Source organism: Bos indicus, chromosome 4, assembly GCF_029378745.1.
Source record: "Bos indicus isolate NIAB-ARS_2022 breed Sahiwal x Tharparkar chromosome 4, NIAB-ARS_B.indTharparkar_mat_pri_1.0, whole genome shotgun sequence".
Taxonomy (NCBI): Eukaryota; Metazoa; Chordata; class Mammalia; order Artiodactyla; family Bovidae; genus Bos; species Bos indicus.
The window spans coordinates 91,002,575-92,152,434 of record NC_091763.1 but is presented as its reverse complement, the minus strand read 5'-3'; the positions used below and the strand labels follow the sequence as shown (position 1 = coordinate 92,152,434).

Genomic DNA, 1,149,860 nt, shown 5'->3' with positions numbered 1-1,149,860 from the left:
CTCCCTTCCAATATCTGTCCAGGAATACTTTCCTTTACGCTGTTGCAGTTGTAAGATTGCATTATAATTTGATGTTTTGCTTTTTGCTTGAGATAATCTTGTAGCGGAGAAGGCAATGGCAACCCACTCCAGTACTCTTGCCTGGAGAATCCCATGGACAGAGGAGCCTGGTAGGCTACAGTCCATGGGGTCGCTAAGAGTCACACACGACTGAGCGACTTCACTTTCACTTTTCACTTTCATGCATTGGAGAAGAAATGGCAACCCACTCCAGTGTTCTTGCCTGGAGAATCCCAGGGATGGGGGAGCCTGGTGGGTTGCCGTCTCTGGGGTCGCACAGAGTCGGACACGCCTGAAGCGACTTAGCAGCCCCAGCAGCAGCAGCCTCGTAGCACCTGTTCATTTTCCATGTGTCCTCCCACCCTTCATTCTGACCTGTTTTAATGGCTGTGCTGATTCAAGAGGGAAGAGGCCACCTTTCTTCTAGCTTCTGTGGCTTCCAGAGCCACTCACATCCTTGCCCTTTCATCTGCTCACTCTCCCACTGCTCTGTAAAAAGATGCTGACTACACTTACATAACTTTCGCCAAGATTAAAACATATGGAGTTGCTGATATTCAGTCTATGATGGCTGTTTCATATGATCTTAGCCTAATATATACCAGGCTAAGATATATATATTTTATATACACTATATAAAGTACAGTATATTTATAATACATGTAGACCTGATTTAAGAGCGACTCAGTGCTATTAATTTATCAGCATTAATCATACCTTAGGAAGCATTATTATCATCATCCTTGTTACATCTGAGGAAACTGAGGCAAAGAAAGGTCAACTAACTTGCCCATAGCTAGCAAGAGCAGGTGTAGTGTTTGGGCCCAGGAAGTCTGGCTTTGGAGCCCAGGTTCTTAATCATTGCACTATGATACCCCTTGAGAGTGGTATCACCAAGCTGAAAATAACCAATTCCAAGCTTATTAAGGGAGCTGGAGCCAGTCTGCTTGCTAACTGAGTGTGGATGCCCTGTGTTTCCCCCTTTTCAGAATTTGTTATTTAATGTACATGTGTATTTCAGAATTTGTTATTTAATGTACGTATTCCCTGTAGGTGTCAGGGTCAGAGACTAGAGAGTGGGCTTGCTCTTCACTGCCTGATGCCAAGTGTCTTGTGCAGTATGCAGAAGAGATGTGCCCTCAATATTTATTGAAGGAAAAGAAGGTAGAAAGGGAGGGGGGGAGGAAGGTAGAAGCTGGGGCATCTATTGGAGAGTGAGAATGTAGGTGACATGAACTGTAGGATGTGTCTGACTTGTATAGAGAGTTGGGCTTCGAGTGGTCACAAACAGGGTAGACTTTTCTACTTCTGGAAACCAGAGTAAGACAGGCCAGAGGGATACGTTCAAACCAGAGATTCAGTATCAGACATTGGCGAACCCCTGGCCCACAAGGCTACTGCCAGAGTTCAGAGGAGGGTGGAGGCTGGGTAGGAGGGAGAGCCAATGAGGAGAGGCCTTTGGGAACTGTAAATCATATTAACATGATATAAAGTCTGAAATAGCTAGGCCTGCCTGCCTACCAGACTTCAGGTCATTGCAAGCCCAAGGTAGAAGCTTTCAATTAACTTAATGTCTTTGACCTCTCTCCCTAAGTGCTAGGTACGGTAGCAGAATGCCTGCAGATATACAGATGTCCTTAGGAAAGTGGGCTTTTGGTTTCTAGTATCCTGGACCCAAGTTCTTTGAAAGAGTAAGATATTAAGGGCTAAGAACCACCCCTGGAAGAGATGAAAGCTCATTTTGTCATTACCTGTCTCTGGGATTTCTTTGTGACTCATTCTTTTTAATCTGTCAAAAAGGGAAACAGTGAATTTGCAGAGCTTCTCAAAGTTATTGTGATGATTTTTGTTTGTTCATTGATCAAATCAAATAGTACATTAAAGTTCTTAGAAAAGTATAAAGTACTATAAAATGTAATTATTATTAATGTCTGACATCACATGTACTAGATAACAGAATACAATGATAAATTAACTCTATGTTGGTAAACTGTTACCTAACTCCCACTTTAGCTCCCCTATTCCACTGTCTTCCCAAGAAGAAGATTCATACTTTTAAAAATATGAGGTGGGAAAAATGTTATTTTATATATATATATTACATATATTGACTTTCTACTGCTGCCGTAACAAATTACCACAAACTTGATGACTTTGAAACAACACAAAATAATCACCTGACAGTTTTGGAGATCAGAAATCTGAAAGAGGATCTCACTGGGCTAAAACCAAGGTGTCAGCAGGGCTGTGTTCCATTCTGGAGGCTCAATGGGAGAATGTGTTTCCTTGTTTTTTTCCAGTTTCTAGAGACTGTCTATGTTCCTTTTTTCATGGTCCCCTTCCTCCATCTGCAAAGCCAGCGATGTCAGATCTGAGCCTTTTCTCCATAGTCACATCGTCCTTTCTCTTCCATTCTAAGGGACCCTTGTGATTACATCCCAGATAATCCAGGATAATCTCCCCATTTCAAGGTCAGTTGATTAGCAACTTTAATTCCCCTTTGTCATGTAACGGGTTCTGGAGATTAAAACATGAATATCTGGGTGTGGGGGGGATATTATTCTTCCTAACATATTATATATTTTGTAAATATTTTATCTGGAAAGAATTTTTTTTAAATTTTATTTTATTTTTAAACTTTACATAATTGTATTAGTTTTGCCAAATATCAAAATGAATCCGCCACAGGTATACATGTGTTCCCCATCCTGAACCCTCCTCCCTCCTCCCTCCCCATACCATCCCTCTGGGTCATCCCAGTGCACTAGCTCCAAGCATCCAGTACCGTGCATCGAACCTGGACTGGCATCTCATTTCATACATGATATTTTACATGTTTCAATGCCATTCTCCCATATCTGGAAAGAATTTTGGCAAAAGCTAAAAATGAAAAATCAAAGTTCTTCCTAACTTGTTGGCAATAAGGGCTTCCAATATTACTCTATAATTCCTAGCAATATTCTTTTTCATGGGAAACCAGCAGCACCTAGTGTCTCTCCAAATAAATTTCAACAGAAAATATGGTGTCCTGTAATTAAAAAGGTACAGCTCAGACTAATGGTAGAAAAAGGAAATTCTCAGTACTCGTAGACATAGAAGGCAGATTCTGTCTTGTGTGTTCTTTAGACTGAACCCCTACACCCATGCATCCAGAAGTATTTAAATTAATTCTGTGGGGCCTGGCACCATGCTGGATTCTGTGATAGATGCGGAAAGATAAGGTCCTCATCTCCAAATTGCACCCAGTCTTATTGGGCAGATAACACACTTTGTCAGTTAAAATGTGTGTACCCATTTACAAAACACTGAAGACTTGATGGCCAAGTGTGCCGTTAATAACCAGGCCTAGCTGTATACACATTAAAACCCCAAAGAACACTGGCTTAAATAACAGGTTTCTTTCTTGCTGTTGTGAAAGGATTGGTATGGCCATGGTTTGGCAGTTCATCAAAAAGTTAAATATAGAGTTACTATATGACCCAGTTGATTCTACTCCTAGATATATATCCAAGAGAATTAAAAACATATTTTTGTAGAAAAATTTGTACACTAATGTTCATAATAGCATTATTCATAATAGCCAGAAAGTGGAAACAACCCAAATGTCCATCAGCTAATAAATGGATAAAAAAATGTGGTGTGTCCATACAAGGGAACATTTCTTAACCATGAAAGGGAATGAAGTACTGATAACATGCTACAATATGGTAGAAACTGAAAAACAGTAGGTTAAGAAGTCAGATACAAAAAAAAAAAAAGAAGTCAGATACAAAAGGCCACATATTATATGATTCTGTTTATATGAAATGTCCAGAACAGGCAAATCCATAGAGACAGAAAGCAGATTAGTGGTTGCCAGGGTCTGGGGAGTGGGGAGGGAAGGGTGGAGGTGTGACTGCTAATGGGTACCAGGTTATTTGGGAGGTAATAAAAAATGTCCTGAAATTAGTGGTGATAGTTGAATAGCTTTGTGAATATATTAAAACCCTAAAAACCCTTGAATTGTACACTTTAAATGGGTGAATTGTTTTGTATGTGAGCGACCCCGTGGATGGTAGCCTACCAGGCTCCTCCGTCCATGAGATTCTCCAGGCCAGAATACTGGAGTGGGTTGCCATTTCCATCTCCAGGAGATCTTCCCTGATCCAGGGATTGAACCCAGGTCTCCCGCATTGCAGGCAGACACTTTAACCTCTGAGCCAACCAGGGAAGCTATTATATCTCTAAAAGTTGCCAAAAAAAAAATAGGTGGGTCAAGGAGGCAAAAATGGGTAATGACTAATTAGAGACCATGAAGAAGAGATGGGTGAAGTACTTTCTATTTGTGTTTTGCCCCCTTCCCCCAGTTCCTTCACCAGGGCTCAGCATGGCTTCCCCTTTCTTTCGCATGTACTAAGTCTCCTTCCCCACCACCTCACTGCAGTCAGCAGAATGTTCACCTTGTGAGGTGACCTGGCACCAGAGGAGGAGAGAGATGGCCGTTCTATTCCCTATAGAGATAAAATGGAGAATGAGCTGATGGAAACAGAGAACAGAATAGAATTCATGGCCCCTGACTGCTGAGGGTGTCTCCAGGTGATAGGCATCTCTGGTTCTGGGAACAAATATCCTTTTGCGGGGTGGGGGGGGGTCTCTGGTCCTCATGGCACAAGAGAGGGGTTCCGTGAGTCTGATATATCCCTGCGGCCCATCACACAGTTTACCCATTTAATTGGAAAATAAAGACTCTTGGAGTGGAACACTGGAAGCTGCCCGTCTCCCTGCTCCCCATGGGAGGTGTGGACTAGCAGCGTCTGTCTCTGCCCCCTGGTGGCCTTGCTCTGGGTTCTCAGGCTACTCACTCTCCCTCCTGTCCCACTGATAGAGCAGTTCCTCCTGTGTTCTGATGTTTCCTTCACAGCCATGTGAAGGCTTTATTCTTGATCCATTTCCTATTCCTCTTCTTGTGCTGTATACTGTTTCTTACAGGACAAGGTACCCCCCACCTTGCACACACACCATAGTAAGAGTTATTTTGTTTTGTAGGCATTTATAAACAGTGCGGTTTGGCTCAGGCTACATGCATTATTTTGAGTGATCCACGTCTGCCCCATGAACTTCCTCCCAGGGCTCATGGGTTCTGGAGTCTAGGTGGTGGGCTATAGATGGATGTTGAGTTTGAGACAGCAGAGCTGTTGTAGAAGATAGCACCCCAACTCTTACAGCCAGGAGAATTAATCAGGAGAAGTAGGGGGAGACATGACTAAACGTAATACCATTCAGGATGGGATCCCGGGACAGGAGAAGGACATTAATTAAACATTAAGAAAAAAAAGTATGGGGAATTCCCTGGTGGTTAGGACCCCATGCTCTCACTGCCAAGGGCTTGGGTTTGATCCTTGTGCAGGGAACTGAGATCCTGCAAGCTGAGAGCTATGGCCTAAATAAATACGCAAAATTAAAGAATAAAGTAAGGGCCTTAGTAATAAATCAATATTGGTTCATTAATTGTGACAAATGTGCCATACCAATGTAAGATGTTTTCCTCATTAGAGAGAAAACTAGGTTTAGAGTATATAGGTATATACACTATATATATACACACACACACACACACACACGTATATATAGTACAGAGTATATAGACACTCTACATTGTCTTTGAAATTTTTCTGTAAATCTAAAATGATTCTGAAGTTAAAGCTTTATTAAATCCTCCAAAAACATACTGTTCCCACCCCCATGAGAGCACTTGGCTCTGACTTGGTCAGACCATTTTAAAAGAAGAGTATCATCCAATATGCCCCATTTGAAGAGTGGTTAGCAGGTAGCTCCTGTATCATCAGTGCGGCCTGGAAGAGTTCCACTTACCTGTGTATAAATGATAGAGTTTGAAAGTCCTGGCAGAGTGGACAGGAAGATGAGAGCATTGGAGCGGAAGTACGCATTCTGGTCTTAGGCTGAGTGAGGCCTTCCTGGACAACGAGCGACAAGGAGTGAGCCTGTGGTAGCCCTGGGCCAGGTCCCAGTGGCCGTTAGGGAAGGACCAACCCAAGAAGTCATTATCTCAGGGAGTCGAGGGAAGTTCTGCATCCAGGGCAGAGCTGAAGGTCAGGAGCTGAAAGTGTAGCCAGCCTTTGTGTCTGAGAATGAGCAGGGGCTAGTAGACCAGTCATGCAACAGGGTCAATCAGGAGTGAATTCAGGAGTCCTGGGTTCCTGGGTCTCTGCTCTCATGCACGACAGGCCAACACACTTCTCATGACAGTTAAGGCAGACAGTCTGGCCAGACAAGAAGCCTCCGGAACAGCTCCACCCCACCACGGGCACTGCTGGGGAAAAAGGAGGACTGAAGAGGTGGAGGGAGGGGAGAAAAGTGACTCGGCAGTCTGTCATGCTCTTCAAGCTGGGGCAAGTTTCCCTAGGGAGGTGCTCACGTGTTCAGTTTAACGGACTGAATAGAGTCCCTCAAGTTCAGGTCCTCCTGGACCCTCAGAATGTAACCTTGTTTGGAAATAGTGTCTCTGCCGTTGCACTTGGTTAGGAGGAGGTCATCCTGGATTCGAGTGGGCCTTAACCCAGTGACTGTTGTCCTGGTGTGGAAAAGAGAGGGCACACAGATACAGACAGGGAAGAGGCCAGGTGAAGTTGGAGGTGGAGGTTGGAATGGTGTGGCCACAGCCCAGCGTACACTGGGGGTTGCTGGGAGCCACCAGAAGGTGGAGGAGGCAAGGAAGGATAGTGCCCTACAGCCCTCAGAGGGACCGTGAGCCCGCCGATGCCTTGATTTTGGACCTGTAGCCTCCAGAGCTAAGGAAGAATAAATTTCTGTTGTTTTAAACCTCCTGGATTATACTCTGTGATGGCAGCTTGAGGGAAATGAATGCATTTGGTGAGGACAGGCGGGCGGGTGTACAGTCCCCAGCTGCACATGTGCTTCAGAGGGACTGTGCTATGGGATCTGCTGTCCCTGGGAGACCCAGATCTGGAGGTTCCCATTTGTGAGTCTTGTGTGGTCCAAAAATTAATTATAATTAGCATAGGTGATACAAGGTTTCCCCCATGCCTTCTATTCTTACAGTGAAGGCTCCCCCTAGGTGGGATCTCTTTGTGAAATCCTTGTCCCGTGATTTGAAGGAAACAAATGTGTAGAATCCTCCTCCAAAGTAGACCTTGTGGTTCCTTGAGATGTGTCCCCCTTCTCTTCTCTGGGTGTTTTCTTGCCTGAGCCTCCAAGCCAAAGAGCCTCTTTGTTTCAGACTCACGATCTGCTCGATCATTATGGCCTCTGACACCATGAGCCGTCCCTTGCTGAAACGTCTCTCCTTGGGGCCAACACCTCTTTCTTCTGTGACTTCCTCTCTTCTGACCTCTGTGACTCATCTCTTCTTCCACCACCCATTACAAAATGTTACAGTGCACCCGGATATTTGATCTTCTCTTATCACTCTAAAACTCATTTGGGTATTTATCCAGTTTCCTTACTGTAATTGCCACCACGCGTGACTCCCAAATCTGTGTTCTTGTTGGAAATGTTTCCTTGAGCTCCAACTGCATGTGGTCCATAAAGGGTTTCCATCGGAGGTACAGTCACCTGAGCTCAGGGTGTTCTAAGCCCTGTACCGATTTACCTCTTCTTTCAGCTAGAATCACAAGCCCTCCACTTTCAAAATGAAGGTCTCCATCCTCCTGGTGCAGCTCGGTTCCACACTCCCTCTCTGTGATGACACCCTCCTGCCCTTGCTCTTCATTTGCTCCAGCGGACTGATGGGCCTACAACCTCCTTTGTGACCAGAGTCATGTGCCTGGAGGTCCTGACACTTCTCCTTCTACCCTCTGACTGCTCGCATGAGCTGCCTTGAATCAGAGTCCAGGCTAGCAAACACTTCCACAGATTGTTTTTTTTATTAAAAAATTTGGGGGGTGGGTTCCCCAGTGGTTCACTGGTAAAGAATCTGCCTGCCACTGCAGGAAACACAAGTGTGATCCCTGATCTGGAAGATCCCACATGACAAGGAACAGCTCCATGTGCCACAGCTATTGAGCCTGTGCTCTAGAGCCTGGGAGCCGCAACTGCTGAGACCGGCGTGCCCGAGAGCCTGTGCTCCACAGCAAGAGAAGCCACCACAATGGAAGCCCGTGCACTGCAACTAGAGAGTAGCCCTCCCTCATCACAACTAGAGAAAAGCCTGAGCAGCAGCGAAGACCCAGCACACTCAAAAACTAAATACAATTTTAAAAATTAAAAAAGTATTTTTGGTATGCTGCACAACACGTGGGATCTTAGTGCCCTGTGTGCTTGCATGTGTGTATGTGTGCACTTAGTCACTCAGCTGTGTCCGACCGTTTGCGGCCCCATGGACTGTAGCCCACCAGGTTCCTCTGTCCATGGGGATTCTCCAGGCAAGAATCCTGGTGTAGGTTGCCATGCCTTCCTCCAGACCAGGGATCAAACCTGTATCCTGTGCAGTGGAAGCACACTCTTAACCACTGGACAGCTGGAGAATTCCCTCAGAATCATAGGAATTCACTCCAAAAGTCCACAGTGGTCCAAGGGCCATTTCTTTTCAAAGCCTAAAATCTTTATGGATCCAGAATGAGGAGTAGAGAGGTGAATGAGAACCTACCTAATAAGGTTTTTGTCCAAAGTGGTATCAAATTATCTAATTTCAGCACTCCATGGCTTTCAGAGTTAAAGTACTGACACCAGAGACTCAGGGGAAGGTACTGATGAAGACACTTGGATGGATAATCCTGGCTATTTCCCCGGGTACATCAATGTGTGGTTGGTTTCTGAGATGTCCGGTAATGATGAGACGTGTGCCCCTAAGCAGCTCTGGGCTCAGCTCTGGCACTCATGTCTTAATTAGGTGGGTTTTGACTCATCATTATTTAGTAACTCATTTTTCCTTAACACAGTGCTTTAGTTGTTTTATGCAATTAGAAGGAGGAAGCTCCCAAAAGTCATCACATTACAGAAGAGATGTGACAGAAAAGATCATTAACTCTATCTTACTGTTCAAATCCCAGCAGTAATTAAGGACTTACGTAAATAGCACAGCTTAAATTATTTAGCTGACAATCCCTAATAACAACACCAGCACTTGATTCTTCAGAAAAGCGAAAGTGATTAGTCTGCTATGTAACCTCATCATCAGAAAAAATGTATTTCCCTTTTGTAACATTTGTTATGACGTCCTTGTAAAAGGGCAAATTAAAGACAAGAGTTTTGACACATCAAATTGTACTGTAGCATGAAAGTCAAAATAAGTGTTTCCTCCATTAGAAGGCTGGCATCCATGCTGCATTGGGGAATTTTTTCTCTTGGGTGGCAGGCAATGTGGATGAAGTTGAGTGGAACCTAATTTTCAGCAAGTTCTTATCTTTTTCACCATCTATTCTAGGAATGATGCTGCAGAAGTTAATTCTTTCAGGAAGACTGGTTCTAGAAAGATGATTGAGGTTCATGCGGGAGATTAGGGGGGATTTTAAAACTTTCCTTTGGCAAACTAACATTTATCAGTCTTCTTGGGTGTGTGAGGATGTGGGCCAGGCGCTAGATACAAAGGTGGTGAGGCAGTGATCCTGGCTTCTACGAGCTTCGTTCTAACCCTGAACCATCAGCCAATGATGTTTCCAGTTCTCAGCACTTGGTCACCTGCTGGAAGATAGGGGTGGTCATGTCCCCTTCTTTGATCTATAGGAACTCTTGCATGATTCCTTCACTCCCCTATCCCCCTCCCAACAAGTAAGCAGGAATTTTCTCTTTAACTACATCAAATCCAGCCCACCTTGACCATTATAGAAAGTTAGACTTCCTACTACTCCTGGTAGTAGACAATCAATGAGATGCAGATGCAAAGGCTCTGTGGTTGGCACACAGCAGGCCTTGGTAAAGGGTGTCTTTCTTCCCCCCATTCTCTTTAAAAATCTCATGAAAAAGACGTGAATTCTTATTTATTCAAGGAAACCTGACTGGCTTCATGTGCATTTTTATGACAGCAATGTCTAAAAGTGTTTACACAAGAGATATCTTCATTTGGGGGTTTGGTAATGGCAGGTATAATTTTGCAATTAGGATGTGTGATAGAATTGGCTAATTGTCTCTCAGTATTTGTTATCCTCTTCTCCCTTAGTAATGTCTGAGTGGGCACGTTGTGCATCAAGTTAAAAGATATTTGCCAGCTCCCTTTGCAGTTTGCAGCTCCCTTTCAATTTGCAGCTATTGAAAACCATGTAACTACTGGACAATGAGATGTTAAAAGGAAGTGTTGTGTGGGATTTCTGTGAAGGCTCCTTTCAATGGAGGGATTGCCCTGTCATTTCCTTTGTTCCATGCTGTTGCCTGGGATGTAGATGCAGTGGCTGAAGTTCTAGCAGCCCTCTTGGGCCATGAGGGCAAGCGTCCCACTCTAAGGGGGACAGTGGAAAGTGAGGCAGAAGGCACTTGAGTCTTTGGTCACTTAAGGGAGTGCCATACAGGTCACGAACTGCCTATTTCTGGGTTTCTTTTAGATGAAAGAAAAACACATTTCTAATGTGCTCAAGCTACTGCTGCTTTTTTTTTTTTTTAAGGAAAATCCTTTTTATTTATTTATTTATTTATTTTCGGCTGTGCTGGGTCTCCATTGCTGCATGTGAGTGTCACTGTGGCGAGTGGGGGCTACTCTTCACTGTGGCGCGTGGGCTTCTCATTTCGGTGGCTTCTCTTGTTGTGGAGCGTGGGCTCTAGGTGCCCAGGTTTCCGTAACTGCAGCACCTGGGCTCAGTAGATGTGGTGTGTGGGTTTAGTTGCCTCGAGGTATGTGTCATCTTCCCAGACCAGGGATCAGACCCATGTCTCCTGCCTCGGCAGGCAGATTATTATCCATTGTGCCATGAGGGAAGCCCAGGCCACTGCTTTTAAAATTTGAATTTGATTTATTTTTAACTTCCCTGGTGGCTCAGATGGTAAAGCGTCTGCCTACGATGCAGGAGACCCGGGTTCAATCCCTGGGTCAGGAAGATCTCCTGGAGAAGGAAATGGCAATCCACTCCAGCATTCTTGCCTGGAAAATCCCATAGACAGAGGAGCCTGGTAGGCTATAGTCCATGGGGTCACAAAGAGTCAGACATGACTGAGTGACTTCACTTTCAGTTTCACTTTAATTCTGGTAAAAAATAATACAAACTTTACCATCTTAACCATCTTTAAGTGTACAATTCTGTAGCACCAGCTATATTTACATGAACTATTGTTTTACATTTTTTGTTTAGACAGAGTCAAGCCTAATCCTAACAAAGCACACTAGAAACTCTTTTAACTGACCTCCAATGAACTACTTGTTACATTAAGGATACTCTCTACTTAGTAAAGTGTACTAGTTGTTGCCCATCACGCAATGCTCTCGGTTACTAAATAATTCTCTAGAACAATGTTTCTCACACTTGTATATGACTTGCATTTCTGGATTCTGGTTCCAGTAGGTCTGGAGGTGGCCTGAGAATTTTGCTTTTATAACCATTTCCCAGGGGATGCTGCTGCTGCTGGTCTGGGGACACTTTGAGAATCACTGATATAAGGACACCCCAGTCTTCTGTCCCCGTCAGTGGAGCTGAATGTTACCAGGAATCAATTGTGTTTGCCATCAAACCCGTTTATTGTACTTGCAATTGTCTTTAGAATTGTAATGATGTAAACCTGCTTATAGGTAATATACTTGTGACTGTAATTTGAATAAATGTCATATAAACTTATGAAAACATAGTCAGAAAAATAACTCTTATTCTGGAACTATACTGAGTACTTTGGAATGACTTGATATACATACCCACTAAAAGAGTACTGCCAAGTCAGGCTTGGTGTGGCAACTCTTAAAGAAAGAAAAGAATCGATAAAAACTGAGAAATGGTGCATTCACATTGCTTTAAAAGTGTCTTTAAATTATTGTTTTACTTTAAATAAATCAACCCTACAAACAGTAAATGTTGCCTTATGGCTATGGTATATCAAAAAAGATAAAGTAGGACTTCAACCAGTGAACCCCCTCTTTTTTTTCAATTAATTAATTAATTTTGATTGGAGGATAATTACTTTACAATATTGTGATTTTTTTTTTTGCCATACATCAGCATGAATTGGCCACAAGTATACACGTATATGCCACATCCTGAAACCCCCTCTCACCTCCCTCCCTACCCTATCCCTCTGGGTTGTTCCAGAGTGAACTGAATCTTAAACAAACAAACAAACAAAAAAACCTTTGGAACATTGGCAAACGAATGCATGCTTAAATGTTTTAAATTAAAATAGCATTCTAAACTAAAATAATCCATTTAAATGAAAACAAGCTATTTAAAGTATGTTCCCTGTTGCCTTGCCTTTTCAGTTAACTGATGGTCTTAGCCTGGGTCACCCAAAATTTAGAGCCTGTGGAAATGGCTTAGGTACTATTACTTTAATTGGAATGCAGCCCAAGCAAGACGAAAAAAAGGAAAGTGAGTCCAGGAAGGAGACACTAATGTGAAAATGCCCAGCGGAGCCAGCCTGCACTTGGAATCCAGTGGGACTGATTTCTTATAGGTTAATTTTCTGAGAAACTGCTCTTCAGCACAGTATGTCTGGATTAAGGAGGGAGAAGAATTGACTTGTCTCCCGTCTCCCATTGGTTAACGGTTTGCTGTGAGGGGTGTTAATTCCCTTACACTCCTGTCTGGGCATGAGTAGGCACCAGGGCAGGCTTCCTGGGCACGTGACCAATGAAGTCATAGCCGATCTCAGACTCGGACCCACTCTTGGGATTTAATGCTCTGTAGGTACTGCCTGGAAAGTCTTACTAATTTTATTTCTGAACTTGTGTTTTATAAGCGAAGTTTGAGGGATGACGGAGCCTGCGCCGAGGGGCTTGGTGCCTCTGCTCAGAGTGGTCTCTTCTTTTCCCTGCCTCCCTGAGATGGGTTCTCAGTGCCCGACTTTGTACTGCTTGGTCTTGGGTGGTGCCCTGGACCCTAGGAAGGGTCCACACTCACCTGGTGAGTACATCTCTGCTCGAGGGAGTGCCGCATGAAATAGCAGATAAAATATACCATGACAGGTCAAGAGAGAGACTTTGGAAGAAGAAAAAGGCTTTTATGCCTTTTGAACAAGTGACTTCACATTTTCAGTTTGTACCGCAAATTCTGCAGCGGGCCCTGCGGGCACGGAGTGGGTCTGTGTGTACTGTATCTTGGTGTTGGTGAGGATGCTCCAGGGCAAGGATGGGAGTGTGCAGCTTGGTGTGGAGCACCAGCTCTTGTGTGCCTCAGTGGGTCAGAGGCCACACGGAGAGGTCACTACCACTGCAGCTGTATCTGGAACAACTGGCCAAAGGCGGGTGGGTGAGACCAAGAAGGTCTGGACAGGTGCGCGACAAGTGCTGAGACAGCTTGCCTCTTCTATCTCTCAGGTTGGTTCTACCCTCTCCCTGTATCTGGCTCTCATACTGTGATATGTGGCCTTCGTTTTTGTGATGTGAAGATGTTTTTATGTCTTCCCTGAGAAAGGAGGTACACATTCACGAGATGATGGCCTGCCATAAGTTCTGAAAAGATTTAGCAAAATGGCTACAACTGATGCTGCAACCTGCAACTTGTCCTATACTTGTAGTAGATATCCATCATCAACTTCTCCCTCCGCCACCCCTTCTAGATCCCTCTCTTCCTTGTCCAACACTCCACTGGTCTGAGTTCCTTTGCTGGTAGACTGACCTAGACCTTCATCTTTGAGGGATCAGAATCCTTAGTTGCCTTAATTTGATCAGTCACTGATAAGTCAACTCTCCATCCATTGTTATCACTGGGCAAGGAAGCACCAAGAGATATTCCAGTAGGTCCCTTGCCTTGGGTTTTAGACATACTCTGTCCTGTTCCATTGTGTAGTATCCATCCTAGCCTCTCATGCTAATTAGAAATAAACTCATGTATTTGCTTGTTGGTCTACTGGATTGAGGAGATGAAAGTGACCAAGTAGGAGTCAAGGCTTCAAGGTTAGTAGAGGTCTTACTGTGTTTCCTAGCAGAAGTATCCTCACCCAGGACAGGGAGTCCTAACACAGCAGAGTCTAAGGCTAAAGGAATGAGAAGCACGAATTCTGAGCAATAATGCCGTGTCAGTAGCTCATTGACAGTCTCTGCTCTTGGCAGTTTGGGCCTTCAGCAGTGGTAGTAGCTACATGAGTCTTAGTGAGCGGTAATTCATGCTATTTAGCCCATCCATAGCAGGGAGCATGGATGGAAGCTGTGGGTATAGCATGGGTCTACTGCACAAGCACAGTGGTGGCCAAGAAAGAAAGGCTGACTCATGTCCATAAGACAAGTCATCCTGTCCATCTGGTTGGTGAGAGCCTTAGCTGGAAGGAACACCCACTCAGGGTGTTAGCATGAGTCTCAGAGACCTAAACACTTAGTGTATACTTCTATAGATCCATCCACATACCCCTTCCCCAGACCACTTCTTTCTTTCTTACTGAAATATAATTGATTTACAATGTTGTGTTAATTTCTGGTGTACAGCAAAGTGATTCAGATATATATATATATATTTCCAGATTATTTTTCATTACAGGTTATTATAAGACATTGAATATAGTTCCCTGTGCTATACACTAGGATCTCGTTGTTTATCCAGACATCCTTATTTCTGATATTCCAATCTTGTTCTTTCAGGGCTTGACCATTAAGCCATTTTTGGCCACTGTTTAGGAATTTATATTTATCTGTATTTCAGGCCCCTCCATACGGAATGGATGACCAAGTATACTGCTCAGAGCTCTGCCGACAGGGAGAATTTGCCTTCATCCCAGCCCTTTAGACCCACTCCTGAGTAATGCAGCTGTAGCATTTTGTTTTTATACCAATATACTGGTATTGGCCCATCTATGGACCACACCTGAGTCCTTTCCTCTTCTGTTAATTGGTATCAAGGAATCCTCTATGAGGCTGTGAGTCAAGGAAGAGGCGTTAATGCACTAGAGGGAGGTGCAGGGGAATCTGAACTGCCTGTTTAGGTAGTTTGCTTATACCTTCTGGACTTGCTTGGGCCCAAAACTAAATACACATTTTCCATCATATAGTGGATTGCTGTATTTCTCTGACCTCATAATTCAGTGATCTAATCCCATCCAGCTTAGTGGGCAGTTCTCATAGTCACTTGTACAGTCAGTTGATGGCCCAAGATCAGTCAAGTTCTATGAGGTCTCAGTGGTACCAGGAGCTGTTTTTCAAATGAAGAATAGTCCTTGGCCACGGAAGATCTGGCCTTGCTTCACAACCCTCGTGTTTTGTGCTAACTTTCCGCCAAGGCTTTCCAGAGACTCTGCACAGCGTTCTCATCCACTGCAGATACTTCTAGCACTGCCTGCAGGGGCTGCTGGGCAGTAAGGTGGCAGAGCAGATGCACCTCTGCTTGGACTCGTGCTTTCAGAACCCAATCCCAGGTAGAAGGGTGAGGGCAGAGGGTAAGGCAGGAGAGGAGAGAGTGTGAATGTGTAGCAGTCAATAGGCCACCACTTGGGTTTGAAAACGACTGATTTCTCACAAGGAAAATGTTGTTTTCTATTTCTTTAATTTGTTGTTACATCTATATGAGATGATGGATTTGTTCACTACACCTATTGTGATAATCATTTCATGATGTATAAAAGTCAAACCATTATGCTGTACTCCTTAAACTTATACTGTGCTGTTATGTCAATTACATCTCAATGAAACTGGAAAGGGGAGAAAAAAAGGATGATTGATTTCTCAATCTTGTGAGATTATTTTCTGGCTGGCTTTGAATTTGATTTTTTTTTTTTTTTCAGAGCAGTCCATAAGGAGATGAAAGGGAGAAGAATTTATCTGTCAGCTGCTCTCTTGCCTTAGTCAGATTCAACCCATGGGGCATTATTTGCCTCACATATGTGGGAGCTGAGGAGGTCTGCCTCAAAAGATGGGTCCTCAGGAAAAACCTGGAGGTTAGACATGTGAGCTGAGGTGTGGACACAAAAGAAGATGCTCTTGGATTGTTGCAGCTGAGTTACTTCCTTGCATAAAATTCCCTGATATGCTCTGTCCTCAGTTGTGTCCAAGTCTTTACGATCCCATGGACTGCAGGACGCCAGGCCTCCTCGTCCATCACCAACTCCCGGAGTTTTCTCAAACTCATATCCATTGAGTCAGTGATGCCATCCAACCATTTCATCTTCTGTTGTCCCCTTCTCCTCCCACTTTCAGTCTTTCCCAGCATCAGGATCTTCTCCAATGAGTCAGTTCTTCACATCAGGTGGCCAAAATATTGGAGCTTCAGCTTCAGCATCAGTCCTTCCAATGAGTATTCAGGACTGATTGCCTTTAAGGATGGACTGGTTGGATCGCCTTGCTGTCCAAGGGAGTCTCAAGAGTCTTCCCCAACACCCCAGTTCAAAAGCACCAATTCTTCGGTGCTCAGCTATCTTTATGGTCCAACTCTCACATCCATATTCAGACATGACTATTGGAAAAAACATAGCTTTGACTAGATGGACCTTTGTCGGAAAAGTAATGCCTCTGCTTTTTAATATGCTGTCTAGGTTGATCATAGCTTTTCTTCAAAGGAGCAAGCATCTTTTAATTTCATGGCTTCAGTCACCATCTGCAGTGATTTTGGAGCCCCCCAAAATAAAGTTAGCCACTGTTTCCACTGTTTCCCCATCTATTTGCCATGAAGTGATGGGACCAGATGTCATAATTTTGTTTTTTGAATGTTGAGTTTTAAGCCAGCTTTTTCACTCTCATCTTTCACTTTCATCAAAAGGCTCTTAGTTCCTTTTCACTTTCTTCTCTAAGGGTGGTGTCATCTGCATATCTGAGGTTATTGATATTTCTCCCAGCAATCTTGATTATAGCTCGTGCTTCTTCTAGCCCGGCGTTTCGCATGATGTACTCTGCATAGAAGTTAAATAAGCAGGGTGACAATATACAGCCTTGATGTACTCCTTTCCCAATTTGGAACCAGTCCATTGTTCCATGTCTGGTTCTAACTGTTGCTTCTTGACCTGCATACAGGTTTCTCAGGAGGCAGGTCAGGCAGTTCGGTATTCCCATCTCTAAGAATTTTCCACAGTTTATTGTGATCCACACAGTCAAAGGCTTTGGCATAGTCAATGAAGCAGAAGTTTTTCTGGAACTCTTGTTTTTTCGATGATCCAATGGATATTGGCAATTTGATCTCTGGTTCCTCTGCCTTTTCTAAATCCAGCTTGAGCATCTGGAAGTTCACGGTTCACGTACTATCAAAGCCTAGCTTGGAGAATTTTGGGCATTACTTTGCTAGCGTGTGAGATAAGTGCAATTGTGCGGTAGTTTAAGCATTCTTTGGCATTGCCTTTCTTTGGGATTGGAATAAAAACTGACTTTTCCCAGTCCTGTGGCCATTACTGACTTTTACAAATTTGCTTGTGTATTGAGTACAGCACTTTCACAGCATCATCTTTTAGGATTTGAAATAGCTCAGCTGGAATTCCATCACCTCCACTAGCTTTGTTTGGAGTGTTGCTTCCTAAGGCCCACTTGACTTCACATTCTAGGATGTCTGACTCTAGGTGTGTGATCACACCATCATGGTTATCTGGGTTATTAAGTTCTTTTTTGTACAGTTCTTCTGTGTATTCTTGCCACCTCTTCTTAATATCTTCTGCTTGTGTTAGGTCCATACCATTTCTGTCCTTTATTGTGCCCATCTTTGCATGAAATATTCCCTTGGTATCTCTAATTTTCTTGAAGAGATCTCTAGTCTTTCCCATTCTATTGTTTTCCTCTATTTCTTTGCATTGATCACTGAAGAAAGCAACTCTACATTCAGATAGGTATATATCTTTCCTTTTCCCCTTTGCCTTTAGCTTCTCTTCTTTTCTCAGCTATTTGTAAGGCCTCCTCAGACAACCATTTTGCCTTTTTGCATTTCTTTTTCTTGGGGATGGTCTTGATCACTGCCTCTTGTACAATGTCACAAACCTCCATCCATAGTTCTTCAGGCACTCTGTCTATCCGATCTAATCCCTTGACTCTATTTGTCACTTCCACTGTATAGTTTTAAGGGATTAGATTTAGGTCATACCTGAATGGTCTAGTAGTTTTCCCTACTTTCTTCAATTTAAGTCTGAATTTGGCAAAAAGGAGTTCATGTTCTGAGCCACAGTCATCTCCCCGTCTTGTTTTTGTTGACTCTACAGAGCTTCTCCATCTTCGGCTGCAAAGAATGTAATCAAAATTGATTTATTTTGGATTGATTATATTCTTTGCAGCTCTGTCCAATAATTAGCATCAAATCTAGTGATGTACCTGGTCTGGTTCCTGCTCACCTCTCTGACTTTATCTTACTCGACTCACTTCCTCCACCAGTTGATTTCTTTCTGTCCCAAGTTTTGATGATTTTGCCCTTGCTGTTCTCTCTGTCTGGAGTGCTCTTCTCCTTGATCTGTGCCGGCTAGTTCTTCTAGAGTTCACTCCATCCAGTGTAGCCCACCCCTTTCTGTCCCACCACTCCACTTCTAATTCTTTTTTGTTGTTGTTGCCTGTGTTTTGTCTCTCACTGGTCGCCATTAGAGTTTGACTCCATGAGAGCAGAGAACTTATCCTTCTTTTTCACTCTTGTATTTGCTGCACCTGGACTAGGGTTTCGTGCAAAGTCCACTCCAGTCCTCTTGCCTGGAAAATCCCACGGACGGAGGGGCCTGGTGGGCTGCCGTCTATGGGGTTGCACAGAGTCGGACACGACTGAGTGACTTTACTTTCACTTCTCACTTTCATGCATTGGAGAAGGAAATGGCAACCCACTCCAGTGTTCTTGCCTGGAGAATCCCAGGGACGGTGGAGCCTGGTGAGCTGCCGTCTATGGGGTCGCACAGAGTCGGACACGACTGAAACGATTTAGCAGCAGGAGCAGGCACTCAGTACATATTTCTTTTTTTTTTTTTCAATACATATTTCTTAAATGAGTGTTTGAATAGTGATACTTGTAATGGCAGTATTTACGACTAAACCAAGACTTCCTCTTTACAAATACAACATGCTTAAAAGATATTATTTGTTAGATACTTTTTAAAAACAGCATCCTGTTTCCTGCTTTGACTGAAGAAAAAACACAGAGGACTAACAGTTGGCTGTCAATGGTCAGTTAGGTAAAGTAGGTTTTCCTAAGGAGGATTCAAATTTGGGCTCCATTTGTGCAACTAACTGCCAGAAACTTCATAGCTAATTTCCTATGGACCACATTGAAGTTTACACATATGTGTATCATAGAGATGACCAGGGCCTCTATTAGGCCAAAAAACCAAACCAAATCAACCCTCCCCCCCAAACCTTCCCAAGCCCCTTTCTGTGCCAATGGAGCTATTCTGTTATGTAGAAAGCACATGAGACTTATTTTAGAACCATGGTACTGCTACTGTCTAAAGCCTCTTGATGAACATGAAAGAGGAGAGTGAAAAAGTTGGCTTAAAACTCAACATTCAGAAAACTAAGCTCATGGCATCTGGTCCCATCACTTCATGGCAAATAGATGGGAAAACAGTGGAAACAGTTGAGAGGCTATTTTTCTGGGTTCCAAAATTATTGTGGATGGTGACTGCAACCATGAAATTAAAAGATGCTTGCTCCTTGAAAGAAAAGCTATGACCAACCTAGACAGCATATTAAAAAGCAGAGACATTACTTTGTCAACAAAGGTCCATCTAGTCAAAGCTATGGTTTTACCAGTAGTTGTGTATGGATGTGAGAGTTGGACTATAAAGAAAGCTGAGCACCGAAGAATTGATGCTTTTGAACTGTGGTGTTGGAGGACTCTTGAGAGTCACTTGGATCAAGGAGATCCAACCAGTCTATCCTGAAGGAAATCAGTCCTGAATAATAGTTATTGGAAGGACTGATGCTGAAGCTGAAACTCCAATCCTTTGGCCACCCGATGTGAAGAATCAATTCATTTGAAGAGACCCTGATGCTGGGAAAGATTGAAGGCAGGAGGAGAAGGGGATGACAGATGATGAGATGGTTGGATAGCATCACTGACTTGATGGACATGAGTTTGAGTAAGCTCCAGGAGTTGGTGATGAACAGGGAAGCCTGGTGTGCTGCAGATCATGGGGTTGCAAAAAGTCAGAAATGACTGAGTGACTGAACCAAACTGATTTACAATTGTCTGCAGTTTCCAGAGGAATCTTTGCATCATTCTTTGGTATTACTTCTGGGATGGTCCTTGGAAATCATCTACTTTAGCTTTCTCATTTTACAGATGAGAAAAGTAAGGTCCAGAGTGGGAAAGTGACTAGTGCAAGGTCATTCTGTTAGTTAGAGGAAGGGCCAGGACCAGAATTCAGATCTCTTGACAAAAAGTTGAGACTTACAATATACCATGACAACTTTCCTTTAGTCCCTTGCTCCCTTAGGAAAAAACTAAATAAAAACCTCAAAAATTCTCTTAAACAGTGTCCTGTTTAGAAAGGGCACGCTGACCAACAGGCTCAACCATAAAGCACTGATCCTGAACTTCTGGGGAACATTCTCACTACAGAGGATGAAATGGTTGGATGGCATCACCGACTCAATGGGCATGAATTTGAATAAACTTTGGGAGTTGGTGATGAACAGGGAGGCCTGGCATGCTGCAGTCCATGGGGTTGCAAAGAGTCAGACACAACTGAGCGACTGAACTGAACTGAACTGAAACAGTGTCCTTGTGAGTCCTGATGGGATCACTACAGGTCTCTGGATCCTGGCAGTGATGGTAATGAGAAGTGCTGATCTTCCTTTCTTGTTCTGCTTGGAATATTTTTTGAATTTTCATCAGACAAACATTACCCATTTAAGGGAAGCAACTGTGAGGGGCTTCAGTGAGACCTACATAAAAAGTCACAGGAAACATTTCCGCTGCAACTAAGTAACCGTCTATTGAAATTCACTAGAAATAAATAAATTACTGTGGATGTTTTCTCCCAGTGACACTGTTTTCTCCTAAGACGTCAGTAGACATGCCTGTCTTTCCCTTCCCTTTACAGGTGTAGGTTTGCAGAGTTTCGGAAAGTTTGTCCAGGTCTCAAAAAACCTGAACCATTTTTCTCTGTACCATGCAATAGTTAAAATTTAGAACCATCAGGAAAAGACTCCAACTAATTTGGAAGATTTGGGGGAAAGCTGATTGTTTACCTCTACTGAAAGCAATTTGAGTCTGTAATCTCTATCCTATAAAACTTCTTTCTTTGTCTTCCTGCCTTCAGAGGTGGGAGGTGGGTAACATTTCCACTTTGCAGAGCTTTCTATCCATATATGTTCTCTCTAGATCATTCTCAGGATGATGATGAGGATTTAGTTGTGGGTGGTGCACACCTATGCGCAATTTGAATGAACAGTCCTGTGCATTTCTAGCCAAGAATGTGACCAAGAAGTTCAGGATCAGTGCTTTATGGTTGGAGCCCGTTGGACAGCGTGCCCTTTCTAAACATTACATGGGGTGTGACTAGAGCAGCATGATGCTCTTTTGTTTCCACGGAGGGTTTGGGAAACAGTAGGACTTTGAGTTCACCCCTCCCAGGGCAGAAGACTGAACTGAAACTACCGGCTGGAATCGCCCTGGTTCCTCCCTCGAGTAAATCACTTTCACATTTATTGCAGCTGGCTCTGCTTGGTCCCTGAAGCGGCAATTGCACAACTTGCTGCACACGTCCTGTAGCCCTACCTTTGTGCTTCCGATCCCTCTTCAGTAAAATGTTCTCAGCGCACAAAAGCAGTGGCTGAAGCTTCGGGCAGAGAGGGAGGAGGGAGCCAGCCGGCTGCAGCGGGGCTGCAACATCTCCAGTGGATACGGACGCTGCTAACCCTGCCTAGGAAACTAATGGAGCATCCCTAAGAAACCCCAACTCCAGCTTGGCTCACCCCAGCCTTCTCCCCCACCTCCAGACCCCCAGGTGAGACTAACTCCAACCAACCCACCCCGCGGCCAGCAGTCCAGCCAGCCTGCCCGTGGAAGGCATGCTTCTCACTCCCGGAATTCCACCTGAATCTTAGCATGTTTTGTTTTGTGAAAAGATAAGGCCGTTACCCCAATTTTCCTTTGTTTTCCAGAAATTTCTTGTCTGTGGTAACTGAAAACATTTCCTCTGGGGATGGAGTGAAAAAAAAATAAAGGGGCATAAATGTTTACAATGCAAAGTTGTTTGGCTTATGTAGGGAGATTTTAGAGACTCCTGCTAACTAACCAGGTTACCCACACCAGGCTTCCAACTACCTCTCGGGAACAGCGGCTGAAAGGCGAGGGTATGGATGTGATGCTGCTATTTGTGGGCATCTGTGTCAGTGTTTATATTTAAATATATTTCCCTCTAAGAATTTTTAATTGGAGATTTTGCCTTGAGGATCTCCAGTAAATCAGAGAAGGAGCTAAACGGAGTTATTTCGCTTCTAACCAAACTTTAATTCGGGGCTTTCTTTCCCCTGCAGTTCTTGCCCCGAAGCGATCTGTAAAGGAACCCACTCTGATACAGTTTGAAAAGTGCATTTTGTACTTGGCTCTTTCTTTGATCGAATTAATCTGGGCTTTTTTGTAGTTCTAAATGAGGCCTAGGGGCTGACAATGTAGCGGTTTAAAGGGGATTTTAGGGGATAATAGTCAATGCAAATAGTGCCATGAGAATGGCAACTTGCTTTTGCACTTTCAATCACATAATAACTGCAAAGAAAGCTTTTAAAATGAATTGAAATTTTGTGGCATGCCATCTGGGATTATTTGGGGAAACAGTTCTGAATACTGCAGTTGGGTGAAAGAATGGTGGTACGTCTGCTCTTGAGCTGACAAGTCTCACATGGCAACCTTATGTTAACTGGTGCCAAGTTGGCTAGCATTTTTTTTTTTTTATTTTATTATTTTCTTTCTCTCGGATTATCTGCAAAAATTCTCTTTGATTGCTGGTATTTGGGTCTGAAAAACTTTTCCATTGTTGAGGAGTTCAATTCAACCCCTTGCAGCTGCTGATCCCCTCATTGTTCCCCTCGTTATGTGTACGCGTCTCAGATGAATGTAGCCAAGCCTTTTAGTGCCTTAATAGGTGTCTACATAAAGGTCATTTATTCTGCCGCACTTGTTTTAACAAAAGTTTATACACAAACAACAACCACAGCTAAAACATTCACATTAATCAATTTCCTCCTGATTGCAGAATGCAAAAACTGCTGCAGGCCAGAGCCCAGGGCATGAAAAATGTTTTCCGTGTATGGTGTTGTAAAACAGAAAATAGTTTAAGCAATTTCATCAAGGGCAAAAGCAGGGCGAGGCATCGTTGTGGCAACACAGTTTCTAATTGATATTTCCCATCCTGGTGTCTCTGTATCTATGCAGCTGTGTCAGATCACTTTGAGAGCAGAGAGACTCTTAGGAATGGAGGGAGTGGAGCTTTTAACTCTGCCCCTGATATTCAGCCTGGCTTGGGAGCTGCTCTAGGTGAACTTCTGGTGGGTGTCAGCTACAGCCTCAGTAGGAAAGGCTGTGTAGGTGATAATCAGAATCTGGAGAAAACGGCATAAAGGTATTTGCAATTTGCAACAACAACAAAAAAATCATTTCCTTGCTGATGTATGACCCACCCCGTTATACAAAAGAAAAGACAACCACAACCAGTCCTTTCCAACTGCAAACTCCACAGAAGGCTGTTTTTAGGATGAAGTAAATGATGAAAATAGTTGCTGCCAATCGTCAATGCTGATAAGGAGGCTGACTTGCTAACTAAACTGCTGCACATGCAGACAGACAAGCAAGGGTTTCTGAGGCATCTTGGTGCTGTTCTTCGGTGCTGTGAGGGAATCGCCCAGCCCAGTGGACGTCATGTGGGAATTAGAAAACTCTGGCCACGTGGGAGAGGGAACAAGGAGTCCCACCCACCCTGCCTCCCTGAGCAAACCCCAGACTCTGCCTCAGCTGCTGCCGTAATTCAGAGACATAAGCACATTTCTCCACCCATCTCAGGATGATACTGAGTACTGTCATGGCTGTCTTCACTAGATCCTTCAGGAAGTAAAATCAAACACACTACAGGGTGTTCATAGGTTATTCTCCTTTGCTGTATCGGCTTGCAAGCTTCTCGATCCTTTTAGCTTAAGCCTGACAGCACTAGAGAAGTTAAAGACTCAAGTCCTTAGATACTTCGGAGGTTTTGTGAAGATAAAAAAAACTCTGTGACTTTGTCTTCGTGTGTCTCCACCACTTCCCCCATCCTCATTGGAGGATCTCCTCCCTTCCCTGTATACATCTCCGCGGCTGAGGACGTTTCTAGTGGACCCGATTGGTTCTCTCAGCCATTTGGGTTAGAGAGATGCTTCTCAGACTCTAAAGAGTGTGTGAATGACCTGGGATGTTGTTAAAATACACATTCTTTTTTTAAGAAAGTTATTTATTTTCAGCTGTGCTGGGTCTTTGTTGCTGCACACAGGCTTTCTCTAGTCGTGGTGTGTGGGCTGCGGTGGCTTAGAGCATGGGCTTGGTCATTGTGGCTCATGGGATTAGTTGCTCCGTGGCATGTGGGATCTTCCCTGACCAGGGATTGAACCCGTGTCCCCTGCACTGGCAGGCAGATTCTTTACCATTGAGCCACCAGGGAAGCCCCCAAACCTGCATTTCTGACAAGTGCCCTGGTGATGCTGATGCTGCCGGGGGCTTGGGATTCTAACTTACCTGGAGATGAGATATAGCTCTCACTGTCCCAAAGGGTTGAGCTAGATGAGATAGTACTATATGTCTATAAAAATAGCTACAATGAAAAATAATGACAGTACCAAATGCTGGTGAGGATGCAGGTAAAGTGGATCACCCTTATATTGCCAATGGGAATGTGAAATGGCCCAGCCAGCCTGTAAGACAGTTTGGCAGTTTCTTATAAAACTAAATACATAACTGTCCAACAGTTGTACAGCACCCAAGCAGTTGTACTCTCGGACATCGATCCCAGAGAAATGAAACTTTCTCATCACAAAAAACGGTGACTATTTATAACAGCTTTATTTGCAATAGCTAAAAATTGGAGGCAACTTAGATATCCTTCCACAAGTAAATGGCTAACCAGTAATTGTATTTCAACAGATACAATCTTTTAAGACATCGTTTGTGATGTCTTAGGAGGATCTTAGAGGTGAAAATGTTAGGAACTACTTTGTCAGTGCTTACTAAGTCTGATGTAATTGGTCTATGTGGTGTGATGGGGAGCTCGGTAAGCAATACATTCTCACAGAAAAAGAGGAAATGATAAAGTGCTCATTGCCCAGAGTCCAGCAAATGGAAAATAAAAAAAGTAGAAAGTAGTGAGTAAGCATACTTATACCAAGGGTATTTAGTAAAAAAAAAAAACCTGCTTCTAAGATATAGTTGATGCAAATTCATCTTTGTTATTCTTCTCTGACTGCCCCACTGTAGTATAGTATTAATAATAATGATTCTGATATATTATTGGGTTTTGAAGTGCTTTCTGTGTTACTGAATTGCTTAATAAATGCTATTGTAGTTAGACACTACAATATCACAGTTTTCTGCAAACTGGTAATACATGGATGGTCTCCTTATGGCATCTCTAAGTTAATGTTTGCAGATCCAGAACCTGCCCATCCCCATTCCTTAGAGATGTTCAGGAGTTGAAGGTACCTGGACAAAAGAGAGCTCATATACTCCTCCTTAAATTGCTAATGAAGTGGCTTATCTATTGGTCCAGATCATCAGTCAGAGTGGGTTTTAGGGTCCAAGCATCTAGAAGTGCCAAGCCAAGGGGCTCATTTTGTGTTGGTCGTGCTAAAATGGCAGTCTACGGGCGCCCCCACCTCTGGTCCTAGAGAAGCAATGGCAGCTGACTCCTATATAATACTTTCTGTGTACCACATGCTATTCTAAGTATTTTACACAGGTTAACTTATTTAATTCTCCTTACAACCTTACAAGATTGCTGCTATTCCCATTCCAACTTACTGATGAGAAAACTGAGGCACAGAGAAGTTCAATTGCCCAAGGTCATACAGCTTAGCAGAACCAAAGTTCAAACCCAGCTCATCTTGCTCTGGAGTTCTTGGCCTATGCAAATGCATAGGTGTTATAATTCTATTTCAAGGCCAGATATTTTTATTTTAATATGTCCCAAATTGTCTAGAATTTGTTTTGGTGTCCTTTTCTGAATGAATTTACCCATTAAGTGTCTATATCACAAAGCCTGTGGATCGACATGCAGTGATGAGTTTGATGAAATGGTAAGTCACAATGGTGGGATACATTAATCGTGGAGCCTCACAGATGGCAGAAGATCAAGATGGAGAGATGTTATTCTCAACGTCATTGTGCATGTCAACTCTTTTGATGAGGTCTGCATAATTAACCAGTTTCTGGTACTGTGAAATAATTTGTGGAATGGTATTTTCATTTGCTCAATATTATGATTCAATATAATGTGTCATTTGTTTGTGTTCATGGGTTGTTATTTCCCTGTGAGCACCTTCGAAGATGAAGGACAAGCTTCCTTTAGAAACCATAATCAGTTTAAAGGGATTATCTGAAGTATGTATCAATGGACATGGACATGAGTTTGGGTAAACTCTGGGCGTTGGTGATGGACAGAGACGCCTGGTGTGCTGCGGTCCATGGGGTTGCAAAGAGCTGGACGCAACTGAGCGACTGAACTGAACTGAACTAAAGTATATATATATATATCTGTTCTCTCCTCCTCCAGGCTGTCAGATATACTACAGATGGGCGACCTATGGACATCAGAATGGTTTTTATTTTATGGCATGTTCACAGGCTTGGAGAGATTTGAATGGCTGTAGATTCAGTCACAATCCCACGGACGGAGGAGCCTGGTGGGCTGCAGTCCATGGGGTCGCTAAGAGTTGGACACAACTGAGCAACTTTACTTTCACTTTTCACTTTCATGCATTGGAGAAGGAAATGGCAGCCCACTCCAGAGTTCTTGCCTGGAGAATCCCAGGGACGGGGGAGCCTGGTGGGCTGCTGTCTATGGGGTCGCATAGAGTCGGACACGACTGAAGCGAGTTAGCAGCAGCAGCAGCAGCAGCAGCAGATTTAGTCACAGGCTGCTGTTCCTCAGTATAGCATGTATTCATTTAAAAATGAAATGAACCTCATTATCTTACAACTCAGTCTAAAGGATTTTGCTTGCAGAAATTTGTTGTTGTTGTTTGCAGTCATTCTTCTTCTTGGTAGTAGTATTGCCAAGACTCTTTTTCAAATATTGTTTATGCTTCTCCTTTTTTAAGAAAAATCAGTGACTGTGCTTAGGGTAAGTTATATGATTTCCCCCTTTTCTTCAGTCTAAGCTTAGACTGCTAGACTAGCTCAGTGGGGGATCTAATGGCTGGTAATTATCTCAGATAAATTACTGCTTGAAGAAAAGGGAAGACACCTTGAGAGCTAGAAGTCAATCTATTGAATAGTCAGTGGAAATGTCCCTGTAATTTTGTCATTTTGAAATGATGTCAATAATGTTTGCTTGGCAATCGAAGAAACACCTTCTCAAAGCTTGTGGGCATCAAAATTAGTAGGAAAAAAATCCCTGAGCCATTATCAAAGTGTCTTCTTGCTCACTCAGAAACAAGGGACAGCATGTCTGTCCCTGTGGCTTACCATACACTTATCTTGTACATTCATCAATTATGTGACCCACCAGAGCAGTCTTGGGTTTCCCAGGGGGCTCAGTGGTAATGAATCTGCCTACCAGTGCAGGAGACTCAGGAGACATGGGTTCAGTCCCTGGGTTGGGAAGATCCCCTGAAGGAGGGCATGGCAACCCACTTCAGTAATCTTGCCTGGAAAATTCCATAACAGAGGAGCCTGGCGGGCTACAATCCATGGGGTTGCAAAGAGTCAGACACAACTGAGCATGCACGAATGGAACAATCTTAAATATGATAAGAAAGTCATGGCCCAGAGTCTAGCCAGATTACAGAAAGAAAATGTGTATTCAGGGACAACAGAACTATCACTGGGTACTCCATTTGATCCAGGAAATCAGGAAACTGATAGAAGAGGGAAAAAGCATTTAGGAATACATTGTTGTGATGGAAGTGTTTGTACAGAATGACAAGAAGACTTCAACTTTTTTTTATATAATTTGTTTATTTATTTTTGGTCTCCATTGCTGTGCACAGGCTTTGTTCTATTGCATTGAGCCTCTTGATGAAAGTGAAAGAGGAGAGTGAAAAAGATGGCTTAAAGTTCAACATTCAGAAAACTAAGATCATGGCATCTGGCCCCATCACTTTGTGGCAAAGAGATGGGGAAACAGTGGAAACAGTGTCAGACTTTATTTTTTTGGGCTCCAAAATCACTGCAGATGGTGATTGCAGCCATGAAATTAAAAGATGCTTACTCCTTGGAAGGAAAGTTATGACTAACCTAGATAGCATATTAAAAAGCAGAGACGTCACTTTGTCAACAAAGGCCTGTGTAATCAAAGCTATGGTTTTTCCAGTGGTCATGTATGGATGTGAGAGTTGGACTATAAATAGAGTTGAGTGCTGGAGAATTGATGCTTTTGAACTGTGGTGTTGGAGAAGACTCTTGAGAGTCCCTTGGACTGCAAGGAGATCCAACCAGTCCATCCTAAAGGAGATCGGTCCTGGATGTTCATTGGAAGGACTGATGTTGAAGCTGAAACTCCAATCCTTTGGCCACCTGATGCAAAGAGCTGACTCATTTGAAAAGACCCTGATGCTGGGAAAGATTGAGGGCAGGAGGAGAAGGGGGTGACAGAGGATGAGATGGTTGGATGGCATACCGACTCAGTGGACATGGGTTTTGGTGGACTCCGGCAGCTGGTGATGGATAGGGAAGCCTTTGCAATTCATGGGGTTGCAAAGAGTCAGATACAACTGAGTGACTGAACTGAACTGAACTCTCTGTTGTGGTGCACGGGCTTCTCCTTGTGGTGGCTTCTCTTGCTGCAGAGCATGGGCTCTAGGCTTATGGGCTTCAGTAGTTGCAGGCTGAGAGCTCAGTAGTTGTGGTGTGTGGGCTTTAGTTGCTCCATGGCATGCGGAATCCTCCCGGACCATCCTGTTTGGATTAGGACGTCAAACCCATGTCCTCAACTTTTTCTTACTATTTAAAGCTCTATGTAGAGTTAAGCTATTATTCTGTCATTATTTTTATGATAGAAAGTGAAAGAAAGAAAGTGAAGTTGCTTAGTCGTGTCCAACTCTGCGACCCCATGGACTGTAGCCTACCAGTCTCCTCCATCCATGGAATTTTCCAGGCAAGAATACTGAAGTGGGTTGCCATTTCCTTCTCCAGAGATTTTTTTTTTAATGATATATGCTATTTAAATTGCAATTCTGTTAAGCATTTCAGAACTTTTAGAATTGGAAGGGGATTTTGAGCCAAAAATAGCTGCAATTACAGAGTTCTTCCTCCCTATCGAGACCCAAGTAAATGTTATGTGCATTTTTTTTTTCATTCTTCACAGTCTATAGGTTGGGTTTAATTATGCCCACTTTACGGTGAGGATAAGTGAAGCTGGGCAAGGTTAAATACCACGGTAGTGCTAGTGTTAGTCACTCAGTTGTGTCTGGCTCTTTGAGACTCCATGGACTATAGCCTGCCAGGCTCCTCTGTCCATGGGATTATCCAGGTAAGAATACTGAAGTGGGTTGCCATTTATTCCAGCTCTAACAAGGTAGAGCTGGGATTGAAAGAGTAAGTGCCCTGACTCCAGTGTATACTCTTAACCCTTGGGTTTAACTGCCTTGGGTGAATTCCTTAGAAAACTGAAGTCAGGAGAAGTTAATTTACCTAAAAGTACATCAACACGTGGTTGATTTTCTGAATTAGTTAAGCAGAGAAAAAGGGGAAGGCCAGGGTGAAGCCCCTGTGCTCTGGAATGGACCTCTGTCCCTTCTGAGTCCTAAACACCAACCAGTTCACATCTCTGGAAACTCCTTTGCTGATCAGAGCACATAGCATTTCCTTGTTATAAGCACTTACAAAGAAATAACAGTTTATTGAGATATAATTTACATTTTACAATATCCACCATTTAAGAGTATACAATTCAGTGATTTTTAGTATTTTCATAAAGTTGTATAACCATCATCATTATCTGATTCCAGAATATTTTAATCTCTTGTCTATGGACATACTACCCTGAATTTGCCTGATCCCTTCAGAATATTTTAATCACTGAAAAAAAGAAAATCCCACATCTATTAGGAGTAACTCTCCATTTTTTGCTTCCTCAGCCTCTGGCAACAATTAAGCTGCCTTTTGTCTCTGTGGATTTGCCTCTTATAGATAATTCATATAAATAGAGTCATACAATATGTGGCCTTTTGTTTCTGGCTTCTTTCATTCAGCATAATATTTTCAAGTTTCATTCATGTTGTAGTATGAATCAGTTGCTTTTTATGGCTGAGTAATATTCCATTGTCATGAAAATACCACACATTGCTTATCTATTCATTAATCATTAATGGGCATTTAGGTTGTGTCTACTTTTTGGCTGCTGTGAATAATGCTGCTATGAACATTCATGTACAAGTTACGTGTGAACAAATGGTTTCAAAATTTTTTAGATGTGTGTTTTCAGACTTTTAGAAGTGGAATTGCTGGGTCATATGGTAACTATATTTAACTTTTTGAGCAACTGCCCAACTGTTCTCCATAGCAGCTGCACCATTTTCCATTCCATTTCCATGTTTGAAGTTTCCAGTTTTTCAAACGTCCCATCAACACTTTTTATTGTCTATCTTTTTGATTGTAATCATCTTATTAAGTGTGAAATAGTATCTCCTAGTGGTTTTGATTTGTATTTCTCTAATAACTAATGATGTTGAGCATCTTTTCATGGACTTATTGGTCATTTGTGTATCATCTTTTGAGATATAGCTATTTAAATCCTTGACCCATTTTTAACTGGGTTCTGTGGTAAGAATTCTTTATATATTCTCTCTTTACATACTGGGATTCCCTGGTGGCTCAGACGGTAAATCGTCTGCCAGCAATGCAGGAGACCCGGGTTCAATCCCTGGGTTGGGAAGATCCCCTGGGAGAAGGAAATGGCAATCCATTCCAGGACTCTTGCCTAGAAAATTCCATGGATGGAGGAGCCTGGTGGGGTATAGTCCATGGGGTCACAAAGAGTTGGACTATATATTGGACTCTTATCAAATATATAATTTGCACATATTTCTCCCATTCTGTAGTTGTCTTTTCTATTTCTTGATGGTGTCCTCCAAGGCACAAAGTTTTTAATATTGATGAATCCAGTTGGCCTATTTTTTTCTTTCATCACTTGTGTGCTTTTTGTGTCATGTCTAAGAAACTACTGCATAATCCAAGATCAAGAGATTTACTCTTATGTGTCCTTAAAAGAGTTTTGTTGTTTATTTAGACCTTACTAAATAAGTAAGAACATAGTAAGAACTATAATCTTGGGTTTATAATCCATTGTGAGTTAATTTTTGTATTTGGTATGCAGTAATAAGCATATTTATATGCAAATTTGTGGATATTAATCAAGTTGGCACTTTGATTACTAAACTACTGTATGTTAGAATAATAGAGCCAGTTAATTGAAATTATGTTACTCTATTAATCTGATTGGGAAGAAGTGTTAAAATTTTAGCTCCATATATAAGATTGATTCTATCTCTGTCTTTTCTAACTCTAATTTCTTGAAGCTAATAATAGTAAAATATTCTATGATTCTTTAAGTCATATCTGTTAAGCCATTATACTGGGGATAGGAAATAATTTTCTTTTAAGGGACGTTTGCTAACTCAGAGGAGAAAGAAAAGCAATTCATGAGCCACAGGAGTAAAATGTAACTTTAATTATTATTTTAAAGACAGTAATAAAGTTAAAAAAGGGAGTCCATGATCTAGGTCTTGCATTAGGAGCAGGCAATTGAAAGGACTACTTAAGCATTTCAGTATTAAGTATTTGGGCTTCCCTTGTGGCTCGGCTGGTAAAGAATCCGCCTGCAATGAGGGAGACCTGGGTTTGATCCCTGGGTTGGGAAGATCCCCTGGAGAAGGGAAAGGCTACCCACTCCAGTATTCTGGCCTGGAGAATTCCATGGACTGTATGGCCCATGGGGTCACAAAGAGTCAGACATGACTAAGCGACTTTCACTTTCACTTTTCACTTTCATTAAGTATTTAAGTGCCAACTGCTGAGGAAGGGAAAAAAGATGGATGAGATTGGAGGGAAGGATGAGGGAAAATGAAGACAGGAGAGAGATGAATAGTTAGGAAAGCCACACCCGATGGCTGGAAGTGAGATAGGTTGGGACCTGGGACCCTTGCTGTAGTGCAACAGGGCTTGTATCTGGGCACACTTCTACTCGAGCGACAAAATACAGAGAAAGCATGTGGGACTGAAACTGACGATGTGCATGCATAGTTGGGGCAAATTATGGGCAAAAGACCCAACTGCCACTTTTGAAGAGCCTAGAGCAAAAGCAGGGTACTGTGCATGCCCCTTGCACACAATACCACCTAAGAGGTGGGCAATCCACCTAAGCCACCCCTCTGGCCTGAGCTCTGTACTTACCCTTACCCTCACCTGATATAAGGAACAAGCTAAGCTCCCACCCAAGGAGTGTGCGGGAGCAAGGCCACCTGTTTGCTCTTGCTCCCTGCTGCTGCAGCATGGCTCCCATAAAGCCTTGCCTGGATTTCTTGTCTGGCCTCTGATCAATTTCTATTGATTAAAGAGACCAAGAACCCTGGTCAGTAATCGTAGGACCTGGCAATTCATTTCGGGTTTGAACGATAGGGAGCAGGGGACTGTGGCCGAGGGCAGACCCTCTCAGGAGAATAGCCTTAGTTATAAACATGTGAAATGTCTTGTGCTGTTAAAGATACAAAGGTAGACAGAACAAAATAGTAAAGAAAGACTGGAATAAACACAGGAATTATTCATAGCAGTGAAGAAAAAAACCAGGCTTCATGAAGTAAGAAGCATTTTGGGAGACTGGTTAAGTCATTTAAAAGTAGGGGTGGGGGTTCCATTTATACAATCAAAAGCCAAAGGAAAGATACCCTACCTTAGTACTGTCACTCTGCATAGGATGACTTTAAAAGCCAGACTCAGCTTCACAGTTACGTCTTTTATCCTGGGAAGTCTCTCTCTGGCTTCTGACCACAGTGCAGAAGATGGACTTTCTTCTAGAAAGTTTATAGGCATCATTATTTTATATTTTCCTGCTTATTTAATATATTTCGTGCAGCCTGAGCACACTAGACACTTACTGCTGCTGCTAAGTCGCCTCAGTCGTGTCCGACTCTGTGCTACCCCATAGACGGCAGCCCACCAGGCTCCCCCATCCCTGGGATTTTCCAGGCAAGAACACTGGAGCGGGTTACCATTTCCTTCTCCAATGCATGAAAAGTGAAAAGTGAAAGTGAAGTTGCTCAGTCGTGTCCGACACTTACTAAGATCATATATAATGATGGCTTTTTTATTTTTGCTTTCAAGGAACTCAGCTTCAATGAAAGTTGTAGGCAAAAGATTCCAGGTCTTCAATACAGCATGAAACATGCAATATTTACTACTGCAAGCTTGAATTCAGATTGGAGACTTACTAGAGTTCACGTGTACCAAATTGACAGGAGCACAGGCTCTGCAACTTGATAAAGGGGTTTGAAATGATTAAAACAAATGTTAATAAATGGCCAACAATGGGAGACTCTATCAGTGTGTGACAAGTTTTAAATTTAAAAACATTACATGCATTTGTATCAAGTCCTTCAATAATATTAATTTTCAAGAACATTAAATTCTGTCTAGTGTACTGAAGCTGGTAATTATAATGCATGAAAATAGCTGAATAACCAGGGTAGTGCCAATTACTCTGTCACTCATGAGTAATCAATTATTTTTGTGCAGCACAATATATATGATGCATGCACACAAAGTGATAATGTACAGCACATAAATGAAAAATAATTTTTCAAAAGCATGGTGAGGCATGCCTGAAAGCCTTAACCAATTTCCTTGAGAGTGAAGTTATGTCTCTTTGAGGAGTGCTTGATAGAATGGTTTGAAGAGATTTTGGTCCTTGGCTGGCCTCTGTATCAGCAGTCCAGGGATGCTGGGTACCCAGCTTCCTTGTACTTTAGATGACCAGTGACAATTGGCAGGCCAAATGTCAGCTACTGAGTGACTGTGTGGTAAGTGGAGTGTATGGGATGGGTAAATTACAGTGGGGATGGATGATGGTGTCTGTATTAGGAATAGGCATCGTACCTCTAGGATTTCCCCGTAACTTCCCAGCAGCCACCCTATGGAGATCGGAGAACCTTGTCTGAGTCTGGTCATCCCCCATGTGTCTTTGTCAGCTCCATTCTGGTGTGCTCACCAAACCCTTGTGTTTTGGAAGCCCTCAGCAGGGAGCTTCCTGGATGTCTCAGACACAGTCTCCTTCCTCAGTTATGGGCTCTTTCAGAAAGGAAGCTCAGGAAGAGACTGATATAATTCAGAAACAACAAGAAGACCACTCTATATATAGTATTGTTGTTAGAATTAAGTGAGATGTTTATAGAGCATTTACTATGTGCCCAGCACTGGTTTAAATAGACATTAAATTATTATTATTACTGTTACTTGTTATGAATGAAAATTATGCACTGGACCTAACTGCTTATTTCATGCTCTAACAATTGACTTCCCCTTTATGGGAAACTACAAAGCCACAAAGGAGGTAATAGAGAGATACTTCATTTTGTAAATGCTGTGTTTCATTTTAGTTTTTTGTAGAATTTATATTCAGTTCAGTTCAGTCGCTCAGTCGTGTCTGACTCTTTGCGACCCCATGAATCACAGCACGCCAGGCCTCCCTGTCCATCACCAACTCCTGGAGTTCACTCAGACTCACATCCATTGAGTCGCTGATGCCATCCAGCCATCTCATCCTCTGTCGTCCCCTTCTCCTCCTGCTCCCAATCCCTCCCAGCATCAGAGTCTTTTCCAATGAGTCAACTCTTCACATGAGGTGGCTAAAGTATTGGAGTTTCAGCTTTAGCATCATTCCCTCCAAAGAAATCCCAGGGCTGATCTTCTTCAGAATGGACTGGTTGGATCTCCTTGCAGTCCAAGGGACTCGCAAGAGTCTTCTCCAACACTACAGTTCAAAAGCATCAATTCTTCTGCACTCAGCCTTCTTCGAAGTCCAACTCTCACATCCATACATGACCATAGGAAAAACCATAGCCTTGACTAGACAGACCTTTGTTGGCAAAGTAATGTCTCTGCTTTTGAATATGCTGTCTAGGTTGGTCATAACTTTCCTTCCAAGGAGTAAGCGTCTTTTAATTGCATGGCTGCAGTCACCATCTGCAGTGATTTTGGAGCCCCCAAAAATAAAGTCTGACACTGTTTCCACTGTTTCCCCATCTATTTGCCATGAAGTGATGGGACCAGATGCCATGATCTTCGTTTTCTGAATGTTGAGCTTTAAGCCAATTTTTTCACTCTCCACTTTCACTTTCATCAAGAGGCTTTTTAGTTCCTCTTCACTTTCTGCCATAAGGGTGGTGTCATCTGCATGTCTGAGGTTATTGATATTTCTCCCAGCAATCTTGATTCCAGTTTGTGTTTCTTCCAGCCCAGCGTTTCTCATGATGTACTCTGCATATAAGTTAAATAAGCAGGGTGACAATATACAGTCCTGATGAACTCCTTTTCCTATTTGGAACCAGTCTGTGTTCCATGTCCAGTTCTGACTGTTGCTTCCTGACCTGCATATAGGTTTCTCAAGAGGCAAGTCAGGTGGTCTGGTATTCCCATCTCTTTCAGAATTTTCCACAGTTTATTGTGATCCACACAGTCAAAGACTTTGGTATAGTCAATAAAGCAGAAATAGATGTTTTTATGGAACTCTCTTGCTTTTCCATGATCCAGAAGATGTTGGCAATTTGATCTCTGGTTCCTCTACCTTTTCTAAAACTAGCTTGAACATCAGGAAGTAATTGAAGTACACATACATAGAAGTTGGACCCAGTGGTGCCCTGGAAGATGCTAGGTAGAGGATTATACAAAGCAAATTATTGGATTCAGTGGGTGGTATTTATTGAGCATTCACTAAGGAGCTCTAATAAAAGAGTGAACCTTGATTCTTCCCTGCAGGAGTGTGTAATATAGCATGGGGGATGGGAAGGAGTGTGTGTCAGAAGCAAGCAGAGTATTGCAAATGTAAGCAGAAGTCTAGGACAAGGTACACAGGACAACAGGATAACTAAATGCTGGGATAATCAATCCAAGATGAAGTCAGGCAAAAATTTATAGAAGCTGAGCTATAAGCAACTTGAAAGGTGGGGGTCAGGGGTGGGGGAAAAGGTATTGCAGAGAATGGGCTTGGTTTTTCCCGTAGTCATGTATGGATGTGAGAGCTGAACCATAAAGAAAGCTTAGTACTGAAGAATTGATGCTTTTTTGTGATGCTGGACAAGACTCTTGAGAGTCCCTTGGATGGCAAGGAGATCAAACCTGTTAATCCTAAAGGAAATCAGTCCTGAGTAGTTATTGGAAGGACTGATGCTGAAGCTGAAACTCTAATACTTTGGCCATCTGATACAAAGAACTGACTCCTTGGAAAAGACTCTGATGCTGGGAAAGATTGAAGGCAGGAGGAGAAGGGGATGATAGAGAATGAGATGGTTGGATGGTATCACCAACTCAATGGACATGAGTTTGAGAAAACTCTGGGAGTTGGTGATGGATATGGAAGCCTGGCATGCTGCAGTCCATGGGGTTGCAAAGAGTCAGACACGACTGAGTGGCTGAACTGAACTGGGCTTGGTAGGAGGGGATGGGAGGGGTGGGATGTGAGAGAACTATCAGCCTGAGGACTGGGAAGATGGCTCAAGTCAACCCTCTGTGAGTGTGATTGTGTGTGTGTGTTCCTGTAAGGGAAAGAGGGGCATTAGGTAATAAAACCAGAAAAGAGAGTATGAGCTAGGGACTAATTGGGAATAAAGGGTCATAGTCATTAAAAAAAATATTTATTTATTTGATGTGCCAGGTCTTATTTGCAGCATGTGGGATCTTCTGTCTTCATTGGGGTATGTGGGATTTTTACTTGAGGCATGTGAACTCTTAGTTGTGGCATTTCATGGGATCTAGTTCCCTGACCAGGGATTGAACCCAGGACCCCTGAATGGGGAGCATGGAGTCTTAGCCACTGACCTACCAGGGAAGTCCCCCTAGTTGTTTTTATTGCATAGTAAGCACTGTGCTACATAATGCAGGTCTATGATGTGAACAAGCAGACCCAGACTCTGCCTTCATGGAACTTACAATTTAGAGGCACAGACATGACTAAAGGCATAGAGGTCAGCTGAGAGTCACCTACAGCGTTCTGATGGTGGCCTGAACTAAGTAGTGTCAGAGAGTGCTTTGTGTGTGTGTGTGTACATGTGTGCTCAGCTGTGTCCAACTCTTGTGACCCTTCAGACTGTAGTCTACCAGGCTCCTGTGCCCATGGGATTCTCCAAGAATACTAGGTGTTGTAAAAGATAAGCCCAGAATTCCTAGGGACTTGATGCGATAATAGTTTGTTTCATATTGTGTCACAGCCCAGTGTGTTGTCTTTCTGGAAAACATCCTTCCAAGTGCTCATTCAGAGACCTAGGCTCCTCTGTCTCATGGCCCCATAATCCTCTAAGACCTAAGAGTCTACTCGGCTCAGATGGTAGATGGCAATGTACACCTCTTAATATTAAGTGGCGCAAGTAACATCAGATTACATTCCACTGGCAAGAACTAATCATATGCCCTCTTCCAGGTATTTATGGCTTAGGAAATAGTTTTTGTCTGGGCAGCTCCTCCTCTGTGACAGTTCTACAATCAGAGAAGGGGCACAAATCTTGGTTGGTCAGACAGTGGTCTCTGCTCCAGTTGGGTTGGTGAGACATAAATGAAAGAGTTACTCAAGAACTGGAATCCACAGGACAATTAACTAAGCCTTTGTGATGGACTGGGTAGGACATCTGAGAGACAGGCAGGAGTGGTAGATGACTCCCAGGTTTTTGGCTTGCACAGCAAAGTCACTGGTTGGAAAAGGGCAGGTGTAGGTCTTCAGTGCATAGATGGTAACTGGTGTCGTAGAAAAGCATGAGCTTTCTACTATCTTTGTCAAGGTGAGAGGCAGTGGGACCAGGGGTGGGGGTCAGGAATCCTGCTGTGGGGATGGATAGAGAGAAGAGGAAGGAGCAAGTCACAGCACCACATCTAAAACTGCAATCAAGGAGCTGGAAGGCTAGCACCACATTTGATAGAAATGGCAGGGGTGGGGGGTGGTTAGAAAGGGGTGGTGGTTCAGAATGAAGAGGAGACAATAGTTCAGTTTTTATAACATTACAGGTATTGATAGGGTATAAAATCATAGCATTAAAGAAGGGACTTTTCAGGTAAACCCTCATTTTAAGTCATTGAAACCTCGGGAGATACAAGAAAGGAAAGGTCAGGGAGTGCACAGGATATTGAACCACTTACACTGTTGTAGTCCCCTTGATACTGAGTGTTAGAAGGAGGGCTCTGGAGGACTGCACAGGTTGTCTTTGTGGATCCTCACAGTTAATGAGCAGAGGAAGAAGAAGAGGGTGTAGGATCACAGAGAAGAGACGAACACAGTGGAGGATGGGTGAAGAAAGGAGGATTATAAAGGAGAGTGGTGGGGGGAGAAGAGTTAGCAGGGTTAGTGTCAGGAGGCTTTTATATGAGGGATATGTGACGCATCAATACGTGTTTGTGTAATCTTCCTCATAATTTGCATTTCAAAATAGTATCAGTAAAATGACCGTTCTCATTTATGGAGTTTGTGCAAGGATTCATGGGGTTGTCTTTCACATGAATGTTTGATTTTGTTTTAAAATGGCCTAAAGTCTTGTTTCACCAGAGTTGAAGGCTAACATGATAAGCCATGAGTTTGGAATCTATTTGGAATGAAGGATGTACCACACCTCAGATGGCTCAGGGCCAGTAAGAGATTTGGTTTAGAAGGAGCTGTTTTGCAGCTGCAGAGAAGGGAGCCGGATTCAGTACACTTGTAGCCGACAGATGTCAGTGTTGTGATGTGCTACACAGCCCGGTTTTGGTGTCTCCTCTCCTGCCACACTTTTGGCTTTGATTTAATATTATAAATATTGTCAGCTACCTCTCCCTCTTAAAATACACTGGCAAAAGCACATTATAATGAAATCTCTTCTGTATACAGAGAACCGTTTTCACACGCTGGAAGTTTCATCTTGTCTTGAGAATGAACAAGGATTGGGATCACTTCAGTGCATCTTTTTGCAACAAACTGCAAAATGATGACACTGTATCTGATAGTGAATGTCTTGGAATGAACAGGGGAAATAGTCAGTGGTGAGGAATATATTGTCTAAATCTTAGCACAGGTCTTTTTTTTTTTTTTGGACACAGTCACCAGCTGCAAAGAGTAGCATCCTTATTGTTTCATCAGGCTTCACTGCATCCTTTGAAAAATTATGCTTGTTCAAGAGATGCTCTGTCCTTCTCACTGCTTGCCTAGGTGTCACAGAGGCTGGGATCCAGTTCTATGTGGGGTTTGAGCAACCCTGAAAGGACTGTAAGTGGTACAGGTGATTGATCTCTCCTTATTCTTTGGGGAGCCTGACACTGACCAGAAACAGCACATATCATTAGAGGCTGAACAGCGCTTACATATTGCATGAGGCTGCTCTTTGTTTTTAGACCTTTTCCCAAAGTGGTAGCTTGAATATTAAAGTTTTAGCCAAATGAAGATGAGCTTGCAGATGATGTTCTTTTGGGCCCAGCCTAATTTCTTTTATCCCCTGTGAATGAAACAGAGTTGCTGACAGTGTAAGCAAATGTCTTACCTACAGCATAGGCAAGGAGACGGGATGACACAGGGGTCAAGGTCAAAGGCAAAGGAGGTACATTCCTGAAAATCCGCGACTGCCTGGAGAAAGTGAAATTGTTAGTCGCTTAGCCATGTCCGACTCTTTGCAGCCCCGTGGACTGTAGCCCACCAGGCTCCTCTATCTGTGGAATTCTAAAGGCAAGAATCATGAAGTGGGTTGCCATGCCCTTCTCCAGGGGATCTTCCAGATCCAGGGATTGAACTTGGGTCTCCTGCATTGCAGGCAGATTCTTTACTGCCTGAACTGAAGCTGCCTAGCTATCTTGCATTTTCAAGTCTACTCAGGGATTTGGCTTTCCTTGTTGTTTGGCATCTTAGGTATGACCAACTGCTTTTGAACAACGCTCTGCAAAAGGAAGAAAACTTGAACTCTGACTGTTAGTTCTACAGAAAAGAATCCTGATTTCCAGGACTCAGTTTACCTAGTTAAAATAATAGAGGTACTACTGACTCCTCAGCAGTTGGAAAGATTTGCACCCTTAGTCATGAAGACTATGAACCTGCAGCATGTCGTGGGAGGATTCAGCCTTAGAGAGGAAGGAAGCTAAAGGTGGATGCTGATGACAACATAGTGCTTTCTGAGATATTGACTGGGTGTGGCATTGCTCACACTCTTGTCATTTTCACTGTCAATGGCTGAGCCCAAGATAGAAACCAGAAATCTGGTTTCGGCTTTCTGAGTCATCATCAGAATTTGGGCACGTGTTCCACAACTGCTGGCACATTGCTGGACTTTCTAGTATTATCCTAGGAAAATTTCTGGTGCTAAATCTGGGCAGTTGTAACTTTAAGATTATCTTCACCATCTGGATACTAGATTTCTAGTTTTGCCCTTTTTCAACCCCAGCCACCCCTTTGCCTTCTGCTATCCCATCCCTAATTTGTGCTCCATGAACAAATCTACACAATCTTGCACATGTGATAAAACTGTATAGAACTTAATACATATATGCATGCCCAAGTACAAATATTAATAAAACTGGGGAAATCTGAGTAAGAAAGGAGACTTCCCTGGTGGTCCAGAGGCTTAGACTCAGTGCTCCTAATGCAGGCTGTCTGGGTTCATCCCTGGTCAGGGAACTAGATCCCACATGCCATAACTAAGAAATCCTGCAGCCTGCAACAAAGATCGAAGATCTCGTGTGTTGCAAGTAAGACCCAGTGCAGCCAAATAAATACATATTAAAAAGAAATAAATAACATTACAGGGTCTAAAAAAAAATTAGTCCTTAAAAAAAAATGGTAGATTGTATCAATGCCAGAAACTTGGTTGTGATACTGTACTACAGTTTTTAAAAAATTAATTTATTTGTATTAAATGGAGGCTAATTACTTTATAATACTGTGGTGGTTTTTGCCATACATTGAAGAAGCTATTATTGGGGAAAAGTGAGTGAATGGTACCTGAGATTTCTTTGTATTATTTCTTGCAACTGCATGCAAATCTACAATTAAATCAATAAAATTTCAATTAAAAAGGTATTTACTCCATATACTAAAATAGTATCTTCCTCTTTAATAAGTGTTTTATGTCCCTTATACAAACAAATACTATCAGTATTTTTGTACAGCTACTTTTGTATTTATTGCAAATAATCATATATTGGTATGTAAAATTTTTAGGATAGAAGAAAAGTGAGATATGATTTAATATTCTAAATATTTGCTTTTATTTTTGCCACATATGCATTTCTAAATGCCCTGCTCTACTAAACCCTCTATATCTACTGCCTCTTGGAGAATGGTGGTTGAGGCTTTGGGTTCTAAAGTAAGATTATCTGGTCAAATCAAGTTGTACTATTTAGAATTTATGTGTCCTTAAGTTCTCCATGAAACAGGTTCCTCAACTGAGAAATAGAGTGAAAACTAACACTTACCGAAGAGGGTCATAGTGGTAATTAAATGAGTTCGTATGCATACGAAGTGTTGACACAGTCTTACATAGAGTCAGCACTCAATTAGTACTTGTTCTTCTGGTACATACCATTATCCATACTATTTATCTGCGTTAGAGTATAAATTATGATTGCACAGATAGTAAACCTTTTCATGAAAATGCTAATAGTAGATTCATATGCTGTTGTAGAAAGTGATAACGAGAAATCCTGTGTACCATTTACTCATTTTTCTCCAAAGGTAGCATCTTGCAATACTATAGTATACTATCACAACTAAGTTGTTGGAAGGGATAAAATCTACCTTTCTTATTCAGATTTCCCCAGTTTTATTGTATGTGTGTGCGTGTGTGTGTGGTGTATTGGGTTCTATGCAGTTTTATCACGTTTGTATCTATTACTACAGTCAAGATCCTAAACAATTCCATCACAAGGATCCGTCCAGTTGCCCTTTTATAATCAACCCACCTCCCTTTCTCCCACTGCATTTTCTGTCTCTACTCTGTTCTCATTGTCATTATTTTGTCATTTCAAGAATGACGAATGGAATCCCACCGTCTGTAACCTTTTGGGATTGCCTTTTTCTCACCCAGGATAATTCCCTTGAGACTCATCTGAGTGTTTTGCGCGTCAGTGGTTCACTCCTTTGTATTGCTGAGTGGTGAGTGTTCTGTGGGGTGTGTGCACCACCGTTTGCTTGATCTACCTGTTGAAGGGCGTCTGGACCATTTCCAGCTCTTGCCTATTACAAAGCAGACTGCTTTTGACCATGTGTGTACAGATTTTTGTGTGAATACAAGTTTTTCCTTTCTCTGGGATAAACACCCCAGAGTACAGCTGTTGTGTCGTATGGTAGTTGTATGTTTAATTTGATAAGAAACTGCGTGTAGTATTTTCCTACTGCTGGTGCAAATTTAGTGGCCTAAAACAACACAAATGCATTCTAACTCTGGAGGTCAGACCTCTCAGAAGTGAGTCTTTGAGGGTGAGCAGGGTTAATTTCTTCTGACGGCTCCAGGGGAGAATCTATTCCTTGTCTCTGCTAGATTCTAGAGGTTCATCATGGTCCCTCTTTCCATGTTTAAACAAGCTTTGTGGCATCTTCTCTTCTCTCTGATGTTTTGCCTTTCTCTTATAAGGACCCCTATGTTTACACTGCACCCACTGGATAACCCAGGATAACCTCTCCATCTCAAAGATTTTAACTGCATTAATCTGCAGAATCTCTTCTGTCATATAAGGTCTGGAGACCTTTACAAAGGTCTGGAGATTAAGATCTGGACACTTTCAGGGGTCATCATTCAGCCTTCCACATTGCCAAAAAGTTTTCCAGAATGGCTGTATCATTCTACATTCCCACCAGTCATGTATAAGTGATCCATTTTTTTCCTGCATCCTCACGGGTATTTGATGTTGCTACTGCTGTTTTTTATTTCAGTCATTCTGATAGATATGTAGTGATATCTTTTTGTAGTTTATCTTAATTTATATTTCCCTGAGGCTAATGATGTTGAACACCTTTTCATGTGCTTGTTTGACACTTGTACATTCTTTCATTGAAATATCTATTCATGTCTTTTGCCCATTTTCTAAGGGATTGTTCCTTTTTTAAAAACTGTTGAATTCAGAGACTTTAAAAATATTTTTGGGTACTAGTCTTTTGTTGGGTGTGTCATTTGCAAATATTTCCCTCCCTCTGCACCTTGCTGTCCATCCTTGTCACATAGTTTTTTGTTTTTTGTTTTTTTTTGCTAAACTCCTCTCAATTTGATATGGTTCAATCTGATCAACTTTACCTTTTATGGATGATGCTTTTTGTAGCAAGTCTAAAAACGTGTTGCTTACTCCTAGATCTGAAGTTTTTCTCCTATTTTTTGTTTCTAAACATTTTATAGTTTTATGTTTTGTACATAAGTCCGTGCTCCATCTTGAGCTAGATTTTGTAGAAGGAATAAATTCTTGTAATAGAAGCATCAGCATGATACGAGCTGATTTCAGAGTCTTTAGGAATCTCTCTCTCTGAAGATTGTGTTCCTAGAGTCACTACTTTAGTAAGACTGTCCATCGGTGCCAAATAGACATCCACTTTGCAGATAAACTGTGCCTGGTGGCAGGTTTTAATAGCTGAACAAATCTAAACCCTTTCTGATTCCCATGAGCAGAGCCCTGGGCTCTTCTTCATGAGTACATCAAAAAAGGGACGCAGGCTTTGTAATCTTTTTCTGAAGAAAAATAACAACAAAAAGATTCTAGGACATCCTGCTCAGTTTGTTTTGTTACGGGTTTGAGTCATTTTAACTGGTGTTTTATTAGAAAAGAGCTCTGTAAACTGATTTAATTTTCCCAATACTGGTTGTTTCATTACCCGTTCTTCTGGCTTTGGAAGCGGGAAGTGCCTTTTGCAGTGGTTGGGCATCTAATTATGAATAAGTTCTACATTACATCGTTGGACTATTGCTGGAGGCTACTGCTGAGGCAAGCAGGAGAGTGAATTTTGGAAAGGGATTAGGGAGAAACTGGTTAAAGTTTAAAATAAGCATCATGAAGGTTGGGACAAAAATCTCAGGGCTATCAGTATTTAATTTTTTCTTTTTGGGTACAGTGTGAGGTATGTGCCATCTAAGTTTCCCCACCAGGGATCAAACCCTTGCCCCCTGCGATGGAAGTGCCAAGTCTTCCTGGACTGCTCAGGAAGTCCCAGGATTATCAGTGTTATTGCTGAGTAGGAGGACGGTCTTTTACTTCACCATAGGTAGTTTATATACTAAAAAAGTCAGTGTAAACTTGTGCCTCCTTTGGAGACATTCAAGAGTGTTCACTCTCATCATTTCAAATACATCTTGATTCTGGTCATTTTGTATTACCAGTTCCCTGATGGATTTCATGCTCTGCTTGTGGAAGGAAGAAATTCAGTATTAATAGGATATAATGTATGCACTCTGAGTTTCAAAAGTCAGTATGGGAAGTGAAGTGGCTTTTGTAATGAACATAGTAAGTAAATTGGTATAGGTAGTTGTGAATGATTCCACCTTTGGCCCTTGAAGGCAGAGTCCACTGACATCAATGAAATTACATGCATGGATCAAAGATAGAATGTTGATTAATTTTTACATGTCAAATTAAATCAGCCCACAAACTAGTTGTTATATGTACTAGGAAAGCTATTTTTAAAATATATAATCAGATCTTTATACTCTTGCAAAAATGATTAGTTCTAAGATTATTTTATACATGTTATTTTGTTGTCAAAAATGTGATAAAATGATACGAATATTATTACTGCACACGTATCTTGAAAATGATGAATGCAAAATCTCAAGGACCTTGGTGATGTATTTGGTTTCCTCAGTTGTAACTAGATTGTAGATCATCAGAGGAAGGGAATAAGCGTCTAAAAATAAAGATGGCATTGTGATAACTAGTCTTTCTTCTTTCAAAGTAAAGAAGGAGGCAGAAAACCTCAGTCTTCTTGAACTATCATTATTGTCTCCTTCAGCCACTTGTACTCAACTTACACTGCACTTGCCTCTCTTTCTCAGCATGAGAGAGAGCATAGAAATGCAAATGGAAATGTATGATCAACATGCAGGTGTCCTCCCTACAGGACCAGATCACACCGTCCTAAGTATCTTGCTTCAGACTTGAATCTAAATATAAAGAGGCCCCGGGTAACAGGCTAATCACTTGACCAGAGTTCCTGCTTTTTTTTTTTGGCTAAGCCAGGTAGCGTGTGGGATCTCAGTTCTCTAGCTAGGGGTTGAACCAGTGCCCCCTGCAGGGGAAGCTTGGAGTCTTAACCACTGGACCACCAGGGAAGTCCCCAGAGTCTCTGCTTTTATCTTTTTGGATTACCTGATCATATTTTTTTGACTTTGCCTCATTCTTTTTTGCTTACAGACATTTCTGTCAGAGGTATACCCTTCTTTTATTTTTGTATTTTGTATTTTGTATAATTTATTTATTCAAAGCTTGGTTGGACTGCATTTCTGCACAATGAGGAAGTATGACAAGTGTTACCTTTGTCCCCAAATGGCCCCTCTTGAGGTGTACATACTTTCATGGCTTTCCTTGGTCTTATTGTTGAGGGCTGTGTTTGCCTTCTCTGGTCTCTCTTTGCAGCGTATTTATAATTTATAATACAATATAAGAGGTTGTGGTTGTTGTTCAGTTGCTAAGTCATGTCTGACTCTGAGAGCCCAAGAACTGCAGCACGTCAGGCCTCCCTGTCCTTCACCATCTCCCAGAGTTTGCTCAGACTCATGTCATTGGGTCAGTGATGCCATTCAACCATCTCATCCTCTGTCATCCACTTTTCCTCCTGCCTGAAATCTTTCCCAGCATCAGAGTCTTTTCCAATGAACTGGCTCTTCACCACATCCGGTGGCCAGAGTATTGGAGCTTCAGCTTTAGCATCAGTCCTTCCAATGAATATTCAGGGTTGATTTCCTTTAGGATTGACTGGTTTGATCTATTTATATTTATAAAAATTTATGCAGCAGTCATATCTCTCAATAGACTGGAGGCCTCTAGAGGGCCTGCATCATGTCATAGCTACTTTCATGGTTTCACATAGCATGTAGTCAGGATCCAGAGCAGACTTGGCACAGGATAACAGTGGACAGGTTGTATTAAAACTTTCCACATATTCTAGAGTCTGAGTGAGGCAGATCATGGTACTTAGCTGAGCTATGTACGTTGTAACATCTAATGACAAGAATTTTGTTGATCTGGATGAGAACTTTCAGATCAGTGGGTCTGCTGTCCTTATGACCAAAATTTCTGTATTTATGTCTTCAGAAGAAGTGGTTTTCTCCTCTCTTTGCTCCCTGTTTTCATCTCCCAGGGTGAGAAATATGCTTATACATGTCCTTGCTAATCACTACTTTGTGATTGATCATCAGAGACTTAAATTTAGAAGAAAATGTGTAAAATTCATGCCCTGAATTTGTTTCTAGGGAGCCACTGGAGTATTCTCTTGAAAAAAGAAAATCACAGTCTTAATCCTCTTATTATTGGTATTAGATGACCCTTAGAATCAACACATAATATAATGAACATGAAGAAACATGATAGTCTTTCAGAGGAGTTAACTTCCATAAAAGAATGTCTCCAGTTTCAGACAGGAGTATCGTATACATCCAAAGTACAATTATTATTATTTTATGTGTTTAATTATTATTAAAAGTAGGTCTATAAAGTCAGGAAAGTATATATTTTCCAAGAAAACAGGAAACACATTTACTTTTACTAGTCATACCTGGTAGAAACCTATTAATTTTCTTTCAAGAATAAAATAGGATTGCAAGTGGGTGTTTAAAAGATGCATTAAAATGGCAATGTGCACATAATTTAAATGAGCTAAGAGCTGCTAATTATTCTGGCATATGTTCAGTTACTTTTGTACTATTACTTCTCTAATGTAAACAAGAGAAATCCTCTTAAATGTCGAAAATAGCTTTCAGTAGATGTTGCTGTTTTCTATTCTTTGCTGTTCTTTTTTGTGCAGTTGCATATTTAAGAACTAGTCACAAAGTGTGATTATGTAGAATATTAAAAAAAGAATGCACTATTACTTATATTTTTTCAGCTCTTAAAATCAAATTAAAGAGCTAATTAAGCTATTCATTTACTAGAGCGGAAAATAATCATGCAATGTGTATCTGGAGGGAAAAATGGCCTCCTGTGCATTCAAATGAGGTAGAAGTGGGCTGAGACATGCTCGTGTAACAGGGAACTTGAAAACACGATGCATAATGAAGAAGGCAGGTCCTTCACTGTAGTGTACGTGATCATTATTTCCCAGAAATAACATTGATTTGTGGGCGTGACAGCACTATTCTTCACAGCTCAGGGCCTTCAGCATATGACTAAAATACTGCAGGCTGATTTTTAAGGCACTTTATCATGCATTTACAACATTTAAATGAGTTAATTAAGTTTATTAGCATGTGTTCCTGCTTCCTTTGGTGTGGTGTTCTGAATAGTCAGCTAGTTCCTGGAGAAAGCACACTTGATGAGACGCAGGGTCTTGGACTGAAATTCTTTCCCCTGGGTTTTGACTAAAACACCCATTGGCGGACATCAAAGAGAGTCTGAAAATTCTGTGAACCATGTCCTTGAAGTAGTAGGTCAAGGAGATGAAAAGGGTGGAGACACTTCCTTCTTTATCTCAGGTCCATGGCCCAACCTGGAAAGTTTGGATGAGTGTGGGCTGGAGTGTGAGTCTGATGTTGGAAATCTAGGGAGCAGAGAATGGCTGGGCTTCCCTGCTGGCTCAGTGGTAAGGAATCCGCCTGGCCAATGCAGGAAACACGGGTTTGATTCCTGGTCCAGGAAGACCTCACATACCATGGAGCAGCTAAGCCCAAGCATTACAACTACTGATGCTGCGTAACCTAGAACTCACTGTCTTCAACAAGAGAAGCCACTGCCATGAAAAGCCTGTGCTCTGCAACCAGAGAGTAACCCCACTCTCCACAACAAGAGAAAAGTCCACGCAGCAAGGAAGACCCAGCACAGCCAAAAATAAGTAAATAAAATTATAAAAAAGAAGAGAGAGAGAAAGGCTGACTAACCACAGTTGTGACAGATTTGGGAAGGGATTGTCTTTTTTTTTCTTTTTTTCTCCCAAAGGCTGTCTCTTTGTTTCAAGAAGTCTAGACGTGGGCATTTGGGAGAAAGAGCCAGTGTGGTTTCTCTCAGAGCCTGCCATCTGCAAGAGGTGAGAAGAAATCAGAAGACGGAGGCTGGTTATGTACCACTGATGTATAAAGTCTAAGTCTATAAAGACCTGACAGGTTAGAAATGTACCCTCCTGGGGCCAAGTTGCAGGAGAAAACTGTCCATTGCTAACAACCTCTGAAGAGCTCATGAACTCTCAGATCATGAGGATATCAGATAAGTAAGAACGTTTTGTCCCGGTCCTCTTTTCCATCCTCCTACTTTGACCTGGAAGACATCAAAACTTCAGCCGGGAAGAAGGACTAAGAAGGATGAGATAAGAAGCCCAAGGCAGTGAGTTAGGGAAGAAGCCAGTCAGACACTCTTTCTCATGGAAGGCTTTTAACCTGAAGCAGAAGCAAGCTGGGAGAGGAGAGGTTTACTGCTGAAACCTGCCCAGTTATAATTATTCCACAGAATTGGACATTCTAGTTTCTAAATCACTGTCTTTTCAACCAGGTGCAGGAAAATATTACCCCTGCTAAATAGAACTGATAGCAACAGTGTGAGCAAAACAAAAAGTTGGGTTTTGCTTCTATTACCATATATATTTGCTTAAGTTATATTGCAATTTATTTTTTTAAGTTTTTTTTTTTTTTGATGTGGACCATTTTTCAAGTTTTTATTGAATTTGTTACCATGTTGCTTCTGTTTTATGTTTTGGTTTTTTTGGCCAAAAGTCACATGGGATCTTAGTTCCCAGACCACGGATTGAACCCACACCCACTGCATTGTAAGGTAAAGCCCTAACCACTGGTCCTCCAGGGAAGCTCCCACATCATGAGTTCTCAGATCCCCTTTATCTCCATAAAAATTATTGAGGACCCCCAGATACTTTTGTATATGTAGGTTATGTCTATTGATATTTACCATATTAGAAATTGAAACACCATCTTTAAATATTTCATTAATTCATTCAAAAAATGATAAACCCATTTGATGTTAACATAAATAACATAGCTTAAGAAAAACAGCTTATCTTCCAAAACAAAAATATTACTGAGAAATTGTGTTGTGTCTTTGAAAAATCTGCTGTCTGGGTCGATAGAAGACAGCTAGAATCTCATATCTGCTTCTGAATCCATTCTATTGCTGTATGAAATATATGGAAAAAAATCTGGCCTCACACAGATATGTAGCAGGAAAAGGGAGAAGCATTTTAATAGCCTTTTCATATAATGATGGATATCATTCTTGATTTTATACCAAAACTCAGACCATAGTAGCTTTCTAGTAGTTAGTTGCAATGTGGAATTTAAAAGCCATATCGATAAGCTTTTCATATTCTGTTACATCAAAATTTATTTGCCTATGTGAAGCTTTATATGGATCTTTTTTATTTAAGTATGACTTTGTAACATCATGGGCTAGTGATTTGGAAAATATTGGTTCACTGAATAATGGAAATCCTCCAAACACTGATGCAAAAATCATACTCATAACATCACCAACCATCCTGTTAGAAAAGTCCCTGTACTGAGAAGCTGTCATGCTCATGGTGGGAAGTACAGGTTTTCTAAAATTCCAACTTTTGCTTGGAAACTTGAATTTTATCATATGCAATAACTTCTGTTGATTTCCTTGAAGTAACAGGCTCAACTTAGTTCAATTTTGAGAAAATGTCTGGCAGTTATCCAAGTCTGAATGGCTGTAGTTCATCTGTCAGTCATCCTTTTAAGTAAGGATGGTGTTCCGTGAAAAAACTGGTTACGTCAGCTTGAAACTCAATCACACAAGTGTTTTTCCTTGAGACACCCACCACACTTTGCTATTCAGCACAAGTGCTTTCTGTACTTTCCCTTTGGTCACAGAGACTATTAAAAAGACATTGCTTAGGGGTCAAGATTTAATAAAATTAATATTGTTTTTCTTGCTTCACCAAGCACACTGTTAAGTGAAACACATTTTAGAAGATTTACTGTGAAGTAGGTGACAGTGACGACACATGTATACCTGTGGCGGATTCATTTTGATATTTGGCAAAACTAATTATGTAAAGTTTAAAAAATAAAATAAAATTAAAAAAAAAAATACAGTGATTCTTCCCCTGGTTTGGTGACACTGCTTTGATTCCTGCTAACGCACCAACACTTTTACCCGTTGCTGCTTTTGCACCATCAGTGTATGAGGCAATGCAGATTCTATAACTTCAAACTCATCAGAGGAAAAAGATAGAAAAAGAAATAAGTCCTTAAAATCTTCCCATAAAAACACCAGGCCCAGATTGTTTTTTTTTTTTCAATGAACAAATGATTTCCGTTTTATACTAATGCTTCCAGAATATAGAAAAGGAGACAAGACTTCTTCATTTATTCTGTGAACCTGATATTAACTTAAAACCCCCTAATTTTTTTTTTACTAATAACTTTTTAAATTTTTAAAATTAATTTATTTTAATTGGAGGCTAATTACTTTACAATATTGTAGTGGTTTTTGCCATATATTGACATGAATCACCCATGGGTGTACATGTGTTCCCCATTCTGAACCCCCTCCTACCTCCCTCCCCGTCCCATCCCTCAGGGTCATCCCAGTGCACCAGCCCTGAGCACCCTGTCTCATGCATCGAACCTGGAGTGGCAATCTATTTCACATATGGTAATATACATCTTTCAATGCTATTCTCTCAAATCATCCCACCCTTGCCTTCTCCCACAGAGTCCAGAAGTCTGTTATTTACATTTGTGTCTCTTTTGCTGTCTCGCATATAGGGTCATCATTACCATCTTTCTAAATTCCATATATACGCGTTAATATACTGTATTGGTATTTTTCTTTCTGACTTACTTCACTCTGTATAATAGGCTCCAGTTTTATCCACCTCATTAGAACTGATTCAAATGTATTCTTTTCAATGGCTGAGTAATACTCCATTGTGTATATGTACCACAGCTTTCTTATCCATTCGTCTGCTGATGGGCATCTAGGTTGCTTCCATGTCCTGGCTATTGTAACAGTGCTGTGATGAACATCGGGGTACACGTGTCTCTTTCAATTCTGGTTTCCTTGGTGTGTATGCCCAGCAGTGGGATTACTGGGTTGTATGGCAGTTCTATTTCCAGTTTTTTAAGGAATCTCCATACTGTTCTCCATTGTGGCTATACTAGTTTGCATTCCCACCAACAGTGTAAGAGGGTTCCCTTTTCTCCACACCCTCTCCAGCATTTATTGCTTGTAGACTTTTTGATAGCAGCCATTCTGGCTGGCATGAGATGGTACCTCAGTGTGGCTTTGATTTGCATTTCTCTAATAATGAGTGATGTTGAGCATCTTTTCATGTGTTTGTTAGCCTTCTGTATGTCTTCTTTGGAGAAATATCTGTTTAGTTCTTTGGCCTGTTTTTTTATTGAAAACCCCCAAATTTGACAAGGATAGTACAGGAAGGAAAATTATAGAGCAGTCTCATTCCTGAACATGCAAAAATTCTGCACTAAATATTAACAATCCAAAATCCAGTGGTGTATAAAAAAGATAATGTATCATAATTAAATGGGATTTATCTTAGGGATGCAAGGTGATTTAACTGTAAATATTTATAAATATCATTCACCATATCAAGACATTAAAAGAGAAAAAATCAATCAATAGATTCAGGAAAAAATATTTGACAAATTCAAAACCTGTTTATGATTTTATTAAAAAATGCTTCATGAAGCTAAATATGGAAAGATATTGCCTTAACCAGATAAAAACTATTAAAACAATAACAACAGATTTCAGTGAACATTATTCTTACCTTAAAAAATTTTTAGTTATTGATTTATATATTTAACTATAGTTGATTTATAATACTGTGTTAGTTTCAGGTGTACAGCAATGTGTTTCAATTATACACACATATATGTGTACAGATACTATTTTTAAGATTATTTTCCATTATAAATTATTATGAGCTATTGTACAGTTCCCTGTGGCATACAGTAAATCCTTGTTGGTTATCTACTTTATATATAGTTGCATATATCTATTAATCCCATACTCCCACCCCCACCTTTCCCCTTTGGTAACCATAAGTTTGTTTTCTATGCCTGTGAGTCTGTTTCTGTTTGGCAAACAAATTCATTTGTGTTATTTTTTTAGATTTCACATATAGGTAATATCGTATATTTGTCTTTCTCCGTCTGACTTCTTTTATTATGATAATCTCTAGGTTCATCATGTTGCTGCAAATGGCAATATTTCATCCTCTTTTAAATGACTGAGTGATATTCTATCGTAAATATAAACCTCTTCTTCTTTATCTAATTCATCTGTTGATGGACACTTAGGTTGCTTCCATCTTGCCTATTGTAATTAGTGCTGAGGTGTGTGTATCTTCTTGAAGTACGGTTTTATCTGGGTTTATGCCCAGGAGGGGGATTGCTGGATCATATGGTAGCTCTATTTTTAGTTTTTTAAGGAACTTCTGTTCTGCCCTCCATAGTGGCAGCGCCAGTTTACATTCCCACCAACTGTACAGCCTCTTCTCCAGACACACCTTCTCTAGCATTTATTATTTGTGGTTTTTCAATGATGCTCATACTGATAGGTGTGAGTTCATATTTCATTGTAGTTTGGATTTGCATTTCTCTAGTAATTAGTGGTGCAGTGAACCTTATTCTTAGTGGTCAAATCTTAGAAATATTCTTTTGAAGACTTGGAAAAGGCAATGACATTCACTATTGTCAATTTTCATTAGCATTTTATTGAATTTCTAGTAAGGCAAGAAATAAGTATGCAAATTATTAATTATTTGCAGATAATTATAACAATAATAATTCTCTACCCAGAAAGTTCAAAGAATCTATAGGCTTGTTACAGAATTATTAAGAAGGTGATTGGATCTAATGTTATTATACAAACTATTTACCATCAACAAATAGAAAATATAACACAAGAAAGCATATCCCATTTATAATAGCAACAAAATATGATACTAATGAATAAATCTTCCAAAAGACATATATTTATGGTTCAATTATAAAATTTCATAGACATTAAAGATTAAATAAATGAAGAGGTATACTAGATGATATAAGATTCAGTATCATGCCCACATTGACTCTTTCCAATATAATTTGTAAATTCAGTGCAATTCCAATCAAAATATCAGTGACTTTTTCATTTTTGGTGGAACTTGAAAAATTGATTGTAAAATTTATATGGAAGCGCCCTGAACCATGAAGAGCCACAATATTCTTAAAGACGAGCAAGATGGGAGACTTGTCCTAAAGTTAAATTAAAATTTCACTTTTTTAAAAAGTGAAATTAAAATGTTACTTTTTTAAAAAGTGGAATTAAAATTTTACTTTTTAGACAAGTGAAATTAACATTTTACTTTAGTAAAATTTAAGTTATTTAGAACAATAGGTGACCCAGAGTAGGTGCTCAATAAATGTTAGTTATTATTATTATACTGCCCACACATTTTTGTGCTTTATTTTTTTTGCAATATTCTAAGGATTACTTCTTTCTCCCATTACTATTGGTAGAATTTCAAAACCTATGCCCTGGATATTCTTGACTATTTGTAAGACCTGGGTTATAGATGTAATCAAAATTGTATAGCTCCTGACATTATAAAACTGAGTTCTCTATTTACTTTGCTTCTTCTTCCTCCTCTTACTTGAGTCTGGATAAAAATGGAGTGTGTTGGGAACATTGTATTGCATCTGCAAACAAGCAAGGAGGTACTAGCTTTCAATTTCCAGAAAGCTAGTAACAGTGGAAGAGTATTCTTAGTGGACAAGGCAGGAGATGGTTGAAAGTGGTAAACTGCTGAATGAAAGTCACAACATTCATTCATTGAACAAAATTCACACCAAACATACATAGGTGTACTTATCAGCTATGTATCAAACAATGACTGGCACAAGAGATATACAGATGCATCAGAAAGATGGCATCCCTGGCATCCTGGCATCCACAGAGTAAAGGGCAAGACCTACTGGAAAACATTAGAACATAGTATTCCAACTACTTGAGTATATTAGATGCCAAACAGAGTGCTATTAGACTAAGGAGGCTGAAGGACAAATTATACAGGGAAGTAGAGGCAGTTTTTTCAAGGGAGGTAGTATTTATGCTTGATCTTGGTTATCAGAAGGGCTTCCCAGATGACTCAGATGGTAAATTGTCTGCCTGCAACGCGGGAGACCCGGGTTCGATCCCTGGGTCAGGAAGATCCCCTGGAGAAGGAAATAGCAACCCATTCCAGTACTCTTGCCTGGAAAATTCCATGGATGGAGGAGCCTGGAAGGCTACAGTCTATAGGGTCTCAAAGAATCAGACATGACTGAGCTATTTCACTTTCACTTTCACTTTGGTTATCAGTGTTGTTTAGGAAGGAGATGGCAGAGGTGTATGCCATAGAGATGTACACATAAAGATGCAGAGAATTTTCCGAACATGTTTCAGTAATCAGAATCAGTCTCCATTCCCTAAGCACCATCAAAATATTGTAAAAGCTGTTCACACCATACAGGAGACTGTTTTTGAATTTTAAACTCCTGCCTTTATTTCTTCATACCTATATTTTGAGTAATGAATAGCCAAATGATCAAAGTTAGGCAGTGGTGGGGAGGAGGTAGAAAACCAGGATTCATGGTGATAGGCTGACTCCTGGGTATGAAGTAAAGGAGAATTCAGCATTACAACTTCACTGATTTGCACTATATAAGTGTTGAGAAAATGAAGTAATTTTGTAATTCTATGGTACTTGTGATTCAGTGTGAGGTTTCTTTCTTCAACTATAAACATCAAGTCATAGCAGGCTGAAAATTAGCACACATTTTATAAGTCACCTTTTGTGAATTCCCCTCTGGTTGGTGTAGATTTTTCGTCTGATTACACATTCCACAGAGCGGAACTCTGAGATGGAACAAGAGAATTACATGGATGACAAATAGCAATGCTGTTAAAGAAGCCTTATAATTAAAGTTAGAACTCTTAAGATTGGAGTAAATTCCATTCCTGGAAGGGACTCTTTTACAGAGAATGTTCTATGACACTAGAGACGTAGGAAGTGGACTCTGGGCAAAGAGAAATTGGGGAATGGAAGGTCTAGAGTCCAAGTCCATGGAATGCATGGTGCTTACAGCCAAATATTTGAGAACTCATTGTTGGAAATCCTTCCCTTAGCTGTCAAACTCCATAAAATCTAGACTCTTTCCCTAAGACAAATACTTTCCACCAGGAATGGAGGATGCCACAGGCCCCATCAAAACTGCTGTTAGGAACAGAATGATAAAGCTCTAGGTGCTCAGAGGCTCATCTGCATGTCCCTTAGGCGTAATTAACAAAGTATTGCATCCTGTCTATAGTTCAGGGGTTCCTGGCTGGAGAGTACAACTTGTGTGAGGTTTCATTGTATTTGAGATTTCTACACTTGAGAAGCAGTTGGGGGCTAAGGCTCAGTTCAGGCTGAGATAATGTTTGATTCAAAACCTGTGATAGCTTTCAATGATAACTGGATTTCCTTGATAAAAGGGAGAACCATAAACTCTATGGAAATATGTGAAAATTTTTTAACAGAAAGAGCCATAAATATGCAAATAAATTTTTCAGGCAGTCATTGAAGTATTTTAAAATTTCTTCTTCAATCAGTACCCCTCAGTCTCTTTCCCATGTCAGTGATTGACAAGCTCCTGAAAGTGCGTGATAGTGATCGTAGGAAGCCCTGCTGGTCAGCACCGCATTGACTGTCTCCAGGAATTCATCCACTCCCTGGTTTGTGTACCAGTTTACATGGATAAGTCATATTTCCACATCTCTTGCCCTAATACTATATTCTCTGCAGACCAAGGGATCTCTGAAGGACATGTCTATGTCCTCAACACTGTGAAGTAAGATGAACAGGTTACACTGCTTTTTTCCATCATAGTAAATGGTATCCACAGGTTCCCAGTGCTTTAGACTTATCCCATTATGGTACTTTTAGTTAACTATATGTCTTCCTATATGGTGCTTCATCTAGAACTATACTGCCTACTACTGTAGCCATTGGCCACATGTGGCTGTTTAAATACAAATGAATTAAAAGGAACACAAATAAAATTTCAGTTTCCCGTTCTCACTAGCTACATTTCAGCTGTTCACTAGCCATATGTGTCTAGTCGCTTCTGAATTGAACAAGGTAGATAGAGAACATTTCCATTATTGGACTAAATTCTTTTAGGTAGTGTAAATCTAAGACATTTCTCTTGAGCTTTTTTTTTTTAACCCATATTTTAAAGAAAGGCTTTATTGATTTTTGTTGCAATATTGCTTCTATTTTATGGTTTTGTTTTCTTTTTTGGCCACAAGGCATGTGGGATCCTAGCCAGGAATCGAACTAGGGCTTGAACCCACATCTCCTGCATTGGAAGGGGGTGTCTTAACCACCGGACTGCCAGGGAAGCCCCTTCTTTTGTGTTTTAGTTTTCTCTATGAACTAAATTAGGTAGCACCTGCAGTCTGCCTATACTTTTACAACCAACACTTTATGGTCTCCTGTCTCCAATTTCTCATTCCTTGCAGTCTATTTCCATGAATCATTCAGAATATCAGGGTCACACGTGGGCCTCATCATCACTCAGAATCACTCTGTCCTGACATTTAAATCTAAAAACTTAGTTCTCAGTTTAAAAAAATTGAAGTACATATTGTTAATTTATGATTAATTGATTCAGTTATACATATACATTCTTTTTTAATATTCATTTCCACTATGGTTTATCATAAGATAATGAACATAGCTCTCTGTGCTGTACAATAGGACCTTGCTGTTTATCCATGCTAACCCCAAACTCCCACTCCATCTTGCCCTCAACCCCCTTTCCCTTGGCAGCTATCAGTCTGTTCTTTATGTCTGTGACTCTGTCTCATAGATAGGTTCGCTTGTGTCATAATTTAGATTCCACATATAAGCGATATCACGTGGCTTTCTCTTTCTGACTTACTTCACTTAGTATGATAATCTCTAGTTGCATCCATGTTGCTGCAAGTGGCATTATTTCATTCTTTCTTTATGGCTGAGTAATATACCATTGTATATATGGACCATGTCTTTAACCATTCATCTGTTGGTGGACATTTAGGGTGTTTCCATGTCTTGGCTATTGTGAATAGTACTGCTATAAACTTACATGTCTTTTAGTATTCCTCCTTCTTCATGCCTACACCTGAAAATTGGCAGCTGCATGATCCTCTCTCTTGAGTCTGTGTCCTCATCATCCCAAGTACCACTGCCTATTCTGCATTCTCATCACGTCTTGCTCACTGGGTAATGGCCTCCTCCTCGCTATCTCACTGTCTCTTAAGATCTCAGTCCTCTTTTATCTTCCTCTCCTCTGCCACTGGCATAATACTTCATCTTTCAAAAATGATAAAAAATTATATAAGCAGATGCCAGCACATTTTTGTTGTAAAAATTTCTGGTGTAGCAGTTGAAAGTGAAAAGAAAGTGAAGTCGCTCAGTTGTGTCCGACTCTTTGCAACCCCCTGGACCGTAGCCTACCAGGCTTCTCCATCCATGGGATTTTTCAGGCAAGAATACCGGAGTGGGTTGCCATTTCTTTCTCCGGGGATCTTCCCAATGCAGGGATCGAACCCAGGTCTTCCTCATTGCAGGCAGACACTTTACTCTCTGAGCCACAGGGAAGCAGATATAGCAGTTGAGTAAGAAATAAAAGTCTGTTTCCCCTAACCCTTCTCCCTTCCTCAAAGGTTATCACCATAAACAATTTGATGTGCACTTTTCTAGCCTTTTTCCTATGGATTTATGTGTTAATAAAATGATAAGATTAGATTTTCACAGAAATAGGATCGTGCTGCTGCTGCTAAGTCGCTTCAGTCGTGTCCCACTCTGTGCGACTCCATAGATGGCAGCCCACCAGTCTCCTCTGTCCCTGTGATTCTCCAGGCAAGAACACTGGAGTGGGTTGCCATTTCCTTCTCCAATGCATGCATGCATGCCAAGTTGCTTCAGTCGTGTCCGACTCTGTGCGACCCTATGGACAGCAGCCCAGCAGGCTCCTCCATTCACAGGATTCTCCAGGCAAGAATACTGGCATGGGTTGCCATTTCCTTCTCCAAAATAGAATCATTGTTCACTTAAGTTGACTTTTTCTCTTAATAGATTTGAGCATACCATACCAGTATATCCATGTCCACATTATTCTTCCAAACTGCTCCATAATTTTACGTAGTACAGGCTTAATTTTCTTTTCTCTTACTAATGGACATTTAGATCATGTTCAGTTTTTGGCCATTACAGACAATGGTGCTATAACAAATTTTCTATTTATATTGTATCATAGTTGAGAGCATACTTCTGTTGGACAGATAACTTAAAAGTGGAATTGCTGGGGCAAACATTATATGCACCTAAGTTTTCAATCAGATCAGATCAGATCAGATCAGTCACTCAGTCGTGTCCGACTCTTTGCGACCCCATGAATCGAAGCACGCCAGGCCTCCCTGTCCATCACCAACTCCCGGAGTTCACCCAAACTCACATCCATCGAGTCAGTGATGCCATCCAGCCATCTCATCCTCTGTTGTCCCCTTCTCCTCCTGCCCCCAGTCCCTCCCAGCATCAGAGTCTTTTCCAATGAGTCAACTCTTCGCATGAGGTGGCCAAAGTACTGGAGTTTCAGCTTTAGCATCATTCCTTCCAAAGAAATCCCAAGGCTGATATCCTTCAGAATGGACCGGTTGGATCTCCTTGCAGTCCAAGGGACTCTCAAGAGCCTTCTCCAACACCACAGTTCAAAAGCATCAATTCTTTGGCTCTCAGCCAAGTTTTCAATAGGTAGTGCCAAATTGTCTTCCAAAAAACTGTAGCCAATTTATAGTTTCATAAAGATTGCTTCCTGACAACATTCTTGTGCTGACATTGGATACTGAACATCTGCACATCTGACTGTAAAAAATATCTGATTGTTACTTTTATTTGCCTTCTTTTGATTAGAGTTATATTGAACATCTTTCCACATGTTTAATGTGAAACATTTTGGTGAAATACTTGTTTTATCCTTTGCCTATTTTTAAATTGGGTTGTTGGTCTTTTTCTTATTGATTTGCAGAAGCTCTCTCAAATATTTTCTCCCAGTCTATTGCTTTGTTTTTTTAAATCTTTTAAAAGGTAACTTTTATTTAAAATTTAAAATTTTTATACAGTGAAATGGTCAACATATGGCCTCTGGATCTGATAAAAGACTTTTAACCCCCAGATTGCATTAAAATCATCTTGTACATTCTTAGGATGCTTTTATAATTTTGTTTTTACATTTAGCTCTTTATGTGGAATTTATTTTTGTGCAACACAGGAAATAGGGATCTAATTTTGTTTCCAAATGCTTAGCCAGTTGTACCAATGCCATTTAATGTAAATTGCTGCCTTTGTCATAACAGAAATTGTGAATATGTGGCTGCTGTGTCTATCTTGTCTTCTATTGACTGTACCACATGTTTTAATCGTTAAAGCTCAATTTTGAAACCTGGTATGGTAAATGCTCCCTCATTTTTTCCAAATGTATTATGATATGTTTTTCTCTTCTAGATGAACTTTATAAAAAGCTTGTAAGTTCCATAAAGAGCTATGCTTAGATTTGATTGGGATTATATTGCTTTTATAGGTTAGTTGAGTGACTTTATAATTTTGAGTCTTCGCATTCTGAAATATGGTATAGTTCTTGATTTTCTTGGGTCTTCTTTACCATATCTTTCATAAAAATGTTATATTTTTATTTACATGAGTTTCACACATTTCTTGTTGGGGTGGTTTTTGGATGTTTCCGTTTTTGCTGTTTCTGTGAATGGATATTGTTTCATTTGTTATTGTTTAGTTGCTCAGCTGTGTCTGACTCTTGTGACCCCATGGACTGTTGTTGCTCATCAGGCTCCTCTGTCCATGGGATTTCCCAGGCAAGGATGCTGGGACAAGTTGCCATATCCTACTCCAGGGGATCTTCCTAACCCAGGGATTGAACCTGCGTCTCCTGCATTGGCAGGTGAATTCTTTACTGCTGAGCCACCAGGAAAGCTTTGTTTTTATTTATTTATTTTCATTTTTTCATTACCTCTTCTAGTTGCTTATTGCAAATAGGTAGGAATTTATTGATTTATTTCCTATAAATTTATTGATTTTTTTGTGTTGATCATGTATAATACTTAGCCACTTTTGTGAATTTATATTATTTATACAATATAATAATATTAAGTATATAAAAATAATATATTAATTTTCAGTTGATTCTATTGAATTTTCTAGCTTGAGAGTGATATCATCTCCAGATAATGAGGGTTTTACTTTTTCCTTTTGAGATCTTTACCACTTATTCCCTTTTTCTTAAAAAAAGTTTTGTCTTATTACATTGACTGAATTATTTTTCCCTACCATCCGTTTCTGCTTCTAGCAGCACCTTGATTGATTTATTGATTTTGTGGAATCTCACTTACTGTGGGCAGTCATAGAAGAATAGTAAGTCCTGGCACCCTGCTTTTGTTCTATGGATGTAGAAGAGGAACTTGGACTTTTTTTTATTAGATCTTTCCCATCAGTGGACCTGTATAGTCAAAGGGCAAGACCATGACCCTGGCTTAGCCATTTGAATTTACTGTCCTAGGAGTTCAGATCTTGAAGAACGTGACCTGTGTGTAAGCAAACAAAAAAAAGGGAAATTCATCGATTCTAGAGGCCAAGTAATTCCTGTCTGTTTTGGAGTGAGGTTCTCTTGGCTCCTGGCTGATTTGGAGAACTTTCTAAAAGCTTTCCAATAAACTCTCCCTCCCTTTGTATCAAATTAATCAGAATTAGTTTCAGCCAATTTCTTTCAACCCAAGAACTTTTATATGATACGGTTTCTTGGTCTTGTCTTCAATTAAAATGCCTGGAGTAGTTCACCATCAAAAATAATTGCATGTTTCTGATAGTTAACTTCTATCGAGGAAAAGGAATTTCTTTCTATTCCTACCTTATAAAAGATTTTCTAAAATTTAGAATGGAATTTTTATTTCAAGAAGCCTGCTGTATGCTCTCAAATGCATTTTTATATCTATCAAGATGGAGAAAATCCTGATATTTTGTTCTTTGTTAATGAGATTTCTTAATGTTGAATCATCCTGGCGTTCCTGCAATAAACTATATATATATATAGAGAGAGAGAGAGAGACAGAGAGAGAGAGAGAGAGAGAGAGAGAGAGAGAGAGAGAGCTGTATTTGATTTACTAATATCTGGTTTAGGATTTTTGCATCTACATTTTTGAATGTTATTGTCAGTAATTGTCTTATTCAGTATGCAACTTTTGTTCAGTTTTGATAACATGAAATTAGTAATGAAAGTGAAAGTGTTGGTAGCTCAGTTGTGTCTGACTCTTCAAGACCCCATGGACTGTAGCCTACCAGGCTCCTCTGTCCATGGAATTCTCTAGGCAAGAATACTGGAGTGGGTTGCCATTTCCTTCTCCCGGGTCTTCTGCATTGCAGGCAGATTCTTTACTGTCTGAGCTACCAAGGAAGCCTGTTTGGTAACATAGTTATGTTTAATTTGTAAAATGAAGTGGGAAAACTTTTCGCCTTTTCTATACTTGATTGGGAATTGTTTGTCTAAAATAGAAATCAGTTTTTTCTTAAAATTTTTCTACAACTCACTTGGAAAACCATCTGAATCTTCTTGATTCCTTTTCAGGATAGATTTTTTAAAATTTCTAAAACGGCTGTTGATCTCATTGTATTCTGATTCTTCTCTTGAGTCAATTATTTCATGTTGCCTTTGAAAATATTCATGTACTCTAAGTTTTTAAATTTATTGATAATGCCCTGTATGTAATATTACTTTATAAATAAGAACTCTATAGTTTTGTTCCTTTTCTTTTAAAAAAGCAAGCATTTATTTTTTGGCTGTGCAGGTCTAGTTGCAGCATGTGGGATCTAGTTCCCTGACCAGGGATTGAACCTGGGCCCCCTACATTGGGAGCTCATAGTCTTAGCCACTGGAGCACCAGGGAAGCCCCTATGTTTCTTTTTGTATCCTAAAAGGTGTCTGTGTTTTCTCTTTCTCTCTATAATCAGGCATGATAAAAGTTTTCCTGTCTTTAAAAAAATCAAGTCTATCTGCTTTTTCTTTTCCATTTTGGTAAGTTTTCTATTTGTATTTGTTATTTGCTTTCTTATACTTTCTTTGGGCTTATTTTGTTCTTGAGTTGATAAGTCTTAGTGGGAGGCAATGCCTGCCTTCTCTATAAAAGCTGAAAATGTTGGTCTCTCTTGTGGCATGAATACAGACACATGATCTAGGCTCCAAGAATAGTTATGCTAGGCCAGTTTTGCTTCGAGTGTTAGCAATGCACAGAAGTGACAGCAGTGGCATTGGCAGAAAGACCAGGTTCTTGGGACAGGACCGCCAGGGGCAGTCTCAGCATCCATGGCTGCCAGAGTCAGTGGGCAAGATGGGGCGATGGGCACCTGGTGTTGGCAGGAGCACTGTCGCTCCAGATGGATTCAGTGGTGCTGTGGGGGCATTGCTCCAACTGTGCAGCCCGAGTCTAGTTCTACTGCCAAACTCTGTGGGCTAATTAATGTCTTTTTTTTTTTTTTTTTGCCTTGCTGCATGGCATGTAGGATCTTAGTTCCTTGACTAGGAATCGAACCTGAGCCCTCTGCAGTGGGGGCTTCCTTGGTGACTCAGCTTAAAAATGCACCTGCCAGTGCAGGAGACATGGGTTCAATCCCTGGGTCCACAAGACTCCCCGGAGAAGGAAATGGCTACCTCACCAGTGTTCTTGCCTGGGAAACCCCATGGACAGAGGAGTCTGGTCGGCCACAGTCCATGGGGTCGCAAAGAGCAGGACGAGACTCTTTGTTGAGTGACTGAACAACAACACAACAACAATCTCTGCAATGGAAGCACAGAGTCTTAATCACTGGACTGCTGGGCAAGCCCAGTGTCCTGTTAATAAGTTCATTTTCTGTCTAAGTCAGCTGTTCAGTTCAGTTCAGTTTAGTTGCACAGTCGTGTCCGACTCTTTGCAACCCCATGTATTGCAACACGCCAGGCCTCTGTGTCCATCACCAACTCCTGGAGTTCACCCAAACTCATGTCCATCGAGTTGGTGATGCCATCCATCCATCTCATCCTCTGTTGTTCCCTTCTCCTCCTGCCCCCAATCCCTCCCAGCATCAGAGTCTTTTCCAATGAGTCAACTCTTCGAATGAGGTAGCCAAAGTATTGGAGTTTCAGCTTCAGCATCAGTCCTTCCAAAGAACACCCAGGACTGATCTCCTTTAGAATGGACTGGTTGGATCTCCTTGCAGTCCAAGGGACTCTCAAGAGTCTTCTCCAACACCACAGTTCAAAAGCATCCATTCTTCGGCACTCAGCTTTCTTCACAGTCCAACTTTGACATCCATATGTGAAAGTGGTTTCCACATCCACTGGAAACTATAGCCTTGACTAGACGGACCTTTGTTGGCAAAGTAATGTCTCTGCTTTTGAATATGCTGTCTAGGTTGGTCATAACTTTCCTTCCAAGGAGTAAGCCTCTTTTAATTTCATGGCTGCAATCACCATCTGCAGTGATTTTGGAGCCCCCCAAAATAAAGTCTGACACTGTTTCCACTGTTTCCCCATCTATTTCCCATGAAGTGATGGGACCAGATGCCACGATCTTCGTTTTCTGAATGTTGAGCTTTAAGCCAACTTTTTCACTCTCCTCTTTCACTTTCATCAAGAGGCTTTTTAGTTCCTCTTCACTTTCTGCCATAAGGGTGGTGTCATCTGCATATCTGAGGTTATTGAGATTTCTACTGGCAATCTTGATTCCAGCTTGTGCTTCTTCCAGCCCAGCGTTTCTCATGATGTACTCTGCATATAAGTAAATAAGCAGGGTGACAATATACAGCCTTGACGTACTCCTTTTCCTATTTGGAACCAGTCTGTTGTTCCATGTCCAGTTCTAACTGTTGCTTCCTGACCTGCATACAAATTTCTCAAGAGGCAGGTCAGGTGGTCTGGTATTCCCATCTCTTTCAGAATTTTCCATGGTTGATTGTGATCCACACTGTCAAAGACTTTGGCATAGTCAATAAAGCAAAAATAGATGTTTTTCTGGAACTGTCTTGCTTTTTTGATGATCTGGTGGATGCTGGCAATTTGATCTCTGGTTCCTCTGCCTTTTCTAAAACTAGCTTGAACATCTGGAACTTCACAGTTCATGTATTGCTGAAGCCTGGCTTGGAGAATTTTGAGCATTACTTTACTAGCTCAGAATCTTGACTGAACACATGCTTACATTGTTGTTCCTTTCTGAATAGTGTTTCTAAATAATATTTTGAGTTCCTCTTTGTTCCAGGAGTTATTTAGAAGGATGTTCAAAATACCTCCCAGTTGATAAATATTTTGGTTCTCTTTTCATTTATTTCTTTTTTTTTTTTCTGTGATGTGGTCAGTTACCATGGCTTATAAGACTTGTGACTTCTGTTACTTTATTGAAATTTTACCAGTGATCTAATATGTATAAAATCTTGTTACTAAGCCAAGATTGTATTTTCCACTTTTTTGAGTTTGAAGTTTGCACTCTGAGTGTAGCCTTTCATGGATTTGTCGATTTTACCTTACATTTTGAAGAGTTATCAGTCTCTGTGATTGATGTATATTTTTAAAGTATAATATGTTTTTTTGGTTCCATTTATTATTTTTTGAACTTGAATCCTATGTTGTTTGACATTAATATTGCTACATTTTCTTTTGTTAGTGATTGTATATATTTAAGACCTCTATTTTAAATTTACTTTCCTCCCTCCCTTCCTTCTCTACACATTGTGTAATCTGTCTTTTAAAGGGAGATTTCAGTATATTTGTGTTTATTATGATTATTGATATGGTCAGTTATATTCCCAGTACTTAATTTTATTGGTGTTTTATTCTTTTGGGTCTTTTGTTGGATTTATTATGCTTTCTTCAATTAATTTTTAGTTCTCTTCTTCTAATCATTATCTTTGAAGTTTTTAGTCCATTTATTGAAACTTAAAATTTGACTTCAACCTTTATAGTAGTAACCTTGTTACTCAGCTGGTAAAGAATCTGCCTGCAATGTGGGAGACCTGGGTTCAATCCCTGGGTTCCCCTGAAGAAGGGAAAGGCTAGCCACTCCAGTATTCTGGCCTGGAGAATTCGATGGACTGTATGTCCATGGGGTCACAAAGAGTTGGACAAACTGAGCAACTTGCACTTTCACTTTATTTATTTATTCTTTCACTTTCACTTTGGAGTGGTACTGTCCAATAAAGATTTCTGTTATGGTGGAAATGTCTTATATCTTTAAGACTGTCTATTAAGGTAACCACCAGCTACATGGGCTGCTGAGTACTTGAAATGTGGTTAGTGTAACTGAGGAACTGAAGTTTTCATTTATTTAATTCTAATTAGTGTAGCCAGTGAATACCATCATATTGGTTTGCTCAGGCCACCATAATGGAATGCCACAGCATAGGTGGCTTAAACAACAGAAATGTATTATCTCACAGTTCTGGAGGCTGGCAATCCAAGATCAGGTGTGGCCAGGCTTGGTTTCTTCCGAGGGCTCTCTTGTTTGTAGACGGTCGTCTCCTTGCCGTGTCCTCACACGGCCTTTCCACTGTGTGCACACATCCCTGGTGTCACCTGTGTATCTGTGTGTCCTCTTCTTAGAAGGACACCAGTCAGATTAGATCAGGATTCACCCTAACAATGTCATTTTAACTTGCTCATTTCTCTATCTCCAAATACAAATGCATTCTGAGCTACTGAGGGTTCGGGCTTCAATATAAGAATTTTGTGGGGTTCAGCCCATAACAGTCATGTTGAAGAGCGCAGGCCCAGAGTTGACCTGTGTTTGTTTCTTCCTCTCTAGATACACTGCTGCTCACCTGTGTGCATGCGTGCTTAGTTGTGTCCCATTACTCTTTGCGACCTCATGGACTGTAGCCCACCAGGTTCCTCTGTCCATGAGATTTTCCAGGCAAGAATACCTTGCCTGGAAATTGCCATTTCCTCCTCCAGGGGTTCTTCCTGACCCAGGGATTGAACCCTCATCTCCTACATTGGCAGGCAGATTCTTTACCATCTGAGCTACCTGGGAAGCCCAATACTCACCTTGCTGCTGCTAAGTCGCTTCAGTCATGTCCGACTCTGTGCGACCGCATAGACGGCAGCCCACCAGGTTCCTCCATCCCTGAGATTCTCCAGGCAAGAACACTGGAGCGGGTTGCCATTTCCTTCTCCAATGCATGAAAGTGAAAAGTGAAAGTGAAGTCACTCAGTTGTGTCTGACTCTTAGTGACCCCAAGGACTGCAGCCCACCAGGCTCCTCCATCCATGGGATTTTCCAGGCAAGCGTACTGGAGTGGGATGTCATTGCCTTCTCTGAATACTCACCTTAGGGTGCTTTAATTTTTCTGCTTCTCATCCTACACCACCACTTGCTTTATGGTAATCATCTGGAATTCTACTTCCAGATTTCTTCTTGATTTCTGCATTAGGAGTTATGAGAATAAACTTGACACTTTGTATATTTATGTTTTTTTCTTGTATGCCATGCATTTTTCTTTCTTGAACTCATTTACCTTGCCGCTCCATTATTGCCCTCAAGTAATTCATTCAAGGGCTTCCCTTGTAGCTCAGCTGGTAAAGAATCTGCCTGCAATGCAGGAGACACTCGTTCGATCCCAGGTTGGGAAGATCCCCTGGAGGACAAGATGGTTGGATGGCATCACTGACTCAATGGATATGAGTCTGAGCAAGCTCTGGGAGGTGGTAAAGGACAGGGAAGTCTGGAATGCTGCAGTCCATGGGGCCGCAGAGAGTCGGACACAACTGAGTGACTGAACTACAACAAAATTCGTTCAGAGAGAGGTTAGAGGACCAGGTGCATGATTTTAAGTTCAAAATAAATTTCTCTTAATAATTTGAAGTGCTGTTTACACTTCTGGTGTCCCTCTGAGATCCCAATTAGCAGGCAAGGGCATCCAGCCCACAGCTGCCATAAGCACTGGCTACTAACAGCTCACTCCTGTTCCCTTTTCTGGAGGATTGCCCTTTGCTCAAAGACAGCTAACTTGTTTGGTAAACTACCCACATTGGGCTTCCTTGGTGGCTCAGTGGTAAAGAAACTGCTTGCCAATGCAGGAGATGCAGGTATGATCCCTGGTCCAGGAAGATCCCATGAGAAGATGGCAACCCACTCCAGTATTCTTGCCTGGGAAATCCCATGGACAGAGGAACCTGGTGGGCTACAGTCCATGGGGTGTCTACAGAGTCAGACATTAGCAACTAGACACCAACAAACAAGCCACCCACTTTCCCTGGGGGCAGCCTCCAGCCCCTGCATGGTAGGGGTGTACAAAATGCTTTTTCACTGCCTCCAGGGGGGACCAGTTTCATGGGAAATGTTCATGCTCCAGAGCTCTCTAAGGGGTCAAGCTGAAATCAGTCCCTTGCTTGGTCTTACCTTAGATAAGATCACCATATCCAGCCTTAGTGCCTTCTCCAGTCTTATTTTGTTTCTCTTTGTCCCTAACGAGCTCCCTTAATAAATTATATGCACTCAAATCCTTATCTCAGGCTCTGCTTCTAGGGAACCTGATCGAAGACACATTGTTTCAGTATTTTCTATTATCCCCCTCCCTCATGCTTAGCCTAGGATCCCAATGCCAATTAGACCTTCAGAAAGTGTTCACCAAATGAATGAATGAAGTTATCTTCCTTGGGCAGCAAGCTGATCCCATTACACTTTCTTTCCAAACCTAATTTCTAATTATGAAATTAAATTCATGATTTTGGCTTTAAAAGCATATTCTAGTGGCTCATTCACATCAAGCTGATCTACCTTTGTTAGTCTACTCTGGCTTTTTTTACTTTTTTAATACTGCTTTTATGCTCCCAAACATGTTTTTTTACATCTGAATTATAAAGTCTTACATTGCTTATACATATGTCTTAGTTTCTTAGCTGGAACAAAATTTTATGGACTTTCTTTCTCTGTGTTGCTTAGCATGCTGCTAGCTGTGTAGTGCTCAATTAATAATTGCAAAATATTTTTAATGACCCCTTCATTTAAAGGGATTGTATTTGAACACAATTTTTTTCTTAGAAAAACCCTTTTTTTTTCTTTCTTTAGTACTCATGGATCATTTAATCCCTGTTTGGAAACTGTATTTCCATAGCAACAGATTATCCTAACAGAAAGAGGATAGTATAGTCTTTACTTTGAATGATCAGAAAGAGAAGGATTATAAGAAGACAACTTGTCATTGCAAAATTGTAAATAAAATGTATGAATCGAGCAGAGGGAAACAGTTAATACAAAGAAGGACAAATCATTTCTAACAGCATTAATAGTATTATTGTACTTCAAGATGAGTAAACTAGCCAGCAGAATCTAGAGGCTCAAACATTAGTAATGTGATAAACTTTGAAGCTGAAGGCAAAAGCATTAGGTCAGTCCCAGGGGTCCTTGCTGGCTTCAAAGCCGTGCCCTCTATTCGATCAGTGAGGGCAGCGGAACAGAATCTAAGCTCTTTAATGATTTGCAGTATCATCAAGTCTCCAATAAGCCTGTATTTGAGACTTGCCTGAGGTGATTTTCTCTTTAATTTGCAAAAAGTGTTCAATATCCAAGTAGTGACAAATTGAATCTGGCCCACAAAGAGGAGGGAAAAATAATGCAACACAAAACAAGCTTCTCTTTGGGGATATAAACAGAGTTCAGGACAAACTCCAGCAGCTGAAATTTAGTGGCTATTTCTTTGGCTTTCTATGGCTAGATGCTTTAAAATATCCTAAGTGGATCCCACCGTCAATCAGACTCTCTCATCACTGAGCATGCTCACTTCTTTTTGAAGTGAAGAATATTTGATTGGGGGGAAAAAAAAAAAAGACAGCTAGAAAGGTGAGACCACACCTGCATTTCAACACTGAATCAGTCTCAGGGATGCAGAGATTCAAAAGAGAAGGCAGCATGGAAGTGGTAACAGCTAGCTCTCTGCCTCCACCTGAGAAACAGAAGATTCAGTAGTATGGGATGTTGGGGCTTCCCTGACGGCTCAGTGGTAAAGAATTTGCCTGCCAGTGCAGGGGACACGGGTTCTATCCCTAGTCAGGGAGGATCCCACATGCCACGGAGCAACTAAGCCTGTGGGCCACAACTATTGAGTCTGTTCTCTAGAGCTCAAGAACCACAGCGACTGAGCCCATGTGCTGCAACTACTGAAGCCTGGAAGCCCTAGAATCTGGGCTCTGCAACAAGAGAAGCCACTGCAATGAGAAGTTCGCACACCACAATAAAGAGCAGACCCCAGTCACCGCAACTAGAGAAAACCTGTGCAGCAGTGAAGCTCCAGCACAGCCAAAAAACAAGTTGGAATGACGGTCTCCGAGGATCACTGAGTTCAGCAAGCCCACAGTTTTCAAATAAGAACAAAAGCTATTATTCTGTATATCACTAGTGGGAATTTCTTCTTACCCTCACTCTTCTCTGTGTTAGCTATAGTTATTTGTATATTCTGGATATTAGTCTTTTGCTGATTATACATGTTGTAAATATTTTTTCCTACTCTGTGACTTGCCTTTTCATTTTTTATGGACACAAATTCTTCTTTAATGTAGTATAACTTATCAATCTGTATTGTTACAGTTTATGTTTTTTTATGTCTTTTTTAAAAGTATAACTTGAGGTTGTAAATGTGTTCTCCTTTATTATTTTTTAAGGTTTTATGTTTTTTTTCTTGTTGTATTTAGATTTTCAGTCCATCTGGAATAGATTATTAAAAAAAAAAATTTATTTAGTTGTGGTTGCACTGGGTCGTCATTGTGTATGGGCCTTCTTTAGGAGCAGGGGCTACTCTTTCTTGCGGTACAGGGCCTTCTCATTGTGGTGGCTTCTCTTGCTGCGGAGCACAGGCTCTAGAGTGCAGGCTCAGTAGCTGTGGTGCACAGTCTTCATTGCTCCACGGCATGTGAAATCTTCCCAGACTAGGGATCAAATGAACCCTTGGCCCCTGCACTGGCAGGTGGATTCCTATCCATTGTACCACCAGGGAAGTCCTTGGAATTTATTCTTAAATATAATGTAATATAGGGATATAATTTAATTTTTTTCACTTGAATAGCTAATTGTCCAGGACTGAATTATGTCAATTGATTTTCCTAATGTTAAAATAATTTCTTCCTAGAATAACCTAACTGTGTGATTGTCTAAGTTACCTATTGCAGCAAAAAATCTCAAATCTCAATGATCTCCAATTTATTCCCAGGCATCTTGAGTCACGGGGTCTTGGCTGATCTAGGTTGCATGGCTTTGTTTGATGCTGTGGCAGTGGGGCAGCTTATATTTTCACTGAGGACTGTGGTTCAGTCAGTCAGTCAGTTCAATCATTCAGTTTTGTCTGACTCTTTGTGACTTCAAGGACTGCAGCTTGCCAGGCTTCCCTGTCCATCACCAACTCCCAGAGCTTGCTTAAACTCATGTCCATTGAGTCAGTGATGCCATCCAACCATTTCATCCTCTGTCATCCCTTCTCCTCCTGCCTTCATTCTTTCCCAGAATCAGGGTCCTTTCCAATGAGTCAGTTCTTCACATCAGGTGGCCAAGATCTGGAGCTTCACCTTCAGCATCAATCCTTCCAATGAATATTCATGCCTGATTTCCTTTAGGATTGACAGGTTGGATCTCCTTGCAGTCCAAGGGACTCTCAAGAGTCTTCTCCAACACTACAGTTCAAAAGCATCAATTCTTCAGCGCTCAGCTTTCTTTATGGTCCAAGTCTCACATCCAGACCTGACTACCGGAAAAACCATTGCTTTGACTAGATGGACTTTTGTCAGTGAAGTAATGTCACTACTTTTTAATATGCTGTCTAGGTTTGTCATAGTTTTCTTCAAAGGAGCAAGCATCTTTTTAATTTCATGGCTGCAGTCACCATCTGCAGTAATTTTGGAGCCCAAGAAAATAAAGTCTGTGACTGTTTCCATCGTTTCCCCATCGATTTGCTACCAAGTGATGGGACTGGATGCCATGATCTTAGTTTTTTGAATGGTGAGTTTTAAGCCAGCTTTTTCACTGACCTCTTTCACTTTCATCAAGAGGCTCTTCATTTCTTCTTTGCTTTCTGCCATAGGGGTGGTGTCATCTGCATATCTGAGGTTACTGATATTTCTCCCTGAAATTTTGATTCCCATGTGTGCTTCATCCATTCTGGCATTTTGCATGATGTACTCTGCATATAAGTTAAATAAGCAAGGTGACAACATACAGCCTTGACATAATCTTTTCTCAATTTGGAACCAGTCTGTTGTTCCATGTCCAGTTCTAACTGTTGCTTCTTGACCTGCATACAGATTTCTCAGGAGGCAGGTAAGGTGGTCTGGTATTCCCACCTCTTTATGAATCTTCCACAGTTTGTTGTGACCCACACAGTCAAAGGCTTTAGCATAGTCAATAAAGCAGAAATAAATGCTTTTCTGGAATTCTCTTGTTTTTCCTGTGATCCAATGGATGTTGGCAATTTGATCTCTGGTTCCTCTGCCTTTTCTAAATGCAGCTTGAACATCTGGAAGTTCTTAGTTCATGTGCTGTTGAAGTCTAGCTTGGAGAATTTTGAGCATTACTTCGCTAGTGTGTGAGATGAGTGCAGTTGTGCTGTAGTTTGAACATTCTTTTGCATAGACTTTCTTTGGGATTGGAATGAAAACTGACCTTTCCCAGGCCTGTGGCCCCTACTGAGTTTTCCAAATTTGTTTGCATTTGAGTGTAGCACTTTCACAGCATCACCTTTTAGGTTTTGAAATAGCTCAGCTGGAATTCTACCACCTCCACTAGCTTTGTTTGTAATGATGCTTCCTAAGACCCACTTGACTTCACATTCCAGGATGTCTGGCTCTAGGTGAGTGATCATACCATCGTGGTTATCTGAGTTATTAAGATCTTTTTTGTTCTACATTCTATGTAATCTTGCCAACTCTTCTTAATATCTTCTGCTTCTGTTAGGTCCATACTGCTTCTGTCCTTTATTGTGCCCATCTTTGCATGAAATGTTCCCTTGGTATCTCTAATTTTCTTGAAGAGATCTCTAGTCTTTCTCATTCTATTGTTTTCCTCTATTTCTTTGCATTGATCACTTAGGAAGGCTTTCTTATCTCTCCTTGCTATTCTTTGGAACTCTGCATTCAGATATATCTTTCCTTTTCTCCTTTGCCTTTCGCTTCTTTTCTTTTCTCAGCTGTTTACAAACAGTTGTCCTCAGACAACCATTTTGCCTTTTTGCATTTCTTTTTCTTGGGGATGGTCTTGATCACTGCCTCCTGTACCGTGTTAAGAACCTCTGTCCATAATTTTTCAGGCACTCTATCTGTTAGATCTAATCCCTTGAATCTGTTTGTCACTTTCACTGAATAATTGTAAGGGATTTGATTTAGGTCATACCTGAATAGTCTAATGGTTTTCCCTACTTTCTTCAATTTAAGTCTGAATGTGGCAATAAGGAGTTCATGATCTGAGCCACAGTCAACTCCTGGTCTTGTTTTTGCTGTCTGTATAGAGCTTCTCCATCTTTGGCTGCAAAAAATGTAATCAGTCTGATTTTGTTATTTACCATCTGGTGATGTTCAAGTGTAGAGTCATCTTTTGCGTTGTTGGAAGACAGTGTTTGCTATGACCAGTGTGTTCTCTTGGCAAAGCTCCGTTAGCCTTTGCCCTACATTTGTACTCCAAGGTCAAACTTGCCTGTTACTGTGGAGGACTGTGGCTGGGTTGAGGCAGCTTGCTCTGTACACCCTCACCTAGGATCAGCAGACTGGATAGGACACGTGCTTCTCATGGTAGAGACATTATCAGGAAATAACGCTGATCCAGTACTTTCGTCAAATCTATGTACTTCATCACAGTTTGTCTCACTAATATTCAATAGGGCAAAGGAGAAGAATATTTCTGGTACAGGATCCAATTCAGGACCACACATTCCATTTATTTGTCATATTTCTTTAGTCTCTTTAACCAGAAACACGTCCTCAGTCTTTCTTTCATGTTGTTGATATTAATGAAAGGCAGAGACCATTTCTTTTGTAGATACCTTTGTATTTTTGATGTGTTTTTTAAAAATGATCTTTAAGTGGATTTTATTTATTGATTTATCCAGTTGAAAAATATATTTCCTCCACTGGATACTTATCTATTTATATTTATTGTTGATAGTAATTGATATAGTTGAATTTATTTCTATCATCTTATTATGGGTTTCCTATTTGTCCTACCTTTTTAATGTTATTTTTCTCTTTTTTTTTTTCTTGTATTCTTCTGAATTGAGTGTTTTTCTCATCCCATTTCCTACTTTATTATATGTGCTGTTTCTGTTCTTTTACTTGTTATCCTAGATATTTTAACATACGTATCAAATCCTAAATTTAATCACATCATCACCCTTTTCTTGAGTAATACAGTTAGCGTAAAACATTTAATCATATCACTCCTGAAGTGTATTATTTTTGGCATGCATTTTAGGTTTATTTCTTCTCTTAACTCTGTAACAGAATATTATTATTATTTATAAAGTCAACGTTTAATTAGTTTTATTCACATGTTTACTACTTTCTTTGTTGATGACTCCTTTTTGCATCTTGGATCTTCCATCTGGGATCAATTTTCTTCTGCATAAAATATATATCTTTTAAAATTTCCCTTATTGACAGTATGTTGATAGCAGTCTACAAGCTATTTGTGCTGAAAAATATCTTCCTTTGTCCCTTTTTGAAAAGATATCTTGTGTTTACAATTCTAGACTGTCAGTTATTTATTTTTTTCCCTAGCCCTTTGAAAATGGTGTTCCACAGTCTTCTGACTGTCACTGTGGCTGTTTTGTGCTTCATCTGAAGGTTAGCTGTCTTTTCTCTCTGGCTGCTCTTGAGAGATTTTTCTTGTCTTTGTTATTCTGTGTTTTCTCCAGGATGTATGTAGGCATGGGTTTCATTTTATTATCAAGCTTGGGATTCATTGGTGATGGTTTAGTCACTAAGTCATGTCTGACTCTTGCAGTCCCATGGACTTTAGCCCGCCAGGCTCCTCTGTCCATAGGATTCTCCAGGCAAGAATACCAAAGTGGGTTGCCATTTCCTTCTCCAGGGGATCTTCCCAGGGATCGAACCTGGGTTTCCTGCATTGCAGGCAGATTCTTTACCAACTGAGCTAGGAGGGATTCATTCAGTTCAGCTCAGTTCAGTCGCTCAGTCGTGTCCGACTCTTTGTGACCCCATGAATCGCAGCACGCCAGGCCTCCCTGTCCATCACCAACTCCCAGAGTTCACTCAAACTTACGTCCATCGAGTCGGTGATGCCATCCAGCCATCTCATCCTCTCTCATCCCCTTCTCCTCCTGCCCCCAATCCCTCCCAGCATCAGAGTCTTTTCCAATGAGTCAACTCTTCGCATGAGGTGGCCAAAGTACTGGAGTTCTAACTTTAGCATCATTCCTTCCAAAGAAATCCCAGGGCTGATTTCCTTCAGAATGGACTGGTTGGATCTCCTTGCAGTCCAAGGGATTCGCAAGAGTCTTCTCCAACACCACAGTTCATTAGGCTTCTTCAATTTGTGGAGGGGTATCATCATTTCTGAAAAAATTATAATCATCAATCTGAATATTATTTTTTCCTACTTTTTTACCTCTCATCCTTTTAGAGCTCTAACTTCAAATATCTCTTGGTCTCTCTTCTGTAATTTCTATCACGAACACTTTATGCTGCCATTGGGATGATTAATTTGGATCTATCTTCCAGTTCCACACTTCTGCTTTTTCTAGTGTGTCTATTTTGTTGTTGTTCAGTTGCTAAATTGTGTTCGACTCTTTCAACCCCGTGGACTGCAACACACCAGGCTTCCCTGAGCATCACTAGCTCTCAGAGTTTGCTCAGATTCATGTGCATTGAGTCACTGAAGCCATTCAGCCATCTCATCCTCTGTCGCCCCCTTCTCCTCCTGCTTTTAATTTTTTGTGTTTTATAAATTATATTTGTCTTAGTGTATGTGCTGTCAAAGTGAATACTACATATATTATCTATGTATTACTATGCTTCATCATTTCTACAATGTCTTCCTTTTCCCTCATATTTTAAAGCATTCTTTAATTTATTTAGACATAAAAGCTTTTAGAGATTTTTTCCAGGTCTATACTGATGGCTTGTGCTTGGGCTTCATGGTACTGTTATTTTTTTTTTTCACTATGACTTCATATTTCATATTTTTTGCATGAACTCTTTGAAACTGTGATAAAGCTAAGATTCCAGAGAGGATTTGAGTTTGTTTCTGTCAGGAACCTGGAGGAACTACCAGCCCAGGATAACTTTAAATTGACTTCTTAGCTGTGGTGTGTGCCCCCACCCACCTGGTAGTAAGAATTTAGCATGGAGGCTGGCTTGTGGTTAAAATTTTTTAGGGAAGAGTCCTGCCCTCCCCAAGACTAAATTTCTAGGTAGGTAACTTTCCTTTCAGTCTCTTGAATGGCAGGATTTTTTCCTAGTTCCCTCTTACACTGGCTCTGTGGCCTTTTGAGTCTCAACTTTATGAAGGGGGCTCTCCAATTAAATCTCTCACACTGAATTGTGGGCTTTGTGACCTCTATTCTGTGGCTTTATGGGACAGAAAAACCAAAAAACAAGTTCATTCATTTTAGCAAATGCCCCACAAGGCAAAAAAAAAAAAAAAAATCATATCTTTGATTATCTGTCTAGGTTCCTACTTTCACTGAGTTCTCCTTATTAAATATCCAGATAATTGACATTTTAAAATATATTTTCTTGTATTTTATCCAGTATTTTGTTTTCTGCGAGGGCCAATTGGGTACTTGGTTAAATTGCCTATATGTCAACTTGAAATTACAGTTGACCTTTGAACAACAAGGGTTTGAACTGGGCAGGTCCACATATATGGGGATTTTTTTCAATAGTAACTGCTACAGTATTGAATGATCCAAGGTCCTTTGAATATGTAGGTGCAAAACTGCAGGTATGGAGGAACTGACTATAAGTCGTATGAGGACTTTCCACTGTGGAAGTTGGGGAGGGGGACAGCTGATGCCCCAACATCTGCATTGTTCAAGGGTCAACTGGATATTGGGGAAAACTTGCCTAATACCGAATGACTGGATAGCATTTGACTACCACAAAGTGACATGTTGATAATACTCTTTACATAGAAAGCTAATAAAAGTACAATACATAATAAGATAGTAAAGCAGCATTGAAGTGAAGTCGCTCAGTCGTGTCCGACTCTGTGACCCCATGGACTATAGCCTATCAGGCTCCTCCGTCCATGGGATTTTCCAGGCAAGAGTGCTGGAGTGGATTGCCATTTCCTTCTCCAGGGGATCTTCCCAACCCAGGAATTGAGCCCAGGTCTCCCGCATTGCGGGCAGACGCTTTACCATCTGAGCCACCAGGGAAGCCCAAAGCAGCATTTGATCATTACAAATCAGTACATTGATTTGTAATGCAAACATGTACACCTGATTTTATAATTTAATACATTATTTATGTTAATAATTGTGTAATAGAAAGACTTCGGGTTTTGTAGGGGTGAAATATCATATTTTCCTTGCCATCCATGCTTCAAAGACCCTCTAATACCCTTCATCTTTCCTCTCCCCTCCTTGCAGAGACTGGTACCCTGAACTCCACCAGGCTTCACCACCATTGCATCCTGACTAGGCTCTTTGCTTTGCCACCTCAGAGCCTTTCAACTTGTCCTTCCTCTTTCTCCCACCTACGCCTTGGTTATTTTTGCAGACAGATGGTTTTTGGCAAATAATGCCTTTCTTCCTTTCTCTACTTCTACCTTGAGGTTTATTTAAAAAGCAGCCTTTCGAAAGCTCACACTGACAAGATGTGATCTTTTTTTTTGCCGCCCAGAGTCTTTTAAACGTCTCTTAAAGCGCTTGTATTCTGCCTTGCATTATCATTTTATGTTTTTCTTACTTCTTTTTTGGTTGGAATGTAAGCCTCTTGGATGTAGAGACTCATATTCATAAGCGTGTTCCTCCTCAGATGCCAAAACCAGTGTCAGATACATTTGGTGTAGATACAAGAAAAGCACTAGATGTAGTACAGTCAAAAAATATCTACTGCGTTGGATGAAATAGACTAGTCAGACTGATCCCCTGGAGGAGGGTGTGGCAACCCACTCCAGGATTCTTGCCTAGAGAATCCACATGGACAGAGGAGCCTGGCGGGCTTCAGTCCATGGGGTCGCAAAGGGTCAGACACGACTGAGTGACTAAGGCACGGCATAGCACAGACTAGTTAGAACACAGAGCACTCTTTTATTTTTTTCAGTTTTAGTGCATGCAATATTATGTATGGAGATAATAAAATGTATGGGAAAAAATATGTGGTTTGTATGCAAACAGGATTTGGAACCCTTGTGCTATGCAGAAGAAAGAAAATGATTTTTCAGAATATAAGTGAAAAAAGAGAGAAATGATTGATTTGTTATATTAATCTTGTGCGTAAGTCTTTTTAAGTGGGTCCTTATTAAATTTTGCAGGATTATTGTCATGAATGAGAATTAGAGGAATTCTTCTAGGATATAATTAAGCACGGGCTAAATGCAAATTGCATAGTTTGAAGTTCACCCAAGGGTAGCTTAAGTTTAACACGACAGTTTTTCAAAATACTATTTTCTGATGTGAGGACACCAGAATAACCACAATCATTTTGTTGTTGTGGTTCTTTTTGCAGACAGCAGATCTTTATTTCTGCTCCCCGTTGGGTCTTGGTGTCTTCAAACGCCTCAGCTTTTCTGTGAGACATCACCAATGGCCTCGTGGTTTCACTTTCTCATACTTTTGGGTTTTGCTCTGAACTTTTAACTTATTCAAAACATGTTTACCATTTTTTTTTAATGCTTGCAACCCTATGAAGTAGGAAGCCTGAATATTTCTACCCACCTTTTACCGACGATGAGAACATGAGCAAGAGGTTAAACAGTGGGTTGGAGGTGGTGGCATTTCCCCAGCAGCCCACGCTGCTTCCTCTTCCTGAGTGAAATTACATGGGCCCACAAGTTCTCCTGGAACAAACACGGGGCAGGCCGTGCAGTGCTGCTTGACATGCCTGTGTGACTGTGTGCTCCAGGGTGCGGACAGAGGACTGCAGGAAAAGTATTGGGTCAGAGAAGGCTTGTTTATGAGTTGCTGTGTCTTTTGAACCAGTTTTCATAATGACATCACATCATCACACTGAGTTATTCTCCAGCTGACTTGGAGAGCAGTTCACTTAATTTACATCTGCTGCTTTCTAACTCCTTTACATTCAGATACGATCATTTTATTTTTAAAATTAAGTTTTGGGCTCCCAAGTCCCAAACTTGGAAGATCAGTTAACATGCCTTTTGTTAATAGCAAAGTAAACACATCCTCAGCTGAGAAGCAAGGACTACGTTCAAATTATTTGCTTCTAGAACTAAATCCATGAATTAGCCCAGTGGGTATTATGACATTATTCAATAATCTAGGAAGAAATGAAAGATAAAACCATTCACATCTTCTTGGTCCTTTAGTAATTCATGTACAAACTTCTCAAAAGGTGAGATTTTTCATCATACACTTGTTAGAGGCTTATTTACCCCATGATTTCCATTTTAAGGTTTTATTCAGCTTTGTGGCGTATTTTCACAGTTTTGTCATTTAGAGTCATGTCATTCATCAGTTTTGCAATAAAGAATTAATATAACTCTGATGTTCTCTATCAATAAGACCTTTGATTCCAAAATTTGCTTTTCACTAATGAAGTTATTTTAATCCTTGGATAATTGTGATCTGCCTCCAAACCAGATAAATTTATTCTTCCTTTTCTCTATTATGATGACCTAAGTCAGGACTGTAGACCAGAACATTCATTTTGCAAGTAAGGGAAAGTGTCAGTTATTCAGTCAAGTCTGACTCTTTGCGACCCCATGGATTGTAGCCCACCAGGTTCTTCTGTCCATGGAGTTCTCCAGGCAAGAATACTGGAGTGGGGTAGGCTTTCCCTTCTCCAGGGGATCTTCCTGACTCAGGGACTGAACCCGGGTCTCCTGCATTGCAGGCAGATTCTTTACCATCTGAGCCACCAGGGAAGCCCATTTTGCAAATAAAGTAGACCTCAACTTTTACTGCTTCCCATTAGCTATATTCAAGTGGTTCCCTTAAAAGTGATTCCTGGCCTTAGTTTGTGCAGAATGAAAGTAATGAGGTGAGGTCACCAGGAGGCCAGGAAGGAAGTAGGATGACTCTGTCTTCAATAAAGGGCTGCTGGAGTTTGGTAACTAGGGCAGCAAATGGGGTCTGGGGAGGACTAAGGTCACTGATGACCCTTTACTAGTTGAATGGAGGTCGTGTAGGTGCAGTTTAGAGTAGGGCAGAGGTGCTGACCTTGGGTACAGGCTAGTGTTCTAGACCCTTTTCTGCTGCTTTCTCGCTCTCAGACCTTAGATAAATTACCGAATCCCTCTGAAGATCCTATTCCTAATTTTAAGATAGGAACAACAGCAGTACCTCCTAGGGTCGTTCTATATATATTATCTGTTGTTAAGTAACAAACTACCTCAAAACTCAGTGGCCTAAAACACATAATTTGTTTGCTTACACTTTGGGTTGAGTTCAGCTGGGAAATTCTTCTGTTGGCCTTTTCTGGAGTTACTCCACTGTGGATACAGTGATCTGGTGGTTTGCCTGGTGGATCCAGGATGGCCTCACCCTGATATGGCAGTCAGCTGGGACTGTCACCAGAATGCCACAGTTCTCTACTTGGCTGCTTCAGCAGCAAAGTTCAGGTATCTTACATGGCAATGGCAGTAATTCCAAGGAGGCAAGTACAGATGTGCAAATGCTTACCAAATCTCTGCTTACCAAGTGTCACATTGGCTAAATGTCTTGGCCAAAGGAAGTCATGACCAAGCCCAAGGTCAAGGGCGGGAACTTTGCCACAATGTGGAGGCTTGATATATGTGGGACAATTAGTGTGACAGTCTATACATACTGTCAGTCAAACATGACAGGGCATGGGAAATTTTTTACAAGTGTTGTATCAGTGCAAGTTTTGTATGGTGTGTATGCACAAGTGGTGGTAGGACAGGGAGAAGACATCGTACCTGAAAACTTTAACTGATATTGGATTTACTGTCCTGAAAATTGTTATTTAGTTTTTAATCTCTGAGTTCCATTATATAATTAAAATTAGTTAACTCTAGGTGGGCTCAGAAGTATAGCATGTGGAACCCAGATCAAATGATCAGTATGTGAAGCTTGGAAAAAAGAACTCATCTACAGAGACTTGGCCTTCCAAGAGAATTGGTTCACAGATATATCAAACTGATGGATGAATCAGTCATTCATCAGAACCTGAAGGTCTGTTCTAAGTGAGTTTATAGTGGTCAATGTCATGAGAGCTCACCACACTCTCTGTGGATGGAGATTGTAAAGATGAAGATTCATCTGAGACAGACTGGTGGAAACTAAGAAGGAACCATCCCTACAACTGGAGGGGATTGGGGGAGGACAGGGGACATAAAGAGGCAGAAACCAAGACAAATGCCTACTTCTCTGGACTAGAAAAAATTACATGGGAAGGGAGGGCAATTAACATATGAATTTGTGACTTAGTGCAGGGTCAGGCAGGTGCTTAGAGTCTGTGTGTCATGAGTGCCCTTCAAGTTAGTCTTTAAGGAATCCTGGGATGCAGAGAGAGGATGTGGGAACTCAGCAAACATCCGGAACTATTGGGCCCATTGTACAGGCAGGGTTGACTGTGGGACTGAGGCTATTAAACTTCCTCAGGCAGGACCAACTTAGGAATTGAAAGGGGCAGGTGAAAGGGGCAGGTGTCAGTGGGCCCAATGAGAAACTTCAAAAGTCTGATGTAAGTGTCTTGCAGGATGGTGGGTCTCAAGCGTCAGTGAGCCCAGGAAGTTCATGGTTAAAAGTGCATGTTTCTGGACTCTTCCCGGATATTGTGACTTAGTATACCTGGCATGGTGCCTAGAAGTTTGAATTTTCAGTAAATGGCTTAGTGCTAATGATCTAACCTGTGCTGTACAATATGGTATATGTGTGGTTATTTAAATTTAAATTAGTTCAAATTATTTGGTAGAAACCAATGCAAAACTGTAAAGCAATTATCCTTCAATTAAAAATAAATCCAAAAAGAAAATAAAACAAAGGAAAACCAAAAAGTTAGTTGAAATCAAATAAAATTTAAAATTTAGTTACTCATCTACCAGCCACATTTAAAGTGCCCAATAGCCACATGTAGCTAAAGGCTCCAATATTGAACAGTGCAGAATTAGAACATTACCATCATTGCAGAGCGTTCTATTGGATGTATTGGTTAAGCCACTTATTCAAATGATTGCTTTTCTTTGGACCACATCTGGTTCTGCTAGGTCTTCCTAGTTTTGTGCGTTATCCTACATCCATAACCATGTCTAGTTCCCAGGTGAACAAAGCCTAACCTGCACAGTGGTTCAGGACCATGGACAACAGCACACATGGCTGTCTCTCCCCTCAGATGGTTTTAGTCACACAGGGCTTAAATCCAAGCAAGTCAAGAGCCAGGAATGGGAGGATGAAGTTAAGGAATCCAGTGGGAGCAGCAAGCCATACTGACACAAGATTCTTTGACCCATATTGAAAACTTCAGTCCATAATGCCTTAGCTCAGTGGTAGTGACTGCTTCTGGCTATATCAGCTCTTCTTAAGGAGGGATAGGAGGAAGGGAGCTTTGAATGTTTGCTGTTTAGAATGTATCACTAAAATGCACCATACCTCTAGGGCAGTGAAGTAGGAGATAAGCATAGAGAGTCAAGTGGGACTCTCTAAATTCTGGGCTGCCACTTACTTGTGGTGTAACCATGGGGATGTTATTTAGCCTCTTCAAGACTCAGTTTTACAATCTGTAAAATAGCTATAATAACATCAATGTCATGAAATGATAAAATACTTGTAATGCACCTAGTGTAAGGCTGGGCACACAGTAGGCATTCAATAAATATTAGTTCTGTTTCCCTTCTTGGTAATTTGGACTTTATATTTTCTAATGTGGCGGTCCCCAATTTATAGTACAGAGTCTCTGCTTCCTTGTAGCAGTGTCTAAATTTAGGGACAGAGATGATTTGGTAGGCTATCATTTTTGTTTGTTCCCAAGTATGATCTAGTAGAGCTATGTAATTCAAATACCCAGAATTTCAAATAATGATGTGAAATTAGAATATCGTGATAGATTCTCCTTTTTCTCTCTCCTCCTGTTCCTCTTGGAGAAGGAAATGGCAACCCACTCCAGTATTCTTACCTAGAGAATCCTGTGGACAGAGGAGCCTGGTGGGCTGCTGTCCATAGGGTCGCATAGAGTCAGACACGACTGAAGTGACTTAGCATGCATGCATGCATTGGAGAAGGAAATGGCAACCCACTCCAGTATTCTTGCCTGGAGAATCCCAGGGATGGGGGAGCCTGGTGGGCTGCCATCTGTGGGGTCGCACAGAGTCGGACACGACTGAAGTGACTTAGCAGCAGCCTGTTCCTTTTCTCTCATCTCTTCTTTCCTTTCTTTTTTCTTTCACCTCTTCCTCTTCTTTGTCTTCCTTCCTCCTCCTACTTTTTCTGTTCTTTCTCCTATTTCCTTCTTCCTCCTTTTCTTCTTTTTTCTTATGTTTCTTCCTTCTGCTGTGGCTATGAGAACTGCTGTATGTGCGTATGTACAGAATCATGATCTCATTATCCACTGGAGTCTACTGAGTTTTGTTAATGCGGTTCCCCTCACCCCAAATTTCAAACTGTTAGTGTGCTGATTTACTTGAACATAGGTGATCCTATCATTTTCCAAAGATATCTCTTTACACAGGAATCAGGTGGTTTAAATGCATTATTTAAGATCAGTGTGAAATTATGCTTTGATTCTTTTCTTTATTGAGGTACAATTGACAAATTGTAAGACATTTAAAGTATTCAATGTAATGTATTGATATACGTGTGCCTTGAGAAAGGATTTCCTCCATCTAGTTAATTCACACACTCATCACCTCACATGTTCCCTGCCCCTTTTATTGGTGAAAATATTGAGGTTTTACTCTCTAGCAAGTTTTGACTGTATAAAACAGTGCTAGGAACTGTAGTCACCAAATTATACATTAGATCGTGTTAGGGTCTTATAACTGAAAGCCTGTACCCTATGACTAACCTCTCCTTATCCTATCCCTGTCCTCCCAACAAGCTACTGGCAACCACTTTTCTACTCTCTGGTTTACTTTTCTAAAGAATATTTATATATTTGGCTGCACTGAGTCTTAGTTGCGGCACACAGGATCTTTGATCTTCATTGAAGCATGCGGGATCTACAGTTTCAGCATACAGACTCTTAGTTGTGGTATGTGGAGTCTAGTTCCCTGACCAGGGATCAGACCTGGGCCCCCTGTATTGGGAGTCTTAGCCACTCAACCACCAGGCAAGTCCCTACTCTCTGATTGCTATATCTTGGCTACTATGAATACTGTGGCAATGAACATGGAGTACAGATATCTCTTTGAGATAATGGTTTCATTTTCTTCGGATATATATCCAGAAGTGGGATTTCTGGATCATAGTTCTGTTTCTGTTTCCATAGTTCTGGATCGTAGTTCTGTTTTCAATTTTTTGAGGAATCTCCATACTCTTTTCCACAGTGGTTGTACCAGTTTTCATTCCCACTAACACTATACAAGGATTCTCTTTCTCCACATCCTCCCCAGCATTTGCGATCTCTTGTCCTTTTGGTAATAGCCATACTAACAGAGGTGAGATGATATCTCACTGCAGTTTTGACTAGTATTTCTGTGATGATTACTGATGTTGAACACCTTTTTCTGTACTTACTGGCCTTTTATATGTCTATTTTGAAAAATGTCTATTCAGGTCCTTTGTCCATTTTAAAATTGGGTTATTCAGTTTTTTGCTATTGAGTTGTATGAGTTCCTTGTATATTTCACATGTTAATCCCTTACTGAACATGTGGCTTACAAACATTTTCTCCTCTTCCATACATTGCCTTTTCATTTGGGTGATGATTTCCTTTGCTGAGCAGAGCTTGTAGTTTGATATAGTCCCATAGGTTTATTTTGTTTTTGTTGCCTTTGCTTTTGATGCCAAATCCAAAAAATCATTACCAACACTAATGTCAAGAAGCTTACCCCTGTCTTTTCTTCTAAAAGGGTAATGGTTTCAGGTCATATGTTCAAGTTTTAATCTAATTTAAGTGGATTTTTGTGGATAGTGAAAATAGGACTCCAGTTTCACTCTTTTGCATGTGGCTGTCCAGTTTTCCCAACACCATCTATTGAAGAGACTATCATTTCTCTATTTTTGGCTCCTTTGTTATAAATTAACAACCACATGTGGATGGGCTTATTTTTGGTCTCTGTATTCGGTTCCACTGATCCACATGCCTGTTTTTAATGCTAATACAATACTGTTTGGTCAATATAGCTTTGCAATATAATTTGAAATCAGGAAATGTTCTGTCCTCAGCTTTATTCTTCTTTCTCAAGATTGCTTTGGTCCAAAATTATGCACTGAATCTTAATAAATATATTTATTGAATATTTGATTTCTAGTTAACTATAAACAATAACATTTAGAAGTACCTGTTTGGCCAATCTGAGGGGAGAGTGAGAGAAGTGGTGTTTATTGAATACTGTGTACTTTTATTTCCACTGGCCTAACCAGCCTGGTAGGGGTCCATGGGGTCGCTAAAAGTCGGACATGACTGAGCAACTTCACTTTCACTTTTCAGTTTCATGCACTGGAGAAGGAAATGGCAACTCACTCCGGTGTTCTTGCCTGGAGAATTCCAGGGACGGGGGAGCCCTGTGGGCTGCCGTCTATGGGGTCGCACAGAGTCGGACACGACTGAAGTGACTTAGCAGCAGCAGCAGCTATTCCAGAACATTCGTCTCCATCAGCCTTTGAAATATTGTGAGGGTAGCGTCTCAGTACTCTTGCCTGGCAAATCCCATGGATGGAGGAGCCTGGTGGGCTGCAGTCCATGGAGTCGCTAGGAGTTGGGACATGACTGAGTGACTTCACTTTCACTTTTCACTTTCATGCACTGGAGAAGGAAATGGCAACCCACTCCAGTGTTCTTGCCTGGAGAATCCCAGGGACGGCAGAGCCTGGTGGGCTGCTGTCTCTGGGGTCGCACAGAGTCAGACACGCGACTTAACAGCAGCAGCAGCGTCAGCAGCAGTGTCAGCAGCAGCAGTGTCTATGTAATTCAGGATGAATCTATGTTCTAATCAAGTTTAAATAACAGAATAATCTTTTAGAGTAGAATATTTTAAAAATAATGGTGTTTTAGGGGCATAACTTTCCCCTAACAGGCACTACTGTATTAAAGTTGTTATAATCCAAAGGCTATGTGGACTTTTTAAGGATCAGAGATAATATGCAATGCTAGGCACAAAAATGGTAGAATTGATTTTATGTTGTTTATATTTACTCTTGTCTGGGAAAAAGTTAGAGAATCTAGTATTAATAATAATAATGAATGTTATTAGGGAGTCCTATTAATTTTATTAAAAGCAAACATAAACTCACATCGTATAATCTTGATTTCATTCTTTGTATTGAAGATAGTTATTTTAAGCCTACTTAATAGAAGGTCACATAATTCTGGGATGTATTACTTGTAAAATTAAAAAGAAATGGAATAGGTTAAACTACCAATTTTTAAAAATAAATAGTTCTGAAGTTTCACAACTGGAGAAAGTGTTTCCTTTTCAAATTGCTCTGAAAGCATTGTTTTACTTATCTGATGCATAACTTACTGTCTCATTTTAATCTGATAATATGTGCCCGTCAGATAATGAATTTTAATTTTCTTTGTTTTGACTTAATATAACTAGGAGTAAAACCTTTGATATGAAGGGAGAAAGGATTATGATTTGAAGTTCTTTTTCTTCAGTTATTTTGACATTAATTTATTGTTAAAGGGAAGAAAAGGCCTAAGAAGTCTCTCTGGTTTGCATTTATGCCAATAAGTAGAAATCAAATGTGCTTTACTTGGATTTTTATAATTACTGTATGTAACTCCTTTGTGAAGGTAAAAAACTTGATAATTTTACAAATCTTTACTCTCTTTTGCTCTAGTGTATTTATATTACAAAGTAGAATGTACTGTTTAAAAGAACTATTTACTCTCCTAATGACTTCCTCTTTCCACATTGGAACAGTGAAATTTTCCTTCCTTTTTTGTTACATCTGTCTTCAGTGAGTGAAGTGAAATTGCTCAGTTGTGTCAGACTCTTTGTGACCCTATGGGCTGTAACCTACCAGCTTCCTCCATCCATGGGATTTTCCAGGCAAGAATACTGGAGTGGGTTGCCATTTCCTTCTCCAGGAGATCTTCGCAACCCAGGGATTGAACCCAGGTCTCCCACATTGTAGGCAGATGCTTTACCATCTGAGCCACCAAAAAAGTCTTCAGTATCAAGCTATAAACACATTTTTGCTCTTCATGTACACAACAAATGCAGACAAATTTGCTTGTAATGGAGACTATGGTTAGCCTTTCTACACAGGTATGGTGAGTTTTTTGCTTTTATTTATTTATATTGAAGGGCTTATTTGGTGGTTAGTAGTAAAGAATCTGCCTGTCAAAGGAGGAGGCATGGGTTCAATTTCTGGGCAGGGAAGATCCCCTGGAGGAGGAAATGGCAATCAACTCCAGTGTTCTTGCCTGGAAAGTCCCATGGACAGAGGAGCCTGGCGGCTACAGTCCATGATGTCACAGAGTCAAACACAACTGAGCAACCAAGTACACATTTATTTTTTTCCAAAATATAGTTGATGTATAATATTATACGTCATAGCTGTGAGTGAGTGAGCAAGTGAGTGAAAGTCACTCAGTTGTGTCCGACTCTTTGTGATCCCATGGACTATACAGTCCATGGAAATCTCTAGGCCCGACTACTGAAGTAGATAGCCTTTCCCAGGTCTCCCGCATTGCAGGCAGATTCTTTACCAGCTAAGCCACAAGGGAAGCCTGTGTCATAGGTATACAATATAGTAATTCACGATTTTTAAAGGTTATACTCCATCTATATTACTATAAAATTTTGGCTACATTTCATGTGTTGTACAATATATCTTGTAGCTTATTTTATACATAATAGTTTGTACCTCTTATAACCCTACCCCTTCTCTTTCCCTAGTGGTATCCACTAGTTTGTTCTCAGTCTGAGTCAATTTTCTTTTCTGTTACATTCACTAGTTTGTTGCATTTTTCAGATTCCACATATAAGTGATATCATACAGTATTTGTCTTTCTCTTTCACTTAGCATTATACTCTCAAAGTCCATTCATGTTGTTGCAAATGGCAGAATTTAAATTTTTAATAACTGAATAGTATTCCATTGTATGTATATATGAGTGTGCGGGTATATCACATATTCTTTATCCATTCATCTGTTGATGAACATTTAAGTTGCTTCCGTATCTTGGTGATTATAAATAATGCTACTATAAACAGCGGGGTGAATGTATCTTATCAAATTAGTGTTTCTGTTCTTTGGGGGGATATATACCCAGGGGTGAAATTGTTGGGTCTTATGGTAGTTCTATTTTTAGTTTGAGAGAAACCTCCACACTGTTTTCCACTATGGCTGAACTAATTGATATTCCCACCAACAGTGCACAGTTCAGTTCAGTCACTCAGTCGTGTCCGACTCTTTGCGACCCCATGAATCGAAGCATGCCAGGCCTCCCTGTCCATCACCAACTCCCGGAGTTCACTCAAACTCAGTCCATCGAGTTGGTGATGCCATCCAGCCATCTCATCCTCTCTCATCCCCTTCTCCTCCTGCCCCCAATCCCTCCCAGCATCAGAGTCTTTTCCAATGAGTCAACTCTTCGCATGAGGTGGCCAAAGTACTGGAGTTTCAGCTTTAGCATCATTCCTTCCAAAGAAATCCCAGGACTGATCTCCTTCAGAATGGACTGGTTGGATCTCCTTGCAGTCCAAGGGACTCTCAAGAGTCTTCTCCAACACCACAGTTCAAAAGCATCAATTCTTCAGCGCTCAGCCTTCTTTACAGTCCAACTCTCACATCCATACATGACCATAGGAAAAACCATAGCGTTGACTAGATGGACCTTTGTTGGCAAAGTAACATCTCTGCTTTTGAATATGCTATCTAGGTTGGTCATAACTTTCCTTCCAAGGGGTAAGCGTCTTTTAATTTCATGGCTGCAATCACCATCTGCAGTGATTTGGGAGTCCCCCAAAATAAAATCTGACACTGTTTCCCCATCTATTTGCCATGAAGTGATGGGACCAGCAGAGAAGGCAATGGCACCCCACTCCAGTACTTTTGCCTAGAAATCCCATGGACGGAGGAGCCTGGTAGGCTGCAGTCCATGGGGTCGATAGAGTCAGACACAACTGACCAACTTCACTTTCACTTTTCACTTTCATGACTTGGAGAAGGTGATGGCAATGCATTTCAGTGTTCTTGCCTGGAGAATCCCAGGGACGGGGGTGCCTGGTGGGTGCCGTCTGTGGGGTCATACAGAGTCGGACACGACTGAAGCGATTTAGCAGTAGCAGCAGCAGATGGGACCAGATGCCATGATTTTAGTTTTCTGAATATTGAGCTTAAGCCAATTTTTTCACTGTCCTCTTTCACTTTCAACAAGAGGCTTTTTAGTTCCTCTTCACTTTCTGCCATAAGGGTGGTGTCATCTGCATATCTGAGGTTATTGATATTTCTCCCGGCAGTCTTGATTCCAGCTTGTGCTTCTTCCAGCCCAGCGTTTCTCATGATGTACTCTGCATATAAGTTAAATAAGCAGGGTGACAATATACAGCCTTGACGTACTCCTTTTCCTATTTGGAACCAGTCTGTTGTTCCATGTCCAGTTCTAACTGTTGCTTCCTGACCTGCATATAGGTTTCTCAAGAGGCAGGTAAGATGGTCTGGTATTCCCATCTCTTTCAGAATTTTCCACAGTTTATTGTGATCCACACAGTCAAAGGCTTTGGCATAGTCAATAAAGCAGAAATAGATGTTTTTCTGGAACTCTCTTGCTTTTCCATAATCCAGCGGATGTTGGCAATTTGATCTCTGGTTCCTCTGCCTTTTCTAAAACCAGCTTGAACATCTGGAGGTTCACGGTTCACATATTGCTGAAGCCTGGCTTGGAGAATTTTGAGCATTACTTTACTAGCGTGTGAGATGAGTGCAATTGTGTGGTAGTTTGAGCATTCTTTGGCATTGCCTTTCTTTGGGATTGAAATGAAAACTAACCTTTTCCAGTCCTGTGCCCACTGCTGAGTTTTCCAAATTTGCTGGCATATTGAGTGTAGCACTTTCACAGCATCATCTTTCAGGATTTGAAATAGCTCCACTGGAATTCCATCACCTCCACTAGCTTTGTTTGTAGTGATGCTTCCTAAGGCCCACTTGGCTTCGCCTTCTCTGTGTCTGGCTCTAGGTGAGTGATCACACCATCGTGATTATCTGGGTCATGAAGATTTTTTTGTACAGTTCTTCTGTGTATTCTTGCCACCTCTCCTTAATATCTTCTGCTTCTGTTAGGTCCATACCATTTCTGTCCTTTATCGAGCCCATCTTTGCATGAAATGTTCCCTTGGTATCTCTAATTTTCTTGAAGAGATCTCTAGTCTTTTCAATTCTGTTGTTTTCCTCTATTTCTTTGCATTGAACACTGAGGAAGGCTTTCTTATCTCTCCTTGCTATTCTTTGGAACTCTGCATTCAGATGCTTATATCTTTCCTTTTCTCCTTTGCTTTTCGCTTCTCTTCTTTTCACAGCTATTTGTAAGGCCTCCTCAGACAGCCATTTTGCTTTTTTGCAGTGTACAAGGGTTCCCTTTTCTCCACATACTTGCCAACATTTGTTATTTTTGTTCTTTTTCATGATAGCCGTTGTGTCATGTGTGAGGTGCCATCTCATTGTGGTTTTGATTTGCATTTCCCTGATGATTAGCGATGTTGAGCATCTTTTCATATGTCTGTTGGCAATTTGCATTTCTTCTTTCAAAAAATGTCTATTGACTTCTTCTGCCCACTTTTTAAATCAGGTTGCTTGTCTTTTTGATGTTCAAATATATGAACTGTTTACATATGTTGGATATTAATTCCGTATTGGTCTTATGATTTGCAAATATTTTTTCCCAGTTAGTAGGTTGTCTTTTCATTTTGTCAATGGTTTATTTTTCTGTGCAAGAGCTTTTTAATTTATTTATGTTTCATTTGTTTATTTTTGCTTTTATTTCTTTTGCCTTTAGGAGACATCCAAAAAAAATATTGATACAATTTGTGTCAAAGAGTGTTTTGTTTGTATTTTCCTCTGGGAGTTTTATAATATCCAGTCTCACATTTAGGTCTTTGATACATTTTGAATTTATTTTTGCATATCATGTTAGAGGATGTTGTAATTTCATTCTTTGATATGTAGCTGTCCAGTTTTCCCAGCACCACTTATTGAAGAGACTGTCTTTTCTCCATTGTATAGTCTTTCCTCCTTTATCATAGACTGATTGACCACAAGTATGTGGGTTTAAAGCATCTTTTGCTTTTAAAGCAATATATTTTATAGTGGCATGTGGTGGTGATTTTTTAGAAGCCACTTCATTGAGGTATGACTGATACAAAAAACACTACATATTTATTGTACACAACTTGATAAGTTTAGAGATAAGAATACAGTTCTTGGGGTCACAAAGAGTCAGACACCACTGAGCATGCACACACATGAAATTATCACCATAATTATACCATAAACATATCTATCACTCCAAATGTTTCCTTTCACCCTCTTCATTTACTATTATTTTTGTGTGCAATAAGAACATTTAACACAGATTTATTGCTTTACCAAATTAAAAAATATACAATACAGTATTGCTAACCATGAGCACTATGCTGTATGATTGATCTGTGATGCCAATTAAAAAAAATAATATGAAAACATAAATAAAAATAAAACATACTATTCCAAGGAAAACCATAGTCATACATTTCATCTTAATAAGTTAAAAAGGTAATATTATTTCACAAAAATTCTTTAGAAGAGCAATAACTTATCTTTTTGTGTAATAGATTTTCAAACATTTATCAAAAGCAGTTGCCCAGTGGGTTTCCTCTCCTCCTCGCTGAATTTTCTGTTGTTTTTGTTTAGTCGCTAAGTTGTATCCAACACTTTGTGGCCCCACGGACTGTAGCCCGCCAGGCTCCTCAGTCCATGGGATTTCCCAGGCAAGAATATTGCAGTGGGCTGCCATTTCCTTCTCTGGGGGATCTGCCTGACCCATGTGATCAAACCCATGTACCTGTATTGGCAGGAGGATTTTTTACCTCAGAGCTACCAGATAAGCCTCTAATTTTGTCTGCTCTTGCCTTATTTCATCATAGTTTTATCCCACTGTTTGCTTTTTAGTGAACAGATTGTTCAGTGGTTTCTGCCTTATATAAGTAGACTCATACTTAGGTATTCATCTGTGACATGCTCCTTTGCTTCAGTTTTGGATTTTTGAGATTCCTTCTTGCTGAGGCATGATATTCCAAGTCATATATTTTCCTAGTGCACATTATCCCAGTGTATACACACACTACCGCTTAGCTATCTGTTCTACTATTGACTAACATTTGTGTTGTTTCCTGTTTCTTTGCTATTCTTACAGTTAGGTTATAAATATGTTTGTCTCCTCATGTACATGTGCATGGTTTTCTTTAGGGGATTTAACTAGTAGTGAGACTATGGAGTCACACAATATACAGATTCAAATAAATGCTTTCCAAATTGGTTGTAATAACTGTGACAGCTAACAATCCTACCAGCTGTATATGAGAATCTCTGTTGTTTCAGTTCTTTGCCAACATGTGTTATTTTTCTACTGTATTTGTGATGTGACTATAGGCTGTTGAGTTGTAGTGAACCTGGGTTCACATCCAGGTTATAGCATGTGAACTTGAACTAAATCATATCAGCTTGCTGAGTTCTGGTAAAGATTAAATGATGTAATATATTGAAAGATGACTATGCATCTTTACACTTGCAACCATGAATTATTATTGCTATTATTATTAATATCTATTCTTTCTGATAAGCTTTAAGACTCTTGAGAAAATTAAAGATAAAAAGATTCATTCATCTGATGATATTTAGAACAATCCCAACTTCCTTTCTAACAATGTCATTTGATGAATGTATACACAATATGATGCAAACATGTTTTACCCACATTCACCTACACAGGTAGGTGAATACAGGTAAATTGAGGAACAAAGCACTTCTATCAATATATGTGGTGGAGAATATGCTGTTGGTTTGGCTAAAAACAAAAATATTGGGATATGTAGAACTATTTATCTTTCTTATTGAATAAGCGTTTAGCCCAGGAAAATTTCCTTTCTGGATTTCCTTAAAGGCAGACAGGGATAGTTTCCATTCCTGACCATTTTCTGAGGGTATCCATGATGGATTAAAAATGGCTTCAAGTTGTTTGACACTTTTTGTTTTGAGAGCTCCATTTCTCCTCCTTTTGAATCAAGGCTGGCCTGGAGTGCTTTGATCAACAGAGCACAACAGAAGTGAGGATTCCCATTCTGGGATGAAACTCTAAGAGGTCTGACAGACTTCTCCTTTTGCTCCAGGAGTCCTGTTTACAAGTCAACCATTAAATAAGAATCCTGCTGGGAAAAACATGTGGAGAGGTCCTGAGGTTATATAGTAGGGCAGAGGAGTTCAACTAGACCCATCCATCTGCCGCATTGCTAAGATATTGGGCTAGTGAAGGAAGCAGCTCTGACTAGCCTCCAGCCAAGCCCAGCCACTGGCTGGCTAGCATGAGTGACTCACACTCACACAAGTGAATAGCACATGCGACTGGATGCCACATGGAGCAGAAGAATCACCTAGCCCAGCCCTTTCCAAATCATAAAACATAACTTTAAAAAGTGCTGTTTTGAGCCACTGGGTGTTGAGGTAATTTGTTACATAGCAGTAATTAAGTGGAAGAGTATGTTTTTAAGGACGGTGCAGTGGAATGCTGCATTATTGTTTCTAGCCATCTTGTGTTCTTATGTCTGATTCTAGAAATGGAGATTCTTTGTATATGTCAAAGTGAAGCAAGTAAGTGAGTGAAAGTAGCTCAGTCATGTCTGACTCTTTGCTACCCCATGGACTATACAGTCCATGGAATTCTCCAGGCCAGAATACTGGAGTGGGTAGCTGTTCCCTTCTCCAGGGGATCTTCCCAACCCAGGGATCAAACCCAGGTCTCCCACATTGCAGGTGGATTCTTTACCAGCTGAGCCACAAGGGAAGCCCAAGAATACTGGAGAGGGTAGCCTATCCTTTCTCCAGCAGATTTTCCCGACCCAGGAATCAAACCGGTGTCTCCTGCATTGCAGGCAGTTTCTTTACCAACTGAGCTATCAGGGAAGCCCAAAGCCCAAAATGTGTCAAAGGCCAACATTTACTCTGAACAGTGACTCATGAGTTTTCATCAGATCTCAAAAAACTAAGAATTGCAGTATTTGGCAGCACGGTGATTTGTCTAACTCATTGTCTGAAGTAGTACCAATGGATAGATTGTAAAAACTAGGGTGACTTCCATGGTGTCAGTCTCAAATGTTTAGGATTTTTCTCTCAGAAATCCACTTTAATTGAATTATATTTTATTATTTGGTAGTTAGACCCTGTGTAAGTTAGCATCTTCATGTTCTTAGATAAAACATTCTTATATTCTTGTTTTATTGGAATTAAATTACATCTTTAAGTGGCATATTCTGGTTCTGGCATTCTAGGATGTAGTGGGAAAGTCCCTACTATACTATTTATAACTCTATGAATTTACAACCTTCAAGTCTCTGGTTTTTTCATCTTTGGTCTCTTGTTTTCATACATTTCCCTTGAGGTCTAATAAAATAATTAATTACTCTTCTCTGTATTTTTAAATTTCTAATTGTATTTTTTGGCAATTAGTATACAGGATAATGGCTTCCCTGATGGCTCAATGAGTAAAGAATCTGCCTGCAATGCAGGAGACACAGAAGACATGGGTTTGATCCCTGGGTCGGGAAGATCCCTTGAAGAAGGAAATGGCAACCCACTCCAGTACTCTTGCTTGGGAAATACCATGGACAGAGAAGCCTGGCAGGCACATATAGGGTGGAATAAATTTCCTCTTCTGTACTCTATCTGATCCTAGCAGTTTGTTGGCTTTATGATTCAGAGCAGCTCGCTGGGATGTTGTCCTGCAAATTTGCCTTCTCTGTGATTATAGGCATCCTGCATATGATTTCTCATTGGCAGGAGTCCTGTAAGTTCATCTAATCTTTTCTTTTCCCTCTCCTCAGCATATTGAACACTACCTCTGAAACCCTTAGTTTCTACGTGGGGTCCTAGTTCGAATAGCACAGAACCAAATTAGCTCAGAATCACAAGCCTGTACCCACTAGACTTTGGGCAACACCTCTGCCCAGTGATACCAGCTAAACTTATCATCCAATCAGATCAAATTATCCAGAGAGGCCCTCGGCATAGAAAGGATGAGCACCCTTGGTGATTCTGCTATACCACATCCCTTTGACTTTAAGGATGTGTTTTCAGCTTTTCCTCATGCCCTTATGGACCATGTAGCATAGTACAGGATGACTCCAGGCCAAGACTTTCCCAGGAAATGTTAAAAAACAAAAAACAAAAAAAAAAACAAAAAAAAAACAAAAAACCCTCTTTATTATGGGAATATTCAAAAATACACAAAATAAAGAAAATAGAATAGTAAATCCCCTGTACATATCTCTCGGCTTCAGCAATTATCAGTACATGTCTGATCTTGTTTCATCTATATTCCTAACCATTCTCACCTCTTCTCACCCTGCTGGATTATTTTAAAGCAAATTCCAGATCTCATATCACTCCATCATAAATTTCTTTAGTATTTACCTCCAAAATATAAAGAATTTTAAAAACCATAATACTGTTATCATACCTACAATAGCTTTCTGTAATTTCAGGAAACAATGTATCCCAGGAAAATAACTTGAGCTGATATAATATTATTAATGTAGGTTGAATTGCTTTTCTTAAGATGCATTGCCTATCCTTGTTCACACAGTGTAAAACCTTCCAACAGTTCATCTTCATTCACTTGGAATGCACTACTGAAAGATATTTAAGGATAATCTACAAACTTTGATCCTATGCACTCACCTTCTTTATATCATATTAGCATTCTAAGATTGATTTGAGTAGTAACCTCTCATGGAAGAAATCCTGTTGCTGAAAACGTCTCCATCCAGGGAAAGAGATGCCTAGTATTTACCCCTTTGTTTCCCATCTTTTTGAAGCCAATTCCCCATCCACATAAAAATATCACTTTTAGCTCCTGTTTTCAAAAATGAAAAGAATCTATTATCAAAAGGGTTTTTAAACAGCTTTGTTGAGGTATAATTTCCATACAAGAAAATGCACTTAAGTAGATAATTCACTGAATTTTAAAATACACATTCAATCATATAACAGACACAACAATCAAGCTATAGAACAATTACATCGTCCCTAGAAGTTCCCATATGTCTCCACCAATACTCTATGGATTGGGCCATGCCAACGACCAAACTGCTTTCTATCACTATGTGCTCAGTTGCTTCAGTCATGTCCAGCTCTCTGTGACCCTATGGACTGTAACCTGCCAGGCTCCTCTGTCCATGCGATTCTTCAGGCAAGAAAACTGGAATGGGTGGCCGTGCTCTCCTTCAGGGGATTTGATCTTCTGGACCCAGGAATTGAACCCACATCTCCTACATCTTTTGCATTGCAAGTAGATTCTTTATTGCTGAGCCACCAAGGAAGCCCACTTAATGTAGGAAAATAATTAAATAACTGGTGATATATATATTTGATGAAATATTATGTAATGATTAAATTTTTAAGTTTTAGAAGACTATATGACCACAGGATAAATAATTTAAAATCCAAAATCATTTCCTAGTAAGATTGAGCCAAGTTAACATCTACCAGCAAGATTTTGAATATAATCAGAATGTAATCATCCAACTTAACTGCTGTTGAATGAGTACTTTAAAAAAACAGAATGTGGTTTAATCCTGTGTATGCGTGTGTGTGTGTGCACAGTAGGGAATTACATAATAAAGCCAGAACCAGTTTAGGTGGCAAATGTGGTATCTCATTTTAAATTGCAATTCTTTGATCACTCCATTTCAATCCCAAATTTCATTCCAGTTTTCATTCCAATCCCAAAGAAAGGCAATGCCAAAGAATTTTGAAACTACCACACAGTTGCACTCATCTCATATGCAAGCAAAGTAATGCTCAAAATTCTCCAAGCCGGGCTTTAACAGTATGTGAACCATGAATTTCCAGATGTTCAAGCTGGATTTAGAAAAGGCAGAGGAACCAGAGATCAAATTGCCAACATCTGCTGGATCATCGAAAAAGCAAGAGAGTTCCAGAAAAACATCTATTTCTGTTTTATTGACTATGCCAAAACCTTTGACTGTGTGGATCACAATAAACTGTGGAAAATTCTGAAAGAGATGGGAATACCGGACCACCTGACCTGCCTCCTGAGAAATCTGCATGAAGGTCAGGAAGCAACAGTTAGAACTGGACGTGGAACAACAGACTAGCGCCAAATTGGGAAAGGAGTACGTCAAGGCTCTATATTGTCACCCTGCTTGTTTAACTTCTATGCAGAGTACATCTTGCGAAATGCCGGGCTGGATGAAGCACAAGCTGGAATCAAGATTGCTGGGAAAAATATTAATAACCTCAGATATGCAGATGATACTACCCTTATGGCAGAAAGCAAAGAAGAACTAAAGAGCCTCTTGATTAAAGTGAAAGAGGAGAGTTAAAAAGTTGGCTTGAAGCTCAACATCAGAAAACAAAGATCATGGCATCTGGTCCCATCACTTCATGGCAAATATTTGGAGAAACAATGGAAACAGTCATAGACTTTATTTTTTTGGGGGGGAGCTCCAAAATCAATGCAGATGGTGACTGAAGCCATGAAATTAAAAGATGCTTGTTCCTTTGAAGAAAAGCCATGACTAACCTAGAGAGCATGTTAAAAAGCAGAGACATTACTTTGCCAACAAATGTCTGTCTAGTCAAAGCTATGGTTTTTCCAGTAGTCAAGTATGGATGTGAGGGTTGGACTATCAAGAAAGCTGAGTGCCGAAGAACTGATGCTTTTGAACTGTAGTGTTGGAGAAAACTCTTGAGAGTCCCTTGGACTGGAAGGGGATCAAACCAGTCAATCCTAAAGGAAATCAGTCCTGAGTATTCATTGGAAGGACTGATGCTGAAGCTGAAACTCCAATACTTTGGCCACCTGATGTGAAGAACTGACTCATTTGAAAAGACCCTGATGCTGGGCAAGATTGAAGGCAGGAGGAGAAGGGGATGACAGAGGATGTGATGGTTAGATGCCATCACCGACTTGATGGACATGAGTTTGAGGAAACTCTGGGAGGTGGTGATGGACAAGTAAGCCTGGCGTGCTGCAGTCCATGGGGTAGCAAAGAGTTGGACATGACTGAGTGACTAAATTGAACTGAACTGAACTGACAATGTTTTTGTTTATCTGTTTGGCTATTTGTGTATTTTTTTGTGAACTGTTTTTCTTTTTAAAACAAATTTGGATAAATTCTACAACTTTGATCTGTCAAGAAGGCACCTGGTTAGTGAGGTTTCTGTTCTTTTATTGAGAAATCTTATTTATTGTGCTACAATGTAGTTTGTGAAAGATGCTTTAAATATTTAAAATATTCTTTAGGTTTACTTGGAAAGTCAGTAACTTAACAATACTTTAGATTGGAAAAAGCTCACACCAAACTAATTTGAGCAGTAAATATTCATCCTTCTTTTCCCTTGTTCTTTGCTGTTTGAAAAGCTTATTTTTAGAAAGGACATAACTTGTTATGTTGTTGATTTTGCTGATTGTTTTAGAGATTTTAAAATATGCATTTCTTGCCTATTTGAGCACTAGATTTTTCAACTGCTCTACTCTTCTTGTTTTTTGAAAGTGTCTGCTCTGATAATTTTTAATATTAAATTTTAATTTGAGGGAATTCTCTGGCTGTCCAGTGGTTAGGATTCTGAGCTTCCACTGCCAGGTCCCGGGTTCAATCCTTGGTCGGGGAACTATGATCCCACAAGTCGAGTGGTGTGGCCAATAATAATAATATTATTTTTAGTTTGAGAAATAAAAAATAAAACTAATATGCTAGTGCCAAAAGAAAATTGTTAAATGTACAGCTAAGAAATGGAAAGCACTCACCATCTGTCACTGAATTCCTTCTCTAAAATACAATGAGAAGATGTAGAAACATACTTTATCATTGTATTCAAGCAAACATAGAGTTGGCGTTAGTGTGACACATTTATATGACATGAGAGATGGTTTACGGGGAGAAGGATGTTGGCACCGAAGAAAAGAAAGGACAAAGTAGGACCAAATCATGGAAACCATAGGTGCCATTCTGGGGAGTTTGAAGTTCTTTCTGTAGGTAATTGGTACAAATGAAGAATATGAATTTAGAAGAGTGATGTAATGAGGTAGTTTCCTGGTAGTCCAGAGGTTAGAGCTCTGCATTTCCACTGCGGAGGGCCCAGGTTCGATCCCTGGGTGGGGAACTGAGATCCCACATGTGGCACTGATGTAATGAGAATAACATAAAAAATATTTCTTTTGGTACTCTTGAGTCTATATGTTCATAGCCAGGCTATGAAGGTTTATGTCTTAGTCCTGGAGATACTGCCTTTTCTCTCCAGATCACTTGTGTTTGCTCCAGTGAGTTTGACCAAAGCAAAGAGAATGATTCCAATCACCACTCACGTAAGCAAAAGGAGATTTAATGCTTTTAACAGGAAGGATGTCTGAGGCTTACCTGGTGGCTCAGTGGATAAGAATTTGCCTACGAATGCAGGAGACATGGGTTCAATCTCTGGTCTGGGAAGATCCCGCATACCAGGGAGCAGCTAAGCTCATGTGCCACAAATATTGAGTCTGTTTTCTAGAGCCTGGGAGCTTCAACTGCAAACTACTGAAGCCCACGTGCCCTAGAACTCATGCTCTGCAACAAGAGAAGCCACCGCAAGACGCCTGTGCGTTCAGCTGGAGCGTAGCCCCCACTCCCCGGAACTAGAGAAAAGCCTGCACAGCCTAAATAAATAAGTGAATGAATAAATAAAACTAACCCATTCCAGTATTCTTGCCTGGGAAATCCCCTGGACAGAGGAGCCTGGTGGATTACACTCCATGGGGTCACAAGAGTTGGACACAACTTAGTGACTAACAAACAACACAGACCAAAAAAAACCAAACAAACAAAACCAGAAAGAATATGTGTTACAGCCAAAAATATTACCAAGGCCAGCAAAGATGAGTTCTGTTTGAGGTGGCTTCAGTGGGCTGTCCGTGTCCACGGAAGTGTCCGCTTTATCACTGTAGTTCTGCCATCACTGGATGGTCCTTGATGGACGGGCATCCATTCTCAACGTCCATCCAAGGAAGGACATGGAAGTGCTCCTCTGATGGTGTGATGGCAAGAACCCTATACACCCTTTACTCTAGTGATGCAGTTTCTTTGGATCACCAAAAACCAGCTTCAGTAGGACTAGAAGACTCTCACTTTAAATAATGAGAGAATTCAACCATATGTCTAGTTGTCCCTTGAAAGGTAAAGGGGGAGGACTCCTGAAGCCCATTCGTGGTTGTCATCTAGTCAGCAGAGAAAGGCCTAAGATGAGCCTCCCTTTGCTGTGCTGATTAGCAACTCTTCTGAGAGAAAGGAGATAGTCAAAAATAAAGACTTGGGGGACTGTGGATTCCCCTGCTGTTTGTGTTTGGCTCAGATGTTCCTTTAATATTTCACTGAACTGAGGACCAGGGGCCATTTCCCTGGTTTCAAAAGGACATACTTAAATAAAGTTGGACATACTCCCAGAAAGATAAAAATGTGAGTGTATGTGGATGTTATTCAATCATTTATTTGACAAATATTCATTAAGGGTATACTGTGTTCCAGGTACTGTTTAAGAACTGCAGCTTTAACAAAACAAAAATCACTGCTTTGTTAAAAACCTATATTCTAGGCTCTGTTTTTACTGCAAACTTTGTGTACAGCCAGCAGTATATAGGATTGTAAAGAGTGGGTCACGGGTGAATGTGTTAGACTTGCTCTGGGTTATTGGCAGGTGCAAAGGCAAAACAGTTCTGGAAAAGAAGTTCCCCTCCCACTTGATTAGTGGCAATGGCAGCTCCATGTCACACCCGCTTGAGTTACCTGCAGCCCTACGACCTAAGATCTGTCTGCCATTCCCTACAGTAGATCAGGCTTCGCAGTGTGGGCATGACCATTTGTGGGAAACACTGATCTTACTTCCATCCCAAATTTGATGGCTAAGTTCCCCTCTGTGGTCTGGGAAATTCCTTTTCACTGAGGGATGGGGACCATGGAGAGGACCAGAATGAAGAGGGGGTTAGGGACAGCCTGATAGACAATAGAATGGGAGCAGAGAAAAGTGCATCCAGGGATGGTTTTGTTTTGTTTGATGAAGGGAAGAATTTGAGAGAGAGGATATACTAATAGCTTTCACCTCTTGTACAGAATGTAGAAGCAGAAATTATGTTTGCTTTCACAGGCCGAATAAACAATATGATTTATTATATACTTTTTAAGTGAAATAAACTTTATATTATTTTCCAAGTCACAAAGTCACACACTTAAATCACTTCATACATATATATACACATATTAATTGAAGTACAGTTGATTTACAGTGTTGTGCTAATCTCTGCTTTACAGCAAAGTCACTCAGTTACACACACATATAATTTCTTTTTAAAATATTCTTTTCCATTATGGTTTACCCCGGGTGATTGGATATCATTCCTTGTGCTATACAATAGGATCTTATTGTTTATCCATCCTAAATGTCATAGTTTGCATCTGCTAACCTCAAACTCCCAGTCCATCCCTCTCCCTCCCCTCCTCCCCTTTGGCAACCACAGTCTGTTCTGTTTGTTTCTGTTTTGTAGATAGGTTCGTTTGTGCCATATTTTAGATTTCCCACATAAGTGATATCATCTGGTATTTGTCTTTCTCTTTCTGACTTACTTCACTTAGTGTGATAATCTCTAGTTGCATCCATGTGGCTGCAAATGGCATTATTTTGCAGCTGAGTAGTATTTATGGCTGAGTAGTATTCCATTGTATAGATGTACCACATCTTCTTTATCCATTCATCTGTTGATGGACATTTGGGTTGTTTCTATGTCTGGGCTACTTCATATATTTTTCTAGTGGATATTTACTTATTTATGTATTTTTGGCTATGCTGAGTCTTTGTTGCTGTGCTCAAGCTTTCTCTAGTTGAATGGGCTTCTCATTGTGGAGGCTTCTCTTGTTGCAGAGCACAGGCTGTATGGTGCATGGGCTTCAACAGTTGTGGCACACCGCTCAGTAGTCATGGCACATGGGCTTAGTTGCCTCGTGGTATGTGGAATCTTCCTGGACCAGAGATGGAACCCATGTCTCCTGTATTGGCAGGTGGATTCTTAACCACTGGACCACCAGGGAAGTCCTACTTCATGTATTTTTCAAAATTACAGTGATTCAAGAAAGCTTCCAAATTGTTATGTGGGGAGTATTAAGCGCTGTATCAGAAAACAAAAAAGAATGGAAACAATTCAAATTGGGTTTCATGTTCTAAAATAAAACCAACATCAATTAGAGATGAAAATTCATGCAGTTGGTTTTAAATGGTAATAGAGTATATAGACTCTCGATTGCTTTCCATAAATTTGAGTGAAAAAAGACATTCCATTTATTTTCAACTAGTCTGGAATCAGTCCTTACAACATTCTTACCTTGCTGAACCTGTGGGACAATTCATCAGCTTCCACTCCTGGTCGCTGACTCTCTCTATTTTAGACTTTTCTGCCTGCTGCTGCTGCTGCTGCTAAGTCGCTTCAGTCGTGCCCGACTCTGTGTGACCCCAGAGATGGCAGCCCACCAGGCTCCCCCATCCCTGGGATTCTCCAGGCAAGAACACTGGAGTGGGTCACCATTTCCTTCTCCAGTGCGTGAAAGTGAAAAGTGAAAGGGAAATTGCTCAGTCGTGTCCGACTCTTAGTGACCCCATGGACTGTAGCCTACCAGGCTCCACCGTCCCTGGGATTCTCCAGGCAAGAACACTGGAGTGGGTTGCCATTTCCTTCTCCAATGTATGAAAGTGAAAAGTGAAAGTGAAGTCGCTCAGTCATGTCCGTGCCTTCTCCGAGACTTGTGCCTACTGTATCACAATTTTGTGCCTCTTCTTATATAAATGGTATATGACTTGACGGGGCTGTTAGCATGGGTGGGGGAGGTTTTGCCTAAAGTATTTTAATCAGCATGAATTCTGTAATTAGTACAGTTCTCAGCATTTGCCTCTGCACACACACATCAGTACTTCCCAAACCCTGGTATACGTTGAATCTCCTGATGATCTTTAAGTATACTGATGCTTGGTTCCTATTCGTATATGTTTCAGTTTAATGGTATTGGGATGCAACCTGGACACTGGGATTTAAAAAACTCCCCCAGTGCTCCTCATGTACAGTGCCCAAGATTTGGGCACCACTGTACTAGACTATTATTTAAGGACTCTGAGTGTAAGCCACTCTCTGAGTAAAAAGGAAAGAGCTTTAACCCATGCAAATCATTGAGACAAAGAGTATATGACTATTAAACTGCTCAGTTGTGTTTAAAGGCAAGTGGTAAGAAATGGTCCGATGACATCATTGAAATAATTTTTGCTACATTTTTTTCCAGTTCTTAATTTTATTTCATATCACTATTCTTAGCTCCAGGCTCAATGCTTTCTCTTACTTTCTGACATTAATATCTTTTACATATTTTTGTAACTTTCTCTCTTCACTCTGTCATTTCTTAGCAAGTCTTGTATATTTCATTTCTTGCTGTTTTTTTTTTTTTTTTTGATGAATGAATCCCTGAAGGCTCCTATTTATATGCTTTGCTAGAAGCACTATTCACGGGTTTCTTGTGTTCCCAATTTGAACATTACCTGAAACTAGGCAATGTCAGCCAGCAGTGAGGAAAGGCAGTCTTGCCTGGATACCCAGCCCAAATCTGCACTGACCTGTTTTTCGCTGACGTCATTGGAAACTAGTCTCTAATTTGTTTTCCATTATCATTCCAAGATCTCCTGCATTTCTCTGCTGCTGCTCCTCCTTGCCATTTGTTGCTTTCCAGGCTTCTCTATTATTGAATAACTATGCAAAAAAGAATTTCCCCAGAGGTATTAGATTGAATTTTTTCAAGATTAAAAAAAAAAGTCCTTCTTTATTAATGAACTGTATGGAGAGTTTGTGTCTGGGTTGACCTGTTTTTGTAGTCCCGCCTATTGATTTGCCAAGATACTGTTTGAAATATGACCTAATATGCCTTGAACTTCCTTTTGTAAGCTATTAATATATTAAATAACGTCAGAACCAGAGCAACAATAGCCCACATCACAATTGCCTTAAATGGATAGGCTTAGGACTTTTTCTTTTTCCACACACAATTCTACCTAATACCTGCATTTCCTTTACTCACTATTTCTGATTATAAAAATAATATGTGATAAGAAAAATTTGAAATTGCAGAATAATATTTTTAAATTGAGAGGAAAATCACCTATAATTATGCTGACATAATCACTGTGAATACTTTGGTATATTTCTGCTTAGTCTTTTTTTATACATATTTTTTCAAGTTTTTATGATAGAAATGTTAAACATACAGGAAAAAAAGAAAAAATAAAGGCTGACACATAAACCCACCACCTAGTTTCAATGATTATTAGAATTATTAGAATTTTCCATAAATAATTCCTTTTCTGTCTCTTTTGGCTCTGTCTCTCTGGAACTCTCTCCATCTCTCTCTATTTCTGTTGCTCTTTTAGAAGAGTAAGCCATGCTTCTTTACTTCCCCAAATATAAAAACATTCTCTTCTGTAACAAGAATAACATCATCAAAATTAAAAATAGCTTCCATATAGTCTAATACCCAATTTGTATTTAAAATGTCCTCAATTTCCCCTGGATGGGGGTTTTAATTACTTGGTTTTCCAAAGGTGGCCATTGGGTTATGTTTCTTTAGTTTCTTTTGATGACATCATCGTTTGATGAGAACCAGTCTTGCAGAATGTCTCACATTTTGGTGGGTGATGCTTCTTCCAGGTAATATTTCAACTTGTTCTGTTCCCTGTGCTTTCTACAGACAGGAAGTTAGATCTGAGGCTGTGGCTAACATTTTTGCAAGACTCTTTCACAGGTGATTCTGTGTAGCTTATGTTAGTTCATGTCAAGAGACATAAAATATCAAATTGTCTCACTAGGAGCCGTGCTGTTTGATTTCCTAATTAAAGTGATGCAGTCACATCCTTCCATTTTTTTTCTCTTTGTGATCCGCAAGTAATCTATGGTGTGAAATTTTGGCACTTTCAAATAGGATCCAATCCCTCATCATCTTTTCACCTAATGTTGTTAGCATCCACTGAGATTTTTGCCTGAGTTAATTATTTCACTGGGGATTTCAAAATGGTGATTTTTCTAATTCTATTCTTTCTATATGTATTAGCTAGAGTTGGTCTCTATAAAAGAACTTTCCCTCATACATTTTTTCCCTCTTAAAATGATAGGCTAAGTGCCTAATGATTTTCTCTTTTTACTAAATTTCAGAGTAAGTGTTTCATAGTTTTTTTAAGGTACAAAGTTAAGATCATAAGGCGTATAGTTTCTGTATTTCTTTTTAGTTTGTGTACTAGTATACTAGGGACTTTCCAGCTGGCACTAGTGGTAAAGCACCTACTTGCCAATGCAGGGGACATAAAAAGAGACAGGGGGGATTCAACCCCTGAGTCGGGAAGATCCCCTGGAGGAGGAAATGGCACCCCACTCCAGTATTCTTGCCTGGAGAACCCATGGACAGAGGAACCTGATGGGTATAGTCCATAGGGTTGCAAAGACCGAGTCACAACTGAAGTAACTCAGCACACATGCACACACTAGTATACTAGTAGCATTTTCTCATAATGATTTGTAAACATCTCCTCTAATGGCTATATATAATGGTATAATTTTTCTGTGTAGTTGAATCAAAATTCTCTTAAATGTTTAGACTGCTTCCAGTTATTCAATGGTGAGGAATAATATTTTGGAACATCCTGTGCCTGAAGTTTTGCTTAAATATTGGGTTGTTTCCTTAGAGGATAGCGTCTGTTTTCTTAAAATCCAAATTAAGCATGTAACTGTACAGTATGCTGGTCAGTGATTGGCTTAAGGATATATAAGGGACTTTAGTTAAATGCTGTGCACCCCGACTTCAGCTCCGCTGCTCATCTAGTGCTGTAGTTTGCTTCACACTACCTTGTATTTCACTTCACTTTTAATGTCTATGTTCTCTTTCTCAATTATCTTATAAATCCTTTGAGGTCAGATACTGTGTTCCACTTCTTTAACATCATGTATCTGTTCTGTTCAGTTCAGTTCAGTCGCTCAGTTGTGTCTGGCTCTTTGCAACCCCATGGACTGCAGCACGCCAGGCCTCCCTGTCCATCACCAACTCCTGGAGTTTACCCAAACACATGTCCACTGAGTTGGTGATGCCATCCAACCATCTCATCCTCTGTCGTCCCCTTCTCCTCCTGCCCTCAGTCTTTCCCAGTATCAGGGTCTTTTCCAATGAGTCAGTTCTTCACATCAGGTGGCCAAAGTATTGGAGTTTCAGCTTCAACATCAGTCCTTCCAACGAATACCCAGGACTGATCTCCTTTAGGATGGACTGGTTGGATCTCCTTGCAGTCGAAGGGACTCTCAAAAGTCTTCTCCAACACCACAGTTCAGAAGCATCAGTTCTTCAGCACTCAGCTTACTCTATTGTCCAACTCTCACATCCATACATGACTACTGGAAAAACCATAGCTGTAACATCATGCATTATATTTTACGTAGGCACTGAAGAAATGTTTGTTGATACTGGTGATTTCATGATATTTTGACTTATCGTGGCACATTTAGTAGCTTTAAAGTAACTAGAACCATCTGATTTTGAAGGTTGGTGTCTAATTGAAAGCTCATGCTCAGACTCCAATGAATGGTTTGCTCCAATTGGCTTATCTGGTTTTCAATTATAGGGATATATGGGCTTCCCTGGTGGCTCAGTTGGTAGAGTCTGCCTGCAATGCAGCAGACCCGGGTTTGATCCCTGGGTCGGGAAGATCCCCTGGAGAAGGAAATGGCAACCCACTCCAGTATTCTTGCCTAGAGAATCCCATGGACAGAGGAGCCTGGCGGGCTACAGTCCATGGGATCACGAGTGTCGAACATGACTGAGGGACTAAACCTAAACTTTGGTTTATTTCTCCTATTACAAAGCTCCATCATTTTGTGTATGAAGTCTGGGATTGGCAAGGGTGCTGCTAATGTGTTTCCTAAATCACTCCCATGCCCAGAAAAATATATTGTTAACCTTGGTGGAAATGATATTTTTATTTTAGTGTAAAACCTACTGCATCATCTGTGGTGTGCTGCTGAGAGGTCCTAGGTGTGGACCAGTTAGTGAGTCATCTGGTTGGATGTCCCTCTGGCTGGTGTGGCACTATCTTCTCGAAGATTTTATTGACAGATGAGTCTACCTAAAAGTGGTGAACATTTGTCTTGGGACATTTATGTTTATTACCTGAGCATGCAGGCATGCTCAGTGATGTCTGACTCTTTGCAACTCCATGAACTATGGCTCACCAAGCTCGTCTCACAAAAATCCTCATGGGGGTTTTCTAGGCAGGAATACTGGAGTGAGTTGCCATTTTCTACTCCAGGAGATCTTCCCAACTCAGGGGAGGAACTCGAGTCTCTTTCGTCTCGTGCGTTGGCAGGCGGATTCTTTACCACTAGCGCCATCTGGGAAGCCCTTACTGTTACCTGCAGTGGTTGTTATTTATTTGGTCTTGCTAGATGTCAGTGATGGCCCTCAAACTACCTCTTTTTAATGGCTTATTTTCATGAATGACAGATTTATTGTCATTCATGAAAGAATGTATTGTTGTTGTTCAGTCGCTCAGTTGTGTCTCTTTGCTACCCCATGCACTGGAGCACGCCAGGCTTCCCGTCCTTCACCATCTCCTGGAGTTTGCTCAAACTCATATCCATTGAGTCGGTGATGCCATCCATCCATTTGATTCTCTGTCTTCCCCTTCTCTTCCTGCCTTCAATATTTCCCAGCATCAGGTCTTTTCTAATGAGTCAGCTCTTCACAAAAGGTGGCCAAAGTATTGGAGCTTCAGCAAAACTTGTTCTTTGAGGATTCTTTGGTTTTTATTTCAATAACATTAAAGCTGATATTTGATTCAATATTATTACTTATAATCTATTAGACAGTCTTTCTTGGCTGTATTTCACATATATTCTTTTTTTTTTTAATCACATTAAAATTTTTTGTTTGTTTGTTTGAAACATTTAATCTTCAGGATGTTTAGATCTGGAAGTATGGTGTCTATTAGACTAATATGGGTAGATGAACAGAATTATTCTTCTCTGTGAACAAACTATATCTTTGTTACATAGACCACAGAATAAGCTTTGAAATGCATGATTACATTTTATGTTTTCATTGTTTTGAAATGGGAGAGAATTTCTTTAATAGACTTCTCTATATCAAGGACAGTAATCATGTCTTCTTAATAAAATCAGATCTCCAGAGCCCAGGATATTGCCTAGTAGGTGCTTAATAAGTTTTTCTTGAATCAAAGAATTAATTTTTCTCAATTACTGTTACTGGGGCCTAATAAAAGAACAAATAGAGTAGTTCCATTAGTTTCTGAATAACATAAAACCCTTTGCTGTTCTTAGATGATAGTTAATGCTTCCTTACAGCTTGAAAAAAAGAAAGAAGTACTTTAATCTTTGTCTTTTGGGCCAACAAAGTAGACATTGTCATTTTTCTTTACAAGGTGTTTTTCACATAACACACATACACATACACACACATCATGGAAAAACATGTAAAAAGAAATTGGACTTCAGTATTTTCAGTGCCGTATAAGCATTAGTCCCATTCACTGTCATCAGTTCAGTTCAGTTCAGTAGCTCAGTCGTGTCCGACTCTTTGTGACCCCATGAATCGCAGCACGCCAGGCCTCCCTGTCCATCACCAACTCCCAGAGTTCACTCAAACTCATGTCCATCGAGTCGGTGATGCCATCCAACCATCTCATCCTCTGTCGTCCCCTTCTCCTCCTGCCCCCAATCCCTCCCAGCATCAGAGTCTTTTCCAATGAGTCAACTCTTCACATGAGGTGGCCAAAGTATTGGATAACACCCCTACAAAATAAGTATTTTTATCTTCTGCATGCTGCTGCTGCTGCTAAGTCGCTTCAGTCATGTCCAACTCTGTGCGACCCCAGAGATGGCAGCCCACCAGGCTGCCCCGTCCCTGGGATTCTCCAGGCAAGAACACTGGAGTGGGTTGCCATTTCCTTCTCCAATGCAGGAAATTGAAAAGTGAAAGTGAAGTCGCTCAGTCGTGTCGGACTCTTCTCGACCCCATGGACTGCAGCCTACCAGGCTCCTCCGTCCATGGGATTTTCCAGGCAAGAGTTCTGGAGTGGGGTGCCACTGCCTTCTCCGTATCTTCTGCATATAGGTTGCTAAATTGGTACCATGTTTGCAGTGAATGTGTCGAATCATTAGTGTCATAGAGTTTCTTATTCTTCTCTTAGGTAAGCAGAATCTATCTGTACTTTTGATGGAATACTGTTTTCCATTATTATTAATTGCAGTTAGTTCAAAACAATTTCTTAATTATGGGAAAATATCAAACAGATTTTTAACACAGAGACTAGAAGGTAACTGAAGTATCCTCTGATGGACAAAGGTTTAATTAGCAAAAGAAAAAAAAGTGAAATAAAAGAGACTAACCACTACACAGAAATCCTTGCTGTATTTATACTTATCACCAACCATCCTATTATTGTCAAACCCATTTGAAATTCCCCAGTTCATGACCTAGAGCTCTTACTTTTGTTCTCCTTCTCTAGTTACCCTAAGAGTCAGACCTTCCTTCACACATGGTCCTGTCTGCCTTCTTAAACCCAGAGGTTGCTCTGGGACTGTGTCTTTCATCCATTTCACAAGGTTCATCTGTTCCTTAATTTCTAATACCCCATTTATCCCCAGAAGACTGACTCTATATATACCTAAATGTACACCTGCATAGCCATCTCTTTTTACCCCATTTCAGAATCCCTATCTTATCCATAAACTGGCTTGAGGAAAGGTTGTACCACCGATTTTTCGAGGGAAATCATACAGGTTGAACAGATGTTTGAAGTGTTAGGGGAGTGTTTAGATTTTGTTTCCTTCTAGGATTTTTTTTTCCTACCACCAGCCTCCAACCCCAACCTAGAAACTCAAGGTGTATAGGAACTCCTGTAGAAACTCCTCCCAGTGCTGATTAAAAACCTTCCCAAGCAAGCCACTGTGAACTGATAAAAACACAGAGTATACAAGTGAAGGGTGTGTATGTGGCAGAGAGAATGTGACCAAGGTAAGGTGTATGCTTCATTATGAAGGCAAATTTTATTTCTCCTGAATTATACTCTTTCCATTGCCTTCTTTAGTTACTTCATGCTTCCTGGAGCACTTGAGTCAAGGCAGAAACCATAATGACTCTACAATTTTATGGTCTCTCTATTACTTATTTCTTTAATCTCCGTGATGTAGTTAATATCAATCACATCATATAGTTGAAAAATGTGGAATACAAACAACTGATTGATAGCGTCAGGAACTGGTGGAACTGTAATTTAATCCAAGACTTTTGACTCCACCTCTGTGCTTCCTTTACTAAACCAGTAGCGTGACGGCAATAGCACAATATATGGAAAGTGACAAAAATGTATATAAGGGAAAAAGACCATATTTAGGATTGAAAAAAATTAGTTTAGCAACATTACGTACAGAGTCATTATTGGGGTAGAAAATTGTAGAGAAATAGAATGCCAAACTTTCTTCTAGCTCACTAGATTGATACATGTCAGCCCTATAAAAAGCTGTGCTTCACTGATTTCAGAAATGACAACTATAGCAATCATAAGAATGGAGGCCCATAAAATTCATGGGAAGTACCTAAAGGAAATTTAAATGAAAAACATTTAAAAATAAAAACAATAGATCTGTGTTAAGGAAAACACGTCTCAAAGAATCGAAGTGAGGAAAATAAAAAACTCCAATCTTAGTTGTGGCAATAAAGAGTGAGTAGCGAAAATATGAATCTCTTTTCATTACAGTATAACTGCCAATCAACCAAAGAGAGTAACAGCCCATGGTGCCGAGGACCATTAAGCATGACAAGGGGTTATATACAGTGATGCTCTGTATTATAAAAAGATTTTATCTGTAGATTCCAAAGCACACTCTTCATTTAGTGTAGAAAACATTTCAATATTGAAAAAAAATCTCTGTTACAATTAAAATAAATCTGTTTGGGCTTTTCCCCTAGAAGTAAGTCCAGTCTAATTCCTATGTAATATATAGTAGTCAGTCCATCTTTCATGTTAGAAGTAAAAAAGAAAAATGACAGGGGAAAAAAAGTCTCTGTCCAGTCTTGATTATTGGAAATGCATTCTATGTCAATTTAGAAAAACCTTTCTTTGCCTATAAATAGTGTATCTAGCTACAGACATTAAAAAGATGGATTTCTCTCAGGTTTGATAACCATATGCTTATCTAACCTTGTCTTAATTTTTTTAAAAAAGAGTTATTTCTTTATTTTGACTGTGCTGAGTCTTCACTGCTGCGCGTAGGCTTTCTCTGGTTGCAGTGGGCAGGGGCTACTCATTGTTGCAGTGTGCAGGCTTCTCATTCCCGTGGCTTCTCTTGTTGCAGAGCACAGGCTCTAGGATGCGAGCTCAGTATTCCTGGCGCACAGGCTTAGTTACCCTGAGGCATGTGGGATCTTCCCGGATCAGGAATCAAACCTGTGTCCCCTGCATTGGCAGGCGGATTCTTAACCAGGGAAACTCTAATGTTACCTTAATATTTTTAAGAAAAAATATATTAATACAACAGTATAAAGGCAAGAAAATTCATCCATGATTCCTCTGCCCACTTTTAACATGTTGGTATATTTCTTATCTGATCTGAGAATGCTAAATGGAATAGGTTATGCTTCAGGAGGATATTTTCATAGGAATGGCACTTGATTATAAGAAAATGGGAAATCAAAACTTGAAAAAAGTTAAAGTACCAATTATTTGTAATTATGCAATTATTCAAGCAGGAGATTGTTCTCTTTCAATGCTCATGGACTCTAAGTGTTGAAAGGTACCCAAGAGGCCAGAATACATGGATCACTTCAATAGGTGGTGTTGAGCCTTTGACAGAACATGATTTAATAATTGGCTTGGATCATTCTTACAACTCTGCTTTTTAAATCATTTTACTGATTAAAGATTTTGTAGTTCACTTCAAAGTTATAAAAATATTTATTACAGAGCAGTGGTTGCAAAACATACATACTCATCAGAATCACCTGGGAAGGCTTACCAAAACACAGATTTCCCAGTTTCTGATTCAGTATGTCTGGGGTGGGGCTTGAAACTTTGTATTTCTAGCCAGTCCCCACCTCTGGTGATGATGGTGCTCCTGGCCCAGGGAACCACACTTTGAGAACCACTGATACAGAGACTACTCACATGAACACAGCTTAGAAGAGGCAATTTTCCCTTAACATTGCAAAATAGAGTGTCATCCTTTACAATTTATCATCTTCCATTTAATTGGACACAACTAAGCACATTTAGGATATCTCACACCACAGTGATGAGCTCTAGGTTTTATTTAGGGATTTGAAATAGCTCAACTGGAATTCCATCACCTCCACTAGCTTTGTTCATAGTGACTGACTGACTTCACATTCCAGCATGTCTGGCTCTAGGTGAGTGATCACACCATCGTGATTATCTGGGTCATGAAGATCTTTTTTGTACAGTTCTGTGTCTTCTTGCCACCCCTTCTTAATATCTTCTGCTTCTGTTAGGTCCATACCATTTCTGTCCTTTATCGAGCCCATCTTTGCATGAAATGTTCCCTTGGTATCTCTAATTTTCTTGAAGAGATCTCTAGTCTTTCCCATCCTGTTGTTTTCCTCTATTTCTTTGCATTGACCACTGAAGGAGGCTTTCTTATCTCTCTTGCTATTCTTTGGAACTCTCATGTTCTAAATTCCAACAATTTGAGTTTTCCTCTTCACACGCTAAACATTGAGGATCATCTGGCTGTGACATCTGTTACCCCATTGATTGCCAGGGTTGATTGGGCTGATCCAGCTGCCTAACTGTCTTCTTTTTCCCTATCCACTGAAGCAGCATGCTGGTGGAGAGCAATCTTCCTGGACACTGGAGCATCTTTCTTAGGTCAGATATATGCAGGTAGCTGTGCTCTGCTGCTAGAACCTCCAAACAAGCTCTCAAGGCCCATTTGTAGGAGAACAGAGGGCAATCAAGCTATGAAGACTTTCAGTTCAGTTCAGTTCAGTCGCTCAGTCGTGTCCAACTCTTTGCGACCCCATGAATCGCAGCACACCAGGCCTCCCTGTTCATCACCACCTCCCGGAGTTCACTCAGACTCATGTCCATGGAGTCAGTGATGCCATCCAGCCATCTCATCCTCCGTCATCCCTTTCTCCTCCTGCCCCCAATCCCTCCCAGCATCAGAGTCTTTTCCAATGAGTCAATTCTTTGCATCAGGTGGCCAAAGTACTGGAGTTCTAACTTTAGCATCATTCCTTCCAAAGAAATCCCAGGGCTGATCTCCTTCAGAATGGACTGGTTGGATCTCCTTGCAGTCCAAGGGACTCGCAAGAGTCTTCTCCAACACCACAGTTCAAAAGCATGAATTCTTCGGTGCTCAGCCTTCTTCACAGTCCAACTCTCACATCCATACATGACCACAGGAAAAACCATAGCCTTGACTAGACGGACCTTTATTGGCAAAGTAATGTCTCTGCTTTTGAATACGCTATCTAGGTTGGTCATAACTTTCCTTCCAAGGAGTAAGCGTCTTTTAATTGCATGGCTGCAGTGACCATCTGTAGTGATTTTGGAGCCCCCCAAAATAAAGTCTGACACTGTTTCCACTGTTTCCCCATCTATTTCCCATGAAGTGATGGGACCGGATGCCATGATCTTTGTTTTCTGAATGTTGAGCTTTAAGCCAACTTTTTCACTCTCCACTTTCACTTTCATCAAGAGGCTTTTGAGTTCCTCTTCACTTTCTGCCATAAGGGTGGTGTCATCTGCATATCTGAGGGTATTGATATTTCTCCCGGCAATCTTGATTCCAGCTTGTGTTTCTTCCAGTCCAGAGTTTCTCTTGATGTACTCTGCATATAAGTTAAATAAGCAGGGTGACAATATACAGCCTTGACATACTCCTTTTCCTATTTGGAACCAGTCTTTTGTTCCATGTCCAGTTCTAACTGTTGCTTCCTGACCTGCATACAAATTTCTCAAGAGGCAGGTCAGGTGGTCTGGTATTCCCATCTCTTGAAGAATTTTCCACAGTTTATTGTGATCCACACAGTCAAAGGCTTTGGCATAGTCAATAAAGCAGAAATAGATGTTTTTCTGGAACTCTCTTGCTTTTCCTATGATCCAGCGGATGTTGGCAATTTGATCTCTGGTTCCTCTACCTTTTCTAAAACCAGCTTGAACATCAGGAAGTTCACGGTTCATGTATTGCTGAAGCCTGGCTTGGAGAATTTTGAGCATTACTTTACTAGCGTGTGAGATGAGTGCAATTGTGTGGTAGTTTGAGCATTCTTTGGCATTGCCTTTCTTTGGGATTGGAATGAAAACTGACCTTTTCCAGTCCTGTGGCCACGGCTGAGTTTTCCAAATTTGCTGTCATATTGAGTGAAGCACTTTCACAGCATCATCTTTCAGGATTTGAAATAGCTCAACTGGAATTCCACCACCTCCACTAGCTTTGTTCGTAGTGGTGCTTTCTAAGGCCCACTTGACTTGACATTCCAGGATGTCTGGCTCTAGGTGAGTGATCACACCATCGTGATTATCTGGGTCGTGAAGATCTTTTTTTGTACAGTTCTTCTGTGTATTCTTGCCACCTCTTCTTAATATCTTCTGCTTCTTTTCAGTCCATACCATTTCTGTCCTTTATCGAGCCCATCTTTGCATGAAATGTTACCTTGGTATCTCTAATTTTCTTGAAGAGATCTCTAGTCTTTCCCATTCTGTTGTTTTCCTCTATTTCTTTGCATTGATCGCTGAGGAGGGCTTTCTTATCTCTCCTTGCTATTCTTTGGAACTCTGCATTCAGATGCTTATATCTTTCCTTTTCTCCTTTGCTTTTCACTTCTCTTCTTTCCACAGCTATTTGTAAGGCCTCCCCAGACAGCCATTTTGCTTTTTTGCATTTCTTTTCCATGGGGATGGTCTTGATCCCTGTCTCCTGTACAATGTCACGAACCTCCGTCCAGAGTTCATCAGGCACTCTATCTATCAGATCTACGCCCTTAAATCTATTTCTCACTTCCACTGTATAATCATAAGGGATTTGATTTAGGTCATATATGAATGGTCTAGTGGTTTTAAATACACGCAATTGAGGCTCTGCAAGTGGCTGTCTGCCTTTCTTAAAAAGTAAAATAAACGTACTTTGTGGCAAATAGATGGGCTAAAGGGAAGCAGTGACAGACTATTTTCTTGGGCTCCAAAATCGTTGTGGACAGTGACTGCAGCCATTAAATTAAAAGACACTTGTTCCTTGGGAGAAAAGCTATGACAAACCTAGACAGCATATTAAAAAGCAGAGACATCCCTTTGACAACAGAGGTCTGTATTGTCAAAGCTATGGTTTTTCCAGTAGTCGTGTACGGATGTGAGAGTTGGCTCATAAAAAAGGCTGTGTGCCAAAGTACTGATGCTACAGAAGATGCTTGAGAGTCCCTTGGACTGCAAGGTGATCCAACCAGTCAATCCTAAGGGAAATCAGTCCTGAATATTCATTGGAAGGACTGATGCTGAAGCTGAAGCTCCAATACTTTGACCATCTGATGCAAAGAGCCGACTTATTGGAAAACACCGTGATGCTGGAAAAGATTGAAAGCAGGAGGAGAAGAGGGGACAGAGGATGAGATGGTTGGATGGTATCACAGACTCAATAGACATGAATTTGAGCAAACTCTGGGAGATAGTGAAGGAGAGGAAAGCCTGGTGTGCTGCAGTCCATGGGTCGCAAAGAGTTGGACACGACTGAGCGACTGAACTGAACTAAGTGATCTAACAACAACAACCCTCCCCTAAGCCTCATTAGCATGACTCTGCTGCTTCTCTTCAGATCAGATCAGATCAGATCAGTCACTCAGTCGTGTCTGACTCTTTGCGACCCCATGAATCGCAGCACGCCAGGCCTCCCTGTCCATTACCAACTCCTGGAGTTCACTCAGACTCACGTCCATGGAGTCAGTGATGCCATCCAGCCATCTCATCCTCCGTCGTCCCCTTCTCCTTCTGCCCCCAATCCCTCCCAGCATCAGGGTCTTTTCCAATGAGTCAACACTTCGCATGAGGTGGCCAAAGTACTGGAGTTTCAGCTTTAGCATCATTCCTTCCAAAGAAATCCCAGGGCTGATCTCCTTCAGAATGGACTGGTTGGATCTCCTTGCAGTCCAAGGGACTCGCAAGAGTCTTCTCCAACACCACAGTTCAAAAGCATCAATTCTTCGGTGCTCAGCCTTCTTCACAGTCCAACTCTCACATCCATACATGACCACAGGAAAAACCATAGCCTTGACTAGACGGACCTTTATTGGCAAAGTAATGTCTCTGCTTTTGAATATGTTATCTAGGTTGGTCATAACTTTCCTTCCAAGGAGTAAGCGTCTTTTAATTGCATGGCTGCAGTGACCATCTGTAGTGATTTTGGAGCCCCCCAAAATAAAGTCTGACACTGTTTCCACTGTTTCCCCATCTATTTCCCATGAAGTGATGGGACCGGATGCCATGATCTTTGTTTTCTGAATGTTGAGCTTTAAGCCAACTTTTTCACTCTCCACTTTCACTTTCATCAAGAGGCTTTTGAGTTCCTCTTCACTTTCTGCCATAAGGGTGGTGTCATCTGCATATCTGAGGGTATTGATATTTCTCCCGGCAATCTTGATTCCAGCTTGTGTTTCTTCCAGTCCAGCGTTTCTCTTGATGTACTCTGCATATAAGTTAAATAAGCAGGGTGACAATATACAGCCTTGACGAACTCCTTTTCCTATTTGGAACCAGTCTTTTGTTCCATGTCCAGTTCTAACTGTTGCTTCCTGACCTGCATACAAATTTCTCAAGAGGCAGGTCAGGTGGTCTGGTATTCCCATCTCTTGAAGAATTTTCCACAGTTTATTGTGATCCACACAGTCAAAGGCTTTGGCATAGTCTCTTACCCATGATCAATATCCAGCTACCTTCACAGATGTTCCTCGTCTAGAAGCCTCACCCCTCCTCTGCAGTACTCCCATCTTCTGATGCTGTATAAAGCACCTGCAGAGCATGAGATAAAAGCAAGAGATCCAGGAACTTCCCTGATGGTCCAGTGGTTAAGACTTCACCTCTAGTGCAGGGGGTGTGGGTTTGGTCCCTAGCTGGGGACCTAGGATCCCACGTGCCTGGCGGTCAGAAAACAAACAAAAAAAAAAACAAACAAACAACAGAAGTGATATTTAATAAAGACTTAAAAAATGGCCCACATTAAAAAAAAAAAAAAAAAAACTTTAAAAAGAATCAAAGATCCAGAGGGTCTCAGCCCTTTGTCAAGTCACCCACACTGGTGTATGAACTCTATAAAACTTTGCATTTCAAAATGTTTTTGTGGTTGTCAAGGCAGGATACGGTATGGGTATCAGGTGACCTCTGTTGCAGCTCTACTTCTGCTGTGACTCAGAATAGCAGGCAAATTGGTACTAGTAAGCAAACTGGTGGGCTTCCCTGATGGCTCAGAGGTGAAGAATCCACCTGCTATGTCGGAGACAGGGGTGTGATCCCTGGGTTTCTGGAAGATCCCCCCAGAGAAGGGCACAGCAGCCCAGTCCAGTATTCTTTCCCGGAGAATTCCATTGACAGAGGAGCCTGGCGGACTATATAGTTCAAGGGGTGGCAAAGAGTTGAACGTGACTGAAATGACTGAGCACACATGCACGCACAGGCAAAGTGGTAAACTCATTCCTGTGCTATGTGTCCAAGCGTTCAGGACTGTGGGGTCCTAGCAGACCTTGCTTTGAACCCTGGTTTTCTGGTGGTCACTGGCTCTGGGGATCTGTGAAAATGGGGATAATAGTAATATATACACAGAGCAGGGTGAATGTAAAACTCAACATGCTGATTATACATACATATATATATATATATATATATATATATATATATATATATATCCATCCCAGTGTCTGCCACACAGTAGGCACCCAATACTGCTAGTTATTATTACTATACATAGAATGATAGAGTTGGGCTGGATAATTGGCACTAAGGCACTTAATTGATGCTTTGGGCACAGTGCTATGATTTTAAGTAAAATATATAGTTGAAAAATAATGATGGCTCTATTAGTCTTCTAGGGCTCCCATAACAAAGTACCACCAACTAGGTGGCTTAAACAACAGAGATTAATTTTCTCACAGTTCTGGAGGCCAGAAGTCTGAGATCAGGGTATCAGCTGGTATGAGACCTCAGACCAGCTCTGAGGTCTTTCTCCTTCCCTGGTAGGGCTGGCTCCTTCCTGTATCTTCACATGCTTTATTCTCTGTGTCCAAGTTTCCTCTTCTTATAAGAAAACTAGTCATATTGGATGAGGGCTCACCCAATGACCTAGTTTAACTTACCTCTTTAAAGACCCTATCTCTGAACACAGGCACATTCTGATGTGGTAGGAGTAACACAGGAACTTTGCAGGGAAACAGTTCAGTTCATAACAATGGCTAAGCATGCAGGTTTGGCCTTTTCTCCTAGTGGGTTGGATGAAGAATTATGAGGAATTTATCTTTAACGGAGTTTCAGTTTCTGTTTTGGTGAGTCATTTCGTGGTGAACCTTTGAGGATTCAAAAGCGAAAAAACAAAAGAAACCCAAAACACTACTGCCATTACCACCACTGAAACCCAGAGAGAAGCAGTGGCATCAATCATGTCAAACAAAATGATTCGCAAACCATTATTTGATGTGAGAATGTACATTTTGTTTTTAAACTTTTTTTCATTTTATGTCATTAACCCAATATATTCCAACTTATTTCAACATATAAACAATATAAGGAAGTTATTAATGAGATGAGAATGCACACTTCATTTTATCTTTTAAATTTTATTTATTTATTGGTTTACGGTTATTCTGGGTCTTCCTTGCTGCACACAGGCTTTCTCTAGTTGTGGCAAGCAGGGGTTACTCTCTAGTTGCAGTATGTGGGCTTCTCATTGTGACGGCTTCTCTTTGTTGCACAGCACGAACTCTAGGAGTGAGGATTTCAGTAGTTGTGGCTTGTCGGCTCAGCAGTTGTGGCGCACCAGCTTAGCTGCCCCGAGGCACACGGAATCTTCCCTGCCCAGGGATTGAACCCAGGTCCCCTGCATTGGCAGGCAGATTCTTAACCCCTGGATTTAACCACTTAACTTAAGGAATTAAGTGGTTCTTTCCTTAACCACTAAGGAAATCTGAGAGGGTACATTTTTAAATGCTCACAGATTTACTTAGTCCTGGCTTGTTTTCTGGGAATTACTGGTATGGCTTCATAAGATCTGGTTTATTCACTGGTGCTATTATGGGTTTGTTTTTTGGGCTGACATCTGTCTCAGGACTGATGGCCTTACTTTCTGCAAAAGAATAGTGATCACCCGCAAATGAGATACATTAATGGCAAGAAACGATTTTAACATTCCATGCTTTCTGCTATGTGAACATCCATTAACTGATAAATTAATGCCTTCATGGGCAGTTTCCTGGCAAAGCTCTGAGATCCCTTGTACCTCTTGTTTCTGCCGCATGCTCTTAATTCATGACACACTAGTGATTTCTAGATCAGTAAATGTACTTGTTAAAATGTGTTTAAACATAGTGTATTGGCAAAACAATACTTTTTTCTTTAGAGTTGAGAAGAACATGTTATTTTACCTTAGTTTGGGAGCTGTTTTAGCAATGAAGTTCTCTTGGGTATGAGAAAAGATCATGTTTAATAAACTTAGTGCTTGGGATGTACTTGGTGATCAACAAGTGTCAATTTGTTATTCATTTTACCAAAAGCTCAATTAATTTTGTGTATAATCGTGAAATGATTTTACCTTCTCAAGTTATGCTCTGCCTCTGGGTCATGGGCTCCTTTGAGGCCTTTCAGTGCAATTCCACAACTTTAAAGGCATGTAGTTATTAAACTAGTCCATTGATCATGTTTTTAAATGGAGCTTCCCTAGTGGCTCAGACGGTAAAACATGCCTGCAATGCAGGAGACCTGGGTTCGATCCCTGGTTTGGGAAGATCCCCCAGAGAAGGGAATGGCAGCCCACTCCAGTATTCTTGCCTGGATAGAGAATTCCATGGACAGAGGAGCCTGGTGGGCTATAGTCCATGGCGTCACAAAGAGTCAGACATAACTGAATGACTAATACACACACACATACATACAGCAATCATGTTTTAAGTATTGCTGCTGTTGTTTAGTCACTGAGTTGTGTCTGACTCTTTGTGACCCCATGGACTGGAGCCCACCAGGCTCCTCTGTCCATGAGATTTCTCAGATGAAAATATCGCAGTGTGTTTCCATTTCCTTCTCCAGGGGATATTTCTGACCCAGGTATTGAACCCAAGTCTCCTGCATTGGCAGGTGGATTATTAATCTGTCTGAGTCACCAGGGAAGCTCCAGAAACTATAAAACTCCTAGAGGAGAACATAGGCAAAACACTCTCTGACATATATCACAGCAGGATCCTCTATGACCCACTTCCCAGAATATTGGAAATAAAAGCAAAAATAAACAAATGGGACCTAATTAAACTTAAAAGCTTCTGCACAACAAAGGAAACTATTAGCAAGGTGAAAAGGCGGCCTTCAGAATGGGAGAAAATAATAGCAAATGAAGCAACTGACAAACAACTAATCTCAAAAATATACAAGCAACTCCTGCAGCTCAATTCCAGAAAAATAAATGACCCAATCAAAAAATGGGCCAAAGAACTAAACAGACATTTCTCCAAAGAAAACATACAGATGGCCAACAAACACATGAAAAGATGCTCAACATCACTCATTATCAGAGAAATGCAAATCAAAACCACTATGAGGTATCATTTCACGCCAGTCAGAATGGCTGTGATCCAAAAGTCTACAAGCAATAAATGCTGGAGAGGGTGTGGAGAAAAGGGAACCCTCTTACACTGTTGGTGGGAATGCAAACTAGGACAGCCATTATGGAGAACAGTGTGGAGATTCCTTAAAAAACTGGAAATAGAACTGCCTTATGATCCAGCAATCCCACTGCTGGGCATACACACTGAGGAAACCAGAAGGAAAGGAGACACGTGTACCCCAATGTTCATCGCAGCACTGTTTATAATAGCCAGGACATGGAAGCAACCTAGATGCCCATCAGCAGATGAATGGATAAGAAAGCTGTGGTACATATACACAATGGAGTATTACTCAGCCATTAAAAAGAATACATTGGAATGAGTTCTAATGAGGTGGATGAAACTGGAGCCTATTATACAGAGTGAAGTAAGCCAGAAAGAAAAACACCAATACAGTATACTAACGCATATATATGGAATTTAGAAAGATGGTAACAATAACGCTGTGTACGAGACAGCAAAAGAGACACTGTATAGAACAGTCTTATGGACTCTGTGGGAGAGGGAGAGGGTGGGAAGATTTGGGAGAATGGCATTGAAACATGTATAATATCATGTATGAAATGAATCGCCAGTACAGGTTCGATGCACGATACTGGATGCTTGGGGCTGGTGCACTGGGACAACCCAGAGGGATGGTATGGGGAGGGAGGAGGGAGGAGGGTTCAGAATGGGGAACACACGTATACCTGTGGCGGATTCATTTCGATATTCGGCAAAACCAATACAATATTGTAAAGTTTAAAAATAAAATAAAATTTAAAAAAATAAATAAAAATAATAAACTCATATACATTCAAAAGTAAAAATATATTCATATTAAACACATCCTTGACCCAAATCTGTGGTCAAACCCTTGCCCAAACAAGTAAGACCTTTGCCTCTAGCTGCTTGCTGCTGGTAGAGCTGGTGGCCAGGGGGTGGTAAGGGGAATCGTAGCGGTTGGTGGTGGTGGTGGTAGAAACTTGGAGCGGGGCTTTGTAGCCTGGCTTTCTGGAGTGGACGGAGCACACAGTGGACACTGTCTGAGGCACCTCCCCTCACCCCTACCTTCTCACTGCTTCCCTTATGGGGCTGGGCTGGGAAACAAGGAGGAAAGGCAGAGGTCTCCATATAGAGTGGGCTGTGATGAAGTAGCAGCTTGTGACTGGCACCTGTACATTTGCGTTTTGTGTTAACAGCCAAACAGTATTCTCTCTGAGGTATCTTTGTCGATTCTTTGAAGGGTGCTGATAGGGACCTCCTCTTTGCCCAGTCCCTAGTATGAAGGGTCTGGCTTGGACTCCAGTCCCTATGGCTGCAGCCTCTGCCACTTCACTTGGGCTCCACATCACTTGGAGTCCCATCAGCTGTTAGGTGATTGTTCAGTGCAGTAAGCTGATGGGAGATGACTCAGGCACATAGACCTCTTCAGCAGTGTCTTCACCCACAGACACTAAAGAATCCTTGTTACTCCAAAGAGTAGAAATGAGGTTACTTCTCCCAGACAAGTCTTCCCTCAGATCTGTCATCTGTCTCTGAAGTGTCCTCAGGTACTTGGCCACTCCAATCCCCAATCCCCTTTTAGATAGGTATTTATCTATAGCCCCAGTATAGTTGAGGAAGAGAGGTTGAGAATCCTTGACCTTTATGATCATCTTTCTTTGGTTTTCAGGAGGTAAAGGAAGAGAATAGCCTCATTTCAATAAAGCTATAGCCTCCCAAATCATGACCTCTTCTTTTCCAGTTCCTCTCTTCTTGGTTCTTCCAACATGGCACTTCTCCACAAGCCCCATGGGATGCTGCCGTCTCTTCAACAACTTTGGCTTGACTCAGAATGTGGGGATTTTCTTGACCTCTTCTTTCATCTCTGGGTCTTAGTTGCCAATTCTGGGTCTCAGAACCTAAAGCCCTACTGTTGCTTTAGTTGTACTTCCCCTAAGTGGAAGTAGGAAATGAAAGGGATGGAATGCATGGTCTTGAATATCCCATCTAACTATGAGATTTGTAAACCATTTGATAAAGAAGAGGACTAAATTTCCAAAAAATAGTTTTTCAAAGGAAAGTGTAATGATACATATTATAGGGTTGGGACTACAAATGCATTGGATCGTGCTCCAAACACCATCAGAGTAAGTATTACTTACTGCTTAATTGTTCTTCAATTACTGGGTGTTCTGGGCTAAGGTCTATGCTGTCTCTCATTGTTACAACATATTGCAAAGGGGGTATTATCAATTCTACCCATTCTGTGAATGAAGAAATCAAAATTTACACAAGTCAAGTGGTTGTCCCAATAATGCAAAACTTTCAAAGTGACATTGTCAGGACTTGAATATAAATATTCTCATTCTAACATGTGTATTATATGTTATAGTTCACAAAATATTTTTACTAACTGTGTCAGGGTGGTCTAAACTGTGGTATCAAGTAGACACAAGCCTGAACTCAACACAATAGCATTTCTTTCTCTCTCCAATGGCAGCCTTGGGCATTTGTGTGGGTCAGGGGCTGCTCTCCTCCATGTTGTCATGAAGGTTCCCTTCCTCTGAGGCTCTGCTGCCCTCGAGCAGGTTTTTTTGTCCCCCTTTAAGTCAGGTTTATTTAGGTATAATTTACATATAGTGAATTTCTTCCTTTTCAGGCATACAGTTCAGTGAGTTTTGATGAATACATACAGTTGCATGACCACCGTTACATTTGAGATCTAGAACATGTCCATCAGTCCTGAAGCACTTTATGCCACTTTGCAATCAATCTCCTCCCCCCTCCCCTCCACTGATTTCTGTCCCTATAAATTTTGCCTTTTCCAGAATGTCTTATAGATGGTATCACATAGTAAACAGCCTTCTGTGTCTAGGTTCTTTTTTTCTCCTTAGCATAATCCTACCAGGGTCCTAAATTTTTTGTGTCATGGGTCACTTAGACAGTCTGTTTGAGCTACCAAACTTCTTTCTTGGAATAATGTTTAAAATGCATGAAATAAATTATTTAAGATTCAGTTCATTTGCTCAGTCATGTCTGACTCTTTGTGACTTCATGGACTGTAGCATGCCAGGCTTCCCTATCACCAACTCCCAGAGCTTGCTCAAATTCATGTCCATTGAGTTGGTGATGCCATCCAATCATCTCATCCTCTGTCATCCCCTTTTCCTCCTGCCTTAAATTAGGTAATTTAAATTAAATTAGGTAATTTAAGATTACCTAATGAAAATGAGGACTTTCCCGGTGGCTTAGTGGTAAAGAATTCACCTGCTAATGCAGGAGACATGTTTTCGATCCCTGGGTCGGGAAGATCCCCTGGCAAAGGAAATGGCAACCCACTCCAGTATTCTTGTCTGGAGAATCCTGTGGACAGAGGAACCTGGTGGGCTATAGTTTTCCATGGGGTCACAAAAGAGTCAGACATGACTTAGCAACTAGACAACAATGACAATTATATTGAAATATAATCATTAAATTATTAAAAGAGCTAATTTGTGATACAGTGGTATATATGTTGTTAACTAGTACATTAAATAAGAAGGTCTAGCAGTGGGTTTAATAATGACTATACTATCAAAATAGTGACAAGCATGCATTGTATGTCAGATTTCTCCAGCAGCTGTAGTATTGGTGACTTTTATTGGTGAAAGGCCCAGTTACTGCTCATAGAACTGTGCTTTGTTGCCTACATTAACAATGAAAGAAAATGCTACATTTCAAATAGAGCTTAGTGGAAACAAAGATTTCAGGGTTTTCCTCATGTAAATCATAGATTCCCTGAATTCCATCTGTGGATCCTTTGAGCTCCATGTACCCCAGATTAAGAATTCCTGCATCTAGAATTCCTTCATCATCATTTACAAGCAGCCTGCAGAACGGGGAAGGCTTGGAGGAGCAGCTGTGGGAGGTTTTCCAGGCCTGTCCTGGGAGAGGCTTGCATCACTTCTGCTCACTGCTGTTGTAGAGAACTTAGTCAGATGGCTCCACCTATCTGTAAGAAAGACCAGGAAACTTTGCCTAGCTGTGCACCCAGAGATGAGCTGGGTGGATTTTGGTGGCTAGCTTGTGGTTTTTGTCCCGTGAACCTTACTGAACTTAACCCTTATAGGAGACCACTTTACAGTACCATCATACTGACAAGAGCATGGTTTTGAGAAGTTTAATAATAATCTAGTTAGTAAACCAGAAACTCAAGACACAAATCTGGATCTTTTCATTCCAAATCCTATGCTGTTTGCCCTATGTCTTGGTGTCCTGATAACATGTAATAAGGCCCATTACAAAGATCATACTTTCTACAAAGTATGAAAATATTGTGCCCTAGTCTATGGAGTCCTTGCCTTTGGGTTTAATGCTTTGTGGCTACCATCTTGAAACTCTGTAATAATTTTGTCTTTGAATTTGTGGTTTGGAAGTGAAGTCTGTTGGGACAACGAACCATCCTCTGGGGACTTGGAGCCTTAGTTCACACACAGTGCCACCTGCCCTCCTCTGCCCTGGGGGAGGGTCTTGACTGCCTGTTCCCTGCCCCTTGGCGCCCTGGGTGTGCTTTGCCCCCTGCCCTAAAGCCACCCTCTGCCTGGCCCGGCAATGTGGTATCTTGGGAGGTGGCAGCACCCTGTACATTTGGAAGGTGGTTGGAGGAGTCCTGTTGAACATCCCCAATCCAGGTGTTGACTATGTACTGGCATGGAGGCTATAATCCTTTGGAGCTTTCCTGTCCCCTGTGAATTGGGGCACTGGTTCTGGGGCCCTGAATTTTCACATTGTACTGATCCTGCCAAGTATGTAGCCATCCCTCCTTGAAAATCCCAGAAGAAGCCAGTATGCTGAATTATACAACAGATGCATCTGCCGTTATTTCAGAAGTTTTTTTTTTTTCAGCATAGATTTTCCTACAAGAGGTGGAAAGATTCTTATTCTGTCTCCCACAACCACATTATTGTGGATCAAATTCTTTAATTTTGCAAATTATGATGAGAGATGGCATTTTAGAGAGTTTGATCCCGAGAAAATTCAAAACTGGCCTATTTCTGCAGATGAATTCCTCATAACACATCCTGAATGGTTGTGACACATTGGTTGTGTCACAATGGTTGTGATGGGTCACACAGCAAGGTTGGCAGAATGTTTACGGGACCCCAGAGAATCCTCCTCAGAAAAGGCAGATAAGATAAGGAAGTGCCTGAGGCAGGTGCTTCAAGGGCAGGTGAAGAAGAGGAAGGAATAGTCAAAAGGCAGTTCTCCTTTACTTCATAATTTTGCTTGGGTTGGTTTTGCTTTGAAAATTCTTAATCTTGAGGAAAATGGCAGTGGGAAGCTGAGGTGTACATCAGCAATGTTTATATGCTCAAATCTAAAAGTAGCAATTTCTTTTCTTTTTTTTTGCTATAAATTAGGTCCTTGTTGGACTTCCCTGGTAGCTCAGCTAGTAAAGAATCTGCCTGTAGTGCGGAATACCTGGATTCAATCCCAGGGTTGGGAAGATCCCCTGGAGGAGGGCATGGCAACTCACTCCAGTATTCTTGCATGAACAGTCCCCACGGACAGAGGAGCTTGGTGGGTTATAGCCCCGCTGGCAACCATAATTTGTGCTCTAAGTAAAAGTAACAATTTCTTGACACTGTAAAGTTTGGCTGGTGATTTTGCATATTCTTCTATGACAAGTAGGTGTATCTCTATTGCTATTATATCATGTCTCATGAAAAATGCTCAAAATGACTTATAGACACTTACAGTTGTCCAAGACCTGTGGTATATTTCTTCCTCAAAATCAAGAAGAAAAATAAGCTGGAGGACTTAGAAATTGAAACTAGAAGTCACAGTTGCCATACCACTCATCAAAACCACTCTTTAACTTCCTTTCCCACAGCCATGATTTCACAGGCAAAGCATTGTTGCTTTAAGTAAAAAGGTAAATGTCATGGTTGAGTTGGTCCCTCCACCAGCCCACCCACACCCGTCCCCCACCACTACAGAATTATATGTTGAAGTTTTAATCCCTAGTACCTCAGAATGTGACCTTATTTATTTATTGAGTTTTTAAAAATTGTTGAACTAAAAAAAGTAACTGATTTGCAATGTTGCATTAATTTCTGCTGTACAGCAATGATTCAGTTATATGTATACATACCTTTTTATATTTTCTGTTATGATTTATCTCAGAATATTGAATACAGTTCCCTGTGCTATACAGTAGGGCCTTGTTGTTCATTCATTCTATGTATGATAGCTTACATCTGCTAACCCTAACCTCCCACTCCATCCCTCCCCCAACCCCCTCCCCTTTGGCAACCACAGGTCTGTTCTATATAAGCGTGTGACCTTATTTAGAAATAGAGTTCTGCAGAGTAACAGTTAAGATGAGGTCCTCCTGGAGCAGAGTGGATCCCTAATCCATTATGACTTGTGTTCTTATGAAGGGGGGAGTTTGGACACACAGGCACGCACACAGGGAAAACACCATGCGGAGAATTGCTTCTATGACCTGCAGAATTGCTTCTCTGGCCCAAAGAATTATCAGGAGCTACTTTGGCCACCTCATGTGAAGAGTTGACTCATTGGAAAAGACTCTGATGCTGGGAGGGATTGGGGGCAGGAGGAGAAGGGGATGAGAGAGGATGAGATGGCTGGATGGCATCACCAACTCAATGGACTGAGTTTGAGTGAACTCTGGGAGTTGGTGATGGACAGGGAGGCCTGGCGTGCTGCAATTCATGGGGTTGCAAAGAGTTGGACATGACTGAGCAACTGAACTGAACTGAACTGAGGAGGAAGATCTGAAACAGATCCCTCTCTACTTTCTTCAGAGGGAGTTTGATCCTGCTGACACCTTGATCTTCTAGCCTCCAGAACCATGAGACAATAGTTCTATTGTTTAAGCTACTCAGTTTGCTGGATTTGTATGGCAGCCCTAGAAAACTACAGAGAAGGCAATGGCACCCCACTCTAAGACTCTTGCCTGGAAAATCCCATAGATGGAGGAGCCTGGTAGGCTGCAGTCCACGGGGTCTCGAAGAGTCGGACATGACTGAGTGACTTCACTTTCACTTTTCACTTTCATGCATTGGAGAAGGAAATGGCAACCCACTCCAGTGTTCTTGCCTGGAGAATCCCAGGGACGGGGGAGCCTGGTGGGCTGCCGTCTCTGGGGTTGCACAGAGTCGGACATGACTGAAGTGACTTAGCAGCAGCAGCAGCTAGAAAACTAACTCAGTAAGCAAAAGAATTGCTGAATCTGTACCATCAGAGTCATATATCACTTGTTTTTTAGTTGCCAGTCTGAAGAGTCTAACTCTTTGCAGTCCGTGGACTGTAGCCCACCAGGCTCCTCTGTCCATGGGATTCCCCAGAAAAGACTGCTGGAGTGGATTGTCATTTCCTTCTTCAGGGGATCTTCTGACCCAGGGACTGAATCCACATCCCCTTCAGTGTAGGTGGATTCTTTACACTGAGCCAACAGAGAAGCCCATAAAGATACTCCATTTTATTAATAAGTGACTGGTCAGAATAGAGAAAAGAAACAGAAAGCAGGGATTACTGAGGTGAACTGAGTAAACCAAAAATGTTACTTTATTAAAACTTTTTTTCTTCTATTCTTCTTTTTTTGGCCATGAAGTGCAGCTTGTGGGATCTTAGTTCAGTGACCAGGAATTGAACTCGCACCCTCTGCAGTGGAATAGCAGAGTCTTAACCACTAGTCTGCCACAGAAGTCCCAAACTGGCACCTTTAATCAAGTTGTCAACCAGCAAATGACCCCAAAAACTTTAAAACCTTTTATTTTAATTATAATTCTTAATGAATCATAGAATTTTCTGTCTGAAAGAAACAAAGAAACCCAGTACATCCAGTCTTCTTCTCTGTCCATTTCCAACTGAAACAGACATGTATTTTTCTTCGTGAATATTTCCCATGAAAATATTTTATAGTCTTTCTCAGGAATCTATTTCTTTTGGCCATCTTGAGTAACGTATTCCATGCTACATAATTTATATTTACTATCTCCCCCAAATAATTTGAGGCAGTTGATGGCTCCTTTCTCTCCAGTCTGGAATGTCACAGCCATATTGGTGACTGGATCAATGATACAATATTCATTGAACAATTCACATGGACCAATGTAACTCTCATAGCCATTAATGCCCCATGATAATATAAGAGACGTCTTGATATTAAGTATAATTTAACTTCATTGAATCATATATTAAAATTGAAATACAATGGGAGGATTCAGAGACAGAAAGCAAGAATGCATCAAGCCTCTATGTTTTCCAGTTCATATAGCAGCAACTGGGTTCTCATTCTAAGACCTGCCTTTATTAGCTAGAAGTTGCAAGGACCAAGACCACAGTTGAGCAATCATACTACTTAGAAACAATCACATAAAGTTAAGATATAAAGGAATTATATTATTAAGATATTAAGCCACTCCCAACTATACATTTGATGTCTTTGTACATTATACTGTTATGCTGTTAATCCCCTAAGGTCCCAGAAGACTTTTAGTGATAAAAGATTAATTTAATGATACCTGGCACCATGGGGAAGCCTTGGGGGGCACTGGCCACATTTGCACTAGATTTCAAAGAAAACCAGAAAGCCTGTTGCATTTGTCTTGAGTCAACACGTGAGCTTCTCACAGTCAATTATCTGCACAATATATGCAGTTTATAGAGACCAAACATGGTCAGGTTACCTCCCACCTTGCTTTAAATATTTATAGTTAGCGATGATTAAAATAAGATTTAAATTTGTCCCTTAAATCATGAGTTTTATCATCTTCCTCATTTTGAGGCTGAGGCTCAAGGTTTACAGCTCTGGAGATGAAAGGGAAGTTAACTGACTTCTTTAATCTTGTAACCAAGCTTAGGCTAGAGATGATGATCTGAATTCCTTTGTGTATCACAGACCAAGCCTATTCACTTGAGAGCATAGAGCCTGATGTAAGGAAAATAGTCAGGCCTTGAGACTTGCTGACCAGGGTGGATGAGGATATGATGCAGAGCAGTGGGTCTCAACTCTTTCAAATCCAATGCCCTGTTTCCACAGCTAATGTTCCATAATGCCTCCTTTATTATCCTGAATTGGGAGTCATAGGTAATATAGATTATAGCCACATAGAATTAAAAAAAATCAATATAATAACATTGTATAATATAAAGTATATAAGGTATAATATAAAGGGGAGACAAAGGAGAAGTAATTTATTATGAAATAATATCTTTCTATATGTAAATGCCTGGGCATGTCTAGACTAGAAGATATCCTGGAGGGGTCAAATGCTTGAGTTTCATTATAATGAAAAAGTATGAATTTGAGAGAAGTAAGAAATTCCTCTGTACAAGAAATACCAGAAAATGAAAGAGCAAAAGTCCAAGTGGAAACGAAAATATCAACTAGAATGAGGATGTGTAATACAGACCAGGATCAGACTGATTTGTATATGATGAGAGAAAGAGGGAAATAACTGTGACTGAAGTGGAGGTAAGAGCCAAGACAAATTACTGCAGTTGAAATGGAGAAAATGAAGAAGAATTATATTCATGCACATGAATTTGGTCTTATTTGTTAGTGCAGTGTAGAATAATTCCCTTCATTGTAACATCAGACAGACAGTGATGAAATGGTGCACATACATGTGCGCACACACACACACACACACACACACACACACAACTTGTCTCCTGTCTTAAAATCTCAGTGCACCCAATCTTTGGTATGTAAAAAGCCTTGGATATTATATCCTTAGTCAGGCAAAGAGGAAGAAAACAGATTGGAAAATAATACTATATTGGAAGAGACTACCAAGAGGGTTGTTTGCCAGGCTGCTGGGAACATAAGACTGAAAGATGATAGACCGCTGTAAATTTTAATATTCAGTTTTGCAGCATAGATAACACTGTGTTACACAACACTAAAATATTTAACTCAGAAATGACATAGAATATTTACAAACAACCCTTATTATTAACATTCATTGAGACACTTGCATTTCTAAATGTGTTACAATGAGTCTCAAATTGCCTCGAATACGTGTTTGTGTGTCATAGCAGCAAACACAGACTGATACGGAAAGGCATGTTGCACCAGCAGTTCAAATACCACAAGGGATCTGCCATTGACAGTGTGCTTTGAAAGGATGAACAGATCTTGCTAAGCTCCCAAGCATAACATGGTGCGATCGATACTCAATTTATCTGGTAGTCATATTCCTTGAATTCATAGTATATTAAAATTCTGCAAAAATATTTCATGATTATATGTGACCTGGAGTTAAATTCTAAGCTCAAATAATTATAACCAATTTTTTCACCTTTAAGAAAGTATAGTAGAATATTCAAAAGGCGGGCATGGTATTTCTCCAGAGAAGATATACAAATGGCCAATGAACCCATTAAAAGATGCTTAACATCATTCGCTATAAGAGTAATGCAAATCAAAATGACAATGAAGGAACTTCCCAGGCGCCCAGCGGTTAAGACTCCCAGCTTCCAATTCAGGGGACACGGGTTCCATGCCTTGTCGAGAAACTAAGATCCCACCATGCTGTGCAGTGCACCCCCTCCCCCCCAACAACAACAACAACAAAATACCCACAATGAGATACCACTGCATGCCAACCAGGATGTTTATAATAAAAAATAATTAAAAACAAACAATAGCAAATGTTAGCAAGAATATGGAGAAATTGGAACCTTCATTCATTCCTGCTACTGCTGCTAAGTTGCTTCAGTCGTGTCTGACTCTGTGTGACCCCAGAGATAGCAGCCCACCAGTCTACCCCGTCCCTGGGATTCTCCAGGCAAGAACACTGGAGTGGGTTGCCATTGCCTTCTCCAATGCATGAAAGTGAAAAGTGAAAGTGAAATCATTTAGTCGTGTCCAACTCTTTGCGACCCCATGGACTGCAGCTCACCAGGCTCCTCTGTCCATGGGATTTTCCAGGCAAGAGTACTGGAGTGGGGTGCCATCTCCCTCTCTGTCATTTATTCCTGGTAGGATTGAAAAATGGTGCAGCTACTTTGCAAAACAATCTCCAGGCATTTCCTCAAAAACTTACACATAAAGTACCATGTGACCCAGCAGTTACACTCCTAAGGATATAACCAAGAGAAATGAAAACACATATCAACACAAAAACTTGTATATAAATGTTCTAGCAATACTATTTATAATAGCCCCAAATGGAGACAACCCAAATGTCCACCAGCTGATAAAATGGATAAGTAAAATGTGGTATATCCATACAGTAGAATATTATGTGGCAATCAAAAGAAATGAGGTACACATTACAACATGGATGAATCTTGAAAACATAATGTTAAGTGAAAGAAGCCAGACACATAAGTATCAGTTCAGTTCAGTTCAGTCACTCAGTTGTGTCTGACTCTTTGCGACCCCATGAACCACAGCTCGCCAGGCCTCCCTCTCCATCACCAACTCCCAGAGTCCACCCAAACCCATGCCCATTGAGTCGGAGATGCCATCCAACCATCTCATCCTCTGTTGTCCCCTTCTCCTCCTGCCCTCAATCTTTCCCAGCATCAGGGTCTTTTCAAATGAGTCAGCTCTTTGCATCAGGTGGCCAAAATTTTGGAGTTTCAGCTTCAACATCAGTCCTCCCGATGAACATCCAGGACTGATCTCCCCCAGGATGGACTGGTTGGATCTTCTTACAGTCCAAGGGACTCTCAAGAGTCTTCTCCAACACCACAGTTCAAAAGCATCAATTCTTTGGTGCTCAGCTTTCTTTATAGTCCAACCCTCACACCCATACATGACCACTGGAGAAACCATAGCCTTGACTAGATGGACTTTTGTTGACAAAGTCATGTCTCTGCTTTTTAATATGCTGTCTAGGTTGGTCATAACTTTCCTTCCAAGGAGTAAGCATATTTTAATTTCATGGCTGCAGTCACCATCTGCAGTGATTTTGGAGCCCAGAAAAATAAAGTCAGCCACTCTTTCCATTGTTTCCCCATCTATTTGCCATGACACATAAGTATATGATTCCATTTATATGAAGTGTCCAGATAGGCAAATATACAAGCAATGTTGAATATTCATTGAAAGGACTGATGGTGAAGCTGAAGCTCCAATACTTTGGCCACCTGATGTGAAGACCCAACTCAATGGAAAAAACCCTGATGCTGGAAAAGATTGAAGGCAAAAGGAGAAAGGGGAGGCAGAAGATGAGATGGTTAGATGGATCCCCAACTCAATGGATATGAATTTGAGCAAACTCCATGAGACAGTGAAGAATAAGGGAGCCTGGCAGCCTGCGGTCCATGGAGGAGCAAAGAGCTGGACACAACTTAGTGACTGAACAGCAAAAACAACATAGACAGAAAGTAGGTCTGTGGTTGCCAGAGGCTGGGGGAGAGGGAATGGAGAAAAACTGCTAGTGGGTATGGGACTTCTTTTTGGAATGATGAAAAGGGTCTGAAATTAGATAGTGGTAATGGCGGCACACTTCTGTGAACATACATAACCCCACTGAATTGTTCATTCTAACAGGATGATTATATCAGTTATGCAATGCCAACTGTATCTCAATTTAAAAATATATGTGTATGTGTACATATACATATATACACATTGTATACACATACTTAATGAGATGACATTATGTTTTGTGTGCATGTTTTGAGTGTAGAGATTAAATCTCTAATCTCTACACACTGAGATATTTTGCTTTGCTTTGAAGGCTAAAGGACCACTACTCATGGCCTTCAAGGGTCTTTCTAGCCTCACCTCACACCATGCCCCTGCCTTCATTCTTCCATGGGATCTTTGCACCTGCCAGACCCTACTCCTTTAGCCTCACTTCACCTGAGTAATTCTTTTTTTTTTTTTTTTTAATCAGGGCTGCACAGAAGCCTTGCACTTGCTTGCTTATTTATTTTTTGGCTACTCTGGGTCTTCATTGCTGCTCATAGACTTTCTCTAATTGTGGCCAATGGGGTCTCCTCTCTAATTGCTATGCGTGGGCTTCTCATTACAGTGGCTTCTCTTCTTGCAAAGCACAGGTTCTGGGGCACACGGGCTTCAGTAGTTGTGGTGCAGGGGCTTAGGTGCTCTGAGGCATGTGGGATCTTCTTGCATCAGGAATTGAACCCATGGCCCCTGCACTGGCAGACGGATTCTTAACCTCTGGACCACCAGGGAAGTTCTGAGTAATTCTTTGTCACTCTTTGTGTGTGTGTGCTCAGTCATGTCTGACTCTTGGCGTCCCCATGGACTGTAGCCCGCCAGGCTCCTCTGTCCATGGGATTCTTCAGGCAAGAACACTGGAGTGGGTTGCCATACCTCCTCCAGGGAATCAAACTCACATCTCTGACATCACATCTCTGACATCTCCTGCATTGGCAGGCAGATTCTTTACCACTAGCATCATCTGGGAAGCTTCAGTTCTTTGTCATATCCTTTAGCAAGTCTTCTCTGACCTCCCTGACAAGGTCAGACCCTTCTGTATACCCTCTCATAATACCATACCTCTTATCATGCCGCTTGTCACATTATACATATTATATTTGCATTTAAATGGGTGGCCTTTGGCCTTTGGATTAATATCTGTCTTTTCAGTTACACTGTTCTACTTGAGGGGTAGTAGGATCATGTCTGGTCTTGCTTACACCTATATCCCTTGGGACATATCTGACGTACAGTGCCTGATCTCTTTATATAGATGAGAAAATGTTTATTGAATGAGTTAACAAGTGAGTTATGTTCTTTTTATTTAATCTTTGCTATACCACTTCTGGGTTTATTTATACTTCTGCCCATTCATTCATTCATTCTAAAGTGTTCATTGGGTGCCTACTGTGTGCCAGACCATATAATGACGCCTGTGACTCATGAAATGATATCTGGTTTCATCAACCATGGTTAAAAAGGCAGGAGTCATTTTACCTGCAAACAATTCTGAATAGGCCTAAAAGAATGTAGGAATTCATCTCATAATGTGGCTTTGTGTATCAGTTCAGTTTACCTGCTCAGTTGTGTCCGACTCTTTGCAACCCCATGGATTGCAGCATGCCAGGCTTCCCTGTCCATCACCAACTCCTGGAGCTTGCTCAAACTCATATTCATCGAGTTGGTGATGCCATCCAACCATCTCATCCTCTGTCATCCCCTTCTCCTCCTGCCTCAATCTTTCCCAGCATCAGGGTCTTTTCAAATGAGTCAGTTTCTCACATCAGGCAGCCAATGTATTGGAGCTTCAGCTTCAGCATTAGTCCTTCCAATGAATATTCAAGATTGATTTCCTTTAGGATGGACTGGTTGGATCTCCTTGCAGTCCAAGGGACTCTCAAGAATCTTCTCCAACACCACAGTTCAAAAGCATCAATTCTGCAGCAGTCAGCTTTCTTTATGGTCCAACTCTCACACCCATACATACTAGAAAAACCATATCTTTGACAACATGGACCTTTGTCAGCAAAGTAATGTCTCTGCTTGTTAATATGCTGTCTAGGGAGAAGGCAATGGCAACCCACTGCAGTACTCTTGCCTGGCAAATCCCATGGATGGAGGAGCCTGGTAGGCTGCAGTCCATGGGCTCTCAAAGAGTCGGACACTACTGAGCGACTTCACTTTCACTTTTCACTTCCATACATTGGAGAAAGAAATGGCAACCCACTCCAGTGTTCTTGCCTGGAGAATCCCAGGGACGGGGGAGCCTGGTGGGCTGCCGTCTATGGGGTCGCACAGAGTTGGACACGACTGAAGTGACTTAGTAGTAGCAGTAGCAGTAGCAGTAGGTTGGTCATAGCTTTTCTTCCAAGGAGCAAGCGTCTTTTAACTTCATAGGTTTGTATATGGCAGCAACTTAAAGCTTCCTAGATTCTTCCTTCAGAATTTTGATGTTATTCTTGGTAATGTCACTCAACTAAATCATATGACTTAATCTTGGTAACTTTTTTTTTAGATTCTAATCTAAATCTTATTATAAACTTCCAGCTCAACTATAAATTTAATATTGCAGCAAATCAAGCTACTGGGCTATGTAAGAACTAGACACACTAACCACGAAGTTTTGTAATGCTTATCTAGACCATAGTACCTAACTGAAAACTACAAAACATCAGCTAATTAATTTTCATAAGTGATTTTGATTATTCAAGTAATCGTATTCTCTTAATGAGTCACATTTTATGCAAATTTATTTGTCAATATAGATTAATCATAGCAAAGAACATTCTTTCATATTATGCATATTTGTACTAACTCCATAAATATACATGTACTTTGTTAGAAATATGATTTCTCAAATTATGTTATGAGGGCTTCCCTGGTGGCTCAGATGGTAAAGAATCTGCCTGCCAGTGCAGGAGACCCAGGTTCAATCCTTGGGTCTGGAAGATCCACTGGAGTAGGAAATGGCAATTCACTCTAGTATTCTTGCCTGGGAAATTCCATGGATAGAGGAACCTGGAAAGTCACAGTCCATAGGGTTGCAAAGAGTCAGACATAACTGAGTGACTAACACACACACAAATTATGTATTGAATAAATTAAGTCCTTCTAAGTTAATAATCATATTTCTGCTGAATGTTTAATAGAAGGAAATATTTTTTCTCTTTCAATTAATTTGACATTTTTAACCAGAAAGTGAATTAATGCAAGCTTATGCATGGAAACAGTAGACTTTATGTGTTTTGCAGGGAGACAGTGATTAGACTAGACTCTATAAACCTCATGAGAGTAGAGATCATATTTCTTGTTGTTCATCATTATATCTCCCACCCCAAACCTTAGCACTGTTATTGGCATATGGCAGGTGCTCAATAAATAGCTGTTCCATGAATGAATCAAAATACTCTAATTCTGTCCTTAATATTTTTAGAGGGTAAACCAAAGGGGCCTGACAACAGTGTTGGCATTAACAGGTCAACTTGTTTGTGTCTCCATGTATGAAAGAAACTGGTGAGTAAAATTGTATATTCTTGCTTGGAATTAGTAAAACTATATATTCTCACTTGGAATGAGGAATTATATATTCTTTGGGGATTATTTTCACTTGTATAGTCTCACTTGAAATTAGTGGAATATTCTCACTTGGAATTGGACTTAAGGGTGAGAAGAATCTGATTTCTTATTGCATGGTTCATGTGGGAAAAGTTTATTCCAATTTACTGTATTTTGAACTCTGAGTTCTAAGGCACGAGGTTTGGTTCAATCACCAGTCATTTGTGCACAGTGTCTGGATTGGAAATCACTGCAGAATCGTCTTTTTAAACCCAGTCTTCCATGTAAAGTTTGAATCTCCTTTACAATATTTCTGCCAAGGGCCTCACCAAACTTTGAACATTTCCAAGTGATAGGGAATTTAACAGCTCCTGAGACAATTCCTTCCAGTTAAGGACAGTTTGCTTAAAAAATTCTTTATTCTATCATATTGAAATTGGCCTTCCTGCACTTCTCACACCCAGCAAAGATGGGTATATAGAACACCTGTTTTTCCTCTTCCATCTGACAACCCATATGTGTTTTTTAAATTTTATGTATGTAATTATGGAGAAAGAAATGGCAATCCACTCCAGTATTCTTGCCTGGAAAATCCCATGGACAGAGGAGCCTGGCAGGCTACAGTCCATAGTGTCGCAAAGAGTCGGACCTGACTGAGGCGACTTAGTATCATGTATCTGTGTACGGGTTTTGTTTTTAGCCGTGCTGGGTCTTTGTTGCTGCGTGAAGGCTTTCTCTAGCTGCAGCAGCTGGGGACAGCTCTCTAGCTGTGGTGTGTGGGCTTCTCACTGTGGTGGCTTCTCTGGTTGCAGAGCATGGACTCCAGGGCATGCAGGCTTCAGGAGTGGCAGTGTGTGGGCTCAGTAGTTGTGGTACACAGGCAAGTAGACCCCATGGCAAGTTGAATCTTCTTAGACTAGGGATCAGATCCATGTCCCCCGCATTGGCAGGTGGCTTCTTAATCACTGGACCATTAGGGAAGTCCACCCTAGTATATATTTGGAGTCTTTGGTGGCTAAGCAAAATTTCCCCAGTTTGTATGAATTCTCCACATAGGACATGATTTCACATCTCTTCCCTTCCCTGACCATTCTCCCAGTGAATGTGCCTCTATTTGTTTGGGTCTCTTTTGAAGTGTAGTGTCCAGACAAATCCCAATATTTTAAATGTGGTTTATGTATAGCAACTACGCTCTTGTCAAATATTGGATTTGTAGATAGTCAGGAGTGTCCTAGATATTTTCTACTGGGATTGTAGTGACAATTCCCATGAATCTGCACTAACATTTCTCTCTCTCATATGTAAGCATCAGAGCCAGAGCATTTTAGACTGGGGAAAGTGATTTTTCCCCCTAGATCACATAAAAAGCAATGGGAAACTAACAAAGAATTAATCTCAAAAATATACAAACAGCTCATGAAGCTCAATACCAGAAAAATAAATGATCCAATCAAAAAATGGGCCAAAGAACTAAACAGACATTTCTCCAAAGAAGACATACAGATGGCTAACAAACACATGAAAAAATGCTCAACATCACTCATTATCAGAGACATGCAAATCAAAACCACAATGAGGTACCATCTCACGCCAGTCAGAATGGCTGCTATCAAAATGTCTACAAACAGTAAATGCTGGAGAGGATGTGGAGAAAAGGGAACCCTCTTACACTGTAGGTGGGAATGCAAACTAGTATAGCCACTATGGAGAACAGTGTGGAGATTCCTTAAAAAACTGGAAATAGAACTGCCTTATGATCCAGCAATCCCACTGCTGGGCATACACACCGAGGAAACCAGAATTGAAAGAGACACGTGTACCCCAATGTTCATCACAGCACTGTTTACAATAGCCAGGACATGGAAGCAACCTAGATGCCCATCAGCAGACGAGTGGATAAGAAAGCTGTGGTACATATACACAATGGAATATTACTCAGATATTATAAAGAATGCATTTGAATCAGTTCTAATGAGGTGGATAAAACTGGAGCCTATTATACAGAGTGAAGTAAGTCAGAAAGAAAAACACCAATACAGTGTATTAACACATATATATGGGATTTAGAAAGATGGTAATGACGACCCTATATGCGAGACAGCAAAAGAGACTCAGATATGAAGAACAGACTTTTGGACTCTGTGGGAGAAGGTGAGAGTGGGATGATTTGAGAGAATAGCATTGAAACATGTATGTTATCATATGTGAAACAGATTACCAGTCCAAATTCGATGCATGAAACAGGGCACTCAAAGCTGGTGCACTGGGACAACCAGAGGGATGGGATGGGGAGGGCGGTGGGAGGGGGGTTCGGGATGGGGACACATGTACACCCATGGCTGATTCATGTCAATGTATGGCAAAAGCCACCAAAATATTGTAAAATAATTAGCCTCCAATTAAATAAGTAAATTAAAAAAAAAAAAAAACAAGAAAGAATATGTATCTCCTTTCATCTCCATGATCAAGGAACATAAGAAGGCCAGTATTTTTATTTTTCTTACTTTTGCTCTGCTTGTAAGTTAGATAATGAATCTAAAGTGCTTAGTATGGTGTCTGGTCCAGATTCAACAAATCTTAGCTAACTTTTCCTTTCCCTTCTCTACCTCTTTATATTTGTCTTGGATTTTTCCCTTTACCTTTTAACACAACAATGATGTAGAAATGAACAAGATTATAAAGTATCTTCTATAGACTCTTTTTTTTTTTAATTCCCAGAAGACATGAGTGCTTTGTTTTCTTTAAGTAAAATCCTAAGGGACAGTTAGATGAGATAGAAATGTTTCAAATGTTTTCAGAATAAAATATAACACTTAAGCAATCTTTACACATTCATTTTAGTCATTTAGTCGACTTATGCACTATTCTGCATCTTCATTCATTTGGCAGAGTTTTTGTACAGAAATGAGCTTCCTAAGACTAGAAAGACAGGATTAAAAAATGAGAGGTTTCAATTATTAGAGAAATACAAATCAAAACTACAATGGAATACCACCTCACACCAGTTAGCCATCAATAAATTCTACAAATAACAAATGCTGGAAGGTGTGCGGAGAAAGGAGAACACTCCTTTACCGTTGATAGAATGTAAATTGGTGCAGTCACTAATGGAAAACAGTATGGCGGGTCCTCAAAAAACTGAAGATAGAGCTACTATATGACCCTGCAATCCCGCTCCTGGGCATATATCCAGACGAAACTGTAATTCAAAAAGATACATGTACTCCTAAGTTCATGACAGCACTATTTACAATAGTCAGGACCTAAATGTCCACCAACAGATGAATGGATAAAGGAGATGTGGTACATATATACAATGGAATATTATTACTCAGCCATAAAAAAGAATGAAATAATGCCATTTTCAACAACATGAATGGACCTAGAGATTATCATACCGACCAAAATGAGTCAGAAAGAAAAATACAAATACCATATGATGTCACGTATGCTGCTGCTGCTGCTAAGTCGCTTCAGTCATGTCCGACTCTGTGCAACCCCACAGACGGCAGCCCACCAGGCTCCCTGTCCCTGGGATTCTCCAGGCAAGAACACTGGAGTGGGTTGCCATTTCCTTCTCCAATGCATGAAAGTAAAAAGTGAAAGTGAAGTCGCTCAGTCGTGTCCGACTCTTTGCGACCCCATGGACTGCAGCCTACCAGGCTCCTCCATCCATGGGAGTTTCCAAGCAAGAGTACTGGAGTGGGGTGCCATTGCCTTCTCTGATATCACTTATATGTGGAGTCTCAAATATGACACAAATGAATATAAGAAACAGAAATATACGCACAGACATAGAGAAGAGACATGTGGTTGCCAAGGGGGAGGGGGTGGGAAGAGGATGGAGTTGGGAGTTTGGGATTAGCAGATGAAACTGGCATATATGGAATGAATAAACAGCAAGGTCCTACTGTATAGCATAGGGAACTATATTCAATATCCTGTGATAAACCTTAATGAAAAAGAATATATATGTATAACTGAATCACTTTGCTATACAGCAGAAATTAACACAACATTTTAAATCAACTATACTTCAATAATATTTTTAAAAGAAGGGTTTCGATTAGATATTTTCTCAGATTATTGTATTATAGTTCCTGGTTTCACAAGTGATTAAGAAAAGAGAACTAACGTTGATAGGGGAATTTTTGAATATACTACAGCAATTGTTCCTTTAAAAGTAAAATTCTGAGAAACGTAAAGCAACTTTGTTCCTGTAAATGAAACTGCCATTCCTGACAGCTGGTACACTATCTCCTTTAGCAATAAGATGATTAGAAACATACTGAATTTTGACTAGCGTTTTTATAAAGACATTTATTTTATAAAAGAGAGTGACAATAGATTTAGGTACTCCCCCACAAAGTACTAAGAAGTAAATGTCATTCTATGGCATTGAAATCAATGATGTTAACTCTAGCATCTAGAGGTCACTAGGCAACTTAGTACTGCCTAGCAACACAGGTCTTAACAAGGATCTTAACACTGTATCCTATGGGGCTTTCTCCCAACTAGAAACTCTTCTGCCTAAGTGGAAAAAGTCCTGATTGCTCTTTTTCAAAATTCTTACCAACCTAACTTTTCCCTTACACCATGTATGATCTTTGTAACAGAAATTGCTTTAATAGTCTGATCACTTGAAAGTATGAGAAACACCCAAGAAAGCTTCCTGATTTTTTGAAAGATGTCTTAGCAGCATAGGCTCTAAATCTAGAGATTTTGCAGATGCAAAATATGCAACTTTCATTAGGAAAAAATAGAACTTTTGAATGGGAAAAATTAGTGTGAATTTAAGATAAAAATGTGATCATTTTGTAGAAATTATTTTGGAAATTGTTTAAAATCTCAGATCAATAGAATAAGTGTAGATGCCAATTGGTTTCTTAAAATGTTCCATTAACACAGTATTTTGTTGTAGTTTATGGGCTGGTAGTTTATGTATTCAACTGGAATTAAGACCTAAGACATACGTATTGACTCAGTTCTCATAAGTCAAAAATGTACGTTTCTTCTGATACCTTGTTGTTAGAGATAAGGCATCATCTCACTTCTCTAGAGATTTTGTATTCAGTGTTTTAGATCAAGATCCTAATGAAGTTATATGTAAAAGAGCTAACTTAATTCTGTTCCACAGTTCTGAACTCTAGCCTTATTTTCAGTCTTGCAAATAAATCTTGGCCATAAGGAGGAGAGTTGGGAAAATGAATGAAAAACTCAGAATACCTTTTTGATGATGATACAGTATCACATGCAAAACTCTCCAATGACTAAATCACAGAGCATTTACAAACTGAATCACATAGCATTTACAACATATAATTGAGGATGAATTACTCTGTTAATATACAATAATAGATAATCTATTGGTCAGCTCTCCTAAAGAAATAGGTCTTAGTAAAATTTCAAAATTTCTTGGAAAAATGATTATTCATAATCTATTATTATAGCTTTCTAATTCAACTGAGTTAAAAAACTGATGCTGCAAATGCCCCCTCCCCTCTCCCTCCCTGCTGCTTTTGTGTATATACATCCTTGTAAATCCATGCTTGTAATCATCTCTCATGTGCCTGTCTTAAGTGATTATCATAAAGCAATACAAGTTTTACCTGCTACCATTATTAGATTGAATATTTTAATATTTCATTCATTATTAGATTGAAAACTCCTCAATGATTAGGCTGTAAACTCCAGGAAAGCAAGAACCTCCTACATTGTTTATGGATGTATTCCTAGTACCTGTGCATTGGCACTAAAGAAATTTTCGTTGATTAAAGGGAAGAGACTTGGTCACACTCATCCTTATATTCTAAGTTTGACATGATGTTTGGAATACAATGGATACACAGTGAATGCTGATTGAATGGATTTACTGATAATAAATTAACACCCAGGGTAATACATTTTTTTCTAACTTATAATCATGTAAGAGTACACCAGAAAACCATTTCTACTTACATGACTGACCACAGTTTCTAATTATATTATAGCACCAATTAACTTTTATTCTCTTTAATTTTGCTTTGAGAGTTTCTAAAACCTAAATAAGATTACTAAGATCACTGTTTGTGTGTACTCAGTCATGTCTGACTCTTTGTGATACCATAGACTGTAGCCCGCAAGGCTCCTCTGTTCATGAGATTCTCCAGGCAAGAATACTGGGGTGGATTCCCATTTCCTCCTCCAGGGGAATCTTCCTAACCCAGGGATTGAACCCACATCTCCTGTGTTTCCTACATTGGCAGGTGGATTCTCTTCCCCTGAGTTACAAGGGAAGCCCACTAAGATCACTGGTTAAAAGAAATCTCTGTAATATAATCATTGTTATCTATCTGTAAATTACTGACTCATAATAAAAGGAAAAAGAGTAACTATACAGTGGAGTCAACAAATGAGTCCGAAATGCAGTACTTGGATGCAATCTCAAAAATGACAGAATGATCTCTGCTCATTTCCAAGGCAAACCTTTCAATATCACAGTAATCCAAGTCTATGCCCCAACCAGTAACGCTCAAGAAGCTGAAGTTGAATGGTTCTATGAAGACCTACAAGACCTTTTAGAACTAACACCCAAAAAAGATGTCCTTTTCATTATAGGGGACTGGAATGCAAAAATAGGAAGTCAAGAAACACCTGGAGTAACAGGCAAATTTGGCCTTGGGATACAGAATGAAGCAGGGCAAAGACTAATAGAGTTTTGCCAAGAAAATGCACTGGTCATAGCAAACACCCTCTTCCAACAACAAGAGAAGACTCTACACATGGACATCACCAGATGGTCAACATCGAAGTCAGATTGATTATATTCTTTGCAGCCAAAGATGGAGAAGCTCTGTACAGTCAGCAAAAACAAGACCAGGAGCTGACTGTGGCTCAGACCATGAACTCCTTATTACCAAATTCAGACTTAAATTGAAGAAAGTAGGGAAAACCACTAGACCATTCAGGTATGACCTAAATCAAATCCCTTATGATTATACAGTGGAAGTGAGAAATAGATTTAAGGGCCTAGATCTGATAGATAGAGTGCCTGATGAACTCTGGACGGAGGTTCGTGACATTGTACAGGAGACAGGGATCAAGACCATCCCCATGGAAAAGAAATGCAAAAAAGCAAAACGGCTGTCTGGGGAGGCCTTACCAATAGCTGTAAAAAGAAGAGAAGCAAAAAGCAAAGGAGAAAAGGAAAGATACAAGCATCTGAATGCAGAGATCCAAAGAATAGCAAGAAGAGATAAGACAGCCTTCTTCAGCGATCAATGCAAAGAAATATACGAAAACAACAGAATGGGAAAGACTAGAGATCTCTTCAAGAAAATTAGAGATACCAAGGGAACATTTCATGCAAAGATGGGCTCGATAAAGGACAGAAATGGTATGGACCTAACAGAAGCAGAAGATATTAAGAAGAGGTGGCAAGAATACACAGAAGAACTGTACAAAAAAAGATCTTCACGACCCAGATAATCACGATGGTGTGATCACTCACCTAGAGCCAGACATCCTGGAATGTGAAGTCAAGTGGGCCTTAGAAAGCATCACTACGAACAAAGCTAGTGGAGGTGATGGAATTCCAGTTGAGCTATTTCAAATCCTGAAAGATGATGCTGTGAAAGTGCTTCACTCAATATGCCAGCAAATTTGGAAAACTCAGCCGTGGCCACAGGACTGGAAAAGGTCAGTTTTCATTCCAATCCAAAGAAAGGCAATGCCAAAGAATGCTCAAACTACCGCACAATTGCACTCATCTCACATGCTAGTAAAGTAATGCTCAAAATTCTCCAAGCCAGGCTTCAGCAATATGTGAACCATGAACTTCCTGATGTTCAAGCTGGTTTTAGAAAAGGTAGAGGAACCAGAGATCAAATTGCCAACATCCGCTGGATCATAGAAAAAGCAAGAGAGTTCCAGAAAAACATCTATTTCTGCTTTATTGACTATGCCAAAGCCTTTGACTGTGTGGATCACAATAAACTGTGGAAAATTCTTCAAGAGATGGGAATACCAGACCACCTGACCTGCCTCTTGAGAAATGTGTATGCAGGTCAGGAAGCAACAGTTAGAACTGGACATGGAACAACAGATTGGTTCCAAATAGGAAAAGGAGTACGTCAAGGCTGTATATTGTCACCCTGCTTATTTAACTTATATGCAGAGTACATCATGAGAAATGCTGGACTGGAAGAAACACAAGCTGGAATCAAGATTGCCGGGAGAAATACCAATACCCTCAGATATGCAGATGACACCACCCTTATGGCAGAAAGTGAAGAGGAACTAAAAAGCCTCTTGATTAAAGTGAAAGAGGAGAGTAAAAAAGTTGGCTTAAAGCTCAACATTCAGAAAACAAAGATCATGGCATTTGGTCCTATCACTTCATGGGAAATAGATGGGGAAACAGTGTCAGACTTTATTTTTTTGGCTCCAAAATCACTACAGATGGTGACTGCAGCCATGAAATTAAAAGACGCTTACTCCTTGGAAGGAAAGTTATGACCAACCTAGATAGCATATTCAAAAGCAGAGACGTTACTTTGCCAACAAAGGTCCGTCTAGTCAAGGCTATGGTTTTTCCTGTGGTCATGTATGGATGTGAGAGTTGGATTGTGAAGAAGGCTGAGTGCCAAAGAATTGATGCTTTTGAACTGTAGTGTTGGAGAAGACTCTTGCGAGTCCCTTGGACTGCAAGGAGATCCAACCAGTCCATTCTGAAGGAGATCAGCCCTGGGATTTCTTTGGAAGGAATGATGCTAAAGCTGAAACTCCAGTACTTTGGCCACCTGATGCGAAGAGTTGACTCATTGGAAAAGACTCTGATGCTGGGAGGGATTGGGGGCAGGAGGAAAAGGGGACGCAAGAGGATGAGATGGCTGGATGGCATCACTGACTTGATGGACGTGAGTCTGAGTGAACTCCAGGAGTTGGTGATGGACAGGGAGGCCTAGCGTGCTGCGATTCTTGGGGTCACAAAGAGTCGGACACGACTGAGCGACTGAACTGAACTGAACTCATACAGTGGAGAAGCTAAATAACCTCTTAAACTAGTGAGTAAGATTAATATCAAACATATCTGTTCCAACATGTTCACTGCAGCACTATCTACAATAACCAAGACATGAAGACAACCTAAACCATCAATCCATGTGTGTGTGTGAGTGGAATATTACCCAGCCATGTATAGAAGGAAATCTCGCCATTTGGGACAATATGAATGGACCTAGAGTGAAGTAAGTCAAACAGAGAAAGACAAATATGATACAGTCTATATATGGACTCTTAAAAAACCAAACCAAACAAAATTGAACTCACTGATGCAGAGAACAGATGGGTGGTTTCCAGCAGTAGGGGTGGCAGTGGGTGGGGGACAGGAGATTGGGTTGGGGGGTATGATGGGGTTTGAGGGCGGGGGAAGGGATGGTGGGGTGGTGGGTGGGAGAAGAGGTGAGTGAAATGTGTGAAGAGGACAAAAACACAAAAGTACCAACTTTTCATTATAAAATGAATAAGTCCTGGGGATGTAATGTACATCGTGGTGACTATAGTTAATAATACTATTTTGTATACTTGAAAGTTGGTAAGAGAGTAGATCTTGAGAAATTCTCATCATAAGAAAAAAAGGTTCATAATTCTGTGGTGATGGATGTTAACTGGACTTATTGTGGGGATCATTTTGCAATATATACAAATATATTTGGATCACTATGCTATACACCTGAAACTAACATAATGTTACACGTCAATTATATCTCAATTAAAAAAAGAAAAAGAATCACTGGGAGTTCCCTGGTGGCCTCGTGGTTAGTTAGGGCAAGCCAATGAAGGTAAGGAAAAAAAAAAGGATTAGTGGAAACAGTGACAGGTTTTAGTTTCTTAAGCTCCAAAATCACTGTGGATGGTGCCTGCAGCCCTGAAATTAAAATACACTTGTACCTTGGAAAGAAAGCTATGACAAATCTAGACAGCATACTATAAAGCAGAGACATCACTTTACCAACAAAGGACCACCTTAGTCAAAGCTATGATTTTTCCAGTAGTCACGTATGGATGTGAGAGTTAGACCATAAAGAGGGCTGAGCGCTGAAGAACTGTGGTGCTGGAGAAGACTCTTGAGAGTCCCTTGGACTGCAAGGAGATCCAATCAGTCCATCCTGGGGGAGATCAGTGTTGGGTGTTTATTGGAAGGACTGATGTTGATGCTGAAACTCCAATACTTTGGCCACCTGATGCAAAGAGCTGACTCATTTGAAAAGACCCTGATGCTGGGAAAGATTGAGAGCAGGAGGAGAAGGAGACGACAGAGGATGCGATGGTTGGATGGCATCTCTGACTCAACGGGCATGGGTTTGGGTGGACTCTGGGAGTTGGTGATGGACAGGGACGCCTGGCGTGCTGTGGTTCATGGGGTCGCAGAGTGGTACACGACTGAGCGACTGAACTGAACCGAACTAATCCTGGATTGCTTCTTATATTAAAGGGAAAGAAGTCAATAAAAGGCATTATCATGATAACTGACAAAATTATAACAGGGTGTGGGGCAGGGGGTGGTGGTGCTCAGTTGTGTCCGACTCTGCGACCGCATGGACTGTAGCCTGGCTGATACTCTGTCCATGTAGTTTTCCAGGCAAGAATGCCTGAGTGGGTTGCCATTTCATACTCCAGGTTATCTTCCTGCCCCATGGATGGAACTTGCATATCTTGCTTCTCCTACATTGGCAGGTGGATTCTTTACCACTGAGTCACCCGAGAAGCCCCAACACAGACTGTAGTTAAACACAAGTATTGTATTAATGTTAAATTTCCTGAATATGATAACTGTATTGTGCTCATGTATGATAATAAAATCCTGGCTTTGAGAACCACACACTGAAGTAATTAGGGATAAAGGAGAAGGATGTATGTTTGAATCTACTCTCAGATGGTTCAAAAAATCATCTATATAGATAGATAGATTGAGAGAGAGAGCAAACAAATGGGACAAAATATTAAAAGTTGGTTAATCTGGGTAAAGTATGGGAATTGTGTTCTTTCATGTGAGCTCTTAGTTCCCCGACCAGGGGCCCCTGCCTCCTGTAGTGGAAGTGCAGAGTCTTAACCACTGGACCATCAGGGAAGTCCTTTCGTTTGCTTTTAAATTTTAAGTGTTTCAAAATAAAAAGTTAAAAAAAATGGTTTCTAAAAATGCAAAAATTGCTTAAAAAAGCATCCCATTTGTCAATATTTGCAAGTTTAAAAAAAAGCAAATAAACAAAAATAATCACCCCTCATAAAAACAAAACCACAATCATGATGAATGGTTAGTAGCTTCAAGTGTCCAACCAGGGCACATATTCTACAGTATTACTAATTCTATGCACTAGGGTTCCTTTAATTGTCCTTGTATGGTTGTTCTCTGGGCTTCCTTGTGGCTCAGTTTGTAAAGAATCTGCCTGCAGTGCAAGAGACGCAGGTTTGATCCCTGGTGTGGGAAGATCCCCTGGAGAAGGAAATGGCAACCCACTGCAGTATTCTTGCCTGGGAAATTCAGTGGACAGAGGAGCCTGGCAGGCTACAGCCCATGGGGTCACAAGAGTTGGATACAACTTAGCGACTAAACCACCACCACCACGATGGTTGTGCTCTACATTGAAAATGAGTGTCCTATTAGGACACAAGGGCTAAAATGGATTCTTCCCAAACACTAAAATTGATTTTTCGCACTAAACTTTTTCTTATGATGCTTATTGCAAAGAGTGAACGTTGTTTTTTTCTTTAGCCCAATGGAAATCAGAATTCATTCCCTCAAGCCCATTTAGTAACTTTTAATGGTTGTCTATTATGTGCCAAGAAGTGAACTAGGTGATGGCAAAACAATGAGGAATGTTTTGCTGTGTTTCTTGACAGATTCAGACTAACGGGAGAGTCAATCATTTAATTAGAATGACTTGTTACAGGTGCAGGAAAATGGAGCAGTCATTTGTCTGTGGGAAGTAGTTTCTCAGAAGAAGTGATATCTAAAGCAAGTCTTAAAGGATGAGTAGGAGTGTTCCAGGTGGACAGGATATTTATTTCCAGGTGTGAGGAGTAATATGTGCAAAGGCAACAAAGCCTTGAAAAGTTCAATATTCATTTTTAATCGATACCAGATATAATGCAGAAGCATTAAAACCTAGGTCAGCTGCTTAAAAAATATTTTTATAGTGAAATATTATACTTATTTACAGAAGTACATAAAACATAACTATCAGCTTGCTGAATTATTACAAAGCAAATACACATTGTAATGATTATGTGGTGAAAATTGATAAAATGATCAGGAACCCCCAAATCGTCACCCCCCAGTACACTTCCCAAGCTTCTCAGCAAACCACTATTCTATTATTTAATAACTGTTTTATTAAAAAATTTTTTAAATTTACATTTTAAAATTTATTTATTTTTGGTTGTGCTGGGTCTTCACTGCTGTGTGTGGGCTTTCTCTAGTTGCAGGAGCTATTCTTTGCTGCAGTGCCCGGGCTTCTCATTGTAGTGGGTTCTGTTGTGGAGCACAGGCTTAGGAAGCAAGCTTCACTGGCTGTGGCATGCAGGCTCTAGGACACGCAGGCTTCAGTAGCTGTGGGACACCGGCTCAGTATTTTATGGCTTGTGCTCTCTAGAGCTTGGGCTTCAGTAGTTGTGACGCAGCATCAAGTAGATGCTCAGCAGCATCCTCCTGGGCCAGGGATCCAACCTGAGTCCCCTGCATTGGCAGGTGGACTCTTATCCACTGTGCCACCAGGGAAGTCCCTAATAGTTGCTTCAGCTAATGAATATATAGCCATACACACACTTCTAATCATCTCTCTCTAAAATTCCCTTGTGTTCCACACTCCCTCCCTATCCAGTTCAACTACTGCTGCTACTGCTGCTAAGTCGCTTCAGTCGTGTCCGACTCTATGCGACCCCATAGACCGCAGCCCATCAGGCTCCCCCGTCCCTGGGATTCTCCAGGCAAGAACAGTGGAGTGGGTTGCCATTTCCTTCTCCAATGATGAAAGTGAAAAGTGAAAGTGAAGTCGCTCAGTCGTGTCTGACTCTCAGTGACCCCATGGACTGTAGCCCACCAGGCTCCTCTGTCCATGGGATTTTCCAGGCAAGAGTACTGGAGTGGGGTGCCATTGCCTTCTCTGAGTTCAACTACGAGTATATCCAATGTTTCCAACTCCAAAACACACGCTTTTTCTACTTTTCATTGAGATGTGGCTTCTTCATGTAGAAAATGAGCAGTCGACAGAGGTTTTAAATTAGGCAGTAATATTATTAATATTTTTAAAACTATAATTTTGTTGATAGTGTGGAATAATGGAGAGCGGGAGAGATGGTGGTAGGAAGACCATGGAGGTAGTTATTGCAGTAGTTCAGAGGTGAGGGTTTGGACTTGAAGATTGCTGGTTCCCATGGAGAGAGGTCACTATTTCCTAAACCTTTCTGAAGTATAACCAGTTGTCCACGGTGTCAGGTTGCATGTTGGGGTTAAGTGAGCTGAGAAACCTTGTACACAGGTAACTTGCATTGCTTTGCATCTTTGCATGTGCTCCTCTCTTTGACTCCAAGGCCTCCACCTAGATAGCCTGAATAGATAGCAACACTGTTGATTAAAATTTGGAAGAACAGGTTTTGTGAGAAGAGAAGTTTAGTTTGGGCCCTGCTAATTTTGAGATGTTGGAGAAATTCAGATTGTGTGCTTCGTGGGTAGTTAGAGCTTAGATGCTTCAGGGACAGGCCTGAACTGGAGATAAAATTTTAGGAATAATCAGAATATATGTAACTTGAAGCATAGGACGTGGACTCAGTCCTATGTTCAAATCTAAGATCAAACATAAATTATCTGTTTCCTAATTTGTAAATGGGCTCAATAAAGGACAGAATAAAGATGGACTCAATAAAGGACAGAAATGGTAGGGACCTAACAGAAGCAGAAAATATTAAGAAGAGGTGGCAAGAATACACAGAAGAACTGTAGAAAAAAGATCTGCATGACCCAGATAATCATGATGGTGTGATCACTCACCTAGAGCCAGACATCCTGGAATGCGAAGCCAAGTGGGCCTTAGGAAGCATCACTATGAACAAAGCTAGTGGAGGTGATGGAAGTCCAGTTGAGTTATTTCAAATCCTGAAAGACGATGCTGTCAAAATGCTGCACTCAATATGCCAGCAAATTTGGAAAACTCAGCCGTGGCCACAGGACTGGAAAAGGTCAGTTTTCATTCCAATCCCTAAGAAAAGCAATGCCAAAGAATGCTCAAACTACCGCACAATTGCACTCATCTCACACACTAGTAAAGTAATGCTTAAAATCTCCAAGTCAGGCTTCAGCAATATGTGAACCGTGAACTTCTAGATGTTCAAGCTGGTTTTAGAAAAGGCAGAGGAACCAGAGATCAAATTGCCAACGTCTGCTGGATCATCAAAAAAGCAAGAGAGTTCCAGGAAAACATCTATTTTTGCTTTATTGACTATGCCAAAGCCTTTGACTGTGTGAATCACAATAAACTGTGGAAAATTGTGAAAGAGATGGGCATACCAGACCATCTGACCTGCCTCTTGAGAAACCTGCATGCAGGTCAGAAAGCAACAGTTAGAACTGGACATGGAACAACAGACTAGTTCCAAATCAGGAACGGAGTACGTCAAGGCTGTATATTGTCACCCTGCTTATTTAACTTATATGCAGAGTACATCAGGAGAAACGCTGGGCTGGAAGAAGCACGAGCTAGAATCAAGATTGCCAGAAATATCAATAACCTCAGATATGCAGATGACACCACCCTTATGGCAGAAAGTGAAGAAGAACTAAAGAGCCTCTTGATTAAAGTGAAAGAGGAGAGTGAAAAAGTTGGCTTAAAACTCAACATTCAGAAAATGAAGATCATGGCATCTGGTCCCATCACTTCGTGGGAAATAGATGGGGAAACAGTGGAAAGAATGGCGGACTTTATTTTTCTGGGCTCCAAAATCACTGCAGATGGTGATTGCAGCCATGAAATTAAAATATGCTTACTCCTTGGAAGGAAAGTTATGACCAGCCTAGACAGAATATTAAAAAACAGAGACATTATTTTGCCAAGAAAGGTCCATCTAGTCAAGGCTATGGTTTTTCCAGTGGTCATGTATGCATGTGAGAGTTGAACTATAAAGAGGGCTGAGCACCAAAGAATTGATACTTTTGAACTGTGGTGTTGGAGAAGACTCTTTCGAGTCCCTTGGACTGCAAGGAGATCCAACCAGTCCATCTTGGGGGAGATCAGTCCTGGGTGTTCATTGGAAGGACTGATGTTGAAGCTGAAACTCCAATACTTTGGCCACCTGATGCGAAGAGCTGACTCATTTGAAAAGACCCTGATGCTGGGAAAGATTGAGGGCAGGAGGAGAAGGGGACGATAGAGGATGAGATGGCTGGATGGCATCACCAACTCGGTACACATGAGTCTGGGTAGACTCCGGGGGTTGGTGTTGGACAGGGAGGCCTGGCGTGCTGCGGTTCATGAGGTCGTAAAGAGTCAGACACGACTGAGTGACTGAACTGAACTGACTTTGTAAAATGGGATAACATTTAACCTAGGATCTTAGTAAGGATTCAGTGAAAACCTAGAAAGCACTTAGCACTTTATCTGAATTCAATAAGTGACAAAATCATCTTTAGCTATTACTATATGTGTATGTGCTAAATCACTTCAATCGTGCCTGTCAGACTGTAGCCCTCCAGGTTCCTGTGTTCATGGAATTCTCCAGACAATGATAGTGGAGTGGATTGCCATGCCCTCCTCCAGGGGATCTTCCTGACCCAGGGATCAAACCCACATCTCTTATGTCTCTGGCATTGGCAGGTGGGTTCTTTACCACTAGTGCCACCTGGAAAGCCAAGCTATTCTTATAGTACAGACTAATTTATGAACAAACTCCATTATAACAAGTAATTTTTAAAAATGGAATTCATCTAAATGCTATCTGAAATGCATTTGAATGGAAGACCTGTAAGGCATGGTTTGGTGCCAACATGGCAGCATGGTACATGCACTGTACCACCTGGTCAGCAAGACCTAAGTGTGCCTTTAGCATCAGGAATGGAAACTGTAAGTCTATATCGGGGTCCTAGTAGGCAACGTATCTCCAGGGCAGCAACCCACTCCCTAGTGGAGTTGCTAGTAGGTTACAACCTACTTCCTAGTGTCCTTAAAATAAAGCATTATCATTTTTTTTTTTTTGTATCCTGTTGCTTGCGCAGTCCTTACGTGTTAAGTTCTGTAATTGATAATAGGTCAACAGTTTACTATTTGTCCTTTGAAATCAATTTTTCCATGACCCTTTCTAAACTTTCAGCCTCTGTTTTGGTCCATAATTTTATTTAAAAAAGTTATGAATATGTGTTGTAAAATGCCACATCATAATCAAAGCTAGCAAAATCTGGACCTGAATATATATGTCCCATAATTGGTTCTACTTGTTGTTAGGTGTTTATACTGTGTTTTAGAGAGATTTGTTTAGAACAGATGTGAAAATCTTCAAGAAAGAAACAAAATTATGAAAAAAAGTTAAGGAATCACCAAAGTATCTATACAGTGCCAGCAAAGTGACCCACTTAGTCAGTTTAAAGAATTGGTCTGACTACTTTTTCCTTGTTTTGCTATTCTTACAGGCATCATCAATCATTAAAAAAAAAAAAAAAAAAGCAAACCAGCAGCTTTAATTAGCTAGTATTATTCTTGAAATAATTATATATTGTGATAGATTTCATGCAAAGATCATCACAATAATTCCTTCCATTCTTATATGCATATCCCTTTGAAATGTGACTTGGCTACTCCTCCCATCAAGAAGAGAAATTTAAAATATGGCACCAATGAACCTATTCACAAAATAGAAACGAACTCACAGACATAGTTATCAGACTTGTCACCAAGGAGGAAGGGAGGAAGAGGGACTCGGCATTTGGGGTTGGCAAATGCAAACTACAACATTACATTCAGAATGGATGAACAACAAGATCCTACAGTATAGCACAGGGAACTATATCCAGTCTCTTGGGATAAAACACAATGGAAAAAAATAGTAAAGAATATATACGTATATGTGTGTGTGTGTGTGTGTGTATATATATATACGTATATATACGTATATATATATATATATGCTGCTGCTAAGTCGCTTCAGTCATGTCTGACTCTGTGTGACCCCATAGACGGCAGCCCACCAGGCTCCTCTGTCCCTGGGATTCTCCAGGCAAGAACACTGGAGTGGGTTGCCATTTCCTTCTCCAATGCATGAAAGTGAAGAGTGAAAGTGAAGTCGCTCAGTTGTGTCCGACTCTTTGCGACCCCATGGACTGCAGCCTACCAGGCTCCTCTGTCCATGGGATTTTCCAGGCAAGAGTACTGGAGTGGAGTGCCATTGCCTTCTCTGATATATATATATATATATATATATATATACACACATAAAACTGAGTCACTTTGGTGTACAGCAGAGATTGGCACAACACTGTAAGTCAACTGTACTTCAATTTAAAAAGTTTTAAAAAGAAGGGAAATTTATCTTCCCAATTTCTGAATATGTGCTGGCCTTCTGACTTTCTTTTACCAATAGAATGTGGTGGAAGTGGTGTCAAGTTCCTTCAGTTCCCACTCTATTTGCTTGGCATGCTGCCATTATATGAAAAAGCCCAGGATAATATTGAGGATGAAAATCTACAAGAGAAGAGAGAGGTCCAGCCAATAGTCAACACCAACTGCCAGCCATGAGAGCACCCAGTCAAGCTGCCAGATGACTGTAGCAGCTACATGCATGATCCCAGACAAGGCCAGACTAAAATGACTTTAGGGCACTGATTCTAGGGTGGTTTGCTGTGCCGCAATAATATATGTGTATATACATGCATGTGTGTGTGTATGTATATGTATGTGTGTGTGTATTCTCCAGACTTGAAGGTGATATGTTAATCATTAGATATGCACTTCCAGACTTTAAGTATAAAAAAGTTCCTTAAAGCTGTAATGATGTGTCACCTAGGTTGCTGCAGTGAACAACGAAAGGGAGACAAATGATTTTTCTGTGATGGTTTGTGCATAGTGTTTTTAGAGATAGGGTGAAATTCTAGGTGATGTTCAAAGTCTTTTTGTGAAATTCAATTAAATTCTTGTGATTCTAGCAATTCCATTCTCACTTCATGAGCTTACACATGACATTTTAATACCTCTCACAAATGACAGGATCTACTCACTCATCTTTCACATATGATATGATCCAAAACAGCTATGGTACAGTGTAGGCAACACAATATAGCCAATAGAACACAGTGGCTAAGGTCATGAGTTTCAGAGCCACACCGTTTGGGTTAGAATGCTGCTTCAGCTGCCTTTCAGCTGTAACCTTGATGAGTTATCTAACCATTCTGGAAAAGGAAAAGTTTTCATTCCAGTCCCAAAGAAAGGCAATGCCAAAGAATGTTGAAACTACCACACAATTGCACTCATTTCACATGCAGCAAAGTAATGCTCAAAATCCTCCAAGCCAGGCTTCATCAGTATGTGAACCATGAAATTCCAGATGTTAAAGCCAGATTTAGAAAAGGCAGAGGAACCAGAGATCAAATTGCCAACATCCATTGGATCACTGGAAAACCAAGAGAGTTCCAGAAAAACATCTACTTCTGCTTTATTGACTATGCCAAAGCCTTTGACTATGTGGATACAGCAAACTGTGGAAAATTCTTCAAGAGATGGAAATACCAGACCACCTGACCTGTCTCCTGAGAAATCTATATGCAGGTTAAGAAGTATCAGTTAGAACTGGACATGGAACAACAGACTGGTTCCAAACTTGGGTGAGGAGTACATCAAGGCTGTATATTGTCACCTTGCTTATTTAACTTATATGCAGAGTACATTATGTGAAATGCTGGGCTACATGAAGCACAAGCTGGAATCAAGATTGCCAGAAATATCAAAAACCTCGGATATGCAGATGATACCACCCTTATGGCAGAACGTGAAAAACTGAAGAGCCTCTTGATGAAAATGAAAGAGGAGAGTGAAAAAGTTGGCTTAAAGCTCAACATTCAAAAAATGAAGATCATGGCATCCGGTCCCATCACTTCATGGGAAATAGATGGGGAAACAGTGGACAAAGTGGCTGACTTTATTTTTTTGGGCTCCAAAATCACTGCAGATGGTGATTGCAGCCATTAAGTTAAAAGACGCTTGCTCCTTAGAAGAAAAACTATGACCAACCTAGACAGCATATTAAAAAGCAGAGACATTACTTTGCCAACAAAGGTCCATCTAGTCAAAGCTATGGTTTTTCCGGTAGTCATGTATGGATGTGAGAGTTGGGACTCTAAAGAAAGCTGAGCGCCGAAGAATCGATGCTTTTGAACTGTGGTGTTGGAGAAGACTCTTGAGAGTCCCTTGGACTGCAAGGAGATCCAACCAGTCCATTCTTAGGGAAATCAGTCCTGAATAATATCCACCGGAAGGACTGATGCTGAAACTCCAATCCTTTGACCACCTGACTCATTGTGAAGAAGTGACTCATTTGAAAAGACCCTGATGTTGGGAAAGATTGAAAGTGGGAGGAGAAGGGGATGACAGAGGATGAGGTGGTTGGATAGCATCATCGACTCGATGGACATGAGTTTGAGTATACTCCGGGAGTTGGTGATGGACAGGGAAGCCTGGCATGCTGCAGTCCATGGGGTCTAAGAGTCCAACATGACTGAGCAACTGAACTGAACCATTCTGTGCCTCAGTTTCTCCCCCTGAAGAATGGAGGATAACAAAATCTCATTGGATTGTTGATACAATTAAATGACCTCATGCCTGAGCCTAAAACATTAATTACTCAAAACATATCAGATACTAATATTGTTATTTTATAAAGGGAATGATCTAGGTTCTAGACTCAGTTCTGTTACTATGTGACCTTCAGAAAATCAGTTAACCTCTCTGGGTTTCAGTTTTCTATCTATAAAGTAAGGAATGTTACTAGATAATTTCCATGGCTTCATCTTTAAAATTCTATGATTCAGTGTGTTCAATATTTGTTTTACCCATATGCACATTCCAATTTTGTCTATAATTCTAATTTTTCAGAATATTTAAAACTTATTCTATTAGCAAACAATTTTGAGGACTCTCTAGTGATGACCATTTTGAAATATAAACATCTTTAATTCACATCTGGTCAGCAAACATTTGTAACTTTCACATATCTGAAGTAATGCCTTTTCATGTTTATGAAAATGTAGAATTGTATATTCATTTTTAAGCCCATGATAAATTTGCTTATTAAAGTAGATCTCCCAAAATTAAAATATTTCACCTCAAATTTTACCAAAGATCTCGTGTTAAATAAAACAAAAATTCCACTGTTAAGGGTCACATTATAAATTTTTTTCTATTGTTTTGCATAAGCATATTCCTCTGTGGCTCAGTGGTAAAGAAATCACCTGCAGTGCCAGAGCTGCAGGAGATGCAGATTCCCTTCTTGGGTCAGGAAGATTGGAGGAGGCCATGGCAACCTGCTCCAGTATTCTTGCCTAGAGAATCCCATGGACAGAGGAGCTTTGTGGGAAACAGTTCCTTGGGTTGCAAAGAATTGGACAGGACTGACCAACCTAGATAGCATGTTAAAAAGCAGAGACGTTACTTTGCCAACAAAGGTCCATCTAGTCAAGGCTATGGTTTTTCCAGTGGTCACGTATGGATGCAAGAGTTGGACTGTGAAGAAAGCTGAGTGCCCAAGAATTGATGCTTTTGAACTGTGGTGTTGGAGAAGACTCTTGAGAGTCCCTTGGACTGCAAGGACATCCAACCAGCCCATTCTAAAGGAGATCAGCCCTGGAATTTCTTTGGAAGGAATGATGCTAAAGCTGAAACTCCAGTACTTTGGCCACCTCATGCGAAGAGTTGACTCATTGGAAAATACTCTGATGCTGGGAGGGATTGGGGGCAGGAGGAGGGGACGACAGAGGATGAGATGGCTGGATGGCATCACCGACTCAATGGACATGAGTTTGAGTGAACTCTGGGAGTTGGTGATGGACAGGGAGGCCTGGCATGCTGCAATTCATGGGGTCGCAAAGAGTCGGACACGACTGAGTGACTGAAATGAACTGAAGAGACTTAGCATGAAAATATTAGAAAAATATTTTATTGGTTGTATGACAAACACTATCATGTGGGTGCAGCTTATTTTACTTTTAGAAATTGTGGCATTTCATTTTTAATTGGGATAATAGTTGCTTTACAATGTTGTGTTAGCTTCTGCCATATAACAACCAAGTGAATCAGCTGTGTGTGTGTATGTATATATATATATATATATATATACCCACATATCCCCTCTTGGACCGCCCTCACCAACACCTAGATGCATTTCATTTTAGTTTGATGTTTTGTATTGCTTGACAATGGGACAGATAAAAATGATCAAACATACTAAAGTGACCAGTTAAGTGTGCAGAATGAACAGGTGGAATTCCTTTTTAAAAAGATCATTTTTGTATCATTTTCCTGTCACCCGTATTATTAGGCTGCTAAAATCACTCAGACCTATGCAAATGCTCCATTCAGTGTATTTACAGTAACACATTTATTACTGGACCTAATACAAACTCTGAATTTTGAAAATAGATTTCAGTCACTCGATTGTTCTTCCAAAATACATCAGAACCTGTCTACTAAACGTTTTCACGGATCCGAAAACCAGCAACTTAATCATGAAAGTTTTCAGTGGATCGTGGGGGAGGGCGGGTGATTTTTTAAATGGACTTTTTCTTTCTTAAAATTTTCATTTTTGTTTCTGGAGCCGGGGAGAAGGCGGGGGAGTTGGCTCTCCCACCCCCGAGCACCCGCACACCGGGTTGCAGAATTTGACAGCCCACTGCGATCCTGGGGGGTTTTCCAAGCAGGATAAGCGCCGAAGAGAAGAAAAAGTGAGTACTGCCCACGTGACCCAACTTCACCTTCAGATGCCAGACGCCGAGCGCAGCTGCGATCAATACCGATCTTCCCGGACTAGACTGTTTTCCTCCCAAAGACCTGATAAAGCTCTGAGAGGCACACTTCGGTAATTGCTGGGTTAGGGGGAAAAAAAAAAAAAAAGTTCCACTTGTACCCTTTATAAATGAGCTGACAACTTTTTCGGAATCACCACGATTTACGGCTTACGCATTTGCGAAACCTCTTCCTACAGTTCTTTCCCCTTCTTTTCCAAGCCTCCCGGTTTCGGTTCCACCGAAGGAAGAAAAGCGATAGCAACAGTTTGGTTGCCCAGCAGCCCGTCTCCCGGGCCCAACCACTGCACCAGTGGCCTCGCACCTCCTGGCCGGCGAAGCCCAGGACTTCGGCTCCCCGTCCGCCGGAGACGTTTGAGAGAGCCGCGGGTCGGAGACACCCGGCTGTCGGCCCCCCGCCACCAGCCCGGTCTCCCTCTCCTTGCCCAGCCGCCGCGCGTCGCCTCTCCACCGGCGGGGGCGCCGGGCCGGGCGCATGCGCGCGACGCTCCCGGGCGTGCCGGCCACACTCCCCCCACCCACTCCGAGAGCTTGTCACTTCCTGCCCTCGCCCCATCTCCGTCCGGGGTCAGTCACTCGCTCCCTGTCGCTGCCGGAGAGTCTCTGCTTCCCCCTTCCTACTCGCTCCGCGGCGGTAGCTCAGGCTCTTTGGGGAGGGGGAGACCGAGAAAGCGAGAGACTGACTTAATAAAGTTTCCTGAAACAACAACTACTACCAACAAGGGCCCAAGGTGGGGGGAAACCCCCATCCTTCCCCGCCCCTCTCCAAAAGCCTGAGGGACCGTTGCAGGTGGAGCGACGCTGGGGGGAGCCGGGCTCCGGCGGCAGCCGTTGCCCGGGCGAGGGGCGCCTCAGCTCCTGCCCTCTTCGGTTCCAGCTCCTTCGGTGGCGGCAGCAGCGGCTGCGGGGCGGTTCCTCCTGTCAACTGCCTGCGCCCGCGCGCCGCCCGCCCTCCCGCCCAGTTCCACAGCGCGGAGGGACGCCGTGAGCCGCCGCGTCGCCTCGGGCCGCGGAGGGACGTGGTGAGCTGTGGCGCTTCCGCGTCAGCGCCGGCGGGGACTCTTTGGGAGCGCGTCGGGCCCGAACCCCGGTCCCTTCGCGCGGTTCGCCAAGGCTGCGCCAGGTGGGGCCCGAAGCCGCCTCCCACGCCAGGCTGTCCCCGCGGCCGCCCGGCCTGCTCTCCTTCCTTCCGCCCGCCCGCCGGCCCGCCCCAGGAGTTCAGTAAGTTGGGCGCACTTGGTTGGGGGACCGGGGCTTTGCCAGGGAGACCCCAGCGCACGTGCGTAGCGGGAGGGCCGGTGTGGGCCGGGCGCCGGCGGGAGCTACCCCTCGGCTGCCGCCGCGCCCCCCGCCCCGCGGGCCCCGGCGCTGGCCGTGCCCGCTGCGCACCGCGCCTCCATCTCCGCGCGCGCCCGCCCGGGAAGGCGAGGCCGCCGCCGCCGCCCGCGCAGCCGGCCAGGCCCTCGCCCTGCGCTGCGCGCCCGGGGCTGCGTTTCCGGGTAGGGCGATGAACCTGTGCGGGAGTTCGGGCTGGTGAAGCCTTCGTGCGTTTTTATTTTTCGGTTGGAGAGGAAGGTACAGGGCGCTGAAGGGGAAGCGAAGGGTGGGTGAAGGGAACGTTTCTGGAAAATGCAGCGAGAGCCCCCCCAGGAAGTTCAGGGCGAGTGACGGGTTTGTGCTTCTTTCAACAGCCAAGCCGCAATGAAGAGCTTCTTACAGTGAAAGGAAAGTAGGTCGCGCCCACTGAAAATGCCTTTAAGGGACAAATACTGTCAGACTGACCACCATCATCACGGATGCTGTGAACCAGGTATACCCCTTTCTTCTCCAGTGTCTTCGGTCTCCATCAGAGCCACTCTGCTCTCTGTTTTCTTTTCTTCCTCCCCAAGAAGTCATTCCTAACTAAACAGGCTATAATTTCCCCCAGCATAAAACCAGTTATGAAGCTAAAAGCTTGTACAAACAAGAGGTCTCCCTTGCTTGATCCCTTCAAAAAAGTACTGCAGGTGTCACCTTAAATCTTTTCCACAAGATCAATTACTCAATCCCTTTTCCTTCCCTTTCAAGGTAGTTTGTAGCTAGTAGTATACCCTCATGCTCTGTGAATGGTTAAAACTGAAGAGAAAGGAAAAAATAGGTAGTATTAGAATACTAGCATTTATTTTTATGAAACTTTTAAAAACTAGAAATTTCTTCTGCTTAAATAGTGTTGAAAGAGAATAATGCTTAAACCTAAGAATGAGGTTTAAGCTCATTAGTTTGGGCTAAGGAAAGTTTGTCGAAGTGCGACCTCTTAAAGATCATGGACAGAACACAGGATTGCAAAATCTGATTATTTAAGATAAATATTTTTAGGATATTGTTTAGAGGGATATTTTTTGACTATGAAACTAAAAAGGTGTTTTGGGAATCTCACAAGGAGTATTAGAACACTAAGAAAACGTGATATATAAACTATTGATAGTTTTTCTGCTTATTAGAAGTTTGTGCATTATTACAAACATTTAGAGGTACAGCTTAAAAAGAGAATCCTTGAATACACACTGTCACTAAACCAACTAAAGGCTGTTCTGTTAAGTTCAAAGGCAGTTGTTGAGCATTATTTTTGATATAAAAGTTCCAAGACTTTTTAGTACTTTTGCTTGTTTCTTGTTGGAGTATTTTAACTGCACCCAGTACTTGGTTTTGTCACAGTGAGGTTCATTTAGAGTACATTTTGATTAGTGGGGGAAAAATGGTGGTGTTAAAGGGGAAGAACTTCTATTTTCTGGAAACTTTCGTACATGTTAGAATAAAATTTGTATTATAATCCTATCCCCACCAATTTGCTGAAAATAACACCCTCTGCTAATAAAACAGGCAATCCCAGAGTGGAATCCAGTGTTTATTCAATTGCTCCCTGATCTGCCTACCTTTCATCCTCCTTTCTGCTGCACATTTTATTTGAAGTGAATATATATCCCTTATGTTTTACCAATTGTTGAATGGATTTTGCTAGTTTTGAAGTAGAAAACTGTGAATGACTTCTTATACTTCCACTCTTTCCCCCCGCCCCCGTCTTTTTATTCCATTTTTTTTGAGAAGTCGTTTAAGTTGAATTAGTTAATTAAATCATATTAAAGCTTGTTGCTTAGGAAGAAATGTATTTTGTCATTCATTTCTTTCTTTGACAAGTCTTTATTGAGCACCAGTTAGGTGCTAGGCACTGTTCAAGACAACGGGGATATAAGTGGTGAACACAACAGATAAGCGCACTCCTTCACGGAACCTTTGAGTGGAAAGAGATGGATGGATAAAGTAATTTGTGACCATACCTTATTTAGTGTATTCTGATAAAGTTTTCTAGATACTTTAAAGATATTTTCCAGAGATGAACTTTTTTTTTTTTGGGGGGGGGGGTGGGGGGTGTTGGGGGGGGAAAGGGGTGACATAGTATTTATTATTTTAATATAGTATTAGGAGTTACTTAACTGGTCTTCACAGAGATGAACTTTTAAATTTGTGTTGAAACTTGTGCTTCTTCTCCTCCCTCATTAACACAAAGTCAGATAAGTCGCTTTAATTTTAAAAATTCAGCTTTATTTTGCCAGAAACTTTTCCCATGCAGTTTATTTTTCAGACTGTTAGGTCAAAAGTGGTTGGTATTTCTTTGCTTTCTTAGTTAGAAGTAAGCACTTTCTGAGGGTTTAGTTCGTTGGAAAGGTAGAAGTGTAACTTATGAGGTAGTTTTAATTGTCATTATTTCACAGGAAGATAATGGACCAAGTGAGAGGATGTTTCCAGTATTGAGAGGAATAGGAATGGTACTTTTAAAAGAGGTTGCTCTCAGATGGAGGGAAGAAGGTGAAGTTATGTTTATGAAGTTCTTTTAATGAACTCTGCGGAGAAATCTGTCCTTTTGAATTATGAATAGTAGGTGAGTTCCTGAATGAGAGAGAGCAGTGTGTTTCTGGGGAGGTCTTAGTACGCTGGATCAATTTGTAGTGAGTGGTGGTGTTATAAGCCTATCAGTGTATGTAAAGTATATTCTTAGTTATGCTTTAAGAAAGTTTTTCTGTTAGAGAAATTTTCAAACATTCAAAGGTAGAATGCTTTAGGAACCTTACGTAACCAACACACAGCTCCATCAGTTATCAGTATGTGAGTACGTGGACAGTTGCTTTTGATCTGTATTCTCCCCTCACCACAGTTCCCTTCTTTATCCTCCAACTGCTTCCCCACTCACTATTAGTTGTAAGCAAATCTCAGACATCTTAGGTTGAAGAATATCTTAAGAGGCTTGTTTTAAGGGAGGAGAGACTCTTAATGCAAGTAGGTGATTCTGGGAAGTGTGTTCTTGGAAGGATGTAAAGAAAGATGTTAACCTCTGAGACATTGGGGTTTTTGGCTGGAGGGAGGTGCTGTTTTTTTTCCTTAATGGTCATGTGACCTGCTCTTGGGAGGCATGATAGGATATGCAAGAAATTTTATAAAATATTGACATACAAAGTTTTTTTAGGATTGAGATTATGTTTTCAAATGAAGAAAGAAATGGGACCTACACAGATGTGTATACCAGGTGGATATGTCCACTCATAACAAAACTAACCCTGGGGTTATTTTGAATGGTGTCTCAGGATGTGTATGTATTCTGGTGGTACCAGTGATGGTGGTGGGTAACAAAATTTTGCTCTAGCTTTAAAATGGTGTTGTCATGTGGAAGTGGAAATTAGTGGAAGGTTTCTGGAGCATGTACCTAAATGAGGAAAGGGATTGCTGAAGAGAAGTTTCCATTTTTTTCTCATATTTCTCCCTTATTTATTACTCTTTTTTCATTCTTGCTTTACAGAATTCTTGCCAGTTGGAGAGTCAGACCTTGGGACTTTTTAAAATTGTGTAATTTCCATCCTATCTTTTATTAGTTTTTGTAATCAGTTATTGGTTGTTAGAATGTACAAATACTAGAAAGAGATTCATCAAATCCAAATGATATCATCACTCTATTTACAAACATTTGCTGCTGTTTCTCTAAGGGGTTGAATTCTACTTCTCTTAGATTTTGAAAAAGATTTTTCATTTTTGGTGTCAGGAAAGCAGTTGACTTGTAGATGATGTTAATGGTGATAAAACATTTATTGAGTCTTTACTGTATTCCAGGTTCTGATTTAACCAGGAACCTGCATTAGCTAATATAATCCTCACACAACTCTATGATTTAGATACTTTTAATATTCACATTTTGGAGATAAGAATAGAGAAATCAAAGAGTGTAATTTACCCTAGCTGTATCTAGTAAATGGCAAAAAAGGAGTTTCAGCACAGTCAGTCCAGGTCTGGAATCTTTCCTTAACCACTGCGGTTAGTGCCAATGTTAGATGTTCTCAAAATGAGTTGTATTTGTGTGTATGTTTTTTAAAATACCCCCAAAGTGTCTCTTAAAATTGGGAAAATTTTGCTTAATGGAATGATTTGTTCCTGAGACACAGTTTTTCCTGTTTGTGTACACTGAACTTAAGAGTTGAAGCCTAGAAGAGAATCTAAGGGTGTGTCTATACACATAGCACAGCAGGCTTTATCCCCCTTATCAGACAGTTAAGAGCTTTCCAGGCCCAGGCCCTGAAGCAGTAGCAGCACCCATTACTGAAGTAACCCTCCTTATCTTCTCAGCACTGAGCAGATGATGGTAAAACATCATCTGGGTAAAGATGGTAAAACATTATAACATACTGAAAAAAGAAGTGGTTAAAATGACTGCTTTTTCTCCACCACAACTGTCTCTACCTGATGTCTAATGGAAAACTCAGTTTTCTTTTTCAGTTACCTTGTTTCTTATTACTATAACCTTACTTATTATATATTTATACTAATAATCTGAGTGTTGGCAAGCAGGGATGATGTAGACCTCTGTATATTTACAATGGGAATATTATTTTTACTTACTATAAGAAATGCATTCTTTCTAAAATGCATACTTCCAAAAGCCTGGGCTAGTGAAGTGTGAGGCAGAAAGTGAAAATCACCTCTATAAACCTGATCCAACAGAAAGAACCTTTGTTAAGTTTTCTTGGTATCCCACTGTCCCACCAGACATTTTGTGTTTATATTAGCATTTATACATAAACACACATATACATTAAATTTATTTCTGTAGCTATTGAAATATATATTAGTAAATTTGATATCGTATTTTATAACCTGCTTGTGTTGCTTAACAATGTATTATTGACATCCTTTGTTGTCAGTACATGTAGGTCTTGCTCATGCTGTGTAATAGCCGTGAGAGATTCTGTTGTATGGATATTTCATAGTTTATTTAGTCTGGTTCCTTCTGAGCGACTTCTAAGTTGTTTGAAATTTTTCTCAATTATTTATAGTGCTGCAGAGTGCTGCAGTGAACATTCTTATACATCTGTAGTTGTGCACTTGACCAGTTCTTTCCTTAGGCAGTAGTTTTTGAGTTTTGCTCTCATAATTGCCAGAGAGCTGTACTAGATTGTCTGGAGAGTTTTGGAATGGTTTATGAGGGGTGGCAAGGCTATTATTGCCCTAGAATTTTGGTTAAATGTAGTAGCTCTTCTTCAAGGGGAATAAAAAGGCAAATATGACTAATATGTACTAAATAACACCAAAATAGATCTTTGCAGTTGAACTTAATGCATAGGAGGCTTAGTTTTACCTTGAATTGAGAAAAATTGTAGTTATATGTTTACCATTATTTTATTTTGCCTTAAAGCTAATGGTGAAATACGTACAAAAAAGTGTGATTGTCATTTAACATGATTATAGCAAACCATTGTTTTACTTCAATAGTAAATGATTTGAATAACCCTTTTTTGTGGGGATTGGGGTGGGTATTTGTCTTCCATGTAGTTTATATCCTGGAACCTGGAGATGCTCCTTTGTTACAGCAACCACTACAGACATCCAAATCTGGTATTCAGCAAATAATTGAGTGCTTTCGATCAGGTATGAATGTTTTAGGATGTATTTTCAATCTTCACCTTAAAATTACCTAGAAATCCTTAGAAATAATTTTTAAAAAATGAAATATATACATTGATTTTCTTTATAATATACTTTTGTCATTTTAAAAAAGTGGACGAGTAAATATTGCTTGATTAGAAATTCTTTTTCAGTACTATATTATTATATACTAATTTAAAAAGTGTTCAGAATGATTTAAAGAAATATGTGGTATATTTACTGGTAAAGTGTCTCTTAAAGATTCATTGTTATTTTTTGGCATGTTCTTTATAAACTCTCAGAAGACAGTACTAAATTATACGAGGTCTTTATGAGCTTTGGCAGGGTAGATTATTTACTCGGAATGTCTGAGATGTCTCTTGTTCTAGATTAATTACTTTATCATCTCTGTTTATGTAACTCACCATCTCCTACCTAACCCTGGAGTTTCACTGTCTTTAGTAGAGCATGTGATAGAAAAAAGACTTACTCTAGCCCTGATATCTTCACATATATTTGTTTAGCTTTTCTTTCCATTATATTACTATAATAATGGATATATAATAAGTATATTTGTGCAGTTACAATCCAGCACTCTAAAATAGGTATTGCTCACTAAGTATAAGTGGTTGAGAACTATTAGAAGTCCTACCAGTAAGGTCTTAGGTTGTTGTGATTCTTATATCCGCTTGTCCACCACTTGTGGATTTGGCTTCTTTGACATCATAGGGTATTAAATAAAGTATGAACTAGCAAACGCACGTGACTGATGGACACCTAAGTGACGGATATCCTAAGTTTAAGGATTAGAATACCTTTCGTTATTATTTTAAAGGTTACTATATCTTAATGAAAAAATTCTGAGATTCAGAGAATTTATATGAAGCCACTTGTATTGATGAGAAATTTTTTAAGATATTTATTTTTAAATCATTTTAAAGAGAAATAGTATACATTTGATTTATTTTAGGATTCTAAAAAATAGATTGTTCCTTTAAGTTAATTTCTGACTCTTGAGAGTCATTTCTTAACACTTTTCATCTGTAATCCTCATGGCGTTGCTTTTATGTATTTAAATCAGTATTTCATGTATGCTATAACAAATACCTGTGCTCATGCTGGATGGTGGTATAACATATTTTATTGTGTTTTTTTATTGCCTTTACTTTTGATAATTGCCCTTGGTTAATGGAAATAACTAATAGGTCAAATTCTCCTATGGTAAATACAGTTAAAATTTTACTAATTAGAGGCAACATTTAAGTATGTTTCTGGCATAACAGGAAAATGGTTAGTTTTTAATTGCAGTAAGAGTTTCTGTTAGCTACTTTTAGTACAGAGATAAAAATTCTTTTTGTTCTTTCTCATATCATGGAAATGAAGATAATAACTTCACACTTAGTTATATTCTTCGCCTTAGGTTTCTTTTTTAAAAATTTGCAATTTGAAATTTTACTATATCAGTTTATTACAATGTTATTTGATTAAGAAGTTAAAATTGTTTCATTTATTTGTGCTTTATCTTGAAAAAAAATTCCTTTTCAACAAGATCTTGTACCCCAAATATATATATTTTTTAACCTTGGAAGGTGAATATTTAAAAATGAAATTATTTGTTTTCTCACTGCGCTGTGGTTGTATTGGTTTTCTGTGTTTGCCATTTCTTTACTAAGATTAAGGAAGGGACTGTGAAATAGATAATGTGCTCTTTCTAAAATGTCTCTGGCAAATTTGCCTTCTGAGCTTTTTTTTTTAACAAATTTTGAAAATACTATAAATTCTAAGTACTCAATTATTTAAATTAGAGATGGTTTAGAAATACGCTAAATGGTACAAAGAAACTAATTTTGGATTAAAAAAGACTGTTTTACTTCACTAGTGTATCTCATAGCTAAGTAATTCTGATTTCCTGAGGATAGTAATCTCTTACATATCTGGATAATCTCAGGTCTCCTAAGGTAGCTCTTCTTTAGCACAGAGGTATTTAAGCCTCTGCTGACTGAAACCTTGGGAGGATGAGGTAGAAGTTTGGACCACATGACAGGGTCTAAGATACCTTGTCATTTTGAGACTTGTAGGTTTCTCCCAAGCAGCCCCTCAGTGACTAATCTCTTTCTAGGCTGTTTCCATAATGGCTTGGTTACACACATTTCATTTAAAGAGCTATAGTGGTGTTTTGTATCTGGCAGATAATTGAAGATAGAACTTTGAAGTCATGCTTTTGCTCTTGTTAACATTCAGAAGCTCAGCCAGGTTGTGCAGTAATGATGTGTTAGGATATCTCTTAATCTTCAAGCTCAGATAGTTGTCTTCAACTCCTGTATCAGCTCTGTTTAAGGGATTTGTGGTCTCCTGCCTATACCGGGCTCTCTGTGACCTGGTATGTATTCCTACCTAAGCTGGAAGTTCATAAAAGGCTGAGGAAGGAGTTGACTTAACTTTTTAGGTCCACCAGCCTCATGTGTGCTGTACTGATTGGTTGTACTGACTGCTTGACCAGTTTTGACTCATTTTCTTTGCTTCCTACTTCAGCTTTTGCTTTGGACTCTTTCTCTGGCTTTAAATTACAAATACTTCTTGACTTGTAATCTCTACTTTTATCTGCTTGACTTAAAAGTTAATCTGAATAGACTTCTTTTTGGACTAGGTAATATATGTATGTGTGCGTGCTAAGTGGCTTTAGTCATGTCCAATTCTTTGCAACCCTATGGACTATAGCCCACCAGGCTCTGTGCATAGAATTTCCCAGGCAAGAATACTGGAGTGGGTTGCCATTTCCTATTTCAGGGGATCTTCCGATCCAAGAATCGAACCAGTGTCTCCTGCATTGCAGGCAGACTCTGCCCACTGAACCACCTGGGAAGTCCTATGTAATATATACCTGTGGCTTAAAAATAATAATACAGAGATATGAAAGGATATACAGAAATATAGAAATAAGTATCTTTGCTCAGATAGTACTAATAACATGGTTTGTGTCTTCTTCCAGAGACCCTCTACCCATATATGAGAATATATCCCTTAACTTTCTTCCTGATACAAGTGGTAGCTGACTGGGTATTTAGGTATCTTTGGCTTTAAACAGTACATTCTACTGTTGTTTTGACATCTGTTCATATATAAATATCCTATATTTTTTAGAAGGCTGTCTGTTTTGCACCTACCTACAGCTTTTCTACTCTGAAATCTCTGATGCTTGGGTGACTTGAGACAGGCTGTTTGCTCTGAAGCCAGGATTCAGGTACTACCTGGACTATTCCCTGCCTTTTGCTTGAGCTTTTCTGTAGTTCTGTCAGTACTTCTAGGATCATGTCAGTGACTTTTTGTCTTCCAATTTTCCCTCCTTTCTATTAACTTTAAAAAAAAAAAATTGAAGGTGAAATATAGTTGATTTATATTGTTATGTTAGTTTCTGGTATACAGCAAAGTGATTCAGTTATATATATGTGTATATATGTATATTCATTCTTTATCATATTCCTTTCCAGTTTGATTTATTATAGGATATTGAATATAATTCCCTGTGCTATACAATAGGATCTTGTTTATCCATTCTGTATATAATAGTTTGTATCTGCTAGTCCCGAACTCCAAATCCATTCCTCCCTCTGTTAACTTTTATTTTAGCTTCCTTCTTTTCCCATCCTCTCTGCCCAAACTAAAACAAAATTTTAAATAACAAAAAGATGTATTTCCATAACATATATAAAAATTGATTTAATTGAAATTAATATTCTTTCTTCGTCTCATAGTCTTCTGGTAGAGGCAAAGAAGCTGTGGTATGCCGTAAGGTTAGAGACAGAAAAATGGGAAGAGGGGAGGATAATCATTTTGTTCAGTATTCAAAACTGGCCCTTAATATGAAGTTGGCATCTTTTTTTTGAGTTTTTGAAATATATCTCTTTTTACAATATTATACAATTGACTTGAACAGCATAGGTGTGAACTGCATAGGTCCACTTTTTGTGGATTTTTTTCGGTAGTAAATATTACAGTACCAGATGATCCTTGGTTGATTGGGTTGAATCCCAGGATGCAGAACTGAAGATATGAAGAAAGGGAGTATAAGGAGGACTGTAAGTTATATGTGGATTTTTGACTGCATGGAGAGTTGGCATCCCTAACTCCTGCATTCCTTCAAAGGTCAACTGTATTATAGAAAAAGACACTACCTATAGAATACACTACTACGATGTGCAAGAAACAGTGTCTTTTTTGAATCTTAGGGAGGAGTAAATTATAGTGAAAAGTGAGAATTGGCTTTGTGTGATGTTTGCTATTGTCGTTATCTAACTGAATTTTAAGTTTGGTCTTTAGTTTCTTAGAGATTTTGTTTGTTTTTTACTGCTAAAGTGACATTTCTCTGAGTTAATGTAAACTGTGACTGGATGGTGATGCCCAAGTCCTGATTCTGTAAGCAAAAGCTTGGGATCAAAGTATGACTTATCAGAGGTACATATCTGCTGTATTACATGATGGATTTTTTTGCTTTTAGTTGATACATAGCAATTGTAGGAAATTTAAAATCAGATTGCATATTTTGGGGATAGATAAGAAAAATGTAGCTTTATTTTATTTGTTATTACATTCATCTTCAAAGCATCTTACCTGAGGCTGTGTTCCTAGGAGAGCAGCCATTCGTGTTGGTTTGGGAATTTCTCAAGGGCATAGATCATATCCTTCACTTTCATGTCTTCAGTGAATAACATTATACCTGGTATTTAATAGGTGTTCAATAAATGTGTGTTAGACTAAACAAATGTTTCACCAGATAGGCACTAAAATAATTTCATTCTGCTTATAAATTTATTGTAGCATGTTGCAGTGTTCATAATTAACTTAGTAATTTTTTTTTAACCAACCCTTGTAGGTAGTGGTTTTAAGAGAACAATTTTGAAGTTTTCTTATATTAAGGATGGATGATCAGTTAGAAATTCCCTTCATACTGGTCTTGGAATTCAGCAGGTGTGACAGGAATTACAGATTTGCTTGCAGTGCTGGGAATGATATTGTGGTTCAACAGTCATCCTAAAGAAACTGAGTTCATGTGTGAATCAACAATAAAGCATACAGTATACTATTTAAAAACTGTTACTGATGCAACTTAAAACCGTTATTGCTGCAACTGATATGTTGTTCATTGAATGACCAACATATCAGTATATTAAGGGAGAAGAGGAAAGCTTCTCTTTGTTTGGGCTTCCCTGATGAGCTGGCTCTGATGGTAAAACATCTGCCTCCAGTGTGGGACACCCAGGTTCAATCCCTGGCTTGGGAAGATCCCCTGGAGAAGGAAATGGCAACCCACTCCAGTACTCTTGCCTGGAAATTCCCACGGACAGAGGAGCCTGGTAGGCTACAGTCCATGGGGTCACAAAGAGGCTGGACTGAGAGACTTCACTTTCATTTTGTCTTAACTAAACAACTTATATTTTATTAAAACATGTGGATACTATTTTTGAATGTAAACTATGCTACAGCCTCTTCAGAGGATTGTCTCTTAGCACAGAAGAGTTAGAATTAATATTATGTTACGTCAAGCATCTGACATATAACCTAATGTGAAATTGAATACTGATTCTTTTTGAAAAAAAATTTTTTTTAAACGTTTATATCAGTATATACAGTGTATTTTACTTTAATTGCTAGCACAGGATTAAACCTTCGATGAGGTTTAAATTTTATTGAGCGCCCATTATGTGTGAGAATCTGAAATGTTCATTAATTAGTTACAGGCTTCAAAAGCCTTCTCTTTGGAGGGCTGGTTTCTCAAAAGATACTGAATTGATGATCTACGTAAACGGTTTGTAAGTAGTATGTAGTGATTTCTAAGATGATTTAAAAACCTAAGGTGAGAAAGAGAGTTATCAATATAGGAAAAGGAATAATTAGCAGTAAGGCAGCACGGCTCTCTTTCTCTCAGGATTAAGAGTTGTGGAGGAATTTTTGTTGCTGTCTGGGTGAACTTTGGTTGCTGTCTTGTCTCTTTTTTCAGGTTATAGTAGGTTTTAACTATTGGCAGAGGCACAGTTGGTTGGCTGTGTCAAACTGTTAGTGAGCAAAGCAATCAGAAAATGGTAGCTGATTAGAATAAAGCCATTATGTCCCCATGGGAAACCAACAAAACCTTAAATGGTAACTGAAACCAACTTAAGGAATAACTTTTACCTGTGTTTATGAAATGAGGGCACATCTTATTTTTCTCATTTGTAATACATATAAGCAGAATTGGAAAATCACTCAGGTCGCATTTTTGACTTTCTGGTTAACTTTATACAGACTTTTAAAAAAATTTATAGGGAAGATTTTCTTAAACCTAGAGAGAGCTCACAAGTATGTCTAACAAATGCCCATCAGGCGTGGTCCTGAAAGCTGTGAATACAGTGGTGAACACCAAAGGTATCTTTTCTGCCCTCTTAGAGTTTCCAGTTTAATGGAGATAAAAGTAACTAATCACAAAATAGTGAGATAATATAGTATAGGTGTACAGGGTACTCCAGGAGTATAGGGGAAGAATTCTTAACAGGAAACAGGAGGGGTCTGAGAAGGCTTCCTGGATGAAATGACACCTAACCTGGAATCTGAAGGATTATTAGAAGTGGGCCAGACCAGGGAAATAGGGAGAATGTCATAGGCAGAGAGAAAGAAACATAGAAGGCATGAACAGTGAGAGAATTTGGTGAATCCAAGGACCTGAAAGAAATTTGGTTTGCTTGGATCAGCACAACTGTGTGTGTGTGTGTGTGTGTGTGCATAAGTGGTGTGAGGGTGGTAGAGTATTTTTTGTGATCTGATAATTAAGATTAATTAGTCAAGGTTAGAATCAAATACCTTTTTTTTTTCTTACGGTTGATTGAGATAACCTGGTAGATGATACCTGATTTAGGGATGCAGTCTTAAGTTTTCACAAGTAACGTTTTTTATGTATAATTTCATGTTGTACTTTCTAGTCATAGCTAAACCTCGTTCAGATTGTTTCTGTGTCCTTCAATCCTTTTAAACAGTTTAGTATCTTTAAAGGCAGAATTGAATTTGTAGTATGGGTCTAGCTGGTTTTTTAATTTAGGATTAAAATATGCAAAATTTTCCCATGTTTTCTTCTGTCTGGTAATACACTCACCTATACTTACTAAGAATTATATGTAGATCAGTTATACAAGTTTATCTAAAGTGTTTTTTTATCATCAGCCTACCTCTCATAGTTTGTCCGTCACTTATAAGGTTAACTATGAACTAAATATATTAGCAGTTTATTGCCAATATATTTTGTAATGTGAAATAGACTAGAGAAGTGTACGTGTGTGTGTGAACTTACTTTTACACAATGAATAATAACACAGTTATCTTCTGAATCTTTTAAAATATATGTTTTCTGGTTTTGTGGTAGTATGATCTGGTGAAATAAACTTTGAATTGGATTTAGGAAGTGGTAGAAATTATTTCATTATATATATATTTTTTCCTCAGTAGAAATCTGGATTTATAATTTAATTCTTCTGGAATTTAGGTTCATATTTTCTTTCATATTCTCCGAGATAGGTTTGGTTTGTTTCATAAGATGAATAAACCAAAGTGCACACAGCTTTAAGGTCACACAGCTAGATGATATCAGAATTGGAATCTCTAAAGACTTAGTAAAGTTATGATAATGTGGTAATCTTTTTGCAATAAAAATTTGAAGGCTAACGTCTTCAAAATGATGATAAAATGCAACATGATGAAAATTAAAAATTAAAGGTAAACAAATTGCAAAAGATTGAATCAGAAATGCTTAACTTTTATGGATCCTACAGTATTAATTATGCTACTGAGATTGTGTTTATTCTCTAGTAGTCCCAAAGCTTAATAGTCACTGTGCACCTGGATAGTCTTCGTGGTATTTTTCAGGACTCTTCTGCTTTTTTCCTATTTAATTCAATATTTTTATCCTTTTTTTTTTTTTTTTGAAGAAACTGAAGGCTCATTAATTAGTGAACAGAAATCAATTTTGTCCATTTGCCTGTGTCAAAGACCAGTAGGAAGTAGTGACAAAAGAGGTTCTATTTGTGTTTTATTTTAAATACTTCAGGAGTGCTTGTTGCTGTTTATTTTCTGCCTGCCTTTTGATCTTCGGTCATAATGGTTAGATTCTGTAGATAAGTGGTTTTCTTCAATGAATATTTATTCAGTGTTATTAGAGCTGAGAACTTTGTAACTGTAATAAGACAGGCTTGGTCTTGGCCACTTTGGAATTTATAGTCTAGTGGAAGACAGGCTTTAGTAGTTCTGTGAATATTTAATTAATTGCAATTAGGGTGAGTATTTGAGGGAGAAAGGCTTTGGATAAATTTCTAGTAGTATTAAGACACCTAAGCAAAATTCAAAACCATGGACCAAAGATTCTTTACTGTCCACTAAATGATCATAATCCCATGTTGGCCCAGAACCGCAAGTAGTTTGAGCTGAATTTAAAAAGAAAGGCACAGACAATCTTGTGAGACAGTTTTGACCTTCTTTAAGTAATCAGGGGGAAATGTGTTACTTCATGTTTGCTTCGTAGTACAAAAGAGAGCTGGAAGAACCAGCCAAAAACTTGGGTTGAGGTGGCATTTAATTCTTCTGTACCACTCCAGGTCTGTTGCATCAGAATCTCCAGGAGTGGGTCATGTACATTTTTATTACCAGGTCATTGTGATGATCAAGCAGATATTAGAACCATTGTCAAGACATCCCAGGAGTTGATTGGCTGCTGAATTAGAAAAAGACCATCAGTTTCAGGTGTCCTAACATCCAAGTGATAAAATTTTGCTTAGAATGTAGTTTATATTTTTAAGTTTTTTTTTAAATTTTATTTTATTTTTAAACTTTACAAATTGTATTAGTTTTGCCAAATATCAAAATGAATCCGCCACAGGTATACATGTGTTCCCCATCCTGAACCCTCCTCCCTCCCCATACCATCCCTCTGGGTCGTCCCAGTGCACTAGCCCCAAGCATCCAGTATCGTGCATTTAACCTGGACTGGCAACTCGTTTCATACATGATATTTTACATGTTTCAATGCCATTCTCCCAAATCTTCCCACCCTCTCCCTCTCCCACAGAGTCCATAAGACTGTTCTATACATCGGTGTCTCTTTTGCTGTCTCGTACACAGGGTTGTTGTTACCATCTTTCTAAATTCCATATATATGCGTTAGTATACTGTATTGGTATTTTTCTTTCTGGCTTACTTCACTCTGTATAATAGGCTCCAGTTTCATCCACCTCATTAGAACTGATTCCAATGTATTCTTTTTAATGGCTGAGTAATACTCCATTGTGTATATGTACCACAGCTTTCTTATCCATTCATCTGTTGAATGGCATCTAGGTTGCTTCCATGTCCTGGCTATTATAAACAGTGCTGCGATGAACATTGGGGTACACGTGTCTCTTTCCCTTCTGGTTTCCTCAGTGTGATGCCCAGCAGTGGGATTGCTGGATCATAAGGCAGTTCTATTTCCAGTTTTTTAAGGAATCTCCACACTGTTCTCCATAGTGGCTGTCCTAGTTTGCATTCCCACCAACAGTGTAAGAGGGTTCCCTTTTCTCCACACCCTCTCCAGCATTTATTACTTGTAGACTTTTGGATCACAGCCATTCTGACTGGCGTGAAATGGTACCTCATAGTGGTTTTGATTTGCATTTCTCTGATAATGAGTGATGTTGAGCGTCTTTTCATGTGTTTGTTAGCCATCTGTATGTCTTCTTTGGAGAAATGTCTATTTAGTTCTTTGGCCCATTTTTTGATTGGGTCATTTATTTTTCTGGAGTTGAGCTGTAGGAGTTGCTTGTATACTTTTGAGATTAGTTGTTTGTCAGTTGCTTCATTTGCTATTATTTTCTCCCATTCTGAAGGCTGCCTTTTCACCTTGCTAATAGTTTCCTTTGATGTGCAGAAGCTTTTAAGGTTAATTAGGTCCCATTTGTTTATTTTTGCTTTTATTTCCAATATTCTGGGAGGTGGGTCATAGAGGATCCTGCTGTGATGTATGTCGGAGAGTGTTTTGCCTATGTTCTCCTCTAGGAGTTTTATAGTTTCTGGTCTTACGTTTAGATCTTTAATCCATTTTGAGTTTATTTTTGTGTATGGTGTTAGAAAGTGTTCTAGTTTCAAAATAAAAAAAAAAGGGTCATACATTATTGAATTTCTCATCTGCAACATTAAACGCTAGAATATGAGAGGAGAAAAGACAGACTGTCTAATATAAATTATTATTCTTATGTGAAGGCATAAGAAAGAAATAGAATGCATGAACCCCTATGTTCATCACAGCACTATTTACTACAGCCAAGACATGAAAGCAACCTAAATGTCCATCGACAGATGAGCAGATAAAGATGTGCATATATACAGTGGGATATTACCCAGCCTTAAGCAAAAGGGACACAGACGTATAGAACAGTCTTTTGGACTCTGTGGGAGAGGGCGAGGGTGGGATGATTTGGGAGAATGGCATTAAAACACGTATTTTACCATATGTGAAATGGATCACCAGTCCAGGTTCGATGCATGATACAGGGAGCTTGGGGCTAGTGCACTTGGATGACCCAGAGGGATGGTAAGGGGAGGGAAGTGGGAGGGGGGTTCAAGATGGGGAACATGTGTACACTCGTGGAGGATTCATATTGATGGTTGGCAAAACCAATACACTATTGTACAGTAATTAGCCTCCAATTAAAATGAATAAATTTATTTAAAAAAAAAGAATGTAGTTTATAACTTATTTTTGAGTATAGTGTGGTAGATAACTGGCAGTGCCTGCATTTTGTTTTTAAGGTGTAAAACCACACTTTTGGATTGTCAGCAGTGATTTTCCAGTTTAAAAGTACATTTTAAAGTTACCTTTGTGTTCTCTTTTTTTCCTCAGGAACTAAACAACTTAAGCATATTTTATTAAAAGACGTGGACACTATTTTTGAATGTAAACTATGCCGCAGTCTCTTCAGAGGATTGCCAAATTTAATTACCCATAAAAAATTCTACTGCCCACCAAGTCTGCAGATGGATGACAGTAAGTTGTATTCATATGTTCCTTTATGCGTTTACTGTTTGTTCTTACACTGTAGCTGCACATTCAAATTAGAATGGTATCAGTACCTGGTTACAGATGACTTAGTGATGGTGAACAAAATAAAATACTTGATTCAGTGTCATATATTTGGTTTCTTAGAGATAATTTAATATCTATTTTTTAATATCTGTCATTTGGATTTTGCTAAAGACAAATGAAGTTAGATTTTTACTACGTTTATTTGTATTAAAACATTGGGTATTGTTTTTGAATGTTTATGTGAATTACACCGTTTATATTCAGGATTTTTGTAAATTAAAATATTGATGCTTGATAGGGGTGTTTGTATTTTTACTTCTTAGCAGCTTGTTACCAGATATGACTCACTGTTTACTTAGATTCTTCTTAAGTAAATGAGAAGGTTGAAAATAGAGCAAAGAATGAGTAAATAAATTGATTTTTGGGGTATTGTGGAGAGCACTAAAAATATTTGATAATCTTTCTAATGTTTTCTGGGTCTTGAAGATCAGTTTTATTCTCAGTGAAATTGACTTGATATATCATTTTATCAGAAATTGGATTGTGTTGCAAGCTAACCTGAAATCTGAAATAGCTTTATGTAATGAAGGCAGGTAGTACGCTAATGAACTTTTTGTGTAACCAAGTGTTTGTTGAGTTAAGTATATTGTCTGTGTATGATTAAGTTGCAGTATATGTAATGATACTATTTTCTTGCTTTAAAGAGCTAACATAAATTCCGTAAAGTATTTTATTAAGTCATAGATTACTTTCATTGTTTTTTGTTCAGGGATTTAACTCTTGTGGACTTAACAAAACATAGAAGTTATTTTGTCAGTTTGATATTTCAGTTACATTGTGGACTTTGTGCATTTTTCAACTTTACCTTTTGGGGATGGGAATGGAGTGCAAAACTGCAAATAGCAAAAGTACCACTTTAATTATTAGCATGAAGTGATTTAAAATATAGGAAATAGATGAAACAAAAATTTCATATTTGTCTTGAAGTTTTTCTTGCCCCTGTTAGATTTTACTATACTTCTTTTATCCTTGAGATGTAAATGAAAAGGCAGTCTAGAAATTAGTTTCAAATCTAACCTTGCAATTAAGGAACTAGTAGGAATTTAATTAACTTTCTGGTAGTTATTCTGTGTTAGTCTTTGGTGTGGACTAAAGTTTAGTTGAATTTTAGAGGGAAATAGATAAATGGATTTGCTGATTACTGTATATTCTTCTGTAATACTTATTCTAGAAATACTTCTGTGAAAGTATTCTTCTTACAGACACTACTTTATCCATTTTAAAAAGAAAGATTAGTAGACTAGAAGAATGATAAGTCATTTTTTGATTTCTAAGTTGTCATCAGATTTGATACTGTATTTGTAGCTAGATTTTAGCATTGTATGTAGGAACATAACCAATATTAGTCAACTCTGTTACAATAGAAATGTTAGGTTGCCTACAGGCAGAGTAATTATATTGCACAATAAAATAAAACTAGCTCTGTTTTTGGAATTAATTTGTAGTTTTTAATCATTGGTTTAATAGAATTGTGCCATGTTAAGACATGTAATAGGACTGAATTTAACAAACACTTCTATACATCATCATTTATGTTTCTAAGTTTTCCTATAAAATCTTTTTCATTTTCCATAGGATGTTCAAATGTCCCCATACAATTAGATTAGATTATTATGGATTAAGTTAATAGGAATGCTGTTATGTTTTCTAAAAAAAAAAAAATGATTTTTATACTAACATACTTCATGGTATTTTATCCATCTTGGGTTATGAGAACTTTTGACTTTCCTTTGCTAGCCTAAAAATATGAAGTATTATTTTTATTGTTTGGGATACCCATCTGCTTAAATATTTTATATTAAGGGCCCTTAATATAAAATTATATTAGAAGTAGCTCTTCAGATTGTATCTATTCCTTAACATTTGTGTACCATGATGAGATTTTAAATTAAAGCAAATTTTAATTTAATCTACTAGTTTTTTAGCCTCATAAAATACTGAGAAGTAGATAATACTCTTGTAAAAATAAATACAAATTAATAATAAATTTTAAGACAGGTTAATAATACATGTAAAAATATTGGAGGACTAGAGCAGGCTAATTATTTCAGATTAAAATGTTGTTTTTTCCTTAACAGACCTTCCTGATGTAAATGATAAACAAAGCCAAGCCATAAACGACCTCCTAGAAGCCATATATCCAAGTGTGGACAAGCGAGAATACATTATTAAGCTAGAACCTATAGAAACTAATCAGAATGCAGTGTTTCAATATATTTCAAGGACCGATAATCCCACTGAAGTCACAGAGTCAAGCAGTACTCCTGAACAGCCTGAAGTTCAAATACAGGAAACTAGCACTGAACAGTCTAAAACAGTTCCAGTTACAGACACAGAGGTGGAAACTGTAGAGCCCCCTCCTGTTGAAATTGTTGCAGATGACGTTGCACCTCCATCTGATGAACAACCGCAGGAATCACAGGCTGACTTGGAAACTTCTGACAATTCTGATTTTGGTCACCAGTTGATATGTTGTCTTTGTAGAAAAGATTTCAATTCCAGACGAGGTGTTCGTCGTCACATTCGAAAAGTACACAAGAAAAAGATGGAAGAACTAAAAAAGTACATTGAAACACGAAAGAATCCAAACCAGTCCACTAAAGGACGCAGTAAGAATGTTCTAGTTCCATTAAGTAGGAGTTGTCCAGTATGTTATAAATCATTTGCTACAAAAGCGAATGTAAGGAGGCATTTTGATGAAGTTCATAGAGGACTAAGGAGGGATTCAATTACTCCTGATATAGCAACAAAGCCTGGGCAACCTTTGTTCCTGGATTCTGTTTCTCCTAAAAAATCTTTTAAGACTCGAAAACAAAAGTCGTCTTCAAAGGCTGAATACAATTTAACTGCATGCAAATGCCTTCTTTGCAAGAGGAAATATAGTTCACAAATAATGCTTAAAAGACATATGCAAATTGTCCACAAGATAACTCTTTCTGGAACAAACTCTAAAAGAGAGAAAGGCCCCAATAATACTGCCAGCAGTTCAGAAATAAAAGTTAAAGTTGAACCAGCAGATTCTGTAGAATCTTCACCCCCTTCCATTACCCATTCTCCACAGAATGAATTAAAGGGAACAAATCATTCAAATGAAAAAAAGAACACACCGGCAGCACAGAAAAATAAAGTTAAACAAGACTCTGAAAGCCCTAAATCAACTAGTCTGTCTGCTGCAGGTGGCCAGCAAAAAACCAGGAAACCAAAACTTTCAGCTGGCTTTGATTTTAAGCAACTTTACTGTAAACTTTGTAAACGTCAGTTTACTTCGAAACAGAACTTGACTAAACACATTGAATTGCACACAGATGGGAATAACATTTATGTTAAATTCTACAAGTGTCCTCTTTGCACTTATGAAACTCGTCGGAAGCGTGATGTGATACGACATATAACTGTGGTTCATAAAAAGTCATCCCGTTATCTTGGGAAAATAACAGCCAGTTTAGAGATCAGAGCTATAAAAAAGCCCATTGATTTTGTTCTAAATAAAGTGACAAAAAGAGGCCCTTCGAGAGACGAAGCAAAACATAGTGATGCAAAACATGATGGCACTTCTAACTCTCCTAGTAAAAAGTACGAAGTAGCTGATGTTGGTATTGAAGTAAAAGTCACAAAAAACTTCTCTCTTCACAGATGCAATAAATGTGGAAAGGCATTTGCCAAAAAGACTTATCTTGAGCATCATAAGAAAACTCATAAGGCAAATGCTTCCAATTCACCTGAAGGAAACAAAACCAAAGGCCGAAGTACAAGATCTAAGGCTCTTGTCTGGTGAGGAACAGTTAACAGAGTTTTGCTTTATTTCCCCCCATCGAACTAAAACAATCATTTGACCATAATTTATAGCTGGTTCCATTTTAACACGTTTGCTTCCATATATCTTATGGCAATGGGAACTGCAAGAGTAATGTGCATATTGCATTTACCTCTTCAGTGACCTTTATTCCAATGGCTTGGGAACAAAAGTTAACTTCAGAACTTAATCTTCCACAGGACAATGCAATATAGTTATAGATAGATGGCACAGGGTCAGTGATTTCCTCTCAATGTTGTAAAATATATACATTAATATTGGCTTATGTTTACAATAGAAGTCTTCTGTTTAACTAACTTTGCACAGGTTTAATTTGATTCAGTGACTTAGTCTACTAATTAATACATTGTGGGAAAGTTAAGTATATTAGAATGAATTTGTGAAGGCGATAATTATAGGAAAAACGTCTTTTGAGGCACTGTAATTATTGTAAAAATTAATCTGTGATGGCTAAATAAAGTGCTGCACTCAGAAAAAATACAACCCCCAAATTGAATTTAGAACAATTAGCATTTATTATTTACGTTTAACATAGTGCTTCCAGGCAAAGGGGAAAACTCGATAAACAAAAGTTTGGATTATTTTTCCTTTTCCTTGGAAGTATGTATTAGTTACCGTGTTTTAGTTTTGATCTATGGAAAGTGATTGTTTAGGTCCCAGATCCTCTTTATTTTTACCTTTTTGTTTAAATAAACTTTTGGTGATCATTTCAGCATAGTTAATATTATTAAGTAGGTTTTTTTTCTTTTTTTTATGGTTTTGTGTTGAAAAGTAAAATCCCTATTGGGAAAAAAGAAAATAATATTACTTTTTTAGAGGGTTTTGGAACAAATGTAGATTTTTAAAAAGCAATATAAAATAAGGCGTAGACTCCCTGTACTTGTTTTTGTAAATCTCCCTGTATTTTTAAAGTTTACCTTTAGTACCTGTGTCCCTCGTATTAAGGCATTTAATATATTTAATTAGTATTAAGGTAGTTTTGGATTCAGGTTCTAAAGCAGTATACTTAGTTTGAGTGCTGAGTAGGTTAAATGTTGTGGTTTGACTATCACACATTTTTTTTGTGTGGAAAACTTGAGACGAAACCATTCTTTAGAAGTCATTTATTGTAAAATTCTAAAAATAAGGTTTTATCGGTAAACTCAAAAGTGTTCATTTATTCCCATTTCTCCTCAGATAACTTCAAGTGATGTACGAAAAGGTTTGGAGTTCATTTTTGTGGAAAGACTTTAAATTGGTGTTAGAACCACTAAACATCTTCAGATGGTACTATGAGGAAAAAAAGAAAAAGTTTTGATAAATATATGACTGTAACTGCTGTTTCTGACTAAAATAATAACCATCTAACCACTTGTTTCTAAGGCACTGCCTCTTCCAGCACTTTCAAGTAGCTGTGACATTAAGTACTGTCATCACAATCCATCAACTAACCACCCTTGTGCATTTGGTCTACGTTTTCTACACAAATGGTGCAAATTTTGTTTTCCAACAGTTTGTTGATTAAAGTGATCAACAACCTGAACAAAATATCACCACTGGTGATTTTTAATTAACAAAGACTTTATCTTAGTGATTTTAGTTTTGTTCCATTTCATTTGGCAGAATTTTTATCTGGATTGTACAGATACATAATTTCCTAGTGAGTGTATGTTAGGACCAAAAGATAAATTAATATCAGCACATTATAAATATTTAGCCTGCTAAATATTTGTAATTATTTTTACATCCATTTATTTCTAACTTGTTCTACAGCACTTAAATGTTTGCAAGTTTCATTCTAAAATTTATACTACAGGAAAGTTGCAGCTCATTTTCACCCATGGATCATCACATTCTTCATTTGTAAACATCTGAGGTTTTTATGAAAATTAAACATTCCCCTGTATTTCTTTAAATTTCGTTCAAAGCACTTTAATGATAGATGCAACTTAAATTTTCAGTTTTTTTTTTTAAAGACCGCACATTTACTGATGTTAATATGAAGGCAGTAGTAAATAGCTTGCTGAAATTTTATGGATGCAGACAATCCCTGCACAACCACTTCTTACAATATTAGTTTATTTCTTTAAATACTGCTAAAAAAGGAAGATTGGGGTGTAAACCCTGCTTTTTCCCCCTCTCCCAAGTAAAATCTTAGATGACTACTTTAGATAATATTTGATTCCTACTGAAAAATTTAAAAAATAATAAATTTTTGTCCATTTTTGTAATCAAGATTTTAGGGAAAACAGAAGTACATCTATCTTTAATGAAATATTGGGCAGGTTTTTGTGTATCAATATTCTGTATTTTTTAGGGAATACTTTATTTTTAAATAATTTTTAGTAATTTTTGTCAAATTATAATTTTAAAAGGTACAGCAGGAGAATATACCATGTTTTTATATAGGTTCACATGTGAACTTAGGAGGGACCCTGTCCATCTATATACTTTTTATATAAAATTTAAAATGTTGAAGATCCACAAGGTCATAATAAAATGATTTTATAGCTAGAAAAGCATTTACCCTTCCCAGTGCTTTGCACTAAAATATACTGTGAAAGGAAAGTAGAAAGACTGTAACTTGCTGGAAATGTTCTATATTGAATGTACACGTGCTCTTGTTGGAAAAATGTACTATATGTGATGGAAATAAACAAGACTCGAAGTTATTTCAGCTAAATGTGCTTCAGCGAAGGTGCATTGGTTGAAACTTAAATGTTTTATTATCAAATTTAAATTTATTCAGTGACTGAGCGGCTACACTTGAAATTTATCCTGATCGTTTTATTTTTAAGAGTTAGAGTGATAATTTCTCTTTAATTTAAAAACAGATTTACTTTTCCACATATGGAAAACTTGTACTTATAGGTCTAACTTTAATGATTAATAGCATAATATATTTAGGGAACTAAATGTGTAGGTGTTATTTCATTTATAAACCATCTTCATTAGTGGCACATTATTAAACCTGTATGTTTGACTTTTGCAAGGTGTTATCTTTTATGCATTCCTACACACACAAGACATATTCCAAAGATATTTTTCCAGACTTAACTGCCTATAACAAATGGAAAGATAATGAGGATTCCTAAAAACCTTGGGGTAGCTCTTTGCTGCAGCTTCCCATGTGTATGCCAGCCTTTTCCTTTCTACTTTACTTGTTAAATCCTGTAGGGAAGAAAGAGAAATAGCCTGATGCTTGTGGAGCCCAATTGCAGCAATTCCCTTCCTCCACTCACTCGTTTTCACAGGACCATTCACATAGTTTGTCTCCTCAGTCATAACATTAGGGCCACAGAGCAGGAATTTAGGAGGGAGCATCAAGGGTTCCAAGGACTATAAAAAGATTTCATCTGGGTCATAGAGTTAAAACAAAACAAAACAAAACACCACTATGTCAGGACTTGTCCAAATTAGAAGGGCCTGGAGAGATTAAGAATATTTTATCATAGTAGCTAAATTAATGGATCATGGGCGACATAGGAGTTAGAGAACTCAGACCAGTTAAGAAGAGTAGAATGAACATGTAAGAAGTGATTAGAAATTCTTTGTTCTTCGTATTCCTTTCTGGTCTTCATCCTTAACTTTTTGATTTTATTTTGACTCTTGGGCTTTGTCATCTCAAGAGGATCAGGCTTGAGGCTTTTGAGAAAAGGCCTAAGAAATTTGTGCCGGAAGCTTTTTGCATGTAGGCTGAATAAGCAAGTATTTGTGGCACTTTTTGTTGTGGAGTGAGGGGGAGTAGTGGTTAATCAGGTAAAGAACTATCAAGAATGCCTTACTTTAAGATCTATCTATGGGTACAAATTATCTACCTTTGCTGCTGTTTGATCAACAGTTTTTCTATAGAATTCAACTTACTTCTTCCCTGAAGATATCTTTTACTCCTAAATTATATTGCTGGAAGAGGAAAAACAATAAAAGGTATGGCTTGCACTTCAACTTTTTAAGTTTGTATAGTGCAAGTGAGAACTGGATGAGTATGGCTGACACTAAGCAGGTGGTTTTTTTGTTTATTTTTTTATTTGACCACGATGTGCTACCTGTGGGATTTTAGTTCCCTGACCAGGTTTCAAACCTGGGCCCTTAGCAGTGAGAGTGTGGAGTCCTAACCATTAGACTGCTGTGGAATTCCCTAAGCAGGTGTTGATTGTTTAACATTGCAGATACACTTTGAATGCACAGTAACCATTTTTGCGGTTCATGTCCCTCCCCCTGCCACCCCCACCCTTTCTCCCTGCTTCAAGAACAAAACCTTTTTAAACAGTGTGTACATTCTTAAATAATAATAAATTATCCATCCTTAATTTTTAGCCTAGTTTTATTTATATACACACATAAAGATAGGATTTTGCTCATATATATATATATACACACACACACACACACACACACACACACAGACATGTATATAAATTTTGGCTCATATATATATATATCCCCATATATATAAAATTTGGCTTATGTATATATACACACACCACATTTTCAGTTGACACCTTGCTTGTATTGTTGAAAAGTATCTTCACTTTAGGAATGTGTATTTGTTACATTGCTTTGTGGTCAGTAGGCTGTTCTATTCAGTTTGCTTTAGAGAGCCTATGGATGCAGTGAATTGAAGTGAAGTCGCTCAGTCGTGTCCGACTCTTTGTGACCCCATGGACTTGTAGCCTACCAAGCTCCTCTGTCCATGGGATTTTCCAGGCATTAGCACTGGAGTGGATTGCCGTTTCCTTCTCCATGGATGCAGTAGTGGGGAAGTTTTATGGTTTTGCTATGGGTTTGAACTTGTGGGTATAGAGAGAGAACTTTCCCAGTAGTTGTTATGGCAAGTAGATATGGAGATACAGGCCCAAGTAAGTATCATTTCCTCCTGTGAAGTTACAAAAGATGTCTTCAAATGGCATGACCACTGAGAAAAATTTGAAATGCTTCTGTAACTGCAGAAATTAGGTCTCCAGATTTCCTGTAGTGGCCTAGAGAAATACTCTAGATCCTTAGGAGTTCTAGAATTTACTTTTCTAGCGGAATCTTTAGATTACCAGGATTATGATTCAGACAGGGTCTTATAGTTGACCTCTTGCTGAGCTGTAAGATATGGGCAGCATGAAGTTGGCTGTGCTGTTAGGCAAAATCCTTTTCTATTCTGTGGTATTCTTTCCCTCTTCTCTGACTTTAAAAGCTAATGGAAACCTCAAGATGGAAGAGGAGTAAGTATCAGCAGTCTTAAGATTGGCTAGTAGTTGTTTCGTTTCTAAGGCATTTGGCCCATGACAGAATTGTAGGAAAAAGTGTTTCATTTAAACTGGGCTTCCGTGGTGTCTCAGCAGTAAAGTATCTACCTGCCAGTGCCAGAGATTGGAGGAGGAAATTACAAACCCAGCAGTATTCTTGCCTGGGAAATCCATGGACTACAGTCTGTGGAGTCACAAAGAGTTGGACATGACTTAGCAACTAAACAAGAACTTTGGCTTTTCTAACTTCCAGATTCTTTCCTCTTCTCCCTTATAATTTGTTTCTGCACTCTTTTCCTTTGACCTCTTGTGAGCTTCTCAGTTCAGTTGAGTTCAGTTGCTCAGTCATGTCCAACTCTTTGCAACCCCATGAACTACTGCAGCACGCCAGGTTTCCCTGTTTTCCATCACCGACTCCCAGAACCTACTCAAACTCACATCCATCGCATCAGTGATGCCATGCAACCATATCATCCTCTGTCGTCCCCTTCTCCTCCCACCTTCAATCTTCCCCAGCATCAGGGTCTTTTCCAGTGAGTCAGTTCTTTGCATCAGGTGGCCAAAGTATGGGAGTTTCAGCTTCAACATCAGTCCTTCCCATGAATATTCAGGATTAATCTCCTTTAGAATGGATTGGTTGGATCTCCTTGCATTCCAAGGGACTTTCAAGAGTCTTCTCCAACACCACAGTTTAAAAGCATCCATTCTTCGGTGCTTAGCTTTCTTTTCAACTCTCACGTTCATACGAGACTGTTGGAAAAACCATAGCCTTGACTTAGATGGACCTTCTTCGGCAAAGTAATGTCTCTGCTTTTTAATGCTGTCTACGTTGGTCATAACTTTTCTTCGAAGGAGGAAACATCTTTTAATTTCATGGGTGGAGTCACCATCTGCAGTGATTTTGGAGCCCCAAAAAATAAAGTCTGACACTGTTTCCACATGAAAAATAAAAGTCTGACTGTTTCCCATGAAGTGATGGGACCAGATGCCATGATCTTTGTTTTTTGAATGTTGAGTTTTAAGCCAACTTTTTCACTCTTCTTTTACCTTCATCAAGAGGCTCTTTAGTTCTTGTTCACTTTCTGCCATAAGGGTGGTGTCATCTGCATATCTGAAGTTAATGATATTTCTCCCGGCAGTCTGATTCCAGGTTATGCTTCATCCAGCCTGGCATTTCACATGATGTACTCTGCATATAAGTTAAATAAGCAGGGTGACAAAATACAGCCTTGACGTACTCCTTTCCCAGTTTGGAACCGGTCTTTGGTTCCATTTCCATTTCTAACTGTGTTTTCTTGACCTGCATACAGATTTCTCAGGAGGCAGGTCAGTTGGTCTGGTATTCCCATCTCTTGAAGAATTTTCCATAGTTTGTTGTGATCCACACAGTTAAAGGCTTTGGCATAGTCAATAAAGCAGAAGTAGACGGTTTTCTTGGAGAAGGCAATGGCACCCCACTCCAGTACTCTTGCCTGGAAAATCTCATGGACGGAGGAGCCTGGAAGGCTGAGGGTCAGACACAACTGAGTGACTTCACTTTGACTTTTCACTTTCATGCACTGGAGAAAGAAATGGCAACCCACTCCAGTGTTCTTGCCTGGAGAATCCCAGGGATGGGGGAGCCTGGTGGGCTGCCGTCTATGGGGTCGCACAGAGTCGGACACAACTGAAGTGACTTAGCAGCAGCAGCAGCAGATGGTTTTCTGAAACTCTCTTGCTTTTTCGATGATCCAGCAGATGTTGGCAATTTGATCTCTAGTTCCTCTGCCTTTTCTAAATCCAGCTTGAACATCTGGAAATTTGTGGTTCATGTACCGTTGATGCCTGGTTTGGAGAATTTTGAGCATTACTTTGCTAGTGTGTGAGATGAGTGCAATTGTGTGGTAGTTTGAGCATTCTTTGGCATTGCCTTTCTTTGGGATTGGAATGAAAACTGACCTTTTCCAGTCCTGTGGCCACTACTGAATTTTCCAAATTTGCTTGCATATTGAGTGCAGCACTTTCACAGCATCATCTTTTAGGATTTGAAATAGCTCAACTGGAATTCCATCACCTCCACTAGCTTTGTTCAAAGTGACGCTTCCTAAGGCCCACTTGGCTTTGCATTCCAGGATGTCTGGCTCTAGGTGAGTGATCACACGATCATGGTTATCTGGGTCATGAAGATCTTTTTTGTATAGTTCTTCTGTGTATTCTTGCCACCTCTTAATATCTTCTGCTTCTGTTAGGTCCATGCCATTTCTGTCCTTTATTGTGCCCATCTTTGCATGAAGTTTTCCGTTTGTATCTCTAATATTCTTGAAGAGATCTCTAGTCTTTCCCATTCTATTGTTTTCCTCTATTTCTTTGCATTGAGCACTGAGGAAGGCTTTCTTTATCTCTCCTTGCTATTCTTTGGAACTCTGCATTCAAATGGGTATATCTTTCCTTTTCCCCTTTGCCTTTAGCTTCTCTTTTCAGCTATTTGTAAGGCCTCCTCAGACAACTGTTTTGCCATTTTGCATTTCTTTTGCTTGGGGGTGGTCTTGATCACTGCCTCCTAAACTATGTTCGAACCTCTGTCCACAGTTCTTCAGGCGCTCTATCAGATCTAATCCCTTAATCTGTTTTTCACTTCCACTGTATTATCATAAGGGATTTGATTTAGGTCATACCTGAATGGTCTAGTGATTTTCTCTACTTTCTTCAATTTAAATCTGAATTTGGCAATAAGGAGTTCATGATCTGAGCCACAGTCTGCTCCTGATCTTGTTTTTGCTGATTGTATGGAGCATCTCCATCTTTGGCTGCAAAGAATATAATCAATCTGATTTTGGTGTTGACCATCTGGTGATGTCCATGTGTAGAGTCTTTTCTTACGTTGTTGGAAGACGGTGTTTGCTACGACCAGTGCATTCTCTTGGCAAAACTCTATTAGCCTTTCCTACTTCATTCTGTACTCCAAGGCCAAATTTGCCTGTTACTCCAAGTATTTCTCGACTTCCTACTTTTGCATTCTAATCCCCTATAATGAGAAAAGCATCTTTTTTGGATGTTAGTCCTAGAAGGTCTTGTAGGTCTTCATATAACTGTTCAGCTTCTTCAGCATTACTGGTCGGGGTATAGACTGAGCTGAGCTTCTAGCTCTTTTCTTTTTTCTCTTCTGGTTAATTAACAGATCATTAGTACTAAGATCGCTAAAACATTTTTTTAAGAAGGTAAGAGGGTGGAAAGCTCATTTCTTCCTGAATTTTTATTAATCTATACTCAATTTGTCAGGTTTATTATTTTTCAAGCTTCTTTATCTGCATATAATCACCACTGTCATGCCGCAAACGGAGGGGAATTTATTGAATACCGAAGGTGCATCTGCTTCAGACTTGGAGGTTTTACTGCCTGTGCACACTCAGCAGAATTAATTTGCTTGATTGTGTATTTTTAACTACATCTTGATAATTTTGTTTAGTGTCTTGTACGTTTTATATATATACCCAGGCACTATAAGTACATGTTTGATGTTACAATAAGTTACTACTTTTTAGTAGTAGTAAAACCTTTTCCATCTAAATTGTGCTGTCATATACTTTGAGACGTTTGGGTCTTAATCTCCTAAACTTCTGTTATCTCAGTATTGATAGATTTAATTTATTTTAGAAAGTGCCACCAGCACTAAAATGAGAGTTCATAGTAATAAGGAGAATTTCTTAGTATTAGCCAATAGTAATTAGCATTCATGGAGTGCTTACTATATACCAAGTACTTTGTTAATCTTTTACATGCCTGATGCCTGTAATCCACCAACAACTCTATGAAGTAAGAACTGTTCCTTTATTAACATCACTTTACAGAACAGAAAAATAGAAGCTTAGAGAAGGTCCTTGTCATGTTACAGTAATTGTTAGATATGATTGCTATAATGTGAGATTTCATAGTATAAATGTGGGATTTTTTTCATCACCTTGTAAAGTTAAGTTTAAATGAAAATGTTTCCTTAGAAGAGAGTTCATTGCTGTATATTAGATTTTAGCTGCCGCTTTTGTGTTTAATTGGGAAATGACGACCAACTATATTATTACTTGTTACCAGTTTTTTTCTAATCTGATGTTATTGGCTTATCATTCCTACTTCTATGTTTTTCATTTATCTTGAAAAAGGTATTGGTAGTCTTAAACACATTCATTGTAAGTTAGGCTTGTTTTTATAACAACCCATCTGTCCTAAAATTCTCATTAATATCTGTTATATCACACAATATTTTGGTTTTGGGCATGTGTGAAGTACTGACATGGAGCAAATATTGAGTAACATAGTTGAAAGACTATGAACTAATTATTTAAAAGCAAGTATTTAGTTGTAGAAAGTGGATTCTTCAGGAGAGCATGATTTGGGCCAGGTCGGGAATTGCTTTGGTGAATGTGTCGTGAAGAGAAAAGTAACGGTACTTTTCACAGGTCTTGCCAGTGGTAGTCATTAGTGGCAGTATTCCACGTTTCACCTGAGGCCCAAGAAGTGTTATATTATCTGCTGAGAGATTTCAGTGGCATACCTGCCTGTTACTGATCATGGATTTTTTAACCATAAAATGACAATTTTAGAAATGTTTGTGTATGGGGATAATTGCAATACCAGAGAACCTTTGTCCCTCAGTTTGGATAAACTCATATCTTGAACTGCAGATCAAGTGCTAGGGTTACCATTCTTGGGTTGTCTGGCTTCATGACTCTGACAGTCAAATTCTTACGTCAGGTATCTGAGCATATTCCTGATATACAAAACATTGTAATGTTTAAGCAATAGAATGATGTGGTTGAAAAAAATAGCCAAACCCAAACAAACGAATAATCCCACTTTGAATGCTTGAATAACTTGCAGCCTATCTGGGTGTCCTGCTCTATATTAATCTGGTAACACTTTCTGTGTAAGAGTGTGTACTAATGTTATTTTCAGAGGAGAAATTACCAGGGTGAAGCCTAAATGCATAGAACTATAACTCAGGTTTTGAATATTAGTTAATTCCTTCTATCTGTGGAATTATCTTGAAAAGAAATTAGCTCTGAGAAATGGAACTGTGGCTTTTAGACAGAGTTTCTTTCTAAGCTGTGCAAAAATATTTTTAAAAAGTTGAGACTCTTCTTGGCTATACGGATGCTTTGGTAGACCTAAATTCCAAAGTACCTGGTTGTGTCTGGTAGTTTTTATTTTGGATGAGAAGAAAAAGTGAGGAATACTTCTAAGAAAAAAAAAAAAAAGCTAAATACTAGAAACATTGTGTGTACAAGTGATTGAATTATATGAAGAAAATAACTTTCGGGGAGAAGAGTTGTTTGTAGTGTTCTTGGGTTTTTGACATATAAATTGTTGGGATCATTCTGTATAAGCTTCTGTAGGAGAGTGGCCATGCCATTTTCATGCCTTTTGCTCATTAGATTATTTACTGAGTTCCTTGGAATCCAACATTTGGACAGTTGTAGATGTTTGAGACTTTTGAGCTTCATTCTCCTTTCCTTTGAATGGGCAAGCTCTGAGGACATAAGATAGGCTAATGGGATTGTCATAGAGTTACGCACGAACTCACTTAGTGAAATTTGTGAGTCATCTTCGATATTTATATCCCCAAGTTAAACTTTCCTCACCACGTTTTCATGATTTTCCAATTTATCCTTTCTTTGCCTGCCTATCCTTTCTTTGCCTGACTAGCTACCTGTTGTTCCTTATGATTGTAAGTGGACAAAATCACTTATTTGCCTTGAAATTTGGATACATAAAAAAATACACCAGAGGAAGAAACTTTTAAAGGAGATGGTTTTGTTGCCTTTATCTGCCCTGAATCTCTTCGGTTCTAAGTGTATAATTATAATGATATGAATTGTTAATTTGTAAGGTTTAAGATACTTCTTTGAAGGTCATTTCTTTCGGAGACAGTTAACTGGAGCTAAAGAACACAATGTCTTCAAACCACAGATTCTGCAAGATGGAAGTGAGACCCAGCCACCACTCAATTTGCCAGGTCATCTGATTGCACATGTGTGACCCTTTATAAAGCATCATGCTACTCTTTTTATTGTTGCAAGCACAGAGTTTTAAAATTGATCCATAGCTGGTAAAGAGAGGTTTCTTTGAGAGCATTGTGGGGATAAGAGAGAAATGGCTCGGCCTTAAGAGAGTCTAGGAATAATCGTATAGACTGGCTTCACCATGTAGATTTCAACTAAGTACTAGAGAAACCAGGAAAAAGTAATGCAACTCTAATGACTGGGTGTTACCCTCTTAGCAGCAGGAGTATGGCTTCTCGGCTGCTATTAGCCCTTCTCAGACTCTGCTTTTACCTTAAAAAAAAAAAAAAACCTTTTACCTCATTTGGTATCTTAGTGTAGTACATAACTGCCTCATTACTTCTGCTGCTTGTCTTCTCTGTTTTTCAGCTACTTTCCCTCTCCATATAGCTTGAATTTAGCCTGCTAAAAGAGACGATCTGGTTCCATTAGCTGCATTTTTGTTGGGCAGATCTCCCATGCCAGGCCTCTTTGTGGGTTGCTGGCCATACTTTTGCTGTTCCTGGGAACATTGGTCCTGCTGATGGTGATTGTGATAGCAGAGTCAGTGCCATAAAACATGGCCCTGGACCCAGTAAAGGGGAGTTTTTGGTGCCAGTCTTCTAAAAGAGGGATCAGTATTTCACTTTCGGAATGTTATAACCTTTCCAGTCTACGTGATTTTCTTCCACTTTAAAGGTTATAGAATTAAAGGTAACCTGTGGGCTTGATGATTTGTTAATATAGCATCAACAATCCTTTCCATGCTGAGAAAAATGTGAGAAAAATGTGAGAAGAGTTCTCTGATCAGCACCTGCAGTTCCTTTCCTGAACTGGTGCTGTTGCCATCTTTGGCTTTGTGGATTCAGAGACAGCCTGGAGTTTCCACTCAAAAAGAGCCATTCCATTTCCTGTAACAGCATATTAGGCCGTTCTGTCAGTTGCTGTGATTTTCCAGACACCCACAATTATGCTGCACAATTTGAGTTGGTGATTTAGTGAATCCTTAAAGTACTGCTTCTGCTCTTGTATTTTCCACATTTGGGCATACTCTGCAATAGCTGCTTTATATCGTCTCATTCATTCCTTCAACGACAGGCACTACTGAGTGTCATCATGTGTCTGGCACCATTTCCTTCTGGGAAAACAGAATCGCACAGTGGTTAAAGCATGGATTTTCAAGAATCAGGCATACTGGAGTTCAAGCCATGTCTCCTTTGCTTACTAACTGTAGTTTGGGCAAGTTACTTAGTTTTCCTAAGCTTCAGTTTTTTTGTCTGTAAAATGACGGTATTAGAAACTATAGTATATATAGGTTTGTTGTGGGAATTTATAAAAGTTTAATGATGTATGTAGTATACTTAGCACAATGCCTGGCTCATGAGTTCAATAAATATATGTTAATTCGGTTACAGTGATCACTACAATTGCTGTGAGTTGGCTGCCAAAATACTTTCCAGCACTTGGCAAATAGTTCCTGTTATCTTGCTTTGCCATTTGATATTTGTTGCCTTTTCGTTGGTATTAATCCAACCGTTTAAGAAAAAGTCAGATGTAAAATCTGTGATAAAGTCAAGATGGACAGCGGTTTATTAAGTTAGAGCATATTATTTTATGGGTGGCTTATTTTTGGCAGCACCTTTTGCTAATTGTTCAAGAAATTGTTAAACTTTTTGATATAATTTTGCTTCTTTGTGATTAATATCTTATAGAACAAAGCATAATTTTTAGTAGCAAAACTCAGAACAGCTTTCAGTTTTATTATTTATTGTAAACATTAGGCTATGGGTACAAGAACATATTCTGAGTTTACAAGTAAGAATTACATCTTGTCTTTGATTCACTGATGCCTCCCAGTGTGCCTGGCATATAATTGGTGCTAAGAGAATGTTGAAGGAAGGAAAGAAGGAAAGCAGGAACATTACATCAGTTATTTTCAGGCTTATTTTAGTCCACAATATGTCTTTGCTTATAAGTTTATTTTCCTGTTACCTCATCTTCTAATCTGTATAGCTTCTCTACCTGTGTATTTCTCTTTGTTTCTGTTACTGATGGCTTCTGTTTCCTGACTTTTTTATTTGACCCTCCTAACTTCTGCTATTCGGAGAAGGTAGTGGCACTCCACTACAGTACTCTTGCCTGGAAAATCCCATGGACGGAGAAGCCTGGTAGGCTCCAGTCCATGGGGTAGCTAAGAGTAGGGAACGACTAAGCGACTTCATTTTGACTTTTCACTTGCATGCACTGGAGAAGGAAATGGCAACCCACTGCAGTATTCTTGCCTGGAGAATCCCAGGGATGGGGGAGCCTGATGGGCTGCTGTCTATGGGGTCGCACAGAGTCGGACACGACTGAAGCGACTTAGCAGCAGCAGCAGCAAGAATCCCAGGGATGGGGGAGCCTGATGGGCTGCTGTCTATGGGGTCGCACAGAATCGGACACGACTGAAGCGACTTAGCAGCAGCAGCAGCAACTTCTGCCGTTGCTACTAAGTAATGGTGACAGGTTCAGTTTCATGGGAGTGCTGTATTGACTGTGTACCCTAACAAATGGTCTATAATCAATTCCACACTGTATGGATGTACATTTAGTGACTTTTTGATAATTTTTTTAAAGATTTGCCTTGGTTTAATTCATGTCTATGGAATTCTGTGAAATGCAGTTCACATTTCACTTTTAGATTCCACTCCCAAATGTAAACAAAGTATACAGTTGTTGATCGCCTCTCCTTTTATTTATGTTATCTTAGGAATTAGAATTAGTTATTTCAGTTATCAGATTCTCACATCTCTTCTTCAGAACTTTTACCTTGTTCTTAAAGCCTTCAGCCCTATTTTTCTTCCTTAATAAGAGGCAGCCTTGCCTATATCATGGCAAAAGTAGGAAACATTTCTTTACTCTCCCCTTTGGCATCACAATTTTTTTTTGTCTTCTGTCTTTGGTTCTTTGAAGGAAGACGTGTTCTTCTTTTCCAAACTTAACACTTCTACCTTTGCCAGTCAGTCTTCCTCAAACCTTTCTCCAGCAATCCTTCTCTCTGTCCTCCTCTCCACTTCTATCTTCCTTTCCCCAAACTTCTCCCCCTTGACCTACAAACATGGCCCAAATCCCTTTTAGTCAGTAAGTGAACTTCCCCTCCAGACTATCTTCAGTCTAGTTACTGCCATCTGTTCCTCTTTACTTTCACTGTCAAACTTCCATTAAATTCAGTTCAGTCTCTCAGTCGTGTCCAACTCTTTGCAACCCCATGGACTGCAGCACACCAAGCTTCCCTGTCCATCACCAACTCCCGGAGTTTACTCAAACTCCTGTCCCTCGAGTCGGTGATGCTATCCAACCATCTCATCCTCTGTCATCCCCTTCTCCTCCTGCCTTCAATCTTTCCCAGCATCAGTCTTTTCAAATGAGTCATTTCTTCACATCAGGTGGCCAAAGTATTAGAGTTTCAGCTTCAGCATCAGTCCTTTCAACAAATATTCAGGACTGATTACCTTTAGGATTGCCTGGTTGGATCTGCTTGCAGTAAAAGGGACTCTAAAGTATCTTTCTCAACACCAGTTCAAAAGCATCAATTCTTTGTCACTCAGCTTTCTTTAGAGCCCAACACTCATCCATATGTGACTACTGGAAAAACCATAGCTTTGATTAGACGAACCTTTGTTGGCAAAGCAATGTCTCTTCTTTTTAATATGCTATCTATGTTGGTCATAGCTTTTCTTCCAAGGAGCAAGCATCTTTTAATTTCATGGCTAAAGTCACCATCTGCAGTGATTTTAGAGCCCAGAAAAATAAAGTCAGCCACTTTCCATTGTTTCCCCATCTATTTTCCATGAAGTGATGGGATTGGATGCCATGATCTTAGTTTTCTGAATGTTGAGTTTTAAGCCAAATTTTTCACTCTCCTCTTTTACTTTCATCAAGAGGCTCCTTAGTTCTTCTTCACTTTCTGCCATAACAATGGTGTCATCTGCATATCTAAAGTTATTGATATTTCTCCCAGCAATCTTGATTCCAGCTTGTGCTTCATCCAGCCTGGTGTTTCGAATGATGTACTCTGCATATAAGTTAAATAAGCAGGGTGACAATATATAGCCTTGACATACTCCTTTCCTGATTTGGAATCAGTCTGTTGTTCCATGTCTAGTTCTAACTGTTACTTCTTGACCTGCGTACAGATTTCTCAAGAAGCAGGTCAGGTGGTCTGGTATTTCCATCTCTTGAAGAATTTTCCACAGTTTGTTGTGATCCACACAGTCAAAGGCTTTGGCATAGTCAGTAAGCAGAAGTAGATGTTTTTCTGGAACTCTCTTGGTTTTCCTCTGCCTTTTCTAAATCTAGCTTGAACATCTAGAAGTTAACAATTCACGTACTGTTGAAGCCTGGCCTGGAGAATTTTGAGCGTTACTTTACTAGCGTGTGAGATGAGTGCAGTTGTCCGGTAGTTTGGTTTTCTTAAACTTCGATTAGGCTCTCAGAATACTTTAGCACTAATTTCACTACTGTAGTTGCCTATTTTGTTGTCTCCCCTCTCTGTCAAACTCTCAGGAGACCTGTGCCTTGGTCATCATTGATTCTCCAGCGCCTAGGGCAGTTCCTGGTACATAGTAGGCATTCAGCAAATATTTATTGAATGAATGACAATATTGAGCCATACCTATACCCTTCACGTGTGAATCATCTGTAGTTTTTTCCTACCCCTACATTTCTGTTGAAAGTTCACTTGAAGGGCATCAGTGACCACATAAATGCTAAACCTAATGCCTTCTTGCTTCCCGTTGTACTTGATCCCTCTATGACCGTTGTGAAAAGTGAAAGTTGTTCAATAGTGTCCGAGTCTTTGTGACCCCATGGACTGTATAGTTCATGGAATTCTCCAGGCCAGGATACTGGAGTGGGGAGCCTTTCTCCTCTCCAGGGGATCCCCAACCCAGGGATAAAACCCAGGTCTCCTGCACTGCAGACAGATTCTTTACCAGCTAAGCCACAAGGAAAGCCCCTATGACCATTAATGCTTAGAAAAATTTACGATTCCAACATTTTCATGGTCACTTATAACTGGATCACTTTGGGCTGGTCTCAGCATGGTATTGCATCCAAAAGAAACAGACAGACTTCCAAAGCTTTGGAAAATGATGAACCTTTTACAGTTTTACAGAAATCTTCTAAGAAGATAGAAAGGTACAGTTACATTAAACTCAGCAGACTTCATTTAAGTTTTCTCCCATCTCTTCCCAAATCCTCATATAGCTTGGCAGCTTCACTCAACCTCCCTTCTGTAACATTTGCCCCAAAATCTTCTGTAAATTTCCTACCAAAACCTTTTTTTAAAATATAGGTATAATCTCTTTTTAGAAATTATTTATTATTTATTTTTGCTTGCACTGGGTCTTCATCGCAGTGCTTGGACTTCTCACCACAGTTGCTTCTCTCATTGTGGAGCACAGGCCCTGGGTGCATGGGCTTCAGTGGTTGTAGCACTTGGGCTCAATGGTTGTGGCGCCCACACTTTAGTTGCTAGATGCTTGTGGAATCTTCCAGGACTAGGGATCAAGCCATGTCCCCTGCATGAGCAGGTGGATTCCTATTCACTGAACCACCAGGGAATCCCCCTACCAAAATCTCTTGTCCACTTTTTTCACCATCTGGTTCTCCTCTTTTTTCTAAGAATGACTCTATTCTTACCAATTTAAATCACTTACCAGTTTACTCACGTTAGCCTCTCAGCTTCTTCCTACTCTTTTCTATAACCTTTTATCTTGTTCAGCATTTCAGAAATCTAGAGGCATTCTCTTGATTTCATTTTTTTTTTGTCCTTACCAGTTTTCTTTGCATGATTTCACTTAATTTAAACTTTAGCTCAGACACCGTTTTTTTCGTTGAGTGTATCCTGATCTGGGTTTGGCTGGGTCCCTCTTGTGTGTGCCTATAGTGCCCCATATATAACTAAATTGAAGTTATCTATTTGTGTCTTTAAGCATCTTAAGGACTCTGGAATGTGTGTGTGTGTGTGTGTGTGTGTGTGTGTGTGTGTGTGTGTGTGTGTGTGTTGCTCATTTGTGTCTGACTCTGCAACATCATGGACTGTAGACTCCTCTGTCCATGGAATTCTCCAGGCAAGAATACTAGAGTGGGTAACCATTCCCTTCTCCAAGGGGTCTTCCTGACCCAGGAATCGAATCTGAGTGTCTTGCATTGCAGGCAGATTTCTTCACCATCTGAGCCATCAGGGAAGCCCTGGAACATGGTGGATGCTGATAAATATTTATTGAACTAACACTTCTGTGAGTTCTGATTCTTCCTCTCTTGGTACTGACTTTTTATTTTGTTTCTAGGCCTTTAAACATGATCAGACTTTCCTTACTCCTTTTTCTTTGTTTTTTTCTTTTTTTTTTTTTTAATACTCCTTTGCTGATTCCTCTCTCCTAAAGTATCACTTATTACTTCTGTGGAGATGACCCCAGACCTATTTTCTAGTCTAGTGATTCTGATAATTAGACCATTTGTTTTCAAAATTACATGTCAGGCATCTCCACCTGGATATTTCTCCATATCTTACTTAAAAGCAACAGAAACTCAGTAAACCAAACTTACCTTCTTTTTAAGCTTGTTCCTCCTTTATGTGTTCCCTGTTTCAGTTATTTACACTCCTACCTTCCTGGTAACCTGGACTAATTAGAATCCTAGGAATTACCTTGACTTCTTTCTGTCTCTTACATACTTTACCTGATTAGTGGTCAGTGTCTGTCCGTCCTGCCTTTGGATGTGTCTCATACTTGGCTTTTCCTTGCCATCTCCACCTTTGGTATTAATAGTTTAGTTAGGACTCCTATCTCTTACCTACACTGCTGCAGTAATCTCTTAACTGACCTCTAATCTGTCTTCCACGCTGCTGTCAGAACTATCTTCGTAAAACACAGACAGCTCTGTTGTTACTATATGTTCACTGCTCAACTAAGTTACTCATTGTCAGGTCTCAGCTTAAATTTCATTTCTAAATAAAGACAGTCTAAAATTATGTCCCTTGTAGTTCTGTTTTACATGCCTTCCCATATTGTCAGCTAATACAATTTTTAGTTATGTTTATATTTGTGCATTAGTTTGTTTAGTGTGTGTCTTCCCACTGGAGAGATTTATGTAAGAGACTGGGAGAGTTGTATAGAGCCTGTGCCTAGCACAATGCTTGGGACATTAAAAAAATCTTTGTTGAATGGATGAATAATAGATAGCTTATCAGTATAGGAAAACAGGAGATAGCAAAGGCAGAAAAGCTTTAGAAGCTTCCTACATTTTCCCGGACCTTGGTCTGTAGTTCTGCCCTTTCTGAAATAATGGGCTTCTCCCTTCTGCCATTTGCATTTATTTCACTAAGGATATGAGTCAACAGTTGCATTACCCCACACTCACGCTAATGCTGATATGACTATAGTTGATTTGGGGACTGTAGGGTGGTGGCAGCTAAGCTTTGTTTACCTGTTATAAATGCATAGGTGGTGCCCTAGCCATGCAGGCAAACAGGTATTTGCTAAGTTGAGTTAACCCAGATTCTTTTTTAGCCTCTTGAGTGATTCAGGCCTTTGTACCACATGTTAATTAAAGTGTTTGTTACTTGAAGGACTAGTTGTATTTTACATGAGGTATTTATTTGCCTGTTAAAGACTAAAGATTTTAATTTAGCAAACTTCTATTGAATGGAAAATGAAAAAATTATTTTAAAATATCCAGAAACAATAAGCAAATTAAACTCCCCTTCCCCATGGAGCCTGTTCAGGTTTCAAAAGTCAAAGAATTTCATAAGTATTCTTCAGATTTCACTGTCTTAGGCTGACTGTATCCATTTCATAGACATTTTGAGCTCCTGCTTGTGTGAGGCACTGAGTTAGGTGCTAGGACTACAGAGAGAAGAAGTGCAGTTCCTTTTCTCAAGTACTATGAAAGAAGAACACATTATAAGGATACACAGAAGTGGAATTGTAAGGCACACTGGGATTGGTGAGGCTTTTCATAATTCATCCATCCATTTTTAAGTTGAGTTTTGGAAGAGTTAGCTAGGCAAACTTTCCAGGTAGGTACAGAGGACATGAGACCCCATATAAACCAAGGAAAGGAATTACAGCCAAATCAAGAAAGGTCTTACATACCGAGTAGTTTGAATCATACTTTTAAAATTAGGGGTAGCTGCTGAAGGATTTTAAAAACCAGGAGCATCTGATAGCATTGAGGAGACTAAATTGGAGACAGGATAAGGGTAAGACTTATGGTGAGGAAATCAAGCAGAAGCCACATACACTGTATTCATAAATAATACCTTGAATTTATATATTTTGCCTAAAGTTATTATGTAGTTCTGTATTAGTTCCTTAGTTCATATGGTTACAGAATCTCTTAAGAGGATAGTTTTTGTTTTGTTTTGACATTTTTTCATGTAGTAAAGCGCACATCACTTTCAATTACCCAGATCCAACTCAGTTTTAATCAATGGAAAAGTAGAACTGGCACCACCTGACTTCCTCATTTTGTGCATTTTGGGTGGAGCTGACTCTTGAGTGTGAAGGTTGTGATAGGAAATAATACCAGTTACTTGCAAGAAAATACTGGAAGAGGGTGGCCAAATGTCCTGGAATAGGTATGGTTTTCTCATACTTTAGAACCCTGCCCTGTTGAAAATTGTATCTAGATGCATATTAATCTTATATTTGAGCCTGTTTGTCACTTTTGATAAATCTTTAGCATGTCATCACTCCTGTAAAGTATTCTATCAAGAAAATGTGGCAACATAATTTTTTTTTTTGCCAAGTTACTATTTAAAATCAGACTATGACTAAAACTAAACTAACTTTATTTTGTTCATGTTTCCATCATCATTTTGCTTATCACACAGATTTTAAGTTCTTTTTCTTCTGTGAATCTGTTCCTCGTAGCTCCAGCCCATGGTGACCTCTTTCTTTGTTGAACTCGCAACATTTATCTTTTTTTCCCCTCTTTATCCTTTGTTATTAGTGCATTATTATTTAACTACAGGGTTCCCATGATTATACTCTAAACCTACTGAGACTCAAGACTAACAGTTTTGCTCTGCAGCATGTAAGGTTATGAATGAATGGATCATCAGGCCTGTCCCCATTTTCTGTTCTTCAGATGTCAGTGTCCTCTCTTCATGTCCTGTTTTTACTGGTCTAAAGCTTCTATTGCTCTACCCTTGGCTATCCTGGGTCTGCTGGTATCTTGTGTTTATGAAGATTATGAAGGATTTTTAGGAGGTTTTTGGGCCAATTTTAGGGAAATACAGGGGTGATTTTTCAGCTTTTTCCTGCCTCAGAATCCTATTAAAAAGCTTCCACAAAGATTCTACCTCTTTATAATTATTTTTAAATGTTTACTCATGTATCAAAATGTTTTGAGAGTTGTGAGTATGTGTGTGTGCATGTATATAAACGGAGGACTAGCCAGATTATGTATTTGTTGGGTGTAGTTTGTGGGATCTCATTTCCCTCACCAGGGATTGAACCCAAGCCAACAGCAGTAAAAAATCCGGAATCCTAACCACTAGGCCATCAAGAAACTCCCAGGACTAACCAGATTTTTACTTTTGGAACAGAATAAAAAGAAAGAAGACAAACTTTTATCAAGTTCACAAACATAAATTTTCTTCCCAGACTTCCTTACTATGCTGCTTTTGTAGCCTAATGGGAACAGAGCAGGCTGCAAAGTAAGGCTCATAGTTATTTTATTTAGCTATCTGGTATTTACATTTTGTATACACCTTCTTTTGAGCCAGAATTCTCTTGAATTGTAGATGGGAACTCTAGAGATGTAGTTTAACCTCATTTTAAATGGAGAAAACTGAGGTAAGTGATTGCATGAAGTCAATGAAGCAGTCAGGAATAGAGACCAGACATCTCTTAAAGATGATTTTAGTAGATAATAACGTATACATGTTAACAAAGTTAAACAGTACAAAGAGATGTACTGTGAAAGGTAAGTTTTTTTCCTACCCTATCTCTTGGTTCTCGAATTCTCTTCCCATGAGTTAAGAAGTTAGTTTCCAGTCCAGTTTTCTTGGGCTTTCATGATGTTTTATGTGTATATAATCATACAAATGTATATATTCACCTTTACCAAATGGAAGCATACTATACACACTTTTCTGTTCCTGGTGGTTTTTTTTTTCCCCCACTTTTTAGCATTAAGTCTGAAAATTGTAGAACCCATATATTTTTATGCCTTGGTCCATGAACTTTCTTATATAGCCTATCAGACAACTAACTTTAGTTACTGTGAACAAAGTATTATTCGTTACTTTTAGCATATCAGATTGAGTACCTCATGTGCAACATAATGTGGTGTTTCACATTTCTTTCAGAGAGATCATGGTCATTGATTTATTTTATGATAAATATTAAAGTTAAAAAATTAGTGAGATGTGCATAATAATTATTACTGCTAGTTACCAAAAAGAGCTTATTGGGATATTTTCTTTTCTATATGAGAAAGAAATGGTAGGTGAAATTTTCAGGGAAACCATTTACTTTTAAACTTGTGTAAAAACGTGTATGGTATGTTCCAAACAGTTTTATATCTCAGTGCCAGTGATAAGCAGTGGTGCTATAAATATTAAACCACAAATATTCATTTTCTAAATTTAAAAATCTCTAACTTCATATGCTAATCACAGAAATATAGTTTTTCATTTGTTTCTTAAAACAGTTTATATGTCATCTGTATAAAAATATATCCTTAATTTTGATCATTCACGGTTTTATTTTGGCTAGCTTATCTGTCAGTGCAATTATTGCTTTATTTTTCATACATTAATGGGGCCTGTTAAAACTGCTTGATTTTAGATCCTTTGGACCAAACTGTATCACAGAAGACAAATCCATTGAAAAAAAAAGTGTACCATACCAAGTGTCCATGATAGGGTTCAGAGGCCAAGTGTTTATATTCGATTACTAGTAATCCTGCGTTCTCCCTAAAGATGGCAGTACTTCTCCACATATCATTCACTAATGCTGTTTGAAAATAGTATTAATTATAACTCCATTATTGACTGGAAAAAAGTTAATCAGACTAAAAGTGTATTTTCATAATGATACCACAGTAGTTAAAATTCAGTAGTAGTACAAATAAAATTGTATCCATGAGGTTCACAGCATTGGTTCAACTTCTGTGTGTGTTATCCTTGACCATGGACACAGGGTCCTAACTGCATTCTGACTTTGGAATTCTTGATGTGATGCTGTGAACATCTTGTCAAAAATTGTGATAAATCATGTTAGGACCTGGCTGTATTTATTATTAGATCTTTCGCCTCTGGAGATGTTATCAGAAAACAAAAACTGACAAAACACCCCAAACAGAACAAAGCCCATACGTAACTGCCTATTGCATATATTTGTGGACATGAGAAATGTTTTGGTATTTATTCTTCAGTAAAAGTTTGTATGTCCAAGTTCTTGAACATTTACTTTTTGCTTAGGTGACTAGTTCTTTTAATAGATGAAACAGTTACTTATTGGTGCCAGAAAAACAAAAATAAATCTTCAGCCTTCTCTGCTGTAGAAACTAAACTCTAAATTCACAAGGTTCACTGGAACATGGAGAAACAATGCTATATTTTGTTCCTCCTTTTTCCGTTATTCCCATTTCGAATTAAATTGTTCTTGTATGCATGTGTTTGAAATCACATGGCATCGTAATTTGAAGATGGTGAACAGCAAGACAGAGGGCAGGCTAGCTTCCCTGTTAGACCTCACACTTACCTTTGACATGGTCACTGCTTTCTAAAGCTGGTCCTATTGGTTCATCTAGGGCCATTATTGATTCAACTAGCAAGATGACTAGGTGCTTAAGGACTGTGTCATTCTAGCCAGTCTTATAGATAAATATTTAAGTATAAATACCACAATGATGTTGTTGTTTAGTTGCTAAGTCATATCTTAGTGACTGCCTATACTATAGCCTGCCAGGCTCCTCTGTCCGTGGCATTTCCCACGTAAGACTACTGGAGTGGGTTGCCATTTCCTTCCCCAGGAGATCTTCCTGCCCCAGGGATCAAACTTTATCTCCTTGTTGGCCGGTGGGTTCTTTACCACTGAGCCACCTTTGTTGTTCAGTTGCTCAGTCGTGTCTGACTCTTTGCAACTCCATGGGTTGCAGCAGGCCAGGCTTCCTTGTCCTTCACTATCTTTCAGGGTTTGCTCAAACTCCTGTTCATTGGTGCCATCCAACTATCTCATCCTCTGTTGCCCCCTTCTCCTCTTACCCTCTTTCCCAGTATCAGTGTCTTTTCCAATGAGTTAGCTCTTCGCATCAGGTGGCCAAAGTATTGGAGCTTCAGCACCAGTCCTTCCAGTGAATATTCAGGATTTATTTCCTTTAGCATTGACTGCTTTGATCTTCTTGCTGTCCAAGGGACTCTCAGGAGTTCTCCAGCACCACAGTTGGAAAGCCTCAATTCTTTGGAGCTCAGCCTTCTTTATGGTCCAACTCTCACATCCTTACATGACTACTGGAAAAACCATAGCTTTGACTACATGAACCTTTGTCTCCTGGGAAGCCCAAAATACTAGTTTTTAAGTTTGTCGTGAGATATATCAGGGACACTGACTTCTGTTTATGGTTCAGTGTAATTTCCCCCAATAGACAAATGTACATGGAAAACTAATCTTAAGATTTCTTGATGAAGAACATTGAATCAGCTCTTAGTGACCCTTATCTGTAAGCTCTGGTAGTAGGATATGTTCAGTTTTCCCATAGGAATATACTTGCCACTCAGACTAGATATTCATCAATTCTCAGAGCAAATTTCTAGTAGACCACAATGCAGACAGATGGCCAGCTTTTGCTTTCTTGATTTCTTTCTCCTTTAGCAAAGTTTTTCTGCATCAGAGTTTAATAAAATTGCACTAATTATGTCAAACAGCCCAATGCCTGGCATACAATAAACGATAATAAGTGTAACTGTTGTTAAGTTCAGGTTACCTTGGTATACTTTTAATGTCAAAGACCATCTTTTGGGCCATTTCTTTGGGTTACTAATTAATCTCATCTTTCACATTTTAAGTTACTTTCATTGTTTAATTTCTTTTTCTTTTAACTCCTTAATTGCATTTATCATTAGTGTTGAATCCATGAGCTAATGAATTAGGCCAATCCCTTTTGGCTCTGTATGATTCTGCTATCGTTTTGTTGTTGACATACTGATACTTTTAAAATTTAAGTTTCTTATTCCAAAATACCCCATTCCCCACAGTTCTTCTGTTTATAATGTGAATCTATTGAAAGAGATAGTCTTCAAGTTACTGCTCAGCATAATTTTGTATCTTGTTTGAATAGGTGATGTCAGTTGTAGGCCTTTCCATCTAATCAGTTTATCTTCATTTCAGATCTGCTTAAATTCTTTTTCATAAAGTTATTTTGAAAGTGGTCTGAATTCTTAGAATAGTAGGATGACCATGGGAGTTGGGAGGCATGGTTGGACAATCTAGGGGTAGGGGAACAATGGCGGTAAACTCAACAGTCAACATTGACGTTACGGATCTGGCAAATACAGACTTGAAAAATCAAATTTTGTGTGTGAAAATGAGTACAGAAAGGAATAATTGAGGTCAGTTGATCTGTCACTCCAGCAACAATTGTTGTCAGCTTTTTCCTCTCCATCATTCTGGGGATAAGTTATTCTTTTAAAAATGGCAAAATAGGTTTAGGGAAATTGGAGAAATTGCCACAGCTCTTTCTAATGTTTGTAAAAATACAGATTATAATGCATTTTTGAAACTGGTGGTCTCATGATAATACACATTTTAGGACAGTCATAAATAGAAAAAATTGCAGGAATTCATTAAAAAAAATGGAGAGGTCATTTCAGACTGCAGTTAATCAGGGAAAGCTTATTACAATGGCTGAGGGTCTCGAGCATTTGAATACATGAGAGGAGGGAGAGAACATTGTATGTTAGGGAAGTGGAGAGTCAAGTGGTTTGATGTGAAGTTTGTTAAATATGGTCCATGAAAGAGAATTGAGGCTGCTGCTGCCGCCAAGTTGCTTCAGTCGTGTCTGACTCTGTGCAACCCCATAGATGGCAGCCCACCAGGCTTCCCCATCCCTGGGACTCTCCAGGCAAGAACGCTGGAGTGGGTTGCCATTTCCTTCTCCAATGCATGAAAGTGAAAAGTGAAAGTGAAGTCGCTCAGTCGTGTCTGATGCCTAGTGACCTCATGGTGAATTGGGGCACTGCTTGTCAAATGATATCATTTACTCCAGAGTTGGAAAAAAATGAGCCCCACGCCATTTCCATTCATCATGTAACTGGATAAAACTACTGAAGTCTCTTGGTACATCAGGCTTCACATTTTCATGTGCTCTCTCATGTCATCACAAATTTCATTTTAGGACTCTTTGGAAATTGGAAAGGCTGTCAACATCTTCAAAATAATCTCTCTCCCCTACTGTCTGATAATTACTCAAATGGCAGAAAAAGTTTGATAGCACTCAGAGGTCAGATGTGCACCTGTGACATCAGGCATGCATCATGGTTTTCCTTCTCTGATGAGGAGGGGATAGCCACGTGTCATTGGAAGGGATAGCCATGCCTCATTACTTTCCATGTCAGCAGCTGTTACCACCTTTCCAAGAGGTATTGCCAAGAGATGGGAACAGAATATGATGTTTTTCTCTACTAGACAGAAATTTGCTGCCTTTCCAGAGGTCTTAATTGAAATTGAAGGCAGAGGAAATAATGGGACTTGACTTTGGCTTGAAACTCTGGGAGGAATTTAGTGTTCTAGTACACAGGCTGCCTTAATCTGACAAAGCATTCTATGGAATTCGGCTTTGGTTCTGTGTACCTTTGTGAGTCAAGGAATTCAACACTTATGGCCATGGAGAATAAAGTTACAATTGATTATCAAAGGTTATCTATGTGTTACTATATCAAAGACCATATTAGAATTTCAAATCAAGCCAGGTTTTTACTGAGATTTACTATTGAGCTGTTAAAATTTAAAAATTTCTTTCAGGAAGTCACTATTTTTCCTGCAAGAAAGGATGAAGGAGGGATTCCTTTCTTTGTAAATATTGCTTTTTCTATATTGCTTATGTTCAGGAAATCAGTTTCTAGTGCAGTGAAGTATATGGTGTATGTATGCATTTCTGTGCATGCTTCTGGAAGACAAAGTCCATGTCTAATCAGAATCTCACTAGTCTTTGACTCCCCTGAAAGATTAAGAACTAATAACTTGGCTAGTGTGGAAACAATGGGATGCTCTGGATGAATCTGAGCAAAGGAATGACAGGAAATTAGAAAGCTCATCTGAAGAATAATGAGATGAAAAGCTTTGGCAGGACTGAAGGGTGATTTAGGGATTCAGGTTAGCCTTAGGGTTGGAGTTATCTGAATAATCTGAAGGTAATTTTCTAGATAGAGCTTTTCAAAGGAAGGAATCTCAAATTATCTTTTTTTTTTTTTTTGTCTGAGCACAGTGCTTGAGACATAACAGACACTCAAAAATTTTGAATTGAAATTGCTGTACAACACACCAGATGAAAGTTGGATGATAGCATCAAAAATAAATGTTCTTCTGTCTTACCTGCATTTAATCCTGCTATGTTAAATCATTTGGTGTAAAATAAGGATTTTGGAGAGACACTGCTTTATAAAAAGTTCATACACACTTTTTGTTCAGCAGTTGGTTAACACAAATTTTTGGCCACTTAGTATTTGTTCTTTCTGTATGTTTTATTTCTGATAATTTTTTAAAATTCTACAAAAATGAGTGTCTCTAGACATGATTGTTTTATCCCATACCTACCTACAGAGGGAAGGAAAAACTTGCAGGGTGGTGTGGTTGATTAGATCATCCTCTGGTTAAGCAACATTCCAATAAACAGCTTGGATTTATGAAAATCCAAAATTATGGAAAAATTAAGGAAAATCTCAAAAATCTGAGGTCCCTTTGGCCTAAAATATCATTGGAATTTATGTATTAATGGATCTTCTATCAGTTCAATAACAAAGCCTTATAATTCCTTCCATTTGTTATGGTGGTATAAAATTTTATTATCACCCAAAAGATTCCCTTGATGTTAGTTAATAAGAGCTAAAAACTTAAATTTGTTATGACTGGAAAACCAAGATATAAGGTTTTGACTAGTTTATTGTAATACTTTAGTTTTGCTCCCACTAAGTTCCTTCAAGTTGAAGAGCAAGTTATTGAATACATTGTTTAAAAATTGGTATTATCTAAAACATTTGTTCCAAAAGTGTGGTAACTTTTTTTTTTTTCCAGCAAACCTTGTGTTCCCAAGTCTGTGGAGATTACAAATCAAATTAGGTTCATTAGAAGCTCAGAAAGTCTTTTTTTTCACCTGAAGTAGGAATACTTAATAAAGGTCTAACTTCATAGAAGACAGTGGTTTTGATTCACTGCATAATGTTTAAGGCATAAACTGCTCTGAAATATTGTGATTTACTCAGAACTTTTGAGGAGGATAAATTACTTCTGTGGAAATCATTCATTCATTCTTAAAATTTTTGATGTCCATCACTTTGCTACACAATGTAAAACATAATTTTGAATTGGTAGAAAGAATGGGTACATAAGAATAGACTAAGTGCCATTTATTAGGTTACTTGAATTTTTTATTATAAAGATATAATTTGGGAAATATGTAAAGATTACCTGCAGCCTCATCACCTGAAGATAACCACTTAACAGTTTGGAGTGTTTCCATTATTTTATACATGCATGGTGTGTCGTGTATGTATCCACATGTACACACATGTATACACCCATTCCCACACACCACAAATGAGGATTAAGCTATTTTTTTAATTCTATCTAGTATACCTTTCCATATGAATAGATAGTATATCCTGGTATTCTTTTAATAACAGGTTAGTATCAACTCTTAGAGATGGCTGGATGGCATCACCGACTCGATAGGTGTGAGTTTGAGTGAACTCCGGGAGTTGGTGATGGACAGGGAGGCCTGGCGGGCTGCAATTCATGGGGTCATAAAGAGTCAGACACAACTTAGCGACTGAACTGAACTGAATCAACTCTTTAGACTTTAATCTTACTGTTGGTTATAGGATAGTCCCAGTTTTTCTTTAAATTGCTGTTTCATTTTGCCTGTTTTTTGCTGTTGTAGATATTGCAGTGAATACCCCGTATGAAAATTTTGCATGTTTTCATTTTTCTGGGTCAAAAGAATTTAAGGGTTTTGATACCTTTTCCTAAATGGCTAAGAACATGTTTAATGACACTTCAGTTGGATGCTGTCTTCCCCTGATGAACACAGGTTTATCTCCTGTGTCTACGACAAACAACCTGTTGGGCGGAAATGGCATCGCGCTGAGTTGGGGTTGGCGGCTCCTTGTATTACGGGGAGGCGCCGGCGCGTTCGGCCTGTTTCTAACCGGCGTGTCTTTGTCTCTCTCCCTGGGGATCGCTGCCGCCCGTGCGGGCCGAAGCCTCGGGAAGCCATCGCCCCGCAGCGCCGCCGCCCTGCGCCCGGCCGCCCCGGGGAGCCGCTGCCCGCCCGCGGGCGCCGTCACCACGCGCCAGGCCGCCGCCAGCTGCCGCGCCAAGCTCCGTGGCGGCGCCGCCCGGGAGCGCCAGCACGCCGCCCGCGGCCTCGGGAAGCCGGCGGCCCCGTGAGCGCCGCCGCCCGGCCGCGCCCGGACGCCGCCGCGCCCCGCGCAGCCCAGTACCTCAGGCCTCGCCCGTCGCGCCTCTCCTCCCGCCGCACCCGCCGGAGCTCTCAAGTCCACTCGGGCGTCGGCGATCTCCCCGGGGGCCTCAGCTGCCGGCGCCCTGCCGTCACCCCGCGCTTTACCGACCTCTGTCCCACGCAGCCCCTCAGGAGGACCGTGTGCCTTAGGGCTGGCGGGTGCGAGGACTTCCTCATCCCGTCTGCCATAATCCCGGCTTCTTTGAGAATCTTGCCACCGGAGAGTACCATCCTCTTCCCTCCTAATTTGTCGAGTTCCTAGTCATTTCCCTTCATCATTAGTTCTTCAAAGCCTAGTTCCCATTTTAATCTTCTTCACCTCAAATCCCATCATCACAGGCTGGTGACCCGCGCTGTCCAGAGTCTTGTGACCCATACTGTGGTTAAACTTGAATTCCAACCTCCAGTTCCCTCCTTGTAACTTCATACCCAATGACCATTTGTTCCTCTCCGAATCAGCCCTTGCTCCCGGGTTCTAATTTGCCATCCCAGGGCATCCTCTACTGGGTTTGCACCGAGGTTAGTGCGTCTCCTGGGCTGCTTAGTCTGTGACTGAGCGGAGTCGGGGTGAGATACCAGACTCCTCCAACGAGCAACTTCGGTCTGCGTACTCCTCAGCAACCTGACTGAAACTTTCTTAGAACCGTGCCACATGAGCCTAAGGCTCTTCTTGCCCAACCTCCCTCTCCTTTTCTAGGTGTCAGACTTGCGTTATGGTATGAAGACTGCGCCCTGCTCCTGATTCTTTCCCTCTTTGCTTCACAGATGTCCCCTCAATAAAAGTCTTCTAAGTTAAACCCTGCCTCCGTGTCTGCTTCTAGAAGTGGTTGTTGTTATTCAGGTCGTGTCTGACTCTCTGTGACCCCAGGGACTGCAGCATGTCAGGCTTCTGTGTCCTTCACTGTCTCCCAGAGTTTGCTCAAACTCATGTCCATTGAGTCTGTGATGCCATCCAACCATCTCATCCTCTGTCACCCTTCTCCTCCTGCCCTCAATCTTTCCCAGCTTCTAGGAGGACCTGAAGGAGGACCTGAGCTAACACCTTATCCGTCATTCCACTCTGATCACCATCTTCCTATCAGCCTGGATCCCTTGTTCACTGACAATTCATTAACTTCATTTTTCCCACTATTTATCAGCCCTTGTCACTTATTTGTCTAGCCTAGATCCTGTGACCCATCACTATTATCATCCTTGAAATAAAGTCCTCTCAGCAGTCTTGAACTTCAATTTTTTTCAGTTTACTTTCCTGGTAAAATCTCAACTCTGAATGAACCTTACTGTCTGCCTTCCATTGGCCTGACTGCGACAGCTGGACATTTTCTTTAAGGAAATCACAGTTTTACTTTGAATCCTTTATCTCAAACCTCAGATTGGTGCTATTGTTCCTACTATAGCCTCAGTTTCCCACTTCTGTTTATACCTTTTCATCTCTGCTCAGAATTTCCCAATCTCCTCCTCCCTGTTTACTTTAAATTTCCCTTGAAAAATAGATGTTACATACAAAGTCTATCTTCCCAGCACAAGACCCTCCACTCCCAACCCAGCTGCCTTGGTAACCACCAACTTCCTTTTTGTGACTATGGAGGAAGTTTCAAAGGCCACCTCCTCCTCTTGGACTTTGGATCTCAACCCTTCTTGCCTTTACAAGGACTTTTTTCCTTAGGCGTTCCCTTTTCTTCCGTGATGTCAATTTCTGTCTTGAATGAATCATTCTCATGAGCCTGCAAACACGCTCCAGTATTCTTAACCAAACCTTCCCTCAGGCACATCTTTTCCATCTATTAGCCATTTCTCAGCTCTCCTTCATGACCAAGCTTCTTTAAGGAATTATCCTATAGATTGTCTTCATTTTCTGATCTTCTGTTCACGTTCACAGTGTGACACCCTCACCCCCACTCCTGAAAGTGCCCAGTTAAAGCCACTACCCACCTCCGTGTTGTTGTTCAGTCGTTAAGTCATGTCTGACTCTTTGTGACCCTATGGACTGCAGCAGCCAGGCTTCCCTGTCCTTCACCATCTCCTGGAGTTTCCATATTACCCTATCCAAAAGGATATTTTCCTGTCTTCACCTTGACCACTCCCTGCTTCTTTAAAGATTCTCTCTTCATATTCAAGACTATTCCGTCCAGATTTTCTTCCTGCTTCACTGTTTGCTCCTAATGTTATGCTCTATCTCCTGCCTAACTTGGAAATGTTGACGGTTTTTGTTTTTTTAAAACCTCCACTGGGTCCCTTTTTTCTTTCTATGTTCTTTCCCAGGAGGATCTTATCAATTGCCATGGACTTAAGTACTGGCTTTATGCTAATAAGTTACAAATTTATGATTCCTACTTTGATCTTTCCTCTAAGTTTTAGACTCACATATCTAATTGCTTGCTTAATTAATATCTTCCTTTGATTGACTCAGATCTTTCAAACTTAACATGTCCCAAATCTAATTCCTCATTCTCACCCCAAACCTGTTTCCCCTGTTACAGTAAAGAGCGTCACCATAAAACCAATTTCTCAAGCCAGAAACCTATGTGTCCTGTTTGATTCTTTTCATCTCTCCCATACATCAAGTAGACCAGCATAATACAACCATTTTGTCCCCCAAATGTACTTTAATGTCTTCTTCTTTTCATTTTCAGTGCCATCACTTAAATCTAATCACTGTTTGTTCTCACTTGATTATTGTGACAGCCAGCCTACCTGTTGTCTCTACTTTCACTCATGACCCATGACCCACTTAAATACATTCTTCATAGAGTGGTGACAATGACCTTACTCCTCAATTGAATTGAGTAAATTGTAAGATAAAATCTAAACCCTTAATCATGACTCACAGAGTCCTGCACAATCTGACCCCTACCTATCTCTCCAACCCTATCTGTGCTCCTCTCTCTCATTGCCCACCATGATGTAGCCACGCTGGTTCCTCCAACATGCTTTTCTGCCCTGCAGGGGCTTAGTGAAAGTGAAAGTCTCTCTGTTGTGTCTGACTCTTTGTGATCCCATGGACTATAAAGTCCATGGAATTCTCCAGGCCAGAATACTGGAATGCGTAGCCTTTCCCTTCTCCAGACTATCTTCCCAGCCAAGGGATCAAACCCAGGTCTCCTGTATTGCAGGTGGTTTCTTTACCAGCTGAGCCACAAGGGAAGCCCCAGGGGCTTAGTAAATGCTGTTATCTCTGCCAACCTGCTCTCCTTGGTTAGTCTCTCCCCAACAACAACCCTTAGATAACTGCTTAAATAAAAAATCTTTAAAAAGGCTTGCCCAGAGCATTGTTTGCAAATAGTGCTCACCTCTCTCCTCCCATTTGTTTTCTCACTTCTTTGTTTCTTTGAATTCCTATCTCGATTTGTACAATTATTTGTTTATTTACTTATTGTGTCTATGTTTCCCATACTGGAATGAATGAAAGAGGCTGTGTCTGGATGTCTAGATTCTTCAACATTGTGTTTCTAGCCTGAAGCACAATACCTGGCACACATTAGGTGAACAATAAATATCTGTTAAAGGAATAAATGAACACATTTGCCAGTTTTTCTGTTGGGAGTTCATTTTTTATTGATTTGTAAGAACTCTATATATTTAAATCACTAACCATTTGTTTATTCAATATGTTGCCGATATTTTGCCCCTTGTCTTATGTGTACCAATTTAGTTTGTAGTATCTTTGATATACAGAAATGTTACATTTTTTATTTAGGTAAATCTATTTGTCCTTTCAAGATTTCTGCTTTTGGTGATATGTTTGAAAAAGTTTTCTTCCAGCTCAATGTTATATAAATATTTGTCTATTTTTTCTTCATTTTTTTTAGATTTAAATCTTTATTCCAAATGGAATTTATTTTTTGATATAGATGTGATTAAGGCTCTAAATATTTATTTTGTTGTTGCATCATCACTTATTGAAAACTCCCTCTTCTACTGTTTTGAAAATTCTACATTTATCAAAAATTAAATTCTTACATATACTTTGAGTGGGTTCTGGATTTATTATTTATCTGCTTGTTTTTTTGGGGGAGGGGTATCCTTCTATATTCCTGAACTATGTTTTAATTATTGTCATTTTGTAATTTGCTTTATTGTGTGATTAACTTTTTAATGGAGTAAGCATTATTCTTCTTATTCAAAATAGTTTCAGCTATATTTGTGCTTTTATTCTTCCAGATAAACTTTAGTTATAGTTTGCTCGGTTTCCAAAAGAAACTGGCATTTTATTTAGAATTGCTTTAACCTCATAGATTAATTAGGGGAAAATGCCCATTGTTGTAATAGTTATTTTGCCATTCAGGAACTTGTCACATGTCAGGATTATTGAAAGCTTCCTATATATTTTTTCAGCAATTTTGTAGGTGGTGCGTGTTTCCTGTTAATTGTATCATTAGATATTTTATGTCTTAGTTTGGATCATTTTCCTGTTATGTTTTATAACTGGTTGCTCCTTGTTGGGTCAGGCTATTGATTTCTGTAATTGGTAAATTTTCTGTACTCTTTCATTAATTTTTCTAGTTGATTCTCTTCTAAGTAGACAATCACTTGAAGTATACTTAATAGTGATTTTCTCTCTTTATAATATTAATACCTCACATGTTATATGATGGTATTAATGTTAATTTTGTTCTTATTCCTGACTTTTTAGGAATACCAGTAATATTTTACCAGCTTTTAATGTTAGCTGTTTGATTGAAATAAAGGTCTTTATCAGGCTAAAGAAGTGGTTTCCTGGTTCAAGCACTCTAAGCATTTTGTTGGAAGTTGTTGCTGAATTATATTAAATGTATTCTGGGCAACAAGAGATGATCATGTGGCCTATTGTTATAATAAATTACATTAATAGACTTTCTTAATATTGGATTATTTCTGTATGAGATGTATCCTGTTTCATTACAGTGGGTTTGTTTTCTTCTTTCAGTATAATACTGTTGAATTCAGCTCCTTAAATTTTAATTAGAATAATTGCATTTATATTCATGAATATGTTTGGACTAAAGCTTTGCATTTTTCTTTTCTTTTTTTTTTTAGATTTCATTGGCTAGTTCTTTTTTTTTATGATTTTATTTTATTATTATTATTATTTTTTTTTTTAATTAAAAAAATTTCAGGTATACACAGGTTCAGGATGGGGAGCTTTGCATTTTTAAATTGTGTCTTAAATAGCCTCAGAAAAGTCTTGTTCCGTGCTCTAGATTAGTATAGAGTGTAGGAATCTATTCTTTGACGATTTGGAGGAATTTACCTACCACACTGTTTAGGCCCCAAAATTTTTTCAGGGTAAGTGAGTGGAAGATAACTCTCTTAAAAATTTTAAGTTTTCTTCTATGGTTTAGGTTTAGACAGGTTAACTACTATTTCTTATCAAATTTAAAAAATAGCAACTTTAAAGCAAATCATGCATTTTTATAGAATTTAACAGTTTATCAGTCTTCTACATATAATCTTACACTTGAAAATATTTTTCTCTATGTTTATAGTTATAGCTCTTTTCTCATTTCTAATCTTTTTAGTTGCATTTTCTTTCTTTTATTAGACTTGATGGTCTTCTAAAGGAACCAACATTTAATTATTTTTTCTATTTTCTACATCATTAATATAACTTTAATCTTTTAAAATTCCTTCTTTATTCTTAAGTTTATTTTGTTGTTTTCAGAATGTTTCTTTTTAATTAATGACTTAGTTCATTGATTTTTATTTCTTTCTTATTTAATAATAGGACATATAAGGTTATACACCTCTGAACAGAGCTTTGACTGCATCCTAAAGGTTTTGGTAATAGTTCTTAATTGTTGCTATTTTAAAAATAATAGATTATAATTGTTTTTATTTTGTTTTGACTGGTGTTATTTAGGATAGTATTGTGAGGTTTTGTTATTGTTAACCCTGATTTTTTTAAATAAAGAATAAATTTATTAATATTTATGTTGCTAATTCAATAAAGAGGCAATTTTGTTTCAAAAAAGTGAAATTACCCTTGAAGTTGAGTTACCTCAAGTTATACGCAAGCATTATCTAGAGTTCTTTGTTATGAGATCCTACTAATTGCACTGACTAGTGGTGACTATACTAGCTACTGACAACAGGGATTTGGTATGCCATTAGAGTCAATAATTTACTGGGACTGTGATTTATATATAATATCCTATTTATTCATAAAGGCAAAAAAGAGCTTTAATCATGTTTATTGCCTCAAAAATCCTCAGGTAATATGAAACTTAAATGATCATCTAAAAATTAGAAAAACTCACTATCAAAGTTTATGAAATCAGGAAGGATCTGAGAATTGTGAACAAGGAGTTTGAAAATTTTGGCATTGGAACAAGTTTTCTTTTAGATTTGGAAAGATTGGTTTTAAAAATATTTATTTTTATACTTACAAATGTAATTCATATACATTAAATAAAATAAAGATCACTTATAACTCTGTCACTCAGTAAAACACTGCTAACATTTTGTTATATTTTCTTCTAGGATTGTTTCTGTATATCCCTCTTTCATTCTATCTTCCATTGGATAGAATTGGGCTCATATTCTTTTGCATCCTGGTTTTGTTTTTTAGTTATTATTTGTTAGCATTTCCCAGTGCTTTAAGGAAGTGGAAATGGTTAGGAATTAATTTATTTCAGTATTAGTAACATAAGGATTGGACTCTTCTTGCTGTGGTTTCTACTGCCCAAGACTACTTGCTTTCTAAGCCTGGTTCTTAAAGAGTCATCTAATAATCTTCCATTTAATTCTTTTATTTCTGTCATTGGCACTCAAGAACTCTGACTGATATGGTGATTTTCTTTTATTTGATTCATAGCATTTTCAGAATTCTAGTGCCAAGAAATATATTATGCGTTTGTGTACAGGTGTGCACACAAATGCACACACACCTAGGCACACACACACCTATATAAGTTTACTTGCTTATTTTGTATTCACAGACCACATTCTTATATTAAAGCTTCTGAGAAGTTCTGCATTAAAAATTTGCTTTAAGAATCTGCCTTTCAGACATTTCATTACAGAATACTGTACTTTTTTCTAGTAGAACTGGTAATTTCTTAAAATAGAACTTCAGGAAGCACTGATTTTGTTTATTAACTTAGCAGCAGCTTGATGGCCCTTTCTCTTGGTTTCCATTTGTCAGTATTAGTTGAATTAATACTGATTGAGCATATCGAATAAGTTTCTTTTCTGGAGCCTCTTCTTGTGTGCTGAGAAGTTAGTTCCAGCAATACCTAACAATTTGATTTTAAGATTACCATCAGACCCAGGTAAGAGAGACCCTTGCTTTGGGACCCACTCTTTACATGGCCCTGCTCTGGCCCTCTTTCAGTCACTTTTGAAGAGTCTGTGGATCTAAGGGAATATGCCCACTGAACCTTGAGCACTCTTCTTTAGACTGCATTCTGGGTGCCTGGGACCCAGGATTCTCAATCTAAACAGCCTCACCTTCTGGAGCCTCTTCTAGTCCATCCTATCATGCCACTTGAGTTCTCTTAGGCCTAAAGGATGGTGAAAGGGTGGCTATTTGAAGGGTGTGACAGCTTGGTTCTGCAGACAGGAGTCCACATCAGTGTATGTGGGGCCCCTCACAGTGTGGGATGCAGCTGGGGTATGGTATAAGGACCAGTTATGATTAGGCTACCATGTTCCAGTATGGGACACTGAGGAATCCAAGGATTCTTAACTTGAATGTAGCCTTCCAGGAAATTATGAGGGCATATATATGTGGGCATAGAGCAACAGAAGTCTTTTAATAGTTTGTTGGCTTGGTTTGTAACTTTGAAAATATTTGGATGTAGGATACTTCTACTTTTCTCTTGTCCTGGCCCTGTGAATATTAGGAGTGAGATTGGTGCTCAGATGGCTACAAGCAAAAGTTACAATCCTGGGGGCAGTGGCACTTGGAAAGTCTTGAGGCCTCAGAGGAAAGTGGCAGGAGGGTGACACTTGGTGATAGAACCCAGGGAAGTAACTATATATATATATATATATATAGTTAGATGGTAGGTAGATATAGATAGATAGATAGATAAATGCAAGCATTATCTATCTATATATATAGTTAGATGATAGGTAGATAGATAGTTAGGTTGATAGATAAAACCTGGCTTCCCTGGTGGCTCAGATGATAAAGAATCTGCCTCTTGGGCAAGAGACCTGGATTTGATCACTGGGTTGGAAAGATCCCCTGGAGAAGGGAATGGCAGCCCACTCCAGTATTCTTGCCTGGGAAATCCCATGGACAGAAGAGTCTGGTGGGCTTCAGTCCATGGGATGGCAAAGAGTTGGACACAACTGAATGAGTTTCACTTTTCACTAGGACCTCATGGAGCCTGAAAGTTTAGCATGAAGCAACAGAGCCTTCTGTATTTGAATGAAATACAAATTAGATGATGAGTGTCTTAGCAGTGGCCATGGGTCACAGTGAGTTAAAGACTAGAGTCTAAGTCCTAGGCTTTCCAGAGGCCTCCAGAATTTTGTACTCTAACAGCCTTGCAAAAACATGACTGATTTTTTCCCCCTCACACTAGTGAGTGAAAAGTTCAGAATCAGATTGAATTTTACTTAGAAAATTAAAGTAATAGTACCATCTCTTATACCCGAATGTGGTGGTATGAGTCACACTACTGCAGTATGTGCAAAATGGTACAGAAAGAAGCATAGACTGTCTTGGAAGTGTAAAACAGAGGAACCTCCCTTGGTCTGGAAGTTCAGATTAAGTTCTTGGAAGCAGTAACATTTAGCTGAGCAATGGACAGTGAGCAGAGTTTTCAGGGACAGCATTCAAGGGAGAGGGAAAAAGGGCATTGGAAGCAGGAGGGAAGGCTGTATGGGGAGGTTGGAAGTTGGAGAGGACACGATGAATTAGCATTGAATAAAGGTCTGTATGGTGTGGGAGTTGAAAGCAAGAAGGACACTGTAATCAGATAAGACAGGAGAGGAATTCCGAGGCCTGATCACACAGGGCTCTCTAAACCATGTTGTGAACTTCAGGAAAACAGCAGACCATGGTTTCTATCTTCAATGAACTCAAGGTCTAGTGAAGAAAAAAGTCTAGTAAAACAATAATTAAAAACAAAGAGGTAGTGTGAAGGTGTTCATCACTTAGTGGTGTTCAAATCTTCGGGACCCCATGGACTGTAGCCCACCAGGTTCTTCAGTCCATGGGATTCTGCAGGCAAGAATACTGGAGTGGACTGCCATTCCCTTCTCCAAGGGATCTTCCTGATCCAAGGATTGAACCCAAGTCTCCCGCATTGCAGGAGGATTCTTTTACCATCTGAGCCACCAGGGAAGCTTACTTAAAAAGAGGTAAGTGCTACACTAAAGATACACTCACTGTTACCTGGCATCCTCAGAAAAGGAGCATCTTAATTATTGCTGAGTGAATCAGAGAAGGAGTTTTCAAGGCTGTGAGTGAGTGAGTTGCAACTGAAAGTTTGGAAGCTTTCCTGGTAAACAAAGGGAAGGGAAAGGAAGAGAAATCGAACAGCAAGGGCGAAGACATGGGGTTAGGAACCATTCATATGGACGGAATTAGGCTGCATGCCTCATTAAGAGCTTGGATGTTTTCCTCTGTATGATGTCAAGTCTTTAAAGACTTATGAGTTAAGACTGGGCATGATTAGAAAGATCAGTCCAAGGACGATGAGGAGGATGAGTTTGAGGGACATGAAACTGGTACGGGGGACGTGGTAAAAATTTGTTGCCATAATACAGGAGAGAAGTAGAACTCCTGAAAAAGAGAATTTGTGGTGGGGTCGGGGGAAGATCAAGGGATGTTTTGGACGTGGAAGGAACCAACTGGTTTTCCCAGATCTTTGTGCCTTACTCTCACCTTAGCTTCACCACCAGTATGTTAAAAATGGGCCAATCTATGAAAGAAAGGAATCTGATGACTCAATTACAGTAATGTATCAATGACTGATAACAGCTGGGTATCCCTTCTCAGAGGACTTTGAATTTAAAAGAATATGTATGAGAGTTCCCTGGTGGTCTAGTGGTTAGGATCTGGTACTTTTACTGCTATGGCCCAAGTTCAATCCCTGGTTAGGGAACTGAGATCCTGCAAACAGTGTGGGGAAAAAAAAATCTGAAAAAGAATGAATATATATGTGTATAACTGAATCAGTTTGCTGTACATGTGAAACTAGCACAATATTGTTAATCAACTATGGCCCAATAAATTAAAAAAAAAGAATACTCTGGAATGGCAATGGATGTGGAATGATGGACTTCAGATGCTTTGGATCTTGGCAGGGAGGTATTTACTGGGTGGGAAAAGGAAAAAGAATTTCCTTGCTTCTCTTACCACAGTGGTTCTCAACTAGGGACAATTTTGCCCTTTCAGCAGACATTTGGCTGTGTCTGGAGACATTTTTGGCTGTCACAATTTGGGTGGGAGTGCTAGGGATTAGAGATGAGGTAGAAATGTTGCTAAAATACACAGGAGAATTCCCCTCCCCACCCTAAAACAAAAAATTACCCAGCTCAATAGGCAATGTAGCCAGGGTTGAGAAACCTTGCCTTAAACCATGACATGAGTGACTCTATATTAAGACTTGCTCTATCTCTGAGTTACATAATTATTAGATTGAACAATCATGACTCCAGGGATGAAACCATAAAGTGGCTTCTATTCTTGTCAACTCTTCCTTTAAAATGGTTCCATGGGGCTTGTCCTGGCCTTGGCCTTGAATGAAAACTTGGGCCCATCTCATGAATTTTCTGGTCACTGGCATACAATGAAAAATGTCTTTTATTCACTTTAAACCACAGAGTATATTCTAAATTTAGTAATTACAATGTCTCAGTTTAGTCGCTCAGTCATGTCCGACTCTTTGCGACCCCATGAATCGCAGCATGCCAGGCCTCCCTGTCCATCACCATCTCCTGGAGTTCACTCAAACTCACGTCCATCGAGTCAGTGATGCCATCCAGTCATCTCATCCTCTGTCATCCCCTTCTCCTCCTGCCCCCAATCCCTCCCAGCATCAGGGTCTTTTCAAATGAGTCAACTCTTTGCATGAGGTGGCCAAAGTACTGGAGTTTCAGCTTTAGCATCATTCCTTCCAAAGAACACCCAGGACTGATCTCCTTTAGAATGGACTGGTTGGATCTCCTTGCACTCCAAGGGACTCTCAAGCATCTTCTCCAACACCACAGTTCAAAAGCATCAATTCTTTGGCGCTCAGCTTTCTTCACAGTCCAACTCTCACATCCATACATGACTACTGGAAAAACCATAGCCTTGACTAGATGGGCCTTTGTTGGCAAAGTAATGTCTAATTAGAATGTCTAGTCCCTTGTAATAATCAAAATTTCAAGCTTGATTTAAAAGGACGAGGATGTGGCAGGCTTCTGTCCCCTTTCCTGTTAGTGGTCCTACCCCCCACCCCAAAGCTTGTATAGCCTTGGGGTTGGAATATGGGGTAGACAAAGGGAGACGGGACTGGGACAGTTCTTAGTGAACTAATAGTGCTGTAAACTGGTGTGGTGCTCACTGGAGTGCCTGGCAAGTGTTTACAGCTGATTCTAGCTCCTTGGAGATTTCCAGGGTCCCTTTCATTTGGAATTCCCCTCTGTAAGTCATGCACTTTCCTCTGGTCATGGCTTTTTGAAAAATCTGTGATGAAGAACTAGGATTTTGTGTGTATGTGAAAGAGAAAGAGAACAGAAACAGCAATTTTCAATTATTTCCCATCTTCTAGTCTGAGTGAACTCCGGGAGTTGGTGATGGACAGGGAGGCCTGGTGTGCTGCGACTCATGGGGTCGCAAAGAGTCAGACACAACTGAGCGACTGAACTGAACTGAACTGAATAGACGTAATAGTTTTGAAATATATGATAAACATGAATTGGTAGTAAAATGAAAAAAAAACATGCAAAATATAAAGCTGCATTTTAAATAATCACATTCTTCAACACAAAATTACTCTGTCAAACTGCTACAAAATTTTCCTTAAAGCTTACTTTCAATTTCTGTCCTTTTTCAACATTACAGACTGGGTTCCAGCACCAGTCCTCAGACCGAAGAGCACTAATCTAACTTATTTCTTGTTCCTTCCATTGTGCCTGGGAAATGCGACATTTGACTTCTTCCTTCTGAGGCTTCCTCCCCTCATGCTACCTGAATATTCTCTCTCTCTCACTCACTTTGCTCAGTCATCCGGCCAATGGAAGACACGAGGCATCAACTGCTCTGACTTGGTCTTGGAGCACAGATTGCTTAGTGGGGCTGCCTCTGCCTGCTCACCTCCTGGCCACTAGCCCACAGGCACTCCCCAGGTGGGGTCAACAAAATTGAGAGCCCTCCATCCCCAACCCCCTATAAGATATACAGACCTGATCCCCAGAACTCGTGAGTATAATTGCTTTATGTGGCAAAAAGGACCATGTCAAGGGGGATGATTAAATTAAGGATCTTCTCATGGGAAGATTATTTTGCATTCTCCAGGTGGGCCCAGTGTTGTCAGAGGGGTCCTTATAAGTAAAAGAGGAGACAGGAGTGCCTAGTAGGTGGGATGACAGACAGAGGTTGGCGTGATGAACCAAAGAATATGGGAAGCCTTTAGAAGCTGGAACTGACAAGGAAGTTGGTTCTCCTTTAGCGTCTCCAGAAAGAACACAGTCCTATTGAGACCACATCCCTCCAGAATGGTAAGATAATGAATTGGTGCTGTTTTATTTATTTTTGATTTTGTTCTTTAATAGTATGTACTTGGCTGCATCGGGTCTCAGTTGTGGCATGCTGAATCTTCACTGTGTCTTTCCTGGTGGCGCCCGGACTCTCTAGTTGTGGTGTGAAGGCTCAGTAGTTCCGGTGCAGGGGCTCAGTTGCTCCTGGGCGTGTGGGATCTCAGTTCCCTGACCAGGGATCAAACCCACGTCCCCTGCATCGCAAGGCGGATCCTTAATCACTGAACCACCAGGGAAGTCCCAATTTGTGCTGTTTTAAGCCACTAAGTTTGTGACTGTTAACAGCAGTACTAGAAACTAAAGCAAGCAAGTCAGGCCCCAACTCAGTGCAGCCTGAAACTTGAAGAGGCACATAACTGGATGCTCTCTTTCAAGTCCCTCTGCTTTGACTTGTCATAAGTCAGATTTCTGTTTCATTTTTAAAACAGCATGGTGCTTAAGCGCTTGGCATAATTCCCTTTTCAGCGTCTTCATTGCTTGTTTGTGGAGGAAAGAAAAGGACTAAAGCCTCAACTTGAATGGTAGTGTTTAATGACCAGTTTATCTATTTTGAGCTGAATGAAAAACATTCCCCAAATTACAAACCTTAAATTTCATAATGTTACTTCTATGCCATTCTTTAACAGAGTGAATTATTCCTAACTAAAAGGTCTGTGCAATTAGCAATTTAATTTATTTGATTGCTTTGATAATTTTCTCTGACACTTTTCTTTCATCCAAATACTCTAAAGTGCTTTGTAGAAATTAGATTTCATGCAAATAGTATCATTAATCCTCCTTTGTAGGCTTTTGCTCGTAGTGTTAGCAGAAATCTGAAAATGATATATGCAAACCCAAGTTTCTTAGGATAAAACAAGCAGTCTGCCATTGTTTAACTTATCTGGCTTTTCCATATTCTGTGGTATGTGATTGTTTATCATTGTGCATAATAAATCAAACACCTTGGCCTAATGCTAATCTTCTGAAAGTACTTCAGTTATTATATGGTTCTGTTTTTTTTTCATCAGTAAGAGCTCTGTTATTTAATGAAGGTAGACTGACGTTCAGAAAGAAAGGACAGTGAAGGCAAGACAAAGTTTACAGCCCTCAAATGTTCCTATTTATCCTTTATAACGTAGATATTTGCAGACTAATTAAAATGTAAATGGCACATTAAATTCCATGGAATGCCAGAAATTATTTCTCTTGATTAATTGCCCTGGAAATATCTCTTAAGTAACTGGGTGATCATCCTCTTGAATATAACTATTCCCAGTAGTTGCCCACATCAGCACCATATCATACACAAAATATCAAAGAAGACGAATGAAGAATGAAAGATATGTAACTTGAGAAAATCCATGATGAAAGGACTGATTTTATGGCTGAAATGAATGGTTTAGCATAGTCAAACTTAAAAAAAAATGTCATGCTTTCTTTAAAATTTTTTGTTTTAGTCCTCTGGGTTCTCATGTAAGTTGAAGAGATGATAAAAGAACTCAAAGAAGAGAAATGGTTTGCTTTTGAGCTGTCACTGTTCCAGGGCCCCCATTAAAAAAAAAAAAAACAAACTCAGTTCATTTTGATTGAATAAGTTAACATAAATGAATGAAAAGAACTGAAGTACAAATGAAAAGAGAGTGTGGTTTAATGGGATAAGCAAAAGACTGGGAAATGGATTGGATACCTAATAGTTTTTGGCTACTGACACTAATTTTATCTGTTAATGCTGACTTCTTGGTTGTGCATAAAGCAGAATCCATGGTATTATGGTTGAAGATGGAAAGAAGGCTGATGCTAACAACTGGGAAAAACAAAATGAAACCTTGAATCCATCAGCTAGGGTACTGTTTATATTCCTGTTTTCAAGACTAATCTTTTATTTGTTTTAGGTAATATTTTTTCTAAAATTACTTGCTGCTGCTGCTGCTGCTACGTTGCTTCAGTCGTGTCCAACTCTGTGCGACCCCATAGACGGCAGCCCACCAGGCTTCCCCGTCCCTGGGATTCTCCAGGCAAGAACACTGGAGTGGGTTGCCATTTCCTTCTCCAATGCATGAAAATGAAAACTGAAAGTGAAGTCTCTCAGTCGCATCCGACTCTAGCGACTCCATGGACTTCGGCCTACCAGGCTCCTTCGTCCATGAGATTTTCCAGGCAAGAGTACTGGAGTGGGGTGCCATTGCCTTTTCCGAAATTACTTGCTAACATATCTAAATATCTACTAGTAGATTTGTATTTCACATCTTTTTATTGCAGAAATGCACATCATTAATACTTTTCTAGGCTGCCACCAGAAACCACATTTTTAAATTGTTCCTTGAATTTAAAATAATTTTCTTTCTTATTAGAAGAATAAATATAACTCTATTAGGGCCCACTGTAATTTCCAGCAGTTTAATTAATATCAACGTAAATTAGTCTTTAAGCTTCAACTTACATTAAATTTATCCCCATTTTAGTTGTATAACAGGAAAGAGAAAATTTTAAAGATAATTTTCACTTATGTGTAAAAATGACCCTTGAAATGACAGCTGAGTCTGCTCTTTTCAGAGGGTATGTAGACTCAGAGGAGATGATCCCTGATACTTCCTGAAATCAGCACCGTTTCTTCCACAGTTCGTTCCTTTTTATGTGTGTGTTCTGTTTTTATGTTACATGTTACACCCTGGCATTGGTGGCTGTAGTGATGTAGTGTCCTTGACTTTGCAGCACACACAGGATCACTGCTTTTCATGCACTCCCCTCATCAATCTTGTGATGTGCTTTGTTGGCACTACATGTTGAGTTTAATTTAAACAAAAAAATGGTTAAAATTATCTTCAAAAACCTTGTCCTCTATAGCATTGCAAAGCCATCAGGTCTATAACAACCAATGAAGGTGGAAGGATAGGCTTATGATGGTTGTCAAGAGATACAACATGAAATTTAGAAGGAAGAGGAAGGGAAAAGTATGATTTCCATGCTTGGAGCCCTTGGGAGTCCAGGATAAACACAAGTATGCTTCACCCAAATGCAGGATGACATAGGTGTTTTCATCAGAGGCTTACTCTGCCAGACTGCTTACATCTGAATCAGAGAGGATATAGCAGCCTGTGCAGTATCTGCTGACAAACTTCTGTGCTCATGAAGGCTGGCTTCCAAGTCACACTAGAGCAGAGTTCATTGGCATGGACCAGCTCTGTGAAGGCCCAGTGAAGCACAGGTGAGTGGAGAGGAATGGAAAGTGGAGAGGAGAGGAGAGCACTCATGGTCAGCCTGTGCCCTTCACATATGGACCTTGCCAGACTCCTTTGGGAACAAAGCTTTTGGGGCTCCAAGGAAGCTGAGGACTGGCGGAGGGGATATTCTATCTCTCACAGGTACCAAATGATTCCTTGCTTACAATTCAGAAAGCAATAAATTCCATGTGGAGGTACATGATAAACATCGTATGGGTTGGATGCTTATAAGAAATAATTATTTCAATAGTTAAAGAAAAATGAAACTCCCAGGCTTGATGGAAGAGGTATATTGGAAAGCTCATGCTGCTACACAGAGAATCCAGCCTATAACAAAGAAACTTAGAGTTTGAAAGAAAAGGTAGGATTGTCCTAAAATCTGTCTCATCTAGAAGAGAGATAAGGTTGCTCAGCTTCCTTGGGACTCAGGAACAGAACTAAATGCAACAGTACACACTCAATTCTCCATAAAATTTTTTTGTGTTAAGATGAAACATTTTCTGATCAAGAAAAAAAAATGTTACTCTATGATTTAGCATGGTAAAGTCATTATGTACAGAGAAAGGCACAGACTCAGAGCAATAGGACATATGTTTGATATCAGTCAACCAGGTAGTCATTGTTGGAGGAATAACTGCAATTCTGTATTTTCTTGCAAAGCAAAATCTAGTGTACCTAAGAGAGGAAGTCCCTTAGGAGAGGACTAAGCAGATGAAGCTATGGTATCTTTCTTCCTCAGATACGTGCAGAAGGACTATGTACTACAGGCCAAGCAAAACTCCTGAAGGCAGAAGAATCCCAGCATTTCAGATGAGTGATAGAATTTGAAAGCAATGAGTGAAGCTGGTGAGGTCAGTCATGCCTGGTGTGGTCCTATCGTTAAGGCATCAAACATAAGTTTATTAGAAACTTCTTCCTGTCTTTGAACTGAAACGCCTTAACGTCCAGCAACATGTGATTTTTGTCAAGTGAGAATAATTAAACTACTAGTTTAGTCAAAGTGGTAATGCTAATAAAATGCAGGTGTTCTTTGATCCATCTCAAAATTATATTGTCAAAGCAAGTGTGCTATAAAATATCAAGATCCAGTGACCACAGCTTACTTGGCACCTGCCTCTAAGTATAAAAATAATTCTTTTAGTAAGTGTAAGATAACAATTCCAAATGATAAGAAAGCAGCATTATTTGTTTCTTGTTGTTACTGAGTTGCTAAGTCACGTCCAACTGTTTGTGACCCCACAGAGTAGCCCGCCAGGCTCCTCTGTCCATGAGGTTTCCCAGAAAAGAATACTGGAGTAGGTTACCATTTCCTTCTTGGTAATACATATAAGAGTGGCACCTTAGGTTCTGAGAAATGCGCTCATTTTTCTGGAATCGGAGTCTCACACAGTATCAGGCACCCAGTGAGAGGTGTTGACTGACTGGAAGAATGAATGGTGCAGTGGCCTCCAGAACTGGATACGCTTTTCACGGGCACTCAGGTGGGTTCCCTGGGACTCTGTGGATTCCTATGAAGCTTTGAATTTGCTCCAGTTATTTCACATGCTAACCTAAGAGGACTTGTGCATCTCATGGGAGGAGACATAGTTAAGCAGAAGAAGGAGAGGCAGTAACTCCTATTGTGAAATCTTTTTCCATCCCACAGCCAGCCTTGGGACGTGGCACAGCAGAGAGGTTAAAACCATGGGCACAAGAAAAAAAAAGAAAAGTGAAAAAAAAAAATGGGCATCAGAGTCAGACAGTATGGGCGTGCCAATGATGGTACGTGGCCTTGATGGAGTGACTGTCTTTTTCTCAGTTGTTTCATCTATAAAATGATAATAATAAAGGAATTTCTATACTATGGGGTCATGAGCTTAGCACAGCATCTGGCACCTAATAGATGTCCAGTGAATAGTGCTATTGTGATGTTAAAGACAGAAAGAAATGACTGTTGCCCTTCCTTATAGGAGAGGAAAGTGGATGGAAAACCATGTAAATTAAGTTTGATCACCAGAAAGGCTAAAACCATAAAACCTGTAACACCAAAGGTCAGTGAGCATATCAAGCAACAAGAAATTTCTTAAGTTCATTGTTGTTGGGAGTGTGAAGTGGTTCAGTTACTTTGGAAAAAAAAATCTAGCAGTTTCTTATAAAATTAAACATACATCTACCCAATGACCCAGAAATTTCATTCCTAGTTATTTACCTAAGGGAAATAAATATATCTATCCAAAGACATGTATCTTGCTCAAGTATCTTCATAACAGCTTTACGCATAATAGCTGAATGCTGGAAACATCTAAGGTGTTCTCTAAGAGAAGAGTGGTTAAACTGCGGTCTATAACAAACAATAGAGTACTACTCAGCAATATAAAGGGAAGTGGCTACTTAAATCAACCATGGCTCAGATGGTAAAGAATCTGCCTGCAAAGCAGGAGACCCAGGTTCAATCTCTGGGTCTGGAAGATCCCTTGGAGAAGGAAATGGCAATCCATTCCATTATTCTTGCCTGGGAAGTCCTATGGACAGAGGAGCCTGGTGGACTGTAGTTCATTAGGTCGCAAAGAGTTGGACACAACTGCGGCAACTAACATGCAAGATACATAAAGGAATGAATGTCTGGTACTCACAAAAACATGCACAAATCTCAAAGACACTAATGAGTAGAAGAAGTCTTACATGAAAGAACACACAAAGTATGATTCCATCTTTAAAAAGTTTTTAGAACAGGTAAAAACTGATCGATGGTGGAAAAAAAAAAAAATTAGAACGGTGGTTGCCTCTAGTGCAGGGGATGGGTTTTGACTGGAGAAGAGCCTGAGACAACTTTCTGGGATGATGGTAGTGTCCTGCGCCTTGATAAGCGTTTGGGTTAGACAGGTGTGTGCATTTGTCAACATACAATAAATGAATTAAAATGTGTGCATTTCACTGAATGTTAACTTTATGTCCAAAAGAGAAAAGAATTATAAGATTTGAACTCTAGGTGACAATATGCATGCTGATGTGTTAAGGAGTGAAGTGTGCTGATGTCTGCAACTTACTTTGAAATGCATCAGAAATAAGATAGATTGATGGCTGGGATGGAAAGATGAAGAGATGGATATCTGTGTCATGATAAAAGTGTAGTAAAATATTAATTGTCAAATTTAGGTGAGAGTATACTGGTGTACATTTCACCTTTTCTGTATGTTTGGAAAGTCTTGTAATAAAATGACAGGAAAATACTGCGTGTTTACAGTACATCCTTTTCCTGGAGCTGGCAGAGCAAGGCATCCGGCCCCCAGTGAGGCCTGCTACTCTTCTGTTTTCCTTCTTCCCATAAAGTTCTATTTCGCTTCCAGTTTTCTGCTTTTGAGGTTTGAGTTTTAGTATTTCCTGTGCCCTGGAGGGCATGTGAATGCTCTGGATGGTTTAGCTTCTCAGGAACTGAGGGCAGCTCTTTGGATCACTCACATTCCTATCCTCAGCCGATCTCATCTGTGTCTCCTTGACTCTCCTGACTTCTCCCAGAGCTGCCCTGCATGGATGCTTCTGTCTTCCCTGCCCACAGACATTGCCTAAGAGGGCAGGTGGAGGGGAGAAGCTGGTATGCCCTGCTTGCTTAGTCTATTTAGTGCTGCTTCTCAGTGAATGTGTGGGAGTACTTGATGCTTTTATCCATGGTGGCATCTCTATTTTTACTCTAGGAATTGGAATATGAGATTAATCTCACAAGGGTTATGGGCTGGGCTGTTATACTGACTTTGTATAGTATAAAGAACATTGATCTGGAAAGGAGGTGACCTGACTTCTGGCCCTGCTTTTTCTCCCTCTAACACTGGCCATCGGAGAAGGCATTGGCAACGCCACTCCAGTACTCTTGCCTGGAAAATCCCATGGACGGAGGAGCCTGGTAGGCTGCAGTCCATGGGATCGCGAAGAGTCGGACACGACTGAGCGACTTCACTTTCAGTTTTCACTTTCATGCATTGGAGAAAGAAATGGCAACCCACTCCAGTGTTCTTGCCTGGAGAATCCCAGGGATGGCAGAGCCTGGTGGGCTGCCATCTATGGGGTCACACAGAGTTGGACACGACTGAAGCGACTTAGCAGCAGCAGCAACGCTGGCCATACAACTCCGAATTAATGACTCAGCCCCCTTAATCTATAATATAGAATGAGGGGTTGGATTAGACACTGTGTAGGGATTGCTTCAGTTCTAAAATTCCCAGTCCAAGCATTTCAATCAATGACTGGGCTCAAATCCTGCCTTACCACTTACTCATTATGTGATCTTAGGCAAGTTACTTGGGGCTTCCCAGGTGGCTCAGTAAAAAAGAATCCACCTGCCCATGCACGAGATGCCAGAGATGTGATTCAGAGAAGAATTCCTGGGTGGAGAAGATCCCCTGGAGAAGGAAATGGCAACCCCCTCCAGTATTCCTGCCTGGAAAATTCCCTGGACAGAGGAGCCTGGCAGGCTACAGCCCATGGGGTCACAAAGAGTTGGACACAACTGAGAGACTGAGCACACACAACACAGGCAAGTTACTTACATCTGGGGGCAACTTTAGTTTTTTTATCTGTAAAATGGGAGTAGTAATAACAACAGTTACTTATCCCTTAGGAACTTCCTTAAGGATTAAATTAAATTAAGTATGTACAGACCCTGCACAGGTGTCGGCTCATAGCAAGCAGTCCAATGTTAGCTACTACTGTTAGTAACTACTCAACTACAGTTACTACTTCCCCTCCTGCCCCTCCTCCTTTTCCACCACCAGCATGGGCTGGAAGCTACCACAAATATATTTAGCTATACAAGTCCTCCAAAGCCTTCACGTTTCTTTTTCTCTCTTAGAATTTTATTGTTATTTCTCTTCAACTTAAAGTTAGCTTAAATATTTTCTCTCTGATTTAGATTTTCTAGATATATTTGCAGTAACTTCAGGGGTGTGCCCTTTTATTTCTTAATCATATTGATTTTCAGAAAGGATATCATAGGAAAAATAAGGATCCATTTTAATTCTACATTCTCTTCTAATTTTTCATCTTCTAAAAGCAAAAATCTTCATATTGTTTCTTCTCTGAATCATAAGGGCTAAACCAAAAAGTCAATTCTTCCTAAGAAAGGAGAAAAAGAACTGTTATTAAGAAGTAAAGAATAGTCTCAGGATGGCGTGAGCAGATCAATGGAACTATCGGAGATATTGTTAGTTAGATATTGAAAGCTAAACCATCACCTCAGGCTGTTGCTGAAGAATGTCTGCTGCCACTGGAATCAATCCACGGAAATACAGGCAAGTACCCATCACCCTCAGCTCTTCAGATCTCTCAGCCTTTTACTTAAAAAAAAAAATTGACAGGATTAATCTAGTTAGGTAAATGCAATTGAAAATAATTCCAGCGTAAGACACGAACTGCTTTTAGTTATCCAATATTGTATACTAATTAGAGACATGCAGCTATAACTTTTAGAAGCTAGAGAGTACAACTTTCAACCCAAAAGATGAATTAGATTTATAATGCAAAAATTTCCCCAGAAAGTTAGGGACCTAGAATAATGAGTGAAAATAGTGCGTGCATGTGAGTGCTCAGTCGTGTCTGACTCTGCGACCCCATGACTGTAGCTTGCCAGGCTCCTCTGTCCATAGGATTCTCCAGGAAAGAATACTAGATTGGGTTGCCATGCCCTCCTTCAGGGGAATTTCCTGACCCAGGGATCGAATCCACGTCTCCTCCACCTCCTGCATTGGCAGGCAGATTCTTTACCACTGCACCACCAGGGAAGCCCCAGTGAAAATAAGATACCAGTATTTGATCAGAAGTCCATGATATGTATAATCTTTGTCTTGAAGCAGTCTGCCATCTCTTCAGGGAAGTTGTGGGAAATATGGGCACTGAAGATAGATGTCTGCAAATGTACACTTGTTACAACTTGGGTGACAAACCCTAATATAAAACCTTACATTACATCCTAAAAAAGGGCAGGATTCCTTCGGCTGCCACTAGAGGCAGCCATGCATCTGGTACCAAGCTGGCTGCAAGACAACTCTTTCCCTTGGGCTCATTTCTAAGTCTCAGGTCATTTTGTGTACATCAGTTAAGTGAATAATCATTTATTTGTTGTTTATCTCCTGCCCATTATGCTAGATAGTAGGGAATGTAAGACAATCCCTAATTTCAAAGAGCTTTTTAAAAATTTAATGGTTATTTTTTATTGGGGTATAGTTGATGCACATTGTTGTGTTAGCTTCAGGTGTACAGCAAAGTGTTTCCGTTTTCATACACGTATATCCATTCATTTTCAGAGTCTTTTTCCATGTAGGTTATTATAGAATATTGAGTAGCATTCCCTGTGCTACTGTGCAGTAGGTCCTGGTTGATTATATATTTTTCATATAGTAGTATATGTATGTTAATCCTAAACTCCTAATTTATCCCCACCTCCCTCTGTCCCTGACCTTTCTCCTTTGGTAACCATAAGTCTGTTTGTCTGTGAGTCTATTTCTGTTTTTTAAATATGTCCATTTGTATCATCTTTTGTGGATTCCACATATAAGTGGTATCATGTGATATTTGTCTTTGTCTTACTTTATGTAGTATGATAATCCCTAGGTCCATCCATGGTATGTACCACATCTTGTTTATCCATTCTTATGTTGATGGACATTCAGGTTTTAAAGCTTATTAAAAACCAAGCTCTTAGTATTCAAGCTAAGGTCTTGAAATCTACCTCCATCAACTCTTATTAAAAACCAAGCTCTTAGTATTCAAGCTAAGGTCTTGAAATCTACCTCCATCAACTCTTTCCCTCTTCTCTCACAAATACCTGGTTCTTAAAATGAAAAGTCAGAGCTTTCAAGGTTCTAATTTGCAATTGAAAACTGGGGACTTGACTCTGTTCATGCTGGACTTAATGATGGATATAAAGAGTAAAGATTCTTGGTGATGAAAAGACGAAGCCCAGAGGAGATAGATTAAAGAACTCATTCTTAGATAAACAGCAAGGTCCTACAGTATAGCATAGGAAACTATTCAATATCCTGTGATAAACCATAATGGAAAAAAATATGATAAAGTATATATATATATATATACACACACACACGCATATGTATAACTAAATCACTTTGCTTTACAACTGGAATTAACACAACATTGTAAATCAAGCATATTTCAATAAAATAAATAATAATAAAAAAAAGAAGACAGAAAGAATCCATTCTTCACATTTGAGCTAACAAGGCTGGAAGAGGGACACTGACCAATAATAAAGGCAAGGTGCCATTGGCTGGTAGGGCGGCAGGAGGGGTCTTTCATGCTATGTCTCATCACAGTTCATTCAGAGCAGGGCAAGTTTGGACCAAGAATTGAGGACCACCACAATGACCCCATCTCAGTTCAAGTTCTGTTTACACCCATCAGGCCTTGACACGTGACAACCGGCTTCTGGGAAACAGCCCCACATGGCAGACAAGGCCATAGATACTGGCTCTTTCTCAGCACAGGGATGAGCAGTGTGGGACACAGGAAGGAGCAGCTGTGAGCAGAAAGCAGATGGAGCTTGTTACCGCTTCAGAAGCTCACTAAGGGACGCATTAAATGTGCACACAGGATAGAACAGGCAGCAGGCTGCTTGTGACCTTTGATCTCCTTGCCTTTCAGAAACCGCCTTGCCAGAAGTTTCTTTCCCTGGATTATGTTAAGACAAGCCATAATCACCTCTCTACAAGACCTCTGCAAAAGCATCCCAGCTCCGTGCTGCTCAGCTTGCCACCTAGGTTTGTGAAAAGCATGATCTGGCTTCCTTTACCTTTGCTCTCCCTTCTTTGTTCCTATGGAACCACCAGTGTGCACAGCTGAGCTGTATTTTCTGGCCCTACCACCTCTATGCCGGCCTGGGAGGGAAGTGAAGTCTGCTGCTGCTGCTGCTGCTAAGTTGCTTCAGTCGTGTCTGACTCTATGCGACCCCATAGACGGCAGCCCACCAGGTTCCCCCGTCCCTGGGATTCTCCAGGCAAGAATAAGAGCTTCATTATTACCAATAATCCCTGAGAACTACAAAAATCCTGCTATACTGCCACTAAGTTTTGCTGCATGGCCATTAATTAACAGCCTTTTTAGGAAGGTAAGATTTTTAAAAAATGAAAACAACAGAAAATCTGTAATATTTTGAAGGTGAAGTGAAAGTCGCTCAGTTGTGTCTGACTCTTTGCAACCCCATGGACTATAGAGTCCATGGAATTCTCCAGGCCAGAATACTGGAGTGGGTAGCCTTTCCCTTGTCCAGGGGATCTTCCCAACCCACGGATCCAACCCAGGTCTCCCGCATTGCAGGAGGATTCTTTACCAGCCAAGCCACAAGGGAAGCCCATAATATTTTAATGATTTTTTTAATAGCAATTTTTACTTCCATAATCTTTGGATACAAACAATAATAAGACTTAAAAGGTATAGCCAGAAGAAGGTCAAGGTTAACTTCTTCTGTCTTATTTAGGAACACCAAGTGTGTAATGAATCTTTGCAAGTACAACTTCCATATATTGCAGTCCTCTGAGTTCATGTCAGTGGAGTCCCTTTCTGGTGAGATGCCCTCAGGTGGGCCTAATTTTATTATTCTGGTAACTGGAGCTATTTCCATGGAAAGGAGACAAGGGAAGAGAACCATATGCATCGAGGGCCTAGTATGTGTGAGCTTCTCTGCTCATGTTTGTTTTCTCATTTGTTATGGAGAAAGTCAATTCTTAGGTAGGTTGATAAGAAGTCTGGGGCTTCCAAGGAGGAGATATGGGTCTGGAGTTCTCAAGAAGGAGAAAAGGACAAACTTTTTTTTTTCTTCTTCTACATTCCTTAGTCTTAGTCACATAAAAGGATCTTTTCTTTTAGCCCAGAGCTGGTGTTTATACAACAAAACAACTCATCTTGAACTCAGTACTAAGGATTATATAACAACAATGTATCCTGCTTGATGTTTTTACTTCTTAAGAATCTTTTGAATAATCCTGTCATCTTAAAGTTTAGGAGTGGGTCTGGTAAGATCTTTCCATTGTTAGTTTTAATCCTATCATCTTAAAATGTAAACTGTGGGAGTGGGTCTGGTAAGCCCTTACAACCTTGAGATACTCTTTTGATTTACTGTAATAACCAACTGAAAAAGTATATAGCTCTCTTGCTAAGACTAGTGAGTGGGGCACTCTCCATCCCTCTTCTGATGTCAGAAGCTTTCTCTGTCCCCTCTTCACTGTAATAAAACTTCTATCCCAAAGTTCTTGAGTGATCAAGACTGGTCCCTGATCCCGAAGCTAAATCTTCTTCTTTAGAGATCACGTTCACTGTAAGCTATCATTATGCCCAACAGTTTTTAAGGCTGTATTATTATTTCATTTTATAGGTTAGGAAAATGAGGCTCTGTGAACTTACACGGCTGGCCCAAGGCAACACAGTCAGCAAGTAGGGTTTGAATCCAGGGCTGTCTGCTTCCAAAGCCTGTGATCATTTCACTATTTATGTGGCCTTGAATGACCCAGATGGGCCAACCTTATTCCAGATTCCAGTGCACAGTGATATTTTAGCACAACTTTGGAAAAACATAGGTTTCCCCGTTTCTACTTGGTTCACAAAATTCATGTTAGTTGTGTTCTTTCTGTCAGTGGTATTGGGCTTCCAGGTGGCTCAGTGATAAAAAATCTGTCTGCCAGTGCAGCAGACCTGGGTTCAGTCCCTGGGTGGGGAAGATCCCCTGGAGAAGGAAATGGCAACCCACTCTAGTATTCTTACCTGGGAAATCCCATGGACAGGGGAGTCTGGCAGGCTACAGTCCATGGGCCTGCATAGAGTTGGACACTGCTGAGCGACTAAACAACAGCAACGTCAGTGCTATTGCCTGCTCATCCTCCTAGGCCTTCTCATGAACTCTTATCTTTTAAATACTAATCTAGCCTCCATTTACAGCAAACCGTCACACCAAACAGGTCTAAGGGATCTTCTAGAAACTTCACCCAAGAAATCTAGTAACACTTCTTTTTGGGTTTGGTTTTTAATTAGGCCACTTATGTTTCTTTATTAATGGCCAGATTTCCTTCAATAATACCTCTTACACAATAATGCCTATTATATAACAGTACCTATTACACAATACCTATTGCAGAACAATACCTAATGACATTTTTAGTTACTTCATTCATTTCAGTCGCTCAGTCGTGTATGACTCTTCGTGACTGCAGCACGCCAGGCTTTCCTGTCCATCACCAACTATCAGAGCTTACTCAACACATGTCCATTGATCAGTGATGTCATGCAACCATCTCATCCTCTGTCGTCCCCTTCTCCTCTTGCCCTCAATCTTTCCCAGCATCAGGGTCTTTTCCAATGAGTCAGTTCTTCACATCAGGTGGCCAAAGTATTAGAGTTTTAGCTTCAGCATCAGTCCTTTCAACAAATATTCAGGACTGATTTCCTTTAGGATTGCCTGGTTGGATCTGCTTGCAGTAAAAGGGACTCTCAAGAATCTTCTTCAACACCAGTTCAAAAGCATCAGTTCTTTGGTGCTCAGCTTTCTTTATAGTCCAACTCTCTCATGCATACACGACTACTGGAAAAAGCATACATTTGATTAGGTGGACGTTTGTCAGCAAAGCAATGTCTCTGCTTTCTAATATGCGTCTAGGTTGGCCATAGCTTTTCTTCAAAGGAGCAAGCATCTTTGGTGGCTGCAGTCACCATCTGCAGTGATTTTGGAACCCAAGAAAATAAAGTCTTCCACTGTTTTCATTGTTTCCCCATCTATTTGCCATGAAGTGATGGGACCGGATGCCATGGTCTTAGTTTTCTGAATGTTGAGTTTTAAGCCAACTTTTCCACTCTCCTCTTTCACTTTTATCAAGAAGCTCTTTAGTTCCTCTTTGCTTTCTGCCATAAGGGTGGTGTCATTTCGAATGATGTACTCTGCATATAAGTTAAATAAGCAGGGTGACAATATACAGCCTTGCCATACTCCTTTCCTGATTTGGAACCAGTCTGTTGTTCCATGTCCAGTTCTAACTGTTGCTTGTTGACCTGCATACTGATTTTTCAGGAGGCAGTTCAGGGGATCTGGTATTCCCACCTCTTGAAGAATTTTCTAGTTTGTTGTGATCAACACAGTCTAAGGCTTTGGTGTAATCAATAAAGCAGAAGTAGATGTTTCTCTGGAATTCTCATGCTTTTTCTATGATCCAACGGATGTTGACAATTTGATCTCTGGTTCCTCTGCCTTTTCTAAATCCAGTTTGAACATCTGGAAGTTCTTGGTTCATATACTGTTGAAGCCTGGCTTGGAGAATTTTGAGCATTACTTTGCTAGGGTGTGAGATGAGTGCAATTGTGCAGTAGTTTAAACATTCTTTGGCATTGCCTTTCTTTGGGATTGGCCCAAAGAAAACTGACCTTTTCCAGTCCTATGGCCACTGCTGAGTTTTGCAAATTTGCAGGCCTATTGAGTGCAGTACTTTCACAGCATCATCTTTTAGGATTTGAAATAGCTCAACTGGAATTCCATCACCTCCATTAGCTTTGTTTGTAGTGATGCTTCCTAAGGCCTACTTGACTTCACATTCCAGGATGTCTGGTTCTAGGTGAGTGATCACATCATCATGGTTATCTGGGTCATGAAGATCTTTTTTGTATAGTTTTTCTGTGTATTCTTGCCACCTCTTGTTAATACCTTCTGCTTCTATTAGGTCCATACCATTTCTGTCCTTTATTGAGCCCATCTTTGCATGAAATGTTCCACTGGTATCTCTAATTTTCTTGAAGAGATCTCTAGTCTTTCCCATTCTATTGTTTTCCTCTATTTCTTTGCATTGATCGCTGAGGAAGGCTTTCTTATCTCTCCTTGATATTCTTTGGAACTCTGCATTCAAATGGGTGTATCTTTCCTTTTCTCTTTTGCTTTTTGTTTCTCTTCTTTTCACAGCTATTTGTAAGGCCTCCTCAGACAAGCATTTTGCCTTTTTGCATTTATTTTTCTTGGGGATGGTCTTGATCACTGCCTCCTGTACAATGTCAGGAACCTCCATCCATAGTTCTTCAGGCACTTTGTCTATCAGATTTAATCCCTTGAATCTATTTGTCATTTTCCCTGTTTCTTCAGGGAAGCATTTATTAATCCCCCTCTACTAACTTTTCATTCTTGTCAATTTTTATCACCAGCAAATGGTTGGGTCTGAAATATTACATCATAAAGGACACATACTTAGATTACTCAGAGAACAAATGCTATCCACAAAAAGAAACTCTGATGATATCTTGTTTATTATTTTCTTTGATAATCTCTTTTGAAATAGATTGATAATTACTTGTTTATCATTTGATAATAATATTATCAAAAAGTAAGTAAACTTTGATCACATTTTTGGGCTATCTATGTAAATGAACGTGTTAATATCTTTTAACATAGGTGGTTGTAGGGGGCAGTGCCTCTAGAGGTATTTGTTAAAGCAAATGGTAAATTGTTAGTTTTTTGATGCATGATCTGTAAATTTATTTGTTCATTCATCATTTCATTCATTCAGTTAGTTATTTTGTTTTCAAGAGGCAATCATGGTCTGGAATATTGTCCAGCAATATAATGCAAACTTTAGTTAGGAGATCAAGCAAAATGTTAGGGCTTTTCTATTTTTTTCCTTGACCAGGGATCAAACCCAGGTCCCCATGTGCAAGCATGGAGTCCTAACCACTGCACTCAAGAGTGCAGGCTCAGTGGTTGTGGCCCATGGGCTTAGCTGTTCCACCGCATGTGGGATCTTCCCAGACCAGGGATAGAACCTGTGTCTCCTGCATTGAAAGGCAAATACTTTACCACTGAGTCACCAGGGAAACTCCTAAAAGCTATTTTTAAAACTGAAAATTGCATGTTTAATGCACTGAATGACTAACATGCTTCTTAAAGAATATATTAGGGAGTGAAAGTCTTGTTTTCTGACAAAAAGGCCAATCCCTACACAGTGTTCCACAGAGCAATAGGGTATCTATAATAAACCATTTCATTAAAAAATGTGAAATACTTGCATTGCCTGTTGCTTAATTTAAATAACAACATATGGCTATAGTCCGTCTTGAACACATGGATGGGAAGTAATTTTAGCACATTACTATTCATGCTTTTTTCTTGCAACAGAAGGAAAGAACGTCTGCTCTTAGGTTGCATAAACATGAAGACCTAAAGCAGGGCCAAGTCCCCTCACATGTTTCTCCACATTTTCCCCCACTCTATCCTCTGACGCTTCACTAGCAAAGCCCCATAACACAGAGGCTTCCTTCTGTAGCTGCCTCCACAACAGGAAATAAAAATTCAGAAAGAACCCAAGGTTCTTGCTCTTCCTGTCCATCTGCTTGGTAGTAGAATTATGGAACCAATTGGCTCTGAATTTGTAATGTTCTGGACAGAAACATCTTCAATCTTCTTATCACTCTCCATTCCCTACCCAAATAACAATTAGAGAGTGTGGTTAAACTTTTCTGAAAGTCTCTTAGAATACAGTATTGAGCTGAGAACTTGGAAGGCACATTTTAACTTCATGTTTAATTTGAAATGGAGTATTGACCTGTCTTCTTTCCTTCATATTAGCAAGTAAACTATTTGTTATCTTATGGAGAGATACTTTTGGACTCTGTTCAGCCATTCCCTGGTATCCATGGGTATTGACTGGTTACAAGACTCCTGCAGACACTGAATTTCGCGGATACTCGGGTCCTTTATGAAGAATGATGTAGTATTTGCATATAATCAATGCACATCCTTCCATATACTTTGAATTGTCTCTAGATTACCTATGATACTTTAAACAATGTAAATGCCATGTAAATAGTTGTAAGTACAATGTAAATAGTTGCCAGAGTGCAGCAAATCCAAGTTTTGCTTTCTGGAATTTTTTTTTCCCCAAGTACTTTTAATCTGTGGTTGGTTGAATCCACACATGTAGAACCCAAGGATACGGAGGGCTGATTGTAATGATCCTGTCTTTCATCAGATCTTTAAAAATTAATTAATTAATTTATTTTTGGCTATGCTGGGTCTTTGTTGCTGTGCATGGGCTTTCTCTAGTTGTGGTGAGGGGGGTAGTTGCAACAGCAACTACTGTTTGTTGCAGTGCCCTGGCTTCTCGTCACGGCGGCTTCTCTTGCTGTGGACCACAGGCTCTAGAGTGCACAGGCTCAGGACTTGTGGCTCTTGGGCTCTAGGGCACAGGCTTAGTAGTTGTGGCGCATGAGGTTTAGTTGCCCTGTGGCATGTGGAATCTTTCTGGACCAGGGATCAAACTCCACTGGACCATCAGGGGAGTCAATCTCATCAGATTTTTCAGCCATAGATTTATCAATGATTCTTATCTGAAACAATTATTACTGTGGGATCTACCAAATAGACTTCATCCAACATTTATTTGTTGGAAATCTATGGTAATGAAGACAGTTTATTTATGCCACTATGGACTCCTGGATTCTTATTTGACTCCATGGCTATAATCTATTTCTATCATTTTGTTGTTGTTGTTCTTGCTCCAATTGTCTCAGATCTGACCCCGGGAGCCCTTTTCAGTTGGCTACTGTGTCCTTTTAACATATTTGAAGATGTTCCTATTTGAAAAAAGAGCATGCTAAAAATATTTGTTCAGATCCTGTAAAGATATAAATCTGGAGATTTCTGGAGGCTCTTTCCTGTCCTTTTTTAATAGCTTAGAAAGAAGTGGGCTCCTTGGATCCAAGACAGCTCCACAGAGGAGGAGGCCACCCCAGAAGTTGACATTTGGACCCTTTCTAACAAGACTGTCTCATGTACCAAACAGTTTCCATGGTTTTATACAGAGAAGCCTGGCAGACTATAGTCCAGGGGGTTGCAAAAGAGTCGGACCCGAGTGAGCACAGTACCACCACTGTTTCCCAAAAAACCTCACTTTGCGCTTAGATCATGTACTGTCCATCCTCTGATCCCCAGTGCAACCCTGTCATTTAGATGTATCCCTGTAATAATTTTAAGGAGTATTAAAAGTTGCCTCATGATGAAATTATTATAAGTGTCTCACTAGACTTAAGCTGTGAAAGTTTTAACAATATTATATGCAACCTTCTATACTGATTTAGAGTATTTCTACATTTTAATGGCATAAAATGAACAACTACTCAAGCATAATATTATGAACGAGTGAAAAATGGATGAAAGTGATAGTGAGTCAACAATTAATCTAAGTACAACGTACAATGAAAAATCACCCAGTCCAAATTAAGTTTTCGAGAACTTTAAATTAGATTATTTCAAGCATGGCCTATTAAGAAGCAAATATCAATACAAATTTACAAGTTTTATGATAAAATGTTTTGGTCAATTTAATTGCTTTTAATTTTTCATTGTTCATTTATTAAAGCTTCACTTAAATTTTTTTTTAAGAACTGAAAAAGATCACAGTAGCAAATTCTTTCTCTATAAGAATTTTCATATTTTGTAAATACTTGCTTTAGTTTTTCAAGTGCCTTATAGACTGTAATGAATGTGTTATATTATTGTGGAGGTGTTGTGTGAAGGGAGAGCTTGAGACCCTTGGCATTTAAAGGAGTCAGAGGTTTTGTAAGGTGAACAGAGACAAAGAGATATTCTATGAGGGAAAGGAGTAAAAGAAGGAACAATATTTCAAGGAGGTAAGTTTAACATCTATTCAGGGTCAAATTCATTTTTGGTTCTATCAGGGCCACCTGATGTGAAGAGCTGACTCATTGGAAAAGACCCTTATGCTGGGAAGGATTGAAGGCAGGAAGAGAAGGGAGCTACAGAGGATGAGATGCTTGGATGGCATCACCAACTAAATGGACATGAGTTTGAGCAAACTCTGGGAGATGGTGAAGGACAGGGAAGCCTGGCATGCTGCAGTCCATGGGGTCACAAACAGTTGGACATGACTAAGCAACTGTACAAAAACAGGGCTGAAAGTAGAGAATGCAGTCTCATTTTGATTAGATTATGTAATCTCCAACCTTTTGGGCTCCAGGGAGAAATTTCATGGAAGACAATTTTTCCATGGAGTGGGGTTGGGGAGATGGTTTCTGGATGATTCAGGAACATTACATTTATCATATGCTGTATTTCTAACCTCCTGCTGCCACTGACCTGAGAGGAGGTACCGGCCAGTGGCCTGAAGGCTGGGGACCCCTGAGTTGTACTGCATGTGGTGGTGTGGCCTGGCAGGGGTGAGCTGAGGCTATGAGATCAAGCAGACCTGAGTTGAGTCCTGGTTATGGGACCTCAGACAAACTTCAAACCTTCATCAAGTTTATGTGAAATGGCAATGTTTGTAGCACCAAACTGCATAATACTCATAGCTAGCTAGTGGTAAAGAACCCACCTGCCAATGCAGGAGACATAAAAGACTCTGGTTCAATCCCTGGGTTGGGAAGATGCCCTGGAGGAAGAAATGGCTACCCACTCCAGTATTCTTGCCTAGAGAATCCCATGGACAGAGGAGCCTAGTGGGTTACAGTCCATGGGGTCTCAAAGAGTCAGACATGACTGAAGCGACTTAGCTTCATAAATAGCTTAGCACGATGAGTGGGCCATAATGAACCCTCAGTAAGTGTGAGCTGTTACTGACACCAAGCAACAGGGCAGTCATTTAATTATACATTTAAGATCAGCCTGAGACAATTAGAATGGAATGATGCCAATAAAAGTGATCAATAGTTTTGTGGTTTTATAGAAATGTGGAACAGGCTCTATTTACATACACAGATGAATCTGAGGTTTTGAAAGCTTCCTACCTGGGGTATTTGCAAGGATCCTGCCCCTCATCAATCATAATGAACTCAGCTGTATCCACTGTGTTGAATCTGTGGATTTGCTAGTGGCTGAAAAGTTGACACATAAAATACTTGCCTGAAGGTATTTAGAGGAGGGAAGGATATTGTAGTGAGGTAGAGTAGAACCATTGAGAAAACAGTGTTACCTTTTCTCACACGAAATTTGACCACTTGAAGTTCAAATGGATGTGGGTTGATTTAAAATGCCTAGTGGTGTCATTTAGCTGTATCTTAAGAAGGCTTTTGAGGACTTTACTTTAAGCTCCAACTTTAGATCTTGTGGAGCCAAACTGATGCTTTCGGAGACTCGGTGTGAATAATGTCCTCCTGTAGCCAGGGTCATAACTCATCAGATATTGCTCTAGTGGCCTGAAAGAGGCAATATATTTCTGAGTATGCACAGAGGATGTACTTTAATGCCAGAGGATCTAGTTCAGTAACCAAAAACATATTTAGAGCTTAAAATAAAAATCCCAATGGGAAATTCATGATTTAAATACATTTCTGGAGTATCTTCCTCAAATCAGTTGTCAGCTCCCACGGTGTTGATGCCATTTGTGCTCAGAACATGCTCGTGTGGGAATGAAATTACTACTAATTTAAACTTTTCAGAAAAGGCATTAACATCTTTGTTCTAATAGTAGCAATAGCAGTCAAGTCCTGGTGGTATGAACTGTTTTTGTGTTGTTGCAGATGACTATGGCACACCTGTTTTAAGGTGTTTCTGCATTTTTTCCATGACTTGCCACAAGTAATTAGTCTAGCAAGCTATTGTTCTTGGCTAGTATTTAACTGCTCTCATGATTCCCAGAAATATTCAAGGCATGGGACAGGTATGGCCAGCCAAGCCACCTTGTTACTCTTCTCACAAAAGGCTCAGACTAGCAGGTCAATTGAGAGGAATGCTAACTTTTCAACTCACAATTTTTCCATTATATATACCTGATCAGAGGAAGTAAATCCATACATGCGGTGTAGATCTAAGGACTTCCCCAGTGGCTCAGTGGTAAAGAATCCGTCTTCAATGCAGGAGCCACAGGAGACAAAGTTCAAGCCCTGGGTTGGGAAGATCCCCTGGAGGAGGGCTCAGGATTCTCACCTTAGGGGAGAAACAGGTGCTGAAGACAAATTCTTGACTTTGACTTCCAATAGTTCAGTAATTTCTTAATGTTGATGGCAAAGTCAATGACTTCAGTAAATTGCAGAAGTCCAGGTTTTTGAAAGAGAAAAGGTATTTTGAGTTCCAGAAGGCTAAGAGACAGAATGATTCAGAGCACATAGTTCATACAATAGACAATAGTTTTAAAAAAGATAGTGTGAGAGGAGGAGCTAGTTCTTCTCCTAAAAGGCTGAGTGGAAGATGCTAACATGATTCTGGGGTAAGAGATGCCCCATCCCAGCCTCCATCATGGACTAGTAGCAATAACACTACCCAACACACGTAGTACTTCCTATGTGCCCAGCATTATTCCGAGTCCATTACAAACTTTGATTCATTGACCCCTCTCAACAACCTTATCAGATCTCATTTTGCAGATAAGGAAACAGTCACAGAGGGGCAAGTGATGGGCCCAAAGTCACACAGCTAGTGATTAGAACAGCCAATGTTTGCATACATGCAGTGTGGATCTAAGGGCTTCCTTGGTGGCTCAGTGGTAAAGAATCCACCTGCAATGCAGGAGCCACAGGAGACAAGGGTTTGATCTCTGGGTTTTGAAGATCCCCTGAAGGAGGGCATGGCAACTCACTCCAGTATTCTTGCCTGGAGAATCCCATGGACAGAGAAGCCTGGTGGGCTACAGTCCATGAGGTTACAAAGAGTTGGATGTGTCTGAAGTGACTGAGCACAGCACAAGGATGGATCTGGAGTCCTTGTTTAGCAGTGGCCAAGCCCTGGGTGAGGATGATAGAAAGCTCAGCTTGGTTTGGAAGTTTCTAACAGCAGGGAAGATCTGAGCCTTGCTTCCAGGATGAAGGCTGAATGTGCAGAAAACCTCATGGACACACTGGAACAGCAGCAAAGCAGCAAAGCTGGGCCAGCCTAGGCAAGAATGGATCTGACAGCTTTGAGTCTCCTGAAGCCCAGAGGAGAGCCCATATGAACTTTTATTGTCCCTGAGAAGACTGTGGACATAATTGAGAGAAGTTATGGTGACAGTTTACTGTCAACACCAGCAGTACTGAAAAGCCAAGGGATGCTGTGGAGATAGAGACCAGCAGGTGGAGGTGCCCTTGTTGGGTTCCAGTGGAGAAGCTCCCTTACTCTCCAGTGCCATGATCCAAGCAAACCTGCAGACCTTCACTGCCATCTCAAGAGAATGAAAGGGAAGTGTGAAACCCTGAAATTGTCTTGTTTTATCCATGAAATGATTGAGGAATCACTAATTTGAATTAAATTAAGGAGATCAACTTTTCTGCTACAGAGAAGACTGAGAGCTTGAGACCGAAGTTAAATTTAATTACTGGAAACATAAGGGCTGTATTTTTTGCACCCCTGCTTATTGGCTTGTAAAACCATACTCAGTACATCATTCTATTGAAATCATGTACATTCAACACAGGAAGCCACCTTATAGACTTTTGGTCATGTTTTCAAATGGGACGTGCTCTGTCTTGGGCTTGGGTTGTTGAGCTGGATTCTCCATCCCTTGCTTCACATTTCCAGTGCACACACAGCTCTTTGAAAAGCCATTTCCACTCAATTGCATTTAATTTTCCATGGGTTGGAGGCAATTAAGGGAAATGAAGGACGTTTTGGTGCCAGTGTTATATAGGTTACCAATACCAAATTATTTCTGGATTAGAAACACTATGTCTATATTGCGGCAGTAAAAGTGCTTCGCACCCCATCTATGGATGAGGCTAACGTGTTCGTTGATAGACTTGGATCCCCTAGCGGACCTTGTAAATCTGTGAGTTGTTTCCAAGTGCTCTATTTTACATTAGGATCCCTGAGAGAGCTGGAACATCGAATGAATAAATGTGCGCAGGAGCAAAGAGGTACTTGGTTAATTATGCGTCGCAGGAACCAGACATACTCCGTGTTTTTTTTTTTTTTGTTTCTTTCATAAGTTTTTTGGGTTGAATTTTTGTAGAGAATCAAAAAGGGCTTGTATTTTCTGAATAGAGGGCAACAAACTACCTCCATAAGAACTAATTGGCCTTGAAAAGAAATTTAAGTGACCAAATGGGTTTGAGAGTAGTTCCTAAGCAGAGAACAATCAGATTCTTATCACTTCTATGGTCATTTGATATTACTAAGACTCATCAATGCAAATACTTTGGTTTTGGATTTAACACATGTCTTAGTTTTGTTGCTAATAAGGAAGTGTGTTTGAAGTCTTTTCTGTCAAAATGCTCTTCGTGGAACTTACCAGTGCATGCCTGGTCTTTTGCTAAATCAACCTGCTGGGAGCAAGGTGAAGCTTCAAGTTGTTCTGTGATTCTGTGCTTCAATTTCCTCCTCATTGCTAAAATGGGGATAATCTCCGCCACAGACACATATCAGAGAGAAGTTAGGGTAATTTGTGAGTTATTATCTGAAAAGTACTTCAAGTGTCTTAGGAGAAAAGAATCATAAAATGTAGGCCAGCATTACTTTCCCACTTTCAACTAGGAGAGATTTCTCCATCTAACAGGCCTCCCTGGGAACATCCACATAGGACACGAAGTGGTGATTCATAGGTCTCCGAACACAGCTCCCATTTTTCACCATCTCCTTGTCCTAAGGCCTGAAGCTGCAGGATCCAGGAGGTGCCAGCCCTCAGCCTGTGACAGAATTGCAGTGTTTTAGTTTTCTTTTCTGTCAATTTAGCAAAGGTAATTCATGGGATTGCCATATGGAGTGAGTAACCAGGTGCTTGCCAAGCCTCATGCCAATAAAAAATGAAGCCCTTGGCAAATAAAAGGGCATATTTAAGTACAGACTAATAGTCAAGCACATGCATTTTGAATGTAGAGATATGGGTATTTGTTTGCTCAACCCTTTATTTGCAAGAAATGAGTATGTTGGCTGAAGGAAAGCCGTCTACAGCTCTTAAGACGACAGCTGTGAGATGCTTAAAAACATATGCTGCTCCACATTTTGTCTGCTTGACACTGCCAGATTGAAGATCTAAAATGAGTTCCAAAGAATTTTCATGATATTGCATACTTTGAAGTCTTTTTCAGAAAGGACACAATTATTACTAATCTATTTTGCCAAGCCACCTCTATGACACACCTGCCATGGAAGACGCTACCAAAAGAAGTGTGTTCAGTGGGTGAGCAGAGGTCCCCTAGACATGTGAGGATGCCTTCAGTCGACAGGAGCAACCACTGTGGTCCCAGAGCAGCAACAGGCCCCCAAGGGCAGCACAAATCTGAACACTGTGAGTTTGCTAGACAGTGGCTCATTCTCAATCCCTTTTTGGGGTTATAATTGCAGTAATATTTTCTCCATTGTTTTTCTTAAGAGTCGCATTGTCTGCAGCCTGGGGAGCTAATCAATACGTGAATGTTATGGTTACCTAGTACATCCCTAAGCTCACACCACCTGGATAAAGAGTAGGCACAAACAGGTGTTTCCTTCCTGTGGCACTTCCAAGCTCTCCTCCAGTAAAGCCTGACATAATCGATGAAGGTATTTTTCTTCCCTAAGTAGGAGTGTGTCTGTCTGACACATCATTTGAGTTCCAAAAAGAGGTAATTTTTGGGTTAGTGTTAGATGGAGATTCCCTGACAGCAGACTCCGGGAGGCCAAAGTCCTCCCTGGAAGGTTCAGGCCATTCCTGCCTGGGTTGTCCTTATAGGAGAACTCCAGCCCTGAGCCTCGGAGGTAAGTTACTTATCAGTCAGTCATGGCAACATCAACCAGTAAGGGGTGAAGGAAAGGCAATGGGTGAGTGAGGAGGCAGAGGGGCAGGTAAACTGGGGAGCGAATGCTGACCTCAAGATGTGACCAAATGTGAAGATAGGGAGAACACCCTGCAGACTGAGTGCCAAGACTTGGGGGAGGCATGGGTACAGATTGGAAATGGTCCAATGAGAGACATAGACATCAAACGCATTAGAGATGCAGCCAGTGGTGGGAGAGGAAGACAGAAACAGGGATAGGGGACAGGAAGTAAATTCAGAAGTAAAATAAAAGAGAGACCTTTACTGAAGCCAAGGAAAACAGTGTGCTATCAACTATGGAGTATGATGAATTCAGTCCTCTGCTCTACAGTTCAAAAAAGAAGGCAGATGAAAACAACCTCAAGGATGTGCAATTCCAGCCCATGAGTCCTTTGCATATGTAGCTGGGAGTGTTCCTATGAATGGAGACTTAGCATTCTAGGTTCCCCCAGTACATGCAAGAAGGAAGCATGGTCTCTTGGACTGGTTCTTAGATGCCATTTCTAAGATAAAATAGCTTGAAACTGTCACCTCCTTTGTTCTATGAAATAACCTACACTTAATACACACTAAACCATCAGGTTGCTGCTATTGGTTACAACTCTATAATTGAGCCAAATGAACCAAGTGTAGAATTTAGATTAAATGACTAATCAGAGTAACATTTCTATTATTTTTGAGGTTTTAGACACCACCCTTTTTGAAGCTGCCTCAGATTGAGGAGTAAAGGTGAAAACATTATTTGAAATTTGTAAAACCAGAGAGAGCAACTCTGCCTGGAGGATTTCAAGTGGCAGACAAAGGCCCATTAAATAATGTCTTATATTAATATGAGTGAGAATAATAGTCGGAGTTGGGTCAGAAACAAGGGATTCTATCCTGCCCGTTCATCTGAGGGTCTGAATCCTTTTCCTTCTGAGATTCTTGGAGGATGGTTTTATACATCTTCTCCATTTCCCCCACCCTTTCCCCTCTTTCTGTTATCACTTAGAACAGTTTCCCCTAGAATAGTTTGGGTCCTGGACAGAGGTAGGAATCAGAGTACTATAGGAGTCTTTTCTTTGGCCTGAGTTGAATTTTTTTTTTTTTCATTTCTTCTCATTAAAAAAAAAAAGGAAACAGTGAAAATCATTGAGGCAACATGTGGACAATACTATCTTCTTTTACTTGAGTGATGGTCTCTCCATTTCCACTTTTTGTTTTGTTAAAAGTTGACATTTTCTTACCAAGTGCTATTTCCTCCCAGTCTCTGCCATACAACTGGAAAAAGGAATCTTTTTGCAAGTAATTTGGTAGCCAAGATTTTGTGAAAGGATATTGTATTACTATGTAACATAGTCACAAATTTTAGGTATTTATCCTTGCTTTTCTAAATCTGTGAGAAGCTAAAAGCAGTAATGTTTATATTTTCATATCATAAGAAAACAAAACATTTAAATATATAAATAGTGATTCATAACAATTTCAGCCCTGGAAAGAAGGAATGAGATGTTTCAAGCTTGAGAAGATCTCCAGGGTAGCTAATTAGGTTCATTGGGGAGTCTCTACCGATGCTTGTCTATACAAAGGTGTGCTAGATGGCAAGTTCAGAGTCCTTGTTACAAAACGCACGCTAGGAGCCAGAGTTGGATGAGGTGAGTTAGTTGTTGTGTTAATTTCTACCCTCTTGTTGTCTCATTGGAAAGATAAAAACCTTTATTAACACATTCCCCTGTTTTGAATTTCTGATGAAGAGCCAGGAACCTAATTGCACTGAGTTCTGTACCACATACAGGAAGGGTTTTGTGGAGCCACAAGTGAATGAATCTCCAGTGGGAGCAGAAGGCCTCCTTCCTCAGGTCCATGAGAGGATGGGAGCTGTGATGTGGGTCAGGACTGTAAGGCACGGATATTGATCCATGGGAGGCGGAATGTCATCAAGGTCACCGAGATGTCTCAGGCTACGTTTGTCATTGAAGGATAGCTATGGTAGCTGGAGCCCCCAACCTGCCTGACTCTGGTGGTCTTTCCAGGTCACGTGTTATTTCTGCGGTTTTAGACATGTCTTCGGACTAGCTGGGCGGTGGTCTCTGCACCTTCCATTTGGCTCATTTCTATTCCATCTCTCATATCTTTCCATTGCTTCTGGGCTTGAGGTGTTCCTGCTGTCTTAAAGGGATCGGGAGAATGGCCCCCACGGCTCTATGTCTTGAGCCAGGTAGTTGCTCTGCTGGTCTGGAGTGGCACCAGCTCTCTCTAGAACTCTTCTGCCAGGTTCTGGCCTTTTCTCCCTCCTAGCACTGGGAGGAAGAGCAGGAGGCGGAGACAGAACAGATATTTTACCCTTTGCTCCTTTTCTCTTCTTAATCCTCCTCCCCTCTCAGCATCTCCAGTCTCTCCCAGGTAGAAGACATTAATGTTAAGCCTAATGCATACGAATGGCAGAAAACAGGTATTGGGGTGGGAAGATAGTTTAACTCAGAGAAGGGAGAGTTGAAGTTTGGCTGCATTCAGTGTTTGAGGCTCCAATCAGCCAGGTGAAAATATGGCCAAAATTAATAGGCACGTAGATGGAGAACCTCTGGGTTCCATCCTCCTCTCTCTCTCTAGTGTTAGTCTCTCAGTCATGTCTGACTCTCTGTGACCCCATGAACTATAGCCCTCCAGGCTTCTCTGTCTATAGGATTCTCCAAGCAAGAATACTGGAGTGGATTGCCATTCCCTTCTCCATCTTTCTCTCTGCTTCTCCTTACTTTATCTCTTGTGACCTCTGGGTTAGAATGGGCCTGCAGGCGCCCCTTGCTTTGATCCCCTTAAATTAAATTAAAAAAAAATTATTTGTTTGGCTGCATTGAATCTTAGTTGCAATACTTGGAATCTTCATTGTATCATGCAGGATCTTTCGTTGCAGTGCACAGACTCTCTAGTGGTGGTGAGTGGGCTCAGGCACAGAGGCCTAGTTACCCCGTGGCACATGGGATCTTCGTTTGCTGATCAGGGATCAAACCCATGTCCTCTGCATTGCAGGGTGGATTTTTAACCACTGGACCATCAGGGAAGTCCCCTCGTCCCCTTAAGTTTTTGAGGCTGAGGGAAATCAGGGAAAGTCTTTGGCTGGTGCCATCTCCTCACTAGACCTGCAGAAAGAAAATCTGTGTCTCTTCTGCTCAGGCCCAGGCCTTGAGTGATGGGTCTTGTGTAGCATCTCTAAGGTTCACACAGTCCAGGGCCACCCAACAGGCAGTTCCTAAACCTGGGCTTTGGAGAAAAACAGAGCAGACAATTGTCTTCAGGTCTTTGGCAGCACCTTCCCCATGTCTGGTGGATATCACGCTGTCCAAAACACCTTGATGAGACCTGGCGGGTGCAAATATCTCAGCGAGTATATTGAAACTGCTTAAACTACTCTGGCATCAAGGAAATGCTCATTTATGGAAGGTCAATAGGCTCATTATTTTTGCCGCTTATAGATAGACTCCCAAGGGCAGGTATATACTTGACAGCATTTTGTTGGATTACTGCATTTATGAAATGGTAAGAAAACAAAATTTCTTCCAAAAGTATCTTGGAATTTTTACTGTCTTTCCCTCAGTAAAAGAAAAATGGTGTTGCTGGACTTAATGGCTGTACTGGAACATCTTCAGAAAAGTATAGTTGGCAAAGCACTTTCCAATACCCCATCTTGTTTAAATTTTACAGCAGCCCTGTCTGATGATGAGGACAGGGCTGCCAAGGGCTTTGACTAGGGTTACACAGCCAGCAGGGAGCATAATACGTTCACGAGCTTTCAAATCTTATTTCATGGTTCTTTGGTGGATTTTAAACTTAGAATGAACTTGAACAAGATGAATGTGAAGTCCTTAACTCTTCCAGGTTCCTTAATTTATCCCACTGCCAATTGTGGTAGCTTTAGGCCCTTCACAGGCCTTTCCTTTTCTTTGGAAAATGCCCCAATATCTTTCTCTTTTTTTTTTTTTCTTTTTTTTCTGTGAAAATTTCGCGAGATTTTTATAATTTTGTTTTTGAGTTATTTGGCTATGAGCAACTCATTTAATTTAAAAGTTGGCAGTGGTATCTTAGCAATCACAGTGAATATACTCAGGGATTCCTGCAAGTGAGAAAAAAATCTATCCTGCAAGTTGTTTTCAGATATAATAAAGTATTTGGTTGGCTAAAAATTCCTTTGGGTTCTGCATGTTATCCCCAATGAGCTTTTTGGCTAACCCAATATATTAGATTCAATAATTAATAAGACTTATATAAGGCTATATATTCTAGACATTTTATTTAGCATTTGTTTTTATTTTGTAAAATTTTATTCATATATTTTAAGGGATGATGCATTTTCATAGGTCTTCAAAGAGCACATTTTCAGTTTTCTTATCCATAAATTGGATATAACAATAGCAACTGCCTTATAGAGTTGTTATGAAGATTAAATCAATTTCAATTAATAAACTTAAAGCTCTTAGAACAATATATAGCACATCATACTCCATAACGATTAGTTTGTATTATTTTCCTATTAGGTGAAAGAGCTTTCATTATACACCTCACAACAGAACAGATTTTAGGTAGCCAGTAATTTGACAATGTGAATCCTAATATAATCCATGAGCATCCCTGGTGGCTCAGATGGTAAAGAATGTGCTTGCAATGCAGGAGTCCAGGGTTCGATTCCTGGGTCAGAAAGATCCCCTGGAAAAGGAAATGGCAACCTACTCTAGTATTCTTGCTTGGAAAATCCCGTGGACAGAGGAGCCTGGTGGGCTACAATCCATGGGGTTGCAAAGAGTTGGACATGACTGAGCAACTAAGCATACCCAATATAATCCATGACTACTAGTTTATGCTGAATATCCAAATAATTCTGGAACATACCTCCTAAGAAATGATATGGTTCAAGAGAAGAGACTATATAAGGTAATTCTGGTTAAATATAGAAACAATATTAACGGGAATTTTTTAATGAGAGGCAAAAATCAACCCTTTCCAGTAGAATAGCATAGAGTATGATGATTAAGAGCATGGATATCTTTTTTTTTCAAATCTTGGCTTTGAGTTTCCTCTCTGCATGATCTTGGGTAAGTCATTTGAGCCCTTGAAGCATCCATTCCTTCATCTGTAAAATGAAGTATTAATAGTATGTACATTGAGGGTTAAATGAGGTGGTGTCAAAGCCAGGGCCTGGCACAGAGTGATGGTCAAAATGTTGAGTGTTACCATCATGAGCACAGGATGAGAGCCCCGAGACAGGTCCCTTCTTTAGTCCAAACAGGCCTGAGGCTTACTTACTCAGTATATCCCCCTTACACCAATGTTAAGCAACTCTTTAAAATTCGTGTCTACTGTTGATTACATTTACATCTTCCTCTTCCCCCACCTTTTTTTTCTGAAGTTGGAATACCCCCTAAGAGTGAATCTCTATTTGAGAATCACCGTTTATTCTGCATATTTCTTCCAGCCAAGGAAATGTTGTCAAGCATTGATTGGCTTTCTGTTGTTTCTATTATAAAAATATACACATGCACATATATTTACATTTGAATAATATATACAGTTTCTATAATTGTATATAATATTGAATAAAATTTTAAAAATTATACAGTTATACTTTCTGATTCTTCTATCCAGATTATCAGAAACACCGGCTCCTTGTGGTGAGAGACCAAGTACAAAGGATACCATTCAGTTCATTGGTCACAGGTTGGGGAAAACCCAATATTTCCAAGGCAATTTGCTAATTGAGCAGAAAAACCCTATTGATATTTTAATGCGTAACTAATATTGTCTTAAGTCACTTGTTTGAACACTTGTCAAAAGTTAATTTATTTTCCTTTCAAGAGAAATTTATCTGCCCTTGATAATCAAATTTCTATTAAGTACTTTTCTTTTTGCCTTGTGTAATGGTTTTCTATTTCAACCAAACTTCTTTTACTTAAATGTGAAATTTGTGAGTCAAATATGGCAAATGGTGTAAAATGCAAAATTATCTTTCAATTCGTTACTCTAGTTTTATTCATTTCTGTAATAGGGCTCATGGTGGGGAAGTATTGACTTTAAGTCAATTAATTTAGAAGTGATTTCTATTTCTAAGACACAGCACTGGTCTTAACCTGTTCTGTGGCTCATCACTTTTAAGCATGGGTAAGCCTCAAAGAAATTTTGTAAGAACCGGAAATCTGAAAATGGGGATAAAGAAACAGGGTAGAGATTGGTATCCCACTGGGCAGAGAATTGGACAAATAAAAAAGTGTTCTGGGAAGGAGGAGAGGGAGAAGTCAGGGCTTCCTGTCAATGAGTAGGTAGAAAATAAAAGATTGTTGGCATTACAACAGCATAATTACATCTGAATTACTTACGACATTGAGATTTTTAACTCATATCAATAGTTCCAGAAAACAATCAAAGGTTTAAAGTGGGTAATTGTTACAAGAAGCCCTCTGTGCTTAAAATTCACTTTCACATTAATGTTAAATATTAAATACACCTCGGCTCAACATTGGTGTGTTTCTGAGCCTTAAACTTATCTGCACATTTTACATTTATTTGCTTTATACAACAAAGGCTTTCCTGAAAAATGAGTTGCTAAATAAATTCTTATAAGCAAAAACTTTTTTTTAAAGAAACATCAGAGGAGCTTTCAATTTAAAAGAACTCAATTATTCTTTGATGTGGAAATTCTGTACGCCCAACTAGGTTCAACTAGAAACTAGGTTTTAAAAACAGGCAAAACACAAAGCAAAGTTATAAGAGCTCTGAGAAAACAGGGCAAGACAACAGAGGTTGTTTAAAATGGTCACAAATGAGGGACTTCCCTGGTGGTCCAGTGGTTAAGACTCTGCTTCCAGTGTAGTGGGCATGGGTTTGATCCCTGGTTGGGGAACTAAGATCCCACATGCTGTGTGGCTTGGTCAAATATGAACAAATAAATAAAAATTAAAATTTTTTATTAAATTTACAATAATATTGTTTATTAAATTAAACAATATTAAAAATATTCACAAATGAGGCAGGGAGGACTGACTATATCCATACACATACTGGTCAGCAAATGCAAATATATATATCTGTAGAATAGACGGGGAATTAAGCACAACGAGAAGAGAATAGGACAAATAGGGGGTTAAGGATGCAAAAAATTTTCCCTGTAAATCCTTTTGTATTACTTGAATTTTGAACCACATAGGCATGTTACCTCCTCTCAAGAAAAGAATCAAGTCTGTCTTTTTGGCTTGTGAAAAAACAGATCATTCTTTCCTCTCTGTATGATTTAGGTGTCTATCATGTGCCAGCCACTGTTCTGAGCATTAGTTTGATCACAAAAAATCTTTCTGAGGCTGGAACTTGTGAATTGGACCAGACTGTGCCAGGCAAAGGGAATATGTGCAGCACCTCCAGGGGGGAAAGGCTGGAAGGACAAACCATTTGGAGTGAGTAGCCGCTGTGTGTGTGTTTATACGCACATGTGTGCACAAGTGTGCATCACTCTAACTTTGGTTCACTTCATCACTGACCCTCATCCCTGGGGATGGCAGGATCAGGATTTCACCAGGGTGCCAGAAAGCTATGGCGCTGGGAAACCACTTTTGGATTCTATTTTTTAAATTTCTTTTTAATTGGAAAATAATTGCTTTGCAATGTTGTATTGGTTTCTGCCGCACAACAATGTGAATCAACCATAAATATACATATATATCCCCTCCCTCTTGAGCCTGGATTCCATTTTTTATGCCCCCAGGGTTTACCTGTAGCTCCCATTGGTGTTATTGTTTAGTCACTCAGTCATGTCCATTTCCTTTGTGATCCCATGGACTGTCGTCTGCCAGGCTCCTCTGTCCATGGGATTTCCCAGGCAAGAATACCGGAGCAGGTTGTCATTTTCTTCTCCAAGGGATCTTCCTGACCCAGAGATTGAACCCGTGTCTCCTGCACTGCAGGAAGATTCTTTACCACTGAGGTTTCTGGGAAGCCCTGTAACTCCCATACATACCACAGATAACACTCGGAAGGATTGCATTAAGTTTCCTCTCACAGAGGCAAGCCTGAGGTATTCTTCCGCCATAATCAAAGAGAATGTCAAAAAGCAAAAGAAGAGATGAGAGTTTTGGCCTCATGCCCAGAATCCCCTGTACAGATGCTGCCTTTGCATGGGGAGGGTTCATTTCAGTTCAATTCAGTCAGTCATGTCCAGCTCTTTGTGACCCCATGGACTGCAGCACACCAGGCCTCCCTGTCCATCACCAACTCTTAGAGCTTACTCAAGCTCATGTCCATCAAGCTGGTGATGCCATCCAACCATCTCATCCTCTGTTGTCCTCTTCTTTTCCTGCCTTCAATTTTTCCCATCATGAGAGTCCTTTCTAATGAGTCGGCTCTGCACATCAGGTGGCCAAAGTATTGGAGCTTCACCTTCACCGTTAGTCCCTCCAATGAATATTCAGGACTGATTTCCTTTAGGATGGACTGGTTTGATCTCCTTGCAATCCAAGGGACTCTCAAGAGTCTTCTCCAACACCACAGTTTAAAAGCATCAATTCTTCAGTGCTCAGTTTTCTTTATGGTCCAACTGTTACATCTACACGTGACCACTAGAAAAACCATAGCTTTGACTATATGGAGGGGGAGGGTATGGTCCCCCAAATAGGATTTTGGAGAAATTCAGGGAGATCAGGTGAACTGTAAAAGTAGCTGGTAAGATAATGCTTGTTGCTGCTGTTCAGTTGCTAAGTCATGCACGACTCCTTGCAACCCCATGGACTGCAGCACATAAGGTTTCCCTGTCCTTCACTATCTCCTGGAGCTTGCTCAAACTCATGTCCATTGAGTCTGTGATGCCATCCAAGCATTTCGTCCTCTGTCGCCCCCTTCTCCTCCTGCCCTCAATCTTTCCCGGCATCAGGGTTTTTTCTAATGAGCTGGCTTTTCACATCACGTGGCCAGAGTATTGGAGCTTTAGCTTCAGCATCAGTCCTTCCAATGAATATTCAGGGTTGATTTCCTTTAGGATTGATTTGTTTGATCTTACAGTCCAAGGGTCTCTCAAGAGTCTTCTACAGCACCACAGTTCAAAAGCATCAATTCTTTGGTGCTTAGCCTTCTTTATGGTCCAACCCTCACATCCATTCATGAAAGTAGTGAAGTGTTAGTCACTCAGTCATGTCTGACTCTTTGTGACCCCATGAACTGTAGCCTGTCAGGTTCCTCAGCCCATGGAATTCCCCAGGCAAGGATACTGGAGTCGGGTGCCATTTACCTCTCAGGGGATCTTCCTGACTCAGGGAGTGAGCCTTGGTCTCCTGGATTGCAGGAAGATTCTTTACCATCTGAGCCACCAGGGAAGCCCATCATGACTACTGGAAAAACCATAGCTTTGATTAGATGGACCTCTGTCAGCCAAGTGATGTCTCTGCTTTTTAATATGCTGTCTAGATTTGTCATAGCTTTCCTTCCAAGGAGCAAGAGTCTTTTAATTTCATGGCTGCAGTCACAGCCCACAGTGATTTTGGAGCCCAGGAAAATAAAATCCGTCACTGCTTCCCTGCTTTCCCCTTCTATTTTCCACGAAGTGATGGGACCAGATGCCATGATCTTAGTTTTCTCAATGTTGAGTTTTAAGCCAGCTCTCTTCATTCTCTTCTTTCACCCTCATCCAGGGACTCTTTAGTTCCTCTTCATTTTCTGCCATTAGAGTGGTATCATTTCCGCATCTGAAGTTGTTGATATTTCTCCTAGCCATCTTGATTCCAGCTTGTGATTTGTCCAGCCTCACGTTTCCCATGATATACTCTCCATGTGAGTTAAATAAGCACAGTGTATCGCTTTGACGTCCTCTTTCCTCAATTTGGAACCAGCCCATTGTTCTACGTCCGGTTCTCACTGTTGCTTCTTGACCTGCACACAAACTTCTCAGGAGGCAGGTAAGGTGGTCTGCTATTCCTATATCTTTAATAAAATAATGCTTGAGGTAGTGATTTTATTGTCCCCCTAACAATATTTTCTTTCCTTTAGAGTAGGTCATAAAGAAAGTAATTTGATTTTTAATATTTTTCTGTTTTTTTTTTAACATATCATAATATGTCAGGTACTGCTCTAAATGCTTTCATTTATTAATTCATTTCATCCTCTTAACAGCCTTGTTGCTAGTCCCACTTAACTGACAATGAAACTGAGTCACAGAAGTTAGATAATTTGCCCTTGATTATATAGCTAGGAGGTACAGAGCTGGGTTTCAAATTCAGGCACGTTGACTCCAGAGTCTTGCCCTTAATAAGGGCAAGGAATTGTATGTATCGGCAATTAAATGTATTGGCAAAGGAATACATTTAAACTTCTTTATTTTCCATCTCAAAGGATTTCCATTCAATTTGAATATGGATGCAAACATCCTTAGAAAATAATTTGACAATAGCGAGTGACAGGGTTTAGATTACATTACGATTAGAAGGGAGATAGAGAAGAAAGTTTATTAGCTTGCATGTTCAGTCAGAAGATTTGACCTGGCTTAATTCAATTTTCCAGATGACTCAAAGAAAGGAAATTAACACAGGGTAGTACTTGGTTGAACTCATCTCTTATTAGGTAAAGATGTTAATGGAGTGCAGTGTTCTCGCTCTTGGATATGAAGTTTTAATAGGAAAAACATCCATGAAGTTCATACAGTTGTCATGGAATAGCAAAGAAAAGGTGAAGAGCTCAAGGTCCCCATTCAGTAGCCTGGCGCTTGTTCATTCCATGGGACACATTTTACCTTATGGAGCCATTACACTTTATTTGGGTGCAATTAGCCTGTATGATGGCCTGTAAAGAAAAATTAGCTTTCAATAAAGATATCAGGAATGAAGTAAAATATGGGAAGTTCATGCTGCTGCTGCTGAGATCCCTAAAATGGACCCCAAAGTTCTTGCAGTAAAATTTCTTTGAACTACATGACGCTCCATGAAAGCACTTTCGGAGGATAATAAAATGGGGAAGTGTACCCTTTGCCCTTGCCAGCTGTTTCCACACCTATGAAGACTGTATGCTGCTGCTGCTAAGTCCCTTCAGTCATGTCTGACTCTGTGCGACCCCAGAGATGACAGCCCACCAGGCTCCCCCATCCCTGGGATTCTCCAGGCAAGAACATTGGAGTGGGTTGCCATTTCCTTCTCCAATGCACGAAAGTGAAAATTGAAAGTGAAGTCGCTCAGTCGTATCTGACTCTTAGCGACCCCATGGACTGCAGCCTACCAGGCTCCTCCGTCCATGGGATTTTCCAGGCAAGGGTACTGGAGTGGGGTGCCATTGCCTTCTCCAGAAGACTGTATGGTACCTCCTAAATGCTTGTCCACTTCCTTCTAGCATAGATCTAACACTACACCATCTCTCATTTAACTATGCAGAGTCGAGCAAGTGCATCACTCATAAAATCTTTCACTAGGGTGTCAAGGGGCTTGAGCTGCATATATTTAGGGTTTAACTTTGGTCTCTTGCATCAGTGTAATGGCCCATGACTAGCCATTGCTTCCTCCCCAGACCTTGCTCCACATCCAGGAACACAGGCTTGCACCTCAACACCAGAGCAGGATAGGATTTGGCCTGAGATCCAGGTAGAGTTGGCAGAGACATTTAGGGAATACACATGCACCCATTCACACACTTGTAGACATACATAACTCTGTCTCACACACACATTGCTCTCCAGAGACATTATGTCTACAATTGATTAAGCAAATGCAGGAGAGAAATGTGGTAAATTAGTCCAATTTTATAGCTCTGTTGCAAAGAAGAATCACTGTAAGCCCAAGTAGAATCTATTCCTTTTTGTTGGTTTATTTATTTATTTGGTTGTGTTGGGTCTTAGCTGCCGCACTTGGGATCCTCATTGCTTCATGCGGGGCCTTTCGTTGCAGCCCACAGACTCTCTAGTTGTGAATGCAGGGTCAGTAGTTGTTGCATGGGCTCCAGAGCACATGGACTTCAGTAGTTGCGGGACTCAGGCTCAGTAGTTGTGACGCTCAGGCTTAGTTGCTCCACTGTGTGTGGGATCTTAGTTCCCTGACCAGGGATTGAACCCATGTCACCTGCATTGCAAGGCAGATTCTTAACCGTTGGATCACGAGGGAAATCCCCACAATCTATTCCTCTAAAGGGAAACATCAGAGAAGGCAATGGCACCCCACTCCAGTACTCTTGACTGGAAAATCCAATGGATGGAGGAGCCTGGTAGGCTGCAGTCCATGGGGTCGCTGAGGGTTGGACATGACTGAGCAACTTCACTTTCACTTTTCACTTTCATGCATTGGAGAAGGAAATGGCAACCCACTCCAGTGTTCTTGCCTGGAGAATCCCAGGGACGGGGGAGCCTGGTGGGCTGCCATCTATGGGTCGCACAGAGTTGGACATGACTGAAGTGACTTAGCAGCAGCAGCAGCAGTAGCAAAGGGAACCATATGTTAATATGTTTTGGATTTATATCTTAGGATGTATGACTGAAGCATATCATCGCTCAGGATAAGTAAGGAGTCATGATGCTTGTGTCATCCTCTGTCCAAAACCCTGTGGCCATTCTCCATGTCACCCAGAGGAGAAGCTGAAGTCCTCACAGAGGCTCACAAGTTAATGTCTTAGGTCCTTTGCACCAGCTATTCCCTGCCTGGAACATTCTTCCCCCAACTCCTTTCCTCTCTCCCCCACCATCAAATCAGCTCAAATCTCACTTTGTCAAAGAAGCCTGCCATGACTTGTGGGCCCACCTGTGCTATTCTGATCCCACTTACACTGCCCTTACTTTTCCGTTTTTTTTTTTTTTTTTTCTGTTATATTTAGCACTTCTACCCTCTTTATTTTATTTGTTGTTTACCATTTAGCTCCTCTTTCTAAAGGAAAAGTGATATCTCTGCGTATTAAAAAGCTTTACTCAAAGACATTACTTTGAGACAAAGTTCCATCTAGTCAAAGCTATGGTTTTTCCTGTAGTCATGTATGGATGTGAGAGTTGAATCAAAAAGAAGGCTGAGTGCCAAAGAATTGATGCTTTTGAACTGTGGTCTTGGAGAAGACTCTTGAGAGTCCCTTGGATTGCAAGGAGATAAAATCAGTCAATTCTAAAGGAAATCAACCCTGAATATTCATTGGAAGGACTGATGCTGAAGGTGAAGCTCCAATACTTTGGCCACCTGATGTGAAGAACTGACTTATTAGAAAGGACCCTGATGCTGGGAAAGATTGAAGGCAGGAGGAGAAGGGGATGAAACAGGATGAGATGGTTGGATGCCATCACTGATTCAGTGCACATGAGTTTGAGCAAACTCCGGGACATAGTGAAGGACAGGAAAGCCTGGCATACTGCAGTCCATGGGGTTGCAAAGAGTCAGACACAACTGAGTGACTGAACGACAATGGAGGCAACCCTACAGCAACCAAGAGAAGCTTGTATGTTGTGTGTGTGTGTGTGTGTGTGTGATTCTAGGCTAGGATCTAACCTTTCATGTAGTTTTAAGGTCTTGTGGTGGTGGGGTGAAGTTGAGGATCAGAGAGAGGAGATAATCACAGAAAGCTGAATGACAACATCCTTGAATTTACATGTGACATAAACTAACCTAGAGAGAAAGGGAGAGAGGATAAATAAATTTGCGTCAGAAAGCTCTGTAGTGAGCCATATGTTTTCCATTTTAGTTTTATTGTTATATTCCTGTTAATCCAACATCTCTTAAGATACTGTCTTTCAAACTTGAGTGTGCTGAGAAATTTCCTGCGGATTATATAAAAATGCCATTTCTCCTATACTTTGGCCACCTGATACAAAGAGCCTACTCATTGGAAAAGACCCTGATGATAGGAAAGACTGAAGGCAAAAGAACAAGGGAGTGGCAGAGAATGAGATGGTTAGGTAGATCACCAACTCAATGGACATGAATTTTAGCAGACTCTGGGAGACTGTGGAGGATAGAGGAGCCTGTTGGGCTATAGTCCATGGGGTCACAGATCAGATATTATTTAACAACTGAACAACAGCAACAACAAATATAAAAATGCATGTTCCTAGGCTACATCCCAGAAGCAGTAGTTTTGTAAATCTGTGGACCCAAATCTGCATTCTTAATAAGCTCTTCTATGGTTTCAAAGCAGGTGACCTAGAGATCACAGTCAGAAATCTGTCCTGAAGACGTATAAGGGAAAAAAAAAGTGACTTCATTGAGACTTGTCAAGTCCCTAAAATATCCACTGTCTCAGTTTAAGTCTCTTTCATCTAAAAAACGGAGGAGTCTGTCATATTAAGACATTCAAATGGGCTTAACAGTTACTCCCTTAAGGAGCCTTTGCCATTTGGCTGGTTAGTGATTGGAACCTACTGACAGGGGTGGTGACTGAAATACACAGTTCTTGGGTGCAACATGCCTTCCGAAAATACTCACTGACGTGAAATGCGAGTGCCACAGCCTCTCTTGAACAGCTCTCTATAATGAAATGTAACAGTTATTCTCACTCCTGTAGTAAAGTTCCCTTGCTAATGTCTAAAACATCTATACCTCTAGGCTGCTCTCCCAAAGTCCCATGACTTATGAAGGCTGGGACATTGGTTCAATGCCTTTTACTGTATGGAAAACCCCTCCCTTTTCTTGAAATCTCTCTGTTGTTGCCATGTGGTTGGGAGCTGCGCCACAGTGAAGTTATGATTAAAATGAAGCCTGATTAATGAGTTTGCTAATAATGTTTCCCTGTTTACAGGCTTTTCAATTCGGTGACTTCTCTTGTTGCAAAGCATAGGTTCTAGTCGCATGGGCTTCAGTAGTTGCGGCTCATGGGCTTAGTGGCTCCATGGCATGTGGAATCTTCCTGGACCAGAGATTGAACCTGTATCCCCTGCAGTGACAGGAGATTCTTATCCACTGTAACACCAGGGAAGTCCAAGAGACCTCATCTTGAGGATGATCCTGAGGATCAGGCTGGATTGTGACTCACCAAAGGTCATCTTGCCCATTACTGGTAGAATCTAGATTAAAACCCAGTCCTCTGACTCCTAGTTATGGACTCATTATTTTAATTCATACAACCTCATGAGCTTCTCTTGTGGCTCAGATGGTAAAAACTCTGCCTGCAACGCAGGAGACCTGGACTAGATCTCTGGGTTGGGGTGATCCCCTGGAGAAGGGAATGGGTACCCACTCCAGTATTCTTGCCTAAAGAATTCCATCGACAGAGGAGCCTGGTGGGCTACAAGTCCATGGGGTTGCAATGTGTCGGACATAACCGAGCAACTAATACTTTCTCTCACTTTCATGTTCCTATGGCTAACTGGAGACATGGGACAGTTTTCAGCTGTAGAATTGAATGCAACTAACTAGCTCACCTAGGAAGAGGACCTACCACTGTGATCTCTTTAACACAGCATCCTAACCAAACTAACCATCAAGAGTGGCTATCCCAGCTCACTATAACTATGAAATGGATGAGGGAGAGTATCTGCTTTGTGTAGACCTCAATCTAATTACTACAGCTAGATAGGTTTGTCTAAGATTGGTCAAAACTTTCATTGCCCCGTTTTCTTGACAATTTCAAATATTAGTAATTAGATTCAGTATTGAAGTTACTTCTCTCTTCCATCTTTGTAAAGCATTTGGCCTTTGAATCTGTATTTCTAGTGTGGGTATAGAATTCCCTTCAAACAGAAAGAGAATCATTGAATTTCTTTTTAATTGGTAAAAGCTGTAAAATGGTTTTCCATGGCCCTATAATTTCAAAATAATCAGTTCAGCTGCTCAGTTTTGTCTGACTCTTTGCGACCCCATGGACTGCAGCACGCCAGGCTTCCCTCTCCATCACCGGCTCCCAGAGCTTGCTCAAACTCATGTCCATCAGTTGGTATGCCATCCAACCACCTCATCCTCTGTTGTCCCCTTCTCCTCCTGCCTCCAATCTTTCCCAGCATCAGGGTCTTTTCTAATGAGTCAGTCCAGGACATTCAGCTTCAGCATCAGTCCAGGACATTCCACCGTATTTCCTAGTACAGAGAGTCTGTAATATAGGAACATTATTGTGGAATGAATTAATAAATATTTACTTTTGTCATCCAAGTATATGAAGTTATATTTATACTATCATTCCTTTGGTAGCACTGGATGAAAATAAGACTCTCACAGACGCAAAACCAGACCTCAAAGGACCAGCCAAGTGGCTGGTTGTGTGGTGGAGCCTGAGAACCAGGCTAGATGTTCTGGTTCCTAAGTCACCTAATCTTTCCCTAATGATGTGTCATGAAGATCTTTGATAATTTCTGTAAAAGGAAAGTCATGACCTTCACACAAATGTGAAATGAACATTTATCAAATATTTTATTTAAATCATTAATTTAATGAGGAAACCAATAAGATGTTAAAAAACTGGTTCAAAGAATATTTGAGGCATCCCTATGCCTTTATAGGCAATACTAAGATAAGAGTGAGGGGATAGATAAAAAACTGGTTAATATTCCAACTGAGTCATAAACCGTAACCTCTCTGGTTATCTCTTCCACCAAACAAACATCTGCAAGTTAATCTCTGTTCTGCAGAGTTGTAAACTGGCTCAGACAATAAAAAGCCAAGCCCAGCACTGCAGTGAAAGCATTTCCAGTAATCTTTTTTTGCCTCTTTCCAAGTTTTAGACAATTTTCTGACACCCTGGTATGTTAAGGCTTTCTTATCATCACCACTTTCTTACTGCCCAGGCTGTTTCTTACACTGATCTTTTATTCTTCCTTTTCTTCCCCTTTACTGTCTCTAACATATATGGATTCCCTTCTAATTGAAACTCAAAGTTTTGTCTTGAGTGAAAGTGAATTGTGGCATTTAACCTGTGACTTCCCTTCTAGCTCACTGATACTCTCTTTTCTTTCATCCATCTTATCATCTATCTATCCAATCATCCACCCTTCCGTGCTTCCATTTTTCCATCCCATTTTTATTCATTTGTCCTCACATTTATTCAACCAGCACTGCTGAGTTCTGATTACAGGTGAGGCATATGTTAAGAGCCGTGTAAAATAAGACACCATATCTATATCTCCTTTGAATTCAAGTTTATTAACTAGTTGGTGAGACAAGCTATCCATGAAAACTATGTTACAAGAGTTATTTGGTTTGCCTGGACTAAAATAGTAATATATCAGTCAAAGATTTTTCCAAATGGTATCTGAATGCTAGCACTCTTATATGAACCAATATATTGTTATACTGATAACCATAACTTACCAGTAGAAACAGTTGTCACTCTGCAAAGAGTGCTCCAATGAAAACAGTTTGATTTTGCAGTCTTTAATTTTGCCCACTGAGCTGTCAATTCAGTTAAATACAAAGTTAGCGAGTCTGTTAGGTCCTGGGAACTGAATAGGCACTGGGTATACATCTCCACAGAATTTTGCTAAAAGGCAAATCCTTTCCAGGGAGATGTATCTTTTTTAAGCTGCTGGTAGTCATTTCAATTTTAGTGTAGCGTACTTTTTTCTTGAGAGTAGATTTTGATTGAGCTAGAGAATGTGAGGGTATTTGAGTCGCCAAAAAATAAAAAGAGACCTCCCCTGAAAAAATAGAATGAAGAAAATGGATGATGGCACTTTAGTCATTTTTTAAGACTGGGGGGTGGTTTTTAAAAAAAATACATTTATTATTTGATTTTGGCTGCACTGAGTCTTTCTTGCTGCACTCAGGCTTTCTCTAGTCGCGGTGTGCAGGCTCCTCACTGCGGCGGCTTCTCTTGTTGCAGAGAGCAGTGTATAGGGTGTGGGCTCAGTTGTTGCAGCCCTTGGGCCCCGGAGGGTGGGCTCAGTGGCTGTGGTGCATGGGGCTCATTTGCCCCAGGGAATGTGGGATCTTCCAGGACCAGGGATTGAATCTGTGTCTCCTGCACTGGCAAGGGGATTCTCAACAACTGGACCACCAGGGAAGTCCCAGGGACTGGTTTCGAGGGAGTTAGTTAGTTAGTTATGGTTGTTTTTTGGAGATAAGAGGATTGCTTAATTATTTATTGGTTGGTTGGTAGTTGGTTGAGAAGAAAGAGAAAGAAATAGAAGGGAGGGAAGAACATTACAGAAATTCCCAATTACTTTGCCATAGCTATATGGGCCATGAATGGGGAAAGGAAACCTATTCTAGAAATGCAGAGGGTCTTATTGTCTTACTATAAATAGACACTAGTTTAAACGCTGCAGCCACCTTCTGCAGTGGCTCAGATGGTAAAGAATCTGCCTGCAATGCAGGAGATCCAGGTTCAATCCCTGGGTAAGGAAGATCCTCAGGAGAAGGAAATAGCAACCTATTCCAGTACTCTTGCCTGGAGAATCCCATGGACAGAGGAGCCTGGTGGGCTGCAGTCCATGGGGTCGCAAAGAGTTGGACATGACTGCAAGACTTACACTTTCACTTTAAACATGCCACAGAGGTTGCAAAATAAGTCACGTAGCAGCCATCCTTGAGAAACCAGGTAACTTAACCCTAGCTGACGACAAAACTGTTAGAAGTCTTATTTCCTTGTCTACGTGATTAACATACAGTTGCTTTCAGCACTGGCTTATTTCGTTTGACACAGTTTAGTGATCTGAATAGTCCTCATTAATAAAGAAACATCTTACATGTGCTAAACATGAAGTTTCTACTATTGTCCCTTTGTTTAAATGTTGATAATTTTGCTCCTGAAGGAGAGGGGCTGGTGGGCTGGGAGGAAGAAAGCTGGGGACTCAGGTCAGGTTTGCTTGGAGAGATGAGTGTCAGCTATCTTTGCCAGTGTGTTGCCATTGCCCAGAACTCATCCTAGTCTCAGGGAGGAGTCTAAACTGTTACAGATGCCACACCTTTTATCCATATGTCTTGAAAATGAGATTGAATCTCATTTCCATATTCAATCTCATGAGGTTGAATATAGAAAGCTTGTAAGTATGATACTGCTATGCTCAAGAGTAGCTAATCCTTAAATCATGCTTTTGGGAAATGTAAATAAATTGCAATATTCACTTTCTTTGTCTCCTTTATTTGAATACACTTCATTTTGAATGAGGTTAAGACATTTGGTCATGTAAATTTAAACACCCAGTCAATGTTAGAGTGTGATTTAGTATAAAACATATTAACTTAATTTGAAAATATATTACATAGAATAGTCAAACACAGAGAAAATAAACCTGTAATGCTGCAAACATATATACCATATATACATAACTAAAAATGTAAAACTAAACACTCCCCATTCAAGGTCAGGGTAGTGTGCCAAGGACTAGACTGGGGTCAGCAAGCCAGCTTCTATTCCCATCTCTTCCTCTAACTTGTCAGGGACTCTGGCCATCAGTTTCCTCACCAGAATTTGAGGGGTTTGGAAAGATCATCTCAATAGTTTTTTCCAGATCAGTTATTCTAGGTTTGGTCAAAATTTGAGTTCCTTAGAAACTAGTGCTCCTGGTTTTGGGGTAACTTTAATTCTGTTCCAGGTGGTAAAGAGTCTGCCTGCAAGAGACTCAAGAAGCAAGGGTTTGATCCCTGCGTCAGGAATATCCCCTGGAGAAGGAAATGGCAACCCACTCCAGTATTCTTGCCTGGACAATCCCATGAACAGAGGAGCCTGGTGGGCTGCAGGAGTCCATGGGGTTGCAAATAGTCGGACATGACTGAGTACACACACACAAAATTCTGAAGCAAACTTCTGGCTTCCCTTCTTGTTTCATTCCCTCTTTTTCCTCTTTGCTTTCTGTTTTCTTATTTCTTTGTCTCCTCTCCAAGCCCAGATAAGGGTGGTGGTCCTCACTGATAGAGAACAGACTCACTTTCCTCCTGCTACACCTATGAGAATTTACAAAAGAAAATCTTAGGCCTAACACACTTGTTTTGAGCTTCCGAGATGAACGTGTGAGAATGCATTTTTCTGAAAACAGTTCCTTGGAAGGGGACACCTGGGTAGATGGCTGGTCTTGTCAGATGGTGAGCTGGCTGCCTCTACACGCTTCTGTTTGGACATGAAGACAGGTTTATATTGTTTGTCTGTTTCTTGGTGAGTTTACAAAATCCTCACCTGATTAATTTGAACTTGAGCATGGTGAACTGTCTAATTGTCTTTATGGTGGGGCACTGGGTGTGCCTGGATGTCTGCTGACTTGAGGGGATGTTTTGGCCTTGCCTGGTGTGGGGACGGATGAGATGCCTCCTCGCTGTGGCAGTTGGAGCACAATCCAGCGACAGTCAAGTACCTCTGAGAGTTCTTTTAGTCAAGGCGCAGCTGTGACAAGTCCTCCTTGAACATGGCAGTGACAAGATCACACCTCAGCATGCAGCAGCTGGAGGCCCTACTCAGGCATCTAAAATTGTATCGGAATTAGGTGAAAGGTTTAATTATAGGCTTTGAGAGTTGCTGCTGCTGCTGCTAAGTCGCTTCAGGCGTGTCCAACTCTGCGACCCATGAAACAGCAGCCCACCAGGCTCCCCCTCCCTGGGATTCTCCAGGCAAGAACACTGGAGTGGGTTGCCATTTCCTTCTCCAATGCATGAAAGTGAAAAGTGAAAGTGAAGTCACTCAGTCGTGTCCGGCTCTGAGCGACCCCATAGACTGCAGCTACCAGGCTCTTCCGTCCATGGGATTTTCCAGGCAAGAGTACTGGAGTGGGGTGCCATTGCCTTCTCCACTTTGAGAGTTAGGCCCTTTTTTTTTTTTTGCAAAGTCTGTTGTTGCTTATCATCCTTTCCTCACCCACCTGCCCACCCTTCCAACAGCTGCCAATAAAACTTTTATTGTCCTTTGTCATGATGTACTATATTTGCAATATAGATTACTGAAACCAGTTTAACATGTCCTCTTTGTACTGACTTCATATTGGAAGGAATCCTTAATCCCCAGGTCATATGCAGAAATTTTTAATTTAGTTCAGATTTGACAGGTCATTCTTATTTTCAGTTGGAAACCTTGGACTTACAAAAAAATGGCCCTCTCGTCAAGGGAGAATTTACCAATAAGTGTACTATTTTATGGGCTTCCCTGATAGCTCAGTTGGTAAAGAATCCGCCTGCAACGCAGGAGACCCCAGTTCGATTCCTGGGTTGGGAATATCCCCTGGAGAAGGGAAAGGCTATCCCCTCCAGTATTCTGGCCTGGAGAATTCCATGGACAGTCCATGGAGTCCAAAGAGTCGGACACGATTGAGCCACTTTCACTTTCACATACTATTTTATAGGGTTTCTCTGGTGGCGGTAATGGTAAGGAACCCAGCTGCCAATGCAGGAGATGCAAGAGACACAGGTTCGATCCTTGGGTCAGGAAGATCCCCTGGAGAAGGGCATGGCAACCCACTCCAGTATTCTTGCCTGGAGAATCCCATGGACAGAGTAGCCTGATGGGCTACAGTGCAGAGGGTCCCAAAGAGTCGAACACAAGTGAAGCGGCTTCTGCACTGGCAGGTAGATTCTTTACTGTTGAGCCACCAGGGAAGCCCTCTGAAAGTATAACATATAATAAATACCCTTCTGCTCCATAATAAGTTCATTTAGGAAGTAAGGACTGAAAGAAAGGGGAAAGAAAGATGGGAAGGAAGGAAGGTGGACAGACAGAGGGTAGATTTAGGAGTCAAAGGTAGAGAAGGCAGGGGAGGAAAGGAGAGAGAAGTGAGCAGGTCCAGGAGTTAGCGATGGGGACTTTGCATGGACCTTTTTAAACACCCTTCCAGTTCTGAGCAACCATTAACTCGTCCTTGGGGAAAAAAGACTACTCTTCCACCTCTTGTTTAAATTCTCGATTTTCACATCCTCTTATCTGACCCTGGCCCCTCCCACCAGCTACTGTTCTGGGCAGGTTCCCTCCTCTTCGAGGTCCTACCACTCCCAGGAGCTGTGCGGGTGCCCTCTCCTCTGCAGGGTGCAGTTCGAGTGTTCCCACCAGCCTGCACACCTCCCTCTACCACCACTTACTTTCCTGCTCAGAAAACTGTCCCCACAACTTGCCCCTGGACATCCTCTCGGATTCTGCTTCTCAGAAAAGTGAACTGGGAATTCCTCCCTGACTTCTAATTTAAGGCAGTTTAAGACCCCAGAGGGCTAGAGTCTTTCCTGGAACCTTCATTTCCCCTCCTCTCTCCTTCTCTCCTTCCTTCTTTGGTTCCTTTTCTGCTTCCCTTTCTCCTTTCCTCAACTTGAAATGGGAAAAAAATTAAGAAGCGCAATAATGCTTCCAAACAACGATCATCTTTTTCACTTTTCTTCCTCCTAATAAAGTCACTAAGTATCTGAATATGGAAGAAGGGAAGAGGAAAAGCAGAAAAAGGGGGAAGCAGTCAGCAGTACAGCAGTCAGGTACCAGCAGGAGAAATCCTCTAGACTGCTATGTGATCATCCGGAAGTAAAAGAATAAAATGAAAGCTGTAACCACTAGTCTGCTTCTTTTTTGTTATATTCACTAGCTTGCTGTATTTTTTAGACTCCACAAATAAGTGACATCATACAGTATCTGTCTTAGGCTGCTGATTTCACTTGGCATAATACCCCCAGGTCCATGCATGGTGCTGCAATTGGCAAAATTCCATTCTTTTTAATGGATGAGTCGTACTCTACAGTGTGTGTGCATACATGTACATGGGCTTCCCAGGTGGCGCTAGTGGTAAAGGATCTGCCTGCCGATGCAGGAGGCACAGGAGTCCTGGGTTCCATTCCTGGGTTGGAAAGATCCCTGGAGTAGGACATGGCATCCCACTCCAGTATTTTTGCCTGGAAAAGCCCATGGACAGAGGAGCCTAGTGGCTAAAGTCCACGGGGTGGCAAAGAGTCAGACATGACCAAGCACACACGCAAAGACCCAAAAGACATATGTATATATATATAAAACATCTTCTTCATCCATTCATCTGTTTATTGACCTTTAGCTTGTTTCCATATCTTGGCTACTATAAATACTGTTGCTATGAACACTGCGGTGCATGTATCATTTCAAATTAGTGTTTTTGTTTCTTTCAGATATATACCCAGGAGTGCGGTTGCTGGGTCACATGGTAGTGAATATATAAAAAAAGAAGCTGACCCAAAGATACAGAGAACAAACTAGTGGTTATCAGTGGGAGAGAGGGAAGCAGGGAGGGGCAATATAGAGGTAGGGGATTAAGAGGTACAAAATATTAAGTCTAAAATAAGATATAAGGATATATTATACAACATGGGGCATATAGCCAATGTTTTATAGTAAGTGGAATATAATCTTTAAAGATCTTTACAATATAATATTGTACACAAACTACTGTTGTTGTTCAGTCATTCAGTCGTGTCCAACTCTTTGAGATTCCATGGACTGCAGCTTCCATGGACTCCAAGCTTCCCTGTCCTTCACCATCTCCTGGAGCTTGCTCGAATTCATGTCCATTGAGTCAGTGATGCCATCCAACCATCTCATCCTCTGTTTTCCCCTTGTCCTGCCCTCAGTCTTTCCCAGCATCAGGTGGTCAAAGTATTGAAGCTCCAGCTTCAGCATCAGTCCTTCCAACAAATATTTAGGATTGATTTCCTTTAGGGTTGACTAGTTTGATCTCCTTGCAGTCTAAGGACTCTTAAGAGCCTTCTCCAACACCACAGTTCAAAAGCATCAGTTCTTTGGCACTCAGCCTTCTTTATGGTCCAACTCTCACATCCATACATGACCATGGAAAAACCATACCTTTGACTAGATGGACCTGTGTTGGCAATGTCTCTGCTTTTTAATATGCTGTCTAGGTTTGTCATAGCTTTTCTTCCAAGAAGCAAGCGTCTTTTAATTTCCTGGCTGCTGTCACCCTCTGCAGTGATTTTGGAGGCCAAGAAAGTCAAGCCCTTCACTGTTTCAACTGTCTCCCCATCTATTTCCCATGAAGTGATGGGACCGGATGCTATGATCTTAGTTTTCTGAATGTTGAGTTTTAAGCCAGCTTTTTCACTCTCTTCTTTCACCTTCATCAAGAGGTTCTTTAGTTTCTCTTCGTTTTCTGCTGTAAGAGTGGTGTTATCTGCATATCTGAAGTTATTGATATTTCTCCCAGAAATCTTGATTCCCACTTGTGCTTCATCCAGCCCACATTTTGCATGAGGTACTCTGCATATAAGTTAAATAAGCAGGGTGACAATATACAGCCTTGACATACTACTTTTCCTATTTGGAACCAGTCTGTTGTTCCATGTCCAGTTCTAACTGTTGCTTCTTGACCTGCATACAGGTTTTGTAGGAGGCAGGTAAAATGTTCTGGTATTCCCATCTCTTTCAGAATTTTCCACAGTTTGTTGTGATCTGCATAGTCAAAGGCTTTGGCATAATCAATAAAGCAGAAGTAGATGTTTTTCTGGAACTCTCTTGCGTTTTCTATGATCCAATGGATGTTGGCAATTTCCTCTCTGGTTCCTCTGTCTTTTCTAAATTCAGCTTGAACATCTGGAAGTTCTTGGTTCATGTACTGTTGAAACCTATTTTGAAGAATTTCAAGTATTACTTTGCTAGCATGTGAAATGAGTGCAATTCACAATACAAAAAAAAAAAAGCTATTAAAAAGCATTGAAATCCCTTCCTATTGTTGGTTCTCTACCTTAAACCCTTATGTTTTTCCTTTTTCAATGCAACAATATCTAATTCTCTGTCAGTTGAAGAGTGTTTTACAAATGGAGGATGCTTTTCCTTGCATAACAAATGCTCTGAGTGCCCGACAAGCTATAGACATGCATGATTAGAGCTCTGTACTAGGGCTTCCCTGGTCCCTCAGATGGTAAAGAATCTGCCTGCAATGTGGGAGACCTGGGTTTGATCCCTGGGTTCAGAAGATCCTCTGGTGGAGGGCATGGCAACCCACTTTAGTATTCTTGGTTGGAGAATCCCCATGGACAGAAGAGCCTGGCAGGCTACAGTCCATGGGGTTGCAAAGAATCGGACACAACTGAGCGACTTCACTTTCTTCTTTCTTTCATATAAGAAGTGAAAAGCAATTTCTTCCTCACAAGTACAGTCCCCTGGGCTTGAAGATGTTACATCAAGTGGCTATTTTGGGAGGAGGCAAACACCAGTGATGTAGAGGAGCTGCATTAGTCATCGTTTCCTTCTCTCAGGCCCAACTATGTGAGGGGTAGGGAGGACTGGGCTTGTGAAGGATGTGGACATGGCTCCATGCCACTGGGTGCATCAATGGTGCTGCGGGAGGGTATGTGACCTGCTCAGCTTGATCTCAAGTGGGGACAGATGTTACCATGTCCATTTGCTGGCTTGCAACCTTGGGAACTCCCTGGGTGAGATCTGAAACTGACCCTGAACATGAAGGGAAGGAGAGACTGGAGAATGAGGCGGACCACTCCAGATGGGTTTAATAATAAGCAAGGCAACATCTGAGGCTTATCTAAGGCGACTGTGAGAGGAGTAGATGTTCACATTGACTCACCAGAATCTTAAAAGTTTATATAGAAGCCTTAACTGGGTTCAGTTACATATTCAGTCCAACAAGCTCAACAGCACCTCACTCTCTCACAGTTGCGGCCATGACCTTGAAACAGCTGCTAACATGGGAACGGGAGGCAGCTGTACACTCCAGGGACAGGTGAGGGGAGTGAGAGACCCCTGATTGTTCGGGGTCAGCTTGCTGGTCAAGAGGTCACGGCTTCTTGATGACCTCCTCCAACACCGCCTTATCGGAGTAACAATTAGGTGCTATAACAATTGAATCCTTAAATTTCAGTGACAACACATGAGAGTTTCTTGCTCTCCCAACAATTCAATATGGATGTTCTGGCAAGCAGGGTGCATTCCTCAGCTTGGCAATTGGAGGACCCAGGGCCCTTCCATCTTAAGCTGCCAATCCTAGGACCATGGAAATCTTTGCTTCCCACTGGAAGAAGGGGAAAGAGAGGGTGAGGAAGCATTTTCTTCTTGATTTCCTTGGGCCAGAAGTGATCTGTATCATTTCTGTTCATTCATTCTACAAAGAGTAGACACATGGCTCTGGCTGGATCTTAGATGGAAGGAAGGTAGGGAAATGTAGCCCCTCTGTGTGTGTGTGTGTGGGCGCACGCACACGCATATCACTTTCTTGTGGCAACTTCACACTACTGATGAATCTCGGTTGGACAGGTCTCTGCCACACCCATATAACAGGTAAGAAATTGAGGTGTAGAAATGTTAAAAGGTGAAAATGAAAGGACTTGTTAGTGACAAAGTTAGGGCAGCAGAGACTCAGCCCTTTTTCCCCTCAGAAAACACTAGGTGGAACTTTCTTGGTTTAAAAAGAGTGGAAACGAGGAGCTTCTGTGACCACAGACTTGGCACGGGCCTCTCTCCTCCAGGGATTCCTGAGTTCTAAGGTCTGTTTCCCTAGGCTCTGCAAGTTAAGTTTTTATGTATTTAAATGTGCTGCCTGTTGATTGTGAGGAGAATGATTTCCTGAAAGCAGTGGGTTTCCCATTTTAGGGAAAGTCATCAGAGTCACCTGGAATGTTTGCAAAACATGAAAATCCCCCAGGCCCCACAGGGGCAGCTGGCTTGATAATGTACTGTATTGTGACTCAATTGCTCACTCCACTTCTGGGCCCTTCTTCACCTATTTTTTTTTTTTTTTTTAAGGAGGATCATTTTTTTTAAAGAGTATTGAATCTGTTACAATATTACTTCTGTTTTTTGGCTAAGAGGCACATGGGATCTTAGCTCCCCAACCGGGAATCAACCCCACATCCCCTGCATTGGGAGGCAAAGTCTTAACCACAGGACCACTGGGGAAGTTCCTTTCCTTTACCTCTTAAATAAACTATACTGGAGTGAGTTGCCATTCCCTTCTCCAGGGGATCTTCCTGACCCAGAGATTGAACCTGGGTCTTTGGCATTGCAGGCAGATTCTTTACCATCTGAGCTACTAGGAAAGCCCCTTCTTAAACTGCCTGCCCTTAAATCTCAGGTTGTGCTTCTGGAGGAGCCCAGCTGAAGCCAGCAGGGATGCACATACACAATGATATCAATCCTCTCAGGAAATCCCTTCCCTGGTGCCTCCAGGTAGGGGAGGGGCACACTTGAACTTCATTGGCCCTGTCTGTCAATCTCACATGTCTAATCTTGCTTCCAGGAGCCAGTGCTTTCATAAAGTGAGCAAAATCCACATTGGTACACTCACCACCACTTGCAGACAGTCTAGTTAAAAAAAATTTTTTATATATGTATGTGTATATATATATATACATATATATATATACATATATAGTCTGAGTTTCCGGAAGAAATAAATTTTATTCCCACTTTGCTCTGTCAGCTTTGTCCCATGTGGGAGCTTCCTGCCATCAATATTCCTTCTGGGTGAGTAGCCTGCAAGGTTCTGAGTCTCAGTGATTACCCCAAAGCAGGAATTGTGGCATAAATCTCCATGTGTGAAATACATATCACAGCTTGAGTTAAATGGACCCCAAACATATGGCATTGTTTTTTGCATTTTCTAACACATGGGCAGTTTTTCACATTTTAAATCAATGGAAAAGTGAAGAGATTACAGGCAAATCTTCTTGGAGGATTAACCATCAGGAGATAGATTTGGCTGGCATAAATATTTGGGGGTGGGATGGATGATGAGGTCAGACACTTTCCAAAGACACATTTCCTACTGTGGTATGGTAGCCCAAGGCGGGACCAGGCTGGTGGTTCTGGAATGAGCTGCTGACGTGGGCTGCAGCAAAAGGTGAGAGGAGCCATATGATGAGAGCAGGATGAGTCCAGCTGGGACTGCTGACTGCCTTTTCCATGTGACTGTCACTGACAGGGACCAGTGACTCCTGGAGATGGTCTCTCTTCCTGTGCCCTGACGTGGCTATCAGTCTGTCTGGATTCTAACCTGTGTATAAGCTTGTCACTTGCTCAGGGGCCACCAGATAAAGTCACTAGAAACACTCTTAGAAATGTAGAATGAATCTGTTCTCTATGGACCAGATTTCATGTAGGACTGGGATGATAGCCCTGTTCTGACTTTCGAGAGTTAAAGAGGATGCAGAACTGAACATCAGAATTATACTTTCCCCTGTATGTGTTAGTTGCTCAGTTGTGTCTGACTCTGCGATGGCGTGAACTGTAGCCCGCCAGGCTCCTCTGACCATGGGATTCTGCAGGCAATAATACTGGAGTGCGTTGCCATATCCTTCTCCAGGGGGGTCTTCCTGACTCAGAGATCAAACCTAGGTCTCCCACAGTGCAGGCAGATCTTTACCGTCCGAGTAACCAGGGAAGCCCAATACTCTCCCTGGAGAGGTCAATTCTGCTCATCTTTGCGAGGGCTGCACCGGAAGAGACCGTGATGTACATGTGTGCAGGGCGCCAGTTCTCCACAGGCAGTGATCAATAGAGGAAGAAGAAAAGCAGGCTCGCTAGGCATTTCTCCCTGAGCAGCTCACTCTGCCTGGCCAGCCCTCCGAAACCACAACCAGCTGTGCTGTCCTTGTTTCTGACACAGGCCCACCGGATTGCCAGGGCACTGCCCTCTGTGCTCTCCTGGGCGACAGCCCTGCTGGCCCCATGGCTGGTCTCTAGCAGATCCTGAAGGCTACCGTGCAGTCAGTAGCTCTGTGGGCACATGTACCTTTGGGCTGACTCTGCCTGTCTTCCCCTTCATCTCTCTCCCCCCTGCCCCCCCCAAACGTATTAATGCTCACATAGTAAAGCTGAGACAGATATCGCCAGTCTACAGTGTGGGGTGGGGTGGGCTGTTGACTACGGAATCAGGCTTCTGAGTTTACCTTCCCACACCTGGGGGAGGAGGGATCCCTTTCAGTGGGTAAGAAAGTCCCCCAAACTTCATGTGCAGACATGTGGCCCACGAGCCCTCCCAGCCCCATCTCTGTATCAGTGAAGGCTTCTTCTCTCTGCACTGCCCCAGGCTGCACTGTCTGCTGGTCACTCCCTTCAAGGCTATGCTGTGCATTCACAGTGAATTGGGATTCCCGGGTAGAAACTTGAGGACAGGGGATCCAGCCCATTTTCTCTCTCCAAACTCTCCATCCTCCCGCCAGGTGGATGATTCTATGTCTGAACAGCCCCTCATGTGATGGGAGAGAAAAGGAACAGGAAGAGATGGAAATGAACAGAGAAGAGGTCTGCTGAGCTGGAAACCTGTAGACTTTTCTAAGTGACAAAGGGTGAATGTGGCTTTATGAAAGAGGAAACTTGGTACATTAATGCCAGCCTTGGGAAAAGCAACAGCCCCAGATAAGAAGTGTGTATGGGGCTTGGAAGCCGGGCAGCTCTGATTTCTAGCTCGAGGGCCTTCCAGTTGTGTCTCTAAGCCTCGGTTTCCTTCTTCACCTGTAGAGTGGACTTAATAATTTTGATCACCTGACAGTTGATGTGGGAACGAAAGAAGCCCACACAGGATAAGCAATATACAGAGATTAATGCAAGGTACCTGTCATCATGCTTACGAAGTTCATGATGCTTTGAAAGGTGTAATTCATTGCAGAGATGCCGACTGGGGAGAGAGGGCCTGCCTTGCACCGGGCCTGTCCTCCCCTCCTCCATCCTCCCCATCTTCCACTGGCGGTTCCTTTCTCCTCCACGTTCCTACGCGGTCTGGACAGTGGGGAGAGGAGACGCTCTGTCCTGGGCTCACTCGGCGGCCAGGGCAGGAGGTCGGGCCTGGGGCGCGGGCTGCAGTTGCGCGCGGCCGCCTCTAGATGGAACTTTCTCACCAACACAAGGTCGGGTGGGCCGCAGATCCCCCAGGCGCTGGGCGGCGAGGGGGCTCTCTCACTTCTTTTTTCAAACAAGTGCGAGGTGCCTGGGCGGTAACGCGTGCGGGAGGGCCGCTGGGCCGTGGTCGTAGAGTCCGGTGGGCTTGCATCAGCTGGAGGCGAAGGGACTCCCGATTTCCCCTCGGGAACCCAGGAGCTGCGGGCATGGGTCTCCAGGATTTTGCAGGCCCGCATCTGCAGCTGCTAGAATCACCTCAATAAGACGCCGGCCATCGTGCCGGCCCTCACCCCCTTATGCGCAGGGCCGGCAGCCGGCGGGTCTTGTGTCAGGGCTTGGGCTGCGGGGGCTCGATAGACTGCGCCGTGGGAGTCAAGGGCAGGGAGATGATCTCCCGAGCCGCCGTGCAGGACAAATGGCTGAGCGGCAGCGCGGCGCGAGCAAACTTTGCAGGGGGAGCGCGCGGCTGGAGGCTTTACGTTGAGCATCCCCGACAGGAAAGCGTGGGGCGGGACAGGTGCGGTCCACCATGTATTCTTCACCGGGACCCTTTTCTGAGCGGCGTTGATGAAGGCGAGCCCCGGGCTCGCGGTCCCGACTTCGGGCTCCGGGTGGCCTTGGTGCGGCGCTTACCGCGCGGGTCCCGGACTATCCTGGCATTCAGAGGCACTCAGCTGCTTCCCAGCCATATTCCTCCTTCCAGCCGCCCGCACTTCTTCCTACCCTCCCCGCCACTATCCTCCTTCTCCCCTGCCCCGCCCCGCGTCTTTGGGTCCTCCCTTTTTTGTTGGGGGCGGGGCGGATGGGGTGATTTTTAAAAATCAGAACTATTGACATTTCTGTTCCCCGCATCGCTGAGGACTGAGATGATGTAGCGCAGAGAGGGAATCCGCCGGCTGAGTGACCCTCTCCCTGCCCGCACCCGGGCAGCTCTGAGACACCGAAATCCAGGGGCTCCCACCCCTCGGAGTTCCTCCTCCCGCTTCCCGGGATGACTGGTTGGCGCGAAGCGATTGGCGATCCCGGGCGCGATCCCGGCCGCGGCTCCGCGCGCCGCGCGGGGTGAATGGCCGCAGGCGGAGGATCGGGAGGCGCGGCGCGCAGACCAATCGCGGCCGCGGGTGGGAGTATTTGTTATTCACATGGAAGAGACTTGGCGCCGGCACGGCCAGCTCAGCCCCCTCAGCCCCGAGACCAGCCACAAGTGCGGCCGCGGTGCTCGCCTCGCGCGGCAGCGGCGCTGACATGGAGCGGCGGGCCCCCAGCGGGCTTTCTCACCGCGCCCTCTGCGGGGAGCAGGGTAAGACTCGCCGAGCAGTGGAAGGAGGAAAAGAGGAAAGCAAGTGCCCAACCACAGGAAGAAGAAAAAAAAAAAGCCCCCCCCCCCCCGCCCCCCGCAACTCTCCCCAAAGGCTGTGCTTGCGGAAAAAAAGAAAATTGCCCCGTTTAAATTCCTCTTTACGTTTTCTTCCGCCAAACCATCCAGTGGCCAGGCAGGTGCACCGTCTCTTTCAGATCACTTTAGTGATCTGCTTTTCTGGCGTGCAAGTAGATGGCCTTGCTCACCCGGAATCTGGGAGAGAACTAGTGGGCGGAGGTGACGGGAATGGGGGGGAGGTGAGGGAGAGTGGGCACCAGGGGGCGAGGGGCTGGCCGGGCATTGGAGCTTGATTGGGTGTCTGTTGATTTTACGTTGCAAAGAACAAGGCAGCCACCCCTCTTATCTTCCCGTGATTACATTCCAGTGAAGAGGTTCGGAAAAGAGGGAGGCTTTAGCATGGAACTCCTGAGGCTTGGAGATGTGGTCCCCCAAAAGTTTAGTCGGCGAATGGGAGACTGAAGGGTGACGGGAAGGGGCAGGCGCGCCTAGAGTGCTCGGATGGGGCGCGCGGCGGCAGGATTGTAAAGCGTTCTTCCTCGGACTGCCTGCCCGGGTGACCTCCCGGACCTACTCCTGGAGGAATCCGGACTTGCCCCGCCGAGATGACGAGGTACCTCCGTTCTGCGAATGTAACGGGAGGGATTTCCGAAGTTACAGGCTTCCAGGATGAGTTGGGGTAACCCCAGCCCCCCGCCTTCTTGAGCGTGGGGCTGGATGAATCTAACCAGAATCTAGGAAAGATGAGGGGTCGCGGGAGAAGCCGGGTACTTGAGGCGTTCGCGGGACCCCACATCGCGACATAGGATACGTCTGCCTCGAGTTTGCATTCACTGAGTTAGCTCTGTGAGACTGGGATTCCCACCCCCCCTCCCACCCCGACCCCCCTTTTTCAGCTTTCGGGAAAACATCGGAGTTCCGTGTCCTACTGGGGATGGCGGGGGGCGGCGGGGGGTGGGGGGCGGGAAGGCGGAAGGAATGGTCTCAGGAATCTTGAGTTTAAAAAGCAAAGGCGAGGCACCGGGCAGCTCCCCCGAAGCACCTGCGGCCAGTGTGGCCCCAGTTTGGCACCGACCCGCGCGGGGCGTGGGTACTCTGGGTGCCAGGTGCGGCGGGGGCGGAGGCGCTCCCTGCCCGGTCGCGCGCGGAACCTAAATTCCCCAGGCGCGCGGGGGGACTGGGGCGGCGCCGCAATACCCGGCGCGGGAAAGCCAGAGGACAGGGTAGTTCTCCTAAGGCCCTGGCTCTACCGGGAGCCTGGGTTCAACAGTCGAAGGAACTGAGAAGAAAAAGGAAGATGCGGCAGGGAAGAGGGGAGCGGGGGTGGGGTGAGTGGCTGCGGGCTGATATCTCGGCAGAGGTAGAGAATCCTCTGAGCCGCACCGAGAGCAAGCCCAGCTGCTCAGCTAAACAGCTTGGAGATCCCTTGAGGTTCGTACAGTTGGTGAAAATATAACAGACCCCCTCTTTTCCACCCCCAACGTCTGTCGAACTCGCTCTCTTGGTGCAAATGAAATGCAGAAGGGTGTGCGAGTCACCCAACTGCGCAAGACCCCACCCCCCACACCCCCCGCCATCCAGGCTGCCCTGAAGACTTGTTTCCCTGGTGGCCCAAATTACGGAGCCCAGGATCAGAGAGTATGTGAGCGCCTAGGAGGGTGGGGATGAAAACAGACCCACCCGCCAGCTGCAGAAGCCCCAAACCCTCAGACCCCGAAGCGAGTCCTGCTCAAGAAGGAGTAAATGCCCTATTTGCCATTTGGGGGTGATCCCTTCCCATAGACCTGACGGCGTTGGAGTCTCGCAAACACCCAAGAATAAGCTACCGTCTCGGCCACCACCGCGCTTGAATACAAATTCTGCCAACAGACGAACTGGAAAACCGGGTTGGTGGTGGAGATACTAAGACACATCTTAAACGGGAGAAATGAGTTCGATGATAGCTGCTGTTTCGCTTGAAAGAAAAAAAATAAAAAAGAGAGAAAAAGAGCCACCAGCAGGTAGATCTTGGATAAACAGCTTATTGCACTCGACTGTAATTTCCATTTTCCGTTATGAAATTGTTTGTCAATAATTGCAAATGGCTACAGAAACCACTTTACTTGTGACTAATGTCCTGAAAGATCTCTGTCAGAGACAGAATCAGCTATATGAAATTCATTGCCTGGTTCTTGAAAATATGTAGTTTGATGATTTTGAAGAGAAAAGCTTTACCCATCAGGGAAAATGAAGTAAGATTTTTTTAAATGCAGTTTTCTCATTTCAGAGTCAACTTACAGGTTGTATCATACTTGGGATAAAGACAAAGAAATTGTCATTTTTGCTTTTAAACCAGGGATCTGGGGAGGAATAGATAAGAGGAGGCTCCCAGCAGAGGATTTATCTAGACTAAAGAAAAAGATGCTGAGAACACAGCTCTTTACTGTTATTTAGGCTTCATTTGTTCTATTTGGTTGGTACTAACTAGTTCTGCCCTCCTGCTCCTTTTACAAATTATTACTACTTGAATAATTCTAAAAACATCTAATGCCAAAAGGAATAATAAAAGGAAGAGTTGAGCTCCAGTGAGTGCGGGAGAAAGTTAGAGGTCTGGAGAGATGTGCTCTTTTCAGAGTCGGCTGGGCAGGTTGCAGCTGCTGTGGGGCTTGTTTCATTGGTATTTGTGCAGCAACAACCCGCTGACATTCACACTGGCAACATCTCATGCCAATCATTGTGGAAGAACCGTTCCACTATCTTCAGGGCATGAGACACAGGACACTGTACACATGTGCACAGGGTAGCAACGATTTTCTCCCCCTCCAACTTCCTTCTTGTCCTCTTCCTCCTGTAGTTAGGATGCCCAACAGAAAGAGGACTTTGCTTTCATCTGGGGAGTGGGGTTGTGCTGTCCCAATATCTTAAAAAGAAATGGTTGCATGGACTTATCTCTTAACTGGACCCACAACAAAGATCTGGCCACATCTCCATGCCTGTTGAATAGGCTGGTGTTTTAAGGTTCAGGTAATTGCTGATGTTTTCTTGACAGGACCTGACTGGACATCACCAGACTCACTCATGTAGTTTGCTCTGGTGGGGGCACGGTCACCCCATGATGTTCTGGGAGAAATGGATATAAATGGAGAATCAGCTGGATTATAATGTTTCCATCCCAAGGTGGGCGGAGTTCTGTTTGCTAAATTTAGGTTTGGATTTAGATTTAGAAATTTAGATTTGAACTATCTTTTTCCGTTCCCTCCTTCTTCCCTCCCTCCCTCCCTTTCTTTTCTTTCTTTCCTCCTCCCGCCCTTTCTCCCTTCCTTTCCTGCTTTCCCCTCTCCCCTTCTTCCTCTTTTCTTTCTTAGCTCAGAGAGTTCTTTGATTTTCATTTCTACTTAGTACTTGAATTCAAGTTGTGATAACTCACTCCCTGACTAAGGACCTTGAGCACGGTGCATTCTTCTCCCAGGACCTGCCTTCCAAGTGGTGGGCATTGCTGTGGGAGGGATTTGAGAGGCTCCAGACTCAGGGTCACTCCCCACTTTGACTTGTTACAATGTCAGTCCTAATCACTATTAGAGACATTTCTTTGGTAAAGAAATTGTGGATCTCCTGGAAACAGTGTTATAAAATGCAGATGTTCCAGTTGGGGGTGACAAGTAATGCATCTTCAGGTTTTGATCCCTGTTGATGAATTTGCTCCTTGCCCGGGGAGGGCCAAAGTAACAAGAGAACCAAGTCTTAAGATTTTGACCTGCAGAACACACACATCAGCACTGACGGAGGGAAGATCCAGGTCTGGGGGAGGAGGGAGCAGGTGTGCAGAAGTGGGAAGATGTAGAAGAGGCTAAAGAGGAGTGTGTGCAAATTACTGGGCACATACTTTTCCAGGTAAAGGTGTATCTGTGGTAAAAGCCTTAGTGGTAGAAGCTCTGCATCATATCCTGCATACAACTTAGGAAGGCTTCCTCTTGTCCTCTTCTCCCTACAGAAGAATATCTTGTCACCACTTTCTCCAGAATAACCCTCTTGGATGCTCCAAGTGTCCATGAACTTCAGCTCTCCAGCCAGATGTTGATCTCCATTGACTTTCCTCTTATGTCCTTCTTTCCAGTTTTCTTTTGATTCATTGGACACATGACTTATTAAGGTCTGACCAGCCCTGTGTATGATGGAAAAGTGTTTTTTCTTCAGGTCTTCCAAGTCTTCTAAGCACAACATATCAGTAAACTATTTGAATTGTAGGACCAATTGTTAAAGAATAGTGTCCCTGTGCATTCTTATAGCACTTGGCAGTTTATGAAGTACTTTGATATACATTGTATCATTTGACTTCAAAACCCTGGGAGGTGGCCAGAAATCATCCCTCAGTTTAGAAACAAACTGGTCCCAGGTTAGTGACTTACCCTGTGCCGTGGAGTGAGTGGAGTGAGTGCTGGGGGCACTTCTCAGACCCTAGGATGCCACACTCACAGTTCAAACCTTCAAATCAAGGTCAGCTGGCCATCCATCATGGTCTGCTGCACCCAAGAGTGTGAGGTAAGGGAAAGAAGGTACAATCAGTCTATGTGAATTCGTGCCCAAGATTTTAGACATATTCGTATAATCCTTCTGTTTTTAGATTCCTTACATCCCCAGTGGAGGCTGTGACACCAACCTCATTGGGAGTATCGTGCAGTGGAAGTGAGATAACATGTGCGAGGGTCCAGGCGTGTTGTGTTTGTTGTTCAGTCGGTCAGTTGTGTCTGACTCTTTGCAATCCCATGGACTGTAGCCTACCAGGCTCCTCTGTCCCTGGGATTTCCCAGGCAAGAATACTGGAGTGGGTTGCAGGCACATTGTAGCACTCAATAAATGTTGGTTTCACCCCTTCCCCTCTCCTTATATGACACATATTATAAAAGTGGCTTCTCATTACTTTAAATGTGGTCTTTTTATGCAATGGCTGTGTTATTAAAAATAAAAAAAAATGGCACAAATTGAATTCTACTAAATCAGATTGCATTTTAGATGCATGGGGGGATTTAGCTATTTAAAGGAAACCCGTGGTGAATTCTTTTGTAATGCAAATAATCACCTTCTAATTTATCTGTTTAGTCAGTTGAGCTTCTCTTGTATCAGATTTTCTTAATGTGGGGCCTGCTCCTAGAGAAGAGCTTTCACAATCCTCTTTTACTGATGGGAAAAAGCCACTCAGCTTGCAAACAAAATCAGTTATTGTGTTCTGTTGGCAAAGCCTTGCTCTGGTGTTTTGAGCATAATCTCATATTCCTTTATTATTAAATAATAGAACCTCAGAACGGGAAGCTGGAAGACACCTTAGAGATTATATGGTCCATCTCACTCATCTCACAGATGAGGAAATGGAAGCACATAGAGGTGACGTGACATGTTGAGTGTCACCAGCCAGGGATTGTCAGACAAGGATCCAAATCTGGGACTCTCTTACCAGGGAAGGCTCTGTCTAGCCCATCCTCACTCTGCCCCAACCAGAATTCCAGGGCTGTGCACACCTATGGTGGCAGAGGAGGTGACAAACAAATCTGATGCATTTTCTACAGCAGCCGAAAAAGGGCTGCAAGTATGGGGAGAAACTGCCAAATTTGCAATTTTGTGAATTGATGACAATATTTGGTTTAACCTTTTTGTTAAAGAGCTGAATAGAATCCAGCAGAGGGAGGCTGTTTGGCCTTTTTATGAGAAAATGATTACAATCCTTGGCTATTTCTGTTCCTGTAAGGATTTTATCCTGTCATGTCTCAAAAGCACTAGCCAAGTGCTGGAGGAAGACCTGGTGACCTGGTGACAGCTCCTGATAGATCCCCCCCCACTGACTCCTCACTAACCCCCCACCACAAGGCTTGGTGGTTTTGTTCTCACTGTTATCAGGCTGCCTGGGAAACCTGATTTGAAGCCCAGGTGTTTGGACAAACTGCATTTGATATTCTCAGTCCTTTGAAAGATTCAGAAATCACCCTGCCCTGGAAATGTCCCCAGTAACCCCTCCTAATGAGTGCATTGTTTTTCTTAAAGAGCTGGTCAACAAAGCTGTGCCTGTTTCTGAAAGACTTCGGTGGAGGGGCAGCGCCTTCTCCTTGTGTTGTCCCAGTCAATCTCTGCAGCTCTGCGGGGTTTCCTCAAAGGGCAGGACCCCCCCCCCACCCCCCGCCTGGAGGACTTTGCCTGTGGTGCCATTCAGGTCTTTGGGCCATCTTCAACCTCTTTGAGCCTTTTTTCCCTCTCATTTACGTAAGAGCTTGGTGTACGAAAATTCAATGGATACTCTGTTAGGTGAGTCTTTGATACAGAGAAGGTAGGGCTTCCTGGGTTGTGCTAGTGGTAAAGAACCCACCTGCCAGTGCAGGAGACATAAGAGACGTGGGTTCAATCCCTGGGCTGGGAATATCCCCTGGAGGAAGAAATGGCAGCCCACCCCAGTATTCTTTGCCTGCAGAATCCCATGGACAGAGGAGCCTGGCAGGCTACAGTCTATAGGGTTGCAAAGAGTTGGAGATGACTGAAGTAATTTAGTAAGCATGCACTGAGAAGGTACCTAGAAAATAAAAAGAAGCAGAATTCACGGTCTTGGCCCTGGAGGAGTTGTCCATACTTTCAGGAAACAGCTGGAGCCACAGACTCAGATCAGGGGGCCTGCTCCCCAGCAGACTTGGGCCAATGCGTTGGCTAATGGAAGTGCTAACGATCTGCAGGGTACCCATATACGATGTACTTAGGACTGGCTGGGAGGTAATGAACAGGGCTGCATGGGCATTTAATGGGTAAGCCTCCTGGAAGGCCCTTCTGAGGGCTTAGAAGCTCCTCTCAGAGGATGTTTTCAGGAGTGTGGACCTCACACCTCTTTGAAGAAGTCCATCAGCTCAGGCTGGTTTGTATCGAGCCCTAGAGGAAGGTCAGTTTCAGAGAAAACCTGATTTTAAATCAAGCCCAGAACCTGAAGTAGAGCTATTTGGCTCGGTAACATAAAAAGGTCATTATTTCATTAAAATTCATTGACTCTGACTAGGATGAGTTTAGATGAAAGCTCCCAAGAATTGCCCAAGAGCAAGATTAGGCAATGCAAGATTATACGATGCCACCAGATTTATGTCGTTTTCCACAAACTTTCAAATATATTTTCCCTTAGAATTTAAAAGGAAAACTAAGCCTTCTAGCCATCAGGAGTCTGATTCTTATGACAATGTATCAGATTTTGAAATAACTGCTGTATTTCAATATTTTATGAGTAGCTCTGATTTTACTTTTAAAGTGACGGAAATTTTCAGTTACAGCCTCACCAACTGGGCAAATATGGAAACAGTTGCTCTGCTTCAGTGAAAAATGAACCACAGACTAAATTAGCAATGATAGGTCCTGTTTACTGAGATCTTACCTTGGCCAGCACATAACCTGTGCCATGTGGTGGGTTCTGACACCCCTTTACAGACCAGAAACTGAGCTTCGGAGAGGTTATGTGCCATTAATTCTATGTTGCAAAGGAGGAAACTTAAGCAAAATTACAAGTAAACTGCCCAATAAATAACAACCAAAATAGAACTTCTCATTTTCCATTTAAGAGCATTCATCCAGTAAACAAGGGCTTCCCTGGTGGCTAAGACGGTAAAGATTCTGCCCACAGTGTGGGAAACCTGGGTTCAATCCCTGGGTTGGGAAGATCCCCTGGAGAAGGGAATGGCTACCCACCCCAGTATTCTTGCCTGGAGAATTCCATGGACAGAGGAGCCTGGCTGGCAACAGTGCATGGGGTCGAAAAGAATTGGACACGCCTGAAGGACTTACACGCACATCCACTAAACAAAACTAATTTTTGTCTCTCTGTTACTCGCTCCCCAACTTTTCCTTAACTTAAAGCTCTAAACAGACCTATGGGATGCATACCTTTAAAAGAAACTCTATTTTACTATTTCCAGGGCTGTACAGCAAGGGGAACTAGGTTAGTGTTATGTGAGTGGCAGAGGTAAGGATGACTTGTAATTAACAGATGAACTGTGTTTATGGTCATCTATAATTGATAACCATTTATTCTCTGAAGTGTTTTAAGTACTTGGGAGGTGGCTTGGAGTAACGAAGAAAGGCTGGTCATTGAAGAACAGCACATTCCCTTTTCCCCTTCATCATCTCTTCTTTGAGTATCCATTCATTCTGTGCTCTGCCAGAAAGGATACACTCAGAGTCAGCCCAGCCCTGTGGACTTGGTCTCAAGCCCTGAATTAGTGGTCAGAGTTAAAGTTTTATTGTCTTCTAACTGGTCTTCCTTGTGAAACTGTAAAACACAATACTCTTTCTCTTAATGGGTGGTTGGTGTAATTTATGGTCCATCACTTCAATGGCGTCATCCAGAAAGTCAACTTGACTTTCTAAGTGTTTTCCTCTTGTGGAATGCCTGAGGTCAGGCTGTTGCCAAATCAGATTTTCTGTGGGACAAGCAGCTGCTAGGAAAATTACATGTGATAGAACATCTGACAAGTGGAGAGAAAAAAGGAAAAGGACTAAGTATTTTGGGGCAGAATTGGGAAAATCCAGAGCTTGGCAAGTGTCAAGAGTCCAGAAATGCTTATCATGGGCAGACAAGAACTGTCTCAACAGACTGGGTCATTGGCTGTATTTCTGAGTGTGTTCCAGGTGTGTACTCTGAAATTCCAGGCAGTGGGCTCTGACGAGTCCCCTCTCTTCATCTGAAATTGAAAAAAGTGCAGCCTTCTCTGAAGGGTTTTGGACATATGTTCAGTTGTTCTCTAGGGAGGCACCATCCTCTCCTTTGGGATAGTGAGGACAGGATGAAAATTTTATGAACTGGAAATTGAACAAGTGAATGGAAAATACAACCAGATGTTGGTTGACTAGGGTAGAGGAGAATTATCCACATTTCAGGTTTCAAATTTGTTTGTATAAGTAGGTTAGAAATGAACATTAGATTACCCATTCTAGCAAAATATGTTGGTGTGTTTACCCTGTTAATTGCATGTACATTTCAAACATCAAATTCCCTTCCATGAAGTCAGTTCCCATTTTCAGTTAAACCTCCACTAAAGTCCTTTGAAAAAATCTCATGGAATTATTTAAGAGTGAAGGTCTTAGAATAAACTTCTACAGATTTGCTTGTAGTTGTTTTCACTCTTGGTTATTTCTCATCTTGATGAAATGACTGTTTTTCCCACTGAGTCAGACAAAATTGAGAAACTCTAGTTCATCTCCAGCTCTGATTTGGTCATAGTGATTCTAGGATCAAGGAGTGTTTACTTCAGAACTGCAAGCATACCGATTGCTTCCATTCTGACAAATTAATGGGAAACAGACAAAGGTGATAGGAATATTTTTCACATAACCCACCCTATATGTTTGATTTTCATGTCATTTTTTATTACCAGAGAACAATAAGATAATTTACATGAAATCGCTGACATTCTATGTTTAATCTTTTCACAAGCTCTAAAACTTACACATTTTGGGCTCCTTGGGTGGATTTTCTCTCTCTCTCTCTTTTTTTTTTTTGTGATTGAATAATCACTTTTTCCCTTGGGAAATCCGAGGCACCAAAAAATGTCATTAACAGATAACTGGCTTGTTGAATACATCACAGAAAATAGCCGTTCATTCTGATTTTGTGGACAAAATTTAAATGCTAAATTCAGACAGCTGTAAAAAGCAAAAACAGATTTGAAAAGAAATAATACCATCAATCACAGGATTTTTACCTTCGTGGAAACTGGATTTGTTGAAATAAAATGGTAAATAAAAGTACTTTCTGATTTGGAAGAGTCAACCTAGTTACTGATAACTTTTCTGTTTCTCTTGCTCCAAAAGTGTCATCCATCTCTGTTTAGATGCAGTGCAGCCAGGTGTTCAGAATCATAAGGGGACAGAAGGAATTAGTTTCTTACTGAATAGTGAAAATGAAACAACAAAAAAAGAGGTCGGTGCAAACAGGGCTTAAGAAATGAAAAATGTAGGCCCATTGAATGGAACCCTTTCTTTTCTTCCTTCTGCCCTCCAGGAATAATTCTGCTACAGGGCTGACTTCAAGAACGTGAATTGGTGACCTCATCCCAACATCAGAACCTCAGCTGTTTCTCTGATTTTTGCATCATTCCAGGCAAGTTGACTTTATGTGGAAATAAAATAGAACCTTGGGGTCTGATGGAAATTCACTGTGACATTCAAATCAAGAACACTTGCTGAAACCCACAGAGCCTTTTCCCCATGGGCCCTGATGGTAGCCTCCAGAAGGTGCAGCCTCAGGTGGTCCCCCTTCTTCTGTGGCAAGAATAAACTTTGGGTATTGGATTGCAACACCGCCCGTGGAGAAAATGGTATGCGAGGGAAAGCGATCAGCCTCTTGCCCTTGTTTCTTTCTCCTGACGGCCAAGTTCTACTGGATCCTCACGATGATGCAAAGAACTCACAGCCAAGAGTATGCCCATTCCATTCGAGTGGATGGGGACATCATTTTGGGAGGTCTCTTTCCTGTCCATGCAAAGGGAGAGAGAGGGGTGCCTTGTGGGGAGCTGAAGAAAGAGAAGGGGATCCACAGATTGGAGGCCATGCTTTATGCAATTGACCAGATTAATAAGGACCCTGATCTCCTCTCCAATATCACTCTGGGTGTCCGGATCCTCGACACCTGTTCCAGGGACACCTATGCTTTGGAGCAGTCCCTAACGTTTGTGCAGGCTTTGATAGAGAAGGATGCTTCCGATGTGAAATGTGCTAATGGAGATCCGCCCATTTTCACCAAGCCTGACAAGATTTCTGGTGTTATCGGTGCTGCCGCGAGCTCCGTGTCCATCATGGTGGCTAACATTTTAAGACTTTTTAAGGTAGGTAAAGGCACTAGACAATTCTGACCATTGTGAAAAGATAATAAGTAGTCCTAATTCCAGCTGCAGGTTTAAGAAGAAAGTGAACCCAGTAAAGATGCTCATAGACTCTTTCAGGGCCACAGTTTCCCCAAAGAGAGGAGTTTGTGTCTAGGTTTCTACAAGTGTTGATTTGGTTCCACGTTTTTAAAGCAATTAATTGGATTGATTGTGACTTTTTTTTTTCTGAACAAACAGGTGATAATTCCCATGACATGTTGAATCCTCAGTATCTTGTGATATTCTCTTTTAATTTAATTTTTATTTAACACTGAAAGCATTTTGTATTGGGGTATAGTCTGTTAACAATATTGTGGTAGTTTCAGGTGAACATTGAAGGGGCTCAGCCGTACATATACATGTACCCTTTCTCCCCTAGTCCCCTCTCCCGTCCAGGCTGGCACATAACATTGAGCAGAGTTCCATGTACTATACAATAAGTTTTTGTTGGTTATCCATTTAAATATAGCAGCGTGTACATAACTGGGCTGATTTTAAAGCAAAGCAAGTAGTTTTTGAGAGTCTAATGAATTTTTAGCTCATTTATCAGATCAAACGTTTCTATGGTATTTGAGGTATAAGATAATTTACTTGGTGAAACCTCCTTAATGTGGGATGCTCTGTTATGACAAAAGTTGCTGTGTGAGGAAATTGTATTTATCACTAATGTGTAGATGGGAGTGACACTCTGGACTAGAAGATGGCCATGAAGTTGTCAGGTTTATTCTAGCTACAATGGAGCAGCATCTCATTAATTCAGACAATTCTTATTGCATTAAAAGCTCAGATTTAGCAGGATAATGTGAAACGTTTTGGTTTAGGATGATCTATTACCTACAGATTGCATTTACATATCAGATAAAATTGGCAAAAGAATATAAATATGAAACAATAGTTTGAAGGCATAAAGTCCCATAAAGTTATTGTAACTTATTTTTCATTAACATTCTCATTTTATTTATTAATATTTGTTATGTAGTCTTTGGTAATAGGCAACATTTTAAAAACTGAAAATATTTGTCACTCTGATTTTTTTACTTAGTGGGACATGACTTTTCCAACTTATTCTGAATTAATGAGTCTTCATTTAATATTATGAGAAACTGTTTCTGTGTGTATTAGATTTAAAAATATTAAAAGAATATGGAGAAGTCGGATAGATGACAGATATAATGACGAAAATGAACAAAGTGATGGAAAACTTAAAAAAAAATAGAAGTGTTCAAATCAAAGTCTTTCTGGTTTGGAAGCTGTCTTGGAGGACCATCTAGTCTGGTTCATGTCTACAACATCCCCCTAGCTTCTGTATGAATTCCCTTAGTTTAGAGGAGAGAATGGTAAGAGACAGCTTAATGACTATTTTCGGATTGATGACATTTTCTCAAATGAGGATGCTGCTGAGCAGAAGTGCTCTGTGTCTAAGGAGTACTGAAGAGTCACACAAAGGCATCAGGGAATGCCTGAGATATTTGAGCCAGACGTTAGGAAGAGCCTCCTTGGCAAGAAGGATGCCAAATTGAAATAGGTGGCCAAAGGTGCTCTAGTTCTCCATCTCTGGAAACTTTCAAAGGAAACTGGATAAAGTTGTTAGCAACTTCTTTTGGGCCAACTGACCCCTTACCTGGAGCCAAGGTAACCCCTTACCTGTGTTAGTCTATTGGATTATTTAATGAGAAAATGCAGGTGAAGGATTCCACCAGGACCTGACTGTCCTTTGTCTGCTTGGGCTGCCAAAGGAAACTTCGGGCTACCCAAAGGGCAGGTTTTGTTTTAATGCCTTCTAGACCTGGCTTCTCTCTGCTTTGTTCTTCTCTCACTGAGAGGCCAATTCTCTCCTTACCCTCTTGGGTGACTCTGAGGGACCTTATTCAACCAGGTGGGAGAACTACCATTGACTCTGGGCAGAGTCCAGTGCTGTAGGCCAATTCTGGAAACCATCCATCAGCAGATGAAGGGGCTGCCATTCCTGCCTTTTAGCCAGGAGGAGATCTTGGTTATGCTAAGTCGCGTCAGTCGTGTCCGACTCTGTGCGACCCCGTTGGACCCCATAGACGGCAGCCCACCAGGCTCCCCTGTCTCTGGGATTCTCTAGGCAAGAACACTGGAGTGGGTTGCCATTTCCTTCTCCAATGCATGAAAGTGAAAAGTGAAAGTGAAGTCCCTCAGTCCTGTCCGACTCTTCGCAACCCCATGGACTGTAGCCTACTAGGCTCTTCCATCCATGGGATTTCCCAGGCAAGAGTAGTGGCGTGGGGTTATGCTAGGTGTCATAACTAAGACCACTATGCTGGTCCAGAGTGAGCATTTAATATCTGGAAGCAGATATATTTTTTAACCAAATAACTGGGGCTTGAAAAATTTGTCTTTTATAAGCAAGTGAGAAGATGTAAGTGATCAGCCTGTCTTCTAGCTGAACCTGGAATCACGTGACTGAATTGATAATTGCAGTTTCATCGTTGTGCCATTTTCATTTATTTTGATGATTTATATGAGACCTCCAGCCAGCGCTCCACACTGATATTAATTATGAAATGATGATGGTCACTTTTGGAATAGAAAATGTTTCACTTTATGTGTGAAAATATATTCTGTTTAAACATGTATGCTAGGACTGACATGAAATATTAGAATAGTTATCAAAGGAATGATTGGCAAATTAATGCATTGGGGAAGGGCTTATACTTCCTTTTGAAAGATTAATACTTTGATTAACCAAATGCTGTGACTGTGAATAAAATTAAACATTTAGGACAATTTTATGGAGCTTGGGACCCTCCAGAACAGCATATGACCCACAGTATCTAAAAAAACTCCTGGATATCAACATTGTGCCACTTATTCCTGGATTAATGGAGTTACAGAAGGTTGAGCATCTTGGTTTGGAAACCCACAAACGATTAACCCTGACCGTGAGGGATGTAAACAAGGTCTTGATTAACGAATTTATCACTGTCCTGCTCAACAATAAGCATTAGTTGGGTTTTTTAGAATCTGTTTAAAATTATATGGAAAATATCTGGGCTGAAATAAGAAGTAACTCCGAATGTCTCAGTTCTCTTTTTTATGGAGAGTCCGGGTAAAGCCATGTAGTATCTGCCTGGACTACGTTGTGAAGGAGACAAAGTCCTTCGGGCACCCCCAGCTTCCTCTTCCTTCAGTCTGACCTACCTTGGCAGTCTTTCCTGGCTTCATGTCCCTCTGTGTTCTCCTAACTGCAGTCTTGTTTCAGGAAAGGAGGTATATGCCATCTGCATATAGCATGTCTGTTTAAGTCAGAGGAAGATTCTGTTTTTCGTGGGATCACGAATTGTGGTTTGATGAAATGGTGTATCTTTGTAAAGGGAATTCAGACACGGAGGGAGGTTCATTTAGCCCCCCAGAGACAGCACTTTTGGGGGTGGAGAACAGTGGGCGGGAGACTCAAGAGACACGAGTTCCATCCCTTGGTGGGGAAGATCTCCTGGAGAAGGAAATGGCTACCCACTCCAGGATTCTTGCCTGGGAAATCCCATGGACAGAAGAGCCTGGTGGGCTGCAGTCTGTGTGGTCACAGAAAGTGGGACATGACTGAGCATGCTGGCAGCCCACCACCATGCACCTATGCATCTCCTCTGCCCTGGAATACAGCTGGTCCTGCTCCTTTCTAGAGTGAAGGAATGTTGCCCTTTGTTTCTCTTCCTGTCAAAGCTCAGGGGCAAATGAAAAAATCAGTCCTTTAATTTAAGAGGTGAATTGGACAGGGAGTGGAGCCAGACTACTGGTGAGGGGGACGGGCAGAAGCTGCCCTGTGGCCCCGCCCCTGGGGCACTGAATGCCACACTAAACCAGTGATTGTCTACCCGGGTCAAGGGGCGTGCACTGTCTCCTCCTGCCCGGGGGATGGGGTATCAGCGGTCAGAACTACCTCAGAGGCTTTTCCTGTGACAGGACCCAGTGAGTGCGAGCCTGCCAACTCCCGCCTGAGAACCATTTTTACTGATTGCACTGTCTCCTGTTTCTCAGGAGCACTGGGAGTGAAAACAAGTTTGAGAGTCACAGACAGAACGTTAATGATCTGAACTTTTTAGAAGTGCTACACACAGCCTTAGCACACACACACACACACGTCATATTTGGGTTAACAGAGGGGCAGAGCAGTCACCTCGGTGACTGTTTTATGTCTAACCAAGTGCTGGGAAAGATTGAGGGCAGGAGAAGAAGAGGACTACAGAGAATGAGATGGTTGATGGCAACACTGACTCAAAGTGTTGCAGAAATCAGTAATTGAGAAACCAAGCACCACACTGGTAGAGTTGGAGAATTCTGGCTTATTAGCTCAGCTGTTGGAGGAGTTAACACTCCAAGCTCTGAGCCCTGAACAAAGGGGTTACGTAGTTTTTATACATTGGCAAGGAGATCCAACCACTCCATTCTGAAGATCAGCCCTGGGATTTCTTTGGAAGGAATGATGCTAAAGCTGAAACTCCAGTACTTTGGCCACCTCATGCGAAGAGTTGACTCATTGGAAAAGACTGATGCTGGGAGGGATTGGGGGCAGGAGGAGAAGGGGACGACAGAGGATGAGATGGCTGGATGGCATCACTGACTCTGATGGACGTGAGTCTGAGTGAACTCTGGGAGTTGGTGATGGACAGGGAGGCCTGGCGTGCTGCAAATCATGGGGTCACAAAGAGTCGGACATGACTGAGTGACTGAACTGAACAGAACTGAGGCATGATTAAGCATGTTTGTGGGTTTGCAGAGGCTGGGTGATTGCAAAGAGCAGGACAAGGGTGAGTGAGATAAGCTCCAGTTCCTAGTATTGTGAGTCCCCATTTTCTGAGACCTACGTGATCCAGACTTTGCAAGGAGCAAGCTGAGTTACAGAGGCAGAAGGAGCAGGAGGTTATGTAAAATTTTAACTTTTCCTCTTCAAATGGACATGAACTTGGGCAGACTCCAGGAGATAGTGGAGGACAGGGAAGCCTGGCATGCTGCAGTCCATGAGGCTGCAAAGAGTTGGACACGACTGAGCAATTGAACAAAAACAACAGCAATGTTAATATTTGTAGATAATAGTAGGATCAATTAGGATAACTGCAAAGTGGCAAACTCAGAAAACTCGGAACTGCTCCAACCTGCATGAAAGCAGATCTGCCATTTCAGTGGCTCCTGCGTTGCAGAGAGACCAAAGAAAAGAGGAGTCTAACTCTCAGATAGAGATTGTGTAGTTTGAAAAGAATTAAAAAGAACGAGAGAGTCTTTTGGGTATGTTGGCCAGGGAGCCCATCATTTAAATTTGTTTTATAAAGCAGTTTCGAGGAATTTGCATATGTTTTATAAAGAGCTGGGATTTTTTTCCTTTTCTAGAAATTTCCACCCCTCTCCTTTAAATTAGAGCAAATCTGCTCCTCAAAACACTAATCATGTCTTACTGTGGGCAAAGATTGAACATTCTAAGTTAAAAATAGCACATTGGCGCTTGGAGGTAATGCATGTTAATGTCCACATAGATGCATCGAGGTTAAGAAAGGACAGTGTCAGATGTAATTCTCTTTCTCCTGTTTTTCTGGTGAACTTTACCTAGAGTTAATTTTCGACTATTGAAGGATGGGAGGTTAGTCTATAGTGTATGCTTTCCAAAGTAATCAAATGGGACTTTTGAATAGAAATCCACTTGTGGGCTAGATAATTTCTCCCCGTGTGGAAGCGTCCTGGCTCTAAATGGCTAAAATTGACCTTCATGTTAAGTTGGTGAAGTACAGTGAAGCATCCCATTGCCCTAGATGTGCTCGCCAACCCTTCTGTGTTTACAAAGATGTATTTTCTTCCAAGAGACTCCACTAATTGCAGCAACCACTCCCATAAAGCCAAGCATTTTGCAAGTTATTTATTGCTTACAGTGGGCTTTCTTCACTCTAAACTCTGAACAGGTAAATCTGCCTATCCAGGCTTATCTAGTTAGATGGACAGAAAAATGAGCCCAATCAATAAACTCAGCAGGAGGCAACATTTTATGTTAAATCTTATTTGATGGCAAATAGATAATGGAAAATTGAAAGATAGACTCCTCAGTCAATCCTTTGCTTCTGTGGCAAGCTCTAATTGAGTTTTGTAAAGAGCCTATTCACTTCAGATGAGAGATGACGGGTGTTCTCTCTTAGTGCCTCTAAGTGGGTGAGATGGGGGAAATGGGCACTGCCTGTTGTCGCTGACACAACTCGGCAATAGGGATACATAAATGTCCAGATGTGGTCATGCCACTCTTCTTAAAGCTCTCATGGCCGTCATTACTTCCATGATGAAGGTCTACTTCCACTTGGGCAAGTCTTTTCTCACTTCTCTCCACTACATTAAGTTTCTCTGTTACATGTAACGAAGCTCCATGAGGGCAGGATGATACCCATGATAAGCATAGGGCATATATGTCTTATTTGTGGTTGTATTTCCCATACCTAGTATGGACCTATCTGGAAACCCAATAAATGTTTGCTGAATGAATGAATGAACCATATCTCTCCACCCACTTCCACCTCCCTCACCCCAATTCCAGATATTGGAAATAATAGGTGTTGGGTACATAGAACAGATATGGGATTTTTTGTGTTGTACTTTTGTACTGTTTGAGAAAAAGGAGCAAAAGGAGGGAAAGGAGGAGAAAGAAGGAGAGATGGTATATTTGGGGAATTCCTATATTTTCTTGTGCTGCCTCATTTTCCTACCAATGCATGTTTTCTCCAAACAGATTTTTAAAATTAAAAATTAAGTGAAAGACATGAGCACATTCTCATTTTGAAAGTCCAAGCAATGAATAAGTAAATAGTGTAAAATGGAAAGAAGCTATATTCAAACACATATAACTCTCAGTAAAGTTACATACATAGAATTTTATTAACAGATATGCCTTATGACATTTTTTTTTTTTTCATGTAACAATGTGACTGGGAGAGATTTCCATATTGGTTAGTATAGATTCACCTCAGTAATTCTCAACCCTGGCTGCATGTTACCATCACCTGGATAGTTTTTTAAAAAGCCCAAATCCTACAGAAGACCAACAAAACTGGGGTGGAGCCCTGGCTTTGGTATATTATAATCACCAGGTGATTCTGTTATTTGTCCAGGACTGAGAGCTATAAAACTTTAATTTTATGAATAGAGCATCATTTATTCAATAAATCCTTTAAGTTATTTGACTTTGATTTCTTAAGGTCACTTAATCATTTTAAAAAAAAAAAAGTAAAAACAATGCCAGAGGCATTGTTAGATGCCTGAGCACTGTTAGCTCTCAAGTGAATTTTGATGTCATAGTGCCCCTTCTTGGACCAACAGAGGGGCTGAATTAACGAATTCCCCCAAAACACTTTGCTATAAGTTAGACTGACATGACATAGGCCCGCATCACAGGCCATGGCTCTTTATGACGTTGAGTAACTTAGAACCAGTGTTAGTGTTGTGGTTGTGTGCTCAGACCGTTAAAGCAGCATCATGACTTGTTGGGTGGAGCAGATTTTAAACTTGGTGAATTTAAATTAAATGTTTCTTACTTTCCCTTTTTCTAGCCTCAAAAGTTTTAACATCTTAAAGTGAATATTGAAGATATCTTAAGACCTGACAGTGATTAATGCCTGTCTTTTCAGTGTTTAATAAGGCAGGGACTTCCCTGGCAGTTCAGTGGTTAACACTCCAAGTTTCCACTTCAGGGGGCCTGGGTTTGATCCTTGGTCAGGAAATTAAGATCCCAAGTGCCAGCCATGGTGCAGCCAAAAAAAAAAAAAATTGCTTTAACTAGTGATTGTGAGTGAGGACGGGCTCCCCAGGTGGCGCTAGTGGTAAAGAACACGCTTGCCAATGCAGGAGACATAAAGAGATGCGGGTTTGATCCCTGGGTTGGGAAGATCCCCTGGAAGAGGGCATGGCAATGCACTTGTATCCTTGCCTGGAGAAACCCTTCGACAGAGGAGCCTGGCTGGTTATTGTCCATAGGGTTGCAAAGAGTTGGATATGACTGAAGCAACTTAGCATGCACACATGCGTGAGTGAGGAGAGGGAAGAGGAGAGGGGCAATAAAGGAGTAGGGGAAAGAAGGATTATTATGGGATTATATGAAATCATGTGTGTGAAACTTTTGAAAATTGTTTCAGGACAGGTTTCTTCCCAGACTCTTCAGAAGATAGCTAGAAAGCTATAAAACAAGCCTATAGAATTTAAAGAATCTTTCATTCAGTTAAAAGTAAATAAGGGCTTCCCTGGTGGCTCAGTGGCAAAGAATCTACCTGTCAATGCAGGAGACATGGGTTTGATCCCTGGTTGGGGAAGATCCCACATGTCACAAAGCAACTAAGCCCCGGTGCCACAGCTCTTGAGTCTGAGCTCTAGAGCCTCGGAGCCAACAACTACAGCCCACACACCTTAGAGCCTATGCTCTGTAACAAGAGAAGCCACCGCAGTGAGAAGCCTGCATACCGCAACTAGAGAAAAAGGCTGCATGGCAATGAAGACCCAGCACAGCCAAAATTAAAAATTTAAGTAAATAATAACGAGGTTGTTTGGAAAGTAGTGAGTTTTTCCAAGAGAATTGTGACAGTACTATGCATTTTTTTCTTTTTTTTTGCATAAGAAGTTGTCTGAAAAGCCTTTCTAGAACAAGTCAGGGTATATGTGGTGGTGGTGGTTTTGTTGCTAAGTCATGTCCAACTTTCGACCCCATGGACTGTAGCCCACCAGGCTCCTATGTCCTTGGGATTCTCCAGATAAGAATACTGGAGTGGGTTGCCATTTCCTTTTCCAGGGGATCTTCCCGACCTAGGAATTGAACGCAGGTTTCCTGCATTGCAGGGAGATTCTTTACCGACTATGTAGATAAATAAATTTGTGCAAGGAAAGGCCTATGCTCTTCTGTTAACTCTTTCACCCCGAAGATCGCAGTGGTTAGTTTTTTAAAGACATTTAGAGACTTGTTTTTTTTTTTAAAGAGAAGTTTTAGCATACAGCCAAATTGAAGGTGGCAGTGCTTTTATTTGGTTTCAGGACAGGTTTCTTCCCAGACTCTTCAGAAGCTAGCTAGAAAGCTATAAAACAGCCAAAGGTTGTACCTTCTGGGGAAACTTCACCTCTGGGGGCTGCCCCTGGCTCCTGCCCAGTAGCTCTGAAACTTTAGTCTGCATCTGAATCACCCAGAGGGCTTGTGAAAGCAGCATAGCTGAGCCCCTGGCAGAGCTTCTGAGTCAGAAAGTCTGGGTTGGGGTCTGAGACCTGGTATTTCCAGTGGTTCCCAGGTGATGCTGATGCTGCCGTTTTGCCGATCACGCTTTGAGAACCTCTGCTCCCTGCAAATCGCTTGCTGGCTGACTTAGCAAGTCAAAGTACACAAGACAAAAATGAGGTTGAACAATGTTCTGTCTGGTAGCGGCCTTTTATTCTTTTGACTCATGCCTGGTTGAATTTCTGTTCCTATTGGTCATAATCACAGCAGCTGCTGTATGGATCTATTTTTAATTGTGTGCCCTTTTGGAAGTTGTGTTCCTTATTAAATAATGCATGGCTCAGGAGTCCTGATCAGTGGAATGGCCTCTTGAACACAGTTCCTAGAGCAGGGTCACTTAGATGACCACGTTTCCTCATTTTTACTACCTATGACAGTGGAGCAGACCGATTTAAGAAGCCTAGACTGTGAGGTACACATTAACAAGGAATTGAGAACAGTAAGAGACGAAAAGAGGCTATGGTTTGACTCAGCTACCAGCAATTTGTCTTCAGAAACCATGACAGCTACCTCCTGATTTCCATTATGCGATGAGATTGCAAATAACATTCCACAGCAGTCTTAATCAATAGAGGGTCACAAGAGGCCCTCCTTTCCCAACAGTGGGGAGAAAGGGCTTATTTACCCATTAAATTGATAGAAAGCGTTCTCTGGCAAAAGACAGAGACATCTCTTTCAGCTGTATTAAGGGACTCTCCCTATGTCTAAGCACTCTTAACATAAAAATATACGTGTAATCTTCCTGTTGGGCTTCTAGGTGGCACTAGTGGTAAAGAACCTGCCTGCCAATGCAGGAGATATAGAGGATGAGGGCTCCATTTTTGGGTTGAGAAGATCCCCTGGAGGAGGGCATGGCAACCCACTCCAGTATTCTTTCCTGGAAAATCCTATGGACAGAGGACCCTGGAAGGCTATGGTCCATGGGGTCGCAGAGAGTCAGAGACAACTGAAGTGACTTAGCACAATATTTATATATTTTAAACATATAATGAGTACCAGGCTGGTGGGTTGGGAAGGGATCCAGGTATAACATCAATTTGGGCTTCCCCTGTGGCTCAGGGGGTAAAGAATCAGCCTGCAGTGTGGGAGACCTGGGTTTGATCCCTGGGTTGGAAAGATCCCCTGGAGAAGGGAAAGGCTACCCACTCCAATATTCTGGTCTGGAGAATTCCATGGACTGTATAGTCCATGGGGTTGCAAAGAGTTGGACACGACTGAGTGACTTTCACTTTTCACTAAGCTACCTTTGTCTGTTTTCAGAATGAAGCCAATTTCTGCTGCTTTATTCCCTTTGGCCCAGTAAGCTGACAGGCACGTGTTTTCAATGTTGGCCATTTGTCTCCTTCCAAAACTCTCCCAGGCTCCCTCTCTGCTTGGGGAGACTGGTTTAGCCCCAGGTCTACTGCTGAGGCTCAACTTTGGAGTCAGGTATCTGTTCTGTGTCCCCCACCTGCCACCCTGGGCTCCTTTGGGAAGTAGGGATGGTGACATATTCTTGCTCCAGCTCACCCTTGCTTCTTTTTACATGGATTTAGAGTGAATTCTAAGTTTCATTAGTGTTTGCACTATTTCTTACATTTTAAATTTAAGTATTAACATTGTGACAATTCTATGTATTAGAGTTCTCAAAGTGATTTATCATTTCAGTTCTGAGAATGTTTGGGTTTATATTGTTTAGAGAACAAAAGACATATCATTCCTATGCAGATTTGTTGCAGTGATATTTGTGTCCTATAGATATTTATCCTCAGGAGCTGTCTCTTCAAATTATAGATTACGGTAATGTACTTGTCTAGTGGTGCTTGGTACTGTTTTGAGTAAAGCAGATTAATGTGAACTATATGAAATAGGTCAGGTTTCATAGTCAGACTTCCTGGGTTCAAATTCTGATGTAACACTTTTTAGCTGTACTACCTTAGGCATGACTACTCATTGGAAATAACCCTGGTGCTGGGAAAGATTGAAGGCAAAAGGAGAAGGAGATGGCAGAGGATGAGATGGTTATTTAGTATCACCTACTCAATGGACATGAATTTGAGCAAACTCCAGGAGTTAGTGAAGGACAGAGGAGCCTGGTGTGCTGTAGTCCATGGGGTCACCAAGAGTTGCACAGGACTTAAACAACAATAACAAATTTTAAGCATGCTAGTTAATTTCTAAATCTTAGCTTTCTTTTTGTTATGTGTGTGTGTTTATTTTATTTTTTAAAATTAAAAAAATTTTATTGGAGTATAGTTGATTTACAATGTTGTGTTCATTTTAGGGGTACAGCGTGATAAGTTGCTTCAGTCATGTCTGACTCTTTGTGACCCCATGGACCTTAACCTTAGGTTCTTCGGTCCTTGGGATTCTCTAGACAAGAATAATGAAGTGTGTTGCTATGCCCTCCTCCAGGAGATCTTCCCCACCCAGGGATCGAACTCATGCCTCCTGCATCTCCTGCATTGGCAGGCAGGTTCTTTACCACTAGCATCACCTGGGAAGACAGGTGTATAGCAAAGGGATCTAAATCTTAGCTTTCTTGGATCAAAAAGTAGATAATAATAGTACTTCCTTCATAAGGTTTTAAGATAAATTAGATGATGTGCATGGAAGTCCTCAGAATCCCTGATACACAGTTATGCTGACCGTAGTGAGGAGGGAGATAATTGATGTCCACTGTTAGTTGAATATTCATCTTGAGTTAACCCTGTCCTCCAGCACTCAAGCATCCTACCTGACTTGCCTTATTTTGTGAACAATGGCAGGTTAGAATGAAAGATGGTGTCATTGGCCAGGAAACAATGCAATCAATGGTTCTAAATAGGCTCTGGCATGGAGCTAATTTGCCTGAAGGCCAAATGTGAGACTGGGACCTCACCAACCCCACTCTAGCCAGCGGAGCTAAAAAAGCAGTTCAGTTCAGTTGCTCAGCTGTCTCTGACTCTTTGCGACCCTATGGACTGCAGCACACCAGGCCTCCCTGTCCATCACCAACTCCTGGAGTTTCCCAAGCTCATGTCCACTGAGTGGTTGATGCCATCCAACCATCTCATCCTCTGTCATCCCCTTCTCCTCCTGCCCTCAATCTTTCCCAGCATCAGGGTCTTTTCAAATGAGTCAGCTCTTCGCATCAGGTGGCCAAAGTATTGGAGTTTCAGCTTCAACATCAGTCCTTCCAATGAACACCCAGGACTGATCTCCTTTAGGATGGACTGGTTTGATCTCCTTGCAGTCCAGGGGACTCTCAAGAGTCTTCTCCAACACCACAGTTCAAAAGCATCAATTCTTCAGCACTCAGCTTTCTTTATAGTCCAACTCTCACATGACTACTGGAAAAACCATAGCTTTGATTAGATGGACCTTTGTTGGCAAAGTAATATCTCTGCTTTTTAATATGCTGTCTAGGTTGGTCATAACTTTCCTTCTAAGGAGTAAGCGTCTTTTAATTTCATGGTTGCAATCACCATCTGCAGTGATTTTAGAGCCCAAGTCTACCACTCTTTCCCCATCTATTGCCATGAAGTGATGGGACCAGATGCCATGATCTTCGTTTTCTGAATGTTGAGCTTTAAGCCAGCTTTTTCACTCTCCTATTTCACTTTCATCAAGAGGCTCTTTAGGTCTTCTTCACTTTCTGCCATAATGGTGGTATTATCTGCATATCTGAGGTTATTGATATTTCTCCTGGCAATCTTGATTCCAGCCTGTGCTTCTTCCAGCCCAGTGTTTCTCATAATGTACTCTGTATATATGTTAAATAAGCAGGGTGACAAAATACAGCCTTGATATGGTCCTTTTCCTATTTGGAACCAGTCTGTTGTTCCATGTCCAGTTCTAACTGTTGCTTCCTGACCTGCATATAGATTTCTCAGAATGCAGGTCAGGTAGTCTGGTTCCCGTCTCTTTCAGAATTTTCCACAGTTTATTGTGATCAACACAGTCAAAGGCTTTAGCATAGTCAATAAAGCAGAAACAGATGTTTTCTCTGGAACTCTTGGATTTTTGATGATCCAACGGATGTTGGCAATTTGATCTCTGGTTCCTCTGCCTTTTCTAAAACCAGCTTGAACATCTGGAAGTTCATGGTTCACGTACTGTTGAAGCCTAATTCGGAGAATTTTTAACATTAATTTGCTAGCGTATGAGATGAGTGCAGTTGTGTGGTAATTTGAGCATTCTTTGGCATTGCCTTTCTTTGGGATTGGAATGAAAACTGACCTTTTCTAGTCCTGTGGCCACTGCAGAGTTTTCCAAATTTGCTGGCATATTGAGTGCAGCACTTTCACAGCATCATCTTTCAGGATTTGGAATAGCTCAACTGAAGTTCCATCACCTCCACTAGCTTTGTTTGTAGTGATGCTTCCTAAGGCCCACTTGACTTAACATTCCAGGATGTCTGGCTCTAGGTGAGTGATCACACCATTGTGATTATCTAGGTCGTGAAGACCTTTTTTATACAGTTCTTCTGTGTATTCTTGCTACCTCTTCTTAATAACTTCTGCTTCTGTTAGGTCCCTACCATTTCTGTCCTTTATTGAGCCTGTGTTTGTGTGAAATGTCCCCTTGGTATCTCTAATTTTCTTGAAGAGATCTCTAGTCTTTCTCATTCTATTGTTTTCCTCTATTTCTTTGCATTGATCACTGAGGAAGGCTTTCTTATCTCTCATTGCTATTCTTTGGAACTCTGCATTCAGATGTTTATATCTTTTCTTTTCTCCTTTGCTTTTCGCTTCTCTTCTTTTCACGGCTATTTGTAAGGCCTCCCCAGATAGCCATTTTGCTTTTTTGCATTTCTTTTCCATGGGGATGGTCTTGATCCCTGTCTCCTGTACAATGTCATGAACCTCCATCCATAGTTCATCAGGCACTCTGTCTATCAGATCTAGTCCCTTAAATTTATTTCTCACTTCCACTGTGCAATCATAAGGGATTTGATTTAGGTCATACCTGAATGGTCTATTAGTTTTCCCTACTTTCTTCAATTTAAGTCTGAATTTGGCAATAAGGAGTTCTATTTACAAATCCATGTCTTAGGTGGTTAGAGTCAGTTTTATTGAATTAACAAGCAACTCAGGACTCAGGGAAAGAGTGGATGATTCAAAGATAAGCTGTGCTGAATTTTAAGGTTATTCCAGCACCCAAACAAGTGCCACTAGGGTTCAGTTTTGAAAAAATAACATTCTGGCTCCACTGGACTCTTTCCCAGTAGCCCTGGTTTGATGGTTTAAGAGGTGGAGCTGCGGTTGAGGACGAGCAGTTGACTAACCGCAAGGCTGGAGGCAGGCTTTAAGGCTTTCTTTTGGGTTGGAATTCCCTCTCTTTGTCATGTGTGGTACAGTGATCTAATATAGTTGGAATCACAGGCCCACTCTGGGCCAAAAGCAGTATCCCTTTATTGAGGGAATACTCTCATGGACTATATAACATGTATACCTGTCACCTTCTGATACAAATGTCAGAAATGGAAGCATGAAAAGGTTCAGAAGTACTTTCTCTAGAAGTCACATTCATTTTTGGACAACCAGAAAAACAACGGAACTAAATATATAAAACTTTGACTCCCACGCTGACCTCTTTTGTTCCACCTGTTTAAACTGTGAATCACTCATATTAATTGTGGCCCGGTAAATTTTCCTGTTAATCAAACATGGATAGTTGACTTAAATGTGAAAAGACTTCACAGGGAAAGAGAAGTGATATTTTTTGTAATGCAGAATTGTACCGTCTCTGTAGAAAGGACAGAATCCTACCTGAGTGTTACTTGCTAAATAGTTCTTGGTGGTGCTCTTTAAACTCAGTAAGTGTGAAAGCTCTTATTTTCCATCAAGAGAAGCAGAATAGGGTGAAGAAATGCCAGCATATTATCCACTTATTTGCATTCTTAACAGGTGAAATAGGTAACAGCCAGTCAGTCCCCAGCAGGTGTTTGGACTTATTCAGCATCTTGGAAGTATATACATAGTGTTTGACACTCCTGGGGATAATTATGAAAGAAGTAGAAGATTCTAAGTTTTACATTGCTTAGAACCTAGGTGGGGAGAAATTACTAACATGTATACAATAATAATTCTTCCCTGGTGGCTCAGATGGTAAAGAACCTGCCTGCAATGCAGGAGACCTGCGTTAGATCCCTGGATCAGGAAGATCCTTTGGAGAAGGAAATGGCAACCCACTTCAGTATTCTAGCCAGGAGAATTCTGTGAAAAGAGGAGCCTGAGGAGCTATAGTCCACGGGGTTACAAAAGACTCGGACATGACTTAACAACTAACTAAGAATACAGTAACAACAAATGGTATAAAACAATGTGATGAGGCTGTGATGTGCTGCTAGGGTTTAGAGGAGAGGCTGACTTTGCCTGAGAAAGCTGCAGCTATCAGCCAGCTGCTCGTGGCCATGTGGGACAGGGCTGGGCCAAGGGGGAGGGTAGGAGTGTAGAAACCCGAGGCCAGGCGAGGAGAAGAGCTCTTCAAGTGTAGGGAATCTCAGATCCAACCTTTGATCTGATGCCTTCAGCTCTGTGAAGATGGAAGCAAGTGGAGGGCTTGTTTCTTGTGCTTCGCTTCTGCTTGTTTTATCTCTGCGATGACAGAACTTCAAAGAGTCCCTTTAAGTGTTTCCTAGAAGGACTGAGGAATGCAGGAGATGCGGGTTCAATCTCTGGGTCGGGAAGATCCCCTGGAGAAAGAAACAACCCACTCCAGTATTCTCTCCTGGAAAATCCCATGCTCAGAGAAGCCTGGTGGGCTACAGTCCATGGGGTCTCAAGGAGTCAGACGCGACTGAGTGACTAATCACACGCCACAGGAGGACAGAGGAGGGTTGGAGGTCTAGGCCCCCAGCTCCCACTGAATGCGGATGTTGGGACTTCAGTTAAAATTCAAGCAAGTGAGTACCAGGCATCCAGAGGGCAGAACTCTAAGCCCTCTAGATTGGGGTAGGAGTGGATACAGGAGGTGAATTGCTGTGCGATTCAAGCAAGGGCCCAGTGGACCCAAGAGAAGCCCAGTCCCCACCTCCCATTTTTGTACTTTGGAAATCCAAAACTACAAAAGATCAAAGATCAAAAGATCAAATGTTTTAAGATCAAAAACATTTTTTTTTGTCATTTGACACATGCATATATTGATTATTTCTAGTGTTCTCATTAAGTGTAGATATACAATTAGTTGCTGAGAGAAAAATTAAATGCATTATCAGTGAATCAGTTTTATTTGCCTCAGTCCACTCAGGAAAGCCACCATCCTTGAGGCGCACAGCTTCTCCTTGTTGTCTTTCTGATTCTCAAGTTACCTGATAGTAATAGTATCTGCACTTTCTCTGTTTCACCAAGTGGTCATAGATCTCAGTAAGGTTAAAAAAAAATTGAAGAATTTACAGTATTCTAAGTATAAAGCATTACAGTGACTTGGAAATAGGTTCTGGATGAAAATGGCATAAACGCTTATTTTTCTTCTTAATGCTGTTGTAATTTCTACTCTCATTAACCCCACTTATTTAAATAGGGGCTTGATGGGAGATGTTTTGTTGTCTTTGAAACCACTGGGGTGGAATTTTAAATCCTTGGGTTTTTTTTTTTTTTCACCCTTTGCCTGAGGAGAAAAGATACTGGAAACTCCATTTTTTAGTCTGGATTATTTTGTTTCATTTACATTCAGACAGCTCAAAGTACCCAGTGAGTTTTGCGTGTGTGTAAATGAATATTTAGAGGCAACACCTTGCTGAAAGTAAAATAGATTAAGTGGAGAATATTTTCCCACTGCTTCCTTCTCTAACAGAAATGAAGTAACCCAGCACCACTCTTTAACGGAATGCCCCATATGTCACCTCCATGCTAATCTGAGCCAACATGGACTGAGAGAGCTGTATGGGGCCAAGGGTGTGCGTGCGAAATAGGGTGGGTTTAAACACAGGCTGGAAGAATCGGAATATATTTACCCTTAAGCAGTTCTCTGAATTATGAGGAATTAAAAATGAAAACTTGTCTTTTTGGACTGCCATTACAGTTAAATTTCAGCCTCTACTGATCAGTGTTAGGCATGGCTGCTGCTGCTGCTGCTGCTAAGTCGCTTCAGTAGTGTCCAACTCTGTGCGACCCCATAGACGGCAGCCAACCAGGCTACCCCGTCCCTGGGATTCTCCAGGCAAGAACACTGGAGTGGGTTGCCATTTCCTTCTCCAATGCATGAAAGTGAAAAGTGAAAGTCAAGTCTCTCAGTCATGTCCGACTCTTTGCGACCCCACGGACTGCAGCCTACCAGGCTCCTCCGCCCGTGGGATTTTCTAGGCAAGAGTACTGGAGTGGGGTGCCATTGCCTTCTCTGGTTAGGCATGACATGTGATAAGAAATTTAGATGTTAAATCAATAATCTAAAATACTGTAGTGGTCCAAGATTGGTGAATAAATATTATTTTAGCATCTCATTTAAAAAATTTCATTGTGTTTAATAGCATTAATATTTCATTCTAGTAAAGTGGTACAAGTTTGCAAATTGAAGTGAAAGAAATGCAAAACCTATAAATAATGCTGATCACATCTACATGATGAGAATTGCCCTTAAAAATCTATTCCCAGGTAGAGAATGAATCTTATGAAGGGAAAGTACACAGTTCTGCATTGTACTTTGTTTTATATGGGCTTCCCTGGTGGCTCCCTGATAAAGAATCTGCCTCCCAAGCAGGGAGATGCAGTTTGATCCCTGAGTCAGAAAGATCTCCTGGAGAAGGAAATAGCACCCCACTCCAGTATTCTTGCCGAAAAATCCCATGGATGGAGGAGCTTGGTGGGCTACAGTCCACAGGGTCGCAAAGAGTAGGACACAACATAGCAACTAAACAACAACAACAGTTGTTTTATATAACAATTCAACTCAGTAGAAGACTTCAACTGTTTTCAAATATCACATCCACTGACGGACATTTGTTTTTTAAATGTAATTGGAAAGTAATTGCTTTACATTGTTGCATTAGTTTCTGCTGTGCAGCAACATGAATCAGCTACATACATGCACATATCCCCTCCCTCCTGAGCCTTCCTCTTGCCTCCTCCCAGCAATCCCACCGCTCTAGGTCATCACAGAGCACTGCGCTGAGCGTCCCGTGCTATACAGCAGCTTCCCACTCGCCGTCTGTTTGACACATGGTAGTGTGTATGTGTCCGGAGAAGGCAATGGCACCCGACTCCAGTACTCTTGCCTGGAAAATCCCATGGACGGAGGAGCCTGGTAGGCGGCAGTCCATGGGGTCGCTAAGAGTCAGACATGACTGAGCGACTTCACTTTCACTTTTCACCTTCATGCATTGGAGGAGGAAATGGCAACCCACTCCAGTGTTCTTGCCTGGAGAATCCCAGGGATGGGGTAGCCTGGTGGGCTGCCGTCTATGGGGCTGCACAGAGTTGGACATGACTGAAGCGACTTAGCAGCAGCAGCAGCAGTGTGTATGTGTCAGTGCTCCTCTCTCCACTCGTCCCACCCTTTCCTTCCCTTGCCATGTCCCCAAGTCTGTTGTCTATGCCTGTGTCTTTATCCTTGCCCATTAAAAAATATACTTTGGGGACTTCCCTGTTGGTCCAGTGGCTGAAACTCTGAGCTTCCAGTGCAGGGGGCCTGGGTTAGGTCTTTGGTCAGGGAGCCGGATCTCACATGCTGCAGTAGGAGTTTACAAGCTGCCACAAGGACCTGGTGCAGCCAAATAGATAAATATTAAAAAAATGTTTTAGGAAGCTTGGCACAAAAATAATTTACTTTTTAAAAAAGTTGTCTTCCCTCATTCCCCTAATACTTGGCCTTATGGTACCTTGGGGATGAAAGGCATTTTTGAGATCTTAAAGTCTTTCATCCAAAGCAGAATCTCATCTATTAAGATCCTTAATACCTAGTGATTCAATGCTGCCTTTTATTCCTTTTAGTGTTAAACATACATCTCCACTCAACCTTCCTCTAGAGTTCGATGCTCTTGAGGGCAGGAAACATGTCTTACTCATTTTTATGTCCCTAAGAGTATCTGATGTGGTCCTTGTACAGAGAGGTCCCAAAAGAATGCATCCTGAGACATTTAAACACTGTCAGTGGTGGGATGCTAATAATCTCATAAACTGGCTTACTCCATTTTATAATGACATTCTTTTTTTTCCTTTATTCTGACCTGAAATCTTCCCTCTTGAGTAGATTTAGGAATGGCTTTAATTCCAGAAGGGATGGGGAGGCCCACCCAGCCATTTGGACAGTGAAGCAATCCTGGTGCTCAAGATGGGAGCAGAGGTCATAGTCAATCACTTCTACCCATTAGCCCTGCTCTTGTCTTCTGATGCATCTCTTTCTGTCGTGGGACAGTTCTTCAGATATCTAGAGGTCCTGATTGTCCAGAGCCTTGGGTTCTCCAAGCTAAAAGTTTCTACTGTTTCACCTGCTCCTGATGGTAACATTTACTGAGAGCCTCCTATATGCCAGGCACTGCTCTAAACACTTAGCATGCCTGATCTTATTTGATCTCATTACAGTTCCATCAGATAAGTGTGGTTTTCAGATGAAGAAACGAGGCTTACTTAGCTTAGAAAGTAGATAACTTAGAAAGGAAGTGGCAAGCTATAGTCAAACCATGGTCTAACAGATGCAAAAACTCATACTTTCAACCACTGCTTTGCAGTCTTTCATACATTATGGTTTCAAATCCTTTCTGTTATGGTTCCTTTCCTCTGAACACATGCCTGCTGTTAGCTTAACTCTGTTCTAAGTGAAACTTGTTTTTCCTTGCCATTCTAAAAGATGGCCTTTAAGCAAGGAAGTTAGCATAGAGGACTTCAACTCTCTAAGCCTCATACTCTCAGAGCGGAAGTGGCCTGAATGGCAGGTGGTCTGTCCAGCACATCTTCAGTGGGCAGAGGCCTGGATACAAGGATGGAGTCTGACTGCTGTGACCCCGTGTGTCTTTCTTGCTCCTGGGAACCATTAGGAAATGTGTCCTCCTTCAGCACACTGTGGACGGGAGCTTCCGGTTGCAACAGATGGTTTTTGAGGAGGAGGCTGGATGGGAAGAATTTTTATTATTACAGATGGTCAGAGCACTTTATGGATCAGGAAGTTTTCCATGGAAAAACTAACATATCCACAATTATTCTTTTAAGTTAATGGCAGGATGTGGTGAAACAACTTGGAGGTCAGGAAAACACAGAGACACTTAAACAAACACATGTGGTTCCCAAACTAAAATATGATCCTTGACAGCATTTCCTCAATACATGGAGTTGAGTCTAGTCGAATGCAGTGGTGGGCTGAAGCTATTGGGACCACAGTGTGTACAATATTATCAATATCAGAAGGACAGATGATTCATTTTTACATACGTGGGGAGAGACCAGCGTTCTGACCCTACTTCCTGTACTTTGGCAGAGGAAGAGAGTTGGATGTTTTTTAGCCCCTTCTGAAGTATGCTTGGTCAGCAGCCTGCATATCCACCCGTTGTCCAGCCACAGCAGCTCCCAGTGCTGCTGCTGCGTGTTCGTTGGCATTCCACCCCCTCCACTCTTCCTCTGTTCACCTGCCTTGATATTTCACCCCAAGGCTTCTTTAACCCAAACTAGAATGACCTTACATACCTTTGTTTTGAAAACACGTTTGATCTCTTTTGAGTTCCTGTAGGTTTTCCTATTCGGTAAAACAGCTTTCTGTACCTTTGGTTCCATGGTAATGGATTCCGGGACTACCTTAGAAAACCACTAGCTTCACGTGCCAGTGCAAAGTTGGCGTGTGACGGTCTAACACAGTAAACACCAGCTCACCTGCATGAGGAGCACAAGCAGGGTAGAAACACTGTAGAACCATGGTCGTGAGATGATGTGAGCACAAGTATTTTTATTGCAGTCAGCGGAATTTGGAAAGTGACTCCTGCATTACAGGCAAACGGTATGGGAGCACTAGCATGAAATTTAGTGTTCACTAATCAGCTCAAGGCAGAAAGAGCCAAATTAACTTGAGGCAGTAATTTCAAATTTAACGGTAGTTAAAAGCCATGAAACCCTGTTTCTGAATTTTCAGCAACCTCTCCCAGTTTTCCAAGTGCCAGGCCCGCTCTGGGAAAGTCAAAGGAGGACGTAGGTGCAGGAGAGCCTTCCTTGAGCTGTTTGCCTTTTGAGGAAAGGAAGATTGTGTCGCAAAACTCAAAAGAACCTACCTGGTACTGTCTGCAAATACACCTTTTAGGAAACTGGGATACAGACCAGAATTCGATGGAAAAACCTATTAGAGTTGGTTAAAGATGGTGAACATGAAGAGCAGAAATTTTTCTGGGGAAAATAGAACTACCACTTTTGTAAAAAGCCTTACGTTTCTGAGTTTGTGGAAGAATAATTAGCTTTTCTGGGTCAACCCTGACTCTGTTCCTACCACCCTGCTCTTTGTTACCTGCGTCCTAAGGAAGAAGAGCAAGAGGAAAGAGAAAAGGAGAAGGAAGGAGAGAGGAGAGGAGAGAAGGGAAGACTGGAAGTGTGTGCCAAACTGCTTATTTGGAAGGAGAGAATGAATCAGAGCAGCCCCCCCCCCCCCTTTTTTTCCTAATGTGGATTTTAATATTTAAAATGATCAGTACCATCATTGAGGATATTAAGATGCTTTTATGTTGAACTGATTAAAATTACATTTGGAATAACGAATGACATGAAATATACAAATATCATCCCCAGGATATTTGTACATTTTTCTTTTTTTAAAGCTTAAAAATGATAAACAACAGTCATGGTAAGTTTTCAGAAGCATTATCCTAAGAGATACAGGGTTGTGAGGGGGTGGGGCAGAAACACCAGACTGGCAGGTCCCATGAAATGATTTACTGTAACACTGGGGGCTCCCCACCTGCCCGGAGGGATTCAGAATTCCTGCCTCTGGTATAATTGAAGAGAATTTGAACTACACTAGAACTCAGGATTCATTTTCTTCCTAGTATTTCTAAGACTGAAGATGCCTGTAAAATAGGTCTTTATAGCTGGTAGGGAGAGTTTCCCGAGGCTGGCTGATCTTGAACTGAGCTCATTTCTTGAAGCATTTGGGGCATGGCTCCAGAAGATCACACTTGTTTCTTTCCTTTGCCCAAGCTACATCCAACCTTCACCAAAGCTACCTTAATTAATTTTTTTCCCCAGAAGTATAGGTTGCAGAGTGGGGCTTTTGGCTTTTGTAATTGGCATGTAACTATCATCCTCCCCTTGGAGGGAGCCTCCACTGTTCTGAAGGTTAGCAGAGACCCAAGCCTTGGCAAGGAGCCCCTTTGGGTGGGCTGGCAGGTCAGCCTGCTGGTTTTGACAAGGGTCTTCCATGATCGTCCGTAGGAGCATCACCAACCCTCTGTAATTTCCAAAGGAAAGCTCTGAAATTGCCTAAATTCCACAGAGGAAAACAAGGGTTCCTCCCCTTGTCCCTGCCCTAAAGGTAAACCTGAGCAGCAAAGGGACTATTTTCTCCCTGTGACAAGGGTCTAGTTAGCTGGGGAGCGACCCTGATATAGGAAGTGGAGATGCCTCCACCCATCCCACTCCCTCCTCTTCAGTCTCTCCTCTGCCCTGTTCCTGCTTCCCTATGGGCTGCTTGAACATTTTATAGTATTCTGTTTTGATTTATCTGTTGTATTTTAGAGTGTATCTCTTTATGTAGCTTTTTTAGTGGTTGCTCTATGTATTACATTTATATACAGATGATTAATCACCGTCTCCTGGTGTTGACATTTTACCAGTTCCACTGAAGTGTAGAAACTTAACTTCCTTTCCCCTCCTCCTTTTATGATTGTTTTAAATATTTCCTCTGCATACCTTGCAAACCACAATAGACAGTGCTATGATTTTTGCTTTAATCATAAACCAAATTTAGAAAACTAAAGGGAAGTCAAGTCTGTAGTATTTCATGTTTTTGCTCTTTTTTTTTTTTTTTTTCTTCTCAGACTCCTCCTTTGATTTTTTATTTTCTCTTTAGAGAGCTTCCTTTAGCCTTGCTTTCAGGATAGGTCTGCTGGCAACAGATTGTCTTAGTTTTCATTCTTCTGAGAGTGTCATTCCTGAAGACTATTTTCTCTGGATATAGAGTCCTGGGTTGACAGCTTTTTCTTTTAGCACTTGAAAAATATTGGGCCTCTTCCTCCTTGATTTCTTATGAGAAATCCTCTGTTATTCAAACTGGTTTTTCCTTATAGTGAATGCATCATTTCTCTCTGGCTGCTCTTTTTTTTTTCTTTGGTTTTGTTTTTAGTTTTCAGAAATGTGACTATGGGTTGTGACCTGAAGACATATTAGTTTACCCTGTTTGATGTTCACTGAAGGTCTTAAGTTTGTTTTTTGCTGGAGTTTTGCGAGAATTTTTGGCATTATTTCTTCATATCCTTTTTTTGGCCCCACTCTCTTTTCCCCCTCCTGGGAGCCAAATGACCTATGTTTTAGATTTTTCACTATAATCCCACAGGTCTCTGAGACTCTGCTCATTTTTTTCAATCTACTTTCTATTTTTTAGATTGGATATTTTCTATTTTTCTGTCCTCAAATTTGTGGATTCTTTTCTCTATCTCCTCCATTTTGCTGTGAGCCTATCCACTGAGGGTTTTTTGTTTATTTGTTTGTTTAAAATTTCAGTTATGGTATATTTTAGCTCCAAAATTTCCATGTGGTTCTTTTCTTTGTTGAGAGTTTCTACTTTGTCACATCTTTCCAATTTTTCATTCATTTCAAGAAAGTAATTACTTATTGAAGCTATACTGGTCTGGCAGTGAGAAGGAGGGCTGCTTGGACACTGCTCCCCACCTGAGTTCTGCCCATTCTCCTGGGGATGGTACGGCTGAGGGCACTTGGTAGAGTCCTGAATCTCCATGAGGTTCCTCTGACAGCTCCTCAGCTGAGATTGCACCTGGAGGAAGTGAAAGTCCTGTCTCCCCACTCAGGTGTCTCAGAAATCATCCTGGTGGGGCTGTAGGGACAACTCAGTAGAGTCTTTGCTGGTGGGTTGGGCTTGGGACCAGTTTTTCCCTGCAGTGTTTAGTTGGAGTAGGGTGATTGTTATTAATATCTAAAAGTTTTCTATCTGCAAGGGGCTAGGATGCCTCATTCTTCACTCTTGGGTTAGAGAGAGGAGTTCTGGATTTTTGTCTAAGCCTGTTGGCATTTCCAAGTTGCTGACTCCTCCAGTATCTAGTCTGGAATATATGAAGGAGAAAAAAAGAAAAGCCAACTAGGAACTCATTGCCATGTCATTCCTTGGGTCCTGAGATCCTTAACTTTCTTGACTTCTCTCTACCTTTTGGAGTCTTATTATGTTTGTTTCAGGTATAATATCCCTGTTTTTGGCTGTAGCTGTGGGAGCAAGATGGAAGAGTGTATTTACTCCATCTTCCTGTCTGAACCCCCCTTGCTCCTCATTGTTATCCTCATCCTTATCCACACCAGACACCCTTTATATTGCTTCACTTTCTCAAGATCAGAGAACATGGTGTGGTTTCAAGGGCATCCAGTAATTCTGTAAGAAACTTAGCTGAGAACGGGCATCACTGCAGGGCAGAGCCAGCCTCAAGCTCTGGGCCAGTGGCAAGGACAGTTTGGTGAGTGGCCTGGTCACAAGTTTCATGGTTAGATCAACCTGGGTTCAAATCCTCTTTCTAACCACGTAGTTGTTATGTGATGCTGATATATTATTTAAGCACCCTGGGCCTCATTTCCCCTACCTGTTATGAGGATTAGAAATGGCATACTTCTACCACGTGATATTGCCTTGCTTATATGTGGAATCTAGGAAAAAGGGTACAAATGTACTTATTTACAAAACAGAGGTACAGTCATGGATGTAGAAAACAAACTTATGGCTACTAAGGGGTAGAGGGAGGGGGATAAATTGGGAGATTGGGGTTGCTATATACACACTGCTAAGTCACTACAGTCGTTTCCGACTCTGTGCGACCTCATAGACGGAAGCCCACCAGGCTCCCCCGTCCCTGGGATTCTCCAGGCAAGAACACTGGACTGGGTTGCCATTTACAGATAACTAGTAAGGACCTACCGTATAGCACAGGGAACTCTACTCACTACTCTGTAATGGCCTATATGGGAAAAGAATAGAAAAAAAAGAAAGGGTATATGTATATGTATAACTAATTCACTTTGCTGTACATGTGAAACTAACATTTGAGTAAATCAACTATACCCCAATAAAAAAGTGGCATATTGCTGGTGCCTAGCACATACTGCTGCTAAGTCACTTCAGTCGTGTCCGACTCTGTGTGACCCCGTAGATGGCAGCCCACCAGTCTTCCCCATCCCTGGGATTCTCCAGGCAAGAACACTGGAGTGGGTTGCCATTTCCTTCTCCAATGCATGAAAGTGAAAAGTGAAAGTGAAGTCACTCAGTCGTGTCCGACTCTTAGCGACCCCATGGACTGCAGCCCACCAGGCTCCTCCGTCCATGGGATTTTCCAGGCAAGAGTACTGGAGTGGGGTGCCATTGCATTCTCCCACCTAGCACATACTAGGTGCTGTAAAAAGAACAGCTCTTATTGTTACAAAGAAGGTTATACATTCTCCAGATATTTTGTCAATAATCTGACCTTTGCCAGGAAAGAAACAAGTCCAAACTCAGTGAGGATGCTGTTTTTCTGTAAACAAGTCATAGTTAAGTAAGAAGCCCCAGAAATGACCTCTTCCCATCCCAAATACTGCATCCAAGTGAGAGCATCAGCTAAAACACAGAGCAGGTATGGTGATTCCTCTAAAGAAGTGGAGTAGAGTCATTTCTGGAGCAATGGGTAGCTTGTTAATGCTGTGATTAGACTCCTGTTCTCTGTTTAAAAGATTTCATACTGCAGGAAGCAAGTTAAGGGACCTTGGGGGAGGCTTCTCTGCTCCCTAAGGAGAACCAGAAGTATGAATCATTGATTGTATTTTAGGCAATGTTCTGCTGCTGATAAATTCAGCTTGATCATACACTGACTTCAGAATACATCTTTCAGCTCCTGCTTATAAGTTAGGTGAGATCTGAGATGGAAGGAAGGAGGGACATCAGTGCTTTTCCTAGGGGAAAGGTGGACTTCTAAGCTGAAAGGGACAAGGGGGCTCTTCCTGGCTTGTCTGAGAACTGGGTTCCATGGCTCTGGATAAAGACAGTCCATGCAGGCCTTTGGACCATTCTGGGGTCTGAGCCAGGAGGCCAGCTTGAACACTAGTGGAGAAGCACAGCATCAGGTCAAGTTCCCCAGATGGGGATTCTTAGGCAAGTGATTTATTGAAGCACATTCTCAGGAGAAAGAATGTAGTTAAAGGTGCAGCCTAGTGTCAGCCTGATCCTGTGATTGCTCTGTAGTATCCTTTGCACTGAGTCTTTTCTGTTTTGAGGCAAGGAAGTGGGGTTTGTATCCTTGCATCGTAAGCTAGGGACAGCCTAGCCCTAAGTTAGGGGTAATTCCCAGGCCCCTTTAGGCAGGTGGTACTTCTCTGGAGGTCATAGTTATGACCTGGGCTTCCTAGCCTATGACCCATGGAGAACTTCAGCAAGAGAGAAGAAGGTAACTGTGAGGTTATTGTCACGTGGCCTGAAACCCAGGGGCCTGGAAGGGAAGAGGGTTCCTTCCCTTGGGCCTGAGGACTAGAATTAGACCCACACAGACCTATGGCTGGGGCCGAGGGGCTATGTGGCTTGGTGACAAAGAGGACAGCAAGAGGGTTCACATCAGGAACTTCGTCTAGAAAGCAGATTCTTGGAGGAACCCATGATCTTTGCTCCTTGTTTGAGTGGTTGCAGTGGGAATCTGATCTAGTTAGAAGTTCAGCATCTGGACTTCAGTTTCTTCAATTCTGTAAATGTGATATTTTAATTCCATCCATCTCATAAGAGCCCTTTGTGTAATATGATTGTTTTATTCATAATATTTTGCAATAATTCTTTGACCCATTATTGCCGTTTGTGTCCTGGTTAGGGAAGAGGCAGAAATTCTTGTATTTTCATGTGTTTGATGTGCAGAAACTGGGCGGCTCTGGGGAGCAGTGGAAACACGTGGCGTTGGGGGACAGAGGGGAACCTCAGTCCTGTTGGTCTAGGGGCTCGTGGGATAGCAAAGCTCTTCTAATTCTAAAAATTAAATGTTTCGAATGGTTCTTTATGCTTAAACTTGATGCAGGTTTATAGAATTTACTGGCCATTGTCATTGCCAAGTAAACCTGCAGTGAATAATAAAGTGCAAAAAAAAAAAAAAGAAACCCCAAACAAAAAAACAAAGCATGACACATGTGTAGCCATCAATTTGCTAGCCATCAAGATATTAGAGAATTCAATAATATATTCAAGATTTAGCCTTAGGTTTAAGGAAATTTAGCGGGTTAAAGAATTCTGCCTTGTCACTTCATATTTGAGCAACTGGCAATCCGAACTTTATACAAATGTAACCAAGAGAACAAGAATGCCAGAACTTTTTCTATTGTCCTCTTAACCAAAATAGAATAAAAATTAAACAGTAATATGGAAGTGCCATGTCTCTTGGATGTGGTTTGCAAAGTTAAAAAACTTGAGTCTTAAAGCTTAAGAAACACTTTTGAACTTTGTAACTGGTTTGTGCAGAAAAAACTTCTAATTCAGACAATTTCCTTCTCTAGGATGGAGGTTTCTAGTGAAAAAATTTTGTTACATGATGTGGGTCATATTTTGCTCAGCTGCTCTTGTTGAAATGGTGGCATAGATTCAGCATTGGGCCTTGAAACTGATTTGGTGTTTTAGAAAGTTATAGGTCATTATCCATCAAAATAAACTTCTGAGGAGCTTCCTTCTTTTATGCAAGTCTTTTGATTACAGAGTTTTTATCACTCAAGCTTTGGCTTATACTGGACACCCTCCCAGGCTAGAAACACCATCACTATAGCATTGGATCTCAGGTCAAATTGACTGGCCTCACAGCAGGTTATGGAAGACGGCTAGAGCAGACATCTTTTTTGGGTGTAGTTACTGCTGACTTAAAAAAAAAGAAAAACGTGAGAGTTGTGAACTGCGTTATATTTGGGGCAAAATGAAGACTATAGCATGGGAGAGAGCACCTCAGATAGCTCTGAGAAAAAGTCCCAAAGAGATGGAGCAAGGTCAGTATATATGTGATTTCCGTGAAGGGGGAGTACATGCAATCAAGCACACACACACACACACACACACACACACACATATATATTTTGCAGAAGGTTTCTGCCAGTCACAAGGAGCAGTCATTGTGAAGGATTTTAATGCTTCTCTAGCTATGAGGAGATACAAGAATTAGGCTCATAAAATCGGTTCCTAGAACTATCTAACAATCTGAAGACCTGTCCTGCCAGTTTTTCCCAGAGCACAGAGTGCCTCACTTCTGCTCTGCACTCTGACCTCCTTTCAGGGACAGTTGAAAGTCAGCAGCTTGAAGCACATGATTTAGTCCTTGTACAGGTAGATGGCAAGTGCCAATTTGTAGTTGACCTTACCTGTCTTGGCTTTCACTGAAACTCAGCATTTAAAAAAAATTTTATACATTTTTAACACTAAAAACATTTTGTATTGGGATATAGCCAAAGAACAATGTGATAATTTCAGGTGAACAACGAAGGGACTCAGCCATACATATACATGTATCCATTCTCCTTAAACATCCCTCCCATCCAGGCTGGCACATGACATTGAGCAGAGTTCCATGTGCTGTATAATAGGTCCTTGTTGGTTATCCACTTTAAATATAGCAGCGTGTACATGACCTTCTCAAAGTCCTTAACTATCCCTTCCCCCTGGCAACCATTGGTTTGTTTTCTGAATCTCTTTCTGTTTTGTTAAATTCAGTTGTATCATTTTTAAATTTGAGGTTCCACATGTAAGTGATGTCATATGATGTTTTTCTTTCTCTGTCTGACTGCCTTCACTCAGTATGATGCTCTCTCGGTCTAACCATGTTGCTGCAAATGGCCTTAGTTCATTCTTTTTAAAGGCAGAGTAATATTCCATTGCCCAAAACCAAGCATTTACTGTCTGGAGTTGGATATTTCTAAGAAGTTTTCAAACTTGATTAATTTACTGATTAAAGATCAGATTCTTAGGGGACCTGTATCTTTCCCCAATTTATTTAAAGAGTTCTGCATCTGAGAAAGCTTTAGCCCCTTTCAGAGAGAGAGAGGTCTCAGCTTGGTACAACACAAGGCATCCTTTCCAGGAGTGAGCTGCCTGTTTGCCTGGTCCTGCCGTGTTTGGGTGTTGCTTAGTGGATTGGCTTTTCCAAAGGGGGCGTCAGTTTGCTGTGTGTTCTGTGGTCTGCAAGGGCTTGTGCCTTGTGCACCTCACATACCTCATCTCCTTCATCTCTGGGCAGAGCTTTTGGGATGGGTGTGGAAGCTCACATGAATATCCCTGGATTTCCATGAGGATAGTGTGGCAAGCCTGCTTTTTATGCTGACTCTCCTTTCTCCGAGCTCTTGAAATATCTATGGTCATAAATAGTGGCTTATTTTAAATTCTATGCATGACTATAAAAATAGTTTCATTTAGAAAGAAAAATGAATAATTTTAAGTACCTCCTTAGGAGATTTAGTAAAAACATGACTTATAGAATAATTTTTTGCCATGGAAGAAAGGAAGTCTTGGATGTATTTCTCTGTTTCAGTTTTGCAGTAGCTGACGGTCTAAGGATGAGGCTTGCTTCCTTGACTGAGATGTCACCCGGACAGGTAGCACCGTTTGCTCCTAATGATGACTGATGGTAGTCAAACAAGTTCTTCCATGTCGAGAGGGCACTTAGAAGGCAGGTGATAGAGCTCAGTTCTCACCACCTGAAAGCATTTGTTATCACTCAGCTTTGATGCAGCAACACATTGCCGTTCTTGGCATAATGAGAGCCGGGCTGCAGGAGTTACTGCTGCAACCAACTCTTACCTGCCAAACTATAAAGACAAACTATTTTGAGGATTAAAGGATGGAATCCCTTTGTGCTTTGTTGAAGCAGAACTGAGAGGTTCATAATGACAGACAGAACCATTAGGAAGCATGAAAGAAAAAGCAGCGGCAGGTCTGAAAGTGTTCTGTGTAGAAAGGAGTTGACGCCCTTTGAATGTTTAAGTTCAAATAATGTGCAGTCCTTTATCTCCAAAGACCACATTACCGACCCACTGTTAGTGGAGCATGTGCTATGGGTTGTTTTCCAGCAGAAGGGATAGATTGTCTTCAGATGTGTCTCCTCATGCTTGCCAGAGAGCTCCCTGGAGACCAGTGACAGCCACTAAGGAGCCTGAAGGCAGGGGAAAGGGGAAGCTGGATTGTAATGGCTAGTGCTTGTGTTGTGCTAGGTTCCTTTCTAAACATGGATCACTTCAGTTATTCTTCACCAACAAGCACCTTAGGAAGCAGGAGTGCTTATTAGTCCCACCATTACAAATAGGGATGGGCTTCCCAGATGGTGCTGGAGGTAAAGAACCTGCCTGCCAATGCAGGAGACGTAAGAAATGGGGGTTTGATCCCTGGGTCGGGAAGATCCCCCTGGAGGAGGGCATGGCAACTCACTCTAGTATTCTTGCCTGGAAAATCCCGTGGACAGAGGAAGCCTGGCGGGCTCTAGTCTATAGCGTTGCAAAGCGTTGGACATGACTAAAAGCGACTTAACAGGCAGCACAAGTGGAAAAACTAGGCTAAAGAACTTGCCCATGGGCACACAGCTAGTAAATGGTGCAGCTAGCATTTGAACTCATGCAAGCTGATGCCAGGGCTGCAGCTCTTAAGCTTTGCATCCTGCTGCAGTCTAGGGAGTGACTGAGAACACAGAATCTGGGCTCAGAGAAATATGGACTCAAATTCTGACTCTTCCAACTGACTGTGTTATGAACATGAGCAAGTTATTAAACATTGTTGAAGCAAGAAAAGAAATCAGCCGGAGAAGTCTGTTACAGATCATGGCCCGGAATACACATGCCATAAATGCTAGCTGCTGCTGTTGTTAGCATTTTGATTTTGCCACAGAACAGAGTGAAGCTGAGAGGTAGGGGCTCTCTCCTTGAGGGTGTGTAAAGAAAGAATTACCTTGACATTCTTATTATCAACAGGGCAGATTTCTGAGCCCCACTCATGAGAGATCCTAATTCAGTAGCGTCTGGGGGAGTGGTGGATAATCAGACCCAGAAACCTGAGGTTTTCACGAGGACTTTAGGTGATACGGAATGGATGGTCTGCGGAGCTCACGTTGAGAAGCTCAATGGTGTGGGAATCACAGAAATGTCCTGTCCTTATCCTGGCTGGGCTGACTGGCCACAGATGGTGTGCACAAGGCTTTAGAATTTCCACTAGTTCAGAGCTGCCTTCCATAATTGATTTCTACATTGAGTCACAGTCAAGCAATAATGTGGCACACGTGTAGTCTGCAGACTCTCTCTTAATCATTAAAAAACAAAAGTAACAAAAATAAAGCAGCAAAAAACAGCCATTGGAACGTAAAAGTTTCAGTTTCAGTATTGGCAATTTTAGAATGTGTGCTGGAGTGAACAATAGGAAAAAAATCACAGACTTTTAGAGCCGGTGCTGAACTGAGGATAAGAGGGGAAATGGCTGGTTTAAAAATCATACAGTCAACTGGCAGCAAGTCTGCAACAGGACTTTGGTGTTTTGATACCCTGGCCACCTTTGGACTTGCACTCTTTGGGAGGCTCTGCCTTCCCTGAGTTTAAGGTGACAGCCTAAAGGAAGCAGGCGCCCCTCACCTGCCTGCCACTGGATTTACTTTCTTTCAGTCTGGATGCTTTCCTCCACCTTGTGCAGCCGGCAACTGCCCACTCATTCTTTAGGGTCTCCTGTAAGCTGCGTGTTCTGGGATGGTTTCTTTGCCTGTCTCCCACCCTTGCTCCCACCAGATTCATTACTGCCCTCCCCGCCCCGTCTCCCCTGGCCATTACTGAACCTTATGGCAAGTGTTGCACTTAATTGGAATTTTTTGCTACTTGTCTTCTTTCCTGGGATGCAATTAGGTGGCACAAGTGAAAGCCACTGTCTTATTTTCCACACTTGCAGACATCCTTAACCACTTATTTGTTTATTCTCATAAGTGAATGGAGCATCCACTGCCTGTACTATGAACACTCAGAGAATACAAGGAAAGCGAAATATAGCCTTGATGAGAAAATCCATTTAAAAAAACTAGATAATTTGCTACTGATATGTAGTGTGAAGAAAACAGGAAAGGGTGATGTGATAGATAAATGAAATGGTGGTGGATTTCTTTTGACTGGATGGTCAGGGAAGGGCCTTTTCAAAGGGTCTCTCATGTGAGCTGAGACCCAGATGGTGAGATGTGGGATCCGTATAAAGATCTGAGAAAAGAGTTTTCTAGATGAAAGCAAGGGTATATGCAAATGAGCTTAGGATGAGAATGAACTGGTGTCTTTGGAGAACAGAAGGAAGCCGTGTGCGGAGACTAGAGTGAGTAAGAAGAGGAGGGTGTGAGATGAAGACAGGCAGGGCAGCATCTTGTATGGCCTTGGTGACCATGGAGATGTCTGTCTGGATCCTAGTCTAGGGATGATGGGAGGCAGTTAGTGGTGCTGAAGCAGGAACACGGCATGGTGACGTGCACATTGTTCACAGAGCACTGTTACCTGCTGAACTTTGACTTGTCCTCAGATTCTTAATACAGTAACAGCAGTCCCCAACCTTTCTGGCACCGGGGACCAGGTTCATGGAAGACAATTTTCCATGGATGGGAAGTAGGGGATGATTTTGGGATGATTTTCATAAGGAGTGACCAAGCTAGATTCGTCATATGTGCAGTTCACGGTCATGTTCACACTCCTATGAGAATCTAATGCCAAGGCTCATCTGACGGGAGGCAGAGCTCAGGTGGTAATCTGAGCGGTGGGGAGTGGTTCTAAGTACAGATGAGTCTTCTCTCACTCACCTGCTGCTCACCTCCTGCTATGCAACCTGGTTCCTAACGGGCTATAAACTGGTACCAGTCCAGGGTTGTGAACTCCTGCTCTAGACAATCTCTACTTATTGATCAGTTTGCATTTAAGGGGAAAAAAAAAAAACTTGGGCATTCTTGCTAAACCATTTGAGGATCCCGTTCATGTTTCAGTCACTTTTGTATGTCTGGCCCTTGGTACTGTACCTGGCAAAGAGTAGGTTCTTGGTAATGTTTGTTGTATAAGTGAATGGTTTCTGAATTATTTTGTTCTTTCAAATAAGAAAGTAGCAAAGTTCTCTCTGTTGGGTCGCCTTTGAGCAAGTCCACAATGTGGTAGGTGGGAGTGTATTTTGGAAATGAGTTGGTTGACATGCCAGCTTATTTCAGTTAACTTTAAACATTTCTTTAGTTCTATAAAATTCAAATATAGTTAAGCCGGGAGAGTGGGGGCTTCGGAGAGACAAAGTGACAGCTGTATTTTCTCACCAGCCTTTAAGCATCAGATACGGAAGGCCTGGTGGACTTCTGCCTCTGGTATCATCACAGACTGTTTTGAGAAACTTCTAATTATATACACTGAAAAATGTTGGATAGCATACAAATGTTGTAGCCAAGCTCATCAAAATTTAAGGTAAATTCATAAGCGCTGAAAATTGAAGAGAGAGCTGACATCATGGTGGTAAGTGAGAACTCTAGGCTGCCTTGTGGGTACCTGGAGATTAGAGAAACCCAGAGCCTTGGGGGAATGAAATAGTGCTGTATAGCAGCGGGTGAGTGAGTGTCGTCTGTTGTGGGATGGGAGATAAGGCCATGGGCACTATAAGGTGGGGAGTTAGGATTTATTAAGAGCCTGAAAAAGCCAGGAGTCTTGACGATCTGCACACCCAATGAAAAGATGGACCAGAACCACCCATCAGGCAGAGAAAGTTGCTACAAAAAGTTGTTTGTTCCAGGCTGGGCTGGGAACAGAGGAACAGAAAGTCTCTCTCTTGAGAATTTAGACCTCATGAGGGTTTAGGGTTTAAATTCATATTATCTCTAACACAAATGCTGTCCAGGAAACCTCAAGGGGATTAAGATGATTCCAGTGTGGTAGAGACTCAGAATGCCAGGCAGGATCAGATGAAGATCCTCTTTGGGGGAATGCACACAGAGCCAAAGTTCTTTAGAATCTTCACAGGTTGTGAATAGCCCTATATGAGCTCACAATAGAAAGTTACCAAATACACAGAGTACACAAGTCATTAAGTAGAAACAGAGAACGATAGAATCAGATGTCCCAAGGACCTTGGTATAAGAATGATCAGAGTTTATAGGAATAAAAGAAACTTTCATTAAAAGTGTGGAGAAGGGACAAGAAGCTATTAAAAAGGACTAGGCAGAATTTGAAAAAGAAATAGTGAGATTCTGGAAATAGAGATTATTATCTGAAATTAGAAACTCAAAGGATTTTAGCCACAAATGTCTTGTTTTGATAATCGGATGAAAGGTTTGAGTTTACAGTATTCTTAAAGTAGCACACACAGCAAAGTATACAAATTATAAGTGCATAACCTTATGAATTTTCACAAATTAAATGTACTACATAACCAGTATTCAGTTTAGGAAACAGAACATTATCAGCATCTTAGAAACCCTTTCATGTGCTTCTCCAGGTAATCTCCCCACTCCCAGGGCAAACACTGTCCTGAATTCTAACACTATGTTTAGTGTTGCCTGTTTTTATAAACATTATAAATGGATTTATATAGTACATGCTGTTTTGCATATGATCTTTAACTCTCAAAATATGAAAATAATAAAAATATGAAATTCATTTATATATATATTTTTTGTAGTTGCTTCTTGTTATTTAATATAGAATTCTATTGTATAAATAAACCATTCTTTATTTATCCATTCTATTGCTGATGGGTATTTGGGTAATTTCCAGTTTGGGGCTATTATTTATCCATTTCTATCAGTTTGTATCTAGGAGTGGAATAGCTAGGTCCTGGAGTATGCATGCGGAAAGCATTAGTAGCACTGCCTAACAGTTCCCAGCCTTTTCTAACCTAGGTGAAATCTTGTGTGAAAATACAACAAATAAAACTGTATTAAAAAATGTCAGAATGAAACAAACTAATGAAATGGATGGATTAACAGATTAGACCCAGTGAAGAGTCAGTGATTTGAAAGATAAATATCCAAGATTCAGTATAGAAAGACAAAAGGATTGAAAAAGAGAGAAATTGAAACATAAAATTAGAAGATGCAACTTATGTCTAATTGAAGGCTCAGTGGAACTGAGTTAGAGCCTAAAATTATCTAACAACATTATCCAGTAGAGATATAATGTGAGCCACACATGCAGAAAATTTTAAGTTTCTAGTATATATGTTTTATTTAACTTAATATATAAAATGGACTTCCCTGTAGCTCATACAGTGAAGAATCTTCTTGCATTGCAGGAGATACCTGGGTCAGGAAGATCCTCTGGAGAAGGAAATGGCAACCCACTCCAGTATTCTTGCCTGGAAAATTCCATGGACAGAGGAGCCTGGTGGGCTACAATCTGTGGGGCCACAGAGAGTTGGACATGACGAGTGACTAACACTAATATGTAAAAGATATTTTTATTTCAACAGGTAATCAATATGAAAATTAATAATGAGCTATTTCACATTTCTTTTAATACTAAGTCCTCAGAATCTGGTGTGTAATTTTACATTTTGGGCTTCCCTCATGGCTCAGTGATAAAGAATCCACCTGCCAGTGCAAGAGACTCGGGTTCGATCCCTGGGTCAGGAAGATCCCTTGAAGAAGTAAATGGCAACTCACTCCAGTGTTCTTGCCTGGGGAATCCCATGGACAGAGGAGCCTGGTGGGCTACAGTCCGTGGGGTCACAGGAGTCTGACACGACTGAGTGACTAAAATGCAACAACTTTACATTTATAGAGTATCTTAATTTAGACTAGTCACATTTCAAGTGTTCAACAGCCACATGTGGCTAGTGACTACCATATTAGTGTAGCTCTAACCAGTGAAGGTGTTTAGGGAGGAGAAGTTCACAGAAGGTCACTAGGTATTTGGAGAAATGGGCCAGTGGTAGCAGAGGGCGGTGTTGGGAGGAATGTGGGTTAGTGTAACATCTCAGCGGTGGCATCAAGCTTTGAGTTTACATGCATTCATGTCCCTCTGTACACTTATTATACCCTTCAACATCCAGTGAGTTGAAAAATTACAGGCATTGAGTTGATCAGAGCAATAGTCAACCATGGCTTAGTACCAGAAGAGAAATATATCATGTCTGTTGAATTTACAGAGGGGATGTGGAAACTCAGAATTTAATTATCCTCATGCAAATTTGACCAGCAGCCTAAAGTGAACATGTCTGACATTTACATCAAAGTTCACTGTGTTTATTAATAGCAGCAGGCAGGTTGGAAGTGGTTTTCATTGCTTTGGCTGCAATGATGTGAAAACTTGACAATGAATATAAGTAGGTTGTTGCCTTGGTTTTTATGTCTCAGTTAAAAGAGAACACCAGGTCCTAGTGTGCTCATATAACCCAAAAGCTGTATTATCTGGCTCGGAATCGAATACCTTATGAACTTGACCCAAATAACCTTAGACTTCCTGGGAAATTCTATGTTTAGGTAAGATATGTGACTGCAGTCTGTTGGGTCACTGTTGCAGTAGCTTCAAAAGCAGTGAAGCAAGTCCTTTAGAACCTCTGTCTAGTGTTGCTATTTGAAAAGTAGTAATAGCACTGCTCTATTTAAAATAAATAACCAACAAGGACCTGCTGTATAGCATAGGGAACTCTGCTCAATACTCTGTGATAACTAAATGGGAAAATAATTTGAAAAAGATTAGTTATGTATGTGTAATTGACTCACTTTGCTGTACACCTGAAACTAAACATTGTTAATCAACTCCCATATAAAATAAAAATGAAAAAGCAGAAAAGTAGTAATGAAGTTGAAAATGTTTCTTTGCCCTTAAAAACACCTCTAAAGTGCTGTGTTTATTTGTGTAATCATAACACTTTTTTATGCTGGCTCTGCCATTCCAAAAATAGGGGTGTGACTATTATGCAAGAGAGACCATTATGTAAGGTTGGGATCTTTACGACAGGAAAAAGTTCTTCTTTATCCCTTGGTTTAAGTATGAGACCTGCTCATGCAAATAAGTGCAGCCACTATGTTTGATTATGAGGCCAGCAATGAAATTATTAGTTTAATCCAATTATCCCAAATACTGGAACATGCAGATCTAGAGTGTTCTACTATGTTAACTTTGAGATACTCTTTATATTGTCTTTGAGAAGTTTATGAAACAGTCCCAGTCTAATGTAGAACTTATATTAAATGGATCATTTTCTCAAATTATGGGAAAATTTTCTCAAATTATGGGAAAAATTTTCTCAAATTATGGGAAAAATTATGGGAAAATAAAATTGAACTTTTTATTTGTGCCTATTATCTGTGACACCAAAGGGAATGTCTCAAAGCCAGTGCCAGAGTCCTCCTGGTATCATGAGACCAAGTTTACTGGTGAAAATCAGCCAGTGGAAAGGACAGTCAGTCCTCTGTGTCTGTGGGTTCCTTGGGTTGAAAATATTTAGAAAAAAAAAATTTCCGAAAGTTCCAAAAACCAAAACTTGCAGGCAGCTTAATTTTTATGTTGTATTAGGTATTATACGTGATTTAGAGATGATTTAAAGTGCATAGGAGGATGTACTTGGGTTACCTGCAAATCCTACACCATTTTGTCTAAGGGACTTGAGTGTCTGAGAATGTTGGTATCTGCAAGGTCCTGGAACCAGTCCCTGGTGGATACCAGGGATGGTTGTATTCTAGGAGTTGGGGTGTTGACTGTGTGACTAGGGAAAAGTCACTCATCACTTTACTTCTGGATGCTTTTGTGATAAAAATTATTCCTCATGTACATTAGAATTGGAAGGAATTGTTTAGTTGTTTAGTTGCTAAGTTGTGTCCAGCTCTTTGAGACCCCCATGGACTGCAGCTTGCCATGCTTCCCTGTCCTTCACTATCTCCCGGAGTTTGCTCAGAGTCGTCATGTCCATTGAATTGGTGATGCTATCCAATCATCTCATCCTTGGTTGCCCCCTTGGACTCTTAGGAGTCAATTATTCTCACTTCACGGTCTTCCCTGGTGGCTCAGATGGTAAAGCGTCTGCCTGCATTGTGGGAGACCTGGGTTTGATCCCTGGCTTGGAAAGATCCCCTGGAGAAGGAAATGGCAACCCACTCCAGGACTCTTGCCTGGAAAATTCCATGGACGGAGGAGCCTGGAATGCTACAATCCATGGAGTTGCAAAGAATTGGACACAACTGAACGACTTCACTTTCACTCTCACTTCACACCCAAATTACTAGAGCTCTGAAAAGCATCTGGGACAAATCACCATTAGACTTTGGCCTGAATGCTGAACCAGAGGTTACTCCTTTACAACAGTATTCTCTCCATGATATTTCACAGGGTTAGAACACTCTCCTGTATCGAGCCAACATCTTTTTTAGCCAATTTCCTACTCATAGGAGCTTGGGAGATAAAACATTATAAATGTGGATTTTTTTTTTTAAGAAAAAGTAAAAGGACAGTATATCAATCTATATCAGATGTTTACAGGTTTGGATCTTCATGAATGCATCTAGTCTAATTATAATGCCTAAATTCTTGCTTTTTTTCCCCCTGCAACTCTCCAAATTTCACAAGGATCAGCGTCTTTGTGGTGTGGCTTCAAAATTCAGGCATTGTGCTACTATGGGTTTGTGTCAAAAGCAGAGAAAGTACTTCTGCCTCTCTAGATCCACCAAGAACCCTCATATATATTTTTTTAAGAGCTGATTTTATTTTTATCTTGGGTCTAACAATTAACAGGGTTAGGGATTCTCCCATTCTACTCAAGAGTTTTCTTGCCAGGACTCCAGAGCCTTGTAGCTTTTTCCAGGGTGGAGATGGTGAATTACATGTGTGGGGATGCCAATGGTCCACGGCATCCCCACACATGCCAACAGGTCCATGGGACTCCTACAGTCATAGTGTCTCTCTGATTCATTTCCTGTTCATATAGGATAGTTACTCATTTCTCATTTACTCAGCTAGTATTTGTTGAAAGTGCATGATTGGTGCTTATACTCTTCCTTGGGAAACTCTAAATATCCTCTTCAGTCTGATATGTTATGGCCAGAGGACCCTCAATGAAGGTGGAGTTTTTCCAGGCTAGTTGTGGAGGCTCAGAGGACCTGGACTGGACCTCAGCGGGATTTCCCACCTGGGTTAGAATCCCCAGTGACTTTACTCTCCACCTCTCTGATTGCCATGCTGATCTTGATCCCTATAAGAGCCTTGTGAAGGATGCTGGCATGCCCTTGGTTCACGGTACCTATATCACCAAGGAAGCGATGAATACAGCTCTGAAGGTTTGCAATTCAGACTTGGACAGGGAAGAGAGTGGCAGATAGAGCAGTAGGGCCAGGCGGGGGCTGCTAAATTCTTAGAGTTTTGGGGGTGGATGCCCTTCTGCTACCTCAGTGATCCTCTTTCACTGAACACTCTGAGCTCTTGGCTGTCCTGTCATACAGGACAGGGCATCCTGGGCTTTGGGAAAGGTGGTGGGATTTTAAGGAGCTTCCTTTTTGATTTACCACCTGGCCCAGTTCAGCTGGTAAAGAATCCACCTGCAATGCAGGAGACCCGGGTTTGATTTATGAGTCAGGAAGATCTCTTGGAGAAGAGATAGGCTACCCACTCCAGTATTTGTGGGCTTCCCTGGTGGCTCAGATGATAAAGAATCTGTCTGCAATGTGGGAGACCTGGGTTAGATCCCTGGGAAGATCCCCTGGAGGAGGGCATGGAAACCCACTCCAGTATTCTGGCCTGGAGAATCCCCATGGACAGAGAAGCCTGGCAGGATACAGTCCTTGGGGTCACAAAGAGTTGGACATGACTGAGTGGCTAAGAACAGCACAGCGCTTGGTTCTAAAGTAATTTCTTCCCAACAGCTGCTCTGTATCTCTGCTCTTTCTCACATGGAATTTGCAGGTGAATTGATTTCCTCAGCAATCTCAGAGTGCAAACTGAAGGTGCAGCTGTTTTGTGCTAAGTGCTAAATCTTGTTGGGGTAGTGAGAGGGGAGAAGCCTGGACTATATTTAAGTGAAGATGGGAAGCCCCTCGAGTTGGATGACTCTCGGTTTATCACTGCGGTGTAGCTGTACCAAGCAGAACCTCCACTTTCAATGTTCGGTTCCCTAATGTTGAAACACACACACACTCTGAGACATTATAGGGTTTAACTTGTGCCAGGAATGGAGTTGGGAACTTTTCCCCAAGGAAAGTTTTGAAGGCAGTTTTCAAGGAAAGCATTGAAGGCAAAAACTCAGGAAACAGGAAAAAAGAAAAGAAAAGGAACCCAGCTTCCAAGCTGGAAAACTCAATGTTGCTCTCTAATCAGATGACTGAAAACGGGTGACAGCTACGATTACAGGCCATGTGAGGGACAGGACTGGTGATAACACAGCGTATCAGGAGTCCTGAATCAGGAGGTGGGAAGCCTGAGGCTGGCAGTTCTGTGAGATTTGAGGTGGACAAGCAAAGGGGTAATTATATAAGCTTGAAAAGTGTTTAGGCACCTGTCCTCCGAAGGCCACACAGGGTGGCTCTGTACTCAGTGTGTTGGACCCTCACTCCCTACTTGTCTGAGTTGCTCAACATGCCACTGCCTCTGTCCTGGCCTCTGTCAGTACAGCTGTTCCCATAGCACTGTTCTCACAGCGGTGTGAGGTGGGGACTGTTCATGGCAGGCCAAGCCCCTAGCATGATGGGCAGTGCTTCTTACGTGTTAGCTATTATTATCTAGGTTTCTGTAACCCAGAACAGTACTTGGCTCTTGGCTGACATTCATTCAATAAATGCTTGTTGATTAAGTGAACATTTATGATGTTTTAATAAAAGTTTCCTTTTTATTTAACAACTTCCCTCCCTTGCTGATAATGTTATTTGATGCCTTATAAAGACATATGAAAAACTTTGGAGTAAGAGTTCTGAAAATAATGCAGGATCAAATGTGTAAGAGGGTACATACAAATATTTTCTCTTAAATCAGACTATGATAAGCATTTTTAAATCAAAAACATATTCCCTTCCATATATTTCATCATTTTGCAACTGTAGCTTAGTGTTCAATTAGCCATATTTCTCTCCAGCTCTGCTTCATTTCCTATGTTTAATAAAAAATGGCAGCATTCTTTCTCACATTGAAGCCAGAAATCTGGGCGTTGTCATCGTCTCTTCTCTGTCCTTTGTTCCCCACCCATTCGTGTTCCTGGATAGAGCCATGTTCATTTCATCTCCTGATGAGCTTCCGAATCTGTTCTTTGTACCTCTCTCTGCTATTATTTTATTAGTCCAGCTACTGTCATCTCTTGCCTAAATTAATGTCACAGTTCCCTGACTGATAATTAAGGGAAAGTCTTCTAGGAATGTCCAAGGCAACCAATGTTTGAACTTGCTGCTGGCAAGCACTCCAGTGCTCATGCACATAGCATTTATGAAAGATTTAAGCAGCTTGGATTTCTATGGGCTTGCAGAATGTTGAGGCTTTCTTTCTCTCCTACTGAATTATGTACAGAAGACTGCTGCTGAAGCTACTTGGATATTCATTTTCAGGTGAGGTTTTTCTGAAGTTTGCTGTTATCATGGAGGCATATTAATTCCAAGGAAATAAAACTTCTCAAGATTACGGAAGATCTAGTTGTGGAAAAAAATCCAACATAGAAAGATTTTTATGTATATTAGAAAAGCATGTCTTATTCAATCCAGATTTATTTGGCAAAGCCCACATGTATCCTGAGGCTACCCTGCTTAGGGCAGTTGATATCCTATGTGGTAGAAGTCATATAGGATTATAGAATCAATCTTTCAGAATTCACAGGCTAAAAGTTTCTACGTTGATTAGGAAAACTGAAGTTTAAATGGAGTAATAGTTTCAAATCAGCTGTCTAAGAGATGACTTTACCAGACTAGGGACAGGCATATTTACCATATTTGGGCAAGCTTACCAGAATGATTACCCTGGCTCTGGTGGCTCAGATGATAAAGAATCTGTCTGTAATGCTGGAGACCCAGGTTCAATCCCTGGGTTGGGAAATCCCCTGGAGAAGGGAATGGCTGCCCACTCCAGTATTCTTGCCTGGAGAATCCCATGGACAGAGGAGCCTGGCAAGCTACAGTCCATAGGGTTGCACAGAGTTGGACACAACTGAAATGACTTAGCACACACATACTCCCATATACACGTTTTTAAACTTTTGTTTGATTTTCCCCTGTTAAAAAAAAATAGCAACAAAAAAGAACTGATTTTGGTACTGATGTCCTTAAAACCAAAGACTCACATCCATCAGAACCTGGCAGGTCTTCCTCGTGAAGTCCAGCCTCAAGCATCATCAGGCTGGTCACTCCTATGGGGATGTTGTTGCCTGAGATGAGGGTCATCAATGCTTCTGTTTCAGAAGGAAAAGGAAGGATTTTTTTGTTCATAAGTGCCTGGATAGAGCTGAAGAAAGAGATGAGAATCGAGGGAAACATGGAGTCTAGTTTGTCTGTGAAAGACTATAAGTTTGGGCAGGAAAGAACTATAGGGCCCAGGTAACATTAGAAGCCAGGTGAGCATCCATCTTCCTCTCCTCACTATGTGGACCGCAGGGTAGACTGACACCCCAGATCCTCCTGGTGCCCCTAGCCAAGCACAGTGGAGAGGGGCAGAGCATCAGGGGAGAGGATGGCTCCAGAAAGTTGGTGATGTCATGGTGGCCCCGAAGACATGGCGGTCGGTCAGGTTTCCACCTGGCTCCGAGGACAGGCCTTGCAGAAAGGCTGGCGTGAGGAACTGAAGTGGTTGGTTTTTGTCCTTATTGGATGTGAAGAGTGACATCTGATTGTTCCCCTGAAATAATATGAGGGGGGCTTCAAAGGAGTCTTGAGCCCTAGTAATTCAGGCATGAATGGAAATACGACTGTATTTGCATCCATGGGGTGGTGAAACTTGTAATATTTGGAATACATACAGTCCTTTAATTCTAAAATTGCTATGATTATATTTAACAGCATTCACACATGCAAGGCCAAAACACTACTTAGCACTAATTTACAAATCAATCCTAGAACTTTCTGCTCAGGAAGGATCTTGAGGAAAAAAATCTACAGCAACCCCCGTGATTTAGAGTCAGATGGCAAAACTGGGAAGTATCAGCTCTGTGATGTTGGTCATGTTGCTGGCAGTTAGGACTATATCTAGATTCCCAGGTCCTAGACTTAACCATTTTAGAACAGAAGGGGTGAAACAGAAAAACAAAAAATGAAAAACAAACCCAAACACTAAGACATGCCACAGACAACTTGGGTTTACAAGTTAGAATGCCCAGAAAGTCACATTTTAACACTAGTGTTGTGCCAAATCCACCAGTAGTTTTCTAGGCGTGTGAATAATACATGTGTACATTGAAGAAAAAGGCTCAGGAATTTCAGTTCTATCAGGTATGGACAGGAATTGTGTCTCTGATTGCTCTGTCTTTGGTGTCTCCTCCCTGTAGGTTTTATTATGGGAGAAGTTTACTGGTGGCTTTGGTGTGGGAGGGAACAAGTCAGATCACTCCTATCTCTGAGCCTCTGGCTGTTTCCTCTACTGTAAGTGTTCTTCCTCTAAATCGTTCTAAAACTATCTCTTCCTCATCTTTTAAGTCTCAGCTCAAGAATCTCCTGTCTTGAGAAGCAGCTGTTCCTCTCCCTCCCCTCTCCAGGCCGGCTATCTTTTTAACCTGTGAAGTGAAAAGTCAATGTGTTAGTTGCTCAGTTGTGCAGATCTTTGTGACCCCAAGGACCATAGCCTGCCAGGCTTCTCTGTCCATGGGATTTCCCAGGCAAGAATACTGGAGTGGGTTGCCATTCCCTTCTCCAGGGGATCTTTCTGACCCAGTTATCAAACCTAGGTCTCCCACACTGTAGGCAGATTCTTTACTGTCTGAGCTACCAAGGAAGCCCTATCCCTGTCCTGCTGCTGCTAAGTCACTTCAGTTGTGTCCGACTCCTTGCGACCCCATGGACTGCAGCCCACCAGGCTCCTCCATCCATGAGATTTTACAGGCAAGAGTACTGGAGTGGGGTGCCATTGCCTTCTCCATCCCTATCCTGCTGCTGCTGCTAAGTCACTTCAGTCGTGTCCGACTCTGTGTGACCCCATAGACGGCAGCCCACCAGGCTCCCCAGTCCCTGGGATTCTCCAGGCAAGAACCCTGGAGTGGGTTGCCATTTCCTTCTCCAATGCAGAAAAGTGAACAGTAAAAGTGAAGTTGCTCAGTCACGTCCAACTCTTAGACACCCCATGGATTGCAGCCTACCAGGCTCCTCCATCCATGGGATTTTCCAGGCAAGAGTACTAGAGTGGGGTGCCATTGCCTTCTCCGATCCCTATCCTAGTGGCTCTCAAATTTTGTCCCCCAAGAAATATTTACCAATGTCTGCAGACATTTTTGACTGTCATGTCTGGGGTGGGAGTGGATGACAGTCAATGTTGATGCTAAATAGCCTGTTGTACACACTCCCCACAACAAGGACTCACCTCATCCAATATGTCACTGGTGGAACTTCTCTAGTGGTCCAGTGGCTAAGACTCCAAGCTCCCAATGCAGGGAGCCCAAGCTCAAACCCTAGCCTAGAAATTAGATCCCATATGCCTCAACTAAGAGTTTGCATGCTGCAATGAAGATGGAAGGTCTTGCAAGCCACAATGAAGAGCTGGTGCAGCCAAATATATAAATAAAAATAAATACTAAAAATACAAACAAAAACCCCCAAATGTCACTGGTGCCAAAATTGAGAAGCCCTGCTCTCACCCATTGCAAACATTGTACCACAATCTTACTTGTTTACGTGCATTTCTGTCTGTCTCCTCCCATCCCACCCCTTTGAATGAAAGCTCTACAAAGCCAGGAACTGGGTTTGGTTCATTATCATTGAGGCTTCCAAAACAGTTCTGGGCAAAGAGAACAGTTCTGCTCTGTATATGTGGATTGAATTGATTGGATGAGTCTGTCGCTACCACTGGAAAAATCACTTACAGGGCCAGCTGATTCTCACTGATAAAAGAAACCAAAGTGAAAGCCCCAAGGAAAACAGAGCGACTCTTTTCCTTTGGGTCTCATATAGTCAGGATCAGCACCGTGTTGTCTTTCAGAAAACCAACAAATGAAAAAAGGCAAAGGTTATTGAACATGAGTGGGTCTTGCTGGTGTGACAGCTGTGAGTGTAATCCTACAACTCCTATGACAGTGGTCATCTGGGCTCAGACTGCAAAGGTGAGTGGAAACGAAGCCATTCGTATGGGAGCTGCATCTGGCAAAGGGTAACAACTTATTGATTCAGGCTGTCTAGGAAGGCCATGTTTCTTCTCCATGTCTTGTCATTCCCAGTCTGGGTTGAATTGAGAACCCAAATTCTACTCAAATGTATTAACAGCTTTCTTAATGTAAGCTATCAGTCAGGAAGAAATGAAAGGAATTATTGAAGCACTCTAGAAGGCCAGAGTTTCAAGCTGGTTTATTTTACCTGATGTATTGTAAAAAAAAAAAGAGCAATGCTGCCCTAATGCCAAGTCAGAGATGCAGTTGTACAGTTGTCTCCATAGAACTGGATAATAGATTAGGGAGTGCATCTAACTAGCAAAATGAGATCAGGAGCATCATGGAAATAAAGACCGAAAAGTGCCTTAACAGCTTTCAAATCCACAGATGGCAAATTGAGGGAAAGATCTGTTTATCACCCTCTGAATGCTCTGTCACGTGTACGTCGAGGGCTTGGCAGTTTCAGATGGCAGTGGCTGCACTCGAGGAAACCTCACCGAACACTTGGCTCTTGGATCCGAAGCTCTTCTGGTGTTTCTCTGCAGGACAGGGGAGCTGCCCTCCTGACCACATAGCTTCTGGACAATAAACTGGGAAGACCTTGTGCTTGGCCCAGAGTGTCTGAAGGCAAACAGGAGAGTGTCAGATCTCTATAAGAATGCATTGGAGATTATTATGTCATGTTCTCGGAATCATAAAGTCTTGCATAAACAGCTTGCTGTAGAATATTACAGCTGCTTTTTATTGTTTGGGCTCTTGCTGTTGACAATTCAGTGTATATAATTCATATTAACTGCACAGGTTGGCTACTACTTTTTTTATGCCATGAAAATGCAAGTCAATTTAATGAACTCCATAATGAATTAGCACTCCAACACATGCTCTTATGTTTTGCATATGTTATATTTTTAGATATTTATTGTTCCCTATTTATTTGCATTATCTACATTTCAAGAGTCCTATGAAAATAAAATTAAAAAAATTTTCTACAATCCAGGCATTTCTTTTCTAGCTGTGAGGAGCATCTCCCTTCTTTTTCTTTCTCTTCCTCTTCTGTCTCCCTTATTCTGGTTTCCTTTCTCTGTTAAACCAATTTGTGCTTATTTCAATCCTTTAAAATCCCACATTTAATCTGAAAACAATTTTTAAAATGTTTCTCAAAAAAATGTTTTCTTGAAAAAATGCAGAAATATATTTGATAGTATTTACCTATCTATAAAATAATTTCATTTATAACATGAATCTATACTACGTGTCCAGTTATTATATGGATCAAACCATAGCTCATAAAACATACTTTATGGTGAAAACCTGATATGAGCATTTGGCCACTAAGACAAGTGACAGCTCTGCCTCTAACTTCTAAATAGTAGAAGCCTAAAAGCTTTGGCTTCATTGAACTTCAAAGACAAATATATCTGAAGATGAAGATTTTTGATCCTACCTCTTTGAATCACCATTGGGTCAGAGGGATCTCGAAAAAGAGAGTAGCTGGTTAAGTTTTTCTTTTTTTAATTTATTTATTTGGGTGTGCTGGGTCTCAGTTGTAGCATGTGGGATCTACTTCCCTGACCAGGGATTGCACCTAGGCCCCCTGCATTGGGAGCATGGAGGCTCAGCCACGAGACCATCAGGGAAGTCCCTGATTATTTTTTAAGGAGTCTAGTCTATATAAATGGATGAGCGAACATTTTATTTGAGTAGGGACAGGCTTTGGAGCTATGTGAACTGCAGTCCAAATTCTGGCTCTTCCATTTACTAGGTCTTGAATAACTTTATTTAAGTTTCTCAGAGTCTACGTTGGTGGAGATTAGTAGTAAGCAACTTGTACAATTATTGTAAGAACTAGGAATGTATACAGAAACTGCTTTGTGGCCTGGCACCCGGTAGGTATTAATAGATGGTAGCTATCAGCAATACCTACTTGTAAACAAGTACAATGGAGTGCATTAAGAATCTGGAAAGTTCTGCTTTTGTGTTGTTAGTCACTCAGTCATGTCCCCATTCTCAGCTAGAGTTTGTTCCTGAGACGTCAGATTCAAGAAAACTTCTTTGAGCCTTTCAGCCTTTGGCTTCCCAGTGAAAAAGGGTGTTAGTCACTTAGTCATGTCAGACTGTTTGTGACCCTATGGACTGTAGCCCACCAGGCTCCTCTGTCCAAGGAATTCTCCAAGCAAGAATACTGGAGTGGGTAGCCATTCCTTTCTCCAGGGGATTTTCCTGACCCAGGGGTCAAACCGGGTCTCTTTCATTGGAAGCAGATTCTTTATCGTCCGAGCCACCAGTCAAGCCTACTTCCCAGTGAAGGTACAGCTATCTTATATTTTATATAATGCTTCATCAAGTACAAAGCATATGCTAAACAAGTGTTAAAAGATTGAAGTATGCTCTCAAATAACCTCTATTTGGGACAATGTTTATTCCTACTTTTAATTTCATGGTGAAAGTCACTCAGTTGTGTCTGACTCTTTGTCACCCCATGGACTGTAGCCCATGAGTTTCCTCTGTCCATGGGATTCTCCAGGCAAGAATATTGGAGTGGGTTGCCATGCCCTCCTCCAGGGAACCTTCCTGACCCAGGGATCGAACCCAAGTCTCCTGCACTGCGGACAGATTCTTTACCATCTGAGCCACCAGGGAAGCCCTCTTTCTTTCTTAAGGTTATGATAATTTCTTTTCCTTCCTTTTTTTATGACTTGGGGTACAAAAATAGATGTGCCTGAAGCAATTTTTCTTCACAGGCCTGTTCACACACACACTGGGCAGGGCAAGAGAGGGAAAATGGGTTCGTGGGTGGCCCCCTGAATTCTCACGCTTTTATTCCAGGCACGAGGGAGTCATTTCCCCATTTCACTCTCTTGGAACTCACAGAAAAGAAAGAATGAAAGTCCAGGAGGGTTACTGTATTTGAAACAATTCAAAAAGTGTTTGGGTACATTTTTGACTGTTCTTACTACCATAAAGCTTCCTCTTTTTTTTCACAGTTGGGAAAGTATACGTATTTTATTGCAACTTAAAGAATAACAACAATAAGTAATAAAATCACACGCCTCTACATATGTTGTGAGAAGTGGCTGGGGGTTCTCTGTGTCAGTCCTTTAATCAGATCATGGAATCTCTGCCTTGACTGTCAAGGGAGTCATGTGATAAGATCATTATGCATTTTAGCAAATTCTGACTCTGGATAAGGTTAAAGATTTATTAGGAAGATTTAACTGAAAAGGCAGTGTGGACTTAGAACACAGGTACATTTGAAAAGATCTGCCTCTTATTACCTATGTGACCTTGGGTAACTTCATCTTTATAATGGAGATTAAAACTACTTACACTTAAAGTTTTTATATGGGTCAGGTGAGACAGCCCATGAAGTGGTAAGAACAATATTTATCTAGCTCAGAGTAGGTGTTTGACAAGAGGTAAACTTCCTTCCTGTCTCCCTCACTTTATTTTTAGAAAGAGACGAGTCATCTCGCCCACTTATGTTAGGGTAAGTATTTGCATTTGTGACTGTCAAGTGAAACAATATGAAAGCACTTTATAAACATAAAGCACAATATAAAACAATGAAGACAACCGATTTTATGATCCAGGATATGACAAGCTTGTTTATACATTGAGAAGTTGATGAAGGTTTCAAATTGACTTTGACTTCCTTTGAAAGTCACTAGTCATGGAGAGGTGAGTAATTTTTGTGCCTTATATATTCTGAGTCCAATAGTGTTCTCTCAAATTCTTGTCTTCCTGGAATCTCAGAATGTGAGGAATAGGGTCTTTAGAGATGTGCCCTGATAGCTCAATTGGTAAAGAAACTGCCTGCATTGCAGGAGACCCCAGTTTGATTCCTGGGTCAGGAAGATCCACTGGAGATGGGATAGGCTACCCACTCCAGCATTCTAGGGCTTCCCTTATGGCTCAGCTGGTAAAGAATCTGCCTGCAATGTGGAAGACCTTGGTTCCATCCCTGGGTTGGGAAGATCCCCTGCACAAGGGAAAGGCTACCCACTCCAGTATTCTGGCCTGGAGAATTCCATGGACTGTATAGTCCATGGGGTTGGGAAGAGTCAGACATGACTGTGTGACTTTCACTTCACTTTAGTTAAAGTGAAGTCATACTAATTTAGGATGGCTTCTAATCCAGTGACTTGTACTCTTATAAGAAGAGAAAACAGATACAGATACACATAGAGGAGAAAGCCATGTGAATAAGGAGGCAGCGATTAGGGGAGATACACCTGAGAATTAAGGAGTACCAAGAATTGCCAGAAACTGATAGAAGCTGGATGGCCTCCTGGGTGGCTCAGTGATAAAGTATCCACCTGCTAATGCAGGAGGTGTGGGTTCAATCCCTGGGTTGGGAAGATCTCCTGGAGAAGGAAATGGCAATCCACTCCATACACTCCAGTATTCTTGCCTGGGAAATCCCATGGACAGAGGAGCCTAGTGGGCTACAGTCCATGGGGTCTCAAAGAGTCAGACATGACTTAGTGTCCACCACCAACACCACCACCAATAGAAGCTGAAAGAAGAAAGGAAGGATGCTCTCTTTAGAGCATGGCCCTGTTAACACCTTGATTTCAGACTTTCAGCCTCCAGAACTGTCAGAGAATAAATTTCTGTTGTTTCAAGCCATTCAGTTTGTGATATTTGTTACAGGTGCCCTAGGAAGTCAGTACACCATACCTCATTCTTTTTATTGGTTAAAATTTTTCAGAATGTAAATGATGTAAATTTGTTGTTTTCACTTGAAAATAAAGATTAGTTGCACAGAATCCGACACGACTGAAGTGACTTAGCAGCAGCAGCAGCAGCAGCGAGAGGTCTTAGGACTTGATGGAAATCCTGTTATGTGTGGAATTAAATCTGACATCGCCTACATCTAAGAGCTCCCAACGTACTGACTGTTTTTGGAAACCCCCCTTTGGGTAGAACTCTGAGTTGAGACAGAGCTTTGAGCTTCTTGTGAAAATCAGTCTCATTGATTTGCTAATTAAGTGAAATTACATAGATCAAAAAGGGGAGGGTGGAGTGGGGAAGGGGGAAAACTAACGAAACTTGAGAGATTTTCATAATGGAATTCTCATTTTTAGAATTAAAATTATGTTGGGGTCTTGACCATGGCCACTTAGCTGATCTGAGAGTTGTATTTTACTTCCCAGAAAATTTTGGGTCAGCATGTAGGCTGTAGAAGGCAGGCAAGCTTACTCTGTGCCTGTGTTAGTGTTTTTAGCAAAATACTTTATTTTCTTTTTGGAGGACCCTCCACCCTCACACCAAGTGTAGGGTCTCCTGCAGGCCTCTGGTGAACATTTGTTGAGTCAGTGCGAGGTTGGATATAGAGACTGGGCAACCAAATTGCATTGATTCTTCCTGTGGACATTGAACCAAGCATCCAGAACACCTGAATTACTGCTCTACTTTTAACTCACTGTAGAAGACCAGTGAAACATGTAGGGTTTGGTGAGGTGTAAATCTGTGTAGTCTTTCCATATTTCCTCAAGCTCAGCCTCACAAGTGCCTCTGGTTAGTATGAAAGCTGTTTCTCTTCTCCAAAAAAAAAAGTTTGCTTTATAATACTTCCCCGTGTAACTTAAAGCACTCCTGGTTATGACCTACATCTACAAAGAGGCAAAGTTGAAGTTAAATATTCCAAAAATCAATAGTATAATGAACCACACAGTATTTTGTCTGCAGACTTTTGTTTTTCCATTTAGAGGATCTTTCTGTTTAAAACAGGCACTGCCATAGTTAGTGTGGTCCTTTGGCTAATTAAGATCCCTGTGCAGTGCTGGGACCTGGGTAATCCGAGGAATGGCTTGTGCTTTTCTACATGAAGGGACAAATTTGCATCGTTTGTAAGACTAGGCAGCATGGTTTGAGACAAGGGTGCTGAAAGGTGAAGGAATGATTTGATGATTTCAGGACAGAGTGGAGAGAAATCCGGTGTTTGTGGCCTCTGTTCTCCTAATGTGGCACAGTATTTTAAAAGCCAAGGCCGGAAGCTGCCTGTGATTGTTATCTTAGTACAGCTGCATCTGAACTGGTGGGGAACCTGACTTTTATCACATGCAATCTCTACACATTACAGAGAGGAACCTGTCAAAGAAAGGACTAACTCCTAGCAGTGGTTTCAAGGTCCTTTGTCATAAACTTGCAATAGACTTAACTTTCTTCATTCATGACACATGTTTGCCTTTTATTTGAAAGCAATTTTAATTTCTACTTAATAAGCATTGAAGAGGTTATCCATTAGTAATCATCTTTTTAAAAATTTAATTCTATTTTATATTGGAGTATTATTGATTTACAGTGTTGTGTTTCAGGTATACTGCAAAGTGATTCAGTTATACATAGCCATATATTCTTTTTTAGATTCTTTCTCCATATTGGTTATTACAAATATTGAATAGAGTTCTCTGTGCTATACAGTAGGTCCTATACCTGTTTTATATATTGTAGTGTATGTATTAATCCCAAACTCTTTGTTTATCACAATCATCAAAAAGTCTACAGATAATAACTGCTGGAGAGGGTGAGGAGAAGAGAGTAGGCATGAGTGTAAATTGGTACAGCCAATATGGAGAACAGTATGGAGGTTCCTTAAAAAACTAAAAAGAGTTACCATATGATCTAATGATGCTACTTCTGAGCATATATCTGGAGAAAACCATAATTCAAAAAGGTACATGCACTTCAGCGTTCATTGCAGCATGATTTACAATAACCAAGACATGGAAGCAACTTAAATGTCCATCAACAGATAAATGCATAAGGATGTGGTATAGATATACAGTGGGATATTACTCAACCATAAAAGAGAATAAAATAATGCTGTTTGCAGCACCATGGATGGACTTAGAGATTATCATACTAAGTGAAGTAAGTTGGATAAATTAGCAATCATCTTTAAACAAGGTTAAGTTGAAAGTCCATCAGAGAGTACAAAATAAAAGATTTACGTATTTCTTGAGCACAGGATAACATAAGCCAGAGGTTGAATCATAGACTAGGATAACAACAACAACAACTCCGTATAGCATCTCAAGGAAATAATAACAACAATAGCTCACATTTATTTGGGGCTTACTGTGCACCTGCGCTCTGGGTGCTTTACATGAATGAGCTCCTTTAGCTACTCAAGGATATTCAATGCACCCCAATTGCTATCCTTTTCATTTCATAGAAAATTGCTGCTGCTCAGATCGGTTCACTAACTTGACTAAAGGTCACAGAGCAGATGTGGGTTTTCAGTTCAGTGCTGTCTGGGTGCACACATTTATGCTCATCATGACTTAAAGGTTTGCTGATCTTTGTCTAGTTTCCATGTATCATGTTCGGACCAGTCCTGAAATAGCATAAATATAGCTTAAACAGATTAGCTATTTGGTTGTCAAGAATGAAGGAAAACCTCATAAGGCCCAGATAAACAAAAAAATCTCTTTGGTTGATTTCATCTCTAGAAAGCAAAATTGTAGAATATGCATATGATTTGGAATTTAGATTTCAAAGTCTTTCTGCTAGACAAATGGCACTGAGTCTACATGTGTTATGTCCAGAGAGAGAAGTTTACAGAGTGTAAACCTTTCCTTTGGCTACTCTCTGTGCCCCAAATCTTTTAATACTGCTGCTGCTGCTGCTGCTGCTAAGTCACTTCAGTCGTGTCCGACTCTGTGCGACCCCATAGACGGCAGCCCACCAGGCTCCCCCGTCCCTGGGATTCTCTAGGCAAGAACACTGGAGTGGGTTGCCATTTCCTTCTCCAATGCATGAAAGTGAAAAGTGAAAGGGAAGTCGCTCAGTCATGTCTGACTCTTCGTGACCCCATGGACTGCAGGCTACCAGGCTCCTCCGTCCATGGGATTTTCCAGGCAAGAGTACTGGAGTGGGGTGCCATTGCCTTCTCCGCTTTTAATACTAGAGGTACTGAAATAAGAACAGTGACAAGTGATATAGTCCCCTTTGTCTTATGCCTTCTTTCTTTAGCTCTCTTTGTACTCAGTGCTTGCTTCCCACTAATAGATGGGCAATATCAAAGACATTCCTGGCATGTTTTATTGTTTTCCTTTCTGTTGTTTCTTCCTTTTTCTGAGGGATATTTTTCTGTTCTACTTTTTTCTTTTTCTGACAGATATATTGCCTTTCTCATTGAGGGAAATGAAAGAAACTCTTTCTCTTTAGTGACGGCAAAAAAAGCAAAAAAACAAAACAAAACAAAATGCACACATAAATGAATTTTGAGTTGTGAAGCCAATAAGAAATAAGGATTCTTTCTTTGGTCACAGCTCTCTCTCCCCAGGATATATGTAGAAATGTTTCATTAATGAATCCTCTGAGATGAAAAGCTTGAAATAAAAACCAAAGCTTTGGGCCCTTTGATTTCTTTGCCAGTTGTCTCAGCACAGGTTGTTGATGTTTTGTGAAAATATCTTTAGTTTATAAATAAACATATAAAATTAAGTAATTTTACATATGAGCATCTAGAAATTGAACTAGAAACCCTTTTGGAAATGGGCTGAAGTCCTAGGGATTTGTTCTAAGGAAGTAAACCTGTGGAAGTAAAAGCAACTAACGAAACAACCATTCTCAAATCCCATATCCTTAGAGATGCTATTGTGATATAACTAAACAATCTAGAAAAATCCCTAAATGATCAATAGTAGCACATGAATTCCTATTTACAATAATAATTACTATAAAGCTAAACTTGTAGTATTTACCATACATCAAGCACTCTAAATTATTTTAGACATTAATTTAGTCTATGGTCATACCCATGATCATATCCGTTTTGCTCATAAAATGGGTATAGTCATTATCATCTCTGTGTTAGATGAGGAAACTGGGGCACAAAGAAGTTAAGTGATTTGTCCAAAGTCAAACAGCTACAAAATGATAGAATTAGCATGCAAGCCCGGGCAGTGTTGCTTGAGGATGTGTTCTTAAGCACTCACTTTATTGCCTTTGAATTATGGTAAATTAACAGACAGGTTATTATGTTACACTAAAGATGCTAAGTATGAAGAAAGTAAAAATGTGGACCATATACAAAGTACTATACCAGGAACCTCTAAACATGTCTCTGGAATTCTGAAGATGACAAAATCATTTGCTTCACATCATTAATCTTAAGCTCCATTAAGAAAGCTAAACATAAAATAACACTTCATACATATGCTTTTTTCTTTAATCTATCTATCAACTATATCTATCTATTTATCTCTATATTTAAACAGTAACAGAAAACAAATCAAACTTAAGGATTATATATTAGGTTTTGACATCACTTTCTCAGTTCAGTTCAGTCGCTCATTCATGTCTGACTCTTTGCGACCCCGTGAATCACAGCACGCCAGGCCTCCCTGTCCATCACCAACTCCCGGAGTTCACTCAAACTCATATCCATTGAGTCAGTGATGCCATCCAGCCATCTCATCCTCTGCCGTTCCCTTTTCCTCCTGCCCCCAATCCCTCCCAGCATCAGAGTCTTTTCCAACTCTTTGCATGAGGTGGCCAAAGTACTGGAGTTTCAGCTTTAGCATCATTTCTTCCAAAGAACACCCAGGGCTGATCTCCTTCAGAATGGACTGGTTGGATCTCCTTGCAGTCCAAGGGACTCTCAAGAATCTTCTCCAACACCACAGTTCAAAAGCATCAATTCTTCGGCACTCAGCTTTCTTCACTGTCCAACTCTCACATCCATACGTGACCACTGGAAAAACCATAGCTTTGATTAGATGGACCTTTGTTGGCAAAGTAATGTCTCTGCTTTTCAACATGCTGTCTAGGTTGGTCATAACTTTTCTTCCAAGGAGTAAGTGTCTTTTAATTTCATGGCTGCAGTCATCGTCTGCAGTGATTTGGAGCCCCCCAAAATAAAGTCTGACACTGTTTCCACTGTTTCCCCATCTATTTCCCAGTTCTTTATTAATATATTGGTGATCAATAACCTCAGATATGCAGATGACACCACTCTTATGGCAGAAAGTGAAGAGGAACTAAAAGGCCTCTTGATGAAAGTGAAAGAGGAGAGTGAAAAAGTTGGCTTAAAGCTCAACATTCAGAAAACGAAGATCATGGCATCTGGTCCCATCACTTCATGGGAAATAGATGGGGAAACAGTGTCAGATTTTATTTTTTTGGGCTCCAAAATCACTGCAGATGGTGACTGCAGCCATGAAATTAAATGACGCTTACTCCTTGGAAGGAAAGTTATGACCAACCTAGATAGCATATTGAAAAGCAGAGACATTACTTTGTCATCAAAGGTCCATCTAGTCAAGGCTATGGTTTTTCCTGTGGTCATGTATGGATGTGAGAGTTGGACAGTGAAGAAAGCTGAGTGCCGAAGAATTGATGCTTTTGAACTGTGGTGTTGGAGAAGATTCTTGAGAGTCCCTTGGACTGCAAGGAGATCCAACCAGTCCATTCTGAAGGAGATCAGCCCTGGGTGTTCTTTGGAAGGAATGATGCTAAAGCTGAAACTCCAGTACTTTGCCACCTCATGCGAAGAGTTGACTCATTGGAAAAGACTCTGATGCTGGGAGGGATTGGGGGCAGGAGGAGAAGGGGACGACAGAGGATGAGATGGCTGGATGGCATCACTGACTCGATGGATGTGAGTTTGGGTGAACTCCGGGAGTTGGTGATGGACAGGGAGGCCTGGCGTGCTGCGATTCATGGGGTCACAAAGAGTTGGACACGACTGAGCGACTGAATTGAACTGAACTGAACTGATAAGACTTAATGTAGTTAAGAAAATGTTTGTGTTACAACCTATTTTTCTTCTGATTTGCTGTCTACTTCTTGCTTCTAGGCCATTATTACAAAGTATATGCTTTTTTTTTTTTTTACCTACTCTAAGTTAAGTCTTTTCTAAATTTTTATTTCTGATTTTCATTAGATTTGTTTTTTGAGTTTATTTTGAACTCATAAACAATAATGTGCTGAGCATGCCAAAGAATCGATGCTTTTGAACTGTGGTGTTAGAGAAGACTCTTGAGAGTCACTTGGACTGCAAGGAGATCAAACCAGTCAATCCTAAAGGAAATCAGTCCTGAATATTCACTGGAAGGACTGATGCTGAAGCTGAAACTCCAATGCTTTGGCCACTTGATGTGAAGAACTGACTCATTGGAAAAGACCCTGATGCTGGGCAAGATTGAAGGCAGGAGTAGAAGGGGATGACAGAGGATGAGATGGTTGGATTGCATCACTGACTTGATGGGCAGGAGTTTGAGCAAGCTCTGGGAGTTGGTGATGGACTGGGAAACGTGGTGTGCTGCAGTCCATGGGGTTGCAAAGAGTCGGACATGAATGAGCAACTGAACTGACTGAACACACTGTGTGTGTGAAAGTGAAAGTGTTAGTTACTCAATATTGTACTAGGCAGAATAACGCCCCCTCCCCACCAGTGATGTCCATGCTGTAATCCCTGGGACCTGTGAATATGTCACCTTACATGGTAAAAGGGACTTTGTAAAAGTGAAATTCACTCAGTTGAGTATGACTCTTTGCAACCCCATGGACTGTAGAGTCCATGGAATTCTCCAGGCCAGATTACCGGAGTGGGTAGCTGTTCTTTTCTCTGGGGGATCGTCGCAATCCAGGGATCGAATCCAGGTCTCCTGCAGTGCAGGCAGATTCTTTACCATCTGAGCCACCTGGGAAGCAAGGTAAAGGACCTTGACGTGGGGAGATTACCTGGTGGGCCCAATGCAAGCATATGAGTCCTTAAAAGCAGAGAGCTATTCCTAACTGTGGTCAGAGAGAGATTGAGGATGGACTAAGATGCAGTGTTGCTAGCTGTAAAGATGGAGGAAGTAGGAACATGAGCCAAAGAATGTGAGCCTCTGGAAGCTGGAAGAGGCAAAAAAGTTGATTCTTCCCCAGCTCCAGGAAGGAACATAGCCTTGCTAGCATCTTGGTTTATTCCCAGTAAGACCGCTAGAACTGTAAGATAATACATTCATGTTGTTTTAAGCTACTAAATTTGTGACAATCTGTTATAGCAGAATAGGAAACTTAATACATATACTGACAAAGAATAATGATATGAAGATATTTTTGAAATCCTATTTTCTCAAGAGTACTCCTCCACTTATTAGTGATAGTAGATCAGATTGCATTATTTACAATTAATTTTACCAATGAAGCAGATAAATCAATGTTCTTGCTCTAGTACTTTACATATTAATTAAAAAGTTGCTAGTTTGTCTCTTGAAGTCATCTAAAAAACAAAACCCGGACTGTACATTATTAACAGACTATTTATCTGTGTCAGTATTGCCCAATTCTTAATAGAGAAATTACACAATACCAGTTTGGAGGAGATAAAACATTGTAAGCAATAGTTTGCCTTCTTTTTAACTGCTTTGTGAATCTAAACAAGACTATTTTTTACTATTTTGTTGACTTAACCTTTTTTTTCTTTAAAAGATTATGTTGGTTTAGAAGCTATTTTCTGCCATACTTATTTCAATTTTCGGAGTGTTTGCCCACCCAGATTAGATTAAAATCATCATCTACCTCTAAAGGGCTCATCTCTTTTTTGGCCAGCACTTTGGATACCACATGGTCTTTAGTGATGGTTTTAGGACTCACCACATCTTAGAACCCCAGATACCCTCTCTGATGGCTTTGGCACTAGGGAAGTCATGATTAATACAGATGCTGGGATGTGATACATGGCAGAGTCAATGACCATAGAGTTGACTTCACTTCTGGACTTATAGTTATTACATGGAATCTGACCTACTGCAGGTCAGAGTGTCTCTTTCCCCAGAAACAACCACACATGATAGGATTGTGCTGAACAGTGCTCTGCTACAAAGCAGGTATTGATTCTGAATTCTGGTATTAACCTCATAAAGGGATTTTGTGGACTTTCTTTTCCACAGACCATTGTTTTGCCTGAAGCTTGTCTTAATTATTTCAGAATTTTTGATTTTTGTTGCTACAGTATACTGAGGATAATGGTGTCTTTTTGGAATTTGACATGCAAAATTAACATAATGTGAACTACAAAATTAATCTTCTTGGGGAGAATTGTGTCATTAATACCATCATCATAATTGCCCATTATTGAGAAGAAAAAATGTAGCCCTCTCATCTATTCTTTATTAATTAATTAATGAAGAGCTCTGTTCAGAAAGATCTCAAAGGAAAGTCAAAACCATTGTGAATGAAGGTTTAAAATCAGTAGCAAGCAGTTTTTATTCTACAGAGAGTTTAGTTCTGGTGTGTGACAGGGAATCACACTGAAACAGAAGATAAATGAAGGAATGTTATGAACAAAGTCCCTGATATTTGAAATTTTACTGTTGTAAATTTGAATACAAGGGGACAGTATTCCAGGACAGTAAGGCTAAATAGGCTGAATCGGGCTTTTTATAGGGGGAAAGTCTAGAATTAGGTCTTACAGAAAGTCATGTATTGTGAAATCAGAAAGTACATTACATTTCCTGATTTTGAAATATATTACAAACTATAGTAATTAGAACAGTATGATACTGGTATGAAGACAGATGTATAGATAAATGGAATAGAAGAGAGAATCCAGAAGTAAATCCATGTATATATAAGCAGAATGGCAAAGATATACAATTAGAGAAAGATAGTCTCTGCAACAAATGGTATTGAGAAAACTGGGTATCCATATGCAAGAGGTTCAAATTGGACCCTGATCTTGCAACATACACAGAAATCAATTGAAACAGGATTAAAGACTTAAAACCTGAAAGTGTAAAACTCCTAGAAGAAAACATAGGGGAAAATCTTCATGGTATTGGTGTTGGTTATGATTTTGTGGGTATGACAATAAAAGCACAGGCTACACAAGGAAAATAGATACATGGGGTTATGTCAAACTAAACTAACTTATTCAAGCAAAGGAAACAATCAACAGAATGAAAAATCAGCCTATGGAATGGATGAAATATTTGCACACAATACCTGATAAAGACTAATCTCCAAAATACATAATGATCTTCTACAACTCAGTTGCAAAACCCCCAAATAATCCAAATAAAGAAATAGGCAAAGGACTTGAATAGACATTTTTTCAAAGAAGACATACAAATGGCTAATAGGTACATGAAAAATTGAAACCCAAAACCACAATTAGATATCACCTCACACCATTCCCTAGTGGCTCAGATGGTAAAGAATCTGCCTGCAGTGCAGGAGACCTGGGTTCGATCCCTGGGTTGGGAAGAACCCCTGGAGAAGGGAATGGCTATCCACTCCAGTATTCTGGCCTGGAAAATTCCATGGACTGTACAGTCCATGGGGTCATAAAGAGTCAGACATGACTGAGTGACTTTCACTGAAACAATTATCAAAATAAAAAGAGATGGCATGTGTTGCAAGAATACAGAGAAACTTTTTTATATTGTCAGTGAGACTGTAAAATGGTACAGTCACTATGGAAACAGTATGGAGATTCTTCAAAAAATTAAAAATAGAACTGCCATATGATCCAGCAGTGCAACTTCTAGGTATACACACAGAATTGCAATTAGTATCTGGAAGATATAGCTACACTCCCATGTGAATTGCAGCATTACAATAGCGAAGATTGGGAAACAACCAAATGTCCATTAGCAGACAAATGGATAAAGAAAAAGTGCTGTATACACACAATGGAATATTATTCAGCCCTTAAAAAGAAAGAAGTCTTGCCATTTGTGACAACATGAATAGACGTGGAAAGCATTATGCTAAGTGAAATGTATTACAAAAGGGCAAGTACTCCGTGGTTCCACTTATATGCGTATCTAAAACAATCACATTTGTAGAAGCAGAAGACAGCTGGGGGGTTCCAGGGGAATGGGGGAAGGGTGAAATGGGGAGTTGTTCAATCAGGAGAAAATGATAGTTACACAGAGTGAATTATAGAGATCTGTTGTACCACATAGTGCCTGTTAGTAATAACGTATTATACACTTAATACATCTCATGCTAAGTGTTCTTAACACACACACACACACACACACACACACATGCAAGAGGATATAAGACTTTTTGGAGGTGATAAATATGTTTATTACCTGGTTTGTGCTGATTGTATCACAGTGTATGCATGTGTCCAAACTCATCAAAATGTATACACTAAATATGTGGAACGTTTTGTTTATTAGATATACCTCAGTAAAGCTGAAAAAAGGGAAGTGATAAAGATGAATGAATGGGGTGGAGGTTGAAGCACTCTCTGTGAGGAGACCAGCAAGGAGATTTCAGCAAGAAGGACCAAGGCTGATGTGGGGGTTATGTGCCAAGGACAAAACTGGCCGCCCTCTACAATGAGATCACTCTTAGATCTCAATGCTTAATGGTATTAGGGAAGTCAGAATCAAAGCTTTATTTTGACATTTTTATATTCCATTTATCCTTTCAGCTGGGATCTTGGAGGGACCCAGATTTATACACCTGTGTATAAATCACCAAGTTGTGTGAAAGGCTCTGGAAAAAGTGACTTGACTTGTGTTTATTAATCCTTTTGATATAGTTTCTTAAAATGATTTTCTTCATATAAGTGTGATAAGGAGTAGTTTATGGTGATTTTTCTGGATGTCTTGCCAAAATCAATGTCATTACTTGGTACTCACATTTTCTATATTTCATATAATCAGTCTACCAGGAAAGCTAGTTAAATGAGGGAGTTAGGATCACTTGTTATAATTAGCCATCAAGTTTGTTGAAATGGGGCCATTATTCCAAATGTTATTTGTATGTTTAATTTTAAAAATAGAATGTATCTGATTCTTGAGCAGGGATGCCCCAAAGCCAACGAGGGTGCCTGACCTTTTCATTATGGTGCAGAAGGAACAAATTGATGTCTATGGCAGTGAAAGGTAGAGGTTGGATGGCGGTTGTCTTCAAAGTCTTCTACTGTTCTTTCATAATGTCTTAGAAGTAGGATGGACATTTAGAAGGTACCCTAATCCACTTCCCTTAAAAGAATAATACCCTTCAATAATGATGCTAGTGACTGCAGTTTACTGCCACTCATACAGTAACCTAAGTTTTACCATAATCTCATGAGCATTACTCATTTAGTGATGAAGGAACTAAAGCTTAGACTGATAAACTTGTTCAAGGTCATACAGTAGGTCAATGTCAGAGGTGACATTTGAACCTAGGTCTGTTGAACTCACACTCCAAAGCCCACATTCTTCAATATTATCCTCTACTGCTGCATTATACATGGAGCTAATTGCATGACTTAAAGCACAGGACTAGTCACCTGTAGAGCTGAGTATAGAAACTGCACCTTTAAGAGCCGTTGGAGGAACTCTGAACCTGTGGGCCAGGTAGTGGGAAGAGATAGTCTTGCTCCTCCCTGGTTGCCTCTCATACCTTCAAGATGGGGCTCATGTGTCTTGTTCATGCTTCAAGTATTATTCATGTTATTCCAGGGATGGGATGCTAATGCTCTTGGGGTTTTATTTAAGCTGTGTTCTTTCTCCATACCTGTTTTCTGTTGCTTGGATCAATGATGGAAATGTCTTCTGAACACATATTTCAGGAAGAGGTTTTTGGATGACTGGGCTCTAAGTTTTGGAGATGTAGAAGCTTAGAGAAGCAACTCCTAAACTTTGATAGTGTTTTCACACCCATCTTCTGTGCAAGTTGCAAGACACTGTAATATTTGAGTAGGTGATTATTAATATATAATTCACAACCACTATTCTTGACCTATAATATTAACAACTGCTCAGGAAAAGCCACTGTCTCACTCTTGAGAAGCCTCAGTAAGACTTAGAACCCCTTGAAATGCCCTGAGATTATGGTTTCAAATTAGAGTTGACTTGGGGATTTGCTGTTTTTCATATTCACTTTGAAATTTCATCGTGAGGAGTCAGGATCCCACTTAGGGATCCAGTGGTAAGGCAGAGTAGGTTTTGATTGTCCAACAAATGATGAAAATTTCAAGTTTCAGTACAGCCTGAAATCCCTGCTGGGGTCAATGGTGCAAATTCTTCCTCTTCAATTGGTTAACTCAACACTTCTGAACGGACATTACTGAGAGATATGGCTTTTATATTACCATTTATGTTTGAATGTTGTGTATATAACAACATGGTATTATTTTTGTAAGAAGTAAAATCTTAAAAAGAAAAATATAAAAGTCATAAAGACCAACTTGTATATGAGTTTACTTTGAATAAGGCAGTGTTAGCCATTTAGGGGTACTGCTGAATATTCTGACATGCCTTTATTCTTACAAAATATATAACGTATTAAGGAAACAGTGACTACTGACATAAGTCATATGGTAGATATATGAATGATAGAGAAAGTGAAAGCTATAATTTCCCTGAAAAAAAGTGAGTCAGCTGTGTCTGACTGTTTGTGACCCCACGGACTATACAGTCCATGGAATTCTCCAGGCCAGAATACTGGAGTGGGTAGGCTTTCCCTTCTCCAGGGGATCTCCCCAACCCAGGGATCAAACCCAGGTCTCCCACATTGCAGGTGGATTCTTTACCAGCTGGGATTCTTTACCACAAGGGAAGCTCAGGAATACTGGAGTGGGTAGCCTATTCCTTCTCCAGCGGATCTTCCCGACTACTAACTTTGGATCGAAATATTCAGGGAAGGCTAGGATGTAGGAAATGAATTGTACCTTAAAATACAGGCAATATTTAGTTGTGAGAGGCTGGAAGGTGGGAAGTACAAGATATATCAGGGAATATTTGGAGGGGCAGTGATATTTTGGGGACAATGTTGAGTTTTCAGAGGGAGATGGGAAGGAAAGTGGGAATGTGTACTGCCTGTGCTTTAGCCTGATACCTCTTCTCCAACACAGGGCTTTGGGAAACTTCAAGTATGATTAGACATTTTATTTAAATAACATGAAGAATGTAAAGATGGCAACTGAACCCATGCCCTTCAGAACCAAGGGTTCACCCTATGCTGCATGTCATATAAAAGGCTCCCTGGCTTGGTGTCAATTTCTTTTTTTTTTTTATGTCTCTCAGACTTCCTTTCCTTCGTAAGTCCTGATGGGCTCCCTGAGGCTGGTGATAAAGCACAAACCTAGTGGGTAAAAGCAGATACATCATAAATTAGCAAACAGGAGCTCAGAGAGCTGTGTTTGGAACAGTCTGGAATCTGTGACCACAGATTTTTGCAGTATCTTCCAGAAACAAATTTTTAGAGTTCATCTCCTTAGAAGAGCCACGCCCCACCCCCACCCCCTACCCTGCCTTGAGAATTTGAAAAAGCTGCAAATAGACTAAAATTTAAATGAAGCTTTAGTACCTATAACACACTTTGGTTAGCTATTCAAAATAATGATGCATAATTTGGTAGCATAAAACATATGTTCCTCTTTATGCATTTGTTCTTGTTCCTCCAAGTTTTTATTTGAAGAGTTACTTCACATATATTCGATGCCCCAGGTAGGATTTCTTATTCAGAATCTTGTGCAGATCTTTTCATGTTGAGCTTCCTTGTGATGTGGCCATATGATAATGGTAGCACCAGTTGTTAAACACTATTTTACAGAAAGAGGGGAGAAACCTGTTTCATCAGTTTGCTACTGCAAATTGAAACATACATGCACAGCCATGAGTTTTAATAAATGTGACATAAGTTAACAGAGCATGGAAGACAGAAGAATAGAAAATGGTGTCCCTAAATCAATTTAATGTGGTAGCAGCCCCAAACAAACAACAGATTGGGCCTCTTCAGCAAAACACACTAGAAAAACGAAGGTTGTCAGAAACGGTTCACAGTGTATTCTTCACCAAATTGCAGAGGAGATTATCTGACAGAATTAAGTACCAAGTCAGTTATGAGAAATTTGTCCTCTTGTAGCTAATGTGGAGAATATTATTTATATTAACAGGCAAAATAGGCTGGCAGTACACAAGCAATTATCTAAATTTTATGGATGTGGTTCTGCCCATAAATCTCGGTAATGATGGCATATCGCTTATGGGACTATATTAACATAAGGGTTACCATCATTGCATTTAATCAGGACAGTGTCCACTTAAAGATTAAGGCATTAGAGTGAGAGCTGCTAACCGATAGGCAAACAGGTCCCAGTCTTCAATAATAAAAGAAACTTTCCAATGAACTATGAACAAATGTAATTTGAATACTGACCCCTTTTATATTCATTAGCTGCTCCAGAACTTCTTCATTGCTAGAAGGTTAAGGGATGTGAAATGAAAGTAGCCTCTTTTTTTTTCATATGATAAAAACAATATAGGTAGTCAGACTGTCAAAGGCATTGAACCCAGAAATAGAGATTCTGATTTCTATAGAGATATAATTTCATCTCAACCTTCTTTTAATCTGAAACTTCTTCTGATATTGCAGAGTGAATCTTGGTTCTCATGTGAATGAGTTGATATTTCTAAAATATAAACATACATAATTGAATCAGATGAGAACTACAAATCCAGGAATCAGATACCTTTCCACCTTTGTTTTGTCAAAACTGTCACGTAAAAAAATTTACTAAATTTAAAATACTGAAATGAATTTCTGTAATTTTTTCATAATCTTTGTTTGATAGGCTATTTCCATTCTCCTTTTCTCCAAAATTTGAAAAATATATCATTGTCATAGACTTACAAAAGTGATTAAAGCATTTATTCGCTCATAAAAATGTTTTACCAGGCCACTGGAATAAAGAATACCCAGAGAGGAAAGAGAGCAATTCATTCTCAGCATAAATGTTATTTACTTCAAGTTAGTGTTTAAGCTAATTATAATAACAGATTGAAGTTAAAAAATACCATTTGAAATAGGCATTAGAAAAAATAGGCACTTTCTTTCAGATTCATTTCCTAGTTTGACTTGCCAATATATCTGGTTTCCATCTTTGTAATTAAAAATACTATAGTGTTAATTTTTATGTAAAATACTTGTGGTATGCTGCATCATTGGCCTGAATTCTCCATCTTTCCCTAGAGCACTCCCTTTGTCATTTAATATTTTTTAAAATTTTAAATTAATTTAGTAATTATTTAATTTTGGGGGCATGCCACACGGCTTGTGGGATCTTTGTTCCCCAGTCAGGTATTGAACCTGTGTCTCCTGCTTTGGAAGCATGGAGTCCTCACCATTGAGCCACCAGGGAGGTCCCTGTCATTTAATGACACAGTCCACTTCCACTGAGAGTGGGATGTAATTCCTTGTACCTGGATTCAACTACATGACTTGTTTTGGCTAATAGGATGCAGGAAGGGTGTCAACTCTGAGTTCAGGCCTCAAGAATCTTGTGTATTTCTGATGGCAATCCATTTCTCTGTTGCCATGAGACCATCCCTGGAATCACCTGCTGGAGAAGAAGAGACCTATGGAGCAGAGTTGAGTAATTCCAGTTGTCCCAGCCACAGCCAGCTGTTATCAGCCAACAGCCAGTGACTGCAGACATGTGAACAAGCCTGGCTGAGACCAGCAGAGCCATCTAGCCAACCTCCAGCTGACGCAGGCTTAACCAATAAATGCTTACTGCTGATTGTTACTGAGGTTTTTATAGCTGTTTGTTATGCAGTGCTATGTGGCAGTAGATAGCTGATACAATATTTATGCTGATTTATTCTCAGAGGTAAAAATCTGCTGGCTTGTATATTTCCAGTAGTGGAGATGTATTTCTCTAAGCTGGTTACTTTTTTCCTAAGGGTTCTCTCCTAGTAGTAAAATTCAGGAGCAGATTGATTGGCACCTGAGGTCACAGAAAGGTGCTAAGCCCTGTAAGGTTAGTAGCTCAGGAACCAGATGAAGATGTACTTCATAACCTTGAATTCTTTTCACCTGCTGTTACCAACTTTACTTCCCTCCCTGTTTTGCTTCTGTTTTTCCTTTTATTGCTCAGCAAATATTAATTAAACATTTGTTTACTGTCTCCTACATGTCATCGTGGGGCCGTGCAGACTAGACTGAGGGAGGGTGTGCAAAGTGCACTTTAGACCAATTAAGAAATAATTTAGGTAAAGCATCAATTTGGGGCTATTTGCTTAATATGCCCAAATATTTACATGCAATTCTTGCAGCAGAAGAAAGAAAAAGGAATAAACTGGACCTGTTACATGGGGCAAAGGAGACAATTCTGCAGATCCCCTGTCAAATGCAATGTAATGTTGCCCTCCGCCACTGCTCCTCCGGCCCCCCGCCCCGTCCCCCCCCACCTCGGCCTTTCTAAATAAAGCCACTTCTCTGCAGCAGAGATGAATCACTGCATTCATGATAAGGCACTTGAGAATTACTGTTGTTTACAGAAGCCATCACCAACAGTAGGGTTTAAGAATACCCTGCAGTTAGAACACAAATACATTTACAATGAGGAGTGATGGAAAATAGCTCTAACCAGTTTATGTGTGAAAGTCTTCTTAACACGCGCAGTGTACTCGAGATAGGTCTAGCGGAGGACATTCTACCACTGGAGAGAAAATGTTGAGGGTAGATGTTTGACTAACGTCCAAATTCCTGCAAAGGCACTTTCAAACTTTCTAACTTTCATGGCAGTTTTGGATTTACAATATAATATAAAAACCTGGGCAGTGGAAACCATGAGAAAATAAAAGTTTCTTTCACTACTTCAAAGGCTTAGAGTTTATATTATCATTTAAGACAAGATACAAGTCAAGGGGATGAGGGTGTGGAGTGCTGATTGGAGAATTGTCAGCTTAGCCCTGGTGGATTGATGGGGGAGGCTCTGCCAGGTCAAGGTGAATGCGTGTCCTCAGACTGGTCTGGATGGTTTCAATTTGACTTCCTGGATAAAGCGATTATTTGCTTTATTAACAGAGTTTGCTTGCTATTTGATAAGCACTGTACCAAACTTGTCTGGAGGTGCCCTTGATAGATTGGTTGGGAGATTAAACATGGCAATGAGGAGAAGTCAGGAAAGATGATGTCAGATGTGGTATATGTATAGGTGAACAGTCTTATCAGGCACAAAATAATACAGCAGGGATAGGAGTCCATTCATTGAAAGTAACTTAGGTGAGTGGGCCTTCGAGCAATGCTCAAGATGGAAGTGACTTGGCTAAGGGTACATGATGCAGACTCCTGACAGGGCCATGACGTGGATATGGGGTAGAAAGCATCTTGGAGCTCAAGTAGCCCCTCATCCTGGAAGTCTTAGCAGAGCTACGATCACCTATCCAGTGTTTTATTCATGCCTTTAAAGAAGGACTTTTTACTGTTATTATTTAAGAGGCAGTATCGTTGAGGGCCAAATTACATAGGTTTGATTACTGGCTTTGCCATTTACTAGTTGTGTGACTTGGGCCATATTATCAACATCTGTGTCTTAGTTTTTCTTTTCTGTAAAATGGTGCTTTGTCATAGGGTCATCATGAGGATACAAAGAGACAGGTCTAAACATCACATATAGGGACTTTCCTGGTGGTCCAGTGGTTAAGAATCTGCCTTCCAGTGCAAGGGAAATGGGTTAAATACCTGGTTGGGGAACTAAGATCCCACATGCCACAGGGCACCTAAGCCCTTGTACCATTAATGAGGACTCAGTGCAGCCAAATTTAAAATAAAATTAAGTTAAAAATAAAAGTAAAAATATGAATATCATATGTAGACATGCTCAGACATGGTAACTGCTCTTACATGTCAAAAACAGGGATGCTTACTCTATTCCTAGAATCCAACACTGTGCCCTTCCCATTGCAGCCACTCAGGAAATGTTAGATGGACGTGAGAGGACTGAGCCTGCTCACTGTGCTTAGTCTCATCCTATCATTGTTTTTTACAGATGAGAAAACAGGTCTTAGTATATTCATGTTAATCTGAGCCATTGGGATGTGGTATACAGGAGACTGGTATGAAGATGGAAAATTGGGTTTGGGTGTAGAGCTGAAAGGAGTCAAGGAAATGAAGGAAGTTGGAGCAGAAGCTGTGTGTTCCTCAGACTGTGGCAGGGAGACCTGACCCAGAAGGGACTGTGAAGTTGGAATGTGCTCAAGAATCACACTGTGGAGGGTCCAGTAATTCACGATTCAGGAGAGAGAAGATGAGAACATCAGATGCAGATTTATGACCAGGGAAGTGGTGCCCGTTATGGCCCATTAGCTGATGGCTTTGGAGGTCATCTGGGTGCACTGCCATTTGCCATTTGTATGGAAACACTAAATTTAGCATTCTGAGTTCAAGGGTTGGAGACTCACTTTGATTTTACAGGTAGACCTGCAGTGCCTCTCTGAGTTGAAAAGAGCCACTCCTGTTTGCTTTGACATGAGCAGCCTTCTTTTAAAAATAAATCCTCTCTCAGAATAGTTTAGTCTTGGTGATGGAAAAAAACAGAAGTGTGTATGTATTACCTCTCAAGGTACAGGGTATTGGGGTTGTTGTAACCTAGACATATTAAATGATGTTCTTGTAAATAGCTTGCACTTGTCTTTGTCAGGAAACATGACTTGGAAGGTAGTTCTGAGCTTATTATTAAATGTTGATTGTGTCCTGATTGTGTGTTCTTAACTAGAGCAGGAAATCAGTGAATGCTTATTGAGCAATGGCCTAGAACAGGGGATAAAGAGAGGATGGAAACTCTCCTCTTGATCTCACTGTCTGAAAAGACAGACGAATTAAGGGAGCCCTCACTGAATTATGCAACTCTTGATATCTCTTCGTTGTGTGTGACTGTGCAAACCAACTACAGAGTCTTGCGTTGACATCACTGCAATCATCAGATCTCTAGGCATTCCTGTACATCTGTACATCTCAGATTCCCTCACTTCATGAGGCTTTCCCCAAATGAAGCCGGCTTGTCTAAGCTTCTTTCATGTCCACCACCATCCCTTGATATTACATGCTGTGTATAAAAAGTAAGAGCAAAGAGGGAGTCACAGCCAACTCTTGGGGTTGGTGGTTCCACGGAGGAGGTAAACCCTATTTTCCCTTATTTTGTATAGTGTGAAAGTTGCTCAGTCGTGTCTGACTCTATGCAACCCCAAGGGACTATACAATCCATGGAATTCTCCAGGCCAGAATACTGGAGTAGGTAGCCATTCCCTTCTCCAGGGGATCTTCTCAACCCAGGAATCGAACCCAGGTCTCCCACGTTGCAGGCAGATTCTTTACCAGCTGAGCTCCCAGGGAAGCCCAAGAATACCAGAATGAGTAGCCTGTCCCTTCTCCAGGGGTTCTTCCTGACCCAGGAATCGAACCAGGGTCTCTTGCATTGCAGGCGGATTCTTTACCAGCCGAGCTACCAGGGAAGCCCTATTTTGTATAAGTTAGATCTATTTGATTAAAACTGAAAAGTCCTAGTTGGCAAATTAATATATTTCATATTCTCTTTGTATGTATATATTTTATACTTGTATCAATCAGGGTTAGGCAGGTAACAAATGGGGAGAAATAAAAGGGACTGTTTTAAAGATGTGAGCAGCATGAAGGGAACTAACAGGGGATGGTGCAAAGCATGGAATGATGCCACTCATGTAGCTGATGGTGCCATGCAGGGGCTGTGAAATGTGGCTGTTTGCCAGGAGCTGTGATCTCTGCTAGAGAAATGTGGGCCTTGTCCATCCACAGCATAGCCAAGAGGAGGCTAGGAAAAAGACTACTCTGGTTATATTTTCCTCCTGTCTTCTGCTGTCTTGTAACTTGGTTTTCATGGGAAGTTATAGTGATGGTAGCCCTTAATGAAGACCATAATGGTCAGACCCCTGGGGAAGCATGGAAAAGATAGAGTCTCTCTCTCAAGACAATGGAAAATATCTAGCACAGTACCTGTTACATTTCTTGGTTTGGACTTTCACATAAGAACCTGTCTAATTAAGTGAAAGTGAGGGCTTCCCTGGTGGCTCAGCTGGTAAAGAATCCACCTGCAATGTGGGGGACCTGGGTTCGATCCATGGATTGGGAAGATCCCCTGGAGAAGGGAAAGGCTACCCACTCTCGTATTCTGGCCTGGAGAATTCCAAAGAGTTGGACATGACTGAGTGAGTTACATTTCTTGGTTTGGAGTTTCATATGTGAACATGTCTAATTAAGACATAGGGCCATTCCCCCCCTTCCCTCCAAGACAATAATAATGAAATATATTTCTGATTTATAAATTATCTAATTGGTTTTCTCTGCCCATATATCTTGTGGGTATCTCTTTAGCTATGGTTTATACAGTGTCTCTGTTCTCCACATCATCCCCTTCACTTGTCTGATCCAGAGCTCTTTTTGTTTTATACTGTCGTAATATATTTATCATGAAGCTACTGTATGTTCTCCATGGAACAAATATATACATAAAGCCTTTTCTTTAGCTCTTTCTCTTATGGTTCAAATTAGTGCACATTATTAATTAAGCCTCAAAATACTCCATTGAGATAGATAGCAATGCATACATAATGAGAAAGATGACAGACAGAAATTTATTAAGATGATTAAATGGGTAAAAATGTTCTTGCACACTGGAAGGAAAGATTAAAATAACCATGTTGTATATATAGATTCCTGTGGGGATCACCTACTCCTTAGACACTGCATTGCCAGGGATTCTGGATCCTCTCCTTCTTGGTCCTCCATATAATAGCAAAGCCTCCTGAATAATGTTGGCACGTGAGCTGATGAATGTGCCTGAGTCCCGTGCCTGGGTGACCATTAGGATAAAATGCTATGGGGAATGGCTCAGGTGGCAACATTGTTTGTAAAAGTTTTTTGTTGTTCAGTCACTCAGTCGTGTCCAACTCTTTTCGACCCCATGGACTGCAGCACACCAGGCTTTCCTATCCTTCACTCTCTCCCAAAGTTTGCTCAGACTCAGTCCATTCAGTTGGTGATACCATCCAACCATCTCATCCTCTGTCGCCCTCTCCTTCTCCTGCCTTCAGTCGTTCCCAGCATCAGGGTCTTTTCCAATGAGTCAGCTCTTTGTTCAGGGGGCCAAAGTATTGGAGCTTCAGCATCATTCCTTCCAACAAATATTCAGGAAATATTGATTTCCTCTAGGATTGATTGGTTTGATCTCCTTGCATTCCAAGGGACTCTCAACAGTCATTTTCAGCACCACAATTCAAAAGCATTAATTCTTTAATTGTCAGCCCTTTTTATGGCCCAAATTTTGCATCTGTATATGACTACTGGAAAAACCATAGCTTTGATTATATGGACATATGTCAGCAAAGTGATATCTCTGCTTTTCAATACGCTGTCTATGTTTGTCATAGCTTTTCTTCCAAGCAGCAAGGCAAGTGTCTTTTAATTTCATGGCTGCAATCACCGTCTGCAGTGATTTTGGAGCCCACAAAATAAAATCTGTCACTGTTTCCACTTTCTCCCCTTCTAAAAGCTTGAAAAGTTTCTATTGATATATTAATATCTTCAAGCTCACTGGTTCTTTCCTTGGCCATGTCCAGTCTACTGATGAGTCCATTCTTCATTTCTGTTAGTGTTTCTGGTTTCTAGAATCCTCTTTTGATTCTTTCTCAGAGTCTATGGTTTTGCTTACATTACCTATCTGTTCTTAAATGTTGTCTGATTTTTCCTCCTTATAACTTTTAATATATTAATTATAAATTATTTAACATTTCTATGTGATAATTCAAAAATTTGTGCCATATCTGAATTTAGTTTTGATGCTTACTTTGTGTCTTCAGACTGTTTATTTCTTGTCTATTAGCATTCCTTATACTGTTTTGTTGAATGCCAAACATGTTATATCAGGCAATGGGAACTGAGTTAAAAAGATCTTTAGTGTGACCCTTTATGTCAATATGTCTAGGATTGGGCTTTTATTAATGTTTTCTCTAGACATAGAGGAAGGAAAATTTCATCTAGATAGGTGGATCTGGAACAACATCAGGAAGCTTTGGGGTAGTGTGTATGGTGGGTAGGGTTTTGCTATGTGAAGTTAGGAACAGCATAAAGTATTATAACAAAGGTCAATACTTTTAAAAGGAAGGGATTTTAATACCCCCAAATGATTCTGTTTGGCTCAAATGGGAGAGTATTAGGAATAATAAGGCAGAGTAGAGTAGTAGTGAGAGTTATGAATAGAGTAGATGTCTATAAAGTATTCATGCCTCCTTGAACAGTTACACATGGGAATTTATATTTAGGTAGTTGAAGGGACAAAAATCTGGGGTTGTAGGGTGGGCTAATGGAAGTGTTAGCAAGGGGAACTGGAAGGGTCTCCATTGCCCACCAGGCAGTAATTAATAAGCGCAAGATATCCACTGCCTTATCTTCTTTCTCAAGGAATTTATTCACTTCTTTAATTTTTTTTTTCCTACAGAGTTATATTTCTGATTTTAAGATAGAACTTACAAAAATCAGGTTTTTTCTTTTTGGTAATATTTAGAAATTCATAATGGAGTTAGTGCTATAAAAATAACCCATGCTTTGGAAAGTTTGAATAGGAATGTAGATGAGATGGAGGGGGGTATTCCAGGATTTAAGTGCTGACTGTGTGACAAAAGGCACCCACAGGAGATATCTTCAGGGAGGTTCCTCCATTTTACCTTTCCTAGTGGGTTTTAGGTTATGGAGGCATGTTGTCTTCTCAGCCTTCTTCATTTTTGAATCTGCATTGCTTGCTGTGCTCTCTTTCTACTCTGTTCTACATGAACTTGCTCGAAGGAACTAGTCATTTGCACTTTAGTGTAAATTTATTAATTCCCCCCCCCAACATATACCAAGTTTATATATTTATTTTAATTGGAGACTGATTACTTTACAGTATTGTGGTGGTTTTTGCCATACATTCACATGAATCAGCCATGGGTGTACATGTGGTCCCCATCCTGACCCTCCCCCAACTTTATATTTTAAGAGTCAATCCTTATTGCACCATCTTTGCCCCATGTTAATGATGTCAAGGCATCAGTATTTAGGTGGGGAAACTTTATGGGTGGTGGAGTCAGGACAGGCTTTCTAATGTCTTTAAATTATATCAAACGGAGAGTTTATGTCTAATCCTCATGAGTCTTGCTTGGATGGAAGCTGTCAAGTGTGGGGAAGAGGCTAATCTATTACTCTGGATACAGAGCTCACTGTGCGCCCATAGTTGATTGTTGTAAGGGATAGAAAACATTTGTAACTCAAGCATTCAAATCTGGGCTTCTGAAGTAAGGGTTGACACTCGGAAATTACAAGCTCAGAGCTGTGACCACTGACGATACTTGGTGTTAGCAAACATCAGAGAAAACATTTAAACCATATTTTCTACATTTCTGGGAAATAGTATTGCTTATATTTGCTCAATCCTAGCCTCAAATTCAACTTTCGGTGGGAACTGTGGATAAAAATTGGTACCCAGTTTAATGCTTTTCATCTTGCTTCTGACAGTGCTACCCTTGAAAGAGACTTCAAAAAACAGTGGAGAAGTTAAAGGTCTTTCACTGTGACAGAAAAATGTCTAGAGATTTTACTGCCAAAAGATTTAAACAGAATGAGTGTAATAAAAGTCTTAACAAAACAGAATTCAGGGGCCAAGACATCCAATTAAGATACCAAGAGGCATCCTTCAGTCACCTTTCCTGGAGGTGAGGGTCAGGGATGGGACAGGGCACACTGCTTCAGGTGTTTCATCAGAAGTCATCTTCCCAGTGGCCAACAGCAACCATATTTAAACCCACAACCTTCTGACACTGTCTCCCCCTCGTGCTTGTGTGCCCAGTTGTGTGACTCTTTGCAATCCCACAGACTGCAGCTCCCCAGGCTCCTCCTGGGGATTTTCCAGGCAAGGATGCTGGAGTGGGCTGCCATTTCCTTCTCCATGTGATCTTCCCCACCCAGGGATCAAACCCACGTCTCTTGTGCCTCCTGCGTTGGCAGACGAGTTCTTTACTACTGCGCCACTGGGAAGCCAGTCTCCCATAGCGCAGTGCATTTACCATTTTCTCCATAGCACTTAATTACCTTCTAACATACTGTACAATTTACCTGTGCATTATGTGTGCTTTCCATTACAATATAAACTCCCAGAGGGCATGAATCTTACCCAGCTGTGTTCTTAGTGCCTAGACCAACACTTGACAGTGCTGGGTGACTACTACCTGTCTGTTGAATGTATGGAGGAGTGAATGCGTGAATGGATTAATGCACACCTTAGTTGTCGTTTGTCTTTTTTCTATCCCAGCCTTGGACGTATTCTAGCTGTCCTAGAATCCGCCACCATAGACCAGCTCACAGTTTTGATGCAAAGTTGTATTAGAACTGAGTGATGATAATACAAAGTTAGAACTGCTTTTTTAAGTTGGTTTAACTATGGCTTTTCAGTTTTATATAGACAGCATCCCCTTTTTGCCTGCATCTCAATCAAATTGTCCCTTTTCCCCACTTTAGCTTGCCCTGGAACACCAGACCTTTTTTTTTTTTTTTTCAAAAAACAAACAAACAAACAAACTCTCAGTCCCTAGATTTTAAAAGGATGTTTTAAAGTTAGTGATTTCCTCCTTTAAGAAAACAAACTTTCAATTTCGTTCAGCTCAGGTGTACAGATCATAATTTTTAATCCAAACACAAAAGGAGAAAAAAAAAATCCTTTCCTTTGATCAGGAAAAAGTATGGTCTGGAAGATTAAAATGCGCCAGTCTCACAAGAGGCCAGTTGAAGGTGAACCAATATTAATTTTAGCATGTCATTTAAGAAGAAATATCAAGATCTTTGTTTTTTTTAAAAAAAACCCTTAAACTTGGATAATGCAGCATATTTTTATGAGGGAAATTTGTGTCTAAGGATGTGAGAAAGCAAAAAGCTGGAACTCTTGGGTATTTTTTCTTCCTTTTGACATTTTAACTTGCAAGATAATGAAAAGACTTGTATTATTGCTGAAAAGAAAGCAGTCTTTTCTCTCAGATTATAGTTTTTTCCTATTTGGAACATTCAGTGTTGCCCATGCCAGAGCGCCACCTGCACAAATGGTTACGTGGTACCTGGGAATGTTTTGTGTACCAGCCAATCTTTGGACGGCGGGATGTGCAAGCAGATGAAAACCAAGCTGAGTCTGCGTGGCCCTCATTCATCACAACTTCAGAAAGCAGGAACATTAATCTGAGTTGCTGAGTTCCTGGTGAACAAAGGCTCTAAATTTATGTGGTCTGAAGTGAATTCCTTAGAAGTTAATCTTAAGCATTTAATTTCTAAGCTTTTTATGTTTTCTACTCTTAACTGACTTTGGGCCCCATGTATGAAGGAGAAGGAAAAAAAAATTCACAGCAGAGGAGCAAGAAGTATAATAAAAGAAAAATATGCAGATAGCCCCATATTTGCCTGTGTATATTGCTCCATGTAGGGGAAAAGTCCTCTGGGTTAAACTGTCCACTGATATTTTAATTAGGTGGAATTCAAAAAAGTTCAATCCATGAACCCACTTACAAAGGTTTCCTATGGTGATAGTTTTCATTACTAGGATTTTTTCCCTCTTGGTGGAGAAAAGCATCATATTTATCTTCCTGACTCTCCCGACACTTCCTAAAACAAATCCTTACTTTATTAATTCTCAAATTCTAAAATTGTCAGAAAAATGATGGTGGGGCTCTGAGATCATGTAACTTATCTATATCTCATTTCTCTGAGTCTTCCACTCCCATCAGTACAACCTCCTTCCTCCTGCTCCCTCCAAACTCACACCAGTCCCTGAGGACTGGCAACTTCTACTGGAATCTCCTCTCCTTCTGGCTATAAATGGGAGCAAAGAGACAAAGAAGAAATAGTGAAAAAAAGTGGAAGAAAGTGAGAGGATTCAGTGACAGTGACTCTGATATAAAAGGAAAGCAGGTGAACGGAAGCCGGAAAGCAGTTTTAAGGTGTAATTCAGAAGGGAGGCAATTTGTTAGGGAAAAATTAAAGGTGAAGAAATTAAAAGGCTGTGTCTGTGAAAATAGCAACAAGAGAAGGATCTGTTAATGGTGTGAAGAATTTTTGATGACAAAGTACTGTTTTTGAAAAATGAGGTCAGAAAAGAGACATCACTTTGCCGACAAAGGTCCATATAGTCAAAGCTGTGAATTTTCCAGTAGTTATGTGTGGATGTGAGAGTTGGACCATAAAGAAGGAAAAAGCAACCCACTCCGGTACTCTTGCCTGGAAAACCCCATGGACGGAGAAGACTGGTGGGCTATAGTCCATGGGGTCACAAAGAGTCGGACATGACTGAGTGACTTCACTTTCATTTTTATGTGTGGATGTGAAAGTTGGACCGTAAAGAAAGCTGAATGCTGAAGAATTGATGCTTTCAAACTGTGGCGCTGGAGAAGACACTTGAGAGTCCCCTGGACTGCAAGGAGATCAAACCAGTCACTCCTAAAGGAAATCAATATTTCCTGAATATTCATTGGCAGGACTGATGCTGAAGTTGAAGCTCTAATCTTTGGCTACCTGATGCAAAGAGCTGACTCATTGGAAAAGACCCTGATGTTGGAAAAGATTGAAGGCAAGAGAAAGGGCAACAGAGATTGAGATGGTTGGATGGCATCACCGACTCAATGAACATGAGTTTGAGCAAACTGGGAGATAATGAAGGACAGGGAAGTCTGGTGTGCTTTGGTCCGTGGGGTTGCAAAGAGTTGGACATGATTTAGTGACTGAATAACAACAATGAAAAAGACAATATGGGCAAGATGATCATGTGTGAGAAGGAGGATATATGTATTTGTATGCATATATGTGAAGTTGCTTCAGTTGTGTATGACTCATTGCAATCCTATGGACTATAGCCTGTCAGGCTCCTCTGTCCATGGGATTCTCTAGGTAAGAATACTGGAGTGAGTTGCCATGCCTTCCTCCAGGGGATCTTCCTGACCCAGGGATTGAACCATGGCTCCTGGATCTCCTGCATTAGTAGGGGGATTTTTACCACTAAAGCCATCTGGGAAGCCCAGTATATGTATACTTAGAGCTGATTTACAATTTTGAATGGCAAAACTAACACAACATTGTAAAGTGATTATACTCCAATTAAAAAATAAAATAAAAACGAACACCACCAACAAAAAATAAAACCGCAGTGAAAGGCAGCGTTGGAATGGATACTTATGTTTATAATGTGAATTTGCCCTTTAGTGGGTCTACTCATGCAGGTTAAGATCCTGGGTTATCATTACTACTACGTTGGAAAACATAGGGTTCCCAAACCTTAGCTGTTTTGATGTTTATTTAAGAGATTTTTCTCTTGTAGTGAAGTTGGTTTAAAAGCTAATTTCAATGTGTCTTTTCATCAAAATGTCACCGTCTTAGAGAGGCAATTCCAGACCACCTGACCTAAAAATAATATCTCCCATCACTTTTACTATGTTTTGGTTCCTTCATAGCAATAAGCACTATTGGAAACCTTGATATTTATCTGTTTATGTGTTTGTTATCTGTCTTTTCTATTGAAAGGAAGCTCCAGGAGGACAAGGGTTTAGGTTTGTTTACTGTTGTATCCTCAGGACTTAAAAAACCAGACACATAGCAGGAGCTTACTATATATATTTGCTGATAAGTGGTGATTATAGTAGTTAACATTGATTGAAAGCTGAGGATGAGCCAATTCTAAGCTGACTCATTTAATATTCATGCAAATCTCTGTGAGTGCATTTTGTTATGGGTTCCATTTTACAGGTGGTAAAACTGAGGCCTTAAGAGGATAACTACTTACTCAAAGTCATTCAACGACTGAGCAAGTGATCCTAAAGGTGAAGCAGTGTGATCCTAAAAAGGAGAGTTCATTTCTGGTACAGACATACTTTAAAGAAGGTCCAGACATACTTTAAAGAAGAGGTCAAACAAACTGAGTTTTGAGGTGGGTGAGTTTTGAAATGCAAAGGAAAAGACCAGGAACTTTATGCTAGGAAAAACATGTCCAAGACAGTGATAAAAGAAGTTTTCCATAAAGATTTGCAAAAAAAGGTACATTGTGAGATAACATTGGAGAGTCCATGAAGGCCAGTGTGAGGCTGAAAGTAAATATTAAAGTATTAAAAATTAAAAAAAAAATCATTGATTCTTTTCTGAGTCTGATTGTTCTTTTAATCAGAATGAATTAGTGAGGTTTTACTGTCTAGTTCCAGTTTAGAAATGACCACAGATTATTTGGGGCCCTTGCTTTTTAGCAATAGTTCCAGGGAACCTTATATAAGGGGCCATACTCATCTTGCTGATTCTTTATTGCCTCCTCATCTACTCCTGTATCTGGAGAAGGAAATGGCAACCCACTCCAGTATTATTGCCTGGAAAATTCCATGGACAGAGGAGCCTGGCCAGTTACAGTCCATAGGGTCGCAAAGAGTTGGACACGACTGAGTGACTTTCACTACTCCTGTATCAGTCCAGGTCCCCATTGGAAACAAAGAGCACACTCCAAAGGGTGCTATTCAATAGAGATTTTTCCCATTAAAATCTTTTTATGATGGAAAAATGTAAACCTGGACAAAAACAGAAAATTGTAGAGAAGACCCATGTACTCATTTACCAATCTCTTAGTTTTGGCAATTATCAACTCATGGCCAAACAAACTTCATTTAAATGCCACTTTATCCCTAAATATTTCCATATGTATCTCTAAAAGATAAAGACCCCTTTCAAAAATAATCACAGTATCATTTTCACAGCCAAAGAAATTGGGATTTCTGAAGAAAGTTGCTGTTGCAGGGCCAATTTCCAAAGGGTTAAGGTTGAGGAAATACAACAAGGGTTGGAGAAGCACTCAAGGCTTAGCTGTATGGAAAGCTACTTTGACCTCTATCCAGGCTTGAAGAGATTCCTGAAACCCAGGGAGACCTGGAGTTGGAGGAGAGGTCTGCCTGGCAGGAGCTATGGCCTTGGGCAGAGAAACCCAGCCCTAAGTATCCCGGATTTACTTCCTTCCTGATTCCTTAGCCCTGGCAAGTCCTTTCCATTGACTAAACTCAACAGGCTGCTATGATTCATAGAAATTAGCCTCCCAGGTACATAGCAGGATGGAGAAGAATAGAATAGATCTGGAACTGCCATACACTCTCACCCAGCATCACCCACATGCTTCTAAGGATAACTTTGAGGCTTGCCTTCACTACACTGTACCCCAGACCCTGGCTCCGTCACCCACTAGCCCTACAACTAAAGAAAATAATCTCCCCTGTCAACACTGATAAGCCAGCTGGGTTAGATATCTTGGTCAAGGAAGACTTTTCCCTTTTTTCTTTCAAAACCATTCCAATTTTCAGCAGATCTTGATGCTATAAAATAAGAGCTATATTTCAAGATACCAGCCTCAGACACTGATAAATCAAGGTGTAAGGAAGCTCTCCTAACTGTGTTTTGAACTTGATTTGCTTTGCTGTCTTCCAATTAGGTTTAAAATATTTAGATGAGAAAAAGTAGTTCTGGTTCATTTAAGACAACCCTCCAGTAAGAAGCAGTTTGGAGTTTGCTGCTGGAAGCCAGCAGGGGTTATAAAATGCAGAGTCTGGTTAAATAAATCCTTTTACTATTAACTCCCAAGTGAGAAAGAGGGAGGAACCAGAAGAATGGTTAGTCTGACAAAAAGAGAGAATAGGAATTACTTTCAGTTAATACTTGGTTACCTAGGCAACCATTCCCCAACTGGAACAAAGCCAAAGTCTTGATTGGATGGAAGAGAGACCTTGGGTCTTCCTTTCTGTATCTTTCTCTTCTGGTCTGGAAGATAAAGGGCCAGGAATGAGGCACCACGAAGGAGGACAAAGCAGGGGAAACCAGTTCTGAATGGAGGTATGAGTGAGAGAGGTTCGGTGACTCAGGGAGGAGGCTTTACCGATGGAGTTGAGGTTGGAGTACCAACAAGGTTTGGACCCTCCTGAGGCTCTCCAAGCAGTAAAATCCACCTTGACCTCCCATTCTTCACAGCCTGAAAGGCTTCAGGGCCTTAGACTGTCTTAATTCTGGGAGAAAAACAGATCTGAAGCTACATTGTTTTTATAACATAAAGGAATTTGACACATGATACATATACAAAAGTGCAGCACTTTTATAGTTGAAGAAACAGACCAAGAAGGTTAAGGGATCCATCAAGAATCACAAGCCAGTGAAGAGAGTGAGTAATGAGACTTATTGCCTTTCATCTGCTTTAAGATCTGCATTTGAAACTCCTGGGGACCAGAACTGTCCCACAGGTGATAAGAAGGAACCAAGTTCCAGTTGACTTGGTAGTATTTTTTCCCCCATAACGGCATAAAAGAATGGCTTATCGTCTAATCTAAGGTGCTACATTAGATTAGCTGAATATGGTCAATAGCGACAGAAGACTGCATCATTCTTTTGCACTTTCTTTAAATCTTGCTTTGTCATTGAAAGTGAAAGTTGCCCATTAAATCTTGCTTGTCATTGATAGTGAAAGTGAAAGTCACTCAGTCATGTCCAACTCTTTGGGACCCCATGGACTGGGAATTCTCCAGGACAGAATACTGGAGTGATTAGCCTTTCCCTTCTCCAGGGGATCTTCCCAACCCAGGGATCGAACCCAGGTTTCTCGCATTGCAGGTGGATTCTTTACTAGCTGAGCCACAAGGGTTGCTGGTCATTGGTGGGGGTGGTTTAGTCACTAAGTTGTGTCCAACTCTTGCGACCCCATGGACTGTAGCCTGCCAGGTTCCTCTGTCCATGGGATTCTCCAGGCAAGAATACTTGAGTGGGTTGTCATTTCCTTCTCCTGCTGGTCATTATGAATGTCTTATTTATTCATATCTTATGGCCTGCTGTGCCAAGTTGCTTCAGTCATGTCTGACTGTGTGCGACCCTATGGACTGTAGCCCCCCAGGCTCCTCTGTCCATGGAGTTCTCCAGGCAAGAATACTGGAGTGAGTTGTCATTTCATCCTTCAGGGGATCTTCCTGACCCAGGGATCAAACCGAAGTCTCTTGTCTCCTGCATTGGCAGGTGGGTTCTTTACCAACTAGTGCCATATGGGAAGCCTATTCATATCTTACAGAGATGAGTTCTTTAAATTATTACCGGATTTTTCATTGGTAGAAAAAGTACATTCAAGTAAAGACTGAAAGAAAAGACTTTCAGAGATCAGCTGTTCCCATTTAGAGTAAGTCTATCTGTTCTGCTTAAGAATTTCTATGAACACACACACACACAGCCCGTACATACAACATGGACACAGGGACACACATGCATTTCACTGTAACCTAAATCTCATGTCCACCCGCTTCAATTGCTGTCCTGACTGTCGATGCCAGAGACTGGGTGTCAGGGCTTGGTGGTGACTTGGGTGATGGGAGAGTTGACTCAGAGGAGTGTGGGGTGGGGTTGAAAGCTCCCCATCTCCCCCGACTACTCTACAATGGACCTGGCTATCCATATCTCTCAGACTGGTTTCCTCCTTTACTCTTCCTGTTTTTTCTAACTCTTGCTATTTGTCTCTTCTTTTCTTTCTTTTCTTTTCTCCTCTTACAGGTCAAAGTACCAACTGGGTTGGGTTTATTTGATGAAGATGGGAACATGGTATGGTTTGTCATAACCCTACCATAGGTTCACAATTCTTAAAAATCTATGTGGTGAGCTAAATGTCACAGTCTCATTTCTTGCTTTCATTATCTTTTAAAGAAAAAAAAATTTGTTTTGTATAAAAATTTCAAGTTCATTATAAAGTCTATTGAAGCAAATCAGAAAAGTACAGAGAAGAAAGTGAAAATGATGACCTCAATCCCATCATCTCAAAATAACCACCGTACTTGACTGTCTCTCCCCCATGACTGAGGTCCACTTATTTCTAATAAGAAAAGACAACTCAGGCTTGGTTTTTTTTTTTTAATTTATTTTTATTTGGAGGGTATTTTACAATATTGCATTGGCTTCTGCCATACAACAGTCTGAATCAGCCACAAGTCCCCTCCCTTCCGAACCTTGCTCCCACCCCTAATCCTATTCCACCCCTCTGGTTGTCACAGAGCACCGGGCTGGGCTCCCTGTGTTATAAAGCAGCTTCCCTCTGGCTGTCTGTTTTACACGTGGTGGTGTACATGGTTCAGATCCACTCTCAAGTCTTTCCTTTATGTCTCCATCTCTATTTCTGCTCTGCAAATAGGTTCCTCAGTACCATTTCCTAGATTCCATACATATGCGTTAATACATGAGATTTGTTTTTCTCTTTCTAACATACTTCACTCTGTATAACAGACTCTAGGTGCATCCACCTCCTAGAACTGACTCAAATGCATCCCTTTTTAATGGTTGAGTAATATTCCATTGCATATATGTATCACAACTTCTTTATCCATTCATCAGGCTTTGTGGTTTTTTTTTTTTAAGTGTTTACTGAATTTGTCACAACGTTGCTCCTGTTTTATTTTTTGTTTTTTTTTTTGGCCACGATGCATGTGGGATCTTAGCTCCCCAACCAGGGATTGAACCCTCACCCCTGCATTGGGAGGTGAAGGTTTAACCACTGGACCACCAGGGAAGTCCCCTGGGCTTTGATTTTTTGGGGAGTTGATCTGCTTTACTAATTGCTGAGAACATAGCAGTGAGCAGGCAGGCTGAGTGGAGGGAGATGCTAGCTTTTCTGGATGCCATTCTCACTTCTGAGCCAGGTGATGCTACATGTTTGCCCCCAGGAGGGGTTCCCCACGTGCTTTAGATCCTCCTCCAATTCATCTTGTTGCCCAGAGGCTATTTTTCCCAGCAGCCTTTCCATAGCTCCCCAGAGGAGGGAGAAAAAAAAAGGCAGCCCACTCAACTTGCCTCTCTCCAGATTTATTACTAGTGTGAGGACTCGGGATGCTGCGGCTCCCCAGGGTGACTTGTGAGGACTGCGTGGGAGTGTGTGTGTGCATGTGTCAGGGGTGACGGACCTTCTTTCACAGTGCCCTCTGCTCCACTTTAGGATCTTCTCTTTCCTCTCTCACTGTTTGCACAGGTGACAGCCTTAGGTTCTAGGCTTTCCTTTATCAAGTGTTGGTCAACTTTTGTTTTACTTTCCCCCCCTAGTTTTTGTTTCATTGAAGTTGGGAGAGGGAAACAACATAAGCCAGTTTATTCTACCATTCAAGCCTGGAAGTCCCATGCCCAGCTTGGTGTAACTTTGAAAAGCTCACTCACTATCCTTCTTTGAAGGACGAGCTATAATATTAGCTGGGTATTTGCTTAAGCAGAATATGTATACGGGCTACCTCTTCTTTGCTATAGTATTAGATTAGTGTTTTCTTGAAAGAGATATGTGTTAAAGGGCTTTAACATACCATTTTCTAGTTTTCTCATGCTTAGCCAAGACTTTTATAATATCTCCCTATTAAATATGTTTTTTTTTTTTTTACATTCCATTAGAGTATTTGTTTTTTAGCTTTGCTTTCTGACTGTGGAAGTAAAGCCAATTTTCAGAATCATCTTTTACTTGCAAAAATAAGAAAGTAGTATGCTTCAGCCTTTCAAGCATGTTTTATTGCACTGAATTGCAGTATCAGTCCTTTAGGGGGAAATCCAACATTTGGATTATTTTGCTTAAATTTTAGAATGCTCTAATTTAGTAAAGAGGCAAGTCCCCTCTTTGATCTAGTTTCCATTTAAATAACATTAACTCTCATGGAAGAAAAAGAGCAGTATAAAGATCAATGACTCTATATATAGGTACAGTGGTGAGAATGAGTCTATGGTAAAATGACTACAATTCTGTTTACTAAATGAGGAGTGTGCTAAAGGGGGCTTCCCAACCTGCCTGCCAGTGAAGGAGATGTAAAAGATGTAGGGTTGGGAAGATCTCCTGGAGGAGACCACGGTAACCCACTTCAGTATTCGTGCCTAGAGAATCACATGGACAAAGGAGCCTGGTGGGCTACAGTCCATAAGGTCGCAAAGAACTGGACACGACTGAGGCAGCTTAACACACACACACACATGTTAAAGAGATACACAGAGATTGCTAAGAGATTTTTTTAAGGTCACTTTTCAATCCCATCCTTTTTTTTTCCCCTCAGAGACTCAATAGTTTTCTGTCTTCATGTATTTTTCCTGGCATGTTTGACAACTGTATTAAAATCATTCTATAAGCTTTTGGAAAACTGCTTCAACAATGTCATACATTTAAAGTCAATAGTGATTTATCTAAAAGGCTTGCCTATGTTTCTTTTCTCTCAATATTCTATGTAACAATTAATTAGGTCATCTTTAAAAATAGATGCTGGTGGCTAAATTCAGCATACACTCAGATAGTGTTTCCTTCCATTAATTTTATGTGTTCACAAGTACTTTATCTTGCATCTTATTATCAAACAGTGACTAAAAGACTTAGCTTAGAATCTTAGTAATCTTAGAAATAAGAGAACCTTGTGAATCAGATCTGTTCATAAGAAAGATGGCTTGAACCTTTTCCAGGAGAGCTGAAATCAAAGGCTACATTTCCCTTCTCCGTGTCCTGTTCCAGCCAGGCATCCATATGCCCTGCTCCTCTCTGCTGCCTACCTTTACCAAACCTGAATGCTGGAAAGCACATGTCTGCACTATTTCCACCTTGTAGCAAGTTAGGGGACCACCAACTAGCTACTTCGGAGAAGGCAATGGCACCCCACTCCAGTACTCTTCCCTGGAAAATCCCATGGACGGAGGAGCCTGGTAGGCTGCAGTCCCTGGGACTGCAAAGAGTCGGACACGACTGAGCGACTTCACTTTCCTCACTTTCATGCATTGGAGAAGGAAATGGCAACCCACTCCAGTGTTCTTGCCTGGAGAATCCCAGGGACCGGGGAGCCTGGTGGGCTGCCGTCTGTGAGGTCTCACAGAGTCAGACACAACTGAAGCAACTTAGCAGCAGCAACTAGCTACTTAATATGTATTGCTGCTACCTACAGATGGGGAAACAGTGGAAACAGTGTCAGACTTTATTTTTCTGGGCTCCAAAATCGCTGCAGATGGTAATTGCGGCCATAAAATTAAAAGACGCTTACTCCTTGGAAGGCAAGTTATGACCAACCTAGACAGCATATTAAAGAGCAGAAATATTACTTTGTGAACAAAGGTCCATCTAATCAAGGCTATGGTTTTTCCAGTAGTCATGTATGAATATGAGAGTTGGACTGTAAAGAAAGCTGAGTGCTGAAGAATTGATGCTTTTGAACTGTGGTGTTGGAGAAGACTCTTGAGAGTCCCTTGGACTGCAAGGAGATCCAACCAGTCCATCTTAAAGGAGATCCATCCTGGGTGTTTATTGGAAGGATTGATGCTGAAGCTGAAACTCCAATACTTTAGCCACCTCATGTGAAGAGTTGACTTATCGGAAAAGACCCTGATGCTGGGAGGGATTCGGGGCAGGAGGAGAAGGGGACGACAGAGGATGAGATGGCTGGATGGCATCACCGACTCGATGGACATGAGTTTGAGTGAACTCCAGGAGTTGGTGATGGACAGGGAGGCCTGGTGTGCTGTGATTCATGGGGTCTCAAAGAGTCGGACATGACTGAGCGACTGAACTGACTGACTGACTGACAGCTAGAGGGCGCTAAAAAGACCAAAAGATTATATTTGGCCATCTTTTGGGTGTGGTTGGGATGGCCCATCTCCACCAAATGTCTGGACAACCACTGGATTCCTGAGTCTACCCTGGGTCCCCCTGACAAGACAGTGGACAGGGAGGGGGTCTTATATCTGAGCCGGAAAAGACAATCTGTTTTGAGCCATCCACAAGCCTGTTCTCGGTGCTATTCCCTGTCCTCTCCAGCCTGTCAGGCTTTTTTCCCTGCCCTGGCCTCAGTATACTCTCTTGAGTTGGGGTTAAGGAGATCTCTGCAAACAGCAATTTTAGGGCTATTAGCTCTGACAAAGTCTCTGTTCATTTGTGTAAACTCTTTCATTGCTATCTGCTTTTCTATCTATTCTAATAAATGCCAATTACTTCTTATTTTCAGCCTCCAATCATTTGTCAAGGTGGTATTTCCTTGTTTTAATCAGATCTCAGGTCCAGAGAGTTAAGTAAATCATCCTCCTTAGTTTATAATGCGTCATCCTCATTGATGGGTGCAAAGTCCTCTTCTTGTTTTATTTTCTTTCTCTTTCATCTTCTCTGATCACTGCTCTAATTCCCTTCTCTCCTTTACACTTCACTCTGGTGTCTTTGATCTATGTCTTAAATATGTGGTATCTTAAATCTGTGTGTATCCTTGTTAAGTCTGCAGTGTTGTTTTGCAGTGAATGTGTTTTTAATGTTCATCAATGGTATTGCACCGTAAACTTTGCCCTGTTTTCTACTTTTATCACTCAGTTCTGCTGCTGCTGCTGCTAAGTTGCTTTAGTCATGTCTGACTCTGTGTGACCCCATAGATGGCAGCCCACCAGGCTCCCCCGTCCCTGGGATTCTCCAGGCAAGAACTCTGGAGTGGGTTGCTGAACCCATTGGTTGCCTTCTCCAGTGCATGAAAGTGAAAAGTGAAAGTGAAGTTGCTCAGTTGTGTCCGAATCTTCGCGACCAACAACCAATTCCTTAAATTTCAGTGTCAGCAATAGGCCAGGTGTTCTTATTCAAGCTACATGCTTGTTATGATTTGGCTGTGGGTCTGTTAGATTTTCCACTAAATTTTGTTCAAGTGAAAGTGTTCGTTGCTCAGTTGTGTCCGACTCTTTGTGACCTTATGGGCTGTAATTTGCCAGGCTCCTCTGTCCATGGGATCCTCCAAGCAAGAATACTGGAGTGGGTTGCTATGCCCTCCTCCAGGGGATCTTCCTGACTTAGGGAATGAACCCAGGTCTCCTGCATTGGCAGGCGGATTCTTTACCATCTGAGCCAAAATCCTATTATGTGATGCATTAGTAAAGGAGAACATAGAGTCCTGGCCAGAGTCAGATCCTAGCCGTGGTGGGTTTTAGGAGGGGAGGCTAATGGTGTGCCCTGGCTTAGAGAGTTCATAGCTCTGAGTCTGGACTTGAATGTCACATTTGCTCCCCCTCGCTAAGAAACTCTGAACCTCTCTGCTTCTGCTCTGAGCCTTCTCTCTTCCTACATCTTTTCTAGGTTGGTTTTCTAGTCCTAACCTAGGGCTGTGGTGGGGACAGCTAGGTGGATGGACCCCTCAGGGGCAGGCTACTCACACTGTGCCTGTTTTTAGCTTCTTGCAACAGCAGCCAGACTGCATCTGTCCCCTGAGTTACCCTGCAGGGTGGGCTGGTGCTTCTGGTCTTTTAGTAAGGGGCAAGTGAAGTTCGCACTCCAGTATTCTTGCCAGGAAAATTCCACGGACAGGGGAGCCTGTTGGGCTGCAGTCCATGGGGTCTCAAAGAGTCGGCAACTGAGGACACATTGATCACAAGTAAAGTTCTACGGAATACAAAGAACACAGCTCATACGCACACCGCTAACCTGTCTGTCCATGCGTTGCTCTTCCCTCCTTCCCTGCCTTTTTTTTCCCTACTTATGGTTACTACCAATCTTTTTTCTCCCCAGAGTTTCTCCAAAATCTTTCTATCAGGTCTTCAGATACATGCACTTTTCCTCTGTGGCTTCTCTAGGGTTGGACTGGGGGAGGAATTCACTGGCTCTTGCTTGATGGAGTGGATTGCCTTGTAATGTTTACACATAGGTATCATTATAGAGGATCAGTTATTTCCTAGAATTCCTTAAATGTGTAGACCAAAACATGATTTTGTCAAAGATGGGTGAGTGACCTTAGTACACAGTTACTTTTTCTCAGAAATCTTTCTTATGACATGGCCACCCTGTAGATACAGCTAATCCCTGCTAGGCTCCTGTAATAGTGAGCACTGCTGGTTATTAAATGCCTATTAGTCATCAAGAGTGACCCACTCCTCAGTTTTCACCACCCTCCTCTCCCATGCTGAGCCCCATGTTACAAGCTCAGAGATTCTTTGACTTTCTTCCAATTGCACAGATCCTACATTAAAATGAGCACGTGTGTGTGTGCTCAGCCATGTTTGACTCTTTGCCATCCCATGGACTCTAGTCCACCAGGCTCCTCTGTCCATGGGATTTTTCAGGCAAAAATACTAGAGTGGGTTGCAGTTTCCTCCTCTAGGAGATCTTCCTGACCCAGGGATTGAACCCATGTCTCTTGTGTCTCCGGTATTGGCAGGTGGATTCTATACTGCTGAGCCACGTGGGCAAATTGACTAATTCATTGTCTTTCTCTACGTTCTTTTTATTTTTTTAAATTTTATTTTATTTTTAAACTTTACAATATTGTATTAGTTTTGCCAAATATCAAATTGAATCCACCACTGGTATACATGTATTCCCCATCCTGAACCCTCCTCCCTCCTCCCTCCCCATACCATCCCTCTTAAATAATCATGACATGTGGTTCCAGCCCTTTTGTATACATATTTTCTTTTGGCTGCAACACGTGGCATGTGGGATCTTCTCTCAGTTCCCTGACCAGGGATTGAACTCATGCCCCATGCAGTGAAAGCACAGAGTCTTAACTACTGGACCACCAGGGAAGTCCCTTTGTGCACATTTTTCTGAAAATTATGTTTATTGATTGGCTGTCTGAGGAGGCCTTACAAATAGCTGTGAAAAGAAGAGAAGTGAAAAGCAAAGGAGAAAAGGAAAGATATACCCATTTGAATGCAGAGTTCCAAAGAATAGCAAGGAGACATAAGAAAGCCTTCCTCAGTGATCAATGCAAAGAAATAGAGGAAAACAATAGAATGGGAAAGACTAGAGATCTCTTCAAGAAAATTAGAGATACCAAGGGAATATTTCATGCAAAGATGGGCTCGATAAAGGACAGAAATGGTATGGACCTAACAGAAACAGAAGATATTAAGAAGAGGTGGCAAGAATACACAGAACTGTACAAAAAAGATCTTCATGACCAAGATAATCACGATGGTGTGATCACTGACCTAGAGCCAGACATCCTGGAATGTGAAGTCAAGTGGGCCTTAGAAAGCATAACTACGAACAAAGATAGTGGAGGTGATGGAATTCCAGTTGAGCTATTTCAAATCCTGGAAAATGATGCTATGAAAGTGCTGCACTCAATATGCCAGCAAATTTGGAAAACTCAGCAGTGGCCACAGGACTGGAAAAGGTCAGTTTTCATTCTAATCCCAAAGAAAGGCAATGCCAAAGAATGCTCAAACTACCACACAATTGCACTCATCTCACACGCTAGTAAAGTAATGCTCAACATTCTCCAAGCCAGGCTTCAGCAATACGTGAACCGTGAACTTTCAGATGTTCAAGCTGGTTTTAGAAAAGGCAGAGGAACCAGAGATCAAATTGCTAACATCCATTGGATCATAGAAAAAGCAAGAGAGTTCCAGAAAAACATCTATTTCTGCTTTATTGACTATGCCAAAGCCTTTGACTGTGTGGATCACAATAAACTGTGGAAAATTCTGGAAGAGATGGGCATACCAGACCACCTGACCTGCTTCTTGAGAAACCTGTATGCAGGTCAGGAAGCAACAGTTAGAACTGGACATGGAATAACAGACCGGTTCCAAATAGGACAAGGAGTACATCAAGGCTGTATATTGTCACCCTGCTTATTTAACTTATATGCAGAATATGTCATGAGAAACACTGGACTGGAGGAAGCACAAGCTGGAATCAAGATTGCCAGGAGAAATCTCAATAACCTCAGATATGCAGATGACACCACCCTTATGGCAGAAAGTGAAGAATAATTAAAGAGCCTCTTGATGAAAGTGAAAGAGGGGAGTGAAAAAGTTGGCTTAAAGCTCAACATTCTGAAAATGAAGATCATGGCATCTGGTCCCATCACTTCATGGGAAATAGATGGGGAAACAGTAGAAACAGTGGCTGACTTTATTTTTTTGGGCTCCAAAATCACTGCAGATGGTGATTGCAACCATGAAATTAAAAGATGCTTACTCCTTGGAAGGAAAGTTATGATCAACCTAGACTGCATATTAAAAAGCAGAGACATTACTTTGCCAACAAAGGTCTGTCTAGTCAAGGCTATGTTTTTTCCAGTGGTCACGTATGGATATGAGAGTTGGACTATAAAGAAAGCTGAGCACTGAAGAATTGTTGCTTTTGAACTGTTGTGTTGGAGAAGACTCTTGAGAGTCCCTTGGACTGCAAGGAGATCCAACCAGTCCATCCTAAAGGAGGTCAGTCCTGGGTGTTCATTGGAAGGACTGATGCTAAAGCTAAAACTCCAATACTTTGGGTACCTGATGTGAATAGCTGACTCATTTGAAAAGACCCTGATGGTGGGAAAGATTGGGGGCGGGAGGAGAAGGGGACAACAAAGGATAAGATGGTTGGATGGGATCACCTTCTCCATGGACATGAGTTTGGGTGAACTCCGGGAGTTGGTGATGGACAGGGAGGCCTGGCGTGCTGCAGTTCATGGGTCACAAAGAGTCAGACACGATTGAGTGACTGAACTGGACTGAATTGATTGGATTTTGAGGATTCTACATGATGACATTTGTAAATAAAACTTTTGTGAACCAAACTTGCCATTTGGTTCTGCGTAACCTCTTTCTCATTTTTCTCTTTTCCTTCCCACACGGGTCAGTATCTACCTACTGCACATTTAGTGTACCTGAGAATGCAGCCTTTCCCTCCCCCAGGACACATGGTTTAGAAAGATATTCAGCTCATGGCCAGGGTACAGTCTTCTTTGACCTCCTTCCTGTCCTTGTTCAATGAACTAAGTCTTTTAGAAGATATTTTATTTCCAGTGATTGGTGACAATTGAGTTATGTAGGATGAGTCACAGAAAGAACTGCATTCTGTTTCAAGAAAGTAAAGTTTCACCAAACAACAGAGCTCTGGTGTTAGAGTATAAAAGCACTACGAATGCCATGCAAGGTTAAAGCTGACGAAACTGGGTGTATGCTGCTCATGCTGTGGCTGTGACAAGGATACACGTGGCACTTTTGTAGGAAGTGAGGGGTGAATGTACTCTGCTGATAAGGTAAATAGCTTTAATGTCTATTTAACACTGTGTTGGAACCATCATCCTAAGTCCTTCTTGGAATCTACTTATCTCAGTCCTTCTTGGAATCTACTTATCTCTTCAAGTCTGTACCAATTCTCAAAATAGAGAGTTTCATGTTTGCCGCAGCTGTGTAAAGTAGCACTCCTTTTTATTTATTTTCAAGTCACCTTCTTCAGGCTTCGAGGGGTGCCTCTAATTCTAATATTCCTGAGTTTAGAGAACAAGCAGAGTTTAATTTCTGTAACCCCTCATGTCTTTTGTAACATGTTTGCTGCTGCTGCTGCTGCTAAGTTGCTTCAGTTGTATCCGACTCTGTGCAACCCCATAGACAACAGCCCATCAGGCTCCTCTGTCCCTGGGATTCTCGAGGCAAGAATACTGGAGTGGGGTGCCGTTGTCTTCTCTGTTGTAATATGTTTAGGCATCTTTTTTTTTTTTTATCAATATCAATCTTCATATTTCTAGACTGAGTTAAAAAAGATAGAACAAAGTAATCAATATTCTTTTTCATCTTTATTATATATACATATAAACATTCTTGTTTAGATTTTGCCCCATTATAGAGCATTACAAGATATTGTATATAGTTCTCTGTGTTACACAGAAGGTACTTACTGTTTATCTGTTTTATACATAGTAGTGTATATCTGCTGATCTTAAATTCCCAATTTATCCCTCTCCCCCTTTCCCCTTTGGTAATCATGTTTGTTTTTTATATCTGTGAGTCTACTTCTGTTTTGTAAATAAGTTCATTTGTAAAATTTTTTAAGATTAAGCAATAAGATTATGCAATAAGATTTCATAAGATATAAGCAGTCTCTGCTGATATTTGTCTTTTCTGGCTGACTTCACTTAGTATGATCATCTCGAGGTCCATCCATGTTGTTGCAAATGGCATTATTTCAGTTTTTATGGCTGAGTAATATTTCATCGTGTGTGTGTGTGTGTGTGTGTGTGTGTGTGTATGATATCTTTCCCTTTCTTCTGGGAAAGACAGCTTTTTGTAGGAAGTAGCACTTGGAAAAGGATATTCCATACAACACTTAGAGCTTAAAATGACACAGAAATACTTTGGAGTAAACCAGGAAATGATTTGGAAAAGATAGAACATAGTGTGCCAGGATGGAAGCAGTGAGAAGAAACTAGAAGGTTGCAGGTGGGGATAGGAGCTGGATCCTGAGAAAGACAGCTGGGTTTGCTCTGTTATTTTTCTAAATTCTAGGGAAAAGTGCTTTTTGCAAACCTAGAAAGCTGGACTGTCAGGAATGATGGATCTCCTTCAAAGCTTTTCTCCTGATTCCAGCCTGCAAAGCATCATTTTCCTAGAAAAATCAGGGTCTGGTGGTGCCTCTGCTGATTCCCTTCATCCTGTTTCTGGAACCCCACTGCACTGAAGTTCATGTTCGGCAGAAGTGACCGGGCAGCCATCTAACTTTCACACCCATGCTCTCCAGATCCCCTGCACTTGGACTTCTCCTCCCTTGGACCATTGACCAATCTTGAATGCAAAGTCTAGGCCTCAGGTTTTCCTTTGTGTTGAATTTATCTAAAAGTCACTTGTATTTTGCAAATATTAAAAAGTCTAACATATAGCTTGTTTATAGTCAGACAATTCAGGTATCTGTCATACGTAATTGAATTCAAATACTCCTTTATGCTAGGAGCTGTCCTAGGTGCTGATGACACAAACTCAATCAAGGCCTGAGGAGTCTGATCTAGGAGAAGACATGGACAGACTGGCTGGAGCTGTTTGAAGCTTCTCATAGTTCATACTCACCACCTTCAAATTGCCAGACATTCCTCAATGTCCGAATGAACTTTGCCTAACACCTCCATGGTAATTATTTTTAATCATACCCTCCCAACTGCCTTTCAATAAATGACTTTCTAGTACTTTACAGAGCAAATTGACAGTATCTGCCCTGAACCATCTCAGTGTCCACCAGACCTTCTAACAAGCCAATAGCCAAACCTACCTTTTCTTTTGCCCTCTGGTTTGGTGGCAGAGGTGTCCCTCACATGAAAGTTCTAGCAATGGTCTGGATTTGACCTTATCCCACATTCTCATAGTCCCTCAGCAATCAATTTTTTAAAAACAAACTTCTCTCTTCTTCACTGTATGTCTGACAGCCAGGGACACTGGGCTTGGACTTGCACTAGGTTTGAATGGTACTTGGTTTAACTGAGACTTCTTGCCTGCAGAAGTGCTTCTGATGGCTGTGAAATATGCCTTTCCCATGGACTATAAATAAAATGAGCCTCACACTTCATTAATGAATTCTTCCTTTCATTGTCCCAAGTGGTCTAAATGCTAAAGGTACGGTATTTCACAGCAGGTTGTGAGACCTTTTATGTATTATACCCTTTAAGTAAATGGGTTATGGTCTTGTGATTAATGTGATCTGATGTTCACATTGAGAAAATGGGAGGTGTTAAACTCCTTAAGAAACCCAAGAGCTTTAGGAGATTTTTGTAATTCATGCTAATAAGATTGACTGATTTGTTATTCCACAAATAGATTGCCTATAATTTAATTTTGACTGACAAATGGTTCCAAATTGTTAAGAACATAAGTATCACATAGCATTTGAACTCTAGTTCCATTAAAAGTGTCTGAAAATAATTTTATTCAGTTTTCCTCTTTGAAAAATTTCTTCAGGGATCTTATAATTGTTTTATCCAAGTGTCATCAGTTGTGCTTCCAATTTAAAGAAATAGTTTCTGTCTTGTAATACCTACGCTCATTTATAACAAGGACTCAAAAACAAACTTGCAAAGGAAAGAGCCACCTAAGAACTCTCTTGACCCATCTTCCCTTGGAATCAGTTATTGAGTACTGAGGAGTCTGAATGTGAAGATAAACTGAAGTCAGGTTAGACAGTATGTAGATCAGAATGGGATTTACAGTCTAGCTTAAGTGTTTTTGAAAACAGATGAAGTTGTTAATCAGATTGGTAGAGTATTTCCTTTGTTGTAAGTACTCAGTCTTGATCATGTCTTGATTTTAAGGTAAACTTTATCCAGTGTTGCTTTCTTAGACCAGCCTTGCAAGGTGGGCATTTTGCTTATTTAACAAATTATGAAAACACGGTTCATAGAGGTTGATCAACTTGTTCACACTGACTCAGTAAGTGGTAAAACCCACATGGGAACTGGAGCCTGGACATCTACTTTGTTCCCCACCCCCACCATTGTGTCCATGTGTCTCGCCAGTCGTTCTTTTTCTTGTAGTTTCTACACTCTATTTGTTCCCTTTTCCCCTAAAGTGATAAGAGGTGGAGGAAAGTTAGCAGTTGCCCTATCTTCAAGATTAAAAATAAACATGAAAATCCAATAATGAGCAAGTGAGAAATAGTAAGAGTAATTTAAAAGTGGCTTAGTAACATCTGATATTAAAGCTTTTTTTGAACTACAGAATTAAAAGACTTTGGAATGCAAATGAGAAACTGATAAACATTCAGAATATAAAATTCAATTTACATGTAATCCTGCCTGTAGAAGAAGAGGGTAGTGTCTAGTTGTCTAAAGACCCTGCAAAGTCCATGCTACCCTGTCTTTAGGTTTGTCATCATAAACTAAGAGGAAGCAGCTTTTCCTTCCACTTGCTGCCTATACCTCTTTTCACACTTTTGATAAGTCTTGATGTGTATTTTTTAAAGCCCAATAGAGAGCTACAAACTCAAAGAGTCAAAGAATATGTGAGGACAGTGCTGATGAAGGGCAGAAATGGCAATGTGACTGAGCACCTTTCAGAAAATCACCTGATATATTTAGTTGTTGATGACTCCTTAGTGTGATATGGCTTTTCACAATCACCCATAATTGTGTTTTAGGGTGTCTTTTCTTTTATGACACAAGCAGATCCTTAGAAGAGATGTTACTTCTTACCAGGGTGCTGTGAGTGGGGGGTTTTCTGGAGGTGGTTGGGCTATGTATTCAGAGGTGACCATAGCCTTTGGATGACTGAGTTTATTGTAAGAGTGTGTGAGGTGTGATTTTCTCTAGGGAGGTGAAGGCTGAAGATGGGTCTGGGATAGCACAGGCTCTGAGAACTAAAATCAACCCCTTGGGCCAGGTTGGGAGACCTTCAGAATTTAGGGTACCCAGTGCTGCCCTCATGAAACCTGATCTCCCCAAAAGTCTTTCTGCACCCCAGGGCCAAGTGGCCACACACTTAGTCATGCCAGCCACTGCTCTTCTCCACAGAAGGAAAAGTGCTTCATTTTTGCTAAAATTTTATGTCCATTGAACCATTTAGCATGTGCCACCTGGAAAAGGGAAAAACCACTTTGTTAAGATAGCATTTCATAATGCCAGCCACCTAGGCTTACTATGATGGCCATCTGGCTTTTTGAGGTAGGGTCTTCCTACTTCAGATGTGAGTGGGTAGTGATATGTCTGAAGGACTTCTTCAGTTTTGGACTTTATAAAACCAACCAAAGGGTTAATTAAGAGTGATTGAGTCCACACTCTTCAATGAAAACCGCTCACTCTTTACTCACTTATAAGTAGACAAACGTGGGAGAGCAGAGTTTGAAGGACGGGCTTGGGAACCAGATTTGTTCTGAGTCCTGTGAGATCACTTTCAGTGGTATTTCTTGGAGTGAATTTCACAGTCTTTCTGGTTTTTCAATTATGTAATCTATGGAATGGGATAATAACACTAATTGTCTATTAAAGTTGTGGAGTACTTCGTCTGGCTCCTGGCACACTCATTCTAGGCACAAATGAGCCAGTGGGGCTGTGACTTAAATTTCCATTTTTTTTCACCATTAAGACTTTGGACAATCTGCATGTTTGTCTTCTTTTCTGGTCTGGTTTTTCTGACCCCCAGCTCCTGCTGGATGCTACTGTGTAGCCATAAGGTCCTGTACTGTCTGAGGACACTCCTTGATTTCAGAGACCTGCTTCCCTCTGACCCCTGCTATTATTGCAATGCCTCCAGTGTTAAGTGTCAATTCTTCATCAGTTGTTCTCCAGGAGATGATTTTATTCTTTCTGATCTGAGGCTGGATTCTAGGCCTGTATTCTTTCCTGTTTCACCAAGGCCATGAAAAGAGGAATTTAAACTCTTTTTGTAGGAAAACTGCTTTCTAATGGATAGGTTTGATTGTGCAAAATTTGAGACCTTTGAATGAAGGCCATTCAAGAGATATTCCTTGTAGATGATTTCATGCTGGGAATGGGGGAAGTCAGTGCTTCTAAAAATTTATTATGTGTACAAAGCACTCCAAGAATCTTGTTAAAATGCAGAATCTGATGTGTGGTGGGTTAGGGGTAGGGCCTGAGATGCTGCACCTCCAATGACTTTCCATGTGATGCTGGTTCATGGACCATACTTTGAGCATCAAGTAAATGGTCTACATGAGTGTGTTGAACTCGAGTTCCAGGATGGATGACGGAAGACATATTATGTTTTAGAACAACAGAGCCTATTGTGTTCCTCTGCACTAATTTTAATTTACTTACCCAGTTTTTAAAGCTACATTTGGAGTACCAATAATATACAAAGCTCTGACTTTCTTTCTCTGAGTAGATAACATAAAAATATATGCTAAAGACCTGGACATGTAAGTCTGTATGGGTTCAGATAAAAGGAGGAAACAGTAAAGTTGGATTCCATCAGTTGATTTAGAGGGGCTTCCACAGAGAGGTGTTTTGAGTCCAGCTTGAAAGAAAGATATGGTAACTGAGGACTGGAGGATGTTGGAATTACACTGTCAGTGCACTTGTAGAGGGCAGAAAGTGAAAGTGAAAGTGAAGTCTCTCAGCCGTGTCCGACCCTCAGCGACCCCGTGGAATGCAGCCTACCAGGTTCCTCTGTCCATGGGGTTTTCCAGGCAAGTGTGCTGGAGTGGGGTGCCATTGCCTTCTCCGGTAGAGGGCAGAGGGTGGCTTTAATCCCTGGGTTAAGAAAAGGGGCAAAAGGGACAGCTGAAAGCTGTAGAGAGAGAATTGCAGCTCATTAGTAGTTAACAGAGAATTCACCAGCCAAGCTTGCACAGGGTCTTAGAGAGTTTAACCATATGTACTAGGACATAAGAGTTCTTTAAAATATACCCTCTGTTGCTGGGGTCTGTCTGAGGACCCTCACCATACCAGTAAGAAGGCAGCATCCTTACTCTCTACACTTCTGCCAGGACACTTGAATTTCTGGCTTTGCCTGGTAGGGGTGGGGTGGGACTTCAGACCTCTTGGGAAACATCAATTACCTCTCTCTAAGGTTTTCTGTGGGCTGCCCAACTTTCATTCATTTGTACATTCAATATTCTTTTTAAAGAAGTTTATAGATTTTATTTATGGCTGCACTGGGTCTTCACTGGTTTGCGTGGGCTTTTTCTAGTTGTGAGCAGGGCTGCTCCTCATCGTGGTGTGCAGCTTCTCATTGCTGTGGCTTCTCTTGTTGTAGCGCACTGGCTCTAGAGGCAAGGGCTTCAGTAGTCGTGGCACAGGGCTTAACTGCTCCAGGGCATGTGGAATCTTCTCGGACCAGGAATCAAACACTTATCCCCTGTGTTGGCAGGCGGATTCCTATCCACTGCACCACCAGGGAAGTCCCTATTTGCACTTTGAATACTGTTGGATTGAGTGCCCAGTATGTTTGAACCTCGTGTTAAGTTTGTGCTAATTGCATTGTGCTAATAGCAGCAATGACAACCACACACTGGGAAAAAAGACAAAAAAAAAGAGAGCATCTAGTATAGACAGATGCCTGCCAAAGACCTTACATTCCAGGTAGACACTGATGCTAGGTGATTAGTTTCTGTTTGCTTTTCATTACCACAAGCAAACACCTTTTTCAGCTAGAGACCCTTTCTTTGAGTTCGGCTTGCTTTAAGACTGTGGAAATTTCTCTCAAGAGATATGAGAACTGCAGAGGTAGAGTGGGGTTGAGGTACTGTACAATGAGTGACTTTAAATTGGATTTTTGAGTAATTGGAGGTGAAGAGAGGGATATTTTTGAAAGGGAGGGGGATTATTAGCCCTAGTTCTGTCCTGTTGGAACTGATACTTCTCTTTGGCAAAATATCTGGGTAACTGGGTTTTCCAGCTGGCACTAGAGGTAAAGCACCTGTCTGCAGGAGCCATAAGAGATGTGAGTTCAATCCCTGGGTTGGGAAGACTCCCTGGAGGATGAAATGGCAACCCACTCTAGTATTCTTGCCTGGAGAATCCCATTGACAGAGGAGCCTGGTGGGCTACAGTGCATAGGGTCACAAAGAGTCGTACACTACTGAAGCGACTTAGCATGCAATTGAATTAAAAGATAATGGTTCTAATCTTGTTGATTTAAAAATAACAGGGATTTTAAGGAGACCATTTGTCCTGATCAGCATCCTCAATAGGAAGGAACACTTGAACGTCCCAAAGCTGGAATCTGTTCTCCTTGCTCTCCCCTCTCTTGGCCTTGCAGTGCATGGGTATCTCTGTCCTCTTGTCCTTCTCCACCCTAAGCTGTAAGGACCCTACTTCTTTATCTGAGGCTCACTTTGCCCTGGAGGCTGCATTTCTGGGAACTGGGTTGTCCTCCTGGAATTCCCCTGTTGGAAACCATCAAGTCTGTATGTGATAGACCTCAAGGGTCTCCTTCTGTGACAGAGAGCCCCCAAGCTGCAGCTCACAGTCCTCTGAGACCTATTTATTACAATTAAAAAAGCAGTTAAAGCAGAGAGGATTAAACAATAGATCAATAACTTTTAAACTCCAGAAATGGCTTCCTAATAAACATTGTCTGTCTCCTGGACATGCTTTCTTGATGCTGGCTAAAGACCTGTCCTAGTACCTTCCCAAGGAGCCCAGAAAATCGTCTACCATCAGATTTCTCATTTTTGCCATAACTCACCCTATATCAGAGATCAAGAAAATGTTGCTCAAGGTGAATTTATCTTATAGGCACTGCTCTTTTAAAAGTAGTGTTACCAGGACTTTCCTGATAGTCTGGTGGTTATGACTCCATGCTCTCAATGCAGGGGACATAGATTTGATGTCTTATTCAGGAACTAAACCCACATGCTGCATGGCTTGGCCAAAAAATAAAAAAAGAAAAGCTTTGAAATAAAAAGAAAATAATCTTGAAAGCTCATTAGGGAAAAAAAAAAAAAAAAAAGGTTACTGGAGAGTTCCCTGGTGGTCTAGTGGTTAGGATTCAGGGCTTTCACTGTCATGGCCTGGGTTCAGTCCCTGGTCAGGGAACTGAGATCCCATAAGCCATGTGCAAGGTCAAAAAAACAAACAACAACAACAACAACAACAAAAAACAAATAAAAAGAAAATTAACAAGGCATGTATGGAGTCTAAAATATGACACAATTGAACTTACCTATGAAACAGAACCAGACTCACAGACAGAGAACAGATTGCCAAGAGGGAAGATGAGTAAGGGAGGGATGGATTGGGAGTTTGGGGTTAGCCAATGCAAACTATTATATATATGTATAACTGAATCGCTTTGCTGTACACCAGAAATTAACAAATATTGTAAATCGTCTATACTTACTACACTTCAATAAAATAAATAAACAAAAAAGGAGGGTTGCCAGATGAAATACAGAATTTCTGATAAATAATGAACCATCTTTTTATTTTTGGCTATACTCTAGTTGCAGAGAGTGGGACTACTCTCTAGTTGAGGTACACAGGCTTCTCGCTGCAGCGGCTTCTCTTATTGTGGAGCACAGGCTCTAGGGCATGTGGGCTCAGTATTTGCAGATCTCTGGCTCTAGAACACAGGTTCAGTAGCTGTGGTGCATGGGCTTAGTAGCTCCAAGGCATGTGGATCTTCCCAGATCAGGGATTGAACCCCTGTCTCCTGCATTGGCAGGTGGATTATTTACCACTGAGCAACCTGGGGAGCCCTGGACAGTCTTTTGGAATAAGTATGTCCCAATATGGAACAAAAAGGCAAAACTGAAAATTAATTAATTATTTCATGCTAATCTGGCAGCCCTGATCAGTTCAGTTCAATTCCATCTCTTAGTCGTGTCTGACACTTTGTGACCCCATGGACTGTAGCCTGCCAGGCTTCCCTGTCCATCACCAACTCTGGAGCTTGCTCAAACTCACGTCCATCGAGTCGGTGATGCCATCCGTCCATCCATCTCATCCTCTGTCATCTCCTTCTCCTCCTACAGCCCTGAGAGCAGGACTTATTCTGTTTTCTTGACAAGTCACTATCTGTTAATATCTTAACAGGCATCATTTGCCATGCTGTCACTCCACTCTGCTTCCAAGTGTTGAATGGCCCATGTTTATTTTTAAAACCAAAATGAATTAAATCTAATCTTCTGCTTTGAGAAATTAATAATGCCACTTGACACAATTAGCAACCTTGAGTGTGTTTCAAAACCAGGGACAGATCTCACTGACCTATGGCAATATGAAAATGGGAGATCATGGAATTGGTTTGCTAGGCTTTACAAAATGACTTATCTGGATTTAATGACCAAGCATGAATCTTTGACTGTAGTATTCAACCCTGAGTTGCTGTAGTACTGTGTTTTTTCACAAGGTGTAAGCAAGTGTCTTGAAAGATGTAATTACTATTTAGCTACACGGCTGCTTGCGTACCAAGTGAAGAGAACAAGGTCAATAACACTGAGAAACTTTACTTGGAAACCTACTTATGGCTATGACACTATGATCATGTAAGTACATAAAAGGGAAACATTTTTCATCATGGGTAGTTTGAGGTCACTGTTTTTGCAAGGAGAAATATTTAAATCAGATTTAACAATAATTTCCATCAGGCTATTTACAGTTGAGAAAATTAATTAAAATGTCATCTGTTTAATTATTGTTTGTTACCCTTAATTAAAATGTTAATTGAGTACATTTGTATGTGCAGCATATTTAATGTGTGGACTTTTTGACAAAGGCAACGACAATGTTTTCTACCTTCTACAATCAGATGTTTAATTATTCACTTATCTTAAATATTTTGGAAAAGAAGAGATGGATATATTTAAGCAACATAGCAGCATAGATTGAAAGATCATTTTTCTGCCAGGGCTTTAGACAGCACATCTGAAGGAAATCAGCACTTGAATCAGCAGGAAGGAAATCTACCAGAAGTATGCATTTGGGTCTTGTATCTGCATATGAGAAAAAGGGACAGAAATTAATCAGCTGTAAAATGTCCATTCAGAGTGACATTTGTAAGTAAAGAAATTGATTATGAGGAGATGCATTTTAAATGTGTTCTTGCCTCAGTAACAGAAGAGGCTAAAGGATAATGAGGACCTTCATATTCTTTCATATTGATGTACACTTGACCTTTTCATTTGGCCAACATTTGAGACAGTTGTTAGAAAAACCATATAGACCTCTGCTGCAAAATTGGTTTGAATTTTGGCGATGGTTATGATTTCTCTTTTCATGCAAACTTATGGCACTGACCTCCATTCAGTAAATAAACATGCTGGTTGTGTTTTGCACAATGAAAAGATCTCGTATATCAGCATAAAAATAAAATGGTTCCTTTTCAAATAATTTATGAAGTGTAATGCTTTCCCCAAGCAGCATCAGTTAGGCAATCACATCCACTGTGCACCTTTCAGCAACCCAAGCAATTGAGAAATGTAGGGTCAGACATAATTCTCCATCTTGATAAGAGTTTCAAGTTTAAAGATTTCTTTTCCTTACCACCCGGAACTTACTCTTTTTTTTTTTTTTTTTAAATAAACTCCAAGACTTTAAGATTTAGTATTGGAGGTAGTGCTTCTTAGGAAGTAATAATCAAGGATAACAAATTGTTGTTGTTGCTGTTCAGTCGCTAAGTAATGCCCCACTCTTTGCGATGCCATGCACTGAGGCTCTGACAGGCTCCTCTGTCCATGGGATTTCCCAGGCAAGAATACTGGAGTGGGTTGCCCTTTCCTTCTCCAGGGGATCTTCCTGACCCAGGGATTGAACCTGCATCTCCTGCATTGATAGGCGGATTCTTTGCTGAGCCACCAGGCAAGCCCAAGATAACAAATACATAATGATTATTCAGTATACACACTAAGTGCATTGCTTATAGCGTCTCATTTAATCCTCCAAATAACCCTCTAGGCAAGTACTGTTATTATTCTCATTTTACAAGTGAGGAAACTGAGACATGGCTTTCCCAAAGCTGTATAGCTGTATATAAGCTTCATATAATTATGAGGTTAGAAGTTGAGACCACACATTCTGAACCCAGAGTCTGCCCTCTTATCCATCCACTATCCTTATGGATAGTAAAAGGAGTTAGTGCAAGAAATGCCACAATATTGTGAGCAACCACATACTTAAACCCATTATAGCAAAGGAAAGCAGCAAAGTACTTGTGTTGACACTTCGGTTCCAAACCTTATGGTTTATTTATAGACTTTATTTATGTTTATGAAAATATTAAAGAATGAAAGAATGATTAAGAGCAAACAAGGGGAAGCAGAGCCTTGCAGAGTCAGTTTTCTGAGCAGAGTTTATATTTTTTTTATACATAATAAGCTTTCTGACCTTAATGGATATAGTCATTTTGTGGAGTTATGTGACACTTGTTAAAATTTAAGCTCTTCCTCTTACTAGCAGAATGATCCTGGACAAATTACTTAACTCCTATATGCTTTAACATCTTCTCTTACAGAAGGCAGTTGATAATTCTGCCCACAGAGGAACATTGTGAAGATGAAAGAACCAGTGCATACCACAATGTTGCACTCATCCTAGAGACCCACAGAATGTGAACTATGGCTGTTTCAAATTAAATAAGCAAATCATTATGTTGAGAAGTATCAGATTGTACCCTAGTTAATGCCTATTAGGATGTTTCTACAGAAACTTAGGGAGAATATATGTAGATATGCTAATATATGTAGATAGGCCCAAGAGGATTGACTACTGCAATTTTAATGGTTTGCCCGTTACTAGCAATGAATAGTTCATAAAAATTTAAACCAAATTTCTCCATCTGTTACACTTCTAGGGAATATTCACCAAGAACTGGTTCACTTCACTGTTTTCCTTCCCTTTCAACAGGCTTATCTACTAGAGCTTTGGGAAAGAGAGAAAATTAAAGGGAAAGATGCAAAACAGAGCAGAGAGGATGGCTTCAAGAAGACAGGCTTGATTTTGAAGGCAGACTTGTGGAGAGGAGGCGAGGAGAATGATATGGGCTGTTCTTCCCACTTCATTGCTATCTGGGGCTTCCCAGTGTGGCGGGGCAATCGTTGGGTGGGTCTCTCTTGATGACGTAGTGGAGAGGCTGCTTGGGCATCTCTGTATTATAAATAGTGTCTTTCAAACTTAAAAAAAAAATCTATGACATCGCAAAGAAATGCATTTTACATTTCTATCTAATCTACTGTATATAGCATCACAAGAATTTTTATCTGTTGTAGTCACTGATGTGTCTGTTTAGAAAAGTACTTGACACGTGGAAGGTGCTCAGTAAATAGTTGTTGAACTTTTGTTTCTATCCATCTGTCTATTATCTGTCTATCTACAAGCCTCTTCATCATCTGTCTAGGGAAGAAGTTTCATGCAACATTCTTACCCTTACTATTTGCTTGCAATTACATTCTGAAATTTTCTCTTCCATTCCTCAAAAGAAAAAAATTGCAGTCAAGACCTATTAATTAATTTCAGTGCATTCACTAGGAAGAGAGCCTTAATAGGTCACTCTTTCCAGTCCTCTTGGTTATGATCTGCAATTTGAAAAGCACTGCTTGTCACGGGGAGCAATTGGCTTTGTGTATAAATCGGCTTGTATCATTGAGACTTAGTTTTCTTGCTGTCACAATGCTTTCATTTAGCTTGTGTTTTTCCCCAGTCCAGGCACTAGATTGGTGCAGGCTGGTAGAATAAGCTGGGTAGTACTGGGGGTTTTGGCCTAGCTACTGGGAAGTTCTGAAAATATCTGGTGTGCTCTAATGGGTCCTGTTTTTCTTTTTCTTTAAATTAAAAAAACTTTCTTTTTTTTTAGTCTTTTGGTGAAAGCATGGAGTCTTAACCCCTGGTCCACCAGGGAAGTCCCTAATGGGTCTTGTGTTTGTGAAGCCCCCACATAACTTTTTACCTGTGGGGAGGACTATTGCCTAGCCAAGGTCTGTGTCTTATGAGAATGGTTTGGATGCCTCTTCTGCCTTATAAAGGCAGAAGACTGGCAGGAGTGACCCTGAAGGTTCTCTCTGCAATGAGCATACTTTTAGTCCATGTTGATACACAAGTGAAAATTAATTACTGGGTGGATTTTGGTACTTTTAAAGTCTTTTTATTTTTGTTTTTGATTTCTTTCTGAGCTGTGTGTACTTAAATTTTATACTTGCTATAGTTATGAAGAAGGTGGGAGATAAGCTAAAGAAATTGAAGCAATTAAGTGTTTTGATTAGAGTGAGAATTGCAAAAATCTTTCCTTTCCTGAGAAAATGTGTGGGAGTAAAAAGAATAATGTACCCAAATGTTATGTTCACTGTGAAACGGCCCTTGAAGTCCTGTTTCTGTTAGTTTTTCTAAGCTTCACATCTTTCAGGAAGATATAACTAGAAAGGCAATATTCTGGCTTAAGGTTTAAGTAAAATTGAGTGAACTGCCTAGAAGAGCTAATTGAATATTAATTCTAGTGGCATGGCTTAGCTAGGATAACAACCATATCATGAGCAAAGACCTGGATCTGGACACCTCACCCCACACTTATGTGGGGAGGACGGGCACTGTGGGAGGGGACAGCAGGGTTCTAGAACAAGACTGACAGGCTGAGGATGGTATCCAGAGAGTCGGTGAAATGGCAGATGGTAGCAGCCTACTGCAATCATTGGCATCTTGTAAGTGTAATAAGGTCTAATGAGAGCGCTGACGGTCGTAGAAGCTCAGTGATGGCCAACACCAAAGCAAGTGATATTTGGAATTCTAAGGAGCAGACAAAATAATATTGGGCCAACAATTTTGTCAGCATATAGATAGTCACAGGAGAAGGCAATGGCACCCCACTCCAGTACTCCTGCCTGGAAAATCCCGTGGATGGAGGAGCCTGGTAGGCTGCAGTCCATGGGGTCGCTGAGGGTCGGGCACGACTTGAGCGACTTCACTTTCACTTTTCACTTTCATGCATTGGAGAAGGAAATGGCAACCCACTCTGGTGTTCTTGCCTGGAGAATCCCAGGGACGGGGGAGCCTGGTGGGCTGCAGTCTATGGGGTTGCACAGAGTCAGACACGACTGCAGTGACTTAGCAGATAGTCACAAATTCTGAGGCAGGGCTGCAAGAATAATTTAGGGTTTTGATTCTAGAGGATCATGGCCTCATGAGACCACTTATAAAAGTATATAAAAAGTGACAGTTGCTCAGTCGTGTCCAGACTTTGAGAGTCTAGAAACTGTAGCTGACCAGGCCCCTCTGTCCATGGAATTCTCCAGGCAAGGATATTGGAGTGGGTTGCCATTCCCTTCTCCAGGAGATCATCCCGACCCAGGGATCGAAGCTGGGTCTCCTGCCTTGCAGGCAGATTCTTTACTGTCTGAGCCACTAGGGAAGCCCGAAGACAGAACTTAAATTATCAGCACTGATTGATAAGTGGCGATTTTATTTCCAATTCAAGATACACACCTGGTTTTCAAAACTGGGTCACCTGCATGTAGTTTAATGACAAATAGTGGGAGTAACAGGACACTGATTATGAGAACATTAGGCTTGTCTCCCTCCTTGCCAAATCAAGGGCAGTCCTTGAGAGACAAGGTTGGAGATGTGTCTAAAGCTGGGTGAAGCTTCAGGATCCCAGGTTTTTGGAAAAAGAAGGTGGAGAGATGGAAATCAGGCAGGGTCTGGCACTGGAGCCAAGGGAATTTAAATGCAATAACATCAGAATAGGAAAGGCAGGCCACTTGATGTATGAATAATCATCAGAGAATCTCAGAGACTGTCACTTGGGTTGTGTGCTGTGCTGTGCGAAGTTGCTTCAGTCATGTCAGACTCTTTGTGGCTCCAGGGACTGCAGCACGCCAGGCTTCCCTGTCCTTCACCATCTCCCGGAGTTTGCTCAGTCATGTGCATTGAGTTGGTGATGTCGTCCAACCATCTCATCCTCTGTTGCCCCCTTCTCCTCCTGCCTTAAATCTTTCCCAGCATCAGGGTCTTTCCCAATTAGTTGGCCCTTCACATCAGGTGGCATCAGTCCTTCCAATGAATATTCAGAGTTTATTTCCTTTAGGATTGACTGGTTTGATCTCCTTGCTGTCAAAGGACTCTCAAGAGTCTTCTCCAGCACCTGGAGGGCTTGTGAAAACGCAGGTTTTAGGTCCCCTGCCAGGAATATCAAGGTTCTTCAGGTTACTTACTGATTTGATGTGCTACTAGATGCAATGAGTAGGAAGAACAGAGGGCCTTCCATGACCACTGCTTCTGCATCAGTCAGTTCAACCAACAATTTAGTTCATTTGGTTGAATCCATGGATGCAGAACCTGGGAATATGGAAGGCCCACTGTACTATGCCATTTATATAAAGGACTTGAGCGTCCATGGATTTTGGTATCCACAGAGGTCCTGGAACCAATCCCCCATGGCTACCAAGGGATGACTCTGGGTATATGGGACTTGTTATATTAAACACAAACAAATAAATAAAAACAAAGAGAATAATATATCAAAAGAAGGATGAGTGTGAGGTGGGGGTGTGGGGTGCAGTTAGATGACGAGGTTTATTTGTTTGGAAAAGGTAAATTGAAGAAGTGCTTTGCAGTTGTGCCTTGAGGGTATCACAAAGGTTCAAATTCACGGTGGTGCCACCTTTTCTGTTTCACTTGTTTCTTGCAGACTTTGTAGAGAGGAGACTGGATTAGACTTCTGTTTAGGAGATGCTGCTTAATTCTGACTGGGATTGGCCACCAGTTGGAGCACGAAAAACAGGAAATATGAAAATAATCTGATTTGTGCTATATAGGCTGTTGTAATCTTGGCAAGTTGTTAGAAATTAGGGTCTCCTTTTTAAAACAGAAATGAGCTTGAGCAATTAGTGCAAACTCTCATCTGTAACTTTCCTATGGGCTTACAGTCTGGCAAAAAGACTTTCATTTCTTTCATTTTTAGCAAAACTGTAAACATGGCATCTTGCCAGTAGGCAGAAATCAGTTATTTAAGTTTTTACTCAGAAGGTTTATTTCATTTTGAAACAAAAAAGAAACTCACCTGTGTTCAAGACCCACAATTCTGTTAGTATATATGTAATAGCAAAGCAAATTAAATTTTTGTAATAGTACCAGACAAACCCAAAGATGGTAAAACAAATGGGGGAATTTCAAGTTTCACATTTTAAATAGAAAACCAGCAGTTGATTGTTACAGCTAAATAAGTGTCTACCTACAGAAGTTTAACAAAAATAGAGGAGAAAGTTGACTAGGTTAAGAAGGAACATTTTATGTTTGCCTTACTTGATAAAATATGGTAACATATAGGAGAAGCCAGCTGTTCTAACCAAGTATAAGTAGCAGTTGACTGCTTTATACAATATGTCAGGCATGTGTGAGATCCTGAGGTTATGGAATTGAATACGACACAGCCTCTGCCTGTAATGGCTCATAATGCAGAGGGGAGGAGAGAACATGAGCAGATAATGCCTGTATAATGTGGGAAATGGGATGTACGTATAGCTCTAGTGTGTCTACATGATATTATACATGTACAACTACAAGTTTATGTAGTGCCTGATCCATGGGATTGTGCTGGAGCCTTGGATGTGTGATGTGTATGTAAACTTCAACTCCCACAGCAGTCCTACTTTTATCCCCATTTTTCACATGAGGGAAGCAGGGTTTAGCAACAGTAAGTTGTCCAAGATCAGGTAGCCAGTTTTTTTAAGAACTGAGATTTGGACTTGGAGGTCTTAATGACCTTGAAACCTCTTTGCCTTGGAATGCTATGATTTTTATCCTCTGATCTAATTCTTGTATCCTGTCTGTCAAGCTGATATGCAGTTATTCATTTTCCCAGGTAGATCTGGAAACCTCTTTAGATTGCAAATATTTTAGAAATTGCTTTTATGTAATGGAGAGTTTTTTGGGGAGTGAAATTTTAAAAAGGAGAGCTAGAACTCAAAGCACTTTACAAGGAGCTTTACTGTATAGTACACATTCATCTGGAGGAAGAAATGTAGATATCTACATTCTCAAATGCAGGTGCATTCTCCATGTTAAATGAATGACGAATTTGCTCTTTGTAGAAGCGTCCATGCCTGTGCATGTACAAGTTTATAGAAACAGTGAGTTGAATCTGGGGAGTACACAGCAAATGTGATACATTTTTCCATAATCCCAGGTAAGTTTTGCAGCTGATCTCAGGTACTAGGATTTGAAAGATGTGAATCAAAACTATATCCCTTTAGTGGAAAGAGAGAAGTCTCTGATTTGCCACAGCATTCAAAATTTATGTTTTAAATATCTTCACATTTTATGTTATAAAGTTTCTGCTGGATGGTGCTTTATAACACACAGTTGAATGCTACTATTATGGATGCTAGTTTCCTTCCTGTAGGTAAAATGAATACAACATAATCCATTCTGCCATAACACAAGCTATTTGAAGTGATACTGCTGGCTATTAAGGATAAATCATATCTGTGGGATGAATTAAGAGTTGGGCTGTTTGCAGTATATTGGATTTGCCCATTTCACAACTGCATTCATGAAATCCAAATTTGATGAAAGCTGTTCATATTAAATTTGATAACCCCAGTTCTAGCATGTTATATACATTATAAAGCTCCTTTGAAAATTCTATGACATGTTATTTTTGTCTTTTAATGACTAAGTCCTTTTTAAATTAGGTCTCCATGCTTAACCATATATTGTTGTAAGCACTTCATAACTTATGACTTTTACAGAATTAGCTTAGAATTCAGCGCTCTTATCTTTGCACTTTGACATTGAAGAAGCTAAGCTTAGTTAATAATGCTAGTTTTTCAGTGGAGTTCACTGAACCTTTGAGGAATTCCTATGATGTGCACAACATTGTGTGAGATGTAGTTAGTTTGAAGAGCAGAAAGAACTAATCCTCACACTCTCAAAATTACCGTCTACTGAGATAATAACAGGACAAGAGATTGTATTGGGTATTTCCCCTGTTATTTGTGAGACAGGGACACCTCTTTGGGACTAGCCAGGTGGGGAAAATGACCTAGCTTATGATATTTAAATTCCCCTTGGAAATAAGAACAACAATTCTAGCTGAATGTAAAAAAAGATTACTATTCCCAGTACTTCCTAACAGTCTTATATGTGTGTGTGCTTAGTTGCCCAGTTGTATCCAGCTTTTTGCGATCCCATGGACTGTAGCCAGCCAGTCTTCTCTGCCATGGGAATTCTCCAGGCCAGAATACTGGAGTGGGTAGCCTTTCCCTTCTCCAGGAGATCTTCCCAACCCAGGGATCAAACCCAGGTCTCCCACATTGCAGGTGGATTCTTTACTGTCTGAGCTACCAGGGAAGCCCAACAGTCTTATTCTTGATTTAATTAAAAAATACATTTCCTGCTAATTCTTTATCTCCCAGCTCTAACTTTTGAAGTAAAATATTCGCATCTGTTCCCTCAGTCCAGTTCTGTTCTTTGCAGAACAAAGTCACTTCTGGGGGGAGGAGTAGGGCAAGCTTAGGTGGAATTAGTAAGAAATCTTTATAATGAATGTTTTAAATTTAGTTTTGTTATTTTCAAAACTAAATTTGTGATAGCTTAAACAATGCCTAAAAGGAGTTGCTTGGAATTATTTTCAGTTTAGGGATTTCTGTGGACCTGCTTTGATGAACAGCTAAAAAAAAAATGGATTTATAATTAGTTTTACATAATGTTCAAATTTATTTATATGGAAATGGGCATGCTTAGAGTCCTCAAAATAGTTTTTATTCTTTTAAATGGGTCAGTTACTGTGTTCTAAGAATGTTTCTATCCTATTAATTTATTGAGTAAACTTCTCTTTTAAAGAAAGGATGACAAAAACATAAACCCCAACATGACCAAACATCTTCTTAATCTGAATCAGTGATTTTCCTGAATACAACAGGTAGTACCATTGATGAATTAAAATATAAAAATTCCCTTGCCTATTAAATTTTCATCATATTGTATTTCTTCACTGGTTGTACAATTAGTATTAACATTTTTTCTCTGAAATCTGTAAGAAATGTTAGTCTGTTACAAGGTCCTTGTGAAAGTTCAGACCTATGTGTAACAGACCCAGAGGAAAGCTAGCTGAAATTTGAATAGACTCTACACTTAGCTGAAATACTTTATATATCTAGAGGATATATGTCTCACTTACATTTTATAGTTAACAGCTTAAAGTTTTCTTTCATGGGTAATGAAATGCTTATCAGTTAGGAGACTAGAAAATGTCATGAGCCTTGCTCTGACAGTTAACAGTGTTTCAAAATATTATGGTAACAAGCTGAACAATACTGCACTTTATTTTTATTTTTTCTTCTTAAAATTGTTTTGACTTTCTTTTAATTTAAATTCTATTTCAGCTGCATTTACCTTTGATAGCAAAATGTTTTAGTTTATTCTTGAAATAATCCCACTTCATTCTCACCCTTCCTTCATTGAATCATAGCAGGTTTTAAAGCTAAATCAGGCCCATTGGAATTTATGCAATGGTAGTTTATCAAGTTGAGGTGATATTTCAGGGAGGTGGATCTGTAGCAAGGTGTGGTTGTTTTAAATTGGTCTTTGAAGTGTTGAACAATGTTATCTATTGCAAAATTGTAGATATTTTCTCACTCATTTTTTTTTTCCAGAAGAAAGGACACTTTCTGTATATGAATGTACTTAACAGTGAATTCTTGATTTTCCCAAAGGCTTGTCAACAGTCATCTTTTCCCTGCCTTCATGTCTTTTCATATCATTTCCCTTCTAGGCGTGTCTGTCTCTGTGTTCAAATTTCCCCTTTATGAAGACATGAGTCATGTTGGATTAGGGCCAACCCTAATGACCTCATTTTAAATTCACTACCTCTATAAAGACCCTAACTCCAAATATGGTTGCATTCTGAGGTACTAGGAGGTAGGTCATAGGAGGTAGGACTCCAGTGTACCTTCTTTGGGAGAGCACAGTTCAACCCCAGATAATCCACTGCTCTTTTTGACTAGAGACATAAAGACTGTGTCTGTAGAAATTAAAAACAGCTTAAAAGTAGTTAAGTACAGTGTAATGGATGATGTAATGTTTCCTGGCTATGATGAATGTTGTCACTTTAAGCCACTGAGCTTTGGGCTAGTTTGTCATATAGCAATAGATAACTGATTCCATGATTATGCAAAAGCTTTCTTCAGAGATTTCTGAGACTTTAGAGGAGAAGGATCAATGTTTCTGTGCTATTATATACTACAAATAAGGGGATTTTTACAAATGGCCTTATTGAGGTATACTTGATAAACAAAGACCTGCACATATCTAATGTGTGCAGTTTGATGAGTCTGGATGTATGCTAACTGATACCATCACCACAATTATAGTAGCAGACAGACCTAACACTTCCCACAAAAGCAAATGCAAAAACAGACAAGTAAACAAATGGGACCTAATCAGACCTAAAAGCTTTTGCACATCAGAGGAAGCCATAAATAAAGTGGAAAGACAACCTATGGAATGGGAGAAAGTGTTTGCAAACGATGTGACCAACAAGGGCTTGATTTCCAAAATAAAGAAACAGCTCATACAACTCAACAAACAACCAAATCGAGAAATGCAGACCTAAATACATCTTTCTCCAAAGAAGAAATACATATGACCAACAGATATATGAAAAGATGCTCAATATCACTCATTATTAGAGAAATGCAAATCAAAACTACAATGAGGTACCATCTCAAACCAGGCAGAATGGCCATCATTAAAAACTACAAATAATAAATGCTAGCGAGAATGTGGAGCAAAGGGAACCCTCTTACACTGTTGGTGGGATTGTAAGTTGGTACAGTCACTGTGGAAAACAGTATGGAAGATCTTCAGAAAACTGAAAACAGAATTGCCGTATGATCCAGCCGTGTCACCCCTGGGTATAGATCCAGCCAAGACTCTAATTCAAAAAGATACATGCACCCCTATGTTGATAGCAGCACTGTTCACAATAGCCAAGACATGGAAACGACCTAAAATGTTGATCAACAAAAGGATGGGTAAAGAAGATGTGGCACATATATACAATGGAATAGCACTCAGCCATAAACAAGGACAAAATAACACCATTTTGCAGCAACGTGGATGCAGTGAGAGATTATCATACTAAATGAAGTAAGTCAGAAAGAGAAAGACAAGAACCATATAAGATTGCTTACATAAGGAATTTAAATATGACGCAAATGAACCTACCTGTGAAACAGGCTCACAGACACAGAGAACAGACTTGTGGCTTCCAATGGGGAGGGGATTAGAGGGGGTGGATTGGGAATTTGGGGTTAATAGATGTAGGCTATTATATATAGAATGGATAAACAGGTCCTACTGTAGAAAACAGAGAACCGTATTCAATATCCTATGATAAGCCATAACGGAAAAGAACATTAAAGAATGTATATATATATATTATAACTGAATCACTCTGCTGTACAGCAGAAATCAACACAGGTATTAAATCTACTATACTTCAAATGAAAACAGAGACAAAGAGACACAAGCTAACACAGGGATTTTCTCAGGCTGAGTTCAGGAGCTCAAATATTAAGTGTTGCAGTCTTCCTCCCAAGTCAATTTCTATTTTTTGTGATTTCTAAGAAATCTTGTCTTGAGTATTGACAGGGGGATCTGGTTGTGGGTAGAGCTTTTGAGAAAAGAGACTAGAATTAATGAAGGTGTGGCATAATATCTTTTGTTTCTGGTCTCTTGTTTGGATTTGACCTGACAGAATGCAAGTTTCTGTGTAAAACTGTGTAAGATTCTGGGCACCAGCATATCTGCTTAGGATCCCAGCTGACACAGTGGGTCTCTGAGTTGGTCCTGGAACCTTGAGAAGCAGTTTAGAAGTCTCAGGACAAGAGAGATATTGGCTTTCTTGAGGTGGGTACTACCGCAGGGACATGAGTGGTGAGCATTCTTCTAATGACTTTGTAGGTGGGGATGTATATTCACAGGTGGGAGCCAGTGCAGAAGGGAGGATGGGACAGTTGCCCTAGGCTGCTGCAACGACAGCCTGCTTTGTGGGCACCTATGAGGCTTTTCTTGGGGGACTTAGAGTGTGGTACCAGGGCCAGCATCATTAGCATCACCTGTGAACTTATTAAAACTTTAAATGCTTAGGACTTTCTCCAAAGCCATGGGAGCATGTTCTAGTGTAGACGGAGTTGGGGAATCAATGCCTTGGGCAGAACCCTCAGCCAGTGAAGTAGGAAGTCCGCAAATAAGTGTCCTGAATTCCTGTCATTTAGAAGGACAATTCCAACGTCCCCTACAGAGTGAAGTTCCAGATCCCCATAGTGGTAATTAGGTCATAATATATCCTTTAACTTCTCCATCTCAACTTCCCAACTCCTTCCTGCTTTTTGGGAACAGTACCTGAAAAAGCTGCCTGCACCCAAAGTTCTTGTCTCAGGCTCTTTTTTTGGGAATAATAATAAAATAATGAACCAATAGTAAGATACTCACAAACACATGCATTCCTCTATGAAAATATTTTGATTTATGCTAAGTATATGTATTCTAAAACTTTTTAACTTCCACACTACACCAAGGAGCTCTGTGAGGGGAGGGAACATAGGATTTCTGTCATCTTGGTGAATGTCAAGTGTTGCTTAGGAAGAAATAAACTCTCCACCAAGATGCTGTCAGAGGGGGAAAAAAGGCTGCATTCTTGGTTGCCACAATAGTCTTTCAGATTGATTCTCTCATTGGTTTAGTTTCCTGGGCCAGGAATTAAATACCCTACTGTGTGCAATTTTCACTTATTGAGAAGTTTAGTCTCTTGGCAAGCTGTTCCTTGGTGTGTCTGGATAAGGATGAGAAAGGAAGTCTTTAGCAGTTTAGCATAGGCATTTGGGAATTTGGTTTTGGGTTATTTTGAATACTTAATTTGTATGAGTGTTGCAGAAGGTTTTGGAGAGGATGTGAATGCCAGGTGACCTGTAGCTTGACTCAGACAACTGAAGGCTCCTCACTCCCTCCCGTCTTTGGAATGGACATCTGCCCACTGTTCCCACACTAGCAACTGTTCTAAGGAGGCAGCCTTGAGAGAGTAATGTGTTACTGAGACCATCTGGACTGAATACATGTCTGAACACCATTAAGGCCACCATATAAACTTTTCAGTCTTGCATGATGCAGATGTCTACTTGTCTTGTAGGGGCTCAAGCCAAGACTCGTATGAAGTTCCCTTGCTTGATAAGCCTGCCACCTTCCAATCTGGAATAGCCTGCGCCTTTCTTCAGTCTTCCCTTGCTCTCCATGCATGGAGGCCAATTTCAGATCTCAGCTGGAGAACGCTGAATATTGTGAACCAACAATGGGAATATTTTTTTTCAGTGTGTAATAAATTGATGGTTAAAATTATACTAAAGAACAAGGAGTTTGCTTCTATGCCCAGCAATTTAGTTTCGCAAAGATATTGAATACTTTTGCTTTGATGTGGGGGAAAGCAGTTCAAAGGAAATGAATGTCTTTTTCGTAAAGTAAAGCTGTTAGCTAAATAGCTTCAGCCTAGAAAGGTAAATAAAAGCATTAAGTCTCATTTATTTTTCAACTGAAAGTATAATAATTTTTTTGGTTTATACCTATGATTTTATAGATTTATTAAAGATGTCAGGACTTGAAAATGTTGACTTCACCTGGGTTCCTGCTATGAAATGCATCATGCATGAAATTCTGACATGCTTATGGTCATTTATACACATTTATTTCTAGAAAGAAATAATTCCAATTTGTCAGGTTGGATGTGCTAAAGAAGAAGTTGTTTTGATATCATATGATTAATGTTAATAATTCAGTTATTATAGGATCTTAATTCATGTGGGTTTTTTCCTTCCTGCTGTTTTTTTCTTTGTTCCACTCACATACTAGCTATTGCTATATATATTAGTAATATTAGCTATTGCTCAGTCTTTTGCTGGGTCTTCCGTAGCAGCTGCCATCCACAAGCTGATTAGGGAAGAGAAAATTCTAAATATAAAAATATTTATATATAATATATATAATTTTAAATATAAAAGAATGTAGATATTAAAGATATAAATGGTAGGAAATTTTTTCCTGCTATTCCTAGGGAAGTTATATATAATATGGAAGGAAGATAATCTTTGTAATCCATCTGATTCTAGCTTAAACCTTAGCTTTCATCATTATACTCAAAGGACAGCTATTTAACTTTCTATGTCTAAGTTTTCTTACCTATCACAGAGATACTATCCACCTTAGAAGATCGTTACAAAAGTTAGAGATAGTATACTTAAAGTGCCTAGAAGACTTACAACAAATAGTAGATATTATTACTGTTATTTTACTACATTGAAAGGAACTTTCAGAGAAAGAAGATCCCTTTGGTCAGAGTGAGTGGTAAACCTTGTGCTTAGAGGGCAGGTTTCCAGGCTGTATAGAAATAGTGGTGTAAACAAAAATGACTCAGCTTGAAGGTCTTCACATGAAACTTTCCTCTAAAAAGCCCCACTGACTTTACAGTGTGATATTCAAACCTGGATGATTTTTTGGATATTCAGAAGGACTGTTTAGTGTCACCCCAGAGTGGGGAATATGAATTTTTAAAAGTTGCCTAAGGTGATCCTGATAATCAGTCAGCTTTGGAACCACTTCTTTGTTTTTTAACTAGAGCATAATTGCTTTCAGGTTTCTTAGCCATACTGTGTTATCAATACCTTCATGCTCTTTACATTTCAGAAACCGCCTGCCAATGCAGGAGATGCAAAAGAGGTGGGTTCGATCCCTGGGTTGGGAAGATTCCCTGGAAGGGGAAAATGGCAACCCACCCCAGTATTCTTGCCTGGAAAATCCCATGGATAGAGGAGCCTGGTTGGCTGAGGTCCACAGGGTTGCAGAGTCGGACACGACAAAAGTGACTTAGCGCAGCACAGGACATAGTTGCTTTACAATGGGAACCACTTCTTAATATTCAGATCCAGCTCTTACAGGCCAACTTTGAGCATTATTGGGTGAAGAGCTACAAATTTTTCTTAAGATCCTTTATCTTTTTTTTTAAAGTTATGCTTTTCTGTTCTGAGCAAAATTAATGTAATTTCTTAATAGCATCTAAGACCCAATCCATATTCAAGTAGTCCATATTTTCTCAAAAATATCTTTTATGTTTGGTTTGTTTGAATCAGTATCCAAACAAGGTCTACAAATTGTGTTAGGTTGATATGTCTCTTATGACTTATCCTTTTTTTTTTTATATCATTGATTTGTTGGAGACACTTTCATTTATATTTTAGTGTATTTCCACTTTTTGCATTTGATGGATTTCTTTCTCATGTTATTTAACTTGTTGCTCTACTGTATATTTAATACAAACTGGTAATTTGATATAGAGGCTTGATTAGATTCAGGTCAATTTATTTTTGGATTATTATATTTTTTTGTCCAACTTATTGCACTCACTATTCTTTTTGATGAAATTTGCTCCATCTTAGGTCAGTGGTAATTTCTTTATGTTGGCTCTGGTGTCCTTTGACACAGCACTTAGTTCTTGATAGTGCTGCTTTCTAGCTCAATGAAATGCCCCAGGCTCATCTTGCTATATATCTAGAATCAGTGATTCCTAGAAGGAATCTTGCTTTTTTGTGGTGGGGAATGGTATTTAGAGACCACAGTCTGAGTGCCAGGAAAGTGCATTAATCTTGCATTGAAATTGCATTTAGCAATCTTCATAGATAGAGTTGGGAAATAGATGTTTAAAAATAAAAGAAATCACTAGTGTACACTGACATTTCCAATTCAAATTTCAAGTTACAGAATATTTACTTAATTTGCTTGATTTTATGTTTGTATCTCTTTAGACTTGGGCTGGAAGTTGAAAGGCTTTCACCCTGATCTGGAGAACTGTGCTGGCCCTGAGTGTGCCATGCCGTGCCATGCCGAGTTGCAACAATCATGTTCGACTCTGTGGACCCTATGGACTATATGTAGCCTGCCAGGCTTCTCTGTCCATGGGGTTCTCCAGGCAAGAATACTGGAGTGGGTTGCCATGCCCTCCTCCAGGAGATCTTCCCAACTCAGGGATCGAACACATGTCTCTTAAGTCTTCTGTATTGGCAGGTGTAACTGCTCTTATATCCATTTTTCATCCATCCTTTGCTTTGCCCTGTATTCCAGGAGGCTGGCACCCTACAGCCTGCATTTCCCTGGCTCCCCTGTCAGCTGGCTCCCAGATGATCTTTGTCAGTGGGGAACACTGCTAGGAGGTTGACAGATGGGAAGGGGAACGAGTTCAGATTATTTCTGCCTTTCTGTCTCTGCCTTGAAAATCATCTGTGGCAGCAGCCAGGTCTCCTCTGAAACCTCAGCTTCAGTGGTCCTAGCTTGCCAAGGTTTTAGCTTTCATTGGGTGACCCTGGCCCTTGGCTCTGGTTCTACCACCTCCTTCCCCTTCCTGTTTCTGCCGTAGGCATGCTAGTGGCTTCATCTTGGCACTAATTTCTGGGTTGTCTCACTGTCCTCTGGGTTTTTGCCTCTCCTATCACCTGTATAACAGAATTCTCTATGTTATATCGATAGTAGTTCTGCTTTAAATACTCAAAAGGTTTCTGTTATTTGATTAGACTCTGATGCAATCGTGTTGCTTAATCACTGAACGTTTTATTTTACCAACAAAGTCTTGTGAATTTTTGACTGCTTGGAGCTTGCAAACTGAATCCTGACAGTCATTATTATCATTATCACAAGTCATTTATTAATCATCTCACTGTGGGTATCACTTCATACATTTATATTTTTCCTTTTGAATCATAACTGTTAGACTTTGTCAAATTATGCTTCCCCTCTGGCTCCTGAATCTGCCATCCCTACTGTTATCACCCCACTTCAGGCCATTATGACAGCCTCCCTAAATTTTGAAATAACTTCACAACTTTCTCCCTACCTCCGGTCCCTTCATTCTCTAGTCTATTTTAATATATGCTGCCAGATTTATTTTTATAAAGCACAGCTCTGATAATGTCACACCATCACTAAGAAAGAAAACCTCCTGTGGCTTCCCATCGCTTACCAAATTAAGCACAGATGCTTTGTACTGGCTTTCAACATTCCCCACACAATATCCCCAAACTTACCTCTGTGTTGAGTGTTTCATCATACAAACCATGCCTCGGCCTGTTGATCCATTGGCAAGGAAGATCCTTGGAAGTAAAAGAGTTACCCTTGACTTTGCCATGTGCCTTGTGCTATTTGAAATGTCCTGTGGAGAGGCAAAGTCAAAATAGAGATAGAAAACAAATTTGGACGTTGCCATCAGAGAAACTATTCCTTCTGCATTTATTAGATATAATTTTTCTATTAAAGAACTTTCCCTCATTCACTAATTTGTCTGCACTACTGAAAGGCAAGTTAAATATAGATATTTCTCCCCTGTTTGTTGTCAGTTTTTAGTGTAATGATTTAGTGCCCAAACAACTCTCAGTGGTGGCCAATGAATTTCTGAATAATATTATGAATCCACGCACCATTGTATATTTACATTCATTTTAGCTATTTTTCTTCTTGATGCAGATTGTCCCATTCAGGTAATGAATCCATCTGTTTTAGATTTTAAAACATAGAGATCACAATGAATAAGCCCTTAAAGATAAAATGACATTCACCTTTTATAGGCTTGTTTATTTTACTCTGAGTTCTGGATCCCTCTGGACTCATTTTAGAAACAAAATGTCAGTGATTAAAGAAACTTCTTGCTCTCAGTGAAAGTCATTATTGACACTTGATTTTATTGTTTCTGTGGGCTTCCTTGGTCTTACTTGTTCTTGGTCATAGGCTCTGTTCATTCATTTATTCATTTTTGTTGAATAAGATGCACAGGGCTATTGCTGTTGCGGTTGTTTTTGGCTGTGCTGTGAGGCTTGTGAGATTTTAGTTCCATGAGCACCAGGCATTGAACACGGACCCTTGTCAGTGAGAACGTGGAGTCCTAATCATTAAACTGCCAGGGAATTCCCCAGGACTATGTTCTTGTGAAGCTGAACCCCTACAGGAGACACAGACATTTAACAATAAATTACACAAATGATAATACAATTCCAGTTGAAGTGGGTACTGTGGAGGAGAAAATCAGTGTTATAAGCAGTTGTGTCAGGGAGGCTCTGACTTGTTGGAGGAAAGGGGCAGGGAAGGCTTCCCCAAGGATTTGATGTCTGAGCAGAGATCTGAAGGATGAACAAGGATTTAGGTAGAGGGGGCTCATTAGCACAGAACACAGAAAGTGAGAAAGCCTCGATGAGAGAAGAAACATGTCCCTTTGAGGATTGAAAGAAAGGCCACTGTGGCTGGAGTATGGAGACCTACAGGGTGACTGAAATAGGTCAGAGAGGGACCAGGCCATGCAAGGCCTTCAAGATCATGGTAAGGATGGTACAGTTTTTTAAATAAAGGGCTATCATGATCAGGTCTGCATTAGGCTGAAGTGTGGGAAATATATAGGAAGGACACAAGACTATGTGCTGAGATGCCACCAGAGATCCAGGTGAGAAATGTCTGTATTTCAGAAAGTATTCCTTGTTCTGAATTCTTCTTATCTAGTCATAGCTATTTTAGCTTTTATATGAATATTTCTTTGGTATATGCTTTTTATCTTCCTACTGCTAACTTCTCTACGCTTTTAAATCAAAATGAATTTCTTTTTTTCAGTTTTATTGACAATAATAATATACTTAAAGTGAACAAGGTGCTTAGTACTTAGCAACAGAGTCAAGGGGAAACCTGTGCTGATTTCTGGAGCTTTTTCTCACCTTAGCTTCCTTTTTTCTGGTTCTTGGATCTACAAATTACTGTCACTTCAGTTTCTTTGAAATTTGCTTTCTCAATTCAGTGGGATCACCTTGCTTTGTTCAAGACGTCCCTCCCAGCTCCACTGTCCAGAAGATGCCTCCAGACAGGGAGCCAGGGCAGGCAGAGGACTCCCCCTGCTTGTTTCCTTTTCTCGGTGATCTCAGTCCGGAACTGTCTCTTTTCTAAAGTAATCATTTCATATATTTTGTTCTGCTTTTCTAGTTGTTTACAGTGTGTATGTGAAGGATTCCGTCTAGTCCCAATTATTTTATCATGGCCAGAAATGAGTCTGTGCATTCAGTTTTGATCATACTGAACTCAAGTTAGAAATTTCTAAGTGGAAGTCCATTATCCAGTTGGTGTTAGATTTGCATTTTAGAGAGGGAATCTGAGTTGAAGAGATACATTTGGGGATTGGAGTAGGATGGCAGGTGATCAGAGTCATGAAGCCTGATTGGACATTATCAGTTGTGAGAATGAAAGCGTGTGAAGAAAATTGGGCTTTGGGTTTGGCCTTGGGGAGTTATACTTTCAGATCCCAGGCAGAGGAAGATGAACCAGAGGAGATGGCAGAGAAGCATCATCTAGAAAGGTTAGAGAAAACTAGGACAGCATGTTGCAGATGTATGGGAAGGTATTGTTAAGATTTTCATCATAATTATTATCAAAATTTTAATGATGCTGGTTCAGATGAATGGAGGACTGAGAGTTGCCAACTGCGTTTTGTGACATGAAAAGTTTGAGTGGTCTTGCCCAGAGCACTTTCGGGAGAGTACTGGGACAGAAGCTAGATTTTGATGCTGAGGAGAGAGTGGGAGGTCAGACAACAGAGAGGTATGTTTAGACAATTTTTATTTAAGTACAGAATTTTATTTTTTAAATTAAAAGTTTTTTTTTTACATATATATGTGTATGTAATTCTTTTCTTGTTTAGGTTATTATAGAATATTGAGCAGAGTTCTTTGTGCTATACAGTAGGTCCTTGTTGGTTATCTATTTAAAATATAGCAGTATGTACATGGCAATCCTAAACTCTTAATCTATCTGTTTTTCCCCTCCCCTTCCCCACTGGTAAGCATAAGTTTGTTCTCTATAGAAACCTGTGAGTTTGTTTCTGTTTTACAAATAAGTTCATTTGTATAATTTTTTTCTTAGATTCTGCTTGTAAGTGATATATGATATTTGTCCTCTTCACTCTGCTTTACTTCAGTTCAGTTCAGTTCAGTTCAGTCGCTCAGTCGACTCCGACTCTTGCGACCCCATGAATTGCAGCACACCAGGCCTCCCTGTCCATCACCAACTCCCGGAGTTCACTCAAACTCATATCCATCGAGTCAGTGATGCCATCCAGCCATCTCATCCTCTGTCGTCCCCTTCTCCTCCTGCCCCCAACCCCTCCGAGCATCAGAGTCTTTTCCAATGAGTCAACTCTTCGCATGAGGTGGCCAAAGTACTGGAGTTTCAGCTTTAGCATCATTCCTTCCAAAGAACACCCAGGACCGATCTCCTTCAGAATGGACTGGTTGGATCTCCTTGCAGTCCAAGGGACTCTCAAGAGTCTTCTCCAACACCACAGTTCAAAAGCATCAATTCTTCTGCGCTCAGCTTTCTTCACAGTCCAACTCTCACATCCATACATGACCACTGGAAAAACCATAGCCTTGACTAGACGGACATTTGTTGGCAAAGTAATGTCTCTGCTTTTGGATATGCTATCTAGGTTGGTCATAACTTTCCTTCCAAGGAGTAAGTGTCTTTTAATTTCATGGCTGCAATCACCATCTGCAGTGATTTTGGAGCCCCCCAAAATAAAGTCTGACACTGTTTCCATTGTTTCCCCATCTATTTCCCATGAAGTGATGGGACCAGATGCCATGATCTTCATTTTCTGAATGTTGAGCTTTAAGCCAACCTTTTCACTCTCCTCTTTCACTTTCATCAAGAGGCTTTTTAGTTCCTCTTCACTTTCTGCCATAAGGGTGGTGTCATATGTATATCTAAGGTTATTGATATTTCTTGCGGCAATCTTGATTCCAGCTTGTGCTTCTTCCAGCCCAGCATTTCTCATGATGTACTCTGCATATAAGTTAAATAAGCTGGGTTACAGTATACAGCCTTGACGTACTCCTTTTCCTATTTGGAACCAGTCTGTCGTTCCATGTCCAGTTCTAACTGTTGCTTCCTGACCTGCATACAGATTTCTCAAGAGGCAGGTCAGGTGGTCTGGTATGCCCATCTCTTGAAGAATTTTCCACAGTTTATGATGATATTTAGGTCCATCCATGTTGTTACAAATGGCATTATTTCATTCTTTTTAATGGTTGAATAATATTCCATCATATACCTATACCACATCTTCTTTATCCATTCATCTGTTGATGGGCATTTAGATTGCTTCCATGTCTTGACTATTGTAAACTATACTGCAATGAACATTGGGGTGCATGTATCCTTTTGGATCACATTTTTCTCCAGATATATGCCCAGGAGGAGAAATGGGCAACAGAGGATGAAGTGGTTGGATGGCATCACTGACTTGGTGCATATGAGTTTGAGCAAGCTCTGGGGATTGGTTATAGACAGGAAAGCCTGGTGTTCTGCAGTCCATGGGGTCACAAACAGTTGGACATGACTGAGCGACTGAACTGACTGATATGCCCAAGAGTGGGATTGCAGGGCCGATAGATAGTAAATCTAGTTTTAGTTTTTTAGGGAACTGCCATACTGAAGATAAGAGTTACCTTGAGAGCTGTAACTGGATGAGAATTTCCAGAATTGTTTTCATTTATTTTCTTTTTTAAAAATGTTTTCTTTACAATAAGAGAGCCTTGAGTATATAGAAATGTTGGTGGGAAGAACCTGGCTGAGATAGCTGAAGAACCTTGAGAGAGAGCTGATACTCTGTAGTGTCAGGAAGAAAAAGGCTGCTGCATGTGCAATTCATGAGTTGAGATTTGACCTTAGATAGGAAAAGTTATATATTTTCTTGTAACAGAAGGAAAGAAAAGAGAATGGGTATCCAGAAAATCAGATTTGTTGGTTTGGTGGAGGGAAGTTCAAGATAAACCATCAGTTAGAGATAGTGATGGTTTCCATGTCTCATAGAGAATGTTTGAAAAATATGTGTCCAGTATTGACACGGGCTTCCCACGTGGCACAAGGAGGCTGGAGAGAAAGCAGTGGCTTCTTCACCTGTCCATTCTCTGCTAAATGTTCCCATTTCTCTCCTCTTTTCAGGTTTCTTTCCCTATTTCTGATATTCAGTTCTCAAGCCTTACTGCTGTTTCAACCCATCCTCTTCTCGATCTCTGGCTTTATTTTTCTAATTCTGGTTTCTCATCCAATCCTTAACCTTATTCTTGCTCCCTCTCCTGCATATAATATCTTTATTACTTATTGAAAACCTTTCCCCCCATCCTTCATCTTTTCCAAATCCTCTTCTTCTTGTATGTTTGTCCTTATGTCTTCTTTCTTTTTCTTTAAGCCATCTTGAGTCCCACTTGTTGGCTCACTCTCTGTTTACAAAAGAAAAGTCCATGTTTTCAGTATTCAATCTCAATTTGAGATTGATTATATTCTTAAATGCCATCTTGAGCTGCTTTAAATGTTCTCAAATTTTATTCCTTAGGATGGAAAAATAAAGGGCATTTCAATAGCAGTACATAAGTCTCATCATTTGAGATTGAAGTAGTATTTTTTAAAAAGGCAGAAGTGCCTATAAGTTTTTTGTTTGTTTGTTTCTTGCTTGTTTTTAAAAAAGAGAGACCAGTGATATTTACATATAGTTGGGCAAAGCATTATGAAAACATTTACATATTTAAATTACTTAGGAAATTAGAGTGAATTGGAAAAACAATAAATGTCTTCATATATCTAAACTATGGTTTATGAAAAAGTATGTAACTCTTCATAAAAAAAGAAATGTATATTTTCACTTAAGCACCAAAAATGTGGGAAGCTTTTGAGAAGCACTTCTATCAGGTAGGGCTTCCCAGGGGGTGCAGTGGTAAAGAATCTGCCTGCCAATGCAAGAAATGCAAGACTCCAGTTGGATCCCTGGGTTGGAAAGATTCCCTGGAGTAGGAAGTGGTAACTCTCTTCAGTATTCTTGTCTGGGAAATTCCATGGGCAGAGAAGCCTGGTGGGCTAACAGTCCATGAGGTTGCAAAGACTCAGACATGACTGAGCAACTGAGCACACACACACATATTTATCAGGTAGGCTGACTCAGGAATTTGAGTTGTTTCACTGTCACGAGTAGGCAGTGACAACTACACAGATCATCTAATAAGTACATCTACTATGTACAAAGTGCTTTCCTAGCATCTGTGAAAGAATAACAGTATAACCTTGAGTCTTAGCTTTCAAGTCAGCCCTCAGAGAGAGAGAGGGAGTGGCATTAGGCATGAATTTGATCTTTGAAGCCCAAGTGCAAGAAACTTTCTTCTTCTGTATCACATAACTCTGGCACTCAGCCACATTGACTAATATGTCAAGAAATTCAATCAGTTTCCAGTGCTATTGAGATGTTCACTGTAGAGATGCTCAGTATGGTCCCCATGGGTTATTTAAAGGCAGTGACTCCATTCCTTCCATGGCAAGAATAGGAAAGGGACTTCTTTGATGAGGTTCCTGGGTTCCTGGGCACTGGGAAGGAGAAAAATGAAGATTTCCATTATTCCAGTTCCTGAACAAACCATCTCTTTCTCCATTTCCATTTCCTCCTCTTCAAACCTTGGGTGATCCTCTTCCTCTAGGTAATTCAGTTGTACAGTCTCTGTAAACTAAGGCTTCTGAAAATAAGTCTTGTTTATTCTCTAGGGCATACAGGGTTGATTGCTCTTGGGGAGGGCCCAAAAAGGAAAAAAAAAAGAAGAAAATCTTTCATGGGCCTTCTAAAACAGCCATAATTAGATTTAAAATATTTTAATAGATTATCAAGCTATATATGGATACTATGGGAAATTTATTGATGACAAGGTACATTGCACCTCACATTTGACATTCAATCATATAGCTTTTGTCAAATTCTAATTTTTCCAAAACTCATCTGTTATTTTCAAGTCAGTGAGAAACATATTTAAAAGCCTCTTACTGACTCAACACTCACCATGACGTACTGACTGATCTGTAGATTTACCAGGACACTAAAAATAAACTTTATGCCAAAATTTGATGCAGAGAAGTGGAACATAATACTCTTAAAATATAATTATAATTTTTGAGTAATGGGGTATTTTTGAAAAGAAATGTCTAGCTATCACGAAATAGTCACCCTAGGGAAAGGAAACATCAGGTTTAATGTATCAACTTCTTCATAAAGTGAACCTAAAGAGAGCTTTTACATCTCCACATGATGGCAACATTCAGATCTATGAAAATCATCCTTGCAATGAATATGATATGGAAACATTTCAAAAGAAGATGTGGGGCTCAATGCTTTAGACTAGAGCAGTGATTTTCCAACTTTGTTGTGTATATAAACCACCTGGAGATCTTGTTAAAATGCTGATTCTCATTCAGTAGGTCTAGGGTGGGGCCTGAGGGTTCAGCATTTCTAAGAAGCTGCTGGGTGATGTTGCTGCTGTAGGTTTGCTGACAATCCTGAGCAGCAAGATTTTAGAGAGTATAGTTTCTGTAGTCAGTGATGAAAAGTTGACTTTTTTTGCAATGTGAATATATCTTTTATACACAAATCACATAGGTTTTTTTTTTTTTCCCTTTCAAGGAATTTTGGACCTAAATTTAATTTTTTTTTAATAAAAAACTTTATTTATGGAGGTTAACCAGACCAATGAAAAATATAGGAAAGATGAGGGCCAAAGTAGACCAGAGTCATGCATTGTGTGGTAAATATGGAAAACACTCAACACTATGTAATAGAAATGGTTATGATAAAGTGTGTAGTAGTCACATACATGGAGAGCCAGGCTGATTGACTTGCTGAGACTTGAGACCCTTGGTGCACCAGTTGGCTTCCAGTTTATGCTGGGAGACATGAGACAAGTTTTGAATGTGTGATTTTGATATACCAGTTGGACACTCAAGAGGAGATTCAAATAAGTAGGACTTGGGTGGAGCTCAGCACAGAGATTGAGTCTGGATGTATAGATTTAGAGTGGGTGTGAAGTGAAAAGAGAGCCTAGTTCACGTCCTAAAGAATACTAATATTTAAAGGAAGAAACAAAGGAATAATAGTCAACAAAGGATTTAGAGATTTATGAGAAAAATTGGGAAAATGAGTTTTCACTGAAGCTAGGTAAGAGTGTTGTAGGTGCTTAACAAATGGTTGTTAAAATGAAAACCAATAACAAATACACAGTAAAGAAACAAACAGAAAACCAGACTGAACTGGGTTTATGAATGCTTTGTACCAAGACCACTGGAATGTTTGATTTTCCTAAGCATATATTCTTTAAAAATTTTATTGTTTTTTAAATTTACTTTTTTTTTATATTGGAGTATAGTTGAAACTCCAATACTTTGGCCACCTCATGCGAAGAGTTGACTCATTGGAAAAGACTCTGATGCTGGGAGGGATTGAGGGCAGGAGGAGAAGGGGACGACAGAGGATGAGATGGCTGGATGGCATCACTGACTCGATGAACGTGAGTCTGAGTGAACTCCGGGAGTTGGTGATGGACAGGGAGGTCTGGCGTGCTGCGATTCATGGGGTCGCGAAGAGTCGGACACGACTGAGCAACTGAGCTGAGCTGAACTGAACTGATAGTTGATTTGCAGTGTTGCATTAGTTTCAAGTGTGCAGCAAAATGATTCAGTTACATATATACATATATCCTTTTTTTCATATTTTTTCCCATATAGATTATTGCAGAATATTGAGTAGAGTCTCCTGTGCCATACAGTAAGTCCTTGTTGGTTAGTTTATATATAGTAGTGTGTATATGAAGCGACTTAGCAGCAGCAGCAGCAGTGTGTATATGTTAATCCCAAACTCCTAATTTATCCCTCTCCCCTCCTTTCCCCTTTGGTAACCATAAGCTTGCTTTTGAAGTCTGTGAGTCTGTTTATGTTTTGTAAACAAGTTCATTTGTATGATTTTTTAAGATTCTACATATCAGTGATATCATGTATTTGTCTTTCTCTGCTTGACTTACTTCACTTAGTATGGCAAGCTCTAGGTTCATCCATGTTGCTGCAAATGGCATTATTTCATTCTTTTTATGGCTAAAATTCCATTGTATAAATATACTACCTCTTCTTTATCCATTTCTCTGTTGATGGACATTTAAGTTGTTTCCATGTCATAGCTATTATAAATAGCGTCCTACGCATATTGTTTTATCTGTTTTTTCTATCAAAGACTGTCTTCTCTCCCTGGAATAGCCTTCATTCTCCTTCCACTTTTTGTGATCTCTGCCTCTGCTGCCTACTCCCTCTTATGTTTGCACACACTCTCTCTGGCCCTGGGACATCAATGATACTCTTTTGCTTCTGGCTCCCCTTGTGGAACTGGATGATTGCTCGTCAACCTTTCCAAGCCCTGTGTGCCAGCACTGTCTCTGACCAATAAGCTGGTACCCAGCTGGACTAGAAAGCCCTCATCCCATAAGGAACTGTAGCAACTGATTGAAACCAAAGGGGGAGAAAATATTTGCTGATAGTTGATGTTAGTATTTCCTTTTCACTATGATGCTGTATATGATGATGGCTGGTGGAGTCCAAGTTCCAGATGAACCATGACATGTGACCCTGAGAGACCCTGTATACGACCAGAAGAAGTTGTTGTTTTGTTGCTAAGTTGTGTCTGACTCTTTGCGACCCCGTGGACTGCAGCACACCAGGCTTCCCTGTCCTTCACCATCTCCTGGAGTTTGCTCAAATTCATGTCCATTGTTTCAGTGATGCTGTCTAACCACCTCATCCTCTGCCACTCCCTTCTCCTTTTGCCTTCAGTCTTTCCCAATGAGTTGGCTCTTTGCATCAGGTGGCCAAAGGATTGGAGCTTCAGCTTCAGCGTTAGTCCTTCCAGTGAATACTCAGAGTTGATTTCCTTTAGGATTGACTGGTTTGATTTCTTTGTAGTCCAAAGGACTCTTAAGAGGACTCCCTGGTTAAGTGGTTAAGATTCCACATTCCAGCGCAAGGGGTGCACGTTTGATCCCTTATTGGGGAACTCGGATCCCACTTGCTTCTCAGACCAAAAACCAAAGCATAAAACAGAAACAATATTGTAATAAATTCAAGAAAGACTTAAAAAATGGTCCACATTAAAAAAAATTTTATTAAAAAGTGGACTAGAGGCAGTGGAGAGCAGAGGTGTTTATGAGATGAGCTGAGAGTCAGGCTGCCTGGATTTGAATCCCATTCTGCCATTCACAAATTGTTCAGTCTAAGAAAGGTTACTTAACTTCTTCATATCTCAGTTTTCTCCTCTGTAAATGGGGACTGGACACATAGCATAGTTCTTGGTCAATATAACCTGTTAAAGAAATGGTGACAAAACCAATCAAACATATGAACACAAATACATGCATACATAATGTTTCATGTTAGGTGTGCAGATGGGATCTGACACTAAAGGAGGTTGATCAGGAGCAGTGAGCTGGGCTTCTCAAAAACAAAAAAAACAAAAACCTGTAGATGGGGCAGAGATAGGCAGAAAGGCTAATCAGTCCACTTTGGGGAGAATTAACGTGATGCCCTTTTGGACACTAAGATGATGAAATGATGTTTGTCAGAGGAATGTGGGCTTGACATATTCTCCAGTGTGGAGTGGAAGAGTGAGATCTAAGTCATTTATATTATTTTTCTACTTTTCCTATTATTCAGTGATGGTCATTTATGAAGTTGGCTATCGTTTTTGGACAGAGAGTGTTTTTTTTTCCCCCTTTGTAAATGGATCTCTAAGACCTCTAACCTCATCTGTACCCTCTTGTAATATGAGTTCACCCGTTTAAACAATATTAAGGAAATGAAAATTTCTAGTGGTATTTAGTGTTCAGAATCAGTCCTTGAAGGATGCCAGGTGGGGGATAAAGGATCAGTCAGATACCGTAATATCAGTCAAGATGGATAATCACTGAAAATCCAAGAAATTATCATCTGAGAAACTTATTTGCACAGACAAACGTCCTTATCAACATCAGGCATTATTTTTAAGATTCAAATCATGTATTATTGAGTAGCATAATGCCAGTCTAAATGAAATATTTTCTAGCTTAAGTTTTATTGATTTCAATTTGTTGATTATAATTACTAACTTTTTATTTTTTAATGTTCGAGTGCTGACATGCTTGGGGGAAGGTGGGGTGGGGGAATTGAACCACAGTGGCGATTGCACAGCAAGGAAATCAGCAGAAGAGGAAAATTAAATGCTAGGTGATGGTGTGAAGTCAGCAGTGAGGAGAATGAGTGGGGGGAAAGAGTTAAATTTTTAAGTGATTTAGCAAATGATGTCAAGAAAGTGCCACACCATTGTTTCAGTTTTTCTAATATAACAAGCCATAATTGATCATTTTTTTGTACTCATGTAAGAAAACCTCTTTAGGGAAAATTTTCAGTGTCCTAAGGAACTCATTGCAAAATTGTTTTGTTTAAAAGAATACTTAGAGGCTTAGCACGCACACACACAGAGATAGATATCATTTTGAAATCCCAAACTGCTTGAAAACTGTTGAGAAGGTATCAGAAGCATCTTTTACTCTGGAATCCTGGACTGAGCAGAATTTTCAGAAGTGGACAGAACCATTTACTTCTCTTTTCTCCTCCTGAGAGGTGTTGAAAATGTATATTGGAAGCAAAAAAAAAAAAAAAAAAGTCTTCTCCTGGTAAGTTCTAACCTGCTTCTCATGTCTTTTGCAATCCTATCCCAAAGCCTTCACTGCCTGAGTAAAAATAAAGAGAGTTCCCTTTTAAGTTTTCCATCACCTTTTAAAAACTTTCCTAAGTAAACATATATTTGAGCTTGTAAGTAATATTAAGTATACATTTATTCATTTTTCTGGGTTCTTGTGTTAAAATTGTTTCTGTTCTATGGGTTTAGTTTCTGCTGGATTCAGTCATTCTTTCTTCGTCCACCTATCCATTCCTTTGTTCATTCATTCTGGACCCCTACACACCTGAGGATCTATGAGAACATAATGCAATTTCCTGCCGATAATTAGTGACTTTCTCAAATAGTTCTGATATGAGAACCCCAGTTAGACATATATTCGTTAAAAATAGTCTGTGTAAAAAGCATGGGGGAGTGGTGGTCTTTGATTTAATATTATTCTGCCTGTGGCGGGTTTCTAAAATGAAGTACCTGTCAGTCGACTGCCCATCCTCCTCGCTTGTCCAAATTGGGTGGTTTACACATCTGAAGGAAGGCTGAAGTGAGAGGCAATCTGTGGACGGTGTTCAGTGTTCATTTCCTTTTCTCCCTCATTTTTCATGTGTCAGCTTAATGTCATTTCTTTAGGGACGCCTGCCCAACACCTCCCTATCCCACTCCCTCCAGGTGAGTTACTCCGTTACCCTTAGCAGCCCCTACTTCTTTTTCACAGCCCTTATTACAGTTGCAGTTAAATGTTTGTTTGGGTGATTGTTTACTTAATGCCTGTCTTTTCCATCTGACCATATGCTCCATGGGGGCGGGGCGACCATGTGTTGTTTACAGCCCTCTCCCCAGAGCCTGTCATGGAGTCTGGCACATAGTGGGAGCTAATTTGTTGACTGAATTAATCAAAAAGTAACCATTAAAAAGACATTAAATTTAATTTAACCACTAACCAGAAAAAGTGTGTGTATTGAATTAACCTTTTTAATTTGTGTGTGATACTGCACATGCACGGATTATCATTTTCTAAAAATCACAGCATGCTGAAATGTGCGAAAATTAGAAAAAAAAATGGTGTTCACTTTTTTTTTTTTTTTAATAAGGGAAAATTGAAGATCAGGAGAAACCATAAACTAGAGGAACTATAGAATTAGTTGGAATGTTGAAGTCCCTTCCCCACAAAGTGAAGGTTTTAAATTTAATTTGCTCTTAGAACTGTTGAATGAATATATGCAGGGTAGTTAGGCTTAAAAATTTCCACACTACTAGTGACTTGATAGATTATAATCACTCTTTCCCCTAGGAGCTGCTGTGCTTTCTCATTGTAAAAAGTAATTAGCAGATGTAAAATAAAAGTTTATTAATCTTATAGGATATAATTATGGTTGTTTGTATGTAAATTCTTTCATGTTCGTGGATTGCTTATCTTTCATTTTAAATAAACAGGTTAGAAGTCAAATATCATTACCAATGTGATTAAAACCATTACAATTCTTTTTGTTTAAAAAAAAAAAACAGAGCCTTACTTATTTTTCAAAAGATAATGCTAAATTAATTGGCCTAGTTTTAGGGTTGGAATTCCCAGTAGCCAAACCAAAATGTCCTAATGCAGATGATCTGCCAAAAGTATTTGAAAATATCAAGTTAAAAAAAAAAACATGGACTATAACACAGGAAACTGCATATCTGCAGCACCATTCGTCAATTTATTTAAAATGTCTGATGTTCAATGATGAGTGAGACCGGGGATGGATGGCTTCTGCTTGCCTAGCCCATCTACCTTCTCTCTTGTGCAGTCTCTTCTCTCTCCTAGGAGGCAACTCTGTCCAGACAATGTCAACTGGTTCTTTGACTCCTTGGTTTCTAGTGGATTCGGTCAAGGGGAGAGCCAGCAGGAAGTCAGGGAGGGCAGAGAGTTCAGGATATAATATCCTGGCTCCCTCCCTGTGGGGTTGCTAGGGGCTGGTTGTGTCCCTCCCATCCAGGGATTAGGGGAGAGGTCACTGCTCCTCTCAGATGGCATCTGTCTGTGACTCCTTCTGGCTTCTATAACTGCTCCCTCCTCTGGTTTTTAGGGTGCAAGGGTAGTAGCTGCCTTCTTCTGACTTTACTGGATTATGGCTTTCCACTGCTTTCCCTCTAAATTGCCTGTGCCTTGGAAATAGCCCCCCTATTAACCTCCCTAAATTACCCAAATTCAAGGGTACTCTTTGTTTCCTTCACTTCCCAGACTCATACAGTACCCTTGAAAAAGTACTCATATAGTACCCTTGGTAAATGCACCCTTTAAAACGTGGTGCTAGTGGTAAAGAACCTGCCTGCCAGTGCAGGAGCTGCAAGAGATGTGGGTTTGACCTCTGGATTGGGACGATCCCCTGGAGAAGGGAATGGCAACCCACGCCAGTGTTCTTGCCTGGAGAATCCCATGGACAGAGGAACCTGATGGGCTATGGCCCATAGGGTCACAAAGATTGGACACGACTGAGGCGACCTTAGCATGCACACAAAACTCAGTAGAATATATCCAAGTGAATTACGAAAACCAGGATATGACATTGTATAAAGCATATGTCTACTCTCAGGTGTACACATATGTACAAAAATGCACTCTTCATGTTTTAAAGAAAGTGTGCCTCCTGTGACTTGGTCTTCATATTTGCCTCTGAAATTTCAGATTCAGCATCAGCAGGAAACCATATTTGAATTCTTTATCTAATAATGAGAATGAATTGTCTCTTTCTTCTCTGGTTGGCTTGGTTATGGGTGTTGTGAGAGGTAAGGTCTGTATCCTGGCTCATAACAGAATTCGTCGTGACTGTAAGGGTATGAACCATCTCTCTATACTCAGCTGTGTTGACTGACCACAGGCCCTTTTAGTGTGCAAATGTGGATAGATTTTGCTCACTCTGAATGAGCTGATGTTGGGCAGGTGGATAACATCATGCTACAATGAAATCATTCGCTCTCTCCGTGGCCTCCACAATTTCCCATTTCAAAAGACCCCCTGTCCTTTTCTATTTCTAAGCCCCACCATGCATCAAGGGCTTCCCAGGTGGCTCAGTGGTAAAGAATCCACCTGCTAGTACAGGAGACACAGGTTTAATCCCTGGATTGAAAAGATCCCCTGGAGAAGGAAATGGCAACCTACTCCTGTATTTTTGCCTGGAGAATCCCATGGACAGAGGAACCTGGTAGGCTACGGTCCATGGGGTTGCAAGGAGTCAGACATGACTGAGCACAAACACACATACACACACACACACACGCACACTGTGCATCAGAGCACAACAGCTAGTGTCCTTTTTCTGAATCAGTGGTGAAGATTCAGTTGAGAAGATAGTCATGGACTCATTTCACACTTGTACAAATGGGAAGCTTGCTCTCTATCCATTGAGTGGGCAAGGTTTCTTTGAGCAGGTCCTGGTTTGGGAGGGTAATAGAGTTTCAAAAACAAACTGAGGATAGTCATCCTTCTTCTTTATTTCTCCATGTTTAGGCTCCACATTTCTTTCTCCTTTTCCCTCTCATTTCATTTTCATGAAGCTGAGAGGCACATGAAAGCTCAGGCCAGCATGAGGAGGGAAAGGTCAACACTGAACTGAACTTCTAGCTCTGACTCCTGATTTTTATCCAATTTCTGATTTTATACTCATGTTTTGCCACAAGCAACTAGTAGTTTTAGTACCAGAGAGCAGTCACGTCTGAAAAGACAAAATTGATGGCTATAATCATTATGCTTTTCTGGACCGGGTTCTGCAGCAGCAACAAACCATCCCAAGACCAGGTGGTAGGAAGCTGTCATAGCGATGGCGGCTGTTCCTAAGAGCAGCATCATTGAAGAAGTGCTCAGGCAAGCACTACCCCCTGAGGAAGAGCACAGCTTCAAGCTGATCTTTCACTGGAGAAAACCAGTGGCACTATTGAATGGCACTAAGAACACACCCCGCCAACTTCCTCCACCACTAAGGTTGACAATCAATGGATGAGGTTGGTTGTAGAGATGAAAAAGCACAAAAACCTTGTTGGTAATTGATGGTGAAGATGTGGGTGACTCAGGTCTTAAATTGTCTTCTGTCTGCAAATCTGTTCTCAGATGTATGTGAGTTTCTTGCAGGAAGACTTATATTTCCTATGATCCTGGGGGACTTCCCCTGAGCTGTGCTTTAGGACTCATTGCTTGTTAGGGGTGTCTTGGCCTCCTCGTGGATCTTTGGCAAGCCAGAAACTGGGGGAAATGCATGTGGGATACATGTCATTTTCAGCAGTCACAAAAAGTTTAAAAGTTACCATAGTATTTTAATGTGCAAACAGCAAGGAACATTTAAAAGGCACCTGAAGGGGAATTGCCATCTTCTTGTGCTGTGAAAGAGTATATATGGTGCCTAAAAGCCTCTTGGAGAAGGCAATGGCACCCCACTCCAGTACTCTTGCCTGGAAAATTCCATGGACAGAGGAGCCTAGTAGGCTGCAGTCTATGGGGTCGCAAAGAGTCAGACAGGACTGAGCAACTTCACTTTCTCTTTTCACTTTCATGCATTGGAGAAGGAAATGGCAACCCACGCCAGTGTTCTTGCCTGGAGAATCCCAGGGACGGGGGAGCCTGGTGAGCTGCCGTCTATGGGGTCGCACAGAGTCGGACACGACTGAAGCGACTTAGCAGCAAAAGCCTCTTGGCCCCTTTATATCTCAGTAACATCCCGTCTCACCCTGCCAGTCATGTGGAATTAGATTCACTGACTTCAACAGGGAGAGGCACAGACCATCTGAGGAAGCTGTACGCATTCTCAACCCTGTCTAGAAAGTGTAGAAAGCAATGGGCATGAGGCTTGGGGAAGAAAAAAGGCTTGGCTGGGCCAGGGAACAGAAAAGAATCTAGTGAGTCAAGTGAGAGAGGGGAAAAGGAGGTCAGAGGTCGAGTCATGGATCCTGTGAATAGAGGCTTAGGCTTTACTTGAATTTCACTGGGGAAAATGAAGGGCTTTCAGCAAAATTTTGATATTATCTGATTTTTTAAAAAGCTCAGTTTGGTTGTTTGTGTAGAATGGATTTGAGAAGGGCAGGAATGGAAGTAGTAAGAGCATAATCAGGTGGTTTTGGGAATCAGATATCACAGTGGATTGGACTAGGCTGGGGTGTGCTGTTTTGTTTTACCATCCCTAGGTGATGGCCTGAGATGGCTAATTGAACATTTGATTATGTCCAAATTCTGGCCAGCAGGAAGAAGGGGCAGGGCGTGAGAAAGAACTGCTCTTTCCCTTTAAGGATACATTTTTAGAAGTTGCACTCACCACTATACTAAAGATCATAGCTGCAAAGAAGGCTGGGAAATGTAGTTTTCTTCTAAGTGGCCAAGTCGTACATAAAAATAAGGGGTTCTATCTGCAAGAAGTAGAAAACAGACACTAAAGGACAGTAATATCTGCTAACTTCTATTTAAAAAGAAAAATATATATATATGTTTGCTATTTTTAGCAAAATATCTAAGAAACTATACATGAATTTCTTTTGAAATAGAAGTTTTGCCTCCTTGAGATCTACGTTAAACTTTTGGATTATATTAGAGTATGTCGGTCCAAGATTCACAGACTATCTAGCTAAATGTGGATCAAGTAATTGGTTTTAGTCACAGCTGGGCAAACACCAGATAACTTCCCAGATGCATAGACATGTCTGTTAAGACAGACATGTCTGTTAAGAACAGAACTGGAAAGAATTCAGCGTGGACTTGAGTTCAGAATGGTGCCTCCTTCTCCCGCACTACAACTTATCCTTCTGCCTAAGCCTGGGCTCTGTGGGGGTATGTTGAGAATGAAGGCAGAGCGTGATCCACTCTTGCCCAGTAAACTTAGAACTCTGACCTCTCGTTCAGATTCTCCTCCCCTTTGGGGAGAATAAATAAGAGATAGAGGTCTAGGGAGGAGACAATACTCTGGAACTCCCCAAGAGGAGTGAGGTTTGGGTGGAGATCTCTTCTTTCTGAGCGGAAGTGTAATATAGTGGAGACAAAAACAATTATCAAAAAAGTGGAAGCTAATTGTTTTTTAATTTGGTGGATAATTGCTTTACAATGTTGTATTGGTTTCTGCCATACAACAATGTGAATCAGCCATAAATATACATATATCCCCTCCCTCTTGAGCCTCCCTCCAACTCCCACCCCATCTCACCCATCTAGGTCATCACAGAGCACCAAGCTGAGCTCCTTATGTTATATAGAAACTTTAACCAGTTTTAAAAGAGGGGTATGGTCATGGGTATTTTGAGTTGTACAATTAATTGCCTCAAATATGCTTTATTGGGGTAATGGATATATGGCCCTATTTTAAGCACACATCATATTCTTATGAAACCTCAGCACAAGGAAAATAAGAGAGGAAAAAAGGCAAAAAGACAGGTGTTTAAAAATGATGCAGTTGGATGCCTTAAGGCACTGAAAGAGAAAGGAAAGGAAAACATCCTGTAAGAACGGTGGTGGAGGAGGTTGGGAGGGGAAGTGGATGGAGAAAGGTTAGCAGGTTATGGCAGGGCTGAGATTGGGAAGGCAGGGCAGTGGGGTGTCCCTTCCCCAGAGACCTGGAAGAGTGGGTGGACTGATGGGCTTCCAGCACACTCATGGGATAATAGAAGAAAGGTTAATAAAAGGACCGTTTATAAGGTGTGGGCACAGGTAAAGGCCCCAACTCAAGATGGAGCATGCTTAGGAACTAGCAACTGTGGGGAGACTGGAGGTGCAAGGGCAGTGACTCATCACAGGAACCTGGAGAGGGCCTCAGAGGCCGGTAAGGACTCAGGAAGAGAAACACCAAGTCAGGGTGAGGGAAAGAGATGGAGGCATCAACGCTCTGACTGCTGTCTTCTCCTGCCTTCCTACCTCTTGGAGATGCCTCCCACTGGGTAAATTCGACTGAAAACCTGAGGCTAGGAGCCCAGGTGAGACGGTCACAAAGCAACCTCCTAGGACATACAGCAGGATAGAGAAGGATCGAGAAGGACAAATGAAGAGCCTGCATGGTATTTTGGTGGAATGTCAGGTAGGGGGCTGTTGGGAAGAAGCTATATCAAAATCCCTGCCACAGTTTTTGAGTAATGAATTGCTTTCAAACATTCATTGAACACCTGCTCTGTTAGGGACTAGTGACACCAATAAGTCAAACAGAGACTTTGTCTCTGTGGGTCTCCTAAGCTAGCACACAACTGTGGTTCTTATTGCAGATGATGGAGACTGTGGGATGAGGGACAGCAAAAGGCAGCTCTGCCCGAGAGAAGGCTTCCTGGAAGGAGGGGATGGATGGATGGGTGGAATGATGGTTGAAGCACAGTTGATTTACTGCATGGTGTTAGTTTCAGGTGTACAGCCGAGTGAGTCAGTTATACATACCCATACATTCATTCTTTTTTTTTTTTAGATTATTTTCCCATTATAGCTCATTATAGAATATTGAGTAATTTCTCTGTGATACACAGTAGGTCCTTGCTGGTTGTCTGTTTTATACATGGTAGTGTGTATATATTAATCGCCAACTTTTAAGCTGGATGTTCCATCTGTGCAGAAGGTGAAGGTGTCTCTCTTCACAGAAGCAGCATGGGCAGGACTGCAGGCATCATCAGGGGTGACAGTGAAGGCATGAAGCTGGGAAGGAGGATGGGACAGTGTCTGATACCAGGGCTTCAGGAGCCCTTTGAATGGGCAAATGGAAAGGCTTACAAGGGATGTACGTCTTGAAAAGGATGAACTGATACAGAATGGTTTCCACACTTGTTTTCTTGGTACACTCTCCTTTCCCCTCTCATTTCCCTCTTTTTCTTCTATGCCTCTCTCACCACATTTTTTGTTGTTCTGTTTCTGGAAACTGAAATATCCAGAGTGAAAGGATTAGTTAGAATGGATTCAGTGTAGGAAAAAAAAAAAATATCCCAGGTTAAAAAAAAATTCCCACTTCAGTTGCCAGTAGGGGTTTAATTTGAGGCATTGGAAATATTGAGGATGCCAACACAGAAATTAAATTGCTTCATGAGCCAGTGCTTAGTGGTCGGCTACAATAAAGTAAAAATGAGATGTTACCCCATGACAACTTGAAAAGATGTCTTGAAATATGATCAGTATTCAAGATGCCTTCTTGTAGGCTGAGACATAGCATGAATTGAACGAATGAAAATACAAACACATACTCTCACATTACTTTTCTGCACATTGATCAGCAAAGAGAAAATTCTTTCAGACTTTGGGGAGAAAGTCCTTTGCCTAATTATTCAAACAACCATTTCTTATCTGCACTTTTATTTTATATACCCTTTACACCTGTTTAATTAATCCTAAACATGATGCTGCCTGCTAATTAAACAGCCCTGAAAGTGACTGACTGAAGGTAGTAATTTGAGATAATTAGTTTTGGTTTCAAACACTCAATTTTCACACTTTGTGCTCATTTTTAGAAAGGGGTGGCTCATTATTATAGGCAGGGTGTGGATTGTGTAGGGCATTTTACTGCTGGACTCTGAGTAGCTGAGGAAGTAGGAGGATTATTATATATCCAGATAGGCCAATGTAATGGTATAGCACTATGGAATTTGCTATAGAATGCTCCCCGTTCCCTCCTACACTTGTGTGTGCATACACACACACACATACACAAACACACACACAGAATTCCTTCCAAAGTGAAGGTCAGGCTGTTGGATCTTTTTCACTAGAAGACAGAAACACACATGCTCTTGATCTTTGGGAAAGATCTCTAGCAAAGGGTAGACCTCACTGAATCATCCATTATCTCTTTCCCAGATCCTCTGGAAACAACCAAGAAGGGCAAGTTTGGTGTGTGGTTAGAGATTTGGACGGATGTCCTTGCTAAGTATTTATGTACTACAAAGGAACACAGCCTAATCAAGGGGACAATCTATCAAGAGGTGACTGGTATATCTGGCAGAGAATGCAAAGGAACAAAAAGGAGACAGTCAAGACTGGTTTTCATGATCCCACAATATTGACAGGCAAGTTAGTAAGGTCCTACTAGGAGGACAGGACCCATAAGAATTGGGTGTGAAATAGAGTAAATCATTGTTGTAGGTGATATAGATAGATACAGGTTACTCAGAAGCCAAACAAGTTCTCCAGCACCCTGGAGAGCTCCAAGCACAGTCTTCTGGGTAAGGAGGCTTTTACACCTTAGGATGTTCAGTGTCACTTCACTGGCCACCAAAAATGGAGGAGGACTCTCTAGACCTACAAAAGGTCTGGATACAGATGTTGAGGGCTTTTTCAAGATGTCAAGAGGAAAGTTGTAACCTCCTTGTGGATTGGGGATTGTCTGGTCAGGGGGTGGCAGGTGATGGACGGTTCCCAGAGTGTGTAACTCTGTACAGGAAGATGAAATGGCAGCCCATTGAACATCAGAGCCCTGACATTACCTGCAAGATCTGATGGAGAGCAGAGTTAACAGTTTTATGTATGAGTCAGACCTGCATCTTCAACCAAGCATCCTGAGTTAGGGCATCGTAGATTCATTCTGACCTCTGGATTTTCACATCACAGATGAAGTTCACATCTCTTAAACTCCAGATGCCACAATAGTGTTGCCCACTTTTTAGTTGCTTTCATTCATCTCACAGGAACCTCAGAAGAAACAAGTCAAAAACTGAACTCGTCATTTTTGTCTTCCAAATCTCCTCTTGTTCTTCTACCTTGGAAAATATCAAACATCATCTACTCAGATAGCAAAGCCATAGAACTGAGAGTCATTTCCCATTTTTTCCTACACCTTTCTTCGTCTTTTAGATACTCACAGGTTCTACACCCTTCCTTTTTTGCCACCTGCTACTGCCTTAGTTCCGTTTTTATACTTTCTTACATAGATTTCTATAGTAGTTTTCTAACTGGAACTAGTAGGCAACTTCTTATGTCTTCCCTTTAATTCAGTGTATCTCTGCATTATGGGTCTACTGGCATCAGATTGTTCTGGAGGACATATTAAAATGAAGATTCCTAGATGTCTAGACATACTAAGTCAGAATTTTTGGGCATGGGGCTGCGCAGGTGGACCCTGAAATGTGAGGGTTTCTACTCTTCCCACTGCTGCCAATGTGATCTTTCTAAAACAAAATTTCTGTTGTGCCACTCCCTTGGTTACAATCATGCTGTGCTTCCTCATGACCTTGGTGATAAAGTCCACACTCCTTGTCATACCTGAGTAACCCTTCATCCTCTGGTTTCTGTCTAGCTCTGAAGTTATACTTCTTAATGTTCCTCCCTTGATATTTTGCTTTCCCACCACAAGAAATGCTGCAACACATATCCTTTCTTGACTCTGCCTTTGGACATGCTGTTTCCTGTGGCTGAAATGTCTTTCCCCATGTTTTTGCTGGATTTCCTGCATCTTCTGTGCTCGGTCTAGCCTGCATGTCCCTCTGCCATACTTCTTTAACATCCCTGTGTTCTTCTGTCCTAGCACTTTTCATAGATAGAATAAGACTCTTCATTTGTATATAGGAGTAAATATTGCATTTCAAACCTCTTTGGGGTAAATTTATGGCATGCAGTTAATTTGCTACTCAGCTTGAAGTTATTTAGGAGAAACAACATATCTCTAATTTTGAATATCTTCTAGCAATTCACCCTGTTTATGTCAGAAAATAGTCTCTTATCCTAAAGAAATTTCAATATGGATTCCTGTTTTGTGATTTTTTTTTTTTTTTTTGAGGATGGAAGCCTGGAAAGACATTATAATTAAAAGATACATGGTTAGCTGTTCCCAAATCTTATTGTGGTACTCAGTGATTATATTAATAAGCACTGACTAGATTTGCAAAGATATATATTTAAAATAATTTACCCAAAATATCATAGTACTAAAATGGTATCAAGTGTAAAAAAAAAGTCTTGTATTAAATGCTGTACTCATCATTATGTAGCCTTTATATCCTGAAGCCAAAGATGATTTTGGAGGTGACCTTTTCTGGGGCATGTGGGTACATTTCATGTTCATTTCTGCCTCATTTCTTCACCAGAAGTTATCATGTACAGAATAAGAAGAGCAACAACAACAAAAAGCACAAATGTTTTGCTTTGGCTTCTGAAACAATGGGGACTGAATCAAAACTAAATTCTTTCTGTTTTGTTGTTATTTTTTAGTTGCTCAGTCATGTCTGTCTCTTTTGCGACTGAAGGGTTGCTGTTCCCTTCTCCAGGGGATCTTCCCCACCCAGGGATCAAACCCATGTCTCCTCATTGCAGGCAGATTCTTGACCACTGGGCCACCAGGGAAGCCCTCTTGTTTAGAAATGTGCTTTGAAAGAAAGTGAGCCCACAGACCTATATAACCTACTTTCTAATGCAACTGATGGTGATGAAATCTTATCTTGGCTGCAGGCTGCTCTGTCTAGGTTTCTGGTATAGCTTTGACTGTTTAATCTCTTGTGCAACAGTCCATCATTTGACAAGAGTCCTCATGGGTGGAAATGACCTGTCATCTGTTTTGCAGATACCTCAAATCAGCTATGCATCCACCGCCCCAGAGCTAAGTGATAACACCAGGTATGACTTCTTCTCCCGGGTGGTCCCCCCTGACTCCTACCAAGCGCAAGCCATGGTGGACATTGTGACGGCCCTGGGGTGGAATTACGTGTCGACGCTGGCTTCTGAGGGTAACTACGGAGAGAGTGGTGTGGAGGCCTTTACTCAGATCTCGAGGGAGATTGGTAAGTGTATATTTATCAGATGATCGTGTTTGAGGCGACAGGCTGTGGAAGTCTGAGTGTCCCCAAGAGCTCTCTGATCTGTGTGGGATAATTAGAGCTCCTACAGATGCACAACCCAGGCTGTCCACTCTAGGGGGAAGCTGGGCTTATTATAAATGGTTTTGTTGTTCATGGTCTATCAAGGTGACACTCTTGTGCTAATTTAGGAAGTGGAGCTCCTGACTCAGGCGAACATTTTTTAAAGTTGTCTGTTTTGACGTGGGAGTTTGCTGGCACATTAGAGCCACTGTATATTTGAATAAATGGCATACTATTTGATTGTTCTAGATGGAAGCTTACATTAGCAAGTCATTAAATATTTTAAAAAAGGCAGTAGAATTTAACATCCAACACTAAAGGGATTAAGACTGGTAATCATCTTAAAACAATACTGAAGTAGCCCCCAAGGCTATACTTGAGTGATATTTTTATTGTCATTTTTGACTTTTTGAATTTTGATTCTTACCTCAAACTCTAATCTTGGTTTACAAACTCTAATCTAAAGCTTACAGTGAGTGGGATTAAGGGCAAGATGTGGAAACTTGTTTAAAACAGGGTGCTTATGAACTCTGTCCTGGGTTTTTTCAACGTTCTCATTCAAATCTCCATAGGCATTTTATTCTGTATGTATTTATCCATGAGGCTGTAAATCTACTACACTATGTGGAAGACCCAGAAGACAAAGACACCTCAGGGCATAAATCTTATTGCTGACTGGGCAACAATATAACTTTTCAGATGAAAGGAGATATGTTACCAGTTACTTAACAAATGCTATTGTTCTTACTAAGAATTACTGAATAAAATTAGCATATTTTTCTATTGCATTGTTTTCTGTAATAGCAATGTTTTGCCAAAAATTTAAAGCATCCTTTAGCTGTTTTGGGGGTAATTTTGAACTTTGATAACTTAATGTTTTTCTTTGAAGCTTTAGGAAAAGACCATGGGAATGATTTGGGCTTATTCCCTAATTAGCAGACAAAACATCTAAATTTATTGGAATAAGGTTTTCTCTTAAAAGATATGAAGATGCCTAGGATCTGTTACGCTGCATGTAATAAGCATGGAAACTTATGATGCACAATATTTAGTGTGTTTAATATTTGTTCCAGTACTGTGCTGCTGCAGAAAATGTAGAAAAGGCCTGGTCTTGTTGGATAGATTGGTTTAATTTATTTAAGGGACAGCTATTCATTCTTTGTTATAAATATCCATGATGGCATAATCTTTGCTCTTTTGAATTTTAAATTATATCACTATTGCTATAAAAGTGATTCAAAACATTCAACTGAACTTTAAATGATGGTAAATTATATTACCTTCTTGGAAAAGAATCTCACATTCATCCTTAGGAGAAATGCCCACTCAAATGAAAACAGTAGCTTCTGAAAGCAGGTTTGAATGCATTATTTAAGCAGCTGATGTTAGGTCTCACCCAAGTGATAATTTAACAAAAGAAGGCAACTAATAGAATATGTATTGAAATGAGAAGTTTTCTGCAGTGATCTGTACATTCTCAACTAGAGGACACATTTTGTGTGCATGCCACAGATTACTACAAAAAATTTAAGACAGGACATTGTTGCAGACTCTGATAAAACGCATTGTTTTAAAAGTTAAAAGTGAGAGTGCAGTTTTATTCTTCTTACCAGAAGAAAAAAAAAAAAGAAATACTTAGTTCTCACTTTTAGGGAACATTGCTATACTTTGGTAACTGTCACCTTCAAGGATCAGGTGGTATCTTTCATGATTACTGTCTCTGTCTTAGTCATTAGTATGGGAGAAAATAATTTTAGTGCCTTGTGTATGCTCCTGATTACAGCAACATTTCTTTTCTGTTGATCCTTTCAGTATTCTGTGACTTGATTGGCCGTCCATTCTATTTCAGTTCTCACTTATCTGGGGAATGGAGGAGGGCTGTATTGTCAATTAATATGCAGAATACTGAAAAGGCCAAATTAGTGCCACACTAGAGTATGCCATGGAATATATTAAATATCAAAATCATCCCTCATTTTAATGACAAAGATTTTATCTAGAACAAAAATAGCTGAAAATTAAACCTTTTACATGACAATGAGATTAATGGGAATGACAAATGGTAGCAACTTAACCCATTCTGAAGTGATCTGATGACTCTAATGAAAATTCATTAGTTCTGTAACATTTGCTCCTCTTACTACAACATTGATGACATCTCTGTCAGTGTGTTACCAGTGTTTTTAAAGATCTTAGTCTCTTGACTGAGAAGGAGATATATGCATTCATTTTTTGGAGTGTCTGCCTATTAATGAAATTGTATATTTTTCCAACTCTTGTAAATTTTCCTGTACTCTGTTAAGAATTTCTCCCTTCAGCAATGTTAATTGCTATGAAATTTCAGTGTAGACTGGGACTTCCTATGTTTTGTCTCTGATTAATTCTGACAGATCATAATGGAATGATAGTGAAATGAAAATCTGTTTAGTGATACATTGCTTGTATGGTTTGATTATAACGTTTTTCATTTTAACAAAATCTGAGACGTGAGGAAGCATCCTTAGTGAGTCTTGGAGAACAAAGTTTATGAATGAATGATGGTCTTGAACATAGATGTCAATGATGTCTCTTCTGTAGTCAGGATCCTTCTCAGGGAGAGAGGGACAGGAGTTATTTGATAAAATAAGACAAATAGTCCCTTGATATTCTAGCTGTTACAGTCTCAGCCCCAAGCATCCTGACTATAACGTTTTTACTGGAGAAGGCAAAAAAAAAAAAAAAAAATGGAGGATCAACAAATGTCATAATTTGACTGGATCATAGTTTGTGTAGTAAGGTATGGAAGACAAAACTGGAAGGCTTGACATGGTACATAGATGACTATTGTACCCCATAGTGTAGTAATTTTATCTTTCATTTTCTAGACAGTGGAGGAAACTACTGAATAGAGAGGAATCCATCAGAGTACATATTTAAGATTGTGCTAATAAGAAGTAGAAGATGGGGAGACCAGTTGAAAGACTTTTGCAATATCAATCTTAGCCTCATGGAGGGCAGTGATAATAGAAATGGATGAGGGAACAGACTTGAGAGACACTTGTGAGGTAAAGTCTCTGGAACTTAGCAATTGATTGGAAGTAGAGCTCGAAGGTGAGGCTTCCCTGATATCTCAGCTGGTAAAGAATCTGCCTGCAATTCAGGAGACCCCAGTTCGATTCCTGGGTTGGGAAGATCCCCTGAAGGGATGGATTACCCACTCCAGTATTCTTGGGTTTCCCTGGTGACTCCGATGGTAAAGAATCCACCTGCGATGTGGGGGGGCCTGGGTTGGGAAGATTCCCTGGAGAAGGGCATGGCAACCCACTCCAGTATTCTTGCTGGAGAATCCCCATGGACAGAGGAACCTGGTAGGCTACAGTCCATGGGGTTGCAAAGAGTCGGACATGACTGAGTGACTAAGCACAGCACACAGAGCTCAAAGGTAAAACAAATTAAACTTGAAATGTTGGTCAATTGGAAAACACAAGTACCATGAATAGAAAAGAGAGGGTACAGTGGAAAGGCTTGATTGGAATGAGAAGCATGGTTTGATTATGAACTCAATAAACTGTAAATGCTGGTACATACCTTTGTGGAGAAGAACACAGTCAAGGACATTGGTTGAGAGCCAAAGCAGGAACTGAGATGTAGTTCTGAAGCTCATTTTCACAAAATTTATAATCGAGGTGAGAAAGGTAATTGCTAAGGTATAGAGTGTGAATTTGGAGAAGGCAATGGCACCCCACTCCAGTACTCTTGCCTGGAAAATCCCATGGACGGAGGAGCCTGGTAAGCTGCAGTCCATGGGGTCGTGAAAAGTCGGACACGACTGAGTGACTTCATTTTCACTTTTCACTTTTCACTTTCATGCATTGGAGAAGGAAACGGCAACCCACTCCAATGTTCTTGCCTGGAGAATCCCAGGGAGAGGGGAGCCTGGTTGGCTGCCATCCATGGGGTTGCACAGAGTCGGACACGACTGAAGCGACTTAGCAGCAGCAGCAGCAGAGTGTGAATTAGAGTGTAGAGTGAGAATTAAAGGGGGCAGAGGATACACTTGTGGGCTTTACATAAAGGAATGGGATGATGAGCATTGTTGAGGATGTAGAGGAAAGGAAAGCATTGTACATGGTTGATATGAATGTAGTCATTATGGAAAATAGTATGGAGTTTCCTTGGGAATTAAAAATAGAACTACCACATGATCCAGTGATTCCACTTCTAAGTTTATGTCCAAAGAAAATGAAATCAATATTTTGAAGAGGTATCTGCCTCTTGTGTTCATTGTAGCATTATTTTCAATAGCCAAGATATGGAAACAAACTAAATGTCCATTGGTGGATGAATGGACAAAGTATATCTATATTTATGTATCTATCTATCTATATAATGGATATTATTTAGCCTTAGGAAATCCTACCACTTGTGACAACATGGGTAATCTGGAGGGCATTGTACTAAGTGAAAAAAAGCCAGACACAGAAAGACAAATCCTGCATGCTCTCACTTATATATAGGATTCTAAAAAGTCAAATTCATGAAAACAGAGTGTATTGCTAGAGGCTAGTTGTGGGGAGGGGTAAGGGAAATGGAAGATATTGGCCAAAGAGAATAAACTTTCAGTTAAATAGGATTAATAAATTCTGAAGATCTAATGTACAGAATGATAATTATAGCTAATGATACTGTGTTGTTTACTTGAAATTTACTGAGAATTGATCTCAAGTGTTCTCACTACACACACACACACACCAACTATGTGAGGTAATGGAAATGTCAATTAGCTTGATTATGGTAATCATTCCACAATGTATACTTTTATCAAAACATTGAGTTGTACGCCTTAAATGTATACAATTTTTGTTTGTCAATTATACCTCAATCAAGTTGAAGAAAATAAAATTAGTATAAATGAAAAAAATGAAGATGTGGCAATAGTGGCTTAGATTTAGCAATGGAAAGCCAAGAATAAGGCAGAGTGTTCTCTTGATGGGGTTTGTGGTATGGGAGGGCTCTCAGTCTTCTTTGAAGTTTTCCATGATGAGAGATGGTAGGAGTTCTTGATGAAAAAATCAAGGCTATTGAGCAGATTTTCATAAGAGAACAGGAACTTTGCCAGAGGGCACAGCTGAAATTATGTGGCATTGTGACAGAGGATCAAGGATTGTCCTTGACAGGGAGTGTATTAAGGCTTCCATAACCAACTGAGTGGCTAAAAACAACAGAAACTTAACTGTCTCACAATTCTGGAGGCTAGAAATCTGAAATCAAGGAGTTGGCAGAGCCACACCTTAGAATTTGCTGGTAATCAGTGGTGTTCATTGATCACCAGAGGAACCTGGTGGGCTACGGTCTGTGTGTGGCAAAGGTTTGGAGGTGACCAAGCATGCATGCAGTGGAGTTCATTGGATTCATCCATCAGTTTAGTCTTTGCATCCATCATCACATTGCTGTCTTTTCCCTTCTTGTTTCTGTCCCTGTCTTCTCTCCTTATAAAGATGCCAGTCATGTTGGATTAAAGGCCCCACCCTACCCCAGCATTACCTTAAGTAATTGTATCTGCAATAACCCTATTTCCTTATAAGGTCACATTCTGAGGTATTGGGTGTATCTTTCTGGGAGACACAATTTAATACCCATAACAGGGGAGATAGTATGAAGAAGGGTGTACTTAGGGAGAAAATTTCCGTGACAGAGATGGGAGGTAAACCAGGAGGACAAACAGTAAGCAATAAAGATGGGGGGGTTTCTAAGTAGACAGAGTTTGGTAATGGAGAAGACCATAATATAATATGCTCAAAAGTTCCTTTTGAAGTGCCACAGAGTTTTACTCTCTCAATCTTGACTAGTTGGGTAGATGAGGTGACCTGATGGATAACTCAGGGCTCTAGACTGGGTGGGATCTTTGTGTCTGGCTTTCCCAGGATTCTAAGCAGTCAGAAGTTCCCTGGTAAAATCATTGGCCACTCCCTATACAGTGGAGGTACCAGTTGTTCAGCCCCCCTGCTTTGTGTAATTCCAAGCTATTGTTCTTTTCAGTAACACCTGGGAAATTATGGACATCTGAGAGTCCTTCTGGCCTAACTGATTTTTACTTTTCTCTTTGGTCTTTTTTGGCTTGAGGGAAGGGAATAGCTTAGTTGCTACCAGTTGTTAGGACTTTTCCATCTCCTATTTTACACATACCCTCGGTTCTTAGGACCACAGTCCTCTATGTCTATCTTGTTTTAATGATTTGATATGATGTTTTCATTGATATTGTAATAAGGAGGTTAATAACACATGCCCATGCTTTTCTGTCGTAAGCTCTGGAACTTGTAGCTTGTGACTCAATAAATGACTTCCTTGAGGCTTTAGACAGGTTGTTTCCCCTCTTTGTCTTAGCTTATTATATTATTTAAAAAAGAAGACAGGATAATAAATGTTAATGCTGCCATGATCATTATAAAGGGGCAAGGAAGCTAAAGCTTCATCTTTGAAGATAAAAGGAATGTGTGAAAGCACTGTATCTTATCACTGTGAATTTGCACAGTATGGCAACACATGCCCTTTAATCAGCCATCATGTTTATGAATGGTTTATTGAAGATGACAGGCCTGCAAGTTGTCATCGCACACATTACGGGGGCAGAATAGACCTGATTCTGTCAAATCTTCTACTGTACGTGACTTTTTTTCCTCCCAATTTGCAAGTGTTGGAAGCTTCTGACTATTGTCTGACATGTGTTCCTAATCTTAAAATCTCAGACTTGGAAGGGACCACAGAGGTCATTGGATTGGCAAAATTTGTTCAAAATGTTAATGCAATAGATCAGTTTAATTAATTCATTTTTTGTGTATATAAAATGACCGACACTTGCCAAAACACTTGATAGTAATTTATTTTTGGTGTGGATCAAGAAATAAAGTAAATTTCATTCCAACTCTCTGATGAAAAAGTGCCCACTGATCATATTTTTAAGCTATCTCAGTACAGTTTTAAAAGGAAGCATTTATTTCCTCCTGGGTTATGAACAAGAATCAAGTTTCTATTAACTGCAATGGATTCGCATTGAGATTAAAACAAAGTATTTTCAATGACAAAGGAAAAAAAATACAGAGAGCAGCCTTTTCCCTCAGATGTTCATTGCTTTGGAAAAATGACTTCCAGCAGGCAAAAATCAATTTGACAAAAGTATTAATGCTGTAAAATACTATGAATGAAAGGAAACATTTTAATTCAATTGAAAGTTTTGCTTTATATTCCTACAGCTGAGTTCCATTGATAACACCACATTTCAAGTTGCAAATCATATTTAATTAATATTAACACCAGGTAATTGGCAAGAATAACTTCAAAGGAGGGCTGAGGAAATTGCAAATTGAAACTGCAGGTGCAGTGATCCTGCAGAAGCTTTACAGGGATCCAAAGAAAATGTATATGATTTTGACAATTACTGCAGAACTTGATCAAATAGAGCATCATTTCAAAGCTGTTCTTCACTCTGGCCTTGCTTAATATTTAGGGCTTAGGAATGGCTAAGTAGCAACAGCTGCTATTAATGTGAAATGGCAAATAGCATCCAATAGATGCTTTTAAACCTATGATTCTAACACTATAGTTAAGTATTTAGTAAACAATGGCAGTTTGATGCAGTGAAACCCACCTTGGATCACAAATGTGTTTAAATTCCCCTTCTTCAATTAAGAGATTTTGTTTGAAGATTCATTTCTATTCTGTAAAATAGATGAGGCCTCTGGTCAGTGATCATCACGTGATAGAATGTTCTTCATAAACTTGAAAGTGCTGTTTGATATCAGGTATTGCTAGTGAAAGGAGTTGAGGTAATACAGGTTTTTTTCCAGAATGTGTGGCAAAGCTGTAGATGATTGTGAAGGTGGTGGATGTACTGCCTGCTTCTCAAGCAACGAGAAGGCTTTGCTTGATTTATTAATTGCTTTCAAACTTAATCATATTCTGCCTGAAAGATCAGAGAGGAGATCTTGAATGGCTTCTGACTACCTACTCTCTATGTTGCTAGTCCTCCACAACCACCGTGGTATGGATTCTACCCTGTCTTATTCTTATCGCCCCTGGCATTGCATATTGCTTATCATATCGCCAACAGTGGTGTTTGCTTGAGTCTGCTTACTCCGGTAGGACATTGTTCAGATATCAAAAGAAAGAAAAGTGAAAGTGAAGTCACTCAATCGTGTTGGACTCTTTGTGACCCCATGGACTGTAGCCTACTAGGCTGCTCTGTCCATGAGATTTTCCAGGCAAGGGTACTGGAGTGGGTTGCTATTTCCTTCTCCAGGGGATCCCAACCCAGGGATCGAACCCAGGCCTCCCACATTGTAGGCAGACGCTTTACCATCTGAGCCACCAGGGAAGTTAAGATATCAAGATATCAAGTTCAGATATCAAGACAAGCTTGCTGCATCCTTAGTGATGTGTTCTCATGAGCTTAACTCTGTGGAACCACTTGCCATTCTGATTGTAACGCCAATTTCTCTGTATACCTCTCTCACCAGAATGTGTTTTTCTCAATAGAAGAATCCTCTTCCATCCTAATACCCAGCAGAGTACCTAGCATATGCCACATGCTTCATGAATTTCTGTCGAATAACACTGTTGCCAGCCTCAGGGCAGTGTCGGTGCTGTGATCCTTGTGGTAAGGCTTGCTTGTGCTCTGGAAACCGAAGGGTGGAGATGGCCCCAACAATGGCTTGTGCATTTTCCTCGCTAACATGTAACCTCCATGGGAACATTTGGGACTTCCCTACTGTTGAACCACTCAGAATTCATTTTTTTTTTTTTTATTACTGGAAAATACCAAAGCCTGTCATCTATAGGTTGAACCCACCCTTAATCCCTCAGTCCAAACAGTGCTGGGAAGTGGGTTAGAGCTTCTTATCAGCTGGGTTTGACTTTCAGATCTGTCATAATCTAGCTGCAAGATCTTGGGTAAGTTACTCTTGCTATGCCCCCGTTTTCTCATCTGTACAATGGGGGTAACAATTGTATAAGGATTGAATGAAGTCATACAGAACAGTGTGTGGCTCATGTGAAGTGGTCCGCAGCTGCCAACTCGTGTTAGGAGCCCGTTTTCACTGATGTGTGATCCAGGGGTCATCTTATAGCCCTGAGTCTGTGCCAGATTTGCTCAGTGAGCAAATAAGAAGGCAAAGTGAGGCCTCCGTCAGAGCTCAAATCAAAGCAGCCAATACCCCTCATTCCTAAAACTTGCTTTGCACCTCCTGGCAGAGACCAATCCAGTTATTATTAATGATAATAATCCAATTATTATTTTTTCTTAGCATGACTAATATCGTACATGGAATAGTGTTGGCACCTGGTTGAATGCATGAATTGATTAAATGCCAATCAGTGTTGACTCACCAAATACACTTTCTCGTCTTTCTTTGGAACGTTCTGTGTATTAGCTGACTCAGCCAGCATTCATTGTTGTAGTCATTGTGGATCAGGGCATACTTGTTCTAGACTTTCAGGATCCAGAGATGAATCATGGCCTCTGCATCCTAGCTGGTTACTGTGTATCAGAGGAAACAGAGATGGAAACAAACAATTATAAATGAATGTGAGCATTGCCTTCATAGAGGCATCAACTAGGGTCATTGTCCAAGAACACAGTGCCCAAGAGAGGGTATCCTGCAGTGCATGTAACGAAAAGACCTGCCATAATGCTGTGGAGGGTGACAGTTTATGGACCCCCAGACTCCAAGGGAGTACACTGTGTGATGTGAGTGAAGTAAATTTAGGTAAGGTCAACACAATTTCCTGAGAAAAAGAGACAGCACCAAAAATGTGTGTAGAATATGATGCCAACTTTGTAACATATATATCTGTGAGGTGATTAATGTATGTAAAAATATGTATAGTTTTTGACAATTCTTTCTCTTTATCAGAATATATTTGCTTTACAATGCTGTGCTTGTTTTGGACAAGTCTTATTCCTTGATCTGTCAGTGGTACTCAGATGAGTCTCTTCACAGACAACCAGAGTCTGACTTGCTCTTCAGCTTCAGCCCCTGTTCTCCCTGGTCACTGCCACCCAGCATCATCCCTGGCCTTGGCAGCAGTTTCAGTTTTGTTCAGTCCCCGAGTCTTAAAACAGGGCCAACAGCTTGTCCCGACCTCAGCTTGCAAGTTTCTGGGCTTTGGAATGAGTTTACCATGGTGGACCCTGTACCTGGTGGTCCCAGAGTAAGCTTTGGGCCCCCTTCTAGGTCCCTGCACATTCACAGGGCTGTCCCACCTTGACTCACCCTCTGCATCCCTAGGAATGGGGCTCTGCCTCAGGCGCTGGCCTCTGAGGTTGAACCATAACACACTGCCTATCCCTTGTCAACTCTTTCACCTGACTGGGTGGAGGTGACTGGTCCTCTGCATGACTCATGCAGTTTTTTGGATCTGACTGTGTGAACCCATTGCACAGAACCCTGTCTATTGGGTTCCTAGGGTGTGTGGGTGTCCTGACCCCGTCTAGCTTGTTGTCTTTATATTTCTCCTGTCTTTTCAGTGTCATATCCCTAGACTAAAGGAGTTCTGCTTCAGAGCCTGGTTTGAGTGTCTCTTGCAGAGATTCCCACTGAAATGCTTAGGAAGGATTAGAATCTCCCTACCAACAGGATAGTCCCTGTTTAGAGTTATTCTTTTCCTGGTACCTAACTCTTCTTGCCAGCTGTATGAGTTTCCTAGGGCTGCCATAACAAAGTACAATAAACCCGTGGATTAAATGGCATAAATCTATTTTTTGGGGGGAAGGGGGGCTGCTGGTTGCATTTCTCATGCGATCTTAGTTCCCTGATCAGGGATCAAACCTAGGGCCTCTGCAGTGAAAGCATAGAGTCCTAAACGCTGGACCTCCAGGGAAGTCCCATATAAACCTATTGTGTCATGGTTCTGGAGGCTAGAAGTCCAGGATCAAGGTGTGAGAACCTTAATTCAATAGACTTCATATTATTAGTATGACCTCATCTTCATTAGGGCTTCCCTGGTGGCTCAGTGGTGAAGAATCCTCTTGCAAATGCAGGAGATGTGAGTTTGATCGCTGGGTTGGGAAGATTCCCTGGAGAAGGAAATGACAACCTACTCCAGTATTCTTACTTGGGAATTCCCATGGACAGAGGAGCCGGGCAGGCTATAGTCATGGGATTGTAAAGAGTTGTACATGACTTAGCAACTAACAACAGCAGCAGCAACATCTTTATTAATCGTATTTGTAAAGACCCTTTATTAACTATATCTCCAGTGAAAATAAGGTCACATTCTGGAATACAGGGGTTAGGACTTCAATGTATGAATTTGGACATGGCTGGGGTCACAATTCAGGTGTAACACGTAACTGCTGGATTGAGTCCTAACTTACGGAGTTCTGTCTGAACTGAACCCACATTTGTCCCGGTCCTTTAGATGGATTTTGGGTTGTGGACTACCCAGTTTTTCCTGAGGGATCAGCTTCTGTAACCAGGTTGCTGTTGCTAAGTCACTTCAGTCGTGTCCGACTCTGTGTAACCCCACAGACAGCAGCCCACCAGACTCCCCTGTCCCTGGGATCCTCCAGGCAAGAACACTGGAGTGGATTAGCCAGCCCCATTTCCCCTTGAATTTGCCAGCTGGGCTCTGCTTGTAGAGCTTATAACTGAATGCCTGTGCCATGACAAGAGTGTGCTTTCCCCCTTCCCCCAATTCTTAGCCCCAAAGAAATTGCATTCTTTTCTTTCCCTTTCCAAAGTAATTCTCTTGTTCAAGCTCTTCTGTTTGGAAACTCCAGCCCTAGATGAGAGCTTTAAGGTGCCATCCGCACTTTACTGTTGCTAGAAGAACATAATATAAAACATCTTTCTACAGAAATGAAGCAACATCAGAATCCATTTATGTGACTTTTTTGTAGGTCCTGAAAGAGCTGGCCTGAGAATGAGGAGTGTTTTTACAGTTTCCTTCATGACTTATCTGCGAGGCAATAATTATGGTTTTCTTGAAAATAAATGGTTCAAGAATAGAGCAATCAGGAGGGCATAAGATGAATAGTTTATTGAAAAAAGGTGCCAGTTATTTCAAGGATCATATCCCTTGGCAAAACTGGGCCGCTTGGTCTTTCTTCTCCAACAGCTGCATGCTTGACATATGCCAGGCTTCTTTCTTTGCTTCTTTCAGTGTTACCTGGTCAGAGTGATTTCATGATTCATCAGGGACCCCACAAGGGGAAGGCTGGAGAAAGAAAGCAAAGTGAAACTCAAGTCAGCACATTTTGTTTCTTGTTAACAGCTCTGGGAAGAGGTTTGGTCGGGAAAGGAATTTTAAGTGATGATTTAAACATATCTCTTGGCAGTTCCACTAGTGAAGAAAAAAAATGCCTCTTGTAGCGGCTCAGACATACTTCTGAAGCAGCGGTACTCAGGGCCACGTGACTCCAGGGCCACATTTACATCATGAATCAGCACTGGCACCCACATAATGGGCTATTAAGGGAAAGAAGGAAGTGCCAAGTACATTGTTAGCCTTTCGTGTTGAGTATCATGGAAGGTTTTCCAGGTGGCTCAGTGGTAAAGAATCTGCCTGCCAATGCAGAATATGCAGGAGATGCAGGTTCGGTACCTGGGTAGGGGAAATCCCCTGGAGGAGGAAATGGGGCCCTACTCCAGTATTCTTGTCTGGAAAATCCCATGGACAGAGGAGCCTGGCGGGCTAGTCCATGGAGTCACAAGGGTCAGACACGACTGAGCAACTAGGCACAGACATCATGGAGTCTCCTATCTCTGTGCTGTGCTTAGTCACTCCAGTCATGTCCGACTCTTTGCAACCCCATGGACTGTACCCCACCAGGCTCCTCTGTCCATGGGATTTCCCAGGCAAGAATACTGAAGTGGGTTGCCATTTCCTTCTCCAGGTGCATCCCTTCAGAGTGGGCTTGTCATGATGCCAGGGGGATCCTAGGATGGATGGAAAATTCATGGGTGCTGATGTGACATTTCATTCAAGAAATATTTGAGCACCTTGGGCTTGCCTGGTGGTCCAGTGGTTAAGAATTGGCCTGCCAATGCAGGGGGCATGGGTTTGATCCATGCTCTGGGAAAATCCCACGTGCCACAGGGCAACTAAGCCCAGGCTTTGCAACCACTGAAACCTGAAAGCCCTAGAGCCTGTGCTCTGCAACAAGAGAAGCCGCCACCATGAGAGGCCACGCACCGCTGCTAGAGAGCAGCCCCTGCTCTTCGCAACTGGAGAAATCCTGTGTGCAGCAAAAAAGACCCAGCGCAGCCAAAAATATATAAATGAATAAATAAAGAGAAATATTTGAGCACCTACCATATGATGGGACCCCATTCTAGGAGGTTAGAGTATGGCGCCAGGTGAGTCCCATCTGATTTCTGCCCTTGTAGGGTTTCTAGTCAAGCTTACCATCTTCACGTGGTAAGCTTACATCTTACCATCTTCTTACCATCTTAACATCTTCACATGTTCTTTTAGTCTCCTGTCTCTGTGCTGTGCTTAGTCACTCCAGTCATGTCTGACTCTTTGCAATCCCATGGACTGTACCCCGCCAGGCTCCTCTGTCCATGGGATTTCCCAGGCAAGAATACTGGAGTGGGTTGCCATTTCCTTCTCCAGGGGATCTTCCCAACCCAGGAATTGAACTCAGGTCTCCCACAAGCCTACAGTGTGAGATGCCTCCAACTGAGAGTCCATGAAAATAATGAGAGAGTCTTTATGTGTCACATTGACAAGTTGATTCCTTAGGTGTCCTGGAGATGCCAGCATTCAACTGAGGTGTCCAAGGCATGCTGGGGGAAGGGATACATATATGTAGGAGAATGGTGTCTTCTTGGGCATAGAGAGGGATAGATCTGACTTGGGAAGCTCACCAGGTACAGATGTTTGCAAGCAACCACGGATGCAGGGGGCGCAAATGTGGATTTTATTCTCAAGCAATGGAAAATTTTTGAAGGATTTAGAGAGTGGCATAGTACAGTTTAGATTTTAAGGGGATCATCTGCAAAAATAAGATTGTAGGGTCAGGATTGAACCAGAACATGAGTTAGAAGTCTATTGGGATTGACTTGGACTAGGATGGGGTAAAGGGAGGGGAGTGTGTGAATTGGTATAGGTACTGGTAGGATCAAAGTCCCAGGCTTGGGAAAATGAGGTGACTTAGTGCTACAGGGATCTAAGCCATTGAAAACTTGTTGGTCAACATCAGAATGTGTCCTAGATTGTCCTTAGATTGGAATGGATGTGTCCCAAATGACTATATGATTCCCTTAAAAGAATGATTCAGGGGTGGGAGACCAAGTGAATTATTTCCTGGCAAAATTTTATTCCAACTAATGCTTCAGTGAAAAAGAGCTAAAAAGTTGTGTCCCCCATGTTGTTGTTACTTAAAATAAAAATAATCCATTAGAGATCTTTATTGCTATTCTTATGGTATTCTAGGAGGACCTGAAGTTTTCTTGTTAATTGTTCTAAATATTTTCCTCTTAACTCACATTTCTTGTTGGCTTCATACTCTTGTGTTACTGATTCATTTTAAGTCTCATTAAACATGCAGCTTTCTGAACATTTTTGTGCTTTCATAATACAAGGGTTATTTTGGGTCCACATAGCCAAGGGTCATAGAAATGGGTGATTTGACACACTGGTCTCTAAAAATTAGGTTTAGTGTGGCTTTCATTAAAGCATGTAAAATTATGACTTGACCTAATTACTTTTGATTTGTAAATTTGTAAACGCACCATATTCTGTTGATGTGAATATTTGCCTACCAACGTCTCTCTCCTTCTCTCTGTCTTATTGTCCCCATGTCCAAGTTTGTCCTTAGATAATTCCTTGAAAGGGGAGGGAACTATTAGTGCTTACTTTATGGGTATAGTATAACTGAATTTTCACTAGGCTATGAGGCATATATTATAATACCTCTCTTATAGATGGGAAAACCAAGGCTCAAAAAAGGTACATAGCAGTCCAAGATAACCTAATTCATTAGTAAGTGGTAGCATGGGATACAAACCAAAAGTTCTCTGATTCCAAAATCTGTATTTTTTTTACTACCTCTTGCTATTTCTCTTTGAAGTTTGCAGAGTTTGGTTTCTTTAGTCGTTTCCCATCCTTGTCCTAGGAAGCTGCAGGGAGGACAGAGACCGTGCTCTCTCAACAGTCTGGTTTCTTGACTTTCCTTCACTCTCCCCACACTCAATGTGCTTTTGCACTGTACTTATGATCTGAGCATTTTCTAATGCACCTGCATGGATCCTCTTCCATTTTCTGGAAATGCTGCATCCCGCATGTCTGCCTGGAGCTATTTTCATTCTTTAAAACCCAGCATTAATGATATTTCCTTAGTGAAACCTTCCTAGATTCCCAGAAGGCATTAGATGAGCTCTTTTCTGCAGTTGCAACCCTCCGTATACATACACCATTAGTGAAGGAAGTAGTTGACCTGAAACACGTACATATTCTTCCAGCCAAGATAGGTTTATTTGGAATGAACAGAGAATTACAGTTTGGGGTCTGCAACTATGGCAAGCTATAGGCAGGTCCCCGCAGGGCAAGGGAAGAAGCACACTTTTACAGAGGAGAAAAGAAAGAGGCCTCTAGTAAATAGAGTCCATGGCTTTTCATTGACTGAGTCCTAGCCAGGGGAGGAATCTTCTTCCTGTTGCGCTGTGCTCTCCTCATGGGGCACAAGACTTTTTCCTTCTGGCCTGCCAACTCTCTTTTGTTGATATTTATGTTTATTCACTTTTTTACTAAAACATTTATTTCATGGTTTCAGTCAATACTCAAGCCAACAAGAAAATTAGGGTTGGTTAACAGTCTCAGAGTAACTCTGATCTCAGGTCGGTTTAGCTCCACATTTTAAAGTGAACTGACAGGAATGCATCCTATTCCAGCTCTGGCTTCTGCTTTCTTGCAAGTTGGCTTTATCCTCAGGTTTCTTCCACATGGCAGGAGGAGGGTCACCAGCAGCTGTGTATTGTGGACTGCCAGCTTAGCAGCTGTACTCCTTTCCTAGACCTGCCTTAGCAAATCACCACACTGTGTGAGTTAGAACAGCAGAAATGTATTCTCTCTCCCACCGCTCTGGGGCCAGATCTGAAATCCAGGTGTTAGCAGTGTTTGCTCCTTTTGGAGATTCTGAGGGATCATCTGTCCCCTGCCACTCTCATGGCTTTTGGTGACTGCCAGCAATTCCCGGCATTCCTTGGTTGGTGGCTGCCTAACTCAGATCCCTGTGTCTGTGGTCACACCACCTTTCTTTCTGTGTGTTTGAGTCTTCTCTTTTTCTGTCTCTTATAAGGACACTCGTCATTGGGCTTAGAGTCCATTCTCATCCAGGTTGATCTTATTTTGAGTTCTTTCCCTTTGTTAAATCTGCAAAGACCCTTATTCCAAACTAGGTAACATTTTGAGTTCCAGATAGTTATATCTTCTGGGGGAATACTGTCAACCTACTCTGGCAACCGTAGTGGGAAGGGTCTGCTTCTTTCCCATTGGTTCCAGCAGAGACCCCCGCCATATTGGGTTTCAGTCCATCACTCAAGCAACCACTATGGCCTAAGGAAGACACTTTTCACAGTGGCCAGGCGTGGGTCCCATGTCCATCTGGAGCTGGAGAGAAGAAGGTGGGGAGAGCCCCACTTGAAACACATGGTTAAAGCCACAGGGAAGGATCATTCCTCAAGGCTAAATTGAGGTGCCCTTCAAGAGCAAGGAGAAAAGGCTGCCAGACAGGAGAAGCACTGTGCATATTGTGTGCTGTCCGTCTGTCGACCTCTCCGCCTCCCATCTAGACCGTGACCTTCTCAGGGTAGCGGCAACCTGGTCTTATTCATCAGTGCCTGGGGCAGGGTAGAGTTCTATCAACATATGTTAAATTGTAGCTAAAATTTCCCTGAAAAATAAGATTTAAATGTAGCCATGAATCATAATATTTGTCAAAAATAGTTTTGGCCTCCGTCTAAATGATAACAAGCAAAGCAGTTTCAAGGACAAGGAAAGGCTTCTGTTAAGTGTTCTCTGCTTTGAAAAAGCTCTGCCTTCTGTCCTGTGTCTCTCAGCTGAGCGTGTTGGCGACCAGAGGAACGGAGCCGGGGGCTTCAGGCTCATTGATGGTAGCCATGTCCGCCTCCTCAGCAGTTCTCTGTGGCCAGATGCGCACTCTGCCTACCATCCCTCACCACCAGTGGAGTCCAGCCTGTGAAAATAGCACAGTTCACACATGGCCAAAGAACTGCCTTTTCAACCATGGGCCAGCTCTGACCTCTAGCTGACTGGACAGCAGTTAGAGGAGTCCAGATTTTCAGGAAGGAACTAGAATATTTTGTTTGGCTGTTTTAAAACACGGCTGAACTCTTTATTTTCAAGAAGATATTTCAGTTCTTTTTATGGTTTCTAAATCAATGAATTTTAAAATTTCTCCATTAAAAAAAACCCCCCAAAAACCCAAAACAGGATTCCCTGCAGGCCTGTGAGGAAGCCTGGAAGCCTGTGTGTTCTGTGCATCTTCAAGGGAGAAAGGCGCTTGAGAAAGCCCTGTTATTGAGAACTGACGTAAAAAGTGCAAATGTAACTGGCACGTTGAAGAGCCTCCACGGTGTCACTTCTTTATTTTTAAAATTCAGCTCCTTTATTTTAAGCAAAATCTTTATTTTTTTCTTCCTCCTGGTTCTTGACGTATGATGGTCTAGCTCCTTCTATATCCTCCTCTAGAGGATATCTTGGCTTCAGACTCTTAGTCCTTTAGTGACTTCTAAATATATGAAAAGTCTCATTTTTAGTTATTAAAATGACCAGCCCAGTGGCATACAGCTGAATTTCCACAAAACAGAAAATTTCTCCCCTCCCACACCTTGGAGCTGCTTTGGGCTGGAACCCTGCTGTGGCGAGGGGGTGGGGGGCTCCGCTGGCCACTTCTCTGCTGCCCCCTGTCCCCACACCCCCACCCCAGCCGCCTGGCTCTGCTTTAACGTCTTGCAATAGTTACCAAAGTGTCGGCACAGGTGTTCCTGGAGTTGGCTGGCTACAGTACCCGTCCTTGATAGAGGATGTTTTCTCCTCTTTTTCCCACTTTTTTTTTGTTTTGTTTTTCCTTGGAGGAACTTTGGTTTTCCTCCTGGCTTCTGGCATTGGGCCCTCCATGTGGGCCGACATATGCTTTGGGTCTTGATCTCAGCAGTGTGAACTTGTAAGTTCAGCTTTTCCCCTCCTTGTTTGTAGATGAAAAGCTGGAGGTAGGACTTGATTAATGAAGGTGGAGCAGGAGCAGAACTCTGGCTTCTTTCATTTACGCCCCGACAGGAGCCGTCCCTAGGTCAAACTGGGCTAGATGTACTGCACGTTGGCTGTGGGCCAGGCACTGTGATAGGTGCTGGGCAGGGACACAAAGATGGGATGGGTACCCTTCAGGTGCTTAGAGGCAAGTTGAGAGAGAGTCACTGCTCCATAGAAGTGCAGATCAGGAGCTGTGTGTGTGCAGAGAGTGAGGTGATGGGTTCCTACCAGGAACACTGGGGGAGGGCTTAGAGGGGAAGTGCTGGGTGAGGTTCTGAGGAAGAGGAGACACATGCAGATGGAGGTGGGGGAGACAGATGGAAGCATTTCAAACAATGTTTCATAGAACTAAAACTTTTCATTTATAAACACAACCTTGTGTTTTTATTAATGAAAAGCTGTAATTATTAATCTTGTGTCTTTATTACTTCACTCAGTATGACAGTCTCCAAGTCCATCCATGTGTCTGCAGATGGCATTGGTTTTGTTCTTTTCTATGGCTGAGTAGCATTCCATGGTATGTAAGTACTACGTTTTCTTTTTCCATTCCTCTGTTGATGGACATTTAGGTTGCTTCCTAATATCATATGGTATTGCTTATACATGGAATCTAGGAAAAGGGTGCAGATGAACTTATTTATTAAATACCAAACAGAAATAGAGTAACAGATGGAGAAAACAAACATGGTTACCAGAGGGTGAGGAGGGGAGGGATAAATTGGGAGATTGGGATTGACGTAAACACATTGCTATATATAAAATAGATACATAATAAGACCCTACTGTATAGCACAAGGAACTCTACTCTGCACTCTGTAGTGTCCTATATGGGAAAAGAATCTTAAAAAGAAGTGGATCTATGTGTATGTAAACTGATTCACCTTGCTCTCCATCTGAAGCTAATGCAACATTGTAAATCAACTGTATTTCAATAATTTTTTAAAAAAGAAAGACAAATAATGTTAAAAAGATTGCTTTGAAATTCTCAATTATAAAAATCCATTTGCTTCCAGTGGCATATATGCCTATATTTTCCCCTCACTTCAATTTTATGGTCAAGAAAGACCTGCTGTATTTATGGGATTTATGTTTCTGAGTTCCTGACATTCTTGGTATGAATTATTTTGTCCCATACCTTTTCCATGTTCATGGTGATAGAGATTTGCTTTACTCTGTTCTTATTCTGAAACATTCAGTGGTCTGAATGTCATTGTCATTGGAACTGTGGTGTCTCCTTCACTAGTTTTCAGTAGCAATGACTCCTAAACAGGGGCCAGGATGGGTAGGTAAGTGAGTAAAGGAACAGAAACACTTCTTAATATCCTCAGACTTAGTCAAGGTGATTGGGACTTGGAATCACTGTCTCCCTCAACAATTACCTTTCTCCCCCCTTTGTGTGGATACAACATGATTATGGCATGGCTTTGTTTTAAATACTTACAAGATATAAGGTTTATTATAACCTCATGTCCCCCAGGGGCTTTCCTGGTGGCTCAGTGGTAAAGAATCTACCTGCAGTGCAGGAGTCGCAGGAGACAGGGGTTTGATGCCTGGGTCAGGAAGGTCCCCTGGAGGAGGGTATGGCAACCTGCTCCAGAATTCCTGCATGGGGAATCCCATGGACAGAGGAGCCTGGTGGGCTACCATCCATAGGGTCACAAAGAGTTGGACATGCCTGAAGCAACCTAGCACACACGCACGTGTGTCCCCCAGATTGTCAATGGTCTGTGTTCACTGAGTGCCATAAAGCTTGTCTCCTCTGTAATGAAGGTGGCTTGTGGTTTCATGTCTTATTTATTGTAACAAACACAGACTAGTGTACAGCCAAAGTTCCCCAGACTGCTCTCACCGTTCAGGTACTCATGTGCACAGCCTCTGGAGACAGCAAGATGACAGTTCAGCCTATCTCATTAGAAGAATCCATCCCCTAATCTTTTTTGTGTCAGAAGATCCTTTTGTTTGCAAGTATCTTGAAGTGCAGCTCAGTCTGCCTCTGTCCTTCTTCATTGTTCTAGCCATCATTTCTTCCTTGGTTACCAGTTCTCCTTAGAGGTCGGGAAACATTTTTTCTTTTTTTTAACTCTTCAACAACAACAACAACAACAAAATCTTATACTCTTTCCCAGGGGAAATGGGACTGCTTGCTATTTCTTGGTACCTTTGGTGATGTCTAGGCCCTGCATTATATTCTGAAATGATAGGCACTTTTTTCCACTAAGGGGACAACCACAAGTGTGACCTCTAGAAGGTCATATTTATGCTAAATGCATGTATGAAGTACCTGGTCTCATATATACAGGTTACTGGGTTGTTAGGTGTTTTTCTTACCAAAATTAACAGAACACCACACTGTCTCCCAGGAATTTACATTCTAGACAGGAAGGTACTTACAGTGGCTGGCAAATTCTCTGTTGACACTCTGGGAGGGGAGGGATGGCATTATTTTGCCCAGATCTCAGGAAACACTTTGACAAAATGATCATTTTGATCTGATTTGAGGAGAAAGGGAGCTGGCATTTGAGGCAGAAGGAAACAGCACTTGCAAAAGTTTAAAACCAAGAGAAGCTATGGCAATTTTGTTAATGAGAGAGTGCGGCTATTTTTAGTGAAGGGGGACTGCAGTGAGTGGGGGCTGGTTTACTGGAGGGGTGACAGGAGATGAGACTGGGAAATAAATGAGGACAGGATTGTAAAGGACCTTTTCACCAAACTAAGGAGATAGGGCTATTGAGGGATTTAAAACAGGGTAGCAGCATGACCAGATTTGTGTTTTACGAAGATCCCTCTGACAGTAGGTTGAAAAATGGATGGAGAGACTCAATCCATCTGTAGGCAGCAAGATGAGTTAGTAGGTTATTGCAATAGTCCAGGCAACAAGCGACAAGATCTTAAATAAAGCTGTGGTAGTGAGGATGGAGGGGAGGTGATAAATAGGAGCCCTGTTAGGAAGTAGAATCAATAGGTCTTTGCAAGCAATTGGATATACAGAGTGAGGAAGAAGGAAGAGTCAGGGATAACTCCCAACTTCCTGGTTCAGACACCTAGGTAGAGAATTCTGTGGTTAACAAAAATGAGAAAAATGAAAGGGAATGTTTTGCAGTGAACTAATAATTAATAAAAAAAAAAGAAGTATTATTGAGTACTCCATTGTGTTAAGTGTACAGATATGATGGTCAATTTTATGTCACCTTGGCTGGGCTGTGGTGCCAAAATATATAGTCAGACATTATTGTGGATGTTTCTGTGAGTTTTTAAAGTAATTGACATTTTAATCAGTGGACTTCAAGTAAAGCAGATTGCTCACCCTAATGTGGGTGGGCCTCACCCAATCAGTTGAAGGCCTGGGTTGAACAAAAGATTGACTTTCCCAAGCAAGGGGGAGTTCTGCAGCAGGCAGTCTTCAGACTCAAACTGCACCATGGGGAGCTTTTTCATGGATCTCCTGCCTGCTGATCCACTCTGCAGATTTTGAGTTTGCCAGCTTCCATTATTGCATGAACCAATTTCTTAAAATAAATCTCTATGTGTTTATACCTTCTACTGATTCTGTTTCTTTGAACCCTGACCATACAACAGGCTTTGGGGCCATGCTACATGACTATGAATCCTTTTCTGGCCATTGCCTGGTGATCTCACCATGTGACAACATTAGTGACTTCTTAGAGGCCAACTTGCTTCATTTGTAAACTGAGAATAACAATAGTCTTCACTTCTATTGTTCTTGTGATGATTAAAAGAGAAAATCCATGTAAAGTTTTAATCTTAGGGTCTAGCAGGCAGTAAGCTCTTAAGAAATGTTTTCCATTATTATAACCAAGGAAACATTTACACATTAGTGTTAATGACTAATAACAGCTCAGATTGTTACTTTTCCCAGGAGGGATTTATGTGATAATAGGGATCAGAGTTTTCCATTAGAAGAATTAGCCTCTTAGCTTAATGCTTTGCTCATTGAACTCAAAGGTAAATATTCATTGAATGGCTGAATTACTTCCCAATACCAATGAGTGGAATCAGAGAAACACAGCAGGTTAGAAAGGGAGAAACTGAGGCCCAGAGAGATGAATGACTTAGTAAAGGTCGTAGAATGAGTTAGTGGAAAATCTAGTACCAGGACTCAGGTGCCCTAGCTCTTGTCTTGTGCCCCTTCTCTTGGAGCAAAGCACACCCCTTCACTGAAACCATGCCTTGTGACCCATCTCCAGGCTGCCAAGTCAGCCACTTGCATAGAGAACTGTATTTTATACCCTTCTTTGTATAGCGAAGTGCTTGATGGTCATCTGGTACCTGGTTGGGTACACTCCTTAAAGGGCTTATTCCTAAATGGACCAAAATGTGTAAAGGCATTAACATTTTGAAAACCAGAAATGTCTTCAGGGGCTTCCCAGGTGGCTCAGTGGTAAAGAATCCGCCTGCCGGTTCAGAAGACGCAGGTTTGATCCCTGGTCCAAGAAGATCCCACATGCTGTGTGGAGTGACTAAGCCCATGTGCCACAACTATGGAACCCACACACTGCAACTCCTGAAGCCCGTGTGCCCTACAGGCTGTGCTCCTCAACAAGAGAAGCTGCTGCTGTGAAGAGCAGCCCCTGATCGCTGCAACTAGAGAAGAACTCACACAGCAACGAAGACCCAGCACAGCCAAAAATAAATAAAATCTTTTTTTAAAAAGGATGTTTTCAGGCTTATCAGCCTATATGAATATGAAACAAAAGGAGACAGAGTCGTATATTTGTTCTCTTTCTTTTCTGGTCCAGTCATTTGCACATGTGGGTGTGGTCATTGTGGACACACCATTTGCACATGTGGGTGTGGTCAGTGTGCACACACCAATTGTTTGTTTATTCTCCCCGAGTCTCCTGTCATTTAACCTCTTTTCTACTCATTCATATGAAATTGCTGTCTTGGAGGCTCTCTCTCAGAGGCCAAGTGCAAGGTCTTCACCAGCTTTTCCTTCTTGACTCTTCATCTTTCACTGTGACTGATCTCTTCTTCTCCTGGAAACTGTCTTCTGTAACAGCAGGCAGAGCTCCTTGTGCTACGTTTCTCTTTTCTTCTTGGCACCTTTACCTCCTCCTACCCCAGTGGTAATGTTTCTGAAGGCTCTGTTCTTGGCAATCTCACTGAAGCTTTCACTTTCAACCATCATCTGTGTGTTGATGACTCCCCAAATGAGATCTTCGCCCTGGTGTCTCATCCACACTCAAGATTCAAGCTCTCTTATTTATATTCATCCTCCCTTTCTTTCTCTCTCTTTCTCCTCCCCCCTCCTCCCTCCTGTTTTGGGCCAGGTACAGAACTAGGTACAGGGGTTACATGTGAAGATCACAGTTTTTGCCTTCAGAGTCCAGGTTAATGGAGGGGAGAGACAGGTGTTGACTCACACAATCACAACAGTCCTAACAATTGGAAAAGTACAGATGAAGATGTGCCTAAGATGCTGTGGGAACAGAGGTAAAGTAAGATCGCTAATGCTTAATACTCTCTGGGTAGGGATCATGTCAGGCTTAGCTTTATGAGTTGAACTGTGAAGAATGAGAAGGCATTAGCCAGGAAAAAGAGCTCTAGTGACCATTTTGTGCAATCACACAGGGATGGAGAGGCATGTGTTTGCAAGGACAAGTTCTTTAGGGTGTCTGGGGTACAGGTGACATGGAGTGCTGCGTAGGGGCTGGGGTGATGGAGTGAGTACAAGGGGATAGACTGTGACGATGGGCAAAGGCTAGCTTAGAAAAGACCTTCTGTGTTATTTTAGTTTTTTTTTTCTAAACTGTCTGCTCAACATCTCTAATTAGCATCTCATTCTTATAGTCTCTGTGACTGAAATGATCTTTTACTTCAAATATTTCTATTCACCACATTAAATCTCAGCTAATGAGGGGATACCTAGTGGTGGGTGTTTTGCTTACAGAATGAGCTTATTTCTGGTAAAGGGAAGAAAGGCTGCTTTTGCTAGCCAGCCTTGGACCTGATCCAAAATGGGCTGAAATAATAAGTGCATTTTTCTTCCTCTATAACAAGAAGGTTGGAGGTATGTCAATTCCACGGTTGGCTATGCCAGTGCCTGACTAAGGCAACAAGGGTTTTGCTTCTTTCTGCATTTCTGCTCTGCCGTTCTTAGCAGGTGGGTTCCTCATCATCCTTCTGCCCTCATTGCCTCATTGTAGGATGTTCAAGTATCACATGTAGATGGCAACATTGATAGGGAAACAAAGGCAATTTTCTCTTTAAGAATATCTTCATTTATTTATTTTTTTAGGAGCAAAACCCTTTCTTAGAAACCTCCAGAACCACCTTCCCCCCCGTCTCCCCCATGCTGCCACACATGATTTTGTGGCCAGCATTCTGTCATGAGCTTATTCCTAAATCAGTAGGAAAGTAGAAATACAATGGTAGAGTTAGACTGTGCATGCTCAGGGGTGGCAGAATTGCCACCATAGGAACGAAGATTGGTTTGGGGTGAGGGAGGGGTTAGTTTCTCATATTCCTGATAGAAAGTGCCACAATATATACAATGGAATATTACTCATCTAAAAGACAGGAATTAGATTGAGTCATTTGTAGAGAGGTGGATGGACCTAGAGTCCGTCATACAGAGGGAAATGAGTCAGAAAGAGAAAAACAAGTATCATATATTAATGCATATATATGGAATCTAGAAAAATGTTACAGAAGGACCTGTTTGCAGGACAGGTCCTCCTGCCTTCCATAGAGAAGGGGCATGTGAACACAGTGGGGAAAGGGGAGGGTGGGGCAAGTAGAGTAGCATTGACATAAATGTGCTACCATGTGTGAAACAGCTAGCTAGTGGGAACTAGCTATAACACAGGGCACTCAGTTCGGCACTCTGTGATGACCTGGAGGGGGGTGGGGGGGTTGGGAGGGAGGCCCGGGAGGGAGGCCCAAGAGGGAGAGGATGTATGGATACATATAGCTGATTCATGTTGTTATACAGCGGAAACTAATACGACATTGTAAAGCAAGTATATTCTAATAAGAAAATAAAATAAATAACCATGTTTTAAAGAAAGTACGACATAAAAAATTATGTTTTAAAAAAAGTACAATAAACTTAGGAGTTTAAAAGCAGCACAAAATTATTATCTTATGAATCTGGATGTCAGAAACTCAAAATATGTCTCTCTGGGTCATAATTGAGGTGTCGCCAGGGTTGTATTCCTCCTGAGGCTCCAGGAGACAGTCCTTGCCTTTTTCCTCTTCTGGAGGCTGTGTGTACTCCTTGGCTCCATCTTCAAAGCCAGCAATGATTAATTGAATCTTTCCATAATGCTCCCTCTCTTTCTGATCTTCTGCCTCCTTTTCCCCATTTAAGAAACTCTGTGATTACATTGGATGGACCAGGATAATTCAGGATAATCTCTCCATCTCAAATTCAGCAGAATAGCACCCTCAATTACACCTGAAATGTTATTTTTCCTTTGCTCTGTAACCAAACATATTTAGAAAATCCAGAGATTAGGATGTGAAAAGGCCTGTTGTGTTCAGTCGCTAAGTCATGTCCAACTCTTTGCGACCCTATGGTCTGCAGCATGCCAGGCTCCTCTGTTCTCCACTATCTCCTAGAGTTTGCTCAAATTCATGTCCATTGAGTTGGTGATGGTGTCTAACCATCTCATCCTCTGCCTCCCCCTTATCCTTTGGTCTTCAATTTTCCCAGCATCAGGGTATTTTTTTATTGAGTAGACTCTTCACATCAGGTGGCCAAAGTATTGGAGCTTCAGTGTCAGTCCTTCCAAAGAATATTTAGGGTTCATTTCCTTTAGGATTGACTGGTTTGATCTCCTTTCAGTCCAAGGGACTCTTAAGAGTCTCCTCCAGCACCACAGTTTGACAGCATTAATTCTTCAGTGCTCAGCCTTCTTTATGGTCCAACTCTCACATCCATATATGACTACTGGGAAAAAACCATACTTTTGACTACATGGACCTTTGTGGAAAGGCCTAGGGGGCCGTTATTCTGCCTTCCACAGGGACAAAAAGACTTACATGTGATGATGGGTCATTGTTTTTCAATGGGCTGTATAAACAGATGCATGGTATATCTGTGGTATTAAAATATCATGGGAGGAATTTTGGGAGTATTTGAGTAAAAAAATGTCTACAAAGATTTCATGAGGGGTCAGTGAAAAAAAGAAGTTGAGAAATACTGGATTAGATTAACTAAACCAAGATCTACCGGTGGGGCATGGGAGGGGCCACGTGCTGGGAGGCAGGTGGCCTGTGCCACTTGAACTGGCGAGGAAGACGGGGAAATGGCTGTTGGGTCTACAGATAAGCAGGGTTCTGCTCCAAGGGAGTGGTCTGAAACTGAGGCAAGAAAAAGGGTGATCAGTATTTGGATAAGCAGCAAAGAGCCATTCAGCAGGGATGAAGCCACGCAAAATCCAGATGGTTTCTGCCACTGATTGTTCTGCCTCTCCACAGGCAGATTGTTTTCTGTTTGCTTTTATTTTATCTTTAAATAAACAAAGTGGTGCAGCATCTTATTCTTAGAAAGTATCAAAGTTTGCCACTGACTTTTTAAAAAAAATATAAGTGATGTTGCATAATACTTCAGTTTTGCTTATGTATGTCACAATTGGATGGCTTAATATAACAATATTTGGAAGATGAGATCAAAATGGTTGATTAGAAATGTGATAATGAAATTTCCTATTTCTTTTATATGTGCTCTTTTTTATAGGGGCATACTTTTTTTGTTTCATTTTCACTCACCAATTGTTTATCTAGGAGTTACCATTCGAAACTCTATTACTTCATGAACTGCTCACAAAGCCTTGGAAAATTACTGCTAATTCTAAAATAATTGTACCACTTATCATTACTCAGTCAGGAAAAATGGGCATTTATGAGTGCTTTCGCAATATTTAGATAGGCTGTTACACCTCTTCCTTTAAAATAGTATTGATTGCAATGCAAATCGCAAGCTGTGATGCCATCACTGAAAATTGGAACTGTGACAGTTTCCTCTTGTTGAGATCCTCTGTTGACAATGGGTGCATCTGAGAGCTGTGCTCGGTCATCTTGGATCTCTTCACTAAGAGGACCAGTGTGTGGTCTTTTCAACTAAGGCCATGCTTTGCATCACCACATAGTCATTGCTGGGGCACACGTGCCTTCTCCACCTAATAGGAGTTATGATTGCCCTCTGCTGCCAATAGTCTCCACCATTCTGTCAGGCTTGGTCCTGAGATGGGAAGCTGCTCATTGAACACTGGATTCAATTCCACAAGCATTATTAAATGCCTTTTGTATGTCAGGGTCTGTGAGAGGGGTGCTAAAAGGGATTGATCTATGCCACTGGGAAGCTGGAATCTTACAGAACGGATGACTGATAGGATGGTGCTGTGCAGAAGTGCCATGAAGACACAGATGGAGGACTGAGAAGAAGGTCAGGGAAGGTTGCAAGAGCAGGTGATGTTTCATCTGCCTCTTGTTAGTGCAACAGAAGTGAGAAGATGCTATTTTAAATGACAGCCACTTTCTAAGGTGGGTGGAAGGAATTTGGATAAGGCTAGCATTGCATTTGAGAATAGCCCTTTCAACAACCACGTTTTGCTAGATGAGAGTTTCTCAACCCCATGACATATGGGTCTGGACCACTGTTTGTTAGGGAAGCCTGTCCTGTGCGTTGTGGGACTTTTAGCAACATCCTTGGTCTCTACCTACTAGATGCCTGTAGCACCCCCAACTCATGACAGTCAGAAATGTCTCCAGACAGTGTTGACTGGTCTCGGGTTGGGGTGGTGGGGGGAATCACTGCAGGTGAGAATTGTTGCTCTAGATAGTAGATTGAGAAGAATATAGAATCCCAAGCAGTCCTAAAAAGAGAAGGAAGGGAGAACAAGAGTAGGGGAAAGAAGAGGAAAGAGGAGTCGGGGAGAGGGTTAAAAAGTTAGGTTACCAAGGGCTTACCAAGAAGCTCACTGGAGGAGGACTGAACTTGTATATATTGCACATGTTTACTCAGTCGTGTCTGACTCTTTGCGACCCGAAGAACTGTAACCCTCCAGGTTTCTGTCCATGGAATTTTCCAGGCAAGAATACTGGAGTTGGTTGCCATTTCCTCCTGCAGGGGATCTTTCTGACCCAGGGATTGAACCCGAGTTTCTTGAGTTGCCTACATTGGCAGGTGGATTCTTTACCAGCTGAGCCACCAGGGAAGGAAGACACTTTTAAAAAACAGGCATGTCTGCTGGCCAATTTGAAGTGATTTGTCTTGTTTCAAAGTAAACAGCCTCACCCAAAGCTTCTTGTACATATGGTGGGTGGTTTTATCTTTGGTAGGAGTTTTTGAAATAGATTTAACTTCCACATACAGTATAGAACAGGAATATCACATTTGTCCCAGTAGCTAGTCTGCAGCTAGAATTATTTGTCAGAAAGGAAGTTAGGATCATAGGTAACCACAAGGCTAGAACTTGCTCAGGAAGTCAGAGCAAGGTTCTCAAACAGCAGTTTGGGGTCTGTCCATGAAGGTACACAGAGAATAAAGCAGAGGTTTAGGCTAATACAGTTTAGATCTCAAAGAGGGAGGAGACCTCTGGTTGAGATCCGGGTTATATGAGAGGATCCACCAGTTAACAGACTATTAATTGTGAAAAGTCCTGGAATTTGGCCAGAAGAACATAAGAGGGCCAGAGTGAGCACATGTGTACTCCCAGACCTCTGCAGATGCCCTGCTTAGCAGAGACACACACTTATACATGCATATATGGATGCTCCACTAAAGGTCTGCTTTGGGAAACTAGAATGGACCGAGAGCAATGCAGAATAACAAGGCTGTCTAAAGGGAGAACAGTGGGTGCATACAATGTGTGCATAGTGGTCGGAGCACTTGACAAGAAGTCAGGAGACGGGGCTTCTGTGTCTAGGTTCACCCTCTAATTCTCCGTGTGACCCTCGGGAATCATTTCTCCTCTTTGGACTTTAGTTTTTTCCTCTTTAAGGACCTTGTTGGACTAGTTGTCCAGCCATCAACCCTTCCTGTTCTAGTATCCGATGAATCCATGAGAAACCCGAAGCCTAACTGGTGTGACTCCTGTTCTTCACTTGGACAGGACGTCTGTTTATAGTGCCTGAGCCAAACCAGCTCAACGAATGCCAAACCCCAGATTTGGGATGGACACAGTGGCCGAACCTGGAGCAAAGGACCGCATGACAGAGAGAGGTTCCCATCAGCCACCAGCTCCCTGGGACAGCCCTGATGGATCTTGCTCTTCAGGGGCTTCTTAAAGGGCTTAAAAGTCAGAGTGTTGTCATGGGAAGAAAAAGGAGGAGCAGAAGGGAAGACTGTGGCAGGCTGGGTGTTCTGGAAGCTTCCTAAAGCTTCTTCTACTGCATCTCCTTGTGGACAGTCTCCATTCTCTGTTTCCCTGCGCTTGAAACCACGCCCCCTTTACTACCTATTCACTGCTGGTGAATAGATCATGGCTCACAACTGGCTTTCTCCTCTTGATTGCTTGACTGTTTGCTGTGCTTTCAGAAGGAATGTGGAACAGAAGTAGAGGATTTCTGTTCCTGTTGCATGTTAAAGCATTACAAGTCTGTTTTTGCACAGAGCACAGAGGATTCTTAGGGTAGTGAAACTGCTTTGTATGATATCCTTTTCTCTCTCTGTCTTTTTTTTTTTAACTTTTTAATTTATTTGGCTGCACCAGGTCTTAGTTGCAGCATGCAGAATCTGTGATCTTCCTTATGGTATGCAGGATCTTTTTCAGCTGTGGCATGTGGGATCCAGTTCCCTGACCAGGGATTAAAACCAGGCCCCCTGCACTGGAAGCATAGAGTCTTGGCTACTGGACCACCAGGAAGTCACATCTTTATGGTATCCTTTTAAAAAAAGTTTAACTTTCAATTTATATTGGAGTATAGTTGATTTACAATATTATGTTAGTTTCAGGTGTACAGAAAACTGATTTAGTCATACATGTACATGCTTCTGCTATTGCTAAGTCGCTTCAGTCATGTCCGACTCTGTGAGACCCCACAGACGGCAGCCCACCAGGCTCCCCCGTCCCTGGGATTCTCCAGGCAAGAACACTGGAGTGGGTTGCCATTTCCTTCTCCAATGCATGAAAGTGAGAAGTGAAAGTGAAGTCACTCAGTCGTGTCTGACTCTTTGCAACCCCGTGGACTATAACCTACCAGGCTCCTCCATCCATGGGATTTTCCAGGCAAGAGTACTGGAGTGGGTGCCATCACCTTCTCCGATACATGTACATATATCCATTCTTTTCCAGATAGGTTATTATAGAATATAGAGTAGAGTTCCCTGTATGATATCTTAATGGTAAGTGCATATCATTATAAATTTGTTAGAATGTGCAACACCAAGTGTGTGCTCTAGTGTAAACTGTGGACTTTAGGTGATGATGTGTCAGAGTAGGTCATTAAGTGTCACCAATGCGCCCTTGGTGGGAGATGTTAATAATTGGTGAGGCTATGCATGGGGGGGATGGGCAGGGTCTATGCAAAATGTCTGTAGTTTCTGCTCAGTTTTGCTGTAAGCATAGAACTACTCTAAAAAAATGAAGTTCATCTCTAAAAAGTCAAGTTGGCTTTATTTTTGGGCTTCTCTAGTGGCTCAGACAGTAAAGAGTCTGCCTCTAGTGTGAAAGACCTGGGTTCGATCCCTGGGTCGGGAAGATCCCCTGGAGAAGGAAATGGCAACCCATTCCACTATTCTTGCCCATAAAATCCTATGGACAGAGGAGCCTAGCAGGCTACAGTCCATGGGGTTGCAGAGAGTTGGACACGACTGAGTGACTTTATCTGCTGCCTTTATTTTTGGTTTCTTTCAGCTTTTCTATCCCTCTTTGAGACTCAGAGCTGCCTTAATGAATCTTTTACCACATTCTGGGAAGTTGTTTACCAATTTCTTCTTTTAATGCAGCTGTTAGACACTCAAAACTGTTAGCCAAACTGGCTTGCTACCAACCACCTTTTCCAAACTCTCTCTCTTAAATACAATGTTTTTGACTAGACTAAGCATATCAAACAGTCTTTTAACACCTTTAAAGTGTGGTATTTGCCACCATACAATTCTATTCAATAAATATCTTAAACACTTTCCCTGTGGAAGGCTTTCTGCTAGGTACTTTGGGATTGTATAAAGATGAATTAGGAGCTATACTGGCCTTTTCAATTTGAACTCCAGTGGGAGCTTAAAGATGTAGGTGTGAGGGTTATTTATTTATTTGGCCTCCCTTCTTCAGGATCATAACGATGGCTCAACTCTTGGCTGTTTGCATGCCTGTCCCTACTTCCCCTAATAATGGGAAGAGTTCTCTTGGCAAGTGCCTAGAAACAGGAGAGGCCTATGTTCATAACTGGGTTTAACACATTCTTGGTAGACTCTGTAGGTCATTGCTACTCCTTTCCACCTTATTCCATCCCCAAACCAAGAAGGCAGATTTATCTCATGGACGGTGATACAAGTAGCCCTAATAATTTCTGGTTTCTCTGTTGTTATCATACCCCTGCCCCCATTCCTTTCCAATGAAAACAATACATGAATGCATTTATCCAGTAAATATATTACTATATTTCCATCAATTTAATTTTAATCCATTTACTTATTTAATCCATTCATTTCATTTGATTAAACTACTGGTACAGCCACATTTTGTGCAGTGTGGTCCATGAGCTACATCATCCTAGGGAATAGCCAATTCTAATTTATTTAAGGCTTAACTCCAAGTCATGCTGCATTTTACTGTGGAAGACAATATTGGTTGCCCACAGTTTCTCATATTAGGGGCCCACAGTCTGTAGCTGGGCAACCAGCTTAAGCTTGAACCTTATCTGATGAGAATGTAAGAGACTGACGGCCAGCATTCCATTTCCCACCTCTTCCACTTAGGTCCTTAAAAGCAACTTGATTCTGGGCAGTGTCTCCCATCCCAGTGATCTTGGAAAAATAAAAAAAGCCTCTATAAAGATTGAGTAGGGACCCTTCACATTAGGTGTGCCTCTCTTGGGATAGGAGATATGCAGGTTATGCTGAGAGTACAATGAATTTCAAGAATACACAAAGGGGAAGGCTGGCCTTCTGTTGGAACAGCCCATGATGGGGAGTGTTTGTAAATGGGACACTAATGAGAACCCAAAGAGTATCCAGAATTCTGGAATTTCCAATCCAAGGATCAGGGTAGAGCCTTAGACAGAGCTTACCTGTGTCAGTGGATTCAAAACTATGGCAGGATGGAAGGTACTACCGCTCAAGAAAAGAAGGTGCCAACAGGAGATGGAATCAATGTTTCAGAAGGAGGAGAACACATAGGAGGCAGTTAGCATCTATTCAGCACTCTTAGGAGAGAGGGTGAGCAGACCGGACGGAATCTTTCGGCCCTACAGGCAAGGTGATTTGTATAATGGGGAAGGATGCTTTATATTATCTCAAGAGGCATATCTCAAAACCACCTTTTCATGTCGAATGATAGTGAAATGCGTGAGCACTGGTTAGTGTGAGCCAGTTTCCAGGTGTTTCACAAAGTTGCTGGACGTACAAAGCTGAGGGTCATCACCGAGAAGAGGGCAAGTGGGGACATCTCAGAAGCTGTGTCCCCAGAGAGGAGCAGCTCCCTGCCTCATTCCCTTTCCACACACACATCTGTGACCCTCTACTGTCCTTGTCCTTTGCCTATATTGCACAATTTCATGCTCAGTTGTGATGCGTGAATGAGAATTGGAAATGTAAAAAATGGACAACGTGGAATTAAATTTTCATAAATGGCAAAAAGGCTGAGTTTTATATTGAAGTCCCCAAAGCCTTCCCCTACCCCACTAATGGTGCCTGTACTCTGGATCATCATTAATCAGCAAACTATTTGAGTTCTACCTTCTGCTATCAAAAAAAAAAAAAAAAGGCCCAATATTATTTGGAACATCAGATGAATTCAGCATACTATTGTATTGCCATCTGGGCTTATCAGTAGCAACTACTTCCATTTCCAAGTCTTATTAAACCAAACACATTATAGCAATTTGTATGTGAAACATTCCAGCATTACTAAAACTTCTATAGTCCTGGAAGCACAAGTTAAATTAAAGCATACTCCTTTGCTTACCTAAAGGTTTTATGAATGTTACAGTCCTATCTGCAGAAGACTTGTCAAGGATGAAAATTCATTACAGAAACTTCAAATTATTTAAGAACTTGTGACTCATACTCAACAGGATTTTCTGTCTCTAGTTATAGGAACATAGTCTTACCATGTGCATAAAAATGTGTGAGGGAGACTTGGTGCTCAAGAATCTGGGTTAGGTCTTTTCACTGGGTCCCTGATCTAGTGGGTTGTTCCTTCCCAGTTGAGTGCTAAGAGCCTGCGTGGCTCATGAAGCTTCAACTCAGAACGCTTTCATGCTGCTTCTGCTGAAATCAGTCTTTAGTGGACCAGACTTCTGGAAAACCAAGCCAACCAGCCTATGCAATCAGACAAAAGAAGTTTCCTCGGTCTATACTTCCACCACTCCTGAAAGAGTAAGTGGAAACTTCTAAGCTAGCAGTCACTTCGGAAGCCCTTTGAAAGTGCTGATCTGCTCAAAACCTATTCCCATCATAAAACATCCTCAATAGCCACCCTCAGGGCTTCATGGATGGAACACAGACCACCTTTCTCTGAGCTAAGTCATCTGCCTCCTGTGGAGTCATGGTCCATTACTCTGTTCTTCCTGTTCGTGTGGTCAGATTGACCCAGAGGCAGACTTCTACCCTGAAGGCCTTTTGTGTGGCCGACCCTCTTTGACTGTTAAGTGATCTCTCTCCTAACGGGTCCCTGCAGTCCCTAGAAGTGTTATCCTCCATAAAGGTCTTCTGGGTGGCCTGAAAGGCAGTGATATTTGTTCCTCCCTCCTGGGCAGAGGAAGGCTGCCTTCCTCTCGCTATGGTGGTGATGACTGACTGACTTCTCTCTCCTTATTCCCCTTTCACCTTCCCTCCCCTCCTCTCAGAGCTGTCTCTATAGAATACTACTTTTTGAAGCAAGAAGGAGAAAGAAAAAAAGAAAGGATGGCTTATTTGCAAGCAGTCGGTGGGCTAGGTTTACCTCCTTTGGTCCCCTGCCAAAATAAAATAAAATAAAATAAAATAAATGAAAAAAAAAATAAAAGAAATGCACATTAAAAAAAAAAAAAAAGACAGAAGCTAGAACAGCATCTGACCTTACTCACCCTTCTTTAAGACCTGCTTAAAAATAATGTTTAAGGTTTAACATGTGGGCTGGAAAAGCACCTAGACTTTTCTACTTTAAGTTGTACTTTTTCCCTCTCTGTGAAACCTTCTTAGCGTTTCTTTATGTTTCAGGGTAGCTGTATATTTTATTCATTCATCCATTCAGTCTTACTGAATTAATAATCATTTATTGGGTGTCTATGATACATGTGGTACTGAGCCAGAAGCTACAAAAGAAGTATAAGAGGATTCAGCATTTAGTGGTGGTTTGGTGGTTTAGTCTCTAAGTCGTGTCTGACTCTTGTGACCCTATGGACTGTAGTCTGCCAGGCTCCTCTGTCCATGGGATTCTCCAGGCAAGGATGCTGGAGTGGGTTGCCATTTCCTTCTCTAGGGGATCTTCCCAATCCAGGGTCTCCTGCATTGAAGGTAGATTCTTTACCAACTGAGCTACAAGGGAAGCCCATTTAGTAGATAGGAGAGGGAAAAAACACACAAAATGCTTATGAAATAGTGCGAGCATGCGTGTTAAGTTGCTTCAGTCGTGTTTGACTCTTTGCAGCCCTATGGACTGTAGCCTACGAGGCTCCTCTGTCCATGGGATTCTCCAGGCAAGAATACTGGAGTAGGTTGCTATGCCCCCCTCCAGGGGATCTTCCCGACCCAGGGATTGAACTCACATCCCTTATGTCTCCTGGATTGGCAGGCAGGTTCTTTACCACTAGGGCCACCTGGGAAGCCCATGAAACAGTGCAAGGAAACAATAATTCAGTTCTAGAATGAATGCTACAGGGATTTCCTTGGCAATCCAGTGGTTAAGACTTCACCTCCCAATGCAGGGGTTGCAGGTTTGATTCCTGGTCAGGGACCTAGGATCTCACATACCTGGGGGCTAAAGACCCAAAACATAAAGCAATATTGTAACAATATTAAAGCTATGTTGTAACAGATTCAATAAAAACTTTAAAAACGGTCCACATTTACAAAAAAAATCTTAAAAAAAGAATGCTATAAATATAAATGCTAAAAAGTTTCCAAGTAAAGGAAATCAATATATTCTGAGGTGAGTGGGGAAAAAAATCCACAAATGCTGGGAGACCTTGGAGAACCATGCTCAGGAGATGTAGTTTATTCTATAGATAGTGGGAAACTTTTTGCAAATACTTTAGCACCCTCAAAGCATCTTGTTGGAAGAGATGAGCAGACAAGAACTATGCAGTTGTGAAGGAAGTAGCTTGGTAAAATGTTAATAAAAACATTTCCCTGTTCATAGCAGGGAGAGGCTTTGGAGATGTTCAAATCAAGTGTGATGACAATGAAGAAAAGAAGATGTTTGTCGAAGCCCAGTGGGTTGGTTAGGTAGATGTAGATCATGCCGGGTGATGTTTGAGGGGACCAGGTATCCATCGAGCAGGTGAGCATGAGTGGAGAGAAAGGGAGGCTGTAGACAGGATGCAGGAAGCCAGGCAAAAGCCCTGGAAACAGAGCATAAGCCTCTCTGCATCTCAGTGGGCAGAGTGGCAGCCCTTAGGACATCTTAAGACCTGAGCCATCAAAGGGAGTGGAGAGAAATTCATCAACTCAGGAGATATTTATCAGCAGTCTCTGTGGCATTCCACTCATGGCACTGCTGGGCATGTGGGGACACAGAGGGAAAATCCTGAACAGAAAGACAGACATTTCTGTTGTTACCACACTTAGTTTCCATTGTGGTGTCTGATAGTCAATTTGAAATATCTTGAAGAGAGAGAAGGTCAGTGTGATTTATTTCTGCCCAAAGGAAAAAAAAATGGTGTAGAAAAAGTCAAACATGAATCTCAACCATTGCCATATTTTTAAACTACTAATTTGAATTACATTCAGAGACATCATTCTCCTTTGAGTTACAGTGTTGCCCATTATCTCTGAACTGACCTCTACAAATATGAAGAGGACTAGGAAAGAAAGCTGAGTTGCCAGACTGAGTTGTCTCCACCTAGCTTTTGATCTGTTTCAACAAATGAAGGCCCCATCAAGGGCTAATAAAGGAGGCTTGTTGTGGGTGATGCAGAGACTATAGCTTTAAATGGTCTTAAATTAATATCTGTTCACCTCATGCTTGACTTTGACTGAGCCTAATGACATCAACGCACAAAGGAGACAGGATGAGGTGGTCTTAAATCATTATCTGAAAACCAAGTCTGTAAGAAAAAGTCCAGTTTTAAGCTCATTAAGGGCTACTGCTGAATACTCTAGGATATCAAATCAACCATTAAAAACCTTTGAAAATTGAGTTGAAAACGAGAACATTTTTTCAAATCCTTTGAGATTCAGTTTTTGAAGTGAGTAAAACTCAGAGCTTTAAAAATTTTTTTCCCCAGCCATGATGAAGAGAACATGAAAGCCTGTTGGCTTAAACTTCTTGTCAAGTCTAAGAAGTTAGTTTGGAGAAAAACCTTCTTTGGCAGTAATGGTATTTTCTATAGGATAGTAAGCGTGATCTATAGAACCTAAAACTCATAGAAAACAGCCTACAGATAGATCCTGGTATGCAGACAGTATGGGAGGTAAAACCAAGATACCTATTTTGATACATCATTGAAAGCTATTAGAACTATTAGATGAAATTACATTGTCCAACACCTTCCTTGGTTAGGATTGTCATGTTACCAAGAAGGAGAAGAAAATTCCTTTTATTATACAGTTTAATGGCTTAAGAGTATAGGCTTTGGAGACGGATAGACACAGGTTCCAGCTTTATCTCTGATGTTACCAACTCTGGGACCTTGGGCTATTTTACAAGTTTTAGTTTCTTCATCTGTGACATGGGGATAATCATAGTCCCTACAGCCCAGAATTATTTGTGTTCAATTTACATATCATCTATCTATCTATCGGAGAAGGCAATGGCACCCCACTCCAGTACTTTTGCCTAGAAAATCCCATGGACAGAGGAGCCTGGTAGGCTGCAGTCCATGGGGTCGCTAGGAGTCAGACATGACTGAGCGACTTCACTTTCACTTTTCACTTTCATGCATTGGAGAAGGAAATGGCAACCCACTCCAGTGTTCTTGCCTGGAGAATCCCAGGGACGGGGGAGCCTGGTGGGCTGCTGTCTAGGGGTCACACAGAGTTGGACACGACTGAAGTGACTTAGCAGCCCCAGCAGCAGCAGCAAATTGTATGCATTGGAGAAGGAAATGGCAACCCACTCCAGTGTTCTTGCCTGGAGAATCCCAGGGACGGGGGAGCCTGGTGGGCTGCCATCTATGGGGTCGCACAGAGTCGGACACAACTGAGGCGACTTAGAAGCAGCAGCAGCAATCTATCTATTTATCTAATGCGCTTGGGTCAGTCCCTGGCATATGGTAATGGTTCTTAATTTTCAGCAATAATAAGCATCAAAATTAAAGAATATAATCCCTGTGCAAGCCCCTTTTTAAACAAGCTCCTGTGATGCATCCTGGTTTCCAGGGACTTGGGACAGCCTATACATGGACCAGGTATGAGAAGAATTATTGACTGTGTTGACTTTTACACATTACTACAGAAAGGACTCCTGATTTCTGTCATTTTGATGATTGTTCAAAAATGGTGGTGAACTCTGTCATTGTTCACTTGATACTTGGATTGGGGATATAAGTAAGAATCAGCTTCAGAGGTTTTTAAGTGTAGTATTCTTCCTTATACCTGAAAATCATGCTTTTTACTTAGAGGATAATCAAATTCAGTGAGATGTTCAGAATGGAGATTGTTGTATAGAATGATCCTTGCATAGAAACAAGCCGACTTATAGAAAGACACACACATAAGTGAGGAGATGAATTGGTTCTACAAGTGCATTTTAGAACTTTTCAAGTATAATTATCAGGTTGTCTCTACCAGATATCCATTTATTCTGATAAATGGTATTTTAAAAAGACATTTAGATTTTGAAGGTTAAGATAAATGCAAAAGACAAAGAAAAATGAACTGAATTACTTCCCATCATGCTGCTACTGAGATTGATAATAAATGGTGATAATGAACATTTTTATTCCAAATTTGAGTGACCTATTTGTTCATTTGCATGCTGGATATTGGCAGGGAAAAAAGAAAGGAAAATTACTAACATTTGTTGAATATCTACCAGCATCAGAGGTAGAAGTCTACATTTGTTTCTTAGGTAATTCTCACAAAGCCCTGCTGATTGTGAGCTATGCTGACCATTTTTCAGATGGGGAAAGTTTGTTTCATGATGATTACGAGAAACAGGTCGAGGTCCTATATTCATGAGTAGAGTAGTGAGTGCCCCAGTCGTAACAGTGTATTGTCGCTCATTTGTGAAGAAATATTATCTCCCTTATTGTGCCCATCTTTGCATGAAATGTTTCCTTGGTATCTCGAATTTTCTTGAAGAGATCTCTAGTCTTTCCTATTCTATTGTCTTTCTCTATTTCTTTGCATTGTTCACTTAAGAAGGCTTTCTTATTTCTCCTCGCTGTTGTCTGGCACTCTGCATTCAGATGGTATATCTTTCCTTCTGTCCTTTGCCTTTAGCATCTCTTCTTTTCTCAGCTATTTGTAAGGCCTTCTCAAACAACCATTTTGCCTTTTTGCATTTCTTTTTCTTGGGGATAGTTTTGATCACCGCCGCCTATACAATGTTACAAACCTCTGTCCATAGTTCTTCAAGCACTCTGTCTATCAGATCTAATTCCTTGAATTTTTTTAATTAAAAAAAAATTTTTTTATACTGGAGTATAATTGCATTACAATATTGTGTTAGTTTCTACTGTACAGCAAAATGAGTCAGCTCCTTTAGTGAAAATAAATCAGTGTTTTGAGTATCACTGGGCTTCCCTTATTAACAAGAGAGGAAACTTTTGGCGGGAGGAGTCGAACATTGACATTTCCCCTGGGGGTTCTCTCATCTGCTCCCCTGACTATACAACCACCACCCAGCCCCCAAGTCATATTGTTAGGTTCCTCTTTTTGCAGAAAACAGGATTATCTAAGCACAAGAGGGAGGTTTCTTAATACTGGTTATAATAGATGCAGCAGTGTACTCTGGCTGCCTGTGGAGAGAGTGAAGAACTTCAGCTGCCTTCCAATGAAAAGCACTTCAGTATAATAGAAACTCCAACTGAGTGCTACGTTTTCGGGGTGTTAGTGACAGGTAGAGAGGTTTCCCTCACAAAAGCGGGGATGCCCTGTAACTCTAATGTGGTTCTGATCTCCCTTTGTTAGTGTTGACGTGGGAGACTGACTCTACCCACACAGGTTCAAGTGTAAGGCGGTGCAATGGGTTTAAATGAAGGCTGATAAGAACAGCTGGCTGATCGGGCTAACAGAGGAGTCCCAAGGGGAGCTAGGTGTGGGGACAAGACTTCCGGATGTCTTTATCCCCTGTTGCTCCAGGCTCCGTTGTGTGTTCATCTGTGCCCCGGCTGCAAACTCAGCCTGTCTTTTTGAGGTAGATCTATTCTCAGTGGAGGGTAGTAAAAGTTTTCACGTGCCCGTGTGCTGAGTTTCTTCAGTCGTGTCTGACTCTTTGGGACCCTATGAACTGTAGCCAACCAGGCTCCTCCATCCACTTGCGTGGGATTCTCCAGGCAAGAATACTGGAGTGGGTTGCCATGCCCTCCTCCAGGGGATCTTCCCAACCCAGGGATCGAACCCACATCTCCTGCACCTCCTGCATTGCAGGCAAGATTCTTTACCACTGAGCCACCAGGGAAGCCCTAAAGCTTTCATACTCCTGTATTAAACTAAGTATGGCATCAAGGCCTCTAGCCCAGCTCCAAACTTGTCTTCTGGTTCCAGAGATTCAGCTTTTGCCTTCTTCGCAGGAGCAAGTTCTCTTACATAGGTGCTTTACTTCCACTTGGAGGTTTTCCCTCCACCTGAATCTAGGGAAATCAACCTGGTTTGTCCAGCGCTGTCTCCGTTTTACCACCCAAAGTCCCATATCCTGGGGAATCTTGCAGTCCTAGGTATTTCAATATGATCAGTCACCCTAGAAGCCCACATATGGACAATGTGTCCAGAATCCTTGTAGCATTAAGCCTGGCATGTTTCTTGTTTCTTGTTAAGTTTGAAGCCTCAGATTAAATTGCTTCAATACTCTTTAGTTATTGCTGAGTGCATTGATAAACTGAACTTGGGATTCCGGCTGCAAATTCCTGTAAAGAATGTGATTTGGATTATGAAGCCATCCACATCTTTTGAGCAGGAATTTTAAGTGATTAAAGTTTCAATTCATTAAACAGTACTGTTAATACAAGGTATTTTGGGACGTTATCCTTGACTAATACGAGGGGATAGAAGAGGTGGGGAAACCTCATGTTTGACCATATTAGGTTAAATGTTTTATTTAGTGAGAAAGCATACTGCTCTGTTGTTTGCTTTCATGGGTCTAAAGGGATTGGACGTGTACAGTTAGCTAACTATATGCAATTATAAATCATATCTCCCTTTGTTCTCCCTAAATCACAAGTCACTTTTTACTGGAGCTTTGTCTAAAAGCATATTTTACATGATCCTTAGAGTGTTGTTTTTTGTAGGTTAAAAAATTAAATAATATGGATTGAGATGAAAATAAAGATGATTATAACAAAATGATTTACTATGGAGCTGGTTAAGAAGGGAACTGACATATTGTTCTAAATTGGATGGAGTTTACTTTTGCTGTAAAAGAAATGTCACTTTTCTCTAACGACACTTCTAATTGCTTACATCTAATGCAGGATAATAAACTTTAAAACAAAGGGGAGACATTGAAGCATAATGAGGTACTCTCAGGAGCAGATTATAGAACTAAAGCGTTGCTTTTATCCATCATAGGCAGTCTTGGTGAGAAAGAGAAGGAGGAGGAGGGAGAGAAAACTAAAAAGAATATTTCAGATAGTTTCTCCAATCAAGCTAAGTATTGAATGGGCAAAACGAACTCTCACAAAATTAGCTTACAGTGAGGCGAGTCTCCTTTAAGAATTTGAAATAAAGAGTAATTCTTGATTGGGTAGAAATCTGTTTGCTGTTTACATGAACCGTCACATGGCAGGAATCATTTATTCAGAATAAATACAGCACCTGTTATTACCAGATGTGCAGCTTCCTTGGCTTACAGAGAGGATGGGTATGCATTGCAAAAATGCTTGCAAGTCATTTGATTCCTTAGACAAGAAGCATTTTCTCTCTAGAAATGAGAGCTTATAAAGTTTCTCTAGCAGGGACTCCCATGAAAACCCTCTGCCACCAGTGGGAGGTGGCCAAGAAAGACAGGGAAGAGAGCTGAACCAGGCATGGCTGGGTGCTTGTGGAACACAGAGCCTGTTAAAAAGCCATTGGTATCAGTATTGATCACGCTGCTAGAGAATATGGGTGTTGAGGACAGAACAGAGATTTTGGGGGGAGAATCTCAGTATGTCTGTGCTAAGTCGCTCCAGTTGTGTCTGACTTTTTGCAACCCTATGGACTGTCGCCTGCCAGGCTCCTCTGTCCACGGGATTCTCCAGGCAAGAAATACTGGAGTAGGTGGCCATGACCTCCTCCAGGGAATCTTTCTGACCCAGGGCTTGAATCCATCGTCTCTTATGTCTCCTGCATTGGGAGGCAGATTCTTTACCACTAGTGCCACCTAGGAAGCCTGAGAATCTCAGTGCCACTATTTAATAGCTAGACAGCTTTAGGCAAATCACTTCCCCTCTCTGTTCCGTGTTGTCTTCACCTATAAAATAAGTTGGGTTAATAACACCTCTCTCTCAGGGTTGTTTTGAGCATCAGATGAGATAATGTCTGAGAAAGTACTTTGTAAACTCTTAAATGCTACACAAAGGTTAACTATTTTCCCATAATGTGGTTTATAATTGCATGTGTTTAGGTATTCCATGAGTCACAATGTTACCACCAAAAGCTAAGGCTTGATATAAGTTATTCTGTGACCCAGATATTAGTCCTCTCCCTGTGTAGAAGCATTATAAAAGGTTAGCACTATATTAAGTAATAGATCTATTGCTCTACTAAATTATTCATGATTATGTGTTCAGTGAATGATCAGTTTGATTGAAATAATCTTCAGGTGTTTTCAGGGCTCTGGAGAGGAAGCTGATAAATGACATAAGTTTTCTTCAATGTGATGACTTTGCTACTATTAAATATCAAGAAAAATCAATTAATAGACTCTCTGTGAAAAAAAGTCATCAAGTCACAGTCTGGAATGTTAAAGGAATTATTCCTTTTTGAAGGTTTCCCTCCCCTCCTCCCCCCCAAAATCAAAGCTTTTAAGTAAGTTTCAGAGTGGTGAATGATTGCAACCATTTTCTGAAGGTTAGCTTTTGAGTCAAAAGAGAGAAACCTATTTCTTTTTCTTAAAGAAGACATGTTAATTTTTTGTTGTTATGACATGAATGAATGAATGTATGGGTTTGGTGAATTTTGGTTAGGAATTTTAATAGCTGTTGAAAAGGTTTGTGTCAAGCCGCTTCTTGGGAATGTTGATGTTTTGTTTGATGTTTGGTCTCTAAGGCATGTCCAACTCTTTTGTGACCCCATGGACTATAGCCCACTGTCCATGGGATTCTTCAGGCGAGAATACTGGAGTGGGTTGCCGTTTCCTCCTCTAGACCATCTTTCCGATCCAGAGACTGAACCCACAGCTCCTGCCACATCTCCTGCTGAGCCACCAGGGAAGCCCCTTCTCAGGAAATAGATCTCTATCTCCGACTTCTCTGTGGCTCTGGAACCATGATGGTGACAGGGAACATGAGAATTCTACTTGCCTATCCTGTTGTCATCTTAAGCTGTTCACATCTACCTTGAAACCAATTTCCTTATCCACCATCTCCATCACCACAGCCACCTGACATCCCCATTTCTGTCAATAGTCTCTTGCTAAAATTTTTTAAAGTTGTATTTGTCTTCCAGTACCCTCCAGTATTTCCTGTAACCAATATGTCTGTAAATCCTGACTTCTGTCCTGCTGAGAACGTCTCTGGTAGGACCCCGGATTCCGTTACCAGCCTAATCCCACAGTTCATGCTGGCAAGTATCATGGCAGCTCTGACTCCAACAATTGGCTTCCTCCAGTTCCTCCTGAGTCTTTCCACAATACCTCTTTTGTCACACTGTGACTTCCTGTGCAAATAGCTCTACTGCCCTATTGTGTGCTGCTTCAAGCCCAACTCCTTTGTTGGTGGAGCTTCTCTTCTGGTGGAGTGATGTTTTTCTAGGTTGGCTGGGACTTTGCCCCGGCACACCTGGGCTTAGGCAGTTCAGGCACCTGCCTATTGCTTGCAGCTCTGATGGTCTGACTTCCTAGGAATTGGCCTTTCCCCTGCAGGGAATGTGAGAAAGTCCAGAAACAGGGGGCCAAGAAGGTGTTTCAAAAATAGAGGCTAACCAACCCCAAACTGCAACTTGTATCTCTTTTTCTAGTTGTTTATAGTCTGAGACCCACAATCACTCCCTGTTCTGTCTGGACGAGCAGGAGACCATTTCCATGCTGGTCCGGCTGGCATCTGAAGTCCTGGATCTCTGGGAGTGACCAGGTGGGAGCCAAGATAGCATTGATAAAGTGCATATCATCAGTAAGAGTAGTAGAGAAATGGCATCCAACAACCCAGATGGCAGAGTAAGGTCTGGGGCACACAGCAGAACTGTCAATAAGCATTAGCAGAGGGAAGAGGAGAGTAGGGATTTGTTACATAAATAATATATCTATTGTTAAAAAATGTCACGCCAGCGGATTGATTCAAACAGCTGAATTTTGTAGTTTGTACTGGTTGAGACTCAGGTTCTTCTTCAAGATCATTAAGAATATGATTGAATTAAATACCATATGTAACACTCCAAACACAATTTCTAGCAGCTAGCAGGTCCTTAATAAATGGGGGTGCTTTTACCTTTCCCTTTCCCTGAGTTCAATAATTTAAAGAAAATTATTCATGTAGGTGAATAACATTTAAAAGTCTTCCTGTGAGTTGTTCTGCTCCAGCTCATGGGAATCTGAAAAGAAGTTGAAGAATGATTCAGAGGTAGGAAGGATGAGTACAGGTCTCCAATATAGGGGTAGAATATACATCTCCATGTAGGCATAGAATATGGAGCAAACAGGCTCATGTGAACACTTCTAAGCCCTTCCTCCCAGGCCCAATGCATCACTATCTGAAACGGAGATATATTTGCACAAATGAATCCCCATTTGAGAAAGGGAGTATTGAACTTGTCAGATAGGCAAGTTGTGGGTTATTATTTTACTGCAGAAGTTCTTTGCTCTGAAAGGTACAAGTCAAGTAAAAATTGTTTTCCATATGTATCTGTTACATAAAATAAATTTTATCTCGATGAAATGTACATCAATATCCATCTGAATAAATCTGCAGAAACAAGGAATTCCTGATGCTTTTCTCCTGGAGTTGGAATTTTTAAAAAAGATATACTTAAAATTCCCAGGGAAACAAGTCTTAAGAAGTTCATTAACTTCATAGCCTACCTTTGTATACAGTTGAGCTCCTATCTTCTACAGATCTTTTCCCTCATATCCTCTATATTTTATTCCTAAAATGTATCATTTATTTCAGTTAAATTTCTTACTGGTTTTGTTTCTTTAGTATCCTATTCATGATAAAATTTTGTATGTTCTATATGTAAGAAAGAACTGGTATCTAGAAATTTTCTTTTCTCTCTCATTGATTACTATTTATTGAATGTTTCCTGAAGCCTATGTGCTAGGTCTCTGCTTTTTATTATATTATTTTATTAAAATAGAGTAATGATATACATGTATGTATGTATATAGGTATTTGGCATAGATTAAAAAAGATTTAAAAGTTAAATTAAAAATTAAAGATTTCATTTAGTTAAATAATTGCTGACTTCCAAGAACATATGTGTACACCTAGCTTAGAAATAGCATTGTAGAAACTTGTTGAAAACTTGCCTCTCAACATCATGTAATTCTCAGAGAGATGAAGGCAAGTCTTTTGGGGCTGAAATCCCCTAGAGATTTTTCTCTCTTGTCATGTCTAGTTTTTAAAAACCTCTTGAGGATTATGGTAGCAGTAAAAAATACCTAACAGTGACTTTCACATGGGACCGAATGTCAGAATATATAACCACTCACCATTGACTGGGCTGAGTTGTTTCTCCCATAGTTTGGAAAAATGAATATTCTTCAATGTCTATTTTATTAATACAAAGGTGAATCATCAATAGGGATTTTTCTAATCCATCATTATGCATATACTAGAAAAAGAAGTTACTGAGATCTTTGTGGCCAAATGCTTTCAAGAAAACATAATTGACTTTGATTTCCAATTTTTATTTCTTTATAGAGATAGCATAAAATATTCAGCCTCTTGGAAAAAAACTCTCCTAAACAATAAGCCTACTCAGTTCATATATTATACTTCAGAGTCATCTAGAAGCTGCTTGTAATTATGATGAAGGATTATGGTGATGTTAGTGTGTGAGTCAGTGCCCCCTCAAAATAGCAATTACATGAATGGATCGTGTTGGGAAAATATCTACAAAAGCATTAATTGGTCTAATACTTTGGGGTCTCACATATGCCCATTAAAAAAAACTGGAGTCTGGAATTTTTCTCTCTTCTGCCTACTCATTTTTTCAAGATTCAAAAGGATGTTCCCTTCCCTGTGGGATCCTCTTGGCAACTCCAGATATTCTTTTCCCTTTCCGAGTGTCCAGAACGCTTTGTCTTATCATCATTAGAACCTTTAGGAGACTGTCTTGAGATCTGTTGTTCACCCATCACCCTTACTGCTCTGTGAGCTCCTCAAAGTGACACTGCTTCTTCTGCTCAACTTGAACTCTTGTACCTAGAACAGTGCTAAGCAATACCAACTGAGTTCATGAAAGAGAGGTACAGCATGTCCTGTTTAAGGAACTGGTAACTACATCTTTTTGGAAGGTTTGGGTTGGGAGGATCCCCTGGAGAAAGAAATGGCAACCCGCTCCAGTATTCTTGCTTGGGAAATCCCATGGACAGAGGAGCCTGGTGGCCTACAGTCCATAGAGTCATAAGAGTCTGACACGAATTAGCAACTAAACCACAGCCACAACTACTTAAGTAAATTTAGGTAACATTCAGATTGTTTGGATAGCGTCTGGATAATATATATCTTATCCAAATGCCCATGTTTATAATGAACACTAAAATGGAGACTCTGCTCATCAGCAAGGCTGTGACGGCCAAAGGTCTCCGATCACAGCTTTCAACACTCCCTCCAACCATAAATGTTTCTCATCAAAAGTATTGACTGCATCTGCCTCTTGCTTTCCCATTACTTGCCATTTCAGAATGTTATAGAAGAAAGTGGGAGAAGAGGCAAAAGAATTGGAAGAATTGGAAGAATGTGGATGATGAGGGCAAGAAATGAGGAAACAAGGAATTAGGTGTTTTGCTTGTTTTTGTTTCTACCACCAGCCCACAAACTATCCTATGACCTGAAGAAAGGGGATATTAATATAGGGAAAATTTTCTCTTTCAAATGGATTTGGATATTATTAGCTATGGGGCAAAGCAAGGAACACCCGTGAAAATCAATCTTGTGAAAACCATCACCATAAACTCTCCTGTGTAACTTTTAAATACCTCTAATTTGAGATCTAGGAAGTTTTAGGAGACCAGGAAATAATTAGTAAAGGCTGCTGTTCTTTCCTACAGACCAGGAGTGTTGACAAGAGCAAAGGAAATCTTTTAATCCTTCTCGCCCTTCCTGGAGCCAGGCTGATGAATTTAATTTGATGATATTATGCCATGACATTGTGTCAATATGCGATGATGTGTGTGATGGCACAGCGTCATCACGTGGTGACGCAACATCATGACGTAAGACGTCACAACGGCCAATTAAAGACATGACTCCAGGAAGGTTTTCAAATTGAGCAACGAATCTACAATTATTTGACTCAGGAATTGGGTTACAAGGTGGTGAAGCAACCAATTTGTAAATTACAGATTAGAGAATGCTTCTTTGCATGAATTATGGCTCTTTTATTTGTTTCTGGCTCCTTCCAGAAATTGTAGCCCCTGTACTTTTCAAGGCAGGTTTAAAATAAAAATCTAATTTTGTTTAATAAACTGCTCCTGTCAGAGGTTGTACTTATATTAGTTTTCTTTTGTTGTGGAATATGAGCTGGTGCTAAAATTAAATATAATTTCAGAATAAGATTAAGAAAATATAATCTACTCTTAATTTGCATAGTTGTTAAAATTATTTAGTACCTTATAGAGCTCTGAATAAAATGATTTATAATTGAATTATAATTTATAATTGAAATTGTACCTAATACCTTTTGTAGGCATACATTTCATAATAATAATCTTGCATTGAGAGTCTAATATTATGAAACTGTTAAAAAGGAGAAATGAATTGTAAAGTAGTATGTGTGTGTGTGTGATATCTTAGGCAAGCTTTTATCTATTTTGTGCCACAATTCTACCATTTTAAAAATGAGGATAATGCATTTTTTCCTGATTTTTATAGGGATATTGTATGAGCAAATTATATGCTGTATGTGAATGTTCCTTGTGCTCTTGGAACAAATGTTGTTATATAAATCTAGGGTACTGTTAAACACCTTCTCTAGGGCTATATAGACTCTACTTATGAACTTGAAATCAAATAGGGAAAATTTTGGTGAGTTAAAACTAAGATGGGCTTCACATTTGATATTTCATCGTGACTTTTCCCCTGAACACTTCATTTATAGATTTATGTGTCTGGAAATGAATTAGATTTTGATGTAGAACAGATGAATGATATGCACAAGATTTTGCTTCTGATCTTTAATGTTTTGGTAACTCTTTCTGTAAATGTGGATTCAAGGTGTATGTTTTTCACTGGTGAAAGGAGCTTTACAACCCACATCAAGGAGAATGTAATTTGAGCAAAAGTTCAGAATTCCATCATTCTCATGTAGCTTTGGCAATTCACAATCCAGAAAGTACTGAAAAAGGCTGAAGTGCTACAGAATTCTTGGCTCCTTCTAATTTCAGTAGTGAAATGAAGTTTTATTTGTTGTCTTAAAATTCATACTTGCTTCATCACTCCTTCTGGAACTCCAGTAAAAATGGACCCAAATTCCGCGCCTTCTGAAAGTGATACATGACTTCTTGATGGCGTTTGAAATGGTGGCTGATTACTTTTGAATATTCAAGTTCCACTGCTTGGCCGCTCACATCTGCAGCAGAGAAAAACAATTAGCAAATTTGTGAATTAGCTTTGGTTTACACATTCAACAAGCAAAGTAATTCTTTATAACTTTAACCAACAGGCTGTGTCTTGATTACAGGATCTTGGTGCTCATTAATAAAGGGAGTTATTTTTAGATCTTGCCAGCGCATATGCATTTCGTTTGCTTGCAGCCTTTTGTATTCGCTGTGAGGTACCAATATCTGTGACCACCAACACAGTCTGTAAGGCCCAGTGTTAAAAAATTATTAAGACTTTACTGTATAGCAGAGGAACTATATTTGATATCTTATAATAGCCTCTACTGGAAAAGAATCTGAAAAAATATAGGTGTTAACTGAAGCACTTTGCTCTACACCTGGAACTTATACAATATTGTAAATCAACTTAAATAAAAAAAGTATACGGCTTTCAAGACATTGACAGCAGAGCATTCAAGCAAGTGTGCAGCCATTTTGAGCTCAAGGCCACCCTAAGTGCAGGGCCTTCTGCAAGTACATGCATTACCACGCGGCCCTGCCAGTCACGCTTTTGAACAGCTTTCGGTCCTGTGTGCAGACTCACAGTTTCTATAATTTATGGCCAGTTAGTCTGTGATCTCTCTTGCTTTGGTTGGATCCTTTAATTGTAAGTTTCAGACTGTTTATAATACTCACTTTTATCTCTGTCTAGATTATAATTACTTTGTTTTGGTTAATAAGGGTCTATCCTCATTTCTTGCTATCTGTAAGATAAGAAGAACTCAAAGTCACGTATCATCAAAAAAAAGCCTCATAATAAACTGAATTAATGGGGCTTAATTTAAACTTGGGAAATGTCCAGTTCACACGAAAGCTGGGTTTTTTAGCATTATGAAAATTATTATTTTTAACTTTGTACAATATTTGGCATAAGTGCTGCTAACAAGTATAAAGTACTTTCAACTGATAAGTTCAACCTGACTTGAGGTGAAGAATGGATCATTAAGAAATTGGAAAGATTTATTTGTACAGAAATCATAAACTATTTTTAATAGTGTGTTTTCTTGACTTTAGATGTAAGCCATACTTTCCTACCAAAGTCTTGTTTACACTAACAATTTTCTTTGCAAACATCTTTTCCCCTAGAGGGTGGCTCAGAGATGGCAAATTTTGATTCTGTTCCCCTCTGAATTATTACAAATTCCAAATAGTAGAACCTGGTCTCATGAGACTTTGTTGTTCATTCCATTTTGACAAGAATCATATTTTCTTTATGTATGTGTATATACGTATTTGGGAAGTGGGTGAGTAGCAGATTTAAACTTCAAACCATATCTTGCTGAGACTATTGATAACAAGAGTGAGTCTTTAACAGTCATTTCTTTTTTCGGGCAACTTGTGGATTTTTAATTCATTTTCCTTAAGATTTTCATGGGGATTCCAAGATTCATTGAGATAACTCTCACTGAGGGGTCCCCCTGTTCAGTAACCCATCAATAGCCTTCTCAGTCTATCTAGCATGAGGAAACTCACAGTCTCATCATCCTGTATGTAAATTTTCTTGTTATGTCAAGCTACAATCCGTTTTCGTTGAACCTCCTCATTTTCATTTGACCTCTCTGGGTCCTTCAGAGTATTAAAGATAGCTATCATATCCTTCTTTCCTCCAGCCTAAACAGATCTTTGAAAATAATTATTATTACTTTTCAAAATGTCTCTTCATCTGACATGGGACTCTTCCTGTTGAGAAACTGAATGTCCATGTTGTCCACATTTTCAAGTTCCAACACCACTTTGTATCTTTAAGATTCAACATCAAAATCCACATGCAAGATGGAAGTAAATTACCAGAGCGAAGAAAAGCAAGCCTATGGTTTTACTTCTATGAGATACTTTTCTTATATTCCGTTATTGCAGAAACAGCTTATTTCTTTTATTGCTAAGGGTGGCCCCAGCTTTTGGGTAGTCATCTTGTGGCTTCATACTGAATTTACTGTCAACCAAAGTTCCTATGTCTCTTTTATGGTAGCTGCCAAACCATTTTTAAAAATCATCCTGTACTTAAGAAGTTTATTTTTTTGGATCTTAAACTTATCTCTGTTAAATTTCAATTTGTTTTGACTTGACTCATCACTTCACCCTGTCAAATCTATTTTGGCTTATATAATCCATTTATTATCCCACTCAATTTTTTTGTCATTTTCACCTTTTAGGACCTTGCTGTCTGTTCATCAAAGCCACTGGTAATATTTGGGAATAGAAAAAGGTCAAGGACAGGACCCTGCAGCATGATTCTTTGTCCAGGTTGAGATTCTTTTCTTAATCTGAGCATAGCTGTTGATCCAATTACTAGTTGTTCTAACATTCAATCCACATTTCTCCATCTACTTCCTTTGGGTATGAGTCTCTGATAGATGTTTTGCTGTAATCCAGGGCACATTATTGGCTACATTTTCTGACCAGACTACTAGTCCTGTCAAAGAAAGTTATGAAGTTAGCATACATAATATAATATATTAAGAAGCTTGGTGAAGATAAAATAGGTACCACAGGTAATTCACAAAGTCAATCACCCATAAGGTAGTAAAAGCCAACTGTATTTATCTCTGTGAAAATAGGGTTTGGGTGGGTCCCAATGACTAATTCTTGTTCCAGGCTCCGTTGTTTTAGTTTTGTTTTTCATTACCAGAAAGGCATATCCTCATAACAATGAATAATAGAAGATGTCAGGGAAGTACTTCAGTAAGAAATATTAAGTTGTAGGTCAACGTTGAATGGAGGTTAGAAGTTGCTAGAATGAAATACAAGGTGAAGTTCTTAAAAAGCTTATTTACTGAGCACATGTCTATCTTTGGGGTATTAGTATTGTCACTGAAATGGACTAAAACAGACTTGGAATCCTGACTGGTATTTGATAGTACTGTGATCTATATCAGATAGGTAGTATCTGCCTCTCAGAGCTGCTGTAAGAATTAATGAGAAGTTGTCATAAGTACCTAACATAGTCCCTGTTATAATACAAGCTTAATAATTTATCCTATTAATTCAGTAAGCCTTAATTATATGCTATCATGTAACAGAGACTGGGCAACCTTTTGCACGGTAACTGAGCAGTGTTTATTTTTCCCATCTGAAATATATACATTTTGTATAAGTAAATATGTATACACACTGCATTGGCTCTGGCTGTAGTCTACATGATTCGTTACTGAGTTTTTCATTGTTCAGCCAAAAAGTTTGAAAACTTAGACTGAGACTGTACATACAAGGCCAGATTTGTTTGGTCATTCCACGGAACCAATGGGTTTCGGAGATTAGAGGGACCTTACAAGTAACAAAGTCCAACTTTTTCATATCACAGATTAGGAAACTGAGGCCAAGAGATAATTTCATGAGACTGTTACATCCTAGAGCTAAAATCAGGTTTGCTTGTTTTTGCCTCATATTACTAGTTAGTCAACCTTAGTTATGTGTCCTACCATATCACATGGAACAGATGCTTCAAAAGGGACCTGAAACCGTCAAACATGTGATTTTGGTGTCACAAACCCCAAAGAGGAAAATGTGATTTCAACTTGGCCTGCTGATTTGGATATGCAAATTAGCAAAACTTAAAAAGATATGACAAATCTTGGTGGTGGGTATACTTTTTGTGTATATGAAATCTTTTATAGTAAATAAATTAGTTAAAATTGATCATTCTTTGTAGGCATAGTTCATCAATATTATGGTGTCCATGTTACTACAATGTTGATCACATTTAAAGTATCAATAAAAAATCCTATTTGGAAAGGGAATTGCTCTTCAAAGGCATAACTTGAAGGAAGTTCAAAAGAATCCATGGAAAATGAGAAGCTAAGTTTTCCTTTGTGGAAAAAGTTATCTAGTTGGTTGTATTGAGTCACATTTGATATCAAAGTGGAGGATAAGGAGGTGGAAGTGATACCCAAAGAATAGGGATAAGAGCTATAGAAAGGATGTATGGATACCAGGGTGGGAAAGAGGGCATCGGATGAATTGGGAGATTGGAACTGACATATATACACTACTATGTGTAAAATAGATAACTGATGAGCACCCACTTTATAGAACAGGGGACTCTACTTAGCATTTGCCGCCGCTGCTGCTGCTAAGTCACTCAGTCGTGTCCGACTCTTCACGACCCCATGGACTGCAGCCTACCAGGTTCCTCCGTCTATGGGATTTTCCAGGCAAGAGTACTGGAGGGGGGTGCCATCGCCTTCTCCCTCCTTAGTGTTTATGGTGACCTAAATGGGAAGGAAATCCAAAAAAGAGGGGATATATGTATAGATAATTCACTTTGCTCTACAGCAGAAACTAACACAACATTTTAAAACAACTATACTACAATAAAAATTAATTAAAAAATAAAACACATTACACCACCTTAAAAAAAAAAAAAGACTAGGGATAAAGCAGCGAATTGTCACTGTAATGTTAATTCAAAATTATCTTCCACTTGGTGAAATCTATGCTTAGGGATAAGATTCTCCTTCAAGGAAAGGTTGCTTAGAAATTCAAGGTTATTTTCTAAATCTCACACAGCTTGTCTGTGTGCCAGAATTTTTGGTTTTACTTTTATTCTTTTTGCCTTAAAAATACATCTTAGAACACAGGTTCTCTGCTTCCTGCTTTGTGATATGTTATTACTGCCCGTCCCAGTTGTGGGGCCATTGTAAACAGGGGACTATTAGGGCGGACAGCTGGACGGTGACCAAGATCTGAGGAGGCTACAGTCTATGTGTGGAGACTGAAATGGCAAGGGGCTGGGGATTTTCTCTTTGAGGACAAAAATAGATCACAGAGGATGAATTCAACCTTCTCTATTTTGCAAAATGAGGAAACTGAGGGCCCTAGAGAGAAAAATAATCTGCCCAGTACCAAAGATCTATTATCAGAGTTGGCCTTAAAACTGAGGCAATTTCATAGCAGATTCCAACTGATTTTTTTTCCTTATTATTATTATTATTTTTTTTGGCCACAGCATGAGTCATGTAGAATCTTAGTTCCCAAACCAGAGATTGAACCCATCCCCCGTGCAGTGGAAGGATGGTGTTCTAACCACTGAACCACCAGGGAAGTCCTGCTATCAAGTTTTGAATGAACAATTTCATGTATACAGAAAAGTATGAAAATTAATATTAAAAATACCAGGGTACCCATTCCCCCTCATGTCAAATTTAACTTATTGTTATATTCTCTTTAGACTTTTTTTTAAGAATTAAAATTGTTGAGGCCTTATTAATATACCCCTGATCTGCTTTCCATTTATCATCCTTTTCCAGAGCTAAGCTCTGCCCTGACTATGCTGCTTCTCATCCCTCTAGGCTTCCCTGGTGGCTCAGATGGTAAAGAATCTGACTGCAATGCCAGAGACCCAGGTTCGATCCCTGGCTTGGAAAATCCCCTGGAGAAGGGAATGACAACCCACTCCAATATTCTGGCCTGTTTATAATGGACAGAGGGACCTGGTGGGCTATAGTCCCTGGGTTGCAAGGATTTTACTTCACACAGACACGCCACACACAATACCCAATGTTATTCATAATGTTGCAAACATTGAATATAAATAATAATAAACATTATCAAATATATAAAGTTTGATAATCAGATCAGATCAGTCGCTCAGTCGTGTCCGACTCTTTGCGACCTTATGAATCGCAGCACGCCAGGCCTACCTGTCCATCACCAACTCCCGGAGTTCACTCAGACTCACGTCCATCGAGTCAGTGATGCCATCCAGCCATCTCATCCTCTGTCATCCCCTTCTCCTCCTGCCCCCAATCCCTCCCAGCATCAGAGTCTTTTCCAATGAGTCAACTCTTCGCATGAAGTGGTCAGATTACTGGAGTTTCAGCTTTAGCATCATTCCTTCCAAAGAAATCCCAGGGCTGATCTCCTTCAGAATGGACTGGTTGGATCTCCAACACCACAGTTCAAAAGCATCAATTCTTTGGCGCTCAGCCTTCTTCACAGTCCAACTCTCACATCCATACATGACCACAGGAAAAACCATAGCCTTGACTAGACGAACTTTTGTTGGCAAAGTAATGTCTCTGCTAATAAACGTTATCAAATTCTATGCATTTTTCTGCAACCTGCTTTTTTGGCTCAACATGATATTTTTGATATTCCTCTGTGTTAAAACCTGTAGCTCCAATGAATTCATTGTAACTGTGAGTGGCATTCCAGTGCACAAACATGCCATGGTTTCTCCATTCTTTGCTGATAGGTATCCAGGTGAGTCCTGATTTTCAAAAATTATGACAGATGATGCCACAGTGATCATTCATCTGTATCTCCTTTTGCACTGATGTGAGTTTCTCTAAGTCAGAGTTGTCCTGCTGGTGGGCCTGTGAGAGGGTTATAGTGAGCTGCTCAAGCCACACTACTGAACAGGGCTGATACTAGTGACGTTAGGTCACTAGCAGCTTCATCTTCTTAACATGGGGGTACAGTACAGATGCCATCACTTTCTATGTTTGCCTGAGATATGAAAAGGTTGGGAAGAACTGTATTAAAACAGTGGTTCTCAAACATTAGTGTATATCAGAATCATGTTGAGACCTTGCTAAACTGACTGCTGGCCCCTCCCACTCCTGAATTTCTGATTCAGTAGGTTTATAGTGGGACCCATGTATTTGCAGTCTAACAAAATCCCAAGAGACATTAATGCTTCTGGTCTGGGGACCACATTTGAGAGCCACTAGGGTGTATATTTAGAAACTGAATATGTGTGTGCTCAGTCACTTCAGTTGTATCTGACTTTGAAACCCTATGGACTGTAATCCGGCAGCTTTCTCTGTCCATGGGATTCTCCATGCAAGAATTCAGTGGGTTGCTATTTCCTCCTCCAGGGAATCTTCCCATCCCTGGGATCAAATCTGCATCTCCTGCATTGGCAGGCAGATTCTTTTATCACTGAGCCACCTGGGAAGCCCCTTAGGAATTGAATAAGAAGTTCCAATTGATTATTCAGATTCCTTTGCAGTATTGCAAAATATTTGATCATGTTAGTATATTATATAACCTAGGATATAATTTAAAAATAGAAATGATATGATTATATAATCAAATAACTTGGTATTTGCAAGCTTTTGTGTGAAAGGATGATGAAGAGCATTTAATCATGCTCAGAAACAACTTCCCTTTAACTGCAAATTCTATATTCCCTTTTGGGTGTTTGGAACCAGGAAGAAGGCTTTAAAAAGACAATTGAACGAGAAAAGCAGTCCTCCCTTCCTTCCCCTGTTATCTTTATTGTGTAATCAATAGGTACATCACCCATACCAAGGAAGGAAAGCAAAAAGGGAAATGTTGCAATTAGAACACTATCAGATCTCAGCAAAGTTGTAATCAGAATGTTCTTCCCTGTGTTCCTCCTTTGGCTCAGTTGCATTCGTCTTGAGATCTACTCCAGTTTCTACCTCTTTTGGTATTCTGAGCACCCTATTTCAGCTTGGGTATTGAGGGGGTTTCTCACACAGCACCAAGCAATTCTCAGGACACCAGCCTGTTGTCAGTTCAGTTCAAATCTGACACTATCAACCTGGAGATAGATTCACATTTTACAGGGTAAGGGCTCAGTCTCGTGACTAAATCACTCCACCAGCCCCCAATTTCAGATGTCAATTGCAAGGCCTGGTTGTTACCTGTACTTCTGACCAACTGGCTATAGCTTAGAGATACCCACAACCTCTTCCTCCTTGGGTTTCATTACTTTGCTAGAGTGGCTCATAAAACTCAGAGAAACATTTTACTTAGATTACTGGTTTATTATTAAAGAATATAACTCAGGAACAGTCAGACAGAAAAAGATGCATAGGGCGAGACATGGAGAAAGGGCAAGGGGCATCCATACTTTCTCCAAGTGCACCATGCTACCCAAATCTCCATGTGTCCACCACCATGGCAGCTCTCCAAACCCCATCCTTTTGGGGTTTTTATGGTGGCTTCATTATATAGTCATAATTGACTTAATTCATTGGCCATTGGTGATTGAATCTCCAGCCCCTCCTTCCTCCCCAGTGGTCAGGAGATGGGGCTGGAAGTTCCAACCCTTTCATCACTTGGTTGGCCAGCCCTGCTGGCAACACATTTTTAGGTACTTTAGGAAAGTCACCTTATTTACATAACAAAAGACACCTTGATTGCTCTCATCACTCAGGAAATTACAAGGGTTTTTAGAACTCTATACCAGAAATGGGGATGAAGACCAAATACATATTTCTGATTATAAATTACAATTGCACCCTGTTCTCCTCCTGCACTGCATCCAGTCCTCGGGCTGCTTTGGTAAGTTCTGTCTTCAGAACTCTCCTCTTTTCAGAACTTTCCTCTGCTCTTCTCAAAAGATATTTGTCTCCCTTCTTCTGCAAGGATGACACTCTCCTTGTACCTTCAGTAAGAAGAGGTCAATGAAATAAAATCTTTCACAAGCAAAAATTCAGGCTGGTAGAGAGAAGTGGTGCTGAAGTAGATGTTGACCGACTTTCCTTCACCCCTAAAGGATACTTGGCATAGACCCACAGCTGGGGTGAAGAAGCTACGTGTCTCCCATCTTGGTGAGTGGCCCTTACCTCCACCCAGCTGGAAAATGAGGGCTCATCATTGCTTCTTCTTGCTTGTCCTCCCTACACAGTCCCTACTGATTTGAATCTGTCACCTTTGTCCACCATCCTGCCCTTGGCTCCATCCATGTCCCACAGCCTCTCCTCTGGGTGATTAGATAGGCTCCTAAGTGCTTTCCATTCCTGTTCTCTCTTCTGATTTATTCTTCACAGAGTAGCTGGACTGACCTTTAAGTAACGAGAACTAGATGTGTCACTCCATGGCTAAAATCCCCCCTAGTGGCTTCTCTTTGCTCTTAGAGTTAATCTAAACTTTTAGCCTGACCTGACCTGGCCCCTGCCAGTCTCCAGCTCCACCTCCTGCAGTCCCCGCCCTATCCTGGTTTGCAGAAAGCACACCAGACTTCTCGATCTTTTTTCCCCTAAGCCATTGGATTCACTCCTGTATCAAGCCCTTACATAGATTCTTTTCTTTATTTGAAAAGTCCTCTCCTCCTCCACCTATTTGTGCTTCTTCTTGCTCAGTTGTCTTCAGTGGAGCCGAAGCATTGCTTCTATATGCAGGCTTCCCTGAACATCCTTTTCCCATCATGCTGGGTTTGGTCCATGTTAAGAGCAGCCCTGTATCCTCCCTATTACTTCATGGTGGTGCCCCTAATACTTCCAATTATATATTGGATTGGCCAAAAATTTGTTCAGGGTTTTCCATAAGATCTTACAGAAAACCCAAATGATCTTTTCAGTCAACCCAATATTTATTGTTAGGTTCCCCTTCAGGATTGTAGGCTTAATGAGGGCAGGGGTTCTGGCCTTTTTTATTCTCAACACTGAATCCCCGGGGCCTAAGATCATACTTAGGGAATACTCAGTAATTGCAAAAAATGTCTGTGGCTTACTGATTTCAATTCTTGGGACTTCCCTGGTGGTCCAGTGGCTAGGACTGTGCACTCCCAAAGCAGGGGTCCTGGGTTCAATCCCTTGTTAGGGAACTAGATCCCACATGCTGCAGCTAAGACCCAGTGCAACCCATATACTGATTGTTCATACATACACAGACACATCCAGACCCAATTTGAATTTCTCAACATTATTTACCTATGAGCCTGAGCCAATGTGGCTGGTTTAAAAACTCAACAGCAAATGACTAGAGATCAAATTTGCATGAACTATTTTCATGTTGTTTATGTTTTATGTTGAGTAGCTGGAGCCACCCAATTTCTCACTGAAGAAAGTGATAAAGTGAGAAGTTGCCAGGCTCCTCTGTCCATGGAATTCTCCAAGCAAGCATACTGGAGTAGGTAGCTGTTCCCTTCTCCAGGGGATCTTCCCCACCCAGGAATTGAACATTGCAGGCTGATTCTTTACCATCTGAGCCACTAGGGAAGCTGAAGAGGAAGTGGAAACATTTCATTAGTAAACCTTTCTGTCTGACTATCTTTCTTACCAGTAATATTACAGAAGACAGCATTACTAGAGTGCCAGATGGGATTTGAACTTGGGAAGGTACCTGTCAGTTAGCAGATTTTACAAAGAAGAATCAGCACTTAAGCGGTGAAATGAATTTTAAAGAACACAATCTGAGACTCTATAGGGGTATAGGAACATAATCTTGTGCTTCTCATTTTTAGGGCTAGAGTAAATAAATCTCCAGGTCCTGAAGTTTATTTGAATCAAATTAATATCAAACTAATATTTGAAAGTCTGGGTTTATTTCTTCAATAAGTAAATCAAGAATAAAACCTAGAAATTTAGATCTATAGCATCCAAGCAGTATTTTAAAAGAAATATGATTTATTTAAAAGATTATGAGTCAAAAATAATATATGATTAATCTAAAATCATGAACTTTGGAAATAATTATGTCCTATATTATATGCAGTTATTCATGAAGTGCTTTTGTATAGTGAAGTCCAGGTTGGTCTGACTCCAGATACCACTCTTTGATGTTGGACAGACTCCAGGTTTAAACCAACTCTGCTTTCTAGTAGCTGTGTGACCTGGCAGTTATCTTTTTTATGGTCTTAGTTTCCTCATCCGTGAAAAGATATGAGTCATCATCTAAAAACATAATAAGAATCATCATCTCATCCATTTAATCCTGAGGATTAAATGACACAAACTCTGGGATTAAATAACATGACCTCTCCTTCAGTATTGTAATGGCCTCTAGGATAGCCTTGCAGCTTCTACTATGGTCTTCACCTTAATAGCCAGAGTGATTCTTTTAAAAATCAGCCAGAAGACTTAATTCTGCTCATAATCCTGTAGTGGCTCCTCATTTCCACAGAGTAAGGCCTACTGTGGCCACAGAATTGGAAAAGATCAGTTTTCATTCCAATCCCAAAGAAGAACAATCCAAAGAATGTTCAAACTACCATACAATTGTGCTCATTTCGCATGCTAGCAAGGTAATGCTCAACATCCTCAGCAGTATGTGAAATGAGAACTTCCAGATGTACAAGCTGAATTTAGAAAAGGCAGAGGAACCAGAGATAAAACTTCCAACACACACTGGGTCATAGGGAAAGCAAGGGAATTCCAGAGAAACACCTTCTTCTGCTTCACTGACTACGTGAAAGTCTTTGACTATATGGATCACAACAATCTGTGGAAAATTTTTAAAGAGATGGGAATACCAGATCACCTTATCTATCTCCTGAGAAACCTGAATGTAGGTCAGGAAGCAACAGTTAGAACTGGACGTGGAATAATTAACTGGTTCAAAATTGGGAAATGAGTACAACAAGGCTATATATTGTCACCATGTTATTTACTTCTATGTAGAGTACATCATGTGAAATTCTGGGCTGGATGAATCATAAGTTGGAATCAAGATTTCCAGGAGAAAATATCAACAACCTCAGATATGCAGATGATACCATTCTAATGGCAGAAAGCGAAGAGGAACTAGAGAGTCTCTTGATGGGGGTGAAAGAGGATAGTGAAAAAGCTGGCTTAAAATTCAATATTCAAAAAACAAAGGCCATGGCCTACTCTCTCATCACTTCATGGCAAATAGAAGGGGAAAAACTGGAAGCAGTGACAGGCTTTATTTTCTTCTCCAAAATCATTGTGGACAGTGACTGTAGCCATGAAATTAGAAGACACTAGCTCCTTGGAAGGAAAACTATGACAAGCTGAGATAGTGTTTTAAAAAGTAGAAACATCACTTTGTCAACAAAGGTCCATATAGTTGAAGCTCTTGTTTTTCCAGTAGTCATGTACAGATGTTAGAGCTGGACCATAAAGAAGGCTGAGTGCCGAAGAATTGATGCTTTCAAATTGTGGTCCTAGAGAAGACTCTTGAGAGCCCCTTGGACTGCAAGATCAAACCAGTTAATCCTAAAGGAAACCAACTGTGAATATTCACTGGAAGGACTGGCGCTAAAGCTGAAGCTACAATATTTTGGCCACCTGATGCGAAGAACTGACTTACTGGAAAAGACCCTGATGCTGGGAATGATTGAGGGCAGGAGAAGGGAGTGACAGAGGATGAGATGGCTGGGTTTGTATCACCCACTCAGTGGACATGAAGGAGTTTGAGCAAACTCTGGGAGACAGTGAAGGACAGGGAAGATTGGCGTGCTGCAGTCCATGGGGTCACAAAAAGTTGGACACAACTTAGTGACTGAACAACAAGGCCTACCAGGACCTCCAACATTTGGTCCTATAAGCTCTCTGGTCTCATCTCCTTTCTGCTTCATCTGTCCCGGCAGCACTGGCTTCGTTGGTGTTCCCTGAACACAGCAGGAACACTGGCCATGGGCCTTTGGGATCCCTCTGCCTCCTTCAGGGCTTTGTTCAGATGGCATCTTCTCCAGGGCTTTTGATCACTGCTCCCTCTCCGACCCCCATCCCCTCCTCTATCTACTCTTCTTCCATTATATATTATTTGCTCTGCTTTTTATTGTTTGCTTCCCTCTGTTAAATAAGCTTCATGAGAACAGTAATCTCTGTTTGGTTCACTGATATATTTCAAACACCTAGAACAGTATCTGGTGTATGTACAGTGTTCAGTATGTACTGGGTGAATGACTGAATTTTGAATGAAGAAATTTAGTACAGCATCTAAATTTAGTACAGCATCTCATACTAGATATTGAAGAAATGATCAGTTTTCTTTTTGATTTAATGAGTGAAAGAGATCTTGCATTGCTTTTAAAAAATATAGAACAGCAATTTAAAAAAAAAGAACAAGAGAAGAAGGGAGAAAGGAAAGAGGGAAGGAGAGAGAAGAGGAAAGAGAACCATAGACAGATAGTGGAGAGAGATAGTAGAGGGAACAGATATTAGAGAGCTAGAAAAGGGATTTTTTTTCCAATTGGAGGGCAATTGCTTATAGTGTGATATTGGTTTTTGCTGTACAACGATGTGAATCCACTATAACTATACATATATCCCTTCCCTGTTGAGCCCCCCATCCCAACCTGCATCCCATCCCTCTATCACAGAGCACAGAGCTGAGCTCCCTGTGCGCTATAGCAGCTTCCCGCTAGCTAGCCAGTTTACATACGGTAGTGTATATACGTTAGTGCTTTTCTCTCAACTTGCCCCACCTTCTCCTTTCCCTGCTGTGTCCCCGAGTCCATTCTCTGTATTTGCATCTCTATTCTTGCCCTTCAAATAGATTCATCTGTTCCATTTTTCTAGATTCCATATATATTCATTAATATAGGATATTTGTTTAAAAAAGCCACTGGCCTGCTTCCCTGCTTATTCCCCAGACCCTCAATGTAGGGTGAAAATTGTTAGATTTAATCTGCTGTATGTCAGAGTAGGCAGACATCTTCTATAAAGGGCCAGATGGTAAATACTTCAAGCTTTGTGGGCCATTCGTTCTCTGTCAACTACTCAGCTCTGTCATTATAATTTGAAAGCAACCACAGATAATATGTAATCAAGTGGGTGTGGCTGTGTTCTGATAAGCTTTTTATTTTTTTTAATTTTTCTGCAAAACAAGTCTAAGCTATCCTTTTCTGACTTATGGCCCAACATATATTGTGCTAAATATTCCTTGTAAACTGCAGTGTAGGGGCTAATTGAAATAAAATCTAAGTATCTGTATCAAGACTCATTCATGATAAGAACACACATCAAACTAGGAATGCGATGGGTCTTCCTTACCCTGATAAAGAGTATCTAACAAAAAATTATGGCAACATAAATCTTAAAGGAGAAACTTTAGAATATCTTTTGAAGAGGGTAAGACAGGTATGTTCCTATTTCCTATTCCACTTATCATGAATCTGTTAGTCTTGGATAATACAGTAAGATAAGAAAGACACATATTTATAGGTATAAAGAAGAAGGAGGAAGAAACTAAATTTGTTCTTACTTGCAGGTTAAATCATTATCGAAATGAAATTGGAGATAGTCTGCAAACTCTGAACTTACAAGAGAATTTGCAAAGCTGCCAGATATAAAATCAAATGTATGCAAATTGATAATATTCTTATAATATTAATAATAAAAGCTAACATTTACACTGGATTTTTATGCACCAGGCATTTTGCATATATTAACTAATTTACTTCTCACAATCATCTTGAGGTAGCACTGTTTTATTCCCATTTAAAATTTGAGAAAACTGTCTCAGAGAGTTTAAAGAATTTGTCCATGCTAACAGTATGTGATGATATCAAGGTGAACTGACTCTAGAATTTGTGATAATGCTTCTCTTCCTCATATATACCAGAAATAGAGAAATAGCCCATTAAAAGTGTAATAGAGTATTTTTCATGATACCAACTAAAATGATATGGTTCTTTGGAATAAATGTAAGAAAAATCTATAAAATCATCTTGGAGAAAATATAAACATTATTGAGAGATAAAGAAGAAGACCTGAATAATTAGTGAGATAATGCTATGTTTATTTAAATTCACATATTAGATGTTTCAGTACTTCAGAGTTATGTTAATGATGTGTGTGTGTGAGATTTGACAGATTCTAAAACTCAGATGCAAATGTAACATTGCAAGAATAGCCATAAAATTCTGAAATCAACAAGTAAAAAGCAAAAAAAAAAAAAAAAAAGAATTTGCCTATATATTGATTTATAAAAAATATTTTAGCAAATGGCACAGTTTGGATTTTGGAATTAGTACAGGGATAGGCAAATACATCAAATAGAACAGAATAGATAGCTTGACAAAGTGCTCACACACATGAGACCTTGGTGTAGAGGTGGGATTGTCGTTCTTTCTTTCATTGATAGATTTTTTTCATTGATATTTTTGTTAAAAAAACTAAACTAGGTTACTACCTTATACCATTTCTTTTTATTTAAGATGTATTCAGAGGGGTGGGATGAACAGAGATTGGGATTGACATATATATACTATTGACACTGTGTATAAAATAGATAAGTAAAGAGCATACTGTATAGCTCAGGGACCCTACTCAGTGCTCTGTGGTGACCTAAGTGGGAAGGAAATCCAAAAAAGAGGGCATATGTGTATACATATAGCTGATTTACTTTGCTATATGGTGGAAATTAACACAACCTTGTAAAGCAACTGTATGCCAATAAAAAATAACTTTTAAAAGCTGTATTCAGGAGCATATGTAAAAAAGAAAACTTTTTAACTATATGTAGGAAATAGAGTTGCAACATGGATGATAGATAAGGATAGTGGAGGATGTCTTTATGACATCAGGATAAAGAAGGACCAACAGATTGGACTACTTGAAGTTAGAGATCTGAATGACTAAGACCCCGTGGAAAGGGTAAATGTAGGCCACATCCTGGTAGAAGATACTAGCATATATATCAGAGCAAAGACTCTTCCTAGAAGTTATTTTTAAAAAGACAAATAATAGTTAAATAGAAAGATGGGCAAAGAGTATGAATAGACCCCACATAGAAGAGGAAATTCAGAGAGCCAGGACCTGTATGAAGATGAGCTCAAACTAGTGAGTAATCAGGACTAACATTAAATTAACAGAAAACTGGGATGCCATTTTACTCTTTTTGTTGTTTTTATTTTGCTTCTATTATCATTCTTTTTTCTTCAATTAATTTGTTTTTTAATTGAAGGATAATTGCTTTACAGAATTTTGTTGTGTTCTGTCAAACCTCAACATGAATCAGTCATAGGTATACATATATCCTCTCCCTTCTGAACCTCCCCCCCCACCATCTCCCTCCCCTTTCCACCCCTCAAGGTTGATACAGAGCCCCTGTTTGAGTTTCCTGAGCCATACAGCAAATTCCCATTGGCTATCTATTTTACATATGATAATGTAAGTTTCCATGTTACTCCCTCCATACATCTCGCTCTCTCCTCCACTCTCCCCATGTCCATAAGTCTGTTCTCTATGTCTGTTTCTCCATTGCTGCCCTGTAAATAAATTCTTCAGTACCATTTTTCTAGATTCCATATATATGCATTAGTATATGATATTTCTCTTTCTCTTTCTGACTTACTTCACTCTGTATAATAGGCTCTAGGTTCATCCACATCATTAGAACTGACTCAGATGCATTCCTTTTTATGGCTGAGTAATATTCCATTGTGTATACGTATCACAGCTTCTTTATCCATTCATCTGTTGATGGACATCTAGGCTGCTTCCATGTTCTAGCCATTGTAGATAGTGCCACAATGAACAAGGGAATACATGTGTCTTTTTCAATTTTGGTTTCCTCAGGATATATGCCTAGGAGTGGGATTGCTGGATCATATGGTGATTTTATTCCTAGTTTTTTTAAGGAATCTCCATACCATCTTCCATAGTAGCTGTATCAATTTATATTTCTACCAACAGTTCAAGAGCATTCCCTTTTCTCCACACCCTCTCCACTGTGTATTGTTTGTAGAATTTTTGCTGATGGCTATTCTGACTGGTGTGAAGTAATATCTCATTGTTTTGATTTGCATTTCTCTAATAATGAGCGATGTTGAGCATCTTTTCTTGTGTTTGTTAGCCATCTGTATGTCTTCTTTGGAGAAATGTCTGTTTAGGTCTTTCCCCCACTTTTTGATCGGGTTGTTTGTTTTTCTGGTATTGAGTTGTATGAGCTGCTTGTATATTTTGGAAATTAATCCTTTGTCAGTTGTTTCATTTGCTATTATTTCCTCCCATTCTGAGGGTTGTCTTTTCACCTTGCTTATAGTTTCTTTTGCTGTGCAAAAGCTTTTACGTTTAATCAGGTCCCACTTTTTTGCTTTTGTTTTTATTTCTATTACTCGAGGAGGTGGGTCATAGAGGATCTTGCTTTGATTTATATCATCAAGTTTTCTGCCTACATTTTCCTCTAAGAGTTTTATAGTTTCTGGTCTTGCATTTAGGTCTTTAACCCATTTTGAATTTATCTTTGTGTATGGTGTTAGGAAGTGTTCTATTTTCATTCTTTCACATGTAGCTGTCCGGTTTTCCCAGGACCATTTATTGAAGAGACTGTCTTTGCCCCATTGTATATTCTTGCCTCCTTTTTCAAAAATAGGGTACCCATAGATGCATGGGTTTATTTTTGGGCTTTCTATCTTGTTTCATTGGCCTATATTTCTGTTTTTGTGCTAGTACCATACTGTTTTGATGACTCTTTGTATTATAATCTGAAGTCAGGGAGGTTGATTCCTCTAGCTTGATTCTTCTTTCTCAAGACTGCTTTGGCTATTCCAGGTCTTTTGTGTTTCCATATGAATTGTGAAATTTTTTGTTATAGTTCTGTGAAAAATGGCATTGGTAATTTGATAGGGATCACATTGAATCTGTAGGTTGTGTTTGGTAGTATAGTCATTTTCATAATACTGATTCTCCCTATCCAGGAACATGGACTATCTCTCCATCTGTTTATGTCATCTTTGATTTCTTTCATCAGTGTCTTATAATTTTCTGTGTACAGTTCTTTTGTCACCTTAGCTAAGTTTATTCCTAGATATTGAATTCTTTTTGTTGCAATGGTGAATAGGATTGATGCCTTAATTTCTCTTTCTGATTTTTGATTGTTAGTATGTAGAAATGCAAATGATTTCTGTGTATTGATTTTATATCTTGCAACTTCAGTAAATTCACTGATTAGTTCTAGTAATTTTCTGATCCTATCTTTAGGGTTTTCTATGTACAGTATCATGTCATCTGCGAACAGTGAGAGCTTTACTTCTTTTCTGATCTGGATTCCTTTTATTTCTTTTTCTTCTCTGATTTCTGTAGCTAGGACTTTCAAAACTATGTTGAATTATAGTGGTGAAAGTAGACACCTTTGTCTTGTTCCTTATCTTAGGGGGAATGCTTTCAGTTTTTCACCATTAAGAATAATGTTTGCTATAGGTTTATCATATATGGCATTTACTATGTTGAGGTAGGTTCCTTCTATGCCCATTTTTTTTTTTTGAAGAGTTTTAATCATAAATGGGTGCTGGATTTTGTCAGTTTTTTCTGCATCTATTGAGATGATCATATGTTTTTTATCTTTCAATTTGTTAATATGATGTATCACATTGATTTTTTTTGCATATATTGAAGAATCCTTGTATCCCTGGAATAATCCCAACTTGATCATGATGTATGAGCTTTTTGATGTGTTGCTGAGTTCTGTTTGCTAAACTTTTGTTGAGGATTTTTGCATCTATGTTCATCAGTGATATTGACCTATAGTTTTCTTTTTGTGTGTTGTCTTTGGTTTTGGTATCAGGGTGATGGTGGCCTCATAGAATGAGTTTGGAAGTGTTCCCTTTTCTGTAGTTTTTTGAGAGTTTTAGAAAGATAGGCATTAGCTTTTCTCTAAATATTGGATAGAATTGTCTTGTGAAGCTATATGGTCCTGGGCTTTTGTTTTTTTTGGAAATTTTTGATCACAACTTCAATTTCAGTGCTTGTAATTATGTTGTTCATAATCTCTCTTCCTGGTTCAGTCTTGGAAGATTGAACTTTTCTAGAAATCTGTCCATTTCTTCCAGGTTGTCCATTTTATTGTCATATAGTTGTTCATAATAGTCTCTTATAATCCTTTGTATATTTGCATTGTCTGTTGTAACCTCTCCTTTTTCATTTCATTTCAAAATTTGTTGATTTCTTTCTTACTGCTAATTTCTTTTTCTTCTTTTTCCAGTTGTTTTAGGTGTCAGATTAGGTTGTCTATTCGATGATTATCTTGTTTCTTGAGGTAGGATTGTATTGCTATAAATTTCCCTCTTAGAACTGCTTTTGCTGCATCCCATAGGTTTTGAGTTGTCATGTTTTCAAGAAATTTTTTGATTTCCCTTTTGATTTCTTCAGTTCATTTCAGTCACTCAGTCGTGTCCGACTCTGCGACCCCATGAATCGCAGCACACCAGATCTCCCTGTCCATCACCATCTCCCGGAGTTCACCCAGACTCACGTCCATTGAGTCGGTATTGCCATCCAGCCATCTCATTCTCTGTCTCCACTGATCTCCAGTAGCATATTGGGCACTTACCGACCTGCGGAGTTCCTCTTTCAGTATCCTATAATTTTGCCTTTTCATACTGTTCATGGGGTTCTCAAGGCAAGAATACTGAAGTGGTTTGCCATTCCCTTCTCCAGTGGACCACATTGTGTCAGACCTCTCCACCATGACCCTCCCATCTTGGGTGGCCCCACAGGGCATGGCTTAGTTTCACTGAGTTAGACAAGGCTGTGGTCCTAGTGTGATTTCTTCAGTACCTGTTGGTTATTTGGAAATATATTGTTTAATGTCCATGTGTTTGTGTTTTTTACAGTTTTTTTTTTTTTTTTCATGTAATTGATATCTAGTCTCATAGTGTTGTGGTTGGAGAAGATGCCTAATGCAATTTCAATTTTCTTAAATTTACCGAGGTTTGATTTGTGACCCAAGATGTGCTCTATCCTAGAGAATGTTCCATGTGCACTTGAGAAGGTGTATTCTTCTACATTTGGATGGAATGTCCTGAAGATATCAATGAGATCCATCTCATCTAATGTATCATTTAAGACTTGTATTTCCTTATTAATTTTCTCTTTTGATGATCTGTCCACTGGTGTGAGTGGGGTGTTAAAATCTCCCACTATTATTGTGTTACTGTCAGTTTCTTCTTTTATTTCTGCCAGTGTTTGTCTTATGTATTGAGGTACTCCTATGTTGGGTGCATAGATATTTACAGTTGTTATATTTTCCTCTTGGGTTGATCCCTTGATCATTATGTAATGTCCTTCCTTATCTCTTGTAATCTTCTTTATTTTAAGGTCTATTTTTGTCTGATATGAGGATTGCTATTCCAGCTTTCTTTTGCTTCCCATTTGCAGGGAATATATTTTTCCATCCTCTCCCTTTCAGTCTGTATGTGTCTTTAGGTCTGAAGTGGATTTCTTGTAGACAGCATATATATGGGTCTTGTTTTTGTACCCATTCAGCCAGTCTGTGACTTCTGGTTCGAGCATTTAATACATTTACATTTAAAGTAAATATTGATATATATGTTTATATTGCTGTTATCTTAATTGTTTGGGGTTTGATTTTGTATATCTTTTTCTTCTCTTGTATTTCTTGATTATATAAGTCCCTTTAACATTTGATATAAAGCTGGTTTGGTAGTACTGAATTATCTTACTTTTGCTTGTCTGAAAAGTGTTTGATTTCTCCATCAATTTTGAATGAGATCCTTGCTGGGTACAGTAATCTTGGTTATAGATTTTTCCCTTTCAGTACTTTAAGCATATCCTGCCATTCCCTTCTGGCCTGCAGAGTTTCTGCTGAAAGATCAGATGTTAAACATATGGGGTTTCCATTGTATGTTACTTGTTGCTTTTCCCTTGCTGCTTTCAATATTCTTTATTTGTGTTTAATCTTTGTTAGTTTGATTAGTATGTGTTTGGTGTGTTTCTACTTATGTTTATCCTGTATGGGACTCTCTGCACCTCTTGGACTTGATTGACTATCTCCTTTTCCATGGGGAAATTTTCAACTATAATCTCTTCAAAAATTTTCTCATACCCTTTCTTTTTCTCTTTTTCTTCTGGGATCTCTATAATTGGAATGTTGGTGCATTTGATATTTTTCCAGAGGTCTCTGAGACTATCCTCAATTCTTTTCATGCTTTTTACTTTATTCTGCTCTTCAGAAGTTATTTCCACCATTTTATCTTCCAGCTCACTGATTCATTCTTTTGCTTCAGATATTCTGCTGTTGATTCCTTCTAGAGTATTTTTAATTTCAGTAATTGCATTGTCTCTGTATGTTTATTCTTTAATTTTTCTAGGTCTTTACTAATTGATTCTTGCATTTTCTCCATTCTGTTTCCAAGGTTTTTGCTCATCTTTACTATCATTATTCTGATTTCTTTTTCAGATAGTTTGCCTATTTCCTCTTCATTTATTTGGACTTCTGTGTTTCTAGTTTGTTCCTTCATTTGTGTAGTATTTCTCTGGCTTTTCATTATTATTTTTTAAAACTTCTTGTGTTTGAGGTCTCCTTTTCCAAGGCTTCAAGTTTGAATTCTTTCTTTCTTTTGGTTTCTGCCCTCCTAAGTTTGGTCCAGTAGTTTGTGTTAGCTTTGTATGGGGTGAGATTTTTGCTGAGTTTTGTTTGTTTGTTTCTCCTCTGATGGGAAAGGCTGAATAAGGTGGTAATCCTGTCTGCTGATGATTGGGTTTGTATATTTGTTTTGTTTGTTTAGATGAGGTGTCCTATGTAGGGTGCTACTGGTGGTTGGGTGATGCTGGGTCTTGTATTCCAGTGGTTTCCTTTGTGTGAGTTCTCACACAAAGAATTGGGGTTGATACTCCCTGGGGTTTGATACTCCCCGGGGTTAGTTCTCTGGTAGTCTAGGGTCTTGGAGTCAGTGCTCCCACTTCAAAGACTCAAGGCTTGATCTTGAGTTTTTGTGGGTTTCTATGTATTCTTTTCAACTGGTCAGGTACTCCTGTCTGCTCTCAGCTGGTGTTCTGCATGCACTTCTGTGTCTGAAGGTGTATTCAAGATGTATCCATGGAGAGAGATGTACTCTATGTCAACCTACTCCTCCACCATCTTGTTCTCTCCTTATTTTTTTTTTTTTGTTTTCTTTTTTTGCTGCACCACATAGCACGTGGGATCTTAGTTCCCTGACAAGGGATCAAACCTGTGTTCCCTGCAGTGGTAGTGCAGAGTCTTCACTATTGGACCTAGGGAAGTTCTGCTATTTTACTTTTGTTTTTTGGAAAAAATAAAGATCTGAGAATGCCAAGTGTTAATGAGCAAGTAGAAAGCAATGAGAGTGCATGGTGATCAACCTCTTTGGAGAGTAATTTGATAATATTTAGTAAGGCTTAAAGTGCATATATCCCTGACCTACTAATTGTGCCCTACATAAATGCCTTAGGGAGACTTTTGCATATGAATACAAGGATTTCATGCAATATTGTTTATGATATCAAAAACTTAGGAATAATTTCAATAGATCTTAGTATATAAATGGATAGATAACTTCTGAAGCCTGCATAAAATAGATTATTCTAGAAGTTAAATAAATTACCTGAATTTCTGTTACTTATTCAATGAATATTTGCTGAGCATCTACTGTATGGCAGGTGCTTTTTATGTGCTCAGGGTACATTATGGAATACAACAGTAACAAAAAAAAAATCCCTCTATTTCTCTTACAGTCTAATGCAAAATCAGTGAAGTATAAACAAAATCAATGAGTAAATAATAGGTTAATCAATAGTAATAGATTTTGAAATCATACAGTTGAATTGATAAAAGAAAATTTCAGGTAATAAAACAAAAATCTGAAGCAATCCTCTTTAGTGTTTACAGGTACATATAAATGGAGGAAAATATGAAAATAGAACTGACTGTGCCCCAGATTTCCCACCTAGTATCTGACTCTGAAAAGAGGGAGGGAGGAAAAGGAGATTCAGAAAATATAAATTACTGGATCTGTAACTTTTTAAAAATTAAAAAAGTCTGAAACAAATATGACAAAATGCAACTTTTGCATTTCAGATGGCGGGTACATAGGTATGGCTGTATTTTCCTTTGTGAATGTTGGTTTTATTAAAAGAAATGATCAAATAAGAAAATACCTGAGTCACAAAAGCAGACAGTGAATGTGAGCTTTTGCTCCAATCATTCCAATATTGTTCCTTCCTACTTAGTTCTCTGTCCACAGTGGCCTTAAATAACCCTCAGTCTGCTTGACTCCATTCCTGCTGGACTTTGCCAGAATTAGCTCTACTGCCCTACTTGACATGAAGGGATTTTGAGTTTGGAGCCAAACTCTGTTACTTAAATTAAATTCCATGCCAATTACTTTTATTTTTAAAGCTAAACTCTAGGTCTAAAGAGCACCTATAGAGAGACACTGTATGCATAATTCAGGAAAACAGTGAAGGATTTGTTTTAAATACCTTTAATATCTAAATTGTACTGGGACTTATAAATAGACTCCATTTGAAGGTCCACAAGAAAAGGTCAATGTGTCTTTTTAAGTTTGATTATTCCAGGATGAGGGCTTCCAGATAGCTCAGTGGTAAAGAACCCAACTGCCAAGCAGGAGATGTGGGTTTGGTCCCTGGGTTGGGAAGATTACCCTGGAGAAGGGAACGGCTACCCACCTCAGTATTCTTGCCTGGGAAATCCCATGGACAGAGGAGCCTGGTCAGCTACAGTCCATGGGATCCCTAAACATGACTTAGCAACTAAGCAATGACAACACTTCCAGGGTGAAGCATGTTAGCCATCCAGGTGGGTCTTCCTTCCCTGCAGCAGGCAGGTAGAGTTAGGGGAAGGTTGGGTTGCTTAGTTTGTACTGAAGGATTGGGAATCTCCTACTCATGAGCTTGCTTCAGCTTCAGAGGCATGTTTGTGTACGTGTGTGTGAGTGACAGAGTCACTGTTTGCCTCTCCACTCTGAGCAAGGGCTTGGGCATGGCTCCAGAATATTAGGTCCTAAGAGAATCATGAGAAACGCTGGGCTGCGAGAAGCACAAGCTGGAATCAAGATTGCTGGGAGAAATATCAATAACCTCAGATATGCAGATGACACCACCCTTATGGCAGAAAGTGAAGAGGAACTAAAAAGCCTCTTGATGCAAGTGAAAGAGGAGAGTGAAAAAGTTGGCTTAAAACTCAACATTCAGAAAACTAAGATCATGGCATCTGATCCCATCACTTCATGGGAAATAGATGGGGAAACAGTGGAAACAGTGTCAGACTTTATTTTTCTGGTCTCCAAAATCACTGCAGATGGTGATTATAGCCATGAAATTAAAAGACGCTTACTCCTTGGAAGGAAAGTTATGACCAACCTAGATAGCATATTTAAAAGCAGAGACATTACTTTGCCAACAAAGGTCTGTCTAGTCAAGGCTATGGTTTTTCCTGTGGTCATGTATGGATGTGAGAGTTGGACTGTGAAGAAAGATAAGCACTGAAGAATTGATGTTTTTGAACTATGGTGCTGGAGAAGACTCTTGAGAGTCCCTTGGACTGCAAGGAGATCCAACCAGTCCATCCTAAAGGAGATCAGCCCTGGGTGTTCATTGGAAGGACTGATGCTAAAGCTGAAACTCCAGTACTTTGGCCACCTCATGCGAAGAGTTGACTCATTGGAAAAGGCCCTGATGCTGGGAAAGATTGAAGGCAGGAGGAGAAGAAGACACCAGAGGATGAGATGGCTGGATGGCATCACCGACTCAATGGACATGAGTTTGAGTGAACTCTGGGAGTTGGTGATGGACAGAAAGGCCTGGCGTGCTGTGATTCATGGGGTTGCAAAGAGTTGGACACAACTGAGTGACTGAAATGAACTGAACTGAACTGAAGAGAAGTTTAAAAACTTAAATATATCATGGCATGTGAAAAGGATAGTGGACAGAAGGCAAACTTGTTCTTGGTGTTCTCCAACTCCCTTTTCAGAACCTTGTGCCCTTCATCTCTTGTAGCTTCTTGGCCAGAGTTCTTCTAGGAGTCCACCTCCTCCTGGACTGGGCTACCCAGCATTTCCTACAGGTGACTCCAGAGCCATCTATTTGCCATGGTTTTTATCTTTCAGATTATAACATTTTCTTTCCCTTCACACAACCTTATCACCCCTCATACCTTCCCACTTCATCTCAGTCAAAACTATGGCCCTTCATGTCTTCACACTTGCCATTTCTCAGCTTTTCTGTCTAGATAGAATACACAACCTTGCTTCCTCATACTCCACTTGACCAGGCTCAGGTGTCAGCCTGTTGTGATCCCATTACTCACACTACAGTCACTTATTTCTTCTTTGTCTCTGCTCTGGGAGCTCTTTAGACATAAACTCTATTACCACATCTCACAATGTTGATGCATATAAGTTCCTCCTTAATGGCAGAGAGTACGTTTTATTCATTTGTGTTTCTCCAGCACATAGCATAGTGCCTGATCATGGATACTGAATGAATGAATGAACAGAAACTTCCATTTTATCTGTATCAGGAAGACATCTGTACTGAGATGATACTGGTTTGCAACCCTGCCCTAAAATCTGCTGATACCAGCCCACTGTCTGTGCCTCATTTTGTCTCTCCACTTTTGGGGTTGACTCTGGATTCTGGGGATTTTAGAAGTGCCTCCTTGTAACTTTCTACTCTGGGTGACTCAGCCCCCTCCTATACCTGACCACAGACATGCTAATTACGATCATTTACAGGAACTACTTTCATTTATTATTAATCACCATAAAACTCTATAATTCAATATGAGTGTCATTAGTTACTCCTGTAACATGAATTGAACTTCTAATCTCAGTCCCTGTGCTAGTCTTTGGAGATAGGAGGATTGAATTTGCATGTCAGATGAACTTGGTTGCATTTTGGATTTGATTGGAAGATGAGAAATTCTAATTCTCTATTCATGAATGCTTGTTTTTTATATTCTTATCCTTTCCTAAAGTGTTAGCGCACAGCATTAAAAAAAAAAATGGGCATTTTTAGTCTCCATCCCCAGGAAAGAAGACAGTCTCAGAAGGTGTGGGGCTGAGTTTGTCTGTGGCATCTTGGAACCAAACCTCAAACACTACCTTTGATCGTCCCACTCCAGGGTCAGCCATGCTAGGCTGTACCACCTGTTGCTTCCTGCTTTGGAAGCTCCTCAGCAGGACCATCACAGTCTTCATTAACATTATTACTTTGAGTAACTGGCTTCTCTTCTCACAAGTGAAAAAGAGGTAACTTGCAGGACAGATACCTTCCATGTGTCCAGAACTCTTCAGTCAATGTAGACTACATTGTTTTTTTTACAGAGCCTAGAACTATATTTGTTTCTGAGGGGAAATAGAATGTTCTGGAGCTTGTGGTGACCAAATTGGAAGACTGCCTGTGGCGTTTGTGTTGTCTGATTGGAAAGGCCTTTTTGAACTGTCCAGAACCATGAAGATCTTTAGTATGGATGGCCATGAAGATGTACTGCTCAGATTTCCAGATGTAGGGAGCATATAAACTGACAAATCAACTGCTGTGCTCTAAAATCCATCATGGATGCTGCCTGGGAGCAGTTCTCAGCCAGTGACTGAGCATGGCAGGGGGTACCAAGGCAACCCATTCCTGGGAGATAGAGGACTCTTCTGTGGCTTTGCCAAATCTGCCTTAGATCAGCACCACAGTCTCAGGCTTTCCATCTACCCTTGCTTCTCTTTCTCCTTCACTCACGGTCAGACCAGCTTTGCTCCCAGCACTCATCAGCTCCATCCTCATTTCCTCTTGTAGGACCTTCTTTGTAATGTATTGGTTTGCTAGGGCTGCCATTGCAAGTACTGCAGACTGGATGGCTTAAACAATTTATTTTCTCACAATTCTAGTGGCTAATAGTTGATCAAGAGTAGGAGGGTTACTTTCTTTCTGAGGCCTCTCTCCTTGGCTGGGAGATGCCTTCTTCTTCCTATATCTTCACGTGGTCCTCCTTCTGCTTCCTTCTGTGTCTGTGTCTTCTTCCTATGAGGATACTAGGTCTACAGGATTAAGGCCCACCCTAATGACCTCATTTTAACTAAGAGACCCTTTAATCTCTTTAAAATCCTTTGATGTCTTTAAAGATCTCCAAATGCAGTCTCAGTCTGCAGTAATGGGGGTCAGGACTTCAAAATATGAATGTGATGGAGGGAGGGACACAATTCAGTCCATAACATCTAATAAGTATCTTTCACATTTAATCCTCTTAGTGTTTGCTTTTTGGAGGATATGGACTAATACTCCTGGTCTCCTCACCGGTCTTAGGGAATTCAGATTGCAGTGCAGTGACTTTGCTAAGCCCCTGGGGCACTGGAACAAGTGGAATGAGAGCTCTCTTTGCCCACCAGAGGTTCTGGTGAGTTCCCCAAATCTTCAGCTTTAACTTAGACTTTTAAACATTCCATTCATTTTCATTTTGTTATGATTTCATGATTAGATGAATTTACTACCAACTGTCATTCATTTTGGTTGTTATCTGACCAAGCATAGTTATTGTTTTAGCAGTCTCAAACCAAGATGAAGAAATACCACTCCTCAACCTACCACTTTATTTAAGCAAGAAATAGTAAGTTTGGTTGTGTCATTCACCATTGGTGATTTTCTTATGCCATTTTTACTACAAATTACATTTTATTATTTAAACTTTATAGGCAGCTTTATGGCTTTGAATTTTTCATTGGCTTTTAAAAAATTAGCAGTCAAGATATGAAATAAATAAAAATAATGTTTAAAGTTCTTTATAAAATTCCTTCAAAGCTTATCTTATTTCACTGTGATATAAGGGTACATTAATATGAAATAAAGAGTTATATAAAATCCTGTATATTTTCTATGTCACAGAAAACAATTTTTCAGCCTGGACTGGATTGCCGTCAATCATATTCTTGTCCTAGGTTTTCTTTAAGACTAAGTTCAAAACCTGCTTTCTTCATGTAGGCTTACTTTGGCCCATTGTTGCAAATCATCCCCATTTGTCTGTAAATCATGTGTACTGTAACCTTCTCACATACTATCTTGAATTTTTCTCCCATGCTTTCAGGTACATATGCAAGCTCTGGTCCCCATAACGAGATTATCACTTTTCAGACATCTCTTGCTGGATTATTTAGATGATAAGGGAAAAACAAAGGAGTATAAGATATGGTTCCTGTCAACATCTCCCTTAATGTTGGAAATTGTGAGCAGCAAATCTTGAGGCCTGACTGACAGGAAATAACTTTTAGCATGCAAATCAAATTCTATTTATAATAAAATTAATGATTTATATGTATACTGCCATCCTTGTTATTTTTCATGTGGTAATTAGTCATAAATGGTAAATATATTTCATGTATAACTGTAACTGCCATTTCTTTTACAATGTCAAACCATGTTTTTAGTTTTTCTTCTCTTCATTAATTCTTAGGTATGTATTAAAAGCATCTGAGTTGACAGATTTTGCTCATGCTATATATAGCATAATTTAAGCTCCAGTTTTAAGCACACACACACACACACACACACACACACACACAGAGTGAAATTCAGTATCTGTTCAGTCATGATTCCATGGGAGCCCTGGGCTCTGTGGGGCTCAGGTATTTTTCTTCAGTCTCTGCTTCTGAAAGCTCTTCACTCTGTCTCTCTTGTCCTCTCATTTAGGTCCCGAGAGCCCTTGTTCCTTGCTTACTTCTGTCCACTACTGAAGTTGTGAGGCAGCAACACTTTGGTAGCTGAGGCTATGCTAGTGGACTCAGCAGAAACTCATACTTGGAGAAAAAGGAGTCAAGTTGGGTGGCTAGGATGCCAGTTAAGGTCATGGCATGAATTGAGGCAAGGACCCAAGAGGATGGTCTTGAGGAACTAGTACTTTACACTTTTGGGGAAACTCAGATGGGTGGGAGGCTTTGGTGACAGGGCTTGGGAAAATCCGTTCTGCAGGGCATGCCGCCAGTCCTGGGAGGTGGCTTCTGAAACCTTGTACATTCACTCAAGCAAGGGTTTATCCCCTGCAGTCCATGACTCAGGGTCCAGCTTCATATAATCAAAAGCTCCTGGATATGTACTCAGTCATTTTGGACGGGAGTGTATTCTTTTCTGGAAAGGTCTGTGCTTTTAGCGAAGGGGTCTATGACTCAAAAAATGGTTAAAAACTTTTTCACCATCATGTAAAATAATTTTTAAAAATCTGTTTTTGAGCTGATGATGTGGGAGAGATAGGGAAGAGTGTGGGAATGCTAATAGTTGGGACTGTGGAGGGTTGCGAGAAGACAAGAGATAAGCAGTATTCCATCTTCTCTCTGAAGGCTTATCCTTCTCTTTATCCATTTTAAATTCAAAGCAAGGGAAAAAGTAAAGTAAATGAGAGCCATTAAATAGAGTCAGGGACAAGATTAACATGACCATAAAACCTGTTTACTTGCTTAGGGTAGGTCACAAATTTAGCTCTAACCAAAAAGGGAAAGCTGGTTGGTTAAAAATGTCATACATAGGGTCCACAAGAAAAGATAAGAAAAACTGTTCGGAAGAAGTTCTGTCCTTGGTGCTGACAGGACTCTCTCCCAAGCATCTTAATGAAGGGGATTCTGCAATGCAACAGGGTCCTCAGAATCCTAAGCAAGGACCCATGGTCAGATCCCACAGAGGTGGCTGCTTGTCAAGTTACCATTTGGCTTGGTCATTAGTGGGGACACCTGTGTGGCTGTAAGGGCCTGACACTGTGGGGGTCCAACTGCCTGATTCTCTATTACTCTTGCTTGTGTGTGAGTACAAGGTAAGTGCTGATAGGTAAGTGTGTAGAGATGGGAAACTGAGCAGCATCTTTGCAGGGAGCACTTAACTAACCTTTTTTATAAGGCCCTTTGCACAGGATGAAACAAATAGTGTTTAAGGATTAAGAGATGGGACAAATTCTACCTCCTGCTCCCAGGGGCAACTTGCCAATATCCATGCCACTGACTGATTCCCCATGCTCTACAGACCCTGACACTGAGCCAGGTGCTGGAGGTAGGAGATGGAGGGAAATAACCTGTGCCCTTTGAGCAAAGAGCTCAGTTCTTAGTGAGGGAGATAGTCTGTCGCTAGGTAATGATCCTGCAGAGTGTAGAAATGGGAAGTGAGAGTTGTGAGGGACTGCTCCAGGTGCCCAAAGGAGACATGGAAAGTAGACAGGGTACAGCAGTGACCAGCCAGTCAAACATGCCAGTCAATCACTGCTAATAAAGGCAAACAACAAGGGCTTGAGTAAATGTTTCACTAAATTGACTGGCTGCTTGAGAGCATCAACCTAATCAAATGTTTGCTGGCATCATATACACACAGCCTCAAAAATGCAAATATTATTATAATCCCTTGGCTTTGAAATGACTTGATGGGACCATCCAAGGAATCTGGGCTCCTGGTTTTCTCTACCTTTGTTTTGACTTTCTGTCCCATGGTGAGAAGAGAATTGTTTTCTTTAATGGACTATTACTCACAGTCTAAAATGCGTGTCTGCAGATATTTCCAACATTGATGTTAATTCTGAGATTTAAAAAGATACATTTGAAATCTCTCTTTGAAGGCTTAAGTTATTTGTGTGGCTGTTCGCTGGAAACTGGTGTAAGCCATGCTGGTTTACTTTGTGACCATAACCACCTGGGTTCTGCTTTTAAAGCTCTGCAGATTTTTTTTTTTTTTTTTTTTTATGCCACCCTATCCAAGGACTTTTAAAATGACTTGAGTGAAAGTTCAAAGTTTTATGGGCTTTCTTACAGTAGTGCTATTTTTAGGATATTCAGTTCTTTTCCAAAAATCCAATTTTGTCTTCATGATCCACTCTATAGCAGTGTTCAAGGTTATTCAAAGGAAGGAGTGAGTGCAATTTTGCTTTTATCCCCTGGAGCTTGTACCATACACTGCACAGTGAAAACACTGGATTTATGGAAGGTCAGGGATGTACCTCTGTGACGTCGATTGTGTAACCAATTTTGTAATCTGACTCTACAGCCTTCTAGACTGAGCTTGAGTCAACAACAAGCACAGCTATAAACCTTGACATCTGGGGCTTGGTAGGTGAAGGTAAGGAGTAGGATCAGGAAGAATTAGGGTTAGAAGAGCAGAGTGACTGTTGATGGACTGTACAGTTGCCATAGTGGCTTTACCTCCTAAGTTTATTTCAGGGGTGGTATGCCTGTGGTAGACTCAGACTATAAGGTCTCTAATTTGGGCTTTGGTTTCTCTGAATTAATCATGTGATTAATTCAGAGACTATAAACTCAAATGCCTCCAGGGGAGGGGCCAGGTTTATAAATGTGTCACATCAGACCAGGTGTGATACAGTAGGGGATTTTACTGATTGCGGCAAACTGGAGAAGATACACATTGTTGTCATTATTGTTGTTTAGTTGCTCAGTCGAGTCCGACTTTTCCACCCTCGTCTCCTCTGTCAATGGAATTCTGCAAGCAAGAATACTGGAGTGGGTTGCCATTCCCTTCAGGGATTGAACCGGGTCTCCTGCATTGCAGGCAGATTCTTTTCTATCTGAGCCACCAGGGAAGCCCCTAAATTCATTGGGGTAGAACAATTAAGGCTTTTCAGCTGGCTGATTTTGGCTATTGAGCATTACCATTTTGCAGCTCCTGAATTAAAGTGCATGAGGAGGAAATATATTTATATGTAATGATGAAAAGATGTGAAAATTAATTATGCAGCAGTGTCCCTGTGTAGTTTGCCATCTGTGTCCATCTCCAATTTGATTAATGGAATGAGGAAACAGTGGATAGGGACCTTCCATCTTGGAGTTTCAAAATTTTCATTCTCTCAGAAAGCTATTCCATTACACCATGGCAATGAATCTTCCAAGCTTTAAGTTTTGTGGTATGTCTTCTGGACAGCATAATTTGTGATGCACAGTTAGTACTTATGGGGAAATAATTGAATAGATTAAAAGCAATGTGTTTACACATGTGATTTTAGCTTTCATTATTAATGGAGTCTATTCTTTTCAATGTATGTGTCCAGAATTTATATGAGGGAGTTTTGTTCTGTGGGTCATCAGTACTATACTTATTAAAATTTCGAAGTTGTGGTTTAATGTTTAGGAAAGTCCCTTCTAGATAGAGGTTTGTGGGAGAAATGTGCATACCATTTTTCATAGTCAGTGAAATGCCATGATGATGCACATGGGTTTTGAAGACAGAAAACCCAAGTTCCCATGTTTAAATTCTGGTTCTAAGAATTTATGGCTTGTACAACCTTGAGTAAATTACTTCACTTCTTTGATCTTAAGTTTCCTCATGTATAACATGAAGTTTTTATAGGGCTTTGATGAGATAGTGCAGGTAAAATAACCAAATCAGTCCGTGGTCCTTATCCATTGTGTTCAGGCTTGTCTGACTCTTTGAGACCCTACCCCTGGATGGTAGCCCACCAGGCTCCTCTGTCCATGGGATTTTTCCAGGCAAGGATACTGATTTGGGCTGCCATTTCCTCCTCCAGGGGATCTTCCTGACCTAGGGATCAAACTTGCATCTCCTACATTGGCAGGTGGATTCTTTACCACTGAACCACAATAGGTGTTCAATAAATGATTAGATATTACTATTATTAAAACTATATTGCTATAATATGCAATTATATACATTATGTACAAGTATTCTTGCCTGAAAAATTCAATGGACAGAGGAGCCTGGTGGGCTACAGTCTATGGGGTTGCAAAGAGTCAGACATGACTGAGCATACAGAATTATATTTTTAGAGATACAGGTGTTGAAATCTGATACAAGGGTCATGGAGATTATGTGGAGTAAGCCTCAAGGCTTAAAGTATAGAACCCTGGGGTGGGGGAGAAACTAGGGGAAAGAAAATGTTTAAGATTTTGGGACAGAGAAGATGAAGGTGAAGAAAAAGTATATTGCTTTTTCAGTGAAATAAAAACATATGTTACTGAGTTCTATAGGTTACAATAATTTGAAGTTGACATTAGAGAATATTTTTACAATTTTGTAGTGGGAAAGCATTGTAAAAAAGGTCAAAAGACAAGCAGCAGACTAGGAGACAAAAATCATGGCAAGTGTACCAAACAGAGGATTACTGAATATAAATAAATAATCTTTATAATCAATTAAAAAACAGCATCAAACAGATAAAAGCAAAAAAATGTGTAGAGACATTTCACAGGTTAAAAGAGTCTTATTCTTACTGTGGTCAAGAAAATATAATTAAAACAAGTTATCAGGTTGGCAAAAAATAAAAAATAAAGGCCATAAGATAATTTCTAAAGACCCACTGATTAAGGATATTTAGAAAGGCCTTTGAGAGAAGTTTTGGATAAATGCTTTCCAGATTGTACAGCAAAGATCTTTCCCACTTCAGCCTTCAGTAGAAATAAAACAACAAAAAGCAAAATCCAAGTTTAAAAATAGAAAACTCTTATCCTCCTTATCGTGTAGAAAAAAACCACAACTATTTCTCTCATCCCCTCTCATACCCAAATCTGGATGCTATCCAGATTAGGAAAATCAGAGTTCTCAAAAGGGAATAGATGATTTGAGGACAAAATGGTCTTTTTATATTTTCTTAAATTTCCTATGTTCATGCATAGTTAAAGATTTGGGCTATTTATCTCCAGTGGGAATTAAGATTGCTATTGATTTTTTTAAGTACCCCAAATTGAAGCTGTAAATGAACCTTTCTAAAGAACAGGCCTTCAATTTTCTTCAAGGAGCATTGCTAGAAAGATGGCAGGAAGTTTGTTCTTTGGTGATGGTCTCCAAACTCAGCTCTTGCATCCTGGGTGGGTGATGGGCAGGGGTGGAGCAATGTCTTTCTGAAATGCTGCTAGAGGCCAGTGAATCAACAATGAAAATGAGTTGAATGTGATAGATTTGCCTGGCGGAATCCTTGGAAAAGTAGAGAGGCAGATCAGGGGAAATGCCAAAGGGAAACTGAGACCTGAGGTGAGGTGAGGAATGAGTTCCTGGGAGGCACACAGTGATGTCAAGAAGAGCTCACAATGCTGAATTTGGAACTTGCATCTCTGAAAATTGCTGGACCATAAAATGTTTTTTTCAAGATGTAAATTTGGAATAAGAACTAATGAAAGACTAGGCTCACCTCTTAGAGAGGATGGTATTGTAGGATAGATTATGGAGAAGAGGAAGAAAACTCAAATCTTAATTTTCTACTGTTTCATCCTTTCCAGTGGAGCAAATTATCTTCAGATTGGGAAAGGGCAGGATAAGTAATATAAATAATATGAACAACTAGTTAATTCCTGCTATGCACTGAGTTATATCCCTCCAAGATCCATAGATTGAAACAATACTAACACATCTCTTAGTGTGATGGTATTGGAGGAGGGCATTTGGGAGATAATTAGGCTTAGATGCGGTCATGAGGGTGGTGTCCTCATGATGGGATTAGTGCCCATATAAAAGGAGACATCAGAGAGCTGCTCTACTTCCCTCTCTTTCTGCCATGTGAGGACTCAGGGTATCTGCAAGCTAGGAAGAGAGTCTTCACCAGAACTCAACCATGCTAGCACCCTGATCTGGGAATTCCAGCCTCCAGAACTGGGAAAAATTAGTTTCTGTTGTTTGAACCACTCGATCTGTGGTATTTTGTCATGGCATCTGAGATGATTAATGCAATTCCTAAGAGTAAGGAAGAGATAATAGAAGAAAGTCTATCAGGCAGAAATACATAAAATGAATGCATATTCTTTTGATTTCAAACCACTTTGCTGTTGTTGCTCAGCGTTGCCCAACTCTTTGTGACCCCATGGACTGTAGCCTGTGAGGAAAATCTGGGCAAGAACACTGGACTGGGTTTCCATTGCCTTCTCCAGGAGATATTCCTGACTCAGGGGTCAAACCTTCATCTCCTGCATTAGCAGGCACTTGAGAAGCCCTTCAAACCACTAGGGCTCTTCAATACATAATGGATTTTGTTATGGTGTTAATTCTTGTTTTAGAAGAACTCTAAGAAGAGTTCATTTAATAGATCTTTAATGAGCACTTATTAAGTGTCAAATGCTTCTCTAGGTGCTGAGGGTACACTGAGATGGTAGAGTAACAAAGGAGCAAGATGAGATGGACAGAAAGCAAAGCATTACATGGCAGTAATATCTTCCTTCTTGGTCCTGGAGCTGGGGCTTCGGCTCAAAGTTGAGGACTAAAGAACTCACTGAAACTCTATGTTCAAGGTTCTGCTGGCTGCTAAAACAGCCTTCCTGCAGTGCTTATGGGAGGCACCAAATAAGAATGAGCTTTACCACCACACCCACTGTCACCAGCCAGTGTTAGAAGTAGGCTGAAAGGGGTAGGGAGTCAGCACTTGCAGGATGCATATTCAGAGCTTGACTGTTCCCCTCCCTCCCTGTCACCGAGAGGTAGGAGAGCCTGTCCCCTCCCTGGAGCCAGGTGATCAGGGCTCTGAGTGAACCAATTTTGGGGATGCCTTCAGAATGGTAGACTCACGTCTCATTCCCTGGCAGGACCTGGAGGTCTTTTTTGACGCTGTCTCTGGAGTAGACTAAGAAGAGTAAGGTGCAGCCTGGCAGTAAGGCTCCATCCCTGTGGTGGTGGTTTAGTCTAAGTTGTGTCCAACTCTTGTGACCTGATGGACTGTAGCCCATCAGGTTCCTCTGTCACAGGATTTCCAAGGCCAGAATACTGGAGCAGGCTGCCATTTCCTCCAGGGGATCTTCCCAACCCAGGGATCAAACTCGTGTCTCTTACCTCTTCTGCATTGGCAGGTGGGTTCTTTATCACTAGTGCCACTGGGAAGATTAGCGGAGCTGTCTGGAGGCAGGGGCTGGAAGTCCACTGACAGAGCACAGGGCAGGGGAGTGTGGTATAGCTGGGGAGACAGGGCCGTGTTTACACCACTCTGGTTATTGGCAGCCATCAAGATGGGGAGCAAGAGGACTCCAGTTGTTAAGGTGGCTCTACTTGCAGCATCTGGGGAGTGCAGGAATGGGATCAAGTGTGGTTTAGGGCTCTTAACTTGGGAAAAGGTTAAAAGGTTTCATGGCTGCTTTCCTGGAAAGGTAGGCAGAAGAGTACTTCCCTCAGAAAACCCCACTCCTCATCTCAGCAGATTCCTTAGAACCATCTTGAATCAGAGTAAGACAGAGAAAACCTTTTACCACCAACACGTGTCCAGACATGTAAAAAATTCTATTCAGTTATGGGGAGGGAGGTTGTGTCTCTGTGGAGTCAGGGACATCTGGGGACTCTCTCTACTTCCTGCTCAATTTTTCTGTAGACCTAAAACCTCTCTAAAAATTAAAGTCTATTAAAAAACAAAACAAAACAGTAGTTTATCTGACAGAAGCCTCCCTCTCAGAGTTGTTGAGGACTGATAGGATTTTAATTGCTAAATGAGAGCAGCTATAGCCAGTTTTATTGAAAGCAAGGCTAGCTCCTCTATTTTTCAGAATTTCAAAGATTTAACTAAACAGATAATAGAGTTTGCTTCTGGGCTGCTGTCCTGTGAACTGTCTTTGGACAGGATATTGACTCCCAGTGAGCTGTACATTACTTGTAAGAGAAAGAAGAAGTAAATGCTAAGATATAGGAGACTGGGTAATGTTTCCATGTATGCCAAACACCTGGGGAATATGCCAAACACCTAATGCGTGGTTGCTTATGTGAACAGAGGAGCTGGTGAGCCAAAAAGCAGGTGGCTCTTGATGCCTGAGGTAGCACATAGTGGAAGTAAAGTATCCTGCAGTGGTGGGGAGAAGGATGAAGGGAAATGCTGTCCTTTTCCAAAAGTCAAGCAAAATGAGAGAGACCGACTTCCTTCTCCTGGGTATGGTGGGTGAGACTGAGGTTCTCTGAGAATCCAGTGTCTGCAGGCAGAAGAGTGAAGAAATTGAAAGAACGAAAAAAGGGTGTAAACAGAGTGGATTTCACTCCACACTCTACCATACAGTCCTATGGTCTAGCCTGTGATGGAGACAGGGAAAAGAGTAGCTTTGAATTAACTTTGATATAAGTATTTGAAAATGAAGAGGCCTAAGTCTTAGAAATCAAAGTGAGACAGTTCTCAACCACAGTGGCTGAAATGCTATGGATTTTGGCCAAGATGCCATAAAGGCACCATTTCCTCTTGAGAAAGCGGGGTTGACATGGCAGTGTTTGGGGTACTGTTTCATATTTATATCCCAATAAATGGAGATTTATCCATAAATTGATTACTTAAAAAAAAGTCATATGGAGAAGTGAAGGAAACAAAATGGGTACTAGAGTCAGATGGGGGGAGATGAGATGGCAGGCCTGAGACACCTTTCTGGGGGATGGGCATTGCCCTGAGGAAGTAGCCTTTGGGTTGAAATCTTTGTGTGAAGAGCTCATGGATAGTGAGCTTTGTTGGTAAAGGTAACAGCAGGTACTAAAGCCCTGAGGTGGGAACAGGCTTGCCCAAGGCAAGCAACAGCAAAAAGGCCGCTAAGACTAGATCAAACCAATCAATTCTAAAAGAAATCAATCATGACTATTCATTGGAAGGACTGATGCTGAAGCTCCAATAGTTTGGCCATCTGGTGCAAAGAAGGGACTCATTGGAAAAGACCCTGATGCTGGGAAAGGTTGAAGTCAGGAGGAGAAGGGGACGACAGAGGATGAGATGATTGGATGACACCACCGATTCAATGGAGTTTGAGCAAGCTTCAGGAGTTGGTGATGGACAGGGAAGCCTGGCATGCTTCAGCCCATGGGGTTGCAAAGAGTTGGCATGACTGAGCTACTGAACAACAACAAGACTGGAAGTGAGGAAGACATGGCCCGAGACGAGGTCAGGGATTGGTTCCTGGTAGATGTCCTGCCCACAAAGAGCAAAGCTAGATTTTATTCTCAGTGTGAAGCTTAGTCTTTGCAGTATTCATTCAGGAGAGGGATGTGGTCTGATGGACATGAGATAATTTGAGAGCTGCATGGAGAATTGTGAGGATGAAGGCTTGAGTGGAAGCAGGGTGACTAATTCAACAACTAGTTCTATTTTCTCGGTCAAAATAGGCAAAAAAGTATTAAACCTCAGCTGTTGGTGTCATCAGTAATGATGAACAGAGAAAAGACGGGGAAAAAACTGGAAGCTCATCCTGACCAATGCTGGACAGCTCACTTTCTTTCAGTTTAATAGCAATTGCAAAATAATTTCTATTAAAATATTAACAGTTGTCATGTATTGAGTTCTTACTCTGTGCCATGCCCTGGGCTAGGCATGTTAATTAATCTTACCTTATTTAGTCCTCATAAGAATATGCACCAGAAATGCTGTAGAAGAGATGGCAGCTATTAATAACCAAATATAAGACTTGACAAGCTATCAGTTTAGTCAAGCAAATGATTAGCCATGCAGTGATTTAAAACCAATTCCATATTTGACTAAATTCCATCTTTTTAAACAAGTCCTTTATTTACAGACTTTCATATCGAAAGGGACACTTGAAATATTCTTCTCTAGATGCAATGATATTGTGAAGTTACAGATATCATCAGGAATACATCTCAGAAAAATTACCAAATTATTTTCTAAAATGCCCTTCAGATGTTAAAGGTTTTAATATACTGAAATGTTATGGTATAGAGAAAAACCACACTGGGACCCACTATTTACGGAGGGCCTCGCTTTAATAAGCAAACAAGATTCCGTGGAACTGTGCAAACGTTGAATGAGAGATGACCATGGATTTAAATTGGAAATTTTTTTGTCAGCCAAGGAGAGCTTTTTGGTCTGTCTCCATGAATTCAATTTTACAGTTTTTGCTTGATGAAATGATCAAAGCCTTTTGCTTCTGAACGAACATCCCTTTGAAATGTAAAATTAATAGTTTAAAACTTAAAGGAGAAAGAATCACGGTTTTAGATTTCAGAAGATGACCAGTTGTTGTGAATATTTCAAAAGAGAAATTTCTGATTTAAAAACATGTTTAAACAGCTTTAGAAATTAACGGACCTTTTTTCCTGTAAGTATTCTCAGTGTTTGTCCCCTTAATACAGATACTGTGTGGTTTTCCAAAGAGCATGAGGGCTGTTGGCAGAAACTGATCATGAGAAGACTTTAAAATATGTTTTACCATAATAAGAAACTATAAATAATGTATGAATAAACAAAATTCATAAACATTTTTTATTCTAAATGAAAAAATTCATGATGAAAGCAGAGAAAGCCTGTTACAAAGGAAATAGTTTGGAAAGCCAAAGTATGACTGAAAATATAAAAAAGTATTCCTTCTCAGTATTAGAGAGAAAAGATAGCTTTAAGTGAAAGTATTCAGCTACTCACAGACAGTAGCATGTGCAAGAATAAGGACATAGATGGGTTTCTGGAAATCATACACATGTACGTGGATAGCTGAGTCCTTTTGCTGTCTACCTGAAACTATCACAGCATTGTTAATGGCTATGCTCCAATATAAAATAAAAGTTTCCTTTAAAAAAAGATTGCTTAGAAATCAGATATTTACCATGCAGTGATCTATGCAGCTGTAATTTATGTTGGGGGTGGGGGAACGAAAAAACATCAATGCAGAGAAAGATAATAAGTGGTATTATTCTAAGAAGATCCACACACAGTCTTAACTGTCAGTTTGGGCTGTGAGCCAGTTAGTTCCTAGATAGAAAAGTTAGAACTCTTAAGTGCAATTTTAATATTGTTGCCAATTATTAATTGCCTGAAACACAGGACTTAGGTTTGGATTACATACTCTTATCAGCTTCAACTCAATTATAAGCTGGAAGAGAAGGAAACAAACAAAATCTTCCAAAAGCAGGAGAGAGAAAAGTGGTCCCTATCTTTTCATAATATTTTATAGCACTTTCGGTAATCTGAATCTAACATTCTATTTCCTACCTTAAAGAAGTGGTGGGATTTAGCCTAGCAAACTTAACAACATTCATCTGTTTTCTAAAAATGTTTTTGTGTGAATAGACGACGTCCCAGTGTTAAAATACCATGACAGGTAGTAGATTTTATAGAAATATTGTAAGAGAGATGTTGCCTTTTTCAAATCAAGATCTACTTAGGGAAATTTAATTTAGATATAATTTCACAGAGTTATCAATTTGACTTGTTGATTGAACTGTCCAGGCAACTGGATTGCTTCACTTTTTTTTTCTACCCCTACAGATGTACAACTATGGTGACTAAATTGACTTATATACAGTTGACCTGCTGGAAGTTAATGTCACTTAGCTATCACTGTTATTAGCAGAAAAAGAAAAAGAATTACCAAGGAAAGAAAATAATTTCAGAGTTTAAAGAGGGAAGGATATATGTATACTTATGGCTGATTCACTTTGTCGTACAGCAGAAACTAACACAACATTGCAAAGCAATTATACTCCAATAAAAAAATTTAAAAAGAGTTTAGGTTTGGTTTATATTTCTTAGATGTTCATTGTTTGAAGAAAAAAAAAAATCTTCCTCTGAAGTAGCTCTCTGGCTTGAGGCCCTTAAGCAGTTGGTTTGGGACCCTGAGCCTGATGCTGAGGATAGGGTTTTGTTGAAAACATTCCTGTCCATGGCACTCTACAGTGTGGAAGCCAAGACTTCGGGCTCTTTGTTTGTCTTCGTCTCTGTCTCTGTGTCTCTTCTTTAAATAATAACTGCTGTATTTGCAATACTTGTGAATGTAAGTGAGCGTTAAGTGGCTTTCTCCTATAGTGGCCTTTGAAAAATGTGAAGATATTGTTCCTCGTAAGCATTTAGAACAGAAGTTGAAAGACGAGAGAGTGTTGGCAATTGTACATCACACAATTGCTTATCTCTTTTCAATAATGTACTGTTCAGCACAGTGTACATTCCCCGAGGAAGCTCTGTGGAATTGCCCTTTCTTCCACTTAGAAAGAAAGCTTTAATTTCCTTCCTGTATCTACTCTGAATGGTAATTGGACATTGAAATTCTTGTTTCCTGATTTATGATGATGATTAGGGCAACAGAGGAATAATACAAATTTGGCCACTCTAACATAAAATAAAATGAAACATCCTCTGAATAATTACAAGGCAATAACGATGATTCTCCTCTCCTCATCTCCCCACTCCTCTCAACCTTCCTATGAGAGAATGAATGAGGCAATGCATTTGTATTAACAAAGAAATGAATTGACATTTTCGAGATGGACCAAGGGAATGTTATTACTGCTATTTCCTGCAAGAGAAAGAAATGAATTCTGTGTCCATAAATGTGGCTACTGTTTTATCATTAAGGTCCTGCTTATAAATGTTTTGTTCTCACTGTTCTTTGCCTGCCAAACTGCTCTAAAAGGAGTGAAGGAGTCAGAGAAATGACTCATGTGGGAGGTGATGGAGAGAGGGAGAGCTGAGGGGCTCTCCTTGCTTTCCTTGGGGAGATATTTGCTCTCTCTCTGGACTGATTCAAGGTGAGGGAGACAGACAGCTGTTAATTTAAGGGTCACCAGGTGATGGGAGCAGAAGGATTCATCAGGAAGCATCTTCCATTCTTAACCGTTTCTGCTTAGGGCTGTACCCAGGCATATCCCACCCCCTACCCCACCCCCATCTATAGGAAAAGGAGATTGAGTCCTCAGTATTCTTTCCTCTGATTTGTGCTTTGGGCTTTGTGATTACATAATACCAGCATGAGTTTGAGCAAGCTCTGGGAGTTGGTGATGGACAGCGAAACCTGATGTGCTGCAGTCCATAGGGTTGCAAAGAATCGGACATGACTGAGCGACTGAACTGAATACCAACTTAGTCTTTCAAAAATGGAAATGGTCCTTAAGATATTCTTTTTATGGTTTGTATGATATTCTGACCATGGGAGCAAGTGATTTTTACCACCCTCTGTATGTGGCTAATTTTTGCTTCAGAATTTAAGTTTCTGCGTGTTGTATCTTTGCTTCAGAATTTAAGTAGAAATCTTCTCTTCCTGTTACACTTAATTAGGTTGGGATCTGTACTGCAGGAACAGATTTTACCCCCTTAATGAAAACTCGTCAAATGCAGGTCAGTATAAGAACAGGCAAAAGAGAAAGGAGATGATATTTGTCGAGAGCTTACAGCCATGTAGGCCTTAGTGTAGACTGTTTGTTTATAAAGGATCTCATTTAATACTCACAAAATGTAGGTATTCAGGAAACCAAAGCTCAGATAGATTTGGTCATGTTCTTCAGGTAACACAATTAGCTTGTTCTAGAGATAGGATTGTTAGATAGATTGTTCTATCTAGAGATAGAAATCCTAAGGTTTTTGGCTTCAAAGTTACGTCAGATTGAACACACTTTCAGTGAAATTTGTGCGCCAATGGACATTACAGAACGTGTCAGTATAACGATTCTTGATCAAGCTGTCCAGAGCTGCCTTTACATACCCTTCAAAATGGGAGCATCATGACAAATCAATGTATAATTAGGGAAAGGAAAATGTTGGAAATCTATTTATGCTTTGATAACTAAAAAAGCACTGGTCACCTGCCAAATTGACATACATTTTTAGAATCAGAGACTCTGAGATCCTCCTTAAATGCTACTTATGATAAATAATGCCATTTAAATGTCCACCACATGCTACAGGACATGGCTGAGTTCTTAGAACACTGTCATTACTTGCTCAGATGGTCTTGATTAATGTACAATGATGGATAAAGTTGTTTTCTTTTTTCTTGAGAAAATATTAAGATGTGACAACTCGATGTCTATAGATAACACCCATTTTCTATATAAGTTAAAGTTTCTAGAGGATAATTTTAACAGTTCCCAAAGCCTTATGCTAAATAAGGTAGTATTTATGTTAATGAGAAACTTGATTATCCCATGGGTTTATGGCAATAACAGTGTCTATGTTGTAAAATAGGACTGGAAAGAGCTCTTGATTCCTCTTTGTGTCCATGTCGTTTCTACTTTGATCACCTTTAACAGTGTAACTCTCCTTCCTTTTTATCCCCTGTTCTTCAGATTGCATAATCTCTACTGATTTATCTTCAAATTTATAGATTCTTTTTTCTGCCATCTCAAATCTACTGTAATACTTGAAAAATTTAATTTATTATACTTTCACCTCCATAATTTGTATTTCTTTTAAAATAATTTCTCTTTATTAATATTCTCCATTTGATGTTGTTGTTGTAGTACCATGTGGGCTGTGGGATCTTGACTCCCCAGGGACTGAAACCAGACTCTCGGAAGCAAAGGTGCAGAATCCCAACCACTGGACCCCCAGGGAATTCCCCCTTTTTAGTTCTTTAAGCAGTCACCTTTAGCTTTTTGAAAACAAAAACAAAAACAAAACAAAAAAACACAATAGCTCCACTTCCTACCACACTACAGCTTTGTGCCAATTAGGAATTATATTTGACTGCAAACAGCAGAAACTGGTCTGCCTTGGTTTAACCAAGTAAGAGTTAGCTTTTCTCACATAACAAAAAGCCCATGGGTAGAGAGTCTCAAACTGGTAGAGTGGTCCCTGGATGTTCTCAAAATTCCAGACACCCTCTACTTTCCAGTTCTGTCATCCTTAGTATGAAACATTCATTCTTAACAACTGCCTCGCATTACAAAATGGCTGCTTTACTTCCAGACTCAGTGTCATTTGAGGTGGGAAAAAGAAAACCAGGATCATTCAGGAAGGAGCTGTGTTTCTTTTGCAAAGGCAAAACTTTGCAGAAACCTGCAACAGCGTTTCTCTTGTGTCTTACTGGTGAAACCTATAGAGAAGTCAACCCTCGCTGCAAGGCAGTCTGACAAAATTAGTATTTTGGCTGGGCTCATTGTCACTGTAAAGAACTTAGGACTCTATTAGTAAGGCAGAACCAGTGAATAGATTGTGCATAAATAACTGTACCTATGCCCACCCTAAAACCCCAGGTGTGAGCTGTGTGCTTATATTTGGCTTTGGGATTAGAGGCGAAAGTACAGAGGAAAGAAGAAAAGGAGGCTTTCTCAAGGTTGCAAGGGGCTTCTTATTAGCTGTGCACTCTGTGTTTTTTCTTCCTTGGTGTTAGTTCTTTGTTGTTGGTTAGTTCTTTGTTAGTTCTTTGTTCTTTTCTTCCTTGGTGTTATATCTTTGTTCCCTTTGATTGGCTAGATTATCACTTTCTCTCTCTCTTTTTCTAATTACTCATTTTCCAGGTGATGCCATTTCCTTAGAGTAACCTTCCTTGACACTTCAGAAAAGAATAGACAACTCCCCCATGCTCCTTAGGTTTACCAGGTAGCACTAGTGGTAAAAAATCCACCTGCCAATGCAAGAGATGCTGGTTCTATCCCTGGATTGGGAAAATCCCCTGGAGGAGGAAATGGTAACCCGCTCCAATATTCTTGGCTGAAAAATTCCATGGAAAGAGAAGCTTGGTGGGCTACAGTACATGAGGTTACAAAGAGTCGGACATGACAGAGTGACTGAGCACATACTCATGCCCCTTGGAGCAAGATCTTTTTTTCCTTCTTTTTGGAACATTTATCACAATTATACTTATTTGTGAGAGGTGGGGGGCAGTTTTGCTCATTGTTCAATTTCTTGCTCTCTTTTCCATTAGACTATAATCTCCTCCCTTATGTGTCTAGCACAGTGCCTACAACAGGGCAGACCCTCAGTAAATATTTTTTGAATGAATTAATAATGAATGAATAAATTTCTTCCCTCACTTGCTGTTCTTCCTTTTCTTTATGCATCTTTTTTATCCTGGTCCTCCATTCTAACTTTAAACATTCTTTAAGTACTCTCATATATAGTTATCCATTCATTTATATGTCTTTACTTTTTGTCTCTACCTCTGTCTAGATTATTCTTCCTCTCTCTCAGATAGGTATTGTCTTTATTCACAACTCTATAAGTCTACCCTCATTTTTAACTCAGGTGTCTGTATCCCACGTTCAGTTGCCTGCTATTTTCTATCTGGAATGCCTCGCCATCACCCTCTACCCAACAGGTTCTAAATGACAATCACATCTTAATTCTCTAGTGTCTGAAAGTGATGATATCTCCTTCTAGTTACTTAAGCTTGAAAATATGGTGTCATTTGTAGGATCATTTATGTATATCATTAAGTTGCATTTTCTTTATCTTGGCAAATAGCTCTAGCTGTTCTCTATTCTTGTTGCTACCACCCCAGGACACAATGTGCAGGGTTGTGGGTACTGCCATATGTGGGATGACAAGATCAAAGGTGACAGGGGTCAATGGCCAAATGATCTCCATCAAGAATGGGGCAGATTAGAGGCTTTTGCCAGTTTATGGCAGTATACTTTTTTTTTTTTTGACTTTTAAAAATTGGAATAGAATTGCTTTACAATGTTGTGTTAGTTTTTTGCCGTTCAACAAAGTAAATCAGCCATATGCATACATATATCTGCACCCCCTTGGACCTCCCTCCCACTCCCCTTTGGCTCCACCCATCACATTATACTCTTTTACACACCGTATTCTGATGCTCATGACTTGTGGCACAATCAATTTGATAACCTTGGATTACTCTACAGTAAAATGTGAGAGAGTTTAACTGCTTAAAATAGGGGGACCATATTATGATAGTAGGTATGGACAATTTTTGCAGTTCTGATGAAAAGATCACAAAATGGTATTAAAAAATTGCAGAAGTAGAGTTGCAGTAGTGATGCATTTTGTAAAGACATATTAAATATTCCCACTCAGTCAATTTCATAATGCAGAAATTAGTGGAAATTTATTAAAATTAATAGGTCTGAAATTAGAAAAGTTAGCACAATTGCTTCACAGATTACCCCATTAATCAAGATGGACATTTTTCTTTTACAGGAAGATAGTGAATCATATGGACATACTGAATGAATAAATGAATATGGCAGTGTATGTATGAGGCCAGAATGATTGATTGAGAAGTGACAAATTTTGATCCTTTCTATTCAGCATTTGCAGTCTAAAACTCTATTAGTTGTTGAAAAAAAGCCCCCCAGTTTGGAAAAGCTGTGAGCAAACAAAGTTATATTTTAACATAAAACTTTTAAAGTTATTTTGTGAAAGGATAGTTTCTACATGGCTTTAGATTGATTGGCCATGTAGTATGCAGAAATTTAGTGAACACTTTCCACATTACCCTGGTTATTTCCTACAGAGAATGTAAGTTTCTTTAGGATACTTTTTTTTCTGTTTGGACTGAGAAGGAGTAATGGTTTATGATATAGTTCATTTTTTAGTTCACTGCATTTGTCAGATTGAAATTCATCTCTGTCACCATGTTGTTCTTTAGGATATGTTCTTTTGATAGATAGAGGTTTAGATATATAGGGCGCAGAGGCAAAGAAGCACAGCTGGTATCAACAACAGGTTTGCTTCACTCTCAATTTCCCTAATTTTATACCTTTTCCCTTTCTCATTAAGTATCCATTTGATTATGGGGATTACATACAGACAGGGGAAGGACTCTTCCCCTCTCTATGGGATCGATGAAGCATTTGTTTCCTTTTAAATTTATTTCAGCTAATTCTGGCCCCTTTAATGTATCTAGCATTGAGATATAGGAATTAAGGCATGTTTAGATATTTGCCATAGTCTTATTCCCACAGGAGGAATAATGCTGGAAAAGGAGACCAGAGACCAAGATCCTATTCCCCTTTATTGGTGGATGTATTTCATTTATTACTTTTAGAGATTCTTTTCCTCTGGACATTTTCATGTTTTTCCCCAATAGGGTAGAATAAATATTATTTTGGTTTTCATCCATCATAATAATAGAAAGCTACTGTCATAAGGAGAAACTTGAGAACTGGAGCAGTGTTAAGTCAAAAATCTAAGCTTGTTTTTATGATAAAAACAGTGAGTAAAAGGCATGGAAGTGATACAAAAATATGCGCCTAATATTTTTCTTTGGATCTCATCTTCATGGATCCCTTAAAATAAGTAGTTATAATTCAGTTCATCAACTTGACTAACATCATTCAAATAGACTGTCATTATTTAGCAATAAAACTGTTGGCAAGTTCTTCCCTTTATAGCTGGTTGGGTTGGTGTGCTTTTGCATATCTAACTAACCTTGGTACTTTGATATATGTCACTGTAATAAAATAGGAAAATCAGCTCTATCAAAAGATACAGTAACAACCAGTATTGGAGCTAGTAAGATATTCTGTTTGTATGGAACTGCCTCTTTCTCTCCCATTTTTATGGCAGTGGAAAATTCAATGGTAAGAATGGATAGCAGTCAATATCATGTTTTTAATGTAATATGATATGAACCAGAACTAGAAGCAAAGTTCAAATCATGTCTTTTGTTTAATGGCCTGTATCTTATGGTTTGAAGGCAACAGATGAGTAAAGAAAATGGTTTTTAAACCTGCTGCTGCTGCTGCTGCTAAGTCGCTTCAGTAGTGTCCGACTCTGTGCGACCCCATAGACGGCGGCCTACCAAGCTCCCCGTCCCTGGGATTCTCTTTTTTAGGTTACCTGCCTAGTATCCACCTTCCTCTTTCCTTTTTCCTTCCCAGACTAAATTCTCAAACATTCCAGTTCTAGCCAACTGGTGTATCCCTACCCTCTGGCACAGCGATTGGTCTTGGGATGATCATGTGACCTGACAGGAGGAGATCGGTGTTGGAGGGTCGGAAGGACTCTTCCCCTCTCTTCTTGGGTTGCTCTCTTTCTCCTTCCTTCCCTCTCCTGTCAGATGTGCAGGAAGTACTAAGGAGCTTTCTTGCTAATGATCCACAGACTTTCAGTCACAAGAAGGTTGGTTGTAAGGTGAAGTTGACACCTTAAGTGGTAGAAAGAAAGCATTCTAGATAATTTAAAACCATCTCACTTGAAAACAGTTGGTAACACTTTATGCCTATTGTTTCTTTACTATTTATTTAAATTTTTTATCCAAATTTTGAATGCGATGCTTTTAAAATCCATAATAATAGCCTCTACCAACTATTGAGTTCTTAATATGTGCTAGGGATTGTGCTGGATAATTTATGTGCCTTAGGTCATATAACCTGCAAAATCACATTATGGTTTAAAAACCACCATCTCCATGTACAGATGAGGAAACTGAGGCATCAAAAGTTTAAGTTGCTTGCATGAGATATGCAGCTAGCAAGTGGTAGAGGCAGAATTTTGTCCCGTGGGACATTGTTCTACCCTATGAAGCCATCCACAGCCAGACCTTGAATTTGGAGAAGCCTGTTTTGAAGGTCATTCAGGTCTCTATCCTAAATATCCTAAAAAGCAACCCTTTGAGGACAGTTTTGCAGAGGCAACTTTTGAGCCATTAGGGGAATTAAAGTCTTGGTCATGGTTATATACTACCTGGGATAAAAAAGGCAGTGGTATGTAGTAGGAAATGATTTGGCTTTGTGAACACAGTTCATCCACTCTCTGAGGTCAGTGCACTTTCTTTGTGGCTTTGTCTTCCCAGTATCCTGAGGCATCCTACCTTTCCATCTTTGACTTTGTTATCATCAGTTGGTATGTTCTGGGAGCCCAGTTGTTGCCTTCTTAGATTAGCCTCACTCCACTATATGAGGAATGATCCTTTATATTTCTGTAGTGGCGAGTAACTCAACCAAGATCTCATCCGTGATCTCATTTGAGCCTTTCAACCACCCTATGAGATGGATTCTTGTACTCATTTTCTTTATGTCTTAGGTGCTTAGATATCACTTTGCTTTCAGTTAATTTGCACTTCTAAATATGTTGTCTTAGAAATGATTTTTAGTTCTATTTTACAAATGTTGCTGAACTTGCAGTTAAATGGTAAGCTGTACAAAGAGAAGAATTGATTATCAGTTTTGTGCGCTTGATTTTCCTTCAATAATGCCTCCTGTTGGTACTCAGTGGTTTCTCAGAAAATAAAAAAGATAACCCATTAATATCTGGGACTGACTTTCCAGAGTTGATTGTCAAATATTCAGAATTGTTGTTAGCTGGCTATTAAACTGTTGGTAGTTTGACATCTATGGCGGGATTATTTATACTAGGAAGATTGGCAAGGACTACAGTATCAAGGCTCCCCTGCATCTACTCTCACTCTCAGAGATCCAGTTTACCAGGACATCCCTGTTGACAGCCTTTCCTTTGGTCCACAGACAACTGCTCTCCCTTATCCTTTGTTGATTAACTAATGGCTATGACCCAGATGTCTTCACCTGGGAGGAAGGTTGAGGTGAGGACATTGTTTCAGTCTCCAGGTCTTTGCTGTCCTGAGACTCTGAGCAGAAGATGACAGCTTCTATTCACTGTAGAAAACCAGAAAATCAGAGAGAACTTGATCAGGAAGGGTGGAATAGACATCATGTCTCTTCCCATTCATCCTTTTTTGAACTGGTGAGCTGGTCAAGCTATGCCTGTAGGGATATCAGAGGATGCTTGGGTTGCAGGTAAAAGAATTCGTGATCAAAAGTGCTGTAAAACCACAGGGATCTTTATTGTTTACTTAACAGAAAGTTTGGAAATAAGAAGCCCAGTGTTAGCTCCCTGTTTTATCAATGGCCTCAATGATTCCAGGCTGTTTCTTTCTCCCTCTCTGTTACTCTCAGAGTGAGTAAGTAGTATTTCCCCTTCTGGCTGCAAGATAGCTTCAGTAGATCTAAACAGCAGGAAATTAGTTCACCACCCAAATCCTCAAGAATATCCTGGATTTGTGACAGGAAACCCTGGTTTCTCTCTCCCTCTCTTTTTTTTGGCTGCACGGCATGGTATATGGGGTTTATTTCCATGACCAGGGATGGAACATATGCCCCCTGCAGTGGAAGCTCAGAGCCCTAACCATGGGACTGCCAGGGATTTCCTTTTTTTTTTTTTTTTTCCCTGAAGGAAAGACTCTCTAAACTTAAATAGAGAGTTTAAGGAATAAAAGGGAAATGGTGCATCTTATAGAGTAGTGCTAAGAAAAACCCTTTATGGTAAAAATAATTTTGAGATATTCTTTTCCAATTAGCAGGATACTCCAGTGATTCTGTGTGATGAGAAGTTAATTAAGGAAACCAGCAAGCCAAGTCCATCGTAGAAGCTGTAGGAAGAACTAAAGCAAAAACATTGCAAGAAGAAAAAGTAAAAGCCTTCAGTTCATTATAACATCGGAGGCAGTAAAATGCTATTTAAGTGGAATTGAAGACCCAAATGGCGGCAATTATGGCATATTGCAACAATTTTCACATTAAGAAAAAAATAACAATATTTTTACTTTTATAGGAAGCAAAATTAAATGAAGTTGCCACAGGAGACAGAATATCTGAAATCTTAGGAATTAGTGAGCACTGCCGCCCTAAGGGACTTGTTCTTTGTTTCCCATTGCTAACACAGTACCTGAAACACCATCTGATAAGACAAGAAATGATGCAGATAGTGGAACTGAGGTATGAGGTGGGGGTGTTGGGGTTGGGGACTGGCCGTAGTGGAAGGAGCCCATGCCGGTTATCGGAACCGAGGTGGATGGACTGCAGATGGAGTGGAGAGGTTACTAATGTTTGGACCTGTATTTTCCTCATTTGATGCAGTGGCAACAGAATTGGCCCCAACTGTAAGCTCAGTCGCTCAGTCATATCTGACTTTTTGTGAACCTATGGACTGTAGCCCGCCAGGCGCCTCTTTCCCTGGGATTTTCCAGGCAAGAATACTGGAGTGGGTTGCCATTTCCTCCTCCAGGGAATCTTCTTGACCCAGGGATTAAACCCAAGTTTCTTGCATCTCCTGAATTAGCAGGCAGATTCTTTACCACTGTGCCACCTGGGAAGCCTTGAATTGGCCCCAGAAACTGGTGAAATGACCCAGAAAGATCGAGACCCCACAGAGCTGGATCCCTGGACCCTTGTTCCCTTGTAGGACCAGCTTTCTGGCTCAATTTCTTTGACACCAAATATTACCTCTTTTTCCTTACTACTGAGTGAAATTAAGTAATAAAACGGTAAACGTGGATTCACAGGTGAGTGATACTTGTCTTGACTAGCTTGATTAGCTATTTTATAATCCTTTTGTGAAGCTGGATTATCCACAGTATTTATTCCAGTTACATCGTCCACTTAAAATGCATAGGGAAGGGATCCCATGCCATGATACAAGGTACAGAAAATACTGTCACACAGACTGTAGGATATTAAGAAAGTCTTGTAATCTTTAAGATTTTTACTTTTTAAAAATAATGCTGGGGGCTTCCCTGGTGGTCCAGTGGTTAAGACTTTGCCTTCCAGAGCAGTGGGTGTAGGTTCGGTCCCTGGTCGGGAAGCTAAGATCCCACATGCCTCAGGGACAAAAAAGATAAACAAGAGATGTGGTATGATAACAAATTCAATAAACACTTTAAAAAAAAAAAAAAAAAAAAAAAAAAAAAAAAAATAAAAATAATGCTGTGTGAATATATATGGTACAAAACTTTTTTTTTTTAATTTCCCTTTAGTGCATCAGAAATGAAAATGTCCTTCAAGCATTGAGCATCAAAATCTATCTTCATATAAAACACGATTATCGTTCCTTAGAACACAATAGATTTGGGGTTTTTATCTGTAGGAGAAATCCTCACAGGCTTCAGAGGCAGATTAAAGAGGAAGACAAGAATATAAATGCAAGTAGTTTAACGAATGTATTGTTGCTGTTGTTTAGTGACTAAATCGTGTCCAACTCTTTGTGACCCCGTGGACTGTAGCCCCAGGCTCCTCTGTCCATGGGATCTCCCAGGCAAGAATACTGGAGTGGGTTGGCAATTCTTTCTCCAGGGGATCTTCCTGAACCAGGGATCGAGCCTGCATCTCCTGCTTTGGCAGGCGGATTCTTTACCACTGAGCCAAACAAATGTGATACAGAATCACAACTCCATTCATCCTAAGTGAGATGTACAAATCTTGTAAAATTGGAAGCCTCATGTTTTGTGAAGGATAGCACCTTCCTTCCACAGATTTTAACTTATGCAATTAATTACACCTCAAGTCACATTTGAGTTTTCATATTAAATGAATATGTTCAAGTTGGTAGTGTGGCTTAATTTTACTAAATGTTAAATCTTTTCCTTTCTGGGGCAGCATCACCTGTTCACAAAGAATGTGTGAAAGGCCGTCTGCAGTATTTTATCAACATTGTCATGGGGTTAAGGTTGTGCTGTTTTGTATTCTATGAATTTGCTGCTGAGGCTCATAGAATCTGACACTCGAAGGAAATGTCTCTTAAATATTACCTCTGACTGAATAATACATTGACTTTTTTAAAAAAGAAGAAATATGTGAGAAAATGAAATAGTATCTAGGACAATAAGTAAAATTCAAGGACAATAATAAATAATAATCAATGCGATGGTAATCTCTTTGAGTTCAGGATCCTCCCCATCTTCCTTCTCCTCTGCATCTTTCTTGTTCTCTTCCTTTAATTGCATCATACACAGCAAGTGACATTGAGCATCATAGCGACTCAGAAAAATAGCTTTTGAGTACTGAGTGGACACATAAATATTATTATCCCTCCCCAAATCTGGCTTGCCCTGTTCGATGTACTTAGTGATTGATAAGCATTTGTTGAATAAAGTTTTTGAAATAGAAACTTTTTTCTTGTAGGGGGTTCAGTCATAACTTTGAAGCTTGTACTGTTCTGAGCAAGAAGCTATTAAAATGCTGTTGAGTAAAGGTTTTGATGGGCCCAGTTTAATAAATAGAAGAGTCATTTAGAATTAATACAATGTTATGCAAATAAATACTGGGAACGAGATTGAAATTAATTTGTTCACCTAAGTAGATGGTTTTCTTCTTACCATTTTGTATGCAATTTTAAAATGTATTGGCTTTTATGTATTGACTTCCCAACATATAGCCATTTTTTACTACTTTCCTGATTTTGAGACATTCTTGCTTACCACCTGTACAGTTATTACTGCATATTTTCTTTAAATTGGCTCACTTTGCAATCTAAATTTATTTAAAGAGAAAACTTTATATTAGTACTGTGAATAGAAACCAGTATCCTCTGCTGAAAACAGAAGGCAACTATAAAAATAAATATAATGTGATGAAAATGACGTTATTAAATTTTAGACAGCTTCTGTTGCCTGGAGAAAGACTGAGCCTGGTTTAAATTTTCTTAAAAAGATGAGAAGTTGTCAAACTTTAGAGAAGAGTTAAAGACATGCCAACACTGAACTGAGTCTTTGTCTTTGGCCATGTTATAAGGGTTGAAAAAGAATCCAGGGAAGTGTAACTTCTCTCTACACTGAGTCAAACATAAACTTCAACCAAGAAAAAAAAATCCAGGTTTTTTTCATAATTCCAAACTAGTGGGGTTTAACTTGTGAAATTTTAGGGCTATGTAATTTTTGTGATAAAGTAAAAACATTCTCTTCATCTTAAACTTTGTTGAAAACATTTGATTGAACACATACAAAGTTAAGAATATAATTTAGAGTGAAGCATCCGTCTTCCTTCTGTGGACTTATTTCTTACCCTATGGGTCATATAAGCAATGTTGGGGCATTCTGCAAAGGTACTATATGCTGAGTCAGGTTTATACTTTTTATATCATTAATGTTTCATAGTGAAAATCATTCTAGATAGTGTTCATGAAGTTAAGATACATACATTGTTGTTGTTGGGTCACTAAGTTGTGTCCAACTCTTTGCAATCACATGGACAGTAGTGTTCCAGGCTTCCCTGTCCTTCACCATCTCCTAAAGTTTGCTCAAATTCATATCCATTGAGTCAGTGATGCCATCCAAACATCTCATCCTCTGTCTCATCCCCCTTCTTCTCCTGCCCTCAGTCTTTCCCAGCATCAGGGTCTTTTACAATGAGTCAGTTCTTTGCATTAGGTGGCCAAAGTATTGGAGCTTCAGCTTCAGCATCAGTCCTTCCAATGAATATTCAGAGTTGATTTCCTTTAGAATTGACTGTTTTGATCACCTTGCAGTCCAAGGGACTCTCAAGAGTCTTCTCCAGCACCACAATTTGAAATAATCAATTTGTTGCTGCTCAGCCTTCTTTATGGTCCAACTCTCACATGACTACATGACTACACGAAAACCATAGCTTTGACTATATGGACATTTGTCAGCAAGGTGATATATCTGCTTTTTAATAGACTATCTAGTTTGTCATGGCTTTCTTTTCAAGGTACAAGCATCTTTTAATTTCAGGGCTGTATTCACTGTCTGCAGTGATTTTCGAGCCCAAGAAAATAAAATCTGCCACTGTTTCCACTTTCCCTCTATCTATTTGCCATGAAGTAATGAGACTGGATGCCATGATCTTAGTTTTCTGAATGTTGAGTTTTAAGCCAGCTTTTTCACTCTTCTCTTTCACTTTCATCAAGAGGCTTTTTAGTTCCTCTTCGTTTTCTGCCATAACGGTGGTATCATCTGCATATCTGAGGTCACTGATATTTCTCCTGGCAATCTTGATTCCCACTCATGCTTCATCCAGCTTGGCATTTTGCATGATGTACTCTGCATATAAGTTAAATAAGCAGGGTGACAGTATACAGCCTTGGTGTACTCCTTCCCCAAATTTGAACCAGTCCGTTTTTCCATGTTCAATTCTGTTGCTTCTTGACCTGCACACAGATTTCGCAAAAGGCAGGTAGGGTGATCTGGTATTCCCATCTCTTTAAGAATTTTCCACAGTTTGTTGTGATCCACACTGTCATAGGGTTTAGTGTAGTCAATGAAGCAGAAGTAGATATTTTCCTAGAATTCCTATGCCTTTTCTATGATCCAGTGGATGCTGGCAATTTTATCTCTGGTTCCTCTGCCTTTTCTAAGTCCAGCTTGTGCATCTGGAAGTTCTTGGTTCACATACTGCTGAAGACTAGCTTGAAGAATTTTGAGCATTACCGTGCTAGCATGTGAAATGAGCACAATTGTACAATAGTTTGAACATTCTTTGGCATTGCCTTTCTTTGAGGTTGGAATGAAAACTGATGTTTTCCAATCCTGAGGCAACTGCTGAGTTTTCCAAGTTTGCTGGCACATTGAATGCCTCTTTTAGGATTTGAAATAGCTCAGCTGGAATTTCATCACCTCCATAGCTTTGTTCCCAGTAATGTTTCTAAGGCCCAGCAACTTCACACTCCAGGATGTTTGGCTCTAGTTGAGTGACCTCACCATCATGGTTATATGGGTCATTAAGCCTTTTTGTATAACTCTTCTATGTATTCTTGCCACCTCTTCTTAATCTCTTCTGCTTCTGTTAGGTCCGTACCATTTCTGTCCTTAATTGTTCCCATCTTTGCATGAAATGTTCCCTTAGTATCTCCAGTTTTCCTGGAGATGTCTAATCTTTCCCATCCTATTGTTTTTCTCTATTTTTTTGAGTTGTAAGGCCTTCTTATCTCTCCTTGCTATTCTTTGGAACTCTGCATTCAGATGAGTATATTTTCCCCTTTCTCCTTTGCCTTTTGCTTCTCTTCTTTTCTCAACTATTTGTAAGGCCCCCTGAGACAACCACTTTGCCTTCTTTCATTTCTTTTTCCTTGGGATGGTTTTGGTCACCACCTCTTGGATAATGTTGCAAACTTTTCAGGCACTCTGTCTACCAGATCTAATCCCTTGAATGTATTTGTCACCTCCACTGTATTATTATAAGTGGTTTGATTTAGATCTTACCTGAATGGTCTAGTGTTTTCCCCTAGTTTCTTCAATTTAAGCCTAAATTTTGCATAAAGAGCTCATGACCTGAGCCACAGTCAGCTCCAGGTCTTGTTTTTGTTGACTCTATAGAGCTTCTCCATCTTGGGATGCAAATAATATAATCAATCTGATTTAGGTATTGACCTTCTGGTGATGTCCATGTGTAGAGTCCTCTCTTGTGTTGTTGGAAGAGAGTATTTGCTATGACCAGTGTGTTCTCTTGGCAAAATTCTGAAGCAAGGCAAAGGCTAGCAGAGTTTTCCCGAGATACATACGTGTGTCAATTTTATTAATACTTTAGTGTCTCATGAAACTGACCCAACAGAAAATAAGTCTAGATGATCAAAATTCCTAATTAATGTAGTGATAGATAATGAGTTTAAGAATGTAAGTTTTGAAATACTTCATTCTTTAGCGATTGCTTTGGGCTGGTTATCTCAACATTGATAAAGACCATTATTTCAAGTCATACCTGAAACACGATCAGGTTAACCCTCTTGATTGAAAGAATTGATTTTCTAACAGGTAAAATAACAGTCTATCAATTCGGTCAGCCCCCCAGTGGTCAGTCACTTTAATCAAAGTCAAAATGATTTTTTGCAGGGATGGGAAAGCAAACTTGTAAGTTCTGCATCATTGCTTTCCCCTGTCAATTCAGGAAAAGCTATGTGGCTCAAAACTCAGCCTGGCAGATTTAAACAAGGAAGAAGGCAAATGAAAGATAGGCTTTAGACATTTAAGCTGTGATGGTGACTTGTGTTATGTAATATTTTCTAATGATTTTCATAAGTAATTTATTCCACTGATATAGATACGAATATACTGGAAATACTGAAAAATCAGAACAGGTGATTTTTAACTGCTTTCCCTGGATAAGCAATGGATGTATCCTTTATTTCTGCTATACAGAAGGCAGCTTAAAAACATATGGAAAACGCTCTCGTGACCAATGCTTGATGCTTTAGAATAACTGGGAACAGAGGTTGTTTTTAAAGTGGCCCTAGAATTTTTGAATTTTGTTTTTGTAACTACTAAATGATTTAAAATTAACAAATGTAAACTAAATCAAGAAGCAATGTTTTTACAAGCAAAAACACAGTTTAGTGAATGTTTTACTTTTAGTAGTTAATCTGAACAAACACTGAGAGATCAGATTTCAACATAAAATGTAAATATTCTTAAATAATTTAGAGAACAGTGCATGCTTTTCACAAACGCATCACGGATAATTTAGTACCTACGTCTTGAGGTGTGAGGAAGAATTTTAATAGTGCGATATTTATAAAGATGAATGTGCTTTAAAATGTGGACAGTTGAAATTTCAGCCCATATTTCTTTTTCTTCTACCACTTTTTTTTTTTTCAATCCAAGTTTTTCTGAGATTTTCTAGAAGAATGCTTCTTTGAGTCGGTCAGAGGCAAGATGGTGCAGGATGGGAGTTACATTCTAATGGTGAATACATCTCATAAACATTCGTAGGTGCTATGAAGAAAAGAAAGCAGAAAAAAGGAACTTAGAATGATTGTGTAAAACATCATAGTTTTACATAGTCTGGTCAGACAAGACCTCACTGCAACAGTGATGCTGGAGAGGATATCTGAGTGATTTAAGAGGATATCTGAGTGATATAAAGGGTCCATATATGAGAAGATGTTAGGGGAGAGAATTTCAGGAGACAGCATTGGAAATGTCCTGAGAGATGGAGATTTAGTATGTTTCTGAGGCAGGAATATAATGGAGTGGTCAGGAAATGAGTTCCACATGGTAAGGAAAGGCCAGATTATGTGGAACCCTGTGAGTCATGACTCTTGACTCTTAAATTCCGTCGAGTCAATCGATGGTTACTATATATGGAATCTAAAAAAAAAAAAGAAATAGTACAGATTAACCTATTTTCAGGACAGGAATAGCGATGCAGACATAGAGAATGGATATGCAGACACGGGGCGTGGGGAAGGGAAGGGTGGGATGAACTGGGAGAGTGGCACTAACATGTATACTTGACCATGTGCAAAACAGATCGCTAGTGGGAACCTGCTGCACAGCGTGGGAAGCTCAGCCTGAGGCTCTGTGATGGCCTAGGCGAGAGAATGGGGAGGGGAGGTTGAGGTGGAGGGCATATATATGTATACATATAGCTGATTCACTTTGTTGTACAGCAGAAACTAACATACATCATAAAGCAATTATATTCCAATAAAAAAAGGAATTATGTGAATTAGGTTCAAAAAAGTATCAATGGATGGATACCAATTACAGTTTTCAAAGGGGAATAATACAATCTAATCTCTGTTTTTAAAAGCTCAATTTGACTATTCAATGGAGAATGGAATATAGAGAGGTAAGAATGAAAACAGGGAGACCAGTTAGGAAGCACTGCAGTTGTCCACGTGAAAAATGATGTAGTTTGGGCAAATGTGATAGCACTGGAAGTGACAATAAATGTTGGATTTATGAAGACAAAGCCCACAGAATTTGCTGATGAGATGAATTGGGATTGAGGGAAGTTCAGATCAGTTCAGTCGCTCAGTCGTGTCCGACTCTTTGCGATTGAGGGAAGGGATAGTTAAAATTATATACTGATCAAAATTATGAATAACAAATGGTTTCACTTTGGTCCTGGTGCTGGTAACTAAGATGGAAGTAACTGGGGGAGGTTCAGAACTTGCAGAAGACACAAAGAGTTTTTCTTTGGCCATTAGTATAAGAGTCTATTAGACCACCTAGTGGAGATTTGAGTAGGAAGCAGCAGGACACCAAGAATTGTGAGCTTAGGGCATGGATGGAAGCCTGGAAGTAGAATACAAAGATTCGAATATGGAATATGAGGACCATATAATATCTGTGTGATTTGGGAATATTTATCCTATTGGTAATTATATAGTATCATGGAACTAGATGAGATTATCTAGGAAGAAGTAAGTATAGAAGGAAAGAGAGCCAAGGCCTGAGCTCTTGAGAATGCTAACATCTAGAACAGGTGGAGCCAGCAATGGAAACAGAAAAAAACACTGAAGAATTGAAAGGAAAACCAGTAAAGCATCCTTTCCTGGAAGCCAAATGAACCAAGTGTTTCAAGAACAAAGCTATTATCCATAAAGTTAACACTTTTGAGAGGTTGAGTAATCTGGAGACAGATGTAGCAAAATAGAGGCTGTTATTGACCTTGATTTGAACAGCTCTGTGGCAGAGGTGGAGGCTGAGCTTGATTGGAGTTGATTAAAGAGAGAATGGGAGTAAGTAGAGATACTCTTTCCCAATTGAGAAGCAAAGAAATGGGCAGAAGCTGGAGGTCAAATAGGGTCAAGGGAGTTTGTTTGTTTGCTTTTCAAGATTAGAGACTTTTTATAAGTGGTTTACAGGCTGATGGAAATGACCCAGTTGAGAGAGGGGAAAATGAAGAGGGAGCAGAAAAGGTGGGTAGACTTTCAGTAACATTTATCAAGAGGGGAGAAGGAATGGAATCCAGGGCACTGGTTTAAATGGACCAAGGAGAGGTCCTCCATTGTATGGGGAAGAAAGACCAAGTGTATGGGTCATGTGAAATAAGGCTGGAAGATTCAGTGATAAGAAAATGAGGATCTTTTCTTCTGATTCCTTTGCATTTTTCAGTGAACTAGAAATCAAGGTCATCAGCCCAGAGTGAGAGGCAGAGGGAGAGTATTGAGGGCTTGAGATGAGAAGAAAAGTACATAAAATAAATTTTTGGTAGAGTAGGAAATGAACTTAAAATAAAAGCACAGAAGGATGCTGAATGGTGATGAGGTGTTTCTTGAGATTTATGGTCATCATTTATTTTTATAAAAGGAATGGTTTTCTTAAAATTGTTCCTTAAAAGTTTAAATGAGATCAGGTAACTCAAGTGTGTGTTTTTTTTTCCCAGCCACTTTCAGGTCCTGGGGTGCAAGTGGGGAGTAGGTAGGGTTTGGTGTTGGCTAAATGAGCACAGTGGAGAAAGAAAACAAGGCATATTCAAGTTACTAAAAATAATGCCTGGCATAGTGGAAGAGAGGTTCCCAGTGAGCCAGTTGCTAAAATTCTAAGTGAAATGCCAAGAGAGGAAATGGGAAGGTAGTAGATAATTCTAAGAGACTCATTGCAAACAGAATTGTTCTTGGCAAAGTCACTTAGATCTGCTACTTACAAATATCAGATGTTTGGAGATATGTCTGGTCAAGACAGTTCACAGCCTGGCCTTAGGGGTTTGAAACAATATCATCACCATAACTGTCAATTAGCTTACAATTTTATTTTTTATTTTTAGTACTTCCACCATGCAAAGCCACGCATTATCTGAAACAAAGAGACAGCACAGCCTATGTCTTCGGGGAATTGACATTCTACCAGAGATCTAGTAGAAAAGATAATTGGATGTAGAAAATGATCCAGAATGGTTTTGTTGAGGAAGAGTATGTTTTAATGGGAAAGCAACAGGCACACTAAATTATTTCTGTGTTCTCCTAGAGTGGAATGTAAATATTTAGGGAACACACACCTCTTTTAATCAGTAGCACAGTTGGGTCTCTATATGTACAGAGTTCTCTTTCAGATACTCTAAATTAGAGACAAATATCAGGCAAAATCACTGAGTAAAATTCTAATATATCAGATATAAGCAGATGTTCCAAAGAATTCACATACATGATTTGTGATCAATACAAAATGGATGATTATTTTTTCTTTCTTTCTCTTCTTCCTCCTCTTTTTTCCTATTCTTTTTTTTTGTGGGGGGGTCAGATCAGATCAGATCAGTCACTCAGTCGTGTCTGACTCTTTGTGACCCCATGAATTGCAGCACGTTGGGCCTCCCTGTCCATCACCAACTCCCGGAGTTCACTCAGACTCATGTCCATCGAGTCAGTGATGCCATCCAGCCATCTCATCCTCTGTCGTCCCCTTCTCCTCTTGCCCCCAATCCCTCCCAACATCAGAGTCTTTTCCAATGAGTCAGCTCTTCGAATCAGGTGGCCAAAGTACTGGAGTTTCAGCTTCAGCATCATTCCTTCCAAAGAAATCCCAGGGCTGATCTTCAGAATGGGCTGGTTAGATCTCCTTGCAGTCCAAGGGACTCTCAAGAGTCTTCTCCAACACCACAGTTCAAAAGCATCGATTCTTCGGTGCTCAGCCTTCTTCACAGTCCAACTCACACATCCATACATGACCACAGGAAAAACCATAGCCTTGACTAGATGAACCTTTGTTGGCAAAGTAATATCTCTGCTTTTGAATATGCTATCTAGGTTGGTCATAACTTTCCTTCCAAGGAGTAAGCGTCTTTTAATTTCATGGCTGTGGTCACCATCTGCAGTGATTTTGGAGCCCCCCAAAATAAAGTCTGACACTGTTTCCACTGTTTCCCCATCTATTTCCAATGAAGTGATGGGATCAAATGCCATGATCTTCGTTTTCTGACTGTTGAGCTTTAAGCCAACTATTTCACTCTCCACTTTCACTTTATCAAGAGGCTTTTTAGTTCCTCTTCACTTTCTGCCATAAGGGTGGTGTCATCTACACATCTGAGGTTATTGATATTGCTCCCGGCAATCTTGATTCCAGTTTGTGTTTCTTCCAGTCCAGCATTTCTCATGATGTACTCTGCATATAAGTTAAATAAACAGGGTGACAATATACAACCTTGACGAACTCCTTTTCCTATTTGGAACCAGTCTGTTGTTCCATGTCGAGTTCTAACTGTTGCTTCCTGACCTGCATACAGATTTCTCAAGAGGCAGATCAGGTGGTCTGGTATTGCCATCTCTTTCAGAATTTTCCACAGTTTATTGTGATCCACACAGTCAAAGGCTTTGGCATAGTCAATAAAGCAGAAATAGATGTTTTTCTGGAACTCTCTTACTTTTTCCATGATCCAGCGGATGTTGGCAATTTGATCTCTGGTTCCTCTGCCTTTTCTAAAACCACTTGAACATCAGGAAGTTCACGGTTCACATATTGCTGGAACCTGGCTTGGAGAATTTTGAGCATTACTTTACTAGCGTGTGAGATGAGTGCAATTGTGCGGTAGTTTGAGCATTCTTTGGCATTACCTTTCTTTGGGATTGGAATGAAAACTGACCGTTTCCAGTCCTGTGGCCACTCCTGAGTTTTCCAAATTTGCTTGCATATTGAGTGCAGCACTTTCACAGCATCATCTTTCAGGATTTGGAATAGCTCAATTGGAATTCTATCACCTCCACTAGCTTTGTTTGTAGTGATGCTTTCTAAGGCTCACTTGACTTCACATTCCAGGATGTCTGAGTCTAGGTCAGTGATCACACCATCGTGATTATCTGGGTCGTGAAGGTCTTTTTTGTACAGTTCTTCTGTGTATTCTTGCCATCTCTTCTTAATATCTTCTGCTTCTGTCCATTTCTGTCCTTTATCGAGCCCATCTTTGCATGAAATGTTCCTTTGGTATCTCTGATTTTCTTGAAGAGATCTCTAGTCTTTCCCATTCTGTTGTTTTCCTCTATTTGTTTGCATTGATCACTAAAGAAGGCTTTCTTATCTCTTCTTGCTATTCTTTGGAACTCTGCATTCATATGCTTATATCTTTCCTTTTCTCCTTTGCTTTTCGATTCTCTTCTTTTCACAGCTATTTGTCAGGCCTCCCCAGACAGCCATTTTACTTTTTTGTATTTCTTTTCCATGGGGATGGTCTTGATCCCTGTCTCCTGTACAGTGTCACGAACCTCATTCCATAGCTCATCAGGCACTCTATCTATCAGATCTAGGCCCTTAAATCTATTTCTCACTTCCACTGTATAATCATAAGGGATTTGATTTAGGTCATACCTGAATGGTCTAGTGGTTTTCCCTACTTTCTTCAATTTCAGTCTGAATTTGGCAATAAGGAGTTCATGGTCTGAGCCACAGTCAGCTCCTGGTCTTGTTTTGCTGACTGTATAGAGCTTCTCCATCTTTGGCTGCAAAGAATATAATCAATCTGATTTCGGTGTTGACCATCTGGTGATGTCCATGTGTAGAGTCTTCTCTTGTGTTGTTGGAAGAGGGTGTTTGTTATGACCAGTGCATTTTCTTGGCAAAACTCTATTAGCCTTTGCCCTGCTTCATTGTGTATTCCAAGGCCAAATTTGCCTGTTACTCCAGGTGTTTCTTAAAAGTGATAAAATAGTACCTTGCAAATCCATAGTCTTTTCCTCCTCCGTCCCTTCTTCCTTCCTTCCTCCCGTCCTTCCTTTCATAATGTTTTGCTTTTGTTAAAGTAGTATATGTTCATTATAAATATAAGAACAATAGAGAAAGTGCGAAGAAAAATGTGATTGCCCACCTCAAATTCTACTCCCAGAAATAGTCATTATAATTTTGATGGTTATAATCCTAAAAAAAATCTATGTGTGAAGGTAGACTAATAGACAGCAAGAACTGATAACTAAGTTATTTTTCTTTACCCTTGAAGTTGGGGGAAAATTTGTAGCCAAAGGTCTTTCTTGCAGGTGATCATTGCTTATCAATTTTTTCTTGGAATTGACATTGTGTGCTTTCAATATACAGATTAATTCTTTTCCCCTTAATTATCAGAGAAGTTTAGTTGCACCATATCTTTGGATATTTTTCTGTTGCATGTATGTACCTTTTCTGCCTTCTATATATGTTATTTTTCTTATAATTGTGTTAGGTTTTATATTTTTTCTCTGCATTCATTTGATTTTCTCAAATGTTTCCCTTAGTCAGTAATTTAATTTTTAACTTTATCTACTAGGTTCTTTGATCTTACTAATGTGTTTGTTATATTATTAATTTAATTATTTAAAAATGACCATCAATTTTTTTCCAAACTTATGCAGTCCTTTTCTGAGTTGTTTAATTGAATTCATATTCAAATAATTTATTTTTTAGATTAAAGCACTCACAACAAACTTAAAAATTTTAAAAGGGCCACTAATAAAAAGAGATGCTGTTATCACAGTTGCAGTTGTTGATTGGATTCACCTAGTTGGAATACTTTTTCTTAACAGGGAAAGTGGCTATAAAGTCTTTAACAGGAATAACTGAGAATGGGATGTCACACTGGACAGAGGAGCCTGGTGGGCTACAGTCCATGTGGCTGCAGATAGTCAGACACGACTAAGTAACTAGCAAGCATACACACATATATTAAAAAAAATCTATAAACAATTGCATTCAGATGCGACTACATATTGTTCTGGGGTTAACTGTCAGTTTGACTCATTAAGGAGTTCAGTAAGTTCAGTCACTCAGTCGTGTCCAACTCTGACCCCATGGACTGCAGCATGGCAGGCTTCCCTATCCATCACCCACTCTCAGAGCTTGCTCAAACTCATGTCCATCAAGTCAGTGAATCCTTAACCATGAGAGGCTAGGAGGGTCTCTGGTGAGTTGTGACTGATCTTCTCCTATTGTCATCCTAGTTATTTTCTGGAGATACGTGTATATATATGAATGTACTTATATGAATTTATATATATATATAAATTCATATATATATATATATGAATTGATGTGTGTGCATATGTATATGACAAAGGACTTGTATCCATAACTCATTATCTTCTGCTTTGCATGTTGACCCATGTGGGTTCATGTTGCATTGGTCATTTTTAAGAGCAAAACCAGACATAGTCATGAAATCTGTCTATCTTTGTTCAAAGTTTAGACTTTGAAATATTGCTTCTTCATCAATTCTGTTTTGGTAGTTTAGTTATCTGTTCTGTTTGACACTACACGGTTACACCTAATATGGGCTCCTTCCAAGCTTTGCAACACTCTTCCAATGCGTAGGGTGCAAAATTTCTTGGCACAGATTATCTTCCCTTTCTTCCACTGTGTAGAAAAGGTTTTATTGACTTCTTTCTGTGAGTGAGAAAGGACTAATTCCCCATCTGGATGCCACCTGTAAGAGTTCACACTTTTTCTCAGAAGAAATTTAATCTGTAACAGCAAGCTCTTTCATATTCTTTTAAGCAGTCCATGTTGCCATTCTCTAAGTGTTAAGTATAAAGATTCTTTATAGGTTGTTTTCCTAGGACTATGTTATTTATAGAATCCATGCGATTTCTATTTAAGATTTGTTTAACAGAAGCAAGGTCAGAAATCATATATCTATTACTCCACACAAAAATAATCTTGTTATGTCTTCATGAGAGACATATTTGAAGAAAATATATAGTGACTAAATTGACTTTGATTATATATTTTAATTAGTATCTAGCCTGTCAACTGACTCCAACCTAGTTGGAAAAATAAAAATTTAAGTGTCTCTGGCAAAGCTATGAAATAGGGAACCCGTGAGAGTGGTGTTTCTCAGACTGTGTTTGAAGGCTATCTACACTAGAATCATTAGGGAGATGTTAAAATGCAAATCCTTGGACTCTGGTTTCAGGCCCATCATAGACTTCTGAAGATTTGGTTAAGATCCAGAAGTGTTTGAGAACCATGATATTAATATTAGAATTAGAAATTGACAGTATCATCATCATTGAAAATGAACTTTATTAAGAAATTTAGGGAACAGGATGAATTTTTATCTGTGCAAAAAAAAAAAAAAAATACCACCAGTTTTGTTTTAAAATAATTTCTGGTCTATCTTGAAGGTGAGGAATTGAGAATCAGTGGATGGTCCTGGGTAGGTAAGCAATGGAAGTGACAAAAAAGCACAAAACTCAAACCATTCACAGATAAAATAATTTACTAAAGAATATACCTTCTGGAGAGCTGGCCTTAACAAAGGTTTCCTGAGTCCTATCTCAAGTACCCACTGCCAGAGCAGCTATCTTCTTCCAGGAGGAAAATACCTCATAGTCTGGCTCCTGGCTCTTGAGCTGTTGACCTGGAATATGTTCACTGCTGGTGGAAAAGAATGTGGATCTTTCTCAGCTGGGCATAAGGGAGAGCTTGCCCTTGATTTTGCTAGTGACTCAGGATTTTGTTTAATCTCAAACTGAACTTCAGTTCAGTTTTAGTCGCTCAGTCGTGTCTGACTCTTTGCAACCCCATGGACTGAAGCCTACTAGGCTCCTCTGTCTATGGGATTTTCCATTGCCTTCTCCGATTCTGAGTATAAAGCTCAATGAGTTTCGGCATCACCAATTCAATGGTCATAAATTTGAGCAAACTCTGGAAGATAGTAAAGGACAGGGAAACCTGGTATGTTGCAGAGTCCATGGGGTTGCAAAGAGTCGGACACGACTTAGCGATGAACAACATATATCTGTGTGATCACCATCATGGTCAAGATACAGGACGATCCCATGACCCAGAAAAGTTCTCTTATTGCCACCTTGCAGTCACCCCTCTCTCTCACTAGCCACAATCCTGGGCAAACACTGAACTATTTTCTGTCATTTTAAAATAGTTTGCTTGTACTGAAATTCTGTATAAATGGAATAATATAGTATGTATGTCTTCTTTTGCTCAGCAAAATGTTTTTGAAATTAATCTGTGTCATTGCATGTAACAATAGTAAAATGGTCTATATATTTTAATGTTAAGTAGTAGTCCATTTAATGCGTGTTTCACAAGTTGTTTATCCATTTACTTATTGATGGATAGTTGGTTTGGTTTCCAGTTTTTCGGCTATAAGAGTAAATCTGCCATGGATATTCTTCTAGAGTAGGCATATGGTTTAATCATTCTTTGGATTGTTGGGTCATATGACAGATGTGTGTTGAACTTTATAGCAACCTGCCAAATTGCTTTACAAAGTAATTATACCACTTTATTGTCCCAACAGCATTGCATGAGACTTGATCCAGTTTTTAAATTTTTAGCCATTCTGATGGGTTTGCAATGGTATGTTAATGTGGTTTAAATGTGCACTTTTCTTTTGACTCATGTAGTTATGCATTTTTTGATGTACTTAGTTGCCATTTGTATATCTTCTTTTATAAAGTGTTCAAACCTTTTGATAATTTTATATGATAGGTTTTTGTTGTCTTATTAAGTTCTAGATACAAGTCCTTTGTCAGATACACATGCACACACATCAATTCATATATATGAATCTATAAATGCATAAATTCATATATGCACATTCATATATATATACACATATATACACACATGTGAAAGTATTTGTACATTTACATACATATGCTTTATACACACGTATGTGTGTACATGTATACATGTGTGTATATACACACATATATACATGGCTTCCCAGGCTCAGTGGTAAAGAATCCACTTTCCAAGCAGGAGACTCGAGTTTAATTCCTGGGTTGGGAAGATCTCCTGGAAAAGGAAATGGCAACCCACTCCAGTATCCTTGCCTGGGAAATCCCAAGAACAGAGGAGTCTGGTGGGCTGCTGTCCATGGAGTCACAGAGTTGGACACACCTTAGTGACTAAACAGTAGCGGCATATATAGATACATATACGTGTAACACTTCATCCTGGTCCCTCCCATTTTGGTGCTTAGCTTTTTATTTTCTTAATGGGGTTTCTCAAGATTCGATTTTAATTTTGGTGAAATTCATTTGCTTAATTCTGGATTTTTGCAAAGTTTTCTCCTTTAGGAAGATTTATAGTTTTGGTGTTTATATTTCTGTCTATGATCCATTTTGAGTTAATTTGATGTATAATCTGAGGAAAGCTCAAAGTTCACTTACTCATGTGCACATCCGGATGTTCTTCACCATTCACTGGAAAGACTCCTCTCAGTACTGAATTACCTTGGCATCTTGTCAAAAATTAATTGATTGTATGTGAATCTACTTCTAGATACTCAGTTCTCCTCCATTGATCTATATATCTATATAGATCATATTGGAGCTACATATCTAATACTACACTATCTTGATTATTGTAGCCTTAGTGTGAGTCTTCAGATCAGGTAGTATTAGTTCTTCAACTTAATCTTTTCAAAGTGATTTTGGCTATTCTAGGTCCTTTATATAGTCATGTATATTTTACAATCAACTTGTTTTCTACAAAAACAAAACAAAACAAAACTTCCTAGGATTTTCTTTTGTAAATATTTTTTTTTATTGTGGTAAAATATATAAAACATAATGTTTGCTATTTTAACCATTTTAAGGTATACAATTCAATGACATCAATTACATTCACAATGTTATGCAACTATTACCACTATTTCTGAAATTTTTCATGACCCCAAACAGAAAGTCTGTACCCATTAAGGGTCAATACTCAATACTTCCCAGCCCTTGGTGATCTCTAATCTGCTTTCTGCCTCTATGAATTTGCCTGTTCTAGGCATCACACATAAATGGAATCATATATTATGTGTTGTTTTGTGACTGACTTATTTCACTTAATGTTTTCAGGATTCATTCATATTGTAGCATGTATCAAATTTCATTCCAATTTATGGCTGAATAATATTCCATTATGTAAATGTACCACATTTTGTTTATCTATTCATCTGTGGATGGGACACTTGAGTTGTTTCTAACTTTTGGCTATTGTCAATGATGCTGCAGTGAACACTGACATAAACGTATCTGTTTTAGCAGTTGTTTTCAATTATTTTAGGTATATATCTAGGAGTGGAATTGCTGAGCTATATTGGAGAAGGAAATGGCAACCCACTCCAGTATTCTTGCCTGGAAAATCCCATGGATGGAGGAAACTGGTAGGCAACAGTCCATTGGGTCTCAAAGGGTTGGACACGACTGAGTGACTTCACTTTCTTTCTTACGGGCCTGCTGGGATTTTAATTGAGATTTTGCTGAATTTGTAGAGCAATTTTGAGTGAATTGATAAACAACGTTGAGCCAACTGACCTGTGAACATGGTAATATCTCTGTCATAGCATGGGCTGCCATAATGAAATACCATAGACTGGATGCCTTAAAAAACAGAATTTTTTTTTCTTACAGTTCTGTAGGCTAGGAAGACCAACATCAAGTTAGCAAAGTAGTTTTTATGCTGAGGCTTCTTTAGCTTGACTTAAAGGCAGCTGCCATTTTGCTGTATGCTTGTATGACCCTCTTGTGTTGTGTATATATAGAGAGAAATAAGCCCTCTCATGTTTTCCCTTCTATAAGGGCTCTAATTTCATCATAAGAGCTTCAGCCTCATTGTTTCATCTAAACCCAGTTACCTCCCAAAGCTCCCATTACCAAATACCATTACATTGGAAATTGGGGCTCCAACATATGAATTTAAGTGGGAGGTATACAATTTAGTCTTCAGCAACTTCCTTACTTAAGACTTATTTAATTTTTCTCAGTATATTTTATAATTTTAAGTATCCTACTTGGGTACACATTTTGTTAAATTTTCATATTTCATAGTTTTTTGATGCTATCATAAATGTATTTTTGTTTCATTTCCAATTCTCTCTTTGTATATAGAAATACAAGTAATGATTCTTTTGGTGTTGATCTTGTATGCTACAACCTTGCTTAGCTCTAGTGGCTTTTTTTTTTTTTTTTTAAGATTTTCTATACACCCAGTACTCAATCAGATTGACTGTAAGTAAAGATAGTTTTACTTTTTCTTTTCCTATCTGTGTGCCTGGTATTTTCTCCCTCCCACATTCACTTTCTTGATTGTGCTGGCTAGGGCGTCCCATGTCAGGTAGAGTGGCACTGATGTGGGTAGACATTCTTGCCTTGTGCCCAGTCATAGGGAGAGGATATGCAATCTTTTACCATTAAATGTGATATTAGCTGCAGGACATTTTATTTCCATTTTAATATTTGTAACTAATATGATCAGTTTCTTGGCTACATAGGCTTTTTCCTTACCCAGAGTCTGTAGTCAGTGATTATGCTAGCTTCAGGCCCTTTAATTCTGTTTCAATTAGAGCAGTTCTTATTTGTCCATGTTATATATGAGCTGCTGCATAATATTTTATTTCCCTGGTTCCACGGCTAAAAATAATTTAAAAATTACTGGCATAATGTCATGCTATTGACTTTTATTGGAGTTCAAAGCAGCTAGTGAACCTCATTGATGAAAATACTGAATATTATGAAACTCAATTTTCCTTGAAAAAAGACCCATAAGATAAATGCCTAATGCAATTTAGTACCAAGGCCACACTTGGAATCAGTATATAAAAGTATTACAGCTCTGCTCTATAAAGTTGTGAGAAATTGCTTAATCAACTATGTTTCCATTTTCTTCTTAGTCTCATGGAAGCTCAGAGCTGAATGTTGTGCATAATCACATCAATGATGATTTTATATTTGCATCTACTTTTCTAGTACCATGGTATGTTTTGATTTATTTCCATCTTGATCTATTTATGTCTTTTGTTGTAGGTCAATTCAAATCCTATTAGAAAGGATTTAGAAGTATAAATAATTATCTCTTTTTGAATTAATAAAAAAGCTATTTCATGAAAGGATCTACCTTTAAATATTTAATTGGAATAATATCTACCTTTAAGAATCTTAATGGAAAGCTATAAATGGAAAATCTCTAGGCTTAGGGACACTGTCTTTTATTAACCTTGCAAGATAAAGCTTCCAAAGAGAAGCATTTGGAATGATGATCTTGTTGAGGTGAAGCTGAAATGCTTATGACTAAAACAAGGGGAAATAAAACCCAGAGACCTGCTGTTTTCTTTAGTGATCCAAAAGAAATGGTTGAATATTCTGAAAATATCCTACTAAATGAAATGGTAAAGATTCACAATGACTTGGGTCTGGGTGAGATGGTAAAAGCAAGTTGAGAGTTACCGTGAGCCATTCCAGTCTATCCTTAGGCTTGAGGAAGCGGTTTGTTTTTCTATGACAATAACTAGAACAAAAAATTTAAATTATAGTAATTATGGTACCACCTAATGCAATTATACAAGTGTATTTATACATTTTAATGCTAATTGTAGATGTCTTGATCTAAAAGAGATATAGAGTGAAAATTATTTTACAAAAAGTTGAATTCTCTACCACCCTAAATGTTTAATTTTTATATGCAATTTTTTGGAAGGAGAAAAGACACAGCATTTACTTTAAAAATATTTGTATGTGTTTATATTTTAGTATTAGTATATATATCTCTTCAATGTTTGAGAGTAATATTAGAGTTCTGCTAATTACATGGGTTATTTCATATTTCTCAAAATAATTAACAACAATCCTCTAATGGCAGTTATACTTGTGTCCATTATACAGATGAGAAACTTAGCTTAGAGATGTTCAGTAATTTGCCCAAAGTCAGATAGTTAGTAAAAGGCAGAATTGGGATTTAAACCATAACTGTCTTAATTGATGACTCAGTTGAAAGGCATTTGACGTTAACAGTGGCTTACACAAATAAAAATCTGTTCCTCATATCAAGTTTCCTGAAAGAAGCAGATTGCTTACATTGGTTTGCTTGCATAGTTCAATAATGCTATGTTATCTTTGCTTTAACTGTTCCCAACAAGCTGGCCTTTCATTTTCACTTTTTTTTTTTAGCTTCATGGTTGCAATGTGCACAATGCAGGTTTAGACATCATATGTCACGATAGGAAGACCAGGCAAGTGGTAGTGCCAGCTAGAACTGTGCCACATGAGAATCCTTGGCTACAAGAGAAGCAGGAAAAGTAACCGTTAGGGTTCCTAAGCACAGAAGGAGGTGGCTAGGGCCCAAGAATGGCTCTTGGGTTTGCCCGATAAATACATCAAAATGTTGACACTGTCAGGTTAGCACTAGTGGAATTTGATTATGATGATGCATAAGTTTTAAAAGTGATGATTAAAAGAGGGAGAGTAAAAGAGAATATTTTGCTTCTTGTAGAATCTGTAATTTAGTTTTCCATCAGAGAGCTTTGGGACACTTTTCTTTGCTAGCTCCTGGTCCTCGGTTTGCAGTACTCTATTTCTTTCTCCAACATGTTTCTGGAGTACTGTCCTGTGTAACTTGTCAGAGATGGCAAGAAAAAGGGATGGGAACCTGGACCCTGATGTAGCTTAGAGTTTAGTTAAGAGATTATGCAGACATGCATTGTAGTAGAAAGGGTACCAATAGTACGGTGGGGGGTGCACATTTCATATTGTAATATTACCAATATTTTGAAGAATAAGTTTGAATAAGATAAGCTTGAATAATCATGTATTGTTAAAAGAATTGAAGCTGGTTACCAAGAAGCAGAGTTATAATTTATTATTTTGTCAGCTTCTAACAATAATTAGACTACCCTCAAAAGATAACCAAAAGGTAAAAAACCAAAACCCCAAATAAAACAGGATCAGGGATGAAAAGTTAAGAGCATTAAGGAAATCTCACTGAAGTGAATAGCTGTTAGTAAAGTTATACTTTGCCTTGGTTCATGAATCTAGTTAGTTTCAAATCATTTTGCTTTAAGAGCCTCAATATGATCTTTGCATTTAGGAAGGGTTAATATTATAAGGGTAACGGCCAAGTGGCCGTCTTCATGTCTGGTGTCTCTGGAAATTTTTATAAATGGGAAATAATTTCATAGGTTTGAAAGAGGTTATGTGGGGTCATTTATTCAAGCATTAATATACTGATGCCTGGCCCGTGCTGGGAAATGAATCCAGCCCCAGAACCATAGAAGTCATGGTTCTTATGCAGAAGCTTGTGGTCCAGGGAAGTTGGTCTTCTGATGTCCATTCAGCTCACTCATGTTATGGACCTGCAGCCATCCCTGTCTACACACTAAAGTCAGTTTGACTATTTCAATGAAACTGACCGATCAAATTAGGCAAAAATGCCAAATGAATAGTTAATCAGAACACTCAAACTACGTGTATAAGCTGACACATACCTACATATGTTCCTGGCATTCAGCAAAAGATGTAGGATTGTGTCCATTGAAATTCTGCTTCATTCCCATGTTTATGAAAACTTATTATCTACTGTTGTTAAATTTGATAAAATATCTGGAAATTATTAACCCTATTTAAAAATATGGTTTTATCGGCAGAAAAATGATTCCTGTAAGTACACCGAGTAGAGTGCCTAGCACTAAGGATACATAACTAACAATCTGATGAGTGAATGTTGCTGGATAAAAGTAAATAGATCACCATGTCTCTGGAGAACTTTCTTTTCGAAGTGTGAGTAGAGATCTTCTAACAAATCCTTAAACTTACAGACACTTTAGAAAAGTTATGGTTTGTGTTGGTTAAGTCTAGTTAAGTTCAAATTATTGTGCCTTAAGAGCTTCTATGGCAATTTTTCCTGGAAATGCTTAAAGTGATACGTGAAAGCCTTCTCCTGGTGTATCTAAATCCTCTGTTGAACTGACAAGTTGTTTTGATGTCCTTTGCATAAAATGACATAACGTCATTTCCTGTGCAGAGCAACGCGCTAGCTGGCAATTGTCTGCTTGCTGTGAGGTTTGGATGGTAGTGTTTTGTCAGAGGAGCTTCATATACATTCCTTGGCTTTTAGCATCAAATGCTCAGTGCAACTGAGCTGCCACTTCTTCAGATGAGAAACTCCAGTGTTGATAAGTTCGAAGCCTCTCAAATTTTGAAAGCCCTATGCCAAAAAGAAAGTGGACCATCCATTTACCTGTTTTTCTGCAGTATCATTTCCTTCAAATGCCCAGCCTATGTCCACATATTGGCTAATTTTAAAACTGGAGTGTGCCTGTTCCCGTGGGTGAAGAGAAGAAATCTATTTGTTGTTGTCGTTGTTGTTTAGTCTCTAGGTCATGTCCAACTCTTTTGTGACCCCATGGATGGTAGCCTGCGAGGCTCCTCTGTCCATGGGATTTCCCAGGCAAGAATACTGGAGTGGGCTGCCATTTCCTTCTCCAGGTCATCTTCCAGATCCAGGGATTGAACCTGCCTCTCCTGCATTGGCAGGCAGATTCTTTACTACTGAGCCATCTGGCAAGTCCTAATCTGCTATTACAAGTGTCAGAACTTGATAAGGAAGTCATTTAACTCTGGCCGCTGTATGATTTGTAACAATGCCTTATCTGCACAGGTACATATTTGTGATGCAACTATGAAAAGACATTTTCCTTACTCTGAAAGAACGTAGTATTTAATATGCGGAAATCGTGATAGGTGCTGACACAGGAGAAGACACAGAGCTGGATGGTGCAAGAGGGCACCTGAGCCAGTGTGGTGGGGGGTCAGGAAGACCTTGGGTGTCTGTGTAGGAGCAGCCACGAAATGATTTCAGATATGAAAGGAAAAATGTTATTTTTTTCACAAAATTAAAAGCTTTAATATCCTTAGTATTGAAATTATATTCTAACTATGTAAATAATTTTGACGATGGAGAGGCAGCCTAGCAGAGCATTTAAGAGCTCAGATTCTGGAGCCAGATTGCTAGGTTCACATTGTGAATTTTCCTTATATTAGCTCTGTGGACTTGGGCAAGACCCTTAACCTATTTATGCTGCAGTTTCTCTGTTTATAAATGGGGATCATGATGCTACCTAGCTCACAAGGTTTTTAGAAGGAGTAAATGAATTTACATTCATAAAAGTCTTTGAACATAGCAAGTACTCTATGTGTTTGTTAAGTAAATATTGTCATACAGATACAGAAGTATTTAAGCACACTTATTTGCCAGTGACCTGGAATATGACATGTCTTCTGCACTCTCCAAGTCAATAAAGTTAATTCTGATAGCCTGAAGCTCCTATACAGTGGTATTGAGAAGTGGGTTAAGCATTGATTGACTATGATCTCATCTAGTGAGATTGCTTATGCATATTAATGTATATTATATTATATATACATGTATGGCATCTGATCACATCACTTCATGGGAAATAGATGGGGAAACAGTGGAAACAGTGTCAGACTTTATTTTTGGGGGCTCCAAAATCACTGCAGATGGTGATTGTAGCCATGAAATTAAAAGATGCTTACTCCTTGGAACTTATGACCAACCTAGATAGCATATTCAAAAGCAGAGACATTACTTTGTCAACAAAGGTCTGTCTAGTCAAGGGTATGGTTTTTCCAGTGGTTATTAATGGATGTGAGAGTTGGACTGTGAAGAAAGCTGAGAGCCGAAGAATTGATGCTTTTGAACTGTTAGAGAAGACTCTTGAGAGTCCGTTGGACTGCAAGGAGATCAAACCAGTCCATCCTAAAGGAGATCAGTCCTGGGTGTTCATTGGAAGGACTGATGCTGAAGCTGAAACTCCAATACTTTGGCCACCTCATGTGAAGAGTTGACTCATTGGAAAAGACTCTGATGCTGGGAGGGATTGGAGGTAGGAGGAGAAGGGGACGACAGAAGTTGAGATGGCTGGATGGCATCACCGACTCAATGGACATGAGTTTGAGTGAACTCTGGGAGTTGGTGATGGACAGGGAGGCCTGGAGTGCTGTGATTCATGGGGTCGCAAAGAGTCAGACACGACTGAGCGACTGAACTGAACTGAACTGATGTGTATTAATAAGTTTGAATAGTTTTTAGGGAATCTTGAAAAATGCAAAAATAGCAAATATAAAAGTCTACAGAGTTTCTCAGAATCTAGTACATTTATGATAATAGAAACTAATTATTATAAAAAAGGGAAAAATGTTGGACTTTAGTTACTTTAAGCATCAGTTAACTTGTATTAAAGACATAATACAACTACAAGTATTAATTTAACTACAATAAAATATGGCAGAAAGATAAGAGAAACTTCCTTTTCCTTGATTGCAAGAGCTAGTTATGATACTAATAAAAGAACTTGAATTTTCTTTCATACGTTTAATCTTCATGAAAGAAGAAATAGATGTTTTTGAAAGGTAGCTATAACATGCTAATAAGGAATCTTTCTTTAGTTCTGCTTCAGTTACTAATAAACTCAAATTGCAGTCTTGTTCTTTCGACAAGTAAAATACATAGAAGATAAATATTTAGTTTGAAATCACAACAAAGTGATCAGTTTGTTCTTTTTATTCTTTATCCTCCTGGGCAGTGGTGAATTTATTAATCACTAGTAGATCCTCTCTGCAAAGGCTGAGCTGATTTTGTTTTGCGGATGTTGAACCAAAAGTTGCCTGTAGAATGTCATTCTGTAATTCAAGCTACTGAGCTGGAGCCTATGGAAAAAGACATAGTGTAGGTTTCATGTGGGTGTAAAGGAAATGGGAAAGGTATACACATTTGGCCAAAATAATGCTGAAATAGTTTGCTTGTGCTTCTTATAACTCCCATTTATGTCAGTGAACTCAGTAAATTATTTCTAAAAAAGCTTTTTTTTTCTTTGTGTGTGCACGCGTGTGTGTGCTGTGTGGAAGGAGTTTGGTAGAAACTTGGGAGGAAGATAATTAGGAAAGTTTTATCTAGATAATGTGAGGAGACATAGGTAGGTACCTAAGTCATAGAAGCCAATGGCACATAAGCCTGAAAAATCCAAAATCGTTTTCAGGGACCAAACAGGTTATTTATAATCCTCCTAAATGAAAAGGTCAGTTTAATAATAGAATTATTCAGTTTCAGCATTATCTTTTCTAAGCACTAAGTTCATGAAAAAGAAACTTGATTCTGTAGGTATTAGGGAGCCAAGGTGCATTCCTAGCTAGGGTAATGGCAGGCTATAATTTTTCTTATTCATACAGTATTTACTATTTGTTTTCTCTCTGTCAAACCTTGAGTTGACCATTTTCCCCCTGCCCAGGCTGCTTGGAAAGGTATAGGGAAATAAATATACAGAACAGACAAGATGTGGAAGAAAGAACCCTGGAAGATGGAGACAGCTCCTTCACATGGCAAAGAGGATGAGAAAGGCCATCCTCAGGCAAAAGACCCCCATGGTCTCCAAGAGGGCAAAGCCCGGAATGGCTTCAGAGAAGAATTGTAGCTTCAGAGATGGATTCTTGGCATAACAAGTGCTGAGGCTCCCAAACACAGTCTTAATCCCTACCCCAGAGCCAAGCCCCTCTGACTGTGGCAGTTCCAACCCAAATGAACTTGGCTGCTGTGTCAATGTCCCTTGAAATGGTGCTATTTTGGAAGCTGCTGTTAGGGATAAGTAAGGTCAGGGGACATGTGACTGCCAAGCTGCAGCTCTCATCTGTTAGTACCATCACAGAGAGTGGTTGGCTCAGCAGCTGAGAGGTAATCCTGACCAGTGAGTGCAAAGAGATGAACTTGGGGCAGGCATATATTTTCTGGGGCTGGGGGCAGTGGCAAGAGCTGCTCCCAGGGCAGAGAAGACAGAGAGGGGCAATGGCAGACTGTTTTAAGATTAACTATGATTTAGTGTACATGATCAATTGCAAGGGAGAGAAATTGAGATATTAAACCTTTGGGGAAGTTGTTTTAGTCATTCAGGTATAAATAGTGACAGACTCGACTGTATGGCCCCCTGGGAACAGAATAAAGATATTTGTTCAAAAACTAATGACGTGAAACTAAGGCGATCTAATGACAAGGTGAAGAAGCTGGGGGTGGAGGTTTTCCAAGAGGGAATGTTGAGTAGTTTGTTGTACTATATGGAAATAGAAGTAGTGAAGAGTAGCCACATCTAAAAATATGATCATTGAAACTAGAAAGCCTGGAGAACGCTTGTTGATGGAATAAAACATACAGGCGAGATGCTTTTTTTTTTCAAGCTGTGGGTAGACAGTTAAATGAGAAAAAGGCAGAAAAAATAGTAAACAGTACTGTGAAGAATGGTTATTTTGATAATTTAAGATAATTAGTTTGTGATATGTTTGTAATAGTATATTTAATGAAAAAAATTCTTGATTCATACTGAGAACATACAAGCTCTTTTTCCCCAAGGAAGGGCAAAGTTAAACAAAACTTTGAAATCAGAAGTGTTAAGATAAAAATATAAAAATTGTGGGTAGAAATTCTAAAGAAAAGAAGACTGAAAAAAAACCCAGTAGATTTAAGGAAATCCTAAAACCATCAGTGTTATCCCTCTGAAGATCATCAAGGGAAAACAGACTGATGGCTGTGGTGTTGGGCTCACTTGAATGAAACAAAAATAGCTTGTTGCCATGAGTCGGAAAGAAAGATACTCTAGCATTAAAATTCATAACTTAGGGACTTCCCTGACTATTTAGTGGTTAAGACTCTGCACTTCCGATGCAGGAGGTTCTCTGGTCAGGGAACTAAGATCCCACATGCAGCATAGCTAAAAAAAATTCATAACTTAAATAATCTTTTCCATTAACTGTTTACCTATTATGGCTGATCTTTCTACTAGAAAGTAAGCTCCATGAGAACAGGTACCATATCTGTTTTCTCCATGATGATATATCCAGCAGCTAGAAAAGACATAGATAAGTATATGTTGAATTAAAAAATGAGTATACAGTTGCACCTTCTGATCTTTAGCAGGCAATAAAGTCTGCCCAACTCCAAGAACAATTCACAATATGGAAAAGCATTCTCTGTGAATATTAAAGTTCAACAGAGAGTAAAGTACTTATATATATTTAAAATATTTATTAGAGAAACAGTTGTCATTATACTTATCTCATTTATATTTAAATTTTAGAATGCTCTACTGTGGTTTTCAATTTAGTAGATTCACCTGCTTAGTTATAGCTCATTTGGGCAAATATTAGAATTATTCTGATTTCCTTGAGCTTTCTGTGACTGGGCCAGGGGAGGAGGAAGGAGTTGTTCAGGAGTGTGTTAATTGGCCTTGTGTTCAGAATTCACCCAGTGATGATACATATCAGTATCATGTATTGAACTGTGTGTAGGAGCAGATGTTTGGCATGTTTCAGGCTACTTTTGGGAATAGTCTCTATTGAAGAAAGGAAAGTATGCTTCATATCCGTTCATGTTATTTATGAGAGTAAAGAGGGATTTCTCACAAAGGGAGAATGCTGGATGGACTATTATATTTACAAGATAAAGCACGCTATGTGCAAATTAGCAGAGTCAGTCAGTATAGAAGAGGACAAAGAGATATAAATACATTCCCGCGGAAGGAGATTAACTCTCTAAAGAGCAAACATGCAAGAAAATAGATGATTTTCTAGCCTTGGTTCCACTCCCCAAGGTAACCATTTGTTTCTGTTGTTTTTATTAGAAAAAATCTTTTGCAAGAACTCTATTGCCCCACAAAAAGGTGTTTGAATATTGGAATCTTGGGGTTAAGAGGGATTTTCAAAAATTATCTAATCTTACCACCTATCTGATGCTTGAATTAATTTTGCAAAAACCTTGTCAGAGATCTTTCAGTCAGAGATCCAGTACCTTCTAGAGAGAGTGGCCAGAAGCTCCATCCTTGGAGAACTTTGACACTAAGATATGCTTCAGTTCAGTTCAGTTCAGTTCAGTTGCTCAGTCGTGTCTGACTCTTTGTGACCCCAAGAATCACAGCACGCCAGGCCTCCCTGTTCATTACCAACTCCCAGAGTTTACTCAAACTCATGTCCATTGAGTCGGTGATGCCATCCAGCCATCTCATCCTCTGTCGTCCCCTTCTCCTCCTGCCCCCAATCCCTCCCAGCATCAGGGTCTTTTCCAATGAGTCAACTCCCTGCATGAGGTGGCCAAAGTATTGGAGTTTCAGCTTCAGCATCAGTTCTTCCAATGAACACCCAGGACTGATCTCCTTTAGAATGGACTGGTTGGATCTCCTGGCAGTCCAAGGGACTCTTAAGAGTCTTCTCCAACACCACAGTTCAAAAGCATCCATTCTTTGGCTCTCAGCCTTCTTCACAGTCCAACTCTCACATCCATACACAACCACTGGAAAAATCATAGCCTTGACTAGACGGACCTTTGTTGGCAAAGTAATGTCTCTGCTTTTGAATATGCTATCTAGTTTGGTCATAATTTTCCTTCCAAGGAGTAAACCATGGCTGCAGTCACCATCTGCAGTGATTTTGGAGCCCCCCAAAATAAAGTCTGACACTGTTTCCACTGTTTCCCCATCTATTTTCCATGAAGTGATGGGACTAGATGCCATGATGTTAGTTTTCCAAATGTTGAGCTTTAAGCCAACTTTTTCACTCTCCTCTTTCACTTTCATCAAGAGACTTTTTAGTTCCTCTTCATTTTCTGCCATAAGGGTGGTGTCATCTGCATATCTGAGGTTATTGAGATTTCTCCGGGCAATCTTGATTCCAGCTTGTGCTTCCTCTAGCCCAGCGTTTCTCATGATGTACTCTGCATAGACGTTAAATAAGCAGGGTGACAATATACAGCATTGATGTACTCCTTTTCCCATTTGGAACCAGTCTGTTGTTCCATGTCCAGTTCTAACTGTTGCTTCCTGACCTGCATATAGGTTTCTCAAGAGGCAAGTCAGGTGGTCTGATATTCCCATCTCTTTCAGAACTTTCCATAGTTTATTGTGATCCACACAGTCAAAGGCTTTGGCATAGTCCATAAAGCAGAAATAGATGTTTTTTTGGAACTCTCTTGCTTTTTTGATGATCCAGCAAATGTTGGCAATTTGATCTCTGGTTCTTCTGCCTTTCGTAAAACTGGCTTGAACATCTGGAATTTCATGGTTCACGTATTGCTGAAGCCTGGCTTGGAGAATTTTGAGCATTATTTTACTAGCATGTGAGATGAATACACTTGTGCGGTAGTTTGGGCATTCTTTGGCATTGCCTTTCTTTGGGATTGGAATGAAAACTGACCTTTTCCAGTCCTGTGGCCACTGCTGAGTTTTCCAAATGTGCTGGCATATTGAGTGCAGCACTTTCACAGGATCATCTTTTAGGATTTGAAATAGCTCAACTGGAATTCCATCACCTCCACTAGCTTTGTTCGTAGTGATGCTTTCTAAGGCCCACTTGACTTCACATTCCAGGATGTCTGACTCTAGGTCAGTGATCACACCATCGTGATTATCTGGGTTGTGAAGCTCTTTTTTGTACAGTTCTTCCATGTACTCTTGCCACCTCTTCTTGTATCTTCTGCTTCTGTTAGGTCCATACCATTTCTGTCCTTTATTGAGCCCATCTTTGAATAAAATGTTCCCTTGGTATCTCTAATTTTCTTGAAGAGATCTCTAGTCTTTCCCATTCTATTGTTTTCCTCTACTTCTTTGCACTGATCGCTGAGGAAGGCTTTCTTATCTCTCCTTGCTATTCTTTGGAACTCTGCATTCAGATGCTTATATCCTTCCTTTTCTCCTTTGCTTTTTGCTTCTCTTCTTTTCACAGCTATATGTACGGCCTCCTCAGATATCCATTTTGCTTTTTTGCATTTCTTTTCCATGGGGATGGTCTTGATCCCTGTCTCCTGTACAGTGTCATGAACCTCTGTCCATAGTTCATCAGGCACTCTATCTATCAGATCTAGTCCCTTAAATCTATTTTTCACTTCCACTGTATAATCATAAGGGATTTGATTTAGGTTATACCTGAATGGTCTAGTGGTTTCTCTACTTTCTTCAATTTCAGTCTGAATTTGGCAATAAGGAGTTCATGGTCTGAGCCCCAGTCAGCTCCTGGTCTTGTTTTTGCTGACTCTGTAGAGCTTCTCCATTTTTGGCTGCAAAGAGTATTATCGATCTGATTTCGGTGTTGACCATCTGGTGATGTCCATGTGGAGAGTCTTCTCTTGTGTTGTTGGAAGAGTGTGTTTGCTATGACCAGTGCGTTCTCTTGGCAAAACGCTTTTAGTCTTTGCCCTGCTTCATTCCGTATTCCAAGGCCAAATTTCCCTGTTACCCCAGGTGTTTCTTGACTTCCTAGTTTTTCATTCCAGTCCCTTATAATGAAAAGGACATCTTTTTTGGGTGTTAGTTCTAAAAGGTCTTGTAGGTCTTCATAGAACCGTTCCACTTTAGCTTCTTCAGAATTACTGGTTGGGGGATAGGCTTGGATTACTGTGATATTGAATGGTTTGCCTTGGAAACGAACAGAGATCATTCTGTCGTTTTTGAGATTGCATCCAAGTACTGCATTTCAGACTCTTTTGTTGACTATGATGGCTACTAAATTTCTACTAAGGGATTCCTGCCCACAGTAATAGATATAATGGTCATCTGAGTTAAATTCATCCATTCCAGTCCATTTTAGTTTGCTGATTCCTAGAATGTCAATGTTCACTCTTGCCATCTCCTGTTTGACCACTTCCAATTTGCCTTGATTCATGGACCTAACATTCCAGGTTCCTATGCAGTATTGCTCTTTACAGCATTGGACCTTGCTTCTATCACCAGTCATATCTACAACTGGGTTTTTGCTTTGGCTCCATCACTTCATTCTTTCTGGAATTATTTCTCCACTGTTCTCCAGTAGCATATTGGGTACCTACTGACCTGGGGAGTTCCTCTTTCAGTATCCTATCATTTTGCCTTTTCATACTGTTCATGGGGTTCTCAAGGCAAGAATACTGAAGTGGTTTGCCATTCCCTTCTCCAGTGGACCACATTCTGTCAGACCTCTCCATCATGATCCTGCTGTCTTGGGTGGCCCCACGTGGCATGGCTTAGTTTCATTGAGTTAGACAAGGCTGTGGTCCGTGTGATCAGATTGACTAGTTTTCTGTGATTATGGTTTCGGTGTGTCTGCCCTCTGATGCCCTCTCGCAACACCTACCATCTTACTTGGGTTTCTCTACCCTTGGACATAAGATATGCTTACAGAATCTAATTCTGCTGCTTTGTGCCTGCCATTCATTTGTCTTGTTGAAACAACACCACCTCCAATTCTTTTTCCCACTGAAGTTCTTAGGGTATTTGAACATGCTTATCAGATAATTCCTCCAAGAGTTTTTTGAATGGCATTGATTCGACAGATCACTCCTGAGGGTATCCAGTTGGTCCATACATACTTATACTGCAGTATGTCTAGGGTGGTCTGTGGGGTTTTTCTCCTTTTCATATAGACTGTCTCCTCTCCCCTCATTTTGTCCTCATTTTTCTCTCTCCCTCTCCTCCCCTTTTTTCTTCATTCCTCCTATTATTCTATAGTACCTTCATTCATTCATTCAGCAAACTTTCAGTTTACTGTTGATTCATATTAGCCTTTCTAAAGACCATGGGGTCACAAAGAGTCGGACACAACCGAGCAACTGAACAGCAACAACACAGACTAACATCACGAAGCTTCTGTTGCATGGATTGTTACTAAGTTATTGCTACTGTCCAGTCTGTACAATTGTCCTTTGGATATAATCATCTTTTTTTGCATTTATTTTTATTACTTTTCATCTTATTCAGCCCTTGTTTCTAACATATCAGCTTCTTTTTTGATCACTTTCAGTCATCCAACACTGTCCTGTCTACAGATCCTATGGTGTCATCTTTATAGCTGCATCTCATTGATGAGAATGTGGAATGTTGAAACAAATGGAACCTAGGAAAGAATCCTTCTATGATGTTGGAAACCTAGAACTAGGTTCACACCCTCTGGGTTTTATTGTTGAAACTGTGACAAATCTGTTTTAATATTCATGCACTTAGCTTCTTCTTACTCCATTTTGTCCACAAAGATAAGTTAAAAGATCTTCTGAAGGTTTCACTGAAGGTGATGTGTGTTAGGTCTTTACATTTACTATAATCCCAAGAATTATAACAAGGAAAGGGCATTTGCCTATTATCCTTTCCTTCTGAAATTTTTGTCTCATTCTCTTTTTAGCATATTTCTTCTTAGGCAAGCAAACCTTTTGATTCCCTAACAGACACACAAGACTGAGAGAAGGATATTGGAAAAAGTCAAAACTTCAGATAATTATTGGAAATAATAAGGCATTGTATGGGAGTACAAAACATAAGATCAAAATGCTTTGATTGTTGCATGAGATCCACTACTTTCTAATCAGCAAAGGACTTGAAATAATTGATGTTTTTGTTGAAACAAATCAGAATCTTCAAAACTCTGCTAATGCTTATTTCTTGAGGTTTTTCTTAAGTCTTCCAAAGAACTGAAAATAGTAAAAATCATCATATACATTGATATCATGAAACTGTGTTTATACAGATTTTGATCAAAATAGATAAAATGCACAAGGAATTCTTTAATGAAGATAAACCCTTGTGGAAAGGTATATACAAATGAATGAGTTGGATATTACAGTGATGGATGGAATTGAAGAATTACAAGACCAGTCTTTGTTTTTTTCTGTGGAAAATAAGAGTGAAGTTGCATTCATTGTGCAAGTAAACCATTAGAGATAGAATCAACTGAACAAATACTGTCCTCTATTTGTTGTTATTCAGTTGCTAAGTTGTGTCCAACTCTTTGCAACCCCATGGACTGCAGCATGCCAGGCTCCCCTGTCCTTCACTATCTCCTGGAATTTGCTCAAATTCATGTCCACTGAGTTGGTGATTCTGTCTAACCATCTCATCCTCTCCTGCCCTCTTCTCTTGCCTTCAGTCTTTCCCAGCATCAGGGTCTTTTTCAATGAGGTTGCCAAAGTGTTGGAGCTTAAGCTTCAGCATCAATACTTCCAATGAATATTCAGGGTTGATTTCCTTTAAGATTGACTGGTTTGAGCTCCTTGCAGTCCAAGGGACTCTCAAGAGTCTTCTCCAGCACCACAGTTCAAAAGCATCAATTCTTTGGTGCTCAGCCTTCTTTATGGTCCAACTCTCACATTCGTATATGGCTATTGGAAAAACCATAGCTCTGACTAGATGGACCTTTGTTGGCAAAGTGATGTCTTGGCTTTGTAGTATGCTGTCTAGGTTTGTCATAGCTTTCCTTCCAAGAAGCAAATGTCTTTTAATTTCATGGCAGCAGTCACTGTCTGCAGTGATTTTGGAGCCCAAGAAAATAAAATCTATTACTGTTTCTACTTTTTCCCCTGCTATTTGCCATGAAGTGAAGGGACTGGATGCCATGATCTTAGTTTTTTTTGAATGTTGAGTTTCAAGCCAACTTTTTTCACTTTACCATTTTCCTCATCAAGAGGCTCTTTAGTTCTTCACTTTCTGTCATTAGAGTGATAAACAGTAATGAATTTTCTGTAAGATATTGCTACCTATCTTTCACCTAAGCTGACAGATGTTCTCTATGACCAGTGTGACTGTGTCTAAGATATCATTATTCAAGTGACTGAGTTTTATATTAAATTATATTCTACACATGTAGTCATTTAAATTATGTAGACATTTTTGTTAAATTTCATGATATCTTGTGTTTCTTATGCTGTAATTAGAAACATGAAAAATTTTAAATACCACAATTTAAAAAATCATCATTATGGTAAACCTTTAATATACAGCTATAGAAAGGAATTTAATATGAGCCAGAACCAAAAGAGGTTTCCAAGGTACAAAGGATTTTTTTGGAAGTATAGATTTCATTGGTAGTTTGTGTTTGTGTGCGTGTGTTCCTAAGACAGAGAGAAAATGAGATAGTCATTTATACTGGTGTATTTTGAAATTTTAATTATTATTGCTACAGTTTGTCACTATTTGGACCCTCAAAAAATGTTCCTGATACTACCTTCCTAGTATCTTATTTTTTTTTTTTTTTTTTTCTACTTGGTTTGAGTATTTGTTATCAGTTTCATCATTAAAGGAGAAACTGGGTAGTCAAAAGATAAACAGTTAAAATGAAATTTTAATAGTTGGAGAATTGCAAATACAGCTGTGATTTATTTTATTCCAACATTTCATTAAAGATTTACATTCTTAGAATTTTTAGAAACTAAAATGAATGTTATTTTATTTTCTTGTCATTAACCCATGTGCATGGAGATTACCAGAGACCACTGACTGAAGTTATTAGATATCTTGAGCTCCCAAATAAAAATGTCAGAAGGTATTGCCCTGTTCTATGTTGTGTTACAGAATGGATGCATTTCCTGTGGGTGAGGGCATTAGTGTTAAAGTGAGGGAAGTTATATGTTACTCCTGCCTTCAATCAGAATTCCTATAGTGAAGGGAAACTGTAATCACCATAAATTTATACAAAATTAGGTTTGTTTTGATTTGGGTTTTTGTTTTTTTTTTTTGGCCATACCTGGTGGCTTGCAGGATCTTAACCTTTTGGATAAATATTATTGTCCCCAGTAAATGAATTAAGAAACTGAGACTTAGAGAGATGAGGTCACTTGCCCAAGGATGTATAAATACTGGAAAAGTAGAATATGAACCCAGGTGGATTGACTCCAAAGTTCTAACCAGTATATTATATAGCATTCAAGTGTGATCTACAGACCAGAGGCATCAGTGTCTCCTAGGGATATATTAGAAATGCAAGTTTTAGGGCCCTAACCCAGTTGTAAGGAAACCCTGAAAGCAAGGCTCAGATATTTTAACAAGTCCTGCAGGCTATGCTGAGACTTTCTAAAGTTTGAGAACAACTGTTACATAGCACAGGGGTCTCCCACAATAGGAATAAGAGGCATTGCTAATAAAGATAGGACCTAATAAAGTTTATTGGCTAGCTGGCTGGCTCATATTGTAATCCTAAAATAATGTCATATTTGCAAGGTTGACTAAGCTTTTAGTCGCTTAATAACAAATAAAATTGCATTTGCTCAAATGTGCTTTAATTATAGTTCCCAGTAGGCAGAACTATGGTAACAAAATATACGAGGCTTTAATGTTTTTTGCATAATGAGCATAGTCAAAGCATTTAGCACAAATGGATTACAATTCCCCATGTTACATGGGAAAGTTCTAAAAGGACCACATACTTTTCTTGGGTCTGACCTCCTCTTGTTCTCCATCTTAGTCTAATCCTATTATTTCCTTTCTAAAAAAGTGCAGATACAGTATCTGTGTTCCTGAGAGGAAAGGACAAACTGACAAGATCCTTCCTTATATTATCCTGAGTTGATAGATTGGTTAAATCTAGCATTTGTAATGCAGACAGAAATAAACAGTTTCTGAACAAAAGCTGATTAAGAATTTAGCTGCAAAACAGAGAACTTGCTTGCTTTAGTGAAAAAAAAATTGATTGACATTAAGGAATTAAGCATCCCCAAAGGATAAATATATTTGATTCCAAGAAAAAAAAAAGACAGTTTAAAAAATAATATACCAAAGCACCAAAGTGCAGAGATGCCTGGTGAATGTGATTATGTCTACCCAACATCAGTACAACTATTTGAAAAGCACAACATTCAAGTTGTAATTTTTTTGCTCTGCATGATGCAAAATAAGCAATTTGATTGTTCTTTTTTCCACTAAATTGACTGGTTTTTGAATGCGTTATTTGACCCACAGTACTGTATTATCCGTAGCATTTCCCAGATGACTGAACTAAGTAGATGTCTTATTGTTGCTTTTTTCTAATAGATGTGTATGGGGATGAAGATAGTGATAATTGGAAAAGAGGAAAGCATAGCATTTGGAACTTGAAAGTGAAGATTTTAGAAGCATGAGTGGTCTTCAGCCTAGAAGACCTGGGGTTTGGCTGCAGTCATGGGCAGGCTGTCTCTGCCTGCATAGGCTTGTACACACTTGTTAGCACAAATTGAAAAGCCAAAAGTGTTACTTGCTCAGTTGTGTCCAACTCTTTGCAACCCCATGGACTGTATTTCACCAGGCTCCTTTGTCCATGGAATTCTCCAGTCAAGAATACTGGAGTGGGTTGCCATTCCCTTCTCTGGGGGATCTTCCCAACCCATCTTCCCTGGTCTCCTGCATTGCAGGCAGATTCTTTACTGTCTGAGCCACCAGGGAAGCCCAGATTTGTACCTTATAAATAGGGCAGAAGGGTCCAGCGTCTTGTTGCAAATCCTGAAATACTCCCTTCTTGGCATCTGTTTCTAACTTTTCTCTGATGTGGGGCTTGAATCTCAAAATGGGCCCTGATTTCTACCCAAGAGCAGTTTCCTCTTGTGTCTTCCTGCCTTGAGTGTATCTCTCCACTCCTGTCCTACATACCCTGTTCTGTAGTTGCCTGTGCTCCTGTCCAGCTTGAACTTCAGTACTGGGGTGCACAGACCACCTGTCCCAGCCTTGAACCTTGCCTACCATGAAGGTTTGGCCAGCCTCTTGGAAATCAGTCCTGTTCATTGACTCATGGGGGAGGGTGAGTTGGTGAAGTGCATCTGCTAAGTGTTCCAGTTAAGTGTATCTGCCTGCTTTGAGGCCCCCATCAGCGATTCAGTAATTTTAAGATCTGGAGTAACTCCTCTGTGGATCTCCATTTCCTCATCTATTTTATATCCAGTGATGCGTGTGTGTTTTGCTTCTTTTTTTGAATGAATGAATGCTGATGAAAATAGAGTAGAATAATATGTTTCAGATGCTTATCAAAGTCTACACACAGATTAAGCGTTCAACATGTGTTTCTCTTTATTATTATGGATTTTTTCCTAGTCTTTTGTTTTGGAGGGGGGGTGCAGAGGGAATCAAGCCATTTTATTGAGGGGCTTTGGGGGAGAGTTAAAGGGGTGGGGGGACAGTGAGATCCAATGTCCTTCTCCTGGCTGGGATCTTTCTAACTTCACAGTGGCTGAACATTCCTACTCTTTGTTTGGCTATTTGTTTTTAGCACTGTTACCACCCAGTCCCTGTCTATATAAAATGGTCCCTGGCCACAATCTCTATCTTGTTGGCTGGTTTTGGCTACTTTCATGCGACCACCTTCCACAACTTGCCATGACAAGACCAACATACATTTAGCATGAATCACATAATTTATTTAGAGACATTTATTGTTATCCACTAAGGCTCAAGAGGATTGAGCCATTGAATGAAATGGTTTCCTCAATCTGTGCAATTAGGAAAACATTTTAGGAAATTTTCTCCTACAATTCTGTGAGAATTTCTGTGGGAGAAACTTCAACATAGTACAAATGTTTAGTTCCATGCTTCTGGCTTCCTGGACTGAGTAAATAGTAGAATGCCAGGAGTATGGAGTTTAACCATTTAATGTATAGTCTTGTCTGATTGTTAATTTAGGCATCTATAGATATAATCCAGAGAAGGCAATGGCACCCCACTCCAGTACTTTTGCCTAGAAAATCCCATGGACGGAGGAGCCTGGTAGGCTGCAGTCCATGGGGTCGCTAGAGTGGGACATGACTGAGCGACTTCACTTTCACTTTTCACTTTCATGCATTGGAGGAGGAAATGGCAACCCACTCCAGTGTTCTTGCCTGGAGAATCCCAGGGATGGGGAAGCCTGGTGGGCTGCCGTCTATGGGGTCGCACAGAGTCGGACACGACTGAAGCGACTTAGCAGCAGCATAGATATAATCATTGGTTTGGGTTTCAGTGTTTGGCTTTTGCTTGACCTTGCAATAGCAGTCAACCAGTTTAAGCAGTTTGTCATTCTTACAGCAAGTATGCAAAGAAGACCCCAAAGTGGTAAGTGGGTTTGGATGTCAATGTAGCTAAAACTTGATGGAGGTGGAGGATTGATTAGATTATGACTGATATAGACATACTTCACTGACCATGATTTAAGAGCTTCACAATTTTATTTTCATTGCTAGAGTATTTACATACTTTTGAGTTGTCTAATAGATAAATCTTGAAAGTGAAAATAAAGTGAAGTCGCTCAGTTGTGTCCAACTCTTTGTGACCCCATGGACTGTAGCCTAACAGGCTTCTCCATCCATGGGATTTTCCAGGCAAGAATACTGGAGTTGGTTGCCATTTCCTTCTCCAGGAGATATTCCTGACCCAGGGATTGAACCCGGGTCTCCCACATTGTAGGCAGATGCTTTACTGTCTGGGCCACCAGGGAATTCTGATAAATCTTAGACCATGGCATTATGTTACCATGATGGTACAGTGGTAAACTCATATATCACATCTAATGGATATCAAAGTGGTAGTTTCTCCAAGACCAATGTGTATCTATAAGACATTTCATAAACTGAAATCAGAGAACACATTGAAATCTGTATATATATCCTGTGCATTTATAGGTGCACATTTAACTATGCATGAATAATTCACACACATGAGTGGGATTTCTTATGAGTGCCAAATAAGACCGATTTTTGCTTGATTATGGTTTATTAGTTTAAACTTGACCAGTTGTATATTAATAGTAGTCTACTCTTTGAAGAGAGGGCTATTCTCTCAAAGCTTTTTAGGACAACATATGAATTTTGGACCTATTTAAAACTTGACAAATAGGATTACAGAAATAGTATATGAAATACTGTAAGTTTTTAAATGTGAAGGCTGCTGTTTTATGTAATTGACCATTTTACAATGCTTTCAGGCATTTTTAGGGACATGTTTGTATTTGAGGGCAAAAGGGACAGAATAGTCTAAAGAGAGACAAAGGTGAAGAAGCGAGGCCCATATAATGTACCTAAAATTTCTGTATTTTTTTTCCCAAGGAGAGTGGATTTAAGATAACCTTCAGTTCAGTTCAGTTCAGTTCAGTCGCTCAGTCATGTCCGACTCTTCGTGACCCTATGAATCGCAGCACACCAGGCCTCCCTGTCCATCACCAACTCCTGGAGTTCACTCAGACTCACGTCCATTGAGTCAGTGATGCCATCCAGCCATCTCATCCTCTGTCGTCCCCTTCTCCTCCTGCCCCCAATCCCTCCCAGCATCAGAGTCTTTTCCAATGAGTCAACTCTTCGCATGAGGTGGCCAAAGTACTGCAGTTTCAGCTTTAGCATCATTCCCTCCAAAGAAATCCCAGGGCTGATCTCCTTCAGAATGGACTGGTTGGATCTCCTTGCAGTCCAAGGGACTCGCAAGAGTCTTCTCCAACACCACAGTTCAAAAGCATCCATTCTTCGGCACTCAGCCTTCTTCTCAGTCCAACTCTCACATCCATACATGACCACAGGAAAAACCATAGCCTTGACTAGATGAACCTTTGTTGGCAAAGTAATATCTCTGCTTTTGAATATGCTATCTAGGTTGGTCATAACTTTCCTTCCAAGGAATAATCGTCTTTTAATTTCATGGCTGCAGTCACTGTCTGCAGTGATTTTGGAGCCCCTCAAAATAAAGTCTGACACTGTTTCCACTGTTTCCGCATCTATTTCCCATGAAGTGATGGGACCAGATACCATGATCTTCGTTTTCTGAATTTTGAGCTTTAAGCCAACCTTTTCACTCTCCTCTTTCACTTTCATCAAGAGGCTTTTTAGTTCCTCTTCACTTTCTGCCATAAGGGTGGTGTCATCTGCTTAGCTTGTGGAATTCTTAATCTGGCAGAGATCAAAATAAGACCATTGAATTTGGAGAATTATCTGAGTTATTTTTTGCATATTTATGAAATAAATATATGTGAAAAAATGAAGCAGTGACAATAACTACCAGAAACTCATCTTATGTGTGGCCCCAAGGTAAGATGGTCCAGGCATTTTGTGTCTCAGGATGAGTGAGCGCAATAACAGATATTGTGTGAGGGAGACTTATGGAGCAAGGATGTGTAAGCCCTTACTTATTTCTGCTCTGGGGAGCTTGACGTAGTAGGGTTGGGCCCTAGATGTGACATTAACACATGACGATGCAAACCCAACAGCCCCAGTCTGAACCATGAGTGCTTTCTCTGTCTCCACCCTTGTCCTCTTGTTTTTCAGAGCTAAGCAGTCACACTGGTTTGTTTCTCTCAAAAGCAATTTTCTTTCTCATTGACATTTTTTTCTGATGATCTGGGGAGAGCCTTGAGCAGCATGTTATTGTTTCTATTGGTCCAATTAGCTTTGTTTTACTTAGGAAGACAAGTTTACTAAATCAAAAGTTTTCCGGCTGGGTCATGCTGACCAGTACAATAGTCTCTCCAATTATTTTGCTATTAGAACAAAACACGTCCACTCCCTAAACCCTCAGTGTAGAAATCATGATATATATGTTTCTCTCTTTCAAGGGAAGATAATCATCATATTATTTGTAGGAAAATTTTCAGAGCACAAGCTGACACCTTTTGTTGTTTCCTTTTACTTTTAAGGTGACATAATCACTAACAGTTTTAAGAAATCTCTGTACTTCCTTACTCGGTGTATAAATCTTTTCCATTATTCTTGTGGAAGTATATTTTTGGCTCTTGCTTTGGTTTCACAAGGCACTGTTTTCCGTGTTTTAATCTAACTTGAGTAATATCTTTGATTACTTACCAAGTGTCACACATTATGCTGGTGGCTAGAGACAGGAAGATGAAAAGACATGAATTGCCCTCAAGCAGCTCATAATCTTTCAAACAGGAATCATTCAGTTTTGTGCTTATTTGTTGATATATACAAGTGTCATGAGAAGCTTGTCCACAGCATACCAGAAGACACAGAGGGTCATGGGATTGTGTGTGGGGATAGTCAGTGATGGTTTCAGAAAGGAAAAACATTCTGAGCTCATCTTTGAGCAAATAAAGGAATAAGGATGTATTCTGTGCTGTGTTGCTTCAGTCGTGTCTGACTCTTTGCAACCCCATGGACCGTAGCCCACCAGGCTCCTCTGTCCATGGGATTTTCCAGGCAAGAATACTGGATTGGGATGCCATGCACCTCTCCAGGGGATCTTCCTTCCTGATTCAGGGATTGAACCTGCATTGCAGGCAGATTGTTTACTATCTGAGCCACCAGGGAAGCCCCAGGGATATATTAGTCAGAAAAAGAAAACAAAAAGCTTAAAAAGTAGGGTGTGTGCAAGAGGCATAGTTTTATTTTGCAACCACAGTAGACTCTATGATGGAAAATGTCCTCAAAAATTTATCGTACTAGAAAGTATATTCGATAGTAGAAGAACATATTCAAGAGAATTTGTATTCATATCACAAAAAACTGATACATTTGGAATAAGTCTAAATTACTATGCTTTTCTTTAAAAAATATAACTGAATAACTTTGATGACATTTTAATCCATATAGTGTGGTAAACTGATTTAGATTCAGAGAGCTTCACTTGTGAATATGTCAGTTGTTTTTTATTTGTTTCAGTAAAGTATTGATAATTTTAAATGATCTGTTAAAATCTTCTTTTTCGTAGAAAACATTTTTGTTTTCTCCCCAAATGTAGGGCAGAAGTATATTCTTCCTCAGTGTCTATCAGAAATTATAAAATCTGAATTAGTTAGGTTCTGATGAAGGAGGCTTTTATAGCACCAACTAAAATACCTTTCAAAAATCTATTGTCTCTTTCAAAAGATACTCTACTCCGATCTGATGACATTTACCAATCTACCAGCTAATGCATGAGGAATAGGTTTTCATCAGGCATTGTTGCTCTTTCTTTACTATCCTATTGTATATTTTGTTTACATTTTTATTTATGTGATTATCACAGCATTGTGGATATTTGTTTTAGTGTGTTTCTCACACACACACAAATTATGAGCTCCTTGATGTCACTCACCATTGCCCCTCATGACATTTAAATGAATGAATGAGGACATTCATGTCCAACCTCCATATTGTCTTTGACAAGTGGTTGTCAATTTTGGCTACTCATTGCAGTCACCCGGGAACTTTAAAAAATATTGATGTTTGTGTCTTACTCACAGATATTCTGAGTTAATTGGCTTGGGAGGGGAGTAGCCTGAGAATAAAAATGTATAGAAACTCCACAAGTGAGCAATGAGGTTGCAAACCACAGATCTGGACCTGTGCAGTGCAATACAATAGCCACTGGCCATATGCGGCACCAAATACTTGAAAGGTGCTAGTCTGAACTCACTGTAAGTGTAAATATATACACACCAGATTTGGAAAGCTTAATATAAAATAATGTTAAATATCTCAATAGTTTTTATATGATTTCATATTGAAATGATAATGTTTCACATATGTGCATGCTAAGTTGCTTCAATCATGTCCGGCTCTTTGCAACCCTATGAACTGCAACCTGCCAGGCTCCTCTGTTCATGGGATTCTCCAGGCAAGAATACTGGAGCAGCTTGCCATACTCTTCTCCAGGAATCTTCCCCACCCAGGGATGGAACCTGCATATCTTATGTCTCCTGCATTGGCAGGTGGGTTATTTACGAATAGCGCCATCTGGGAAGCCCAATATTTCACATACATTGGGTTTAATAAAATTCATATGAATAGTTTAGTGTTATAATACATTAATCTCACCTGTTTCTTTTTACCTTCTTAATTGTGTCTACTAGAAAATTTTAAATTACATATTTTACTTGCATCACATCCTATTTCTATTGAGCAGCTCTGATCTAGATGATGTCTCAACATAGAAACTCTAAGGACAGAGATGCCTAATTAACAAAATAAATGCTTAGTAAGTGCTTTCTGGTAAGTTATCTGGTAGTGTTCATGTTTTTGGACTATATTTGGTACAAACAGCTCCTCTTTATAGTGATCTCTATTTTAAAAAATTCAGATTCAATCATATTTATTAATTGCATGAGTTGTAGAAATTACTATGCTAAGAAAGTAGTAATACTCATGTTATAAATGAAAATAGACCAGTGACTCAATGGCATCAGGAATGTAAAAATGAAATAGTCCTTTGAAGCTAGTAAAAATAGGGTGAATTGATAATACAGAGTGTTATTTTTGTCACTGCCATTGTACTACAGGCCAAGCAAAAATCTTCCTAAACTGAGTCTATCTGGCCTTAACACAGAAACCAAAACCAAACTCTGAGTGAGTTAATTGGTTTCCATGCAGAAGAGTTGAATAAGTTATTCACATAGACATATGTAATTATATATGTATGTTTACAAAGGTTAGAAAGTGATATATCAGAAGAGAAGTCAAGGTCAGAGATGTTTACGGTTTTCACGAATGGGGAAATGACTATAGGATTGAGTCACTGGACAATATAACCATCTTGAATATGGAGCATAAAACTCAGTGTAGGGGGAGAGTACACAGGAACAATGTGATGAAACAGTCTGACCTACAGGGCGAACCACTGGGCAGACCAAATGCATGGGCAGGAGGAGTAAAACACTTTCTGGAGGCTTAGCTGATCAGGTTATCGTGGTGGGCAACATTTGCTCTAACCACAGGTATTCAAAGAAAATGATGTTAAGTGTTTTGAGAAAGCTCTTATTGAAGGGGATTGGTTAAAATTGGAAATTGCTAACTGTGAGTTATTAAGAAACACAGTATCCATAAATCAATTAAGGTACGTTCTATTCTAGTCCATTCCCAGCATTCATTTAAACATAAACTACGGTAAGTTTTACTCACAGTAGTACAAATCAAAAGTTTAGGCTACTTCCACTATTCTACAGTGGCAGTCTTGGAATAAAATATTTCTTCCAGTTTGTTTTCCGTAAAGCTTGAAAAGAAACGATTTATATTCAACAAATGCCTAGTGCTGTAATCTAATTTTTGCTTTGCATCCCACATTTTGACCTTATGAAGCAGCATGGGAACATATTGAAAGCTGGGCTTTGGCATCTGAACAGACCTGGTTTGATTATTGTCTCTTATCCCTTGCTATTTGGCCTTGACCAAGTCACTTAACCTATGCAAACCTTAATTTTCCTGACCCTGGTACCTGCCTTGTAAGGTTGTTTAGAGGAGAAAATGTAATATTCATTACCAAATATATGGTAAGTCTTTATAGATATTAGTGTTCTACTTATTATTATAAGGTTGAAAAGCACTCTGATTAGGATGGATATTTTTATATAATCAAAAATTATAGTCAGAATTAGTATTTTATAAGTGAACTATATTATTCCTACTTTTAGCCTGCAGAATTTGGAAGGAGGAGGGGGTATTGAGTATAAGAACTGGGAAAGGGGGAAAGGGGTATGTGGTATCAGCAAGGAAGCTTTTCTATTTGTAGTTGGGGCCTTTGGGGAGTTAAATTCCTCTATAGTGGATCTGGAAGAATCTTTAAACCCAGAATGGATGAATGAGAAGCTATAGCAGAGTGGGATCATCCTCCTCTGATGGGGGAGCAGGGGTCTACTGTGTGCAACCAGTGGATGTCCAAGCAAAAACGACACGTAGCAAAGAAGTAGCAGCCTGGGAACAGTGATTTCCTGTAGGCTCCTGGGACTCTATTAATGTGCTTTCTGATAGACAGCTTGTGATCAGAACATTCTAAAGTATGTATCTTGGGATTTGCAGAGTCTGAAACATGTCAGGAAGCACCTGCAGTATGGTGTTCAGAGGGCCCTGGGCAGTGCCAGCACCATCCTACTTAACCTGAGCCCAGCACATAGGAGAGATGCCATGGTGTTAGTTGGATCTGAATGAATGCACACATCCTGCCTTTTACAGCCCCCATGAGTATCCACCTTGTGAACAATTCAAGCTAAGTTTTAGACAAATGAGAATCTTGTTATATTCTCTTATATGTGGTGATGGCATAAGAGAGGAAAAGACAATGGAAATCAATGATAAATTAGCAAAGGGAATTAACTTCCCAAAGACAAGCCTTGAAATGCCTCTCAAAATTCTGCATTTGCTTGTTTTACAAAATGCTTTGATCAATGAAATGCGGGAGGTGATGTGTTTTGCACTTAGCGATTCTTTCTCCAAAGCCTATTTAGAATGAACCAGAAAATCTTTCTCTTTTTTCCCTCTAAGCTTAACCCTTTTACACAGAGAAAGAATTTCCATTACTTCATGTAGAGTAAGACTTAGATAACTAAGATCAATTGAGTTTTGAGAGTGATATGCTTTGTCCTTTAGCTATGATAATATGGTCAGAACAGTCTTTATGAAAATGAGGAAGGAGAATTGTTTGATGTGTGAATATTCGCAAGAGAAGAACTGACCCCAATTCTAGGCATCATATTTTTTTATATGCCAGTCATCCATAATGATGAAGAAGGTATATCCTGGAGGTGGGAGTGTTCTTTGCTGAATTTTAAGTATTGCTAAACCAGTTTTTCAAAAGCAGAGACATTACTTTGCCAACAAAGGTCCATCTAGTCAAGGCGATGGTTTTTCCAGTAGTCATGTATGGTTGTGAGAGTTGGACGGGGAAGAAAGCTGAGCACCGAACTGATGCTTTTGAACTGCGGTGTTGGAGAAGACTCTTGAGAGTCCCTTGGACTGCAAGAAGATCCAACCAGTCCATCTTAAAGGAGATCAGTCCTGAGTGTTCATTGGAAGGACTGATGTTGAAGCTGAAGCTCCAGTACTTTGGCCACCTCACGCGAAGAGTTGACTCATTGGAAAAGACTCTGATGCTGGGAGGGATTGGGGGCAGGAGGAGAAGGGTATGACAGAGGATGAGATGGCTGGATGGCATCACCGACTCAATGGACTTGAGTTTGAGTGAACTCCGGGAGTTGGTGATGGACAGGGAGGCCTGGCATGCTGCGATTCATGGGGTCGCAAAGAGTCGGACATGACTGAGTGACTGAACTGAACTGAACTGAAACCAGTTTTAGCGGGATAGATCCAGAATATCCCTCAAAATCTATAGAAAGTGGGAGAGGCAGATAAAGAAGAAAATTAAATGGTGCTATTTTCAAAATAGTAATAGTTTGGGTTTTAACATTTCCTTGGAAGTGACATAGCCTGATGCCATTTGCATATTTCAGTTCAATTCAATTCCTTTCTAAATATGTATCTGAGAAGTATCATGCACAAATAACTTTTTTGTTCTAGAACACAGCCAAATCTAGGTCTCAGTCTAAAGTTCCAATATTTTCTTGAGTCTGCCCAAAATATATTAAGATGATTGCTTCCACTTCTCCCCAGAGAGTCATCTTCTCTGAATGCATAACTTCTTAAACTATCAAATAATTTCATTTTCAATTATAAGCAGACATTGTAAGAACAGTGTTGTCTTTGGGCCAGAAGAATGTTATTAATTAGTTTATTAATTTTCTTTCTGGTTCTGATCAAACATTGTCTGCTTTTTGACAACTAAAGCTATGTTTTCTGTTTTCTACATTTCTTCAAAAGCCAAGATGTCTCAGTTGTTTTTAGGGGGAGTATTTTCCCTTTTTTTTTTTTTTTTGCTTGAGTCTTTGCAGAAGATTGAATGAAATAGCACTGTATTTAATATTATTAGTAGAATCATCTTCATTTGTAAAGACTTCTGCTAACTGTGACATCATCTGACTCTGTTTTGATAATAGAGTTGATGCATCTTTTCAGCAGATTTTTTTCCCCCTCACTCCCAGTTGCCAGGATCTTGTCAGAACAGAAAAATTGGAAGATTGATTAGTGTTCTTTTCTTATTCATTGATTTACTTGGGTTTCTGGCTGACCGATGTATGTGGAATTTGATACCATGGATTGTGTGTGTGAGAAGCAAAAATAAAGAGCTCAATGATAAAAATAGTGGGAACTAGCATTTGTTAAATGCTTGTAATTTTCTAGGCACTGTGGTAAGTACTTTATACATATTATCTCTTTTAATCTTTTCAATAATTGGATCTTATAGATGAGGAAGCTGAGTTTAGAGGATAATTAATTTATTCAGTGTCATTCAGTTAATAAGTGATGAAGCTGATTTCAACCTAGTTTTATATGACTTAACTCAGACCAGATGGCTTCTGATAAAATTATGATATATAATCAAATTAAATTCAAGATACTCTAGGCAGACATTTCACTAGGCACCAAGAAAGATACAAAAGCCATAAGAAGTTTAGAGTTCTGTAGAGGAAAAAGACACAGACTGATAATGATTGTAAGTAAGTGAACTTTAAGTTTTTCTCTTTTGCTGGAAATCTTTCAACTGTACAAAGTGTACCATTTTCCTCCAAAATTTGGGTCCTCTGTTCATTGGTTTGAGTGGAATATAATGAAGATAAAGTTTCAAGACCCTAATGCTGGGAAAGATAGAAGGCAAAGGGAGAAGGGGATAGCAGAAAATGAGAAGATAAGATAGCATCACCAACTCAATGGACATGAATTTGAGCAAACTCCAGGAGATAGTGGAGGACAGGGAAGCCTGGTGTGCTGCAGTTCATGGGGTTGCAAAGAGTTGGACACGACTTACTGACTGAACAACAAGCTTTCTATGACTTTCACCCAATCCCAGGACAATGTTGTCATCTCTCAATTAAGGAATCAAAACTAGTCTTTAAATGATTTTAGATTAACTTTTGTCATAATTTGCCTCTAAACATGCCATCTTCCCCTCACTCCCAGGCCCCTGACAGAGCTTTAGCTCAGGGATTTTCCATTTCTGGTCTGGTCAGTTGCAGTTTTCCTTCTTCCAGCATTCGGCACCACCTCCTGTATTCTGTCCTTCCTGCCTCTTATCATGGCATTTTCCTCTTGATTAAACACCACACCAAGCCAGTCTTTAGAACTCTCTGGATTACCAGGTCCTTATGAATTAGAGCTAACAACCTTCACTCTCCTTCAAAGTCTTTTCTCAGGGTTTCTCTGACAAACTCACTGCCCTCCTCTTTCATCTACCAGCTTTTTCCTTCCATCTACCCACATTAAATTTCACTGTGTTTCAGAACCTTGTTAAGGAGCCAAGGTAAATTTTGAGTCTAGGTGTATATTCCATACAGTTTTGATGACATTGGACAGTTTTACTGAATGTACTTCCTGATGAGATAAACTGGGTCGTGCATTAACTGCTTGCTATTTCAGGGCATGAGGTTGAGAGTGGGGCCAGGTAGGGAAAAACCTTAATATAATAGACAAGACTCTTTTCCACGTAGATTTTTTTTTTCTTTAAGGGAAGAGATCCCATGGTTATCTAATCCTCTGGGGGAACTTGTCACAGGCTCTTCTATTACAGGTTTTCTACTTTATTTCAGTTACTGTTTCAGTGCATACTAATTTTGTTCAGCTCTCTGATTAAGAGCTCTTACCTTTCAGGCACAAGCTCGCACTGCATCAATGTGGTGATCTAACCTCGTCAGGCACCAGAGTCATCTGCGGAACCTTTAAGAAGTGTTCATATGAGATCCCACCTCTGTGCTTCTGATTCTGTAATTTGTCACCCAGGGTTGAGAAAGAGGCATACATTCTTTAGAGGGTTCTCCATTGCTTAGATTATTTTTATTTTTTCCAGATCTATCTTCATGATTCATTTTCACAGTAATAGTAGATTCTGTCTTGGGTGAAGAATTCCATTCTGAGAGAAAAGAGAAGATAAACTTTGCAAGTTTAATTAGGCCTAAGAATAAACTTGGCTTCTAGTGTTTTCTGTAGTGAATTCTGACAGGAAGATTCATCTCTCCTCATCACAAGTTATTGATCCCTTCCTACCATGTGCTTCTTATTTTTCCTTGTTCATGTTCCTTCCAGACTGATAAAGAAAATGTTAGAAAATAATAACGAGTCACATTGTGGCTTCTTCAATTACATTTACATTTCAAAAGGGAATGCTGAAAAGGGTATGATGGAATTAGCATTTATTGAACATCTATTAACTGTCAGACACTATTGCTTGGTGGTCTTATATACACTATTATGCTTAATCAAACAACAAACTGAGTTGTTGTGTAGTTGCTAAGTCATGTTCCACTCTTTTGCGACGCCATGGACTGTAAGTCACCAGGCTGCTCTGTCCATGGGATTCTCCAGGCAAGAATACTGGAGTGGGTTGCAATTTTCCTTCTCCAGGGGATCTTCCCGACCCAGGAATCAAAACCACATCTCCTGCTTGGCGGATGGATTCTTTACCTCTGAACTACCAGGAAAACCTCAACAAACTGAGTTTGGCATGGTTATTTGCATTTTATAGATGAAACTGAGGCTCAGACTATATAATAATAGTAATAGAGTTGTTGTTCAGCTGCTCAGTCATATCTGACTCTTTGTGACCCCATGGACTGCAGAACACCAGGCATCACTGTCCTTCACTATCTCCTGGAATTTGCTCAAACTCATGTTCATTGAGTCAGTGATGCCATCCAACCATCTTGTCCTCTGTTATCCCATTCACCTCCTGCCTTCAATCTTTCCCAGCATCAGGGTCTTTTCTAATGAGTCGGCTCTTTGCATCAGGTGGCCAAAGTATTGGAGCCTCAGTTCCATCGTCAGTCCTTCCAATGAATATGCAGGACTGATTTCTTCTAGGATTCACTGGTTTGATCTCCTCACAGTCCAAGGGACTCTCAAGAGTCTTCTCCAACACCACAGTTCAAAAGCATCAATTCTTCAGGACTCAGTCTTCTTTATGGTCCGGCTCCCACATCCATATATGACTACTGGAAAAACCATAGCTTTGACTACATGGACCTTTATTGGCAAAGTAATGTCTCTGCTTTTTAATACACTGTCTAGGTTGGTCATAGCTTTTCTTCCAAGGAGCAAGCTTCTTTTTATTTCATGGCTGCAGTCACCATCTGCAGTGATTTTGGAGCCCAAGAAAATAAAGTCAGTCACTGTTTCCATTGTTTCCCTATGTATTTGTCATGAAGTGATGGGACCAGATTTAAAGGACTAGATCTGATAGACAGAGTACCTGATGAACTATGCATGGTAGTTCATGACATTGTACAGGAGACAGGGATCAAGACCATCCCCAGGAAAAAGAAATGCAAAAAAGCAAAATGGCTGTCTGAGGAGGCTTACAAATAGCTGTGAAAAGAAGAAGAGAGAAAAGCAAAGGAGAATAGGAAAGATATACCCATTTGAATGCAGAGTTTCAGAGAATAGCAAGGAGAGGGTCCATGGGTTGCAGAGTTGGATACGACTGAGTGACTGAACTGAACTGCACTGATGGGACCAGATGCCATGATCTTCATTTTTTGAATGTTGAGTTTTAAGCCAGCTCTTTCTCTCTCCTCTTTCACCTTCATCAAGAGGTTTTCTAGATCCTCTTTGCTTTCTGCCATAAGAGTGGTGTCATCCTCATATCTGAGGTTATTGAGGTAATAGAGTAGGGTCTTTCCAATACCACAATATAATTTTTCCTTCATCATATTTCCTCTTTGGAAACTTTCAAACCTCAGAGATATTTTTATAACTTCCTCCCATTTCTTCTCAAAATAATACTAATAAAGCCCTAATTTTATGGTGATGAACTTAGGTTTTATAAAATATTTTCATGTGGACATCTTTGTTCTCAGTGCTTTAAAGGGCCATTCATTTTTAGGTAAGGGAATATGCCCAAATTGAGTGTGGGCCTCTGTGCTGAGAGGTCACACATACATATGCAGAGGCTGTCTTTTAATGTACTCAGCTCTCAGCTTGACCAAATCAAGTTCATTTTTAAAGCTGCTATTGAAAATGGGAATGGGTTGACTAGGACAGAGCTCTTCTAATCATTGGGAAAATCCTCCACAGTAAATATCAGTGTGTACTTATGAAACTGACAAAGCTGTCAGACTAGTCTCTTATTGACGAAGTTACAGGGAGAAGAGGAAAATGTTACAGGGATCTACATATTCTTTAGGGGTGGTGGCAATGTAAAGCAGGAAATAAATTTCCTTAATGTGTTTGAATCTGGGGTTTATCTGATTGAATAGGAAAAAAACCCCACTGGAATTTGTTAACAGGAAGACAGACTTGAGTTGACAGGAATAATTAATCTCTTGAGGCTAGATAAGAAAAAAGGACTTATGTGAGTCTGTGGAACACCCTCAAATATGGATCCCTATGACTACTAGTTTGAAGAAGGGAATAGCAATCCACTCTAGTATTCTTGCCTGGAGAATCCCATGGACAGAGGAGCCTGGCGGGCCATAGTCCATGGGGTCGCCAAGAGTCAGACACACTGAGTGACTAACACTACTACTACTAGTTATAAAGAAAATGAATCATTTGTGTTGATCCTGGCTCTTGGGAAAAAGGAAATGTTCTTTGGAAACTGTTGGTGTAACTGGAGACTGAGAACTAGTTTTATTTGTGTTTTTTTACCTCTCTAGTCAGCAGAAAGAATGAGTTGATAGTGATTCAAACAGTTTTCATTGAGAACCTTTCTGCTCCTCTGGTTTTTGCATCCAGCCAAGAGGAAAATGTTATTTTCCAGCCTTTGTATTGGTGTTGATGGGTTCTTAGGAAACTTCTTGAGGAAATGAAGGTGGAAGAGGCAGATAGGACCCTTCAAGAGAAAGGCTTAAATATTGGCTGTTATCCAGGCATAGGTAATCTTGGAAAGGCATTGTCAACCAGTCTCTACACAGAAATAGTTTACTAGAGGTCAATGTCAATTCATTTATTGAAGGGCTAGTAATAAGTGTGTTCTTAATTTACATATATACCTTTTCTTCATTTTTGTTTCGGCTTATCTCAGTTGTTTCACTCCAATTCTTCTGCCTTTTATTCCTAACTGAAGTGAAAAATGAAATGTATAAAACATTGCGAAGAAGTTTGGTAAGCATTCCTTATTCTGAAGTCTGACAGTAATTATTATTAAGGGATTACAGGAAAATCCTACAATGTAATTTAAGGATTCTCAATTTATTCGCAGACTTCTCCTTCCACCTTGCTTAGCAAAGACATTTTCTACCTTTCTGGTAAAATCTAGACTTTGCTTACTGACCTGTTTGCTCTTTCAACAACATTTTATTCGGTGTGAACAACAATAATAAGGTAACTACAATAATAAGGGCAAGCATTTTGTGGCTGCATAGTACTATGCTAAGCACTCAAGAGATTGTTAGAGTTCCTCTTCACAACAACCCTAGAAGGAAGTTTTTGTTTTTATTATTTCATTTTACAGATGGGGAAGTACATACATTAAAGAAACTGCTCAAGACCCACAGTGAGAAACTGGTGGATTTGTAGGAGAATTCAGGCCTGGAAGTTAAATTTCAGTGTTATGTATCATTTCTCAGAAGGTGGAGGGGAGTTGCTAAACAAAATACAAGACATTCAGTTAAATTTGAATTCCAACTAAGTGAGGAATGATTTTTAGGGTACATCCCCAATATTGCATGGGCTGTAGATATCCTGTATTTTTATTTGCTAGATCCGGCAAATAAAACACAAAGAACACTTGACTGTTGGCAGAATGATTTTGAGCCAGAAAATTTACTAAAGGCCATCTGCCTCTATGTCTTAGTACCCAGATGAGAAAAGGCTCAGAAGTCTTACGATTTTCACATTCCTATGACTGACAACAAAGTGAGGCTTAGGAGTTTGCCATACTGGCTCTGGGTTAATTCCTCAGCAGTTTTCCGTTTGACTATCAAGTGAGATTTCTCCCATTATTTCTTTTTCTTTTTTATGAACTTCATTATTTTAAAGAGTTTTTTTTTTTTTTTTTTTTTAAATCTGGATCATTTTTAAATTCTTCATTGAATTTGTTACAATATTGTTTATGTTTTGGTTTTTTGGCCACGAGGCTTGTGGGATTCTAGCTCCCTGACTAGGGATTGCATCACACCCCCTGAAATGGAAAGTGACGTCTTAACCTCTAGACCGCCAGGGAAGTTCCTCCCCTGTTATTTCTGAGGGTATTTCTCGTCTGCCTATTTTCTAAATTATTGTCTGGAAGGCAAATCTTTGCGAACATTCTACCAAAAGCAACATGAGGAGAAGTGGAGGTCAGGAAGTAGGAAGCGGCATGTAAAAGTTCCTGACAGTGCCCACCCACTAAGCACAGCATCCTGTCAATATGGCGTCTCACCAAAAAAAAAAAAAAAAAAAAAAATATGGCGTCTCGTTTGGTAGAAACAAGAGGCCTGAGTATGTGGCACATATTAAATAGCGACTTGTCCTAGTAGTGTGTCTCTTAAGATCTTGGCCAGAGGGTCCTATTTGAACGACTACTAGTGGTATCAGAGAATGAATAAATAGCAATGCATTTTATAAAGTAGCCATCCTTTCAGCAGATAGTAAATTAAAATGTTGTCTAATTCACTGGAGTTCAATATTGGGTCATTTTCTTCAAAGAAGAGAGAGGTATTAATTAGTCTGTTGCTTGGAGGCTTCGTTATATATGCTTCATTCCCTTTGCTGTTGTAACAAACAGTTCCTGGGCGCTGGGGCCCTGACTGATTAACTTGCTGAGCTGCCTCTTGGTAGCTCTTCTGCTGACAGACACTGCTAAATAGGGGAGAATGGGATAGAGGAGTAGAGAAAAAGAAAAAAATAATAACCTGGCTTCTTCATGATGTGAGAAAGCAAATAAATACAACACCTCAGCAGACAAAAGTGAAATAAACTGCTTGAGTTGTCCATCTTAGCCACAGGGTTCTTTTAGGCTGAAAATCAAATGTACTGGAGGCTTTTTGCAGTTGGAGTTGTTAACAGCTAAGAGATGACAAAAGCTTCTTGAGATGCTGTCTGTGGGAAAAGGAACTGGAAAATTTAGATGGATTTTAGTTGAAGAATAAAAATCCATAAGTGTGTTGATACAAGGAACAGGATTGGTTGATATGGATTCTTAAGTTATAACTGTCCAAAAGTGGGAATTTTAACCAAATGTAGTTTTCCTGATATTATTTTCACATAGTACCCCCACCCAACCAAATTTGGTCTTCAACCTCAAAAGAGAATGACTTCTTCAAAAGCATTTTCAATTCTGTTGGAGTAAACACAATACTTTTCACTTTTGATTTTTTTTTAATTTAATTTTATTCTTAAACTTGACAATATTGTATTGGTTCTGTCGTATATCAAAATGAATCCACCTCAGGCATACATGTGTTCCCCATCCTGAACCCTCCTCCCTCCTCCCTCCCCATGCCATCCCTCTGGGTCATCCCAGTGCACCAGCCCAGAGCATCCAGTATCGTGCATCGAATCTGAACTGGTGACTCGTTTCATATATGATATTATTTTGAACTGATTACAGATGTAGAAAAAAGTAATAAAACTAGTACAGAGAGTTTCCTTATATGTCTGCCCTAGACTCCCTCAGTGTTAAAATCTTACTTAGATCAGATCAGATCAGTCGCTCAGTCGTGTCCAACTCTTTGCGACCCCATGAATTGCAGCACGCCAGGCCTCCCTGTCCATCACCAACTCCCGGAGTTCACTCAGACTCATGTCCATCGAGTCAGTGATGCCATCCAGCCATCTCATCCTCTGTCATCCCCTTCTCCTCCTGCCCCCAATCCCTCCCAGCATCAGAGTCTTTTCCAATGAGTCAACTCTTCGCATGAGGTGGCCAAAGTACTGGAGTTTCAGCTTTAGCATCAGTCCTTCCAAAGAAATCCCGGGGCTGAAATCCCATCTCCTTCAGAATGGACTGGTTGGATCTCCTTGCAGTCCAAGGGACTCTCAAGAGTCTTCTCCAACACCACAGTTCAAAAGCATCAATTCTTCGGCGCTCAGCCTTCTTCACAGTCCAACTCTCACATCCATACATGACCACAGGAAAAACCATAGCCTTGACTAGACGAACCTTTGTTGGCAAAGTAATGTCTCTGCTTTTGAATACGCTATCTAGGTTGGTCATAATTTTCTTCCAAGGAGTAAGCGTCTTTTTAATTTCACGGCTGCGGTCACCATCTGTAGTGATTTTGGAGCCCAGAAAAAGTCTGACACTGTTTCCACTGTTTCCCCATCTATTTCCCATGAAGTGATGGGACCGGATGCCATGATCTTCGTTTTCTGAATGTTGAGCTTTAAGCCAACTTTTTCACTCTCCACTTTCACTTTTATCAAGAGGCTTTTGAGTTCCTCTTCACTTTCTACCATAAGGGTGGTGTCATCTGCATATCTGAGGTTATTGAGATTTCTCCTGGCAATCTTGATTCTAGCTTGTGTTTCTTCCAGTCCAGCGTTTCTCATGATGTACTCTGCATATAAGTTAGATAAACAGGGTGACAATATACAGCCTTGATGTACTCCTTTTCCTATTTGGAACCAGTCTGTTGTTCCATGTCCAGTTCTAACTGTTGCTTCCTGACCTGCATACAGATTTCTCAAGAGGCAGATCAGGTGTTCTGGTATTCCCATCTCTTTCAGAATTTTCCACAGTTTATTGTGATCCACACAGTCAAAGGCTTTGGCATAGTCCATAAAGCAGAAATAGATGTTTTTCTGGAACTCTCTTGCTTTTTCCATGATCCAGCAGATGTTGGCAATTTGATCTCTGGTTTTTCTAAAACCTCTGCCTTTTCTAAAACCAGCTTGAACATCAGGAAGTTCACAGTTCACATATTGCTGAAGCCTGGCTTGGAGAATTTTGAGCATTACTTTACTAGCGTGTGAGATGAGTGCAATTGTGTGGTAGTTTGAGCATTCTTTGGCATTGCCTTTCTTTGAGATTGGAATGAAAACTGACCTTTTCCAGTCCTGTGGCCACTGCTGAGTTTTCCAAATTTGCTTGCATATTGAGTGCAGCACTTTCACAGCATCGTCTTTCAGGGTTTGGAATAGCTCAACTGGAATTCCATCATCTCCACTAGCTTTGTTTGTAGTGATGCTTTCTAAGGCCCACTTGACTTCACATTCCAGGATGTCTGACTCTAGGTCTGTGATCACACCATCGTGATTATCTGGGTCATGAAGATGTTTTTTGTACAGTTCTTCTGTGTATTCTTGCCATCTCTTAATATCTTCTGCTTCTGTTAGGTCCATACCATATCTGTCCTTTATCGAGCTCATCTTTACATGAAATGTTCCTTTGGTATCTCTGATTTTCTTGAAGAGATCCCTAGTCTTTTCCATTCTGTTGTTTTCCTCTATTTCTTTGCATTGATCACTGAAGAAGGCTTTCTTATCTCTTCTTGCTATTCTTTGGAACTCTGCATTCAGATGTTTATATCTTTCCTTTTCTCCTTTGCTTTTTGCTCTCTTCTTTTCACAGCTATTTGTAAGGCCTCCCTAGACAGCCATTTTGCTTTTTTGCATTTCTTTTCTATGGCAATGGTCTTGATCCCTGTCTCCTGTACAGTGTCACGAACCTCATTCTATAGTTCATCAGGCACTCTATCTATCAGATCTAGGCCCTTAAACCTATTTCTCACTTCCACTGTATAATCATAAGGGATTTGATTTAGGTCATGCTTGAATGGTCTAGTGGTTTTCCCTACTTTCTTCAATTTCAGTCTGAATTTGGCAATAAGGAGTTCATGGTCTGAGCCACAGTCAGCTCCTGGTCTTGTTTTGCTGACTGTATAGAGCTTCTCCATCTTTGGCTGCAAAGAATATAATCAATCTGATTTCGGTGTTGACCATCTGGTGATGTCCATGTATCGAGTCTTCTCTTGTGTTGTTGGAATAGGGTGTTTGTTATGACCAGTGCATTTTCTTGGCAAAACTCTATTAGTCTTTGCCCTGCTTCATTCCATGTTCCAAGGCCAAACTTGCCTGTTACTCCAGGTGTTTCTTGACTTCCTGCTTTTGCATTCCAGTCCCCTATAATGAAAAGGACGTCTTTTTTGGGTGTTAGTTCTAAAAGGTCTTGTAGGTCTTCACAGAACCGTTCAACTTCAGCTTTTTCAGCGTTACTGGCTGGGGCATAGACTTGGATTACTGTGATATTGAATGGTTTGCCTTGGAAACAAACATAGTGCAATTAGTACAGCCAAGCAATTAACACTGGTATAATACTAGTAACTAAAGACCATATTCTAATGTTACCAATTTTTTGATTAATGTTTTGTTGTTTGTTCTGGGATCCCATATCAGTCCTTCAGGATCCCATATTACATTTTGCTATTTCTCTATAGCCTCCTAAAATCTATAACAGTTCTTCTTTAACCATTATGACCTTGCCATTTTTGAAGCGTATAGAGCAGTTATTTTGCCAAGTGTCCCTCAAGTTGGGTGTGTCTGGTCTTTTCCCATGGTTGGATTGAGGTAACTAATTTTGGAAAGAATTCCACAAAAACAATGTTGTGTCCCACTTAATAGCATGTGATTTATGATGTCACATTGTTTTGTTGCTGGTATAATGTTGACCTTGATTGCTTGGTTAATTTAGTTTCTGCTGGGTTTCTTTATTTGACAATTACAATGTTTTTCCTTTTTGTTAACAAATATCTTGGAGGAAAGGCTTTGAGACTGAAAGTCTTGTTTCTCGTCAAACTTTCATCCACTGTTTTGAGCATATATCAGAGGATCTCAGTTCTGTATAATCGTTACTATGGTATTTACTTAATAGTGATTTTCCATTCTTGCCTATCCTTCAGCATTTATTAATTGTAATTCTAAAGCAAGGAAGTGGAGAAGGCAATGGCACCCCACTCCAGTACTCTTGCCTGGAAAATCCCATGGATGGAGGAGCCTGGAAGGCTGCATCCATGGGGTTGCTAGGAGTCGGACACGACTGAGCGACTTCACTTTCGCTTTTCACTTTCATGCGTTGGAGAAGGAAATGGCAACCCACTTCAGTGTTCTTGCCTGGAGAATCCCAGGGACGGGGGAGCCTAGTGGGCTGCCATCTATGGGGTCGCACAGAGTCGGACACGATTGAAGCGACTTAGCAGCAGCAGCAGCAGCAGCAAGGAAGAGCCCTCTTTCTCTCCTTTCTATCTAGATAATTGGTCATTTATATCCACAAGTATGGACTTATGGATATTTATTTGATTCTATGGGTCAAAATCCAATATTAGTATTATTTAATTTTTTCACTCAACTTGTTTCAGTTTTGGTTTTTTAGGAGCTTCTTCAGATTGGCGTTTGTGCTCTTGATTAGCCCTATCTTTTACAAAAGTTTTTTTAGCATCTTTTTGCTTCACACTATTATCCCAGGCTCATATGTATTTTCCCTACCCTCATCCTAGAATCAACCACTTCTCCAGGTTTTCTTTTATTGGGGAATAGGGTTCAGAAACTGTGATGTTAATGCTAGGTGTGCTTTTTTCCTGCTGGGATGTCATTGCTCTAAGCCTTCTCAGTGGGCAGAGCTGGGAAATATACACAAGGATACTAACCTGCATAATACAATATAATTTCTATTACATATTTATTTATTTGTTGAATTCTATATGCATGCATGGGCTTCCCTGATAGCTCAGTTGGTAAAGAATCTTCCTGCAATGCAGGAGACCCCGGTTGGATTCCTGGATTGGGACGATCTGCTGGAGAAGGGAATAGCTACCCACTCCAGTATTCGGGCCTGGAGACTGTATAGTCCATGGGGACACAGTCAGACACGACTGAGCAACTTTCACTTTCAATCATGTGCATGCATATAAAGTACTTTCAGAATTGCTAACCCTGTTACTAAAAGAAACACACGTACTGACTTAATTATAGCATTGATATACTTATTTTTATCTTTAGTTTTACACTATCCAGTCAAGACACTGTTTTCCACAATTATTTAAGTTAGTTTTATTATTCCCCATCCCTTCAGTGTGGTTCCTTTGTAATAGAGTGAGATTCATTTATTTAGTTTAGTATTGCATTTTGTTATTTCCACCCTCATTCCTCAAAGATAGTTTTAATTATTGATTGCTTGGGGGTTATGTGAACATATGAAACATAACTATGCTTCTAAGTGCTCAAACTTAATCAAATGATGTACTCAGAGGGGTGTCACTCCATCATTGTCCCTGCTACTTCACACCCATTCCCTCTTCTTTCCAGCTCTTTCCCATCTACCGCCTTTACATAACCGGTCTCTTTGGTTTCATTTTAATCCTTCTCATATTTCCTTTGCACAAGTGGGCACTTGTACATGTATTTTCTTGTAAATATTTTTCCTTAAAGAGTGTCATAGTCTAGATACTCTTTTGCACTTTGCTTTTTTCACTTAACACTGTGTCTTGGACATCACTCCATATCAGTTAATAAAGTCCTTAATGATTGTCCTTCATATATTTTACAGCTGTGCTGTTCTCCATTGAATAGCCATATGACACTATCTTCTTCATGTATCCCTTTCCCTAGGAGAAAGGCACACCAGTTAACAGGCTAAGGAAGTTTAACATTATAGTAACCAGAAGACAGAGTGGAAAACTTAAGAAAAAACTGAAAAATAGAGCAGACTGGGCAAAGTTGGGGAATGTAGCTGCTGCCTTTATATCAATTCAGATGGGTCAAAGCAGAAGTAAATTATCAACATTTACTAGCTTAACGCTGCTGAATATGCTTTTGCACCTATCTGTGACTTTTTGTTAACACCTTCGTATGGTGAATAAGAGCAGTCTCTGCCATTATTGGTGGCTCAGATGGGAAAGAATCTGCCTGAAATGCAGGAGACTTGGATTCGATCCCTGGGTTGGGAAGATCTCCTGGAGAAGGGAATGGCTACTCCAGTATTCTTGCCTGGAGAATTCCATGGATAGAGGAGCCTGGTGGGCTACCATCCATGGGGTCACAAGGAGTCACACATGACTGAGCGACTAACGTACACACACATTGCCATTATCGGTTTGGAGCATCAAAAGTTTTGGACTGTTACAACTGATTAGTTTTAAAATATATGTTACAGGCTTATATTTCATATGAAAAAATAGCATACCTACCTATTTTGACAAATTATGTAGCATCCTTGGTTTTTCTTATCTGTAGAAGTAGAATAATAGGAATGTCTACCTCGAGGGGTTAGACTTAAACTCTGGGAAACAGTGCATTGTAAGGGACATGGTGAGCCAGAAACTGGGGATGGCAGTCATTATTGTGTGGCCGATTGCTTTAACTTGTTATACTAATAACTCTAAGCAGAAGTTTTTGATGGTTTGGTTTATATACATAGTTGGGAATACATGGTATATTTTAGTAATTAATAGTAATTACTATTAATAGTAATTACTATTTAGTAATTTTAATAGCTGTTTTATATTGAAGAGATGCGAACAGGGTGCACGAGAGAGAGAGGGAGAGAGCATGCACAAGAATAGGGGAGAGAAAGAGATAATACATAAAAAGAAAATAAAAATTATTCCAAATTTTATTAACTAGAGAAACTCACTGGTCTTATCTTAGTATAAATCCTTCCAGATAACTTTTTGTACCTATGTACACAGAGTTTATCTTTTGACAAGATAAGTATATTTTAACAAAAATGGTATCATTTTCCACATACCTGTATCATTCATTTAAAATTAAAAAAATTTAATATACATTTTCAAGCTTATACTCTATTTACAGTCGTTACAAAATATTGGTTATATTCCCCATATTGTATAATACATCCTTGTAGCCTATCTCCACTTTATTATGACCATTTTTTCCACAGTATTTTTCTTCCTACCAGAAGGCTCAACCAGATCATTTGTTCATTTCAGTCTAAGGTCTGACTAATCAAAGTGAAACAAAATTGAAAAAGCAGATTGTCAAACTAACCAAAACAAGCTCAGTAAGTTTGGGTGTTTGACATACCTGAGTGCTCAATTCAATCAACTATGTTTTCCAACCACTTACCCCGAAAATACAGAGTTAAATTCAATTAATCAGTCCCTTTCTTCTAAAACTTCTGCTTGTGATCTTCATGTAGTGGCATTACAAAGTGAGGGAATTAACCTCAACTGCAAACCCACAGCTTTGATCTAAAATGCTTGACAGAAGTTCTCCAGATGCTCTATCAGTTCTAGGAAGCTCTTCCATTATAACTATAGTTTGTAAAAGTCATCAGTAAAGTTTCAGAGTTTTGAAGCATTATTTAGGCAAAAGTCTCCCCAAAGGTCTCCTCTTCTCACTTCCTTGTTCCTCTGGCTTCATTATGCAAGAAATATTTATTGCTGGTCTCTTAATATTGCCAACTTTTTATACAGTGCTGAGACTTATGAAAATTTCCAGCAATATAAAAGGTTTAGCTTTATTTTCATTTTTTAATTCATGAAGGCAGGAAATGAGTGGATGAAAATTCATCAAATTTCCCATCTAAAGGGACATTCTTAACCCCAACTCTTAGCTCACAGAACTGTGAGATAAGAACAGAGGTAGGCATGCTATTTGTTTCATATGAAATATAAGCCTGTAACATATATTTTGGTTCTAGTATTCCTTGCTCTTTTTGAAAGAGGGTCTACTCAGTGGCAGAAGGAAGAAAATAATTTTTAAAAATGTTATTAGCTACTCCAAGAGTAGATCTGATCTTTTTTGGAACTTAGCATGAATATGCTTCCTACAAATATAAGAATTGCTACTATGGAACCAAGGAGAGGCCCTTTAAATGTAATATTTTCTCTCTGAGATCTCTAGAGAGAAGAAAAGGGATGAGACCTTGAGGAGAGTGTTTTGTGAACAATCTGCCAGGTTCCAGACTTCTTTAGGAATAGGCAAGGCACTTGACTGCAGGATGCCAAGTCATAATAATCACAATTGTGGATTGCAGGATGCTTTGCATGTGACAGATGAGTGCCGAGTGCCTCATGTACATCATCCGTTTAATGTATACATGATCCAAAGCAGGTGTGACTGTGACCTGGAGTCTTGAAGAAATGAAATAACCTTGTGAAAGTTATAAAGCTACTAAGTTAGTAAACCACCTGATGAGATTTAGCCCAGCTGTGTGGATGCCTGCTTCAGTGCCACCTGTGACTGAGTCATGTGGGTCTCTGGATTCCTTGGGCCCTGGTTCTCTTGGGGCCAGTTCAGCCTTTACTCACTGATCCAGCTATGAGCAGAAGCTGGCTCTGGTCCTAACCCTGGTCCCTCCAGGAATCTTGAGCCTCCCCAAAGTCTTCCCTAGGGGAACGGGGTTTATGTGGCGTATGACACTTTTAGGCTGGGGGGAATGAAATCCAGCACAAACTAGTGGAAAGAGCGATAGACATGTGTTAGCCTCCCAGTGCTCTCATTTCTGTGGTAATCAATTTTTTCTCTAAATCATTAGCTGGCTTTTCTTGTCCGCTCTTTTATAGGAGCATGCTCTGTGTTGAAAGCAAGGATAACTATGTTCCTTATCTGTTGATGGTCTTTTAGTGGCTCATTCCTCATCTCCTAGGCAAAAGTCAAAGCTTTTTTTTTTTCTTTGCATTACTTATTCTTTCCTTTTTCTTCTTTCATGTCTCCTTACATTCCTAACCTGTATCCTAGGTTCAAGCTTATCCAACTGCTTAGTCTCTCAAACACAAACATGTGTGTGCTTTCAATGTCTTTGCGTGTGCTGTGCTGTCTGCCTTTCCCCCCATATCCTGCATGCCTTGCTGTTGCTGCTGCTGCTAAGTTGCTTCAGTCGTGTCCGACTCTGTGCGACCCCATAGACGGCAGCCCACCAGGCTCCCCTGTCCCTGGGATTCTCCAGGCAAGAACACTGGAGTGGATTGCCATTTCCTTCTCCAATGCATGAAAGTGAAAAATGAAAGTGAAGTCGCTCAGTCGTGTCTGACTCCTAGCAACCCCATGGACTGCAGCCTAACAGGCTCCTCTGTCCATGAGATTTTCTAGGCAAGAGTACTGGAGTGGGGTGCCATCGCCTTCTCCGCCTGCATGCCTTACAGACTTCTAATTTTTCAAAATACCGCTCATTTGTGTCCTCCTCTATGAAACTTTCCATGTTTCTTTAAGCACAATGAAGCAGTCCTTTCTCTGGATTCTCAAAGGTCCCACAAATACCTCTGCTTTGGCAAATATTTTTGGGTTTTGTGACTCTTCCCTTTTTCTTCACTTCCACTAGACTCTGATCTCCACGAGGGCAATGAGTTTGTCTTAGTACTCTCTATATGAAGTAGAGTTTGTCTTAGTACTCTCTATATGAAGTAGAGTTTGTCTTAGTACTCTCTATATGAAGTAGAGTTTGTCTTAGTACTCTCTATATGAAGTACTCTGTGTTTCCTTAGTGCTAGTGCCTAGCAGTGTCTAGTAAATGTTCATGAGATCTTGCTTGAATGGATCTGTGGATGGATCAGAAATTATAAAGCATAAATGAGAACTTACCTTGCCCACCCAAATGCTGTATGGTGTTTGGTAAATTACAGGACCTTTCGGAATCCTGGTTTCCTCATCTGTGAGCTGAAGTTGGCCATAAATGTCAACATCTCTTCCTTGGAGGACATTTACAATTCAGTCAGTTTCACAGTGAGACCTTAAGGAGCTTCTGATGGCAGCTACTTTTCAGCTTACTTTTGGCTGAAATCTTCATTTCAGTTCAGGTTTTTCAAGTGACTGATTTAGACTGAAGAGAAAGGACATCAAAATCTTCAGAGATTGAAGTGGATTGAAAAGGTTGCTTTTATGATAGGAAGGCCTCCAGGCCTTGTAACACTGTCACAGGATCATGGAATGTTCAGATTAGGAGAAAGTTAAGAGACAAATCATTCAACCTCCTCATTTCATTAAGAAAAAAAAAAAAAAATCCAGACCTGGAAAGTTTAAGTGACTTGGTCTGAGTCACAGCACTCGTTGGTATCAGGATGTAGCTTGTGGATTCTTAGGTTTGTGCCCTTCTGCCAAGCACTTGGTCTGTGTCACTAAATCAAGATATGGAGTAACATTATACTAACACTTGCTTTTGGGTCATGGTTGACTCAGTTTGTAGCAAACTTGATGAAAGTTTAGAACTTTTCACTTCTCTTTATATTTATATTGACTTGTAATCTACTACAAAATGGAGAACATGTTTATGAACAATTTGTTATCTTTCTTCTCAGCATCTATTAAAGAAGGCTCATGAAGGCTAAGTAAACTCATAGGACATAACATGCCAGAACATAGGCTAAAAGATCTTCTTGAGCCTTGCTTGGGGGGTCTCCTGCTTCATAGAAGATAAAATATTTTTTAAATAAGAAACTGGACAATGTGTGGAAAGAACAGAGCAAGTTTTGTCAGACCCTAATGACGGCAGAAAGTGAAGAGGAACTAAAAAGCCTATTGATGAAAGTGAAAGAGGAGAGTGAAAAAGTTGGCTTAAAGCTCAACATTCAGAAAACAAAGATCATGGCATCTGGTCCCTCACTTCATGGAAAATAGATGGAGAAACAGTGGAAACAGTGGCTAACTTTATCTTTTTGGGCTCCAAAATCACTGCAGATGGTGACTGCAGCCATGAAATTAAAAGACGCTTACTCCTTGGAAGAAAAGTTATGACCAACCTAGATAGCATATTCAAAAGCAGAGACATTACTTTGCCAACAAAGGTCTGTTTAGTCAAGGCTATGGTTTTTCCAGTGGTCATGTATGGTTGCGAGAGTTGGACTGTGAAGAAAGCTGAGTGCTGAAGAATGGATGCTTTTGAACTGTGGTGTTGGAGAAGACTCTTGAGAGTCCCTTGGACTGCAAGGAGATCCAACCAGTCCATTCTAAAGGAGATCAGCCCTGGGTGTTCTTTGGAAGGAATGATGCTAAAGCTGAAATTCCAGTACTTTGGCCACCTCATGCGAAGAGTTGACTCATTGGAAAAGACTCTGATGCTGGGAGGGATTGGGGGCAGGAGGAGAAGGGGACGACAGAGGATGAGATGGCTGGATGGCATCACTGACTTGATGGATGTGAGTTTAAGTGAACTCCAGGAGTTGGTGATGGACAGGGAGGCCTGGCGTTCTGTGATTCATGGGGTCGCAAAGAGTAAGACACAACTGAGCGACTGAACTGAACTGAACTGAGTGATGATATTAATATTAGAGGCTTGGAGTTGTTATATGTGTGCTTATATATGAATCAACAGGTTATATTTGCTAGAATGGATGGACCTTTTCTCTACTTTTAAAAATCTCATATGTGGCAAATGCATGTGTTAGCTTTGTTGAGTTATCCTTTGGGTAGCAAGGTCAAAAAAAGGTTTGGTTAACTTTTTTCTATTTCTGGGACAGTTTGAATTTAAGATGGGTAACGGTAAATATCACTTCCAAATTTCTTTTTATTACTACCTTAACATCTTAATCATTGAAGTCTGTTTAGGATAGAGCTCTCTGGGCAGGGGTGGGGTTTTCCTGTCCTCTATTCAAGGTCTGGGAAGCCCCAGGGGCCAGGTGTTCAGTTCTGGTTTCTCACTGGGCCAAGATTCAAGGCCAGGACACTAGGCCTGGCCTTCAGAGCCCATATTCTCATACTACCCCTTCTGGGTTATTTTGAGCCCCAGCTCCTACTTATGTCCTGACTTTGACTTACCTGTTTGCTTATGACTCCTGAGAATCTTCAATCTTTCCTTCACGTTAAAATTACATTATAATATTTATTTTGGTTATATTTGCTCCAACTTTCCATGTGTTCAGAGTCAGAAGAAGGTCTGTATCAGCTTTTTCTGTCATGCTGCTGAGGGATCACTGGAAAGTCTCCACAGCCCTACAATAACTAACCTAAGGATCTCAGTTTTATTTGCATGCTGATAGTATTTAGCCCAGGGAGGGGGTCAGTTGATCTATCTGGGGAGATATGGAAAGTATTACTGTATATATTTAGCTTAGGCATTTAATATTTAAACTTTTGTCAAACTCACTGGTAAAATGAGTCCTTTACAAAGGAAAATATTAGGGCTATGCCTTCCTTAGAAAAGGAAAAGCTCTTTTGGCAAATACTTGGCAAATGTCTAAATCAATCTGTGTATGAATGTAAATTTGTCCATCTATTTACTCTCCATTGAACTCATGGGCGACTCACCTTCATTTGAGGCACTTCTGTGAACATGACTCTATAAACCTAATTTCAACTGCCTTATTATCTTTCACATAGGAGACCTCAACTAGAGAGTGGAAAAATGGATAGGGTTTCACACTGGATTACCCAAAGAGCTATTCCACTATGTTCCATGCAAATGGATCCTCAGTCCAACCACTGAGCTGGTCATCGCCAGTTGTCGTATAAAATCTACTTTTTGTTCCACATCACAATCTGAGAAGTGGCTTGTTTTTGTTATGTAGAATGAGAGAGGATGAAATTTCAAGATGATTTTTTTTATCTTCATTCAGCCCATAAGGCACCCACTTATTGAGTGTGATTTCACCTTTTCAATTTGCTTCAAATGCCAAATGACCATAGGATGGTCAACGTTGACTTTTTCAGCAACTTTTCATGTACTTTTAAGAGGATCAGCTTCAATGATATCTTTCAATTGGTCATTGTCAACATCTGATGACTGGCTACTATGCTCCTCATCTTCAAGACTCATTTCCTTTGTAAAACTTCTTGAATCACCACTGCACTGTACATCCGTTAGCAGTTCCTGAGCCAAATGTGTTGATGTTATGAGTTGTTTCTGCTGCTTTAAGAGCCATTTTGAACTTGAATAAGGAAACCACTTGGATTTGCTTTTTGTCTAATATCATTTCCATAGTCTAAAATAAATATAAAATACACAGCCAGTAACAAGTCATTGACAAAAAAATGAGAAATTCATATTAAAATGATGTATAACATAATCATATTTATTTAAGAATGTATTCCAGTATCAAATAGCAAAGTTCAGTAGTGCAAAACTGCTATCACTTTTGTACCAACTTAATACTTGCAATGAGGTTCAAGGGCCCAGCAGCCTTGGCACCACTTGCCAGTTTATTTAGAAACACAGAATCTCAGGTTCCCCAACCTACTGAATCAGAAACTGCATTTTAAAAAGATCCTGAAGGCATTGATATGCACTGTTCCACTTGACTGAATTTCAACTCAGTGCTGGGTTTCATTATCAACCAGTGTCCATTTTTCAAAATATGTGCCCCATGAAATGATAGAAGTCACCCCCTTCACCTGCCCAATGAGTCCCCTCTCTGTCTGATGGTCAGTGCTCATTAGTCTGTGTTCCTGATGAAAGTGTGGCTCCTACTTAAGAGTGTTAGAGAAAAAACAGAAGTGAGAACCACCGTGCCTGCTTCCGACCTTGACCACAGTCTGGTGCTACTGGGTTTCACCATGTTTGATTGTATTTCCCCGTGTTGCTTGTGTTGGGAAGTTGAACTAGAACATTCATTCAAATCCTCCTGATGGTCCACACTCCACCCCCAATAACACACTGGGTGCACAATGGCATTGACCAGACCGAGGCATTTGGCTTATTGTCACGAAGCAGAGCAAACGTTCACCCGTGTCAGGTCCAGCACCTTGGGCTTATTAGCACTGACCTACAAACTGAGCTTGTTATTGTGATGCTCCCCGTCAGGTAATGAGTACTTAAGCACCTACTGCTTCCAATTAGAGTGAACTATTGGCAGTATGGTCTCAGCCCTCCAGCTACTTTTACAGTCTGAAATGGGGAAATGATATAAGGAAGGAAGGACAAAAGACATGTGGAATGAAAAAAAAAAAATAGCATAGAGGTCTGCAGGGTGGTTATCTTGACCATGTGATGACTATTTCATTATCAGGAGATTTGGTGTTTTTGAAAATAGACACATTCTCAATATAGTAACAAAGGACCTCCATGCTGTTCTCTTGGATGTTTGGTGGTTTGTCTGCTTATGTAATCAATCCAGAAAGTAGTTTTTCAACTTAAAACTTTTTTGGGAGGTTTAAAGAAATCACCCTCGTCAATTTTACTACCTAGAAAAAAAAAATTGTGACTTCAACAGACTTTACTCATTTTGTCAAATTTTTACTCCAATCCAGATGAGGAGAACTATTGTGGAAAAAAAGATATGCCAAGGTGCATTTTAATTATAAATCACATTTAAACTTTTAAAGAAGAGGAAAAGTTTTCATTTATCCTACATATTTAGAAGAAACTTTCTACCCTATCCGATGTAACAGTGGAGGAACTTTTCAAAAGAAATGTTTCTAGGTAGATCCCACTTTCATATTTAATAGTGATTATTTGTAAATCTAACAAACTTTGGAGTTTATAGCTTTTGCCACCACTTTTGTATTTGAGCATTATCTTGTTTTTTATTTTTCTGGATGTAAAATTATTTAAACAGTCATGTGAGCTTGTCTTGCTATAGTACAGACGTGGTTCTTAGGAAGGGCTCTAACTTGCCTGCTTTAGTTATAGCAAGACCTTGTTCCAGAAGATGAAGAATTAGACCTGCTCATGCTCAGGGTGAAGAGAGGCACTGGCTGTGCTGTGTGCCCTTTGGCTCACTGTTTGCTGAGCACATGGCACAGGCCATGCAGGCCCCTGAGAAGGCTTCATGGATGGAACAGGCAAGCAGACCCTGCTCAGAGAACTTGTGAGTGAGTAGGGGAGACTCAAAATGATATGAACTGTTTTAATACGTGGTTGGAAGTAACTGTCATGGGAGAAGTGAAAAGTGCTGTGGTCCTTCAGAGAAGGACACAGGAGAGAGGGGGCAAAGGAAGTCTCAGGGCAGCACGGACAAATGGACTGAGTTTGGATGGATGGGTAGAACTTGAATGTGGATCACATTCCTGCGTAAAAACCTGCTGTAGAGATAATAAAGTAAAATGTGTAAAACTCTGTGCCTCATTATCATTGCCTTTGTTTCAAGGTAGAGGCAGACAAATAACCTGAAAACTGGCCAAGCAAGCAAATAATGATATACAAAGCCCCCTTTTCAATCTTGTAATCTGCAGTGATTACACCGTGGGCACTAACTCTAGGCTGGGCTCTTAGCCAGGACAACCAGCCAAGCAGCAAGCTATTCAACTGGACAAAGTCAAAAACATTCCCAAAGGAAGAGGAAGGACAAAAAAAGGGGGGGAAGGGTACAAATGATAATCGTAAAAAACAGCCCAGCCTTTACAGGGGCTATTACGATATAGCCAGGAGTCCTAGAATAAGACTGTGCCTAAATGAGCCACCCGGTAGAATACTTCAACTGAAGTTCTTTTTAAATTTCTTATTTGATTTGCAGAGGTTCAAGGGCTCTTGTCTACATGGTGAACCAAAGACCATGGAGTCTGGTTTTAGGTCTGCCACCACTTAAGCGGCGTGACCTGGGCCCATATACTCTCCAGGGGCTTGGGTACAGAAAGGCAACAGCAGTGACCACTTTATAAAGTGCCCAGAAGTGCCCACCAGTTGCAGCCAAGAAGGTTGCAGGGACCATGGCATACGGGAATGGAAGCAGATGAACTGTGAAGTCACTCAGCCAGCAGCTCCATGGCTGAGAAAAATCAGCTTGGAAAACTGGGTCAAACTAGAGTGGTGACTATAATCAGAAACTTGCAAGAGAAAACACTACAAACATGTTAGCCTGGGCAAAATTGATTGTTTTACAAATAAAGATAAAGGAATAGATTAAAAGAAGAAATGCTACATATTTTCTGCCCTGAGATAACAGGGATGAAGTGTTAGAATTGAAGGTGGAGGAGGAAAGGTTCTATTTTAATCCACAAAAGAAAAGGCTCATTTTCCCTTCATTTTAAGCACTTTTTTTTTTTTTTTTTTTTTAAGTTTCAGGCTTATCTCCATGTTTCAGGTGTAAGAGAAAGGCCCTGTTCCACTCTGAATGTTGGATTAACTGATGCCACTCAGTGTCCCAATCGGTTCCCTGGAGGCTAAGAGGGCATTTACTTTTTTTTTTCAAACTTAATTTTGGTTTTGTGAAATCATTAAGTCTTGGAAGGTGCTGGATGACACACTGCTGTAATTATTGCTTAGCCAAGCCTGGCATGGTCAGCTTAGTTGGATAGAATGTGGCACTTAACAACATTGAGAATACAATCTCATGTGAAGCATTTAACTTGACAAAGGGCAGAATTTACATTCCACTAGTACATCTCAACCACAGACATTGGGTTTGGAAACATAATGTTTTGGCATTGATGAAATTTGGGATAGAATGCTCTTTAGTGGCCAGTGTGACCCATTAGTGTGATGAGGAACATAGCACAAAGTGTTTGCCTGACAACCAGTGCATCTCAAACAATAACAAGTGTTATTGTCTTATATGAATGGCATTTTACTGCAGAGGATGAGATGGTTGGATGGCATCACTGACTCAATGGACATGCGTTTGAGCAAACTCTGGGAGATAGTGAAGGACAGGGAAGCCTGGTGTGCTGCAGTCCATGGGGTTGTAAAGAGTCAGACACAACCTAGTGACTGAACAACAACTATACCAAAGAAAGTTTTCATTGTTATTATCTGAGTGCCTTCTGTATGGTGGGTATTGTAGTAAACGACATCTTATATGTATTATCTCACTTAATACGCGTAGCAATCAGTGAGCTAGATACTATTGTCTTCATGTTACAGATGAGGAAACAGTCTCAAAGATGCCTGGGGACTTGCCCAATATTATACAATTAGGAAATGATAATTCAGAGACCTAGTGTTCCTTATTTAGATAGGCACAGCATGGGGAGGGAAGTGTTTTTTGGTCATTTATTTATTTAAAATTTTTATTGGAGTATAGTTGATTTGGGCTTCCCAGGTGGCCCTAGTGGTAAAGAATCTGCCTGCTGATCCAGGAGATGCAAGAGAGTCAGGTTGGATCCCTGGGTTCAGAAGATCCCCTGGAATAGGAAATGGCAATCTGCTCCAGTATTCTTCCCTAGAAAACTCCATGGACAAGAAGCCAGGTGGGCTACAGTGCATGGGGTCGAAAAGAGCTGGACATGCCTGAGCGGCTGAGAACACGCAGAGCTGATTTACAATGCTGTGCTTGTTTCAGGTGTACAGCAAAGTGAGTCAGTTATACACATACACATAGCCATTACTCTTTAGATTCTTTCCCATATAGATTATTATACAGTATTGAGTAGAGTTCCCTGTGCTATACAGTAGGTCCTTAAATAAATTTTAGAAGATTCTACAATTAGAAGAAAGAGGGATGAATGGATACTGTGGAGTCTCAGAGTCCCTACCACAACCCTGCTGACTAATTATGAAAAGAAATTAAATATGGCAGAACCCCTAACTGGCTTTTAGAAACTTACTCCTTCACAAAGAGCCTATCCATCATAGAAATTATAGGAATGAAAACTATTCTCCTGGTCTTATTGCTTGTCCAGCTTTCTTCCTATGTTCTTACACATACAATGTCAATTGAGTTTTAAGGAAAAATACCATAGGACAAGTGTTCAGCTTTTTCCAGTTCAAATATCTATCATTTGTTCAGTTCCTTTCAGCCAATCACAAGGTAATTCTATCATGGGGTCTTACTTGTGTGTCTGGAACTACATGTTCATTACTGATTCTAAGCATCATGGTCTAAGTGATTACCATCTTTTCTTAATACTGACATCTTTGCCAGCCCTGGTGGAATAATCAGACTTGTTAGGAGTAACATACACATGAAAGCAAGCATGCTTATACTGTTGCATGAAGATGTGAAAATAGCGAGCTGAGTGGCCAACTTGTTGTCTGTTGCCTCTGATAGCACTGAACTGGTAGACAAAACTGCTTCCCAAGTTTATATTAAGGAACAAAATTTATGTAATGAGAGAAACAGGAATATACAGAAGAGTCATAGTACTTGGTAAAGTTAGTATGCTGGGATACATGGTTGGGAAGTTATACGCGTGTATTGTTTTCTGATAAGGTAGGTTCCTCTGGACACCTTAAGCAGTTTCCTCTTTATATTTGTTGATCTCTGTTTTCGTCCTCTACACACACAATTATCAGCATTCATTCTGGATCCATATGAGGGTGCATTCACTTGCTGAGTCAACAAGTAGCTGCAGTTCTGATGCTCTGGCTTTGCTGCACCCCAACCTTGAAGTTTTTCTCCTCTCCATCCCCACACAGTACTTCCTTGGACTGATTATCTACTTTGCTAGGGTTTTGTCAGTTTTAGTTGCTGCCTTCCTGTTTGGGTGTTGAGAATTCCTGTTCCCCTATACCTGGGTTTCCCAGTCCCCCTTCCTCAGCAGGTCTGGGTCTCAGCCAAATTGGGAACTTTGCCCTTCTGCCCTCTTCTTTCTGAATAATTCTCCCCCATGACATTTCCCTCTTCAGTACAAACTCCTGGGTAGCTTAAAATGATCTACTCCAAGCATGATGATTCTTTGTGGTTTCCTGTTTTTACAATGCATGCAAATCTTAGATTCTGCAGCACAATTGATCCATTTGTTTAAAGAAACAAATGGTTTAAATGAACAGTTAAAACATTCACTTCCCTCTTCCTCAAATCTTCAAGTCACACTTAATTTGCAGGGAAATAAGCCATGTTTATCCTGTGGTTTTGCACAATCTTTCAGCACATGGCTCCAAACCTCCATGGAGTCAAAGTTTTCTTAGTCAAAGAAAATGAGCTGTAATAGTGGGATTTGAGTTAAGGGATTTTAAAAAATCCCTTTATTTTATTTTACTTATTTTCCCAGCTTTATTGAAGGATAAGTGACAACATAAATAAAATATTAAAAATAAAAACTATATATTTAAGGTGTATAAGTTGATGTTTTGAAATATAACATTGTAAAATAATTGCCACAGTCAAGTTAAATTAACATATCCATCTCCTCACATAGGTACCATTTTCTTTTTTTAAATTGAAGTATAGTTGATTTACAATATTGTGCTAGTTTTGAGTATATATCAAAGTGATTCATTCATATATATATATATATATATATTCTTTTTAGATTCTTTTCCATTATATGTTATTACAAGATACTGAATATAGTTCCCTGTGCTATACAGTAGATCCTTATTGTTTATCTGCATTTTCTTTTTGTTCCTTCTTTTTTTTAATAGTGAGAACACTTATGATCTACCGTCTTAGTAAATTTCATGCATACAGTGGATTATTATTAACTATAGTCCTATTGCTATACATTAGATCTACAGTATTTATCATGCATAACTGAAACTTTGTACTTTTTTGACCAGCATCTCTCCATTTCCCTCTCCCCCAAGTCCCTGGCAACCACCATTCTACTCTGTTTCTATGAGTTTGGCTATTTTAGATTGTCTGTGTAAGTGATATTATGCAGTATTTGTCTTTCCTTGACTGGCTTATTTCACTTAATTTGATGTGAATCCAATCTATCCATGTTCTTGCAAATGGCAGGATTTCCTTCTCTTGCAAGCTGAATAATTTTCCATGGTGTGTGTGTGTATATCTTTATCCATTCGTCCATGGTGGAAGTTTAGATTGTCTCTATATCTTGGCTACTGTGAAGGGAAAGGCTCTCTCCTAAGCCTGGGAAACGCTGTTGTTGTTGTTCAGTCCATAAGTCATGACCGACTCTTTGCAACCCCATGGACCACAGCATGCCAAGCCCCTCTGTCCTCCACTACCTCCGGGAGTTTGCTCGGATTCATGTCCATTGAGTTGGTGGTGCTATCTAACTTCTCATCCTCTGCTGCCTGCTTTTCTTCTTGCCTTCACTCTTTCACAGCATCAGTCTTTCCCAATGAGTCAGCTCTTCACATCAGGTGGCCAAAGTATTCGACTTTCAGCTTCAGCAATAGTCCTTCCAATGAATATTCAAGGTTGATTTTCTTTAGGATTGACTGTTTGATCTCCTTCCATAGAAAAAATGACTCATAGGTCTGGTCCAACCAACAGTTCTGGTCTCTTCCTGTGTCTTGTTTGACTGTGTAAGTGAAATTGCCTCTCCCATGATCTTAACTGCAGGCATAAAGGACCTGAGATTTCTATTCCTGACCCTCAAGAGGAACCTCATACTGTTCAGTGGTCTGTTGACTTTAATATTTCTAGTCATTTGAAGCTACATTTTATTTATTTACCTTTCTTTTTTTTTTTTTTTTTATTCTTCCAATTTTATTTTATTTTTAAACTTATCATTTTGATATTTGGCAAAACTAAAACTATTTACCTTTCAATTTATTTATACTGCTACTTTCTCTGGCTTAGAAATGACTGGTATGTTCATTTTTAACTCTGTGGTTTAACCTCTGTGTATACCATTATTAAAATCAATTTTAGAAAGTCACAAGCATGCTGTGGAGACCCATCCCTAAATACTTTTATGAATGATTTAGTGCAGGGCTAAATAATTACATTTTGTGGCTGAAAGATGCACAGTTGATAAGTAAGAGGGATTGGCTATTTCTTTGCCTTTCTTAAATATATACTAAAATTATGAATTCTTATATATTTAAAATGTAAAATCACTTTGATAGCATAGTTGAGAGCTCTGGGGGATTTTTCCTCCACCCACATTTTTCTAAATTTGGTTTCTTAAGTATTAGGAAAATACTGGGTTAAGTATAGGTCTGATCGTTATGAGCAATATACAGGGCACCCAAAAGGAATGATGTCTTGTCCTAGTCCTTGAAAGCAAGGAGACAGAATGAATGTGTATCTACATATGTATCAGGGCTTCCCTGATGGCTCAGTGGTAAAGAATCTGCCTGTAATTCAGAAGACATTGGGTTTGATCCCTGGGTTGGGAAGATTCCCTGGAGAAGGAAATGGCAACCCACTCCAGTATTCTTGCCTGGGGAATCCCATGGACAGAGAAATCCTGGCAAGCTACAATCCATGGGATCACAAGGGTCAGACACCAGTTAGCAACTAAATCATCACCACCACCTACATAGGTATCAAAGGCTGATTGGTGACTAGTATGGAGTGATGATTTATTCATTCATTCCGCATATACTCACTAAGCTTCCCCTACATCCCAAGCACTGTGCTTTGTCTTGTAGAGGAGGTGGTAGATGAAATTGACAAGGTCCCTGCTCTCATGAAATCCATCAGGATTGATGCCATATTCATTGAAGTGTTATTACATGCCAGGCATTGTTCTGCCACCTTCACGTGTACTAACTGTTAGTCTTTCCATAACTATCATGAGGCATGAGATACATTTACAACTCATAAGTGTTGGAATCAGGATTTGACCTCTAGCAACTATCTCCCTGGGACGGGGGAGCCTGGTGGGCTGTCATCTATGGGGTCCTACAGAGTCGGACACGACTGAAGCGACTTAGCAGCAGCAGCAGCAGCAACTATCTCCATAACACAACTCCCACTTACATAATGCACCAACATGCACAGGTTTATCAACCTGTAAACTGTGATAACGGAGAAGGCAATGGCACCCCACGCCAGTACTCTTGCCTGGAAAATCCCATGGATGGAGGAGCCTGGTAGGCTGCAGTCCATGGGGTCGCTAGGAGTCGGACATGACTGAGCGACTTCACTTTGACTTTTCACTTTCATGCATTGGAGAAGGAAATGGCAACCCACTCCAGTGTTCTTGCCTGGAGAATCCCAGGGACAGGGGCCCCTGGTGGGCTGCTGTGTCTGGGGTTGCACAGAGTCGGGCACGACTGAAGCGACTTAGCAGCAGCAAACTGTGATAAGTGCTTAGAAAGAAGAGTACAAGATGCTGTTTGGGGGTAGCAAAGGAAGTGGGGTTAGAGAAGAACACATGAAGAATGATTTAGTCACCAGTTAAGTGAGAACAGAAGATAGACTGAGTCAAGTGAAAGAGCTTGGTGAGTCCAGCTATGCTTTTACCTGGCTAGAGTCAATTTCTGGAGAAGGCAATGGCACCCCACTCCAGTACTCTTGCCTGGCAAATCCCATGGATGGAGGAGCCTGGTAGGCTGCAGTCCGTGGGGTCACTAGGAGTCGGACACGACTGAATGACTTCACTTTCATTTTCACTTTCATGCATTGGAGAAGGAAATGGCAACCCACTCCAGTGTTCTTGCCTGGAGAATCCCAGGGACGGGGGAGCCTGGTGGGCTGCCGTCTCTGGAGTTGCACAGAATCGGACACAACTGAAACGACTTAGCAGCAGCAGCAGAGTCAATTTCTAGATAACCTTAGTCCAATCATTAATCTCTATGCGCTCAATTGTTTTCATGATTCCTATTTGGTTGCATTGCCCATAACACCCATATGATTGTGTGCAACTTAACTGAACCCAGTGCTTGCTTTCTTTCAAAGCTTTGAAACCCATCTTTTTTTTTTTTTTTTCCTGAGGTAGAGAAGTATGTTTCCGTTAATTGCATTCTGCTTGGGGCTAATCCACCATACAGCTGTGGTTGATGTCCAGGTATGATTCTGAGGGTCTTTTCCTTGCCCCCATGAGAGGATAGGTCTTTCTAAGAGGTCACAAGACCTAGTTCCTCAGGGAAGGAATCTTGAGCTTTTCACCATCAGCATCATGATCATCTGATTCTAACCCTTTCTTGGATATCTAGATAATGAGGTTCTTGGAACCCGGACAAACCTCTTAACATTACTGCTTTTTGATATTGTTGAACTCCAGAGATTGAACTCTTTCTCTATTTCATTTAATCACAACTCTAGTCTTAGTCAAACAGTTGAAGGATCCATCTCTACTTTTCCTTTTTGCCTCCCCAATCTTAATTGTACAAATTCATTTTTGATAATATTTACTCCTTCTAGAATACAGGCCTTCTCATTCTTTTTTTAAAAAATATATTTTAATTTGTAAAATCTATACCTCTTCATGGTTTTCTTTGATTAACTCAGTTCATTAAACTTTTTTTTCCAAGTCTCCAGGCATTTTTGTATGCTATTTACATGATATCCTTTGAACTCAATATTACAACTTGGTGCACATGCCTGCTTATATTATCCAACTATATCATGTACTCTTCAAGGGTGAGAATTATGCCTTTTCTTTATAATTCTTCTACAGAGTCCTGCATGTTGGCTAACTGTGCCAACTCAAAAATGTTCCTAAATAATGAATACAGTGTCAATTCTTTATTAGTTGTCTATGACTTTCTCTGTGTGGTCTCAACCTTGACTTTAGTTTGCCAACTAAAAATACACCCTTTATATGGTATTAACTAAGGATAAACAATGTGTTCATTGATTGACTTTCTTACCTTCCAATCTGTAGTGTTGGCATGGAGAAGAGTTAACCGTCACGTATTTTGGGTTTCCACTGTCCTTAAAATAAAAGTCCAAATGATGCAATGAACATAATAGAGTTTTAAAGAAAGACTCACAACAAAGCCAAATCAAAGTAGCCAACCTACCAATGGACAAACAAAACAATGTTTCAGAGATGCTCAGGAAAAGAGAAAAATCCTTTACAGTAATGTGTTGGAGAGGCTAGTGAAATTCCTACATTGGGAGGGTTTACTCTAGATACCCCTGAAGTTTCTTTCCAACTAAGATGCTATTTTAAAATTCAGAGTTAAAATTAAGAGGACTAAAAGGAATGTTAGCAAGTGACTGTAAAAATGAGGCCTTGGGAATTTTTGGTGAGAAGGTCAATAGTTATTTTCTGTTGAGTTAGATGCTAAGTGCTGTGTGATGCTTTCAAAGCAACTGTGATAAATTATTAAGTACTTGTAATTTATTACCCACATCAGGGAATAATATATTGCAGTGTGAGCTGAAGACACCAGGCAGTGCTGGCTGAAGCATTTGTCTAGATATTGCACAAGATTGTCTGAAAAGCAACAGGCTCATTAGTAACTCAGGTTGTTGCAGGAGACTGTGTTTTCCTTGTTATGAGTTTTTCCATTTCCAACTAGAAAGTGAAGAATTGTAGAGACACATTTACATTAGTCAAGTGCCCTGGTGAGACTTCTGCCCTCTGAAATTATTGGGATAATCATCGGTGTTTTGCAAGTGTAAGAAATGAAGGAGAGACCATGACTTCTTCTATCGAAAATAAATGTTTTATGAATTCTTGATAAATACATATTTGGGCTTTTGACTTTTCAGTTATCTGTGGCTGATGTGAAATGCTGTTAATCTATTGTTTGTTAAGCTAGTTGCAAGCTACATTTTCTATTCTGCTTAGTGTAATTTTAGGAGGAATAATTCACACTAAGCATGCGGAAGCATGCCTCACATAAGGATTAATTCATAAAGTCCCTAGAGATGACCGTTTTTCATAGCATCTTCACAATCTGAGTGTTTTCTTCTACTGATTCAAAGCACATCATTGAATTTGTTATCTGGAGGAAAATAAAAAATACTCTTGCATTTTCCTGGCTAGCAATTATAGGAGCCCTTGTCATATGCTGAGGCTTGTTAGCTCTGAAACACCTTGAAAATCTTTAATTTATTTCACATAACTTCTGGAAATTATTACTTTTTTTTTATCATTCTCTATTGTAACTAATGCTTTTCTTCTGAGGTATTCTAAATTTTACCTCCGTTCTAATGTGTTCCCCATCAGCTCTACTTATAGACAAATTATTTCACTGCTCTTGAGAGCTTTCCATAAAACTTTAAAAGCATCTATCCACCTGTACTAAGCCGTGTGCTGGTTGAAGAGAGGAGGAAGGAGAGGAGAGAGGTGGATGAGTGACAGCTGGAAGAGGGTGGTGGAGTCTTGGAAAAGCAGAGAAAGTTCAGAACAGGCTAGTATGTAACCAGGAGCAAGACTGTGTATACTGAGTACCTCCCAGTTGAAAAGTAGGAGACCTTCAAACATTCTGCCTGTGAATATCACTTACCATATTGTATTCACGTGAAAATGTTTAATAATTGGTTGGAATCATCAGCTCATACTTACTTATAGTTTGGAACCTATTAGAAAGTTGAAAGAAAAAGTGACCATGCAAATAAACTAGAATAACCAATAGGCTGGTAGTCGGTTGGAACTGGATTATCCAGAGCAAAGGAAACCTTAGTTGTAGACCGTCTATCATTATTATTTTTTTTAACATTATACTTTCCTTTGTCTGGGGTTCTGTCTAAGACCTCATTTGAGAGTCATGAGGCAAAGACATATCAGAGTTAGAAGGACCAGCCAAGACTAGAATTGTGTGTCCTTTCAAAAGACCGTGTATGGGGTGGGGGGACGACTGAGCTCTTGGTTAATTACTAACCCATTATGAGCAATTTACCATGTATGTCAGGCTCTGTTCTAAGTGTTTTACATGTGTAAAAACACTGCCCAAGCCCATTAAATGTGTCAACACCTTTGCCTCCGGGCAGCCTCCTTCCAGACTTGCTTCTTTCAGACAGCTTTCCTGACCTGCAGGAGAACCCTCTGAAACTCATACCAATCCTATGTGGTTAGTACTACTTACTGTTCCCATTAAGATGAGAAGGAAATTGAGGCACAGAGAAGTTAAGTAATTTGACTAAGGTCACACAGCTGGAAAATCAGAACTGAGTTTGGGCACAGGCAGTCTTCTCCAGTGTCTGCGTTTCTAGTCCCTGTTGTCCTCTGCCTGTCCAGTGTGGCTCAGCAATGTCTTTACTCCACAGGAGTCACATTCCATTAAGGGCACAGGGCCCTGTTTCCCTTCTTATGGCCTCTGTTGCTGCAGACTCCACTTGCGTCTTCAGCGTCTACACTCCTGTTAAATAAAACCCATGAAAGTGCATATAAATTGCAAAGATCAATAAAAATGTTATTTCATTATTTCCCAAACAGGTAAGCTTGCCCCTTAAGTCCTTTTCCACCTTAAATTTAAAAGTTTTCTTATTTTCTAAAGCCTGTAGGGTGATAGAATTCTGCTGTGCCCCAAAGGATGCTAGCTTTCTATTTATATTTAAATCCAGTAGAATGAAAAGCACAGTTGCTGGGTCACACCAGCCATGTGGCAGGGGCTCAGCGACTACACATTGCTGGCAGCTACTGCCCGGACAGGGCAGCAATAGGACATGTCTATCACTGTAGAAAGTTCTCTTGGGTGGCACTAGACAGATCACACAAGATAGTATTTCCTTTCAAATGAGGCACCATCATAATTACATCACTTTGATATTGGACCATCTCATTTTTTAATCATTGTCTTTACACTTATAGAATAAATAGGATACCACGTCTCTCCCCCTCATTCCTCTTGTTTATTTACTTTTCCCTTTAAAATAAATACACTTGGCCCTGTTTCTTTCTTTCTTTTTTTTTCTTCCCTCCAGTTTTCTTGCTTCCACTCATTCTTTCATACTGAAAATGTGTGAAAGGAGCTGCCCAAGCCCATTAAATGTGTCAACACCTTTGCCTCCGGGCAGCCTCCTTCCAGACTTGCTTCCTTCAGACAACTTTCCTGACCTGCAGGAGAACCCTCTGAGACAGACCCCTTGGACTTGAGGCTCTGCATCACCCTTGAATTCAATTTCTTCCTGAAAGGCATTCATATGCTATGTATTTATTTGCATTTTTCCTGCTATGTATTTGTTTATTAGTAAGATAGAATTCACACAGTGCACATGTCAAAGAGCATCCAGGATTCTATTTAGTAAATCACCCGAGATCACCAATTTCATGTATCTTTCAGGCCATCCAACACTTTAACAGTACCTTGCACATTTCAACAGACCATTGGCCTAATCCTATGCAGCAGGCATTTAGTAGCAGCTCTCTAGTTTTTAAAAGTCACAACAAACAGGATCGGTTGTTTGTTAGATACTCTCACTGGAAGACAGAGGCTGGACTGTTCACTCTTTTATTTATTAATCCACCAGACATTTATTTCCTATAGTGCACACTTTGCAGGGCACTGAGGAGTCAGAGTTAAAGGCACAACATTAACCTGAAAGAGCCAATAGCCTAGCCAGGAAAACCAGAAGCTAAGTAAGTGACGATAATATGGTGGAATAAATGCTCTGATTGGAGATTCTAAACTGTGTTGATGGAATTATCAATGACCAGCCAACACTGGGAGGATGTGGAATCAGGAAAGTCTTCTGGAGAAGTGGACCCTCCAGATGAGTCTTGCAAGACAGCAGTTATCTACGCAAAGGCTTGTAAGAGTATCACCTTTACAGGTGTTGAGTGGGTATGGGGTTATTGGTGACAAATGAGACTAAAGGCTGAGCTAGATTATGAAGAGCCTGGATTTTGTGATGGAAAAAAAAATGGCATGCTGTTGGAATATTTAAGCAGGGAGTAACACTCACCATTGGACTAATATTTTAGACCACACACAATGGCAACTATTGAACTGGAGGCAAAAATACTGGAGAAGAGGTAATTGCAATAATCCAGGTGAGGGCTAAGGAGGGCTTTAACTAAAGCCATGCAGGGGAGAGGGAGAGAGTGGGCAGATTAAAGAGGGATTTTGGGTTTGAAACAGCAAGACTTAGTAACACATTGAATGAGGGCAATTAAGCACAGTGAGGAGTCTAGGATAATGGCCAGGTTTCAATCAAAGATATTGCTGCAAAAATTTCTCCATGGGTGAAAGACCACATTAAATGATACCTATAATTCTTTGCAGGACTGTGGGTCATAATTTAAAATTTTATTAACTTTTAGGACTCCTGACAACTTCCACTGAATATTGTAAAATATAATAAAGCTAACACTTAACATCTACATAATATGGTGGGATATCTTTTTTTCAGATACTTTAGCAAAACATTGAACATAAAGTACTTAATATTGGCAAGGCTGCTGTACAGTCATATTTTAGTGTGTTATTTTTGTTGAAGTATAATTGATGTACAATATCGTGAAAGTTACAGCTGTACAATATAGTGATTCATAGTTTTTAAAGGTCTGACTCCCTTTATATTTATTATAAAATATTGGCTATATTCCCTGTGTTGTGCAATATAGCCTTGCTGCTAAGCTGCTAAGTTGCTTCAGTCGTGTCCGACTCTGTGTGACCCCATAGACGGCAGCCCACCAGGCTCCGCCGTCCCTGGGATTCTCCAGGCAAGAACACTGGAGTGGGTTGCCATTTCCTTCTCCAATGCGTGAAAGTGAAGTCGCTCAGTTGTGCCCGACCCTCAGTGACCCCATGGACTGCAGCCTACCAGGCTCCTCTGTCCGTGGGATTTTCCAGGCAAGAGTACTGGAGTGGGGTGCCATTGCCTTCTCCAGTATAGCCTTATAGCTATTTTATGCATAATAGTTTGTACCTCTGAAGTCCCTACCCCTATATTGCTCCTCCCTGTTTCCCTGTCCCTACTGGTAACCACTAGCTTGTTTTCCATATCTGTGAATCTGTTTTTTGTTGTTGTTGTTATATTCACTAGTTGTTATATTTTTAGTCTCTACATATAAGTGATATCATACACTATTTGTTTTTCTCTGTCTGGCTTATTTCACTTAGCATAATACCCTCCACCTCCATCCATGTTGTTGCAAATGGCAAAATGTCATTCTCTTTTATGGCTGGGTAGTATTCCATTGTATGTGTATAATGTACTATATATGTAGTATAATACCACACACACACACACTTATCTTAGCAATTGTAAATAATCCTGCTCTGAAAATTTGGGTACATGGATCTTTTTGAATTACTATCTTTGTTTTTTCTTTCAGATATATACATATATATATACATACATATTATATATATATATATATATATATATATATATATATATTAACCAGGAGTGGAATTGCAGGGTCATGTTGTAGTTCTAATTTTAGATTTTTGAGAAACTTGCATACTATTTTCCACAATGGCTGTGCCCATTTACATTCCCACCAATAGTGTATGAGGGTTCCCTTTTCTCCATGTCCTTGTCAACATTTGTGATTTGTGTTATTTTTGACCACAGCCATTCTGATAGATGTGAGATCGTATCTGATTGAGGGTTTGATTTGCATTTCCCTAATGATTAGCAGTGTTGGGCATCTTTTCATGTGCCTGTTGGTCATCTGCATGTTCTCTTTGGGAAAATGTCTGTTCAGGTCTTCTGATCATTTGTAATTGGGTTGGGTTTTTTTGATATTGAATTGTATGAGCTGTTCGCATATTTTAGATATTAACCATTTATTGATCATATTATTTGCAAATATTTTTTCTCATTCTGTAGGTTGACTTACACTATTGCTGGTAATAGTATAAATTTGTATTATTCTTTTGGAAAATGATTTGGTAGTATGCACTAAAAGGGCTTCCCAAGTGGCGCTAGTGGTAAAGAACACACCTGCCAATGCAGGAGACATAAGAGATGTGGTTTTGATCCCTGGCTTGGGAAGATTCCCTGGAAGAGGGCGTGACAACCTACTCCAGTATTCTTGCCTGGAGAATCCCATGGACAGAGGAACCTGGCGGGCTACAGTTCACAGGATCACAAAGAGTCAGACACAGCTGAAGCAACTTGGCAGGCACACACGCTAAAAAGTATAGAGCATATAAAAATATGTTCATCTTGCCATGAAATTTTATCAAAGATAGTCCTCAAAAGAAGAAAAGAGCTATGATATGGAAGTGTGTATTGCATGGGTACTTGGACCTGTGAACTATTGTTCATGACCTAAATGCTGAAGAACAAGGAGAAGAGTAAGTATAATTGGTTATATCAATTCCAAGGAAGGTTGACTAGCTGAGAAAATGATGACTCTCAGTACTGTACAAGGAAATCATGTGTGCTAAGTCTTAAAGCACACCTTGCTAGAAACCCAGCGTTCTTTCTGCAGCTTCTCTTGAAATAGCATAGAAGAATACTAACAGAACAATGATCAGTGGAAAACCGAACACCAGAAGTATATGCACATTAATAAAAACTGATATTTATGGGTTTACGTGGATTAAGTCTGAAATATGTTGAAAAAAATTTTAACTCTAGGATGGTAAGGTTGTGGAGAGTATTATTTTCCATGTTTTTCTTTAGCTGTTGTTCAGTCTGTTTTTGTGCTATGATGCCACAATGATACTTTAACAATTATAAAAGTACAAAAAAAAGCAAAACAGTTTTATTTTGGTTTAGAATTGTATTGTTTAGGTCTTCAGTTTTTCCACAAGATTGCTTGTTATTATCCTTCCCAATTTAGAAGAGTTAGCTATTTAATAATAGAACACATGTGCAGCAATTCTAGTACTGCATTCTGCTTTCTAAAAATTCATTCAGCACAAATTTCACAGAAGCCCACCTACACTTTGGAGCTATTTAATTTTTCACAGTTTTATGCCCATGTTGTATGGTAGCAACCATGGAAAAATAAATTGAATGCTAACCGTGCTGCAGAAAATAGATGAAATGTATGCTGTGAGCTCTAAAAATGACAAACCCAGTGTTATTTTGGCTATTTTTCATGCTTAATAATAATAAATGGAAGCAGGAAGGAACAGGCCCTGTATTTGAATTCTTACTATTCTCTTGAGTCACATCCTACCTGAAGCCATTCAGCACCGTCTCCTTTTCATCTGATGCTGTGGCCTCTTTCCTTACCTTCTTCCTCCTCCTCTTTGCCCACTTTTTGCCTTTTCTCACATAACTTATGATTTCGCCTACCTGAGTCTCACAGACACTCACTGGAGATGTTTTTTCCTGGAGGACAAGGAGCAAGCATTTATTCGACTCTGGATTTTTGTCCTCATGAAAGGCATTGACCTGTTTCTCCCTCTTTTTCCTCCTTAAACTTCTCGCATAAATTGGCTCTGAGAGACTTGCATGTCCATTCACTTCCTTTGCACAATGCTGTGTCCAATTAGAGCCCGATGAGAACCTGGTTCCTATTGACACCATCGACATCTAAGAAGATTAGTGATTTTTTTTTTCTAAAATAAAAAAGATAAACCACACAGATATCAGGTCAATAGGACCAAAGAAAATGAAAGAAAGGTAATATCACCCTTTCGAGGGCTGTGGATAGGAGTTGGTGGAGGGTGAGAAAAACCTGTTATCAGAAAACAGTGTGGTCACCTGATTTCACATAAATCACAGCACATCTGGGACACCCATGATACCAGCGGGATTAGACAGTATAATCCCTGTTGCACAGTGACTAATGCAGGAAAAGAATTTAACAGTTTTGGGGTGACACTGTTAGGTTGTATGATTGTTCACAATTTTATGCCCAGCTGCTGTTACAAAATCTGTGAGACTTAAAATGAGTATTTGTTATTTGGTATTAAAGAAATGACTTATGAATCCAATCCCATTTGCTTCTTTCACCTCTTGGAGCCCAAATTCTGTGAAAACCAGGGTCTGGCCTCTCATCTCCTGTGCCTGGCGCAGTGCTGGCAGGAGACCTTCTTCCCATTGTTGCTGTTTGCAGTTGCCTTTATCCTGTGCATGCTGAGGGTGGGGCCTCGTCTTTCACGTGGTAAAGAGGAAGCAACCTATTGGTCGCTGGAGAAGAAATCACGGCAAATCTTTTCTGGAAAAATGTGATGTATAGATTAACTTCCAGTGCTTCAGTGTACACCATATATTTAAAACGTAGAATGTATTCAAATCACAGATTATTGAAATATTCAGTGATTTATCTCCCACTTAGGGCTCATCAGGTTTCAATTCTGGATGGATGAGCTAAAATTTGGCCAAGGAGTTCCTTCATATCTTTTCATATTTTCCTGAAACCACCTTTACCGAGGCTTCAGATCCTCACTGGTGGGGTTTGAATGACAGCTTTTTATTTCCACCTGCTTCTCTTGTGGTGTAGGATTGAACACCTACCAAAGCTACTATAAACTCACGTGCCTGAAAGCTAGAATACTAGAGTCACCTCCATCAATGTCCCCAGCTGCACATACTCACCTCTGGGAGCCTCTGGGCTCCCCTCCACCCTACAGTCACTTTGCCCGTAGACCATCATTTCCTCGTGTTCCTTGAAATAAGATCACCTGGGAGACAATTATATCCTTATGTGAGAAAACTCATTTTTTTTAACATAACAACAAACATTATATTAAATTGGAAAGGGTGTCCAGGTAAAGTATTAGTTGTGTTTTTGTTTAAATGATAGGTTTTTATGTCATTGAAAACAGTTATTGATATATCTGTAGAGTTTGGGTGGGAAACATTTATGGACAGGTTAGCTTTGAATGAGATAAAAGCTGTTGCTTTAATTAAATTCTGGCAATGTAGGTTTTCATGTTGTTCCTATTAATTACTATTTTTGTCAATATGCATTGTTGTCTGGATTTTGGTCACAATAAGATTAAACAAGCATCTGCTATGCCACCAAAAAACAAATAAGCAAATCCCCCAATTAGGTAAGATGATACAGGCCTAGGTATAAAGATACAGAAATATTTTTAAGAGAAATCCAGTTACAGAAGAGCTTCCCTTAACAGTTAGAAGCCATCCTTCAGCTTTTTTTCTTTTTTTCTTCTTACTTCATGACTTTCAAAAGCGGTACCCCACACATGCATTTTATCTGAGTGATTTTGTATATTGTACAACCAGGCTTAACTAAAACAGCAATCACACAATCACACACCTCAGTCCTCCCAATTTTGAATTTAGAAAATCTGTTTTCAATACTTTTAGACTGTTTTTTTTTTCTTCTGGGTTTTGTCTCCATTTCCCCCCACAACATCTTGATTTTTTAAACTTTCATCTTAACATTCGTCTTACTGTGGAAGATTATGACAACTCATACAGAAATGAACACCATACACAAATTGCACGTGTGTGTTCACATAGACATGCCCTAAAACAATCCTTCCAGCAGGATTGTATCACAATTTTGGTCCATTTGATATTCAGTGTTTATATTGTCATGAATCTGCATTTGATGTTATGATTGCTTTAGAAAGGTACTAAAATAACATTTCTCTTCTATATACATTTTGTTTTTCCTAGAATTAATTCCTTGCTTTGTCATAAGCTTTATTTTTTGGTGTATCTATCATGAAATCCATCTTCAAACTCGGGTAGAACTATGCATATCCTTTCAGTATGTGAAACACATCAAATATTCCATCAATTCTGGCTTTATTTTTTTGAGATACTTCTGGAATCTTCCATCTTCCTGCTCTAACCTGAACTGGGTGATCTCTAGACCAGTTCCACACCTGTTAACTCTGACCTCGCTGTATCATCACTTTGAGAAATCCATTTACCTTTTCTGTGTTGAATAACTTGTTACCTGGATTCAGAGTCTTCCCCTTTCTTGTTTCCTTCCTTGTTTGGATGGTGTAGATCCTACAGAAGCCTCCTAAAAAGTAGAAGGGAAATAGATTTTTGAGATTTCTGCATCTGTGAAATAGACTTTATTTTACCTACGCATTTGATTTATATTTTAATGGTTATGTTTTGTGTGTGTGTGTGTGTGTGTGTGTGTGAGTGTGTGTGTGTGTGTATGGAATAAAACTCGTCTTTTCTCATCATTTTGAATGTGTTGCTCCATTTTCTTCTGACCAGTAGTTCTGCCATTGAGAATCCAGAAGCCGTTCTGAGCCCTAATCCTTTCTCTAGAATCTGTTTTCACTCTCAAGTGATTTTTAAAATCTTGTGTGAGTGTTTCTTCATGTGGGTCTTTCCCTTCCTCTTCCTTCTCTTTTCTTTTTGCTAGAAGCTTGACAGGTGTTTTCAATTTAAAAACTCATTTTCTTGAGTTCTCCAATATTTTATTTCTTTGTAATGGTCTGTGTTTCTGTTTGAGACTTCACAGTTTGATGTTGAATATCTTGCATGAATCTAATTTCATGACAAGTTTTCATTTGTTTTACCTTATGAAATCTTTCCTCAACTTTCTTATCTATTGAGATGTTCCTATCTCACTTATCTTTTTAATTTCTATGAGCTCTTTCTTATTCTCTGAATGTTCATTTTTATAGCCTCCTGTTCTTGTTGCATGGACAGAATGTCTTCTTTCTGAGATTATTAATATTCTTGAAGTCGCCATCTTCTTATGTCTTGTTTCTGTGTCCACTGAATTCTTCTTTTCTGTTTGGTGTGGCATTAGGAATGTGATCCTGGTGCTTTTTGGAAGCTTGAAAAGTGTGGGTCAGGTTCACTGACTGGATTCACTTTAAAATGAGCAGGTAGACATGGTTATCTAATTGGAAGATATCCATTTATGAATATCGGTGTGGTGTTACCTTTTGGTCAGTTTCTGATGAAAGTTAGGCAGCTAAAGTCTGAATGTTAAGCAGGGAAGGGGGACTAAGTACTCCCCATTCAGCATACAGGCTTTCACTTTATAGAAACTTGCTCAGTCCTTGGTGTGCTTGAGTTCATCCTCTACAGAGAGTGATGCTCTGATCTGTGCAGAGAGGCTGGGGCTGGAGGAAGACACTGACACAGGATTTCATCGAGTTTGATTTTCACTCCCACCTTCTGGAGTCTCTGGTGCTTCCACTCCTAGAGCCTTCCTGGTGCTGGGTGGAGTGGTTGCTTTGGTATCAGTTACATTCCACCCCTTGTGGGTTTTCCTTTCAGTTTTTTATACTGTGATAAGTTAATTCTGACTTGATTATCATCTGCTTTTCAGCTTTTGAAACTTTGATAACATTTTTTTTCCTGTTTTCCGCATGTTATACTCAACAATTTAATTGGATAGTTGAAGGAAGTGGAGATAAACAAATGTGTTCTATTTTCCATATTTAACCAGACTCCAGGCCACACAGCAGTTCTTTTTCTTTTGCTGCTCTGTCCTGTTAGTGAATCTTAGAGAACAGTGGGACAGGCGAACTTGGAGGGGTGTTGTGTCATGTGACCTGTCACCATTTTCTGGGTTTTGAAAGTGGAGAGGGTGGAGTATGAGAAAAGGAAAGGAAGCAAAGGAAAGCATTTGGGTAAAGATATGAGAGAGAAATTAAAGGATGAAAGGAGAAGAGGGGTGTTTTGAATGGTGAAATGAAAGCTATTAATGGAGAAATCTGCATTAATGTCTCCATCTTCTTCATGACTCTGCCGAACCACCTTCTCGTTTCCTTTTCATTGAACTGAGAAGGAGTGAGAGTGCCCCCACAAACTGGTCTCCAGAACCTAAGCGCTTGATGGATACTCTAGTACTCTTGTAAAAATTAGCTTTTAAGTTACCCAGTCATCCTCTGATTTGTGAAGCCAGATTTCATAATTTTGAACTGAACACATTTTCTTATGTCTCTTCTAGTTCTTCTCTTGTAGGCTTTAAAGAAAGCAATTAATTGTTTTTTTTATGTGATATTCTTTCTATTTTCATATTAGAACTTAACATAATTCACAGTACTCATGGGAGACAGTGCATGTGGTATATTCATAGAAATACAAAATGTTAAAATTCAAAGGCATCTTGAGGTTCCTGCCTGCTGTCAAGCACCCTTCTTTTTAGAAATGAGAAAACTGATATCCAGAGAGGTGAAGTGTCTGCCCAGGGTGGTACAGATGGCAAATGGGCATGATTCAGTGTAGGAATGAGAAAATTGTGTCATGTCACGAGTAAACTTGTGCTAGAATGGTAGGGCAAGTATGTCTGTCATACTATTCATTATTCAATAGTATTCATATTTCAGGATTTTTTTTCCACAAACTGCTTTTTATTTTATAGATATTTACTTGCTATAGTATATGGTTGAAATATACAGTAATGCATTCGTAGAGAGAATGAGTTTTATCTGGGAGTCACTGCATGAATAGAGGTTGTAAAATTGTATCACAGAAATTTATGAGGTAACAAATGGTTATCCTTTTGCCATTTGCAGTTCTGATCAGTTTTCATTTTTGTGCTTAGATGATATTGGGATTATTGAAAGCTTAATGTTCTTTTCTAAGAATCCCCTTAGATAAATGATATAATTTAATGCAAAATGTTATAACACACCTGCTGTATTTCCTATAGCACCTTGGGTATAGATGTTTCTTGGTTTCAGTGAGTTTGATAGTGAACCTCTAAAGGATGCAATTTTGCTTTGACTTGTACATTCACAGCTTGCAATAATAGGAATTAAAAAAAAAACTATTCTTGCAAGTTCTGACATGTTTTAACATTGAAATAAATAAAGCCTTGTGTAAACTGTTTGATTAGTTGTGATTAAAATGTACTGAACCCTACTACCATCCTTGGTTCTTAGAACTGATGTTTTATTTTCTTTTCAAATGGCCATATTAATGGTTATTTAAATTTTTTCTCCATATTCCTTCCACTTCAAGATGAGTTGTCTGTTTCTTATTGTAGAAAAGTAAAATTAAATCTCCCTTGTACATAAGCACAAGGGGTTTATTACATTGTATTTAAATTATTAATGACAATCACATTTTCTCAAGAAGTACTGGACATGTTTCACTGGTGGTATCCATTAAAAATAGATTTTGCTGGCTTCTGGCTGGCTAAATCAATCATAAACTTACTTCTGAAATATTTTCTGACTTGTTGATCCTGGTGTGTATGCATGTACCATACAGCTACTTTTTTACAGTTCTTTAACCATGTATTCCTACAGTCACTGACAGGAGCTGGAGAATCTTATTCGTAGTGAAGTAGATCCTGTTCTGTTGGTTCCATATCCCTAGGCTACCCTACAGTGTAGCATTTCTTACATCAAATTGACATACTGTTTACATATTGCGTTATTTACTGTGAGTGCCGCAAGACCAGAAACCATGTCTTCTTATTCATTTTTGTATCTCCAGATTCCAGCAGAGCACTCAACATGTAGTAAGAACATGGTTAATACTCTGTGAGTGATGGTGGGTATGCATGGGTTCATAGGGAGAAGACTCCTACAGGATACTCTTTTGAGAAGCGGTTAATGAATGAAATTTTTGTCCAACCTGAACCAGACAAAAGTCAACTTTCCTAAGTTTTTCAGTCGGTCCTAATGGTATAAAACTTTGGAGTTCACATTTTGAGTATACTACCTTACCTGTTGATGCTGTTTAATTACATATATTGAGGAGATTTAATGACCAAGGGAACAATTATAAGACATAATAGCAAAGTACAATGGGTATACTTAGTCATTAGGATAATGAGGTCTATACTTGATTCCTTCTTAGTTGTGTGACTTTGGGGGCAGTTTCTACAATAGAAAAATAAGTTTGTGGTATTTACCCTACTTATTCAATAGCACTGGAATATTATGAGGGTGAAATGAGATATTAAAGCATGGTGAACTAGTATTCAATACACCATTATTGTTATTATAATTATTTTCTATTTGTTCCAAATGGGCTTTTAGTTCAGGAAAAAGTAATAGAGTTAATTTCTTTTGTGTAGGGAGTTATGCATCTCAACTTACTAATTGTCTTCTATTTTGGGTAAAATCATCCAAAATTTATTTTAACAAGAATTCTTAAATTCCTACAATGCAATAGCAAAAACCCAAGTAACTCAATTTTAAAATGGTCAAAATACAACATTGTAAATCAAATATACTTTAATAAAATTTAAAAATAAATAGATAAAAAATGGTCAAAGAATTTAAATAGACATTTCTCCTAAGAAGAGACACTCCCCATACAAGTGTCCATGATGTATATGTGAAAGGGACTTCCCTAGTGGCTCAGATGGTAAAGAATCTGCCATCTGCAGATGTCTTCTGCAGATGTCTTCTGCAATGCAGAAGACACAGATTCAATCCCTGGGTTGGGAGGATCCTTTGAAGAAGGGAATGGCTACCCACTCCTGTATTCTTGCCTAGAGATAGCATGGACAGAGTTATATGAAAAGGTGCTCAGCATCACTAATCATCAGGGAAATGCAAATCAAAACTACAATGAGATATCACTTTGCACATGTTAGTATGACAATTATCAAACAGACAAACAACAAACTATAACATGTGTTGGCAAGGCTATGGAGGAAATGGAATCCTTATACACTATTAGTGGAAATGTAAAATGGTACAACCATTATGGAAAATAATAGAGCCTCCTCAAAAAAATTAAAAATAGAACTACCATATAATCCAGCAATCTCACAACTGGGTATTTATCCAAAAGAATTAAAATCAGGATCTGGAAGCATTACCTGCACTCTTATGTACTCTGAAGCATTATTCACGATAGCCAAGAGATGGAAACAACCCAAATGTCTATTGACAGATGAATAGATAAAGAAAATGTGGTATATACATAAAATGGAATATTATTCAGCCTCAACAAAGAAGGAAATCCTACCATTTGAAACAACATGAACTAACCTGGAAGATATTATGCTAAGTAAAATAAGCCAGTCTCCAAAGGACAGATGCTATATGGTTCTACTTATGTGAGGTGTCTCAAGTAGTCAAAGTCATGTAGGTGGGACAGTGGTAAGAATCCAGCTGACAGTGCAGGAAACGCAAGAGATATGGGCTCAATTCCTGGGTCAGGAAGATTACCTAGAAGAGGAAATGGTGACCCGCTCCACTATTCTTGCCTGGAAAACTCCACGGACAGAGGAGCCTGGCAGGCTGCAGTTCATGGGGTTGCAAAGGGTAGAACATGATTGAGCATGTGTACGCGTGCGTACATGCACACATGCACACACACACACATACACACACACACGCACACACAGTAGACAAAACATAGAAACAAAGAGAATGGTGATTGCCAGGGGCTGGGAGGATAGGGAAATGGGAAGTTGTTCAATAGGGATAAACTTCCAGTGATGCAAGAGGAATAAGGCCTAGAGATGCTGTATAAAGTACTGCCTACGGTTAACATTATGGTATTCACTTAAAATTTTGTTAAGAGAGTAAGTTTCATGTTCCTACCACACACACACACACACACACACACACAAAGGGACCATGAAACACAAGAAGACTTGGAAATGATGGATATGTTTATTACCTTGATTGTGATAATAGTATCATAAGTATATGCATATGTCCAGACTTGTTAAATTATATACATTAAATATATGCAGTTTTTTTGGTGCATCAATATACTTCAATAAAACTGTTAAAAAGTTTTTTTTTAAGAGTTCTTTAAATAACTAAAATGTATGATGACTTGCTTTCAAAAATATGTCAATTCACTCCTCTCCTTTTAGTTCTCTTTGAATCCAAGAAGTTAAATATATAACTATATTTTTAACCTTTACATATCTTAAACACGTAGATCAAATCTTTCTGTGGAAAGTTACCATGTGCTACCTGGAGAAACACTCCAAGTACTTACAATAGCTTGAAAGATGGAGTTTTAAATGTTTTGGTGCTTTATTTTTGTTCTCTGCAGTCCACTTCTTAGCTTAGCCACTGTTGGGCAATGGTTGTGGTGCAATCTTTGCTTTGAATAGTTATTTAGCTAAAATAATAATGATCTTCAGTTATTAGCTCCTTCTTTAAATCAAGAATGTCAATCCCCTTTGAATCTCTGTTAAAATGCTGCTTTGTGTGAAGACCACTGATCAAAAGACAATATACAGGAGAATTCAGGTAATGTTGGTAAGTAGACTAAGATATAACTTGAGGTTTTCAGGCTTTAAGAGCTGTTGTTGAGATACTATTGAGAGTATCCTATTTGTAAAAGTTATTTGGGGGACTTCCCTGGTAATTCAGTGGCTAAGACCCCACGCTTCCAACGTAAGGGGCCTGGTCAGGGAACTAGATGCCACACGCTGTCACTAACAGTTTTCATGTTGCAACTGAAGATCCCACATGCTGCAATCAAGACCCGTTGCAGCCAAATAAATAAATAAATACATATTTTTAAAGGTATTTGGACCTGGGCTTCCCTGGAGGCTCAGTGGTAAAGAATCAATCTACTCATGAGGCTCAGTGGTAAAGAATCCACCTACTAATGATCTGATAGACAGAGTGCCTGAAGAACTATGGACAAAGGTTCATGACCTTAGACAGGAGGCAGTGATCAAGACCATCCCCAAGAAAAAGAAATCTAAAAAGGCAAAATGGTTGTCTGATGAGGAGGCCTTAAAAATAGCTGAGAAAAGAAGAGAAGCAAAAGGCAAAGGAGAAAAGGAAAGATATATGAATAAAGAGTACCAAAGAATAGCAAGGATAGATAAGAAAGCCTTCCTCAGTAGAGGAAAAGAGTAGAATGGGAAAGACTAGAGATCTCTTCAAGAAAATTAGAGATACCAAGGGAACATTTCATGCAAAGAAGGGCACAATGAAGGACAAAACTGGTATGCACCTAATAGAAGCAGAAGATACTAAGAAGAGGTAGCAAGAATACACAGAAGAACTATATAAAAAGATCTTTATGACCACAATGGTATGGTCACTCACCTAGAGCCAGACATCCTGCAATGTGAAGTCAAGTGGGCCTTAGGAAGCATGACTATGAACAAAGTTAGTGGAGGTGATGGAATTCCAGTTGAGCTATTTCAAATCCTGAAAGATGATGCTGTGAAAGTGCTATACTCAATATGCAACCAAATCTGGAAAACTCAGCAGTGGCCACAGGACTGGAAAAGGTCAGTTTGCATTCCAAACCCTAAGAAAGGCAATTCAAAGAATGTTCAAACTACCACACAATTGCACTCATTTCACATGGTAGCAAAGTAATGCTCAGTTCTCCAAGCCAGACTTCAATAGTACGTGAACTGTAAACTTACAGATGTTCAAGCTAGATTTAGAAAAGGCAGAGGAACCAGAGATCAAATTGCCAAAATCTGTTGGATCGTTGAAAAAGCAGGACTTCCCTGGTGGTTCAGATGGTAAAGCATCTGCCTACAATGAGGGAGACCTGCATTCAATCCCTGGGTTGGGAAGATCCCCTGGAGAAGGAAATGGCAACCCACTCCAGTATTCTTGCATGAAAATCCCATGGATGGAGGAACCTGGGGGCTACAGTCCATGGGGTCACAAAATGTTGGACATGACTGAGTGACTTCACTTTACTTCTTCACTCACTTCATCGAAAAAGCAAGAGAGTTCCATTTCCAGTAGTTCCAGAGTGTCTACTTCTGCTTTATCGACTATACCAAAGCCCAAAATGTGTGGATCACAACAAACTGTGGAAAATTCTTAAAGAGATGGGAATACCAGACCATCTTATCTGCCTCCTGGGAAATCTGTATGCAGGTCAAGAAGAAACAGTTAGAACTGGACATGAAACAACAGACTGGTTTCAAATCAGGAAAGGAGTACGTCAAGGCTTTATATTGTCACCCTGCTTATTTAACTTACATGCAGAGTACAACATGCAAAATGCCAGGCTGGATGAAGCACAAGCTGGAATCAAGATTGCCAGGAGAAATATCAATAACCTCAGATATGCAGATGACACCACCCTTATGGCAGAAAGTGAAGAACTGAAGAGCCTCTTGATGAAAGTGAAAGAGCAGAGTGAAAAAGTCAGCTTAAAACTCAACATTCAGAAAACTAAGATCATGGCATCTGGTCCCATCACTTCATGACAAATAGATGGAGAAACAATGGAAACAGTGAGAGACTTTGGGGGCCTCCAAAATCACTGCAGATGGTGATTGCAGCCATGAAATTAAAAGACACTTGCTTCTTGGAAGAAAAGCTAGATCAGATCAGATCAGTCGCTCAGTCGTGTCCGACTCTTTGTGACCCCATGAATCGCAGCACGCCAGGCCTCCCTGTCCATCACCAACTCCCGGAGTTCACCCAGACTCACATCCATCGAGTCAGTGATGCCATCCAGCCATCTCATCCTCTGTTGTCCCCTTCTCCTCTTGCCTCCAATCCCTCCCAGCATCAGAGTCTTTTCCAATGAGTCAACTCCCCACATGAGGTGGCCAAAGTACCGGAGTTTCAGCTTTAGCATCATTCCTTCCAAAGAAATCCCAGGGCTGATCTCCTTCAGAATGGACTGGTTGGATCTCCTTGCAGGCCAAGGGACTCTCAAGAGTCTTCTCCAACACCACAGTTCAAAAGCATCGATTCTTCCGTGCTCAGCTTTCTTCACAATCCAACTCTCACATCCATACATGACCACAGGAAAAACCATAGCCTTGACTAGACGAACCTTTGTTGGCAAAGTAATGTCTCTGCTTTTGAATATGCTATCTAGGTTGGTCATAACTTTCCTTCCAAGGAGTAAGCATCTTTTAATTTCATGGCTGCAGTCACCATCTGCAGTGATTTTGGAGCCCAGAAAAATAAAGTCTGACACTGTTTCCACTGTTTCCCCATCTATTTCCCATGAAGTGACGGGACCAGATGCCAGATCTTCGTTTTCTGAATGTTGAGCTTTAAGCCAACTTTTTCACTCTCCACTTTCACTTTCATCAAGAGGCTTTTTAGTTCCTCTTCACTTTCTACCATAAGGGTGGTGTCATCTGCATATCTGAGGTTATTGAGATTTCTCCCGGAAATCTTGATTCCAGCTTGTGCTTCTTCTAGCCCTCATTTCTCATGATGTACTCTGCATAGACGTTAAATAAACAGGGTGACAATATACAGCCTTGACGTACTCCTTTTCCTATTTGGAACCAGTCTGTTGTTCCATGTCCAGTTTTAACTGTTGCTTCCTGACCTGCGTGCAGGTTTCTCAAGAGGCAGGTCAGGTGGTCTGGTATTCCTATCTCTTTCAGAATTTTCCACAATTTATTGTGATCCACACAGTCAAAGGCTTTGGCATAGTTAATAAAGCAGAAATGGATGTTTTCCTGGAACTCTCTTGGTTTTTCCATGATCCAGTGGATGTTGGCAATTTGCTCTCTGGTTCCTAAAACCAGCTTGAACATCTGGAAGTTCATGGTTCATGTATTGCTGAAGCCTGGCTTGGAGAATTTTGAGCATTACTTTACTAGCGTGTGAGATGAGTGCAATTGTGTGGTAGTTTGAGCATTCTTTGGCATTGCCTTTCTTTGGGATTGGAATGAAAATGGACCTTTTCCAGTCCTGTGGCCACTGCTGAGTTTTCCAAATTTGCTGGCATATTGAGTGCAGCACTTTCATAGCATCATCTTTCAGGATTTGAAATAGCTCCACTGGAATGCCATCACCTCCACTAGCTTTGTTCATAGTGATGCTTTCTAAGGCCCACTTGACTTCACATTCCAGGATGTCTGGCTCAGGGTGATTGATCACACCATTGTGATTATATTGGGAGTTCTTAATACTAGCATCCCCTGAATCTTCAGACTGAGGGACAGAGGCGCAGAGATATCACATAACTTACCCAGTATAATATAGCTAGTCAGAGAAGGGCTAGGATTTGGAGCCAGGAAGTCTAGCTCTGGGATGGCATCCATAACTGTCACACCACTGTGCCTCTGAGCATATGTTTGGATCTCTGATGAGCTGTGTCCAAGTGGTTGTTTTGTTGCAGGAAGTGGGACCCCTGCCAAAGCCCGAGAGTGTACTCTTGTCTAACACTTGGAAATGAATTGTCCAAAGATACACATGTGCTGAGAAAGCAAAAGACTATTGGAAAGGGGCACACAGGTGGAGAGCAGTAGTATAACGGAACCCAGGAGAACTGCTCTGCCATGTGGCTTGCAGTCTTGGGTTTTATGGTGATGGGGTTAATTTCTGGATTATCTTTGGCCAATCATCCTGACTCAGGGTCCTTTCTGTTGGTGCACACATTGCCCAGCCAAGATGGATTGTAGGAAGAAGGAGTCTGTGAGGCAATAGACATGTGGTATCTCCTTTTGACATTTTCTGAATTCTTGGTGGTGGTGATTTGTTAGTTCTGTGTTTCTTACCAAGACCTCCTGTCAGAAAGTAACTCATGCACATGGTCACTATGGTGTCTGGTCCGGGTGGGTGGTTCCAGTCAATGTTTCCCAGAACACTTGAGTGGCTAAGTCTTGTCCAGTTCTGCTCCTCTGTCCATGGTGTTCTCCAGCCAAGAAAACTAAGTGGGTTGCATTTCATGACTGCATTCTAGTTTGTGTGGACCTGAGGAACCCAGCCCAGCCCAACCTGCCTCCTGAGCATCAGAAGCTTTGAGTGTCACATGGAGACAGGCAGGAGAGGGACACTCTGAGCCAGTCGTCTCCATTGCCACTTTTAGGGGCCAAATGGGAGCAGCCTGGAGCTTACGCCCCTTCTGCACCAGGACTTTCATTCCCTCATTTCACTGCTCTTCAGAGTGCATTTAAGGATGATGTGGCATTTGATAGACAAAAAATGTTTGGTGGGGCGAGGAGAGATAAGCACAGATTTAAGTGTGATTTTACTGTTTTAATTGATGTTGTTAAAGATAACACTTGCTTCGCTGTGATGTGCGAGATAAATCTTCTCTTTCACAAGGTGCACTTGAACCTGACAAACAGACGCCCTTCTATCACATTGTGCACTTGGCCGCTACGTCCCAGTTGTACCCCACATACGGAGGCGAAAATACTGCTACAAGAGGTGTGATGACACTTGTTCAAACTTTAGAACAAATTTCACAGAACTATCACTAAAGGACCAGTTACATTAGGCCAAATTGTTATTTTACTTATGTGTCCAGAAAGGTGGAAAGAAATGATGTCAAGGATAATTAGTGCAAAGAGTTGTGATATTGTGATTTATAATAAGAAATACATATTTGGTTTTTATCCAGTTTTTGGCATAGAGCTCCTAAAATCCTTGGAATTTACTAAGTGATGAGAGAGATAAAAGTGTCTTTTGTTATGTTAATGAGGTGACTTTGGGAAAGCCCTTTGAGGAGGGGAGACTTGCCAGAAATTGAGTTCAACCCCTGATGCTTATGTCAATAATGCCTATGTAAGGAAGCCTCCATAAAAACTTGAAAGGATGGGATTTGAAGAAGTATGGTTTTTCCAGTAGTCATGTACAGATTCAAGAGTTGGACCATAAAGAAGACTGAGGGCCAAAGAGTTGATGCTTTCCAATTGTAGTGCTGGAGAAGACTCTTGAGAGTCCTTTGGACTGCAAGGAGATCAAACCAGTCAATCCTTAAGGAAATCAACCCTGAACATTTATTGGAAGGACTGATGCTGAAGCTTAAGCTCCAATATTTTGGCCACCTGATGTGAAGAGCTGATTCACTGGAAAAGGCCCTGATGCTGAAAAGATTGAGGGCAGCAGGAGAAGGGGGCAGCAGAGGATGAGATGGCTAGGCAGCATTACTGACTCAACAGACATGAATTTGAGCAAATTCTGGGAGATGGTGAAGAAGAGGAAAAGCCTGGTATGGTGTGGTTCATGGTGTTGCAAAGGGTCGGGCATGACTTACCAACTTAACAACTACAACCTAAAGGGTTGGTGAGCTCTTGGAGATTCAGAGACAGCATGGAAGCTCTGTGCCCTTTCCCCACACCTTGCCTGAGCATATCTTGCATCTGGCTGTTCCTGAGTTATATCCTTTTATAATAAACCAGTGATCTAGTAAGTACAGTGTCTCTCTGAATTCTTTGAGCCTCCTAACAAATTAATTGAACCTAAGGAGGGAGTTTTGGGAACCTCTAATCTATAACTGGTTGGTCAGGAGCCAGGTAACAACCTAGGCTTGTGACTGACATCTGAAGTGAGGGAGTTGGGGGGTGCAGTCTTGTATAACCTGGACTCTTAACCTGTGGAATCTGACAATCTCCAGCTAGATAGTTTCAGAAGTGAGTTGAATTGTGGCATACCTTGTTGGGGTCAGAGAATTGCCTGGTGATGGTGGAGAAATTCCTTACCCTGTATGAATTAGAATTAGGACATGGGCACTTTTAAGAGCTAACTTGTTTCTATTGTCTTTAAGAAACAACCAAGCAACCAAAGAAAAGAAAAGCTAGTTAATTTGGTTTTGCTCATTGCTATTATTTGGAGATGCATTCATAGGAAATAAGTTAATAATAGTTGACGGACCATATCACATTCTTATTAGGGTCAATTATAAGCCATCTTTTAAGATCAACTGACAATTTTTACCAATCACTTTGTTGTTGTAGTCATTATTCAGTTCCTAAATCATGTCTGACTCTTTTGAGACCCCATGGACTGTAACCTGTCAGAGTCCTCTGTCCATGTAATTTCCTAGGCAAGAATCCTGGAGTGGGTTGCCATTTCCTCCTTCAGAGGTTCTTCCCAACCCAGGGATTGAACCCACATCTTCTGTGTTGCAGGTGGTTTCTTTACCACTGAGCCACCTGGGAATCCCATCACTTTTTTGCCAGTAGCCTTAACTATTGATAAAATGGTACCTTTGTTGATGTGTTATGTATCAAAACCATTCTTTCACACGGATCTAACAAGTTATATAATCAGAGGCTCAATATGATTTTTTTAGAACTTGACAGAAATTGTAAGCCAACTTGAGACACTGGTAATAATCATGTTGTTTAAAGAAAATCACATTCAATATTCTATATGCAGCTTTGTAAGTAATTTCATTTCTAATAATTTAATCCTCCTGGCTTTCCATCACAGTTGGAAGTTGATGCTGTAACATTGTTTCTTGTTTTATTTTTCTCTTTCTACATTATTAATAGAGATTTTGTTCTTAAAAATAAGCAACAACTAAAAACATGATTCTTTGTCCTCTCGGATTGCTTTAACAAAACTTCTCTGTTGAAATACAGGGAGTTTTATGACCCCAGTTCTTTTGTCTGAATTGGCTACAAGTCCAGTACTGTACTGTTTGGATAGGTTGCCTGTCTTTGTGCAGTAAGTCCTCTTTGAAGAGGAACTTTAAAATTAAACAATGGTATTTTATTAATTGTTTGACTTGTACTATTATTTCAGAGATATAATATCTTTGGTTCTCTGTACGTTTAGTTCTTACATGTGGTGAGTCCCCTTTCAGAGCCCCATTCAGTGAAGGTTCCTGGTGCCCTTGCCTCGTAGTGTGGCTGCACTATGGGGTGGCCCCGACTGCAAGGCACTTCCTTGACTAATGTATCTACCCCTTTTCCCAGGATGTCCCCCAGCAAGCCACTGATAAATGTGGAAGTATAATGGCCTGTCCTATCTGACCTAATTCAGAGCAACTCTGGAAGGCATTTCAGCCTCAGCATTCCTGGTGGTGCTGGGAATTTGTCATTAGTCCACAGTCAGCTGGACTTCTTCTCTGCCCACTCCGATTTCCATCCCTGGTAGTCTTCCACTGGGCAGAGATCAAGGCAAATATCTATTTCAAACTCCTAAGGTTGCAACAGTATTGTCTTAGCACTCTATAGTCCAGCTTCTTAATAATCTATAGGCAAATATTTAAATAAAAAGAGCCTATGGGTTGTTTCCACAACACTTACTATTTACTGGTTGGCACCATTAATAGATGAATAGTTTTCACCATGCTATTACTCTTTTAAAGAATTAAATTCTAATGTTCAACCCAGATCTTCAAAATACCTATAAAATCCCTCCAAGAGGAGGCTTGAATCCTTCAGGTATGAATTCAGGGATGACAAAGGAGAAGTAAGTCACTTTCTCCATTCTCTCACATTGAAACTGCCCTGATGACATTGTGATGATCTGTAATAGGCGAAAAGTGAAATCTACTCATCTTATTTACTGGCACAGAAAAGCAGGCAATTACCACTTCTCGGAATTTAGGATATTTAATAATATTACACAAATAAAGTTGAGGGTTCAAGATCTTACCTGTTGACAAACTCATGTTTTAGGTCTAAATATCAGCTATCTCTCCTCTCAAGTCTAATGATGATGCTTATCTGGTTAAGATGAGGATGATGATTAACAATATTAATAAAGTATTCAATGTAACATTTGTATAGCACTTTATCATATTATCCTTTTCATCCCTAGAAGATCATTTCTATGAATCTTGTCACAGAGATGATGACACTGAGACTTGTTCAAGATCACATAGGTCCGACCCTCAGGTCTTCTGGCCCATATCTGTTTTTCTTCACTTCAACATCTTATTGCACTAGCAAACCAACATATATGTAAAGGACCTTTTGTCTCTTGGACCTGAGACTTTCAGGTACTCACATATGAGATAAAGAGACAAAAATTATGAATGAAATTTTTACAAATTTGCTGTTATTTCAATAAGAACAAATTATTGTGCAATCCCACAGATGAACAAACTAAGGCCAAGGTAATATTCTAATTTATTGTACCGTGATAAAAACTATTTTGGGTGCCAGATGCCACATCAGTGAAAGCTTCCTATGAGTTAAAATTTTAATTTTTTTTTTTTTTTTACTTTTTGTGTGCCACTTTTAATCACTTTTAAAAATAAGGATATATTTTTATGTATCCTGTGTTTTCCTACTTGACTGAGAGGTGTCTGAGGTCAGAAATGTCTCACTTCTGTTTATACCAGCAGTGTCTCTTGTCTTACATTTATTTATTCAAAACATATTCATTGAAATCTGTATGTGCCAAGCACCGTGATAGGTAGTGAGAAGTATGGTGGTCAGTGTGAAAGCCAAGATTCAGTAGTCATGGCACATACAGTCTAAGGTGAAAAAAAAAGATAACAGAATTTTAAAAATATACAATTATTGTGGTTGCTACAGTCAAAGGTGATGTGGAAGACTGGAGGCCTCAGAAAAATTTTCCTGAGGACCTGCATTCACAGGGGCAATTGGAAAGATTTGGGGATGGACTAGTTAAATACTTAAGTTTAAATCAGTTCTATAATCTGCATGAGTTCTAAGTATTTTAACTTTGTTCTTAATGCCCAATAGAAGGACTGCATTTGTGTAGCTATTGATTCAGTTTATAAGGGGTGACCTGCTGTGTCTTTTGAATGTCTTTAAATTTACTTTATCTTATTCATCAGTCATGGATATCCATGAAACCATTAAGTCACAAGTATAGTCAGTTGTGGATGGGCAAGATGATGGAAAAAGTCTCGGAGTCACAAGATGTGGCTTTGAAACTGGGTTTCAAACTCTTGCCAGCGGTTGACACCCCTATTTCTCAGTTTCCTCATCAAAATTGTGGTGATAATACCAAGGTTAGAGTCCTTCCCCTAGGACTATGGAGGTACAGAATGCATGAGACTGGGAAGGAGTGCTCAAGTGAAGTGTGTTGGAGAGTGTATGTAAAATGCTCAGCTCAACAAATGATCTTTTAATTATCACTAAATAATCAAAGGGAAAACATTTACACAGGTGAGGAAATCAGACAGGGAATTCTAGAAGGCAGCCAATTATAAATTCTTCTGTACAACAGTCTTTTCCTAAGTGCTAAGCTTTAAAAATTATTTCTTGCTAAACTGGGGACACCTGCAGAACAGGGAATTTAGAGTCCCTGTAACTGTACACAATCACTCTTCCAGAGTGGGGTATGAAGAAATAGATGGAAGAGACATGCTTTGCTGCAGGAGAGCTCCTCTTCCACACTTTAGGAATCTAGATCAAATCAGAGAGTCTCTTTTAAAATTGAAACAATTGATAATGAATATTGTAGGAAAACACATCTTTGATAAAGCCTGAATGTTTGACTAAATTTTACTGTATTTTAACCAAACACTAATAGTATACGATGACCTCTTCTTATATAGTTTTAAATAGTCAAGATTATTTGAGGTGGTGATTTACGGTCATTTGTTACTGCAGTTGATCTGACCTTATGCAATATTTTCTTAGCAGTAGATCATTTTACGTTCTTATCTGGCTTTTCTGATGTGTCCATCTTGTCATTCAGTTATAAGACTGTTGCAGGCAGAATGGAGACAGAAAGTCCTTAGCTCTGGAAACACAGTAGACCATGGGTACTTATGAATGGACTGTGTGGCTTTTTGACTGATGTGAAGATAGAAGTTGTGACTGAGTTTCAAGGCTAAGAAAAGGAATATTAGTTTTCTAACGCCAATTATTTGAGAGTAATTCATTCCACAATAAAATGACCATAAAGCACAAAGCAGCATAATGCCTTTGGGGTGCACGTTCTTTGTAAGGATTTGCTCTGCTGAGATAAATTACTTGTGCAGTTCCTCTTTCTAGAAAGATACAAATTGACCAGGCTCACAAATAAAAGGTGAAGTGAAGGAATAAAAAAATACAGACTAATGTAAAATTCCAACTTGACTGATTTTGAATGAACAGAAATGTTCAATGGATCTGTAGTAAATGACTAAATGAGTGAATTCAGACTAAACCATAAGTCTGGATTGCCTGTTTGCCTCATCTGAAAAAAATCATAATTAAAATTTTCTGGCCTTCATTTCTTCTGGTTATGGAGTCAGAGTTAATCTCAGGATGATACTTAAGATATGGCATGTCTTTAATGGGATCCTTAAGTAATTAGAACAATTTTCTTAAAAGTGCAGTCATGTTTTGAAACAGCTATTGTTCCCCAGAGAGTGTTACAGTTTGGATCTTACATTTCTATGGTTACTTCATGTTTCCACTCACCACAGTTCTTTATTTGATTTTTACACACATTATGCAGTTTTCAAGTAATCCCTAGACTTTGTCCCAAAAGTTTTCTCCTCAAAACATGTAATCACTCCTTTCCGGTCTCATTCCTAGCTCCTGTCCTGCTGGTGGGTTTTCAGAACTCTGTCATTAACCTTTTCCTGTTATTGATTTAAATATTCTCTTTGACTGATGACTTAATTCCCAACACTTCAATTACTACTGTGTCTGCAAGGCAATGGCACCCCACTCCAGTACCCTTGCCTGGAAAATCCCATGGACAGAGGAGCCTGGTAGGCTGCAGTCCATGGGGTTGCTAGGAGTCAGACACGACTGAGCGACTTCACTTTCACTTTTCACTTTCATGCATTGGAGAAGGAAACGGCAACCCACTCCAGTGTTCTTGCCTGGAGAATCCCAGGGACAGAGGAGCCTGGTGGGCTGCCGTCTATGGGGTCGCACAGAGTCGGACACGACTGAAGCGACTTAGCAGCAGCAGCAGCAGCAGCAGCTGCTGCATCTAACAACATTGTGGTTACCACTCCCTGCTTTCTCCTTAGCTCCAGACTCATTGTTTCCATTTCAGTTTTCCATGGGTACTTTGAAAACCACTGGTTCTGAATCAAACTCATCAAGTCTGCCCCTCTTGTATTTCCTACTTGTTTAATGATGTCATCACAGAAAAGTGAAAAAGTGAAAGTGAAGTCGCTCAGTTGTGTCAGACTCTTTGCGACCCCATGAACTGTAACCCACCAGGTTCCTCCATCCATGGAATTTTCCAGGCAAGAGTACTGGAGTGGGTTGCCATTTCCTTTTCCAGGGGATCTTTCTGACCCAGTGATCAAACCTGGGTCTCCCGCATTGCAAGCAGACGCTCTACCATCTGAGCCTCCAGGGAAGCCCCACAGAAACCAGTCACAAAGGCCAAAACCTTAGAGTCGTGCTTAATGGTTTCCTACCACTGCACTACCTTGATCAAATTAATACAACCTAAATATTCAGTTGGCCAAAAAAATTTGATCGGGATTTTCTGTAAGATGTTATGGGGAAACCCAAATGAACTTTTTTGCCAACCCAGTATATACAATTTTTATTTGCCAGGCATGTTTCAGTAAAGGTGGGGAAAATATTACAAAGCCCCACTGATTCTAATTCCAATTTTCACTATCCACCTGTCTCTGGTGACTCAGACAGTAAAGAGTCTGCCTGCAATGCAGGAGATCCAGGTTTGATCCCTGGGTTGGGAAGATCCCCTGGAGAAGGTAATGGCAATCCACTCCACTATTCTCACCTGGAGAATTCTGTGGAAGGAGGAGCTTGGCAAGCTACAGTCCTTGGGGTTGCAAAGTGTCGGACACGACTGAGCACTCATACACCTGCCCTTCCAGGTGTATGATACTGATGGTATCACCCTAGTCGTCATTCCCTGTTGCCTGTCCTAGTAACTTCCTAACTGGGATCATGGCCTCCTGTTCTTTCCACTCCAGGTTGCCCTCTTACATCACTTAGTGGTCCTCATTCATTTTTCTTCCATGAAATGCCATGGTCATAGAAAAGACACTCCTGTGTGCTACTGAAAATTAGGCACCTTCATTACTCATAATCTTGCACAGGTCTTGAATGACATGCATGACCTGGATCCCATCTACCTCTCATCTTTGTCTCATACTTCTCTTCATTCATTAACTCCACTGGTTCTTTCCTGCCTTTTTCCACTCGATTCTCTCCCCTTCTCTTTTCTTTCTGAACTTAATGGAGAGATACCAACTTTAGGGACACTTTCCCTCAATATAAATTAAATGTCCTTGCTCTTCCTTGTAGGGCATGCCATAACTTATATACTTACTTGGTGGTTTGTTTTGCATTAAGCCCGTTTTACCCATAATATTTCTTTGTTGTTTTTTTTTTGCACAAACTTCATATTTTTAAAATTCCTATTTAGAAAGTACAAGGAGATTTCCTTCCTAAACTCTGGTAAGAGTTTTATTCACCATTATATGGTTTTATTCACCATTAAAATATGTCCATTTTATTCACCATTATAAGTCCATATCTCCCGCATGGTGTCTGACAGATAGTGAAAGTGTTAGTCCCTCAGTCATATCCAACTTTTTGCGACCCCATGAACTGTAGCCCATCAGGCTCCTCTGTCCATGGAATTCTCCAGGCAATAATACTGAAGTGGGTAACCATTCCCTTCTCCACATGATCTTCCCAACCCAGGGATCGAACCCAGGTCTCCCGCATTGCAGGCAGGTTCTTTATCATCTGAGCCACCAGGGAAGCCCCATAAATATTTACTAAAGGAATGAATCAATCATCACAACTATTTTGGACGTATCAGTAGGTTAACTACTTACAGGCTCAGTCTATGGCTTGTAGGCAATTCTCAGCACTGAAGAGCAGAGTGTAGGGTTAGTGAAGGTACTGCTGTTGCAAGGATAATTTTAGCAGTGTTCTAACTTTTACAGAGAATAACCTTCAGTCCTGTGGCACTGTTAATCATACGGCATTGTCACATATATTAAATCAGATCACAACACACTGGACACCCATTGTGTGGCTACCACGTGGTTCCTCTTTGTTTGGCTACCTGAAGTTTCTTCCTAAAACACATAGCTCATCATGTAATTCTCCTGCTTATGAACTTTCTGTGGGTTCCTAGCCTTTTCAATATAAAACCCAAATTATTTGGCCTAACAAAGTCATTGTCAAGCTGGACCTGTTCATTCTTTCCAACCTCAACCCCAGACAGTCATGATCCAACAAGGTTCTTTCACACCTTGGCTTCTACCAGAAAGGTCCCAGTTTTGTCCCTGTGCGTATGTATATTTGCCATTTAAAATCTAGCTCTCTCAAGCACTTGAGTTACTCCCTCCTCTGTGTTCCCTAACTGTGGTATAGTCTCTTCATCCTAAAATCATTACATGCTCCATGATAATTTATTGGAATGCCCCTTTCCCAGACTAGCTGGCAACTGTCGGGTTAGATTGGGCATTCCCAGTGTCCAGCCAGATGCATGGCATATAATGGCACCCTGCAATGTTTGAGTAACTGAATGCATTGTCAATTGTGTGGAAGCAAAAATACCTTGCTTGTTGAAGCCATGCTGTAAATAAATGGTGATTTTCTTCTCAAGTGACTCAAAAAGTATGTTCAAACCATAATGCAATTGAAACATCTTGCTGATGTCACTTTTTCTCTTTATATTAGAATATGTTACCTCGACACCACTACGTAGACCAGAGGAAAACTCCTTCTTTTCCTCCTATCCCAGCCCATCAGCAAAGGGCAGAGATATTTTCTACATTTTTCTTTTTGGCCTCTCATTGCCTTAAGATGAGAAACCAAAAGAAGTGTTCTTCCTTTTTTGTTCTGTGAGTTGGATGATTCAGTTCAGTTGCTCAGTCATGTCCAACTCTTTGAGACCCCATGGACTGCAGCACTCCAGGCTTCCCTGTCCTTCACCAACTCGTGGAGCTTGCTCAGACTCATATCCATCGAGTCAGTGATGCCATCCAACCATCTCATCCTCTGTCGTCCCCTTCTCCTCCTGCCTTCAATGTTTCCCAGAATCAGGGTCTTTTCAAATGTTTAGTTCTTTGCATCAAGTGGCCAAAGTATTGGAGCTTCAGCTTCAGCGTCAGTCCTTCCAATGAATATTCAGGACTGATTTCCTTTAGGATGGACTGGTTGGATCTCCTTGCAGTCCAAGGGACTCTCAAGAATCTTCTTAAACACCACAGTTCAAAAGCATCAGTTCCTCGGTGCTCAGCTTTCATTATAGTCCAGCCCTCACATTCATACATGACAACTGGAAAAATCATAGCTTTGACTAGACAGACCTTTGTTGGCAAAGTAACGTCTCTGCTTTTCAATACGCTGTCCGGGTTGGTCATAGCTTTTCTTCCAAGGAGCAAGCATCTTTTAATTTCATGGCTGCAGTCACCATCTGCAGTGATATTGGAGCCCCGCAAAATAAAGTCTCTCACTGTTTCCATTGTTTCCCCATCTATTTGCCATGAGTTGGATGGAATTTCTGCCATTCTGATTTTCATGGTGGAGAAATATGTCAACTGAGTGCTTGTGTCTTTGAAAGTTGACTTGTGTCTCAAATAATCTTGAAGACCATTTGTCTCATAACATATTATGTTTTTGCATAAGTTTCTTGCTACAATACTATGAGCTAAAAAAAGGAAATTAACTTTAAAAGAGGTCTACTGATAAATGTGAGTTCGATCCCTGGGTTAGGAAGGTCCTCTGGAGTAGGAAATGGTAACCCATTCCAGTATTCTTGCTTGGAAAATTCCATGGACAGTGGATCCTGGTGGGTCCATGGGGTCACAAAATAAGTTAGCAAAAGGACCTTCTTATATTTATCACAGGAAGTCTCACCTATAAGACATATTCATACCTTTTTTTTTTTTTTAAAAATCAAAGCACTTGTCCTTGGGCTTATGTTAAATGAATTAAAACAGCCTTTCTTTCCACTCTTTCTCTCCTGTCCTACATCTTGTGCACTTTGATTTTTTTTTTAAGGACATTCACAAAATTAATGTTTAAACTTGAAAACAAATACCCGATGTGTGATTAAGTCACTGATGTCATTCATTTGATATATATATACATATTTGGATGCAAAACATCCTGATTGCTTTTAAATAGGTGAGAATGACAGATATTTTGAGAAACAATATCCATTACTGAGTCATGTGTTTCTATAAAGTAGCTAACCTCATTAAGTGTGTTAAGTAAATGTCTTTTCTGAATCACTTTCTCTCTCTCTCTTTAAATAGGTGGTGTTTGCATTGCTCAATCACAGAAAATTCCACGTGAACCAAGACCTGGAGAATTTGAAAAAATTATCAAGCGCCTGCTAGAAACACCTAATGCTCGGGCAGTAATTATGTTTGCTAATGAAGATGACATCAGGTACTGACTGATATTCTTCCTCATTTAGGATCATATTTGCACCCCACATCCTTTTTCTAATATATTTCATGTTCAGTGTAGAATCTAGTAAGATTTCACAAGAATTGTAGCATTCTTATGCAAGTACAGACTGCCTTCTGCTACATAGAAACAGCAGCCTTCTGGTTTCTCAATCTGAAATGTTTATTGAGTAAAATCCGGGGACTGAAAAGAAATGAGACAAATAACAGTGACAGACAGAATAATGTGAATGAGGTTAAGAATAAGGCTAATTATCAGGCACTGGACTTAAAGTCTCCAATTTATTTCTTTTAGGAGATGTTAAAACTCAGGCAGTTAGAGTGATTGACTTGTTGTTTAATGGTGACCTACTGAGTGTTGATGACTTGATACAGCAGGTCTTGTAACATTCACATGTATAGAGTTTCTTGGTAAATGTGGTGTGCTTTGTTTGTTCTTATTCTCATAGGAGGATACTGGAAGCAGCAAAAAAATTAAACCAAAGTGGGCATTTTCTCTGGATTGGCTCTGATAGTTGGGGATCCAAAATAGCACCTGTTTATCAACAGGAGGAAATTGCAGAAGGGGCTGTGACAATTTTACCCAAAAGAGCATCAATTGATGGTAAGAATGCACCATAGAGAACTGGTTTTATTCCAACTGAATCTAAACTCAAAAGCAAAATCAGAGTATTAGCATATGATGAGATGCATCCATTATTTTATGACTCTGGATAAAATTTGTAGCACTGATGGAAGAATTACCAAGACAGTAATTAAGTATGTAAGTAATTAAGTAAGTAATTTAAGTTAGCACATTATATATTTTTTAAATTAGAAAAGATAGCCACAAGACATTTTTTTAAGGAGCACTCTTGTTGGCCTTAGATATCTCCATGATGTTAGCAGTTGCCCTCTACGTTTGCAGATATCCATGGACATACACAACAGTTATAGCATTGTTGGAAGGATAGTGTTTGCTTTATAGCAAATTAAGGTATGATGCTGGGTTGACTCTATGGATAAATGAATGGCAACAGAAGAGGTGACACATCCTTGAAAAGCAGACTGTCTCCCAAATATCTTTTCTAGTGATCTTGACAGTGACTAAAATTCCTACCTTTGCCATTATCTGTTGGAACAAGGCATTATTTCCAGTTTTAATCTCATGTTTATCGATCAAAGCTCAATTGGAAATTGAAAGAAATATTAAAATCAGAGAAGTAGTCAGTTGACAAATGTTGGTGTATTGGAGGTTTTGTTTTGGTTTTTAATGTATGCTGTTCAAAAGATCATTTCATCAATGTGTAAGAGTGTATGTATTAAAGAGAGAATAATGACAAACTAAGGGCTTCTCTGGTAGCTGGGGCGTAAAAAGTCTGCCTGCCAATGGAGGAGATGCAAGTTTGATCCCTGGGTCTGGAAGATCCCCTGAAGAAGGAAATGACAACCCATTCCAGTGTTCTTCCTTCAATGAGGTGGTTACCTGATCAGACTGACACTTTAGCTTATTACCTAGGACTCTAGAAGATTGGGTTCTTCCCAAGTGGCTCATTGGTAAAGAATCCGCCTGCCAAGCAGGAGATATAGGTTCAATTCTTGGGTTGGGAAGATCCCCTGGAGAAGGAAATGGTAGCCCATTTAAGTATTCTTGCCTGGGAAGTCCCATTGAGAGGAGCCTGGCAGGCTACAGTCCATGTGGTTGCAAAGAGTCGGACACGACTTAGAATCTAAAAAACCAGAAAGTTACATTAGTAGTGATTGTTTACTGAGTTAGCTGAAAAGGGAACATCCAGATCAGATAAATCTTCAGGTGAGTAGAAGCACAGAAATCCAGAACATAGACCCCTACTAGGGGAAAGAGAGGAGAAAAAGTCTGAGTTTGTTCTAAATATTCAGCATGAGGTCACTGGTTGCTGCCACTGGGAGACATAGAGGAGAGGAGGAAGTGGTGGAGATGACACCCAGTCAGCTGTGCATGCCTGAAAGGCAAATGGTGGGAGTAGAGACACTGTCCTTTGATCTCCGTTGATTCTTGCCACAGGGATAGCCTTATTTCTGGGTTATTGGTCCTCCCCCATGTGTTATATGTATTTTTTCATGCAATGATCATAACATAATATAATATATATTCAAATTTCTGATAGTACATGGTTTTGATTTTGAAAAAAATATTTTCATACCTTTCTTCTTTAAAATAGGGTTTGATCGATACTTTAGAAGCCGAACTCTTGCCAATAATCGAAGAAATGTATGGTTCGCAGAATTCTGGGAGGAGAATTTTGGATGCAAGTTGGGATCACATGGAAAAAGGAACAGTCATATAAAGAAATGTACAGGTAACCATTTAAATGTTTTCCTTGGAGCATTTGTGTTTGTCATTACCTGAGAAATGAAGCTTTTCTATGTGGATAGTAACGGCAACATCTTCTACCTCCTTGGATCTCTTGTTACAGTTTCTCAGCAGGGCTGAGCTTCCATTGATCATTCAACAAACTTAAACTTGCACATTGGTTCTTGCAGTCAATGAACAAGTATTTATTGAGCATGTGCCATGCTGGAGTATTTCAGTTCTGTTTTTTTTTTTTTTTTTTAAATTATGGGTATCTACTTTAGACAAAGTACTTTTTTAGGTTTGGTAGGATATTGACAAACAAACAAGACATGATTTTGTTTGCCAGGAGTTCAAAATATAGTCAGGATGACAGATGATAACAAATTGTGCTGACAGTGCTTTTCAACTATTTCAATCCATGTCCCCCATATCCTGCATAGCTCTAGCAGCTATGGTTTTTTGATGCTCTACTTTCTGTATTTTGTACATAAAAATAACAGTGATATTAAATATACATTTTTTGAATGTTAGAATTTAACTTTTTATTTGAAGATAACATGACTGTATATGTGGAAACATCTATGGAATTTTAAAAGTTACTTAGAACTAAGCAGTACATTTAGTAGGATCAATACAAGATAGAAGGTCTGTATAAACGTACCTTTTAAATCCATTTATGGATATTCGTGGATGTATTTATATACCCATTTATATATATTAGAAACTAACACATGGAAAATGAAATATGTACAGCATAATTAAAAAGAACATAAAAAGGGATAATTTTAATAAAGATACATCTCTTCTATACTAAGATCTACACTGAATGAGCATCTTATAACCAGACATTCCTCTCTTGCTTTCCCCTTGGCCCACACATTTTGATATGATCTCCTTTCCCTCTATTTAGTTCCTTTGGAAATAGGTTTTCAAATAAAGATATAATCTGAGAAGTGCTAGAGCAGCCCTATAAATGGAGCAAGGATAGGGATGTGGAGAGGGGGTGCCCCAGTGGAGGGAACTGACTTCCAGGAGCTGGAGTAAGTGAAGTGAGACAAAGTTCATTCTTGTAGGTCTTACATTTGAGTTTGAAGAGTCACTAAATAAGTAAATGTATAAAGGAACAGAGACTTCCAGATGCTGAGATGTGCCTTGAAGAAATACAACAGAGTAAATGTAGAAAGGGTGACCAGGTGGTCTCAGGAAGGAGGAGGAATGGCAGCAATTACTATCCTTTGGTTAAGATGCTTTGCCAAGGAGCTAACATTTGAGACCAGACATAAATGGCAAGGGACTTCTTTCATGGCTCAGACGGTAAAGAATCTGCCTGCAATTCAGGAGACCTGAGTTTAATCCCTGGGTTGGGAAGATCCCCTGGAGGAGGGCATGGCAATCCACTCCAGTATACTTGCTGGAGGATCCCCATGGACAGAGGAGCCTGGCAGACAACATTCCATGGGGTCACAAAGCGCTGGACATGATTGAGTGACTAAGCACATGAATGGCAAGAGTCCTCAGCCATGTGAAAATATGAGAGCAGCCCATTCTAGGATCTAGCACAAGCCTCTTGAGTTTAAGGTAAAGAAAACAAAAAATAAAAGGTCAAGGAGGCCAGAGTAATTGAGACTGAGTGTGGGAGTGAGAGCAGAAGAGGATTGGGACAGGCCAGCTCATGCAGGGCTCTGGGGTTCTTCCTAGAGGCTCCAGAACTGGGGATTAGGGCCTTTATTCTACCTGTAGGGTAGAAGTAAATAAGGCTTTTCATTTAGGACATTGCTCAGATACTTGTTTCAGAAAGATTCCTCTGAGAGAAGTGTAGGGAGGGTTGGAGATCAGGGGAGAGAAAAGAGAAAGGTAAGTCAGTGTCCATCCCAGAGCCCCAGTGGTGGACAGTCTCAGCCTCATGAGATGTGCTAGTTAGGGATGGAACACAGAGTATAGAGATCCTAGTAGGTAGCATTTACAGGACATGGTGAGTGCTGAATGCCCTGGGGGTGGTGGTGAGTGACGGAGGTTCTGAATGATAAATCTCTGCCGGCTAAGTCTAGGAAAACTTCTTAACCGAAAAAACAGCAAGAATGGTAATGGACTATTGGAAGGACTAACTGGAATTGGATTCTGAACTCGCCCCATGGAATTGCCCAGCAGGTGGCACCTAAGGTTTGAGACCCTGCCTAGTGTAAGACACTAGAAATGCAGATTAGGTAGTAGTAGATGGAGGAGACCTGGAAGTTAAAAGACAAGGGCAGAGATGCAGTTACCAGGGAAAATTGAGCAGAGATGAGGGATAACAACCTAACCCTCTAGGGGAGGAACCAGAAGAAGAAATTAAGCATTGCGGGTTGGGGAAGGAGACGTACTGGGAGTCAGGAGAGGAGTTAGGGTGCATGCATGTTCAGTGCTACAGAGAGGCGTGGTTGAAGGACAGAAGTTTGATGGAGACTCAGATGGTGAGGATGGTGAGGGCTGGAGATAGAAATGGAATAGAAGTAGAGGGAAGAATGCTTTTTTAAAAGAAGTTTAGCAGAAAAACAAAGTAGCAATGATGGGAGAACTTGAGAAAAAGCAGAGTTACAGAAATTTCTTTAGGGGAGGGCATCTAATTTAAGCATATTTTCAGATAAACATGGTGGTGGGAAGGAATGTCAAGGGACTTCCCTGGTGGTTAGGTAGTTAAGACTTCCCTTTCCGATGCAGGGGATGTAGGTTCAATCCCTGGTCAGGGAGTAAGGATCCCACATGCCCTGAGGCCAAAAAACCAAAAACATAAAATAGAAGTAATATTGTAACAAAGGCTTCCCAAGAGACTCTGGTATTGAGTCTACCTGCCAGTGGGGGATATGCAAATTTGATCCCTGGGTCAGGAAGATCCCCTGAAGAAGGAAATGGTAACCCACTCCAGGATCCTTGCCTGGAGAATCCCACGGACATTGGAGCCTAGCGAGCTGCAGTCCATGGGGTCACAAAAGAGTCGTACATGATTTAATGACTATACAACAATTGTAACAAATTCAATAAAGACATTGAAAATGGTCTGCACCAAAAAAAAAAAAAAAAAGTCTTTAAAAATAAAGAGGGAATATCAAGAGAAAGATGTTAAAAGTGGAGTAGGATCTTGACAGAAACTTGAAGGAGAGGCATAAGAGGCCTGTGTTACCTTTAAATCATGTGATTAAGTTGGGAAAGAGAGATACACCCAAACATGTACATAAGTAAAGGACAACAAAGTATCTTATGATTAAATGTTAAATTTGGACATAGATATTGAAGAAGTTCAAAAAAGGTATGATTATAAGTTTAAGTTGTAAAACTCAAAGCTTCAGGGAGGAGGTGATTGAGAACAAGAAAATATTGAGAACGCTTCCCAAATGAGGGAAAAGATGGGTCAGCAGAGAGTGGCATGGAGAAGTGTGAAGAACGGAGGAGAGGTTCATCTCATGAAGAGTTTGCATGGCAGTGAATAGTGGGATATAAAGAGCAGTTAGTTTATAGAAAGATTTGAAAGAAGTTATACACAGAGGGCCTTAGGGGTTTTTCATTCATGTATATTGTACACTGTGCTTAGTTTTGAATTCTGAATGTCATTTGATCGTCCACGTGTTTATATCCTATTGTTGTTTAGAGCATATTAATGAAAATTAACCAGTTAGTGAAATGAATGACCTCATGGTAGTGTATATATGTCAATCGTAGTCTCTCAGTTTGTCCCACCCTCCCCTTCCCCACCTTGCCCACGTGCCCATTCTTCACATCTGCCTCTCTGTTCCCGTCTGGTAATTAGGGGATGGCATCACTGACTCGATGGACATGAGTCTGAGTGAACTCTGCGAGTTGGTGATGGACGGGGAGGCCTGGCGTGCTGCGATTCATGGGGTCGCAAAGAGTCAGACAGGACTGAGCGACTGATCTGATCTGATCTGATCTGTATCATTGTTCTAGATTTCATATATATGAGTTAATATACAATCATAGAGCTTTTTAATGGACTGTTTTCAGAATGATCAATTTCTCTAAAGTCATTAACAAAAAATGTTGACATCTTTAGATGTCCTTTAAGCATCTGTCGATGGTGTAGAAGAAATACTTCAGGCAGAAACACTGAGCTGAGGTGTTGTAGAATCCAGATTGGTGGCATGTCTGCTTCATATTCCTTTGATTTATTTGGGTGTTGCTAAAATTGTAACAATCTGTCCAAATAGAACTATTTCTAGTGCAATGAAAATAGTGTTTACTCCAAGTGCTAGGGCAAATGTACCCTTAGGGAACAGGGTCAGTAAACAGATTTTCATGCAAATTCCATTGTGGATGATACTGAAATAACTTGTCTCTGGGTGGAAAATAAATAAAGAATGTGATGTTCTTACTTACGTTTTTGGAAAACAGTAACACGTGAATGTTTCCAGATGGTGAGAGAAGATATTTGTACCCCCAATTGGCACCAACACCCAGTTTTCATGTGTTTTTGGGACGCAGAGAAGATGATCAGCACATTAGTGGACAAAGAAGAAATGTGCTTACTGTACTTAAGAGGAGAAATCTACAGGATATTCATGGCTAGACGTGTCTAGGATTTGAATGTGCTTAGTTGCTCAGTCATGTGTGACTCTTTGTGATGCCATGGTCTGTAGCCTGCCAGGCTCCTCTGTCCATGGGATTTCCCAGGTAAGAATACTTGAGTGGGTTGCCATTTCCTACTCCAGGGGATCTTTTGGACCCTGGGATCAAACAGCATTTCCTTCTTAGCTGGTGGATTCTTTACCACTGAGCCAATAGGGAAGCCCCAGGATTTGGACATTATTTATATTTCCAATTTGCAACGGTTCCACCTAATTCAGAAATGGGTATATACAGTTATACGTGTTTCAAAATCTGGCCTTAACAAAGTTTAGCAGTAGTAGTAGTCTCTCAGTCGTGTCTGACACTTTGTGACCCCATGGACTGCAGCCTGTCAGGCTCCTCTGTCCATGGGATTCTCCAGGCAAGAATACTGGAGTGGGTTGCCATGCACTCCTCTAGGGGATCCTCCCAACCCAGGGATTGAATCCAGGTCTCCCACATTGCAGGCTGATTCTTACTGTCTGAGCTACAGGGAAGTCCTTACAAAATTTATGTCTTAACTATTCACAGTGAGTCCAAAAGTTAGAGAATTCTGAAAGTGGGATATCCACAGGTCCTTTTTGTTGCACTAAGAGCATCTTTTGTGGGTTATGTTTTGAGTAAAATTTTACATTAGGCGAAGGTAATCTGCAACATAATTATTTGCTTCCAGTTGGGGGCAATACTGGAATGTATTTACATGGATAAGTGAGTGCCTCCCAGCAGGCTAGAACTTCTGTCTTATCAATTTTCAGGCAATAGAATGTCTTCAAGCAGTGAGGAGCATCCTTTTCCTAAAATTAACATGGTACAGTTTTTCTAAGATGATTTCCCCCCTAGAATCTCAGAAAAGCTTTCAAAAAGATGTGATATTACTGTTAACTTTGATATGCTGGCCACATTCCAAAGTGAAGTAATTCCTACCATCCACTTAGCTATTTATGTACTTATTATTGCTCCTGAGAGCCACTGAGTTCTGAAAGCTACTACTACTTAATCCTACTTAAAATTCCCTTTGTCTTTCTCAAAAAGAAAAAAGGATTTTTTATCAGTGATGATGGGTGTTATTTTATAGACACTTCTCTGACCTCTCCGCCCCTCTTTCCGTCCTTCCCTGTCTTCTCGAAGACTTAATGCTTTTCTGCCCCTCCCCATCCAGACACCCACACCCTCCCTTGAGGACTGGGGATCAGTCTTCCTCACCTCGCCTTGTTTCGGTGCTTTTTTTTGCACACTTGTTTTCCCACTCAGGCCTCTGCCTGAACTTCCCCTCCGTTGCTCCCCCTCACCACCTCATATTTTCTTTTTCCTGTTCTTTCTCTGATCAGTCCCTTGCCTGACCTTGTTTTGTCCAGCAAGACCCTCATTGACAGTGGAGAGTTTTTCTTTTGAGGTCTCACTTGACTTTTGGAATGGCCATCATTCTGATTTCTTGTCTTTCTGGTGAGGCCAACTTCCCTGGTGGCTCAGACGGTAAGGTGTCTGCCTACAGTATGGGAGACCTGGGTTCAATCCCTGGGTTGGGAAGATCTCCTGGAGAAGGAAATGGGAACCCACTCCAGTATTCTTGCCTGGAAAATCCCATGGACAGAGGAGCTGGTAGGCTACTGTCCATAGGAGCTGGTAGGCTACAGTCCATAGGGTCGCAAAGAGTCGGACATGACTGAGCAACTTCACTTTCACTGGTGAGGCCTGATAGTGAATATGGCAGGGAAATTAGAGCAGTGCAGAGCAACTGCTCATCAAAGGCAGTCTCTCTCAGATCACAGTGTTTTGGCTTTCATTTCTGCATCATGAATTGTAAATAGGTCTGCACTTACCAAAATAACATTCTCTGACCCACCCTCAAAATCCAGTCTTTTCCTTGTGCTCAGACACTCAGTGGTGTCTGACTCTTTGCTACTTCCGTGGACTATATGTAGCCTGCCAGGCTCCTCTGTCCAGCATCTTAAAACCTTTTGACTCATTCAGCCATTTGTTCATTCATTCATTCTTTATTCACTTATTTATTTTGGATGGCCAGCCTTGTGCCAGAGATTGCTAGAGATACAGACAAAGAATAGATTACCCTTGCCTTCTAGTTGCTCACTCAGACATAAACACTGTCTTCATGAACTGAAGTGCTTTCTTTCTCTGGTGGGTTTGAATTCTCAGCCAGGAGGTTGGAGCACTGCTGCTTAGCTTGTGTATGGCTGACACTCAGATGCTAAATGGTGGTGAGCGTATGCTACTCGAAATGGCCTATTGATTCTTATTTATGATGATAGAAACGGTGGTAATGGAAAAAGCAACGCACAAATATGTTCCTTCCCACAAACAAAAAGTTCTGTCAGTGAACCAAATAGCAGGCTCAATAATTACCTCCTGAAAGACTTGTCAGTTTACTTTCTGGGGCCAGAGTAATGAGGTAGCTTTTCAGGTGTTACTCTCCCTTGAGCTTTCCCTGTTTTGGGTCAGAGATGAAAGCTCTCACGCTTTCACTAAGATTCAAGGAGACCATGTGAGTGAACTGGATAGTTAGCAAGGGGGAATCACACAACTTGATTTGGTGGTTCAGAATGAAAGGAAACTAAGATTAACTGTCGTGACATGAAGATATATTCTGTTACCTCATTTGCTCCTTGCATAGAGAGAAAGTCTGTTGGGGATAATATCTTTCCATTTGCACCATGAGGTGCCACTAGCTCATATGCTCCTGTTCTTAGCAAATAAAATAGCAGAAATTCCAGAATGATTTATTTAGGCCACTTCTGAGATTTCATATAGAATTTCAATAGATGCATTTGAGATGACAAATGGGCATTGATTTCAGATGTATTGGATTTCAGAATTTTAAAGCTGGGACAATTTTAAAGTTTAGGACATAAAATCAAGATCATTCTTTCATTTTGTAAATGAAGAAACTGGAACCCAGAGATTAGTGAATGGTTGACAAATCACACAGTCCTAGAGCTGCAACTAGAATCCTTATCTGTTTTATTTGAACTTCTACTTGAATTTTATGTCCTTGATTTGTTTTATTATTTACTTATTTTAGAGGTTTTAACCACATAGTTGAAAGGTGTTTCTTTTTCCTCTTTATGATACTTTATGAATATAACAGTAATGTATTACGAAATTTTAAAATCAACAGCTATAAAGTGAAACAAAAATAACACATTGGTTGTTATCCTATGAAAAGGAGTCCAATATTTTAATACTTTTCATATTGACTTTCTGTGTATGTAATATTTGTAAGTGGGTCTTGAAGAGAATAGAGCTCTTCATCCAGTTCCCTGGCCCTTGCCATTTATTTATTTTTATTATACACACACACACACACACACTCACATATATATTTTCTTCTATTTGGCTGCACTGTGTGGCATGTGGGATCTTAGTTCCCCACCCAGGGATCTAACTTGTGCCCCCTGTTGGGGAAGCATGGAGTCTTAACCACTGGACTTCCAGAGAGGTCCCAACCCCCACTTATAAGGGTAGTTGTTTAATCACTAAGTTGCATCTGACTCTTTGGTGACCCCATGGACTTGTAGCCCACCAGACTCCTCTGTCCATGGGATTTCCCAGGCATGAATACTGGAGTGGGTTGCCATTTCCTTCTCCGGGGGTTCTTCCCGACCCAAGGATCAAATCTGCATTTCCTGAGTTTGCAGGTAGATTCTTTACCATTGAGCCTAGACCCAGAACTATATTAAAAGAAATGGAGAAATGATCAGCCATAAGCTTCTGTTAGTCTAAGTCCAGTGGCACTGAGTTGTAGAGATTCACTTTGCTAAGTACAGTTGGTTGGTTTAGTCACTAAGTCGTGTCCAACTCTTGTGACCCCATGGACTGTAGCCTACCAGGCTCCTCTGTCCATGGGATTCTCCACGCAAGAATACTGGAGTGGGTTGCCTTTTCCTTCTTCAGGGGATCTTTCCAACCCAGGAATCGAAGCCGGGTCTCCTGCACTACAGGCAGATTCTTTACCAACTGAGCTATGAGGGAAGCCCAAGTACAGCTAGGCCAGTCATTTATTCACTCCCTCATAGGAAAACCCCCTGCATATTTTAAAGCAGTGCAGGAAGCACTATAATATAATAGCACTTCTAGAAGTTTAGTGAGCATATAAATCACCTGAGTACCTGGTTAAAATGCAGCTTTTGATTTCAAAGATCTGGGGTGAGGCAGTCTGAGTTTTTGACCAGCCTCAGGTCATGGGATGTTCATGGGCCTCGGGCCACAATTTGAGTAACAGGAGGGCATTAAGAGTTTGTTTATAGTAATAACAAAAGTACCTGATGTTTAATTAGCATAATACACTCAACTGTGCTAAAGACTATTGACAAACTCAAGATGTCTTAAATAAGATCATCTACATAAGAGTTTAAATTTTCAAATACAAAAATTTATAATCACTAGTCTGTGTTAAGTGTACTATTTTCAGTAAGTATTTAGATTAGGGAAGTAAAAAGATGCAGTAATGTGTATGTGTGTATTTGTCTCCTCATTAGGAAATTTGAAACTGGAAAGCTTAATTACTAAATTTTAAAGAAACGTACACAGATGCACCTGTATCTCCACAGTCTGCAAAGGAGATAGCAAAGCTTGCCATTATCAAGATACAAAAATATGCTGCACACTTAAAAAAGCTGCACTTCAGTCATAAAAACATAAAGAATTTGGAAAGGTCCTTAGAGATTATCTTGCTCAATTCTTTCATTTCTCAGTAAAGGAAATTGAGACCCATTTTTCCTGAGTGAGTTGTCTAAAGCCCCATAGCTACCTGAAGGTGATGGAAGGACTGAAGTCTGACTTGATGCTTGATTCTTTCCTCAGTCCTTTCCTGCTCTGAAAGTCTTTCCCAGCGAAGGTTGAGTCTCAGTGATCCGTTCTACTATTTTTCCCTGGCACAGCGGCTGGAATGTTTTCATACATGCGTAACATATTTAGGGTTAAGTATTCCCTTTATATGAAGCTCCCTAACTTCTAAAGGGGTCAGATTGTTGTTCTTGGTCTGAGAAGCACCAATACTGCTGGAAATACGGAAGCTTAGGGAAGTGCCCTTGATGAGTAAACTTCAGGGTACATAAACGCTTACATTTTTCAGACAGTAACTTGAAACAGAAGAACATCCATTGTAGAGAGTCAAAATGACTGTAGGAGTCTAGAAATCTCTTCCTGCAAAGCGTACGATGGACTCTGGCATTGGCTTGATTGACAGAGAGCCTCGGATACCTCTGGAGAACATAATAAACATGGTCTCTGGAATGTTGTGCTGAAGGAGGCAGAAATGGTCAAGGGAATATAAGCAAGTACGTGACAGTTAAGTAATTTTGAGAACCAATTATTTGGAAACCCATAATATGGCTTCAGCCAGTGAGGATGAAGGAGGGATGTGTAAAGTACAGAAACATTAGAAGAAATTGTCTTTGCTTCAGTGCTTATTAAACTTCAGTTGATGGAACCAGTTCATTAAAACAAAGCAAAACAAAGAAAGAATATACAGATGACACAATATTAAGAAAATTTCATATTCTTCCTCTCCCTCAAAAGACATACAGAACAGATAAATATAGCAGCCAACTATTTACATTACAAAACAAGTAATTATTTTCTGAGAAGTTTACCTTGGGATTCCTTTAAATCCATGGGATTTGAGGGAATTCCATGGCTATGACCACAGATGAAATAAGAGATTTACACAAATTCTTAGGAGTGTACAAGTGTACACTTGTACACTTGTATTCACCTGAATGAACAATTGGGTACATTGGGGCAAAGGAGGCATCAAAGGAAGTGTGGGACTTCCCTGGTAGTACAGTGGGTAAAGAATCCACCTGCCAATGCAGGGGACATGGGTTTGCCCCTCCGGGAAGATTCCGCGTGTGGTGGAGCAACTAAGCCAGTGTGCCACAAGTACTGAACCTGTGCTCTGCAGCCTTCAAGCTGCAACTGCTGAAGCCCATGAGCCCATATGCTCTACAAGAGAAGTGACTGCTTTCTGCAACTAGAGAAAGCCCATCTACAGCAACAAAGACTCTGCACAACCAAAAATAAACAAATAACTAATTGATTTTTTTTTTTAGGGAAGTGTGATCAGAGTTTACTAAGGCTAAATGACAATATCTTCTGGAATCTTATTTTCTGGTTACTTATAACTTTTGTTAAAACTCTATAACATGCTGAACTTCTCCAGAACTTTCCCTCAAGGAACTTATATTTTATTAAAAAGACAGTACTTAGAAAAACGAAGAGATTAGTCTGGAAGCTTTTAGTAGGCAGGGTGTGTATCCTCAGGACTTAGCATTTGATTAGCATTCATTGTATGTTTGTTAAATTAGTCAATCAGTTAAAAATGATGGCCAATAACCCTCTTGTTCTTCATTCTAATCCTGTAGGTATGATGTTGGCACCTCAGTTCAGTTCAGTTCAGTCACTCAGTCGTGTTCGACTCTTTGTGACCCCATGAGTTGCAGTAACCCAGGCCTCACCATCACCAACTCCCGGAGTTCACTGAAACTCATGTCCATTGTGTCGGTGAAGCCATCCAGCCATCTCATCCTCTGTCGTCCCCTTCTGCTCCTGCCCCCAATCCCTCCCAGCATCAGAGTCTTTTCCAATGAGTCAACTCTTCGCATGAGGTGGCCAAAGTATTGGAGTTTCAGCTTCAGCAAAAGTCCTTCCAAAGAACACGCAGGACTGATCTCCTTTAGGATGGACTGGTTGGATCTCCTTGCAGTCCAAGGGACTCGCAAGAATCTTCTCCAACACCACAGTTCAAAAGCATCAATTCTTCAGCGCTCAGTTTTCTTCACAGTCCAACTCTCACATCCATACATGACTACTGGAAAAACCACAGCCTTGACTAGAAGGAACTTTGTTGGCAAAGTAATGTCTCTGCTTTTGAATATGCTATCTAGGTTGGTCATAACTTTCCTTCCAAGGAGTAAGCATCTTTTAATTTCATGGTTGCAATCACCATCTGCAGTGATTTTGGAGAGCAAAAAAATACAGTCTGACACTGTTTCCACTGTTTCCCCATCTCTTTCCCATGAAGTGATGGGACCAGATACCATGATCTTCATTTTCTGAATGTTGAGCTTTAAGCCAACTTTTTCTCTCTTCTCTTTCACTTTTATCAAGAGGCTTTTTAGTTCCTCTTCACTTTCTGCCATAAGGGTGGTGTCATCTGCATATCTGAGGTTATTGAGATTTCTCCCGGCAATCTTGATTCCAGCTTGTGTTTCTTCCTGTCCAGCGTTTCTCATGATGTACTCTGCATATAAGTTAAATAAGCAGGGTGACAATATATAGCCTTGACATACTCCTTTTCCTATTTGGAACCAGTCTGTTGTTCCATGTCCAGTTCTAACTGTTGCTTCCTGACCTGCATACAGGTTTCTCAAGAGGCAGGTCAGGTGGTCTGGTATTCCCATCTCTTTCAGAATTTTCCATAGTTTATTGTGATCCACACAGTCAAAGGCTTTGGCATAGTCAATAAAGCAGAAATAGATGTTTTTCTGGAACTCTCTCTCTTTTTTGATAATCCAGTGGATGTTGGCAATTTGATCTCTGGTTCCTCTGCCTTTTCTAAAACCAGCTTAAACATCTGGTAGTTCACATATTGCTGAAACCTGGCTTGGAGAATTTTGAGCATTACTTTCCTAGTGTGTGAGATGAGTGCAATTGTGTGGTAGTTTGAGCATTCTTTGGCATTGCCTTTCTTTGGGATTGAAATGAAAACTGACCTTTTCCAGTCCTGTGGCCCCTGCTGAGTTTTCCAAATTTGCTGGCATATTGAGTGCAGCACTTTCACAGGATCATCGTTCAGGATTTGAAATAGCTCAACTGAAATTCCATCACCTCCACTAGCTTTGTTCATAGTGATGCTTTCTAAGGCCCACTTGACTTCACGTTCCAGGATGTCTGGCTCTAGGTCAGTGATCACACCATCGTGATTATCTTGGTTGTAAAGATCTTTTTTGTACGGTTCTTCTGTGTATTCTTGCCACCTCTTCTTAATATTGTCAGCTTCTTTTAGGTGCATACCATTTCTGTCCTCTATCGAGCCCATCTTTGCATGAAATGTTCCCTTGGTATCTCTAATTTTTTTGAAGAGATCTCTAGTCTTTCCCATTCTATTGTTTTCCTCTGTTTCTTTGCACTGGTCGCTGAGGAAGGCTTTCTTATTTCTCCTTGCTATTCTTTGGAACTCTGCATTCAGATGCTTATATCTTTCCTTTTCTCCTTTGCTTTTCACTTCTCTTTTTTTCACACATGTTTGTAAGGCCTCCCCAGACAGCCATTTTGGTTTTTTGCATTTCTTTTCCATGGGGATGGTCTTGATCCCTGTCTCCTGTACAATGTCACAAACCTCATTCCATAGTTCATCAGGCACTCTATGTATCAGATCTAGTCCCTTAAATCTATTTCTCACTTCCACTGTATAATCATAAGGGATTTAATTTAGGTCATACCTGAACGGTCTAGTGGTTTTCCCTACTTTCTTCAATTTAAGTCTGAATTTGGCAATAAAGAGTTCATGACCTGAGCCACAGTCAGCTCCTGGTCCTGTTTTTGCTAACTGTATAGAGCTTCTCCATCTTTGGCTGCAAAGAATAGAATCGATCTGATTTCAGTGTTGACCATCTGGTGATGTCCATGTGTAGAGTCTTCTCTTGTGTTGTTGGAAGAGGGTGTTTGCTATGACCAGTGCGTTCTCTTGGCAAAAGTCTATTAGACTTTGCCCTGCTTCATTCCGTGTTCCAATGCCAAATTTGCCTGTTACCCCAGGTGTTTCTTGACTTCCTACTTTTGCATTCCAGTCCCTTATAATGAAAAGGACATCTTTTTTGGGTGTTAGTTCTAAAAGGTCTTGTAGGTCTTCATAGAACTGTTCAACTTCAGCTTCTTCAGCATTACTGGTTGGGGCATAGACTTGGATTACTATGATATTGAATGGTTTGCCTTAGAAACAACGATCATTCTGTCAGTTTTGAGATTACATCCAAGTACTGCATTTTGGACTCTTTTGTTGACCATGATGGCTACTCCTTTTCTTCTAAGGGATTCCTGCCCACAGTAGTAGATATAATGGTCATCTGAGTTAAATTCACCCATTCCAGTCCACTTTAGTTCGCTGATTCCTAGAATGTCGATGTTCACTCTTGCCATCTCCTGTTTGACCACTTGCAGTTAGCCTTGATTCATGGACCTAACATTCCAGGTTCCTATGCAATATTGCTCTTTACAGCATCGGACCTTGCTTCTATCACCAGTCACATCCACGACTGGGTATTGTTTTGCTTTGGCTCCATCCTTTCATTCTTTCTGGAGTTATTTCTACACTCATCTCCTGTAGCATATTGGGCACCTACCAACCCAGGGAGTTCCCCTTTCAGTATCCTATCATTTTGCCTTTTAATACTGTTCATGGGGTTCTCAAGGCAAGAACACTGAAGTAGTTTGCCACTCCCTTCTCCAGGGAACCACATTCTGTCAGACCTCTCCACCATGACCCGCCTGTCTTGGGTGGCCCCACACGGCATGGGGAAGAGATACCCCATGTCCAGGGTAAGCGAAACCGAAGTAAGATGGTAGGTGTTGCGAGAGGCATCAGAGGGCAGATACACTGCAACCATAATCACAGAAAACTAGTCAGTCTAATCATATGGACTACAGTCTTGTTGGGGCCTAGCTTGGCATAAATTTGACAAATATTTAGTTATTGGAATGGCAATTTTTAATGAAAGGAAAAGCTTTTATAAATGGTTATATTAAAAGAGTCTTTAAGAATAAAATGTACTTTACTGGTAGTTTATCTCTCTTTAAATTTCTGACTGCATTGCTAATACAGAGATGAGAATATAATTCTATAAATGTGTATAGGCCTGTGTCTTTCAGTCAAATCTAACTGGATTATTTGGTTTCATGATTATAAAAGCCATGACTATGTACTGTTGCGTTTTTAAAACTTACATTTATATTATGTGGGAGGGTTATTCTATCTAACAGAATAATGAAAGGACAGTTGGAAAATACAATAGAAAATCTCAGTTAAGAATGTATTTATTCATTCAAGTTAAAAGTGTTTATTTGTCTATCATTTGTTTATTAGTCTATTGTTGTTCCCCATGAGAACACAGACTTCATGAAGTAGGGATTTGGTCTTGTTCTCTGGTGCCTCCCAATGCTTAGGATAACATTAGGCACCATTAGATCAGATCAGATCAGTCGCTCAGTCGTGTCCAACTCTTTGCGACCCCATGAATCGCAGCATGCTAGGCCTCTCTGTCCATCACCAACTCCCGGAGTTCACTCATACTCATGTCCATCGAGTCAGTGATGCCATCCAACCATCTCATCCTCTGTCGTTCCCCTTCTCCTCTTGCCCCCAATCCCTCCCAGCATCAGAGTCTTTTCCAATGAGTCAACTCTTCACATGAGGTGGCCAAAGTACTGGAGTTTCAGCTTTAGCATCATTCCTTCCAAAGAAATCCCAGGGCTGATCTCCTTCAGAATGGAGTGGTTGGATCTCCTTGCAGTCCAAGGGACTCTCAAGAGTCTTCTCCAACACCACAGTTCAAAAGCATCAATTCTTCGGCGCTCAGCCTTCTTCACAGTCCAACTCTCACATTCATACCAACTGGATAAGTGAATGAATTGAATCCAGCTTATTTATTATCTACTTTTAATCAGGCACTATTAGATGTTGGGGGCACATTAGTGAAAAAAAAAAAAAAAAAGAATTGGTTCTTGCCCTCATAGGCAAGTTTGATTAAGAAGATGAATAATTAGGCAACATCCATGCAATGAGATGTGTTATGACTTGGAATGAGAGTATGTACCAGGGAGACCTCATGTTGTATAGGGAGAAGAATGATGTCATTTCAGTTGAGATTAAAACATAAGCAGGATTTAGACAGGACAAAGGTGATCCGTAGGATCATCATTTCAAATAGAGGGAAGCACAAAGGCCAGTAGACTAGAGAGAGGATGATAGTTTGAGGAACTGAAGAAGTTCAGTATGGCTGTGGTAGAGGTGTGTGCTAAGTCACTTCAGTCGTGTCTGACTCTTTGTGACCCCATGGACTGTAGCCTGCCAGGCTTCTCTGTTCATGGGATTCTCCAGGCAAGAATACTGCAGTGGGTTGCCATGCCCTCCTCCAGGGAATCATCCTGACCCAGGGATTGAAACCAAGTCTCTCACATCTCCTGCATTGGCAGGCAGGTTCTTTACCACTAGCGCCACCTGGGAAGTGATAGAGGGTAGGATAAAAGAATAGGAAAAGGACAAGTCAAATAAGATTTTATGTGCTTCATCAGGGAGTTCACATTTGTTTTGAAAGGCAATGAACAGGCACGAAAAGGTTTTAAGCAGATCAGTGACACAATTGGATTTCCATTTGAGAAAGATTGTTCTGGCTGTAGCATAACACTGGCAAGGTGTAACCCTGGAGAAAGGGGACCAGTTGGAAATTACAGGAATTCCTCCAAGGATGACAGTGGCCCAGGTTATGATGACTGTATCTGCACTGGGGTAGGGGGGTGTGGTGGAGAGGAGTGGATGGACATGAGATATTTTAAGAGAGAGATTTAGGACTTGGCAATTAATTGAGTATTTAAGGAGTGGAAAATTATGGATGACAAATTGATCTTGGGTTGGGAAATCTGAGTGATTTGAGTCTCAAATTTGGTTGAGAGGATCAAATTTGAATGATTGATTGGGGAAGAAGGGGAAGGAAAGGACGATGAATTCTGTGTGGAATATGTTGAATAGAGGGAACCTGTGAGATATTCAGCTACAGATATCTGAGAAGCAGTTTGTTGATTATGTGTGTGAAGTTGAGGAAAGATGTTTGCTGTAAAGAGGAGTTTGGGAGTCACTGGCCAATAAATGAAACTGAGTGAAGTAGATCTAGTCATTCTGTTGACAGCAAAATGGAGAGGGCTTGAGTTAGATCTTGAGAGACTCAGCTTTCAGGGAATGTGTTGAAGGAGAGGACCCTAGAATTCTAAATCTCTATTAATTACCCTCAGTATCCGTGACTGGACCCCCTAAGATAAAATTTCTGATCTATAACCCGAGACCTTAATTCCCTCCCTAATGTCTCTGCAACTATAACTCACGACTCCAAGGCTGGGTGCTTGACCCAAGCTGGACCATCAGAGTTCCTCGAAAGGTATTTAGAATTGGAGCTGAAGGAGGAATATAATTTTCCCTTGAGAGTGAGTAGGTGGTGAGGCTGTGAGAAGTGAGGCTGGGGAGATTGTCAGGTTCTTCACTGAGAGGAGAAAGTTGGTCTGAGATCATGATATTGACAAGTAGCAACCCACTTGCAGTGTTCTTGCCTGGAGAATCCCATGAACAGAGGAGCCTGGCAGGCTACAGTCCATGGGGTCACAAAGAGTCAGACATGACTGAAATGATTTAGCACACACCCTCTTTGGAACAGAGATGACAAATAGGAAGAGTTCTGAGTGTGATCAGTACCTTAACCATGCCTTTCCTGAAGGTGTGTGAGATAGTTCAAGACTTTTCTAATTAAATTTCTCCATCCTTAGCTAACAACCTAGTGTCCAGACTAACATATGATAATATTATGTAGGACAATTAGAAGAGATAATACACATAAAGCATATTGATTGCTATACAGGGAGTACAGCAGGTACTATAACTTATCCAACAGCAATTTCCCTTTCTTCTAGACCAGAACCATGCAATAGAGTGTTCTGAGATAAGGAATGGTTAATTCATTCTTGTGATATGAAATAATTATAAACTCTCTCAATTTTAAAGCCATTTTGCATTGGGTTTTCTCTTATTTGCAGCTGAAAGTATACTAGGTATTATCAATAAGTGGGAATGATTTATTTAACATGACATGAACATGCCACATTTTAAGAAGATATGAAAAAATTAAAATTCTAAGATAAATCCCAAGGTTAATATTTGCAATACAGACAAATTGTTTATATTAAATGGATTCACCAGAGACTTCTTAAATACTGACTTCCCAGTCAGTAAATGTAAAATGTGATTTGATTTATTAAAATTAAAATGATATACAGCTTTTCAGCAATCTTTCACTGAGACATGTTTCTATATAAGTTGCAGAATTATAAAACACAAGTATTAGAGAATGCTCCTTAATTTGTCAAATTAATTCAGCTTTGGGTTCCTTTAAGCAACATGCCCTCTAGTCTACCAAAATGTTATTTTACAAATGGTGGTGGTGTTATATTTCCCACCTAGACAAACAGTAATTTAGCTAAGCATTTTTCTTTGCAGTGTAAGTGAAAACCTGTTCAAAGTGCTTGTAAGTTTATAAACTAAATCAAAAGACCTAAGAGGAACTAAATGTTTCCATCTAGTGTGTTTTCTGTGTCTAGTAAAATTCTTAGTCTCATTGGTAGACACTCAGACACTGCATCTTAGCTGTGTGATCCTGGGCAAGTAACTTAACCTCTAACAATTCTTGCTAAATATTAATTTTTCCTACCTTTAAATTTTGGTGGTGGAGGTGGTTATTGGTATATGTACCTTTCATAAAGGCCATTCAAATGACTCTGGTTCTCTCTTATGTTACCCCAAATGCTCTATGGCTAAAACATTGAGCTTAAATGTAGAACTTGCATTGTTTTTAGAAGTGGTACTTATTTTTTTATGCACCTCTCCACACATCCCAACACTGGGCTGAACTGGGATGTGACTATTTGTTGGGAAAGAAGTTAGCATTCTGACCAATAGGTGATGTCATTTCACCCCCGCCCCCGTGTTACTTTCCCAGATTTATTTGCTTACATCACTGTGGTCAAATGGTTAGAACTGTAGTTTTGTTTGGGAAAGTGATTAATATCTTTCTTTAAGGACCCTTTTGTTCCTGGTTCCTGAAACACTTCAGAGGGCTTTCCCTGGCCTTCTGTGGGAAATGCGAATATTCTCTATGTCTGTCTCCTACCCAGATCTCTTCCAGAAAGAATGTAGACAATGCCAGCTAAGCTATTTGGTGGGAGCAACATTCTGTTCTTTGCTAAGACAGAGCCAAGAGTCCAAATATGCTGATTCAGCAGAACACAGAGATGAAAACCGAAGAAGGGCTCAGGATTCCATCAGAACCTGTGATCCTTTAAATCAGATTCAAATCCCACTAGCCCACAGAGAATCAGAGGATATCAGAGAAGAAAGGAAACTTAGAGGTCATCACTTCCCACATTTTGCCGAGAGTCACTTCTCAGACTGATGCAAAATGAGGACAGGAGTGCACAGCCACATTTTGGTTTTACTGACTCAGGAGAACTGGTGAAGGCTTTATTTGCTGCAAAATGAGTCTTTCTCATTGACTCTCAATAGGCTTATTAGTGGCACACAGAAGGATTTCCACTGATCTTCTCTTTGTCCCCAGTCAGAGTGAAGGTGTAGGTCTGACGAAGGCTAATAGCTGTAAAAGAGAAAAGTACCAGCAGACTAGAGCCTGGAGAATGGGCTGGCTGCCAGCTCTGGGCTCAGCATCCTGAGGAGTGTCATTTGTCTGAGCTACTTTTATGAAACAGAAGGCTTCTTTTGTGTATTTGTACCTGTGAAAGGGAGCCATGGTATAGCTTAGCAGAGAAGCAGAAAAACAAATAATCCATATTGATTTTGGGTCCCCACCTACACATCTCTTTTTCAGAAGTCTTTGTTTACATCTCAACACACAGCCAGTATTCTGGGAATTCTGGCTTGATGCATCCCAGAGGCTTTGCCTTAATGCGTCTGAAGTTTTAGTTCAGTGGAACCCAGAAAACTGTTTAGCCTTTTCTCCCCTGCCCCATGACAGAAAATGTCTCTGTAACTGCATGGTGGAATTAGTCTGCATCATCTCTATGGCTGATGCAAAGCCTGACTTCAGCTCACTATGGAGCTGCATGAGTCATATCTTCCCTGAGGGCTGCAAGTTTGATTAAACATTTAAACGACCTTTTAGGACAGATGATTGTGCAGTTGGGCAAACTGTTTGTTCTTCCAGTTCTTAATAACTTTGGTGTGTGTTTGGAGTAGGTGTAGATGGAGTTGGGAAGAGTGTGAACAAGAGACTTGGGTAGTCCTTGGAGTTGAGAGTGGTGATGATGATGATGATTTTGATATAAATAGAGGGCGTGTGTGTGTACTTAGTTGCTCCAGTCATGTCCAACTCTTTGTGACCCTATGGACTGTAGCCCACCAGGCTCCTCTGTCCATGCGATTCTCCAGGCAAGAACACTGGAGTGGATTGCCATGCCCACCTCCAGGGGATCTTCCTGACCCAGGGCTTGAACCCTCATCTCCTGCATTACAGGCAGAGTTTTTACCACTGAGCCACCAGGGAAGCACTAAATAGAGAACCACGGAGCCACCAGAGAAGCAGTAAATACAAAGTAGGATTTGTTAAAAGAAGGGCAAACTCTACACAGTTGCTCAGTGCCAGCCTCCTCCTTTTCCTCTCAAAGTCAGACACCCAAAGCATGTTCTGTCACTGGTGACTTTCTAACCACCCGGGAGTTCCAGTGCTTCTTAAGGACCACAGCCCTGTGGTCAGGAAACTTTCTGCTGATGGCTATCTAGAAAGTTTAGAACTACCTCTAACATGCCTAGTATTATTTGAGAATAGATTTACTTCAGGGAACTCTCCAGATACAATATGCATTTATAAACTACACACAGTCTCTTTGTTCAGTCCATCCTTGTGGAATCTTATAATTAGCTATAATTTAGCTTTACTTCCTGGGGCTTAGATATCTGTTTCCAGTTGACTTTTTTTTCCCCATCTAACTCTAGTTCTTGAAAATCACTCTCTCCTGGTTTGATTTTCAGGTGCTTTCATGCTCATTTCAGGTTCCACATGAAAAACTTCCTTTTCTGAGACATGCAGATGGACCACGTTTTAGTCCCCCCGGTGCTTATCGTCTGGATCCCTTGAATGAATCCACTTTGTCCGGATACATTTCCAGAATATTGTTTCTCTCTCATTACAAAATGCAGCCTACCCTTCTTTTGGCCCTTATTCTGCTGCTCTAGTACATTCATTCATTGCAACTCAGAATAAGCACTATAGATAAATATCTAAGTTTTAGTTCCACAGTTTGTATGTTTTATTATCTGGGAATCTGGCTGCAGAGAAACTATAGTAACTTATGGGTGGGGGGTATTATTCAGGAAATTATCCATACATATATATCTTGTAAAAATGAAATTTTGACTTTGTAAGATGAATTAGGTATGACTTTTCTTCAGGAAAAAAATCTATGTCAGCAACTTTTTATTTATATGACCATGCTATTAATCTGTTGGCATTAATGAATTCCTGCAGCCTGCTCAGAAATTAATGAAGACTTTTTATCCTATGAATTTTCTCATTCACTCCTTTAGGCTTGTCTTGTCTTCTTGGCAGCACTGTTGAGATCATAAAAAATGTTACACATTCCACTATTATAGCCTTTGCAAGTTTTTTGTTGATTATTACACATTTAGTATGGATCTCTGGTCGAATTATTTTGAAATTGTAATATAAAAAGCACAGGAATAAAATGAAAATGTGCAAAAGTAGGCATGCTTTTCTCTGAAAAAAATTACAATCCAAGTAAAAAGTAAGAGGTATAAAATGTGTCTGGCATTTTGCTGTTCTGTTTCCTTCATTCGTTGGCTTATGTACTTTGCTGATTGATCTCAAATGTGTTAGTAGATATGACGAAGGTCTGTGCAAGTCTTGGCCATAATGTGGGGAAGCTCAGATTTGATTTTGCAGGTTATGTGAGTAAGCAGAATGACCCTGTCATCAGTGTCTCTGTATTATAACACCTGCTTTGGCTTCGTGATAGAATACTTGTTTTGGAACAGGCCAATTGAGTAGAGCAGAGCATCCTTGTACTTGCACAAAGTTACCTGGATAACTCTGCGGTTATAAAGAGTAGGATAAAAACTACATCATTATAATCACTCCATGCTATTTATATGAGGGAAATAATACTCTGCCAAGTGCCACAGAGACTAAGAAAATGCAGCTTCCTGCACTTCAGCTGCTTTCATTTCCAAAGAGAAAAACAAGTTTGCTTTTGGATTTAGAATAAAATCTTTATTATGATTACAAGTTGGGTTTCCTTATTTTATTTCAGAAAAGTTACCTTTGGAGATAGAAGGTAGCTAGATGTGTTCCCTTGCCCCACTCCTACTCCTGAAGATTTAAAACTATTCTTGAATTACTATCTGAGCCACCAGGGAAGCCCATTCTTGAATTAGTAAATGTATTCAAAATTAAAAATTAGATCAGGTTTGTTATATGAAGTCATCTAAACTCAATTTCTCTATTAAAGCTATTTTAAGTTTATTTTCTGTTTTGTATGCTTAAGCATCCCATCATTTCTTACTATAGAAAACAATTCCCCTGCTAGTGTGAAAGACCTGGGCTCTTTTTCCAGCCTTTTATCATAGACCTTCAAGTAGTGAGTAAGACCATTATGGCTAGGGTACTCTGCTGACTGTTCTAAGGGTACAGAGGGTATGGTCTAGTCTTGGGTTGACTTTGTAAGCCTTTCAATGTTGAACCTCTACTTTTGGAAGTTAGAACTTAGTTTGTGTTTGAATGTGTATGTCTCAGCTCTAGAAAGTTTGAGTTTATTCAGTTTTGCCCTTGAATTATTTACTGAGGCTCTTAAAGTGCATTCATGTCACCATAGGAATACAGTAGAGGAGAGGGCAGTGGGTTCTTCTGGGTCCCTGCAGAGTCAGCTATGGTGCTGCAAGCGTCCTTCATAGATAATGACCAAGATTGAACTGCTCTGGTTTGAAGGTGTTGGATGATGGGGGTTTGTGCCAGAGTGTTGCTCTATCTCTTATGACATGTTGAGCTCATTTTCAGCAAGGCCAGTTGAAAACCAGTGTCAGCTTTGGATGGAGAGGTATATAGTCTGTGGCTAGCCAAAGGATTGGATTTTAGGGTATGCAGAAGGACATCTCTTCTTGGAAATACTTTCCTCACCTGGTTGCTGATGAATGAGACTCCAGGAATAGGATAAAAAGCCTCCTACTAGTCTTATCTCTCTGTCTAGAGTGGGTCTCCTTGCTACATGCCCATAGAACACTATACTCACTTTTACGTAATCACTCACTTGTACATTTATGCGTGAAATTGTTTGATTGATGTTGCTGTGCTGTGCTGTGCTTAGTTGCTCTATCATGTCCAACTCTTTGTGATCCCATGGACTGTAGCCCTCCAGCCTCCTCTGTCCATAGGGATTCTCCAGGCAAGAATACTGGAGTGGGTTACCATGCCCTCCCTCTTCCAGGGTTGACTGGTGTTGATCCCCCATTAAATTGTAAGCTCCATGAGCTTACAGGGTGTATCTCCTTTGCTCACCTTTGTGTCCACTCTGTATGCCATTTAGAAGGCACTGGATGAGCATTTGTTGAATGAATAGTGACCTAAAAATACTTCTGTGACAGGTGAGGTATTCATTAAGTTTATACTACAATGAAAGACATTTCTCCCCAGTAGGACATGATCTCCATTTTCTCTGTGTCATTTCTGGTTGCTAAACTGACTTTCGGGTTAAGAGATGGGCCTGTAACCCACTATGCATAAGCTCTTCATCAAAGAATGTGCTCCATTTTCTTTTTCTAAAGTCATAGGATAAGAATGAAAAAGAAGAAAGAAAGAGAGAGAGAGAAAAGTGAAAAGCTTATTAAGCTACTGACATACAGTTGTTTGGGCTTCCCAAATGGTTCTGTGGTGAAGAATCCACCTGCCAGTGTAGTAGACATGGGAGATACAGGTTTGATCCCTGGGTAGGGAATAACCCTTGGAGGAGGAAATGGCAACCCACTCCAGTATCATTGCCTGGAAAATTTCATGGACAGAGGAACCTGGAGGGTTACACTCCTTGGGGGCACAGAGTTGACATGACTGAATAGACTGAGCAGCCGTCCAGTTGTTGGTGGAGAAAGTGTTTGTGTTGTTGCATTTTGTTTAGTGAAACTCTTATGTAGATATTTCTACTTTAGATGAAGTTTTATGCACTCAGTCTGGCTACTCAATTTTTCCTTTGATTTTCTTTATTTTATTGACTGCTGAATGGCATTCAGTTTTGGGTTGTGGAAAATGTTTTCCATGTCTCCATCTTTTATGGAAATCTTTCTAATTGTCTTAGTCATTTTGAATACAGGTTTTTGATGTGTTTTGTTTTTAATTTATAGCACCAGCAAATGGTTTCTATTATATTGTTAACTTGTGCTCATTGATGATGATGATTTTTAAATTCTAGAGAGCTAAAAGGAAATATCACAGCTCATTTCATTACTATGTAGCATCTTATGACAGGTATTTGGATACTGTTTTTCATCCTTAATTTTTTCTTGCTAAGCTATCTGTATTATCTCTAGTCTGACTTTTATTTTTTCATTGGATTTTTATGTTTTTTGCATTTGTTGTTTTTCTTTTTAAAAAACATGGTTGAAAAATTTGTGTCATTTTCCAGCATTCTATTGATTATCTACAAGCCAAAATTTTTGATACATATCTAAAAAATGGGTGTAGAATATATCAACAGTATAACTTGAGATATGAGCTATTCTTGGTGAAAGGATTTATTTCTTCTCTGTGACTTGGATTCTTCAACTTGGCATGATTTTGGCTGAGTCCTTTTTTTAAATCTGATTTTAAAGTTTTTGAATACACGTTTGGCTGCTTCAGACTCACCTGAAATGCAGCTTCACTGAAATATGAGTCCACAATTCATAAAATAATATTTTTATCTTTCTTGATACATAATAGAACAGCTTTTTTGTAGAGTTGGAAGAAATATTAGCAATTATTTATCCTGTATTACTTTTTACAGATTAGGAAACTGGAATCAATTGGAATAAATAACTTGTCTTAGGGCCAAAGAAAGGAACCAGGCCAGAAACCCCATATATCTCTTTATAATGAATTGTTGTTAGATGTGATCTCCTAGTCTGAGCGATTTACACACACCATTCTATTTGTCTTTCTAGCATCAAAATAAAAGAAGGCCCACTTTGTTTTATTTTCTTCTTCTACCCATTGCATAGTTGAAGTGAGGCTCAATATTCTGTTGTAAATTCCACATCAGTCAAGCCTAAGAAGATGAAGGGGACTTTGATTGATCTGTCTAACACAAACACCTAAATTAGCTGTGTAAATTATTTGTCTGTGAAGCTTCTTGAGTTTCTTGTGGTGTTTTGGACTGCAGCCAATCAGAAGTGACCCTTGAGTTCTGATTCTATCTGGTCAGTCTCTCCTTGACCAAGGAGAATATTTGGGCATGAACAGTAGCTTTTGTTGTCCTGAGAATGACTCCCACTAGGGATAGCTACCTGAGGCTAGCCTTCAATTCTCTTTTGATCTAATTATATTATAGACATAGACTTTGGTGTTCTCTTTGACCTCTGGAGACTGCGCCTGGGCATAGGAACATTACAAATACTACTGAGGTCTTAGTAATGACGATACCATTTTGTATACTTAGGAATAGATACCTTTTCTCTGTGGGATGCCTGAGTAGGAAATTTTTATGGTCCCAAATGTAACCACAACATTCAAATGTCAGGAGAGTCTACTATTACAGAAATTCCCTTGAAACTATTGATCTCAGGAGGATCAAACTGCCCAGTGCAGACACTTGATCTTCTAAGAATAAAGCCTTTTTCTTTCTTTCTCTCTCTTTCTATCTATCCATCCATCCATCCATCCATCCATCCATCCATTTCTTTTTACTCTCAAAGCAAAGATCAGGGTAGAATCTCATTCCTTTCCAGTGAATTTTTATAAATTCTCCTCTCAGCTTTTGAGTTCCTTTTTCCAGTTGAGTCACACTGTGTGCAGATGTTTATTGGCTATTACTTAGCATTCTTGCTTCTTATTATTTAAAATATCAAAAAGGAACATTTGCAATGAGAGGAAACCAAAAAGGAACAGAATACCCTCTTTCTAACATCTTCAGTGCTACAGAAATGACAACTAGAGTACTTTTTTCACATTTTAACTTGCCCTTTGTTTTTAATCCAAGAGGTTGAATTAAAGATTTAAAGCAAAATAAGCAAAAAACCAGAGCTCTAAATTTCAAAGTCAGTCCAACTACATAACGCATTAAAAATGTCATATATAAAGCTAGATGCAAACTGACAGGGAGGAAAAAAAAAATGTTTGTGTATTGAAAGCCCCAAACCAAAAGCAAAATTAAAATTTGTGCTGACCCTTCTCCCTTGAGGCTGCAGATGTCACTGCTGTCCAGGGCACCGTCTGTTACCTAGTGGAAGGAAGAGAAATGGCATCCAAGTCACTAGTGTAAGATGAAATCGTCCTCTTGCCAAGTCCTGAAGATGTCCTGTCATAGCCTATAAGGCAAGGAAAGTGGGATTGAGGTGAGCTACAAAGAGGACCACTAACACCCAGGGATTCCTGTCTTTGATGGCTCATTTTTTTCTTTTCTTTTTTTTTTAAAGATTTTTTCTTTTTTTTGATGTGAACCATTTTTGAAGTCTTTATTGAACTTGTTACAATATTGCTTTTATGTTTTGGCTCTTAGACTGTGAAGCATACGGGATCTTAGCTCCCCAGCCAGGGATTGAACCCACACCCTCTGCATTGGAAGGCAAAGTCTTAACCACTGGACTAACAAGGAAGTCCCCTCATTCTTTTGTTATAAGACATTTTAGAAGAGTCAGTTTATCACAAGACTTATTATTATAAGACTGTCTATACTTAGTCGCTCAGATGTGTCTGATTCTTTGTGGCTTTATGCACTGTAACCCACCAGGCTCCTCTGTTCATGGACTTCTCCAGGTAAGAATACTGGAGTGGGTTGCCATGCCCTTCTCCAGATCTTCCAAACCCAGGGATCAAACCCGGGTTTCCTGCATTGCAGGCAGATTCTTTACCATCTGAGCCACCAGGGAAGCCCATTATTAGATTTAAAATTTATTTATTTATTATATAAAAATATCTTTTAAAATTTATTTTATTATGTATACATTTATTTTATGACTAATTTTTCATTATCAGTAATAGTAGTTACTATTTATTTAGAGCTTATTGTGTAGACATTTTATAGATGTTTTTCATTTAATAATTCAGAATAATTCTATAAACTATTATTGTCATATAACTCAGTTGGTAAAGAATCTGCTGCAGTGCAGGAGACCCAGGTTTAATCCCTGGGTCAGGAAGATCCCCTGGAGAAGCAAATGGCAACCCACTCCAGTATTCTTGCTTGGAAAATCCCATGGACAGAGAAGCCTGGTGGGCTACAGTCTATGTGGTTGCAAGAGTCAGATATGACTTAGTTAATAAACCACCTAAGGTAAGAAAGCTGAGCCTCTAAATAGAGTTGCTCCAAGTGATCCATAGCTGTGATTTCAGGAAGGCCTGTAGCTGTTTCCTCACTGCAGATATGAGTGATCACAGAAACTGCCACCCCACAGGAGGCTACAGCTGAGCTGGGGGCTGGGCAAGCTGTTCTTCACTTGCCCCACCCCCATCCATTCATCAGGGTTCTGTGTCCTTCCTGCATCCTGGGAAGCTGGCCTTTCCAGATTCCATACAGATTGCATGTCCAGGTTTCTCTTTCCTGCTGTTTTCATCTTAGGCTTGGCCAATGGGAAACCTTTAGCAAGACACTGAGAGGAGAAAGATATTTCTTCTCTACGTCCTGTTTGGTCCTATGGGCTGGCTGTAGTGGCATCCTTTCAGGCTGTCACTCCCTCCAGGCTGCCCTCTTCCATGCCTCCATCTTTAACTGGGCTTCTGTGGAAATGCTGCTCCTTTTCTTGTCTCTCTGTTTCTACTGGTAGTACTGTCTTCTCACCGTTGCTAGTCTCACCGTTCATTACCTCGTCATCTTGTTTGTTCCTTAACTCTGTCTGCATGTTGGTAAATAGCCCCTTCATTAAAATCTCTTCAGTTGAACCACCTGGGATAAATTCTGTTTCCTTTTGGGACCCTGACTGATAACGGAGACTGATAGCACACCCATATGAAAATAGGTCATAGATAATTTGCAAAGCAATTTTAGAAACTCTAAATTAGGATCACTAGCATGTACAAAAGCACAGATAAGAAAATGAGTATTTCATACAGGGCCTGGCAGGTTTCTTTCTTTTTGTTTCTTTCTAAACTAATGTAGAATCTGCATTCAGGGAGATATGAAAGACTAGGATGCTGAGAGGGTTGAAGACTTTAACAGTCTGTTATATACCAGGCTTTAGAGAACTGTGATAGGTTTTGAGCTAGTGATAAAAGCTGTCTTTGGGGAAATTTTTTCTAGTAGCCATTTATAGGAAGAGTGGATGTGGGAAGAAAGGTTGAGATCAGGGAGAAGAATTACAATGTTTTTAAATAAGCCTGTGTGGTAAAGTGATGGGAGACAGGTTTGCATAGTGGCTGCAGGAATGGATTAAACAAAACGTGGAATGAAACATATCAGAAGAAACATTGCTACTATGAGACTGCCTGCTTGCCTGTATACGGCCTTTGCTCTAAATTGGTAAAAGCTCTTCACACAGGGAGGCCCCGTATGCCTGAATGTAACATTAGATCAAACTGTAAAAGTTAAATTTGGAATTAAGGTAATATTTATTTGTAGTGAACATCATTCATGTGTCTATCTATCTCTTGGACTTTATGTGAAAACACTTAAAAGGTCCTAAGAGGCTAAGAGGCTTGTTTAATCTATTTATTTAACAATATTGCAGATTTTTAATTTTCTGTTCCCAAATGATCAGACTCCTCAACTTGAAATCCAAGGGCATTACAAACTCTAGGCAAATTGCTTGTATATTAAGGCTATTGAAGTTGGAAAGAGTAATCCTATAAAAGCCCCATTATTGTTGAAACATTTTCCTGATCGTGTATTCTTGAATGTTTATTTGAAAATATTCTCCTTTGGTGGGGCGGTAAATGAGCTGATGTACATTGAGCTCTATATACCCATTTGGTTTTTTATTCATCTAGCAAACATTTTGTGACTAGGTATCAGGCACATAGATGTTTTACCCAAGAGGTCTTTCATTTAATATTCAACCATTCAATCACTTGGTCATTCATAGTGGAAGGTCATAAGGTTAGGAATGAGGCAGGCCTGGGTTTGAAACTGACTTTGCCACTTTCTGGCAGGGTTGTCTTGGGAAAATTATTTTTAGGCTCCTTTTCAGATGAGATAAAATAATTTTTGCAAAGAATTTTCATATCACTGAGAAAAGGTACTCAGAGTAGTTGGGTTTAATCCTCCTCTATCTCACCTGCAACTAACCTTGTATAATCTCAAAAACACAGAAGTTTGAAAGATAGATATGAAAAAAATGGGAGTACAATGCTCTTAAGTATAACTTCAGATACAAGACAAAATACAGAACTGTTTAAGTATATGAAAAAATTAATAAATAAAGAAGAAAATACAGCATAGCTTTTCTTCTGTTATTTAACTGGTATAAAATTAATTCCTCGAATCTCACATTTTGTTAACAAATATGACTATGTATGTTGTGATATATTGCTTTGCCTTGAGAAGGAAAAAAATAATTATAGCCGTAAAACATTTAAGAAAATTCTAGAAGAAAAGAGTACTAGAATTAATTTTTTTTTAACACTTCCCAAATGCATTCTAAGTGGCTTTCTTAGAGGAAAGGGACAGAGAAAAAAAATGCAGATATAATTACAGATAAGACCCATGCATGTTAGTGGACTTAAAAATAATCATGCATATTTATAGCTAAATTGCTAATTACCGTTCCCAGAATTTTGTTTAATATAAGCAAGTTATTCTAATGGGGTTAGGGCAAAAACAATATGATGATAATCTAAATTTGTGGCTATTTAACCAGCACTGACAAAACTGCCTCTCCCCCTCCCACAGACACCAACAATTAAGCCTTATTATCATATTTTTTTAAAGAATAAAAAGGGCAAATAGAAAACAGTATATTGAGATATAACACTTTGAGTCTTTGTTGATCGTTGATGAGTTTCCCTTGGAGGGTTTGAAAGAAAGGCTGATGGAACTTTCAGGCAAAAGTCATGGGTCAGAAGTCCTATCCTTGTCACTAAAAAGAAGTGTGAACTTCAGGAGACCTCTGAACTTGCTCAGCCTCTGTGAAATGGTGATAATACGTCCTATGAGCTGCCTCAGAGCTGTTGGGAAATCATATGGAAATAAATAATGGTTGTCAACAAGTTTTGAACTGCAAATTACCTTATACATATAAGGCATCACTCACTATTAACTTATTCACCCATGGAGCTATGTCTAGCATCATGAGGCATGTGGAGTGGACACTAATATGAAATGAGGTGGAGGAAACAGTCTGTCCCTGGAATTAAGAGTACGCACTCTGCGGGGACTTTCCTGGTGGTCCAGTGACTAAGATGCCACTCTCTCAGTGCAGGGTTCCCAGGTTTGATCCCTAGCCAGGGAACGAACTCCCATATGCTGCAACTAAGAGTTTGTATCCTGCAACTAAGACCAGATGCAGCCAAATAAATAAATGCTTTTTTTTTTTTTAAGGTATGGGCTTTGAAGTTAGACCAATCCAGGGCGACTCAAGGTTCACCACTTCATGAGCCTAGCAATCACCTTTTGTCTTGATATCTTCATTTAACAATCACTTCATCATCTTAAATCCTGGTTTCTCTAATGTTAATATGGTAAAACACCACACATTTCACAGTGGAGTTACAAGGATCTGAGAAACTTAGCACATTGAAAGCACTCAATGAGTTGGCAAATATCAGCTTTCCAGATACTTTAATCTCTAAGCAGGAAGAGCAGACATTCACACCAATAATGACAGAACAGAGGGTAACAGTGGGACAGAAGAACTTTGCTGCAGTAGAGCTGCAACACTTCCAGTTAGAGTGAACAGGCAAGATTTGAGGAGAGGTAAGTATATAGAGAGTCCCTTGGACTGCAAGGAGATCCAACCAGTCCATTCTGAAGGAGATCAGCCCTGGGATTTCTTTGGAAGGAATGATGCCAAAGCTGAAACTCCAGTACTTTGGCCACCTCATGCGCAGAGTTGACTCATTGGAAAAGACTCTGATGCTGGGAGGGATTGGGGGCAGGAGGAGAAGGGGACGACGACAGAGGATGAGATGGCTGGATGGCATCACTGACTCGATGGACGTGAGTTTGAGTGAACTCCGGGAGATGGTGATGGACAGGGAGGCCTGGCGTGCTGCGATTCATGGGGTCACAAAGAGTCGGACACGACTGAGAGACTGAACCGAACTGAAGTATTTAGAATGAATCTGTTTCAGTAGCAAGATGTAGGATTGGTGAAGAAAACTCCAGATATAAGGACTGAGGTTTAGAGGTGAGACAGTCAAGTAATCCAGCTGTCTAGATTGAAACTGCCCAATGGAAACTTCTGCCATGGTGTAATTCGATCCTTGGTTCGGGACAATCCACTGGAGGAAGGCATGGCAACCCACTCCAGTATTCTTGCCTGGAGAGCACCATGGACAGAGGAGCCTGGCGGGCTACAGTGTATAGTATCACAAAGAGTAGGACACAACTGAAGCGATGTAGCACACATGCACAAAATAGAACCTAACTGCTAGACCAACATGTTTAGATCCCAAAATGGAACCAAGCATATTTTGAAAATGGAGAAGCAAAAGAATTAATTAGCAAAGGAGACGCAAAAGCAAGAGAGAGAAAGAGAAATTGGAAAACCAGGAAACCAGTGAGGAATGAGTGTTAAAGAAAGTCTTGTCCTGCACTATTAGTTCAGAGGCTAATAGGTACCCAGAAGTTTGTTGGTTTTTAGCAATTCAGAGATTATTAGTGATTTTAGACAGAAAAGTTTCCATTGAGTTGTGGAGGTGAAAAGATTACTGTTAAGGAGTAACATATGTTGAGTAGGTGGCAGTGTGGAGCACAGACTTCTTTTCAACTAGTTTGTGTTCCTAGAGTTAAAGAATAACACATTACAGACTAAGTTCCAGCAAGTATTGTATAATCGCGAAGTAAGTGGTCTTACAGGCAAACCAGGTAGTTTCAATGCTTGGTGTGAAATTACAGTGGTTTCGATAAAATTTTGAAGCAATTCTACAAATAACTACTCTGAGTCAGGACATTTTTACGCCACATGGAAAACACTAGCTGAAAGAATATAAACAATGTTGAAATCACAACCTGGTCCATTGCGGAGATTATAATCTGAGCTAAGACTAGATTACCCTCATGACCTTATCTTAAAATTTTATTTATTTTTTGGCCATGACGTGTGTGCCTGTGGGATCTTAGTTTCCCGACCAGGGATTGAACCCACATCCCCTGTGGTGGGAGCATGGAGTCTTAACTACTGGACGACCAGAGAAGTCTCCCTCATGCCCTTATTTTCATATGATTAAAAAAAAAACTTTTTTTCTTTTGACTTGCACAGCACAGGTAGGTACCAGGTAAAGGGGAAGGGGGAAGAATCCCATGGCTACCTCAAAGAAAGGAGCCTGAAGACAGACATACTTTGTACAGATGTAGGTTTACTTACCTCTCAAGATTAAATGACTATAGTAATTCTCCCCCTTCCTCATCTGCCCTTCTGGAAATCACTTGGAATGCCTGACCCACATGTATAATATTTTGTCCTAATTCAAAGTGGCTAATATGAATTTCCAAGGAGTTAGTTTAGGGACCTGCACTATTTTGAGGTGGTGTTGGATGGGGGGAATGGCAGTTTTTAATTAGCATCTGAGTGATTCTTAAGATCATTTAGGGAAATTTTAATTTATTTCATTTATTCACCGTTTCAACAAACATCAGTTGAGCATCTGCCATGTTCTAGCCACTCAGCTAGATACTGGGTTAGAAACATAAATAGGATATATAAGTATCCCCCGCTTTCCTGAAGTTTGCTTTATGACACTTTGTTTTTACAAATGACTACGTTAGTACCTCTTTTTGCTGAGAGGATTTTCAATTTTACGTAAAAAGGTGAAAATGAAAATCGTGTTCAGTGTTCGTTTTGTAGTAGCCTTATGGAAGCAGGGTGTAGCCCGGCATCGACAATGGCACCGCTGAGTTCCTGCCTTTCACTCAGCATCTCTGCATCAAGCCATCACTGCTTTGAATTCTGTCTGTGAGCATCTGCGCTTATTAATCTTGATTTTTTTTTTTTAGATTTTGAAATTTTTTTGTTTTTTATTATTTTTAAATTTTTAATTGAAGTATAATTGGTCTACAATATTGTAGACTGATTTCTGCCATACATCAACACGAATCAGTCATAGGCATACATACGTTCACTCCCTCTTGAACCTCCCTCCCACTTCCCACCTCATCCCACCCCTCTAAGTAGTCACAGAGCACCAGGTTTGAGCTCCCTGCATCACACAGCAAATTCCCACTGGCTATCTGTTTTACATATGGCAATGTATATGTTTCAATGTTACTCTTTCAATTTGTCCCTCTCTCTCCTTCCCCTACATGTCGAGAATTCTGTCCTCTATGTGTGTCCATTGCTGCTTTGCAAATAGGTTTATCAGTACCGTCTTTCTTGATTCCACGTATATGTGTCAATATATGATTTTTTTTTCTCTTCCTTAGTTCACACTGCATAATAGGCTGTAGGTTCATCCACCTCATTAGAACTGACTCAAATGTGTTTTAAAAAATCTATTCTTCTGTCAATGGACATCTAGGTTGTTTCCATGTCCTTTGTTGTTCAGTCGTTAAGCTGTGTCCAACTGTTTGTGACCCCATGAGCTGCAACACACCAGGCTTCTGGTCCTCACTATCTCCTTGAGTGTGCTCAAATTCATGTCCATTGAGTCAGTGATGGCATCCAACCATCTCATCCTCTGTCACTTCCTTCTCTTGCTTCAGTCTTTCCAGCATCAGGGTCTTTTCCAATGAGTCAGTTCTTTGCATCAGGTGACCAAAGTATTGGAGCTTCAACTTCAGCATCAGTCCTTCCCATGAATATTCAGCGTTGATTTCCTCTAGTATCGACTGATTTGATCTCCTTGCTGTCCAAGGGACTCTCAAGAGTCTTCTCCAGCACCACAGTTTGAAAGCATCAGTTCTTTATCGCTCAGCCTTCTTTATGGTCCAACTCTCACATCCATACATTCTAGCTATTGTGAATAGTACTTCAGTGAACATCGGGGTACATATGTCTTTTTCAATTATGGTTTCTTCAGGGTATATGCCCAGTAGTGGGATTGTTGGATCATATAATAGTTTTGCATGCATACATGCTAAGTCACTTCAGTCATGCCCAACTCTTTGCAATCCTATGGAATGTAGCCCACCAGGCTCCTCAGTCCATGGGATTCTCCAGGCAAGAATACTGGAGTGGGTTGCAATGCCCTCCTCCAGGGGATCTTCCCAACCCAGGGGTTGAATCCGCATCTCCTACATCTCTTGCGTTGCCAGGCAGGTTCTTTACCAGTAGTGCCACTGTGGTAGTTGTATTCCTTTTTTTTAAGGAGTCTCCATATTATTCTCCATAGTGTCTATATCAATTTACATTCCCACCAACAGTGCACAAGTGTTCCCTTCTCTCCACACCTTCTCCAGCATGTCTTGTTTGTAGATTTTGGCAATGGCCATTCTGCCCACTGTGAGGTGATATCTCATTTGTAGTTTTGATTTATATTTCTCTATAATGAGTGATATCGACCATCTTTTTATGTGCTTATTAGCCATCTGTATGTCTTCTTTGGAGAAATATCTGTTTATGTCTTCTGCCCACATTTTAACTGGGTTGTTTGTTTTTCTGATATTGAACTGTGTGAGTTGCTAGTATATTTTGGAGATTAATTCTTTGTCAGTTGATTCATTTGTTATTATTTTCTCCCATTCTGAGAGTTGTCTTTTCACTTTATTTATAGTTTCCTTTGCTTTGAACAAGCTTTTAAGTTTAATTAGGTCCCACTTGTTCACTTTTGTTTTTATTTCCATTTTTCTAAGAGGTGAGTCACAGAGGATCTTGCTGTGATTTATGTCAAGGAATGTGCTGTCTATTTTATCCTCTAGGAGCTTTATAGTTTCTGGCCTTAAATTTAAGTCTTAATCCATTTTGAGTTTACTTTTGTGTGTGGTATTAGGAGGTGTTCTAGTTTCATTTTTTTTTACATGTAGTTTTGTCCAGTTTTCCCAGAACCACTTACTGAAGAGGCTGTCTTTTCTCCATTGTATATTCTTACCTCCTTTGTCAAAGATAAGGTGCCCCTCAGTGTGTGGGTTTATCTCTGGGCTTTCTATCTTGTTCCATTCATCTATATTTTTGTTTTTGCGCCAGCATACTGTCTTGATGACTGTTGCTTTGTAGTATAGTCTGAAGTTAGGAAGGTTGATTCCGCCAGCTCCGTTTTTCTTAAGGTTGCTTGGACTATTTGTTATCTTTTGTGTTTCCATACAAACTGTGAATATTTTTGCTCCAGTTCTATGAAAAATACCATTGGTAGTTGGATAGGGATTGCACTGAATCTGTAGATTGATTTCAATAGTATAGTCATTTTTACAATATTGATTCTTCCAATCCAAGAACATGATATATCTCACCATCTGTTTGTGTCATCTCTGATTTCTTTCATCAGTGCCTTATAGACTTCGGCATTCTTGATTGATTTTGTGCATCTGTTAGCAAGATGTATCCTAAGGTCGTTGCTTCTTCCCTTTATGCCATTTCAACTTACAAAGGGTTCATTGGAACTCTACTTTCAGATAGTGAGGGAAACCTGTAGTTTTGGCCTCAGGAAATTGTTCTGATTGGAGAGATAGTAAATGATATTGGGGAATAAACGGTTTGGTAGATGTTCAAAGGGAGGGATAGAGGAAGACCATCTTAGCCAGGGGAAGGTCATGGAAAGACTTAGAGGAAGATAAATCTTGAATAGTGTGTCAAAGGAAATATCATCCAAGTCATGGGAAGAGAAGCATTCTGTTCAGGAAATGTCACATAAAAGGAAGGGAGAAAGAATATGTTGAGTCCACGAACAGCACTGAATTTAACGTGACTGGAAAATAGGCCTCCCATGAGAGGGTGGCTGGTATGGCTAGAAAAAAAAATGCATTGGGCAGAGCACAAAGAGGAGTTTTTAGTTAATCTCAATGTGATGAGAAGTCGTTAAAGGATAATATGGTGTTGATAAGATTGGAGATAGGGAGATCGATTAAAAGTTTAATATACTAATTCAGGTGAGAGGTGATGGTGTCTGACCTAAGGCAATATCCATAAAGGAAGAATGGAAAGGACATTTTTGATAAATCATTGGTGATTTACTATGCATGATGCAACCAGATGATAGTTTACTTGATTCTTTTATTAAGATTGTCTTATTGAGATGAATTGGATTGCTGAACAATTGAGAGTAGATGGCCCACATGGTGCATTTTGACCATGATAAAGAACATATAATTGCACGTTTGTGACTATATTCACTGTCTAACTTGGACTTTTGATGGACCATGTTTCCAAAATTATCCCATTGGCTCAGGACTATACCATCCCTAAGGAAGGTATAGAGGTTTTTACAGTTGCCTCTGTGAGTATCTCAGACTCTTTGACTTCATGTAGGCGAGAAAGTGCATATTGTTTACTACCTATTTAAATTCTTTCTGGTATTCTGGCCCTTTACTAATTTGTCTTATTTGCTTTTCCTTCTATGATTACCAGGGAAGCCCACTTACAACTGTAATAATATTTTTTAAAAAGTTTGTAATACTATTTTAAAACTTATATCTCTTCTTGATGCATTCCAAGTTTAAATTGCTATAAAGAATATGCAGTTTTCCAAAATAAAGCTATTTAAATATAAATGAACTAAATAAATAATTTTTGAGATTTTTTTTTGACACCCACTAAAATAATATATATTGAGTTGTCATGAAACTAAGCTTGAAAGGTGCTGATTTATAGTGATAATATCTGTAATGACTCAGGAAAAGAGGTACTGGACATCTTAATAAACAGTTTAATAGAATTTAAATAGATATGCCCAATTACTGACAAAACACAAAGCATAATAAAATACTTGGCTACCTTACCATTTGCAGACACATTTTACAAGTTGGAACAGTTTGAGGATTCATAGAATTTATGTAAAATGTGTGGTAGTTAACATATTTTAATACATTGGTTCTATTCTTGAATGCCTTTTAACATGAAATGTTTAATGATTATGGTCAAATGTATGTCTATGTCCATGCTATTTTCATTCACATGAGGGAAGTAGGTGACTCAGAAGAAGCACTAATCTAGAGAAACTGACTACAACCAAGGCATTTGGAGTGAAATAGACAAGATTTGGGATTCTGGTTCTTCCAGGGTGTGAACCTGGATGAACAAATTCACCTCCCAGAGCTTGTCTTCCCTCATTTGTAATGTGGGGTAATAGTACTTACCTTCCAGGGTCGTTTTGAGGCTTAAATGAGATAATGCGAGTAAAACCTTCAGTAGTGTGGCTGACTCATAGTATGTCTATGTTGACAGAAAGATTAGTAGTTTATCTAAGAAAGAAATGGAAAATTTTATTTAAGCAAATCTGGAGGATTATACTCTAGGAGATGCCCATTAGCGGTCAAAGCACAGTAATATAAGTTTTTGAGACTAAGGGTTAGATGTAAAGTGGCATATTATTAACAGTTGATGCAATTCAGATCTATACATACAAAGCAAGGAGGTCATGAGTCATGGAACCCCTTACACCTTAAGGAAGAAGGTTATTTTCTAAAGAGTTGTGAAACTTTATGGGATTAAGATTGTTATCTCCTAAGGAGGTCTGATTAATGCATATGTACAACACACACTCAAAGGAAGAGAGGAGGCCCAAATGCAAAGAAAAACTTTATGTTTAAATTTTTCTCATCTTGCCATAAAATATGAATTTTATTTCATCATTCAGTATAAAAATAATAACAATTACCAAAAAAATAGGAGTTCAGATTCTAGTTGCAGCTCATCTACAAATTCATGATTATCTTGGAAAAGTAATGTTTTTTCTCAGAGTCTGAGCTTCCTTATTGATGAAACAAGCAGGTGGGTTGGATAAGTTCTAAATTTGGTGATCAGTGGTAGGATTTGATGACTAATGTGAGTCATATCTGAATTTTTGTCATCAGAAAATATATCATTTTAAAAGTCTTATTTTACCCTGAGTCATGCTCCCCTGCATGAGAATTGCGAATATATCTGATCTAAGCAGATTTGGAAACTTCAGGAATGATGACATGTTGATTTTGAAAGCGTGCTAGATATCCAGGTTAAGAATTCCATGAGATAGTTAGAGTTAAAACTCAAGGAAGGAGACAAGAGCTTCAAAAAAATGGAATTTCACAGTGTAAATGATACTGAAGGAATGAAAGTGATTGACAATTCCTTAGACACACAAAAAAGAAAAATATGCAGGCAAATTTCACATATATATTTATTCACTTATTTTCTAATATTCATAATGAGGGTAACTCATTAAGAAATCAATGCTCACCTGAGACAATTTATTACTATTTGCAAAAATTTTACAAAATGTCAACTTGGAAGGAATATAAAAATTTGAAGACAATTTGAATTTCCACATATTTTTGTTATGATAATTAGCAAATGTCTGACATATTTGGAATAGCTGAAGCCAATTGTATTTTGAGAATGTTGTTGAATTTTGCATGTCCAGGTCAGAGAGGCTGGACATAAATAAATATATAGAATACTGCTCACGACAGAGATGACTTTGGAAAAAGTTGAGATCAGGAACAGAAAGATTCATATTTTTGGTTTATTTACCCTCAGTTACATCTAGTTAATTTGAATTAGTACATTTATTTGCTTATATTCTATTTGTGTCCAGTTAGGGAGCGTGACTATAGAGTATAGTCATTGGGAATTTAATTCTTGAACTAGACTCCCTAAGTTCCGATTCTAGCTCTGTATCATGGGAAAGTTATTTGACTATCTCAGTGTTAGTTTCCCCAGATGGGTAATGGAGATAATAATAGTACTGGCCTTGTAAGGATTTGTGAGAGTTAGATTAAATAATATTAATATGTACAAAGCACTTCAACTAATACATAATATACAGTTTATAACGGTTAGTTGGTTTTCCCTTCTCAGTGATTAAAATAAGTTTTGGTTTTACTAAGCCCAAAAGTTAAAAGTTCTATATCCTAAAAAACTTCTATGTTCAGTAGATTGGCTCATGTACAGAATAAGAAAATGCAATGAGTGTGGTTGTTTTCTGACTTGTCAGTTTCATCAAAAAGCCAAATTGAGTGCACTATGCAGACACAATTTAGGTTAAAAACTTCTCCTCGGTGAAAGTTATCAAAGGTGAATCAATAATGATACATGTCAGAAAGGAAAACCACACTATATATTAATAGTTACATATGTGTGCATGTATTTTAAACTGTAGTATAAAGCATAAATCTCTAGCATAATACTGGATGCTTGGTAACTATTTGGTAGATTCTTTTTATTAATATAAAATGAATTTCAAGTTTTTTATAATCTGAGTGCTTGATAACTGTGTTTAAAGAAATAAGAAATTTCACAAAAGTTATCTTAGTTTTCTTCCTCTGAAAACTCTGACATAGGCCTGATGGATATTGATTTTCATTTTAAAAATTAAAAAGGGGCTCAAATGAGTTTAGTTATTTTCTTCGATGATGAAATGCTCCCCAGAGGTGGACCAAGAAGAGTAATAAATCTTTGATGCACCTGTGTAATATATGCAGTACACTGCTGAGAATATCTGGTTTTGAGGTTTCAGTGGCAGAAAACCAACTGCAGGGAATCTGGATATTCTAGTACAGCTCTGACCTTAAATGTTTTATCCACTCAAAATAATAATGCACAGTTTCAAAAAAGTTAACATAGTCGCAAAAGAAGGTGAGGATTTTTTTCCCCTTTCCATACCACTTTAGTTACAGTGTACTAACCAGGTTACAGTACTAGTATCACCTAATTTTATTTTATTTATTTTTAAATATTTTATTTATTTATTTAGCTGTCCTAGGGCTTAGTTTTGGCATGTAGGATCTTCATCCCAGTGTGGCATGTGGGGCATGTGGGATCTAGTTCCCTGAAAAGGGATGGAAGCTGGGCCTCTTGCACTGGGAGTGCAGAATCTTAGCCACTTCACCACCAGGGAATTCCCTAATATCACCTAATTTTAAAACAGAGGACTCTTTAGTTCAAGTACTGCTACTTGAGATGATATAAGCAGAATCTTAGCAGTCAAAAGAATTAATTTTCAAAATGTTTGTTTTGGCGCTGGGAAGCAACCTCCATGGAAGACAACCAGGTCTAGACTGAAGAAGCTATGGGATGCGAATGTCTTTCTTCCTCCAGGATCCTAATCATGTGATTTCCTGCTTCCCAAACTTTGCTGGCATTTCAGAATGAAGAGGAAAAAAGGGGAAAATAACCAGGAAATTAAGAGAAAAATTAAAAAAGAAAAAAGAAAAGAAATAGGGCAGAACAACCTTTAGAAGAGTTTGCTCATCTTCAGAACCAAAGACAGGGAGTTGAAGTTCCCCAAGAACAGCAGAGGTGCTTTCCTTCCCTCCATCCTATGCAAACCGAAGACCAGGAGCAGAAGGAGGTTTTCATGCCAAACGTCCAGGTCATTTAACGATATGAGGGGTTTACTTTCTGAGTGTCATTTGTTGTGGACTGACAATGCTGGCAGATACTTTATGCACAGGATAAAGTATGAAGGATAATTTTGATCCATGAACATAACACATCTTATGAATCATATGTATCAGGAATATTTTAGTTTATTATTGTTATCAAACCAAAGTTGGGTCTACTCATGCAGCAAAACCAAGTTGCCAACACTGGGTTGTGGTAAAGGAAAATACAAAGTTTATTGGAGGGCCTAGCAGGCAGAATAGGCATCTCATGCTCAAAAGCCTGAACTCCCTGATGGCTTTCAGGGTAGGGTTTTTAAAGACAGTGTGAGAAGAGAGGGTCACAGGATATCAGCTCATGCACTTCTCTGGCTGGTGATGAGGTAATGGGAATGTTTTGGGAATCTCAGTCATCAACCTTCTGGTTTCAACTACTCTGGGGTCTACTTGATTGTGTTCAGCATGCAGTTAACTTTTTCCAACAGGTGGGGCTTTTAGTATCTGCAAAAGAACTCAAGAATATGGCTATATATATATACCTGTAGTCCTTGAGGAGGAGCTAAAGGTTCTTGACTTTATTTTATGGCTAAAATATTATTTTGTCTTGCTTGGTTGCTTTCCTTTGTTCATGTACTTTTTTCTCTTCTCTGATTAAACTTGCAATATGGAACTCAGGGAAAGCCTAGAAGGCTAAAGCTTTTCTACAAACAAGAGGTGGGGAGTACAAGACGTCTGTCCCCAGGAAGGGCCTACAAGATTCTTCTGTTTCATCATGATCAACCACAAAATTGTCTATTTAACAATTCCGTGTTTATTTAATAATTCTAGTGTTTGTTGTGGATAAGTATAATTATCTATAATGCTTAGAGATGAATTTAATTTTAATTATGTAAGTGATTTTCAGAAGAAAATCTTTTCTATAAATTTTAAAACAATACACACAAAATAGTTTACAAATTCTACTTTTGTCATGCTCTGGCAACTTTTTTAACATCTAGAAAGGATAGATGGTGTAATCTTAAGACTCATTTGCCCAAGAGATACACAGCAAAGTAAACTGACATGCACAGGGCATACAAGACAACGGTTAATCAAAAACCTCCCCAAAAACAAAAGCTCTGGGCCGGATGGCTTCACAGGTGATTTGTATCAAATGTTTAAAGAAGAGCTAATGCCTGTTCTTCTCAAACTCTTCCAAAAAATTGCAGAGGAAGGAACACTTCCAAACTCATTCCACGAGGTCACCATCACCCTGTTACCAAAAACAAAGACGTCACAAAAAAGCAAAATTATAGGCCAATATCACTGATGAACATAGATGCATAAATCCTCAACAAAATTCTAGCAAACAGAATCCAGCAACATAGTAAAAGGATTATACACCAGGTGTGCTAGTGCTAAAGAACCCACCTGCCAATGCAGCAGGTGGGATGATCCCGTGGAGGAGGAAATGGCAACCCACTCCGGTATTCTTGCCTGGAGAATCCCATGGACAAGGAGCCTGACAAGCTACAGTTCATGGGGGTCATAAAGAGTCAGACACGACTAAAGCAACTTAGCACATACCATGATCAAGTTGGGCTTATCCAAGTGATGCAAAGATTCTTCAATATTTGCAAATCAATCAATGTGATATATCTTATTAACAAATTAAGAGATGACAATCCCATGATGATCTCAATAGATGCAGAAAAATCTTTTGACAAAATTCAGCATCCATTTATGATAAGACACCCTAGAAAATGAGCATAAAAGGAACCTACCTCAAGATAATAAAAGCCATATATGATAAACCCTCAGCAAACATTATTTTCAATGGTAAAAAACTGAAAGTATTTCCTCTAAGATCAGGAATAAGACAAGAGTGCCCACTCCTGCCACTATCATTCAATGTAGTTTTGGAAGTCCTAGCCATAGCAATCAGAGAAGAAAAAGAAATAAAAGGAATCCAGATTGGAAAAGAAGAAGTAAAACTCTCACTGTTTGCAGATGACATGATATTATACTTAGAAAATGATAAAGATACTATCAGAAAATTACTGATGTAATTAGTGAATTAGGTAAGTAGCAGGATACATAATCCATACACAGAAACCCCTTACATTTCTATACACTAACAATGAATAATCAGAAAGAGAACTTAAGGAATCAATCCCTTCACCATTGTCTTACTATGAAACTCCTGACATGGACCCCTCTGCCCTGCCTTCTTCTCCCTTGTCCCCTGAACCACTTCATATATGCAATATGTACTCCTCAAAGAGATGGTTTAGCCTGTCCATTTCCAAAATAGAAATTTCATATGAATGTTAACAAAAGGATAATTATAAAATGTGTTATTTTATTATCTCTACCTTAAACATAAGCCAGGCACTTCATAACACCTACAAAGGTGAGATATTTCCAAAAAGCATTTAGCACGTTTTGCTATCTATACAGCTGTGAGTAATAACATGCACACACAGGGGGATGGGCATCATATGAAAATATCTCCTAAGTCTGACCAGTTTGGCATCGGCAACCATCCTATCCCGCTTTATTGTCTTCTTCATTGCCTTTGGCTCTGCTTCCTCTAACCTATAAACAGATATGGATATGGGTGATTCCTGGTGTCTCTTCTAGAGATGGTCTGAAAATTCTATTTCCAAAAGTCAGTTTCAGAAAACATTTCTTTCCTATGATTTATCCTTTCCTTTTCTTTCAAAAGGGCATGTTTAAGACATGGAATTTTCTATCAGATGTCAGAATTTCTTTACATGTAGAAGACCCAGGTGTAGCAAAGTAAGATTTAAAAAAATTCAGCTTAATGGAGGTATAGTTGACAAAATTAAGATATTTAAAGTATACCTGATAATGATTTGGTATACCTATACATCGTGAGAGAATCCCACCACCTTGACCATTAAATGAGTTAATACATCCATCACTCCACATATTTATTTTTATGCATTTATTTATTTATTTTTGGCTGGGACTTTCAAATTTATTTTCTTAGCAAATATCTGTTGGACAATACAATCTTTTCTTTTAAAATGATGGGGAAACTTGAGAGCACTTGCTTCACATTATATACCCAGATCAGATCAGATCAGATCAGTCGCTCTGTCATGTCCGACTCTTTGCGACCCCATGAATCGCAGCATGCTAGGCCTCTCTGTCCATCACCAACTCCCGGAGTTCACTCAGACTCATGTCCATCAAGTCAGTGATGCCATCCAGCCATCTCATCCTCTGTCGTTCCCCTTCTCCTCTTGCCCCCAATCCCTCCCAGCATCAGAGTCTTTTCCCATGAGTCAACTCTTCGCATGAGGTGGCCAAAGTTCTGGAGTTTCAGCTTTAGCATCATTCCTCCCAAAGAAATCCCAGGGCTGATCTCCTTCAGAATGGACTGGTTGGATCTCCTTGCAGTCCAAGGGACTCTCAAGAGTCTTCTCCAACACCACAGTTCAAAAGCATCAATTCTTCGGCGCTCAGCCTTCTTCACAGTCCAACTCTCACATCCATACATGACCACAGGAAAAACCATAGCCTTGACTAGATGAACCTTTGTTGGCAAAGTAATGTCTCTGCTTTTGAATATGCTATCTAGGTTGGTCATAACTTCTGACACTGTTTCCACTGTTTCCCCATCTATTTCCCATGAAGTGATGGGACCAGATGCCATGATCTTTGTTTTCTGAATGTTGAGCTTTAGGCCAACTTTTTCACTCTCCACTTTCACCTTCATCAAGAGGCTTTTGAGTTCCTCTTCACCTTCTGCCATAAGGGTGGTGTCATCTGCATATCTGAGGTTATTGAGATTTCTCCCGGCAATCTTGATTCCAGCTTGTGTTTCTTTCAGCCCAGCGTTTCTCATGATGTACTCTGCATATAAGTTAAATAAACAGGGTGACAATATACAGCCTTGACGAACTCCTTTTTCTATTTGGAACCAGTCTGTTGTTCCATGTCCAGTTCTAACTGTTGCTTCCTGACCTGCATACAAATTTCTCAAGAGGCAGATCAGGTGTTCTGGTATTCCCATGTCTTTCAGAATTTTCCACAGTTTACTGTGATCCACACAGTCCAAGGCTTTGGCATAGTCAATAAAGCAGAAATAGATGTTTTTCTGGAACTCTCTTGCTTTTTCCATGATCCAGCAGATGTTGGCAATTTGATCTCTGGTTCCTCTGCCTTTTCTAAAACCAGGCCTTCTATAAATGTCCAGCAAATCTTCTCCAAGGGTAGTGGATGCTCTATGTTGGCCCAGTGTGGGATACTGTTCTATCATTTCCCTACTTCAGTGTCAAGGTCTGGTGGAATAAAGATTTCCACCAACATTTCCACTCTCTGCTCCTTTTGGGCCCCTTAAGCAGTGGGGCAAGGTGATGTCTTATTCACTAGAGGTCAGAGAGGTCACCCCAGGCCTGGGATCTCCAGTGCTCTGTGACCCGAGGCTGAGGTGGCCAAGCTCATGTCCTTTCCAGTGTCTGGGTGTTGTCTCTCTTCTCTACCTGCCACGCCCCACCTACTCCAGAACAGCAGCCACCACAGAACGGGAGCCAGAGCTCAGAGACCTGCAGGCTCTACAGGGGTAAGATCACAGGAAGGCTGTGCTGTTGCTGCCTCAGGGCCTGGGCCTGCTTGGCCACTCTGCTCTGGGCCCTCAGCTTACCCAGGCCTAGAGGGCCCTAGGCTGCACTCCACTAAGGACAACCTCTCTGCCTAAACTCCTTTATTTTCACATTCCATTTTTTCTGATTAACAGTTTAAGATGGATAAGTGTCCTAGAGATCCTGGCTATATGATTTTTCGGCTGAAAACTGTTACTAAGATTGAGACTTTATAAATACTTTTAGGTATATTATTGATTGATTGATTGATTGTATGTGTGTGTGTGTGTGTGTGTGTGAGTGAGAGTGTGCATGTTCAGTCGCTCAGTCATATCCGTTTCTTTGTGACCCCATGGACTGTAGTCCACCAGTCTCCTCTGACCATGGAATTTTCCAGGTAGGATCATCTCATAAACTCCATTTAAAATTGCATTCCTGGTTTGCAGACTGCATCCTTTCTAATACAGCTGGATGGTAGCCTTTTGCCCTCTAGGTTTCTTTGTGTCTCCTTTTCCCAGCTCAGTCTTCCTGTCCTCCCATCTCATTGTGTGGCTTTCCTCTTCCTTTCATTCCTCTTGTTTCTCTGTGAGCATTCCTATCACATTCTTTATTCTCCAAGACACCTTTTTAACAGGATCCTCTTTTCTCACTTCCCTTTTTAATTTCTCTTTTATCTGGTACTGCAATATAGAAAGAAATGCAGAGAATTACTTAGTGGGATTTAACATATTATAAAGAATTTCTGTTCTTTCTCCTTTGCCAACAATTCATTACTTGAAAATATTGACATCAATTTCCAGATATTCATAAATGTCTCCAGTCAATACATCTAAATTTCAAATAAACCTCCAATGGTTTTGGTGAGAAAGTGCCAAATTTATTACTTTCTTTCATTTCTTGTAAATCACAGCAGTGAGAGATTAGAACATGGCTGCATCGGGACATTGTAAGAAATCAGCCTATGCAAATGAGTTTTTTATTTCCTTAGAACCCCTCATACTAGTGACTGAAGTTGCTAAGAGCTCACTGAACTGTTTTGATCCTGGTATTTCAATACTGTTCCTTATCATTTATCAAAAGTACAGCAATGAGGATTTCTTTCAGTTCTGTTAACCATAGAGAAACATACACACCTGGACATATATAAAAGAACCGGTACCTCTGAACTAAGATTTTATAATTCCATGCTTTTTAGAGAGATCAAAATATCAAAGAGCCTGGTGTCTCATATCATGTAATTTTGCCATGATAATACTTATACACAGTGACCCCAAATATGTCATTTTGGGGATCAGACCTTTAATTCTTAGAGAAGATCTTTCCAGGTGGTTGTCACCTTAAGAAATACCACTGTGCTTACACCATATAAAAAGTAATTGAAAATGATCAAATATTTAAATGTAAGCTCTGAAACTATAAAACTAAAGCAGGAGTTCCAGAAGTAGAGCACAGAATGAGAGACAATAACCAAATAGATAATGATAAAAGAATAGCTCTAATATCTAAGATAAAATGGGTCCTCAGGCTAAGGGAACAAGCAGGCCCACTTGGGCACATCAGAGTGAAAAAGTGAAAATGTGAAATGCAAAGACAACAGGAAAGCTTCAAAGATGCCAAAGAGAAAATAAAGTATCCATAATAGTACAGCAATAAAACTAACAGCAGCAGGAAAATATTTTTAAATGTTGAAGGAAAAATAACAATAGTTATAAATCTATACTCAAACTATCATACAAGAATAAAGGGAAATGAAGATATTTTATATCATATAAAGACTTAGATAATTTGCCTCAGATTCTTTTTGAAGGGGCTACTGTTGCTGCTGCTGCTGCTGCTACGTCGCTTCAGTTGTGTCCGACTCTGTGCGACCCCATAGACAGTAGTAGCCCACCAGGCTCCCCTGTCCTTGGGATTTTCCAGGCAATAGTACTGGAGTGGGGTGCCATTGCCTTCTCCATTGAAGGGGCTACTAACTTTAAAAGAGGAAAACTGATTCTACAAATAAGCAGTAGGATATAGGAAGCAATATTTTCAAAAAGTGGCTAACATTGGAAATAAAGTTCTTGACAACAGTGATATGTTTGAGGGGCTAGAGTTAAGCCTTCCTAAACTCCTTGTAATGTTCAGAAGAAATATAAAAATATTAACTATCCTAACACCTCATTGTATAATTGGGCATGTTAAAAAGTTAAGGTTAACGATTAAAAGAATAAAAGTACAATGATAGTTTAGAAATCCCCGGAGGCATAAAAGGTTGATGGGTTGTACTGAAAAGCTGATCAATCCAATGGGAGTCAGAAAAGAACAAAAAATAGAAACAACCAAAAGGATGGTAAATTAGTAATACAAAAATATGTTGGTAGAAACAGATATCAAATATCAGTAGTTACAGTAAAACTCAACCATTAAAACAAAGAAAAATGTCAGATTAAAATCTAGCTAAAAAGTGATATATTACACACAGACTTATGCTTACATGTGATTGTATATGTATGTACACTTATGTGTACTTGTGTCAAGTAATTAAAAACAAGGAGTGATATGCCACTCAAATTTTAATGAAAAGAAAAAGAAAGGTGGTATAGTCAATTAAAATCAGAAAAAGTTATGACATTCATCAAAGGATATGACCATTATGAACTGAAATGAGCTTAAAAACAAAAACCACAGGAACTTGACATTAATAGAACTATAATCCAAATGACCAAATGAGGGATATTGTCTACAGATCTCTCAGAAATTAATAAATTAATTAGACCAAAATATTTAGAAAGAATATAGAAGATTTAAATAGCTCAGTTAACAAAGTTGATCTGACAGATATATTTACAAATGCACACTCAGCAAATGTGAACATCTCTTTTTTTTTTTTTAATGCATGCGGAATTTGAGGCTATTTCTTATAGAGTGAGAAACGCAGACTCTGGAGTTGAACTGACTAAGTTTGAGTCTCAGCACCACAATGTACTGGGCTTCTCTGGTGGTTCAGTGTTAAAGAATCTTCCTGCTAATGTGGGAGATGCAGGCTTGATCCCTGGGTCAGGAAGATCCCCTGGAGAAGGAAATGGCAATATACTTCAGTATGCTTGCATGGGAAATCTCATGGGCAGAGGAGCTAGGTGTGCTATGTTATTTTATCTTGTTACGGTTCAGAATCCTCATCTGTAAATTATAGGTAATAATAATACTTATGACTTTAGTGACTTTTACCATGAATGTGAACTGTTTACAACAGTGCATAACATAAGGTAAACACTTAATCAATGTGAGTTGACAGTATTATATAAAAGCTGCAAAAACAGTAGCACAAAATTCAGTGAAATAAATTCAGTAAAATTTGGCACCAACTACAAAAAAGAGATCAAACTCTCCCTTAGAGCTGGAAATTGAAAAATAGGCTTTTCAATAATTAATGAGTTAATGAAGAAAGTAAAATAGATATCATACAATATTTATAATTGAATGACAGTGAATATAGTACATATAATAACTTGTGGGGTGCAATGATCACTTAAAGGAGAGTTTCTAGTTATAAATATATACATTAGAAAATAAGTCATTTGAAAAGAAGTGAATGAGGGTTCAGCACAAGAAGTTAGAAAATGAACAACAGAGAACCTACAAAGAAGTGAGAGGAGGAAAATTGTATGAAAAGGAACACAAAGTAGCAAAACAGTAAACAAGAACAATAGGGGATTTCTAATAAAATACACAGGATCCTTTTTTGAAAAGGATATTAAAGAAGCCCATGGCGAAATTGATCATTGAAGGAGGGCACACATAAACGCATATAGGCAATAAGACGAATAAAAAAGAATACAATTTCAGTTCTAGTGAAAAATTTTTTAATTCTAAGAGACTATTTTGAACATGTTATGCCTAATAACTTAAGTAACTTGCTGTCTTAGATTAACTGAACAATTTTTTTAAGAAAATAAAGATTGTCAGTATTAACATAGGAAGAAAGGGAAAATCTGAATTTACTAATAACAATTTAAAATATTAAGTTGATAGTGAGAATGTTGCCCTCTTCCTCAAGGATGCATACCATCAGTTATTATTTATTGTAGATAGGTCTTAGCCTATGCAACAAGATAAGAGGAACATATAGGGATTGGAATAAGTATATAGGATTAGAAAATAAGTAACAAAATTATTGTTTGAAGAATATAAGTATTGTAAGAAAATTTATAGACAGATTTTAGAAGTTATTTTATTGGATATAAAAATTATTTAATAATCTTTTTATATTACAGAAACAAATGTCATTACATTTTTTAAAATTCAAAATTATTCCTGGAAGATACCTACTTATTAATTTATTTTTATACTTTTATTGCAAAACAGAACAGACATCTTAGAAACTGACCACTTGGGAAGTGAAATCAATGGGCTGGTATTAAAGATCAGTGTGGCGATAATAGATTATTGATTATATTGAAGTAACTTGCTATGTATGTGGAAAAAGAAAATAAATTAGAGTCATACTTTACATTTAAAACAAAATAAAATCCAGACAAATTTAGAGACATATATGTGGAAAACAAAATTTAAATGAGTTTTGGCGAAAGTACGGGAGAATATTTAAGTTTGACCCTTGAACAACAGCCAAATAAACATTAGAATGTTCAAGCTTACCAGTAATCAAGATAGTACAAATTGTAAAAAATCAAGGATATATAATTTTATACTCATCAGGTAAGAAAAATAATTTTGAAAAATACCGGTGATAATAAACATAGGAAAGTTTGTAGAAAATTGAAAACTCTTACTAATGGGGGGAGGATACACTGGTATAACCACATTACAGGGCAATTTAGCAATATCCAGTAATATAAAAAATTGGCATCCTATACTAGTAATTCTCCTTCTACATGTGTGTGTGTATGCTCAGTCATGTCCAACTCTCTGCAACCCCATGCCCTGTAGCCCTCCAAGCTCCTCTTCCCATGAAATTTTTCAGGCAAGGATACTGGAGCAGGTTACCATTTCCTACTCCAAGAGATCTTCCTGACCCAGGGATCAAACTCTTGTTTATTAATTCTCACATATGTGCCCATGGATTTTCACTGCTGTGTTGATAACAATAGTGAGAAATTTGAAACAATATAAATAAGCATTTATAGGGGAAGGACAAGTAAATTGTGGTATATAAGTCTTAAGGTAAACAAACTAGATCTTCTGCACTTACCGTATCTTGAGAGCATAGTGGTAGACAGAAAAAATAAAAGTATGGCATAATACTTATATTCCTTATGAACAGAAGCATATGAGGGAAAAGGAAAATATGGATGGGAAAGGATGTACAGCAACTTCAGTATTGGGATTATGTCTGGGGAGGAAAGGGATTATAAATTCTTGATGTTGGGTGTGTGTTTCACATAACCTTCTCTCTGTATTTTTGCATGTTTGAAATATTTCAAATTAACAAGGTCTCAGCCAGCATGGTGTCCTTATAAGCTGCTGAGATCAAACAGCAGGAGACTAGTTGGCTAGTATGGAATAAGAAAGACATGTCTGAGCATGGCTGAAGGCCACACAGGGGAAATTCACCAATAAAAGATTTACAATAATTGCTGCAGTCACAAACCATAGAACAATCTTAACGTATCAAATGGATGCTTCATTATTCATAAGTCTTTTCGGTTCTATACTGATGTTCACAGGTCACATACACTAAAAGTGATTTTATTTTCAGAAAAGCAAAAGGATCTCAATATATAAAAATATATATTTACAAAAGCAAAAGAGCGCAGATATTTTAAGTGCAGTATTTCCCCCAGTATTCTTAATTTAAGATGCATGTTTCGACCAGTAAGTGTTATGTACAATGGAGCAGAATATTTAAACTCATATGCTTGTAATTTCCATAAATAAATCTTTTGTGCTTTATTAATTCTTTAAAGAATTGGAGTTAATATCTATAAACTGGGTAAGATACTAGCACATTTTTATGAAGTTATGTTTATGCTTTTATTATAACACTGTAGTCATTTTAATTTATAATTGTTTCTCTATAATTATTATTTAAATTTAGCAAATATATCTATATTGCTAGTATCTTAGTTGAGGTCATCATCTTCTAAATAAAATTTTTTACTAAAAAGTGTTTCTTAAAAAAGGGCATAGATTCTTACTTATACATTGAAATCATTATAAATCATAGTAATACAACTGAGTCTATTAATTGCTCTCATAGCTCATTTTTCTTTAAGAAACTTAGTTTAAGGAATAAGCTATGTGTGGAATCTAAAAAGTATAATGAACTAGTGATTGTAAAATAAAAGAAGTGGACTGTCAGATATAGTCAGATAGAATAAACTAGTAATTACCAGTGAGGGTGAGGGAGGGGCTTTATAGGGTTTGCAAGTGGTGGCTACAAACCATTGTGTGTAACATAGGCTCAGGATGTAGTGTACAACATGGGGAATACAGCCAATGTTTTGTAATAACTGTAAATGGAAAGTAATCTTTAAAGGTTATATATAAAAAAAAGAATTAAGGAAGCCCATGTGGCTTGTATCAAGTCAGTAAAGGTGACAGTAACAGAAGATGAAGTCAGAGGGTTAAGAGGAGTGTCTAAATCATTAGTTAAAGAATGAGTGTCGTTTTAAAAACAAAAATAAGGGGCCAGTTAGCTTGGTTGTTTACAGCGAGGTGCTAATGAAAACATAAATGCATGCTACAACATAGAGAAAACGAATTTACCATCTGGATATGAATCAAGTCTCCATTACGAACTTCTTACATAGAAAGTGCTTAACTTCATTTTTCCTCAGTTTTCTAATATGCAAAAATGTGATTTATTGTCCTTATAGGGTTGTCTTGAGAATTAAACTTAGTAATTCATGGAAAGCATATTGCAGAGTGCTAGACACATGCTCCAAAATCACTGCAGATGGTGGCTGCAGCCATGAAATTAAAAAATGTTTATTCCTTGGAAGGAAAGTTATGACCAACCTAGACAGCATGTTAAAAAGCAGAGACATTACTTTGCCAACAAAGGTCCATCTATCTTGTCAAGGATATGGTTTTTCCAGTGGTCATGTATGGATGTGAGAGTTGGACTGTGAAGAAAGCTGAGCACTGAAGAATTGATGATTTTGAACTGTGGTGTTGGAGAGGACTTTTGAGAGTCCCTTGGACTCTCAAGGAGATCTAAACAGTCTATCCTAAAGGAGTTCAGTCCTGGGTGTTCATTGGAAGGACGGATGTTGAAGCTGAAACTACAATTCTTTGGCCATCTGATGTGAAGAGCTAACTCATTTGAAGAGACCCTGATGCTGGGAAAGATGGAGGGCAGGAGGAGAAGGGGGCAACAGAGGATGAGATGGTTGGATGGTATCACCAACTCAATGGACATGAGTTTGAGTAAGCTCCAGGAGTTGGTGATGGACTCATGGGGTCACAAAGAGTCGGACACAACTGAGCGACTGAACTAAACTGAACTGAGATGCGTGTTAGTGTCCAGTAAATGTTAGTCTTCCTTTCACTCCTTCCCCCAATTTGAAGATTCTTTCTCTTCAGTCTGAAAGGGCAATGAAGCTGTTCCAAGTGTTTAAGGAAGAATTTTTAGCAAAACCAACAAATGGCCCAATATTTATATGGGATGGAGATGGACTCTTGTAATTCAAGTAAATGTAGAAATTATTTATTACAACCACAGTCTTCAGAGTGTAGAATAAATAGACTTCAAGGGACCCATGTATCATTCAAACTGTATGTAAATTTTTTGTGTATGTGAACTTTTTTCCAGATGTTTAGATCTGACTGTCAAAGCATCAGACTCTCAAAGTACATGTGACCTTCTAAAATATTAATATGCTCTAGCTCTTAAACATGAGTGGAACATCCTTTATAAAATCGAGTGTGATAGTGAGGATAATCTGTGATACCTTTCACATTGGGATAAACTAAGACTTCAACTCCAAAATGCTAATTGCTCACATATTAAAAAAAAGCTACTTCTTTCCCTTCCCTACCATCAAAGTGCAAAAAGCCTGGGGAAAATACAGCAGATCTTTGTCAACCAGTCTTCCATGTGAGCTAATTCGCCGGAGTGTGAGGTGGTGTGTCAAAGGGCTTCGGAAGTGGAGCTGGTTTCCCTTTGTCAGATTTGGTCAGAACAAGCCTAGCTTCTTGTTCATTGATTTAGTAAGTTTTAATTGAAAACTCCCCTGTGTGCCGGAATCTACCCCAGGCACTGGAGCTGCTGTGGTGAACAAGAGAGAAGTAAGCTGACAAAGTGACAAGAAGATTTTTTTGGACACGGTGGGAAGAAGGGTGAGATGAGCTGGGAGATTAGGATTGACATATACACACTTCCATGGGTGAAATAGACAGCTAGTGGGAAGTCGCTGTATAGCACAGAGAGCTCAGCTCGGTGTTCTGTGATGCCCTAGGGGTGGGATAAGGAGTAGGGTAGGAGGGAGGTCAAAGAAGGAGAGGATATATATATATATATGTATATCCTCTCTCTGTCTTCATTATATATATATATATATATATATACACACATACACACACACATATATATACATATAGCTGATTCACTTTGTTGTACAGCAGAAACTAATACAACATTGTAAAGTAATTATATTCGAATTAAAAAAAAAATCACAGGAACGAGAGTTTGGTGGGAGGTAGAGGTGTGTTGGGAGAAGTGTGTGTGCCATGATGAAAACCAGCTAAACTGCTGTGGGAGAGGTCCTTTGTGATGTGGGGGGTGGGAAGGCCTGTCTCTAACGGGAGCATTAGATTATCTGCCATGCAAAGAACAGGGAAGGGCACCCAAGGGAGAGAACCCAGCAGAGGGCTTGTGGAAGTGGGAAACTGTCTGCCAAGTTCAGAAAGTAGGGCAGGACCAGCGCTGTGGAAGCATCCTGAATGGGAGGGGGATGATAAGACGTAGGATTGAAGGGCAGGTGAGTCTTGTCATGCAAATACTTACACCTGGATTAGGAATTTGGGTTTTGCTATGAGTGTAATAGGAATGAATTAAAGAACTCAGATTAGAAGAGTGATTTAAGTATGAAAATTATGACTCCATGACTCTGGAAAATGAACTGTGTAACTAATACTGTCAGGCTTCCCTGGTGGTACAGTGGTAAAGAATCTGCCTGCCAATGCAGGAGACTCGAGTTTGCTTCCTGGGTCAGACAGATCCCTAGGAGATGGAAATGGCAATCCACTCCAGTATTCTTGCCTGGGAAATCCCATGGATAGAGGAGCCTGGCGGACTGCAATCAATGGGGTTGCAAAAGAGTCAGACGTGACTTAGCGACTCAGCAACAATAACAGCCAATACTGTAGTGGGGGCATTCCCCACATTCAAACCACCAAATTATTGTGTAAGTTCTATCACAACCAAATATATAACAGATCCAGCCTATTTGGTATTGAGGCCTGAGGAAAGGGGTGAAGTACCAAGGTTTGGGCCTTAATAACTAGGTAAGTGGGAGTAATTTTTTTAATGGGAAAGATTAGGAAGGCTCTGATTTGAATGTGTAGAGGATGGGAAATTCTGTTTTGTATAACATTCATGTAGTGATGGCATTACACGTAGGAGTCTATAATGCAGAGGAAATACAGTCTGGACACGAACATTGCAAATCAATGGTGTTCAGTAACAGGTTTTCCTGGTGGCTCAGGTGGTGAAGAATCTGCTTTCAGTGGAAGAGACTGGGTTCAATCCCTGGGTTGGGAAGATCCCCTGGAGAAGGGCATGGCAACCTGCTCCAGTATTCTTGCCTAGAGAATTCCATGGACAGAGGAGCCTGGTGAGCTACAGTTCATGCAGTCGAAAGAGTCAGACACAGCTGAGCGACTAACATATAATAACAGTTAAACAATGGGACCAATAAAGCAGAGAAGCAAAGAGGGGCTGAGTGGTACCTCTCATCCAGTGAGTTTTTCTTTAAAGGAAAGCATGAAAATGATGGTATAGGTAGAAGTGGGTGTAGGTAGAAGAGGGAGGTATCTTTTTATTTTTTAATTTTTTTTAGGTGGAGTATAATTGCTTTACAATGTTATGTTAGTTTCTGCTGTTCAATGAAGTGCATCATCTATATGTAGACATATATCCCCTCCCCCTTGAGCCCCCCTTTCACCCTACCCCCACCCCTCTAGGTGATCACAGAGCACTGAGCTGAACTCCCCGTGCTGTACAGTAGGTTCCCATTAGCTATCTATTTTATACATCGTAGTACATATATATCAGCACTGCTCTCTAAGATGAACTGTATTAGCACTTTTTGTTTGTGAATGGAAATGATTGATTTTTAGGGAGTAAATGATGATGCTATGAGAAGATGCCTCATTGCAGTTGTTAGAACTGAGGCATTTCCTTTATCAATGGGTTTGACGTTGCACTCTATCTACCTGTTTTTCTGCTGACTATTTTACAAACCCAACATCTTGGCTCTCTTTAGCTGGGTAAACAAGTGGAAAATGGTTGCTTATAAATGCAACTGCCAACTCTGTAAATCGCAGGCAATCACAGACATAAAGCTTAGATAGACTTCTGTAGGCACCAATAAAAGCAAAGTTACCATCCCATGTGGTCATTGCGGTAGGCCACAGAATGTGTCCTAATATTTGTATTTCTCCCCTGCCCCTTTTTCTAGAAAAAGCATGTTTTCTGTTTCATGAGTAATTGGGTAAAATTTCGTGGTCCTCCAAGTCAAGATCTCCCTCCTCACAGAAGGACAGTTTACCTTGCTTTTGCAATAGAGTAAGTACTCTGCAAGTGCTTACTTTGTCTGCAGTGACAAATAACTTGTTTATCATTAAGATAAGATAAGTGCGTAAGAATCTAGTCAGAGAGACCTCTCCCAAAGGAGAGGAAGAAAGGCATGCTTATTTTCCAAGTATCATGAGACAAGAGCTCATTGACCTAACTGAGAGGACTACTTTCCACAGGACAGAATGAAAGAATGCATGAATCTTGTAGTGGCTAATATGTCATGTTTGATGGGCATACCCCGTAACAAGAACTACCCAGCAGTGTGGAGCTAGGCAGCTTCTTCCTGATTTAAGGGCTTTGAAATTTCATTATTGCCTGGTTTGGGAGGTGACTGAGCATTATTATGTATTTGCTCTCCTTTCCAAATCCTTGCATAAAGAAGTCACCCCCAAATGAGTTAGCTAACACGTCCCCAAGTTCAGCTATATCATAGTGGTAGGCATTATGAATATATCCACTGGTCTTACTGACCTCTAAACTTAGTGGACTTCCCAGGTGGCTCGGTGGTAAAGAATCAACCTGTCAATGCAGGAGATGCAGAAGATGCAGGTTCCATCCCTGAAGGAGGAAATGGAAACCCACTCCAGTATTCTTGTCTGGGAAATCCCATTAACAGAGGAGCCTGGTGGGCTACAGTCCATGGGGTTGCAAAGAGTTAGACAAGACTTAGTGACTGAGCACAGACAAACTTAGTGGTATAAAGGAAGATATCACCACATAATAGAACTCATCCCTGAAGCTGCCCCAGAACAATTAGGAGAATAACAAGTAAATGAAAATGAAAGGCAAGTAGAAAAAACACCATTTCCCCTCTAAGTTTAATCACTTCAGTTCCAAATACATATTTCAACTGCATCTACTCAGACGCTTCAGAAAGGTTTGCTAAAAATTGTGATATTATTATTTTTGTTATCTGATTTTTTGATTTTCAGGTATTCCCTGAAGATATCTCTGTGACAGCAAATTTATAGAGTGCTAATAAAAAGGATGTACTGGCTGGAAATATTTTAAGATATGATATTTCTTAAAGTAATTACTCAAACTGGTATGGTCCATAGCTATAACATTCTGCATATTAGCCTGATCTTTCATTAATTATTTGAGTTCAGGCAAAAAAAGAAAAAGAAGAGTGAGAGGGAATTTACTTTTGGGAAAAAAGTAGATTTTAGCAATACTTGGGAACTGGAAATTAAAAGAACTGGAGAAAATTCATGTTTCTTAGTCATTGAGGCCATTTTTATCCTTAAAAGAAAGACTCTGTGTTCTCTTATTCTGAAATATTTTAATTTCTTGAGGTCAGTGTTTGCATCTTTAGTTAGAAATATTTATTAAATATCTTTGATACACAATGGAAGATACAAATCACTAATGTTACTCTTAAGGAATGTTCACTTACAAATGAACTCTAATGCATGGTAGTTGATAGTCTAAGAGAAGTCCAGCTACCTACAGAAGTCCAAAGGAGAGAGAAATTATTTTTAAATTAACAACTAGTGAAGAGTTCCTATAAGGCACAGCATTTAAGAACAAAGAGCAGCATTCACATAAGTGTAAATGAGTAGAAGTGCATTCCTGAGCGATTTAACCAGCGATTCTCCAAGTGTGACCCAGGGACCAACAGTCTCAACAGCATCTGGGAATTTGTCCCAAATGTAAAATCTTGGGCTCTACCCCAGACCTACTGAATCAGAAACTCTGGGAGTGGTTCCAATGACCTGTGTTATAATAAGTCTTCCACGTGATTCTGATGCATGCTAAAATTGAGAAGCACAGCACTGAATTAGTCAATTGAAATAGGAAGGTGGGAAATACAAAGCATTAAGAGGATGAAAGATATCTATTTTTCTGGGCTTTATGATAGAAGAGAGGCCATAATGAAAGAAAAAGATAGGTTGGTATAATCTAGAGTAAGAATTCTTATGCTATGCTTTGGAATTTTGGCTTAGTTCCATTGGCAGAGGGAAGCCTTGAAAGCTCTATGAGTGGGAGAATGTCATCAAACTTGAAGTCAGCAATTCTTCTGACATCAGAGTATAGGTTCGAGAAGAGATTACCAATGGGGAGATCACTGGGGAAGGACCATGTAGGAGGTTATTGGAATTGTCCAGGTAGAAATTACTTATGGTGAGAATTGTGATGCCAGAGATGGAAAGAAAGGACTCCAAGGAGAAGCTGTTCTGACCCTTGGGAAACAAAGGAGTTGCTGCTAAGTCACATCAGTCGTGTCCGACTCTGTGCGACCCCATAGACGGCAGCCCACAGGCTCCCCTGTCCCTGGGATTCTCCAGGCAAGAACACTGGAGTGGGTTGCCATTTCCTTCTCCAATGCATGAAAGTGAAAATGAAAGTGAAGTCGCTCAGTTGTGTCCGACCTCTAGCGACCCCATGGACTGCAGCCTACCAGGCTCCTCCATCCATGGGATTTTCCAGGCAAGAGTACTGCAGTGGGGTGCCATTGCCTTCTCCCGAAACAAAGGAGAAAAGGAAGTAAAATAGAAATTAAATAAAGACAGTAAAGGGAAAAGAGACGAGTGGATATCATTAATTTGGTTTTGGAAATTTTAAGCTATCTTTACAGATATTGAGGTAGAAGTGTCATGGGCTGTTGAAAATGAGTTTAGAGCTGCAGCATCCAATAAGACCAATACGGTTATTGAGCACTTGATATGTGGCTGGCTCAAACTGAGATGTGCTGTGAGTATAAAATACACATTGAATTTTGAAGCACAAAAGCTATAAAGTATTTTAAGAAGTTTTACATTATTCTTTGAAATGATAATATTTTGACATCAAAATATCTTGAAAGAGTTGACTACATGCTGATTCTAATTTATCTTCCTTCTTCTCTCCTGAATCTACACCCATTATAATGTCTACCTTTCAGCTGTCCTCATCAAGGTCACTAATAACTCCAAGTTGCCGAATCCAGTGGTCAGTTATCAGTTCTCCTCTTACTTGATGCTTAAAAGTACTTGACACAGTTAATCATTCTTATCTCCCCTTGGCTTCCAAGACAACTCATATTCCTGGTCTACATTCTGTGCCCTTAGCTGTTCTCCTCCGTGTCCTTGATTGGCCCATTTTAATTCCCAATATTAACTTGTTGGAATACTCCAGGGCCCAATCCTTAGAGTTCTTCAGTTGTGGGCATATATTTACTTATGTCTATGATCTCCAGCCAAAGACCACCTGAAACACACCTATAGTTCAACAAGTTGGGTTTGTTTATTATTGGTAGAGCAAGAAGAACTCACAACATAGAGAAATGTGAGGAGTTTTATTAACATGATGTTAGAAAGGATTTATTAAAGGGTTTGGGATTTTGTTGGGTGACTTGGGGGAGGGTCCAAGAAATGATAGGGATTTCCCTGGTGGCTCAGATAGTAAAGAGTCTGCCTGCAATGTGGGAAACCTGGGTTCAATCCCTGGGTTGGGAAGATCCCCTGGATAAGGAAATGGTTACCCAGTCCAGTATTCTAGCCTGGAAAATTTCATGGATGGAGGAGCTTGGCAGGATACAGTCCATGGGGGTGCAAAGAGTTGGACATGACTGAGCAACTTCACACACAAGGAAGTGGTAGTTCACTCTGGATTGGGTGCTGTCAGACAATTCTGTGATTGAATGTTTTAATAAACCTTACCCATAGTGGGTGAAGACTAAAGAAAGTCTATAGCTGTAATTAGTAAAGAAGCAATGTGCTTATATTAAACAGGATATTTGTGGGGGTTTTTTGTGGTTTGTCCAATGTTGATTTTTTTCTGTGTTCATGCATGATTATGGAATGGGCTTCTTCCAGTTTTGATCCATCATGGTCACAGAGTGGCCTTGTCTGATGTCAGTGTTCTCTGAAATTACTTACGATCAACAAGTGAACATCAAGACCTAAATGATAGTACTAGGCTGGCTCCTGGAAATCAGGGGCTGCTTTTTCTTTCTTACTCATTGAGTAATCTCATCTCATGACTAAATTCCATCAATATGTTCAATATTCTAAATTTTTTTGCACGGTCCTTATAGCCACAAATTGGAATGATAGCCAGAAAGCTTTGCTAGAAGGTGTTTTAACTGAGTGTATCTGAATCTGGGGTCTTGGGAGTCCCTCCAAGTCTACTTCTCAGGGTAGACTCCTCTATCCTGGTTTAGACAACACCATCCTTTGTAGTTGCTCAGACTCCAAACGTTTCCTTTCTTTGACTCTTACGTAGCTTGTCTTTCTCTTATATCCCACATCTGATATTTGGCAAATCCAACGGTCAGTGATTGTAAAATGTACCAAGACTTTGACTGATTCTTACATTCCCAGGATTCCCTCTCTGTCCAAGTCACCATCATACCCCTCCTGGATTTTTTTTGGAATAGTGCCTGACTGTTCTCTATGCTTCTGACTCTTCTCCACTTCAGTCTGTTCTCAACTTGTCAGACAGAGTGATCCTGTTAGAAAGGAAGTCAGATCATGTCACTTACCTGCAGAAAGCCCTCTGCTAGCTTCCCATGTCATCCAGTGTAAACATCAGTGCTCTTTCTATGACGTATGTGATCTGGAACTTCTCTCTGACCTCATTTCTTGCTGCAAGTCATCCTTGCTCACTCTGCTTCACTGACTTCCTTGCTGTCCTTTGAATACACTAGAAAATCACCCATTTACTGTTCAGGGCCTTTGCCTGAACAATGGTTTCCTCCGCCCTCCCGCTTCCTTTCTCTATATTACACCTTCATTTCCCTCAGGGATTTACTCCAGAGTCATATTGGAGTGTTCCTTCCTGGCCTTTCTGTCTAAAGTTAACCTCCCACACCAGCCATTTCTTCCCATTTCTTGTTTTTACTCCGTAACGCTTTTTACTCTCTAACACATTTTACTTACCTGTTTGTATTTGCTGTTTCTTTTCCCACTGGAGTATAGCTTCTGCAGGGGGCAGGATTTCTGTTTGTTTTGTTCACTGCTGTATAAAGAGTGCTCAGTAAGAATTTGCTGTGTAAATGATATATTGACATGCTGGGGACAGTCGATGGTGGGGATATCTGGGGCCTCAGAGGGGGAGGCAGCCTGGAAGAGCAGGCTGGGTCACCCCTTGCCCCTCTATGGGCTGGAGGTATTGATGTGAAGTACTCCCAGGTATGATAATATGAGTGGCACCACATCCTTTTTTCCAGTTTTATCCTTGTTTGCGGTTGGAAATATTCTCTAGGATGTGCTCAGGCCAATGAAACCCTCTCCTTCTGAGACCCTCGCCCTGCCCTGTGGAGTGGCCCACTCTGGCCATTCCATGTCCTTGTTTCTGAGCATCACAGATGCTAGGCAGCCAGGCCTGGGATGATCCACAACCGCTTTTGAGATAGATATTGGTGCCTGGCGTTTTGTTCTTCCTGTTTAAGATATCATCAGTCAGAAATTTAGCTAGGGAAATGTCAGAGTACACAACTGGGGGAGGGGGAAAAATGCTAAGATGGTAGTGGTTCTATCTGCAGTGTAGAGTGCAGCAGATGGTAGGGGCAGGGTGGCATGGAGTAAGCACTACTCATATGTGTTTTCCCTATTAAACTATCCTAGTTCCTCATTAATAAAAAGGAGAAAATGAAAAGAGCTTACAATAAGTAGATTTATAGAACTGAAACAGAAAGATCGGGCCTTGCTTTTGTACTAAATTGTGACATTTAATAAATTGCTTCAGAGATCTAAAAGTGTTTTGAGAGTGACTTCTTAGAAGAATTTTCAATTGTTCGGTTTGCGAAATCTGGTGACATGTGGCTTATCCCTCATACAGTCCGGCTTGCAAAACTAATCTTTGAACCAGGATATTTGTGTATTACAAAATTCTGTTTTTTTATTATATTTATTTGTATATATTTATGCATTTATATATTTAAATTTATTAAAATTATATAAACTCCACCATGTTGAGTGTGTTTAATTTTTTGGTTGACCCTAATGATGATTGATCAGCATTTTTAATTTAGTGCTGTTCAAATGACCTAATGTTGTTCCAAATAGTTTGGAAGTAAGCTGATTGACTTTGCTAATGTCTGTGTTTATTTTCAAAGTCAAGATGTCAGAGATGACAATTTTCTGATAGGTGGAATGTTTTTATAAATATTGACCTGAAGCCTGAATTTTTGGAAAAGGATGAATCAACTGGTCTTAGAGCATGAAAGAATCACATCACTAGAGGCAGTGCAGGCTGGATTTGACATCAGCTTTTCTCAGTTACCAGTGTTTTGTTTGATCCACATATAATATGTAATAACAGATGATTTTTTAAAAACTCTTCATTCCCTTTAGTGTGACAAATTTCTAGCTGCCTGATTTGCACTTAACTTTAAGAGGCCTCAGGTCACAGGAAGAAAAGAAAAGCCTCTGGTAGGTCAAGCTTATTGAGGCCCACCTTCTAGAGACAGGTAGACAGTTTCTGACTTCACTTGTATATTTTTAGAACTCTTTCTGGACCTAGAAAAACTTATAAGGTGACCAGCCTCTTTCATTCATGATCCATCCTGCATAACTAACCTTTGAGACAAGGTTTACATGTAAATCAATAGATAAAGGAAAGAAGGAAGAAAACAAGTCCTACAGTTAACTTTTGTGTCATTAAGGTTTTGCGTGAAGGAGCTTCATATTGAGTTTGAGTTTTATTAGATTTCCAGAGCTTCCTTGAAAAATTCCTAAACCTAAAATGATAAACCCAGTTACCATCAGTTCAGTTCAGTTGCTTAGTCGTGTCTGACTCTTTGCGACCCATTGAATTGCAGCACGCCAGGCCTCCCTGTCCATCACCAACTCCCGGAGTTCACCCAAACCTTTGTCCATCGAGTCCATCCAGCCATCTCATCCTCTGTTGTCCCCTTCTCCTCCTGCCCCCAATCCCCCCCAGCATCAGGGTATTTTCCAATGAGTCAACTCTTGGCATAAGGTGGCCAAAGTATTGGAGTTTCAGCTTTAGCATCAGTTCTTCAAATGAACACCCAGGTCTGGTCTCCTTTAGGATGGACTGGTTGGATCTCCTTGCAGTCCAAGGGACTCGCAAGAGTCTTCTCCAACACCACAGTTCAAAAGCATTAATTCTTTGGCGCTCAGCCTACTTCACAGTCCAACTCTTGCATCCATACATGACCACTGGAAAAACCATAGCCTTGACTAGACGGACCTTTGTTGGCAAAGTAATATCTCTGCTTTTGAATATGCTATCTAGATTGGTCATAACTTTCCTTCCAAGGAGTAAGCATCTTTTAATTTCATGGCTGCAGTCACCATCTGCAGTGATTTTGGAGCCCCCCAAAATAAAGTCTGACACTGTTTCCACTGTTTCTCCATCTATTTGCCATGAAGTGATGGGACCGGATGCCATGATCTTCATTTTCTGAATGTTGAGCTTTAAAGCCAACTTTTTGACTCTCCTCTTTCACTTTCATCAAGAGACTTTTGAGTTCCTATTCACTTTCTGCCATAAGGGTGGTGTCATCTGCGTATCTGAGGTTATTGAGATTTCTCCCAGCAATCTTGATTCCCGCTTGTTCTTCTTCCAGCCCAGCATTTCTCCTGATGTACTCTGCATATAAGTTAAATAAGCAGGGTGACAATATACAGCTTTGATGTACTCCTTTTCCCATTTGGAACCAGTCTGTTGTTCCATGTCGAGTTCTAACTGTTGCTTCCTGACCTGCATACAGATTTCTCAAGAGGCAGGTCAGGTGGTCTGGTATTCCCATCTCTTTCAGAACTTTCCACAGTTGATTGTGATCCACACAGTCCAAGGCTTTGGCATAGTCAATAAAGCAGAAATGGATGTTTTTCTGGAACTCTCTTGCTTTTTTGATTATCTAGCTGATGTTGGCAATTTGATCTCTGGTTCCTCTACCTTTTCTAAAACCAGCTTGAACATCTGGAAGTTTACAGTTCACATATTGCTGAAGCCTGGCTTGGAGAATTTTGAGCATTACTTTACTAGCATGTGAGATGAGTGCAACTGCACAGTAGTTTGAACATTCTTTGGTATTGCTTTCTTTTTGATTGGAATGAAAACTGACTTTTTCCAGTCCTGTGGCCCCTGCTGAGTTTTCCAAATTTGCTGGCATATTGAGTGCAGCACTTTCACAGCATCATCTTTCAGGATTTGAAATAGCTCAACTGGAATACCATCACCTCCACTAGCTTTGTTCGTAGTGATGCTTTCTAAGGCCCACTTGACTTCACATTCCAGGATGTCTGACTCTAGGTGAGTGATCACACCATCGTGATTATCTGTGTCGTGAAGCTCTTTTTTATACAGTTCTTCTGTGTATTCTTGCCACCTCTTCTTAGTATCTTCTGCTTCTGTTAGGTCCATACCATTTCTGTCCTTTATTGAGCCTGTGTTTGTGTGAAATGTCCCCTTGGTATCTCTAATTTTCTTGAAGAGATCTCTAGTCTTTCCTATTCTGTTGTTTTCCTCTATTTCTTTGCATTTATCGCTGAAGAAGGCTTTCTTATCTTTCCTTGCTATTCTTTGGAACCCTGCATTCAAATGGAAATATCCCAGTTACCATAGTTTGCCATAATTCCTGGTTCCACATTAATATTTGGTTGGCCAAGAAGTTCATTTGGGTTTTCCATAAGATGGTGCAGAAAAACCCTGAATGAACTTTTTGGCCAACCCAATATCTATATGACTTGGACAAATTGCTGATCTTCCTGAACCTGAATTATCCATGCAATATTCAAGATTTTTATGAAGAAGATAAAATATATACATGTGTGTATGTGTATATATATATATAATGTACATATTTTAATATTATATAGTGCTTGGCATGGAATAAGAGATACAGTTAATAATTATTATTGTCATTTTTTTCTTAGGAGGATCAGTAGTGATAGCATACAGTTCCCCACACCCTCCATCCACTCCTCCATTGTCTTCCATCTCCCTCTCTATAGAACTCTACTCATAAACCTCTAATCATGAATCATGTAAACTCTAATCATAAATCATAGACCTCACTCTCATCATAAACCTCTCTCTAGCAGATGCCTACTTTTACATGACATTTTGAAATGTTCTACATAAGAACAGATACTTCACAGATGATCAGTTAGCAGGAATAAAACAGTCATAGCCAACAGGTACGATGTGGTTTTCAAATCTTAATAGAGTAACCTGGATTATATTAAAGCCAGTTCTCAAGTAATTAAAGATGGATTGTTCCTAGAAAACCTCCATGCTCCTGTCAGTGAGTGACCAATTACTATTCTTTGTCCACGGCCCAGCAGGGAGCGGAGAAGTGGCAAGATAGGGTAGGGTAGTGGTGTGGGTTCTATTCTCAGGCCAACTTGGGTGCACAGTTTCTATCCCACTTACTATTTGTCATAGGTAAGTGTGATAGACTGAGTTGTCTCTCCCCAACCTTGTTCATCTGTTGAAGTCTTAACCCCCATCATGGCTTATTTGGAGATAGGACTTTTAGGAGATACTTAAGGTTAAATGAGATCATAAGGGTAGTATCTAATTTGATAGGATTGGTGGTTTTGTAAGAAGAGGAAGAGAGAGAGCTTTCTTTCTCTCCAAGCACACGGAGGAAAGGCCACATGAGCACACACCACGATGGAAGCCATCTGAATGCCAGGAAGACAGCCTCACCAGACCCCTACCCTGCTGACACCCTGACCAGCACTGGTTCCAGCCTCTGGAGTTCCAGCCTCCAGAACTGTGAGAAAATTAATTTCTGTTGTTTAGGGCACCCAATTCATGGTATTTCATTATGGCAGTCTGAGCAGACTAATACAGGAAGTGACTTAACCCTTTGCCTCTTCATCAGAATGGGGATCATGGTAATAACTGAATCACAAGATTATTGTGAGTAGTAAAAGAAATGATATTCATAAGGGCTTGGAAATTTTAAAGAAAGGAACAAAAGAACAAAGGAACTGGAGGAATCAACCTGCCTGACTTCAGGCTCTACTACAAAGCCACAGTCATCAAGACAGTATGGTACTGGCGCAAAGACAGAAATACAGATCAATGGAACAAAATAGAAAGCCCAGAGATAAATCCACTCACATATGGACACCTTATCTTTGACAAAGGAGGCAAGAATATACAATGGATTAAAGACAATCTCTTTAACAAGTGGTGCTGGGAAATCTGGTCAACCACTTGTAAAAGAATGAAACTAGAACACTTTGCTAACACCATACACAAAAATAAACTCAAAATGGATTAAAGATCTAAACGTAAGACCAGAAACTGTAAAACTCCTAGAGGAGAACATAGGCAAAACACTCTCTGACATACATCACAGCAGGATCTTCTATGACCCACCTCCCAGAATATTGGAAATAAAAGCAAAAATAAACAAATGGGACCTAATTAAACTTAAAAGCTTCTGCACAACAAAGGAAACTGTTAGCGAGGTGAAAAGGCAGCCTTCAGAATGGGAGAAAATAATAGCAAATGAAGCAACTGACAAACAACTAATCTCAAAAATATACAAGCAACTCCTACAGCTCAACTCCAGAAAAATAAATGACCCAATCAAAAAATGGGCCAAAGATCTAAATAGACATTTCTCCAAAGAAGACATACAGATGGCTAACAAACACATGAAAAGATGCTCAACATCACTCATAATCAGAGAAATGCAAATCAAAACCACTATGAGGTACCATTTTACGCCAGTCAGAATGGCTGCAATCCAAAAGTCTACAAGCAATAAATGCTGGAGAGGGTGTGGAGAAAAGGGAACCCTCTTACACTGTTGGTGGGAATGCAAACTAGTACAGCCACTATGGAGAACAGTGTGGAGATTCCTTAAAAAACTGGCACTAGAACTGCCTTATGAACCAGCAATCCCACAGCTGGGCATACACACTGAGGAAACCAGAAGGGAAAGAGACACGTGTACCCCAATGTTCATCGCAGCACTGTTTATAATAGCCAGGACATGGAAACAACCTAGATGTCCATCAGCAGATGAATGGATAAGAAAGCTGTGGTACATATACACAATGGAGTATTACTCAGCCATTAAAAAGAATACATTTGAATCAGTTCTAATGAGGTGGATGAAACTGGAGCCTATTATACAGAGTGAAGTAAGCCAGAAAGAAAAACACCAATACAGTATACTAACGCATATATATGGAATTTAGAAAGATGGTAACAATAACCCTGTGTACGAGACAGCAAAAGAGACACTGATGTATAGAACAGTCTTATGGACTCTGTGGGAGAGGGAGAGGGTGGGAAGATTTGGGAGAGTGGCATTGAAACATGTATAATATCATGTATGAAACGAGTTGCCAGTCCAGGTTCGATGCACGATACTGGATGCTTGGGGCTGGTGCACTGGGACGACCCAGAGGGATGGTATGGGAAGGGAGGAGGGAGGAGGGTTCAGGATGGGGAACACATATATACCTGTGGCAGATTCATTTTGATATTTGGCAAAACTAATACAATATTGTAAAGTTTAAAAATAAAATAAAAAAATTTTTTAAAAAAGTAAAAAAAAAAAGAAAGGAACAAAAGAGTTTGAGCACCAACAATGTCATTGTCCAGATTTTTATATGATTGCAAAACAGATCTTGTTACGTCTATCTCATTCCATGTATCCTATGCATTAGAGTCTCCCAGAATGGTTGTTAAAAATACAGGTTCCTGGACTCCACCTTGGACCTAAATAATCTGAACCTCTCTGATGCAGCCCAAGAATCCAGAAGTTCAGGTGATCTGTACACTTAAAATTTAGGAGCACTACCTCAAAGGAATGGTATGCCAATCTGTCTCAAAATGTTGTTCTACAAATGTTTACTGCCAGGAATTCTGATTAAAGGAATTTATGTCTGTAGATGCCAATCGACAAAAAGAAGATTAATAGAAGTCTTATTCTGAAGGCTGCTATCAGAGTCTGCCTTGGCTATTGTTAACCAGCACATGAATCTTTTAGATTTACCACAAAGGACAGTGGATGAATGCTGGGTCATAAAATTAATTCAGATAATATAGCAAGATTATTAGGTAATTTTATAAGTTGCTGCCTATTTAAATATCACTTTTTGATCAATAATAGATGGAAACATAGTGTGTTCAAGGAAATTAACTGAAGGAAGTTGCTGCTCATATTCCTTTATCTGTGCTGTCTCTCAAATAAATAACTAGCAGGTGAAGTAGACTCTTTTGTAGACACATATAGAAGCTGAACTGAAGGAAAACATCAGTGCTACTCTCTACCCCAGCTCACAGAAATATTGACTTCTTTTTTAGAGATACCAAGTCTCATCTAAATGATTAAATCTTTAAAAAGCATGCCAAATACCCAGCAAATGGTAATTACAATGCCTAATCTTCCTCCTCACTTCTTCTTGCAAGACAATATTTACTCTGGGTTATGTTTTTGCCAGAACAATCATAGACCAGCTTTGGCTGGTGGGTGTTCAGCTGTATCTGTGCCATGCATGTTTGCAAGATGTTTTGAAGACCCGACTGAAATTCAGCAGCTTTGTCAATGGTTAAAAATGTCTCACTAGGAATGTATTAGCATTTTTACTTGGATCTCAGTTTGATTTCTATTTTTATTCCAATTAATTTTAGCTCCCTTCTCTCTTCCTTCCTTTGCTAATGTACCCAATCTCGCAAGCCATATGTGATAGAGTTTTGTTATTTTATAGCCCTATTTAGTTTAAATAATGGATTTATTCTTTACATAGTTTCTACTATGTACCAGGCAATGTGCTAGCTACTGAAGTCTAGATCTGCCAAAATTGACATTAAGCAAAACAGGAAGGGGACCAATATTCCAAACAATACATGGAGCTCATTTGTTATGAACGTGATGGGATTAGATAAAGCATTATGTGTTATAAACAGTTATCTTCCTTTCTAATATACCTTCAAGTCTCCATATCATTTTTGTCATCATTGAGCAACTATATGCAAATTACACTCATTTATTCTTCTCTTCCACGTGCCCTATACATTTTTCACAATTGTGTTCATTTTCTTTGGCTGCTATAAAACATTATTGCATACTTAGTGCCTTAAAACAACACAAATGCATCATCTTCCAGTTCTGGAGGTCGGTCAGAAGTCTGAAATGTGTCTCATTGGGCCAAAACCAAAGTGTCAGCAGAGCTGTCTTCCATTCTGGAGGCTTCAAGGGAGAATCTGTTTTCTTGCTTTTTCCAACTTCCTAGAATCTGCTTACATTCCTTGGCTTATGGCACCCTAGCTTCTTCAAAGCCAGCAATGACCAATCAAGGCTTTCTTATGATGCTCTGTGTTATGGACTGAATATTTGTGTTGCCCTCAAATTCATTTGTTGAAGTCCTAGCCACCAATGTGACTGTATTTGTAGAATTGGGCCTAAAGGGAAATAATTAAAGGTTAAATGGGGTCACAAGGATAGGGATTGATCTAGTGGGATTAGTATCCTCCCCAGAAAAGACAGGGAGAGTCGCTCCCTCTTTTCCACTCTCTATTCTAATGCATCAAGGGAAGGTGCTGTGAGCACACAGTGAGAAGGCATCTATCTACAACCCAGAGGAGGGCTCTCACCAGACACCAGCTCTGCTGGCACCTTGATCTTGAACTTCCAGCCTCCAGAACTGTGGGAAGTAAGTTTCTGTTGTTTAAGCTACCCAGTCTGTGATCTTCTGTTATGGCAGCTGGAGCAGACCAATACACCATGTCTCTAGTTCTGGCTTTTCTGCATCCCTCCTCCCCACTTAAGGACACCTGTAATTTTATTGAGTCCACCCAGGTAACACTTTCCAGTGGCTCAGTGGGTAAAGAATTCACTTGCAGTGCAGGAGTTACAGGATATGCAGGTTCGATCCCTGGGTCAGGAACATCCCCTGGATGAGGGGGATCTCCTGGAGGAGGACGTGGAAACCCACTGCAGTATTCTTGCCTGGAGAATTCCCGTGAATGGAGGAGCCTGGCAGGCTACAGTTCATGGGGTCACAAAGAGTTGGACATAACTGAAGCGACTGAGCATGCATAAATGCACCTAGATAAGCCAGGATAATCTCTTTTTAAAAATTTAGCTGATTAGCCACTTAAATTCCATTTCCCACTTACTTCCTCTGTGTAGCACAACATTTTCATGGGTTCTCAGGAGTAGGATGTGGGGATTTATTTTTGTGGGGGCATTATTCTGCCTCCACAATACATATTTTGTCTCTCTGCTTTCAGAGGTTAAGTGTTTTGTTTTTTTCCTTTTATTGCATTGCCTTGGGTGGGAGTGCTTCTTCTTTTCAGCAATTTGTGATTCAAAAGTCATTTGCTTCCATGATCCGCTAAACAGATTATAAAGGCCAATAGTGAGTCTCAGTAACCTATATCCTCATAAACATCTTTTTGATGACCCTTATCCTCATTTATTCTGGTGTTCTTCCACATCAGGCTGCCCTGTTTTTTCTCCTGGGTCTGCTGCTGGGCCATTGTAGCCTCCCTTTGCCACTTAGAACCTTTTGTTCTCTTCTGAGAGTATTCTTTTCTCTAGTCCATTTCACTACAGGCAAATAAACTACATTTAAAATTTTCCTCCAAATTCTTGTGGTCACTCTTTTTAGCAATAATTCACAAAAATGTTTAGTGGTTAAACAATTTGTTGATCATATCTAACTTTTTTCAGTCAATATAGGCATATGAGCTTCCTTTTTAAAAATTTTTTTAGTTTAATAGTTTGATTTAATTTGATTTGTCTGAAATAACAAAAGCATTTCAAGCATCTTTCATTATGTCATTGATGTCCTGAATTAAACAATCTACTAAATTTTGAACAAAGGTTATTAGCAAGTTTTCAAAAAATTTAAAAATTAAACAGTTGTTTCAAAACTATTAAGTAGTAAATGTATTTAAGAAACTAAGACAGATGCCATAACTTCATTAGAACAACACTGCTCATGTTTTTGTTTTTTTGCTTTTTTTTTTAAAGAAATCATTAGTGTTGTCTATTTGGCTATCAGTATTAGCAATGTATTTATAATATTTAACAAAGTAAATTGTAGGCAAAAATTTAGTACAGTTTCAATAGAAATACCCCCCCCCTCTTTTATTCTCTGAAAATGCAGCAGTATTTGGAGGACTAATTTTATCTCTGTATCAAGTTATAAGGAAGTGTCCCATCTACGAACAGGAACAAAAAAAGTATCTGCAAACCTTGTAAACAAATCTGCACCATTTAGAAACATAAATAATCAAAATTATTAACAGCCAACAGCAGAAATTAAAGCATCAGTTCAATGATCCAGGGCTCTTTGCTTGCTTGCCCATCTTTACTCCTCCCTCTCTCCCATCAAGGATTGAGATCAGATAAAGTTTTGCTAATATACTTGTTCAGGACCATTCTTAGGTTCTACTGACTTATGTTGAGTAACTATTTATCTGTCAGTTCACTTCTCCCAGCCCCTAAAAAGTACCCTTAATCTGGCAGAAAGCTTTGCTTTTTAAAATTTTTTTATAAATCTACATTCGTACAAGTGTGTCTTCTGTTGAGCTTCCTTTTTATATTAACTATTTTATTTATTCCTTCCAGCAACCCTTCTTTTAAAGACCACTATTTATTTAAATGTTTTTGGTTTTATCCAGTTTCCATTTTGTGTCCATGGATCCACATTCCACTGAGTCATGATGTTTCTTTAGGCTCCTCTAGATGGTGACATTTTCTCAGACTTTTCTTGTTTTGGGTTGCTGTTTAGTCGCTCAGTCGTGTCCCACTCTTTGCGACCTCATGGACTGCAACACGCTAGGCCACCCTGTCCTTCACCATCCCCAGAGTTTGCTCAAACTCATTCCATTGAGTTGGTGATGGCATCCAACCATCTCATCTTCTGTGGTTCCCTTCTCCTCCTGTCTTCAGTCTTTCTCAGCATCAGGTTCTTTTCCAGTGAGTCACCTCTTGGTATCAGGTGGCCAAAGTATGGGATCTTCAACTTCAGCATCAGTCCTTCCAATGAATATTCAGGATTGATTTCCTTTAGGATTGACTGTTTGATTTTCTTGCTGACCAAGGCACTCTCAAGAGTCTTCCCCAGCACCACAAATCGAAGACATCAATTCTTTGGTGCTCAGCCTTTTTTATTGTCCAGCTCTCACATCCATACATGACTTCTGAAGAAACCATAGCTCTGAGTATATGAACCTTTGTAGGCAAAGTAATGTCTCTGCTTTTTAATATACTTTCTAGGTTTGTCATAGTTTTGGATGACATTGACAATTTGATTAGTAATGGTGAAGATATTTTGTAGAGGGTTCTTCAGTTTTAGATTGCCTGATGTTTTCTCATGATTAGACTAGGGTAATTGGGCTTTTGAGAAGTATATTAAGGGTGCATGCTGGCTTATCAAGATGACTTATCACTGGATGTTAACTGTGAGGAGCTGACTGAAGTTGTGTTTGTCAGGGTTCCCCATCGTAAACCGGTAAAGTTCTATTTCCTGCTTTCCATACTCACTGTTTGGGAGGAGTCACTTAAGGAATGGGCACCCAGGTACCACCTCTCTGAGGGCAGAGTGTCACAGAAAGCATTTGGAATTCCGTGCAGGGGATTCCCCCTCCCCCCAGATTTATTTATTCAGTCATTTATTTTTATAAGTGTTGACTCATGAACATTTATTTTACACTTTGGGTTATAGCCCAGTACTACACTATAGGTTTTGTTGCTCAAATTGTTCATCTTTGGCCACAGAAGTTTTTAAAGTTGGCCCCTTTTGTCCCTTTGACATATCACCACCAGTTTGTTTTTTGAGCACTTTCTTGTTTTGTGGCCTAATAAGATATCCCGGGATTATCATGTATGTTTCCTGCTTATCACTAAAGTCAGTCATTTCTCCAAGGATTTCTGGTTCTTTTCATTGAAGGATGAAATTAGAAACCAAGATCTGGGTGCTAGGGTGTTGCTACTGGGGTCTTGTTAGTTCTAAATCCTTTCAGTAAGTGCACAGAGTTTGGAAATACATGGGTATATGCTAACCTATATACACACACATATCTATAATTATTTCTGTATTTATCCATCAGCATTTATATTAAACTAAATGTGAGTTCATACTGATGTGTCCAACTCTAATGTATCACCCCACAGATCATTCTAGCCTCCTCCTCTTGCTTCTCTGTACCTGTCTGCTCCCACTGTCTGTTATCCATTCAGAACTGTTAACCTGTATCCCAATGCTTTAGCAACTAGAATACAGTGCTTAGGCACAGTTTCTTTTGTCTTTAGTCCTTTCCAAAGTCACTTTGGTCAGCACCACTGATCCACACTCCTTCAGGAAAGTTACATCATGTATTTGTAATACAATTAGATTCTCTTGTCATGGTCTGCATTCCATACTGGAATCCTCTGACCTCCTAATTTATTTTTAGAAATGTCATACCTTAAGGTTCACTCCTTGTGCTATGAAGTTCTACAGTTTTAGTGAGTAAATAGTGCCTTATGTCTACAGCCACAATGTCATACAGAAGAGCTTCACAGTCCTGAAAAATCTCTATATTTGACCCGTTTAACCTTTCCCCCTCCTCATACTACTGGCAGTGATCGACTTTACCAGGTGTCATGTAGATTGAATCATACAATATGTAGACTTTTCAGACCAGCTTCCTTCACTTAGCAAAGTGCATTTGGATTCACCTATGCAACTGTATGGATTAATCATTCATTACTTTTTATCACTGAGTAGTATTTCATTTGGAGAAGGCAATGGCACCCCACTCCAGAACTCTTCTCTGGAAAATCCCATGGACGGAGGAGCCTGGTAGGCTGCAGTCCATGGGGTCGCTAAGAGTCAGATATGACTGAGCGACTTCACTTTCACTTTTCACTTTCATGCGTTGGAGAAGGAAATGGCAACCCACTCCAGTGTTCTTGCCTGGAGAATCCCAGGGATGGGGGAGCCTGGTGGGCTGCTGTCTATGGGGTCGCACAGAGTCGGACACGACTGAAGTGACTTAGCAGCAGAATTTCATTACATGGATGTATCACAGTTTATTTATTCCCTTTTAAAGGATGTCTTGGTTATGTCTAGCTTTGGGAGATTATGAATAAAGCTGCTATAAACATTTACTTATGTGTAAATAAGTTTTCATTTGTACTTATGTGTACATAAGTTTTCAAATCATCTTGGTAATTCCAGCAATTGATGAATCATTCAGCGAGACAATTAATAAAGCACAAAAATGTTGTCTGAAGTGACTATACCATTTTGAATTCCCAACCAGTCATGAATGAGAGATTTTGTTGCTTCACTTTCTTTCCAGCTAGGTATTTTTGTTTTAGTCATTCTGATTGGTGTATAATAATATCTCATTGTTGTCCTCTTAGCTGTATCTGGAAAATGTGCTAAGCAGCTATAAATGGTCAAAGGAAGAGAAAATAAAGAATGACAGTGGTGGTATATATGCTTTTAATGTAGATAATTATTTGGGGGATAATAAAATTTTCTATATTGTATCATTTATTTGACTTATTTTCCAGTCTGGGACTCAATGAGAGAATTACATTTCGGAAAATGGGGTCTTCTTTAAATCATACTAAGTTGGAAATTTTTGTGTTATAGATATATACATATGTCTTCATTTTTATCTGTCTATCTATAAGTCCAACTCCAGTTACTAGTTGGGAAAAATAAAGCTTAGAGATCTCAGTGGTTAGCTCTAGTGGATCAAAGATGGCTGTGTGTTCTTGGCTGCTTCTTGCATTGAGGAATGGAATCTGATTTAATTCCCCTTGAATTTAGTCTGGCTTTACTGACTTAATTGACCAATACATGCAGTGAATGTCACATGCAGAAGTGACATTCCAGGATTTCCGAGGCTAAGTCAGAAGAAACCTTATACCTTCTGTCCAGGACTCTTAGAACATTTTCTCTGGAAACCCTAGACTGCTAAGATCCATGACTACTCTGAGACCACCATATTTCAGAGGCCACATGGAGGTGCTACAGTCAACTGTAGCTTCTAGCCATTCCCACCAAGATTCCAGAAATGTTGTGAAGCTGGCTTGGGCTCTCTGGAGCAGCCCAGTCACCAGCTGAATGCCATCGACAGTGGCTTCTGTCAATGCCTGTGGCCGAGAAGAATTACTCAGATTCTTCTTGAATTCTTGATCCCTCAAATTATAATGAATGATAAAATGGTTGTTGTCATAAGAGATGACCAGAAGAGTACCCAGTGTCTTTCTAGATCTGAAAGTGAATCCCACAGTACGTGTTAAGGCTCATTCTATGAGATTTTACAGAGGATACAATGCTGAGGTGTGCATTATTATTAAAAATAAAGGATTGCATTTTCAGGCCCTGCCAGTACCTTTAATCTTCACACACACAGCTACTTACACAAAATGAAATGGATCTTCTTTATTAAATTTCCAGATCTTTCCTCTGATAAGAGCTAGAGTTATCTAACACATATTGATTATAAAAACAGAAGCTCTAATCTCATCTGTGACATAAAATTAGTATATACTTTTCACTACTGAAATGAAAGTTTGATGAAAATTGTAATCTTCCTTTCAAAAGTGAGTTCCCTTTCATTTATATTAAAAATACACACAAAGTTCATTTTTTTTTTCCTCTGTGGAAATGTATTCATTAGCAAGTCATGCTATGATGTGGAATTTGCGAAAATTTCACAATAAAAAACCATATGGCCACAAATTTATTTTAAAATAAAGAAACTAAAAATCATAGATAGTGACACAACATGGGTGTCTTCTTGGGTCATCTGGTTACAATGACAGGTTGTAATGAACAAGAAAAAATACTCTTAAAAATAGCACTAAATTCTTCTCCAAGAAAAGATGAAAATACTATATCATTAAAGTGTTAAAAAATTAGATATTGTAAAAGGCACTTATAAGATACTTTACTACAAGAGGAAAGAAAAATAATAGGATCCAGTTAGTTTTTAATGAAAGGCAATAGAATGAAGCCTAGTTAATTACACTGACTTGAATTGTGGATGATCTGCAGTTTACCTTTCTGTTCTGGGAAACAAAGATGTTTGCTTAGAAAATATTATAGTGTAAATAAGATTGCGTTAGAAATGCTTAACTAACTTAAGGTTAAGGGAAACTGTTTTTAAAATCAGATGCTAATTCACAAAAATAACATATTTGATTCCTTCTTGAGCTTGAATTCCATCAAAGTAGATCCCAGATGGATACCTGATGGATTGATATAGTTTGATTTATTATATATGGTAGAGAAGACTAAAATTGCATTTTAAAAAATGCACTATCACTCATACAGATATTTCCATTTGTCAGACTTAATGAAGTAGTTGGTAGCTGTATAAAGCTCAATATTGGCCTGATTGTCTGACATAAGAACTGGAAGAATAAGTATGTACATTAATCAAAGGGGTATTTCTGGATTCTTATGCATAGGATAGGAAATGGTTCATGAGAAAGTGATCCTATGTATCATTCAATTAAGAACAACTTGAGCTTTTTGATGAGGTTATTTGACTTCTGGGACCGTTTCAGGTGAACTGAAACAGTGTTGGTAACAGAGTCAGTCCTTAGTCCTTAGCCAAACTATGAAATGGATCAAGTGTATTTTCATCCCAATTCGTTTTCCCAGTGGTTCTCTCCTACTCACCTATCAGGGAATCTATTATTTCTCTGATTCCCAGCTCACCCTTTCATCCTCCAAAATTTGTAATTCTCCATATCGGATTTTGTCGGCTAATGGAAAAATCATGCCTAAGTGCAAATGTCCTCAAGGTTTTCGTTCTTTAGCTGTAATTGCATCATCAAGAAGAGCTAACTATTTTAATATCTGGATTATTGAGTTAGATACACCCTGAATTTGAATCTCCGTAATTCCTTTTACATTAACACTATGCTTTTAAATATTCACATGTGTGTAAATCACCTGAAAGTCTTCTTAAAATGTGAATTCTTATTCAGTCATCTGTGTTGGGCCTGAGTGAGTCTGCATCTCCAAGTTCCTAGGTCATGCTGTGTTCTAGTCCATGAACTATATTCTGAATAGCAAAAATCTAGATCCCATTTCTTGCCTCTGTTTCTTCCACCATCAGTTAAAAATAATGCCTGCTGCTGCTAAGTCCCTTCAGTCGTGTCTGACTCTGTGCGACCCCATAGATGGCAGCCCACCAGGCTCCCCCGTCCCTGGGATTCTCCAGGTGAGAACACTGGAATGGGTTGCCATTTCCTTCTCCAAAGCGTGAAAGTGAAGTCGATCAGTCGTGTCGGACTCTTAGCGACCCCATGGTCTGCAGCCTACCAGGCTCCTCTGCCCATGGGATTTTCCAGGCAAGAGTCCTGGAGTGGGTTGCCATTGCCTTCTCAATAATAATGTTTACCTCATAGGAGGTGAATACTGAACCTTCCCTGGTGGCTCAGTTGGTAAAGAATCTACCAGCAATGCAGAAAACTGCCTGCAATGCAGGAGACCAGTTTTGATCCCTGGGTTGGGAAGATCCCTTGGAGAAGTAAATGGCAACCCACTCCAGTGTTCTTGCCTGGACAATCCCATGGACAGAAGAGCCTGGTGGGCTACAGTCCATGGGATTTCAAGAGTTGAACATGACTGAGCAACTAAACCACTCCCACCATCTCCTATGGTGCTGTACTGTATGAGTTTCTTTATATAAGGGGTCTCGTGCAGTTCCTGTTCAAGAGTCCTCCAATACATTGTGATGGTGGTGATGGTATTATGATGATAATAAGAGTTTCAATAATATATTGGAGAATTTCAGGCTGAAGACTTGGCAAATAAGTTCTAGGTGTAGAGTCTTGGATACCAATCGCTGTACTCAGCAGTAGCCCATCAAACCACCTGCACCTAAAACTTTCCCTGATGGGCCAAGAAGCACCTCCAATTGTTCCTCAGTTGTCCTCTGATAACTGTTCAGATCAAAGAGGCTTCTGAGAGTTCATGTCTAGGCTCTGTGGGCCAGTCATCACAAGATGTGTACATGTGTGCTCAATCGTATCTGACTCTTTGGGACCCCGTGGACTGTAGCCTGCTAGGCTCCTCTGTCCATGGAATTTTCCAGGCAAGAATACTGGAAAATGTTGCCAGTTTTCCTTCTCCAGGGGATTTTCCTGACCCAGGGATTGAACCCATATCACTTGCATCTTCTGCATTGGCCAGTGGATTCTTTCCCAGTTGAACCACTGGGTAAGCACTCATCACAAGGTTCAGTTCAGTTCAGTTCAGTCGCTCAGTTGTGTCTGACTTTTTGCGACCCCATGAATCGCAGCATGCCAGGCCTCCCTGTCCATCACCAACTCCCGGAGTTCACCCAAACTGTGTCCATCAAGTTGGTGATGCCATCCAGCCATCTCATCCTCTGTCGTCCCCTTCTCCTCCTGCCCCCAATCCCTCCCAGCATCAGAATCTTTTCCAATGAGTCAACTCTTCGCATGAGGTGGCCGAAGTACTGTAGTTTCAGCTTTAGCATCAGTCCTTCCTGATCTCCTTTAGAATGGACTGGTTGGATCTCTTTGCAGTCCAAGGGACTCGCAAGAGTCTTCTCCAACACCACAGTTCAAAAGCATCCATTCTTCTGCGCTCAGCTTTCTTCACAGTCCAACTCTCACATCCATACATGACCACTGGAAAAACCATAGCCTTGACTAGACGTACCTTTGTTGGCAAAGTAATGTCTCTGCTTTTGAATATGCTATCTAGGTTGGTCATAACTTTCCTTCCAAGGAGTAAGCGTCTTTTAATTTCATGGCTGCAGTCACCGTCTGCAGTGATTTTGGAGCCCCCAAAAATAAAGTCACAAGGTCCTACTTTGAATTAACATTTTCTCTCATAACCTGCTTAAATGCTTTAAGTGGGGAATTTGGGGATTGGGGGAGACATGGGAGAGGGATTTTGTTTATAATTATCTATAGGTCTGGAGGACTCAATATTTCAGGAAAGAGAATTCAAGTGCAACTTCATAATGCCTCTAAGCATTAATAAAATTGTACCTGGGAAATAGAAGTAAAGCACAATGTTCTTTGCACCCTTATCTCGAGGGTTCTCCAAGATCTTAAGATAGAATCATTTCTTTCCCCTTGGCAAGAGCTAGTGGTTGAGGAAAGTAATGAACCACTTCTTTAATGTCTTTGTTTGCTTACCTTACTCTGTTATTTCAGGAAACTCCACATATAAGTGCAGAAAAACTGAAGTTTCAGTACCTCAATGCTGAGCAAGCAGAGTAAAGAAACAAAAGAAGGAAGGTGATATTACCAGTACTTGACCGTGTCACTGGAGTCTTACTGTCCATTGTTTTTTGGCTGATTTTTCAGGAAAACATTTTTTTTTTCCTCTTGGGTCTTTTTGCTTCAGATGCTATTTCTAAAAGGTCACTTATTTGTCATATCACTACTACTGCATATTAAAATACAAAATTCATCAAATTAGACTAATCTGAAAAATACTCCAGCAATTCACTCAGTATACATTTTTAATATTATTTTTAAGACTAATATGTTTAAGGGCACAGGTACTATTTACGATGGAGCATCTATCAAAATTTTCATCTCGGTAGCAACTGTTATCTTTCATAATACATTTGAAATAGCCTTCATGGTCCCTTTAACTTTAAAAGGATATGGCTTCCATCTTGGATTTTTTTTAAAGGGAAGCACTACAAGTCTTTGATTTTCTGCAGTACTGCTTGAAAGATGAAGATGTCAAGATGGATGACAGCTAATGAACTGAATGCTCAATAGTTCATCACCTTGGTTTTTCCTGAAACCATTTCTTGTCCTTGCTTGGTAAATTGAAATCACTTGATTTTGTTGCAATACCTGACAGGAGCCAAATCCCCCAAATATCCAGACAGGAGTAAATTCTTTCAGCATCACAAATCTTGTGCTGTCCAGGGCCGCTAGGCCAGTGGGTTAAGGTATAGAAAAGAGACCATGGCCTTGTTCCACCTGGGACTAGTAGGCTCCCTTCTTCCTAATAAAAAGCACTCTTGGATCATAGATCCTCTCATCTTCCCATTTGAAGAAGGAACAAGGTGAGAACTGTGCATGGATCAGCATAAATGAATCTCCACTCTTGAAAAAATAGCTCAGACAATAAGTCCACTCATTATTCATAAGTCATATCACTTTGGTGTATAAAGTATACTTCTAGTTTTCATGTTCATTCAGAGGCATATTTGAATTGTAAAGTGGCATTACCTTATATTGTTTTCTAAACTGCTGAAATAGTTCACATAAATAGAACAATTAAGTAATACCAATCAGTTTCTTTTTATGTGGCATCTTGGCATAAACTATATTAAAGGAAATAGTGTTAACTGAGATTTTGATATACCTAATGTGGCATCAACTTTAACTATAAATTGCGAAGCATCATTGTTATTCATAATCAATGATATTCCTTGAATACCACACTTTATTAGCATTAAATGTGAGAGGTTTTTGGATATGTATATAGAGTGATACAGCAACTAAATGAAGACTATAATGGGCAGTTAAATGATTCTTTGGTTTATAATCTTGATGTGACAAAGATAATACCTTCAGTTTATTTTTTTTTCTTGTTATTGTTCATAGAAAAATTTTTTGTTTGTTTTTGTGTGTGTTTTATTTATTTATTTATTTATTTTAGTTGGAGGCTAATTACTTCACAATATTGTAGTGGTTTTTGCCATACACTGATATGAATCATTGCCGGGAGAAATGTCAGTAACCTCAGATTTGCAGATGACACCACCCTTATGGCAGAAAGTGAAGAGGAACTAAAAAGCCCCTTGATGAAAGTGAAAGGGGAGAGTGAAAACGTTGGCTTAAAGCTCAACATTCAGAAAATCGAAGATCATGGCATCCGGTCCCATCACTTCATGGGAAATAGATGGGGAAACATTGGAAACAGTGTCAGACTTTAGTTTTTTGGGCTCCAAAATCACTGCAGATGGTGACTGCAGCCATGAAATTAAAAGACACTTACTCCTTGGAAGGAAAATTATGACCAACCTAGATAGCATATTCAAAAGCAGAGACATTACTTTGCCAACAAAGGTCCATCTAGTCAAGGCTATGGCTTTTCCTGTAGTCATGTATGGATGTGAGAATTTGACTGTAAAGAAGGCTGAGCACAGAAGAATTGATGCTTTTGAACTGTGGTGTTGGAGAAGACTCTTGAGAGTCCCTTGGACTGCAAGGAGATCCAACAAGTCCATTCTAAAGGAGATCATCCCTGGGTGTTCTTTGGAAGGAATGATGCTAAAGCTGAAACTCCAGTACTTTGGCCACCTCATGCGAAGAGTTGACTCATGGCAAAAGACTCTGATGCTGGGAGGGATTGAGGGCAGGAGGAGAAGGGGACGACAGAGGATGAGATGGCTGGATGGCATCCCTGACTCTATGGACGTGAGTCTGGTTGGACTCCAGGAGTTGGTGATGGACAGGGAGGCCTGGCATGCTGCGATTCATGGGGTCACAAAGATTTGGACACGACTGAGCAACTGAACTGAACTGAACTGATATGAATCAGCCATGGGTTTACATAATGGCACTTTCCAATTTGCAAAATGTTTTTATAAATATACAACAGATGAAATATACAGAGGTTATGGAATTGGGCACATATTTATATATCAGAAACCTGAAGCTCAGAAATTTAGATGACTTGTCTGAAAAGTGAAAATGTTAGTTGCTCAGTGTGTCTGACTTTTTGTGACTGTCTGGACTGTAATCCAGCAGGCTCCCCTGTCCATGGAATTTTCTAGGCAAGAATATTGGAGTGGCTTGCCATTTTCTTCTCCAAGGGATCTTCCCAACCTTGGGATTGAACCTGGGTCTCCTATCATTGCAGGCAGAGTCTTTACCATCTGAGCTACCAGGGAAGCCCAGATGACCTGTCTAAAATAACATAATTAGTGTCAGAACCAGAGATTTCATCAATTTAACATCTGTATAGTCAAAGCTATGGTTTTTTCAATAGTCATGTACGGATGTGAAAGGTGAACTATAAGGGGGGCTGAGTGCTGAAAATTGATGCTTTCCAATTGTGGAGCTGGAGAAGACTCTTGAGAGTTCCTTGAATGCAAGGAGATCAAAGTATTCAGCCCCAAAGGAAATCAACCCTGAATATTCATTGAAAGACTGATGCTGAAGCTGAAGCTCCAAAGATTTGGCCGCCTGATGCAAAGAGATGACTCATTGGAAAAGACTCTGATTCTGGGAAAGATTGAGGGGAGGAGGAGAAGGGGGAGACAGAGGATGAGATGGTTGGATAGCATCACCAGCTCAGTAGACATGAGTTTGAGAAAACTCCGGGAGATAGTGACGGACAGGGAAACCTGGCGTGCTGCAGTCCATGGGGTCACAAAGAGTCAGACATGACTTAGTGACTGAACAAAAGTTGAGTATATACTATGTACCTATCACCATATATAAGTGCTCTGAAATCTTATGGTCTAATGAGGGAGAGAGAAATTATATAAATAATCACATAAACATATAATCATACATGTTGACAAATGTTTCAAATGTAAAGTAAAGTGCACTTTGAAAGAGTATAGGTACCTGATTAAGAATGTGGGTTAGGCAAGGACTAAGTTTGAGGAGTGACATGTGTGTGATCTGGGTCACATGATTGAGGAGGAGCCAATGGGTGCCAAGGCAGGAAGGGACCACGCATGTTAGAAACTGGACAGAATGACAGCAGACAGCAAATGCAGGGGCACTGAGGGTCTTGTCACAGAGGTTTAACTTTATTGTAGGTTACACAGGAAGTAGGGGGACCCCAGGTATTCTGCTTCCAAGTTTGGTGCCTGTTTTCATCATTCACCATCATTCTTCTGATAGTGCCTTCATAGAAGTCTTATTCTTTTGTCTTTATTTGCCTAGTGTTTAAATATACTATTTTCCTTATAGACTATCTATAGATGATTTTTATCTGTTGGTTGGTGTTACTGGTGCCTCCTGCATTTTTTTTTTTTGTTTTAACTTTGCATAGACATAATACAGACCGGGAAATTATAAGCGGTTCTAATAAGGCTGTGTTCCAGTCTCTGTGACTTCAGTTATATGGAATTCAGCTTAAATTTTGATGTAAGTTCTTCATTGTTTTAAACAAGTGGTTGCATAGTAATTTGAATCAAAATGAAATGCGTTGACAGAAGAGGAAACTTTTTTAAGACATGGGATAATGTCCTGACTGATTGTCAACTTTTTCTCTTGCCTCCATGCTCATTCATTGGTCTTAGCAGGCTATATCTACTTGTTAAACAAGTCTTTGGCCTTAAAGATGGCCTAACCCTTTCATAGGTGAGTTTTATGTGTATTTTTTAAAGCATAGAAAAGTATTCACATTGAAGTTGTTTGCTTTAAAACAACCTAGACTCTGTCTTTTGAGTGAATTTTCTAGAATTTTGAGGGTGGTGTTTAGGACACATAGATGTGATCATTTTTGTTTTCCCTAGGGAATCTGTTTCTGAACCAAATGGCATTTTAAGATCAGTACTTACAAATCACCTGAGGCCAAATCTATAATAAATCTAAATGTTTGGAAATTTCACATTCCAAAAGAAAAAAAAAGGGATATTTTAAAAAGATATTACTATTCAACTTAATTTCAATGAGTTAATCATATATCATAAACATTTTTATGAGCCCTACTTTTAACCTGGAATATTTCTTGTGAAATAGAAGCAATTGGGGGACTTTCCAGGTGGCTCTAGTGGTAAAGCATCTGCCACCATTGCAAGAGTCATAAGAGACACAGGTTTGATCCCTGGGTTGGGAAGACCCCCCAGGAGGAGAAAATAGCACCCCACTCCAGTATTCTTGCCTGGAGAATGCCATGGACAGAGGAGACTGTCGGGCCATGGTCCATAGGGTCGCAGAGAGTTGGACATGACTGAGGCAACTGAGCGTGCATTCAGGGGCAATTTAAGTTGGTATCAGGGAGGTCTTTACTTTTAAGGAGGAATGTGTCCCTGTGTGCTCAATTGCTCAGTTGTGTCCAACTCTTTGCAACTCCATGGACTGTAGCCTGCCAGGCTCCTCTGTCCATGGAATTTTCCAGGCAAGAATACTGGAGTGGGTTGCCATTTTCTACTCCAGGGGATCTTGATGCAGGGATCAAACCCATGTGTCTTGCGTGTCCTGCACTGGAAGATGGATTCTTTACCATTGTGCCTCCTGAGAAATCCCCAAGAAGAGTAATCTATAGAAATTAGACTTCATTTTTTACTTGCTTGTTCTTTTACTAAAACATAGTTTGAGTAAATCCAGTATATAAATAATTTAATAATAATCAGCACTGTGAAGCCATTCATTTTTTTTTAAATTTCAAACATCAATAGTTTCTTATTTCCACATTTGAAGGACAATTTGAGCTTTTATTGGTAAATATGCTCGTACACTAAAAGCAACTATGATTATCTTAGTATTATTCTTTTCCTCTTGGTTCTTCCCTCTTATGCCTATGAACAGTAGTAGTTTTTAAAATCATCATACTATCTGTACTGTGAAACACTTGGAAGCTGTTAAGCTGATGATTTCAGATGATTTTAAAATGTAAGCCTCAGCACGCAATCTATCAGAGCCTTGTCCATTAAGACTTTTTTTAGTTGGCTCTCCTGCATTATCTTTCATACTACTGAATTATCAGTTCTCCTTATGACTTTTTTCTGAATGTTATTTTTTTGTTTGTTGATTTGAACCATTTATGACCATAGATTTCCCTTCATGTTTTACAGAGAAGACAAATTGAATCAATAAATTAAAAATGTTGTATGTATTTAAGCCTAGTCTCAAAAAGCTCTTATTGTTTCTCTTTCCAAAGTCCTTCCCTTGATGTTACACTGTCAGGGAGATGCCTCCTTGCTCAGGATGTGCACTTTTGGCCAGGTTGAGTCCTTTGGCTTATATACCGATGTATTCCCCAATTGGCAGTCAAGTGCCTTTGGCTTCCCCTTTTGAAATCCATCTTAAAAACCCATCTTTAGGTTGGCTATGAGGATACATCCAGGATTTTTCTTTTTTATTTATATTTTGCTCAAAAATAGTTTTCCAAAGGTCATGGTAATGAGAGTGTGAGTGGGGATTGGGCAGTGAGTATATCTACATTACTCAGATATACATTACTTAGCACCACTTTGCTGACATTTGTGTAGATGTCCCTCTGTTGGCACTGCCTTGTTCTGGCTGTTACCATTCACAGGACAGTTTGATCTCTGAGTACTTCTTTCAGTCCTCCAGGTATGGCACAGGGACTTGTGAGCCATCCCTTCTTCATAAAGCAGATCTAGGGCAGATCTCTCACACTTTGGCCAGTAGAATTTTGCAATAGAATTTCCTTGATTGTTTTTGAAAGTATTTCCCAACCATCTCCCAGAGAGAATGAATCAGAATCTCAAGTGTTGAAGGACTGGTCTTCTGCATTTTTCCTATATTTTTCCAAGTGGTTTGTGGGCACACTGAAGTTTGATGACCAGTATTATGGACTGAGTGTTTGTCCTGCTCAATTTCATGTTGTAGCTCTCAGTGTGATGGTATTAGGAAGGGGGTGTTTGGGAGGTAATTAGGTTTAGATGGGGTTATTAGGTTGGAGGTCTCATCCCCTCCACCAGGGGATCTTCCTGAACCAGGGATTGAACCTGCGTCTCTTATGTCTTCTGCTTTGGCAGGCGGGTTCTTTACCACTAGCATTACCTGGGAAGCCCCTCATAATGGGATTAGTGCCCAGGTAAGAGGGACAGACCCCAGAGCTCCCTCTGTCCATCACATGAGCATATAGCAAGAATGCAGCCATCTGCAATCCCTCGCCAGAATCCAGCCCATGCTGGAAACCTGATCGCTGACTTCCTAGTCTCCAGAACTGTGAGAAATAAAGGTCTGTTGTTTAAGTCACCTATCCATTAGAATTGTGTTACAGCAGCCCAAGCAGACTAAGACAGTCATGTTCTAGGGAAAACTTCCCATATCTAGACATAAAATGTAGTCTCTCATCATCTTTTAGGATGAGAATGAAGATGTAGGGTACAAAGAATGATTACTTGGAGATTAGTTCTTGCATAGAGATGTTGCCTCAGTTTGTCTACTGTGGTGACTATTGTGTTATCAGGTGTCTTCCTGCTCCTCTGTTATTACCCCCTCAAAGTGCTCCACACAAGCTGCATTTAATGCAGAAAAGTTTTCAGAGCACATCTCAGGTGTTGGATTTAAACTTTTAAATGTCCTGATTCCTAGTCCGCCCTTGGCTAGGCAAGAGACTGTAAGACTCCTTATGTTTCTGCAGAGTTAACTGAATTTGCTTTACCATTAAATTTGAGACTGTCGTGTGACCTCCCAGTATGCATTAAAATTAACAACATCCCTTTAGTCTTCAGTACAAAATCATATCTTTTTTTGACATTCTGCAAAATTCATGAACTTACATTGAATTTTCTGAAATTAAAACAGCATGTTAACAAATGGGAGTAAATATGATTTATGGGGTGATGAAGCCATTCAGCATATGCTGTAGCTTTTAATGCTTGATTATTACCATTAGCTAGGGAGCCAGCACACAATGCTTGAGAAAGACGACTGATAGATGAGTATTTTCTCTAAAATGAAAATATCAAAAGGGCATGTGTCTTCCTAAGTTTTGTTGGAAATGATGGTCACATGGTTTGGAAAATTAAAGTCTGCAGCCACTTTGCTGTCCTTCCTTTATACTAAAGATTTCCTACTAAATAGCTTCTTAGTTAACATTAGGACTATACTTGGTTACATAACATATAAATCTAAGGTAAAAAATTAAAAGGTATGTAAACTATTTAATTAGTTAAGAAAAAAATGAGTTGTTATCCCAATTCAGCTTTATCATGGTTGATTGTATATGACATTTCATTTTGCTTTAACTGAATGGAAATTGAGTTTAGATACTGTGTATATAAGTAAGTTTAACAGCCTAAATATATTCAAGGGCTTTCCAAGTGGCTCAATGGTAAAGAGTCTGCCTGCCAATACAGGAGACACAGTTTTGATCTCTGGTCTAGGAATATCCCCTGGAGAAGGAAATAGCAACTTACTCTAGTATTCTTGCCTAGAAAATCCCATGGACAGAGGAGCCTGGTAGACTATAGTCTATGGGGTTGCAAAAGGTTGGATGAAACTTAGTGACTGAACAATAGCAGCAAGTATATTCAAGGAAAATGCATTATAAATTATGATAAGTGAAAAATGTTTGAATGTCCATTCTTTGCTTTATGAGATTTACTACAACAATTATCCCTTCCAGTGTGAAGCACTGTTCTGACAGAGCACAGACCTGAGTAAACCAGAAATCTGATCCATTCACTATGGCCTTATTTTGGAATTAGGGTTAGGGTTAGGGATTACCCAGTGACTCAATGGTAAAGAATCCGCCTGCAATGCAGGAGACACAGGTTCTATCTCTAAGTTGGGAAGATCCTCTGGAGGAGGGCATGGCAACCCACTACAGTATTCTTACCTGGAGAATCCCATGGACAGAGGAGCATGGCAGCCTACAGTCCATGGGGTTCCAAAGATTCAGACAAGACTGAAGTGACTTAGCATGCATGGTGTATATGTACAAGCTCCTGGACAAAAGAGAGGCAATGATCTAGGTTTTGACATGACTCTGCCCCGATCTTGAAGTTCCCTGGGCTTTTGGCACATAGTAGGTACACAGCACATGTCTTAACATTAATTTGTACAGTTTTGCAAATCTATTATACTTATTGAGATGGCTTTGTTCTCTGCCAAGGGAAAAGACATCTAGTCGACTAAATTCCTGGATATGGAAACTCTTAAAAATTAAATAGAAAAGAAATTCAACCATTCAAATATAGTATAACATACAAGGGACTATTTTATCTATGGACATTTCATTTGTGGGTAGCTCTTTCTAAGTTTTGATTTTTTTTTTAATCAATGCTGTTTCCATTTTCTAAGTTGTTATGTAAAGGTACAAATTCAGAGTCTGTTCTTGGTATGATTCTCTCATTTTACCAGGTCTTGTAACAGTATTTAAATACACTTCTGAAAGCATAGCCATTTTGCCGTATTCTAAGGCCATTTGTGGTGAGAACTTTGGGCTTGAATTGAGGAATCTGGTAATTTGTCACTTATTAATTTTGCGACTCTAGGCCAGTTGTTTAATGTCTATAAACCTTGGGTTTTTTATTTATTAGTCAAGAATAATGACAGTAATAAAGAAAATAATAATGCCTCATAGTAACTTGTACATTTTGAAGAAGGTCATGCTTGCTTAATCGCTTTCTAAATTCTGATATAGCAATGGACATGAAGGGCTGCCCAAGTGGTCTTCCCAAGTTCCACTGTTTTTAAACTAGTCTTGTGGGAAAGAGGGGGCTTCTAGACAGAGTGATATGGTACAGAGGTTTTTATGACACCATTCCTAATGCTCATTTGTTGTCTTCTGTAACTTTACTACATATGGATTAAGAAGGGAGGATACAATATAATGGGACTGCTAAGTCATAAAGAAAGAAATATTTCAAAATATTTCTTAGTCACTAACCAAGATGGTAAAGAAACTAATAAAAACCTTATATTCCAGTTCTTGCTAAAAAAGATACTTGCACTGATATCTCAAGCTGTATTGCATAAAGAATACTATGGGTTTGGTGCAGGTACCACTGGCAATCATTATTGTGACATGCCAAATAGAAATCAGAGACTGAGCTACAGTTTGTCCAGATGCAGTCTGTTAGTGGTACACAGTGGCCTGCCAACAAGCAGAGTCCTTCACGTGGCAAAGCACCCTGCTCCCAATCAAGCACACAGGAGGTGAGGGAGAGAGGTGCTGTCATAAGACAGTAATGACTTCCTGGGAAGTGGATCAATGAACTTTTGGAGTCAGCATGTTTTAATTATTGACTTGTTCTTTGGCTCCTTCTTTCTTCATACCCACTTGTGATTTATATATAAAAATATTTTTTATTCATAACACAATGCTAAAGCCACAATTGAAACAAACTCTGCAACATCCCCTTGCTATTAATTTACCCAGACTGTCTCTTATTGGAGAATATGCAGTGACTCACTGAGGGAGGAGCCCTGGCCACCCCAGTCTGGGAAAGAGTAACAATCACAGTGATGGTATTTTCAATATAAAAACTTCCTTTCATCTTATGTAAAAATGAATCAAAATTTTTTTTTAGAAATCCTGCTTTAATAATTTGTGACATGCAATCTAAAAATAAAAATGCTCTTCTTATGCAAATAGAGATTTAAGACAGATTTCCTTTTGTGTTCCCCACTCTCTGCTACATGCACACACACACACACACACACACACACACACTCACACACACAGGATATAAATATATCTGTCTAGAATTCCCAGAAACCTACCAACCACTATTGATGAAACCCCTAGTAGTCTCGGTTAATTTCCACCCTGCTGTAACTAGTCATGGCGGTGAACCAATCCTTTAGTCATTATCACTCTTCCCTAGGTGAGGATAGAGGTATGACGTGATGCAAAAAAACATCGTCAAGGAGTTTCTGTGAACTGACTCCTTGATGGGTCACAGATTATGTCCAGGAATGTCAAGAGATGTGCTGGAGTGGCTATGGGGGCAAACAAACAAATCTTCAATTCTCTCAGCCATGTTGGTAGGACAGTGCTTCTAACCTGCAGTTCTCCAAATGCAATAAAATTAATAACTAGTTGATGATTGTACCAGAGGTTTTCTGATTAATGGATTGCTATAGCCTGTGTATATAAGTCCCCGGTTGTATGTGGCAGAGCTGTGTCCTTTTTATTTCTATTTTTTTCCTTTTGGACTGTGTTTGGATCCCATGTTTAAGATGAGAATAAATAAAAGACATGTCATCCCATTTGCAGATGGGTGGTATGGCAAACTCAGGGCCTGGGAAGCAGTTGCTTGTTCAGCTCTTGTATTCTTTAGATTAAAGTTAGGCTGCTATATCAGAGTCTCCAAACTGCAAGTTGTTTTCTTTTAAGGAAATGAAGCTGTTAAGTTGCAAGTGTAGCTTCCATTCACATTATGTTGACAGGAACAGGGCTACACCTTGTAGGGAAATGTAGTCTCTTCACCTTTCAACTATTCAGTACAGTAGCTGTGGCCCCATGAGGCTGTTGAACCCTTGCAATGTGCCTGGTCAAAACTGAGATGTAATATTACATGTAATATACATGTCAATTTCAAAAACTCAGAATGGTAAAAGAAAGCATGCTGTCTCAAGATGTTTTATATTAATTGCATGTTGACACAATAGTATTTTGGATATATTGGGCTAATTAAGATATGTTATTAAAGTGAATTTCACCTCTTTATTTTTACTTCAATTAATGTGGCCAATAAAAAATCTAAAATCACATTTGCGGCTCCTGTAGCATTTCTGTTGGATAATGTTGCATCTAGCTGATAGCCAGGAACACAGATTAACCTGCAATACTATGGAAGAAGAGAGAAGGGATTGAGATGACAGCTAGCAGTGTGTCCCACTGTAGTACCTCAACATCTCACAAAATTTTAGTGCTTGCTCAGAGTATGTTGATTCAACAAATAATTAAATTACTGTGCTTGGATCCCAGAATATATCAGTCTTGAGTGATGGGCTAAATTCAGCTGTCTGACATAGTGTGTCTTAAATTTTATCGGTACAACTATGGGACTGGGAGAAAAGAGCTAAAGCAATATATTTATAAAGAAACCTGGGGTTTTTTCTTCTTTAGTCAGCTCAATATGTGTCAATTATGTGATGTGGCCACCACAAAGTCTAATGCAATTTTGGACTGCATTAATAAAATAAAAATCTGTTCTTTCAAAAAACAGATGACATTCTTGACCTACTATTTACTTTGCTGAGATTACAACTATAATGGCTCAGTAGGGGATCCTGAAATGTACAATAAGTCTTATTTCACAAGGTGAAACTTGAGATCTCTGGTTGGATTGTTTGGAGGATATGTTCAGTTTATGATTCCTATGAGATACTTGATGGGGATGTTTGGAATGCACATGTGTATATGAGTATAAAAATTAGAAGATAGAAATGTCTTGAAGGTTAGATGTGATAATTGTCTGTAACATGGGTGGCCAGTAACACCAGAGATAGAGCTACAATTGTGCCAGGAGAGTGCAGCTCAGTTCAGTTGCACAGTCTTGTCCGACTCTTTGTGACCCCATGGGCTGCAGCACACCAGGCTTCTCTGTCCATCACCAACTCCCGGAGCTTGCTCAAACTCATGTCTATTGAGTTGGTGATGCCATGCAACTATCTCATCCTCTTTTGTCCCCTTCTTCTGCCTGCAATCTTTCCCAGCATCAGGGTCCTTTCCAATGAGTCAGTTCTTCACATCAGGTGGCCAAAGTATTAGAACTTCAGCATCAGTCCTTCCAATGAATATTCAGGACTGATCTCCTTTAGGATTGATGGGTTCAATCTCCTTGCAGTCTAAGTGACTCTCAAGAGTCTTCTCCAACACCACAATTCAAAAGCATCAATTCTTTGGTGCTCAGCTTTCTTTATGGTCCAACTCTCCTATTCGTATATGACTACTGGAAAAACCATAGCTTTGACTAGACAGACCTTTGTTGGCAAAGTAATGTCTCTGATGTTTAATATGCTCTCTAGGTTTGTCATAACTTTTCTTCCGAGGAGCAAGCATCTTTTAATTTCATTGTTGCCTTCACCATCTGCAGTGATTTTGGAGATCAAGAAAATAAAGTCTGTTACTGTTTCCATTGTTTCCCTATCTATTTGCCATGAAGCAATGGGACCAGATGCCATGGTCTTAGGTTTTTGAATGTTGAGTTTTAAGCCAGCATTTTCACTCTCCTCTTTCAATGTAATCAAGAGGCTCTTTATTTCATCTTCGTTTTCTGCCATAAGGGTGGTGTCGTCTGCATATCTGAGGTTGTTGGTATTTCTCCCAGCAATCTTGATTTCTACTTGTGCTTCATCCAGCTTGGCATTTCACATGATGTACTCTGTATATAAGTTAAATAAGCAGGGTGACAATATACAACCTTGATGTGCTTCTTTCCCAATTTGGAACCAGTCTGTTGTTCCATGTCTGGCTCTAACTGTTGCTTCTTGACCTGCTTTTTAGACAAACAAGATGGCAGAGTAGAAGGACATGAGCTCATCTTTAGGAGACTGCAGAGTTAGAAATAAGCACCAACATTTTGAGGTAGGTTATGAGAATAACCTCTTGATGAAAGTGAAAGAGGAGAGTGAAAAAGTTGGCTTAAAGCTCAACATTCAGAAAACGAAGATCATGGCATCTGGTCCGATCACTTCATGGGAAATAGATGGGGAAACAGTGGAAACAGTGTCAGACTTTATTTTTGGGGGCTCCAAAATCACTGCAGATGGTGACTGCAGCCATGAAATTAAAAGACGCTTACTCCTTGGAAGGAAAGTTATGACCAACCTAGATAGCATATTCAAAAGCAGAGACATTACTTTGCCAGCAAAGGTCCATCTAGTCAAGGCTATGGTTTTTCCAGTGGTCATGTATGGATGTGAGAGTTGGGCTGTGAAGAAAGTTGAGCACCAAAGAATTGATGCTTTTGAACTGTGGTGTTGGAGAAGACTCTAGAGAGTCCCTTGGACTGCAAGGAGATCCAACCAGTCCATTCTGAAGGAGATCAGTCCTGGGTTCATTGGAAGGACTGAGCTGAAGCTGAAACTCCAGTACTTTGCCCACCTCATGCAAAGAGCTGACTCATTGGTAAAGACTCTGATGCTGGGAGGGATTGGGGGCAGGAGGAGAAGGGGACGACAGAGGATGAGATGGCTGGATGGCATCACTGACTCGATGGACAGAAGTTTGGGTGAACTCCGGGAGTTGGTGATGGACAGGGAGACCTGGCATGGTGCGATTCATGGGGTCGCAAAGAGTCGGACACGGCTGAGCGACTGAACTGAACTGAACTATGAGAATAAGTGCCACGGAAGGGGACCGAGAAAACAGTGAGAAAGGTGAGTGATAAATCAGGACATGTGGTATTGCAGCTGAGCAAACGTGTCAGAAGGAGAGACTACTCAGTAGTGTTGAGGCTGCCATGTGGTCCAGGAGTAAAGGACCAAGAAGTTTCTTTCAAAATGAACAGCTAGAGAGCTCTTGGTGTCCTTGATAAGAGCCATTTCAGTACCTTGATGGGGAAGGAAGCCACTGAAGAGGGAATCAGAACCAAAAGAAAAAGATGAACTTAGGTCACAGAGAGGAGATAATTCTTATAAGAAGTTTTGCTCTGACATATTGCTATCACAAATCTGTTGATGTGATGTCCTGAGAAGGACACAAAATTCGATCTTCCATGGGCGGGGGAGCCTGGTAGGCTGCAGTCCATGGGGTCGCTAAAAGTCAGACACGACTGAGCGACTTCACTTTCACTTTTCACTTTCAGGCATTGCAGAAGGAAATGGCAACCCACTCCAGTGTTCTTGCCTGGAGAATCCCAGGGATGGGGGAGCCTGGTGGGCTGCCATCTATGGGGTCGCACAGAGTTGGACACGACTGAAGTGACTTAGCGGTCTTGCTAAAAATGTGATATTTTTTCAAATTGCAATGCTGAGAAAATAGACAAACCCCAGCTGCATGGCATTCTATAAAATAACCAATTAACTCTCTTTAATTGTTTATTAATCAGTTAGGTCATGGCTAGAGTAGACAAAGGAAATTGACACCAATGAGCATTTCCTTGTTTTGGTCTTTGTGCCATAATTATGCAATATGGTTAACATTAGGGAAACCTGGGGAAGGCTATATGGAAACTTTCTGTACTAGTTCCACAATTTTTGTCTAAGTCTAAAATGAGTTCCGAAAAAGAAGACTTTTTAGTTTTGCTCTGAAGGGAAGGGGAGGGATGGGTGATAATACCTGGAAAGAATATGAGGCCAAGGAGGATTCAAAATTGGCAATAGGGTGAAAATTATCTATAATATTTTAAAAGAGCTTTGTGGAAATTTTTCACTTGATGTTTCATTACTATGCCTCGGAGGAAATCCTGCTGTTTTCTTGTTGTGATTCTTCGTGTCTAGATGGTAAAAAGGAGACGTGAACAAGTTAAACATGATCACACAGCAGGAAGGGGGCAGAACTAGGATTTGAAGCTGATTTCTTAAGTCATAGCATTCCATATTCTCTTTGAAAATGGAGAGAAATTAGGTATGCTTAAATGTTACTTAGATGGGGAGACATAGGCAAGTCAAGAAAAATAAGGAATAGAGGGTGGACTCCAGAATATGGATGGAATATGGACTTGGACCTGAGAAGAGATAAAGAATATATAGAGAATACATGATAAAGAATACGTAGAACAGTAGGAAATGAATCGGTTCCTGGCTGGATACCACTGAGAAGAATCTTCTCAGTGGTTTTTCATTTCTTTGTAAAATAGGAGGGGGAATTGGAAGTTTGAGACAGTAGAAGGATTTCAGGAAGGCCAGTGTAGAGAAAAGCAGAGAGCTGGAAAAGGCCATGCAGTGTGGGGGAGGCATGCTGAGAAGCTGCTGGTCAGACTGCACACCTGTGGTTCTACCATCTCAGCACTGGTATAGCTTTCTCTGGCGTGTTCTGTAGTCCAGGCTGTGGGTTGCTGAATTTATCCAAGACTGAGTGTTTTGCCAGGTGGGTGCCACGAAACAATTGATCAAGGAAGAGAATGATGTTAAAAGAGAGTGAAATGGACAGACTCAAATCTGACTAATGGGAATGGGGTAGAGATAAGGTGGGGTTGATAGAAAGGAGTTAGAATCAGTATATTGTTACAATTCATATTTCTCTGACAGCTAGTGCCTGGTGAATACTTTTCATATACTTATTGGCCATTTTTATTTCTCCTTTTGTATATTGTCTGTAACTGTCTTATTCTTGCAATCGGGATTTTTTTTTTTTCCTTTCTAGCTACTTATTTATTTAGTCAATTCACAGTGTTGTGTTAATTTCTGGTGTACAGCTAAGTGATTCACTTATATGAATGGATGAAGAATATATGACACATACCCCCACACACATATAAACACAATTGAATATAACTTGGTCATTAAAAAGAATGAAACAATGCCATTTGAAGCAATATGGATGGACTTAGAGATTATCACACTAAGTGAAGTAAGTCAGAAAAAGAAAGACAAATACCGTATGATATCACTTATATGTAGAATCTAACCTATGACCCAAATGAACTTATTTATGAAACAGACATAGAGAAAACAAATGGTTACCAAAAGATAAAGGGGGTGGAGGGAAAAATTAGGAGTTTGAGATTAGTAGATACAAGCTACTGTATGTAAAACAAGGGAATTTTTTTCTTACTAATATGTATGAATGATTTGGTTTAAGGATATGATGTATTTATTCAATCAACAGATATGTTTCTCATTCTTTCAGTTTTGTGGTTTACATTTTTATTTTCTTTCTACAAGATTTTATTTGAACCTATAGATTCATGTTGTCCAAAATAGCAACCACTAGTTATAAGTGACTATTAAATTTAAAAATAATCTGAACTGTAGTTAAATAGAAAAAAATGGAATAAAATTAAGTCTTGCAGTCTCCTTAGTTAAATTTGTAGTTTCCTGTACCTATGTGGCTAATGGCTACTGAATTGGACAGTGTGACCAGGGGACATTTCTATCAATGCTGAAAATTACATTGATCAACACTGCTATAGAATTACTTTTTAATTAGAAAAGCAGTCACTGCTTTCTCAATTGATGTCTGCCTATGGAGTAATATCTAGAAAGATTTTTTCCATCCTTCAACATATTTACATATTTATTTATGCTTTTGCATTGTGTGAACTAAAGTCTGACCTGTAGTCTCTTCAAACTTTTGATCACAAATCTCAATAACGTTAAATGAAATTAAAGTGACATCTTTATAATTTAATGGATACTTAAATATTCATAATTTATTTATTGGCTATCTATTGCTTTGATTTGTCTGTTGGAATCAATTTCACCTTGATGCATATTTATCAAGGAGGTAAATACAATGAAGAATAAAGCATGATTCATATTTTACCAAGGAGGTAGTAGACATAATAAATATTTATAAAATATGATAGTAATATGAAAAATACAGTGCTGTTTCAAAGGTTTTTAAAGCAGGCTATGTCTCTGGGGAGTTGTGAGGAAGAGGAGAGCGTTAAGGTGATGTGATATGTATGTGTGTGAACAGGAACAGGGGGAGTGGGAAAAAGGAGAGAAGGAGGAGTAAGGAGAAAAAATGTGATAAAGTGTGCAAAACTAAACTGTGAAATAGTTTGTGTGTGACACAAACTAGTGTCACACAAACTAATTTGTAAGCCATGCTAAGATTTGTTCACTAGGAGGATCTTCTGATTGTTCAGTCAAGGCTAAATGATTGGTTGGGTGGACACAGAATCAGTGAACTTTTTTAGATAACTAGTCTATTTATGATCCAGGTGAGAGCTAAGGAGGGCCAGAACTAAGGCATTAGCAGTGGGCTGGATTAGAGAGATTTTAGCAGGTAGAAAAAAAGGAGCTGGTAATAATTGGATATCGAGGGAAATGCTGATTGAGTGATATTCCAAGGTCTACCTCCTGTAGACTAGAGTAAAGCATGCCTCAGTTCAGTTCAGTCGCTCAGTCGTGTCTGACTCTTTGCAACCCCTTGGACTGCAGCACTCCAGGCCTCCCTGTCCATCACCAACTCCTGGAGTTTACCCAAAGTCACGTCCATTGAGTTGGTGATACCATCCAACCATCTCATCCTCTGTCATCCCCTTCTCCTGCCTTCAATCTTTCGCAGCATCAGTGTCTTTTCAAATGAGTCAGCTCTTTGCATCAGGTGGCTAAAGTATTGGAGTTTCCGCTTCAACATCAGTCCTTCCAGTGAACATTCAGGACTGATTTCCTTTAGGGTGGACTGGTTGGATCTCTTTGCAGTCCAAGGGACCCTCAAGAGTCTTCTCCAACACCACAGTTGAAAAGCATCAATTCTTTGGCACTCAGCTTTCTTTATAGTCCAACTCTCACATTCATACATGACTACTGGAAAAACCATAGCCTTGACTAGATGGACCTTTGTTGGCAAAGTAATGACTCTGCTTTTTAATATGCTGTCTAGATGGGTCATAACTTTTCTTCCAAAGAGTAAGTGTCTTTTAATTTCATTGTTGCAGTCACCATCTGCAGTGATTTTGGAGCCCCAAAAAATAGTCAGTTCACTGTTTCCCCATCTATTTGCCATGAAGTAATGGGACTGGATGCCATGATCTTAGTTTTCTAAATGTTGAGCTTTAAGCCAACTTTTTCACTCTCCTCTTTCACTTTCATTAAGAGACTCTTTAGTTCTTTTTCACTTTCTGCCATAAGGGTGGTGTCATCTGCATATCTGAGGTTATTGATGTTTCTCCCAGCACACTTGATTATAGCTTGTGCTTCTTCCAGCCCAGCATTTCTCATAATGTACTCTGCATATAAATTAAATAAGCAGGGTGACAATATATAGCCTTGACGGACTCCTTTTCCTATTTGGAACCAGTCTGTTGTTCCATGTCCAGTTCTAACTGTTTCTTTCTGACCTGCATACAGATTTCTCAAGAGGCAGGTCAGGTGGTCTGGTATTCCCATCTCTTTCAGAACTTTCCACAGTTTATTGTGGTCCACACAGTCAAGGGCTTTAGCATCGTCAATAAAGCATGCCTCAGGTTCTGTCAAAAATGAACCGGTCTCCAGACATGGAGAAGCTGAATAGTAGGCAATATGCCATTCACCTTATTACTGTCATTTCCTTGTCAGAGTTCTCAATAACTTGAGATGATTTTATTCAGTTTGAGTTTGATTTCCTTAGTTGTGATTTAGCTTAAAAGAATATCTTAATGCTGAAAAATAAAATGTACTTGCCTAAGTTCATCATAATGCTGAGGTTAATTCTGATAAGGATTGTGAAAATCCACAACTTTAAAAATGTTAAATGAATAGCTTAGAGCATCTTCCCTTTTACAGAATTTATTTGAGGTGGACTGAATATGACAAGAAGAGTGGAATTATTAGAGTTGAAAGATTTGACATTTGATATTTTCTGTTGGCACTAATGGCCTAAAAGTTAGTTTAATGACAACAAGCAGAAAGAAATTATTTTTGCATATTTCAATTATATCTTCTGAATGTTCTTTCTGGAATATATTTAACAGGACAGTTAATGTTATTCACTTCAAGAAGATAATCAAGCCCCAAGTCAATACCACAGAAAACTAAGTTTAGATTTAACTGGCTGTAGGACATGCTTATACTAGGGAACTCATGAGGTTGAGGTTGTGGGGGTGGGTGCGTATCTAATTTGGAAGCCAATTTTATTGTTTGACAGCTGAAGATAAGACATTTCTGTTAATATTACATTGACTAATACATTTTTCATTAAGTTAAAAATGTCAGTTTTCTTAGAAGTTTCCTTCTTTAGCATCCTTCTTTTATCTAGTTTGAAAAAATTTTTTAAGAATTAAAAAAAAAATCATTGTTGCTATTTCCCAGACAGAGTTAAAGACTGCAGTTTACTAGTTGAACTACCTCTGATTCTGTTTTATCCATAGGCTTGCAAAGATTTTGGGATGCTGTGGCATTTACTGTAGCTTTGGGGAAAAGGTGTGTCAAGAGAAATGAGAATGAAAAGAACATCTAATGAAATAATATAGAATTAATCTAAGATATTTTCTCTTTATCCTCTTGAAGGGATATTTTACTTACCTTGGTGAAATGAAATCTTTTTCACTGAGGTGAGTTATGGACTCAAAAATGGGAATACCTAAACAAACCCCCCTGCATCCATTCCCCTCAAATGTTTGATTCTGAAAATATTCGTCAAAACTGATGATGGCCAAAGTGGTTAGGATGTATGTAGAGGATGATAAATGATTGGGAAGGACTTTTTGTAAATATGCAACCTACAGGATATTTTCTCAATTTATAGGTAACTGTACATCGATAATCTTCAGTAAATAAACTGAGCCTTACAAATGAATCAGACAAGCAAAAACTCATCATCCCTCAGGTAAATTATTTCTGAGGAACTTGGTAACTATTTTGCAAATATTTAAATGAATGTTTATGGCATTGATTTAGTGAATCCTCATACATATTCCCCATGGTATCATTTTGCTGTAATTTCTTCTACTGTATTAAAATGAATTAAATAGTAAATATTGCACAACCTACTCTGGGTTGTTTAGCTATTAAAATACCACAAATTGTGAAGAAAACTCACCTAAGTTAGTGAAGATAAGTGTTGGTAGTGGTTTAGTTGCTAAGTCACGTGCAACTCTTTGTGATCCCATGGATTGTAGCCCGCTAGGCTCTTCTGTCCATTGCATTTCCTAGACAAGAATACTAGAGTGGGTTACCATTGTCTTCTCCAAGGGATCTTCCCAACCCAGGGATCAAACCCACGTCTCCTGTGTCTCCTGCACTGGCAAGTGGATTCTTTACTGCTGAGCCACCTGGGAAGCCCAAAGATAAGTGTTAATAGAGACATAATTTAGTTCTGTTCCAAACCCTCTATCCTGACAAAACTAGAGGAGTAATTCAATTACTAACCATTTATTTTTATGAACACCAATTTAAAGAAAAGTAAAATGAAAAAAGGAGCCATAAATGTGTGGAAACAATTGAAGTGTGTATAAATCAATGTTGAACTTCTCACCATATTAGATTCCAAGACAAGGAACCGATATTGGATTATATTAAGAATTTTTTAGGGGTCATAATGGTATTGCAGTTATATTTTATGAGAGTCCTTATTTTTTTATAGGTACATAATAGAATATTATAAATGAAATTATATGTTGTTTGGGATTTGCTTCACATAAAATAAAATGGAAGGGAGATTTGGGGGTCTATGAGTGGAAAAGATTATCCATGAGTTGATAATTGATGAAACCAGGTGACAAATATATGGAGGTTTCTCATATTCTGTGTACTTCTGCATATGCTATGATTATAACATATATATAACCTACTGTACATGCAATTTCTTAACACCACTGTGAGGTAGCAAATGGCAATCCAGGATTACAATCCAGATTGCAGAACTCAGCAAATACAAAACGCCATCATCTTCATCATCAATATAGTCCCTGCTTATTGGCCACCTATGTGCCAGACAATAGGACAAATATGTTCCAAATTTGTCAGATTTAATCACCACACCACATCCATTGAAGTAAGAAAAATAAGTGATGCTTATTTTTCAGATAAGAAAACTGAGGCTTAGAGATAGTAAGTAGCTTTCAATAATATACATATCCTGAATGGCAGAACTAATAGTTAGTAGGTAAGTAAGTAAGAACTAATAGTAAGTGAGCTATGATGTCTTTTCACATTATAGGTACACCTGCTAAGGTTAAGTGTGCTGTGGACTGTGTACAAATGCATGAAAACGAATGAAGATCATTCAAATGAAAAATAGCAAAACTACTTTATATAGGTCTTGCTATATCTCCTACTGCCACCATTTGTATTTGTCAGAGATTCAGAGATAGGCAAGAGAGTAGGCAATCTTTTACCAAACAAACAAGTAGAGCCTCTAGGTAATCTCTGATTGGACATCGTTGACATGAACTAGTACTGGCACATCTAGTGTGATTGGTTTCAGGAGCATATTTGGCTTTTCTGGGTTGGTCCTGTGTTGGAAGTGAGAACAAAAATAGGAAAAGTGGCTGACACTTTCTCCAGAGGTCGTGGTTTGGTTCCTGGGCTGGTTGCTATAGAATCTGTGGGTCTGAGTTCTGTTGTCGTATATGATTGGTCATTGTCCATTTGTATATTCGGTGTCTCCGGGGATTTCTCTCACTTGAAAAGAGGTTGGCCAGTGCATGGGAAGCTAGACATCTGGATCATCAGCACTCAAGAGGGTTTGGTTGTTTCCATAATCATTTCATGCCAAGATCTTTTAGCTTTATGTTGTTATAGCACTATGACTGTCATCTGATAGGAGACTTGTTTCAATACAGATGTACTTAAGGCTCTAGGAAAAGTGCAGCAGACCAGCATCATGATCACTCTGACTAAAACAAGAAAATTAACAGCCCTCATAAGATATTTTGGGACCAAGAACTCCAACTGACCAAATCAGGTTATGAGAACAAATTTCATACAGCATGGGGATCACATTTGAGATCCAAGTAGCTTTTTCTTAAGACAAAGTATATATAGGATGTTCTAAATTGTCTGCTTCATTGATCATGTATAGCAAGAATTATTAGTAGTAGTGGCACAGAGGCCACCAGGACTAGCAAACACATCTAGAGCAATGAGATTGTCCATTACTGCTTCTTCCAATGAGTTGAGAGTGATGTATATTTCATGTCAGTAACAGATAATATTGTTAATAACCTCTGCTGGAGTTAATGTTAAGTTTCGAACAGTCTTTTCTACTTATATGATTCCTACTGTTGGGAGCTCTGCTCTGATTCTTCATATAAACCATGAGTCAGTGATTCTAGGTAGAGTGCCTGAATAATCAAAGTGAAAGTGAAAGTAGCTCAGTCGTGTCTGACTCTTTGCAGACCCTATAGACTATACAAGTAATAGATTATACATAGACTACATATGGAATTGTCTATACATAGAATTCATGGAATTCTCCAGGCCAAAATACTGGAGTGGGTAGACGTTGCCTTCTCCAGGGGATCTTCCCAACCCAGGGATCGAACCCAAGTCTCCTGCATTGTAGGCAGATTCTTTACCAGCTGAGCCAACAGGGAAGCCCAAGAATACTGAAGTGGGTAATCTATCCCTTTTCCAGCAGGTCTTCCCAACCCAGGAATCAAACCAGGGTCTCCTGCATTGCATGCAGATTCTTTACTAGCTGAGCTACCAGGGAAGCCTGACTAATCAAAGGTGGCCTCTTTTTCTGGAGCTTGTGTTCGAGTTGGAATTTCAAGACTTGATGATGAATAGAATTAGGATTCCTATGTATAGAAAAGTCTCAGAATGTTATTTCCAAAGTGTATGAAGTGTTAGTTGTAGGCAAACACAACCAGGCTTCCTGGTCACAAAGGATTTAATAACCAGTAGGGGCATTTGGAGAGCCATGAGAAATAGAATTATTTGTGACATGAAGTTGGAACCAAGGCCTTATATTAGCTGGATTACATATTTAAATATCAGTTACTCGATTACTATCTTCCAGATAAAAAGTAATTGGCCTATTGTTCAGAGAAAGTTATGAAATTCAAATTAAAAATTATCTAGGGTCTGATCAATAGATGGTAATCATTTTTTTTTTTTTTTTTTCTGGAGTAGAGGATCAGTAGCAAAGTCACAGTTTGATTTAAGGATCATTTGCCCATGTAGGTGGACAAGTAGTCATTGGAGTAATTCTTTATGATCTCATTTGATGGAACAAGGATTGCTCAGAGGTTTTTCTCAGGAGAGTTGGTTATGGATGACCTGCAAGGAGATCAAACCAGTCAATCCTAAAGGAAATCAACTCTGGATATTCTTTAGAAGGACTGAGCTGAAACTCTAATACTTTGGCCCCCTGATGTGAAGAGCAGACTCATTGGGAAAGACCCTGATGCTGGGAAATATTGAAGGCAAAAGGAGAAAGGGGCAGCAGAGGATGAGATGGTTAGATAGCATCACTGAGTCAATGGATGTGATTTTGAGTAAACTCTGGGAGATAGTGAAGAACAGGGAAGCCAGGCACGTTGCAGTCCATTGACCTGCAAAGAGTCAGACATGACTTAGTGACTGAACAACATACAGTAGTGTGTAAAATTGAGGGCAGTGACTACTGTACTGTTTGGGAGACTCTAACAATGGTATTAGAATGACTCTGTCCGGATTTAACAATTATAATAAAGAGAGAGCAAAAAAGAGAAAATGGCCACTGTGAGTAGATGACAACCAGGCATCTTTAGAAAATGAGAAGCATGGTTATAGGCAAGATGGTAAAACAAAACAGGAATTAGATAGAGTTCTTGATCTGATATTTTAGGCAGAAACTGTCTACCATCTGAGGTCATATCCCTTTTCAGAAGGCCTTAGGTCCACTGTCTACATCTGAAGACCAGTTACTTCTGTAAGATCTCCAAGAATCTTCAGTTTAACATCCCTTACTGAAGTAGCCTCTTAATTGTGTGGAAGACTGAATTGTGACCCAAGGGTTGACTCCCTGGAATTTCAGTGCTGTATTTTTGTTAAGAGTATGTGATAAGGTCCTTTAGAAATAAGGTCAAGAGCTGTTTTCTTCTGATATCTGTTCCAGTGGTCAGACTCTCCTGGTTGAAGATCATGAAGATGCTGTAGGAAGGCTACCCTAACTTGTTGGTGACAAGACTGGGTATAACTACATGAACATTTTACAATATTTTGTCATATCTCTGTGTAGCAGGTCTAGTATCAGAGACACTTGAATGAAAGAACCTTCAAATGACTGGTTCCTATGCAGAAAACTGATCTGTTCCTGAGGGAAGGCTAGGGAAAGTAACTTTGACCTCTCAAAGGAGGCTGGCTTATGGGTTTCTGAAAATTTTCTTAAAGATGCCATTGGTTCTTTTAGCCATTCTAGAAGATTGTGGCAGATTTTGAGTAAGGGGATAATGACTTACATATTTCTTTTATAATGGTTCCCATAAAGCATGTGCATTGGTCACGTGATACAAAAGTTGATATGTCCCATATTAGAAACGTGTAATCAAGAAGCTTTTAAGTAACTATGAAGAATGTAGCTTTTCAGTAAGGAAGTGTTTCAACCCATGCTAAAAATAAACACATATTAGCTAAAATATATTCATATCTGATGGAGGATGAAAGTGGGATAAAGCTGTCTGAAGGTGTTAAAGAGACCTTGAGGCTTTAGTTCCTGGCCATGTTCACCTTTATAGCTTTTCCAGGATTGTGTGGTCAACAGGTGACGCATGACCTGAAAATAGTTTCGGCTGTCTTTATAAAATTTCCCCCAAATGTTGATGTAAGATAGTAACCAATTTGTCTACACCATGATGAGTAACTTAATAGAGCAATTGAACTGAAATTATTTTGTGCCACCCAAATATACTTATTGAGAGTGCCAGAGATGATCTGAGTTAAAGGTACAACCAGACTTTTCTCATTCTTCCTTCTTATGGACTTAGCTTTATCATTTCCTAATGGACTCTGAATCCCTTAAGGATTTAATCCTTTCATGTTTAATTAGGATCATACTTTTGATGAGGGCTGCTTATTTGGTAGAATGATCTATTTTAGCATCTCCTTTATTTCTTTTGGCATCAGCCTCAATGTGCAATTGTTACCTTTCTTTTGATTTTGTTTTTCATTTGCTAAGTCCTGTCCAACTCTTTTTGACCTCATGGGCACATGTGTGTGTGTGTGTGTGTGTGTGTTACTTGCTCAGTTGTGTCCAACTCTTTGCAACCCCATGGACTGTATAGCCTGCCAGGCTCCTTTGTCCAGGGAATTCACCAGGCAAGAATACTGGAGTGGGTTGCCATTTCCTCCTCTAGAGGATCTGCCCGACCCAGTGATTGAACCTGGGTCTCCTGCATTCCAGCAGATTCTTTACTCCTGAACCACCAGGGAAGCCCCTGGCCACCTCTGTAGGAAGCATCTAAAGGTTCCTTAACTTGTGGTTCATTTCTGATAAAAGTTCCAACAGAGGTGAGAAACCCCTTTGGATCTAAAGAATTCCAAGTCATGTATTATTCCAAAAGTATACTTGCTCTCTGTATATGTTTCTTCTCCAGTCTTTGGCTGGATGACAAGTTCTAATAAGCATAATACCTTCTGCCACCTGAGCTTATTTGAGAATCTGAGGAAAATAGAGGGGGTTTTGGGGAGCCCCTAAGGCATGACTGTCCAGATATTTTGTTGTCTTCTCCACTTAGAGAACTATATTTAAATGAGAACTTAAATTAGCGATCACATGTTCTGCTTGATACCCCCCCCCCCCCCCCCCCAGTTTTAATTTTGGGATATAATCCATCAACACATAACATTAGGTCAGGGTTCTCAATGGGAGTCTTTACTGAATCTGAGTGAGAAAGTTCTTAACTTAGTAAGTCATCATAAATCATCATAAAGTAATCCCTTCTTCTGGCAGCAGCAGGATTAGGATTCTGCTGTGGTGAACAGGAATATGAAAAAGAGAGAGTAGTAGAGTGTCCTGAGCAGTTGAGTGAGTAGCTAAGAATGTTGTTCACGCTCAGTCAGCAGCAGTGTCTATACTGTGTGAGGAACCATGAGATCAAGCAGGGGACCTGGAACTAATTCAGGAGAAGCATTGACAAGTTTTGCAGTTTTCGCCTTGAGACAAGGAGGTTAAACCTTGGCAGTTGGGTCAAGGGTGAGGCTGGGTAAGCAAAGAGTTTTTGATGCTCCCATGAAATTGAGTTAAAACTTCAATCTGTCCAGACATGTACAAATAGATAAAAAAGGGCTTTTTCTAGCAAATGATCCCTAGGGAAAGGAGGCTTTTAAAGAGCTTTCTTTTTTTTTTTCTTTCTTTTTTTTTAATGGTTTATTTTTATTTTTTATTTTTTTTTCTAGTAGAAAATACATTTCATAAGAACACAAATGTAAAAGATAAGATCTCAAAATGGACACAACAGAGCAGTTCATTACTGGCAAAACCAAATTTTCTTGTTTTAAAGTTTTATATATATATATATATATATATATATATATATATGTATATATTTGCCTCTCAAACATAACCTATTTTATTTTTTAATTTAAATTTATATATTTTAATTGGAGGCTAATTACTTTACAATATTGTGTTGGTTTTGCCATACATCATCATGAATCTGCCACGGGTATACACATGTTCCCCATCCTGAACCCCCCTCCCACCTCTCTCCCCGTACCATCCCTCTGGGTCATCCCAGTGCACCAGCCCCAAGCATCCTATATCCTGCATCAAACCTGGACTGGCGATTCATTTCTTATATGATATTATACATGCTTCAGTGCCATTCTCCCAAATCATTCCACCCTCTCTCTCTTCCACAGAGTCCAAAAGACAGTTCTATACATCTGTGTCTCTTTTGCTGCCTTGCATACAGGGTTATCATTACCATCTTTCTAAATTCCATATATATGCATTAGTATACTGTATTGGTGTTTTTCTTTCTGGCTTACTTCACTCTGTATAATAGGCTCCAGTTTCATCCACCTCATCAGCTTTCTTTAGGTTACAAAAGGTTTGTGCTTGGCTTCTGCAAGGAGAAGATCTCTTTATCTGGGGCTTTAGCCAATTTACGGAGAGGAATTTCAATCCCAGGAGAACTTGGTGCCTATTATCTGAAACATTAGTTAAATCTAGAAATCCTTTAAATTGTCATGGCGTTGGGGCTAGGATAAGTTTGAATAGTCTTTAGGCTACCAAGAAAGTGTATTCCCCGCCCCACCCCCCCATAGATAACACATGTCCTAAATAATGGGCTCTGGTTTGACAAAACTGTAATTTAGGTTGTGATATGTTATGTCCTTTTCTGCCAAAACTTGGAACAAGAGGAATTCTTTGTATAGGCTTTATTGTCCTCTGAAAAAAGATCATATGTATACTGTATTATAACTAATTCACAAGAGAAGTTTGGATCTTTTAAGTTTTAATTGAGAATCTGAGGAAAACAGAGGGGATTTTGATGAGCCCCTGAGGCGTGGCTGTCCAGGTATCTTGTTGTCCTCTCCAGGGGAAGGTGTAAAGATATTGACTGTACTGGTCTCCAGGCACCCTGTAAAAAGTAGATCAGAGATCCATCACAGTGAAGCAAGTGGCTTCATTTGAAATTGTTGATAGGATGCTACTTGGGTCACATACTACTGGGAAGGAAGATATCATAATTTTGTTGATAGCCCTGGGGTCTTAAACAAATCAGTATCTTCTCTTGTTTGGTTTCTTTGCTGGCAGGACAAGTGTTACAAAGCCCAGTTAATGTAGGAAATCAAAAGGCGTTTAGATGTAAGACTTCTATCTGTAGACTTGATGCCTTTGCTTCTGGCTTCAAGGGATTTGGGGGAAGTTTGGGTAACTATTTGGTTGGATTATCCGAATTTTAATACGTTCTCTTCCAGTGATTTTTTTTCCTTATCTCAATTTTAGCCAGTAGTGTTAGATGGTGGTAGTGGTGGTTTAGTTGCTAAGTTACGTCCAACTCTTTTGCAGCCCCACAGACTGTAGCCCTCTAGGCTCCTCTGTCCATGTGATTTCTCAGGCAAGAATACTGGAGTGGGTAGACATTCCCTTCTCCATGGGATCCTCCAGATGCAGGGATTAAACCCAGGTCTCCTGCATTGCAGGTAGATTCTTTACCATCTGAGTCATGGGTACCAGGTTGTAATAGACAGGATGATAGACCTTCAAAGATGACCATATCCTAATCTCTGGCACTTGAGAATATGTTCAACTGTATGACAAGGGGAATTAAATTTTTAGGTGGAATTAAGGTTGCTAATCATTAGGCTTGTGATGGGAGGGTAGCCCAGACTATCCAATGAGCCTAATGTAACCCCAAGTCCTTATAAGCTGAAGAAGAAGATACGAGTTAGAGACTTGAAGATGCCACACTGCTCATTTTGAAGGTGGAGGAAGGGACCATGAGAAAAGGAATTGAGGTGGCCTCTAAAAGCTGGAAATTGCAAGGCAATGAATTCACCCCAAGAGTCTCTGGAAGAAATGCAGCTTCGTTGATTCTTTGATTTTAGTCTTCTGAGACTCATTTTAGATTTATGGCCTCCAGAGCTATAAAATGATGAACATATACATTTTTAAGCCACTAAGTTTTGGGTAATATTTTATAGAAGCAGTTAGAAATTGAAATAATCCACACATCACATGCCTTTATCAAGTATAATGGAGGAGGCAAAGATATATCTATAGCATTTATAGAGGAGTCCCATGGCACCTCAAGAAATAGTCCCTCTGGTTTGCATTTAATGTTACAATTTCACTTTCAAAGTAAGTCTTCTTATTAAATTTGGAGGGTAGTACCATAGGCTTCCCAGGTGGCTTAGTGGTAAAGAATCCACCTGCCAGTGCAGGAGATGTGTGTTTGATCCCTGGGTGGGAAAGATCCCCTGGAGAAGGGAATGGCTTCCCACTTCTTGCCTGGGAAATCTCATGGACAGAGGAGCCGGGCAGGCTACAGTCCATGGGGTCACTAAGAGTCGGACGCGACTGAGTGAAACAGTAGCAACAACATCACAGAGCAGAAAGAAATGTTTTCATCCAGGGCCCATGGGTTCAGGTAAAAACTGAGTTTTTAATGCAGGGAAGCCCTGTGTACTGTTTGGAAAACCTACCACCTGTGTGGTGTGTTTACTCTGAGGAAGAGGTTGAGCGAAGGGGGTGGGTGGTTAATGAAGAAAGGGTAGCTCTTGGATCCAGCAGGAAGTCGACCATCTACATATACAGTTAATTCATCTTGAGTGTTTACTGGTAAGGCAGGATATTGGGTACTTTTTCCTTCCTCAGAGCATCCTTCCTTACCTAAGTTAAGGAATTTTTTTTTCTTTGACTTGGTGTTTCTTTTGTAAGATGGGACAATCTTTTTTCCCAGCCTCTTTTCTTCTTTTGTGGTTGACAATATCTATAAGAGTCTTTGTCAGTAGGTGATCAATCAGAAAGTAGGCTACTCAGCTGTTGGATCTGCATGACTTTAAGTTGTTTTTTTTTTTTTTTTTTTCAAATTGGCATATAGTTGCAGGTTCAAAAGTTTATTTTGGATCCTATCTCATTTTTGTTCCAAACCCACTTTGTTTCAAAATGTTCTGTAGAATGTTATAATTCATGTAAAGTGCTATTTCCTACTCCAATTCCTGTTTATAAACTGTTTCCCAGCTTTAACTATTGACAAATTAGAAGGAAGGATTGGTGTTACATCAGCACCTTTTTCACACACCAGTATTACTGAAGGTATTTTCTAGTCTATCATGAAAATGTCCTAATGTTTCATCTTTTCTGTATGCATGACTGAATTATGGTCCAATCAATTTTTATTGGAAATATTCAGCTAAGCCTTTTACGAGACTTTGCCCTACTTCTTCATCCTTTTTTGACTTGCAGGTTTATTGTGGAAAGAGAGATCCTGTCAGTCCCTTTTCGGGTCAGTCCAGCCAGCTATTGCCATTCAGGGTTTAGCAACCAAGGTGTTCCGGCCAGTGTGCATTTAAGCTGATGCAGGTCAAAGATCCATGGTTCATATGTACTCAAAAGAATTCTAAAGTTTTCTGGGGATAATTGGTAGTCTCTTCTGGGTTTAGGGAAATCCTTAATTATTGCTTGTAACTCAGTTCACATCTGAGGTGTCCATTTTAGAGTTGTCTCACAACTGGCTCTGGAAAGGATAGATCTTTAGAGGCAACTGGAACTTTGAGGACCTTAGGAGAAGTACTGAGAAATCACAGGGGGTCTGGACAAGGGGAAGAGGAAGGGAGGATATGACAGATGGGGAAAAAAGAAAGAAAAGAGGGCACCCTGGCATCAGGGAGGCAGCGGAGGACAAGGAGGAAATGGATTTACCAGGGAGATGAATCTAGTTTGTTTTTGCCTAAGTCTCTTAAATTGCTCATTAACCTTGATCCAAAACTCTTTTAAAGAATTTTTGGAGGAGAATTTCATTGGAAAGTCTTTGCACACCATCACGAAATACTGCCCAGTGGGTCTGAGAAATCTTATTCCCTTTTTCACTAAGTCACCTCTGAAATGAACAATTTTGTTCAAGTCGCATGTTTCCTAAATGGTTTCTGAAGGCTCAAATAATCCTTGGTGAAGTTATGCCAGTCAGAGAGAGATGCCCAAGAATTAGGGTTGGACTGAGAGTACATAAAAGAAGCAGAAGTTTTTCCTGCGGGAGAGGATTTAGACTTGATGATCCCAGGAAACCTGACAAGGGTCAGCCAGAGGTGACACTTCATGTCTCAGGCCTTCCAACTAGTTGGCTGCCTATAAAACAGCAGACCGGACAATCTGTGCCTCCTGGCAGGAAGAAAAGTGGAGAACTCTCTCTCTGGATCAAAGCCAAGCTCTCAGGACAAAACATTGAAATTGAAGCAAGACCTCATTCACTTTTATTGGAGACTTACAGCAAAGTTCGTCCACGAGGGAGCTGGTCTGATGAAAATCCGCCGACTCACTGGTCTGTGATACTGGCTCCGACGACAGACTTCTGGGGGCTCTGCCTGTGTTCTGTCCTGTGAGTCTCCTTCACACTGCTGTTAGGTTATTAAGTGGTGTTATGATAAACAACACTTTTAGACAGCACAACACACTGAGCACAAAAGATTTTGTGAAAAGGGATGAAGACGAACTGCCTTCTGAAGATGTCAACAAATGGGAACTAATAATAAAACTTGGGTACCAGACACAGTAAACAGCTGAGGAACTCAGTGAAAAAGCAGAGCTCAGCTGGTACTGATTAACCACATCTGCGTGGACTCAATAAGCCACGGGAGGCCAGGCATGAGAGGATACCGTGGGCACCATACCTGATTGATTGAAACCTTGGGTTAGCAACAATGGGCAGTGTGATAGTACCTCAGTGGAAAGTTCAGGAATACTGTGGAAATGACAAAAACTACCCAAAGGAGAATTGTTGTTCAGTCACTAAGTCGTGTCTGACTCTTCTGCAGTCCCATGGACTCCTCTGTCCATGGGATTTCCCAGGCAAGAATACTGGAGTTGGTTGCCATTTTCTTCACCCAACTGAGAATAAATTGAGGTATTTCTTCAGAGCTAGTTCTAGCAAAGGAGTCAGTCACAATCACTTGTGTCAAGGATAGGCAGGGGAATGAAAAAGCTTGATTAAAAAAAAAGACCATTTTAGGTTTGCTCTGACTGGACATTGCTAGTATAAAGAAGCTGAAAATAAATAGGCTATCTAGAAGTGGGGTTTGGGGAGTATATTTGGTTTTCTCTGATTGGTCCTGAGTTGGAAACAACAGGGGAATAAAACAAGAAACTGGCAGTCACTGACGTGGTCAAGTTCTGATCTTTCTGGGTCAGTTCCTGCAGAGGTTGTAGTTTGGCTTCCCAGGCTGATTGCTCTACAGGTTGTGGGCCTGAGTTCATTGTCATTGATGGTCTAGGCATACTCTGTGTACTTAGGATCTCAGATGGAAGCAGAGTATTAGAATATGTTCATATCTATTATCAAATGATGAGAAGCCCACAGTTGGGGCCAAAAAATTCACTCCTATTGACTGATTGTGGAGAAGGCAATGGCACCCCACTCCAGTACTCTTGCCTGGAGCATCCCAGGGATGAGGGAGCCTGGTAGGCTGCCGTCTATGGGGTTGCACAGAGTCAGACACGACTGAAGTGACTTAAATATAAATATATATTGACTGATTGATTGGGGGTTGGCATGGGAAAGGGTTCTGTAAAATTCTTTCTAGCAGAGCAGGACAGAGCTGGATAAAATTCTAGAAGATATACAAACTGTTAATAAGTCTTAGCATAGATAGGATAGATCTTTATGAAAACTTGATTCAGTCCATTCCATGTCATATCCCTGGTAATAATCACATAGAGGCAGTTCAGCCACACTACCAAGTTCTGTAATGCAGCTCTAAAGAGTCAGGACTTCCTGATAGTGCAGTGGGTAAGAATCTGCCTGTAAATGCTGGGGGCATGGATTTGATCTCTGGTCTGGGAACATTCCACATGCTGCAGAGCAACTAAGCCTGAGAGCCGCAACTACTGAGCCCGGAAGCCTGGATCCTGTGCTCTGCTGCAAGAGAAGGCTCTGCAATGAGAAGTACACTCACTGCAATAAAGAGTAGCCCCCCATCACCAAAACTAGAGAAAGCCCTTGAAAAGCAACAAAGATCCAATGCAGCCAAAAATAAATAAATTAATACATTAAAGAAGAGAGGCTCACTATTTCTAGGCCCACTATTTAACACATTGTGGGCTGCAGTGTTTTGGGCTTGTAAAACAGAACAGTACAGTGACAATGAGGATAAAGTACAATTATCTGTTGAATAGATTCTGAAATGGAATTGCAGTTAAATTTCCTTTAAGCTGCTACAATAGTTAAAGGGGTAGGGGAAAATGGTGAGATCAATAGGTTAGTGACATAAGGTTTATTCCAACTGACTAATTAATCTGACCAACTAAGGCAAGAGAATAAACTGAGGAAAGAGACAATGAAATGGAATAGAGTTAGAGGGGATTTGTAGAAAAGAAAAAGCTTGTGTACAATCATTTAAGCATGTCTTGGTCATGTTTAGAAAGATAATATAAAAGAAGAAAGGACCCTGCTAAGTAATAATTTTGTTAAAATTTTAGAAATGGAAGGGGGAAAAAAAGCCCCACTCATCTGCCAGACAGCTGCAGGGAAAGCCTCGGAGCTGGTAGACCGGGCCAATGGAAAACAACATTGATAAGAGCTGTAATTACAGCATGCAGACAGAGAAGAAGTTGGCGAAGAGATTGAAATCAGTTGTAAAGGGAGAATGTGTCTCCTTGCTAATGTGGCAGCATGTCCTGCATCCTTTGTGATTAGGGTAGGAAGCCAAGGTGGGTCAGCTGCTGCCATTTTTTATCTGAACTTTCAATCAGAGAAAAAGGTACCCAATGAAGGACTTCTCATGAGTAATGACAATAGAACATTAGTGAGGGCTCCACTATGCTTTAGGCACAGTGCTTTCAACTTAGCACTTCAAACACGTATTCTCTCATTCAGTCCTAGGAGTCAGGTGTATTGTTAACACCATTTTCCAGATGAACACTGAGGTCTAATAAGATTAAAATATCTGCCCAGCTAAAGAGTGAACAGTTTAAAGCCATGGCTCTTTGACTGCCTGGGTCAGCATCCTTGCTTAGGGATTACCAGGGACATCAGTTTACTTGGTTATGGGAAGTCGTAGAATGATACTTAAATATCAATAACTAGAACATGAAGGCCTGGAAGAAAAAGGCAACTGAAACTGTGCTTTAGAATGTGCATGTATGCTCAGTTGCTAAGTCATATCCAACTCTTCAACTCCATGGACTGTAGCCCACCAGGCTCCTCTATCCATGGAATTTTCCAGGCAAGAATACTGGAGTGGGGTTGCCATGTCCTCCTCTAGGGCATCTTCCCTACCCAGGGATCAAAATTGCATCTCTTGAATCTCCTGCATTGGCAGCTGAATTCTTCACCACTGAGCCATCTAGGAAGCCCGTGTTTTAGAATGTAAAGAATATAAATTCTAGGTATGAAATTTACAAAACAATTAATTGATAATAAGGTATTGTATGACTGGGAGGCTTTTAGAAACACCTATGGTGGTCTTTTTTTCTTTTGACTTTGATTAGCATTTGAAAATATAACCCCACGTCTTCTAATCTTTCTATAAGACTTAAACACATTGATTTTTAGAGGTTCCTACTTTAAGTGCTGGAATCTTCACAAATAGTTTTTGTGTTTAGAAAGAATTAAACTAGACATTTTAGGGAGAATATCTATAGGACTTGGAGAAGGAAATGACAACCCACTCCAGTATTTGTGCCTGGAGAATCCCCATGGACAGAGAAGCTTGGCAGGCTACACCCCATGGGGTCACAAGAGTCACCCATGACTTAGTGACTAAACTACCTACAGTTTGTGCCTAGAGGCTGTTACCTGCTCAGTTAACCAATGTTTCCATCTGCTGGTAGCTTCTCTGAACTGCAGGCACAAGGTTCCAAGGTCCTTACCAGTTAGCAGGCACCCTTGGTGGGCTTAGGGGCCTCCTGTGGCTCAGATGGTAAAGCCTTTGCCTGCAATTGCAATGCAGGAGACATGGGTTCAATCCCTGGGTCAGGAAGATATGCTGGAGGAGGAAACAACAACCCACTCCAATATTTCTTTCCTGGGAAATCTCATGGACGGGGAGCCTATGGCAGGCTATAGTCCATGGGGTTGCAAAGAGTCAGAAAACCCACTCCAATATTCTTTCCTGGGAAATCCCATGGACAGGGGGGCCTATGGCAGGTCATAGTCCATAGGGTTGCAAAGAGTCGGACATGACCTCACTACTGAGCAGACAATATAGTGTTACAGTGTAGCTTTGATTGGTATCTGTTTGACATAAATGAGACTGAAGGCTTTTTGTATGCATATTGGCTGATTATATTTCTCTTTTTAAAACATCCTTTTTATTGCCTTGTTATTAATTTTATTTTACTGATTTCAGACATTTCTCATTTTTTTTCTTTTCTGATTTATTTCAAACCACTTTTTCCCCTTTATACAGTGTTATATCTTTTGTTCATCATGTATTACAAATACTTACCCACCAGAGATTTACTTGTCTTTTAATACTGCTGATAAAATATGGCTTTTATTTTTTGCACTTCAGGTGTTTTGTATTTTTATTCCATTAAATATAGCCATCATTCTTTTTAAGGTTTCTGACTTTTTAATGATACTTTTAAAAGTTATTCTGTAAGTTAAGGTTTATTTGCACAATCCTTTTAAACAATTTGTTGAGTTTTACATTAAAATTTTTTATTCATCTAGAACTTAATTTTGATGTACATTTAAGACAAGGATTTAACACGTTTTTTTGCTGCTGCTGCTGCTAAGTTGCTTCAGTTGTGTCTGACTCTGTGCGACCCCATAGATGGCAGCCCACGAGGCTCCCCTGTCCCTGGGATTCTCCAGGCAAGAACACTGGAGTGGGTTGCCATTTCCTTCTCCAATGCATGAAAGTGAAAAGTGAAAAGTGAAAGTGAAGTCTCTCAGTTATGTCTGACTCTTAGTGACCCCATGGACTGCAGCCTACCAGGCTCCTCTGTCCATGGGATTTTGCAGGCAAGAGTACTGGAGTGGGGTGCCATTGCCTTCTCTGAACACGTTTTCTACTAAATCATTTGCTTAAATGACCCCAGAGAGCTGGATATTCTATAAAGCTTCACACCCTTCGAGTATTGACTATATTCTTGTGGCAGATTTGGGATGATGTGAACAGCAAGTTCAGAGTCCAGTTAAAGAAACAAATCATCTTGCAATAAGAGAGACAGAAGCATTAGCTCCATATTTAATGGTATGCATTTCTCTGTCATTAAATATAAGAAGAATTACTATTGATGAACTGGAGTATAGCTACATTACACTTATAAATATTTGAATAAGAAAAACAGGGGAAAATCTACTGAAGGCAGTGATTTCATATCAGTGGAGTGAGAAGGAAGCCTGCCTGGTGTTCAGATGAGGGATTTCTAAGGGGAACCTAGAATGCATTAGGAAGGACACTTTGATGAATGACAGAGGCTGGTCTCCTTCCTGGGTCTGTACAAAGCGATGCATTAGGATATGATGAGATTTGTGGGGCTTCTGGTTTTTAAGGTACCACAAAGTAATTTGGTAAGGTAGACTATTTTCAGCAGGATTACTCATCATTATCATCATGGCCATCATCTAAAAAAAAAATCAGAAACAGTCTGAAAGTTAGAGCTTGCTTTTGAAGATGATCATGTCACTGGACTTGAAAAAAAAGAGTCTGTTTTCTGATTTTTGTAACGTGAGATGATTTCCAATTCTAGGTATGTCTTTTGGAGAGATGTCTGGATTTAATTCTTCCTTTCCTTGTCTTCTCCTTTTCTTGGATTCCTCCTTTCCTTGGATTGGGAAAGGGGAGATGACTGGATTCTGCAAATTTGGGATGGTTTGCCTCAAATTCAGGTCTGTCTCACTTAAGTTCTTTAATATCAAGCAATAAGCAAACCCAACCTTTATGGAGCAGGTTAAATAAATGAGGAGGTACAACCAAGGTACTAGTAATAATTATTATAACAACAATAACCACATTTATGAAACATCTGTGTATGCCAAACAACGTTCCAGGTGCTCTACCCAAGCACTATTCTGGTAACTAGTAGCTGAGTCCCCCAGCTGGGGGATGTTCTTCCTCTAGTTTAGGGAAAGAAGAAAAAGGAATGCAGGTACCACCTTTGGATGAATTTCCTAAGTACAAAGAGGGCTCCTTGATACTTTAGCCACCCTATGTTCTTATGTGCCAAGCTAGGAATCAAAGAGGTAGCTTTAAGTTGGGTTGGCTGACCTTACCGCATAGGTACAATTGTGTCTATGTCACTGATACTGTCTCCTGAATGACTGTTCCTTGTTCCTTTACCGTGATATCCATTCTACTCATCCACACCAGATTTATGTTCTTCCACTAGATGGTAGTCCCCCTCCTCTTATTTGTCTCACCCAGGATGTTTGCTGAACTTGGAGATTCTTGAGCTGATCTTTAGCTTTAGCTGTTATTGTTGTTCAGTCATTCAGTCATGCCCAACTCTTTGCAACCCCATGGATTGCAGCATACGAGGCTTCCCTGTCCTTCACCATCTCCTGGAGTTTGCTCAAACTCATGTCCATCGAGTCAGTGATGCCATCCAACCATCTCACCCTCTGTTGTTGCCTTCTTCTCCTGCCTTCAATCTTTCCCAGCATCGGGGTCTTTTCTAAAGAGTCAGCTCTTCACATCAGGTGGTCAAAGTACTGGAGCTTCAGCTTCAGCATTACTGCTTCCAATTAATATTCAGGGTTGATTTTCTTTAGGATTGACTGGTTTGATCCCTTTGCAGTCCAAGGGGTTCTCAAGAGTCTTCTCCAACACCACAGTTCAAAGGCATCAATTCTTTGATGCTCTTCCTTCTTTATGGTCCAACTCTTACATTCATATGTGACTACTGGAAAAACCATAGCTTTGATTAGATGGACCTTTGTTGGCAAAGCAATGTCCCTGCACTGTCTAGGTTTGTCATAGCTTTTCTTCCAAGGAGCAAGTGTCTTTTAATTTAGCTTTAGTATCTTGGATTACTCAATTAAATACTTGAACAGTGTTTCTCTAATGCAGTGTGTATAACAATCATCTGAGGATCTTATCAAAATGCAGATTCTGACTCAAAAGGTCTGAGGAAGTCCTGAAATTATATTTCCCTGAGCTTCCACAGGGTATTACTGCTGCTGGTCCATAGGTCACAGTTCGGGTAGCAAAAGGCTGGAATGTCTAACCTAGCTATTCTGGTATTTTAGTTCTTATATATATGTGACTTCTTTACAGCTCACCGAATGACTCCTCTGCCTCCTACCTAGCATCTCTGATGCAGTCAAAGCAGAATGTCCTCCGTTAGAGCCAGATTGAACTTTTGCTTCAAGTTTTCCTCACTGCTGTTCTTTCTAATTTTCATTTGGCAAAAATGATCCTTCTTGGAGGACCTTCCTCAGTAAGGCTGGACTTCCCTCGTGGCTTAGATGGTAAAGAATCTGCCTGCAATGCAGGAAACCTGGGCTCGATCCCTGGGTCAGGAAGATTCCCTAGAGAAGGGAATGACTACCCACTCCAGTATTCTTGCCTGGGAAATTCATGGACAGAGGAGCCTAGCCGGCTACACTCTGTGGGGTCACAATGAGGAGGACACAGCTGAAGGGACTAACACTCACTTTCAAGGATCTTTCCAACAGTCCCAGCCCTCCAAAGTCCGATATTCTGTAGGAGCACAGATCATCTGGTCTGTGTATTGGAGTTCCGTTGTTCAACTAGCTTGGTGAAGTGACCTGCTTGATTTTCCCTTGCTCCCTGGCAGGAACCAAGGTTGTCATGGAGCCAGCACAGCCCTGTTTCAAAAGCCAAAGCTCTCTTTACCATCCCCACTGAGACGCAGGATACCCATCCCTGTTGTTACCTCTGACTTGAGCTGATCAATTAATCCTAGTAATGGGAAGGGGAGCCCATTGAAGTGACCCCATCCCTATGAGGTGGATATAACCATGTCTGTCCCTCTCCCTAAAGTGGAGGAAAAGTTTCATATTTTTACTGTTTACTTTAGTCTTATACTTCCGGACTAACTTCTGTGGGTCTGTATTTTCCCCATCAGAACTTTCTTGATGTCTTCATTCCATCTTGGTAAGATGCAAAAGCAGAAGCCTTTTCTCTTAATCCTTAGTTATACACTTGGAATCTGTCCTTGCATCTGGAAGGTGATGAACACTACACAGTGGGAGAAAATGCTCTAAAATATTAATCTCAATATAATGCATGGCAAATTGAATAGAATGAACTTGGCACTGTGCAAATCTGGAAAGAAACTCTGAGACATTCCCTGATGCAGAGAATCAGAGACTTAGAGTATTGTGATGTTATTTGGTTCTTCTCATAAAACATTTTCTTTTCACACTTTTCCTGGAGATGTAAATGCATCCCCAAAGAATAAAATCCTGTGTCTCTTTCAGATGCTCTATCAGTGGTTAGCTCTACTTCTATGCATTAAATAGACTTGCCCAGTATTGATCTCTGTATTCCTACTTTTAATGTGGACATAAAATGTATCTTTAGATAGTATCAGTCTTAAGCCAGATGCAAATTTACATTGATGTTGAAGCGAGAAGAGAAGGGGCAACAAATTTGGAATGTCTTTGTTGTTTTATGCTATCTTAGAGCTAGTTATGGAATTTGGAATAATATTTCATGCTCTAGGAATAGTTTTTATTCAATGATTAGACCTTCAATTTTTCAACACTTTCTCCCTTAAACTCTTAAGGTCAAAAAATCATGAATAAATCCATGCTTGAGAGACTGAAAGGCTTTAGCTTCAGAGAGTTGTCAGTAGGCTTCAAACTGAAGCCATCTTTCAGGTCTCTTACTTGCAAGTTATTGATAAATTTGCACACTGCTGGCTGCAGGCTAATGAATATATTCATGGACCATGGAGCAGGGCTTGGCATTTGAAAGAATTTAAAATTGTGAATTAAAAATAAAAAGCTAAATTCAGTTGGGAATGTTATTTATGATTAAATATTTTAGATAAGTAATCAAAGATATGTGCCATTGTAATTTTAATTCCAGATTAAGTGTAAAAAGTACAAATAATACGTGGCAAATCACAAATGATATTCTTAGGCCACTCAGTTTAAGCCATCTTTGTTAATGCTAATCACAACACAGATGAAGTATTTATAAAAATTAAGAGGTTTAGTGTGGTAACTCTGATTAAATCCTAACCTTTATACAGACAGGAAACCTGGGGGAATTATAAACTGAGAATATCTCAGCGATTAATAAGCTGCAATTCTGATAATAATTCATACAGTGGAAACCTCCATATTTAATGCCCATTTCTATGGTCTAGAATGCAGTGTAAACTTTTTATTTTTCAGTAAACAAATTAGAACTTTTCAATGTCCTATTTAGCTCTCCTACTTGAGGAGAAGAAACAGAGAACTTCCTTTTCTGAAGGCATGTCTTGAAGAGAAGCAAGATGCTGAGCTCAGAGCAAGACTGAGTCTAGAATTGAGCTGCAGCCCAGCTAACCCCCCAAAAATGTTTCTTGGACTATTGAATTGCGTTACTTACTTGCTGATAATGAATATGCCTATGCTAAGAGAGTTATTCTTTTGGAAGTTTCCTTTAAAAGGAGAATCTTAGTAAACTGATTCTATGCTATGCATTCAGAGATCAACATGCTAATGCCTTCCTAGACCCAACATGGAAAAATGGGCACACTGAGAACCTCAAATGAGCTGGCATCTTACACCCAGTTTATTTTTAACTTAAAGGAATTTGGTGTGTCATCAGTAGGTCAGCAGATTCCTATTCTCCAGTTGGTTATAATTATCAGTGGGAAACACTTTGATAAATGATCATCTTAAATATTGCCATTGTGAAGACCACCAAATCCTGTGAGATATGTAGGTCAGTCTGATGACTGGCTTGCCCAGTGTATCATTATTTTCACAGACCCAGCTCAGTGAAGGTCATTTCAGTCATCTGATGGTCATCTATGTTTCCTTCTTTGATGAACACCACAGTGTAGAAGATGTGGATTAATTTTTTACCAAATCTGGAGCTGTACTAGTATAATAGATAGCAAGATAACTTTAAAATTCCATTTTAAGAAGATGGCTGATGGATGTTTCCTGGACACACACCTTCTTAGGATGTTTTCGTGGAACTTGATATGTGGACAGTCTTATAGAGATAAATTTGAGGAAAACAGCTTAAAATGGGCATGTTGCTTACCCACATTGATTTTTGTTTGTGTTCTTGCTTCAATTTATAAAGGTATGTTCTCATTAGAATTTATTAACTCTGAAATCATTTAGCTGATTAGACTTCACTTTTGTATAAATTTCAGTCTTTAAAATTTTAACTAATTCATGTTGAGAAAACTTGTAAACTGAAATTTTTTAAAGATAATGTTATCAGTTCAATTGTAATATATTTTTATCATTTTATTTTAAAGTGTTGGTTATATATGGGCTTCCCTGGTGGTTCAGTAGTAAAGAATCCATCTGCCAATGCAGGTGATGTGGGTTTGATCCCTGAATCGGGAAGAGCCCTTGGAGAAGGAAATGGCAGCCCCCTCCAGTATTTTTGCCAGAAAATCCCATGGACAGAGGACCTTGCAGGCTATGTAGTCCATTGGGTGCAAAAGAGTTGGACACTGACTTAGTGGCTTGATTAAACAATAATTGTTATTTATAGATTAGGTGGATATTTTAAATTTGGGGTGACTATGATGAGAGAACTCTACAGAAATTTTAGGGTTGTTATTTATCAACCTTACTTCATTGATTCAACTTTACCAGCTACTGTAACATACAATTGGTGATATGTTACTTAACCTCACTCACTGTGTAAACCAGCGAGTGACTTTGCACCTGTGGTTTTTTTTTTCCCCCGTTTAGATCCCCATGTGGACAATTGGATAATAAAGGCTCCCAACCTTTTTCTGAGGGGATATTAGCATTACTTTCAGCTTCCTTTTAAACAGCAGATAGTGAATATCATTGACAGAGGTGGCTGTCATCCAGGACTCTTCTCTTGCTGGGAATCCTGGGGCTTGAGAGAGGGGTTTGTGATTGTAGAAGCCAACTTACCTACTAGAAAAGAGTTTAACCATGGAAACCAACCTTTTGGAGGTCCCCCTTTTACTTAGTATTTTCTAAGAGAATATTTCAATGTAAAAGTTAGATTGCCCCTATATAAAACCTACATCTTGCCTTTTATTTATACCTATGTACCTAATTTAAAATTAGTCAACTCCTATGAAATTTTTGGGAAAACAAGAGTATATGAAGTAGTTAAGGTGGGACAAATACTGCACTTTATTTGCCTGCTTTTTTTAGAATTGCTTTTTTATGTTTTGTTTTCTAATTTTTACGATGTTGTATTGGTTTCTGCCATACAACAATGCAGATCACCCATAATTATACATACATCTCCCTCCCTAGCCTCTCTCTCCTCTCCCACCCCATCCCTCCAGGTCATCACAGAATACCAGACTGAGCCCCCTGTGCTACGCAGAAACTTCTCATCAGCTATTCATCTTACACCTGATAGTATATATATTGATGCTATTTCTCCATTCATCCTACTCTCCCTCCCCGCGCTGTGTCCACAAGCCCATTCTCTATATCTGCATCTCCATTCCTTTCCTTCAAATAGTTTAATCAATGCCATTTTTCTAGATACCATATATATGCATTAATATGCTGTATTTGTTTTTCTCTTTCTGACTTACTTTACTCTGTATAGGCTCTAGGTTCATGCACCTCACTGGAACTGGCTCTAATTCATTCTTTTTATGGTTGAGTAATATTTTATTGTATTGCCTGAGTGTTTCCATAAAGTTTATATTCTCATGTCTTTAAAACCTTTGTTTAGAATAAGTTGCTTTCAACCTCAGCTGTCCAGTTGACTCAAAGATAAGAAATCTTGTGCAGGGTCTCCATAATTCAGATTGCCAGATTTAATAAGGAAAAATATAGGGTGCTCATTTAAATTTAAATTCAGATAAACAACAAATAATTCTTTAGTGTATGTTTGTTAAATAAACATGTCCTGAATTTTATCTGTCAACCTTGTCTTTAGTATATGTATATATGTGTGTGTGTGTGTTTCATTTTGTGACTCATTTATTTTGTAACCAAAAATTTGTACCTCAATCTCCACCTATTTCTATCCTCTGCCCACTTCCTATCCCTCTGGTTACCACCTATTTGTACTCTGAATCTATGACTTTGTTTCTGTTTAGTTATGTTTGTTGATTTGCTTTGTTTTTCAAGTTCCACATATAAATTAAATCATATGGTTTTTGTCTTTCTCTGACTTATTTCAATTAGCATAATACTCTCTAAATCCATCCATGTTGTCACAAATGGCAACATTTCATTCTTTTTTATGACTAATATTCTATTGTATATATGTGTGTGTGTATATGTATCTATACATATAGATATATTTATATAATCACATCTTCTTTAGCCATGCAATCATTGTTGGGCACTTAGGTTGCTTCCATATCTTGGCTATTGTAAATAATGTTGCATTGAACATAGAAGTGCATATATCTTTTTAAAATAGTGTTTTCATTTTCTTTGAATAAATACCTAGGAGTGGAATTGCTGGATTGTGTGGTAGTTTTATTTTTAATATTTAGATTAAAATAAATCACATTATTTTCCATTGTAGCTGCACCAATTTATACTCCCTCTCACAGTGAGTAAGAGTTTCCTTTTTTCCACATCTTTAGCAATACATTTGTTATTTCTTTTCATTTTGAAGATAACCATACTGACTGGTGTGAGGTGATGTTTCACTATGATTTGATTTACATTTCCCTTATGATTAGTGATGCTGAGCATCATTTCATGTGCCTACTGGCCATTTCTATGTCTTCTTAGGAAAAATGTCTATTCAGTTCCTCTGCTAATTTTTTTTAATTGGATTTTATTTTTTTGTTTTGTTTTTTTTGGTCTTGGTGAGTTCTACCATTAGTGTTTTTATAAATTCCCCAGGTGTACATAATATGCAGTGATCTTGGAACTGTTGGCTACAATTAACTGTGTTTCACAAATGGTAGAGTGCGTAGGAGTCAACAGCAGTGTTTGTGAAAATGCAGCTCCTCAAATCCGCCCTACTCCCCCACAAGTCTAACTCACCTGGATAGAGTTGAAGAACCTAAACAAGTATCCTAGTTAATTCCATTGCAGGTAGTTTGTGGACCATACATTGAAAACTCTGTTTTAGAGCATATTAGCAATCACTAATGTTTCTCTTTCTTTTTTTTTTCTTTTCAACTCATTCCACCCTGATAGGTGGAGACGCCGGCAGTCGCCAGTTAGGCCTCTCGACGGCAAAGCCTTGGTCACTGCCGGACTGGAACCGCCATATGTTTCTCTTTCTTTAAAGAAAATAATCCTATGCTTTTACGCTACTCAAAGGAAAATTTCAGAATAATAAAATCACAGGGTATAGCTAACACATTGAATAAGAATGAACACTTTATTTTCATATATAAGAATAAGTAATATGAACTAGAAAGATGGTTTTCAAAAGAAAAAGAAAAATCAGTGTGAATTGCGTTCTGTTGTTTGCTATCATTGAACCCATGTCTCCTGCATTGCAGGTGGATACTTTACCAGCTGAGCCACAAGGGAAGCCCCATCATTTCTTATGGAACAAACTAAAGGCATTTATCTTCTGAACTGGAAAATAGGTCTTTGTGATGAAAGTCTGTTAACTTTAAGGACCCTGCTTAGCTAAGGGACTCTGATCTTCAGTAACTGAAGAAAGGGACCTTAGGAGGCACTAAACCTGGGAAATTGACACTAACAATTTGGGATTGGTTGTAAGCCCATGCTGAGCAAAACGTCTGTAGGATGCACACTACAAGGTTAATAGGCTGACTTTTTTTCAAGATTATATACAAGGAAATATAATGTAGAGAATTAACACTGCTAGTGCCGAGGGCTAGGTTTGTTTTTTTTTTTTCCTTCCCTTTTTTTCACTTTTTATGTGGTTTCATACATAAAGGGAGCAAAGACATCTTATGTTAGCCTCTGTGTTTTGGTGATTTCAGAATTCTGAATCAGTGTTTTTTCCTAAATTAAAAAAAAAAAAACGGGATAAACATTATGATTTATTTTCAAGGCCCTTTTAAGTGGGTGGATATCTATACTGCTCGCTGTTAATGATTCAAAATAATTTCTTATGGCTGTGATTGTCCCCATAATCTATTAAGGCATTATTGATTAATCACAGAGCCTATTTTACATTAGTAAACATTTCTGTATCGGATCATTGATCCCAAATCCATCTCCATAGTTCTTTTAGGTAGTGTGGTCTTTGGTAGGTTGACTCCTTTTGTCCCAATTTTTCTCTAAATGTGGAAATATCTTAGGCAATCCTTTTGGAGTTTTTTTGACTTAGAACTGTTTCAGCAAAACTCAACAATTACTATTTGCTTTTTATTACAGACTGGGCTTCTCAGGTGATGCTAGAGGTAAAGAACCTACCTGCCAGTGCAGGAGACACAAGAGATGCAGCGGGCTCGATCCCTGGGGAAGACCCCGTGGAGCAGGGCATGGCAACCCACTCCAGTACTCTTGCCTGGAGATTCCCATGGACAGAGGAGCCTGGTGTCCATGGGGTCGCACAGAGTCAGACGTGACTGAGGCAAATTAGCAGGGCACAAACATTTATTGGCTAATCAGTTGGATCAATTTGTCTGAATGGTTTGTGGCATTCTGACTCTGTAGATTCCATGCTTAATCTGAGGAGACGCGATGACTTTCAAGTCCTAATTCTACTGGGTTTTGCTTTGAGTCTGTCAGCTCTGTCACTGATACTAGTAACTCAGGTTTACTGTGTCCGCAGTGACTTCACATACTTTTATTTTGTTGTTAATCACCCTAGGTATAGGAAGTTTTGTTTGTTCAAATTTTTTAAAACCTATGTTTTTAAAAGTTGAAGTCTAGTTAATTTATAGTGTTAGTTTCAAGTGTACAACAAAGTGATTGAGTTCTACATACGTACATACTTATATATATACACACATACACACATATATATGTATGTATATATATCCTTTTGCAGATTCTTCTCCATTCTAGGTTATTAAAAGATATTGAGTGCTCTACAATAAGTCCTTGTTGTTTACCTATTTTATATATCATAGTGTGTATCTGTAAGTCCTGTACCTTTTAAAATTTGATCTTAAAAGTCATATGAAGCATGCAGGGTGGGGGTAATTATTAGTTCTGTTGTCTGAATCAGGAGATCATGGCTCAGAGTTTTAACTGTCATGTGCTTATCAGCCTGTAAGTGCCGAATCATCCCTTCAATGCAAACCTTCTGACCCGTAGTGACCTTTCTACTCTATCATAACCATCTTTTATTAGAACAGACCAAACCAGGCAAAAAAAAAAAAGCTAAAAGTGCAGTGGGATGGTAGCTGTTACAAGGAAACCACTACTTTAAGTTTTAAAGTATAGCTCAGAAAGGAAGTAAAAAAAAAAAGAAAAAAAAGGACACTTTTTATTACAAGTATAAAAAGGAAACAAATAACCCGGTGAATATTTGAAAATGAGCTGGTAGAACTGTCCTGAAAAGTTTCACATGGCAGCTTGATTTCTACGACACACTCCCACGTTTCTTCTGTTTCTGGGAGGGGAAAGGAGGTTTAGGGGATTAGCATGAACATGAAGGAGTATTCTAAAATCACTGCAGATGGTGATTGCGGCCATGAAATTAAAAGACGCTTACTCCTTGGAAGGAAAGTTATGACCAACCTAGACAGCATATTAAAAAGCAGAGGCATTACTTTGCCAACAAAGGTCTGTCTAGTCAAGGCTATGGTTTTTCCAGTGGTCATGTATGGATGTGAGAGTTGGACTGTGAAGAAAGCTGAGCGCAGAAGAATTGATGCTTTTGAACTGTGGTGTTGGAGAAGACTCTTGAGAGTCCCATGGACTGCAAGGAGATCCAACCAGTCCATTCTAAAGGAGATCAGTCCTGGGTGTTCATTGGAAGGAATGATGCTGAAGCTGAAACTCCAATACTTTGGCCACCTCATTCGAAGAGTTGACTCATTGGAAAAGACCCTGATGCTGGGAGGGATTGGGGGCAGGAGGAGAAGGGGACGACAGAGGATGAGATGGCTGGATGGCATCACCGACTAAATGGACATGAGTTTGGGTAAACTCTGGGAGTTGGTGATGGACAGGGAGGCCTGGCATGCTGCGATTCACGGGGTCGCAGAGTTGGACATGACTGAGTGACTGAACTGAACTGAACTGAAGGAGTATTCTGCAGTACAAATTATATTGCAGGAAAGAATGTGATGTAAATTCTATGGAGTGGACCTCAACAAAGAGGAAGAAGAGCGGGAGTGAGGAATGAGGAAGGAGCTTGTATCTTCTGCACCGAGGGGCACTGCAGGAGGGACCACAGAAAACATGGGCACAGACAATGGCCAGACATCCTGTTGACATTGGCAAACATTGTTCTGTTTCCCTCAGTCACTGAAATGGCTCGAACGGAGTCAATATACTGGCTGGGAAGGAAAAATCACCTGGTAATGTACATAGAGAGTTTTTTTTTTTTTTTAAGGTCAGAAAAATAGCTTTATTTTCAAGAACCATGGATTTGTTTTGGCTTGAAACTCCTTGAAATATAAGATCTGTGATGGTAAAGTCAGGAAGACAATGAGATTCAGGTTAATTAATGAGTAGAGTTGAGAGTAACGTAGAATTACAGCTAACTGCTCACAGTTTTAACAAGTGGCTCTTACTTCACAGTGCTTCAGAATCACTTTGTTAAAATGTAGAATGCTGAGCCCCAGTTCTGAGTTTCTGATTCTGTGAAACTGGGGTGATACCTGAGGAGTTTCTTTTCTATCAAATTCCCTGACGGGTGCTGCTGCTGTGGCCTGTCCAGGAACCACCTACTCAGGAACCACACTGGAGACTTAGAGAACAAACATATGGATACCAACGGGGAAGGGGGTAGATGGGATGAACTGGGAGATTGAGATTAAAATATATACACTATTGATGAGTGTGTGTGTGTGTGTTCAGGAGCTCAGTTGTGTCTGACTCTTTGTGACCCTGTCAACTGTGAACCCAGTAGGCTCCTCTGTCCATGGGACACTATATACAAGAGATACCTAATGAGAACCTACTATATACTCAGGAACTCTACTCAATTCTCTGCGTGACCTAAATGAGAAGGAGATTTGAAAAAAGAGGGGATATATGTATACATATCACTGACTCACTTTGCTGTGCAGTAGAAACTAACACAACATTGTAAAGCCACTGTATTCTAATAAAAAATATTTAATGTAGCCTTGATTACTTTGGGTTCCCAGCATCAGTGGATATTGGCAAAAAGACAACACACTGCTCACTGTAAAGTTTTTAAAATTCTCATTAAGAAAGCATACTGTTCATAAGTGGAAGGCCACCAGGACTGAAATAACCTGCGGTGCCCCCGTTGGCCTTCCCCAGTTCTCTGTTCCCGAGAGATACACTGTGGCCACGAACCTGGCCCTCCAGAGGATCATCCTGCCAGACACTGGAGATTATAGCAGCATTTTGCATGCACCACAGGTCTTTTCGTTGCCCCTCTGGAAACGTTTCATTTAGAGTCTGTGAGCTTCTTTTGAAAGGGTATTAACAAATACCAGGCACTCCTAATTTCTGAAGAAAACTCAGCATCATCTGATACTGCATTGAGGAAGAACACAGAATGTTCAGGTGTGCTATTCAGTATCTCTGTCTCCATCTCTCCATCTTTCCAAAAAACCTGTTCCCCTGCAATTACATGTTCCATTTCAGCACAATGATTAATGACCTGATTAAAATTGATGTTTATCTGCTTTAGAGTTGTTTTTTTTTTTAATAGAATTCAGTTAACCGCTCTTATGGGTCCTTTACTCAAGAGCTGTGGCCAAGAGTCTATTTCTCACCTGATGGCAACAAATTATAATTATGAGCAAAATACTTCAAAAGAGTATGTAAGGGCTATGCTTTTGAACACAGTCCTGTGAATTGGCAGTAGACGTTACAAGTCGGTTTCCCCTTCAGAGCTCCTACACAAGAAGAAAAAGGAATGCCCTCCTCCTTGCTTCTGTACTTGAGTGTATGCAGAGTTCAACATGTGAGTCACTGCCTGGAGCTGGCAGCCACCCTGGTTACAGCACGACTTAAAAAAACTGGTCTTGGAAAGCTGTCTCCTATGAAGCAACACAGACAATGCTTTACATTAAAACATGAATATAGTACAGAGGGTAGAAAGAAAATAACAATGCTAATAGAAGGTCTGTGTTGTACATGAAAGTCAAAATAAAACTGCTAGGAAGTGAAGATTCAACTATCTCAACCCAACATCTCAAATTCAGTCCTTTTTGAGAATAGTAAGGCTGTAGTAGTATAATATTATTAAGAAATGCATGCGAGGCTTAATAGACCTCTCTCTCTGTTTCAGCTTCTCTGTCTCTTTAATAGAATAACTGCATGTATGACATGTACCAGTCCTTATCACTCAGATGCATTCTTTGGGTGTGGTCACACTCTATATTAATATGCTGGCCGCTTTGGGATGTACATTTATTCCAACAGATGCTTGGGCTCCATTTAGAACACCAGAACATTGGCACTGTCATTTATCAAATGGCACCCTAGTGATCCCAAAGAGTTAATGAGAATCTCAAACTTCCTATTTAGCCCCCCTCCCCCAAATAGGAAAAACATCAGACTCATATTTCACAGTCTAGCAAAGCAGTCAGCACCCATTGAGTTCATGTCGAGTCCTTGCACTCAGAGCCTCTTTCTCCCTGAGTCTCCATTCATTCCTGTCTGCACCTACGGTTCATGGGGCATCACTGCTGCTCTTCCCCATTCACCTTCACCTGTTTGGACTCTGAACCATCCTTACCATATGTTCCTGTCTCTATTAGTGCATCCTGGCTCCAGAGGTGGTCTCTGACTTGGCAAATTTTTCTTCACTCTCTGATCTCCTTGGCACAACCATCTGAGCACATAGCTGATTCACCTCCAAGACTTATAGCCATAGTTTTTTAATGAAAAAGAAGCAATCTTTTAAATAAAATGCTGATACAATGGTTTACTAAAATGACAAATGCAACTGTGTGAATAAATACTAATGCAAAGCCCAATGTTGTTTCTGTTTAGTCACTAAATTGTGTCCGTATCTTTGCGACCCAATGGACTGTAGCCCACCAGACTCCTCTGTCCTTGGGATTTCCCAGGCAAGAATAGTGGAATGGGTAGCCATTTCCTTCTCCAGGATATCTTCCTGATCCAGGGATCGAGCTAGCATCGCCTGCATTAGCAGGTGGATTCTTTACCACTGAGCCACCAGTTCAGTTCAGTTGCTCAGTTGTATCTGACTCTTTGTGACCCCATCATATGCAACATGCCAAGCTTCCCTGTCCATCACCAACTCTTGGAGCTTGCTCAAACTCATGTCCATTGAGTTGGTGATGCCATCCAACCATCTCATCCTCTGTCATCCACTTCTCCTCCTGCCTTCAAGCTTTCCCAGCATGATTCTTTTCCAGTGAGACAGTTCTTCATGTCAGGTGGCCAGAATATTGGAGTTTCAGCTTCAGCATTAGTTTTTCCAATGAATATTCAGGACTGATCTCCTTTAGAATGGACTGGTTGGATCTCTTTGCAGTCCAGGGACTCTCAAGAGTCTTCTCAAACACCACAGTTCAAAAGCATCAGTTCTTTGGCACTCAGTTTTCTTTATGGTCCAACTCTCACATCCATACATGACTACTGGAAAAACCATAGCCTTGACTAGATGGACCTTTGTTGGCAAAGTAATGTCTCTGCTTTTTAATATGCTGTCTGGGTTTGTCATAGTTTTTCTTCCAAGGAGCAGGTGTCTTTTAATTTCATGGCTGCAGTCACCATCTGCAGTGATTTTGGAACTCAAGAAAATAAAGTCTGTGACTGTTTCCATTGTTTGCCCATCTATTTGTCATGAAGTGATGGGACTAGATGCCATGATTTTAGTTTTTTGAATGCTGAGTTTTAAGCCAGTTTTTTCATTCTCCTCTTTCACTTTCATCTAGAGGCTCTTAGTTCCTCTTCACTTTCTGCCATAAGTGTGGTGTTATCTGCATATCTGAGGTTATTGATATTTCTTCCAGCAATCTTGATCCCAGCTTGTGCTTCATCCAGTCCAGTAGTCGGCATGATGGACTCTGCATATAAGTTAAATAAGCAGGGTATCTTTGCGGGAGCTCGCAAAGCCCAATACCCAACATTTGATTTAAAATGTAGATGTGAATGTGTATATTATCTCTTTCATCCTTATTAAGTTTCATAACAGATTTCTCTTTAGCAAGTACGGTAACTCCATATTTACCAAACAAAAAGAAATTTCAATGTGTACTTTGATTATGCTAATCATGTGCTTTTTTTTTTGGTTTGTTTTAAAAAAGCTAGAATTTCATGGACAATATCTTTAAGAATATGCTCTTACATAGACTGCTTTTGCAATTAAACAGATAGTGAATTCCATACTCTAAACTACCAGTTAGACAAAAGAGTATTCAACTCTTTAAATACATTAAAAGAGTCTTTATGATCTTTCTTTTCAAGATAAATTGATCTCTGAGTCTGTATAGCATAATCTATACAGCAAACTTCTCTACAAAGTCACTCTATAGAAGATGTAAATGATTACAGTAGCAGAAGGCAACTCACACTTTCTATCCCACTGAAATAAAATCATTTTAGCAAGTCATACAATTAGATGATATCCACATGTTTTAAAAAGAGCATGCTTCGTGTTAGTTTAAGCTTGTTATTGTAGCTACTTTCTCCTAATGTTTAGTTTTAATTATTTATATTTTAAACCTGTGTTATTTGTCATGCTCTATGGGGTTTTAGCATTAAAAAAATAAATTAGCTTCTGTGGAACATTAACCTGTACATCTGGTCTGGATGCTGGTGCTGATGAAGGGAGCAACTGCTGAAGAACTTTGGAGTCTCTGTCATTTGTCAGGGCGGTGAAGATAAAAAGCTCCAAGACCCCATAAATTTATAACATGGAAGCTGAGTAGGAGTTTCTTGCTGTTTCTTTATGTGTTGCCTTGTTTGCAGGGCCATAATTATAAACTGATTACAGCTAGAGAAAGGATGCTTCCATTCCGCTCCTTGCTGAACAGTAATTACACTGCGGTTGTGTTTCATTGCCATTTTTTGTGGTAGTTGTTAGTCTTTTGAACATTATTAAGCTAGGTTAGATTTTTTCAAGGTGGCTTCTGGCAAGCAGGAAATGCAAAATAAGTGTAAAATATGTAAGATGTTTATAGTGATTATCTCACTGTATGCCATAAATCATATTGTAGAAACCTACGTGTATACTGGAAACAAAACATCTTATTTTTCTATCTGTATTCATTTGTATCATGTTTGATGCTGATCCCTTCTGCTCCTTGTTCTAATTCTCTTTCTTCCTTGTCGTATAGGTGGTTCAAAGGCTGTTTCAAAGTTAGAATGCCCTATGTTATAAGATCTTAAATAGGATCTGGACAGCATGAGATCTATTTCCAAGTGCAGAATAGCTTATCTTTCATAAAGGTTGCATTTATATCAGCTGAAAAGCAGAACTATTGACAGTTTTTTTTTCTTCTACCTCTGAGCTGATTTATTATTTTGTTTTAAATTGACTGAATCGACCTGAATGGTGTCTCACAGGTATAATCTGTGAACTCATTTCCTAGAGCCTAGGCCTAATTAGTCTCAATGTTGTCTTGGTTTGCTACTAAGTGTATATTTAACTGTATACTTTTGATAAAGACCATGTAAAGAATAAACTAGAATTCACTCTTTATGTCCTTTAATGTAATTGTATTTTACCACTGCAATAGATAGGGAAACCAAATTTTCTCACATATTAAGGCCTAAGAGATATTTGAGTGACTCTGGAAAAAAGGGGGCAATATTCAGGAAGATTGTAGTATCAGTAGGATGGAAAATGTTAAAAAGCACATATAATTTGGAGAGTAAGGAATAAAATAAATATAAAGGGTATCGGAAAGAAGTTTTTGAATGATAGGATAACCATACCTTTTTTAGATGACTATTGTTGTTTTTGACCAAAGGTTGATTGAAGGAAGTAAATGGTAGAAGTGAATTTTCTAATATGATACTTTGAAATAGAAAGAAATAGGTGGGAATTTCCTCCTCATCTTTAGTTATTTGAATTTTATTCTCAGCTGACATATTTTAGCTAAGATAATGAAATTGATCATAAAATCAAAGGATTAGGAATTTCTTTGAAAATTACTGAAGGTACTAAGAATTATATTTCCGTGGAATTTACCTTCTTTGAAGAATTTGCATATTTGAGGTGTGAAGTGTTAGTTGCTCAGTCGTGTCTGACTCTTGCAACCCCATGGACTGTAGCCTGTCAGCCTCCTCTGTCCATGGAATTCTCCAGGCAAGAATACTGAAGTGGGTAGCCATTCCCTTCTCCAGAGGATCTTTCTGACCCAGGGATTGAACTTGGGTCTCCTGCATTGCAGGCAGATTCTTTACCATCTGAGCCACCAGGGAAGCCCATAATTGAGATGTGATGACCTACAAATATGTGCAGGAGATGAGATCAAATATCCAAAAATAGAATTAAAAGATCTAGCAAATTATTGAAGCACAGAAGTCTATGCCATAGCAAGTAAAAGCTGGGGATGATTATGAAGAAAAGAAAGAGCGAAACAATATAAATGGTAAATTATGTAATAAAGAAGATGAGATACCACCTGGAAAATTGATCAAAGTAAATAGAAAATTATTCATCATTTTGAAACTATAACAGGAATAAAAGATCTTGATAGGCAGGGTTTTTTTTAATTAGATTGAGAGGAAAATAGCAATTGGTTTGATAATATTTGACAATGTTTTTTCTGTATTTTTAATAGTGAATTTTTATCTTTGAAGAAAGGTAGAAATGTTATTAATAAAAGTTATACATAGGAAATCTTTTTAAAGCTAAATGTTTTTTCCATAAGTAATTTCAGTTGACTAGTATCTGATAAAAAAGGAATACTGTAGAATTTGGCTGGAGTTGTCCCTCCCCTCTTTGTTGATTCCTAGAAATCTGGGGAGAGGATCATTATTGGAATAGTTGAAATAAATGGCCATCTATATTTGGCAATTCTTTCTTACATACAATATGCTGATTACAAACATTCCAGAAGTGAAGGCACGTCAAGAAAATAATCTCAGGCTGGTCCCACCTTGAACATTATCAGCCATGAATATCTCTTTGTGAATCGGTTTATCTTGCTGGTGTCAGGCACTTGTTGGGCAGGAATGAAGGGACAGGAAAGCATGGCTGTTTAGAGGAGAAACATGATCAAGAACTACAGAAGCAAGAAGAATTGGAAATGAAATTGGTCTCCCTCATAACTTGGTTAGACATAGCCCCTGACTATGGGGGTAGAAAAGAGTCAATATTGTGAGGAAAAGAGCATTTGCAGACTGAGAATACAGCAGACTGAAAATGACTCCATCTGTGAACTTAACTGAGAAAAAGAGTGAAAAACAGCCATGCAGTTCAAAAGCACTTTGTCACATTAATCTGATCTTTTTCCAAATGAGATCAACACATCCAGTTAATCAACAAAAAGTCTATACATGCTAATTATGATAACTATAGAGAGGTGTTGAGTCTTCTTTATTTATCATATTTATTATTAAGCCATTAGAGTGTGGGATAGAATAATTAGTTATTATGAAGGAACATAATTGGCTATAGGATTGTACTTAGAAAGTGAAGGATAAGAGGTTGCCACAAGAGGTAATCAGTAGGGATAGGACCTAAGTCTATTTGTAACTTTTCATTACATGGCAGAAGAAAGGACCCTTTGATTCTGAGATGACAAGCATGGAGGGATGGAATGGAGGGTACATTTACTGAGATGTTACTCTGTGCATGGGGGGCTTCCTCAGTGGCACTCATGGTAAAGAACCTGCCTGGTAATGCAGGATACATAAGAAATGTGGGTTTGGTCTCTGGATAGGGAAGATTCCCCTGGATGAGGGCATAGCAACCCACTCCAGTATTCTTGCCTAGAGAATCCCATGGACAGAGGAGCCTGGCAAGCTACAGTCCATAGGGTTGCAAAAAGTCAGACACGACTGAAGCAAGTTAGTATGTACGTACATCCTCATCTTAAAAAATGGAAAGAATAATAAAATTTGCTTCATGGAGTTATTATAGGGGTTGTGTAAAAACATATCCTACTTGTCTAGCATGGATGTTGGCTCACAGTAGATCCCACTGAATGTCTCTTCGTCTTAGCCTCTAAAAAGAAGACTGTTTATGAAAATTTGTACATTTGAGCCATTAAATCTACATGTTTCCTTTATCATATCTCCCTGTTTTCTACTCAAGTCCTTGATACTAGTAACATAATTTGGGGAGTAAAAATAAACCACTGGGAACAGACTCAAAAAAGCAGATTTTAAAGAAATAAATTTAAAAGTGCATCTCAGGATACAATTTTCACATTGGTTCTAAATATATCAAATTCTATTTATAATTTTCCTCACAAAATGTGTTTTGGTATTTAAAGCATGTGATGAAAGTTTAAAGATGAAAATATTTTCAATTCTTTTTTGCATTTGCATGCATTAAAAGTTTAAAGATGGAAATATTTTCAATTTCTTTTTCTTTGCATTCACATACAGGGGTAATAATGGGAGAGTCCATCTGGCTGTGCTCTGACTTTCCAGTTCAAACCAGAGCTGGTTGCCAGAACAGTCTTCAGGGTTACAAAGCTAGAATTCCACGTTTGTCTTGGAAAGGTCCATATAGGTATTCTAGGTCCACACAGGACTCACACTAAATCATGAGCTATTATTAAGTTTATATATAATGGTGAAGGAAACTACAGTTTATACCAGTTAGATTTTTTTAAAAAATGATGTGAAGCAAATCTACTCTGTTGTAAATTTCTAGTAAAAAACCACAATGTTTGATCTTGGGCAACTGTGTGTATCAGTTTGGCTTAATGAATACTGATGTTTTATTGATTATTTAGGAAGTGAACAAGTACAGTCACAGGTTCCTGATTTATAAGGAGTTTGAAATGAACACTTACCTCATCTTGGATCTGTTGTTTCAACACTGTCTAAGACAGTTAGTCTCAGATGTTCTGTTTCCTCTATTATGGAAATTATCCTACCAGTCTGAGTGGAGAGAAACAAAAAACAGAACACCCCTACTGATGCTATCTTTTATGTACATTTATTTGAACATAAAAATGAAAGGCATAGCTTTAGTTTATTTGACAGAAGTTTTCCAAGTTGAACTTTATTATATCCCATAATAGTTTCCTGGAGTAACACTTCATAGAATATTAAAACAAAGGAGATGGAGGTGTTATGCACAGCTAATTGGGATTATTTTATTGATATAAGCCTTCTTTAGAAAGAAACTTGATGCAAGTTGGTTTAACAGACATTGATACTCACTTAAGATGTATTTAGGCATCATACTATGCCCAGTGGGTATTCTCAGGAGGCAGATCCAGTCACCAACCTTCATGAAGTTTCAGATCATTAGGAGAGAAAAAATACTATTTAGAAACAAGGTGTAAATCAAGAATGGTCACTGAAAGATGAATCCCACTTGTTCATTAAGCACAGTCTGCAGCCTCTATGTTTACTGATTCCTGGTGAGGACTTGGTGTTGAGTAGATGGTTTGCATCACTTAAGGTGTCTGATAGAAGCAGAGGCTGATTGAATTAATTGGAAGGCAGCAAGAGAGGTCATCTTGTCTGGTCCCTGTCCCTATGAAGGATGATACAGAAACTCTCCCAGACAGATTGCGACCTGCTTTAATCAGCCTCTGGCATTATACCTACGCCTGTGCTGTGACCCCTAAAATTGGGAAGAGAAGTGAAGGACCCAGTCAGTCACCCAAGGATGGACCACATTGTACAGAGGCAATGATTGTTTTCCTTTTGCAGTTGGGTAGTCCAGGACTACAGACAGACACCCTAAAATGTCCATTTCAAAGATTTGCATCTTATACTCAAAGTACCTCAGGTTTTCTTTGTTTTTTAAGTTTCTGTCATCAAATCCTTGGCTTTTATATTTTTGGCCTTTTTTTTTTTTTTTTTGCCAAAAAAACATGCATCTTTGAATGTTTTTGGTTTCCACTGATACTCTTGTTAAGTTGGCGTGAGAGCCTTACCATAACTCACCTCTTCATTTCTTCCTGTAATTCACTCAGTAATTCTTTTAAGGCTTTTCATTTCATGATGGGCAAACTCATTTAGAGGTTCCCTTAAGTTTTACTTATTCTTGGTGGAACTCAATTATGAAGGGAGCAAAAATGCAGCTGAAAAGAGGCAAAGTGATAGGAAGGGAAGAGCCATGCATGAAGTGGTTAAGGTTCTATCATGGTTCTATCTCTTGATCAGCTATCAGAGCTAAAGACATCACTCAGTGTTCCTCTACCTTAGTTTCATTGTTTGTAAAAGAGGAAGACTGGACTAGGTCTGTGAGTTTCCATTTTTTTCTTTTTTACTTCACTGAAGATTAGTACTTTGTTGTACATGGCAACCCAGTACACACATATCTTGCAACTGAAGTAAAAGCTTCAAGAACTATTACTTCCTGTTACTATACGTGATGTGCTTGATTACTCTTTTCTTTAAAGGTATGCTGTTTGTGACTCACTACACTGATTTTAAGAACCACTCATAGGTCATGGCATAAAAGTTTAAAAACAGCAGAGTGGCTGATTTTTAGGGTTGTTTCAGTATGAGCATTGCTAGTTTATTCATTACAAGTTCAAGATTTCTTCATAATTACGGTCACCCTGCCTTTTGTGCTCCCCTTACTTCCCTTTCTCACCCAATCATTTAGATCTTTTTTTTTTTAACAATAATAATAGATAATATTTATTGAACAATTAATATGTGCCAGTAACTACATTAATGTGTGACTGACTCAACTTTTATTTATTTATTTATTTAATTTAATTTAATTTTTTAACTTTACAATATTGCATTGGTTTTGCCATACATCAAAATGAATCCGCCACAGGTATACATGTGTTCCCCATCCTGAACGCTCCTCCCTCCTCCCTCCCCATACCATCCCTCTGGGTTGTCCCAGTGCACTAGCCCCAAGCATCCAGTATCGTGCATATGACATCAGGGACTAGGTGAGTTTTGATTTACCATTGTATCCAGCTCAGTGCTTAGTATATCGTACAAGGACAAATGATGATAGACAATAAAGATGATAACAACATCCCCTTATATAGTAGTTCAGAAATAGATTTAAGGGCCTAGATCTGATAGATAGAGTGCCTGATGAACTGTGGCATGAGGTTCTTGACATTGTACAGGAGACAGGGATCAAGACCATCCCAGTGGAAAAGAAATGCAAAAAAGGAAAATGGCTGTCTGGGGAGGCCTTACAAATAGCTGTGAAAAGAAGAGAAGTGAAAAACCAAGGAGAAAAGGAAAGATATAAACATCTGAATGCAGCGTTCCAAAGAATAGCAAGAAGAGATAAGAAAGCCTTCTTCAGCGATCAATGCAAAGAAATAGAGGAAAACAACAGAATGGGAAAGACTAGGGATCTGTTCAAGAAAATCAGAGATACCAAAGGAAAATTTCATGCAGAGATGGGCTCGATAAAGGACAGAAATGGTATGGACCTAACAGAAGCAGAAGATATTAAGAAGAGATGGCAAGAATACACAGAAGAACTGTACAAAAAAGATCTTCATGACCCAGATAATCACGATGGTGTGATCACTGACCTAGAGCCAGACATCCTGGAATGTGAAGTCAAGTGGGCCATAGAAAGCATCACTATGAACAAAGCTAGTGGAGGTGATGGAATTCCACTTGAGCTATTCCAAACCCTGAAAGATGATGCTGTGAAAGTGCTTCACTCAATATGCCAGCAAATTTGGAAAACTCAGCAGGGGCTACAGGACTGGAAAAAGTCAGTTTTCATTCCAATCAAAAAGAAAGGCAATGCCAAAGAATGCTCAAACTACTGCACAGTTGCACTCATCTTGCACGCTAGTAAAGTAATGCTCAGAATTCTCCAAGCCAGGCTTCAGCAATATGTGAACTGTGAACTTCCTGATATTCAAGCTGGTTTTAGAAAAGGCAGAGGAACAAGAGATCAAATTGCCAACATCCGTTGGATCATGGAAAAAGCAAGAGAGCTCCAGAAAAACATCTATTTCTGCTTTATTGACTATGCCAAAGCCTTGACTGTGTGGATCACAATAAACTGTGAAAAATTCTGAAAGAGATGGGAATACCAGACCATGTGACCTGCCTCTTGAGAAATTTGTATGCAGGTCAGGAAGCAACAGTTAGAACTGGACATGGAACAACAGACTGGTTCCAAATAGGAAAAGGAGTTCGTCAAGGCTGTATATTGTCACCCTGCTTATTTAACTTCTATGCAGAGTACATCATGAGGAATGCTGGACTGGAAGAAACACAAGCTGGAATCAAGATTGCTGGGAGAAATCAATAACCTCAGATATGCAAATGACACCACCCTTATGGCAGAAAGTGAAGAGGAACTAAAAAGCCTCTTGATGAAAGTGAAAGTGGAGAGTGAAAAAGTTGGCTTAAAGCTCAACATTCCGAAAACGAAGATCATGGCATCTGGTCCCATCACTTCATGGGAAATAGATGGGGAAACAGTGGAAACAGTGTCAGAATTTATTTTTCTGGGCTCCAAAATCACTGCAGATGGTGACTGCAGCCATGATATTAAAAGATGCGTACTCTTTGGAAGGAAAGTTAGGACCAATCTAGACAGCGTATTAAAAAGCAGAGACATTACTTTGCCAACAAAGGTCCATCTAGTCAAGGCTATGGTTTTACCAGTGGTCATGTATGGATGTGAGAGTTGGACTGTGAAGAAAGCTGAGCACCGAAGAATTAATGCTTTTGAACTATGGTGTTTGAGAAGACTCTTGAGAGTCCCTTGGACTGCAAGGAGATCCAACCAGTCCATTCTGAAGATCAGCCCTGGGATTTCTTTGGAAGGACTGATGCTAAAACTGAAACTCCAGGACTTTGGCCACCTCATGCAAAGAGTTGACTCATTGGAAAAGACTGATGCTGGGAGGGATTGGGAGCAGGAGGAGAAGGGGACGACAGAGGATGAGATGGCTGGATGGCATCACTGACTCGATGGACATGAGTCTTAGTGAACTCTGGGAGTTGGTGTTGGACAGGGAGGCCTGATGTGCTATGATTCATGGGGTCGCAAAGAGTCAGACACAACTGAGCGACTGATCTGATCTGGTCTGATTTTCAACACTGCCTTATATATGTTAACTCATTTAAATATGACAGTCCCTATGGGGTGAGATACTATTACTATCCCATTTTACAGATAAGAACACTGAGGCATGAGGTATTTGGGAACTTAAAGTCCCATTGATAATAATTGGTGATGCTGAGATTTGAACCCAGGCAGACTGGCTGCAGAGTGGTAGTTCCTAATCACTTAACTAAATTGCCTTCATTATACTTATTGAATGAGTATATGAACCTATATCCTGGGTTTATATTGTGATTTCGTTTGTGTAATTGGAAAAGTGTTGCACATTATGGAAGATGAACCACGTTATAGCCCCACATAACAAATAATGGTGTCCATTTATTCACTATGTAATATTTCAGATCCTCTACATTATCTCAGTGCTTACAATAGCCATGCACAATAAGTGTACATTCCTATTTTCTGAATAAAGAATAACTCAGAGGCAAAGTCTCAAATTTTCATCTTCTGATCTCAGAGCCCATATTGTTTGAGATTTTTTGTTTTGTAGAAGAGAGAGGACTTAATCTGGGACTTCTTGGATGCATAGAGTTTAAATAAGGAGAGAAGAAAATGTTGAGCATTAAAAGTAAATTGGAATTTAGGAATTATACCATGAAGAATCAGTTAAAAATAAAATGAAAAACTCTACTTGATAAAGTTCAAAACCACAAAATATTGAGGAATTACTTGAAAGGAAATGAGCAAGTAACATATCTGTCTGAGGATTCCAAAAGACTTGGATAAGTAGAAATCCTCTGTCCACAAATGGGAACACTTGAATAGTGCAGCTCTACAGCAAGTCTTCTACAACTAACTTAGAAATTCTAAGAAATTTCTTAGGATGCAATTCTAAGAAAAGATTCAATTACTGAAACTAGTTTAAATAATTCTAAAGTTTATTTGTAAAAATTATCAAGAATTAAAAAAAAATAAAACTACTGATAGAATTTGCATGAACAGATGGTACAATCTATAGAATTACATTTGTAAAAAGCAAGAAAGAGAAGAATAAAGGAGTATTGGTATGTTAAGAGACAAGCATCTTAGACCAGAGTTTCCATATGTATATATCCAAGAATGTATGAGTCTGATATGTGTTAAAAGTGCCTTTATATAAATTAATGGGAAAAAAGAATATTCATTCAATAGGAGAATCGGTTTGCAATTTAGAAAACATAAAATCAGATCCTTACCTTACACCTAATATCACTTTGGATATCAGGAATTAAATGCAGACACCTGAATCCATTAAGTGAACTATATTTCAAGTGGTAGGAAAACCATGCTTTCCTAAAATATGGGGAAATCCTCATTAAAGGTGAAGTGAATAGTGCATATTTTAAAACTATACCAGAATTATCTTAATTTTTAGAAATAAAGAGGGAAAGAAAAATGATGTGAGGCAATAGACCAGTGTGCAAATATTGGTTAATATTGTAGATCAATAAATATTCTCTATTTTCTTCTTTATACTTTCCCCCTCACTTTTCTACAAAGACTGTGATTTACTTTTATAATTAGAAAAAATGTTTAAGGCAAATCTTAAAGTGTGTCATAGGGTCTGCAATGACAAGTATAATATACTTTCGAGTAGAAGATGGGGCATTTCAAATTGAAAACCCTTGAAATCCTGTCCCCTGAAGGGGAAATTATGAAGAGGCAACTCAAATTCTTCAATAGGGGAGCTTTAATGATAAAGTCTACTATTTATCAGCATCTTTACATACTGTTTTTAATCAAAATTTGTCTCTAATGTATATGATCTAACATAATTATGTAGAAAAATGCAGCTGTTTGAATTTTATCAAATGCCTATTCTTTGTTTAGGGACCTCGATATATCTACGAAATAACATTCTCTTCTGAACACCTTCCTTTTAAACTGGTGGTTTTGCCTGAAGATACACTCAATCTTATTTGCCACTTACCTTAGGTTTTTCAGTGTTTTAAAAAAACCCTAGGGCTTTGCATGGAAAATTTAACACCTGAAGGGGACAGCTGGCACCTGCCTGGAGCATTTTCCGTTTCCTGCCAGGCACAAAGGAGAGACGTTATCGTGGGCTGCTATAGCACTCGTCACTGGTTGATTTACAAGTGTCTCCTGATGTGTCCTCAGGCAGCCAAGAGCTTTCAATTCTTGGGACTATATTTAAATTACAGAAGAAGATGGAGAGCAGGTGATTCTCTATAGAGGACCCTTACCTTCTCATTTTTCATGCGCTGTGTAAATAGATAAAGCCAAGCCTCAACTTAGTTGGCTAGTCTAATGCATCTGTTTATAAAGGTCCTTGACAAAGCCTACTATAGAAACTATGAAGCAGGACCTTAGGTGTGCAATTCTCTCTTGACCTTGGTGTTGTTTTCCTAGAGAAATCCTCTAGACAAATAAATACGTGCACAAAAGTACATTCTTACCCTCCAAAGCTAAAAATGTTCATTTATATTTTATAAACATAAAGGTATAGGTCTTATTAACTTTGATTTTCACTACAAATATCCAGTCACCTTGCTTATAAATTTCAGTCATTTATGCTAATTTCGTCTTTGGTATATGGTTGAAATTCACAAACAAATTTTTTTTGTAGTTTAAAAAAATGCTTAAGATGTTATTGAAATATATTTCCCCCACTTAGCATTTCAATATAGAGACTGTGATTTGTTGATATTTGTTAGTGTTTATTAGGATTTCTGTAAAAGTGTATATTATTTTATAATATTCTTTAATCCATGCTCTGCTAATTTCTTTAAAGATTCACACACACACACACAACAGACACACATGAACACACAATCTCTATACTTTACTAGGAGATAAGCCAGTCATAATGGCTGAACATTAAATAGGAATTCAGAGAAGTAAAAATTAAGCCTGAACTGAGAGAATCAAAGAAAACTTCACAAAGGAGGAGGAAGTTAAGCAGTAAATGGCAGAGGTTTGGTGTCAGACCTGACCTGACCACTTACTGTCATAACTTGTATGATCTTGGATAAATTATTCAACTTTTTGAGTCTTAGTTCTTTTATCCTTTTAAAAAAAGGAAGAAGAAGAAAAAAGGAATAATGATAATTTATGATCAAAGAGAGGCTATCTGTGAAGAGTCCTGCCCATTTTAATTGTTGGTGTCCTCATTCTTCCCTTTCACATCTTCATAATTGATTTTCCATAATTGATTCTTTTAACCTTTGGATCAAACTAAAAAGATAAATGAAAATGTTTCTCCTTTGTGAGGAACCAAATTCAATATATAGCTCAAGTCTAAGAATAATGAACATGTAGTGATGCAGTTAATCAGTCTGAGAATTCAAGAAGAAAAATTCAGGCTGGCATTTGGTACTTTTTTTTTTGTTAGTGCAGAATTTCCAGGTCTTGGTTACTGGATATTCCTAACTGTTTTGGAGAATTGAGTTTGTAGTGTCTGTTCCATCACACCCTCATACAATCTTCAAGTGATCTTGGAAAGTGTAAGAAGGAAACAGAAATAAAAGAAGCTGCCCTAGATTCTAGAATTTTAGAACTGAAGGGACCCATATTGATCATCTTGTTCAGTCCTCTAATTTCTACTGAGAAATAAATAAATGTCAGAGGCATCATGACTTGAGCATAAGTCTTTGAATTTGCAAACCATTGGTCTAAAGGCAGCACCTGTATAAGGTATTTTACTCCAAAGTAAGAGTGTTAGTCGCTCAGTCAAGTCCAACTCTTTGTGACCCCATGAACTGTAGCCCACCAGGCTCCTTTGTCTATGGAATTCTCCAGGCAAGAATACTGGAGTGGGTAGTCATTTTCTTCTCTAGGGGATCTTCCCAACCCAGGGATAGATCCCAGGTGTCCTGCGTTGTAGGCAGATTCTCTGTCATCTGAGCCACCAGGGAAGTCCATTTTACTCCAAGGTGGAGTATAAATTATTTCAGTGTTATAATCAACTGTCTCACTGTTATACGATTATTCTAGACATTTGGGCCTGTATTCTTTCAATAATTTGATAAATTTATATAAAGTTTATCTTATATAAATTATATGATAGAGGATATAAAATACTATAGAATTGAAAAATCAGTCTTTTTAACTGCAATAAATGGAACCTTCTTGTTCACCTTGTTGCAGGAAGGGGGACTCCTTCCAGGGCCAGAAACTTGGCTCTTGTCTAACTCTCGGAAATGAATTGTCTGAGGAGACACATGTGCTGACAAAGCAAGAGATTTTATTGGGAAAGGGCACCTGGGTGGAGAGCAGTAGGGTAAGGGAACCCAGGAGAACAGCTCTGCCACGTGGCTTGCAGTCTCATGTTTTATGGAGATGGGATTAGTTTCTGGGTTGTCTTTAGCCAATCATTCTGACTCAGAGTCCTTCCGGTGGTGCACGCCTTGTTCAGCCAAATGGATGCCAGAGAGAAGGATTCTGGGAGGTGGTCGGACATGTGGTGTCTCCTTTTGACCTTTGCCGAACTCTTCTGGTTAGTGGTGGCTTGTTAGTTCCCTGTTCTTCACCAGGACCTCCTGTCATAAAACAACTCTTGCAAATGGTTACTATGGTGCCTGGCCAGGATGGGTGGTTTCAGTCAGTGTGCTTCCCCTAACAATCTGATTTTCCAAATTCTGTTAATGGTGCCATTATGTACTATCTATCCTCAAACCTCCTGAGTTGTTGATTGCCTCCAACTCATACTCCCATATTTTATCAGGTTTCTAAATACTGTGAATTTAATTTCTAAAATATATTTTCTCTCGTTGTTTTCCTTATCCACTGTTTCAACCTATTTCTGCCCTGCCTCCCGTCTTGTATCTCTACCTTTAACTTATATTTGTTTCAATTTATTGGGTTGGCCAAAAAGTTCATTCAGGTTTTCCTTAACTGGAACAGACTTTTTGACCAACCCAGTACTTTACATATCATTCGCAGAAGTAATTTTAAATACCAGTCTTGGTTCTTTGTTTTCAAACAAACAATATTTAGTATTTAAACTAAATATTTAAGATGCCCCTTGACCTGATCTGAGCTGTTAAATTGAAAAAAAAAATTAAATATCACTACTGCAGCCTAAACCTTGGAGATTGAGATGTAGACGCCTGGGATACAGTGAAGAAAGTTACAGGGTGAACATCTAAGTGAAGTCCCGTGGTTTGAATATCTCAGGTTATATTCAAGGACCGGAAAGTGGAGCAGAGAAAGGTAGGGTGGTACCAACAGATGAGGCTGCAGAGATGGAGACCCCATCACAGAGGTCCCTGTGTGCAACTTTCCCAGTTCAGTAAGGTTCAGAAAATTGTCCCAGGTCTTTTGAATTGTGCAACTTGTACCCCAGTCCAGATCTGCCCACCTGGTCTGTCCTGTTCTTCTGGCTACCTCCATCAGTCAGTTTGTCTTTCCACCTTACCACTGGGCCCATGTTTTTGGCCCTCTGCAGTTTGGGAGGTGCACACAATTCTTTTGCATATTTTAGTGCCTGGGAGTTATTTCTGTTTAATTGAACATGCTAATGTTTCTTTCCCATCCTTCCCCTATTGCGTCCTTGAAACAAAATCAGTTTAAATTCAGTATAAAATGACTTATGTTTGCTGATATGCTAGTGATTACTTTTCAGTGTGTGGTGCAGTTCTTGGCATGATTCTGCTGGTTTTAAGAATGACTATGCAGTTACTACATACATGTGCATTGTCAGGAAAGTGGATCAGAGTATGACAGTCCTGTCTCTGGTGTGTCAAGGACTGGGGCAAATAGAGTTCTTATGGAATTCAGAATGACTTGTAAATTTGGTCCTGTATGCATAAATGTGTTTATTTAGAGCAGCTCACATCTTCTCTTCTCTCTTACCAGTTTCCTCACAGCAACTGCAAGAAAATGATTTAATTATTTAAAATACTTGCTGCTTACAGAAGAAAAAGTCAGGGAGGAGCTAAATAAAGAAATAGTTTTTAACCTACACATTTAGAGTGTGGAATTATCTACTACATGCTAAGACTGTAGTAAAAAATTCAACCGGTTGGATGTTTGCTTTCCTGGGAATAAAAGGTCTAATATGATTTACATTTTTTCCATTGAATTGACTGTTTATAAGATCATCACTGCAGTAACATTATGAGTTTTATAACAATTTTAGGAAAAGGAAAATAGCCCCTACGTTCTCAGTTTATGAAACTAAACTATCTCCTGATAAACGAGATAGTCTTGGAAAACCAAGCTCAACAGCCATGTATCAAAGAGTTTAAAATTCATCCCAGGTTCATCTTAGGAAGTCACGTTGAAATGTATACAGCACTTTGCAAACCAGAGCAGTTTTGCCTTTTCACTAAGAAGGACTAAAAGCAAAAGACGCACCTTGGGGTGCAAAGGACCTTCCGTGGTATTGCCCAGACAAATAAGCATTTACTCTGTGTTCCAGGGACATGAGATGCTGTCAGAGTTTTGGATTTCATTAATGAAAACATAAAACAATCTTGCTATAAAATTAATGAGGCTGACTTCATCTCCCACCACACAATCACTTAGCTATATGTTGTTAATTTTAAGCAAAACACTAAAACACATCACAACTTTACAATCAGTGTTTTAAATGGATGACTGACACACAGCCTTTGACAATATTTAGCACTTTATAGCAATACATTAACACCAGCTTTAGAAACTATAGCATACTGAAATTTTACAGCCAATCAAGTTGATGAGTCACTGTCAGCTTACAAAATTCTTCTTTTTGATGATAAGAGAAGCAGATATAGGAAGTGAGGGGCAAACTCTAGCTCCTGTAAAATCTTTACTATCATTACTGCTACTGCTACTGCTAAGTCACTTCAGTCGTGTCCGACTCTGTGCGACCCCAGAGACGGCAGCCCACCATGAACTTGAAATTTTAAGGAATAGAAAAATATCCTGTTGGCCCAAAAATTCATTTGGGTTTGGGTCTAAACAGCATGAAAACAAATCCGATGATTTCTTGTAAAATTTAGAAATGGTAATAGTGGTCAGGTTTTTTAGTTTGTCATCATGCATGTACATTGATTTGTGAAAAATGTCATATAGTATCCATTGATGTGTGTGGCGATAGTCACTAGACAGCCTTATGGACTTTAAAAGAAAAAACGTGAAGTTGGATATATTTAATCTTCCTTCAAACTAATTGAAGTTTATAACTAGTTAAGGAAATAAGTAGTTCGACTAGAGAAAACAGATATCTATGTTTCGAAATTACAGATTATTCATGTCCTCATGTTGGGAGATTCTGATTCATTAAGTTTGAATGGTGCTGTTTAATCTGTGTTTAAAAAAGATAACTAAGATGGGAACAACTGCTCTGGGATGCCTAGTCTTCATTTTCAGTTATTCAGTTCAGTGATGCAAAATAAATGACACAAGATTTCTCAGTATATAGATAGGGACCTATCCTCAATGCAGTTATTTCAGGTTTTTATCACTGTATTTCCTTTGTCATATGCCTCTTTTTTATAAGCAACCATGCTGGTCTGCCCAGGACTGTCCAGGTTTTGGTCCTATGACCTGAGAAACTCCTCAGTCCTGGACAACCAGAGTGATTTGCCACCAGATAAGATCTTTAAAGAAATAACTGAATCTTTTTGGTCGCTGTGACCATTCTTCAATATTTATTTGTGAGTTGTCTATTTTGTGGTTAAAATCATGGGAGAGAAATTTTAGGTAGAAGCTGGAAAGACTGTTTTTACAGGTCACTTGATGACATTCTGGACATAAGCATTGAATACTACCTAGGAGCCTCAATCACTTAGACCTGAGTATAATAAGTGATTGAGGTTTCCTTGGTGATTCAGTGTTAAAGAATCTGCCTGCCAATGCAGGAGACTTGGGTTCAACCCCAAGGTCAGAAAGATCCCATGGAGAAGGAAATTGCAACCCACTCCAGTATTCTTGCCTGGGAAATATCATGGACAGAAAATCCTGGCAGTCCATGAAGTTGAAAAGAGTCAGATATGACTGAGCACACATGCATAATAAGTGAGGCCAGAGGAAAAAATGTTCAATGATTGGATAAATGAAAATGAATAAATTAACTACTACATTTGTCTAGAGAAGAGTCACTGTTTTTATCAGAGTTTGAAAGAAAGAAAGTCGTTCAGTCGTGTCTGACTCTTTGCAACCCCATGGACTATAGCCCACCAGGCTCTTCTGTCCATGGGATTTTCCAGGCAAGAATACTGGAGTGGGTTGACATTTCCTTCTCCAGGAGATCTTCCTGACCCAGAGATTGAACCTGGGTCTCCTGCATTGTAGGCAGATGCTTTACCATCTGAACCACCAGGGAAGTCAGAGTATAGGACCCAAATATAAAATAACTACTTAAATTAACCTCTCTAAATTTAGAGGAAATATGCATTAGTGTGAGGAAAGATAATATTTGTTGAACTTAAAGACTGTTTATTAAAGTTGACTGACTGACATTTATGGGAAAATTTAAAGTGCTTGCTTTTGCTCTATCCTAGTGTTATCAGACAGAGAAGGCACTGGCAACCCACTCCAGTACTCTTGCCTGGAAACTCCCATGGATGGAGGAGCCTGGTAGGCTGCAGTCCGTGGGGTCGCTAAGAGTCAGACATGACTGAGCAACTTACCTTTCACTTTCCACTTACATGCATTGGAGAAGGAAATGGCAACCCACTCCAGTGTTCTTGCCTGGAGAATCCCAGGGACAGGGGAGCCTGATGGGCTGCCATCTATGGGGTCACACAGAGTCGGACATGACTGAAGTGACTTAGCAGCAGCAGCAGCAGTGTTACCAGATGTATAAAGTTTAGGGGAATGTGAAAGTGAGAGGAGATCCTTTTTGCTTTCCTTAATAAGCCCTCAATGTCCTTAAGTCACTTGATGGCATTTTGGACATAAGCAATAAAGATTATTCTAGGATCTAGGAGACAAGACACCACACAGAGATAGAAAGACCTGTTTTTTTTTTTCCTTGTGTGTTCAATATTCTTGCCATCTACCCCATTTTTCTGGTAACTGAGAGAATATTGGTGTCAATTTGGAGAAGTGGGAATGGTTCCCGTATCTGCTCTGTGTGTCTAAGTGAATTTCACATCCATAATCTTGGTTTCCTCATCTTTAGAATGAAAAGGTTGGATTATAACTAAATTATATTTCATCTAACTTAAACATCAAATTTATCTTCCATTTTTAACTCTGTATTTATATCACACGTTAAATGATAAACATGAAATTAAAGGTATAATTTACAAGGCCAATTCTCAATCCTCAGTATACCTAAAACAATTATTCTGAATGACTTCACTTTAAGAGCTCTGCATCGTTTATATAATGTACAGCAAGAAGACTATAGTTAACAACACAATATAATATACTTGAAAGTTCTTATAGATCTTAAAAGTTCTCACCACAAGGAGTCAAAAGGGAACTCTGTGAGTGATGCAAATGGTAACTAACCTTATGGTGGTAATCATTTCACAGTATGCATGTATATTAAATCATCACATATGTTTCTTAAACTTCTATGGTGTTATATGTGAATTATATACCAATAAGCTGGAAAAAATAATAAAAACATAAAATTGAGTTTTTATTTGAGAAGAAATTAAGAAGAAAACAAATTGAATGATTCTTCTAAAGATAAACTATTGGTTGCTGAGTTGTGTCCAACTCTGCAATCTCATGAACTGTAGCCAGCCAGGCTTCACTACCCGTGAAATTCTCCAGGCAAGAATACAAGAGTGGGTTGCCATTTCCTTCTCTGGGGGATCTTCCTGACCCAGGGATCAAACCTGGGTCTCCTGCATTGCAGGAGGATTCTTCACCATCTGAGCCACCAGGGAAGCCCTAGAGTTAAGCAGTGCACTTAAGGAAATATTGTCATTTAATATTTACAAAAAGAGCTCCCAAACAGCACTTTCTAAACAAGGACAGACCTGGGGTTATGGGGGAGATCTTATTTGAGCCACTTATTAGATAATGCTCTGGGAGCTGAGGTGAATGAAAAGAACAACAGTCTACACATTTTACTTAAAAGATCGAATCACTACCAAAATGCTAGGTAATTACTAACATGTACAGTATAATAGAACTCAATAAGGTGGAAATGAAGATAATGAAACTATATGTCTTTTATTTACTTTATATCTTTTTGTTGCTAATGGAATAGTTTCTGTTCTTTCCCAATAAAAATTCAATACCCAGTTTAAAAACCTAAGAGTAAAATCAAATAGCTTTATCTCATTAGGTGTGCCTCAAATGGTGAAAATCTTAGCCCTCATTCCATCTTTTAGTGAAATCTAACCCCAGTTGATGGAGAAGGCAATGGCACCCCACTCCAGTATTCTTGCCTGGAAACTCCCATGGATGGAGGAGCCTGGTGGGCTGCAGTCCATGAGGTCGGACACAACTGAGCGATTTCACTTTCACTTTTCACTTGCATGCATTGGAGAAGGAAATGGCAACCCACTCCAGTGTTCTTGCCTGGAGAATCCCCGGGATGGGGGAGACTGGTGGGCTGCCGTCTCTGGGGTTGCACAGAGTTGGACACGACTGAAGCGACTTAGCAGCAGCAGCAGCAACCCCAGTTGATGGATTTCCATTCTCTTACAGGGCTGGAGCGAATTGCACGGGATTCATCTTATGAACAGGAGGGAAAGGTCCAATTTGTAATTGATGCTGTGTATTCCATGGCTTATGCCCTGCACAATATGCACAAAGATGTCTGCCCTGGATACATTGGCATTTGCCCACGAATGAGTACCATTGATGGGAAAGAACTACTCGGTTATATTCGGGCTGTAAATTTTAATGGTAAGTCACAACTTTTTTTGTATCTAAACACTTGAGAAGTGACAGGGTGTGGCTATTCTCCCTATATATAGAATATACTCCAGCAGAGTGGGAAGCGTAGGATAAGAAGCAGTTCCCCTTTTAATCAGAAGTGTGAGTTTTTCCACCTGCTTTTAAATCTCAAACACATTTTTGTATGTGTGTGCTACCATTTATCTGTTCCTGAAAGAAGTAGAAGTTAAAAATAAGCTGCTATCAATCAAAAATCACTCTTTCAGAAACAACTTAGGAGGCTCATTTGGAACCACTGACAACAGATTAGATTTCTCTGAAAATGTTTTGTTCATGCCATTATTAGAGAAGGCATTGTTCACATTTTGTTTTGAAACTGATTTTCAGCATTTTAAACAGTAAGATGACTTGAGGAAGAGGGAGTGATTTAGAGCTGCTGTATATTTACATTCTTTTAAAAGCTCTGTGTTAAGGTTCCACCGCTTCTTTTTCTTTGTATTTCTTTCAACAACTGGGTCAATTTGAAGCAATGAGCTGTATCGTGTAAGGTAGAACTACATACAATGAAGTAGAGCTGAGATTTGCCTATTGCCGCAGCAGAAATGCTGCTTCTCCGAGTGACACAAGAAATTAGTACAGAATATGCTGGGTTCATAGTACTTGGCTGAGAATAGCCAAACTGCCTGTCTCGAGTGATGAAACTATTGAATTCTGCTGTTCTTTCATGAAAGTTGTAATGGTTGCTGCTCATGACTTTGACCATTGTTTTCAAATGAAATGATAGAATGCTCTGAGCTGTCTAATTCTTTCTGTGTGGCTGTAATCCACACAATGGACATGCCTCCGAGGCACGCACAGTGCTGCACTGTCCATCATAATACACTCCAGTGACCTCAGCTGCCAGCCTTCCTCAAAAAAGCACAAGGTCAACTTCAATTTAGAATTCAAGTGGAAACTTCTTTTGCTCTGTTCAGGCAATGGGAGACACAATTTGGTTTACATTCAATCCAAAGGACCCTCTTTTTTTCAACAGAATTTTGGTGAAACATTACATAATGCTGTTCCTTTTGTTGAGAATATAAATAGTAAGGGGAATTTGAAAATAATTTTCTTACAGTGATTAAATGGAGCGCAAGAGGAGTGTTACAATGCAAGGTTATTTACCCTAATGTGAGGCTGGGGAACACTTTGTTTATCTAAACTGTTAAACAGTGGAAAGAGGAATGCAAATGGATATATTTTTTCATAAACTAAAGCTCATTTCCAGAAGAGAGGCAGATCTTTTAAAGAAATATTGGATTAAAGCACTTCAAAGGTGAATTACCAATTTCTTTCTTAACCATAGATAAAAACCTAACCCTTACTTGATGACTTTAATTATCATACCATACTGTAATATAATGATGCCATTAAAGACTACTAAAAAAGTCATAATGTCTAATGATTATTAACACAATTTGCCTCTAGACACCAATGATTTCTGAGTTCTGTCTACTTTTTACAGTTTTTTTTCCCCTTTACATTTTCAGAGTACTGTTGCTGTGATTGTTTTGGGGGCTGATCCCTTCCATAATTTGCTTCTTTCAATCTACCATGAATACAAAGGACTTCCCTGGTGGCTCAGACGGTAAAGCGTCTGTCTACAATGTGGGAGACCTGGGTTCGATCCCTGGGTCAGGAAGATCCCCTGGAGAAGGAAATGGCACCCCACTCCAGTACTATTGCCTGGAAAATCCCATGGATGGAGGAGCCTGGTAGGCTACAGTCCATTGCGTCGCAAAGAGTCAGACATGACTGAGCGACTTCACTCACTCACTCACTCATGAACACAAAAACACATAAAATTTCATCAATGTATTTATTGAGTCCATAGAATGTGTTAAACATTATGATAGGTGCTAAAGATACATTACTGGTAAAAACAGTTCAAACAGACCTAAGTTTCTTGGGGAATTTAGATATCAATCAAAAAAGCACACAAAGGTGTAATTATGTAATCTGCAATGAGTATTGAAAGAGAAGGTATGTTGGACTTAAAGTTTATAACAGGGGAATATGTCTATATTCTAGGTAGTTAGAGACAGCTGGAATCAGGATGAAAGTGAGAGATAAGGGTAAAACAGACAGGACTAGGGAGATCATGAGGTCTTATAGGTCATTCCTACAGTTTGTTCTTCATCTTGAAAGCAATAGGAACCCACTGAAGCATAATAGAACTGTGTCTGATACAAGAGTAAATGTACCCCAGATGAGGATCATGTAAAATACAAGGATTTCACTGTATGAACTTAAAAGATCTCTTTGAGCTCCTTGGAGATTTATTTTGCTAATGGCTTAAAATTTGGCTGTGTTCCAATCAGATCAGATCAGATCAGTCACTCAGTCGTGTCTGACTCTTTGCAACCCCATGAATCGCAGCACACCAGGCCTCCCTGTCCATCACCAACTCCCAGAGTTCACTGAGACTCACGTCCATCGAGTCAGTGATGCCATCCAGCCATCTCATCCTCTGTCGTCCCCTTCTCCTCTTGCCCCCAATCCCTCCCAGCATCAGAGTCTTTTCCAATGAGTCAACTCTTCGCATGAGGTGGCCAAAGTCCTGGAGTTTCAGCTTTAGCATCATTCCTTCCAAAGAAATCCCAGGGCTGATCTCCTTCAAAATGGACTGGTTGGATCTCCTTGCAGTCCAAGGGACTCTCAAGAGTCTTCTCCAACACCACAGTTCAAAAGCATCAATTCTTTGGCACTCAGCCTTCTTCACAGTCCAACTCTCATATCCATACATGACCACAGGAAAAACCATAGCCTTGACTAGACGAACCTTTGTTGGCAAAGTAATGTCTCTGCTTTTGAATACGCTGTCTAGGTTGGTCATAACTTTCCTTCCAAGGAGTAAGCGTCTTTTAATTTCCTGGCTGCAGTCACCATCTGCAGTGATTTTGGAGCCCAGAAAAATAAAGTCTGACACTGTTTCTACTGTTTCCCCATCTATTTCCCATAAAGTGATGGGACCGGATGCCATGATCTTCCTTTTCTGAATGTTGAGCTTTAAGCCAACTTTTTCACTCTCCACTTTCACTTTGATCACTTTCACTTTTGAGTTCCTCTTCCTTTTCTGCCATAAGGGTGGTATCATCTGCATATCTGAGGTTATTGATATTTCTCCGGGCAATCTTGATTCCAGCTTGTGTTTCTTCCTGTCCAGCGTTTCTCATGATGTACTCTGCATAGAAGTTAAATAAGCAGGGTGACAATATACAGCCTTGACGAACTCCTTTTCCTATTTGGAACCAGTCTGTTGGTCCATGACCAGTTCTAACTGTTGCTTCCTGACCTGCACACAGATTTCTCAAGAGGCAGATCAGGTAGTCTGATATTCCCATGTCTTTAAGAATTTTCCACAGTTTATTGTGATCCACACAGTCAAAGGCTTTGGCATAGTCAATAAAGCAGAAATAGATGGTTTTCTGGAGCTCTCTTGCTTTTTAGATGATCCAGCAGATGTTGGCAATTTCATCTCTGGTTCTTCTGCCTTTTCTAAAACCAGCTTGAACATCAGGAAGTTCACGGTTCACATATTGCTGAAGCCTGGCTTGAAGAATTTTGAGCATTATTTTACTAGCGTATGAGATGAGTGCAATTGTGCGGTAGTTTGAGCATTCCTTGGTAATGCCTTTCTTTGGGACTGGAATGAAAACTGACCTTTTCCAGTCCTGTGGCCACTGCTGAGTTTTCTAAATTTGCTGGTATATTGAGTGCAGCACTTTCACAGCATCATCTTTCAGGATTTGGAATAGTTCAACTGGAATTCTATCACCTCCACTAACTTTGTTCGTAGTGATGCTTTCTAAGGCCCACTTGACTTCACATTTCAGGATGTCTGGCTCTAGGTCAATGATCACACCATCGTGATTATCTGGGTCGTGAAGATCTTTTTTGTACAGTTCTTCTGGGTATTCTTGCCATCTCTTTTTAATATCTTCTGCTTCTGTTAGGTCCATAGCATTTCTGTCCTTTATCAAGCCCATCTTTACTGTAATAATAATAAGGTAAGAGACCTGAGTATACGCAGATTATCATGGGATATCTAATTTGATTTTCAGTAATTTTCAGGATGTTTATCAATTTTTTATTTTATTATTGGCTTACTGTTAGCATTCATTCATTATGAATACCTTGCCAGTTTCTGATAAAAAGACACGTAGGGCTGTTCAAGTAGAAGTACATCATCAAGACAATTGAAAGGAGGAGAAACAAATTTAGTAAAGAACTGTGTCTGGTACAATAGTAAGAAGGAAGGACTAGGTTAAGTACTGAGCTTCCTAAGCAGTCAAAATGTTAAAGGGACATTTGATGGAATACATAAGCTTCATTACATGATAGAAGCAAGTTTATCTATTTTTTAGGAGAGAATGAATTCTCTTAGAAATTATTTCTAAAAGAAAAGTATCATATAAGACTTTGACAGCCTAATAAGCAGTGTTATTTAATAAAATTTTACTTGGGATGCTGGAGGGAAACAAAGGCCTGCCTTTTAGGATTCCTTTTATTGCTACCAGTTGAACAAAATGCTATTTCTATAAATTTTTTAAATTTAAAAATTTATCAAAAGAAAGACGTAAAATAAAGAAAAGTTCAGATTTTTTCAGGTACTTAAGCAACAATGTCAATTTCTTCCTCTGGTCTGGTCTATAGGCAGTAAAATATTAATACTGTACATCTTGTATAGAATCAAAGATTTTTCTGTTGCCATGAGAACCTTATTCATTATAAAGAAAAAGCGTTGGATAGAATTCCAGAAATGTCTCCTTACTTCTCTATAGCTGAGCAGGACAGAGTCGGCATACTAATCAGGGCTCTTTGACTGTAGGTAACAGAAACCAACTTAAGCTTGCTTAATCTGAAAGGATGGATTTATGAGGATGTGTCAGGAAACTCCCTGGCAGAGTATAGAAAGGCCTAAGAACATAACTGGTTATAAGTACTAAAACCTTTCAGAAATCCAAACATCTTTCTGTCTGCTCTGTTTTGTTCTTCCTATATGGGTTTTCTCTACTTCTAGGTTCTTAGGGTAGGTAGCACAACTTTTAGAATTTGGTTGCTGTTTGGAACATGTGCTAAGATGAACATATATGTGTTTTAAGTCTCAATTCTAACTTCTTGGAAACTTGAATCTCATTAGCTAAACTTAAGTTTGATGTCAGACCTATTCCAAATTATTCATGGCAAGGAGCAGATAGTACAAACTTAGCTGTCGTGAGGCACTCCTAGTGGGTGAAAAGGATATTTAGGAAGTTTCTATCAGTGACTTAGGGGGAAAGTTTAAATAAAGTGAGCAGAGAGATGAAAACCTAAGGAAGGGGTGATGCTGGGGTCTCTGAATCTCTTTGCTTCTCTAGGTGGGTGAGTTTTTGTTAAGGTAGAGGAGACACAATTAAGAATCACATACAATCGGTGGGAATCTGAGAGAGGAATCAATTTTGGAATTATTGAATGAATGCAAGCCTTCATGTTGTGATTGAATTCTCTGAATGAAGTACCTTCCTTAAGCTCACAGGGAGGTTGTGGTCTAACCATGTAAATGCTCATTATTCTAAGAAGCATATGTAAACATTTGCCTGATTACAGAGACTGGTATAGAGATGGAGTTTATCAGAACTTTCTTTTCTTTAGAAACTTTATTATTTTATGGACTTACTGAAAGTTTTCCAAATATGCAATTCTGAGAGTCTCTGAACATTATAGACTGGATTTAAAGCAAATTTCCTTGTGTATAGTACCTTTAAGTTATCTAAAATAAATAAATACTGCTTAATACTAGGAGATGTATTGTAAGCACACTAATAGGTCAAATAAGACAATGAACAATATCTCATAAGATCTATAAAAAGCCGTTTGCTTAAAATATAAACATTTCTAAGTACAAAAACAAACTAGAAATGGAATAAATGTTTAACAGTATAAGCACATCTTTCTTGGCCTATAAATAATTATATATTTATTTATAGTTATTCTTGTTGCAGAGACAAATTAGTCCTATTAACACTGTTATTAATAGTCTATCAATTTTAGCCATTGAGATAAAACAAGGGACAAAAATAACAGAGATTACTACTAAAAAGGAAAAAGTAGAATTATGATTACTTCAAATGACTTGATATCCAGACAATAAATTGAGAAATATATTAGAATACTTTAAGATGATCAAATATAAAATTAATATTAAACATTAAAAACTTTGCTACATGCTAGTAAGAAGCCATTAACTCATATGGGAAATGAGACTCTGTTTTCTTTGCAAAATATTCATAGACAATATCTTGGAATAAATGGAACCAAAAAATATGAAAGATCTATATGAAGACAACTTTATTGAGGGACATCCACATCCACATCCCTTGTCTGTAACAGAAAAACAAATTGTAGGAAAAAATGTTATTATTTTATGAGTAAATCTATATTCAGGCTTAGTGTCAGTTCAGTTCAGTTCAGTCGCTCAGTCGTGTCCGACTCTTTGCAACCCCATGAATTGCAGCACACCAGGCCTCCCTGTCTATCACCAACTCCAGGAATTCACTCAAACTCACGTCCATCGATTCGGTGATGCCGTCCAGCTGTCTCATCCTCTGTTGTCCCCTTCTCCTCCTGCCCCCAATCCCTCCCAGCATCAGGGTCTTTTCCAATGTGTCAACTCTTCGCATGAAGTGGCCAAAGTACTGGAGTTTCAGCTTTAGCTTCATTTCTCCCAAAGAACACCCAGGACTGATGTCCTTTAGAATGGACTGGTTGGATCTCCTTGCAGTCCACGGGACTCTCAAGAGTCTTCTCAAACACCACAGTTCAAAAGCATCAATTCTTCTGCGCTCAGCTTTCTTCACAGTCCAACTCTCACATCCATACATGACTACTGGAAAAACCATAGCCTTGACTAGATGGACCTTTGTTGGCAAAGTAATGCCTCTGCTTTTGAATACGCTGTCTAGGTTGGTCATAACTTTCCTTCCAAGGAGTAAGCTCTTTTAATTTCATGGCTGCAATCACAATCTGCAGTGATTTTGGAGCCCCCAAAAATAAAGTCTGACACTGTTTCCACTGTTTCCCCATCTATTTCCCATGAAGTGATGGGACCGGATGCCAAGATCTTCGTTTTCTGAATGTTGAGCTTTAAGCCAACTTTTTCACTTTCCACTTTCACTTTCATCAAGAGGCTTTTTAGTTCCTCTTCACTTTCTGCCATAAGGGTGGTATCATCTGCATATCTGAGATTATTGATATTTCTCCTGGCAATCTTGATTCCAGCTTGTGCTTCTTCCAGTCCAGCCTTTCTCATGATGTACTCTGCATATAAGTTAAATAAGCAGGGTGACAATATACAGCCTTGATGTGCTCCTTTTCCTATTTGGAACCAGTCTGTTGTTCCATGTCCAGTTCTAACTGCTGCTTGCTGACCTGCATATAGGTTTCTCAAGAGGCAGATCAGGTGGTCTGATATTCCCATCTCTTTCAGAATTTTCCACAGTTTATTGTGATCCACACAGTCAAAGGCTTTGGCATAATCAATAAAGCAGAAATAGATGGTTTTCTGGAACTCTCTTGCTTTTTCCATGATCCAGTGGATGTTGGCAATTTGTTCTTTGGTTCCTCTGCCTTTTCTAAAACCAGCTTGAACATCAGGAAGTTCACGGTTCACATATTGCTGAAGCCTGGCTTGGAGAATTTTGAGCATTACTAGCGTGTGAGATGAGTGCAATTGTGCGGTAGTTTGAGCATTATTTTGCGTTGCCTTTCCTTGGGATTGGAATGAAAACTGACCTTTTCCAGTCCTGTGGCCACTGCTGAGTTTTCCAAATTCGCTTAGTGTAGTTCCAACCAAAATGACAAAGGAGCATTTTTTGGAATTTGAAATATTTAAAATTTTAACCGTAAGTATAAATGCGTGAAAGTAACTAAAAGATTTTGAAAGAAAAAATATTCCTACCAAACACATTAACATTTAAGCATAATGTTGTTATAGTAATCAGTCAATATGAAACTAATACCAGAACAGACATATAGTAAATGCAACCAGCTAGGAATAGCCAGAAATATATAATAAAATAATAATCTGTTTGTGTATGTATATACATACGTATGAATTTATGATGTGATAAAGATGAGTTAGAACTCAGTGGGAAAAGACATTTATTAATTATCTATTTACAGTAAAATCAAGTGATCATGATTTCTCCATATCAAAGAGTCTTATCCATTTGGAATTTATTTTCGAGTTAGGTGAAAAGGAGAAGCAAAAGGAGAAAATACAGATGATTTATTTTTTAGATGGAGTGCTAAGTTGCTTTGTATCCCACTGTTTTTTGTGACCCTATAGACTACAGCCCCCCCAGGTTCCTCTGTCCATGGGATTTCCCAGGCAAGAATACTGGAGTGGGTTGCCATAACCTTTTCCAAGGGATCTTCCCAGCCCAGTGATCAAACCTGAGTCTCAAAAGTCTCCTGCATTGGCAGGCCAGTTCTTTACCACTACTACTGCCTGGAAAGCCTCTTTTAGATGGAAGGATTATACTAAAATAACCTCAGTTCTCTTCCAGCTCTATATTCACCACAGATTATTTTAAAGATAATGGCATATTTTAAAAATATAGATACCTGTCAGTGTTCTTACTGTTGTTTTTTTTTTTTAGTTTATTTTTATTTTTTATGAATCATTCCTTTAACCCACATTCATTTTACTGGGAATCTTAAAAAGTATCTGATAAAAGGGCTCTCTGCTAGGCATTAAAAATGCAAAGATTAATAAAGTGTGGTTCTATGAATTTTCAAATATTATAGCTTAACAAAAGGAGAGGTACAAACATGTTACCAACAATAATTCAATTTGATAACTGATGTGATAGAGGCATGGGCTTGTACAAATACAGCCTAAGACTGAGATTAGGGAGCTTAGCCTAGGGGGTTGGGGGGGGGGTGCTCAAAGAATACAATACAGAGAGCAGATGACATCTGATTTAAATTACAAATAGAATGTGACATTTCTCTAGGTGGACAAGATGGGAAAGGATATTCATGGCAGACAAAACTGTTTAATAGGAGACAGAAGACAGGTGAGAGTATGTGTTCTGAGAAAGCGAGCATCCTCAGTGTAAGAATTCAAGGGGCTGACGTGGGAGCAGCCTAAAGATGACATTAGCAACACGAACTTGGGCCTGTTAGAAATCCCTGCCAAACTCTGATGTTTGACTGTGACACAGGAGGCAGCAGGGAACGGAAGCTTTCTGACAAGACAGTGAAGTGCTAGGATTTGTGTTTTAGAAAAATAACTATGGCAGCAATATGCAGACAGGAGGGAGAGATTGAAGATAGGCATGACAAGTTAAGAGACGGTTCCGATCATTTCCAGGAGAGAAGAGTGCCTGAAAGGGGAAAATGAAAATACAGATGGAATATAAAGAGATGAAAGAGGGAGGAAGGGAACAAAGACTCATTTGAGTGCTGGCTCTTTTCTAGGCACTGTGCTTTGATTAGAAACTTGAAGGTTTTGAGAAATATCTTTACCTCCCCAAATGATCTTTCTTTGTAACCGTTTGTGACAACTCCATTACTAGGATTAATTCAGTATCATTTTTGGGTGCATATATCTTTATTATTGAGTGTTGTCATTTTTAAAAATTAACTTTTTATTAGATAGTTCCTTTCAAAGTTGTGTTGATGTCTGCTGTGCAGCAGAGTGAATCAGTTGCACATATACATATGTCCACTCTTTTTAGATTCCCTTCCCATTTAGATGACAACACAGCACTGAGTAGAGTGTTTTAGTGTATATACCATTGATAAAATTGGCTTGACACAGCTTTATTTTATGAACCTTTATAAGTAGAAATGAGACATAAAATATCACTATATGGAAAACTGACAAAAAATTGTCAACTCTGGAAGTTATGATGCATCGTTTCCTTGTGATTAGATATTACTTATTTGGTAAATAGAGTTGAAGAAAACTCAAATGTGATGAAGTGTTTCTGTGTTAACCTTAAACATAAGGTTATATGTTTTTGATAGTTACCGTACTTGAAATAAAATTGAGAAAATCATTATTAATCATTTTGATGTACATTATATGATTTATTCTTGAAGATAGAAATTTGCAGACCGTGAAGTAATTCCTGGAAATATTTATGCATTTAAAAAAAAGTGAATGGCATATATAGCAATATTGAATATGTAGTGATAAATAAACAGGTTGACTTGAAATTAGGTAATATTTCAGTTTCTGATTAAGAAAACTTCAGGCTGGTTAAAAAATATTAATCCTACAAGTGAAGCCATCATGGAATTTAGCATCATAATTATACTTGCCTCTATTTTCTAAGATGATAAATTGTGTGTGTGGGGAGCTTAAGTCTAATTTCTCTGATAGTCATGAAGAACAAGGACTCTCATTTCTTCCCTTCATGTATAGACTTGTGGGCCAAGATGGAGGCAGCATCCTTCAAAGCTTCAGGCAAACAATAGACTTGCCTTAGTTCCTCCTTGGATCCTCCTCAACTTCACCTACTGCAGTGGGTTTCTTTTACTTCTTTGTTGTTCTTATAATTCATGAACTTCATCATGTGCCAAAAACTAGGGGAGAATGATAAGCAAATTCCAGAATTAGATGAGGTACCATAGGCTCACTAACTGAGGGTTAAGTATTGGTGTTGAATCTAAACAGGAATGCAGCAGTGAGCCCTGAATGAAGGACAGGGACATAGATGAAGAGCTGAGAGGAACTGAGGTGATGGGGACTTTCTGATGGAGTTCACATTTAATGATTTGTGTTTATCACAGTGATCAGAAGCACAGGTTTTATACTGAAAATTTAAATCCACTTTCAGCACTCACTACTTTATGATCTCAGTCAAGTAACACCTCTCTAAATCTTTGTTTTCTCATTTGTACAATGGGGATATTAATCAGATCAGATCAGATCAGTCGCTCAGTTGTGTCTGACTCTTTGCGACCCCATGAATCGCAGCATGCCAGGCCTCCCTGTCCAACACCAACTCCCGGAGTTCACTGAGACTCACATCCATCGAGTCAGTGATGCCATCCAGCCATCTCATCCTCTGTCCTCCCCTTCTCCTCTTGCCCCCAATCCCTCCCAGCATCAGAGTCTTTTCCAATGAGTCAACTCTTCCCATGAGGTGGCCAAAGTCCTGGAGTTTCAGCTTTAGCATCATTCCTTCCAAAGAAATCCCAGGGCTGATCTCCTTCAGAATGGACTGGTTGGATCTCCTTGCAGGCCAAGGGCCTCTCAACAGTCTTCTCCAACACCACAGTTCAAAAGCATCAATTTTTTGGTGCTCAGCCTTCTTCACAGTCCAACTCTCACATCCATACATGACCACAGGTTAGAGCTTATGTAAAATCTAAAGTGATAATATATAGAAAGTGCTTAATCAGAGATATACTGTCTTATGTGTGAGAATATTAATAGATAAATAATGAAGTTAGTACTTAGATCACCATATAAAGGTGATGAGATGAGTGGAACGGGACCGAGGACTTGAGACTTTTCAGAAGGATGCAGAGTTTAAAAGCTCTACGTATAAGGATCGCTAGTGGGAGTGAAAACAAGGCACAGGTTGGAAAAATGCTTCTGCTAGGGCACCAATCAACAAGGTTTCCCCAGAAGTGTCAGTTTCTCAGAAAAAGGGACAGAAATATGAATGTTTTTACAAGTTTCTCAAAGTACATGGTAAAGTACGCTACTGCTCATATGAGTATCTGCTGAGTCTAGCGTAGATCAAATGGGGCTCATTTTCTCACTGTTTCTTCAGTTTCCTTCAAAATTATGCACTTTTTAAATGAAAGAAAGTATTTATTAGAATAGCTCCCATTCTTAGGGATAATTATTTTCTAGTGATATTTCACTTCAGAAAGAATCTACCTGAAAATCATAATGGAGACTTGATTATTTTTCTCTTTAAGGTTATTAACTCTTATAATTACATTAAACTTTAATCAAGAAGTTAGTTTGAAAGTAAAGAATATGAATGAGAATTATTTTTAATTTGGGTATCTAATTATTACACTTTGGGGATTTTGATTTTCCCAGTCTTTTGAATATATTAAAACCCATGACTATACAATAACTTTTCTTTTGAACCATGTGAAAAACACCTTTGTATGTGAACTGTGAACTTCCAGATATTCAAGCTGGGTTTAGAAAAGGCAGAGGAACCAGAGATCAAATAGCCAACATCTGTTGGATCATCGAAAAAGCAAGAGAGTTCCAGAAAAACATCTACTTCTGTCTTATTGACTATGCCAAAGTCTTTGTGTGGGTCACAACAAACTGGAAAATTCTGAAAGAGATGAGAATACCAGACCTCCTAACCTGCCTCCTGAGAAATCTGTATGCAGGTCAAGAAGCAAGAACTGGACATGGAACAACAGACTGGTTCCAACTCGGGAAAGATTGTGTCAAGGCTGCATTTTGTCATCCTGGTTATTTAACTTCTGTGCAGAGTACATCATGAAAAATGCTGGGCTGGATGAAGCACAGTCTGGAATCAAGATTGCCGGGAGAAATATCAATAACCTTAGATATGCAGGTGACACTGCCCTTATGGCAGAAAACGAAGATGAACTAAAGAGACTCTTGATGAAAGTGAAAGAAGAGAGTGAAAAAACTGGCTTAAAACTCAACATTCAGAAAACTAAGGTCAGGGCATCTGGTCCCATGACTTCATGACAAATAGATGGGGAAACAATGGAAACAGTGAGAGACTTTATTTTTTGGGCTCCAAAATCACTACAGATGATGATTGCAACCATGAAATTAAAAGACGCTTGCTCCTTGGAAGAAAAGCTATCACGAACCTTGACAGCATTCTATAAAGCAGAGACATTACTTTGCCAACAAAGGTCCATCTAGTTGAAGCTATGGTTTTTCCCGTAGTCATGTATGGATGTGAGAGTTGGACTATAAAGAAAGCTGAGCATTGAAGAATGGATGCTTTTGAACTGTGGTGTTGGAGAAGACTCTTGAGGGTCCCTTGGACTGCAAGGAGATCCAAGCAGTCCATCCTAAAGGAAATCAATCCTGAATATTCATTGGAAGGACTGATGTTGAAGCTGAAACTCCAATGCTTCAGCCAGCTGATGCGAAGAGCTGACTCATTTGAAAAGATCCTGATGCTGGGAAAGATTGAGAGCAGGAGGAGAAGGGGATGACAGAGGATGAGATGATTGGATGGCATCACTGACTCAATGAACATGAGTTTGAGCAAGCTCCAGGAGTTGGTGATGGACAGAGAAGCCTGGCATGCTGTAGTCCATGGGGTCACAAGGAGTCAGACACAACTGAGTGACTGAACTGAACTGAAACACCCAAGTTAAGGAAAGATGATCAATTTCTTTTTAAAATTTACAGAGTGTCACATTATTTATGACATTTATTTCATTTATTATGTCATATAACTTCATTCAACAAACATTTATTGAATGTCTATTTTGTGTCTCACTGGGCTATTTGTATTCTTTCTCTCTTCCAGTTCTCATATCTCCTTTTTCTTCCTTCATATGCCTTCAGATCTTAAACTTCTTTTCCTCTCCTTTTGTCCTCTTTTCTTGCCTAATGTTTCTCCATTTGCTCTTGTGATCATTCAGTAACCAAGACAGTAATGTAGCTAAGGGTAGGAGCTGTCAACTAAAACAGAGATGTGAACTAAAATTGTAACTCTTGCACTTAAGTGGTGAAACCTTGGATAAGTCACTTAATTTTTAGAAACTTCCATGTTCTCATCTTTGCATGGAAATAATCATCATACCTACCTTGTAGTGTCATTGTGAGCATTTAATGAGGTAATTTACAACTCCTGGGATGTTGTGAATAATCAACAAATGTTAACTATTATTTTTTCCTCTGCTCCATGACAAAACTAAATCTTCTGTATATGTTTACTTCATTTCAAACATATATACATAAATATCCCTCAAATACACAGTCATTTATGTATTCCCTTACACACTTTAGTTTCAAAAGCATCCATTAAATTTCCTTTAAAACATTTTTTATTGGAGTATAGTTGATTTACAAGGTTGTGCCAATATAAATTTCTTAGAATCAGTAATACTGTGTTGTCTGAAATTAATGCCTTATTTCTTCAAGGCTTTAACTCATCTATCCTCAAGTTTGATTAAGCTTTCTTGTTCACTTTTTCTCTCTTTTAGTCACCTTCTGACCCTTGATATATATATATATATTTTTTTTTTTTTTTTTTTTTTTTGAGGTTTAGGGTGAGATATAAGAATAACAGGGTATAGAGGCCATTCTAATCCATTCTGCCTTGAGTAAGATGATCAGATAGGTAAAGAGGTGGAGGCTGTTGCTTGAAATAGTGTTCAGGGTATGTGTACTGGAATAGAATACACCTTGTATGTGAAGAAACTTGGAAACTTACTTAGACATAGATTATGAAAGACATCTATGACCTGTGCAAAGAATTTAGCTGAAGGTCTTTGTCTATACTCAGCTTCACCAGAGAATACTGTTATACCAGTGCACATCCCATTCGAGCTATCCATTCCCACAGAACAGAAAAGAGTGAATTCCATACAACAGCATTAGTTAAAAGCCATAAGTTCAATTCAGTTCAGTTGCTCAGTCATGTCCTACTCTTTGCAACCCCATGGACTGCAGCATGCCAGGCTTCTCTGTCCATCACCAACTCCTGGAGCTTGCTCAAACTCATGTTCATTGAGTCAGTGATGCCATCCAACCATCTCATCCTCTGTCATCCCCTTCTCCTCCTGCCCTCAATCTTTCCCAGCATCAGGGTCTTTTCAAATGAGTCAGCTCTTCACATCAGGCAGCTGAAGTATTGGAGTTTCAGCTTCAGCATCAGTCCTTCCAATGAATATCCAGGACTGATTTCCTTTAGGATGGACTGCTTGGATCTCCTTGCAGTCCAAGGGACTCTCAAGAATCTTCTCCAACACTATGTTCAAAAACATAAATTCTTCAGCACTCAGCTTTCTTTATAGTCCAACTCTCACATCCATACATGACTACTGGAAAAACCATAGCTTCAACTAGATGGACCTTTGTTGGCAAAGTAATGTCTCTGCTTTTTAATATGCTGTCTGTGTTGGTCATATAAGCCCTATCATTTAAAAAAGTAACTCAAAATAAAAATGGCAGTGTACATTTTGGAAAGTGAGAGGGATGTGGTATAAATTTCTCAGAAAGATATTTATTAATTTCTACCTTACTCATAATCCTTAATCCTATTTAAGAAAGCTTTCCTCATATCTTATGTTTTTCTTTCCTGACTGTCTAGGTTACACAGACGTCCTACTGAGAAATTCTAACCTGTTTAACAATAAATCCAAAAGGCCATTCCTCCCAGCTCCTTTAAGTTCTCTTAACTTTCTTTTCATTTTTCTCTGTCTTTATGTAAGCCACAGGCTTATATAAAAAGGTGTATAGCCTCATCTCAGTCTCCTTTGCTTCATTCAGAACTTCATGAAATGAAGAACTGCCTTTTTTTGGCTTCTAAAAAAGAGGGTAACATATGTACAGAAGACTGCAATAAGTCGACAGCTCCATCAATTTTTTACAGACTGAAATCACCTAAATCAGTATCCATAACAGCCAGTCAACTCCTCTTGAATCTCCAGCTGTCACCTTAAAACCTTCCTGTGCTCTTCCAGTCAATACACGTCTCTCTAGTAAGTTACTGTCCTGACTCAGAACAGCACAGACTAGGGTTGCCAACTTTTGTGCTCATATAAATGAAGCTACATAATCTGTACTCTTTTATGCCTGGCTTCATTTCACTGTAACTTTTGATAAAGAGGAAGTAAAGCACATTCCCACCATTATCTCTCTCTATTAACATCAGACTCATTATTTAATTTACTTTGTTACATATTGAGAATTTAATTTTTAAAGTCTAATGAATTATTTTATGAAATAATAACACTTAATATCTATTAATAAAGTTTATAATGTAGGAAAAATTAACATTTTAATACAATACCTACAATTTCTTAGAAAGTGGTAAAAATATTACTTCTAATAATATTCTTATCTTGGTCATGTTCTTTCATAATTTTTAAAAAAGTTATAGACTTAATTTTTTAAAGCCATTTTAGGTTCACAGCAAAATTAAGTGGAAAGTACAGAAACTTTCCATATATCCCCTGCCTACCTCCCTACACCCCACCACCCGTCCCCCACCACCCCCAAGCCCCACACACAGCTTCTCCCAACTATCAACTTCTTGAACCAGAGTGGTACATGTGTTACAGCCAATTAACCTACATAGATGCATCATTATCATCCAAAGTCCATAGTTTACATTAGGGTTCTTAATGTATATTCTATGATGTTGACAAACTTGCAATTCTATATGTATTTACCTACCAGCATTCTCATAACTATTTCAACTTTAATCAGCATCATGAAAAAATACTCTTAATTCCACCAGTCTCAGTCCTAGGCACCAAAGAGAAAGAAATTATACTCTTCCAGCTGGTGCTCTAGTGTAATTCTCAAATACCCAAACCATCACTGCCAGATTTAGCAAAAGGAATTCGACACTTCATCCTCTTATTTTACCAGGAAGGAAAACACATTTGATCTCCTTACTTAGCTATTCATGACAACATATCAGAGTTGTTGTAAATTCTAGGGTCAATAAATTCTAGAGTATTCAGAGGTATTTGAGAAAACTGCAGTGTTCTTGATTGCACATTGCACTCACTTTCAGAAATAAGTGATCTCTGATTTTTCTATCCACATGTTTATCTTTCAAAATAATATTACGTGCTAAGTCACTTCAGTCATGTCTGACTCTTTGCGACCTTATGGACTATATCCTACCAGGCTTTTCTGTCCATGGGGATTCCTCTGGGGGAATCTTCCCTACCAGGGATCAAACCCATGTCTCCTGTGTCTCCTGCATTGTAGGTGGATTCTTTACTGCTGAGCCACTAGGGAAGCCCACTCAAAATAATACTGGCCCTCTATAGACAAAACCAAAAACCTTCAGACTGACATTTCAGGATTTTTTTTTTTTTTTCCAGGTAGTATTTAAGTGAGAATTAGTGGGTTATATCTTTCTGGGGCTTCTCCAGTGGCTCAGTGGTAAAGAATCTGTCTGCAATACAGGAACCACAGGAGACCCAGTTTGATCCCTGGGTTAGAAAGATCCCCTGGAGAAGGAAATGGCAACCCACTGCAGTATTCTTCCCTGGAGAATCCCCATGGATGGAGGAGCCTGGTGGATTACAGTCCATAGGATCACAAATAGTTGGACACAACCGAAGCAACTTAGCATGCATGCACACATCTTTCTGATCCTACTAGATATGCTTTAACCCAGACCAAAGAGAGAACTGATACGTTTTATACACAGAAACTAGTTTGGGGTGAGGGAGGGAGATGATATTTTCTGTCAAAGACTGTAGTTAACTAGTAGTTTAAGTGAGAAAGTTTTTTTCTTCTTCAACATGGTTTTTCTATATATAGGCACACAAGCTATCAGATATTGTTAAAAATACTGAGTTTTTTTGCAATGTGTGCATAATACATTTTTTATACCTTTACAGGTGTGCTTCATCAGTTCGATCCATTTTAGCCTTTAAAGTGGGCTGTAGATGCATAATTTAAATGATAATACTTTGGGCAATTATATGCTAATATATGAATAAATAAATACCATTTCATGTTGGATTTTTTTCTTTTCAGCATTACTTGAAGTCTTCTTTTGGCTTTTGAGCATGATAGCAATCTACTTTACTGGTACTGAAGCAGAAAATAACCAGTTCATTGGTTTTCTAGCAACCTCCACACACAAAATGTTTATAAAAATAAAGTACTGTGTTTAGCAAACTCAAGGATGGTTTCATCTGAGCACCTTTAAGTCCTACAACAGATCTAACCAGATCTGTTATATTTAGCAGATCTAAAATCAAGAGCTTTTAAGTGCATGTGTACACACATACACACACACACACACCTCTCTTTCTATAGAAATAGAGCAAGTAAATAAAAATAGTAAAATGGTATTATGGAATAAAAGGATATATTTCTTTTCCAATGTCAAGGTAAAAATTTTCTAACTTAATGGAGATTGGGTAAAAGTAGAATCATTGAATTGCTTCATATCTTTGAACTGGGATTTAGATAAACCAAATGACCTTTGAGCTTATACTAACTTTGGCTGGCTTTTACAGAAAGTGTTTCCAATGTCAGTTCACTACCTGTATTATTTTAATATTTTTAAGCCAAGAATTGATAACAATAACAATCAGAAAGGCACTAAGTACTGTGATCAAGATCCATCTTCTTTACTACATTTTTAGAACATCATAATTTTGGCAGGATGTGTTGCAGATTAGTGTAATGTGCTGTTTTAAAATTTTAGCGATCTACTGCAGATTTGAGATCCTCCGTTCGGAAAGGCCAGATGTGAGTTTAGGTGATCTGTGGTCCCATTTGATAGCACCAGAGGCTATGCTTAGAAATTCAATCTTACATAAATAATTAACCCCATGCATTGAAAGAGTTCTTTGAAGTAATAATTCCTGACTAGCCTATTCATGTCTATCATTTGATTTTAATTAGTGACAAAATATTAAATGCCATGTCATTATTTAGTGATAGGTTTTAAATACTTCCCTCTGTGGATAAGGGAATTTGATTACTTAGTCATTGTGATTAAAAAGGCTTTTCATAGTTCCTGGCAAAGATAATGATGTCACAAATACAAATAATTCTAGAGTGGGTTCAGACCACTTGAAGTATGTAGGAGAAAGGGTCAAACAAAATTAACTATGTACTGCTTATGAAAAAAATGTTATTGCTGAAAACTTTTGTGTATTGTTTTTTGTTTTCATCGTAAACTCTGAATTGTCAAAATCCTATTAGTATTTTAGGTGAAAAGTAATCTTGTCATCTGGAATTTGCATTCAAACAAATGTGTATGTGTTAAAATGATAAGCCTCCAATAAATCATTCCCTGGGTTTTCTTATTTTGTATCTCAGTAAAAGATTTCTTTGGATGACAGATTTTAAATTTATACATATTAAGTCTTTTTAGTGCTAATTACCTTGAATTGCACCATATCACAATAACAGTCCCAGGTATCTTAATGCTTTTCACTTTAAAGTGCTCTCATATATATTCTCTCATTAGCCCTAGCAGTTGTATGCGGGAGGGCAAGTAAGTGGATGTTATTATGCCATTTGACAGAGATGTATAAAAGTGAAGTAATATGTTTAAGATTCCCAGATACTAAATCAAGGAATAGAGATTAGACCCAGAATTTTCTTTTTTTTTTTTATTATTATTATTTTTTTTTACTTTACAATATTGTATTGGATTTGCCATACATTAACATGCATCCGCTACGGGTGTACACGTGTTCCCCTAGACCCAGAATTTTCAACTCTCGTGTAGTGGTCCAGGTTTCAAAGGAGCTGAAATAGGATATTGCTTTGAAAGTAGCCTATTAAAATTGCTAAATAAAGACAGTACCCTCAGGAAGCTCAGTTTAGCAGGGCTAGCAGTCAGTTAACAAACAACTACAAAATGTGAAGAATTACAATGCCAACATAGAGAAAACGGGCTTCCCTGGTGGCTCCTCAGGTAAAGAATCTGCCTGTGGTTTGATTTCTGGGTTGAGAAGATCCCTGGGAGGAGGAAATGACAACCCACTTCAATATTTTTGCCTGAAAAATCCAATGGACAAAGGAGCCTGGTGGAGTGCAGTCCAGTTCAGTTCAGTTGCTCAGTTGTGTCCAACTCTTTGTGACCCCATGGACTCAGCACACCAGGCTTCTCTGTCCACCACCAACTCCTAGTGTTTACTCAGACTCATGTCCATTGAGTCAGTGATGCCATCCAACCATCTCATCCTCTGTCATCCCCTTCTCCTCCCACCTTCAATTTTTCCCAGCATCAGGGTCTTTTCAAATGAGTCAGCTCTTCGCATCAGGAAGCTGAAATATTGGAATTTCAGCTTCAACATCAGTCCTTCCAATGAATATTCAGGACTGATTTCCTTTAGGATGGACTGGTTGGATCTCCTTGCAGTCCAAGGGACTCTCAAGCGTCTTCTCCAACACCACAGTTCAAAAGCATCAATTCTTCTGTGCTCAGCTTTCTTTATAGTCCAACTTTCACATCCATACATGACTACTGGAAAAACCATAGCTTTGACTAGATGGACCTTTGTTGGCAAAGTAATGTCTCTGCTTTTAAATATGCTGTCTAGGGTGCAGTCCATGGGGTCACAAATGAGCTGGACATGGCTGAGCGACTTAGCAAGCATGCACATAGAATGTGGTGAAAGAGGGAGGATGGGACCGTAGGGAAGGTGGAAATCATCATGAAGATAGTGATATTTAAACTGAGACCTGAATTATGAGAAGGATCAAAGTCTAAGAACTAACTGGTACAAAAGCCTTAAGGCAGAAAAGGGATTGATTCACTGTCATGCTAAATGCGTCTCTTCTGTCTCTGGAGTCACAGTCTTTTTTGCTAAAAAAAAAAAAGTATGGTATTTTCTAAAATTCTCCAAATGGCACATTATCTTGTAAACACTTTGGAGAGACCCATGAAAGCCCAGGTAGCTTAATGGTCCAAGCCTGTCCTTCCCGTGAGTCTGTCCTTTGAAGTTCACACGGTGAACATGATGCTACTGAACACTGGAGAAATATTTTGTCTTGCAGTTATTTCCCAGATTATAATAGCAGTTGTGCGGAAGTATAGCACAGCAAACTACATCAGATAATAACTAGTCACAGTTTTTTAAAAAAGCTTTTTTATAGGCGTATAATTGTTTTACAATGTTGTATTAGTTTCTACTGTACAACAAAGTGAATCAACTATGTGTATGTATATGTTCCCTCCATCTTAGTTCGTCCTCTCACCCCCTCCTCACCCCATCCCAACCCCTTTAGGACAGCACAGCACACCGAGCTGAACTCCCTGAGCTGTGTAGCAGTTTCCCACTAGCTATCTATTTTACACATGGCACACATTTTACTTTTCAGAGATTTTAACAACTGCTGTGGGCTTATAGGGAAAGTAAAGGCTTTCCACTGTATTATCACTCAGTGTTCTTCAAGCCTTAAGGAGGAAGAGAGTGATTTGAATGAGTCAGATTTGAGGCTTGACTACTGTATTCCTAGGAGGAGTCATCTTCTGGCTAAGAATGAGTGAACATGGCTATTCATTGGCGGGTCCCTGAAGGAATAGCAGTAGTTAGGTGCTGGGGTACTCTCTCTAAACAGGCCAGGCCATCTAGCTTTTGCACTGTGGCTATGCTTTCTCACATGTGGCCACTGTCCAAAGATCACTGTTTTAGTCTGAGAAGGTCTGAGGCATGCTGGCTTAGTTCAGCCCCAATTGGGTCTTGCTTGTGTAATTGGTTCATTTTCTGTTTTCCGTATTTACTATTTGGCAATGTCAGGTCTTAGTTGAGGTGCAGGGTCTGCATTGTGGTATACAGGCTCAGTAGTTGCCAGCACACGAGCTTAGTTGCCTGGTGGCATGTGGAATGCTAGTTCTCTGACCAAGGTTCGAACCCACCTCCCCTGTATTGGAAGGCTAATTCTTAATCCCTGGACTACCAGGAATTCCCTGGTTCATTTCCTTAACTAACATAGAGGCAAGGAACTCTGCCTATTGTCTCCCCTGGTTTGTAAAGTTCCCTATGGAGTTTGAGGGCTTCCCTGGTGGCTCAGAGGTTAAAGCATCTGCCTGCAATGTGGGAGATCTAGGTTCGATTCCTGGGTTGGAAAGATCCCCTGGAGAAGGAAATGGCAACCCACTCCAGTATTCTCGCCTGGAGAATCCCATGGATGGAGGAGCCTGGTGGGCTACAGTCCACAGGGTTGCACAGAGTCATACATGACTGAGCAACTTCACTTTCACTTTCACATGGAGTTTGAGGCCAGAGTCACAGTTAATAATCAAATTAAATCATAAAGCACTTTCTTTTGCCTTTTTAATGTATATGTTTCCTTGGAGGCCTCCATAGGAGGGTTGATTAAACCAAGACAGGACTTGGGTATTCCTAGTTTTCCTATCCAAACCATATAATCAAAGCAAGTCCTTTTAAGAGTTGCAAGTTGAATTTAGGATACAATAAAGTACATAAGTACAATAAAGTAATGCAAACGCATGAAATAAAAGATTATAATACATAGAAGAAATGTCATCCTAAGACATAATCTTTAATTTATCCCTGTCCATTGTAATAAAAACCAGAAAATTAAGGAGGCAATAGTAGCAAAAAAATAAATAAATAAAAATGAAAAGGCTACACAACACTGAAAAGCAGAGGTTGGCTTTTCTGTTGGGTTTTGAAATTATAGTTGAGTACAATTCTTCTCTTTAAAATTTCAGTTTGGCACTTTATTCACATTTGTTTCTTTTTTCTTTAATTTCCATGAAAAATATGAAGCCAATACAAATGTTAACATTTTTGGGGTACTTATGATGTTCCAGATGTATTTCAAAGCATTGTTTATATATTTCTAAGCATTATCTCATTGAATTCTGAAAACAGTCTGATGATGTAGGAACAAATTTTATCCTTATTTCTGCAAATCAGGAGACTGAAGAAAATATTTAGTTCACTACCTAGTCAAGTGTTGGAAGCAGGGTTTGAGATCTTGAAGCCTTAGCTCAAATTTGTATACCTAATTACTATGGTGATTATGGCAATTACTTCAACACCCAGTTGCGGATGTGACTGGGGATAGAAACAAGGTTCAATGCTGTAAAGAGCAATATTGCATAGGAACCTGGAATGTTAGGTCCATGAATCAAAGCAAATTGGAAGTGGTCAAACAGGAGATGGCAAGAGTGAACGTTGACATTTTAGGAATCAGTGAACTAAAATGGACTGGAATGGGTGAATTTAACTCAGATGATCATTATATCTACTACTTTGGGCAAGAGTCCCATAGAAGAAATGGAGTAGTGATCATAGTCATCAAAAGAGTCCAAAATGCAGTGCTTGGATGCAATCTCAAAAATGACAGAGTGATCTCTGTTCATTTCTAAGGCAAACCATTCAGTATCATGTAATCCAAGTCTATGCCCTGCCCAGTAATGCTGAACAAGCTGAAGTTGAACAGTTCTATGAAAACCTACAAGACCTTCTAGAACTAATACCCACAGGGGACTGGAAAGCAAAAGTAGGAAGTCAAGAAACACCCGGAGTAACAGGCAACTTTGGCCTTGGAGTACGGAATGAAGCAGGGCAAAGGCTAATAGAGTTCTGTCAAGAGAATGCATTGGTCATAGCAAAAACCTTCTTCCAACAACACAAAATAAGACTCTACACATGGACATCACCAGATATTCAACACCGAAATCAGATTGATTATATGCTCTGCAGCCAAAGATGGAGAAGCTCTATACAGTCAACAAAAACAAGGCGAGGAGCTGACTGTGGCTCAGATCATGAACTCCTTATTGCCAAATTCAGACTTAAATTGAAGAAAGTAGGGAAAATGACTAGACCATTCAGCTATGACCCAAATCAAATCCCTAATGATTATACAGTGGAAGTGAGAAATAGATTTAAGGGCCTAGATCTGATAGACAAAGTGCCTGATGAACTATGGACGGAGGTTCGTGACTTTGTACAGGACACAGGGATCAAGACCATCCCCAAGAAAAAGAAATGCAAAAAAGCAAAATGCCTGTCTGAGGAGGCCTTACAAATAGCTGTGAGAAGAAGATAAGTGAAAAGCAAAGGTGAAAAGGAAAGATATAGCTATTTGAATGCAGAGATCCAAAGAATAGCAAGGAGAGATAAGAAAGCCTTCCTAGTGATGAGTGCAAAGAAATAGAGGAAAACAGTAGAATGGGAAAGACTAGAGATCTCTTCAAGAAAATTAGAGATACCAAGGGAACATTTCACACAAAGATGGGCTCAAAAAAGGACAGAAATGGTATTGACCTAACAGAAGCAGAAGATATTAAGAAGAGGTGGCAAGAATACACAGAAAAACTATACGAAAAAATCTTCACGACCCAGATAATCACGATGGTGTGATCACTCACCTAGAGCCAGACATCCTGGAATGTGAAGTCAAGTGGGCCTTAGGAAGCATCACTAGGAACAAAGCTAGTGGAGGTGATGGAATTCCAGTTGAGTTATTTAAAATTCTGAAAGATGATCCTGTGAAAGTGCTGCACTCAATATGCCAGCAAATTTGGAAAACTCAGCAGTGGCCACAGGACTAGAAAAGGTCAGTTTTCATTCCAATCCCCAAGAAAGGCAATGCCAAAGAATGCTCAAACTACTGCACAATTGCACTCATCTCACATGCTAGTAAAGTAATGCTCAAAATTCTCGAAGGCAGGCTTTAGCAATACATGAACCGTGAACTTTCAGATGTTCAAGCTGGTTTTAGAAAAGGCAGAGGAACCAGAAATCAAATTGCCAACATCCGCTGATCATCAAAAAAGCAAGAGAGTTCCAGAAAAGCATCTATTTCTGCTTTATTGACTATACCAAAGCCTTTGACTGTGTGGGTCACAATAAACTGTGGAAAAATCTGAAAGTGATGGGAATACCAGACCACATGACCTGCCTCTTGAGAAATCTGTATGCAGGTCAGGAAGCAACAGTTAGAACTGGACATGGAACAACAGACTGGTTCCAAATAGGAAAAGTAATATGTCAAGGCTGTATGTTGTCACCCTGGTTATTTAACTTATATGCAGAGTACATCATGAGAAATGCTGGGCTGGATGAAGCACAAGCTGGAATCAAGATTGCCAGGAGAAATATCAATAACCTCAGATATACAGATGACAACACCCTTATGGCAGAAAGTGAAGAAGAGCAAAAGAGCCTCTTGATGAAAGTGAAAGTGGAGAGTGAAAAAGTTGGCTTAAAGCTCAACATTCAGAAAACGAAGATCATGGCATCCGGTCCCATCACTTCATGGGAAATAGATGGGGAAACAGTGGAAACAGTGTCAGACTTATTTTTGGGCGCTCCAAAATCACTGCAGATGGTGATTGCAGCCATAAAATTAAAAGACACTAACTGCTTGGAAGGAAAGTTATGACCAACCTAGACAGCATATTAAAAAGCAGAGACATTACTTTGCCAGCAAAGGTCCATCTGGTCAAGGCTATGGTTTTTCCAGTGGTCATTTTATGTGTGTGCTGCTGCTGCTGCTGCTAAGTCGCTTCAGTCATGTCCGACTCTGTGCGACCCCATAGACGGCAGCCCACCAGGCTCCACCGTCCCCAGGATTCTCCAGACAAGAACACTGGAGTGGGTTGCCATTCCCATCTCCAATGCATGAAAGTGAAAAGTGAAAGTGAAGTCGCTCAGTCGTGTCTGACTCTTAGCGACCCCATGGTCTGCAGCCTACCAGGCTCCTCCATCCATGGGATTTTCCAGGCAAGAGGACTGGAGTAGGGTGCCATTGCCTTCTCCATGTGTGTGTGAGAGTTGGACTATAAAGAAAGCTGAGCACCAAAGAACTGATGCTTTTGAACTGTGGTGTTGGAGAAGACTCTTGAGAGTCCCTTGGACTGCAAGGAGTTCCAACCAGTCCATCTTAAAGGAGATCAGTCCTGGGTGTTCATTGGAAGGACTGATGTTGAAGCTGAGATGGCAGCCCACCAGGCTCAAAACAAAACATAAGGCATGGATTTTGTCATCACAACATTTACAGTTTCCATTATTATTATATCACTATACAGATAATAATGGAAACTGTAAATGTTGTGATGACAGAATCCATGCCTTATGTTTTTTTTTTCCTCATTGCACTTGGCCTATAATGGGGACTAAGAAATGGTTGTTGAACAAATGACTTATAGATCATTGAATCTGTATATCGAAAAACTTCAGACCAATAGAATGAAAAATAGTATTGCCAAAGAATTTGTCTTTTTTACTATCAATTATGTAGATTCATAATGTATAGTATTTTCTAAATCAGCAGTTCTCAAACACTTTGGTCCCAGGATCTTATACATTAGAAATTATTAAGAACTTCCCAAAGCACTTATTTGTATGCATCATACCTATTGATTAACTATATTTTAAATTAAAATAATAAAAATTTAAAACATTTATTAATTCATCTAAAAATAACAATTATAAATCAATTGCATGTTGATATAAAGAACATTTTAATGACAATGAATAAATCCTAAAAGAAGAAAAGCTATGAGAAGAGTAGTAATTTCTTACCTTTTATAAATCTCTTTCACATGTAGATTAATAGAAAGTAGCTTGCATTATCATATCTTTTGCACTAAATCATCTACTGCAATATGAACTATTGAGTATAGGATATTAAAAAGAAATCTGGTTTCATGCAAATATATAATGACAGAGAAAAATACTTTGATAGCATGTTCAGATTATCTTTGATACTACACCAAAATTTAGCAAATATTTTTTTCATAAAAGCTAATTTCAATATAGAAACTGACACTTTGGCAATAAACTTAAAATCTGTTGTATTTGTGGTTTTTGAATAAAATGTTTAACTATGGATGATTTTTAAATTTTTGGATAAAATTGGTTTATTGAGTTCTTATGTCTGTTTCAAATGTTGAAACATTTTATAATAATAAAATATTAATATTACCACCAGTATAATCAGAACAGTGATCAGAAAAGCCTGATTAGATTTGTGGAGGAAGCAAGTTTTCCAAAATACTAATTTTCTCTCAAAAGCTCAGGTTTGATAATTGGTCAAAATTTCTGTTTTACTTTAAATAATGAGTTTATATTTTTAATTTAATTTAATTTTTTATGTATTTTTGGCTGTTCTAGGTCTTCATTTTTGCAGAGGTTACTTTCTAATTGTGGCGAGCAAGGGCTACTCTTCCTCGCGGCGTGTGGGCTTCTCACTGTGGTGGCTTCTCTTATCGTGGAGCACAGGCTTTGGCACTCAGGCTTCAGTAGCTGTGGCTCCTGATCTCTAGAGCACAGGCTCAGTATTTGTGGCACACAGGCTTAGTTGCTGTGTGGCATGAAGCATCTTCCCAGATCAGGGATCAAATTTGCATCTCCTGCATTAGCAGGCAGATTCTTTATCACTGAGCCACCAGGGAAACCCTACTTTATTCATTTTCGAGAAAAATCTTCCACACACCCAAGTCTTAATAATTGTGGTTTATCTGTCAGTAGACTTTTTAAATAAAAAGCATATGCCATTATATAGATGGCTAGTTCAGTTCACAAATGAAATGCTCCTATAAAAGCTACCTCTGACCCTTCCCTGAGTGTAACATCATTTTTCAGTCTGTAATAGAAGTGCTTTATGTGCACTTTACATTTCATCATACAGGATATTATGAGCTTTACTCCAGTCAAAATTTTAAAAGCCAGTAGATTTTACTGCTTCATCAAGACTGTACTAAAGTGAAACTAGCAATTTTTCTTTTACTCCAACTGTGTAGCAGTTGTGAATATACTAACACCTTTCGTTCCCCTGCCTTCTTCATGCTAAGAGGTTAGCAGTTTTACCCACTGTCATCTTTTGTCATCATCAGGGCAAATATCAGCACAATAGAAGAGGCAATTACAGTGTTAACATTGCTATGAAAACAGTTTTCACCTGGTGAATCACCTGAACCGGAGCATCACGGCCCTGTGGGCTACACTGAGAGCTGCTCTTCTGAATAATATTTCTTAATAATTACTGTTGTATGAAGAAGGAAGATAAAACTATTATGAAAATGGGTAGGCAAACTACACTGCTACAGAAGCAGCTCAAATATTATTTCATTTGAAAATGTCAGTACCCTCACTTGGTATAATTTCTTTAAGGAAGAGCGAGATACAGAAAATGTTTTGACCATGGCTGGATTCCCTCGCCATTTTCGCTCCAGGTACATATATTCTCCTTCCTTCCTCCCTTCCTTTCCATTCCTTCTGTCTTTTTTCTCCCTCCTTCCTCCCTCCACCTCCCTGCTTGCATCTATCTTTCTCTCTCGCTCTTTTTATAAGATTATAATTGAAATCTAATTTAGGATAGTTTTAAAAACTTGTCAAAAGTGTCAGTGTAGGGTATGATATGAAAGTGAATAACTTTAATCTCACATGAACTAAAAATTAATTTCTGTTCCTGGGACATTACCCTGCATGTCTTCAAATATTTAAAGATGAAAATGGCAAAGGTTTTATTGGATCTGCATTGCAGTACATTAAACTATAATATCTTTATGTGGGAGAATGACTTTTTAAACTGCCAATTAGTTGCATCCTTTCACTGAAATTTTACTACATGTGCCACAGGCTTGGTTTTGCACTGGTCTATTTTTTTTAGATATTAAAGACTTTATGTTTTACTTTTCAGAGCACAGTTTTATTTAGTGTCTTCCATATACTGAATTGGGAGAAGGCAATGGCACCCCACTCCAGTACTCTTGCCTGGAAAATCCCATGGACAGAGGAGCCTGGTAGGCTGCAGTCCATGGGGTCGCTAATAGTTGGACACGACTAAGCGACTTCACTTTCACTTTTCACTTTCATGCATTGGAGAAGGAAATGGCAACCCACTCCAGTGTTCTTGCCTGGAGAATCCCAGGGACGAGGGAGCCTGGTGGGCTGCCGTCTATGGGGTCGCACAGAGTCAGATACGACCGAAGCGACTTAGCAGCAGCAGCATGTAGTGAATTAAAGGCATCATGGCAGGGAACCATGTGATTGAGACAAATTTTGCTGTGAGCTTTATCCATGTCCATGGCAGTCTGCAGTGCCCATCTATTATTCCAGCAAATTTGTTTTGAGTACCTACCACGTGCAAGATGGCAGTTTAGCCTGTATGGGAAATAATGAAGATATGTAAGATAAACTCCCATTAGAAAGCTTGAAATCTAGTGGAAAGCCAAGTTTTTATAAATTGCCAAACATTAAGATATATCAAAGATGTGGTACATATATACAGTAGAATATTACTCAGCCACAAAAGGGAGCAAAATTGGGTTATTTGTAGTGATACAGTTGAACCTAGAGTTTGTCATACAAAGTGATGTACATCAGAAAGAGAAAAACAAACATATAAACTCTGGGAAATAGTGAAAGACAGGGAGGCCTGGAATGCTGCAAGTCCATTGGCTCTCAAAGAGTCAGACATGACTTAGTGACTGAAAAACCACAACAACACATATATATATGGAATCTAAAAAAATGGTACTTTTAAACCTATTTTCAGGGCAGGAATGGAGACTCAGACATAAGGAACCAACTTGTGGACATGAAGCCGGGGGAAGGGGAGGGTGGGACAAATTGAGAGAGTAGCATTGACATATATATGAAACTGTGTGTAAAGTAGGTAGTTAGTGGGAAGCCACTGTATATAGCACAGGGAGCCCAGCTCAGTGCTCTGTGATGACCTAGAGGGGTGAAATGGGGGTGGGTAGGAAGAAGGCTCAAAAGGGAAGGGAGATATATATATACACATATATATATATATATAGCTGATACATGTTGTTGTATAACAGAAACTAACATAACATTGTAAAGCAATTATCCTCCAGTTTAAAAAAATAAAAGAAAATCCCTAAGAAAAGATGTATCAGAATGAATCAGTAACTAGAATTAATAATAATGGCAAACACAGATGATTGTTTTATAGGAGTACTCTTGCCTGGAAAATCCCATGGATGGAGGAGCCTGGTAGGCTGCAGTCCGTGGGGTCGCTAGGAGTCGGACACGGCTGAGCGACTTCACTTTTCACTTTCATGCATTGGAGAAGGAAATGGCAACCCACTCCAGTGTTCTTGCCTGGAGAATCCCAGGGACGGGGGAGCCTGGTGGGCTGCCGTCTATGGGGTTGCACAGAGTCGGACACAACTGAAGCGACTTAGCAGCAGCAGCAGTGGAGGGAAAGGTACATTCTGACTGAGAAATTTAAGGAAAGAAAAAATAGTATTTGGTCAGATCTTATGGGAGTGAGTTAGATTTTGCTGGATGAAGTGGTTTGTGGATTACATTCCATGGGGAAAGAAGGGCAGGAGTATAAGTACTGAGGAAGAAGATACTTCGTGTGTTGGACTGATGGCCAGCTGGCAGTAGGCACAGTGGGGAAGGAAGCTGGGAAATGTGGTCTTTCAAGGTGTGATGTGTGTGGTCTTGGTGGAGGCTGTGATAAGGAGCAGAGGTTCATCTTTGAAATGCTAGCCCTAGGTCTTTTTTTTTTTTTTTTAAGTATCAGATTATTGTGATAGAATTGCATAAGTTTAGGGGTGTATAACATGATGATTTTATATATATATAGCAAAATGATGACCACAATTAGGTTAACCTATCTGTTGCCTCACGTAGTTTTGTCTGTGTTGAGATCTTTTAAATCTACTCTTTGAAGATCAGCTTTCAAAATGTACAGTACAGCATTGTTAACTGTGGTCGCCCTGCTGTCCATCACATCCCCAGAACTTATTTTATGTTTGGAAGCTTGTATCCTTTGACCACCTTCACGTATGTCTCCCCTCCGCACAGCAACCACCAATCAACTCTGTTTCTATGATTTTGTTTGTTTGCTTGTTTTAGATTCTGCATGTAAGTGAGATCATACATTATTTGTCTTTTCTTTCTGACTTATTCTACTTAGCACCAGGTTCCATCCATGTTGTCATATATGGCAGAATCTCAGATTTAAGGCTGAACGATATTCCATTGTATGTATATATACCACATTTTCTCTATCCTGTCTTCCATGAGTAGGCACTTAGGTTTTTGTGTCTTGGCTATTGCAAATAATGTGGCAGTGGACATGGGGTACAGTATCTCTTGAGACAGTGCTTTTCTTTCCTTCAGCTACATCCCCAGCAGTGGAATTGCTGGATCACTTGCTAGTTTAATTTTTTGAGGATCCTATGTTTAATTTTTTGAGGATCCTTCATCCTATTTTCATCTAGATCATCTTAGAATCCTAAATCAAAAGAAACCAAAGGATTCTGTTTTAGGATTATTTTGCAGTCCTGAAACATGCCTTCAAACGGCCCTTCCGTGTTTTTTCAGTCTCTCTGATGGTGTATGGGTTTCTGAGCACATTCAGGGTTATGTTTTCACCTGCCATTGTACCTGCAGATGAGGTTAAAAAATGAGAAAGCAGTGTTTACAAATCCTTTATTGGGCCAGTTTCATTGCAAAGGTTTAACTTAAATCCTGCAGCAATCCCAATACTAATAGCAATAATGCACATGTTATCTCATTTACTCCTCCTCACTGCTCTCTGAGGACTGTGAGAGTCACCGATTTACAGATGAGGAACTCAGCCTTGGAGAGAAGGAGGTGGCAGAGCTGGGATTTGAATCTACCATTTAATGTCCAGCTGTACCCCCTCTCACAATCATGTGGAAGTCACTCCTCGTATTCTATTCCTTATTTACAAATAAGGAAACTCAAGCACAGAGATATTAAACAGCTTTCCAGTATTCGTATACTTTCACAAATGGCAAGCTGGAACTTTAGCTTTTATCTGCTGTGCCCTCCGAGCCTTTGTTCTTTTCATGACATTATGCTGTCAGCTTGTGTTGGACTGGTCTTATTTCCTGGGGACATTTGAATTCTCTCACATTTGGGATGAGATTTGCAAGAAAAAAAAAATCCTGGCCTGTTGTTCTTCGGGTAAGTGGAAAGAGAGCAACTGATGCTTACAAAATCGTGTGCCCTTGCAGGCATATGAAGTACATCTTTGAAGTAAGCAAAGCTATTCTAAGACAGCCCTCTCAACACAAGACCAGATGTGTGGATGCTGATTCCTTCTTCTTGAAAATGGAGGTTGTCTTTTTTGTGTGTGTGATTTTCAAGTAGTCCGGTTTAGTGATTTCCATACATTGGAAGCAACTCCGTTAGAATCACCTTAGAAACATTGAACACACACACACAGAGACACGGAATAAACATGTTCCCGGACTTCTGACTCACTATCAGGTGGTACCCAGTCATCTATTTTGGAAAAGCTTCTTGGTTAAGGCAGCATATTACAACTGCAAAAGGCTGGGTCTCTGGGGCCAGATCTCACTGGCTTATTCCCCAGCTATGAAGCTTTGGCAAGTTAAGTAGCTTTTCTGTGCCTTAACTCATCATCTGTATTTGAGCTCCCCCATATTGTCATCATAGAAGGCAATGGCACCCCACTCCAGTACTCTTGCCTGGAAAATCCCATGGATGGAGGAGCCTGGAAGGCTGCAGTCCATGGGGTCGCTGAGAGTCGGACACGACTGAGCGACTTCACTTTCACTTTTCACTTTCATGCTTTGGAGAAGGAAATGGCAACCCACTCCAGTGTTCTTGCCTGGAGAATCCCAGGGACGGGGGAGCCTGGTGGGCTGCCGTCTATGGGGTCGCACAGAGTCGGACACGACTGAAGTGACTTAGCAGCAGCAGTCTAGAAATATGATAATTTAGAGAAACATCAAAAGAGCAATGAGAAAATTCTAAATCTGAGGCACTATTTCCCTAGTTATGTAAAGAAAAGAATAATTATAACTGAATAAACCCAGGGTAATTCTATTGTGGATCTCACTTACATTCAGTGTGAACTATTCAAGTAGCATAGTGAAACAGCATACATTTTTCGACCTATTAAATTAAAGTCAGGGTGATTTAGATGCAGAATAAACTGAAGTTCATTCTTAAAATGTTTACAGCACAAGTGCTTAGTAAGCACATTAATATTGTAATCCAGTTGCATGAGGGATGTTTGACTGAGTTAAATGAACAACAACACATCTTAATTACCTCGCAGCATATACTTGTATGCAATCACATACACAGCTTTTCCTGGCAGTGAATCTATTTAGTAACTTTTTTATAGACCAGTAGGACCTTGAAGCTCATTAAGCCCTGGTAAATTGTTCCTTTTTATAGACAAAGAAATTGAATTCCAGGAAGGTTAAGATGATTATCTGAAAAACTTCACAGTCGGTTAGTTGCCGAATCAAGGCTAGGAGTTGGATTTTAAAATATTTTGTTCTAATCAAAACTATAGTAAAACTAGTTTTCATTGAAGTAGTTCCAGGAATCCAGACCATTCACTCTGCCAGACAGGCCGGGAGATGTTATATTGTAATAGAAAAAAAACAAAAAACCAAAAACCAGGATTTGGTGTTTTACAGAACTTAGTTGAAAGACTATCATTTAATGGAATGTGTGGCTGGCGTATATTACTTAGTTTTACTGAGTTTCGGCTCCCTCTTTTCTGCAAAGACAGATTACAATAAAATTAACCCTTGGCACTTCACAGGTCTGGCATCCACATGTTTCTATGTGTGCTTATTGCTCAGTTGTGTCCAACTCTTTGTGATCTTTTGGACTACAGCCTGCCAGGCTTCTCTGTCTGTGGGATTTCCCAGGCAAAAATACTGGAATGGGTTGTCATGCCCTCCTGCAGGGGATCTTCCCAAACCAGGGATTGAACCTGCATCTCCTGTGCCTCCAGCATTGTAGGTCAATTCTTTACTTACCGAACCACCTGGGACATTTGAGAGCAACTTCTAAGTTCCATGATGTGGAGTAAACCATTTGCCTCCAAGCAGTGAATTCCTTAGTTAAGGAGAGATTATAATCAACTATGCAGATTTTTCTCTTGAAGCTATAAAAATCTCTATTTCTTTTTAAAAAATGAGCCTGAAAAGAAAGTCAACTGCTGGTGACTATGCCGAAAAGGAAAGTAATTGAGAGATCTAATAAAATGATGTTTCTTAGCAGATAAAGGGTAGGGATGTGTTATAGAGTAGAATGTCAAATTCTTTACTGGGTCAGATCCAAGATATGACTAGTTCTGCCCTAAGATCCATACACAGAAACTAGAGAAAGTACTTCCTAAAATTGTTAGTAAATTCTGTCATCTTTGCAAAACAACTTAAGGAAAATCAAGCTTTAATGCAAATTGAAATGTTGGTTACACTGTGAAGATATGAGCAGGAAACAATTGAATTAAACATGAATGTGGTTTTAAAGACCAGAAGCTAGCATAAAATTTTCCATATTTGAATATTTAGCTCTTTGCTAGGGTATTGACTATTTTGCTAACAAATATAACACTCTACTGTAACTTCTTAATAGTTATGAGAATCATATGAGATAAAAAATCTATTTAGCATATTGTTGACCTGCCCAGGTGGCACAAGTGGTAAACAACCTGCCTGCCAATGCAGGAGACGTGAGACATGGCTTTTATCCCTGGGTCAGGAAGGTTCCCTGGAGGAGGGCATGGCAACTCACTCCAGTATTCTTGCCTGGAGAATCCCATGGACAGAGGAGCCTGGTAGACTACAGTCCATAGGGTTACAAAAAGTCGGACATGACTGAAGCAACTTAGCACAGATGTATGCACTAGTATATACTATGTCAATAATAATAATTTCTCAATTTAATCTGTACAAGTACAGTTTTACCGTATGTTTTATAATACTTACTATTATAGTCTAAATAAAGGATTAATTAATTACCCTTATTGGCTTTATTTATCATAAACTCTTCCACTTTCAACTTCTCATTTTCATAGCAAAAATTATCAAAATCTTTTGTGTTTTACTGCAGGAAGATGCTCATCAGAGTGTTAAAAGTTTAGCCTTACTATTTTCCTTAGTAGTTTTTCAAAAATTTAAGTCACCCACTATTATGGCTGGCTAACATGCATGCCTGAAACAATGTGAGCTTTCAGGATAAAGCTCCTCTATAAACATTATCTGTGGCTGGAGGAATCTTTCAGCACACTTTCATGGTCTTTAAAATCAAGAATTGTTGAGTTCAAGTCAAAAAGAATAGAGTTTTTCTTCCAAACCTATGAAACAAAGAAGTAGTGTAAATAATTTGTGCAAGGTCATGGAAGGAATGCTTATTTGAATTATTGAGATTTATAACTTGAGAGCCAAATTTTGTGTTAACCATTAGCACAGAGTTCCCTGTTTAGCAGTAAAAGCTTAATTTAAGAAAGAAATTTTTTTTTAAGTATGCATAAAATACCTGCATTTTATTCAAGCATTTTGATTATTCAAGCATTTTTAAATGACCATTGATCTTTTTGGCAAAACTAATTCTGTTTGACTCGATAAGAGTTACATCCCAATGCATTAAAAAATGGCCCATGTTAACAGAGATCATATTCGCTTGTGGCATAGTGTTCAGTGAAGCGTCTCCTGTGATTGATATTAGCACAAGTTGCGTGAAGCATCTTTATTGTTGAGGAGCTAGGTAAACAACATGTTACTTGTGTGACTGGTTGCTTTCATCATCCTTAATGTTGCCTGGCATTTATTCCTGTGAGCAGTGTGTAGTTTGGAAAGGTGCTTTGGGATCTCTCAGGGTGAACCATGTTATATAAATGTAAATCACCATAATTATAAAATATTTATAGCTGATATAATGTTGCAGTTAGAAACACACAATAGTAAAAACTAAAAATATTTATACAAAGGGGTTATGGGAGAATTACTGGTCTGAAAGGGAATAGTGAGAGGAGATTTTACTAGGAAAAAGTTTGGAAGAATTAATTGAAAATACTAAATATTAGGTGACTGAACAGAACACCATGATCTTAAAACAACTATAAGGTGCAATGGAGTGAATATTACATATTTATTTACACTCTGGTGGGATAAATTTTGTTTTGTGTTAATGGCATGTGTCTGTACAAACATGCTTTCGAATGACTTTGGAAAGGAGCTTCAAGGTGACTCACTCTCATTCCCACCTGCTGCTCCTGCTGTTGGTGCTATTTATTTAAAAATTTGGCATCAGAGTCGAAAGGGGGAAAAAAGTTTATCTTCTAGTCTATTAAAACCTTTTGCAAAAGTCATCATTTCTGTTTGAAACGGATGTTGTGAAAACATGCATTGTGGAAGAATTAGATGTGCTAATGATTGTATATTTTAAAGTTAGTGGTTGATATGGAGCATGATTGCGTTTTTTTTTTTTTTTCTTCCTTGGATAAACTATTAGGAAAATTGGTCCCCACTACCCATTTCCCTCCATAGCCTTCTGAGATTGATTACTTCTCTTTTCCTTTTTCCTCCCCCCATTATTTCCTTCAACTCTGATTTCCACATTGCTAAAGGCTCTGGCCATTTGTCTTGTTCATCCTAAATGACCTCTTTGAAGCATCTGAAATGCTTTACCTTCGTGGAGTCCTTCTTCATTCAGCTCTTTAGATCTCTTCTCCTCTTTTAGACCTCTCCTCCTCCTCTTCATCTATCCCTCTAGTAATTCAGTATTTGTAGTTTGCTTACTGCTCCCCTCTGTACTTACTTTCCTATGGTTCCATGCAGGTACCTCTGTTCTTCTTTCTAAATAACATCCCATCTTCTCCTCCTGCCCCCAAACCTTTGATCACTCCCATGACTTCAGGTCTTTCTTCTAATACAGCTCAGTTGTGTATCTCAAACCTAGACCTTTCAGTTATCTGGCTGTGTTCTGCATGAATCCACTTGGATTTGGAACTCATCAGATTCAAAATTAAGTTTATCATCTCTCCCTTCAAACATTAGTGGCACTAATGGTAAAGAACCTGCCTGCCAATGCAGGAGATAATCAAGACTTGGGTTCCATGGCAACCCAGGAAATGGCAACCCACTCCAGTATTCTTGCCTGGAAAATCCTGTGGACAGAGGAGCGTGGCCGGCTACAGTCCCTAGGGTTGCAAAGAGTCAGACACAACTGAAGCGACTTGGCACGCACACACACTTCAAACCTATTATTTCACTTTAATTTCTCATTTTATTGAGTTAAACATCATTCACTTGGCACTCCAAATCAGAAATCCAGACCCAATGTAGACTCCTTTCACCACATATGCACTGTTTCACCAGTTCTGAAATACATTCTAAATTGATTCTCTCTACCATCTCTCTCCTACCTTAACTGAAGCTGTTAAGATTTCTTGCCTGGATTATTGCAACAACATCCAATTTCCCTCTCTCTAGTTGGCTCTCCTTTCAGTGTGTCCTCCATACAACAGCCACAGGGCTTGTTTTCAAAGCACTTATCTCATCATGTTTTTCTCTTGCTTAAAGTCATGCAATGGCTCCCTGTAGCTTTCAGTATTATGTCCCCAAACCTTGGCAGCACATTGCATTCTTCCTGAAAATGTTTTTATTTTCCTTCTACCACATGTGCCCTTTACTCTGGCTATACTAGACCTTTTATTTCTGTAATGAATCATACCATGTTACATCTTTGTGATGATTCATATGTCATTGTCATTTTCTCAAAAATTCTCTCTCCTGCCTTTGATATGTCACCTTTTCCTCATCCTATTTCCCAACTCAGTTCAAGGGTCACCTCTAGAAAGATTTCCCTGACTTGAGCCCATCATCATTAGCATTAGATTGGTTTCCATGCTCCTCCTCCATGCCCCAAATAAACCATACTGTGGTTGAATTGCTAATTTACTTGTCTGACTCTACCTAGACTATAATTTTCTTGAGGGCAGGAGTCATGACTTATTCAACTTTATATTCTTATGGCTTGGTTCAGTGCTTAGCTAAGTACTGTACAGTAAACATTTCCTGAATACATGGACAAATTAATGGACATCAGGAATGACTCTTTCATAAGTTTGGCCATTGGCCAAGAAAGGAATAAGAAAATTGAACAGTGTGTATTTAGCATTAAATTTAATATGTGAGCAGTCCTCTTTAGAGAGAAAATGAGAAAGATTATATTTTGTTGAAGTGGTACACTAAGTTGGGGACATAATTCTGAATCTCTAAGAAACTTGACAGCATTACTGTAATGAAAACATTTTCCAATCAGACATACCTTTGTATATTTAGAAATATGAGCATGTTGGTTTCGAATAGTGGCAGACAGCATTGTTTCATTTCTGTTAAGATATTTTGACATTATGGTACCTCAGAGACTAAATAGTAGCAAAGTTTAGAATTATTTAAGATGCTTTACTCCATAAATATAATGGTAGCTTTGTCACTAAGCCTGCCAGGCTCATCTGTCCATGGGATTTCCCAGGCAAGAATACTGGAGCAGGTTGCCATTTCCTTCTCCAGGGAGTTCTGACCCAGAGATTGAACCCACACCTTCTGCATTGCAGGCAGTTCTTTACTGCTGAACCACCAGGAACATCGAGATGGCAATTATAGAATCATAATGTTGACACACATAATGAATGAATGACTGTCCAAATTACAGGGTGAATTGAACATATCGAACATGGAAACTCTTTTGCTTGGTTCAGCAGGTTATATTTACAAAATCTAGAACATTTTTGATCCCTATTTTGGAGGGTTATATTTACACAGTTTAAGCAGTTGAAAATTTCAATAGGTGTATAGTTGTAAGGTTGCACATTTCCAGTTTGTGCTGCTAAGTCGCTTCAGTCGTGTTTGACTCTGTGCGACCCCATAGACGGCAGCCCACCAGGCTCCCCTGTCCCTGGGATTCTCCAGGCAAGAACACTGGAGTTGCCATTTCCTTCTCCAATGCATGAAAGTGAAAAGTGAAAGTGAAGTCGCTCAGTCGTGTCCAACTCTTAGCGACCCCATGGACTGCAGCCTACCAAGAAGAGCTCATAATACAGTCCCATATATTCACACATGTAAATCTGGTTGTGTTTGTGTGCACTCAGTTGTGTCCAACTCTGCAAACCTCTGGACCATATAGCCCACAAGGATCCTCTGTAAATGGAATTTTGAAAGCAAGAATACTGGAATGGGTTGCCATTTCCTAACCCTGGGGATCTTCCCAACCCAGGGATTTAACGTGCCATCACCTGTGTTTCCTGCATTACAGGTGGATTCTTTGCCCACAGAGCCTGTTTCCGATTTAACCCATAATATTTCCGTGGAGGCCTTCCTGGTCTCTTCTGTTCAGTTCAGTTCAGTCGCTCAGTCCTGTCCGACTGTTTGTGACCCCATGGACGCAGCACACCAGGCCTCCCTATCTATCACCAACTCGCGGAGTTTACTCAAACTCATGTCTATTGAGTCAGTGATGCCATCCAACCATCTCATCCTCTGTCATTCCCTTCTCCTCTGGCCCTCAATCTTTCACAGCATCAGGGTCTTTTCAAATGAGTCAGCTCTTCTCATCAGGTTGCCAAAGTATTGGAGTTTAAGCTTCAACATCAGTCCTTCCAATGAACACCCAGGACTGATCTCCTTTAGGATGGACTGGTTGGATCTCCTTGCAGTCCAAGGGACTCTCAAGAGTCTTCTCCCACACCACAGTTCGAAAGCATCAATTCTTCAGTGCTCAGTTTTCTTTATAGTCCAACTCTCACATCCATACATGACCACTGGAAAAACCATAGGCTTGACTAGATGGACTTTTGTTGGCAAAGTAATGTCTCTGCTTTTGAATATGCTATCTAGGTTGGTCATAACTTTCCTTCCAAGAAGTAAGCGTCTTTTAATTTCCTGGCTGCAGTCACCATCTGCAGTGATTTTGGAGCTCCAAAAAATAAAGTCTGACACTGTTTCCCTATCTATTTGCCATGAAGTGATGGGACCGGATGCCATGATCTTAGTGTTCTGAATGTTGAGCTTTAAGCCAACTTTTCACTCTCCTCTTTCACTTTCAACAATAGGCTTTTTAGTTCCTCTTCACTTTCTGCCATAAGGGTGGTGTCATCTGCATATCTGAGGTTATTGATATTTCTCCCGGTAATCTTGATTCCAGCTTGTGTTTCTTCTAGCCCAGCATTTCTCATGATGTACTCTGCATATAAGTTAAATAAGCACGGTGACAATATGCAGCCTTGACATACTCCTTTCCTGATTTGGAACCAGTCTATTGTTCCATGTCCAGTTCTAACTGTTGCTTCCTGACCTGCATACAGATTTCTCAAGAGGCAGATCAGGGGGTCTGGTATTCCCATCTCTTTCAGAATTTTCCATGGTTTATTATGATCCACACAAAGGCTTTGGCATAGTCAGTAAAACAGAAATAGATGTTTTTCCGGAACTCTCTTGCTTTTTCGATAATTCAGCAGATGTTGGCAATTTGATTTCTGGTTCCTCTGCCTTTTCTAAAACCAGCTTGAACATCTGGAAGTTCACGGTTCACGTATTGCTGAAGCCTGGCTTGGAGAATTCTGAGCATTACTTTACTAGCGTGTGAGATGAGTGCAGTTGTGCAGTAGTCTGAGCATTCTTTGGCATTGCCTTTCTTTGGGATTGGAATGAAAACTGACCTTTTCTAGTCCTGTGGCCACTGCTAAGTTTCCCAAATTTGCTGGCATCAAAGTTTCCCAAATTTGAGTGCAGCACTTTCATAGCATCATCTTTTAGGATTCAAATAGCTCAACTGGAATTCCATCACCTCCACTAGCTTTGTTCCTAGTGATGCTTCCTAAGGCCCACTTGACTTCACATTCCAGGATGTCTGGCTCTAGGTGAGTGATCACATCATCTTGGTCATGAAGATCTTTTTTGTACAGTTCTTCTGTGTATTCTTGCCACCTCTTCTTAATATATTCTGCATCTGTTAGGTCCCTACCATTTCTGTCCTTTATTGAGCCCATCTTTGCAGGAAATGTTCCCTTGGTATCTCTAATTTTGTTGAAGAGATCTCTAGTTTTTCCCATTCTATTATTTTCCTCTATTCCTGGCCCCTTGGTTCCCAAACAAATCACAGAACTGCTATTGATATTACCCATACTGAGTAGCGATGTTCGATGTGTGAAATATTCAGCTTGTGCTGAGTCACAAGTCTTTTGTACCCAGAGCTTACCTCAGCCTTCTGGAAGAACCTGACATTAACACCCTGGCACTTCTGTTAAAGGTATATTATACTAAAATATTTGGCTCTTCTCATTCTTGAATTGAATTTAACATTAGCAGGGCTTCTTTCTCATCCAGGGAAAGAAAGAGAGTTAGTGCCCAGGTGTCCCTGTTTCTGCCTCCAGCTTTTTAGTGTTTCAGAGAACCCATTTCCCTGCAGGTGCACGAATGGGACTCATATTGTCTCCATCTGTCTCTTTTATTCTCTGTCTTTGTTCTTGTGATTATATCTTTTGAATTGTGGGTGTCATCCAAAAAAAAAAAAGAATCTTTGCATTTTCTTGATTTGGGTATACTGTGAGGACAGGGTCTTTACAATACTAAATAGCTTTTTATTCTGAAAAAATAAATAATTCATCTGAATCTTGGTAATAACATGATATCCTTTGTATATGAAGATGATGACAACAATCTGTTTACTTGCTCAACTATTTTCTCAGGAAAGATTCTTTGCCATGTAATTGCTGTTTTTAAGATTCTGGTTAGATATTATCAAATTATCCTTCCTAGTCATACATACAGTAGTAGTGGATAAGTTTACCTCTCTTCCTATACATTTACCAAAATTGAGTATTATTATTTTTCATCTTCATCGATAACCAAGGTAAAATTTACTTTATTATTTTATCTGCATGTCTTTATTTTTATCTGCATGTCTTTGATTCCTGGACTTAAATATTTTATATACTAATTAGTCAATTGTATTCTTTTGCAGATTACTTGTTCATTACTTTGCCTATTTTTCTTTTGGAGCATCCCCATATTTCCTGTTGATTTGTAAGACTCTCTTTTAGACTAAGTACATCAATCCTTTGTCTGGAAAATATTTTATACATTTATTTCTGTAGTTCATTCTTTCATGTATGGTGCTTCTTGCCATAATATAAAGAAGTTATGAGGTTACATCCATCAAGATTTTTCTCTATACTTTCTGTCACTGTGTGATGCTTGCTGCTGCTGCTGCTGCTGCTAAGTCGCTTCAGTTGTATCCGACTCTGTGAGACCCCATAGACAGTAGCCCACCAGGCTCCTCTGTCCCTGGGATTCTCTAGGCAAGAATACTGGAGTGGTTTGCCATTTCCTTCTCCAATGCATACATGCATGCTAAGTTGCTTCAGTCATGTCCAACTCTGTGTGACCCTATGGACAGCAGCCTACCAGGCTCTTCTGTCCATGGGATTCTCTAGGCAAGAATACTGGAGTGAGTTGCCATTTCCTTCTCCAGTGTGATGCTTAGGAATGTATATTGATAGTCCTGTAGAAATTCTTCTGTGGAAGGTCTGCTGCTGCTGCTGCTAAGTCGCTTCAGTCGTGTCTGACTCTGTGCGACCCCATAGACGGCAGCCCAGCAGGCTCCCCCGTCCCTGGGATTCTCCAGGCAAGAACACTGGAGTGGGTTGCCATTTCCTTCTCCAATGTGGAAGGTCTGGGTTCTCCAAAAATATTAACCTTTCAATGAAACTTTTCTTTTTGTACTCCAAACTCTCCACTAACTTATTTGAAATCTGAATGCCTCAAGTTATAAGTCAAATGATGTTAATTTATTGTAGTACAATTGTTTGAATTAAGATGAATGTTATGTTTGAATGGGGCTTCCCTGGTGGCTCAGATGGTAAAGCGTCTGCCTGCAGTGCCTGAGACCTGGGTGCTATCCGTGGGTTGGGAAGATCCTCTGGAGAAGAAAATGGCAACCCACTCCAGTGTTCTTGCCTGGAAAATCCCACGGATGGAGAAGCCTGGCAGGCTACAGTCCATGGGATTGCAAAGAATCAGACACGACTGAATGACTAACATACACACTGTCAATAATCCCTTTTGTTTTAGTCACATCTGATGAGTATATGTTGTCCATTTTGTCCTGTTCACACTGAGAGAGTTCAACTAGAACATAAGTTTTAAACTAGACTAAAACAGATATACTATATATCACAATTTTTAAGAAATATGTTTTCCTGTAACTTTTTCATGATTTTATTCTTTTTCTTTTCATAATTTTATATTGTAAGATACATGGTAGACACCTAACTTTTTAATTTATGTATAGCCAGCATCCAACATTATTTATAGAAAAAGTCATCATCTGTTTCAGTGATTTGAAAGCCGTTTAAATCATATACTCCAATATTACATTTTCTGGATCTGTTTATGAATTTTCTATTCCACTGCTTTGACTTTACATTTTTTTGTGCTAGTACAACACTGTTTTAAATATTGTAGTTGTGTAATGTATGTTAAACTCAGGTAGAAAAAGTCGCCATTGTTTGTATTGTTTTCAAAATATCCTTAACTTTAATCTTGTACATTTAGATTGTTGTTGTTCAGTTACTAAGTTGTATCTGACTCGTTGCGACCCCATGACTGCAGCACATCAGGCTCCCCTGCCCTTCACTATCTCCTGGAATTTGCTCAAATTCATGTCCATTGAGTCAGTGACTCTATCTAACCACCTCATCCTCTGCCGCCTTCTTCTCCATTTACCTTCAATCTTTCCCAGCTTTAGGGTCCTTTCCAATGAATCAGTTCTTCACATCAGGTAGCCAAAGTATTGGAGCTTCAGCTTTAGCATCAGTCCTTCCAATGAATATTCAGGGTTGATTTCCTTTAGGATTGACTGGTGTGATCTCTTTGCTGTCCAAGATACTCTCAAGAGTCTTCTCCCTCACCAGGATTAGAAACATCAATTCTTTTGACACTCAGCCTTCTTGACGGTCCAACCCTCACATCTTTACTTGACTACTGGAAAAACCATAACTTTGACTATATGGACCTTTGTCAGCAAGGTGATATCTCTGCTTTTTAATGTGCTGTCTAGGTTTGTCATAGCTTCTCTTCCAAGGAGCAAGTGCCTTTTAACTTCGTGGCTGCAGTCACCATCCGCAGTGATTTTGGAGCCCAAGAAAATAAAATCACTGCTTCCACTTTTCCCCACCTCTAAAATAAATTGGGACTTTCTTTAGAAATAGGCTGAATTCACACATCAAATTGGAAAAAATACTGTGTCCTGGGCAGAGATTTAAAATTTTTTATTCAGTTCATGGGTAGCTCTTCACTCATGAACTCCAGTTTTTAATGTAATTCTAGACAATTCTCATTGAGTATATTTTGAGCAGTTTATGTTTGTTTATGTTATTAATGGGATTCTTTTCCCATAATATTTAAGATTATTATTGTAGGTGTATTTGAAATTTATTAATATTTTTCAAATAAGGATTTTATAAGCACAACTTTTATTTATTATCTAACTGCATCTAATAGAATTTCAGCTTGAAAAAATAAATATTCATATCTAATAATGAAGGTGATTTTGTCTCTTCCTGCCATATATTTATCTCTTACTTATTTTACTTCTCTTATTGTACTGGTTAAGATATCTAGAATAATAGGCAATACTGATTATGATACTTTACATCTCTGTTTTGACCCTGATATTAATGAGAATGCCTCTGCTATTTCTGTTTTTGGGTTATAAAGCTTATTTTTGGTCTCTTATCATTACTCTTGACTATGCTAAACACTATTGCTAATTCAAAGTTTTTCTAAAAACATGTTTCAATATGAATTATGTCAAATGCCTTTTTGTTACCTACTGGCATGATAATATATTTTTGTTATATAATTTATTAGACATTATGATTTTTATTTAATAAAATATTTATGTAACAATACTCTTTAGGTTTAATTATTATTCTTTTAATATAATATTAGTCTAATATTATTTAAGATGAAGTATTTTATTGAGGAATTTTGGCATTTATATTTATATATGAGATTTAGTTGTAGGACTTTTCCTAGCAAGTCATTTTTTTTTAATTAAGGAAAAAGAAACACTGCTCATTACCAAACATATAGCCTGACATCATAATGTAATATGTATTAGATGTCAATTTCATGTGTATTATAGGTAGTAAAGTGAGGAAAACAACAAAGTAAAAGCAATAAAAAAATCTATATTTTACTAATCTTTTATTTTATTACAACATTCATTAGGACAATTCATTCATTGTTAGAAATGTTGTTTAGTCACTAAGACGTGAGCTCGTTGCAGCTCCATGGACTGTGTGTTTCCCAGTCCTTCACTATCTCCAATAGTTTGCTCAAACTCCTTTGAGTCGGTGTTACTATATAAATATCTCATCCTCTGCCATCCCCTTCTCCTTTTACCTTCAATCTTTCCCAGCATCAAGATCTTTTCCAATGAGTTGGCTCTTCACATTAGGTGGCCAAAATATTGGAGCTTCAGCTTCAGCATTAGTCCTTCCAATGAATATTCAGGGAAGATTTCCTTTAAGATTGTCTGGTTTGATCTCTTTTCTCTCCAAGGGACTCCCAAGAGCCTTCTCCAACACCGCAGTTCAAAAGTATCTGTTCTTTGCTGCTCAGCCTTCTTTCTGGTCCAGCTCTCACATTCATACATGACTACTGAAAAAACCATAACTTAGAGTATAAGGACTTTTGTTGGCAAAGTGATGTCTTTGCTTTTTCATATGCTGTCTATGTTTGTTATAGTTTTCCTTCCAAGGAGCAAGCCTCTTTTAATTTCATGGCTGCAATTACCATCTGCAGTGATTTCGGAGCCCAAGAAAATAAAATCTGTCACTGTTTCACTTTTTCCCCTTCCTTTGTTAGAAATTTTCTTTAATAATTTGAATGTTTTTATTTTGCTTTGTTCATCAGAAAGACATTGCCCTTTATAGGTGAGTTAGTGAAGGAGAGGGTTAAAAAGGACAATCACTAAGCTGATTTAAACATAATTGATTTACATTGATTATGCCTTTTAAAGAAACTGGATTATTCTTTACTCTTTCAACTATTCTGAAAAAAAAAATTTATTTTCTATTTCTTAAGGGTTTGGTTCAGACAGTGATTCAATGTAAAGTAGAAAGTTGCTATTTGAAAAGAGAACAATTCATATTTTGAAAAAATTTTCCAACAATGATAAAGCAGAAAGAAAGTACTTTCCTCATACCACTATATTTCATATGTAGATATGCTATATGTTTGGTCAGTTTTTCAACTAGGCAGAAAATGCTTCCTCAAATGAACTGCATAAAGCAAGATGGGTGAATTTTTAAAATATATTTTTATAAAGCTTTCTATTATGCTATATTAATATTTTTGATGAAACAGAAGAAAACTATGCTTTCTTCTTTCATGATGTAAATTATTGAAAGTAGCTAGAGAAGATGACTTCACTAATATATCTTCCTTTAAATTAGGATATGGGTAGAGTACTCTTGCCTGGAAAATCCCATGGACGGAGGAGCCTGGTAGGCGGCAGTCCATGGGGTCGCTAAGAGTCGGACACGACTGAGCGACTTCACTTTCACTTTTCACTTTCATGCATTGGAGAAGGAAATGGCAACCCACTCCAGTGTTCTTGCCTGGAGAATCCCAGGGACGGGGAAGCCTGGTGGGCTGCTGTCTATGGGGTCACACAGAGTCAGACACGACTGAAGTGACTTAGCAGCAGCAGATTTTCCTACAAACTCTCTAAGGATTACTCATAAAAGATGTACAATTCAAGAGAATAAAAATAATTTATTCATTGGAGTCTTTGAATTTTTCTTAGATATTTTAGAGATAGTTGCCATTGTTCTGAATAGATTCAGAAGACTTAATTACATAATTTCTTAGATTTCTTAATGGATCTTTTAATTTTTACAACAGATGTTCTTTTACAACTGGTCTTTTATCATCCTTAATAACCTGCCTGCAGTCTTTCAGTTACATTTTAAATTAGTTTATTTAAAATTATATTAAACATCTAATGTGGTGAAAAAACATATGATGATATTTGTTCTGGCTACAGACTAAATTTGGTTAATGACTATATAAAAGGAATAACTGTTAACACATTAGACAAATTAGGGTTTTGGTATTACTTTTATTCTGAGGGATAGTCATTATGGTAGCTTCCTAGACTTTATATCTCATGGCAGTTCTTCTCATAGCAAATAAAGTTAGCTCCCAAACAGGAAATGTATATTATCTCTTATTTAGAGGAAGTCTCTATAGCACTGCATTATAAAAACCTCATTTAAGACAGAAAAGAAAACCAAATCAAAAAACTATTCTTGACAATACAAATGATGTATCTAATTGATTACTTAGAGTTATCCTCTGTTTTCAGATATTCAGAGAAAATTAGAGAAAAATATATTCTCAGCATCTTTGGGAAACTATTTGTATTCATAATTTATATGAATATGTATATGCATTTATTACAATGCCATGATTATAACTATGGAGCATATCCTAGTGAAGTAGACAAATCTAAATTTGAGTGTTTGCTTCTATTTACTCTTTTCTCATATGAAATTGTAAAATATGAAAATACATTAACTAAAGATACTTTAAGTTGAAGTTTTAGGATGCCTAGAAACAGTCCATATGGATAATAAAATGTTAGAACATGCCTAAGTTCAAACAAGAAATTTCTGGAATGGATTTTGTTTTTCTTCTGTTTACTGCCATTGGGAATATCCAGGCACTGTTCTTTCAATTTCTTCTTACAACAGGTTTAGAAAATTAAAGATTAAAGAAATATTGGAAAGGTAGCAGGTGGAAATATAAATCAGGAAACCCATAAAGTCATTCTTCAAACTTCTAAGATGATTTAAGCCCCAAGGTAAATATTTAGGTCAAATTTAGGTCTACACTTAACCTAGTTATATAAGAACTTCTCAGGATATCCAGTGGTTCTTTTGCTTCCTGCTGATAATGGCCAAAGTATCAGACTAATCAAGTGCTATCTCAGTGTAGGTAATCAATCCATAGTAGGTCTCACCATAAGGATATTAGGAGAGCACATGGATAAAGAATGATCACATCGTTTTTACCTTCACAAATTTCTAATTGGCAAAGACAGTTTAATAGGAAAATATAATCTAAAAACTACATTCTTTGAGGTCTCTTTAAAGAAATAATTGTATTCTAAAACATATGCTTAAAAATAGATATAATTTAATTAAATTATAACTTTTAGCCACATTCATTAGTAAAATGTTGCAGTGTTTATCAAGTGATTATGTTCAAGGGGAGATATTGTACATAATTATCAAAAGATGAATTTGATAACTAAATCAACTAAATAGCTATTACCCTCAGATGTGCATAGTTAATAGATAATTCCTTTTGTGCTCTGTATATAAAATACCTTTGTTTCCCTAATCTTCAAATTTAGTTAATAACCTGAACACTATCCTACTTTTTTTTGTCCATGCCACATAGCATGTGGGATCTTAGTTCTCTGACCAGGGATCAAACCTGTGCCCCCGCTGTTGGAAGCACAGAGTCTTAACTACTGGATGCCAGGGAAGTCCCTATCCTACTTTAAATACTTTAGAATACTATCTTTCTCCATATTGAGCTTCATATTTAGTAGTAACCAACTATTGTTTTCCCATTGCACTATTTCTCCCATTTCTCCTTCTCTCCTTTTAAAACTTTTGTGATAGTTCGTCTCCTGTCTCCCTCTTGCATAGATGCCCCTCAGTTACTCCATTATTTTTTGCTTAAAAATTTTCAACAGTTCCTCATTATTTACAAAAAATTCATAAATTTCCTGGACTGACATCCAGAATCCTTCATGAAGTACCCCAAATTTCCTTGAAAATTTGCTTTCCAGTATCTCTAAAGTGATTCTTGTATTTCCAATCCAACTGTATGTTTACTGTTGCACAACTTGACCTTGTAACTTCTCATATCTTGGATCTTTGCTCAGGCATTTTCCAACTTCAAAACTGCTCTTATTTTGTATTCTGTCTCCATGCAAGTCTTAAGCTGTTTTTTCAAATCTCTGCTCAAGCTACATAGCCTTCATTATTTTTTCAGCTTCTAAATCAGTGCTTGCCAATCCCATTTCTTTGACACATATACGGTTTACGTGTGGATCTATTGCTAATCTTCTCCACTAGTTCCATAAGCCTTAGATCATGATCTGAACTGAATAGAGAGACTCGAGCATTTCTCTTACATTATTGCTTCCTTATTTGTAAGTCTTTATTTTTGATTCCACTCTCATTCGGTCTATATGTTTTGTTTTTCCTACTCAACTTTCTCAGTAGAAAGATGGTCTTTCTAAATTCTTACATGTGCTGTACTGTGCTTAGTTGTTCAGTCATGTCCAACTCTTTGTGACCCCATGGACTGTACCCCGACAGGCTCCTCTGTCCATAGGGATTCTCCAGGCCAGGATACTGAAGTGGGTTGCCACACTGTCCTCCAGGAGATCTTCCTAGCCCAAGGATCAAACCCAGGTCTCCAGCATTATGGGGGTGGGGGGAATTCTTTACTGTCTGAGCCACTGCAGAAGTGCATGAATACTGGAGAAGGTAGTCTAACCCTTCTCCAGGGGATCATCCCAATCCAAGAATCAAACTGGAGTCTCCGGCCTTGCAGGTGGATTCTTTACCAGCTGAGCTACCAGGGAAGCCCCAAACTCTTATATATTTGAGACTGTATTTCTCTTCCCTTAGCTTCAGTTAAGTTCAGTTCAGTTCAGTCACTCAGTGGTGTCTGACTCTTTGCGACTCCATGAATCACAGCACGCCAGGCCTCCCTGTCCATCACCAACTCCCAGAGTTTACTCAGACTCACGTCCATCGAGTCAGTGATGCCATCCAGCCATCTCATCTTCTGTCGTCCCCTTCTCCTCCTGCCCCCAATCCCTCCCAGCATCAAAGTCTTTTCCAATGAGTCAGCTCTTCACATGAGGTGGCCAAAGTACTGGAGTTTCAGCTTTAGCATCATTCCTTCCAAAGAAATCCCAGGGCTGATCTCCTTCAGAATGGACTGGTTGGATCTCCTTGCAGTCCAAGGGACTCTCAAGAGTCTTCTCCAACACCCACAGTTCAAAAGCATCAATTCTTCGGCGCTCAGCTTTCTTCACAGTCCAACTCTCACATCCATACATGACCACGGGAAAAACCATAGCCTTGACTAGACGGGCCTTTGTTGGCAAAGTAATGTCTCTGCTTTTCAGTATGCTATCTAGGTTGGTCATAACTTTTCTTCCAAGCTGAGTAGAAACCCTTAAGTCTCAGGCTTTTGCTTCAGAACTGTTTGCATCTGTTACATTGTCTCCTGACATTTAATGTAGTACAGATATTTTTTAAAAGTTAGATTTTTCCATAGTGGCTGTGCAGTGTGGAGATTCCTTAAAAAACTGGAAATAGAACTGCCTTATGACCCAGCAATCCCACTGCTGGGCATACACACTGAGGAAACCAGAAGGGAAAGAGACACGTGTACCCCAATGTTCATCGCGGCACTGTTTATAATAGCCAGGACATGGAAGCAACCTAGATGTCCATCAGCAGATAAATGGATAAGAAAGCTGTGGTACATATACACAATGGAGTATTACTCAGCTATTAAAAAGAATACATTTGAATCAGTTCTAATGAGGTAGATGAAACTGGAGCCTATTATACAGAGTGAAGTAAGCCATAAAGAAAAACACCAATACAGTATACTAACGCATATATATGGAATTTAGAAAGATGGTAATAATAACCCTGTATACGAGACAGCAAAAAAAACACTGATGTATAGAACAGTCTTTTGGACTCTGTGGGAGAGGGAGAGGGTGGGAAGATTTGGGAGAATGGCATTGAAACATGTATAATATCATATATGAAACAAGTCACCAGTCCAGGTTCGATGCACGATACTGGATGCTTGGGGCTGGTGCACTGGGATGACCCAGAGGGATGGTAAGGGGAGGGAGGAGGGAGGAGTGTTCAGGATGGGGAACACGTGTATACCTGTGGCAGATTCATGTTGATATATGGCAAAACCAATCCAATATTGTAAAGTTAAAAAATAAAATTAAAAAAAAAAAGAACTGGAAAAAAAAAATAAAGTTAGATTTTTCTAACCTTAGTTTTCTTTAAGGTCTTGTGTTTTGCCTCAACACTTGAGAGAATTTTTACTTCCTTACCCACGTGTGTACATGCGTCCTCAGCCATTCTGTAGTGTCCAGCTCTTTGTGGCCCTGTGGATTATAGCCTGCCAGGCTCCTCTGTCCACTGGAGTGGGTTGCCATGCCCTCCTCCAGGGGATCTTCCTGACCTAGGGATCAAACTCTCGTCTCTTATATCTCTTGCATTGGCATGCAGGTTCTTTGCCACTAGTGCCACTTGGAAAGCCCCTCCTTATCCTTGTAATTCCTAAAATAATGGCCAGAGCATGTTTATGTGTGAGGTCCAATGGGATTTTGGTGTCTGAATTCTTTTCTCTGAGATCCTGGATGAGGAAAAATCATGGAAGAAACAAGGTTATGATATGAAAAATGATGCATCACTTTCTTTAGGGCTAGTCCAGCACTCAGCACCCCTCATATGTTTGAATTTCTAAAGTGGGAAGCACAACTTATTGTATGCGGCTTAGTGAGGTCGTCTGCTTCCTAGAGTCCACGTATCCAGCCAGCCTCATTGAGGATGGCAGCTCCCCAACCGGCCAAGCTACAGGAGTCTCTTCCCACATGGAAGTGGGAAATGAGCACTTGGGCAGGCTTCTTCTCTTTTAAGGTGTAGGAAACCCTTTGTCCCATTAGCAAAATATGGCCAAAGAATGTTCTAGTTTCTTTCCAAACAGAAGAGTGCTTGCTTTTTTGTGGAGAGCTATGTGGATGAAGAAACTGGAAATGGCCCTTTGCATACCTAGGTCCCTTCTACCCACCTTGTTTTTAATATTAAGCCTATTCTTCCATCGGTTATTATTAAGAGAACTTTATGATTTCTTTCTTAGGAACTCCTAAAGTTCTTAGCTTTGATTTTTGTTCTTTATTCTCCCTATTTGTCGTATTTATTCCAGCCACTTTCACTTCTTAGCCTCTTTTCTTTAAATTCTGGAATAGTTTCTCTAGTCTGCTTCAATATTCCTAACAGGATTCTTCATGCCATTTCAGGCCTTTATTATCCTCTAATTTGAATTATAATAGCAATGCCAAATACATATTTTTTATGGTTCTTTATTTCTCTCATCTCCCCTTTATCTCATATCATTGTCCTTTTATCCACTTTTAAAAATTCATTCCACAAAGTATTCATTAAACCTTTTACCAGACATTGTTCTAGATCCTGAGATACAACAATGAATAATACAATTAATATTTGCCAAATGCTTACTCATTTCCAGGCACTGTTTTAAATATTTGCTTATATCAACTCATTTAATCTACTCAACTACCCTATCACGTAGGTTTCAGAGGAAAACCCTGAGACTAGCATTTAAGTGGGACGAGTTTAGGTGGGAAGAGACCTTGAGAAAGACTGGTGAGGGAGTGGAAAACTGATACGGGGAAGGAAAGGAGGAGAAGAAAGTCATGACAGGGTGTATGGGTTGTGAGCAACTGGGGCTCAGTCCCGCTGTAGAACGATTTTGTAAATGTGGCTTCCGAAGTTCCACCAGTGGGGGCAAGGAAACTGAGATATTTATCTTCAGACAAATTCATCATAGTATGGAGGCTGTTCACTGGAGTTTTAACTCCTTGCCACCTCTGGCCTGCCTGACATGTAGTTTGGGTATCCTCTCTGGGCCAGCGGATGCTTTCTGGTTGAAGACTGTAGATGTCACAGTGGGAGGCCATCCGAGTGCCACTCAGAGTTCTGAGTTTTAAGGGAGTCAGACACTAACACCATTAGCTACAATTAATAGCAAATGAGAAAGATGAAGCCAAGAGTGAGTAGGTAACACAGCCAGGAAGTGGCAGCTCTGGGATTTGAACCCAGGGCCTTAATCACTAGGATAGACTGCCCTTGTGCTCAAGTGCTATGAACTCCACCTACTCTAAAGCTGGGTAAGGCAGTGAAGAATAAAGGAAGCTGTTCCTCCACAGGAAAAGCTCTTCTGAAGAGAGCAATGTGAAGACAGACCTGAATGAAGTGAGGAGATGAGTCAAGGGATAAGATCAGGAAAGAACCTTCCAGCTTAGAGAGTGTCTGGCATGTTTAAGGTACAGCAAGGAGACCAGGGTAGCTGGAGAAAGGTGAGTTCAGGGAAGAGTGACAGAGAGCCAAGGGTCGTATCATCTCAGACCCACAAGCCCACCTGAAACCTCCTGTGATTTTGGCTCTTACATCACTAACGTGTTCCTTCTTGTCTTCTGTTGAGCCCATCAGTTTTCTAAGATGTTCATCTAGTTCCTCTATTGCAAGGTCTTCAAAGGTCTTCTCCTGTGACTTTTCAGAATCAGATTGTTTTTTCCTTGTGGATTTGGAGTATTTGCCAGAGGCACCATATGTTTTTATTTTTTGTTTGTGAAAGAAAATAAGAAATTTGTGTAACAGGGGAAATCTCTCCAGAATTGGTGAGGTGCGTTGCTTCTGTGTGATTCTTTCTCCAGTCCTTGGCTTGATCTTTCACAGACAGAGAAGACACTGGGAAAATGTACAAAGTCTAGGCCTCCTCCTAGTAGCAAGGTGGCTTTGCTTCTCTGTAGCGTTACTGCTTTGCACAGGGACCTTGTCTTCTGCTTCTACTGTGAGTCAACCACCTGGGCTCCATGTTTCTTCTGGAAATAAAGAGGAATTAGTCGTTATGCACAGATAGCATCCCGAGCAGTGCTTGCTGGCAAGGGCACAGACAGGGGGGTTCTGTGGCAGAGCCTGCCATCTGCGAAGAGGGGCCCTCGTGGAGGGGTGGAGGTGGGGTGTAGGGAAGTAGTGACAGACTTGGATTGTTCTTACTGCTTCCAAAAGCAGTGACTGTACAGTAGACAGCTTCTCAACAATTATTTTCTTCCTGGCATTTCTTAAAATGATATTCACAGTCACAACCCACTTTCCTGTTTGTCTACAGGGGTTCCTATGATTCCTAATGTGCTAGAGATAACTTCACCCTTCCTTTCTGAATTTGTGAATTGTGTCAGAATGTAAGCACCAAGGTAATCTTAGATGTAATTGTGTTCAAGTGTCTATGAAGTGAAGTGGCTCAGTCGTGTCCGACCCTTTGAGACCCCATGGACTGTAGTTTACAAGGCTCCTCTGTCCATGGAATTTTCCAGGCAAGAGTACTGGAGTGGGTTGCTATTTCCTTCTCCAGGGGATCTTCCTGACCCAGGGATCGAACCCAGGTATCCCTCATTGCAGGCAGACATTTACCATCTGAGCCATCAGGGAAGCCCTTCGAGTGTCTATAGAACAATATTAGTAAGACACTACTTGCTAGATACCTCACAATTGGTCTCAGTTCCCAGCTACTCAGTTTCAAGCGGTCAAAAATCTGTCATGTCATAAAGGTTATGGAGTCTAGGAAGACAAACAGCAGAGGGAGGACCTTTGGTTTTTTTTGGCAAATTCTCTTTCCTGGGCACCCTGCTGGGAGTACTTTTAAATCCACTTTAAGCTATTTAAAAATTTGCTTCAGATCCCAGCATTGGCCTTATTGTTAGTACTTTCTTTAGATGATATATTTGTTTTTCAATTTTTCTTAGTGTTCATAGTTATTTTAGTGGAAAATTAGAAAAGTCTGTATGAGAGGCATCTACCTAGGTGACAATCTATTTCAGTTTTTTTTTTTTTTAACTCATGCCAACTGTTTTAGATTCAAAAACTGTATTTAAGCACCTATATTATTCTGAGACAATACAATTCTGAATCAGGTATTGTTTCTATATTTATAAAGTTCTTATATGTTAATTTGGTGGTGAAGTGGTAAAGATTCCACCTACCAGTGCAGAAGACACAAGAGACATGGGTTCAATCCCTGGGATAGGAAATAGCAGCCACTCCAGTATTCTTGTCTAGAAAATTCCATGGACAGAGGAGCCTGGTGGGCTATAGTCCATGAGATTGCAAAGAATTGGACACGACAGCATGCATGCACCTTGATTTATTTATATTAACTTATACATAGCAATGGTTAGAGTTTTTTTTTTTTAATATGTTCTTAATATACTCATATACCTCAAACTCTAACCCACAGAAGTTTATAGAATATTTTAAATGCTATCTTATTGAATTTATGTTATTATACTTGTCAACATTTAAATGTATATTTTATGTGTGTTGTTGCATATTTAACCATTTAAATATTTCACTTGGATGCATTTAAGTACTAGCTAAAATCACTTGATTTTTTGATTCAATAATTATATAGGCATGTATATATTTGTATAGTTACATTATTAAATAAAATAGTTAATGTATTTAAATATATATGTGTTTACTAATAGTATATATGTTGTTGTTCAGTTACTAAGTCATGTCTGACTCTTTGAGACCCCATGGATTGCAGCATACCAGGCTTCCCTGTCCTCCACTATCTCCCAGAGTTTGCTCAAGTTCAGGCCCATGGAGTCAGTGATAATATCTAACCATCTCATCCTCTGCTGCCCTCTTCTCCTAGTATGCATGCTAAGTCACTTTAGTTGTGTCCTACTCTTTGGGACCCTATGGACTGTAGCCCACAAGGCTTCCCTGTCCATGGGATTCTCAAGGCAGAATACTGGAGTGGGTTGCCACTTCTTTCTCCAGGGGATTTTCCCAACCCAGGTATTTTCCCAACCCAGTGATTGAACCCATGTCCCTTATGTCTGCTGCACTGGCAGGTGGGTTCTTTAGTACTGGTGCCACCTGGGAAGACTTCTCCTGGTGTATACAATAATTAAAATACTATTTTATAGATTTTATATTATGCAGTCATTAAAACATAGCTAACACAATACTGTGATGTATTTTCAGGAAATCTTACTTTGTTAAAGAAGGAAAATGATGTGTGGAGAATATATAAATTGATATTTTTAAGTGCTTGACAGTATTTTTAATGGGCATTTTTTAAGTCCTTGGCTGTATTGTTTAAATCTGGTTCTGGGTCAGAAGTGGGAATGAGTTACAGAAAGAACTGGTCACACAGTGAACTAGGTTCACCCTGCCTAGGCAGGCTTTTCAGCTCAAAGAGGGGTGGTGGTGGCCAGAGCAGAGAATACTCACCTACATAGGTATAAAAATGTGACATGTCCTTTGAAGTCTGGATCCACATGCCTGTGAAAGGGTCTGAGTTGGGGTATCAAACAGCTGTTGACGTGGAGTATCCCAGTCAATCTATCAGGCAAGCCATTAGAATGAAGGCCTGCTACTCTTAACAAAAGCACAGATGTGATCTGTGATGCCACTGACATCACTGGGACTGGTCTATCCCCTCTTTCTTTTTTTTTTGACATATCCACCAATAATAATGATGATGATGATGCTAGCAACTGGCACAGAGTTTACATATGTCAGACACTCTTTGAAAGGTACTTGATATACATTAGTTATATTACTTCTCAAAATATATGGGAAACTGTTATTATTTTTATTCAAAAGATGAGGAAACTGAGGCACAGAGAAATACATTTAAATATCCAGTATGGTAATTGGGCAAGTCTGCCTCCTCAGCTTAGAAACTTCTAGATCATTTCCTATCTCTATTTGGAAGTCAGAAGGACTTCTGGTGCAGCCAGTGTATTTACACAACCAACAGGGGCCTCCTGCTGCTGTTCCTGGGGTTCTGAGCATCATAGTCAGGGTCCTGACTATTGCATGTACCTTACACGCCAAGTTATAGAGAGATGCCCTGAATTGAAATATGTACAGGTCATATGTATTTATGCATGTAATAACTGACAATCTCAGTTAAAGGTGGCACAGACAGCAAATTGCTGTCTTTCATTATTGAGTATAATGAGATTACTCTCTGAGAGGCCAACTTTGTTGAAGATGTGAATCTGGGGTTTGTGACTGGCTTCAATTTCCCTGACTGTTGATAAATTGTAGACTGTGCTTTGATGTTTCAGAAAATCTCCAGTTGTCTTGAGCGAACATCTGCTCTTGTCATTTCCTTTGCAATTCTTTTTCACAGCGTGTACCTTGTCTGCAAGAACCCAAAGACTATAAAAGCTGACATGAGGTACTATCCATTTCCAGCTACATATAAGAATGTACATCAATTTAAGTAACTTTCACTATCTTTTGATTTCATTTCCTTCTCTTCCCCAAGGCCCATTATATGCCATTGATTTTTCATTTTTTTTAAAGTGCTGCTTAAAATCAGTTTTGAAGATCATTACAGGAGGTTTGTATGGAAGCAACCAAACTCCCCAGTCATTTTTTTCTGAAATAGATGCTTGTTATGCATATGTGTGTATTTCTAGCTTCCACTTTTCAGGCACATATTTTAAAATGTGCTTTAAACAAATGTGTCTTTAAGTTATACGCATTCATACTCATAAAGGAGGCAATGTAAGTGGATCATCATGAAGTATCCCTGAGATACATGTATTTGTCAGTATTACCAATCCTGTATTAATAATAAGCAATGCCAGAATCTAAGGGTATTAACATGATAAAGGTTGATTTTGTTATTGATGCTACAGTCCAGTGCAGGTTAATGAGGCTGAAAGAGGACCTCTTGTTCCATGCATTCATTCAGGAACTCAGATTCCTTACACCTAGTGTCTTTGCCATCCCCTAGGTCTCAAAGATCCAGATCCTTTCTGGATCTTTGTACCTGTCCCATCAGTAAGGGAAGAGGGAAAGCTTGGGGGATCCAGCAGGAGGTCTTTCAGAGGCAAGCCTGGAAAGGTTATGCAACACTTCTGCTCACATTCATTGGCCAGAACTGTGGTGACCACACCTCACCACAAGGGATGCTGGGAAATGTCACTGTTCACCCAGGAAGAAAGAGATCCAGTCTAGTGGATCTAGATAAGCTTGTTAGCTTGTCTGACTTGTCTCATTAAAAAGAACTTGCTCTAGTGGAGAGTTGGCTCCCTTCTTCTAACCTGAGAGTAGGTCTAGTGAATGAAGGATAGCTCAGAGCAGAGAAGAACACGTTCACAAACTCCTCTCCCATAGACACCTGTTTAAACCTGTATACCCTCCATGTAAATGTGAACTCCTGGAGGCTAGAGGTGACCTTTTATCTATATGGACTTCCCTGCTGGCTCAGATGGTAAAGTGTCTGCCTGCAATGTGGGATACCTAGGTTTGATCCCTGGGACAGGAAGATTCCCTGGAGAAGTAAATGGCAACCCACTCCAGTACTCCTATAGACCTTTTATCTAAAGGCTCTCCCTTTAGTAAAATTGGTTAGAGTTTGGGTTTTTTTCCCTCTTTGTTATCATTCCTTATCACTTGTGTTTTTCACCATGACCCAAATTTCTTCAGTGCTCTCACTTTTCACCTACAGCCCAGAGTGTCTGAACTTCAGTAGATATTAGTAGAAAAGCAATTTGATTAAATGATTTGGACTAAGAAACAGTTAACTGTAAAATTCCCTTTAACCCCCAAATGTAAAATCCGCCTGACATTCTCATTCCTCCTCCTCATTCAGATGTTGTGGCACCCCCTAGACCTCTGTTTTCAGTGTCACTGTACTTTGAATGGCTCACACCTGTGAGTCCAAAGTGGCCTTTATCAGTGTTTATATCAAGTGTTCCTGTTGATATAAACACTGGTTCTTTTTATCTCTTTGACCTGTTGTTATCCTCTTGTTGAAATAAGGCTGTTTTAGTTTACATGTGAGCATAAATAACTTCAGATTCCTAAGGCATTGTTCCGATTCCGTGGCATTCTGACTTCTGTTATCCATGGGACTCTTTAATGCTTGGCTTATTATTTAACTCAGATCAGCTCTGGGGATTCCATTTCCTACCTCTGGTCTATTCTCCTGGCTGCTAGGCCCAGATCTCCGGTAACTTCAGTTGAAGCCAACAGTTAACAGCAAAAGGGAATTATCAATTGACAGAATTTTTTTTTTAAAGTTCTATTGCAGTATAGTTGATTTACAATATTGTATTAATTTCAATACAACAAAGTGAATCAGTTGTACATATATATCTATATCTATATCTATATCTATATCTATATCTACTCTATTTTAGACTATTTTCCCATATAGGTCATTACAAAGTATTGAGTAGGGTTCCCTGTGCTGTATAGCAGGTCCTTATTAGTTATCTATTACGTACATAGTAGTATGTATATGTCAATCTCAATCTTCCAATTTATCCCTCCCCTCACCATACCATCTGGTAGCCATGTTTGTTTTCTACGTCAACAGAATTTTTTAAATGCAGAAATGTAGGTGTTTCATGAAGGAGCATAATTGTGAAGAGCCTGGTGTCTCCCAGGCTCCTTCACACTATGCCCTTGAACACAGCCAACAGTGTTAGATCTGCTTTCATCTGTCACTTATCTAGCCCTAGATAAGAGTGAAGGGAAAGGAAGGTCCTTAGCACTAACTTTTAGTTTCTACCTCTTTCTGAGGACACAGGCAATCAGTTCTTTTAAAAAGGGGGCAAATGCTCCCAAAGGAGGGCCTGTAAGATGGGCTGCCTGACCTAAACTTACTCATCCATACCTCATCCAATTTCAGTCTCCAGATCCTTGTGAAAAGAAGACCTGACTCTTCATGCATTTAGATTACTAGAGATTTTGCTGGAGAAGAAGGAAATTCAGTCCCTAAACGCTCCAGGGGCCTTCAGATAGATGTCAGAGATGATTCTTCCTAAAAGTAATTTTAGAAATTCCTCCCTCCTTCTAATTTCCTTACACCCTCATCTCCCCCATCAATCCCAGTCCTTAACCTGTTCCTTCATGCTAAGAGGCTGTGTTAGGGACTACTAACCGTCCTTCAGTGTATTCCTTTTTCTTTATGGGCACATGCTAGACTGTATTTCCCAGCTTCCCTTTGTATGTAAATATTCCCATGCCCCAATTTTCATCTGCTCCTTGAACTGACCTTTGCCATGTGACATAATAGATACACAGTTTCTCAGGACTAGCACATGGACATCTTTGGGAAGAGGACACTATTCTGCCCACCACAAGCATTGTACCAAAAGTTGGGTGATAGCTCTATTCCTAAAGATTGTAAAGTCCACTTGGGAGAACAGTTAATAAAGTAATGATGCTGTGATAGAGACAAATCACAAATTATTGTGATAATACATTAGAAGACTGCTCAAAATAGACTGAGGGCAAAAAGAGAGAAGATGGTGCCATGGATGCATTATTGGTTAAGCTTGGTTGATTTAGTGAGAAAAAGTATCATTAGCCAAATAAAAGCAGAGTCAAAGACTTTGAAAATTATCTCGAAGACCGTAAGAATCAACAAAGACTTTTTAGACTTCAGAGTGACAAGAATAGTTTGTCACTTAAAAAGATCATCCTCATAGCTCTACGGATGAGTAATTGGAGAGAGATAAGCCTAGACGTAGGAAGACCTAAAATGCTGTGACAAACATCCAGTGAGTGATGGCAAGAGCAATGGCAGTAGAGACAGAGCCTGGGGCGTGCTTGAGAACAATGTAGGGGATAGATTGGTAAGGCTTGGCTAAAGGAAAGAGAAAGAAAATATGATCTAGAATGGCTCATTTTTTTTAGGTGATGGAAGTATAATAATTAAAATATAAGAGGAAGAGTAGGTCTGTAGAGAGAAAATCTATTTTTGGATGTGTTGAATTGAATTCCTCGAGGGCATTCAGGCAGAGGCCCAGTTGCAAATAAAATAAATAAGTCTGATGCTCAGGAGCAAAGTGAAGGAAATATTTCAAGTGCAGATTTGATGGTCCAGTGCTTTCTGATGGCCCAGTCAGAGGTATAATGTCAGATTCACAAGGATCAGTCAGCTGTCTCCATCCAAAGGTGCTTCTCTTAAAGGGGCCATGGGTGCCATTCATCTGTCAAGTCTATGATTATAACGTTTGGGCCTAGCCCATTCCTTGGGCTTCCCAGGTGGTGCTAGTGGTAAAGAGCCCCCCTGCCAGTGCAGGAGACATAAGAGACGTGAGTTCAGTCCCTGGATTGGGAAGATCCCCTAGAGGAGGGCAAGACAACCCATTCCAGTATTCTTGCCTGAGTAATCCCATGGACAGAGGAGCCCAGCAGGCTATAGTCCATGGGGTCACAAAGAGTCAGACACAGCTGAAGTGACTCGGTACACACACAGACAGTCCATTCCTCAAAAAAGCAAACAACAAAAAAACCATAACAATAAGATCTACAAAATGAAGTAAGGATTAGGACTAGAAAAGAAAAGAAGCCCCAATACCAATATTTGCTTTTTAAACACTGTAAAGAAAGGCATGTTCAGTCTTTCAGTTGTGTCCCCCTCTTTGCGATCCTTTGAACTATAGCCCACACTGGAGTGGGTTGCCGTTTGCTCCTCCAGGGGATCTTCCTGACCGAAGGATGAGCCTGCATCTCATATATCTCCTGCATTGCAGGCAGATTCCTTATCTCTGAGCCAATGGGGAGGCTCTGGAAAGAACGGGGTGGAGGGCAAAAAGAGGAAGTATTTGACAGTACAAATTAATGAAGGTATAAGGCTTGCTCACAGCATTTGTCTCTAGTGAATATTTAGTAAATGAAAGTGAATCAACATTCAGACAGGAGTACATGACAGGACAAGTCCAAGTAAAGTGAGGCAGAAGAAAAAGAATGAGAAAGAAAATCTATTAAGCAATCGAATGATTGTGCAAGTGAATTGATGTTGAGTTTTTGATGAACCTAAGAAACTATCTTTGAAGTCAATTCCAAAGAGGAATCCCAATGACCACGGCACAAAGGAAGTGTCTAAACTTCCAAGGGGTCACAAAGGAACATGTTTCTTTAGATGCATTTATTATTGTAAAATTGGTACAAAAATCTGTTTCATTTCTTTATAACTTTATTATATTCATTTTTAAAAGCTTAAAGGAGAAAGCAGTGCTTTACTGATGGCTGCACTTTACTATCCTAAGGCAAAGTGCAAGGTGTGGATGAGATTTGAAAAGATTTTTGATTGTATAGATTTGGGATCAGACTCAAAATTGTGTGCCTCTGAGTCTGATCACCATTCAAGCCAAGTTGAGACTTTGACATTGTAGAGAAATAGTGACAGATCAAAGGATAAAATGAAAAATCGCTGCAGATAAAATTCGGTTCACACATTTTAAAGGCAGGTATATCCTATATACCATTGGGGTATAAGGTCAAGCTGTTAGTCCTGATGAAATGGCAGCTCAAGAGAGCAGAAAACATCTTATGTTTTGATGACAGTAGAATGACCATCACACTGATCTTTAATCCCTGTGTTTGCTAGAGAGAAAGAGTAAAGGAAGGCAGCAAAACAGACACAAAGCAGTTTACCAAAAAGCTATTTGTAAGCTCCGTGTCTCCCAAACTTTTCTTAGGGATGAGAAAATCCTACCCCCATCCAGCGAAGATATTCTTTCTCACTTGTAAAAGTAAAGAAATATGTTTGGTCAAGGCAGTATTACTACATTATGTTAAATTCAGTTTTACATAAGACAGGGATATTTTTTTTCTCATTTATATTATAACCATCCAAAGTTTTATGTTTTATCAGTATATGATAAAAAATTTTAAAATCTTACGTTTAGAAGTGATTGGAGGTCTTAAAAGCGTTTATTTATTCTTTCTATGTCATCCCTTTTAAATGATCATACCATGACAATTTTGGTTTAAAAATCAATTTTTGCTTTTGTTATAGTCACATGTAGTGCCCTTGGCAGGAAGTAATCTGTGGTTAAGAAGGACAATAGTTCTACTATCCAGCTACTTGTTTCAGAGATAACTTTTGAGGATCAAGTGCGCTAAATGGATGAAAAGAAGGATGGAAAAGAAGAGAGAGAAGGAAAGAAGGGAGGAAAGAAAAGAGAGAGTGGGGAAGAGGGAAAGAAGACAAGAAAAGAAAAGGTAGGTTTATGATGTAGAGACACATCCACTCCTTTTCTAGGGATGTTATCTATTAGGAAGATGTAAAAATTGGGGTTGCAAAAGAGTCAGACACGACTGAGCATGCAAAATTATGAATGTTACTTTAAAAACGAGCACATTGGAATTTAGAAGAAGTCAAGGAAGAGAAAAAATAGAACTTGCTATAGAAGTCAGTAAACACCTTGTATTTCTTGATTTCCTTTTTAAAGACTCAAGATTGCCTTTTATCCTAACAGCTGCTGCTTTGAAGAAAAAAAAAAATCCACCCACTCCTCAAGTCTCTATTTGTAATTCCTTAGCTCCCTGGAGGCCTGGTGGATTGTGTGGCATTTTTTTTCCAGAGAAAGATTGCCCAGCTGAGTACGCTTGTGGCTTGCAGCCTGGGTAAACTTGAACTATCACAAGGCTTTCCCAATAATACACCTCTGTAAGTTCTCTCAGTGGCTCCAAAGCCCTGTATTGTCATCTTTCACACACGGTGACTGTCACAGGCTACAATAGCATAATTTCATGGGAATGAACTAAAGGCTTGACAAAATCATTTACAACATTTTTTATGGTTCTTTTTAGTACCTTACCTGAACTATGCCTCCCAAGTTACTGGTACTTGATTGCAGCAGAATTCCTATGTGCTTAAAACCATTCATACTGATGAATACTTTATTGAATAAACATTTCAACTTTGACCACTTAATAAAGTTTAGAAAATAAAATCCATATTTATTTTATGTTAAAAGAATTACTTTCAAAATCTGCCTCTATATGGCAAGGACTCAATAAGTTAAAAACGAGTAATGCCTACTGTGACTATTTATTGACTGTGTGCCAAGAATTAGGCAAAATGCTCAAATATATTATCTCGTTTATTGATTTCTTCATCACAGTAACTTTGTAAAGTGCATATCACTCACTTTATGGGTTAAAAAAAAGATCTGAGGTTCACAGAGGTTAAATAACTTTCCTAAAACCTTCTACCTTTTAAGTGGCTCATCTAGGAATTGGACTCGTATCTGTTTGACTCCAAAAGCCAGGTTTTACATTTTCTTGCAGCATATAATATTGATTATACATTAATTTTCTTTTGAGATGGAGAAAAGAAAGATCACCCTAGAGAGTTAAACATTTTCCTTAAAGAAGTAGGGAGTGAGGTCATTTGCTTGCAAAATGCAGCTGATGTGAAATTAACTTAAGGCCATTTCCATGAGAAATGTCTTGAGCATCTAAAAAGTTAATTACTGTGGTGAGAGCCCAAAGCAAATTTGGTGGCACAAATGTCTAATGGTATAGTCACCAGAATCCTGTAGCTCTCAGCCTATTCTGGACAAAGAAGAGGTAGAAATCATGTACGAAAGAGCTGGATTTAGTGACAAACAATTCTAGAGACTGGAAATGAAAAGCAAATGGAAAATCCAAAGTTAACCAAAAAGACCTACTGTATAGCACAGGCAACTCTGCTTAATGTTATATGGCAGCCTGGATTCGAGGGGAGTTTGGGCAAGAATGGATACATGTATATGTATGACTGAGTCTCTTCTCTTTTCACTTGAAACTGTCACAACATTGTTAATCAACTACTATAATACAAAATAAAAAGTTTAAAAGCAAAACAAAAACTAAAATTAGCATCTGGTTACATCTACCTCTGACTCTCACTGCCTACGATGCCCTTGCAAAGTAGTCAATGGAAACTCCACCCTGACCAGCAAAGAAACTCATCAGCACAGAGGCAGAGCTAATCAACGCAAATTCTTCTACCTGACTCATGCCAGGCTGTGGAATTTCTGAATGAAAGTCCCAAACCTCTGTGAATCAAATCTTTCTTCCTGTTCCCGAGCCTGATTCTGAAATAGTCAGGTATAAACACATATGATCCCTGAAAATGCACTTTTTTACCCTCCCTAAATGGAGCAGGTTTAGCCTTCTATCCAGAAAAATGGGAAAATAGAAATGACTTATTGAAACTCTGCAAGGCGTCACTGTTCAAATTAAGGGGTCCATTCAATTATGTTCTTGTGAAAGGGTTATCTCTAGATGTGAGAAAATAGTTTTTAGATAATCATAAATTGTTGTTCTCAGCATCCTGCTGCTGCTTTGTCATTCGTTGTGTCTAACTCTTTGCAACCCCATGGACTGTAGCCTGCCAGGATCCTCTGTCCACAGGATTCTCCAGGCAAAAATACTACAGTGGGTTGCCATTTCCTTCTCCAGTTCTCAGCATGATTTCTAAGTAAATAGATATTTGCATAAAATTATTCAGATTTTAACAAAAAGAACTGGTGACTTATGGTCTATTATTATTTTGATTAAATACTTTTTTGTGAATTTTATTTTTTACAAACATGTAAATGGGTAATCTGTAATATGGGGTAACGTATTTTCAGATATTCATTATCACAATCTTTGAAGTAGAAATAAAAGCTATCTTGAAACATATGTAGAGAAAATTGCATGTAAAGAAAGCAGGGTTATTGATCTGCTTTATTTTTCTTAATTGTCTCTTTTGGGGAAAACCTGTCTACAGCTGTGGGTCTCAGACAAGTGTGACCTGCTCTCCCAGCCTAAAGGAGGGCAGTGGTGTTGTGTTTACTGAACTCTGTTACCCCTGCCACTCATGTCCCAGGATGGCTCACACTCATGGTGCATGCAGGTTCTGCAGGCTCCTGTTTATCCCTCCAGCCTCCCAAGCCTGGACCTGCCAGTTAGTCACACTGACTTTTTTTCCATTTCCAGTCCCTAGAATTATTTGCCTCCAGAATCAGCTCTGTTGTTCATGCTTTCAGCTTCTTCCCTGTCCAGAATAGGCTGAAAGCTAAAGGATTCTTGGGACTACATTATTATGTATTGGTGCCAACAACTTTCACTGGGGCTCTCACCATGATTATTAACTTTATAGACACCAAAACACATTTCTCATGGAAGTGTCCTTAAGTCTTTTTCATAATCGGCTGCACTTCCCAAGTGAATGATCTCAGTCTCTACTTTCTTAAGGAAAATGTTTAGACTCTCTAGGGTCTTGTGCAGTTACTTTTCTCCACATCATAAAAATTTTAAAGAAACTCTTATCTTCTTCCTGCTCCCCTTGACATGTTTATTGCTGCTCTTCATTGATGGAGGAGGAGCCCTCTGGCCAAGGTTTTGAGAATAACCCCTGCTCTCATGTTCATGATCCTTCCTCTCCTTTCTCAATTGTTTCCCTTTCTTTATTCTCTCCCTCTTCACTGATATTTTGTTTTCTGCACAGTTCAGTTCAGTTCAGTTCAGTCACTCAGTCGGGTCTGACTCTTTGCGACCCCATGGACTGCAGTATGCCAGGCCTCCCTGTCCATCACCAAACCCCGGAGTTTATTCAAACTCATGTCCATTGAGTCAGTGATGCCATTCAACTATCTCATCCTCTGTCGTCCCCTTCTCTCCTCCTGCCTTCAATCTTCCCTAGCATCAGGGTCTTTTCCAATGAGTCAGTTCTTTGCATCAGGTGGCCAAAGTATTAGAGTTTCAGCTTCATTATCTGTCCTTCCAATGAACACCCAGGACTGATCTCCTTTAGGATGGACTGGTTGGATCTCCTTGCAGTCCAAGGGACTCGCAAGAGTCTTCTCTAACACCACAGTTCAAAAGCATCAACTCTTCAGCACTCAGCTTTCTTTATAGTCTAACTCTCACATACATACATCACTACTGGAAAAACAATAGCCATGACTAGATGGATATTTGTTGGCAAACTAATGTCTCTGCTTTTTATTAAATTTTTTTCTTTTTTTTAAAATTTTATTTTATTTTTAAACTTTACATAATTGTATTAGTTTTGCCAAATATCAAAATTAATCCGCCACAGGTATACATGTGTTCCCCATCCTGAACCCTCCTCCCTCCTCCCTCCCCATACCATCCCTCTGGGTCGTCCCAGTGCACTAGCCCCAAGCATCCAGTATTGTGCATCAAACCTGGACATGCTCTCTAGGTTGGTTATAACTTTCCTTCCAAGCAGTAAGTGTCTTTCAATTTCATGGTTGCAGTCACCATCTGCAGTGATTTTGGAGCCCCCAAATATAAGTCTGTCACTGTTTCCCCATCTATTTCTCATGAAGTGATGGGACCAGATGCCATGATCTTCGTTTTCTGAATGTTGAGCTTTAAGCCAACTTTTTCATTCTCCTCTTTCACTTGCATCAAGAGGCTCTTTAGTTCTTCTTCATTTTCTGCTATAAGGGTGATGTCATCTGCATATCTAAGGTTAATGATATTTCTCCTGGCAAAATCTTGATTCTAGCTGGTGCTTTATCCAGCCCAGGGCTTCTCATGATGTACTCTGCATACAAGTTAAATAAACAGGGTTGCAATATTAGCCTTGATGTACTCCTTTTCCTATTTGGAACCAGTCTGTTGTCCACATCCAGTATTAACTGTTGTTTCCTGACCTGTATACAGGTTTCTCAAGAGGCAGGTCAGGTGGTCTGGTATTCCCATCTCTTTCAGAATTTCCCACAGTTTATTGTGATCCACACAATCAAAGGCTTTGCCCCACAGATGTTCTCAAATATTCTGTCTATACATGAGAATAGTTGTTTAGTCACTAAGTCATGTCCAATTCTTTTGCGACCCCATGGACTGTAGCCTACCAGGCTCCCCTGTTCATGGGATTTCTCAGGCAAAAATACTTGAGTGGGTTATCATTTCCTTCTCCAGGGGATCTTCCCAGCTCAGAAATCGAATCGAGGTCTCCTGCACTGGCAGGTGGATGTTTTACTACTGAGCCACCTGGGAAGCCTTGGGAGAGTAGTGCATGCTAAGTCACTTCAATCGTGTCCAACTCCTTGCGACCCCACGGATTGTAGCCCGCCAGGCTCCTCTGTCCATGGGATTTTCTAGGGAAGAATACTGAAGTGGGTTGCCATTTCCTCCTCCAGGGGACGTTCACGGCCCTGGGGATGGAACTCGCATCTCTTACATATCCTGCATTAGTAGGTGGGTTCTTTACCACTAGCACCACCTAGGAAGTCATGTGAGAGTAGAGTGATCCTTTAAAACACCCTCAGGGAGGATGAAGTTTCTTGGCTCTTGAAACTTCATAGGCACAGATGGTCTAGAAGATGCCTTAGAAGCTTTGGACAGAGGAGGATGGATGACCAGAGGGGCATTTAGGAAGGGATTATTGCTCTAGTGGGTGGGACACATCATGAAGTCATACTTCCTAGCAGCACTCACTTTGGGGCTCCTGGAGAATGACATCAACAGATGCTGCAGGGGAGTTAAAAGTATTATAGAAAAACAGTAACTATTACAAGCCTAACTGATCTCTTTCTAAATTTCAGTGCATTTCTGTAGAGAAATAACTTAGCTGTCAAATACACTTCTCTGGCTAACTGCTTTACAACTCCAGATAGTTATGGAAAATGCTGCTGCCAACATAATTTTTAAATTAGGCCAATTAGACTGAAAAGTCAGGAGTCTAAGACTCCTGGAAGGAAAAAAATTGTTTTGAAAAAGAGATCAGGCTAGCCTTTTATAAAGGAAAAATAAATACATTTATTAAATTCCAATGACTTAATTAAAATGTTTCCTAATCTAATTCAATTCTGTCACATAGGTCATTATTAATAAACACCTACTATGTGTCTAGCTATGCAAGAGAATGCAAATGTCGGGTTTGAAGTTAGCCTTCCATGAGTGGATACTGTCATTATTGAATTACTTTTGCTAGTCTCTGAGTTCCATAAGGTCAGGGGCTGCACCTTTAATGTTGTGAAACACTAATCCTAGAGCATGCTGTGCTGTGCTGTGCTTAGTCACTCAGTCGTGTCCAACTCTTTGTGACCCCATGGACTGTAGTCCACCAGGGTCCTCTGTCCATGGGGATTCTCCAGGCAAGAATACTGGAGTGGGTTGCCATGCCCTCTTCCAGAGAATTTTTCCAACCCAGGGATCGAACCCAGGTTTCCCACATTGCAGGTGGATTCTTTACCAGCCAAACTATCAGAGATGCCTCAGACTAGAGCACAGAAGATGCTAAATAAATGGTTGATGAAGGAAAGAAAAACCACTAAGATGTTATATTCACTGGAACTCCACTTCTCTTGATATACACAGCTGATGGTAGTCACAGTCTAATGCAAAGCCAACTGCCATTAGAATACTCATCTTGTTTCCATTTCGCTTGCAATTCTGACTCCTCTTTGAAATTCTAAACGTGAACATAAGGACTTTAACTTTATTTATTTATTTATTTTTAGTGTCTAATACATAATAGTCACCATAGCCTACCAATAGGAGTGACAGTTGAAAGTTAATCCGCCTTTACTGGTCTGGTGAGCCATTGTCAGTTCTTGTCTGTAAAGTAATGGTACTAATGTTTTAGGAAGATTTATAGAGTAATTGCATAGAAATGGAGTGTTATGAAGACAGACTTCTGGTGATAGGACTGCAAGGTGGGCATGAGATAACAAGGACTAAGGTCTTAATGAGTGATTTATCCACTTTTGCAGTTAATATGGCAGATACTGCGTATGGATGAAGCATAGTGAATAAAAAGTCTTTTGAAATAAGGATGTGACGAAAATGCACTTAATAACATTTTACAATCAGACAGAGTAGTTTATACTCTCTCTGTCAGTTAGTATTCATGTTCACTGTTTTCTTTAGGGCGGAGTTTGAAAAAGACAAAAGATTTTTTATCTTTTTTTTTTTCAATTTTATTTTATTTTTAAACTTTACATAATTGTATTAGTTTTGCCAAATATCAAAATGAATCCACCACAGGTATACATGTGTTCCCCATATCCTGAGAGAATGTTGACCTACTGTGATGATCAGTTTTATGTGTTATCTTTACTGGGTCACACGAGGAGGCCTGATATTTAACCAAACATTATTCTTGGTGTTTCTATCAGAGTATTTTCAGACTTACCTTTAAATTGATAGATTGAGTAAAGTAAATTGCCTTCCCTAGTGTGGATGAGCCATATCTAATCAGTTGAAGACCTCACCTTCCCATGAGTAAGAGAGGATTTCTCCTGCCTGACTGCCTGTGAACTGGGACTTTGGCTTTTACTTGCCTTCAGGCATGAGCTGAAATGTTGTCTCTTCCTGTGTCTTAAGCCTGACAGTCTTTGAACTGGAACTACACCAGTGACTGTCCTGGGTCTCCAGCTTGCTGACTTGGGACTTGTTGACCTCCATAATTGTTGGCTCATAATTGCATGAGCCAATTCAATTCCTTATAAATCTCTTTCAATATATATTATATATTGAAATATATGTATATTGAAATTTATAAGTTGAAATATATATATAGAAATATATATATGTGTGTATATATAGGTTCTATTTTCACCCACCACCACAATTATGTTGATGATCAAATGTGCATACGGGATGGGTAAATTTACATACCAACAAGGAGATTGGCATCGTAAGGAACATCATATCTAGGGATGTTGTGAGCGTATTTATAAAGAGCAAGTTGGCTTCTCTAGGTAGTTATTAGAGCAATCTGAGAAGACAGGAGGTTACTGTCTCAGGTATAAAGTAAACACACAGTAAAAGGCTTGTAAATGACTACAGCGCCCAATTTAGTTTTTTGTTGAGGTAAGTAGGCAGGAGAGGTCTAGACTTTACTGGGTCTGAGGAAGTGTTCATGAATTTCAGGGAAAATATAGAGGCCATGGTAGTAAGGTTAATAGATGGGTCTTTGATAATAGCCAATATAAGAAATAGGTGCTTGGATGTGCTGTGCTCAGAGAGTATTTTCCTGACTCCTGTAGTAAAAAAAAAAAAAAAAAAAAAAAATTGACCTGGTTCAGATGAGAGTCTCTAGATGGAAAGCTGTTCTTTTATAGACTATTATTTATAACCTCTCCTTGATATAGACCCTTGGATGTCCAGTTAGCATCTCAAATCAAGTTGTGTGAATAAATTCTTGATGCCTCGAACACACATTCTATCCCAAGTGTTCCCATTTCAGTGAATTGTACCACATCTATCTTTTGATATTCTACCTTTCCCTTCCTACTGCTGCTGCTAGTACTATCATCACCACTGCTACTGAAACAGCCGCATAACTTGTCTTCCTGCTTTCTTCATCTATATGGCATCCATAGTAAGTTCTTAAAACTAGATGTGCCTGATTGAAACTCTGATTTGGCTTTCCAAAGTACTTGGACAAAAATCTGAACTTGATATCACTGGCATAGATCTGATCTATCTCCTACTGTATCTCATCCTTCCCATTTCCACCTGTTTGTTCCAGACCCAAACACTTTTCTGTTCCCTGAACCTGTCAAGCCCTTTTTCAGCCTCACTACCCTTTGTACTTGCTGTTCTCTCTGCCGAGAATTCTCTTTTCCTGACTTGTCACCTGCCTCCTTTTCATTCTTCAGGTCTTTATCACTTACTATTCTTCAACAGACAAGAGAAACCACACTATTTATAGCCAGAGGGAATTTAGCATGATAAATGAGTGCTTATACTTTTTTTGGAAAGACTTGGTAAGAGCTCCAGGTTGGACCTTCAAGAGTGACTTGAAGAACCAAAGAGCACTATTCTGAGTCGGTCCATCAGCACTGCCTTATCAGAAAGTGGGGAGTCAGGAAACCACGGTCCCAGCTGGGGCTTCAGGGGGTACCAGTGTCGCTGTGAGCAGGGCATGAGAAATGGGCTTGCCAAAACAAACCAGGGGATACAGTCAACCTACTTACTTTTTAAAATTATGTTTATTTATTTATTTATGGCTGTGCTGGATTTTTGTTGCTACGCACAGGTTTTTTCTAGCTGCAGAGAAAGTGAGCTACTGCCTAGCTGCAGTGCATGGGTTTCTCATTGTGGTGAGTTCTCTTGATGTAGAGCACAGGCTCTAGGCACTTGGGCATCAGAAGTTGTGGTGCAGGGGCTTAGCTGCTCAGCCGCATGTGGGATCCTCCCAGCCCAGGGACTGAACCAGTGTCCCCTGTATTTCAAGGTGGATTCCTAACCACTGAACCACCAGGGAAGCCCCAACCTACTTATAATGATCATTGTTCTGACAGACTCATTTCTTAGGTTGCCTCAGAGGGGTCCAGAGGTCTCTACCCTGGCATACTTGGTTACTCTATCTGCTTCTGTCAATTAAGTGGACTATGAAGGCATTTTATACTTCTGGTGGTATTTCCAAGACTAAGCAGATGCATTTCTCATAAAACCTGATAATTTGAACTCAATTCAAGATCTTGTAATAATAAAAATCAAAAGCAAGATTATAGTCTAAGATTTTTCAGTATCATTTTAAACAGGCTACTCAGCAGTCCCTGGGAGAGTTTGCTAGAAATGCAGACTAAATAAAAATTAAAAAATTAAAAAACTTCCTTCCTGGAAATATTGATTTCCTTGGTGGAGTGCAAGAATCCATTCCTTATCAAAACTACCAGTGCCTCTGGTACATGGTTAGATTGGAGAACCAGGAGACTAGAAGTATCTTGAAGTCCCTTCCAGATTTGGCATGAGAATTTCTAAGTACCTATTACATTTATAATCAGTGGTATTAACAAAGATAAGAGCTATAAATGGGCCTGCAGTGTGAACTGACAGGCTGCTCTGCTTCTACAGGTCTGAATTGCATGTGGTTGCAATTCAAGACAGCCCAACCCAATACTCTGGGCCTGCAGCTGGGAGCAACTGTGACTAAACTGATTCCTAAAATAGCTGACTCATTTCATTGCTTCCTGTTTCTCATATTGCACTTTAAAATGTTTGCAAGGAAGAGCCTAGGAAACTGCCCAGTGTTTTGCAAGTGCTTGATAATTACTAGTTATATATACAGGTTTATTAAAAGAAGGAAAGGAGGAAGGGAAGAGAGGGAAAGAGGGAGGGAGAGAGAGAGGAATCAAGTAGTGGGATAATGTGGGAAATATCACACAGAAGCAAATTTACTGTCCTTAGGTCAGGATGCAATTTTGACTTAAGACCATAAATGCTTAAAATCTCTGGAGAAGAAGGAGGCATTGTTCTCTCCATTGTTTTATGACTGGTCAAAAGATTAAATTTTGTTGGGCTGCTTTTTTGACATCTGAGAGATTAGATAGCTGCTTTTTTTTGGCTGAATGCAACTTAAATATAAATGTAATAGACATTTTTATTTTGTCAAATGATGGGAGAATGTCTTTGGGCAGTGTTCACGCAAATGAGCCTGGAGTTCTAGAGACCCTGTTACCAGCCTTATCAAATTATGTAATTTATTCCTCTCAACTTTTTAAACTCTAAAATGCAGATTATGATAACTTTTTAATTATAGGGTTATGAAGAGAATTAAGTGAGCTAACGAGTGAGAACTTGGTATGAAATTCTGAAGAGTGAGATTTATATAAAAGAATACATGGAATTCTTGCAGAAATAGGTTTTCTTCTGGGTTGGCCAGGGAGGGAGGAGGGAAGAGGGTTCAGGATGGGGAACACATGTATACCTGTGGTGGATTCATTTTGATATATGGCAAAACCAATACAATATTGTAAAGTTAAAAAATAAAATAAAAAAAATAGGTTTTCTTAAAAATCAATCATTAATTGCTAGAATGTAGAGGAATGAGGTATTCAATTCTGTTACAATCTTCAGCTTTATTTTCTGTGAATTCTTGCATTCCTGATTTCCTTGAAGTCCTATATGATTTCTTTCAGACACTGCACATGAAACAGCATTTTAGGTTCATTAGCAATCCTGAAATTGTGGAATTACAGTTTTTCTCTCTGCTCTATACCAACCTCCTACATATTACACCAATGTGTAAAGTCAAGTGGGTGATTAAAAGGACCCTATGAACTACCTGAATAGTGTGTGCCTTGGTTCTGATGTTTTTCTGTTTCATTGTGGACCCAGCACCAGTTCAGTTAATGTCCTCTATCCCCTTGTGCAGTGATGCTTAATGACCCTGAACAGATGTCACTGTGCCTGGAAAAAAATAGCAGATTTTCAATAGACCCTGATCTTATGTGTCTGAGAAATACTTTTCATCACTCTCTTTTGAGCCAATATTTATCGCTGTCACCCAAAATATGCATTGCAGCTAGAAAGACACAACCAGCTCAGGCAAGCAAGCCCCCACTGAGTTTAGGGCACTTCCGGGGCACTCTGACTCTTTGTCTGGAGCCTGAAAGTGATTGTTTGATACACATCGAAGGGAGAACCTCATTAGACACTGAAAATGCCACCCTGGAGTCTGAAAAAATCTTCCAGCTGCTTCAGGGGTGAAAAAACACAAAGATGCAGAAACATAAAAGTCAAATTCAAAATATTAAAGACAAATGAAAGGAAATACAAGAGGAAGAAGGTGATAAAAAGTAATGTATGAATTGGTTTTCTATTTAAAAATCTTAACAAAGTTACAGGGGGTGTGTTTTGTCCATTGAAATCCAGAGTCCTTGGGCATCTAATGAAAATATCATGAATCTTCCAAGGGCTTTCCATTTAAAATTTTTGAAAGCAAGGGGATTTACATTTGACATCAATCCAGCAGATACAAAACAACACAACAGAGCTCTTATAAGCTTATTTTTTTATTGAATTAAATCCTTATAAAAGCAAAAGTTAAAATTGAGGGACAGTATGGAAAATGGTTTTGCCTTGAGTTTTGATAGCATTGTTGAATTTTTAAATCTACCGTCACTTGGGTCACTCCACCATTAGTCTTTCCTTCTGAAGTCCTTTGATGACAATCGTGTTTTACAGATGAACCCATTAATTCACTGGAACTTAAGTGATTAGCTCTACTTGGCAGTCAGGTGCACGGTTAAGATTAAAGTCCCTCAGGTTTAGGTGACTGCTAAACCTTGAGGAGAGTTACCAGACATGCAGAAATCATCCACTGGCTTCTTTCACCACATTCAAGAGAAAGTTTATTTCCCTTTAAAGAAAAAGTCCCTCTGAAATTTTTAAGGATCAAGTTGCTGGAAATATTTGCTTTTCTCCTCAGAAGCTATGATTACAATTTAGGAAGAATTCCTCAAAGTAAATATAAACATATTCCAGTATGTGCAATATACATGTAATTAATAAGTTGGTAAATATTTATGTGACATGATAAAATTCCTGGTACCATGGTAGACCCCACTGGGGGTCACAAAGATATATTGTTCAGTTACTCAGTCATGTCCAACTCTTTGCGACTCCATGGACTGCAGCAGGCCAGGCTTCCCTGTCCTTCACCATCTCCTGGGGTTTGCTCAAACTCATGTCTGTTGAGTCAGTAATGCCATCCAACCATCTCACCCTCGGTCGTCCCCTTCTCCTGCCTTCAATCTTTCCCAGCATCAGGGTCTTTTCCAATGAGTCAGATCTTCGCATCAGGTGGCCAAAGTATTGGAACTTCAGCTTCAGCATCAGTCCTTCCAATATGGATTCAAGAAATCAGGATATCTTGATTTGGATTGACTGCTTTGATCTCCTTTCTGTCCATGGGACTCTATGTATACAAAGATGTGTAGCTCATGGAACCTGCCCACACTGATCAGTTATTTCATTCCTTCATTATTTAATCTATTAGTTTATGGTAGCCAATAACTAATAAATTAATTAAAAAAGAGCTGATCAGGTAAGGTTGAATGTTGTAGGAAGCATCAGTTGGATAAAGTGTTAGTGCGTAGATAAGTCTGAATCATTCCAGGTATAGAAAAACAATATGACACTTTTCCTTCCCAAACAGATCCCAGAGATAGAAAAGCATTACTATGTATATATTTATGTTTATTGAGTAACATATACCCTGATATGCCTGGAGTATTTGGTGACATGGATGCAACTGAAAAATAATATTAATATAATTTAAATATTGATAAAATACTATAAAAGATAAGCACCCCTTTTGTTAATTTTTATGCAGATTTATGTTCTTTTGTTTAGTTTTCCTTCAATGGAAGAAAATAGAAAAATTTTATTATATTTCCATCTTTGTAACATACTCCTCTAAATAAAATTATGACAAAGAACAAGCCATTACATACACTTTAAAAAATTTCTCTTCCATTTACTGTAGGAAAAAAAGAAACTGACTAGATTAATTGTGAGGGTTTCACCAGAGTATTACTTAATTAAAGATGACCAGAGGAGCTCCAGCCTTGGAGATTCCCTTAATTGGACAGTCTGGATACTTAGCATGTTTGATAAGTAGTTCCACAACCCATTCCATTAGTATCCACCCCTGGAACTTAGCTCCAACAGTAGCAGTGCACCAAGGAATAACTTGCTTCTCCAAATAACAAACATTTACTGCATTTGCTTGCTTTATTTTTCACCTTTTTGAGCAGATATTTTATTACTAAAATAAAAGAACTGTTGTATGGGGAAATTGCTCTAAGGTGCACACTGTGATGAGCTTGAGGATCCAGCCATGGCAGCCTTGAGTATAATTTCCACTTGAAGGTTGAAGAGTGTTTTTGAAATGATGTGAGCAGCAATTACACATCACTTCTGTTATTTGCATTATACAGTGTTTTTAATGCTTCTTTGTTCTTCTCTTGTCGAAGCTTCACATTAGTAACTGCTGATGGATGCTCAAAGGAGATGGGGATTATGGGAGATAAAGATGGCATACTAATTCCTTTAAATTTAAGGATGGGGAAAATGCAGAAAGTTGTGAGGAAATGTTATAAACATTTCAAAAGATAAAAGAATTGATCTGCAGAGCGATGGTGTGCTGATGTGTTATCCAGACAATAAAAGCTCTTTCCTACGCCGTCAGTTCCTAAGTGGAAACTCGCTCAGTTCTGAAGACCTTTACTGACAGCTACATCAGCCCCCAGCTTCCCCTCCCTCCCTCCAGCCCCATCTCTCCCTGTACTTTTCTGCCTTCCTACTCCCAAAGCCCTCACTCCATCATCAGCCCTCTTTAACCTCAGACAACAGACATGTTCAAGTTTCTTCTCTCCTACTCCTAAAGAACAGTAAAAAAATAAATAAGTTAGAACACCTCCATTTGTGTTATACAACACAAGTGGGAGGAATTTTTTCTTTGCTGAATTGCTATAATCATCCTCTATTCTTTTTGTTTCAGTATGTCCCCCTACCCTTCTCCAGTTACATGATTGCAGCCAGAGAAATTGTTCTTAAATGTAAATCTGATCATTCCATTGATGATTTAAAATCCTTTAGTACCTCCCCATAGCCTAGGATAGAATCCAGAATTCCTAGCGAGACAGAAACCTTAATCATATGGCCCTATTAAACCCTCCATTTCCATCTCCTGTCACTTACCAGTTAAGAGTTTGCTGGAATACTTGTGGGACCATAAGTGAGCTATTTCCTCACAGCTTTAAGCATTCTTAAGGGCTTCCCATGTAGTTCAGTTGGTAAAGAACCTGCCTGCAGTGTTGGAGACCTGGGTTTGATTCCTGGGTTGGGAAGCCTCCCTGAAGAAGGAAATGGCAACCCATTCCTGTATTCTGGCTTGGAAAATACCATGAACAGAGGAGCCTGGCAGGCTACAGTCCACAGGTCACAAGAGTCGGATACAACTTAGCTCTATCTCTTTCTTAAGCCTTCTAATGTGTGATTTCATCTGCCTGAAATTCTCTTCCTTTAAAAATTCAGTTTGTAGGCCACCTTCTCCGGGAAGTCTCCCAGCTGTTTACAGTCTAAGCTGGGCAACTACTCCCTGTCATTTAGCACTTTGGTCTCATAGCTGTTATACTACGTCCTACTCATCTGCTCGCCATGCTGTGAGCTCCTTGGGGACAGGGACTATATCTTTTAACTCTTTACTTCTAGTGCATGATAAGAGTTCTTGGCACAAAGTAGGTACATGTGTGCGTGCTCACACTCTTTGTGACCCTGTAGGATTTTCCAGACAAGAATACTGAAGTGAGTTGCCATTTCCTTCTCCAGGGGATCTTCCGAACCCAGGAACTGAGCCCACATCTCCTGTGTTTCCTGCATTGCAGGCAGATTCTTTACCACTGAGCCACCAGGGAAGCTCCATATCATTAGTTACTCTGTCGTGCCTGACCCTTGGCAAACCCATGGACTGTAGCTCGCCAGTCTTCTCTGTCCATGGTACTCTCCAGGCAAGAATACTGGAGTGGATAGTCAGTCCCTTCTTCAGGGGATCTTCCCGACCCAGGGATTGAACTTGGGTCTCTCGCATTGCAGGCAGATTCTTTACCATCTGAGCCACCAGGAGTGCCCCACAATGTAGATATTTCCCCAATAATAGAAGATGTCAGTCTGGCTATCATTTTTCTTTTCTTATTTTATGTAAAATAAAACAAGATTTTCTTTAGAACTATTTTCATATATTACTAAATGTACTGCCTAGAAATTGTTATTATTATTTTTTTTAAGATTGATTTATGTCGTTTTAGCTGTGCTGGGACTTTGTTACTACCTGCAGACTTTCTCTAGTTGCAGAGAGTGTGGAATTGGGAGCGGGGAGGCTACTCTTTGTTGCCCTTCATGGGCTTCTCTTTGCAGTGGTTTCTCTTGTTGTGGAGGTAGTGGCTTTAGGCAAGCGAGCTTTAGTAGTTGTGGCTGGCAGGCTTAGTTGCCATGCACCATGTGGGATCTTCTCAGAGCAGGGATCAAACCTGTGTCCCCTTTGTTAGTAGGAGGATTCTTAACCACTGGACCACCGGGAAGCCTGAATTTGTTATTCTTGAATACAGATTCCTCAGTCCCTCTCCTTCCTACCCTTCACTACAAATTCCTGGAAAATTTACTCAATCCAATCCAGACAGTCCTAGTAGGAACAGAGTTCCTTAAAAATCACAACTTTTTCTGGGTGGGAAAAGGGGTCACTGCCCTGCAGATACCAGACTAATCAGCACCATGGGTGCAGCCGTCCTGCTGCACCTGTGATGTCGGAGCATCTATTTCTACACTCAGTGCTCAGAATGGTGAGCAGGACGATTGGTTTGTACCCAGACATTGAAAAGCAAACAAATAAACATCATGACTATTTCATAGAAGATCCATGAAGCAAGACCAGGGGTGCAGGCAAAAGCTAGAGTTCAGTCTCAGACAGAATCACACAAATTCTGTTTCTCATTTTTAAGCTTAGACCACTAGATACATGACATTGTCAATGCAAGAGACCATTGCTGGCCAGATGAAATGTCTTTGGCTTTGGAGCTAGACAGAAATTGCTGTACTTCTTGTCCAGGCAAGGAATCTAGAGTGGCAAACATATCTCAAGGGTCCAACTGACCCTGATTATTGTAATTTAATAGCAAATGTATGGCAGCATCATTGAATCTAATTAAGTTTGCCTAAGCAGAACCTCAGAGAAGGCAATGGCACCCCACTCCAGTGCTTTTGCCTGGAAAATCCCATGGACCAAGGAGCCTGGTGAGCTGCAGTCCATGGGGTCACTAAGAGTTGGACACTACTGAGCGACTTCACTTTGACTTTCACTTTCATGCATTGGAGAAGGAAATGGCAACCCACTCCAGTGTTCTTGCCTGGAGAATCCCAGGGACAGGGGAGCCTGGTGGGCTGCCATCTATGGGGTCGCACAGAGTTGGACACGACTGAAGCGACTTAGCAGCAGCAGCAGCAGCAAGCAGAACCTGGATGAGACATAGAGATCTAAAAATAAGATAGTATATTTCAACACTCAAGAGCTTTCTTGATCACTTTAAGGCATGCTAAGAATTTTCCATAGATATGACAGTTATGAGGCAATTAATGGAATACTTTGCAAATCAGTTGCAGAAAAAGGAGGAAAAAATGAGAAAGAAACAGCTAAAGTAAAAAATGAAACTGCTATAAATATAGATAATAGCTTCCATTAAAAGTGTCTTCCAACATTGGAAAGTTTAATCACAGTTACACTCAAATCATTGGTTACACTCTATTTCGCAGCTATCCAGCTTGGGGAAATCTATGCACCATTAAACACGATAAGCTCAATGTTTTTTATAATATCTGGTCAATGGTGGAAATTTTTGTGAGGTAATTTCATTAACAAGTTTCAGTTTCATTTAATTTTAACAATACCAATTAAAAAGCAAGTTCTATTTTTTTTTAATCTGTAGGCAACTTTTAAAATAAGATTAGACTGGTTTATGCAGAAGTAGATCCTGGAATATACTAGAACTGAATTTCTGGAAAAAATTGGTATCACAAATGAGTAGGGATATAAATGCATTTTTCCTATTTGGAAAAGACTCAAGTTTAACTTTTACCTCAAATAATAAACCTTTATTGACTATGCCAAAGACTTTGACTATGTGGATCACCACAAACTGTGGAAAATCCTGAAAGAGATGGGAATACCAGACCACGTGACCTGCCTCTTGAGAAATCTGTATGCAGTTCAGGAAGCAACAGTTAGAACTGGACATGGAACAACAGACTGGTTCCAAATAGGAAAAGGAGTATGTCAAGGTTGTATATTGTCACCCTGCTTATTTAACTTATATGCAGAATACATCACGAGAAATGCTGGGCTGGAAGAAGCACAAGCTGGAATCAAGATTGCTGGGAGAAATATCAATAACCTCAGATATGCAGATGACACCACCTTGCAAAGAGTCGCAAAGGGTCACAAAGAGTAGAACATGACTGAGTGACTGAACTGAACTGATAAACCAGTATAATCTCTGTGAGATCAAATCATGATCTTATGTGTAGTAGCCAACTGTAAATCAATTATGTTAAAATGTAGATAATACATATCTCAGATGGTAAAGGATATGCCTGCAATATAGGAGACCCAGGTTCCATCCCTGGGTTGGGAAGATCCCCTTGGAGAAGGGACTGGCTACGCACTCCAGTATTCTTGCCTGGAGAAGTCCATGGACAGAGGTGCCTGGCCAGCTACAGTCCATGGGGTCGCAAAGATTCAGACACAACTGAGCAACTATCAACCTACAGAAGGGGAGAAATTTTTCTAAACTGAAAGGAACTGAGGGGAAAAAAAATCACATAGATAAATAAAAGTAGATTTAACTAAATACAAAGTTTAGACACTATGAACAAAGTTAAGAAAAAATAGCTGAGAGAAATATTTGCTTCAAATATAAAAGAAAACATTAATATATTGAATACTGTAATGGTTATACACATTCCAACAACTTCCCTCAAAATCCTAAAATATCAATCAACAAAGAACATATTCAAACAATTCATAAAAGAAACCACACTTGACTATAAAAATGATTAAGATTTAGAAGTGATTGATTAAACATAATTTGAGACATTATTTTTCACCTATTGACTTAGAAAATAGATTCAGGAAAAATACTTTGGGTTGATGATAGGGCAAAAAAATGAAAGTACTCTTTTATATAGTTGGCAAAAGATTAAATAGATTATAAGGTAAAGAAAATTTTCTGGAAAATAACTTCCCAGTTATGCTCTTTTTACCCTTTGGTTCAGAAATACTTCTTCCAAGAATTTTGCTCTAACAAGTAATCTAAAATGAAAAGTATTTGTGCATGAAGATTTTTATTAAAGATTTTAATGTAATAAAAATTATGCAAATGACAATAAAATGAAATATAATGGAATGGCATATAATATAGGCATTAATATTACAATAGTTTAATTAAATATGGCACCTTTAGGGGAGGTGTCATGTCTAATTACGTTAGTAAAGTTTGAGGCAATTATTAAGTTATTTACTTCTCCAGCCAGCTCTTCTAGGTTGAGGGTTTGGGTAGTGGAGCAAGGAAAGAGGAACACCCTTCTTTGTGATAATTTAATGAGGGTGTTAAATAAACCAGTCACTAGACTGTGAGAAGAATCCACCCATGAAGTATGACCTACTAATTTTCTGATCTTGCATCTGTTTTACAAGATTGCCTTTTGGAAAGTGACTATTTTACTTTTGCAGGATTTGACATTTTTAGGAATATACTCCTGAAAGAATAATGCAGTTAAAGTAGCCTTAACTAAATTAGAAGTTAGTAAGGAACTCTTCCATGGTAGGGAAGAGAAAAATTACAGCTTTGTTGTTGTTAGGATGATGTAAAATTCTATATTCTGCAGTTAGGAGAAGCAATGAGTGTAGTCTTTGAGATTCTGAAATATTCTCAGTTTGTTGCTCAGGGCCACAGTATTTTTTCATTATGTGCTGCTCAAAGAGTTCACTCTTCCAGGATGGCATATTGAACACACCTTCCAAGTGTGGAGTGGTGCTTTGTTCTGAAGACAGCTCCCTTCTCAACATCTTTAACACATGTCATCAAGTGTTGACAGCAAGGACATAGAGAGTGGCCTTAGCAGTCACTATCCTGGGTGGTTGACAACCAGAGGTCTTTGGGACTCGACAATGAGGCATTTCATCACCATTCTCTTTACCTCTTCTTCTACAACAAGTCTGTATATCTACCATTATTACAGAGTTTGACACAAATACAGCAGAGCTTCAAAGATTGTAGTGTGAAAATTAAAATGCTGGTTCTCAGGGATGTCTTCTGACTTTAGAAATGCAGACGTTGTTTGTTAACCCTCTCGTTCCTCTGTCAAGGTCTTTCTCGCGGGGAAAGTCTGACTATCTTGTGAATAGGCAACACGGTCTTTTCCATCCCCACCTTTCACTTCCAGTCTCCTCTCCTCCCAGCCTGATTCTCTCACCCTCACATTACCAGGGCTCTTGTCTTCTCCATCCTACTCCACAACTGCCATGGAGAAGAAGCTTCTCACACTCCTTTGCACTCAGATCCAAATGTTAGTTCGTTTACAGTGAGATTTTCATCACACTTGGTTCTATTTGCATTTACCCCAGTGGTCTGAGTAGTCTACAGGAATAAATTCTGACTGAATTGAGTTCCTTGGGCTTTCTGGGAAGTCCTGTTGTGGTTGGGGCTCTTCCTATTCAGCGAGTGCTGGTCGTGAACAAGGGCACATGATAAAATTGATTGGTTCCTCTCTTACTCTCCTGCTCCGAAGCTCCCCTGCTCGCCTTCTGCGCCCCACTCTCATCCCTCCAGGCAGAGGCTTCCTCTCAGTGGGACCATGTGAGGTCTCATTTCTCCAATATTATCCATAATTGAAATTTCGGTTCTTCTGGCCAGACCTACTAACAATAGTAATAAATTCAGGAATAGCTCCAACATGAAAATTTGCCCTGGCTTTGACTGCCTTATTTGTACAATTAGAACTTATCTTTGAGGTTTTCCCTTGAGGCTTAGACTGTAAAGAAAGCTCCTGCAATGAGAGAGACCTGGGTTCAGATTCTGAGTCAGGAAGATCCCCTGGAGAAGGGAATGGCTACCCACTCCAGTATTCTTGCCTAAATAATCCCATGGACAGAGGAGCCTGGCTTGCTACAGTCCATGGGGTCGCAAAGAGTCAGACATAACTGAGTGATTAACACTTATCTGCTCAGCTTCTTTATAAACTACTTTATAGAGGACCTTCCACTTCACAGTTCCCTATCTATGTCATTTTAAACAGAGGAAAACAGACTCCCCCTAATGTTTTTCAATCAATCTAGCAATGGATATAGATACATATATCCTCTCAGAGTTCTGTCACATAGCAAGAGATTTACCCCTGATAATTCAGAGACTTCTGCTCATCTATTTGGTACATATGTAAGTTGTATGTATATACACAAACACAAAGAAAGAAGTACTGTATTATGATTATAAGTGAAAATACAACCTACAGTAGTTAGTGGGATAACATTTGCAGAGGTCGATATACTTCTGGCCAGTCCCTCCCTTTTTGTAAATATCCTTTCCAGCCACACACCCCTATCACACCCTCCACACACTCAATTGTCACTCTCTATTTCATTACCTTGTGAGTGATTTTTTTTTTTTTTTGAGGCCAGAACCATGACTTATCATTCTGTTGGGAAATTGCGGCTATTTAGTTTTAATTATCCTGCTCGTAAGTAAACTTTCTGCTATTAGCCATATAAAATAGACCCCATGCTAAGTAAATTAAATGTGTTTTCTTGCTCCATTATCATGATAACTCATTACTATAGCTGGCATAGTTCCTATTTTACAGATAAGGATAAAAAAGCCAAGGGTGGTTGCTATCTGTCTCAGGTCACTATTTTGCAACAGGGCACAGGGAGAATTCTGTAGAACCACATGGTCAAGGACCAGGCTTTATTGGAGAATCTTACAAGCTGATGTCAGTAGGAGGAACGCATTGCTGAAGACTCAGCATCCCAGAGAGGTGGCTAAGGACCAGCTTCCTGCTGGATATATAGTGGGTTAATGTTCTAGTGGAAGAACATTGCTCTTTTCTAATGGGGTCATGGGAAGAGTCTCTTGTCAAGACAGTGAAATAGACTTTCTGGATGACAAGCAGTCTGCATTTAGTTGTCAGCAATGGAGGAAGCCAACTGCTCAGAACCTGGGCATCTCGGAACTCAGGGGGTTTATGCACTCCCTCTTCCGAGGATGGGGAGAGCACTGTAACCCTACCCCTTGGGAAAAGTGAGGGCTCCAACTCTCCCTACTTTATTGTTTACTGATTGAAAGAGCATTTAGGGTTACTTTTTGAATATTCTGTTTCACACCCCAGTTACACAGTTTGTAAGTGTGTGAGTATTTGAGGAATGTAGAATATAAACCCAGATCTCTGACTCCAAAGTTAATTGCCATCCGTTGCTCATAATACTCATCAACCATCTGTATTATTTTCTGTCCACAACTTTCAAAACTCCCTTTCATTGATATCCAGCTCAGCTCTTCTCCATCACAGGACAACCACACATCTGCCCTTAATTCTGTTTTAAATCACAAGGAATATTTATTTCAAGTGAATATATGCTTCTAATCTTAGAGACTCATTTTACCTTTCCTCAGTGATACCTAGGGTTTTATTGATCACTGAATAGATGATCAATTCATCTTGGAAACTTTCTTCATCCAAGAGTACTGCTCTCTCTTGCATTTATAGGACAAGAGAGGAATCAAAGTATTTGTTTGCCATGAGACTCCCATTCAGTTGACAACTGCTTTTCTTTAAAAGTCTATGCCATTCTTATATATCACTTTCCCCAATTCTTGTTATCATTTATTCCCATTTAAAATACTTATTTTTCTCAATAACTTCAGTTGCTAAATAATTTCTCCCATTATCCTTATTGGTTTTGAAATTAGTTCAAACATCACATTGCCATGATTTTCTTAACCCCAGTAATTATGCTTCCACTCCTGTTCAGCTATACATTGCCCTGGGTATATTTAGGATCCCAGTATCATCTGTGGTATTTTTCAGGGTTCTCCTGGGAAACAGTACCAATAGGATATATATATTTGTAGAGAGAGATATTTTAAATAATTGACTCACATGTTTCAAGGGCTGGCAGGTCCCAACTCTGCAGGGCAGGCCGGCAAGTGGAGCCCTGGCAGGATGAAAAAGGTGATGTTATGGTCTGAAGTCCAAAGCTAGACTGCAGACAGAATTCCATTCTTCTCCGGGGATCTCAGTATTTCTTCCTATGGCTTCAACTGATTGGATATGACCTACCTACATCGTGAAGCATGATCAGCTTTTCTCAAAGTCTACTGATTTATACATTGATCACAATTGAGAATTACCTGACAACAACATCTAAACCAGTATTTGACCACACAACTGGACCCCATAGGTTATTTAAGTTGACTCTTTAAATTGATGCAGAAAAATAAATGTCACATCTGGCATGTTCTGCTTTGGAAATGGTTCATGACACTCTCTTGATTTGATTTTCTTCTTGTTTCAGGGACTATTCTTCAATTTCTTGTCCTATTGTTCCTTTCTTTTTTCAGACCTCTCTTCATTTGCTTTCCTATTATTCATTCTTCACAGTCTCATATACTCCCAAAGTATCATCTGTGAAACTTAGATTGTATTCTTTTTAGCTTTGTTCTTATTTCCTTCTATTCATGCTACTGCTGCTAAGTCACTTTAGCCGTGTCCGACTCTGTGACCCCATAGACGGCAGCCCACCAGGCTCCCCCGTCCCTGGGATTCTCCAGGCAAGAACACTGGAGTGGGTTGCCATTTCCTTCTCCAATGCATGAAAGTGAAAAGTGAAAGTAAAGTCATTCAATTGTGTCCGACTCTTCAAGACCCCATGGACTGCAGCCTACTAGGCTCCTCCTCCGTCCATGGGATTTTCCAGGCAAGAGTACTGGAGTGGGTTGCCATTGCTTTCTCCATCTTCTATTCATAGAAGCCCCTTTAATTTCCTAGAAAATATGAATGCATATTTTCAATATTTAGCTTTGCCTGACTGTTTTGAGTCCCCATTCCTCATAGGCTTAATTGGCAACTCTTTTTTTTTTTTTTTTGTACTCAAAAGTAACCTGGATATATGTTTATAAGAGAACCTGCCACAGACTTATATATGTCTCCTGGATTTGGATTTAGTGCCGAGTTAAAAGGCAAGCCACAGAATGGGACAGGACATTTATATTTATGACAGAGTGCTTATATGTATTCTGGAATATCTGTTAAGAAAAATGTCCTACTAATCAGTGATAAAAAGGCAGACAACCCAATAGGAGAAACAAACAAACAAACAAACATGTGATTTGAATATATACTTCACAAATAAAAAAAGAAAAGTTAAAATGACTTTAAATTTCATTAATAATCTAGGATATTCAAGTTAAAAACCACAATAAGGTAGTGGGATATTCGAGAGTGGCTAAATTTGGACAAACTGAGACTATTGGGTATTGGTAAGGATGTGAGGCTACAAGGATTCTCATACACTGCTGGCAGGAGTGTAATTGGATCAACCACTGTGTAACCAGATAGGCATTTTCTATTACGTTTGAAGACATTCATGCCGACCAATCTACCAATTCAATTCTTAGTTACATACTCATTGGAAATACACATCCTTTTGTAGCAGGACATAGACAAAAGAAAGCTTCCTTAGTGGCTTAGACAATAAAAAATCTACCTGCAATGCAGGAGACCCGAGTTCGATTCCTGGGTTGGGAAGATCCCTTGGAGAAGGAAATGGCAATCCACTCCAGTATTCTTACCTGGGAAATTCCACGGACAGAGGAGCCTGGTGGGCTTCAGTCCATGGGGTTGTAAAGAATTGGACACAACTGAGTGACTAACACTACAGATAAAAGAATGTTTATAGAATTAATGTGTATAATAGCCCAAACAGAAATAACCCATATGTTCATCAATGCTAGCATAGATACACAAATGATAGTATCTCTATATAGTAAGATACTATTCAGCAATGAAAATAAATGGATGACGCACAGCTGTAACAGTGAAGGTGAGTCTCACAAGCAAAATCAGAAGTAGCCAGGCCAATATACTGTTTCTATTATATAAAGTTCAAATAGGGAAATAGAGACATTTGATTTTACTTACATGAATTAAAAAAAAAAAACAGGCAAAACTAAGAGGTTTAGAAATGCACATTTAGGTGGAAATGATAAGTAATCAAGGAAAATATTGTCTTAAAAGTCACATTGGTTACCTTTAGACAAGAGGAGAGACCCGTGATTGGGAAAAAGTACAGAACGGTCCCTGATGGTGCTCAGGATGGAGGGCTGTTGTCTGAAAGTGCCAGCAGTGCTCCACCTCCTAACTCATGTGGTTACACAGATGTTTGTTTTGTCAGGATTCATTAAGATGTATGATTAGATTTCGTTCAGTTTCTCTGTTTGTATATTTCCTAGTGAAACTCGCTCTATATCTACGTACATGCGTGCTCCGTCACTCAGTAGTGTTTGACTCCTTTGCAACCCTATGCATTGGAGCCCACCAGGCTCCTCTGTCCATGGGATTTCCCAGGCAAGAATACTTGGGTGGGTTGCCATTTCCTCCTCCCTGAGATCTTCCTGACCCAGGGATCAAATCCACATCTCCTGCATCTTCTGCATTGGCAGGCAAATACTTTACCATGGAGCCACCTGGGAAGCCATATATATTTATATCTATAGGTATATAGAGATGAAAACAGGTAGAAATGAGCTACTGGAATTGTAGGGTGATAGGCATCCCGGTGAGGACAAGACAAGTCAATGATTTCTGGCTGATTTGTCACATACCTTTGGGCTGAAGGAATTAGCAACACATTAGTCCAGAGGCCATGTATTGTTTTCCACTGAGCTCACAGTGTGGAAAGGCAATCAAGGGTGATAGGAAAGTGCTGAGCTTTTAGACTTCAATGATCTGTGACTAACACAGTCAGGCTAACAGAATACGCAGAACACAAAGTGCATGGGCTCCAACTTTCAAATGAGTAATAAAAACAAACAGGCTTTCCCTATCCAGATAATCCTGAGAAGCTGGAGTATTGGTCACATTTCATCACAAATCCATCCCTCTTGTCATGAATTTGCTTGCATATGCTGGAAAGCAGAAGAACGTCTGCAGGTCAGACTCTTCAGACACTGCTCTCTGGACCACTTAGTGGTTTTTGCTGCCTTGAAGGGAGTTGTGGTGCAGTTAAAGTCTGCAGGGTATACAGACAGAGGTACCACCAAGTCACCTTCTCCGGAGAACTTCAGTGTTCTTATAGTTCGGAGAACTATTGCTTAAGGACTCCTTTGCCCCTGCTGCAGAGTTCTGCCCTTCTCCCTAAACCTCATCCATCAAAATGAGGAGTATAATATTCTTGCCTAGCATCATGTCAGAAAGAAACAAGCCATAGCAAACATCACTGGGAACCAAGCATGGTAATACACAAAAGAGGCCATTTTTTGCAAGCTGAGCCCATGTACCAGGAGGAACTCCAGAACTGGCCACCTTCCACTGAGACTACATCTGCTCTCCCTCCCAGAATCAGGTGCTAAAATCTAGAATCTCAGCCTAGATCATCCATGCTGTTTTCTCTGATCTCCTCTGTCCCTTCCTTCCCTTCATCATTGCCCCACTTCCATGCCCACTCCTTCCCTCCCTCCTGCTTACCTTCCCTTCATCCACAAATGTTTACTGCCAGGCACTGTGCTAGGAAATGTAGAACACAGTACTGAAAAAATTCAACACGTCCCTTCTTTCACGAAGGTTACGATTTCCTGCCTTCTGGCCGTCTTGTGGATTATCTAATACCCTCAACAGTGTTTTAATAACTATCTCACAGAAAAGGCAGTGCAGTCCAAATTTATTTTCTCCCAAGGGGCCTTTAATCTACTATTAACATATCATTCATAGATCAAAAGAGCAACAGGAGAGAAGGACCTGCCCATCACCCAAAGACCATAAGTCTTTCCAACAAGAGCAACTAGTGTCTAGGCCCTCGCCTGAGTCATAATATCTTGTTTGTGTAACATCTATCATATGTAACATATTTTGGGGAGGGGCACACAGCATATGGGATCTTAGTTCTCCAACCAGGGATCAAACCCATGCCCCCTGCTTTGGAAGTGCAGTGTCTTAACCACCAGACCTTCAGGGAAGTCCCATATGTAACATATTTAAATGCTTGGCTTAATTAAGGAAGGAGCATTGACTTTACTAAAATAAATACATCACATACTTGACATTCGATAAGTCCCATAGATGATAAGTTGAGATATGTGTGGAGGGAGAGAAGAAGTAGAAAAGGGAGAAAGAGACACCTTAAATAAGAGAAGGGAAAGGCTTCCTAAGTTCTGAAATATTTTTACACTTCACATTGAGAACTGAAGAATGTGATTACCTCATCTCTGCCCTTTGGAGTTCTAATTAATTGTTTAACAGGAGCTTCAGCTCTCCAGCTGTTCTCACATTGAACAGAGACTTCACTGGGGCCGAGTTAGCCGTAGCATGAAGCAGGAACATGCATGAGATAAGCTGGCTGCACAGACCAGACCAATACTGACCTTAGGCTGGTTGAATTTAAATTAGGACCTTGCCTGGGTGTTTTTCAGCCCCACAGTAACCTGGTCGTGTTGGAGTGGAGAGTGGGATAAGACTATGAATTCAGCATGCATGGAAATCAAATCTCTCACTTGGGCAGGAGTCCTTGCTTTTCCTTCCACTGTTTCTGTCACCACGATGACCTGCTCCTTCAGTTTATCCTAGGGCAAGGATCACACTCTTTCTTAAAGGACCCTGCTAATAAATACCTCAGGCTATCAGGCTAGACAGTTTTCTTTGCAAGTACTCCAGTTTTTCCTCGTATCCTGCCAAAGAGAAGTACATGTAAATAAATGGGTGCAGCTGTGTTGCAATAAAAGTTCACTTACTAAAATTGTAGCAGACAAGAGGAGTGTGGACCATGCTTTGCTGACCCCTGTCCTGAATAAGAGCTCAGGCTTTAAACTTGACAACCTTGAGTCTGAATTACAGCTGTCGTTTACGGGATTTGTAATCTCTGCCAAGTGTCTTAACCTCGCTAGGCAGCTGTTTTCTCATCTGTAAATTGGGGATAGTAATGCTTGCCTTATGGTATCATAAGAATTAAATAGAACCATCCAAAAACTGTCCAAACACAGTGCCTGATTCATATTATGTCTTCAGTAAAGGGAAGGTGTCAATAGTTACTCACTGACTCATTCAAATTTGTCCCTTCATTCCTTCAATTTGTTGTTTGACAGACATTTAGTGTGTGCCTCTGAGTCAGGCATTTGTAGGGTTATAATACAACAATACCTAATGTCTTTCCCTGATCCAAGGAGCCACATAGTATAGGAGGGGAAAATGAAGAAATGAATAAGCATTTATAGTGTAAGATTAGTGTGCAGGAAAATAACCTAATACAAAAGTGCTTTGACAACCAGTCAGTGTGCATCCAGTTTAGTTGTGAAGCTTCCTGAATTGAATGATGCTCTTTACACTTAGAGCAGTTGCTAATTTATTTCTCTATATTGGGTTTGAGATAGCTCATAAAATCCAAGTAGGACATATTCATAAAGTGGGGGAAGGGAGGATTACCCATGAGAACTGGCAAAAATAATAAATGCAGTGAATAAAGGAGAAAGAAAAAAATGATCTCCAAGGATAAAAAAAAAATGTCTTTGTTGAATACCTGCCCAGATACTTAACCATTTTTGATTAGAAATATGGACTTGGGAAAGGGGTCATCATTCAAGCTAATGAGCCCCTGAACTCACCATCTGAGAAGGATCTTCCTGCATCTGCCTCTAGGATTATGTATCTAGAATTTAAAAGTGAGCACAAGTCAGTGTGATGCCTGGGAACTTTATACTTGGGAAGGAGACAAGGTCCCTGCTCTGCAGTGTGATTGGTTCAGTTTGGAGGAAGGTTCTCAAATCCTTAAATCTTTGAGTTCCCTTCAAGCTTTTCTATTCCATAATCAGGAATAGGTGCTGGGATAAAATGTATGCACCGTACTTTCTGTCCGGTTTGTAATCTCAGATGAACACGTCACTGAGGGGCACATCTATAGTTGTGTGGTTATCAGGAGAACAGGTCTGATCGACTCAGCTTTTGTGATGGCTGGATGACTGCAAGTGGGCAGCAGCTCTCAGGGGGTGCGGACATGAGTGTGGACAGCTCTGTGAAAGGGGCGGAGCTGGTGGAGAAGACGAGGCTGCAGCCACAGAGCAGTAGAGAGCAACTTTTGTCAATGAAATATCTCATGGGGAATCCTAAAAATAATGAAATATCTGATGGGGAGTGTCGGGGACTCATTGTTTTGCATGAGAATCTGTTGAAGATTAGGCATCAATAATACAGGGATTAAGAAGTCAAAGAACTGGCTGCCTTTATCTTTTATTTTCTCTACTTGCTCCCCATTCTTTCAAATATTTCTCAAAGTACTTATGTATTAGTTCTAGAATCACCTCTCATTAAATTATAAAAACAATTTTTTTTCTTGTCCCAAGCAACCATATAAATGACAGAGGGCAAAGTGTGTGTGTGTCTGTCTGTGTGAGGGTCTGTAGGAACGAATGAAGGTAATTGATAACATAAAGAGGAATAAGTATTCCAGTTGTCAGATAGCTGTGCTCTTTTGAAAAGCACTGAGGGTGTTGCCATTACCATGAACATTACCTGAATATTACCAACAAGTTAGAGGTAGCAAGTATTTACAGAATTGGTTATTCCCTTGCTTCTTTGTTAGCAAAGCCTACTACTAATAGTGTTAGTTGACAGTACACCAGGGGAGATAGACAATTAGAAAATTGGTATTTTGGTGACCAATAGGTTACTGACAGGAGTTCTAAAGCTAAAATAATCTCTTAATTAGCTTATTAATTAGATTGCATTGTATGGCACAGAGGGGCAAGACCTCACTATATGAAAGAAATAATTGGAAAAATTACACATATAAATATTTAATGTATGTATGTTTACTACCTTTCCTCAATTCTATTATGATCTATTACAAAATAAATGTGATTAATAATCATTTTTTCTGGACCTAATAGGTATTAAAGATACATAACAACTGAAAAAACAAGTTCTAGTCATTTGGAAACTTTAGTATGTGGCAATAAGTGCTTGATTAAGGAAATGTGGGAAATGTGGGATACAAGGAAACGTGTACATATATATATGCATATATATATGCACGCATATGCATATATGCATGTGTATGTATATATGTGTGTATGTGTATATAATATATGCATGTATATGCACATATGCATATACATACATATATATGTATTGTCAGCACTCTCGTTGAAGAATGAGCAGACTGGCTAGGCAGAACTAGAGGTGAGCTTATAAACTAAGGAGACAGTCTTCTACTGACAGTCTCATTGTCAGTAGGCAATAAATAACCACCAGTAGGGAACTTGCCAATGTATAGTAGAGGATGTGCCACTCATGATTTAAGAAACTTTGGTTCCAGTTGTGCATCTCACTGGCTATGTGACCCAGGGCGAGCCTCCTCTACATGAAGTTCCATCTTTAATGAGACCCTCTGAGACAAATGGGTTTCCTAGGTGGTGCTAGTGGTAAAGAACCTGCCTGCCAATGCATGAACCATTAGAAATATGGGTTCAATCCCTGGTTAGGGAAGATCCCCTGGAAGCAACCCACCCCAGTATTCTTGCCTGGAGAATCCCATGGACAGAGGGCCCTGAGGGGCTACAGTCCATGAGTCACACAGAGTCAGACATGACTGAAGCGACTTAGGAGCCAGCTGAGACAAATAGCCCCTGGATGCATAGACTGGGTTTAAGCACCTTGTTTTGTACTCTTTCAGCATCTCCTACTTCTCACTTATAGCAATTGTTGCAATTATAATCCAATTATTTGTATAATTATGTATTAATTACACAGTCTAGTGTGGATCTCATTCATCTCTCTACTTCCAGCTTCTACTTCAGTGCCTCACATATGGTTGATGTCCCAATTATATTTATTGAGCAAAGAAAATTATTTCATTCTCTAGGTACCAGTTTCCATCATTAAGGTGAGACTATTATACTAAAAGAGCTAGGCAGAGCCCTTCTTGCCCCCAAATCCTTTAATTTTATTTTAATGTATTTTCATTTAAAATTTTGTATCAGGAAATTCTAGGTTTTAATGATAAATTGTTTGACCATGTATCAATAGCAGGTGGAATATCAATTGGAAAAGATTTCCTGTTGTATGCACATTAAATATGATAATTTTGGAGGTACAAAAATTAGCTATTGAACTAATAAAAAATGAACTAGCAGAGTGTTCATCATTGGACTATAAGAACCTTGAGGGGAGGGACAGTGCTTTACTCATCTTTTAATTCTAATTTTTAGCATGGCACATAATCTTTATTGAATTAGTAAGGGAAGCTGGGGACAACTGCAATGATCCAGTGGTTAATACTCAGTTTTCCAATGCAGGGGATGTGGGTTTGATCCCTGGTCAGGGAACTAAAGTCCCACATGCTGCACAATGTGACCCCCCTCCCCGAAAAAAAAAAAAAAAAGTAGATTGAGTGAATAAAATAGTAGGAAAATAGGAAGAAACAAACAACGTAATAGAGAGTTTTGTAGGCAGAAGTCTCAGGAATCTGAAGGGTAAACAGGACTAGATAAAGATACTCAGATTGGAAGCATTAATGAGAATGATTTATAGACTTCCAGACACAGACATTTCTGAATTGAACATCAGTTTTCAAATTGTTAGTTACAATAGTACTTTTTTTAATCATCAGCATTTAAGACAGTGGAAGGACCTGATGTTTGATTGGCAGCCTCTCCACCCCTACCGAAAATTAACTTTGAAAAACTCTATTCCTGAAATTGAGATGTGAGATACAGCCCTAGCTAGGACCTGAATATCAGTCAAAAAGAAGGCAGCAGAGCACAATGAAGAGGCAGAAAGCCTTCCAGGCAGCTGAGCACCTCTTAATGGAAAACCACTTACAAAATAAATGTTGCTGGTTCTTTCTTTTTTTTTTTCCTGGCCTGTATTTTTTGACAGAGTACTTCTAAGAAATTCTCTTATTAGAAAGAGGAGAACCACTGGTTTAAAAGTGCTTTAACAAGCTCAGATAAAAATATTTCCTTTTTACTATATTATTATTTTTCCTCCCTTTGCCCAGAGAATCTTTCAGAACCAACACATTTTTCCTCCCAACTTCATGCAAATACAGCACTCAGTGGCTCTTTAGTGATGAAAAGCTGCATTTACACAAAAATTCTTCAAAATCATATTCCTCCATGATATTATTTGATTTTTTTGCCTTGAAATTGGGTCACCAGTCTGTATCTATTTATCAAGTATTAACATGTAACAGATATCACTTAAATATAAAAGACAAAGAGGAGAAATCAGTATCTTTTTTTAGATCTATGTAATTTCTATGCCCAAAAGGAGTTTTCAAAGGGAAGTGATCAAATCACAATCTTTAATATGAAATCTTAGTGTTGTGCATATTTGATTTCATCAGTGTTGCTGCTTCAAACCAAAGATACCCACTAATATATTGTTGTTACTCTGTTGCTAAGTCGTGTCTGACTCTTTGTGACCCCGTGCGCGGCAGCACACCACATTTCGCTGTCCTTCACTGTCTCCTGGAGTTTGCTGAAATTCATGTTCATTGCATTGGTGATGCTGTCTAATCACCTCTGAATTTCTAAGGGGTATCTTTCCAGGGCTTCCCACTTTCTGTATTCATGTCATGACACCCATAGAAAGTGATGACATCTCCACATCTGCCTGGGACCAAAAAAAGAGGCTGTTTGAACCTGAGGTGACTGACCTGGAAGTTGCTTTCCTCTTCTCATTCCTCTTCCCACAACCATCCATGCATTTATGGCACATCAGTGTAGATCTCTGCCTAGATATGTGACCAAAACTCTGATTCATGGTTTTTTTTTTTTTTTTTTTCTTTTTCAATAATTTGTCCTCACTCAAGTTTTGAGCTCAGATATGAACAAACAGTAATTGCTAGTGACTTTCACCTATGTAATTTAGGTAAACTTACAAGTGAATGTTTTCATCGCCCTGATAACTTGCTAAGAACAAATGATGTTTCCTCCTCTCTGGGGGTCACGTGACCTTCTTGAGCTGGCCAGTTGTACCTTTCTCCTTTATTATACTTATTATTTTTATATTATGAGTTCTTGGGAGCCAGCAATTGCGTCTCGTTATTTCCTCAGTATCTAACAGTACATAATACCTGGTAGATTTCCTTGAAATCTACATTTGATTCACTCTACAGTCTGACTGAACATAACTGATGTGAAGCTGGAACTAGCTTTGAATATAGATACAAACTTACAGAAGCAGACTTGGAGGCATAAGCACCCACTGCAGGAAGACAATGTAGCTTCTCATTTAAATGAGAAAGGATCCCAAAGAGATCACAGAAAATGCTATTACCTGCATTTAAGGATTATGACTAGAGAAAAACACACCACCTTTTATATCCCTCAATCATTATGACACAGATAACTATAAATCTACTCTGTTACTGTTTGGAGTCTATCAAATCTCTGCTAAGCAGAACAGTTGAGCTGGAATATGGATTTTGTTGAGTTAAAGCATAAGTAGGAGAAGGAAATAAATGAGAAGAATCTGGCAAGTTGAAAGATGGAATAAGAATCAGAAGAGATTGAATTGTAGTGTGTCAGTTAGGTAGAAATGATGTTCAACCTGAGTGGAGTTTTTAATGCACTGAATCAGTTAAGAGACTAGAGGACAAAGGTCTATATTGATACATTTAAGTTCTTTATTCACTGTGCAGTATCAAGGAAGAAGGCTAATAGAATGCCAACTAAGATTAGGGGAAATATTAATAATGCGTAATACTTCTCCAGAGCATCTCATAAAACCAAAGACATTCTGAGTTGGAAAGTATCTTAAAGGTCATGTAGTCTACTTTTCTGGCTAATGTCTCTTTAAACTTTTATGTTTAAGACATACATCTGAACGTTAGAAATTGGAAGGATTAAAGCACTCAAGATAACATCTACTGTGACAAATTTGACAAGCATGAGTTAGCTCTTTGAAAAGAAAAAAAAAATTGCAACCCACACTGTATGTTAACAGCTCACAGGCCCTACGCTCCTCTTTATAAATACAGTGGGAAGATGCAGAATCATGGGTTCTTTTCTTGATGATCTGGTCTTTGTAAATTTCCCCAGTAATGCCTACTCTTTATGTGACATTGTAGAATTTGTCTGCAATCCTCTGCATATCATGACTGCCTTGAAAAGACCTACCTGGAGAAGATGGCTCTGTATATCCTAAGAGTTCATCATCTCCCCTATACTGGGGAGCCTGAGGTATCTGGCCTGGGAGTTCCCTTCCTCTTCTCATACCAGGGCATGAACCTGATGGCTTGGCCCACATCCATTCATGCATTTATGGCACATCCGTGATTTTAGATCTCTGCCTAGAAATGTGACCAGAACTACGATTCATATATTGAATAGAGGCTCAGACTCCCCTTTATAGAGCAAGATGGTCTTGTACATCTTAAAAGTCTATCTCTGCTTTGAGATGTTTTTCTTAAATTATCCACAAAGGTCATGAATTCTGCTTCCAACAGCAAATGCAGAGGGAGGCACAAGTCTGACAGGCTACTCTTGTTGCTTCTCTTGGCCACGTGTTGCTCTTGGGTCCTGACCTCTGCTGCCATGATGTTTGCTGGTCTGGATGCTGTCCCAGCACAGTGGCACATAGTACTATTTACCTGTTAGCTATTACTATTATAATTATCATTATATTTGAAATGATATTATATAATAAATCTGTAACATTGTGATTATATTCATATAATTATTATATCAATAACAATGATTCTTATTGTTGTCATTTACCTCAAACCCTTGAGATTTGATTTTTTTTTAAGTTCTTGTTATTGGATTTTTATGTACAAGGCAATGGGGAGATAAATGGAGATATTATGTAATATTTGCAGCAGGGCAGAGGGCAGAATCCTGTAATTAGGCACATGGATAATTTTTCAAATAAATGTATGATTAAGCACACTAAGTTAGAATAGATAAAGACAGCCTCTTTTTATTTCAAGTCAGTGTTAGGCATCAATTGAGTTAAATGTGTTTTGGTTTTCCACCTTTTTGGATTTTGGAACTGTGGATAAAGAGCTAAAAACTTTGCTATTATTGCCATTGTATTTATTATTCTTTTTTTTTAATGACTGTTACAATTTACTAGCCTATCATTCTCTGCCTGGTTTCTAATTTGCCACTATCTTGCTTAAGCTTGAGATTCCAGTGTACAACATGTTATTTGGAGTGTGACATGCTGGGTTCACGTGGAATTGATATACCACCTTCTTGATGTTGATGCCAGTGTTTTTGTGGCCAGCTCACCACTGTATGATTTTCAGTCAACAAAACCTTTATTTCTTTTTCATATGAACTACCATATAATCTCACATCCTCTCTCATTTTTGTGCAACTGGTTTTTGGAAAATAAATCTCTCCCTATGAAATTGTTTCTCCCCATGAAATTTAATTTTTAAGCCTTGGCTCATTTTCTTAGTCTGATGAGATAATTTTGGCTCCTGACTCTGATATCTCAGTATCTGTTATTGCCATGTGTCAGATGTAACTTTGATCAGCACGTCTTAATCCAATTTGGTGAGAAAAATATTGAAAAGGACAGTGCCAAGGGCAGAGTTAATGTTGCTCATTAGTGAACATTAGTCAACACTATTTGGAATCGTCATTCAACCAATTAAAATCCATCAAATTGTATGACAGTTTGTATTTCTATCTTGTCTCTAAGAATATCAAGAAGTTCTTTGTTTGAGGTCTTTTTAAAATCCACATTCCATCTGTCTACAGAAATCCCATGGCAAGTACAAGAGTAACCTGTAAAAAGAAGGAATGAAGATGGATCTCACCTAATTTCGTCTTAATAAACCCATGTTCCTTCTTAGCAGCTGCTTTTTTTACTCTCAAAGTCATCACAAAAATTGTATGATAATCTGTCCCTCCAGTTATTAATGTCAAGTTTCATATTCTTTGGTCAAGATAATAACATGTTCCTTCTTTCCGCTTTTGAAAATCAGAACATATGCTCATCTTAACTTTCACAGCACCGATTGTGTTCTCCAAAAATGATCAAAAGTGATTCAATGCTACATACTCTTGGCATTCTGATACTTGTTAAAGATGACCATATAATTTATCATCCAAGTAAAGATATTTTTAAAAGAGAAAGAAGGTCTATTAATAAGTATGCCAGAAAGGCAGGCATAAACTGGGACTATCTTAGACAAACCAGGAAGTTCGCCAATAAGTGAACATGACTGAGAGTCTTCAGTTCATTTGGAATTAGAAAGTGCCTGTTCCAGTCTCCATACCTGGCTAGATTCATGCTGGTATTGACCCTAACCATCTTTAATCAACAGTTGTCATCCATGGGAGAAGAAAATTAGCAGAGCAGCACCACACTCTCTACCCCAAATATTCATTCATCTTTACCTCTATGAGGAACAAAGACATTTGCTTTTCTGGCCCTTTTGGATCTGAATGGCAAGTAAAAAAGAAGGAGAAGAAGATGAGGAGACTGTATTGCCTGCCATATATATATATGTGTATATATATATATATGTATTTTTTATATATATATATATATATGTATTATCAAACCTTAGCTTATTGTGTGATCTAACATTTCCAACTCTATATTTTAAATATTCTCCTCTTAACTATTTGCCCTATTGTGTGCACAGATTCTCATAAAATTTGATGTCATCACAGATTCCTGTTTATCTTTTAAGATATGCCTTCCTGCCCTTTTTTCTTTTTAAAAATTACTTGTGGAAGAAATCCTGAAGTTTCTTTTTGAATAGCCTAATACACCTCCTGTTGGAGAAGGAAATGGCAACCCACTCCAGTGTTCTTGCCTGGAGAATCCCAGGGACAGGGGAGCCTGGTGGGCTGCTGTCTATGGGGTCGCACAGAGTTGGGCACGACTGAAGTGACTTAGCAATACACCTCCTGAGCTTTTTTCCCTTCCAGCATCTTTGCCATTTCCCCTTTATCAGGAGATTTGGCATGGTCCCTTTCTGCCGTCTACACATCTGTTAAACTTAACCTTTCTCTCACTAGCTCTAAAGAGTCTTAAGGTATCATTGACACTTTTCCTATGTCTTTTTTGTTTTTTCATTTTCACACTCTCCATCTACTTCATGGCAAGAATTAATTTGAAAAACACAGAAGTTTTTTTATTGTTTATTTATTTATTTTATTGTTTATTCTATATTCAGCACAATTTATAAATATCTATTAAATGATTCGTTCTCAGTTTCTTTTTCCTTTCAGTTTCCCAATCCCTGGAGAAAGTAAAAGGAACCAAGAGAGCCTGTTACAAAATGTAAATTTAATTTGGAAAGTCTTAACAAGGTATTTATTGTGAAATAAAAAACAAGTAGAATAGGAATGTGGACAAGGCATTTTACCAGTCAACAGTGACCTGTCAAAACATGTGCTTTGCATGCAGAAACCTGGAACCATTAAATAGGAGATAGGGCAGAAATCAGGCCACTGTGAATATCTGCAAACTTTCTCTCATTTAAATGGCATATATTGATTTGAAGCAATGTGCTAAGGAGCTTCTTTTTTGTTCTTATGTTTCTATGGGGGGATTTTAAGTCTATTCTCTTGGAAGGAGTAGTGTAATGCTAATATTTCTGGCACCTGTCTTTCCCCTTCATTAGCTTGCACCACAGGGGTGATGACTGACCAGATAAGTCAGGTGAATCTCACTCCCACAGACACCAACCATACTCTGCAAAGCAGAGGTACTACGAGAAAGAGCCAGCTTTTGGACCAGCCTTTCCCAGGCTCTGCAGGTGCTTGGTTTCTGCTTCCTTGAAGTTGTGGATGGAGCAGCATCATCTTGGATGGGCTGACCATGGTCCTGTGATGAATCAGGATCCTGTGGGTCCCTGGGGCTAGGTTTAGGGAATGGTTTGAGGAGACTCCCTGTATTCCTCAATGAGGTCTTTACGAAGATGCCTTTGAAGCCTGATTTTTTTTAAAAAACAGTTGGTACTTCCCTGGTGTCTCAGATGGTAAGAGTCTGCCTGCAATCCTGGAGACCCAGGTTCAATCCCTGGGTTAGGAAGATCCTCTGGAGAAGGAAATGGCAACCCACTCCAGGACTGCCTGGAAAATCCCATGGACAGAGGAGCCTGGCAGGCTACAATCCATGGGGTTGCAAAGAGTCGGACCTGACTGAAGCAACTTCATTTCATTTCATTTTACTGACCTTTGTACACTTCTGCTCTACTAGACAGAACCTAGGAAGTGATTAAGGTTCAGATAAAATTTAGACAGAAAAGTTCACCTTGGACTTTCCCAACGAATATTAGAGGAAGCCCTCAGAGTGTGCTTTAGAAGAATGACATTTTCATATACTTTTGTTTATTCCCTCTTGGAGCCTTAACCAGAAGTTTTGGCTGCTTGATTAGTAAGGTCATTTTCTGAAAAAAAGAATAATTATGAAGGGATAATTGCACTACAAGTAATTAAAACATTATTCAGCCATACTGATTTTAATATTGTAGGAGTGTTGCATTACTATTCAGGAAGATCAGTGGACATCAATAAAAAGTCTAGAAACATATCCAAACACCTGTAGTCATTTAGTATATAATAGTGGTGGCATTTCAAATTAGTGGGACACAATATGCATTATTCAAAATATTGAATATTGGGACAGATTTGGAAACGTTTAAATTTAAGTTCTTTTTTATTGTATTCTACAGAACAATGTTCATTTGTAGTAGGGATGTTAAATAGTCTCTAGATTTTATTGGGTATTTATTATATGCCAGGCACCGGGTCATATATGTTACCTGGATTATATGTGTAGTTGTAGCATAGAGGAGATCTTTCAGAATGTGACACCAAACACAAAAACCAGGAAGAAAAATAATTTAAGTACATAAAAATTGAAAGCCTCCTATGTGTCAGAAAATACCATAAATGAAATAAGACAAATGAGTGAGATTTTCAATATGTATGACAGAGGAACCAGTCTGTTGTTCCATGTCCAGTTCTAACTGTTGCTTCCTGACCTGCATATAGACTTCTCAAGAGGCAGGTCAGGTGGTCTGGTATTCCCATCTCTTTCAGAATTTTCCACAGTTTATTGTGATCCACACAGTCAAAGGCTTTGGCATAGTCAATAAAACAGAAATAGATGTTTTTATGGAACTCTCTTGCTTTTTCCATGATCCAACAGATGTTGGCAATTTGAACTCTGGTTCCTCTGCCTTTTCTAAAACCAGCTTGAACATCTGGAAGTTCATGTTTCACATATTGCTGAAGCCTGGCTTGGAGAATTTTGAGCATTACTTTACTAGCGTGTGAGATGAGTACAATTGTGCGGTAGTTTGAGCATTCTTTGGCATTGCCTTTCTTGGGATTGGAATGAAAACTGACCTTTTCCAGTCCTGTGGCCACTGCTGAGTTTTCCAAATTTGCTGGCATATTGAGTGCAGCATTTTCACAGTATCATCTTTTAGGATTTGAAATAGCTCAGCTGGAATTCCCTCATCTCCACTAGCTTTGTTCATAGTGATGCTTCCTAAGACCCACTTGACTTCACATTCCAGGATGTCTGACTCTAAGTGAGTGATCACACCATCGTGATTATCTGGGTCATGTAGCTCTTTTTTGTACAGTTCTTTTGTGTATTCTTGCCACCTCTTTTTAATATCTTCTGCATCTGTTAGGTCCCTACCATTTCTGTCCTTTATTGAGCCCATCTTTGAGTGAAATGTTCCCTTGGTGTCTCTAATTTTCTTGAAGAGAATCTCTAGTCTTTCTCATTCTATTCTTTTCCTCTATTTCTTTGCATTGATCACTGAGGAAGGCTTTCTTATCTCTCCTTGCTATTCTTTGAAACTCTGCATTCAAATGGGTATATCTTTCCTTTTCTCCTTTGCTTTTTGTTTCTCTTCTTTTCATAGCTATTTGTAAGGCCTTCTTAGACAGCCATTTTGCCTTTTTTCATTTCTTTTTCTTGAGGATGGTCTTGATCCCTGTGTCCTGTACAATGTCATGAACCTCTGTCCATAGTTCATAAGGCACTCTGTCTATCAGATCTAATCCCTTAAATCTGTATCTCACTTCCACTGTATAATCATACGGGATCTGATCCCCGGTGCCTCAGATGGTAAAGCGTCTGTCTACAATGCCGGAGACCTGGGTTTGATCCCTGGGTCAGAAAGATTCCCTGAAGAAGGAAATGGCAACCCACTCCAGTACTCTTGCCTAGAAAATCCCTTGGACAAAGGAGCCTCGTGTCCATGGGGTCACAAAGAGTTGGACATGACTGAGTGACTTCACTCGCTGAATGGTCCATTGGTTTTCCCTACTCTCTTCAATTTAAGTCTGAATTTGACAATAAGGAGTACATGATCTGAGCCACAGTCAGCTCCTGGTCTTGTTTTTGCTGACTGTTTAGGAAAAGGAGTACATCAAGGCTGTATATTGTCACCCTGCATATTTAACTTATATGCAGAGTACATCATGAGAAATGCTGGGCTGTATAAAGCACAAGCTGGAATCAAGATTGCCGGGAGAAATATCAGTAACCTCAGATATGCAGATGACACCACCCTTATGGCAGAAAGTGAAGAACTAAAGAGCCTGTTGATGAAAGTGAAAGAGGAGAGTGAAAAGGTTGGCTTAAGCTCAACATTCAGAAAACTAAGATCATGGCATCTGGTCCCATCACTTCATGGCAAATAGATGTGGAAACAGTGGAAAACAGTGGCAGACTTTATTTTTTGGGGTCTCCAAAATCACTGCAGATGGTGATTACAGTCATGAAATTAAAAGATGCTTACTCCTTGGAATGAAAGTTAAGACTAAGCTAGAAAGCATATTAAAGAGCAGAGATATTACTTTGCCAACAAAAATCCATCTAGTCAAGGCTACGGTCTTTCCAGTAGTCATGTATGGATGTGAGAGTTGGACTATAAAGAAAGCTGAGCACCGAAGAATTGATGCTTTTGAACTGTGGTGTTGGAGAAGATTCTTGAGAGTCCCTTGCACTGCAAGGAGATGCAACCAGTCCATCATAAAGGAAATCAGTCCTGAATATTCATTGGAAGGACTGATAATGAATCTGAAACTCTAGTACTTTGGCCACTTGATGCAAAAAACTGACTCATTGGAAAAGACCCTGATGCTAGGAAAGATTGAAGGCAGGAGGAGAAGGGGATGACAGAGGATGAGATGGTTGGATGGCATCACTGACTCAATGGACATGAGTTTGGATAAACTCCGGGATTTGGTGATGGACAGGGAGGCCTGGCATGCTGCGGTGTTCACAAAGAGTCAGACACAACTGAGCGACTGAACTGACTGAACTTAAAGTATCTTACTATAGTTGATCTAGAAGTCAGCCTTCATACAAAGCTGTATAGTAACCCAGTGCCCAGGTTTGAAGCATGTGTGCTTCAAACGTGCTTCAAATGTACCATTCCCAGACTTCCTGGGTTTGATGATGGTCTCGCAGGTTTGACAAGTTTTTCAGTTCTGTTCTCTGCTTATCCTTCCCATTCATTGGGGTCAGTCACTACTTCCTGTCCTTCTTCATGATTCATTTTACATCCTCCTTCGTGTCCAAGGTGAGGACATTCTTTTCATATTCTCTTTGGTCCCTGAATAGGTAGGCCTTATGCTTTCTGGAATCTGGGTTCACCACATTTATTTTCTGTTGGGAATGGCCTTCTGTGACTCTGTGAGCCTTCATTTAACCTATGACTCATGAAATGCCCACAAACATCTTGTGTCTCAGCCACTTATGCCATCAACTCCCATGAGCTGAATGTCACCCATGCTTTCTGCTTCTCTTCTCTTTGCTCCTCTTTTTTCTCTCCTTTTGAACTCATGCACCCCTTAAAAGCTCTAGTCCCGTTAAATTATTTCTCAGTAGACAGACAATTCTAGCCTCCAGATCATCAAGCTATCATTTCTTCTTAAAAAATTAATATAACTGTTAGCATCTCTTTCAGTTCAATTCAGTCAGTTCAGTCACTCAGTCGTGTCCGAATCTTTGTGACCCCATGAATCACAGCACCCCAGGCCTCCCTGTCCATCACTAACTCTCGGAGTTCACCCAGACTCATGTCCATCAAGTCGGTGATGCCATCCAGCCATCTCATCCTCTGTCATCCCCTTCTCTTCCTGCCCCCCATCCCTCCAAGCATCAGAATCTTTTCCAATGAGTTAACTCTTCACATGAGGTGGCCAAAGTATTGGAGTTTCAGCTTTAGCATCATTCCTTCCAAAGAAATCCCAGGGCTGATCTCCTTTAGGATGGACTGGTTGGATCTCCTTGCAGTCCATGGGACTCTCAAGAGTCTTCTCCAACACCACAGTTCAAAAGCATCAATTCTTCGGCACTCAGCCTTCTTCACAGTCCAACTCTCACATCCATACATGACCACTGGAAAAACCATAGCCTTGACTAGATAGACCTTTGTTGGCAAAGTAATGTCTCTGTTTTTTAATATGCTATCAAGGTTGGTAATAACTTTCCTTCCAAGGAGTAAGCATCTTTTAATTTCATGGCTGCAATCACCATCTGCAGTGATTTTGGAGCCCAAAAAAGTAAAGTCTGACACTGTTTCCACTGTTTCCCCATCTATTTCCCATGAAGTGATGGGACCGGATGCCATGATCTTCATTTTCTGAATGTTGAGCTTTAAGCCAACTTTTTCACTTTTCTCTTTCACTTTCATCAAGAGGCTCTTTAGTTCCTCTTCACTTTCTGCCATAAAGGTGGTGTCATCTGCATATCTGAGGTTATTGATATTTCTCCCAGCAATCTTGATTCCAGCATGTCCTTTTCCAGCCCAGCATCACTTTACTTAATTTTAAGTCATTGCTTTCTGCCTGAGAGGACAGCTCTATACCGGGGATCAGGGAGCTTTCCCCACTGCACTCTCTATCACCCTGTGTTGGTGCTTCTTCTGTTGATTCTTCCCATCTCATCCTGCCCTGGATTGGATGGTTTGTTCACTAATTAAATGACTACATTCAAACATTTCACTGCATCCCCGGCTCAGACACTATTGCATTATGTATCCACAGACATATCAGTTTTATTGAATTTATCATTTTTCACTATTAGCTAGTGGTCCTGTGGTCTGTAAGTTCAGGAATTTTGAAATTCACAGTTGCTGAGGGTGAAAGATGCCTGGAACTATTATCCATGCTCTCTGATTCAATATTTTTTAATCCATAAAAACATTAAATGCCCTAATAATTTGTAAATGTTAGCAAATATTAGTAAAATTCTACTAGTACAATGCAGTTATTAATCTTCTTTATAAGAGATTGAATGTAACATTATTTTGGAAAAAAAAGAATTTTACTGGTAAGAAATTATTTCAGTGCCACTGGTCTATTTAATGTCATGTAAACATTTTAGGCTCATTTTTTATTTTCCAAAAAGTTGTTTTTGTCTATATAGATACAGTCTGACTCAGTCTGTGTGATTCTGTATTAACTACTGAATGCCTTGTTTTCCTTATCTAAAAAAAAAAAAAAAGAAAGATATCAGTCTTGAAGAATAAATAATGGAAGTCATTGTAACAGTCAGTAAATATAAATTGCTGTGTGAACATTACTAAATCATAGCCATTGTACTGTGTGCATAAGCACTTTCATTTGGGTTCCTTGCTAATGCTTTAATCTATTGGCAAAGGTTCGACCCTGCAACCAATGTCAGAGGTGGATGAATTTGTTTCTTAAGTACACATTGCCTTTGAAGGCAATGCTAACTGATGAGAAACAGCACTTTTTTCAATTTTAAATTTTTAATAGTAAACATAGCTTGCTGATGAAAGCAGACATCTCTAAAAACCAGTTATCCCCCGTCAGTTGTAACCTCTGACCCCCTTCTCATGACTGCTCCAAGATGGGGACATGAGGAGGGGTCACAGTTCTTAGATCCCTCCCCAGATGACATGCCAATGGATGCCCCTGGAGACCAAGGATGGCCTTTGTGCCCACCCTTCACATTCCTTGCTGTTTTGACTGCCAGAAGGGAACAAGAAATAAGGCATAGTTTCTCACAATCCATTGTGATTATCAGAGCCTTCATGAGCCCTTATATCACACTGCAGATCCCCACAATGGTAGCATTTAATGCTCCTTGGCATTATTTTGTGATTATTACTTCTATTTTGTAAACCCTACCTCCTTCCCCAAGAGAAAGCCAAAGCTAAAAGTTCAGTGGGCAGATCCCTGTCTTTAATAACTATTTGGTAGACTATTTATGATAGTGTTTAGGATTTACATTACATTGCCAACAGTAGGGAAATGGCCAAACACAATATTTTCTGCAATAGGAGAGAGTACCGAGGTTAGCCCACTTTCTGTGCATTTCTGTAAATATAGTTATCCTGGAAGGTGGCTTTAATTACTCTTCAGTGCCAACCTTTGGAAATATATCCATCTCAGGATTCAGTTAAATCACACGTGGATAGTTTGATAAATTGGTGGTGCTAGTGGTAAAGAACCCGGTTGCCGATGCAGGAGGTGTAGGACACCCGGTTTTGATCCCTGGGTTGGGAAGATTCCCTGCAGGAGGAAATGGCAACACACTCCAGTATCCTTGTCTAGAGAATCCCATGGAGAGAGTAGCCTGGCAGGCTACAGTCCAGGGGTCACATAAAGTCAGACACACACAGAATCAGACATGACTGAAGCAAATCAGCATGCAGTAGTGATTGAGCCAAAGGAAGTACTTCTTTAGGTTTGGTCCAGCTATTTAGTTTCTGTTATCTGTACATTTTGATATTATTTGATAAATCAAAACAATGCCACAGATGCAAATGCCTAGTATGTATTTACAATAAGATATTCCAGAAAATATTATATTATGTGGTCATTTACGGATAGTATATATGTCAGGGATAACCCTAGTTAAAGATGAATAACCAGTATCTGAAACCAAGAAAGATGAGATGTTTAAAATTTTACATTTCATTTCATAGGATGAGGGGATGCAGCTGGGATCTATTCTCATAGGATAGGCGGGTAGTGAATTTCTTGATACAGAATTCAGCCAGATGTTCTAATAGACTGAGCTCCAAATATAATGTTAAATGAAGGAGTGAGTAAATGAATATTAAGAGCTGAGGATATTCTGATTGTCTTTATGATAATATGAAAGTTGGGAAAAGCATAATTGAGTAGAATCAATATTCTGCCTGAAAAATGTAATCCACGTTGCACCCTTCCTTTTACATATCAACCTTACTTTTCCTTTTCTGCCCTCATTTCCTCAGTTCTGTTTCTTCAGGTCACTTCCTCTGTTTGCTAGAACTTGTTCCTCCTGTCAGTGATAATTAACATCAGTTCCCTGTGGCTCTTCCCAGGTTTTTTTTTTTTTTCCCCCAACCTAATAGTCATTTTTTCTTGAACATTTCCTACTGCTTTAATTTTTGCTCCTGTTTTAAATTCTTCATTAACTTTGATTAAGCTTTCCCAAGGCTTAAATACCTGTAAAACTTTTTGAAGCTTAATCATTTGATTTGCCTGCTCAGCTTTCCTAGTCTCGCTTAGTTTTAAGACTGTTAAACCTAAAATTGTGCCTGGGAGATGGTGTAATCACAGAGGGGAAAAGAAATGATGGCATTGTTAATGAAAGTTTAATGATGAATTTCACTGGAAAAATCTCACACTTGAGTGTTCTTTGTGTGTCATGCTGATAAGCAGCTAATAATTTTAAATGCCTTCATTTTAGGTTTAATTTATTAAAAACACTTATGGTTTTTAAGTCTACATAACTACTAGGCACATTCACCCAGTCTACAGGAAAAATAACCTTACATTGTCCTTTGTAAATGTGCTGCTTATTCAGCAGGTCTTTTTGATTTTATAATTCTGTAGTTCATTAATTATTTTCTTAAACCTGCCATGATTTTTCTCATTAAGAATACAGAACTAAAAGTTGATCTTAAGAATGAAATATTCCATTTTTCCAGTTTCTAGAACCTGAAGCCAATAGAGGTTAAACTTGCAGAACTGGAACTGATCAGAACCCATGGTTGGCTGTTCTGGGAGTCTATCTATACAGTGGTTAACAAGAGACATTCATTGTAATCATAAACCATATCGTCATGCCAACTGCTCTGAAAATTACTGTTGTCACCTCATGTCAACTCAAGACCAGATGTAGAGGAAATATTAGAATACATATGCTCCTGTCTAGAGCTTCGGTTGTTATTAGAAATGCTTAAAGAGAGAATTCACTTTAATTCAAATGGATGGTGCTTTTTCTTGATTTTAGGAAAAGTTGCAACACTCATAATCCTACTAAATGAACTCTAGGACTATGCCATTGTGACTTTTAAATCCAGCAGTTGTTTATAGTCTGTATTATAAAATCTACTGATAGTCATCAAAGGAAATGTTTCACTACATCTGAGATAGTTTTGGGTCCAATTTTTCCCCCTTTTCCCTATGATGGGTATTACCAAAATAAGTTCTACTACTACTTCTGAGAAAGATAAATAGAAATATAGATTTCTCTTTGATTAGAAAGAAAAAACCCTATTGAACTGAACTATATTAAAATAAACACCAAGAATGTTCAGGGATATTCTTGTTACAGATTATTTGCCCTAAACTATTTTTATTTAGTTTTGTTTTTATTGAGGTTTCCGTATGTAACATAATCTTTTTTTTTTTAATTGAAAAACTTAGAAGAAGCTGAAAAGTGAACTGCTTTGATATGGATAAATACATTCTATAATAAGATTTTGTGCTCTTAGGTACTGTTGTTTTTCAGTTGCTCAGTCCTGTCTGACTCTTTGAGACCCCATGGACTGCAGCATGCCAGGCTTCTCTGTCCATCACCATCTTCCGGAGCTTGCTCAAACTCATGTCCATTGAGTTGTGCTGCAGTCCATGGGGTCGCAAACAGTCAGACACAACTGAGCAACTGAACAACAGCAATGTGTGATAAGTGATATGAAGGAAAAGTAGAGCGCATCTTGAGACAGATTAGTCAGAACTAACTCTTTACTGACATTGGCAGGATAAGAAGGTGTCTTTGAAGTTTGGCATGAGGTCATGCTGGCTTGGCAGAGAGAAGAAGCCACATGTAAAGATCCTGATACAGAAAACCCCTGCTGTTTTAAATAGGTGAATTGAGATCTGAGATAGAGGATCCTTGTGAAATAAATGGCAGAGGGGGTAAATGATGCAGCTGAGTCAGAATCCACATTGCTCAGGGCTTTGGAAGTGACAGTAAGGATCTAGAATTTTTCCCATGGGCAATCAATGAGACACTGTTGAGAAATTTTCAATAACAGAACAACATGATTTTGGTTTTGAGAACTTTACTTGGCTACGAGGAGAATGCACTGGAAGAAAGTGAAGTGGGAAAAGGGTGAGGAATTTTAGAATCAGGTGTTTTGGTTCATTTGTGTACTAATGGTGATTTGATTTGGGATGATAGCGAATGGAGAGACAAATGAATGGACAAATTCAAGGTGTATTTTACAGGCAAAACTGACCATTTGGAAAATATAGAGGGTAAAAAAGAGAATATTCAGTGATATCTTGCAAGTGTTTAATGTAAGCAACCGTGGGTAATGTTGCCATATGCTCAGGTACAAGCAGAAGAGTAAAGGAAGGTGGGGTAATGAGTGAAGAAATTTTTTTTTTAAGGTAACTTTGAAGAACTTTGGCTGAGGAGAGAAGTGGAAAGTTATATAAGTTAGTAGCTGAAGAAGCGTCAGGATATCAAAGGAAGATATCATGTCCTCTTCCTTTTCTTTTCTTTCCTTTCTTTCTTCCCTCCCTCTCACCGTCTCTTCTTCTCTAAGTCACAGTATAAACTAATATACACTTAAAACTTTGGTGAGGAAGAAGATATTAATAAAGCAATAAGGAATGTGACAACCGTTGAAGGCAGGGTCCTGTTATGTGGAAAAGGTAATGGCAGGACTGTGTGGAGTGGAGTTGACCTTTAATGAAACAGACGCTTTCTCTACTTTAGCTAGAGAGACAGAGAGGGAGAGGTGGGTAGGCAACCTTCACAATTCAGTTGTGGACTAAAATTAGGGGCTATGCTTTAGGGATTCTTTTCTTTTTTTTTTTTTTTCAAGTGAAATATAGGATAAGATCATGAGCTGAGACAAGAGGAAGTTGGAGTCAGTCAGAGACATAATAGCGAGGAGAAAGAGTCAACTGACAAAAATATTATGAGATTTGAAGTCTTTTGAGTGTTAATGGTCATGAATTTAAAATGATACTAATCAGACAGTTTTCATTTTCCCTCTTACCTGCAGAAAGACATTTAAAAACTATTGGGTTAGCCAAAACATTTGAGTTTTCCATAAGATATTACGGAAAAACTTTAACGAACTTTTTGGCCAGCCCAGTATAATGCTGGATAATGTGTGGAGAATGGATTAAGGAGTGGATAGGGCTCAAAGCAGAGAGACATCAGCGTCCTCACAGAGAATAACTCTTTCCTTTGGGAAAATGGTTATCTATTATGCCATTTTCAGGTGTAATTCTACGGGCCATGGTCATGGCTGTCATTGCACAGGACATATGGTTCACACACTAAAATAGGTGCTCCCAACTAAATGGCAAAAACAGAAACACACAGGTAATCATAGTACAAATATGAAGTGTGTCTCACTAGAGAGGGCTAGGTGAGTTTTCTTTCCGAAGTTCTTCCCCCGTTTACTTTATCATCTGTGTACTCACATATACCCATTAGCCAAGCATCCAGGCTAGTTCCCTCATCACTTTGTGGAGTTCATTTACCTTAAATGTATAGAGGTACATTTTGGAGGTGCATTAAGTATTTGATACTCAGTGTAATGTAAACATATAGTTAAATAAATAGTGCCAGCTAATATCCTTAGAGGAAGAGGAAGAAAAATAAGTAAACATTTTCATTGTGCTACTTTTTTCCTTTCCCCAAGATAATTAAAATAGGACATTTTGCCTTGATTTAAGAATTTAGCGTCAGAAAAAGATCCCTATAAAATACCTGTGAAGCTGAAAATACTTGTGAAATCTGTTCACATTTTCATTTACCAAGGATCATCATCAGTACATAATGCTTTCTTTAACAACCAGCTGTTTGTCTAGAGAAATTCATGCTAACCTGAAATAATTCACTGCGTTACCAGTTTTTCATTCTCCACTGTGGGAGTTAGAAGGCATTTGGATCTTGGCTGTAACATATCATACTTGGATGGTATATGCAGTGCTGCAGAATAAGGAAGATTCAGGCAGCCGACAATTCCAAGTGGAGTGCCAGCTATACACAGAAAACCAATCATTATTTCCAAGAGATTTTGATTGAATAGGCTAATTTTCAAAAGGAAAAAAGTCATCCTCCTTTGCAGCATGACCTATCAGCTTGGGGATATATCATCTCTGTCCATGGGAAACACTGCCATATGGCCATGGCATCAGACATTTTTAATCCTTGAAAATTAGATTTTAAGAAAAGCCAAGGGATGATGTGAGTTCTCACACTTTGCCCATATTTCTTCCAAAAGCTTAACCAGATTATGATGAAAAAAGAACATTGTTTTGGTGATGAATGAGGCTACTATTAATGTGACTGGGATGGCTTATGATTAAATATTTAAAATTCATGACAAAATATATATCAATATTGAACTTTATAATAAAAATCTTATTTATTCTAAAAATAAAGTTTAGTTGATTTAACCTCATTTAGCCTGGTGGGCTGCCGTCTATGGGGTCGCACAGGGTCGGACATGACGGAAGTGACTTAGCAGTAGCAGTAGCAGCAGCCCTTAAATACAAGATTTTGGAACTGTATCATTGTTCCAAGATACCACCTAATGTAAGGTTCACATTTGACTTAATAAATTTATTTCTGGAAAAAAAAAAGAAAAGAAATAATATATTAAATGTAAGTCATGTTTTTCAATCAATTTCACTTTTCTTTTTTTTTTTTTAATTTTATTTTATTTTTAAACTTTACAATACTGTATTAGTTTTGCCAAATATTGAAATGAATCCGCCACAGGTATACCTGTGTTCCCCATCCTGAACCCTCCTCCCTCCTCCCTCCCCATACCCTCCCTCTGGGTCGTCCCAGTGCACCAGCCCCAAGCATCCAGTATCGCGCATCGAACCTGGACTGGCGACTCGTTTCATACATGATATTATACATGTTTCAATGCCACTCTCCCAAATCTCCCCACCCTCTCCCTCTCCCACAGAGTCCATAAGACTGATCTATACATCAGTGTCTCTTTTGCTGTCTTGTACACAGGGTTATTGCTACCATCTTTCTAAATTCCATATATATGTGTTAGTATACTGTATTGGTGTTTTTCTTTCTGGCTTACTTCACTCTGTATAATAGCTTCCAGTTTCATCCATCTCATTAGAACTGATTCAAATGTATTCTTTTTAATGGCTGAGTAATACTCCATTGTGTATATGTACCACAGCTTTCTTATCCATTCATCTGCTGATGGGCATCTAGGTTGTTTCCATGTCCTGGCTATTATAAACAGTGCTGCGATTTCACTTTTCTATAAAATCATTCCAGTGATTTTATTTGACTTGAATCTTCTGTATGACAATGAACATTTGGGTCCAAGTCTTTATCATATTTATGGTCTGCATATTTTACACATGTTTTCACCTCTGGCAGCACAATGACTAGCTCCTCTCCAAAACCCGTGCTTGTAATCATGACCTCTTTACCTGCCTTAGGACTGACAGAATAATTTTGAAGCATATCTAAAGACATCAGGCTTTGTTTGCTTTTCCTATTTTGTTGAATTCACAGCTTTGATTTTTCCATAATGAAAGTATATATTGCTGGATATTAAACAGTTTCTCTGGAGTATCGTCTAGAAGCTTTTGACATTTGCCGAGTTTTAGTCTCTAATGAAACTCTATGGGTGTATGGAATTTCTCTTAGTTTTTCAAATCCTATGATATATCCCAAGATATTTGACAGTTTCTATTGTCTTTAGTTATCCTTCCTCACATGCATTAGATGATTTTATTTTATTTTAATAACTATACATATAAGTAGACACACATACACATTCTTCCTTCTGAGAAATTAGAAAGCACTTGAGTTTGGACTTGAAACATGATGTGAGAGGACATTTATTCCTCTACAGTGATTCATTGCCTCAAACAATATTCATAATAAGGATAGATAACATTTATGGACCACTTCCTGTGTCAAGCATAATCTCTCGCACTCTCATCAGCATTAGCTCATTTGATCCTCACACTGACCTTCTTGTCACCCTCATTTTATAGATGAGCCACAGGGGATGAAGTAAGTCCCCCAAGGTCACATACCTCCCAGGCAGTGGAACGAGCATATGCTTATTCTAGCGTCTGTGTTCTTGACCATCAGCAATACTGCCTCTAAAAGCAATTTTGCTTTCTTCTACACTACTTTTGTCTTGTTTGGTATAACAACACTTTTCTATACTAAACAATAGCAAACATGGATATTATACCATGACACCATCTTTTTGTTGATATTTTCAATCACAATTAGAAATGTAAAAAAAAATGAAGTTCAATCATGTATAATGCTGCCAGTGAAAACACCTTCACCGTGGTGACAGAGGAGCATCAAATACCTTCAACACAAAGCCAAGTTGTGCGAGTTTCTCCTCACAGCAATTGTAGAACACATAGTGATTTAAGAAACGTTAGTGTGTAGGAAATGTGGGCCTTTGACTCAACAAAACACAGTAGTAATAATTAAGAACTATCATTTATTCAGTGCTTTCTGTATGTGGCAGACACCTGCCCAATATCCATCCACTCATCATGCCCAGTCCAGTTTGCCTTTGAGGTAGAAATGTGCTCACCTTCTCTGTCCATGGGATTCTCTGGGCAAGAACACTGCAGTGGGTTGCCATGCTCTCCTCTGGGGATATTCTCAGAGGATCTTCTCGACCCAGGGATTAACTCCATGTCTATGTCCCCAGCCTTGCAGGCAGTTTCTTTACCACTAGTACCACCTGGGAAGTTATCTCTATATGAATGGAAAAGTGTTATACCCTTAAAGGTCAGAGTCTTGAGAATGGACTTTCCTGTATATTTCAGGCTACAGGCAAAATTTTTAACTTGTAGACAAAGTAGTAGAATACAAAGGTTGAAGTAAAAGAAACAGATCTAATATGGGGAGTCAGATTTGTTTTTTCCTGTTATAGAAAGAAGCCCCGTGAACAAACGACCATGGGTGTTTTTTCTTTGTTTTGTTTTTTACTAAATCAATCATCTTGCTAAGCTTTATTTTTTTTCCTCACCAACAAAATAGAGATTAAAACTATCTACTTATCAGGACTGTGAGGATTATATGGAATAATATATGAAAGCTGCCTTTCATGGCCCCTGCCACAAAGCAGCAGCTTCTTGAATCACATGCTCATGTATACACGCAGCCAGAACGATCTTACTCTTTCTACCCTGAGAGTTACTTTCTACCCTGCTTATTTCACATCTCCTACTGTTATGTCTTTATTTTGATTAACACTATCTGTGTCTTCATTACCAAATAAAGGATGTTTCTTGAAGCCGCAGGCCCTTGTTCATAGTATTTATTTTTATTGAACTAAAAATATATGTTGTGAGACTTTCGGTTTCCAGTTCTGCATATAAAGAGCTTGGAAGTCAGAGCTCTGCCCTAACAACACATAAGGAGCTGAACAGACTGAAAAATCAACAATATTTCTACAATCCTTAAAAGAGAGGGGGGTTATAGGCTAGAATGGAGACACACACAGGCAAATACAGGAATGCAGGCAGTCAGGGCTTATGGGAGTAGAGCTTCAGGAATGGAAACCACTGCAGGACCCAGTGCCTGAGTAGGAAAGCCTGACCTGTAATTATGAATTCCTAGAAGCTCAGTGAGGAAAACACTGAGAGTTAAAAATCCTGGCGGGGCTGGGCACAGGGGAGCCCCCGCAGTTTTGTTAGTTTTACCTCCAGGAGCTCAATCAGTGTTTCCATAGTGAATATCAGAGAAAGTTTCCTTGTGCTTTCAGCAGAGGGAGAGGTAAAGGAATCATTCTGAAATATGTCCAAACACTATTATAACAAGGTCTTCCCTCAGAGGAAACTAGTTAACCAGAGCCTAACCTCCTGGGGTTTGGTCAGAGCCTAACTGACCTGGGGAAGGGAAACACACAACCTCAGCCGACTGGAGCCATCCTGTCTGAGCTAAAGAAAGATAAAAAAAAATGGACAAACACTTAAGTTCACAGTCCAGAGGCAAAGGCTCACTAAAAAACTGAAGCCTAATTGTAGGACTATAAAAATCTTCCCTGCCCCCTGCCCCTCACCACCACAACACTAAACACCTGTTTACCATAGTTCTTCTAGTACATTGTGTCCAGTTATCAAGGAAAGTATCACAAGACACACTACAAGGCAATAAGCACAATTTGAAGAGACAGAACAAGCATCAGGACCAGACATGGTAGGAATACTGGAATTATCAGATGGGGAATTTCAAATAACCCTGGGTTGGGAAGATCCCCTGGAGTAGGAAACAGCAACCTACTCCAGTATTCTTGCCTGGAAAATCCCATGGACAGAGTCTGGTGGGCTACAGTCTACGGGGTCACAAAGAGTCAGAAACGACTGAGCAACTGAACAACAAAATAAACATATATGTCTATGTGTTCAGTCACTCAGTCATGTCCAACCCTTTGCAGCCCCATGGACTGTTGCACACCAGTTCCATGTTCTTCCATCTATGCATATCTTTATACCTATGTCTATGTCTATATCTATATATGGCTTCCCAGGTGGCGCTAGTGGTAAAGAATACTCCTGCCAATGCAGGTGACTCGGGTTCAATACCTGGGTCAGGAAGACCCTCTGGGGAAGGAAATGGCAAACCACTCCAGTATTCTTGCCTGGAAAGTCTCATGGACAGAGGAGCCTGGGGGGACACAGTCCGTGGCGTTGCAAAGAGTCAGACATGACTGAGCACACATACACTGTCACACATATATGTTTTTGTGTATACATATAGAGATACATAAAATGTACATATAAGCATGCATTTATATCCCTAAATATATATACATATATGTATGGGTATATATGATTTTAAACTTTAAACTAACTTGAACTTATTTCATATATTTGCAGATGTATTTTTTTTTTGTCTGAAGTTCAGAATAGTGGATGATCAGTTTAAAAAGTTTAAGAGAGCAAGTAAATATATCTAGGCTAGGGAAACTCTGACAAAGTATTTCCACATAGCACTGTAATAGTATGATTCAAAATGAATTATAAATTGATGTTGACTATGCAGTTTTTTTACAGTGACAAAAGTAACAAGGAATAATTCAGTTGATATGATATTTTATGATGCATTTTTCACCAGTTTTCTTTCTTTATTTATTTAAAAAAATTTTTATGTATTCTCTTTTTTTTAATTTAAATTCATTTATTTTAATTGGAGGCTAATTACAATATTGTATTGGTTTTGCCATATATCAACATGAATCTGCCACGGGTGTACACGTGTTCCCCATCCTGAGCCCCCCTCCCACCTCTCCCCAGTACCATCCCTCTGGGTCATCCTAGTGCACCAGGCCCAAGCATCCCGTATCCTGCATCGAACCTGGACTGGCGATTTGTTTCTTATATGATATTATACATGTTTCAATGCCATTCTCCCAAATCAACCCCCCCACCACCACTCTCCCACAGAGTACAAAAGACTGTTCTATACAGCTATGTCTCTTTTGCTGTCTCACATACAGGGCTATCGTTACCATCTTTCTAAATTCCATATATATATATGTTAGGATACAATGGCACCCCGCTCCAGTACTCTTGCCTGGAAAATCCCATGGACGGAGGAGCCTGGTAGGCTGCCGTCCATGGGGTCGCTAAGAGTCGGGCACGACTGAGCGACTTCACTTTCACTTTTCACTTTCATGCATTGGAGAAGGAAATGGCAACCTGCTCCAGTGTTCTTGCCTGGAGAATCCCAGGGACGGTGGAGCCTGATGGGCTGCTGTCTATGGGGTCACACAGAGTCGGACACAACTGAAGCGACTTAGCAGCAGCAGAAGCAGCAGCAGCATACTGTATTGGTGTTTTTCTTTCTGGCTTACTTCACTCTGTATAATAGGCTCCAGTTTCATCCACATCATTAGAACCGATTCAAATGTATTCTTTTTAATGGCTGAGTAATACTCCATTGTGTATATGTACCACAGCTTTCTTATCCATTCATCTGCTGATGGACATCTAGGTTGCCTCCATGTCCTGGCTATTATAAACAGTGCTGTGATGAACACTGGGGTACACGTGTCTCTTTCCCTTCTGGTTTCTTCAGTGTGTATGCCCAGCAGTGGGATTGCTGGATCATAAGGCAGTTCTATTTCCAGTTTTTTAAGGAATCTCCACACTGTTCTCCATAGTGGCTGTACTAGTTTGCATTCCCACCAACAGTGTAAGAGGGTTCCCTTTTCTCTACACCCTCTCCAGCATTTATTGCTTATAGACTTTTGGATTGCAGCCATTCTGACTGGCGTGAAATGATACCTCATTGTGGTTTTAATTTGCATTTCTCTGATTATGAGTGATGTTGAGCATCTTTTCATATGTTTGTTAGCTATCTGTATGTCTTTTTTGGAGAAATATCTATTTAGTTCTTTGGCCCATTTTTTGATTGGGTCATTTATTTTTCTGGAATTGAGCTGTAGGAGTTGCTTGTATATTTTTGAGATTAGTTGCTTGTCAGTTGCTTCATTTGCTATTATTTTCTCCATTCTGAAGGCTATCTTTTCACCTTGCTTATAATTTTCTTTAAAATTTGCTGCTGCTACTACTGCTAAGTCGTTTCAGTCATGTCCGACTCTGTGCGACCCCATAGATGGAAGCCCACCAGGCTCCCCCGTCCCTGGGATTCTCCAGGCAAGAACACTGGAGTGGGTTGCCATTTCCTTCTCCAATGCAGGAAAGTGAAAAGTGAAAGGGAAGTCACTCAGTTGTGTCCGACTCTTAGTGACCCCATGGACTACAGCCTACCAGGCTCCTCCATCCATGGGATTTTCCAGGCAAGAGTACTGGAATGGGGTGCCATTGCCTTCTCCTGAAATTTGCTAATAATGATAATAGGATATATTGATCCGCACTAGAGAACGAAAAACCTTCTTTGTTAGAAGTAATTAAACTCTGATGACACATTCCTCAGCAGGATATTCTTCTAATTATTATGATGATGGCAGAATAAGAAAAGAACTAATATATAACTTGGAACCTCTCTTTTTCTCTTCCTCACCTGTATAAACCTGAGATAAGGAAGATGGGAGCAGGAGAGAAGAAGAAGGAAAAAAGAAATGAGGAAATGTATATAGGAAGGTTGTTGGAGAACAGTTCCCCAATTTCAAAGATGACAGGGATTGTAAGGAGAGTGAAAAGAGGGAGTAGACATCTTGGCGAGGAGTCAAATCAGAGAGGTTAACTAAAAAACCATAGAAGGTACATGTGTGCACATCTTTATACATATTCTATCATATGTCCACATGAAAAAGAGATACACAGTGAGACAGACAGACCCAAAATACAAATAAATGACTTTATACAGAAATCAATCAACATGCATAGATATTAGAAGAGGTCGTTCCCTTTCAGACATCAGTCCACCTGATTCACGTGGTTTGATTGATAAAAAGCAGACTAGCTTGGTTGTATCCCAATCTGAAATAATATTTTCTTCTTAGCTTTCCTGGTTCATTCTCAGGAAACACGTTCTCTTCCATGACAGATGGAATCCACTGTTAATCATAAATAACTTTATCTCTCAGACTCACCATCCTGTAAAACATTGATAGAATAATCTCAGACATCAGTGGCAGAAAAGGCCATCTGACATTTCAATTAATTGTATTGATAAGTTACAAAATCCTTTAAAAGTTTCTTTACTCCTGTCTAAGAGGTACTCTTCTGATAGGTACTTAGGCCCTAAGTAAGGCAACTGGAATGATTTCATACCCCTCATCCCTTCAACTACTCTCTTACGGCTTGTATGCTCTGGTTATGTGTTAATAGTTTTCTGACATTTGAAATCACAGCCCCATTGAGCCACGTGGAGTTATCTCTCTCAAAGGGATTCAGCTTTAAATACAGATGGGCTTGTCGGCATGGTCTAGATGACATTTTTATAACCTCTAATGTTCTTTAGCAAGATGTGGTTAATGATCCTTCACATCATCCAACCAGAGAGCCCTGGGTTCCTGGCAGAAAGTTGTGTTCACATCACAGCTTCTGAGGCTGCTCAAAACAAAGTTATTACTGTAGGAACTGGATAATGAAAATCTAGGTATTGCTACATTATTTATTTTATCATGATTGGTATTAATATTGTCATCTCCTGTTTGTGCCCGTATCTTATTACTTTAGCCCAGTTTAACCTCTTGCTTTTCTTTTGTCTTTCATTTATTTTATTCAAGTGTAGTTGATTGACAATGTTGTGTTAACTTCTGCTGTACAGCAAAGTGATTCAGTTATACATGAAAGTGAAAGTTGCTCAGTCGTGTCCGATTCTTTGTGACCCCATGGACTATACAGTCCATGGAATTCTCCAGGCCAGAATACTGGAGTGGGTAGCCTTTCCCTTTTCCAGGGGATCTTCCCAACCCAGGGATCGAACCCAGGTCTCCCACATTGCAGGCAGATTCTTTACCCGCTGAACCACAAGGGAAGCCCAAGCATATATCAGTTATACATATTTATATGCATTTTTATATTCTTTTCCATTATGGTTTTTCATAGGATACTGAATATAGTTCTCTGTGCTTTACAGGAAGGCCTGTTGTTTATCCATTATGTATACATTAGCTTACCTCTGCTAACCCCGACCTCCCATTCCATTCCTCCCCCAAACCCCTCCTTCTTGGCAACCACAAATCTGTTCTCCTGAGTCTGATTCTCTTTTCTAGATAGAGTCATTAGTGTCATATCTTAGATTACACATAAAAGTGATATCATATGGTATTTGTCTTTTTATTTCTGACTTACTTCACTTATGATATATATGGTACATTCTAGTTGCATCTATGTTGCTGCAAATGGAATTATTTCATTCTTTTTTATGTCTGAGTAGTATTCCATTATATGTGTGTACCATATCTTCTTGATCCATTCTTCTGTGGCTGCCTTTTGGTTTTGGAATGCCATTCTGCCTAGACTTGTAAGGAAAGGACTGTCCTCCTGCCAATGCCTCATCTTGCTTGACTATAATTCCAAAATGAGCTAGGTCTTTTGGAGACTGACTTCCAGAAGGTGTATCGACCCCTCATTACATTATTAATGTGATGAGACTGTTCATAAAACTATTGTGGAAGGTACAATGAAGCCAGGATATAAGCCTATCGAGTACCTGTGATACATCATCTCTAAGTCCCTTCAGTTTTTCTCTAGCTTTTTTGGATTACTATTCTCTTGGCCTTTGGACCCTGGCACTATTTATGACTCTCCATCTTGTTCAGTCATGTCTTCTGGCTGTTTGTCCATATTTGCCCACCTAGGCTGCCTTTCAATACTCTAAACTACTGTTTTAAAGAAACCTGCCTGTTCATATGCATCAAACTATCAGCATCTTGCAGCTATCTAATGAACAGATACAATTATCTGTGTTGATGTATTATCAAGTTAGGGAGTAATCTCCCAGAGTGATCCTCTTGCATTTTACATGTAACCTTCTGCTTAATTTAAATAATTATGCTAATAGTGGGAATTCTCTGCTTTGTGCTGGAGTAGTAGGAAGATTTCTGGAGGCGTCTGTGTAACATGGATGCATTTCTTCTATTTCTGGATGGAGTTGGCTCTATATAGAGCCATTACAGGGGAAAGGAAAATAATGTTAACATTAAACAGTGACATTTAGACAATCCAGGACCACAAAATAAAACAAAAAACAACTTTTAGCACCTGATAAAAGTTTATTTTCAAAATGTAGATGTATCCTTTCTTTAAAAATACAATGTTAAACACACTTATGTTACAGAAAATTCTGGCATAGTATGCTTTTATTTTAGTTTTTACAAAGTGTACTTCCATCCTGAGAATGTGTTGATTAAACCAAACTTCAGGGGATAGGAAGAACAGGGGGCTGATTTGATCACTTCTAACAATGACCTCTCTGTATGGAAACTTCCCATTTTGTTCTCAGGTGCTTCAAGGTAAATTTGCATCATCAACCTTCCAGGGAATAATTGTTCAAGTTGGGTACCTCTGTAATACAAATCATGTCATTCCTACTGAAATGCAGCCACCTTAGGGGCAGATGGTAATGGCCACTTGAAAGAGCGTGGACTGCTGTAAACAGATTAAACACTGAAGTGACACAGATTATGAGAGACTTTAGGGGACTTCGAGGCAGCTAGAACATAATTACCCAAATTAAATTTGGCCTAAACAACAGGCTCATGCTTCTTTTCTAGCCACATGTTTCAAAGAGATATTAATGTTCTATGTTGTGACTTTCTGTACAAGGAGAGACAGGCATTTTGGGCAAAACAGCAGTTCCTAAGTTATTGCTGTATTTTCTTTTGGTTGTTTGGTATCTTATTTATGTGTTTGTTTATTCTTTTATTTGTGTGTTTAAATTGCAGTAAAATATACATACCCAGGACTTCCCTGGTGGCTCAGGCAGTAAAGAATCTGTCTGCAATGAAGGAGACCCGGGTTCTATCCTTTGTTCAGGAGGATCCTTGGAAAAAGGAATGGCAACCCATTTCAGTATTCTTGCCTGGAGAATTCCATAGACAGAGGATCCTGGCAGGCTACAGTCTATTGGATCACAAATTGTCAGACATGACTGAGTGACGAACATGTTCTACAAAACAAAGTTTACAATTTTAATCATTTTTAAGTGAACAATGGCAGAGCTGTACAACCATCACCACCCTCCGCCTCCAGAAGAGTCTTTGTTTATTTTTGTTCCATAGTGATTTTAGTTTATATGATTATCTATACTTTAAGAACTGTGGCTTTCTTTCTTTTTTCTTTTTCTTTTTTTTGGTTACCACAGCCTCTTTGACCTCAAATTTTGTAACTGTTTCAAAAATAGGTTTTCAATTCACATTGTATTTTTTTCAGGAAGATAAATCATACTTCACACTATTCTCAATAGAACTGACATCTCAATTTGAAAAATACCAGAATGCTTGGCTTCTCTAAGAATTGTGTTGCTAATGCTTTAACCAGAAGCCAGATATAATTATGACAATACCAAGTTCAACCGTATTGAGCTGATGTCCTCAGGCTTCACAGCCGCTTCAGAGGGGACCACTTTAAGACCTGGGCTTCCCTAGTGACTCATTGATCAAGAATCCACCTGCAATACAAGAGATGCGGGTTCAATCCCTGGATCAGGAAGATTCTCTGGAAGAGGGCATGGCAACACAATATAGTATTCTTCCCTGGAGAATCCCATGGACAGAGGGGGTCCGGGGGTCTGCAGTCCTTAGGGTCGCACAGAATCAGACACGAATGAAGTGACTGAGCAGGCACACTTTAAGAGGTTTAATTATTCCAAGTTTTTTTAAGTTCATTTATTCCTTAAGCCAGTAAGTGGCACTCTTTAGATTATCTATATTGTGCTATACAGATGCACTTAAGAAAGAGGGCTGCAGTGATTGATCATGGACTAGTCAGCTGCTGTTGTGTCTCTTTGGGAAAGACCTTTACAGGAAGGATCAGGGACAGAGGTGGAATTCGGATCACACCTTGATCAGTCTTTCTGTTCACTCCATACAGCACAATAAAAAAATCATTAACAAGTCATTTGGTGTCATGACCCTTTGAATTTTAGATTGAAGTACTTTTTCTCTCCAGAATAATGCATTTTTACATGTGTGTTGTTTACTAATACAGGCAGTAGAAACATGTCATGAAGCTTATATATAGACCCCAGGAGTCTATGTAATTTAGGTTAACCATCAGTGACGTGCAGACATGGAGGTGAAAGGTTTCCTCAGGATCTTGTAACAATACATTGTTAAATCTGTAGGTACTTGCTGCTCAAACATTGTATGCAGATTAGCAAGACTGTCATCACCTAGGGACTTGTTAGCAAAGTTAGAAATGAAGACACTTAGACTCCACCCCAGACCCTCTGAGTTAGAATCAGCCTTTGAAAAATATCCCTGGTGATTTGTGTGAACATTAAGCACTACACACAAATGGGCCAGAGAAAAAAGTGTGTGTGTGTGTTTACATTGTAAAAAAATTTTAAGGCTTTTTCATATTATATAAATATTAGTAATTATTCATATGCAGTGCTCTTTGGTTGTAAAATTCCTATAAGGAAGTGACTCACATAAGAATTTGAAATATTTGTTCACTTTGACACAGCAATCCCAGGTAAAGAAATGTAAAGAAAAATAGACTATTACACAGATAAATAAGCATGAGATTTTTTGGCAATATTGTTATATGACCAAATAATTGACAATGATACAAGTATCCACCACTGTGGGGCTGGTTAAGTAAAATATGGTGGATATGTTTGTCAGGTCATGCCTGACTCTTCGCAACCCCATGGTGCAGCACGCCAGGCCTCCCTGTCCCTCACCGTCTCTTGGAGTTTGCCCAAGTTCATGTCCACTGAATCGTGATGCCATCCAACCATCTCATCCTCTGTCACCTCTTCTCCTTCTGCCTTCAGTCTTTCCCAGCATCAGGATCTTTTCCAGTGAGTTAGCTGTTCCCATTAGGCGACCAAAGTTTTGGAGCTTCAGCATTAGTCCTTCCAAAGATTATTCAAGGTTGATTTCCTTTAAGATAGACAGGTTTGATTTCCTTGCTTTCCGAGGGACTCTCAGAAGTCTTCTCCAGAACCACAGATTGAAAGCATCAATTCTTTGGCACTCTGCCTTCTTTATTGTCCAGCTCTCACATCTATACGTAACTATGGAAAGACCATAGCCTTGACTATGTGCACCTTTGTTGGTAAAGTGATGTCTTTGCTTTTTAACACACTGTCTAGCTTTTCCATAGTTTCTATATGGTGGGTATAGAAACAGAATAAATGTATAGCCAATAAAGTTATATTTTTATGCTGATGATTATATATTGACATATAGTTTTCCATTATTACCAAAAAAGGAAGGACTTAAATCTGCATAGATAATATTATTATAGTATTATATCATTTTGGGAAAAACTTTAATTCAAATAATAACCATTTTCCCTAAATGATAGTAGGATGATGAACCAATATTCTTTTTTTTTATTCTCCTGTCATTCTTTTGCATATATTGACTTTAAAATGTTTACAATAAATATGAATTTCTCTGTAACAAATATTTTAAGTTTAAAACAGAAACATCACCGTGGTTCTCCAACATTGATGTTCAGCTACTTTTATCTGATATTTGACAATTTCCTGACTCCTCCTATTTTTGATGGTAAAAATGAAGAATTACATGTGTTTGGCTTTGAGAGCACAGTGGCAAGATGGAGCATGAATATTGGATGTTGGCCCTTGGATATAGTTTCCTTCTGTAAACAGCAGACTAGACTATGGACCAAGAAAATATGAATACTAATTTTTCTCTTTCCCCACTGAGACAATCCAGTCATTGGTTGTTGCAGATAACATTACAATTTATCTTTTAGATTCACTATAACTGTTTTAATAATGCCATTTTCAATAAGAAAGTGAGGAACTTTAGAAACTAGTGTGACAAAAGTTAAATGTAATGGAAAATGAATAGAAAGATTTATCATTGCAAAAGCATCCACATTTTTAGTTATCTTCCATTATTGTGCTTTTGCAATTTTTTTTCTAGCTTTCCATTTTGTATTTTAATTTAATTAGGATATAAGAACAAATTAATTTATTATGAGGTAGCTAACAGATATAGACAGAATTTCTACAAGCTTTCAGATTACAAAAAAAAAAACACACACACACACACACACACATAAATGTGGCTTCTGATTTTGTTTTTATTCAGATAAAAGACACTTGCAGAATCTTACTGTCTAGTATCTATTATATGCACTATTCTCCTAGGCTATTCTCAGGACTAAAAAATACAAAATATATATTTTACATAAGTTTCTGAGGGTTTTTTAGTCATAAACTTAAGTGCTTCTATAAACTTCCTAGAGCTCAATTTCTGAAGACATTTAAATCATAAAGCATAAAACATTCAGCAATTTCAGAGGGAGAAAAACAGAGCTTCATAAAAATTCCAAAGAATATTTTTGTTATTTTTCTTTTCAGACATTTGTTGGGGAACATTTAGAACTTCATCTTATGAATTAAAAAAAATTTTTTTGGTATGCTATCACCATTAGCTTGGGATATCCAACTTTCTAAAAGAGGAATGTTTTTGCTTTTGGTAATGAATTTTTAAAAAACCACTTTAGTGAGGTGTGATTGGGATACAAAAATCTGTACATATTTAATGTATGCAGCTTGATGAGTTTAGAGATATGTATATACTCATGAAACCATCACCACAGTCAATGCCATAAAATTATTCATCACCCCCAAAAGTTTCCTCCTTCTCCTTTTATTTGTTTTTAATCTTTTTTCAAAAAAAAGTTTTAGTATGCCAAGGGCACTTATAGTAGCTACTCTCTGAGCAGATGTTCAAGTATATAGCACAGAATTGTTAATTACATGCGTATGTTGTACACTAAATCTCTAGGACTTATTCGTCTTCCATAACTTAAGCTTTGTACCCTTTGACCAGCATCTCCCCATTTCTCCCATCCACCTAACCCCTAATAACCACTATTGGACTCTCTGGTTTTATGACTTGATGCTATGTAAATGTTTGTGTGTATTTAAGAAGTCTAATATTATTTGAATAAAACAGTAAATTAATTACTCGTTTTATTATAACAATGAGTGAACAATCCCTGGTTAAGCAAATGACATTAGTTTAGAACTCTAATAGGTGCCTCTTGTAATCCCAGTGTCATCCTTTGCAATGCAAGTGATCACATTTTCTCTCTGTATGTCACGTGATAAACATGTACATCACACGCATATATTACGCATTTTGATGTTACTTTACTTACTCCACTAAGAGGATATGTGATATGCCAGAGTTCTTAGGTAAAAATATTTTTTAAATGTGATATTCATAAGAGGAAATAAAAAATACATTACTCATAGTTTGTCTGATATAAAATTTTAATTTTGAAAGAATGTTTTGTAATGTACTGAAAATTTAGTTTTATTTATAGAAACAAATAATTACATTAAACCTCCATTAAACTTGGGCTTCACAGCTCAAGGTAAAGGGATAGGTGGATTTGATGTTTTTGACTATTACATTTTCATAATTTTGGTGATATTCAACAGATCAATTTCTTAATTAGCTAAATATAGGGTAAAATACAGAAATTTGATATTAATCACCACTATGAATGTAAATAGCTAAAAGGCATTAATTTCTTTCAAATGGGAATTCATGTTGACAAAAATGAAATGTCAACCTATTTAATTTTTTACACTCTTAATTGATTAAATCAGTTGGGGGAAATGATAGGTTTTTTAAGTTAATTTTTTGGTTGAACAGTTATTGATTTATTCTACATTCATAGACATGGCACTGAGGGATGGGGTCTCTAATAATTATTACCACGAGATGTTTTTTAAATGTCATATCTTTCAATCCTCCAGCTATCTGCTGATGTAAGTGATATTGACCTCATGGATAAGAGGGAACAAACACAGTGATAGTTTCTCAGAGATCCGAAAGCTATGGCAGGATTGATTCCACAGTCTGCTGTTTCTATTAGGTTGACACAAAAGTAATTGCGGTTTTGCATTGTTGAACTTTGTTATTTGATATTAGAATATATTTTTAAATAAATATAGTTATGTTACACACCATTGTAGAGCACATTTCTTACTTTATGTTTTTTTTACTAATGACTTATTACCTGCTGTTTATTTTATAAGGCAATGGCACCCCACTCCAGTCCTCTTGCCTGGAAAATCCCATGGATGGAGGAGCCTGGTAGGCTGTAGTCCATGGGGTCACACAGAGTTGGACACGACTGAGCGACTTCACTTTCACTTTATACTTTCATGCATTGGAGAAGGAAATGGCAACCCACTCCAGTGTTCTTGCCTGGAGAATCCCAGGGACGGAGGAGCCTGTTGGGCTGCCATCTATGGGGTCACACAGAGTCAGACACGACTGAAGCGACTTAGCAGTAGCAGCAGCATAGAAATGATGTTAGATAATAAGCAAATTTGAGCGACTTTTTTATTCAAATTCAAAATGGGTCGTAAAGCAGCGGATACAACTTGCAACATCGGTAACACCTTTGGCCCAGGAACTGCTAAAGAACATACAATGCAATAGTGGTTTAAGACATTTTGCCAAAAAAAAAAAAAGACATTTTGCAAAGGAGATGAGAGCCTTGAAGGAGCATAGTGACCGGCCATTGGAAGTTGACAACAACCAACTGAGAGGATCATTGAAGCTGATCCCCTTACAGCTGCATAAAAAGTTGCCCAAGAACTCAATGTCAACCATTCTATGGTTATTCAGAATTGGAAGCAAATTGGAAAGGTGACAAAGCTCGATAAGTGGGTGCCCAATGAGCTGACTGAAAGTCAAAAAAAGCATTGTTTTGAAGTAGCTTCTCTTACTCTATGCAACAAAAGCCAACCATTTCTCGATTGGATTATGATATGTGATGAAAAGTGGATTTCGTACCACAACTGGCAATGGCAAGCTCTGTGGTTGGACAGAGAAGAAGTTCCAAAGTGCTTCCCAAAGCCAAACTTGCACCAAAAGAAGGTCATGGTCACTGTTTGGTGGTCTGTGGCCTGTCTGATCCACTACGGCTTTCTGAATCCCAGCAAAACCATTACATCTGAGAACAATGCTCAGCAAATTGATGAGATGCACTGAAAACTGCAACGCCTGAAGCTGGCACTGGTCAATGGAAAGGGCCCAGTTCTGCGCAACAATTCCCAACTGCAGTTACACCACGAATGCTTGCTTCAAAAGTCACATGAATTGGACTAGGAAGTTTTTGCCTCATCTGCCATATTCACCGGACCTCTCACCAATCCCAGCTGACTTCTACTTCTCCAAGCATCTCGACAACTCTTTTTCGCAGGGAAAGTGCTTCAGCAACCAGCAGGAGGCAGAAAATATTTTCCAAGAGTTCATCGAATCTATAAGCACAGATTTTTACACTAGAGGAATAAGCAAATTTATTTGCTATTGCAAAAAAATATGTTGATTGTAATGGTTCCTATTTTGATGAATAAAGATCTGTTTGGGCCTAGTTATAATGGAAAAATTCACAGTCCAAAACCGCAATTACTTTTGTACCAACTTGCTACCACTAGACCCTTCTCCCTTTGCATAGATGCTCAGTCCTGACCTTCGTGTTCATTATTTAACATTCCATCATCAAAAGTCAACATTAAACATTAACATCACTGCTTTAAAGAAAGATAAAACCACTGAGATCTCATGGGTTAACTTAAGTAAAGGATAACCTTATGTTTGTGCATATCCACAATGTCTACCAAGCACTAAGGACTTGAAACTGGTTGATGCTGTTGGTGATGATGAGTGGAGATGACGATGAGGTACAATTGCCCTGAAAGTGCAGAAAGGCCAAGGAGAGGGGGTCGACAAAGGCCCAGTACTAGGTGTCTAGGAGGACCAGGTTAGGTTAGAAAGCACTCTGCTCTACTGATGTGGAACTTGCAGTCAATAGCTAACATGACAGGTAGATCTCTCTAGGGGTCTAAGTCAATGGAGAAGGCAATGGTACCCCACTCCAGTGCTCTTTCCTGGAGAATCCCGGGGATGGGGGAGCCTGGTGGGCTGCCGTCTGTGGGGTCACACAGAGGGTCTAAGTCAATACTGAGATTAAATTGTCTGGAGCTGAGTTTTGAAAGACAAACGCAACAAGGAAAATGAGAAACAAAGGCTTCACAACCTGTGAAATTAGGTTCAGTTAATGAGAAGGGTGCAAAGCTACAGAAATTCCCAAGGCAGGGTCTGATATTCCTCAGGACATATTTTTTTGGGTGCTATGACCTGGGACATAGGAATGCCAGAAGCAGTTGAAAAGAGAAAGTTGATGATGGCCTGGACAGAGAACTAGCTTTGTATTTTCACAGACATATTTAGAATCACTTTAAAACACTTCTACTTGCTCTTCATTCTTTAATTAGCTTTTTAATTCAATGAGTTTCTGTAAAACATAACTTGAAAATGACAACAGGTTTTTTTCTATAATGATCATGAATAATACACCCAGTTCTCTTTTTAAATGAACCAAGAAATTTATTCCTGATTAAAACTAACTTCTATATAGCATTCCAGTACAAAACCATGCTAATTAATACACTGGGAAAATTTTATAAACATAGATTTAAAACATGTACCTCTGTTTTTAAGATGAAAGTGTTATTCTTTACTGTACTTGTGATACATGTGCTAGAACACATGAGAAATTGTTCTTTGGTAATTGATGTAAAGGCTAAACTAAACTAGTTGTCAAATGGAGACTTAAATCCCTTGTTAATATGGATACTCAAAACATACCGCATAGTTACGAAAAGGGAGACATTGTTTTAATATACATTATTTTAAGAATTCCTAATGATTTTTGGAAAAAAAGTGTGCTTTTAGCTATTTAAAGGTTTTCAAAATTTAAGATTAAATTACATAAGAATATCAGTGTAATGAACATTGTCTCAACCATTTGTTTTAGTACAGGTTGTTTTCATTTTAACCAAAATGATTTTGTCTGCAACATTATATTCCATTGTATGGATGTGTCATTATTTATCCATACCTTGACTGATATATATTTATATTGTTTCTATTTTTCCTGTATTAAAGAAAGATGGCCTAAAGATTCATGTATCTACATCCATTTAGATTGTCAACATTTTCCCATTACCCTAGTACAGAAGCAATAGTACAGTTAATGTATTTATACATGTATACACTTTGTACCTGCTCATTTTTATAGTATAAATGTCTATTATTGAGCCAAAGAATAAGTGTGTTAAATCTTCAAAATTTGCCTCCAGAATGATTGTAAATTTAAATTTTTATCCACATAGTATGAAAGTATCAGTTTTACCCCACCTTTACCCATGATATTTATGTTTAGATCAAATGAACATTCATGTCTCATTAATGTTTTTTATTACTAATTAGATGGATCATTGCATATACATTTACTGTATTTGTATATATTTTACTTTTAGATTTTCTGTTCGTTTCCCAGTTGTGCTAGAGTGCTAAAGTTTTCTTATTATTTTCAAGAACTCCTTGCATATTGAGAGTATTAATCCCTTCTTATATTTCTCTAGACTGATTCTTTTAAAATTATTTTTGATACATGAAAATTATACATTTTATGTTGTTAAAATTATTGATTATTTCCTTAGTAGTTTTTACTTGATGTAATGCTTAAAAAGCCATTTATTGTTTCACAAATATAAAAATCTTTTTATATATTTCATCTAGGCCATGTGCAATAATAAACACTGAATTCTCTAAATTTTTTCTGAGAGAAGGCTTGACATGTCTTCTAGTTTTGAAATTTATTGATATTCACTAAATAGTACTCTATAATTTTAGTTTCAGCTATCTTTGACTCAAGAGTTAATTAACATGAACACTTAATTATTTTTTTCTGAATCTTTAGAAGTTTTCGATGTTTGTCTTCCTTAGTCTTGCTTTAATTTTTAATCTTTTTAAAGCTTATGTTAAAATTTTCTGTCTTTTTAATAGTGATCAGAGAATATGAATTGAGAGTTCTAGTTTATGATAATTATTCATATTTCATTTGGGGCAGAAAATTTTTATAAGTATTTCATATATATTTGAAATAAAACCTAATTTAATAGTTATTGTTTTCATCCATTTAATAGATCAGCTTCTGAAAAGGATATACAAAAGTCAAACTATACTTTTATTTTTAAATTTATGACAGTTTTTTACTTACATATATCACTGTTTCTTTTAATTATGCTCCAAATTGTTATGCATGCAGCATAGAGGAGAAACACCTCAAGTTACCATGGTAACAGAGACAATTCACATTTATCAGAGTGGCATAATATACATTGACAGTTTGTGTAATTATAGAAAATCAGATCCATTATAAATAAATGATTTGATATCCTGTTTTAAATTCAACATATAAATTTTTATAAGAAATGAGTAGATGTCTCCTAGTTAGATATTTTATCCATATCTTTAGACACTTTGACATTTATTCCTATAGTATTGTCTGTCTTTAACTTTCTGTGATTCTATAGATATTAACAAACTATTAATTCTGAAATACATTGAAAGACTGTATGTTAATGATATTTCAAACAATCAATTTTACAAAGGCATACATAACCCAAGATAAAATAACAGTTTGATATTCGGCAGGAAATAAAGTAATAACTGGCAAGAGGTGAATTTTAACTTTATTTTACTCTTCAGAATCATCTTCATAATAAAAAAGTAAATTAAGCTTTTTGGCTTAAAAATATAATGTGATCCTAATCCCAGATAGTTATACTTTATAAACTGGGAATTCCGACAGAAGCTTGACAAATATAAAATTTAGAAATACATAGAAAAGCTGCTTTAGAGAAGTGGATGAAGACAATTCTTTTGTGACCTATTTTGTCTGGGTTCAAAGACCCACAGGGAGGATTCATATTCTCCAAGGGCATAATAGCAGAGCTAAGTATAGCATTCAGTTAATTCACAGAATTATACAACAGTTAAAGTACTGTCCTTCAATATATCCTTCCTTTTTTTACATAATTAATGTATTTCTTTTTTCTTTCATTCTTTTACTTATTATTTCTACCTTTCCTTCATTCATTAAGAGAGGCTTCCTTACTGCCTCTCTTCCTCACCCTCTCCCTTTTCTCTTTGTCTCTTTTTCTCCTCTTGGCTCCTTTGCAAGTGACACATTCTTATCATTGTTCCATGCAAGGTCCACTTTCATTTATTTATTTAGTTAGTTTGATTACTTCAAAGAATCCAGGAAGCACCTATGAAAATATTCCCCTGTCCCCAAAACCTCAGACTGATAAAAAGCAGTATCCAAACATGTATTTTCATCACTAATCCATCCTTACATCCCTCCTGAACAGTCGACATTCCTACCTTTTAAAATTGATTTGTGTTGCATTTGTTTTTGTTGTTGTTCAGCTGCTAAGTCATGTCCCACTCTTTGTGACCCCATGGACTGCAGCACACCAGGCTGCATATGTCTTGCATAAATATTCCCAAAAAAGCATGCAAATTTTAAACATTCTAATCATGTGTGTGTGTGTGTATGTGTGTGTGTTAGTTGCTTAGTCATGTCCTACTCTTTGCAACCCCATAGACTGTAGCCCACCAGGTCCCTCCATCCATGGGATTCTCCAGGCAAGAACACTGGAGTGGGTTGCCATTTCCTTCTCCAAAAGGAACTATAGAAAGAAAGAAAGTGAAGTCACTCAGTCATGTCTGACTCTTTGCGACCCCATGGACTGTAGCCTATCAGGTTCCTCCATCCATGGAATTTTCCAGGCAAGAGTACTGGAGTAGGTTGCCATTTCCTTCTCCTCTAATCGTGTATACTTTTGTAAAATGTATTTTTGGTAGTCTCTTTTTTCACTCAATATTACATTGCTAAAATTCATCTATGTTTATGGCTGTCTACAGTTCATTCACTTTGGCTGCAGTATAATATTCTATTGTATAAATAGTTCATATATCACAATTGACTTATTCATTCTCTTGATTGTGTCTGAAATAACTCCAGGTGAGTTCAACAAAACTTTCAAGGAAGATATTATTACAATTTTATAAAAACTCTTGCAGAGAGAGGGAAAAAAGGAATATTTTCCAAGTTATTCTATTTAGCCAGGATAGTCCTGAAACCAAAACAAAAAGGAAATTATAAGAAAGAAACATTATGGATCCATTTCATGTGTGAGTATGAATATAAAGTTTCTAAACAAAGTTTTAGCTGATTGAATCCAACAGTGCAAAAAAATATTGAAATCAGGTTAGATACATCCCATGACAAACTTCCATGACATAACTGAAAATGTATAAATGTAATTCATCACAATAACAGATTAAAAGAAAAATATTTTGTCTCAAAAGATGCCATAAAATATATAGCTCATATTAAAAATATACTCATGATAAAAATACTAATACATTTGGGATGAAAGGAACTTAAACCAATAAGAAAAGAAATGCCTATAAAATACCTAGATCAAACATAATCCTAAATGAGAAATGTGAAAAATATTCACTGAAGACTGGCAGTCTAGGATGCCCACTACTGCCACTTCATGTCAAAATTGCACTGAAGATCCTAGATAGTACAATAGAAAAAGAAGAAAGCAAAAGATTACAGTCCTAAGAATTGTTAGCGAGAAAATAAAATTTCAATTATTTACGGTGAACATGATTCTTTATATAGAAATCTAAGAAGTTTTAAGAATTTATAGATACAAGTCCTGAAGTATAATAGAGTTTGCAAAAATTTTTCAGCCTTAAAACTACTGACATTTTGAACTAGACAATTCTTTATTAAAGGTGGCTCTCCTGTGGATTGTGGAAAGTTTATTAGCACCTCTGGCCTCTTCCACCAATCACCAGTAGTTCCACTCCCCCAATTGTAACATCTAAAAATGTCTCTGATGCTGTTACTAAGTTGCTTCAGTCATGTCCCACTCTTTGTGACCCTATGAACAGTAGCCAGCCAGGCTCCTCTGTCAATGGGATTCTCCAGAAAAGAATACTGGAGTGGATTGCCATGCCCTCCTCTAAGGGCTCTTCCTAACCCAGGGATTGAACCTGCCATCTCTTATGTCTCCTGCATTGGCAGGCATGTTCTTTACCACTAGCACCACCTGGGATTGTAAACCTATCTCTATACTTTGCTAATACCCCAGGGGATGGAATCACCTCCAACTGAGAACCCCTAGACTAAATAAAAGACTAGTGCAAAACAAAACAACCCTAGCCGAATTCTCTATACTAGCAGCAAATAGTAGATAATATAATTTAGGACACCATTTACAATAGCATCAGAGAATATTAATTACCTAAGAGTAAGTCTATAAAAAAGTTTAAGTGCTATGGAAAGAAGATTATAAGACTGCATAAATATTGCAAAAGTAGATCTGAACAATTGAGAGACAACTTATGCTTATGTATAGGAAGATATTATTAGGATATCAAATCTTCCTCAGTTAATTTATAGATTTTATATATTTTTCCAATCATCATCTAAATATAATTGTTCATGGAACTTAAAAAAATGGTTCTAAATTGTATACAGAAGAGTTGAAAGCAAAGAGAAGTCAGAATACTTCTGAGAAAAAGATCAGGGAGAGGGAACTTGTCATACCATTATCAGTCTTAAGGAGCTTTAGTAATTCATACAGTCTGATGCAGAATCAAAGACACACAAAGGAATTAATGGAATAGGAGGGAAAGGCCGAAGAAAAAAGACACATTCCTCTATTTAACTTAGGTATAAAGCATCTGTCCAGTCATTTAGAAAATGGAATAGTGCTGATTATCAACATAAACATATGAAAAAGGTAAAATTGTTTCCCACCCTCACACCATAAGCCAACTATGTGCAGACTAAAAAATGCAAATATCAAAAGCAAAATTTTAAAGCTCTTAGTAAGCAGTTATTATAAAAATTGATAAATTTGACTATTTTAAATCCAGATTTAAAACACGTTGGACTAGATAGTCAGAGACCTCCTGCTAGTACACAGCAAATTTGAAAAGGCAAGAACATATGTACACACACACACACACACACTCACATACACAGGCACTTCACTTTCATAAATGTACTCTTAAATGTAGCATTGTTACAGATAGAATGCTTAATTAAAACTTATCACAGAAGTCGTATGTGGTCTTCCCAGGTGGTGCTGGTGGTAAAGAACCTGACTGCCAATGCAGGAGACTCAAGATACTTATACAAGCATATATACATATATATATATATACACACACACACATATATATATATGTATATATCAGTTCAGTTCAGTTCAGTCGCTCAGTCATGTCCAACTCTTTGTGACCCCATGAATCGCAGCATGCCAGGCCTCCCTGTCCATCACCAACTCCTGGAGTTTACCCAGACTCATGTCCATCAAGTCAGTGATGCCATCCAGCCATCTCATCCTCTGTCATCCCCTTCTCCTCCTGCCCTCAATCCCTCCCAGCATCAGAGTCTTTTCCAATGAGTCAACTCTTCACATGAGGTGGCCAAAGTCCTGGAGTTTCAGCTTTAGCATCATTTCTTCCAAAGAAAACCCAGGACTTATCTCCTTCAGAATGGACTGGTTGGATCTCCTTGCAGTCCAAGTGACTCTCAAGAGTCTTCTCCAACACCACAGTTCAAAAGCATCCATTCTTCAGCGCTCAGCCTTCTTCACAGTCCAACTCTCACATCCATACATGACCCCTGGAAAAACCATAGCCTTGACTAGACGGACCTTTGTTGGCAAAGTGATGTCTCTGTTTTTGAATATGCTATCTAGGTTGGACATAACTTCCCTTCCAAGGAGTAAGCGTCTTTTAATTTCATGGCTGCAGTCACCATCTGCAGTGATTTTGGAGCCCCAAAAAATAAAGTCTAATACTGTTTCCACTGTTTCCCCATCTATTTCCCATGAAGTGATGGGACCGGATGCCATGATCTTTGCTTTCTGAATGTTGAGCTTTAATCCAACTTTTTCACTCTCCACTTTCACTTTCATCAAGAGGCTTTTTAGTTCCTCTTCACTTTCTGCCATAAGGGTGGTGTCATCTGCTTATCTGAGGTTATTGATATTTCTCCCGGCAATCTTGATTCCAGCTTGTGTTTCTTCCAGTCCAGAGTTTCTCATGATGTACTCTGCATATAAGTTAAATAACCAGGGTGACAATATACAGCCTTGACGTACTCCTTTTCCTATTTGGAACCAATCTGTTGTTTCATGTCCAGTTCTAACTGTTGCTTCCTGACCTGCATACAGATTTCTCAAGAGGCAGGTCAGGTGGTCTGGTATTCCCATTTCTTTCAGAATTTTCCACAGTTTATTATGATCCACACAGTCAAAGGCTTTGGCATAGTCAATAAAGCAGAAATAGATGTTTTTCTGGAACTCTCTTGCTTTTTCCATGATCCAGTGGATGTTGGCAATTTGTTCTCTGGTTCCTCTGCCTTTTCTAAAACCAGCTTGAACATCAGGAAGTTCACGGTTCACATATTGCTGAAACCTGGCTTGGAGAATATATGGTATTAAATGCCTCCCAAATAGAAACAATAAAGGGCTTAACTTGTTCTAGAAAAAGAGAAGAATTCTGTCAGAGAATGAAACTATACTGAGATCTGAGTATTGCAACACATTTTGATATGTTTCCAAATTCCTTTTAAAAAGTATTACTTAAAAATGCCTACTTATTATGTATTCTCAGAGAACTAACTCTCAAGATGGTGGAGTAGAAGAACGTTCCATTTCTTTCTTTTGAACAAACATTTGATATTTTAATCATCTCTCAGGTCACTTTTCTTATAAAAGATTTTATTTAAACCTCCTAATTCATCTGTTTCCCTGAAACGTATATCACTAAATAATGGAGCTTTTCTCATATTAAACATTCAATCACCTTATTTGAGTACCATCAGTGCAATTACAGGTTGTATTCTACTTCTCAAATAGTGCTATTCATTCATGATAATGATACTTTTCATTTTTAAAACACTTTTAATGCGAGATCATAAGGACATTTCCACAATAGAAAGTGCTGTTGTCAGTTCAGTTTCTTGATGACAAAATCAAGAAGGCGGGTTGGCTGAGAGAGTTAGAAATGCCATTTGACTGCATGCCTTTTCCTATTTGTTTCACATGCTCAAATAATTAGTTAAAGAAAACCTTTCAGAGTATTTTTTCTTACAGATTATTATAAAATATTGAGTATAGTTTTCAGTGCTATAAGGTAGGTCAATGTTGTTTATCTATTTTATATTAGTACTGTGTGTGTGTGTGTGTGAGAGAGAGACAGAGAGTGTGTGTGTGTTTTTAGTCATGTCCAACTGCTTGCAACCCCATGGACTGTAGCCCAACAGGCTCCTCTGTCCGTGGGATTCTCCCAGCAAGAATACTGGAGTGGGTTGCCATTTCTACTCCACATCATCGTCCCAACCTGGGGACTGAACCCACGTCTCCTGAGTCTTATGTATTGGCAAGCAGTTTCTTTACCACTGCTCCACCTGGGAAGCCCGTTAGTTATATGCAATATGTTAAATGATGAGAAGGACCTGGGTCATGCAAAGATCCAATTCAGAACATTTGAGAAAGAAAGAGAGAGGGTTGGGGAGAGAGAGAGTAGGGAGAGAGAGGCAGAGAATTGAGAGAAATAGAGCAAACCCCCCCCCCCCAAGTTCTGAAATAGAGCAAATTTCATGCTTCTGAGGAACAGAAAGAAGCCCAGGGTAGATGAAATATGGAAATGAGTGGCTGGAGCATTAACAAGGCCTTTGGGGCCATGATAAACATTTTGTGTTTTATTCTAGTGGAATGGGAAGGCACTTCATGATTTTAGGGGGAAAAACCATCTGATTTGATGTGTGTTTCACAGTCTCACTCTGACCACAGGATGGAGAGTGGATTGTTGTTGATCACACAGGTACCAGCTAGCAGTTCAGGGAGAGATCAGTTGTAGCTTGGACCAATGCAGAGAAGAGGAAATGGAGGGAACTGGACAGTTCTGGATGTGTTCTGGAGACAGGATGTGTTGATGTCTTAGATGTGGGCTTTTGTTTGTTTGATTTTTACCACTGGAGCAGTCTGAATTTTACTTTAGGATCTCATCTCCAGTGTGGCATCCACTGAACCACTGGTCAGGCTTGGATGGATCTGCAGCTCTTTGGGGGAGGGACTAGTGAAAGCAGGGTGGGTCTCTTAGACCTGCACTGTTAAATATGGATGACAGGTGAGCATTTGAAATACCACTAATCCAAATGTAATGATCTGTAAGTCTAAATTATATATAGAATTTTGAAGATGTGATACATAAAAATGAGTAAAATATCTCATTAACATTTGTATGTGTGTGTGTTAGTTGCTCAGTCATATCTGACTGTGTATAATCCATGGACTGTAGCCTACCAGGCTTCTTTGTCCATGAAATCCTCCAGGCAAGAATACTGGAGTGGGGTTCCATTCCCTTTTCTAGGGTATCTTCCTGACCCAGGGATTGAAGATGGGTCTCCTGCATTGTAGGAAATCCTTTACCATCTGAGCCACCTGGGAATTGGTTATATTTTGATATCATAATATATTACATATGATAGGTTACACAAATGCTTTAATGCAAATAATTTTATTTATTTTAGTTTTTTAAGCTTTATTTATTGGATGATTGATTTATCTGGCCTTCCCGTGAGGCTTGCAGAATCTTAGTTCCCTGAACAGAGATTGAACCCACACCCTTGGTACTGAAAGCATGGAGTCCTAACCACTGCACCACCAGAGAGTTACTTAAACTTCTTTAAAGAATAACTATATTTATAGAAAAAAGTGAGCAGACAGTATAGAAAGTTCACTTATTTCATACTTTCAAACATGCATTTTTTCCAGTAATTGACATTTTGTATTAGTGTTGTTGTTGTTCAATGACTGAGTCATTTCTGACTCTTTGCGACCCCATGGATTGAAGCACACCAGGATTCCCTGCCCTTCACTATCTCCTAGAGTTTGCTCAAGTTCATATCCATTGAGTCACTGATGCCATCCAGCTGTCTCAACCTCTGTTACCGCCTTCTCCTCCTGCCCTCAATCTTTCCCAGCCTCAGGGTCTTTTCCAATGAGTTGGCTATTTGCATCAGGTGGACAAAGTACTGGAGCTTCAGCTTCAGCATCAGTCCTTCCAATGAATATTCAAGGTTGTTTTCTTTTAGGATTGACTGGTTTGATCTCCTTGCAGTCCAAGAGACTCTCAAGAGTCTTCTCCAGCACCACAGTTCAAAAGCATCAATTTTTTTGGCACTCAGCCTTCGTTATGGTCCAACTGGAAACTGAAAACACCATACTGGAAACACCATAACTTTGACTACATGGACCTTTATCAGCAAAACAATGTCTCTTCTGTCTAGGTTTGTCTTAGCTTTTCTTCCAAGGAGCAGGTGTCTTTTAATTTCATGGCTGCAGTCAGCATCCACTGTGATTCTGGAGCCCAAGAAAAGAAAATCTGTCACTATTTCCACTTTTGCCCATCTATTTGCCATGAAGTTATGGGACCTGATACCATGATTTTGAATGTTTTAAGCCAGCTTTTTCACTCTCTTCTTTCACCCACAAGGGTCTTTTTAGTTCCTCTTCACTTTCTCCATGCTTTTAATATAGTACATTCATTACAACTAATGAACCAGTGTTGATACATTGCTATTAGCTAAGGTCCACAATTTTAGTTCACTCTTTATGTTTTACCATTATATGTGGAGTTTTAACTTAGGTTTCAAGTTAACTGAATGGATAGACAATCCTCAGTTCCTCATTAAGAGGGGAAAGACTGTGAGGAACATGTTTGGAAATGAAAAAAAAATCAAGTGTTTTTTCTGGACACATAAAGTGGAAGGTGGTTATCAGACAACCAAGTGGAGATACAGGTAATTGGATAAATCTATGCTCAGGGCTAGATGTATACATTTGAGACTCATCAGTGGAGCTAAGGGGTTATATTTCAAGTTAGCAGTGTCTGATGAGTTAATGGAAAATGAGAAAATGGAATGTGAGGAGAGCTCATTCAAAAAAACTTTCATTTTAACTGTTAAGGAGAATGGATAAATGAAACTGTAAGGTTATAATGAGATTTATTGGCTTGCTTTTTTTTTTTTTTTTTAACATGAGAGCTATGATAACTCAGTTGTAAACTGAAGGGACCACCATAGATGTTGATGTGTTGATGTGACAGAACAAAAAGATGAGACTGAAAGCGCCTGGAGAGTGAGAGTGAAGGAGGTCCTAGCACTAGTGGACGAGCACACCTTTGATTGGATCAGGGGCTTGTGTGTTTCAGCAAGAGGATCATTTGAGCATACATACAGGTAGACTGTAGGTTCTGTGGGGGAATGAGGAGGAAGTCTTTGTCTTATTGATGCTTTTTTTTTTTTTTTTTTAAGTGAGAAAGTCTGAGATGAGCTGAAGTGGCAGGGGTGGAAGATGTTGGATGTGTTAGGCATGAAACAGTCATCCAGAAGTGCGGGAAGTGTGATAGGATCAACAAAGAACAATGTTGACTACATATTTGAATCTGAGGTCACATCAGGCATTAAGATTTTTTTTTTTGATGTGGACTATTTTTAAAATCTTTATTGAAATTATTACAATATTGCTTCTGTTTCCTGTTTCTGATTTTTTCACTGGGAGGCACATGGGATCTTATCGCCCCCACCAGGGATCAAACCCACACCCCTGAACTGGAAGGCAAAGTCTTAACCACTGGACTACCAGGGAAATCCCTGAGGTCATGCGTTTAAAGTAAGAGCAGAGCACAGGGTCAGGACTAGATAAGGCAAATGGGACACCTAATGTGCAGAATCTAGGGAGGCACTGAAACTCAGAGTCACGCCCCAGGCATCTCACGTGCTTCAATCTAGTCCTGACTTTACCAGCCAGTTGTATGATTTTTTTTGAACAATATTGAACTGCTTGTGTAAAAAAAGAGGATATACAATTGAGTTCAATCTTGAGTGTTTCGGCAGAGGAATAAAATCGGACAGAGGGAGAAGTAAGTACAGAAGGCATTTGCAAGGAAAATCATAGAACCTATGAACACTAGGAGGGAAGAGAAATTATCATGGGGGTGAAATATAATGAGAAATTGGGGTAATAAAAGAATCAATAAATTTAGGGCTCATAGAATTCTTGCAGTGAGGGTGGAAGGCAGTATACAGAGAGCAAAGTTTGGGAGATGAGGTAGTTACTGAGTTTAGAGTCATCATGAGAGCAGCTGGTGAGATGCATGAAAAGAATGAAAACTGGAAGTATAAGCGTCAGCTAACGTAGAGGCCAGGATACAGAGTCATTCAGGTGTATGATGAAGCCACCAGAAATGATCAACAGAAATATGGATGGAAGGGAATATAGTAGTCAAATGCTAACGTTTTTAATGAACCAAGGCTAAGTAACAGATATATAAGAGTAGTCTGACTGATCACTAAATAATTAAACTCTAGTATGATTCTAATTCAAATATACAGTTCTCTTTATTGATTGCCATGAATACTTGATAAAAATAAATTGGATAAGAAAAGGGAAAGCATGAATAATTGAGATTCTGTGGCAAGTTGCTATTTCCTCTGGCAGTTTAGTCAGTGACTTCCATCTCATATATTCTTTTTTAAGGGTGCTAAAAATTAATACACTAACTGATTTTATTTTTAGCCTTCTTATTTTTTCTGCTTACCAAATAGCACAGGTGGTAATGAGAAGAAAAATGGGTAGTTTTGCAGCAAGGAAGAGAAAGCAAAGCGATAAACATGACTATAGTATGCACTGAGTGGCTTATACTTATAAATATATTTACAATGTATACACATAAAGGTGAATGACTTACTCTTGCATTGCTTTTTGCATTGTGGAAATAAGAAAATGTAGACCAAGGGAGCATAAGTGTAAGCAAAGGAATGGATAATGATATGATAGCTTTCATCTACTGCATACCTGTTGTGTGCCAGTCACACATTAAGTGCTTTAAGTGCATCATCTTATGTAACCCTTGTAATAGCCCAGGGGGGCTGGGGTTATAATGTTCTCTTGACAATTGACAGAACAGGTTTTGGGAGAATAACTTGCCTGGATCACACAGGTAACCAGCAAAGTGAGAAATCAAACCCCAGTTTCCAAATCCCAAGTGCATACTCTTCCCCAGAACAATATTCAACAGAGTCAACATTTTCAAATAAAATCTTCATTCGTTGGATCATTTTTCTTACAAAAGCACATTGGAGTGTGACTTGCCTAGTAATCAAAGTAAAGTTTTTCCCATGCATTTCCATGCAGAAAATATCCAAGGTGATATAGAGACTCTGAGAGCAGTATCTGACTATTAAAAGTTCCCTCAGCCTCCATGTTCTTTGGTTTCATTTCTCCACTAGCCCACATTGATTGAAGGGTATGTAAAAAATTGGTGCACTTCAAAATTTCTGAAATAAAGTCTAGAATGGAAAGAAACACAAGAAAATTTCCTAGAGCATAGTTTACTATATATGTATGAATTTAGCCTAAAAATATTTGTATTTCTTGTGTTTTTAGTAAAACATAATACATTGGTGGATATATTGAAAAATTTATACTATCAAGATTTTTTTTTTCTGGACAAAATCCCACTTAATTCTGTTTTTCAAGGTGCCCAGTCTCAGTACTAAAGATGACCTTTTAAATTTCTACTTGTAGAAATTAGTAAACAACATAGCCCCTCGTGGCTTCCCTGGTGGCTCAGTCAGCAAAGAATCCTCCAGAAACGCAGGAGACTTGCTGTAATACAGGAGACCCGGGTTTAATCCCTGAGTTAGAAAGATCCCCTGGAGAAGGGAATGGCAGCACAGTCCAATATTCTTGCCAGGGATATCCCATGGACGGAGCAGCCTGGTGTGCTACCATCCTTGGGGTGGCAAAGAGTCGGACACAACTGAGCGACTAAACCACCACCACCATAGCCCCTCATAGCTACTCTAGGGTGTTCTTTGTTACATAGACCACAGTACCAGGGCAATTATTTGAAATAAACCAATACGAATTGAATCAGTTCTTGGCTGAAAGGGTTGAAGTAATTCTACTGCAAATCTAGCCCAATATCAGAAATCAGATTAATAACACAAGTTGCAAAAGAAGTTTCTAACACTACACCAATGACAGTGAAAAAGGGACTGATTTGGTCCCTTCATTTGTTACTATAAAAAAATGAAAGATGATATAAGTGAAGTTATAGTGTTACAAAGAGGGTGAACATGGATTTATTTGGGATTGTTAGTGGGTGCTTCTTTCGTGTAATTTATTGTTTGCATACTAAATATTGAACAGTCTTTGGTGCAGTGCCCACAATAAGAGATGCAATCTGCCTGTATTAAGGAGACTACAGTTTTGTGAGGAAGGCAGAGGACCCACCCAGTATTGAGCACATAATAAGCTCTCAGTGAATATCTGTTGGATGGGTATTTTGATTAGGGATGGGGATGAATTGTACAAGTGTATGGATGGTAGTGATGGTCGTGCCATGAGAGACCAGAACAGAACGTGAAGAGGCCTTGGACCCCTGCTCCAGGTTTAGAAGATAAGGTAAATTAATAGGCGTGCCTTTAATACACATCTTGAAGGAAATATATAGAGAAGAAGAGTTAGAATAAAGGAGTAAGAAAACTTATAGAAAATAACATGTGTAAAACAGGATGGTGATAAAGAGTATGATGAACTTAAAGAACTAGATTTTAAGTATATGTGACCTTGTGTTGGAAGAGGAGAACAAAAATTGGAAAGGGTGACTTCAGAAAAGCCATACAAGCTCACTGAGTTTTCTGTTCATGTATAGACCCTGGATCTCAAACACAGCACTGCATTAAAACAATAAGAAAATAATAGCTAATATTTGTATAATGCTTACTATTTACTGAATATTTCTTGTGTATTGATTCGTTTAATCCTCACATATCCCTCTGAGGTGGGAATTAAAATTAGCCCATTTTAAAAATGAGCTGAATGAGGTACAGGGAGATAAAGTAACTTACCTGAGATCATCTGTCTAATAAGTGTCAGTGCTGGGGTTGGAATCCAGTAATCTGGCTCCCAAACCCACATTTCTAGCATATTATAATTTAGTGTATATGAGTATATTTACTTATTTATAGTCTTTATAATTTAGTATACTGCCTCTTCATGAAATGCCAAGTTTAGTATAACTTGTTATAATTATGTTGAATTATCTAAGTTTGGTGGGGCGTGCTTCCGTGGTGGCTCAGTGATAAAGAACATGCCTGCCAATGCAGGAGACACAGGTTCAATCCTGGATTGGGAAGATCCCTGAAGAAAGAAATGGCAACCCACTCCAATATCCTTGCCTGGGAAATCCCATGGACAGAGGGGCCTGTAGACTATACAGTCTGTGGGGTACAACTCAGTGACTAAGCAACAACAATCTAAGTTGGGCAATTATTTTTATGATAATATAGTTCTAATTCACTTGACTTCCAATATACTTTCCCAAGTTGGAAAAAGAGATATGGAAATAGCTGGCACACTAGGAATTATATATAACTCAGAGTATATTCATGAGAATATGTTACGCAAGTGACATTCTCCTAAAACACTGGGAAGCTGTTGTAGGAGATAAGGAGCTATTAAGTGAGGAATGTGACAACATTGGGAAAGCTAGAAAAAAATAAGTATTCCTTTATTCACAGAGTATATATGATATCAGAATTGTAAAGTCATATATAAATGTCAGGACTTGATGATATTAATGTGAAATTTCTTAACTTGTATACACACACACACACACACACACACATATATATATATATATAGTCATCTGGTAATCTCTTACCCATTGAATTTCCATAATCCATTGTCTAGACATTACTTAAAGGATTTTCATTATCCTATCTATTACTCTGCATTGGTGTCTGCTGAGAATACATATGGGGTGAATCATCATCATTATTATCATAATATTTAATTACCATCTGCATTGTTCTTTGTACTTGACAAGTATTTGTTTAAGTTTCATAACAACTCTATGAGAAAAGTATTATTACTCCCATTTTAGTTAGCTGCTCAGGATCGGGGCTTGCCTGGTGACTCAGTGGTAAAGACTCCACCTGCCAATGGAGGAGATGCAGGTTCAGTCTCTGGGTTGGGAAGATCCCCTGGAAGAGGAAATGACTACCCACTCTAGTATTCTTGACTGGGAAATCCCATGGACAGAGGATCCTGGTGGGCTCCAGTCCATGGGGTCTCAGAAGATTTGGACTTGAATGAAAACAACAGCAACAACTGCTCAGGGTCACTAAGAGTAAGAAAATATTTTTATCAGTTGTGGCACAGGGGTTTCCACTTGTGAATCTGATGAATAACTAAGAGATAGGAGAGCTCCTGTTTTATTCCCCAATTCCCTATTTCTTGATTTATATCTAGAGTTATTTCCCATGTGAACTAATAAAAATAATGTAAATGCATATAGATTTTTGAGACTTCTAAATATGTTCATCTTTGTTGTTAAGTCCCTATGTGACATTTGAAGAAAAGAGATAAACCTAAGTTGTGAAAATACATGCAGAAGCAAAGTGAGCATGAATGAGCAGCCCTTGTGTCTCATAACAGTGCTCTTTCCTCCATGCTGTGCCAATCTCTTGTGCCCTTACCAGTGTTTGTAGATGCCAGGTATCTCATCCAAGATTTCACACTGCGTTCAAATTTTAAGATGATTCCAGAGAACAGAAAATGAATTGAAATTCTCTAAGAATACTGGAGTGGATAGCCATTTCCTTCTTCAGGGAATCTTCCTGACCTAGGGATCAAACCCAGATCTCCTTTATTGCAGGCAGATTCTTTACTGTAATCTGAACCACCAAGGAAGCCCAACAAGCTGTGGAAAATTTTTAAAGACATGGGAATACCAGATCGCTTTACCTGTCTCCTGAGAAACTTGTATGCAGGTCAAGAAGCAACAGTTAGAATCAGACATGGAACAATGGACTGGCTCAAAATTGGGAAAGGATTACATCAAGGCTGTATACCATCACCCTGTTGATTTACCTTATATGCAGAGTACATCATGAGAAAAGCCAGGTTGGATGAGTTACGAGCTGTAATCAAGATTACCGGGAGAAATATTAACAACCTCAGATATGCAAATAATACCAGTCTAATGGCAGAAAGTCTTACTATCTTAGTGGTGGCTCAGATAGAAAAAGAATCTGCCGGCATTGCGGGAGACCAGGGTTTGATTCCTCAGAAAGATCCCCTGGAGAAGGAAATGGCAGCCCTCTCCAGTGTTCTTGACTGGAGAATCCCATGAACAGAGGAGTCCAGCAGGCTACAGTTCTTGGGGTCACAAAGAGTTGGACACCACTGAGTAACAGCAGTGGCAGAAAGCAAAGAGGAACTAAAACGTTTCTTGATGAAAGTGAAAGAGGAGAGTGAAAAAGCTGGCTTAAAATCTCCATTCAAAAAGCTAAGATCATGGCATCTGGTCCCATTACTTCATGGCAAATAGAAGAGGAAAAAATGAAAACAGTGTCAGATTTTATTTCTTGGGCTCCAAAATCACTGCAGACAGTGACTGCAGCCATGAAATTAAAAGAAGTTTGCTCCTTGGAAGGAAAGCTAGGACAAACTTAGACAGTGTATTAAAAACCAGAGACATCACTTTGATGACAGAAGTCCATAGAGTCCAAGCTATGGTTTTCCCAGTAGTCATGTACAGATGTGAGAGCTGGACAATAAAAAAGGCTGAGTGCCGTGCAGTTGATGCCTTCAAACTTTGGTGCTGGCAAAGACTCGCGAGAATCCCTTGGATGGCAAGGAGATCAAATCAGTCAATACTAAAGGAAATAAACCCTGAATATTTATTGGAAGGACTGATGCTGAAGCTGAATCTCCAATACTTTGGCCACCTGAAGTGAAGAACTGACTCATTGGAAAAGACCCTGATGCTGGGAAAGATTGAAGGCAGGAGGAGAAGAGGGCAACAGAGGATGAGATAGTTGGATGGCATCATCAACTCAAAGGACTTGAGTCTGAGAAAACTCCAGGAGATAGTAAAGTAAATGGAGGCCTGGTGTGCTGCAGTCTATGAGGTTTCAAAGAGTCAAACATGACTGAGTGACTGAACAATCAGAGAACAGAGGCTATTAGATTTCTCTCCTTCAAATAGGAGGAAAGTGCCCTAAATGACGCTGTGAGATTCTGATTTTATTTATATGCAAGGTACTATTTTAGGTCATCATTATGCTTGATAAGTTAAATGTTTTAGACTTTTGTGATTTTTAGTTCTTTTTAAAAACCCACAAGTAGAATAAGACAGTGGTCCCCAACCTTTTTGTCACCAGGGACCAGTTTCTTGGAAGACAATTTTTCCATAGACTCTGGACTGGTGGAGCAAATGGATTTTGGATGATTCAAGAACATTACACTTATCATGCACTTTATTTCTATTACTATTATATCAGTTCCACCTCAGATCATTAGATGTTAGGTCCCAGAGGTTGGGGACCCCTGGAAGAAGAAATTCATTATAAGATGGAACTATATAGAGTTGAAATATGTAAGTATTAACAGTACATATATTTTTGGAGAGTACAATATGGAAAAGAAATAGCAAGTAGGGGACAGTTTCTTGAATAGTATAGAAATTAAACCTGGTATAGGGTAAGAAGAAATTCAGGAAAAGGAACATGCAGAGACAAGATAGGCACAAAGGAAATAGATTCATGTTTAGGTGAATTTGTCAAGATAGCAAAGTATAAGGCAAGAAGATAAAGGGGTGGGATGGGAGCAATATCTAAAGACTGTTAGAGAAAAGGAAGTTCTATATAGATATTGAGGCTATAGATGGAACAAGAAAACATGGGGTGTCGAGATCATTTTCTATCCTGAAAACCTGTGATTATTGTTGAAGTTAAGATTCTCTTAACAAAGAATGGAGGGGAAAATGAAGGGGAAAATCAGTTTGAGGGAGAGCTGTGGTTTCGGATCTTTGGGGACTGATAAGACTAAATATTTCCAGTGTTATTAATATATATTAATAGTTAACTAAATTTGTTGCCTCCAATCAATTGTGTTACTATCTGTACACTAAAAGGAGATTTGGTCTTGGGATGGGATGTTTTTTATGATATATATATATATATATATATATATACAATTAGTTTATAAATCCAAAACGTCAACATACATACACTACCATGCATAAAATAGATAGCTGATGAGAAGTTGAGTATAACACAGAAAGCCCAGCCTGGTGCTCTGTGATGACCTAGAGGGGTTGAATGAGGGGAGGAGGGAAGCTCAAAAGTGAGGGGGTATATGTATGTATAATCATGGCTGATTTGCATTGTTGTATGGCAGAAACCAACACAACATTGTAAAGCAATTTTCCTCCAAATAAAAAATGATATTTGCATGTTTTTTGAATACTTAAATTAGAGGAAAATAGCAAAAAGGAGAGAGAGAGAAATCCTGTGATTATGTAAAAGTTGATGAGGGAAAGTAAAAGTGAGCAGAAGCTATTAAGAGAAAAAGATTAAAGCTTCTGAGAGAAATGGTAGTCTAGAAAAGCTGACTTTTCTTGCATCCTGCCACCCCATCTCTATTACACTATCACAGTGAATTGGGGGATCTTCTGTGATTTGAGCAGAGGTGGGACTTCTCAGTGATCGCTGCCTCGCCCACTAAGAGGGTCCAAACAGTAGCCCCTGTTGATAAATTCTTAGGCAGAGGTAGCAAAAGCAGCATCTTAGAAGTGATATTGTTATTATTATTATTTGGCCACATTGCATAGTATGTGGAATCTTAGTTACCAGACCAGGGATAAAACCCACACCCCCTGCATTGGAAGCATGGAACCACTGGACCACCAGGGAAGCCAAGAAGAAACATTGAATGGGGCTATTGATCCAGATGGCCTTCAAGTCCAAATAAAGTAAAACTCTAGGGAATCTGTCTGGGACGTTCCCCTGCCACATTTTGAGTTACTGATCATAGTTTGTATTGTACAATAACTGTTATGCTTCGAGGAATTTACACTCTACTCTATTAACTGTCGTTCTCTGTAGCTGGTATTAGCTATCCAGCCTATCAACTTTTATTTATTTAACTGTTATATACATTGCCTAACTTGGATGCTCGTCATTTACTTTCTAATGTGTGTAATGAGGCAGGTCTTCTTGAATGTACGTCTGGGCTTCTTTTCATGTCAGCGATACTATGCTATCAAGAATGACCTTGTATGGATTGTAATCTTCGTATCTCTTACTATGCACAATATATTTTTATCTACTATTTTTTTCTTAGAGAAAAATAAGCCCAGTAGGCTATCTCACTGGAAAGTTATTAACATTGTTTTCTAAACATTTACAGGTAGTGCTGGGACACCAGTCACTTTCAATGAAAATGGAGATGCTCCTGGTCGTTATGACATCTTCCAGTACCAAATAACCAACAAAAGTACAGAATACAAAATCATTGGGCACTGGACCAATCAGCTTCATCTAAAAGCAAGTATCAGTATGAGCTTACATTTATGTCTATGGTTCTCAAGGAGCGATGCTTTACTTTTAAGTGTATTATATCAATATACTATTCATTAGAATTGATTTTCTTATAAGCCGACTTTTAGAAAATGTATGATTTGATCCTTCCTCAACCTTAAAATGTGATGGGAAGTCTTAAGTGTCTCTGGAGAAATCTGGTACCTGTAGGGATTTAATGAAGATCTCATTTCCTTTTAAGTGACTGTATAAACACTTTGGGAATTTTGCACTTTTCTGAAAGACTCATTTGTTCCAATGTTTATACAGTATGTGTGTATGTATGTGTATGTGTGGATGTGTGGGAGGAGGGGTGACAGTGTGCCGTGAATGACCAAGTTGGTGCTTAAAAATAAGCATATTTCACCTTTGCCATATCGTAAGTTGAGATCTATGGCTACATCTGACGGATGGAAGTGAATCAGGGTCCTCATTTATATTACCTTTTTGAGTCACAACACTAGAGAAAGTTAATGTACCCAAAAGAGATGTTCAGATTTTTAAACAACCCATAGGGCTGCCTGCCATCCCCATCTCCTGGAAAGTCATCAAGGTCCACAGATCTTGTTGTTCCTACAAGTAGCCATGTGAGGACAACTTGGAGACCAGATGGAAGGAAGGTCCTAGGGTGGGCCCACCCTGAGAGGTCTCACCTGGGTCCCAGATGGAATGGAGCCAAAGGCAACTGGCATCTGCCTGCCCAGTGCCGTGCTGTCACCAACACCCTGAGCTCTGTCTTCTCCTGCTGGGACCTGGTGGGCATGGCATGTGGATGGAGGCAGCAGGAGAAACTCTAGCAGATGTGTATGGTGGGCAGGCAGCCCTCCAGAGGGACTATCCTAGGGAATGGGGTCTTTGAGGACCCTGGGGAGTGGTGGCTGGTACCAGCACCCACTAATCAGAAGGGGCTCTGGAGCAGGAAGCTAATTCTGAAATTGATGGTTGGGGAAGCCCAAAGTCCCAAGGTATAGGACTGGTAATGGCTGCAAGGCAGGGGTGTAGAGGTGTTGGAGAAGCGTCTGCTTACCACTGGGTAAGGAATTATTTCAGATTTAAGAGCCTGGAATGCCATATCCATGCACACTGACTCCTTCCGGTGCAGAGAAATAAGGAGTGTGCCTGGGAGTCTCAGCTAAGGGTCAGAGTTCCTTCATACATGAACATCGATGTCTGTAATACATTCTCGTATCTGTCTGTAACATTGGACTGTTTATAGGGACTGAGTGGCCGAGGAATCACTACAACAGCAGTGTTTCCTCTGTAGGCAGTAAGGAACCTTTAAAATGTGTCAAATAAAACTAGAAGCATATTATTCTATGGTTCTTTTGTCCTAGTATTTCACTCTTTCTTCTAATAAGAGCCTCTATTCTTCTTGATTTTCAAAGCTACCATAACACTGTGACAGTTGAATTCATTTCTTAAATGAATAATTAAGGTCCTTTCCTAGCTATAGCTTATCCTAGCTGGAAGGTAGTGATGTATGTCATCCATGAGGGTGGGGAGAGAGATCATTCTGGTCTGTGGGTGTGTTACATGTGTGTGTGCTTTCTTATGGCTGGACCCATTCAGAGAACATCAATTTAGCGTGGTGTTTTTAATACAGTTTTCACTTCTCAATGTCCAAATATAGCCCCTGAAACGCTATGTTTATACAGCAACAGTTACCACAATTCTCAGCAAAGCAGATAATAAGAAATAACAAAACTTAGGATATTTATGATTTATTGTCTATGTATGACTTCCTGATAATTATCACAGTTCTGCATTCAATAATGCACAGACAACTTATTTTGCAACTATTGTTATAGTATGTAAGACCACATATCTACAGCTTACTGCCTCTAGGAACCTGATGAAACTTCCATTCTCCTGCAACCCAAATTAACATTTACTGAAACAAAACTTTGGTAACTCTACAGGTTTTTGATACCAACCCGAACATCTATAGTTTCTTGGCAAAAGTCCTTTTTACAGCGGACCTCTGTGAAATCAAATAATTGAACACCACAAAGAAAATTTGCTAATGATTAAAATGGGGAAGCTTCTTTTTATCTGACTTTTATAAATGCCAACCTGCCTACTATAGTCTTATGATTACAGATTTGAATAACAAAGTTTAATGGTTGAAAATCCATGCACACATATATAATACCAAGATACCTAAAATAACTGTACACAAGTAGACATGCTCACACACATCTCTCACCATATATATGCTTATTATAAAACTTTATGTTGAATATCAAGCTGCTCTTTTATGTACATTTATGGTGCATGAAAGGTTTTATGTTTATTATTGTGTTGTTGCTCATAAAATATATCAAAACAATTTGTGAGAATTATTTCTCATGCATGATTATGATTGTTTATGACTAAATAGCCATGCCAGCTTTACTGAAACAGAGAAAATCAGCTCTCAGAAGAAAATAGAGTCAATTAGACTGTAAAGAGAGGTTGTACGTCCAGGGTTGAATTCTGAATTTTATGAAAACAAACAAAATGACTATTTCTCTTTGGAAACTGGATTACTCATCTGTTTGAAGGTGCAGAAGGAGTTGCTTGGAAAGTGACAGGTTTACTCAAGTTCTGCTTAGATCTCAGGCCGTGTGTGTGTGCGCTTAGCTGCTCAGTTGTGTCCAACTCTTTGTGACCTTAGGGACTGTAGCCTGCCAGTCTCCACCATCCATGGGGGAAAAAAAAATAGAATACTGGAGTGGGTTGCCATTTCCTCCTCCTGGGGATCCTCCCGACCCAGGGATTGAACCCATGTCTCCTGCATTGCAGGCAGATTCTTTACCCACTGAGCCATCAGGGAAGCCCCCGATCTCAGGGAGGACACTAAACAAATGCTTTGCCTCAGTTTTGTCTTTTATAAAGTGGAAGCATTAATAGCACTTACCTCAGATGGTTGTTATAAGAATTAAATGAAATCATACAATAAAGCAGTTAGTCCAGAGCTTGGCACATATGATGCCCATAAATGTTACCTATTACTAATCCAATATCTCATGATACCATGTGGTTAAGGGAAGATCTGAGGATGAATGTGGTGAGTAGAGAACTGAAGGTCCTTTAGGAAGAGGCACTTGTTTGCTTTAACAAGTTCAGACTCTGTTCACTTAAAATGGGGACCATTTTAGCTAGTGAGAAGCTGCTGTCTGGCGCAGGGAGCTCAGCTTAGTGCTCCGTGTTGACCTAGATGGGTGGGAGATGGGAGGGAGGCTCAAGAAGGAGGATATACATATGTTTACTCACAGCTGATTCACACTGTTGTACAGCAGAAATCAACACAGCATTGTAAAGTAATTATCCTTCAATTAAAAATAAATAAACAAATGGAGACCATTTGTCCCTATAGCCTATTGCCTGCCTTCAATATTGGCCTTAATACTTTAGCAAATCTGTCTGCATTACAAAGTAAACTTTATTTAATATAAATACGTAGTTTCTTTTCCTATGGTAGGGTGTGACTAGATATTGTCACCTAGGCAGTCATTTTGAATGGATTGGATACATTCGTTCTGTGCACATACTCCATGCTAAAAGTTGGAATTAGAGTGAAAATGTGGACCTTGCTCTCAGGGCTCCCACAGACTGGAAGGATAGAAAGACCCTCAAATCAACAATTCTAGTGCAGTGAGGCAGGAACACAGATGAACATTATGTCTGTGGTTTTGAACTTTCAGCCAAACACAGGCATCTGATCTGGAATGATGCTGATGGGGGTTCTGATGAGGGCAGGGGAGAGTACTCTTCAAGCATTCCATCTCTCCTTGTTCTCTTAAATCAAATTTGTAGTAGATTTCATACTTTCAATGATAAGCATTGAATTGAATTTGACTTATTTAAAAAGCAGCCCGTTTTTCTCACTGAACTCAGCCATAGGATAAGTTTGTACATAGAGGGTGTATGATTAAACATATATGAGTCCAATAAATTTGTCCTGAATATATCTTAGTGAAGTAAAAGAAATTTTAAAACAAGTAGTTTATTCTTTCTTCCCCCCTGGAAAATTATGAAGCATTTTGTTTCCTCAAAAGCATTATCGGTATTGTTCCAAGTATTTTTTTAATGGAACTAGCATATGTTATTAACTTAGCAATTACAGTCAATTAGTAGAATTGTTCATTATGATTTCGGTTTTTTATTCCGTAATCTCAGTCTACCCATGAAGGGCGTATTGTCTACCTGAGAGTGAATTTGAACAATTGGGCTTCTCCATTTGGTGAGACTGAATCTCTCAAGAGGCAGGTGGTCCTTATTAGTGATTACAAAACACAGTAACCTAGAGGTTCAGAGAAAACAGTGGAGCCTGAACTGTAAAAAGAACAGCCATGTGCTGCTTTGAGTCCATGGGGAGAAGGTATATGGAGTTTACTGGATGGGCCTAAGATAAGTGAGGACTTTGTTTTTGTACTTCAAACCAGAGCTACTCTTTCTAAATTACTGTAAGAATTTGAGACATATTTTTTGCTTGTTTTGTTATTTTATTTTCTTCACTTTAGTTCAAATAAATAGTTTGAACATTAATACAAATATTAAAAGACAATGACTTCATAAGGGTGTTTCCACCACAGTTGTTGGCAGCACGGTGTCAATTGGAAATGGTGATTTGAGGGAGAAGGGCTTCATTTAATTTTGTGTGAGTCACTCCATAGAAGAAAGTAACTGTTGAACAGGTATTGAATTCTGACCCTCATTTTTCTCATCTGTTAAGTGGGGATAATAGATAGGTCTGTTATGAAGATTAAATGCATTGGGCATATAGGGGTCAAGAATAAGACTTCAAAGTCAGAAAGAAGATTTTTGTGTTTTCACCTTCCATTACGGAGCCTTGCACGTGCTATTTTACCTCTTTTAGTCTCAGATTCTTCGTCTACATGAAACAATCATAACTACTTCATAGAGTTGTTGACATAATTGAAGGACATTGCATAAACAAAGATCCTAGAATACTGCCTGCTGCATATTCAGTGTTAAAAGAATATGATATAATAACTTTGTTTTATTTTTCCAGGATAACCAGCGTACTGCAGGGGACTCTTAATGGGTATTGCAGTCTGAAATTCCATACATGAAAAGTCTTTTCTGCCTTTATCTTGATTTTCTGAGTAGGGAGTAATTGTAAAAAGAGGGGCATACGTTATGATAACTTGTGTGTGCCTGTCAAACCCCAGACATCTATTTTTGTCTGAAAAAAAAGTGGGTTCCATGAGTCGATGCATTGGGGACAGCCAGAAACTTGAGTAAACTTTCTGGTAGAGTTTAGCCCAGTTAAATCCGGCTTTCCTGAGATGTTTAGGTAGCATAAACGACTCAATTGATATGAATGTGAGCAAACTCTGGGAGATAGTGGAGGACAGAGGAGCCTGGTATGCTGCAGTACATGGGGTCGGAAAGAGGTGATCAAGACTTGGTGACTGAACAACAACAAAATTCCTATGTACTTACAGTGTAGTATTTATAATATGATCTTTTAATTGAGTATATATCTTTACCTGTCAATGGCCAAATACGTGTATACTAGGGGGTTCCTCAGCTTGCTTGAAATACAGAAAGGGAGAATTTCTGAGTCCCTTTATTTGTTCCATGGTTATATTGCTTTGGATAGACATCAAAAGTTTTTAACCAACATCATTAGATTCCCTAATGTCCTAGATGAACAGCTTTTCTACAATGAAAAATACTGAAATTACCCTGAATTAGAAGATAGAGTGAATGGGGTGGAAACAATGTTCAAGGGGACACTTGACCCTTTATTTGCTGCGACTCTTAGAAATCATGCATTTTCTCTTTGCCTCTGTTTCCCCATTGCTAAGTTGCCTGCATTTGAAAATGCTTTCATATGATTGTCATTACATATAAAAGATCATTCACCCTATGAGACAAGCATTATAAATAGCTCTTCCCATCCTACAAAGTATGAATGTGAAGTCAATTCTCTGCGATCCTTGACTATGTTCTAATAGGACTTTCAATGCCACTATAGTTCTTGCCTTTATATTCTATTCAGACAAGACTTTTTCTTGGCTTCCTTTCTTTGTAACAACATGATTGTCAAAACTTGTTGACATATATATGACATAATATATACATATATTATATTGACATAAATATACAAAAGGATATTTTCATTCACCAGACACAAATTTGTTCTTTTAAAAATTAGTCATTTTGGGGTCAGTAATTCTTTTTTTGTTTATGAGAAAATAAACATTTAGTAAATTCATGTTTTTGACGCATGAAGCAAAGTCAAGGTAATTGAAGTTTAACTACATTCTTATTTGCACAGAGTAGGGGTTCAGTAAGTATTAATATTTGTTAATTTTTGTCATGAACGCTATTCTGATATTTTCTACATACTGATTTACTATTGAACACTGTTCCAAGATTATTGATTATCACATAGACTTGTGCACAGATTATTCAGTGATTGCTCCCTGCCAGGCTGAATGTTAAGCCATTGAGGAGCACAGAGTTCAATAAGCTCCCAGGTAGCAAATGATTTGCAATCAATTAAAGGCAACTGTGTACTTCAATAATTATAATGAAAGCATAATTAGAAGGTACAGATTAAGGAACAAACTATAAATTAAAATATGTAATGATTATCTCCAACTACAGTGACTGGATAAAATGTGTTGAATTCAAACTGGATCTTCGATTACTTTGGTGACCAGAAATGGTGGGAACTATTCATAGACTATGGAAAAAGCATCCATATACACTTTCATCCCTCCATCCTTCCTTCCATTTATTTGTCTATCCATTCATTTGAGAACAAAGTGCCTCCAATGTTCCATTGCTTTACAAGGTGCTGAAATTATTTAGTGGCGTTACAGATTCAGGCCCCAACATCATCCCTGAGTTGGGGGAACACATCTGTAGGTCTATCCGGCCTACACAATGTCAGTTGTAAGTGCATTGGTGGAGATGAGGAGTGTTGATTAGGTTTTCATAGGGAGTGGAAAGGGTCAGTTTCTTTAGGGAACTGAGTGCGATCCTGAGCTGCTGGGACAGACGATGATCTGAGGAGAGAATAGTGTTGGGAGTGGAGAAAGATGACTTCTTTTGCAACCAAATTTTACAGGGTTTCAAAAACTATTAGAACACAAACTAATGGTTTTTTGGGTATAGCGAGCTTTTCCATGAAGATATTCTCAGCTTTAAACTTCAGAGAAATATTTTGGGCGGCAAAGGGTAGATTGGCTAGAGAAGAGGTCATTTCATTATTTAGTAGAAGCCATTTCATTCCAATCCCAAAGAAAGGCAATGCCAAAGAATGCTCAAACTACCGCACAGTTGCACTCATCTCACACGTTAGTAAAGTAATGCTCAAAATTCTCCAAGCCAGGCTTCAACAATACGTGAACTTTGAACTTCCAGATGTTCAAGCTGGTTTTAGGAAAGGCAGAGGAACCAGAGATCAAATTGCCAACATCCACTGGATCATGGAAAAAGCAAGAGAGTTCCAGAAAAACATCTATTTCTGCTTTATTGACTATGCCAAAGCCTTTGACTGTGTGGATCACAATAAATTGTGGAAAATTCTGAAAGAAATGGGAATACCAGACCACCTGACCTGCCTACTGAGAGACCTATATGCAGCTCAGGAAGCAACAGTTAGAACTAGACATGGAACAACAGACTAGTTCCAAATAGGAAAAGGAGTACGTCAAGGCTGTATATTGTCACCCTGCTTATTTAATTTATATGCAGCGTACATCATGAGATATGCTGGGCTGGAAGAAGCACAAGCTGGAATCAAGATTGCCGGGAGAAATACCAATAACCTCAGATATGCAGATGACACCACCCTTATGGCAGAAAGTGAAGAGGAACTAAAAAGCCTCTTGATGAAAGTGAAAGAGGAGAGTGAAACAGTTGGCTTAATGCTAGACATTCAGAAAACTAAGATCATGGCATCTGGTCCCATCACTTCTTGGGAAATAGATGGGGAAACAGTGGAAACAGTGTCAGATTTTATTTTTAGGGGCTCCAAAATCACTGCAGATGGTGATTGCAGCCATGAAATTAAAAGACACTCCTTGGAAGGAAAGTTATGAGCAACCTAGATAGCATATTCAAAAGCAGAGACATTACTTTGCCAACGAAGGTCCGTCTAGTCAAGGCTATGGTTTTTCCAGGGGTCATGTATGGATGTGAGAGTTGGACTGTGAAGAAAGCTGAGTGCCGAAGAATTGATGCTTTGAACTGTGGTGTTGGAGAAGACTCTTGGGAGTCCCTTGGACTGCAAGGAGATCCAACCAGTCCATTCTGAAGGAGATCAGTCCTGGGTGTTCATTGGAAGGACTGATGCTAAAGCTGAAACTCCAGTACTTTGGCTACCTCATGTGAAGAGTTGACTCATTGGAAAAGACTTTGATGCTGGGAGGGATTGAAGGCAAGAGGAGAAGGGGACGACAGAGGATGAGATGGTTGGATGGCATCCCCGACTTGATGGACATGAGTTTGAGTGAACTCTGGAAGTTGGTGATGGACAGGGAGGCCTGGTGTGCTGCAATTCATGGGGTCACAAAGAGTGAGACACGACTCTTTGTGTCTGAGTGTGTGTGTCTGAGTGTCTGAGTGACTGAGTGTCTGAGTGACTGAACTGAACTGAACTGATAAATGAGAGTTACTTTCTTTCTTATTTTACTTAATTGTTCGGCAGGTTCTTTCTGCCATATCTGTCCATCTCCTTGGTTTGAGTTTTTTTTCACAAAGTATTTAAAAGGACTTACTAAGATATATTTATCATAGTAGATTAGTAGATATCAAGTAAATTAGGAAGAAAGGATTAAAAGTGAAAGTCATTCAGTCGTGTCTCACTCTTTGGGACCCCATGGAATATACAGTCCATGGAATTCTCTAGGCCAGAATACTGGAGTGGGTAGCCTTTCCCTTATCCAGGGGATCTTCCCAACCCAGGGATCAAACCCAGGTCTCCCACATTGCAGGTGGATTCTTTACCAGGTGGATTCAGGACAGGATTAAGGAGGATTCAGAAAGGATTAAGGGAGTTGATACATTTTAGTTAGTAGTTGAGTTTGACTTCCTCATCAATAATTATAGCCAATAGATATACCAAGGCTGTTCAGTAGAGTAAGAAAAAATCATGCTGCTATTTTAAGAACACATGGAATTATGCCACATAAAATGATTTAATCTAAGAACTGAGAAGCTGGATTCAGTTATCTGGATATATTTGGGCACAGATTCTTGTGGTAATCTGATAGTATCCAAGGAATTTAATAGTTCATCAGGGAAAATGCAAGCAGGGCACTAAAAAATCTAGCATTATTTATGAAAAATAGGAAAAGTCATAAGTGCATAGTTATTTTGATAAATAATGAAAATGACACAGAAAGGGAAAAGAAAGCTAAAAAACTTCATAGAAGTTAAATTGGAAAAGGCAATGCAACTAAAGAAAGACATAACATAAAATATTAATAGAAAGTGCCTCTTTATACCAATACCAAAGAAGGGCAAAGGAAGATGGTGACTCTAGACTCTTATGGGGATAATAAAGTAATAACAATGATAATAAATGGTATTTTAATCTTTATTTTAACCTTGGGAAGAGTAAAATAAGTGTAATTTTAACATGGTGAGTAGAATCAGTAAGGTTACAATAAGGTTATAAACATAAAATGATAATGTAGAATAGAGGAATAACTGATTTTAAAAAGTCATTTTCTTATGGTAGATTTACTAAAATGTATGTGAACCTTGTATCCTACGGTACTTTTAAAAAGCTCAGTGGACACATCAGTGTTATGTTAAATCTGCAGTGTACAAGAGAATTACCAGAACTGAAGAGTACTATTATATAAGAATAAAATATGTAGCCCCCAGCTGTAGTTAGAGGTCAGTAGTTGATAAGAGCATGAAAGTAAAGTGAAAAAAGTTAATATGTCTGTTGACTGAATCAAATGTTTAACATGACATCTTTCCTCAAAGCTTCTACTGTCTAAGAAAGGAAAACAGAGCCAGAAGCTAGACTCCTCCCAAAGTCCCTATTATATATTATTGAGGCCATGACCTTATCTCCAAGTGAAGTTGCAGAAATGTGCAACTGTACATAAACTCAGGGGTTGAGATGTAAAATGAGGTTTTTTCTTAAATCCATAAATAAATGACAGAGGGATGTAATGAGGACACAGAAACATACTAAATCTTAGTAGTGTTTGATTGATTTTATTTGTTATAAAATCATTTTTAATAAAACATTATTTTGAGATAACTGCCAATTCACGTGCAGTTGTAGGAAATAATAAAGAGAACATATCCCCTTTGCTCAGTTTTACACTGAATGGTGACATTTTGAAATACTATGGTGTAATAGCATAAGCAGGTTCTTGGTATTTATTCAGTCTGCCAATCCTGATCATATCTCCTGTTTTACTTATATGTGTCTGGGAGGGAGGTATTTCTATACATTTTTGTGACCTGTGTAGGCCCATGTATCTACCACCCTGGTCAAGATATAGAACATTTCTGTCAACACTAGGATCCCAAGTTACCATTTAATAGCCAAACCCACATCCCTCCCATCCCTAGAGAGAATATATTCTCTATTTTTATGATTTTGTCATTTCAAGAATTTTGTGTGAATGAGATCATACTGTATGTAACCTGTTGGTTGTGAGTTTTTTTCACTCAGTATAGTTCCCTCAAAATTTATCCATGTTGTTGTGTCTCTTTTAGGTATTAAGTTGGATTTCTATGGTGTAGATACACTAAACTCTGTTTACTTATTCACTCTTTGAAGAACTCATGCAAAATAATTATCCAGCAACCTGCTATGAATACTTGTTGAATTCTATGTTGAGGGAAACAGCAGGCAAGAGTGATGTCTCATCTGGGAACTGAACTAAATCATTATTATATGACAGTTTTAGAAATTACATTTAACCCTTTAATATAGAATATTTTAGAAAATAAGGAAACTTTCTTGCTGCAACATGCACCTCAGATCCTTCACAACTGACATAGTGGTACCTTGGCTGCATTAAGCTTGCTACAGATGTAGCAAACATACCTAAGAGCAAAAGTTCTTACTTAAAAGTGATGCCACCTGGGCTTGCTGCTAAGTCGCTTCAGTCGTGTCCGACTCTGTGCGACCCCATGGACGGCAGCCCACCAGGCTCCCCTGTCTCTGGGATTCTCCAGGCAAGAACACTGGAGTGGCTTGCCATTTGCATCCTCTTAACCTTAGAGTCTGTGCAAACACATCTATGTTCTTTATCCTCGTGCTTTACCTTCCCATGCCTTTTATCAATATTGCACTAAAGTTACTGTCATGTGACCAAAACCCAACACTCATTGAGTTTCTAAGACTTCCTCAAAGTCATTCCTATCCTGTATTTCTTAAGTTGTTCTGACACTCTGCAAAGTTTGCTGTGCTAAGTTATCATTTGACTGCTTTTGTAGCTGTTGCATCTGTTGGTACATGTATTTTTCTACATTCAGACCGTATTTTTAAGATTCCAAAAATCAGATGTGACTTCCAGATTAAGCCAGTATAAGACCTTTGAGACTACTGATCTTAACCTCTTTGATTATTTTTTTTAAAGGGGACCTTCAAGGATAGTGCAGTTGGCATACGCTTTATAAATCTCCTAGCAGGAACCCACTTTAAGCTTGGCAACTGTGAATTAGATTCCTCAATTATCCTATCCTTAAACTAGTTTATCAAAGAGTCAGCCGATTTTTGTAAATGGTCTCTCTAAAATATTTGGCGGGAGTGTGATTTCATGTTGTTCAAGGCACACATCACAGGTTGCTGGAGGACAGACCTGGGGATGCGCTGCATGGTGTGGAAAGTGGCATTGAAAACTGGGAAACTGGATTTTAGTCTGTGCTCGCACTCATCCTGTGACAGGGTTGTGCTTTGTTACTTAATATTTGGACTCTCAAGTTCCATGTTTATAAAATTAGGAATTTGATGAAGTTATTCACTAAAATTTCTTCCAGATCCATTATTCTCAAATTGGATACTCCAGGTAATGAGATTATGATGTGTTTTCCTGTTTTGATTACTTATTTTTTAGATTCAAAAGTTTAAAGCCTTCATTATTTATCTATACAGAAATGATCATATAGTGTAAATGTCACTAGACAGAGATCTTCCTCTGTGATTTTTTTTTTCAATCTAGTGTATTTATTCTAAAGAAGCATGGCTGCTCATCCCCTATGAAAAATAAACCAATTAGAGAAGTTAATAATGACAGCTAAGGTATTTTGCTACCTAGGTTTTAATAGAAATGTAAAAATTGTTAGAAATGGATATGACAGTAGTTTTCTTCGGCTCTCCCAGCTGCATGTTTTTATCACATTAAAAAAAAAAAAAAAAAAACTGGACTCTGCTATAGGGAAGTTAAGTTGATTCTGTTGGTTAGAGTGAATTCAAGCAGGGCTAAGTCGAAATGACTAAAGTGATTGGAAAAATGCTAGTTTATCTCTAAAAGGAGGGCTAAGTCCTGTGTTTGTGAAGAATTGGGGGATGTCATGGTAGAGAAAAATAGGCTCTATTTGAACAATAAATGAGAGCTTGGCTTATTTTTGCTCCTATAAGAAGAGAAAAATAAGATGACTTCGGAATTCCTACTGTGTCATCAAAAATTTGGTTGCATTCAGCCTGCAACACTGAGGCAGTCAGGCCGCAGCTTTTATTCTCTTGACCTCGTGTACAGTCAACATTTTTATGGTCAGAGAGGGGCTTCCCAGGTGGCACGGTGCGTTACGTAAAGAACCTGCCTGCCACTGCAGGAGACACCGGGACACAAGTTCAATCCCTGGGTCGGGAAGATCCCCTGGAGTAGGAAATGGCAACCCACTGCAGTATTCTTGGAAATTCCATGGACAGAGGAGCCCGGTGGGCTACAATCCATGCAGTCACAAAGAGTTACACATGACTGAGTACACACACATACACACACACACACACGTGTTAGAACTTAGGCACCATAACTTATCTGGAGTCTGCCTTCATCACAGGCATGAGCTTACCTACTTCCTGAGTCTCTTGGAGTTCTTACCACTGTTTATCAGATATTTACATATTTTTATGTTGGACTTTTCTCCTGAGATGAAGTTTCACACCTGTTACAGGCTAGCTGAGCAATTTTTGGCATTGTACAAAAAACAGAATGTTTTCATATCTTTTAAGAATTGTTAAGAAATAATGGGCTTTAGAAAGTTTATATCATTTTACTACCCTAGGACACAGCTTCCCAAAGGACAATTTGGTTCATTTTTCTGAGAGTTTGTGATGACTCTGAACATTAGGAGATAGTAGTCTCTTAAAAAAAAAAAGTTGGAAATCTGAGGCTGAAATAATTTCCAAAATGATAACTGTGGCTCTTGTTCAAGTCAGAAGTTTTTTAAAACACCTTTATCAGAGCACTGGTTATGCAGGATTTTAAATAGCTACTATATATGCACACAAAGACTCTCTGTTCTAATAAGTTTAATGAATATCAGGACAACCGTTTTTGTTTTGCTTTGTTTTGTTTCCCTGCAAGAATTTGGAGACCCTTTAATATACTAATGAACATCATGGCTGGCTGAGAAGTGGGCATTGAATGCAATGTTTAATAAATTGATTTAACCATGAATCCCTTTTTATTTGAAGAACATTTTATGAAACTAATATTCCTTGAAACTCACTCTGAGAAATGGTGGCTTAAGTTGAATTTTCCACCTAAGTTACATTTATTAACTCATTTAATCTTTGTCATAACCCTGTGTGGTAGTTACACTTAGAATGGCCATTTTATAGAAGAGGAAACCAAGAATAACAATAAGTTGTTTATTTAAGATCACTGGGCTAGTGGAAACACAGATGAAATTCACAGGCATGTATTTATTCCACTCCAGCATGCCTGCTTTTAAGAATATTAAAGAAGCAGAATCAAGAAGAGGTTAATGAATAATTGGATATGACGAATCAGGAAAGGTGGATCTTGTGATGACTCTTGAATAGATGAGAAGGCAGGAGAAAGAGACTTTAGAAAAATGATTGCTATAAGAGAAAGCTTCAAAGTAGAAGTCACATTTTAGGTAGATGGTTCTGGAATGTTCTGTGCAAGGGACATGACGGGTGGGCGCATGCTGAGGGTAAGGAAGAGACAGCACAGATGCAGAGAGACGAAGTCTCAGAATTTTCATGAAGAACAGAGAAAATAGGAAGGGGAATCACAGAAGAGATAATCAAAAACTGAATTTCAGAATTTTTATCTCCGCTTTGAGTGTGGAGATCATTCTCTAGCTACCATCAGTACCCGTGAACAAATGACTGGACAACAATTCAGCATTAGGGAGATTAACTGCCATCGGTCTAAAAAAGACGGCTTTCAGAGACAATCAGAATTTAACAGTGCTATGTGGCCATTTAAATTCCTAGTGAATAGGTAGGCCTTTAACTTACAGCTTGTGATTAGTTGCTCAGTCTTGTCTGACTCCTTGCGACCCCATGGACTGTAGCCCGCCAAGCTCCTCTATCCATGGGGGTTCTCCAGCCAAGAAAACTGGAGTGGGTTGCCATGCCCTACTCAAGGGATCTTCCCAACCCAGGGATTGAAACCAGGTCTCTTGCATTGCAGTTGGGTTCTTTAGTATCTGAGCCACCAACTTACAGATTAATTACAAAAAAAAAATTATCCTAAATAAAACTTAATTCTTTTTTTTTAAAATTTTATTTTATTTTTAAACTTTACAATATTGTATTAGTTTTGCCATATATCAAAATGAATCCACCACAGGTATACCTGTGTTCCCCATCCTGAACCCTCCTCCCTCCTCCCTCCCCATACCATCCCTCTGGGTCGTCCCAATGCACCAGCCCCAAGCATCCAGTATCGTGCATCGAACCTGGACTGGTGACTCATTTCATACATGATATTATACATGTTTCAATGCCATTCTCCCAAATCTCCCCACCCTCTCCCTCTCCCACAGAGTCCATAAGACTGATCTATACATCAGTGTCTCTTTTGCTGTCTCGTACACAGGGTTATTGTTAACATCTTTCTAAATTCCATATATATGCGTTAGTATACTGTATTTGTGTTTTTCTTTCTGGCTTACTTCACTCTGTATAATAGCTTCCAGTTTCATCCATCTCATTAGAACTGATTCAAATGTATTCTTTTTAATGGCTGAGTAATACTGCATTGTGTATATGTACCACAGCTTTCTTATCCATTCATCTGCTGATGGGCATCTAGGTTGCTTCCATGTCCTGGCTATTATAAACAGTGCTGCGATGAACATTGGGGTACATGTGTCTCTTTCCCTTCTGGTTTCCTCAGTGTGTATGCCCAGCAGTGGGATTGCTGGATCATAAGGCAGTTATATTTCCAGTTTTTTAAGGAATCTCCACACTGTTCTCCATAGTGGCTGTACTAGTTTGCATTCCCACCAACAGTGTAAGAGAGTTCCCTTTTCTCCACACCCTCTCCAGCATTTATTGCTTGTAGACTTTTGGATCGCAGCCATTCTGACTGGCGTGAAATGGTACCTCATAGTGGTTTTGATTTGCATTTCTCTGATAATGAGTGGCTAACAAACACATGAAAAGATGCTCAAAACTTAATTCTTCCAATGGGACAAGCAAGTTTACTTTTTATGAAACACATCAGTCTATTCTGTAGTATCTTCTTAGATTTAACTGATCTCATTTTAAGGAATTTAGGGCATTTTTGTATAGAGATAACAATTCAAAATTTATTTAGTACCCCTTTGTCAACAGATCACTAAGTAAAATTCTGCAGATGGTGATTGCAACCATGAAATTAAAAGACGCTTACTCCTTGGAAGGAAAGTTATGACCAACCTAGATAGCATATTAAAAAGCAGAGACATTACTTTGCCAACAAAAGTCCGTCTAGTCAAGGCTATGGTTTTTCCAGTAGTCATGTATGAATGTGATAGTTGGACTATGAAGAAAGCTAAGCAACAAAGAAGTGATGCTTTTGAACTGTGGTGTTGGAGAAGACTCTTGAGAGTCCCACGGACTGCAAAGAGATACAACCAGTCCATTCTAAAGGAGATCAGTCCTGGGTGTTCTTTGGAACGAATGATGCTAAAGCTGAAACTCCAGTACTTTGGCCACCTCATGCGAAGAGTTGACTCATTGGAAAAGACTCTGATGCTGGGAGAGATTGGGGGCAGGAGGAGAAGGGGACGACAGAGAATGAGATGGCTGGATGGCATTCCTGACTCAATGGACATGAGTTTGAGTGAACTCCAGGAGTTGGTGATGGACAGGGAGGCCTGGCGTGCTGTAATTCATGGGGTCACAAAGAATCAGACACGACTGAGCGACTGAACTGAACTGAACTGAAGTAAAATTCTCCAAGCCAGGCCTCAGCAATATGTGAACTGTGCACTTCCAGATGTTCAAGCTGGTTTTAGAAAAGGCAGAGGAACCAGAGGTCAAATTGCCAACATCTGCTGGATCATCGAAAAAGCAAGAGAGTTCCAGAAAAACATCTATTTCTGCTTTATTGACTATGCCAATAAACTGGATTTATTTGACTATGTGGATCACAATAAACTGTGGAAAATTCTGAAAGAAATGGGAATACCAGACCACCTTACCTGCCTTCTGAGAAATCTGTATGCAGGTCAAGAAACAACAGTTAGAACCAGACATGGAACAACAGACTGGTTCCAAATCGGGAAAGGAGTACATCAATGCTGTATATTGTCACCCTGGTTATTTAACTTATATGCAGAGTACATCATCCGAAATGGCAGGCTGGATAAAGCACAAGCTGGAATCAAAATTGTTGAGAGAAATACCAATTGCATCAGATATGCAGATTGCACCATCTTTATGGCAGAAAGCGAAGAACTAAAGAGCTTCTTGATGAAAGTTAAAGAGGAGAGTGAAAAAGTTAGCTTAAAACTCAACATTCGGAAAACTAATATCATGGCATCTGGTCCCATCACTTCATGGCAAATAGATGGGAAACAGTGGAAACACTGACAGACTTTATTTTTGGGGGCTCCAAAATCACTGCAGATGGTGACTGCAGCCATGAATTAAAAGATGCTTACTCCTTGGAAGGAAAGTTATGACCAACCTAGACAGCATATTAAAAAGCAGAGACATTACTTTGCCAACAAAGGTCCATCTAGTCAAGGGTGTGGTTTTTCCAGTAGTCATGTATGGATGTGAGAGTTGGAATATAAAGAAAACTGAGCACAGAAGAATTGATGCTTTTGAACAGTGGGGTTGGAGAAGACTCTTGAGAGTCCCTTGGACTGCAAGGAGATCCAACCAGTCCATCCTAAGGGAAATCAGTCCTGAATATTCATTAGCAGGACTAATGTTGAAGCTGAAACTACAATACTTTGGCCACTTGATGCGAAGAGCTGACTCATTTGAAGAGACCCTGATGCTGGGAAAGATTGAGGGCAGGAGAAGAGGATGACAGAGGATGAGATGGCTGGATGGCATCACCGACTCAGTGGACATGAGTTTGAGTGAACTCTGGGAGTTGGTGATGAACAGGGAGGCCTGGCGTGCTGTGGTTTACAGGGTCGCAAAGAGTCAGACACGACTGAGTGACTGAACTGAACTGAACTGCCACACTGGTGTGCCCCAGAAGATAGACAAGAAAATTTCTTTTCCTAGAATGCAAACTTTTTTGCCCTTTTCATACAAACTGGTTGGCCAGTGGCGACACCTTCTACTAGTACCTGAGGTAAGCCTTGTTATAACCCTCTGCCTGCCATTCACTTATTAAAATGTCACTACTCCAGAAGGGAGGCCGACACTTATAGCTCTGAAATCCTTTCTCAACTAGAAATTGAAGCATCTTGTTACATACTGGCTCCTAGTTTACAAAATCTTCTTAAAGATTAAAAGAGTTTTGTATGTGAAAATACTTTTTAAGTTTCAAAGTGCTGTGTAATTGTTAGCTATTATTTGTGAGAACCATAATAGTTTTGTATAGAGAATAGCAGTCACACAAAATCACGTTTAAAAACAAAACCAAAAAAAAAAATTAACTTTGTCATTTCCTTATTTGGGAGAAGTTTTGACATATATTAAGGTAAGTATAAAATTAGTCAGAATTGGATTTGCATACATTTCCACAGAACTGAACTTCTGGTATTTAGTTTCCTCTGATTCTTGAATATTTCCTTTGTGTATATATGTGTGTGAAGTGAAATTACCTTTATTAAATAATGTTTCATACTTACTTCACATTAGACTGCCTATGAAAAATTCTGATATTATAATTGCTGTACAGAGAAAACTCTCAGTAAATGTGGGTTGAATCTGCAAAATTCTTTCACAGGTTTGTCTCTTGACAATTTCTCCCTTGGGAAAGTCAGATTGGAAGAGGCAATGTGCATTTTCTTTTATTGTTGTTGTTTTTAATTTTAATAATTATCCTGTGTGTGTGTGTATGTGTGTGTGTGTTAGTTGCTCAGTCCTGTCCAACTCTGTGATCCCATGGACTGTAGCCTGCCAGGTGCCTCTGTCCATGGAATTCCCCAGGCAAGAATACTGAAGTGGGTAGCCATTCCCTTCTTTAGGGCATCTTCCCAACACCGGGAAAGAACCTATGTCCCTGCATTGCAGGCAGGCAGATTCTACTCTGTCTGAGCCACCAGGGAAGCCCTATAGCAGATATTTACAATAAAATACTAGTAAAATTAGATAACTAAAGTCCCAAATTTAAAATGGTTATTTTCCATGAAAGAGTCTTTTTTGCAGCTTTTTAGTAGATTTTATTTGTTGGCATATAAAAGCTAGCTGCTCTTGGTAGCTAGAGTCCTCACCATTCAAGAGTGCACCTCTAGAGCATAACAGCCATCTGCTGCTGCTCCCCAGTGGTTACCCCCAGACTGGCCAGATTCTCTGAACCTTGAGTGGAGAAAGGGAGAGGAGCAGCTGTTCTGGAGTTCTGTGTCTGCCTCTGTCCTCCTCACCACCTGGCACACATACTGCTTGACTCATGGAGCGGCACATACACTTAAGCCAAGCTGCATTTCTCCCCACACCAGTGGCTCATTCCTCATACTAACCACCCATCTCTTCTCTACCATCACTTACCCTTTTCCCTTCTCTTATTCCCATTCTTTCTACAGGATGCTATGTGGGAGCAGGATTGAGAGGCTATATCTAGAGGGATGTGGGATTCTGGCCAACCTGTGTCCTGTTCCCCTTGTCCCTTACTTTCATTTCATTAACCCCAAAATCCTTCCCATGTCAGAAATATATGTAAATACATAATTTCATTTAGCTTCAAAGCAGCCCTTTATGATGATAGTGCTGTTTGTATGTAACAGGAACAATATGTCTGGTTTTCTCTTTAAGGAGAACCATCTTTGCTGTCTATAATCAAGTCTATGAGTTATGGGAGAGTCTGGAGTCATTGAAATAAGCTTGATTGATTTACTCTGAAAAGATCAGAGAAAGAAAGAAATACATCTAGCGGATCAGAATGAGTATAGAGAAAAGGGTCTGGGCTGGTTTGGTGGGAGATTTTGAAAAGGAAGAAAGAAGAGTCTTTCAAACTGCTGCAAGAAAGAGAAATGAATGCTTGAGATCAAGAGATCATACGTGGAAGAAAGCTTGCTCAAGAGAGATACCAAATATTTTAAGAAATTGTACTAGGTTAGATGGATTACTTAAAGATTCATAATTTGGAATTACTGAGAAACTTCAATGAATATTTAATCTCTTCAAAATTTTATTTGGATATTTGCCATGAGGCAGCTGAGTTTTCTGTGGTTGTAGTATTCCAATGTAAAATGTCATACCAAATGTTTTTTGGAGTAACCAGTGGAAAGGGGCCACCAGAAAATTTAAGAGGATAGCCAGTGAGCTGGTTCTGAGGCAGAGCCTGGAATTCAGTGGATTATGAGTCATGGTATGCTATCCTGGTCTAATATTAGGAGTCAGTATGGAGAAGGCAATGGCACCGCACTCCAGTACTCTTGCCTGGAAAATCCCATGGATGGAGGAGCCTGGTAGGCTGCAGTCCATGGGGTCGCAAAGAGTTGGAAATGACTGAATGACTTCACTTTGACTTTTCACTTTCATGCATTGGAGAAGGAAATGGCAACCTGCTCCAGTGTTCTTGCCTTGAGAATCCCAGGGACGGGGGAGCCTAGTGGGCTGCCCTCTATGGGGTCACACAGAGTCGGACACGACTGAAGTGACTTAGCAGTAGCAGCAGCATTCATCAGGGAGCCTCTGCACAGGAAGTACAGATTTCACACCTCAAGAGCCAGGTCAATCCATAGTATCAGACAACAGAAGTAGTCTCTGGGCCAGTCACCAAAACAGTCCAAAAAATGAAAGACAATCCTTTAAAAAAAAACAACAGAAAAATAGCACACTGCAGTTTGAAAGTGTCTAATTAAAAAGGAAGGAAGGCTGCTTTGGCTATTCGGGATCTTTTGTGTTTCCATAAATAGTGTGAAATTTTTTTTTGTTCTAGTTCTATGAAAAATATCATTGGTAGTTCTATAGGGATTGTATTGAATCTGTAGATTGCTTTGGGTAGTATAGTCATTTTCACAGCATTGATTCTTCCCATCCAAGAACATGGTATATCTTTCCATCTGTTTGTGTCATCTTTGATTTCTATCATCAGTGTCATAGTTTTCTGCATACTGGTCTTTTGTATCTTTAGGTAGGTTTATTCTTGGGTATTTTATTCTTTTTGTTGCAATGGTGAATGTGATTGTTTCTTTAATTTCTTTTTATGCTTTTTGATTGTTAGTGTATAGAAATGCAAGGGATTTCTGTGTATTAATTTTGTATGTTGGAACTTTATTATCTTCACTGATTAGCTGTGGTAATTTTTTAGCAGCATCTATAGGGTTTTCTATGACCCACCTCCTAGACTAATGGAAATGAAAATAAAAATAAACAAATGGGACCTAATTAAACTTAAAAGCTTTTGCACAGCAAAGGAAACCACAACGAAGATTAAAAGACAGCCCTCAGAATGGTAGAAAGTAATTGAAAATAAATGAAAAAGGATTAATCTACAAAATATATAACCAGCTCATAAAACTCAAAATTCAAACTGCACAATCAAAAAATGGGCAGAAAATTTAAACAGACATTTCTCCAAAGAAGACATACAGATGGTCAATAAACATATGAAAAAACACATGAAAAGATGCTTGACATTACTAATTACTGGAGAAATGCAAATCAAAACTACAAAAACTTCAGTATCATCTCATATCATTCAGAATGGCCATCATAAAAAAAATCTACAAACAGTAAATGCTGGAGAGTGTGGAAGAAAGGGAACCCTCACACACTGTGGGTGGGAATGTAAACTGATACAGATATTATGGAGAATAATATGAAGATCCTTTAAAAACTAGGAATAAACCTACCATATGACCCAGCAATCCCACTGCTGGGCGTATACCTTGAGAAAGTCACAGTTCTAAAAGACACATGCACCCTAGTGTTCAGTCTTAAAATTGCCAAGACAAGGAAGGAACCTAGATGTCTATATACAGATGAATGGATAAAGATGAGATACGTCCAAACAAGGGGATACTACTAAGCCACAAAAAATAATGAATTTGAGCCAGTTCTAGTGAAGTAGATAAACTGAGAATCTTTTATACAGAGAGAAGTAAGTCAGAAAGTGAAAAACAAATATTGTATATTAATGCATATATATAGAATCTATAAAAATGGTATTGATGTCCCTGTTTGTAGGGAGGGAGTACTTAGATGTAGAGAATGGATTTGTGGACACAGTGGGGGAAGAGGGAGTGGGGTGAATGGAGAAAATAGCATTTATATATATATATAGGCCTGGAGCTCTGTGATGTCCTTGTGGGGTGGGTTTAGGCACCAGGAGGGAGGCTATAGAGGGAGGGGATATATGTAAAGTTATGACTCATTTGTGCTGAAACCAACACAACATAGTAAAGCAATTTTCCTCCAGTTAAAAAATAAATTTTAAAAAAAGGAAAGAAGGAGATAGAGAAATAAATGAAATGTTAAATTGCCTTGAAAGACTTAAGATCCTGAAGCCCTTAAAGATGTAACTTGTAGAAAAAAATTGATGACACAGCTGGAAAACACATCAGATTTTAAAGAAAGAGCAGTCCTGAATACATAGGTTTGTCACTGACCAGAGGATGGATGGGAAAATCCTTAGCTCCTAAGAAAAGGCATCCAGCATCAGAATGTGTTCATGATGAGTGTGGGTTCATTTCCTCAGTTATATCTGACTCCGCAACCCTATAAACTGTAGCTCCCAGGCTCCTCTGTTCATGGGATTCTCCAGGCAAGAATACTGGAGTGGGTTGCCATTTCCTTTTCCAGGGGATCGTCCGAACCCAGGGATTAAACTCAAGTTTCCTAAGTATCCTGATTGCAGGCAGATTCTTTACTGCTGAGCCACTGAGTATGTGGCTTTCCAAATTCATTATATCTTTTTTTTTTATTTCCTCTCAGTCTGTGCTCAGACTTAACTTCACTGTTGCCTAAGCCTTCACTCTATCATGATAAGCTCTTTATTGTTATCTGTTAAATAGCTCTTATATCCCAGCTGAAATCTGTGAATTTGCATATGTGCCACAGTGATAAAGAGTTTAATATTCTGACAGTTCAGTTCAGTTCAGTCAGTCATGTCCAACTCTTTGTGACCCCATAGCTTGTGGCACACCAGTCTTCCCTGTCCATCACCAACTCCCGGAGCTTGCTCAAACTCATGTCCATCAAGTAGGTGATGCTATCCAACCATCTCATCTATTGTTATCCCCTTCTCCATCTGCCTTCAATCTTTCCCAGCATTAGGGTCTTTTCCAATGAGTCAGTTCTTCACATCAGGTGGCCAAGTGTTAGAGCTTCAGCTTCAGCATCAGTCCTTCCAGTGATAATTCAGGACTGATTGCCTTTAGGATTGACTGGTTTGATCTCTTGCAGTCCAAAGGACTCTCAAGGGTCTTTTCCAACACCACAGTTCAAAAGCATCTATTCTTCAGTGCTTAGCTTTCTTTATGGTCCAACTCTCACATCCATACATGACCACTGGAAAAACCATAGCCTTGACTAGACGGACCTTTGTTGGCAAAGTAATGTCTCTGCTTTTTAATATGCTGTCTAGGTTGGTGATAGCTTCTCTTCCAAGGAGTAAGTGTCCTTTAATATCATGGCTGCAGTCATGATCTGTGATTTTGGAATCACAGATTTGGAGCCCAAGATTTTGTGATTTTGGAGCCCAAGAAAATAGTCTCTCACTATTTCCATTGTTTCTCCATCTATTTGCCATGAAGTGATGGGACCAAATGCCATGATCTTTGCTTTTTGAATGTTGAGTATGTTTTTTTTTAATTTCATTTACTTATGGCTGTGCTGGGTCTTCACTGGTGCTTGAGGGCTTTCTGTAGTTTCAGAGCATGGGGGCTACTCTTTGTTGCGGGCCCTAGAGCACACAGATTTCAGTAGTTGTGGCATATGGGATCAGTTGCTCTGCAGCATGTGGAATCTTTCTAGACCAGAGATCGAACCTATGTCCTCCGCATTGGCAGGCGGGTTCTTATCCACTGCACCACCTGGGAGTTCCAAATGTTGAGCTTTAAGCCAGCTTTTTTACTGTCCTCTTTCACTTTCATCAAGAGTCTCTTTAGTTCCTCTTCACTTTCTGCCATCAGGGTGGTATCATTTATATATCTGAAGTTATTGTCATTTCTCCTGGAAATCTTGATTACAGCTTGTGCTTCATCCAGCTTGGCTTTTCACATGATGTACTCTTCATATAAGTTAAATAAACAGGGTGACAATATATAGCCTTCATGTATTTCTTTCCCAATTTTGAATCAGTCTGTTGTTCCATGTCTGGTTCTAACTGTTGCTTCTTGACCTGTATACAGGTTTCTCAGGAGGCAGGTAAGGTGTTCTGGGATTCCCATCTCTTGAAGAATTTTCTGCAGTTTGTTGTGATCCACAGAGTCAAAGGCTTTCGTGTACTCAATAAAGCAGTAGATGTTTTTTCTGGAACTCTCTTGATTTTTTCGATGATCCAACAGATGTTGGCACTTTGATCTCTGGTTCCTCTGCCTTTTTAAAATCCAGGTTGAGCATCTGGAAGTTCTTGGTTCATGCACTGCTGAAGCCTGGCTTGGAGAATTTTGAGCATTACTTTTCTAGCATGTGAGATGAGTGCAATCATGCAGTAGTTTGAGCAATTTTTGGCATTGCCTTTCTTTTTGATTGGAATGAAAACTGATCTTTTCCAGTCCTGTGACCACTGCTGAGTTTTCCAAATTTGCTGGCATATTGAGTGCAGGTCTTTAACATTATCATCTTTTAGGATTTGAAATAGCTCAACTGGAATTCCATCACCTCCATTAGCTTTGTTCATAGTGATGCTTCCTAAGGCCCACTTGACTTTGCATTCCACAATGACTGGCTCTAAGTGACTGATCATACCGTCGTGGTTATCTGGGTCATGAAGATCTTTTTTGTAGAGTTCTTCTGTGTATTCTTGCCACCTCTTCTTAATATCTTCTGCTTCTGTTAGGGCCATATAGTTTCTGTCTTTTACTGGGCCCATTTTTCCCATCTGACTGTAAAAGGGTAATTTTTTGATATATTCATTTACTAAACCAGCCATTACAATTCAGTGTTAGCAAATTGAACAGCATCATTGACTGAACCTAGAAATATGAATTTAGTTCCCAGGTCAATTGATGATGACACTGGCTTCATTTTAATTGGTTACAAGGCTCATTTTTAAATTTGTTTTGAAGTCTTTATTTTAGAAAATGGCTTGAAATGGAAAGCAAGAAGTTCTGATATTCTCCAGAACCTGGATCCAGTGTAGAAAGGCAATGTCTTTTAATTGTCTGTAAGTTTTTTGTGTAACTTTATTATTTTTTAGCTTGAATTCTTCATGTATCAAGTTATTTACTGACATTATCATAAGAAAGTCAAAGACTTAGTTCACTTTTGCTACCCTCCCCTCTCTCTTCTCCTCCCAGTGTTTGTTTTTTTGTGGTATTATTTTGAAACTCTGGTTTTTCTTCTGGTAAATTCTGTGACCACAGGAAAGTATACTTAAGCCTCTATTTCTGTCTCTAACCTTTTGACGTATCTCTTACGACCTGTATTTCTACTCTCTGTTTTATAAGAAAAACATGTTAAAATATATACACTTTGTTATGTTCTGTCTTTTCATGGATATAACCTATTTTTTTGGAGCCACACTTTCACTATTTAATTATTAAGTTTTTAACATTGACCCTCTGTCCCAGAAGGGCAACCATGACTGGCTTCCCTGTCTCTGTCCCTAGACTGACTCTAAAAGTAGAAAACAATTAAACATTTACCTTATTTTGAGTATGTAAACATTATTTAAGTCTGGGCTGAGATTCCTGTTTCCTATTCTGAAAGATCTGTTTCCATAAACCTGGCCCTTTCAGAGGAGAATGTTGCTGGCTTCAAGGTCAGATGGAGTCTCTTTTCTTATACTCAATCTGTTGCTTAACATTCAAAAGCATTTTTATTTGCTTTATACTCAGATTTTTAAAAAGCTATTTGTCCTGACTGTTCCGGTAGCCATTCTGTTTATTTTCCCTTGCAGGGCTTGTCACTGTTCTCTCTCTCTGTCTCTGTCTCTCTCTCCATTATCATCATGGGTCTTCCTTTAACCCTCTTGGAAATTTTCCTTCTGTACCTTTCTGTCTCCTAATCCCACTCTACTAGTTGCTTTCTAAGTTCCTTGCATAAATGTCTTCCCCTGATTTCCCTTCTTGGATGGAATCTCATTTTATGAATTCCATATTTTCCTCTTAATTTACTTCCTACGTTTTGGAAATACGTCTTCAACTGAATCCCCATGGTAGTGACAAAGGAGCCTGGCAGGCTACAGTCCACAGGGTTGTAAAGACAAACTTTCTTGAAGCAGCTCAGCACACACAGGGTGCAAGGGAATAAAACTATCTCAGTAAATGTCTCAAAAATTTATTTTGACTGGTACTTAGTTCATGGATTTGTTGAATTTTGAGGCATTGATATAAAATTATTTTTGTTTAGAATTTTGAAGGAATTTTTTGGTTGTTTCTAATATCCAGTAATGCTAATCAGAAATATCTCTGAAAAAAATCAAGAATGATTTGACATCTGTCATTTCTTGTACAGGGGACTCTAGGCTTTTTTCAGTGTAAAGACTCGTATCCAAAGCCCTGGAACATTTCTTTGTATGGTTTATTATATATTATACTACCCTCAGGCTGTATATTGTCACCCTGCTTATTTAACTTCTATGCAGAGTACATCATGAGAAATACTGGGCTGGAAGAAACACAAGCTGGAATCAAGATTGCCAGGAGAAATATCAATAACCTCAGATATGCAGATGACACCACCCTTATGGCAGAAAGTGAAGAGGAACTAAAAAGCCTCTTGTTGAAAGTAAAAGAGGAGAGTGAAAAGGTTGGCTTAAGCTCAACATTCAGAAAACGAAGATCATGGCATCAGGTCCCATCGCTTCATGGGAAATAGATGGGGAAACGGTGGAAACAGTGTCAGACTTTATTTTTGGGGGCTCCAAAATCACTGCAGTTGGTGACTGCAGCCATGAAATTAAAAGATGCTTACTCCTTTGAAGGAAAGTTATGACCAACCTAGACAGCATATTCAAAAACAGAGACATTACTTTGCCAACAAAGGTCCGTCTAGTCAATAACTATTGTTTTTCCAATAGTCATGTATGGATGTGAGAGTTGGACTGTGAAGAAAGCTGAGTGCCAAAGAATTGATGCTTTTGAACTGTGGTGTTGGAGAAGACTCTTGAGAGTCCCTTGGACTACAAGGAGATACAACCAGTCCATTCTAAAGGAGATCAGTCCTGGGTGTTCTTTGGAAGGAATGATGCTAAAGCTGAAACTCCAGTACTTTGGCCATCTCATGTGAAGCGTTGATTCATTGGAAAAGATTCTGGTGCTGGGAGGGATTGGGGGCAAGAGGAGAAGGGGATGACAGAGAATGAGATGGCTGGATGGCATCACCAACTCAATGGACGTGAGTTTGAGTGAACTCCAGGAGTTGGTGATGGACAGGGAGGCCTGGTGTGCTGCGATTCATGGGGTTGCAACGAGTCAGACATGATTGAGTGACTGAACTGAATTGACCCCTCAATCTTCTCTGATTTTTCTTTTTGTTATTTTCTTAGTCAAATATCATACCCTGTAGGATGATTCTTTATCTGTTGCAATGTGTCCTTTTGCTTTGTACATTCTATGTGGTCCCAAATTTATCTTCTAGTCTTTCCAATGCTTTATTTCAGCAATTACATTATTAACCTTTAAGAGTAGCATTTTTGTTCACTTTTTTTGTTGTTTAGTTTCTTAATCATGTCTGACTCTTTGCAACCCCATGGACTGCAGCACCCCAGTCTTCTCTGTCCTTCACAACCTCCTGGACCTTGCTCAAACTGCTCAAGTCCTTGCTCAACAGACTCATGTCTGTTGAGTCAGTGATACCATCCAGTGTCGCCTTCTCCTCCTGCCTTCAATCTTTCCCAGCATCAGGGTCTTTTCCAATGAGTTGACTCTTTGCATCAGGTGACCAAATTATTGGAGCTTCAGCTTCAGCATCAGTCCCTTCCAATGAATATCAGGGTTGATTTCCTTTAGGATTGACTGGTTGGATCTCTTGCAGTTCAAGGGATTCTCAAGAGTCTTCTCCAACACCACAGTTCAAAGCATCAATTCTTTGGCATTCAGCCTTCCTTATGGTCCAACTCTCACATCCACACATGACTACCAGAAAAATCATAGCTTTGACTATATGGACCTTTGTTGGCAAAACAATATCTCTGCTTTTTAATATGCTGTTTAGATTGGTCATAGCTTTTCTTCTTTTAAGAGCATTTTATTTATATATATGGGTATACTTTCCTTTATTTATTTTTAAAATTTTAACATTGTTTTAAATTTTTTTGCTTTTTATTTTGTATTGCAGTATCATTGATTCACAATGCTGTGACTGTTATTTACAATTTTTTAAAGTTTCTTTTCATTCTGTGTAACACCTCAGTTTCCTCCAGGATCAGAGAGTTTTCAGTTAATCTTCTGATCTCTCTTTCCCTTTTCTGTTTGGTGACTCTTGGTTTTACAAATTCCTGGATAGTTGGAATGGGTTTCCTCTGTTTCTGTGAAAGTTTATGGATATGTTTCCCCCTTGAATCTTTGATCTGAAGGAGAAGTCAGACCAGAAGCTCTGTGCAGGTGGGAGGAGGGTGAGATGTATTGGTTGGTTGGTGAAGAGGATTTTTCCTCCTAGAGGAAGGTCAGCATGCACACTAAAAAAGTCTTAGTATTCTAGTACTAGTATTCAGGCTGATTTTTGTACAGTTTCTTTAAGAAAATACTTCTGGTTTCTTGTCTGGCAGTAAATGCCAATTGAGAAGGATGAATATCCCATCCATCAATGATCCTGCACATCTACTATTTTAGCACAATATTTTAACATCATTTAAAGCTCATAAAATTCAAATTACTTGCTGTCTCTGGGTGTTATGTCTCCATGGGGTTCCCTTTGGGCAAACTGGTTTTCTCTGAAGCCCCGTAGCAATATATTTTTGGAGAAGGCAATGGCACCCCACTCCAGTACTCTTGCTTGGAAAATCTCATGGATGGAGGAGCCTGGTAGGCTGCAGTCCATGGGGTTGCTAAGAGTCGGACACAACTAAGTGACTTCACTTTTACTTTTCACTTTTATGCATTGGAGAAGGAAATGGCAACCCACTCCAGTGTTCTTGCCTTGAGAATCCCAGGGATGGGGGAGCCTGGTGGGCTGCTGTCTGTGGAGTCGCACAGAGTTGGACACAACTGAAGTGACTTAGCAGCAGCAGCAATATATTTTAGGCTATGAACTCTCTATTTGCTTTTTCAAACTTTTTCTTTTGTATTGAGGTATAGCCAATTAGCAATGTTCATTTATTTTTATCAACCTATAAGTCTTCATTTTCAGATTCTCTGGGATTTATTAAATATCTCATCTGTTGGTGACAATTCCATTTTGTGTAATTATATAGTCTTTATTGACTATTCTTTCTTACACAACTATACTTTTCCTACAGAAGACTCTTGAAGGGATGGCCAGAAAATTCATGAGCCCACTTCACAACCTAGATCATCAATATCAATGTGATTTTGAAAATAACCTCATGAAATATTGTGAAGAGAGAAATTGTCTGTTAATTATGTAGATTATTAGATTTAGAAAATAAGTGGTAGACAAGAATCTGGCTATAACTTATGCTGCCAACGTTCCAAATAAATGTTCTTAAGGCAAGATTTTATTAAGATATTTATAAATGAATATAAGAATTAACTGGACAGAGTTCTGGATTGTGTTTTTGCTCTTTCACATCCTAAATCTTCCTAGGATGGGGTAGCCAGAAGTGTTGTCATGGTAACTCTTATGGGTGGGAGTTATTGCAGAGAATATCAGAGAACAAGCCTGAAGTTTTTTTAATAGCTTTATAATTTAGCATAAATAAAGGTATTTTTCAAGAGCTCTTCAACTTCCCAATATATGGGTGATAGGAATAGGAATCTAAACTAAATTATTCATTGTTACCACTTACAAAAACTTCTTTAGAGATTTCTAGTCCTTGTCAGTGGGTGGATTGCTTTCATATAGGAGATACTTTGAATTTATAATTTACAGTTTATTTTATATTCATACAATGAAATTGGCTATTGCAGCTGTAGTAGCTTAATGCTTTGAGCCCTGAGGTTATAATAATGAAATATCCCACCTGACAGATGTCTAAGACCCATATCCCATTCCATGCTTAGTGACACAAGGATATCTTTTGTCCAACACTACTCTATACCATGTGCTTCCCTGATGGCTCAGTGAGAATCTGCCTGCCAATGCAGGAGACTTGGTTTGATCCTTGGGTTGGGAAGACCCCCTAGAAAAGGAAAAGGCTACACACTCCAGTATTCTTACCTGGGAAATTCCATGGGCAGAGGAGCCTGGTGGGCTACAGTCCATGGGGTTGCAAAAGAGCTGGACAAGACTTAGCGAGTAAACAGCAACAAAAAATTCTGTACTGTGTCCCAGTGAGAGTGTGCAGGTGAACTGAAATCAGACACAAAATGACTGAAGGCCAGAAAATATTAAGACATGGTATAAAAAGTGAGCATATGGCAAAGTACTAATTGAAAAGTAATGAGATAAGAAAAAAGCAACTAGGTGGGGGAAAGTCAATACCAATCAAAAAAAATATCAAGTTACTTTAGGAATCAAGGAGATTGGAAAAACGTGATGCAGAGCCAGCGAAAGGTTAAGAAGAAAATCAGAAACTTCTGGTCATAAAATTCAAGAGAATAAACAATAAACTCACACTTCTGGTTTGAAGACTGGAAAGAAAGAAAATCTTTTCTTTTGGCAGTAGGTTGTTCTTGGAGCTCTGAAAACTGTAAGCAGTTTTAAGGACTGGAATTTTAAAAAATGATAATTTCTAAGATTGGTATTGTTTAGATCTGAAAAACTGGCAGACCTGGGATTGATTTGGGTAAGTGTAATTTGCCTTTCTGTATTCAACTAATCTGAACATTTTGTAGCCTATAATAGAGTAGATTTTCCTTTCTAAACGGAGAGACTGCATTTTGCAATAAGTTTATCATTGGGGGTTGTAGAAGACACACTTTACACGTGACTAGGAAGATCCACTTGTCCCCTTCCATCCTCATAATCACAGCAAAACTGCACACTAGCCAAGAAAAGCTCCCTCCTTGTGAGTTCTCCACCTGATTTCATTCAAATTTTGGTGATGCCTGTTAATACCACCTGAGAAGTACTGCACGTCCTGACAGGTCTGGCAGGATTTGATTGGCAGCTCTGATCTGAATACAAAGTGTCCCTTTCTTCTTGAAAGAAGAAGAAAATTAAAAATAAAATTATTTCTGCATGTTTGTCTCTTTTTGAAGAAGTTCAGTATATCTTGAGAGAACAAAAATTTTGTTCCTTGGAGCCTGTCATGGTTGTTAAATATCCAAGTTGGAAAGTACTTCTTTGCAAACAATATCTACTTGGCTTTTTTGCCAGCTTCCTTTTCGAGAGCAAATTAAGGAAATGTTGGCTTTTGACTACATTATGTAAGACACAAAACAAAATGAGAGTAAGAAACTCCTCTGTCTTTGATGAGCCACTGTTTTGAGAGAAGAAATAATATGTTCCTCAGGAGATATTTGTGAAACTTTTGTACATTTATTCAGAGCAGCTAAACTTTGGGGACATAAATTTTGAAAGCACAGATTTTTTATTGGAATAGTATTGCTTTACAGTGTGTTAGTCTCTGCTGTACAGTGAAGGTAACCAGCTGTATGTATACATATGACACTGAAAGATAAACTCCCAAGGTAAGTAAGTGCCCAATATACTACTGGAGAAGAGAGGAGAAATAACTCCAGAAAGAATGGAGAGAGAGAACCAAAGCAAAAACAATGCCCAGCTGTGGATGTGACTGGTGATGAAAGTAAGTCTGATGCTGTAAAGAACAATATTGCATAGGAACCTGGACTATTAGGTCTATGATTCAAGGTAAATTGGAAGGGGTCAAGCAGGGGATGGAAAGAGTGAACATCATTTTAGGAAACAATGAACTAAAGTGGACTGAAATGGGCAAATTTAGTTTAGATGACCATTATGTCTACTACTGTTGTCAATAATCCCTTAGAAGAAATGGAGTAGCCCTCATAGTCAACAAAAGAGTCTGAAATGCAGTATTTGGGTGCAGTCTCAAAAATGACAGAATGATCTCTGTTTGTTTCCAAGGCAAACCATTCGGTATCACAGTAATCCAAGTCTATGCCCCGACCACTAATGCTGAAGAAACTGAAGTTGAATGGTTCTATGATGCCCTACAAGACCTTCTAGAACTAACACCAAAAAAAGATGTCCTTTTCATCATAGGGGACTGGGATGCAAAAGTAGCAAGTCAAGAGATACCTGGAGTAACAGGCAAGTTTGGCCTTGGAGTAGAAAATGAAGCAGGGCAAAGGCTAACAGAGTTTTGTCAAGAAAACACACTGGTCATAACAAACACCCTCTTCCAACAACACAAGAGATGACTCTACACAAGGACATAACCAGATGGTCAATATAAAAATCAGATTGATGGTGTTCTTTGCAGCTCAAGATGGAGAAGCTGTATATAGTCAGCAAAAACAAAAAACAAAAAAAAACAAAAAGACTGGGAGCTGACTATGGCTCAGATCATGAACTCCTTACTGCAAAATTCAGACTTAAATTGAAGAAAGTAGGGAAAACCATTAGACCACTTAGGTATGACCTAAATCAAAACCCTTATTATTACACAGTGGAAGTGACAAATAGATTCAAGAGATTAGATCTGATAGACAGGTGCTTGAAGAACTATGGATGGAGGTTTGTGACATTGTACGAGAGGCGGTGATCAAGATGGTCCTCAAGGAAACAAATGCAAAAAGGCAAAATGGTTGCCTGAAGAAGCCTTAAAAATAGCTGAGAAAAGAAGAGAAACTAAAGGCAAAGGAGAAAAGAGAAGACATACCCATCTGAATACAGAGTTCCAAAGAATAGCAAGGAGAGATAAGAAAGCCTTCCTCAGTGATCAGTGCAAAGAAATAGAGGAAATCAATAGAGTGGGAAAGACTAGAGATCTCTTCAAGAAAGTTAGAGATACCAAGGGAACATTTCATGCAAAGTTGGGTACAATAAAGGACAGAAATGGTATGGACCTAATAGAAGCAGAAGATATTAGAAGAGGTGACAAGAATACACAGAAGAACCATACAAAAAGATCTTCATGACCCAGAAAACCACGATTGTATGATCACTCACCAACAACCAGTCATCCTGGAATGTGAAGTTAATTGGGCCTTACGAAGCATCACTATGAACAAAGCTAGTGGAGGTGTTGGAATTCCAGCTGAGGTATTTAAAATCCTAAAAGATGACACTGTGAAAGTGCTGCATACAATATGACAGCAAAGTTGGAAAACTCAGCAGTGGCCACAGGACTGGAAAGTGTTAGTTTTCATTCCAATCAAAAAGAAAGGCAATGCATAAGAATGCTCAGACTATTGCACAATTGCACTCATCTCACACACTAGCAAAGTAATGCTCAAAATTCTCCAAGCTAGCTTCAACAGTATGTGAACCGAGAACTTTCGGATGTTTAAGCTGGATTTAAAAAAGGTGGAAGAACCAGAGATCAAATTGCCAACATCTACTGGGTCATTGAAAAATTAAGAGAGTTCCAGGAAAACATCCACTTCTGCTTTATTGACTTCACTAAAGCCTTTGACCATGTGGATTACAACAAACTGTGGAAAATTCTTCAAGAGATGGGAATACCAGACCACCTGACCTGCCTCCTGAGAAATCTGTATGCAGGTCAAGAAGCAACAGTTAAAACCATTCATGGGACAACAGACTGGTTCCATATAGGAAAAGGAGTACGTGAAGGCTGTATATTGTCACCCTGCTTGTTTAACTTCTATGCAGAGTACATTATGTGAAATGCTGCAATGGAGGAAGCACAAGCTGGAATCAAGATTGCAGGGTGAAACATCAATAACCTCAGATATGCAGATGACAGCACCCTTATGACAGAAAGTGAAGAGGAACTAAAGAGCCTCTTAATGAAAGTCAAACAGAAGAGTGAAAAAGCTGGCTTAAAACTCAACATTCAAGAAACTAAGATCATGACATCTGGTCCCATTACTTCATGGCAGATAGATGGGGAAAGAATGGAAACAGTGTGAGACTTTACTTTCTTGGGCTCCAAAATTACTGCAGATGGTGATTGCAGCCATTAAATTAAAAGACACTTGCTCCTTGGAAGAAAAAACTATGACCAACATAGAAAGCATATTAGAAGGCAGAGACATTTTTTGCTGACAAAGGTCCGTCTAGTCAAAGCTATGGTTTTTCCAGTAGTCATGTATGGATATCAGAGTTAGAACATAAAGAAAGCTGAGCTCCAAGGAATTGATGCTTTTGAACTGTGGAGTTGAAGAAGACTCTTGAGAGTCCCTTGGGCTGCAAGAGATTAAACCAGTCAATCTTAAAAGAAATCAGTCCTGAGTATTCATTGGAAGGACTCATGCTGAAGCTGAAGCTCCAATACTTTGGCTACCTGATGTGAAGAAATAAATCATTGGAAAAGACCCTGATGCTGGGAAAGATTGAAGGCAGGAGGAGAAAGGGATGACAGAGGATGAGATTGTTGGATGGCCATCACCGACTCAATGGACATGTGTTTGAGCAAGCTCCAGAGTTGGTGATGGACTGGGAAGCTTGGTGTGCTGCAGTCCATGTGGTTCCAAAGAGTGAGACAGGACCGAGTGACTACTGAACTGAACTGATCTGCTCCCTTGGGCCTCCCTCCCAATCCTTGCCCCTCCATGCCACCCCTCTAGGCCATCACAGAGCACCAAGCTGAGCTCCCTGTTGGCTCTATAGCAGCTTCCCACTAGCTATCTATTTTACACAAGGCCATGTATATATGCCCATCCTAATCTCCCAGTTTGTCCCACCCTTCCCTTCCCACCCTGTGTCCACAGGTCCATTCTCTATATCTGCATCTCTATTCCTGCCCAGGAAATAGGTTCATCTGTGCATTTTTTCTGGATTCCACAAATACATGTTAATATGCAGTATTTCTTTTTCTCTTCCTGACTTATTTCACCCTGTTTGACAACTCTAGGTCAATCCATGTCTCTACAAATAACCCTATTTTATTCCTTTTAGTGACTGAGTGACATTCTATTGTATATATGTACCACATCTTTATCCATTCATCTGTCATTGGACATTTAGTTTGTTTCCATGTCTTAGCTATTGTAAATAGTGCTGAAATTAACATTGAGGTGCATATTTCGTTTTGAATTATTATTTTCTCAGGAGAAAGTGGAACCCTCTTACACTGTTGTTGGTGGGAATGTAAATTGATAAAGCCACTGTGGAGAACAGTATGGAGGTTCCTTAAAAAAGTAAAAATAGAACTACCATGTGACCCAGCAACCCCACTACTGGGCATATACCTTAAAAAATGATTTTAAGAAGTGTGATTGAGTGAAATTTTGAAAATCATGAGTGTGGGGCTGGATCACTAGCATTTAGCGGTGAATTTGTTCTCTGGTTTCTATTCAGGGATTACAAGCCTTGATTTGCTCTTGTTTCCTGAGTTCCCTTTCACGTCAATCAAGCTTGATAGTGATTTTACCTTGACTTCACCTGTTTCACCTTAGCTAGATACAAACCTTTTTGTCATGATTTCCTACAAACAGTTGTCCTGATACTAAAGACACCAGAGGTTCTACTGCCACTCTTTTAAAAATTAATTTTAATGTAATAAAAAATCCTATGAAAGAATAGTTCCATGTATTTTTTAACCTGATTGACATTTTTAAGTTTGGGGTAGACATTATTAATTGAAATAATGGAAAGCACTGCACATTTTAATAATAATTTTCAACAGACAACAAATAGATGATCAGCAATAAATTTAGGAGACTAATCATTTACCCAAGTTCTGCCCTTTTTAAAATCTTCTAAAATTTGAAGTTATAAGAAGTTAAAATAATAGTCTGCAGTGAGACAAGAGACAAAGAGAAAAGGCCATGCAGTTTTCATGGAGAAGTGTAAACCAGAGAAACATATGTTTTGTCAGCTAATTAGATAACCCTAGATTGTTTGGTTTTTAGATTGACATAATCTCTTAATCACTCATGCTAATAGAAAAGAATTTAAAAATAAACGAATCATCTATAAATATTTTATTTTTAATATTTCTTTTTTTTACTGTCATTGTAAATGAATATATTTGATGTCATGAAATTCATAAAACTTTAAACAGAATAATGAATTCATGTTGGAAATGTTTGAGCCAAGAGATAATAAAAAGTTTTGAAGCTTCCCTCCTTTTTAGCTTCATACTCATCTCTGATCTATTCTTTCCAATTCTGAGGCCCTCAAACTCTGAAACAACAGCCAAACTTTTTCCTTTATTGTTATTATAACTGGCTTATTAAATAAGTTTAATTTATTGGGGGTATAAATAAAACATTGCTTACTTCTCTTCCAGTTCTTTAGAAAGTTGAGTGCAAATTCCATAGCTTTCTGATAATTTTTTTGCTATCAAAATGAGTTCAGCATCATTTATGACCACAAGCTCACGTCCTATCCAAGCTCTACCCCTTATATCCCCAGTGTAGGCTGCGGCTGCTGCTGCTGCTAAGTCGCTTCAGTCGTGTCTGAATCTGAGAGCTATTACTTTGGCCAACTGAAGTGTAAATTAGAGACTGTGGGCAGGAATGAGCGGGGGGATGTGTCCAACACTAGTGTTCTCTTTTTAAGCATCTTATTAGTCTCTCTCTACAGCTATTTTGGGGGCAGAGAGGAGTAATAGGTAAGAATAACCTCATCTGGTGGCTTGTCAGTAACTGAAATATCTTTGACCTCAGTCTGGTCCAGTCTACTTCCATCTGCTGGTGACTATGGCTGACAGGTATCTTCTGAATCAGTAGATGGTTTGATCTCTTTGAGATGAGTTCAGCTTCATCCTCACATCTTCTCTGATGAGAAACGCTTCAGAAAACAATAGCCATAATATCCCTTGGCCTTTGCTATTGATCAAAATCTCCAAACAAATCTCTGTGATTAGGAGAAATGTCTCATTGCTTGACTCAGAGACTGCTTGAAAATCCTACCCATAGTACTTCCCTGTTGTGTAACTTCTGTGTTTTCCACGTATAAGTTGGAGCCACATCGTGTGTGTGTGTGTGAAGCCAAATTAACTACTACTAAATCCTCTTCTGCATCTCCAAGGTCCTGGAAGTCACCCACTCTCCCTGAATGTAATCATAATCATCACACTTTTAACTTCAGACTGGATGAGGCACTTTACTGTTGTCATTTTTTATCTCTTTGATTCAGGCTCCTCTACCAAGTCTCCAGGCTTGAGTACTCTCTAGCAATTAACACTCTCTGTGTTGACATACAGTCTCATACATGTTAGGACATACATCAGGTTATTCTAAAAGCCTGTCTCACCATCCTTCTTTTTGTTGGTAGCTCCAAATATACCTGTAGGTTCTGTTACACAGTAGAAATCCATCCAGGACATCTTTTCATCAGATATCAGTAGGCTCTACTGTGAATAGTGCCTTTCTCACAAGGCTGGAACATCAGATGGATGCCTTTAGATGGATGCCCTCCACAGTAATTTTATCCATGTATAGATTGAAAGTTCAGGGTTATGGTGGGATGGAAGGGGGTGTCCATCCTTGAAGTGGGATGCTCCTGAATCTTGGTTGGCCTTTAGGGTAGCTTAATGACTCCTTCAGTTCAGTTCAGTCGCTCAGTCGTGTCGGACTCTTTGTGACCCCATGAATCGCAGTACGCCAGGCCTCCCTGTCCATCACCAACTCCCAGAGTTTACTCAAACTCATGTCCATTGAGTTGGTGATGCCATCCAGCCATCTCATCTTCTGTCGTCCCCTTCTCTTCCTGTCCCCAATCTGCCCCAGCATCAGGGTCTTTTCCAATGAGTCAACTCTTCACATGAGGTGGCCAAAGTATTGGAGTTTCAGCTTTAGCATCAGTCCTTCCAATGAACACCCAGGACTGATCTTTAAGATGGACTGTTTGGATCTCCTTGCAGTCCAAGGGCCTCTCAAGAGTCTTCTCCAACACCACAGTTAAAAAGCATCAATTCTTCAGCACTCAGCTTTCTTCACAGTCCAATTCTCAAATCCATACATGACCACTGGAAAAACTATAGCCTTGACTAGATGGACCTTTGTTGGCAAAGTAATGTCTCTGCTTTTGAATATGCTATCAAGGTTGGTCATAACTTTCCTTCCAAGGAGTAAGCGTCTTTTAATTTCATGGCTGCAATCACCATCTGCAGTGATTTTGGAGCCCCAAAAAATAAAGTCTGACACTGTTTCCACAGTTTCCCCATCTATTTTCCATGAAGTGATGGGACTGGATGCCATGATATTAGTTTTCTGAATGCTGAGCTTTAAGCCAACTTTTTCACTCTCTTCTTTCACTTTCATCAAGAGGCTTTTTAGTTCCTCTTTCCTTTCTACCCTAAGGGTGGTGTCATCTGCATATCTGAGGTTATTGATATTTCTCCCGGCAATCTTGATTCCAGCTTGTGCTTCTTCCAGACCAGCATTTCTCATGATGTACTCTGTATATAAGTTAAATAAGCAGGATGACAATATACAGCCTTGATGTACTCCTTTTCCTATTTGGAACCAGTCTGTTGTTCCATGTCCAGTTCTAACTGTTGCTTCCTGACCTGCATATAGGTTTCTCAAGAGGCAGATCAGGTGGTCTGGTATTCCCATCTCTTTCAGAATTTTCCACAGTTTATTATGATCCACACAGTCAAAGGCTTTGGCATAGTCAATAAAGCAGAAATAGATGTTTTTCTGGAACTCTCTTGCTTTTAGATAGTAAATAAAAAATCAAAGCAGTTTTGGGGCAGCTCTTCTTAGACCTTTCAGCTTTGGGTTTATAACTTAGATTTTTGGGTCAAAGTAAAAGGCTCACTCAGCATTATGATTTCTTAGTATTTTGGGGGGTGGCATGAGAAACAATGAGTGTTGCTGGTAAAATATGCTTGTCTTAACTTCATAGGGTAAGCAACAGTTCTTCTATTATACAAAGAGGACTTCAGAATGGTTCAAAATACCAAGAATTTAAAAATATCATTGATGTTATAATTAACTGAGGGTGGAGTATAATGCCTGTGGATTCTACAGCGTCGAGTTTGCTAACTGCAGTATAACAGGGAGAAGTACATACAAGTACCAGGAGGCTAAGGGATTGCCACATTCATTATAATGGGCTTTATAGCTACAAACATTATATCCAAGTATTGTACAATGGGAATTTCTGAGATACTTTGAATAATAAGAGTTAGCCACTTATTTAACCATACATTCCTTCAGTAATTCTTTGTTTTAACTGTCTTTTTAACATTTAGAGCCCACTTATTTAAACCTTTGTTTGTTTTAACATAGAGCTTCCATGGTGGCTCATAGGAAGTCAGCTGGCCTGCACTGCAGGAGACCTGGGTTCGATCCATGGGTCAGGAAGCTCCCCTGGAGAAGGGACTAGCAACCCACTCCAGTATTCTTGACTGGTAAATTTTGACTTAAGTCTTACCTAAATGTTGTTCCCTAGTTTAGATTCTTAAATGATGTGCTACATAGAAACTTCTTAGTTTACATTAACTAAGTATTTCTTCAACATTAAATGCTTATTTAGTATTACATTTCTTTGGATGAAACTTAATACAGTAAATATCCCTCATGCCAGGATGCCCTAGTCAATTAAAACTCAAAAAAACAGTTATCTAACCAGTTATCACTAGTCATCCAGGGTAAACAGTTCAAGAAACCCTGGAAGTGAGTGCATTCCTTTTGCCACAAGAAAAGACTAAGTCTTGGGGAAACCTCTGACACAAATATAACCTTTCTCCACTTCTCTTTATCAAGAGTTTCACCCCCAGCTACTCTGATATAAAACTTCAGCCATCAAGAAAATATATCTCATTGAACTATATCTAGTTCAGTCCTCTTAATATCCATCCAGCTGGGCAGTTAATGATTTTATCATCTTTAACTATTTAATGGGCTTCCTTGGTGACTCAGACAGTAAAGAATCCACCTGCAATGCAGGAGACCTGAGTTTAATACCTGGGTTGGGAAGATCCCATAGAGAAGGAAATGGCAACCCTCTCCAGTATTCTTTCCTGGAGAATCCCATGAACAGAGAGGCCTGGTGGGCTGCAGTCCATGGGGTCATAAAGAGTTGGACACAACTAACACACACACAGCACACAACTATTTTATATATACTCTCTGAATCTTATTATTACATTTCAGGGCTTTGGGAAATACCTTTTTTAAAAAGATAAGTCAATTGAATATATTATTTAAAGAGAAAGTGTGATTTAAAAGTGTTAAAGAAAATACCTTGTACATCACTTACCCATTTTAATGAAAAAACAATAGAAAATATATGCATAGGTGAGGAAGGACCTATAAATCATTGCTGCTGACCAGAATGTATTATCATCTTGGAGTGTGCATGCTCAGTCATGTCCAGCTCTTTGTGACCTAATTGTAAAAATGAAATATAGTGTGTATTGTTGTTGTTTAGTCACTAAGTTGTGTCTGACTCCTTTGCAGCCCCCATGGACTAGAACCCACTGGACTCCTCTGTCCATGGAATTTGGCAGGCAGGAATACTGGAGTGGGTTGCCATTTCATCCTCTAGGGGATCTTCCCAACACAGGGATCAGACCCATGTCTCCTGTTATTCCTGTATTGGCAGGCAGATTCTTTACCACTGAGCCACCTGGGAAGTGCATCATTTTGGTAACAACATGGTGTGTCATCTTGAATTGGTTTTTGTTTTACTACTGCTGCATTTTTTTTTTTCTTAAGGAGTACTACTGCTGTATTTTTTTTTCTTAAAGAAGTATAAGATAGAAGCTGCCAATAATAGTAATCATGGTGAACCAAGTGGAATAATGGAATGTATATTCTGCTGTGTTGACAACTGCTGGAATCAGTATATCATGCAGTGAGTCATTTATAAGTAGGAAAGGTTGACTAAACAAAGTTTTATATAAAACTGATTTCCAGTATCGAAACTCCATTTTCTTACAACTCACATTAAGGAGTGACTTGGAAAAGCTCATGTAACTTCACAGACTGCCACAATAATTAAATTAAGCACAAGATTGTCATTCATTAGTGTATTTTGTTAAAGTTCCTATTTAGCCAAGTTAGTAAATGTGCATTTTATCTATCTTCATTGGATAACTGTACTATCCTCATCCTATTCCTAAATGCCATCAGTCCCAGAATCGTTTAATCCTATCCCCAAGGCTGGAATGCTAATACTTCAAAATGGTACTGACAGAATTACACTGCTTCATTAGAGTATTTTTGGTCTCCTTGAAGAAGCCTATTAGAGAAAGTAATTTATTTACCAAATCAGATATAACTACTCATTATACTGTGTTCTTAGCCAAAAAGGACATGTTTTGACCAATAAATTTCATCTGTGGTGTTTGTTTGTTTACATTATACTCTTTGGTGTGTTGCTGGTTCATTTCATCTCTATGAAGAGATTTCTACTTATTTATTGACTCATTTATAAGTAACAGAAAGGCTGACTAAAAGTATTTTCTCCTGCTGTTTGAAATCTCAAGTTGTAAATAAACATCTTTCTAAAATTTGTAAGTCAAGAATTCAAAAGTTTTAACATAAGGTTTCTCTATTCTTTGCTACCTTTCCATCAAATATAATAGATCAAGGTTATTTCTGTGTTGTATAAGCAGATAGAATATTAACAGTTCCTAATAATTAGAAGCCTTGCCAATAACCTGACTTCTAGTTAAAGAAGGTAAACTCCCCTGGAGAAGGAAATGGCAACCCACTCCAGTATTCTTGCCTGCAGAATTCCATGGACAGAGGAGCCTGGCATGCTAAAGTCCATGGGGTCACAGTCAGACATGCCTGAGAGACTAACACTTTCACTTTATAGTTAAAAATCTATGATTTACATAATCACTAATATAGACTAAAAATTATATGGCTCTGAAAAGTTCATTGTCCAACATTTTTAGGTTCTTTCATCTGAAATAGAAGTTCAGTTCAGTTCAGTTCAGTCGCTCAGTCGTGTCTGACTCTTTGCGACCCCATGAATCGTAGCACGCCAGGCCTCCCTGTCCATCACCAACTCCTGGAGTTCACTCAGACTCAAGTCCATCGAGTTGGTGATGCCCTCCAGCCATCTCATCCTCTGTTGCCCCTTTTCCTCCTGCCCCCAATCCCTCCCAGCATGAATCTTCCAATGAGTCAACTCTTCTCATGAGGTGACCAAAGTACTGGAGTTTCAGCTTTAGCATCATTCCTTCCAAAAAACATTCAGGTTCAGTGGTGCCTTTAAATAAAAAGAAGCAAAGTCAGCGTAGAATATAAGCACGGCTACTGATACATAAGTAAAGATCAGCCTTCTCTGACAACGCAGCTTTGTATCATTGGGTTAGATTTCGAGTGGCACTGGATTTGTTGTTCCAGCTTCCTCAGACCATAAAATGATCATGTCTGTTGACAGAATTACAGATGCTGCTATTCAAGACTAGAGAGTGATTGAAGAGAATTTCAAAGAAAATCTAATATATCTAGTTGCAAATGGACACATATGTCACTTTCAGTGGCATTACACTCACTACTTATGCTGAGCCTACACGACAGAAAAAATAGGTTTGGAACTTTCAGTTCCAATTTAATATAATGGTTTACATTCTTACTATGTGGGGACCTGAAATCCCAACTTTATCCTCAGAGATTCCGGTACCATTGGGAGAATTCACCAAAGCAATTGAGCGGTTTTTGATGATAAACACATTTCATACCTCACCCCCACCACTGTGTATCATTATAAGTTGTTAGGTCATTTAAATGACATTTTAGAAGGAACTGAGTTGCAAGACAATTTAATCCATTCAAGAATTATCCAGAATAACAGTAATCAAGATGGAGTTTGAATCTTGTTAAAGTTGAAACTGTTCAACTGGTGTTGAAATCACTTGCAGCCGGTATTTCCTTTATGGTCTGTGTGCGTGCTGGGTGCTAAGTAGTTTCAGTCGTGTATGACTCTTTGTGTCCTCTTGGACTGTAGCCTGCCAGACTCCTCTGTCCATGAGGCTCTGCAAGCAAGCACTGGGCTTATTTTGCTTTTCCAGCTACCTGTGGCCCATGTTCTTGTGTGCAGTGCATGTCACACACGCCACTTACACACCATGATTTGCTCTAGTGAAACGCATATAAGATTGCCTTGCATCAGTGTACTCGGCCCTCTTCACTAAGTGGCAACAGGGCATCAGAGCCTGACTTTATCACAAGCGTTAGTTTTTCACTTAGTTGCCCTCCTTATAGCTCTGGTTCTTAGGTCTAGTACAGTTGCCTTGGTTCTACCTTTATTGACTGAGAGATTTTTGCAGAAACTAACAACTGTAGCTTTTGATATGTTATGTATAAGTCAATATTGAATCACTCACGTTTGAGTAAATATCAAGAGCTTTTTTTGCACTTTCTGTATTTATTGGAAACTTTCTACATATCTTACTAAAGCATTCTAATATTGCATTAGAGTGTGATAGGCGAAATAGCAGAGGAACAGAACATCTGTTATAATTATACTGTGTTTCACTGCACTTTTCCCTGGAAGACCAGACTCTATTTTCTGGCAGCACATTTTTTTTTTTTTTGGTCATGGGTATTACTTCCTCCAGAATTTTGTTGTTGGTGGTCAGTTGCTGAGTGGTGTCTAAACTCTTTGTAACCCCATTGACTGTAGCACACCAGGCTTCCCTGTCCTTCACCATCTCTCAGAGCTTGCTTAAACTCATGTCCATTGAGTCAGTGATGCCATCCAACCATCTCATCCTCTGTCGTCCTCTTCTCTTCCTGCCTTCAATCTTTCCCAGCATCAGGGTCTTTTCCAATGAACTGGCTCTTTGCATCAGGTGGCCAAATTATTGGAGCTTCAGCTTCAGCATCAGTCCTTCCAATGAATATTCAGGGTTGATTTCATTTGGGATTGACTGGTTTGATCTCTTTGCAGTCCAAGGGATTCTCAAGAATTGTCTCCAATACCACAGTTCAAAAGCATCAATTCTTCAGCAATCAGCCTTCTTTATGGTCCAAATCTTACATCCATACATGACTACTGGAAAAACCATAGTTTTCACTATATGGATCTTTGTTGACAAAGTGATGTCTCTGCTTTTAAATATTCTATCTAAGTTTGTGTTCTTTCATTTTTACCTGATAGTTGACAAGGTAGATCTTTGTGGAGGGCTTTTTTAGAAATGAGAAATTTTGTGATGCATCATTTAAAAAAATCTATGGTAATAAACTTGCATTTATAATATACACGAAATTGGTACAAAAACATAATGGAGGAAAATGTGAATAATACCAACAACCACAAGTTGTATAATGAATACCTGATCAATTTTAAGCTCTAACAACCTTGCACGATGATGTTAATTGTATCACCCTCTAAAAATGTATTGACAAGTCTTCAGTCAATAATGTTCAGGTAGCATAAGATGTATTAATATGTCTCCAGTCAATAATGTGTTAAGATTGTAAAGTTTTCTTCTTAAAAAATCCTACGGGGAAGGAAATCACTAGTGAGGCACTGCCAAAGTCTGCTGTGCCTGCCAGTCTGTGTGGAGACAGTGGTCCAGTGAATGTTACAGGAAAGGATCCTTGATCCCTTCTTTGGGGAGCAGTCTCCTGAAGGCAGGGCTTACCTGGTGGCTCAGTGGTAAAGAATCTGCCTGCCAAGCAGGAGCCTCAGGTTTGATCCCTGGGATGGGAAGACACCCTGGAGGAGGAAATGGGTACCCGCTCCAGTTTTCTTTCCTGGGAAATCCCATGGACAGAGGAGCCTGGAGGGATACAGTCCATGGGGTCACAGAGTCAGATGCAACTGAATGACTAAACAACAACTCGCTGCAGGTAGCTCATTTTTAGGGCAAGAGCAAGACTTTTTCTTTTGTGTTTCTACTTTGTGCTGTCCTCTAACCCCTCTCTTCAAAACAATATTTATGATATTCATAATTTTTCACGTATCTTTGCATTGGAGAAGGAAATGGCAACCCACTCCAGTGTCCTTGCCTGGAGAATCCCAGGGATGGGGGAGCCTGGTGGGCTGCCGTCTATGGGGTCGCACAGAGTCGGACACGACTGAAGCGACTTAGCGGCAGCAGCAGTAGCATGGATTCTAAATAAAACTAAAGATACCAATGAAGAAGGCTTGGCATTTATACCTGATTAGAGAAAGAAACTAAAGAAAATGCAATGGAAGTAACACTTTCTTTAGAGGCAAAAAAAAAGAAAAAACATTTTTGGAACAAAAAAATATTTGATTTATAGTTCTTTTTAAAATTTTTTTTAATTTTAATAGTTTCAGGCATGATTGATGTTTGTAGGGCTGCAGTTTCCCTCTGAAAATGAGGCAAGGCTTCTAACTAAAATTTATAAAATCATGTACCTTTTTTTTTCAGAGGATGGCTTCTCTATTGTACCTCTAGCTGCATTGTCATCCCAGAGCCCTATTTTGAAGTTTTACAATGTAGGTGCCAATCTGAAAACCACAAAACAATAACTTTATTTTTAACTTCTTGCCTCACTTTGAGAACTGAAATTATTCAAACATGCATCTGCTCTCCTGAGTAATTTTAATTCGTGGATACAAAGTGTTTTGTCTCTCACTTAAGTAACTTTAGACAAAGTGGGATATTTCTCCAACTGTATGTATCTAACCTCAAAATAATTTGTTATTTGGGGAAGTAAGGATGGAGGAGAGGGGACAACAGAGGATGAGATGTTTGGATAGCATCACGAACTCAATGGACATGAGTTTGAGCAGACTCCGGGAGAAACTGAAGGACAGGGAAGCCTGGTATGCTGTAGTCCATGAGGTTGCAAAGAGTTGGACATGACTTAGCAATGGAACAACAACAACATAAGACAAGAAAGCCACATGCTGTGGTTTTTTTTTTTTTGAATTTCAGATATGAGATTATGCTCACTTTTCAACCGCATGTGTTTGGTGCTTTGTAGACAGAGCCACTGTACTTTATTTTAGTATTCTGAGATACAGTGTTTCCTTGGCATGTCCTCTTACAGCAAATAAAATTACTTTTCATGGTATTACCAAATTTTAAGCTGAGAGGATTCAAATGTAATGTTCAAAGGGGAATTCATCCTGAGACCATTTGTATCCTACCCTGATTTTACACTTTGAGGAAAAAATTATCTGGGCACTTACAACCATACAAATAAACAAACATCAAACATCAAAACAAAACAAGCTATAAAAGCTGAACAAGAATAACAAAACGCTAGTAGAGCCTTCATTTAATAATTCGAAGCATCAAATACCAGAAACTCTCAGAATAAAGGATTTGCCTTGAAGTTAATAATCAATATAACACCTAGAAAAACAGTTGTAATTATAAACAATAAATCATTCATTTGAATGATTGACAAGATTATGTAATATAGCAAGTGCAATAAATGCTGATGTTTGTGATAACTATTCATTTCCAATAATTGATGAATATCTTCCTACAGAGTAGTTTATGTGTGACAAGGCAGGAATTCTGGTTCAGAGCTGTCCCCAGCATTGTGTAAGCTGATCATGGTGAAGGAAGGGAAATCTAGCCAGACCCTGTTGGAGTCTGCCTAGCTCTTAATCCAAGCTGTGAAGATCATCTCTTGCCTACGCAATTCATCTGAAGCTGCTTTTGTCATTTGGATGCCTTGCTTCTTCACATCTAGTTATGGATATCCTGTGTGCAGCATGGCACGGTGGCTTGGGGTTAGGCTGTAAATTGTACCATAGTCTATCTTTTTCACGTGGACCAGATTAAGTTTCCCATGAATCTGTTAGGAAGATAAATTGCATCTGTTTTCTTCTACTGGTGTTTCTGTTCTAAATAATTTTATTTATGCTTTTTGTTTTGTATTTAAGTGTTTCCTTGAATTTGGAGATCATAATTTATTCTAAGTGCTCTCACCCCTTCATTTTGAGTTGTAGGCAACACATTGTTCACTTTCATGATGCTCTTCTGAAAATAAGAGCAATCTATGTCCACAGATGAAATCTCAAATTCCAACTTAATATTTTCTTCTTGCATTTATTCTATTATTCTCTGAACAGGAAATAGAGAATTCTTTAAGAATGTCAAATATTAACCTGTGTTGCTCTTAAAATATTATAAACAAAGTTTTATAGTTTAGTGTCTTGGAAAATAATACTTAGGACTATAAAGAGGAAGACTGAAAACATCAGAAAAGAAACAAAAAAACTACGTCTAAAGACTTATAAAAATAATTTTAATTAACTAAATTTCTATTCTGATTTCCTCTTAAAAGCAGAAAACTGCCCTTAGGTAAAATAATACCTGTGTGCTTTGTCTTTTTCTTGTTCTTTTCTCCCATGCCCTTCTTTTGTTTGATTTATTCTTTAGTGGTCTCTTTGAAACTTAACTTTACATATTTTGATTTTTATCTACAAAATTTTTGGATATTCTTACATCTGCACTCTTACATTTACTGATTCAGTTCAGTTCAGTTCAGTCACTCAGTTGTGTCTGACTCTGCGACCCCATAAATTGCAGCACGCCAGGCCTCCCTGTCCATCACCAGCTCCCGGAGTTCACTCAGACTCACATCCATCGAGTTGGTGATGCCATCCAGCCATCTCATCCTCTGTTGTCCCTTTCTCCTCCTGCCCCCAATCCCTCCCAGCATCAGAGTCTTTTCCAATGAGTCAACTCTTCACATGAGGTGGCCAAAGTACTGGAGTTTCACCTTTAGCATCATTCCTTCCAAAGATCGCCCAGGACTGATCTCCTTCAGAATGGACTGGTTGGATCTCCTTGCAGTCCAAGGGACTCTCAAGAGTCTTCTCCAACACCACAGTTCAAAAGCATCAATTCTTTGGCACTCAGCTTTCTTCACAGTCCAACTCTCACATCCATACTTGACCACTGGAAAAACCATAGCCTTGACTAGACGGACCTTTGTTGGCAAAGTAATATCTCTGCTTTTTAATATGTTATCAAGGTTGGTCATAACTTTCCTTCCAAGGAGTGAGCGTCTTTTAATTTCATGGCTGCAGTCACCATCTGCAGTGATTTTGGAGCCAAAACAAATGAAGTCTGACACTGTGGAATGCAAACTTTTATTCCATCAAACTGAAACCAAAAACTTAACCACTGTTAGAAAGCTCTATTTAATTCGATTCATTTAAAATCTTATTGAGAAAAGATTCTATACATAGTATGATTCTAGAAACGGAAAATACTGATAACTTATTATATACGTGCATGCAGAAGATAGACTTTGAAATTGAAGAAAAAGTCGTAATTGAAGAAAGAGCACCAAATCTCAATTTGGAAGCAGGGAAGTAATCCTTATTTCACATCATCTGTGGTTTGGTGAATAACAAAACTAGCTGTCTTGCCATTGTCAATAGAAAATGCATTCAGCTTTTGAGTTTACTTGTCCTCTTATATTTGTTGTTGTTGTTGTTGTTTTAATTTTATTTTATTTTTAAACTTTACAATATTGTATTAGTTTTGCCAAATATCGAAATGAATCCGCCACAGGTATACCCGTGTTCCCCATCCTGATTTTTATTTCCTTTTCAACTATATCCATAGTTAGATGTGTGGAATTTTCACAAACACTAACACCTAACAAACCTCTGGAGATATTAAAATAAGCTTGCATGCTGAAATGCAATTGAGTCTTAATTCATATTGTAATAACAATTGGGTTAACTTCTAAGAGTCTAATATCTAACTCTGAGTCTGGGTTACTAGGCTGGAGTGTACCTATTGGAAAGTTCATGTCAGGCTTTGGAAGAGAGACACAGTCTATCTATGGAAAGCAAAGTATTGCAAAGTATTGAGATTCATTCATTCACTCATGTAAATAGTAAATTTATATTTACTATTTCAGAATTGGTTTTGGTCAAATGAAATACTGTTTCAGGGAACACAGGTGACAGAGTTGACGTTTTATTTTATTGTTTTTAAATTAATTTTTATTGGAATATAGTTGCTTTACTGTGTGGTGTTAGTTTCTACTGTACAGCAACATGAATCAGCCATATGCACGGCTCCCTTTCCTTTTGGACTGCCTTCCCATTTAGGTCACCACAGTGCATTAGGTAGAGTTCCTGTGCTATGCAGGCATCCTCATTAGTTATCTATTTTATACACAGTATCAATAATGTGTATGTGTCAATCCCAATCTTGCGATTCTTCCCACCTCCGCTTCTCCCTTGGTTTCCATATATTTCTTCTCTGCGTCTGTGTCTCTGTTTCTACTTGGCAAATAAGATCATCTATACCGTTTTTTCAGAGGCTTCCCTGGTGGCACAGATCCTGACAATACAAGGAAGAAGACAGTAAAGAGTCCACCTGCAGTGCAGGAGAGCTGGGTTCAATCCCTGGGTCAGGACGATCCCCTGGAGAAGGGAATGGCTACCCACTCCACTATTCTTGCCTGAAGAATCTTATGGCCAAGAGGAGCCTGGGGGAGTACAGTCTATGGGGTCATAAAGAGTTGGGCAAAATTGAGTGACTAACACTTCATACCATTTTTCTAGGTTCTACCTATACGTGTTAATATACAATATTTGTTTTTCTCTTTCGGACTGACTTCACTCTGTATAACACTGTCTAGGTCCATCCACAAAAGCTGAAAATTTAATATTCCATACCACAAAAAGGATATATTTTTAGAGCTACATCACCAACTTAACAGCATGCAGAGATCTCTGAATAAGAGAAGCCATTCAATATTAAGTATAAATATCATTGTGTTTATTTAATATCACTAAAATGAAAACAGCAAATAGAATATGTCAGTCACACAACAATGAGACTCTAGCAATAATATACCAGAGCTGTACATTCTGGAAAAAAATAATGTATGCAGAGAATAGAACATTTGGTTTTTTCCTAAATAATTGATATGTTGTTTGTTACACTTATTTTAGAGTAAGAAATATAAAACAGGGTATCTCATTCAAGCAGTAAGTAGGGGAAATGCTAGGTGTATTCTGGGACATGAAACAGCAGCAGCCACAATGACAGGTAGAGGAAGCAGGTGAGTGAAGGGGAACAGGGTTGTGGTGGTTGTTAAGGATGATGGTCACTATGCTTATCAGACTTACCCTGTTCTAGGACTTTGTATGGATTCATCCATTCAGTTCTCAAAATATCATTTGAAATAAGTTATTACTACTGACCTGTTTTCACAGATGGGGACACTGAAGCTCAGAGAAGTACTTTTAGTAAGTTTTAAAACAGAGTTTAAATCCTGATCTGATTCCAAAAGTTAACGTTGAATCTGACAATTTCAAAATCACTGTCATGTCTGGTTCTTACACTTGCTTTGCCTCTTAGAATCATGGTTTTTTTTTTTTTTTTCCTTCAAGGGTGCCTGGAGATTATTTTCTTGATCAGATAGGTTGGGTAAAAGAAATTGCCATACACAGGCCTATAGTATTGTGATCATAGAGTGTTAGGGGTGGGAGAAGGGTTGTAACTCTGTGATGAGATCTCAGACTGTGAACTTCACTACTGTTTCTCTGATATTTATTGTGAGAACCTAGTAGTTGAGCTCCAGGGAATAAATCCCACAAAATTATGATTGGTCTCCACTGTAGTTCTAACTCCTACTAGCATTGCCCACATAGAGTCTCCAACAATTTACAGTTCAGGTTTTCCTACCCCACCACTGGCTTCCATGGTGGTAACCTGTTAGGAGCAGGGTGGTTCTTGCTCCTTCAAGCTATGACCAGCCCCATTCACCTTTCTGTCTCTCCATTCTTGGAGTCTGTGTTGCTCCTTGTGTCCTCACCATTTTTAGGGATTTTGGAATTATTATTGGCTTAGTCTGTTCAGCTTTGTACTCATTAGGATGGAGCGCCAACTGCCGAGCTCCTTACATGCAAACTGAACAGTACTACTTTGATAGCCAAAAATGGAAACATGCTTTTCCAGGAAGAGGCAAAACAGGAGTAAACAAGAAAGAAAGCCAAAATATGTATTTCAGAAAAATGAATATAAAAACTGAGTGAGGCATATAGCCCCTGAATAGGCATTTTATGGAACACTTGAAAGGCAGGTTGAGGCAGAGGGTTTGAGGGCTTAAAGTTAGGTTACCAACTTTTATTTTTGCATTGTATTGTTGAAAAAGCAGAGCTTCCCTGATAGCTCAGTGGGTAAAGAATCCACTTGTAATGCAGGAAACACAGAAGATGCAGGTTCGATCTCTGGGTTGGGGGGATCCCACTGAGGAGGAGATGGCAACCCAATCCAGTATTCATGCCTGGAAAATCCCACCGTAACTTTCTATCAGGGAAGGAAAAAAAGTAGAAGATGCTCAGAATATTTTGACCAAGCCGCAATGTGCATGTAAAAGATGGGTTAGATAAGAAAAGCTGCAAGCTCTTTATGGCAGTCAAGTAATGGCATTATGACAAATGACTACAGTAGGGCTGAACAAAACTGTGAATGGATGAAAGAAAAAAAATGTATATAGTAGCTGATGCTGGCTAGGAAGTTCAACTGAACAAAATTAGAGAAATCAAGAGGAAAACTCCTTAGGCCAGATGATAGACACATTTTTAGACATGATGCATTTTCTCTCTCATGGTGTTTGGTCAGCAGACCACTGGGAATGTTGTTAATAGCTAGTGAATAGCAAGATCAGGATTGGCCACAGAACTAGAAAAGGCCAGTTTTCATTCCAATCCCAAAGAAAGGCGATGCCAAAGAATGCTCAAACTACTGCACAATTGCACTCATCTCACACACTAGTAAAGTGATGCTCAAAATTCTCCAAGCCAGACTTCAACAGTACGTGAACCATGAACGTATGTTCAAGATGGATAGAAAAGGTGGAGGAACCACAGATCAAACTGCCAACATCTGTTGGATCAAAAAAGCAAGAGAGTTCCACAAAAACATCTATGTCTGCTTTATTGACTATGCCTGGGTGTTCTTTGGAAGGAATGATGCTAAAGCTGAAACTCCAATACTTTGGCCACTTGATGTGAAGAGCTGACTCATTTGAAAAGACCCTGATGCTGGGAAAGATTGAAGACGGGAGGAGAAGGGGATGACAGAGGATGAAATGGTTGGATGGCATCACCGATTCAATGGACATGAGTTTGAGTAAACTCTGAGAGTTGGTGATGGACAAGGAGGCCTGGTGTGCTGCAGTCCATGGGGTCGCAAAGAGTTGGACGCAACGGAACTGAACTGACCTGAACTGATGATGTTTGAAGCCAGGGAGTGAATGGCAAGTCTGATAGAGAAGTTAGAAAGCATTAAGACTAAAGAGTTAATCCTGACAAAGAAGAAAGAACCAACATTATGACAACAGGAGAAAAACAATACAGATAGGGTTCAAGATATCAAGACAGGAGGGTTTCAAATAACAGCTGGATTGCAAAGTCATTGGATTTGAATGTGTGCAATTTTCTTGCATAATGTTTAAGACGAGCACATTGCAAAAGCTAGTTTGCATGGGGATCATGGTGCAGAAGGCATAAAACATTGTTTCTAAAGGACTGGTCAAGAGAGAAAGAAGAGGAAGGAATCACCAGTTAAAGAATACAGCTCTCACAGTCTATTTTCAAGGTCTGAGAGTCAGGTTATATTTATAAAATAATATACTACTATATTATATGCTGCATTGTATTTTTATATCTCTGGTTATATCTATAACCTCAGAATTAAGGCTGTGTATCTGAGTTCTTCCCTTTTTTTTTCAATTAAGAGTTGCCAGCTATATGTAAATTTTATTGACTGATCCATAAAAACTGTTCTTTGATGCTGTTTTTAGTTAACCATTATCCTGTCTTCTAAGTCTTTAATGCATATTTTTATCAATTTCCCCTCTAGTTTTCTTAGTTTTATGTTATTATTTTTGCTAGCTTTTAGAGTTTAATACTGAGTTCATTTATTTTTATTATTTCTTGCATTATAATAAAAGCATTGAAGAATACAAATTTTTGCTTTAAGTACAGAATGCTGTATGTAGCACTGTTATTATCTTCTATTTCTTAATGACTGTAATTGTGGTTTTGACTCGACATTTTGAAGAGAGTTACTGTTTAATTTCTAAGTGGTTACATTTATGTTTATGAGTTTATGTCCAGTTTTACTAGAAATTTTCATCATAAAATATGGTCTAGACAAGGTTGTTTTGTTTTATTTTAATTTTTTAAAGAATTTCTTTATGACCCATTTCAAAATACATTTTCTCTGAGGTTTAGAATTTGTCAATTTATCATTTGTCTAACCATTTTTTCTTCTCATTGTTTACTTTGTACCTATAAAAGTACATGGCAGATTATTTTTTCATTGAAACCTGGGGGATTTGGGTGCAGATTATTGTGATTATGTTTTTTTGTTTTAAGTACATGTCACTTTAAACTATTTTTGTTAATTGTCCCCAGTTTTATAACCAATTTACTCCCATTTTGTTAGATTTCTCACATTTCAATGATCATGGCCATGTCTTTAATATTAGGATTCCTTCTCTGGACTTTCCAAGTTTCCTTTACTTTTTAGCTTATTAGATTATAAACTCTAACAATTTTTTTTTCCAGTAAAGTCTTTTTAAAGTATTATATTTTCTCTGGGATGGCATATCTATGAAAAATTTCCTCTAGTCCTCAAATGTGAAAGAAAACTTGTCAGGTTATTAATTACGTGATCATAAGGGCTTCTTTTTAAAATGTTATGCTTCTTTTATTCTGTATTTGTGTTGTGGGAATGTTTGAGACTATCATTTTTATTTTCTGTTCGAAATTTTTTTTTTAATCTTGCTTGATTTGTATTGGACTTTTCTTTAATCTTCTACCTCCCATCAAAAATTCTTATGTTTTATCAGTCCCTTCCGTTAATTTTGCACATCAATCCATCCAGTAGGTTTCTCTATAGTAGTTAAATATTTTCTTTCCTCATTGTTGTTGTTTACTCACTAAGTTGTGTCTGACTCTTTGTGATGCCGTGGACTGTAGCCTGCCAGGATCCTCTGTCCATGGGATTTTCCAGGCAAGAATACTGGAGTGGGTTGCCATTTCTTTCTCCAAAGGATTTTCCTGACCTAGTGATAGAACCCACATCTGCAAAGGCAGGTGGATTCTTTACCACCGAGCTACTTGGGAAGCCCTTCTTTCCTCATGCCTTTGATTGTATTTTCCATAACAATTGTTTTGGTTTCTCTAGAAATGTTATTTGTCTGTAATTTTTCTCAAAGTCTCCTTCTTCTTGTTTCTGCCTTATTTTCTATTATTGTTTCTACCTCTGCATTTTTTCCCCAGTGATTAAGAAGCTTTGCAGGTTGATCTGTAGACAAGAACATGATTTTTTGCAGACTCTTGCCTTCCCTTGAATGTTTTCTGTGTGGAATCAGTGGGCATTTCATTCTTAGCTCTCTTGCACTTCTCTGATTCTTATCCATCTTCCTTTATAACTGTACTTGTTAAGTTTTTTCAACTTGTTCTTATTTAAAATGTTTACTAAATTTATTTGTCTGTGTGTTTATAAAAAGTTTGTTGGTGTCACAAGGCTCATTTGAAAATGGCAGCCTGTGATATATCTGTTTTCAGATGACCAAATGCACCTACATTCAACTCCATATTTCTTAATGTGTTTTAATCTGTATTTCTAAGTAATTTCCTTATACTTACTTTCTACTTCTTATTTTTCTGCTAAGTCAGTTTATATTAATTTCTCACTATGGAATATGAGGAATTATCTCCTTTATATCTGTCTTCCTCTGCCATTTACACTTCCTGTCCTGTCATCCTCCGCTATAATTATATCATAACTTTCATTTTCATGTACTGTGGTTTTTCCCGTGGTCATGTGTGGATGTGAGAGTTGGACTGTGAAGAAGGCTGAGCGCCAAAGAATTGATGCTTTTGAACGGTGGTGTTGGAGAAGACTCTTGAGAGTCCCTTGGACTGCAAGGAGATCCAACCAGTCCATTCTGAAGGAGATCAGCCCTGGGATTTCTTTGGAAGGAATGATGCTAAAGCTGAAACTCCAGTACTTTGGCCACCTCATGTGAAGAGTTGACCCATTGGAAAAGACTCTGATGCTGGGAGGGATTGGGGGCAGGAGGAGAAGGGAACGACAGATGATGAGATGGCTGGATGGCATCACTGACTCGATGGATGTGGGTCGGAGTGAACTCCGGGAGTTGGTGATGGACAGGGAGGCCTGGCGTGCTGCGATTCATGGGGTTGCAGAGTCGGACACGACTGAGCGACTGAATTGAACTGAACTGAACTGAATTGAACTGAACTGAATAATCATCATTTGCAAAACTGTTTGGTTGCTTAGTGTTTTGTTTTGCTTTTTATATACTTAAAGCCAACTCACTTCCAAACTTTGCAACAGAAGACATCTGGTTAACTATATTTGTATTCTTAGAGATGTTCTCCAGCTTCTTCAATTTAGATTGTTATATCTCTAAATAAAGGCAAAACTTATATCCCAGTGTCCTCTTTTACAATAATTCAGAGGTTTTCTTTCAATTTCTTTTGTACCTATGATCCAGTTTCCCGTTTTCCTTCATTAATTCTTTTACTTTGGTACAACATATTAACTGATAGCCTCCTAAGTCTGAAAATTGAAGATACATTTTTTTGGAGAACTTGCGTTTATAAAAGTGTCTTCATTTTAATATTATGCTTATACTGCAGATTACTAAAGTCTAGGTTGGAAATCATTATTGTTTAGAATTTGAAGACACTGTTTCATTGTTCCCTGGCTCTTGGGGTATTCTGATTGTCATTCTTTGTAATTTTTTTTTTTTTTTTTTGCACCAGAATCTTTTACGATCTCCAATTTGTCTTCTTTATTCTGAAATCTCATCAGGATATACCCTAATATGTGTATAATTTGTATTTATTGTACTGGACACTCAGTAGGTCCTTTTATTCTGAAGTATCTTTTTCTTTGCTTCTAGGAAATTTTTTGGTTTAATAATTGCAATGTTTCATTTTCTTTTTCTGGAATTATCATTTAAATCCTTGACTGATCCTTTCATTTTCTCCTGATTTTCTTCTCTATGTCTCTTTTAAAATTAATTAATTTTTTAATTTTTGGCTGCAGTGCGTCACCATTGCTTTGTGCGGGGGGCTGAGATAGTGAAGGATAGGGAAGCATGGTATGCTGCAGTTCACGCAGTCGCAAAGTGCTGGACATGACTTAGCAACTGAACAACAGCTCTTCGTTGCAGTGAGTGGGCTTCTCAGTGTGGTGGCTTCTCTTGCTGCAGAGCACAGGCTCTAGGCATGCAGGCTTCAGTGGTTTTGGCTCAGGGGCTCAGTTGCCTTGTGGCATGTGGAATCCTCCTGGACCAAGGATCGAATCCATGTCCCCTGCATTGGCAGGCAGACTCCCATCTACTGCGCCACCGGGGAAGTCCTTCTATGTCTCTTTAATCTACTTTCTGGGATATTACTTCAACTTTACCTTCCAGTTCTTCTATTGATTTCTGTTTCTGAAATTATAATTCAGAATTATAATTAATTCAGTTATCTAGAATTATAATTATGAATAGAATTAATGTAATTAAGTATATTATTATAAAGATTTATAATTTATGAGTTATTTCATTCTCTATGTATGTTCCTTTTCCACAGAATATTCTTATTTATGGAGGCAATTTAAAAAGCTCTCTGAAGGTATTAATAACCTTTAATATTTTTCTCTCCAGGTATAGCCTTTATGTACTGAAATTTCCTTTTCCCCCTATTTGTTTAATGCAATACCTAGTGTTCATAGTAGAAATTGTCTTCATGCCCCATGACCCTTGGATTCCACTCCTATCTAAGAGTGTAGGGAAAGTCTGGTCAATAGCTCTCTGCACATGAATGTGTTTGATGACAGTGTATGTCCCTGGGAAGTCACCCCACGTCACAGTGCTTAGATCTTTTCTTCTAGGCTGATGGATCTAACTAAAAGTCTCCCAAAGATGAGTCTTCAATCCTCTACTTAGAGGGTGTAAGCGAGGCCGGTGGTACTCTGTGAGCCTGACAGGGTAAGAGAATGGAAAAATTCACAATTCAGCATTTATATTTTTACTTATCACAACTGATGTCATTGTGGTACCCTGATCCCAAATGTGCCAGGTGTCCTGCCTCTAGTTTTAGCTTTTCTAGAGAGTAAATCTTTAGTCTTTTTTTTTTTTTTTGAGTCAGGTATGACCCAGCTTCAGTAACACCAAATATTTGATCACATAATTTTAGCATTGAACTCAAGTCCCTTCTAAATTTCTAAGATATTTGTGTGTTCAAACCTTGCTTCATTCATTTTTATATTCCTAGTACCTACCTAGTTGATTATACTGCTATTGAAATTCATGTTTTCAAATAAATAAATAAATAAATTCTTCATAACTGAAGGACATTCTTAGCTATATAAGACTTCCCTGGTGGTTCAGACGGTTAAGAATCTGCCTGTGTTTAAATTCTGGTTAGAAGATCCCCTGGAGAAAGGAATGTATACCCATTCCAGTATTCTTGCTTGGAGAATTCCATGGACAGCTACAGTCCATTGGGTTGCAAAGAGTCGGACATAACACACTTTCACTTAGCTAGATATGGCTGATTAAAAATGTTTCTCTTCTGACATCAGAGAGCGCATTTTCTTATATTGTTGTCTTAGTTCTCATATAAGATTTGTCACTTCTGTTTCAGAATAAACACATCAATATCATGTGGGTTTTTCCCTGTAAGTTTCCGACAATTCAGTTTTTATATCTGCATTTGTTCAAAGTTGCACATTCTAAGCAACAGTCTTAACATTGTGTCTCAATACCATTTATCCTATGAACTGAAGCATAAAAACAAACAGTTCTGGAAAATATTTGAGTGTCTTCCTGAGTTATATTTGCTACTGGCTGTGGTCTCCTCTTGTATCATTCAATTTCTCATTTGTCTCTGTTCTTTTTTGTCTGGTCACTTTGCTCCTGCTGATCCAAGGGAACTTTTCTTAATCTCTCCCAATCTTTCTATTCTGCAATCGGTAGGAAGTCTTTAGCCTCTAGGTTTGGGGCTAAAAAGCCACATCAGGTTCTCACCATTTTTCCCAAAGTCATTTATTTTTATGACATGTCTCTGTTGTGATAACTCTATTCCTTCCTGGCTGCAGCAGCCTTTTTTGCTGGTATTTAGCAGTTTCCCGCCTGTCTCTATGTGGGTAGTGTAAAGTCTGCAGTCCCTAGAAATTCAGTATAGAAGTGAGATTTTTTTAAACTGGGTGTCTTCTCTTTTTATTTCAAATAAAGTATCTTACTTTGCATGTATTCATTTGGGATTAATTTATAAACGCCTTTCAGGCAGGAGGAGTGCCATTCAGGATTACTGTGAATAAAGCATGCTCAATTGATACAGTTTCCTTTATGATGTTCTTAAATGGAATGTAATAGCTAGAAGAATGTTAGTTGGAGACAGGGTTTCACTGTAATAACTTTGAGGGTGAAGGAACCCCTAGGATGGAGTGTACTCAAACTATGAAGCAAATGTTTTTTAATTTTATCTAAGGTTTTTATATTGGATCTGGTGTGAAAAAATCCTTTAGGCAAATTATCACCAGATTCTTTTGATTCTTCTTTCTATTCTTTCCATCCCCAATAAACTGATTTGCCCTGATCTCATTCACTCTTCTGCTCTTGTCTAGGGCCTCTCCTATCTGGGGACACATCCCTTTTATCTGGACTTTTACGTCAAATGTGTTATGCCTGCTCCAGTATCTCCTCATCTCTCTACTCTGGATCTTCAGTCAGTTTTAATTTTTTTCCACCATCTATCATGTCATGCACTGCCCTGGGGAGCCATCAGGTACAGACAATAAAGTGCTATGATTGGGTGTATGACGTCATACCCCCTCCACCATTTAGTAACTATGTGATGTGAGGCAAGTCACCTACTGTTCTGTGATCCCTTAAACCAAATGGGTTGCTGTTGTAAGCATTTACTGTTCTGTACTTAGGACAATTCTGACACATAGTATACCCTCAATAAATGTTAGCTATTATCATCATTATCACTTTTTATGTTCTGTTTGCTTAGCAATATAAAGTAGCTTTCCCCTGGAAATAATTCATTCTAAACCTCATTGTCTAGCTTCTCACATTCTGAAAGCATTCACTTCCTATAAATTTCCACAGATTGAGTTAAATATACTTTGAGTGATATGGGCTAAGATTGAAATAGACAAGTGTTTTGCACTGAACATCTATTACATTGTTCAAAATATCTCAAAATGCTTTATAAAGAATTGTTTTAGTTTTTCATGCATTTATAAATCAACTTAGTGTAGGAAAAATAAGAAATGTGAATAATTTAAAGGAATATCCTGAGTCAAAAATATTGCTCATAGGGAATATTACCCCAGGCTGATTCTCTTATTATTTACTTATTAGCAATGAAGGATCTGCTTAACTGAGTTTAGTCATCATAAAATACAGGCACGATGTCTATAATGTAGCTATTTATATATGGTCTTTATATCATATTTTAAGATTTCAAATTAAAAATATGAAAGCTTTTAAATTATATTCAGAAAAGATCTAGCATGTCAAATCATCCTTAGTGATTGAAATAGTAATTTTATAGTAAACATTCAAATGAAAAAGTGAAAGTCACTCAGTTCAGTTCAGTTCAGTCACTCAGTCATGTCCGACTCTTTGCAACTCCATGAACCGTGGCACGCCAGTCCTCCCTTTCCATCACCAACTCCAGGAGTCCACCCAAACCCATGTCCATTGAGTTGGTGAAGCCATCCAACCATCTCATCCTCTGTTGTCCCCTTCTCCTCCTGTCCTCAATCTTTCCCACCATAAGGGTATTTTCCAATGAGTCAGTTCTTCGCATCAGGTGGCCAAAGTATTGGAGTTTCAGCTTCAACATCAGTCCTTCCAATGAACACCTAGGCCTGATCTCCTTTAGGATGGATTGGTTGGATCTCCTTGCAGTCCAGGGTACTCTCAAGAGTCTTCTCTAATACCACAGTTCAAAAGCATCAATTTTTTGACACTCAGCTTTCTTTACAGTCCAACTCTTACATCCATACGTGACCACCCAGTCGTGTCCAACTCTTTGCAACCCCATGGACTACAGTCCATGGAATTCTCCAGGCCAGAATACTGGAGTGGGTAGCCTTTCCCTCTCCAGGGGATCTTCCCAACCCAGGGCTCAAACTCAGGTCTCCCACATTGCAGGCAGATTCTTTACCAGCTGAGCTACAAGTGAAGCCCAAGAATACTGGAGTGGGTAGCCTATCCCTACTCCAGGGGATCTTCCTGACCCAGGAATCAAACCAGTGTCTCCTCCACTTCAGGTGGATTTTTTTTACCAACTGAGCTATCAGGGAAGTCCTTAAATAGAAAGCGTTTATATAAAAAAAAAAAAAATTTGGTTGTTTACAATATAATCATAAACATAAACATAATAATACAAGTTATAACAATGTCTTTAGAGTTAAAATGACTACTCTTCATAGCATTCAAATTATGATTTTTATCATAAACTTAAAATTAAGGGAAAAGATTACCCAGTTTCAGTACTGTGGCTGCAAATACCCCATGCTCCCTAGATATTTGCATATGTAGTATGTTGGGGTGAAACGCTATCATAGGGTTAGTGCATCCCATTCAATGAAAGTATTGTAGGTGTGACTTCCTTACTGGTCCTCCAAAACAGTCGTTCCACAACACTCATCCCAACATCCTCCCTGGCAGATGCCACCCTCTTCATCTTCAGAGTCAAGGGCAGGAGGCACCGGCCTAGGTGCTTTTCTCTGCACAAAGCTGGGGTGAGTCAAGGGGCATCTCCTGTGGCAATTACCAGGAACTGACATTAAGAGCCGAGATTATGGGAAAATAAAAGCACGAAATAGCAGATCTGGATGAAATCCAAAGACTGTGGTTTGGTCTGTTGCAACTGACATAGTTTTTTTTAACAGAACAGCTATGTTTACTAATAGGTGGAGAGTGGTTACCTTCTTTCCAATGCTTCCTCAGTCCTAAACCAAGGCATATGAAAAGTTTCAGACTGCCCTTTACATTTTGTGTTCACCAACCATTTTCATAGATATCAGCTTGTTAGATCTTTCCAACATCCCTCTAAGGTGCATCCCTATAAGATCAGAGTACAGAGTGTCCCCCAAATTGGTTTCTCTGAAGGTACGGATGAAACAATAAGAGGCACAGATTTAGGAAGAGTAAGTTTGTTACCATCCTACTTAAAACCCCAAATAGAGAGTCATTATATATTTGGAGTAGTAATAGATGTGTTTACCACACATTCCAATTATTAATCAATTTATGTCTTTTTTTTTTCCAAATATTGAATTCCTACTGAATCCTAGGTCTTAATTCAGATAATGGGAAGTAAAAATATCTGTCCTTGAGATTCTCTGCTCTCTGTCTGGTGGGGAAATGAACAAGTGAACAGATAGTCCCAATATAATGTGAAAGAGTTATAATAAAATACATAATGGTATATAATGAAATCCAGGGACGGAGTATACCCACCTGAGTGGTATAAGGTCTTTTGAGATTTCACAGAAAAGTTAATTTTTTTTTTTTTTTGTCATGAAGGTAACCAAGGACTCTCAATTTTCAAATTGTATGCTCACGAAATCTGTCTTTGGGCGCCACTGAGCACTTCCTCATTTCTGAAAATAATCTGTTGGGTTTCTTGGACCTTGGACTGGATTCTTCCCTAGTTTCCATCTGGCCATGTTTTTCCATCCTCTTCTACTAATCTTACGGAGTCTGCTCTTTACATTTTGCTCTTTCCATGCCTCCGTTTGTGCCATCTTCCTTTCACACATTCCATTGTTTCTGTGGGTGAGAATTTGCTAATACATATTCATGGTCTCAACCGCCTTGCATATGACTGTGCCTTGGAAATCTTTGCCTCAGGCAAACCTGACTCATGAGCACAGCTGATGTGTTCAGCTGATTCCTGAGCTTCCTGGCTTGGAAGCCTCCCTGGGACTTTGGGTAAAGGACACCATCACCTGTTCACTTGTTCTTCCAGTCCTCCTTCATTCATTCAGCAAATATTTATGAATGTTCACTGGAGGTTAGTCACCGTGTTAGGCTTTGGATCACAATGGTGGAAAAACAGAATAGACTCTTCCTCTCCTGAGAAAAATAAATTTAACTTGGTGCTTAGCAAAGTGTGGTTCACTAATTACATGACAGAATCACTGAAAGAAGAAGGGCTTCTTTTAAAAATGCCAAGTTGAGTTTCTTTCCCAGGCCTGTTAAACTGTAGTCTCTAAGAACTGCTTTCCAGTGAGATATAGTTTGAGTAAAGCCTTTAAGTGATTCTAAGGAACATAATGTAAAATTTATAAAACCATTTATTGAAGTAAAAAGAAAAACAAATGCAGAATTGCCTACTGTAAAAGCGCCATTGAAGAAGATTACAAGGTGTTGTGTGATGTACAATAGGAGAGTAAGGAGGGTTGGTACGTAATTACCTGGGAGTTAGGCAGGGATGAGATCATGCCTGGCCATGCAGTTGGCGGTTGATCAGAAGTAAGGCTGAAGTAAGTGAAATGCTAAGGATGACTCTCAAACACAAGGCCGGATGCCATTGTTTGGTTTTTCTGTTTCCTTCTTGCCACTCTTATTTCTATTTTTTTTCCCACTATATCTTAAACCTATCCCATTTTCTTCATAATTACTGATTCCAACAGTTCATAGGCTCTTGTCTTGCCTAGAATTATGACATTATTCCCTTAATTCTTATTCTTGCTTGTATCATCCTTTCTCCTGATCTGTCACCACACTGATATATATGTATGTATATATATGTATATGTATATATATGTATCGGAGAAGGCAATGGCACCCCACTCCAGTACTCTTGCCTGGAGAATCCATGGACGGAGGAGCCTGGTAGGCTGCAGTCCATGGAGTCGCTAAGAGTCGGGAACGACCAAGCGACTTTGCTTTCATTTTTCACTTTTCACTTTCATGCATTGGAGAAGGAAATGGCAACCCACTCCAGTGTTCTTGCCTGGAGAATCCCAGGGATGGGGAAGCCTGGTGGGCTGCCGTCTATGGGGTCGCAGAGTTGGACACGACTGAAGCGACTTAGCAGCAGCATATATATGTATAAAATGCATATTTTATTTTATATGAGATCACACATTTGGTTAAAATTCTTTAATCATGCTCTTGGGCCATGAGGATAGTCTGAGAAACCTGGTGCTGCCTACAAAGTCCTTCCTGCTCATTGCTGCTCTTTGGATTCCTCTTGTCATCACTTGCAGCTGGAATTTAGCAAAAGCCTCAGCTTGACAGGTGATTGACCGTATCTAGCCTTGGATTTTTTCCATCTTCTCTCTATACTGCACAGTGATCCTTCTATGCAATAAAGCTCATCATCTTTGCCCCTTCAGTTCAGTTGCTCAGTCGTGTCCGACTCTTTGTGACCCCATGGACTGCAACAGGTCAAGCCTCCTGTCTATCACCAACTCCCAGAGGTTACTCAAACTCTTGTCCATTGAGGCGATGATGCCATCCTATCATTTCATCCTCTGTCATCCCCTTCTCCTCCCGCCTTCAATCTTTCCCAGCATCAGGGTCTTTTCAGACGAATCAGTTCTTCACATAAGGTGGCCAAAGTATTGGAGTTTCAACTTCAGCATCAGTCCTTCCAATGAATATTCAGGACTGATTTCCTTTAAGATGGACTGGCTGGATCTCCTTGCAGTCCAAGGGACTCTCAAGAGTCTTCTCCAACACCACAGTTCAAAAGCATCAATTCTTTGGCACTCAGCTTTCTCTGTAGTCCAAATCTCACATCTATACATGACTACTGGAAAAACCGTAGCTTTGACTAGATGGACTTTTGTTAGCAAAGTCATGTCTCTGCTTTTTAATAAGCTGCTTAGGTTGGTCATAACTTTTCTTCCAAGAAGCAAGCATCTTTTAATTTCGTGGCTGCAGTCACCATCTGCGTGATTTTGGAACCCCCCAAAAAAATCTCTCAGTGTAAATTAAGTAGGGTGACAATACACAGCCTTGACATACTCCTTTCTTGATTTGGAACCAGTCTGTTGTTTCATGTCCAGTTTTAACTGTTGCTTCTTGACCAGCATACAGATTTCTCAGGAAACAGGTCAGGTGGGTCTGGTATTCCCATGTCTTGAAGAATTTTCCACCATTTGTTTTGATCCACACAGTCAAAAGCTTTGGCATAGTCAATAAAGCAGAAGTAGATGTTTTTCTGGAACTCTCTTGCTTTTACGATCACCCAACGGATGTTGGCAATTTGATCTCTGGTTCCTCTGCCTTTTCTAAATCTAGCTTGAACATCTAGAAGTTCTTGGTTCATGTACTGTTAAACCCTTGCTTGGAGAATTTTGAGCAGTAGTTTGCTAACGTGTGAGATGAGTGCTATTGTGCAGTACTTTGAGCATTCTTTGGCATTGCCTTTCTTTGGGACTGAAATGAAAACTGACCTTTTCTAGCCCTGTGGCCACTGCTGAGTTTTCCAAATTTGCTGACATATTCAGTGCAGCACTTTCACAGCATCATCTTTTAGGATTTGAAATAGCTCAAGTGGAATTCCATCACCTCCGCTAGCTTTGTTCGTAGTGATGCTTTCTAAGGCCCACTTGACTTCTCATTCCAGGATGTCTGGCTCTAGGTGAGTGATCACACCATCGTGATTATCTGGATCGTGAAGCTCTTTTTTGTACAGTTCTTCTGTTGTATTCTTGCCACCTCTTTAATATCTTCTGCTTCTGTTAGGTCCCTACCATTTCTGTCATTTATTGTGTCCATCTTTGCATGAAATGTTCCCTTGGTATCTCTGATTTTCTTGAAGAGATCTCTAGTCTTTCTCATTCTATTGTTTTCTTCTATTTCTTTACATTGATCACCAAGGAAAGCTTTCGAATCTCTCCTTTCTATTCTTTGGAACCCTGCATTCAGATGGGTATATCTTTCCTTTTCCCCTTTGCCTTTCGCTTCTCTTCTTTTCATAGCTATTATTAAGGTTTCCTCAGACAACCTTTTTTCCTCTTTGCATTTCTTTTTCTCTGTCCCTTCAGAGGATCCCAACTATCACTTTCAGCATAACATCCAAACTCGTCTCAGCGGCTTGTAAGTTTCTTTTAAAATGATCTTGCGTTTCCTCTTTTCCTTAGCCTGCCTCTTGCCACTCCAACCAGTGTTTTAATCTGTATTTTTGCTATTTGTTTTATCTTTAGTTTCTCCAGTTTGTTATGGCTTCTCACCGCTGAAGTTTAATCTTTTTTTTTTTTTTTGGCTTGATGCCTTCTTGGGATTCCTGTTCCTGGTGGTTTATCTCCTATACAGCCTTCAGGCTGCTGTCCACACATCCCCAAAACCCAGGCTGAGTGCCCCTGCTGAATCCTCTGCTAGCAACACCACTGCCTCCCTGCTTTTCTTTCGCAGGGAGTCTAACACTGAGCTGCGACTGGCTCTCTGCTTATCTCTTTCCCCACCTGCACTGACTCGGAGGCCAGGGACCACGTCTTGGTCACTGTTGAATTCTCACGTTGAGTCTTGTGTCTCAAAACAGAGTGGGTATGCAATATGGTTTTTTATACAGCAAATGAAGTACTGAATGTTAGTTCTTCCTGACTGTATCAACATAGTTTGCATATTTAAAAAGTAACAGCTTTATTGAGATAATTCAAATACCATAAAGTTTGCCCTTTTTAACATACATAATTCAGTGGTTTTTAGTATAGTCACAGAGTCATGTTATCCATTGCCACTAATTTTAGACTATTTTCATCACTTCCCAAGAAATCCTCTCTATTCCGTTCTCTCCTTAACTCCTGGCAGTCAAAAATCTACTGGCTGTATATGCCTTTGCTTATTCTGGACAGTACATATAAATTAAAATTACACACTGGTCTTTTTGTCTGATTTCTTTCACTTAGCATATTTTGAAGGTTCATTTATTTCATAGCATATATTATTACTTTGTTTCTTTTTATTTATTTTTAATATTTGATTGAGTAGATAAAGCACATTTCTTTAATGGAATTGGATTTTTTCTGCTTTTTTGCTATAATGACTAATGCTGTTATGAAATTCATGTATAAATTTTTGCGTGAGCATATGTCTCCAGTTTTCTTAGACTGAAATAATTTAGGAGTGGAATTGCTAGGTCATATGGCAATTCTATGTTTAACTTTTCAAGGAAGTGCCGAACTGCTGTCCAAAATAGCTGTACCATTTTACATTGCCACCAATAATATAAAGAGTTTTAATTTCTCCATATCTTCAATAAAACTTGATTCTGTCTGTCTTTTTTATTATGACCATCCTAGTGGGTATTATGGTTCTGTTTTGCATTTTTCTGATGACTAATGATGTTAAACATCTTTTCCTGTGCTTATTAACCAAACATATCTGTTTTTTTGAGAAATGTCTCTTCATTTCTTTTACTTATTTTTTAATTGGATTGCATGCTTTTTTAACAGTTTAATTCTAAGAGTTTTAAAATATATATTCTGATATGAGTTCTTTATCAGATATATGAGTTAGAAATATTTTTGCCCACTCTGTGGGTTGTTTTTTCACTCTCCTAATAGTATCTGTTGAATTATGAAAGTATTTAAGATTGATGAAGTCTGATTTATTTATTTTAACTTTGTTGCTTATTCTTTTGGTGACATGTCTTGTGCCAGAACCATTGTTGAAAAGACTATTTTTTCTCCATTGAATTTTCTTGTCAGCTTTGTAAAAAAATCAATTGACCTTATATGTAATAGATTATTTCTGAACTCTCAATTTTCTTTCATTGATTAGTCTTTCTTTGTGCCAGTATCATGCTGCTTGATTACTGTAGATTTATAGGAAGTTTTAAAATCAAGAAGTGTAAATTCCCCAACTTCACTCTTTTAAGATCATTTTGTCTATTCTTGGTCCCTTATATTCCCCTATGAATTTTAGGATCAGTTAATCAATTTCTTCAAAGAAGTCAGAAGAGATTTTAATAGAGATTATGTCAAATCTGTTGATTAGTTTTGTGAGTATTTCCATCTTGGCAATGTTCAGTCTTCTGATCCATGAACTTCAGATTGCTTTTTATTTATTTCTTTAACTTTCTTAAAATGATATTTTGTAGCTTTAAGTTAAAAATATTACACTTTACTAGTTAAGTTTATTCCTAAGTATTTTATTTTTAATGCTATTGTAAGTAAAATTTTAATTAATTTAAAATTGTCTTTTTAAATAGGAGGAGTGTTTACATTTTTAGAGGTTATGTAGACCTGTAACATCACACAAAACTGTGACTTCAATCTAGGGATCATACATACATACTAGATTTGCAAAGGACACTAAACCTACTTACCACTTTGAATAGAAGTAGAAAGCATTGCATTACCCAAAAGAAAGGATGGATATTAAGGAAGCAATATATATTTATATATAAACATTTATAAATATGAATGTATAAAGTAATATATTGATAAACTTTATTTTGAGTTGCATTAGCAAAACCATATGCTTCACAAAATATGTAACCAAATTCTGGCATTTTAAATACTGATTTTAAATACTCATCCTAATTAAATACACTTGTTAAACCTATTGATTATGTGGAAATTAACAAGTAAACCTTTGAGAAAATGTCCAGTTTCACTAGAAATGATTGCATTATGCTGTTATATAAGTCAGATGAAGAATTGGGTTTTTGAATACTGGAGTGGCAAAGTAGTCATCAAAATAATTATTAATACTATGCTTATTTATAGAGCAAGATAAAAAGAGCTAATTAAGAATGGTATGACTAGATATCAATTATCTTTGTGTTATATTTAAAATTTTCCCACATGTATAATAATCATAATGTTGAAGATACAACTTAATATGTGGGGAAAAAACCCTGTAATAGAGGTATTAAATTGAGTGAGAATTTTGTAGTGCATACTGAAAATGATTAATTACAGTAGGGCCTTTAATTGGGAAATATTTTTGTAGCCCTTTTATCAGGAGTTATTAGAACTACACAGGAGAAAATTATTTTATAAAAAATAATGTCTTTAATTTATGTTTGGGAAGATTAAAGATTAAAAAATGTAGGCACACTCAGAAAATTTTGGTTTTGTGGTTATTGGTGCCTTTGTCTGCATTAATAACAGAATTTGACAGCAGAAGCTGGTTGATAGCTCATATTCTATAAAATGAACTGGATTGGGGCCTACAGAATCTATCACTGTTGGTGAACATTGTCAAGACAGGAATGGGCTATGGTTTTATCTCTGGAAGGTCTATCAATATAACTATCATCCGTTTGTTAGAACACATGTTTTAGACACAAATATCCTAATACCAGAATAATACCAAAGGAGAGGAAGACCTGTTTTAAAATATTTTTACTCATTATGAAAGATGCTATAATTTGTTAATATAGAAAAGCAAGAGGGCTGAATGATCTTTGTGTTTTATAGTATAGTTGTGAAAAATAACAAGTTTAATTTCTATTAATACTACCAATCTCAATTAGTATTATTTTTAATTTGGTATCATATCTAAAATAAATTTTGTCTCAAACACTAATGTATTTACAAGTACCTGACTCAAGTGTTTGCTACTGCTTCCTCTTTGGGGTGGATATTAGTTGGTTCCCAGACTTCAACTATGGTATCAAAACACAGTACAGTTCAGTTCAGTTCAGTTCAGTTGCTCAGTCGTGTCTGACTCTTCGCGACCCCATGAGTCGCAGCATGCCAGGCACCAACTCCTGGAGTTCACTCAGACTCAGGTCCATCGAGTCAGTCATGCCATCCAGCCATCTCATCCTCTGTCATCCCCTTCTCCTCTTGCCCTCAATCCCTCCCAGCATCAGAGTCTTTTCCAATGAGTCAAATCTTCGCATGAGGTGGCCAAACTACTGGAGTTTCAGCTGTAGCATCATTCCTTCCAAAGAAATCCCAGGGCTGATCTCCTTCAGAAGGGACTGGTTGGATCTCCTTGCAGTCCAAGGGACTCTCAAGAGTCTTCTCCAACATCACAGTTCAAAAGCATCAATTCTTCGGCGCTCAGCTTTCTTCACAGTCCAACTCTCACATCCATTTATGACCACAGGAAAAACCATAGCCTTGACCAGACGGACCTTTGCTGGCAAAGTAATGTCTCTGCTTTTGAATATGCTATCCAGGTTGGTCATAACTTTTCTTCCAAGGAGTAAGCGTCTTTTAATTTCATGGCTGCAGTCACCATCTGCAGTGATTTTGGAGCCCCCCAAAATAAACTCTGATACTGTTTCCACTGTTTCCCCATCTATTTCCCATGAAGTGATGGAACCGGATGCCATGATCTTTGTTTTCTGAATGTTGAGCTTTAAGCCAACTTTTTCACTCTCCACTTTCACCTTCATGAAGAGGCTTTTTAGTTCCTTTTCACTTTCTGCCATAAGGGTGGTGTCATCTGCATATCTAGTTATACATAATAGATTCCTTGATGAAATGCAGTCATGTATTTTTAACATGTTTACTGAATCATACATAGTTTTCTCCATTATATCACGAAATGTCATACATATTTCATGACTACATTGTTTTTTACTTAAAGAAAATTTACAGTTTTTAAAAGATGTGGTATTTTCATTGTCTTATAACTTTAATTTTTATTTATGAAAACATTTTTTCACTAGTTGAGTATTCAAAAAATTGATCAAGAAAAATGTAATGCTTAGCTTATAATGATGAATATTTATCTTCTGTAATGAGGCCTATCTGATTGAGTATATTTCTTTGTTAATAAGTCATTTCCTTCTAGAAAATAAAGTGCTTTGTGAATTAAAGAATTGAACATGTGGTTAGACAAGTTGACCTTTAAGGTCTCTACCAAATTTGAAGTTTAATGTGTCTGAGAATTTTTTTTTAGTGTCATTTTCTTCAACAGTAATATTATAAATCTATAGAAGCCCCAAACAAAATGCAATTTTGATTTTACAGTAATTAGCTTTGAAACATAACCTTCACAAAACATATTTTATTATCTTATAAGAGTCCATTAGGGTATAAAATCAATATTTTAGCCACTCAGTGGAGCATTTCATTTTTCTCAATATTTTTGAGAGAAGCCACTTTCAATTTAACTTTTTTCTTGCCTAATGGAATCTTATGCATAAATAAAATAACTTTTCTAAATCATTAAAAGCTAATAGAAAATTAACAGGGTTATGATAGATTGCTTTTCCTTTGTGGTGAACAGACAAGGTAAAACTAATAATCTTGAGTGCCCTTAGGACACATGAAGTACCATTTACTTTCTCAAGGGAGGATATTTGAAATAAAACATGCATGAATTCTCCACTTCACCTGAGGTGGGTTTGGTGGCCCTCTGCAAATGTTGAGCTTAGAGGCTATTCTTCTCTGCCCTCCACTATTCACACCACATTCAAGAAAGGAAAGCATCCTTAAGCAGTAGATACGTTTATGAAAACAATCTCAGTCACATAGTTCCCAAAGGGGAGGCAGTCTTAAGAGTGATGATAGAATGCTGCTGACAGTAAACAACTTGGGGGGCATATTTTGGTAAAAGATAGTTAGTTGTTACTACTTTCTCAGTAGATTCTCAATAGACTGCTATACTGGTGGAATTCACAGAATGGGTAAGAAAGCTTAACTTGAGTTGCATTAGTTTTCCATTGCTGTACAATAATTCCATGTTTAGCAGCTTAAGACAAGAAAACATTTACTAGCTCACACAGTTCCTGTAGATTGGAAATTCAGAAGCAGCTTAGCTGGGTTTTTCTGGCTCAGGGTCTCTCATGAGTTTGTGGTCAAGGTGTCAGCTGGAGCTGCAGTCATCCGAAGGCTTGCCTGGGGCCAGACAATTCACTTTCTGGGTGACACCCTCACATGCATGGCAAGTCGGTGCTGGTTGTTGGCGGGAGGCCTCAGTTCCTTTCCATGGGGCTGCCGGAGAACTCTCATGATAGTTTAATTATTTCCCTGAAGTGAGCAATCCAAGAGAGAAAAAGATACAGGCCAAAATGTCACTGATGACCTAACCTCAGAAACCACATGCCATCATTTCTGGAATATATTATTGTTTACACAAATCAGCCCATTTAAAGTGGGAGAGAACTCCATGAGTGCATGATTCCAGGAGGTAAAGTTATTGGGGGGCATCTTGGAGCCAGGCTATCACAGGATATGGTGATTTTTCCTTTAACTTGTTATAGAGCTGGTCTTGGAAAAATACTTTTTCATTTTGTTTTGTTTTAAACATTCCTTCAGCTCTTATCTCTGTGCCTCTTTGAGCAATCCTTTATTTCCAGATCTCAGCACTTTCAAGTTGGCTCCTTCTACCTCAGGGGTACCCCTCACATTCTTCCTTCCTCACAAATTCAATAAATATTTGAGGATGAATTGAGTGTCCATCATTGTTTGTCCACATCAATGAGCAAAATCACTCTGTTCATAGAGCTTACCTTTTATATAGAAGCTGCTTGTCATAGTAAATTGTTGATCTATAATTTCTGTTTTTTTTCCTATAGCATTTGTGAGATTTGATGCTATTTCCAGGTAGATGATGTCAGAATTGATTTGACTTATAGGAGAAACAGCTAGTACTCCAGAATTTCTTTGTGGTTTAGGAAACCCCTTTTGCCCTGTCCCCCACATTGGAATTGGGTCCAGAACCTTTAGTAAAGCAATTTAAGGTAAGGGGTCAATGACTGGCAAAATTCCTTTAAAATAACACTTTGGTTTTAATAGAGGTATTCTATGGTCTAATTCAAAAGAGTGAGATGGAACCCTAAGGCCTTGACACAGAAATCCTACTAGGGGATCTCACTCATTTGTATCAATTTCATTGCTTTACGCCTACTTTTGTTCAATGGAAACATCATCATCAAGCTGTCTCACTCAGCATGGTCTTTTCCCCAATGTGAAAATGCAAGGCTGAGGGGCATAAGTGAATCTGAATGTTAAACAGAGGCAAAACCATTCATATAGTTGTCACTATGGACACATGAGGAGTGTCAGAGATTAAAGTAGCTAGTTTTGCCATTTCCTTTCAAAATTGACACAGTGAGATTTGAATTTCCCCAAATATGGTAGAAAGACTTGATTCATTGTTTATATGTGTATTTATATCCTAGCCAGTATTTCAGGGCATTTATATCTGAGTTTAGCTCTAACAGGTTTCTTTCCATAGGACTTTTCTTTCTTTTTTTTTTTTTTTCCATTTTAAAGCTGTTTAGATCAATGCATCTTTCTCCAAATGTCAGATTGGTCAAAATCAAGGAGGTAAATGGAAAGTAATGACACTCATCAAGTTGATGATGTGAATGATTTATTGGCCCCAATCCTTTAATACTTTCATAAAGTCAGGGAAAGAAACTCTGGGCTCTTATTATGGTAAACTGTCCTGTCAGCATTCAGTGATTTATTACAAACCTGTGGCTAGGATTAGGATATTATAAATGGGGGGAAAATGGAAGGCTCATTAATATTTTATACCCACAGGTGGAAGACATGCAGTGGGCCAATAGAGAGCACACTCACCCGGCGTCGGTCTGCAGCCTGCCCTGTAAGCCCGGTGAGAGGAAGAAGACAGTGAAAGGAGTCCCTTGCTGCTGGCACTGCGAGCGCTGTGAAGGTTACAACTACCAGGTAGATGAGCTGTCCTGTGAACTCTGCCCTTTGGATCAGAGACCCAACGTCAACCGCACAGGCTGCCAGCTAATCCCCATCATCAAACTCGAGTGGCATTCTCCCTGGGCGGTGGTGCCTGTGTTCGTTGCCATCTTGGGAATCATCGCCACCACCTTTGTGATCGTGACCTTTGTCCGCTATAACGACACGCCTATCGTGAGGGCTTCGGGCCGCGAACTTAGTTACGTGCTCCTCACGGGGATTTTTCTCTGTTATTCAATCACCTTTTTGATGATTGCAGCACCAGATACCATCATCTGCTCCTTCCGGCGGATCTTCCTAGGACTCGGCATGTGTTTCAGCTATGCAGCGCTCCTGACCAAAACAAACCGAATCCACCGAATATTTGAGCAGGGGAAGAAATCTGTCACAGCACCTAAGTTTATCAGTCCTGCATCCCAGCTGGTGATCACCTTCAGCCTGATCTCCATCCAGCTCCTGGGAGTGTGTGTCTGGTTTGTTGTGGACCCACCACACATCATCATAGACTATGGAGAACAGAGGACTCTAGATCCGGAGAACGCCAGGGGAGTGCTCAAGTGCGACATCTCTGATCTCTCGCTCATTTGTTCACTGGGCTACAGTATTCTCTTGATGGTTACTTGTACTGTCTATGCCATTAAAACAAGAGGAGTTCCAGAGACTTTCAATGAAGCCAAACCCATTGGATTTACCATGTATACCACCTGCATCATTTGGTTAGCTTTTATCCCCATCTTTTTTGGTACAGCCCAGTCAGCAGAAAAGGTAAGAAATGCATTTGCCAATCGTTTTCCTGGATTTAATTTCTTCCTTTAGGATGTTTCCCCTTCTTTCTCATTGGCTCACTTATATTCTTCCAAGAATCCTGGTGTGTTATATATATGTAAGGTCGCTTTGCTCTGAATATTTGTAGACTGAAGCTGATTTTCCATGAAAAACATTTTAATGTGTTTTCCTTGGTGAGGTTGAAGATTGACAGAGCTCACATCACTTTCTTGGTCCTTTCTTCCAGCTCTGTTATCAACTAACATAGATGTTATTTTCCAAATGTTAAAAGAGGAAAGGAGAAAGGGCAGACATGATTCAGAGGAGTGAGCTATGCCAGAGGTATCTCAATGCATGACAAATGCCTCCTTTTCTGGTTCTAATGTGACTCTGAAAGAAAGCTATTTCTTAATAATCATGATGGTTTTAATCATAGAAGCAAACTTCAACAATACAAAGAAATTAAATGGCTTAGTTCAATCTGAACCATCTTACTATGTCTCTTTAGTCTCCATTCTTATCATTTTTCCATATGTAGAGGATGGTGGGGAGGGTTTAAGAAGCAATGGATAATTATATAATACAGTTTATATTTTTTTAGAAGTTGAAGATCATTTGAATTTCCCCAAATCATTTTATTTTGTTACTAATCTTCCATAAACTTCTCCATATAAAACACTGCATGTAAAGAACATCTGTGTTTGAAAGGAAATATGTGCTGAACTGGGTGTGTATGTATGTATGTATAGAAAAGCAGAGGATTAATGTTAACCATGAATTCAAGGTTCGGGTGGTGTGCCGGAGACAGACAGCTTATAAAACAAAGGCAAATGCTACCGTTCTAAAGGGATAGCTCTTCAGCCTTAATTGTATACGAGAAAGTTCTTTCTTGGTGTAAAGATGTAAAGATTGTCCCATTCTCTATCATTAGAAGTCATGAGGAAGTCAAAACATCTGGGGTGGGGTTGGGAGTGGCGATTTTATTCCCTGGGTTCTAACATTCCAAGTAAGGTCCTACATAACTCTTAAAATTTCAACTAATTCAGAGGAAAAATACTCAACAAGAGCACGGAGAGCTCATTAGTATGAGCATTCATCCCTTACTCAATCAATGTGGTCTTCAACTTTGAAAGATAAAAAACGTACTTCAGGAAATGCGCCAGTGAATAGAGCAACTTTGCCGTGGGTTCCAGACCGGTGACCTTTCTTGACTTGACTGATCTGATGGAAGTCCTTGAGAGTGGCAGGAAAGTAAAGTAAGACAGTTTGGGGCTCTAAACCTAACAACTAGAAAACATTATATTTTGGCATATGCAGATGGGAATCTATTAGGATCAAACTTGTAAATTTTACTTAGGAAGAAATTTGTGTCTCTGAACGTTTATTAGATCTGTTTGGCCATGGTTAGTTGGACTAGTCGGGAAAAACATTTTTCAGGGTCTGGAAATGTCCACATTATGTGAATTATTAATAACATCAATTTAAGTGGTACTTGTATTTGTGTTTGAATATATACTTCTTTTTTAAATATATTGTTTTACCTGGAGAAAGCCAGAGAGAGTTTATTTTGCTTTCTTGTGGATAACAGATTTTTTCCGCTGTGCTGGGTCTTTGTTGTTGCTTGGACTCTTCTTTAGTTGCCGTGAGTAGGGGCTACTCTCTAGTTGGGATACCCAGACCTCTCATTGTGGTGGCTTCTCTTGTTGCAGAGCACAGGCTCTAGGCACATGGACTTCAGTAGTTGTGGCTCCCGGACTCTAGAGCACAGGCTCAATAGTTGTGGCGTAGGGGGAACCCAGTTGGTCCACGACATGTGGGATCTTCCCCGATCGGGGATTGAACCTTTGTCTTCTGCACTGGAACGCAAATTCTTTACCATTGAGCCAGCAGGGAAGCCCAACAATAAATATACAACCAAACAAAATCTCCTGAGCTCTGACATCTAACTCCTTTTTTTTTTTTTTGCTTTCACTCCCTTTACATTTTATAAATGACAGCCTGCTCTTACTTTTCATGTTGTGACTTCAAGGGCTTGGGGAAGCAAATATAAGTGCATATAAGATGTTATTTCTATTTAGACAACTCTTTCAGTGACTTGATTTTTAGAATAAATAAAATCATGGTCCTATATCAAGCTATTGAACACCTTCATAGTAATTCAAACATGGATCATGCTAAGTTTTTTTTTTTTTTTTTAAGGTAATTGAAAAAAAAAAAGAAAGACCACTGAATCTCAGATCAGAAATTCTGCAGAGTTGCAGCTGTCCCCTGAGGAGCAGTGGTGGAGATAGTAAGAGACATTTCAGGATGAAATGGACACATGAACAAGTCAGGGGGTGGAGGCTGCCCAGTGCTGCAGGGACTATGGGAGTTGTACCACTCCATCCAAGAACCTGGAGTTTATGTACATACTTATGGATGTATCAGTGCTTCCCGAGAGATGACTGAATACTAGCTAGCCAGAATTCCTTTTCCTCTTTTAGCTTTGTGGAATCATAGTAAGTCAAAGAAGCACAATGTAAGACCAATTTATAAAATATGCTAATTGGAATTGTTTTGTATTGATAATATGATTGAATGTGGAGATGACTGAAGCAATCAGGATGAAACACTAATTTTAGGAGTTTTCAGAACATTGGAAAGTGCTCAAATTGTTTAGTTAGGCTTGGAGATGCTTAATTTAGACCAGCTCTACATCAAGAGCTATTATATGATAAGTAGCTGAGATTTACTACTGAAGTATTTTGTATAATACACTTATGTGTCATCCTAACACTTCACATTCAAATTTGCCTCCTGCTATTCTCTGTCAAAGTATCTCTAATTATTCAAAACAATACACAAAATGTTTGAAACTGTTTATTTTTTTTTTGCATTGCTAAAATTACTGACACAGATATTAAAAGTGAATATAACATTTATATCTCTAAAGGCAGGCTTTCTCTAAGTTTTATTGACTTTGGAAGACCAAAGAGTGGGTCAGTTCTCCGCTCTCATTTATAATGCTCAGCCAGTTAACTCCGTGTTATCGGCTTGAAGTATTCACAACAGTCAGGCGGCACACACAGCCATTAATTCAGCAGATCCTTATTGAGCATTGTGCTAATTATTGAGCCATGTCAGTCTGCTTCCCAGAGCCTTCCCTGTACAAAGGCCCAGCCTGGCTCCCAGCCGATGCCGTCTGACGCCTGCCAGCTCCAGCAAGTGCCAGGCTCAAGGGCAGGAGAAAATCAGGCTCAAGGGCAGGGGGAGGTGGTGAGGAGTCAGATGTGAGATGAGAAAGCCAAAAAAGAGCTATGCATCCTGTGACACAGAATTTATGATGTGGAAGATAGCAGAAGAGCAAAATTTCTTCCAGTATGCTTTGAATACTGGAAATGACAACCCACTCCAGTATTCTTGCCTGGAAAATTCCATGGACAGAGGGACCTGATGGGTTACAGTCAGGGTTGCAAAGAGTCAGACACGACAGCTACTAACACTAACATACCATGCATTGAATTCTGTTTCATAGAGACATATCTATAGGAGAAAACCCATCTAGCCACATAGGTCTCTCTGAAATTATTATAGAAGTAGGAATTAAAAGTAAAATTAGTTGAATAATTTAAACAGATGTTTTAGAAAATCTCTGAGTAAAATCAAGTTATAAAGGGATTTTTGTATCATTCATGAGGAAAGAAAGCTCTCTGAAGTATATCTTCATTCAATGACAAAACATCATTTAAATTTCCCCGCATCCTTTTTCTTTCAGATTTTAAAATCAAGGTGAATCATACTTTTTCCTAATACATTTTAGTGACATCATTTATTAGCTTTGTACCTAGTGCTGCATTCTACTAAATCATAGTTTAAATACACTTTTTTTTTTTTCTATAAAAAATCAGCCTGAGGGGAGGGGCGGAGACACTGAGGCATGGACAGGGACCAACGTGAACTTTCATAATTAGGTTGAAAAAACAAAAATTAAAAATATAATTAATGTAATAGTCAGGAAGAGAATACTCAAGGGTGGTTTAGGGTTGTTAGGATGGCAGAAATCTCTTACATACATATTTTACCATCTCTAATTGGGTTCACAAAGCCTAGATAATCAGACAAAGGTTATGACACTGCCAAGCTCCAAGGAACACAGTGCTTCAACCAGAGCATAGGGTGGAAACAAAACAAAATACCCTAAAGACAGGAAAGAAAATAAAGCTCCAAAGTGTCAAACAGCCCATATGTCCTGAACCAACCTTTCTTCCTTCACCTGGATGAGTCGTGCAGCCTCTATCTAGTAGCCTAAGTCAGAAACCTGGTGTTATGTTAGACCCCTCCATCTACTCACATTCACCCCTTTATTTCCTCTTCTCACCTTCAAATGTCATCCTTTATTAATTCATGGAGGGCAACTTGTGTCTGTCTGATGTGTATCTGAATGAATACATCTCTTAACATTACACATTACATTCGTGTAATATGCTCTCGACAAATGCCTATTGAATGAGGGAATGGAGTGCCTTCCTTGCACATTAATAACATGATATAATAATAAAAATGCTTGCTTGTTATTTTATTATTTAAGTTAGAGCATGCCATAATGGTAACTTTATATAGTGATCATATTGTGATTCCCATTATAACTTTTTTTTCCTGAAAAATATTTTTCCTTGAATGATGGGCCAAGTGCATTTCTTTAAAAATTTTTGTCAGTATCACTTATTGTGATATAGGACTGCTAAATATTTAGGGAGAAATATAAAAACGAATTCTTAAAGTTGTCCTTAGTTCTGTCTAAAATGCACAAATCAAAGGAGAATTGATGCTGTCTTCCCAGATGCTTTTTGCATGACAAAAGCATTTCCCTTATGCTTCCACTCAATCTGTTGATAAGAGCAGAAGAGGGCAGGGATGCAGAGGTGATGAGTGGAGACAGGAAGAGTGTGAACTCTGGAGTGGGAGGATGTGGGTTCAAATTCTGAAGCTCTGCTGAATTAGCTGAGAAAATGCAGTGAAGTGGCTCCATTTGTGCAGATAGGAATACATTCCCTGGAGAATGCAAACACAGATATAAAGCAACATGAAGCATTTGCCTGCCATCTGTGCCCAGCCCTATTCATAAACTAAGGCAGACTTGACTTCGTACCATCTAGGAAAGGGCAGGAAGGTGATTGACTTAAAAAAATCCTCTCGTCCCATTATGGTATGTTTTTGTATTAATAGATACCTCATGGTAGTTTTGAGGAGGGCATGGCAACCCACTCCAATATTCTTGCCTGGAGAACCTCATGGACAGAGGAGTCTGGCAGGCTACAGTCCATAGGGTCGCAAAGAGTTAGACACTACTGAAGTGACTCAGCACACACACAAGCATGGTAGTTTTGCTGAGAGTTACATGCTATGAGTCACAAGATGTATTTAGCACATGATAGGCAATCAACAGAAGTTGGCTGTATTTCATGAGGGCAGAAATCATATTTTATCTTGCTCACTATCATATCCTTGACACCTAGCATAAAACGGCTTGGAATGGGTTCTCCAGAAATATTTGTTTAATGATTAAATGCATTTAAAATTATCCAGATAATTGCATTAATTTCTCCAGCCATTTAGACCATGTCTGTGGAGCATCCCAACCAGATGTACTTTTTCAAACACAGGTAAATCACATAAGATTGCCTGAGGGTAAATCACATAAGATTACAGAAGTTAAGAATCTTCAGGACTAGGAAGAGAGAGAAAAGAGTGTTGTTGCTCTGAGGCAATATGTAACTGCTTTCATATATTCAGCAGAAAATACTAGAAGAAAGGCAAGTGTCATCAGAAACTGGTTGCTAAAATACTTGGGTTAAAACTGAAAAGTGAATAACTCTAACAAGAGTTGTGCGAGGTGGTTCTGAAAACAATGATAAAGTCCCTGCTTTGAGAAGTAATACAGATGAGAAAAAACAGCCTGAAAACCTGAGCTAAGAGTGTCAATATAACCTAGACAGCAATGGAAGTAATTTTCAGAGGAGATCAGACCAACCATAACTGTCTCCTAACTTTTTCTCCATTTCTGTGTAAAGAAAGGAAGGAAAACAGTGATCAGTATCCATCTTGTGTGTCTGCAATTATCATTAACTTTACAGAGTTTTCTTTCCTTGTTCACTTACAGTCATTTGAAGCTGATTCCTTTAAAGGTTTCACAGTGTCCCACATTACAGAACAATTTCAGGTGTTATGGGAGATTCTGTCTAATCAAGATTAATCATACCAGCTTGTTACAGCCAACTCTGAAAGGAAAAAAAGAGAGAGAGAAACAAACAAAAAAGGCTGGAAAAGAAAACATTTATGGTAGCTCATTTATGCATTTGCTAGTGGCTCAGTCTGTTAAGAATTTGCCCTGCAATGCGGGAGACCCGGGTTCCATTCCTGGGTTGGGTAGATCCCCTGGAGAAGAGAATGGCAACCCACTCCAGTGATCTTGCCTGGAAAATTCCATGGACAGAGGAGCCTGGCAGGCTACAGTCTATGGGTCACAGAGAGTCAGACACGACCGAGTGACTAACACACACTTTATACACTCAGTAAAAATGATATACTTGTGAAGATATAGAAGAAAGAAATGAAATTGAGGAGATTCTGAGGCACACTGTGTGTGCTAAGTTGCTTTGGTCGTGCCTGACTCTGTGCAACCCCGTGGACTGTAGCCCGCCAGGCTCCTATGTCCCTGGGATTCTCCAGGCAAGAATACCGGAGTGAGTTGCTATGCCCTCCTCCAGGGGATTTTCCCAACCCAGGGATCGAACTCACCTCTCTTATGTCTCCTGCACTGGTAGGCAGGTTTTTTTACCAGTACCACCACCCAGGAAGCCAAGGCACAATGTAAGCAAGCCTAAGTAACCCTTCTAGAAAAGACTGCCGTAGCCAGGCTTACTACTTTTTTTTTCCCCCATTTGTTCTGCATATTACTGCTGCAAAATATTACCAACTTAGACATGTAGGGAAACTCATTGTAGGGGTGCCTATTTTATTAGATGCCAAAAAGAAATATTTGTGCAATGAACCTAGCCTAGATTCCATGATCCCACTTTTTTGGGTGGCTTAGAGGAAGCTGTGTGGTTTGGGGCTACTTAATTTAAGCATTTGGCTATTGGTGAGGTTTGCACCTCCATCTTTCTCTTTTTTAATTGAAATTGAGTTTACAAAACTTTGAATTTTCTATGTCCATTACAATAAATTATTAATTAACACTTAAATAGTCAACCTGGAAGTTTAGTCTTCAAGCTTGCATATCTCACTAAAATGGTTTAGCTTTCTTAATATCTTTGAAATGCTGGAGAACTAGATTTGATTTAGCCCCAAATGTGAATATTTTCTGAGATATAGTGACCATGACTTTATTTCAAAATGTTTAGCAGGAATGCCATACAGACTTATTTTTTTCTCTATAGGCAGAACTTTAATGACAACCCAGACTGTTGATGGTACAGAATGCAGTGACTAATTTACTTATGTAACTTCAAATTGCATTTTCCATGATTCAGTAGCTGCTTATATCTCATGGAGCACACAGGGTGCCAGGAAGAGCAGATTGCAAGCAAATAGTTCCTTTTGGCTGTAACCATATATCCATTTTTATGTTGGGAAGTTTTTTACAGTCTCTAAATGCAGTATCACATGGATTGGTACCATCCACCTCATGGTGCAGAGAAATAGTTAACCAAATATTAGTATAAATTCCAGGCTATTTAAAGCAAATGCAAAGCAGACTTATGTGCATCATTTAAAGAAATATCAAAAAATAGTCTGGTTTCTGGTTCAAGATATTACCTGGCACAAATATATGTAAGACTCTTGAGAGTCCCTTGGACTGCAAGGAGATCCAACCAGTCCGTTCTGAAGGAGATCAGCCCTGGGATTTCTTTGGAAGGAATGATGCTAAAGCTGAAACTCCAGTACTTTGGCTACCTCATGCGAAGAGTTGACTCATTGGAAAAGACTCTGATGCTGGGAGGGGTTGGGGGCAGGAGGAGAAGGGGACGACAGAGGATGAGATGGCTTGATGGCATCGCTGACTCGATGGACGTGAGTCTGAGTGAACTCTGGGAGTTGGTGATGGACAGGGAGGCCTGGCGTGCTGTGATTCATGGGGTCGCAAAGAGTTGGACATGACTGAGCAACTGATCTGATCTGATCTGATATATATATTTCCTCTAAGGTGATAATGAAATGAAAAAAAAGAAAGAGAGAAAAGGAAACTAAAATAAAGGAAGAAAAAAGAGATGGGAGAGAGAAAGAAGGAGGAAGAGGTGGAGGGAGACAGAGAGATCGTTACCTTTTCTGAGAAATTGTGGATTTAGTTCCAGACCACCACAATAAAGCAAGTCACCTAGATTTTTCTTTTTTTGTTTCCCAGTGCATATAAAGGTTCTGTTTATACTATAGACTATTATCTTTGCAATATTGTCATATCTAAAAAAATGTTTATTACTTAATTAAAAATACTTTATGGCTAAAACATGCTGTCATCTGAGCCTTGGGCTAATCATGTCTTTTGGTTGGTAGAAGGTCTTGCCTTGATGCCAAGGGCTGCTGGATAATCAGGGTAGTGGCTGATGAAAATTGGGGGTAGGCGATGGCAATTTCTTAAAAGAAGACAGCAGTGAAACTTGCCTCATTGATTGACTCTTCCTTTCAATGCTGTTTGATAGCATTTAATCCAGGGTAGAACTTCTTTCAAAATGGGAGTCAATCCTCTCAAACCCTACTGCTGTTTTATCAATTAAATTTATGTAATATTCTAAATCTTTTGCTGTCATTTCAACAAGCTTCACAGCATCTTCACTAAGAGCAGATCCTATTTAAGAAATCACTTTCTTTGCTCATCCATAAGAAACAACTCCTTAGCCATTAAAGTTTTATTGTAAGAGTGCAGCAATTCATTCACCTCTTCAGGATCCATTTCTGTTTTTTTTTTTTTTCTTAATTTTTATTTTCAGTACATTAAATTAAGTCATGTACATGACTAAAAAAATTACATTTTTTCCTTTTTAACAAAGTATAACATAAAAAAAACCCAAAACAGAATACTTGACATTTACAATTCAAAATCAAATCAAATTAGAATATTAAATATTTACAAAACTACATCTTTTAAAAGCACTTACAAAATTACATGCAATTTTATAGAAATGGCATAAAAGAATGACTCAAAAATGGGAGAATTTTCCTTTAGTCCTAAAAAGAAAATATATCCAATACAAGCTGTGAAGATTCTTGAGTATACGAGGACTTCAGTTTCAGGACCAAAGTCAAAGACAGGCCCCACTTCTAATTCCACTGCTCCTGCTATATCCACCTCATCTCTAGCTATTTTCTCCACTGAAGTCTTGGACACCTCCAATTCTTCTATGAGAACTAGAACCAACTTCTTCCATGTTCCTCTTAATGTTGGTATTTTGACCTATTCCCATAAATCATGAATGTTCTTGATGGTATCTACGGTGGTCCTTTTCAGAAGCTTTTCAATTTGTTTTTTCCAGATGCATCAGAAGAATTATTATCTACAGCAGCTATAGCCTTATAAAATATATTTATTTTTTAAAATATAAATTTATGTATTTCAATTGGAGGCTAATTACTTTACAAGGCTGTAGTGGTTTTGCTATACATTGACATGAATCCACCACGGGTGTACACGTGTTCCCCATCCTGAACCCCCCCTCCCTCTTCCCTCCCCATCCCATCCCTCTGGGTCATCCCAGTGCACCAGCCCCGAGCATCCTGTATCATGCATTGAACCTGGACTGGCGATTTGTTTCACATATGATAATATACATGTGTCAATGCCATTCTCCCAAATCATCCCACCCTCGCCCTCTCCAACAGAGTCCAAAAGACTGCTCTATACATCTGTGTCTCTTTTGGTGTCTTGCATACAGGGTTATCCTTACCATCTTTCTAAATTCCATATATATGTGTTATTATACTGTATTGATGTTTTTCTTTCTGGCTTACTTCACTCTGTATAATAGGCTCCAGTTTCATCCACCTCATTAGAACTGATTCAAATGTATTCTTTTTAATGGCTGAGTAATATTCCATTGTGTATATGTACCACTGCTTTCTTATCCATTTGTCTGTTCATGGACATCTAGGTTGCTTCCATGTCCTGGCTATTATAAACAGTGCTGCAATGAACATTGGGGTACACATGTCTCTTTCAATTCTTGTTTCCTTGGTGTGTATGCCCAGCAGTGGGATTGCTGGGTCATATGGCAGTTCTATTTCCAGTTTTTTAAGGAATCTCCACACTGTTCTCCATAGTGGCTGTACTAGTTTGCATTCCCACCAGCAGTGTAAGAGGGTTCCCTTTCTCCATCTCCAGCATTTATTGCTTGTAGACTTTTGGATAGCAGCCATTCTGACCGGCATGAAATGGTACCTCATTGTGGTTATATTTTTATATAAAATATAGTTCATAAATAATAAGACTTGAAAGTGAAAGTTTAGTCACTCAGTCGTGTCCGACTCTTTGCAACCTCATGGACTGTAGACTACTAGGCTCCCCCGTCCACGAGATTTTCCAGGCAAGAGTACTAGAGTGGGTTGCTATTTCCTTCTCTAGAGGATCTTCCTGACCCAGGGATCAAACCTGGGTCTCCCACATTGTAGGCAGACACTTTACTGTCTGAGCCACCAGGGAAGTCAGGGAATAAGACTTGAAACTCAAAATAATTCCTTGATTCATGGATTGCAGAGTGGATGTTGTGTTAGCAGGCAAGAAAATAACATTAATTAACATAATAATCATTGTACATCTCCATCAGAGCTCTTGGGTGACCAGTTTTATTGTCAATGAGCAGTAATATTTTCAAAGGAATCTTTGTTTCTGAGCAGTGGGTCTCTATAATCTGCTTAATATTCAATAAACCATGCTGTAAACAGATTTTCTGTCGTCCAGAATTTGTTCTATTTATGGAGCACAGGCAGAGTAAATTTAGCATAATTCTTAAGGATTTTTACAATGGCAAATGAGCATTGGCTTCAAATTAAAGTCACCAACTGCATTAGTACTTAAGAGAGAGTCAGTATGTGCTTTGAAACTTTGAAGCCAGGCATTGACTTCATGTCTCTAGTTATGAAAGATACCTAGATGACATTTTCCAATATAAGGTTGTTTTGTCTACACTGAAAGTGTGTTTTTTTATGTAGCCACCTTTATTAATTATCTGAAATGCATCTTCAGAATAAATTGCTACAGTTTCTACATCAGTACTTGGTGCTTCACCTTGCACTTGATGTTATGGAGATGACTTCTCTTCTTACACCTCATGCACCAGCCTCTGCTATCTTCAAACTTTGCTTCTGCAGCTTCCTCACTTCTCTGAGTATTAAATGAATATAAGAGAGTTAAAAACTTGCTCTGAATTAGGCCTTGGCTTAAGGGAATGTTGTGGCTATTTTGATTTTCTATGGAGGCCACAAAAACTTTTTCCCTATTAGTAATTAGGCTGTTCCACTTTCTTTTCATTTATGTATCCACTGGAGTAGCATTTTAATTTCCTTCAAGAATTTTTCTGTCACATTCACGACTTGGCTAATTGTTTAGCATAAGAGACCTACTTCTGATCTGTCTTGGCTTTTGACACACCTTCCTCACTAGGTTTATATTTCTTGTTGTTCAGTCATTCATTCATGTCTGACTCTTTGCAACCCCATGGACTGCACCACCATACCAGGCTTCCCTGTCCTTCACTATCTCCCAGACTTTGCTCAAACTCATGTCCATTGAGTTGGTGATGCCATCCAACCATTTCATCCTCTGCCATCTTCTCCTCCTGCCTTCAATCTTTCCTAGCATTAGGGTCTTTTCCAATAAGTTGGCTTGTCCCATCAGGTGGCCAAAGTATTGTATTTCTAGCTTGATTTAAAGTGAGAGACTTGCAACTCTTCCTTTCTCTTTATCATGTAGAGACCATTATAAGGTTATTAATCGGCCTAATTTCAGTATTGTTGTGTCTCATGGAATAGGAAAGTCCAAGAAGAAGGAAAAAAAAATAGGAGAATAGCTAACCTTGTAGGTGAAGCAGTCAGATATATTACTATTGTTCAGTTGCTAAATCCTCTCTGATTCTGCCACTCCATGAACAGCAGCACACCAGGCTCCTCTGTCCTCCACTGTCTCCCGGAGTCTACTCAAATTCATATACATTGAGTCGGTGATGCTATCTAACCATTTCATCCTCTGCCACCCCCTTTTCTTTTTGTCTTCAATCCTTCCTAGCATCAGAGTTTTCTCCAGTAAGTTGGCTTCTCTTATCAGGTGGACAAAGTATTGGAGCTTTGGCTTCAGCAACAATCTTTCCAATGAATATTCAGGGTTGATTTCCTTTAGGATTAATTGGTTTGTTCTCATTGCAGTCCAAGGGACTCCCAAGAGTCTTTTCTCACGCCACAACTCAAAAGCATCAATTCTTCAACACCCAGGCTTCTTTATGGTCCAATTCTTAAATCTATACATGACTTCTGGAAAAATCATAGGTTTGACTGTTTAGACCTTTATCGGAAAAATGATGTCTCTGCTTTTTAATATTCTGTCAAGGTTTGTCATAGCTTTCCTTCAAAGGAGCAAGCATATTTTTATTTCATGGCTGCAGTCACCATCCACAGTGATTTTGGAGTCTAAGAAAATACAATCTGTTACTGCTTCCTCTTTCCCCCCCTTCTATTTGACATGAAATTATGGGACTAGATGTCATGATCTTATTTTTTTAATGTTGAGTTTCAAGCCAGCTTTTTCCTTTTTTCCACTTTATTTTATTTATTTATTTATTTTAATTGGAGGTTAATTACTTTATAATATTGCATTGGTTCTGCCACACATCAACATGAATCTGCCACGGGCATACACATGTTCCCCATCCTGAACCCCCCTCCCACTTCCCTCCCCGTACCATCCCTCCGGGTCATCCCAGTGCACCAGCCCCAAGGATCCTGTATCAAACCTGGACTGGCGATTTGTTTCTTATATGATATTATACATGTTTCCATGCCATTCCCCCAAATCATCCCACTGTCTCCCTCTCCCACAGAGTCCAAAAGACTGTTCTATACATCTGTGTCTCTTTTGCTGTCTCGCATACAGGGTTATCCTTACCATCTTTCTAAATTCCATATATTTGCGTTAGTATAGTGTATTGGTGTTTTTCTTTCTGGCTTACTTCACTCTGTATAATAGGCTCCAGTTTCATCCACCTCATTAGAACTGATTCAAATGTATTCTTTTTAATGACTGAAAAAGAATACGTGTATATGTACCACCACTTTCTTATCCATTTATCTGCTGATGGACATCTAGATTGCTTCCATGTCCTAGCTATTGTAAACAGTGCTGCGATGAACATTGGGGTACATGTGTCTCTTTCAATTCTGGTTTCATCGGTGTGTATGCCCAGCAGTGGGATTGCTGGGTCATATGGCAGTTGTATTTCCAATTTTCTAAGGAATCTCCACACTGTTCTCCATAGTGGCTGTACTAGTTTGCATTCCCACCAACAGTGTAAGAGGGTTCCCTTTTCTCCACACCCTCTCCAGCATTTATTGCTTGTAGACTTTTGGATAGCAGCCATTCTGACTGGCGTGAAACGGTACCTCATTGTGGTTTTAATTTGCATTTCTCTGATAATGAGTGATGTTGAGCATCTTTTCATGTGTTTGTTAGCCATCTGTATGTCTTCTTTGGAGAAATGTCTGTTTAGTTCTTTGGCCCATTTTTTGATTGGGTCATTTATTTTTCTGGAATTGAGCTGCAGGAGTTGCTTATATATTTTTGAGATTAGTTGTTTGTCAGTTGCTTCATTTGCTATTATTTTCTCCCATTCTGAAGGCTGTCTTTTCACCTTGCTTAGAGTTTCCTTCGTTGTGCAGAAGCTTTTAATTTTAATTAGGTCCCATTTGTTTATTTCTGCTTTTATTTCCAATATTCTGGGAGGTGGGTCATAGAGGATCCTGCTGTGATATATGTCGGAGAGTGTTTTGCCAATGTTCTCCTCTAAGAGTTTTATAGTTCCTGGTCTTAAATTTAGATCTTTAATCCATTTTGAGTTTATTTTTGTGTATCGTGTTAGAAGTGTTCTAGTTTCATTCTTTTACAAGTGGTTGACCAGTTTTCCCAGCACCACTTGTTAAAGAGATTGTCTTTTTTCCATTTTATATTCCTGCCTCCTTTGTCAAAAATAAGGTGTCCATATGTGCGTGGATTTATCACTGGGCTTTCTATTTTGTTCCATTGATCTATATTTCTGTCTTTGTGCCAGTACCATACTGTCTTGATGACTGTGGCTTTGTAGTAGAGCCTGAAGTCAGGCAGGTTGATTCCTCCAGTTCCATTCTTTCTCAAGATTGCTTCAATCCAGTTTTTCATTCTCCTCTTTCATCCTCATCAAGAGGCTCATTAGTTCCTTTTTACTTTCTTCCATTAGAGTGGTATCTTGCATATCTGAGATTGTTGCTATTTCTCTCAGCAGTCTTGATTCCAGCTTGTGATTCATCCAGCCCAGCATTTCCTATGATGTACTCTGCATATAAGTTAAATAAGCAGGGTGGCAATTTACAGCCTTGTCATACTTGTTGCCAATTTTGAACCAATTAGTTGTTCCATGTCTGGTTTTATCTGTTGTTTCTTGACATGCATACAGTTTTCTTAGGAAACAGGTGAAGTGGTTTGGTACTCCCATCTCTTTAAGAATTTTCCACAGTTTGTTGTGATCCACACTGTCATAAGGTTTAGTGTAGTCAATGAAGCAGAGGTAGATATTTTTCTCAACTCCCTTGCTTTCTCCATGATCCAACAAATGTTGGCAATTTGATCTCTGATTACTTTACTTTTCTAAATCCAGTTTGTACATCTGGAAATTCTCAGTTCACACACTGCTGAAGCCTAGTTTGAAGGATTTTAAGCATAAATGTGCTAGCGTGTGAAATGAGCACAGTTATACAGTAGTTTGAACATTCTTTGCATTGCCATTCTCTGGGATTGGAATGTAAACTGACATTTTGCAGTTCCATGTGGCATTACTGAGGTTACCAAATTGGCTGAAACATTGAGTACAGCACTTTAACAGCATCATCTTTTAGGATTTGAAATAACTCAACTGGAATTCCATCACTCCACTAGCTTTGTTTATAATAATGCTTTCTAGTGCCTGCTTGAGTTCACACTACAGGATGTCTAGCTCTACAGGTGCTGCTGCTGCTAAGTCGCTTCAGTCGTGTCCGACTCTGTGTGACCCCACAGATGGCAGCCCACCAGGCTCCCCCGTCCCTGGGATTCTCCAGGCAAGAACACTGGAGTGGGATGCCATTTCCTTCTCCAATGCGTGAAAGTGAAAAGTGAAAGTGAAGTCGCTCAGTCGTGTCCGACTCTTCGAGACCCCATGGACTGCAGCCGACTAGGCTCCTCCGTCCATGGCATTTTCCAGGCAAGAGTACTGGAGTGGGGTGCCATCCATTGCCAGTGACTACCAATTGTGGTTATCATTAAGACCTTTTTTTTTTTTTTGGTATAGTTCTTCTGTGTATTCTTGCTACCTCTTAATCTCTTCTGCTTCTGTTATGTTCTTACCATTTCCGTCCTTTATCATGCCCATCCTTATATGAAATATTCCTTTGATATCTCCAGTTTTCTTGAAAAGCTCCCCAGTCCTTCCTATTCTATTTTTTTCCCTCTGTTTATGTGCTTTGTTCATTTAAGGAGGCATTCTTATCTCTTCTTGCTATTCTCTGGAAGTCTGCATTCAGTTGGGTATATCTCTCCCTTTCTCTCTTGCCTTTCACTTCTCTTTCTTTTCTCCACTATGTGTAAAGCCTCCCTCAGACAAGCACTTTGTCTTCTTGCATTTCTTTTTCTTTGATATGATTGTAGTTACTGCCTCCTGTACAATGTTATGAACCTACATCCATAGTTCTTTAGGAATTCTGTCTACTAGATCTAATCCTTTCAATCTATTCATTACATCCACTGTAAGGGATTTGGCTTAGAACATACATGAACAGCCTAAGGTTTTCCCAACTTTCTTCAATTTAAGCCTGAATCTTGAAATAGGGATCTCTTGATATGAGCCACAGTCAGCCCCAGGTCTTGTTTTTCCTGACTACATAGAGCTTCTCCATCTTTGACTGCAAAGAACATAATCAATCTGATTTCAGTATTGACCTCCTGGTGATGTCCATGTGTAGAGTCATCTCTTGAGTTGTTGGAAAAAGGGTGTTTGCTATGGCTCGCATATTCTCTTAAGAAAACTCTGTTAGCCTTTGCCCTCCTTCATTTTGTACTCTAAGGCCAAACTTGCCTTTTATTCTGGTATTTCTTCACCTTGTACTTTTGCGTTCCAATCCCCCTATGATGAAAACAGCACTTTTTTTGGTCTTAGTTCTAGAAGGTGTTGTTGGTCTTCATAGAACTGGTCAACTTCAGATTCTTCATCATCAATGATTGGGGCATAGACTTGGGTTACTTTGTGGTTGAATGGTTTGCCTCGGACACAAACTGAAATAATTTTGGACTCCAAGTACTGTATTTTGGACTCTTTTGCTGACTATGAGGGCTACTCGTTTCTTCTAAGTAATTCTTGCCCACAGTAGTAGATATAATGGTCATCTGAATTAAATTTGTTCCTGTCCATTTTGGTTCATTGATTCCTAAGTCATCAATATTCAATTTTGCCTTCTCCTGCTTGACCGTGTCCAATTTATTTTGATTCATGAACCTAACATTCCAGATTCCTATACAATATTGTTCTTTACAGCATTGGACTTGACTTTCACCACCAGACATGTCCACAACTGAGTGTCATTTCTGCTTTTGCTCACCTGCTTCATTTTTTCTGGCTCTATTAGTAATTGTACTTCACTCTTCCACAGTATCATATTGGAAATCTTCTGACCTCAGGTGCTCATCTTCTGATGTCATATCTTTTTGCCTTTTTTTCATACTGTTTATAGGGCTCTCCAGGCAGGATTATTGGAGTGGTTTGCTATTTCCTCCTCCAGTGTGCCATGTTTTGTAGAACTCTTTACTATGACCTGTCCTTCTTGGGTGACCCTGCATGGCATGGTTCAGAGCTTCACTGAGTAACACGAGCCCCTTCATCATGGACAAGAGTGTGATCCATGAAGGGGTCGGACACATACATGTATCTCTATAAACTGACTGTCTTATACAGATGTAGTTCATGATGTAAGACAATTTAAAAAAGTAACATCATAGATCACCATAAAAATAATAGTGAAAAAGTTTAAAATATTGCGAAAATTACCAAAATGTGACACAGAAACATGAAATGAGAAATTACTGTTGGAAAAATGGTGCCGATATACTTGTTTGATACGGGGTTGCCACAAACCTTCAATTTCTAAAAAATGCAATATCTGTAACTTTAATGAAATAAAGACCAGTAGAACAGGGTATGTCTATATATTTTTGGAGCCAACATTAGGTAAAACAATTTGAGTAAATCCTGAAAAATAAATGTTGAATGAATCTGATTTATAGAGAAATTAAAAGAGGGAAAGCACAGCTCAAGAGATATAAATTATTCTAACTACAAAAATCTCAATAAATTTCTAAACCTAAAGTTAACATAAGGACTTGAAACAGGCCTTGGAGGGGCCACCAGGAAATTTATTTTAAAAGCTGAATTTTAAAATACATGGGCTAGTTGATCCTTCAATTCTCCTTAAATGAAGAGAGTGAAAGTGAAAGTCACTCAGTCCTGTCTGACTCTCTGCAACCCCTTGACTATACAGCCCATGGCATTCTCCAGGCCAGAATACTGGAGTGGGTAGCCTTTCCCTTCTCCAGGGGGTCTTCCAAACCCAGGGATTGAACCCAGGTCTCCCACATTGCAGGTGGATTCTTTACCAGCTGAGCCACAAGGGAAGCCCAAGAATACTGGAGTGTGTGGCCTATCCCTTCTCCAGGGGATCTTCCTGACCCAGGAATTGAACTGGGGTCTCCTGCATTGCAGGCGGATTCTTTACCAACTGAGCTATAAGGGGAGCCCAAATGAAGAGAGAATGTAGGTTAAAAGTACAAAATTCTCCTCTGAAAAATAGAGCTTATCTGATATGGAATTATCTTATGCTTCTAGTATGGGAATGAGGCATTCAAAAGAAAACAGTAGAATTTAAACTAATTTTATTCCAGAGAGGCATAGACAGGTGGAAAATAGGAAATGCAGCTTCTAGGGTAGAAATATGATAAATTTCTACACTTTTAGCATAAATTTCTCCAGGGATAGGTCCTCAGTCTGCTCACTTGTCTATATCCATGCATCTTTAAGAGAAGTCAGTCAGGTGAAACTAATTTATATGGGTCCATAGTCTGCCCATCCATCCAAGAAAATGCAACCTACCAGTAATCCTTATGAATCAACCTGGCTCTTTAATTATAATCATACATCAACAGCCAAAGATGTCACGATAGCAGAAGAGAACCAATAGTGTAATTTAAAAGGAAAACAGACACACACACACACACAATAAAAAAACAAAGCCAAAAGAGATTCAGAAAATATAAGAATATTTTTAAAAAATAGAATTTTAATTAACATTCTAAGAAATAATCAAGAGAATATTGAACATATACATATGCACATGTGTATGGTAGCTGTGGAAAAGATCAAAGGTCGATCAGAAGATAAGAAAATGACCCTAGAGATAAAAATTAGGAGCGTGAAAATAAAAAGCTGAACATCTTCAATATGAGGTGGCTAGGGCTAAAGACCAGAGTGATAATCTGGAGGGTAAAATAAAAGGCAAAAAGTGAAAGAAAAAAAAAAAAAGGAAATCATGAGGAACATTTAGAACACATTGAGCATACACCCAGGATTCCTACATATATCTAATAAATGTCTGAGAAAAAGAGAACAAGCAGGAGAAGAAATGATCTGCAAAAATAACAAGAAAAATTTCACAAAATAAAGATAGGCAGTTCTTAAAACTGAAAGAGCCACATATCTTAGTACAATTTTCTAACCAAGATAAATTTCTAAGAGATTTTTTTGGGGGAAGAGGTTGGGAAATTAATCCTATAAGTAATTAAAATTGGACCTCATATGCCTTCCTAGATTCTAGAAGGCAGTGAGTCAAGACTTTCTGAGGGAAAAGTATTTTAAACTTACCATTATAGAACCAGCCAAATTATCAATAAGTGTAAGGTTAAAAATAAATTTGGTTCAGAAAATCTGGTGTCTACACAGCTTATGTATGAATTATTCTAGATATAATCCAGCAAAATGTTTTTTTTTTAATTTTTTGTTTAAATTTTTTAAAAATTTTATTTTATTTTTAAACTTTACATAATTGTATTAGTTTTGCCAAATATCAAAATGAATCCGCCACAGGTATACATGTGTTCCCCATCCTGAACCCTCTTCCCTCCTCCCTCCCCATACTATCCCTCTGGGTCATCCCAGTGCACTAGCCCCAAGCATCCAGTATCGTGCATCGAACCTGGATGTTTTTTTAAAAAGCATATCCAATATGAGAAGAGTAACTTTGGCAATTGCATATGACCTAGAAGAAATGAAGAAATTTTGAAAGCAACTGTAGAAGAAAGCAGACCCTAGTTGTTTAATTACCCTTTAAAAAGCAGAGTTTTAATAATTATATTTATTCCTTCTCTGGGAATCCAGTCATGCTTCTTGGGTGAATCTGAAGGGAATAATATTTAGTAGCCATAATACATGCAGTTGTTTTTTTGTACTAGTGTCACACTATTAGAAGGAATCTAGGAACAAAAACAGAAATGTTAATTATCTACTGAAGTGAATGTAAATACCATAAACTCTGCTAAATTAAAAATAGTAATATATATATATATTATTTTTTTTTTTTTAATTGGGAGGTACTTAAAGATGGGCAATAGAGAGGGGAGTTGTGTAAGGGTATCATTCACTCAAATTTTACTACGAACAGTCAACAAATGTGATCTAAAATTCGTAACTCAAAAGATATAACTGCATTATTTAAACAGCAGCAAATAAAGAAACAGGTAGATAAGTAGTTAAATAAATAATAAAAGCTGTTCAAACTTGTTAACTCCATAAAATAGCATCAGAATATGGGGATATGGGTGATGGAGGGTTTTCATTTTATTTAATAAATAACTTGGATTTTATTTTTTAAAATAACAAATCTATGACAAAAATAGAAATCACTGCATAGAGAATAGTTTAAGTGAAAGTCTCAGGAAAAAAAATTTCTGCTTTTAGATACAGTAATAGGTGAGGGATTTTGATCTGTTTAAATGTCTCAAGATCTTTGGTCATCAAAAACAGTTTATGGCTTTCCTCTTTTTCAGTGCTAATGACATTAGTAAACAGATAATTATTAAATATCAGCTGGTGATTGCATTTTTAAATATTTGCTATAAAAAAGGACTTTTGCTTGGTGTTTCAGTTCCATCAGTCGTGTCCAGCTCTTTACAACCCCATGGACTGCAGTACGCCAGGTTTCCCTGTCCACCACCAACTCCCAGAAGATCACTCAAACTCATGTCCATTAAGTCTGTGATGCCATTCAACCATCTCATCTTCTGTCACACCCTTCTCTTCCTACCTTCAATCTTTCCCAGCATTAGGGGTTTTTCCAATGAGTCAGTTCTTCTCATCAGGTGGCCAAAGTATTGTAGCTTCAGATTCAGCATCAGTCCTTCCAATTAATATTCAGGACTGATTTCCTTTAAGATTGACTGGCTGGATCTCCTTGCAGTTCAAGGGACTCTCAAGAATCTTCTCCAACACCACAGTTCAAAAGCATCAATTCTCCAGTGCTCGGCTTTCTTTATGGTCCAACTCTCACATCCATACATGACTATTGGAAAAAACATAGCTTTGACTAGATGGACCTTTGTTGGCAAAGTAATGTCTCTGCTTTATAATATGCTGTCCAGGTTGGTCATAGTTTTATCCAAGGATCAAGCGTCTTTTAATTTCATGGTTGCATTCAACATCTGCAGTGATTTTGGAGCCCAAGGAAATAGTCTGTCACTGTTTCCATTGCTTGGCCATCTATTTCCCATGAAGTGAGGGGACCAGATGCCATGATCTTAGTTTTCTGAAAGTTGAGTTTTAAGCCAAATTTTCATCCTCCTCTTTCACTTTCATCAAGAGGCTCTTTAGTTCCTCTTCTCTTTCTGCCATAAGGGTGGTGTCATCTGCATATCTGAGGTTATTACTTATTCTCCCTGCAATCCTGATTCTAGATTGTGCTTCATCCAGCCCAATATTTCTCATGATGTACTCTACATATAAGTTAAATAAGCAGGGTGGCAATATACAGCCTAGATGTACTCCTTTTCCTATTTGGAACCAGTCTGTTGTTCCATGTCCAGTTCTAACTGTTGCTTCCTGACCTGCATACAGGTTTCTCAAGAGGCAGGTCAGGTGGTCTGGTATTCCCATCTCTTTCAGAATTTTCCACAGTTTCTTGTGATCCACACAGTCAAAGGCTTTGGCATAGTCAATAAAGCAGAAATAGATGTTTTTCTGGAACTCTCTTGCTTTTTCGATGACCCAAAGGATGTTGGCAATTTGATCTCTGGTTCCTATGCCTTTTCTAAAACCAGCTTGAACATCAGGAAGTTCACGGTTCATGTATTGCTGAAGCCTGGCTTGGAGAATTTTGAGCATGACTTTACTAGCATGTGAGATGAGTGCAATTGTGCAGTAGTTTGAGCATTCTTTGGCATTGCCTTTCTTTGGGATTGGAATGAAAACTGACCTTTTCCAGTCCTGTGGCCACTGCTGAGTTTTCCAAATTTGCTGGCATATTGAGTGTAGCACTTTCACAGCATCATCTTTCAGGATTTGAAATAGCTCAACTGGAATTCCATCACCTCCACTAATGTTGTTTGTAGGGATGCTTCCTAAGGCCCACTTGACTTTGCACTCCAGGATATCTGGCTGTAGGTCAGTGATCACACCACTGAGGTTATCTGGATCATTAAGATCATTTTTGTATAGTTCTTCTGTGTATATTTGCCACCTCTTTTTAGTCTCTTCTGCTTCCTTTAGGTCCATACCATTTCTGTCCTTTATTGTATCCATCTTTGCATGAAATATTCCCTTGATATCTCTAACTTTCTTGAAGAGATCTCTAGTCTTTCCAATTCTGTTGTTTTCTTCTATTTCTTTGCATTGATCACTCTTGTTTAGGAAAATACAAAGATAAGTGACTCGTTTTTTTTTGAAGTCAAGTAGGAGAGTCCCATGGACAGAGGAGCCTGGCAGGCTACTGTCCATAGGGTTGCAAAGAGTCGGACACGACTAAAGAGACTTAGCATGCATGTACACACACACGTGGGGCCAGACCAAACACACAGAGGCCTGGTACAAACAAGGGGAACATAATGAAAGCTAAATGCCTTGTGTAAAGCCATGAGGTCAGGGATAGTTAAAGAAAAGATCCTGTCCTCTTGAGAGATTGAGAGTCTCCATGAAGAACAGGGGGATTAAATCGGCCTCAAAAGTTGGAGAGTAAACGATGGAAACCATTTTCAAGGCAATAGGAGGTGTGGGTTTAAACTTTCAGAACAGGAAAAATAAGGGCATTGTATATAAAACTTTTGACTGAAAAACAGTTCTGAGTTTAGGATAGTCACAGGGAAAGCTGAGTGACCATATGTCCTGATTCACCCCATTGTTAATAGCACTCCTTTAGTCCAAACATGTATTTCCCAGTGTGAGAGCAACAAATTATATGGTTACCCACAAAATAAGGCTTGTCAGATAATTGGCAGCCATTCATAGTGGAACGTTTGCCAAAGCTATACTTTGTTGGTGAGGGACTTGAGTATATTTGAATCTTTCTGAGCGTGGTTGTATTCTTAATACAGTCCCATTTTGTGAAATTTCTCTGCCAGTGATGATTCTGATGAGTTGTAGTGTGCAAGGATAAGGAAAAAAGACAAAATATTACTGAAGAAATCTGGGCAAGACATATTGGGGCTTGACTTCTGGCAATGGAAAAAAGGGATTCATTTCCAGCTGAATTGGGAATGGAAGACAGAGTGGGAGATGAGGTGCTTGCACTGTGTGGTCAGTATCTGGGTGTGATTCTGAACCTTCTCTATCTAATTGGACTTCAAGAAAGAGCCCAGAGCTTCTCATCAGGTCTGAGCTGATGGAGAGAAAGCAATTCTTTTAAGTTGCTGATGACTGCCTCCTGCCAAGAGTGGAGAATGATATATGGTCCTAAAATAGTGAAATTGTGTAAAACTCAGTGCATGGATAAAAGCAAAGGGAAGAATGCAAGGATGAGAATATCTGGTAGACTGTGATTTTCAGGGAACAAAACTGCTACTAATATTCAAATGAATTTTTAGAGGAAACAAAAGGGTAACTTCTTTAGAAATAAAAGTCAAATCATTACAAAATGATTATGACTTCAACTTAAATATGTAACCACCATTGTCATGATATCAATTTGGACATTAGATAGATTTATATTCTGCTAATCTTGGGCAAATTTTAGAGTAATCTTGATTTTTCTCTGCTTGTCATGGTCATGACCAAGTTCAATCATTATTGTTTTCCTTATTATGCAACTTTGGGCACCTAGCATATAATATTTAAATAAATCTATTTTCAAATATATTGTTTCCCTTTAAAATCATTTCTAAAAAGTCATGTATTGAGGTCTTAGGGTAAACTCCAAAGTTCTGCATTTTGGGCAGTGTTCAGGATCTTGTTCACAGGGAGCAGTTTAAATCAAAATTTACAACATTAATTGTAGGGGTTTCGTTTAAGGGTGACTTCAGGTTATTCTCATTTTCAAAAATAAACCTTTTTAGTTAAAAAATTACAATCAGTTGAATGTTTTCATCAAAATTTTATACTCACTGAGTTATTTGTTCAGTCAAGTGTATCTACAGAAAAATACTGAGAAATGTGATGTTTTCTGCTGTCTGTTGGCCCAAATTCTGAACAATACAGTTCCCTATATAATCTTTGTGAGCATATACAAACACACACATTTCACACACACGTACACATATAGCTTTGTAAAGGATTTCATGTTGTCAGGCAAGATTAAATGTCATCGGTTTCTTCTGCCAGCTGTTTTCTCTAAAAATTCTCATTCACACAAATTGAATTGAATTGAAAACAGTATTGGTAGATTGTGAGCCTGTCATAAAACCATAAAGTGTTTACATCAGCAGGCAGCTTATCACAGTAGCACTGCCCTTTCTTCAACAAAACACTTTCGCCATGCTAAACCATCCAATCACACAGCAATTTATTGAACATTTGGTTATATTGCCTACTTATTGTTAAGTATTGACAATGACAGGCATGGAATAAATAATTACATTTGGAATGAAAAAAGAAAGATGTGTGTTGAAAGTTGCAAGAAAAGCAGACATGAGTAGAGGCAGTCAGTACCCTAGGATTATAACATACATGTCTCCAAACAAGGCCCTCAAATTACTTATTTCTACTTCACTTATATTTTTGTAGTGTATTTTATGTACAGAGCATGTATATATTTGTGATTGCTAATAGATGTTGCTTTATATCCTTCTACTTCCATCTTCTATTTTTCCCTCCCCTACACTCTGGGAAACCATATTGCTTTGCATCTCTTTTTGTTTCTTTGTCTCCTTGATCTTGTCTTCCTTCTGCTAGGCTCACCCCTGACTTTGGTCTTTTTCTGAATCACTATTCCCTTGAAGCACTCATCCACTGTTCACATGGCTTCTGCTATAAATGCTGTAGCTCAGCTGGCAAAGAATCTGCCTGCAATGCAGAAGATCCTGGTTCAATCCCTGGGTCAGGAAGATCTGCTGGAGAAGGGAATTGCTACCCTCTCCAGTATTCTGGCCTGGAGAATTCCATGGACAGAAGAGCCTGGCAGGCTACAGTCCATGGGGTCACAAAGAGTTGACGCGACTTTCAGGTTCATGCTTTTCACACGATTTTCTTCATTCCTGCTCTTTCACATGTACAAATATGGGAAATTAAGCAATCCAAAACTGAAATTGTGAATATAAGATATCTAAAACCAAAATTTATTGTACTTGAGATAGACAGTATTCACTGAATGCCTCCTATGTGCAAAAGCTGGGCTAAGCTTTTTTTTCTATAAATTATCTTTCATCTTGAAGAGATGAATTTACAGATGCAGGGAAGTTAATTCAATCATTCTTACATTCTGACTGTTACTATGAGGGCCCGGTTTAAATCCCTGGTCAAGGAACTAGATCTCAAAAGCTGCAGCCAATTCCACTTTTAACAGCTGCTTTATATTTCTCCATTATGGTTAAATCTTTAATTCCTACTTTCTATCAACAGTATCTCTGTTGTTCAGCGATCCAAACTTTTGAGTTAACGTATTCTTCCTCTTCGGAGAAGGCAATGGCATCCCACTCCAGTACTCCTGCCTGGAAAATCCCATGGACGGAGGAGCCTGGTTGGCTGCAGTCCACGGGGGTCGCTAAGAGTCGGATATGACTGAGCGACTTCACTTTCACTTTTCACTTTCATGCATTGGAGAAGGAAATGGCAACCCACTCCAGTGTTCTTGCCTGGAGAATCCCAGGGACAGGGGAGCCTGGTGGGCTGCCGTCTATGGGGTCACACAGAGTCGGACACGACTGAAGTGACTTAGCAGTATTCTTCCTCTTCCTTTTCATTCCTGTTTATACTTGTCAGCAAATTATATTCCTTTGAAACTTTTCCTGGGCCCATCCTTTTTCCTTCCCATGTTCAAGGAAAATTCTCTAGTCCATGTCTGGGCTTCTGTGATGATGAAAGAACCGACCTCCTGCATTTACTCCTCAAGAGTGTCTTCTGGATTTAGGCCATTAATTATTCCACACACTTCCTCTGCTTTGTTGTTTTTTCAAATATTTACTCAATCAACCATTTTCTAAAATTCTAAAAATAAAATTACTTTTCTTTTGAAAGTATATTTCTTTGGCTGCACCAGGTCTTAGGTGCACCATGCAGGATCTTCTATCTTTGTTGTGGCATGCAAACTCTTAGTTGCAGCATGCGGGATCTAGTTCTGGGACCTAATCTGGGGCCCCTGCATTGACAGCATAGAGTCTTGCCTGCTGGACCACCAGGGAGATCTCTAATCAACCAATTTTTATTTAACACCTTCACTCTGCTGAATGCTGAGAGCATTGATTGAGCTAGATATGGCTGGGCTTTCCTGGTGATTCAAATGGTAAAGAATCTGCCTGCAATATGACCCAGGTTCAATCCCTGGGTAAGGAAGATCCCCTAGAAAAGAAAATGCCTACCCATCCCAGTATTTTTGCCTGGAGAATTCCATGGACAGAGGAGCCTGGTTACATGGAGCTTGATTTCTAGTAGATTCTAAACTGATATTAATAGAATAATTACTCAGTAAAAATTGTTACCAATGTTATCAAATGTGCTATGAATATTTCTTAAACTAAAATGATCTTTTATTGACCATTAGCTCAAATTTAAACTCCATCTCTCACAGCCATTCGTTTCATTGAACCCAGTTTTTTCTTGCTAGCCTCACATACCTGACAAAGTACATTGCAAATAATTTTTAGCTGAAAAGGTTCTGGTGGAATTAGATAAACAAGAAAGAGGTAAACATTTCCAAGCCAATTCTGAGTCAATGTATGCCAGAAAGTGACTTTAAACAAAAGTGGGGAAAATATTTGGATTGAATAGTTCTTGTGTCAACAACTTTGTGTGTGTGTTAGTCACTGAGTTGTGTCCAACTCTCTGTGACCCCAGGGACTACAGCCCACCAGACTCCTCTGTCCATGGGATTCTCCAGGCAAGAATACTGGAATGGGTTTCCATTTCCCTTCTCCAATGTGAATTTTAGTAGTAGTAGTTTAGTTGCTAAGTCATATCTGACTCTTGTGACTCCACAGACTATAGCCTGCCAGGTTCCTCTGTCCATGGGATTTTTCAGGCAAGAATACTGAAGTGGGTTGCCATTTCCTTTGCCTAACAACTCTGTGGTCTTGATAAATTGAGTTACCTTCTCTGAATCTCAGTCTCTTCACTTGTAAAATGGGGCTTGACCAGGTGGTCTGTCTTCCAGACTGACTTGGAATATCAGAGCCCAGGGAATGTCATTGCCTCCAGGATGTATGATTTCCTCACAATTTCACTAAGATTCACAATTTCTCTAATTATAATTTCTTGTCTAACTCTAAGATGCTCTTATTGTAGAGAAGACTGCTGGCTACATAGGAAATGGTCAACCATTCTGAGATATGACCTAATTTTTAAGCAAATGCACATGAAAATTATTATGCATGTGTAGTGAAGGATGCAAATGAATGCAGGAAGCATTGTAGATGATAAATGTGCTTGAGGCAGTCATCAGTCTCATAAGTCTTAATCAACTGCATTCACATTAGCATAGCATGATACAAACGTATGATCCAGAGTCTAAATTACTTTTCCAAAAAGCCCTATGGGGAATGTACTCACACCGTATGTTTCTTTCAGTGTTACCGAGATATCTTAGGCAGGAAAATGACAGAGGCACTCAGTATTCCATCCTCCACATTAATTTCTAAATTCTCTTGCTTTCCAGTTGAAGGAAACAAAGGTGAACTAAACATTTCCCAGCTCGTCGGGTTTTGCTAGTTCAGCTTGCTTTTCTTTGGCACATTCTACTCATCCTTACTCCTTGATTATCGGGCAAATTATTTTTCCCTTGCTAGATATACACAAGCCACTGACTGGAAGGCTTTAATGTGACCCCAGAGAAGTTAATGTGTAAAGTAATCTCTTGTTAGAGATTGATTTTGATTTCGCCTCACATTAATGAGTTCCTTATCCCTTCTACCACATTTTCCTTGTGCTTCTAGTTAATGTGGTGTCATAAATCGCTCTGCCACAGTGCCCTAGGAACAGAACAGGGAATTGGGTCTACTAAAGAGCCCTATCATGACAAATTATAGAATGTTGGTACCAAAAACCAGTTAAGTTCCTTTATATACCTTTGAATTTTTCTCTCACTTGATTTTTATTTTCCTAATTCACTCATCCTCTGGACCCCAAGAAAAAGGTGTTACTTTAAAGCCCTTTTGTAACTGGAAACAAGAAAAGCCATTTTCTTGAAAAGAAATTAATGCTGTTTAAGACTCAATTCAAGTATGATAACCACGTAGGTGACAAGAGTTCTCTTCCAGTTGATTAAGGACCTTGTAAGACAGAGAGAGAAATACATAGGATTTATTTTGAAAAATAAAGGCCATATTTCTATCACAGGGAATGTGTTAGGGTCAGTTCTAACTGACCACAGTTGCAATAGTTACACATTATACGCTGTTTTTAACATGAGCAATTGAATTGTGTTCAGTTTAGCTTAATGAAGGCACCATGGGACAGTGATTACAAGTACGGATATTAGAGCCTGACTTATGGTTTTGTGGTTTAGTCACTAAGTTGTGTCCGACTCTTTGCAACTTCATGGACTGCAGCGTGCCATGCTTCCTTGTCCTTCACTATTTTCTGGAGTTTCCTCAATTCTGTTCATTGAATCCATGATGCTATCTAACCATCTCATTCTCTGCTGCCCACTTCTCCTTTTGCTTTCAATCTTTCCGAGCATCAAGGTCTTTCCCAATCTTTTCTTTGCATCAGGTGACCAAAGTATTGGGAACTTCAGCTTCAGCAAATCCTTCCAATGAATATTCAGGGTTGATTTCCTTTAGAATTGATTGGTTTGATCTACCTGCTCTCCAAGGTACTCTCAAGAGTCTTCTCCAGCACCACAGTTTGAAAGCATCAGTTCTTCAGCACTCAGCCTTCTTTATGTTCCAATTCTCACATCAATGCATGACTATAGAAAAACCATAGCTTTGACCAGACAGATTTTTGTTGGAAAAGTAATGTCTCTGCTTTTTAGTAAGCTGTCTAGGTTGGTCATAGCTTTTCCTCCAAGGAGCAAGCGTCTTTTAATTTTATGGCTGCAGTCACCATCTGTAGTGATTTTGGAATCCATGAAAATAAAATCTGTCACTGTTTCTACCTTTTCCCTTTATATTTGCCATGCAGTGATGGGACTGGATGCCATGATCTTAGTTTTCTGAATGTTGAGTTTCAAGCCAGCTTTTTCACTCTCTTCTTTCACCCTCATCAAGAGGCTCTTCAGTTCCTCTTTGCTTTCTGCCAGTAGAGTGGGGTCATCTGCATATCTGAGGTTCAGTTATTTGCCAGATATTTCTGCTGGCACTCTTGATTCCAGCTTGTGATATATCCAACCCAGGATTTTGCATTATATACTCCACATTGAAGTTAAATAAGCAGGGTAAGAATATACAGCCTTGTCCAACTCCTTTCCCAATTTTGAACCAGTCAGCTACTCCATATCCGGTTTTGTTGCTTCTGGACCCACATAGAGGTTTCTCAGGATACAGGTAAGGTGGTCTGGTATTCCCATCTCTTTAAGAATTTTCCACAGTTTGTTATGATGCACAGTCAAAGGATTTAGCGGATTCAATGAAGCAGAAGTAGACATTTTTCTGAAACTCTCTTGCTTTTTCCATGATCCAACGAATTTTGGCAATTTGATCTCTAATTTCTCTGCCTTTTCTAAACACAACTTGTATATCTGGAAGATCTCAGTTCACACACTGCTGAAGCCTACCTTGAAGGAATTTGAGCATCACTTTCCTAGCCTGTAAAAGGAGGGCAATTGTATAGTAGCTGGAATATTCTTTGGCATAGCCCTTCTTTGGGGTCGGAATGTAAATTGACCTTTTCCAGCCCTATGGCCACTGCTGAGTTTTCCTAATTGGCTGACATATCAAGTGAAACACTTTAATAACAGCATCATCTGATTTTAAATAGCTTAGCTGGAATTTTGTCACTTCCACTAGCTTTCTTTGTAATAATGCTTCCCAGGGCCCACTTGACTTCATACTCTAGGATGTCTGGCTTTAGGAGAGTGACCTAACTATCATGATTATCTGGGTCATTAAGATCTTTTTTTGTATATGCTTCTGTGTATTCTTGACACTTCTCAATCTTCTGCTTCTATTAAGACCTTATTGTTTCTGTCCTTTATCATGCCAATCATTTCATGATATATTCCTTCGATATCTCCAATTTTCTTGAAGAGATCTCTACTCTTTCCCATTATATATTTTTTTCTCTATTTCTTTTAATTCATTTAAAGAAGATCATTTAAGAAGGCCTTCTTATCTCTCCTTGATATTCTCTGGAACTGTTTTTTGGTTTTTTTTTGCTATATCTTTCCCTTTCTCTCTTGCTTTTTGCTTCTCTTCATTTCTCAGCTATTTGTAAAGCCTCCTCAGATGACCACTTTGCCTTCTTGCATTTATTTTTCTTTGGGATGGTTTTAGTACAATGTCATGAACCTCCACCATAGTTCTTCAGGCACTCTGTCTAAAAGATCTAGTCCCTTGAATCTATTTGATCTATTCGATTCTATTCTACCTACAGTAGAGTGTCTACCATATAATCATAAGGGATTTGTTTTAGGTAATACCTGAAAAGGCTTAGTGATTTTCCCCACTTTCTTCAATTTAAGCCAGAATTTAGGAATAAGTAGCTCAAGATGTGAGCCACAGTTAGTCACAGGTCTTGTTTTTGCAGATTGTATAGAGATTCTTCATCTTTGGCTACAGAGAACAAAATCAGTCTGCTTTCTGTATTGTCCATCTGATGATGTCCATGTGTAGAGCTATTTCTCATGTTGTTGAAAAGGGTGTTTGCAATGACCAGCATGTTCTCTTGATAAAACTCTGTTAACCTTTTCCCTGCTTCATTTTGTACTCCAAGGCCAAACTTGCCTATTATTCTGGGTATCTCTTGACTTCCTATGTTTGCATTCCAATCCCCTATGATGAAATGGGCACTTTTGGGGGTGTTAGTTCTAGAAAGTGTTGTAGGTCATCATAGAACCGATCAACTTCTGTGTCTTTGGCATCAGTGGTTGAAGCATAGACTTGGATTACTGTGATGTTGAATGGTTTGCCTTGGAAATGAACAGAGATCATTCTGTCATTCAGCCAAATACTGCATTTTGGATTCTTGTTGACTATGAGAGCTACTCCACTTCTTCTAAGGGATTCTTGCCCACAGTAGTAGATATAATGGCCATCTGAATTAAATTTGTCCTTTCCTGTCCATTTTAGGTCACTGATTCCTAAGATGTCAATATTAAATCTTGCCATCTCCTGCTTGACAGTGTCCATTTTTCCTTGATTCATGGACCTAACATTCCAGGCCTGTGCAGTATTGTTCTTTACAGCATTGTACTTTACTTTCACCACCAGACACATCCACAGTTGAGCATCATTTCTGCTTTAGTCCAGCTGCTTCATTCTTTCTGGAACTACTTGTAAATTACCTCTGCTCTTCCCCAGAAGCATATTGGATACCTTCTGACCTGGGGGCGCATCTTCTGGTGTCAGCTCTTTTTGCCTTTTCGTCTTGTCCATGGGGTTCTCCAGGAAAGAAGACTGAAATGGATTGCCATTTCCTCCTCCAGTGGACCATGTTTTGTCAGAACTCTTCACTATGACTTGTCAATCTTTGGTAACCCTGCACAGTATGACTCATAGCTTCATTGGGTTCTACAAGCCCCTTCACTACAACAAGGATAAGATCCACGATGAGCCTGGCTTCCAGTACAAATCTTGGTTTAGCCATGTGCTCTGTGCTGCATCCTTTATGCCTCAGGTTTCATTTGTAAAATGTGGATACCAACAGTATTTAGCAGACAAGATTAGACTATTATACATATGACTACTGCTTCCTGTAACTCCAGTGCTGGTGATGGTGAGATAGGTATCCTTAATTTCCTACAGTCAACCAATCTGAGTTGGTTTGACATTCACCATCTTCTACCTTCCCTTCTTTTGTGCTAATGCATTTGGGTACTTGAGACATTACAAGTTTATATTCTTGTTACATAAATCTATCCTAACTATAGCACCCTATTTTGAAGTGTAGATGTAGCCCCAAACAGGCAGTAAATGTCTCACAGTTTCATCTGCTTTAATAGTGTAGAGACTAATCATTTAATATTAATTATGATGTGATTTGATATTACAAGTAAAATTTTTATGACTATTTTTATGACTGTAATATGACTCAAAGTAGAAAAGGAGTAGTTATAACACAGTTCACTTCTAAGTTTTTTTCCCATATTCCATACACTCTAATAATATGTTCTATCAGGAAATAATCTTAAACTGTGTGATTTTTAAGAATTGATGTGTTTGGTAATATATAGTTAAAAAGTATGAACAGTATATTTTTTGGAGAAAAACATCCTCAATTCACTGTTAGTCAATGGGAAAATGTATTTCTACATAGTGAAATTCACTTTAATATAATTTCTAGAATATATCTTATATAAAGTCAAGTATATATAACGCACAACATTTTTCAGTTTGAGCTCTTTATATTATAAATTCCTAAAGCATGGCTTCTTTGTCAAATTGGTTCACATATTCTTTGTCAGTTTATTATAATAATTTAAAGTTAGTCTGTATGATCTGGTATTATACCCAATGGTTCTCATTCTCATCACTCCACTATTGGTTTCATACTCTATATCAGTAAGACATAGGTGCTTGCTTTTCATATGCCATACAGCATGCCTCCTTCTGCATCCTGTTAACCACATATTTATATTCAGTCATTGAAAAATTTGAGCAAATTTCAGCTTCTCTTTGAAACTATTTTGACCTCATCAATTGCATTTGAGTCTTAGTTTCCTATCAAATATCTTACCAGATGATCCTATAAATTCCCTTTCAGTTCTCTAGAAGAATAATTCTGTTTCCTCTATTACTGTATATTTTAGTGAAGAGCAACTTACAAATGGAGTCGATTACTCATTTTTCTCAATAATTTACATTCACTCTTTCATCTTATTCCACATACACTTTTTCATCTTATTCCACAATTCCAGTACTTTAACTTTATTTTTGAAAAATTGGTCTCCTTTAAGTCATCTCTCTCATTGTTGAGATGAAATACTGCATATATCACAATATCATAAGAAAAACCCTGTAACTATATTTCAAAATACAATTTTGTCATAACATCCCTGAAATTGCAATGCCCTAGACTAGTAAAGCAACTTTGGAATTGTTAATATGTATAGAAGGAAAATTATTAATATTTATAATATTAAAATATTCTGTTTCTCTATGGAGTGCTGATAAGCAGAAACTATGCCATTTTACATCTCAATTCAGTATATAATAAGTCATCATTTCACAAACTTACTTTAAAAAAATATTAGGTTAGGGTTACCAGATTTATTACATAAAAATACATTCAATTAAATTTGAATTTCAGATAAACAATCAATAACTATTTTGTATAAATATGTTCTGTGCAATATTTGTGAAATCCTAAAATATTATTTTTTGTTTATCACAAATTAAAATTTGAATAGATGTATTTTGTCAGGCCATTCTGTACTAGGTTGATAAGACTAGCTTTATGAGATAAATTTAAATATGAAACAGGAGGTTGAAATCTTCAAATTATTTGCTGTAAGAATTTAATACAACTTTTTTTGTTTATACTTAAGGCACAAAACATTAATTTACAGTGCAAAAATACATTTAAATTTCAAGAAAAGATATATCAAAATAAGACAATGTTCCTTGGATGGGTGTATGCTAAATTGCTTCAGTTGTGTCCAACTGTTTGCGACCCTATGGACTGTAGCCCACTAGGCTCCTCTGTCCATGGGATTCTCCATGCATTAATACTGGAGTTGCCATTTCCTTCCTTCAGTTGCCATTTCCTTCCTTCAGTTACCATTTCCTTCTCCAGGGGATCTTCCTGATCCAGGGATCAAAACCACGTCTCTTATATCTCCTACATTGGCAGATTGGTTCTTTACCACTAGCGCCACCTAGGAAGTCCTTGGAAAGATGGCATTAAAAGTTCAATGGCTAATAATTGTGATCAGCAGAATAAAGATCAAAAACGCAAACATTCTACTCACTGAAACATGTGAATACGTTATATTTCATGGCAAAGGATAGTTAAGATAGCAGATATAATTAAGGTTGCTAATCAACTGACCTTTAAATAGGTAGATTATCCTGGATTATCTGAGTGGGTTCAAGCATAAGTATTTAATGCCTTTAGGTGGATTGAGAATTAATGTGGACCAATAGGGTCTCTAAATCTCCCTCCTCTCACTGGCCACTTTCTCAGTGCTTCTACTCATCTTTATTTCATAACCTGGGAATAACTTTTATCCAAGTTCAGATTCATTTATCAACTTTGAATTTGTGGTCTGCATGATCAGGATGTTTTCTCATTCTTTTATTTGACTCCTAAGCACTGCAGAGTCAGCATGGAAATGACTGAGACTTTGTTTTCAGTCTTCGTTTCAGCTATAGCTGATGGGCTCTGCAGAGCTGTATTACAAGCTGTGGCCATCAGGCAGCCACAACCTGATGAGCCAGAGCAGACACTGGATAGTAGAGTGTTTGCACAGTACTGGGTATGATGAATACAAACAGTGAGAGGGAGGCTCAAGAGGCTGGAGTGTCATCTGTTGAGGTCAAAAGTCAAGGGATGGGCATGGCCCGGATCTGCAGATGGCATTTTGTCAGTCATGTTGTCCTCAATTGCTGCCAGTGAGTGCTAGGTTTCATTTTAACCAGTCTGTTAGCTGAATGATTCGGAGATCTGTTCACCTCACAAAGTAGCCACCAGCTACAGATGAGAATGCAATTGGCCAGGAGCTATCTAAGTCCAGGCTCGAACTACAGATACAGTTGGTCAGGCCCATGTTATTCTCGACCTTCCTCTGCAAAGGGGTACAATATAGCTTAGAGACCATTACGATCCATTTTCTTCCTCTCTGCTTTTGCAGAAGAGAAGCAAACAAATCCCATTCCTTTGCTTCTCCCATCCTCCAGTACTACTAGTTCTTAGTCTACATGGTGAAAAACCCTTCCTTAACTTTTCGTGTCCATGGAATTTTCAGGATCCTTAATTAGAGGTTCATCTTTTTATACTAGCTATTTTTTTCCTTTGCAGGATCTCAAATTTTTGTTTTAACTCAGTCTTTTCTATGTGCTCAACTTTCTTCTAGATCCAACCTCATATATGATTTTGCCACTGATGTCTTTCCCGTTTATTTCTTCCTTGGCCTTTTGGGCATTCTTATGTTTTTGTTTGTTTGTTTGTTTGTTTAACTGACAACCAAAGCTGAGAAATTTCCAGTTGGGATCTCCCATTACATTAACAATTAAAGTTTTACTAAATTGACTAAAGAAGTATTTCTCTTATAAATTATCCATATTATTTTGAATGTTTTCTAAATTCTCATTGGTATATTCCCTGGCCTTTTCCTACATTCAATTTCACAGTCTTCCTCAAATCTGATGCTGTTAACACACAGTTAACAGTCATTCATGGAAGCATTTATTGTTCATTTTCTTGATACTCTTTGTAGTGGCTTCATGAAAACTTTACCTCCATGGGATAAAAGGCATACCCCATAGAGCTTTTCTCATCACAATCTATGTTGGAGGGAAGAAAGATTCCAAAAATATCTGCCTGGTTGTCTGTGGATTCTAAAATTCTAAAAGAAATATCCTGCTAAGATTACTTAAATCAGCTTTCCTGTTGTCACATCAAAGTTCATCATATACATCACCGAGTACCGGAATTTGACATTGGATAACCAGGAAGTCATGGGTGGTCATATTGTAGCAGACCTTAATGGATAGCAGGGCCCTGAAATAAATACTAAGCTTTCCACTAAGCTTGCCTTTAGTGACACCTGATTCTTCTATATCAATGGAGGCCATGGGAGCTTCTATGGGCAGGTTTTCTTCCCACACCCCACACTCCAACCAAAGAGGACTGCTTGTGGGTGTCTCCAAAGGGAAAATGGGCACTTTTATCAATATGTTGACATGTTTGAATTTTAAGAATGTCTCCATATGTTTTTTTACCTGTTTAATTCACCAACACTTTTCGGCCATGGCTATGAAAGAGGTTCAGATTTGCAGGATATGATATTCATGAGTCCAAGGCCTCAGGTTCAATCTCACAGGTTAGACACTTAATTATGTCTAAAAACTGGCTGAAAACTTTGGTCAAAATGTTTCATAAATATGTACCAGTGTGACAAGAGGGGTGGTTAAGGAATATGTTCAAATTACAGTGTCAACATTGAGAGATATCTTAAAGGTCACTGAATCCAACTGCCCATCAAGAATTAATGCTAACCTGTATAGGTCCACCTGATGCCTGGACTGCACTGAGTAACTAAAAGCTCCTTATCTTTCTAGCTAACTTATTACACAGTTGTCAGCAATGGCTCTAAGTCTTCCCTTAGGTTGAGTTAAAATTTATCTTTATTTAACTTATGCTGATGGGATTATAAAACATCAAGACTAATCCTCCATCTTCCATGTGGCAATCAATTCATCCTTTACATATTTGAGGATATCCACCACCACGGCTATTTTGAATTATGGTTTTATTTTAAATGTGTTTATTTCTTTCAAAAGCCCTTCATATATATTTTGGTTTTCCCATTTCACATGTTCAATAATTCCCTTTTGAAAAATTTTTGACAAGGATAACACTGAGTGTGACAATGGAGACCAAATAGCACAGGTCAGTTACAGCAGGGAACTGGATTCCATAGATTTCTTAAGGAATACTCAGATCACATCAGCTTTCATCTGGAAGCTCTATCAACTCTTGAATCATACTGAGCTTGTTGCTGTTCAGTCATGAAGTCATGTCCAACTCTTGAACCCCTGTCTTTTATAAGTGTATTGCTGCTGACCCATGGATAGTGTCCACTGCCTTTTGCATACTCTTTTCCTGCTTTTAAAGTGCTGCTGTATACCTGAGGAGGACTCCTGCTTTCTGCCAAACAGGTCTTGCATCAATAGATAAATACATGCTGGCATGGCGGCTTTGTGATTGGGTCAGGAGCTTTTTAACTATGTCCTTCTTCTGGCCAGGGGAATACAGTTTTGCTCCAGCTGAATATAATCTGGATTTTCAGATGATTTTCCCTTTCCTTTTTGTAATCAATAGGGTATGTGTATGTGTGTGTTAAAGTTTTCTATTCTGGTCTTGCTCAAATAACAAAAAAGGGAGTAATTGTCCCATTTTTTCCCAGTTTTATTTACATTCATGAATATCTAACCTTGACCTGTATTATCATGATAATGATATTATATTTCCCACCTATATCCAATGTGGAGATGGGTCTGTGGTTATTTAAGATGCTTCCTGAAAGTGAAAGTGAAAGTGAAGTCTCTCAGTCGTGCGGACTCTTTGTGACCCCATGGACTGCAGCCTACCAGGCTCCTCCGTCCATCGGATTTTCCAGGCAAGAGTACTGGAGTGGGTTGCCATTTCCTTCTCCAGGGAATCATCCGACCCAGGGATTGAACCCAGGTCTCCCTCATTGTAGACACATGTTTTAGCATCTGAGCCACCCTCCTCCCAAATGTCTTCTTCTTGAATGCCTAGGACCATGGTGAGGCAGTATAGCATGATGGTTTACACTGTTAACTGTGGAGTTAGACGATCCTGATTTCAAACACATTCTCCAACATTTGCCAGCTGTGAGATTTTTAGCAAGTAACTTAAGTAAATTAAATTTAAACACAATTTAAAACAATCTGTGTATTGGAGGCATCAATTACCTACCTCAAAGGAACACCAGAGCATTGAAGTAGATATCTTTCAACTGCCTGGGAAATAGTAGGCACTCAATGAATGGCAATAATACTTTTATTAATACTTGGTTACATTGTGGTTTCTACACTGCATTTACCTTGATAATGTACTCAATTTGTGACTTATTTCATAGCTTAATGTGGGCTTTTATTCATCTCTCCGTTCCATGTTCAAATTAAATTACTTATGATTGTATCAGTCATTCTCTGGATAAATACATACTTTATGAATCTCATTAAATGATATACTTTGTCTCCTCAAGCATCTATTTTTTTGGTATCATAAGCAACATCCCAGAAACCAAAATCCCATAATATCACATTTCCTATGCACCACCACCTATTCTCTTCTAGGAGTCACATATCTATTCCAATATTTTAACCATAAATCAAAAAAGTTATTAAAAATACTTTTCTCTTTGAATATTTACTTTCTTGCCCCTGTCTTCAGAGTTCCATTATAGTTTCCAAATTGATGCTGAGTCATTGCTTGTCTCCTCCCAACCACACATACCTCATCCCCTTGGGATAACTAGGAATCAGTAGTGATTACTGGATTTGTCCCATCCCCACATCCAGGTTTGTGTTATTGAAAGACAATCATATATAGATTGACTTGGGCAGGTCTGTGTAAAGCCTGTTCCATTAATACCCTCATTATGATATCAGATCAGATCAGATCAGTCGCTCAGTCGTGTCTGACTCTTTGCGACCCCATGAATCGCAGCACACCAGGCCTCCCTGTCCATCACCAACTCTTGGAGTTCACTGAGACTCACGTCCATCGAGTCAGTGATGCCATCCAGCCATCTCATCCTCTGTCGTCCCCTTCTCCTCCTGCCCCCAATCCCTCCCAGCATCAGGGTCTTTTCCAATGAATCAACTCTTCACATGAGGTAGCCAAAGTACTGGAGTTTCAGCTTTAGCCTCAGTCCTTCCAATGAACACCCAGGACTGATCTCCTTCAGAATGGACTGGTTGGATCTCCTTGCAGTCCAAGGGACTCTCAAGAGTCTTCTCCAACACCACAGTTCAAAAGCATCAATTCTTTGGCACTCAGCCTTCTTCACAGTCCAACTCTCACATCCATACATTATGATATAGGTTCTTGCAAACATAATTACTGTCTGGTATATTTACTAATGGTCCTAATTTATTCAGTAGCACAGAGTTTCATTCTAGGGTTGCAAAATTTCTTTAAACTTTTCCTTATGCATGCCTTTCATTCTTCAAAACACATGATAGATCATTTATCTGAGAGCCACTCATCTGATTTAACTAACCTACCTCTCATCTCTTCACTGATGATAGTAAAACAAATCTCATTCACTTGTAATGCCAAAGATATGTAATATACAAAGATAGGATAAAACATGAAATTTGGGCCAGAAGCTGCAGCTGGAAATGTGACTTTTCTCCTTCAACCACAGCTAATAAGCACTCTGAGGGTTTGATAATCATGCTCACATGTTGCCATCCTATTCCTGTCCTACCAATACACATACCTCTCAGTATTTCCGTAAAATGGTGACAGTGAAGTGGATTTCATACTGAAGAGTGTAGATGGGAGAGGGAAAACCCAGAGCCCAGAAAAGGTGTCTTTATTGACAGAAGAGGGGTTATTGCTGAGCAAATTGAAACCATAGAAACCTTAAGGATGGGTCACAGGAAAGTAAAGTTGAAGAAGAGGGTGTTGTGTAGAGCACTGTTTTTTCAAAGAGGATACATGCCACCAACAGAACCAATTGTTCATAGGAACAGATGTTCCATTCAGGCCTTAGATATCATTCTGGATTCCGGTCAAAGGGAAGTTGGTATTTTAATACTGCCAGAAGTTGAGGGCAAATACAAACAAATTAGATTTCAGAAAAGAGAACAACCCAGGAGTCCAGGAAGAAAAAGTACTGATCAAGAAGGAGAATCATCTTGCTGAACACCTAAAACTATCACAATATTGTTAATCAACTATATTCCAATATAAAATAAAAAGTTAAAAAAAATAGAAAAGAGTTATTGAGATCCTGCTGTTTGAATTTTGGCAACATAGAAAAGTTCCCCAAAGGACATTACAAATGTATTAAAGGTTATAGTATAGTTATACTGAAAACATCTCTGACTGCAGAAGAGGAAAATGTATATTTATTGCCAATATTTATTGAATGTTTACTAAGTGCCAGGCACTGATTTAACAGGATATTCTAAACAAATCAACCCAGGGCCTTCCCTGGTGGTCCAGTGGTTAAGCCTTCACCTTCCAATGCAGGGGGTGAGGTTCGATCCTTGCTCAGGGAGCTAGAATCTCCCCTTCCAGCTGAAAAACCAAAATGTAAAACAGAATCAGTATTGTAGCAAATTCAATAATTCAATATGGTTCATATCAAAGAAAGTCTTAAACAATAAAATATCAACCCAATTAATCCTCATACCAATGCTATAAGATATGTGCTATTATTGTTCCATTTTATAGATGAGATGGATGAAGAAACTGATGTATAAAAAGGGGAGGTTACTTGAAGCCATTTCTTGGGCTTCAGAATCCATTTATTAATTACCCTGGTGGCTCAGCAGTGAAGAATCTACCTGCCAATGTAGAAGCCACAGGAGATGCAGGTTCGACCCCTGGGTCGTGAAGATCCCCTAGAGGAGGAAATAGCAACTGACTCCAGTATTCTTGCCTGAAAAATCACATGAACAGAGATGCCTGGTGGGCTGCAGTCCATGGTGTGGCAAAAGAGTCAGACACAACTGAGTGACTGAGCACACACACGCACATGCACACTGCCACGAGGATAATCGCATGGGGAGGTAAAGGCGTGAGGAGCACTGATCTTTCTGTGGGTGATTTCGAAGGCTTCACTGAGAACCTCTACAGGTTGGGTTATCCTTGAACTTCTGTGGTCTTTGTACGTCACCCCATGTGATGCACTGCATTATATTTTACATACTAATTTGCATCTGTGTTCATCACTAGATCACTACCTCCTACAAGGGAGGAATTGCCTCTCATTTATCCATCCTTGTTACTGAGCAATGGTCACGCAGAAAGACATTCAAGAATTGTTTCCTGAATAAATGAATTAATGAGGCTTGAAATGATGAGTATGGTTTCTAGAGGTGGAAAGGGGCTTTTGGGGAAAGAAGAATCCCTCCTGAGAGTTTCCAGTTAGCATAGGCAGACAGTCTGAAGTCCACACTGCCAAGGCAAGAGTTTTGCAGGGAACACATTTGAAAGAAGCATCTTAATGTGAACTGGGGCAGACACAGAAAGAAAAGACTGAGACTGAAACTCTGTTCATTTAATTTTTCCTGGTTTGACTCTACTGCTGCTGCTAAGTCTCTTCAGTCTGTCTGACTCTGTGCGACCCCATGGACTGCAGCCCACCAGGCTTCTCTGTCCATGGGATTCTCCAGGCAAGAACACTGGAGTGGGTTGCCATTTCCTTCTCCAAGGCATGAAAGTGGAAAGTGAAAGTGAAGTCGCTCAGTCATGTCCGACTCTTAGCGACCCTATGGACTGCAGCCTACCAGGCTCCTCCATCCGTGGGATTTTCCAGGCAACAGTACTGGAGTGGGGTGCCATTGACTCTACTTACCTCTAACCTCAGATAAACACAGATTTGCAGAGCTGAGCAATTGCCTCCTTCTTGCTCCATTGATTTTGGGGAATACTAGTCTTGTTCCAGACTGAGCAGTTGTCAAGCCACCACTAGCCTGGCCTGCCTTCACTGAATAGGAACCATGATTAGAATGGGGATGTGTGGGGGAAACCTATCAAGATACAAATTCAATAAAGAATCTTATGGAAAGATCTCCAATCTGAATGTCTATTCAAGAAGATACTGAAGGTATTGAATCAGGGCCATTCTAGTCAATATTCATGTTAATTAGTGGTGAGATTAATTAGTGAGTCTATACAGTTAAGACAGTAGAGGAAATTTAGGTGATGAGAGAAGGAAAACAGAATGGTTGTAGTTTCTATATGTCTGCTTATACAACAAATCAATTTCAGTCCTAGTAAAGATTTGCTTGCATCCATCAATCTGAAACCTAATTGATGACAAGAGTTGCATCTCTTGCTGATGATTCTACTTGAAAACTTGAAACTGAAAAATGACTCAAGCTGCACAGTTGAAAACCTTAATCTTTCCTTCTTCCTATGAAAAATCTCTATAAATTGGCTCTACTACAAGTTATCATTACTTGCTAGCTTGTGGATTTGATATTATGCACTATATTGGGTTTTCCTGGTGGCTCAGATGGAAAAAAATCCACTTGCAGTGTGGGAGACCTGGGTTCGATCCCTGGATTGGGAAGATCCCCTGGAGAAGGGAACAGTTATCCACTCCAGTATTCTGGCATGGAGAATTCCATGAACAGAGGAGCCTGGAAAGCTACAGTCCATGGGGTTGCAAAGAGTTGGATATGACTGAGCAACTTTCACTTCACTATAGATACTAACAAAAACTTAGTTATTTGGAAATTAGTGGGTAACAACTCTTTTACAGCTCAGCTTTATAAATTTTCAGGTAAGGAATCATGTCTCCTTTGTAAACACTGGTAAACATTTTATTGAAAAAAAAAAACGGACCGGAGACAATCAATTGATGTCTTAAATTAGATTATTTTACTGTATACATATATGATTTTAGCAGAATAACTGGAAAATAGTTGATAAAATGATTGATGAAAAACATAATGTTTTGTATTGTCTATTGAGACATAAAAAATTAAAAGTCATTAGCTGCAAAATCATCAGAACACTGATGATGTACATACATATCATCATTATAAATGTAGTGAATAGGAAAACAAATAAATCAGTGGGAAAATGTCCATGTTCCCAAGGAAGGAAATAGAAAACTTACAGTGAATCTTAAGATGTTTCACTTTAAATTTAATAAACCTATAGCTTGTTAAAATGTAATATGCATAGCTGGATCAGTAATTAATTATGAAATATTTGACAACTACACACATCTTTATGATTCCTTGAAAATAGAATTTCCATAAATCACATCTACAGCTCCAAAATGGTGCTTAAAGGTTCTGGATCTTTTTTTTTTTTTGAAATGCCTTACTCATATATTGTCAAACTCAATCTTATGAGCAAAATGAAATGGGAAATAAAAAGGAAAATATTAGTGAAGAGAGACTAAGTTATGTTGTGGTAATAAAATAACCCTGAAATCTCAGTGACTCATCAGAATAGAGGTTATTTTTCTTTCATGCAAAGCCTGCTGTGACTGGGGTAACCCCCTCCAAAGCTACTGTCCTCCATGTGGTCATTCAGCAGTGAAAGAGGCTTCCAGCTTGTGGGTACACCATCTCAGTGCATAAATAACATAATCACTATGGCAGAGAAGAGGGAGCTACAGGGTTAAAGACTGATTTTTAATGCTTCACCCCAGCAGTGTTACAGGACACTTCTGCTCACATGTCATCCGTCTGACCTGGTCACATTCTCCACTATCTCCGTGGAGCTAGAGGAAGGTGGGTGAGCACAAAGCTATCTGGTCACTTGTAGCCAGGACTGGGATACTTATTGCTAAAGTATCACCATATTTTATTGCTAAAAACAAAGTCTTCTACGAAAAAAGAAAAAAAGATTGTGATTTGGTAATTGTAGCTAGCCAGATTCTTAGCTTTCTAGTCCTCTTTGTCCACGTCAGTATGACATTGCCCAAACCTAAATAATTTGGCCCATATCTGTTGCTTTCTGATATGTTTGTTATAGGCTTCCCTGGTGGCTCAGCAGTAAAGAATCTGTCTGCAATGCAGGAACCTCAGGAGACATGGGTTCAGTCCTTGGGTTGGGAAGATCCCCTGGAGGAGGGCATGGCAACCCACTCCAGTATTCTTGCCTGGAAAATCCCCATGGACAAAGGAGCCTGGCGGGCTACAGTCCATAGCATCACATGGAGTCGGACATGACTGGAGCGACAGCATGCAGTTGTGCATGCAGGATAGTTAGTTATATGAATAGTCTCATATCTTGTCAGCTGGTCAGAGCCACAACTCATGTTAATTTTATATTCACGTGCTCTGACCCCTTCCTCCCTTGTATCCCTCTCTGTGCTCTCTGGTTTCTTTTTCCTCTGGGTCTTATTTTCTCAGCTGCAGATATGCTTCCTCTTCATGGCAGGAAAAGATGAAGGCTTATAATCCTAGAAACAGAACCCTTCAGTTTAACAATATCAGCAGAAAAAGACATTCTTTCTCTGAGAATAATGTATCAATTTCTGGGAGTCACGGTGATGGTTTATGCTTGAGTTTTAATCCCTAATTCTTATACAGTTCCACCTGCCAGATGAATGAAATCCTAGAGATCTTGGGAACCACAAGCATCCCTGGAGTTGATGACCAGGAAAGATCTTGGCATGACAGCACCACAGAAAGCACCTGGAATGTGGAGCAGGGAACTGTTCCCAGAGGACCGAGCAGGACTCCATGTCCTCTGCAGCGCATTTGATAATTATATCTAGTCTTCCAACTCCATGTTCATATTAGACCCCAAACTACCTATTATAAAGTATATATTCCATCAATAGCATTTTTATGTCCATGTATTTTTGAAATGTATTAAATAAACCTTATATTGGATATAAGGGATTTTCAAGTTATTTATTAAGAATAACTTCATCACTTCATGGGAAATAGATGGGGAAACAGTGGAAACAGTGTCAGACTTTATTTTTTGGGGCTCCAAAATCACTGCAGATGGTGATTGCAGCCATGAAATTAAAAGACGCTTACTCCTTGGAAGGAAAGTTATAACCGACCTAGATAGCATATTAAAAAGCAGAGATATTACTTTGCCAACAAAGGTCTGTCTAGTCAAGGCTGATTTTTCCAGTGGTTATATATGGATGTGAGAGTTGGACTGTGAAGAAAGCTGAGTGCCGAAGAATTGATGCTTTTGAACTGTGGTGTTAGAGAAGACTCTTGAGAGTCCCTTGGACTGCAAGGAGATCCAACCAGTCCCGCCTAAAGGAGATCAGCCCTGGGTGTTCATTGGAAGGACTGATGCTAAAGCTGAAACTCCAGTACTTTGGCCACCTCATGTGAAGAGGTGACTCATTGGAAAAGACCCTGATGCTGGGAGGGATTGGGGGCAGGAGAAGAAGGGGACGACAGAGGATTAGATGGCTGGATGGCATCACTGACTTGATGGACATGGGTTTGGGTAAACTCCGGGAGTTGGTGATAGACAGGGAGGCCTGGCGTGCTGTGATTCATGGGGTCGCAAAGGGTTGGACACAACTGAGCAACTAACTAAACTGAACTGATAAGAAATAAGAAAATGAAACTCTACTTTAGACTATTACATATTGTATTTTATAATTATGTATATGTCATCTTGTGAGTGAGTGATAGTTGCTCAGTCATGCCTGACTCTTTGCAACCCCATGGACTGTAGCCGGCCAGGCTCCTCTGTTCATGGAATTCTCCAGGCAAGATTACTGGAGTGGGTTGCCATTTCATAAAATTATTTTTGAACCTTAAGAATCTATATTTTACCAAACTTTTTTTTAGGTACAAATAATTTTTTCCCTTTTAAAATGGAGGATTTTGGTTTATGCAGTTTTGTGTATTAAAAATGGAATATCTGCAACGGGGTCTATCTCTAACACTTTAAGTGGATAATTTTGGAAATTTCTATCTCCCCTCTCCTGTAAATAGATTCTGTATAGGAGGCTTCTAAACTACCCGTGGCTTGATTGCATTGCATTTGCATACCTGAGGAAGAGTCTACCACACTGTTTTTATTAAGTCTGTGTCCATAGAAGTAGACTGTGCCTTTCATGGCTACAGCATTAAGGAGCAGTTACGTTTTCCATTTTTTTCTCTTTTAAAACATTTAATTATCTGTTGGCTGAGCTGTGTCTTTGTTGCCGCACAGGCTTTACTCTGATTGCAAGTACAGTTGTGCTGCGTGGGCTTCTTACTGCCATGGCTTCTCTTGTCACAGAGCTTGGGCTCAATAATTGTCACACATGGGTTTAGTTGCTCTGTGGCATGTGGGATCTTCCCAGATCAGGGATCAAGCCTGTGTCTCCTGCATTGGCAAGCAGATTCTGTACCACAGAGCCACCAAGGAAGTCCTCTTTTCCATTTTCTCTCTGTGTCTACTGTTGCTGCTGCTAAGTCACTTCAGTCGTGTCCGACTCTGTGCGACCCCATAGACGGCAGCCCACCAGGCTCTGCTGTCCCTGGGATTCTTCAGGCAAGAACACTGGAGTGGGTTGCCATTTCCTTCTCCAGTGCATGCAAGTGAAAGTGAAGTCGCTCAGTCGTGTCTGACTCTGTGTCTAGTGATTGCCAAATTATAAATCTGTTCTATTTTTTTCATTCTTGGAATGAACATTTGCAACTTGTGCTGCCCAAATATTTGAAGATAAAGTCACTAACTCATAATGGAAGATTCTTCACCATGAAAACAGAGTCTGTAACTCATCCCAACAGGTCATATGGTAACTATAACCAATTCAGCCTTGCTAAGAAGTAAAACAGGTCTAATCATCAGACCCTGAAAACACCTTATGAGCATTTGTTATCTGTCAGGCATTGATCACTCCTGTTGCATGTATCCTGCCTCTGCACCCAAATCCTGCAGGCTGATTTAAGTCCAGGCTCATCACTGTTCTGCCCAGAGTTGTTATCAGCTCTTTCCAGAACCGCCTGGCACTATGGCCTCCCTTCCTGTGGCAGCCTTCATTGATTGACATACTCTCTGACACCAACTTCCAGCCTGCCTGTCCCTGCTTTCTGGCTTGGTATTTGTATCTCCTGATGAGTTTACCAGTCCCTGGAGCTTTTCCAACCTGATCTGACCGGAGTCAACAGAGTCACCCAAACCCCGTGATGACAAGTTCTTGCTCTTTTAATTAAGCCGTCCTTTACACTGTTGTTTCTAATAAATATTATCTCTGCCACTGCTGCCGACCTGTCTGCCCTCCCTTCTTTTTACTTCCTTTTTCTTGTTTTTGTCTACTGACTGCCACTTTCCTCAGGCTTCTAAGGATTCAGATTTAAAAATCTCCGTGCATCAAGTATTATTTGTGGGGTCTCAGTTTTTCTCAGCTGTGATCGTGTGGGTACTGCAATATGAGAACAATCCTTTGTTCCCCTTACGAACTATTTCTTTTTCTGGAAATTCTATATCTCTGGGAGCTTGATTTATTTTAAAATAATTTTATTTATTTCAATTTTCACTGTGCTGGATCTTCGTGCTGCACAGGCTTTTCTCTTGTGATGAGCAGTGGGGTACTCTCTAGTTGCCATGTGCAGGCTTCTCATTGCAGTGGCTTCTCTTGTTGCGTAACGTGGGCTCTAGGGCGTGGGGGCTTCAGTAGTTGCGGCACGTGGGCTCGGTAGCTGCAGCTTGTGAGCTCAAGAGTTGTGGTGCCTGGCCTTAGTCACTCCGATGCATGTGGGATCTTCCTGGACCAGGGATTGAACCCTGTCTCCTATGTTGGCAGGTCGATTCTTTACCACTGAGCCACCAGGGAAACCCTGAAAACTTGATTTATGAATAACCAACATTTCACTGCACCCCTGTAGGGAAGCCATACTCTCTCAACTGTTCTGCACGTTAGTTTTCAAACATCATTTTCCAGCTTAGTACTCATTTTATAAAAATCTGTAAAATGGAAATAATAGCGTTTACTTTCCTATCTATCCTGCAGTTACAAATAAATAATTCATGTAGAATTTTTGGAGATCCATTTGTAAATTATGTGATGTGAGTAGAAATTTTCACCATTATTCAAATAAGTCTATTATTACTACTGGTTGGATGTAAAAAAAATAGAAAAGATTCAGAAAGAAATTATAAGAATAAATATAGTACTAAAGATGATATTAAATACAGTATTAACAGAAGCAGAAGATATTAATAAGAGGTGACAAGAATACACAGAAGAACTACACAAGAAAGATCTTCATGACCCAGATAACCACGATGGTATGATCACTCACCTAAAGCCAGATATCCTGGAATGCTAAGTCAAGTGGGCCTTAGGAAGCATCACTGTGAACAAAGCTAGTGCAGGGGATAAAATTCCAGTTAAGCTATTTCAAATCCTAAAAGATGATGTTGTTAAAGTGTTGTACTCAATATGCCAGCAAGTTTGGAAAACTCAACAGTGGCCACAGGGCTGGAAAAGGTCAGTTTTCATTCTAATCCCAAAAAAAGGCAATGCCAAAGAATGTTCAAACTACTGCACAATTGCATTCATCTCACATGCTAGCAAAGTAATGCTCAAAATTCTCCAAGCCAGGCTTCAACAGTACATGAACTGTGAACTTCCAGATGTTCAAGCTGGTTTTAGAAAAGACAGAGGAACCAGAGATCAAATTGCCAACATCCTTTGGATGATGGTAAAAGCAAGAGAGTTCCAGAAAAATATCTACTTCTGCTTTATTGATTATGCTAAAGCCTTTGACTCTATGGATCACAACAAACTGTGGAAAATTCTTAAAGAGATGGGAATACCAGACCACCTTACCCGCCTGCTGATAAATCTGTATGCAGGTCAAGAAGCAACAGTTAGAACTGAACATAGGACAACAGACTGGTTCCAAATCAGGAAAGGAGTATGTCAAGGCAGTATATTGTCACTCTGCTTATTTAACTTACAGGCAGAGTATATCATGAGAAACACTGGGTTGGATGAAACACAAGCTGGAATCAAGATTGCTGGGAGAAATATCAATAACTTCAGATATACAGATGATGCCACCCTTATGGCAGAAAGTGAAGAAGAACTGAAGAGCCTCTTGATGAAAATGAAAGAGGAGAGTGAAAATGTTGGCTTAAAACTCAACATTCAGAAAACTAAGATTATGGCATCTGGTCCCATCACTTCATGGCAAATTGATGGTAAACAATGGAAACAGTGAGAGACTTTATTTTGGGGGCTCCAAAATCACTGCAGATGGTGACTGCAGCCATGAAATGAAAAGACTTTTGCTCCTTGGAAGGAAAGTTATAGCCAACCTAGACAGCATATTAAAAAGCAGAGACATTACTTTGCCAGCAAAGGTCCATCTAGTCAATGGTATGGTTTTTTCAATAGTTATGTATGGATGTGAGAGTTGAACTATAAAGAAAGCTGAGCTCCAAAGAATTGATGCTTTTGAACTGTGGTGTTGGAGAAGACTCTTGAGAGTTCCTTGGACTGCAAGGAGATCAAATCAGTCCATCCTAAAGGAAATCAGTCCTGGATATTCACTGGAAGGACTGTTGCTGAATCTGAAGCTCCAATACTTTGGCCACGTGGTGCAAAACACTGACTCATTTGAAAAGACCCTGATGCTGGGAAGGATTGAAAGCAGAAGGAGAAAGGGACAACAGAGGATGAAATGGTTGGATGGCATCACTGACTTGACGGACATGAGTTTGAGTAATCTCTGGGATTTGGTGATGGACAGAGAAGTCTGTTGTGCTGCAGTCCATGGGGTCACAAATAGGCACGACTGAGAGACTGAACTGAACTGAACTGAAAGATGATTTATTTTTAAAACTTCAGAAATATGAAATGTGATTTAATAAATAAAAACTAAGGATAACATAATAGATGACCAATAGCTTAATGGTCTACAATACAAGCAAAATTCACATGAGGGCACTTTGATATAATGCAGTTAAAATGAAGTCTAATCCCCTTTGGGTTGATGTAGTATCTCATAATTTATATTATCATGCATTAAGAACTATATAAGAAAGACTTCTGACTAGCAACAACTGAGTTTCTGGTATTTAATAATCACTGATGTTAATCAAGGCTATGGTTTTTCCAGTGGTCATGTATGGATGTGAAAGTTGGACTGTGAAGAAAGCTGAGTGCCGAAGAATTGATGCTTTTGAACTGTGGTGTTGGAGAAGACTCTTGAGAGTCCCTTGGACTGCAAGGAGATCCAACCAGTCCATTCTAAAGGAGATCAGGTGTTCTTTGGAAGGAATGATGCTAAAGCTGAAACTCCAGTACTTTGGCCACCTCATGCAAAGAGTTGACTCATTGGAAAAGACTCTGATGCTGGGAGGGATTGGGGGCAGGAAGGAAAGGGGACGACAGAGGATGAGATGGCTGGATGGCATGACTGACTCGATGGACATGAGTCTAAGTGAGCTCTGGGAGTTGGTGATGGACAGGGAGGCCTGGTGTTCTGCGATTCATGGGGTCACAAAGAGTCGGACACAACTGAGCGACTGAACTGAACTGATGCTTATTTGCACTTAATACTGTGGGACAAACACAGTTCTAGACATTTTTCATGTATTCACTTACTGATTCTTCACCATCTCCCTGGGAAGTAATTATCATTATGCCATTTTGTAGTGAAGAATCAGAATGTAGCTGGTCCAGGATCACAGAGTCTTAGGTAGTAACGAGTGGAGCCAAACTCAGGTTGTCTGTCTCCAAAACACACATCCAGCCATATCACCTTTGTGTAACATAAAGGATCGCACTTCATGGTTCTTTTCCAATCTCTAACAATATTCCTTCTCTGTGGCTTTTGCTAGCTCATCTCTCTTTTGTTCCATCTTAAATTTCAGTGTTCTTACTCTTGTTTCTCTACTTTTCTAATTCAGTATTCTTTCTTCAGGTGAACTTCTTTGTCCTCCTTCCTGATACTGTTCCCCAAACAAATTGTTTTGATCTCTGACCTTTCCTTTAATCACCAGACCTCAACCTCAAGTTGCCAATGAACAGATCGATCATGTGTCTAGGAGGTATTTGAAGAGAACAGATCAAAAATGGAAATCTTTTACTTTTCCTTCAGTTTCTCATCTCCGCTAATGCCCTGCGTTGTAACTCAGGCACCTTTGACTCCTGTGACTCTTTCATTTCCTACATGGATTCTGTCACCAAAATCTTTAAGTTTCAAAATTTTCCAGAAACCTCTTAAATCTGGCCTTGTTTCTTCAGTATTTCTACCTCCAGTTGGTAATGGCTTCCTTATGTCTCACCTAAAGTAACAAAAATCTACCAGTCTCCCAACCACCAATTATCTTAGTCCTCTAGAGTCCATCCAATATTAACACTTTCCTAAAAATACAATATAGAGAAAAAAAGAAAAGCCTTCTGGATTAATAATTTTCCTGATTTCCGTAGGTCCAAACTTCCTAGAACATTTCCCTCAAGCCCATGTAACTCCTTATGCTCTCCTCCTTCAAAATTTTTTACTGAAAGACATGTTCTCTATTCCTTTTGCCTTGAAAGAAACAAACCTGTGGCTCTATAAATGCCTTTTTTCTTTCTTCTTATCTCTATCAAACTTAATCGGTACCACCCCTTGCTGTGTATTATTGCCTCTTGATTGGAGCTATCTATACTCAGTGTAAGAACCATGTTAGATTCATCTTGATAGCCTCAATATCTTACCCAATGCTTGGCACAAAGGAAGCATTTTTAAAGTTTTCCCTGAGTAGAAGAATGGATGCTATTTCATGATTTCCCCTGATAACATGATTTAATGTATCTAAATACTATGGCTATAAGCTATCAACAAAGTTGTTTAACTTACAGTGAGGAGGAAAGGCTGTCATATGAGTTATAAATTTCATTTAAAATGGTCAAACTGCTAGCCTTGTACTGACATCACTAGATGTTTTATGCTCTGTCATGGACATTTACATGAGTTTGTTCTTCTTTGTTCTTTCCTTGTAAAGAATCATCTGCTGCTGAGAGTTCTCATGAAATATGAAGCTTCTGATACTGGAAATGAGCTAGATGTGGGTCTGGGTGTCACATATATAAAATTAATCGAGCTGTAAATCTAAGATTAATGCTCTCTATGCATGTTTCAGTATCTATCTTATACACCAATAATAAAAAAAAAAAGTAACAAGAGGAAAGAAATAAAGACCAAGTGAGTTCCCAGATGTAAAGAACCAATTACTAAAGATGGCAAAACTCGTGTCCTGTGCTCTGTTCCACTTAAAACAACAACAAAATATGCCCAACAAAACTGTAACATAAAACAATGCCTACCTACATGGGTTTGTGTGGCAAAATGTAGTACTATATTTATTTTCTCCATTTCAAAAGTTAGTTTCCTGAAGTGAGAATTGCCTATGTCAACCTGTATAAAAAAAGCAAACATGAAAATGTTAAAAAAATAATAAAAATAAAGAAAACAACAAAAGCAACAATAATACAGCTTTTAACTATTGAATAGATATAAGGTGTTAATTTGGAGCATTGTTTAATTATCTTTCAGGGAGTTTTTAAATATATGCTCCTTGGTTGGTTTAAAAGCTGTTGGAGCCATAAAAAGTTAAAAGGGGTTCTGAACTAAAGCAGTTATAAATTCAAGAAGCAGCTACTACTTCCTAGGGCTGGAGAAATAAAGAGAAAAAAAAGAGTTATCAGAACCTAGCAGCTGGGAGGAGGGGTCCTGTGGATTCATAATTCACACTTTGGATGTGGGGTGTGGAGAGAGTTTGCTGTGTGGCAGAACTGACACGTCAGGACTCAAGGAGGGGTCCTTCAGAGTTGGGATTCAGACTTCTGAGGAGGGAGCCCAATGTGGCTGCTGCTACCTCAGGAGCCTAGAGGAGAATTTCCTTGACCTAGAACTCACCCCTTTGAGGAAGAGTGGTGCTTGGCTGTGCTAGTTCTTATGGGGAGTCCAGGGGGCATCTCTAGAATTGATAACAGGAAATGGAGACCAGAGCCACTGTAGCTATGGGGTAAGGGTCATTGCTAGGGGCACATACTTAGGAAGAAGAAAGCCCCTTCTCCTCTCACCTTGTCTTCTGTTCTCACTCCTCTACTAACTATTGGCCCTAGAAGCAGAAATCCAGCTAACAAGAAGCAACGTATCTTATAAGAACCCTGCCCCACCCTCACACACCGGCGTATATACAGGGTGGATTTGGAGCTGAGGGGCCTCCCTGGTTTTCAGACGGTAAAAAAAATCTGCCTGCAATTCAGGAGACCTGGGTTCAATCCCTGGGTTGGGAAGAGCCCCTGGAGAAGGGAATGGCTACCCACTCCAGTATTCTTGCCTGGTGAATCCCATGGACGGAGAAACCTGGCAGGCTATAGCCCATGGGTTCAAAAAGAGTCAGACATGACTGAGCAACTAACAAGCACACACACTCATTGAGGTATAGTTGATTTACAATATTGTGTTAATGTCAAGCATACAGTAAAGTGATTCAGTTATACATACATATGTATTTTTCAGATTCTTTCCCCTTGTAAATTATTGCAAAATATTGAGTATAGTTCCCTGTTCTATTTAGTAGGTCCTCATTGGTTATAATTGATTTTTAATTTAATGTTCTTGTTATTCTAAGAAGCCCATTAGTGAACGCTCACAAGAAATTTTATATGCTGTCAACTACACTGAGCACATTTTTCACCAGTAGTCATCTATTTTTATTAAGCATGTAGTATTCCCCAGTGTTCATTAAAGACACTGTGTTTTGTACATTCTCAAACATGGCATTTAGTGATTTTAGACACCTAGGTCAGTAGAGAAGTAACATGTTTTCAAGAAAACTACAGTTTGAAATTCTGTATTTTCAATCACTGGCTTGTTACTGTTGTTTAGTCACTAAGCTGTATCCAACTCTTTGAGGCCCCGTGGACTGTAGCTCGCCAGGCTCCTCTGTCCATGGGATTTCCCAGGCAATAATACTAGAAATGCACTGCCATTTCCTTCTCCAAGGGATCTTTGCAGCCCAGGGATCGAACTCACATCTCCTGCTTGGGCAGGCAGATTCTGTACCACTGAGCCAGTAGAGAAGCCCACTCAATGGCAGTGGCTTTCAAATTCTACTTTTGATGACTTGACTTGTTTCCTTACTTTCTTTCTTTTCATTCTTCTTTTTTGGTGTGTGTGGTGGGGGGGTGGGGGTTGGGGGCGCATTCTTTGAAATAAAGGAAAACAAAGTAGAGTCTGTGTTTGCTTGTCTTCCCCAGCCATTTCCTCCTTAGAGTTTGCAAACCATTGCTATGCTACTTCCTTGTGCTACTGGCTGTATTTGTTTGTTTAAAGAGATAAAAATGTGAATTATGAATACAATTACTTTAGTTTTTATAATGTGGTAGATTAAAAGTGCCCCCCAAAATCATTACAATCAAGTGTATGGCATTGATAATTAAGCTGCCTGTAATTTGCAGATATTCTCTAAGTTGTTTGAAATGATGTTTTGTTTCCTGTTACTAAGCTGCATGGCCATCTGTTTGAGCTAATGGTTAGATTGCTTCTTTAAAAGGTGATGACAACTTTCCATCGAAAGACTTGTGAGTGTACGAGAATCACAAACATGCTCCTATCTCTAAGTTCTAAACCAATTGCAAGATGAATACATTTATAACTAAGTTGCTGCTGCTGCTAAGTCGCTTTAGTCATGTCCAACTCTGTGCGACCCCATAGACGGCAGGCCATCAGGCTCCCCCATCCCTGGGATTCTCCAGTCAAGAACACTGGAGTGGGTTGCCATTTCCTTCTCCTATGCATTAAAGTGAAAAGTGAAAGTGAAATCGCTTAGTCATGTCCGATTCCTCGAGACCCCATGGACTGCAGCGTACCAGGCTCCTCCATCCATGGGACTTTCCAGGCAAGAGTACTGGAGTGGGGTGCCATTGCCTTCTCCGTATAACTAAGTTAGAACATGATTATGTTCTTATTGGTAAATTAGGTTGGAAAATACAGCTGGGATCCGAGAGCTGAACTCTGGCTTCCTAATACCCCAGCCTTCCCCAGTGGTCATCAAGTCTGGTTCTTGAGACTCATTATGGGACAGCATGAGCAGGTCTGCAGAGCAATTTCCCCTGCCAGTCATGCCATGGGAAGCTGATCCTCATGACAGCAGTTGCAGAGAGAAGAATGTGCTTCCTACACCCAGCGGATTCCAAAAAGGGAGCCTGGAAGTAGCTGAGTTGTGCATTCTTAGTGCCTTTGCCTAATCGTATCCATCAGATAAATCACTCCCTCTTGCAGAGTGAACCACAGGGGAGATGTCTGGACTAGAGATAGATTAGCGAGAGCGCCATGTAGAGTTGACGGTTGAAAACTTTAAGGTGGCCATTATTATTCCAACTTGGAAAATGAGAAAGCAGTCTGATAGAGATTAGAGACTCGGTCACTGTCAGGGAACTAGTGACTGATGGAGCAAGGCTTTAGATGTTCCACTCAGTGAGGCTGCCTTCATCAAAAGCAGCACAGCTATAAAACAATGTTGCTGCACTCATCTGCTCATTTCCTTCTCACTTGGAGGCTGCCACAGGAATTTGTTTTTCCACAGCTCAGACTCATCTTCTGCTAAAATCATTTCTTCAGAGAAAGATGGTCATTACTCTCTTAGTATATTCTTATGACTTTTTGGTGTGTGCTGTTCTCGTCCTTGTCTGGGAGAAGCTTCAGTCAGTGTCTCTGGCCCTCTGCTCTTATGATCACTGGCCTCTGCTTCCTCCTCCCCTCCAGCGCCACTCCTGTGCCACCGCCATGTGACGGACAGTCTGTGCTCCAGGTCTGATCATGGGCTCCCTGTCTCTCCTGCTGTTAGTCAAAATGCAGTTGTATTTAGAAAAATATCCTCTGATTTCTTACAGTCAGATGCCTTTTAATCTCCATTTTCTTTCTTAAATATATTAAAATAATTATATTTTTTTTAAAAAGCAGAGGGGATTTCCTAGTTGAATAATTTCATTAGATAAAAATATTTATACACTCTTCTCTTAAAAAAAAATTCAGAAACAACAAACCCTCAAAACCCTTCTCTAGCAAAATCAACAAACTACCATATTTTCTCAACACCTTCTTCCCCTCCCCATATGTACTGGTGCCTCTTTTGATGTTTCACATTTATTCTAGCACAGATTTTTTTTAAATCAATTTTGAGAAGCATTTCAGGCAGAAGTCAAATGGGTTTGTCATTAAAAATACTCATTTGTGATTTCTACATGTGTTACTACTGTGACAGATGCTCAGAATTCTAGCTTGTAGCTTAGCTTTGCTGAGGAAAAGAGTTCCACTTGATAGAATTAATCCATTGTGTATAAGGAATACCTATCTGTAAATTTATCTACATCTTTATCTCTAAAATCAATGATCGTCACATAATAAAACTACCCAGTTAAATCTCATTATTAGGTAAATAATTATATTTTGTAAATATTGCCATATATATTGGCTAAGACCCAACCATATTGATAAAGAAGGCTTCAGGAGACAGGAAACTTGGAATGGAGACTGGCTGCAAGAGTCTCTGGGTGGCACGTGTCGTATAGCTCAAATTTCTTCAGGATTAAAAAGTGAATAATAAGGTCTGACTCATTGGCTGAGTTAGTATTAAGTTAAAGAATGAATGTAAGGTTCTTAGCACATTTCCTGGCCTGTAAAAAGTGCTTCATAAATGAGAATTACGTAATTATTGTATGTGTGTGTGCTCAGTTGCTTCAGTCATGTCCGACTCTTTGGACCCCATGGACTCCAGCCCGCCAGGCTCTTCTGTCCATGGGGATTCTCCAGGCAAGAATACTGGAGTAGGTTGCCATTTCCTCCTCCAGTGGATTGTATTACTCAGTAAGGAACACCTTGTTTCTATACCTTTAGGAAACAGTGCATGCATGAGTGCTAAGTAGCTTCATTCATGTCCAACTCTTTGCAACCCCGTGGAATGTAGCCCACCAGGCTACTCTGTCCATGGGATTCTCTAGGCAACAATATTGGCATGGGTTGCCATGCTTTCCTCGAAGGGATCTTCCTGACCCAGGGATTGAAGTCATGCCTCTTGTGTCTCCTGCATTAGTAGGCAGGTTCTTTATGGCTAGCACCACCTGAGAAGTCCCAGTTATTGTATAATTACATAATTAAAACTATGCAATAAAAGGGAAGATAGTTTTTCTTATTATTCCTCTTTGAAATCAACTTACCTATTTAGAAACCAATTCAAAAAGACAAACAAGGAAACAGGTTTTACAGAAACATATATAATCTGTATGAATGATTTAAATAATCTGAAATTTATTGAAGGCTAGGCTGGAAACAGTGAGACTCTTTCTACATTCACTGATTTATTATTTTCTTATATTTCCAATGTTATTTTCAACCTTCATCTTATTATTTCAATAGCCCTTCCTATTATTAACCTTATTTCTACAAATAAGGCACCTGTTGCTAAGAATAAATAGAATATATTGACTAAAGTTTCATGGACCCTATAGGACAAGCATAAGAAGGAGAATCCACATGCCCCTCATTTCTAGTTCACTGTCATTTCTATGATGCCTCATAACGTCTAACAATATGAAATTCTGTGAAAGTTAAGTTCTTATATTTACATTTACATACTCATTAAATGCAAGTGCTCCATATCTATAATACTTTCCTTAAACTGAAACTCCTTGAAGAAGCACATAATGTATTTATGAAAACTTAAACAATATCCATTTCATTGTTCTTGCCTGTAAAATGAGGATAATAGAAACACTATTTTAGGACTTGCTTGGTTTTTGAACATTTGTAATAGTGATGAATTAAGTTTCATTAAAATAAAACAAGAAGATTGGCTCCATTGAGAAAATTGTCTAGAGTCTACAGAGAGGGAAATTATGATTTTGTCAAATAGTATATAGTTTCATGAAATTCATAAGATGGTACTAGTGCTTGTAGAGCAATGCTTACTTTTGAAATGTTAAATTAAGCCAATTTGGTTAGACACTTACCACCTCAGACTTCACAATGGATAAAGCTGTCATGTTTAGTTGCTAAGCCGTGTCTGATTCTTTCGCAACCCCATGGGCTGTAGCATGGCAGGCTCCTCTGTCCATGGGATTCCCCAGGCAAGAATACTGGATTGGGTTGCCATTTCCTTCTCCAGGGGATCTTCCTGACCCAGGGATCGAACCCATGTCTCCTGCATCAGCAGGTGGATTGTTTACCACTGAGTCACCGGGGAAGCCCTAAATAGATAAGGTAAATATAGATTAAACAAACTAAATAGAAGAGTTATTCATGGTTGCAATTAATGAAAAAATTGCCACAGCATAGAAAACATAGTGTAATTTTAGAGTTAAATGGTCCAAAGACAGGCTCACATCTTGGATCTGTTGTACATTAGCTATACAACCCTGGGCATATTACTTGATCTCTCTGAATTACTATTTCCTTATGTTTATAATGGAGACTTCCCAGCCTTTTTCCAGGATTGGGGATCATCTGTGTGAAGAGTCTAGAAATATAGTGCATTTTCCATGAAACAGATGATTTGTATAGAAACAGATGATCTTGTGTGTATGGAATGCTCTGAAAGCAGAAGGCTGAGAGACAGACTTGTGTGCAGGCAGTTTACTTGGGAGGAAATAATAGGAAGTAGGAGTGAGGGAGCATGGTGAGCAGGACTGGGAAGGAAGCAGAGGAAGAGAAGGCTATGTCTAGAGTCCATGAGGGCCCCATTCTCACTGGGACCTCTGAAAACACAAACTACCTTCCCTTTTTATCCATCTGCATAATAGAGGGGACCAGAACACTTGTCCACTGCTAGAGTCCCTATTCTGTAAGGATTTATTTTTCCAACTTCATTTTAAGAAATGTCACATGCTTATATCGTTTTTGGTCAAGGTACTGTGAGCACTAAATGCAAAAGTTCTCTGAGGCTTGGCTTTCCATTGTTAAGGCTTTAGGGTCTTATGTACAAGATGGAAGCCTCTATTCAGCAGAATACTGCTATCATTTTCAAGAGTCTGGTACTCAGCATGAGAGAAGAGACCTGGCTGAAGGGAAGAGGGTGGTCATGGTCACTTTAGAAAATCTGGGTAGAAGGAAAAAGAGGAATTGACTAGGACACAGCATGCTGGCAGGGGTACCAGTCAGAGAGATGAGGGTTGCAGGAGATAAAGGTAAAAAATGTAAAGGGAAAAAGGTAAGTCTAAAGTTTTAGGAAATTTTTCTTCATTGTGATGTAGATACAAATATACAGTTATATCATCTTTTCAGAGCCTTATTCTTCTCCAAGGCTTTCAAAGTTAGGCTCTTAATATTGAACCATAAGGCTTCTCTGCTTTATATGGGTTACATGTGAGATATGTACATACCTCGAACTTAACTAATATTCAAGTCATCCTCAAAGTGGAGTATTGTGGATTTAATTCCCAAGATGTGTCATTTATGGGTGTTAAATCCTCCTAATTGTTATGCTGTCCATCTAATCATCTTGTAACTGATCCTGGTTTGCAGTCAATGTGCAAGTCTCAGGGACGTCCCTGGTGGCTCAGTCGGTAAAGAATCCACCTGCAATGCAGGACATCTAGGCTGGATCTCTGGGTTGGGAAGAGCCCCTCAAGGAAAAAAATGGCAACCCACTCCAGTATTATTTCCTGGGAAACCCCTGGACAGAAGGGCCTGGCAGACTACAGTCTGTGGGGTCACAAGAGTCGGACACAACTTAGGGACTAAACCACCACCTCAGGGAAATACTTATATCAATAAATTGCATTTAAATACTAACTTATTTACCAAAAGAACACCTTCTCATAAAATTTTTCACTTAATAGATGGCAGCCCACCAGGCTCCTCCATCCCTGGGATTCTCCAGGCAAGAACACTGGAGTGGGTTGCCATTTCCTTCTCTAATGCATGAAAGTGAAAACTGAAAGTGAAGTCGCTCAGTCGTGTCCGACTCTTAGCGACCCCATGGACTGCAGCCCACCAATTCCTCCGTCCATGGGATTTTCTAGGCAAGAGTACTGGAGTGGGGTGCCATCGCCTTCTCCAAAATATCACAAGAAGGGGGATTTCACTGTTCTAGATGTGTTGTAGACACTGGGACTCAAGGTTTGTGGCTACTTTAAGTGCATATGGTTTTCTAAGTCCATACTGTGTGGACACTTAAATGTAGATTTTCCTTCTTCTAGTCCACTTTTCTTTCCACTAAACATGGTGACATTATCATAATATTTGTATAGCATGAGGTTTATATTACTTTATAAATTGACATTCCATATTAAATATATCTTTATTATTATGGATTACATAAAATAAGTCACTAAATAATTTTTTAAAGTTTTCTATATAAAATATTTACATATATAGAAGCTTTTGTGTATCTGTGACATACTCTAAAAAGACTGGTTTATAAATTTCAAGATATTATTAGTATCATTGTTATTATATGTCCAACTCTGTGCAAAGTACTATAGTCAAGTTAGGAGAGCTATAAGACAACGCTCACTTTGGAGAGATAATTCTAATGCCCAAAGAAAAATTATAAATAACATTTATGGTTCAGTTCAGTTCAGTCACTCAGTCAAGTCCAGCTCTTTGCGATCCCATGGACTACAGCACATCAGGCCTCCCTGTCCGTCACCAACTCCTGGAGTTTACTCAAACTCATGTCCATTGAGTCAGTGACGCCATCTAACCATCTCATCCTCTGACGTCCCCTTTTCCTTCTGCCTTTAATCTTTTCCAGCATCAGGGTCTTTTCAAATGAGTCAGTTCTTTGCATCAGGTGGCCAAAGTATTGGAGTTTCAGCTTCAGCATCCGTCCTTCCAATGAATATTCAGGGCTGATTTCCTTTATGATGGACTGGATGGATCTCCTTGCAGTCCAAGGGACTCTCAAGAGTCTTGTACAACACCACAGTTCAAAAGCATCCATTCTTTGGCACTCAGCTTTCTTTATAGTCCAACTCTCATATCCATACATGACCACTGGAGAAACCATAGCTTTGACTAGATGGACCTTTGTCAGCAAAGTAATGTCTCTGCTTTTGAATATGCTGTCTAGGTTGGTCATAACATTTCTTCCAAGGAGTGTCTTTTAATTTCATGGCTGCAGTCACCATCTGAAGTGATTTTGGAGGCCAAAGAATATAGTCTGTCACTGTTTCCACTGTTTTCCCATCTATTTGCCACGCAGTGATGGGACCAGGTGCCATGATCTTTGTTTTCTGAATGTTGAGTTTAAGCCAACTTTTTAGCTCTCCTCTTTCACTTTTATCAAGAGGCTCTTTAGTTCTTCTTCACTGTCTGCCATGAGGATGGTGTCATCTGTCATATCTGAGGTTATTGATATTTCTCCTGGCAATCCTGATTCTAGCTTGTGCTTCATCCAACTGAGCATTTTGCGTGATGCATTCAGCATATAAGTTAAATAAGCAGGGTGACAATATATAGCCTTGACATACTCCTTTCCCAATTTGGAACCAGTCTGTTGTTCCATGTTCAGTTCTAGCTGTTGCTTCTTGACCTGCATACAGATTTCTCAGGAGGCAGGTAATGTGGTCTGGTATTCCCATCTCTTTAAGAATTTTCAACAGTTTGTTGTGATCCACATAGTCAAAGGCTTTGGCATAGTCAATAAAGCAAAAGTAGATGTTTTTCTTGAACTCTCTTGCTTTTTTGATGATCCAATGGATGTTGGCAATTTGATATCTGGTTCCTCTGCCTTTTCTAAAACCAGTTTGAACATCTGGAAGTTCACAGTTCACGTATTGCTGAAGCCTGGCTTGGTGAATTTTGAGCATTACTTTTCTAGTGTGTGACGAGTGCAATTGTGCAGTAGTTTGAGCATTCTTTGGCATTGCCTTTCTTTGGGATTGGAATGAAAACTGATCTTTTCCAGTCCTGTGGCCACTGCTGAGTTTTCCAAATTTGCTGGCATATTGAGTGCAGCACTTTCACAGCATCATCTTTCACAGCATCATCTTTTAGGATTTGAAATAGTTCATCTGGAATTCCAGCACCTCCACTAGCTTTGTTCATAGTGATGCTTCCTAAGTCCCACCTGACTTCACATTCCAGGATGTCTGGCTCTGGTGAATGATCCATTTATGTGACAGGGTTATCTAATGAAATAAAGTCAATAGGGTCATCCAGGGAACTAAAACCAATAGGTGATAGATGATGGATAGGAGGGATTTATTATAGGTATTGCCTAATCTGATCATGAAGGCAGAGAAATCCCATGATCTACCATCTACAAGCTGAAGAGCCAGGAACACCAGTGGTATAATTTAGTCTGAAGACCTAGTCCAACAGCCAGAGAATGGGGATGAGGGTGGGGAAGAGTCGTGGAATAGTAGAAGTCCTTGTCTCAATCAGAAAGCCCAAGAACTAGAATCACTGATGTCCAAAAGCAGGGGAAGATGGAAGTCCCAGCTCAAACCATGAGCAAATTCCTCCTTCCTGTGCCTTTTTTGTTCTGATCAGCCCCTCAATAGATGGATAATGGTAACCAGCATGGTGAGAGTGAGCTTCTTTACCCGAGTCTATTAACTCAAATATTAATCTATTCCGTATATATCCCCCCGCCCCAGACACCCAGAAATAATGTTCTAACAATGATCTGGGCATTTTTTAGCACGATAAAGTTGACGTAAAATTAATCATCAGAGCATACAATTCTGTCCCTAATCCAATACAATAGAAATGGAAATGAATTGGGCTAGATCTTGAAAGAAGAAAATGTTTATATATGATGAAGACTAGAAAAATACATGAAATTAGGAGGTGAGGAAAAGAGTTGTCTTTCAAAAGTGATAAAATTGGTTTAATGCAATATTAAACTGGAACCAGATTATTCATGAATAAGAGCCATATTTTGTACTATTTTGGACATGAGGCTTTAGCATGGCATTTTTTCCAAACATTGCCTGAAGACATGTGGGGATCCCCTAAAACATTTTAGGTGTCTGTGATGTAAAAACTTTCATAATAATCCTAAGATATCACTTTTTAAAATTTTGGATTGATATTTATATGATATAAAAGTGCTTGCTATAACGGTTGGCATCTTAACATGAATCAAGACACCAACACCTGTGCCTGCTTTGGCAGCACAAATACTAAAACACCAACACCAAAACGGTGTTATTGGCCGTTGTATTCTTCACCACTATGCACTTATATTTAAGAAAAGCAAAGGTAAAAAACAGTTGTAGTTGAGTGCTATTGATGAAGCAGTCAGAATGATTAATTTTATTAAATCTTAATTTGCTAGGCTTCTACAAGATGAAAAGAGAGCACTTCTGATAGTTTCCAAAGTATGACTGTCTCAAGGAAAAACTCCTATGAGATTGAGTTGCAAGCTGAACTAGCTGCTTTTCTTATGGAGTGCCATTTTTCCTTCAAGGACTGACTGACAGATAAATTATGGTTATTCAAACTTAAGGATATGGCGGATATTTCCTTGAAATGAATGGAATAAGCTTGTCACTTCAAGGAAAACAACTGACAGTATTTGTTGCCTGTGATAATGTTTTAGCTTTCAAGCAAAAAAGTAGAGTTTGGAAAACTTATGCTATCAATGTGAACTTGAAAGATTTGCCTTTTTTTTTTGGGCGGGGCGGGGGAGAGTGCCTCACCACGTGGCTGGTAGGATCTTAGTTCCCAGACCAAGGATCGCACCCAAGCCCTTAGTATTGAGAGTGCAGAGTCCTAACCACTGGACTGTCAGAGAATTCCCAGAATTTAAATTCTTAAAGACCTATCTGATGAAGCCAATGGTGATATTAAGAAATATAAATTTTAACATTAATATTTTATAATGACAAGTGTCAGTGTCAAAGGCTTATATAGCTTGCTGCTGCTGCTTGGTGAACTACTATTTACCCTGTAATAAATACTTGATGTTACAAGATCATGCGTGGAAGAAAAATTCATTCAAAATGCAAAATACACCAATGGATTTTAATGTAGTAGTATATGAAAGTTCACTGATATTTCTTTGGTTTCTGGATTACCACTAATCTTTAAGAAACTAATGTAGTAAACTAATAGGGTAGTCTCAAAGAAAAATATCTATAATTATCAGAAAAGGTTATTAAAATACGCCTCATTTTGCAACTATATTGTGTGCATGAGGTTAGGTTTTCTTTAAACACTTTTACCAACACAACATATGACCATAAATTGAACATAGAAGAATCCAGTTGTCTTGTATTAAACCAAACATTAAAGATACTTGCCAAAATAAAACAGTTACTGCTTCAATTTTCAATATTTATTATATTTAAAAAAAATCTAAAATGAATAAATATGTTTTTAAAATGTGTTACTTGTAAAGCAAGCATACTGAGCTAAATCTTGCTAAATCTTTGTTTAAAGTGAATTAATAGATATTTTTAAATTTCTATTTTAATTTCAAATATTATAAATAGTAATAGATATAACCCATATACACAAAAGCACTTAGGTAGCCTCAGTAATCTGTAAAATTTTTAGGAGGTCTTAAGACCAAAAAAGGGAGAAACCTGCTACTTTAGCAGAAGGGTAATCATGGAAGTTTTTTGAGTCTTCAGTTTTGTCTCCCTCACTCCCAGCCTTTACAGTCCAACAGAAAGCTCTGTTTCTAATTCCTTTTTAAATTCCCCTAAAGACTAAGTTTTTTTAACATTTCATATGTGGACCTCTATGCAAATTCTTTAGCTTTCTTTCCCCAGGCACCACTCACCATTTTACATATTATCATTTACCTGTGGGGATCAAACACACCTTGTCAGGCTGTGTTACATGCTCATGTCTTTGCTCCTGCTGTTCCCCTACCTGGAAACCCTTCACACACACACACATATATATATATATATATTTTTTTCCCCCCCTATAACTATATCTGACTTTTCTATCAAGACCTAGATAAGACCATCTCTCTCAGGAAACTGTAACTGAACTCCCAGTCTGGGTCTTATACTAATTCTTTATGCTCCTATATCTCAACATTAGCATTTAGCATATTATTTTGATATTTCTTATTTCTGTATCTGTTTTATCTCATGACTAATTAGCTTCTTGAGGCTAGAGACCTTGGACCTAATTAATGCATGGTTGTCACTTAGAAATGCTTGTTTATTTAAATTTGCCTGCTTAATAAATCATAGTACTGTAAATTCTTATTTAATAAGTGATATAGTAAAAATACTAATTAGGAGCATTAATCTGGTAACTGCTTTTGCAGTGATTTCAAGTCAAAGAGGTCAACAACAGGACTTAAGAATTCCGATAAAACAAGTACATAAATCAAATTCATTTTTTCTCCTTGTTGACATGTAGGTCAAATGACAATAATAAGTTTTGAAAAAAATTAGTAGTAGATCTATGCAACTTCTACTTTACTCAGCTTTCCAAAAAGGAAAGTTATTATTTAATATTTTTAATCACATTTGTTTTATGAAGGCCAACTCTATTGAAAATTTGGTTTCACAAAAATCCATGTAAGAGTTTTCTTTTTTTTTTTTTTAATTTTATTTTATTTTTAAACTTTACACAATTGTATTAGTTTTGCCAAATATCAAAATGAATCCACCACAGGTGGGGAACACATGTAAGAATTTTCAAAGAAATGAAACAGACTGGTTTGGAACAAGGTTTATCATAACATTTTTTAAAATGTTAATATTAAAGTAACAGATTATATTTAATTTCTTGTTTGGTTTGAATATGGTCTTTAAATAATAGTTGCAGTTAAAAATGAGGGTACTTTCTAATGAATGTGCTTATTGTCTTGCAATGACCAGCCTTAAATGTATGTGGACACAAGACACCTATCTTGTGTACTGAGTACTGACTGGAATGATATATAAGTACTTATGACTAATATTGCTACAAATTAATGCTATTGAAATGCAGGTTCTGAGCTACAGGGACCTGTTTGATTGCTTTTCCAGTTACTTCCTTAATCCTAATATAGGTCTATTAGCATACTGCCTGGGTTGAGTTTGCACGCTTTCTTGCCAAGGGCTGCCCTGTAGTTGCTCCATCATAGGGGTAATCAGCTGTTACTTATTTAAAGCCTCCATCATTTTGTATGACAGAGTAACTTAATTATGCCTTGCTTTGGAGATGCTAAATGAAATTATCTTCAAAACAAGTGCACTTCACTTAATATTTTTCTCCATCAAGTACTTGAACTGTGACATTTACGTCATAAGCACTAAGTAACTAAATGCTTTATAAATTGTGGCCTTCTGATAGGGTAATTATCATTGAGGCAGAACACTCCTCTAAAGTACCTGAGACAGAAATTGTGGTGGCTGATGCTCATGTCTGGATGAAAGGGTTTTGGAAAAAATGAAAATTTGATAAACAGATAATGAGCTGTCGTTATTCATGCTCTGGACAAAATTTTGCTTTTTAGCTCTTGGATAGGGTCGCATTAGTGGTTGTTTGTGGTCCTTTTGGTGGATCACAAAATCTCTTTATTGAGTCATTATCAGTATTTAGAGAAAGAAAAGAGAGAGAGACACAAAACACAGAGAAAGACAGAGAGATGGGGAAGGAGATAGAGAAAGAGAAACCTAAGGAGGTAGTTATGGAGGGAAGGAGAGAAGGAGAAGGGAAGGAAGGAGGGAAGGGAGGTGAAAGGGCAGGAATAGAATGTAAAAGAGTGTGTAGTGGGTGCCAATGGTAAGTTCTGTTTCATGAAATGTTAATTTCAGTTATATGTATACATTATACATTCTGGATCAAATGTAAGTATTTTTCTTACTGTGAATCCCTGTCAAAAAATTTTTTTAAAATTAAAAAAATTGAAAAGCAAAGTTCTGAGATTAATTGCTATATGAAACTTTTATAGAAGTTACCAAACTCCTCTATTCTGTACCTCCCTGGTGGTTCAGTGGTTAAGACTTAGCCTTCCTGTGTAGGTTCGATCCCTGGTCAGGGAGCTAAGATCTCACATGCCTTGTGGCCAAAAAAAAAAAAAAATAATAAATAAAACAAAACATAAAACAGAAGCAGTATTGTAAAGAATTCAATAAAGACTTTAAAAATGGTGCATGTTAAAAAAAAAAATATATATATATATATCTTAAAAGAATCCCTGGCAACTCAGATGGTAAAAAATCTGTCTGCAATGCAGGAAACTCAGATTGATTCCTGGATAGGGAAGATCCCCTGAAGAAGGGAATGGCAGCCCCTTCTAGTATTCTATCACTATGATTTTGACTACTCCAAGTATATCATATAAGAAGAAGCATAATATTTATAAATTTTAACTGGTTGATTTCATTTCGTATAATGTCCTAACTTTTGTTAATGTTGTAGCTTATGTCAGAATCCCCTGATTATGAATAATATTCCATTGTGTAAATATACCACATTTTGCCTATCCATTCATCCGTTAATGGGCACATGGACTGCTTCCATGTTTCAGCTAATGTGAATAAGGCTGCTATTTACATGAATGTTTGCAAAGTACATGGCAGTTTGAGATTTGCTTTCAATTCTTTGGGGTATATACCCAGAAGTGCAACTGGTCGATCATAAAGTGAAAGTGTTAGTCGCTCAGTCATGTCTGACTCTATGCGACCCCACAGACTGTAGCCCACCAGGTTCCTCTGTCAATGGAATGCTCCAGGGAAGACTACTGGAATGGGTTGCCATTCCCTTCTCCAGGGAATCTTTCTGACTCAGGGGTTGAATCCAGGTTTCCTGCATTGCAGGTAGACTCTTTACCATCTGAGCCACCAGGAAAGCCCAGTGGATCATATGATAATTCTAATTTTTAACTTTTGAGGAACACCTATACTGCTTTCCACATCAACTATACCATTTTACAGTTCCAACCAACTGGGTACAATTTCTCTACATCCTTGCTAACATGTTGTTTTCTGTTTTCTTGATGGTAGCCCTTCTAATGGGTATGAAGTGGCGTCTCATTCTGGTTTTAACATTTCCCTGATGATTAGTGATGGTAAGCATCTTTTCATTTGCTTATTGATCACTTGCATATCTTCTTCAGAAAACTTCATTCAAGTCTTTTCCCCCTTTTTTGAATCAGGCTGTTTGGTTTTTGTTTGTTTGTTTGGTTTCTGATACTTCATAGGTCATAAATGTATTGGATGGAAGGGAGGACAGGTGAGTGGGTAGGAGGTCTTACCTGGCTGGTACTGGTATGAACTACTGTATCAGCTCTCTGAGCTGACCCATTTCTCATTGAGCATTTATGTTGGATTTTGAGAGTTTCCCCATCACTGGAAACATCTCAGCCTGACTTTGTGCTGTGAAAGATGACTCCTTAGCCAACTACCATAACTACCCTAACTTGGTAGGTGTCCTTGGAGGTGTCCTGTGGAGACATTCTCTTGGAATCTCACTTCTTCCCTTTTCCTTTTAGGATAAAATACCTTGAAAGAGATTCTAGAACTTGCTTTCTCTCTCCTATCTTTCTCTCTTTGTCCACAACTTGTTCACAAAAAATATGTGTTCTTCACTTTTTCTGATGGCAATTAATAACTTCTTTAATTGAAGTATTTTCTCTGGTCAGTCAGTTCAGTCGCTCAGTCATGTCCAACTCTGTGACCCCATGAACTGCAGCCCGCCAGGCCTTCCTGTCCATCACCAACTCCCAGAGCTTGCTCAAACTTATGTCCATCAAGTCGGTGATGCCATCCAACCATCTCATCCTCTGTCATCCCCTTCTCCTCCTCTCCTCAATCTTTCCCAGCATCAGGGTTTTTTCCCTGATTTTCTCTGGTGTCAAAGGCCAATTCAGTCAGCCTTTTGCCCTTTAGGTATCAGTCAGGCACAACTCTTCTATGTCTCTCAAACTGGGAGGGAAACAAAAGAATTCTATGATGTTTCTTATACTAGTCTTACAGGAAGTGAAAGAACCCTCTCCTAGCAGACCAGGAAGCAAAAAGGTACAGAAGAAGAAAATTCTCCAAGAAAGTTGTCTGTCCAAACTCTGGTCCATCACTGGGCTTCTTTAAACTTCTTTTAAGAGTGGGAATAGGTGGTCAGCTAAATGTATACAATTTTTGAACATCTCCTTTACAAATTCTCTTTAGTTAGAGGTCTGCATTTCACTCTGGAATGTGGAAAATAGAACATTCCAAATTGTCCTAGGATGACAGCTGAAACTGACTGGATTGATCAAATGTGTCAAATGTTGCTGAGAGACAAATAAAGAGAAAAGTGAGAAACAGTCATTTGGATTTGACACATGGAGGTGAACTTGCAAAAACAGTCTTCACAGAGCCTGACGAGTGGATTCAGGAGAGATTGAGAAGAAGGCAAAAGGATTCAGCAAATGGAGAGCACAATTTCACTGAATTGTACTGCAAAATGACAAAAATAACTATTTTTTAATGTTTGGAAATGAGGAAATCACAGAAAAAGTGTCATAAAATGGGGTATGATAGACTGTTTCTATTATGATGAGAATAATCCATTAGAAATGGGGAAATTGATAATGTAGACAAGTAGGGGAGAATCATCAGAAGGGCTGAAAGAGGAGAAATAAGTGGAATCTTGTACACAATGGTGAGCTGGCCTTAGATAGTAACCAGAGAAAAGGCAGAAATGATTTCTATAGAGGCCAGTAGGCTATTGCAAGTGATGCAGAAGTGGAAGTTCTCTAATTGTCTTTTCTGTTTTCTCAGTAAAATAAAAACTAGTTATCAGATGAAAGTGAGGAGAAGGGTACATATTTCAGTTTTGAGGAAAGAGATGTGAATTCATCATGTTCTTGAAGAATTAGACAGTGAATTGAGGGGGACAATCTAATAGAATTGAAGGCTAACTGAAGCCCAGTTCAGGCTTACTATTAACAACTTAAAATGAGGCTAAACTACAACAAGCTCAGTGTGAACTTTCCCATCATTACAGACATAGAGGTAGCAATGATTTATATTTAAACTGAGTTGGAATTATATTTTCTAGATATAAGCAATGAAAGGAAAAATGAACAGGGAAGTAGAGGGTATTTTCACAGCAATCCTCTTAATGATAGACAATGAAATCTAAGACAGATAAGAAAGGAATAGAGGAAAGTGAGAGGACTTAAGAATGGTGTTTTGAAGGAAATTGTAAGGTTGAAAAATTATTGACACTGGTACTGTAAAGGAATAGGCTTCAAAGAGTACACGTATCAGACAGAGCTTAGAATGCCGGAAGCTGAGGCTTTGGCAGGTATGCAGTTATTTTTCAAACAAATGAGGTGCAGGACATAATTCAGTTCAGTTCAGTTCAGTCACTCAGTCATGTCCAACTCTTTGCAACCTCATGGACTGCAGCACGCCAGGCCTCCCTTTCCATTGCCAACTCCCAAAGTTTATTCAAACTCATGTCCATTGAGTCAGTGTTGCCATCCAACCATCTCATCCTATGTCATCCCCTTCTCCTCCTGCCTTCAATCTTTCCCAGCATCAGGGTCTTTTCCAATGAGTCAGTTCTTCTCATCAGGTGGCCAAAGTATTGGAATTTCAGCTTCAGCATCAGTCCCTCCAATGAATATTCAGGACTGTTCTCCTTTAGAATGTACTGGTTGGATCTTCTTGCAGTCCAAGGGACTCTCAAGAGTCTTCTCCAACACCAGAGTTCAAAAGCATCAATTATTTGGCACTCAGCTTTCCTTATATATATGATTACTGCATGATTTTTGCATCCTATAATGCAAGAAATTGAGAGGAACTTCCTTCAGTTCCCTCAGAAACTTCCCTTGTCCAGTGGGTAAGACTCCAGGCTCCCAGTACAAGAGGTCTGGGTTCGATCCCTAGTTAGGGAACTAAATCCCACATGTTGCAATTAAGAATACTTTAGTACTCTTGCCTTGAGAACCCCATGAATAATATGAAAAGGCAAAATGATAAGATACTGAAACAGAAACTCCCCAGGTCAGTAGGTGCCCAATATGCTACTGGAGATCAGTGGAGAAATAACTCCAGAAAGAATGAAGGGATGGAGCCAAAGCAAAAACAATACCCAGATGTAGATGTGACTGGTGATAGAAGCAAGGTCCGATGCTGTAAAGAGCAATATTGCATAGGAACCTGGAATGTCAGGTCCATGAATCAAGGCAAATTGGGAGTGGTCAAACAAGAGATGGCAAGAATGAATGTCGACATTCTAGGAATCAGTGAACTGAAATGGACTGGAATGGGTGAATTTAACTCAGATGACCATTATATCTACTACTGCGGGCAGGAAGACCTCAGAAGAACTGGGGTGGCCATCATGGTCAACAAAAGAGTCCGAAATGCAGTACTTGGATGCAATCTCAAAAACGACAGAATGATCTCTGTTCGTTTCCAAGGCAAACCATTCAATATCAGAGTAATCCAAGTCTATGCCCCAACCAGTAACGCTGAAGAAGCTGAAGTTGAATGGTTCTATGAAGACCTACAAGACCTTTTAGAACTAACACCCAAAAACGATGTCCTTTTCATTATAGGGGACTGGAATGCAAAAGTAGGAAGTTAAGAAACACCTGGAGTAACAGGCAAATTTGGTCTTGGAATACGGAATGAAGCAGGGCAAAGACTAACAGAGTTTTGCCGAGAAAATGCACTGGTCATAACAAACACCCTCTTCCAACAACACAAGAGAAGACTGTATACATGGACATCACCAGATGGTCAACACTGAAATCAGATTGATTATATTCTTTGCAGCCAAACATGGAGAAGCTCTATACAGTCAGCAAAAACAAGACCAGGAGCCGACTGTGGCTCATACCATGAACTCCTTATTGCCAAATTCAGACTTAAATTGAAGAAAGTAGGGAAAACCACTAGACCATTCAGGTATGACCTAAATCAAATCCCTTATGATTATACAGTGGAAGTGAGAAATAGATTTAAGGAACTAGATCTGATAGATAGAGTGCCAGATGAACTATGGAATGAGGTTCGTGACATTGTACAGGAGACAGGGATCAAGACCATCCCCATGGAAAAGAAATGCAAAAAAGCAAAATGGCTGTCTGGGGAGGCCTTACAAATAGCTGTAAAAAGAAGAGAAGTGAAAAGCAAAGGAGAAAAGGAAAGATATAAACATCTGAATACAAAGTTCCAAAGAATAGCAAGAAGAGATAAGAAAGCCTTCTTCAGCGATCAGTGCAAAGAAATAGAGGAAAACAACAGAATGGGAAAGACTAGGGATCTCTTCAAGAAAATCAGAGATACCAAAGGAACATTTCATGCAAAGATGAGCTCGATAAAGGACAGAAATGGTATGGACCTAACAGAAGCAGAAGATATTAAGAAGAGGTGGCAAGAATACACAGAAGAATTGTACAAAAAAGATCTTCACGACCCAGATAATCATGATGGTGTGATCACTGACCTAGAGCCAGACATCCTGGAATGTGAAGTCAACTGGGCCTTAGAAGGCATCACTATGAACAAAGCTAGTGGAGGTGATGGAATTCCAGTTGAGCTATTCCAAATTCTGAAAGATGATGCTGTGAAAGTGCTGCACTCAATATGCCAGCAAATTTGGAAAACTCAGCAGTGGCCACAGGACTGGAAAAGGTCAGTTTTCATTCCAATCCCAAAGAAAGGCTATGCCAAAGAATGCTCAAACTACCGCACAATTGCACTCATCTCACAAGCTAGTAAAGTAATGCTCAAAATTCTCCAAGCCAGGCTTCAGCAATATGTGAACCATGAACTTCCTGATGTTCAAGCTGGTTTTAGAAAAGGCAGAGGAACCAGAGACCAAATTGCGAACATCCGCTGGATCATGGAAAAAGCAAGAGAGTTCCAGAAAAACATCTATTTCTGCTTTATTGACTATGCCAAAGCGTTTGACTGTGTAGATCATAATAAATTGTGGAAAATTCTGAAAGAGATGGGAATACCAGACCACCTGAATTGCCTCTTGAGAAATTTGTATGCAGGTCAGGAAGCAACAGTTAGAACTGGACATGGAACAACAGACTGGTTCCAAATAGGAAAAGGAGTTCGTCAAGGCTGTATATTGTCACCCTGCTTATTTAACTTATATGCAGAGTATATCATGAGAAACACTGGGCTGGAAGCAACACAAACTGGAATCAAGATTGCGGGGAGAAATATCAATAACCTCAGATATGCAGATGACACCACCCTTATGGCAGAAAGTGAAGAGGAACTCAAAAGCCTCTTGATGAAAGTGAAAGTGGAGAGTGAAAAAGTTGGCTTAAAGCTCAACATTCAGAAAACGAAGATCATGGCATCCGGTGCCACCACTTCATGGGAAATAGATGGGGAAACAGTGGAAACAGTGTCAGACTTTATTTTGGGGGGTTCCAAAATCACTGCAGATGGTGACTGCAGCCATGAAATTAAAAGACGCTTACTCCTTGGAAGGAAAATTATGACCAACCTAGATAGCATATTCAAAAGCAGAGACATTACTTTGCCAACAAAGGTTCGTCTAGTCAAGGCTATGGTTTTTTTCTGTGGTCATGTATGGATGTGAGAGTTGGACTGTGAAGAAGGCTGAGCACTGAAGAATTGATGCTTTTGAACTGTGGTGTTGGTGAAGACTCTTGCAAGTCCCTTGGAGTGCAAGGAGATCCAACCAGTCCATTCTGAAGGAGATCAGCCCTGGGATTTCTTTGGAAGGAATGATGCTAAAGCTGAAACTCCAGTACTTTGGCCACCTCATGTGAAGAGTTGACTCATTGGAAAAGACTCTGATGCTGGGAGGGATTGAGGGCAGGAGGAGAAGGGGACGACAGAGGATGAGATGGCTGGATGGCATCACTGACTCGATGGACATGCGTCTGAGTGAACTCCGGGAGTTGGTGTTGGACAGGGAGGCCTGCGTACTGCAGTTCATGGGTTCACAAAGAGTTGAGCGACTGATCTGATCTGATCTCTGATGCTGAAAGTAAAGATTCCATGTGCTGCAACTAAAGATTCCACGTGCTGCAACGAAAGATTAATCATGCTAGCAACTAAAAGATCCAGTGTGTCATAATAAAGACCAGGCCCAAATTGCATAAATCACTAATGGTGATATCAGCAACAATTGTGGAATAGAGAGAAAAATAATTAGTCTGATAAATCTCCAGTATTATATAAATGATACATTGTCCTTTCTCCGGTTATTCTGCATTTTAATTTGATTTGCGTCTGTTGTCTCCCTTTGATTGTAGACAAGTGACAGAGGCAGATACTGGAATTTTATGGTCAACCCCACATATCTAAAATGTCCTACAACACTTTATGATCTGTATGGTTTATGAAGCAATTTCACATGCATTATCTCATTTTGTTTTCATAGTTATCTAGTGTGACAATTAGAAATGGCATTGTGTAACAGTTTTATAGATGAGGAAATTGAAGTTTGATCATATTAAATCATTTGCCAAAATTGGTATGGGTACCAAATGACAATGTTTTTTCATGGGAAAACATATTTCACATGAATATGTTTGAGAATGGTGAATGGAAGACATTTATTAAGTATCAAAACTACTCTTCATTATTTCTGTAAAAAGTGTGTGACCATTTCTATGCAATGGGAATTTATAATAAGAAAAAATGTATTATTTTAAAATTCTGAGACACAATTTAGTTATATAATATACTTTCATATTGTTTCTCTCCTGTACTTAAACACTGTTTTCATTTTTATTTATTTATCTTTAATATAATTTTTATTTTCAAGAACACTTAGTAATTCTTAAGATGCCTTAGTTATCATAAGGCAATGTATTAAGAATGTACATGCTTTTAAAAGGTACTATACTAACTATTCTTATGAATATAGATACATAAAAGTAAATAAAATACAGATAGCAATTATTCAAAAGAACATTAAAATAGTTTCAAAATGAGAAGATAAATATACCAGAATATTAATTAGTTGGTCAAATGATAAAAGCCTTACAATCTTATCAATGGATTAGAAAAAAAAGAATCCAAAAACTTTTAATATCTGTTCTTTTTTCTTAAAAGATGTAAAAACTAATAATAGAAAAATATTCCCATTTTATAAGGAAGCATGTGCATCTAAAACAAAGAATTAGAACTATTCATAATAATGAGATTCTAGAGGCATTCTTAACAAAATCCCCCCAGAATAAGGAATAATTTTATTTAGAATTTTTCCAATTAGGGTAATGCAGTTACTTACACTGGGGCTTCCCAGGTGGCGCTAACGGTAAAGGACCCGCCTGCCAGTGCAGATAGATGTAAGATTCAGGTTCTATCCCTGGGTCCAGGAGATCCCCTGGAGAAGTAAATGGCAACCTACTCCAATATTCTTGCCTGGAAAATACCATGAACAGAGGAGCCCGGCAGGCTACAGTCCATAGGGCGGCAAAGAGTTGGACACGACTGAAGTGACTTAGCACCCACAATTAGATATTAGACAGGATTAAGAGTTTTTGTTCTTGACAAGCAAGAGAAAAAGTATATTTCTTTTCCCAACCATCCCATCATACCCCTAGAGTATCAAAAGACATCAAATAAATGCATCTTATATTAATAAGAAATTTTAGGGCACAATACAGTAACCAGATACATTATGGATAGCAACAAATCAGTATCTTTCTTATCCTAGCAATAACCAATTAGAGAATGTAATGAATAAAAAATACCCTATTGTAATGGGACCTTAAAATCCTAAGAATAATTCTAACAAGAAAGCATAGTGCCTATTTTAAGAAAACTACAGGACTCCATGGAAAGATTGAAAGCAAGATTTGAATAGATCAAATATGTATTGTGTAGACAGGAGGAAAAAGTAAAAAAAATGCCAATTCTTAAATTAACTGAAATTCATTATAATCAATATCCATTCATAACTTAAAAAACATTATCAAACTAAAAATAGAAAAGAACTACCCTAATCTGATAATGAGTAGTTCAGAAAAGACAGAAAATAAATACTTAATGTTGAGTTACTGAAAATTATCTCTCTGAATTTGGGAAAATAATGTGTCCACTATTGCTTTTATCCACTATTGTATCAATGTTCCTATCCAGGGCAAAAGAAGAAGAAAGACAAATAAGAGACAGGAACTTTTAGAAAGAAAAAAAATTCTCATTATTTGCAGATAACATCAGGTATTCCAAAAGAAACTACAAATATGCTATTAGAATTAAGTAAACTTAACAAAGTTACTGTACACGAGATCAAAATATAAAATCAACTGTATTTCTATATAGAAGCAATGAATAAATATGAAAATTTGAAAAGAAACTACTTGTAATAACATAAATATAAAATACCTAGAAATAAATATGGCAAAACCAATACATGAACTCTACACTGAAGCTACAAAATAATATTGTTGTTAAGTCACTAAGTCATACCAACTCTTCTGTGACCCCAAGGACTATAGATGGCCAGGCTCCTCTGTCCATGGAATTTTTCAAGCAAGAATAACCTCTCCAGGGGATCTTCCTGACCCAGGGATTAAGCCCACATGTCCTTCTTGGCAGGTGGATTCTTTACCACTGACCACTAGGGAAGCCCACAAAATAATACAGATGCATATTAAAGAGGATATAATTAAATGGAAATACATATATATTCCTGGTTGGAAAGACTCAATTGTATAAAGATATCACATCCCCAAATTGATCTACACATTAATGTAATCTCAACCAAAACCCAGTAGGAGGGTGTGTAAATGTGTATTTGTGTACAAATGTAGGTATATGTGGTATTTTGTATGAAAATTGAAATGGAATTGTAAAGGACCAAGAATATCAAAGGCTATCCATCTGCTGCTGCTAAGTCACTTCAGTCATGTCCAACTCTGTGGGACCCCAGAGACGGCAGCCCACAAGGCCCACCCCCGTCCCTCGGATTCTCCAGGCAAGAACACTGGAGTGGGTTGTCATTTCCTTCTCCAATGCATGAAAGTGAAAAGTGAAAGTGAAGTCACTCAGTCGTGTCCGACTCTTCGTGACCCTATGGACTGCAGCCTACCAGGCTCCTCCATTCATGGGATTTTCCAGGCAAGAGTACTGGAGTGGGGTGCCATCGCCTTCTCCGGGCTATCCATCTAGCTATCATCTATTTATCTGTCTCTCAGGAGTTGGTTCTGTTTCTCTGGCTGAACCCTGATACAATCCATAAATATTTTGGATTAAGTAAATCCATTCCAGAGATGGGAATACCAGACCCGCTGACCTGCCTCTCGAGAAACCTGTATGCAGGTCAGGAAGCAACAGTTAGAACTGGACATGGAACAAAAGACTGGTTTCAAATAGGAAAAGGAGTACGTCAAGGCTGTATATTGTCACCCTGCTTATTTAACTTATATGCAGAGTACATCATGAGAAACACTGGGCTGGAAGAAGCCCAAGCTGGAATCAAGATTGCCGGGAGAAATATCAATAACCTCAGATATGCAGATGACACCACCCTCATGGCAGAAAGTGAAGAGGAACTAAAGAGCCTCTTAATGAAAGTGAAAGAAGAGAGTGAAAAACTTGGCTTAAAGTTCAACACTCAAAAACTAAGATCATGGCATCCAGTCCCATCACTTCATGGCAAATAGATGGGGAAACAGTGCAAACAGTAGCTGACTTTATTTTGGGGGGCTCCAAAATCACTGCAGATGGTGATTGCAGCCATGAAATTAAAATACACTTACTCCTTGGAAGGAAAGTTATGACCAACCTAGACAGCATATTAAAAAGCAGAGACATTACTTTGTCAACAAAGGTCTGTCTAGTCAAAGCTATGGTTTTTTCAGTAGTCATGTATGGATGTGAGAGTTGGACTCTAAAGAAAGCTGAGCACCAAAGAATTGATGCTTTTGAACTGTGGTGTTGGAGAAGACTCTTCCGAGTCCCTTGGACTGCAAGGAGATCCAACCAGTCCATCCTAAAGGAAATCAGTCCTGGGTGTTCATTGGAAGGACTGATGTTGAAGCTGAACCTCCAATACTTTGGCCACTTGATGCAAAGAGCTGACTTATTTGAAAAGACTCTGATGCTGATGCTGGGAAAGATTGAGGGAAAGAGGAGAAGGGTACGACAGAGGATGAGATGGTTGGATGGCATCATTGACTCAATGGACATGAGTTTGGGTGAACTCCGGGAGTTGGTGATGGACAGGGAGGCCTGGTGTGCTGCAGTTCATGGTGTCACAAAGAGTTGGACATGACTGAGAACTGAACTGAACTGAACTGAAGAATAATTCTAAAGCATGTTATATATGAAGTAAAAATACCCAAGAAAATATGGCCATGAATACATGGAGGAAGTGTAAGGTATGAAGCAAGCACGAAATTATCAAGAGCTAAAATTTCAGGCTTTGAAGTAAGGATAGAAAGTGAAGAGGAGTTTAATTTTAGATAATATGTCCCCAAGTTAGAAACAAAAATCTAAATATACAACATCAGAATATTATTTTAATACATGTTGTCAACAGGACTGAAATTTATGGGGCTATTAAAACTAGATTAATAAACCTGGAAATTATCTAAAAATTATTTTTAACTGTTGATGGCCAAACACTTAATATTTACACTATTCTAAAGAAAACATGTATTCATTTAAAATAATATAAAATTATGCAATTTGTTATATAAAATGTAATAACAATGTTTTTGCTAAAAATGAGTTAATGTTCCAAAATACAAATTAATCTCATGAAAAAATTGCAATTTCCTAAAATAAAATGAAAATATTGGTAACAAATTGTATGTCTTTTGGCATAGCAAAATTAATCCAATAGTGGGCGTTGCTGAACTCCTGAGGTCATATTGCCTAGCTTGCAGTAAATTTAAATAAGCATGAAAAATAGATCACATGCTTATTAATGGGCTGAATGCTTATAATATATAGTCCTTTTGAAGTAAGACATGTTTTATAAAGACATTTTTTTGACCTTGTAGAAATATTTTGATAAATGCAAACTAGCGGTCAAAAGGATTACAAAATTAACAGCAAATAAATTTGAAGAGTTACTCAGTTATTATATTTCTAAATAAAAAATTACAGCTTTAAAAATCTGTTTTATATTTTTTATATTTTGTTTTATAATATTATTTTATAGTTCATTAAGGTAATTCCTATATCAAAGATGAGAGTAATTCTCTTTGATGGCAATTAGTTTCATTCTTTGTCATATTCAAAGGGTCACATAACCCTTAACATTTCTCTAAATTTGGTTAATAAGGGATAATGAGTGACTATGGTTTGCTTAGTTCACTTCATCTTACTGCCTCCATGGTAAGAGAGCACTAACAAAATTGATCTCATTTCTGTCCTTCCATTAGTTGTTGATTTATTTTGAATAAGATACACACATACATGCATCTGTAAAAGGAAGATCATGTCTCATTTCATTAGGTTACCCTATTTTTTTTTTTCACTTTATAAAAGCAATTTGGACCCACTTTAGAAAAAAATTTAAATGTAGACCAGAAAACCAAAAAGAAATAAATATCACTCATGATTCCTCTTCAGATGAACAATCAGGGTTAATGGGTTTATCTTCTTCTAACTTTGGCCTTAGAGATAAACATTTGTCTTGAGATCATAGGATAGATACAGTTCTGTCTCAATATGTATTATTCTTTAAATTATATATAAAATTTCTTCATAAATACCAATCATGATTATGCCGTGATTTCTGTATTCATATTTTTGGTCACTGTGCTGTGCTGGGTTCAGTTGCTTAGTCATGTCCAAATCTTTGCAACCCCATGGACTGCCACACTCCTCTGTCCATGGGGGTTGTCCAGGCAAGAATACTGGAGAGGGTTGTGATGCCCTTCTCTAGGGGATCTTCCTGACCCAGGAATTGAACTTGGGTTTCCTGCACTGTTGGCAAATTCTTTACCAGCTGAGCTACCAGGGAAGCCCCTTTTAATCACTGCTGCTAGGTTATGCTAAATTTTAACTTTTTATAAGTAATTTCTAAGGAATACTTTGTAAATAAAATTTTGCCTAAAATATCTGATTTTTAATTTATTTTCAATAGAGTATTTTCCTTCTGAGAAATTGCTGCCTTGAATAACAACAAACAGGTTAACTAAAATTTTCTACTTTCCTTCATATTTTAAACATTGATGGCTATAAGTTTTCTTGGCAAGGAATGGATAGATTTATTTTAATTGATTATCCATTTTCTTTTATAGTCTTCCCTTGAGTCCAATTTTTTTTTCAAAATTTGTGGAAATTTGCTCCCTTTCCTCTTTAGTGTCGTGGAATCACAAATCTGGGTAATGGGAAATACACAGACTTTGAAGCCAGATTAAGGTGGTTGGAATTCCAGCTGTGCCACTCACTAGCCCTTTGAAGTTGGGAAAGTGGTTAACATGTCTGTGCCTCATTTCTTTATCTGAATAATGGGAATAAACGTAGTACCGCTTAAAGAGTTGTATGAATTCATATAAAGTGAGAAGGCATGAAAAGTGCTTATAGAGTCTGGTGCACAATAAATACTAGTGTAAAAATATACTTTTCTTTTATCTTAGGTTTTTTTGAAAGTTTCCTCCTTTCTAGTACTCAATGTTTTTTATCTTCTCCAGTCTCTGTGGCAGAAAATTTAACTTCCCTCAACTTGTGTAGAGTTTTCTGAGTTTCTAGGCAGATCATAGTCTCAACTGGATGACGGAATTGTTTTCTCTAATTACCTCTTTGATTTGGTTGTGTTGTCTCATTCTTCTTGCCCATTATCAAAACTTCATGTAAGTAAGATATTCCCAAACCCCTTATAGTTGACAGAAGAGCTAGAGGCAGAAATACTTGAGGGAAGATATCAATACTAAATAATATTAACACTCAACTTTACTTTCAAAACACTTTTTTATACATTATTCACAATCAACCCTATCATTTGATTAGGTCAAGAAATGTTTTTTCCTATTTTCCATATAGAGGAAGAGACTCATAGAAGTTAATTTATTGGCCTGGAGTTACTATATCTAAGGGTGGCAAAGTCAAGCATTTAGCACTGGCTTTCTGACTCTGTAGAATGGTCTTTCCATTGCATAAAAGTCTCCATAATGTATTAGTCAGCTTTTACTAACGTGCTGCTATAATAAGTAACATAAAAATCAGTGGCTTGCAAAATCAACAGTGCTTTATTTCTTGCCTGTGTTATCTGAGATTACAGTTGCATTGCTGATGGACAGTCTCCATCTGAAAGATACCATTCTTTTGGCCAAGAGAAAGAGCAAGGACTCATCACTCAGTGATGCTTAATGCTTCTGCTTGGGCATGGTATGCATTGTATCTGTTGACAACTCATTGTTTAAAACATATCGTATGATGAATCTTGGCAAGGATAGGATGGAGAAGAAAGTTCTTGTCCAAAGAGTGGTTCCGGAAATCATAAGACAATGGGCAAAACTGTGTAGTCATATCACAGAGAAGGACAGAGTAAGTAAGTGATGGCAGTGATATAATAGACCATGGAAATTCATGAACTGAAAAAGATACAGAGTATCTTAGAGTCTTTGGAGTAGAAACAGAGAAACAAAGATAAATACTAAAAGAAAATAAATAAGAAATAATAGACTTCGGAAGGATTTCTCTGTGTGAGAGATTTCTCAGTGATAATTCTGTAGCTTAATTTTTTTCTCCTTAGGTATGCAGAGGTTGGAGATAGCTGTTTTCAGTGGCAAAGAAGTTGGTTAGAAGCAGTGTCAGATATAAACTAGCTGAGGGAAAGAGGTCAAAAGAGAAAGCCGTATGTCAAGCACAAGTGCTAGGTTGCTGACTTCAGAATTTTAGACTATTAATTTGACAGCACAGCTTCCTTTTGGAAGTGCTGAGTTATATAGGCTTCCTTTCCTGTAAAGTCCCTCAGGTACTGAAACCTATAAAAAGTGCCTGAAATGATTCTTCCTTGAAAATGTAATTCTTCCTTGAAAACCTAGCTTGGTTCTTTCTTTCCCTAACCAAAGACTGGGGTCACTGAACCTATGAACAAATTCAATGGCTGGGGATTATATTTGATAGGCTAGATACTTTGTCAGAACATGGTAATGATGCGAATGAGGTCAATGGTTGCAATCTATCTGGAGATATCTTAACTTCATTTTTTTTCCCATCGCTATTATCCTTCACTTTGCTCAGCCATCATGCGTTTGTCAGAGGGCTGAGGAACTCTGTGTGCAACACAAATCCACTACGTGTAAAAAAAAAAAAAAAATTGGTCAAAACATATGATCTGAGTATACAGTTTTATTTCCCACTCACACAATAGTCTGAGACCTTCTGGTTGACTGGCTGCTCCCCTCAATGTAGTGACTCAGAAACCCCCGTTTCTTCTATCCTATAGTTTTGCCATCCTCATTATAACAAATGCCCAGTCAGCAAAAAGGGAAATATTTCTTGGTTTCTTGTAATAAATATGCAAGACCTTTTTTTTTTCTTTTATATTTGTCATTTTGGTTCACATTATATTGGTTGAAAATTAGTCAAATGGTCATACTAATTCTAAACAGAGTAGACTGGTCAGTCAGGAGCTCCCTAGAAACAATTTCATGCAATGGAATAAAGGGCACCCAATTTGATATCCCTGCCACACCCTTTTTCACAATTAAAGATGTCTGGGTTTTTTTCCTCATAATTTTCTCCTAAAAAAGTTATTTTATTTATAACATTGCACCTAAGTTGCTTGGTACAACTAATAAAAGGAAAAGAAAAGTACATGACTATTTTTTCCATAACATTAAAAGAAAGCATACCCAATACTATTTCCTTCGTGGCAGTTAAAGGTTCCTTTTGGGTGTCATTATTCTGAAGACTGAAGCATCAATACTTTGAACATATTTGGAGCTCTATCTATCAGAGATACCAACGGAATAATTTATCCACATAATGCGCTACGCCTACTCCTAGGAAAACAGTTTTAATAATAGCATCCAGATGGTCCTCCAACTTAAGAATGGTTTATGTTCTCAAATTTTGTTTATAAATTGATTTGTGGTCTTTGAGATATTATTTTATACATTCAATATTACATACAGTGATTTTCTTTATGCCATCCATTAAAAGCTTATTTAACCTATCATATAATTTAGATGCAGAACCTTTGCAATAAAACCTGTAGTACATATTTTTGTTGTGATATTGGTAATTAACATAAAAACCTAGAAATGAAAAGTCATTTTCTGAATATTGAGTACTTAATTAAAAATGTTGACACTATAATGTATAAGACAGAGATTATAATGGCACATACTTTGATATTTGATAACAGCTGGGTTTACTTTTTATTTAGAAAAATAGAGTCAGACTATTTAATACTTGTATTTCTACAGTTGGAAAAGTCTACATTCCATCACAGTGAAGTATGGTCAAAGTTATCAACCCCAATTTTAAAATACCTGGAATCAGTCATAAATTCATTTCATAAGATCCCTATATGCATTTACATTAATTCTGGCACTGTAATAGTCTGCTTGGTGAGCTATTTCCATATATAAATATGCATTATGAGAAATGAGAAATACCCACCCCTTCTGTATACTAGTTATTTGTCACCCATGAGCAACAATGTTGACATTCCTGAAGGGTGTGAACATTATTTTAAGTGGAATGTGCAGTGACCTAGAGGAAAATACAAGATAATGTAAATAATCTCTTACTAAAAAGTAGCATATTAAACCAAAAGTATTTTACAGAACTGATAACAAAAAAAATGAAAGCAGTATATAATCATGAAAGTGAGTGGTGGAGATGGAGTAAAGGACATCATTGGAAATGAAGGTGTTAAGGAGATGCTAAGTCATGGAACTAGAGCAATCATGTACACAGATGTTGAGTTTATCCAAAACAACCATATTGCTTGGGATAGAGAGCAAGGCTGTGGGTCAGGACCAGAACATCCAATGCACGAGGGAGAATGATGGCAGAGAGAACAACAGGGAAAATAATCCTTTTAGGAAGAGAGAAGTTTCAGTTGAGACCACGGGGTCAAGGCAGGGACAAGAGATTGGAGATTTAGAGGAGTTTATATGGAATAGGACTTACCAAGCACTCTAAAACTGGTTTATAAGTGTTGTTGTTGTTGTTCAGTCACCCAGTCGTGTCCGACTCTGTGACCCCATGGACTGTAGCACGCCAGGCCTCCATGTCCCTCCCCATCTCCTGGAGTTTGCCCAAGTTCATGTTCATTGCATCAGTGATGCCCTCTTCTCCTTCTGCCCTCAATCTTTCCCAACATCAGGGAGTTTTCCAGTGAGTCTGTTCACATCAGATGACCAAAATACTGGAGCTTCAGCTTCAACATCAGCCCTTCCAGTGAATATTCAGGGTTGATATCCCTTAAGATAGACTGGTTTGATCTCCTTGCTTTCCATGGGACTTTCAGGAGTCTCCTCCAGCCCCACAGTTCAAAGACATCAATTCTTTGGCATTCTGCCTTTTTTATGGTCCAGCTCTCACAACCATGTGTGACCACAGGGAAGGTGATAGCCTTGACTATACGGACCTTTGTTGGCAGAGTAATATCTCTGCTTTTCAACACTCTGTTTGCCATCACTTTCCTGTCAAGAAGCAATTGTCTTCTGATTTCATGGCTGCAGTCACCATTTGCAGTGATTTTAGAGCCCAAGAAGAGAAAATCTGTCACTACTTCCATCTTTTCCCTTTCTATCTGCCATGCAGTAATGGGGCCTGATGCCATGATCTTAGGTTTTTTTTTTTGTTTTTTTTTTTTAACATTTAGTCTTAAGCTGGCTCTTTCACTCTTTTCCTTCACTCTCAACAAGAGGCTCTTTAGTTCCTCTTTGCCCAGAGTGGTATCATCTGTGTATCTGAGGTTGTTGATGTTTCTCCCGCCTATTTTGATTCCAGTTTGTAACTCATCTAGCCCAGCATTTCTCATGATGTGCTTAGCATATAGGTTAAACTAACAGGGTGACAGCAGACAGCCCTGTCATTCTCTTTTCTTGATCTTGAACCAATCTGCTATCTTTATTAACAGTGCTTTATTAGTTAATAAAGCAGTACATTTATTAGCAGTGCTTCTTAAGGCCCAGTTAACTTTGCACTCCAGAATGTCTGGCTCTGGGTGACTAACCACACCATCTTAGTAATCCAGTTCATTAAGTTCTTTTTTATACAGTTCTTCCATGTATTCTTTCCATCTCTTCTTGATCTCTTTAGTGTCTACTAGATCAGCTCTGGGATTTCTTTGGAAAGAATGATGCTAAAGCTGAAAGTCCAGTACTTTGGCCACCTCATGCAAAAAGTTGACTCATTGGAAAAGACTGATGCTGGCAGGGATTGGGGGCAGGAAGAGAAGGGGATGACAGAGGATGAGATGGCTGGATGGCATCACTGACTCAATGGACGTGAGTCTGAGTGAACTCTGGGAGTTGGTGATGGACAGGGAGGCCTGGCGTGCTGCGATTCATGAGGTCGCAAAGAGTCGGACACGACTGAGAGACTGAACTGAACTGTTTTTATCCTTTATTGTTCCTATCTTTGGGCAGAATGCTCCCTTGATGTTTCCAGTTTTCCTGAAGAGATCTCTAGTTTTTCCCATTTGTTGTTTTCTTTGATTAATAAGCATTGTTCATTGAAGAAGGCTTCTTGTCTCCTTTTTGGAGTGTTAGTGTTAGTCTCTCGGTCATGCCCAACTCTTTGAGACCCCATGGACTGCAGCCCACCAGGCTCCTCTATCTATGGGATTTTCCAGGCAAGAGTACTGGAGTGAGTTGCCATTTCCTTCTTCAGGGGATCTTACTGACCCAGGGATCAAACTCAGGTCTCCTGCATAGCGGGCCAATTCTTTATCAACTGAGCTACCAGGGCAGCCCTTTTTTGGAACTCTGTTTAATTGGATGTACCTTTCCCTCTTTCCCTTGCTTTTCACTTCTCTTCTTTTTTCCACTATTTGTAAAGCCTCCTCAGCTAACCACTTTGCCTTTTTGCTTTTATTTTTCTTTGGGATGGTTTTGTTCGCCTGTACAATATTACTGACCTCTGTCCATAGTTCTTCAGGCACACTGTTAACTAAATCTAGTCCCTTGAATCTATTCGATATCTCTACTGTGAATTCATATGGGATTTGATTTAAGTCATACCTGGGTGGCCTATTGTTTTTCCTGGTTTTCTCTAATTTAAGCCTGAATTTTGCTTTGAGAAGCTGATGATCTGAACTACAGTTAGCTCCAGGTCTTGTTTTTTGCTGACTGTATACAGCTTCTCCATCTTTGGCTACAAAGAATGTAATCAATTTTGATTTCAGTATTGACCATTTGGTGATGTCCTTGTATAAAGTCGTCTCTTGTGTTGTTGACAAAGAGTCTTCACTATGACTAGTGCATTCTCTTGGCAGAATTCAGTTAAGCTTTGCACTGATTCATTTTGGACGAAGGGCAAAGAGCTGACTAAGTTTCAAGAAAATTCAGAATATTCTGCTTGATGGTTTAAGAGAATAATTAGTGCCGGAGCAACATTGCTTTGGAAGTGGACTGATGATCGTAGAAAGAATCTGGTGTTTGGAGTCTCAATAAAACAGCAGAGGGCCCCAGCAAGAGAAGACTCAGTTATATATCAATGGCTCAGGCCATTCAAGTCCTATGCAATGGTCCGATTGACCTGTTTGGGAATGAAATGGGTTATCTGCCTCCAGCTTGTTACTGAAGCCAATTATGGTGTTAGGCTCTTTGGAAAGAGAGAAATCTGAGATAACCTTTGTGTTCAGTATTCCAGGAGATTTAGGTTCTAAATATTTCTGATTTATTCTTGGCTCTAGAATATACTTTAAAGTTTCTCCATTCTACCCTGTGCTTCATAAGTCTCTTGTTCTGAGAACTTATTGGCAGTATTACTAAGATGATAGTGTGAGTGTCAGGGTACAGCTCTGGGGCTTGGATCAGACTGTGTGGGAGGGACCTTGGGTTAGTTTCCTCATAGAAGATTGTACAGAGGTTCCTCTCCGTCACTCTGTGTTTAGCCTCCTCAGGTGCCTGGCCATGATAATCTTTTTTGTTTTAATTTATTTATTCATTTTTGGCTGCACTTTATGGCATGTGGGATCATAGTTCCCCAACTACAGATCGAACCCAAGTCCCCTGCATTGGGAGGGTGGAGTCTTAACAACTAGACCACCAGGGAAGTCTCCCTGGCCATGATAATCTTAGAGCACTGCTAGATACTTCATTCACAATAGCCCTTTGCTAAAGTTTGATGAGGTTTTTTCAGCTTTGGGTGGGACGGGAGAAACAACCAAGCTCTCTTTCACATCACATAGTTTATATCTGTTAGAAAAGGACTTGTAGCTGTGATCTGTTGAAAGCATGCTCCACCTTTCACACCCACATCTTCTTTAGACTGTGATTGCTGGCTGTTTCAATGTTTTGAACATATTTGAAATAATTCTGTCTTTTCCTGAAAGCTGTCTTTACCACAGAGAACTGGGTTTCCAGGGTGAGGTACTTGGTGCTAATGTGTGTGATTAGTCCATACAGTAGTAGGTCACTGGACTGATACTGGCCACATGGCATTACCATGGCTAGGCATGATGATCTATATGCCCTTATGCAAGAGTACTGGAGTGGGTTGCCATTGCCTTCTCTGGACATGCCTGTATGGAAAGTTGTTATTTGTATGAGTAAAGTTTTAAAGCTTCAGCCATGGATGGAATCCAGGAAGACCCAAGTATTTGTATCAGACATGGTAAGGGACGGTTGTACTAAGTAAAGCAATATTAAGTCTCAGGCTTTTCATCTAAGGAAACTTGGCTTTTATGACCTTCATCTGTATCTTCTAGAAGCACTTAATCCTGGGAATAAGATTTCCTTACACCCAAAGACATACCTATATAGATATCTCAGAAATGGTGATGTGATGAGTCCAGAACTGCCAGGATCTAGGCAGGTACATGACAAGGGTAGGAAAAAATTATTGCTGGACCAAAGAAGTCATGGTCCCTGTTATGGAAGATGCCATTCATTAGGGTCTGGAACACAGAAGATTATGAATCAGTGAGGCTGAGCTGATGTGGATTTGTCACACTTTCAGACAGAGTGATACTGGTATCCTCCCCAACTCATCGTATGTTAGGGCTAACCTTAGGAAAGGGGTCACTGCTAATGAATAGTCAAGCTCCCCAGAGATAGTGCACAGATAAAGGGGTGAGCAGAGATCCTGCATTTTCACTGGACCCTTTTCAGCACTCCGGAGAGGGAGGCTCTTTGTCATGCTCTTTGTTTCAAACTACATTGAGGCGCAAAGGAGGATTGAGAGGGTAGTGAACCTGAGAAAGATTGTTTCTGCCAGTATATTTTATGAGTACTTGAATGTCTAATTCTGAAAAAGATTATAAACTTTCCAAGGTCTTGGGCCTTTACCTATTATAAGAGCAAAAGCACCAAAGAAATGCTGATGCAAATATGTCATCAAAGGAGAGGTGAAACAGAAGGGGGGAGGTGGGGTGGGGATTTTCCTTATAGTCCCCTCACTCAATGGTACAGTACAAGCAACACTGACTGTCTCCTCTGTGTCGGGTTACCGTCCTTTTCTCAATCATATACTAGCTCTCTAATTTTTTCCCTCATGGTTTTCTAGTCTTTCCCCCTAACTTCTCAGATCTATTTCCTGGACAATAATGCATTTTTTTCCCCTAGATGTGTATATTTAGTAACATTAAGTTATACATAATTTGCTTATATAATCTGAAAATGTAATGTGCATCTATTTGTATCTTCTTTATAATTTCTGTCAATTAGTTATATCTTATCTCCTTTTTGTGATCACATACTACCAAATGTGACTTGGTTTTATTAGTTATGTCTGCTGCCTTTGCTAGTTGTTTTTGTCTTATTCATTTCTTCTTTTATCTCAGATCTCAGGTATTTCCTTTCTTCTACATCTACTGAGTTTGACTTTTTTTTTTTCTTTTTACTTTGACTAGTTTTGTGGTTAATTTTGAGACTTACCTGATTCCTAACATTGCCATTTTAGATTTAAATTTTCCTTCAATTACTTAGGTTGCACCCATCAGGTTGCACTGGCACTGTTTCTCATGATCGTTCATTTCTAAATAGTTTGTCATTTCCTTTTTAATGCAAGTTACTTACAGAGGTGCTATTCAGTTTCCAGATAAAAACAAACACTTATTTAATTTAAAATTTTAATTCTGATTTGATTGGTTTTTGAGGGAAAAGAATGTAGCCTGTAAGTTTCCTATTTCATTTCATGATTAATTTATGCAAAGAGTCTGTTAGATTTTAAAATAATGCAATTAAAATAAGTTTTAGTTACTAAAATTATTTTGAGTTACTTAAACTATTTTACCCTTAATTTTTACATCATTTGTTTCATTTTAAATCTCTAAAGAGATGAATTGAAAGCTCTCATAATGATTTTGGATTTTCTGTTTCTTCTTTGTATATTTACAATGTGTTGTTTCACACATTTTCACATTGTCGCAATGTATTGTTGGCAATCTATATATAGGTAATAATATTGCTATTCTTTTTTGTGTTTACATTTTTTCCTATCAGTTTATTTTCAGCTTTTATATATTATTTTCTCTTTAATGGTGTACTCAGTCCCTCAGTTGTGTCAGACTCTTTGGGGCCCACAGACTGTAGCCCGCCTGGCTCCTCTGTCCATGGGGTTCTCTAGGCAAGAAAACTACAGTGGTTTGCCATTTCCTACTACAGAGGATCTTCCTGACTCAGGGATCAAACCATGTCTCTTGCGTCTCCTGCATTGGCTGATGGATTCTTTTTTTTTTTTTTTTGAATTTATTTTTTTTTTTTTTTTAATTTTATTTTATTTTTAAACTTTACATAATTGTATTAGTTTTGCCAAATATCAAAATGAATCCACCACAGGTATACATGTGTTCCCACTAGTGCCACTTGGGAAGCCCCCTCCTTATTGGAATCACATTTAAAATCCAATCTGATAACCTGTGGGTTTTTTTTAAATTTAATTTATCATGAAAAAAAATCACTGATTTATATTTACCATAATTTTGTATTTACTGTACTCTCATGTTTCTTTCCTTTTCCTTTCCATTTTTTTAATTGATCAAATTTTCATTCATCTTTTTTCTACTTTGAAAATTCAAAAAATTTGTCTCATTTTAATTTCTTTAGGTTGCTCTTAAATTTTACATACATACTTTAATCTTCTTTGTGTTTTGTTTTTTGGTAAGGACATCCAGAACTAGTTTACTGGTATGGTTTGTTGACTTTATACCATGTCTTGTCCTTTTTATTTTTAGTTAGCCTTGTGAGTAGCTTGTTAATTTTACAGTCTTTTCAAGGAATTTTTAGCTGTGTTGCTTTTTCCCTATTTTGCATTTGTTTTCTATTTTACTGACTTTTATCTTTCATCCTAATTATTCTCTCCCTTCTGTATTTGTTGAGTTTAATTGCTCTCTGTCTCACTGTCATGCTCTTTCTCTTAACTTTGTGAGATGCATAATTATAGCACAATTTCTTCTTTCCTAATATACATGAAGCTTATTTTAGCTGTATCCCACAACTTTTGATATGCTGTACTGTCATTATTATTGTTTGAAATAATTTCTAATTTTCACTGTCAATCTAATCTCATATATTGAATTCAATTACTATATTTTCAGCCCTATAATTTTTGCTTGAATTTTTAAATATATATATATACTGCAGTCCCCTAAATTCTATTATCTCATTATGTATTTTCTTCAACATACTTATGCTCAAGCTTTTGTAAACTTCATCTAAGAAATATTGTATCTAGATCGTTTGTGAAACCCTTTTATCTCTTGGATTTTTCCCCCCATTTGGTTTTGTTAATTTGTTCTTATGTCCTGACATGCTTTGCTGGTAGCTGGCAATCTGTTATTGGATACTGAAATTGTACATTTTTAAAATGTAAATATTATAGATGTTGCCATTTTCCTCCAGAGAAGCTATAGTTTTCCACTAGTCCACCATTAAAGTAGAGAAATTTCATCTTGATATAATCCAGGATTGTGATAATTTGAGACTAGATTTCAGGCTTTCTGTGGGTTTGTCTGTGTTTGATATTTCTTTTATCTTCAAGGATATCTCTTTAGATATATTAGCTGAAAGTCCAGGATGTTTATAATTATCCTTTCTCCTTAACAGACCCAAATTCCAAATTTTATTTCCCAACCTTTATGACACTGCTTAACTTCTTAGCCTGTGAATCTGAATTATGTTTATTTTAGTCTGTTCCTCCCTCCTACTTAAGATATACCAAAGTTTAAAGAAAAAAGTGTTGGTATAAATCTCAGGCTCATTTCTGTATCGTGCTCGTGCTAAGTGGCTTCAGTCGTGTCCGACTCTGTGACCCTAAGGACTGTAGCCCACCAGGCTCCTCTGTCCATGGGAGTCTCCAGGCAAGAAAACTGAAAGTGGGTTGCCATTTCCTACTCTAGGGGATCCTCTCTACCCAGGGATCGAATGCCAGTCTCTTACATCTATCTTCATTGGCAGGCGGGTTCTTGACCACTGTCACTACCACTTCTCTACAGTACCCTGAAGTCCTGAGTCCTCAAGTCCCGACTGCATTGGTAAACCCAAATTCCATGTTTTACTTCCCAGCCCCATGAGACTGATGATAAAAAGCCTGTCTAAACATTTCTGCCCTTTAACACTCATACCATGAAACAGCAAATTCCCAATGGATAAAAGCAGTGAAAAACACCCAGCTCACACCAGTGTGTGAGTGTGCATGTGTGTGTGCTTGTGTGTGTGTATGTGTGTGTGTATATACACCCTAAGATCTTTTCCTCCTAAGTCCTGGCTGCCTTGGTTTTTCTCTGATGCCTCCAAGCATTCTTTTTTTTAAATTTGTGATTCTTTTATAGCTATTCTCAGTGGGTGGACTGGTTTAATCACAGCTACTCTTTCATAGCCAAAATCAGAAGTCCCTCATCTATTGAGATGTTAATTTTAATGATAAAAATATTCATTTCTATGGTATTTATTTGATACTTTTTCTTTCAAAATTTTACAAAGATAGTTATTTTTTATCTCTAAAGTCTATTTCCACTGACTCTGGTAGATCTAGCTTCTTGGATTTTTATTTTTATATTTTTGTGGAGTTTGATGCTTCTCTTTTATAGTATCGGTTTTCTCTGAACATTTACCAGTACTTGGTGCCTATTCATCTGTATTTGTGAATCCAAGTTTGCTTACCTACTGTGTTGTTAATAGCCTGTCTCTGATGGCTGTGGAAATGTAGCCATGCTTTGCAGGAACAACGTTCCAGCTATTTGTCTTCTGAATGTAAGGAATCCTTGTCCCTTCTGGTGGTCAGTGGTTCCATCAAGTTTTCTTCTGCTCTGGCCAGTGCAAACTCAGTGCTAAATATATTCATTTAGAAGAGGAATTTATCTATCTTTCTAAGTCTGTGTTTCCAGCTAGATGATTCTATAAAGTTCAACAAGATATAGTTCTAAGAAAGAGTCTCCAGGATCTACAATGAGATTTCTTTTGTTGAATCACCTGAGTTCTAAACTAAATATCAATTCAGGTACTTTAATTGAGACTCTGTTATTGTTAAGAAATTTGGCCCAACTCTGTTAGAATAGGATGATTTTCTGACTTGGTAAGGATTCAAGTCATTAACCCTGCTCTTTCACATCTCTGTATATCTTTGGGAGCCATATGGTGTGTGCTAAAGATACGGGCTTTTAAGTCAGACAGACTTCAGTTTAAACCTTCACTTTATCTTCATGAGTTGGGTGACTCATAAAGTGTTATTTATTCTCCAGAATGAACCCATTCCTAACTTACAGGATTATTATGAAGGGTTAATATCCACAAAATGTTTGGCAATAATATGGATAACCTCGTCCTCAATAAGTGATAGATATTATGGGAGTAACTACTGTGGGTGGTGGTGGTGGTGGTGGGGATAGTGGTGGTTTAGTGAGTTAAGTCATGTCCAACTCTTGAATCCCCATGGACTTTAGCTCACCAGGCTCCTCTGTCTGTGGGATTTCCCAGGCAAGAATACTGGAGTGGGTTGTACGGTACCTAAAAATTCACCTCTTTAATTAATATCAGAGATCTTAGAAAATTTTCATTTGTTTAAGCACAAACCAACCACAGTCACAGAACTCTCTGTGTGATTTTAACTCTTCATTTGAATTAGCCTGCTACGGCTGCCATAACAAAGTATCAGACTGGGTGGCTCAAAAAACATAAATTTGTTTTTCATAGTTCTGGACCCTAGAAATCTGAGATCAAGGTAATTGACAGTGTTGGTTTCTTTTGAGGCCTTTCTCATTGGCTTTTAGTATTATTATTTTGGCTGCATGGGGTCTTTGTTGCTGTGCATGGGAGTTCTGCAGCTGTGGTGTAAGGGCTTCTCATTGCAATGGCTTCTCTTGTCACAGAGTGAGGGCTCTAGGTGCACAGGATCAGTAGTTGTGGCTCACAGGCTTAGGTGACCTATGGCGTGTGGGATCTTCCCAGACCAGAGATTCAACCTGTATCCCCTGCCCTGGCAGGCAGATTCATAAACAGGAGACCACCAAGGATGTCCTCTCATTGACTCTTAAGTGTCCACCTTCTTTCTGCCGGGTCCTCACAGGGTCTCTGCACACATATCCTGGTGTGACTTTGTGTGTCCTAACCTCCTCTTCGTATAAGAATAGCAGTTAGATTAGGTTGGAACCCACTTTAAAGACCTCATTTATCTTAATTATCTACTTAAAGACTGTATGTCCATATACAGTCACATTCTGAGTGCTGAGGGTCAGAAATTGGAGATGTGATTTGGGGTAAGGGGAGGGGCCACACAATTCAGCCCTTAGCACCATTACTCTTGATTCTTCCTGCATTAAGTAATATCACAAGGGAAAGAAATCGTATTTCTAGAACATCTTATGTCTCCATACTGAGGTACTGCTTTAATTCTTTTGGCTCTAGAAAGTGTTATGTAGGAAGTGTCTAGTTGAACAATGATTAGTTTTAGAAAGCTATGTTTGAAACCATTTCCATAATGCTATCAAATTTCCTTTAATAATACAATCTATATAATAAGTATCTCCTGAAATTTAAATTCTTGCAACACTTCCATCTCCAGACAATGATAACTATAGGATAATGATAGATAGATGATAGATAAAGAGATAGATATAGAAAGATACAGAAGTATATATAGATTATATATATATATATAAAATATGTAGATTATATATATATGTTTTTTTCCTCAGCTAACTATGGAGTTACAGCCCAATAAACCCATCATAAGTTGAAAATATTGTAAGCCAAAATACATTTAACACACCTAGCCTGTCAAATATCATTAACACCTCAGCCTACATTTGGGCAAAATCTAACACAAAGCCCATTTTATAATACAGTATTAAATGCTTCATGTAATCTGTTGAATGCAGTACTGAAAGCAAGAAGCACAGTGGTTGTGTGGGTACAGAATGGTTGTAAGTTACCAGTTTACCTTCCTGATCACATGGATGACTGGACGCTGTGGCAATGCCATCACCCAGAATCACAAGAAAGTGTCCATACCACACGGCACAAGCCCTGGACAAGATCCAAAGTCAGCATTTGAAGTATGGCCTCTGCTTATTGGCTATCACTTTTACCCTATCATAAAGTCAAAAAACTCCAAATCTAACCATCCTAATTGGGGGATCATCTATGTGTGTGTGCTTGTGTCCGTGTGTGTCTGTATGTGTGTGTGTGTGTGTGATCACACGGTACCGAGATAAACTTAGTTCTCTCAATAGTTGTTTCTTCTCCTTTGCTTCTTTATAAAACAAATTTAAACTTTTATTTGTTCTCTTTGTATAAATATTCTACTATATTTTGTATCTATTCAAATAGATGGTATTTCCCAGGTGGCTCTAGTAGTAATTAACCTGCCTGCCAATGCAGGAGACATAAGAGACACAAGTTCGATCCCTGGGTCAGGAAGATCCCCTGGAGAAGGAAATAGCAACCCACTTCAGTATTCTTGCCTGGGAAACCCCATGGACAGAGGAGCCTGGTGGCTATAGTCTATGGGGTTGCAAAGAGTTGGACATAACTGACCATGCATGCACACATTCAAATGGATAGTGTTAAAATCATAACAATTAAATGTATCTCCATTACTCTTTTTCTCGTTTCTGCCCACGCTGTTGAAAAATGATAAAGGGCTAAAAGGCAGCATGAAAGCAGGAGTCTATGGAGGGAAACAGAGAGGAAAAAAAAAAAAAAACCCTGTAAAGGAGCAACCTATAAACACCCAGCAAGCAGATGCTTTATACTCATTTGCAAATGTCACAGTCAAAAATGTAGCATCGTTGTTTGAGAGAATTTTTTATTTTGTTTCTATAAATAATACTTATGGAGAATAGTTGAAAACTAAAGTCTACATTTTATTGAATAATACTCTACCTTAAAGCATCTACCTTAAGAAATGTCTATCAGGCTTTAATAGAAAGTTTATTTACTGATCCAAGTATTAAATATGATATATATTTAATTATAAATACTCATTTTAAGCTTATTATCACTTCTGCCTTCTTTAGATGATCTTGAGCTTCCTCACACTTGTTTTTCCCTACCCTTAGAAAATCTGATAGTTTACTTGTTGGTAGATGTTTTACTATTCCCTGAAGCTGATTTTCACCAATAAGTCCAAGGTTAAGGATTCAGACCTCACAAGTGAACCAGCCCAGTTCTGTGTCCCTCGTCTTCGCCCTTTGGTTTGACTCTTCATTTCACTACCATGTGTCCTGGCCGGAAGAGGACAAAAGGGAGACAGCAAATGGATCAGAGCAAACCCATCTCCATCTCCACTAATGAAAACACAATGTAATGTCTCTGACCTGTTGGTAGGTTAGCAAGCCTACGATTTCTGCCTGACAAGAGAGACACAACACTCAGGATGGTGATTTTTTCCAAAATGAAACTAGACTATGACTCTTTGAATGTGTTTCCCACAAATATAAAAACTGCTTCCTTATGAACAAACATTTCATGCCTATATTTGTGTGTGTTCCTTGTTAAAAAGGCTAATTCTTAGAGAGCAGTACTATTATGTCTTTATCATATGAGGAATGGAGGAAAGTCCATGGAGAATAGAAGCAAGGCTAAGTAATAACAACATTAGGCTTCTCTGATAGTTGGTGAAGAATCTGCCTGCAATGCAGGAGACCCTTGTTTGATTCCTGGGTCAGAAGAAGGAATAGGCTACACAGTTCAGTATTCTTGAGCTTCCCTGTGGCTCAGTCAGTAAAGAATCACCTGCAGTGTGGGAGACCTGGGTTTGATCCCTGGGTTGGGAAGATCGCCTGGAGAAGGAAAAGGCTACCCACTCCTATTCTGGCCTGGAGAAGTCCATGGACTGTATAGTCCATAGGGTCACAAAGAGTTGGACACGCCTGAGTGAATTTCACTTTCATATTCCTGGTGCCAATACTTTATATACACTGTCTCCTTAAAATCTTTAAGTCTGTGGACGTTTATAACTAGTGGGAGTGCTTGACTCTCAGTTGTACATTTCTTAAGTTGGAGAGGGCTGTAGAGCTGAGCCCAGAGTTTCCATGTCCTGATGCTACATGCAAGACAGCAAAAGAGACACAGATGTAAAGAACAGACTTTTGGACTATGTGGGAGAAGGCAAGGGTGGGACGATATGAGAGAATAGCATTGAAACATGTATATTACAATATGTGAACTAGATCACCAGTGCAAGTTCGTTGTATGAAGCAGGGCACTCAAAGCTGGTGCTCTGGGACAACCTGGAGGGATGGGGTGGGGAGGGAGGTGAGAGAGAGGTTCAGGATGGTGGGACACATGTGCACCCATGGCTGATTCATGTCAGTGATTAGCAAAAAACCACCACAATATTGTAATTAGCCTCCAATAAATACATGTTTAAAAAATGTGGAGAACACTGACTTTGAGTTGTCTTATTTACAGTTTAAAAGAGCATCTTGGGACTTCCCTGGTGTTACAGTGGCTAAGACCACGCTCCCAATGCAGGGACCTGGATTCAATCTCTGGTCAGGGAACTAGATCCCACATGGTGCAGCTGGAGACTCCGCATGCCCAACAAAGACCTGATGCAGTCAAATAACTGGATAAATATTTTTTAAAAAATAAATTAAGAGATCATCATGTTTATATATGCAATAGTTTCTGTTCTAGCCTAGGTACTGATCTGAAGGAAATGGGGCCCTCACATTTTCATATATTTTCTAGCTTTAGAGTCTGATGTCATTTTTCCTATTGAAATTGCATGAGTTATTTCCTTAAAAGGAATTATTTATGTATTTACTTAATCTTTGGTTGTACTCGGTCTTCGCTGCTGTGCGTAGGCTTTCTCTAGTTGCGGTGAGTGGGGACTACTCTTCGTTGTGGTGCACAGGCTTCTCAATGTAGGGGCTTCTTTTGTTGCAGAGCTCAGGCTCCAGGCACGCAGGCTTGAATAGTTGCAGCAGATGGGTTCAGTGGTTGTGGCACATGGGTTTAGTTGCTCCGTGTCATGTTCAATCCTCTAGGACCTGGGATTGAACCTGTGTTCCCTGAATTGGCAGGTGGATTCTTATCTACTGTGACACTAGGAAAGTCCCCATGGGTTATTTCCTTTAAAAGTCAAAGTCAAGAGTAAGAATGCCTTAAAGAATACAGAAAGTTCATGTATTCAGGCAGTGTCCTAGGTGTCATTTGTAGCAGTGAATAAAATACATCAACATCCCTGGACTCATAGAATTTTTTATTCCAGTTAAGGGGAAAAGGCAATATATAATTAGTAAAATATATAGACTTTTATGGTAGAAAATGTTAGATACTGAGGAGTGAAATAAAGCTGGGAAAGTAAAAGCTGGTGAAGGGGTGAGGGTTACAGTCTTTAACTTCATGTTTAGGAAAGGATTCATTGAGAAAGAACAGTTCAGAAAGGAACACTTCCTGAAGGAAGTAAAGGGGCAGGCATCAAATTTAAAAGGCTCAAAGCAGAAGCATGCTTGATGTGTTTTAAGATTAGCCAAGAGGCCAGAATGGTGGGGCAAGAATGAATGAGGGGAGAAGAACATTAAACCAATTATGATGTCTTTCCCAGGTGGCACCCGTGGTAAAGAACCAGGCTGCCAGTGCAGGAAATATAAGAGACGTGGGTTTGATTCCTGGTTGGGGAGATCCCTGGAGAAGGGAATGGCAATCCACTACAACCTTCTTGCCTGGAGAATCCCATGGACAGAGGAACCTGGTGGGCTACATTCTATGGGGTCCCAAAGAGTCAGACACAACTGAAGTGACTTAACATGATGTCTTTCCTAGTGAAGGAGTCTGAGTACAGACAGTACACCTGGAAAGCTGGTCCAATAGATAGATAGATAGATAGACAGACAGACAGAGACAGACAGACAGATAGAGATAAATATCTAAGGACTGAGGTCTGGGATGCATGCATGCTCAATCATGTCTGAATCTTTGTGACCCCATGGACTATACTCACCAGGCTTCTCTGTCCATGGATTTTTCCAGCAAGAATACTGGAGTGGATTACCATTTCCTCCTCCAGGGGGTCTTCCCCTCCCAGGGATCGAACCTGTTGTCTTCCACATTAGCAGGCATATTCATCACCACTGAGCCTGGGTCATTCCCATTACCTGGGAAACCCCGAGGCCTGTGATACCTCAAGGTAATTATGTTAGTTGTGTTAGAGAGAATAAGGAGGATCTCTCAGAACTGACTTAGAAGGAGATGCCAGCAAGGTATTTGAACTAAATGAAACAGAAACCATGATAAATGATTAATATGGACTTGGGATGGTTCATCAGTACTCAGGGTCAGCCCAAAGAACTGGATCATTGCCCCAGTGTCTGCTATGTCCAGTTGTTTGGAGAGTTTTGATTAGCTTGGATTTTTGCATGCTAGGTTGATTTGAGGCTTTTATCACCCACAAGACAACTCCAGAGTTTCTCTATAAACTTCTCTATCTTTAAATAAAATTGTTTTAATCACTTCTAGTAATTAAGGAGATTATTTTAGTCCGCTGACCAAAGCCCTTCTGAAAAGCAGAAGAAAAATCATTTATGAATACAGGTGTCACTTTGGTGGGCACACAGATGAGGGAGTAGATAACAGGGGTAGAGAAAGGCAGGCTTTAAATGTAAACGTAGCTTTCTCACTGGTCAGACTGTGTGTGAGGCAGCCAAATAGGACCTGGCTGGCTGGCAGAAAGTGAAGTGAAACCATCCAGGGCAAGGCAGAAATATTGAGAAATAAGTAATCTGTTTCTTATCAAATGGCACAAACCCATTTGGGGTGTTAGATTTCATAATAGGTTTCCTTAGTTGCTTAGGAGTTGAAAACTTACCAGCTTGGATATCTGTGGAGTTCTGTGTGCAGGCAGCTGGTTGAAACGGTTGAAAGCTGACCTGTCTCCTGAAGTAATATAATCTCTTCCCTCCTTACTCTTCCTGTAGTCTTTAGTGATTCCAGGTCATGACCTACACTGAGTAGACCCTGGATGTGCACATATGACTCCAGCAGAGAATGAAGAAGAATTCTGTAATAGGTCCCAGAAAAGATGTCATGTTAATATGCTCTATTGTTCCATCTCCTCCCTGACTTAGCTAGACATCATTTAAATCTGTTTCAGTGCATCTGATTGTTTGAGATTCAAAATGTCCAGGAGTCATACAGGCAGAGGGGAGTGACAGGCTATCAGTGGACATAATAGAAAAGACACTCCCCTTCCTCCAAGTACTAGTATCTTGGAGTAATAGGGGGCAGAAGGTGGGGCATAAAAGAAGGATGGAAAGAAGAAGGTTACATTAACATATCCAGTACCACTGTCAGCATTTCTCAATGGATTTATGTTGGTTATAGGAAGTTAAATATAGTTCCCTCCTAATATAGTTAGGATATTCTGGTGAGTTGTAACTTTGATATAGAAAGCCAGTACACTATTCTACTCCCTTTCAGCAAATAGGAGTTGACTTTGAGGCAAAATTTTGTTCTGCCTACTTTGAAGTACGATTCCAGAAGCACTTTCCTTTATATCATATAGTCGGAGCACGGCTGTCAGCTCTTCATTGAACTGTCTACTCTGGATGACTGACTCATAGACCACTCTCTTCTTCTATATTCCTGGAAGTATGCTTTGTTGGCAGCCTTTTAGAGTCAAAGTTGTAGGGCAAATAATCTTTGTTGAGCTACTACGCTTTTGTGCCTTTGAGTCATTTTATAAAAATTATGTCATTTCATCTGTAACCTTTCTGTGAAAAAGTACTATTTTTCTCCATTTTGGTGGCTCAGTAATAAAGAATCTGCCTGCCAAGCAGGAGACATGAGTTCGATCTTTGGGTTGGGAAGATCCCCTGGAGAAGGAAATGGAAACCCATTCCAGTATTCTCACCTGGAAAATCCCATGGGCAGAGGAGCCTGGCAGGCAAGAGTCAGACACTACTTAGCGACTAAACTACAATCATGCCATTCTACCTATAATCCTTCTATGAGAAAAGTGTTAATTTCCTCCATTTCATAGGTAAGAAATTAAAGGTTAGGGAGGAAAACAAGATCTCACAACTGTTCAATTGCCAGGGATGTTTTATTGTCACCTGGTGGGTCGACTAGGGAAAATTTTACCACCCACAAGGCAATTGTGGAGTTTCTCTGTAATTCTCTATATCTTAAAAAAATTATAAATCATAAGCGCTGGTGCCGGAATTCAATTTTAGGTCTGCTTGATCATGTTCCTTCCTTACATGACTCAAATAATTAGACTATTCAACAGGTATAAAAGAAATCCAGGAGGTTTTTGGAAACATCAATCCTTTAATGTAATCTTTCCATTTCTTCCAAAATATGGGAGATACTAAAGTCCTATCTTCCATGGTGCTAAGACGTTAGCATCTCTAGAATGACAGTAGGTGGTGGCATTTTATTTCTTTGCTTATTTTGCTTTCACTGAGGTTATAATATATATACATTTTCATTTCATTACATATTCAAATATGAAGTTCAAAAACTCAGTCTGCTCACAGTCCAAAATCCTGTTAACAAAGACTTGGCCATCATAAGGTTTTAGATTTTAGGGTATGATTTTGGTATAAATGCTTTTTGTGTAGTAAACACATTAAAATTTTCATAAGCTGTTATAAGAGAGCACATAAGTAAGGTCAGCATTATGGCATAATTTGTAAGCATAGTGACTAAAGGAGAGCTTGAAACACTAAGCATAGTACTATTTGGCCTAATTCTATTTTATTACATCTTCTCTTGAGTTGGCTTGCTGAAAGGACAGACTACAGTAATGCATTTATGTGGAAATCAGCATTTCAGAATCTACTTCATGCTTAATATTTAGCAAAATAAAATTTACTATATATTACAGAAATTATTCTGAAAAGGGGAAGAAATTTATCATGTATATTTAGGGTAGCAGATAAAATTTATAAGACTTTCAAACTAGAAAGGTGTTTATGATTGTTTGGTCTAGCATTATATGTTTTTAAAAGACCAGCAGATTAAGACTTATAAAAAGAATCCTAGTAATCAATAGTGGGCTTCCCTGGTGGCTTACTGGTAATAACCCCACCAGCCAATGTAGGAGACGCAGGTTTGATCCCTGGGTGGAGAAGATCCTCTGGAGGAGGAAATAGCAACCCACTCCAATATTCTTGCCTGGAAAATCCCATGCACAGAGAAGACTTGCAGACTGCAGTCCATGGGGTCCCCAAAAAGTTGAACACAACTTAGCAACTGAGCAGGAGCATAATCAATGCAGATGTTCCTATTGTTTCATGGCTGTTTCATCTCTGGAGGTATTTATGTTTGGATTTGTTTCTTTTTTAAGTTAAATTGACTTGGCTGCGTCTGACTTGGATAAAATTGATGGTTACCTATTTGAGAGACTTTGAAATATTTATATCTGTAGTTTGCATTTGGCTCTATTTTTTCTTTGTATCCTTTCTGTGCAGCCCATTTTCTGCATAGCCTTTCTGAAGCAATACTAGCAGGAGAATAAGTAGGAATCCAAAGAGGACTAACCAATGCAAGAGAAGCTTATGAGTATTCATAAGTTGCCTAAAAGTAGGTGGCATATCTTAGGGAGGTTTAAGTGGTTTAAAAGCACATTGTCACATTTTAACAGGACCTTCTTAATTGTAGTGGGCTTCCCTGGTGGCTCAGACGATAAAGCGTCTGCTTGCAATGCGGGAGACCCGGGTTTGATTCCTGGGTCATGAAGATCCCCTGGAGAAGGAAATGGCAATCCACTCCAACACTCTTGCCTGGAAAATCCCATAGATGGAGGAGCATGATAGGCTACAGTCCATGGGGTCGCAAAGAGTAGGACACGACTGAGCGACTTCATTTTCACTTTCTTAATTGTAGTAGATCTTTTTTAGTTCAGTCACTCAGTCCTGTCCGACTCTTTGTGACCCCATGAACTGCAGCACGCCAGGCCTCCCTGTCCATTACCAACTCCCAGAGTCCACCCAAACCCGTGTCCATAGAGTTGGTAATGCCATCCAACCATCTCATCCTCTGCCATCCCGTTCTCTTCCTGCCCTCAATCTTTCCCAGCATCAGGGTCTTTTCAAATGAAACAGCTCTTTGCATCAGGTGGCCAAAGTATTGGAGTTTCAGCTTCAGCATTAGTCCTTCCAATAAATATTCAGGACTGATTTCCTTTATGATGGACTGGTTGGATCTCCTTGCAGTCCAAGGGACTCTCAGGAGTCTTCTCCAATACAAAACATCAGTTCTTCGATGGTCATCTTTCTTTATAGTCCAACTCTCACATCCATATATGACCACTGGAAAAACCATAGCCTTGACTAGATGGACCTTTGTTGACAAAGTAATGTCTCTGCTTTTCACTATGCTATCTAGGTTAGTCATAACTTTCCTTCCAAGGAGTAAGCATCTTTTAATTTCATGGCTGCAATCATCATCTGCAGTGATTTTGGAGCCCAGAAAAATAAAGTCAACCACTGTTTCCACTGTTTCCTCATCTATTTGCCATGAAGTGATGGCTGGATGCCATGATCTTCGTTTTCTGAATGTTGAGTTTAAGCCAACTTTTTCACTCTCTTCTTTCATTTTCATCAAGAGGCTCTTTAGTTCTTCTTCACTTTCTGTCATAAGGGTGGTGTCATCTGCATATCTGAGGGTGTTGATATTTCTCCCTGCAATCTTGATTCCAGCTTGTGCTTCCTCCAGCCCAGCGTTTCTCATGATATATTCTGCATATAAGTTAAATAAGCAGGGTGACAATATACAGCCTTGACATACTCCTTTTCCTATTTGGAACAAGTCTGTTGTTACATGTCCAATTCTGACTGTTGCTTCCTGACTTGTATACAGGTTTCTCAAGAGGCAGGTCAGGTGGTCTGGTATTGCCATCACTTTGAGAATTTTCCACAGTTTATTGTGATTCACACAGTCAAGGGCTTTGGTATAGTCAATAAAGCAGAAATAGATGTTTTTCTGGAACTCTCTTGCTTTTTCGATGACCCATTGGCAATTTGATCTCTTGTCCCTCTGCCTTTTCTAAATCCAGCTTGCACCTCTGGAAGTTAATGGTTCATGTATTACTGAAGCCTGGCTTGGAGAATTTTAAGCACTACTTTACTAGAATGTGAGATGAGTGCAATTGTGCCATAGTTTGAGCATTCTTTGGCATTGCCTTTCTTTGGGATTGGAATGAAAACTGATCTTTTCCAGTCCTGTGGCCACTGCTGAGTTCTCCAAATTTGCTGGCATATTGAGTGCAGCACTTTCACAGCATATCTTTCAGGGTTTGAAATAGCTCAACTGGAATTCCATCACCTCTACTAGCTTGTTCATAGTGATGCTTCCTAAGGCCCATTTGACTTCACATTCCAGGATGTCTGGCTCTAGGTGAGTGATCACATGATTGTAATTATCTGGGTCATGAAGATCTTTTTTGTACAGTTCTTCTGTGTATTCTTGCCACCTCTTCTTAATATCTTCTGCTTCTATTAGGTTGCTAACATTTATGTCCTTTATTGAGCATCTTTGTATGAAATGTTCCCTTGGTATCTCTAATTTTCTTAAAGAGATCTCTAGTCTTTCCCATTCTATTATTTTCCTCTATTTCTTTGCACTGATCACTGAGGAAGGCGTTCTTATTTCTCCTTGCTATTCTTTGGAAACTCTGCATTCATATGGGTATATTCTGCATTCATATGGGTATATCTTTCTTTTTCTCCTTTGCTTTTCACTTCCCTTCTTTTCACAGCTATTTGTAATGCCTCCTCAGACAGCCATTTTGCTTTTTTGCATTTCTTTTTCTTGGGGATGGTCCTGATTCCTGTCTCCTGTACAATGCCATGAACCTCTATCCATAGTTCATCAGGCACTCTGTCTATGAGTCTAGTCCCTTAAATCTATTTCTCACTTCCACTGTATAGTTCTCTCAAATATAATATGGGTTTTCACTTGTTGGCGGGTAGCCTAGTCAAAGCAATGGTTTTTCCAGTAGTCATGTATGAATGTGAGAGTTGGACTATAAAGGAAGTTGAGCACCAAAGAATTGATGCTTTTGAACTGTGGTGTTGGATAAGACTCTTGAGGGTCCCTTGGACTGCAAGGAGATCCAACCAGTCAATTCATTGGAAGGACTGATGCTGAAGCTGAAGCTCCAGTACTTCGGCCACCTGAGAACCGAATCATTGGAAAAGACCCTGATACTGGTCAAGATTGAAGGTAGGAGGAGAAGAGGATGACAGAGGATGAGATGGTTGGATGGCATCACTAACTCAATGGACATGAGTTTGAGTAAGCTCCTGGAGTTGGTGATGGAGAGGGAAGCCTGGAGTTCTGCAGTCCATGATGTCGCAAAGAGTTGGACACGACTGAGCAACTGAACTGAACTGAGCCTAAGAGGTCATGACGTGTAGTAATTTATCACTTTGCTGAGGGATGTATTTTCATGATGCCTCTATTGAGGCTGGCCACCCACTCCAGTATTCTTGCCTGTGAATCCCACTTACAGAGGAGCCTGGTGGGCTGCAGTCCATGGGGTCACAAGCAGTAGGACATGACTGAAGTGACTTAGCATGCACTGCATAGCCCAACCTATTTAATCTGGATTCACATCTCATTATTTTGTGTTTCTCATTTAAAACGTCATCAATCTCAATGTCCATTTCACACAGTGGAATGTATAGAAAACATATTTTATATTATTTGTATAAATCAAGGGGTTCTTGAAAATCTTCATATACTTGAAAATAATGAGTGGTATCTAAGTAATTATTGTTGTTTAGTTGCTAAGTCATGTCTTGACTCTTTGCGACCCCATGGACTATAACCCATCAGGCTCCCCTGTCCATGGGATTCTCTAGGCAAGAATACTGGAGTAGCTTGCCATTTCCTTCTCCAAGTAATTATTATGTAATTACATTATGTATATAATTATTATGCAATTTCTTATTATCATTACATAATTATTGTGTAATTATTATGTAATTTCTGTATTATGAGTGGTATCTAAGTAATTATTATGTAATTTTTAGAGATATGTAAGTAAAAATGTGGATTACAGATCCTAAGGAAGTTTATACTCTAGTTGTATGTTTTATATGAATTATTACAAAGTTTACATAAATGACTATAGTTACATAGTTACATGTTAGCAAGTGCTCCACTGTATTTAGTTTTCAATGCATTAGTGCTTAGAAGTAAAATAAGGACAATATAATTAAGATAAGATTTATCATGGAAGACTTCTTGGAGGAGGTGAACTTTGAAACAAGCCAATCCTAAATATCCCTACTTGATGAGTGTTCCCACACTCATGATAGGGTTTTAAGCAAAGAGCAGCTTTAGTGATAGATAAACTGAACTTAAACTCAGTAATCCACAGGATATGATTTCTCTGACAAGGACAGCCTCTTTAGTGGTGTCTGAAGTTCTCTTCACAGGTTGGACAGTGTCTTATTCAAGGCTTTGTCATCTGTTAATAGAAATAGTCTCCCCTAGAAAAAAGCAGCCATAGGTTGACTCAAGTATTTATCCTTGAAGGCATATGTATTTTGAGCCTTTATTAAAAAGGACACAATTTGTTTGGGTCCTGGGGATTACCAGATGCAATCTGACAACTTTATGTTTTCAGAGGTATCATTACAGGTGAACAGATATGTAAATGATAAAGGGATCTCTTCATAATCTGAAAACATGGCTACTTTGTAGCCTCAGTATTCCAACTTATTTGGGAAAAATTATCTTTTGAGCTCAGGAAATGAAAAATGTTAGTAAATCAGAGGTTTTTATTTTTAAAGATGTGATATATTCATATAATAGAATATTACTGACTCTCAAAAAAAAAAATAGGAAATCTTGACATTTGTGGCAACATGGATGAACCTGGAGGACATTATTCTAAGGGAAATCACCCAGATACTGAAAGACAAATGCCACATGATTTCACTCACATGTGGAATCTAAAATTGTTGTTCAGTCGCTCAGCTGCATCCAATTCTTGGCAACCCCATGGGCTGCAGCACACCAGGCATCTCTGTCTTTCACTCTCTCCTGGTGTTTGCTCAAACTCATGTCATTGAGTCAATGATGCCATTCAACCATCTCATCCTCTGTTGCCCCCTTTTCCTCCTACCCTCAATCTTTCCAGCATCAGGGTCTTTTCCAATTAGTTGGCTCTAAAACAGCCTAAATATTTAAAAAATATTTTAAATAGGCAGACTCATAGAAGCAGAGAGCAGAACTGTGGTTGCCAAGGGCAGGGGGAAGGGGAACTGGGGAGATACTGTTCAAAACGCATGAACTTCCAGTAATGCAAGATGAATATGTGACTATAGTAAAATTACTGAATTGCATACACTTGAAATTTGCTAAGAAATTTGCTTAAACATTCTCACCAAAAAGTAAAATAAAATAAAAAGAATGAATAAAAATCTTCTCTGGTGATCCAGTGGTTAAGAATCTGACTTTCAATGAGGGGGATATGGGTTTGATCCCTGGTTATGGAACTAATATCCCACATGTTGTTGGCAACCACAGCCATGTACTGCAGTGAAGAGCCTCTGAGCTGCAACTAAGATCTGATGTAGTCAAATTTAAAAAAAAAATGAATGAAAGAAAATGGTAACTGTAATGGATACATTAATTAACTTGATTGAGATAATTTCATAATATGTTCAGCAAAATATCAAGTTCTATACTTAAATATATAGATTTCTATTTTTTGATTATACCTCAATAATACTGGGGAAGAGAAAAGATTAAAATATTATCATGTCTGTTTTCATAACAAAATGAAAAAGCCAAAAGCAATGATTTTACGCTTGACTTTTTCAGCTCATTAACCTCTAGATTGCAGGAAGAAAAATCTTCCAGAGGGCCTTCTCTTTGTAAGCACCAGAGCAGTCAATTTTAGTGAAATAAGGATAAAAAATGAACACACAGGGAGAATTCTCAAAATGCAGATGTCAGGACCCATCCCCAAAGGGCATATTTCAATCTTGGAAGGAGGAAGTCTTTTGTTATTTTCTAAAAGCACCCACGCATATTTGGATCTGATGCTGTCATCTAGAACCCCCTCAGAATTATCCTTGGGTGGGAGAGGCTGTTAAAAAAATCCAGCCCTTATGGCATGCTTGTGATTTATCAGGTTTGGAAGCTCGACTTAAGTCATTATGTGTAGATGCAAACACTAGCATTATTCAAGCAATGGTGTGAAATAGTGATGTTATGGACTATTTCACTCCCACTCTATTTCTACTGTATATAATTTACCTTCTAGGTTAAGTTTATTGTTTGACCCTGGGATACCCCCCTGAAGAAGGTTTGTGTGACATAACGTGTTAGTTTTTTGCTAGACTAGTTTTGTTCCCTTCCTTATATATGGTTAATTACAATCTAAGCAGGAAATTAAGCTCCATCAGCCTACTTGTTTTTTGGTCTGTTTTAAGGAATTGGGCTTTATCAATAATACAACTTTATCCATATCTGCAGGTGGGGATAAAGGAATGTTTGACTATAAGTAAGGGTACTTTTAATAAGGACCTTTTAGAAGAGAATCTGGAATAATTTCAGAAAATGGTTGTGTTATTTGCTGTGTCTTAGACCAGGCTTACCAACATTGATTCCTTTTGTTTTTTCCTTCCTCAGATGTACATCCAGACAACAACACTCACTGTCTCCATGAGTTTAAGTGCTTCGGTGTCTCTAGGCATGCTGTATATGCCCAAGGTTTATATTATAATTTTTCATCCAGAGCAGAACGTTCAAAAACGCAAGAGGAGCTTCAAGGCTGTGGTGACCGCTGCCACCATGCAAAGCAAACTGATCCAAAAAGGCAATGATAGACCAAATGGCGAGGTGAAAAGCGAACTCTGTGAGAGTCTTGAAACCAACAGTAAGTCATCCGTAGACTTTCCGATGGTCAAGAGCGGGAGCACTTCCTGATAGATGTACGTTGAACATTCTTCTACTGGTCTTGGGGACTGTACAACATGGTTCCAAGGGCATGGTGGTATCCACACACCATGAGACCATCACAGTGGTTAGAACCATTTGGTTAGAACCAAAGCATTTCAGTGCAAGTGGCTCCTCTCCAGAGCATGAACATAGACACAAATTCTCTTTAAAAAAGGGTGACGCTCAAGTCTCTCTTGTGAGGCATCACAGAGCTTGAAGATTGGAACTAGGCTCCATTTATAAAATTATCCTTTAGTATTCATTCTCCAGTTGTTGTTAGTTCAATATGGGTTGCTCTTCATAGAATTAGCAGTTAACTAGTATTTATGGAGCAAGTTACCAAAGATCTTACACAAATAGCATGTGTGTATGCTAAGTTGCTTCAGTTGTTTTCAACTCTTTGTGACCCCATGAACTGTAGCCTGCCAGGCTCCTCTGTCCATGGGATTCTCTAGGCAAGAATGCTGGAGCGGGTTTCCATGCCCTCCTCCAGGGGATCTTCCCAACCTAGGGATCAAACCTGTGTCTCCTGCTTTCCATGCAGATTCTTGACCCACCGAGCCATCAGGGAAGCCCCTTCCACAAGTAGAAAATATGCTATTTATGTATTTAGGGAAAGGAGAAAACTGGTTAGCCAACATGTTAGGTTCAGTCATAGTTTATATTTGTTTCCCCAAAGTGATCCCCTTCTCTGGCTTTCATTGATCTCTCTAATTCTTAATATATATTCAGATAGAGTTCTTCTCTGAAAGCCTCATGACCCTGAAAATAGGACTCTTGCTACAACCACCCCTCCACTTTTCCTTCCCTCACCTATCTTCCTCGTCTCTATATTCATCTCTGAAGAAGCACATAATAATACACTATTACCAAACTAATCCAGTAGAGTTTAACTGAATTATTCAAGTCCATCTTGGTATCTATTGAAGAACAGCAAATTGAAAGTATGTATTGCAAAATACCAGAAAGTTGAATACAGTGAGCGCATACATACACACACACACACACACACTCACACACACACATTCTCTCTCTCAGATTCTTCCAGGAGGCTATATCTCCTATTCTCTGTACATTTGACATAAAATACAGGGATGATTGAGTTGATTTTAGCTGATTCAATTATTATAACAACTTAATCTACAACACTGTCTACTTTGATGCCCTATATGCAGAACTATCCTTAGTAAATAAGCATGTATTAATTAAACTTACTGACTTCAATTACTATCAGACTTCTTGGAATGATTGGCCAGATCCTCTAGGAAGATGACCTTCAGTTCATGAATATCAAATTTACCTGTATATCTATTCACCCTTCTGCAAATGTGAACCCTTAAAAAAGTACAAGAGAAGGCACAATAAGGATTGGTTTGGTATCCAATTGTTAAAACCACCTCTGATTATAGGTAGGGAATTGACTAATAGTGGAGCTATTTGGGCACTTAGCAGAGGATGTACTAAAACTACTCTTAAAGGCATTCTATCAGAGTAGAATGCTTGTGACTTGAGGGCAGAATTTGGTGTGCTTGCCTTGAAAGCATCAGTGCAGGAAGTTATTACCTATTGAAGAATGTCAATAAACTACTGTTGGCCAGTGATACAGTTTGAACACTGGCACATCTCATATGACTCACCAGAGTCTATAGATGCACTTGGTTTTTAACAGCAATCCAAAGAACTTTATATAATGTGGTTGCAAATGGAAACAAGCAAATAAACAGTGAAGTAAATATCAGATATCCTAGTGAAAGGTTGTTGTTGAATCACGCAAATACACCGGGATTCTTGGCCCCCGGAGGAGAAGAATTCAATCCGGGGCCAGAGACGAGGCTTGATCGCTCAGAGCTTTTGTGTAATAAAGTTTTATTAAAGTATAAAGGAGATAGAGAAAGCTTCTGACATAGGCATCAGAAGGGGGTAGAAAGAGTACCCTCCCCTGCTAGTCTTCAGCTGGATGTTATATAGTCACTAGCAGTCTGTTAATGAAAGAAAGGAATGTCTTAAAATTCAGAATGGCACCAGGCCCCTCACCCATAAGATGCATTTTGGGATAATCTTGGCACCAAATGGTTTATCCTGGGCCATAAAATGATTAACTTGAATCTTGAAGAAGGGCAGACCACCATACAAATAGTTTCATTTACATAGATTAGGGGAACAATATCTGAGTATAACATACTGGTTTGTCAAGTAGGTTCTGGGCCAAGAGGCAGAACCGACTTGGAGACAGAGTTTGGGGTAAAGGCATAGCACATTAGCATAGCTTAAGACGAACATTTTCATAAGAAAAAGGCATTGGTTATCTCTAGGCTCAAGAATAGCTAACTTCAGGCGAAACCAGGTGTCATTATGGCAACACAGTATTTTAAGAGAAACCTCCCTTTAAATTTGTGTAGAGAAGGAAAAAATATTGCTAGTTTGTTTCCTCCTGCCGCTTAAGAGAGATAAAGATGTCTGACACTTGCAGGCTATTTCTTCCATTTGGAGACCCCTGGCCTTCCTGCCTGTTACCCTCTCACTAGATTTACCTCTGGAACATAGTAAGGAAAAAAATAATCAACATTTTCTATCCCTTTAAAAAATAATTGGTTCTCTGAAGGGAAAATTTCTGGTGTTGATAAAGGCTAATTCCATGTCATAGAAATAAGTCTAACACATTTTGTTTTCCTTCTATTATTTTCTATTGACGCTGAAATGGAAATTTCATAGCATGAGTACATTTCCCTATTTCTTCTGAAATAAGAATGAAAGATTACAAAAGTGGAGCCTCTCTGGTAGGTAATCCTATAATATTCTGGAGGAGTTGAATGCTCACTTTTGGAAGGTGAAAGAAAGCCAAGATAAGGTGAATCAAGATAAAGTCAATTATGACCTCAAAGAAGGTTAAACTGTACTTTGTAGTTTTCATCTTTTACAGGAGTAATTTGGGTTGAATAAATTAGGCTCAGATAAAGTGATTACAGTTCAGACATTCAAAAAAGAGTGTAGGAAATCTCCACACATCCTTCTTCCATCTTACTCCCTGTAACCACTATTAACCTTTGCTTACTTAGATGACTAGCGACCATGGACCCCGTGGATGCCTATCCCGTCTGCCACATGTTTGAATGGAGTCAAAAGTCTTCCAAAATCACAAACTCTCTAAAACTACCAAAAACTTGAAGAGCTTAAATGCAATATTTTTCTTCTATAAGAACATTTTATGTCTTTGGAAGTATAATTGAAAACTGAAAAAAACTTTTGCCATTAAATTCTCTGTACCTCCTCGGATTTGAAAAACCTCCTTGCAAAACTGAGGGAGCCCATTCTCAATCAGTCCCAGGCTGGTTAATGCACTGGGACTGTGTCCATGCTGCTGCATTCTCATACTTTCTGCTATCAGACTTTTGATAAATCACCCTCACCACCATGACATGACAATGACATACAGGATAGTGTTTTGTAAACTATAAATCACTGTATAAAAGTAGATGTATCATTGCTGTCTTGAAAATATAAATTGGGCTGGGGGTCGTAGAAAAGAGAAGACAAAATTCTAGAACTATTGTTTTAGCATCTCTATTTTTAATACGTGAAGGATTTTGATAATTATGGCTACTGTTCTACAGTTGGAATTTTTTTTTCAAATTAGCTGTGTATTTATGATATACATGCAATACTTTTTCTTCAAATTGATAGATCTCTACAAATCCTCATACTTAAGCCATTTCATCTTAAAGATGACTTGTTAATGCCTGAAATTCTGATCATACATATAAGGTTTTAAAGCTTCTAAAGGTACACAGAATAAATAAAAGGAATGTGAAGCTGGAAAGTACACCAAACAAGTCCATGTTAATGATTGAATTTGCAGAATACTACATTTCACAAGTAAAAAGGTCAAGTGTTGTTTCATAAAACTTCTTCTGAAAAGAGACTTAGGAACAAAGTTGATATATATGAATTTTATCAATGGTGCCCAATTAACAAATGTTGTAACATGATAGTCCTTAAGCTCTGTTCATGCATAATTCATGAGAACAGCTGCTGTTGGAGGTAGATCCGCTTTCTCTGGCTTATAAACCCAGTGTGTGTGCACAGGAAATTCATTGTTGCTGCATTCAAACCTGATTTTCACGAAGCATATTCATCATCAGAAGTATTGCATTAGCTCATATGTGTATCTCTGAATCCTTTGTGTTCTGTAACACTTCTGGAATGAAGGCAAAAGTACCACTGCTGCCATGAAAATCTGCAGACATACCTCCTTCTATTGAGCTTCACTTGATTGTGTTTCCCAGATACTGAATCTTTTTTTTTTTCCCCCAAAACTGAGCATTTGTGTCAAACTTGCGTTGTTGGATGATGGTTAGCATTTTTTAGCAATATTTTTGTCTAATGAAGGTATGTGCATTATGTTTTTAGACACACTATTATTACACACTTAATAGACTATAGAATGTTATAAACAGAATTTTTTTTTTTTTTTTTTGGCCATGCGGTGCCAAATCCCCTTGTGGGACTTAGTTCCCTGACCAGGGATGGAACTCATGCACCCTGCACTGGGAGCTCAGAGTCTTAACCACTGGACTTCCAAGGAAGTCCTAACGTAACCCTTATATGCACTTATATGCGTACCTATGTGCTAAGTCACTTCAGTCGTGTCCAACATTTAACAACCCCATGAACTGTAGCCCGCAAGGCTCCTCTGTTCATGAGATTTCCCAGGCAAGAATACTGGAGTGGGTTGCCATTTCCTTCTCCAGGGGATCGTCCAGATCCAGAGATCGAACCTGTATTGCATTGGCAGGCATGGCTCTTTACCACTACTGCCACCTGGTAGGCTGCAGTCCATGAGGTCGCTAAGAATCGGACACGACTGAGCGACTTCACTTGACTTTTCACTTTCATGCATTGGAGGAGGAAATGGCAACTCACTCCAGTGTTCTTGCCTGGAGAATCCCAGGGACGGGGGAGCCTGGTGGGCTGCCGTCTATGGGTTGCACAGAGTTGGACACGACTGAAGCGACTCAGCAGCAGCAGCAGCAGCTACCTGGGAAGCCCTTATATGCACTGACTTGCAAAAAACATTCACATGACTTGCTTTATTGTGTGCAATATCATTTTACCTAGTGATCTGGCCCACAAAGTCTAGATTGGTCTCTGAATAATAAAAAAGATAAGACTTAAAATTCAGAAGTGTTCAGAGCCTTACATCCCTTTTCTAATCAAAAAAATTATGATTACTTTGCTTTTGTAAATTATAGTTCTCAGTAGAATTCTACCATCTTTTTCTGGAGGTCACTTCTAAGAGTCTAAAAAATAAAACATGAATTTCTAAAGAGGTTTAGAGTCTTAAAGTTGGAATGATCCTTGAAGAGTAACATCTGAATATCATCTTCGTCAAGATCATTTTGTTATTGTTCTTCTGTTACCTCCATAATTTTTCTTTCTACCTATCTTCAAATCTGATAAATATTTCTTACATGTATAGACATACTGAATATGGCAAAAAGTTGAGTATTTTTCTTTCAGGGCCGTTTTTTTTAACTCATAATTTTTCTTCATCTTATCAACAAAGACCATATGAAAATCTTTCAAAAGCATAGCTGAAGTATAGATTTTATTTTCTTAGAAAATATTTAGAAGGATACGATAGCATTATACAAACAAGAAAGAAAAAAAGTTAAAAATGAAATAAAGACCATAAAAATCACTGTCCTATTTTACACCAAACCAAATGGAGCAGACACCCTAGCTTTTAGAAGGGTAAATAGAAAGTAAAGCATTCCATATTGATTCTCTAAGAAAACTGCTGTTCCCCCACAAATCTCCCCTGCCTCTGTCCTCACAAAAACCCAATGTTATGGATTGTGGACCAGTGACGAAACTGAGGCCCTGTAACCTGGTTTAGTGATGTTTTTGCACTCATTTTGGAGAGAAGAGGATGCAATTTGAAACCAAATCTAAGATCTACTTCCTTTCAATTGCATGTCAATAATAACCTAATGTGAGCAATATAGAAAGATATGCAGATATGTCCCACCTGTTTTTAGCATGAAGCTCATAATAGTCAAGGAAATAAAAATAGCAAAAACATCTACAACTAGCACATCCTGGGCTACTTGCTTTAATTTTACTGATTGTGGTCTTTAGGTAATGCTGGTCTCTGATAAAAAATTATCTGGTCAATTACCAGAGTTCATGTACACTAAAATGGAATGAGTCTAATCACCCATTATTTCAGAGAAGGAACTTTACAATTTTCTTATTCAGTGTTCAAAAGTAAATCATTCTCTAAAAAAAAATAAAATGTGTTTCACTGTGGATTGGATTTATGTAGTGAAATACATAGGCTTCCCTGGTGGCTCCATGGTAAGGAATTTGCCTGCCAATTCAAGACATGAGGGTTTGATCCCTGAGTTAGGAAGATACCCTGGCGAAGGAAATGGCAACCTACTCCAATATTTTTGCCTGGGAAATCCCATGGACAGAGAAGCCTGGTGGGCTACAATCCATGGGGGTCACAAAGGAATCAGATACAATTTAGTGACTAAACAACAAAGTGAAACATATATGTTTAGCATTTTTTCTTCTTTTTTCTTATTCATTCCAGAATTCCACTGAAAAATAGAACATCACATTTGAATTTTAGAACAGAGATTTATTCCATCACAGCTTTCAAAAACACAAAGGAATTATCTGGATTTAGACTTGTATTTCTGAAAATTTAAGTATGAATATCAATTTGACTTAGAATATTTTCTTGTTCATACCTATTTAATAATCTTACAATAATGGGTTTTATTTCACAGTAAGCTGGTACCAGAAAAATTATATATTCATTTGCTTCTTCAAGTCTTTATTTTTTAAACATCTCCATTTGTATCCTTTTGATGAAACCAGACCGTAAATATGTGTTGGCAATACATTTTAGTGCATTCACTTTTAGAGTTTAAAAGTATTATATTTAAATAAAAGATATATTCACTCTCAAAGCATGACTAATTATAATGAAGTGAAGTGAAGTCGCTCAGTAGTGTCCGACTCTTTGTGACCCCAAGGACTGTAGCCTACCAGGATCCTCAGTCCATGGGATTTTCCAGGCAAGAATACTGGAGGGGGTTGCCATTTCCTTCTCCAGGGGATCTTCCCAACCAAGGGATGGAACCCAGGTCTCCTGCATTGTAGGCAGATGCTTTACCATCTGAGCTACCAGGGAAGCCAATTATAATGACTGACCCTTTTTTGGTCATCAAGCAGGCTCAAAAAATTGATGTCTTTAATGTGGATTATAAAAAAAATATATATATATATTTTATTTTGCAGGATACAGAATTGATCTGTTCTTGCATTTTTTTACACCGTAAATCTCTGTTAATCAAAACACACATTAAATAGAATTTCACCTAACTTTATTAAATAGCAAGGTGTTCATATTTTTAGTTTTCTGCTAAATGTGTATATTATAAATGAGATTAGGGTTTCACAGATCAAAAATTCTTCTTTTAATACAGCTGTTGAATTCCTACCATGTGGTTTAAAATAATATGTTGTAAAGACCACGTATAAAAAGTCACTGTAAGATTTGAATTTTAAGATCATTTTAACAAACTGATGTATTATCCTGTACTATAATTTGTCTTAATTTGTCTTAACAGCTTCCTCCACCAAGACGACATATATCAGCTACAGCAATCATTCAATCTGAAACAGGGAAATGATACAATATGAAGAAATGTGGTCTGCGATCTTAAACAATGAACGTGACACCACCAACACTCACTCCTGGAGATCTCTGTAGACTACAATCAATCAAATCAATAGTCAATCTTGTAAGGAACAAAAAGTAGCCACAAGCCAAAAGTATTAATAATAGGGAGTGAAGAAACCCGTTTTATACAATACAACCAATGAGTGTCAAGCTAAAGTATTGCTTATTCATGAGCAGTTAAAAAAAAAAAATCACAAAAGGAAACTAATGTTAGCTTGTGAAAAAAACAAAAACAAAAACAAATGCTGTTGAAATATGAAATAAACCTTGTCTGATGTTATTCTTGTAAGTATTTTTCTGTGATTGTGAGAACTCCCGTTCCTGTCCCACATTGTTCAACTTGTATAAGACAATGAGTCTGTTTCTTGTAATGGCTGACTGGATTGAAGCCCTGGGTTGTGCTAAAAATAAATGCAATGGTTGACGCATGCAATTTTTTATACAAATAATTTATTTCTAATAATAAAGGAATGTTTTGCAAATGTTGAGAGTTGTTTTGTTCCAGTTTTAAAGCCAGGGGAAACTCTTTCCAGTTGGCACTTCTGCTGTTATTTAACTCCTGCTGTAAAAGCCCTGATGTGCCAAGAAAATACTCTTCCTCGAGGAATGTGTTTTTGTACATTTCCTTATATGTGAAGAAGATTGTTTTTTATTTCTATATCAACAAGAATTATTTGTGTAAGACTTTGTGACTATTTCAAGATTTATGTGGTAGTTTTTCATAGTAATTGCCTCTTTTCTGAAGAATCACGCAGTAGTTTGACATCAATTGCTTCAGGTATCATAATTAACAAATGAGTTAAACATTAAACATGACTTGTGAGAATGTAACCTGAAAGTCATCATCTAAAAGTATATCCAAGTATCACTGAAATTCTCCATTTTCTAAGTCAAACTTTTGCATAATGAAATAGTCCAAGGTGTATAATATTAACTTTTTCTCAACTGGACCTGGTGTCCAATGAAATCAATGAAGTAATGACCCTTACCGAATACATTCCTCAAAGCACAGAATTAACATATTTATTCCCTTGGCATCACTAAAGAAACCACAGTTCAGATAACATGTCAATGTTTCTTATTTTCCAAATGAAAACATTCATTGGTTCGTAGAACAGTATCATTAAAGAGAGAGAAAACAGGGAGCCTGTGTCATGCTAATAAACCATGCTAGGATGGCTAAAAGGCCCTGTTAAAGGCTTCAAATCTGCTACCATTTTTATCATGGGTGCCTCTTACCTACACAGTCCCAGACATCCATCAAGTCAATGGGTCTCTAAGATCATTTTATTAGTAAATGTTCTCTCTGCTGAGTTAGCTTGGATGGCTCATTGCACTCCTTATAAAGAGCTATCTGTGCTCTGTAGCTTCAACTAGGATATTGACAGTCACTTTATTTAATATAGAGGGTTGAAGTAGAGTAGTTCAGGCACCTTCAACACAGAGTAACATTTCCTAGATCCCAACTCAGAGAGCTGCATACAGAAGGAAATGGGTACTTATTGGCCTCTTGTTATAGTATCTGTTGCTTGTAGATAATATGTAAATCAAGAGAGAGTATTATTTTCAAGTTTTCAGATAATCTGAATTACTGATAAATACAATCCTGTAATCAGGATTGTAAACCCATCTCTAAGTGTGCCTTTCTAGATAAGATCTAGTTTAAAACAAAATAAACTCATAACTACATTTTATTGTGCCATGTAGCTCAGTATCAATAGCTAACCAAGAAAATTAATTATGATCATATTTTAATTTTTAAATGGACAGTTTTCTTTGTATTGGAGATTACTATCCATTTTCACAATTTTTTAAACTAGTAAGTACACAAACGTTTGGCTGAGGAAAAAAATGCTTGAATTTTACAAGCCTTGTATTTCATTCAGAGAGCAAAATTCAAGTATATATTTATATTTTCGTTTAATAATTGACTCTAGTCAGGGTAAGTGGATGCAACAGAGTGATTATGAGAGCAAACCTGGACCAACGGTAGGTTTTTATTATGATGATGACTTTTTCCTTTTAAGGCTTTAGGAAGAAAAATAAAACATTAAGCCAAATTCATGACATTTCCAAATTGTTTTTCCAGTTACAAACTTACTAATGGGTTGTCTTCCCTAAGTACTTTTGTAAATAATTGATAATTCTTTGGTGTTCTACAAATTTTTATTTAGCTCATAATGGAGTTGAATAATAGTTTCCATAGATTTACATATGCCAATTATCTTGTATAACATTATCTCAGTGGGAAATTTTCTTCCTGATGAAACTATCATCTCCCCAGGCAATGGGAGGATAAACTCCTTCACCCTCTTATAGTAGAAGCTGGAACGTTTTGACCTCCACTGCAGTTGTTTTCTCAGGGACTCTGCAGAGGGCTCAGGAGATAGATGCTGGGACAGTGCAGGGAGACATCCTGTAAGGAAAGGATTTAGCGTGTGCCTAGTAGTGGTTCGCAAGTCCCATGCTTTAAAACGAACTGCCTGTGTACTACAGATAAGCAAATGCAAAGTTGCATGGAAATAATATCGTATTATATTCTTTAGAATCGACCTTGTGTTTTATTCTGGCCAGGAAATGTCACATCTAATCTCAGCATGCCAGAGGGAATGCTAAAAATGTAGCCTAGGTAATAGTCGGCAAATGTCACTTGTAGACAATAAGCAACATATTAGTGTGACCTTGGGCCAACCAAATCTGACCTCAATTAAAAAAAAATTAGCTTATACTTGCTCATATTTAAAGGCATCTGAATCCGTGATGGTTGAGCTGGCACAGACTAATTTTATTTTTAAGGAAAACATCATAAATTTAAATTCGAGGGGTGACCACTGGGACATGAATAGGGAGCTAAATGATTGAGCTTAATTTTTGGTGTTTATCAGAAATTTTCACAGAAAATTTATCATCTTAGAAGAACAGGATTTTACTTTTTTAAAGTAAATACCATATTACAGGAAATCTCACTAAGAACAGAAGTTTGTGTCATTTTATTTCCTTCCCCTTTGACTCTATATTCTCTATTATTTACCAATGACAGTGGAGAATAACAATTTTCTAAATTATGTCAGCCAACAGTGATATTTTATTCAGTAAGAAAGTGGAAGAAATGCCATTCTTAAACTCTATTATGCAACATTACCAATTTTTCTCATTTCATTTATTTAATTCCCTTTAACGTGAGTATTTCATCTATCTTTTAGGAAAAAATTACTAAAAATAACAATAAGGTGGCATGAAAGGATGAATAAGAAATAATACCAAATTATAGAATATTCTAATCATACAAAATAATCTTTAGAAATGCTCCTTTTTGCTTTTATTATTGTTCCCTTTTAATAGACATATGAATAATGAAAAAACATTTGATCATAGCTAGAAGAAAAGATTTCCTTAAGAAGAAATGAAGTCTATGACTGTTTAGAAGCTTGCTGTCATTCTTGGAAAATATCATATTATAGTAGCAAAAAGAACAATTGTTAAAAAAAAAATTCCACTGTCTATGTTCTATTTCAGTTTATTCCTTACAAAACTTTTTGTAGCATAACCTTTAATGATGCTATGACTTATGAGTGCCATTATTTTTTATTTAATTTAACCCTTCATTGGGATATTAAGAATATTTTTTTTTACTGTTGCACTCAGTGTGTTGTAAAGCCTCGTACTATATTTTAGCTGTCTGCAGAGTGATAAGGATAGAAGAAAGGAAATTTGACGCATTAAATATTTATTTTTCTAACTGTGTAATGCCTAATTAAGTAGTTTTAGCAAAGTTAACTTTGAAAAATTACTTGTTACAAAGGTATGAAGGCCGAGAATGGATTGGGACCTATTAAAAAGAATAGGCCATGCAATATCTTGGATGGGAGGTAGGAGTGATGTGATTATAGAAAACAGGAAAGGCAAAAGATCAATGTGATGTATCAGGCTTTGAAGTAAGCAAGTAAGATTATTTACCAATGAACAGTATTCTTGCCTGGGGAATCCCATGAAGAGAGAAGGCGGGTAGGCTACAGTCCATAGAGTGGCAAAAGAGTCGGATGCAATTTAGTGACTGAACAACCACCACCACCACCAATGAACTAAGTTCCATTAGGTAAGTTCACTAGAACATAGGATGATCTAATGAAAATTATCAGACAGCTAATGAAGAGAGCTCATGAAAATTATCAGAATGGTAAAGTATAATTCTGAAAGAGTTAAAAAATATAACTTTCATAAGGAGGCAAAAGGAATAAGTTAAGGATATTATTCAATCCACTTATTAATTAGGAAACTGGTAATATGTTAAAAATGACTACAAAGAGAAGATGAGAAGCTAATGATAAATACATATATATATTTTTAATATTTGTAATTAGATATTGGGATAAATCAGGGGATTCCCAGGTGGTGCTAGTGGTAAAGAGCTCACCTGCAGATGCAAGAGATGCAAGAGACACAGTTTCGATCCCTGGGTTGGGAAGATCCCCTGGAGAAGGAAATGGCCATTCCAGTATTCTTGCCTGGAAAATTCCATGGACAAAGCAGCCTGGCAGACTACAGTCCATAGGGTCACAAAGAATCAGACATTACTGAAGTGACTTAACATGCATGCATTGGGATATATCGGGGATAAGATATAAAACTAGGTAAACTGTAAACTTAGAGGTCGTCTGTTCCACTGGACAGACATTACTTGAATCTACTAAAAAAAAGACAAATTAACCCCTATATTTACAGAGTTGTAAAATAACCATGTTGATAGAAATTCAAACAGAGCACTATATTGGAAAAATCCCCTTTAACATCTTTTACCTATTTTTAGGTTTTGAATAATTTTTCTAAGTTATATTTTATTGTTTCCCCCTAACTTCTAACATTGCATTTGTAGTGTCTGAATAATAAGGGCTTCCTAGATGGTGCAGTTGGCAGAGTCCACCTGACAGTATAGGAGACCAAAGAGTTGGGTCGGGAGATCCCTGGAGGAGGAAATGGCAACCTATTCCCTTATTCTAGCCTGGAAAATTTCATGGACAGAGGAGCCTGGCAGGATACAGTCCATGGTGTTGAGAAGAGTTTGACACTACTAAGCATGTGCTCATACACACACACACACACACACACACACACACACACGCACCTAAAATCATATTAAGATAATCCAAGTTAGTAGAAGAGTTCTGAGATGGACTCTGTTTTCATTAGTCTTTCTTTAATATTTGTGTGCAACTCTGAGGCTGGATTGAATAAGATGATACGGAGGATAAATGCGAATAAATGTGTTGTAGCCTTCAGTTCACAGTCCTCTATCAAGCGGTTCCACAAACAATCTGAATCTGTGATTTCTTCCTTTCATCACATAGGTATTTGTTATCGCTGGGGGTGTTTATTCTCTCTTTTTTGTGGCATATTATGCAAAAAGGGCAAATTGGCTTTTCAAGATTGTCACAAAAGATGAAAAGCCATGGGTAATGTATCTTGCCTCCATGCATATCTCCTAGTTCTCCTTGGCTTCAATTCAGTTCAGTTGCTCAGGCGTGTCCGAACTCTTTGCAACCCCATGAATTGCAGCACGCCAGGCCTCCCTGTCTATCACCAACTCCCAGAGTTCACTCAAACTCATGTCCATCAAGTCTATGATGCCATCCAGCCATCTCATCCTCTGTCGTCCCCTTCTCCTCCTGCCCCCAATCCCTCCCAGTCTTTTCCAATGAGTCAACTCCATGCATGAGGTGGCCAAAGTACTGGAGTTTCAGCTTTAGCATCATTCCTTCCAAAGAAATCCCAGGGCTGATCTCCTTTAGAATGGACTGGTTGGATCTCCTTGCAGTCCAAGGGACTCTCAAGAGTCTTCTCCAACACCACAGTTCAAAAGCATCAATTCTTTGTTGCTCTGCTTTCTTCACAGTCCAACTCTCACATCCATACATGACCACAGGAAAAACCATAACCTTGAATAGATGGACCTATGTTGGCAAAGTAATGTCTCTGCTTTTGAATATGCTATCTAGGTTGGTCATAACTTTCCTTCCAAGGAGTAAGCGTCTTTTAATTTCATGGCTGCAATCACCATCTGCAGTAATTTTGGAGCCAAAAAATATAAAGTCTGACACTGTTTCCACTGTTTCCCCATCTATTTCCCATGAAGTGATGGGACCAGATGCCAGGATCTTCGTTTTCTGAATGTTGAGCTTTAAGCCAACTTTTTCACTCTCCTCTTTCACTTTCATCAAGAGGCCTTTTAGTTTTCTTCACTTTCTGCCATAAGGGTGGTGTCATCTGCATATCTGAGGTTATTGATATTTCTCCCGGCAATCTTGATTCCAGCTTGTGCTTCTTCCAGCCCGGCGTTTCTCTTGATGTACTCTACATAGAAGTTAAATAAGCAAGGTGACAATATACAGCTTTGATGTACTCCTTTTCCTATTTGGAACCAGTCTGTTGTTCCATGTCCAGTTCTAACTGTTGCTTCCTGACTTGCATATAGGTTTCTCAAGAGGCAGGTCAGGTGGTCTGGTATTCCCATATCTTTCAGAATTTTCCACAGTTTATTGTGATCCACACAGTCAAAGGCTTTGGCATAGTCAATAAACCAGAAATAGATGTTTTTCTGGAACTCTCTTGCTTTTTCCATGATCCAGTGGATGTTGGCAATTTGATCTCTGGTTCCTCTGCCTTTTCTAAAACCAGCTTGAACATCTGGAAGTTCGTGTTTCACGTATTGCTGAAGCCTGGCTTGGAGAATTTTGAGCATTACTTTACTAGCGTGTGAGATGAGTGCAATTGTGCGGTAGTTTGAGCATCTTTGGCATTGCCTTTCTTTGGGATTGGAATGAAAACTGACCATTTACAGTCCTGTGGCCACTGCTGAGATTTCTAAATTTCCTTGGCTATTACCCTGGTCTTTTTTCATATCCTGCCACTGGTGTCCTCCATGCAAGAGAAGCAAGAATGAAGTCTTTCCAATCAGAGGGCTGGAGTTTGCAGGGGCAGAAGTATGATGAATAGAGTTCTGCTTTTCGACAAATATCCTAGAATTATGAACACCCATCTACTCCTCACTTCTAGTTTTTAATGGAGTCCTAGTAGCACTGGAACTCAACGAGAATCTTGACTAACCTGGAAGAAGGAAGAAGAAGCAATGTGTACAAAGCATAACACAGACAAGATGCCATTTACTAACTTTTTTTTCCCTCATAACGTTCTTGACCTTTTTTCTACCTCCTGCACATGTTATCCACTTAATGAATGGCCTCTTCATACTTTCTAGGTACTCAGAGATCCACTTTTGCATTTTCTATTTCTGGATCCACTAATACTTTTCCATGCTCCAACGCCTCAATTCCAAATTACATTTCTATGTCAAAGCAGTCCCCATCCATAACACACACAGATATCAAAAAGGCACATCCAAGGCCCCTAGGGAATCTACTACAGTTAGATTTTTAAGTAATAAAACATATATTTAAGATAGTTTAATGATTCACTTTTAGAAACTATTTACTGAGGACCAGCTATACAGAAGATGTTATAGGTGCTGAGAATGTATTCAGTTCAGTTTAGTCGCTGTTGTGTCCAACTTTCCACAACCCCATGGACTGCAGCACGCCAGGCCTCCCTGTCTATTGCTGACTCCTGGAGTTTACTCAAACTCGTGTCTATTGAGTCGGTGATGCCATCCAGCCATCTCAACCTCTGTCGCCCCCTTCTCCTCCTGCCTTCAATCTTTCCCAGAATCCAGGGTCTTTTCAAATGGGTCAGCTCTTCGCATCAGGTGGCCAAAGTATTGGAGTTTCAGCTTCAGCATCAGTCCTTCCAATGAACATTCAGGACTAATTTCTTCTATGCTGCACTGGCTGAGAATGTATTAGCAGACAAAAAAGACCGCAACAAAAAACCAATCCTGGTCCTCAAGGCATTTACATTTCTATATGACAGAGAAATAATAAACAAGATAAATGTATAAGTACAGGATGTGTAAGTGATAAATATTGATGGTAAAAAATAAATCAGAGAAAATGTATATGAAATAGGTTAAGTAACAATTGTAGAGTAATGGGTTAAAATCTTAGGTAGATAGCTTGGGAGGATGACATATGATTAAAAGCCTGAAGCAAAGGAGGGACTGATCTACACAGCATCCTGAGGAAGAGAATTCGAAGGCAGAGGGAGTGGCAAGGTCCAGCGGCAGGAGCAAATGTAGAGCAGGGTAAAGAGAAGGGGTGGCATGTGGTGAACAAGCTCCTGAAGGGCCCTGAGAGAACCGGAACTTTTACCCCGACTGATGGGCGACTCTCACAGGGTTTTGAGCAAAGGAGTGGCATGTGGGTCTTAATGGTAACTGCATCTTTCTGACTGCTGTAAGAAAATAAGATTAGCTTCAAGCAGGCAAAGGCAGAAGCACAGACATTGATTACACACTCTTGGATGATCATGGAATGGGCTGGGTAAAGCAGTGGAGGTGATGAAAAGTGGTTAAACTCTATGCATTTTAACAGAATATGCTGATGCATTAGATGTGGTTGAGAGAAAAGGATGATTCCAGGGCTTTTGACTTAAGTAACTGAAAGGATGGAGATGAGGAGACTGTGAGAAGAACACATTGAAGGAAATATAATTCATACTAGAGTATGAATGTCCAATATTTCTTCCCACTTGGGCTCCTTGATTTGCATTTTTAAAGATGCATGAATCACTAATTGGAATAACTCTAGAAATCTTATGATGAGTCTGGGTACAGGAAATACTTTATGAATGAGCCTCTGTTCCCTCTGTGATATTTTCAGCAGGGTCTTAGATCATTTCCTGATGTTACCAAATCTTTCCCTTTTCTCTAAACTCTCTCTTCCAGGCTGAATTCTGAGCTGATTTTTCTTTTTCTTTCAAGCTTCTTTCAATAGCATTTATCTATCTCCTGGGACCTATCCCAGTTCTTTTGTGGTATTTTAATTTTGTCTGATTATTGTTGTAGTCATTGTTGATATTCTGTTGCTTTCCCAGGAATACCCTGTGGTCTTTGGATAAATTTTATTCTCTAACTTTCTGCTTCCTTGGCTTCTGAGTTATTTTAAAGTGAATGGTGCTCCTCAGAATCTACCCCAGGAATATTATATTTTACCCCCAACTTTTTATCTCAGTCAAAACTCTCTCTTTGTTTGAGAAGGTCCATTGCCTTCTCAAGAAACATATGTATTGGGCTTTCCTGGTGGCTCAGTGGTAAAGAGTCTGCCTGCCAATTCAGGAGACACAGGTTCAATTCCTGGTCCAGGAAGATACCACATGCCACAGAGCAGCTAACCCATATGCCACAAATATTGAGCCTGTGCTGTAGCAGCCCAGGATCTGCAACTACTGAAGCCCACATATCTTAGAGGCCATGCTCCACAACAAGAGAAACCACTGCAATGAAAAGCCTACTCACTGCAACTAGAGAAAACCCACACAGCAACAAAGACCCAGTACAGCCAAAAAGAGACATATTAAAAAAAAAAAAAAAAAAAGAAACATAGCTACCTGGCTGAAATATAGAATAAGTAAATAAAGGGGATATTGCCTGAGATCAAAATAAATATTAAGGGCTGCATGACTACACTACTTTAGTCATGATTTCTGCTAGTATACAAGCTCCCTATTTCTCAAGGGCTTGCCTTTTAAAAAATTCATCAAATTCATCCAATCATTCACTTAGTCCTTCAGTAAGAACAATGTGAAAATCATATATTATTTCTTGTGTGGAGATGCAAAGAGCTTACAAGCTGGAAGGGATGACAAGACACCTAATGATAACACTAATTACAATAACTATAATAAAAACTAGGGACTTTCCTGGTGGCCCAGTGGTTATGACTCCCAGCTTCCCCTGCAGGGGACACAGGTTCAGCCTCTGGTCAGGAAACTGAGATCCTGTATGCCATGCAGCAATACCAAATAGATATATATATATATATATAATATGTAAGATTATGATGTCCTCAGATCACACAGCTTGTAATTGCTGCACTGAAGTAAATCTTGCGAAAGCCTTGTGGGATTGATTCATCATTGCTCCTGTTTGTAGATGATGAAACGAGACAAAGATTGATGAGTTAACCTGCTGGAGATCATCAAGCACCTGGCTGTGGAGCTTGTATAGAGCTAGGTATTGGAGAGAATGTGTCATCGGGAAGTCAGGACACTTTAGGGGTCAGCTGAAAATATTAGGCACAAGCCTAGTCTTTTTCCTAGAATCCTTCGATCGGATTTCTTGTACTAGTGTGTCTGATTTGTTGTAGAAAAGCTAACCATCCTTCCTAACTCTGGCAAATATATTTTGATGAGGGGTAGTCTTTGGATAAATTCAAGTCAGTGCTAACTTTTATATTTGCTTGAATTTTCATTTCTATTCTGAGTTACCTCTAATGTACAATTTTTACAGTTATCCATGTACATCATAAGGCCAGACACAGAATGCAGGCCTTTTTCTTCATGGTTTATGATCTGTTGTATCTCATTTGAAAACTCTTCAAATACAATGAAAGACAATACAAAAAAAAAAACCAACACACCACTTGAAGGATGTATTTACAACTTACTGGTAAGTTTGCACAAATCATCCTTAGCTTTACAATTTTTATACACAGGGTAAGGGTAACTTTATTCAGACATTCAAACAAATCATTTGCAAATGTGTTCTTATTATATTTTTAGCTAAAATTGTTTCTTTCAGGTAGAAGTGCTTTTTTAGTATTTTAGTGCATGATGTCCTTCCTAAGATATAGACATTATAATCATAACATCTTACAGACAGGACAATCAAAGCTGAAGATTATTAAAGTTCATTGTTGAATCATCCATCATTAATTGAGTCAAGAATAGAAATGTACAATTCACAATGCTGGGCTAAAGTCCTTAGACCAAACTGGGCCCAGCCACCCTCTTTGGGTCTTGAACACTGTCATTACCTAATGGCTGTTTACTGGGCCCATAACCCTGGCACTGCCATAAGCAGAAGTTATCTACAGTCTTGGAGTCTATTACAGTGGAAACTCCTGGCAGAGCAAAAAGGCAGAACTGAAAGAGACCTTGCTGCCTTTTCACTGGCATGTTCAATCTCCTAGGTCAGAGGGGAGAGGGAAAGTGTTTGGATAGACAAGTGCTTGGATGACAAGCACCTTTATTAGCGCTATATGAGATCCAGGGTGCAATGTAAGAAAAAAAGTTTTCTAGGGCTCCCCTGGTGGCTCAGTGGTAAAGAATCCACCTGTTCCATCCCTGATCCGGGAGGATCCTGTGTGCCATGGAGCAGCTGAGCCCGCGGGTCACAACTATTGAGCCTGTGCTCTCGAGCCCAGGAGCTGCAGCTACTGAAGCCATGCACCCAAGAGCCTGTGCTCCGTAAAAAGAGAAACCCCTGCAATGAGAAACACGTGCATCACGACTAGAGAGTAGCCCATGCGCTCTCAGCTAGAGAAAGCCTGTTCAGCAACGAAGATCCAGCACAGTCAAAAATAAATAAAATTATTTTTAAAAGAGGTTTTTTAGGTGTTTTGAAGTTGTAAAAGTCTGAGTCCTATTCAGTTTTCCCCTAATTCTCCTAACCAACACACACACACGGCAACATTAATGATGATTTTTAAGAAGCAAAAACTAGACCAAGGTTGTGTTATATAAAATGGATATTTCAAAAACTGTTATACCTATTTATGCAGTGTAACTGGGGTTCAGTTCAAGAAAATGTGTCTTCTATCAGCAGGCATCTGAGACCTAAAATAGATTTTTAATGGAGCCCTGGGGCAGCTGGACACAATTGTCCATAATGACTTTATGGAGTGGGTCAGTGAATCAGAATACAGAGGGTTGATATGATTGGTCTTAACTATTATGAAGAAGCTATAATAGCCTACAATAGCAAAGCTCTCACTTTTCAGAAAGTACCTAATTACCAATTTACACAGTAGGGATTTTTAACTAACACTGACAGCTCTCCCCTACAGAGGAGGTATCTCTTTACTAGTAACCAATGAGAGAAAATTCTGTTGCTTCAACATATTTAATTTCTAAGTGTATTGACTGCATAGTATTCAAATATAATCACCATATTTATGGGTCTCATTCTGCCTACCGAATATAAGAGTGGCATATTTAATATAAATAATAAAGAGAAAATGTCTTCTTAGTATATTCCTTATTGCTGTCAGCTTTAGAAATTCACAAGTGTGTTAAAATATACTTTAATTTAATTTCCACCATAAATACATAATAATGATTCCTTCTTTCAATCACTATATGTTCTGAGGTTAGCATTAAAATCCAGGATGAAATGACTCATGCTGAATTAAGTTAAATAAATATTTAAAATCGTTTTGACATTCAGGAATGATAAAATTAAGCCAGACGATGGTATTGAAATATTTAATGATGGTATTTTGTTGAGAGGTTGTGCAAAGGTCACTAACATAGCTATATGCTGATAAAAATTTTTCTTGAACTTTTTAATGGCTGCATAAAATTTATTTATTATTGAATAGACTACAGAGTTTTTTTAATGGAAAATTTAGCAGTAAATACTCAGAGTTGTTCTAAAATTATATAGTTTTAGAGCTTAATTTAAATACTGTGACTCTGGTATGGTTCCTCCACCAACTAAGCTGACTGGCATCATATTTTGAAGCACAAAAAAAAAAAAAAAAAAAAAGAGTCCATACTATATATCAGTATATGGTGACAGTTTTCCAAATTAAAGTATGTAAAGCCTATGCAAATATATGTGGGCAAGTCATTTTACAAAATAAGCAAGAGACAAACAGGGACCTCAGTCCTTGTGTTTCTACCACACATTTCTATTACCATCTCACCATGCTCAGCATCACAGAAGGACCATTTAGGAGCTAGGCTTTTAGAAACATTCTATAAATGTCTAAGTCTAAAATTAGCTTAAAATAAAAAAAATGTTTAAATATACATAATTCTGCCTCACCTCTCTTCTTCCACTGGTACCCACGAACCCCAGAAATTTCCTTTGATCTTCAAATAGAACATGGTTATTCCAGAAATCAAGTAAAACAAAAATCCTTTAAGAATTGTTTTAATTGCAAGGTTCTCCAAAACTGGTCTGAACACAACTTGCATCAAGGTCTACAGGGATGTGGTTTAAAAGTAGTTTATGGAGTCCTGCTGGAGACCTACAGAATTAGAATTTCAGGGTATGGGTCTTGAGAATCTGCATTTTTATTTATTTTTGACTGTACCCCACAGCATGTGGGATCTTAGTAACCACTCTAAGAATGAAACCTATGCCTCCTGCATTGGAAGCATGGCATCTTAACCACTGTACCACCAGGGAAGTCCAGAGAATCTCTATTTTCAAATCAGAACTTGTGTTCAGTAAACCTGTGAACCACTGGACTAGAGAGATGAGTTGGAGAAACTTTCTCCCACAAATGGTCCATGATACACACTGCATCTCAGACAGTTTTTCTTACCAAATTTTACTATTTTTTTAGTTTTAATTCTATAGATTCTTTGTACCACAATATAATTACTTATAAGTACATGTAAGTTTTAACTGACTGTGCAATGACCACAGAGAGTTTTAACTGGCCAAGGCCTTTTGGCTCTTTCTTTGATCTAAATGAAAAGTCTTCACCACAGCTTTAGTAAATTTGCCTTTCTCTGTTCAATAAATTCAAGGGCTGATAATATGTACTTCTCAGTCTGGTAAACTAGAGAAGACTTTCCTCTGATCTTACTCTATTCCCCACTCCCCATTCGATTAACCAAATTATACTTAAACATGCACATGGATAATGGGCCATTTCCCCACCAATGTTCTTGTCTTATACCTAGAACAGGAGTAAACAGGTAAATAGATATAATCAATCATGTTGTCTTTCAGTGGCACATGATGCTTTTAACTGTGGTGTTGGAGAAGGCCTTTGAGAGTACCTTGGACAGCGTGAAGATCAAACCAGTCAATCCTAAAGGAAATCAGTCCTGAGTATTGGAAGGACTGAAGCTGAAGCTGAAGCTCCAATACTTTGGACACCTGATGCAAAAAACTAACTCATTGGAAAAGACCCTGATGCTGGGAAAGATTGAAGGCAGGAGGAGAAGGGGACAACAGAGGATGAGATTGTTGTATAGCATCACCGACTTGATGCACATGAGTTTGAGCAAGCTCCAGGAGTTGGTGATGGACAGGGAAACTTGGTGTGCTGCAGTCCATGAGGTCACAAAGCGTTGGACATGACTGAGTGACTGAACTGAACTAAACTGAATCATGTCATGGGTTCTGAGGGAGTAAATATGGCATGCAAAGTTTGTTCAACTTGATTATTGCCTATATCAGTAATAGATAGTGAGTCCACTTTATGGAAATTACTAATTATTCTTTAAGAATTCTAAATGTCACCCATCTTATTGGTTCACATTACTGCTTCATGTTATCAAAACTGTTTTCTCAAATGATCTATGGAACATATTTTTTCATAAATAAAAAAACCACATATTCATAATGTGTTTTTTTTATCACCTTGCCTCTCAAAATGCAAATATGAACAGAATGAAGGCTAGTAAACATCAGAAGCTCTACTGAGAAGACAGATCTCAAAACCCTCCTGAAATGGACCTCTTTTCTAGTTGACTAGTTGAATAATGGTGTGGTGTTTGGCATAACACTGTCTTTCTTTTCTCAAAAATGCTATCAGTGTCTTTCCACTTAGGTAAGCAAAATGCAATAATTCACTCTCTAGAGGCAATGAAATATCCAGCATTAAAATGAGCATACTGTTCAGAATGAGAGGAAGAGTCTGTCACATCCCATATTAATTAGACCAAATCTATGGGTTTAGGTTTGGGGGTCAGAGTTGAAGAGAAATAGTTAACAAACAGGAGTATAATTAAATGAGCATGAATTGAAATCATTATACTTAGGGTTTTTTTTTTTTTTTTTTGAAAAGAAGAAAAAAATAATTACACATGTGAAGTTAAAAGAGAAGACTTAAGTAAAGAGGAAATGCAGAATAACTGACTTCAGATTCATGGGCTGTCCTTAGATGAAGGACTGAATTTGGTTAAATTATGAAGGCAGATTGAAACTGCCTTGCAATATGACAAAGTTTCAGATGGAAGCTATATGACCATCTCTAAGAAATTATGTGCAAAATTTCTTGCTTTAAATCAAAAAGTGTGATGAGATGATCCCGTTAGATTATGCCAGCAATTATGGGCTGAGTACCTGCAACATGCCACTCATCCTGCCAAGGGCTGCAAGAACACAGAAAAATAAGGACACCATCTGTGGCCTCAACTGTGATAGATGTTAGAGGAAAAGCTAAAAAATCCCTACAGAGTTTCGAAGTCAGGAAATATTTCATCTCTAAGAATCTCTGATTTGTGGGTGCCTTTTGAGATTTATCATCATACAGTTTTTAACACAGCACTGAGTAAGATAAAACAAGGATTCAAACTTTGTCAACTCTAGGTAACCTGGAAGCAAATCATCTAAGACAGCAGAGAAGTCCCTTATGACTTGAGCAAATAGATCCTGAACACAGAGATTGGTACTGGAGACTATGAGTGGTTGTAGGTGTCTCTAAAAAACTATTTAAAAATTATCTGCTCAGTACCATAATTATATATCTGCTGGAAGTAGATCTCTTCCAGGTACACATGTGTAGAGTTCATTGATAAATGAAAACAAACCTTGCAAAATGCAAATATGAACACTTTGTTCAGCCACTCAGTCGAGTCTGACTCTTTGTGACCCATGGACTGTGGCACACCAGGTTTCCCTGTCCTTCACCATCTCCTGGAGTCTCATTCATCTGTATTTTAACAGCAGACCATATCAATGACCTTGAACAGTTGTCTGATACTCAGTCCAGTATAAATTTCAGGTTTCTGGAAAGGATAGCATTTAAACAGCTTGCTGTTTTTGTTTTGCTTTCTTCTCTTTGCATTCTTTAAGACAATGACTGTCATTTCTGTACAAAGGGTCATGAGATGTTTCTGAATATTGTCATGTGGCTTATTTATTTTAATCACAATGGATAGCACTACCCATGGCAATCCAGGAAAGAGGAAGACAGAAGAAGATCTACCTCAGCCTCACTCTCCTGTCCTCAGATCTCCTTGGGATGCCTCCTATTGGCTAAACCCAAGGTGGTGCCAGGATGGCTCCATACGGGTTGGCCAGTGGATCAGACAGTAAAGAATCTGCCTGCAATTCAGGAGACCAAGGTACAATCCCTGGGTAAGGAAGATCCCCTGGAAAAGAGAATGAAAACTCATTCAAGTATTTTTGCCTGGAGAATTCCATGGACAGAGGGGCCAGGGGCCTGGCCAGCTACAGTCCATGGGGTTGCAAAAGAATCGGACATGACTGAACAACTAACATTTAACACTAGGTGCAGGACAGAGTATTAGAGATAGGCTATCTAGTATGGGATCTAGAAAAATGGTACAAATGAATCCATTCGCAGGGAAATATAGAGATGCAGACATAGAAAATGGACCTGTGGACACAGCAGGAGAAGGAGGGTGGGAAAAACTGGGAGACAGCACTGACTTATAATCACTCATCTCAGTTCAGTTCAGTTCAGTAGCTCAGTTGTGTCTGACAATTTGTGGCCCCATGGACTGCAGCATGCCAGGCTTCCCTGTCAATCACCAGCTCCTGGAGCTTGCTCAAACTCATGTCCATTGAGTCAGTGATGCCATCCAACCATCTTATCCCCTGTCATCCCCTTCTCCTCCTGCCCTCAATCTTTCCCAACATCAATCTTTTCCAATGAGTCAGTTCTTCAAATCAGGTGGCCAAAGTATTGGAGTTTCAGCTTTAACATCAGTCCTTCAAATGAATATTCAGGACTCATTTCCTTTAGGATTGACTGGTTTGATATCCTTGCCATCCAAGGGACTCTCAAGAGTCTTATCCAATATCAAAATTCAAAAGCATCAATTTTTTGGCACTCAGCTTTCTTTATGGTCCAACTCTCACATCCATGCATGACCACTGGAAAAACCATAGCTTTGACTAGACAGACCTTTGTTGGCAAAGTAATATCTCTGATTTTCAATATACTATCTAGGTTGGTTATAACTTTCCTTCCAAGGAGTAACCATCTTTTAATTACATGGCTGCAGTCACCATCTGCAGTGATTTTGGAGCCCCCCAAAATAAAGTCAGCCACTGTTTCCACTGTTTCCCCATTTATTTGCCATGAAGTGATGGGACCAGATGCCATGGTCTTAGTTTTCTGAATGTTGAGCTTTAAGCCAACTTTTTCACTCTCCTCTTTCACTTTCATCAAGAGGCTATTTAGTTCCTCTTCACTTGCTGCCATAAAGGTGGTGTCATCTGCATATCTGAGGTTATTGATATTTCTCCCGGCAATCTTGATTCCAGCTTGTGCTTCTTCCAGCCCAGCGTTTCTCATGCTGTACTCTGCATATAAGTTAAATAAGCAGAGTGACAATATACAGCCTTGACATACTCCTTTTCCTATTTGGAACCAGTCTGTTGTTCCATGTCTGTTTCTAACTGTTGTTTCTTGACCTGCATACAGGTTTCTCAAGAGGCAGGTAAGGTGGTCTGGTATTCCCATCACTTGGAGAATTTTCCACAGTTTGTTGTGAACCACACAGTCAAAAGATTTAGTGTAATCAGTGAAGCCGAAGTAGATGTTTTTTCTGGAATTCTCTTGTTTTTTCTATGATCCAATGGATATTGGCGATTTGATCTGGCTCCTCTGTCTTTTCTAAATCCAGCTTGAACATCTGGAAGTTCTCAGTTCATATACTGTTGAAGCCTAGCTTGGAAATTTTTGAGCATTACTTTGCCAGCATATGAGATGAGTGCAATTGTGTGGTAGTTTGAACATTCTTGGCATTGCCTTTCTTTGTGATTTCTATGAAAACTGACCTTTTCCAGTCCTGTGGCTACTGCTAAGTTTTCCAAATTTGCTGACATATTGAGTGCGGTACTTTAACAGCATCATCTTTAAGGATTTGAAGTAGCTCAGCTGGAATTCCATCACTTCCACTGGCTTTGTTGGCAGTGATGCTTCCTGAGGCCTGCTGTCTTCACATTCCAGGATATCTGGCTCTAGTGATCACACCATCATGGTTATCTAGGTCATTAAGATCTTTTTTGTATAGATCTTCTGTGTATTCTGCCACCTCTTCTGAATATCTGCTACTTTTGTTAGGTCCATACCATGTCTATTCTTTATCGAGCCCATGTTTGCATGAAATATTCCCTTGGTGTCTCTAATTTTCTTAAACAGATGTCTAGTCTTTCCCATTCTATTGGTTTCTTCTATTTCTTTGCATTGATCACTGAGGAAGCCTTTCTTATCTCTCCTTGTTATTCTTTGGAACTCTGTATTCAGATGGATATATCTTTTCTTTCTCCCTTGCCTTTCTCTTCCCTTCTATCCTCTGTTGTTTGCAAGGCTTCCTCAGACAGCATTTTGCCTTTTTGTGTTTCTTCTTTTTGGGGACAGTTTTGATCAGGCACTTCAGGCACTCTGTCTATCACATCTAACCCTTTGAATTTATTTGTCACTTCCACTGTAGAAACATAAGGGATTTGATTTAGGTCATATTTGAATGATCTAGTGCTTTTCCCTACTCTTCAATTTAAATCTGAATTTTACAATAAGGAGTTCATGATCTGAGCCAGAGTCAGCTCCTGGTCTTGTTTTTGCTGACTGTATAGACCTTTTCCATCTTTGGCTGCAAATAATACAATCAGTCTTATTTTTGTATTGACCATCTGGTGATGTCCACTTGTAGATTCTTCTCTTGTGTTGTTGGAAGAGGGTATTTGCTATATGACCAGTGCATTCTCTTGGCAAAACTCTGTTAGTCTTTGCCCTACATCCTTTTCTACTCCAAGGCCAAACTGGCCTGTTACTCCAGGTATCTCTTGACTTCCTATTTTTGCATTCCAGTCCCCTACATGAAAAGGACATCTTTTTTGGTTGTTAGTTCTAGAAGGTCTTTTAGGTCATCATAAAACTGTTCGACTTCTGCTTCTTTGGCATTACTGGCTGGGGCATAGACTTGGACTACTGTGATAGTGAATGATTTAAATATCATTGGAAATGAACAGAGGTCATTCTGTCATTTTTGAAATTGCACCAAGTACTGCATTTCAGACTCTTTGTTGACTATGAGGGCTACTCCATTTCTTCTAAGGGATTCTTGCACACAGTAGGAGATATAATGGTCATGTGAATTAAATTTGCCCATTCCAGTCCATAGCTGAAGCTCCAATACTTTGGCTACCTGATACAAAGAACTGACTCATTGGAGAAGATCCTGATGCAGGGAAAGATTGAAAGCAGGAGAAGAAGATGAGATGGTTGGATGGCATCACTGACTCAATGGAAGAGAAGAGGATGACAGGAAATGAGATTGTTGGTTGGCATCACTGACTCAGTGGACACGAGTCTGAGCAAACTCAGGGAGATAGTGAAGGACAGGAAGCCTGGTGTGCTGCAGTCCACAGGATTGCAGAGTCAGACACGACTGAGAGACTGAACTGAACTGAACTGATTCCAGTCCATTTTAGTTCACTGATTTCTAAAATGTCAATATTCACTCTTGCCATCTCCTGTTTGACCACTTCCAATTTACCTTGATTCATGGGCCTAACATTCCAGGTTCCTATGCAATATTGCTCTTTATAGCATCAGACTTTACTTCCATTACCAGTAACATCCATAACTGGGCATTGTTTTTGCTTTGGCTCAGCCTGTTTATTCTTTCTGGTGCCATTTCTCCACTCTACTGAAGTAGCATATTAGGCACGTACCGACCAGGGAGTTCATCTTTCAATGTCTTATCTTTTTGCCTTTTCATACTGTTCATGGTATGAAACATATATATACATCGCAACATGCTAAAACAGACAGCTGATGGAAGCTGCTGTATAGCACAGGGAGCTCAGCTCAGTGCTCTGTGATGACCTAGAGAGGTGGTATGGATGGATGGGGGTGAGGGAGGCTCAAGAGGGAGGTGATATATATATACTTATAGCTTTTTCTCATTGTTATACAGCAGAAAACAACACAACATTGTAAAGCAATTATCCTCCAATAAAAAATTAAATTAAAAAAACAAAAAAGATAAGGCTTCTAGAGAGGTGAAGAATAGACCAGGTGCACATACGCAATATATACAAGGCTCTCTTCTATGTACATGGAGTACGAAGATAAAGAGAACAATTTCCACCTTGTAGGAACTCAGATCAGTAAAGAAGTAACTTCAAACTCGTGAAGTGGGATGATGGGTATCGTGTTAGAAGCAAGCCTGGGGCTCTTTGGGCACAAATAGGAGGAATTAACCTACAGTTGCATCTTCCTCCTCTGGATGGTCAGTATTTACACACAGCCACCCTTATCACAAAGATGAGAGGCAATAAAAATGGAATCTGTGGAGAAGCGCTGAGTTTCTAAGTCCCATACATGCTTCTGCAAAGCTCCAAATCCAGGGAGATTTTTCTGAATACAGTTAATTGTTTACACAAAAGAAAAACACGTTCAACTTTTTAAAAGTTGATATTTAACATCTCATGCTTGAATCTATCTTCTTTTTAAAGCAAAAAAAAATGAGAGGAGAAAGAAAAATGTTTTGTGATTCTGTGACTCAAGTATAAATTACGACATATTTGTCAGAAAGAAAGTCTACTCTCTTTTAGGTTAGGAGATGACAAGACAAATATTTCATATGGCAGGACTTTGTTTTTGCTTTTATTTCTGCATCTTAGATCCCTGACCCCAGAAACACAAGGGCTCTGGATTCTGTGAGGCTACAAAACAATCATTTAGCCTTTGGGCCTTGACTGCTTTATCTGTAAAATGGAAGTAATAAGACTTCCTATCTCCTTCAGAAGACCTCAATTTTGATACCTAATAAGAACTAATAACAAAATGTTTAGGTTCCCTGGAGGTCAGCCACTACCTGGGATAAAGTTGGGTTATCATAATAGCATTTCTTGAGATATTGGTACTTAAAGAAACCAAAAACAAAATCTATCATATCCTGTTGAAAGTGCCCTTGGATAGGAAGAGTGCAATTATCCAGGGTTGAAATTGATTGCAGACTGTCTGGGAACATCTGGATATTTATAAAGTGTGTCTTTGGAGCTCTAAGATATGTAGACCATATATAAAAGTGGACTTCTCTCAGAGAAGAGTTAAGCATGATAGACTCTTCCTGTTTCTACAGCATTTTAACATTGTGATACGGTCAGAAAGATATGATTCCTTTGCCCCTACCGTCTCAGCCACCAGCAATTCTACCATTTGTAAGTGAGGGGATGAAGATAGACTTTTCTGTTTGCGGGGAGAGTCATTAGTGTCATGTAATTTAAAGAGGGGAAACGTATGTGGAAACAACACTGGTTGTTTCAGGCAATTATTTCAAATCCCACTATGCCAGTAGGTGGGATAATAAATAAATCTCCTTGGGTGCCTCATTGATGAAATGAGACCCACTGAACCAGACCTTCTTAGGAGTGAGGCCCAGGCTGCTGTGTTTTGAGGAAGCCTTGCAGGGGATGCTGATGAGCAGCCCATTCACAGATGTGCTCCATTGAAGCAGGTGATGACCAAGGTCCCAACATTAATTCTCTGTTTCAGAAATGGCCTGAGGCAGCCTCATTTCCTTTCTCCATTACCTCTTAAGACCTTCAATTCAACCCTAATTCCTTCCTGCCAAAGAAAAATGTTTGGTACTATGGACCTAACAACAGCACAGCAATTATCACCCAGGCTCTGCCTCTCCCCTAGGCACGGGAAAAAAATGGCAAAGTCATGGGAGCCTGGTTCTGATTTCTTATCTCTTACAGGAAGGGGCTGGTTGGATTCTTTCTGTTTTAGCCAATATCCTGGACTCTGAAATATAGCTCAGGAAATGAAAAGTCATAGGGTTGCCAAGGCAGAGTAGAATTAATGAAAGTTGGCAGCGTTGAAAGAAGAGAATAGAAAATAGAAACAATATTCAGGTCCCATTCTTGGGCAGCATTATTCAAACATTATTTTAAAAGTGCATTTGGTCCACCCTGGTGATCGAGTGGTTAAGAATCTGCCCATCAATGCAGGGAACATGAGTTTGACTCCTGGTCTGGGAAGATCCCACATGCAATTGAGCAACTAAATCCATGCACCAGAAATACTGAGCCCATGTGCTGCAATTACTGAAGCCTGAGCACCTAGAGGCTGTGTTCTGCAAAGAGAAGTCACCATATGAGAAGTGCTTGTACCGCAACAAAAAGTAGATCTCACTCGACACAACTAGAGAAAGCTCGTGGGCAGCAACAAAGACCCAGCACAGCCAAAAATTAAAAAATAAATTAAAAATAAATAAAGGCTGCATTTGATCAGGGGATTCAGAAATGCTGGATCTTGCCCTCAGCCACAACTGCTCCTCTAAGAGTTAAACACACATACATACACACAAGCATGACAGAGCTGGCAGAGAAGCTGAGATAATT

At 39.5% G+C, this 1,149,860-nt stretch overlaps 2 protein-coding genes, 2 non-coding genes and 1 pseudogene across 8 annotated transcripts; 4 read left to right on the top strand and 1 right to left on the bottom strand.

The window, feature by feature from the left end:
- The first annotated feature begins 10,970 nt into the window (after positions 1 to 10,970).
- On the top strand, positions 10,971 to 11,043 carry TRNAR-ACG (transfer RNA arginine (anticodon ACG)). The gene has a single exon. It is a non-coding gene; the product is annotated as a tRNA-Arg (tRNA).
- A 148,518-nt stretch (positions 11,044 to 159,561) lies between these two features.
- ZNF800 (zinc finger protein 800) lies at positions 159,562 to 210,660 on the top strand. 4 transcript variants are annotated; one of them, XM_070788099.1, is made up of 6 exons: positions 159,562 to 160,234; positions 160,705 to 160,823; positions 165,863 to 165,958; positions 176,847 to 176,990; positions 179,168 to 180,860; positions 209,604 to 210,660. In XM_070788099.1, exons 2-6 carry the CDS (start codon positions 160,763 to 160,765, stop codon positions 209,788 to 209,790), a joined length of 2,181 nt encoding a protein of 726 aa, XP_070644200.1. In that variant the 5' UTR covers positions 159,562 to 160,234; positions 160,705 to 160,762; the 3' UTR covers positions 209,791 to 210,660. The 4 variants fall into 4 exon arrangements, with proteins under 4 accessions (XP_070644200.1, XP_019814588.1, XP_019814587.1 ...); XM_019959029.2 differs by lacking the exon at positions 209,604 to 210,660 and adding an exon at positions 182,080 to 183,870; XM_070788100.1 differs by lacking the exon at positions 159,562 to 160,234 and adding an exon at positions 160,570 to 160,588.
- Positions 210,661 to 219,831: 9,171 nt separating this feature from the next.
- Positions 219,832 to 219,903, top strand: TRNAK-UUU (transfer RNA lysine (anticodon UUU)). Its single transcript has one exon. It is a non-coding gene; the product is annotated as a tRNA-Lys (tRNA).
- Positions 219,904 to 277,822: 57,919 nt separating this feature from the next.
- Positions 277,823 to 1,127,877, top strand: GRM8 (glutamate metabotropic receptor 8). Of its 2 annotated transcripts, XM_019959027.2 has the most exons (11): positions 277,823 to 278,311; positions 288,381 to 289,203; positions 430,714 to 430,930; positions 638,029 to 638,164; positions 638,634 to 638,788; positions 640,365 to 640,502; positions 789,591 to 789,791; positions 938,617 to 938,753; positions 1,010,972 to 1,011,907; positions 1,119,331 to 1,119,577; positions 1,127,283 to 1,127,877. In XM_019959027.2, exons 2-11 carry the CDS (start codon positions 288,694 to 288,696, stop codon positions 1,127,330 to 1,127,332), a joined length of 2,727 nt encoding a protein of 908 aa, XP_019814586.1. In that variant the 5' UTR covers positions 277,823 to 278,311; positions 288,381 to 288,693; the 3' UTR covers positions 1,127,333 to 1,127,877. The 2 variants fall into 2 exon arrangements, with proteins under 2 accessions (XP_019814586.1, XP_070644199.1); XM_070788098.1 differs by lacking the exons at positions 277,823 to 278,311; positions 1,010,972 to 1,011,907; positions 1,119,331 to 1,119,577; positions 1,127,283 to 1,127,877 and adding an exon at positions 278,687 to 279,002 and having other exon boundaries at positions 938,617 to 939,164.
- On the bottom strand, positions 555,120 to 613,899 carry LOC109557834 (ATP synthase F(0) complex subunit C2, mitochondrial pseudogene; annotated as a pseudogene).
- Positions 1,127,878 to 1,149,860: the final 21,983 nt, after the last annotated feature.

Excerpts from the sequence above, each read along its gene's own strand:
- ZNF800 (XM_070788099.1), top strand. The coding sequence starts at position 160,763 with ATGCCTTTAAGGGACAAATACTGTCAGACTGACCACCATCATCACGGA. Across the intron at positions 160,824-165,862 it reads TCACGGATGCTGTGAACCAG|TTTATATCCTGGAACCTGGA; the intron begins GTATACCCCTTT and ends TCTTCCATGTAG. Across the intron at positions 180,861-209,603 it reads AGATCTAAGGCTCTTGTCTG|CCTCGGGAAGCCATCGCCCC; the intron begins GTGAGGAACAGT and ends TGCGGGCCGAAG.
- GRM8 (XM_019959027.2), top strand. The coding sequence starts at position 288,694 with ATGGTATGCGAGGGAAAGCGATCAGCCTCTTGCCCTTGTTTCTTTCTC. Across the intron at positions 638,789-640,364 it reads CAAAAGAGCATCAATTGATG|GGTTTGATCGATACTTTAGA; the intron begins GTAAGAATGCAC and ends TCTTTAAAATAG. Across the intron at positions 1,011,908-1,119,330 it reads CAGCCCAGTCAGCAGAAAAG|ATGTACATCCAGACAACAAC; the intron begins GTAAGAAATGCA and ends TTCCTTCCTCAG.